At 37.0% G+C, this 1,153,433-nt stretch overlaps 11 protein-coding genes and 2 pseudogenes across 11 annotated transcripts; 2 read left to right on the top strand and 11 right to left on the bottom strand.

The window, feature by feature from the left end:
- Positions 1-7,283: 7,283 nt before the first annotated feature.
- Positions 7,284-8,327, bottom strand: LOC134367907 (melanoma-associated antigen B2-like). The gene has a single exon (XM_063084565.1). The coding sequence runs from the start codon at positions 8,325-8,327 to the stop codon at positions 7,284-7,286; it is 1,044 nt and encodes a 347-aa protein (XP_062940635.1).
- A 17,960-nt stretch (positions 8,328-26,287) lies between these two features.
- Positions 26,288-27,319, bottom strand: LOC134367905 (melanoma-associated antigen B3-like). Its single transcript, XM_063084564.1, has one exon. It carries the CDS (start codon positions 27,317-27,319, stop codon positions 26,288-26,290), a length of 1,032 nt encoding a protein of 343 aa, XP_062940634.1.
- Positions 27,320-47,965: 20,646 nt separating this feature from the next.
- On the bottom strand, positions 47,966-48,997 carry LOC134367904 (melanoma-associated antigen B4-like). The gene has a single exon (XM_063084563.1). The coding sequence runs from the start codon at positions 48,995-48,997 to the stop codon at positions 47,966-47,968; it is 1,032 nt and encodes a 343-aa protein (XP_062940633.1).
- A 16,225-nt stretch (positions 48,998-65,222) lies between these two features.
- Positions 65,223-66,254, bottom strand: LOC134367903 (melanoma-associated antigen B3-like). Its single transcript, XM_063084562.1, has one exon. It carries the CDS (start codon positions 66,252-66,254, stop codon positions 65,223-65,225), a length of 1,032 nt encoding a protein of 343 aa, XP_062940632.1.
- Positions 66,255-80,130: 13,876 nt separating this feature from the next.
- Positions 80,131-81,162, bottom strand: LOC134367902 (melanoma-associated antigen B4-like). Its single transcript, XM_063084561.1, has one exon. It carries the CDS (start codon positions 81,160-81,162, stop codon positions 80,131-80,133), a length of 1,032 nt encoding a protein of 343 aa, XP_062940631.1.
- Positions 81,163-97,386: 16,224 nt separating this feature from the next.
- Positions 97,387-98,418, bottom strand: LOC134367901 (melanoma-associated antigen B3-like). The gene has a single exon (XM_063084560.1). The coding sequence runs from the start codon at positions 98,416-98,418 to the stop codon at positions 97,387-97,389; it is 1,032 nt and encodes a 343-aa protein (XP_062940630.1).
- A 13,871-nt stretch (positions 98,419-112,289) lies between these two features.
- On the bottom strand, positions 112,290-113,321 carry LOC134367900 (melanoma-associated antigen B4-like). The gene has a single exon (XM_063084559.1). It carries the CDS (start codon positions 113,319-113,321, stop codon positions 112,290-112,292), a length of 1,032 nt encoding a protein of 343 aa, XP_062940629.1.
- Positions 113,322-129,544: 16,223 nt separating this feature from the next.
- Positions 129,545-130,576, bottom strand: LOC134367899 (melanoma-associated antigen B3-like). The gene has a single exon (XM_063084558.1). The coding sequence runs from the start codon at positions 130,574-130,576 to the stop codon at positions 129,545-129,547; it is 1,032 nt and encodes a 343-aa protein (XP_062940628.1).
- A 13,851-nt stretch (positions 130,577-144,427) lies between these two features.
- LOC134367898 (melanoma-associated antigen B4-like) lies at positions 144,428-145,459 on the bottom strand. The gene has a single exon (XM_063084556.1). The coding sequence runs from the start codon at positions 145,457-145,459 to the stop codon at positions 144,428-144,430; it is 1,032 nt and encodes a 343-aa protein (XP_062940626.1).
- Positions 145,460-268,941: 123,482 nt separating this feature from the next.
- LOC134367670 (large ribosomal subunit protein uL15-like) lies at positions 268,942-269,382 on the bottom strand. The gene has a single exon (XM_063084414.1). The coding sequence runs from the start codon at positions 269,380-269,382 to the stop codon at positions 268,942-268,944; it is 441 nt and encodes a 146-aa protein (XP_062940484.1).
- Positions 269,383-351,192: 81,810 nt separating this feature from the next.
- Positions 351,193-351,858, top strand: LOC134367695 (phosphatidylinositol-glycan biosynthesis class F protein-like; annotated as a pseudogene).
- A 49,568-nt stretch (positions 351,859-401,426) lies between these two features.
- Positions 401,427-1,034,528, bottom strand: IL1RAPL1 (interleukin 1 receptor accessory protein like 1). The gene is made up of 10 exons (XM_063084555.1): positions 1,034,387-1,034,528; positions 1,031,514-1,031,793; positions 929,127-929,313; positions 926,005-926,158; positions 689,150-689,224; positions 447,159-447,291; positions 445,141-445,286; positions 418,528-418,671; positions 402,595-402,765; positions 401,427-402,145 (listed from the first exon to the last, which is right to left on the bottom strand). Exons 1-10 carry the CDS (start codon positions 1,034,526-1,034,528, stop codon positions 401,427-401,429), a joined length of 2,151 nt encoding a protein of 716 aa, XP_062940625.1.
- LOC134367039 (large ribosomal subunit protein uL11-like) lies at positions 615,346-615,929 on the top strand (annotated as a pseudogene).
- Positions 1,034,529-1,153,433: the final 118,905 nt, after the last annotated feature.

The raw sequence follows: 1,153,433 nt of genomic DNA, 5'->3' as shown, positions 1-1,153,433 counted from the left end.
GGATGTGGAATATGATCAGTTCTGTGGCACTAAATGTTATGATTAAAAAAATTTGTAATGAGGTTAATGTGAGGATATATAGTTTTTTTCGAATGAGTGTTTCTTTGGAGAGGTGGGGTTGAGTGGGGGTCTGAGAAAAAGTTTAATGATGTGGTTGTGCTATTTTCATCGTTGTGGTTTAAGAAAAGAAGAGTGATGAGGCTAATTAGTAGGCTGTGGGTTGTTGAGTTGATTCAGATAATATTATTGTTGGAGTACCACGTGGTGGGGATGAGTATGATTGTGGGTTAATAAGTTTTAGCATTGTAGGAGGTTAAGGTTTTGCACGAGGTCTAGGCCCTAAGTGTCAGAGATCATTACTAGAAGTGCTAGGCCTATGGCTGTTTCGCAGCCTGCAAAGATTAGGAGGATGATGGGGAGGATGTAGGATAGGGTGAAGTATAGGTTTAGGGACAGGACAGTGGCTAGGACGAATAGGGATAGTATTATGCCCTCCAAGCATAATAGGGAGGATGTAAAGTGGGATCGGTATATTAGCAGTCCTACGAGGAATGTAGTGTATGCTAAGATGATGTTAATATAAATTGGAGGCATTTAGTAGTTACGAAATGTCGCAATTTAATGGGTCGAAACCAGTTGTTTTAAGTAATCTAACTACCATATTCAGCTCCTTCTAGGCCTTTTTGGGATCATTCGTAGGCTAGGCTTAGTGCTAGTGTGAGGATTAGAATAAGTGCCACGGTGAGTATTAGTTTGAGGTTGTTCGTTTGGGTGGCTCACGGGAGGGGTAGTAGTAAGGTAATCTCTAGGTCGAATAGTAGGAATGTGATGGCTACCAAGAAGAATTTTCTGGAGAATGGTAGGCGAGCGGATCCTACTGGGTCCAACCTGCATTTGTATGGACTTAACTTTTGTGCATAGGTATATGTTTGGGGGAGTCAGAAGCCAAAGCTGATAAGGAGGAGTGCTAGTGTTGTGTTGGTTAAGAGAGTTAATGCTAGGTTGATTATTCTTTTCTGGGTTGTGACCAGATCTTATTGATTGGAAGTCAGCTGTACTAGCTGATACCGAAAGAATAGGATCCTCATCAGTAAATGGAGATGTATAGGAACAGTCAGACTACATCTACGAAGTGTCAATATCAGGCTGCGGCTTCAAAGCCAAAATGGTGTTTGGATGTGAAGTGGAATTTTAGTTGGCGTAGAAGACAGACGGTGAGGAAGGCGGATCCAATCATTACGTGGAGGCCGTGGAAACCTGTTGCTACGAAGAATGTTGATCCGTTTACGCTGTCGGAAATGGTAAAGGGGGTTTTGAGGTATTCTGAGATTTGGAGGAGTGTGAAGTAAGTGCCCAGGGAGATTGTGATGAAGAGGGCTTGGAGTATATGTTTGCGGTTTCCTTCTATGAGGCTGTGGTGGGCCCAGGTGATGGACACTCCGGAGGCTAGCAGTACTAGTGTGTTGAGTAGTGGAACCTCTATGGGGTTGAGAGGGTTGATGCCTGCTGGTGGTCAGTAAGTCCCTAAGCTAGGGGTTGGGGCTAGGCTTGAGTGGTAAACGGCTCAGGAGAACCCAGCGAAGAAGAAAACTTCGTATTTAACAAAAAGGATTATTCCATATCGTAGTCCTGTTTGGATGATAGTTTTATGGTGGCCTGGGAAGGTGCTTTGTCGTACTACATCAAAGTGGAATCATATTGTTAGGCTGGATGTTATGAGAAAGGCGGATAGGGCTCCTGTGAGTGGTCAGGGGCTGGGGTTTACTATGTGATAGGCGTGGGTTTGGTGGGTCATTAGGCATTGCTGTGTTGGTAGAGGCTTACTAAGAGGGTAAATATATAAGCTTGGACTAGGGCTATGGTAACTTGAAGGATGGTGAGTAGGGTGAGGAGGGTGAAAGTAGCTGAGGCTGTCAGGGGGCTCAGAGTTGTTAGTACTAGTGTAGTGTTTCTGATAAGGTGCATAAGCAGGTGGCCAGCTGTGATGTCGGCTGTTAACCGTACGGCTAGGGCTATGGGTTGGATGAAGAGGCTGATGGTTTCGATGGCTACGAGTATTGGGATAAGGGGGGGTGGGTGTGCCTTGGGGTAGAAGGTGAGCTAGAGATTCTTTTGTTTTGTGGCAAAAACCTAGGATCGCCGTTCCAGCTCACAGGGGGATTGTTATGCCTAAGTTTAGGGACAGTTGTTAGGTGAGTGAGAATGAGTGGGGCAGCAGGCCTAGTAGGTTTGTTGAGCCAACCAATAGGATTAGTGAGGTTAGTATTAAGGATCATGATTGTCCTTTGGTGTTGTGGATTGCCATCAATCGTTTCAGAATAAGTTGAATTAGTCATATTTGTAGAGAGGTTAGGCGATTGTTGATGAGGCAGGAGGGAAGAGGATACATTGCGTTGGGTAGGAGAATGATGAGGGCTACGATAGGTATTCCCATTAGCACGGGGGTGGTAAAAGAGGTGAATAGATTTCCGTTCATTTTTTTTCTCATAGATTTGTGTGTTTTAGTATTTTAGTAATTTTTTCTGCAGGGTTAGAGGGGTAGGTGAATTTTGAGGGGTTTAGTTGAAGTATAATGAAGAGTATTAGGATTATACATATAATGGAGGTGAACCATGTTGAGGTATCTAGTTGTGGCATCTCATTGTGGGAAGGGCAGTGCTTCCATTCTTTACCTTAAAAGGTTAATGCTGTTAAGCTTCACGATGTGTGTGTTGTGTTAAGGTTGATCAATCTTCAAAGTGTTTGAGTGGGACGAGTTCGAGTAGGATGGGCATGAAGCTGTGGTTTGAGCCGCAGATCTCTGAGCATTGTCCGTAGAATAGGCCTGGTCGCGTTGCTGTTAGGGTTGTTTGGTTTAGTCGTCCTGGAATCGCGTCCATTTTTACGCCTAGCGAGGGTACGGTTCGTGAGTGTAGCACGTCTTTGGATGAGATTAGCATGTGGACTGGGGTTTCTATCGGGAGTACTGTTCGGTTGTCAACTTCTAGGAGTCGGAGCTCCCCTGGTTTTAGGTCGGGGGTGGGAGTTAGGTATGAGTCGAAGTTTAGGTCTGTGTAATCTGTATGTTCGTAACATCAGTACCATTGGTGGCCCATGGCTTTGACAGTTAAGAGGGGGTTATTGATTTCATCTGTTATATAGAGGATTCGTAGTGATGGAAGGGCGATGGAAGTTAGGATAACAGCGGGTAAAATAGTCCATATGGTTTCTACCATTTGGGCGGTTATAGTGCTTGTGTGCGTGAGTTTTGTGGTTAATATTAGGGAAATGATAGAAAGGACTAAGGAACTGATTAGGAACACGATTATGAGGGTGTGTTCATGGAATTATAATAGTTCCTCCATGATGGGGGAGGAGGCGTCTTGAAGTCCTAGTTGTAATGGGTGTGCCACAGAGATATAAAGGATTCGGGCCTATAAGTTGACTCTGACGAAGTCACGTAATGTTTTTACTAATATCTCGCTTGTGGGGAAGGTCCTAGGGGCTATGGGGTTGGCTTGAAACCATTCTTTGGGGGTTCGATTCCTTCCTTTCTTGTTGGGTCTTTACGTATACCTGTTCCTCAAATGTGTGGGAAGCAGGGGGGCAGCCGTGTAGTCATTCTAGATTTGTTTTGAGAAGTTCTACCACTGAAACTTCTCGTTTTGAAGTGAAGACTTCTCATGTTATGAAAATTATTAATATAACCGCTGTTAAGGAGATAAATGATCCTATGGATGAGACTGTATTTCACATGGTGTATGCATCTGGGTAGTTGGAGCATCGCCGTGGTATTCGTGATAGGCCTAGGAATTGTTGTGGAAAGAATGTCAGGTTTACACCCACGAATATGACCGTGAAGTGAATTTTAGCTCAAGTGGCATTGAGGGTGTAGCCTGAAAGTAGAGGAAATCAGTGGATGAAGCCTCCTATGATAGCGAATACCGCTCCTATGGAGAATACATAGTGGAAATGCGCTACTAGGTAGTATGTGTCGTGAAGTACAATGTCTAGTGATGAGTTGGCTAGCACAATTCCTGTCAGGCCCCCTATTGTAAATAGGAAGATGAAGCCCAGTGCTCATAATATAGCGGGAGATCATTTGATATCTCCTCCATGCAGTGTGGCTAGTCAGCTGAATACTTTTATGCCTGTGGGAATCGTGATGATTATTGTGGCTGCTGTGAAGTATGCTCGAGTGTCTACATCTATTCCTACTGTAAATATGTGGTGGGCTCAGATGATAAAGCCCAAAAAGCCAATGGATATTATAGCCCAGACCATTCCTATATATATCCGAATGGCTCTTTTTTACCTGAGTAATAGATCACGATGTGTGAGACTATTCGGAAGCCGGGGAGAATGAGGATATAGACTTCGGGGGGTGTAAGGTATCTGTATGCTTTAATTTGTGGTAATGTGAGTTGTTAGATCATTTTGTGATGAAACTTTAGCAATATTTATAAAAATTTACAATTGTCAAACCTTCTTTAACCCAATTTCTGCTTTACTATGTCTTTCCTGTAAGAAACCATGAACATTTACACAGAAATTCATGTTCAAAGGCATCAATTTCAGTTCTATTAATCATAACTAATGGGGAACAACTTACTTGAACATTAGGAGGAGAATGGTTATTTATGGCACAAACACCCTTTAGAATTCTATGAAATAGTTTAAAACGAGAGGTGGATCTATATGTGCTGTCACAGAAGGATCCTGCATTCATTTCATTAAGTGACAAGAGCAACATGGCAGAACATAACAAGTAGCAGAACAATATGTACAATGTTACCCATGTATGTTAAAAACTTAATATATTTTATAGCACATCTACGTATGAAAATGCCTGGAATCAGCTTTAAAATGACACATACCAGATTGTTAATTGTGGTTACTTTTGAAAAGGGGGCTGAATTTTGGAGGAATGTCGTAAGGGGAGAAATTGTGATTTATCTCTATTAAATTTTTTTACAACAAGAATAGATACACAACTATTAACTCAATCGTTAAAATATTTAAATAGGCCTAACAATAGAAATAGTAAAGTAAGTGCTAACTGACGCCATAGAAAAAAACCTAACTTTTGAATAGCTTAACACAACAAAAATTTGTTTCTTGTGCACACAAAATCTGATGTGGGTTGGCAGAGGCTCTCTGTTAATAGGTGACCCAAGGATGCAGGCTGCTTCCATCACGTGGCTCCACACCTCACAATGGGCTCCCCATGTTTGCTGTTGAATGTAAGAGAAAGCATGGAGGTGTCAGACTAGCTCTCATGAGCCTTGACCTGGAGGTGACAAACATGCATCTGCTATGTTTCAGTGATAAGAGTTAGTCACATAACCCTTACTAACTATACGTGGAGTGGGTTCCCAGGGCTAGTGGCATCAGGACCCCAGGCACAGGAAGCCCATAGTCCCAAATTGGGTTTGATGCTCATTTTCACCTGGCTTCTTTAGGCCTGCTTTTAGTGCTTTGGCCACAGAGTACTTCCTATCACTTGAGAGACATTGTGGAACAGTGAGAAGAGAAATGAATGAATAGACACAAGATCTGCCTCAGGCCGGGAGGAGAGGAAAAGGGTGAGCTCTAGAGGAATTCAGACCAAGGTCTAGTCCCAGCTGTATCACTGACCAGCCACGTGAACTTCAGAATATTGCAAGTTCTCCATCGGCCAATGAGTTTGAAAAGCCCCATCTCACAGCATTGTTAGAAAATATGTAATCTGTGTAAAGCACCTGGCAAAATGACTGGCAAATATTGGGTCTTTAATGAATGGCAGTTTTTACTATGATTATATTAATACCAGAAGAGACTATTCTCTTCTCTGGGAATTCTATTTTATCCAGATGTCAGAAAATATTCAGTGCTTTAAAACAAACAAACAAAACCCCCAAATAAACTACAGTGCTGCTAAACAAATAATAGAAGTAAATTTTCCCCATTAGAGAATGCTATTCCTCTAATGGACTTCACGAGGATTCAACTCAAAGTTTTCAGAATTTATGTTAAGGACCAGCAATGCCCCTCCCTCCTAGATGCCCTCCGCAACAAAAATGCTCCTATTTATTTTACCACTAATAAAATTTAGCCCTATCTTGGAGTTTTGCCAAATTATATGCAAAATAACCCAATTAATGAAATAGGCTCTGACTCCCCCAGCTCAGGGCAAAGAGTGCCAGCTTAATAGCTTTTTAGCATCTCACCTCAAGGGGGTATCATCCTTATTTCTCAGAAACTCCCTGGAGACCATATGCACAGCACACCTGGTTTGTGCATTGTGTTCAACTGCACTGGGACAAGAGCGTCGTGCATCTTTCCTTTCTACCTTAGGGAGAGATTCCACCTGCTTTACCCACAATCACGAAGTAATTGTTAAGGGCTGTTTCCTATTCTGGGCTTAGTCTCTCAACTATGGGGCTCACCGTCTGAGGGTTTGGCCCTTACTCATGATTATCGCAGTCACATCTACCCCACCATGGAGCTAACTTAAGGTTACCTCCCAACGAGGGACTTGCAATGTCCCAAACCACAAAGTGCCTTGCTCGACTGAGGGAATTCACACTTGACTGCTCTCATCTGGACCTCCTTCCCGTCCCCCACCATCCTCACTCTTTTACTTGTCCTGTACATGTTAGAGTGTACCAAGTCATCTTCCTTATACACTACCAGCTCATAGACTCTAAAAATCCATGGGCAGCAGAAGGGTCTTCTTTATCTTAGCATCATCACTACCAGCACAGAGCCCTGCAGAGAGCAGATGCTCAATTAATGATGGAAATAAACAAGCCACTGATCAAAGAATGTAATTTATTACTATTTACTTTTATCTGCATTCTTGAAATAGATTATAGACAACCAGGTACATATCGTTGAGTTTTACTAAAAGATAGACAAAAGTGAATAATGCAAACAAAAATTGACTATATTTTGCTTTGTTTCCCTCTATTTTAAGACTCCAATTATGTTTAGTGGGGTTCTTTTACAGATTTCCAATAAAATCTCCATTCCAAAGCCATAAATTTTCTTTTTCTTAAACCCCAAGAAGATTCAAAGATTTTCAAAATGTATTACAGAATATCTAAACTCTTCAAAACCTGATAACAGCAATAAATGTGTGATCTGCATCATTCATAAACACAGACTCTGAATCTAAAAAAAACATTCTACTCAAATAACAGTATTTGAAAGATACTAATGTAAAACAAGAACAAGAAGATATATATTATGATCTCTCTGGCCCCATCTCGGCCTCTCACTACTTAAGAGATTGGAAGCCCTCTTCAATAACAGAATCTGCCTCACACGTCACTAGGGGCAGGAGGAGCTGTCAGATGTGTAGGCCTAGAACATGCACTGGCCTTGGCAGAAGTGCCACGCATGGCTGCGGCTCTGGCTGAAGCTTTTTCTTTCTCATCTCTCAAAGCCTCTTCATAATGGAATGGGAAGACACTAGGGGTGGTATTAATGAGTTGGGCCAAAAACTCCAGGACTTTCATCTTGCTGGTTTCAGCATGGGCTCTTGGACCCCACAGGAACTGATAGCGTGGAGGATCACTGTTGGGTACCTGCTGATACTCCAGGTACCTTTCCTTCACCAGATCTTGGGTGATGAGCTTCCTGACATCCCCAAAGATGAAATGACTCTTCCCATCAAAGACTCCCATCATATTCAGGAATTCCCACATCTCTTTCTCGGAGGCGCAATTGCCACTGAAGAAGATCACACCCAGCAGAGGCATTAGAAGCCCATTCCTGGGAAAGCCCCGGGAACCGCTCAGGCTCCCATCATCAGTGGGATTTAGCTTGCTGACAAGGGTATAGGAGTGATTTCTGGGGTTGACTTCCTTCAAGTCAAGGCCAAAGACCATCTCCATGTGCGTAGAGGCTCTCTTGAGGATCTCAGGGAATTGCTCTCTGTACCTTTTGTGGACAACCTTCAGCATCTCTGCCTTCATAATGGGCTCTTTCATTTTATACTTGTGCAGCATGAACTGCATCAGCGTTCCTGCCTTCCTGGTTAGAAGATCATGGTGTGAGCTCTCAGTGGAGGTTGAGGCCTGGGAGGAATTTTTTCTTCCCTCACCTTTACCCTTGGCACCTTTACCAGATCTCTTGCGTGAAACACCCACAGCAGCAGTGGGGGTGTGGGGGGCTCCCTGAGGCTTCTGGGGAATGCCAGCAGCAGGGGAGCCAGGAGGAGTAACCCCCAAAACAAGAGAGGAAGTGGAAGGGGACTCTTCCTCTGCTGCAGCGGCCTGAGCACCGTGAAGACCCTGGGTTTCACTTTGGGCCTGGTGGCGTTTCTCACGGGCTCGGAGCTTACTCTTTCGACCCCGAGGCATGATGACTGTGGTCAGAGACAGCAGGCAGGCGTGTGGGCAGGAAGTCAGGTGAAGTGGGCACCTGGAGGAGAGAGGATGAGATCTTGTGAACACCTTTAGCAAGGAGATATCACCTTGGATTTTAAGAAGCCAATTCTGCAGTTTCCCTTAAGAGTACTAGGAACACATTGGGCTCTTTTTCTTTGTCAGCCTGTCTTCTGGGAACCCAGAGGAGGAAGTTACAGTGTGCCTTAGGCCATCCCTTATTTGGGGCTGACTGGGTCACAGCAAGACCCGGCAGAGTGGACTCCCTCTGTGTTCAAGGGTCCTCTCGGTTTGCATATGGCATCATCATCATCATGTCTATTCTGTGCTGTTCTGATGGTGACACCTCAAAGATCTTTGGGACCCATGAGAAGGAAATAAGGAGGTGTCTTAGTCCACCACTTCTGTGGGGTCTGGAGGCAGTTCTGAGAGTTTTGTGGGGCCCTCTGTCTTGGGATCATTGGCCATCAATCCGCTCATTCAGAGTCCTCATCTTGTCTACATCTAAAGTCTGAAATCCTCCCTTCTGCTGACTGATGCTGCATCTTCAGACCAAGGCTCTCACCTCCCTTAGACCTAATACAAAGAAATGAGGAGGAGTCTCAGCCTGACGACCCTGGGCCAGGATGCCAAGTGCTGAGAGCAGAAACAGGGCCCAACTCTTTGTTGTTCCCTCTATTTGGGGTGAGGTACCTTCTGTCCTCACCCATGATCCATACTGTTACTCCTGGGGCGGCCTGGGGCTCCCCTCTCCAGACCTAAGGACATCTCTCCTCATACTAAGGCCCACACCTTCCTGAAACCCAACGGAAGAAGTGAAGATGGCAATATCTGAACACACTGTCTATTCTCCAGAGGTTGAAAGCTGTGGCTGGCAGGCTGAGGCCCAATGATGTGTGGTCCCACTCATGGTCCTCATTCCAGGTCTCCATTTGGACTCCTGGAAACACCTAAAATTCCTCCCCCTTGCAAATTCATCAGACTAAGAGCATCACTTCTCTGTTACTCCTGAAGAGGAACTGAGGAACACATCTCCCTGACATCTATGCTTGTAGCCTCTCAGGGCTGACACAGAGAGGGACTCTGGTACCTCTGCTGATATGGGGTGGGAGTTCCCTGAAGTCCTCAAGGTTTTCTCTGTGATGTTCTGGCACAACCTGGAAATCCTCTCTCTACTGACGTGTGGCCCCTTGCATCAGATTAAAATTCTCACCTTCCTCAAACCCTAAGATGAAAGAAAGCATGCTTCACGTCCAGCACCCCCTGTCCTCTATAACACCCCACTATTCTGGGGTCTTTGGTCTCTAGTCTTTACTCAGGCAACATCTGAGCCTCCCTCATCCCACCTGACTCTGCCAGCTTCACATCAAGGCCCTCAACTCCCCAAGTCCCCAGGGCTGGATGTGAGGAAGGGATACATTTGGCTACCTCTGCCTGGGGTTTCCCAGGGCTAAGAGGGGGTGGAACTTTGTGGACTACCACTCACTACGTTGGTGTTCATCTCAGTCCTCCCTGTCTTGACCTAATGCCTTTCTGCTCATACTAAGGCAATCAACTCCCTGAGACACCCTGAGAAGAAGTGAAATTTTTCTCATCTGGCCACGACTATCCATGGTCTCCTAATGCAACATTCAGGAAGGGATTCTGTGTTACCCTCACTGTTATGAGATGGGTGGTCCCCTCAGTTCTCAGGATCCTCTCCTTGACTCCTGGCACTAGCTGGGAATCCTCAATCTGCTATCCTTAGGCTGTCTACCTCGGTGAAATTCCTCACCTCCCTGAGATGCTCTAGGAAGAAGTGAGATTCTCCATGTCATCATACCCAGATCTCCCAAGTTTTGCAGTAGGAACAGAGCTCTATGTTCTGTTTCTACGTGGGTCACTTCTTTCTGGGAGGGGTCCCCTCATACTCAGTATCACCACCTTGGCTCCTGTTAGGAACCAGATCTTCTTATTCTGAATGGGGGCTGTCTCACTAAACTAAGGGTATTTATGTCCCTGAGACCACACCCAGAGAAAATGAGGGGACACCTCAGCCTGAGAGCTCTAACCCTGGCTTCTCAGTACTGAATGCAAAGGCAAGACTCTGTGTTCCCCTCTGTTCTGGGATAGGTGGCTGCCCCATTCCTCACACAGGATTTGTACCTTGACCTGTCATGGCCTAGGACTCTCCACCTCTGCTGAACTGGCACAGCCAGCCCTTCACCTCAAACCGAAGCTCTCATCTTCCTAAGACCTCGCAGGCAGGAGTCCGGGGTATCTAAGTCTGCCAGCTCTGGCCTGGGACTCCCAGGAGCAGCAACAGCTGAAGCTCTCTCCACTGTGTAGCATCCCATTTCCTCACTCAGGGTCTTCATCTTGACTCTGCATACTTTCTGGGACTCCACCCTCTGTTGTCTGGAAGCCACACCACTCAGACAAAGATTCTCATATTCCTTGGACCTAAGTTGACAGAGTGAGCCACATCTTGCCAAGGCTCCTTGGGACCTGTGCTTGCTGACAGCAGGGCTGGGACTCTTAGGATCCCACTGTTCTGGAGTCTGTGGCTCTCTCAGGTCTCACAGAGGACTCCAACCTTAGCGCCTGGTAAGATTTATGACCCCTCCATATACTGACCCGAGTCCACAAGTCTCAGACCAAAGCCCTCATCTCTCTGAATCACTAGGAGGGAAGTTGGGGTGCTCCACATCTGGCTACCTTGCCTGGGGCTCCCAAGTTTGAGAGCAGGGCCCAATTTTGAGAAAACATCTGCTCATGAGCACTGAAAGTCCTAATTTTAATCTTTTTAGGGCCAAGACTCTCCCTCTACGAAGGGGGCTGTCCTCTTTAAACTAAGGCCTTCCTCTCCCTGAGGCCTTCAAGGCTGAAATGACACGGCTCCTCAGTCTTATAGCTCTGGCCCAGGGCCTATCAGGGCCGAGTGCACGGGCGGGACTTAGTGCGGCCCCTTTTGCTGTGGGTGAGCCGTGGTCCCCTCAGTCCACATTTAGGGTCCTCAACTTGACCTCAGACCAATTCTGGGAAGTCACCCTCGGCAGACCGGACTACACGCCTCTCAGATGCCACCTCTCAGAGAAGTGGAAGCAAGGGTGAGCCACATCCAGCTGTGGCTGCCCGGGGCCTCCCAGAGCCAACCGCAGGGACGGGACTTAGTGAGGGCCCGCCTGATTGTACGTGGGTGGGGGTACCTTCAGTCCACGTTTAGGCTCCTCAGCTTGACTGCAGACCAGTCCTGGGAAGTCACACTCTGCAGACTGGATGCCCGGCCTCTCAGATGCACCGCTTCTCAGACACCGTGCCTCTCAGACTCCACCTCTCAGACGTGCTGCTTCTCAGACACCGTGCCTTTCAGAGAAGCGGAAACAAGGGTGAGCCACATCCAGCTGTGGCTGTCCGGGGCCTCCCAGGCAGAAATCATCATGTCGAATGGATACCTGCACTCCCATGTTCATAGCAGCTCTGTTTACAATAGCCAAGCCATGGAACCAACCTAAATGTCCACCGATGGATGACTGGATAACGAAATTGTGGTATATATACACTGGAATACTACTCTGCCATAAAAAATAATGAAATACTCCCATTTGCAGCAACATGGATGAACCTGGAGAAACTTATGTTGAGTGAAATAAGCAAAGCACAGAGGGATAAATACCACATGTGCTCACTCATAAGTGGGAGCTAAGAGAGAAAGAAGGAAAGAAAGACCACAGTAGTGTGTTGGTCTTACAGATGGAGGAAACTATCCTAGGGCTACAGAGTGGAGTGGGTGGAAGGGGGGGAGGGAGGTTGGGGGATAATTGGGCGGGGGACACAGTGTACAAACGTAATTTCTGGTAATGGGTATGTGGCCAGTAGGAATCTGGCCCTCACATCATGGGCACGAGGGGTGACAATGAGCTTTGTATCTCATGAGTATTCATAATAAAAATAAATAAATAATAAATAAATAAATTCGACTAATGAGAGGGCCTTAGATTCTTCCCTCTGCTGTGGTGTGACTATCATCCTCAGACCAAGACCTTCATTTCTCTGTTACCCCTGAGTGGGAACTGATGGGCACCTGTGCCTGACGTATCTGCCTGGGGTCTTCCAGGGCTCACAGTAGGGAGAATTCTGTGTGGCCCTCACTGATATGGGGTGGAAGGTCCCCACAGTCCTCAGGGTTCTCACCATGACATCTGGAACAACTTGGAAATCCTTCTCATGCTGACCTGAGGCTGTTCCCTGTGACCTAGTCTCTTACTTCTATGAGATGCCCTGGGAAAACTAAGTGCGAATCATCATGTCCAGGTCTGACAACAGGGGTGGGCCTCTCTGCGGCCCCCTCCTTTCTGGGAGGGGTGCCCTCATCATTACTCAATGTCACAGCCTTAAAACCTGTTAGGGACTGGGTACCTCTGATGAATTGGGCCTATCCCATTAGACCAAGGCCCTCACCTCCCTGAGACTACCTCTGGAAAAAATAAGGGCATCTCAGCCTGTCAGCTCTACCCTGAGCCTCTTATTGCTGGACAGCAGATGTGGGCCTTGAATGTGGCCCTCAAATCCGTTAGTCTTTAGACGGGAAGTGAGGTTACTCCAAATTTGTCTACTCTGCCCGAGACCTCCTAGAGCCCAGTGCAGGGGCACTGCTCAGTGTGGCTCCCTCTTTTGGGTAGAGGTCCGCTCATTAGCCCTCACAGTTCTCACCTTGACTCCAGTTAAGGCCTCGGTCTCCACCATCTGCAGAATGAGGACTAAGTTCTAAGACCAAGGTACTTCCCTCCCTCCCTGACACTTTCCAGGCAGAACTCTCCCAGACAGCTTTCCTGAGGCTTCCCAGTGCCAACCACAGAGGCTTATGGGGACCCCTTCGTTATGGATAAGAGGTGATCCCTTCAATCCACACTCAGGGTCCTCACCTTGGTATCTCATGAGAGCTTGGAATTCCTCCCTCTACTGACCTGAGTCCACCAGCCTGCAAACAAAGCCCTCACCTCCCTGAATAAAGTCAGTACTCCACACACCAGAGCCTCCCAGAACTGAGTGCAGTGGCTCTGCTTTGCTTTGTTACATCCACTAGGGAGAGATTCCCTCATTTAGCCCACAGGGCCCTCACCTTGACTCTAGTTAGGACCTAGGTCTCTTCCTTATGCAAAAAAGGGGTACTCCCTTAGATAAAGGCCCACCAGTTGCTTAGACTTTTCAGGCACAACTCTGCCGGACAGCTCTCCCGGGACTTCCCAAGGCCGACCGACCGCAGGGGTGAGACTTAGTGCAGCCCCGTTTGTTGTGGGTGAGCAGTGGTCCCCAGAGTCCACACTCAGGGTCCTCACCTTGACCTCAGACCAGTCCTGGGAATTCAACCTCGGCGGACCGGACTACAAGACTCTCAGACATGGCCTCTCAGATGCCCCGCCCCTCAGAAAAGCGGAAGCGAGGACGAGCCACAGCTGGCCTCCCAGGGCCTCCCAGACGCCGCGCCTCCCAGACTCCGCGATTCCCAGACACCCCGCCTCTCCGAAAAGCGGAAGCAAGGACGAGCCACAGCTGGCCTCCCAGACTCTGCGATTCCCAGACACCCCGCCTCTCCAAAAAGCGGAAGCGAGGATGAGCCACATCCAGCCTCCCGGGGCCTCCCAGGAACTCCCAGGGCTGAGACTTAGTGAGGGCCCGCCTGATTGTGGGTGGGTGGTGGTCCCCTCAGTCCAAATTTAGGGTCCTCACCTTGACCTCAGACCAGTCCTGGGAAGTCACCCTCTGCAGACTGGACTCCTGGCCTCTCACAAGCCACGCTTCTCAGACGCCGTGCTTCTCAGATTCCACCTCTCAGACGCGCCACTTCTCAGACACTACACCTTTTAGAGAAGTGGAAACAAGGGTGAGCCACATCCAGCTGTGGCTGCCAGGGCCTCCCAGGGCCAACCGCAGGGACGGGACTTAGTGAGGGCCCGCCTGATTGTGGGTGGGTGGTTGTCCCCTCAGTCCACATTTAGGGTCTTCACCTTGACTGTGGATCAGTCCTGGGAAGTCACTGTCTGCAGACTGGACGCCCGGCCTCTCAGGCACCGCACTTCTTAGATGCCGTGCCTCCCAGATGCCGGCTCTCAGACGCCGCACCTCTCAGATGCCCCACCTTTCAGAAAAGCGGAAGTGAGGATGAGCCACATCCGGCCTTCCAGGGCCGACCACAGGGACGGGACTTAGTGAGGGGCTGCCTGATTGTGGGTGGGTGGTGGTCCCCTCAGTCCACATTTAGGGTCCTCACCTTGACCTCAGACCGGTCCTGGGAAGTCACCTTCCTGAGACTGGAGGCCCGGCCTCTCAGACGCGGCACCTCTCCGACACCGCCCCTCTCAGACACCCCGACTCTCAGACACCCGACCTCTCAGACACCCCGCCTCTCAGAGAAGCGGAAACAAGGGTTTGCCACATCCGGCTGTGGCTGCCCGGGGCCTCACAGGCCTGACAGCAGGGGTGGAACACCTTGGGCCCCGCTGTTCTGGAGTCGGTGGTCCCTCGGTCCACACTTAGGGTCATTGCCTTGATATTTTAGTGGAGCCTGGGATTCCTCCCTCTAGTGACCAGAGTCCGCCACCCTCCAAACAAAGCCCTTACCTCCCTGAGTCCCTAGAGAGGAAATCTGGGCACGCCACACACAGCCACCCCTGCCTGAGCTGCAGAGGCCTGACAGCAGGTGCGGGGCTCTGTGAGCCGCCCTCTTTTGGGGAGAGGTCCTCTCTTCAGCACTCAGGGTCCTCACCTTGACTCTGGTTTGTCCAAGACTCTTGCCCCTGCAGAACTGGAACCATGCCCATTAGACCCACGTCTTCCTTTCCCTGAGACCTTCCAGGCGGAAATGAGGGGCATCTCCGCATGGTAGCTCTGTCTGTTGCCGCAAAACGGAGGAGGGGTTCTGTGGGGTCCCCTTTGCTGATGAGGGTCCCCTCATAAGACTTAGAGTCCTCACACTGACTTTTGTTAGTGCCTAGGTCGCCTCCCTCTGCAAAACTGAGGCCACCCCCATTAGAGAAGCCTTCACCTACCTGAGATTTTCCAGGGAGAAATCAGCCTGGCATCTCCGCCCGGGGCTTCCTAGCGCCGACAGCAGAGGGGACTTTGTGGAGCCTCCTCTTACAGTGTGGGTGCTACCCATAGTCCACATTCCGGTACTCACCTTGACAAGTGACCAGTATTTTAGCTCCACCCTCTGTTTATGTGAACCTGCTTCTGTCACATCAAGGTCCTGCCTTCCTGAGATTTCTGAGCTAGAAGTCAGAGGGATTCTCATATGATCACAGTCCTTTGGGGATCTGCAAGAACAGATGGCGGGGGCAACATGACTCTACAGGACCCCACAGTTCTGGCTGGGTTCTTCCATCATTTCTCATTCATGGTCCTCACTTTTACGTTTATCAGAGCCTGAGACTCTCTCTTACTGAACTGAAGTCACCCTGCTCGAGGCTCTGGATGATCCCTATATTTTGGAGTGTTTTTCTCCCGTGTCCTCATTCATAGGGGTTCTCATCTTGGCTCCCGTTTCTTGATTAAAGTCTTCCGGGAATGCTCCATATTCCTGCAAAATCTTGAACAATTTTCTCTCCGCAAACATTGCAAAAAAGGGATCCCTTCCCAGGAGTGATGCGATGTTGGGAAACTGCATTGCAAGTCAGGGAACCCGTGACAGATGTTGTGCTGTCAGAGAAAAAATACGCTGATCTATTCCTTCTCTTCATCAACCAGACAAAGTATAGATCTAAAAGATTTACTTTTTACAGAAAAGAGTGAAACCAGATGATCCTGCGAGCTCTTGATCCTTTGAGATTATCTGATTTTGCATATGTAGATGATTATATTGTCATCCAGTATTCTCTTTCTCTTCTTAATTCACGCCTCTCAGTTATTTTCATGTTTTTATTGCTTGGTTATTATTCTAATTCAGTGTCTTGGGCAAAGAGTCCTTTTCATCACCTGAGATACATTTTGGAGCAGTAGGAGAAAGTGAATTAAGCAACTCATGGTCAGCCTCAGTTTGGGAGGAGTGGAACAGTGTGAGCTCTGGAGAAATTCAGACCAGGGGTCTGTTCTCAACCGTATCATTTTCTAGGTGTGTGAACTAGGCACATTACCAAACTCTGAGCCTCAGGCTTTTCATCTGTGAAGTGGGTTTGATAAGCCCTGTCTTGTAGGATTGGTGAAATGTGCTTAATGTGTTGAAAGCACCTGGCACAGTGCCTGGAGTTTACTGAAACATTAAACAATGCCTGTTATTACTATGATTATTCCGACCACAGAGAACACCATCCATTCTGCTGATTATTTTTAAATCCAAGACATAGCAGAGAAGCAGACAACATACAGCACTCTACGACATGGAACAACAAATCAGCCCTAATTGCTGCTTACAAAAAAATGCTAAGTAAATTTTTCTCATTAAATCGTATTTTGAATGTGGAAGTGTCTTTTCCCAGCTGAATAAAACTCAAATCTTCTAGAAGTTGGTTCAAAGATCAACTCTCCAATTCTATTTTCATTAATTTTGCCACTACCCAAAATCTAGATCTCTCTTAGAGTTTGCCAATGCAAAAAACATGGAAGGAAGTGAAAAAATTTGAGCGCCCTTTTAATGGGATGGGCTCTGGCTCCTCAGCCCATGGCAAAGAGTACCAGTCCAAGGGCTTCTGCATTTCCAACCTCAAAAGAATATCACACTTACTTCTCAGAAACTCCCTGGAGACAATGTGGATAAAACACTCAACTTGTGCTTTGTGTTCACCTGCACTGGGACAAGAGCACAGAACACTTTCCATCCCTGCCCCAGTTGGAGATTTTCTCTGGTTTACCCATAGTTCCAAAGTAACTGTTAAGGGCAATTTCCCATTCCAGGCTTGGTTTCTCAACTCTGAGACACACCATCTGGGTGTCTGGCCCCTACTCAGCACTCCCATGGCCTCCTCTAGCCAACATGCAGCTAACTTAAAATTACCTCCCACTGAGGATTGTTCAGTTGGCCAAAGTCTCAAATTACATCGCCTCAAAACATTTACACAAGATTCCTCATCTGGAAATCTCCCACCCCAGACACTTCTTATCCTCTTCTTTTATTATTGGTTATAAATATTCATGGGCTACAGAGCTGATTGTCACCACTCCCGCCCAAGATGTGATGGCCAGATTATCCCCTCTTTTTACTTATCTTTAAACCTTAGAAATTATCTCAACACCTTCTTTATATGAAAGCTGCTCTTAGACTCCAAAATTCTATGGGCAAGGGTTGAGCCTATTTTTCTCAGCTTCTCCAGTACTACACAGGTGCCTTCCAAAGAACAGCTGCAAGAAGTCAGTTTTATTACAATTTAATATCTCCTACATTCCTGCAAAAGCTAAGCCAATCCGGGTACATATACTTCAATTTTACAAAGAAAGACTAAAAGGAATAAAAGTAAACCAACTTTTACTTTTTTTTTTCTTTACCTCAGATCCCACCAAGTTTATCGTGGTATAATTTTCTTTTTCATAAAATCCATAGTGCAATGTTATATTATCTTGTCCTGGATCACAAAAAATGATTCAAGATTTTCAGGTTGTTTTACATAATACTAAAATTCTCATTCTTCAATCTGACATTCTCCAAGAAATGTGTGATTTGTGTCATTGATAAGCAGATTCTGAAGCTAAATAAGCTTGCAATTAAAAGAAAGAACATTTAAAAACAGGAAAAAAGAAAAGATAAATGTCCAATTCACAAATATTGCACAGGAACAAAGATGTTATATACCGTGTTCCCACCAGCCCCACTTTGGCCCTCCAGTGATTTGAAGGTTGACTGTTTTCTTTAACCGAGAGGGAAGACTATGCCTCAGACTTCACTAGGAGTGGGAGAAGCTGCTGAACATGGCCCTCGAATGTGTCCTGGCCGTGGCAGTAGTACCAGTCCTGGTTTCAACTCTGGCTCAGGTTCTCTCTCCCTCATCTCTCAATGTCTCTTCATAATGGGACAGGAAGACACTGGGGGCAGTATCATGGACCTTGGCCAAAATCTCACACATTCTTGAATAACCTAAGCAAATTCAGGTATATAACTTTTAAATTTATGAAAAAAAGGAATAAACGGAGTAAGTCAAACCAAAAATGGACCAACTTTTACTTTTCTTCTCTCCCATCTTCTGATCCTAACTATTTTACTGGGAAGTTCTTTAAAATTTTTAGAATATCCTTACTCCAATGCCATGTTAACTTGCTATGTATCACCAAGATGATTTAAAGATTTTCAATTTGTATTTCAGAAAACAAAACTCTTATTACTAAACCTGATAAGCAGCAATAAATGTATGATCCATGTCATTTATAAACTTATATTCCGAATCTAAATAAAAACCTGTTTAAAAAAATCATTACTGCAAAAATACAAAAAGTAAAGCAACAAGTTAGTTATTCATGCATAACAGGAACAAAGAAGATAACAGACCTTTTCAACTAGAAAGTGAAGTATCTGTCTCAGAGGTCAGTAGGGGTAAAAGCAGCAGCCGGACTTGGCCTTAGGACTAGGACTGGCTTTGGCAGTAGTGGCGGCACTGGCTGCAGCTCTGGCTGCAGCTCTTTCTTTCTCATCCCTCAAAGCCTCTTCATAATGGGATGGGAAGGCACTAGGGGTGGAGTTATTGAACTTGGCCCAAAACCCCAGGATTTTCATCTTGCTGGTTTCAGCATGGGCTCTTGGACCCCACAGGAATTGATAATTTGGAGGATCACTGTTGGGCACCTGCTGGTACTCCAGGTATTTTTCCTTCACCAGATCTTGGGCGATGAGCTTCATGGCATCCCCAAAGATGAAGTGCCTCTTCCCATCACAGACTCCCAACGTATTCAGGAATTCCCATGTCTCTTCCTTGGAGGCACAGTTGCCATTTAAGAAGATCACACCCAGGAGAGGCATTAGAAGCCCATTCCTGGGAAAGCCTCAGCAACCGCTCAGGCTCCCATCATCGGTGGGATTTAGCTTGCTGACAAGGGTATAGGAGTGATTTCTGGGGTTGAATCCTTTAAGTCAAAGCCAAAGATCAGCTCCATGAGATCAGAGGCTCTCCTGAGAATCTCAGGGAAGTGCTCCTTGTACTTTTTTGTTGAGAACCTTTAGCATCTCTGCCTTCATAATGGGCTCTTTCATTTTATACTTGTACATCAGGAACTGCATCAACATTCCTGCCTTCCTGGTTAGAGGATCCTGGCGTGAGCTCTCAGTGAAAGGTGGAGCCTCAGAGGAACTTGCATTTCCCTCACCTTGGCTCTAAGCAACTTTATCAGATCTTGTGCATGAAAAACCTGCAGAAGTAGTGATGGTGGATGAGGCTTTCTGAGAATCTTGGGGAATGACAACAGGTGTGCTCTGGGAAGAGAATGAGAAGGGGAACTCTTCTTTTTCTACTGCAGAATCTGTAGCACCCTTGAGACTGGGTCTCACTTCAGGCCTGGCAAAGTTTCTCAAGTGCACAGAGATTACTCTTCTGTCCCTGAGGCATAATGACTGTGCTCAGGGACAGCAGGCAGGCGTGTGGGCAGGTCAGGTGATGTGGGCACCCGCAGGAGGGAGAATGAGGTCCTGTTACTTCCTTTATCAGGGAAATACCACCTTGGCTTTTAGGAAGCCACCTCTGCAAGTTTCCTTGAGGGCACTGCACTAAGAACCCACTGAGCTTCTGTTCTTGGACAGCCTGTCCCCTGGGAACCTAGTGGAGGAAGTTATAGAGTGCCTTAGGCTGTAGCCTGCCAGCCCTGCCTATTACTGACTTGGTGACTGCAGGGCTGGTAGTGGGCCCCCCTGTGTTCTGGAGTAGAGGGGATTCTTTGTGTTTACCTACAGGATTATCATGTCAACTCTTGACAGGGCCTGGATCTCTTCTTATTGCTGCTCTGAAGTTGATACTGTAGGCTCCCTGGGACCCAGGTGAGAGAAGTGTAGGGGCACCTTAACCAAGCCACCACCCCTGTATGGGAACACCTAATGCTAAATGCTCAGTGGGGCCCTCTCTTAGGTCCTAAGTTCTCAGGGTCCACATCTGCACACCATGTAGGGCCATGGACTCTCCCTTTTTCTGACTGATGAGTGGCCCTTCAGAGCAAGAATCTAACTTCCTGTAGACCTGATGTAAAACATGACAGGTATCAGCGAAAGAAATAATGGATAAGTCAAACTTAACTAAATTAGAACTTCTGCTTTGCAAAACGTACCAGCAAGAGAATAAGAAGACAACCCACATAGGGGTAGAAAATGTATTTTTTCTGTTTATTTTTCATTTCATTTCATTTTATTTTATCAATAGTACAATGTAGTTGATTTTCGTGTCCCTTTACTGATTCTTCCTTCCCCACTCCCTCTCCCCACTCCCACCCATCAACATATCTGTTCACTTGTCTTAATAAGTTCAATTGTGATTGTTGTGTCTTCTTCCCTGCCCTTCCCGTTTGTGTATTTATTTATTTATTTTTAGCTCCCACAAATAATTGAGAACATGTGGTATTTCTCTTTCTGTGTCTGACTTATTTCACTTAATACAAATTTTTCTAAGTCCATCCATGTTGCTGCGAATGGTAGTATTTCATTTTTTTTTTATAGCAGAGTAGTATTCCACTGTGTATATATACCACATTTTCTGTATCCACTCATCTGATGATGGACATTTGGGCTGGTTCCAAATCTTGGCTATTGTAAATAGTGCTGCAATGAACATTGGAGTGCAGGTATTCCTTCAACATGATGACTTTCATTCCTCTAGGTATATTCCCAGCAGTGGAATAGCTGGGTCATATGGTAGATCTATCTGAAATTGTTTGAGGAATCTCCAAACCATTTTCCATAGAGGCTGCACCATTTTGCAGTCCCACCAACAGTGTAGGTGGGTTCCTTTTTCTCTGCAACCTTGCTAGCATTTATCATTCTCGGTCTTTTTGATATTAGCCATCCTAACTGGAGTGAGATGGCATCTCAAAGGGGTTTTGATTTGCATTTCCTGAATGCTGAGTGATACCGAGCATTTTTTCACGTTTCTGTTGGCCATTTGTATATCTTCCTTTGAGAAATGATTATTCAGCTCCTTTGCCCATTTTTTTAAAATTGGGTTACATGTTTTTTTTTTTTTTTTTGCTGTAAACTTGTTTGAGTTCCTTGTATGTTCTGGATATTAATCCTTTGTCAGATGTATATTTTGCAAATATTTTCTCCCACTCTGTTGGTTGTCTTTTAACTGTTAATTGTTTCTTTTGCTGTGCAGAGGCTTTTTAGTTTGATATAATCCCATTTGGTTATTTTTCCTTTGGTTGCTTGTGTTTTTGGGGTCATATTCATGAAGCCTGTACCCAATCCTACTTCCTGGAGTCTTTCCCCTATGTTTTCTTTTAGGAGTTCTAATGTTTCAGGATGTATATTTAGTTCTTTAATCGATCTTGAGTTGGTTTTGGTACATGGTGAGAGGTATGGGTCTAGTTTCATTCTCCTGCATATGGATTTCCAGTTTTCCCAGCACAATTTACTGAAGAGGCGGTCTCTTCCCCAGTGTGTATACTTGGTGCCTTTGTCAAAGATCAGATGGTTGTAGGTGTATGGGTTGATTTCTGGATTCTCTATTCTATGTGTCTGTTTTTATGCCAGTACCATGCTGTTTTGGTTATTATAGCTTTGTAGTATAGTTTAAAGTCAGGTAGTGTTATGCCTCCAGCTTTCTTTTTCTTTTTCTTAAAATTGCTTTGGCTATTCATGGTCTTTTGTTATTCCATAGAAATATCTGGATAGTTTTTTTTTTTTTATTTCAGAGAAAAATGTCATTGGAATTTTATTGGACATTGCACTGAATTTGTAGATCACTTTGGGTAGCATGGATATTTTCACAATGTTAATTCTTCCAATCCAAGAGCATGGGATATCTTCCCATCTTCTTGTGTCCTCTTTAATTTCTCTCAACAGTGGTTTATAGTTCTCAATACAGAGATTTTTCACATCCTTGGTTAACTCTATTCCTAAGTATTTTATTTTTTTGGTGGCTATTGTAAACGGGCAAGCTTTCTTGATTTCTCTTTCTGCATGTTCACTGTTAGAGAATAGAAATGCTACTGATTTTTGTGTGTTGATTTTGTATCCTGCAACTTTGCTGAAATCAGTTATCAACTCTAAGAGCTGAAAGCTTTTCCTTTAAGAACAGGAACTAGACTAGGATGCCCACTCTCACCACTTCTATTCCACATAGTGTTGGAAATACTAACCAGAGCAAACAGAGAAGAGAAGAAAATAAAGGGCATCCAGATTGGGAAAGCTGAAGCCAAACTGTCCTTGTTTTCAGATGACATGATCCTATATATCGAACAGCCTAAAGCCTCTACAAAAAAACTCTCAGGGGAGAAAATATTTTTAAAAGACATCTGATAAACGACTGTTTCCTAAAATATAGAAAAAAGTCTTAAAACTCAACAACAAGAAATGAACAACCCAAATTAAAATATGAGCAAAAGATCTGAACAGGCACCTAAACAAATAAGATATATAGACAGCATATAGGCACATGAAAAGATGCTCAACATCACATGTCATTAGAGAACTACAAATTAAAACAATGTCCTGATACCAGTACATACCTATTAAAATTGCCAAAATCCAAAGCACTGATGACACCAAATGCTGTTGAGGATGTGGGGCAACAGAAACTCTCATTCACTGCCAGTGGGGATGCAAAATGCTACAGCCAGTGGGGATGCAAAATGCTACAACACTTTGGAAGTTTCTTACGAAACTGTACACACTCTTACCATATGATCCAGCAATTGTGCTCCTTGGTATTTATCCAAAGGAGTTGAACATGTATGTCCACTCAAAAATATGTACATGAATGTCTACAGCAGCTTTATTCACAATTGCCAAAACTGGGAAGCAACCAAGATGTCCTTCGGTAAGTAAATGGATAAATAAACTGTGGTACATCTAGACAATGGAATATTATTCAGTGCTAAGAAGAAATGAGCTGTCAAGTCATGAAAAGACGTGGAGGAAACACAGATGCATATTACAAAGTGAAAACAGCCAATTTGGAAAGGTGTCATACTGCATGATTGCAACTATACGGTATTCTGGAAAAGGCAAAACTATGGGGACAGTAAAAAAAAAAAATAAAATAAGTGGTTGCCAGGGGCTAGGGGGTAGTGAGAAATGAATAGGCAGAGCGCAGAGGATTTTTAGGGCAGTGGAACGATTCTGTATGATTCTATAATGGTGGATACATGTCATTATACATTTGTCAAAGCCCAGAAAGTGTAAAACACAAAGAATAAACCCTAATGGAAACTACGGACTTTGGTTGATAATGACGTGTCAATACAGGTTCATCAGTTGTAATAACTGTATCACTCTGGAGTGGGATGTTTATATGAGAAAGGCTGTGAGTATGTAGGGACAAACTGTATATGATAACTCTCCGTACTTTCTGCTTAGTTTTGCTGTGACCTTAAAACTGCTATAAAAAAATAGTCAATTAAAAAAGGAGATAGGCAAAGAAATGATTAAGTTTTGCAATGATGACTAGGCCAACTGCCCTGATTTGATCATCACACATTGTATCCATGTAATGAAATATAACTCTGTACCCACAAATATGTAATCAACGTGTTTCAATAATAATAATAATAAAATAGATGGCCAAATTAAAAAATAAAAAAAGGTGATAGGGAAGCCTCAGCCTCAAATCTTGCCCTGAGAATTTAAGGGTTGAGTGCAAGGGACTGGACACTTTGTTGTCCCCTCGATTCAAGGGTGGATGGTCCCTTCATTCCTTACTCAGTTTCCTTGATTTGACTCCTAGGAGAACCTGGAGCTCGCCTCTTTCTTGACCTGAGGATCTCTCCTCGTAAAAGGCCTGTATCTTCCTGAGACCAAATAAAAAGAAGTGAGGGTGGCCTTATCTGGCCACAGCTTACCATGATGTCTCAAGCGTGACAGGTGTGGTAGACAGATCGAAGCCCTATGGTGGATTGTCCTACTCAGTGTCCACTCAGGATCCTAAATATGACTCATAAGAAGGCCTAAACTTACTTCCTCTGCTGAGCTAGGACTGCCCCCTTCAGACCAAGACCCCCACTTCTCTGTTACTAGTGAGAACGATATGAGGGTGCCTCTGCCTGACATTTATGCTTTAATCTCTCAGTTCTGGCAATAGGGAGGATTTTGTGGGGTCCCTACTGAGGGGTTTGGTGTTTCTTGCACTCTTCAGGGTACTTAACTTACTCCTGGCACACCTTGGAAATCCTCCCTCTATGGACCTGAGTTGGCCAGCCTCAGACCAAGGTATTCACCTTCCTGAGACCTCCAAAGTGGAAATCAGGTCCAGCCACATCCTGCCAAGGCTTTTGAGATTCTGTGGGATGAAAGCAGGGTCAGGAGCCTATGGGTCACACTGCTCTGGATAGGTGCTTCCCTCATTTCTCATTCAGAGTCCTCAATTTGCAATGTGTCAGAGACTGAGACTCCTCCCTCTACAGACCTGAGGTCATCCTCCTTAAGGTAGGACTCACAAGTCCCTGAAAACCTTGAAGAATAAGTGAGGAGATGCTCAGGCTGACAACTGCCTGGCATGTTGTTCTTCCCAGTCCTCCTATATTGGGGGTCTTTATCTTGGCTCCTGTCCCTTGGTTAAAAACTTCCTGGGGATTGCCATAGCTCTAAAAACTCTTGACCAGTTTCCCTGCGACACATCTTGCAGAGAATGGGCCCGTCCAGGAGTGATGTGAGATGGGGAAGCTGTAACACACGACAGAGGCCCCAGGACAGATGTACTGTCAGAGAAAAAAACACACTGACTTATACCACCTCTCTACCAGCCAGACTCAGCCTCTTACGTGTTTGTTTGAAGAGATTTAACTTTCTAAAAGGTGGGAGCTGTCCACAATGACATAATGCTTGTTACGTATTGAGACTTAAAAAATGCCAGTTCTTATCATAGTTAATTCATCCCCTGATGTTACAATCCACTACACTGGGATTTATTTTTCAATCCAGGAGATGTCAGAGATTATGTGGCATTATAGTGAAAAAGAAAACCCTATCAGACACAGTGATGCTTAACAAGGAAAACTAAGTGATATTTCCCTGTAACGTAATAAATCATTCAGTGTCAGAGTGAGGTAGACTTTCTCAGTCAGTGCAACACAAAGTTTCTAAATTTCTCTCCCTCTCAGCTTCCCTTCCATCTAAACCACTCCTGTTTTTATTCATTTAACCACCACCCAAACTCTAGACCCTGCCTGGATTTTGCCCAATTACATACAAGACAACCTAACTGAATGCCCTTTTAATAGAGCAGAATCTGGATCTTTTTTTTCTTAGCCCTCCCAATACTAGCATGGAGCCTTCCAAGAGCAGACGCTCAGTTCATGTCTGAGAAATAAGTGAGCCTCAGAGCACGGAGCCCAATTTGTTATGATTCAAATCTATATTCTTCAATAAATAAACCAGGCACATGTAGGTATTTATCTTTTAATTTTATAAAACACAAAGTAAGATGTTAGGATAGCAAACATTGACAATATTACTCTTTTTCTTTCTTGAGTCCATGTGTTTTACTGCTGGATTATTTTTACATTTTCAAGGAAATGCTTATCCCAATTCTATGTTATTTTGCATCAGATCACTAAATAAGATGGAAGTTTTCACAATTTGTTTTACAAAACAGCAAACCTCTTACTCTTAATCCTTACAAGCAAGTGTGAACAATATCACTCATAAGCTTAGATTATAATGCTAAATAAAAGGAACATTTGAAACATACCAAAAAATACAGATAAATCTCCAAATTACTCATATAGAACAGGAACACAAAGGCATTATACACTGTGTTCCCTCTAGTCACACCCAGCCCTCCCCTACTTGGAACACTGACTGCTCTTTTCAATCACATAGTGAAGAATCTGCCTCTTCTTCACTAGTTGTGGGAGGAGCTGCTGGACATGGCCCTGGAACGTTCAGTCGTGGCATTAGTGCCTTCATTGAGTGTAATTGTGGCTTGGGCTCTCTCTTCCTCATCTCTCAAAGCCTCTTCATACCAGAAGTGGAAAGCACTAGGGACAGTCTTATTGACCATGGCCAAAAACTCTAGGACTTTCATCTTGCTTGTTTCAGCATGGGCTCTTGGACCCCACAGGAATTCATAGCGTGCAGGATCACTGTTGGGCACCTGCCGGTACTCCAGGTATTTAAGCTTCACCAAATCTTGGGTAATGAGCTTCCTAGGCTCCCCAAATAGGAAGTGTCTCTTCCCATCATATATTTTCATCTTATTCAGGAAATTCCAGATCATTTCCTCACTGGCACAGTTGCCGTTCATGAAGATCACGCCCAGGAGATTCATCAGGAGGCCAGTCTTGGGAAAACCCTTGCCACGACTCAACATCCCACGGTAGGGGAGGTCCATTTTGCTGACAAGGGCATAGGAGTGCTTGGGAGAATCGACTTTCTTTAAGTCAATACCAAATACCACCTCTAGGCTGAAAGAAGCTTGTCTGAGGATTTCAGGGAAATGTTTCTTGTGCCTTTTATTGATGAACTTCAGTATACCTGTTTTCGTAACTTGCTTTTTCATTTTGTACATGTGTATTAGGAAATTCACCAAAGTATTTATCGTCTTGGTTAGAGGGCTTCTACGAGACTGCGTAGTGGAGGGTGGGGCCTGGGTGGGACTTGGCTTTTTCTCAATTTTACTGTCGGCTTCTTCACATGATCTTGTGTGAGAAACATCTACGGACACATTGGTGGATGGGGCTCGCCGAGGCTTCTTGAGAGTGCTACGTGACCTAGCAGGTGACTCATTCTCAGTAATATCCCCCAAATGAGAAGAGGATGAGGAGGATATTTTCTCCTTGGTTGCAGTAGCCTGAGCACCCTGGAGACGCGTCTCACCTTGAGCCTGGCGGCGTTTCTCACGGGCACGGAGCTTACTCTTCTGACCCCGAGGCATGATGACTGTGGTCAGGGACAGCAGGCAGGAGTGTGGGCAGAAGGTCAGGCTATGTTGGCACCTGTAGGAGAGAAGATGAGAGGGCGTGAGCACCTTCAGCAGGGAGAGACCACCTTGGCTTTAAGAAGGCCACTCTGCAGGTTTCCGTGAGAGCACTGCTCTAGAAACCCACAGGGCTTGTGTTCTGATCAGTCTGTCCTCTCAGAACCCAGTGAAAGTAATTAAGGTGTGCCTGAGGCTGCAGCTTGCCAGCCTGCCTGTGACTGAGAGCAGTAGCAGCAGGCAGGTCTAGTCCTTATGGAGCCCCTTCAATTCTGGGGTAGAGGTAGTACTCTCAGTTCACATTCAAGACCGTCATATCAACTGTTGGCAGGGCCTGGCCCCCTCCTCCACGTTGCATTAAATTTGACACCTCCAACCAATGTCCTCGTCTCCTTGGGACCCCCTAAGAGGAGTTGAATGGATGCCTTAGCCCACCACCCCTGCCAAGAGGCACTTGGTGCTAAGAATTCTGTGGGGGCCTGCACTGTTCTGGGCTTGTTGGGGTCCTCAGCCACCATTCAGAGTCCTCCTCACCTTGGCCCTAAGTAGAACCTAGGACACCTGCCTCTGCTGATCTGATGCCCCTCAGAAACGTAATGCTATGAAAAAGAGAGTTTTACATACACCTGACTTCCATGCCTGGACCTTTCAGGGCTGCAAGTGGGGAGGGAGAACTCTCTGTTTCTCTGTTGCCTCCTTTTGGAGGTGGGGGGTGTGGTGAGCGGTACTACCGTTCTTCTTTCAGGGTCCTCATCCTGACCCCAAAAGGCTCTGGGTCTCCTCCCTGTGCAGAATTGGGGCACACAATTAGTCCAGACTGATAGCTACTGTGGGGTTCCCCAGCACTGAGAGAGAAGCAGAATTAATGGGACCCTACTTTTTAGAGCCAGTGTTCCCATTAGTCCTCACTCAGGTCTCTGACCTTGACTCCCTCTAGGACTTGGGACACCTCCCTCCACACACTTGGGTCCTCCAGCCTCAGAACAAGGCCCTAGACAAAGAAGTTAAGGGCTCCACACATACGACTACCTCTACCTGGAGCCTTGCAGAACTGAATGCAGGGGCACTGCTTTCTGTTGTCACCTCTACTGGGGAGAGAGACCCTCATTAGCACTCAGAGCCCTCACGTTGACCCAAATTAGGACCTAGGTCTTCTCCTTCTGAAGATTCGGGGGGGAGGGGGCGTACTCCCGTAGACAAAGGCCCACCCATCGCTGAGAATTTTCAGGCAGAACTCTGCCAGACAGCTCTGCCGGGACCTCTCAAGGCCGACTACAGGGGTAGGACTTACTGGGGTCCCCTTGGTTATGGGTGGGAGGTGGTCCCTTCAGTCCATATTCAGGGTCTACACCTTAACTCCAGACCAGCCCTGGGAATTCACTCTTGGCCAACAAGATGCTATGCTTTTCAGACGAGGCCCCAGCCCTCAATGCGGAAGTGAGGATGAACCATATCCGGTGGTGGGTGCCTGGGGTCTTTGAGGGCTGACAGCAGGGACAGAACACCATGGACCCCACTGTTGTAAAGTTGGTGGTTTCTAGGTTCAAACTTCTGGTGTCCTATCAGAGCCTGGGATTCCTCCCTCTACTGATCAGAGTTGGCCAACCTCCCAAACCCTCACTTCCCTCAATGCCTAGAGTGGAAGTCTAGGCATGGTACAAATGGCAACCACTTCCAGGGGCCTCACTGACTAGAAAACAGGTTTCGGGCTCTTGGTGGTCCTCACCCTGACTCCAGTAAGGGCCAAGACCCCTCACTCTGTAGAACTCTATTGGACAAGGCACTCCCCTCCCTGAAACCCTCCACGTGGAAAGGAGTGGCAACTCAACCTTACAGCTCTGCCTGGGGCCTCCCAGGGCCAAAACAGGGATGAGACTCTGTGAAGTCCCCACAACTCCGGGTTTAGTAATCCCTTTTTTCTCAATCAACAACCTCACCTTGCTCTTGGCCAGTCCTAGAACTTCACCTTCCCTGACATGAGCACTACTGAGTTCAAGGTCCTCCCTATTCTGAGACCCCCCCAGGCTTACCCAGGAAGTTAGACTGAGCCACATTAGGCCAGGGATGTTTGGGTCCTGTGAGGTCTGACAGCAAAGTCAGGTTTCTGTGGGACACCACTGTTCTGGTTCCCCACATTCCTCACGCAGGCTCCCTGTCTTGGTATCTATCAGACCCTGTGTGATACTCTGATATTGAGATTAACTGTATTTGCATATGTAGATGATCATGTTGTCACTGAATATTATGTCTTTCTCCTCTTCAGTTATAACATTGCTTTGGCTATGTATTCCAATCGAATTCTTAAGGCACAAAGTCCTTCTTTTTAATCTCCTGAGATACATTTGAGAGTACTGAGAAGAAAAATGAACTAATGGACACAAGGTCTGCTTCAGGCAGAGAAGAGTGGAATGAACAGTGTGGGCTCTAGAGTAATTCAGACCAGGAGTCTACGTCCAGCACTGTCACTAGCCCCGTGAACTTGAGCACATTACCAAACTCCAAGACAAAGAAATTGCAGTCAAACAAAATGCTGCTTGGCAAAGAAAATTATGCAATATATCCTTATTAGAAGATATAATTTGTTTGCAGGAAAGTGTTTCCCTGTTGGCTACAACTCAAAGTTCTTAAAATTTTTGTCAGTGACCAATATGCTTCCTAACTCCCAGATGCCCTTCTATGTAAACCACCCTTATTTTTATTTATTTAACCACCAGCCAAAATCTAGAGCCCGCTTAGAGTTTGCCAAATTGCACACAAGATGACCTCACTGAATGTCCTTTTAATGGAGTAGGTTCTGGATCTCCCAGCCCAGGACAAAGAGTGCCAGCACAGTGACTTCTGGTTATCCCAACTCCCTTAAGGGTATCAGTTCTGTTTCTCAGAAACTCCCTTCTGATGATGTGCATAAAACACCAAGCTTGTACTCTGTGTCAGGAGCACAGGACTCCATCCCTGCCCCAGGTGGAGTTCTGTCTGGTTTTCCACAATCCCAATGTAAATATTAGGGACAGTTTCCCACTCCAGGCTTTGTCTCTCAACTCTGAGACATTCTATGTGAGGGTCTGGCCTCTGCTCACCACTCCTTCAGCCTTATCCAGTTCACCATGCAGCCTTACTTAAAATTACCTGTCAGTGAGGGACATGCAGTTTCCTAAGGCTCCAAACTGCCCTGTCTTGGGTCATTTACACGTGACTGGTCTCATCTTGAGACTTCTCCCTTCCTCATCCTTTCTTTTCACTTGTTCTTTAGGTCTTAGAGAATATATCCCCATCTTTTTCATGTGGTAGTTACTTCTAGATTCTAAAATTCAGTCAATGGGCAGCGGCTGGATTTTTTTTTTTAATTTTAGAAATCCTCCCCAGTACTAGTATGAAGGCTTTCTAAGAGCTAATGCTTAATTAATGATTAAGGAATACACAAGAGAGTGAGTATGAAATCTAATAAATTAGGATTTAATTTCTTCTACATTCTTGAATCTTCTAAGCAAATTTTATAAGAAGAAAGACTAGAAGGAATTAGGCCAACCAAGAATTAACAACCATTTACTTTTTTCTTTATTTTTAGATCTCAACAATTTTACTGTAGTGTTCATTCACTTTTCCAAGAAAACCACTGTCCAAAAAATTCACTACTCACAGGACATTTCTGCAAGGAACACATGGCCAACAGGTATGAAACGGTGCCCAATATCACTAACCATCAGGGAAATGCAAATCAAAATCACAATGAGGTATCAAATCTCACCTCTTAGGAAGGCTATTATAAAACAAACCAACCAACCACAAAACAAACAAAACACAAGAGATAACAAGTGTTGACGAGGGTGTGGAGAAAATGGAACCCCCACACACTGTTGGAGGGAATGTAAATTAGTACAGCCATTATGGGTACAGTGTGACAATCCTCAAAAATTTAAAATTAAAACCACCGTATGACCCCGCAATCCCTCTACTGGGCATATACCCAAAGTAAATGAAATCAGCAAGGAAATGGCTAAATTTCTGGACACACACAAGCTCCCAAAACTGAACCATGAAGACGTAGAAAATTTGAACAGACCAATAACAATAAAGGAGATTGAAGCTGTTATCAGAAGGCTCCCAACAAAGAAAAGCCCAGGACCAGATGGATTCACAGCAGAATTTTACCAAACATTCAAAGAGGAATTGACACCGATTCTTTACAAACTATTCCAAAAGATTGAAACGGACGCAAATCTCCCAAACTCATTCTATGAAGCAAACATCATCCTGATACCAAAACTAGGTAAAGATATAACCAAAAAAGAAAACTACAGGCCGATATCCTTGATGAATATAGATGCAAAAATCCTCACTAAAATACTAGCAAACAGAATACAGCAACACATACGTAAAATTATTCATCACGATCAAGTGGGATTCATCTCAGGGATGCAAGGTTGGTTCAACATACGCAAATCAATAAATGTGATACACCATATTAATAAACTCAAACACAAGGACCATAGGATCATCTCTATAGATGCTGTAAAAGCATTTGATAAAGTTCAGCACTCATTCATGACAAAGACCCTCTATAAGTAAATAGAGGGAAAGCATCTCAACATAATTAAAGGCATATATGCCAAACCCACTGAATGGGGAAAAGCTGAAAGCTTTTCCTTTAAGAACAGGAACTAGACAAGGATGCCCACTCTCACCACTCCTATTCAACATAGTGTTGGAAGTACTAGCCAGAGCAATCAGAGAAGAGAAGGAAATAAAGGGCATCCAGATTGGAAAAGATGAAGTCAAACTGTCCCTGTTTGCAGATGACATGATCCTATATATCGAACAGCCTAAAACCTCTACAAAAAAACTGTTGGAATTGATAAATGATTTCAGCACAGTAGCGGGATACAAAATCAACACGCAAAAAATCAGTAGCATTTCTTTTCTGCAATAGTGAACATGCAGAACGAGAAATCAAGAAAGGGTGGTTTCAAGATGGCGGCGGCTGCGGCGGCTGGCGCGGAGTAGCTGAGGTGGAAAAGGTGGCCACTGGTCCTCAGGCAGCCGGGAAACTTGTGGACCTTCCTCTGGCCATCTCTTAAGGGAGGACTGCTGCTGCTGGCCGGTCGTGGGGGCTCAACGCCACTTTGCCCCCGGCAGGAGAGGCTGCCTCATTTACAGGCAACAGCTTTGAAGTGTGGAGCAGGAAAAGAACTGATTCTTAGCTGCAAAAGTGAGTCTTGAAACAGGGAACACGGCGCCAGGGCTGCTGTGGGTGCAGCCAGGATCCCGGAGGCTGGGGCCGCACTGAAGGCGGCCAGCTGCCCTATTCAGGATTCGAGGTTTCAGGCCGGCATTAAAGAAGATTCCTGGGAGCGCCCGAGCGGCGCCGCGACTGAACAGCCCGAGGCGGCAGCGCCGAGAACACGGAAGGCAACAAACCAGAGACAGAGCGAGCGCCCGACCTGGCACAGCACTGTGAGTGATCCCTGGCACAGCTCTGTTCGGGGGGTGAATGCCCACGCGGCTTCCGACTGCACCACCAGGCCACTCACTGCCCCCGGTGCTGCCTCCATTTTCCCAGGTGCGGGCAGCTCCGCCCTGCTCGGCCATCACTGAGCCCATTTGCTTGGCCTGGCGCGGGGCTTTCCGGACCCTGCGGGCCGACCTCCTCTCCCACTCCCTCCGCGGTTCTCTGGCAGGACTGGGGGTGTGGGGCGTCCCGACCAATTTTGGGAGGGCTAGGAAGTACGGGCGGGCCGACTGTCACTCCACCACACCCTGGACTCCGGCCCCGGTAAACTTCCTGTTACTGGGAGGCAGATACCATCTCTGCGACCACCAGTTTGGAAAAAAGCCTAACGAATTTCTGGTTGGGAATAGTGCGGTAGGAGAGTTCCCAGGTCCGCTTGAACCTGCCGGAGAGCAGGCTGCAGGCGGGCACTAGACTCGGTTTATACCAGGGGGATACAAAGGTGAACAAGACCCGAGAAAGATCTACACAGTGCTACAAAGGCACCCAGAGAGACCGGTCGTCTGTGCCTAGCAGAAACCTGGTAGACTTCCTGGGCGAGGCGGTGCTGAGCAGGGTCTTGAAGGCCCAGCTGATAGACGAGGGGTGCAGAAGACACGCCCCAGCCCAGCACAGTGTGCACAGAGGGGGGAGACGTGCGGCCAGGGAGGCGGAGTCTCGACAGAAACCACACACCCGGTGGGGTCGCCACTGCACGATCTAACAGCCCGGGCCAGAGCACACGGAACGGGGAGAAGTCCTGTACAGAAAGTGAAAGCTCAACAGAGATCACACACCCTGTGGTACGTGATCCACCAGCCCAGCAGAGTACAAGCTGACCAGAAAGGTGGATCCCCGGAGAAGCCCAAGACCCGAGGCAACCACACACACAAGACACTAGAGGCCAACTGAGCAGTCACGGTGGGAGCCATACCAAATTGGCAACCACAGCAACATCCTATTAGTCATTAGTCTTAAACCGGTGGACTGTGAAACCCCCTGCAACAATGAATAAACACCAAAAAAAAGACACCAGAAATACAAAAAATCAAGAAATTACACCACCAAAAGTTAATAAATCTCATACTCTAGATCCTATAGAACAAGAAGCCCTTGAAATAACTGACAAGGAATTTCGAGTGATAATTCTAAGGAAACTGAATGAGATACAAGAAAACTCAGCTAGACATCATGATGAAATGAGGAAAAGTATACAGGATCTGAGAGAGGAAATATACAAGGAAATCAATGTCCTGAAAAAAAATGTAGCAGAACTTGCTGAACTGAAGAAGTTATTCAGCGAAATAAAAAACACAACGGAGAGTTTAACCAGCAGGCTTGTCGAAGTTGAAGAGAGAACCTCTGAACTTGAAGATGGGCTGTTTGAAATAACACAAGCAGACAAAAAGAAAGAAAAAAGAATCAAGGACATGGAAGAAAATCTGAGAGAGATATCAGACAACCTCAAGCGCTCAAATATCCGAGTCATGGGTATTCCAGAAGGGGAGGAAAATGGAGATTCCATTGAAAACATATTCAAAAAAATAGTGGCAGAAAACTTCCCAGGTATAGGAAAAATCACAGATCTTCAGATCCAGGAAGCTCAACGATCTCCAAACGTATTCAACCCAAAAAGGCCTTCTCCAAGACATGTCATAGTCAAATTGGCAAAACTCAGAGACAAAGAGAGAATCTTAAAAGCTGCAAGAGAGAAGCGTCAAATCACCTATAAGGGAGCCCCAATCAGGTTAACATCAGACTTTTCATCACAAACCCTAAAAGCTAGAAAGGAATGGGATGATATTTTCAAAATACTAAAAGACAAAGATTGCCAGCCAAGAATACTCTACCCTGCAAGGCTATCCTTCCGAAATGAGGGGCAAATAGTATATTTCTCAGACAAACAAAAACTGCGGGAGTTCACTACCACAAGACCACCCTTACAAGAAATCCTCAAGGGAGTACTGGGTTTGGTTCCTGAAAAATAACTAACACTGCCATAAAAACCTAAGAAAAATCTAAACCCGCTAGTACAATAAAAATGGCATTCATGAAGAGAAAACAAGCTAACAAAAACACTATCTACAACCTAAGGAACCAACAAACAAAGAAACCAAACAGTAAATCAGAAAGCAAGGAACAAAAGACACCTAAGACAACCAAACAACCAATAAAATGCTAGGAATAAATCAACACCTTTCAATAACAACTCTTAATGTTAAAGGCTTAAATTCCCCAATTAAAAGACACAGACTGGCTGACTGGATCAAAAAGCAGGACCCAACTATATGCTGCCTACAAGAAACCCACCTCACCCATAAAGATTCACACAGACTAAGAGTGAAAGGATGGAAAAAGATTTACCATGCAAACAGAAAAGAAAAACGAGCTGGAGTGGCTATTCTTATATCTGACAAAATAGACTTTAAACTAAAAACCATAAAAAGAGACAATGAGGGACACTACTTAATGATAAAAGGACTGATCCATCAAGAAGACATAACAATCATAAATATGTACGCACCCAATGTTGGAGCAGCCAGATTTATAAAACAAACTCTATTAGACCTAAAGAAGGAAATAGACACTAATACCATAATAGCAGGGGACCTGAACACTCCACTGTCAATATTAGACAGATCATCTAGGCAAAGAATCAGTAGAGAAACACAAGATCTAAACAAGACTCTAGACCAATTGGAATTGGCAGATATCTACAGAACATTCCACCCAACAACCTCAGAATATTCATTCTTCTCATCAGCACATGGATCATTCTCCAGGATAGATCACATATTAGGTCACAAATCAAGTCTCAGTAAATTCAAAAAAATTGGAATTATCCCATGTATCTTCTCAGACCACAATGGATTAAAACTAGAAATTAATAACAAACAAAACTCTGGAAACTATACAAACACATGGAAATTAAACAGCATTCTACTTAATGACATATGGGTCCAAGAAGAAATCAAGCAGGAAATCAAAAAGTTTATTGAAACTAATGAAAACAATGATACATCATACCAAAACCTGTGGGATACTGCAAAAGCAGTATTGAGGGGAAAATTTATTGCATTAAATGCTCACTTCAGAAGAATAGAAAGATGGCAAGTGAACAACCTAACACTTCACCTTAAAGAACTAGAAAAACAAGAACAATCCAAACCTAAAGTTAGCAGACGGAAAGAAATCATTAAGATCAGAGCAGAACTGAATGAAATTGAAAACCAAAAAACAATTCAAAAGATCAACGAATCAAAAAGTTGGTTTTTTGAAAAGATAAATAAAATTGACAAACCATTAGCATGGCTAACAAAAAAAAGAAGAGAGAAGACTCAAATAACAAAAATTAGAAATGAAAAAGGCGATATTACAACTGATTCATCTGAAATACAAGGAATCATTCGAGACTACTATAAACAACTGTATGCCAACAAATTTGAAAATCTGGAGGAAATGGATAAATTTCTGGACACACACAAGCTCCCAAAACTGAACCGTGAAGACGTAGAAAATCTGAACAGACCAATAACAATAAAGGAGATTGAAGCTGTTATCAGAAGGCTCCCAACAAAGAAAAGCCCAGGACCAGATGGATTCACAGCAGAATTTTACCAAACATTCAAAGAGGAATTGACACCGATTCTTTACAAACTATTCCAAAAGATTGAAACGGACGCAAATCTCCCAAACTCATTCTATGAAGCAAACATCATCCTGATACCAAAACCAGGTAAAGATATAACCAAAAAAGAAAACTACAGGCCGATATCCTTGATGAATATAGATGCAAAAATCCTCACTAAAATACTAGCAAACAGAATACAGCAACACATACGAAAAATTATTCATCACGATCAAGTGGGATTCATCCCAGGGATGCAAGGTTGGTTCAACATACGTAAATCAATAAATGTGATACACCATATTAATAAACTCAAACACAAGGACCATATGATCATCTCTATAGATGCTGAAAAAGCATTTGATAAAGTTCAGCACTCATTCATGACAAAGACCCTCTATAAGTTAGGTATAGAGGGAAAGTATCTCAACATAATTAAAGCCATATATGCCAAACCCACTGCCAATATCATCCTGAATGGGGAAAAGCTGAAAGCTTTTCCTTTAAGAACAGGCACTAGACAAGGATGCCCACTCTCACCACTCCTATTCAACATAGTGTTGGAAGTACTAGCCAGAGCAATCAGAGAAGAGAAGGAAATAAAGGGCATCCAGATTGGAAAAGATGAAGTCAAACTGTCCCTGTTTGCAGATGACATGATCCTATATATCGAACAGCCTAAAACCTCTACAAAAAAACTCTTGGAATTGATAAATGATTTCAGCACAGTAGCAGGATACAAAATCAACACACAAAAATCAGTAGCATTTCTTTTCTCCAATAGTGAACATGCAGAAGGAGAAATCAAGAAAGCCTGCCCATTTACAATAGCCACCAAAAAAATAAAATACTTAGGAATTGAGTTAACCAAGGAGGTGAAAAATCTCTATAATGAGAACTACAAACCACTGCTGAGAGAAATTAGAGAGGATACAAGAAGATGGAAAGATATTCCATGCTCTTGGATTGGAAGAATCAACATAGTGAAAATGTCCATACTACCCAAAGTGATATACAAATTCAATGCAATCCCCATCAAAATTCCAAAGACATTTTTCTCAGAAATGGAAAAAACTATTCAGACATTTATATGGAACAATAAAAGACCACGAATAGCCAAAGCAATGCTCAGCAAAAAAAATAAAGCTGGAGGCATAACACTACCTGACTTTAAGCTATACTACAAAGCTATAATAACCAAAACAGTATGGTACTGGCATAAAAACAGACACACTGACCAATGGAATAGAATAGAGAATCCAGAAATCAACCCACACACTTACTGCCATCTGATCTTTGACAAAGGCACCAAACCTATTCACTGGGGAAGGGACTGCCTCTTCAGCAAGTGGTGCTGGGATAACTGGATATCGATATGCAGGAGAATGAAACTAGATCCATACCTCTCACCGTATACTAAAATCAACTCAAAATGGATTAAGGATTTAAATATACACCCTGAGACAATAAAACTTCTTAAAGAAAACATAGGGGAAACACTTCAGGAAATTGGACTGGGCACAGACTTCATGAATACGACCCCAAAAGCACGGGCAACCAAAGGAAAAATAAACAAATGGGATTATATCAAACTAAAAAGCTTCTGCACAGCAAAAGAAACAATTAAAAGAGTTAAAAGACAACCAACAGAGTGGGAGAAAATATTTGCAAAATATACATCTGACAAAGGATTAATATCCAGAATATATAAGGAACTCAAACAACTTTACAAGAAGAAAACAAGCAACCCAATTAAAAAATGGGCAAAAGAGCTAAGTAGGCATTTCTCTAAGGAAGATATCCAAATGGCCAACAGACATATGAAAAAATGCTCAACATCACTCAGCATCCGGGAAATGCAAATCAAAACCACATTGAGATACCATCTAACCCCACTTAGGATGGCTAAAATCCAAAAGACTATGAACGATAAATGCTGGCGAGGCTGCGGAGAAAAAGGAACTCTCATACATTGTTGGTGGGACTGCAAAATGGTGCAGCCTCTATGGAAAATGGTATGGAGGTTCCTTAAACAATGGCAAATAGATCTACCATACGACCCAGCCATCCCACTGTTGGGAATATACCCAGAGGAATGGAAATCATCAAGTCGAAGGTATACCTGTTCCCCAATGTTCATCGCAGCACTCTTTACAATAGCTAAGAGTTGGAACCAGCCCAAATGCCCATCATCAGATGAGTGGATACGGAAAATGTGGTACATCTACACAATGGAATACTACTCAGCTATAAAAACGAATGAAATACTGCCATTTGCAACAACATGGATGGACCTTGAGAGAATTATATTAAGTGAAACAAGTCAGGCACAGAAAGAGAAATACCACATGTTCTCACTTATTGGAGGGAGCTAAAAATTAATATATAAATTCACACACACACATACACACATACACACACAAACCGGGGGGGGGGGGGAGAAGATATAACAACCACAATTATTTGAAGTTGATACAACAAACAAACAGAAAGGACATTGTTGGGGGGGAGGGGGGGAGGGAGAAGGGAGGGAGGTTTTGGTGATGGGGAGCATTAATCAGCTACAATGTATATCGACAAAATAAAATTAAAAAAAAAAAAAAAAAAAAAAAAAAAAAAAAAAAAAAAAAAAAAAATCAAGAAAGCCTGCCCGTTTACAATAGCCACCCCAAAAATAAAATACTTAGGAATTGAGTTAACCAAGGAGGTGAAAAATCTCTATAATGAGAACTACAAACCACTGCTGAGAGAAATTAGAGAGGATACAAGAAGATGGAAAGATATCCCATGCTCTTGGATTCAAAGAATCAACATAGTGAAAATGTCCGTACTACCCAAAGTGATATACAAATTCAATGCAATCCCCATCAAAATTCCAAAGACATTTTTCTCAGAAATGGAAAAAACTATCCAGACATTTATATGGAATAATAAAAGACCACGCATAGCCAAAGCAATGCTGAGCAAAAAAAATAAAGCTGGAGGCATAACACTACCTGAGTTTAAGCTATATTACAAAGGTATAATAACCAAAACAGTATGGTACTGGCATAAAAACAGACACACTGACCAATGGAATAGAATAGAGAATCCAGAAATCAACCCACACACTTACTTCCATCTGATCTTTGACAAAGGCACCAAGCCTATTCACTGGGGAAGGGACTGCCTCTTCAGCAAATGGTGCTGGGATAACTGGATATCCATATGCAGGAGAATGAAACTAGATCCATACCTCTCATCGTATACTAAAATCAACTCAAAATGGATTAAGGATTTAAATATACACCCTGAAACAATAAAACTTCTTAAAGAAAACATAGGAGAAACACTTCAGGAAATAGGACTAGGCACAGACTTCATGAATACGACCGCAAAAGCACGGGCAACCAAAGGAAAAATAAACAAATGGGATTATATCAAACTAAAAAGCTTCTGCACAGCAAAAGAAACAATTAACAGAGTTAAAAGACAACCAACAGAGTGGGAGAAAATATTTGCAAAATATACGTCTGACAAAGGATTAATATCCAGAATATATAAGGAACTCAAACAACTTTACAAGAAGAAAACAAGCAACCCAATTAAAAAATGGGCAAAAGAGCTAAGTAGGCATTTCTCTAAGGAAGATATACAAATGGCCAACAGACATATGAAAAAATGCTCAACATCACTCAGCATCCGGGAAATGCAAATCAAAACCACATTGAGATACCATCTAACCCCGGTTAGGATGGCTAAAATCCAAAAGACCCTGAACGATAAATGCTGGCGAGGTTGCGGAGAAAAAGGAACTCTCATACATGGTTGGTGGGACTGCAAAATGGTGCAGCCTCTATGGAAAATGGTATGGAGGTTCCTCAAACAATTGCAGATAGATCTACCATACGACCCAGCTATCCCACTGCTGGGAATATACCCAGAGGAATGGAAATCATCAAGTCGAAGGTATACCTGTTCCACAATGTTCATCGCAGCACTCTTTACAATAGCCAAGAGTTGGAACCAGCCCAAATGTCCATCATCAGATGAGTGGATATGGAAAATGTGGTACATCTACACAATGGAATACTACTCAGCTATAAAAACGAATGAAATACTGCCATTTGCAACAACATGGATGGACCTTGAGAGAATTATATTAAGTGAAACAAGTCAGGCACAGAAAGAGAAATACCACATGTTCTCACTTATTGGTGGGAGCTAAAAATTAATATATAAATTCACACACACACATACACACACACACACACACACACACACACACACACACACACACAAACCGGGGGAGGGGAAGAAGATATAACAGCCACAATTATTGAAGTTGATACGAGAAACAAACAGAAAGGACATTGTTGGGGGGGAGGGGGGGAGGGAGAAGGGAGGGAGGTCTTGGTGATGGGGAGCAATAATCAGCCACAATGTATATCGACAAAATAAAATTAAAAAAAAAAAAAAGAAAAAAGAAAAAGTCAGAGGAATATATGAGACACAGAGTGAAAGATAGGAAGTCCATGTGGAGAATGAGGCAAAGAATGAAGTTATCCAGCTATAAACCAAGGAATGCCAAGGATTGCTCAGTCATGAGAAGCCAGGAGGGAGGCCTGGAACACATTCTCTCTCAGAGATTCCAGATGAAAACAACCCTGCTAACACCTTGATTTCAAACTTCTAGCCTCTAGAACTATGAGAGAATAAATATGTTGTCCTGAACCAAAAAAAAAAAAAAAAAAAAAAAATGAAATCAGCAACTCGCAGACATATCTGCACTTCCATGTTTATTGCACCTTTATTCACAATAACCAAGATATAGAAACAACCATAGTGTCCGTCAATGGATGAATGAATGAATGGATAAAAATACTGTGATACACACACACACACACACACACACACACAATGTAATGTTATTCAGGCTTTTAAAAAAGATCCTGCCATTTGCGACAACATGGAAGGACCTGGGTGGCATTATGCTAAGTGAAATAAGCTAGGCATAGAAAGAAAAAAATACTGCACGTTCTCTCTTATATGTAGAATTTAAAAAGGAAAAAGTTGAATAAATAGAAAAAAAGAATAAAACAGTGGCTACCAGAGGCTGGGGTGGGGAGAGGATGGGGAAATGCACCTCAAAGGGTACAAAGTTGCAGTTATGTACAATAGATAAATCTAGAGATCTAAAGTACAGCCTGAGGACTATAGTTAATAATATTGTAGTGTATACTGGAAATTTTCTAAAAGAGTAGGTTTTAGGTGCTCTAGCCACAAAAAAAGTTAACCAATTGAGATAGTGTACATGTTGAATTGCTTACCTGTGGTAATCATTTCACTAAGTATATGTATATCAAAGCATCATGTTGTACACCTTAAATTTATGCAATAAAAAATGAAATTCTTATGCACATGACATCTTCTTCTGGACGACAAAAGGAGAACCAAAGATTGTCAATTTGTTGAACAAAATACCAAAACATTTATACTTATATATGGAAAACAGAAATAAATGTGTGATCCATGGTATTCATAAACACAGATACTGAAGCTAAATAAATCTTCTATTAAAAGTAATGCACTTAAAAAATACCAGAAAAAAAGAAAAAGAAACACATAAATCTTCCAATTATTCAAGTACAGCAAGAACAAAAAGAAGAAAACATGTTCCTTCCAGCTCCTCCTTGGCTCTCCACTACTTAGAATGTTGACGTCTTTTTTTCAAACACAAAGTGAAGAATCTGTCTCACACTTCAACACATGTAGGAGGCGCTGCTGGACATGGCCTTGGGTAATGTACTGGCCATGGCAGTAGTGCTGTCCCCGTCTGCAACTCTCTCTTCCTTATCTCTCAGAGCTTCCTCATGCTTCATCTGGACATGGAATTCAGGACCTCCAAAGGCTGGCAGAGGGGCTGGACTCTTTGCGACCCCAGTGTTCTGGGTGGGTGACTCCTTCATTCCTTTTACAGGCCCTCACATTTATATCTAACAGATGCTGGGAATCCTCTCTACTGACCTGAGGTTGCCCTCCTTAGACCAAAGTTCTCAAGTCCCTGACAAATGTGGAGAATAAGTAAGGGGACACTCAGCCTGACAGTTCTTCCAGGAGTCTTCTACGTCTGAGAGCTGGCAGGGGCTAGTCTCCTTGTAATACCCAATATTCTGGGGGTGTTTGTTTCTCCAGTCCTGAGTAATTAATGTCCTCATATAGGCACTTGCCACCTAGATTAGAGGCTCCTAGGGAAATGCCACATCCCTGCAAACTCTTGAGCAGTGTCCTCTCTGCGAACCTTACAGAGAATGGATATCTCTTCTAAGAGAGATTACTGTGAGATGGGAAATCTATGGCACAAAGCAGATGTCCCAGGACAGGTGGTAGGCTGTAAGAAAAACAAACATATTGATCTGTTCCTTCTCTTCCCCAGCCAGATTTAGGGTCTCATGTAACTCCTTTCTGATGTGTTTGCCTTTTATAAGGAAGTGGCTGTGTTAGTCCATGTCTGTTGCTTATGACAGAATACCAGAAACGGAGTAATTTATAAAGAAACAAAATTTATTTCTTACAGTTTTGGAGGCTGGGAAGTCCATGGTCTAGGGGTACGCATATGGTGAGGGACTTCTTGGGGGTGATCTCCACCACAACACAGGGTGCCACATGGAGAGAATATGGCAAAAGCAAGAAAGCTAACCTTCTCTTTTGCCCTCCCTATAACACCATCAGAACCATGCCCATGACAATCAAATAAACCATCAACTCATTACTCCATAAATGGACCAATCCATTCACAAGGGCACAGACCTGTCAATTCCATAACCTCTTAAAGGCCCCACCATATAAATGCCATAATCGTATTTCGCACCCTCTTGACACTGCTACAATAAGGATCAAGTTTCCAAACACAAACTTTTGGGGGACACATTTGACCCACAGCTGTGACTAAGTCAGATCATTTTTTTGAACCCTCAATCTTTTGACGTTATCTGATATCACATTTTTATATGATCTTATTGTCACCAAATATTAGTTTTTTTTTCATTCAAACCTCACATTGACTTTGGTATTCTTATTGCTCTGGCTATATATTACAATCCAGTAGTTCAGCCATGGGTCTTTCTTTTTATTGACCATGATACATTTTGCAGTAATGACAGGAAAAGTATATTAAGGGACACAAGGTCTGCCTCAGGCTGGGAGGAGTAGAAGTGTGGGCTATTCAACTAACTCAGACCAAGGCTCTAGTCCCAGCCCTGTTACTTACCAACTGTGTGAACTTTGGCACATTATTAGGTGCTACGAGCCTCAGGCTCTACATCTATAAAATGAGTTTGGTAAGCCCTATCTTGTAGAATTGGTAGAATGTGTGTAAGAAATAGAAAACTCCTGGCCTAGTGATGGGAATGTGTTGGATCGCTCCCTACTGTTGACTGGTGGCTGAACTTTTGGACCAGGGATTTCACCTCTCTTAGATCTGATATAAGGAAAAGAGGGGAAGCCTCATTTGACAGCCCTGCTCTGAGCCTTCTAGGGATGATATCAAAGAGTACAGCATGACACTTTATTGTCCCCTCTATTCAAGAGTGTGTGGTCCTCTCGGTCCCCACTGAGATTCCTCTATTTGTATCCTGCCATGACACTTTGTTGTCCCCTCTATTCAAGAGCGTGTGGTCCTCTCAGTCCTCACTGAGGTTCCTCTATTTATATAGTGTCTGGGGCTCCCCTCCTTTTTTGAACTGAGGATATCTCCTCATAGTGAGGCCTGCACCTCCATGAGACCCAACAGGAGGAAGTGATAACGGCCTTCTCTGGTGTATTGGTCAACTTTTATTGCTTATAATAGAATACCTGAAACTGGGTATAATGAAAACGAAACATTTCTTATAGTTTTGGAGGCTGGGAAGTCCGAAGTCCTGGGAACGCAAGTGGTGAGTACATTCTTCTGGGTGGTGACTCTCTACAGCAATTCAGGGTGTCACACGGCAAGAGATGGCATGAGCAAAAGAGAGCTAAATTTCTCACTTATTCTCCTTATTAAGCCATCAGAAGAGCACCCATTACTCCATGAATGGATCAATCCATTCACCAGGGCACAGTCCTCATGATCCAATCACCTTTCAAAGGCTCCACTTTTCAATTGTCATAATTGGATTTCCCTCCCTCTTAACACTGTTACAATGGGGATCAAGTTTCTATTACATGAACTTTTGGGGGACATATTTAACCCATAGCATCTGGCTACACACCTGCTCATGGTCTCACAAGAATGAAAGCTGTGGCAGGCAGGTTAAGGCCCTATAATGGGTGATTTCACACAGGATTCCAACTCAGAGTCCCCAATTTAACTCCTGGGCAGGCCTATGACTTCTCCCTCAGTTGACATGGATGACCACCATAAGATCAAGACTCTCACTTCCCTGTTACTCCTGAGCAGGAACTGATGAATACCTTCACCTGACATTTCTGCTTGGTCTTTGAGGTTGACAGTAGGGAGGATTCTGCATGGCTCCCACTGATATGGGATGTGTTGTCCCAGTCTCTTCAGTGTCCTCACCCTGACTCCTGACAACCTGGAAATCATCCCTGTCTTGACATGAGGCCTATCTCCTCATACTAAGGCTCCCAAATCCCTGATACCACCTAAGAAGAAGTAAAATTTGTCTCATCTGGACTCAACCGCTCATGGTCTCCCTAGGCTATCGGTAGTGGAAGGCATCTGTGTTGTCCCCAGTATTATGAGGTAGGTGTTCCCCTCTGTCTTCAGGATCCTCACCTTGACTCCGGGCGCAACCTAGAAATCCTCTCTGTGCTGACCTGAAGCTGCTCCCTTTGTCAAGGTTCCTTATCTCTGTGAGATGACCTGGGAGGAAGTGAGCATGGCTCATCATGACACCGTGCCCAGGTCTCTCAGGTCTGACAAGAAGCACAGGGTTCTAGGTGCCCTCTTCTTTCTGGGAGGGGTCTCCTCCTTGTCACTCAGTATCATCATGTTGACTCCTGCTGAAGAGTGAGTCTCCTCTCTGCTGAATGAGGTCTTCCCCATTAGTCCAAGAACTTCATATCTCTGAGACCTCCCCCCTCAGAAAATGAGGGGTAACCTCAGTCTGAAAACTCTGCCTGTGACCTCCCAGAGCTTACTTCGGAGGCAGGACTTTCTAAGGACACCTCTGTCCTCTGTTCACTTTTGGGTTAGTTGGTTGTCTCATTCCTCATATAGGAATTTTACCTGGACACCTATCATAACCTGGTATTGCACTCTCTGCTGAACTGGATGGCCACCTATGAACCAAGTCCCTAATCTCCTTGAGACCCTCCAGGCAGATGTCAGGGGCATCTGAGCATGCCAGCTCTTCCCTGGGCCTCCCACAACTAACACCAGGGGAGGGACTAGGTGCAGCCCTGTCAGTTGTGAGTTGAGTGGTCCCTATGTCCACATGCAACGTCTTCACCTTGATTCTGCGCCCTTCTTGGAACTCCATTCTCTGATGACTTGAGGCCACGGCCTTCAGACCAAAGTCCTCACCTTGCTGAAAGTCCTCACTGAAAGTCAGTGTCAGCCACAAACAACCAGGACAGTTCCAGACTTTGAAGGGCTAACAATCAGGATGTGACTTTATGGGATCCTACTGTTCTGGCTGGGTCCTTCCGTCACCCTCATTCAGGTTTATCACCTTCATTTCTATGAGAGGCAGGAACTCTTTCCTCTGTAGACCTAAAATACTGACCTAAGGATGCTGTCCCTATATCCCTCAGAAGCCTGAAGAATATAGAAGGGGATGCTCTGACTGACAGATCTGTTTGGGACCATCAGTGCCTGCAAGTGGACAGGCTGGTCTCTCTGTGACCCACCCCCCCTGCCATATCCTGGAATGTTGGTTTCCCCAGTACTCCTACCTGGGATGTCGGTTTTCCCAGCCCTCATCTTGGCTCTGTCGTTGGTTTGAAGGCTTCCTGGAAAACAACATATCCCTGCAAACTCTCGAGCAGTTTTCCCTCTGCAAACCTTGCAGAGAATGGGTGCCTGTCCCAGCAATGGAGTGAGATGAAAAGGCTGCAGACAAGGCAGGGGGCCCGGGACAGGTGGTGGGGTGTCAGAGATATTTCTCTTCATCAGCTAGACTTAGATTCTCATGTAACTCCTGCCCTAACAGATTTACCTTCTACAGGGAAGAGGTTGTTTAGGATGATAAGGGGAGCCCCTGACCTTTTAGAGTTATGTAACATTAGGAATATAATCATACTGTCACTAAATATTGTCTCTTTCTTTTCTTTATGTATACTCTCAGTTATTTTGGCATTCTTGTTGCACTGGTTATGTATTCCAAAACCAGGAGTTTGGGCACAAGGTGAATCTTTTTATCACCTGACACACATTTTGGAGTACTGAGAAGAAAATTGAAATAAGAGACACAGAGTGTGCTTTAGGATGGGAGGAGTGGAAGACTGTGGGCTCTAGAGTAATTCATACCAGGGGTATAGTCCCAACCCTTTTACTTACTGCACTTATGAACATGGGCATATTACCAAGCTCTATGAAGCAGGTGTGATAAGTCCTGTCTTGGAGGACTGGTAGAAATATATGTAATGTATGCAAAGCATCTGTGGCTGTGCTTGTCTTGCATTGAAACATTAGGGAGTGGCAGTTATTACTATGATGATTTTGACCTGAGACATTACCATCCATCTGGCTGGGGGTTTTTTTTGTTGTTGTTTGTTTGTTTGTTTGTTTTTATCCAGGACATGTTAGAGAATACCCAGCATCCTAGGACAAACAAACAAAAACAGCCAAAATGCTGCTTAGCAATAAAATCTAAGCAATACTTTTCCTTTGTCCCCTCTATACCCTGCTTTTTACTTTATGAAGGAGAAAGTATTTCATCCTCTTCCATAATGATAGCTTCTAGAATCTATAATTGCCTGAGCAAGAGCTGAGTTTTCTTTGACTAAACATTCCCAGTACAAGCATGAAGACTTCCATTCCAAAGAGCAGATGCTCAACTAATGTTTGGGTAAAGTAAGAGCCATGAACAAGAAGTCTAATTCAATATGATTTAATTTCTACACACTCTTGCATAACATTAGCAAATCCAGACATGTACCTTTTAAATCCATGAAAAGAAAAAGAAAGGCTAAAGCCAACCAAAAACTGACCAACTTTTACTGTTTTTCTCTGTCTTCTGATCTCAACTACTTTACTGTGCAGTCTTTCACATTTCCAAGGATAGTCCTATTTCAATGCCATGTTAACTTGTTCTTGATCACAAAAATAATTTAAAGATTGCCAATTTGTATTTCAAAATGCAAAACTTTTACTACTAATCTTGATAAGCAGCAATAAAATATGATCCATGCCATTCATAAGCTTATATTCTGAAAGCAACACCAGTTGAAAACGCACACACACTCACACAAAACAGATTAGTCAGTAAGTTATTCACGCAAAACAAGAACAAAGAAGGTAACAGGCCTTCTCAACCAGAAAGTGAAGAATGTGCCACAGATGTCACTAGGGGTGAGAGCAGCTGCTGGACTCAACCCTGGGACCCAGACTGGCTTTGGCAGAAGTGCCACTTCCAGCTGCAGCTCTTGCTTGAACTCTTCCTTCCTCATCTCTCAAAGCCTCTTCATAAAGGTTTGTGAAGGAAATAGGAGCACTATAACTGACCTTGGCCCAAAGCTCCAGGACTTTCATCTTGCTGGTTTCAGCATGGGCTTTTGGACCCCACAGGAACTGATAGCATGGAGGATCACTGTTGGGCACCTGCTGGTACTCCAGGTACCTTTCCTTCACCAGATCTTGGGTGATGAGCTTCCTGGCATCCCCAAAGATGAAATGACTCTTCCCATCATAGACTCCCAACGTATTCAGGAATTCCCAGATTTCTTCCTCGGAGGCGCACATGCCGTTTAAGAAGATCACACCCAGGAGAGGCATTAGAAGCCCGTTCCTAGGAAGTCTCCAGCAATCGCTCAGGCTTCCACCATCGGAGAGATCTAGCTTGCTGACAAGAGTATAGGAGTGATTTCTGGGGTTGACTTCCTTCAAGTCAAGGCCAAAGACCAGCTCTATGCGCTCACAGGCCCTTTTGAGGATCTCAGGGAATTGCTCCCTGTACCTTTTGCTGACAACCTTCAGCATCTCTACCTTCATAATGGGCTCTTTCATTTTATACTTGTACATTAGGAACTGCACTAACATTCCTGCCTTCCTGGTTAGAAGATCATGGTGTGAGCTCTCAGTGGAGGTTGAGGCCTGGGAGGAATTTTTTCTTCCCTCACCTTTACCCTTGGCACCTTTACCAGATCTCTTGCGTGAAACACCCACAGCAGCAGTGGGGGTGTGGGGGGCTCCCTGAGGCTTCTGGGGAATGCCAGCAGCAGGGGAGCCAGGGGGAGTAACCCCCAAAACAAGAGAGGAAGTGGAAGGGGACTCTTCCTCTGCTGCAGCGGCCTGAGCACCCTGAAGATCCTGGGTCTCACTTTGGGCCTGGTGGTGTTTCTCACGGGCTCGGAGCTTACTCTTTCGGCCCCGAGGCATGATGACTGTGGTCAGGGACAGCAGGCAGGAATGTGGGAAGGAAGTCAGGTGATGAGGGCACCTGGAGGAGGGAGAAAAATATTCCTTGAGCACCTGTATCAGGGAGATACCATCTTGGTTTTTTGGAAGCCACTTCTGCTGATTTCCGTGAGGTGACTGCTCTAGGAACCCACAGGGCTTCTGCTTTTCTCTTCAGCCTATCCCCTGGGAACCCATATAGAAACCATAAGACCCTCAGAGTGAGTTTCAGGCTCCATCATGATGGCCATGCTTTGAGCTTGCTGGGGTGACAGCAGATACTGGCAGTGGGTTCCCCTGTCTTTTGGTCTTTGAGGTCCTCTCAGGCACCTTTGAAATTAGCATACTGACTTTTGGCAGGGCCTGGGTCACTCCCCTGTGCTACTCTGAGTTGACTTCTCAAAGCTCCCTGGTACCCATAAAGAGGAATTGAAGGGGTGTCTCAGTCTACTTCCCTGACGGGGGACACCCACTGCTGAGAATTCAGTGGAGTTGATTCTGTCTTGGCTAACTGGATTCCTCAGCTCTTGTTTAGGGACCTCATTTTGTCTCCACATAAGGTTCGGCATCATCCACTTCTTCTGACTGTGATCCTTCAGACTAAGGATCTCACCTCCCTTAGGTCTGATTTAAAAAAAATGAGGGGGATGCTCCACCTGACAGCCCTCCCCTGTGCTTTTTAGGGCTAAAAACACAAGGTTGAGATGGATTATTTGACATCTTTATTCAGGGTTGGGTTCCTCGAGTCCTCACTCAGATTCCTTAATTTGGCTCCCAGCAGGGGAGCTCCCCTTTATCTTGAACTGAGGCCTGTGTCCTCATAGCAAGAGCCAACCTTCCTGAGACCGAATAGAAGTAAGTGAGGGTGGCCTTATTTGACCAAATGTGGTCTTCCGCAGAATGAGAGCTGTGACAGGCAGGTTATTGCCCTTTGATAACTGGTCCCTATGTACACAGGGTCCCAACTCAGTATTTAAATTTGACTAATGAAACACTTCAGCAACTAAGTCTGGGCACAGGCTTTATGAACATGAGCCCTAAAGCACAAGCAGCAAAAGAAAAAATAAACAAATGGGACTACATCAAACTAAAAAGCTTCTGCACAGCAAAGGAAACAATCAACAGAGTGAAAAGACAACCTACAGAGCGGGAGAAAATTTTTGCTAACTATGCATCTGACAAGGGATTAATGTCCAGAATATACATGGAACTCAAGCAATTATACAGTAAAAAAACAAATAACCCGATTAAAAAATAGGCAAAGGAGCTGAATAGACATTTTTCAAAGGAAGACATACAAATGGCCAACAGATACATGAAAAAATGCTCAACATCACTAGTCATCAGGGAAATGCAAATTAAAACTACACCGAGATACCACCTCACCCCAGTTAGACTGGCTATAATCAAAAAGATGGTGAATAAAAATTGCTGGTGAGGGTGTGGAGAGAACGGAACACTCCTACACTGTTGGTGGGAATGTAAATTAATACAAACACTATGGAAAACAATATGGATGTTTCTCAAACAACTATAGATAGATCTTTCATACAATCCAGCAATCCAGCTTCTGTGTATATACCCAGAGGAATGGAAATAATCATGTCGAAGGGATACCTGCACTCCCATGTTCATCGCAGCTCTGTTTACAATAGCCAAGACATGGAACCAACCTAAACGTCCAACGATGGATGACTGGATAAGGAAACTGTGGTATATATACACCATAGAATACTATTCTGCCATAAAAAATAATGAAATACTCCCATTTCCAACAACATGGATGAACCTGGAGAAACTTATGTTGAGTGAAATAAGCAAAGCATAGAGGGATAAATACCACATGTGCTCACTCATAAGTGGGAGCTAAGAGAGAAAGAAGGAAAGAAAGACCACAGTAGTGTGTTGGTCTTAAAGACGGAGGAATCATTCCTAGGGCTACAAAGTGGAGTGGGGGGAAAGGAGGAGGGAGAGGGAGGCTGGGGGATAATTGGGCGGGGGACACAGGGTACAAACGTAATTTCTGGTAATGGGTATGTTGCCAGTAGGAATCTGGCCCTCACATCATGGGCACGAGGGGTGACAATGAGTTTTGTATCTCATGAATATTCATAATAAAAATAAATAAATAAAAAATAATAAATAAATAAATTCGACTAATGAGAGGGCCTTAGATCTTCCCTCTGCTGTTGTGTGACTATCATCCTCTGACCAAGACCTTCATTTCTCTGTTACCCCTGAGTGGGAACTGATGGGCACCTGTACCTGACGTATCTGCCTGGGGTTTTCCAGGGCTCACAGTAGGGAGAATTCTGTGTGGCCCTCACTGATATGGGGTGGAAGGTCCCCACAGTCCTCAGGGTTCTCACCATGACATCTGGAACAACTTGGAAATCCTTCTCATGCTGACCTGAGGCTGTTCCCTGTGACCTAGTCTTTTACTTCTATGAGATGCCCTGGGAAAACTAAGTGCGAATCATCATGTCCAGGTCTGACAACAGGGGTGGGCCTCTCTGCGGCCCCCTCCTTTCTGGGAGGGGTGCCCTCATCATTACTCAATGTCACAGCCTTAAAACCTGTTAGGGACTGGGTACCTCTGATGAATTGGGCCTATCCCATTAGACCAAGGCCCTCACCTCCCTGAGACTACCTCTGGAAAAAATAAGGGCATCTCAGCCTGTCAGCTCTACCCTGAGCCTCTTATTGCTGGACAGCAGATGTGGGCCTTGAATGTGGCCCTCAAATCCGTTAGTCTTTAGACGGGAAGTGAGGTTACTCCAAATTTGTCTACTCTGCCCGAGACCTCCTAGAGCCCAGTGCAGGGGCACTGCTCAGTGTGGCTCCCTCTTTTGGGTAGAGGTCTGCTCATTAGCCCTCACAGTTCTCGCCTTGACTCCAGTTAAGGCCTAGGTCTCCACCATCTGCAGAATGAGGACTAAGTTCTAAGACCAAGGTACTTCCCTCCCTCCCTGACACTTTCCAGGCAGAACTCTCCCAGACAGCTTTCCTGAGGCTTCCCAGTGCCAACCACAGAGGCTTATGGGGACCCCTTCGTTATGGATAAGAGGTGATCCCTTCAATCCACACTCAGGGTCCTCACCTTGGTATCTCATGAGAGCTTGGAATTCCTCCCTCTACTGACCTGAGTCCACCAGCCTGCAAACAAAGCCCTCACCTCCCTGAATAAAGTCAGTACTCCACACACCAGAGCCTCCCAGAACCGAGTGCAGTGGCTCTGCTTTGCTTTGTTACATCCACTAGGGAGAGATTCCCTCATTTAGCCCACAGGGCCCTCACCTTGACTCTAGTTAGGACCTAGGTCTCTTCCTTATGCAAAAAAGGGGTACTCCCTTAGATAAAGGCCCACCAGTTGCTTAGACTTTTCAGGCACAACTCTGCCGGACAGCTCTCCCGGGACTTCCCAAGGCCGACCGACCGCAGGGGTGAGACTTAGTGCAGCCCCGTTTGTTGTGGGTGAGCAGTGGTCCCCAGAGTCCACACTCAGGGTCCTCACCTTGACCTCAGACCAGTCCTGGGAATTCAACCTCGGCGGACCGGACTACAAGACTCTCAGACATGGCCTCTCAGATGCCCCGCCCCTCAGAAAAGCGGAAGCGAGGACGAGCCACAGCTGGCCTCCCAGGGCCTCCCAGACGCCGCGCCTCCCAGACTCCGCGATTCCCAGACACCCCGCCTCTCCGAAAAGCGGAAGCGAGGATGAGCCACAGCTGGCCTCCCAGACTCCGCGATTCTCAGACACCCCGCCTCTCCGAAAAGCGGAAGCAAGGACGAGCCACAGCTGGCCTCCCAGACTCTGCGATTCCCAGACACCCCGCCTCTCCGAAAAGCGGAAGCGAGGATGAGCCACATCCAGCCTCCCGGGGCCTCCCAGGAACTCCCAGGGCTGAGACTTAGTGAGGGCCCGCCTGATTGTGGGTGGGTGGTGGTCCCCTCAGTCCAAATTTAGGGTCCTCACCTTGACCTCAGACCAGTCCTGGGAAGTCACCCTCTGCAGACTGGACTCCTGGCCTCTCACAAGCCACGCTTCTCAGACGCCGTGCTTCTCAGATTCCACCTCTCAGACGCGCCACTTCTCAGACACTACACCTTTTAGAGAAGTGGAAACAAGGGTGAGCCACATCCAGCTGTGGCTGCCAGGGCCTCCCAGGGCCAACCGCAGGGACGGGACTTAGTGAGGGCCCGCCTGATTGTGGGTGGGTGGTTGTCCCCTCAGTCCACATTTAGGGTCTTCACCTTGACTGTGGATCAGTCCTGGGAAGTCACTGTCTGCAGACTGGACGCCCGGCCTCTCAGGCACCGCACTTCTTAGATGCCGTGCCTCCCAGATGCCGGCTCTCAGACGCCGCACCTCTCAGATGTCCCACCTTTCAGAAAAGCGGAAGTGAGGATGAGCCACATCCGGCCTTCCAGGGCCGACCACAGGGACGGGACTTAGTGAGGGGCTGCCTGATTGTGGGTGGGTGGTGGTCCCCTCAGTCCACATTTAGGGTCCTCACCTTGACCTCAGACCGGTCCTGGGAAGTCACCTTCCTGAGACTGGAGGCCCGGCCTCTCAGACGCGGCACCTCTCCGACACCGCCCCTCTCAGACACCCCGACTCTCAGACACCCGACCTCTCAGACACCCCGCCTCTCAGAGAAGCGGAAACAAGGGTTTGCCACATCCGGCTGTGGCTGCCCGGGGCCTCACAGGCCTGACAGCAGGGGTGGAACACCGTGGGCCCCGCTGTTCTGGAGTCGGTGGTCCCTCGGTCCACACTTAGGGTCATTGCCTTGATATTTTAGTGGAGCCTGGGATTCCTCCCTCTAGTGACCAGAGTCCGCCACCCTCCAAACAAAGCCCTTACCTCCCTGAGTCCCTAGAGAGGAAATCTGGGCACGCCACACACAGCCACCCCTGCCTGAGCTGCAGAGGCCTGACAGCAGGTGCGGGGCTCTGTGAGCCGCCCTCTTTTGGGGAGAGGTCCTCTCTTCAGCACTCAGGGTCCTCACCTTGACTCTGGTTTGTCCAAGACTCTTGCCCCTGCAGAACTGGAACCATGCCCATTAGACCCACGTCTTCCTTTCCCTGAGACCTTCCAGGCGGAAATGAGGGGCATCTCCGCATGGTAGCTCTGTCTGTTGCCGCAAAACGGAGGAGGGGTTCTGTGGGGTCCCCTTTGCTGATGAGGGTCCCCTCATAAGACTTAGAGTCCTCACACTGACTTTTGTTAGTGCCTAGGTCGCCTCCCTCTGCAAAACTGAGGCCACCCCCATTAGAGAAGCCTTCACCTACCTGAGATTTTCCAGGGAGAAATCAGCCTGGCATCTCCGCCCGGGGCTTCCTAGCGCCGACAGCAGAGGGGACTTTGTGGAGCCTCCTCTTACAGTGTGGGTGCTACCCATAGTCCACATTCCGGTACTCACCTTGACAAGTGACCAGTATTTTAGCTCCACCCTCTGTTTATGTGAACCTGCTTCTGTCACATCAAGGTCCTGCCTTCCTGAGATTTCTGAGCTAGAAGTCAGAGGGATTCTCATATGATCACAGTCCTTTGGGGATCTGCAAGAACAGATGGCGGGGGCAACATGACTCTACAGGACCCCACAGTTCTGGCTGGGTTCTTCCATCATTTCTCATTCATGGTCCTCACTTTTACGTTTATCAGAGCCTGAGACTCTCTCTTACTGAACTGAAGTCACCCTGCTCGAGGCTCTGGATGATCCCTATATTTTGGAGTGTTTTTCTCCCGTGTCCTCATTCATAGGGGTTCTCATCTTGGCTCCCGTTTCTTGATTAAAGTCTTCCGGGAATGCTCCATATTCCTGCAAAATCTTGAACAATTTTCTCTCCGCAAACATTGCAAAAAAGGGATCCCTTCCCAGGAGTGATGCGATGTTGGGAAACTGCATTGCAAGTCAGGGAACCCATGACAGATGTTGTGCTGTCAGAGAAAAAATACGCTGATCTATTCCTTCTCTTCATCAACCAGACAAAGTATAGATCTAAAAGATTTACTTTTTACAGAAAAGAGTGAAACCAGATGATCCTGCGAGCTCTTGATCCTTTGAGATTATCTGATTTTGCATATGTAGATGATTATATTGTCATCCAGTATTCTCTTTCTCTTCTTAATTCACGCCTCTCAGTTATTTTCATGTTTTTATTGCTTGGTTATTATTCTAATTCAGTGTCTTGGGCAAAGAGTCCTTTTCATCACCTGAGATACATTTTGGAGCAGTAGGAGAAAGTGAATTAAGCAACTCATGGTCAGCCTCAGTTTGGGAGGAGTGGAACAGTGTGAGCTCTGGAGAAATTCAGACCAGGGGTCTGTTCTCAACCGTATCATTTTCTAGGTGTGTGAACTAGGCACATTACCAAACTCTGAGCCTCAGGCTTTTCATCTGTGAAGTGGGTTTGATAAGCCCTGTCTTGTAGGATTGGTGAAATGTGCTTAATGTGTTGAAAGCACCTGGCACAGTGCCTGGAGTTTACTGAAACATTAAACAATGCCTGTTATTACTATGATTATTCCGACCACAGAGAACACCATCCATTCTGCTGATTATTTTTAAATCCAAGACATAGCAGAGAAGCAGACAACATACAGCACTCTACGACATGGAACAACAAATCAGCCCTAATTGCTGCTTACAAAAAAATGCTAAGTAAATTTTTCTCATTAAATCGTATTTTGAATGTGGAAGTGTCTTTTCCCAGCTGAATAAAACTCAAATCTTCTAGAAGTTGGTTCAAAGATCAACTCTCCAATTCTATTTTCATTAATTTTGCCACTACCCAAAATCTAGATCTCTCTTAGAGTTTGCCAATGCAAAAAACATGGAAGGAAGTGAAAAAATTTGAGCGCCCTTTTAATGGGATGGGCTCTGGCTCCTCAGCCCATGGCAAAGAGTACCAGTCCAAGGGCTTCTGCATTTCCAACCTCAAAAGAATATCACACTTACTTCTCAGAAACTCCCTGGAGACAATGTGGATAAAACACTCAACTTGTGCTTTGTGTTCACCTGCACTGGGACAAGAGCACAGAACACTTTCCATCCCTGCCCCAGTTGGAGATTTTCTCTGGTTTACCCATAGTTCCAAAGTAACTGTTAAGGGCAATTTCCCATTCCAGGCTTGGTTTCTCAACTCTGAGACACACCATCTGGGTGTCTGGCCCCTACTCAGCACTCCCATGGCCTCCTCTAGCCAACATGCAGCTAACTTAAAATTACCTCCCACTGAGGATTGTTCAGTTGGCCAAAGTCTCAAATTACATCGCCTCAAAACATTTACACAAGATTCCTCATCTGGAAATCTCCCACCCCAGACACTTCTTATCCCCTCTTCTTTTATTATTGGTTATAAATATTCATGGGCTACAGAGCTGATTGTCACCACTCCCGCCCAAGATGTGATGGCCAGATTATCCCCTCTTTTTACTTATCTTTAAACCTTAGAAATTATCTCAACACCTTCTTTATATGAAAGCTGCTCTTAGACTCCAAAATTCTATGGGCAAGGGTTGAGCCTATTTTTCTCAGCTTCTCCAGTACTACACAGGTGCCTTCCAAAGAACAGCTGCAAGAAGTCAGTTTTATTACAATTTAATATCTCCTACATTCCTGCAAAAGCTAAGCCAATCCGGGTACATATACTTCAATTTTACAAAGAAAGACTAAAAGGAATAAAAGTAAACCAACTTTTACTTTTTTTTTTCTTTACCTCAGATCCCACCAAGTTTATCGTGGTATAATTTTCTTTTTCATAAAATCCATAGTGCAATGTTATATTATCTTGTCCTGGATCACAAAAAATGATTCAAGATTTTCAGGTTGTTTTACATAATACTAAAATTCTCATTCTTCAATCTGACATTCTCCAAGAAATGTGTGATTTGTGTCATTGATAAGCAGATTCTGAAGCTAAATAAGCTTGCAATTAAAAGAAAGAACATTTAAAAACAGGAAAAAAGAAAAGATAAATGTCCAATTCACAAATATTGCACAGGAACAAAGATGTTATATACCGTGTTCCCACCAGCCCCACTTTGGCCCTCCAGTGATTTGAAGGTTGACTGTTTTCTTTAACCGAGAGGGAAGACTATGCCTCAGACTTCACTAGGAGTGGGAGAAGCTGCTGAACATGGCCCTCGAATGTGTCCTGGCCGTGGCAGTAGTACCAGTCCTGGTTTCAACTCTGGCTCAGGTTCTCTCTCCCTCATCTCTCAATGTCTCTTCATAATGGGACAGGAAGACACTGGGGGCAGTATCATGGACCTTGGCCAAAATCTCACACATTCTTGAATAACCTAAGCAAATTCAGGTATATAACTTTTAAATTTATGAAAAAAAGGAATAAACGGAGTAAGTCAAACCAAAAATGGACCAACTTTTACTTTTCTTCTCTCCCATCTTCTGATCCTAACTATTTTACTGGGAAGTTCTTTAAAATTTTTAGAATATCCTTACTCCAATGCCATGTTAACTTGCTATGTATCACCAAGATGATTTAAAGATTTTCAATTTGTATTTCAGAAAACAAAACTCTTATTACTAAACCTGATAAGCAGCAATAAATGTATGATCCATGTCATTTATAAACTTATATTCCGAATCTAAATAAAAACCTGTTTAAAAAAATCATTACTGCAAAAATACAAAAAGTAAAGCAACAAGTTAGTTATTCATGCATAACAGGAACAAAGAAGATAACAGACCTTTTCAACTAGAAAGTGAAGTATCTGTCTCAGAGGTCAGTAGGGGTAAAAGCAGCAGCCGGACTTGGCCTTAGGACTAGGACTGGCTTTGGCAGTAGTGGCGGCACTGGCTGCAGCTCTGGCTGCAGCTCTTTCTTTCTCATCCCTCAAAGCCTCTTCATAATGGGATGGGAAGGCACTAGGGGTGGAGTTATTGAACTTGGCCCAAAACCCCAGGATTTTCATCTTGCTGGTTTCAGCATGGGCTCTTGGACCCCACAGGAATTGGTAATTTGGAGGATCACTGTTGGGCACCTGCTGGTACTCCAGGTATTTTTCCTTCACCAGATCTTGGGCGATGAGCTTCATGGCATCCCCAAAGATGAAGTGCCTCTTCCCATCACAGACTCCCAACATATTCAGGAATTCCCATGTCTCTTCCTTGGAGGCACAGTTGCCATTTAAGAAGATCACACCCAGGAGAGGCATTAGAAGCCCATTCCTGGGAAAGCCTCAGCAACCGCTCAGGCTCCCATCATCGGTGGGATTTAGCTTGCTGACAAGGGTATAGGAGTGATTTCTGGGGTTGAATCCTTTAAGTCAAAGCCAAAGATCAGCTCCATGAGATCAGAGGCTCTCCTGAGAATCTCAGGGAAGTGCTCCTTGTACTTTTTTGTTGAGAACCTTTAGCATCTCTGCCTTCATAATGGGCTCTTTCATTTTATACTTGTACATCAGGAACTGCATCAACATTCCTGCCTTCCTGGTTAGAGGATCCTGGCGTGAGCTCTCAGTGAAAGGTGGAGCCTCAGAGGAACTTGCATTTCCCTCACCTTGGCTCTAAGCAACTTTATCAGATCTTGTGCATGAAAAACCTGCAGAAGTAGTGATGGTGGATGAGGCTTTCTGAGAATCTTGGGGAATGACAACAGGTGTGCTCTGGGAAGAGAATGAGAAGGGGAACTCTTCTTTTTCTACTGCAGAATCTGTAGCACCCTTGAGACTGGGTCTCACTTCAGGCCTGGCAAAGTTTCTCAAGTGCACAGAGATTACTCTTCTGACCCTGAGGCATAATGACTGTGCTCAGGGACAGCAGGCAGGCGTGTGGGCAGGTCAGGTGATGTGGGCACCCGCAGGAGGGAGAATGAGGTCCTGTTACTTCCTTTATCAGGGAAATACCACCTTGGCTTTTAGGAAGCCACCTCTGCAAGTTTCCTTGAGGGCACTGCACTAAGAACCCACTGAGCTTCTGTTCTTGGACAGCCTGTCCCCTGGGAACCTAGTGGAGGAAGTTATAGAGTGCCTTAGGCTGTAGCCTGCCAGCCCTGCCTATTACTGACTTGGTGACTGCAGGGCTGGTAGTGGGCCCCCCTGTGTTCTGGAGTAGAGGGGATTCTTTGTGTTTACCTACAGGATTATCATGTCAACTCTTGACAGGGCCTGGATCTCTTCTTATTGCTGCTCTGAAGTTGATACTGTAGGCTCCCTGGGACCCAGGTGAGAGAAGTGTAGGGGCACCTTAACCAAGCCACCACCCCTGTATGGGAACACCTAATGCTAAATGCTCAGTGGGGCCCTCTCTTAGGTCCTAAGTTCTCAGGGTCCACATCTGCACACCATGTAGGGCCATGGACTCTCCCTTTTTCTGACTGATGAGTGGCCCTTCAGAGCAAGAATCTAACTTCCTGTAGACCTGATGTAAAACATGACAGGTATCAGCGAAAGAAATAATGGATAAGTCAAACTTAACTAAATTAGGACTTCTGCTTTGCAAAACGTACCAGCAAGAGAATAAGAAGACAACCCACATAGGGGTAGAAAATGTATTTTTTCTGTTTATTTTTCATTTCATTTCATTTTATTTTATCAATAGTACAATGTAGTTGATTTTCGTGTCCCTTTACTGATTCTTCCTTCCCCACTCCCTCTCCCCACTCCCACCCATCAACATATCTGTTCACTTGTCTTAATAAGTTCAATTGTGATTGTTGTGTCTTCTTCCCTGCCCTTCCCGTTTGTGTATTTATTTATTTATTTTTAGCTCCCACAAATAATTGAGAACATGTGGTATTTCTCTTTCTGTGTCTGACTTATTTCACTTAATACAAATTTTTCTAAGTCCATCCATGTTGCTGCGAATGGTAGTATTTCATTTTTTTTTTATAGCAGAGTAGTATTCCACTGTGTATATATACCACATTTTCTGTATCCACTCATCTGATGATGGACATTTGGGCTGGTTCCAAATCTTGGCTATTGTAAATAGTGCTGCAATGAACATTGGAGTGCAGGTATCCCTTCAACATGATGACTTTCATTCCTCTAGGTATATTCCCAGCAGTGGAATAGCTGGGTCATATGGTAGATCTATCTGAAATTGTTTGAGGAATCTCCAAACCATTTTCCATAGAGGCTGCACCATTTTGCAGTCCCACCAACAGTGTAGGTGGGTTCCTTTTTCTCTGCAACCTTGCTAGCATTTATCATTCTCGGTCTTTTTGATATTAGCCATCCTAACTGGAGTGAGATGGCATCTCAAAGGGGTTTTGATTTGCATTTCCTGAATGCTGAGTGATACCGAGCATTTTTTCACGTTTCTGTTGGCCATTTGTATATCTTCCTTTGAGAAATGATTATTCAGCTCCTTTGCCCATTTTTTTAAAATTGGGTTACATGTTTTTTTTTTTTTTTTTGCTGTAAACTTGTTTGAGTTCCTTGTATGTTCTGGATATTAATCCTTTGTCAGATGTATATTTTGCAAATATTTTCTCCCACTCTGTTGGTTGTCTTTTAACTGTTAATTGTTTCTTTTGCTGTGCAGAGGCTTTTTAGTTTGATATAATCCCATTTGGTTATTTTTCCTTTGGTTGCTTGTGTTTTTGGGGTCATATTCATGAAGCCTGTACCCAATCCTACTTCCTGGAGTCTTTCCCCTATGTTTTCTTTTAGGAGTTCTAATGTTTCAGGATGTATATTTAGTTCTTTAATCGATCTTGAGTTGGTTTTGGTACATGGTGAGAGGTATGGGTCTAGTTTCATTCTCCTGCATATGGATTTCCAGTTTTCCCAGCACAATTTACTGAAGAGGCGGTCTCTTCCCCAGTGTGTATACTTGGTGCCTTTGTCAAAGATCAGATGGTTGTAGGTGTATGGGTTGATTTCTGGATTCTCTATTCTATGTGTCTGTTTTTATGCCAGTACCATGCTGTTTTGGTTATTATAGCTTTGTAGTATAGTTTAAAGTCAGGTAGTGTTATGCCTCCAGCTTTCTTTTTCTTTTTCTTAAAATTGCTTTGGCTATTCATGGTCTTTTGTTATTCCATAGAAATATCTGGATAGTTTTTTTTTTTTATTTCAGAGAAAAATGTCATTGGAATTTTATTGGAAATTGCACTGAATTTGTAGATCACTTTGGGTAGCATGGATATTTTCACAATGTTAATTCTTCCAATCCAAGAGCATGGGATATCTTCCCATCTTCTTGTGTCCTCTTTAATTTCTCTCAACAGTGGTTTATAGTTCTCAATACAGAGATTTTTCACATCCTTGGTTAACTCTATTCCTAAGTATTTTATTTTTTTGGTGGCTATTGTAAATGGGCAAGCTTTCTTGATTTCTCTTTCTGCATGTTCACTGTTAGAGAATAGAAATGCTACTGATTTTTGTGTGTTGATTTTGTATCCTGCAACTTTGCTGAAATCAGTTATCAACTCTAAGAGCTGAAAGCTTTTCCTTTAAGAACAGGAACTAGACTAGGATGCCCACTCTCACCACTTCTATTCCACATAGTGTTGGAAATACTAACCAGAGCAAACAGAGAAGAGAAGAAAATAAAGGGCATCCAGATTGGGAAAGCTGAAGTCAAACTGTCCTTGTTTTCAGATGACATGATCCTATATATCGAACAGCCTAAAGCCTCTACAAAAAAACTCTCAGGGGAGAAAATATTTTTAAAAGACATCTGATAAACGACTGTTTCCTAAAATATAGAAAAAAGTCTTAAAACTCAACAATAAGAAATGAACAACCCAAATTAAAATATGAGCAAAAGATCTGAACAGGCACCTAAACAAATAAGATATATAGACAGCATATAGGCACATGAAAAGATGCTCAACATCACATGTCATTAGAGAACTACAAATTAAAACATGTCCTGATACCAGTACATACCTATTAAAATTGCCAAAATCCAAAGCACTGATGACACCAAATGCTGTTGAGGATGTGGGGCAACAGAAACTCTCATTCACTGCCAGTGGGGATGCAAAATGCTACAGCCAGTGGGGATGCAAAATGCTACAACACTTTGGAAGTTTCTTACGAAACTGTACACACTCTTACCATATGATCCAGCAATTGTGCTCCTTGGTATTTATCCAAAGGAGTTGAACATGTATGTCCACTCAAAAATATGTACATGAATGTCTATAGCAGCTTTATTCACAATTGCCAAAACTGGGAAGCAACCAAGATGTCCTTCGGTAAGTAAATGGATAAATAAACTGTGGTACATCTAGACAATGGAATATTATTCAGTGCTAAGAAGAAATGAGCTGTCAAGTCATGAAAAGACGTGGAGGAAACACAGATGCATATTACAAAGTGAAAACAGCCAATTTGGAAAGGTGTCATACTGCATGATTGCAACTATACGGTATTCTGGAAAAGGCAAAACTATGGGGACAGTAAAAAAAAAAAAAATAAAAAATAAGTGGTTGCCAGGGGCTAGGGGGTAGTGAGAAATGAATAGGCAGAGCGCAGAGGATTTTTAGGGCAGTGGAACGATTCTGTATGATTCTATAATGGTGGATACATGTCATTATACATTTGTCAAAGCCCAGAAATTTTAAAACATAAAGAATAAACCCTAATGGAAACTACGGACTTTGGTTGATAATGACGTGTCAATACAGGTTCATCAGTTGTAATAACTGTATCACTCTGGAGTGGGATGTTTATATGAGAAAGGCTGTGAGTATGTAGGGACAAACTGTATATGATAACTCTCCGTACTTTCTGCTTAGTTTTGCTGTGACCTTAAAACTGCTATAAAAAAATAGTCAATTAAAAAAGGAGATAGGCAAAGAAATGATTAAGTTTTGCAATGATGACTAGGCCAACTGCCCTGATTTGATCATCACACATTGTATCCATGTAATGAAATATAACTCTGTACCCACAAATATGTAATCAACGTGTTTCAATAATAATAATAATAAAATAGATGGCCAAATTAAAAAATAAAAAAAGGTGATAGGGAAGCCTCAGCCTCAAATCTTGCCCTGAGAATTTAAGGGTTGAGTGCAAGGGACTGGACACTTTGTTGTCCCCTCGATTCAAGGGTGGATGGTCCCTTCATTCCTTACTCAGTTTCCTTGATTTGACTCCTAGGAGAACCTGGAGCTCGCCTCTTTCTTGACCTGAGGATCTCTCCTCATAAAAGGCCTGTATCTTCCTGAGACCAAATAAAAAGAAGTGAGGGTGGCCTTATCTGGCCACAGCTTACCATGATGTCTCAAGCGTGACAGGTGTGGTAGACAGATCGAAGCCCTATGGTGGATTGTCCTACTCAGTGTCCACTCAGGATCCTAAATATGACTCATAAGAAGGCCTAAACTTACTTCCTCTGCTGAGCTAGGACTGCCCCCTTCAGACCAAGACCCCCACTTCTCTGTTACTAGTGAGAACGATATGAGGGTGCCTCTGCCTGACATTTATGCTTTAATCTCTCAGTTCTGGCAATAGGGAGGATTTTGTGGGGTCCCTACTGAGGGGTTTGGTGTTTCTTGCACTCTTCAGGGTACTTAACTTACTCCTGGCACACCTTGGAAATCCTCCCTCTATGGACCTGAGTTGGCCAGCCTCAGACCAAGGTATTCACCTTCCTGAGACCTCCAAAGTGGAAATCAGGTCCAGCCACATCCTGCCAAGGCTTTTGAGATTCTGTGGGATGAAAGCAGGGTCAGGAGCCTATGGGTCACACTGCTCTGGATAGGTGCTTCCCTCATTTCTCATTCAGAGTCCTCAATTTGCAATGTGTCAGAGACTGAGACTCCTCCCTCTACAGACCTGAGGTCATCCTCCTTAAGGTAGGACTCACAAGTCCCTGAAAACCTTGAAGAATAAGTGAGGAGATGCTCAGGCTGACAACTGCCTGGCATGTTGTTCTTCCCAGTCCTCCTATATTGGGGGTCTTTATCTTGGCTCCTGTCCCTTGGTTAAAAACTTCCTGGGGATTGCCATAGCTCTAAAAACTCTTGACCAGTTTCCCTGCGACACATCTTGCAGAGAATGGGCCCGTCCAGGAGTGATGTGAGATGGGGAAGCTGTAACACACGACAGAGGCCCCAGGACAGATGTACTGTCAGAGAAAAAAACACACTGACTTATACCACCTCTCTACCAGCCAGACTCAGCCTCTTACGTGTTTGTTTGAAGAGATTTAACTTTCTAAAAGGTGGGAGCTGTCCACAATGACATAATGCTTGTTATGTATTGAGACTTAAAAAATGCCAGTTCTTATCATAGTTAATTCATCCCCTGATGTTACAATCCACTACACTGGGATTTATTTTTCAATCCAGGAGATGTCAGAGATTATGTGGCATTATAGTGAAAAAGAAAACCCTATCAGACACAGTGATGCTTAACAAGGAAAACTAAGTGATATTTCCCTGTAACGTAATAAATCATTCAGTGTCAGAGTGAGGTAGACTTTCTCAGTCAGTGCAACACAAAGTTTCTAAATTTCTCTCCCTCTCAGCTTCCCTTCCATCTAAACCACTCCTGTTTTTATTCATTTAACCACCACCCAAACTCTAGACCCTGCCTGGATTTTGCCCAATTACATACAAGACAACCTAACTGAATGCCCTTTTAATAGAGCAGAATCTGGATCTTTTTTTTCTTAGCCCTCCCAATACTAGCATGGAGCCTTCCAAGAGCAGACGCTCAGTTCATGTCTGAGAAATAAGTGAGCCTCAGAGCACGGAGCCCAATTTGTTATGATTCAAATCTATATTCTTCAATAAATAAACCAGGCACATGTAGGTATTTATCTTTTAATTTTATAAAACACAAAGTAAGATGTTAGGATAGCAAACATTGACAATATTACTCTTTTTCTTTCTTGAGTCCATGTGTTTTACTGCTGGATTATTTTTACATTTTCAAGGAAATGCTTATCCCAATTCTATGTTATTTTGCATCAGATCACTAAATAAGATGGAAGTTTTCACAATTTGTTTTACAAAACAGCAAACCTCTTACTCTTAATCCTTACAAGCAAGTGTGAACAATATCACTCATAAGCTTAGATTATAATGCTAAATAAAAGGAACATTTGAAACATACCAAAAAATACAGATAAATCTCCAAATTACTCATATAGAACAGGAACACAAAGGCATTATACACTGTGTTCCCTCTAGTCACACCCAGCCCTCCCCTACTTGGAACACTGACTGCTCTTTTCAATCACATAGTGAAGAATCTGCCTCTTCTTCACTAGTTGTGGGAGGAGCTGCTGGACATGGCCCTGGAACGTTCAGTCGTGGCATTAGTGCCTTCATTGAGTGTAACTGTGGCTTGGGCTCTCTCTTCCTCATCTCTCAAAGCCTCTTCATACCAGAAGTGGAAAGCACTAGGGACAGTCTTATTGACCATGGCCAAAAACTCTAGGACTTTCATCTTGCTTGTTTCAGCATGGGCTCTTGGACCCCACAGGAATTCATAGCGTGCAGGATCACTGTTGGGCACCTGCCGGTACTCCAGGTATTTAAGCTTCACCAAATCTTGGGTAATGAGCTTCCTAGGCTCCCCAAATAGGAAGTGTCTCTTCCCATCATATATTTTCATCTTATTCAGGAAATTCCAGATCATTTCCTCACTGGCACAGTTGCCGTTCATGAAGATCACGCCCAGGAGATTCATCAGGAGGCCAGTCTTGGGAAAACCCTTGCCACGACTCAACATCCCACGGTAGGGGAGGTCCATTTTGCTGACAAGGGCATAGGAGTGCTTGGGAGAATCGACTTTCTTTAAGTCAATACCAAATACCACCTCTAGGCTGAAAGAAGCTTGTCTGAGGATTTCAGGGAAATGTTTCTTGTGCCTTTTATTGATGAACTTCAGTATACCTGTTTTCGTAACTTGCTTTTTCATTTTGTACATGTGTATTAGGAAATTCACCAAAGTATTTATCGTCTTGGTTAGAGGGCTTCTACGAGACTGCGTAGTGGAGGGTGGGGCCTGGGTGGGACTTGGCTTTTTCTCAATTTTACTGTCGGCTTCTTCACATGATCTTGTGTGAGAAACATCTACGGACACATTGGTGGATGGGGCTCGCCGAGGCTTCTTGAGAGTGCTACGTGACCTAGCAGGTGACTCATTCTCAGTAATATCCCCCAAATGAGAAGAGGATGAGGAGGATATTTTCTCCTTGGTTGCAGTAGCCTGAGCACCCTGGAGACGCGTCTCACCTTGAGCCTGGCGGCGTTTCTCACGGGCACGGAGCTTACTCTTCTGACCCCGAGGCATGATGACTGTGGTCAGGGACAGCAGGCAGGAGTGTGGGCAGAAGGTCAGGCTATGTTGGCACCTGTAGGAGAGAAGATGAGAGGGCGTGAGCACCTTCAGCAGGGAGAGACCACCTTGGCTTTAAGAAGGCCACTCTGCAGGTTTCCGTGAGAGCACTGCTCTAGAAACCCACAGGGCTTGTGTTCTGATCAGTCTGTCCTCTCAGAACCCAGTGAAAGTAATTAAGGTGTGCCTGAGGCTGCAGCTTGCCAGCCTGCCTGTGACTGAGAGCAGTAGCAGCAGGCAGGTCTAGTCCTTATGGAGCCCCTTCAATTCTGGGGTAGAGGTAGTACTCTCAGTTCACATTCAAGACCGTCATATCAACTGTTGGCAGGGCCTGGCCCCCTCCTCCACGTTGCATTAAATTTGACACCTCCAACCAATGTCCTCGTCTCCTTGGGACCCCCTAAGAGGAGTTGAATGGATGCCTTAGCCCACCACCCCTGCCAAGAGGCACTTGGTGCTAAGAATTCTGTGGGGGCCTGCACTGTTCTGGGCTTGTTGGGGTCCTCAGCCACCATTCAGAGTCCTCCTCACCTTGGCCCTAAGTAGAACCTAGGACACCTGCCTCTGCTGATCTGATGCCCCTCAGAAACGTAATGCTATGAAAAAGAGAGTTTTACATACACCTGACTTCCATGCCTGGACCTTTCAGGGCTGCAAGTGGGGAGGGAGAACTCTCTGTTTCTCTGTTGCCTCCTTTTGGAGGTGGGGGGTGTGGTGAGCGGTACTACCGTTCTTCTTTCAGGGTCCTCATCCTGACCCCAAAAGGCTCTGGGTCTCCTCCCTGTGCAGAATTGGGGCACACAATTAGTCCAGACTGATAGCTACTGTGGGGTTCCCCAGCACTGAGAGAGAAGCAGAATTAATGGGACCCTACTTTTTAGAGCCAGTGTTCCCATTAGTCCTCACTCAGGTCTCTGACCTTGACTCCCTCTAGGACTTGGGACACCTCCCTCCACACACTTGGGTCCTCCAGCCTCAGAACAAGGCCCTAGACAAAGAAGTTAAGGGCTCCACACATACGACTACCTCTACCTGGAGCCTTGCAGAACTGAATGCAGGGGCACTGCTTTCTGTTGTCACCTCTACTGGGGAGAGAGACCCTCATTAGCACTCAGAGCCCTCACGTTGACCCAAATTAGGACCTAGGTCTTCTCCTTCTGAAGATTCGGGGGGGAGGGGGCGTACTCCCGTAGACAAAGGCCCACCCATCGCTGAGAATTTTCAGGCAGAACTCTGCCAGACAGCTCTGCCGGGACCTCTCAAGGCCGACTACAGGGGTAGGACTTACTGGGGTCCCCTTGGTTATGGGTGGGAGGTGGTCCCTTCAGTCCATATTCAGGGTCTTCACCTTAACTCCAGACCAGCCCTGGGAATTCACTCTTGGCCAACAAGATGCTATGCTTTTCAGACGAGGCCCCAGCCCTCAATGCGGAAGTGAGGATGAACCATATCCGGTGGCGGGTGCCTGGGGTCTTTGAGGGCTGACAGCAGGGACAGAACACCATGGACCCCACTGTTGTAAAGTTGGTGGTTTCTAGGTTCAAACTTCTGGTGTCCTATCAGAGCCTGGGATTCCTCCCTCTACTGATCAGAGTTGGCCAACCTCCCAAACCCTCACTTCCCTCAATGCCTAGAGTGGAAGTCTAGGCATGGTACAAATGGCAACCACTTCCAGGGGCCTCACTGACTAGAAAACAGGTTTCGGGCTCTTGGTGGTCCTCACCCTGACTCCAGTAAGGGCCAAGACCCCTCACTCTGTAGAACTCTATTGGACAAGGCACTCCCCTCCCTGAAACCCTCCACGTGGAAAGGAGTGGCAACTCAACCTTACAGCTCTGCCTGGGGCCTCCCAGGGCCAAAACAGGGATGAGACTCTGTGAAGTCCCCACAACTCCGGGTTTAGTAATCCCTTTTTTCTCAATCAACAACCTCACCTTGCTCTTGGCCAGTCCTAGAACTTCACCTTCCCTGACATGAGCACTACTGAGTTCAAGGTCCTCCCTATTCTGAGACCCCCCCAGGCTTACCCAGGAAGTTAGACTGAGCCACATTAGGCCAGGGATGTTTGGGTCCTGTGAGGTCTGACAGCAAAGTCAGGTTTCTGTGGGACACCACTGTTCTGGTTCCCCACATTCCTCACGCAGGCTCCCTGTCTTGGTATCTATCAGACCCTGTGTGATACTCTGATATTGAGATTAACTGCATTTGCATATGTAGATGATCATGTTGTCACTGAATATTATGTCTTTCTCCTCTTCAGTTATAACATTGCTTTGGCTATGTATTCCAATCGAATTCTTAAGGCACAAAGTCCTTCTTTTTAATCTCCTGAGATACATTTGAGAGTACTGAGAAGAAAAATGAACTAATGGACACAAGGTCTGCTTCAGGCAGAGAAGAGTGGAATGAACAGTGTGGGCTCTAGAGTAATTCAGACCAGGAGTCTACGTCCAGCACTGTCACTAGCCCCGTGAACTTGAGCACATTACCAAACTCCAAGACAAAGAAATTGCAGTCAAACAAAATGCTGCTTGGCAAAGAAAATTATGCAATATATCCTTATTAGAAGATATAATTTGTTTGCAGGAAAGTGTTTCCCTGTTGGCTACAACTCAAAGTTCTTAAAATTTTTGTCAGTGACCAATATGCTTCCTAACTCCCAGATGCCCTTCTATGTAAACCACCCTTATTTTTATTTATTTAACCACCAGCCAAAATCTAGAGCCCGCTTAGAGTTTGCCAAATTGCACACAAGATGACCTCACTGAATGTCCTTTTAATGGAGTAGGTTCTGGATCTCCCAGCCCAGGACAAAGAGTGCCAGCACAGTGACTTCTGGTTATCCCAACTCCCTTAAGGGTATCAGTTCTGTTTCTCAGAAACTCCCTTCTGATGATGTGCATAAAACACCAAGCTTGTACTCTGTGTCAGGAGCACAGGACTCCATCCCTGCCCCAGGTGGAGTTCTGTCTGGTTTTCCACAATCCCAATGTAAATATTAGGGACAGTTTCCCACTCCAGGCTTTGTCTCTCAACTCTGAGACATTCTATGTGAGGGTCTGGCCTCTGCTCACCACTCCTTCAGCCTTATCCAGTTCACCATGCAGCCTTACTTAAAATTACCTGTCAGTGAGGGACATGCAGTTTCCTAAGGCTCCAAACTGCCCTGTCTTGGGTCATTTACACGTGACTGGTCTCATCTTGAGACTTCTCCCTTCCTCATCCTTTCTTTTCACTTGTTCTTTAGGTCTTAGAGAATATATCCCCATCTTTTTCATGTGGTAGTTACTTCTAGATTCTAAAATTCAGTCAATGGGCAGCGGCTGGATTTTTTTTTTTAATTTTAGAAATCCTCCCCAGTACTAGTATGAAGGCTTTCTAAGAGCTAATGCTTAATTAATGATTAAGGAATACACAAGAGAGTGAGTATGAAATCTAATAAATTAGGATTTAATTTCTTCTACATTCTTGAATCTTCTAAGCAAATTTTATAAGAAGAAAGACTAGAAGGAATTAGGCCAACCAAGAATTAACAACCATTTACTTTTTTCTTTATTTTTAGATCTCAACAATTTTACTGTAGTGTTCATTCACTTTTCCAAGAAAACCACTGTCCAAAAAATTCACTACTCACAGGACATTTCTGCAAGGAACACATGGCCAACAGGTATGAAACGGTGCCCAATATCACTAACCATCAGGGAAATGCAAATCAAAATCACAATGAGGTATCAAATCTCACCTCTTAGGAAGGCTATTATAAAACAAACCAACCAACCACAAAACAAACAAAACACAAGAGATAACAAGTGTTGACGAGGGTGTGGAGAAAATGGAACCCCCACACACTGTTGGAGGGAATGTAAATTAGTACAGCCATTATGGGTACAGTGTGACAATCCTCAAAAATTTAAAATTAAAACCACCGTATGACCCCGCAATCCCTCTACTGGGCATATACCCAAAGTAAATGAAATCAGCAAGGAAATGGCTAAATTTCTGGACACACACAAGCTCCCAAAACTGAACCATGAAGACGTAGAAAATTTGAACAGACCAATAACAATAAAGGAGATTGAAGCTGTTATCAGAAGGCTCCCAACAAAGAAAAGCCCAGGACCAGATGGATTCACAGCAGAATTTTACCAAACATTCAAAGAGGAATTGACACCGATTCTTTACAAACTATTCCAAAAGATTGAAACGGACGCAAATCTCCCAAACTCATTCTATGAAGCAAACATCATCCTGATACCAAAACTAGGTAAAGATATAACCAAAAAAGAAAACTACAGGCCGATATCCTTGATGAATATAGATGCAAAAATCCTCACTAAAATACTAGCAAACAGAATACAGCAACACATACGTAAAATTATTCATCACGATCAAGTGGGATTCATCTCAGGGATGCAAGGTTGGTTCAACATACGCAAATCAATAAATGTGATACACCATATTAATAAACTCAAACACAAGGACCATAGGATCATCTCTATAGATGCTGTAAAAGCATTTGATAAAGTTCAGCACTCATTCATGACAAAGACCCTCTATAAGTAAATAGAGGGAAAGCATCTCAACATAATTAAAGGCATATATGCCAAACCCACTGCCAATATCATCCTGAATGGGGAAAAGCTGAAAGCTTTTCCTTTAAGAACAGGAACTAGACAAGGATGCCCACTCTCACCACTCCTATTCAACATAGTGTTGGAAGTACTAGCCAGAGCAATCAGAGAAGAGAAGGAAATAAAGGGCATCCAGATTGGAAAAGATGAAGTCAAACTGTCCCTGTTTGCAGATGACATGATCCTATATATCGAACAGCCGAAAACCTCTACAAAAAAACTGTTGGAATTGATAAATGATTTCAGCACAGTAGCAGGATACAAAATCAACACACAAAAAATCAGTAGCATTTCTTTTCTGCAATAGTGAACATGCAGAACGAGAAATCAAGAAAGCCTGCCCGTTTACAATAGCCACCCCAAAAATAAAATACTTAGGAATTGAGTTAACCAAGGAGGTGAAAAATCTCTATAATGAGAACTACAAACCACTGCTGAGAGAAATTAGAGAGGATACAAGAAGATGGAAAGATATCCCATGCTCTTGGATTCAAAGAATCAACATAGTGAAAATGTCCATACTACCCAAAGTGATATACAAATTCAATGCAATCCCCATCAAAATTCCAAAGACATTTTTCTCAGAAATGGAAAAAACTATCCAGACATTTATATGGAATAATAAAAGACCACGCATAGCCAAAGCAATGCTGAGCAAAAAAAATAAAGCTGGAGGCATAACACTACCTGACTTTAAGCTATATTACAAAGGTATAATAACCAAAACAGTATGGTACTGGCATAAAAACAGACACACTGACCAATGGAATAGAATAGAGAATCCAGAAATCAACCCACACACTTACTGCCATCTGATCTTTGACAAAGGCACCAAGCCTATTCACTGGGGAAGGGACTGCCTCTTCAGCAAATGGTGCTGGGATAACTGGATATCCATATGCAGGAGAATGAAACTAGATCCATACCTCTCATCGTATACTAAAATCAACTCAAAATGGATTAAGGATTTAAATATACACCCTGAAACAATAAAACTTCTTAAAGAAAACATAGGAGAAACACTTCAGGAAATAGGACTGGGCACAGACTTCATGAATACGACCGCAAAAGCACGGGCAACCAAAGGAAAAATAAACAAATGGGATTATATCAAACTAAAAAGCTTCTGCACAGCAAAAGAAACAATTAACAGAGTTAAAAGACAACCAACAGAGTGGGAGAAAATATTTGCAAAATATACGTCTGACAAAGGATTAATATCCAGAATATATAAGGAACTCAAACAACTTTACAAGAAGAAAACAAGCAACCCAATTAAAAAATGGGCAAAAGAGCTAAGTAGGCATTTCTCTAAGGAAGATATACAAATGGCCAACAGACATATGAAAAAATGCTCAACATCACTCAGCATCTGGGAAATGCAAATCAAAACCACATTGAGATACCATCTAACCCCAGTTAGGATGGCTAAAATACAAAAGACCCTGAACGATAAATGCTGGCGAGGTTGCGGAGAAAAAGGAACTCTCATACATGGTTGGTGGGACTGCAAAATGGTGCAGCCTCTATGGAAAATGGTATGGAGGTTCCTCAAACAATTGCAGATAGATCTACCATACGACCCAGCTATCCCACTGCTGGGAATATACCCAGAGGAATGGAAATCATCAAGTCGAAGGTATACCTGTTCCACAATGTTCATCGCAGCACTCTTTACGATAGCCAAGAGTTGGAACCAGCCCAAATGTCCATCATCAGATGAGTGGATATGGAAAATGTGGTACATCTACACAATGGAATACTACTCAGCTATAAAAACGAATGAAATACTGCCATTTGCAACAACATGGATGGACCTTGAGAGAATTATATTAAGTGAAACAAGTCAGGCACAGAAAGAGAAATACCACATGTTCTCACTTATTGGTGGGAGCTAAAAATTAATATATAAATTCACACACACACACACACACACACACACACACACACACACACACACACACAAAAAAAAAAAAAAAAAAAAAAAAAACCGGGGGAGGGGAAGAAGATATAACAGCCACAATTATTGAAGTTGATACGAGAAACAAACAGAAAGGACATTGTTGGGGGGGAGGGGGGGAGGGAGAAGGGAGGGAGGTCTTGGTGATGGGGAGCAATAATCAGCCACAATGTATATCGACAAAATAAAATTAAAAAAAAAAAAAAGAAAAAAGAAAAAGTCAGAGGAATATATGAGACACAGAGTGAAAGATAGGAAGTCCATGTGGAGAATGAGGCAAAGAATGAAGTTATCCAGCTATAAACCAAGGAATGCCAAGGATTGCTCAGTCATGAGAAGCCAGGAGGGAGGCCTGGAACACATTCTCTCTCAGAGATTCCAGATGAAAACAACCCTGCTAACACCTTGATTTCAAACTTCTAGCCTCTAGAACTATGAGAGAATAAATATGTTGTCCTGAACCAAAAAAAAAAAAAAAAAAAAAAAAATGAAATCAGCAACTCGCAGACATATCTGCACTTCCATGTTTATTGCACCTTTATTCACAATAACCAAGATATAGAAACAACCATAGTGTCCGTCAATGGATGAATGAATGAATGGATAAAAATACTGTGATACACACACACACACACACACACACACACAATGTAATGTTATTCAGGCTTTTAAAAAAGATCCTGCCATTTGCGACAACATGGAAGGACCTGGGTGGCATTATGCTAAGTGAAATAAGCTAGGCATAGAAAGAAAAAAATACTGCACGTTCTCTCTTATATGTAGAATTTAAAAAGGAAAAAGTTGAATAAATAGAAAAAAAGAATAAAACAGTGGCTACCAGAGGCTGGGGTGGGGAGAGGATGGGGAAATGCACCTCAAAGGGTACAAAGTTGCAGTTATGTACAATAGATAAATCTAGAGATCTAAAGTACAGCCTGAGGACTATAGTTAATAATATTGTAGTGTATACTGGAAATTTTCTAAAAGAGTAGGTTTTAGGTGCTCTAGCCACAAAAAAAGTTAACCAATTGAGATAGTGTACATGTTGAATTGCTTACCTGTGGTAATCATTTCACTAAGTATATGTATATCAAAGCATCATGTTGTACACCTTAAATTTATGCAATAAAAAATGAAATTCTTATGCACATGACATCTTCTTCTGGACGACAAAAGGAGAACCAAAGATTGTCAATTTGTTGAACAAAATACCAAAACATTTATACTTATATATGGAAAACAGAAATAAATGTGTGATCCATGGTATTCATAAACACAGATACTGAAGCTAAATAAATCTTCTATTAAAAGTAATGCACTTAAAAAATACCAGAAAAAAAGAAAAAGAAACACATAAATCTTCCAATTATTCAAGTACAGCAAGAACAAAAAGAAGAAAACATGTTCCTTCCAGCTCCTCCTTGGCTCTCCACTACTTAGAATGTTGACGTCTTTTTTTCAAACACAAAGTGAAGAATCTGTCTCACACTTCAACACATGTAGGAGGCGCTGCTGGACATGGCCTTGGGTAATGTACTGGCCATGGCAGTAGTGCTGTCCCCGTCTGCAACTCTCTCTTCCTTATCTCTCAGAGCTTCCTCATGCTTCATCTGGACATGGAATTCAGGACCTCCAAAGGCTGGCAGAGGGGCTGGACTCTTTGCGACCCCAGTGTTCTGGGTGGGTGACTCCTTCATTCCTTTTACAGGCCCTCACATTTATACCTAACAGATGCTGGGAATCCTCTCTACTGACCTGAGGTTGCCCTCCTTAGACCAAAGTTCTCAAGTCCCTGACAAATGTGGAGAATAAGTAAGGGGACACTCAGCCTGACAGTTCTTCCAGGAGTCTTCTACGTCTGAGAGCCGGCAGGGGCTAGTCTCCTTGTAATACCCAATATTCTGGGGGTGTTTGTTTCTCCAGTCCTGAGTAATTAATGTCCTCATATAGGCACTTGCCACCTAGATTAGAGGCTCCTAGGGAAATGCCACATCCCTGCAAACTCTTGAGCAGTGTCCTCTCTGCGAACCTTACAGAGAATGGATATCTCTTCTAAGAGAGATTACTGTGAGATGGGAAATCTATGGCACAAAGCAGATGTCCCAGGACAGGTGGTAGGCTGTAAGAAAAACAAACATATTGATCTGTTCCTTCTCTTCCCCAGCCAGATTTAGGGTCTCATGTAACTCCTTTCTGATGTGTTTGCCTTTTATAAGGAAGTGGCTGTGTTAGTCCATGTCTGTTGCTTATGACAGAATACCAGAAACGGAGTAATTTATAAAGAAACAAAATTTATTTCTTACAGTTTTGGAGGCTGGGAAGTCCATGGTCTAGGGGTACGCATATGGTGAGGGACTTCTTGGGGGTGATCTCCACCACAACACAGGGTGCCACATGGAGAGAATATGGCAAAAGCAAGAAAGCTAACCTTCTCTTTTGCCCTCCCTATAACACCATCAGAACCATGCCCATGACAATCAAATAAACCATCAACTCATTACTCCATAAATGGACCAATCCATTCACAAGGGCACAGACCTGTCAATTCCATAACCTCTTAAAGGCCCCACCATATAAATGCCATAATCGTATTTCGCACCCTCTTGACACTGCTACAATAAGGATCAAGTTTCCAAACACAAACTTTTGGGGGACACATTTGACCCACAGCTGTGACTAAGTCAGATCATTTTTTTGAACCCTCAATCTTTTGACGTTATCTGATATCACATTTTTATATGATCTTATTGTCACCAAATATTAGTTTTTTTTTCATTCAAACCTCACATTGACTTTGGTATTCTTATTGCTCTGGCTATATATTACAATCCAGTAGTTCAGCCATGGGTCTTTCTTTTTATTGACCATGATACATTTTGCAGTAATGACAGGAAAAGTATATTAAGGGACACAAGGTCTGCCTCAGGCTGGGAGGAGTAGAAGTGTGGGCTATTCAACTAACTCAGACCAAGGCTCTAGTCCCAGCCCTGTTACTTACCAACTGTGTGAACTTTGGCACATTATTAGGTGCTACGAGCCTCAGGCTCTACATCTATAAAATGAGTTTGGTAAGCCCTATCTTGTAGAATTGGTAGAATGTGTGTAAGAAATAGAAAACTCCTGGCCTAGTGATGGGAATGTGTTGGATCGCTCCCTACTGTTGACTGGTGGCTGAACTTTTGGACCAGGGATTTCACCTCTCTTAGATCTGATATAAGGAAAAGAGGGGAAGCCTCATTTGACAGCCCTGCTCTGAGCCTTCTAGGGATGATATCAAAGAGTACAGCATGACACTTTATTGTCCCCTCTATTCAAGAGTGTGTGGTCCTCTCGGTCCCCACTGAGATTCCTCTATTTGTATCCTGCCATGACACTTTGTTGTCCCCTCTATTCAAGAGCGTGTGGTCCTCTCAGTCCTCACTGAGGTTCCTCTATTTATATAGTGTCTGGGGCTCCCCTCCTTTTTTGAACTGAGGATATCTCCTCATAGTGAGGCCTGCACCTCCATGAGACCCAACAGGAGGAAGTGATAACGGCCTTCTCTGGTGTATTGGTCAACTTTTATTGCTTATAATAGAATACCTGAAACTGGGTATAATGAAAACGAAACATTTCTTATAGTTTTGGAGGCTGGGAAGTCCGAAGTCCTGGGAACGCAAGTGGTGAGTACATTCTTCTGGGTGGTGACTCTCTACAGCAATTCAGGGTGTCACACGGCAAGAGATGGCATGAGCAAAAGAGAGCTAAATTTCTCACTTATTCTCCTTATTAAGCCATCAGAAGAGCACCCATTACTCCATGAATGGATCAATCCATTCACCAGGGCACAGTCCTCATGATCCAATCACCTTTCAAAGGCTCCACTTTTCAATTGTCATAATTGGATTTCCCTCCCTCTTAACACTGTTACAATGGGGATCAAGTTTCTATTACATGAACTTTTGGGGGACATATTTAACCCATAGCATCTGGCTACACACCTGCTCATGGTCTCACAAGAATGAAAGCTGTGGCAGGCAGGTTAAGGCCCTATAATGGGTGATTTCACACAGGATTCCAACTCAGAGTCCCCAATTTAACTCCTGGGCAGGCCTATGACTTCTCCCTCAGTTGACATGGATGACCACCATAAGATCAAGACTCTCACTTCCCTGTTACTCCTGAGCAGGAACTGATGAATACCTTCACCTGACATTTCTGCTTGGTCTTTGAGGTTGACAGTAGGGAGGATTCTGCATGGCTCCCACTGATATGGGATGTGTTGTCCCAGTCTCTTCAGTGTCCTCACCCTGACTCCTGACAACCTGGAAATCATCCCTGTCTTGACATGAGGCCTATCTCCTCATACTAAGGCTCCCAAATCCCTGATACCACCTAAGAAGAAGTAAAATTTGTCTCATCTGGACTCAACCGCTCATGGTCTCCCTAGGCTATCGGTAGTGGAAGGCATCTGTGTTGTCCCCAGTATTATGAGGTAGGTGTTCCCCTCTGTCTTCAGGATCCTCACCTTGACTCCGGGCGCAACCTAGAAATCCTCTCTGTGCTGACCTGAAGCTGCTCCCTTTGTCAAGGTTCCTTATCTCTGTGAGATGACCTGGGAGGAAGTGAGCATGGCTCATCATGACACCGTGCCCAGGTCTCTCAGGTCTGACAAGAAGCACAGGGTTCTAGGTGCCCTCTTCTTTCTGGGAGGGGTCTCCTCCTTGTCACTCAGTATCATCATGTTGACTCCTGCTGAAGAGTGAGTCTCCTCTCTGCTGAATGAGGTCTTCCCCATTAGTCCAAGAACTTCATATCTCTGAGACCTCCCCCCTCAGAAAATGAGGGGTAACCTCAGTCTGAAAACTCTGCCTGTGACCTCCCAGAGCTTACTTCGGAGGCAGGACTTTCTAAGGACACCTCTGTCCTCTGTTCACTTTTGGGTTAGTTGGTTGTCTCATTCCTCATATAGGAATTTTACCTGGACACCTATCATAACCTGGTATTGCACTCTCTGCTGAACTGGATGGCCACCTATGAACCAAGTCCCTAATCTCCTTGAGACCCTCCAGGCAGATGTCAGGGGCATCTGAGCATGCCAGCTCTTCCCTGGGCCTCCCACAACTAACACCAGGGGAGGGACTAGGTGCAGCCCTGTCAGTTGTGAGTTGAGTGGTCCCTATGTCCACATGCAACGTCTTCACCTTGATTCTGCGCCCTTCTTGGAACTCCATTCTCTGATGACTTGAGGCCACGGCCTTCAGACCAAAGTCCTCACCTTGCTGAAAGTCCTCACTGAAAGTCAGTGTCAGCCACAAACAACCAGGACAGTTCCAGACTTTGAAGGGCTAACAATCAGGATGTGACTTTATGGGATCCTACTGTTCTGGCTGGGTCCTTCCGTCACCCTCATTCAGGTTTATCACCTTCATTTCTATGAGAGGCAGGAACTCTTTCCTCTGTAGACCTAAAATACTGACCTAAGGATGCTGTCCCTATATCCCTCAGAAGCCTGAAGAATATAGAAGGGGATGCTCTGACTGACAGATCTGTTTGGGACCATCAGTGCCTGCAAGTGGACAGGCTGGTCTCTCTGTGACCCACCCCCCCTGCCATATCCTGGAATGTTGGTTTCCCCAGTACTCCTACCTGGGATGTCGGTTTTCCCAGCCCTCATCTTGGCTCTGTCGTTGGTTTGAAGGCTTCCTGGAAAACAACATATCCCTGCAAACTCTCGAGCAGTTTTCCCTCTGCAAACCTTGCAGAGAATGGGTGCCTGTCCCAGCAATGGAGTGAGATGAAAAGGCTGCAGACAAGGCAGGGGGCCCGGGACAGGTGGTGGGGTGTCAGAGATATTTCTCTTCATCAGCTAGACTTAGATTCTCATGTAACTCCTGCCCTAACAGATTTACCTTCTACAGGGAAGAGGTTGTTTAGGATGATAAGGGGAGCCCCTGACCTTTTAGAGTTATGTAACATTAGGAATATAATCATACTGTCACTAAATATTGTCTCTTTCTTTTCTTTATGTATACTCTCAGTTATTTTGGCATTCTTGTTGCACTGGTTATGTATTCCAAAACCAGGAGTTCGGGCACAAGGTGAATCTTTTTATCACCTGACACACATTTTGGAGTACTGAGAAGAAAATTGAAATAAGAGACACAGAGTGTGCTTTAGGATGGGAGGAGTGGAAGACTGTGGGCTCTAGAGTAATTCATACCAGGGGTATAGTCCCAACCCTTTTACTTACTGCACTTATGAACATGGGCATATTACCAAGCTCTATGAAGCAGGTGTGATAAGTCCTGTCTTGGAGGACTGGTAGAAATATATGTAATGTATGCAAAGCATCTGTGGCTGTGCTTGTCTTGCATTGAAACATTAGGGAGTGGCAGTTATTACTATGATGATTTTGACCTGAGACATTACCATCCATCTGGCTGGGGTTTTTTTTTGTTGTTGTTTGTTTGTTTGTTTGTTTTTATCCAGGACATGTTAGAGAATACCCAGCATCCTAGGACAAACAAACAAAAACAGCCAAAATGCTGCTTAGCAATAAAATCTAAGCAATACTTTTCCTTTGTCCCCTCTATACCCTGCTTTTTACTTTATGAAGGAGAAAGTATTTCATCCTCTTCCATAATGATAGCTTCTAGAATCTATAATTGCCTGAGCAAGAGCTGAGTTTTCTTTGACTAAACATTCCCAGTACAAGCATGAAGACTTCCATTCCAAAGAGCAGATGCTCAACTAATGTTTGGGTAAAGTAAGAGCCATGAACAAGAAGTCTAATTCAATATGATTTAATTTCTACACACTCTTGCATAACATTAGCAAATCCAGACATGTACCTTTTAAATCCATGAAAAGAAAAAGAAAGGCTAAAGCCAACCAAAAACTGACCAACTTTTACTGTTTTTCTCTGTCTTCTGATCTCAACTACTTTACTGTGCAGTCTTTCACATTTCCAAGGATAGTCCTATTTCAATGCCATGTTAACTTGTTCTTGATCACAAAAATAATTTAAAGATTGCCAATTTGTATTTCAAAATGCAAAACTTTTACTACTAATCTTGATAAGCAGCAATAAAATATGATCCATGCCATTCATAAGCTTATATTCTGAAAGCAACACCAGTTGAAAACGCACACACACTCACACAAAACAGATTAGTCAGTAAGTTATTCACGCAAAACAAGAACAAAGAAGGTAACAGGCCTTCTCAACCAGAAAGTGAAGAATGTGCCACAGATGTCACTAGGGGTGAGAGCAGCTGCTGGACTCAACCCTGGGACCCAGACTGGCTTTGGCAGAAGTGCCACTTCCAGCTGCAGCTCTTGCTTGAACTCTTCCTTCCTCATCTCTCAAAGCCTCTTCATAAAGGTTTGTGAAGGAAATAGGAGCACTATAACTGACCTTGGCCCAAAACTCCAGGACTTTCATCTTGCTGGTTTCAGCATGGGCTTTTGGACCCCACAGGAACTGATAGCATGGAGGATCACTGTTGGGCACCTGCTGGTACTCCAGGTACCTTTCCTTCACCAGATCTTGGGTGATGAGCTTCCTGGCATCCCCAAAGATGAAATGACTCTTCCCATCATAGACTCCCAACGTATTCAGGAATTCCCAGATTTCTTCCTCGGAGGCGCACATGCCGTTTAAGAAGATCACACCCAGGAGAGGCATTAGAAGCCCGTTCCTAGGAAGTCTCCAGCAATCGCTCAGGCTTCCACCATCGGAGAGATCTAGCTTGCTGACAAGAGTATAGGAGTGATTTCTGGGGTTGACTTCCTTCAAGTCAAGGCCAAAGACCAGCTCTATGCGCTCACAGGCCCTTTTGAGGATCTCAGGGAATTGCTCCCTGTACCTTTTGCTGACAACCTTCAGCATCTCTACCTTCATAATGGGCTCTTTCATTTTATACTTGTACATTAGGAACTGCACTAACATTCCTGCCTTCCTGGTTAGAAGATCATGGTGTGAGCTCTCAGTGGAGGTTGAGGCCTGGGAGGAATTTTTTCTTCCCTCACCTTTACCCTTGGCACCTTTACCAGATCTCTTGCGTGAAACACCCACAGCAGCAGTGGGGGTGTGGGGGGCTCCCTGAGGCTTCTGGGGAATGCCAGCAGCAGGGGAGCCAGGGGGAGTAACCCCCAAAACAAGAGAGGAAGTGGAAGGGGACTCTTCCTCTGCTGCAGCGGCCTGAGCACCCTGAAGATCCTGGGTCTCACTTTGGGCCTGGTGGTGTTTCTCACGGGCTCGGAGCTTACTCTTTCGGCCCCGAGGCATGATGACTGTGGTCAGGGACAGCAGGCAGGAATGTGGGAAGGAAGTCAGGTGATGAGGGCACCTGGAGGAGGGAGAAAAATATTCCTTGAGCACCTGTATCAGGGAGATACCATCTTGGTTTTTTGGAAGCCACTTCTGCTGATTTCCGTGAGGTGACTGCTCTAGGAACCCACAGGGCTTCTGCTTTTCTCTTCAGCCTATCCCCTGGGAACCCATATAGAAACCATAAGACCCTCAGAGTGAGTTTCAGGCTCCATCATGATGGCCATGCTTTGAGCTTGCTGGGGTGACAGCAGATACTGGCAGTGGGTTCCCCTGTCTTTTGGTCTTTGAGGTCCTCTCAGGCACCTTTGAAATTAGCATACTGACTTTTGGCAGGGCCTGGGTCACTCCCCTGTGCTACTCTGAGTTGACTTCTCAAAGCTCCCTGGTACCCATAAAGAGGAATTGAAGGGGTGTCTCAGTCTACTTCCCTGACGGGGGACACCCACTGCTGAGAATTCAGTGGAGTTGATTCTGTCTTGGCTAACTGGATTCCTCAGCTCTTGTTTAGGGACCTCATTTTGTCTCCACATAAGGTTCGGCATCATCCACTTCTTCTGACTGTGATCCTTCAGACTAAGGATCTCACCTCCCTTAGGTCTGATTTAAAAAAAATGAGGGGGATGCTCCACCTGACAGCCCTCCCCTGTGCTTTTTAGGGCTAAAAACACAAGGTTGAGATGGATTATTTGACATCTTTATTCAGGGTTGGGTTCCTCGAGTCCTCACTCAGATTCCTTAATTTGGCTCCCAGCAGGGGAGCTCCCCTTTATCTTGAACTGAGGCCTGTGTCCTCATAGCAAGAGCCAACCTTCCTGAGACCGAATAGAAGTAAGTGAGGGTGGCCTTATTTGACCAAATGTGGTCTTCCGCAGAATGAGAGCTGTGACAGGCAGGTTATTGCCCTTTGATAACTGGTCCCTATGTACACAGGGTCCCAACTCAGTATTTAAATTTGACTAATGAAACACTTCAGCAACTAAGTCTGGGCACAGGCTTTATGAACATGAGCCCTAAAGCACAAGCAGCAAAAGAAAAAATAAACAAATGGGACTACATCAAACTAAAAAGCTTCTGCACAGCAAAGGAAACAATCAACAGAGTGAAAAGACAACCTACAGAGCGGGAGAAAATTTTTGCTAACTATGCATCTGACAAGGGATTAATGTCCAGAATATACATGGAACTCAAGCAATTATACAGTAAAAAAACAAATAACCCGATTAAAAAATAGGCAAAGGAGCTGAATAGACATTTTTCAAAGGAAGACATACAAATGGCCAACAGATACATGAAAAAATGCTCAACATCACTAGTCATCAGGGAAATGCAAATTAAAGCTACACCGAGATACCACCTCACCCCAGTTAGACTGGCTATAATCAAAAAGATGGTGAATAAAAATTGCTGGTGAGGGTGTGGAGAGAACGGAACACTCCTACACTGTTGGTGGGAATGTAAATTAATACAAACACTATGGAAAACAATATGGATGTTTCTCAAACAACTATAGATAGATCTTTCATACAATCCAGCAATCCAGCTTCTGTGTATATACCCAGAGGAATGGAAATAATCATGTCGAAGGGATACCTGCACTCCCATGTTCATCGCAGCTCTGTTTACAATAGCCAAGACATGGAACCAACCTAAACGTCCAACGATGGATGACTGGATAAGGAAACTGTGGTATATATACACCATAGAATACTATTCTGCCATAAAAAATAATGAAATACTCCCATTTCCAACAACATGGATGAACCTGGAGAAACTTATGTTGAGTGAAATAAGCAAAGCATAGAGGGATAAATACCACATGTGCTCACTCATAAGTGGGAGCTAAGAGAGAAAGAAGGAAAGAAAGACCACAGTAGTGTGTTGGTCTTAAAGATGGAGGAATCATTCCTAGGGCTACAAAGTGGAGTGGGGGGAAAGGAGGAGGGAGAGGGAGGCTGGGGGATAATTGGGCGGGGGACACAGGGTACAAACGTAATTTCTGGTAATGGGTATGTTGCCAGTAGGAATCTGGCCCTCACATCATGGGCACGAGGGGTGACAATGAGTTTTGTATCTCATGAATATTCATAATAAAAATAAATAAATAAAAAATAATAAATAAATAAATTCGACTAATGAGAGGGCCTTAGATCTTCCCTCTGCTGTTGTGTGACTATCATCCTCTGACCAAGACCTTCATTTCTCTGTTACCCCTGAGTGGGAACTGATGGGCACCTGTACCTGACGTATCTGCCTGGGGTTTTCCAGGGCTCACAGTAGGGAGAATTCTGTGTGGCCCTCACTGATATGGGGTGGAAGGTCCCCACAGTCCTCAGGGTTCTCACCATGACATCTGGAACAACTTGGAAATCCTTCTCATGCTGACCTGAGGCTGTTCCCTGTGACCTAGTCTTTTACTTCCATGAGATGCCCTGGGAAAACTAAGTGCGAATCATCATGTCCAGGTCTGACAACAGGGGTGGGCCTCTCTGCGGCCCCCTCCTTTCTGGGAGGGGTGCCCTCATCATTACTCAATGTCACAGCCTTAAAACCTGTTAGGGACTGGGTACCTCTGATGAATTGGGCCTATCCCATTAGACCAAGGCCCTCACCTCCCTGAGACTACCTCTGGAAAAAATAAGGGCATCTCAGCCTGTCAGCTCTACCCTGAGCCTCTTATTGCTGGACAGCAGATGTGGGCCTTGAATGTGGCCCTCAAATCCGTTAGTCTTTAGACGGGAAGTGAGGTTACTCCAAATTTGTCTACTCTGCCCGAGACCTCCTAGAGCCCAGTGCAGGGGCACTGCTCAGTGTGGCTCCCTCTTTTGGGTAGAGGTCTGCTCATTAGCCCTCACAGTTCTCGCCTTGACTCCAGTTAAGGCCTAGGTCTCCACCATCTGCAGAATGAGGACTAAGTTCTAAGACCAAGGTACTTCCCTCCCTCCCTGACACTTTCCAGGCAGAACTCTCCCAGACAGCTTTCCTGAGGCTTCCCAGTGCCAACCACAGAGGCTTATGGGGACCCCTTCGTTATGGATAAGAGGTGATCCCTTCAATCCACACTCAGGGTCCTCACCTTGGTATCTCATGAGAGCTTGGAATTCCTCCCTCTACTGACCTGAGTCCACCAGCCTGCAAACAAAGCCCTCACCTCCCTGAATAAAGTCAGTACTCCACACACCAGAGCCTCCCAGAACCGAGTGCAGTGGCTCTGCTTTGCTTTGTTACATCCACTAGGGAGAGATTCCCTCATTTAGCCCACAGGGCCCTCACCTTGACTCTAGTTAGGACCTAGGTCTCTTCCTTATGCAAAAAAGGGGTACTCCCTTAGATAAAGGCCCACCAGTTGCTTAGACTTTTCAGGCACAACTCTGCCGGACAGCTCTCCCGGGACTTCCCAAGGCCGACCGACCGCAGGGGTGAGACTTAGTGCAGCCCCGTTTGTTGTGGGTGAGCAGTGGTCCCCAGAGTCCACACTCAGGGTCCTCACCTTGACCTCAGACCAGTCCTGGGAATTCAACCTCGGCGGACCGGACTACAAGACTCTCAGACATGGCCTCTCAGATGCCCCGCCCCTCAGAAAAGCGGAAGCGAGGACGAGCCACAGCTGGCCTCCCAGGGCCTCCCAGACGCCGCGCCTCCCAGACTCCGCGATTCCCAGACACCCCGCCTCTCCGAAAAGCGGAAGCGAGGATGAGCCACAGCTGGCCTCCCAGACTCCGCGATTCTCAGACACCCCGCCTCTCCGAAAAGCGGAAGCAAGGACGAGCCACAGCTGGCCTCCCAGACTCTGCGATTCCCAGACACCCCGCCTCTCCAAAAAGCGGAAGCGAGGATGAGCCACATCCAGCCTCCCGGGGCCTCCCAGGAACTCCCAGGGCTGAGACTTAGTGAGGGCCCGCCTGATTGTGGGTGGGTGGTGGTCCCCTCAGTCCAAATTTAGGGTCCTCACCTTGACCTCAGACCAGTCCTGGGAAGTCACCCTCTGCAGACTGGACTCCTGGCCTCTCACAAGCCACGCTTCTCAGACGCCGTGCTTCTCAGATTCCACCTCTCAGACGCGCCACTTCTCAGACACTACACCTTTTAGAGAAGTGGAAACAAGGGTGAGCCACATCCAGCTGTGGCTGCCAGGGCCTCCCAGGGCCAACCGCAGGGACGGGACTTAGTGAGGGCCCGCCTGATTGTGGGTGGGTGGTTGTCCCCTCAGTCCACATTTAGGGTCTTCACCTTGACTGTGGATCAGTCCTGGGAAGTCACTGTCTGCAGACTGGACGCCCGGCCTCTCAGGCACCGCACTTCTTAGATGCCGTGCCTCCCAGATGCCGGCTCTCAGACGCCGCACCTCTCAGATGCCCCACCTTTCAGAAAAGCGGAAGTGAGGATGAGCCACATCCGGCCTTCCAGGGCCGACCACAGGGACGGGACTTAGTGAGGGGCTGCCTGATTGTGGGTGGGTGGTGGTCCCCTCAGTCCACATTTAGGGTCCTCACCTTGACCTCAGACCGGTCCTGGGAAGTCACCTTCCTGAGACTGGAGGCCCGGCCTCTCAGACGCGGCACCTCTCCGACACCGCCCCTCTCAGACACCCCGACTCTCAGACACCCGACCTCTCAGACACCCCGCCTCTCAGAGAAGCGGAAACAAGGGTTTGCCACATCCGGCTGTGGCTGCCCGGGGCCTCACAGGCCTGACAGCAGGGGTGGAACACCTTGGGCCCCGCTGTTCTGGAGTCGGTGGTCCCTCGGTCCACACTTAGGGTCATTGCCTTGATATTTTAGTGGAGCCTGGGATTCCTCCCTCTAGTGACCAGAGTCCGCCACCCTCCAAACAAAGCCCTTACCTCCCTGAGTCCCTAGAGAGGAAATCTGGGCACGCCACACACAGCCACCCCTGCCTGAGCTGCAGAGGCCTGACAGCAGGTGCGGGGCTCTGTGAGCCGCCCTCTTTTGGGGAGAGGTCCTCTCTTCAGCACTCAGGGTCCTCACCTTGACTCTGGTTTGTCCAAGACTCTTGCCCCTGCAGAACTGGAACCATGCCCATTAGACCCACGTCTTCCTTTCCCTGAGACCTTCCAGGCGGAAATGAGGGGCATCTCCGCATGGTAGCTCTGTCTGTTGCCGCAAAACGGAGGAGGGGTTCTGTGGGGTCCCCTTTGCTGATGAGGGTCCCCTCATAAGACTTAGAGTCCTCACACTGACTTTTGTTAGTGCCTAGGTCGCCTCCCTCTGCAAAACTGAGGCCACCCCCATTAGAGAAGCCTTCACCTACCTGAGATTTTCCAGGGAGAAATCAGCCTGGCATCTCCGCCCGGGGCTTCCTAGCGCCGACAGCAGAGGGGACTTTGTGGAGCCTCCTCTTACAGTGTGGGTGCTACCCATAGTCCACATTCCGGTACTCACCTTGACAAGTGACCAGTATTTTAGCTCCACCCTCTGTTTATGTGAACCTGCTTCTGTCACATCAAGGTCCTGCCTTCCTGAGATTTCTGAGCTAGAAGTCAGAGGGATTCTCATATGATCACAGTCCTTTGGGGATCTGCAAGAACAGATGGCGGGGGCAACATGACTCTACAGGACCCCACAGTTCTGGCTGGGTTCTTCCATCATTTCTCATTCATGGTCCTCACTTTTACGTTTATCAGAGCCTGAGACTCTCTCTTACTGAACTGAAGTCACCCTGCTCGAGGCTCTGGATGATCCCTATATTTTGGAGTGTTTTTCTCCCGTGTCCTCATTCATAGGGGTTCTCATCTTGGCTCCCGTTTCTTGATTAAAGTCTTCCGGGAATGCTCCATATTCCTGCAAAATCTTGAACAATTTTCTCTCCGCAAACATTGCAAAAAAGGGATCCCTTCCCAGGAGTGATGCGATGTTGGGAAACTGCATTGCAAGTCAGGGAACCCATGACAGATGTTGTGCTGTCAGAGAAAAAATACGCTGATCTATTCCTTCTCTTCATCAACCAGACAAAGTATAGATCTAAAAGATTTACTTTTTACAGAAAAGAGTGAAACCAGATGATCCTGCGAGCTCTTGATCCTTTGAGATTATCTGATTTTGCATATGTAGATGATTATATTGTCATCCAGTATTCTCTTTCTCTTCTTAATTCACGCCTCTCAGTTATTTTCATGTTTTTATTGCTTGGTTATTATTCTAATTCAGTGTCTTGGGCAAAGAGTCCTTTTCATCACCTGAGATACATTTTGGAGCAGTAGGAGAAAGTGAATTAAGCAACTCATGGTCAGCCTCAGTTTGGGAGGAGTGGAACAGTGTGAGCTCTGGAGAAATTCAGACCAGGGGTCTGTTCTCAACCGTATCATTTTCTAGGTGTGTGAACTAGGCACATTACCAAACTCTGAGCCTCAGGCTTTTCATCTGTGAAGTGGGTTTGATAAGCCCTGTCTTGTAGGATTGGTGAAATGTGCTTAATGTGTTGAAAGCACCTGGCACAGTGCCTGGAGTTTACTGAAACATTAAACAATGCCTGTTATTACTATGATTATTCCGACCACAGAGAACACCATCCATTCTGCTGATTATTTTTAAATCCAAGACATAGCAGAGAAGCAGACAACATACAGCACTCTACGACATGGAACAACAAATCAGCCCTAATTGCTGCTTACAAAAAAATGCTAAGTAAATTTTTCTCATTAAATCGTATTTTGAATGTGGAAGTGTCTTTTCCCAGCTGAATAAAACTCAAATCTTCTAGAAGTTGGTTCAAAGATCAACTCTCCAATTCTATTTTCATTAATTTTGCCACTACCCAAAATCTAGATCTCTCTTAGAGTTTGCCAATGCAAAAAACATGGAAGGAAGTGAAAAAATTTGAGCGCCCTTTTAATGGGATGGGCTCTGGCTCCTCAGCCCATGGCAAAGAGTACCAGTCCAAGGGCTTCTGCATTTCCAACCTCAAAAGAATATCACACTTACTTCTCAGAAACTCCCTGGAGACAATGTGGATAAAACACTCAACTTGTGCTTTGTGTTCACCTGCACTGGGACAAGAGCACAGAACACTTTCCATCCCTGCCCCAGTTGGAGATTTTCTCTGGTTTACCCATAGTTCCAAAGTAACTGTTAAGGGCAATTTCCCATTCCAGGCTTGGTTTCTCAACTCTGAGACACACCATCTGGGTGTCTGGCCCCTACTCAGCACTCCCATGGCCTCCTCTAGCCAACATGCAGCTAACTTAAAATTACCTCCCACTGAGGATTGTTCAGTTGGCCAAAGTCTCAAATTACATCGCCTCAAAACATTTACACAAGATTCCTCATCTGGAAATCTCCCACCCCAGACACTTCTTATCCCCTCTTCTTTTATTATTGGTTATAAATATTCATGGGCTACAGAGCTGATTGTCACCACTCCCGCCCAAGATGTGATGGCCAGATTATCCCCTCTTTTTACTTATCTTTAAACCTTAGAAATTATCTCAACACCTTCTTTATATGAAAGCTGCTCTTAGACTCCAAAATTCTATGGGCAAGGGTTGAGCCTATTTTTCTCAGCTTCTCCAGTACTACACAGGTGCCTTCCAAAGAACAGCTGCAAGAAGTCAGTTTTATTACAATTTAATATCTCCTACATTCCTGCAAAAGCTAAGCCAATCCGGGTACATATACTTCAATTTTACAAAGAAAGACTAAAAGGAATAAAAGTAAACCAACTTTTACTTTTTTTTTTCTTTACCTCAGATCCCACCAAGTTTATCGTGGTATAATTTTCTTTTTCATAAAATCCATAGTGCAATGTTATATTATCTTGTCCTGGATCACAAAAAATGATTCAAGATTTTCAGGTTGTTTTACATAATACTAAAATTCTCATTCTTCAATCTGACATTCTCCAAGAAATGTGTGATTTGTGTCATTGATAAGCAGATTCTGAAGCTAAATAAGCTTGCAATTAAAAGAAAGAACATTTAAAAACAGGAAAAAAGAAAAGATAAATGTCCAATTCACAAATATTGCACAGGAACAAAGATGTTATATACCGTGTTCCCACCAGCCCCACTTTGGCCCTCCAGTGATTTGAAGGTTGACTGTTTTCTTTAACCGAGAGGGAAGACTATGCCTCAGACTTCACTAGGAGTGGGAGAAGCTGCTGAACATGGCCCTCGAATGTGTCCTGGCCGTGGCAGTAGTACCAGTCCTGGTTTCAACTCTGGCTCAGGTTCTCTCTCCCTCATCTCTCAATGTCTCTTCATAATGGGACAGGAAGACACTGGGGGCAGTATCATGGACCTTGGCCAAAATCTCACACATTCTTGAATAACCTAAGCAAATTCAGGTATATAACTTTTAAATTTATGAAAAAAAGGAATAAACGGAGTAAGTCAAACCAAAAATGGACCAACTTTTACTTTTCTTCTCTCCCATCTTCTGATCCTAACTATTTTACTGGGAAGTTCTTTAAAATTTTTAGAATATCCTTACTCCAATGCCATGTTAACTTGCTATGTATCACCAAGATGATTTAAAGATTTTCAATTTGTATTTCAGAAAACAAAACTCTTATTACTAAACCTGATAAGCAGCAATAAATGTATGATCCATGTCATTTATAAACTTATATTCCGAATCTAAATAAAAACCTGTTTAAAAAAATCATTACTGCAAAAATACAAAAAGTAAAGCAACAAGTTAGTTATTCATGCATAACAGGAACAAAGAAGATAACAGACCTTTTCAACTAGAAAGTGAAGTATCTGTCTCAGAGGTCAGTAGGGGTAAAAGCAGCAGCCGGACTTGGCCTTAGGACTAGGACTGGCTTTGGCAGTAGTGGCGGCACTGGCTGCAGCTCTGGCTGCAGCTCTTTCTTTCTCATCCCTCAAAGCCTCTTCATAATGGGATGGGAAGGCACTAGGAGTGGAGTTATTGAACTTGGCCCAAAACCCCAGGATTTTCATCTTGCTGGTTTCAGCATGGGCTCTTGGACCCCACAGGAATTGATAATTTGGAGGATGACTGTTAGGCACCTGCTGGTACTCCAGGTATTTTTCCTTCACCAGATCTTGGGCGATGAGCTTCATGGCATCCCCAAAGATGAAGTACCTCTTCCCATCACAGACTCCCAACGTATTCAGGAATTCCCATATCTCTTCCTCGGAGGCACAGTTGCCATTTAAGAAGATCACACCCAGGAGAGGCATTAGAAGCCCATTCCTGGGAAAGCCTCAGCAACCGCTCAGGCTCCCATCATCGGTGGGATTTAGCTTGCTGACAAGGGTATAGGAGTGATTTCTGGGGTTGAATCCTTTAAGTCAAAGCCAAAGATCAGCTCCATGAGATCAGAGGCTCTCCTGAGAATCTCAGGGAAGTGCTCCTTGTACTTTTTTGTTGAGAACCTTTAGCATCTCTGCCTTCATAATGGGCTCTTTCATTTTATACTTGTACATCAGGAACTGCATCAACATTCCTGCCTTCCTGGTTAGAGGATCCTGGCGTGAGCTCTCAGTGAAAGGTGGAGCCTCAGAGGAACTTGCATTTCCCTCACCTTGGCTCTAAGCAACTTTATCAGATCTTGTGCATGAAAAACCTGCAGAAGTAGTGATGGTGGATGAGGCTTTCTGAGAATCTTGGGGAATGACAACAGGTGTGCTCTGGGAAGAGAATGAGAAGGGGAACTCTTCTTTTTCTACTGCAGAATCTGTAGCACCCTTGAGACTGGGTCTCACTTCAGGCCTGGCAAAGTTTCTCAAGTGCACAGAGATTACTCTTCTGACCCTGAGGCATAATGACTGTGCTCAGGGACAGCAGGCAGGCGTGTGGGCAGGTCAGGTGATGTGGGCACCCGCAGGAGGGAGAATGAGGTCCTGTTACTTCCTTTATCAGGGAAATACCACCTTGGCTTTTAGGAAGCCACCTCTGCAAGTTTCCTTGAGGGCACTGCACTAAGAACCCACTGAGCTTCTGTACTTGGACAGCCTGTCCCCTGGGAACCTAGTGGAGGAAGTTATAGAGTGCCTTAGGCTGTAGCCTGCCAGCCCTGCCTATTACTGACTTGGTGACTGCAGGGCTGGTAGTGGGCCCCCCTGTGTTCTGGAGTAGAGGGGATTCTTTGTGTTTACCTACAGGATTATCATGTCAACTCTTGACAGGGCCTGGATCTCTTCTTATTGCTGCTCTGAAGTTGATACTGTAGGCTCCCTGTGACCCAGGTGAGAGAAGTGTAGGGGCACCTTAACCAAGCCACCACCCCTGTACGGGAACACCTAATGCTAAATGCTCAGTGGGGCCCTCTCTTAGGTCCTAAGTTCTCAGGGTCCACATCTGCACACCATGTAGGGCCATGGACTCTCCCTTTTTCTGACTGATGAGTGGCCCTTCAGAGCAAGAATCTAACTTCCTGTAGACCTGATGTAAAACATGACAGGTATCAGCGAAAGAAATAATGGATAAGTCAAACTTAACTAAATTAGAACTTCTGCTTTGCAAAACGTACCAGCAAGAGAATAAGAAGACAACCCACATAGGGGGAGGAAATGTATTTTTTCTTTGTTTATTTTTCATTTCATTTCATTTTATTTTATCAATAGTACAATGTAGTTGATTTTCATGTCCCTTTACTGATTCTTCCTTCCCCACTCCCTCTCCCCACTCCCACCCATCAACATATCTGCTCACTTGTCTTAACAAGTTCAATTGTGATTGTTGTGTCTTCTTCCCTGCCCTTCCCGTTTGTGTATTTACTTATTTATTTTTAGCTCCCACAAATAAGTGAGAACATGTGGTATTTCTCTTTCTGTGTCTGACTTCTTTCACTTAATACAAATTTTTCTAAGTCCATCCATGTTACTGCGAATGGTAGTATTTCATTTTTTTTTTATAGCAGAGTAGTATTCCACTGTGTATATATACCACATTTTCTGTATCCACTCATCTGATGATGGACATTTGGGCTGGTTCCAAATCTTGGCTATTGTAAATAGTGCTGCAATGAACATTGGAGTGCAGGTATCCCTTCAACATGATGACTTTCATTCCTCTAGGTATATTCCTAGCAGTGGAATAGCTGGGTCATATGGTAGATCTATCTGAAATTGTTTGAGGAATCTCCAAACCATTTTCCATAGAGGCTGCACCATTTTGCAGTCCCACCAACAGTGTAGGTGGGTTCCTTTTTCTCTGCAACCTTGCTAGCATTTATCATTCTCGGTCTTTTTGATATTAGCCATCCTAACTGGAGTGAGATGGCATCTCAAAGGGGTTTTGATTTGCATTTCCTGAATGCTGAGTGATACCGTGCATTTTTTCACGTTTCTGTTGGCCATTTGTATATCTTCCTTTGAGAAATGATTATTCAGCTCCTTTGCCCATTTTTTAAAAATTGGGTTACATGTTTTTTTTTTTTTTTTGCTGTAAACTTGTTTGAGTTCCTTGTATGTTCTGAATATTAATCCTTTGTCAGATGTATATTTTGCAAATATTTTCTCCCACTCTGTTGGTTGTCTTTTAACTGTTAATTGTTTCTTTTGCTGTGCAGAGGCTTTTTAGTTTGATATAATCCCATTTGGTTATTTTTCCTTTGGTTGCTTGTGTTTTTGGGGTCATATTCATGAAGCCTGTACCCAATCCTACTTCCTGGAGTCTTTCCCCTATGTTTTCTTTTAGGAGTTCTAATGTTTCAGGATGTATATTTAGTTCTTTAATCGATCTTGAGTTGGTTTTGGTACATGGTGAGAGGTATGGGTCTAGTTTCATTCTCCTGCATATGGATTTCCAGTTTTCCCAGCACAATTTACTGAAGAGGCGGTCTCTTCCCCAGTGTGTATACTTGGTGCCTTTGTCAAAGATCAGATGGTTGTAGGTGTATGGGTTGATTTCTGGATTCTCTATTCTATGTGTCTGTTTTTATGCCAGTACCATGCTGTTTTGGTTATTATAGCTTTGTAGTATAGTTTAAAGTCAGGTAGTGTTATGCCTCCAGCTTTCTTTTTCTTTTTCTTAAAATTGCTTTGGCTATTCATGGTCTTTTGTTATTCCATAGAAATATCTGGATAGTTTTTTTTTTTTTATTTCAGAGAAAAATGTCATTGGAATTTTATTGGACATTGCACTGAATTTGTAGATCACTTTGGGTAGCATGGATATTTTCACAATGTTAATTCTTCCAATCCAAGAGCATGGGATATCTTCCCATCTTCTTGTGTCCTCTTTAATTTCTCTCAACAGTGGTTTATAGTTCTCAATACAGAGATTTTTCACATCCTTGGTTAACTCTATTCCTAAGTATTTTATTTTTTTGGTGGCTATTGTAAACGGGCAAGCTTTCTTGATTTCTCTTTCTGCATGTTCACTGTTAGAGAATAGAAATGCTACTGATTTTTGTGTGTTGATTTTGTATCCTGCAACTTTGCTGAAATCAGTTATCAACTCTAAGAGCTGAAAGCTTTTCCTTTAAGAACAGGAACTAGACTAGGATGCCCACTCTCACCACTTCTATTCCACATAGTGTTGGAAATACTAACCAGAGCAAACAGAGAAGAGAAGAAAATAAAGGGCATCCAGATTGGGAAAGCTGAAGCCAAACTGTCCTTGTTTTCAGATGACATGATCCTATATATCGAACAGCCTAAAGCCTCTACAAAAAAACTCTCAGGGGAGAAAATATTTTTAAAAGACATCTGATAAACGACTGTTTCCTAAAATATAGAAAAAAGTCTTAAAACTCAACAACAAGAAATGAACAACCCAAATTAAAATATGAGCAAAAGATCTGAACAGGCACCTAAACAAATAAGATATATAGACAGCATATAGGCACATGAAAAGATGCTCAACATCACATGTCATTAGAGAACTACAAATTAAAACAATGTCCTGATACCAGTACATACCTATTAAAATTGCCAAAATTCAAAGCACTGATGACACCAAATGCTGTTGAGGATGTGGGGCAACAGAAACTCTCATTCACTGCCAGTGGGGATGCAAAATGCTACAGCCAGTGGGGATGCAAAATGCTACAACACTTTGGAAGTTTCTTACGAAACTGTACACACTCTTACGATATGATCCAGCAATTGTGCTCCTTGGTATTTATCCAAAGGAGTTGAACATGTATGTCCACTCAAAAATATGTACATGAATGTCTACAGCAGCTTTATTCACAATTGCCAAAACTGGGAAGCAACCAAGATGTCCTTCGGTAAGTAAATGGATAAATAAACTGTGGTACATCTAGACAATGGAATATTATTCAGTGCTAAGAAGAAATGAGCTGTCAAGTCATGAAAAGACGTGGAGGAAAAACAGATGCATATTACAAAGTGAAAACAGCCAATTTGGAAAGGTGTCATACTGCATGATTGCAACTATACGGTATTCTGGAAAAGGCAAAACTATGGGGACAGTAAAAAAAAAAAATAAAATAAGTGGTTGCCAGGGGCTAGGGGGTAGTGAGAAATGAATAGGCAGAGCGCAGAGGATTTTTAGGGCAGTGGAACGATTCTGTATGATTCTATAATGGTGGATACATGTCATTATACATTTGTCAAAGCCCAGAAAGTGTAAAACACAAAGAATAAACCCTAATGGAAACTACGGACTTTGGTTGATAATGACGTGTCAATACAGGTTCATCAGTTGTAATAACTGTATCACTCTGGAGTGGGATGTTTATATGAGAAAGGCTGTGAGTATGTAGGGACAAACTGTATATGATAACTCTCCGTACTTTCTGCTTAGTTTTGCTGTGACCTTAAAACTGCTATAAAAAAATAGTCAATTAAAAAAGGAGATAGGCAAAGAAATGATTAAGTTTTGCAATGATGACTAGGCCAACTGCCCTGATTTGATCATCACACATTGTATCCATGTAATGAAATATAACTCTGTACCCACAAATATGTAATCAACGTGTTTCAATAATAATAATAATAAAATAGATGGCCAAATTAAAAAATAAAAAAAGGTGATAGGGAAGCCTCAGCCTCAAATCTTGCCCTGAGAATTTAAGGGTTGAGTGCAAGGGACTGGACACTTTGTTGTCCCCTCGATTCAAGGGTGGATGGTCCCTTCATTCCTTACTCAGTTTCCTTGATTTGACTCCTAGGAGAACCTGGAGCTCGCCTCTTTCTTGACCTGAGGATCTCTCCTCATAAAAGGCCTGTATCTTCCTGAGACCAAATAAAAAGAAGTGAGGGTGGCCTTATCTGGCCACAGCTTACCATGATGTCTCAAGCGTGACAGGTGTGGTAGACAGATCGAAGCCCTATGGTGGATTGTCCTACTCAGTGTCCACTCAGGATCCTAAATATGACTCATAAGAAGGCCTAAACTTACTTCCTCTGCTGAGCTAGGAATGCCCCCTTCAGACCAAGACCCCCACTTCTCTGTTACTAGTGAGAACGATATGAGGGTGCCTCTGCCTGACATTTATGCTTTAATCTCTCAGTTCTGGCAATAGGGAGGATTTTGTGGGGTCCCTACTGAGGGGTTTGGTGTTTCTTGCACTCTTCAGGGTACTTAACTTACTCCTGGCACACCTTGGAAATCCTCCCTCTATGGACCTGAGTTGGCCAGCCTCAGACCAAGGTATTCACCTTCCTGAGACCTCCAAAGTGGAAATCAGGTCCAGCCACATCCTGCCAAGGCTTTTGAGATTCTGTGGGATGAAAGCAGGGTCAGGAGCCTATGGGTCACACTGCTCTGGATAGGTGCTTCCCTCATTTCTCATTCAGAGTCCTCAATTTGCAATGTGTCAGAGACTGAGACTCCTCCCTCTACAGACCTGAGGTCATCCTCCTTAAGGTAGGACTCACAAGTCCCTGAAAACCTTGAAGAATAAGTGAGGAGATGCTCAGGCTGACAACTGCCTGGCATGTTGTTCTTCCCAGTCCTCCTATATTGGGGGTCTTTATCTTGGCTCCTGTCCCTTGGTTAAAAACTTCCTGGGGATTGCCATAGCTCTAAAAACTCTTGACCAGTTTCCCTGCGACACATCTTGCAGAGAATGGGCCCGTCCAGGAGTGATGTGAGATGGGGAAGCTGTAACACACGACAGAGGCCCCAGGACAGATGTACTGTCAGAGAAAAAAACACACTGACTTATACCACCTCTCTACCAGCCAGACTCAGCCTCTTACGTGTTTGTTTGAAGAGATTTAACTTTCTAAAAGGTGGGAGCTGTCCACAATGACATAATGCTTGTTATGTATTGAGACTTAAAAAATGCCAGTTCTTATCATAGTTAATTCATCCCCTGATGTTACAATCCACTACACTGGGATTTATTTTTCAATCCAGGAGATGTCAGAGATTATGTGGCATTATAGTGAAAAAGAAAACCCTATCAGACACAGTGATGCTTAACAAGGAAAACTAAGTGATATTTCCCTGTAACGTAATAAATCATTCAGTGTCAGAGTGAGGTAGACTTTCTCAGTCAGTGCAACACAAAGTTTCTAAATTTCTCTCCCTCTCAGCTTCCCTTCCATCTAAACCACTCCTGTTTTTATTCATTTAACCACCACCCAAACTCTAGACCCTGCCTGGATTTTGCCCAATTACATACAAGACAACCTAACTGAATGCCCTTTTAATAGAGCAGAATCTGGATCTTTTTTTTCTTAGCCCTCCCAATACTAGCATGGAGCCTTCCAAGAGCAGACGCTCAGTTCATGTCTGAGAAATAAGTGAGCCTCAGAGCACGGAGCCCAATTTGTTATGATTCAAATCTATATTCTTCAATAAATAAACCAGGCACATGTAGGTATTTATCTTTTAATTTTATAAAACACAAAGTAAGATGTTAGGATAGCAAACATTGACAATATTACTCTTTTTCTTTCTTGAGTCCATGTGTTTTACTGCTGGATTATTTTTACATTTTCAAGGAAATGCTTATCCCAATTCTATGTTATTTTGCATCAGATCACTAAATAAGATGGAAGTTTTCACAATTTGTTTTACAAAACAGCAAACCTCTTACTCTTAATCCTTACAAGCAAGTGTGAACAATATCACTCATAAGCTTAGATTATAATGCTAAATAAAAGGAACATTTGAAACATACCAAAAAATACAGATAAATCTCCAAATTACTCATATAGAACAGGAACACAAAGGCATTATACACTGTGTTCCCTCTAGTCACACCCAGCCCTCCCCTACTTGGAACACTGACTGCTCTTTTCAATCACATAGTGAAGAATCTGCCTCTTCTTCACTAGTTGTGGGAGGAGCTGTTGGACATGGCCCTGGAACGTTCAGTCGTGGCATTAGTGCCTTCATTGAGTGTAATTGTGGCTTGGGCTCTCTCTTCCTCATCTCTCAAAGCCTCTTCATACCAGAAGTGGAAAGCACTAGGGACAGTCTTATTGACCATGGCCAAAAACTCTAGGACTTTCATCTTGCTTGTTTCAGCATGGGCTCTTGGACCCCACAGGAATTCATAGCGTGCAGGATCACTGTTGGGCACCTGCCGGTACTCCAGGTATTTAAGCTTCACCAAATCTTGGGTAATGAGCTTCCTAGGCTCCCCAAATAGGAAGTGTCTCTTCCCATCATATATTTTCATCTTATTCAGGAAATTCCAGATCATTTCCTCACTGGCACAGTTGCCGTTCATGAAGATCACGCCCAGGAGATTCATCAGGAGGCCAGTCTTGGGAAAACCCTTGCCACGACTCAACATCCCACGGTAGGGGAGGTCCATTTTGCTGACAAGGGCATAGGAGTGCTTGGGAGAATCGACTTTCTTTAAGTCAATACCAAATACCACCTCTAGGCTGAAAGAAGCTTGTCTGAGGATTTCAGGGAAATGTTTCTTGTGCCTTTTATTGATGAACTTCAGTATACCTGTTTTCGTAACTTGCTTTTTCATTTTGTACATGTGCATTAGGAAATTCACCAAAGTATTTATCGTCTTGGTTAGAGGGCTTCTACGAGACTGCGTAGTGGAGGGTGGGGCCTGGGTGGGACTTGGCTTTTTCTCAATTTTACTGTCGGCTTCTTCACATGATCTTGTGTGAGAAACATCTACGGACACATTGGTGGATGGGGCTCGCCGAGGCTTCTTGAGAGTGCTACGTGACCTAGCAGGTGACTCATTCTCAGTAATATCCCCCAAATGAGAAGAGGATGAGGAGGATATTTTCTCCTTGGTTGCAGTAGCCTGAGCACCCTGGAGACGGGTCTCACCTTGAGCCTGGCGGCGTTTCTCACGGGCACGGAGCTTACTCTTCTGACCCCGAGGCATGATGACTGTGGTCAGGGACAGCAGGCAGGAGTGTGGGCAGGTCAGGCTATGTTGGCACCTGTAGGAGAGAAGATGAGAGGGCGTGAGCACCTTCAGCAGGGAGAGACCACCTTGGCTTTAAGAAGGCCACTCTGCAGGTTTCCGTGAGAGCACTGCTCTAGAAACCCACAGGACTTGTGTTCTGATCAGTCTGTCCTCTCAGAACCCAGTGAAAGTAATTAAGGTGTGCCTGAGGCAGCAGCTTGCCAGCCTGCCTGTGACTGAGAGCAGTAGCAGCAGGCAGGTCTAGTCCTTATGGATCCTCTTCAATTCTGGGGTAGAGGTAGTACTCTCAGTTCACATTCAAGACCGTCATATCAACTGTTGGCAGGGCCTGGCCCCCTCCTCCACGTTGCATTAAATTTGACACCTCCAACCAATGTCCTCGTCTCCTTGGGACCCCCTAAGAGGAGTTGAATGGATGCCTTAGCCCACCACCCCTGCCAAGAGGCACTTGGTGCTAAGAATTCTGTGGGAGCCTGCACTGTTCTGGGCTTGTTGGGGTCCTCAGCCACCATTCAGAGTCCTCCTCACCTTGGCCCTAAGTAGAACCTAGGACACCTGCCTCTGCTGATCTGATGCCCCTCAGAAACGTAATGCTATGAAAAAGAGAGTTTTACATACACCTGACTTCCATGCCTGGACCTTTCAGGGCTGCAAGTGGGGAGGGAGAACTCTCTGTTTCTCTGTTGCCTCCTTTTGGAGGTGGGGGGTGTGGTGAGCGGTACTACCGTTCTTCTTTCAGGGTCCTCATCCTGACCCCAAAAGGCTCTGGGTCTCCTCCCTGTGCAGAATTGGGGCACACAATTAGTCCAGACTGATAGCTACTGTGGGGTTCCCCAGCACTGAGAGAGAAGCAGAATTAATGGGACCCTACTTTTTAGAGCCAGTGTTCCCATTAGTCCTCACTCAGGTCTCTGACCTTGACTCCCTCTAGGACTTGGGACACCTCCCTCCACACACTTGGGTCCTCCAGCCTCAGAACAAGGCCCTAGACAAAGAAGTTAAGGGCTCCACACATACGACTACCTCTACCTGGAGCCTTGCAGAACTGAATGCAGGGGCACTGCTTTCTGTTGTCACCTCTACTGGGGAGAGAGACCCTCATTAGCACTCAGAGCCCTCACGTTGACCCAAATTAGGACCTAGGTCTTCTCCTTCTGAAGATTCGGGGGGGAGGGGGCGTACTCCCGTAGACAAAGGCCCACCCATCGCTGAGAATTTTCAGGCAGAACTCTGCCAGACAGCTCTGCCGGGACCTCTCAAGGCCGACTACAGGGGTAGGACTTACTGGGGTCCCCTTGGTTATGGGTGGGAGGTGGTCCCTTCAGTCCATATTCAGGGTCTACACCTTAACTCCAGACCAGCCCTGGGAATTCACTCTTGGCCAACAAGATGCTATGCTTTTCAGACGAGGCCCCAGCCCTCAATGCGGAAGTGAGGATGAACCATATCCGGTGGCGGGTGCCTGGGGTCTTTGAGGGCTGACAGCAGGGGCAGAACACCATGGACCCCACTGTTGTGAAGTTGGTGGTTTCTAGGTTCAAACTTCTGGTGTCCTATCAGAGCCTGGGATTCCTCCCTCTACTGATCAGAGTTGGCCAACCTCCCAAACCCTCACTTCCCTCAATGCCTAGAGTGGAAGTCTAGGCATGGTACAAATGGCAACCACTTCCAGGGGCCTCACTGACTAGAAAACAGGTTTCGGGCTCTTGGTGGTCCTCACCCTGACTCCAGTAAGGGCCAAGACCCCTCACTCTGTAGAACTCTATTGGACAAGGCACTCCCCTCCCTGAAACCCTCCACGTGGAAAGGAGTGGCAACTCAACCTTACAGCTCTGCCTGGGGCCTCCCAGGGCCAAAACAGGGATGAGACTCTGTGAAGTCCCCACATCTCCGGGTTTAGTAATCCCTTTTTTCTCAATCAACAACCTCACCTTGCTCTTGGCCAGTCCTAGAACTTCACCTTCCCTGACATGAGCACTACTGAGTTCAAGGTCCTCCCTATTCTGAGACCCCCCCAGGCTTACCCAGGAAGTTAGACTGAGCCACATTAGGCCAGGGATGTTTGGGTCCTGTGAGGTCTGACAGCAAAGTCAGGTTTCTGTGGGACACCACTGTTCTGGTTCCCCACATTCCTCACGCAGGCTCCCTGTCTTGGTATCTATCAGACCCTGTGTGATACTCTGATATTGAGATTAACTGCATTTGCATATGTAGATGATCATGTTGTCACTGAATATTATGTCTTTCTCCTCTTCAGTTATAACATTGCTTTGGCTATGTATTCCAATCGAATTCTTAAGGCACAAAGTCCTTCTTTTTAATCTCCTGAGATACATTTGAGAGTACTGAGAAGAAAAATGAACTAATGGACACAAGGTCTGCTTCAGGCAGAGAAGAGTGGAATGAACAGTGTGGGCTCTAGAGTAATTCAGACCAGGAGTCTACGTCCAGCACTGTCACTAGCCCCGTGAACTTGAGCACATTACCAAACTCCAAGACAAAGAAATTGCAGTCAAACAAAATGCTGCTTGGCAAAGAAAATTATGCAATATATCCTTATTAGAAGATATAATTTGTTTGCAGGAAAGTGTTTCCCTGTTGGCTACAACTCAAAGTTCTTAAAATTTTTGTCAGTGACCAATATGCTTCCTAACTCCCAGATGCCCTTCTATGTAAACCACCCTTATTTTTATTTATTTAACCACCAGCCAAAATCTAGAGCCCGCTTAGAGTTTGCCAAATTGCACACAAGATGACCTCACTGAATGTCCTTTTAATGGAGTAGGTTCTGGATCTCCCAGCCCAGGACAAAGAGTGCCAGCACAGTGACTTCTGGTTATCCCAACTCCCTTAAGGGTATCAGTTCTGTTTCTCAGAAACTCCCTTCTGATGATGTGCATAAAACACCAAGCTTGTACTCTGTGTCAGGAGCACAGGACTCCATCCCTGCCCCAGGTGGAGTTCTGTCTGGTTTTCCACAATCCCAATGTAAATATTAGGGACAGTTTCCCACTCCAGGCTTTGTCTCTCAACTCTGAGACATTCTATGTGAGGGTCTGGCCTCTGCTCACCACTCCTTCAGCCTTATCCAGTTCACCATGCAGCCTTACTTAAAATTACCTGTCAGTGAGGGACATGCAGTTTCCTAAGGCTCCAAACTGCCCTGTCTTGGGTCATTTACACGTGACTGGTCTCATCTTGAGACTTCTCCCTTCCTCATCCTTTCTTTTCACTTGTTCTTTAGGTCTTAGAGAATATATCCCCATCTTTTTCATGTGGTAGTTACTTCTAGATTCTAAAATTCAGTCAATGGGCAGCGGCTGGATTTTTTTTTTTAATTTTAGAAATCCTCCCCAGTACTAGTATGAAGGCTTTCTAAGAGCTAATGCTTAATTAATGATTAAGGAATACACAAGAGAGTGAGTATGAAATCTAATAAATTAGGATTTAATTTCTTCTACATTCTTGAATCTTCTAAGCAAATTTTATAAGAAGAAAGACTAGAAGGAATTAGGCCAACCAAGAATTAACAACCATTTACTTTTTTCTTTATTTTTAGATCTCAACAATTTTACTGTAGTGTTCATTCACTTTTCCAAGAAAACCACTGTCCAAAAAATTCACTACTCACAGGACATTTCTGCAAGGAACACATGGCCAACAGGTATGAAACGGTGCCCAATATCACTAACCATCAGGGAAATGCAAATCAAAATCACAATGAGGTATCAAATCTCACCTCTTAGGAAGGCTATTATAAAACCAACCAACCAACCACAAAACAAACAAAACACAAGAGATAACAAGTGTTGACGAGGGTGTGGAGAAAATGGAACCCCCACGCACTGTTGGAGGGAATGTAAATTAGTACAGCCATTATGGGTACAGTGTGACAATCCTCAAAAATTTAAAATTAAAACCACCGTATGACCCCGCAATCCCTCTTCTGGGCATATACCCAAAGAAAATGAAATCAGCAAGGAAATGGCTAAATTTCTGGACACACACAAGCTCCCAAAACTGAACCATGAAGACGTAGAAAATTTGAACAGACCAATAACAATAAAGGAGATTGAAGCTGTTATCAGAAGGCTCCCAACAAAGAAAAGCCCAGGACCAGATGGATTCACAGCAGAATTTTACCAAATATTCAAAGAGGAATTGACACCGATTCTTTACAAACTATTCCAAAAGATTGAAACGGACGCAAATCTCCCAAACTCATTCTATGAAGCAAACATCATCCTGATACCAAAACTAGGTAAAGATATAACCAAAAAAGAAAACTACAGGCCGATATCCTTGATGAATATAGATGCAAAAATCCTCACTAAAATACTAGCAAACAGAATACAGCAACACATACGTAAAATTATTCATCACGATCAAGTGGGATTCATCTCAGGGATGCAAGGTTGGTTCAACATACGCAAATCAATAAATGTGATACACCATATTAATAAACTCAAACACAAGGACCATAGGATCATCTCTATAGATGCTGTAAAAGCATTTGGTAAAGTACAGCACTCATTCATGACAAAGACCCTCTATAAGTAAATAGAGGGAAAGCATCTCAACATAATTAAAGGCATATATGCCAAACCCACTGCCAATATCATCCTGAATGGGGAAAAGCTGAAAGCTTTTCCTTTAAGAACAGGAACTAGACAAGGATGCCCACTCTCACCACTCCTATTCAACATAGTGTTGGAAGTACTAGCCAGAGCAATCAGAGAAGAGAAGGAAATAAAGGGCATCCAGATTGGAAAAGATGAAGTCAAACTGTCCCTGTTTGCAGATGACATGATCCTATATATTGAACAGCCTAAAACCTCTACAAAAAAACTGTTGGAATTGATAAATGATTTCAGCACAGTAGCAGGATACAAAATCAACACACAAAAAATCAGTAGCATTTCTTTTCTGCAATAGTGAACATGCAGAACGAGAAATCAAGAAAGCCTGCCCATTTACAATAGCCACCCAAAAAATAAAATACTTAGGAATTGAGTTAACCAAGGAGGTGAAAAATCTCTATAATGAGAACTACAAACCACTGCTGAGAGAAATTAGAGAGGATACAAGAAGATGGAAAGATATCCCATGCTCTTTGATTCAAAGAATCAACATAGTGAAAATGTCCGTACTACCCAAAGTGATATACAAATTCAATGCAATCCCCATCAAAATTCCAAAGACATTTTTCTCAGAAATGGAAAAAACTATCCAGACATTTATATGGAATAATAAAAGACCATGCATAGCCAAAGCAATGCTGAGCAAAAAAAATAAAGCTGGAGGCATAACACTACCTGACTTTAAGCTATATTACAAAGGTATAATAACCAAAACAGTATGGTACTGGCATAAAAACAGACACACTGACCAATGGAATAGAATAGAGAATCCAGAAATCAACCCACACACTTACTTCCATCTGATCTTTGACAAAGGCACCAAGCCTATTCACTGGGGAAGGGACTGCCTCTTCAGCAAATGGTGCTGGGATAACTGGATATCCATATGCAGGAGAATGAAACTAGATCCATACCTCTCATTGTATACTAAAATCAACTCAAAATGGATTAAGGATTTAAATATACACCCTGAAACAATAAAACTTCTTAAAGAAAACATAGGAGAAACACTTCAGGAAATAGGACTAGGCACAGACTTCATGAATACGACCGCAAAAGCACGGGCAACCAAAGGAAAAATAAACAAATGGGATTATATCAAACTAAAAAGCTTCTGCACAGCAAAAGAAACAATTAACAGAGTTAAAAGACAACCAACAGAGTGGGAGAAAATATTTGCAAAATATACGTCTGACAAAGGATTAATATCCAGAATATATAAGGAACTCAAACAACTTTACAAGAAGAAAACAAGCAACCCAATTAAAAAATGGGTAAAAGAGCTAAGTAGGCATTTCTCTAAGGAAGATATACAAATGGCCAACAGACATATGAAAAAATGCTCAACATCACTCAGCATCCGGGAAATGCAAATCAAAACCACATTGAGATACCATCTAACCCCGGTTAGGATGGCTAAAATCCTAAAGACCCTGAACGATCAATGCTGGCGAGGTTGTGGAGAAAAAGGAACTCTCATACATGGTTGGTGGGACTGCAAAATGGTGCAGCCTCTATGGAAAATGGTATGGAGGTTCCTCAAACAATTGCAGATAGATCTACCATACGACCCAGCTATCCCACTGCTGGGAATATACCCAGTGGAATGGAAATCATCAAGTCGAAGGTATACCTGTTCCACAATGTTCATTGCAGCACTCTTTACAATAGCCAAGAGTTGGAACCAGCCCAAATGTCCATCATCAGATGAGTGGATATGGAAAATGTGGTACATCTACACAATGGAATACTACTCAGCTATAAAAACGAATGAAATACTGCCATTTGCAACAACATGGATGGACCTTGAGAGAATTATATTAAGTGAAACAAGTCAGGCACAGAAAGAGAAATACCACATGTTCTCACTTATTGGTGGGAGCTAAAAATTAATATATAAATTCACACACACACACACAAACACACAGACACACACACACACAAAAAAAAACCGGTGGGGGGGAAGAAGATATAACAGCCACAATTATTGAAGTTGATACGAGAAACAAACAGAAAGGACATTGTTGGGGGGGAGGGGGGGAGGGAGAAGGGAGGGAGGTCTTGGTGATGGGGAGCAATAATCAGCCACAATGTATATTGACAAAATAAAATTAAAAAAAAAAAAAAGAAAAAAGAAAAAGTCAGAGGAATATATGAGACGCGGAGTGAAAGATAGGAAGTCCAAGTGGAGAATGAGGCAAAGAATGAAGTTATCCAGCTATAAACCAAGGAATGCCAAGGATTGCTCAGTCATGAGAAGCCAGGAGAGAGGCCTGGAACACATTCTCTCTCAGAGATTCCAGATGAAAACAACCCTGCTAACACCTTGATTTCAAACTTCTAGCCTCTAGAACTATGAGAGAATAAATATCTGTTGTCCTGAACCAAAAAAAAAAAAAAAAAAAAAATGAAATCAGCAACTCGCAGACATATCTGAACTTCCATGTTTATTGCACCTTTATTCACAATAACCAAGATATAGAAACAATCATAGTGTCCGTCAATGGATGAATGAATGAATGGATAAAAATACTGTGATACACACACACACACACACACACACACACACACACACACACACACACACACAATGTAATGTTATTCAGGCTTTTAAAAAAGATCCTGCCATTTGCGACAACATGGAAGGACCTGGGTGGCATTATGCTAAGTGAAATAAGCTAGGCATAGAAAGAAAAAAATACTGCACGTTCTCTCTTATATGTAGAATTTAAAAAGGAACAAGTTGAATAAATAGAAACAAAGAATAAAACAGTGGCTACTAGAGGCTGGGGTCGGGAGAGGATGGGGAAATGCACCTCAAAGGGTACAAAGTTGCAGTTATGTACAATAGATAAATCTAGAGATCTAAAGTACAGCCTGAGGACTATAGTTAATAATATTGTAGTGTATACTGGAAATTTTCTAAAAGAGTAGGTTTTAGGTGCTCTAGCCACAAAAAAAGTTAACCAATTGAGATAGTGTACATGTTGAATTGCTTACCTGTGGTAATCATTTCACTAAGTATATGTATATCAAAGCATCATGTTGTACACCTTAAATTTATGCAATAAAAAATGAAATTCTTATGCACATGACATCTTCTTCTGGACGACAAAAGGAGAACCAAAGATTGTCAATTTGTTGAACAAAATACCAAAACATTTATACTTATATATGGAAAACAGAAATAAATGTGTGATCCATGGTATTCATAAACACAGATACTGAAGCTAAATAAATCTTCTATTAAAAGTAATGCACTTAAAAAATACCAGAAAAAAAGAAAAAGAAACACATAAATCTTCCAATTATTCAAGTACAGCAAGAACAAAAAGAAGAAAACATGTTCCTTCCAGCTCCTCCTTGGCTCTCCACTACTTAGAATGTTGACGTCTTTTTTTCAAACACAAAGTGAAGAATCTGTCTCACACTTCAACACATGTAGGAGGCGCTGCTGGACATGGCCTTGGGTAATGTACTGGCCATGGCAGTAGTGCTGTCCCCGTCTGCAACTCTCTCTTCCTTATCTCTCAGAGCTTCCTCATGCTTCATCTGGACATGGAATTCAGGACCTCCAAAGGCTGGCAGAGGGGCTGGACTCTTTGCGACCCCAGTGTTCTGGGTGGGTGACTCCTTCATTCCTTTTACAGGCCCTCACATTTATATCTAACAGATGCTGGGAATCCTCTCTACTGACCTGAGGTTGCCCTCCTTAGACCAAAGTTCTCAAGTCCCTGACAACTGTGGAGAATAAGTAAGGGGACACTCAGCCTGACAGTTCTTCCAGGAGTCTTCTACGTCTGAGAGCTGGCAGGGGCTAGTCTCCTTGTAATACCCAATATTCTGGGGGTGTTTGTTTCTCCAGTCCTGAGTAATTAATGTCCTCATATAGGCACTTGCCACCTAGATTAGAGGCTCCTAGGGAAATGCCACATCCCTGCAAACTCTTGAGCAGTGTCCTCTCTGCGAACCTTACAGAGAATGGATATCTCTTCTAAGAGAGATTACTGTGAGATGGGAAATCTATGGCACAAAGCAGATGTCCCAGGACAGGTGGTAGGCTGTAAGAAAAACAAACATATTGATCTGTTCCTTCTCTTCCCCAGCCAGATTTAGGGTCTCATGTAACTCCTTTCTGATGTGTTTGCCTTTTATAAGGAAGTGGCTGTGTTAGTCCATGTCTGTTGCTTATGACAGAATACCAGAAACGGAGTAATTTATAAAGAAACAAAATTTATTTCTTACAGTTTTGGAGGCTGGGAAGTCCATGGTCTAGGGGTACGCATATGGTGAGGGACTTCTTGGGGGTGATCTCCACCACAACACAGGGTGCCACAAGGAGAGAATATGGCAAAAGCAAGAAAGCTAACCTTCTCTTTTGCCCTCCCTATAACACCATCAGAACCATGCCCATGACAATCAAATAAACCATCAACTCATTACTCCATAAATGGACCAATCCATTCACAAGGGCACAGACCTGTCAATTCCATAACCTCTTAAAGGCCCCACCATATAAATGCCATAATCGTATTTCGCACCCTCTTGACACTGCTACAATAAAGATCAAGTTTCCAAACACAAACTTTTGGGGGACACATTTGACCCGCAGTTGTGGGTAAGTCAGATCATTTTTTTGAACCCTCAATCTTTTGACGTTATCTGATATCACATTTTTATATGATCTTATTGTCACCAAATATTAGTTTTTTTTTCATTCAAACCTCACATTGACTTTGGTATTCTTATTGCTCTGGCTATATATTACAATCCAGTAGTTCAGCCATGGGGTCTTTCTTTTTATTGACCATGATACATTTTGCAGTAATGACAGGAAAAGTATATTAAGGGACACAAGGTCTGCCTCAGGCTGGGAGGAGTAGAAGTGTGGGCTATTCAACTAACTCAGACCAAGGCTCTAGTCCCAGCCCTGTTACTTACCAACTGTGTGAACTTTGGCACATTATTAGGTGCTACGAGCCTCAGGCTCTACATCTATAAAATGAGTTTGGTAAGCCCTATCTTGTAGAATTGGTAGAATGTGTGTAAAAAATAGAAAACTCCTGGCCTAGTGATGGGAAGGTGTTGGATCGCTCCCTACTGTTGACTGGTGGCTGAACTTTTGGACCAGGGATTTCACCTCTCTTAGATCTGATATAAGGAGAAGAGGGGAAGCCTCATTTGACAGCCCTGCTCTGAGCCTTCTAGGGATGATATCAAAGAGTACAGCATGACACTTTATTGTCCCCTCTATTCAAGAGTGTGTGGTCCTCTCGGTCCCCACTGAGATTCCTCTATTTGTATCCTGCCATGACACTTTGTTGTCCCCTCTATTCAAGAGCGTGTGGTCCTCTCAGTCCTCACTGAGGTTCCTCTATTTATATAGTGTCTGGGGCTCCCCTCCTTTTTTGAACTGAGGATATCTCCTCATAGTGAGGCCTGCACCTCCATGAGACCCAACAGGAGGAAGTGATAACGGCCTTCTCTGGTGTATTGGTCAACTTTTATTGCTTATAATAGAATACCTGAAACTGGGTATAATGAAAACGAAACATTTCTTATAGTTTTGGAGGCTGGGAAGTCCGAAGTCCTGGGAACGCAAGTGGTGAGTACATTCTTCTGGGTGGTGACTCTCTACAGCAATTCAGGGTGTCACACGGCAAGAGATGGCATGAGCAAAAGAGAGCTAAATTTCTCACTTATTCTCCTTATTAAGCCATCAGAAGAGCACCCATTACTCCATGAATGGATCAATCCATTCACCAGGGCACAGTCCTCATGATCCAATCACCTTTCAAAGGCTCCACTTTTCAATTGTCATAATTGGATTTCCCTCCCTCTTAACACTGTTACAATGGGGATCAAGTTTCTATTACATGAACTTTTGGGGGACATATTTAACCCATAGCATCTGGCTACACACCTGCTCATGGTCTCACAAGAATGAAAGCTGTGGCAGGCAGGTTAAGGCCCTATAATGGGTGATTTCACACAGGATTCCAACTCAGAGTCCCCAATTTAACTCCTGGGCAGGCCTAAGACTTCTCCCTCAGTTGACATGGATCACCACCATAAGATCAAGACTCTCACTTCCCTGTTACTCCTGAGCAGGAACTGATGAATACCTTCACCTGACATTTCTGCTTGGTCTTTGAGGTTGACAGTAGGGAGGATTCTGCATGGCTCCCACTGATATGGGATGTGTTGTCCCAGTCTCTTCAGTGTCCTCACCCTGATTCCTGACATAACCTGGAAATCATCCCTGTCTTGACATGAGGCCTATCTCCTCATACTAAGGCTCCCAAGTCCCTGATACCACCTAAGAAGAAGTAAAATTTGTCTCATCTGGACTCAACCGCTCATGGTCTCCCTAGGCTATCGGTAGTGGAAGGCATCTGTGTTGTCCCCAGTATTATGAGGTAGGTGTTCCCCTCTGTCTTCAGGATCCTCACCTTGACTCCGGGCACAACCTAGAAATCCTCTCTGTGCTGACCTGAAGCTGCTCCCTTTGTCAAGGTTCCTTATCTCTGTGAGATGACCTGGGAGGAAGTGAGCATGGCTCATCATGACACCGTGCCCAGGTCTCTCAGGTCTGACAAGAAGCACAGGGTTCTAGGTGCCCTCTTCTTTCTGGGAGGGGTCTCCTCCTTGTCACTCAGTATCATCATGTTGACTCCTGCTGAAGAGTGAGTCTCCTCTCTGCTGAATGAGGTCTCCCCCATTAGTCCAAGAACTTCATATCTCTGAGACCTCCCCCCTCAGAAAATGAGGGGTAACCTCAGTCTGAAAACTCTGCCTGTGACCTCCCAGAGCTTACTTCGGAGGCAGGACTTTCTAAGGACACCTCTGTCCTCTGTTCACTTTTGGGTTAGTTGGTTGTCTCATTCCTCATATAAGAATTTTACCTGGACACCTATCATAACCTGGTATTGCACTCTCTGCTGAACTGGATGGCCAGCCTATGAACCAAGTCCCTAATCTCCTTGAGACCCTCCAGGCAGATGTCAGGGGCATCTGAGCATGCCAGCTCTTCCCTGGGCCTCCCACAACTAACACCAGGGGAGGGACTAGGTGCAGCCCTGTCAGTTGTGGGTTGAGTGGTCCCTATGTCCACATGCAACGTCTTCACCTTGATTCTGCGCCCTTCTTGGAACTCCATTCTCTGATGACTTGAGGCCACGGCCTTCAGACCAAAGTCCTCACCTTGCTGAAAGTCCTCACTGAAAGTCAGTGTCAGCCACAAACAACCAGGACAGTTCCAGACTTTGAAGGGCTAACAATCAGGATGTGACTTTATGGGATCCTACTGTTCTGGCTGGGTCCTTCCGTCACCCTCATTCAGGTTTATCACCTTCATTTCTATGAGAGGCAGGAACTCTTTCCTCTGTAGACCTAAAAACCTGACCTAAGGATGCTGTCCCTATATCCCTCAGAAGCCTGAAGAATATAGAAGGGGATGCTCTGACTGACAGATCTGTTTGGGACCATCAGTGCCTGCAAGTGGACAGGCTGGTCTCTCTGTGACCCACCCCCCCTGCCATATCCTGGAATGTTGGTTTCCCCAGTACTCCTACCTGGGATGTCGGTTTTCCCAGCCCTCATCTTGGCTCTGTCGTTGGTTTGAAGGCTTCCTGGAAAACAACATATCCCTGCAAACTCTCGAGCAGTTTTCCCTCTGCAAACCTTGCAGAGAATGGGTGCCTGTCCCAGCAATGGAGTGAGATGAAAAGGCTGCAGACAAGGCAGGGGGCCCGGGACAGGTGGTGGGGTGTCAGAGATATTTCTCTTCATCAGCTAGACTTAGATTCTCATGTAACTCCTGCCCTAACAGATTTACCTTCTACAGGGAAGAGGTTGTTTAGGATGATAAGGGGAGCCCCTGACCTTTTAGAGTTATGTAACATTAGGAATATAATCATACTGTCACTAAATATTGTCTCTTTCTTTTCTTTATGTATACTCTCAGTTATTTTGGCATTCTTGTTGCACTGGTTATGTATTCCAAAACCAGGAGTTTGGGCACAAGGTGAATCTTTTTATCACCTGACACACATTTTGGAGTACTGAGAAGAAAATTGAAATAAGAGACACAGAGTGTGCTTTAGGATGGGAGGAGTGGAAGACTGTGGGCTCTAGAGTAATTCATACCAGGGGTATAGTCCCAACCCTTTTACTTACTGCACTTATGAACATGGGCATATTACCAAGCTCTATGAAGCAGGTGTGATAAGTCCTGTCTTGGAGGACTGGTAGAAATATATGTAATGTATGCAAAGCATCTGTGGCTGTGCTTGTCTTGCATTGAAACATTAGGGAGTGGCAGTTATTACTATGATGATTTTGACCTGAGACATTACCATCCATCTGGCTGGGGTTTTTTTTTGTTGTTGTTTGTTTGTTTGTTTGTTTTTATCCAGGACATGTTAGAGAATACCCAGCATCCTAGGACAAACAAACAAAAACAGCCAAAATGCTGCTTAGCAATAAAATCTAAGCAATACTTTTCCTTTGTCCCCTCTATACCCTGCTTTTTACTTTATGAAGGAGAAAGTATTTCATCCTCTTCCATAATGATAGCTTCTAGAATCTATAATTGCCTGAGCAAGAGCTGAGTTTTCTTTGACTAAACATTCCCAGTACAAGCATGAAGACTTCCATTCCAAAGAGCAGATGCTCAACTAATGTTTGGGTAAAGTAAGAGCCATGAACAAGAAGTCTAATTCAATATGATTTAATTTCTACACACTCTTGCATAACATTAGCAAATCCAGACATATACCTTTTAAATCCATGAAAAGAAAAAGAAAGGCTAAAGCCAACCAAAAACTGACCAACTTTTACTGTTTTTCTCTGTCTTCTGATCTCAACTACTTTACTGTGCAGTCTTTCACATTTCCAAGGATAGTCCTATTTCAATGCCATGTTAACTTGTTCTTGATCACAAAAATAATTTAAAGATTGCCAATTTGTATTTCAAAATGCAAAACTTTTACTACTAATCTTGATAAGCAGCAATAAAATATGATCCATGCCATTCATAAGCTTATATTCTGAAAGCAACACCAGTTGAAAACGCACACACACTCACACAAAACAGATTAGTCAGTAAGTTATTCACGCAAAACAAGAACAAAGAAGGTAACAGGCTTTCTCAACCAGAAAGTGAAGAATGTGCCACAGACGTCACTAGGGGTGAGAGCAGCTGCTGGACTCAACCCTGGGACCCAGACTGGCTTTGGCAGAAGTGCCACTTCCGGCTGCAGCTCTTGCTTGAACTCTTCCTTCCTCATCTCTCAAAGCCTCTTCATAAAGGTTTGTGAAGGAAATAGGAGCACTATAACTGACCTTGGCCCAAAACTCCAGGACTTTCATCTTGCTGGTTTCAGCATGGGCTTTTGGACCCCACAGGAACTGATAGCATGGAGGATCACTGTTGGGCACCTGCTGGTACTCCAGGTACCTTTCCTTCACCAGATCTTGGGTGATGAGCTTCCTGGCATCCCCAAAGATGAAGTGCCTCTTCCCATCATAGACTCCCAACGTATTCAGGAATTCCCAGATTTCTTCCTCGGAGGCGCACATGCCGTTTAAGAAGATCACACCCAGGAGAGGCATTAGAAGCCCGTTCCTAGGAAGTCTCCAGCAATCGCTCAGGCTTCCACCATCGGAGAGATCTAGCTTGCTGACAAGAGTATAGGAGTGATTTCTGGGGTTGACTTCCTTCAAGTCAAGGCCAAAGACCAGCTCTATGCGCTCACAGGCCCTTTTGAGGATCTCAGGGAATTGCTCCCTGTACCTTTCGCTGACAACCTTCAGCATCTCTACCTTCATAATGGGCTCTTTCATTTTATACTTGTACATTAGGAACTGCACTAACATTCCTGCCTTCCTGGTTAGAAGATCATGGTGTGAGCTCTCAGTGGAGGTTGAGGCCTGGGAGGAATTTTTTCTTCCCTCACCTTTACCCTTGGCACCTTTACCAGATCTCTTGCGTGAAACACCCACAACAGCAGTGGGGCTGTGGGGGGCTCCCTGAGGCTTCTGGGGAATGCCAGCAACAGGGGAGCTAGGGGGAGTAACCCCCAAAACAAGAGAGGAAGTGGAAGGGGACTCTTCCTCTGCTGCAGTGGCCTGAGCACCCTGAAGATCCTGGGTCTCAGTTTGGGCCTGGTGGCGTTTCTCACTGGCTCGGAGCTTACTCTTTCGGCCCCGAGGCATGATGACTGTGGTCAGGGACAGCAGGCAGGAATGTGGGAAGGAAGTCAGGTGATGAGGGCACCTGGAGGAGAGAGAAAAATATTCCTTGAGCACCTGTATCAGGGAGATACCGTCTTGGTTTTTTGGAAGCCACTTCTGCTGATTTCCGTGAGGTGACTGCTCTAGGAACCCACAGGGCTTCTGCTTTTCTCTTCAGCCTATCCCCTGGGAACCCATATAGAAACCATAAGACCCTCAGAGTGAGTTTCAGGCTCCATCATGATGGCCATGCTTTGAGCTTGCTGGGGTGACAGCAGATACTGGCAGTGGGTTCCCCTGTCTTTTGGTCTTTGAGGTCCTCTCAGGCACCTTTGAAATTAGCATACTGACTTTTGGCAGGGCCTGGGTCACTCCCCTGTGCTACTCTGAGTTGACTTCTCAAAGCTCCCTGGTACCCATGAAGAGGAATTGAAGGGGTGTCTCAGTCTACTTCCCTGACGGGGGACACCCACTGCTGAGAATTCAGTGGAGTTGATTCTGTCTTGGCTAACTGGATTCCTCAGCTCTTGTTTAGGGACCTCATTTTGTCTCCACATAAGGTTCGGCATCATCCACTTCTTCTGACTGTGATCCTTCAGACTAAGGATCTCACCTCCCTTAGGTCTGATTTAAAAAAATGAGGGGGATGCTCCACCTGACAGCCCTCCCCTGTGCTTTTTAGGGCTAAAAACACAAGGTTGAGATGGATTATTTGACATCTTTATTCAGGGTTGGGTTCCTCGAGTCCTCACTCAGATTCCTTAATTTGGCTCCCAGCAGGGGAGCTCCCCTTTATCTTGAACTGAGGCCTGTGTCCTCATAGCAAGAGCCAACCTTCCTGAGACCGAATAGAAGTAAGTGAGGGTGGCCTTATTTGACCAAATGTGGTCTTCCGCAGAATGAGAGCTGTGACAGGCAGGTTATTGCCCTTTGATAACTGGTCCCTATGTACACAGGGTCCCAACTCAGTATTTAAATTTGACTAATGAAACACTTCAGCAACTAAGTCTGGGCACAGGCTTTATGAACATGAGCCCTAAAGCACAAGCAGCAAAAGAAAAAATAAACAAATGGGACTACATCAAACTAAAAAGCTTCTGCACAGCAAAGGAAACAATCAACAGAGTGAAAAGACAACCTAGAGAGCGGGAGAAAATTTTTGCTAACTATGCATCTGACAAGGGATTAATGTCCAGAATATACATGGAACTCAAGCAATTATACAGTAAAAAAACAAATAACCCGATTAAAAAATAGGCAAAGGAGCTGAATAGACATTTTTCAAAGGAAGACATACAAATGGCCAACAGATACATGAAAAAATGCTCAACATCACTAGTCATCAGGGAAATGCAAATTAAAACTACACCGAGATACCACCTCACCCCAGTTAGACTGGCTATAATCAAAAAGATGGTGAATAAAAATTGCTGGTGAGGGTGTGGAGAGAACGGAACACTCCTACACTGTTGGTGGGAATGTAAATTAATACAAACACTATGGAAAACAATATGGATGTTTCTCAAACAACTATAGATAGATCTTTCATACAATCCAGCAATCCAGCTTCTGTGTATATACCCAGAGGAATGGAAATAATCATGTCGAAGGGATACCTGCACTCCCATGTTCATCGCAGCTCTGTTTACAATAGCCAAGACATGGAACCAACCTAAACGTCCAACGATGGATGACTGGATAAGGAAACTGTGGTATATATACACCATAGAATACTATTCTGCCATAAAAAATAATGAAATACTCCCATTTCCAACAACATGGATGAACCTGGAGAAACTTATGTTGAGTGAAATAAGCAAAGCATAGAGGGATAAATACCACATGTGCTCACTCATAAGTGGGAGCTAAGAGAGAAAGAAGGAAAGAAAGACCACAGTAGTGTGTTGGTCTTAAAGATGGAGGAATCATTCCTAGGGCTACAAAGTGGAGTGGGGGGAAAGGAGGAGGGAGAGGGAGGCTGGGGGATAATTGGGCGGGGGACACAGGGTACAAACGTAATTTCTGGTAATGGGTATGTTGCCAGTAGGAATCTGGCCCTCACATCATGGGCACGAGGGGTGACAATGAGTTTTGTATCTCATGAATATTCATAATAAAAATAAATAAATAAAAAATAATAAATAAATAAATTCGACTAATGAGAGGGCCTTAGATCTTCCCTCTGCTGTTGTGTGACTATCATCCTCTGACCAAGACCTTCATTTCTCTGTTACCCCTGAGTGGGAACTGATGGGCACCTGTGCCTGACGTATCTGCCTGGGGTTTTCCAGGGCTCACAGTAGGGAGAATTCTGTGTGGCCCTCACTGATATGGGGTGGAAGGTCCCCACAGTCCTCAGGGTTCTCACCATGACATCTGGAACAACTTGGAAATCCTTCTCATGCTGACCTGAGGCTGTTCCCTGTGACCTAGTCTTATACTTCTATGAGATGCCCTGGGAAAACTAAGTGCGAATCATCATGTCCAGGTCTGACAACAGGGGTGGGCCTCTCTGCGGCCCCCTCCTTTCTGGGAGGGGTGCCCTCATCATTACTCAATGTCACAGCCTTAAAACCTGTTAGGGACTGGGTACCTCTGATGAATTGGGCCTATCCCATTAGACCAAGGCCCTCACCTCCCTGAGACTACCTCTGGAAAAAATAAGGGCATCTCAGCCTGTCAGCTCTACCCTGAGCCTCTTATTGCTGGACAGCAGATGTGGGCCTTGAATGTGGCCCTCAAATCCGTTAGTCTTTAGACGGGAAGTGAGGTTACTCCAAATTTGTCTACTCTGCCCGAGACCTCCTAGAGCCCAGTGCAGGGGCACTGCTCAGTGTGGCTCCCTCTTTTGGGTAGAGGTCTGCTCATTAGCCCTCACAGTTCTCGCCTTGACTCCAGTTAAGGCCTAGGTCTCCACCATCTGCAGAATGAGGACTAAGTTCTAAGACCAAGGTACTTCCCTCCCTCCCTGACACTTTCCAGGCAGAACTCTCCCAGACAGCTTTCCTGAGGCTTCCCAGTGCCAACCACAGAGGCTTATGGGGACCCCTTCGTTATGGATAAGAGGTGATCCCTTCAATCCACACTCAGGGTCCTCACCTTGGTATCTCATGAGAGCTTGGAATTCCTCCCTCTACTGACCTGAGTCCACCAGCCTGCAAACAAAGCCCTCACCTCCCTGAATAAAGTCAGTACTCCACACACCAGAGCCTCCCAGAACCGAGTGCAGTGGCTCTGCTTTGCTTTGTTACATCCACTAGGGAGAGATTCCCTCATTTAGCCCACAGGGCCCTCACCTTGACTCTAGTTAGGACCTAGGTCTCTTCCTTATGCAAAAAAGGGGTACTCCCTTAGATAAAGGCCCACCAGTTGCTTAGACTTTTCAGGCACAACTCTGCCGGACAGCTCTCCCGGGACTTCCCAAGGCCGACCGACCGCAGGGGTGAGACTTAGTGCAGCCCCGTTTGTTGTGGGTGAGCAGTGGTCCCCAGAGTCCACACTCAGGGTCCTCACCTTGACCTCAGACCAGTCCTGGGAATTCAACCTCGGCGGACCGGACTACAAGACTCTCAGACATGGCCTCTCAGATGCCCCGCCCCTCAGAAAAGCGGAAGCGAGGACGAGCCACAGCTGGCCTCCCAGGGCCTCCCAGACGCCGCGCCTCCCAGACTCCGCGATTCCCAGACACCCCGCCTCTCCGAAAAGCGGAAGCGAGGATGAGCCACAGCTGGCCTCCCAGACTCCGCGATTCTCAGACACCCCGCCTCTCCGAAAAGCGGAAGCAAGGACGAGCCACAGCTGGCCTCCCAGACTCTGCGATTCCCAGACACCCCGCCTCTCCGAAAAGCGGAAGCGAGGATGAGCCACATCCAGCCTCCCGGGGCCTCCCAGGAACTCCCAGGGCTGAGACTTAGTGAGGGCCCGCCTGATTGTGGGTGGGTGGTGGTCCCCTCAGTCCAAATTTAGGGTCCTCACCTTGACCTCAGACCAGTCCTGGGAAGTCACCCTCTGCAGACTGGACTCCTGGCCTCTCACAAGCCACGCTTCTCAGACGCCGTGCTTCTCAGATTCCACCTCTCAGACGCGCCACTTCTCAGACACTACACCTTTTAGAGAAGTGGAAACAAGGGTGAGCCACATCCAGCTGTGGCTGCCAGGGCCTCCCAGGGCCAACCGCAGGGACGGGACTTAGTGAGGGCCCGCCTGATTGTGGGTGGGTGGTTGTCCCCTCAGTCCACATTTAGGGTCTTCACCTTGACTGTGGATCAGTCCTGGGAAGTCACTGTCTGCAGACTGGACGCCCGGCCTCTCAGGCACCGCACTTCTTAGATGCCGTGCCTCCCAGATGCCGGCTCTCAGACGCCGCACCTCTCAGATGCCCCACCTTTCAGAAAAGCGGAAGTGAGGATGAGCCACATCCGGCCTTCCAGGGCCGACCACAGGGACGGGACTTAGTGAGGGGCTGCCTGATTGTGGGTGGGTGGTGGTCCCCTCAGTCCACATTTAGGGTCCTCACCTTGACCTCAGACCGGTCCTGGGAAGTCACCTTCCTGAGACTGGAGGCCCGGCCTCTCAGACGCGGCACCTCTCCGACACCGCCCCTCTCAGACACCCCGACTCTCAGACACCCGACCTCTCAGACACCCCGCCTCTCAGAGAAGCGGAAACAAGGGTTTGCCACATCCGGCTGTGGCTGCCCGGGGCCTCACAGGCCTGACAGCAGGGGTGGAACACCTTGGGCCCCGCTGTTCTGGAGTCGGTGGTCCCTCGGTCCACACTTAGGGTCATTGCCTTGATATTTTAGTGGAGCCTGGGATTCCTCCCTCTAGTGACCAGAGTCCGCCACCCTCCAAACAAAGCCCTTACCTCCCTGAGTCCCTAGAGAGGAAATCTGGGCACGCCACACACAGCCACCCCTGCCTGAGCTGCAGAGGCCTGACAGCAGGTGCGGGGCTCTGTGAGCCGCCCTCTTTTGGGGAGAGGTCCTCTCTTCAGCACTCAGGGTCCTCACCTTGACTCTGGTTTGTCCAAGACTCTTGCCCCTGCAGAACTGGAACCATGCCCATTAGACCCACGTCTTCCTTTCCCTGAGACCTTCCAGGCGGAAATGAGGGGCATCTCCGCATGGTAGCTCTGTCTGTTGCCGCAAAACGGAGGAGGGGTTCTGTGGGGTCCCCTTTGCTGATGAGGGTCCCCTCATAAGACTTAGAGTCCTCACACTGACTTTTGTTAGTGCCTAGGTCGCCTCCCTCTGCAAAACTGAGGCCACCCCCATTAGAGAAGCCTTCACCTACCTGAGATTTTCCAGGGAGAAATCAGCCTGGCATCTCCGCCCGGGGCTTCCTAGCGCCGACAGCAGAGGGGACTTTGTGGAGCCTCCTCTTACAGTGTGGGTGCTACCCATAGTCCACATTCCGGTACTCACCTTGACAAGTGACCAGTATTTTAGCTCCACCCTCTGTTTATGTGAACCTGCTTCTGTCACATCAAGGTCCTGCCTTCCTGAGATTTCTGAGCTAGAAGTCAGAGGGATTCTCATATGATCACAGTCCTTTGGGGATCTGCAAGAACAGATGGCGGGGGCAACATGACTCTACAGGACCCCACAGTTCTGGCTGGGTTCTTCCATCATTTCTCATTCATGGTCCTCACTTTTACGTTTATCAGAGCCTGAGACTCTCTCTTACTGAACTGAAGTCACCCTGCTCGAGGCTCTGGATGATCCCTATATTTTGGAGTGTTTTTCTCCCGTGTCCTCATTCATAGGGGTTCTCATCTTGGCTCCCGTTTCTTGATTAAAGTCTTCCGGGAATGCTCCATATTCCTGCAAAATCTTGAACAATTTTCTCTCCGCAAACATTGCAAAAAAGGGATCCCTTCCCAGGAGTGATGCGATGTTGGGAAACTGCATTGCAAGTCAGGGAACCCGTGACAGATGTTGTGCTGTCAGAGAAAAAATACGCTGATCTATTCCTTCTCTTCATCAACCAGACAAAGTATAGATCTAAAAGATTTACTTTTTACAGAAAAGAGTGAAACCAGATGATCCTGCGAGCTCTTGATCCTTTGAGATTATCTGATTTTGCATATGTAGATGATTATATTGTCATCCAGTATTCTCTTTCTCTTCTTAATTCACGCCTCTCAGTTATTTTCATGTTTTTATTGCTTGGTTATTATTCTAATTCAGTGTCTTGGGCAAAGAGTCCTTTTCATCACCTGAGATACATTTTGGAGCAGTAGGAGAAAGTGAATTAAGCAACTCATGGTCAGCCTCAGTTTGGGAGGAGTGGAACAGTGTGAGCTCTGGAGAAATTCAGACCAGGGGTCTGTTCTCAACCGTATCATTTTCTAGGTGTGTGAACTAGGCACATTACCAAACTCTGAGCCTCAGGCTTTTCATCTGTGAAGTGGGTTTGATAAGCCCTGTCTTGTAGGATTGGTGAAATGTGCTTAATGTGTTGAAAGCACCTGGCACAGTGCCTGGAGTTTACTGAAACATTAAACAATGCCTGTTATTACTATGATTATTCCGACCACAGAGAACACCATCCATTCTGCTGATTATTTTTAAATCCAAGACATAGCAGAGAAGCAGACAACATACAGCACTCTACGACATGGAACAACAAATCAGCCCTAATTGCTGCTTACAAAAAAATGCTAAGTAAATTTTTCTCATTAAATCGTATTTTGAATGTGGAAGTGTCTTTTCCCAGCTGAATAAAACTCAAATCTTCTAGAAGTTGGTTCAAAGATCAACTCTCCAATTCTATTTTCATTAATTTTGCCACTACCCAAAATCTAGATCTCTCTTAGAGTTTGCCAATGCAAAAAACATGGAAGGAAGTGAAAAAATTTGAGCGCCCTTTTAATGGGATGGGCTCTGGCTCCTCAGCCCATGGCAAAGAGTACCAGTCCAAGGGCTTCTGCATTTCCAACCTCAAAAGAATATCACACTTACTTCTCAGAAACTCCCTGGAGACAATGTGGATAAAACACTCAACTTGTGCTTTGTGTTCACCTGCACTGGGACAAGAGCACAGAACACTTTTCATCCCTGCCCCAGTTGGAGATTTTCTCTGGTTTACCCATAGTTCCAAAGTAACTGTTAAGGGCAATTTCCCATTCCAGGCTTGGTTTCTCAACTCTGAGACACACCATCTGGGTGTCTGGCCCCTACTCAGCACTCCCATGGCCTCCTCTAGCCAACATGCAGCTAACTTAAAATTACCTCCCACTGAGGATTGTTCAGTTGGCCAAAGTCTCAAATTACATCGCCTCAAAACATTTACACAAGATTCCTCATCTGGAAATCTCCCACCCCAGACACTTCTTATCCCCTCTTCTTTTATTATTGGTTATAAATATTCATGGGCTACAGAGCTGATTGTCACCACTCCCGCCCAAGATGTGATGGCCAGATTATCCCCTCTTTTTACTTATCTTTAAACCTTAGAAATTATCTCAACACCTTCTTTATATGAAAGCTGCTCTTAGACTCCAAAATTCTATGGGCAAGGGTTGAGCCTATTTTTCTCAGCTTCTCCAGTACTACACAGGTGCCTTCCAAAGAACAGCTGCAAGAAGTCAGTTTTATTACAATTTAATATCTCCTACATTCCTGCAAAAGCTAAGCCAATCCGGGTACATATACTTCAATTTTACAAAGAAAGACTAAAAGGAATAAAAGTAAACCAACTTTTACTTTTTTTTTTCTTTACCTCAGATCCCACCAAGTTTATCGTGGTATAATTTTCTTTTTCATAAAATCCATAGTGCAATGTTATATTATCTTGTCCTGGATCACAAAAAATGATTCAAGATTTTCAGGTTGTTTTACATAATACTAAAATTCTCATTCTTCAATCTGACATTCTCCAAGAAATGTGTGATTTGTGTCATTGATAAGCAGATTCTGAAGCTAAATAAGCTTGCAATTAAAAGAAAGAACATTTAAAAACAGGAAAAAAGAAAAGATAAATGTCCAATTCACAAATATTGCACAGGAACAAAGATGTTATATACCGTGTTCCCACCAGCCCCACTTTGGCCCTCCAGTGATTTGAAGGTTGACTGTTTTCTTTAACCGAGAGGGAAGACTATGCCTCAGACTTCACTAGGAGTGGGAGAAGCTGCTGAACATGGCCCTCGAATGTGTCCTGGCCGTGGCAGTAGTACCAGTCCTGGTTTCAACTCTGGCTCAGGTTCTCTCTCCCTCATCTCTCAATGTCTCTTCATAATGGGACAGGAAGACACTGGGGGCAGTATCATGGACCTTGGCCAAAATCTCACACATTCTTGAATAACCTAAGCAAATTCAGGTATATAACTTTTAAATTTATGAAAAAAAGGAATAAACGGAGTAAGTCAAACCAAAAATGGACCAACTTTTACTTTTCTTCTCTCCCATCTTCTGATCCTAACTATTTTACTGGGAAGTTCTTTAAAATTTTTAGAATATCCTTACTCCAATGCCATGTTAACTTGCTATGTATCACCAAGATGATTTAAAGATTTTCAATTTGTATTTCAGAAAACAAAACTCTTATTACTAAACCTGATAAGCAGCAATAAATGTATGATCCATGTCATTTATAAACTTATATTCCGAATCTAAATAAAAACCTGTTTAAAAAAATCATTACTGCAAAAATACAAAAAGTAAAGCAACAAGTTAGTTATTCATGCATAACAGGAACAAAGAAGATAACAGACCTTTTCAACTAGAAAGTGAAGTATCTGTCTCAGAGGTCAGTAGGGGTAAAAGCAGCAGCCGGACTTGGCCTTAGGACTAGGACTGGCTTTGGCAGTAGTGGCGGCACTGGCTGCAGCTCTGGCTGCAGCTCTTTCTTTCTCATCCCTCAAAGCCTCTTCATAATGGGATGGGAAGGCACTAGGAGTGGAGTTATTGAACTTGGCCCAAAACCCCAGGATTTTCATCTTGCTGGTTTCAGCATGGGCTCTTGGACCCCACAGGAATTGATAATTTGGAGGATCACTGTTAGGCACCTGCTGGTACTCCAGGTATTTTTCCTTCACCAGATCTTGGGCGATGAGCTTCATGGCATCCCCAAAGATGAAGTACCTCTTCCCATCACAGACTCCCAACGTATTCAGGAATTCCCATATCTCTTCCTCGGAGGCACAGTTGCCATTTAAGAAGATCACACCCAGGAGAGGCATTAGAAGCCCATTCCTGGGAAAGCCTCAGCAACCGCTCAGGCTCCCATCATCGGTGGGGTTTAGCTTGCTGACAAGGGTATAGGAGTGATTTCTGGGGTTGAATCCTTTAAGTCAAAGCCAAAGATCAGCTCCATGAGATCAGAGGCTCTCCTGAGAATCTCAGGGAAGTGCTCCTTGTACTTTTTTGTTGAGAACCTTTAGCATCTCTGCCTTCATAATGGGCTCTTTCATTTTATACTTGTACATCAGGAACTGCATCAACATTCCTGCCTTCCTGGTTAGAGGATCCTGGCGTGAGCTCTCAGTGAAAGGTGGAGCCTCAGAGGAACTTGCATTTCCCTCACCTTGGCTCTAAGCAACTTTATCAGATCTTGTGCATGAAAAACCTGCAGAAGTAGTGATGGTGGATGAGGCTTTCTGAGAATCTTGGGGAATGACAACAGGTGTGCTCTGGGAAGAGAATGAGAAGGGGAACTCTTCTTTTTCTACTGCAGAATCTGTAGCACCCTTGAGACTGGGTCTCACTTCAGGCCTGGCAAAGTTTCTCAAGTGCACAGATATTACTCTTCTGACCCTGAGGCATAATGACTGTGCTCAGGGACAGCAGGCAGGCGTGTGGGCAGGTCAGGTGATGTGGGCACCCGCAGGAGGGAGAATGAGGTCCTGTTACTTCCTTTATCAGGGAAATACCACCTTGGCTTTTAGGAAGCCACCTCTGCAAGTTTCCTTGAGGGCACTGCACTAAGAACCCACTGAGCTTCTGTACTTGGACAGCCTGTCCCCTGGGAACCTAGTGGAGGAAGTTATAGAGTGCCTTAGGCTGTAGCCTGCCAGCCCTGCCTATTACTGACTTGGTGACTGCAGGGCTGGTAGTGGACCCCCCTGTGTTCTGGAGTAGAGGGGATTCTTTGTGTTTACCTACAGGATTATCATGTCAACTCTTGACAGGGCCTGGATCTCTTCTTATTGCTGCTCTGAAGTTGATACTGTAGGCTCCCTGTGACCCAGGTGAGAGAAGTGTAGGGGCACCTTAACCAAGCCACCACCCCTGTACGGGAACACCTAATGCTAAATGCTCAGTGGGGCCCTCTCTTAGGTCCTAAGTTCTCAGGGTCCACATCTGCACACCATGTAGGGCCATGGACTCTCCCTTTTTCTGACTGATGAGTGGCCCTTCAGAGCAAGAATCTAACTTCCTGTAGACCTGATGTAAAACATGACAGGTATCAGCGAAAGAAATAATGGATAAGTCAAACTTAACTAAATTAGAACTTCTGCTTTGCAAAACGTACCAGCAAGAGAATAAGAAGACAACCCACATAGGGGGAGGAAATGTATTTTTTCTTTGTTTATTTTTCATTTCATTTCATTTTATTTTATCAATAGTACAATGTAGTTGATTTTCATGTCCCTTTACTGATTCTTCCTTCCCCACTCCCTCTCCCCACTCCCACCCATCAACATATCTGCTCACTTGTCTTAACAAGTTCAATTGTGATTGTTGTGTCTTCTTCCCTGCCCTTCCCGTTTGTGTATTTACTTATTTATTTTTAGCTCCCACAAATAAGTGAGAACATGTGGTATTTCTCTTTCTGTGTCTGACTTCTTTCACTTAATACAAATTTTTCTAAGTCCATCCATGTTACTGCGAATGGTAGTATTTCATTTTTTTTTATAGCAGAGTAGTATTCCACTGTGTATATATACCACATTTTCTGTATCCACTCATCTGATGATGGACATTTGGGCTGGTTCCAAATCTTGGCTATTGTAAATAGTGCTGCAATGAACATTGGAGTGCAGGTATCCCTTCAACATGATGACTTTCATTCCTCTAGGTATATTCCTAGCAGTGGAATAGCTGGGTCATATGGTAGATCTATCTGAAATTGTTTGAGGAATCTCCAAACCATTTTCCATAGAGGCTGCACCATTTTGCAGTCCCACCAACAGTGTAGGTGGGTTCCTTTTTCTCTGCAACCTTGCTAGCATTTATCATTCTCGGTCTTTTTGATATTAGCCATCCTAACTGGAGTGAGATGGCATCTCAAAGGGGTTTTGATTTGCATTTCCTGAATGCTGAGTGATACCGTGCATTTTTTCACGTTTCTGTTGGCCATTTGTATATCTTCCTTTGAGAAATGATTATTCAGCTCCTTTGCCCATTTTTTAAAAATTGGGTTACATGTTTTTTTTTTTTTTTTTGCTGTAAACTTGTTTGAGTTCCTTGTATGTTCTGAATATTAATCCTTTGTCAGATGTATATTTTGCAAATATTTTCTCCCACTCTGTTGGTTGTCTTTTAACTGTTAATTGTTTCTTTTGCTGTGCAGAGGCTTTTTAGTTTGATATAATCCCATTTGGTTATTTTTCCTTTGGTTGCTTGTGTTTTTGGGGTCATATTCATGAAGCCTGTACCCAATCCTACTTCCTGGAGTCTTTCCCCTATGTTTTCTTTTAGGAGTTCTAATGTTTCAGGATGTATATTTAGTTCTTTAATCGATCTTGAGTTGGTTTTGGTACATGGTGAGAGGTATGGGTCTAGTTTCATTCTCCTGCATATGGATTTCCAGTTTTCCCAGCACAATTTACTGAAGAGGCGGTCTCTTCCCCAGTGTGTATACTTGGTGCCTTTGTCAAAGATCAGATGGTTGTAGGTGTATGGGTTGATTTCTGGATTCTCTATTCTATGTGTCTGTTTTTATGCCAGTACCATGCTGTTTTGGTTATTATAGCTTTGTAGTATAGTTTAAAGTCAGGTAGTGTTATGCCTCCAGCTTTCTTTTTCTTTTTCTTAAAATTGCTTTGGCTATTCATGGTCTTTTGTTATTCCATAGAAATATCTGGATAGTTTTTTTTTTTTTATTTCAGAGAAAAATGTCATTGGAATTTTATTGGACATTGCACTGAATTTGTAGATCACTTTGGGTAGCATGGATATTTTCACAATGTTAATTCTTCCAATCCAAGAGCATGGGATATCTTCCCATCTTCTTGTGTCCTCTTTAATTTCTCTCAACAGTGGTTTATAGTTCTCAATACAGAGATTTTTCACATCCTTGGTTAACTCTATTCCTAAGTATTTTATTTTTTTGGTGGCTATTGTAAACGGGCAAGCTTTCTTGATTTCTCTTTCTGCATGTTCACTGTTAGAGAATAGAAATGCTACTGATTTTTGTGTGTTGATTTTGTATCCTGCAACTTTGCTGAAATCAGTTATCAACTCTAAGAGCTGAAAGCTTTTCCTTTAAGAACAGGAACTAGACTAGGATGCCCACTCTCACCACTTCTATTCCACATAGTGTTGGAAATACTAACCAGAGCAAACAGAGAAGAGAAGAAAATAAAGGGCATCCAGATTGGGAAAGCTGAAGCCAAACTGTCCTTGTTTTCAGATGACATGATCCTATATATCGAACAGCCTAAAGCCTCTACAAAAAAACTCTCAGGGGAGAAAATATTTTTAAAAGACATCTGATAAACGACTGTTTCCTAAAATATAGAAAAAAGTCTTAAAACTCAACAACAAGAAATGAACAACCCAAATTAAAATATGAGCAAAAGATCTGAACAGGCACCTAAACAAATAAGATATATAGACAGCATATAGGCACATGAAAAGATGCTCAACATCACATGTCATTAGAGAACTACAAATTAAAACAATGTCCTGATACCAGTACATACCTATTAAAATTGCCAAAATTCAAAGCACTGATGACACCAAATGCTGTTGAGGATGTGGGGCAACAGAAACTCTCATTCACTGCCAGTGGGGATGCAAAATGCTACAGCCAGTGGGGATGCAAAATGCTACAACACTTTGGAAGTTTCTTACGAAACTGTACACACTCTTACGATATGATCCAGCAATTGTGCTCCTTGGTATTTATCCAAAGGAGTTGAACATGTATGTCCACTCAAAAATATGTACATGAATGTCTACAGCAGCTTTATTCACAATTGCCAAAACTGGGAAGCAACCAAGATGTCCTTCGGTAAGTAAATGGATAAATAAACTGTGGTACATCTAGACAATGGAATATTATTCAGTGCTAAGAAGAAATGAGCTGTCAAGTCATGAAAAGACGTGGAGGAAACACAGATGCATATTACAAAGTGAAAACAGCCAATTTGGAAAGGTGTCATACTGCATGATTGCAACTATACGGTATTCTGGAAAAGGCAAAACTATGGGGACAGTAAAAAAAAAAAATAAAATAAGTGGTTGCCAGGGGCTAGGGGGTAGTGAGAAATGAATAGGCAGAGCGCAGAGGATTTTTAGGGCAGTGGAACGATTCTGTATGATTCTATAATGGTGGATACATGTCATTATACATTTGTCAAAGCCCAGAAAGTGTAAAACACAAAGAATAAACCCTAATGGAAACTACGGACTTTGGTTGATAATGACGTGTCAATACAGGTTCATCAGTTGTAATAACTGTATCACTCTGGAGTGGGATGTTTATATGAGAAAGGCTGTGAGTATGTAGGGACAAACTGTATATGATAACTCTCCGTACTTTCTGCTTAGTTTTGCTGTGACCTTAAAACTGCTATAAAAAAATAGTCAATTAAAAAAGGAGATAGGCAAAGAAATGATTAAGTTTTGCAATGATGACTAGGCCAACTGCCCTGATTTGATCATCACACATTGTATCCATGTAATGAAATATAACTCTGTACCCACAAATATGTAATCAACGTGTTTCAATAATAATAATAATAAAATAGATGGCCAAATTAAAAAATAAAAAAAGGTGATAGGGAAGCCTCAGCCTCAAATCTTGCCCTGAGAATTTAAGGGTTGAGTGCAAGGGACTGGACACTTTGTTGTCCCCTCGATTCAAGGGTGGATGGTCCCTTCATTCCTTACTCAGTTTCCTTGATTTGACTCCTAGGAGAACCTGGAGCTCGCCTCTTTCTTGACCTGAGGATCTCTCCTCGTAAAAGGCCTGTATCTTCCTGAGACCAAATAAAAAGAAGTGAGGGTGGCCTTATCTGGCCACAGCTTACCATGATGTCTCAAGCGTGACAGGTGTGGTAGACAGATCGAAGCCCTATGGTGGATTGTCCTACTCAGTGTCCACTCAGGATCCTAAATATGACTCATAAGAAGGCCTAAACTTACTTCCTCTGCTGAGCTAGGACTGCCCCCTTCAGACCAAGACCCCCACTTCTCTGTTACTAGTGAGAACGATATGAGGGTGCCTCTGCCTGACATTTATGCTTTAATCTCTCAGTTCTGGCAATAGGGAGGATTTTGTGGGGTCCCTACTGAGGGGTTTGGTGTTTCTTGCACTCTTCAGGGTACTTAACTTACTCCTGGCACACCTTGGAAATCCTCCCTCTATGGACCTGAGTTGGCCAGCCTCAGACCAAGGTATTCACCTTCCTGAGACCTCCAAAGTGGAAATCAGGTCCAGCCACATCCTGCCAAGGCTTTTGAGATTCTGTGGGATGAAAGCAGGGTCAGGAGCCTATGGGTCACACTGCTCTGGATAGGTGCTTCCCTCATTTCTCATTCAGAGTCCTCAATTTGCAATGTGTCAGAGACTGAGACTCCTCCCTCTACAGACCTGAGGTCATCCTCCTTAAGGTAGGACTCACAAGTCCCTGAAAACCTTGAAGAATAAGTGAGGAGATGCTCAGGCTGACAACTGCCTGGCATGTTGTTCTTCCCAGTCCTCCTATATTGGGGGTCTTTATCTTGGCTCCTGTCCCTTGGTTAAAAACTTCCTGGGGATTGCCATAGCTCTAAAAACTCTTGACCAGTTTCCCTGCGACACATCTTGCAGAGAATGGGCCCGTCCAGGAGTGATGTGAGATGGGGAAGCTGTAACACACGACAGAGGCCCCAGGACAGATGTACTGTCAGAGAAAAAAACACACTGACTTATACCACCTCTCTACCAGCCAGATTCAGCCTCTTACGTGTTTGTTTGAAGAGATTTAACTTTCTAAAAGGTGGGAGCTGTCCACAATGACATAATGCTTGTTATGTATTGAGACTTAAAAAATGCCAGTTCTTATCATAGTTAATTCATCCCCTGATGTTACAATCCACTACACTGGGATTTATTTTTCAATCCAGGAGATGTCAGAGATTATGTGGCGTTATAGTGAAAAAGAAAACCCTATCAGACACAGTGATGCTTAACAAGGAAAACTAAGTGATATTTCCCTGTAACGTAATAAATCATTCAGTGTCAGAGTGAGGTAGACTTTCTCAGTCAGTGCAACACAAAGTTTCTAAATTTCTCTCCCTCTCAGCTTCCCTTCCATCTAAACCACTCCTGTTTTTATTCATTTAACCACCACCCAAACTCTAGACCCTGCCTGGATTTTGCCCAATTACATACAAGACAACCTAACTGAATGCCCTTTTAATAGAGCAGAATCTGGATCTTTTTTTTCTTAGCCCTCCCAATACTAGCATGGAGCCTTCCAAGAGCAGATGCTCAGTTCATGTCTGAGAAATAAGTGAGCCTCAGAGCACGGAGCCCAATTTGTTATGATTCAAATCTATATTCTTCAATAAATAAACCAGGCACATGTAGGTATTTATCTTTTAATTTTATAAAACACAAAGTAAGATGTTAGGATAGCAAACATTGACAATATTACTCTTTTTCTTTCTTGAGTCCATGTGTTTTACTGCTGGATTATTTTTACATTTTCAAGGAAATGCTTATCCCAATTCTATGTTATTTTGCATCAGATCACTAAATAAGATGGAAGTTTTCACAATTTGTTTTACAAAACAGCAAACCTCTTACTCTTAATCCTTACAAGCAAGTGTGAACAATATCACTCATAAGCTTAGATTATAATGCTAAATAAAAGGAACATTTGAAACATACCAAAAAATACAGATAAATCTCCAAATTACTCATATAGAACAGGAACACAAAGGCATTATACACTGTGTTCCCTCTAGTCACACCCAGCCCTCCCCTACTTGGAACACTGACTGCTCTTTTCAATCACATAGTGAAGAATCTGCCTCTTCTTCACTAGTTGTGGGAGGAGCTGCTGGACATGGCCCTGGAACGTTCAGTCGTGGCATTAGTGCCTTCATTGAGTGTAATTGTGGCTTGGGCTCTCTCTTCCTCATCTCTCAAAGCCTCTTCATACCAGAAGTGGAAAGCACTAGGGACAGTCTTATTGACCATGGCCAAAAACTCTAGGACTTTCATCTTGCTTGTTTCAGCATGGGCTCTTGGACCCCACAGGAATTCATAGCGTGCAGGATCACTGTTGGGCACCTGCCGGTACTCCAGGTATTTAAGCTTCACCAAATCTTGGGTAATGAGCTTCCTAGGCTCCCCAAATAGGAAGTGTCTCTTCCCATCATATATTTTCATCTTATTCAGGAAATTCCAGATCATTTCCTCACTGGCACAGTTGCCGTTCATGAAGATCACGCCCAGGAGATTCATCAGGAGGCCAGTCTTGGGAAAACCCTTGCCACGACTCAACATCCCACGGTAGGGGAGGTCCATTTTGCTGACAAGGGCATAGGAGTGCTTGGGAGAATCGACTTTCTTTAAGTCAATACCAAATACCACCTCTAGGCTGAAAGAAGCTTGTCTGAGGATTTCAGGGAAATGTTTCTTGTGCCTTTTATTGATGAACTTCAGTATACCTGTTTTCGTAACTTGCTTTTTCATTTTGTACATGTGTATTAGGAAATTCACCAAAGTATTTATCGTCTTGGTTAGAGGGCTTCTACGAGACTGCGTAGTGGAGGGTGGGGCCTGGGTGGGACTTGGCTTTTTCTCAATTTTACTGTCGGCTTCTTCACATGATCTTGTGTGAGAAACATCTACGGACACATTGGTGGATGGGGCTCGCCGAGGCTTCTTGAGAGTGCTACGTGACCTAGCAGGTGACTCATTCTCAGTAATATCCCCCAAATGAGAAGAGGATGAGGAGGATATTTTCTCCTTGGTTGCAGTAGCCTGAGCACCCTGGAGACGCGTCTCACCTTGAGCCTGGCGGCGTTTCTCACGGGCACGGAGCTTACTCTTCTGACCCCGAGGCATGATGACTGTGGTCAGGGACAGCAGGCAGGAGTGTGGGCAGAAGGTCAGGCTATGTTGGCACCTGTAGGAGAGAAGATGAGAGGGCGTGAGCACCTTCAGCAGGGAGAGACCACCTTGGCTTTAAGAAGGCCACTCTGCAGGTTTCCGTGAGAGCACTGCTCTAGAAACCCACAGGGCTTGTGTTCTGATCAGTCTGTCCTCTCAGAACCCAGTGAAAGTAATTAAGGTGTGCCTGAGGCTGCAGCTTGCCAGCCTGCCTGTGACTGAGAGCAGTAGCAGCAGGCAGGTCTAGTCCTTATGGAGCCCCTTCAATTCTGGGGTAGAGGTAGTACTCTCAGTTCACATTCAAGACCGTCATATCAACTGTTGGCAGGGCCTGGCCCCCTCCTCCACGTTGCATTAAATTTGACACCTCCAACCAATGTCCTCGTCTCCTTGGGACCCCCTAAGAGGAGTTGAATGGATGCCTTAGCCCACCACCCCTGCCAAGAGGCACTTGGTGCTAAGAATTCTGTGGGGGCCTGCACTGTTCTGGGCTTGTTGGGGTCCTCAGCCACCATTCAGAGTCCTCCTCACCTTGGCCCTAAGTAGAACCTAGGACACCTGCCTCTGCTGATCTGATGCCCCTCAGAAACGTAATGCTATGAAAAAGAGAGTTTTACATACACCTGACTTCCATGCCTGGACCTTTCAGGGCTGCAAGTGGGGAGGGAGAACTCTCTGTTTCTCTGTTGCCTCCTTTTGGAGGTGGGGGGTGTGGTGAGCGGTACTACCGTTCTTCTTTCAGGGTCCTCATCCTGACTCCAAAAGGCTCTGGGTCTCCTCCCTGTGCAGAATTGGGGCACACAATTAGTCCAGACTGATAGCTACTGTGGGGTTCCCCAGCACTGAGAGAGAAGCAGAATTAATGGGACCCTACTTTTTAGAGCCAGTGTTCCCATTAGTCCTCACTCAGGTCTCTGACCTTGACTCCCTCTAGGACTTGGGACACCTCCCTCCACACACTTGGGTCCTCCAGCCTCAGAACAAGGCCCTAGACAAAGAAGTTAAGGGCTCCACACATACGACTACCTCTACCTGGAGCCTTGCAGAACTGAATGCAGGGGCACTGCTTTCTGTTGTCACCTCTACTGGGGAGAGAGACCCTCATTAGCACTCAGAGCCCTCACGTTGACCCAAATTAGGACCTAGGTCTTCTCCTTCTGAAGATTCGGGGGGGAGGGGGCGTACTCCCGTAGACAAAGGCCCACCCATCGCTGAGAATTTTCAGGCAGAACTCTGCCGGACAGCTCTGCCGGGACCTCTCAAGGCCGACTACAGGGGTAGGACTTACTGGGGTCCCCTTGGTTATGGGTGGGAGGTGGTCCCTTCAGTCCATATTCAGGGTCTTCACCTTAACTCCAGACCAGCCCTGGGAATTCACTCTTGGCCAACAAGATGCTATGCTTTTCAGACGAGGCCCCAGCCCTCAATGCGGAAGTGAGGATGAACCATATCCGGTGGCGGGTGCCTGGGGTCTTTGAGGGCTGACAGCAGGGGCAGAACACCATGGACCCCACTGTTGTAAAGTTGGTGGTTTCTAGGTTCAAACTTCTGGTGTCCTATCAGAGCCTGGGATTCCTCCCTCTACTGATCAGAGTTGGCCAACCTCCCAAACCCTCACTTCCCTCAATGCCTAGAGTGGAAGTCTAGGCATGGTACAAATGGCAACCACTTCCAGGGGCCTCACTGACTAGAAAACAGGTTTCGGGCTCTTGGTGGTCCTCACCCTGACTCCAGTAAGGGCCAAGACCCCTCACTCTGTAGAACTCTATTGGACAAGGCACTCCCCTCCCTGAAACCCTCCACGTGGAAAGGAGTGGCAACTCAACCTTACAGCTCTGCCTGGGGCCTCCCAGGGCCAAAACAGGGATGAGACTCTGTGAAGTCCCCACAACTCCGGGTTTAGTAATCCCTTTTTTCTCAATCAACAACCTCACCTTGCTCTTGGCCAGTCCTAGAACTTCACCTTCCCTGACATGAGCACTACTGAGTTCAAGGTCCTCCCTATTCTGAGACCCCCCCAGGCTTACCCAGGAAGTTAGACTGAGCCACATTAGGCCAGGGATGTTTGGGTCCTGTGAGGTCTGACAGCAAAGTCAGGTTTCTGTGGGACACCACTGTTCTGGTTCCCCACATTCCTCACGCAGGCTCCCTGTCTTGGTATCTATCAGACCCTGTGTGATACTCTGATATTGAGATTAACTGCATTTGCATATGTAGATGATCATGTTGTCACTGAATATTATGTCTTTCTCCTCTTCAGTTATAACATTGCTTTGGCTATGTATTCCAATCGAATTCTTAAGGCACAAAGTCCTTCTTTTTAATCTCCTGAGATACATTTGAGAGTACTGAGAAGAAAAATGAACTAATGGACACAAGGTCTGCTTCAGGCAGAGAAGAGTGGAATGAACAGTGTGGGCTCTAGAGTAATTCAGACCAGGAGTCTACGTCCAGCACTGTCACTAGCCCCGTGAACTTGAGCACATTACCAAACTCCAAGACAAAGAAATTGCAGTCAAACAAAATGCTGCTTGGCAAAGAAAATTATGCAATATATCCTTATTAGAAGATATAATTTGTTTGCAGGAAAGTGTTTCCCTGTTGGCTACAACTCAAAGTTCTTAAAATTTTTGTCAGTGACCAATATGCTTCCTAACTCCCAGATGCCCTTCTATGTAAACCACCCTTATTTTTATTTATTTAACCACCAGCCAAAATCTAGAGCCCGCTTAGAGTTTGCCAAATTGCACACAAGATGACCTCACTGAATGTCCTTTTAATGGAGTAGGTTCTGGATCTCCCAGCCCAGGACAAAGAGTGCCAGCACAGTGACTTCTGGTTATCCCAACTCCCTTAAGGGTATCAGTTCTGTTTCTCAGAAACTCCCTTCTGATGATGTGCATAAAACACCAAGCTTGTACTCTGTGTCAGGAGCACAGGACTCCATCCCTGCCCCAGGTGGAGTTCTGTCTGGTTTTCCACAATCCCAATGTAAATATTAGGGACAGTTTCCCACTCCAGGCTTTGTCTCTCAACTCTGAGACATTCTATGTGAGGGTCTGGCCTCTGCTCACCACTCCTTCAGCCTTATCCAGTTCACCATGCAGCCTTACTTAAAATTACCTGTCAGTGAGGGACATGCAGTTTCCTAAGGCTCCAAACTGCCCTGTCTTGGGTCATTTACACGTGACTGGTCTCATCTTGAGACTTCTCCCTTCCTCATCCTTTCTTTTCACTTGTTCTTTAGGTCTTAGAGAATATATCCCCATCTTTTTCATGTGGTAGTTACTTCTAGATTCTAAAATTCAGTCAATGGGCAGCGGCTGGATTTTTTTTTTTAATTTTAGAAATCCTCCCCAGTACTAGTATGAAGGCTTTCTAAGAGCTAATGCTTAATTAATGATTAAGGAATACACAAGAGAGTGAGTATGAAATCTAATAAATTAGGATTTAATTTCTTCTACATTCTTGAATCTTCTAAGCAAATTTTATAAGAAGAAAGACTAGAAGGAATTAGGCCAACCAAGAATTAACAACCATTTACTTTTTTCTTTATTTTTAGATCTCAACAATTTTACTGTAGTGTTCATTCACTTTTCCAAGAAAACCACTGTCCAAAAAATTCACTACTCACAGGACATTTCTGCAAGGAACACATGGCCAACAGGTATGAAACGGTGCCCAATATCACTAACCATCAGGGAAATGCAAATCAAAATCACAATGAGGTATCAAATCTCACCTCTTAGGAAGGCTATTATAAAACCAACCAACCAACCACAAAACAAACAAAACACAAGAGATAACAAGTGTTGACGAGGGTGTGGAGAAAATGGAACCCCCACGCACTGTTGGAGGGAATGTAAATTAGTACAGCCATTATGGGTACAGTGTGACAATCCTCAAAAATTTAAAATTAAAACCACCATATGACCCCGCAATCCCTCTTCTGGGCATATACCCAAAGAAAATGAAATCAGCAAGGAAATGGCTAAATTTCTGGACACACACAAGCTCCCAAAACTGAACCATGAAGACGTAGAAAATTTGAACAGACCAATAACAATAAAGGAGATTGAAGCTGTTATCAGAAGGCTCCCAACAAAGAAAAGCCCAGGACCAGATGGATTCACAGCAGAATTTTACCAAATATTCAAAGAGGAATTGACACCGATTCTTTACAAACTATTCCAAAAGATTGAAACGGACGCAAATCTCCCAAACTCATTCTATGAAGCAAACATCATCCTGATACCAAAACTAGGTAAAGATATAACCAAAAAAGAAAACTACAGGCCGATATCCTTGATGAATATAGATGCAAAAATCCTCACTAAAATACTAGCAAACAGAATACAGCAACACATACGTAAAATTATTCATCACGATCAAGTGGGATTCATCTCAGGGATGCAAGGTTGGTTCAACATACGCAAATCAATAAATGTGATACACCATATTAATAAACTCAAACACAAGGACCATAGGATCATCTCTATAGATGCTGTAAAAGCATTTGGTAAAGTACAGCACTCATTCATGACAAAGACCCTCTATAAGTAAATAGAGGGAAAGCATCTCAACATAATTAAAGGCATATATGCCAAACCCACTGCCAATATCATCCTGAATGGGGAAAAGCTGAAAGCTTTTCCTTTAAGAACAGGAACTAGACAAGGATGCCCACTCTCACCACTCCTATTCAACATAGTGTTGGAAGTACTAGCCAGAGCAATCAGAGAAGAGAAGGAAATAAAGGGCATCCAGATTGGAAAAGATGAAGTCAAACTGTCCCTGTTTGCAGATGACATGATCCTATATATTGAACAGCCTAAAACCTCTACAAAAAAACTGTTGGAATTGATAAATGATTTCAGCACAGTAGCAGGATACAAAATCAACACACAAAAAATCAGTAGCATTTCTTTTCTGCAATAGTGAACATGCAGAACGAGAAATCAAGAAAGCCTGCCCATTTACAATAGCCACCCAAAAAATAAAATACTTAGGAATTGAGTTAACCAAGGAGGTGAAAAATCTCTATAATGAGAACTACAAACCACTGCTGAGAGAAATTAGAGAGGATACAAGAAGATGGAAAGATATCCCATGCTCTTTGATTCAAAGAATCAACATAGTGAAAATGTCCGTACTACCCAAAGTGATATACAAATTCAATGCAATCCCCATCAAAATTCCAAAGACATTTTTCTCAGAAATGGAAAAAACTATCCAGACATTTATATGGAATAATAAAAGACCATGCATAGCCAAAGCAATGCTGAGCAAAAAAAATAAAGCTGGAGGCATAACACTACCTGACTTTAAGCTATATTACAAAGGTATAATAACCAAAACAGTATGGTACTGGCATAAAAACAGACACACTGACCAATGGAATAGAATAGAGAATCCAGAAATCAACCCACACACTTACTTCCATCTGATCTTTGACAAAGGCACCAAGCCTATTCACTGGGGAAGGGACTGCCTCTTCAGCAAATGGTGCTGGGATAACTGGATATCCATATGCAGGAGAATGAAACTAGATCCATACCTCTCATTGTATACTAAAATCAACTCAAAATGGATTAAGGATTTAAATATACACCCTGAAACAATAAAACTTCTTAAAGAAAACATAGGAGAAACACTTCAGGAAATAGGACTAGGCACAGACTTCATGAATACGACCGCAAAAGCACGGGCAACCAAAGGAAAAATAAACAAATGGGATTATATCAAACTAAAAAGCTTCTGCACAGCAAAAGAAACAATTAACAGAGTTAAAAGACAACCAGCAGAGTGGGAGAAAATATTTGCAAAATATACGTCTGACAAAGGATTAATATCCAGAATATATAAGGAACTCAAACAACTTTACAAGAAGAAAACAAGCAACCCAATTAAAAAATGGGTAAAAGAGCTAAGTAGGCATTTCTCTAAGGAAGATATACAAATGGCCAACAGACATATGAAAAAATGCTCAACATCACTCAGCATCCGGGAAATGCAAATCAAAACCACATTGAGATACCATCTAACCCCGGTTAGGATGGCTAAAATCCTAAAGACCCTGAACGATCAATGCTGGCGAGGTTGTGGAGAAAAAGGAACTCTCATACATGGTTGGTGGGACTGCAAAATGGTGCAGCCTCTATGGAAAATGGTATGGAGGTTCCTCAAACAATTGCAGATAGATCTACCATACGACCCAGCTATCCCACTGCTGGGAATATACCCAGTGGAATGGAAATCATCAAGTCGAAGGTATACCTGTTCCACAATGTTCATTGCAGCACTCTTTACAATAGCCAAGAGTTGGAACCAGCCCAAATGTCCATCATCAGATGAGTGGATATGGAAAATGTGGTACATCTACACAATGGAATACTACTCAGCTATAAAAACGAATGAAATACTGCCATTTGCAACAACATGGATGGACCTTGAGAGAATTATATTAAGTGAAACAAGTCAGGCACAGAAAGAGAAATACCACATGTTCTCACTTATTGGTGGGAGCTAAAAATTAATATATAAATTCACACACACACACACAAACACACAGACACACACACACACAAAAAAAAACCGGTGGGGGGGAAGAAGATATAACAGCCACAATTATTGAAGTTGATACGAGAAACAAACAGAAAGGACATTGTTGGGGGGGAGGGGGGGAGGGAGAAGGGAGGGAGGTCTTGGTGATGGGGAGCAATAATCAGCCACAATGTATATTGACAAAATAAAATTAAAAAAAAAAAAAGAAAAAAGAAAAAGTCAGAGGAATATATGAGACGCGGAGTGAAAGATAGGAAGTCCAAGTGGAGAATGAGGCAAAGAATGAAGTTATCCAGCTATAAACCAAGGAATGCCAAGGATTGCTCAGTCATGAGAAGCCAGGAGAGAGGCCTGGAACACATTCTCTCTCAGAAATTCCAGATGAAAACAACCCTGCTAACACCTTGATTTCAAACTTCTAGCCTCTAGAACTATGAGAGAATAAATATCTGTTGTCCTGAACCAAAAAAAAAAAAAAAAAAAAAATGAAATCAGCAACTCGCAGACATATCTGAACTTCCATGTTTATTGCACCTTTATTCACAATAACCAAGATATAGAAACAATCATAGTGTCCGTCAATGGATGAATGAATGAATGGATAAAAATACTGTGATACACACACACACACACACACACACAATGTAATGTTATTCAGGCTATTAAAAAAGATCCTGCCATTTGCGACAACATGGAAGGACCTGGGTGGCATTATGCTAAGTGAAATAAGCTAGGCATAGAAAGAAAAAAATACTGCACGTTCTCTCTTATATGTAGAATTTAAAAAGGAACAAGTTGAATAAATAGAAACAAAGAATAAAACAGTGGCTACTAGAGGCTGGGGTCGGGAGAGGATGGGGAAATGCACCTCAAAGGGTACAAAGTTGCAGTTATGTACAATAGATAAATCTAGAGATCTAAAGTACAGCCTGAGGACTATAGTTAATAATATTGTAGTGTATACTGGAAATTTTCTAAAAGAGTAGGTTTTAGGTGCTCTAGCCACAAAAAAAGTTAACCAATTGAGATAGTGTACATGTTGAATTGCTTACCTGTGGTAATCATTTCACTAAGTATATGTATATCAAAGCATCATGTTGTACACCTTAAATTTATGCAATAAAAAATGAAATTCTTATGCACATGACATCTTCTTCTGGACGACAAAAGGAGAACCAAAGATTGTCAATTTGTTGAACAAAATACCAAAACATTTATACTTATATATGGAAAACAGAAATAAATGTGTGATCCATGGTATTCATAAACACAGATACTGAAGCTAAATAAATCTTCTATTAAAAGTAATGCACTTAAAAAATACCAGAAAAAAAGAAAAAGAAACACATAAATCTTCCAATTATTCAAGTACAGCAAGAACAAAAAGAAGAAAACATGTTCCTTCCAGCTCCTCCTTGGCTCTCCACTACTTAGAATGTTGACGTCTTTTTTTCAAACACAAAGTGAAGAATCTGTCTCACACTTCAACACATGTAGGAGGCGCTGCTGGACATGGCCTTGGGTAATGTACTGGCCATGGCAGTAGTGCTGTCCCCGTCTGCAACTCTCTCTTCCTTATCTCTCAGAGCTTCCTCATGCTTCATCTGGACATGGAATTCAGGACCTCCAAAGGCTGGCAGAGGGGCTGGACTCTTTGCGACCCCAGTGTTCTGGGTGGGTGACTCCTTCATTCCTTTTACAGGCCCTCACATTTATATCTAACAGATGCTGGGAATCCTCTCTACTGACCTGAGGTTGCCCTCCTTAGACCAAAGTTCTCAAGTCCCTGACAACTGTGGAGAATAAGTAAGGGGACACTCAGCCTGACAGTTCTTCCAGGAGTCTTCTACGTCTGAGAGCTGGCAGGGGCTAGTCTCCTTGTAATACCCAATATTCTGGGGGTGTTTGTTTCTCCAGTCCTGAGTAATTAATGTCCTCATATAGGCACTTGCCACCTAGATTAGAGGCTCCTAGGGAAATGCCACATCCCTGCAAACTCTTGAGCAGTGTCCTCTCTGCGAACCTTACAGAGAATGGATATCTCTTCTAAGAGAGATTACTGTGAGATGGGAAATCTATGGCACAAAGCAGATGTCCCAGGACAGGTGGTAGGCTGTAAGAAAAACAAACATATTGATCTGTTCCTTCTCTTCCCCAGCCAGATTTAGGGTCTCATGTAACTCCTTTCTGATGTGTTTGCCTTTTATAAGGAAGTGGCTGTGTTAGTCCATGTCTGTTGCTTATGACAGAATACCAGAAACGGAGTAATTTATAAAGAAACAAAATTTATTTCTTACAGTTTTGGAGGCTGGGAAGTCCATGGTCTAGGGGTACGCATATGGTGAGGGACTTCTTGGGGGTGATCTCCACCACAACACAGGGTGCCACAAGGAGAGAATATGGCAAAAGCAAGAAAGCTAACCTTCTCTTTTGCCCTCCCTATAACACCATCAGAACCATGCCCATGACAATCAAATAAACCATCAACTCATTACTCCATAAATGGACCAATCCATTCACAAGGGCACAGACCTGTCAATTCCATAACCTCTTAAAGGCCCCACCATATAAATGCCATAATCGTATTTCGCACCCTCTTGACACTGCTACAATAAAGATCAAGTTTCCAAACACAAACTTTTGGGGGACACATTTGACCCACAGTTGTGGGTAAGTCAGATCATTTTTTTGAACCCTCAATCTTTTGACGTTATCTGATATCACATTTTTATATGATCTTATTGTCACCAAATATTAGTTTTTTTTCATTCAAACCTCACATTGACTTTGGTATTCTTATTGCTCTGGCTATATATTACAATCCAGTAGTTCAGCCATGGGGTCTTTCTTTTTATTGACCATGATACATTTTGCAGTAATGACAGGAAAAGTATATTAAGGGACACAAGGTCTGCCTCAGGCTGGGAGGAGTAGAAGTGTGGGCTATTCAACTAACTCAGACCAAGGCTCTAGTCCCAGCCCTGTTACTTACCAACTGTGTGAACTTTGGCACATTATTAGGTGCTACGAGCCTCAGGCTCTACATCTATAAAATGAGTTTGGTAAGCCCTATCTTGTAGAATTGGTAGAATGTGTGTAAAAAATAGAAAACTCCTGGCCTAGTGATGGGAAGGTGTTGGATCGCTCCCTACTGTTGACTGGTGGCTGAACTTTTGGACCAGGGATTTCACCTCTCTTAGATCTGATATAAGGAGAAGAGGGGAAGCCTCATTTGACAGCCCTGCTCTGAGCCTTCTAGGGATGATATCAAAGAGTACAGCATGACACTTTATTGTCCCCTCTATTCAAGAGTGTGTGGTCCTCTCGGTCCCCACTGAGATTCCTCTATTTGTATCCTGCCATGACACTTTGTTGTCCCCTCTATTCAAGAGCGTGTGGTCCTCTCAGTCCTCACTGAGGTTCCTCTATTTATATAGTGTCTGGGGCTCCCCTCCTTTTTTGAACTGAGGATATCTCCTCATAGTGAGGCCTGCACCTCCATGAGACCCAACAGGAGGAAGTGATAACGGCCTTCTCTGGTGTATTGGTCAACTTTTATTGCTTATAATAGAATACCTGAAACTGGGTATAATGAAAACGAAACATTTCTTATAGTTTTGGAGGCTGGGAAGTCCGAAGTCCTGGGAACGCAAGTGGTGAGTACATTCTTCTGGGTGGTGACTCTCTACAGCAATTCAGGGTGTCACACGGCAAGAGATGGCATGAGCAAAAGAGAGCTAAATTTCTCACTTATTCTCCTTATTAAGCCATCAGAAGAGCACCCATTACTCCATGAATGGATCAATCCATTCACCAGGGCACAGTCCTCATGATCCAATCACCTTTCAAAGGCTCCACTTTTCAATTGTCATAATTGGATTTCCCTCCCTCTTAACACTGTTACAATGGGGATCAAGTTTCTATTACATGAACTTTTGGGGGACATATTTAACCCATAGCATCTGGCTACACACCTGCTCATGGTCTCACAAGAATGAAAGCTGTGGCAGGCAGGTTAAGGCCCTATAATGGGTGATTTCACACAGGATTCCAACTCAGAGTCCCCAATTTAACTCCTGGGCAGGCCTAAGACTTCTCCCTCAGTTGACATGGATCACCACCATAAGATCAAGACTCTCACTTCCCTGTTACTCCTGAGCAGGAACTGATGAATACCTTCACCTGACATTTCTGCTTGGTCTTTGAGGTTGACAGTAGGGAGGATTCTGCATGGCTCCCACTGATATGGGATGTGTTGTCCCAGTCTCTTCAGTGTCCTCACCCTGATTCCTGACATAACCTGGAAATCATCCCTGTCTTGACATGAGGCCTATCTCCTCATACTAAGGCTCCCAAGTCCCTGATACCACCTAAGAAGAAGTAAAATTTGTCTCATCTGGACTCAACCGCTCATGGTCTCCCTAGGCTATCGGTAGTGGAAGGCATCTGTGTTGTCCCCAGTATTATGAGGTAGGTGTTCCCCTCTGTCTTCAGGATCCTCACCTTGACTCCGGGCACAACCTAGAAATCCTCTCTGTGCTGACCTGAAGCTGCTCCCTTTGTCAAGGTTCCTTATCTCTGTGAGATGACCTGGGAGGAAGTGAGCATGGCTCATCATGACACCGTGCCCAGGTCTCTCAGGTCTGACAAGAAGCACAGGGTTCTAGGTGCCCTCTTCTTTCTGGGAGGGGTCTCCTCCTTGTCACTCAGTATCATCATGTTGACTCCTGCTGAAGAGTGAGTCTCCTCTCTGCTGAATGAGGTCTCCCCCATTAGTCCAAGAACTTCATATCTCTGAGACCTCCCCCCTCAGAAAATGAGGGGTAACCTCAGTCTGAAAACTCTGCCTGTGACCTCCCAGAGCTTACTTCGGAGGCAGGACTTTCTAAGGACACCTCTGTCCTCTGTTCACTTTTGGGTTAGTTGGTTGTCTCATTCCTCATATAAGAATTTTACCTGGACACCTATCATAACCTGGTATTGCACTCTCTGCTGAACTGGATGGCCAGCCTATGAACCAAGTCCCTAATCTCCTTGAGACCCTCCAGGCAGATGTCAGGGGCATCTGAGCATGCCAGCTCTTCCCTGGGCCTCCCACAACTAACACCAGGGGAGGGACTAGGTGCAGCCCTGTCAGTTGTGGGTTGAGTGGTCCCTATGTCCACATGCAACGTCTTCACCTTGATTCTGCGCCCTTCTTGGAACTCCATTCTCTGATGACTTGAGGCCACGGCCTTCAGACCAAAGTCCTCACCTTGCTGAAAGTCCTCACTGAAAGTCAGTGTCAGCCACAAACAACCAGGACAGTTCCAGACTTTGAAGGGCTAACAATCAGGATGTGACTTTATGGGATCCTACTGTTCTGGCTGGGTCCTTCCGTCACCCTCATTCAGGTTTATCACCTTCATTTCTATGAGAGGCAGGAACTCTTTCCTCTGTAGACCTAAAATACTGACCTAAGGATGCTGTCCCTATATCCCTCAGAAGCCTGAAGAATATAGAAGGGGATGCTCTGACTGACAGATCTGTTTGGGACCATCAGTGCCTGCAAGTGGACAGGCTGGTCTCTCTGTGACCCACCCCCCCTGCCATATCCTGGAATGTTGGTTTCCCCAGTACTCCTACCTGGGATGTCGGTTTTCCCAGCCCTCATCTTGGCTCTGTCGTTGGTTTGAAGGCTTCCTGGAAAACAACATATCCCTGCAAACTCTCGAGCAGTTTTCCCTCTGCAAACCTTGCAGAGAATGGGTGCCTGTCCCAGCAATGGAGTGAGATGAAAAGGCTGCAGACAAGGCAGGGGGCCCGGGACAGGTGGTGGGGTGTCAGAGATATTTCTCTTCATCAGCTAGACTTAGATTCTCATGTAACTCCTGCCCTAACAGATTTACCTTCTACAGGGAAGAGGTTGTTTAGGATGATAAGGGGAGCCCCTGACCTTTTAGAGTTATGTAACATTAGGAATATAATCATACTGTCACTAAATATTGTCTCTTTCTTTTCTTTATGTATACTCTCAGTTATTTTGGCATTCTTGTTGCACTGGTTATGTATTCCAAAACCAGGAGTTTGGGCACAAGGTGAATCTTTTTATCACCTGACACACTCCACATTTTGGAGTACTGAGAAGAAAATTGAAATAAGAGACACAGAGTGTGCTTTAGGATGGGAGGAGTGGAAGACTGTGGGCTCTAGAGTAATTCATACCAGGGGTATAGTCCCAACCCTTTTACTTACTGCACTTATGAACATGGGCATATTACCAAGCTCTATGAAGCAGGTGTGATAAGTCCTGTCTTGGAGGACTGGTAGAAATATATGTAATGTATGCAAAGCATCTGTGGCTGTGCTTGTCTTGCATTGAAACATTAGGGAGTGGCAGTTATTACTATGATGATTTTGACCTGAGACATTACCATCCATCTGGCTGGGGTTTTTTTTTGTTGTTGTTTGTTTGTTTGTTTGTTTTTATCCAGGACATGTTAGAGAATACCCAGCATCCTAGGACAAACAAACAAAAACAGCCAAAATGCTGCTTAGCAATAAAATCTAAGCAATACTTTTCCTTTGTCCCCTCTATACCCTGCTTTTTACTTTATGAAGGAGAAAGTATTTCATCCTCTTCCATAATGATAGCTTCTAGAATCTATAATTGCCTGAGCAAGAGCTGAGTTTTCTTTGACTAAACATTCCCAGTACAAGCATGAAGACTTCCATTCCAAAGAGCAGATGCTCAACTAATGTTTGGGTAAAGTAAGAGCCATGAACAAGAAGTCTAATTCAATATGATTTAATTTCTACACACTCTTGCATAACATTAGCAAATCCAGACATGTACCTTTTAAATCCATGAAAAGAAAAAGGAAGGCTAAAGCCAACCAAAAACTGACCAACTTTTACTGTTTTTCTCTGTCTTCTGATCTCAACTACTTTACTGTGCAGTCTTTCACATTTCCAAGGATAGTCCTATTTCAATGCCATGTTAACTTGTTCTTGATCACAAAAATAATTTAAAGATTGCCAATTTGTATTTCAAAATGCAAAACTTTTACTACTAATCTTGATAAGCAGCAATAAAATATGATCCATGCCATTCATAAGCTTATATTCTGAAAGCAACACCAGTTGAAAACGCACACACACTCACACAAAACAGATTAGTCAGTAAGTTATTCACGCAAAACAAGAACAAAGAAGGTAACAGGCCTTCTCAACCAGAAAGTGAAGAATGTGCCACAGACGTCACTAGGGGTGAGAGCAGCTGCTGGACTCAACCCTGGGACCCAGACTGGCTTTGGCAGAAGTGCCACTTCCGGCTGCAGCTCTTGCTTGAACTCTTCCTTCCTCATCTCTCAAAGCCTCTTCATAAAGGTTTGTGAAGGAAATAGGAGCACTATAACTGACCTTGGCCCAAAACTCCAGGACTTTCATCTTGCTGGTTTCAGCATGGGCTTTTGGACCCCACAGGAACTGATAGCATGGAGGATCACTGTTGGGCACCTGCTGATACTCCAGGTACCTTTCCTTCACCAGATCTTGGGTGATGAGCTTCCTGGCATCCCCAAAGATGAAGTGCCTCTTCCCATCATAGACTCCCAACGTATTCAGGAATTCCCAGATTTCTTCCTCGGAGGCGCACATGCCGTTTAAGAAGATCACACCCAGGAGAGGCATTAGAAGCCCGTTCCTAGGAAGTCTCCAGCAATCGCTCAGGCTTCCACCATCGGAGAGATCTAGCTTGCTGACAAGAGTATAGGAGTGATTTCTGGGGTTGACTTCCTTCAAGTCAAGGCCAAAGACCAGCTCTATGCGCTCACAGGCCCTTTTGAGGATCTCAGGGAATTGCTCCCTGTACCTTTCGCTGACAACCTTCAGCATCTCTACCTTCATAATGGGCTCTTTCATTTTATACTTGTACATTAGGAACTGCACTAACATTCCTGCCTTCCTGGTTAGAAGATCATGGTGTGAGCTCTCAGTGGAGGTTGAGGCCTGGGAGGAATTTTTTCTTCCCTCACCTTTACCCTTGGCACCTTTACCAGATCTCTTGCGTGAAACACCCACAGCAGCAGTGGGGCTGTGGGGGGCTCCCTGAGGCTTCTGGGGAATGCCAGCAACAGGGGAGCTAGGGGGAGTAACCCCCAAAACAAGAGAGGAAGTGGAAGGGGACTCTTCCTCTGCTGCAGTGGCCTGAGCACCCTGAAGATCCTGGGTCTCAGTTTGGGCCTGGTGGCGTTTCTCACTGGCTCGGAGCTTACTCTTTCGGCCCCGAGGCATGATGACTGTGGTCAGGGACAGCAGGCAGGAATGTGGGAAGGAAGTCAGGTGATGAGGGCACCTGGAGGAGAGAGAAAAATATTCCTTGAGCACCTGTATCAGGGAGATACCGTCTTGGTTTTTTGGAAGCCACTTCTGCTGATTTCCGTGAGGTGACTGCTCTAGGAACCCACAGGGCTTCTGCTTTTCTCTTCAGCCTATCCCCTGGGAACCCATATAGAAACCATAAGACCCTCAGAGTGAGTTTCAGGCTCCATCATGATGGCCATGCTTTGAGCTTACTGGGGTGACAGCAGATACTGGCAGTGGGTTCCCCTGTCTTTTGGTCTTTGAGGTCCTCTCAGGCACCTTTGAAATTAGCATACTGACTTTTGGCAGGGCCTGGGTCACTCCCCTGTGCTACTCTGAGTTGACTTCTCAAAGCTCCCTGGTACCCATGAAGAGGAATTGAAGGGGTGTCTCAGTCTACTTCCCTGACGGGGGACACCCACTGCTGAGAATTCAGTGGAGTTGATTCTGTCTTGGCTAACTGGATTCCTCAGCTCTTGTTTAGGGACCTCATTTTGTCTCCACATAAGGTTCGGCATCATCCACTTCTTCTGACTGTGATCCTTCAGACTAAGGATCTCACCTCCCTTAGGTCTGATTTAAAAAAATGAGGGGGATGCTCCACCTGACAGCCCTCCCCTGTGCTTTTTAGGGCTAAAAACACAAGGTTGAGATGGATTATTTGACATCTTTATTCAGGGTTGGGTTCCTCGAGTCCTCACTCAGATTCCTTAATTTGGCTCCCAGCAGGGGAGCTCCCCTTTATCTTGAACTGAGGCCTGTGTCCTCATAGCAAGAGCCAACCTTCCTGAGACCGAATAGAAGTAAGTGAGGGTGGCCTTATTTGACCAAATGTGGTCTTCCGCAGAATGAGAGCTGTGACAGGCAGGTTATTGCCCTTTGATAACTGGTCCCACATAGGGTCCCAACTCAGTATTTAAATTTGACTAATGAAACACTTCAGCAACTAAGTCTGGGCACAGGCTTTATGAACATGAGCCCTAAAGCACAAGCAGCAAAAGAAAAAATAAACAAATGGGACTACATCAAACTAAAAAGCTTCTGCACAGCAAAGGAAACAATCAACAGAGTGAAAAGACAACCTACAGAGCGGGAGAAAATTTTTGCTAACTATGCATCTGACAAGGGATTAATGTCCAGAATATACATAGAACTCAAGCAATTATACAGTAAAAAAACAAATAACCCGATTAAAAAATAGGCAAAGGAGCTGAATAGACATTTTTCAAAGGAAGACATACAAATGGCCAACAGATACATGAAAAAATGCTCAACATCACTAGTCATCAGGGAAATGCAAATTAAAACTACACCGAGATACCACCTCACCCCAGTTAGACTGGCTATAATCAAAAAGATGGTGAATAAAAATTGCTGGTGAGGGTGTGGAGAGAACGGAACACTCCTACACTGTTGGTGGGAATGTAAATTAATACAAACACTATGGAAAACAATATGGATGTTTCTCAAACAACTATAGATAGATCTTTCATACAATCCAGCAATCCAGCTTCTGTGTATATACCCAGAGGAATGGAAATAATCATGTCGAAGGGATACCTGCACTCCCATGTTCATCGCAGCTCTGTTTACAATAGCCAAGACATGGAACCAACCTAAACGTCCACCGATGGATGACTGGATAAGGAAACTGTGGTATATATACACCATAGAATACTATTCTGCCATAAAAAATAATGAAATACTCCCATTTGCAACAACATGGATGAACCTGGAGAAACTCATGTTGAGTGAAATAAGCAAAGCACAGAGGGATAAAAACCACATGTGCTCACTCATAAGTGGGAGCTAAGAGAGAAAGAAGGAAAGAAAGACCACAGTAGTGTGTTGGTCTTAAAGATGGAGGAATCATTCCTAGGGCTACAAAGTGGAGTGGGGGGAAAGGAGGAGGGAGAGGGAGGCTGGGGGATAATTGGGCGTGGGACACAGGGTACAAACGTAATTTCTGGTAATGGGTATGTGGCCAGTAGGAATCTGGCCCTCACATCATGGGCACGAGGGGTGACAATGAGCTTTGTATCTCATGAATATTCATAATAAAAATAAATAAATAATAAATAAATAAATTCGACTAATGAGAGGGCCTTAGATTCTTCCCTCTGCTGTGGTGTGACTATCATCCTCAGACCAAGACCTTCATTTCTCTGTTACCCCTGAGTGGGAACTGATGGGCACCTGTGCCTGACGTATCTGCCTGGGGTCTTCCAGGGCTCACAGTAGGGAGAATTCTGTGTGGCCCTCACTGATATGGGGTGGAAGGTCCCCACAGTCCTCAGGGTTCTCACCATGACATCTGGAACAACTTGGAAATCCTTCTCATGCTGACCTGAGGCTGTTCCCTGTGACCTAGTCTCTTACTTCTATGAGATGCCCTGGGAAAACTAAGTGCGAATCATCATGTCCAGGTCTGACAACAGGGGTGGGCCTCTCTGCGGCCCCCTCCTTTCTGGGAGGGGTGCCCTCATCATTACTCAATGTCACAGCCTTAAAACCTGTTAGGGACTGGGTACCTCTGATGAATTGGGCCTATCCCATTAGACCAAGGCCCTCACCTCCCTGAGACTACCTCTGGAAAAAATAAGGGCATCTCAGCCTGTCAGCTCTACCCTGAGCCTCTTATTGCTGGACAGCAGATGTGGGCCTTGAATGTGGCCCTCAAATCCGTTAGTCTTTAGACGGGAAGTGAGGTTACTCCAAATTTGTCTACTCTGCCCGAGACCTCCTAGAGCCCAGTGCAGGGGCACTGCTCAGTGTGGCTCCCTCTTTTGGGTAGAGGTCCGCTCATTAGCCCTCACAGTTCTCACCTTGACTCCAGTTAAGGCCTCGGTCTCCACCATCTGCAGAATGAGGACTAAGTTCTAAGACCAAGGTACTTCCCTCCCTCCCTGACACTTTCCAGGCAGAACTCTCCCAGACAGCTTTCCTGAGGCTTCCCAGTGCCAACCACAGAGGCTTATGGGGACCCCTTCGTTATGGATAAGAGGTGATCCCTTCAATCCACACTCAGGGTCCTCACCTTGGTATCTCATGAGAGCTTGGAATTCCTCCCTCTACTGACCTGAGTCCACCAGCCTGCAAACAAAGCCCTCACCTCCCTGAATAAAGTCAGTACTCCACACACCAGAGCCTCCCAGAACCGAGTGCAGTGGCTCTGCTTTGCTTTGTTACATCCACTAGGGAGAGATTCCCTCATTTAGCCCACAGGGCCCTCACCTTGACTCTAGTTAGGACCTAGGTCTCCTCCTTATGCAAAAAAGGGGTACTCCCTTAGATAAAGGCCCACCAGTTGCTTAGACTTTTCAGGCACAACTCTGCCGGACAGCTCTCCCGGACCTCCCAAGGCCGACCGCAGGGGTGAGAATTAGTGCAGCCCTGTTTGTTGTGGGTGAGCAGTGGTCCCCAGAGTCCACACTCAGGGTCCTCACCTTGACCTCAGACCAGTCCTGGGAAGTCACCCTCTGCAGACTGGACTCCTGGCCTCTCACAAGCCACGCTTCTCAGACGCCGTGCTTCTCAGATTCCACCTCTCAGACGCGCCACTTCTCAGACACTACACCTTTTAGAGAAGTGGAAACAAGGGTGAGCCACATCCAGCTGTGGCTGCCAGGGCCTCCCAGGGCCAACCGCAGGGACGGGACTTAGTGAGGGCCCGCCTGATTGTGGGTGGGTGGTTGTCCCCTCAGTCCACATTTAGGGTCTTCACCTTGACTGTGGATCAGTCCTGGGAAGTCACTGTCTGCAGACTGGACGCCCGGCCTCTCAGGCACCGCACTTCTTAGATGCCGTGCCTCCCAGATGTCGGCTCTCAGACGCCCCACCTTTCAGAAAAGCGGAAGTGAGGATGAGCCACATCCGGCCTTCCAGGGCCGACCACAGGGACGGGACTTAGTGAGGGGCTGCCTGATTGTGGGTGGGTGGTGGTCCCCTCAGTCCACATTTAGGGTCCTCACCTTGACCTCAGACCAGTCCTGGGAAGTCACCCTCTGCAGACTGGACGCCTGGCCTGTCAGACGCGGCACCTCTCAGACACCGCCCCTCTCAGACACCCCGCCTCTCAGAGAAGCGGAAACAAGGGTTAGCCACATCCGGCTGTGGCTGCCCGGGGCCTCACAGGCCTGACAGCAGGGGTGGAACACCTTGGGCCCCGCTGTTCTGGAGTCGGTGGTCCCTAGGTCCACACTTAGGGTCATTGCCTTGATATTTTAGTGGAGCCTGGGATTCCTCCCTCTAGTGACCAGAGTCCGCCACCCTCCAAACAAAGCCCTTACCTCCCTGAGTCCCTAGAGAGGAAATCTGGGCACGCCACACACAGCCACCCCTGCCTGAGCTGCAGAGGCCTGACAGCAGGTGCGGGGCTCTGTGAGCCGCCCTCTGTTGGGGAGAGGTCCTCTCTTCGGCACTCAGGGTCCTCACCTTGACTCTGGTTTGTCCAAGACTCTTCCCCCTGCAGAACTGGGGCCTCCTTCTTCAAATACCCTTCCCTTCCTGAGGCCATACAGATGAAATGAGAGGACTCCTTAGTGGTGGCTCTTTGGGGGCCTCCCAGGGCTAAAAACAGCATGGGGCTGTGTTTGGCTCCATAACACTTAGGTTCTCACGTTGACTTCTGTTAGGGCCCGAGTTTTCTCTTTCTGCGGAGTTGGTGCCTTCCCCACTAGTCCAAGGTCTTCAACTTCTATGAGACACTGCTGGCAAGTTGACAGGGCTGCTCCATCTCACAACTCCAACTCTGTCCTGGGCACTCCAGAGCCAACAGCATTGGGGAAATTCGTGGGGCACCTCTGTTCTGGGGTGAGTGATTCCCTCAGTTTTCTTCAGTGTCCTCACCTCGAAACCCGACCAGTATTGGGGTACTCTACTCTTTGCTGTCCTGAGGCTGCTACCATCAGATCAAGGTACTTATCTTTTGGGGACCTCTGAATTGGAAGTCACGGTGCAGGCAGGACTGTTCTGGATCTTGAAAGGCTGACAGCCTGACCTGGACTTTATAGCACCCCAGTGTTCTGGCTGGGTCTTTTCATTATTCTCATTCATGGTCCTCACCTTCATATCTATCAGAGACTGGGACTCCTCCCTCTACTGGCCTGCGGTTGTCCTTCTTAGACCAAAGATTTGAAGTCCCTGACAGCCTGAGGATTAAGTGAGTGATGCTCAGCCTGACAGCTCTGTCTGAAAACCTCCACATCTGAGAGCAGATGGGAGCCGATCTGTGTGTGACCCCTATATTCTGGGATGCTGGTCTTCCAAGTCCATTGACCTTGTGGTCATCTTGGCTCCTATCTTTTGGATTAAAGGCTTCCTGAGAAATGTCACATACCTGCAAACATGGCCAGTTTTTCTGTTGCAAACCTTGAAGAGAAGGTGTCTCCGTCCCAGGAGTGATGAAAGATGGAGGAACTGAAGCACAAGACAGGAGCCCCAGGACAGGTGGCAGGCTGTCAGAGAAAAAAACGTGCTGATCTTTTCCTTCTTGCCATACTTAGAGTCTCATATAAATTCTGTTCTGATAGATTTATTTTCTACAGGGAAGGGGCTGCCTGGGATGATTTTGGGAGCCCCTGATTTTTTTTTACATTACCTGACATTGCATGTGGAGATGATCATATTGTCACCAAGTATTATTTTTTTCTTTATTCATGCCTCTAAATTATTTTGGTATTCACATTGCTCTGGGAATGTATTATGACCCAGCAGTATGGGCACGGAGTCCTTCTTTTCATTGCCTGAGATACATTTTGAAAAGAAAGAGGGAAACTGAATTATGAGACCCAAGGTTGGCTTCAAACTGGGAAGAATAGAACAGTGTGGGCTCTAGATTAATCCAGCCCCATCACTCACCAGGCATATGGATTCGAGCATGTTATCAAACTCTGTGAGCCTCAGGCTCTGCATCTGTGAAATGGGTTTGATAAGTCCTGTTTTGTGGTTAATGTGTGTAAAGTGCCTGGCATAGTGCTTGGTGTGCATTGAGACTTCAACATTACAGTTATTACTATGATTAATTTGAACCTAAATGATACCACCCACCCTACTGGGATTATTTTTTTTTAATCCAGCAGTTGTCAGAGAATATGCAGAATTCTAGAACAAAGAAAACCCCATAAGCCAAAATGTGAATTAGCAAGGAAAACTAAGTAATATTTCCCCATTACATGATATACTATTCAATGTAAGGTAGACTTCCTCAACTAGATGCAACACAAAGATCCTAAAATTCGTGTCAATGACCAACAATTTTCCTCCCTTCCAGTGGCCCTTCCATCTAAACCACCTTTATTTTCCTTAATTTAACCAGCACCAAAAACCTAGAACTTGTGGGGAGTTTGTCAAATTACGCACACAATAACCTAGCTTGAATGCCCCTTTAATGGAATAGACTCTGGGTCTCCCAGCCCAGTGCAGAGTGCCCAGTGGCTTCTTAACATGTCATCTTAAAGGAGTAACACCCTTATTTCTCAGAAACTTCCTGGCGATGATGTTCACAGAACACTTAGCTTGTGCATTGTGTTCAACTGTGGCAGGATGAGAGCACAGGACCCCTATCATTTCTGCCCCAGTTGGAAATTCCCTCTGGTTTATCCATGATTCCAAAGTAACTGTTAAGAACTGTTTCCCATTCCAAGCTTTGTCTCTCAATTCTGAGACACCGCATGTGAGGTTCTGGCTACTGCTCACCACTCTCGAGGCCTCATCCAGCCCACCATGCAGCCTCACTTCAAATCACTCCCACTGAGGGACTTGCAGTTTGCTAAGACTTCAGACTGCCTTGTCTCAGAGCATTTACACTTCACATTCTCATCTGGAACCTCCTCCCTATCTTACTCCCCCCCCCCCCTTTCTTTTTAAACCTTGTCCTTTAGATCTGAGAGATAATTTCACCATCTTTTTATATTATAGCTGCTCCTAATTTCTAAAATTATATGGACAGTAGCTTGACCTTTTATTTTTTTCTTGCCATCCCCAATGCTAACATGGAGCGTTCCAAAGAGCAAATGTTTAATTAATATTTGGGGAATAAGACAGCCGATGAATAAGACCTAAATTATTAAAATTTAATTTATCCTACATTATTTAGTAAGCCAAACTAATCCAGGTATATACCTTTTAATTTTACAAAAAGAAATACTAATAGGAAGAAGGCAAATGAAGAATTAACCTCCTCTTACTTTTTTTATTTTTTCTCTATCTTATGATCTCAACTATTTGAATGTGAGGTTTTTTTCACATTTCTAAGAAAATACTTATTATACTGCTATGTTATCTGTATATATTACAGGAAAAAAAATTAAGGATTTTCAATTTGTTTTACTAAATGCCAAAACTCTTATTCTTAAACCTGATAAACAATAATAAATAAGGGCATTGAAAAACTTAGTTTTTGAAGCTAGATAAATCTTCTATTAAAAGGAACAACATTTGAAAAATACCAATAGGTAAATAAGTCTACAAACTACCTACACAGAGAAGGAACACAAAGAAGAAATGCACTGTGTACCCTCTATCTCTACCCTGATCCTCTTATTACTTAGAACACTGCCCACTTCAAACACAAAGTGAGCAATCTACCTCAGAGGAGTAGGAGGAGCTGCTGAACACAGCTCTGGAACATGTCCTGGCTGTGGCATTAGTATCAGTCCTGGCTTCAACTCTGGCTGAGGCTCTCTTCCTCATCTCTCAAAGCCTCTTCATAATGGGATAGGAAGGCAACAGGGACAGTATCTTGACCTTAGCCCCAAACCCCAGGATTTTCATCTTTCTGGTTTCAGCGTGGGCTCTTGGAGTCCACAGTAATTGACAGTGTGGAGGATCACTATTGGGCTCCTGCTGGTATTCCAGGTACCTTTTCTGCTCCATATCTCTGGTGATGAGCTTCCTGGGATTTTCAAGTACTTCTTCCTAGAACATATATCCATTATATTCAGCTCTTTCCAAAATATCTCCTCAGTGGTGTAATTGCACTTCCTGAATGTCAGGCCCAGGACAGTCATCAGGAGACTGATCTTAGCCACGCCCTTTTCATAGCTCAGCCTCTCATTGTAAGTGAGGTCCAGTTTTCTGACAGAGGCATAGGAGTGGTCTCTTTGACCTCAACCTCAAAGACTGGCTTCACGAGTTCAGAGGCTCTTCCAAGAATCTCAGGAAGTGCTTCTTATACTCTATTAGGACATCCTTCATCATGTCTGTTTTTGTGATGGGCTCTTTCTTTTGGTAAATGAGCACCAGGGAATTTACCAACAAAGCCACTTTCTAGTCTAGAAGGTGTCTGGACCAATTCTCAGTGTCTGGTAAAGCCTGCAGGGTTCTCTGACTTTCCTCCTAATCTTGACCTCTGAGTCCTCCTCTGATATACCCAACGAGATGCCTGTGGACACTTCTGGATTTGTATCTCCCTGTGGGCCTGAAGGCTTTGCTCATGTGTACAGTGCTGATGCTTCTGACACAAAGGCATTATATCTCTTGATGCTGGTGGTAGGCAGGAGTAGAAGTGTGGCTAGAAAGCATGGTAATAAGGGACCATAACCTAAGAAAGAGAAAGAGGATGTGAGTGGCTTTTGCTGGTAAACTCAACTGTGTTGGCTCCAACAAAGGCCACCTCCACCTCACTTTTTCTGGGGGCAGTACTCTAGGGTCTCACAAGTTTTCTGCCCTGTCCTATAAGTACCTGAAGGAGAAAGTGAGAAGGCTCTTTTTGGTGCAGCCATTCAGCCCAGCTAGAGACTTCCCAGGGCTCACAGTAGGGCAGGAAGATTTGGGTTCTATGTGTGTTCCTTCTGTATTAGGGTGGGCGATCCCATCAGTCCTCATTCAGGGTTCTCATTGTGACTCCAGGTAGGTCTTAGGACACTCCCTCTGCTGACCTTATACCCTTTCTCCAACCAAGGCTATCACCTCTCTGAGACGCCTAGGAGGAAGTGAGGGAACATCTCATATGGCCATCCATTTCTGAGGCCCCCATTGTTGATATCTGGGGCATGACTCTGTAGGGCATCCTCTATTCTGGGGTGGGTGGTCTTTTCACTCCTCATTCTGGGTCCTTACCTTGACTACTGTCAGAGTCTGGAATTCCTCCCTCTGCTGAACTGGGATCCTTCAGAAAAAGGACCTCACCTTCTTGAGTCACCCCAGGAGAAAATAGTATAGAACAAGAAAAACAGGACCTGTTTTCTATGTATAGGATGCCTGGAAAAACTACTTGAGAAGGAAGTGAGAGACTTCAGCTTGAAACTCTTATTCGGCCTCCCAGACCTCACAGCAGAGGCAGAGCAGGACATGGAGGTCCCTCTCTTCTGGAGTTACATTATTTTTAGTTCATATTGGAGACTCAAATACATTAAGAAATTATGGTGCTTGGATAAAAGCAAGTTTGAGGACCTGGAAGGGAGTTGGGGAGGGACTGATGGCAATAAATATCTCTTGCTGAGACATCGTTACAGGGAATCAAATATACCTCCCAATCAATGCTGGAATGGTGTTTACATCAGCATTTCCAAAAATACGGACTGGAAGATAATATTAGGCACTACTGAAAAAATCATTATAGAGTAAGCTGACCTAAACAAAGTTACATATGTTTTAGTTCCTGGTTTTGTTATCACTGCAAGACTTTCCAGAACCCTCAATGTGCCAGTATGTGCTGGGAAACTCCAAGAGGGGTAATATAGTATAATGAGTTTTCTAAACCTATTTGACAATGGAAAGCATGCCTCCACTGCCATTATTTTTTTCCACATCAGATCTCAAGACTTTAACACAAAACACTTTGTGGATTTTCCTGGCAGATCCTCAGCATATGTTTTTCTGAATGTTTTCAGTCAAAGTGTGGTGGCCCTTGGAAGGGTCAAGAATACAGGCTAGGGGCACTTTCAAAACCAAATGTCTGATTTAGTACCTATAAAGATGCAAGGACATATACTTAATAAGTAACATGAAATATCAGCTCTTCAGGTACTTTTCCAAAAATTCAATTTAGAGTCAACAGGGCTCAACCACATCCAAAACTTGCTTGAGATGCCTGATCATTGTCAGACATAGTCTAAGGGTCATGTTAAACATATGTCACCCTAGATTTCCCAAAGAATGATAATGTATTAGGGCTACTTAAAAGAAAGTAGATGTATATTTTCTCAGTCCTCAAGCTTTCAATGGGGAAATAGGCTCGAATCGGCCAAACTTCAGGGAACCTAATTTAAAAAGGTGTGAGTACAGGGAAGGTGTTCAGCCCTAGTGGAGACTGGGAATGTTTGGAAGCCACAGGGGAGAAATTATATCCTATGAACTGGCTTTACATAATGGGAGTGGCAAGGGAATGTGGTAATGTGGAAGCTACACAAGTGACTGCAATTCATTCAAGTGGTACAGGATACTACGTCTTTTAAAAGACGTAGTTCTGGGCTCCTCTGGATGCTGGGACTGAGGTGGTTAATATTCCTCCTGCTGTTCTTATGATGATTCTTTCAGAAACTGGAGAAGGCTGTGTTCCTGCAGAGGACACACATAGTAGATCTGGGAAAGACAAAGGCAGGAAATGGAGATAGGGACTCAGCAATGACCCAGAGATGCCCGTAGAAGCCACGAGGGATACAGTTGAAAATATATCCATTTTTCTCTTAACAGTTCACATAAATTAAAAAACTAAAGCAATTTCCTAGGCAAAGCTGTAACACAAACTGAGGCTTCATCTTGTGGTTTGGACTCAAGGTGTACAGGTAATTAGAAACATGTCGATGCAGTCAATTTACTTTCTTCAATGCTGAATTTCAAAGCATTATCAAATACAAAGGAAACAAGATGATATCTCAAGATAGCTGACATTTAAAAAACAGCACATGAGTAACATATTTAGAGTTCTATTTATTGCATCTCCTGGGTAATTTTAGTATTCATTAGTATCTACATCTCCCAGTGGAACATAACTGAAGAATGTCATTAATAGATTGCTTTAGTCATGTTCTAGCTAATTAATAAAGATATTAAATATAACCGTTTCTGAAACCTGTGCCTCTGGCATATATTTTAGCAATATCTCTTCAATGGGATTTTAGTATTTTAATATTTCCTTCTATGATATTTGGAAATGTGTACAGTTTAAAAATGTTTTAAAATTGGGCTGGCAGATTAGCTCAGTTGGTTATAACACCAAGGTAGGGTTCAGATCTCCATACCAGTCAACTGCCAAAATAATGAATAAATAAAATGAAAATGTTATGAAATTATCCATCAGAGAATTGGAGCAGAGCTTTGTGACTTTGCTAAAATTCTTTTGAGTTGAAAACATATCCATAAAGTAGCTACTGATATTGGGAGGCAACTTCAAGTTTTATAATTATATGCAACCACATACCATTATTTCATTATAGAGCAAGAAACCCAGAACAAAGTAAAAACAATCAAAGTTTAAGTGGATTTCAGGTTTTCAAAGTGCCAGTTTTGTTTTAGAAAATCATTTTTATATTTCTTCTAACTGGTTTTTCCATTTCATAATAAAAGCTTCTTCAAAAATATTAATGTTCATTATTTAAAATCATCATGGAAGAGTGGTGGGAAATAGAAAAAGCACAAAGAAAAACAACAAAAATAACAATATAATCTCCACTATTTAGAGACATCCGCTGTTACCTATTTTTTTGTTGTTGTTTGTTATTAGGCAATTTTGGAAGGAAAAAAAAAAACCCTTAGCCTAGCATACACAAACCACCTTGTGAACAATTACAGAATCCTACCACCTAGTTAGTTCTTTTCAGTTTGCAGATAGGTAAAGAAATTCAGCCCCAAGAAAAGAATGCTGTTCTTTAAATTATTCCTCCCTAGTTTCTTTATCCAGTGACTATACACTGTTTTGATTACTGCGGGGCTTTGCTTAAGCTGTTGACAATGATTCTTCTTTTAAGAAAGAACCCTAGAGAGAAAATAGCAAAAACAAAATTGCATAAGATATTGAAAGAGCAAGAACAAAGGAAACAAAAATTAATCATCAGAATTTGAACTTCAGGCTTTGTCAGGGATTGACAGAGAGCATCTAATGTAGAATAAAATTTTCTTCAAACTCTAACGTCTATTAAACACACAATGGCCAGGTGGCCTACATACGTTATATATTTATTTAATGAGTTGGATTTAATGTGACATTTCTGACTGAAAGCTAGAGATCTAGATCAAGTGTTTGTGATCTCGAGAGATGGGGCCTTAAGTTCTGTATTATGGCAAATGTCTACCCAAGTCCAAATTGTTATAACTAAGGCATTGCTGGTTTTAAGTTCCTGGTTGAAAATAGCATATGTAAGCTATCTGGAAAACAAAATGGAGTCCATACTAGAAGTAACCAAAACAATCCTTCCTTTTTTTTTTTTTTTTTGCTGCTGTCTTGTACAGGGATCAAACCGTGGACCTTGGTGTTACCGGCACTATGCTCTAACCAACTGAGCTAACGGGTCAGCCCCCCGCAAACAATCTTTCTTTAATGATAAGAACTGCTAAGTATCCCAAATCCAGAATAATATCAAACGGTCAACAAAAGATACAAGAGATATTAAAATATAAATTAAAAAACAGATGTTGAAATTAAAGGGGTTCTGTTTTATAGTGTAATACAAAGATCTTTGTTAAGTTTAGAGTCCATTCACATGTCTGGAGTACACAGTCATGCTCCAGAGTCACACAAATGATGTAGGGAAAACGTCTATTTGTGTGTGTTGGAGAGTGGGATGGGAAATGAGAACGCTGGAAATGGGCAGAACGGTAGGGAACTGCAGAAGTGGTAGGTTCTTTTCAGTCCCTCAGCATTAGCTGTGGGAAAGCAATGGATAACAGGACTTATGAGTTCTTAGAAAACAGTGGGTTCCACCCTGCTTGGGTAATAAAAATCACTTGCGGAGTTTATTAAGAATACAGATTTCCAGGTTCATGCCAACCCCTGAATCAAGAGGAGCCTTATAATCTAATTTTTTAAAAAAAACCCAAGTGATTCAGAAAAGAAGCTAAATTTGGAGCCACACTGATGTCTTGTTATTCATTAAGAAGTGTTAAACTCTTAGAAACTAAGGTTTCCCCAGAAGATAAAAAAGTGTTTTCCGTTTAAATTCAAATATATTAATCAGAAGTCCATAGATATCTTGGAACTTCTATTAAAATTTTCTGCGATCATTTTCAACTGCTGAGCTTTCCTTCAATAATGAATGTTTTTAGTTGGCTGTGGACATTTATTAAAATACAGGCCTCAAAATGTCCAAATTGTGTCAGGGTGAGTTAAAATAAGATTGGCTCAGAATGTTAGTTGAAACCTTGCTAAGGCACTATTAATATTTAGACTTTTTGGTAGGTAAGAATAAAAACAGGTTTTAGGCCACCTATAATATTCTTATTCCATTCATTTTTAAGACCTCTCCATATATTTATTAACCTCTTTCCACTTCTGTACTTATAACTAATTTTTTTTTATAGCCTTAACTGTTGAAAGTAGTGTCTACAGGTTATGTATATAGGTTACATTTAAGTTGTTACTTAATTCCTCAATACACATTTTTTCTCTTTCAAATGAATTTCCAGGAGGAGGAGCACAGACTTTTAGTTCCTTAATATCAAGAACATTCAAAAACAGTATTTTAAATGTAGAAGATCCTCAATAATGACTTACTCAATAAATTTTTAAAAACATTGAATTGTCTCAATTGAGAAAAAATATATATATCTGTACTGTTTGATAGAGTAGCCACTAGCCACATTAGGCTATTTTTAAATTTAAAGGAACTAAAATTAAATAAAATTAAAAATTCAGTTCTTCAGTTATCCTACATACATTTCAAGTGTTCAGTAGTCATATATGAGTCCCTTATGGGTTAGCACAGATAAAGAAAATGTTCATCACTGCAGAAAATTCTACTGGACGGTGCTGATCTATGCAAATGCTTCCACCTTCCCTCCCTCCCTCCCTCCCTCTATCTCCTTCCTTCCTTCCCTCCTCCAGTTACTTACCATTCTTTTAAACAAGTACATATTGGATTCCGTCTAGTGAGCCAAACCATTCATGTGATAGCTATACTGGTGTATAAAATATTATTATTCCTGCCATCAAGGAGCTGATAGTCTAGATAATGAGCTATTTAGTATGTATATATTGCAATGACTACATAGTATATTTTTAATAGTAAAACCCATATTCATTAAATGGTTTGAACATATGGGCAATTTACATATGTTAATGACACTAATCTTTTCAATAAACTATGATGTAAATCTCCATTTTACGGATGAGGATACTAAGTTACAGAAAAGTTCTGACTTATTGGTACCTAGGTAATACTGCCACACTGACTGATAAATATTTGGACTATTCCCCCAGAAAGGTTCTCATTTATCCAGAATATGAAGCACATGTAGTTGTCTTGTTTCTGTCTTTTCTGTTTGTTTTTGTTCTTTTTTATTCAAACTTTCATCCAAACATTTATTAAATTAACACTCTGTGTTAGTAAAAACATGAATATATTATAAATATATCCAAGTCCCGTCAACAAGAAATTTATAGGCTACTGGGGAAACAAAGACATAGATAATAGCAATACAATGTGATAAATGCTTCACTGCAAATAAGTACAAGAATAAATGGGGACATGGAGATTTCTCAGACTGCCTGGGGTGAGTAGGGAAAATTTTAATGAGGAGGTGGCACTTGATCTTGGAAAACAATACAAGAAAGGCTTTCCTAGAGGAGAGAACAGCAAAGGTAGAGAGGTAAGACACATCTTGGCATATTCTGGAATGTGCCACAAGTCAAAGGTCAATCCTCTTTGCTGGTTACAATGAAGGAGATGAGTCTGCTACCAAATCCCTAATCCTGGCTTGCAGCTTCAGAGACTGCTTTAGATGTGTACTTTTTTATTTTCCCTATATGAGAACTATTCCCTTTTTATTTATTTTTAATTAATATACTTTATTTCTTAAAACACGTTTGAGCTTCAGAATAATTGAACCAAAAGTGCAGAGTTCCCATGTATCCTCTCCTGCCACCGCAACAGTTTCCCCTATTATTAATGTCTTGCATTAATGTTACAATTGATGAGCTACTATTGGTACATTATTATTAAGTAAAGCTTATAGTTTACATAAGGGAACATCGTTGTGTCATACAGTTTTGTGGGTTTTGCCAAATGCATAGTGAAATGTTTCACTGCCCTAAACCCCCCCTGGTGCTCTACGTATTCATTACTCCCCTGCATTCTTAGTTTACTGAGAGTGTTTATCCTGAATGGGTGCTGGATTTTGTTAAAAGCTTTTTCTGCATCTATTGATATGTTCATATGATTTTTTGTCTTTAGCCTATTGATGTAATGGATTATATTAATCAATTATTAAATGTTGAAAAACTTTACATACCTGGAAAATATCCCATTTGGTTCATGGTTTATCATTCTTTTAATACATTGTTGGATTTGATTTGTTAATATTTTGCTGAGGATTTTTAATTTATGTTCATCGGAAATATTGGTCAGTAATTTTCCTTTCATGATATGTCTGCCTGGTTTTGTTTTAGAATAATGCAGTCCTCATAAGAATCAGAAGGTGATCACTCTGCTTTTATTTTTTGGAACAGATTGTAGAGAACTGGTATCATTTGTTTCTTTGATGTCTGGTGCAATTCACTAGTGAAACTATCTGTGAACTGGTACTTTGTGTTAGGAAAGTTATTAATTATTGATTCATTCTTTTTAATAAGTATAGGCCTATTCAGATTATCTTTTCATCTTTGTGTGAGTTTAGGCAGAGTATATCTGTATTAGTCCTTTTTGTGTTGCTATGATGGAATACCTGAGACTGGGTGATTTATAAAGAAAAATGAAATTTATTGCTTACAGTTTCTGAGGCTGGGAAGTCCAAAGTCCATGTGGTGGTGGCGACAGTGACCCAGGGGTCTCACATTGCAAGATGGTGGAAGCAGAGAGAACAGAGAGCAGAGAGAGAGAGAAAGGCAGCCTCTTTTCTTTTAAAGCCCTTAGAACCATACCCCTGACCACCATTTTTAATCCATTCACTACAGCACGATGCTACAATCCAATCACCTCTTTAAGGCTTTACCTTTCAATTACCGTAAAAGGATTTCCCACCATCTTAACAGTCACAATGGAGGCTAAATTTCTAATACATAAAACTTGGGGGACACAATTCAAGCTTCAAGGAGTTTTGGGGGGACACAAGTCAATCTACTACAATATCTTTCAGAGAATTGGTCCATTTCATCTACATTATCATATTTGTGGGCATAGAGTTGTTCAAAATATTCTTTTATTATACTCTTAATGTCCATGGGAATGGTAATGATGGCCCCTCTTTCATTTTTTTTTGGATTTTTAAAAACTGAAACATAATTGATTATACGTGTTTGTGGGGTACAGAGTTGACTATCAGTACTTATGTACAAAATGTGATGATTACATCAGGATAATTAAGATATTCATCATTACAAAACATAGGCATTATTTGTGTCCATTAGCCAATTTCTCCCTAACCCCCCTCCCATTCCCACCTTTCCCACCTCTAGTAACCACAGTTCTGTTCTCTCCTGAAAGGTCAATGTATTATTGTGACCTTTCTTTCTCTTTCTTTCTTTTCTTGTCCCTTTCTTTCTTTCTGTTTTTTCTTTTCTTTCTCTCCTCCCACTGATGAGTGAGGACATACTTCCCTTTCTGTGCTTGGCTTATTTCGATTAACATAATTTTCTCCAAGCCTGTCCATGTTGCTGAAAATGGCAGAATTTCAGTCTTTTTTATGGCTGAGTAGTATTCCATTTAGTGTATATACCACATTTTCCTTATCCAGTCATCCATCAATGCACATTTAGGTTAGTTCCATATCTTGACTATTGTAAATAGGGCTGCAATGCACATGGGAGTGCAGGTATCCCTTCGACATGATGATTTCCATACCTTTGGGTATATACCCAGAAGTGAGATTGCTGGATCACATGGTAGTAGTTGTTCTCTATTCTGTTTTCCATAATGGCTGTACTAATTTACAGTCCCACAGACAATGTAGAAGAGTTCTACTTTCTCTGCATCTTTGCTAAGATTTGTTATTCTCTGTCTTTTTGATAATAGCCAGTCTAAGTGGGGTGAGATGATATCTCAATGTGGCTTTGATTTGCATTTCCCTGATGATTAGTAATGCTGAGCATTTTCACATATAACTGTTGGTCATTTGTATGTCTTACTTTGAGAAATGTCTATTCAGTTCCTTTGCCCATTTTAAAATTGGATTGTTTGTTTCATTTCTGATACTAGTAATTTGTGTCTCCTCTCTCTCTCTCTCTCTTTTTTTTTTTTTTTTTGATTAGCCTGGCTAGAGATTTATCAATTTTATCAATCTTTTCAAAGTACTGACTTTGGGCTTCATTGATTTTCTCTATTGTTTTCCTATTTTAATTTCAACTTTTTCTGCTCTAATTTTTATTATTTCTTTTCTTCTGCAGTTTGAATATAACATGCCTAGATGTAATGTTTTTTTAATTAAAATATTTTAACATTTACTTGTACATATTTATTGGGCACAGTGTATTGTTTCAATGCACGCATATACTGCACAAGGATTCACTTAGGGTATATAGCATAGTTGAACCCATTAGTTCACCACCTTTTTTTCTTTTGTATTTATCCTGCTTGATGTGCTCTGAGCTTCCTGGATCTTTGTTTTGGTGTCTGTCTTTAATTTTTGAATATTCTCAGTCATTATTACTTCAAATATTTCTTCTGTTACTTTCTCCCTTTCCTTTCCTTTTGGTATTCACATTGCATATATGTTAAACCTTTTGTAATTGTTTCACAGTTCTTGGATATTCTACTCTCTCTTTTTTATTCTTTTTCTGTTTGTGTTTCAGTTTTAAAAGTTTCTGTTGAGATATCTTCACACTCACTGATTGTTTCCTTGGCTATGTACAGTTTATTGATGGCTCCTCAATGACATTCTTCATTTCAAAATTACAATATTTTTGATTTCTAGCATTTCCTTTTGATTCTTTCTTAGACTTTCCATCTTTCTGTTTACACCACCAATCTGTTCTTTCTTTTTGTCCCGTTTTTTCCATTAAAGCCCTTACCATATTAATCATAGTTATTTTAAATTCCCAGTATAATAATTCCAAAATCTCTGCCACATCTGAGTCTTGTTCTGATGCTTGCTTTGTTCACTCAGACTGTGCTTTTCGTCTTCTAGTATACCTTGAAATTTTTTGTTGAAAGCTGAACATGATGGATTGGGTAAAAGGAACTGCAGTAGATAGGCCTTTAGTAGGAGATTTAAGTTTATTTGGGTAGGAGCTGGCTGTGTTTACTGTTTGCTGTAACATTGGTGTCAGAGGCTAACATTTCCTCTAGTGTCCTTATTTTTACTTAGCCATTGTCTTTGGCTTTTCCTAGCAAATCCTTAAGTAGAGTCTGAGGCATCTAGTTCTTTAAGCAGTAATCCCCTGTTATTATACATGAGCGCTCTTGATGTGGTGGTAAACTGTGTGGGGAGGGAAAGTGTTCTATAGTTCTATGATTAGGTCTCAGTCTTTTAGAAAGCCCGAGCTTATATTTTCCTTTTCCCATATGGCAGGCTAGAGAGGGATGGATTTGGTTATTTCTCTTTTTTTATGTTGGTTAGGCTTCGGTAAAATCCCACTTGGCGAGGCTCTAGTAAAATAGTTTACCTTGAGAGCAGGCCTTGTTAAGAAGAACAGAGAGCTCTGGGAGTGTTTTAAAAGTGTTACTTTTTCCCTCCTTCTGTCTGAAGCATGAGGAGATTTTTCTCATATTTTTACAATGAGAACCTGGTGGGGCTCCTGGAGTTCAAGCTTAGAAAAGTATGGGAAATCCACTAAGGGTAGGCCCTCTTGGGGTTTTTAACTCTCATTAATCTCCAGCCATTCATCAATTACACTTTAAAGTTTTCCTACCAATTCTGGCTCCATCTGTGGGCTTCAGCTTCTGGGCTTCTGCTCCCAGTTAGCTGTGATTCTTTGTATCTGCTTGTCTATCTATCTTTCTAGTTTGGGGGGTAGCAGTTCACCCTGTGACCTTAATTATCTGATGGATCTAAGAATTGTTGATTTTCAGTTCGATCATTTTTTTTCTTGTTGTGAAGACTGAAGTGAGTACTTCCAAGCCCTTTACATGTCACACTTGAAACTGGAAGTCAGAACTATTTCTTTTTTAAGAGCAGACTTTCCATTCTGACTTGACAAGTGGTTTTCAGATACAATTCTTCTTTCTATTTGTACTTAACTTTCCATTAGAATTACTACTTTCTTTACTCTCCAATGCACTGTTGATTAACTTCAAGCCTGCTACTGTTGAGCTCTAGGCTTCCAGCCAGGTGCACATCTCAGTTTTTGAGGAATATATTTTTATTTTCAGGTCATGCTGAATTACTCTAAAAATCCTCAAAAAACGCAGGAATTGACAGAATCAACTACTCTGGCATTGGAGACAAAGGGTGGAGTCTCGGAGTTTCCAATCAGCTTTTTAATCCCTTCGGTCTTAATTATGACTAGACAGCCAAGATTTAATGGAGGCCTGAAAGTTGTTGTTTACAGTTGAAATTACAATGCTCGACCCTGGCATAGAATCAAAAACCATTTCCCAGACTGGTCTTCTTTGCTTAATTGCGTAAACAGTTTTTATCACATAATAAGAAGTCCTTGTTATGAACTGAATTGTGTCCGCCTAAAGTTCATGTGTTCAGAAGCTTCAACTTGGTTGTATCTAAAGATAAAACAGCTGCAGTGTTTGCAGTTACTGTTTTCTTTCATATTCTCTCATAGTCTGTTGGGTCTCCTTTTCCAGTCCAGCAATATGACGTTGTGAAGATTCCACAGTTTTGTGGCCACTTTTGGCTATTAAAATTTGGTTCAAAGTAGAGCTTTAATTTTAAGGTTGTTTTAAATCTCATCTCTTTCCTTATCCTCAGGTCAGGCCTAAGTGGCAGTCCTGACTGTTGGGTTGGAATTGGAAGGTATGGGGTATGGGAGGTGACTCTGAGACACCTCTTCTCCCTCTTTCTTTAAAGCCTAAGCTTTTATGTGGCTGTCCCTGCTTCTCTGACTAATATTGACAAGCCGAAGATTCCCTGGGTTTGGCAGTGCCCAAATTCTGATCTGCTCACTGGACACGCATGTAGGTTCTTTGTAGTTTTCCAAGAAGCCTCTGTCCACTATGCTGTTTCTTGACAGAAGAGGCCCGCTTATAGCAGAACATCCTATGGTCTCTTGCTGTTGAGGTACCCTTTCTTGGCAGGCAGCTCCTTTGTTTGGGCTATGAACAAAATTGCTACAGCCAGGTAATCTCAGCAGTGACCACTGTAAACTCATATTTTTCTCACATTAGGTAAGTATTGAAAGGAGAAAGGGGTAGGAAGAAAAAGAAGATATAAAGGAATAGTAACAACTAATTAGCAATGGGGTTTTTCCACCTTTAAGCAGGTCTGTGTAACACTTTGTGATGCTGGAAGAGAAGGAGGAGAAAGAATCCAGGAGGTCCGATAGCTGGCCTCAACCCACCCCGTCCTCTTACCAAGTTCTTGACTCCCCCACAGGAAAGAATTCAAGGGCAGAGTCACAGTAGAAAGTGAGAACAGGTTTAATGTAATGAATAAGAGATACAGATTTTACAGAGACAGTGTGGCCTAGCTCCAGAGACTGAGTAGGGTCCACACCAGGTTTAATACAAAAGTAAGAAATACACTTAAAGTTTAGCACAGAATGCAGGCTAGCTCAAGAGAATGAGCAACCACTTGCTGAAAGTAAGTTTGATACAATAGTAAAGCATACACACCTCAGCCAGCAAAGTGCGGGTTGACCACAGGAAAGTGAGCAACAACCCCACCTTCTGCTGGGATTCAGCTTTTATAGTCTCACCATCTAATACATATTCATGCTATCTAATGCATATAAATTCCACTTTACTGAGCACACTTGGCTCTTAGGGTTATATAGCCCGTTTCTACTGAGCATGCCCAGGCACTAGATTTGCGGGAGTCAGCCCCCTGAGGTCTCCCATTGGTACTGAAAATAGGTCCAACCAGCAACAGTAACTCTCTTCTAGGAGAGGGCCCAGGGGAGGGTCCTGAGACCTTGGGGAGTGGCTTGAAACCCAGAGGTGTGTCCTGAAACCCAAACCCAGGGAAACTGAGCACCTCCTATCTCCTTTGCACATAATGTATACCCACAAATGTGTCTTAGCAACTTGACTGCTGAATCCCAGTTGTGCTTAAACTTCTCATTCTTTTCTTCTACATTAACATACATTAGAATAAAGTTTTAAAAAACAGTCTTACGGCCTATTTTTCCCTAATTGATTGATGGTTTACTAATTATGTCTAGCCACGATGAGAAATACAAAGAATTACAACACACAATCTCATCACACAAGGAGTTTGAATTTTGTCTTTTCCTTTCTTTAATTTGTTTTGTTTTTACCCAGGTAGCAAAGCAAATGACATTGCATTAGTCAAGAGTTCTACAGAGAAACAAAACCAATAGGATAGATAGCCAGGTAGATAGATAAGAGGGGATTTGTTATGGGAATTGGCTCACTAAATTATGGATGTTGAGAAGCCCCAAGATATGCCTTCTGCAAGCTGGAGAACCAGAAAAGCTGGTGGTGTCATTTAGTCCTGGGCAGAGTAGGGGTTGGGCCCACTGTGTTAAGTCCTAGAGTCTGAAGGCCCTAGAACCTGGTGCTTTGATGTCAGAGAGCAGGAAAAGATGGATGTTTCAGTTCCAGAAGAGAGAGCAAATTTGCCCTTCTTCTGTCTTTTCCATGTATTCAGGCCCTCAACAGATTGGATAGTGTGTACGCACATTGGTGAGGGCAGACCTTTTTATACTCATTTCAAATGATAATTTCTTCTATAAACACCCTCACAGACATGCCCAGAAATAATGTTTTACTAGCTATCTGGGTATCTCCTAGTCCAGTTGACACATGAAATTCACCATCACAGATACCAATGAGCCTAATTCTATTATATTTTATAATCCATCCCCTTGCTGTTACTGTTCTTTCTCCCCACCCTGCTACTAAGAAAATGCAGGAATAACACCTGACGTAAAGTTAACCTGAGTTGTAAATGTTGAAACAGGCCCCCAGAAAGGTTTTATCTTTGCTCTATTTTATCACTGACAGCAAAAAATACCTTTTTTAATTTCCGATTTGCGTATTTCTTGTCTGTGATTTCCGTGAATCTGCAGTGACCACTTTCATCAAGTATATATGTATGCCTTCTATAGATTTTTCAAATGATCTGCCAATCAAACTGGTATTTCTACTCTGAAAATGAAGATAAATGAGGTATAAGAAGCTAAGTGAAACAAAGCCCCATTTATTACATGGATTTTAATTTCAGCAAAATCTCTGATGTAAGCTGTTTCAGTTTAATTGGTCTAATCTTTCCTGTTGGTCACCATGAACAAGGCCCATTTGAACTGAAGGCAGAGAGACCCTTAGTCCATTCCTCAGCAGATGTTAACCACATCCTATTTAACAATATACGTGCTGCCTGTAGATGTCACTATACCCTTATAATTCTTCTCAGTGACCCAGGCCCACCCCGCCCCAACTATCAGTTACAGGAATGAATATTTGAAGGAATGTTGAATTTCTGTTTTCTAAACAGAATTGAAAGGCAAGATTTCTCAGAAAATAAAATATAAAATTGCAAATCAGGCAGTAACACATGAATACAGACACACACACCCCCCAGAAGGAATACTTTTAAATGCTGATAGTTATATTTATCACCTTTGTTTCATTAGTCAACTGGATAACCTTTCAGGTTAGAGAAAAAAGACCTAACCAAGAATGTAGCTGTGAATCTGTTACCTCTCTTTTGCTGTTTCTTTATAAATGATCTGTAAAACACTTAACTCACAAATAACCAAAATTATGTTTTAAAAATTCTTTTCATGTAAGTCTTAGAGGACTTAAATAAAAATGGATTTTTTGTTTAAAAAAAGAATGTAAAAATGATACTTTCATAGATGAGTTAATGGCAGGAGAAATATAAATAAATATGTCTGGTTTTCAGAATAGGTTTTTGCTTTGGTAGCTAATAGATCTGCAACATAACCAGCGCCACTTTAGACAAGCCCAAGTACAAAATGGTGCTGCCCACCCCCTCCCCTCCCCCACTTCCCTTTACGAGAAGCCTCCTGACTTAGAAACAACATTCCGCTTCTGCATAGGTACAGTTCTCCACCCAGTTACATCAACCTAATGGTCCCTCCCCCTGTACATTTCACACCCAAAAGCTAATATAAACTCTGGCAAACCCATTGTTGGGGCTGTCCCCATTTTCAGGGCAGTCCTGGGCTGCCTGCCACTTTGAGCAAAGCACGGCAGATTCTTTCCCTTTAATAAAGCTTGAACGGTACCCGGCATCTCGGCTCACTTTCTTTCATTATGATGCTGAAACCCGGGAAGGGTTTTGGCTGATGTTGTGGATGATCCCTTCTCTCTGGGAGTGATTGGCCCTCGGCCACCCTTCCTGGACCTGCGGGAACTGGGTACACTCGGGACTCTCTCTCCTTTTGCTGTTTCAGACCAATGCATCCAACACCGGCCTCAACTCAGGGTGAGTCAGTGGGTCTGTCCTGCCTACTTGTATGGTTCCCCCGACTACTCTCTCTACAACTTAGGTCTCTATGAAAGCCCAGGCACCTGGCCGAGGGAACTCTTCTTGTGCCTCCCAACTATTCGGTTGGCTTTTTTTTCTCCCGAAAAGAAGGTGGGCAACAGAGAGGACTCTCTTTGTTGGAACGCTTCTTCTACCAGAACTGACTGCCCTTTCTCATCCTCTAAATGGGATCCTCACGATCCAAACCTCCACACTCTATGCCCTTGGGCAGTCTCCTGGCCAATTTCTTGGCCTCCAGAGAGACATTGAACCTAAACGTCCCATCCCCTTTTCTACTGTACTCTGCACTCTACACCTCTGGGCCATCTCCTGGCCAATTTCTCGGCCTCCAGGGAGACATTAAAATTCAAACGCCTCATTACAATGGATCCCAGTGGCCATAAGATGGCACTCAATTTAGACACTCACCAAAACGGCAAAAACTATAGAGATTCCTCATTCAGGCCTTTTCCTATCTCTGAAAGTGTTCTTTTCTCTGTCAAAACTGTCCTATGTCTCAAATTCTCCTAGCTCATGCTCAACCTGACCCTCCAGACTCAGATCAATCTCCAGATCCATCAGCCCTCCACGTTTCTCTCTCTTCCCCACACCTGGCCTCAAGATGCTCATCCTCAGCCCAACTCCTCCCTTTCTCCCACTTTGTCAGGTAACCCCACCTCAGCTCCGGCTTTTTATAACCCTTCCGTGAACTGGCTGGAACGGAAGGAATTGTCTGAGTCCATGTACAGGGAGCAGGTCTGGATGGTGGCTCAGGTACATGCTCAAAATAATAGGTGGCCTGTGGGAGCCATTGCTGTTCCTTGTACGGACCCAAATTGGAACTACCAGGCTGGCCACGGGGATCGGCATCTCCAGGAAAATATGATCACACACCTACTTCATGGCCTCCAAAAGGCTACTCACAAGTCGGTCAATTATGACAAGCTTAGAGAGATCACACAGAGCCCCAATGAAAATCCCAGCGAGTTCCTAACCCGCTTCTCTGAGGCTTTACATGAATACACATGTATAGACCCAAACTCCCCTGCAGGCATGGACCTCTTACACTCTCATTTCACTACTCAATCAGCCCCTGATATTCAAAAAACTATAAAAGAGATCAGGCCAAATACTAGCTCCTGGCTAATGCCATCCAAGGCTCACATACTCCAAAGCTGGCTGCCTCAAGGGACAAGCCACCCAGGAATTGCTTCAAATGCAGTTAAATGGACCACTCAGCATGGGCCTGTCGTAACCTGTCCTCACTGCAAATGGCCAGGTCACTGGGGGATTGACTGTGCCACTTGCCAGAGAGGGAGTGGCCAGTCCCCAACCAACCGTCTTTGGCTTCATGGCCATCTCTACTGGAGCTTCTCGGCTTTGCTGAGGAGGAGGACTGACAATGCCCATCACCACGTGTGAGCCCACGGTAACTTGCTTCGTAGCAGGTAAGCTGATCTCTTTTGTCATTGATACAGGGGCCATTTACTCTACCCTTCCTAAGTATGCAGGACCAACAACCCCATCTTCTATCACAATAGTAGGGGTCATGGGATCAGAATACCCCCCACGGATCACTCAACCCCTTTTCTGCACCCTACATCACACCCAATTCACACACAAATTCTTAAAAATGCCTCAATGCCCAACCCCCTTACTGGGACGGGACATTCTTTTCAAATTCAAAACTACTCTTACCCTAAACACTTTATTTTTTTTTATTTTTTATTTTTTTTATTTATTTTTTTTTAAATTTTATTTTGTCGATATACATTGTAGCTGATTATTGCTCCCCATCACCAAAACCTCCCTCCCTTCTCCCTCCCCCCCCAACAATGTCCTTTCTGTTTGCTTGTTGTATCAACTTCAAATAATCGTGGTTGTTATATATTCTCCCCCCCCCCGGTTTGTGTGTGTGTGTGTGTATGTGTGTGTGTGAATTTATGTATTAATTTTTAGCTCCCTCCAATAAGTGAGAACATGTGTTTGAAATAACACAAGCAGACAAAAAGAAAGAAAAAAGAATCAAGGACATGGAAGAAAATCTGAGAGAGATATCAGACAACCTCAAGCGCTCAAATATCCGAGTCATGGGTATTCCAGAAGGGGAGGAAAATGGAGATTCCATTGAAAACATATTCAACAAAATAGTGGCAGAAAACTTCCCAGGTATAGGAAAAATCACAGATCTTCAGATCCAGGAAGCTCAACGATCTCCAAACGTATTCAACCCAAAAAGGCCTTCTCCAAGACATGTCATAGTCAAATTGGCAAAACTCAGAGACAAAGAGAGAATCTTAAAAGCTGCAAGAGAGAAGTGTCAAATCACCTATAAGGGAGCCCCAATCAGGTTAACATCAGACTTTTCATCACAAACCCTAAAAGCTAGAAAGGAATGGGATGATATTTTCAAAATACTAAAAGACAAAGATTGCCAGCCAAGAATACTCTACCCTGCAAGGCTAAACATTTTAACTCCATCTACAATACTCCTGTTACAGGCCACCCCAGACCTGGCCCCTGGGGCTTCCACCTTCCCCTCCCCCTAGGACAAGGTTAATCAGTAGTACAGGACGCTTCTTCTCCCTCCATTGCTATGCACCATTCCCCTATCCTTGTTAAATTGCAGAACTCCTCTTTGTTCCCTGATGTGCCACAGTACCCCATCACTAACAAACACCTAATAGGCTTAAAACCGGTCGTATACAAACTCCTTTCTTATCTCTCACAGCCTACCTGCTCACCTTTTAATACATCCATCCTTCCAGTTATAAAGCCTAACGGCTCATATCATTTAGTACAGGACTGATCCTGAAACACGTCATTCCCAATAACTTATTGGACAATACTACCTTAGGGGTTTTGGGATAGCCCCCACTTTTCTGGCCAGGCCTTAGCTCAAGACTTATCTGAACTTTCCCCAACCTCTAGCACTTTAATACAATATGTGGATGACCTCCTCCTTTGTGGTCCCTCCTAAGAGGATTCACAGGCCCACACTGTTGCTCTCCTTAATTTCCTGGCCTCCAGGGGATATCGAGTGTCCCCCAAGAAGGCCCAAATTTCTTCTCCTTCAGTTCAAGAGTCTAATTTCTGAATTCCCTACTCCTACCGCAAAGGGTGAAATCCTTTCTTTCTGTGGGCTTGCAGGGCATCTTCGCCTATGAATTCCTAACTTTGGCGTGCTAGCAAAACCACTTTATGGGGCAGCCAAAGGGGATCCTGCCATTCCTTGAGATCCCACAAAGCCAGTTCATTCTCCCTTCCAGAGATTAAAAGCCACTCTCCCCACAGCCCCAGCTGTATCTCTCTCAAACCTATCTCATCCTTTTATCCTGACATCACCAAAACACAAAGATTGGCAGTTGGGGTTTTGGGACAAAAGGCAGGAGATATTTTCTCCCTGGTTGCATACCTCTCTAAACAACTAGATGCCACATCTTGAGAATGGGCCCCGGCTTATGGGCCTTGGCAGCAGCCACCCTTTTAGCATAAGAAAGCTCTAAACTAACTTTTAAACAACAAACAGTCAAGACCTTCTCAGCCATAAGGCTAAGTCAATTCTCTCCCTTTCCCACCTACAACTTATTCAACCTTACTTTCATTGACAACTTCCAGTTCTCCTTTAAACCTTGCCCTCTCTTAAAATCCAGCCACTCTCATCCCAAAATACTCATGACCCTTAGAATACAATTGCATGGAGGCTTTAGTCCTCTTTCTCAGTCCCTTTCCACACATCTCCCCGCATCCCATTACATGGTTCATAGTTGGAAAAACAACCTCCATGCCCGCCCCCCAGGCAGGCTATACTGCAGTAAATCTAACACAAGCTATTGAGGCTGCACAACTCCCAAAGGAGGTTGGGGTTATACATTGCAGAGGACACCAAACCTCCAAAATCCCCATAGCCCAGGAAAACAAACTGGCGGATCTAATTGCAAAACAGGCTGCTCAGTCACCAGGCCCCACTCTTCCTGTCCTGCTCAGGTCCTTCTCATGCCCCCTACATCCTTATTCCAATACACACCCCAAGAAATACAATACCTCCAATGGTTGCAGCACAGAGAAAGGACAACTGGTGTACTCTCTCTGATTGCTATGTCCTCCCTACCACACAAGCTGAGCAAATCCTTTCAGATTTCTATAGTTCAGTTCATATAGGCTATGAACTCCTACTACACCTTCTTCAGCCCTTATATTACTCTCCCACAAAAGGGCAGGCTATCTTCTAACCTTAGTAGGTACCTTTTCAGGTTGGTTTGAGGCTTTTCCCTGCACTTCAGAGGATGCTACAGCAGTAATGCATGCTCTCACCTCAGAAATCATCCCTCATTTTGGCCTATCTGCCAGTCACTCACTTGCCTACGGGCTGCCCCCAACAAGCCCACAGGCCTCAGCTCCCTCGAACTTATGTACGGTAGGCCCTTCACTCTCACCTCTCCCTTCCAGCTCATCACGTTTAGGCCAGTATCTCCCTATGATTTCGCTCATTAGGAATCTTCTTAGGGAACAGGCCAACCTTCTATCACCTCATCCTTTCCCCACCACCCTCTCAGACTTTAAACTGAGCCCAGAACGGCAAGTGTATGTTAAAACCTGAATCCCAAAGCCTCTCCCGACATGTTGGGAAGGGCCTTATACAGTACTTCTCGCCACCCCCACGGCAGTAAAAGTACTAAGAAAGGCCCCTTGGTATCACTTATCCTTGGTAAAACTAGCACTTGAGACTTTACCCAAAAATCTGTTGACACCAAACCAGAGGGGTCCCTCTACTCAACCCCCAACCCAACATCTCCTCATACTTCGTCCATTTTAGGACCCACAAAACAAGATCTCCAGGACCTTCGCTCTTCCCCCAATCCCAGAAGAAGGAAGATCTTTCCCCCAGCGATTATCCTCTTGCTCTTACAGGCCCGCTCCACATCTCTCGCACAAGAGCTACTATTATAGTATCTGTTCTAGTACTTGCTACAGGATTGGCAGCAGCTGCCCCAGAGCAGTGTAACATTACAGGAAGATTTCTCCTGGCACTCCTTTACCTCCTATCAGTAGGATGCTTCTTAGCAATGTAATTGTGACAATGTCCCCTTTAAGTTCTTCTGGCTCCCTAACCCTTTGCATCCTTCCCATGTTTTTCCTCCTATCTCAATGCCCCCCCCCACTTGGAACATGGAGGTTCCAGGTCCACAGGGACGATACAGTTCTCAGTGAATCAGACTGGTCCCCGAGTGACTCATCTGTCTCCCACTTCGTGAGAAACTTTTTGTGGTCACCCCCCTCCCTGTCAATGCAGCCCACAACGTTTCCACACGACTCTTCACTTTAATCTCACCTCAGTGGGGACTGTCAGCGTTATGCGGGGCTGCCCACTCTGCCTCACTAACACCAAACGCTACCATTCGCTTACACCCTCCTCATCCATGCCTTAAAACCGGAATATATTTCCTTTGTAAAACTATGTTATCCTGTTGCCTGCCCCCAACTCTATTTCTTGCATATTCATTTGGCTCGCCCCTGACATCACCAGACAGATGGGACTGGTACTAACTTCGGCCCCTCCCTCTCAGGAAGTGCCCCCGCTCCTGTAGGGCACTAATTGTATCTTTTAATTGGGGCAGGGATCCTTCCTGCAACTGGAACTGGCTTAGTGAGCCCTGCTACTGCCTCTCCATTCTATCAAAAACTCTCAGAAGAACTAAGCATAGATAGCATCTCCTCCCTCCAGTGACAGGTCACCTCACTCATGACAGTAGACAGTCGCTTTACAGAACCATCGGGCCCTTGACTTCCTTACAGCCGAGAAGGTAGGCACTTGCCTCTTCTCAGGGGAGGAATGCTGTTATTATGTAAATGAGTCTGGAGTGATCCAAAATAACTTAAACCATTTCACCGAACCCTTGGATACCCTGGCTTATGCCCCAACTAGGACCCCTAAATGTGCCTCATCCTATTTTTTGGCCCCTGTCTTTTTCGGTGTTTCTCTAATTTCTTGCAGGAACGTATGCAGACTTTCACCAACCAAAAGGTCGCCGAATTGTCCCTGCAAGGAGGATATCAGCACTTCAGAATCAGCGAACCTTCCCTGGAGGAATACAGCCTCCCCACATGAAACCAGTACCCCGCCACCTAAATCTTTTATTTTTTCCCTATCTTCGCCCATCTCCAGCAGGAAGTAGCTTCAAAAGAATGAGACCTCTGCCCTTTTCCCCTTTTTTCTGTACTTAAAAGGCAGGAATAATAGATCTGCAATATAACCAGCGCCACTTTAGACAAGCCCCAAGTACAAAATGGCACCGTCCACCCCCTCCCCTCCCCTCCCTCTTCCCTTTACGAGAAGCCTCCTGACTTAGAAACAACTTTCCGCTTCTGCATTGGCGCAGTTCTCCACCCAGTTACATCAACCTAATGGTCCCTTCCCCTGTACATTTCCCACCCAAAAGCTAATATAAACTCTTACAAACCCATTGTTGGGGCTGTCCCCCATTTTCAGGGCAGCCCTGGGCCCTGTGCCACTCTGAGCACAGCCCAACAGATTTCTTTCTTTAATAAAGCTTGAACGGTACCCAGCATCTCGGCTCACTTTCTTTCAGTAGCCTTTTGCCTGAGAAATGGAATTGGCAAAAGCTTGAAAACTAGGCATGAGTGATTTGTTGTCCTCTCTCCACTAAATTGTGTGACATAGCAGTTGACACAGAAGATGGGATGGCAGCATAAAAAATTCATGACAGCAGTATAGGAATTTCAGGGGAGCCAGGAGCTCAATTCAAATACCTGAAGTGGAATATGGATGTTGAAAGAGCAGGAAATCAACGGGCATGGGTATTGAGGTTTTGGCAGTTTTCCTCACTGCTCTGGATTACAAAAGTATGGGCCCAGCTTTTTGTTTATTAGGCAGCCATGCCCCTTTCATTAATTTGGGCCTAGAGATCACTTTATTACAACTTGTAGCATAACAGAGTGCTCCAGGTAGGAAGAGAAGGAATACTCAGAAGTTACTTGGGTGCCTTACAAGGTCTAAAAGGTCATCTTTATCCTAACTTCAAAACCACAGACCTGACCCAGTGCGAGAATTACAGTCAGAACCAAAGTAGTAAATCACCTCAGATTTTCAAAGGTGAAAAGAGTTGAAGAAAGGGAGCCCTAGTTAATTAAAACCGTTTTTTGGGTAGGAAAGTGCATGTCCAGGTTATCCTCTGGCTGATGCTGATTGACAAACGTCAAGACTCAAAAAAACTCTACTGGATCAACAGGAGGATTGTGGAGTTGTAACTTTCTGCATATAGGCCCAGAATAAAAGAAAAAATAAATAAGTCATGGAGTTGGAAGGACCATGAGTGAAAATGTAAGAAAACAAAAGTAAAAATAAATAAAGGTGTGAAGAGTGGAAAATTTGAAATATAGATGGGTATGGATAAGGTTCAATAGGAACAAGGCATAACTAATGCATAATTAAAGCCAGAGGTAGCCACTGCCAATGCTATTAAGGTCTCACATCGAAGATATGTGTGAACATGCTTCATATTCCTTGTTAGACAGCATCCTCTTAGAAGGATAAAACAGAGTCTCATTCATCTTGGTTCCCCCCATGGCACTTAGCAAATCACTTGGCACCTATTAAATTCTCAAAAAAAAAAAAATTTTTTTTGATTAAATAAACTAATGAAAGCAGAAGACATACAGTGGGAAAAAAGCAAAATTGGGATAGTTCTTGGATAATATAAATAAAAAAAGAACAGGATGTCAAAAAGCAGTTTGATTGTCTTGATTTGGAAATTGTGAAAAAGTTGGTGCTAGTGTCAGACACTTGGAATGGAAGAAGGGAGATTCAGTTTTAAGTAAGAGATTCATTTCCTTTGAGAATATATGGAGATGAACCATGTTTGATGGAGGCATCTATAATAAAGCAGACATAAATCTGACCAGTTGGAAATATAAGATGGAAGTAAATGGGTTGGAGAGGCCTATTTGGATTCCTTGATGGAGAAGAGACAATTGAAAATTGAGAAAGGATGAATCCCTTGAGGGAACATGGACAACATATTACATATAGGATGAAGATAAAAAACTAAAGATTTTGGAATATCTGGAGCCAACAGGTGGGAGAAGAAAGAGGATTCAGAGCAAATAGAAGAGATAATAGTGTTATGTTAGCTGAGAAAAGAAAATTGTCAAAAAGGCAACCATGCTATAAGAATGAACAACATATAGTAAATGAATTTGGACAGACAAACAAAAAATAGCAAACATCAAAAACCTTTACTGAGATTTTGCCAAGAGGTCTTTAGTAACCTAAGAGAGCTGTCTTACTATGATATGGTACACTTAAAAGTCAGATTTTTGACAGTTCAGTAAAGAGTTGATGGAAGTGCGTGAGATAAGAGGTGAGGAAATAAAAACTACATATATAGGTGGAATATGTAAAAGAAAGACAAATTGATTATGTAAGGTCAAGGTACATGGAATCATTTGTTTTTCATTCCATGGTCCTTTGCCTCCTCCATGGATGACTGCTTCCCGGTATTTAGAGAGAAGTTTAATAAGAACTGAAACTAGACTAACTTCATATGTGCATAGCTGAGAGAAGTGAGGAGGATACGATGTTCAATACATTTACCCATGATTTTTATATTAAGACAAAGTGAACATTTATTTAGTTTAAAATTTTTAATACCTCATTTTGGTGAGGGATGGGGGAGCTGGTATGCATTATTTTGTGTATCTTTTCAAAGCTATGCTCCCCGCTCCCCCCACTCGGAGGAAAATGCATACACACTGAAATGGACCTGAAATTACAGATGATCTACAAACTCCTTCCGAGGATTCCAGTGTAAGAACCCTTAGTTTAGCCAACAGCATGCAAATTTATTGACTTGACTCTTAAAATGAAAAGAACACGGAACAGGAATCAGGAGTTTCAAGTCCTACCTAGTTTCACTTCTCCTGGTTTGGGAGAAAAGATACTATGATCTTCTTAGACTGTAATTTCCTTCTCTACAATATGAGGCCATAAATCTAAATGATCTCTAAGGTCTATTTGAGTAAAACATGTTGCATGTTATGCTTCTACTTTAAAAAACCAGTAAAGAATATTGTCACTGAATTAATTTTTCCCTATTTATATGATTATATTTCTCTTCACAAAAAGCACCAGGCCATTTCACAGTTTCTGAGATACACATTTTAATTCATGCTTACCGGATATTTAGAAGACAGGTGCTAATTGCATTTTAAGCCCCTGTGTGAACACCAGCTGCTTCTAAATAACTCTTAGTCTCTCAGTACAAGTTTTGGATCTTTCTTTATTTTTCTAGTAACTTTGAACTTGCTTTTATAGGAGATGCCCTAGCAGCTTGAAATACACTCACAGCAGGCCACTTTCTCTTAGGGGAATAATCAAATTTAAGTTCTTAGGAAAGTTAGACCATGGTTTCTTTTCAAAATGTTGAAGTTCTTCTGCAAAACAAGAACTGAAAGAAGTCAAACAGGCTTCTGCACAGAAAGCAAGCTTAGTAGCAGGTAAGGGCAGCAGGGTCAAATGACGGTGCTCAAGATAACTGAGAGAGAAGAGGATGAAGGACTGAGAAGTTAAAGGAGAATGAGGAGAGGACAAGCTAGCTGAGTTTCTTCTTATGGTATCGTACAGCGTGGGTCTACCAGGAGCAGCTTCCTGGAACAAAACACTTGTCAAAGAATTGTTTCCTAAGAATGAACACAAGACAGATTTGGCTTCAGTTGAGAGTATGGAGCTTCCGGATCTTGGAACTCACATTCTGATTATTTAGTAGATGAAAGAAAGAAGAGTTGTCAGGTTGTTCTCGACCTAAATTTTCACCTTGGGGTCATTAAGCAAAAATTTCAGGAAGGCATCTGTCTTCCGTACTAACACTTTTCTAGACCAATGTAAAGAGACATTTGGGGGCAAATATAGTTTATCAAACTCAGGATAGGATGATTATCTGTATAGCTAACCCCTATGATGAGAATATTTAAGTTTATTAGAGTTAATTCCAACATGTAGCCAGAATTTTTAGACCGTATTTAGAAAGGGAAAAAATATTAGAATACCTAAAAGTCAGCCGTAGAGCACTCTTTTTCCTATATAACGTTTAGAAAGCTGGTTAAGAATGATCTAAAAATGAATTCAAAATACTAAGGCGTGATAATAAAGCTGCCTTAGAGAACCAGGAGAATTGCACCCCTGCACTGCTGCTTGATTTTAAGACTCACCATAATTGCTTGCAAAAAGGCGAAGGCAGCAATTATCTAATGACACTGCAGGGATGGCAAATAAAAATCTTCTAGATGATTGTTTAAAAACTAAAATTTGCCAAAATTGAATCCGACAAGTGTTTAAAAGCCCATTTTCTTGATATAGGAAATTTTCAGTTCTTTCTAGTACATCCTACAAGTTGTTCTGAAAGATTCAGCTGTTTTCTGTCCCTAAGGAACTTTAGCATGGTGGATTAAGACAACTTTTTCAAATCTGCAAACTCTGGAGCTTAGGATAAGAAAATAAAGTTGGGGCCAGCCTACGACATTAGGCTATCCTCTCAACCTCACTTGGAGTTTCAGAATTTTAGCTGGACACTATGTGATCTAGAGTAGCTTGAATATAAATTTCTACTAAAGACTTCAAAGATATTCTTCCCTCTCCATCCTTATTAGTTCAGCTCATTCATTTATTCAGTTAACAGACATTTATTAAAGACAACTATGCACCAAAAATTATAATTGATGCTTTGGAGACAAAGATGATAAGACAAAATCTTATATTCAAGAAGTTTAGTGTGTAGTCGAGGAGACAGATAAGTAAAGAAATATAGGATTGTGTGATGAATACTAAGGGAGTCACAAGGAAGAAGAATCTAATTCATCCTAGGAGGGATGAGTTGAATCAGGATCAATTATTAGTTCAGTAATTGAACAGAGCATGGTACAAATTCGAGATAGTTAGCTGTTGCCAATGTTAGCCTTGCTTTTTTTTTTAATAGCACTTTTACCATTGTGTTATGATTATTTCTTTTTATGTCTATCTTTCCTACTATATTATGACGCCTTAAGGGCAGTTCTGGTTTCTTTATCATGTTTTATTCCCGCTGCCTTGCCCAGTAATAGGGACTTGATAAATATTGCATAATAAATGACCCACAAAGTAGAAGGAAAGAAATCATTATAATCCATGCTATCAATCATCTGCTATCTATCAATTTACCTAAATCTATCGATCTATCCATGGATGTCAATTTCTGATTGTGGAGTCTGGATTCAAACAAAAGTTATATTTGAGACCTCTTTTTAGCATTTTTTAATTACACAATACGTTTTCATCATTGGATACCTCTTTTCTTTCTTATATTCTATTAGAAAGAGTCTCTAATTTTATAATAGAGAATGATGATATGGTGGGACAATGTAACTGAATAGTGGTGGTATACACAATTTTTTTTTAAAAATGGATATATTATAAATGAAAGTAATAATGATAAATTTTGAACACTAGTTTTTCAATTCTGGAATGTTTTCTGACAATAAGAATATTTTATTTATAAGGCAGATTCCAACTGTGAAACAGAAGGCATGGGTGACAGATTTTGGTGTCCTGAGATATTGATGGTGCCACTCTGTGTGGAATGACAGGAACATTAGAAGAGACAGAGCTTTTAAATTTTTAATTGGAAGGGACAAAGGCAATTTCTTCCTCCTGAGTGGAACCACTAGAGTGGAATGGAGATTGTGATTTAGGCAGAAGCATTGGGCAGTGAGTCTTCAAACAAGAGATGAGGCAAGTGGTCATCTAAGTGTCTGTGGTCAGCAGGGTCAGGAGGAAGCCAGACTTAGAACCCTATGTAAGCTATTGTAGAGCTGAGGAGGCAGCAGTCACCATAAAATTAGCCACAGAGGTTGGAAAGATGCTGGAGTGGGGCAGGACAGGTGGCAAAGTGCCTGCCCAAGGATTGTGATACTCTTTGGCAATGACTCTGAGCCATAGCAGCTGTGCAGACAGCAGCAGAAAGGATGTCAGACATGAGAGACCCCTGCAGGGCATGTCAACATAATTTCAGGCTGAAGACAGAAGGCACTCTGGTTACTGCTATAAATTAGAATGCTATTTACTATAGCAAGGGACTTTCAAGGCCAACCCCTCTTGGCATTGAGCCAGGAACCAGACATAATAGGGTTGTGCAGGAGAGCTGGAAATAAAGTCATTAAAATAGTAGGGATTCCTTAAGAAAGGATTATGTGTCAGACACTGTTGGTGCTACACTCAGACTTGCTCCACCTCTTACTTGTTGTGTGCCCCCATGGCCCATTTTCTGTGTGCTTTGTCTTTAATGACTCTCACTTATGACCTTCTTCAAAGCATTGCCTGCAGAGAGACAGAATGCCTGGGAGTTTATGCCCCACCCCACCTCCTTAGCCAATGACTGACTGATGGGGTAGTATGAAAGCTCAGCTTCCTCACCTTATAGAATGACAAACTCAGAGGTGTCACGTATGCTCCAGAGTTCCCCATGGGGTCGGACTGAGAAAGGGACTTTACCTGAAATCACACCTTTGTTTGGCTTGATCTGTCCCACTCTCCCCAGTCCCCTTTCAGGTTTCTCCTGGGAGCACTTCCGAAATAAATCAGTTGCACCTGAATCTGTATCTAAGCGTTTGTCTCCGGAGAATTTCACTTAAGACAATTGATTTAGTAGTCACTGAAAAGAGTGCTGTCTGCATCCCATTACAATTCTAACATAAGATCAAAGTACAAAAGGGGTACAAAAAGAGGGTACCTGAGTCTTCCTGGGGAGTCATAGAAGGCTTGACAGGAAATGTGATTTCAAAGATGACTCTTGAAATATACAAAGTCTTCCAGATGAAGTGGGAAATATATCTTTTATCCTTAAACCTCCTATTCACCAATGGTGAAAATAATATTATCTAATATATCTATAGTGTGTTATTAAGTGCCTGGTGTTGCACTAAGTATATCACATTCTTATCTTATTCAGTCTTTAGAATGAACATAAGAGTCATGTACAATCATGATATCCTTTTACATATGATAAACTCAGAACATATAGTAATTTGTTCAAACCATACAGCAAGTCACTAGGAGATCTACGATTTGAACACAGGTAATTTGACTTTAGAACTCACTTGAGTTTTGATCATTTTGCCGTTTGACTTTTTGGTAAACAGCATCAAAATAAGAATTGTCTTCAATTGTCATTTCCTCTACAGTGTCAAGTTTCCCTTTTTTTCTTTTCCTTGCCTATCCCTTTTAAATCTACTTGTGATGAAAATAATGTTTAATTCATACATAGTTCTGTGCATTAATATTAAGAATGTTAAGAAAAGAAAAAAAAAAGAAAAATGTGTCTGACTCTTTAGGAGTCCCTTATTTGGCACAGAAGTAGAAAGAAAATGCCCTTAATTTTTTTGAGGGAATCATTTTAGGACAGAATCAATGGGAAGCAGTCTTAAAGTCAGAGAGCGAACCCATGTTTATCACAGCACTATTCACAATAGCCAAGAGATAGAATCAACCTAAATGCCCATCAACAGATGAATGGATTAAAAAACCAAAGAAAACAAAAAACACAAACAAAAAGAACTAAAAAAAAAAAAAACCAAAAAACAGAAAACTGTGGTATAGATAAACAATGGAATACTATTTCAGCTCTAAAAAAATTAAATCCTATCATTTGCAGCAACATGGATGGAACTGGAAACCGTCATATAAAGTGAAGTAAGTCAGGCACAGAAAGACAAATACTGAATGATCTCACCCATATGTAGAATCTTACAAAAAAAAAAAGCGATTCTCATAGAAGTAGAGAGTAGAATAATGGTTACCGGAGGCTGGGAGGGGTGGGGGGTGGGTGGGAGGAGAAGTGGTGGACAAACGGGTACAAAACTATGCTGTCTACGCTAAGTGAATCATTGTGCAGTATATGCCTGTATTGAAACAACACACTGTACCCCACAAATATGTATAAGTAAATTTTAAATAAATAAAAATAAAGTTGGAAAAAACCAACTTTTTGATTCATCGATCTTTTGTATCATTTTTTGGGTTTCAATTTCATTAAGTTCTGCTCTGATCTTAATGATTTCTTTCCATCTGCTAACTTTGGGTTTAGATTGTTCTTGTTTTTCTAGTTCTTTAAGGTGAAGTGTTAGGTTGTTCGCTTTCCATCTTTCCATTTTTCTGAAGTAAGCATTTAATGTGATAAATTTCCTCCTTAGTACTGCTTTTGCACTATCCCACAGGTTTTGGTATGAGGTATCATTGTTTTCATTAGTTTCCATAAATTTCTTGATTTCCTATTTGATTTCGTCTTGGACCCATATGTCATTAAGTAGAATGCTGTTTAATTTCCATATGTTTGTATATTTTCCAGAATTTCATTTGTTATTGATTCCTAATTTTAATCCATTGTGGTCTGAGAAAATACATGGGATAATTCCATTTTTTTTGAATTTGTTGAGACTTAATTTGTGACCTAATATGTGGTCTATCCTGGAGAATGATCCATGTGCTGATGAAAAAAATGTATATTCTGTAGTTGTTGGATGAATGCTCTGTAGACATGTGCTAGGTTGAACTGGTCTAAAGTGGGTCTTCTCTTATTGAACACTGATAGAAACACAGGCATACGTACTGAATATTATGAGAAGAAACAGAAGGGAATGAGTAATTTTTCCTGAAAGGGGAAGAGTAGTCAGGATAAGGGTTGGGAAAGATTTCGTTAAGAAAGATATTTAAGGGCTGGCCCCATGGCTCACTCGGGAGAGTGTGGCGCTGGTAGTGTAGAGGCCGCAGGTTTGGATCCTATATAAGGATGGCCTGTGTGCTCAGTGGCTGGGCGTGGTGCAGACAACACTGTGCCAAGGGTAGTGATCCCCTTACTGGTCAAAAAAAAGAAAAAGATATTTAAGATGGGACAGAAGAATAAATAGGAATTTGTTAGGCAAAAAATGGGGAGAAATTTATTCCATCAGATAGGAAACAACACGGGTAAAGACATGGAGTCGGAAATCATGGAGCTTATTAGGTAAGGTGATTGTACCTGAGTGTGGGAGCTGGGAGGCAGAGGGAGAGATATAGTGTCAGAAAGAAACACAGGCTGAGCAGGAAAAAGAAAGGAAATTCAAACTGTGAAAGACTGTATAGCAGATACACAGGGGAGATACTACAAAGTTCAGTGAGGAAATGACATAATCAGATCACATATGTATAAACAATTTAGCCAAATACACTAAACTTGAAGATCATGTAATTATGTTTTCCTCCCTCAGCTCCTTTTACATACAATAAAATCTCAATAAATATTTTATGGTGTAGCTCCTTACATTTACCTATTCAAATACCATCATCCAGCCCCCTTCTCTGTTAAAAACACCCTGAAAGGTAGAGCTTGATATTTAGATCCATATAAAGTAATCTGCATATAATGGTAACTATTTGAAATACCTTTAAATATAAAGGAAATGGCATAGAGCCCTGGTTCTTAAATTGTGTGCCAAGGTGTCTTGGGGCACCACAGCAAACTCACAGAGGCACCTTAAGATAATTTAAAATTTCTGGTGGCTCACTTGGGAAAGTGTGGTACTGATAACACCAAGGTCAAGGGTTCAGATCCCCATACTGGCCAGCCACCAAAAAGAAGAAAAGAAAGTAAGAAAAAAATTTCAAGGAAGACTCAGCAACTATAGGATTCCGGGTGAATTACATTCACTTTGTTGATGTCATATCTTTGCAAAGCTGGCATTCTGTCAGTTGTGATAAAAAGCAGGTGCTGTGCAAAAATCACTGTGAAACAGGAAGTGAAGTTGGCAGTGTCCAATCTGATTTCAAGATCTGAAAAGCTGTTCAATGACCAACAGGCACATAAAACCTGTTGGTAAGTAACTGTGATTATTTAAAATTAAATATTTCTTATTCAATTTATGAGTGTTATTTTTTAAAACAGCTAAATTGTGAGGCTATAAACACTTATTAAGTAGTTTGGACCTAAATAGGTACTGTTAGGTATTTATTTTGGCCTAGGGAGCCAGCCATGAAAAAATTACTGAAGAAACTAAGGGCACCGTGAACCAAGAAAGTTTGACAACCTCTGCTGCAGAGGTTACAAAACTACAAAATATGTGTGGTATAACACGAAGTTGGGGCAAACATTCAAACTGTAGGATTTAACATTTGGCTTAAAGGTGCAACTGTGTTTCATAATTGCAGCATGCTATAGCAGCATATATATTTCTCTGCTTGCCTAGCTTTTGATAGTAACTCTAGCTGTGAGCCCCTTATGCCACATTTTCCTTGGAGCAGAAGCCATGTGGAGAAAGAAGGATTTCAACAATTCAGTGCACCAAATTTCTACATTGTCAAAATGAAGTGTATTACTGGAAAACTAACTAAAGAAGCTGTTCAACTTTCCACCTGAAGCAAGTGAAGATGTTTATAGTAGATTCTACTCTTCTCCATGGCCGTTTCCTACATTAACAAGTAATTATTACATTTATAATCTTTTGCTTTCTTATAAGTATAAACGTTTTGTCCATCACGATTTGGCTTCCAAATGTCCATTCTTTTCAATAATGTTGTTGGCTTCTAGTTCATTAGCTTTGCATCTGTTTGCATTTCTTGATTGTGTCCACTTGAAGAGGGTAGAGGAAATTTGCCAATTTTTAATGAAAACCTGCTATAATAAAAAGTGAATACCCATTTGAATACTTTGTGCCAGGCACTGTTCTACATATTTTATAAACATATGCATCTGATATTTATTGAAACACTAATGTGTAGGTATTATTGTTATCCCTGTTTCATGGATGAGGAAACTGAGGCACATAATGTTTATGGAATTTTACCAAGGTGACTCCTCTAGCAGATAACAGAATAAGGATTTGATCCCACAGTTGACTGACGCCTGGGCCCACCATCTTAGCCATTTTACTTTACTGATTTCATACTGTGCCAGAACTTGGTAAGCATTTTAGGAAAGTCATGTTGTTTAAATCTGCCAATATTCCATGGTTTCAGAGATGCAAATTAATGTCTCAGTGCTCCAGGGATAGCTAAGCGATGGATCAAAGTTTTGCCTCCCAATTTTATGCTCTTTTGGTTGTATTAGTTGCCTCCAAAATGGAATGAATTAAGTTGAACTATATGAAATTGCCAATATTTAACCATTTTAACACAATTTCATATGTTTCAACTTTCAACAATATGACTCATTGAAATTAGTAGAAAATATTAGAAATTCTATTGACATTTATTTTTAACTTAAAATTAGAAGTTAATTAAGCTTTATAAAGTTTTTATTTTATGATTAATAATGTGGCTTCCCCTCATGTCAGATTGTCCTACCCACACACAGTAGGTGAGGTCCTTGAGGGACAATGCAGACCATGTAGAATGTAAGTCTATGTTACAGAGGAATGGAGAGTGGCACCTACATTACTTAGCTTTTCACATACTGTGCATTTTAATGATGTATTCAACTTTCTGTATTATTGGATATGACAAATATGAGTAGTTATATAAACTGTGGCCTTTAAATAATAAAATATTTGCAATACTTTTTAATAAAATGGAGAATGATCACGAAAATTACTCCTTTGCCAGAATATGAAGAGGCTAGGTGATTCAGACCATCCTTTCACTGAAAACAAACTAAATACATCAAAATGCTGTAAAGAGAAGACAAAATTACCTGACAAAAATCTAAAAAACATGGCTATCCAGAGAGATAAGCACAGAACTGGATTTCCTTTTGTTCTAGAAATTTATCAGTATAAGCTAACTTGAACTTTTCTTTTAATGACTCAGTAAGGAAAAGGGGACCAAAACCCCCCCCAAATTTGGTGCCCATTTTAGTTGGGAATTATAGTAGACATTTTTTCTGTATTGAACCTGGACCCTCAGGATAAGAGTCAGCCTGTTTCTTTCATCCCAATCCAAAAATGGTTAACTTCTTTTTCTTTTGTTATTTTAAGGAACTGACTCAGCTATCTTCTGTCTCACTGTTTTTATGAGAAGTTTGCCATCATTTGTTTAATCTGTACATAGTGTGTCTTTTTTCTCTGGCTGCTTTCAAAATTTTATCTTCACTTCTTGTTTTGGATAATTTGATTGTGATGTACCTTAGGGTTTTCATATTTCTTGTCCCTGAGTTTTATTGAGATTCTTGGATCTGTGGTTCATGTTTTTTTAAAATAGAATTTGGAAAAAAAAATGCCATTACCGTTTTTTCTTCCATCCCCTTTCCTCTCCTCTGTGGACTCTAATTACACATATATTTGGTCACTCACATTTGTCTATAGCTCACTGATGCTCTGTTATTTTTTTCAGTCTTTCTTCTCTCTGTGTTTAATTTTGGATAGTTTCTATTGCTATGTCTTCAGGATCCCTAATCATTTCTTCTGCAGTGAGGGCCTAAATGGGCTTTTAATTCTATCCAGTGTCTTGTTCATCTCAGAAGTTATTTTCAACTCTATTTGTTCATTTTTGGTCTTTAAAAAATATATTCCATGTCTCTCCTTAACATGCTAATGTTTTTTCTACCTTCTTAAATATATGGAATATAGTTATCAAAACCATTTAATGTCCTTGCCTACTAATTCGATCATCGGTGTCATTTCTGCTACTGTTTCTATTGCTTGATCTTTCTCCTCATCATGAGCCATATTTTTCTGATTCTTTGCATGCTCAGTAATTTTTTATTGGATGCCTGACGTTATGATTTTACATTATTGGGAACTGGATATTTATTGTATACCTTTAAACATTCTCGAGTTTTTTTTTTTTTTTTCCCAGCACAGTTAAATTATTTCAAAAGAGTTTAGTTTTCTAAGCTTGTTTTTGAGCTTTGTTAGGCAGAACCAGACCAATGCTTAGTCTGGGATGAATTTTTCTCCATTACTAAGTTACTAAGGTATCTTGAGTACTCTACCTGATGCCCTGAAATAATGAGGATTTTCCACTCTGCTGCTGGACACATTTGTGAACTCTGGGAACTGTTCCACCTGTTCGCTTCTGATGGTTCTTTCCCTAGCTTTGGGTAGTTCCTTGTATAAATGTGCTCACCCGTACTCAGATGAGACTGAAGGGGAGCACTCTCTTTTGCAGTGCTGCAAATTCTAGCCACCTTGACCTCCCCGGGTTTTTAACTCTGTCTCATCAACAAAGGGAGAATACAGGCTCTGTTGGAGTGAAAATGTAGAACACCATAGACAAAGTGAAATATTAAGAACAACATAGAAAAAAGATTCTCAAACACATAACAGAATGACTTCTATAGAGACAGCACAGAAGAAAGAAATAGTGGTTGCTAACCTAGAATCGTATCAAGGGAAAATAACTTTTAAGAATGAGGTCAAGATAAAGACATTTTCAGACCGAGAAAATGAAACAAACAAACAAACATGGGAGAATTTTCCAATAGCAGATCCTAATTTTCTAGACAATTTTTAAGAAACTTACTTCAAAGAAGAGGAACGTAATCTCAGTCAGAAGGTCTGAGATACAAAATAATGACAACTGCAAAATGTAGTAAATCTAAATGAAAAGTAACTGAATAAAGTTATAATAATTGTATCTGTGTCTCATGTGATTAAAAATTAAAATATAGGTAAACAATAACATATGTTAGGAAGGAGGTTAGTGGAACTAACAGAACCTCTAGCTTGTTTTACAGTACTTAAATTTTCCAAGAAGAATTTTAAAGTGTTGACTAATTTGATAACTTGATAAATTTAGTACATTATGGTAATTCCTAGAGTAACAAATAACAGAATAGAGACAGACTATAATTTTCCAGTGAGTGAATGGAAAAATGAGGAAATATAAAGATATTAATACACACCCCCAAAAAGAAAATAAGAAAGGAGAGAAACAGAAATTAACAATAGGTGGGAAAATGGTAAGTTTGAAAAGCATAGGTATTAAAATTTACATTAAATTAAATATATTAACTGCTCCGCTTTAAAGGCAAAACTAAATCAAACTACATACTGTTTTTAACAAATTCTTACAAAAGATAGGGATACTTGTAAATATCTACTTATTATAAGTATTCTTATAAAAGATAGAAAGGTTGAAAATAAAATAAAAATAAATTAGCATGCAAATTCTAACTTCAAGAAAGCTTGTCTATGTATATTAATATTGCATGAGATCACCTTTTAAAGAAAACACATATCTCACTAGAAAGGGGTCACATCATTATAACAAATGATGTATTCATGATGAAGTTATAAAAATAAATTTGTATACACTTAGTAATATAGGTTCAAATTATATAAAGCAAAAATCAACAGGAGGGGGAAATAAGCAAACATATAATTATAGTGAAAGATTACAAAATGCATTTGTTAGAAATTGATAACAAACAGACAAAAAAGAACACCAAGCATGTAGAAGATTTAACTGTGGTTAGAAAACTTTATTGAATGAAGATATACACAGAAATAGATACAGATATAGACTTGCACCCAGTATCTGCAGAACACTCATTCTTTTTAAACACAAATAAACCTCACTTTTCAAAACTGACCACATATTGTGTCATATTTTTTAAAGTCAGTTTCAAAGTTTTGATACTAGAATTTAGAAAATACTCTGAAGGGAATAATAATAAACAGTTTAAACCAAAACAGGTAATACGGAGCTAAAGAATACTTAGATGGAAAGGTATAGTTTTAAATGTGTATATTATAAAAGAAAAAAATCAATGAACTAGATATACATCTCAGGAAGTTGGAAATAGAACAGTCATATAAGCTCAAAGAAAGCATAAAAATAAGAAAAGAGAAGAAAATGGTGGAACAGAAGACACACGTACAACAGGGTATCAGTAAGACCCAAAGTTGGTTTTTACACTGACAAACCTCTGGAAAGCTTGACCAAGAAAAGAAGAGATAAGGCAAAAATAGCCAATATCTATCTAAATCATACTTTATCCCTTCAAGGTAAAGGCAAGGTGTTAACAATAGGTGCAAAAGTAACCATGTTTTGAGGAAAAAGAACAAAGTATAGAGAAATACTTTTGATAACAAATATTTGGAAAATTCTCCTTTGCTATGTGTGTTTTTTTTTGCTCAAAATAATGCCGCCTATAAGAACTTTTGCATCTGCATGCTTAAATTTTTTTCAACAAAAACTTCGAATAATAATTGGTACATAGAATTAAAAACAGTATTATGGTTTATAGGTGAAATTAATATTTCTTTTTAAAAAATTTTATTTATTGAATCAAAATAGATTATATATATTTTGGGGGTTGAACATTGAGATATGTTGATTAAATCAATATTACTAGCATATATATTGTTACAAATCGTAATTATTCTTTATACCCCTTGTCCAATCTCTCCCCATCCCCCTCTTCCTCTCCCTCCCCCCTCTAATTGCCCTAGATTTCTTCTCTCCTTCTGAAAGAATAATGGTTACTCTGTTGATTTGTTACCTAGATGATCTGTCCAATGCTGAGAGGTGTGATCAGGTCCCCCAGTATTATCATAGAGCAGATGCTTCTTCTGTCACTCTGAAATGGGCTTTGCGGAAAGAGACAGTCTCTGCTAGTGACTCTTCTTGTGTGAATGCACTCCAGTGGTTGGCGGACCATCTGTGTGGTGGTGGTGGCCATGGTTATTGTTGTGGCTGTGGTGGGCCACCCACGTGGAGGTGCTGTTTTTGGTATGCTCCTTGGCACTGGCAGTGTGCCTGGTTGTGGGGTGTGTTTGGTCCCCTTCTCCATGCTGCGGGTCACTGGGCAGGACCCGAGGTGCTGGCTTGGTGTGCCTGGTTGTGGGAGGGTTGTCTGGTCCCCGACTCCATACCCCGGGTCCCCGGGCAGGACCTGAAGTGCTGGCTTGGTGTGCCTGGTTATAGGAGGGGGGTCCAGTCCCCTTCTCCATGCCTTGGGTCCCTGGGCAGGCCCTGAGGGACTGGCACAGTTTGCCTGGAAGTGGGAGTGGGGTCCGGTCCCCAGATCCAAGCCTCCGGTTCCCAGGCAGGCCCCAAGGCGCTGGTGGTGTGCCTGGGCTGGAACTAATTTTTTGTCCTTTGCTTCTAACATGGGGGAACTTCCTGTGGGAACCAGTACTTGAGCTGTGTGGTTGAGCTGAATTGCTGCTTTGCTGCTGTTTCCCTAGGGAAAGGCTTTTGTGCAGCTCAGGGTTTAATAGTTGATCTTATAGGTACTTCTGGCTCTCCAGAGACCCAGTGGATATGTGTTCTGTAGAAACCCTGATCTAGGCCTGAGTTTTTTCATCAAACTGCACCCCATTCAATTCTGCATTCCAGACCAGTCTCCTCTGAGTGGTCCTGTGCTGAATGGGGGGCAGGTTGGCTGTCCTTGCTGTGTCCCAGTATTCTCCTGGTGTTCCCATCTCACCCACCGCCCATGCTCCAAACACTTCCCATGGGATGGGCCCTGCACTGGTCCCTTGCAGTGACTCACTGGCCTCTGAATGGCTTCCTTTTTTCAGTTGTTTTGGCTCCTCGCTACTGTGTGGGTCCATGGGAACCCTATGGTGGTCCTGGGGGCCACCAAGGCCCTCTTCTCTCCTGCTGCCTCCAAGTACCTCCATCTGAAGGGCACAGCTGTGGCTTCTGCTGGCTCCTGCTCCATGCGCTCAGCAGCTCCAGCCTTAAAGCAGCTGCAGCTTGAAGTGCTCAGAGCAGCTTTTTCTTTCTCTCATCATAGTTTCTCCTGCCTTCATGAACTCCGTAGGTCTCTCCTCCTCTTCCCCTGAGTTCCAGCCAAATTAATATTTCAATTTCATAAGCACAACCAGTGATTTCATTTAAGTTTCAATAATTTTGTGAAGTATATTTTTCTACTCACTAGAAGGCAGTTGCATCTCCTCCCTCCCCCCTGTTATGACAACCAAAAATGTCTCCAGATATTTTCAGATGTTCCCTGAGGGGCAAATCCCCACCAGCTGAGAACCACTGAGCTCCAGCCATGTTGATCTCAGCACTGTTTCTAATTATTTCTAAAACTTAGAAATAATATAAATGTTCCCAAATAGAAGTGGTTTAAAAAATTATTACAAACTCACACAATGATATACTATTCAATTTTTAAAAAATAAAGTTATAGAAGACTAGTAATAAGGAAGACTTTTCCAAATATTGCTAAGAGAAATTTTTATGTTACAAAACATTATTATTTTATAATGTGTATGTATGTACTGGAAAAAAAAAACAGTGGATAGTGTTAACAGTTGTGGTTCTGTCCTTAAAACTAATTGTTTTTTGCTTGATTTATCTATATTTTAAGACATTCTGTTGTAACAGTGAGCTACTTTTATACTAAGAATACAAACAATATTTTTGTTGATGCCTTTAAAAAAAAAAGTTGAAAGAGAACTTCCAAAAGATATGACAAGAGAATGTACTTTGAGGGGGATCTCAATTTGCAGCTCCAATGAAGTTGTATTACTGATAGCTGCCAACATTGTCTAATTATAAATTGATGTTAACTGGAGATAATACTCCAAAAAGTATGCTCTAAATTTTTAGTGAACCACATCAAGTCATACAAGTTGCCTGTCTCTTTCCCTTCCTTCCTTCCTCCCTTCCTTCTTTCTTTCCTTCCTTCTTTTTCTCCCTTCCTTTTCTCTAAGAACAAAGTTTCTAATATCTTCTTGTTTCCTTTTAATTTTCTCCTTATTGTTTTTGAAGGGTGTAAAGCACAAAAGAGACTTATTCATTGGGGTTTTGCTTTTCTAACAGCTAGAAGTGAAAAGGTTAGCAAATTGAGAACTTTAAAAATGATCAGTGGGTTTATTTTACCTTGAGCCTAAACCTAGGACAAGACCACAATCTAATGTGGGATGTGAAACCAACACATAATATCCAAACTAGTGTCATTTACAGCACACTTGCTTCCTTGTTTGAAAATCTATTTTTTTTTCTTTCTTTTGGCCATTTTGCAAAGATTTATTCGTACATTTACTTTTAAAAATTTTGCAGCCAGATCATAAGAGCAAAATCCATTATTTAACCTTAGCAACGACTGCATCTGTGTTTCTTTCAAATGCTTACAATCACTGCTGACTGCATTCTAAGAGCCCTGTTGGGTATGACTAATCAACGTGATTTCTTAGGTGATGATCTTCTTAGCCTCTATTTGCCATAACTTCCTGAAGGTCTGCCTGAATAGCACAGTTCTACCAGACTCTCAAGATGACTATGGGCTATTTAATTACAAATTGAAAAATTGAGCATGTTAGCCTGAAGTAAAGAGCAACAATTCCCTTACCTGCATCTCCAAGGGACACACAGATCTTCAAATGTTGTGTGGGAGGCCTCCACATAAATGCAATATATACTGCTGCTAAAATCGTAGCTGCCCCCAAAGACATTTAAATCAAATTGCACCAATATCTGGTTTTCCATAAATCAAAATCTTAGGTGCTGTGTTTAAAGGGCCATTTGCCACTTAAAGGGAAAACTTTAATAAAGAAAATAAAGTAAGTTAAAAAAATAGTGGGCTTCATCTGGAGACACTCTTTTGATAACCTCCCCATACATTCATTCTCATGATGTTTCTTTTCAGCCCAGGAGATGCTAACTATTTTGGATAACTTGTAAATCTCTTTCCTTCAGAGCACTGACAGGATGGCTCTCTTGATATTTAGCGAAAGGCTATGGATATTGGGTTGAAGTAAAGTGGATTTACCTGACCTTCAACATCAATGTGTAAACTTACTTCATTGCTGAAATATCACTAGTGTCCACAGCAACAAGTTTCTCCAGTCTTCAAACAGATCACTCAACATAATAAAACACACACACACACGCACACACACACGCACGCACGCACCAAATGAACAAACCAAAATATCTGTTCATGGTAGATTCAGGCTATGTGGTTTGTTATTGAAATTTGTTGGAACAGACTCAACTTTATTCTCTAAATGCCTACTTTTTAAAAAATGACTTATCTCTAAATGCCTATTAAAAAGTTGTAAATGTATTGCTTAAATATATTTCTACATTTCACCTTCACCTCTGAGAAACTGCCTGGAGAATCTGTAGAACTGTAGCCTCCTTGGTTGTTAATGAGCAGTAACTTGGACACTCTCCTTAGCACAGCACATTTTGATAGTGCCTTTGATGGTGGTGGCAACTTAAAGAACAGATGGATGGGGAGGATTAGAAGGCCCTCATTTTAATAGTGTTATTCCAGGCAGAGACATCTAATGAGTGACAATACAAAGGCACATGGCAGCTCAGGGGCGAAATCTTGCCCTAGTGTAAAACCACATCACAAGCACATTTGACACTTGTTCAACTTCTCACTCCATTTTTCTATTACTTGCTTCATTTCATTTTCATATTAAAACAGAGTTGGGGGACTAAAGACAAGGAAAATGAACAGGAGAAAATGGTATCATAGGTTACAGTATGTACATTGCTCTCTTTGAACCCATTTCTAATAACTGAATGGCTCGTTAAACCGTGATTTTCAAAATTAATCAACTGGGGATCTTGTTAAAATGTATATTCTGATTCTGTAAGTCTGGCCTGGGCCCCAAGATTCTGCATTTCTAATATGCTCCCAAGTGATGCTGATGCTGCTGGCCTAGGGACATCCGTCAAATAGCAAAGCTGTAGAAGGCTTTAATGCATTAGAGTCTGAATCTTGTCTAATGTTAAATCATTCAAGTAGAGTCATCTTCCCTTAAATTGAAAATAAAAGAACAAAACTCATAGGCAGAATAAATGTGAAATCAAAACACATTTAGCAGGCATGCTCTCTCATTTCACTCATACCTCTAACATTATGTTAAGGAGCCTGTCCAAAGTCACATGCCTGGAAAGGAATGGAGCAACATTTTGCACAGTTTTGTGTCTTCTCACCAAGCTATTTTGTATAGAGTTTTACATGAATAAAAGGGCTTTCATACACATGATCACGTTTGATTCTCATGATATGTGTCCTGTGAGAAAAGTGTGGTAGACTTTATTTTTATTTTGTAGATGAGGAAAGTAAGGCAAAAAAGTTGAAACAGCACTGCAAGTTCCTACAGTTAATTAGCAACAGAGCTAGAGCTATCACTGAGCCCTTCTCACCCCCAGTTCTCTTTTCTCTTTTATCATTATCATGCTACTCAACAGTAAACAATTTGTAAACTAGAATAAAAACAACAACAACAACCAGTAATAGGCTTCAGAAATTTCCCACATGGAAAGATTAACATTATTTACAAGCTAAACCTACTAAAATAACATTTAAGTATTAAACACTGGTGTTCAGCTTTCATTTCATTTTCAAAGATCTCAAAATTTCATTTTCAGTGATTTCTAACTCTACAGTGGTATCCCAAGTCGGGGTGGGTGATCAGAGAGTGCTCGGATCATACTGTGTTAACATTCATAGTTTTTGTAATTACCTTATTTTCATTCTCATACTCTAAAGTATGAAGTGTGTTTATTGATTTTAAAGGTCTACCTTGGCTGGCTGGAAGTAAAACCCATTTCAGAAGAATATTCTTCATTTCTCTTAACAAAAACAATATCCACCTTACTGAACAGATTATTTTAATTCCTGTGTCTTCAATCTTTCCCTATACTGGCTCTTTTCTATCAGTATTTAAACACAAACATCGTTATTTTATAGTAAAATAAAAGACTCTCTTTTTAATCCACATGTTGCTACACATACCACCCCATTTCTCTCCTTTTATCCAGAGAAAAACATGCTTAAAGACTTGTCTACCTGCACTGTCTCCCCTTCTCCATTTTACGCCTCCACCCACTGCAGTTTGGGTTCTGACCTCATCACTCCACTGAAACTACTATCTCTGAGTTCATCAGTTACCTCTACATTGGTCAACTCCACAGGCCCATTTGACACCTCAGCAGTATTTGATGTGTTTGCTTTTATTTTCCTTTGTGAAATGCTCTTCTCCCCTTGGCTTCTGAAGCAAAAGCCTCTGCTGAGATTGCCCCAATTTCCATGTTTTTTTTTCCCATGGCTTCTATTGTAGAAACCTCTTCCTATATTCAGTTCTCATTAATTCAGTATGTATCTATTGAGCCATACTCTGTTCTTTGTATTATGCTAGATGCTGGGGATAAGATTTTAATTAAAAGATATATTGTCCTTACCCTCCTGGAATTTCCATTCTAACAGGGAGCAAGCCCTATGAATCAGGAAGTCAGGAAAGGCTTCCCCAAAGGAATGATGGTGTAGATGAAATCTGAAGGGTGAGTAAAAGTTGATGAGGTGAAGAGAGAAGGAAAGAACATTCTATGCATAAGGAATTCATACACAAAGGCCTTGGGTCATGAGGTGCAAGGTAGGATACAGGATTAGGCTGAGGAGGTCAGTGGAGACATGTTAACAATTTTGCTTCCTCCTATAGGAAGCATTGAAATGTTTTAGTGGTGAAGGACATGACCAGATCTCCATGTCTGAAAGATCTGGAAGATCAGTCTCAATATAATATAGTGAAGAATTGACAGATACAATAGTAGACCAGGGGAGACCACTCAGAGGCAATTGCAGTAGTCCAGTCTATAAATGATAGTTATTTCATGTAGGCTGATAATAGCAGAGATTGAAAGAACAAAGAGTTGAATTAGATATGAGAAACCAGGAAGAAAGATTCAAAGATGGGTTGGGCCATAAATTACCCTTGAGTTATTTGTGTGGAAGGAGGTTCTAGACAGTTTAGGAAACCAATGCTAGTACAGGGAAATGTACGTCATTTCCATTATAATGGATGAAAAGGGAGAATAAATAAGTGAGGAGGTAGGTAAGTTTGTAGGTTTGGAGGCAGGAAGGTAAATGGGTTTCCATCAGGTAATTTCTACATTTACCATGAAGAAAGAGGTAAACTTAACTCCTGAAGTATAAGAGGAGTATGGTGAGATGGTAAATTTAGCAAGTTTAGTGGAAAAGTTGAAATGACAATTGAAAATAAGGCTAGGCAAACAGAAATACTGCTGGCCAAAGGGTTAAACAAAATTTTTTAAATTTATTACTAGCATATTCATTACTACAGATTGTGATTTTTCTTTATGCCCTTTACGTGACTTATCACTCTTCAAACCTCACCCTCCACCCCATCTCTAGTATCCTTAGGTTTTTTTCTCTCCTTCTGAAAGTTCAACATATTGTGTTGTGTGTGTGTGTCTCTTTCTCTTTCTTTCTCTTTCTCCTGCCTTCCTTCCTTTCTTCCTTCCTTCCTTTCTTTCCTTCTTTTTTAGCACCCAGTTATGAGTGAGAAGATGTGGTATTTTTCTTTCTTTGTCTGGCTTATTTCACTTAACATAATTTTCTCCAGACTCATCCATGTTGTTGCAAATGGCAGAATTTCATTCTTTTTTATGGCTGAGTAGTATTCCATTGGGTATATATACCACATTTTCCTTATCTGGTCATCCATCAATGGACACTTAGGCTGGTTCCATATTTGGGCTATTGTAAATAGAGCTGCAATGAACATGGGAGTGAAGGTATCCCTTCAACATGATGATTCTAGTTCCTTTGGAATTGCTGGATCATAGTGGGATTGCTGGGTCATAGGGTAGTTCTATCTATAGTTGTTTGAGAAAACTCCATACTCTTTTCCATAATGGCTGTGCTAATTTACAGTGTAGAAGAGATCCCCTTTCCCCAAATCCTTGCCAGCATTTATTATTCTCAGTCTTCTTAATAATGGCCAGTCTAACTGGAGTGAAATTTTTGATTCCAAAGATGAAAGTAAATTCTTCATCTATGAAAAGCCTTCTTGTGCCATGCAGAAAATCATCCCTCTCTCCATTGTTTTAAAAACTTTAGCTAGATTTTGGGAGAAACATTGGGGATAAAGGGAAATATGGTAGCTTTTTCCTTTCTCTGCTGTACAGAGACTGGCAACTAGGGATGTACAGCGTACACATGCCAAACATTGATAAATTTATGCTGATTCAGTGCTATGGGATCACATCAAAGGAAGTTATGAAATATTTGTTTAAAATGAATTTTCCTAGGAGGGCAGTTAAGCGCTGACAGAAGTAGATGAAATCTGGCAGAAAGTTACAAATACCTTCTTAATAATGAAGGATACAGTTTAGAGGTGAGGGCAAGCTTTGGGAATACTTTTTTTTACTGATTTCAATAGCAATCAGAATACTCAGAGTCAAATCTTGGAAGTCATTCAATGAAGGTAACATCAGAAAGGGGGCTATGGGTGACTGCAACAGTTGTTGGGCCCAGGGGTGGGGATATTTGCTCTAGAAAGCTGGGGCTCTCATCACATCATCACGCACAAAGAAGAATTTATACAGTGGCAACATTCCTCATGACTCTCACTTTCTTTCCACTTCTTTCTGGCTGCCAAATCACTAAATAGATTATGTAATGACAGTAGAGGACAGGGACACATTGTGAGAAATGCATTGTTAGGTGATTTAGTCCCTGTACAAACATCATAGAGTGTACTTACATAAACCTAGATGGTGTAACTTACTACACATCCAGCTATATGGTAGAGTCTATGACTCCTAGGCTACACACCTGTACAACATTTTGCTGTACTGAATGCTGTAGGCAACTGTAACACAGTGGTAATTATTTGTGTATCGAAACACATCTACCATTTACAATAGTCACCAAAAAAATAAAATACCTAGGAATAAAGTTAACCAAGGATGTGAAAAATTGCTACAACGAGAACTACAGACCACTGCTGAGAGAAATGAAAGAGGACACAAGAAGGTGGAAAGATATCCCATGCTCTTGGATTGGAAGAATTAACATTATGAAAATGTCCATACTATCCGTGATCTACAGATTCAATGCAATCCCCATCAAAATTCCAATGACATTCTTCTCATAAATGGAAAAAAACAATTCTAATATTTATATGGAAAAACAAAAGACCATGAATAGCCAAAGCAATCCTGAGCAAATAAATAAATAAATAAATAAATAAATAAATAAATAAATAAAGCTGGAGGCATAACACTACTTGACTTTAAACTATACTACAAAGCTATAGTAACCAAAACAGCATGGTACTGGCATAAAAACAGATGTAGAGACCAATGGAACAGATTAGAGAATCCAGAAATCAACCCACACACCTACAGCCATCTGATCTTCGACAAAAGCACCAAAACTACACACCAGGGAAGAGACTGCCTCTTCAGTAAGTGATGCTGGGAAAATTGGACATTCATATTTAGGAGAATGAAACCAGAAAATGGATTAAGAATTAAATATATGTCCTGAAACACTAAAACTCCTTAAAGAAAACATAGGAGAAACACTTCAGGAAGTATGATTGGACACAGACCTTATGAATATGACCCCAAAAGCACAGGCAACCAAAGGAAAAAACAAACAAACAAACAAATGGGATTATATCAAACTAAAAAGCTTTTACACAGCAAAAGAAACAATTAACAGAGTGAAAAAACAACCCACAAAATGGGAGAAAATATTTGCAAGATATACATCTGACAAAGGATTAATATGCAGAATATACAAGAAACTCAAACAACTTAACAGCAAAAAAACAAGTAACCCAATTAAAAAATGGGCAAAGGAGCTGAATAGACATTTCTCAAAGAAAGATATACAAATGGCCAACAGACATATGAAAAAATGCTCAACATCACCCAGCATTCAGGAAATGCAAATGAAAACTACTTTGAGATACCATCTCACTCCACTTAGGATGGCTAATATCCAAAAGACTGAGAATGAGAAATGTTGGCGAGGATGTGGAGAAAAAGGAACCCTCCTACACTGTTGGTGGGACTGCAAAATGGTGCAGCCTTTATGAAAAATGGTATGGAGGTTTCTCAAACACTTACAGATAGACGTACCATATGACCTAGCTATCCTACTGCTGGGTATATAACCAAAGGAATGGAAATCAGCATCTCAAAGGGATACGTGTACTTCCATGTTTATTGCAGCACTATTTACAATAGCCAAGAGTTGGAACCAGCCTCAATGCCCATCACTGGATGAGTGGATAAGGAAACTGTGCTATATCTACACAGTGGACTACTACTTTGCTATATAAAAAACTGAAATAGAGAAAATTATATTAAGTGAAATAAGAAAGAGAAATACTGCATGTTCTCACTTATTTGTGAGAGCTAACAAAAAAGTAAGCAAATATACAAACAAATAAACAGGGGAAAATAAAGAAGACACAACAATCACAAAAAAACCTTGGACTTGTTAAGACAAGTGAACAGATATGATGTTTTTGGGGGTGGGGGAAAAGGAGGAATTGATTAACGGACACAAAAATCAACTACATGTATATTGATAAATCAAAGTAAAAAAATAAATAAAAAGGCAGGTTTTTGGCATTTTCAGCTATCATTAATTGATGCATGGTAAAAATCAACCCCTAATTCTCAGTGTCTTACAACAACAAATATTTATTTTTCACTCATGTTGCATCTTGGCTGTGCTGGCTGAGTCTCTGTTCCATGTGTCTTCTTCATTCCAGAATCACTTCTGAAGGATTAGCCCCTATATGGGGCAGGTACCCCCCTTTTCAGAGGGAAAAAGAAAGGACTGAAACACAAGGGATTTTTTCTGTTTCTGTTCAGGTTTAATGTATGACCAGTCCGCCAACATTATATTGGCCAAAGCAAGTCATGTACCTATGCCTTACATCAATGGTGAAAAGACATATACTCTTCTCGTAGGGCATTTCTAAAAATCACATGGCAATGGGCAGGGATGTATAATCTTCTTATAGGAGGAGAGCAAATAATTGGGCAATCTACCATACTTGGTAAAATCAAATGCAAGAAAGCATAAAAGTCATAATATAAGAAACAAGGAGAGAAAGATAAGATCAAACTCTCCTCTGCTGAAATAAATATATTGGATAAACAAATACATCTATATATTTTCTATGGAAGAACAAGGAAAACAATAAAGTTAGAAAGATTAAAGGAATTGATAAATCTGTCTCATTCAAATGAAAACAAAAATAAACCATACAGTCAAGACAAAGTAGAATATAATTTATCATACCAATTAGTCAGTGGAGGAAAAAACCCAAGTGGTCAACTCATTAGATGTCCAAAAAACATGTTATTAAATTCAGCATCCATTTTTAATAATAATTATGTGTAAATTAGAAATTAAAAAGATACCTCCACAGTATAATAAAGCATGTATGTCTCAACCCAAGAGCCAATACAACATTAAATATTGAATACAGAAGCAATCCAACTGAAGTCAAGAACATGACAAGAATGTCCTCTATTCTCCCTATATTTCAACCCTATTATATTTCAAATTTTTTTCTGGAGTATCTATCCAATGCTATACACTAAGGGAAATAAATGACATGTAAATACTAGAAAGATAGAGGGAAAAAATTACTGAAGAAAATATCCACATGGAAACTTAGAAAGAGAAACTTTAAAACTATTATAATAACAGTAAATTTCAACAAAGGAGCTGGTTACAAACTAATTACCCAAAATTTATTCTGCTTTTATAAAACAACAATAATTAATTAAGAACAATAGATCAAGATCCTTTATTAAACATCACAGCCTGAGTGCCCTCTGTATCCACAATCACTTTCCTAGCAAGCATCCAAGGCATAGTTTACCATACTTTCTGCTACAGGACTTTACCTATCCACAGAAAATTTAATCAGAAGTTGGCTCTTGACCCAAAAGCAGTCATGCATAACAGAGCCAGGAGCCCCTGGCCTGCCCAAATGAAGTTACCTTTATGACCCTCTGAATCAACCAGTTTCTCACTATTTATGTAAACATACCTAGGGACATAGTCACTAGAACTTCTCAGAAGCTGAGACATATACAGGGTAAAAGGGAGTTAGTATAATTCCAATGACAGTCTTTGTTTTATATGGGAGGGGAGAAGCAGAGAAGGCAATAAGAGAAGAGGAGGAAAAAGATTCAGGAATAGAAGCAGAGATGGACGAGCTGAGTCACAGATGTAGTGCACTATTGTTTCGTCATTCCACCCAGACACTATTTCTTGTTTCATAAGGCCTGCATGAATATGCTGTAGAAAAACATGGAAGTGCAGGTAAAACAGAAAGTGGTCTGAATGTGGGACCATGTCTTACCACCTAATATTGCCAAACACAGAGGCCATTTGCAATAGCAACACAAAATATTAAAGATCAAGTAAAAAGTTTATCAACAAAAGACCTATTTAGGGAAAAATTACAATATTTTAAATCAAGAATAGTTGAACAAATGTAGATTATATATTCCAGAGCAGAAAAATTTAATATGCAAAGATGCCAACTGGACAAAGTTTATGATTATCGAAAATCAACATTGTACCCCACATGTATGTACAATAAAAAATAAATAAATAAAAAATTTAAAAAGTAGTTTATGAATTTAAAATGCAATTTTAATCAAAATATCAATGAGATATTTAGAAACTTAACAATACTCTTTTAAATTGTCTCTGAAAGGTTCAAATAGATGAGCTGCTTTCAGAAATATGTATTAAAGAAATACTCAGATACAAGACATATGTATAAGGATATTAATCATGGCATACTTTATAATAGTATGATCTGAAAATATTTAATATGTGTAAATGCATTATGGTATAGCCATACTAAGGAAAATAACAAAGTCATTAAAATGCTGTTGTCAAAAAATATTTTATTACATTGGAAAATGTTCATAATATACTTAAAATTAAAATCAAAGTAGTCTATATATTAAGTACACATTAAAAAAAAAAAAACTATCCATCTATAGTGAACAGTTTTCTTTCTAAGTTTATAGTCCAAAGAATTAAGACTGGGTAATTAGATTTCAGGTATTTTTATTTTCTAAATTGTATATTTTTGAATTTTCTAAAATGTCTTCAGTGAAAACATATCATTTTTATAATAAAATGGTAAATGCTATTATATTGTTATAAAAAGAATAAAGCAACAATAGCCTGAAACAGAGCATAGCAAATAGTAGAGCCAAATAAATGTTCGTAGAATGAATGAATGAGTAAATGGCCACAATAAATTTTAAAAGGGAGACTTGCATTGTTGGATGGTAAAATTCACATTACCAATAAAATAACATTTTAAAGTCACAGTATTTTACCAGTGAAAAAAATGCAAAAACAATCTGTTAAATGAAATAAAGTAAAAGGCCGAGTAACAAATCTGGGTACATAAAAGATTTTAGTATGTGATACATGAAAAATTTTCAGTGAAAATATTAAGTGAAGAAAGGGGTTCTAAGTTGTTCTGAGACAACTGGTTAAAATTCAGGGGAGAGGGGAGAATAAACTCTACGTTCTATGTGATGAAGAATCACACACAATTTTAACAGGAAAAGACAGACAACAGTATTTGCAGCAATTTTAACTACCTTAATGTGTACAGATTTTTCTTAAATAGAAAACAAGCACTACTTATAAAAATTGGTTATCGATTCTAGTACATGAGTTAACAATTCACAATAAAAAAATACAAGTAGATAGTAACCATGCATTATTAAACCTAACTATAAACCAAAGGGACAAAAATTGTGATAATGACATCTCATTTGTGCTTCTGAAAGGATTTTTAAAAAGTAATAAATATATTGCCTAAGGCGATCATTTATGGGATTAAAACAGGTGTAGTTTTCTGGGAGGTAATTAGGCTGTGTGTATCAGAAGCTTAAAGTGTGACTTAATGACTCAAGTTCTAGTAATTTGAAAAAATCAAAGATTCAAACCAAGATTTAATTGCAATTGCATTCATTATGGTTCTACTTATAATAGCAAAATACTAGGAACAACTTTAATGACTAATATATAGAATTAATTTAATACATTAATTTAATAAATTATTTACATGATATACACTACTATAAAATCACATTTTATAAGAGGATTAAATGGAGTAAAAAATGCTCACAGTATATTACCAAGTGTAATCTTTGGATTATAAAATGAACCCAATTTTTGTAAGAAAACATTCATGTTTGTGTGTACCTAAGAAAAATCAGTGAAAACAACTGTATACCAAAATATTAATACTTATCTCTAGATAGTTGGACTGGGGGATTTATTTTCTTTTTCATTAAACTATGCCAATTCCAAATTTTCTTTAAATAATATATTTAAATTCATGATATAAACTACTTGCTATATTTCTTTAATTCACAGAATTTCTACTGCGTTCACTTTTTCAGGAAACCTTATTTATAACCTTTTCCTTAATTCCAACCCAGCTTTTCTTTTTCTTCATGTCCTGCTTTATTTGGATGTGTTTCTTATAGACTGTGTTAGGTCATATTGAAGTCTATCTTCTTTTCAAGTTATAAGCTGCTTAAGTGTAAAGGTAATGCAAAGTCCGTGGTTTACAATGGAACACTACTATGCCATAAAAAGAATGAAATTCTGCCATTTGCAGCAGCATGGATGTGCTTGGAAAAAATTACAAGTGAAAAAAGCCAGGCACAGAAAGAGAAATACTGCATGTCCTCACTCATATGTGGGAGCTAATAAATAAATAAATAAATAAATAAATAAATAAATAAATAAATAAATAAATAAATAAACAAGAAAGAAATATACAACAATCATAATAATACTTTGAACTTCCAAAAGGAGAGAACTCAACTGAGGTTAAAAGAGGTGGGAAAGGGGGAGGGGGAGGGTGGGTAAGGGAGGAATTGGTAAAGGGCCATGAAAACCGATCACATTGTATAATGTTGAATATACTAGTAGTTATCCTGATTTGAGCATCACATACTGAACACAGGTATTAAAATTCAACTCTGTACCCCACAGATATGTACAATCAACTATGTTATAGTAAATAAAATAAAATAAAACACTGTACAGGACAGTTCTGGACCTTAGGCTATCAGTAGGCAAACTTGGTCCAAAGAACACTAAGTTCATAATGTTTATCTTTTAAAAAAAGTCCTTGGTTTATATTTCATCACTTCGTGTATAAATTATGTGTACTCAATAAATGTAGGTTGAAAGTATGAAGATTACAAGGTGGGAAGTACATACTGATTACATGTATTCAGACAATAGTAAACTATGGAACATGATTCACCCTTTATGGCCAGAGACACTATAAGAAAACGTTTATTACCCGTGAGTACAGCAAGGGTGGGTTACCCTTTCATTTATGTTCCCACAACACCTAGCACACCCTGTTTTGTAAAGATTATCACATTAGTTATGTGACTGTCTTTCTCAAGACTGTGGCTCCCCATCCACCATATACTGTATATTCTCATTACCCTAGCACTGAGGAAAGTTTGCCCCATCTTAAGTGTTTAGTAAATGGTTTTTAAATAAATAAATGGATTTAACTGTGGAAGGAAAAATATGGAAAATAGAGAATATGAAAATATGTGAGTTGCGTTACAGTAAAGTGAAAAGAATCCTGGGGCTGTAAGATTCAAGTTTACCCTCTTCTCCAAATTAGTCATAAGACCTACAAATCATTTCTCTTCTTACATGTAAAAGGAGGCATTTGGATTAGATGATTCTTAAAGCTTCATTCAACTTTGACAACTTAGAATCCTGACAATGGATTTAACATCACTGACTGAATATTAAGATGGACCCAGGGCTGGGGGTTAGATTTTCAATTTATTTTGTAAGTCTTTATTGCCTATATTGAGATTTTTCCCTTGTCTTAGGACCCTAATATTTTATCTATCCAACCAAATTAAATTGATATTTGAACACTGGGAAAAGCAAAATGATCTAATATGTAGTTATTAAGTATTGAGAGAGTGGGGCTGAATGATGAAGCAAGTATATGTATACTTAGTGGAGATGGTCTGCAAACTCAGAGCTGCTTTTTAAGAAAGCACTGTAGAAAAGCAGTACATTCCTTCCACAGTTACAGAAAAGTACTTTTTTCCCAGTAATGAGATAACTAAAAATATGATTTTTAGTGTCAAATGTAACTTTCAGGACTATCCATATATCAGAAAGAAGCAACACTTTCTCAAGGCAGCAATGTGTAATAAGCTCTCGTATTAGTAAATATCTTTTTCTCCCCCCACTGAAATGTCAAATATAAAATTGCTAAAATTTTTCACAATCCAGATGTCCTTGAAAACCCTGTCTGTGGCTGATAGCAGAAAGCCAACCAATGCAAAGCAAACAAAGACTAAAGTTTATAAGATTATTGAAAGCACCCCAGTTTCAATAAGGTTTCCCTCAGTCAAGACGTGTTATTCCAGGAATTCATTCTTTGATCCAAGGAAGAAAATGAAATCCTCTAAGATGTTTTCATCACAGGTGAGGGTGTTCTGTTCCTTAGGCTCAGTCTACCCCTCTGTTTAATTAGACCAAATCTCCAAAGTAATCTCTGTGAGAACCACGTTTTGAATTTTCAAAGTAGCCTTACAAGTTTTTGATGGCAAAAGTCCTATAGATGATAAGAAATAGATTCTATTTGAAAATATAGATTTTTTTTCTATCAAATAAAATGCAACATTCTCTATTTTCAGAATAGGAAATTGAGTATTGTTGAATATTAAATTGAGGCAAAAAGATTTCAAAAGTGATGTTTCAAAAGTAAATGTTAGAAATTGTTTAAAATATTTTAAATAATTTGCTGAAATGTGCTTCCATATGCCCATATATTAAAAATGTGAGTACATCTATAGAATAGGATCAGTATATTGACCTTTGCTTTTACTTTTGCCTATATTTTCTACTGTTGCTCTCTGTGTATATGTCTTGAGAGTGTGTGTGTGCGTGCGTGTGTGCGTGTGTGTATGTTTGCCTGCAATCGTTCCATGAGTATATCATTCTGTGACAGTGTTTCTTCCCTGTATTTTAAAAAACATATTTTTCTCCTTGTGTCTATATATTTGTCTCTTCTTCCCAGAGTTTTCTCTTCTCTTTCCCTACCTCCCATTCCTATCTTTCTTCCTTATTTATCTATAATATAGATCAGAGGTTGGCAAACTATGGCTTGTGGGCCAAATCCAGCCCACTGCCTGTTTTTGTAAACTGGTTTTACTGGAACACAGCCATTCCCAATTTGCTTACTTTTTGTCTATGTCTGCTTTTGTGCTACAAAGACAAATTTGAGTGGTCGTAACAGACCCTATATAACATGGCCTGTAATGACTGAAATATTTATTATCTGGCCCCTTACAGAAAACATTCAACAACCCCTGATAAGTTTATCTTTCAAGTATTTTTGTTGTTGAATATAGAAGCATTTCTCAAGGCATGTTGAGTACAACCCTTGTTCCATAGGGACATTTTATGAAAAAAATTCCCCTGTGGGATGAGTTTGGGAAATATTGCAAACTGCTGTCCTGCCAACCTTCAGGCTTTAAAACATGCATTAGCATTTGAGGAGCTCTGATAAATCTTGCAGAAGAGAAATCTGTTTAAACTAAGTTAGCTCATTACGGAGAAAAGGTATTGATTTTTAAATATTTCTCTAGTATTGAGCCATCAAATTCTCTTATACTGGTAAAACTTATGAATTTCGTTTTTTCTAGGCATACAGTCTTATTATTTAAAGAGGAGGATTTTATCTGACTTTTTTCTGTTTATATTGGTTATTGTATTTTTCTCTTATAATGTCAAGACTTTCAAAACAATGATGAATAGCAGGTATTCATGTCTTATTCCTGGTTTTAGTAAAATAAATTGTTTGTGTATAACAACAGCAACAACAGTAACAAAAAAATTAAGTTAGCACAGTGGTTGAGAAGGTGAAACAGAAAAGATATTAGATGCCTTCGAAAATGATGAGACTCCATATATTGACTTTAATATATCAGTGGGTGTGACCTAGATTCAAGAGCAAAGAGGCACTGTTATTTAAGCTTTTGAAAAGTATCAGACACTTCCTCCAGGTGCATGTAAATATGCTCACGTAAGGGTAAGATTAAATACATTCCTTGTCACTGGGACTTGCTCTGAGAAAACAAAGTTCTGTGCTTGCAAAAATGATGGAAAAGCTGAAAAATAAACAATGTAAGAAAAAGTTCAAGTAACTGGGATTCTTTTTTTTTTTTTTTTTTTTCAAAGATGGGAAAATAGAGAGTGATTTACTGGGAGACTTTAAAAACAGGCATTGCTGGTGGCCAGTACTCAATCCCTACTGAGCCTAATGAAAGGTAAACTTTATTAATTTATTCTCTCTTAGGCGTTGTTACACAGCCACGAAGACAGCCTCACTCCCTCACTCCTTTGATGTAACAGGCAGAAACACATGGCATTAACATGGGAGGATGCACTGGGAGAGAGGCATGCACAGGGTGTTGTGGAAGCTCTGACCGGGAGGTACCTGACTGCTGGATGGCTGGAGATGCACTAAAGAGGTGTGGGCAACAGTAATGTTTCCAAAGAGATGCTGCCTTCCAGTATTTCCTAAAAGGAAGATCTGGTTCCATATATTGAAAGAGGTTGCCTTAAGCTTTTCCTTGTATTTTCCTTGTAAGATATAACTGAGAGTTGTGGTCACTCTGATTGAAGAAACATACTTCATCAATTACATTGCAAACTGTGTGAGAGCCAGAAACTTGGTGGCTGTTGCTGCTGCTACTTTCTTTACATTCTCCATTGTACCTAGCATCCTAACAGTAGTACCATTGTTAGAAAGAAATCCGAACAGATCCTGCTTCGGTTCCTGTACTTTTGAGGGCCTGCTTTGGTCTTCTACCAACTGGGAAGAGAAGTCCACTTGGAACTCAGGTCCCTCTCACCTTGTTCTAAACCACACTTAAGTTTCCAAGGCATGGATGGGCCTTGTTCTTACTTTGAGGTGAATACTGCTGGTGTCTGCACTCTTAGGTCTGAGAATCGGCTGCTTGCAGAGGGTGTTAGTGGATGGAGGATGAAGTTTAAATGTGTGGGCTGTGGTGGTAATGGACATGCTGCCAGTATGGATCTGGCCATCACATCTTAGGTACGAGTGGTGACAATTGGCTTTGTACCCCATGAATATTCATAACCAATAAAAACAAAACAGAACATTTTAAAAACAAAACAAAACAAAACAAAACAAAACAAAACAAAACAAAACAAAAAAATGTGTGGGCTGAGTGTCTACATGCTTAATATATGTGGACCCTTGTGGAACAGAAACTAGGTGAGGAAAAAACAAGGGGGCCAAGCCAGACACCAGCTCTTTCTTTACTGCTCAAGGTGGAAGAACAGACATACATTATTTCTCTGCTAACTTGATTTATAACTTTCTCTGTAATCTACTAATTTTATGTGTGGCTCGGACTAAGAGAGTGCCTTGTTTAGTACAGGGAGTTAAAGTAAATTAGTGAATTGATTTACAGCTTGAAAACTACGCAATGTGCTAAACATTTTTATAATTATAATATTTATTATGTAATTTTACATATAACTAAGGATTGTTAGCAGATATAATTAATATTTAATATATTTATATTCATTTATTACATAAATATGTATTAATATATAATAAATACATAATATGTTTTGAATCTAAATAACTGGGTGCAGTGATTATCAGACTTTAGTTTTCATTAAAATCAATGAGGGTTCTTACTGAAAATGCTATCAAAAATAACTCAAGAATCTTGGCACTTACCTCAGATGCCTAAATAACTATGAAGAGATTGTTTCTTCCATTGTATGGCCCCTGGCATTAGCTGATCTATGCTCCCATTTTTTTTTTTATGTCTGTTAGCATAAGAACCACATGATTACACCTATGTGCAGTTGCTTCTCTGACTCAGTAGCGACTGCAGTTAGATTTTTTTCTTCTGAGAAGACATGAAATGGTGCTTGGAGGCTCATCTTGGAAAGTATGAACCTAAACACACTCCATGGTAGAACCCAGGCCCCAAAGGCCAACCAATATTCCCCAAGTATGCACACCCACGCTTGGGGTTCTCCCCATCAGATCTATGTCTATAGGCTTTTGCATGTGTCTACCATGGCTGGGCGGGCAATCAAGATAATTTTGTGCTGTAAGTTTTTTTTTAATTGGTCTAAAATGTACGCATATGACCACTTGTGACCATAAATGCATTATCTATAAGCTACTTTTTTATAATAGGAAAGAAATCTTTTCTTAATATTTTTATAAAGTTTTATCTTTCAATCCAGTGTTCAAATGTTTGACAGATGAAAAACAAATGTGGATGTACACAAGAAATATGACGATAATGTATTGACAGTGAAATAATCATTATATTAATGATTATACAATGATTATATTAAAATTATTATTAAAAATGCCAAACAATAACAATTCTACTTTCACCAGATACAGTTAAGGTTCAAAATGTCATTATCTGGAGAGTGATTCATAGGAAGAAAACTTTATGATTACAGATACAACTAATTAAAAATTAAAATTGTTTTTCTGTAATTGCTTAGTAGAAGTGAAGCTACCTTAAAATCATTTTTTTTTAATTGTGGTAAAATATACATAATGTAAACTTACCAACTTAACAATTTTTATATGCACAGTTCTGTGCCAATAAATACATTCACATTGTTGTACAACCATCATCACCATCCATCTCTAGAACTTTTTCATAGTTCCATACTGAAACTCTGTACCCATTAAAGAACTCTCCATTCCCTTCTTTCTCCAGCTCCTGGCACCCACCCTTCTACTTTCTGTCTCTAGGAATTTGACTGTTTTAGGTATCTTGTGTATGTGGGACATATGTTACTTTTGACAGTGTTTCACCTTCAGTGAATTTCTCTTTTAGACTGTGATGGGGCTTTTCTCCTGAAGTTTGACATATTACCATTGCAACACTGTGCATGCACGGAATTCCAAAGTTACATGAATAAGTTATCCAGATTCTGCTTCAAAGTGGAACTTTAGCACTTAAGCAAGCTTGCAAGAAGGAACATTCATAGAGAAAGTAATTTTCTTTTACACTAATTTTCTGTATTGTAATGTTACCCAGGTAGCTCAAAAGAGTTAATGTACCTCCCTAAGTGTCCCATGGACTACTAGCGAGTAACTGAAGAACTTGGAGTAAAGAGCCCAATATCAGTTAACTCAGCATTTCTGCAGCAAATCATACATCTTTGTTTATGTAAGTCCTGCAATGCCAATGAACCTTTCTGTTCAGAGGATTTACAGCTCAGAGAATGAACAGACTGACTCATAACTTGAATATTTGTTTTTTAAGCTTAATGTTTAATAGACTCAATTGTTTAGTCCTGACAAAACAGCTGCATTAGATAACATGTACACATGTTGTCTTTCAAATCTGGAATAATTTGCAAATTATGGCTCTTGTTCTATGGTTGTATCTAACAGTTATCTTCTCGATTACTGTTTCTGTAGTATTAGCAGTGCAAAACAATAAAGAACCCACCTTCTGGGTTGTTCAAAGTGTGGTCATTGTCCTCACTTTCTGCTAATTTCCATGGAAAACATGTTAAACATTTAAATATGAGAACTGCCATAGAGGAGTCTTGAAAAGTATAGGAAACTAATAAATAATAAAACCAATAAACAAAAGACTAATAAAAAGTGATCCCTCATTGGGATGGGAGAGATGGGACCTGGCTGACCCTGGGACAAAGGTAGGAGTGATACATTTTACAATATTTTAAAAATACTTGTATTTTTTGTTTTTGAACTTGTAATTATATTACATTTTCACAGAGTAAATTCAAAAATTAAGTAAGAAAAAGCAGTCAGTCTTATAGAAAATTGGGTAGAAGTCTTGAACAGAAACTCGACAAAAAATTATATCCAAATGGCTGATAAAGATATGAAAAAGGTACTCAATTTCATATGTCATTAGGGAAATGCAAATTAAAATCCAATAAGGTGCATATCTCAACTACAATGGTTAACATGTAAAAGAAAATAATGTGTGTTGGCGAGTATATAGAACAACTGGAATTACCATACATTGTAGGTGGGAGTGTGAAATGGTTCAACCATTCTAGAGAAATTGTTTGGTAGGGTCTCCTAAAGTGAGTACCTGCATACCTAGTGACCAAGCAATTCCCTTTCTAGGTAAATATCGAAAACAAAGGCTGCACATGTGCACCAAAGGCATGTACTAGAATGCCCATAGAAGCTCTGCTTATAATTGTTTCAAAGTAGAAACCACACAAGTATTCATCTAGAGTTGAATGGATAAACAAATTGTGGAACGTTTATAAATTGAAATACCTCACATTTATGAGAATATGTAATCTATAACTACATACAGCAAAAAAGATTAGATAAATCTCACACAAAAAATAATTCAAACAAAGAAGATACATATTTGATTCAATTTGTCTAAAGTAAAAAGAAAGAAAAAAACTAACCTATACTGTCAGAAGTAAGGGTGGTGCTTCCCACCTTGGTGGGAATGACCCAGATGCTGATTCCATGGTTCTGTTAAACTTGTGAAGATGCCTTGAGTTTTGTTATGTACACTTTCCTGCATGTAAATTATTTTAAAAACACAGTGGTACGTTAGAACTTTGTGATCCCAGATCTAAGGCGTTACTTTAGCTCCAGCAGAGTCAATTTGTCAAAACAATCCACAGTTTTTCAAAGCTGAAGAACATACAGTTACAGGATGTGACAAATATTACTTTCTTTTTGGAGCATCAGCTATAATTCAAGATCCAGTCAGAACTCAATGAACTGTGAACAAGATTTCACAGGATTGTGGCAAAGTTGCCTCCAGAAACCCATAAGCATAAATCCACAGGTTTATTACTCAATAAGTGCCTACTTCATCACACACTGAAACGATCCCCGTTAGGCTGGTTTTGAAAAGCAAACTTTAAAAAGGAGAAGAAAGGTTTTGAAACACAGCTTTCCAAAATTGAGTTCTCAACTATTAAAAGGTCATAATTTTGGAGCTGACCATGCTAGTAAAGTGAAAACGCCCATTGAGAATGAAAACGTAAGCCCCAATCTTGATGAGACTTGCACTACTCCCCAAGATCACCTGAAGATGTCTGAATTATTGACAGGGACACTACAGCTCATGAACTTTGTCCCTAAGAGCTTTTCTCATGTCTTAGCATGCCCAGAGAGAAAGAGTGGCTTGTCTGTTCTATACGTCTTATGCTCAGCCATCCACACCAAAAGCAAAAGAGAGGCTGTCGGGTTCACTGGGAAGACAGAACATATGCTGTCTTCATTTTCATTGTTTCCAAGATTGTTTCCCAATGAATAAGCAGTTGGGTCAGAAATGTTGACAGAAACATGATTAAGTGTCAGGGGTTTGCCAGGATTGGCAAAAACAACACCATGCAGTGTCCAATATGGTAGTCAATAGCCACATGTGCCTATTTAAATGTAAATTAAATTTTAAAAAATTCACATTCTCAGTAATGCTAGCCACATATTGGTTACCACATTGGATAGCTCAGATTATGAAACATTTTTATTCTGCAGAAAGTTCTATTTAACAACACTGCCTTAGACTAGGGGTCAAAAAACTAAGCTCCATTGGCTAAATCCAGCCAATTTTATCAGAGATTTTATCAGAACTCAGTTCATTCCTTTATGTATTGCCTCTGGCTGCTTTTGATCTACGATGGCAGAGTTGAGTAGTAGTGATGGAGACTATCTAGCCACAAAACCTAAAATGTTTAGTATCTGGCCCTTTACAGAAAATATTTGCTGACCTCTGCTTCAGACTTTTCTTGATCATGTTAGTTTAGAAAATTGTCTATGGAAATTCCCAAAGACTTCATGGAAAGACTGGATGCATTCAATTCTTTCATGTAAGAGACCACATAGACCATTCCTTCAGGCTCTAAATAATAGCTAGAAATGTGAATCAAGAGTCCTACTCAGCTCCCCAAAAGTCTGCTTAGTTATAAATAGGGACTGAGTCCCTGGGGGAAGAATTTAGTTCCATCATTGAGCCCAAGATTATACTTGGTGCTAGGGGAAGAAAGAATAACACCAAACCTGTCTTAAATGGGCTTAAGGAGGAAGACAAGACATTTATTTGCCTTCTGTTTTCAGCCATAATGTTAATCAGAGTGCTTAGAGACGCACTCCTCTACAAGCACATACATTTATCTATGAGGGTCTCAGAGATGGGGCAGTTCTGCATACATGGTGCTGGGGTGGACAACCCCTAGGCTACAGCACATCTGAAGGTGGTAAGAATTTTAGTTTGGGTTCCCCAGGAAACAGACACCAAGACAAAGATTTAAGCGCAAGTTGTTGATGTGAGAGGTGATCCTGGGAATCACTGGAACAAAAGTGGAAAATGAGACAGGAAAGGGAAGGAAGTCAAGATAGATCACACTAATGAGCATATTACTGCTGTGGACAACTGTGGCTGAATTCCACTCAGGATCTCTGGGAGACTATAGAGCACATCTCAGAGTTTTCCTGCCTAAGGGACAAAAAAGCAACATTTATCCACCAACTATCACCTCCAGTAGTTGAGGGCTACTTCCAGAGACATAGATTCCACACCATGCCCACACCCCCATCACATCCCCACACACCAGCACCTCAGGCCTGACCTGCACTTGAGATGAGAGTGTTCCTTTGGTTAGAGAAAGCCTCCAGGTAGAGCGTACAGGTGTTGACACCAAGGGAAGCCTCTGAGGTATGTTCTACCTGCATTGAAGTGAATTGGAGTCTCCCAGGAAGTGGCAGGAGGCAACCCTGACCCCTTTAATCCCCAAAGGCCCTGTCAGCTTCCTGTGAGTCCAGCTGCCTGGCCCTAAGACACTGATGGCAGCAGAAGAAAAAGTGGCTGCAACCCCCCTGCTGATCATATCTATTTTGTTCATCACTGTGTGCTAGCAGAATGCCAGGATGGAGTAGGTGCTCAGCATGTATTTGCTAAATCAGTGAGTGACTGAACACCTTTGTTGTTGATTTTCTCAAAGTCACTGAATTTATTTGTTCAGAAAATATTTTTAAAAGGATATAAATGCAGTGGATTGGATTCTACTCAATAACTAGGATGTACAATATATATTACATTACATTACTTTTCAAAGTTTAAATTAAATTTGATTTTCAACTCCCATCAGGCTGCTAACATGTTCATGGTCCAAGCCTACATATTCCCTTGAAGAGGTCCTGCAGGCCCAGTAATTTTGCTGGCATCAGTATTCCAATTTCTCAGGTCCAGCCTCCCTGAGTTGCATTACTCTGCTGGTCTCTTCTGAGATCTTGCTGGGGTGTTGTGAATATATGGTGGGCAGGTATTGTAGCTTATAGAATGAAGAACCCCAAACCATTGATCCCTTTCTTTCCAGAGGAACCCTATTGCCCCATGGTCAACTACTTCCCTCTCAGCTCCTCTCTCCATCTAGACCCTTAGAAAGCCCAAGCATATTTCCATCAGGGATTTAGGTCAGAATAGGGAATTGTCTTCAGAGAACACGGCCTGACTATGTTATTGGAATGGAGAAAGGAAACATACAAAAAGAACAACACACAATAACATCTTGATAAATTATACTTGTGGCAGGTCGTGCTTTCCAGAAGCACACCCTAAAATGGAGGTTGGGGTCCAAGGGGTTTATTGAGGATCAATGTGTGAAGGGAAGGAGAAGAATGGCTGGGCAGAGGGAGAAGCTGAACTGACATGCAAGTCCCACGAAGCCTCCGCCAATCTGACAAGGAGCTCTGCAATGAGTATTACCTATCAGAGTTGAGGCACAAATGGCTAAGCCTTTATACCTCTGTCCTGCTCAGTCACCATGAGGTCTGCCTTGGAAAAAGTGTGACCTTGGGTGAGGCAGCTCACAGCAGCTGCGGCTGACCCTGAAGTTGCTGCCAGTGGAAGTCTACCTGCTGACCACATTCCCCACAGCTATGCAGCAAGCCCTTCCTTAAAGGAAGATCTGGGTGGCACATTTCCATATTTACCACAACCCTGCTGCAAAAAGATAAACAGTTCTTTTCCCCAAATATAAAACAAGCTAGTAATATCTTGTAAGTATACAGTGCTACATATTTTTAAAATGAGATTTTTTTTGTATAACAATATCCCATTTTGATCCTCAGATGTAAAGCATATATTATTCTTACCATTTTGCAGATGAGAATGCAAAACCCAGAAACGGTCATTGGCTTGTGATCAAATAGCAGGAATGGGCGTCGAAGTTAGCACTAGTCCCATGGGCTAAATCTTGTCCACTACCTGTTTTACTATAAATAAAGTTTTATTGGAACTCGGTTCTTTAATTTATGCACTGTCTCCAGATGCTTTCTCACTACAATGTGAGAATTGCATAGTTTCAAAGCAGACTGGTCCAAAAAGCCTAAAATATTTGATATCTGGCCCTTTACAGGCTCCATTCTTTCTACAGTTCCATAGAGCTACTTATCTAACTATGAAAAATGAATCAGGAGAGATATCAGACTCAAATGTCCTTAGAGGCCAGCAGGTAAAGGATATGAGTGAAGCCACCAATGTAAGTGGACAAGCCTACATTGTATGAATGACTGGGACTGTGGTCAAAGGGAGGGGACACGTCCATCAAAAAAGAACACTTGCTATTCAACTCCTTCCATACAGATCTCCAGGTCTGGTCATGCCATGTTTTCCTCTTTTGCAAGACATGCTGCATTTTTAAAACAAGCTGTGTTTGTAATGTGAAATATAACAGATTTAAGAGTCAACTAGAAACAAAAAGCAACAATCCATGAAGGCCAATGGTGATACATCGCGGGGCCTTTTCCTTGCCTCTGTACTATAGAGATTCTGAGGAGAAGGTGGACACAACCAATTTGTATAGTAAGATAATGAAAAGCAGCCCTGAGAGTTGAGATGTTCCTAACTTAACATAAAGAATGCATAGGGCATATAAACATATAATATACAATGATCAGACAGTGCCACAGAAGCAAGGACGCTCTGCAACAGCAAAGTAACTAAATGACCTCCTCTTCTGACTCACATGTACTTCTCCCCCAATGATAACTCTAGCATTGCTTTAATTTTCCTGTCTCTTAGATAAAAGTTATCAAGATACCTAATTACCAAGTGGTCCCTACTTCCTGACAGCACCCAATCCAGAAATGGCGCCTACCTTCATAATCACTCCACATCTCCAAATACTCATATTTCCTCTGATATGCATTCGTCCACACTATGGTGAGTTAAATAAACCTTGACTACAGTCGTATTCCAGATAGTCTGTGGCTGGTGAGTTTTGACAAAAGATAAGGAAAGACTTCATGAAGTTGGCATCTAAGGTTGGCTTTTAAAAATGGGTTATTTTAACCAGTGAGGATATATGGAGAGGGTGGGAGTGGAGCAGGGCATAAGAACAAAGAAGCAGCAGAGCACCGGATTCATTAGGGAACAGTGAGCCCCACGGTTTGCCAAGAACGCAGGCAACATGTAGGGAGAGGAATAGAGAAAGTAAGAAAGATATGGTGTTGGGTTATATTGCAAAAATGTTCTTCTACCAGGTCAAGGATATTGATAAGCCATGAGGAGCCCCTGAAAGTTTTTGGAAAGAGAAGTGGGATGCTCAGAGCTATGCATTAGGCCATTAGGATTCCTTGGAATATCTCTGTGGGCAAATCAACACTGAAGTACTTTCTGGGGAATTAAAAAGCATTTGGCCCTCTGGGAAGCAGCAGCAAGAGGGAGGACTTGGCTTAACTAAAAACAAACAAACAAACAAACAAACAAAAACCAAAAAACTTTCGCAAAAATCCAGCTGCTACTGGTAACCGAATATTTTCTCTTTTGATTGGTGCTGTTTTGGTGAGCCCCAGAATAGCAGTTTAAAGTGTTTAATTGGTTTTCTTCTGTTCAATTTTATTAAGCTATCCTGGGCTCTTGAGTTGGCAAACTTAGCATTTTCTTTTAAGCTGAGCTTGCTTTCTCTAGAAGGTTTTCCTCCAGTTTATTCAGCCTAACTTCTCATATCTGATGCTGAACACTCACCGGCTGCTGGGCATTCAGGAAAAAAGAAAAAAGGTCTCAGTAATGGTATCTGAAGTTTTCTATTTTGCCTCAGAATATGTGCGGCTCAAAGAAAAACAGTGTGAACAAGTTTCCCTCTGCTATTGGACAATATGCCCAGTAATTAACTTGTAGTGAATGCCTGAGGGTATCACGGTCTCCTACAGCATCAAATGATAGAAGAAAACACCAGGCAGGTTTTCAGAACTAGTTAATGTCACTGTTCTGCCACTGACCAGCTGTGTGATCGTGCGTGTAATGATCATAATGATTGACATCCCGATGTCCATTTCTTCTCAGTGATTACTCCAAATCAAATGAGCCCAACCCTAGTGCAGACTAGAATCACCTCTGCCACTTGCTAAGGCTTCACATACATTTAATGATGCATAGCCACGGTGGAGAACCTCTGGTTTAAACTAATCATTGCTATGATTGTTTAATCACCCCATTGTTGGTGATTCGTCAATGAGACTCAATAGCAAATAATGGCTAATTCTTATTGAGTGTGTACTGTATCAGTTTGTCTTAACTGATATTTGGTACATAACAAACCACCCCAAAACCGAGTGACTTTAAACTATAATCATTTACTTATCTCACAATTCTATAGGTTGGCTGCAAGGTTCTTCAGATCTGGGCTAGCTTGGCTGATCCAGACTGGGGTTGCTTAGGTGTTTGTGATCAGCTGGAGAAGTGATTAGTGACTGGTTGATCTAGGATGGCCTCATTCACGTATCTGGCTGTTGGGTAGGGCAACAGAATCAATGTGTCTCTCCTATCCAGCAAGATATCCTGGGGTGCTTCACATGACAGCAGTGTTCAGGAGAAGCAAGAAAAGGCAAGCCCCAATAAGCAAGTGCCATGCCCACTATCTTTTTATTGGCAAAAGAAAGTCACATGGCAGAGGCCAGAATCAGTGTGGGAGGGGTTAACACAAGATGTGGATACAGGGAGGCATGAACAAATACTGCAATAATCTACTATGTTCACTATGTGCCAGGTAATATTCCAAGCTCTCCACATGCAATAATTCATTTAATCCTCACAGAAACTCAATGAAGTAGACAAAAAGTACTCATTTTATTTTACAGATAAGGAAAATGAGGCACAAAAAGGTTAAATACTTGCCCATGGAAGGTTACACAGCCACTAAGTGGCAGCATCGTTATTTGAACTCAGTCAGTCTAGTTCTAGATTTCATGCTCAGAATCACAAGATACATAGCTAAGTGGTGTTAGGGAAACTGTTTCTTACTGTTGTGAAGGAGACAAAGGAAGAGACAGTCTCACACTTCTTTTGGACATTGTCACTTGTGAAAGAGAGGCCTGGTGCTGGGGCAGGTATCTTGCCAGCATACAATGGAGTCCAGAGCCAAGAGAATTGCCAACAGCATAGTTCTGATACCCTGTGATAAAGTCCACCTTGTTTCTTGTTATGTTTGATTATAAAACTCTTTATTGTATAAATCAGAGTGAGTCAAACTTTTCTGTTCCTTGCAACTTAAAGCATTTTGATTTTTCAATGGCTAGGTCTCATACCTCCCCAGACCTTAATTTCTTCATGTATAAAATGTGTCTTGAATTAGATGATCGCTGAAGTTGTTTCCACTATTAATGTTTATGATTTTAGTGATACTATTTGCAAGGGCAGCAATTTGATTGCTGATTATGGCAGAGCATCTATATACCAGTAAAAGGATTAAACATTGAGAAATATTTAGCTTTGTTTTTGTATTAGTTTTCTGTTGCTGTTGTAACAAATTATCACAAATTTAGCAGTTTAAAACAACACACATTTATTATCTTTCAGTTCTGTATGTTAGAATTTTAACTCAGATCTCACTGGGCTAAGATCAAAGTGTAGGCAGGCATTTGCAGCAATATGGATGAACTTAGAGAAAACCATGTTAAGTGAAATAAACTAAGCACAGAAAGAGAAACACTGCATGTCCTCACTCATAAGTGGGAATTAAAAAATAAACAAATAAATTTAAAAAAGAAAGAAAGATACAACAATCATAATAATACATTGAGCTTTCAAAAGGGGAGAACAGAACTGAGGTTAACAGAGGTGGAAAAGGGGGAGAGGAGGGGGGTAAGGAAGGGACTGGTAAAGTCCATGAAAATTGATTACATTGTATATTGTTGAATGTATTAGTTATCCTGATTTGAATGTCACATATTGCACACAGGTATTGATATGCAATGCTGTACCCCACAGATATATATTTTATCATATAATCAACTATATTACAATAAAAACAAACAAACAAAAACTAAATAAAAAAACAAAGTGTGGGCAGGAACTGCACTTCTCTCTAGGGCCTCCAAGGGGGAAACTATTTCTTTACATTTTCTAGCTTTTAAGAGACCATTAGTATTCTTTGTCCTGTGGCCCCCTTCCTCCATCTTCAAAGTTAGCAAAGGCAGGTTGAGTAATTATCATATTATGTCTGTCTGATCCTTCATCATCACATTTTTCTTTGACCACAGCCCATGAAAGTTTTTTGCTTTTAAGGACTCATTTGATTAGATTGGGTCCACTAGATAATCCAAGATAATCTCCTATTCTCAAGGCCTCTACTAAACTCTTAGTAGAGGAATAATCAGATATTCCAAGTCCATTTTGCCAGGTAAGGTAACATACTCAGTTCCCAATGATTAGAGCATGGGCATCTTTGGAGTACCCATCAATCTGCCTACCATAGTTTTCTTGACAGTTGTGTTCACTGAGCAATACATATATATTGACTTTTTAATGTTAAAAAGTATCATTTTTAAAAATTTCTAATCAAGGAGCTAATAGAGATTAAATACAGAAAATCTTAAAAGCACTAACGCACAAAGAAAATGTAAAATTATCCACAACCTACTATCCAGAGTTAAGCACAACAGCATTTTGGCATATGTCCTTTAGTCTCTGTGCATGTTGTATTTTTTGACAAAAGTGGATTCATACTGTTCGTGTATTCACTATTTTCTCTTTCTGCTTACTATTAACTTACAAACATGAAAAATTGTCTTAGTTTTAACAGCCACATAGTATTCCATCATACAGGAGAAACTGACATGATTTATTTAATGAATTCCTTACTGTTGACATTTACACTGCTACTAAACTTTCACTCTTATCAATAGCATCTTGCACATACATTTGTATACAAATAGTTGAGCACATTCCTTAAAATCAGAATAAAATAGTGATTAAGATCTTAGTTCTAGAAACTGAATTTTGCCCTTTTTTAACGGCTCTTACTCTCATGATTCTCAAAGTGTGGTATCAGAATCACCTGGAATACTAATGAAAATGCAGATTCCTGAGCATGACCTATATCTATGAGTACTTAGACGCTCTGTGATGAAGATTGAGGTCCTGCACTTTTAAACAAACTCACAAGATTAGATACGCTCAGCAATCTCGGATTCCACTTCCAACTTTTCCTTTTCCTGAAATCCGTGGACATTTAAATGCTAATGATCTCTATTTAAGAGTCATATTCCTTAAAATAGCCTGCAAGACAAGTTGGAAAAGATGTGTGTGCTGCGAAAGACTTGGGGAACCACTTTCTCTGTCCTGCTGTCAAAATTTGTCTAGTTGGTTGCTTAGGGGCTAATTCTTCACAGCTGTCACCTTAAATCAGAGTGCGTATTTCTTCAGGACTTTCTAACATATTAAAATATATGTATTAAAACCAGATTTGTGTATACATACATAATTCTTTCTGGGGGATGATTAGAAGGGAGATAAACTTTGTTGTGCATTTATTATGTACTAGACCCTTCCTAAGTGCTTTATTCGTATTACTTTACTTACTTTTTACAATGGCCCTTAAGAAGTAGCTTTTCTCCCCAATCTATAGATGAAGAGACAAAGCCATAGGAGGTTAAGTAACTTTCCCAAGGTCTCACAATTTATAAATGGTGATGTCCGGAAAGAAACACAAGATTTATGTTCGGACATGCTCCTATCAGGGGCCATTATAATTTCATTTCTGTATAGACAATATTAAAAATAATAAGACCTACTAATTTATGGCATGGTCTCTCAGTGCTAATCATTATATCCATTAACATTTCATTTGATCCTTACAGCAAGGCTCTGAGGTATTGTTTTTATAGTATCAGTTAGAAAACCAAACTCAAGGACATGAACTAATTTTTTTCAGAGTTGCACAGCTAGTAAGTGGCAGAGCTAGAACTCAGTCTACATCTCCCTGAGTCTAAATCCCAAGGTCTTAGTCACTGTTTGATGCTGATATTAAAGAGTATGTCATTAGATTAAACATCTTTGGGAAACATGACGTGTTAGACTATCATCAGTAAATATCCTCATTTCACTTAACAGCATTTAAAAAATTAGCAAGAATGGCAGATAGAACTGATACCAGAAGGGGGGAAAAATGGCTACTGGGGAGTAGGTATATTGGTCCGTTTATGTTGCTTATAACAAGATACATGAAACTGGGTGATTTATAAAGAAAAATGACACTTATTGCTTATAGTTTCTGAGGTTGGAAAGTCCGAAGTCCACCTGGTGGTGGTGACAGTGCACCACCATCACACTGCAAGATAGTGGAAGCAGAGGGAGCAGAGAGAGCAAGACAGACTCTCCTCTCCTTTTAAAGCCCTCAGAACCACACCCATGACCACCATTTTTAATCCATTCACTACTGCATGGTCCTACAATCCAATCACCTCTTCATGGCTCCACCTTTCAATGACCGTAATAGGATTTCCTGCTCTCTTAACAGTCACGGTGGGACCAAGTTTCTAATACATAAAACTCGGGGGACACAATTCAAGCTTCAATGAGTTTTGGAGGGACATAATTCAATCCACTACAGTAGGTGAGCTGAGATTTGCATAGAGATATTCCTGACATAGGCCTCCATGCAGAAGGCCCTACTAAGAAGTTACTGCTGAACTCTGGTTCCACAATTCAGAAATGAGCTGGTTCCCATCCTCGCACTGAGGTTTCTAAACATCACAGTCTAGCGCCCGCTGGTAACCCAGTTGTCTCACCCAGGCAAACGTGCCCGTGGATCAGCCCTGACTGTGCCACGGAGAGTCTGGAGTGCATAATCAAAGCCCTTCAAGTGAAGGCGCAGCCAGAGATGAAAGAGTAGATTCTTGAAATCAGCCATTTATCATAGGGAAAAAATGATTCTAGGTATGCCTAATGTGCTTTTACTCTCTTTCCCAAAGCAAATGGCAATTTAAAGAATCAGTCAGGATATTTTAAAAGTCTCTTTTGTGTGCATGTGTGGCTGGCTGGTAGAGGGATCTGAACCCTGGAACTTGGTGTTATCAGTACCATGCTCTAACCAAGTGAGTTAACTGGCCAGCCACAGATACTTTAAAAGTATCTTATATGGTATATACAGTATAGAGTATTATAAGACTCTATACTTATAGATTCATGTTTTTGAGCTAAATCAACTACAGAAAAGGCAAAAAAAGAGCTGTAAGGAGAATCAAAGAAATGGGCTTTAAAAACAGCACTTTTAAAAGTTATGATTAAGGTAAAATGGAATTGAGAGAGGATAAGGGGCTATGGCTTGTCATAAGTTAGTAATTATCACAGTGAAAGCCTGTTGGAGTTGCTATGTTAGTTAAGACTTTTTTGATAAGACCCAAAGATATCAGAGCAGAATCAGAACTGTAGGGCCACCTAGAGGTGGTTTCTCAAAAATCCCATGGCTTTCAGTTGAGTGTTATGTTTATTTTATGGCTTTTGGAGCAATCAGTTTCCGTTGGATGAAGGTACTTAAATCAATGGTTGTATAGAAACCCAGGTTCTCCTACAGATAAAATTGTCCTTACTATTAAGTAGTAGAGTTTGAAGTGTTAGAAGGATTATTGCAAAATTTTTAGGAAAAGGCTGCTTGCTACTTAGGCGTTTGTGGTCTTAGACTAGGCCAACTCTGGAAGACCAAAGCATTCAAGTGGACAAATAGGTTTGTATAATTTTGACCAAAACTGGAAAATTCGGAAATTTCCCCACAAGGATCAGCATTCTCAGAACAATTCTCCCTATTTTGTTGAGAGGTGGAATATTTTATAGATTTTCCCAACATGGATGTCATATTGAGTAAGAAGGTTGGGCCTAAATGATTTCACAGACCATTTGCTACTACAAAAGTAAACTTCATGAGAATTACCGAACAGACTGGCATTCCTGATGAAAATTAGATGATTTCGTGTCTACTTTCAATATTTTAATATTTACTTCTTCCAAAGTAAAATGTATGTTTTTATTATTCCCACAATTGATACTGTTGTAGATGGGAGAGTAATCTAATGGAAAAAATGGTGAATTCTAGGGCCATTTCTACACTTGATCTTAGCCAAAAGACTGAGAAGTGATTAGGGCTGGTTCTACAGTTATGGGTCTGTAGAGTTGTTACTTGATGTGGTGGCTTTCCACTGTGTCAATTTACTGAGCTAGAACTGCATTTCTAATACTTCCTTTTCCTGGGATAGGGCTGGCCACAACAAAAATTTACATAAGATTTAGAAGGTGAAAATGTACACAGAATAACGTGCCTGACATCATATTTCTTGTCTTCAAGAAACTTACTATTAATAGGACACAGTCAAGTAAATTATTGTAATTCCATAATGTAATTCTATCATATTTGAGTACATAGCAGAACACACAAATTATACATTGAGGTCTAGAAGAGTTAATGTTACAGCTGAATTATGAAAGACAAAGTTGAATTTACGTAGGAGAACAAGGAAGAAAGGGCATTCCAAGCAGATAAAACTGCACAGGCAAAAGCATGGATGCATGAAGCAGCTAGTCACATTCAGGGATATTCTGAATATTTCAGGAAGGCCAGAGACAAAGATGTGAGGGTGAAGGGAGGACAAGGGAGAGGCAAAGCCAGAGAGGGAAGAAGGGACCCAGTTCTTGTATGCCTACTTTAGAATTTTGAACATTGTCATAATTCTTTGTGAAGTCATTAAAAGATTTTTGAAGGGGTGAGATAAGGTCAAATTTGCATTTTATAAGCCTCAAGATCTCTGGCAGCAGTGTAGAGGATGTTTTGGAGTTGGAGGAGACTGGTTACAGAGAAAACTGCAAACTGGGGACAAAGAATGAGGAAATGGGAAAGTGGACTGTTCCAAATTAAGAGATGGTATCAGCCTGGAGAGGATAAATGTAGCAGTCTTATCCCATCTCGGCAGATTGACCTTGGTCCAGGGGTGGCCTGCAGCTACTGGCTAAGCCCTCCTTGTTGTCTCAGAGCCCATAACTGGAAGTTGGTAGGCATCCTTTGAGATTCCTCGACAAACCTTGCCAGTGTCAAAACTGGTATGAGAGTAGTATGGTTTGTATGTGTTCCTTCCAAAATTTAGGTATTGAAACTTAATGACCAAGGTGATGGTATTAAGAAGTGGGGCCTTTAAGAGGTGATTAGGTCCTGAGGGTTTCTCCCCTCATGAATGGAATTAAGATCCTTATAAAAGAGGCTTCACACAGCAATCAGCTCTCCCTTGACCTTTCACCTTCCGCCATGTGAGGACACAGCATTTCTTTCCTCCAGAGAATGCAGCAACAGGGTGCCGTCTTGGAAGCAGAGAGCAACCCTCACCAGACACCAAACCTACCAGCGCCTTGATCTTGAACTTTCCAGGCTTCAGAACTGTGCGAAAATAAATTTATGTTCTTTGTAATTACTCAGTCTTAGGTATTTTGTTATAGCAGCACAAAAAGACCAAGACAGATGATGACTTTGAACTTGGAGAACTGTTTGGTGTGCTGGCAAGTGAGCATAAGCATTTTCATTTCAAGTTTTCCTACAGGAAATTAAGGATCTTAATTACCAGAGAATCAGTTCTTAGAATGAGAAGGCCAAGTGGTGTAAAGCCAAATTATTGTGGGCAGATAGACATGGCTCTAATTCCTCAATCCACTCTTCACTAGGGTCAAGATATTTGAACTTTAATTTTTGGAGAGCTTAATAAATCATATCTTGATGCATTATTGAAAGAATTAAATGAGCTACCACATATAAAATATTAAGCTTGTTACTTCACACATAATGGTTCTTGAATAGATATTAGTCTCCTTCCACCTCTCCTTCTTCTTATTGCCATATCTATAGCTCCATCTGCATGTGGCAAATGGTGTTACATGTGAATATCATATAAACATATGCTACATGAAACCTAACCTTACAGAGTACCAAATGTGTAGTGATGGTGCTAAGGAGTTCACATTTATCGTTTCAATTTTTAGAAAGATTTATAATTGTTACAATTTCCATGAGAAATAAGATAATAAATCCCATATCACTTGAATAAAATCTCCCATGATTAGACACATTACAGTTGAAATAAAAGTCAGAGAATCAGGATGTTAGGTTTTAACCAGAAATCATTTTGAATCTGAAGGTTAAAATCTCAGGATAATATGCTGAAACATCCAGTCTATATTTTAATTATAGGAATCGTATTTAATCTTCTTTTCCTTTATATGTTCTTAAAATTTTAAAATTAGAAACTGGTATTTCAAAGTTATGTTAAAAATATTCAGCTCACTTTGTCCTTGATGTAAAAAATCTAAAATCCTTCTGGCCATGTTGGTGGTCTCCAGGCTCCTCAGGACTAAAATTAACAGCTGAACTCTGCTCAAGGGAGCAATGAGAAGATTAATACTACTTTGCATTTTTCCCAATCACAGCATTTCTATTAGACTCATAATAATTGACCCTTGTGTGTGGATCCTCCACTTGGGAATCACTACAGAATTAGTACCTCATAAAGTGGCACCTGCTAAATTGTCCCTTCACAAAAAATGCGATAAAAATTGCCAAAATTTATAAATGTGATAGAAAATGCTGCTATAATGATGATAATAGATCTCCTTAGGTCTGTGGCAATATATCTGTTTCCCTATGAGGTTCTTTTTTTCATGTTTCTTTCATTTTCTTAACTGAAAATATTTCAAAAGTTTGGTATAAAGCCATAAAATGAAGCCATTTGGTACTAAGTCAGTCTTCCCTCTTAGCCCACTCTACAGTGACTAGGCATTTTAATTAGTGCAAATCTTTTTTGTCCATGAGTAATTTTATTGAGTGTTTTTGGCTGTGCTGTTCTACATGGCTTTAAACTTGCATATACTTATCCTAAGTTTTGCTTTCATCCCTAACTGCAATTTGGTTGATTTTCAAATGAGAACAGGAGTGCCTTGGGGCCATTTTGCTAAGTTACTCAATGAGTTTGAGTTGCTGAGGGAAAGCACTGTGGCAGAGAGAGTTGTTTATGTTCGAAATATAATTAGTCACATAGCAAGTCCCAAATATCCATAGCATCATGGGCCTGTCTTTTTCAGATGGGTACTTTGGCTTAACTTTATAATTTTTCTTCTAATTATAGCAAGAGGGAGACAGGTCAAAAGACACGTGTCCCGAAAGACATGGACAAGAATGCTCATAGAATCCCTCTTTGTAATAGTCCCAAACTGAAAACCACTCAGTTGTCTGTCAACAGTGGAATGGACAAATACATTATGGGACAGTCATACAATGGAATATTATAGGGCAGTGAGAACTATAAACTATAACTACTCACAAGAGCAAGGGTAAATATTACAGACAAAATGGTGAGTAAATGAAGCCTGACACAGAAGAGTACACATTGAACTTTTTTTCTTTCTGCAAAATTCAAATACAGAGAAACTAATAAATAGTGTCAGAAGTCAGGATAGAGTTTACATCAGGAAGGAGATTGTAACTACAAGGGGTACAAGTGAGATTTTTAGGTAATGGTCTGTATCTTGATATGAGTACTGGTTACAAAGATATGTTAGCTTTATGAAAATTTACTGAGATATACTCTTATGATTTGTGTGCTTCTCTAAATGCACATATATTTTTAATAAAAATTAAAATTGGAAGGAGTTGGTTATCCACTGTTTCAGTTGTTTCTTGTTCATGTTGCATATGAGAAAGCATAAGGAATTTCCATCTGAGAATAATTATCAATGAATATGGAAGCAGTTTTGGCTTACATTTAGGTGCCAGAAAACTCATCAGTAAGAGTACAAAAGTGAGTTTAGTCCAAAAAGTAGAAATACCACTGGCTCAATAAGCCAACAATTATACACAAATCGCCAAGTTTATACTGCCCAAATTAGGTACCTCCTATTGCTCTATGGCGCAAATAACCATGTTAGAAAGGAATAAACTGTTGTCAGTTGGGCAGGGACCTTTGGAAATATTCCTTCGAAGAGTGTTCTGCCATCTGGATAGAAGGTTTATATCCACAACACTGTGTGAATGTCTATTAAAAGGACACATGAACATGAGATAGTGAGGAAAAATAAATATGCGCATCTTGTAATTACCTAGCCAGAGTATGAACCTCTCCAGCGAGTCTGGGCACTGGAACCTTCCTCAACCCATCAAGTAAAAGTCCTAATGAAGATGAGTTCTGAACATAATGCACAAAGCAAGGAGACAAGTGATGTTTGCTGCCCAAAGGATGCTCAATTCTGTATAAACTAAGATAATAATCAGCCCAATCTTCGAAAATCTGTTAGAAGATTTTTCTCTATGTGGATTATTTTTTGTCTTAAATTATATTTTTTATTGCAAAAAAAGTTTGCCCAACTTGATAATATTTTTATATAGCAACGTGAAGAGGATTGCTGATCTTTTCTGTAATGACAATGGTTGTTACAAATATTCTTCTTACTTACTGTAAAACAAAATTTAAAAAAACAGAAATCATTTCTTCAAGATAAAGTTGATACTTTAACAAGTAAAAGAAAAGTAGACGTTCAAAAGATTTATCTGCTATAAGTTGAGTTTTGGATGTCTGAAAATATTGTCTTTATCACATGAATTTTTGGCAGAATTGATGTTCTATTTGGATTTTAAAATAGAACACGTGATTCTTGATTTAAGAATTGAATTTGAATTGCATAATTCACTTGAAAGCTAGAATTGTACCTATAGCTCTGAGCAAGAAGAAAAAAATTATCATGACCTTGACCTTACTAAACATGGTGTCCTCTGATTATTATTTACACACATTCTCCCCCTACAGAATCCAGTGGTGCAGTGAGTCTCTAAATAAAATACAGCGCTCTGCAAGGAAGGCACTTAATCAGCATCCACATCTTTTACTTGTAGTAAACTGGCTTTCCTATTATTCTTCCTAATACAGAAAAGATCTTTGCAATATCTGACATTATCCAAGTTTAATACAGCCCCTTGTTAATGCGACTGCCACAGACTCCCAAGTGGTCATTCCCTGTGTGATATTTCTCAATAAATTTCTTCTGCTGCTTTTCTAATTTTCAGCTCTTCGAGGTGAACTTGCGAGCTCTCATCCTAAATGTGCTATCGTACTTTAAATTTCCCCTAATCATGTTGTCAACAGAGCGAAGGATCTTATGGAAATCTTAGTAACACATTGTACCCTTTAAATACATTACTTATGTGAGTGTTTTTAAGAGAAATATGAAATGAAAAATTCCAATGCCACCTTCTTAAATGGAACTGTTAATGACATTGGTAATCACTTCAAAATAAGGTGCAAGTAATTTATAATGCATTTACTTGGCAAAGCATGTGGAAAGCAGTTGAAGACCCTTTGCTTGATAAAAAGTACCAAGCACTTCATTTTCTTATTGCTTTCAAATATTTTGGGATTCTCGACTGTTATTATATTTTTCTTGCCCAAAAGACAACTTTTTAAAAGCCGCTTAAATGGACAGTACTTGACATATGACACGTTCTCATTAAGTATTTGATGGATGAATGGATGAATGATTTTTTTCTATGCATAAACAGAGGATACAAAAGAAACGGAAGAATGGAGAATGGATGGGGAAACTATATGCACTGATAAATAAGTCCTTCTTCAGGATTAAATACATTTTATACTGTCTTAATAAGCATGCTTTTGCAGTTTATAGTAATGGAAAATGTCTCTTTTATGAAAGCATTTAGCCACCTTGGTATTGTCTTTTGCTGAGAGCAAAATGCTGATACTTATGTGATGGTTCATTTTCCAGCAGCGTAATGGTGATTAAACGCTCAAGTTCTGGAGGCACACAGATCTGAGTTTGAATATTAGCTCATTGCATAATAGTTAGGCATCCTTGGACAAGTTATGCAACCTCTCTAAGCCTCATAAATTGTGGACAATAATAGTACCTACTTTATAAAGCTTTTGTGAGAACTTACTGACCTATAGTTGAAAAGTGCATACCATGAATCTTGTCACATATATTTTCAATAAAAGTTAGTTATTATTTTGCTATTGGACCTCTTCAATATTTTTCAACTGATTAAATCAATGATTAATTACAAGCAAATCTATAGTGACCTCAGTTTCATTTTATTTTTTTATTTTTATTTTATTTTTTAAAATTTTATTTCTCAATATACTTTGTAGTTGATTTTCATGCCCCTTTATCCGTTCCTCTCTCCCCTCCCCCCGCCAACATATCTGTTCACTTGACTTAAATAGTTCAAGGAATTTTTGTGGTTATTCTGTCTTCTTCCCTCCACCACCCTTGATTTGTTTGTGTGTTTATTTATTTATTTATTTTCAGCTCCCACAAATAAGTGAGAACATGTGGTATTTCTTTTCTGTGCCTGACTTGTTTCACTTAATATAATTTTCTCTAAGTCTATCCATGTTGTTGTGAATGGTAGTATTTCATTCTTTTTTACAGCAGAGTAGTAGTCCATTGTGTAGATATACCACAGTTTCCTTATCCAGTCATCAGATGATGGATATTCACCTGATCTTTGACAAAGGCAACAAATCTACATACTGGGCAAGAGACTGCCTTTTCAACAAGTGGTGCTGGGAAAATTGGATACTCATATGTAGGAGAATGAAATTAGACACATACTTTTTCCCATATACCGAAATCAACTCAAAATGGATTAAAAAATTAAATATATGTCCTGAAACAATAAAACTCCTTAAAGAAAACATAGGGGAAAAACTCCAAGAAGTAGGAGTGAGTACAGACTTCATGAATAGGACCTAAAAAGCACAGGCAACTATAGGAAAAAGAAGAAAAATGGGATCATATCAAACTAAAAAGCTTCTGCACAGCAAAAGAAATGATCAACAGAGTAAAAACATAACCAACAGAGTGGGAGCAAATATTTGCAAAATATACATCTAACAAAGGATTAACATCCAGAATATATAAGGAACTCAAAGTGACTTCAGTTTTCAGTCGGACATTATCACAAAGTGTGGTGGATAAGTATAAAAACTTTGCAATCAGATTGCATGGATGCACAAGTTGAATTTTTGGCAAGTTATTTGAACTTTCTTCAGTTTTTTTCCATCTGTAACATGGGTATGCTGTAATCCCAACTCGTAGGGTTGTTGTGAAAGTTACAAGGCACACTGTAGGTAAAAATCTCAGGATGGCATATGCCACATAGTAAAACTTATTAAGAATTGAGTTTACTATTTTTATTACATAAAGTGGTTGTTCATCCCCTCATTCATTCAGAGTTTTCTGTGCCAGGCAGTGTTAAATTAAAATAAATTATACACAAACAGCCTACAATAGGATGGAGGAAAACAGAAGTCTGAAAGAGATGTGTTCAGAGTTGAAAATTTTATAGTAGAGGTATGCACAAAGCTTACAAAGGAAGCTCAGAAGGGGCTGGTTAACTTCACTGGTAGTGAAGATATTCTTAGAGAATCCCAAAGACGTTGTTGTTTAAATGTCATTAAGATGACTCCCTTCTTTTGCCCTACCTATGCCTCGGTCATGTGTCTGTCATTATTTCTGTACATGTCTGTTTTCTCCACTAGACCACATGAGAAACTGTGGGCAGGGACTGGTTTAACTCACATTGTACACCCATATCCTAGCATCTTGATAAATATATAGTAGATATTCAATATAGATATGGTGAATGAATAAATGATTTTTGTGCATTAGTTTATACCAAAGTTTCTTTATTTACCATCAGTAAATGAAAGAAAACATGAGAAGTAATTTTAATTAAAGAGTTTCCCTGGATCATACTCAAAGATAGGTATACTAGGGGTCTTCAGAAGATTAATGGAAAGATTCATATTACCTTTTAATTCTAGTTTTCCATGAACTTTTTGAAGTACCCTCATAAATGATTAAAATGACTAAGTAGATTTTCTTTAGGATATTGGCAATTAAACTATACCAGTTTTCTCACTGTTCGAGAATGATACTGTATTGCCAAATTTGAATGTGTGCTCCTCACTTGCAAATAGGGCACCATCAACTTGTGATGAGATTCCAACAAGAAACAAGAACACATATTAGATGTTAGTTGATCTGTAGCTTCTTTTATTTTCTCCATTTGATCTGGGCTTTTCTAGGCACCATGGACTTGACCACCTGTAGAAGCAGTAAATGTTATAAGCATAGAGAGAGAAGATGACTTGAAGAGACAGCAAGAAAGGAACCAAGATTTAGAGAGAATGTAATAGGTTTGAATCCAAAAAGCATAAATTAGGCAAAGTTTTCAAACCCACAAACCAATCTGTTTTAAACTTTTGTAGCTAATGGATTCTTTTGAGAATCTGATGAAACGAGGGACACTCTGAATAGAAAGGTGTGCAAAGATGTACACACACACATACACAATTACAACCTCACATTTCCATTGAAACTTACTCATACACCTGCTCCCACACCTCAATTTTACTGAATGGGTTAAGAAAATTGAATGTGGTCTGACAAAATCAATTGTCCCAAGATTGCACCTAGTAAATTACCTAGGGCCCTCTTTTGAGTGATGAAAGGAGAAGAGGAAGGACGTCCAAACAATGTCTATAATCTCCCCAACATATTTTCTGTCATCCTGGAGGAATAATTATTTTTGAGGTCCCAAACCTCTTGAAACTAAATAACTTCAGTTATGTTAACTATAACAATTCTTTTTTTCTCTTTATGACTTTTTTTAGGGTAAACATATTAATTTATTTAATTTTATTGTTTTTATTAAGAATATTCATGAGATACAAAGCTAATTGTCACCCCTCTTGCCCATGACGTGAGGGCCAGATTCATACTGGGGGCATACCCATTACCAGAAATTACTTTTGTACCCTTTGTCCCCACCCAATTATTCCACAACCTCCTTCCACTCTCCCCCTCTCCCTCCCACTCCACTTTGTAGCCCTAGGAATGTTCCCTCCCACTGTAAGACAATGGCACTACTGTGGTCTTTCTTTCCTTCCTTCTTTTCTCTCTCAGCTCCCACATATGAGTGAGGACATGCAGTATTTATCCCTCTGTGCTTTGCTTATTTCACTCAACATAAGTTTCTCCAGGTTCATCCATGTTGTTGCAAATGGGAATATTTCATTCTTATTTATGGCAGAGTAGTATTCCATAGTATATATATACCACAGTTTCCTTATCCAATCATTCATTGATGGACATTTAGGTTGGTTTCATGTCTTGGCTATTGTAAACAGCACTGCGATGAACATGGGAGTGCAGGTATCTCTTCAACATGATGATTTCCATTCCTCTGGATATATACCTAGAAGAGGGATTGCTGGATTATGTGGAAGATCTATCTTTAGTTGTTTGAGAAATCTCCATATTGTTTTCCACAGTGGTTGTCCTAATTTACAGTCCCACCAACAGTATAGGAGTGTTCCCTTATCTCCACACCCTTGCCAGCATTTGCTATTCACCGTCTTTTTGATTATAGCTTGTCTAACTGGAGTGAGGTGGTATCCCAATGTGGTTTTAGTTTGCATTTCCCTGATGACTAGTGATGTTGAGCATTTTTCATACATCTGTTGGCCATTTGTATGTCTTTCTTTAAGAAAATGTCTATTCAGCTCCTTTGCCCATTTTTTAATTGAGTCATTTGTTTTTTTACTGTATAATTGCTTGAGTTTTATGTATATTCTGGATATTAATCACTTGTTGGATGCATAGTTAGCAAAAATTTTCTCCCACTCTGTAGGTTGTCTTTTCACTCTGTTGATTGTTTCCTTTGCTGTGCAGAAACTTTTTAGTTTGATATAGTCCCATTTGTTTATTTTTTCTTTTGCTGCTTGTGTTTTTGGGCTCATGTTCATAAAGACTGTGCCCTGACCTAACTGCTGAATTGTTTCACCTATATTTTCCCTTAGTAATTTAACAGTTTCAGGTCTTATACCTAGGTCTTTAATCTGTTTTGAGTTGATTTTAGTGTATGGTGAGAGATGCATATCTAGTTTCATTCTTCTGCATATGGATATCCAGTTTTCCCAGCACCACTTGTTGAAGAGGCAATCTTTTCCCCAACATAGATTTTTGTTGCCTTTTTCTAATATCAGATGGTTATAAGCCTGAGGAGTGATTTCTGGGTTCTCTACTCTACTCCACTGGTCGGAATGTCTATTTTTATGCCACTACCATGCTGTTTTGGTTACAACAGCTTTGTAGTATAATTTGAAGTCAGACAGAGTTATGCCTCCGGCTTTATTTCTTTGCTCAGGATTGCTTTGGCTATTCAGGATCTTTTGTTTTTCTATATGAAAGGTAAGATTGTTTGTTCCATTTCTGTGAAGAACATCATTGGTATTTTGATAGGAATTGCATTGAATCTGTAGATCGCTTTGGGTAGTATAGACATTTTCACAATGTTAATTCTTCCAATCCAAGAGCATGGAATATCTTTCCATCTTTTTGTGTCTTCTTTAATTTCTTTCAGCAGTGGTTTGTATTTCTCATTGTAGAGGTCTTTCACCTCCTTGGTTATATTGATCCCTATGTTTCTTATTTTTTTTGTGACAATTGTAAGTGGGCTTGCTTTCTTTGTTTCTCTTTCTGTTAATTCATTATTTGAGTATATAAATGCTACTGATTTGGGGGCATTTATTTTGTATCCTGAAACATTACTGAAGTTATTAACTAGCTCTAGGAGTTTTTTGATGGAGTCTTTAGGTTTTTCTATATACAGTATCATGTCATCTGCAGATAGAGTAAGTTTGACTTCATCTTTTCCAATCTGGATCCCTTTATTTCTTTCTCTTGCCTGATTGCTCTAGCTAGTACCTCTAGTACTATGTTAAATAGAAGTGGTAAGAGTGGACATCCTTGTCTTGTTCCTGTCCTTAAGGGAAAGGCCTTCAATTTTCCCCACTCCAAATGATACTGGGGGTGGGCTTGTCCTAAATGGCTTTTATTGTGTTGAGATATTTTCCCTCTATACCTAATTTGTTGAGAGTCTTTATCATGAAGGAATGTTGAATTTTGTCAAATGATTTTTCAGCATCTATTGAGATAATCATATGGTCTTTGCCCTTGAGTTTGTTGATGTGATGTATCACATTTATTGACTTTCGTAAGTTAAACCATCCTTGCATCCCTGGGATGAATCCCACTTGATCATAGTGTATAATTTTTTCTAATATGTTGCTGTATTCTGATTGCTAATATTTTGTTGAGGATTTTAGCATCTGGGTTCATTAAGGATATTGGCCTATAATTTTCTTTTTTTGTTGTGCCTTTATCTGATTTTGCTATCAGTTATGTTGGCCTCATAGAATGAGTTTGGGAGAGTAGCGTCTGTTTCAATTGTTTGGAATAATTTGAGGGGAATTCATATTAACTCCTCCTTAAAAGTTTGATAGAATTCAGCTGTAAAGCCATCCAGACCTGGACTGTTTTTTGTTGGAAGATTGCTAATTACTGCTTCAATCTCCTTGCTTGTTATTGGTATGTTCAGGTTTTCTATCTCTTCTTGCTTCAGTCTTGGTAATTTATATATGTCTAACTTATCCATATCTTCCAGATTTTCATATTTGTTGTCATGCAGTTGTTTATAATAGTCTCTAATGATTCTTTGTATTTCTGTTGTATTGGTTGTAATATCTCCCTTTTCATTTCTAATTTTTGTTATTTGTGTCTTCTCTCTTCTTTTTTCTTTTGTTAACCTAGCTAATGGTGTGTCTATTTTATTTATCTTCTAGAAAAACCAAATTATAGTTTTGTTGATCTTTTCTATTGTTTTTTGGGTCTCTATTTCATTTAGTTCTGCTCTGATCTTAACTATTTCTTTCCATCTACTACCTTTAGAATTGGATTGTTGTTGTTTTTCAAGTTCTTTGAGGCATAGTTTTAGGTCGTTTACTTGAAGTCTTGCCATTCTTTTGATATAAGCATTTACTGCAATAAATTTGCCTCCAGTATTCCACAGGTTTTGGTATGATGTATCTTTATTTTCATTATTTTCTAGAAATGTTTGGATTTCCTGTTTAATTTCTTCTTGGATCCACAGGTCATTCAGGAGCCTATTATTTAGTTTCCATGTATTTGTATAGCTTCCAGCATTTTGTTTATTGTTTATTTGCAGTTTAAGTCCATTGTGGTCTGAAAAGATAGTTGGAATGACTTTAATTTTTAAAAATTTGCTGAGACTAGATTTCTGACCTAACACATGGTCTATCTTGGAGAATGTTACATGAGCTGATGAGAAGAAAATGTATTCTTTAACTGTTGGGTGAAATGTTCTGTATATTTCTGCCAAGTCCAGTTGGTCTAGGGTATAGATTAAATCCTGTGTCTCTTTGTTGACTTGTTGCCTGGAAGACCTGTCCCATACTGAGAGAGGGGTGTTCAGATTACCCACTATTAATGTACTAGGTCCTATCTCTTTCTTTAGGTCCAAGAGTGTTTGCTTAATAAATCTGGGTGCTCTGGTTTTGGGTACATACATGTTTATGATGGTTATGTCTTCTAGCTGCATAGTTCCCTTTATCATTATATAGTGGCCTTCTTTTTTTTTAATGTTTTTTGGCTTAACGTCTATTTTGTCCAATATAAGAATAGCTACTCCTGCTCATTTTTGGTTTCCATTTGCATGGAATATCTTTTTCCATCCCTTCACTTTTAGTCTATGTGTGTCTCTACAGGTGAGATGGGTCTCTTGAAGACAGCATATGCTCGGGTCTAGCTTTTTAATCCAGTCAGTCAGTCTGTGTCTTCTGAATGGGGAGTTTAGTCCATTCACATTTAGAGTAGTTATTAAGAAGAGTTGTTTAATTCCTGTCATTTCATTGCTTCTTGTTTAAATGGTTTAAATATCTTTTGATCATTATTTACCCTTTTATTTCTCTTCTTCAATGTTAGTTGGGAATTTAAGGTGGAATGATATAGCTTCTTTCTCTTTCTTGCTGGCATTTTTGTTTTAACTGTGAGTTTTGCTCTTTCTTGTGTATTTGTGATAGTGGTCACCATTATTCAGATTCCAGATGACTGACTCCCTTGAGGATTTCTTGCAGGCTGGTTGTGTGGTGGTGAACTCCCGCAACTTTTGCTTGTCTTAGGGGGGAGGGGCCGCTTCTAGCCACATGGGTCTGCAGCTGCTTCCACCGCTGCTGCCAGGCTCGCTTTAACACTTCTACTTGTAGGGAAAGGGCAATCTTGTTGAATACACCCAGTATTTATTAAAATAAACTTGCATGAGAAGATCAACCACATTATCACTCACTTCAAAAACATTAGTCCCTCCAAGGGAAGTATGCCTGCTTTAGGGTACTTTTCTGGCTGCTAACATTTTAACTTCATAAAACCGACCATGGTTGATGGGTACATCATGTAAATATAGGTTAGCAAGGCTAGTCTGTGAAGATCATGAAAACCAGTACCATTAGAGTCCCAATTACTTCACCAAAATCAGCATTTCTTTCTCATTTCTGGGCTTAACTCAATGGGATTGTCTTTCATTTAGAGACGTTGGGGTTTGTATCATTGGTTGTGGGGAGTGTTATGTAAAGTTAGTTAAGAAGATTTTGCAGTTGGTATTCTGTCTCCAAATAAACAAGTCCGTCTTCTGAAATGTCATAACTAATGGCTTCAGATTTTTTCACTTTGTTTCTCTTGCTGCTTCACAAACATTTTTGCAGTTCTAAGAAAAGTCGATTATAATAGGCCTTTAATGTTTTCTGTTTTTGCTTTCACTAGGGAAAAGTTGATTACTTAAGATTTCGGAAAGCAAGTTCAGCATTGATCTTCAAACCTTAATATAGCTATTTGTATTGATAAAAAGTAAATGCGAAGCAATTCCAGGAACCATAAATACTTGTGCCCCAGAATTTTTTTTTATGATGCCCAAGCATATAGTTGATATGCATGATAATAATTACTAAGAATGTTTAGTTCCAGTGTGTAATGCTTTCATTGTAAAACCCAACCACTCAATGATCATCCTTTACCATCAATGCTCTAATTAGATTGGGCAGTAGATGACATATAGTAAGAAAAATATTGACTACCATTAGTGACCAAACCAGAGTAAAACTACTGAGTGTAATTAGATAAAATCCTCGCAAATAAAAGTAGTCATATTCGATTATTTTCTTTAAAAATTATCCAGTCTTTAATTTAAGGCAATTTGCAGTAAATGATGTCAGAGAACTTAGGGATTATATCAGTTCTCAGCACACTGTTTGGTCCAAGAGACAGAGCTCCTCAGCACAATATTTATATCTGTTGGACCTTGGTCAGTAAATTGATGATGCAGGAAGTCATTTTCATCTTATTTTCTTTGAGATGGACTGCCAAATCACAATTTCAAGCAATATTTTTCTTCCAATTGAAAAAATAGAAGAGCTTTTTGTTTTTACTGTAGTTTGTTTTTGTTCTATTATAGGCTCCACTGTCCTGCTGTTTATTCATTATTAGTCTATGATGGGTACTATTACATGGTTGCTATGTGTGTACACATTTTCAGCAAGGAACAACTCATGGATAGCAACCTGATGATGAAGGTCTGTTAGAGTACCCTTTTTGTTTGTGAATGTCTGCAGGATGTGAGAAGAGGAAAGAGAAAATACTTTCTGAAAGGTATTAGTGTACAGCCTCATTATGTCATGTATTATATTAAAACAGATATGATAGAGATTACACAAAGACCTTATTTGTAATTCAGACATGTGGTGTATGTGCTTGGCTGAGGAGCCAATGGAGCAAAGCTTCTATCTGTGGGATTATGACTGAACATCTCTAAGTCAGAATCCCACCCAAAGGGAATATTGAATGTGTAGTAGAAAAAGGTAGTCATAAATACCAGCTTCCACCATGTGACCAGTGACAGAAAAGAGGATTGCAATTGTCCTCTCTATTGTGTTAAGAATATGTCTCTATGTGTAAATACATATATTAAGCAATTATCTTTGTTTTTGTTGCTCTTATTCTTTATCATGTACCATGAGACTTACATTAACTTTATATCAGCATTTAAATTTTATTAACTTTACATCATAGTATTTGCATTTAAGTCATGAGATATTGGGAGAAAAGTAAATATCCTCTAAGGACTATAACTCCTCTTCTGGAAAAGGGATTAACACATTTTGGTTGTACGTGGGATAGTTGCATCATTTAGGTGAAATCATTACATTATTGCTCCATTTGAAGATTAAGTACGATTTAAGGAGACAGTATGGACTCCAAATTGACAAGTGGTGGGCTTGTGAAGGTTAATTCTAGGTGTCAACTTGATTAGATTAAGGAATGCCCAGAAACCTGGTAAAGCTATCTTTTGAGGTGTGTCCATGAGGATGTTTCCAGAAGAGATTAGCATGAGAGTCTGAGCCCTTAACATGAGTGGGAACCATCCAATCTGCTGGGAGCCCATAGAGAACAAAAAACAGAGAAAAAAGGCAAATTGCTGTCTCTATCCGCTGGAGCTGGATACATTCTTCTCTTCTGTCTGTGGGCATCAGAGCTCAAGACTCTTCAGTTTTTGGATCCCAGGACTTACACCAAGGGCACCATCGGCTTCTCTAGGTCTGAAGCCTTTGGACTTGGAGTGAACCACGCAACCAGCATCCAGTTTGCAGACAGCCTGTCATGGGACTTAACTTCACAATCGTGTGAGCTAATACCCTAATAAATCCCCTCTCATGTATTTATAACATATCCTGCTGATTCTGTCTCTCTGGAGAGTCCTGGCTAATACAGGGCATATGTCGATATAAAACATATTAGGAAGGAAGTGCAGTGTGGGCTGAGTACTTTCATAAATACCATTTGACTCAATTCTTGTATTAGCCCTGAATACTAACCTAAAATTTTATATGTTAATAGTTTTAAAAAATACTAACCTAATTTTTAAATGTTTCATGAAAATAGTATAAAAAAGGTAAATTAATATGTTATAATTCTAAACCTCCATGAATTTTCACAAACTGAGAACACATGCGAAACTTACAGCCAACTTGAGACACAGAATATGATCAGCACTGCAGAAGTTGCCCTCCTGCTTTTTCTCCATCACAAACCCTTCCCATTCAAGGAAACCAATACCCTTACTTCTAATACCTAGTATATATTACTTTTGCCTGTTTTAGCATTTTACATTAATAGAGTCATACAATATGTAATCTTCTATGTCAGTCTTCTTTCACTCAAAACCAGGTCTGCGAGATTCATCCTTAATGTCGAGTGTAGTTGTAGATAGTTTTTTCTCATTGCTGTAGTTTTCCACTGTGCAAATAGGCCATGATGTATTTATCCATTCTATTGTTAATGGGCACTTAGGTCGTTTCCAGTTTGGGACTATTGTGAATAGCACTATTATGAAGTATCCAGTACATTTTTTGTGTGTGAAAATATATGTATGTATCTCTGTTGGATATCTGTCTAGGAGTGGAAATCCTGGGTCATGGAATATGTATTATCAGCCCAATATTTACTTATGAGGAAACTGAGGCTTAAGGAAATTAAGCAGCTAGCCCAAAGTCACACAACTCGTAAGTGATAGAGACACCGTTTCAATGTAAGTCTAATTTCAAAATCCACTACTGTGTGTATTTAAGACTCTAACAGTAGAAGAAATATAACAGGCATTAAGCATTATTTTGATTACAGTACATTCCTCTGTGCACGGCATTTTCTAAAGCCTAGTCCAGTTTTTGCCTTTTGTTTTTAAATGTAGCAAGTAATAAATCAATATGACAATTAATCAATAAAAGAGACACAGAAAAACGGTTCGGTAGTGTTTAACTTTTAGGACAAATGCTTTATATAACCTCATTTACACTAAAATTGAGGAATTGCTGTACAAAGATATAGCTTCTGTAACATGTTTTAAACTCTGTATCCAAGACAATGTGTTTACGTGTATATATATTTTTGAGGCAATATATTTCAATTACCACAGTCAACTTCCATAGTAAATACTACTTATAGTAAATAACTAAATGAGCTTTTTCCTGATCTACATATGTAAAGCTGTCTTATTGGCTGACTGATTGATAATAAAGCAATGAAAAGTGACTAGTGAATCTATTTATTTAACAACTGTTAAATTAGATGGATTTTCACCAGAGTATTCATTGTGTACCTACTATATGCCAGGCACTTTACTAAATTCAAACATGCCACAGGTCAATCATTTTATTCCAGCAATCAACGACTTTGAGTGAGTAATTTGTGGAGGACACTATTGTAATGCAATGGGAGATGTCATAGGGAAAAATGTGTTCCTGCCCTAAAGAAGTTGAAAATAAATAAATAAAACGTGTGTGTGTATGTGTGTATAAGTATGAACATTACAAACTCAGAGTACTAAAAATGCAGTGTTGCGAAATGGAGAGCCAAAGAGACTCAAATGAGATTGGATTAATAGAAAGGAGGGTCAAAAGAATTTGGCATTTCCTGATGAATTGTTAGGGTGAGCATTCTGAGTAGTCTGGCAAATGTTCAACTCACAGTTGGAAAGAGGGTCATGGGCAGGAACTGGGTGCCCTGCAAAATCCTTCCCTTCCGTGATTTCCCTAGTCTGCAGCAATTTTCCTTGCTAATATTTTCTGTAGCACTTGCCACATAATTTAGTACAATTCTGCATTGCTTGCTAATTATGTTGAGAATCTTGATTCCTTTAAAACATCATCATCTCCTTGAGGGCAGAAAACTTTCCACAATGTTCTCTGGTATTTTTCAGTATCTCACACCGTGCTGTGACTCATCTACTTTAGTAGCCAGAGCTGTGATTTGGTCTTTAAGATGCAGCTTCTTTCCCTTGGAAATGGACCTGCTTGTGTTTCTGTCTCCCAAGGCCACTTCATTAGAGAAACTGTGATGTAAATGTGGGCATACATAAAACTTCACCTCAACCATCCTAAGACTACATTACAGTTACTGATCGAAGTTAAAGTGGCTTTTGGGAGCTATTTTACAAGCATTAAGTAATGGGTCTCACTTAGAAGAAATAACTGTGCTTGAAAAATAGTAGATTGGGTTTCCTACTAAAAACAAGCTGAGTTCTAGTCTGTAAATAGGGGAAAGATTTTCCCATAAGGTTACAAATTGGACATACAGCCCACCAAAGGGGGAATAAGGAAAGATGAGGAAAAAGAAAGGCAGAAAACATCTATTGCCAATAATATGCAAATAGTCGAGACTACTATGACTCGGAGGCTTGAATCTGAATATTTTGTGTGTATCAAGGTATGTCGGTGCAACCAAGGGCCGTGTGAATATTTATAATAGACATTTTCCAATCTAATGTAAATTTCAGTTAATATGTATTACAATGGTGTAATTCTTTTTATAAGCTTCAGCTCATAATTTAGTTCACCCCATTCTAACTCAGTGAACATAGGGTCTTGTATGAGCTAGAAGGTGTGCTAAGCAGTGGGCATTCACGTAGGAAATCCCTTCTCTCAAGGAGTTCTCTGTCTCATACAAGAGATAGACATGTATATAAAAAAAACTTTTTAAAAAATGGGTTAAGTACTTTAATAGAAGAGCTCTAAAAATTGGGTCATAAATTCTGGGTTTTAACCCCATCTCTCCCATGTACATTTAGACCTTGAGCAAATAACTTAATTTTCTAAGGTTCAGTTTCTTATCTGGAAGAATATATCTGCCCCTTTTGTTGCATAGAATAATTATGAAAAATCACACAAACTAATATATACTAAACCTTTTGTAAATTTTAAACCAGTATAAAATGTAAATTTTTTTTAAAAGCTGCTTATTTTTGTTTTTATTTCTGCCTTTAGACCTTTTCAACTAGACATATGTCTGTTTAAAAATACACTATTTATGTAGGATACACTTTATTTATGGTTTATGGGGAATCAACTTCCCATAGTGAGGAAGAAGTATTACTTAACACGAATAAGTAAAGAATTCATTTGAAACAGTCAAGCCTTTTATTAGTAACTCATCATTCTATATCCATATGAGATTTTAAAATGTTATATTGAGAAAATGTTGCCTCTTTCTTCATTGCTTTTATTTCAATTATGCACATTATTTCACACTTTAAAATTATTTACTAAGATAAAATCTGGCTTCATCATTTAAATGAAGTAGAGAAAGTCAAGTGATCTGGATTTTTCAGTTTCTGCCAAGTGTCTCTAAAAAGTGAATTTGCATGAGATCAGTAGTTCTGACTTGATATAATATACTATCCTTACTGACATTGACATTCTGTAGAAGAATTTTGTGCCTTCATGATTTCTTGTGATTTCTTAAAAATAAAAATAAGGTTTTCACTTTCTTGCAGGCAAAAAGGTTTTTTTTTAATTCCTTAGATTTCTAGAAGTTATCACCTAAACAATAGTTTATTAGTTATCTTTCTAACATACTATTTTTCAAGATTGCTATTTTCATATCTAAAATATATTAAGAATATGGTCATTTCTCATAAAGGTAGAAAAGTTAAAGTATGAAGAGTTTGAAATTACTGACTTGATAGGCAGTAATGGGGTAAAAACATACTCTTTGCAAAGCAATTTGTCATGATTTTCAATGCCTCTGATTGTCTACATTGGGTCACTGATGCATTACTGTGCTGATAACGTAATTTCTGCCTTTTTATTGAAAGGCGTAGACAAGTCTGTATCACCATAATTACTACCATTTATTGACAAACATATGTACAAAGGCTTCTGCTACGTAAACTGCCTTTGACCAGCACTGACAAAATTATATAGTTATTATTCTAAGACAGTCTATCCCTCAGACACACAAAAAATATGAAACACTAATAAGCATCAACGAATTCAAAGAGCAGCTTACTTTATTTGGGATGAGCAAAGGGTTCTGTCTGGCAGAAAACCAAAAAAAAACTTTTTTCTTATATAGAAAAGGTTAGTCCTTTTAGGATCTGCTTTGACTTATATGAAACTACTCATCAGACATCAGATCCAATCCAGCCTGGCTTTGATATCATATTTCCCCCAATAATCCCTCACCTTTCCAAACAGATTACACTGATGTTTGTTCTGTTTTCGTCAGTATCACTCAGGTTGAGGGAGGGTTGGAATGCAGTCAGCGCTTCTCATAATTAAGCAATTCCTGATACAAAAGCAGGAAACCATTTGTAGGAGAGAAGATTGTAGTCGGAAAGCAAATGAAAATATGTATTCCTTAATATTTGTGAAGGAAAGATTGTTGATTTTACTTCATGAATATATTTAAAGTCGTGATTTGGAAACAAACAGAAGGATTTTGTGATCACTTCAGCATTAGCATCAAGCAAAGCATGCACAGGTTCTGTCTCACCCAACAAAGATTTTTTCCAGGTCTCTAATATCTTCTCCAACATCACACACACACATATACCCCAGCCAATCACAGAATATGCCTCTCTCTCTCTCTCTCTCTCTCTCTCTCCTAAAGTGTTTCCATAGAGGAAATCCACTTACAAAATTGTAATGGGCCTCAAAGAAAGGCATGAAAGAGGCAAAAAGGTCACAATAGGCAGAATTATAGGTGAAAAGAGGAGGAAAATTCACATAAATTTTTACCGGATAATGGTGGATTTATGGACAAATTATGGAAAACTGAGCTTTGAATTTTTAAAAGCATTTCTTGGGAACACCACTTTTCCTTTTTCTGTCACTGTCTGTTGATGGGTCTAATTCATTCTGGACAATAAGTGACTCTGACAAAACAGTGATGTTCATTTAAAACAATCATGTACTAAGAATGAATAGAAGTGCCATGGTTTTGAGGGATCTTTTTTTGTTTGCTTTCATTCTTCACATGGGTATACTTGGAGTGAAAAGAACGCACCAATTTTTTCTTGCCTTATGCATTTGAGACTTGTGCAGACCTCTTATTGGTGAGATGGTAGGATTTTAGTTCACAACATATTTCTTTACTCTTACAGAAAACCCCTACCCACTCCCTGCTCCATGAAGTAAAAGTGATGAGCATAATATAAATCCATACATAAGGGACCACTGTCACTGCATTAGAAATACATGTGGCGGGAGGTTCTCATTCTGGTGATGTAGAAGTAGCTCCTCTGGGACCAACCTTCCTACTGAAAACAATTTGAAAACAACTTAAAATATCTCCTTGGAGTTACAGGAGAGTAACTAAAATCAGACAGAGATTAAAGGAGAGTCTACAATTCGAAGCAGGAAAATAGAATAGGGTAAGTTTCCCTTTTTGCTGAGGACAAGCTGAAGTCAGTCCCATGAAAAGTGGCTAAAACTGGTATAGAAAACATGCAGTCATACTGGCTTGAAGAAAGAGAGAACAGAGGTTAAGTGACCATAGCCACTGCAAAGTAAGGTAGAAATAGCAGAAAGGAGAAATCCAATAAGGGGAACTCCAAATCTGCGTGTAAACATTACTCAAATCTTTGGCCGATCTCTGACCTATACATGTGTAAGGCAAAATCTAAGCAACCTAACTAAGACAAAAATAACTGAACAAGGCTTTCAGCTGCTACTCACTGCAGGGGACATAGAGTTTGGAGTCTGGGTCCATCCAAGTTAACTGCCTACTAAGACTTTTTAAAAAAAAAAATACCATTTGAAGGAACATAACAGAATCCAGAGTGTGTACATGCCCCACCAGCTTCCAGCTCTCCTATATAAAATGACCTTTTACTCTGGTTTATTATTTGTGTGTGTGTGTTTTCCTTCGATTTCTTTATGGGTGTTCCATTTCTAGTTACCCCGCACAATTCAAGGGGATACCAATCTTAGCTAGTGGAATGATCATCTGGGAAGTCCCATTTCTGAGCGTGCACCCATGCATGACTCTTGGAGCAGTGACTAAAGTATATGAAGCTCTTTGATTTTTATTCAACTCTACATAACCAAGTAGCCAAAAGTATGCAAAAACTACATACTATACATCTCTTTGTACTCTCCGTGCTTCATTTTCCTTATCTGGTAAATTGGGACAATAATAGAACTTAGCTCATAGTGTGTTGGGATAAATGAGAAAATTCATATAATTTTTTAGCTCAGTGCTTGGCACAGAGTAAGCACTGAATAAATGTTAATTCTATTGTTATCATCATTATTATCTCTTTACTCTGACAGAGCATTACTTGGAGTATTTGTTTAAACATTCCACAAATATTTGGTGCCTACCATTTACCAGGCACTGTCTTAAACACTGGATCAAAAACACTCTTTGAAAGTAGAACAGGTTTGTATTGAACACAGATCTTATCAGATGCTTGACAGATGCCTGAATCAGTGGTTTGAAGGACACCTTCCAGTCAAATAGCTGATTTAAGTCTAAGTGGTTTTTCTCATCTTCGATAGCAAAACTATGGGCTGGCTGCAATTGCTTATATTGACATATCAGTAATCTCTGCCTGGTCAGGCTGCTTATCCCACTGTCTTATCAATGCATCTTATTTATATTACTTTGGACTTTCCATATGTATCATTCTTTGTCCATGTCCACAGAACCAAAACACCAGTCTGCCACAGATACCGGGATAAGGAATCCAGAGATGTGGGTGCTAGGGAGTTACAGAAAATTTAAAAAACACACACCGGTAGAAACTCCCATAAAGAATGCTTTTAAGGCAGGAATGAAATGACACTTTCCAGCAAAGACACTGAAAGAAACATGAACTAAATGGCTGAGTCACACACTGCAAGTTTCAGCTACAGTGCTGAATCAAAAAGCAGTTTTCTGGTCCACAAACCAAAGAACTGTTGGAAAAATATAGGTCTTTTCTGTCACATGCAATGGCCACTTCAATCATCAGTAACGTCACAATTAGCTGCAGAATTGAGTATAGAAGGTTAAATGTCACTGGGTAAACACTCCAAGGTCCTTATGGGCAAAACGTTGAAAACTAGCTTGGTGGTAAGGAGGAGAGAAAGGAGACCTAGATTTAATTATTTGACTTGAATAGTCTCTACTACATGAGATGACAGAGATTCATGCACCTGCATGAAAATCAACATATGAGACCTCCTGTAGGAATAAGTATGATTTAAGTACATCTTTTTGCTTTTCACACAGGAAGGCCTTTGAAGGCCAGTGCAGTACAAATTTGAGGTATCTTTATTCAAGTTTCTCCCAGTGTGGTTAGAAATCATCCTGCACTCCATCTCACAATAACCCCAGAAAGCTACAGTCACTTCAGCAAAACTTTATAGTTTTATGGATTACTCTAAATCAAGGGTCAGCAAACTTTTTCTGTAACGGGCCAGATATTAAATGTTTTAGGTTTTGTGGGCCACATACTGTCTCCGTTGCATATTTTTCTTTATTTTTATTTTTTATAACACTTGAAAAATGTAAAAAAACATTCTTAGCTTAAGGGCTGTACAAAAATAGGTCACTGGCTGGGTTTGGCCCTCTGGCTATAGTTTGCCACCTCTGCTACTAAATCATTGAAAAAGTGTACATGTAAGTGAGGAACGTAAAATGATGTATGTATATAATTTAACACACACATGCTTTCACATATATATTAAGTACATTAAATTGTTGTGTCTTTCCCATTACAAAATAAATTCCTCCTGTGCAGAGACTTCACTGCTACCCTTTACAATTCTCCAAAACAGAAAGAAATGAATTCTACACATAGCAGATCTCAATAAATACAAACTGACAGACTATTATAAAGAAAATAGCCTGTGTTAAAAGACCATGGCCAAGGAAAATCTGTTTTCCTTTTACAATAGAAAAAAATGACAATTTTTCTTTCTACTTAACATCTAGGAATATGAGACATTTAACATGCAAGTCTATGCATACCTGATAATGCTATTATCATTATCAACAATGATATTACTCTTTTAAGGTCTTAAATTATAAATTATGGTTTTCATAATTGGAAATACTGTGCATTTCCACAGATAATAGTATTTTCACATTAAGAGAAAAAGAGTAAACAGATTTCAGGAGCTCCAGATTTCATGATGCCCTAAGTCAGCTAGAATAACTCAAAATCTACTCTTTATCCAAATAAAGAATTAACAAAGCAGAAAAATATGAATGATATGTTTATTTTTTTCTACTTAAGTGTTTAGGTGTCTAATTTGATCAAAGAAAAGGACTGAAGATTTCAGAGGGAAAATGTGTATAGGAATTGGAGTCTGACTGTTAACTTTCTATTTTATGAATTTTTTTTTTCTTGGTTGTATCTTGACTGCAGGATCTGGTTGGATTTTTCTGCCTCTGGGCTTTATTTATTTATTTATCACCACTGCATTGAAGGGCCACGTATTCTCGTCATGCATTTTTTAAAGCTACGGCTGAGGCATTTTCACTTTCAGTACTGTAATAAACATTTTATTATTGAACTCTAGTATGTATGCTCTCCCTTCCTCTAAAGTTACCTAAAGTTAAATATTACTAGAGATAAAAATATATTCTTCTTGGTTCAGAGAGGTTTTACTTATTTATTTTATTTTTTTACTAAGTTCAACATGCAAGCATTATGAGATAAGCTATCATACAAGATGTTTACAGCAAAAGTCAGTATGCACACTTTCAGTTTGTGCTCCACAGTTTTTTTGTGCTATTATTCACAGTTGGGACATGCAGTTATTATATACTTTCCTTCAAATCACCACCTCATTCCACTTACAGCTTCAAAGGCAATTTTCAAGATTGATAAATGAGAGGGATGAAACAGAGCCAAATGGCAACTCTGCCCCATTGTCACTGCCCCTGGATGTTACTTCTTGGTCTTGTTCTAGTGCCAACTTCACCAGGACACCTTTCTATCCAGTTCTATGCTCAGCAAAGTCATCTGTTTCTTTTTCTTTCCTTTTCTTCCCAAAGGTATGCAGGAATCATGTTTGTAACTTATAACCCCTTAAACAAACTAGAAGTTCTCACTTGTTTCTAAAATTGCTTCTAAACACCTGTTCCATGATTTCAATGTCTTTCATAATTTGATGCTTCTTATTACCTAATATATTTCTATACATGAACTTGGTAAATCTTATAGAGCTTATAGGTCAAGTTTATTTCCAGAGAATGAGTCTCACTGTTAACTGCTGATTACAGATACACACTGAGTTCAGAATCTAGGGGAATAAAAACAAATAACAAACCAGTCTTTTCCCATGGAGTTACTCATTTAGTATGTATAAGGCACATCTCAGGTAAAAATCCTGGAGATTATTCTCTCTCTCGATTCTCTTTCTTTTCATTTCTAAATGTGGCATCAATCAGGCCCCGTGTCCATCCCAGGAGCTTCATTCCATCCAGATTCTTCAGAGGTGATATTAAATTTTTCTTACCATGATAGGCAACTATCATAGCTTCATTTTAATATGTTGTGATGCAAATAAAGTCTCTCTTTGTTTTCTCTGTCTAATCAGTAAAGGGTAAAGAACACCTTGCCTCATTTATCCTAAAATAATCCTTCCACCTTTTTGGTATGGTCACTTCATTGACATTCAAAGACTCCAGGTGTATTCTGCATTCACCATCTTGGCTCATGTGTTTTTCTCCCCCAGATCCCCTCTTCCCTGGCACTTACTCCAGTCCTTCAGAACCTCGCTTCATACCTACTGTGGAATCTTCTGTTTCAGTTAACTGTTACTGCATAACAATTCTCCCACAACTTAGTGGCATCAGACAACTATATTAAGTCTGTTTCTGTTGCTTATAACATAAATACCTGGAACTAGGTACTTTGTAAGAAAATGAAATTTATTGCTTACATTTTTGGAGGCTGGGAAGTCCAAAGTCCAGGGGTCACATCTGTGAGGGTCTTCCTTGGTGGTGGCTTCAGTGACACAGGGTATCACATTGAGAGATGGTGGAAGCAGAGAGAGAGAGAGAGACTTTCACATGCTCTCCTTTTAAAGCTCTAAGAACCACACCCATTAAGTAGGGCATGGCCTTTACAATCCAATCACCTTCCCCTTCACCTTTCAGTTATTACAATAGGATTTCCCACCCTCTCAGCACTGTCACAGTGGGGGCCCGTTTTCAATACCTAAAACTTTGGGGGATACAATTTAAGCTTCAGTGAGTTTGAGGGGGACATTCAATCCACAGCAGACAACAAGTATTTTAGTATGCTCAAGATTTTATGGGTCAGGAATTTAGGCAGAAACTACCAAGGATAGATAATTTTCTTTCCACAATGACTGGATTCTCAGTTGGGTGGTTTGAATGGCTGGAGATGCCTGGGATGGTTCAATTGGGATCTTATGTCTGAGGTCTCAGCTCTGGCTGCTGGCTGTTTTTTATTCTTTACCACATCACATCTGGAGCTGGGTTGTCTAAGATGGTTTCTTTATTCACGTGTCTGGTGTTTGTACTGGAACAGTTGGAATGCTGAGGCTATCCAAACATCTCTACACGTAGCCTTTCCATGTAGCTAGTGTGGACTCCCTAACAACATGGCAGTTTCAGGGTACTCAGATTTTCTTCATGGTGGCTAGCTTCTCACTGGGCATTATGAGAGTGAAAAGGCAAGCAAATAGTGGTATAATAATGTACATTTCTAATATGTTTAACTGGCAAAGGGACTTATCCTGAATATATTTTTATTTTTCAAATTTTATTTATTTATTTGTTATTTTATTTTTTATATTGATTTTTTAATTTTAATTTATCAATATACAGTGTAGTTGATTTTAGTGCCCCTTTACCAATTTCTCCTTTTCCCCCCTCTCTCCCCTTCATCATATCTGTTCACTTATCTTAAGTTCAATGAATTGTTGTGATTGTTGTGAATTTATTTTTAAAACCACTACAAATCATTAAGAAAAAGAGAGACAACCCAATAGAGATATGAGTAAGAGAATTGAATGGGTGCTTTACAAAACAGAATTGCATAATGGACAATAAACATATAAAAGGACATTATCCTCACTGATCATAAGGGGAATGCAATTGAAATGCAATGTGATACAACTGGCCACCCACCAGAATGGCTAAAATGAAAAAGACTGGCTACACAAAGTGAACATGAGGATGTGCAGAAGCAGGAGTTCTCATTTACTGCTGGGGTAGATTGACCACAAGCTTCATGGAAACAGTTTGGAACTATCTACTAAAGTTGAAGATTCATATTCTTTATGACCCAGGAATTCAATTCCTTGAAAATAAATAAACCACATGTCTACATCCCAGCAGAGATGACTTTTCAAGACATAGTGCTAAGCACACAAGAATATATATAAATGTAGGATTCTATTTAAATAAAGTTGAAAAAAATCTCCAAAACTATGCTATTAGTGTTTAAGAATTCATGAGTAGACTAAAACATTATAATGAAATATAAGAAAGTAATTACTACACAAGTCAGGATAATGGTTACTTTTGGGGGAAAGAAGGATAGTCATTGAGAAGAAAGATGAGGGTGACTCGGGGGTCCAACAATATTCCCTTTCTTGAACTGGGTGGTGCGTATATGGGTGTTTGTTTTATGACAAGTCATTGGGTAGTATATCCTTGCTCTGTGTACTTTTTAGTATGTATATTTTATAACTAAAATCATTAAAAATAGAATCAATTATACAGCTCTTTTTTTGTTTTTCTTATATTGCCTTTGTCTGAATGGCTGTGGCACTTTCTATTTATTTTTTCTATTTTATTGTTTTATGAGTTCAGTTTTCCTGTCCAGCTAATTACAAGAGGTTCCTGTAGGTGGGGAAGGAGCAGAAAACATTCTAGTGTAGCTGGTTTTCACTATACAGTCACTCTCAGTTGCCATAAAGCCAGGCTGCATCCTGAAAATATGTTTTGTTTTCATGATTCTCCATGTGGCCTCCACTGCTCTGCTTCTCTGAACTAACTGAATCTGGCAAGCAGCAGGGCCTGGGGAGGGAGCGGGGAGGAAACGTCTGCTACCACCTGGCTCTGCCTCATTTTGCACTTTAGTTTATATGGGAACGTAGCTGTGCTCCTCAGCATGTGTTCCTAGCCTTCAATAACTATATATTTTATCTGTGATTTCTGAGAGCTTCAGTATATTCAATCACACACATACCAGGATATTTATCTTACACACAAGGAATAGACCTGTGGTAGATTTTGTCTTAGCTGTTCCCAACTGAGGTTTGTGCCATCCTTCCCCAGCCAGAGCAAATTTATTCTAATTTTTTAATTTTGTTATATCTTCTTTCACAGAGAGAAATCCTTAATTTACTTTGATAAATTTCCAAACAAGAAATTATATCTAGTATCGACTAGCATGTAACAACCAACCAAAAAAACCTCAAATATCTTTTTCCCCCCTACTTTATATTTTCTTGGAGATTCTCTGGTTGCACATTATTGCCAATTTAGTCTAATCTGTTTCTAGGTGTCCCCTAGAACTTTCAAGGTAAATGTAGGGCTGGTGGACCATACCATCCCTTCGATTAAGAGACTCCAGGGTGTAATGAGAAAAAGCTATTAGAGATGACTATTTTCACATCACAATATTTTTCAGAACCAATGTTTTGTGGAATAACAAACACCTACATACTGGTAGGACTGGTAGTTAATGGTGAAGCTGTGATACTTCCACAAATGGCTTTATAGCAAATGGTTTCTTTTGAACTTGCCTATTTGTAGTGATTTTAATGAGTTCTGCTACATTAGGTAATTGAGATGTGATTCTTGCCCTTACTGTTTTTTTTAATTGTACATATTTATGGAGTACAGTATGTTGCTTCAGAATATGCATATATTATATAATGATCCACTCAGGATAAATAGCATATCCATCGCCTAAACACTTATCATTTATTTGTGGTGCTTAAGTGCAATATCCTTTTTTCTCATTATTTGGAACTATGCAATACAATATTATTAACTATAGTCACCCTAGAACACCAGGACTTATTCTTTCTATCTACCCGTAACTTTGTACCTGTTGACCAACCTCTTCCCCCTCCCTCTCTTCCATTTCCCCCTTCCTTCCCAGCCTCTAGTAAACACTATTCCATTTACTACTTCTATGAGAAACCACATTTTTTTTTAGATTCCACATATTAGTGAACTTGGCTTACGTATGAGACTACAGACTTAAAAGTATGAGCTCTGAAGTTAGAGCAATTAGATTTAAATTCCAAGTCAGCCATTTGCTAGCTCTGCGATATGTGGTAAGTTATTTTACCTCTGAATCTTAGTTTCCTCATTTATGAACCAAAAAAAAAAAAAAAAACCTGAAAAAAAAGACACCTATTTTATGGTTGTTGAGAAGTTTTAAAGTAACAATGCATGCATGCATATCTTTTAGCATGGTGTCTCACACATAGTATGTGCTCAATAAATATTAACTATTGTTATTTTTCCTGATGGTTATTATTATAAGGAATTGATTAATTGTGATAATCGGGCCCACATAACATAGTGACACTAAAAAGTTATAGCAACTTAGCATGGGTTGGTGGGCTATAAGAGGGTCAAACACTATGAAGGGTCTGAGATTTTACCCAACTTGCAGGCTGACAAGGTAGTTTGCCACAGTTTTGTAGATGTTAAAGAAGACATGAGACTCCTGAATCAGTGACAAATGACTTTATAGTCACAGTACGGCAGGAAGCATGAGCATCATGTTTGTGTCAATTCTCCTGGCCTTCCGCAAGTCTTCTGGGGGTAATACGGAGCATTCCAGATGGACAATCAAAGAATCTTGCGCTTAGTAATTCCCAATATTTTAAAGGTGCTTGCTAGCAAACCTGCCCAACCTTTGCCCTGAAGGGAGACATTATTACTCTTAACAGCAAATAAATATTCCTTCTTCCCAAAAGGGAGACACCATCTCTATTGTCCAGGTTGTTTGCTATACAAACGTTCTTGAAAAGAGAGTCCAGAACAAAAGATTTCAATGCTTTCACTCAGAAGACATACAGAAAAGTGAGAGAAATATGCATTATCTTCCAAAAAAGAGAAATGCATGATTTGGGGAGAAAATACGTGAAGAAGAGAGGATAAAGAGAATAGTACAGAAAACTTTTATTTTTCTTTTTAATTTTTTATTTATGTAACACACAGAAGAAAGAGCAAGTATCATAATTACGTAGTTTACATCAACTTCCAAAACTGAACACATCCACGTAAACAGTTTCCAGGTAAACAAACAGCTGCTTTCCAGCTCCCAAAAGACTCTCTTGTGCTCTCTTCTAGTCACTAACCACCCCACAAGGTTAACCACCATTGAAGGGTAACTACTAACCATAAATTAGTTTTGCCATTTTTGAACTTTATTTAAATGGAGCCATAGTATATGTACTCTTTAATGACTGGTTTTCTTTGTGACTGGTTTCTTTTACTCAACATTATGTTTGTGAGATTTATCCATAATATCACGGTTTTTGATTGCTCATTTTAATTGCTGTGTAATATTCCATTATATGACAACACTACAGTTTACCCATTCTGCTGCTGATAGGCACTTAGATAGGTTCTGGCTTTGTATTATTACAAATATTGCAGCTTTGGAGATTCTAATACATGCATTTTGGTGAATACATGTTTGCATTTATTTTGGGTATGGCTAAGGTCTGAATGTTTGTGTCCTCCCAAAATTTATGTGTTGAAAACCTAACCCTCAAGTGATAGTACTGAGAGATGGGGCCTTTTTGGAGGTGATTAGTGTCCTTATCAGAGAGGCCTGAGAAAGCTCACTTGCCTCTTCTACCATGTGAGAACACAGCGAGAAGTTGCCTTCTATCAACCAGAAAGCTAGCCCTCACCTGACACCAAGCCTGCTGGTACCTTGATCTTGGACTTCCCAACCTCCAGAACTGTGAGAAATAAATTTCTGTTCCTTATAAGCTGTCCAGTTTATGGTATTTGGTTATAGCAGCCCCAATGAACTGAGACAAGTATACATTTATAAGTATACATTTATGAACTGTTGGGCTTGAAAAACAGTTTTGAAAGGGCTAAAATGTGCTAATGCCAAATCCTGCAGAGGGAGAGAATGTACCTTGGGCTACAAAGTGGAGTGGGGGGGATGGGGAGGGGGAGGGAGGATGGGGATAATAGGGTGGGGGACATGAGGTTCAAATGCCATTTGTGGCTAATGGGCATGCTGCCAGTATGAATCTGGCCTTCACATCTTGGGCACAAGGGGATACAATCAGCTTTGTATCTCATGAATATTCATAACCAATAAAGAAATAAAATAAAATAATAATTTCTCATGGTTGTTTATTATTAGCCTCCAAAGAGTACATCTGCAGCAGTTTTAAACAACATGTCACTCCATGGTCACAATTAAAATAATGGAGTTTTTAGAGCCAGCTAAATTAGACATTCTCATCAGCCTACATACAAAGTTTTAATTAAAACACATTCACATTAAGACTCCTTCACTTTAGTGCTGCTATTCACTTTTGCTGCAAAACAAGCAAAGAGGCAAAGATAGACTTGATGCATTTGCAGCATACATACCCAAAAGTAGAACAGACAAAACAGAAACGAAAGCTAGTATGGAAAGAAAATATCTGTGACAAAAAGTTCCAGTCATGCTAGAGGAGAAGCTTAAGAAGAAATTGGTATGAATATATTCCATATATTGGAAGTATTCAATTGGCTATGTAAGCAAATAAAACGGTGTGAAAAGAGTGAGTTTATTGGTTAGATTCACTGAGCCAAGGGAAAATAGCAGGTAAAAGCATTAATCCACAGAAGTAATTCCCCCCAAATAAGAGTATATGTGCTAGAATATAGAAAAATCTGGAAGTTTAAGAGTTGTAGCCAGATCTAGCGCTGCACAGAGACATGAAAGGCAGATGAGAAAGCCATAACAGGCAGAAACCAGGCCAGGTCTCTAAGGAGATCTTTTTTAAAAAAAAAAAAAAAAAAGAAAGAAAAACACAAACCACACACATTACTTTATAGGACAAATTCAGGAAACTAAAATCTGAAGCAGAAAAGCAAAGCCACTTGCAAAAGATACTGAAAAGTTCTAAGAAGACCTTCTATAGTTATACCACCTATGAGGAGAATCAAATCTCCCTTCCCCTGAAAAGATAAGGAAAGGAAACCGATAAGCGATCATTTAACATTCAGAGTAAATGAATCAATCAGATTGATGGAATTAACAGGAGAATCCAAGGAAACTATCAATTTAACTATTTCTTTTTAAAATTTTAATGTTTCCTCAGTGCCTCACCGCATTTTTGTTTCTTTTTTGAAAAGATGTGGGTAGAGAAATTGCAAAGAAAAACAAAAAAGAAATAATTTTAGCAAAATGAATTTCAGTCACTTTGGCCTATTAGGAGAAGTCCCTTCCCAGCTGAGGAAAGCTCATTTCAGCTTACATGTGGACTGGTGTGGAGGAGGACCATTCTGTTGGCATCGCATGAACAATTTTTGCATTAGGGAGTGAGGCATTCTTTAGTGTAGGCTCAGTGGGAAACTGTTAGAGAATCATAGACTTTAACGTTTTAAAAAAATTTTTACATAATTTGTATTTACTACTGTTTTCAAACAAACCTGTATTACTTTTGGTAATACAGCAGTGTCAGCATCCCCTGGGAATCTGTTAGAAATGCAAATTACTGGTTGGGGCTCAATGATCAGACATTTAACAAGACCCCCAAGTGACTCTGATTCATACTAAAGTTTGAGAATCACTGCTCTAAAGCATTCAAAGAACTCAGAAGAATGAGAGTAAAAATGAAAGCCTCCATTCAACAATACCCCTTTCTCTGGAGGTAACCTTGTTACGTGATTTGGAATACATTCTAATAAAGCTTTTCTAGGAGTTACAAATATACACGTTCAGAACAGGTTTAGATATAGAAATATTACACATAAATATATTAGCGGATCTTTTTTGCCATTAGTATCTCTAGTTGGTCCTACCCTTCCTTCAACACTGCTAGATATGCAAGTATTGTCTCCTAAAAGGTAAGACCCTCTAAGAAAAAGGTCAGAGTCTTGCCCTTTGAATTTTAGAAGCCTAATTTTAGCATAAAATAAAGAAGATGATAGCTCAGAGAAAACGTTCTTTGACTCATCTAGATGAGACTCTCTAGGCTGATGGAAGAGGCGAGCCAGAGCAGAAGTGATGAAAGCTTATAGGTGGCGAGTCCTGAGAAGAGGCCCTGAGGCCTCACCTCCTGCTCGTGCCCTCATCCAAGCCCTTGACTCAAGTGGACTATATGTGGAAGCCTCTTTGGGGTTGGGGATCTGAAAGCTAGAGGGCTTAGCATAATAGAAGTGCTGGCTCCATTTTGTGTCTATCCATTGGGCTTGAGACAGTCTCACAGGACTTCCCATGACCTTGTGTCGTGTCATTATGATGGAATGGCCCATGTCCGTGAGTGGGATACAGAAGCTGATTGCCCCAGACTCTAGAGTAGTACAGGCTCTCAGAATGTTCCCATGCATATGAGAGTGGCACAGACATGGCACAGGGAGGAGGCAGATGCAAGGAGGTATCATAGTCAGGCATAAAGTAGGATGAACAGACCTCATCATCTAGAACATGTAAATAAACCCAGGGAAGTGTGTAGTGAGGTGGGAACCACATACTATAATGATGCTTTATGCAATCTGATATGTAGGCTCAACACTAAAATAATATTCAGTTATTAAATAAAGAAAATTATTTAGTATTGAATTTGGGGACTGAAATGAGTAGCTATGACATAGGAAAGTAAACATAAGGGGTTTAAAATATATGAACGGGATAATAAAAAGTATGATATAATAACAAAAATAGCTAACTGCATGCCGGACACTTCCTAAACAACTATTACATGTATTTTTCCCCCTTAATGCTCACCACATATGAAGGAGGTCCTATTTTATCACTGTTTCACCGATGGAGAAATTGATTCAAAAGGTTGAACACCTGTAAAAGTTCATTCAGTTAGTGAGTGGTGGATTACACTTTTCACATATTGTTCTGCTGCTTGTTTTCGTCAATTATTTTTTTTCATAAAAGTCTTTTCATATTACTAGACATAAATCTATATTTTGTAGTGCAATGTGCTCATAAGTAAAGATGAAAAATTCAGCCCACTCACAATTTCACTACATATCCAACCCCCACTAAAACCACAGTATAGGAATTTCTTTAAAGGCTCTGAAAGATAGGATAAACAACAAAGGTGATAACAGCAACAAAATTTTGAAAGCCAGAAAGCAGATGGTTGAGTGTCATCTGATTTGGTAGATCACAGAAAGCCAAATCCTAAGATAGCAGTGGGAAAGCTGAGAACTAATGTCATCTACATTACAGGCTCTCCAAATATCTCCAGACTGATAGTCCCAGGTACCTCTGATCTGGGGCTAAAGGAAATGCTAAACTAAGGAGGATTGGGTAAAAGTTGTTTGAGAGGCAGTTAGAGTCCAATATATTCTTTCTCACCCCACATAACTATGTTTTATTCTCCAGAGAGAGTACAACAAAGGGTCCCTAGACCCAGGGAATATCAGACATTGGTGAGAAAATGGGAGGATTAAGTAAATGAATTATTTATTCATTTAACAAGCATTTACTGAATGCTCCCTACGTTCCAGGCACTGTTTCAGGCAAAGATCTCTACCCTTGTAAAGATGAAGCATTAGCAGGAAGTAACAGATAATAAATGATACACATAATATATGCAAATACATAGTATGTTTGATGGTGATAAGTGCTATAGGAAAAAAATGCAGGGTAAAGAAAGGAGGGTTAGAGCACGCTGGGACAGTCTAATGGTCAAAATAGGCTGTACTGAGAAAGAATATTTGAGTGAAATTTGAAGGAGACTAGAGAGTTAATCTTATAGACATTTGTGCATTTAGTGTAGATACACAGAAGTTTTAAAAAGCATACAAACACAGGGTAAAGAATAATAAGTGCATTCCAGGCATTGAGAAGAGTCAGCACAAAGTCTCAGGAGGGAAGAATGCCCGGTGATCTCAAGCACCAGCAAAGAGTCCAGTGGGGCTGCAGCCAGATGGGTAAGGAGGGTGGAGGAAGAAATAAGGCCAGAGAGGCAATAGGGACCAGATCATCTGGCTTGATAGCAAATCCACCTCCCTAGTATTTCAGGCCCCAAACCTTGAAGTCATCCTTGGCTCATCTCTCTCTCATAACCCACACCCCAAAATTCCAGGAAATCCTATTGGCTCTACAATAAAAATATCTGCAGTCCAGTCATTTCTCACCATCTCTATTGCTACTACTATGATAGCATCTCTCATTTGGATTGTTAGAAGAGTCCTTTAGCTGGAACCTCTGCTTCTACTTTTGCCCACTACGGTCCATTCTCATCTACAGTGCAACCAGAAAGATCCTTTAAAAACAGAAGTCAGATCATGTCCCTGCTCTGTTCAAGCCACTGCAATGGTTGTGTTTGTTCAGAACACTGCAATGGACTCAGTGTAAAAGCCAAAGTCATGATCTGTCCCCCTCTTCCCAATTCCACATGCCCCTTGTTTTTGAGCCTCCTTTCCTACCACTCACCCATTTTCTCACTCTGTTTCTGCCACACTGACCCTTTGATGTTCCCCAAATACCAAGCCTCACTCTCCTTTTGTGCCTTACTCTCTGCATGGAATTCTCTTCATCCATATCTCTGTAGGCAATGCCTTACCTGCTTCAAGTCTGTGCTCATATGACATCATCCTAATGAAGCCCACCTTATTACCACCACCACCTCACATTCTCAAAGTCCCTTTATCTTTCTCTCCTTTTCTTTTTTTCTTGGATTTGTTACTAATTTCTTATGTTTATTGTTTATGGTCTATCTCTGCTATGTTGTAAGCTCCAGGAAGGCAGGGATTTTAAGCTGGTTTTGTTCAATGATTTATCCCTAGCACCTAGTATATTGCCTGACAAATAGAAGAGTCTTAGTAAATATTTGGTGGGTGAATAAAAAAAAGTAAGACAGTGATTACTACAATGTCAGCATCTTGCTAACTCCTAAATAGAACAAAAGGCTCTATGTATGGCACTGGTAATCTTTGAAGTCTTAACTTCAGTGATAGATGAGTGATCAGTGTATTTTTATTATTCTTTACCCTGTGTTTGTATGCTTTTTTAAACTTCTGTGTATCTACACTAAATTAGAAGCTCCAAAGGCAGGGATTTTTATTTTTATTTTAAAATTTATTTTGTAGAGGATTGGTTTTGCTCACTTCTGTACCTCCAAGACCTAGGCCAATGCCTGTCAAATGGTAGTTATTCCATCTGTAATGAGAATGAACTGTACATTTCACAAGTTAAGGTTTTTGAATCAAATAAACAATTTTATTGTGAATATTCATGTATTTTTTCCTAAATACTACTGAGATTTTACACATTATGATCTTGTATTTTGTGTCTTTTAATTTTGTTGCTTTGTGTTGCTTTGCCCCCCACGGATTTGTCACCCCACTTCCCCTGGGTGATGGAGGTGCAAAGGATTACTCAAAGCCCATCTCTTCTGAGCAGTGAGAGACCCCAAAGTGGTTAATTTCCCACTGGAACCCTCAAGCAAGAGGCATCACTTCCTTGGGAAATTAACCCCGAATTGGGGTTCTCTTCCTGCATTTATTTTCCAGACCAGGAAGTTACAGGAAGAGAATATAGGTGGGATTATAGTTTAACAATATAGGCTGGTGACTTTCAGTGAAACAAGCCAGATGACACTCCAGTAGACAATTAAGTGGTCCTATCAACAACAGCTTGATCTTATCAAACATTCCTTCTCCCTCCAGCAATTTCTCAGTATCTTTAGATATCAAGCAGTAACTAGTCTGTCCTTGAGCCAGCAACCTTGCTGTGCCGCAATTCTTTTTTTTTTTTTTTTTTTCTGTAGTCTGCTTTTATTTTTGTAAACAATATAGCACGGACATAGTTCCACATAAACACATCTATACCTGCATCAATCATCATTTTTGGATAAAATTATTTTTTATTATGAATAATTGTAGATGGAAAAATGTACAGGATATCAAATCCTAACCCCATGTGCCCATCATGTAATTTCCACAATTACCAAGTCATGGTCACCTTTTTGCATTTATTCCCCACTCTTTGTCTTATTTTGAAGCAAGATTTGAAGCAAATTTTATTCTTGACATTATAGCATTTATTCAATAAATATTTCTACATGTATTTCTAAAATAAAAAGACTCCTCATCTTTTCTCACCTAATCTAGATTCTCTGAAGTAGAAGTCCTTAAACTACAGCCCAGGCCAAATCCTGCCTGCCCCATTTTTTTTTTTTTTTTTTTTTTTTTTTAAATTTTATTTTGTCGATATACATTGTAGCTGATTAATGCTCCCCATCACCAAAACCTCCCTCCCTTCTCCCTCCCCCCCTCCCCCCCAACCATGTCCTTTCTGTTTGTTTGTTGTATCAACTTCAAATAATTGTGGTTGTTATATCTTCTTCCCCCCCCCCCCGGTTTGTGTGTGTATGTGTGTATGTGTGTGTGTGAATTTATATATTAATTTTTAGCTCCCACCAATAAGTGAGAACATGTGGTATTTCTCTTTCTGTGCCTGACTTGTTTCACTTAATATAATTCTCTCGAGGTCCATCCATGTTGTTGCAAATGGCAGTATTTCATTCGTTTTTATAGCTGAGTAGTATTCCATTGTGTAGATGTACCACATTTTCCGTATCCACTCATCTGATGATGGGCATTTGGGCTGGTTCCAACTCTTGGCTATTGTAAAGAGTGCTGCGATGAACATTGGGGAACAGGTATACCTTCGACTTGATGATTTCCATTCCTCTGGGTATATTCCCAACACTGGGATGGCTGGGTCGTATGGTAGATCTATTTGCAATTGTTTAAGGAACCTCCATACCATTTTCCATAGAGGCTGCACCATTTTGCAGTCCCACCAACAATGTATGAGAGTTCCTTTTTCTCCGCAGCCTCGCCAGCATTTATCGTTCATAGTCTTTTGGATTTTAGCCATCCTCACTGGGGTTAGATGGTATCTCAATGTGGTTTTGATTTGCATTTCCCGGATGCTGAGTGATGTTGAGCATTTTTTCATATGTCTGTTGGCCATTTGGATATCTTCCTTAGAGAAATGCCTACTTAGCTCTTTTGCCCATTTTTTAATTGGGTTGCTTGTTTTCTTCTTGTAAAGTTGTTTGAGTTCCTTATATATTCTGGATATTAATCCTTTGTCAGATGTATATTTTGCAAATATTTTCTCCCACTCTGTTGGTTGTCTTTTAACTCTTTTAATTGTTTCTTTTGCTGTGCAGAAGCTTTTTAGTTTGATATAATCCCATTTGTTTATTTTTCCTTTGGTTGCCCGTGCTTTTGGGGTCGTATTCATGAAGTCTGTGCCTAGTCCTATTTCCTGAAGTGTTTCCCCTATGTTTTCTTTAAGAAGTTTTATTGTCTCAGGGTGTATATTTAAATCCTTAATCCATTTTGAGTTGATTTTAGTATACGGTGAGAGGTATGGATCTAGTTTCATTCTCCTGCATATCGATATCCAGTTATCCCAGCACCACTTGCTGAAGAGGCAGTCCCTTCCCCAGTGAATAGGCTTGGTGCCTTTGTCAAAGATCAGATGGCAGTAAGTGTGTGGGTTGATTTCTGGATTCTCTATTCTATTCCATTGGTCAGTGTGTCTGTTTTTATGCCAGTACCATACTGTTTTGGTTATTATAGCTTTGTAGTATAGCTTAAAGTCAGGTAGTGTTATGCCTCCAGCTTTAATTTTTTTGCTGAGCATTGCTTTGGCTATTCGTGGTCTTTTATTGTTCCATATAAATGTCTGAATAGTTTTTTCCATTTCTGAGAAAAATGTCTTTGGAATTTTGATGGGGATTGCATTGAATTTGTATATCACTTTGGGTAGTATGGACATTTTCACTATGTTGATTCTTCCAATCCAAGAGCATGGAATATCTTTCCATCTTCTTGTATCCTCTCTAATTTCTCTCAGCAGTGGTTTGTAGTTCTCATTATAGAGATTTTTCACCTCCTTGGTTAACTCAATTCCTAAGTATTTTATTTTTTTGGTGGCTATTGTAAATGGGCAGGCTTTCTTGATTTCTCCTTCTGCATGTTCACTATTGGAGAAAAGAAATGCTACTGATTTTTGTGTGTTGATTTTGTATCCTGCTACTGTGCTGAAATCATTTATCAATTCCAACAGTTTTTTTGTAGAGGTTTTAGGCTGTTCGATATATAGGATCATGTCATCTGCAAACAGGGACAGTTTGACTTCATCTTTTCCAATCTGGATGCCCTTTATTTCCTTCTCTTCTCTGATTGCTCTGGCTAGTACTTCCAACACTATGTTGAATAGGAGTGGTGAGAGTGGGCATCCTTGTCTGGTGCCTGTTCTTAAAGGAAAAGCTTTCAGCTTTTCCCCATTCAGGATGATATTGGCAGTGGGTTTGTCATATATGGCTTTAATTATGTTGAGATACTTTCCCTCTATACCTAACTTATAGAGGGTCTTTGTCATGAATGAGTGCTGAACTTTATCAAATGCTTTTTCAGCATCTATAGAGATGATCATATGGTCCTTGTGTTTGAGTTTATTAATATGGTGTATCACATTTATTGATTTGCGTATGTTGAACCAACCTTGCATCCCTGGGATGAATCCCACTTGATCGTGATGAATAATTTTTCGTATGTGTTGCTGTATTCTGTTTGCTAGTATTTTAGTGAGGATTTTTGCATCTATATTCATCAAGGATATCGGCCTGTAGTTTTCTTTTTTGGTTATATCTTTACCTGGTTTTGGTATCAGGATGATGTTTGCTTCATAGAATGAGTTTGGGAGATTTGCGTCCGTTTCAATCTTTTGGAATAGTTTGTAAAGAATCGGTGTCAATTCCTCTTTGAATGTTTGGTAAAATTCTGCTGTGAATCCATCTGGTCCTGGGCTTTTCTTTGTTGGGAGCCTTCTGATAACAGCTTCAATCTCCTTTATTGTTATTGGTCTGTTCAAATTTTCTACGTTTCACGGTTCAGTTTTGGGAGCTTGTGTGTGTCCAGAAATTTATCCATTTCCTCCAGATTTTCAAATTTGTTGGCGTATAGTTGTTTATAGTAGTCTCGAATGATTCCTTGTATTTCAGATGAATCAGTTGTAATATCGCCTTTTTCATTTCTAATTTTTGTTATTTGAGTCTTCTCTCTTCTTTTTTTTGTTAGCCATGCTAATGGTTTGTCAATTTTATTTATCTTTTCAAAAAACCAACTTTTTGATTCGTTGATCTTTTGAATTGTTTTTTGGTTTTCAATTTCATTCAGTTCTGCTCTGATCTTAATGATTTCTTTCCGTCTGCTAACTTTAGGATTGGATTGTTCTTGTTTTTCTAGTTCTTTAAGGTGAAGTGTTACGTTGTTCACTTGCCATCTTTCCATTCTTCTGAAGTGAGCATTTAATGCAATAAATTTCCCCCTTAGTACTGCTTTTGCAGTATCCCACAGGTTTTGGTATGATGTATCATTGTTTTCATTAGTTTCAATAAACTTTTTGATTTCCTGCTTGATTTCTTCTTGGACCCATATGTCATTAAGTAGAATGCTGTTTAATTTCCATGTGTTTGTATAGTTTCCAGAGTTTTGTTTGTTATTAATTTCTAGTTTTAATCCATTGTGGTCTGAGAAGATACATGGGATAATTCCAATTTTTTTGAATTTATTGAGACTTGATTTGTGACCTAATATGTGATCTATCTTGGAGAATGATCCATGTGCTGATGAGAAGAATGAATATTCTGAGGTTGTTGGGTGGAATGTTCTGTAGATATCTGCCAATTCCAATTGGTCTAGAGTCTTGTTTAGATCTTGTGTTTCTCTACTGATTCTTTGCCTAGATGATCTGTCTAATATTGACAGTGGAGTGTTCAGGTCCCCTGCTATTATGGTATTAGTGTCTATTTCCTTCTTTAGGTCTAATAGAGTTTGTTTTATAAATCTGGCTGCTCCAACATTGGGTGCGTACATATTTATGATTGTTATGTCTTCTTGATGGATCAGTCCTTTTATCATTAAGTAGTGTCCCTCATTGTCTCTTTTTATGGTTTTTAGTTTAAAGTCTATTTTGTCAGATATAAGAATAGCCACTCCAGCTCGTTTTTCTTTTCTGTTTGCATGGTAAATCTTTTTCCACCCTTTCACTCTTAGTCTGTGTGAATCTTTATGGGTGAGGTGGGTCTCTTGTAGGCAGCATATAGTTGGGTCCTGCTTTTTGATCCAGTCAGCCAGTCTGTGTCTTTTAATTGGGGAATTTAAGTGTTTAACATTAAGAGTTGTTATTGAAAGGTGTTGATTTATTCTTAGCATTTTATTGGTTGTTTGGTTGTCTTAGGTGTCTTTTGTTCCTTGCTTTCTCATTTACTGTTTGGTTTCTTTGTTTGTTGGTTCCTTAGGTTGTAGATAGTGTTTTTGTTAGCTTGTTTTCTCTTCATGAATGCCATTTTTATTGTACTAGCGGGTTTAGATTTTTCTTAGGTTTTTATGGCAGTGGTAGTTATTTTTCAGGAACCAAACCCAGTACTCCCTTGAGGATTTCTTGTAAGGGTGGTCTTGTGGTAGTGAACTCCCGCAGTTTTTGTTTGTCTGAGAAATATACTATTTGCCCCTCATTTCGGAAGGATAGCCTTGCAGGGTAGAGTATTCTTGGCTGGCAATCTTTGTCTTTTAGTATTTTGAAAATATCATCCCATTCCTTTCTAGCTTTTAGGGTTTGTGATGAAAAGTCTGATGTTAACCTGATTGGGGCTCCCTTATAGGTGATTTGACGCTTCTCTCTTGCAGCTTTTAAGATTCTCTCTTTGTCTCTGAGTTTTGCCAATTTGATTATGACATGTCTTGGAGAAGGCCTTTTTGGGTTGAATACGTTTGGAGATCGTTGAGCTTCCTGGATCTGAAGATCTGTGATTTTTCCTATACCTGGGAAGTTTTCTGCCACTATTTTGTTGAATATGTTTTCAATGGAATCTCCATTTTCCTCCCCTTCTGGAATACCCATGACTCGGATATTTGAGCGCTTGAGGTTGTCTGATATCTCTCTCAGATTTTCTTCCATGTCCTTGATTCTTTTTTCTTTCTTTTTGTCTGCTTGTGTTATTTCAAACAGCCCATCTTCAAGTTCAGAGGTTCTCTCTTCAACTTCGACAAGCCTGCTGGTTAAACTCTCCGTTGTGTTTTTTATTTCGCTGAATAACTTCTTCAGTTCAGCAAGTTCTGCTACATTTTTTTTCAGGATATTGATTTCCTTGTATATTTCCTCTTTCAGATCCTGTATACTTTTCCTCATTTCATCATGATGTCTAGCTGAGTTTTCTTGTATCTCATTCAGTTTCCTTAGAATTATCACTCGAAATTCCTTGTCAGTTATTTCAAGGGCTTCTTGTTCTATAGGATCTAGAGTATGAGATTTATTAACTTTTGGTGGTGTACTTTCTTGATTTTTTGTATTTCTGGTGTCTTTTTTTTGGTGTTTATTCATTGTGGCAGGGGGTTTCACAGTCCACCGGTTTGAGACTAATGACTAACTAGGATTAGTTAGGTTGCTGTGGTTGCCAATTTGGTATGGCTCCCGCAGTGACTGCTCAGTTGGCCTCTAGTGTCTTGTGTGTGTGGTTGCCTCGGGTCTTGGGCTTCTCCGGGGATCCACCTTTCTGGTCAGCTTGTACTCTGCTGGGCTGGTGGATCACGTACCACAGGGTGTGTGATCTCTGTTGAGCTTTCACTTTCTGTACAGGACTTCTCCCCGTTCCGTGTGCTCTGGCCCAGGCTGTTAGATCGTGCAGTGGCGACCCCACCGGGTGTGTGGTTTCTGTCGAGTCTCCGCCTCCCTGGCCGCACGTCTCCCCCCTCTGTGCACACTGTGCTGGGTTGGGGCGTGTCTTCTGCACCCCTCGTCTATCAGCTGGGCCTTCAAGACCCTGCTCAGCACCGCCTCGCCCAGGAAGTCTACCAGGTTTCTGCTAGGCACAGACGACCGGTCTCTCTGGGTGCCTTTGTAGCACTGTGTAGATCTTTCTCGGGTCTTGTTCACCTTTGTATCCCCCCGGTATAAACCGAGTCTAGTGCCCGCCTGCAGCCTGCTCTCCGGCAGGTTCAAGCGGACCTGGGAACTCTCCTACCACACTATTCCCAACCAGAAATTCGTTAGGCTTTTTTCCAAACTGGTGGTCGCAGAGATGGTATCTGCCTCCCAGTAACAGGAAGTTTACCGGGGCCGGAGTCCAGGGTGTGGTGGAGTGACAGTCGGCCCGCCTGTACTTCCTAGCCCTCCCAAAACTGGTTGGGACGCCCCACACCCCCAGCCCTGCCAGAGAACCGTGGAGGGAGTGGGAGAGGAGGCCGGCCCGCAGGGTCCAGAAAGCCCCGCGCCAGGCCAAGCAAATGTTCTCAGTGATGGCCGAGCAGGGCGGAGCTGCCCGCACCTGGGAAAATGGAGGCAGCACCGGGGCAGTGAGTGGCCTGGTGGTGCAGGCGGGGAGCCGCGCGGGCATCCACCCCCCGAACAGAGCTGTGCCAGGGATCACTCACAGTGCTGTGCCAGGTCGGGCGCTCGCTCTGTCTCTGGTTTGTTGCCTTCCGTGTTCTCGGCGCTGCCGCCTCGGGCTGTTCAGTCGCGGCGTCGCTCGGGCGCTCCCAGGAGTCTTCTTTAATGCCGGCCTGAAACCTCGAATCCTGGATAGGGCAGCTGGCCGCCTTCAGTGCGGCCCCAGCCTCCGGGATCCTGGCTGCATCCACAGCAGCCCTGGCGCTGTGTTCCCTGTTTCAAGACTCACTTTTGCAGCTAAGAATCAGTTCTTTTCCTGCTCCACACTTCAAAGCTGTTGCCTGTAAATGAGGCAGCCTCTCCTGCCGGGGGCAAAGTGGCGTTGAGCCCCCACGACCGGCCAGCAGCAGCAGTCCTCCCTTAAGAGATGGCCAGAGGAAGGTCCACAAGTTTCCTGGCTGCCCGAGGCCCAGTGGCCACCTTTTCCACCTCAGCTACTCTGCGCCAGCCGCCGCAGCCGCCGCCATCTTGAAAACCGGATGTGCCGCAATTCTTTTTCTTACACCAGAGACTTATAGCCTGAGGAAAATTTCCCGTCCTCTGCAAGGTCAATATCTGAAACTGCAAAGCTTTGGAAAACCAGGCCCTGTGAGGTACATTTGCTTTATAGTATATTCCACATAATTTATTCATAGTTATGCTCAATTTTACACTGAGTTGGTTATCTTTTTCTTAGTGATTGTAAGGTTTTTTTTTTAATGTTTAATAAGGATTGAATTGTGTCACCCAAGTTTTATGTATTAAGAACTTGATCCCCACTGTGACTGTTGAGATGATGGCAAGTCTTATTATGGTAATTGAAAGGTGGGACTTTGAAGAGGTGATCAGATTCTGAGAACCCTGCCCTAGTGAATGGATTAATAATGGTGGTCATGAGCATGGTTATGAGGGCTTTAAAAGGAGAGCACGTGAGAGTCTCTCTCTTTCTGCTCTGCCATTCTCACCACATGACACTCTGCATTGCTGTAGAGTCACCTCACCAGATGTGTTCCCTGGATTGTGGACTTCCCAGCCTCTGAAACTGTAAGCAATAAATTATCTGGTTCCAGGTATTTTAAAATAAGTAACAGACACAGACTGATACAATGTTGTAGAAATTAATTGTGTAACCTGGGTTGCAAATTGTTTTCCGAAGTCTGCTGCTTGTCTTTATTTTTGTTCTTTACATTTTTGTTGAAGTTTTAGATTTTTATATGGTTCTAATAAATTATTTTATTTTATTTTATTTTGGCCATTTGCTAGCATTTAATGAACATCCCTTCATGTGGCTTCAAGCCACTAAGATACAGGCCCCCCCCCGACACTCTTAATCTTCTCCTCAGCTCTTCTGCTGAATAATTTGGCCTTCACGATGACAGGCTGCTTTGGGAGCTTTCCCTTCCCTAGAATTTTGTAGTAGCCCGGTTGCACCACATCAATGATTGGAGCCGCTCCAGTCTTGCTTTTAGCAGCATTTACCTGTGTCTGTTCACTGACCAAGGTCCACAATTTATCAAGGTTGACAGGTGGGCAGAAACTCTGGTTCCTCTTTAAGTGGTAATGCCTCATACCAACTTTCCCAAAGTAACCTGGTTGATATTTGTTGAAGCTGATCCTGTGATGATGCATGCCACCAGCATTACTCCGGCCTCCTGGATGCTTCTGGTGCTTGTCGATACAGCCGTGGACGTGGCTCACGTGGCCGGTGAGTTTCCAGGTCTTCCTCAGTCTGGATGGCATGGCAGTTGCCGAGATGAAAGAGAGAGCCCTCTGCCCTATCAATTATTTTAATGTTTTCTATCTTTCCTATGGAGGCATTCTGAGATTCAGATATAAAATTTCCTGTTTTTTTCTTGCATAGTCTTATAGTGTATGCTCGTGCATGGGTGTGTGTTTGTGTTTATAACTTAAGCCCTGTGGAATTTCCTTTTAGGATGGCAGGAAATAAGAATCTGACTTTGTTATTTTCTTAATGTATACCAATTATTGTAGTATTTAGTAGGCCAACCTTTCCCCAATGATTATAAGGCTACTTTTATAACATATAAAAAGAATGTGCTTCAGGATTACACCACATTCTTTCAAAACTGTAGTTGCAGAAGAAGAACATTTTAAATCTGGTAAGGTAAATCCCTCCATCATCTTTTTTCCAAATAATTTTTGGTTATTCTTATGCTTTTACCTATTCAAAGGGACATGAAATTCAGTTTGCCATGCGTTATTAAACATCTTATTAAGATTTTCTTTGGCATTCAATTCATAAGTTAAGTTAATATATATTTTCATTTCTGGTGAATCTTATTCTTAGGAAATTTCTTTTTCCTTAGGAGATTTTTAAAAATAGTTTTTGTTGCTATCGTGAGTGAGATATTCTGTTGATAGCATTTTTTGTTGTTCTTTTAAGAAATATTTATTGACAGGTGGTATATGGGTTCGTTGCATCAGTTATTTCTGATGCGTAGTAAAGCTTTAAGAACTTAGGTATTGTGATTGCGTATCTGGCCACCTTTACAGGTTTCTTAATTAGTTTTATAGTTTTGTGGTTGCTTCTCTCGGATTCAAATTGTCTAGAAGTTATCATAATTTTTTCTCTTCCTTTCTAATATTTTTAGCTCTTCTTACACTTTAATGTCCTGTTACATTGGCTAGGTTTTCCAGAACAATGTTGTGGAAATAATGAGCATTCTTGTCTTGTTCCTACCTATAACAAGAATGTTGTTCAAGTTTTCATGTTAACTATGTTGTTTACTATAGGTTTCTGGTAGATATTTGTATTAGCCCATTTTCTGTTGCTTATAACAGAATATCTGAAACTGGGTAATTTATGAGAAAACAAAATTTATTTCTTACAGTTTTAGAGGCTGGGAAGTCCAAGGTCCAGGGGGAACATCTGGTGAGGACCTACTTGGTAGGGACTCTGAACAGAGTTCCATGGCAGCACAGGGTACCACATGGTGAGGATAGCAAGAGTGTTTTCATGTGCTCTGCTTATAAAGCCTGCAGTCCACACCCATGATAACCCACTAAACCATTAACCCATTAATCTATGAAGGGATAAATCTATTCATGAGGACAGAGGCCTCATGATCCAATCACCTCCTAAAGATCCCACCTTTCAAGACTGTCACATTGGGGACCAAACTTCCACATGAGCTTTGGAGGGAACAAATTTTCAACCCATAAAAGTATTCTATCTCAAGTTTAAAAAGTTACATATTTTAAATTATGAAGAGCTTTTATTAGAAAAAGTTTTTTAATTTTGTTAAAATAATTTAGCATTCAGTAAAAGTAATGTAATTTTCTCATTATTCTGCTAATATGATAAGTCATATTGATATGGTTCTTAATATGAATGATGTTTGCATTCCTGGAATAAACACTTGGACATAATATTCTTCCACTCTAGTAGTTTTTGGGGTTTTTGGCTAAAATTTTATTGAGGACATCTACGTTTACTTTTGTAAGTGAGTTTGGCTTATAAGGTCTTATAAAATTTGGATATCAGAGTTATGCTAATCTGGTAGAATATACATATTGGCAATATTTCTATCTTTTTAAACTCTAAAAAGTATAAGTAGAAAAGATATTTTCTGTTCTTGATGAAATTGGTAGAACTGACCCATAAAACTAACTGGGTCTGCTTCCTTGAGAAAGGTGAATATTTTTATTATTTTCTTAACATTTTACAGCGATCTGTTCATTCAGACTATGTTTTTTGTCTTCAGTCAGGTTTGGAAATGTACATTTTTCTAGGAAATGATCCATTTTATCTGAAAGGAGCAGGAAGCTTAGCTGAGGAACCTCATCATTTCCAGCATAAGGAAGAATTTTCCTGGGGCTTGAGAATGTTCTACTCCTTGAAGGAACTGATTTTCCTTTTCTTTCTTTCTTTCTCCCCCTCAGATTTTCTCTTGGTCTGTTTTTGAGGTCCAGAAAGATGCTGGGTGGTGTCTGCTGCTTTCTCCAGCTTCAACTCACTCTGCAGTATTACTCTCCTCAACTCTTTGGGATTGCAGTTTACTCTTCTTGTTCCTCTATCAGCCATTGCCATCTAGTCTCTGTATTCCAAAAATTCCTCCACATTTCTGGGCCACTTTTCTCATTGTCTTTTTGTTTGTTTTTCAGTACTGGAAACCAATGCTTCTCGAAACTTAGTGTGGACAAAATCCCCTGAGGATTTTGTTAAAAATGCAGATTCTGATTCAGTAGAGCTGGAGTGGACCTGAGATCCTGCATTTCTGGCAACTGCCAGATGCTGCTGCTCATCCTTGGACCATATTTTGAGCAGCTAGGCTGTAAACCATTCCAGCTGATAATTGAAGGGAGGCTTGGGGATCATTTGATGCAATTTTCTCCATTAAGAGTTAAACAAACAGATTCATCAGGATTAAAAGCCAAGTCTGTTAGCAGTGTTTAATCAAGGTCCTAGTTAATGTATTGTTTTCTCTCAGGCCTCTTTTTAGGTCTTTATCTCAACAAAAGGAGATTTGTCACAGTCAAGATCTCCAAAGAAAACAGTCAGTCTCATTCATGTTGTCACAAATGACAAGAATTTCTTTCATTTTTAAGGCTGAATAGTATTCCATTGTACTGTAATAAACATGGGAGTGCAGATATCTCTTCTACACACTGATTTCATTTCCTTTGAATATATACCCAGTAGTGGGAATGCTGGATCATATAATAGTTCTATTTTTAATTGTTTGAGAAATCTCTATAATGTTTTCCATAATGGCTGCACATTCTTTTACTTTAAGTGAAATAAGCTAGGCACAAAAAGACAAATACCACAGGACCTCATTTGTATATGAAATCTGAAAAAAACTTGAACTTATAGAAGTAGAGAGTAGGATGGTGGTTACCAAGGGATCTGGGAGGGGGGTGTTGGGGAGATGTTGGTCAAAGAATATGAAGAAGTTTTAGTTAGGTAGGAGTGTAAGAACCCAAATGCCCCAAGGGATCACACCCTGATCACATAAGTCCTTCTCGGCCACACCCCATCATGGCGCTGGTTGCCCTCTAAGTAGGGATTGTATTTTAAGCCAGTCAGCCTTCCCTAGAAGCCCTATATATATGTGTGTGTGCTGCCTAATAAACGAGCTCTCTCTGGTGGATCGTCAACTGGTGTCGACTCGTCCTTTCAAGGAGGAGTAAATTCAATATATCTATTGTACACCATGACGACTATAGTTGGTAACAAAGTATTGTATTCTTAAAAATTGCTGAGAGTAGATTTTAAATGTTCTGTTCATAAAAAATTGATAAGAATGTGAGATAATGCACATGTTAATTAGCTCAATTTAGCCGTTCCAGAATGTATACATATTTCAAAACATCATTTGTACATGATAAACCTATACATTTTTATTTGTGAATTAAAAATCAAATTAAAAAAAACAGCAAACTTGGTCATTATGCTCTTACTCTAGCAAAATAAAGCAGACTAGCTGATTCTAAATAGACCAGGGACCACCATGACCATCCTCCTATTTCTGTCACCATCTTCATGCTGAATCATGCTTCCCTGATAAATCTCTCAATCTGTTTCTACATTATCCTACAGTAACTTCACCATCATACACCAAACATACTGCAGTGCCTAGCAAATAATAGAGGCTAGGTAAATATTTGTTGAAAATGGAAGAGCAAGTAAAAAAAAAAAATGAGTTTTCCCTGATGCCTAAAGGAATTGAGCACCCCCCCAACCCGCCTCTGCCTTTATAGTATTTCCCTGAGAAACCTAATGGTTGCGAATTTTCCTCTAACCCTTTGATGTATATGTATATCTTTGTAAGGGCTAGATAACCCCCTTTCCAGCTTTACATATCAGGAATGTTTTTCTTAAGGGTCTGAGAACCATCTCTTTGAAATGTAAACATCAAGGAAGATAAGGCCTTTATTTTTCTGTCACCTTGGGAGTTTAACCTAGGTGCCTTTCACTGAGCTGTAAGCCATTGCTTTTCATAGAAATAAGAGTAGTTTTACTATTATTTTGGATAGAAGCATTAGCTAAAAAATGGCTACATCAATTACCAGGTGAACTTTGAATGAACTGTGAAAGAATGTACAGCAAAGGGTACTGTGTGCCTTCTTATGAGAAGATGGGTTACAATTAATCTAGAGAATATGCATGTAATGGATTGTAACTGCTTGGCTGTATAAAATGGGTGGGATTTCTTTATTCTGTTATCTAACTTCCTATGCTGCCCATTGTAATCTGGTTTAATGCTTGTTCAGTAACAAATCTGTTTTTATTTATTTATTTTCTTTTCTACATTTTGTAATGAAGATTCTCAGGGATGACAGGATTTTTAATCCTCACCTCCCCCCCCACACCAAAAAAAAAAAAGAGAAAAAGGAAGAAAATTGTCTTAGTCTGTTTTCTGCTCCTATAACACAATACCACCGACTGGATACTTTATGAAAAACAGTTTGGTTCACGGTTTTGGAGGCTGGGAAGTCCAGGAGCATGGTGCCAGCATCTAGCAAGAGTTATCCCATGGTGGAAGACAAGCATGGTAGACAGAGAGAATGGGGACCAAAATTATCCTTTTTATCAGGAACTCACTCCTGTTATGATAGTGTTAATCCCTTTATAAGGGTAATTCCTGCATGGCCTAACCACCTCTTAAAGTCTCTACCTCTGATAATGTTACAATGGCAATTATATTTCAAATGAATTTTGGCAGGGACATTCAAGCCCATAGCAAAAAGGAAGGCGGGGGGGGGGGGGGGGGGGAATAAACAAGTAAGCAAAGGAAAGAAGAAAAAAGAGAGGGAAGAAGCAGGGAGGAAGGAAAGAAGAAAACACAAAATTGGTTTTCTTCATAAGATTTTTTTGTTTTGTTTTGAATTGCTTTGTTTTGCTTTTTGCCAAAGCAGAGATTCCAGACAGTGAGTAGATGACTCATGGGCCCAAACCAACATAGGTATTTTTCTTGTGAAATATGGTATTGTCATTTGACCTTGAAAAATCAATGTATGAATGAAGTGGTCTGCCCTATGTGCCCTTATTACGTACCTCTATATCCAAAGTGAGGAAAGTCACAGAAGCACCTGTTATGTCATGTTTTAGAGCTTATTGAGTATTTTCTCTCACAAGTTTATAATGCAGTTCTCTGGGAACAATAATATGCAATACAAAGTAAAAAAAATTTTTATCGTATTTGATATAATGCCCATGTTAAACTAGTAATGTGGTCAAATGTACATTGGAGCATCTTTTTTCTTACATATTACCTGGTGGGGGAGTGGGGGAGAACAAGTAACAAATTATTCGGTGGAGTTAAATATACCCAAAGGTAGAATATAAGTATTTAATATTTTTCTTCAATTTCCTTCTACATGGCAACTATTGGACCATTAGAAAAGAAATTGGATGAGATCATTCAGGCTAAGAGCTTTTTTTAATAGAGAAAGGTACTTTTATAATTTCTTTTTATATTTTGTAATCTGAGCTGTATTATCTGAGTAACCTTCATTTAGATCTGTTTTGAATTGGTGGACACTTCTATGTATTAAAAACTATATTTATTTGAATAGTGCAAAGACACAGTCAGGAAAGATGCACCGCACCTGTAGTAATCTATTAGGGGAGAACAGAGACTGTGGGAAGCTAGGGAGCCATTTCCTTTCTATATGCTTTTTCTTTATGTTATTTCAATTTTACAATAAGTATATAGTCACATATTTATGTTGTAATTTATAAATAAAATTAGTATTTTTTAACGTTAAGGGAAAAGCAGCCAAGTAAGTCTGATAATATGCCACCCTCCCAATTAATAAACAATAAGAGAATATATGCAAAAGGCCCAGAGCACCATCTGCCAGGCTGTAGTTGTCCGATGAATATATACGCTCTGCTCTTCTCCTGATCTTCACCAAGGCACAGACACACAAAAACTAAATTTGGTCCCATTTCTCAGTTTGATTACTGAGTCATTCTAATGACCAACACTGGTCAATTCTAGGAGGAAGGACCTTCCACTCCTGAATTCTGTCACTGACTCAGGCAAGTGGGATCCGATGACATTTCTTCATTCTCTAATGGAAACTAAAAAAGATTGATAGTCAACAGGCATTATCCATTTTGGCGCAGATGTTCTCCGTGTTCATGGTATTCATGAAAGTTGTGTTCTCCTCTAGGTTGTACACAGTCAAGATTTGCAAAAGCCACGTAATAAAAATAAATGAGTAATCATAGCTAACATTCAAGTGCTTACTATTTGCCATGCATATAATAACTGGCAGACCCGATTACCACCCCTATTGTGTAGATTGAGACTGAGGGATTATGTAATCACCCTAGGTAACATAGCTTGGGCAACAAGGCAGTCTGACCCTAAAACTTAAGCTCTTTTCCATTATAGTAACTGCTCCCATAAGTATAAGGCATTTACTATTGATGCTAATTAATATAAGCAATGGTTCTCATTTGCAGAACTTTACAATTTACAAAGTGCTTTCACATATTAGTTCTTTCAATTCAATAGCCTCCCAAAGTGAGTAGGTAAGTATTATTATATCCTTTTTTTCTCTCAAATGAAGAAATAAGACTGAGAGGATGCTTGAAGTCACACAGGGCAGGGCCATGACTTGAATGCATTTTTTTTTTATTATTTAGCAGAATCACAGTGATTTTTCTGTTGGTTACTAAGTTATATCTCTGGTTCGGCAAAGGGCAGGCATGCAATTCTTTTTAAATAAGAAGGATTTAAAAAATTAGAATTATGCTGAATATTTAAATGATTAAATAGCATGTAAATTCTAAAAAATATTCTGTTTGCAAGAAAAAATATTCAAACAAAGTAAGAAGATAAGAGTAAAAAGCAACCACAATGAGATATCACCTCACACCCATCAGAATGGCTACCATAAAAGAAAAAAAAATGTGTTGGCAAGAATATAGAGAAATCAGAACTCCCATTTACTGCTAGTGGGAATGTAAGCTGGTGCAAATGCCAACAATATGGTGGTCACTCAAAAAATCGAAAACAGAATCAGCACATGATCCAGCAATTGCACTCCTGCACATACTGAAATAATTAAAAACAGGGTCCTGAAGAGATACCTGTACATTCATGGCCATTGCAGAATTACTTACAATAGCCAAAAGGTGAAAGCCACCCAAATGTACACCAATGAACAGATAGGTAAACAAAATGTGATACATAGGCACAATGAAACACTTTTCGGCCTCAACAAGGTAGCAAATTCTGACACATGCAACAGCATGAATGAACCCTGAGAACATTATGCTAAATGAAATAAGTCAGTCGCAAAAAGACAAACACTGAACAATTCCACCCATATGAGGTATCCAGAGTGTCAAATTATTTTTTTAATTTATAGATGTTTTATACATTGAAGTTTTTCACACACAATCTACATGTTATTAAACAGACAATCAAGGCAGTGTAAGGTATTTAAACTAAACATCCTGTATATATCTACATTCAATCCCTTATGGCATCATGTAGACATCAATAAAAATACAATGTCAGAGAAGTCACTACTTCATCCTAATGACAAGTAAACATCTGAACAAACTGAAAAATTAACTACTCTACTTAGATACAAGGGAAAAGTGAGGTCACAGGTTAAACCACTGCCTCAAAAATTGGAGAGAAAGACAGGTGGATACAGAGAATCTCAACTTGCCAGAGTAGAAGAGGAACCAGTGCCAGTGTAGGGAAAATCTAAACTGTAATTGAAAAATTGCTGGAGATTCACTATGGACAAGTGTGAGAGTTATAAACTCTAGGAAAACCCAGTCATGGGGGGGCTGCCTACACTTTGGGGAGTTTTACCTCCAGGAGCGATAGCAAGTCCTCACAGTAAATATTGGAGAAAAATTCCTTTCTGCCTTCTGCAGGGGAAGGAGAAAAATCATTCTAAAATATGCTAGAGTACTCTGTTCTTCTTAGCAAGGAGAAACTATTTTACCAGAGGCTAATATGCTGGGGTATTATGAGGGCTTAACCTACCTGAGGAAAGGGAAATCCTCAATTCAAGGTGACTCTAGCTTTCCTCATGGGAGAAGGGAAATATCCAACTACAGCTTTTTGTAGCCATCCTGTCCCACCTAAGGGTAGAAGAGAAACTGAGAAGCACTTGTGAAGTTCACGGTCTTATAGGGTCACCAAATGTCTGAGACCTATAGGATTACAGAACACTTCTCTTCCCCCACAGTTTACCACTATGTCACTAAAGACATATTTACTACAGTTGCTCTTACCCAGTACATCATGTCCTCCTTTCAATGAAAAATTACAAAGCACACTAAAAGGAAGAAACAAAAAAAAAAAAAACAAAAAAATTCCACACAGTACAAAAAGATTGAGTAAGCATCAGAACTGGAGTCAGATACGGCAGGAATGTTGGCATTATCAGACCAGGAATTTTTTTAAAAAACTAAAATTAATATGCTAAGCCCTTTAATGGAAAGAGTAAACATGTGAGAACAAATGAATACTGTAAGCAGAGAGGTGGAAATTCTAAGAAGGAATCAAAAATAAATGCTAGCAATTAAATAGCTGTAAAAGAAATAGAAAATGCTTTACAAGCTCATTGGTAGACTGAACAATGGCCAAGGAAAGACATGGCTGAGCCTGAGGACATGACAATAGAAACTTCCAAAACTGAAAAGCAAACAGAAAAAAGATTGAAAAAAATCAGAGTAGCCAAGAACTGTGGGACAGCTACAAAAAGTGTAACATATGTGTAACGGTAAAACGAGAAGAAAAAGAAAGAGAGAAAGAAACAGAAGCAGTATTGGAAGTAATAATGACTGAGAATTTCCCCAAATTAATATCGAACATCAAACCACAGATCCAGGAAGTTCTGAGAACACCAAGCAGGATAAATGCAAAACAACAAAAACAACAACTACAGAAACAACAACAACAACAGACAAAACAAAACGTATACCACCTGGACATGTTATATTCACACTTCAGAAGATCAAAGATAAAAAATCTTGAAAGAAGCCAGGGAAGGGCAGGACACCTTATGTATAGAGGAACAAAGATAAGAATTACATCTGACTTCTCATCAGGAACAACGCAAGCAAGAAGAGAGTGAAGTAAAATATTTAAATTTTTGGGAGAAAAAACCCCACTCACCTAGAATTCTGTACTGTGCAAAATTTCCTTCAAAATTCAGTACACTGAGAAATTATCCTGGAGGAAAAATAAAGACTTTCAGACAAACAAAAATTGAGGGAATTTGTTGCCAGTAGATGTGCCTTGAAAAAAAAAAGTTTAAAAGAGTTCTGTAGACAGCTAATACAATAGTGGTTGCCAGGGGTTTGGGGTGGGGGAAATGGGAAGTTATTCAATGGCTATGAAGTTACAGTTATGCTGCTACATGAATAAATTCTAAAGATCGGCTCTTCAACGTAGTGCCTATAGTTAACAATACAGTGCTGTGCACTTCAAAATTTGTTAAGAGGGCAGATCTCATGTTAATTGTTTTAGTCACACACAAAAAAGAAAAAAATTCACAGGGAAATTCTGGAAGATGTTGAACTTGTCTATTGCCCTGATATAGATGATGCTATCATGGATTTTTTCATATGAACAAACTCATCAAATTGTATATTAAGTATGTGCAGTTCTTTGTATAGCAATTATATCTCAATAAAACTATTAGAAATATATACAGAAAAGGAAAAAAAGAAGTTCTTTGGAGACAATGAAAATAATATAGATCAGAAATTCAGATCTACACAAAGAAAGTATGAGCATTAAAGAATGAATAAGAAAAGATAAAATAAAAACTTTTATTTTTCTTATTCCTAATTGAACAGATAACTCATTCAAAGTAATATCAACAATGTATTTGACTATATGTACTTATATACATATATATGCTTATGTATGGTTATGCACAAGTGAAAGAATGACAGCAATGACATAAGGGAGGGAGGAATTAGGAATATTAAATTTATAATGTACTTGAACTTCCCATGAAGCAGTATAATGTTATTTGAAAGTGAACTTGGATTAGTCATAAATGTATATTGAAAACGCTAGGGCAATTGGTAAAAAAAAGTTAGAAAAAATATAATTAATATGTTAACAAAAGAGTAAAAATGGAATCATATAAAAGGCACAACGAAAACCACAATAGGTCGAAAAAGTGTGGAAGACAAATATAGGAACGAAGAATAAAGGCAACAAATATAGAAAACAACAAATATGGTAGCTATTAATCAAACTATGTCAATAATTAGTTTAAACATCAGTGGTATAAACACATTAATTAAAAGACAGAGATTGTCAGTATATCGAAAAACAAGACTTCACTGTATGTTGTATGCAAGAAACCTACTTTAAATATAAAGACATAGATTAAAAGTAAAAGAATGGAAAAGATACGCTATGATAAAACTAATCATAAGAAAGCAGAGATAGATACATTAATATCAGAGCAGAATTCAGAGCAAGGAAAGTTATCAGGGATAAAAAGGAGCATTGCATAAAGATAAATGGGTGAATACTCCAAGAAGAATATCAATTCTTAATGTGTATGTGACTAACAACAAAGCATGAAAATATGTGAGGCAAAAACTGATAGAAATGCAAAAAACTGATGAATTTGCTTTTAGGGTTGGAGACTTTAACACCTCTCTATCAAAAATGGACAGACCCAGCAGGCAGAAAATCAGTAAGGACATAGTTAAATTCAACAGCACCATCAATCAACTCAATATAATTGGCATCCATAGACTACTTCATCTAGCAATAGCAGAATACACATTGTTCTTAAACTCACATGGAACATTCATCAAGATAGACAAAATCCGGGCCATAAACACCCCTTAACAAGTTTAAAAGAATAGAAATCATAAAGTGTCTGCTCTCAAACAACAATGGAATTAAACTATAATACAGAAAGATAGCTGGAAAATCCTAAAATACTTGGAGATTAAATGACATACTTCTAAATAACACATTGGTCAAAGAAGAAATCTTGAGAGAAATTTAAAACTATTTTCAGCTAAATGTAAATAAAAATACAATTTATCAAAATTTATGGGATATATCAAAAGTAGTATCCAGAGGGAAATTTATAACATTGAATGCATATTTTAGAAAAGAAGAATGACCTAAAATCAACCATCTAAGCCTCCATTTTAGAAAACCAAAAAAAAAAAAAAAAAGAAGGGCAGATTAAATCCAAAGTTAGCAGGAAAAAAATAAAGAAATAAAAATTACAGCAGAAATCAATGAAATTAAAAACAGGAAATCAATAGAGAAAATCAACAAAATCAAAACCTGGTTCTTTGAAAAGATCAATAAAATCAATAAATCTCTAGCTATGCTAAGAAAAAAACAGATGACACAATTACCAATATCAGAAATAAAAGAGGGGACATCACTACAGATTCCACAAATGTTACATACAAATAATACAAATAACTCAATGGACACAAATCTGATAACTTAGATAAAATGGAACAATTCCTTTAAAGACACATTCTGGCAAAATTCACACAATAAGAAATGGACAATTTGAATATGCCTATATGTATCAAAATTTGAATCAGTATTTAATAACTTTCCAAAACATAAAGCACCAGACCTAGATGGGTTCACTGGTGAATTCATTCAAACATTTAAGAAAAAAAAAATACCAGTTCTCACAATCTCTTTTAGAAAACATGAGCAGAGGGAATACTTTCTGACTCATTTTATGAGGCCAGCATCAACCTAATACTAACACAAGGCAAAGACATTACAAGAAAACTGCAGACTAATATCTCTCATGAACATAGATGCAAAGATCCTCAACAAAATGTTAGCAAATCCAATCCAACAACATATAAAAATACTTATACATCATGACCAAATAGAATTTATACCAGATACGAAAGGATAGTTTAACACTCTAAAATCAATTAACGTAATCCATTGGGTCAACAGGCTAAAGAAGAAAAAGTACACGATCATATCAATAGATACAGAAAAAGCATTTAACAAAATTCAGCAACCATTCATGATAAAAACTCTCAGCAAACTTAGAGGGGAAACTTCCTCAATTTGATAATGAACATCTACAAAAAAACCTTCAGCTAACATCACACTTAAGAGAAATTAGCTTTCTGGCTAAGGCAGAAATAAAGCACTACTCTTTTTAAACATTGTACTTGACATCTAGCTAATGCAACAAGACAAAAAAATGTAAGTGAATAAAAGGTTTACAAATTGAGAAATAAGAAATAAAACTGCTTTTTTCACAGGCAACATGACTATTTATGTAGAAAATCCAGAAAAACTATTAAAAAAAAAAAACTCCTGAATGATTATAGCAAAGTTTTAAGGTTAATACACAGAAGTCCACACTTTCTTTTGTACCATCAATAAACAAGTGGAATTTGAAATTTAAAACAAAATACCACTTACATTAGCACCCTCAAAAATGAAATATTTAGATATAACAAAATATTTGTATGGTTTATATGAGAAAAACTACAAAACTTGATGAAAAAATCAAAGAACTTAATAGGGAGCTCCTCCATGTTCATGCATAGGAAGACCCAATATTTTCAAGATGTCAGTTCTTCCCAACATGATCTATAGATTCAATGAAATCCCAATCAAAATATAGCAAGCTATTTTGCAGATATTAACAAACTGATTATAAAATTTATAGGAAGAAGCAAAAGACCCAGAAGAACAAAGTTGGAGGACTGACACTACCTCACTTTGAGACTTATGATAATGATACAGTAATCAAGACAGTGTGGTGTTGGTAAAAGAATAGATAAATAGATCAATGGAACATAATAAAGAATCCAGAAATAGACACACATAAATGTAGCCTAATGATCTTTGACAATGGAGCAAAGGCAATATGATGGAGAAAAGATAGTATTTTTAACAAATAGTGTGTGAATAACTAGATATCCACATGCAAAATAATGAATCTGGACATAGATCCTACACCCCTCACAAAAAAGAACTAAAAATGGATCAAAGACCTAAATGTAAATGCAAAACTATAAAATTCCTAGAAGATGATATGGGAGAAAAATCTCAGTGACCTTGGTCATGGAGATGACTTTTTAGATACAACACCAAAGTCTTGTCCCATAAAAGAAATAATTGATAGGCTGAACTTTATTAAAATTAAAAGAACAACTTCTACTATGTGGAAAACACTGTCAAGAAAATGAAAAGACAAACCGGAGACTGGGAAAAATATTTTCAAAAGAAATATTTGATAAAAGATTATTTTTCAAAATACACAAGGAATACTTAAAGCTTAACAATAAGAAAATGAACAACCCACTTGGGAAAAAAAGTAAGAAAAATAAATAAAAGGTATAAGAATTGGGAAGGAAAAAACAAAATAACTATACATGCAAATCACATGACTATATGGATTAAAAAACCTGAAAAAAATCTACAAATTATTAATATTAGAGCTTCTAGCAAGGTTACTAGATATAATGCCAATTTGAAAGTGTCAACTGTATTTTCAGTACCAATAACAAAGATTTATAGTTTTAAATTTTAAGGGTACTATGTATGATATGAAGAAATATAAACAATACTTAGGAATAAATCCAAAAAATGTGCAATATCATTCTGCAAAAAATTGTATAAATGTATATTAAAAGGCATTTAAAAATACCTAAATAAACGGAGGAATATATACTATAAAAAGAAAAATGGGAAAAATATCTGAATAGTTACCTCACCAAAAAAGACATACAAATGTCAAGTAAACACATGAAAATATGCTCAACATTATATGTCATTAGGGAATTACACATTATAACAATATGATACCAGTACACAAAATGGCCAAAATGCAGAACATTAAGTGCTGGTGAGGATGTGGAGCAACAGAAACATTCATTTCTGGTGGGGATGCAAAATGGTACAGCCACTTTGGAAGCAGTTTGGAAGTTTTTTACAAAACTGTCAAGAGCCATCCTGCTATAGGGAATGGCGTGGGAGCCTGAGGAGTGACACCCCTTGTTCAGTAGGCTGCAAGGGGTCCCGTGTGTGTGAGGCACGGCTCCACGGAATTTCCTGTTTGTTCACCTTTGGTTACTTGACAAGGCTTCCCAGAATTAGAAGGCCTAACCTTTTGGCTTAGTATGGCTTTGGGAGATTCCAAGTGCCTTGGAGTTTCTCAAAGAACATGTTAATAATATATCAAAATTAATTGGTTTATTTAAAAGGCACTGTCAGTACTAGAGGTGTTTTTGATATATGTTCCCGGTATGGGTTGGCTTGATTTAATTTTGTTGTTGATCTTTCCTGTTAGTAGTGTGTACATTGACCCAGAATTTTAGAATAACTAGCTGTATAGTTGTGATCATGCTCTTGTGCATGTGGAATGAAGTTATTGTATTAAAAATTCTATCCACATCTCCTAGGGAGACAGTGGGTCTGAGTGCAGTGGTGTTTACAACTAATTGATCACAACCAGTTACTGATTTCTTTGTTCCCACTGCTTCACTTGACTCACCAAGAACATATCATTCTGGGATTGGAATGATGCAGTGTATTTTAACAAACTTAAGAAGGGTCATTTAACTTATCACTTTGTCCCCTGTGCTGTTCCTGGAGTTTATTGGCAGGGAAATAAAAGGTTTCGTTATAAGATAAATAAGTTAGATAGTAGAGAAACACAAACAAATTTTGGTTTTGTTTAAATCAGTTTGTAACACAAAATTTGTAATAATAACATAGAACTTTGATAAGATTTATAGTTAAAGTTTATTATAATATTCATGTTATAAACATTATAATTTTGATTATAAATTAAAATGATCTATATAGAGTATAAGCAATATTAAATTGTTAACCATAACTAATCAATGTTATTAAAATTAAGGGTAGTAAGTATAAGTAAGATTTTAAAAGGGTTAAATTGTAAGCTAAGAAGGTTAAGTTTTATGATTCAGACCAAAAGTCTGACGTTTTAAAGCCAAGCATGTTGCTGTTGTATAGTTTCCTGGCCACAAGCCACAGGCTTTGGGGTGAATTATTGATGCATGAGTGGGTGTTCTTGTCACAGCATGAGTGCTTTGGAACATTTTGATTTTTCTTTTTCTATAGAGATGAAATAAGAAATGTTTTGATTAAAAGATAAATCATCATTTAAAAGATTAAGTAGAACATATAAATAAAGCAAATTCATGTGGTTGTTGTCCACACTTGCACTAGACATCTGTGGTCCATGTCTTCCTTTTTTCACCAAATCAACACCACCTATTCAGGTCCAACAAATCCTGTGGAGCTGGTCTCTGGCACAAAACTATGCATACTTTTATCATATGATCCAGCTATTGTGCTCCTTGGTATTTACCCAAATGACCTGAAAATTTAGGTTTACACAAAAACTTGCACACAAATGTTTATAGCAGCTTTATTCATAATTGCCAAAACTGGGAAACAACCAAGAAGTCCTTCAGTAGGTGAATGGATAAATAAACTGTGGTTCATCTATGGAATATTTTTCAGCACTAAAAAGAAATGAGCTATTAAGCAAGGAAAAAACACGGAGGAACCTTAGATGCATAATGTTAAGTGAAAGAAGCCAATCTGAAAAGCTACATACTGCATGATCCCAACTATATGACATTCTGGCAGAAAACAAAACAGAACAGAACAAAACAAAAAACCATGTAGACAGTAAAAAGGTCAGTGATTTGCAAGGGTTATGGGAAGAACGGATGAATAGGCAGAGTGCAGAGGATTTTTAGGGCAGTGAAACTATTCTGTGCCATAATATAATGATGGATACTGTCATTATATATTTGTCAATAACCCTAGAATGTACAACACCAAAAGTGAACCCTAATGTTAACTATGGATTTTGAGTAATTATGATGTGTCAGTGTAGGTTCATCAATTGTAACAAATGTACCACTGATGGGGGATGCCAGTAGCACAGAGGAGGTTGTATGTATGTAGGGACAGTGGGTATATGGGAACTCTCTATGCTTTCCACTCAGTTTTGCTGTGAACCTGAAACTTTTCTAAACATAGTTTAATAGCTTAAAAAATGATGGCATATTTGAGCCACAAAAACTAATACGAAAAATTGTATGAATAACCCACTGGAACAACTTTACTTACAAGTCAAAATGATGACAGATACATATTGCTAAGTTTCTTTCATATGTCTTAATGAGGTAGGTGGGACAACACCACTGACATTTCTTGACAAGTGACAAACTGTCATAATACTGTAAATAACTATTTTAATGTACTGCAAAAAATAAAGCTTTATGAAGCTTTGTGTTTTTCCTTTTCTCTTTTCCAGGTACCCAACAGGAATATAACAGCCTGATAGTCTATGATGTTTACCTTGATTTCTTTACTAAGACATAAAAAGATCATGTACATTTTGGCTGATTGTCAGTAAAGTTCTTTAGGAAAAAAATGGATATGAGCTAAAATATCCTTTTTTATATCAGAGGATATTTTGATTTTTGGAATACAAGTCCCAAAGAGAACTCTGTGATTTGAGGAATTTGAGAGATAATTAGAAAGAATAACCTATAGTCTTTTATATTTTTGTACTGATAAATTATCTAGCTGTTGGTAGAAATATTTTCATTTTTAAATAAAGTGTTAAATTCCCATCATGTCTTTAATGCCTTGTACTTATTGACCTCTTAGGGGTAGAGAGAAAACTTTTATTTTGCTCATAAAAAGCAAATAAATGGTCATCCATCTTTTGTCTTGTGGAAGCCCTGGGAAGAAAATGCCCTCTGCTTTTCATACCTCACTCTTGGTCCTCTCCACTGGATCAGAACTCTCATTAAGGAAATTGGGATAAAACCAGAGCTCATGCTCAGTTTTTTCTCTGAGTCTCTCTAGCACTTGGATGCTCACAAACAAAACACAGTCTTTCTCAGAGTCAAGGCACATATGTTTCTGCCTCTTTACCTCCAATTTTTCATGCTATGTGAGGTTTCAAATTTTTTATTGAATAGATATTTATTTATTGCCCCTCCCTACCCACCAAGAATGCAAACTCCGTGAGGGCAAATATTGTGTTTAATTTTTTGCTGTGTTTAGCACAGACACTAGCATAGTTATTTGTTCATAGTATATGTACATAATATGTATGTGTTGGATAATGAATATAATCCTCTTATCCTACGTTTAGCTAATTTACAATTTTGCTTGTCCCTTAAATATGCTCTAGGTTTCTCCATTGCCATGACTTTGTTGTGCTGTTTCTTCACATAACATTCTTTCTCTTCTATTCTCACCCTTGGCCTAATTTCTTCCTTTCTGAATCCTTTTGTACCTTAAGTTCTATTTCCCTCTCAAATCTCCTCAGTGATTCTTTTTCTGATAAACTCAACCAAATATAATCTACTCCTGTATAAACTTAGAATTTTCTTTTATTTCTCTTAGAAATTTCATTGTGTTTTGACTTACATTTTGTTCAATCACATGCTTGCTTTTTCCCTCCCTTTTGATTACTTTTTTTGAGGATAGAGACAGTGTTTTAGTTATTTTTCTGTCTTCAACAGCACCTGGAACTTAGTGGGTGCTTTATAAATATTTGTTGTACTGACACTGCCAGCATAACTCTATTATTTAAACTTATTTAATCCATGGATTTCATAGCAAATATATGAACTGAACTAAAGCATAATTTGATTTATTCATATTACTAAACAATATGCATTTATTTTTACAGATCAATGACAAGACTTATGTATTCGGTAATTTATAAAACATGACTTCTAGCATGCTAATAAATGTAGATACAGTTTTCCAAATAAGTAAGCTACCTAAGAATTTAAATGCAACTATAAGATGGCAGAACCATTGCCTTAATCATAATAATCTTAGATATGCGGACTTACTTTTCCAGATTCCTGAGTGATAGATAACATGCTATATCTATTTATAATTTTAAAAACTCGAAAAGAGATCTACAAAAATGTGACAGAATTTGCAGGAAAAAAACACACTTTCTTTTTCCACTTACAAGAACTTGCACTCCATAAGGCATCTGGTAAATAAACAAATAATAATTTGTAAAAGCTACAGGAGGAAGAAGATTCCTAATTGCCAAAGGTTTTATTTTATTAGAATATGTAGAACTAGGTGATGTAAGGAGAATCTTTAGTCTGCTTAAAGCCTGGTACATTTATTTGATTTACTGCTACCTGTCAGGGTAGAATTTGGCACCCACACAGGTTTGTTTCACCTACATTGTAAAACGTTCCGAGAATGGACTATGCTTGCAAAAATCCTTCAACAGTCTTATTATGTAATGATTTTTGACAGATACACAATCTTTTAATGCTGAGTTTTAATTTAAAATGTGGAAAATACAATTAATACTTGTATACATGCTTTTCTACTCAGATATGAGGATATTTATTTCTGGTGAGAACTATTCAAGCAGAAAATGATTGAGATGATATAATTTAAGTGGATACATTGTAAAAATTTCAGTTGCACTTAGGATCTGTGCAATGTCTGTGGCTGCTCTTTCGGAGAACTAGTATCTTACCAGTTGGTAAAGTAACATTGGTCTGAGTTGCCTGCATGTTCTTTTGTTCATCTTTTTCAAATTATAAATAGAGGTTTATTTTTTCCTTTTAAGGCTGACACAAATTTTTTGCTTTATTATTTGATCTTCATTAAGAAATTGGTATTCTATATCACATAATGGTATGTATATACCCCAATTCATTTTGTGCTGTGTGAGGATACTTCATTAAACAAAGCTTTGCTGCTCTCAGTTTTACCTCATCTTGTCAGGAAATATATGGTATAGTAAAACTAAAATAGTTCATAGAGGGTTAATAGAGTTATGAAGTACAAAGAATTTGTTTGGGTGTAGAGGGAACCACAAAAGATGAACAGTGGAGTTGGCACCCATCTTAAGTCCTAGGAAACAAGGGAGAAGTTGCTGGAAACAAGAACATGAGAATGTTGTATAGAGTAGCATACATCAAGAGGAGCAGTTGAGGGGCAGAGTGAGCCCAAGGCGACACTGCAGGGAAGGATGCCAGAGAATAAATACTCTCTCCTTTTTGCCTTCCGGCTAGCAGGACTCCTCCTAGGCTAAACCCAACTAGGAGAGAGAAGATACAGGAGGCCCACTGATGTGGTCTATAGGAATACCATGGCAAAGATCAAAGAAGAGAAGGGATGAGAACAGATCAAGAGAGACAAACAACAGATATCCAAGACAGTTTCTATACTTTATGGTACCCCCATGACATTTTAATTTTCTTTATTGACACAGCCTTAACAGGACACATCAATGTAATAATGGATAAGGGACACCTGACCAACAACACCTGACCAACAACTTGTCTCAATGAGTTGGCATAATTTTTTAGTGTTTGATAATTCTCCTCTGTGCTCATTTGTTGTTGAATTCTACATAATTACCCAAGAGTCTGATGAGGATATTTAGCCCTCTGAGTCCACAGCTACTTGGAGAATGTTGGTTTTCATATTAGTTTTAGACTGTTATTTTTTTTAAGTGGGGTACAACTAAATCTTGAATTTCAAGTCAAAGTCAACAACACAGCCTGAGAACTAAAATGTTTAACACCCATTAGTTCAAGTTTTTTAAATCTATAATGTATTCTCTATGTAAATTCATGTCCATTAAACTGAATAGAAGATTAGCATTAAGCTCTCATGGATAGCTGGGGAAAAATTACAACAACCAGCAGTCTGGACAATTTACTTGTATTTTTAATGCCACTTTTGACTGTGCCTGGTGCCTTTTATAACTTGATTTCCTTTCCTCCTTGGCAGCAATCTTCTTATAATCTTTTCCCTTTGGTCAGAAAAAGTGGGGGGTAGAGGAGTGTCAACGTGATTAACATACCAGCCTCAGTCAAGACTCTGCTGCCAAATAGCTTCTTCATTTGAATCGATAAAATCATTTTCAGCAATATCAACAATGAGGTTCTCAGCGCTGAAAGGCCCAATCCCTGGGAGGAAGAAAATACCCCAATTCCACATTCAAAAATGTGTCACTGAAGAGCAAGCTTCCTTAAGATTTGGACAAGTTGTGCTATTTCATGCCCTTGAGATTCTTCAGGAGTGGGGGCAGGGATGATAAGGGGGGGTCTTTTCTTATCACTGCACTATAAAATAGTACCCCCTACAGTCAAGATGCCTGTAAGCTATTTCAACCAAGTCAATGAGGACTCATGTTAATGGAACATCTAATATATGCCAGGCTCTCCACTATGTGCTAGTGATAAGATTACTATCATGCTGTTGACGAGGAGACCAAAGCTTAAACTGCTTGTGGAGCTCAGAGGAGGGAAAGTAGAATCTTCGTAGAAGAGGTAACAGTGGTGTGGGGCTGAATATTGAAGAATAAACGAATATGGTAGGATTCTACAGATGGAGAAGGGAGAAAAGGTACTGAAAAGCAGAAGCAATACCAGTGCAGAGGTTGTGCAATTATTAACAGAGTGAAGACAGTACAAATATCATAAAACCAGCAACTTCAGTAAGTAATGAATTACCATAAGTATGTGCCGATATATTGGGAGCGGAAACTATATTCCACTTCCTACAAATTCTCAGTGTCTCGCACAGTGCTTGGAACAGGTAGGGGTTCAATAAATGTTTCTTCTTTTTTTTTTTAAAGATGTAACCACACCCTAATTTTTGAGGCGACCTGTAGAACTTACAAACTTTACTGTAATAAGTGGGACTAGATAAGAAGTATACTTTAGTTGCTAGTAAGGGAATATTGAAGAAATATAATTTTGAGTGATATTTTTATAGTGGATCCTTACCTTTTCCTCTTAAATCTTACCATTTAGAGTTAGGAAGCATCAAATAATCTTCAGATTTCTACACATCTTATATTCAACCATCCCCTTCATATAATCAATGAGTGTTTTATGGAGCCAGTCAGAGTTTACTCTGAGATTATCTTGGGTTCTCCTCTCCACTCTGTCAGAGGACAGCAAGAGGAGCTGTGCTTGGCCTGTACTGTCTTAGACAGTCTGCTGTATATTTGAAGAATATACCAGATATCCTTTGATATGTGCATGCTTCATTCAAATAAACATTAGTGTGTGCACACTATATTAGGTGACTTTGCTCCTCCTTCTTGAGAAAGATTCCTTCTTCAGCTAAAGAGAAAGGAGCTAACACTTCTCCACCTGGCATAAACCTACCTGTCCTAGCTGACGGTGCCATCAGTAAAACCAAAGACTCCCCTACTACAAAGCAAAAGAGGAGTGGCATATACAAAGAGAGTATTCTCTCAGTAAGCCAAAATCTTGATATGTTTTAGAGACTGAGTAATGAGAAGGCAGGAGGAGCAAAACGAAAAGAGAAGAGCTGTTGGAAGAATGTTCAATAATGCATTTGCACAGATCCACAGATTGGAAGCTCTCAAACACTGTGGTTAAAATTAAAGATATGCCAAGCAGAAGAAATTAATTATTAACAAAGTCAAGGCAGCACAGGAATCAAAAGATTAGTGACTTCAATTTTAAAGTGAAAAAATTATGAATAAACTGTATCCATAATGTAAGGCAAGGAGACAGTTGTAATTTCATAGCTCCTACAATGCCACCCCATTGAGCACCAAAAGTCCTCCAAATTGTCCTCCCACTTCCCTCCAAAAAATCATAAAGTTTTCATTGCTGTTGTTATTGTTGTATTGTACGTTTTTAACAACATTTTTGTTTTTGAAAGTTCAGGAAGAATTCTTTATTTTTATATAAAAAGTCTCATATAATCTGATAGCACATAAAAAGAATGCACAAAAAATTCAGATTATAAAAAAAAATCAGCAACATGATGTGATTTGAATAAAAGTTTGGGGAACTAGAGCACAGGTTCTTTTGGCAATAGAGAAACTTTTGGATGACCATATATAAAATGCACTATACACGTCTTTGTCTTGATCAACATTCCCACTTGACTCTTTTAGATTGTGATGTTGCTGACCTGCAGCACTGTTCTGAACTTATTCTGCACTTATGACACAGCCACGTAAATAATCCATGACACTTGCTATTTACCTGTTTTTTATAAATATAGGTGAAGTGTGGAATGTATAGTGTATCGTTTCATGGCTACCATTCTGCAAAACTGTATAATTAGACTACAGGCCCCAACATGTTTTCTAGCTCTTAATGAAATCTTCATCATTTTAAAATTAGTGTTCTTTAGCTTTTCTTCACATCTGTGTCAGTCATTATCCATTCAGAAAAGCAAAATTATCTGGGATAGTTTGTGAGAGTTTATACTTGGGTTTAATTAGAAAGTGTAGTTTGCAAAAGAGCTGAAAAATCCAAACAGAGAAGAGGGAGGGAATCTATGTGTTAGCAATGGAAGAAGTCAGCTACCAACACTGCTGGTGTAGGGACTGAAGGAAAAGGTGGTGATACCAGGGCACAGGGACTGGAGACTGCCAATTGGAACTGAAACCAAAAAGGAGGTTTGTGCACTGCCAAAGATTTTGTTTGAACCTGAAAAAGAAGGAAAAAACTATCCTGGCATTTCCCCTCCTCTTGCCTTCCAATATCTTGTCAATACCTCCCACTGGACGCCCCTGACTAGAAGCCAGCAAGCAAGGAGTTCTGGGAAATGTATTGTGCAGAAGTAAATGTCCTGAAGCATAGATAAATGAAAGGAAAGAAAAGGGGTTGGCGTCAAGGTATCTCAGCCCAGTTAGACTGGCCGTTATCAAAAAGACAGAGAATACCAAATACTGGCAAGGATATGGAGAAAGGGGAACACTTCTACACTGTTGGTGGGACTGTGAATTAGCACAGCCATTATGGAAAGCAGTATGGAAGTTCCTCAAACAGCTACAGAGAGAATTGCCATATGATCCAGCAATCCCGCTGCTGGGCATTTATCCAAAGAAATGGAAATCATCATGTCGAAGGGATACCTGCACTCCCATGTTTATTACAGCTCTGTTTACAATAGCCAAGAGTTGCAATCAGCCTAAATGTCCATAAGCAGACAACTGGATAAGGAATATGTGGTATATATACTTGATGGAATATTACTCTGCCATAAAAAAGAATGAAATTCTGCCACTTGCACCAACATGGATGAACTTAAAGAAAATTATGATAAATAAGTGAAATAAGCCAAGCACAGAAAGAGAAATACCGCATGTCCTCACTCATACATGACAGCTAACATAAAGAAACCAAGCAAAGCAAGCAAGCAAGCAAGCAAGAAATAATCACAATAATTCACTGAACTTTCAAAAAAAAAAAAGAGAGAACAGAACTGTGGTTATTAGAGGTGAGAAAAGGGGAGGAGGAGGGGAGTTAACAAGAAATTAGTTAAGGGTGATAAAGATTGGTTATGTTCGGTAAACATGAGTACACTAATTATCCTGATTTGATCACCAGATTCTGTACACATGTATTGATATTCAATTCTGTACCCCACAAATATATATAATCAATTGTCTTTCAATAAGAAAAAAGAAAGAAAGAAAGAAAAAAGAACAGGAGTTGGATCTGAACAAACAAGAAAATGACTAGGGCGGAAAGCTACAGTGGTTTTAAAACCTGTTCACAAGTTCTTTGACACTGGTGTTGTGAAAGTGGAGTCTAATTTCCCTTTCTTTGAAAATGGCTGGCCTTAGTGACTTGCTCCAAAGGGAACAAAAAGTGGCTGCACAGATTCATAAAAGAGGATATAGCTTCTACCTTGTTCTCTCTCTCTCCTTTCTCTCTCTCTCTCTCCTCTTACCTCCTTTTATCTTCTTCTTCTCTCTTTTGCTCTCTCTCTTTCTTTCTGAAAATTCATCCTTGGAACCCAAGTTCTATGTGGTGTAATCCAACAGAGGAAATTTAATACAGGGAAATAATTGCAAATGGCAGTTTTAAAAATACCTGAAAAGTCAAACAAAGAGCAGTGAGGCAGTCTAGAGATTAGCAATAACCAAGCAGAGATAAAGGAAGGGACCATGTAGGTGTTCCAGTCACAGCTCCAGGCACTGGCATCAAGGGCCAGACAAGCGAGGGAGTGAGCTTTTAGTTGATTCCAGCTCCCAGTCTTTGAACGGCCCCTGCTGATGTCACATGGAGCAGAGACAAGCTATCCCCACTGAGGCCAGTCCAAATGGCAGATCCATGCACAAAATAAACATTGTCATTGTTTAAGCCAATAAGTGTTGCAATGGGTTGTTACACAGCCCTAGATAAGCCGAGCAAGATCTGAGACCAAACAAACCAAGGACTCACACAACATCATTCTCATTTTCTCATTTTTGCTTCAGATAACACTTAAAGGTCTCAGTCAGAGCCAATCACACTCAAATTTTACAGCCATTTTAGATATTTATTGGTCAGTGTTACTGGCAGTAAAAACAATTTTTCAACTCATTAATTCTGATTATACTTCTGAACGATGAGTGAGTGTTTATGGAAGTTATGGTTTATATTTCCATTAGAAGTGTTTCTATATAAAGGTGTTGACAGAGCTTGCTTTCCTCATTTGAAATATAAGATTTTGAAACTTTAATTACATATGTGAAATTCAATTTAATCTACTATTATTTACAATTAATCTGAAATAAAATTCAACTCATTAACTAAAAAAAAAAATACTTAACTTGCCTATTTGAAGAGTGTTGGTACATAAGAGATTAATTTGATAATTTCCCATGGTGTTTATTTTTTAGGTAGCCCAGTTGCAGACATCGGAAAAGATAGAAAAAAGGAGATGAATGAGAGGGAGTAGGAATAAGGAACAGAGTGGGAGAGCTAGAAAGAAATGAATATGAAGGAAAGTGTGAGAGGTGAAGGTGAAAAAGAGAAACATAGTACTGAAGAAAAACACTGCTGAGACAGATCTACTTTCACAAGCATGCCGATCAATGTCCCTTTCACATAATGGAAATGTTTTGTCAGTAGAAAAGAAGAAACAAATATAATCGGTACATTTCCCAGTATGTTTTGTAAGACAATGGATTCAGGGTGGCTTGCTGGAAAACATACCAGATGGAGACTGGGGACCAGGCTGTGCCACTAAGAAGCCATATGACAATTAGTTAGGTCACTTACTATCTTTGTGGCTAAATTTTATCATGCATAAAATGTATGGGTTATACCAGACAATCTCTAAGTTTCATAAGTTTCAGCAATAAAATTCTAAGGTTCTATTATTTGTGGAATCTTTCTTCTCGCCTGAATGACTCTAGATTTTGAAGTCATGCTTAATCCTAGAGCAAAAGAAATGTTAGACCAATAAAACTGATATATAATGCATTGTCCCAGACTGATAACCTCCCACATACCTCACTGTGAATTCTAGAGCAATAATTCTGCATCAACTGCCAGCTACCGCATTTGTTTTAGTTTGATCTTTACTCACATGAGAAATGAAGGAAAACTTCTATCCATAATTTTGTCTTGAATAGTAAAAAAATAAGGGAAGTAAAAAGGCTAACTAACTATACCCTGCTTCCATCCTGTACATTTCCCTGTCATTTACAGCTGTCTTTCCTTCTGCAGGTTATGCTGACAGCATACTACCAACATGGAAACATTGCCTGGTAATCTACTGCATTGTCATTATTCTAGCCCAAACCTTCTCAGTTCCAGCAAGAACTGCAATGGCATAAAATAGGTTGCAACTTTCACCTGCAACGTGGTGAGTGATGCCAAGGCAAGGGGAAGAGAAGTGTTAGGAGGACAGCCTCTTGGCCTGGCTCATCTCTCACTAACTCACCTACCAACCTACACATAGCTTTGTGGCTGAGCTTCTTTTAGGCCTTCCTGGATCACCCAATAAAGTATTTAAGATTCTCTCATTCACACGACATTAGCTCCTAGAGTTAGGTCTGACTACTCTGTAGGGCTAACAAAAATGCTTGTGTAGTTTTGCTTTTCAAGATTTTTTTTCAAAAACTTTTACAATGATACTGGCATAAAAACAGACCCATAGACTAATGGAATGAAATGCAAAGTCCAGACATAAAAACAAGCATATGTAGTCAACTAATCTTTGACAAAGGTGCCAAGAATATACAATCAGGGAAGGATAATCTCTTCCACAAGTGGTGTTGGGAACACTGGATGTCTACATGCAGAAGAATGAAATTGGACCCTTGTCTTACACCATTTATAAAAAGTAACTTCAAACTGAATAATATTTAAATGTAGGACTTGAAACCATAAACTTCTTTCCTTTGGATAAATACCCAGTAGTGAGATTGCTGGATCATATGGTAGTTCTATCTTTGTTTTTTTGAAGAATCTCCATACAGTCTTTCATAATGGCCACACTAATTTACATCCCCACCAACGGTGTATAAGTGTTCCCTTTTCTCCACATCCTCTCCAGCATTTGTTATTTTTTGTCTTTTTGATAATAGCCATTCTAATGTGGGTGAGATGATATCTCATTGTGGTTTGAATTTGCATTTCCCTAATAATTAGTGATGTTGAACATTTTTTAATAAAGTTGTTGGCCATTTGTATGTCTTCCTTGAGAAATATCTATTCAGTTCATTTGCCCATTTTTAATTGGATTATTTGTTCTATTGCTGTTGAGTTGTTTGAGTTCCTTGTATATTCTGGATATTAATACCTTGTCGAGTGAATAGTTTGCAAATATTTTCTCCCATTCTGCTGGATGGTTGTCTGGGCAACTCCTAGAAGAAACTACAGGTAAAAATCTCCTTGACATTTGTTTTGGTAATGATTTTTTAGATATGACACCAAAAGCTCAGAGGCAACAAAAGCAAAAATAATTAAGTATGAATACATTAATTTAAAAAGTTTCTGCATAGCAAAAGAAACAATCAGCAAAAGGAAAAGGCAACCCAAGGAATGGGAGAAAATATTTGAAAACCAATAACTGATAAAAGATTAATACCCAAAATATATAAGGAAATCATACAACTCAATAGTAAAAACCGGACAAAAAAACCAAAAACCCAAAAGAGCCCCAAATAATTTCATTAAAAGCTGAGCAAAGGAGCTGAATAAACATTTTTCCAAGGAGGACATACAAATGGCCAACAGATATATGAAAAGGTGCTCAATATCACTAATCCTGAGGAAAATGCAAATCAAAACAGCAGTGAGATGTCACTTCACACCCATTAGAATGGCTATTATCAAAAAGGCAATAAAACATCTTGGTGGGGACATGGAAAAAAGAGAACCCTTGTACACCATTGGTGGTATGTAAATTGGTGAAGCCATTATGGAAATCAGTACGGTGGTTCCTCAAAGAATTAAAAATATGACTACCATATGATCCAGGAATCCCACTTCTAGGTATCTATCCAAAGGAAGTGCAATCTACCTTCTGGAAATATCTGTGCTCCCATGTTTACTACAATGTTCATAACAGCTAAGATATAGAAAAGTCCTAAGTGTCTGTCAATGGATGAATGATAAAGAAATTGTGATATGTATATGTGTGTATATATATATATGCACACATATACACAATAGAATATTATTCAGCCACAAAAATGGAAATCCTGCCTTTTGCATCAACATGAATGAAGTTGGAGGGCATTATGTTGAGTGGAATAAGTCAGGCACAGAAAGACAAATGCTGCGGGATCTCACTTATATGTGAAATCTAAAGAAGTTGAACTCATTGAAGCAGAGAGTAAAGAGTGGTTACCAGGGGTCAGCAGGTAGGGGAGAAATGAGGAAATGTTGGTTAAAGGGTACAAAATTTCAGTTATAAGATGAACAACTGTTGGGCATTTAATGTCAGCATGGTGACTATAGTTAATAAGAATGGATGCTTGAAATTCACTAAGAGAGTCGATCTTAAGTATATGAATGAATATATTAATTAGCTCAATTGTGGAAATCATTTCACAATGTATACATATATCATGTACACCTTAAACTTATACAATTTTATTTGTCAATTTTTCACCTCAATAAAGCTGAAAAAGAAAAGGATTTTGTGCTTGCATTTATTCTATAGGAGATTGTCTATCTATCTATCTATATATATACACACGAGGATACTTTAAAAAGTTCATGGAAAGATTTGTATTACATTTTTTTAAAATAGGAAAATTCCTATTTTATTTTTTAATCATAATGTACTGATTGTACATATTTATGGAGTACAGTTTATTTTCCAAAAATATACAAAGTGTGATGATCAAATCAAGGTGATTAACATATTCATCATTGCAAAAATGTATCTTTTTTATGATGAGAAAATTTGATCTCTTCTAACCATTTGAGAATATACAATTATTAATTATAGATGCCTAGCACTACTGTACATTAATAGAACTTATTTTTCTTATCTAGCTATAATTTTGTGCCCATTTACCAACCTCTCCCTGTCTCCCCCCCCCCTTTCCCAACTGTAGTAATCACAATTCTACTTCTACTTCTAAGAGTTCAACTTATTTTTTTAAGCTCCCACTTATATGGTATTCATCTTTCTGTGCCTGACTTACTTCACTTAACATAATATCTTCCAAGCTCATCCATGTTGCTGCAAATGACAGGATTTCATTATTTTTTATGGCTGAATAGTATTCCATTGTGTATATATGTCACATTTTCTTTACCCATTCATCTATTAGTGGACACCTAGACTGATTCCATAGCTCGGCTATTGTGAATAGTGCTGTAATAAACACGCGGGTGCAGATATCTCTTCAGTATGCTCATTTCCTTTAATCTGGATAAATACATAGTAGTGGGATGGCTATATCATATGGTACTTCTATTTTTAGTTTTTTGAGGAAGCTCCACACTCTTTTCTATAATGGCTGTACTAATTTAGAGTCCCACCAACAGTGTATTAGAGTTCCCTTTTTTCTGCCTCCTCCCCAGCATCTGTTATTTTTTGTCTTTTTGATAATAGCCATTCTAACTGGGGTGAAATGATACATAATTATGGTTTGATTTGCATTTTCCTAATAATTAGTGATGAATATTTTTTACATGCATGTGGGTCATTCGTATGTCTTCCTTTGAGAAATTTGCATTCAGCTCATTTGCCCATTTTTTAATCAGATTATTGTTATTTTTGTTGTTGAGATGTTTAAATTCCTTTTATAATCTGGATATTAATTCCAGATGTGTAGTTTGCAAATATTTTCTCCCATTCTACTAGTTGGTCATCTGGACACAAATTTATGGAGAAGACTCTAAAGCACAGGCAACAAAAGAAAAGATAGACATATGGGATTACATAAAACTAAAAATGTTCTGCATAACAATAGAAATAATCATCAGAGCATATTATCTTTTAATTCCATTTTACCATGATCTTTATGAATTGCCCTCATTTGTATGTGTGTGTGTGTGTGTGATTATAGGGTATTATTGTATTATTAGATTAGATTATTGATATAGTTTGGATATGTTTGTCCCCTCAAAGCTCAAGTTGAAACTTAATCCCAACTGTGACAGTGTCAAGATGGTGAGAAACCCTATTACGGTAATCAAAAGGTGGAGCCTTAAAGAGGTGATTAGATTGTGAGGACTGTGTCTCCATGAATGGATTGATCCATTCATGGCATAGTGGGCATAGTTCTGCTGGCTTTAAAAGGGGAGCGACTGAGAAGCTTAGCTCTCTCTCTTACTCCTTCCATATTTGCTATGTGATACCCTCTGTCACTACAGAGCCACCACTGAGAGAAAGGTCCTCACCAGATGTGTTCCCTGGAATTTAGACTTCCCAGCATGTGAAACTGTAAGAAACAAATTTCAGCTTTTTAATAAATTACCCAATTTCAGGTATTCTAAGCAACAGAAGCTGACTAATACAGAAAATTGGTACCACAGTAGTGTGGTGTTGTTTATAACAAATACTTGAAAATGTGGAACTGGCTTTGGAACTGGGTGTTGGGCAGAGGCTGGAATAATTTGGAGAAGCAGGTTAGTAAAAGCCAGATGCTGGTGACTGCTTAGACAAAAAATCCAGGAAAAGTCTGTAATGTCTTGGAGACTGGTTAAATAATGGTGGTGGTTAAATGGTGGTGACCAGAATACTGATAGAAATATGGACAGTTAAGGCCATACTGAGGAGATCTTGGATGTAAATGAGAAGGAACTTATTGGGAACTGGGGTAAAGATTGCCCTTGCTAGGAACTTGCCAGGAACTTGGGTGCATTCTGTTCATGCCCAAAAGTTTTATGGAATGTGGAATTTAAATTTGCTGACCCAGCATATTTGGCAGAAGAAAGTTCCAAGCAGTAAAGCATTCAAGAAGCTGCATGGATACTTGCAACAGCCTATGCTGAGTTATGGCAACAAAGGCACCATACAAATGCAGAATTTTGTAATTATAAGGAAAATAGAGGGTAAAAAATTGGAGAACTCTTAGGTTGGCCTCATGAAGAGTGAGAAAGTCTGCTCAAGAAAGGAAACCAAGGGTGTAGCCCAGTGACCATTTGCTAAGGAGATCAGGACAGAAGAAAGGGATTATCAAGAGAAAGGAAAAAAGACCCCCAAAGCATTCAGATATCTTGGAGACTGCTCCTCCTATGACATGCCCAGTGGCCTAATGAGAGAGAATGGTTTCAGGGAACTGGCCAGAGGCACCCTCTATGGACTTGCTGTCCCCAGCCACCTTGGGACACTGCTCCCCTTACTCTGGTACTCCAGCTGCTCAAACTGTGGTTAAAGTGGCCCCAGGTATGGCTAGACCTGCAGCTTTGGAAGATACAAGCCAGAAGCCTTGGCAGTATCCATGTGGCGTTAAGACTACAGGGTCACAGAATGCAAGAGCTGGTGGAGGCATCACACCCATATTTCAAAGGATGTATGGAAAAGCCTGGGGGCCCAGGAAAAGATTCTGTCACAGGTGCAGAGTCACCACATAAGGCCTTCACTACGGTAATGCCAAGTGGAAATATGGAGTTGGAGTGGTAGCAGAGAACCCCCACCAGAGCCATGTCTAGTGGGGCCATAAGCATGGGATCACCATCAAGACCCCAGAACTGTAGAACTACTAGCATGCAACATCAGCCTGGGAGAGCTAAAGCATGGCCAGAGACCAGGAAAGCCATAAGGAGTGGAGGCGCCTGTGGATTTGGGGACCCAGCTCTCACACCAGCATGTGAAGAATGCAAAACACGGAGTCAAGGTAGAAAATTCACCAGCTTTGAGATTTAATGACTGCCCTGGCGGGTTTTGGACTTGCTTAGGACCCCTTTTCTTGGCTTATTTCTCCCTTTTTGAGTGGGAATATGTACCCTATGCTTGTCCCACCATTTTATCTTGGAAGTCAATAATATTATTTTTTATTTTTATAGGTTCACAATTGAAAGGAGGTTTGCTTTTAGTCTTAGATGATACTTTGGACTTCGGGCTTTTAAATTGGTGCTGGAATAAGCTAAGACTGTTGGGACTATTTGGATGAAATGATTGCATTTTGTATGAGAGAGGGGCAGGGGGCCAGGGGTCGAATGACATAGTTTGGATATATTTTGTACCCCTAAAGCTCATGTTGAAACCTAATCCCTACTGCAACAGTGTTAAGATGGTGGGAAATCCTCCTATATTAATTGAAAAGTGAGGCCTTGAAAAGGTGATTAGATTGTGAGGACTGTGTCCTCGTGAATGGACTGATCCATTAATGGAGTAATGGGTGTGGTTCTGATGGCTTTAAAATGACAGCAACTGAGAAGCTCAGCTCTTTCTCTTGCTCCTGACATTTCGCCATGTGATACCATGCATTGCTGTGAAGAGCCATCATCACCAACGAAAACCCTCATGAGATGTGTTCCCTTGACCTTGGACTTCCCAGCCTCTGAAACTGTAAGCAATAAATATTGTTTCTTTACAAATTACCCACTGTCATGTATTTTGTTATAAGTGACAGAAATGGACTAATACATATTACAGATATTATTATGGTGTGAGAGATTATATATACAATATATATATATATATATATATATATACATGTACACCTAACTTTTTTTACTCTTTATCTGGAGTTTTTCAAGAATGTGTTTATTACAATCCCTTATTGTGAAGGAAGATCTCAGTGAAATAGAAAATTTTTTAAATTTAAAGAAAATTTGGTTAGTGTTTTACAGCATAAATAGCAAATAAAAATGCATAGAGGTCTCTCTATTGCTATATAATCAGGGAAATGAGCTAAGGGTTTGGTGTAGCCCTCACAGTGTAAGATAAATATTCAACAATGAATATTTCTTATGGGACTATCGATGAATAGTGTCTGGACACAGATACTAATTACATTTTGGATGTTCTAGAAAGAAGTGCAGAGCTTGTGAGATCTAACCTAATCTAGGGAGGTCTAAAGAAGCACTGTGTCATTTAGCATTTATTCCCACACACCTTCTCCCTTGTCTTTTATTTCAAACAGACTGCAAAGTTAAGTCTTTAATTTGCCAAACTTTTTTGCAGCTATGGTGGCTACATGGTATAGTTCTGGATGGGACTCTCTTCCTTTCCTAAATAAAATGTCAAAGCCATGCTGGTAAAAGAAAGTCTTTTCATTCTTCACCATTTCAACTTCTTTCTGCCTGGAATGTAGATATGATGCATGATGCCTGAAGACACACAGCCATCATGTGCCCATGAAGTAATAAGTATGAAGACAGAAGCCAACATGGCAAAAATGGTGGAGAATGAATGAGAGAGAATCTCTGATGACAAGGCTGAGCAGCTGACTGGCCTACTGTCTTAATATGTGAAAATACAATCTCCCAACTGTTTAAGCCACGCTAGTAAAATTATCTATTTCTTTCAGATGATGATATCCCTGACTTATATACAGGGCTTTCATTTAGGAGGACGCTTTTAATTTGAGATATGATTGCTAAACAACAGTCGGCTCAGTGATGGGGGAGAATATGTGTGTACTAGAGTGGGTGAGGCAGGAGAAGAGCAGACAGATAGAGCACCTGAGTTTAAATCCTAATTACCTCACTTACTAGCCCTACGTTCAGCAAGAATATGCTTAGCAGTTACATCATCTGTAAAATGGAATAATAATGGTGCTGACATCATATGACTGTCTTCAGTATTAAATGAGACAGTACAAAGAGAAGTACTACCATGGGTCCTGGAAAATGATAAGCACTTCCTTCTTACTCTTATTGTTTATCTGTATGGTCATGATTTTATATGTCCTTATTTATTGTCATTATAATATTCTCCCATATTTACCTATGAGGAAATATTAGCGAAATTATCTCATACAGTGTGGATTTCTCTGAAGGAGTTCTTTGATGTAGAGCTGCCACACACACGGAAGGAAACACCAAGGAGTCTTCCAATCCATGCTCATGCTTCTCTATGTTAAAAGATGAAAGAAAGAAACCTAGAGTCTAATCATTTCCTGGCACTGTTTTCATGGGATGGGTTGATATTAAATTTATTTATGTGAGTGCACATACAGTATAATTATCCAACAGATTATGTATGAATGTAATAAATATTGCCTAACAAAAAGATAGAATTAACCTCAATCACTGACTTGTCAGTTTGCTCCAACACCCAATCTGTCTGGTTTTCAGAAAATTTATAGTTTTTCAGCTATCATAGAATCATAAAATGAGAACAGAGGTAATACTTTGATCATTAGGCTGTTTCTTTGCCATATCTATTTTCCCGTGTTATGTCATCTTTCCACTTAATTATAAGCTTTTCAACGATAGGAATTAAATCATGCTTCCTGGCAACTCTCCACCCACACAATGCAGAGCATCTAGGACACATTAAATCTATATTTGTTGGCTGGTAGAGATGTTAAATGTCCCTCTACCCTTGTTTGAGGAATCTGACTTTGGTCACTTTGCTTTGGGCGGTCTAGTCAGGGTCCTTACAGAAATATACATTACTTTCCCCTGCATTTACACCAATACGGGGGTGATTCCAATAATGCTGCCACGAAGATAAATGGACCATACCGTCAATGAAATACTGTAGTCAAACTGGACCTCAAAAAAGATTTGCCTTAAAACATTCAGCTGTTTTCCACAGACTGATATCTGCTATGGATAAAAATGTAATGCCACTATTAATAATGAGTGCTTTGGTCTTGCATTTGTGCTTCCAATGTCTTGTGATGATTAAGAAAGGAGTAACCCTCTTAAGAAAATACATTTTAAAAGGCAGACTGGTGTTTAAAACCAAAGACACTGACACCAAAGCATTCAAAATCCTTGTTTGTCTTGACTCAAAGATGAAGAGAAAAGCAAGGATCTGAGACTGAAGAAAAACACTATAGAGGATTTCAGCATTCTTATTCTACAATAAAGCTGATTTGCTAGAGATGGGCAGATTGATGGCTATAGCCTGTGTTTGCTGGGTAAGCGTTCATATTTAATAAAGATTGATCTTTATAGAAAAAAATCTGTCATTATTGAGAGTCGAAAAACAGCCCATTCTTGAAATCTACTACCTAAAGTCAAGAGCTGCTTGGTGGTGCCTACCTTAAGCTGCAATTATTCTTATATTGGTTCAACACTGTTTGGGCCATATCAGATATAAACCTATCAGACCTAAACAAAGTCCCTACATAGATATACATTCTATAGAGTAATACACACCCTAAATAAGTTTAAATATGTATATTTACATATAGCTTTACAGATTTATGTAAGTATGATTACCAGGAATGGAATGTGAAAATAGATGTTTGAACTTTTAAAAGAAACAGTAGGTTGAGTGAAAGTCGTTGGGAGAAAGGTCTAAAATCTGGAAGTAAAGTGCTTTTGAGTACCAAAGCAAAATATGTCCTGTGAACAGTAAATATAATAAGGATGCACTATCATGATTAACCACTTTTCCTGCCTTCGATTTTATAAAGATTCTAAAGACTGATGGGAGAGAGTAGAGTCAGAAGGAAAGCAAAAAAGTTGACCCTGAGAGTGTCTCTGAAAGGGGTTTGAGTCAGCCCCAACACAACTGCCTTAAGAGAATCCCAGGTAAAATGACAGATTCCCTAGAATATATGGGAACCTAAATACCAAGGAGATTAATAATTCTTAAATGAAATATCACAGGGATTTGCCAAAGCCATAATAGTATAGCATCCATAAAGAAGTGGCAGCAAGCCATATCTAGTCAGTCAGGACATGAGGCAAGCCACACGAATCTCCAACAGACCCCATGAGTTGCATTTAAATACTTAAGAGAACATTTGAAACATATGCATACTCTGGGAGGGGTGTGGAAATTGGGACGAAGAGATCACAGAATATATGTGGTCAGGTACGGAAGAGACTGTTAGAGTTCACCAATACTCATGTACTCATGTGCTTCTTTACATTTCCCAGGATCCCCTGCAGTTAGTTTGGCCATGTGACTAGTTCTGACAAGAGGATATGAGCAGATGTGGTGTGAATCCCTTCTGGATCAGGTGGCTAAGTATTAGGTGTGCCTATTCACATTCTCCTTCTGGTGTGACGCTACAAACTATATACTAATGACAGTAGCACGAAAGGGAAGGGAAATGGATGCTTCCATCACCGTTTGGAAGAAAGCTTCCTGGGAGAGTCCAGATAAGGTATAATCACATTAGATGTCACATGAACAAAAGTAAACTTTTATTCTTGTTTGCCACTGAGATTTCATGCTTTATTTGTTATTTCAGCATAGCTTAGTCTAATGTTAATCAAAATGTGGTCCACAAACTGGTTCTGATCTGCAAACTGTCTGATACCAATCTACGAAGAAATTAAATAAATACAGATATTGAAAGGAAGTTTTTATAAATTTTTACAGCATTTGAAAGAGAAATTTTATGTCTGTTGAATTCAGTTTTTAAAATTCAGGTTTGTATTTTGTTTTTACTTTTTAAAAAAAATTCACTCTTATAGTAATTTGTCTTTATTATATTTTACAAAAGTGTTGGTCTGTGACAGATTGAAAAATAATAAAACTGGTTCTTCACTACTGAAAGCTTGATAAACACTGGCTATTCTACCCTAACTAATACACAAAAGTAAAATCAGGAATATCTTGGAAGGATACCAAAATAGATTGAGAAGGACTAGACATCAGATATTTCTCTCTGAAAGAATACCACACGGGCCCCATGAAAGATAAATGCTTCTTATGGAGAGAGAGGAAGAAAACAGTATGAATTGTTTTAAATTCTGAAATAATTGTGTGCCCAGAATTGTCTAAGATTATATTTTTTACCTTACTGCAAAATAATACTATAAAATAAGAAAAAAGTTCAGTCATAGAGAAAGTAAACAAAATTATATATTTTTTGCACACTTAAAGTTTACAGCATGGCCATCTTATACCTAATACTGTAGAGGTGGATTATCTTTGAAATGGATGTCCACATCTCATCTCATCACTTGGCTTTAAGACTGGAGTACTGTACAGTCAGATGTGAGTTTTCTGAGAAAGCATGTCTTAATTAAAAGTTATTCAAACTTCCCTTTCTCCCCCTTTTCTCAAAAGGCACTTCCCGTTGTCTGAATGCAAGAAAAATGATAACAGTATTCCCGATTCATTTTTGCTGTTAGTGAGTTCTTATGATAAGGCGGGCATAATACTGTGAAATCTCATACAATTTTAAGCTGCCCATCCTCACATGACCGTATGAGGAGGCAGTTATAACCTTGCGAATTCTACTGAGGATTTAGCTGCCCATTCTCACCTGTCCTTATGAAAATGCAATTATAACACTGTTAAATCTTGAGAAACTTTAAGCTGCTTATCTTCAGCTACCCTCAATGATGAGTGCATGACCCATCAAAGAGGAGATTTGCATTGTGCTAGATTGGTGGTGGTCAACTTGGTGTCACCACTTCCAGTCCTTCCTAAGGCTGGGAACCACATTTCTCAGGACCACCTTCATTCTATAGTCCCAGCTTAAAGTTTACCAATAAGAGAAACTCTTGTGAAAGTTAGAAGGTGGGGATAAAACAGAAGCCATTGTTGTTCAATATATCATGACAACAAGATGAAGCTGGCATCTAGTTCCAGACCACTCTTCAAACTCCCACTTTTTTGTCGTAGTGGAAGCTTCTTGGACTTCCCCAGGATTGGCAGCTTTTTCACCAACTACAAGTCTTCAGACTGATGACTGTTTCTGTTATCTTTCAGCTGCAACTTTCCAGACCTTCACTCACCAAAATTTTCTATTAATCCTTAATTGCAATATTAAGCCCCTTATTTCCTCAATTCTTATAGTGACTTTCTTTTATTCTCAAACCAGACTAATACATTCTCAAAATTTCCAAGCAATATCAACTCTGTTATCCTTATAGTTCTCAAAAAAAACCTGTATGTCTATTGAACTTTCAGAAGGAGAGAACAGAACTGTGGTTATTAGAGGGGGGAAAGGGGGAGTGGGAGGGGGGTTAGGGAAAAATTGGTTAATGGACACAAAGAATTAGTATGTTTTTGTAATGACCAATATACCAACTATCCTGATTTGATCATCACATATTGTACACAAATACTGGTAGTCAGACACTCTGTACCCCACAAACATGTATAATCAATTATGTTTCAATAACAAAAAAATCCCCCATTTAAAAAAAACAAAAAATAAAAAACAACTGTGTACTGTCCTAAAGAATTTTGACAAAATTCTTGCCAAAAAGCATTTTAAACAGTGCTTCACTGATTATTACCAAAAATGTATTCAGATTCCAGTCACAGTTATTACAATAGGCTGAAACACAAATACATTGAGGAGGCATCCTGACATCTCTCTCCCAAAAGGGGATTTCTTTCACATCATAATCATCCAACAGGAGATGACATAGTACAGGGTTGAAGCATATGACATTGCTGATATATGACAATTTTGACCTACAGAAACAGTAATGTTTAACCTAAGGCAATGATAATCTCATCATTCTAAAGGATTTTTAGTGAAAATTATACCATTTTTTTTTTCTCTGTCTGGAAATGAGAGTGTCTCTTCACAGAATCTATATTCTTTAAGCAGAGCATATTTGCCGAGGGTGTGCATTAAGTTATATCTCCGTGAATCCAGATAAGAAGTCTATTTATTTGAACTCAAAGCAGCAGTATTCTCAACAATAGCTGATTCCATTTTTGAAATATGCATTAGTGTTCAAAGACTGATACATCTCAAAAATCCTAGAATCACATCAAATGTCTTTGTCCTAGGTCAGGATTTCTTTACCTCAGAACCATTATTTTGGCCTAGATAATCTTTTGCTGGGGAAGGGGTTGAGGGGGGAGTCAGGGAGGGGCAGGAAGGGTGCTGTCCTATGCACTGCAGGATGTTTAGCAGCATCTCTGGCCTCTACCCACTAGATGGCAACAGTACCTCCCAGTTGTGACAGCCAAAAGAGTCTCCAGACATTGCCAAATATCTCCTGGGGAGCAAAATCCCCCCCTGGTTGGAACTACTCTCCTAGATATAACAGAAAGCTGATGTTGGCAAGAGTTTAAGGCCTCTTTAATATCAGCTTGTATTTCAAACTTCTCCTTTACATTTGGTTTTCCGTCAAGATAGAGTGAAATCCTCTTAACATCTCAGTAAGGAGATTGAATGGTATCAAACTGTGCAGGATGTGCCAAAGAAACTATTTTAAGTGTATTGTCTATAAAGAAACCAAGGGGGAGGCCATGTTTAATTGCTTATGGGTAGTAATTTAGAGTGAATTCACACTATATGCTGCTGGTGATGTTTATTTTTCCTTTAAATTAGATATTGCCTTCATCACCAGGAGATATTAGATTGGGTATCAATAAAATATACTACACAAGGGATGAGCATGTAATCAACAAAACATCCCTTTATTTTCAAAATCAGGTATAAACTATTTCCACCTTAACTCACTGAAGCATAATTTACAAGAATTCAAATCAAACAAAATGACTAATACTGAATAACTGTGCTCCCAAAACAGAGCATAAACTTCAACTTCTTTATTCTCTCTCCTTTCCTCTTAAACCTGCTCTTATTTTATGATGTATTTCAGTATCAACACACAATACATGTAGCTCAAGCTAACAGGAAAAAGGAACCACTGACCTACCAAATGCATAGCAACGCACTCCTAAATGGCCTCTCTTTGATAGGTAGTCCTCCTAGCCTAGAGAAAACAGGCCTGTGACAGCCAAGATGATCCTCTCATTTCAGCTGTCTTGACAATCAATACCATTACCACAGAGGAATCGGCTGTCAGTGATTCAGCTGGAATGTATTTCAGTCTTTAAATTCCACAAGACCCATATATATTATCCTTAAGTCTACAAAACTTATATTGAAATGTTTTATTTTTTGGATACACATCTTTCTAAAACACCCTGAAAACATAAAGTGGCACAAAGATCTAGTAGATCTAAGAGTTCAGATTACATAGAGGATATAATCTCTCTTATCATCTCATTGCTCTGATTGTCCTGAGATCAAATTACCATTATCATCATGAGTTTGGCTCACCAAACTGGCTGCTGACATTGAATATCACTGGGCTGATCAACAAAAACAGTCTCCTTTACATTCAAGTAAATCTGTGGAAGGAAGCTTCCATGGATTTGGCTATTTTGCCTGCTCAGAAATTCAGCTACAGGCATTTTTCTGGCCCTCTTCCCCAACCTCAATGACATGATGCTGACTTTCCTCCACAATCACCAAAGAAAACGTTTCCTCCTACGGGAATGTCTAGGTTCAGAGGAGCTTTAGGGAGATTATATAGAATTGGAAAGTCTTTGCCATAATACATCTTATCTTGGTCCAAGGAAACTTCTGAATTAACAACGAGAGAACTGTATTTCCATTTTATGATAAGAAAGATTGGGAACTATTTAATGTAAAAGAATTAGTAAAAACAACCCCTGTACAAAAGCCTTGTGAGATGGTGTGGAAGGTATTCTTTTCATTTTAAGAAAACTGAGGTTATAAATGTTGTAAAAATGAACACAATCACATAGCTAATGGGTAGATGGAGACAAAATGCTGTCACCTAATCTAGGCTCTTTCCTCCGTATCATACAGCAATAAACATTGCATAACCTAGCAATAATGTTCACACAGCTCTCTCACCACAAAAGAAAGATAAATATATCTTGTTTAAATTTCCAAAGAGCAATACCTGTGAAAGAAAATATCAGTTTGCCCCTACTTTTGTAGGAAAGAAGTAATTGCATTCACGTAAGCTTAATTCCTGAGTCTGACGGGTATAAAGGTCACAGATACACCAAAAAGTCAAAAACATTGCGGGGTGATAATTGAATGAGTGGTACATATACCCATGGATTAGTATCATTTTCCTATTCTATCTGAGAACGGAAAAAGTCATACAATATTTTACTTTGGAAAGAAAATGCTGAGAACAAAAAACAACTTTTAAGTAAATTTTTTGATGCTTACCTTTGGAACATTCTCACAATCTAAACTCCAATAAACTTTTTAAACCCATAATACTGCCTTCCTCCATCAAAAGAAGATGAAACCCACAGAAAATATGGACATAGGTAAGCATGCAGTCCCACAGCTCTTTGTGAAAACATAAAGTACCTCCTATCTGAGTGGGACCTCTCATTTCCAGACACTGAAATTCTTTACAGACCAAGACAAAATTATGGTTTGTTGTTTTATTTGAGGTTTTGAATCCACTCATTAATAATCTTCAAAAGTACTAAAAAATATGTGAACATAGGTTTTATACTATTACTCAATGGCTTATCTGATTACCCATGCTCCTTGGTAATCCTTGTCCCATTCAGAAAGCTAGAAAATGGAGCATCTATGTCTCAAAAACTGGATGCCACAACAGGAGCTGAGAAGGGCTTTTAATAAGGGGACTCATGGCAGAAAGATTATATAATGGTTCAGAGCAAAGCTTTTCATTCCAAGACTAGAAAAATACCCAAGATTAGTGGGATTGAGGGAAATCTCTAGGGAAAGCATTGACTACATAGTCTATATGGATCCTTCAGAAAGACTAGACTTGAACCCTGCAGTTCTACCAAGCTCAGCCTCATATTGAAGCTGGGGATTGAAAGGAAACCCAGATAGCCCTGTGGATCCAAGAACACAGGCAACCTGGGTTCTGTTTTCTGGTAGTCTACAGAAAGGGAACAAGACTACAGAGATTCAGAAATGGCCGTACTGGGTGTCTAGGCAAATGGGACTGAGAGAATAACTGCACCAGAGGGTGGAAAAGAAGAAGATGATAAATTTCACGCATCCACAAGTGGCATAGAAAGTGCCAAACTGAAGATGGCTTGCAACTGGGAGCAGGACTTGGTTATGACACAGAAAAGACCAATGAACGAACAGGAACAGGGGCATCTTGGAAGATGCCAAGATGCATAGAATACTTAGGCCAGAGTCCCTTTCCTGTGCGTCAGATGCATGCAATCTCTCTGCAATGAGATTGAACCCTGAAAAAAAAAGCAGGGATGTGGGAAAGACAGTGAATGAGTTAAGATAAATTTCTACTACCCAGTAGAAATAAAGTGAATAAATAAACAATAGAAATAAAGGTCTGTTACCTTTCCAGAACACATGAATATGTGGACTCAGATTTTTACCTGCTACATCTGCTCCATCGTGAAATAGATTCATTTTGTAAAAGCAGACTGAGAATTTGCAAAATAATCATCAGTTGCTCTTATATCCGTGTCCTTGTTTGTAATCCAGAAAACAGGGTCTTCAGACTGGCATCAAACTAGAGAAACTTTAAGGAAGAAATCTTTGAGCATGAATTTGAAAGTTAGGAATTTTCTAGATATTTGTGTGTATTAATAATGCCAACGAATGCATAATTAGTTTACAAAGTCTTCATCTCTAAAATTAGTTCATAGCATATCTTAAAGAGATGCACTATACCTATTCTGTATCCCATTCACAAATCCAGATTTTCACAAAGAATAAGAACTTTTCCAGTAGCTAGTGTGAAAAGAGCTTTGCAGTTACCACAATGCGGTTATTTCAAAAGTTTTTAGTAGGTATGATTACCTGAAAGGCTGATTTAGAAAGACCTTCATTCCTATTTAGAGCAGGCTTTAGTGTAGCCATATTCCAATCATTAAATTTCTTTGCTTACTCCCATTCTAGTAGGTCGGCTTTCTTCATAATATATGTTCATAGAACTGTGCTTCTCTTCATGAGCTTAATTACCTAATGAGGATCTGTACCCCTCACTAGGCTATAATTCCATTGGAGGAGGAGCCTTGTCTACTTTTGCTCACCCTAGTAACTCCAAGCCTAGCATAATAAATATTTGCTAGGTGAATTAATGCATTCATTAACTGTTTATCTCACCAGTTCATTCTTCAAATATAGTACTCAGCCAAAAATTATTTTATCTTTACTCCTTCCCCCGTTCTGTGCCCTTTTATTCTCTTGGGGGATTAGATGTGATGATACCAAATGAATTTCACAAACCTTTTGTTTTCCTGGCTCATTTTCTTTCCCCTGGGCTAAGAAGCCAGAATGACCAGAACAAGACAAAAGTCTTGTGTCCCTGTCAATGCCAGTTTTAAGTCTCTGGAAGCAGCCCCATCTCTGAGTCTCTCAGGTTTCTTATTAATATGATCATTTGGAGATGGTGCCCATGACAGCATTCTAAACTTTAATGTCATCTCAAGGTTGCGTAGCAGTGCACAAACTCTGCAGCTTGTCTTGGAATAGGACAAGAATTTCCCCAGGGTCCAGATCTGATATTCAGAATTACTCCTTTCGGGCTGGCTAATGAGGTAAGAACAAACCCATCCATACTGATATACTGTAACCTCTTTATGACAGTGTGTCTACAGAAATTGCTCCCACAGTGAGCTCCTTATAATAATGCAGTGGAAGAGTCTGTGACAGCACCTATACAATGCTAAAAACAACCATTTGAAAAGTGAGAAACACATAGCAATATCCTGAAGAACCCAAGCATTTATGTGATTTCCTGAATCTAGTAAAAAACATGGAACTACCAGAGGACCTGGATTGAGTTGGTTGGTCACTTCAGCATAAAACAAAACAAAACTAAACTAATTTCACTGTTTTGTTTTTTCTACTAAGTTTCTTGAATACACCAGATGTTTAGGTGTCATAGAAAAATGTATATTCTAAAAGGTTTCCAATTGTATTCCAAGCCCAATGCTTTCCTCTGATTTCTTTTTTTAGTGGAATTGCTCAGCTGTATACTGAAATGACCAAAATGACTGACTAGATGTTATGTAAATGAACATATATGTATATAGCTGTATATATCAATCTCTAGCTCTGTGTATTTCTGTATGTCTCTTTCTATGTGTATCTATATATAATTTCACCCCCAAAGAGATTTGTGATTTAATTACTAGCCCCATGCCTTCCTTCTAATTACCTTCAGGCTGCTAAAGATTCCATTAGGGATTTTTATGATCCCTGTGTGGACCATTTAGGGAACACAACTGTGGCCTTTTAAACATCTTGCTTCACTGCTCTCTAGCAACTTTAGCCTGAGCAAGGCAGAGCTTTGAAAGGCAGCTGGGCAACACCATACTCATTTCAAGTGTTAATATGATAGCTGCACAATTTAGTTTCCTCATTCTAAATACCAAACCCCGTTTCCAGAAGTTAATTGGTTTTTCTTTCCTTTTTGTTTTTATTTTTTTAATTTAGATATATTAACCACTTTTGTTTGCATTTTAATTTTCTCAGTTTTGGCAAGGTCCACATTTCAATTATAATTATTTGAGCTCACCACAGGATTTATATATTTTAAAGATTACATTAATTAGCTCTCAAGCAAAAAATAAATTTTATTTCTCATCAGGAGTATTATCAGCAAGCATATCCAAATGACTCTCATTCAGTTTCAGGGCATTTGTAATTCAGAATACAGCCAAGACCATTGTGCTTTTTATTAAGGACCTGTTGCATTGATGTTAATTTACTCAATTTGTAAGACTAAAGATAATTTAGATCTAAATATACAGACTTATACAGCTTACAATTCTCTCCCCCCCCCCACCCCCCAGGGATAACAATGGCCTTGGCTCTCGAATGGCTGTAAGTTAATATTTTAAGGCTAAACTTTCATTAGGATAAAAACGGAGTAATTCTAACCGCCTACCATAAAAAAATTTCTTAAACTTTTACTCCCTATAAAGTCCTTCTCCTGACCCAATTATTTGGGGCTTCCATGGGGGTGTCTTAAGAGCACTCAAGCATCAGTGTGACAACACAGGAATATCTCTTCCCTGCAGTGATGCCAGCTGCTAAGACCTCCCAGAATACTTTTCCCTCCCCTCAACTGCTGCTGCTCTGTGACTCTTGCCATTGCCTTCCTGCTGCCAACCCCGATGGCCCTGCCTTATTGCCCTTGCTGTGTGTTGCCTGGCTACCAAACGTGATAACACCGCCCTCACCCAAAGAAACATTGGTGACTGTGGAGTCCGGGCAGTGCTGAGGTGTAGCCCCTCTGCTGGCATGGCAGGGATCCATCCCAACCTCTACCTTTGTGTCACTGTCATTCTTTATTACCAAGTAGTGCTCCCAGTGCTGCTTTTGATGTCTCACTGAGATTTTCATGAGAAAACTACCCTTCCAGATTTTATCAAGGGAAGCTTCTCTCTGCTAGGGCTTAGATATCCATTCACAGGAAGCAATAGACATGGCGATCTGATCAATACCACCTCTCTCTAGTGGTGGAGACATCTATAATGGAGCAAGACTGTATCCCTAACTCTTTTTACTTAGGATCTGCTCTTTTCCATGAGGTGCCTCAGTGTTTCATAGATATATACCTAGAAGGATATACCTGAATATTTCATATGCTATTCCAGAATGGCAAAGCCAGCAGAGGATCACCCTATAACCTGCTTTACATTGGAGAAATTGTGGAATACGTAAACTGTGTGTGCATATGTGTGTGTATGTGTGTGTGTTATGCAACATATCAGCATGACAGGTAGTAGTTCAAAGCATGGATCCTGGAGCCAGACTGCATAGCCTCAAATCCTAGCTCTGTCACTTGCTAACTCTGTGAGCCTGAACAAGTCAGCCTGTTTATGCCTCATAATTCTAAAAGTGAGAATAATAATAATACCCTCTTCCCAGGGTCGTAATGTGATTAGACAAACTAATCCGTGCAAAGAGCTTTGAACAGTACTTGGCACATAGTAACTGATATATGTTAGCTGTGATGACAGTAATGGTTCTCTGTGAATGGTGCAATTATCCATTCCAGTCAACTAGGAGGTAGGCATACAGCTGTGACTAAAATAGACAAAAGCCTTAACTTCATGGGAAAGGCATAACAATAAACAAATAAATACATATAATTGCAGGAAGTAATAAATGCAGAGAAACAAAAAAAATTTTAAACGAAGACAAGAATAAAAAAGAAAGAAATGAGCCCTAAGGTTTGAGATAATTTTGAAGCCATAGTTAACAAGAGGGTCATATTTTGTTTGTTTTCTAAGAAGCGATATTAGTATTTTTTGTTGAATGTTACCATTTTTTCTTAATTATATGAGATTGAAAATATGGATAAAACTCAACTAAAGAGTAGTTTTTGTTTTTGTTTTTTTTAGAATTTTATTTTTTTATTTTTATTTTATTTTTTTTTTAACTTTTATTTTGTCGATATACATTGTGGTTGATTATTGTTGCCCCTTACCAAAATCTCCCTCCCTCCTCCCTCTCCTCCCTCCTCCCCAACAATGTCCTTTCTGTTTGCTTGTTGTATCAACTTCAAGTAATTGTGATTGTTATATCTTCTATACCTTGAGAGAATTATATTAAGTGAAATGAGTCAGGCACAGAAAGAGAAATACCACATGTTCTCACTTATTGGTGGGAGCTAAAAATTAATATATAAATTCACACACACACACACACACACACACACACACACACACAAAAAAAAAAAAAAAAAAACCGGGGGGGAGGGAAGAAGAAGGTAGTTTTAGTTTCATTAGGTCACCTTGGAGAGTTACTGGTCTGGCAATAAGATCTTTTTTTTTTTTTTTGGTATAGTTCAGATAGCACACAGAAAAATCAATTCCATAGAAATGTTCATGGTATTTTTAAGAAAGTATGGGATTTTCATACGGCATTCCATTTTTATTTCCTCTTTTACCTATGGGTTTGTTTCTGAAAATGATTTTGCTTCTTTTGAAGAGTCAAAGCACATTGCTGAGAACCAAAACTATCTACCCACGCACTTGGAAGCTGAGAACTAAAACCACCTATCCCACACAGCTTACTGTTTCCATTAGGAGTTGACAAACTATATAGCCCATGGGCCAAATCTTGCTCACTGCCTGTTTGTTGCAAAGTCAGGAACACAGCCATGTCCATTTGTTTTCATATTATCTATGGCTCTTTTTGTGCTACAACTACAGAGTTGAATAGTTAGACCAAATAGCCTGCAATCCTAAAAATTTTTACTATCTGGCCCTTTACAGACCTCTTGTCCACATCAGGATTTCTCAGCCTCTGCACTATTGACAGACTGATCTGGATAATTCTTTGTTGTAGAGATTGTCCTCTGTATTGCATGGTGTTTAGACGCATCCCTGGCTGACCTCTATTTACTAGATGCCAGTAGCACTCCATCTCCCAGTTTGTGACAACCAAAAATGTCTCCTAAATTTGCCAAATGTCCTCTGTGAGGCAAAACAACCACAGTTAAGAACCACTGATGTGACTTTACTATTTAGTTGTCTACATTAGTACAACTTTATTATTCTAAGAGACTCTTGCCTAGGCAAATAACTGTATTGCTCATTACAGAAACTTCTCAAAAGATCCATCAACTCTTCTATAGAAAACTTTGACAAACAGCTTATACACTCACCTTGCTGTATCCACAGTCCTAGGCTAGTATATCATGGTCTGTCCTTAATTCTGATCAAGACTCACTTTGGAAAAACATCTTAGACTAAACTTAAAACCCTCAACAAAAAATCCAACTTCATCTTTCCACTTCTGAGACAAGACCAAAGCAATAAATTTAGATGTGTCTTATCAACAGGTTGTGTTGGTGATATTTGGGGTGCCAACATTCAATAGTACATAACAAGCACTAAAATTTCAATGCCTTACACATATAAAAGAACTTTTCTTAAAATAATTGATTTCTACTCAGGCAATTACACTTGAGGCATCCTTTTCACTTACTAAACACTGTGTTGAATCTAAACACTGAGGCATCCTTTTCACTTACTAAGCACGGTGTTGAATCTTTTATTAGTACATTTTGGATTTGTAATTAGCTCTTGTCTCATTGATTTTAGAAGATTTAAAGTAAATCTGGCAAAAAATACAGATGCCATATTTCAAAATAAAACATTTTAATGCTATAGAGATTTGTCCAACTAAGTATAATTAAACATATTTCAGAGTAAGTTATCTGCATATTGAATTGGCATCCACCCTATCAAAAAGGGAATTGCTGAGTTCTCTTTAGAAAAATTGTCTTCCCGTTGAGTATATAAAAGGAAAAAAAAAATCCTTTCAGTGATTGGGAAAATTCTCAATTAATTTGCCCAAATACACAAACAATAAGGATTCAAACTGGCCAAACTGGCTAAAAATAACTGGATCTTTTTACCTACCTGAAGCCAAATAATCAGAATGTTTGTGGTTTTCAGTTTTCTACCAGTTGTTGTAAATGTAGCTAATATAATTCATTCTGTGTTTTATTCACAGCTCAGTCCACAGATTCGAGAGAAATTTCTGTCATGTAGTAGGTGTTCATTAAATATTTATTAAATAAAATAATAAAGTAATTAATATACTCTCTCTATAAGTAAGAATATATGAAACCATCTCTGAGAATTTGCCTACAGGCTACAGACCTTATTTCAATTTCAAATGCATTAATATCTGAAAATCCTTAGGTTCCCCAGGAGGATGCCCTGTGATGATGGGATGTATTCCTGATTACTGTCTAGGGCAGCCACTTGCTTTTCAGAATTTTTCTGAGACAGAAGGTGTCATACACCTATGCAGATCCATCCTTTCCAGTTAACAACTTTTATCACTTTGTCCTTAGTATTCAGTTCTTATCTAGAGCTCTTGGTTAGTCAGTTTCTTGAAAATGAAGAAACATTAAGATATCTACTTCAGCTTTGGACATAGAAATCCATGAAAGAATATTGGACTTATTCTAACAATGAGAAAAAAAAGTAGATAATTTTCAAAATCATAAATATCTGAGCCCCTTAGAAAGCTGAGGTTGTAAGACAATATGAACTTAATTCCAAAAGGTGAACAGCCTTTCTGAAGAGAGATAGAGACACAAGAATTGCTTTACCTTTGGCAGAATATGGGAAAATGAGGTGGCACTAACTAAAGCAGGTAATAAAAAACAAAATTTTAATTAGTTATTAAATGCCAAGTATGTATTAATATGATAGTTTAGAAACCTTGGGAATGGCATACACAAGATGAGTCTGCACCTACTTGCCAGCTCTTTTCTGTGAACTTCCCCCTGTGCTCACAAGAAAGATTGGTGTCAAGCAGGAGATCTGAGAAACCTTCTTAGTGGTACAGGCATGCAGGACCTGCTAATGTCTGAAGGATGAACAAAAGTACCTGAAGAAGCCCGTATCTGCTCCAGGACTTGCATGTGTATAAGATTGCTCTCAGCCACAGACACGAAACCTGAGAAACATGCCCACACCTAGAACTCCTCTCTGATATGATAGAAAAGACATCTATCTGCCAATGGAGAAGTGCAAGAAACCTGCCTACATCTAGAATTTGACCATGCTCTGCTGAGAAAAGCCACCTGCCAGCGGGGAACAAGAAGGAAACTTTCCCACCCACTCCACTCTGAGCAAAGTTTGGCTGCTGCTGGGTGTGGAATAGAAAACCAACTCTCCCAACCCCGCACTGACCCCATTCGAAAGTCATCTGCCACTGGGGAAGGAAGAGGAAATCTTGTGTTCAGGATCTTGCACTGACAGAAAGCAGAGATAGACTGTTCCTGACAGAAAGGCAGGAAACTTACTCATGCTCAAGATCCTCAGTGATACATGGCTGATTTATAGTGCATTATAGATATTGCACTGAGTAAGAGAATGAAATTGCATGCCACTGAAAAAAATCCACCTCTGAGGCTGAGTTACACAGGGCCTGCCTAAAACTGAGCTGGAACAGGAGAAAGAGATATTCCCCCAATACCCACAAGTCTTCTACCATACCACTAGGGATGGGATAACAGTATACAGAAAACATCCTTCTGTGTTACAGGCATGCAGAGATAGCTGAAAGCTAAGGGTGGAGGAGGAACACCAAGAGAAACCTGTGTTAGTCCGTTTCTGTTGCTTATAACAAAATACTTGGAACTGGGAAATTTATAAAGAAAAACAAAAACAAAAATTATTGTTTACGGTTTCAGAGGCTAGGAATTCCAAAGTCCAGGGAACACATCTGGTGAAGGCTTTCTTTGGTGGTGACTTCAGTGGTGGCAGGGTATCTACACTGAGAAAATGGTGGAGCAGAGAGAGTAGAGCAGAGAGACAGACTCTTCGTGCTCCCCTTTTAAAGACCTCCAAACCACGCCCATGACCACCATTTTTAATCCACTCACTATGGCATGGTCCTATAACCTAATCACCTCTTCAAGGCCCCACCTTTCAATTACCATAATAGGATTTCCCACCCCTTAACAGTCACAGTGGGAGCCAAGTTTCTAATACATAAAACTTGGGGGACACAATTCAAGCTTCAGTGAGTTTTGGGGGGACATAATTCAATCCACTACAAAACCTTGCAGCACTTCAGGCATCACACTAAAGACAAAGTACAAACAGTGCTCCACTGGAGGAATTTAAAGCCAGCGGTACAATGAAAGTAAATGTAGCAATAACTAATCAGGAGCCATTCAGCTACTTCTAGATAGACATAACCCTCCATACTAACAGACTGGCAGAAGAGGCATGACCATTTCCAGGCACAAATATTATTTCATTTACCACAGTCTTTTCCATTCTTTTACACACAATGTTTGGCACCCAATCAAAAACACACAAACACACAGACACAAAGACAGAAAAAGTGCTTTAGTACCAAGAGATAAAGCAGTCATCAGCAAGGCAAAAGTAAGAAAAATGAAAGATTCTTTGTCAAGGGATGAAATAACCAACAGAACCACATCAGAAGATGACTCAGATATTGGAACTATGAGAAAAGAACTTTAAGATATGTTACTATTTCAAACTATCATTAATAAGCTAAAGGATATAATGCAAAAGATGCATAAACATATGAATTTCAGCAGAGTTGAAAACTGTAAAAGATAATTGAGTGGAACTGTTAATGAAAAACAATATGAGAGAGGAAGAATTCCTACCATAAAGTCATCAGCAAAGTTGAAAGGAGTAAACTTAAAGATAGATTAAAAAAAGTGTCCATACCCAGTGCCCAGATCTTGGTTTCTAAATATTCATATCATGCTCCAGTAAAAGGAACCAAGACTCTTTGGAAAAATGGCTGGTTATAGGGTTGAGGAAAGTAAAATCCTAAGGGTGCTTGAAGTATCATGTAATGCCAGATATAAGAATAATATCAAATAATATTAAATATTATTATTTAAAATAAACAAAAATAAGTATAAAATTAAAATAAAAACAATGGGTGCATGCCCAAAGAACACAAGAACCAACCTGAAAGAGCTTCCAATGCCCAAAGCTGGGACAATTTGAACAACAAAATAAACAATGATAGCATTGAATTAAAACTCAAAGAAAAATATTAATATCCATTAATTCACACTGATATAAAGAATTATCAAATAATAATTAAATGAAGAAGGGACAAAACTCTTTTACAAAGGAATTCCAAACACATCAAATAAGTGTTCCCCCTCCCTCCAGAAAGAATGCTAATTCTCCTTCCTTTGAGTGTGGGATAGATTTGCCAACTTGATTCTGAAAAATATAGAAAGGGAGAAATACAAACTATGCATTAGAGAAAGCTGGAAGACACCATTTTAACCATGTTATCAAAGTTAACATCACAAGTGACACCATATTGCTATTATGTACCCCCTAAGATGACTGGATAAGAAAAGCACTTCACGTCTGTGGTGTTTTTTTCCAAAAACCCATAACCTCAGTCTAATCAGGAGAAAACTTTATATAAATCTAAATTTAAGGGACATTCTACAAAATGTCTGACCAATACTCTTCAAAACTGTCACAATAATAAAAAATAAGAGAGGCCTCAGAATATATCACAGACTTGAGAAGACTGAAAAAACATAATAATTAATGCAATGTGGTATCCTAGATTGGACTGTGGAACAGGAAAAGAACTTTGGTGGAAAAATTGTTGAAATTGAATTAAACTTTGTAGTTTAGTTAATAGTGTTGTCTCAGTGTTATTTTCTTAGTTGTGACAAATATATCATGGTTATGTAAGATATTAACATTAGGAGAATCTGAGTCAAGTATATATGGGAACTCTGTACCATGTTTGTAACTTTTCTGTAAATGTTAACTTATTCCCAGCTAAAGAGTTTAATTTTTAAAAATGGAAAGAAATAAAAACAAAAAGAAAGTAACCAAATTAAGGCATAAATAGAAAAAAAAAGTGGAAAAAATAGTGTATGCAACAACTGTGGAAAACAGTCTAATATGTGCAATAGGAGTCCCCAAAAGAGTAGAAAAAGAACAGACGAGAAGAAATACTTGAAGTTATAATGACTGATAATTTTCAAAATCTAATGAAAGAACAGAAACCACAGATACAAGAAGCTCAGAGAATACCAAGGAGGATAAATACAAAGAAAAACACACCTAAGTACATCACAGTCAAACCGCTAAGAAGCAAAAATAAAGAAAAAAATTCTAAGTCATCCAGAGAAAAGAGAAACAGTATGTATAGTAAGTGAAAGCTAAGAATTACAGCAAACTTCTCATCAAAAAATATGCAAATACTCTGGTTTCTCTTCAGATCGCATAAATCTTTCGCCTTTTACTAAAAAATATGCAAATAGAGTCACATGGAGCAAAATGGCTAACTAGAGGGAGCTGGTGCTCATTCTTCATACAAAAAGGACCAAAAAAGATAATAGCTAAAATTTGATGGGAGCATCTATGAAAGAGTACATGGTATAGCAAGAGACTGGCAAGATCACTGTGGAACATGAAAGGCCAGGATGTCAGCATAGAGAGTGAAGTAAGGCACATGGCCTCAGCCACCACATTTCTGCCACCAGGATTTGCACAAAAGGGACTTCCTCTTGTGGGGAAAAGGTAAGCAGAAGGCCCCAACAGGTCCCTACTCCCACAACAGAAACCTGCAATTCCTACTACAGGAGAATTTCACAGCCCTCACAAGCCCAAAGGCAAATGTGGGGAGCTGCCTAGAGTACATGCATTGTATTGTTCTAGAATAGGAGCACACATTGTTCCCTCTCCACCCCCATTCCCATGACCCAAGCTGATGCAGTAAGGCACCAACTTGAAACCAGAGCCACTTTTGGAGCATGGCCTGCCCTGTGGGCCAGTAGCCACTGTGCTTCCCCAGTCACCCCAATGAACTCAGGTGAGTAGCTACAAAGACATGAGCCAAACTGCTTGGAATCTGGGCCCTGGAGCTGCTGTGACCCAGATCCTGCACACCTAAGAAGCCAATCCCCAGTCAGCTAAACTGAAGAACTCCCACAGCCCCAGCCACAGATCAGCCAGGCTAACCTGCCTCCAGAAGGCTGGTCCTCCCATTCCCAAGTTGAGCCTTTGTGCACTCATGCCCCCAGCCTGGAAAAGCAGCTCAAAGGTCACTATCCTAGCAAATTCACCTCCAAGCCACAAAAGCTAAAGTATGTCGAAACCCTCTAATTAGAAAAACAGCTCAGTGACCCTACCCTAAGCAGACTCACTCCCAAGTCAGCTCAGGGAAGCATGGCCTTGCCCCCAACCCCAAGAAGTGGCTCGGTTGCCCTGCCCTTGGCAGACTCACTCCTGAGCCAGCCCAGCAAAACATGAACTCACCCTACCCCCAGTAGACCCACACTCAGCTAGCTGAGCCAAAGCATGCCTATGCCCCTGGCAACAGAGAAACAGCCTGACTGTCCCACCCCTGAGCCTTTGAGGCACAGAACACCCACAATTCCAGCCTCGGAGAAACAGCCCAGCTAACATGCCACTGGCAAGTCCACTCCCAATCTAAGAATAGCATGGTGACCCTGCCACAAGTGTGACAGTCCCAGAGCCCCTGACATGCGAAGTACCCATACCCCAGCCTGAGAACCAGCCCAGCAAGCCCACCCTTGGCAAAGCTGTCCACATCATCACAATCCACCCCATACCCATACAAGCCTAGGCCACTGAGGCACTCACAGACATAGTGAATGTGTATTACAGCCAAAGAAATAGCACAGAGTCTACATGACTGTAACCACACAAAATAAAGCCAATTTACCCTACCCAGTCAATACCCTAGGACACATTTGCAGGTGAATGTCTTTCTCCATGCAAGCTACTCTATGAAATTCAAAGAGATTCCACCAAATGCACAGATATCAATGCAGGGAAACAAGAAACATGAAAAAGCAAGGAAACACAATATTAGCAAAGAAACACAATAGTTCTCCAATAAATGATCTCATATAATTGGAAATTGCCAACCTGTCAGAAAAGAAATTCAAATAAATAATATTTAGGAAACCCACTGAGATAAAAGAGAATTACAGACAGACAATTAAAGATATATAACAGAAATAGATATCATAACAAACAAAAATCTTAGGACTGAATAATTCATTGAATGAAATAAAAAACACACAAATTAGAAAGAGAAAAAAAACAAAATTTTTTAAATGCAGAAAACCATCAAACTGCAAAGATAAACAATAAAAGAGAAAGAAAGGGGCAAAGGATATACAAAGTAATCAGAAAACAACCAACGAAATGACAGGAGTTAAGACCTCACATATCAATGACAACCTTGAATGTAAATGGATTAAAGCCCCAACTAAATGACATAGATTGGCTTAGTGGATTAAAAAACATGACCCATCCATATGCTGCCTACATGAAACACACATTACCTACAGAGACACACACAGAAAGTGAAAGAATGGAAAAAGATATTCCATTCAAATGAAAACCAAAATCAAGCACGAGCAGCTATACTTACATCAGATAAAACGGACTTTAAATAAAAGATTAATACAACAAAAAGATATGACAATTGTAACTACATATACACCCAACAACAAAACACCCAGATATATAAAATAAATATTATAAGATTTAAAGGAAGAGATAGGCAACAACAAAATAATAGTTGGGGATTTTAACAACCCACTCTTGGCACTGGACAGATCATCTAGGCAGAAAATCGACAAAGAAACATCAGATTTAAACTGCACCATAGAAAAGATGGACCTAACAGACATGTACAGAACATTTCATCCAACAGCTGAGGAAAAATGCATACCTTTTAAAGTTTTTTTAAGACTTGGAAACAAAAAGAAGTCAGAAGGAACTGAATCAGGACTGTAAGGTGGAAACTTAATGATTTCCCATTGACTCTCTTGCAAAATTGCCTTTATTTGATAAGAGGGATGAGCAGGAGCATTGCTGAGGTGGAAAAAGACTCTCTGGTGAAGCTTTCCTGGGCATTTTTCTGCTAAAACTTTGTCTTTCTCCACTCTCATTATCATTCTTTGGCCCTCCAGAAAGTCAACAAGGAAAATGCCTTGAGCATCCCAAAGAACTATTTCCATAACCTTTGCTCTTGACCAGTCTACATGTGCTTTGATTAGACCACTTCCACCTCTTGGTAGCCATGACTTTGCTAGTACTTTGACTTCAGTATCATACTATTAAAGCCATGTATCATCTCCTGTTACAATTCTTTGGAGAAATGCTTCAGGATCTTGATCCCACTTGTTTAAAATGTCCACTGAAAACTCTGCTCTTGTCTGCAGCAGCTGATCTGGGCACAACAATTTTGACATCCATAGAGCAGAAAGTTTACTTGACTCTAATTTTTCAGTAAGAATTCTGTAAGCTGAACCAGTATAGATGTATATGATGTTGGATATTGTTTTGGCTATTAATAGTTGGTTCTCTTCAATTAGGTCATAAACAAGATTAATATGTTCCTCACAAATGAGCATGGGTAGTTTGCCACTGCAAACTTCATCTTCAACATTGTCACATCCCTTCTTAAAATGAGTTATCCATTTGTAAACTGATGATGTCTTTGGGACATTGTCCCCATAAACTTTTTGTAAAGCATCAGCGATTTCACCATTCTGCCACCCAAGCTTCTCCATAAAGTTGATGTTTGTTCTTGCTTCAATTTTAGCAGAATTCATGTTGATCTGATGGGGGGCTCTTTTCAAATTTACATCTTATCCTTCTTAATGCCTCAAACTAGATTCTGTTCAGATATGTTATAACAGATTAGCATAAGTTTATTTTGATGCAAAAAATTTGAAATCCATGCATAGTTTTTTAATAATGTGCAATTACATAAATTTTTTGAAGACTCCTCATACTAAAAAGGTATAGTAATCAAAATAGCATGGACTGACACAAAAATAGACACACAGAACAATGGAACAGAATAGAGAATCCAGAAGTAAATCCACATGCCTACAGCCAACTGATTTTTGGTAAAAGTTCTAAGAACATGCATTGGGGAAAGGGCAGTCTCTTCAATAAATTGTTCTGGGAAAACTGGAGACCCATATGCAGAAGAGTGAAACTATATACCTATTTGTCACCACATACAAAAATCAACTCAAAATCTATTAACGACTCAAATGTAAGACTTGGATCTATATAACCACTGAAAAAAACATGAAAAAAAAAAAAACACTTCAGGCCATTGGACTGGGCAAAGATTTTATGAATAAGACCTGAAAAGCACAGGCAACAAAAGCAAAAATAGACAAATGTGATTATAGCTAACTAAAAGGCTTCTACATAGCAAGGGAAACAACTGACAGAGCAAAGAGACAACCTGCAGAATGGGAGAAAAAATTTTAAAGTATTTATCCAACAAGCGATTAATATCAGGAATAGAAAAGGAATTCAACTCAATAGCAATAATAATAATAACAATAACAACAACAACAACAACAATAATAATCCAATTACAAAATATGCAAAGGAACTAAAAAGACATTTCTCAAAAGGAGACCTATAAATGGCCAACAGGTGCATGAAAAAATGCTCAGTATCACTAATCATCAGGGAAATGCAAATCAAAATAATGAGATATCATCTCACCCTAGTTAGAATGGCTATCACCAAAAACACTTAAAATCACAAATGTGGGCAAGAATGTGGGTACTCTCATACATTGTTGATGGGAATATAAATTAGTACAGCCATTATGGAAAACAGTATGGAGGCTTCTCAGGAAATTACAAATAGAACTCTCATATGACCCAACAATCCCACCACTGGGTATATATCCAAAGGAAAGGAAACCAACAAGTCGAAGGGGTACCTGCACACCTATGTTTATCACAGCTCTATTCATAATAGTCAAGACATGGAACCAACCTAAGTGTCTATCAATGGGTGATGTAAAAGAAAATGTGGTATATATTCACAATGGAATACTACTTAGCTATAAAAAAGAATGAAATCCTGCCATTTGCCACAACATGGATGAGCTTGGAGAAAATTATGTTAAGGGAAATAAGCCAGGCACAGAAAGATAAATAGCACATGCTCTCACTCATTTTCGGAAGCTAAGACGTAAAGAGTAGAATAGTGGTTACTAGAAATAGGCTGGCCAGTTAGCTCAGTTGGTGAGAATGTGGTGTTGATAACTCCAAGGTCAATGGTTCAGATCTCTGTACAGGCCAGCCACCAAAAGAAAAAAAAGAAATAGAGACTAGTAAGGGGAGTGGGGGTGTGATATGGAGAAGGTGGTCAATGAATAAAAAATTCAGCTAAATAGAAAGATAAGTTCTAGCATTCTATAGCACTTCAGGGAGACTGCAGTTAACAAAAATTTATTGTATAATTTCCAATAGATAATAAAGAGGATTTTGAATGTTCCCAGGACAAAGAAATAAAAAATGTTTGAGATAAAGAATATGCTGATTACCAAGATATGATCATAGCACACTGTATACATGTACCCAAATATTACATTGTACCCCATAAATATATACAATTATCATGTGTCAATTATGAAAAAATAAATTTAAATTTAAAAAATGCAAATAAGAGTAATATCTTTAAGTGCTTAATGAAAAAGTCTTATCGACCAAGAATTCTATGCATGGTATGCACAGTTAAAATATCATCCAAAAATGAAAGTGATTTAAGTAACATCAGGAAGGCAGCAGAATAGGAGTCCTCAGCTCCTATCTCCCCACACCAACAAGAATATGGCAGCCATCCATGGACAAAAGTTCTTTGATATGAGTTTTGGCACCCAAGTAGAAGGTTGGGAAACCCCAGTGGAGCCTAAGACTAAGGAGGGCAGTTGTGAGAGGGCAGGTTGCAGATGACATGATCTTATATATAGAAAATGCTGAAGGCTTCACTAGAAACTGTTAGAACTAATAAATTCAGTAAAGTTGCAGGATACTAAGTCAACATACAAAAATCACTGGCATTTCTACATACTAACAGCAAACTATCCAAAAAAGAAATCAAGAAAACAATCTGATTTACAATAGCATCAAAAATAATAAAATACTTATGAATAAATTTAACCAAAGAGTTGAATGTTTTACACAGTGAGAACTATAAGACACTGAAGAAAGAAATTGAATGAGACACAGACAAGTGGGAAGATATCCCATGTTCGTAGACTGGAAAAACTGAATTTTGTTAAAATGTTCATACTACCCAAAGTGATCTACAAATTCAGTGCAACCTCTATCAAAATCCCAATGTCATTTTTCACAGAACTTTTAAAAAAAAACATCTTAAAATTTGTATGGAACCGCAAAAGACTCAAATAGCCAAAGCAATCTTGAGAAAGAATAACAAAACTAAAGGCATCATTCTTCTTGATTCAAACTATATTATAAAGTCACAATATTCAGAACAGTATGTTACTGGCATAAAAACAGACATATAAACCAATGTTGTAGAATAGAGAGCCCAGTATTAAATCCTGTCTTGTACAGTCAGCAAATCTTTAACAAGGGCACTAAGAATACACAATGGGCACAGGATTTCTCCTCAATAAAAGATGTTGGGAAAACTGGATATCTGTATTCAGAAGAATGAAATTGGTACCTTATCTTACATTATTTATAAAAAACTAACTCAAAATAGATGAAAGACTTAAATATAAGACCTGCAACTGTAATATCATAGAAAAAATGTAGGTAAAATTCTCCTTGGCATTGGTCCTGGCAATGACTTTTTGTAAATAAGACTGAGAGTATAGGCAACAAAAGCAAAGTTAAACAAGTAGGGCTACATGCAACTAAAAAGTTTCTACGCAGCAAAGGAAACAGTTAGAAAAATGAAAATGCAACCCACAAAATAAAAGAAAATATTTGAAAACCATATATATGAGAAGGGGTTAATATCCAAAATATATAAGGAACTCATATAACTCAATAGCAAAAAATAAAATAAAATAAATAAAAATTGGTCGAAGGACCCGAATAGACATTTTTTCAAAGAAGAAATACAAATGGACAATGGGTATATGAAAAGATGTGCAATATCACTAATCATCAGGGAAATGCAAATCTAAACCACAATGGGATATTACTTCACACCTGTTAGGATTTTCACGACAAAAAGACAAGAGATAAGTGTTCCGAGGATGTGGAGAAAAGGGAACCCTTTTACACTGTTGGTGGGAATATAAATTGGCACAGTTATTTTAAAAAATGGTATACCGGTTCCCCCAGAAATAGTATTACCATATGGTCCAGTAATCTCACTTCTGCGTATATATCCAAAGGAAATGAAATCAGTATCTTGAAGAGATAGATGCACCCCCATGTTCATTGAAGCACTATTCACTATAGCCAAGATATGGAAACAACCCAAGTGTCTATTGATGAGTAAATGGATAAAGAAACTGTTATAGGAATATATAGGAATATTATTCATCCATAAAAAGGAAAATGCTGTCATTTGTGACAACACGGATGAACCTGGAAAACATGATGCTCAATGGAATAAGTCAGATATGGAAAGACAAATACTGCACTATTTCACTTACATGTGGAATCTAAAAAAGTCAAACTCAGAAGTAAAGAGAACGGTGGTTGCTAGGGGCTGGGAAAAGTAAGTGTCTATCCTTGTGCCAGTACAACACTGTTTAATTACGTACCATTATAGGAAGCATAAGTACCACAACTTTGTCTTCTTTTACAAAAATATTTTGGTTGTTCTAGGTTCTGTACATTTCAATATAAGTTTTGAAATTGCTGATCAATATCACTAAATCTCCTGCCATAATTTGGATGGAGTTACATTTAATTTATAGATCAAAGGGAGAGAACCGGCCCCTTATCAATATTGATTTATTTTCTGATCTTTGAACAAAGTATATATCTCCATTTATTTACATCTACTTTAATTTCTGTCAGTAATGCTTTGTAGTATGTCTTTCACATATTTCACAAAATGTGTCCATAAACATTTCATGCTTTTAACGTTACGTTATTTTAAAAGGTATTTTAAAATTTCAGTTTTTAACTGTAGATTAATAGTTTATAAGTATATGTTTGACTTTTGTATATTGACGTTTTATCTTGTGGCCTTGTTAAACTCACTTATGAATTCTAATACCTTATTGTGTAGATTCCCAAGGATGTTTTTATAGATCGTCATGACATCTGAGAGTAAAAGAGGTTATATTTCTGCCTTTTCAATCTGTATGCCTTTTTTCCCCTTGTCTTATTGTGCTAGCTAAAACCTCCAGTATAATGTGGAATTGAAAAGGTGAGGACAGACACCCCAGATTGTCTCTAATTGCAGTAGGAAAGATTTCAGAATTCACTATTAAGTATGGAATTCTTTTTCTCATTTGTTCTTTTCTAATATAAGCATTTAATGCTATACATTTCCCTTTTTGCATTGCTTTAACAATATCCCTCAGAATTTGATGTTTTCTTACTTTTTCATTCAGTTCAAATTAAAATAAAAAATTTTATTTACCTGCATTTTACAGTTCTCTACACCATTCACTCCTTTGTTTAGACGCAAATTTCCATTTGGCATCATTTTAATATTTATATTTAGCATATGTCTTCTGGAAATACGTTCTCTCAACTTTTTTCTTTTGTCTCAAAAAATCTTCATTTTACTTTCTTTTTTTTATGTGGTATAATTGGTAAATGAAAATTGTATATACTTAAGGTGTACAATGTGATGATTAGATACATGCATACATTATGAAATGATTATAACATGAAATTAATTAACACATCTGTCACTACATAGTTACCATTTGCGTGTGTGGGGGTGGGTGAGGACACTTAAGATCTACTCTTTTAGCAAATTTCAAGTGTACAATATAGTATTATTAACTATAGTCACATGCCATACATTAGATCCCCAGGACTAATTCATCTCATAACTGAAAGTTTATATCCTTTGCCTAACATCTCTCCTTTTCTACCACTAGCTCCTAGTAAGTATGAGTAACAATTGTAATATTGCTGACTGGAATGTAAAATGATTCAGTCACTGTGGTCACTTCTTATCAAATTTAAAATATACTTAACTTTGACTTAGCAATCCCACTTGTATATGAAATAAAAATATATGTCCACACAAAGACCTATATACAACTGTTCATAGAAATTTTATTCATAATAGTTAAAAACTGAAAACAACACAATTTTGTTAACTGGTGAACTGATACGCAAACTTTTAAAAGTCCATACAATGAAGCACTACTCAGTAATAAAAGGAACAAACTATAAATACATGTAAAAACATGGGCAGATTTCACATCATTATGTTAAGTGGAAAAAGCCAGCCACATAAGACTACATGCTGCCTGATTCCATTTAAATGACCTTGTAATAAAGGAAAAAATAAAGGGACAGAAAACACATCAGTGGTTCTAATGAACTGGAGGTAGGTGGAAGGGACTGATTGCCAAGAGGCATGAGGGACCTTTTTGAAATTGTGGAAACATTCTATATTTTGTTTATGGTCATGGTTATACAACTGTACACTTGAAAAGGGTAAATTTTAAGTCAAAGGTATACCTGTTCTCCAATGTTCATTGCAGCACTACAATAGCTAAGAATTGGAACCAGCCCAAATGCCCATCATCAGATGAGTGGATACGGAAAATGTGGTATATCGACACAATGGAATACTACTCTGCTATAAAAAAAGAATGAAATACTGCCATTTGCAACAACATGGATGGACCTAGAAAAAATCATATTAAGTGAAATAAGTCAGGCATTGAAAGAAAAATATCACATGTTCTCACTTATTTGTGGGAGCTAAAAATAAATAAATACACAAATAAACTGGGGGGGGAGTGAAGAAGACACAATAATTACAATTCCTTGAGGTTGATACAATAAGTGAACAGATATGAGGTTGTTGGGAGGGAGGGAGGGAGGGAGGTTTCGGAAATGGGCCACAATAATCAACCACATTGCATATTGACAAGATAAAATAAAATTTTTAAAAAATTTACCTCAGTAAAAGTTGAAAAAAATGTAATACTGTCCACTGTAGGCTAAAGACAGCCAGTCTACTCTTATAGGATTTTTGTGTGTGCAAACAGTGAAATTATGAATTTCGGGATAGAGAGTTCTCTTAAAAAATTGCTTTTTCTGCCAAGGTACAAAGAACTCAGATAATGCCACAGAATCATAATATTTTATAGTGGAAGTTAATTTAGAGATTATCCAGGCTGAATACTTTATTTTATGGGTAAGGAAACTGAGACCCAAAGAAGCTCAAGTACTTGGTTAAGAAATCCTAAGTCTAAAAGCTGGGGGCAGATTGCCCCTCAAAGTAATCCTATTATATTTACCCCAAACTATAGACAAGCAATTTATATAAATCTAAGTAATCCTAGGAGCTGATGTTACAAGTTAAATCTCATTAAAAAACCAAAATCCCACTCCAGGCCTTCAAAACAAGGCACTAAATGTGACTACGATTCTGTAAGCCTGAAGAGAGGAACAGGTGTATTTAAAAAAAAAAAAAAAAAAAAAAAAAGTGTCCTTAATAGATCAGAGAACTCCAACTTTCTTCATTTCTTATTCGTATGTATTCAAATGGTTAGCTCAATTTGTCAATGTATTTTGCCTAATCAATAGCATTATAATATTCATATTACAATGAATAGGGGAAAAGGGAGGGTGAGGACTGTTGAATTGCCTATCTTGAGGGGTCTGGAGATTCCTAAGTTTTAGATTCAGACCCTTTAAAGGCTAAAAGGTAAACATCAGCCAATGTGAGTAGAAGCCAAGATAAAACAGATACGAGATTATTTATTAATCTGCATCCTCCTTTCCCTTAATCCCCATTCCTGCTTCTTCTCCATTGTTTACATCTAGAACTGCTGATGTTTACAGATATGACCTCTTTCCCTTGTCTATAATAATTACAGATTCTGTACTTGTGTATTCAGTAGAAACCCAACTAAGCCGTGTTTCAAAGGATTGAGAGGGTATAGTGGTTAATTTTATGTGTCAATTTGGCTAGGCTGTGGTACCCAGTTGTTTGATCAAATAGTAGTCTAGATGATGTTGTGAAGATATTTTTTAAATATATGATTAACACTTACAACCAGCTGACTTTAAGTAGATTACCCTCCACAATGTGTGTGGGCTTCATTTATCCAGTTGAAGGTCTTAAGAGCAAAGATACATTTCCCAAAGAAGAAGGAATTCTGCCTCAAGACTGCAACTTAGAATCCCTTCCTGAGTCTCCAGCCTGTTGGCCTGCACTGAAAATTTAAAATTTTCCAGCCCCTGTAATCACATTAGCCAATTCCTTAATTTTCTCTCTCTCTCTCTCTCTCTCTCCCTCTCTCCCTCTCTCCCTCCCTCCCCTCCCTCTATCTCTATCTGTATGTCTATCTGAATCTTTCTATCTCCTCTCTATCTCTCCAAGTGATATAGATCAGTTTAGTCTACACTGTTTGTTAAGAAATTTCTTAGATGTCACATCCAGCAGCTTGCAATTATCTCATCAGCCTTAACTATGTCATGCGGCCATTCTTAGCTGAAAGGGAAGCTATGAAATGTAGTTATTTTAGCTGGGCACATTGCCTAAACGGTTCAGGTTCTGATCTAATAAAAAAGAGAATAGATATTGGATAAGTGCTACAGTCTGAATGTTTGTGTTTCCCCAAAATTCATATGTTGAAACCCTAACCCCCAAAGTGATGGTTTTAGGAGGTGGGAAAGGTTGATTAGGTCGTGGGGCAGAGCCCTCATGAACAGGATTAGTGCCCTTATAAAAAAGGCTATAGACGAAAATCAACTACAATGTATACTGAGAAGTTAAAATTAAAAAAAAAAAATTAAAAGGCTATAGAGAGATTCCTTGCCCCTTCCGCCATGTGAGGACACAGTTATAAAGTGCCATCTATGAAGAATAGGTCTTCACAAGACATCAAATCTGCCAGTGCCTTGATCTTGAACTTCCCAGCCTCCAGAAATGTGAGGAATAAATATTGTTGTTTATAACCCATCCAGTCTAAGGTATTTTTTTATAACAGCAGAAACGGACTAAAACAATAAGCTACCAGCAATGTTTGCCACAACCCTCTAGTTCTGTGGGTTGGTCTTTAAACTTACTATGGTTCTTAGGTCCACTGTTCTTAACTTTAATACTGGATTGTTACTTCTTCTTCCTCTTGGGGACTGCTTTGGTCTTCCTCCGTTTAAGGATTATTCATCTTTTCCAACAGACTGTCATTATCTTATCTTCCTCCCCACTACCCACAGCTCCTCTACCCCACACATACTCATCCCATAGAATTGTCCATTCAAAGCAACTGGAAATATGGCACAGTAACTAGTATTTAATGGTTTATGGTTCTAGTAGAAAATAGGTACTCTTAATATAGAATATTCAGGGTTGTAGATAATGGTAATAATTAACTTGGTTGGAAAACATATTTTCCAAAGAAAGAGGATGTTTAAGTTTAGAGGATGTATGAGTAGCTAGGAAATTCATTTCCCGAAAGATTAGCATGATGAGTTAGCTCAAGTCTATTAACTGCTTCAGATCACAAGCAATTAATACATAAGGCACAGTTACTTATCTTTGGGATATGGTACTACTGGGACTGATTTCTGCCTGTCAGAAATAATGAGTAATTATAAAGACAATGCAAAATCAAATAAAGAAACTTAAAAATTGCCCTAAAGGGGCATATGTAAGATATGTAATTAACTTTTTTGCTATAAATGAAAACTCATGCGGCTGAAGATTGTCATTAAATATATTATGTAAATTTTTATCCTCAATATTCCAGTATCCATCTTTCTTTTGAAATCTCATTGCCACTCCTTTAGACCAGAACTTCCTCTTATAGCCTATTAGTATTCCTTATTTAGATCTTACTCCATTTCCCCATACCACTACTGCTGTGGTCTTCCTAAATGTGAATCTGATTATGTCACTCCACTGCCTAAATCCTTCTTTGATGGGGCCTTGTGACTTTCAAAATAAAATAAAATACTTCAGCTTAGTATACAGTGATGCTCATGATCTGTCTCCTATCTGCCTCTCAAGGCTCATCTCCCATTGCTTCTACCTCTCTCAGTCTCTAAACACACAAATCTACTCATTCATTTTTGCATTATTTAAATAGCTATACATTAAATGCATACTGTGTGCCAACCACTCTTCTAGAAAACAGTGATCATGATAGGCCTGGGATCTGCTATCCTGAAAATCACATAAAAGATTCAGTCAAACAAATAGAATAATAGAAAACATTTCTAATTCAGACACAAGCGGGGAGGATAGTCAAGGAGGTTGTATGAGTTACCTACTACTAAATAATAAACCATCCCAGAGCAGTAGTTTAAAACAATGGCAATCATTTAAGACTATCACGTCTCATGGCTTTGCATATGAACTGACTCAGCTAGATAGTTCTCATTCAGAATTTCTTATGAAGTTTCAGTCATTTCAGTGTCTTAAGTTAGATGTCCTCTCAAAGGCTTCCTCACTCACTTGATTGGGCTGGGAAGTTTTGAGTAGCTGGGATCTGGAACAGCTGGGGCTCCTCATGCCTAAGTGTTTGATTCATCACAGAAGCTTCAGGGAGGCTGGACTTCTTACATGGTGGCTCAGGACTCCAAAGGCACATGTTTCAAGAGAGAAATGGAAGAAGCTGCATCGCTTTTTATGACCTAGCCACAGAAGTCTGATGGTGTTATATCTGCCATAGTTTTTTAATGATGCAGTCCCCAAAGCCTGCCTAGGTTTAAGAGGAGAGAACACAGACTTCACTTCTTGATCGGGGAGTGGCAAGGTTCTGGAAAGCATGTGGGACCAGAAACATTATTGCAGATATTTTGAAAAATACAATCTACCTCAGAAATCTTTCTGGAAAAAGCATCTTGTTGCTTCACATTCCCATGCTTTCACAAATAAATGCTGTTCACACTTCTTCTAATGTCTTTCCCTCTTCATGATTTAAGCTACTAATATTTATTTGATAAAACTTATCTCGAGTTTCTCCTCTTTTAGGAAGACTTCTTTGATCATCATTCCCCATGTCATTAGATATCTATCGTCACCCCATACTCCCCCCTCCCCACATCCTGATTCCTTACATGCTATGCATAATCCTAGCCTTCTTTTCACTGTCTAATGTGGTAGATTATTTCTTGGCTCTATCACTGAACCCTAAACTTTTTTATTGTAACATAGTTGATTGTACATATCTGTGGGGTGCAGAGTTGAAAATCAATACCTGTGTGCAATATGTGATGATCAAATCAGGATAATTATTATATTCAGCATTACACAACATACTCATTTTTTGTGGCCCTTTACCAACTCCTCTCTCACTCCCCTAATCCTTCCCCTTTCCCACCTCTGGTAACCTCAGTTCTGTTCACTCCTTTTAAAAGTTCAACGTATTATTGTGATTGTTGTATCTTTCTTTTTTATTTAATTTTTTAGCTCTCACTTATAAGTGAGGATATGCAGTATTTCTCTTTCTGTGCTTGAATTATTTCACTTAACGTGATTTTCTCTAAGTTCATTTGTGTTGCTGTGAATGGCAGTATTTCATTCTTTTTTATGGCAAAATATTATTCCATTGTGTATATATATCACAGTTTCCTTATCCAGTCATTCAGTGATGGACATTTAGATTGGTTCCAACTCTTGGCAATTGTAAATAGAGCTGTGATAAACATGGGAGTACAAGTATCCCTTCTGCATGATGATTTCCATTTCTTTGGGTATACACCCAGCTGTGGAATTGAATGATCATATGGCAGTTCTATCTGTAGATGTTTGAGGTAACTCCATAACATTTTCCATAATCGCTGTACCAATTTACAGTCCCACCAACAGTGTATGAGGGTTCCCCTTTCTCCGCATCTCAGCATTTGTTATTCTGTCTTTTTGATAATAGCCCCTAACTTCTTATAAGCATAAATATTAGTTTGATTTTCCATCCTTATGAGCTGATTCGGTGCTTAAATTTATTAATGTGAAGGAAAATCAGATTATACAGGAGAACCTATAGCTATGTATAAAAATGTTTGTTATACTTTTTTTGTTATAATTTAAGGTGATCTAGATAGATAGTGGAAATAATAAATATAAAGGAAAGAAAGAAAAAAATGAAGGAAAGAAGGAAGGAAGGAAGGAAATAGTCTAGCCTTCTATATCAAAATTAGATGTACTTATTCTGAATTATAAGAAGATCATTTTACATTTAATCTATGGCTAGAACAAATGGGAGTAAACTGTTATATATTTTCTAGCCAAAAGGAGAAGAAAATGAACTTTAGTGGGCTCTATTTTATGTCAGGCACTTAATGTATGCACATTCACATCGAAGATATGAGCAGTTATTACCTCTATTTTGCAGATGAGGAAACTAAGATTCAGAGCATTCGAGAACTGGTAAAGGGTCACAAAAATCAACTATAATGCATATTGAGAAGTTAAAACAGAAATAAATAAATAAAAACAGCAACAACAACAACAACAAAACCCAAATAATTGTTCTAAGACAGAGTAGGCACTCAACTAATGCTAATTATTGTAGCCGTACTATTTATAAATGTTGGAAACTGGATACTGAGTGCAAAGCTCTTACTTTCTCTCATATTATTCTTTGAGTAAGTTTTCATAGCTGTTAACATCTAGTCTCAAATGGTGCTAGATTTCCAGGATGTATACCTATTTGTGGATATCCTCACAAAACTTTTAAATTTTTCATTAAAGTAATTGCTATAGATGTACATACTATAATAGTCTATATTGTTTTTGTTTGTTTCTTACTCTTTCTCTTAGATTTTTATGGGCTAGAGTAGAAGAAAAAAAGCCTAGATGGAAATACTTAGAAAGATTCTATGACCTAAATTATAGGTGAAGAACTCTGATAATACAATCACATGTTCAATTCTGTACCATCTTGAGTGTTACCAGAGGCATTTTGGCCCAATCTCACTGTCTTTCAACCATTTCAAATATCTCCTGCCATTCAACAGGAATTATAGTAACAATATATAGATAGTAGGCACTATCCTCTTGGTTTTGGCTGATTCTTTTAAAGTATTAATACTATGCTAAAAACCCTTTTTGGGGGTAGGGGGTGCTGCTGTCCAGTTCTGGGATCCAAACCTTTGACCTTGGTTGTACAACGCTGTGCTGTAACCACTGACCTAACCAGTCAGCTAAAATGCTTTTTTACAGAAAATGATAGAGAATTCATCTGTAGGGTGCAGATACCCTTTTGTATGTGAAATTTAGTCAGTTACCTTCGCGTCCCCAACTTTTACTCTTTCTAAATTCTGTAAGATGAGACCACAAAAAAATAGAAGAGAGGAATAATTCAAGGTATTTTTACAATGGCTATAATCAAAATATTAAATAACAAATCCAGGCTGGTGTCTTTAAATTAATAACATTGCTTATTAAAAATTTCTATACTTAGAATAAAATGTGGAAAAGGAAATATACTTTCAGGTTTTTGTTCTTTATTGGCTAATTTATAAAATTTTTAAAAATATTTATAAAGTCAAATCCAACATATATAGTTGATGCAAAAGATCACACAAATTATTCCTTAATTGAAAAAAAAATATTTTTATTATTAACTATTTGGAGTAATGTATCTACTTCTATGCACTAACAAAGGTAATTGAGATTGAGTATATTAAACTTCTTTCATGTTGTTATATTATTATCTTTTCCCAGTGGAGATATTATACTTAGTTGGCATATTCCCATAGGAATAAATTACTTCAAGATCATAAGATGTCATGATCCCTCAGGATGTTCAATGTACTCACTTGGAGAAGGACAACACATCTATTCCAAAATTGCTGAGATGATATGAGGTTTGACTTGTATAAATTAGAACTATACTTAGTAGTTAGTTATTTACAAGAATTTGGTGATCACCTATTGATATCACAAAGGGTCTTTTAAAATGTGAATAATCACTAGTATTTTTTATTGTTGTTTTTAAGAATAGATTGTGCTATTCTGAATTTTCCTAAGTTAGGGCATAACCATTCTTTTTTAAAAGAGCACCAGTGTCTTTTTTTATAACAGTGTGGAGAATTCAACTTGCCTCATGAATAAAGTAATTGCTTAAACTTCTTCCCTATTGTGAGTTTCTATTTCTTTATTTTTTTCTTAAAGACAACCATAAAATCAATGCACTAATTACCTTTCCAATACCCTTGCTTCTGAATTTTGTTCCACAAATGTAGCTACATGAAATAATCAGAACAACCAGTCAATGAACTGATTACTGTTGAATGCCACACTTCCAGCTACTCAATGATAATTCAATGCCTATTGAAATAAAAAGAAATGTTCTTTTCTCTCTGTGCTATCTGCTTCCACCATCTTGCAATGTGAGACCCCTGGGTCACTGTCATCACCACCAGAAGGACTTTGGACTTCTGAGCCTCAGAAACTATTAAAAGATTTGTAGGCAGAGACCACATGCCCTGCAGTGGCGCTGCCGCATGATCCAGCAGGTAGGCCTCACCACTGCCACCCATCTCCATCCCCAGTCCGGCCAGTGTGCACAGAGCAGGGAGACGTCCATCAGAGGAGGCGGAAACTCCGCAGAGACCACACACCATGAGGTGCTGCTGCGTGATCCAGCAGCCCGGACAAGTGCAAGCTGACAAGAGAGGTGGCTCCCCAGAGAGGCCCAAGACCTGAGGCAACCACACACGCAAGGCACTAGTGGCCAACTGAGCAGACACTGAGGTAGCCAAACCAGGAGGCTTGCAGAAGTAGAAGAGAGAACTTCTGACCTTGAAGATGGGCTGTTTGAAATAAGACAGGCAGACCAAAAAAAAAAAAAAAAAAGAAAGAAAGAAAAAAAGAAAAAAGAATTAAAGGCATTGAAGAAAATCTGAGAGAGATATCAGACAACCTTAAGCACTCAAATATCTGAGACATGGGTATTCCAGAAGGGGAGGAAAAAGGAGATTGCATTGAAAACATATTCAACAAAATAGTGGCAGAAAACTTCCCAGGTACAGGAAGGGACACTGATCTTTAGATTCGGGAAGCTCAAAGATCCCCAAACGTATTCAACCCAAAAGGTCTTCTCCAAGACATATTATAGTCAAATTGGCAAAACTCAAAGACAAAGAGAGAATCTTAAAAGCTGCAAGAGAGAAGCATCAAATCACCTATAAGGGAGCCCCAATCAGACTAACATCAGACTTTTCATCACAAACCCTAAAAGCCAGAAAGGAATGGGATGATATATTCAAAATACTAAAAGACAGAGATTGCCAGCCAAGAATACTCTACCCCGCAAGGCTATCCTTCCTAAGCGAAGGGCAAATAGTATATTTCTCAGACCAACAAAAACTGTGTGAGTTCACTACCACATGACCACCCTTACAAGAAATTCTCAAGGGAGTACTGGGTTTGGTACCTGAAAAATAACTACCACTGCCATAAAAACTCAAGAAAAATCAAAACCCACTAGTATAATAAAAATGGCATTCATGAAGAGAAAACAAACAAACAAAAAGTCTATCTACAACCCAAGGAACCAACAAATACAGAAAACAAACAGTAAATCAGAAAGAAAGGAACAAAAGACACCTAAGACATCCAAACAATAATCAATAAAATGCTAGGATTAAATCAACACTTTTCAATAACAACTCTTAATGTAAAAGGCTTAATTCCCCAATCAAAAGACACAGACTGGCTGACTGGATTTAAAAGGAGGACCCAACTATATGCTGCCTTCAAGAGATCCACCTCACCCATAAAGACTCACATAGACTGAGAGTGAAAGGATGGAAAAAGATTTACCATGCAAACAGAAATGAAAAACGAGCTGGAGTAGCTATTCTTATATCTGATAAAATAGACTTTAAACTAAAAACCATAAAAAGAGACAATGAGGGACACTACATAATGATAAAAGGATTGATCCATCAAGAAGCCATAACAATCAGAAATACATATGCACCCAGTGTTGGAGCAGCCAGATTTATAAAACAAACTCTATTAGACCTGAAGAAGGAAATAGACACTAATACCATAATAGCAAGGGACCTGAGCACCCCACTGTCATTATTGGACAGATCATCTAGGCAAAGAATCAGCAGAGAAACACAAGATCGAAACAACATACTAGACCAATTGGACTTGGTAGATATCAACAGAACATTCCTTCCAACAACTTCAGAATATTCATTCTTCTCATCAGCACATGGATCATTCTCTAGGATAGATCACATATTAGGTCACAAAAAAAGTCCCAACAAATTCAAAAAATTGGAATTATCCCATGTATTTTTTCAGACCAAAATGGATTAAAATTAGAAATCAATAACAAACTAATTTCTGCAAACTATACAAACACTTGGAAATTAAACAGCATTCTACTTAATGACATATGAGTCCAAGAAGAAATCAAACAGGAAATTAAAAAATTTATTGAAACTAATGACAATAGTGATACATCATACCAAAACCTGTGCAATACTGCAAAAGCAGTACTAAGGGGGAAATTTATCACATTAAATGTTTACCTCAGAAGAATGGAAAGATGGCAAGTGAACAAACTAAGACTTCACCTTAAAGAACCAGAAAAACAAGAACAATCCAAACCCAAAGTTAGCAGATGGAAAGAAATCATTAAGATTGGAGCAGAACTTAAAGAAATTGAAACCCAAAAAACAATACAAAAGATCAATGACTCAAAAAGTTGGTTTTTTGAAAAGATAAATAAAATTGACAAACCATTAGCATGGCTAACTAAAAAAAGAAGACAGAAGATCCAAATAACAAAAATTAGAAATGAAAAAGGTGATATTACAACTGATACATTTGAAACACAAGGAATCATTCAAGACTACTATAAACAACTATATGCCAACAAATTTGAAAATCTGGTGGAAATGGATACATTTCTGGACACACACAAGCTCCCAAAACTGAGCCAAGAAGATGTAGAAAATCTGAAAAGACCAATAATAATAAAGGAGATTGAAGCTGTTATCAGAAGGCTCCCAACAAAGAAAAGCCCAGGACCAGATGGATTCACAGCAGAATTTTACCAAACATTCAAAGAGGAATTGACACCGATTCTTTACAAACTATTCCAAAAGATTGAAACAGACGCAAATCTCCCAAACTCATTCTATGAAACAAACATCATCCTGATACGAAAACCAGGTAAAGATATAACCAAAAAAGAAAACTACAGGCTGATATCCTTGATGAATATAGATGCAAAAATCCTCAATAAAATGCTAGCTAACAGAATACAGCAACACATGCGTAAAATTATTCCCCACGATCAAGTGGGATACATCCCAGGGATGCAAGGTTGATTCAACATACGCAAATCAATAAATGTGATACACCATATCAATATGATCATCTGTATAGATGCTGAAAAAGCATTTGATAAAATTCAACATTCATTCATGACAAAGACCCTCTATAAGTTAGGTATAGATGGAAATTATCTCAACATAATTAAAGCCATATATGATAAACCCACTGCCAATATCATCCTGATTGGGGAAAAGCTGAAAGCTTTTCCTTTAAGAACAGGACCTCGACAAGGATGCCCACTCTCACCACTCCTATTCAACATAATGTTGGAAGTACTAGCCAGAGCAATCAGAGAAGAGAAGGAAATAAAGGGCATCCAGATTGGAAAAGATGAAGTTAACCTGTTCCTGTTTGCAGGTGACATAATCCTATATATCGAACAGCCTAAAGCCTCTACAAAAAAACTCTTGGAGTTGATAAAGGATTTCAGCACAGTAGCAGGGTACAAAACCAACACACAAAAATCAGTAGCATTTCTATTCTCCAATAGTAAACATGCAGAAAGAGAAATCAAGAAAGCTTGCCCATTTACAATAGCCAAAAAAAAACTTAGGAATTGAGTTAACCAAGGATGTGAAACATCTCTATAATGAGAACTGCAAACTACTGCTGAGAGAAATTAGAGAGGATACAAGAAGATGGAAAGATGCTCTTGGATTGGAAGAATCAACATTGTGAAAATGTCCATACTGCCCAAAGTGATATACACATTCAATGCAATCCCCATCAAATTTCCCAATGACATTTTTCTCAGAACTGGAAAGAACTATCCAGACATTTATATGGAATAACAAAAGACTACGCATAGCCAAAGAAATGCTGAGCAAAAAAAATAAAGCTGGAGGCATAACACTACCTGACTTTAAACTATACTACAAAGCTATAATAACCAAAACAGCATGGTACTGGCATAAAAACAGACACCCGGATCAATGGAATAGAATTTAGAATCCAGAAATCAACCCATACAGCTACAGCTATCTGATCTTTGACAAAGGCACCAAGCCTATACACTGGGGAAGAGACTGCCTCTTCAGCAAATCATGCTGGATATCAATATGCAGGAGAATGAAACTAGACCCATACCTTTGACCATATACTAAAGTCAACTCAAAATGGATTAAAGAATTAAATATACACAGTGAAACAATAAAACTTCATAAAGAAAACTTACGAGAAACACTTCAGCATGTAGGACTGGATACAGACTTCATGAATACAACCCCAAAAGCATGGGCAACCAAAGGAAAAATAAACAAATGGGATTATATCATACTAAAAAGCTTCTGCACAGCAAAAGAAACAATTAACAGAGTTAAAAGACAACCAACAGAGTGGGAGTAAATATTTGTAAAATACACATCTGACAAAGGATTAAAATCCATAATATACAAGGAACTGAAACAATTTTATTACAAAAAAACAAGTAACCCAATTAAAAAATGGGGAAAAGAGCTAAATAGGCATTTCTCAAAGGAAGATATACGTATGGCCAACAGACATATGAAAAAATGCTCAACATCATTCAGCCTTTGGGAAATGCAAATGAAAACCACACTGAGATACCATCTCACCCCAGTTAGGATGGCTAATATCCAAAAGACTGTGAATGATAAATGCTGGTGAGGTTGTGGAGAAAAAGGAACTCTCATACATTGTTGGTGGGACTGCAAAATGGTGCAGCCTCTATGGAAAATGGTATGGAGTTTCCTCAAACGAATGCAGATAGATCTACCATATGACCCAGCTATCCCACTGCTGGGAATATACCCAGAGGAATGGAAATCATCAAGTCGAAGGTATACCTGTTCCCCAATGTTCATCGCAGCACTCTTTACAATAGCTAAGAGTTGGAACCAGCCCAAATGTCCATCATCAGATGAGTGGATACGGAAAATGTGGTACATCTACACAATGGAATACTACTCAGCTATAAAAACGAATGAAATACTGCCATTTGCAACAACATGGATGGACCTGGAGAGAATTATATTAAGTGAAACAAGTCAGGCACAGAAAGAGAAATACCACATGTTCTCACTTATTTGAGGGAGCTAAAAATAAATAAATAAATACACAAAAAACCGGGGGGGGGGGGAGGGAGAGAAGACACAACAACTACAATTCCTTGAAGTTGATACGACAAGCAAACAGAAAGGACATTGTTGAGAGGGAGGGGGGAGAGAGAGGAGGGAGGGAGGTTTCAGTCATGGGCCACAATAATTAACCACATTGTATATTGACAAAATAAAACAAAATTTGGATGGAAAAAAAATGTTTTTTTGGTTGAAAACATGATTCTTATCTCCATAATTTCAGTTCTATTGCCATATTTACGTATTGAGCTACCTGCAGGTAACTTTGCAATTATTTAAAAATGAACAAAATTATTGAAAAGCACCAATTAAGCTGAGTGTCTTGTAAAAGACCTATTTGGATGTAGTCCCAGATAATGGTTTTGCTAATTGGAAGAAGGAAAATGAAGCAACCTGATTTCCAGTAAATATAATTTGATCTTGTAAAGTTCCCGCAGCCAAAAATGCTCACCGAATATATGGTAACCCAAAGCTAATGCCAGTTGCCAGTGTTCAAAAACGCATATCCTGGGGTCCTATGGTTTGAATGTGTCCCCCAAAGTTCATGTGTTAGAAACATAATCTCCAATACAACAGTATTAAGAGGTGAGACCTTTAAGATTCTCAAGGTTCACTCATTTATTCATTTACATTTACTGAAAATGTTCTATGTGCCAGGCCCTGTTCTATGCACTGGGGAGAAAGCAATGATCAAAATAGATAACATCTTTGACCTCATTAGGCTTATTTCTAACTGGGGATGTAGAACGTTAATACATAGCAAATATATGCCATATTGTCTGATAGACAAAAGTGCTATGGAGAAGAATAAAGCAAAGTAAAAAGATAGAGAATGGAAGAGATTAATATTTCAGATAGGGCAGTCAGGCAGTAGTACTCCACAGGAAACTGATATTTAAACAGAATCTTGAATGGATGGAATGAGAAAATAAACCCTAAGGATATCCTGGAAATGTACACTTTTGGAAAAGATGCTGAGGGTAATTGCCTGAAGTAGGAGAATGCTCTGTGCCTCCGTGCAACACCCAGGAGCCATTACAGCTGACCCGAGTGAATGAGAGGCACATATTGGGAGATGAGGTTAAAGTACCCAAAGGGTAGTTAGGCAGGCCTCGTAGGCCATGGTTAGGCTCTCAAGAACATCTTTCTTCTTTAAAAAAATTCAGTATAGGAACACTGTCAGCATATTTTAGTCGGAAGAGATTGGGTTTTGAATATTATGTATCTGGGTAACTATTGTGAGATCTTGAGTAAATTGTTGGTTCCAGTTGTAGAACCTTCAGCAAATTATTTTACCTTTCTGAGTTCCAGTTGTCTGATCTTAACAATTGGGATTCAATTGCCTACCTGATAGTACCGTGACAATACTTTAAGATAGCATATGAGATGCATCCACCTCAGTGCGGCATGAAGCATGTTACACCTCTCTACATAACTTCACTAAAAGAATGTTATATTGACTTCTACTACTACCCCTATGAATTGATTCTCAGATCTGTGTCTCAGATTCTATCACCCACTTTTCAACATGGGTGTATGCATATGTCCAAACTCATCCAACTGTATACATTGAATAAGTATAGTATATTGTATATAGATTATACTTCAACAAAGCTGTTTTTTTTTTAAAGTGTCTTCTTTCATCATTTTCATGTCGACCTAGGTGTTCTAATAACACTTCAAACTAAGAATCATCACCTTTTCCCTTAAACAGGAATCAAAAATCTCAAATTGCTCAAAGGTATAACATAAATGAATAAAACACTTGATCTGCTGAAAGTTACTCAGTGTCAACTTCCTGATCACTCTGCCCAACATTGCAGAATTTCACTCTAAGCACATGCACAGTACTCAGCCACAGGCTCAAGGGAAAACCAAGGTAGTTTTCCAGAGCTCTCTGTCTGTGTAGCTCAGTCCTTTCTGCTACTCCGTTCTGAAATTCTAGCCTTCCCAAATTCCTCCTCAGCTCAAAGAACCCACCATGCTGTGCTTGAGCTCTCCTTCCTGGCACCAAATTCCAGAAAGTGCCTCCTGGCGGAAGCAAGGCGATCCCAGGACTCAGTTCATTTGTTTTCTTGCTCTTGCGTTTCTTCTTGATACAGTGTCAGTTGTTCAATGTCTGAAAGCTGCTGCCTCCTATATTTTATCCAGTTTTCTAGTTGTTTACAGTAGAAAAGCAAGTTTGTTCCCAGTAACTTTATCAAGGACAGAAGTCCATTGCTATTAATTTAATGGAAACCCCTTGCAACATATACAGCATTCAAACATTTTGCACATAGATTTCTTGCAGGGTTCTCAAAAGAACAATATTGTGTTTGGGGATAGGACCTCAAGAGGAGCCGTTTGTTCTAGCCTCAGGCCACCTTTGCAGAGAGTGTACACTTTATTCTGACAAATCTGCTTGCCTTCCCCTTATGCCTATGTTTTGTCCATTCAGCTACTTAGAAGGTGCACAGAAGGGATTCAAAAAAATAGGCCCCCACTTCATCTCTCCTCCCTCTTTTTACTTTTCTTCTTCAGGCTTATGAATAAGCATCCACCACTCTACCACATTTCCCACCTTTGGAATCCCGTGTTATTTCTGTTTATTTCACTCATTTCATTATAGCTCTCATAGCATAATTATTAAAAGGCTATTATTTTCTACTGAGGTGGGAAAAGCTTATTCAAGCCTTTCTATAATTATGAAGGGTAAGTTTGATTTTTAAATAATCCTATACAATTTTAGTCGTTCAACTGTATTTACCTAAATGATCAAGAATGCAGCTCCAGTGTAGGGACATTTTTCAGGCTTAGATAAAAAAGCACAGGTGTTAGAGTTCATGTTTTATACTCCCAATGTCAACTTGCCTGCATTGTTAGAATTGGTTTATTCCACTCACGTTGCTGTATATAGTCCAGTGCTTGACAAGTATGTTTCAAAAGCTTATTTCTCTTATTATTTTGCAGGTTTTAAATCAGTTCCACGGGTCTTATGAAAAGGAAAAGAATTGTGCCCGCAATAGACTTAGGTGGTGATTTTCACGTTGTTCACAGACTGCTGATATTACAGTCCTTTCAAATTCCAGATTGAGACACAGTCATCATGAACAATAGCTCAGAAGAAGCCTCTTTACTGCTAATGCAATTGTTAAGTGTATTGTTTTGAAAATGAAAACTTACGATTTGCACAAACTTCTCCACTCTGCACTCATATCACTTTTGAATTGCGTAAAACAACAGAAAAATGATAGCGTGAGTCTTTTTTATGTGAAGTCGTTATTTTCCTTTCTAAAATGCAATATGTGTATCTTCTTATTCACACTGAAGTGCCTCATTCAACACACAGAGGAAATTGTACAGTAATTCTCAACTAAGATGAGGTTTTCTACAATTGAGTAATATCTCTACTTCTCAGCATGAACTTAATTTCTGTAATTTGTTACACTTTAAGATAAAAGAATATATGCACATATCTATCACATCCACACTCTTTTTAAAAACAAAATTTTAATCCTTGTTGGAACAATGTCCTATCACTTTAATTTCACAGAGATACATATGCTTTCATTGTAGCCCCATTAGCACAGACACTGGCTTCCTACAGTGCAGTACAGAAAAGAGAAAGCAGTAGTGTCCTTTTTATCCTCACAATTTTTCAGAGACTTTTAAAGTGTAGCTTACAGACATATGTGGGAGAGAAAAGAAATAAACCCAATTAAAGTCAAATAATACATTTAATGCTTTCACTTTTTTATTTCTGTAGATACCTTCGATCAAGGGAAATTATTTCTTTTCTGTTTTGCTGGAATAATTCCACACTCTTTTAGAAAGCAAACTACCCCTTATTGTGTTTTCTTTTGAAAGGTGATACTCACTACATTACATAAGAAAACATATCTTATGTTTAAAGTTAGTCATAAAACACTACTCAACAGCCACCAAGGCACACCTCATCCAGACAAGGATGATTTTCCATTTCTCCCAAGACTTCAAAGAGTATAAATCTATTCGAATTTTTTTTTACAAATAATCTAACAACCAACCTTTCCTTTTTTATAAATTTTTATAGCATCATTTAAAATTTAACAGTTTAATATTTTTAAAATAGGAAACAAGTTGTCTCATCTATCAGGTCTCTCACTTACATACACATCTTTACTATTTTGGTTTTTGTTCTGTTTTCTGTAATCTTCTAGAAAGATAAAAAACTAAGAAATAACAATACACCAATTTTAAAATGCAAGAAAGTCAAACAACGTGAACTTCATAATAATCTTTCCAAAAAGAGCTTTTAAAAATGTCTTTAGTATAAGAGTGATTACAAAAAAGAAAAAATCTGCATTTATCAGTGAAGTTTTGTCTCATGCCATCCACTCATATTTTTACTCAGCCTGAAAGAACTCTTGAATGTTATTTCTTTACATATTTCTTTCTGCGCCCATGAGATAATATAGTGCTTACCGTATTACAACATAGGTAGTTGTTTGTTTGGCTAGTTTTTTTCCTAAATGATAAACTTCCTGAAGTTAGGGACAATGTTTTATTAGTTATTGTAAACAGATTCTGAATAACAAGACCTTTCACATAGTAAAACATCCCCAAGCATTTGTTAAATAAATGAATGTTGCGTAGTAAAATACATACACAATTCCTGCTGCCTTTTTGATGCATCCCATCATCAGTCTTAACACATAAAAGCAGCCCCATTCCTTCCTACCGGTCTTAGAAATTCTGTAAGCAATTCTTTTGAAGTTTCCTTTGAAAAGTCCTTGCTAATGTTTTTCCTGTAAAGCAAGAAGTCAACAAGAAATGGTGTCACTTTTCTGGAGCACTGAAAATAGTGAAGGACTGATTTGACTATAGTTTCCTACTTCTTTAGTCTCATATTGTAGCTTCTACAAGCTGAGGAGCTAAGAAGGAATAGGAGAAAAACTATACATCAGACCTAATTTTTTAAAATCCATTTTTAAGGAAGATGTAGCATCATCACCCACACTATAGTAGTATTAATCATATTACTCTGAGGAGCCATGAAGTCTATGTAATTATTTTGAAAGCCACTGCCTGCTATGGGGAAATAAATTATTGAGGGAGTTACATTCAATTGGAAGTTAGGAGGCTAAGGCAGTAATATTCATCCACCCCAACCTCCCCCATACCTCCCACTCTCTTCACTCTTCATCTTTTGATTTCACCTTGGGAACCAGAAATAGTCCACATGGAATGTAGGTTTTTAAGAACAGCTACCAAAAATACACATGCCCTCAATCTTGCCTACCAAAAATATGACCCACTGTTCACATTAACTTTTAATCACATGCATTTGGATTTTCAAGAGAAATGGGACCAATAGGAAGCTTAGTGTTACATAGAAAGAGATTTATTTTAAGGAGTTAGCTTACACAGTTATGGAGGCTGGCAAATCCAAAATTTGCAGGGCGAGTCAGCAAAATGGAGATCTGGGGAAAAGCCGATGCTGCAGTTTAAGTCTGAAGGTTGTCTGCCAGCAAAACTCTTTCTTTTGTTCTATTCAGGCCTTCAACTGATTAGATGAGGCCCACCCACATTATGGAGGGCAAATTTCTTTACTCAAAGCCCACCAATTTAACTGTTAATATTATCCAAAAAACATCTTCACAGAAACATCCAGAGTAATGTTTAACCAAATACCTGGGCACTGTGGCCAAGCCAAGTTGACACATAAAATTAACCATCACATCACATAATATTTACTGTGTCTTTACTCTCTAACTCTACCCTACTGCAAGTGTGCATCATCCTGGGTATGCTGAAATCACAGGCCAACATGCTGGTGGTCTAAGCAGGCCCAGATGATATTTGATTTGCAGGACTACACTAAGATGGCCTGATGCTCCTAGCTTTGTAGCTTATAATTCTGTTCACTTATTCTACTTATAAAATAAAAAGCCATGTTGGTTCTGATTCCTGCCTCCTTCCAACTGCAGTTAAAAAAAATAGAATAGTGAATCATACAAAAAATATTGAGGGGCAAAAATCACTGAAGTAGATAATCTCTAAGATTCCTCAGAGCTCTAAAATTCTATGAGGGAGAAGGAAAATACAAAGCCAAGCTTGTCTTTTCTCCAAAGACTGTATTTGGAGATATTAGTTTTTGTAATGGTGCCTGGAGATTGTGTTTGTGGAGGTGGGCTGATGGGTAAAAAGATCAATGGTTTCCAGGGGTTTGAAGAGAAGGAGGGAGGTTGAGAGGGTGGAGCAAGGGGACTTTTAGGGTAGTGAAACTATTCTATATGATACTGTAATGGGTGATACATGACATTATGCATTTGTCAAAACCCATAGAACTGTATAACACAGTGAACCCTAATGTAATATATGGACCTAAACTAAGAATAATGTATCAACATTGGTTCATCAGTTATAAAAAATATACCACACTAACACAAGATATTAATAATAGAGGAAACTGTGAAGGGAGAAAAGAGGATGTGTATGGGAACTCTGTAATTTTGCTAATTTTATCTGTCAACCTAACACTGCTCTTAAAATGAAGTCTATTAATTTTTAAATAGTGAGAATGAATTAAATGATCTGTAGTAAAAAAAAAAATTAGTTAAATTATGTATAGCTACGAGATGGAATATCATGCAATAATAAGAAAGTGATGTTTATGAGGGAAAAAAAAATCATCCCTAGGCTAATCCTGAAAGAACACATTCAGAAGGAAAGAGGGACAATATCCCAAAGTAACTTTTCTGTAAGGAGGTCTACTCATTCAGTAAAGAAAAAAGTCTTAGCAAAGAATTAATAAAATGGTTCTTGCCATTGTCCAATTGTGCCAGATTGGTGCCAGTGTATTAGAAAGAAGTGAACAGATTGTAGATATTGTGGAGGTAGAATGGACCAGACTTGGTGATAGGTTGGATGTAGGTGTGGAGGGAGAAAAGGATGTCAGGATGATTCTGAAGTTCTTCCCATCTCAATTTCTAAAAGGGGGGTTGGAAATCAAGAGTTCTGTTTTAACAGTTTAATTATGAGCTGCCTTTCAAACATTGAGATAGGAATTTCAAACATACACATAAAATCATATAAAAGTGGCCTAGAAATAAAAAATCCTGAGTCCTATGTATGTAGATGGCATTGAAAAACCATAGGAGTGGATGATAATACCTACAGAGAAGGTAGGATGATAACAAGAGATACAGTAGAGCCTTTGTTTTGCTAGGAGAGGAAAAGCCAGTAAAGGAAACTAGGAATGAGTAGCAAAGTAAGGTGAACACCTTGAAATTGTGCTGTCACAGAAACTAAGAATATTTCAAAGAAGAAGTCAGCCATGCCAGATGTTGCATGGAGGTCTGGTAATAGAGGTGTGTACTGGACTATTTATGAATCCTAGCTCTAGAATTTGGCTTCTTCAGATTATATACCAACTGTTCTCCTTACTAGTTATGTGACCATGAGAAAATAATTTATCCTCACTGTGCCACAGATTATTCATCTGTAAATTAGATGAGAATATTACCTACCCCACAGGCTTTTTGGAAGAATTAAATACAACCCCTAGGAGGGTCAGGGCACTCAGTTGTACTCGGTGGGAGGCAGTAGCTCCCCTTCACTTCTGGGGGTGGGAGAGTTAGATAGCCATCCAAGAAAACATGATGAAAGATACTGATATCAAGAGGCTATTGTATAATCCATCTTTTATGCATATTTTCAATTATTCTGAACGCCTTCATTCTATCATTCTTCTTGAAGAAATTCTCAATATTGGAAGCACACATGATATGGTTGTGCATGTATTCTGTTTTTGCAACTGTTGTCAATCCAGTATTATATTTAGTAGTGAGACCAAATGCATCCTCTAAAAAAAGTTTGTTGTCATACAAGGTAACCAAGTTTTTGAAATGCTGTATCCACTTCCCCCCCCCCCCCCCGGGCTGGTTTGTACAGGGATCAAACTTGAACCTTGGTGTATCTACTTTCTTATGTTTTGTTTCTTTTTTCATGTAATTTTTGTTCTATATGGAGCACCACTAATAGAGTTGGTGTTAGAAACATTTTTATTTGTGGTTATTTTGTCTACTTTTACAACTGTATTTTGTTTATGTTTGTTAAGACCAAACTTCAAAGCACAGATAAAAGTTTTCAGTAGAAACATAGTTACATTCATTTGGGAGTATCCTCTCCAGATCACTACAATTTCTAGTTTTGTAGGAACATGGCTTGGAGTGCTTCCTATTTCACTGGAGTGGGAAAGACCATGGCAGATGAAGAAACTGAGATCTAGAGGATATGTAACATTCCCAAAGTCACTGAGCTTGTAGGTATGGCCCATCTCCTGTAGGCTTGGAGTGAACTTTGGCTATGTGGCTGACTTTGTTATTTCACCAATCTGGTTATAATGGAATAGAAAACAATTTACATACAAGAAGAATTAATTGGAGCAAAGGGAGAAGATATTTCTTTGTGTAGATTCCATAAAGACCATACAGAAATGTATATGGTCAAAGCCCAGCAGTTCCATTTATAGCACTTTTTAAAATGTAGTTACAATATGATATAACTGTAGTGTTTTAAACTATGAAACCTCTGAGACATTTACCTTTTAGTTGAAATAAGGTATTTATAATAGAAAAAAATACAACACCTAAGTTGCACAAAATGGTACCTGGTAAACACTAAGTACTCAGTAAGCGGTAGCTATTAGCATCACTAAAAAGTAGTTTTTTGATTTGGCAATATAGAGGGTGTTGGTGACATAGTAAAGCCAGAGTTACCAGAACAGTGGAGGCAGAAGGCGGATTGGAGTAGAATAAAGGTTAAATGCTCTGTTGATAAAATTTTTCTCATAGCTCTTTAACATATGCAGTGACAAGAAGATGTGACCACCAGAGACCATGATTCAATTGGATATGTCTATGCATGTAATAACAGTCTGGTCCCCACACTTATCACCCCATTAATCATTGTATTTGGTTTTTCACTTGTCTCCTCAACTCTAATTGTGAAAGGTTTCCTCCTTGTTTTGAATCAGAATCTGCCTTCTATGACTGAAAGTCATAGAAGCGCCCTTCTGTCACCTGGGGCCAAAGTACTATATTACTCTAACACATAATAAATATTTTGTTTTTTAAACATCTTTCTTTCAGTCTTTTATTTATATAATCTGTAGACCTTCTTCAAGTCACTTAGTTTGAAGGTTCCCAAAACTGACTGCCCATCAAAATCACTTGGGATTAAAAAAATAGATTCTATATTTCAGGCCTATCAATTCAGAATCTTCAAGAGGTAGGTCTCAGGAATCTGTAACAAATGTTTATCTGGCAAGTTTGACATACAGGTAAGTAAAAGAACCACTGATCTAGTGTCTATGTGACAAAAACACCTTCAATGATCCATTTTTTTTCTCAGAGATTCCAATGTTACTAAATGTCATTTTCACTGGCACCATTACTATAATATTTGGCATTTCAAAATTGCAAACACATTACATTTTGCAAACTTAGCAATTACCCTCAATCTATGATCATTTAACAGCTAATTGCAACACACAAGGCTTTGGCACCCAGATGTCAAGCAGCTGGGCGTTCCCAATTGGCTGCAAAACCTTCCAGTTACTGCATTTCTCTGCCAGATAGAAGCTGTGTATGGTTGGCACAGGGTAGTGCACAGGTAGTGCCCACTGTGCTTTGGCAACGTTTGTGGTACACATCGTGAAATTAATTTCTTTCCCCCCTTCACCAATTCAGAGTTCTTTCTCCATTCTTTGAATCTGCTGCCTCCAGTTCTTCCTCAGCAATGGCAGGAAGTGGTGGAAGCTAGGCAGTTCATTGAAAATCAAACGGCAGGGTGAATTCATATTTTGAAATTGGCTTCATACTTTTCTTTAGATAAGCAGGGAATTGCTGTAATGTCCGTAGTCCAACTGTGGCTCCATGTAGTATCCTAGTCCAATTTTCTCCGTGGCTCTTCTGACAATTTGGGCATGATCGCTGGCATCACAAAATAAGACTGAAAGCAGAAGGGAACCAACTAATTTCCCCTCATATCATGATTAGTTTTCACTTTTATTTATGGTTGAACTATACTGTCACTGTCACTTGCATCCTAACTTCACCTTGCCAAGATTAACTTTAAGTGCTAAGTTGTTTCTGTGTTTGCACACTCTCCTATTTCCCAGAAATCCCCTTCCTCTGAAGAACCACTGTTGCTTTGGCTCTAATATTTGTTTGTATGTTGCACTTTTGTATGTTCTTTTCAACAGGGCTCAGCATCTGGAAATGAGTCTTCTCAGTGTCCTCTCACTGGAATAGTATTCACACCTGCAACCTGATACATGGCTCTAGAAAACATTTCAAGGCAACCCAGAATCTATCAGGCTTCATTTACAAGAAGGTAGCTTATTTTATGGGAGCAATTAAGCTAGAATACCACATTGGCCTTCAGTAAAGCACTTCTGTCATGCCCAGGCTCAGGCTCAGGTTCAGCTCAATGGTTAGGACCACATTTTACCTTGGGCAGATTCCAGTTATCTTTTGCTGCACAACAAACCATCCCAAAGTTTAGTGGTGTGAAAAAACAATATGTTATTAGTTCTTCTGGCTCTGGGCTCAGCTGGGCATTTCTCATGTAGTTGCAATCATATGTTGGCTAAGGTTGGAGTCATCTAAAGGCTCAGCTGGGCTAGATGGTCAAGACAACTCACTCAATTGCAGTTGATACTGCTGGTGGCAGGGGACTTAGTTGGAATGGTCAATTGGATCAGGCTACATGTGACTTTTCTTATTTGCCTTAGGTTTCTCACAGAATGATGAATGTGTTCAAGAACATGCATTTCAAGAGGCTGTATGTGGAAACTCCTAGGCCAGTTAAGGGCTAGGGTCATAACTGAGACAGCATCACTTCTGACATATTCTATGCCAGTTTTGAGGGAGGGGAGAAACAGACTCCAACTCTTTGTGGAGGAGTGGCAAGCTCACATTTAAAAAATACCCTTGACCAATGTAAAGACTGATGGAAATCAAGCTCAGTTCTATGCTTACCGATGAATTATAATTGAAATCGAAGATCTCTGAGTTCAATTCATAGCACTATCTTTTACCAGCTATATAATTTTGGTAAATTAACTCCCAGGGGCTCAGTCTCTTCATCTGTTGAATTAGACAATAATACCCACCTCACTAGTAGTTGTAATCATTAAAGGAAAAAGATAATAAGAAGTTATAGCAGAGTGCCAGAAACTTGATAATATTTCTATAAATGACAGTTAATACCATTATTAGTATTATTTTAATATTATTATTATTCTGTTAGTTCAATCTTGGCTTTATTCCTGATTCTCATAACTGGAACTCTTCTTTATTTTCAGGATATCTTGCACCCCTCTAGTAGTAAATACATTATGTTGAGTTTCTGAACCAGTAAACTTCCCTACTCCACAGCCCTTTAGACATGATTTTTTGCCTTGGTTATGCCTGCCTCATCTTCCCAGAGATTATAATCTCAGTCTAAACACCAGCCAAGGGATTGAAGTATTATTTTATACCAGTGGAATTTTTGGATGAGGATCACCTACTTACTTCTGTAGATTTCTGCATGTGGTCTGTTCTGTGATGCTCCACCATAGTTTTTACTTCATCCATCAGGATACCCCCACAGGTTTGAATTAGACCCTCTGAGGCCCACTGCCTAGCATCAAGTCTGAGCTTGGTCTTGAGTTTGCACTTAGCCACTCCTATGAAGCAATCTAGTTTTAATTAATTAACTTTTTTACTGACACATATTGATTGTATATATTTATGGGGTAAAGAGTTATATTTCAATACATGTACACAATGTGTGATGATCAAATCAGGGTAATTGGCATATTTATTATTGCAAAAAAAATCATTTCTTCATGATTAGAGAATCTGAGCACCTACCAATCTAGTTTTAGATCCTGAATTCTTTTTATTTGCCTCATTCTGCTGGAGGTAGTTTTGGTTAGGTCCTAATATGTGACTTTCGGGATTCTGATTCTTCATATATGGATGCTCTGCAGCATCTTACTCAGTTCCTAAGCATACTGTTTTCCATACCCACCAACCCTTTCCTCCTCACTCACTTACTCTCTTCCTGTTCTTCTACCTCACGTTCTCTCCAGCCCCCATCCTGGTGCAGAACCACACCTCTTCTGTAGTAGTTCTGGGAGTTCATCCCCCAAACCTAGAAGACCAGTTAAGTGGCCCAGCACATCTGACCCTCACCTGCATCCAAAAGCATCACTGTGTTTCCTTTCATAGTCACACACTCTTTATGAGGTGAGCATAGAGCAAGAATCCATCCTCATTTAATCGCAGTTTAGTTCCATGAGGATGGACATAGCTCTCCATCTATAATGACTTTCCTAAATAAGTGTTTTTCACTTTTTCATCTACAAGAAAAGACAGTCCTCTAGCGAGTGTGCCAGGTGGATTTATTGCAAATTTGATATGAAGGGGTGACTTACAGAGAAATAGCATTATGCTCCTGCTGTTGGAGATTCATTGTGAAGGAATGAAAACTGCTTTTTACCCCACAAGGAGGCCAGCCAGGCTTTCATCTCTTTAAGGTTTGAGGTTCCCTTTCCACTATTGGAGACTAATCAGCTTTTGAGTTTCAAGGCTCTCAAGGAGATGTTTTCATGTGGGTGGCAACAGAAGTCTACCTCAAAACAGACTTTTTTATTGAGACATTTTAGGAGCCTATGGATGCAATTGAGCTTTCTTGTCTAAAATGCAGTCAGAACAAATCTTTATGTTTTATAATATTTTAAAAACTGTATTAGATATAGCTCCAAAACTGGGACATAGGAAAAACAATGGAGTGTTTCCAGTACTAGAGGGTAAGGATGTAGGGTGATTGATAGCCTTCTGGTGCAGCAGACAATGGTGGGGACTGCATTAATAAAGGTGGAGCATAACTCCACAGCCCAGGGATCCTGCAAGATGGGACAATTTCAAAGCTTAGCAAGAAGAAAATTCAGAAAGGAGTGTTCTAATTGGAATAATCTTGCTCACCTGGAAAGGGAGCTGGGCCACGGTTTCCAAGCTTGGAGAAAAATGGGTATGTAAATGGGGGGGCTTTCTGCAGCTCAAGTGGTAGCAATGCATAATAGCCATGAAAACAGACAGGGACTAAGAAACTATGGCCTATCATGATGAGAATTAGAAATATGGGAGACTATCTTCTAGGGCTTATTTGTGGCCCTCAGGGTTGTGGTACTGGGCCAGATGTTGTCTATCATACCTCTGTGTCATTTTTACCTTTCCATGTCTGCCCAGGAATAGAAAGGCTAGAAATACATATTCATGATCTCTTTCCTAGAAAGTCTCCATCTTAGGTGATGCCACAAAAAGGAACTTGTGTGAGATTTGGGAAATGTAATCAAAGGAAAAGCCATTATATCTCCTGCAGAAGTTGCATGAAAAGGCTGGGCTGATGCAGGCAGGTCTTTAGCACTTTCTAAGCATTCTCCACCAGTCTCCCATATGGCTCCTGTAGATGGCTGAGGTCATCAGTGGCAGTCACGTCTGATTCGTGCATTTTTTATTTTCCTGACGCTAGCAGCCCTGTAGATGTTGTGGAGGCCTCTTTATCCCCATATTAAATCTCTTCCAGCTAGAAATATCTAGAATTATTTCTGTCTTCCTGATTGATTGAACCAGGTTTTATAAGGGATATGAAGGGATATCCCTCAAAATGGGAGGTATTGGCCTTACAAATAGGGATTGAAGCAGAATTTAGTCAACTTGAGGAAAATAATTGTGTGACATTACTTGTACCTCATATTCTGTAGAGTAATTCACACTTGTTGCATAATCAAAGTGGTATTTATGGAAAATTTATTGAGGCAACTATGTGTTTGAAAGATATAAGTAATAACCAACCATGACACCTCCTAATATTAAAAACCCTTTAAACTGTCTCTCTATTACCCAGTAAACACCAACAATTAGGAGTTTTGTGCACTGAGTAGAAATTCAGAGCTGTCTGAGGCCAAGGAAAGGCAAAAACAACAGCAAAATAAAATCGTGTGTTCCACCATCTTAGTTGCAACTGCCTTGGGATTAAGAAAGCATTTAAATGTAGACAACAGTCGGAGATATAGTCTCTGTAGTGACCAATCTTCAGGTTATTCATCTTTTGACATGTATCATTTTTCACCCTTTTTTGACTGAAATAGAATTCAGCCCAGCTCTAAGAATCCAAAATTGTGCCACTGTTTTTAAATTAAGTGTTCCCTGCTACAGAAGACCACTCAATCACAAAGGAAGACAGTAAGGTCAGAAAAAAGAAAAAAAAAAAGGATTAACAAGAGAATGAGAAAAAATAATAATAAAATGGCAGTAACAAGTCCCTATATATCAATAATAACTGTAAGTGTAAATGTATTAAATGTCCCAATTAAAAATCCAAGAGGCTCAGTGGGTTATAAAACAAGAACCAACAACACAACATGTTGCCTGTGAGAAACTCACTTCACTTATAAAGACACACATCTACTGAAGTAAAGGATGGAAAAAGATATCTTATGCAAATGGAAAGCAAAAAAGAGCAGAAGTAGCTATGCTAATATTAGAGAAAAAAGACTTCAAGCCAAGGAAAGTTAAAAAAAAAGGTAAGGAAGGTCAGGTCGTTATATAATGATAAAGGGATCAATTCGACAAGAGTACATAACAATTCTAAATATATATGCACCCAACTCTGGAGCACCCAGCATATAAAGCAATTACTATTAAACCTAATGGGAGAAGTAGACTCCAACACAATAATAGTTGGGAACTTTAAATTCCCACTTTTTGCAAAGGACAGGTCATCCAGACAGAAATTTAACCAGGAAACATCAGCTTGATCTCTACTCTATGTTGATTAGACCTAACAGACATATATAGAGCATTTCATCCAACACTTGCAGAATTCACATTTTTCTCAGCAGCGCATGGAACATTCTCTAAAATACACCCTATGCTAGGTAATAACACAAGCCTCAAAATTTTTTTAAAAACTGAAATCATATCAACTACCTTGTCAGACCACAATGGAATAAAACTGGAAATCAACAACAAAAGGGACACTATAAATCATAGAAATACATGGACATTAAACAACTTGCTCCTAAACAACAAATGGATCAAAAAAAAATCAAAAAGGAAATTAAAACATTCCCAGAGACAAATGAAAATGAAAACACAACATAGCAGAAACGATGGCATAAAACAAAAGCAGTTCTAAGAGGGAAGTTTATGGCAATAAATGACTACACCAAAAAAGTAGAAAGACTTCAAATAAACAACCTAACATTACACATCAAGGAGCTATAAAAACAAGAACAAATGAAACCCCAAATCAGTAGAATCTGAGAGATAACAAAGATCAGAGAAGAAATGAATGAATTAGAGATTTAAAAAAACAATGCAAGAGACTGATGAAACGAAGAGCTGGTTTTTTGAAAAGATAAACAAAGTGAATAAACCTTTAGCTAGACTAATAAAAAAAAGAGAGAAGACTGAAACAAATAAAATCAGAAATGAAAAAGGAGAAATTACAACTGATACCACAGAAATACAAAGGATCATAAGAGACTTCTATGAACAGCTGCATGCAAACAAACTGGAAAAACCAAGAAGGAATAGATAAATTCCTGGACATGTACAGTTTATCAAGGTTGAATCATAAAGAACTAGAAAACCTAAACAGACCAATAACAAGTAATGAGATTGAAGCAGCAATAAAAAGTCTCCCAACAACAACAACAACAAAAAACCAAAAGAGAAAGAAGGAAGGAAAGAAAGAACACAGTAGTGCATTGGACTTGCAGAGGGAGAGAACATTCCTTGGGCTACAAAGTGGAGTGGGGGGAGAAGGGGAAGGATAGGGAGGCTGGGGATAATTGAGTGGGGGGACATGGGGTACAAATGCAGTTTGGGGTAATGGGTGCACTGCCAGTATGAATCTGGGCCTCACATCATGGGCACAAGGGGTGACAATCAGCTTTGTATCTCATGAATATTCATAACAAATAAAAAAATTGCTTTTTCTATTTCTTGAAGAATGTCATTGGTATTTTGATGGGGATTGCATTAAATCTGTAGATTGCTTTGGATAGTATGGACATTTTCACAATGTTAATTCTTCCAATCCAAGAGCATGGAGTGTCTTTCCACCTTTTTGTGCCCTCTTTAATTTCTTTCAATAGTGATTTGTAGCTCTTGTTGCAGAAATCTTAAACCTCCTTGGTTAAATTGATTCCTAGGTATTTAATTTTTTTGGTGACTATTATAAATGGATTAGCTTTCTTGATTTCTTTTTCTGCTAGTTTGTTGTTGGAGTGTAAAAATGCTACTGATTTTTATGTGTTGATTTTGAACCCTGCAACTTTACTGAAATCATTTATCAGCTCTAAGAGTGTTTTAGTAGAAACTTTAGGCTTTTCGATAAACAGGATCATGCAAATATGGACAATTTGACATCGTCTTTTCCAATCTGGATGCCTTTCATTTCTTTTTCTTGCCTGATTACTTTGGCTAGTACTTCCAATACTACATTAATAAGAGTGGTGAGAGTGGGCATCCTTTTCTTGCTCCCATTCAGGATGATACTGGTGGTGGGTTTGTCATAAATGGCTTTTATTGTGCTGAGATACTTTCCTTCTATACCTACTTTGCTGAGAGTCCTTATCATGAAGGGATGTTGAATTTTGTCAAACGTTTTTTCTGCATCTAAAAGACAACCTACAGAGTGGGAGAAAATATTTGCAAACTATGCAACTGACAAAGGATTAATATCCAGAATATGTAAGGGACTCAAACAACAGTAAAACAAACAAACAAACAAGCAAAAAGATTAAAAAGTGGGCAAAGGAGCTGAATAAACATTTCACAAAGGAAGATATACAAATGGCCAACAGACACATGAAAAAATGCTCAACATCACTCAGAGTTGGGGAAACACAAATCAAAACCACACTGGTATATCATCTTACCCAAGTTAGACTGGCTAATTAACAAAAAGAGAATAACAAATGCTGGTGAGGATGTAGAAGAAGGGGAGCCCTGCTACAGTGTTGGTGGAATTGTAAATTGGTGCAACCATTACGGAAAACAGTATGGAGTTTCTTGAAACAACTACAGATAGAACTGCCATGCAATCCAGCAGTTCCACTGCTGAGTATTTATCCAAAGGAATGGAAATCATCATGTTGAAGGGATATGTGTACTCCCATATTTATCACAGCTCTATTTACAACAGCCAAGAGTTGGAACCTAAATGTCCATTGTCAGATGACTGGATAAGGGAAATGTGCTACATTTACACAAAAGAATATTACTCTACCATAAAAAATAATGAAATACTGCCATTCACAGCAACATGGATGAACTTAGAGAGAATTCTGTTAAGTGAAATAAGCCAGAAACAGAAAGAGAAATACTGCATGTCCTCACTCATAAGTGGGAGCTAAAAAATAAACAAATAAAGAAAGAAAAAAGAAAGAACAAACAGAATAATACATTGAACTTTCAAGAGTAGAGAACAGAACTAAAGTTACCTGAGGTAGGGAAGGGGGGGGGGATGAGGAAGGAATTGGTAAAGGGCCATTAAAAATGATTAAATGGTATATTGTTGAATATACTGATTATCCTGATTTGAGCATCACATATTACACAGGGGTATTGATGTTCAACTCTGTAACCCACAGATATGTGCAATCAACTATGTTACAATAAAAAACAAACAAACAAAAAAAGATAAAAACACTCAACAAGCTAGATATAGAAAGAATGTACTTCAACACAATAAAGGCCATATATGAAAAACCCACAGCTAATATCATGCTTAATGGACAAAAATTTGAGGCTTTTCCTCTAAGATATGGGACAAGACAAGGGTGCCTACTTTCCCCACTCTCATTCAACATAGTTCTAGTGAGCACAATAAGGCAAGAGAAAGCAATAAAGGGCATCTAACCTGGAAAGGAGGAAGTCAAACTATCCCTATTTGCAGATGACATGATCATATACATAGAAAACCCTAAAGACTACCCCCCAAAATATTAAAAGAACTAATAAATGAATTCAGTATAATGGTAGAATACAAAAACAACACACAAAAATTAATAGCCCTCCTATATGCCAATAACAAAATAGCTGAAGAAGAGATCACGAAAGTAATCCCATTCACAATAGCTACCAAAAAATGAAATATTTAGGAGTAAACTTAACCAAGGAGACGAAAGACCTCTACAATGAAAACTGTAATGCATTTGTGGAAAAAATTGAAGAGGACAAGAATAAATAAAAAGATATCCCATGTTCCTGGGTTGGAAGAATTAACATGATCAAAAATGTCCATATTACCAAAGCAATCTACACAGTCAACACAATCCATATCAAAATGCCAATGACATTCTTCACAGAAATAGGAAAAAAAAGATCTTAAAATTTGTATGAAACCACAAAAGACCCTGTATAGCTAAAGCAACCTTGAGCAAAAAGAACAAAGATGGAGACATCACACTTCCTGACTTCAAAATATACTATAAAGCTATAATATCCTAAAAGCATTGTACCATTATAAAAATAGACAAATAGAGAACAGAATAGAGAGCCCCAAAACAAACTCATACATTTACAGCCAACTGATTTTCGACAAAGGCGCCAAGAATATACAGTGGGAAAAGGACAGTCTCTTTTATAAATGGTCCTGGGAAAACTGGACATCCACATACAGAAAACTGAAACTAGACCCCTATCTCTCATCATACACAAAAACCAACTCAAAATGGATTAAAGACCTAATTTAAGACCCAAAACTATAAAACTGCCAGAAGAAAACTTACGGGAAACATTACATAAAATGGGAGTGGGCAGCCCTTTTTTTGGACAGGACTACAAAGACACAGGCAACTGACACAAAAATACATAAATGGACTACATCAAACTAAAAAGCTTCTGCACAGCAAGGGATATTGTCAACAAAGTGAAGAAACAACCTACAGAATGGGAGAAAGTGTTTGCAAACTACACGTCAGACAAAGAACGAATAAGGAACTCAAACAACTCAATAACAACAACAACAAAATAACCCAATTAAAAAAATAGGCAAAAGACCTGAATAGACATTTCTCAAAAGAAGACATACAAATGGCCAACAAGCACATGAAAAAATGCTGAACATCACTCAGCGTCAGGGAACTGCAAATCAAAACCACAGTGAGATATCATCTCACCCTAGTTAGACTCGCTCTTATCAAAAAGAGAATAACAAATGCCCGTGAGGATGTAGAGAAAAGGGAACCTTCCTACATTATTGGTGAGAACGTAAATTGGTACAACCATTGTGGAGGTTCCTCAAAGAACTAAAAATATATCTACCTTATGATCCAGTTATCCCAATATATCAAAAAGACATCTGCACTCCTGTGTTCATTGCAACACTATTCACAGTAGCCAAGAGATGGAATCAACCTAAATGTTCATCAGTGGATAAATGGATTTTAAAAAACCCTGTGGTATATGTACACAATGAAATACTACTCAGCTATAGAAAGAAATGATATCCTATCATTCACAGCAACATGGATGGAACTGGAAACTATCATGTTAAGTGAAGTCAGACACAGAAAGACAAATACTGCCTGTCATTCATATGTGGAATCTAAAAAAAAAAAAAAAAAAAAAGGCAGGGACGGGAGGGGGATGGGTGAAGAGAAAGGGTGGACTAACAGGTACAAAACTATGCTATCTACCCTATGTGATTCATTTTGCAGTATATGTATGTATTGAAACAACACACTATACCTCACAAAAATAAATATAAATACAATTTTTAAAAAATATATGGTCCCTGTCATAACCCATTTCAACTTTGCTTTTTAGACTTTACCACGGCAAGGGCAAATGAGAAAGTTTGGAGAAGTGGACCCAAGTGGGGTTTTTTTTAATCATGAGAAACATGCAAAATCAAAGTGTCTTGACTTGTTAAAAGAAGCTAAAATTCTATTTAATGCATTTGCATTAAAAATTAAGAATAAAGTGAAAAATCTGTAATGCCTTAATACATAACAGAACATATCTTGGTAACATTAAGTTTGCAGTACAGAAATATTCCATTAAAACATGTATAAGTGAGAAAAACCATCACAGTCAACTAAAATCCTTCCAATTCTTCTACTAAGAAAGACAAATGTTTTCTGGTATACTCTGGGCACCTGTGAGCTTTCAATCTGTCCAATGTAATCTAGCTGAAGTCAGCAACCTGCACTGTGGCTGTGGCTGTCCAGACAGATTTTCCCAAGGGAAGCATGTCATCCCCACTGGAGGAGGTATCTGTCATGGTAGACTAGCCATTATGAATGCTCTTTGTGAACTGGAAAATCAAGTAAAAATTGATCTTTCAAATTAGTCTTTTAGCCACTAAAATACGATTTGACCTAAAATGTACCCAAGTATTTACTGTCTTTTATTTAAGTCCTGAGCATATAACACTGCGCTATATTAAACTCAAATATTTCCATAATTAAATGAATACACTAATGAATGAGAGCACTGATGAAGGTGTTAAGCTATTTTGGAAGTATATGAAATATTTTGAACTTCAGAAACTGAAGGAATTGTAGATGTTATCCAGTATCATTAGGAAAATCATATAGGAGCAAATGTTAGGTCAGGAGGGAGATCTAGAACAGGTGTCAACTGGTACTCTTCCAGGCAAACCGAGATGTATAGTCTCACCCTTTCCAAGACTACTGCTAAAGTGCCAAACATGAAGGTAAAAGAAAGTAGAATCACTTCTAATGTGATCTCATTTATTAAAAGATTACTGACCTGCAATAGACCTGATAGCATATGTTGACATGTTGTTTGGGTCCATCAGGAAGTAGATTTTGAAATGAAGTAGGAATATAAGGGGTTTATTGGGGTGAGATAGGGGATAACGTCAGTGAAAGATTAGGGGATGGAGGGAGAGAGAATGGGCAGGGAAAGCTTTCAAACTGCATTTTAGACCTGACGCTTATGAGAGGAAGAGAGAGGAAACAGCATTGCACAGGAAGAGACCATGACGTAGCTCAGACAAAGTCTTAGACAATCTAACAGGGTGCTCTGGAGCAAAGATTGCCTTTTAAATAAGAACCACGTTGGACAGAAATGGCAGGCTCTAGTATCCCGGCCACACTCAACCGCTGGCTGGGGCTGCTGGAGGTTTGCTGGCTTCAAATCAAAAGCTGAGGCAGATAGGTAGAACTGCACTCTTTGTATTTAAATGATTAGTTTTCTCTTGATGGAAAATCTGAGTGGTGCATTTCCAGTGTCTGCCTCACAGCATATCAAACCCAACCTTCTTTGATAAATGAAGACACTAAAGTTCACAGGAATCTTTAAGGCACACAACAGGTACTAGAACTTCAGTCTCTTGCCTTCAGAGCTACTGTACCACCACACTGGTACTTTGAAACTTTGGGATCATCGGACCTTCTGAGACCCCAAAATAGTAAAACAACATAGCAAGTAAAAAACAGAGTTTAGAGGTGGACCTTGGTCTAACTAACTCCAAACGCCATAATTTTACCACTAAGCAGGCAGGGGAGAATCGAGAGGGGAGTTGAATTGAAGATAATGTCCAGACCTTAAATTCACTAGGATGCCACTCACCTCCTTTTACTCTCAGTTCAGACTACTTTAGAGAAGGAGTGGTATAAATGCTTTTAGGATTGTTGGAAAGTAGAATTGCAAATTGTTTGGATATAAATGTCACTTCTGATACAAAATGATTGGTACCCTAAAAGGGGGGATAAATTTCAATAGTTTATAATACTCAGAGGCTGTCCACTCAGTCAGCCTCTGAGTATTACAAACTAGTGAAGGTCTTTCTAGGGTCTGGTTTCTGGTGACTTCCCAAACATCCACACATCCACCAGTATTGGTTCTTTCAGGGTTGCTGGAGGGGGGATAAAGGATGTTTTCTCAAGACTAATTCTGCCTGGGTGAGGGGAGCAGTTGAAACTCTAAGAGCTGACTAATTTCCTAGTTCAACTTCTACAGAGCTCACAGCTTGTTCACCCAAGCAGATAGCCAGGGAACATCAGTAACTAATATAGGACAACTAATGCCTGTGTAAGAAAGATACACACTCGTGTGTGTACATGTGTGTGTGGACAGAAAGGCCCTCACAGAGATTGCAAACAGATTTCATCTTCAGTGCAAACTGCAATTTATACTGATAAACAGTAAATTTTCTGAGTTCTATATTGAGAAGAACTCTGATACCAAATTCAGGTTTAGTAAGAGGCAGTGCTGTACATATTTGCATAGGGACAGAAAGCAGGGTGGCAGTGTACATGCCGCATGTAATCATTTTTCTAAGTGTTACAATGCGGGAGGGATTGGAGAACAGGATCTTCAAAATTGACAAAGATTATCTACAAAAATTCTAATTATTTCAGAATGCTTCCATTAGTTTTAGCATGGTCCAAGCTGAGTGGGTAGGGCTCTGAACACTCTACTTGCAATTTAACCAGAAAAGCATGCTTTTATTTATTTTAAATCATGAGACCTGCAAATGATTTAATCTGGAGATTTAAAGAGAAGTTCCACTGCTTTACAATAAAAAATAAAAAAAAAATATTTGTGAAAATGCCTGTACTACAAGCTCCTATGTTTCTTCCAGTTCTAACTTGCCAATACATGTGGCATTCTATCTGTGAACTTGGGAAGAAATGCCCCTGCTTTTTCCAGCTGACCCATCCAGTATGAGAAACTAATTTTGTCATTTGAGGGAGTTGCAGGCATATTACAGCAAGAAGAGAGCTGCTGGTTCTTCATGAGTGGGGTCAGGCCTGAGAGGAGAGAGAAAAGAATTGAAGGTGCATTTGGTGTATGAGACCGTGAAGAATGTGGCAGCTGCTGCAGGAGCTGTGTGGGATAATTGAGCAGAACTGTTCGACTGAACTACAACCTGTTTTTCCCTTTATTTTTCAGGTGCTGATATTGGAATATTGAATTTTGAGAGTCTAAATAGATGAACTTTTATGCTAACATGATTAAACACAAAGGTTTTATATACAATTATTTAAAAAGGCTGAAGTGACAGCTCTGTTCATTTTTAAACAGCAAGCCTAGCATACAGTAGGCAACAAATATTTTGGGGTAAACAAAAATAAAGGATGATCACGTTAATTGTCATCTGGTACATCTCAGTAAAAATCACATTCATTCTGTAAGGACTAGCTATTTCCCTTGAAATTGTGCTTCATTCAGGGAGCTGTACCCACATTAGAAAAATAAAAAGAGATTGGCTTAGGAGTGCATGCCGACCAGAGAGGCGCAACTGGAGAGGCCCGAGAGCCATGGCAACCATGTGTTCCAAGGCACCTGTCTGGGAATAGGTAGGTGCTGCTGCTGGACTCCCAGCCCAATCCGATCCCCTCAGTCCAGAGAGGCCCGAACCTTCTGCCCACAGGCACTGAGGCAGCTGTGCCAAATTGGCAGTCCCAGCAGCATCCTAGCCAGACAATGGTGTTGAATGAGTGGACCATGAAATCCCTTGCCACAATGACTAAACACCAAAGGAAAGATACCAGAAATATGAAAAATCAAGATGGTGCACCACCAAAGGGTAATAACTCTCAAGCTCTAGATCCTATAGAACAAGAAGCCTTTGAAATGACTGACAAGGAATTTCGAGTGATCATTCTAAGGAAACTAAATGAGATACAACAAAACTCAGGTAGACAACATGATGAAAAGAGGAAAAGTATACAGGACCTGAAAGAAGAAATGTACAAAGAAATCAATGCACTGGAATAGAATGTAACAGAGCGTGCCGAGCTGAAGAATTCATTCAATAAAATAAAAAACACAACAGAGAGTTTAACCAGCAGCCTTGCAGAAGCAGAAGAGAGAACTTCTGACCTTGAAGATGGGCTGTTTGAAATAACACAGGCAGACAAAAAAAAAAAGAATTAAAAACATTGAAGAAAATCGAAGAGAGATGTCAGACAACCTTAAGTGCTCAAATATCTGGGTCACAGGTATTCCAGAAGGGAGGAAAAAGGAGATTGTATTGAAAACATATTCAACAAAATAGTGGCAGAAAACTTCCCAGGTACAGGAAAAGACACAGATCTTCAGATTCAGGAAGCTCAAAGTTCTCCAAAAGTATTCAACCCAAAAAGGTCTTTTCTAAGACATATTATGGTCAAATTGGCAAGACTCAAAGACAAAGAAAGAATCTTAAAAGCTGCAAGACAGAAGTGTCAAGTCACCTATAAGGGAGCCCCAATCAGACAAACATCAGACTTTTCATCACAAACCCTAAAAGCCAGAAAGGAATGGGATGATATATTCAAAATACTAAAAGACAGAGATTGCCAGCCAAGAATACTCTATCAGGCAAGGCTATACTTCTGAAATGAAGGGCAAATAGTATATTTCTCAGACCAACAAAAACTGCAGGGGTTCACTACCACATGACCACCCTTACAAGAAATTCTCAAGGGAGTACTGGGTTTGGTACCTGAAAAAAAACTACCACTGCCATAAAAACTCAAGAAAAATCAAAACCCACTAGGAAAATAAAAATGTTAACAATGAAGAGAAAAAAAGAATTTTATCTACCACCCAAGAAACCAACAAATACAGAAGACAAACAGTAAATCAGAAAGAAAGGAACAAAAGACAATTAAGACATCCAAACAAAAATCAACAAAATCCTAGGAGCAAATCAACACTTTTCAATAACAACTCTTAATGTAAAAGGATTAAATCCCCCACTCAAAAGACACAGACTGTCTGACTGGATTAAAAAGGTGGACCCAACTATATGCTGCCTTCAAAAGTCTCACCTCACCTATAAAGACACACATAGATTAAGAGTGAAAGGATGGAAAAAGATATAACATGCAAATAGAAATGAAAAATGAGCCAGAGTAGCTATTCTTATATCTAATAAAATAGACTTTAAACTAAAAACCATAAAAAGAGATAAGGAGGGCCACTACATAATGATAAAAGGATTTATCCATCAGGAAGCCAAAACAATCATAAATATATACGCACCCAATGTTGGAGCAGCCAGATTTATAAAGCAAACTCTATTAGACGTAAAGGAGATAGACACCAATACCATAATAGCAGAGGACCTGGACACCCCACTATCAATATTGAACAGATCATCTAGGCAAAGAATCAGCAGAGAAACATAAGATCTAAAGAACACTCTAGACCAATTGGACTTGGCAGATATCTACAGAACATTCAATCCAAAAACCTCAGAATTTTCATTCTTCTCATCAGCACATGGATCATTCTCCAGGATAGATCACATGTTAGGTCACAAAGCAAGTCTCAACAAATTCAAAAAAATTGGAATTATCTCATGTATTCTTTAAGATTACAATGGATTAAAATTAGAAATCAATAAAAAATGAAATTCTGGAAACTATACAAACACATGGAAATAAACAGCATTCTACTTAACGATATATGGGTCCAAGAAGAAATCAAACAGGAAATCAAAAAATTTATGGAAACTAATGAAAACAATGATATACCATACCAAAACATGTGGGATACTGCAAAAGCAGTACTAAGGGGGAAATTTATTGCATTAAATGCTTACTTCAGAAGAATGGAAAGATGGCAAATAAACAATCTAATACTTCACCTTAAAGAACTAGAAAAACCAGAACAATCCAAACCCAAAGTTAGCAGATGGAAAGAAATCATTAAGATCAGAGCAGAACTTAATGAAATTGAAACCCCAAAAATGATACAAAACATCAATGAATCAAAAAGTCAGTTTTTTGAAAAGATAAATAAAATTGACAAACTATTAGCATGGCTAACTGAAAAAAGAAAAGAGAAGACCCAAATAACAGAAATTAGAAATGAAAAAGGTGATATTACAACTGATACCTCAGAAATACAAGAAATCATTAGTGACTACTATAAACAACTATATGCCAACAAATTTGAAAATCTGGAAGAAATGGAATTTTCTGGACACACACAAACTACCAAAACTGAGCCAAGATGATGTAGAAAATCTGAACAGACCAATAACAATAAAAGAGATTGAAGCTGTTATCAGAAGGCTCCCAACAAAGAAAAGCCCAGGACCAGATGGGTTCACAGCAGAATTCTACCAGACATTCAAAGAGGAATTGACACTAATTCTCTACAAACTATTCCAAAAGATTTAAATAGAGGCAATTCTGCCAAACTCATTCTATGAAGGAAACATCACCCTGATACCCAAACCAGATAAAGATACAGCAAAAAAAAGAAAATTACAGGCCAATATCCTTGATGAATATAGATGCAAAAATCCTCAATATAATGCTAGCTAACAGAATACAGAAACACATATGCAAAATTATACACCATGTTCAAGTGAGATTCATCCCAGGTATGCGAGGTTGATTCAATATAAACAAATCAATAAGTGTGATACACTATACTGTTAAATCAAACACAAGGACCGTATGATCATCTCTATAGACACTGAAAAACATCTCACAAAATTCAACACTCATTCATGATAAAGACTCTTTGCAAGTTTGGTATAGATGGAAAGTATCTCAACATAATTAAAGCCATATATGATAAACTCACTGCCAATATCAACCTGAATGGGGGAAAAGTTTTCAGCTTTTCCTCTTAAGAACAGGAAATAGACAAGGATGCTGACTCTCACCACTCCTATTCAACATAGTGTTGGAAGTACTAGCCAGAGCAATCAGAGAAGAGAAGGAAATAAAGGGCATCCAGATAGGAAAAGATGAAGTCAAACTGTCCCTGTTTGCAGATGACATGATCCTATATATCAAACAGCCTAAAGCTTCTACAAAAAAACTCTTGGAGTTGATAAATGATTTCAGCAATGTAGTAGGATACAAAATCAGCACAAAAAATCAGTAGCATTCTTATTCTCCAATAGTGAACATACAGAAAGAGAAATCAAGAAGGCTTGCCCATTTACAATAGCCACCAAAAAAATAAAATACTTAGGAATTGAGTTAACCAAGGATGTGAAACATCTCTATAATGAGAACTACAAACCACTGTTGAGAGAATTTAAAGAGGACACAAGAAGATGGAAAGCTATCCCATGCTCTTGGATTAGAAGAATCAACATTGTGAAAATGTCCATACTACCCAAAGTGATATACAAATTCAATGCAATCCCCATCAAAATTCCAATGACATTTTTCTCAGAAATGGAAAAAAAAACTATCCAGACATTTATATGGAATAACAGAAGACCACATATAGCCATAGCAATCCAGAGCAAAAAAAGATAAAGCTGTAGGAATAACATTACCTGACTTTAAGCTATACTACAAAGCTATAATAACCAAAACAGCATGGTACTGACATAAAAACAGACACACAGATCAATGGAATAGAATAGAGAATCCAGAAATCAACCCATACAACTACAGCCATTTGATCTTTAACAAAGGCACCAAGCCTATACACTGGGGAAGAGATTGCCTCTTCAGCAAATGGTGCTGGGATAACTGGATATCCATATGCAGGAGAATGAAACTACACCCATACCTCTCACCATATACCAAAATCCACTCAAAATGGATTATAGAATTAAATATACACCCTGAAACAACAAAACTTCTTGAAGAAAACTTAAGAAAAACACTCCAGGAAGTGGGACTGGGCACAGACTTCATGAATACAACCCCAAAGCATGGGCAACCAAGGAAAAATAAACAAATGGGATTATATCAAACTAAAAAGCTTCAGTACAGCAAAAGAAACAATTAACAGTTAAAAGACAACCAACAGAGTGGGAGAAAATATTTGCAAAATATACATCTGACAAAGGATTAATATCCAGAATGTACAAGGAACTGAAACAATTTTACAACAAAAAAAACAAGTAATCCAATTTAAAAAATGGGCAAAAGAGCTAAACAGACATTTCTCAAAGGAAGATATACGAATGGCCAACAGACACATGAAGAAATGCTCAGCATCACTCTCCTTTCAGGAAATGCAAATCAAAACCACACTGAGATACCATCTCACCCCAGTTAGGATGGCTAATATCCAAAAGACTCTGAATGATAAATGCTGTTGAGGTTGTGCAGAAAAAGGGACTCTCATACATTGTTGGTGGGACTGCAAAATGGTGCAGCCTCTATGGAAAATGGTATGGAGGTTCCTCAAACGATTGCAGATAGATCTACCATATGACCCAGCTATCGCACTGCTGGGACTATACCCAGAGGAATGGAAATCATCAAGTCAAAGGTATACCTGTTCTCCAATGTTCATCGAAGCACTATTTACAATAGCTAAGAGTTGGAACCAGCCCAAATGTCCATCATCAGATGAGTGGATACAGAAAATGTGGTATGTCTACACAATGGAATACTAGTCAGCTATAAAAAAGAATGAAATACTGCCATTTGGAACAACATGGATGGACCTAGAGAAAATTATATTAAGTAAATTATATTGGAGAAAATTATATTTGTATAAATTATATATAAATTATATTAAGACAATTATATTAATTATATTAAATTATGTTAAGTAGTTATATTAACGAGTCAGGCACAGAGAGAGAAATACCACATGTTCTCCCTTATTTGTGGGAGCTAAAAATAAATAAATAAACACACAAATAAACTCGGGGGGGAGGGAAGAAGACACAAGAATCACAATTCCTCGAAGTTGTTACAACCAGTGGACAGATATGAGGTTGTTGGGAGGGAGATGGAAGGAAGGTTTTGGTAATGGACCAGAATAATCAACCACATTGTATATTGATAAAATAAAATAAAATTTAAAAAAAACCAAAAAAGTTAAGAAAAATCATGATTTGTAATAATGAATATGCAAATAATAATAATAATTAAAAAAAGAGATTGGCTTTAATTAGAAAACATAGGTTGATGTTCCAAGTGCTAAATGTTAGTAAGCACAAGTCTTTACCCTTACCTTCGTCTTGATTCTGAGTTCTGAGTCTGAAAATGTGATATGCTTTGGCCTATGGCATGTTATCAGAGGCTTGGCAAAGCACTTGTGTGTTTCCGCTCATTGTCTTGTTTTTCTGCCAGTGTCCGGAGAACATGTCCAGGCTCGTGAGCTGGAAGATAAAAGGTATCAGTATAGATCTAAGTCTCTCTGGTCATTCTAGCCAAGGCCGTCCTAGATCAGCCACCTGTCAGCCAAGCCCTAGACATGTAAGTGAGCCCAGCCGAGATCAGTAGAGCTGCTGAGCTGACCACTCCAGATGTATGGTCAAAAAATGTATGCTTTTGTATGTATGCTAGTGAAGTTTTGTGGTTTTTCTGTTACACAGTACTGGTATGGCAATAGATTACTTATACAGTCAAGATTCAAGATTACTACTTGTGATATCATGTACAAACCTTTTACCATTGTGAGTCTCAGTTTACCCAGTTGTAAAATGGAAATAAAAATATCTTTCCTTTTTGCCTCATCTAGTTATTGCTGTGTAGATCAGATTAGAGAACACAATAGTATTACATGGAAGTTCTCTACAAAAAGTTACAGTGTGCTCCAAATTTAGTTTATTATCATTTCTTTTATTATATAGCAGTGACCGTGCGGTCCTGTCTCCCTTTTTATCCTGTGATAATCAGAAGCTTCTCTTAATACCTTATGCACATCCAGGACATTTCCCTCTCCCTTATCTGACAGGTGGCAAATTGTGTGTGTAAGTATACACTTTCAGCAGAAGCAAACCACAGCTGTGGAGTACTCCCATCTTCTGAGAGTCAATGATGTTTTACCATATGTTGAAATTGCTGCCAGTGTCAAGCTCTGAATAATGTTCTGCTCATCAGGCATTGGTATTACTGCAGTAATTTCATCTGGATCCATTTTGACCAGTAGTTTCCAAACTTTGTTTCATAAAGTTCCTCTTTTGTTATTTTTGGATGTCAAAGTGTGACCAATGCCAATTAGAACTCTGGTCTACAAGAGAATATTCCATCCCCGAATTAATATTTCAGCACCAAAAAATATTAGTGGTTTCATTAGTCTTTCAAGCATTCTCTTGGATAGAGGTTCCATTGTAATTAGATTTGAAAATAGTAAAATATATTGAAGTATTTTTTCTAAAAAAAAAAACCCTCAAGGATCTCTGTTACTACTCCACATAACTCTCTGGGGATTCAGAGTTTGGATCCCAAGATGTAGATGCAGATTTTTACTTTTTCCTTTCTGAGTTATACAAGACTTTTTGCACATTTAAGAAATGTAAAATAGAATCATTGAATTTTAAACCTACAAAATATTTTAGACAGCCTTCACTATGCATATAAAAACACTAAGGTCCTAAATTGTCACATGACATTGGAAAGTTTACATAATTAGTGAGAGAACCAATCAGAATTTTAATGCAGGCCTTCTATTTCTTTCCATTATTTAATACTACTTTCCGAGGCACTAGAGGTGGGTCTTGAAGCTCTTTCTAAAGTCTTTGTTAGCTGATATCCTGCCACTTCAGAAATTCATTTACTAAATTCTAATCTCTAATTCCTAAAAATAAGAATAAACAAAAATAAAATCGGTGAATGTTCATGAACTATGTGTCACTTTAGAATCAGCCATCATTTCATCATTTCCCTTCAGAATGAATGAAAGATCTGACTTCTATAACTCTAAACAATCCTAATTTTCCTGATTTTCTGGTTCTTTTCTTTGAATAGGTTAGTTTTTTCTTCCTGCTTTCCATTAAGTCACCCTTGACCTCCATCCCCCCTACAGCACATAAACTACCTTCTGTCCTTAGTTTGATTATTTGCCTACGCATTTTTTTAACACTCAATCCATTCCTATGCTCCCTCACCCTCCCTTCTCTAAGAAAATTTCTTCCAAATTTTCCTCCCTGGGCAAGTACTACCTCCCAAAACTCATTCAAGCATGCTCAACAATCTGCTAAATACTGTGAAAGCTGTCAGAATCAAAATGGAGTCACTAATGCCAAGCCCTAGCAAAATGGAATCAGGAGGTCATAAAAGAGGGACTCTCATGCACACATGCCTGTGATAAAAACTATTACAAGGACTCTGAAAAACCACAACCTTGCCCACAGGCCACCACAGCCTTATACAAAAAATACTTCTGTGAGGACATCTGGCTGGCCTATTCAACCTTGGACTGAGGCCACTCTAGTTAATGATCCTTGAGGGCAAGGATAATTGTTTCAAGACTACTTATGTAACCTTCCTCATTTTGCCTTTAAATGTTTCCCCTTGCCTCAACCTCCAAGGTATGCCTATGATTCATTATAGCATGTTGTTCTCTCTGTTGTTATTTAGGTTGACAATGCCTACAGCTGGAATTCTGTGGACACCTCCAGCTCAGCTGATTTATAACCAAAATATTCACTGTGCTCCTTTTCTGACAAAGAAATCTTTATTTCCTGATGTCTCTGGCTTGAATTGTATCTGTAAGCTTTGAATAGTTGCTCCCTCCTGCTCTCTTGCCCCATGCATCTGATCTGTTGAGAAATTCTTCTTTGGCCGCATCCTGGACCACACGATCACCTCCTCAAACATAACTAATGAAAAATTTTTACCTGGTTTTGCTGTGTCTGCTCTCTACTTTGGGCATCTCTTCTAAAACATTTCTTTCATATTAATCTTATGAAAGTTTTACAGTGTCACTTAACAAACTCCCACCAATGCCCAAATTGAGACCTCATCTTTTTTCTTTCTGTCTGAGTAGGAGAGTTAAATAATGTCATGCATTTCCTGGCCCCAACCTCTCTGCTGTCTTATTTACCACTAATTCAAAACAGCAACTCCTTGCTTCAGTTATTCTTGTTAGGGTCTGCAAATTATATGGTTCTCAGGTCAAATTCAACCCACCAAGCCAACTGTTTTTGTATGGCCTTCTTGGGAAAATAGAATAATTTAATAAGGTCCCCTCACTTTAGGGACGGTTGGGGATAGTGCGACACATTCTTTGTAAGCAAATTGTGTGTGGGGGGTGGAGTTAGTGTGCATGTGTGGCACCACGGCTTGGCTCATAGACCTGCATGTGAGGGGTCTGGTGACCCAGCCTGGTGTGTGAGGGGTCTAGTGACCCAGCCTGGCATGTGAAGGGTTTGTGACCCAGTCTGGAACAGGCTTGAGGGATCTGTGAACTAGGTAACTGGCAAACAGGTCGTTGGAAGCCATAGGTTGGAGAGCATGGCCGTGTGGTGCAGACACCCAAGGCAGTTGCCAGCCAAGCTGTGGCGCCACATATGTGCACTAACTCCACCCACACACATAACCTGCTTATGAAGAATGCGCCACACCACCCCCAACCGGATGGGCAGGTGAGGGGGCCTGATTAAATTATCCTATTTTCCCAACAGGCCTACAGATTGGTTTTTACATTAGTAAATGATTGAAAATATATAAAAGAATTAATAATATTCCATGACATGTAAAAATTATAGGAGACTCAAATTTCAGTGTTCATAAAAAAAATTTATGGGAATACATTCAAACTCATTTGTTTACCTATTGTCTACAGCTGCTTTTGCACTTCAGTGGCAGAGAAGAGTAGCTGCAATGGAGATCATACGGCCCCCAAAGTTCAAAATATGTACTATCTGGCCCTTTACAGAAAAAGTCTACCAACTCCTTGTCTATGTGTCATTCTCTAAAAGTGTACCTCTGTGTCCATGTACAAGTCATTTATCCTTGTTAAGAAAAAGTATCCAAAATTTACAAATTAGACAAGAGAATGTCTGCATGTTATCTTGATGTCATAGTGAAGCGTTAGCTGACAGGCGCACCCAGAAATTATTTCATTCCCTGGAAGATTGTACCTTTGTTTGACTTACTGTTTGCTACTGATCAGGGTCCAGGTTTTGAAGTTACGTGTTAACTTGTAAATTTATACTTAGTAGAAAAAGACTACTCCAAAAGATACAGTTTTATTTCTCTGTGGGATATTAATTTTTCTTCTATTAGCAAATTCATTTCAGCATTTATTTGACTTACTAAGTGTCTATACGAATCTCAGTTTTTTACACTCTCTTTTGAACCATTTTTACCATCCTGCTGGTTCTCTCACTAATGAGTTAAATCTTTGACACATGCTCATTCTGTATTTGTATGAGCATCGTGTTCTTAACATTTTGAAAATTATCTCTTGATATACTGTATGTAATTCTCTGTGCACATCTCAAATTTTGGCTTCCAAGCCCTATGTCAAATGACACCTACTGTTACCTTTGATGGTTTACACTGGTTTAAATTGGTCACTTTCACAGCATTTACCTTATTAGTGGTCATATAATTTCTCTCATTAATCCTAAGATATTTAGAGTCACTGAGTATATTTTTTACAAGATTAAATTCTCAAAATGCCTTGGTCATTGTAAAAACACAATGTTTACTGAATGAGTGAACTCAAAATGCATTTAAAAGAGAGGTTGTTGTAAACAACAACAACAAAAACACCCAACAATGATGACAACAAAACAAACAAGAAAACCCACCAAAATGTCATTCTTTATATTAGAAAGGAAAGAACAGAGAAAATAGTTCAGGGCAACAATACAGAGCATTTTAAGTGTTTGCTTGGCATAGGGTAAGCAGAACATGAGATAAAGAAGTGTTCCTAGGTTGCAGTGAACCAAGACAATGATAAATTACCTGCATTTAGGGCATGCGGAATTCTCCTCTTAAATGTTAGCAAGAACCTTGTACATAATAAGGCAGGTCTCATCCATGCAAATATAATTACCAGCTTCTTGTATACTGAACATTGATGGAGCAGATTCCCAATCTGCATTCAGCATTGATGTGTGGATTTTCTTTGTCCTTATTTCTCCTTTATTTAGAGATTAATCCCTGCAAAATAATCACTTTACAGCAATTAACCTGTAAATAAATGAGAATTAAGGCCCCATCAAATCTATGGCTCAAATATACTTTCTACTTAGTGGTTCAGGTTTAGATCCATGATATTCTATTTTAATATTTACTTGAGTACCTAATATATACCAAATGATACACTATTTTTGCCTATTTTTAAAAAATGTTTAACTGCACATATAAATTTTGGAAAAATGTTAAGGCATTAACAGACATGCAGGGGAAAAAATGACCCATAATCCTCCCTCTAAAACTGTTCTCAGTTAATTATTGATAAGCCTTTGAAGTTGGCATTATCATCCTTATTTTGTCAATGTTGAAACTGAGATCCCTGGAAACTCTAGATTTCATTCAACTTGTGTTCTAATGAATTCAAGATTATGGTGCTAGAATCATGACATTTGAGAAATCATTTGAGCCAATCCCAGCAAAGGCAAGACATGTGATTTTAGAAAAGTCTCCTATCAGAACCTTCATTCTCTTTACTCTGCATTCAACCACCTTGTGGTATGCAGCTTTCCAAGATATCCCTTAATGATCCCCAACTCCTACCAATTACACCTTTGTGCAATCCCTTCTTTTTGAGTATGGGCTGGACATAGTGACCTACTTCTAATAAACAGAATACAGCAAAAGTGGTGGAATGTCATTTCCATGATTAGGTTACACAGGGTTGAAACTGCCTCCTTTCTGGAAATCTCTGTCTCTTTCTCTTGCCATCTCAGCTACCTCATTTTGATGAAATAGATTTCATGTTGAAAAAGCCCACCTAGCAAGGAGCTGAGGGAAACCTCGTTTAACAGCCAGGGAGGAACTGAGGCACTTAATAGAATTCTGCAAAAAACTGAAATTGGCCAGCAACCACATGAGTGAGCTCAGAAGCAGATCCTTTCCCAGTTGAGCCTTCAGATGAGATCATAGACCCTGGCAAAACCTTTATGTAATTCTGTGATAGACCCTAAAACAGTGGACCCAGCTATGCTCTGCCCAGATTCCACAGAAACTGTGAGATAACAAATGTGTGTTGTTTTAAACCTTTAGGTCTTGGGATAATTTGTTATGCAGCAATAGATAGCTAAAGTATCCTTCTCATGAACAAACTTGGTAATGTTCCTATTCCTCTACTCAATATAGATGGTGTTTATTTAGTATAACCACTATGAAAAACAGTTTGAAGGCTTCTCAAACAACTACAGATAGATCTTCCAAATGATCCAGCAATCCCACTTCTGGGTATATACCCAGAAGAATGGAAATCATCATGTCGAAGGGATACCTGCACTCCCATGTTCATTGCAGCTCTGTTTACAATAACCACGACATGGGACCAACTTAAATGTCCACCGATGGATGATTGGATAAGGAAACTGTGGTATATACATACCCCATGGAACACTACTCTGCCATAAAAAATGAAATTCTCCCATTTGCAACAATGTGAATGAGCTTGGAGAATCTTATGTTGAGTGAAATAAGCAAAGCACAGAGGGAACAGAAGGATAAGTACGACATGTACTCACTCATAAGTGGGAGCTAAGAGAGAAAAAAAGAAGGAAAGAAAGACCACGGAGGTTTATCTTCTTCTAATAAGCTATTTCACAAAACAATGTGATAATTCATTTAACTCAAGGTGTTAATAACTGAATAAAGCTACCCTTACTTCATAAATAAAGTATCTGTATTTATGTGAACATGGGCTTTTAGATTTGGGATTGAATCTCAGGGTTGAAATTTTAGGTATAACTAATTCAAGAGGGCACTGGATTTTTATCTTTTCCTGTTTGAGGGGCAAATGATAGTGGGGTGGCTAGGGTCTCAAAGGAGCCAAGGGCTGTTTCCTCTAATGTCATAGAGAGTGTCGTGGGACTCCCTCTCATTCTGTATGTTTGAGGCAACTTAGACCAATTCCACTGAAAAAGTAGAATACAAGCCAAATTTAGGCTAAAGGTTAGGGGGTGATTTATGTATCAAAATTGGAGTGAGCATGTATGTATGGGAGGAATATGCATTCTTTGGATGTCCTTAGTGATGACTTTGAAAACCCCTAATGATGTGAAAGCACAAATCTCAATGAAATATAATTTCTGCTTGGCCAACCCAATTTTGGAGCCTCCTAGTCACCTCTGATTTTGTGTTACGCATGCAGCCAAGGACTTGAATTTAAGAAATGTATTTTTACTAAGAACTATTGTAATATTGTACAATTGGTTTTAAAGAATGTTTCCACTTAAAGGGAGATTGAAAATCTTATAGTTCACCCATAATTTATGTCAGGAGATAAAAATTCATTCAAATCTATTATTTTCTTTTATATTATAATAAAGAGCCTGTAATGTTGACTTTATACCATATTTTATGTATATCAAAAAGTGCATTTAAGAATTTAAAAGTTGAGTGCATATTTCTTATCTAAAAGGGACACTATAATGACTCAAAATTATATTTTCCTGAGTCCATGCATATTTGGGTATATTTTGAAAATATGAATATATTTAACAAAACCTTGTAAAATTAATGAATTGGGAAAACATGCAATTCTACATATAACACAAATGCATGGACATAATGAGTAAATATGATTCTGAGAAATGATATTAATATTTGTGTAAGGCACATTATATAGCTTATTATGAAATTGTTATCACTCTTTAGAAACCATGTCTGACATCAAAAAAATACATGTTTTGATCTCTGTCAGAGATTTCCACCAAATTTTAATGCTCTCTTTTCCATGGTGTAAAGTTGTCAATGAGGGAGCAGCCCCAGTCAGATGACATTTCTCTTGCCCTTCTGAATTCCAGTGTTGCATCAGGACCAGTTGTGGTGTAAGCTGTATACTACTCGGGTACATTATATAGCTTATTATTTATATTATAAATGTAATGTTGACCTTATATAATATAAAAGAAGAGAAGGCCCTAAGGAAAGGGGTAGGAAAACATAATACTTCAGGCCTGAAGGGGGTCTCTGAGCAAGCCTGAAGGCCTGAAGAATTTACTTCCCCAGCTTCTGAAAAAACTTCCAGGTGATAGCTCTCACCTTTGTCGTTCTCAGCAAGCTGCTCTGAGCTGGAACAAGCTACCTTGCCCAATATTACACCCCCTCTCCAGAGACATCCTGCATCCAATGACTGGTATATACAGAAGTATGAATGACTGGCACCCTTGTTGCAACATGGGACAACTCTAAAAGACCATCTTACCTTCAAAGCTTCCCATGGGTGTTGGCTAAGGTCTTTTTTGAATCTTCATCACGGCTCAACTTCTTCCTCTTCCCAATACTACTTTCTTCCCTTATCTTCACTGGTGTTGGTTCTAAGAACACTCCTTAATAAAATTATTTCATGGTAATCTCCATCTCAGAGTCTACATCCTGCAGAGCCCAAATCACCACATATATTATCTAATAGCATATAAGCAGAAAGAATGAATGGAACTTCTAGGTCACTGCCTTTAGGAAGCAGAAAGGTCATCTACAAACTCTTCCCTCCATTTGCCAGCTGGATGTAGAGAGAATTCTGAGGCCTTAGGAGGTGATGGAACCACAAGATGGAAGGAGTCTTTTCCCTGTGGAAGTCTGTGTAATGATCAGGGACATTAGCAATAGATTGTTACGAAAGAAAAAAATAAACTTCTATTGGGTTAAATCACTGAAATTTGAAAATTAGTTACATCATCTAGCATGATTGACATTACTCTGAAAATACAAAAATTGTTTCCTTGAGTCAGGTGCTACTGTGAACCTAAATATGGCTTAGCAGGCAGTTGGAGGGTGATGTGGAAACTGATATCAGAGGCTGGAAAGATGGAGTCCCACAGAATGCAGTGGCAAAACATTTGGTGAAAGTGTTGCCTCCGATATTTAGAAGGAAGATCAGGTACTTACTGAGCCAGTGGCCCTAAGAGAAGGGGTGCTAGTGTGTGCTGACTAAAACTTGCTGTGTTTAACAAATATTACACATGTAAAAAAATCGAGCCCATGCAAAAACAGGCTTGAGGGCAGAAATAAACAGGAATAGAAAGACTCCAGAAATTTGGATCCACACAGGGCTGGAAAAGCAAATCGGTTATGGAGCTAAAAAGCAAAAGCTAGAACTCAAGAAGGTTTGAGCAACAAATGCCCATTTAGACTAATTAAAATGGAGGGATTTAACCCTGCAGCAAGGATCAGATTATGCATGTCTCTTATCCACTCAAGCCTTTTCTTTCAGATGATCTCAGGGTAGTCATGATTAAATTAGGATAATGACAAGGGGATAAGGAAATAAAAAGCTAGATTAGGAATGAAAATTCTTTCTGGGAAGAAATCTTAAATATGGTTACAAGCAAATTGGACTTACTAAATTGACCAAAAGCCAGTAGAGTGGCTGAAGAAATTGTAATGCCAAGGAGACATCAACCTACATAGGGGTCAAAGCCTTTGACTAATCGAAAATTAAAGCTACTCACTTGCCCCTAAATTTACACAAGCATGAACACAACAGTAAAAGGTGTGCAGCCCCCAGGGAGGACATACTTAGTGCTTGTGTTACATGAGTCTACTGAGAAAAATGGATAAGAAAGGTCCTCTCACAGGGCGGAACCATTGGACATAAAGGGCAAAGAATAACGGAGTTTTATGCAGGAAAAGAATCAGGGTCTAATCAAGGACTTCTCTCATTTCTAGGGTGGAAGGCTGGAATCTTTATAAGGCTTGCCTGCCATGATTTCAGAATTGCTATAATTCAGTAACCTCTCTGTTTCCCATTTGCTATGGCTTGAATGTGTCCCCAAAGGTTTATCTTTCGGAAACGATCCCCAATGCAACACTGTTGAGAGACAAAACATTTAAGAGGTGATTAAGTCATGAGGGCTCTGCCCTCATGAATGAATTAATGTTGTTCTCATGGGAGTAGGTTCTTTATCATGAGAGTGGGTTTGTTATGAAAGTGAGTTTGGCTCCTCTTGCATTTTCACACACACACACACACACACACACACACACACACACACACACACACACACACACACACACTTTTGCCATGGTGATGTCTTCCATCATGTCATGATCCAATAGGAAAGCCGTACTCAGATGCCAGACCCTTGATCTTGGACTTTCAAACCTCCAGAGCCATGAACCAAAAAATTTCTGTTTGTTGTAAATTACGCAGTCTCAGGTATTTTGTTACAGCACCACAAAAGGACTAAGACACCGTTCTTTTTTTTTTTTTTTTTTTCCAAATGTAGTCTTATAAAGTTGTGTTTTTCCAGTCCTTTTTCCACCATTGTATCCTGGAAGTGATGATGCGGCATAAAATTTGTATTTTATTCCGTAGGTATCCGGACCATGAGAAACCACACCCACACTGGATGAAGAGGATGATTCATTAGCCTTCTATCTAAGACTGAGTTGAATGCAGAGACGGGTGAAAGGATGGGAATTTAGGTTGCCACCTATTGAAGTAGGCAGGTACTTTCTACATGTGAGGAGAAGGGTATGCAGGGATATGTGGAAATCAGAGAGGCTGACTGTGGTGGATCATCCATCATAAATTGGGACTTTTATAACATTGAGTTGTTGCTGAGAGTGGCTGTGCAGCCACAGTTTATACCTTTCTGGTCCACTCACTTTAGGTGTCACCAAATGACTAGTTGACTTAATGGAATATGAGCGGAAGTGATGTATTGTTTCCATACAGGCCCTTTAGCAATCAAGTGAGGTGGGCTCCTGCATACTCACAGCCTGTCTAAAACCTAGGTGATAGTAAAACTACAAATGGAAAAATCCCGACACTCAGGATTATGTGTTGGCTGACTAGAACACCTGCAGTAATAAACTTCTAGTAAGTTAGGCCACTGGATATTTTTTAAATTGTTGCAGCAGCTAGCATTACATAACCCACTTAGATGCCTTCTGTGCATCATATCAATATATATAAATTTAATATTCACAAAGCACTATGGGGGTAGGTATTATTATCTCTGTTCTACAGATGAAAAACCTGAGGCTCAAATAGATTAAAACTAACTTGACAAAGGTCCATAACAAGTTGGGAAGCAGGATTGAAAGCTTTGTTTTCCTAACTTCAAAGCTTGTATTGTTTTCTTTGTATTAAGTTAGTTTTTATTAAAAATGTAGAAAACAGGAGACTAAAAGGAGGGGGAAGAGTGAGAAGTATAATTAGGAGGAGGCAGAAAGGAATTAGAAGAAAGAAGGGTGGTTCTGTGTGTGATAATGCCAACTTAAAATGCATACTTTCAGGAGTTGGCTGGTTAGCTCAATTGGTTAGAGCACGTCCTTGTAACACCAGCGTCAAGGGTTCTGTTTTCTTTACTGACCAGCTGTCCCCCCCCCCAAAAAGGTGCACACTTTCAGTAGTGTGGTGTTCTGGACACCCTAGATAAGGGTCTCAGTGGAATGTTCAGTAGACTATAGGAAGGTTCCTAGGAGGTGAGAACTGATGCCATCTTTTCACTCTAAAGAGATCATTTAACCAATTTACCCTTTCACCTGTAGTTAAACAGCATACCCATTTTCTCATCTCTTCATGACTTCAACACTTAGTACATACTTAATTGGTATCTGTAGATTTATTTGTATTTGTTCATAATTTTTTTTAAAAAATTATCTCAATATTTTGATCAATGTCACTCTTGATTTGGGCAGTTTCCTCTGAATAAAATACGATTTGTGATTTACTCCTACAAACCTCTACCCTCATCATTTTATATTCATAATCCATATTTACTTTAAAAATTATCCACAGAATGAAATGACTGAGCCCAATTTCAAACAAAACCTTGTATTTGATCTGTATGAACACAGATTTGGGCCACTTTCCTTAATGGTGTCTCAATTTAACTGCAATTGTATTGTACTTGGAATCTCTCTGGGGCACACGTGGCATTTTGCTAAGACTTCTGGCAGCACAACCGCTTACAGTTCAGTTGATAATACATACTTCTTGACTGAGGAGTTCAGAAAGACTCTATTTAATTGTACTTTCCACTGCTTGCTGCCATGTACAAAAGAGCCAAGTAAAGAAGGTTCATCTTTTCCTCTCCAAGGTGCTGATTTGCATATTTAAACATTCCATGGATGCTCTCCCAGTTGCAGCTCAGTGGCTAATGTTTAAGCACATATTTGCATTTGAAAAAAAAAGCTGTGAAAAGAAGGAAAATATACATTTGATCAAAGAAATGCTAATGAGAATTTAACATAGCTTTAACTTTCCATTCTTGTTCAAAGGGTTAGTATGACCTCTTGGCTACAGAACTAAATCTATGGTTTGTAAGCAGTTCTGAGGACTTCAGGTAGGAAATAATTTAACTCTATGGGCCTCTGAATCTTTATTTATCCAGGGAGTGGTGCCTGGAATCTTTGCTGATGGAGGTTTAGCATTAGTTTATTACCAATAAAACTGAACTTCAGTATAAAGTCTCCCCCAAATAGTTGAACCTCAGTTTTTCTCCCATATGCAAAGCAAGCAAGTTTTGAATAAAATTTCAAAAAAAAAGTCCTTATAGGAAGGGGAAGAGAAAGGAAGAGAAAAATTTTCTGCCTGTGTATTTTGCTTTTTTATTTTTATTTTTTATTATAATTTATCAATATACAATGTAGTTGATTTTTTAAAAAAATTTGGTGGTAATAGTGAGCATTCGAGTGTAGACAGTTTTGCTTAGATGCTGAAGGCAGCTGAAGACTACTTGCCTCTGAAATACCAAACATGTGGTGTTTCCATGAAGTAGCACCATGTGCTGGGCTCTAAGCAGAGGCTTCAGCCTCACACATCCTATCCTTCTCATTGATTTGTGGTAGCCAGTCTCAAAAGATGGCTCCATGAACCATGTCTTCCAGAATTCATGCCCTTGTTGGTCCTCTCCCACAATGAATCTAGGCTAGCCTTCTGACTTGCCTCACTTTAACCAATAGAATGTGCTAGAAGTCATGCTAAACTTTAAGAAGTCCTGGCTGCCTTCATTGTTGCACTTTCGGAAAAACTGAGCTGCCATGTGAGAAGTCTAGTAGTCATCTGCGAAGACCATGTGGAGAGAACTTGTGGAAGAGACAAGTGGGGAGCAGAGGCCCTGAACCAGTACATGGAGAGGGAGAGAGCTGCAGCCATCCTAGCATCCCAGTTTAGCCTCCACATGCATGACTCCATCCCCATCTCCAGTATGTCCACAACTGCATGAGAGACCCTAAGTGAAACCAATGCAAGGACCGCCCAGCTGACCCCAGCTGAGTTCACTCCAGTCAGTTCACATGAGAGGTAATGTATTAGTCAGGGTTCTCCAGAGAGACAGAATCAACAGGATATATTATAATTATATGAGAGGGATTTATTAGGGGAATTAGCTCATGTGGCTATGAAGAAAAGTCCCACGATAGGCCATCTATAAACTGGATGCCAGTAGCATGGCTCAGTCCAACTCCAAAGGCCTCAGAACCAGGGAAGCTGATGGTGTCCTTGGTGTCAGTTCTGGAACCCAAAAGCTGAAAAGTCTCAAGCTGTGATGTCCATGGACAGGAGAGAAAAGTGTATCCCAGCTCCAGCGGCTTGAGAGAGCTTCACCTCTTTCCTCTGTCTTTTGTTCTCTTCGGACCCCCAGTGGATTGGATGGTTCCCACCCACACTGAGGGTGGGTCTCTCACACCCAGGCCACTCAGACTCTCATACTAATCTCTGCTGCAAACACCCTCATGTACACACCTGAAAAGATTGCTTTACCAGGTTTCTCAGCATTAATTCCTCTAACCAAGTTGACATCTAGAATTAATCTTCACAGGTGATCAAATGATTGTTGATTTAAGCCACTCATTTTTGGGGTGATTTGTTATACAGCAATAGAGAACCAAATCAACGTACTTCTTCTGTCCCTCTTTGCACATGTCTCTCCTTCTCTTTCCTTGCGCATCGTGGAGACGTGAGAGGTGAGAAACGATTGCATTGGTTCAAAGACAAGCATTATATGCCCTTCTTTGGCCTTCTGCTGCTCCTCTCCCCAGAACCATATAGACCCCGACTAGCCCATGGCTCTGATATAGCACATCAAGCTCATAAACTGAGTGTATGTTTAGGTTTGGTTTGGTTTTTCTTACAGCTAAATTGGTGAAATACTGTACTTAGAGATGTGAGGATAAATGTTCTTAATTGCACCCTGTTAAGGATCTTCCCAGCCACCAGTGATAAACTACAGCTTAAACATGTTTTGGACAAAGCAAAATAAGGTGGAATCAAAAGATACTACACATATTTTCGTTTAACATTAAGGCAACCAAAATTTTAAGGTCTGATCCCTACTCTGCTTTCAATAATACTAGCTACCCTTTATTTAACACCTTCTATGTGCTATGCCATATACATATATGGCATATATATAACTTTTAACCTGTATTCACAATGACCCAGTAACAATGGCCTTCCTTGTCTTCCTTAAACGCACCAACTTCATTCCTGCATCAAAGCCTTTGTATCAGCCGATTCCTTGGGCAGAAGGGCTGTTAATACCAGATCTTTTCCTGGTTGTCCCTTTCTCTTGATTCTAGGTTCAGCCATAATTTTACCTCCTCCAACTAGCCTTCCATTGTCACTCTATGTAAATTAACCTCCTTAAGTAGTCACTTCCTATCATATCCCCATGATTTATATTGTCATTGCATACATTCCTGTCTGAAATTTTCCCATCGATTTGGGGACTCTCCTCTTGTGTCATCCTCTACCAGAAAGTAAGACCCATGGGTAAGAAGTATTGTTTATCCGATTTCAAGTATGTCCCCAGCACCCAGAACAATGCCTGGCATTAATGAATGAATGGAGCAATGAAGAAAGGAACCTTTACAACTTATCTTCATGGAAGGTATTACTGTCTATCTTTTTTTCAGATGTGGAATTCAAGAAAAGAGGTCACAGAACATGCTCAAGGTCTCTCGACTTAAAATAGGCAACATACCTGCTCTTTACCCTAGCTTGTGGTCCCTGCTAGGGCTTTCATGTGGTCAGGTCAGCAGATAAACAACTCTGGTAAACACAGTGTTATAGGGAGCTCTACAAAAGACCAAAACAGATGACCAGAGCGGAGTAAACAGCAGGTCTTCTGTGCCAAAATCTCAAAACCATTTCTAGGAACATTTCTGTGGTGCTTTTTCTCCCTACATTTAAGAGGTGAATGAGGTCTACTGTGTATAATTCAATTATTAAACATCATCAGCTTAAGTCAATAGATCTTAACAGTGTATTGAGTTTATTTAACCAAAAACATGTGACACACAAGTTGAAGATTAAGGTTATCTTCTAAGACTGAAAGTAGACGAAGTACTTAAGGGGATGAGCTGTCCAAGGCAGAAATTTACAAATGCCTGGCTGAGAAGTTTTGTTAACACCAGTATTCCAGGCAGGGAGAACCAAACATAGCTACATTGTCATATCTAAGGCTATACTATTTAATAGGAAGGTGAAGGGCATCTGTGAGTACAGAATAGGGAAACACCAATAGTCAGAAGTTGTCTTTGTTTTTCTAATTCTGTGTCAGGAAGAAAATGCCCAGAACAGAGACTTCGAATAGCAGCTATATCTCAGTGGTGGAGATAGATGCATCACGACACTTGACATAAGTATTTTCTATTAACTTTTCTCTTTACAATTTCACGTTTCCCAAACAAACGTCTGATTATGACTTGGCTTTTCGACAAAGTAACAAGAACATTCTGGTCTTTCTGACCACAAGACATTTGACAATGTCTTAAATGCTTGGTTTGCATGAATCTGTGCAAGAAAGAATGATCTACCTCTGTGATCATTCCTTGAGCTGACTCCCTGCATCTGTTGACCTTATCACAGAAAGATTGAATTCTACAACTACGATACGGACCTTGGACTGTATCTACGTGACAACCCATTAGCATTGGACCAAGAAACCTTAGAACATTAAAGAAAGGGAAAAAGACACATATTCTCTCTCTCTCTCTCTCTCTCTCTCTCTCTGTGTGTGTGTGTGTGTGTGTGTGTGTGTATGTGTGTGGTTAAAGGTAATTCCCCCCCCCCCACTTTTTAAGATAAAGATTATAGAGAGAGAAAAACAAGAACTCTATATTGTTAGTTTAGTCAAATTTTTAGATGAATTAGGAAGTATCAATATATTTTGATTCAGTGATGTTATGTAGGACAATTGGGGTTGGGTGAAATAGCAACATAGAAGGGTCAACTTCTATGAGTTAATTTTTCATTGTTATTTTTATTGATCTAAATGCTTTTTTGCTTTTCCCAATAAATTCCTATAATACTTTTCTGAGCAAATGCATCCACCCACTCTTGATTTTAGCATTTCCTCTGGGCACGACCTAATATAGTAGTAACTGCAAACTTTCACACAGATGTTCAAAATATAGAATAACTGTGCATCATTAAGAAGCAGTAATACTTACCATGGGTATACAAACATCTGTGATATACTAGAAATTAGGTTTTCATTTTGGTGCCCTCGGCCTCTTGGAAGAAATGTTTTACAAACTTAAAAAAAAAAAATCTATATTAGTCCATTACTTTTTTACACACCATAGTGCTGCAGGTACAATACCTCATGTCTAAAAAATGTGATTTTTTCTGTTTTTGGTCAAAGTCTTGTCCCCAGTGAAGAATGCTGTTTTTCAGTTTCTGATATTTTTCTTAATTAGAAGGAGTTTATAGAACCTCCTTAAAACCACTTACTGGATAATACTTAGAAAAACATATATGAAGATTCCTGCATCTTGTCTGAAATCATTATCTTCTTAAATGATCTAGCCTGTCATTTTAATATTCAAGATACATTTGTAGCCTTGTAGCTACTACTTGGTCCCCAAACCACTCACAGTTACATTTATAGATTTCAAAGGTGGTATCTAAACTAAGCATGGTTACATTGTGTGGGATATATATACACACATGTAAAAAACATATATATACACACACGGGAATATACACATAACAAATATTAACCAGCACACCATTTTTGTAAATATGTTCTGTTTAAAATAATTTTCCTAGTATTTTTACCCCAAGACCTACATTCACTAACAGTTAGGTATACATAGAACCTCTTATAAATTCAAGATCTTCCTATATTAGTTTTGATGTCATAAATATTTAATAAGAAGTATGGGGTGCTATTAACTAGTCTTATTGTAATTAATATTAAAAAATAAATATAATTTTAGACTAAAGCATGAAGAATAAAAATTCTTCCAAAGACAAAACTTTTTAATATTTTTCTTGGGTATGGATATATATTTACGCATTGGATGGTAAACCATACTGATAATTATTTCTAGCATTATACTCACAAATATGGATTTTCTTTTCTGTTTTCAGGAGCTACTGCCATTGATTAAAAGAAGTTTGCATACTCAACTTATTCACATTGCTTTATTTTGTTGTTGTTATTATTGGTAGTATTGTTCAATTCACACACACAAAAAAATTATTTCAAGTCATCATATCCTTGCATTTAACCAGTGAAAGTAATCTTGAAATAAAACATTTTTACAAACTGGACACATACCCTGTTTATTTTCTCTGAAAGTTGTACTCCATAAAGCAAGTCCATTTTTTAAACCTTTCCCAGTATTATACAAAAATATTCTTATGCAAGTAATAAATTTATCTTAAACATCCAACTTTTTGAAATTTAAAGCAGTCACACAAAAAGTTATCACTGTTAATTTTTAATCTAAACATGGAACACTTTGTGCTTATACAAACTGCTGTTATCATGTGCTCATATATTCTTTACATGAATCTGGCAAATATACTCTGCCATTAGGCATTAAATTATGTAAAAAAGTATAATCAGTGCAGAACTTGCCTATTTCTAAACAATGTTCTTCAACCATCCTCAACTACAATTGTTTATATATATAATTTTTTTGGAAAAAAATTTAAGGCAAGTGCAATCAAAATTACAAAATCACTACCTCTATTGCTAACATATGCAGCATTCATATTGAGTGACTGATCTCCTTCCCTCTCAAAATGAAAGTACAACTGCTAAGTACGTTATACCTGCTACACACAGTCAGCAATGTAGTCTTATCTACAAGCCACAGTTAAAATCTTTAGAGATACCAACACAAAAGTACCCTTCTCCAATGCTACACCAACAGAAATCTCTGCTATCTCCTTCCTGTGATTTCTCACCCCATGTCCAATTTCCTCATGAAAATACACAGCAAGTTATTCAGACGCCTGATTGAAGATGACTATGAATACAAGGTCACCTTGTGGTGCAGGATATTTAAGGTGCGGTACTCATAAGATTATCAGTGTAAATTTACTTAATTCTATTGTGTTTCTATTTCACTTCAGTGATGGTATGGATTCTGGAAAGAGAAAACTAAAAAAAATCTTATCAGTAACTGTATTTCTAAAGTTAGGCTTTGCTGAGGACATGTTATTTGCTAAGGATATAATTTAAATGGAATCTGAAAACTAAGTTATTTCACAGCCTTGGAAAAATAAAATCGACTAAGAGATAGGGACCCCATGGTAATTAATTTGGTTCTTTCACAAGCTTTTCTTATGGTGGTTGCTGAGTGCAATACCTCCTCCGTTCTTTGTAAATAAATAATTCAGGGCTACCATGTAATGGAAAAAGTAGGAAATGGAGACAGTCACAGAATTTTTATGGGAAAAGTAAGAATGAGCTGACTCTCTCCTTTAAGATAAAATGCATGTCCTTAAAGAAAAGTTAGTTGAACAGAAACCTAGGTATTTATTTTTAGCCCCTGCAAAAATAATTTGCTGGATAATTTCTTGATGGAATGCATTACCTTGATAACTCATAGCTGTTTATTTAATGTGGCACACGTATTGATTAAGCTTATTTAAATGTATTGATAGTGTGTGTTTTTAATTTTACAGTGCACGCACATTACACATGCATACTACATGCTTCTCATTGTCACAGTTGACAAATTTGAACTGCTGTTGTCCAGAATACATTCTGAAAATAAATTAAGCTAAATCGGTTTGTTGTCTCTTTCAGTTTAGTGTAGCAACTGCAAAAGCTATATTTCACCCAATAAAATTTACGATTGAATATTATTTTTTGAATGTCCTCATGTTATAAAGCACTAGATGGTAAGAAGGCCTACAGTGACTATAAAGTCACTAGGATATGAGTGGAATCTTAAGAAACTTAAAACCAACTCTGCAGAAACTTTTTAATGTGGCTACTCCACGAAGAACGTATAAGAATATTTTTTCTTAACAGGAGCCATGTCCTTAAGATATGCACTTAGGATCAGTGACATCATTGGTTCATAAGAACCTTACATCAGATAATATTGTCTTCTTAAGAAACAGAAGCTAGCAACCTCAACACTGGTAGTCATTTCGGGCAAGACAAGGGTCATAGAGATCAAAATTACCTGAGTAAGATAAATATATACGGCTAAAAGTATATTGTCAGACTAAGTGATTGGGGGTCAAATAAAGAACCAACTGGTTTGTCATTGCTGTGTAGGTTGTCACTTTGCTGAAATAATGCAAGATGACACATTTAACTAATCTCACATAGAATTAACTATATTTATTGGCACTCCGTGAATATAGTCATAAAAATTTCCTGGGGTTCAATTGTTGTGGAGTGAGAGCTAGAAATCTATGCTTTTAGCAAATGCTACAAGTGACTCTTATGCTAAAGAGCATTTGGAAAACTCTTTATTAGAGTTATTATTTTGATTAATTGATCATTATCCTGAGAAACAATAAGTGTTACTTAAGTCCAACAAATTTGAATAATTTGATACTTAAAAATATTTATTTTGACAACCAATGTCTTTGGTATCCCTGTCTAATTTTGCTATTTTTCTTACTTAAAAATGAAAACAGAAGTGACAATAGACTTGTATTCTCTTAGAAGGAAGGTGAATTTTTAATTAACACTTAATTAGCTTATTTTTTCTGTTAAACTGTGTAATTACTTTAAAGCCATATATTCCAAAGCAAAGCTGGGCTATCGTTTTCTTGACTAATTATTTTTTTCTTCTTCTTGAGTTATTCCCCAATAAAGTGTAATTGTCTATAGCTCAGGGTTTTTTTCTATCTGGAATTCTTCTTTGTGAGTTCTGATGTAACAATTTGGGAGGAATTATTATAAAAGGAAGGCCCAGTTTATGGTGACATTCATCCACTGCAGTCTTGAATTTTGCATCCCAAAGAGTGACCGCAGTTGTAATGACATAAACAACAAATCCTGCACTTGTGTTTCTCAAACAACAGTCTGTGGGCCTCCACATTAGAATCACCCAGAAAGCTTGTTAAGTAAATAGATTTGGGGCCCCACTCCAGTCCTGTTGGGGTTCACTCTGAATTTCCATTTTTAACAAGCTTTCCAGGCAATTCTTCTGAAGCCTAAAATTTGAGACCCACCTGTTTGGCTCCTATAGTTTTCAACTCTGGTTGTTCTATGGAATCACCTGGAAAGCTTATTAAAAAAAACCCTAACTTTAGGGACAAACCCCAGATGAGTAATGTATGTCTGAATCTCTGGTACTTTAGGACTTTTTAAACTTTCCCAGGTGATTCTAAGTGCACCCAGGACTTTGGACTATTACTAATAGGCCTCTTAGCAGGATGCTATAAAAGAACTATTTCGCCTCTCACCAAATCTTTCTGTCACAGTATCAAGCATACCAAAATCATTATTTCTATTCATACATTAAAATATTTAGTAATCAATTTCTCATTTTATTTAGGAAAAGTATGCTGAGAAATGGTTGTTTAGCCTGAGGCCACCTAAGAAAGGATTTGCATCAAGAGACCTGTTTTTCTTTCAAGTTCATAATTATCTAAACAGTCCTTTATTGCTGAAAACAATAAGAGAACTAGGATATTACATTGCTTAATTTAAATCAGTTATTGATTTTCATAATCTTATAGTTCTGTTTATTGTTTTTGCAGGCTGTTGGCATGTTCTTCTGCTCTCTGTTTTTTGGGAAGTTTCACCTTTTATTAGTGTGTGTTCGTTCTTTCATTTGTTTATTTATTATTCTGCCAGAAGTTAGAAAATTAACTGCCTTAGCAGTTTTTCCATAAATCACTTGTTCACAAGCATATTGGCTTTTGCCATGTATCACCTTTCCTAGACTATTATTTAACTGTTTTAATTTAAATCATGTAAGTATATATCCTTCTATCATATAAGCAAGATTATAAATGGTATTCATAAAATCTTGAGTTCGATGCACTGTTTAAGTTTTTTTAAAGTCCTGGTAAATTTTAAATCAAATACGTAACTATTTGAATGAAATTCTTCCAATGTATCATCAAAAACCAATTGACATAGGACTGGGGATAAAATTCTCTAATTTGGGCAAACACTTGGGCTAAACTACTGGTTAAATTGAGAGGTTCTCTATCCTCCAGAACCTCAGTTCATCGTCCCACACACACTTCAGGATTCTGCATAACCCACATTACCTCATACCAGTATCGCTGGGCATTAAGCATTGATTGAAAATGCGAGCTTAACCAAAAAATTTGTTTGAATTACTCTTATAGGCTATACGTAAATGCCCCAAATCCCACAGCAGTGAGTGATCGGGTCCCCACTGCTAAATTCTCTGAATATTTGCCTAATTTCTGTTTCTATTTTTCCAGTAAGTATAGATCTGATATTAATTAGAAATTTCTAGAAATAAGATGTTCCACTACTATCAGTCTTTTAACCATCTATCAATAATATGAGTGTAATCGAAAATTCCTGAGAATTGATGTGTATGTCTGAAGTGCACAAATAATCCCAAACATTTTTCAACTATAGAGTTGGTCTTGGTATTTTAAATAATGGGTCATATCCTATGATTCACAATTTAAAATATACTATGAAAATTATACACTGAGTCATGTTCTTTATAACATTTTACTTTTTCAATAGAGGTGATTTTTCACATTTAAAAACCCTACTGAGGTAGAAATGGCTTTATGAAATTTTAAATATGTTAATTACTTTGAAATCCAGCCTAAAATAACCTTATAGGTTTTTTTTAAATGATTACTTTGAATTTTCATAATGATTGATCTCTGCTTCATCTTTGATAAGTGTTTCTTAAAAGGCTGTCTTCCTAAGGTATGAATTCTGCTTAAACAGCCCATTCATTCTAAGTGTTGTTCACTTGTTATGCTTGTGAGGGAAAGATTTACCACCATTCCTCTCCCCCCAAAGGAATGAATAATAAGGTTATTTATCTTAAACTTAAAATGAAAAGTAAGGCCCCAAACATTTCCCTTTAGGAATGACTGTGCACTACAAATAGATGCAAACAGAGTAGTAAAAAAAGATGATTAAAGATCTTGATCACTTTAAAATATTACCTGAAGGGACTTTAAGGTTGTTATGTGAGTAGTACCTTAAAAAGAAAGGAATAAAATACCTGGGGAGCAAAAAGCAAGGAAGAGAAACAGTAAAGGACTCACATGTAATTCCTTTCACTTCTGTTTCTCAAAGAATTTTATGAAATAGATGAAGGAAAAATGTAGAATTTAACCTTGAAAAGATCGTTAATGTGATAAAGACTTTTAGGTGATTGAGTTAATGACTCAAACCTCTCCACAATCCAGTAGTGAAGAAAAAAAGGAAATTGTAAGTAGACTTGATTTTTCGGCAAGGTTTTCTTTTCTTTTCCTTTTCAGCCAAGTGGGAATTTCTTAAGTCTCTTTCTTCACAATCACAATAGGAATTAGGCCTAAGAATTATAAGCTTATACAGACATAAACAGAGAGGGAAGGAAAAGTATAGCAAGAGTTATCAAATTAACAAACATACTTACATATGTTCCAGCAACACATTATTTAGTTTATTTTCATCTATGATCAGGTAGAAATCAGAAGAAACATTTGTAGCTTAATAAATAATTTAATTTCTTGAATTTCTATGTAACATATAAATTTATTTTTACAGGATATATAGAGAGCATACTCATAGAGAGCAACAGACTTATGAAACGACTATAAAACACAAATTATAATTCGAGTTTAAAATTTCTCATTTTTACACTTGTATTTGTCTATTTTCCTATTGCTAGTCAAAGCAAAACCAAATATATAATTGTAAGTATTCTAAGATAAAAAGGAGCGCCTCCATCACCTACGCATGAGTTACATACATTCTAGATTGTACAAAATCAAAAAAGGGTAGGCAAAACTAAAGGGAAACACTATGTAAAATGCACTTTTTACTGACTGTTGAACAGATCTGAGAGTGTCTGAGTTTAAAATATGACTTGAACACCAGCAGAGGAAAATGACTAAATCCACTTTCCTATTTGGGTTCCCTCAAACTCTGAAAATGTAAAAGTTTTTGCAATTCAATAGCAGATTATATGAACATACCTCCACTACTCTGGTGGAAAGGATACACTAAAGATTCTAGTTAACAGGAGCATATACTGCAAGGAATATGGACAATTGTTCATGTATCCTAATATTAAGATGTCTTCATCTCAGTTGAGAATTAACCTAAAACACTCATATCTGATCTCCCCAAATTTAATCTCTCATTGACTAGTAAAGACAGATCCAAATTACTTTGCCACATATTCATGCACTATGTAACAATGTCATTTCACATTAAATCTTTTTTTTTTTTTTTTTTTTTTTTTTAATGACACAGCATGCCCGTTGAAACTTACGGTTATCTGGATTATGAAGATTGAAATTTACATGACACCAATATTACATGTAATACTCTCAAGTTCATGTGCAGTTTTTCAGATTATATTCATTTGGTAGTGGAGGGAACACAGTGTAATGATTTTTTAGAGTGATTGCCTTCGTTAGAAAGAGAATACTTTCCAGACTTACGGACTCCGGGGGATGCATCAATGAAGGTAGTGAATGGTAGGAAAAACAATGGTACTTTACCTATTTTGATGAAGAATTAAGAAACATGAGTTTGTTAATGGACCAAAGGCTATTTAGAAGAAAATTTACTAATGAGAATAATATATATATATATATAGTCTGTAATGGTGTAATGGAAAGATGTGCTGTGCTCTGAGCCTGGCATAAAGAAATGATACACAAGGGAAGATTGGAGCTGAGCTGAGTTTCTTCTTTTTAGTCTGGGCATTTTCTATGGATATGATTGAAGTTTGATGATAAGACACATAACATTAGGATTAGGATTAGGATTAACCCATCATCGTCCTTCTCTTCACTCAAATGTAGTCCAGTCTTACAACTCCTGTGATAATATCTCAATTTATTAATGTATCATAAACTTCCCCGTTGCTACCAAACACAAGTAAAAGTAAAACTTTAAATAATCACTACCTTACTATAGTTTATTCTCGAAATTCTTCATATTGCTCCAAAGTCATATCATAAATCATGAAATTGACAAAAACATAATAACTGAAAATCAAATATGTAACCAGTTCTAAATCTGTGCATAAGAAAACTGGGTCCTTTTGGAAAAACATGTCAAATGGTTTTTTCTTCTTTTCTTGCAGTGGGTGAATTGTTAGTTTTATGTAGGAAACATGATTAAACACAAATCACAAAGAAGTTTAATGAAATAAGGCATCATTGCCAAATTACATGAATCTGTATTCCCCCCCGAACTATTTTTTGAGTGGGTGAAGAAATGAGTAAACTTTCACAATAATAATAGCCAATTCTCATTTATCTGGGCATGAATTATTTGTCATCATACAAAGTTTTTCTTCACTATATACTAAGTCTCCCACAGTGCCAAGCCATTTTGGAGGAAGAATTGCCTCTATTAGAACAATAATTACCCCTTGAATATTTATGAATAAAGGTAGAGAACGGTAGATATAATGCCTGTAAGGTATGTGGATTTATCTGAATATCAGTTTTTGAGAATATTCTCTAAATCCAAACATCAATAGCTAGGTAAGTGGTGGATATCTGGAGACTCATACCCCGGAAAACACAGTTTTACACACATTAATAATTTTGTCTGAAATTTCAAGAGCTTTCTTGTTTCCATTAATCCTTTTTATATACCCAAGGTATCCTTGAACCCAAGTTGAAGGTCTCTTAATAAGGGTAATCAAAATTTGACTTAGTTTCTTTCTTTGCTCAGAACAATAAAATGGGAAGGATTCATCATAAGGAGTAGCCTCTGCTTCCACTGACAAACATTTCCTTTTAGGGAACCCAGATGCATCGTTATCTTTTCGTGATAATTATATATATTGTTAGAAAAATTGTTCAGTAATGGGAAATATGTGTTTGTAGGTGTGATTTCTAACCTATTTAATAATATTTCACCTCTATTAACTAACTATGTCAACAATGGGATTAATGACCAAGCTAGTTCAGATCAGAGACAGCAAGGGATTTTCCTCTTCTATGTCTGTGTATTCTCTTAGTTCCATTCAATCATTTCGCTTGTACAATGTCAATGCTATCCTTTGAATTTTAATAAGCTTTCTTCTGAGATTAATGATATAAACTTAAACTAATAAAACAAGAAAAAAATTAAGTGCAATATACAAAAAAATACTCCTTAGAAAAAGGAGACCTAAGGTATCATTGCAGAATCAGAAAATAATTTACAAATGTATGAATCAATCTTTCCTAGAAATAGGGATCCCAGTTTATGTAAATGGTATCTGAAAAGTTAATGACTACTCTAGGATAGACAAAACTTACTTAGAGTTTAGGGCTTGGCTCTCAGCTAATATTTGCTGTTGTTATAAAGTGCTAAATAATAATGAAATATGGAAGAAACCAGCATCTATATATTTAAGTTGATAGGGTCAAAATGCATATACTGTGAAGAAAGTTATAATCACAAAATGGTTGGCTGAATAATCAAGTGTTTTAGCGATAGAAATATAGTAGGTTCAGGTCTCAATTCATCATGTCTTGGATTTATTTCATACAATTGATCTAAACTTAAATCAGGTGGCTACATGATATACAAATATCTTCTCTGCTCATAGGAAACCTAAGGAACGGAGTACAAATTAAATAATCAAAGATTTGAGCACCAGAATAAAGGGTAGTATGCTCATAAGCAGCAAATAGAGGTGGTTACACTAAAGAACCAGATGGACTTCTGAATTCACAACATGTCATTTGGAGCCCAAGTGGAGATTGATGAAAAACAGGCAGTATCAACATCACACATGTCCAAGTCTGAAAGGCCATTTTCTCCCCCAGCTTGGCTAACATATTCACATTTTCAACTGTGTTTTTACAACTAGAGTATCCTTATCCCCCACAGCCCCCACCAAAAAAAGAGAAAGATGAAACCTAAGTACTAGGGGAAAAACATTTTTTTCTTCTTTTATTGTGAGTTCTAACAGAACTTTTGTTAAACATAGAGCACGTGAACACATGACAGTTTCTTCATTTGTTCTCACATGGAGCTGATAGAGGAATACTTGGGAAGAATGTTTCTAAAGCCATAGATAGCTTCTTTTGCATTTATTTCATTTTTTTAACTATGACAAAGCATTAGAGGAAAAAGAGTTTCTTAAGTTGTGAGAATATCAAATATTACCCATCAATCCCTGAATCATGCTATTCAAAGTGCTTAAATCTACACTAAAAGTAGAACAAAAAATGTACTCCAATGCAGCTAAATTAACACCTATGGATGCCTAAAATATGACTGTGGTCTGATTACTTCCTCTACGTTTATTCCACACTTCCATCGTGCACTTAAAAATAATTAAAAAGAAATAAACCAGGCCATTGCTATGTTTACAGTTTTATAAGCACTGGGGGAGTTTGGAATCCAGTCCAATGAGGTTCACTGCCACCAGTCCCTGACAGGTGTCCATAGTACAAAGTAAACAATGGCCTTTTCAGATTCTGAAAATAACCCAATGTGCAAAGCTGACCTTAAAGTTTATGTGTCCTTGCAGCTTCAGTTCTGGTTTGTGAAAATGTGACATAGATCCAAGGGGAGCATGGGAATAAAGAACAGATTGTAGAGAAGGACCCAAGTGAGTTGCCAGGAAATAAACACTTTTTGAACAAATAAAAATCAACGCACATCCCAAGGCTCCTTTACCTTGTCACACAGATACTGAGACCTTTGCATTGTTAGAAAATGCTTATACTCATCTTTCATACACTTGCAATTCACACTTACCCTCCCTAATGAACTCTATTGCAGTTTACACTTTTTTGGGGGTAGTCAACTCACATCTTAGTATTATGACCAAAACTGTAGAATTGTTTTCTCATTATATGGTGGTAGGAATAAGCCAAACACACAGTAGTCACTACACGAGCCCACAGATGATGACTAGGAGGGAAGATCCTACAATGAATCACTAAAGTAATGCGTAAGTTCTATTATCAGTGTTTTTGTCACATTGATTTTTTAAAACTAAATCCTACATAGGTAATATTTCCTTTTAACAACTCTGCCCTCTGCAGGTTCCTTTGTGATTGACTTTGCATCACCCTTAACATGAATATGAATTAGCTGCTTATGTCACTGATTTGAAACATAAAGCTAAATGGTAAGAGATGAATTTCCTGGGAGCATCAACTTTCTGTTTCTGAAATATAGAATCACATAGTTAAAATAAAACACATTCTTTACACAGTAAAAGTAATTATTTTAAACATTTCCTGATCTAATTTAAAACTATTTTGTGTAAATAATGCTTATTTTGAAAATACTGATCTGTTGGTATTCATATGTTTGACCTCCTGAGTTCTTATTTAAACACCTTAATATTAATAAATGTTGCTTATGTTCATAAACTGAAACCAAACACTTAATTCTGAATGTAGCATTGAAAATTAAATACAAGCGAGTTAACATTTACATACAAGGGGACCCCACATAAGTTTCAAAGGTTTTCTCTGACTCTTCAGAAAATAACATTTTGTATAATACAAAGTGACAAAACATATTTGATGACACATCCTGTCCTTCCCTTTGGTTTGGAAGCCTTCAAAGTAAATTTCATTTTGACTCACGTTGATACACCCCTTTGAGTCAACTTGCCTGGCATTTGCACATAATCTCATTTGCAGAAAAATTATAGAAGGAAAAGAGGAAGTAGAATATTAAACAAAAACAGCCACAAACACATTCATGCCTTTTCAGGAAGTGATCAAATATAGGGCTTGATTTTTTTTGTTTGCTTTTTTTCTTTTGTTGTTTTTTTTGTTTGTTTTGTTTTGTTGTTTTTATATATATTTATATATATGTATATATATATAAGGGTACATCAACTCATTTAAAAAACAGAAACAACACTCTCCCCATTTTCATGCCCTTGATCTTCTCTTCTTGGCACTCTGTAGTGGTCACTGTCAAGTGACTAGCACACCTTTGGGTCTAGAGTGTATTCTGAAGAACAGTGAATTAAATGTTAAGACAGTTGGACCCACCCCCACCCCTCCACAGAGTTTACATATCATGCCGCCATTAGAAAGGGTAGAGGTGGAGAGTGAGGCGGGACAAGGAAGAGATTCAGGGCTCTGACTGGCGGGGCTCTCCTATAAACAAGTGTTCTTCTCATCTTTTTTTTTTTTCTCCTCAATTGGCAATGCTGGCATCCATTGCACTGCTCTCTGAAGGTCGATGTGGCCCAGCTGATCGTAGGCAGAACCCGAGAGAGGATCCGGTGCTCCTTGTCCCATCGGATAGAATTGTCCAAGCACCCCAAGGAAATGTTAAAAGCAAAATAAAACTTTAAAAAAAGGAAATAAAAACCCATTCTAAAACTAAACTAATGAAGCAAAAAAGGGTTTTCTATCTACACATCAGTCTCTTCTTTAAAAAAAATGTAAATTTACAAACTCTAATGACATATAAAACAAAGTCAAAAAATGTAATGGTAAGAGACATGGTAAAACAGGAAGACACTGATGCTACAAAGAAATTCCAAAAAACATATGTACAAGACCCTGTTTTTCCTCGTGTTCTAGAGATTGTAATGCATGTTTTTAACAGCAGCAGTCGAGGATTTAGTTCCAGGCACTGGACTGCAGATTCCACTCAAGCTCCCAGGGATGGGATGTCCCTTGCTTTTCTGTCACCAAATCACACTGGATATACTGGTCTCCCTTGGCAACAGTGGCAGGATGGCACTGTTTGTGTGGGCCTCTTCTGGATTCTGCTCCCTGCTTGATTTTGTCTGTGGCCGCTGCCCGTTGATGAGTGTCATAGGGATGTTACAGTAGGTATGCTGATTTCCTATGGAGGTAAGAGGCAGAGTGCCAGTAGGAGGTACGTCGTACTCATAGCTTCGGTAGTAGTGTTTCTGACGCATTTGTGAATGGTACGTATTGTGAAAGGTAGAACGGAGATCTGGATGGGCAGTGGCTAGAGCTGTGGAGGTGGCCGCAGCCATGGAAATGGCCGAGACAGTCTGCAGCTCCCCAAAAGGCCCCTGCTCGCTGACATCTAAAGCCTGCTCGTGTGTAATGGGTTCTATCCTCTTAAAAGGCATTTCATACTGTAAACGTTTCCAGAACTTAGAGTTCAACTTGTTGCATTTTGGTCCATGCCATTTAATAACCGTCAGGAGCTTGATGGTGTGTTTGAGGGCCTCCACTTCCTGGTAGTTCATAATGCCTCGTAGTTCACTGCATTCGATTAGTATCACTTTAATTTCTCCAGTCACAAGCATGTTTCGAAGTCTGGTCTCCAGTTCAAAGATGCTCCAGCCTCTTCTAACGACATAGTTTGGGGTCATGACTATAATCAGCCTCTTGCTTTGATCTACACATCTTGCCACATCTTCAATGTATGCTACAAAAGAGAAAAGAGTGTATCAGAATGAGTGAATTGAATGATTGATCCAAAAAACCCTGGTGGATTCTCTTTCACACATTAAACGAGAATTTTTGTTTCTTGGGTAACACCTTCAAAAGATGGTAATAGCCAATGATCACTTTGAAGAGAGTTTGGTCCTGGCTTCTCCTAATGTTAGAAATATTTTTCCCAGGTACAAATCTCTCATTTGGTTTCTTTAAATGTCAATGCTCATAAAATGAGATGCTTTATAGAATAATGGAAGTATCTTCTCTGAGGTATCAAAAATTAAATTTCACATGAACACATAAAGACATTTCTTTCTTGAGAAACTATGACAGAATTTTTGATGTAAAGGAATAAAAATTGAAATTCGGTGTAAAAAGCAATGATTACATAGACACTTACACGAATATGCACACTCTCAAGTGAAAACATTAACTTACTTCCAGTTGGGATTAAATCTCTATCTGGTATAAACAACTTATATCCATAATGCTTTTCAAGCATATCAGGTAGGATTTCAAGGGCAAAACGTTCTTCTTCCCCAGTCTCTTGATTCCACTGGTCCGGATCCACTTTGGTGTATGATAAATATGCATCGTAATCTTTATTGTCTGTCAAAAACATTACAGAGTAAAGTTGAAGTCATTACTCTACAAAGAAGACAATAAGACATGAAACCATTCACATTTTTTCATAAAAATCTCCAAATATCCCATTTCTGGGAAACCAAAAAAAAGAAGCCTTTATTAATCTTCATTAAGAGTTCAATAATGCCAAATATTCTGGAATTAGTTTGGAAGTGAAAAGGGTCACATTTTGATTTTTTTTGTTATTGCTGTTGTAAAAATAGTAGGAGAAAAATCAATGAAAAGAATAATGAAATGCTGACTTGCACCATTTTTGATGCACAAATCATAGAGAAGCCACATATTTGGAGAGTAGTAGGCTCTTGCTCTAAATCTTATTCTTGCCTATGGCCATTTTTCCATTTTGTAAAAAAAAAAGAGAAAATTGCACCTGGCTTGACTGTGAGGAAACCATTTTTCAATCGTGTGTGCCGTGATGATTTTCTGTTGTGTATAAAATAAAATAGAACTTAGAATAATTATTATTTTTACTGAGAACCAGTTCTTGGATTTGGGGACTGAGAATATTATTAAACTGAATGATTATAGAAAAACACATTGCCTTACTGGTCTCCATTTATCTCACACACAAAATATTGCCAAATTATTTTTCATTATGCTAATCAGTTTGGCCATAAGAATCAAAAAGTACAATATAAATGAAAGAAATTTGGTAGTAAAATGTGATTTCTCTCCTCACTCTTACCCCTTTTTACATGAGAACTCTTCAAATGTTTGTGGACTACTATCACACGCTTCTCTTTACCTTAATTTTTTTTTTTGACACAGTATCCAAAATTTCTCATTCATTGTTTCTAAGAATAAGAAATCCTTTATCCTCTGGAGAGCCTCTCATTTGTCAATTTCCTTTTTAGGATATGATATCAGGATTCGTAGTTCACCTCAATTCTACGTACTGTCAATATGCCAAATCTATCAATATCGGCATCCTTAGCTCTCTGCCATGCTTCCCTGAGGATCATCAGTGTATTACTTGATTATGAGATCAAGTCAAATTGAAACACTTATAAATTTCAGAATAAAATTAACTCTGCATTAGGCATAAAATTTAAAATATTTAAGGTATAAAAACGTCAAAGATGGACATCCTTGACTGTTGCTCTGGGTGGCTTTGGGACACTCCTTTTGATTTCAAGGGCACTAAAGCTGAGATCCATATATGAGTGTTAATTCTAGTAGTCTGATAATCCTGAGCCATCTAAAAGTTATTCTGTGATTATAAGTTTTCAAGGCAAACTTGGAAAACTGTTTACTGCACTTAAAGTTAACATGGGTATATAAGAAACTAACAATTTCACTCTAGGATCCCAGGAAGAAAATCTTCAGCTATGGAAGATTTAAAAAAAAAAAAAAATCAGCTTTCAGGAAAAAAAAGTTTTTGAGAATATTCTTCATCCTAAAGGCATCATATTTTAGTATGTCTTTTATTCTTCAACCAGAATATAGTTGTACGTATTATGGGTACCACTCAATTTTCACCAAAAATAATAACTATATCTATGGCACCATTTGTTGATACAAACACTTTAGTTGAGTGAGCAATCACAGAAAATAGCACATAATAAAACTAGTATGTAATATTAGTTAATATTTAAAATTAAAATATTAATTCATTAGTTATTCACGTGCATTACCTATTGGATATTAATCTTCCTTTGCAATATTAGTCAGTATCTTCCTGTCTAGTAGGAGATGCAGACAAGTCAACAGTCCATTTCTAGGGAATTAATGTGTTACTAAGCATAGTAAAGGGTCACAGGCCAAAAGGAGGACTTCTTAAGTCAGACTGTGGATTGTAGTATTTTGCACTTATACAAGTTGAGTATCCCTTATCCAAAATGCTTGGGACAAGAAGTGTGTTGGATTTCACCTTTTTTTTTTTTTTTTGGATTTCGGAATATTAGCATATATATATATATATATATATATATATATATATATATTATATATAAAACGAGATATCTTCTGGATGGGATCCAAGCCTAAACATGGAATTTATGTTCACACATGGCCTAAAGGTAATTTTATACAATAGTTTTAATAATTTTGTGCATGAAACAAAGTTTGTGTACACTGAACCATGGTGTCACTATCTCAGCCACCCATGTGGACAATCTGCGGTTGTTCAGCATTACTATCATTCCTGACTCTGAATTTATAAGCCACTGATAAGCAATCATTTTCTTACACTTATTCACACATAAGTACTTAACAGTAAAAAATATGACGTACCATTAATACAGTGAACAAACAATGTGTTCAGGGTAACTAAATAGCACAGTAGCATCACCAGAGCACCTGTATCATCTGTAAAACGACAGCAACCACAAACAATGGCAGGCTTTCAGCCTCCACCTATGATGCTGTGTTTTGAGCATCTGTGTTTTGACTGCAAACTGTCACATGTGGTCAGGTGTGGAATTTTCCCCTGGTGGCGTCATGTCAACACTCAAAAAGTTTCAAGTTTAGGAGCATTTAAGATTTTGGATTTTCAGATTAGGAATGCTCAGCTGGCACTACTTTCTGTCTGGAAAGGTGTTCTCTTCCAGTTTGCTGCAAAGTACTACAAAGTGTCAAAGCTCCCCTAAATCTGGGTTGTGTAAAAACTAGATCCTTGTCTTCTCTAGGCTTAAAAATATTTTAAAACCAGATCAACATGAACAACAGAAGACTTGGGAATCAGAAGAGATGTAAATAACCAGTCCACCCACACTGGTAAATTCCAGAGGGATATCACCTTTGCTTGCATGACATTGTCTGCTTCTGGTTCCCCTGTCTCTTCTATGGACACTTCTTTTCCAACCCATAAATACTGTCATTCACCAAGATGTTTTCTGTGGCCCACTTCATTTTTCTCTCAGCCCACTTTTCTTTAATAATCTAATTTCCTCCCATCACATCAACAATCACTTCTGTATAAATTGTAGATGTCTCCCTAATTTAGATATCCAATTCTTTTCTCTTCCTCATAACCCACGAACAGTCCCCCACTCCTTCCTGTAACCTGGACCCCTTAATTTGGACATTTAGCATGCACCTCACATTTAACATGCTCACAAAATAATAAGCTTCCCATCCCAAGCTCTGTCCTTTACATTTTATTTCACTTTAATTTTAATACCATAACAATCTTACTTTAATATCTAAACTTCAGATGCATGTATGACTTATCCTTTTTCTTTACCAATACTCTCATAGCCATTCATTGGTACAAATTGTTTGGATTCTATTTTCTTTCTAGGTCAGGCCCTGCACATTTCTCAGCTGTTAAATTATAGTTTACCTGATTCTTTCCATTTCCTTTTCCTTCTGGAGAACAGAGTCATCAAATTCACGTTACCAAACCTCACCACCCATCATGCTTTACGGTAGCTCAAAAAATATCTATTGCTACTGATTGCCTAAATAACCAGTAGCTAAATCTGTAGTTGATTTTCCTTGAAGTTGATCCTGACTTTCCTGAGTTGGAGGTAATCTCTTTTTTCACATATTATATTATTGAACTCGTATATTACCTTCTCTCTTAAGACTACAAGATCCTTGCCTCGGGTATGTGGCTAGGATTTAGTAGATACTCAAACATACCTGTTCGTGGAATAATTGAATGGCTTTTCATTTTGTCATCACATGAGTCACATCCTATAGCTAGTTCTGAGGATTTCCCAAGACCTGGGCCATTTCTCAGGAGAGATGGCTTTGGAGATGTAGATTCCATGCTGCCCAGACTCCTCAAGAGATTACCAGGAGATGTAGGGTCAGAGTTTAGTAAAGCTCCTTTGGAATAGTCCTGAGCTGTAGTTTCTCACTGTGATTCAAGAGAAGACCTTATATGTCCATGTAAATGCCTCTTGGAAAGTGATTTTCAGACTTGACCATGATGATAACTGTTTGGAGGTCTTGTTAAAACGACCGCTGGGCCCCACCTCCAGGTGAGTTTCTCATTCAGTAGGTCTAGAGTAAGTACTGAGAATCTGGATTTATAGCAAACTCCAGGGAGATGCTGCTGCTGGTCCACGGGTCACACTTTGAGGAACTCTGGTCTAGAACAGGGTATATGCATGTGGACCTCTCAATGACATCAAGCAGCTGCAGTCAGCTGCCAGGTAATTGACCAGAGCACCATGAAAACTAAACCTTGCCCTCCTTGGCTCCATGATAAATGGTCCTGATGCTTAGAGGGCATGCATTTCAAATAAAATAGCTGAAAATATACATTTTTATCAAAAAGGGATCTTGATTCTTGCCTAGAGTAATATAGGAAGTTACCATATTAACCTCAGATAAACTTCAGGAATTGGTGCTACGGCCTCATTCAGTTTTCTTTCTCTTTATATCATCTGGACAAATTTATAGCATTTAAGTTAATATCTCCCAGTTTAAAAGGTGTTGTTCACAGGAAGATTATGTTGGTAGAAAGCCCCTTGTAGGGCCGAGCCCGTGGCGCACTTGGTAGAGTGCTGCGCTGGGAGCGCGGCAACACTCCCACCGCGGGTTCGGATCCTATATAAGAATGACTGGTGCACTCACTGGCTGAGTGCCGGTCACGAAAAAAAAAATGACCAAAAAAAAAAAAAAAAAAAAAAAAAAAAAAGAAAGCCCCTTGTAAGCATCTTCAGCACCATCTTCAAATCGATGGGGCAGTTGATTGATATCTAATTTCTTTCTTTCCCCAGAGTCTATGTCAGTGCTGTAATGGGTTAGGCATTTATTTACCACCAGAACCAAACCCGTCTTAAAAGCTGTCAGACTGCAAACAGAGTGCCAGATACCATATTAAATTCAGCAATGTTTCCTTACTCAAAATCATATGAATTCTAAGGTTTCTTCCTTTTCCCAAGTACCAACTGAATATGCATCTTGGGTAATATCTCTTGGATAGTTTTTGATATCTGTAAGAACATATACTTACAAATCTTAATGTATATGAGATTCATGTGACTAATGAAACTTTTAAAAAGTTGCCATTTTTATAACCTTTTTTTGGTTATGTCCTTTTTAAAGGACAGGGCTAAGATAATTTAGATTCAATGTTTGTTTATAAACAACTTAAAAGTAGTCACAGGTGGTATAAGAGTCTATTTCTTACTCTGAGCTTTATTCACTAATTCTTTCCTTCTGTAAGTTAAGCCATCAACTATAATTCTGTTCACTGCAGAGATGGAAAACAGCGGCTGTACACACTCTTTGTGATACTTCTTTATAATCTCAAAGATAGTCCTTAAGTTATTCTTTTTACAACTTTCATGAGATTCTGGCTGAGATGCCCCATCAAGAAACAAAGAACAAACAAACAAACAAAAAATAGGATCTAATCAATCAACTAGTTGTTTTGTTACCTGAAGTCAAGCAACAGGTTTGGCAGATTTTTCTCCTTAAATTGAATTAATTACTTGCTTTGGTGTTTTATAAACATATCTTTTAGGGAGAAAAGGGAAGTTTGGACTCTGCAAAGTTAAGAAATAAAAACATAGATTTAAAATATTTTTAAGAAATCTTGATGGATAAAGGAAAAAATGGAACTGTGTATCAAGAATGAAAAAAAGGTTTGGACTAATGAGTACAAAACTATGCTATCTACCCTAAGTGTACCACTGTACAGTATATGCATGTATTGAAACAATTCACTGTGCCCCACAAATATGTACAAATACATATTAAAATAAAAAAAGAGAAAATAGATCAAAAAATAATAAAAAAAAGTGCTCGGAAAGGTGATAAACACATCTTTCTCTTTCACATGAGAGAATGTTAGCCTTTTTAAGAGGATTGAGAAGCCAAGGGATCCTTGGAATTTGTAGAGTAATACAGCTTTTAAGAAAATGTAGATGGAAGATTCCCTTTCAAGATGAATGTGGTGGCTATATTGGATCTGGGCTAAGAAAGAGATTTACTGACAGTAGAAATGGTTTGAGATTGACATCTGGGTCTTTGGGAGTTTTTAACCTTTAAACACCTATTGAATAGTTGTCAGATATTATTGGCAGCTGGCCATTTCTTTTTTTTAATTCTCAAATATTTATAAGTCACACAAGTGAAATTGGCTAGCGACAGAAGCCATCATTCAGCAGATGGGTTACCAAAATGAGATTTTGCATGTTTAGGTGTGGTATATTACTACAGAAAACTGTGATAATTTAAAATTAGCATTGATATAGTTTGAAAAAACAAGAATTTCCAAAAATTAAGCCACATTTCTTATAGACATCTTGAGATGTCTCAGATTTGCTACCTCATGCTTCCTCACATTTCCAAGATATATTTTTTCAAATAAAAAACCCTGAAGAGATTGATTATATATCTTTGAGTTAACAAACATTAGATATAATCTTAATAACTTGATTTTGTGATTATTGAATGTCGTTGTTTTAATAAATCTCACTTTTCATTTCAATTCTGTCATGGTAACCTCTGGCAATTGTATTCTAAAATAAAGCTGCTTAAGTTTTACACTGAAATTTTAAAAATATTCTTCAAGTTTACATGTTTCACCATTTGATACTTTTCTGGACTATTTGAACCTATAAGCTCTCAAATTCTTAAATGTGACACTAATTAAAATATTTATTGTGCAATATCATGAAAAAAACCCCCAAAAACAGCTGAATTCAAATCCTGACTACCATAACTTTTTATATAACTCAATTGACTATGTTTCCTGATCTATAAAACAGCACCTTCTTGAATATGTCTATTACTAAATGAGTCTCCACCATATAGAAAAATACCTGTCCCAAAGAAGTCATTCAATAGATACTAATTTCCTTCCCTTGTATCCTTAAAAGGGTAGCACGCAACTTAAATGTCGGAAGTCTTAAGAGGATAAGTGGAAGAGTAGTAAAGGGAGCACAGGATTTTGAATAAGAAGGCTTGGTTCTTACCTTTAACAGTTTATGACTTTGGGCAAGTCATATGCCAAAAACAACTACACAACTCTCCTGGAATTCAAAAACTCATTTTAGATTGTTCCTGTATATGCAAAAAATCCTATAGAGTTTCTAAATGATTTACAGAGGTACTGTGTTTCACTGATGGATGCGAGGACAATAATTCCTGAATCTATGAATAGTGACCTTGCAACTGAAGGAGAAAGAACAATAAATTCTATGGCTTAAGATTGCATAGGTGCCAGTTTGTCTCTTATGACTGAAATGGAACAGATGTTCATGTTTTCCAAAGGTGGGAGGTGGAGTCTATAAAAGATTGCTCTAACTCATTTTGTCCAATATCTGTAACAACTCCCAATGTAAGACTAGGAGATCTTTTCCTTAATTTTAAAAATAGGAATCATATTAGTGATTTTTGTGTTCTTATAAGCTTGCCCTGATGTCATTATGAGTAAGCATACCTCGCATACCTCATAGTTGGGGGGTAAAGGACAAAAACAACAACAGAAAACACTTTGCACCCTGAGAAAAGCAAATGTAAAGCAGGGCTACAAGCTTTTAAACAAAACTGTAAGGGACACTCCACACAAGGACATGGAGGAGCAAAGGATTCTGATGTCATTATGGTGTCTGTATTTTCTTTTTAATTATGTCAGCACAAATGGTGCAGCATAGCATAAGTTCTGCTTCAGAGACAGTAGGCTGCCCTTATCAGGATAGACAGCTAGTGTTTAATAAAAATAAGGCAACACTCGAGAGGCAGCCACTACAAGCACTTAAACTATCCTTATTTCTGATCAAAAGTAGATGCTTCATTAATTAGCACAATGGATGTTAGAAATCAGGTTTCATTGTTAAAATTAGTGGCTTTTTACTAAGTATAATGAATCTTGCAAATATTTTCTCCATGGTGAAATCAGTGCTATTTCAGACATATGGATTACTTACCATTTAGACACACACCGTACCCCTTGCAAGAATCTAGTAGGGCCTGTAGCCTGCCCTCTTGGGGAAGCTCTTCTAGGCTTAATTCTAAAATGGTCTTGTGTCCTGATGAAGAATATTCTTAGCCCAATCCTACTGCTGCAATATTGTCACATTTGCCTCAGGGGAAAATTTCTTGCAAAGTTGTTTTGGGAGCAAGCGCACACGCACACACACACACACACACACACACACACAGACACACACACACACAAAGTTGGAACTTCTTTAGGTTTATATGCCTGTCTGTTAATAAAATTACATATGGCAGAATTTGTTCAAACTTTCTTTTATTTTATTTTGAAATCAAGGTGGTGGAGGAATAGATAACCCTCTCCTACCCCTAACCAATATGGTTACTTCATTTATCCAAAAGAACCTGAGAATTATGCATGATTACATTCTTAGGTCAGTTCTCAACAGCTGTGTTTGTCCAAAGACCAGCATTTCATTTTAACTAGAACTCTGCATGTTTAGATTCCATGCGTGTGGCAATGCTGCACAAGTAAGTTGGACCACTATTGAACAGCAACTGCTTTCTGAACTAAGAAGCCTCGACTTGCTCTGACAGGCAAAACGAAGGCATTTTTTAAAAACAGAATTTCCCACTCTGGTACAATGACTGCAATTTTGGGAGCTGGAGTAAATTTAGACCTGGGTTTAAATTCTGTCTTCCAGTCGTGTGTCTCTGAATGTCAAGTAAGTAGTCAACACAGCACTTGATATTCAACAAATATTCAATAAATGGTCAATGAATGTTGCCTATTGCCATAGCAAGTCATTACTTCAAAATATTAGCTAAACTTTCTTTCCCTGTTCTTCATACTCTTTACCTTTCTTTACTTCCAAAAGTATATTATGAATTTCCCTTTCAGGGGAGCTAAATATGGTGGCCAAGAATAAAGAAGGCATTTCTCAGCTTTGACATGTAAAATATATTTTTTGAAAAGCCAAGACAAGAATCTGAAAAGCTTGATGTTTTTCTTAGCCATCTAAGAAAAAGAGGAAAAGACTCAGGGAGAGCTAGGAATCATAGGGCTTTGATGATGTCAGAGAAGTTTTCCACCACTGGAAGAGTAGATGATTATTCGACCATAATAGAATGTGTGTGTAGAAAGATCTAAGGGGATGTGACCGAGGTTTAGAGGCTACTTGTGTTTTTCAAAAGAAGCCTCAGGATCCCAAGGAGGGGAAGGGAATAACAGAAGCTCCTGAGGCTTGAGGCAGAATCTGAGAAGAGTAAGGATTCATGTCCTTTTTCAAACAAAGATACGGGGAAATGGTAAACTTTGTAAAAAATTCTTGCACCCAGCATGGGACCTGCATGTTATAGAGGCAATAGGTGAAGGAGATGATTTTTTTTAAAATAGGGATGTGGGTATGAGTATAGCAGAGTTTATGGTACTAGAAACACAGGTAAGAATGTCTGAAATTTCCAAATGAGAAAAGTCTGGACAAGTGTGTGAAGCTTGTGACTGGAGGCCACAGTAAGGATCTTGGCCTTGAATAACCAAGTGTGTCCAACACTCAAGTGTGTTCAAAGTAGCTCAGTGTGTCCAAAGACCAGGTGGTAGTAGCTCAAGTGGGAATGGGATGGCATATGGGACAGATGCCCTTCTTCTTTACCAAAAAACTATACATGAGTTTCCTAGAAACAGGTTTCTTGGGTGAAAAAAGGAAGGAGAGGGGAGGTGGTAGATTCTAATTTTCAACTGAGTGTTAACCCAAAAGAAGATGAATTCCAAACCAGAAGTGACTGAGTTATCTTGGAGTGGCAAGGTTATGAGTTTTTGCCATCAGTGGAAATGGGAACTTGAGAGCCAAGTTGAATGGTTTTAGAACACTAGAACATTAAAGAAAGTTGCATGTATGCACATCTAACTTTTGTTAAGATATAGATTTTGAACTTTGCTACATTATTACTATTATTACTGAAATATGGTTCTGATGAAACAGTGTTTCTGGAAGTTCTAGGGGGTCACGTGAGATGCAGCAAGAGAGAGGAGTTAATGGTGGGCCCCTGACCATCATTTATTAGGAATAGGTCTGCTTTAATGTAAGGAGGTTACGCATGTGATTGTACTTGTAGTAAGATTTTCTTCCCATAATTTGAACACTCATTGCCTTGGCAGTCTTTGTACACTAACTTCACTTGTACATTAACATTACCCAGATGATAATTAAGTTTTTCATCTTGGTTTTCTTTGAGCCAAATGCATTCACCGTGGCATCTCAAGGAAGTCCTAATAGATCCCTGATTACATTCAAGATGGCTCTAGGGACAGAGTTCTAACAATTCCTAAGCCATTTATTAACTAAATGAGTTTTCTGAGAGAATCTCGTCATCTGTTAGAATACTATTTGTTAGTATGTGTTTGCTTTACTTTCTTACTTAAACCACTTTAGAAAAACTGAGGACCCAGCAGCTTCAGAATAGCAATGAAATGCAATAAGGTTACCCAAGTAACTGATTGAAGTGTTCACAATTAGCAGGAACCCCCCCAAAAAACCTTCAAATAACTGAAGTTAAATTGTATATGATTCATACTCCTTCCATTATATTCCACCATATTCTATATTCAAAAATTGACAGATAAAAACTGCACTGGAAATCTATGGTTTGGATAAAATGGTATCATTCAGAACACACAATAACCATATTCAAAATAGGGTTAATAGATAGAGTGAGACTTTAGGTAATCTTCTGCTTTTTCAAATATTGTCTACTGTGCTAATGGTGCAAACAATAGCAGATCACTAGATTATACTAAACAGACATTTAAAAAAAATAAAAATAATAGGGACTGTAAAGCTACATGACTATGCCAGTTGTCGAGCTCTTTTACCTGCTGGTAATCCTGCACCGACTGGGCCAGTTGTCGAGCTATGGCTGGGTCTGGAGCTCACAGACCCCTCAAGCCCGTTACAGACTGAGTCACTGAAAGAAAGTGAGCTGGGACGCCGGGTACTGTTCAAGCTTTATTAAAGGAAAAGAATCTGCTGGGCTGTCCCCCATTTTGAGGTCAGCCCCAGGCTGCCCGTCACTTTCGGTGCATAAGAAGTACCCGGCATCTCGGCTCACTTTCTTTCAGTATGCTGGCCCTTAAACTAACTTTTGGACAACAAACAGTCAAGATCTTCTCAGCCGTAAGGCCAAGTCAATTTTCTCCCTTTCTCGCCTACAACTTATTCACTTTTCTTTCATTGAAAACTCCCAGTTCTCCTTTAAACCTTGCCCTCCCTTAAAATCCAGGCACTCTCATCCCCAAACACTCATGATCCTTAGAACACAATTGCATGGAGGCATTAGACCTCTTTCTCAATTCCTTTCCACACCTCTCGCAGCATCCCATTACATGGTTCATAGACAGGAGCACCACCTCCACGCCTGCCCACAGGTGGGTTATGCCGTAGTAAATATAACACTAACTATTGAGGCTGCACAACTCCCAAAGGAGGTTGGGGTTATACACTGCAGAGGACACCAAGCCTCCAATGACCCCATAGCCCAGGGAAACAAACTGGTGGATCTAACTGCAAAACAGGCTGCTCAGTCACCAGGACCCCACCCTTCCTCTCCTGCTCAGGTCCTTCTTATGGACCCTATGCCCTTACCCCAATATACACCGCAAGAAATACAACACCTCCAAAAACTGGGAGCACAGAGGAAGGACAACTGGTATACTCTCTCCGGTCACTATGGCCTCCCTACTACACAAGCTGAGCAAATTCTTTTAGGTTTCCATAATTTGGTTCATATAGGCTATGAACTCCTACTACACCTTCTTCAGCTCTATATTACTCTCCACACAAAAGGACACGCTGTCTTCTAACCTTAGTAGATACCTTTTCGGATTGGTTTGAGGCTTTTCCCTGCACTTCAGAGGATGCTACAGCAGTAACGCAAGCTCTCACCTCAGAAATCATCCCTCGTTTTGGCCTATCCACCAGTCACTCACTCGCCTGCGGGCTGCCCCCTGCAAACCCACAGGCCTCAGCACCCCTCGAACTTATGTATGGTAGGCCCTTCACTCTCACACCTCTCTCTTCCAGCTCGTCAAGTTTAGGCCAGTATCTCCCTACGATTTCGCTCACTAGGGATCTTCTTTAGGAACAGGCCGACCTTCTATTACCTCATCCTTTCCCTACCACCCCCCAGACTTTAAACTGAGCCCGGGACAGCAAGTGTATATTAAAGCCTGAATCCCAAAGCCTCTCTCACCATGCTGGGAAGGGCCTTATACAGTACTTCTCGCCATCCCCACAGTAGTAAAAGTACTAGGAAAGGCCCCTTGGTATCACTTATCCTTGATAAAATGAGCACCTGAGACTTTACCCAAAGAATCTGTTAACACCAAACCAGAGGGTTCCCTCTGCTCAAACCCCAACCCAACATCTCCTCATACTTCGTCCATTTTAGGACCCACAAAACAAGATCTCCAGGACCTTTGCTCTTCCCCCAATCCCAGAAGAAGGATGATCTTTCCCCTGGCGATTATCCTCTCACTCTTGCAGGCCCGCTTCCCTTTGCATCCTTCCTGTGATTTTCCTCCTGTCTCAATGCTCCCCTTTACCTGGAACATGGAGGTTCGAGGTCCGCAGGGACGATGCAGTCTTCAACGAATCAGACTACTCCCCAAGTGACTCATCTGTCTCCCACTATGCGAGAAACTTTTCATGGTCACCCCCCTCCCTGTCGATGCAGCCTGCAATGTTTCCACAAACGTCTCTTCACTTTCCTCTAATCCCACCTCAGCGGGGACTGTCAGCATTGTGTGAGGCCTGCCCACACTCTGCCTCACTAACACCAAATGCTACCACTCACTTACACCCTCCTCATCCATGCCCTAAAACTGAAAAATATTTCCTATGTAAAACTACGTTATCCTGTTGCCTGCCCCCTAATGTGATTTCTTGCATATTTGTTTGGCTCTTCCACCATCACAATCCAGACAGATGGAGGGATGGAGACGGGACTGGAACTAACTTAGGCCTCCCCCTCAGGAAGTGCCCCCGCTCCTGTAGGGCACAAATCATACCTTCTAATTGGGGCAGGGATCCTTCCTGCAACTGGGACTGGCATAGCAGGCCTTGCTACTGCCTCTCAATTCTATCAAAAACTCTCAGAAGAACTAAGTATAGACAGCATCTCCTCTGTCCAGTGACAGGTCACCTCACTCTCGACAGTTGCTTTACAGAACCGCTGGGCCCTTGACTTCCTTACAGCAGAGAAGGAAGGCACCTGCCTCTTCTTGGGGGAGGAATGCTGTTACTACGTAAATGAGTCCGGGGTGATCCAAAACAACTTAAACCATTTAAAGGCAAGCGTTGATCGCCAATGCAAAGGGTTACAAAACACAAACACGCCTTGGGGGTGGCCCCAGTCACTGAACACTTGGATACTCCGGCTTATGCCCCTACTAGGACCCCTAACTTTGCCTCATCCTACTTTTTGGTCCCTGTCTCTTTTGGTGTTTCTCTAATTTCTTGCAGGAATGAGTGCAGGCTTTCACCAACCAAAAGGTTGCTGAATTATTCCTGCGAGGAGGATATCAGCCCCTCAGAATCAGCGACCCTTCCCCTGAGGAATACAGCCTCACCACACGAAACCAATACCCTGCCGCCTAATTGTTTTACCTGCCAACATAAATCTTTTACTTTTTCTGTATCTTCACCCATCTCCAGCAGGAAGTAGCTTCAGAAGAACAAGACCTTCACCCCTTTTCCCTTCTCCCTATACTTAAAAGGTGGGAATGATGGATCTTGGACGTGACCAGCACCATTGTGCACACAATAAGCACAAAATAGCTGCCGGCCTTGTCTTCCACTCCAGCACCAAACCCCTCCCACCTTCCCTTTAGGAGAAGCCTTGTGACTTAAACAGAAACTCTTGCTTCTGCAAGGCTGCAATTCTCCACCCCGGTCTTGTAGTTTCCACATTAGCATAATGCCCCTCCTTGATTGTATCAGCCAGCCCTTGTCGCCCTATATAAGCTCTACCACCCTACACCTGGTGCTGTCCTCCATTTTGAGGGCAGCCTGGCAGATTCTTTTCTTTTAATAAAGCTTCATCAGTACCCAGTGTCTCGGCTCACTTTCTTTCAGTCACAAACCCTTCACATGCCAGGCTGGGTCACCAGACCCGTCACATGCCAGGCTGGGTCGCCAGACCCCTCACAAGCAGGTCTATGAACTAGGTAACTGGCAAACAGATCCTTGCAAGCTGTAGGTTGGAAAGCATGGCTGCACAGAGCAGATGCCGGAGGCAGTCGCCAGCAAAGCCATGGCAGTGCCGCACAGGCACACCAACTCCACCCATGCACAACTTGCTTACAAAGAATGCTGCACCACCCCCTACCTAACCTAAGGCAAGGGGAGCCTGATTAAATTATTCTATTTTCCCAACAGGGACTCAGTGTTCAATAAAATAATGTCTTTCGAAATAGACTTATTTTCAAATTCAGTCTAGGACACTTACAATAATATTTGTGTTATCTTCTTGAGTAAGCTATTTAATCTCTGGGATCCTCAGTTGCCTTATCAGTAACATGGAGATTATCATATTGACCTCAGAATTTTTGTGAGGCTTAGCAAGACTGATTTTAAGAATGCCTAGCACTCTGCTTGGTATTCATTCAACAACAGCTCTGACATTGACAATTTTCTCATCTCTTTGAAGCAGTAGCAAAAAATAAATACTAATAATTTGTATGAATAGGCAAGAAAATTAGAAACAAAGAACAAATGGGTAAATTGGCACTTAAAAACTAAAACAAATAGTTTTGCTGCAGCTCAGACTTCACCCTAATGGGAAGGGGAGAAGGGTAAATGAGGAGTGTTGGGCAGGGTGAATGAACTGCTTCTCTTCACAAGTCTGACAACCTACAGTTCTGCCTGTGGATTTATTTCAGAGGACGCTGGAAATTTGGCAACGTGGGGAATTGCTTTATTTTGCTTTGTATGATTTAGTGCAAAAGTGACAGTCAGTGAAAAGAAAGTTTATAGATATCCTTTATAGAAACCTTTATCATCTATCTTAACTATTCATTGTCAGTTTGCATATGCTTCTGATATTGCAAGTTTATCTTGTGTTTGTGATCTTTTTCCAATGAACAAAAAGGAAGAAATTTAAATCCTCTAATGGGCAGTTTAGGGAACTCAGTTTTAAGGACCTCAAATTCCTCTTAGATTGTATACATATTCATGGCTGACCACAAGTAAATAATCATTATGATTTCTGTTTAAACAATATTTACTTGTCCAGTGTGAATGAAAATATTAGATGTATTATTGTGAAAACAATGTGCTTATACACTTTTCTATCTGTTGGTCCACACTTGGAATAAAAATTAGCCTATCTAAATATAGCTAAATAAACAAGATTGAAAAGACTGCTGGGTGAATTCAAACATATTCAGTATAGTTTATTATAACTGATCAGTTTAAACAGGAACAAATTGAGATTCACTTCAAACTACTGGGCTAGAGAACAAAATTAAATGAGACACTCCTCACCTATAGAAGAGGAAAGCTAGCCTTTCAGTACTGATTACAAGGTGAGAGAAAATAAATACCGATGGCATTGCAATCCATGTTTGTAATTTGTGAGTGCTGTTTGGAATACAATTCTAAAAAGGATAGGTGTTTTCTGTACCCTTCAGAGGAAAATACCTATTGGTTCCGAAGCATCACGTATATATTTCTGGCCAAAAAATGAATTTACAAACTGAATATTGAAAAATTATTAGAGGTGCTACCAGTGGTTATGCAGGTAACTTTTCTTTCCCCTCAATAAAGCAAAGACAGGAAATAAATAAGAATATTCAGAAAGAACAATGAAAGGGAGAACTCATCTTACCTCCATCCAGCTCCTCAGCTCCAAAATGATTCCTGTAGAAGAGCATGATTTCTATCTTGTAACACTTGTAGATGGTCACCAAACAAACAAGCAGCAAGAGGATAGCACCAAGCCCTCCAGCAAGTTCGACTGTGTACATTAGCTCTAGAAAAGAAAAAAAAAAATCACAACAGGGAATTATACAATATCCACATCTAAAATCGTAAATTCAATTTAATTCTACATTTCTCTGGATAAGACCAGATGTGGGTAATGGGTTAACATAACCCCTACCCTTCTTGCTCGAGAATTTGACCTTTTGATAACTTTGTAGCTCTGTTTCCTTAGTAACCAGATAAGGTAGTATGTGGTAACTATGTTGCTAAGCAACACTGCTTATGGTAAAAATGAACCTTGGTTAGGAGATTTCATTTGGACTGAGAGAAGTATAAATACCTGATTGGAAACTATAATATTGGGTTTGTCTAAGTGCAGTAACTCATATATAAACATATCCCTTGTGGAGATCCTGCAAACTATGCTTATGGGGTTGACAAAAGAAATATTAGTTCCTGTGGATAGGAAGCTTTTAAACCAGGATGGCTTCTGAACTCACCCAATGTGAATCTTGATCCCTCTCACCTAAGCTGTCACCTGGGGGTTGGGCTGAAGGGAGGTGAGGGGGTCAGACAGCACAGTCCCTGGAGGGCACTACAGACTGTTGCGTAGAGAGTGGGAGGACTACCTAATGAATGCTGCTGTCTGTTGACTCCTGCCAGGAGCAATGGCTCCTGCATTATATCTTTCTGAACAGAGTGGTGTCAAGGTACTTTACCATAGTCTTGGAGGCTGAATGCTTACTTGGGCTTGAGAAGTAGGCTTCCTAGTGGATATCACAACAAAATATGTTGGTAGTATTTTCCTTTCATTAAGCTATTTAAAATGTTTTCTCCTTTTTCTTTCCTTCCCCTTTTACTAGGCATGTTACTACTTTCTATCCAAAAGAGGAATTTTTTTGACACTCACTGTATAAAAATTCTCTTTTTTTATTGAATGTCTATATTACATTAAAAATTATCAGGCAAATTTGAGGATAAAATATTTACTTTTTTTCTCCTTAAGCACGTATGGACATTGTAACAAAATTAAGGTTTCTGGCATTTAAATAGTAAGCCAGCATGCACAGATTTTGAAACTCACTTTAACTGAGTACCTGTGTATGCATGTCGTCCTTGATCATCATAGTCCAAATGTTGCTACTAATAAGTAGCCATTGTTCCCTGCAGTTGACAACTACTTTGAAAAGTACTAGTTTCCTTAATTACCATTATATATAAATATTCCTGAAATTAAAGCTCTAGAATAATGGCTTTTTCAATGGAATACTACTCAGTCATAAAAAAGAATGAAATCCTGTCATTTGTGGCAACATAGATGAGCCTGGAGGACATTATGTTAAATGAAATAATCCAAGAACAGAAAAATACTGCATGTTCTCACTCATATGTGGAAGCTAAGAAAATTGATCACATAGAGGTAGAGAGCAGAATGGTGGTTAACAGAGGCTGGGAAGGGTAATGGGGGAGGAGGGATAGTGAGAGGTTGGTTAATGGATACAAAATAACTACTACTACTGCTGCTGCTGCTGCTACTACTACTACTACTGCTACTGCTGCTGCTGCTGCTGCTGCTGCTGCTACTACTACTACTGCTACTGCTACTACTACTGCTACTGCTACTACTGCTGCTGCTGCTGCTGCTGCTGCTGCTGCTACTACTACTACTACTGCTACTGCTACTACTACTGCTGCTGCTGCTGCTACTACTACTACTACTACTGCTACTACTGCTGCTGCTGCTGCTGCTGCTACTACTACTACTACTACTACTGCTACTGCTACTACTGCTGCTGCTGCTGCTGCTGCTACTGCTACTGCTACTACTGCTGCTGCTGCTGCTACTACTACTACTACTACTACTACTGCTACTGCTACTGCTACTACTGCTGCTGCTGCTGCTGCTGCTGCTGCTGCTCCTCCTCCTCCTCCTCCTCCTCCTACTACTACTGCTGCTGCTACTACTACTGCTGCTGCTGCTGCTACTGCTACTACTGCTGTGAGAGACCCCTGGAGTAGGCGGTCAGTCGGTCTGGAGACCCTCCCAAGGAACAGCGAGACCACGAGGACGGATGCAAATAGCAAGAGGTTTATTGATCACACGGGTACCCGGGCGACTCAGTCTTTCAGAAGACTGGCGCGCCGAGTGGAATTTCTGGGCTCATTTTATAGCAAAAAGCGCGGGTACAGAAGCGAGAAGCAAGGTAATTGGTTAGTTTAAATCAAGCCAGGGGTGAACTTCGGTCAAGTGGGAGTCCTTGAAACAGCTGAGGGGCACTCTTGAAACTTTAACTGACTTGTCTATTTCTGGGAACTATCCGCCCTTTGCCTCGGGCCGGGGCCCAGGTGCATAACCACAGATATCCTGTTTGACTCTGTTCCCCTTGTTTCTTAACTTGACTTTTTGGCTGTATTTTCCCTATACTGCGGCTAGCTTGAAAAGAAAAAAGAAAAACACTTCCTTCAGCTGCTGCTGCTGCTACTACTACTGCTACTGCTACTACTGCTACTACTACTGCTGCTGCTGCTGCTACTACTACTACTACTACTACTACTACTGCTACTGCTACTGCTACTACTGCTGCTGCTGCTGCTGCTGCTGCTCCTCCTCCTCCTACTACTACTGCTACTGCTGCTGCTGCTGCTACTACTACTACTACTGCTGCTCCTCCTCCTCCTCCTCCTCCTCCTCCTACTACTAGAATGGAGCAACAAGAAGACAGTTCCTGCTTTTTCTCATTTATCCTTGCATGTGAATCTATCGAAATAGAACCAAATCTACTGATCCAAGTGGGGACTGAGCCCATAAACATTTTCAACCTCTGTTAAGTGATCCACATCAGAAAATAGTTGATCAAAGTGTTTTATAAAAATTTGGTATTTTAACCACAGTTTTAGTTGAGACAACACTGGTATCCTATCTGTTTATGACATGGGCTCTTAAATCCGGAATGTTACATTTGAGTTTGCTTGCAATAAGAACTAAATTCTGCTCCTAAAATAAAATAAAATAATGGTGTTTTTGATTCTGTAATTTAGAATCCACCACAAGTTACCTAATTTCAAGATATAGTCAATGTCAGTTCAGAATGAAAACTTTAAAATAATCCATGGGTTTGCAGTGACAAGTACTCTTGGATTAGAAGATCATTCCTGAGTTCTCATAAATGGGGTGATATAATGATGAGAGCAGTGCAGTATCAGTAATAAATAATCTGAAAAGCGTGGCCATCATTTTTTCACAAGAGCATTGTGTGTGTGTGTGTGTGTGTGTGTGTACGTGATGTCACTTTTCCTTTAATAATTACAGAAAAAAATCTCAGTCAGGTTTCTCATTATCTAGTACTTCATTCCTAATTCAACAGTTTAATTAAAAAAACACATATAACTACTGTTTAATCAAGTGCATTTTCTGCACTTATTAAAATTAAATGGAAAATAGAAGAAAATCTTATTAAAATGATTGGACTTTATGAATTTAAGAAAGAAAAAATAAAGTAAGATATTAAATCATTTAGAGTCTAAGTAAATTAATACGAAGTGTGAAATATTGAAAAATACCTCCACTAGCTTTATCTGCTGACCTTGTGAGGAAGCACACAAGAGAGTGCTACAAAAGTACCAGGAATGAAATACAAGATGGTTTTCAGTATAATGTATTCCCTCTATTATGTGAACAGAAAAGATAAGTGGGTAGATAATACTGTGGGGTGAATTGGGTCTTGTTCTCTTAAGATACAAGTTAAATTTCACAACACAAAGAAATCTGCCTAAAACTGTAACCTACACCCATAGGTTGATTTATATACCAGAAAAATCTGGTTTAAAATACACTGGATATGATGGGAGAGATAAAGCATTCAGACTACGGCTTCTTTAAAGATTTATTCTGTTTTGATACAGCCACTATGGAAAACAGCAAGGAGATTCCTCAGAGAACTAAAAATAGACCCACCTTATGACCCAGCTATCTCACTACTGGGTATACCCAAGGGAAATGAAATAAATATATCAAAAAGACACTTGCACTCCCATGTTCATCGCAGCAGTATTCACAACAGCAAAGAGATGGAATCAGCCTAAACGTTCATCAATGGATGAATGGATAAAAAAACTGTGGTGTATATAATAGAATACTATTCAGCTGTAAAAGAAAAATATTGATATCCTATCCTTCGCAGCAACAGACAAATACTGCATGATATTACTCATATGTGGAATCTAAAAAAAAAAAGTGGTTTTCATAGAATTAGAGAGTAGAATAATATTTACCAGGGGACTGGGGGTGGGGGAGGAGAAGTGGTGGACTAATGGGTACAAAGCTATGCTATCTACTCTAAGTGAATCATTGTGCAATAATGCATGTATTGAAACAACATACTGTTCTCCACAAATATGTACAAATAAATGTTAAAATATTTTGAATAAGAAAAACTTATTCTTTGTCTAATTTAGTATATTAAACACTTGGAATTTACCACTCTAAAATTTCTTACATAAAATAAATGGAAAAATAATTAAAGACACTTAACTTCCACTCCCAAACATTGCTAGTGAGAATACCCAATGGTACCACTACATTAAGAAATTGGCAATAGTTTCTAATATAGTTAAATATGAATGCACCCTATGAATAGCAATTCCACTCCTAGGAATTTACCCAAGAGAAATATAAGCAGATATCTGCAAGAAGACTTGTATGAGAATGTTCAGAGTAGTCTTAGTCATAGTAGCCACAACTGGAAACAACCCAAGTGTCCATTAACAGGAGATGATGAACAAACTATTGTATATCCATACAATAGAATATACTCAGCAATAAAAAGAATAAACTACTGATATACACGACACACATGAATCTCACACAGCTATGTCAGGCGAAGAAAGCCAGATCCAAAGTAATACCTACTATATGATTCTCTTTAAATTAAATACAAGAACAGACCAAAATAATCCATAGTGACAGAAATAAGAAAATGGATGCTTTGGAGATGGATGAAGGGAAAATTTATTGGAAAGATACAAGAGGGAACTTTTTGTGATAAAGGAAATATTCTGTATCTTGTTTTATATGTGGATATACAAGGGTATGCATTTGTCAAAACTCATTGAGCTGAATGCTTAAGATCTACACATTTTATCTCATGTTAATCATATTACAATTATTTAAAAATTTGATATTTTACAAAAAGCCATTATAAGTTCAAAGCCAAGGCCTATGTGGAGAAATGCTTTAAAGAAAGCTGAGAATCAGGACAGCTGCCCTGCTGTAGATAACTGCCCAGGCAGGGAATAATTCTTCTATGGTGTCTCTAAGCACACCCTTTGCATTTGGAGTCCTGGCTCCAGGCCTGGGCATGTAGTACGTTTTAAGTGCCCATATCTAGTCAAGTAGCATTGAAAACAATCAAAAACTATGCCTAATATTATCAAAAAGGCAAAAAATAACAAATGCTGGAGAGGATGCAGAGGAAAAGGAACTCCTCTCTCTTCACTGTTGGTGGGAATGTAAATTAGTACAGTCGTTATGGAAACAGAACGGAGGTTCCTCAAAAGACTAAAAACAGAACTACTATATAATCCAGATCCAGCAATCGCACTACTGGGTCCATATCCAAAGGAAAGAAAGTCAGCATGTCAAAGGGATACCTGAACTCTCATGTTAATTGCAGCACTATCCATAATAAGCAAGATATTGACTCAGCTTAAGTGTCCGTCAACAGGTGATTGGATAGAGAAAATATGGTATCTATACATAATGGAGTACTATTCAAGCATAAAAAAGAGTGAAATCCTGCCATTTGCAGCAACATGGATGAGCCTGGAGAAACTTATGTTGAGTGAAATAAGCAAAGCACAGAGGGATAAATACCACATGTGCTCACTCATATGTGGGAGCAAAGAGAGAAAGAAGGAAGGAAAGAAAGACCACAGTGGTGCATTGGTCTTGCAGAAGGAGAGAACATTCCTTGGGCTACAAAGTGGAGTCGGGAGGAAAGGGGGAGGGAGAGGGAGGTTGGGGATAATTGGGTGGGGGACACGGGTTACAAATGCAACTTGTGGTAATGGGTATGCTGCCAGTATGAATCTGGCCCTCACATCATAGGCACAAGGGGTGACAATCAGCTTTGTAGCTCATAAATATTCATAACCAATAAAAAAATCACATTGTATCCCATAAATACATACAATTATTATATGTCAACTAAAAATAATAAGAAACTTAAAAAAAAAAACTATGCCTGAAACATAATCCTGTCAAACCAATAAACAGAATTTTCATTTTCTCCAGATGGCATTTATAATACTGGTTTCCATATACTTTTTAAATAAGTTTTAAAAAATTGAATATGTATAAATTAGAGGAAAAAAATATGAAAGTACATTCTTTTTATTTTTAAAGAAGTGCCAAAATGTGAGTTATTCCCATTGCTAGATGTCAGGAGTCATTCAAAAAATTATATAGACTACCTACAATACTCTATTTACTTAGCCAATCAATAGTATTGTCTGAAGTGCAATAAAAAAAAAAGAGAGCAGGGTTTAGGTAGCTTAGCAATTACAGAAACAGTCCTGTGACACTTGAATAACTCCTTTAAGATACAAACATATAAAAAGTTATATATACCTAGAGAATGAGCAATAAGCAAGAATAATTCTTCTGAACCAGACAGTCATTTATTAATAATAGAAATACCAAAAACTGGTCCAAAAAACCAGCATTTACAAGAAGCTAATTTATCCTGAGAGTTTCTCAAATTTTACCCTAGATATTTCTGAACTATCACACACAGAAGCATGGTGTTCTTATAACATCCTTAAAAGGAGGACAGGAAATAAAGGTGTCTTTCCTCGCAGTGCACGCACCAGTGCCTGCTCCTTAGTTACTACCTTATTTTGAATGCAAGAATGTAATATACATGCCTACATACTATAAATTTGTGCAGGTTAAATTTTTTTTTCCCATTTGAATTAAGTAAGTCACGTTGGTTTATATAGCATGTGAACCACTCCCCACAAAAAAATGGTGCATTAGATTTAATCTCCACATTCTTTTGCTCCTAGCCGGAAACACATTCATTAATATGAGTGCTACCTATTATTACTTATTCCTTGGGCGAGGACAAAACTACTAGGGGTTAAATTCTGTCAAAGTTGAAAGAAAGTATTTGGGCCCACTGCTGCATTTAATCTTTACATTACAATGTGGATGGTGCTACCCCAGCAAATGTCATTTTCTGTTTGAAATGGGATCTGCTTTTCAGCTCTAGTTCAAGTTGCCTGGAGTGGCAGCATTTAAAAAATAAAAAGATTCCATTTCAGCACAATTCAACATCTGAGGACGGAAAAAGAAAGTACAGACCTTTTAAAATCTGTTTAGCCTTTGTGTTATTTTGTTAAAATGATAGACTCTGCCCCCTTTAAGGGACTGAGACTAAATATTGAAAATTGTAAAGCAAAATCACTAGGCAGAACCTAAGGAAAACTGGCATTTGGTTAAACACAACAAATGAACAAGTGTCAAAGAGTTACATTTAAGGGCACCAGCAGTCATTTCGTTACAGGCAATTAACAATAGTCCTTGGAAAGCTCCAGTATGGGCTAAGGGAAAACACATTGATTATTGCCACAGTAGTAGAGTAAAGTAGACTCCTTTCAGAATAAATTGTTTCAATTTAAAACTAGATTTGCTACAAGCATTTTGAGCAATGACTACAATTTTTTCTTATCAAGACAGTAGGAGCAAGCAACCTCATAAAAGAAACAGCTAATTAAAATAAAGCACATGCCATCTCTTAGTATATTGGATTACATTGCAAATAATAAATGCATTTGGTTTACACTAATCTTGCTGCAATTACCTAGTGTAGTTTGGGATCCTTTTTTTTTTTTTTTTAAATTGGTCTATACCTGGTGGTACTGTTTGCAAACTTTCTCTGTTGGAAATCTTTGAAGAGGTAAAGATTTAAGCAAAGTAAACAAAAGTTCATAGGTACTTTCGAATTCTTCACTTGCAGTTTTCATTTTGTATCTTCATTTGATCTCTATATGTATTATGTATGTGTGTACATAATTTTATATATATATAAAATCTTGTCTAAAAATCTTCAAGATTTTAGGTGGCTTATTCTTACATAGTTCAGGCTAAAGTTGGTTCATTCACTATACAAAGTCCTTTGAAATGTTCTGCCCTGATTTGTATGCAGTAAAATGCAAGTTTGTGGGGGAAATGCATGATAGACACTATAATGATCCCAGTTTATTCATTAGACTCACCAAGTACATTTCTTCTTCTCTCATTGTGTTATAAAGAGCTAAAGTTTATAAGGATTTATCCATCCACATAAATTCATATGCATATTTATTTCTCTGGAGCTGTATAACTTATTTGTTCCTGGCAGGAAGATAATTATGCTCAGCCTACAAAGATATTCAGCTCAATTCTACAATACATCAGTGCAATTTAGAAGCAGTTATAATTTTTTTTTTTGGTAACACATTAAGAAACTGAGTTGCTATTTACATAACAGCAAGAAAATGTATGGGGAACGTATAAACTAGTATGTAAGTTAGCAGTTTTGCTCTTGCAAAAGTCCTTTTTAGAACAAGGCAGGGTATACCAAAAATAATTATGATAATAAAAATGAAATTGGTCCCTGAATGGAGCAGCTTGATCTGTGTGACTAAACATTTGGACAAAAGATTACCTTCCAAACGTATATTTTGCCATTTTGGAAAAAGGTTTGCATGCAAAGCATCAAATTAACTTTTACTTACTGCCAATCGAGAATGCAAATATGGTCATTGGTTTAAGGCCCATCATTAGGGTCTAGTTAAGACTAAGGTCCCACAAGTCCTTGGGACTTAATTGTTACATGTTAATGAACTATTAAATATGAAAAATAAAATAAAAGACGAGGAAAAAATGCATCATACTCTATGCAGTTTGCTAAAGCCTACCCTTGGATTGTGCTTTTCCTCTCCCTAAACCAGATAAGAAGAATGCTAAGTTGTTTTTTTCTTCCTATGAAGTAAGACATATTCATAAGTGGTATGTTTTAAAAGATGAATTAAAATGAATAATGACAGTAATTGAACAAAGTATGAACCCATCAGTCCATATTAATTATAAGCAAACAAATAAAAAGGGAAATCTCTCCCTAAGAATAGAATGCCAACTGGTAAATATGGAAGGAATGAGAGAGTTAGAAATCACCATTTCTTCAACCATCATCATAACATTTTTTTTCGGGCAAGAATTATCAGATGTTAAAATTATTGGGCATAAGATTGGTGAGGCAGGTTACTTACACTGTCTCAAAGTACCTCCCCACTGATTATCTATTAATGACTAAGGGGAAAATGGACACGATCTTAAAGAAAAGACCAAAGTTAACACCACCAGTAAGGAAGCAAATCGACAACATGTGCCAATATCATTTATGTAGTATTCTAGCCTGAAACACATAAACATCTGAAAAACGAGGAAATTTCCGGCCAACTCAAACAGAGGGACAACTATAGAAAAGAAAATCATCTGGTTTCCACTCTTCAAAAATGTCAATGTTATGAAAGACAAAGACTAAAGAGACTAGACAGCTACACGCAATGCATAATTCTGGATGGGAAATATGGTAGAAAGGGTATCGATTGGGAACATTTTTGAAATTTGAATACAGACAATGTAATAAACAATAGCATCTTATCATTTTCAATTTTCCTGAATTTCATAAGCGTACTCTGGTTATATAAGAAAATATCCTTGTTTTCAGGAGATTCAGACTGAAGAATTTAGTCACAATGACTGCAATTTACTCTCCTGGTTCAGCAATAAAATGTGCTATATGCTTGTATACACAGTGTAGCTCTATCATTTGTCTACATATCTATAGGAAGAGAGATAAATTAAATGTGGCAAAATAATACTAATTGGTGAATAGAGGTAGAGGAGATATGTGGAACTTTATTACACTATTCTTACATTTTTTCTGTAACATCTGCAGTTTTTATTCCAAAATAGAAGTTAGAAGACAAAAGACATATCAAATGGTAAGATCACATTATTGCAAGTGTTACTGTAATTAGAGTGTATTTTGGGTTGATTATGTTTGGATTAAAATTGTATTATTTATACCTATTCTAATCTAGTCTGTACAAAGTCTTCAATTTAATCTTCCTAAAACATGTCTTCACCTTGGAATTTTCTTCACGAACCTTTAGTTGATTTACATTGCCCATGGAAGAAAGTCAAAAGCAGCTAACTAATCTCCAGCAATAATTATCCCTCCAATGTGAATTGAATTTGACCTGTTTTCCCAATAAGGTACAGACCCAGAACCTCTCCTTTCCATTTATCGAAACCCTACCAATCCTTTAAGGGAAGGCTAAGATCTGTACTTTCAATGAAGCTTTTCCAACTAAAAGTGATTCGCCCTCCTCAGAACATGTTATTTCCTGTAGCTTTTTTCATCACCTACCATATCGCACTATATCACAATTAGGTTTGTTTAGTATCACATTGTAAACAATTGTTTTGTCTTAAGACCTTTGCTCTGGCTATTTTCTCTGACTAGAGTGCTTTTCTCCCAGATTTCTGCATGCCTCTCTTTTTGCTTCTTCAAGTCTTTGCTCATATAGCACCTTATCTATTTGGTCCACTGACTACTAATTCCAAGCATAAACCTATGGTTGCACCTTGCACTCACTGCTTAATTTTTTTCTATAATATTTGTCACTATATAACATAATATTTAGTATGCTTATTAATAAGTGTATTGTTGTCTATTGTTTTTCTCATCCTGCTGGAATTTAAACTTCATCAGGGCAAGGTTGTTTTTGTTGTTTTTCTGTTTTTTTTTTTGTTGTTGTTGTCTACTTTGTCTATACTTTTCACTGATTATCCCAAGTACCTCGAAAACTATCTGACATATTGTAGTTACTCAATGAATATTTGTTGAAGAAATGAATAAGTAGGTGATTAAGAACCCAATTTTCTAATAAAAAGTTAAATTTTTATGTTTCTACTCTAAAATTCCAATAATATCTTTTTAGGCCATTTTTCTAGTCAATGTTTCATAAGGCACAAGCAATTGATGGGGCATAATTATTAATATCCAGTCCATTAAGTTGGTAATAAAAATTCATTATATAGAAAAATGGTCAACTTCAGAATATAAATTTAAAAATTATCATTCATTCACTAATCCAATGACAGTGTAATCTTGTATACTTACAGAACTAAGAAAGTTTGTATTTACTTGGCATTTGGAAATCAATCATGTACTGCTTTACATCTTTGATATTGCTATTCATCTTTTTGTTTTCACTCACTAATTCATTTATTTTCTCTTTGTTTAATAAGTGCCTTTTATGTACAAGGAACAGTGCTTTTGAGTTCTAGTGAGAGAGTGATGGATATCATATGCTTCTTGCCTTAAAGGAGCTCATGTCTAGTTGCAGAGTCAGGCATATAAGCAGATATTTAATAACAAAATAATAAAATTAATATTTATTTAGCACTTAAGTGTCACTGTGCTAGACCTCTTTATATGGGTGTAAAAAATGCTATAGTATAGTCATCATAATCATGAGCCAGGTGAGCAACTCACTTGAGGTGTTTCTATATGTGTGTGTTTGTGTGTTTCTGTTGGGGGATTTTAGGGATAGGGATCAGCACTGAGTGGGCCCAGTGCAGGAGTGCCTGCAAAGGTTTTTGGCACGTAGTTTGGTCTGGAGTACTGGGAAAATGATGTACGGTGTGATGGGTGACGGTAGGCAAATTGATGTTTCCATTTCTCAGCTAAAATATGTTGTTTTTGTTTCTTTTTTCTTTTCAAAGTGGATAGCATATACCTTGTCGATAAATATTTGTTGGAAGGATTTATGGTACCAATTAAGCCAGGTTTTCTAAAATGAGGTCAGAACAATAAAACAATGATTCTTCCTTGAAGAAAATTGGCATGTATTTTCAAAATGTACAAAGTGGAGTTACTAACACAGACAGAGCTTTATTACAGAAAACATTTCTTCTTTAGATTATAAAAGCAGTGTTTGAAATATCTCTATCTAAAGACCATAATGTGCAATGCACACACAGACCATTGTGTATTTGCACACACACACAGGCATAAAAAGTATACAGATGGGGGCTCCTTCATCTTAGAGCTCATGAGATTAAGTATGATGAGGAGAAACCAGACAAAAAAGGAAGATGCTGCTATAATAAAGAACAAAAGTGCCTCAGGTGAGAAGCTTAAAAGACAGGGCTATCAAGGTGTCAAACTTCACTGATGCCTAAAAGAAAATATCTTAGAAGAAAAAGTATTTGTTTTCTCTCTACTAGGAATTTCCTTCTTAACATGTCATACAAATGGACAGGCACAGATGGAATGTTACAGAACATCTCTTGAGAGAAATTGTCAGAATGAAGGTGGCATTGTCATTTCACTCCTTTTTGTTAAAGGATGCAGTGTTTATCCTGAAAGCAATTCTCCACCAGAGGATATATTGTCACAGTTAGAACAATTCGGTCTTCCATTAAGAATGCTTTGGGTTGGCCAAAGAACCCAGACCATCTGGACTGCTTAGATAACCGATAGAAGGAGCCATGCTTTATACAGAAACATTGAATTTATCTTAAAAAATAGGATGATGACGCACAGTATATTCAGTTGATGAAAATATCATTTATAAGATATTTTACACACGTAAAAACTGATTGCACGGCAACATACAAAAATGAGATGCACTGATAAACTTCAGAATTTTGTGTTATATTTTTAATTTTCTTCCTCTAGGGGTGTTAGGAAAGTGCAGGAGGGTGGTCAGGGCCCTTCAGATGTTCAGAATCTTGCTGAGCATTTGCTGTGAATAGGTTGTCTATGGGCAGAGTTAGTGTGCCTGTGCAGCACCACCACCTTGGCTGCCAACTGTCTCGGGTGGCTGCCACATGTGTGGCCATGCTTTCCAACCTACGGCTTCTAAGGACCTGTTTGCTGGTTGCCTAGCTCATAGACCTGTGTGTAAGGGGTCTGGTGACCCAGCCTGGCATGTGAGTGGTCTGGGGACCCAGCCTGGCATGTGAAGGGTTTGTGACCCAGTCTGGAATGGGCTTGAGGGGTCTGTGAGCTCCAGACCCAGCCCTAGCTAGACAACTGGTGATGTCAGCAGGATTCCAACATTAGCCCAGGCATGACTATCAGTGTAGTCAGCAAGATTCTGAACAGTTAAGGGAGCAAAAAGCCCTTGGAAGAAGGAGGAAATGTGGCTACTTTTGAACATGTTGTGCCCCATGGCCACCTTCCTCTGGTTTCTGCACACTGTACTGCAAGGTAGCATAGACCAGGTACTACAATGCAAAACTCCTTTGGAGGGGGAGGAAATGTGGCTATCTTTGAGCATGTGGTGCCCAGTGGCCACTTTTCTGCTGACCAGAGCCTGGCTGCTGATCACTATGCTGCAAACTCATCGAGATTTGCGGCAGAAAGCAGAGTTGTTGGAAGATGTCCTGGAGGATGACGTGCAGTGACTGGCCACTCCTGCTTCTCACACCAGGGAAGATGACCAACCCAGTGGTAAGTTGGGGAAAACTGTGCATCTCCAGGCATGACTTGTTGTGCACGAGAAATTGAGACAGTAAAGCAGCAGAAACAAGGAGAGCTCCTGGCTGCTGCAACTATGAGATCTAGGGGTGGATGGTATAACGTGCTTTAGAGATGATGTAGTAACTGCATGCTGTGTTTGTCTGAAGGCAAATGGCTTGAAGGGTGCAGTATAAACCCGAGGAAAGAGTGACACATGCAGATGGGCAGATGACCCGAGGATGGGTGCCCTTGCAGAATTTCAAGTATGTTTTCACCTGGTGAAAAGGTGGAAAAGTTAGTCTCCATTACTATGCACCTGTATTGGTGGCGGAGGTTACAGGAGAGCCACATATATTTGCAGGGGCCAGGCAGCCACTCCTTGATGGACTGGGTGAATGCAGCTGTTTGAACTGTGGGCAAACGCTGCAAAAGTGCCTGCGACTGAGTGAGTAGCTGGTGTAAGCTGAGCTGATTGAAGTAATTAAAAAGCCAGAATGTAAAAGGGAAGCAGAGCGTAAAGATTTAGAAAATGTGCAGCCTGGCCATGTGGTAGAGAAGTGGAGAGCAGGAGAAAAATACAACAGTGAAGCAGATAAACTGTTTGCTAAAGACATTATCTTGCAGTGAGGCAGCCAGATGCTAAAAACCGGGACAATGGGGGAAAAATCCCTGAGGGCATTTAAGAAGGCTGGATGGGTGCCCCACCCATCACAGACCCTGAGGCCTAGGAGAACTGAGTTGTCCTGGAGGACAGAGCTGGGGTGCAGCTGCCTTCAGCAAACTGCTCCTTGCATCCCAGCTGCTCTGGCTGGAGCAATCCTGCCTCAGCACTTCCAAAGAGTAAAAGCCAAAAGTCTTGGTGGCATTCACGTTGTGTTAAGTTTGCAGGCCAGCAGTATGTAAGAGCAGTGGAGGTATGGCAGCTTCTACCTAGATTTCGGAGGATGTAGGAAAAAGCTGGGAGACTCAAGCGGAGACCGGCTGCAGGGGCGGAGCCGCTGTGGAGGTCATCTATGGAGCAGTGTGGAGCAGAAAAGTGGGGTCAGAGCCACCACAGAGAACCCCCAGTGAGGAAATGTCTAGTGGAGCCAGGATGGTGGGACTGTCACCAGGAGCCCAGAACTGTGGGGCTGCTGGCAATGTGCAGCACCAGCCTGGAAAAGCCACAGGCACCAGGGCACAATGGGCTGCACTTGGCAGAGCTGTAGGAACTTGGTTGCTCAGTGCTTTAGGGGTCCAAGTGCCCCAGTGTGCTTGATGTTTGTCCTGTTTAGGTTTTGCGTTTGTTTGGGGACTGTTTTTCCTTTCTATTCCTCCCTTCTGGAATGGGAATGTGTTCCCGATGTCTGTCCCACTGTATCCTGGAAGTAGATAAACTTGTTTTGACTCTTTACAGGTTCACAGCTGAAAGGGCTTTTGCTTTTGGTCTCAGATGAGACTTTGAACTTTGCACTTTTGAGTTGGTGCTGCAACAGATTAAAGACTTTTGGGACTGGGATGGAATGTGTAATATGTGAGTGTAAGGGTAATTTATCCTCACTAAGGGAATATCGCGGAAGATTCTGAATGCCTAGATTGTACGGCGAGGGGCCCTGAAAGGGTGGATTGCTGGGAAAGTGCAGGAGGGTGGTCAGGGCCCCTCAGATGTTCAGAATCTTGCCGAGCATTTGCTGTGAATAGGTTGTGTGTGGGTGGAGTTAGCCTGCCTGTGCGGCACCGCCACCTTGGCTGCCAACTGTCTCCGGTGGCTGCCACTGCCTGCAGCCATGCTTTCCAACCTACAGTTTCCAAGGACCTTTTTGCTGGTTACCTAGCTCATAGACCTGCGTGTGAGGGGTCTGGAGACCCAGCCTGGTGTGTGAAGGGTTTGTGACCCAGTCTGGAATGGGCTTGAGGGGTCTGTAAGCTCTAGACGCAGCCCTAGCACGACAATTGGCGACGTCGGCAGGATTCTGACGTTAGCCCAGGCACGACTAGGGGTTTAACATATTTCCCAATAGAAATCATTAGAATAAAAAGTGTTTGGCAAAAGCTGTTTGTAGTAGTTTTTCTTATGAGACAAGTTTTATTCAAAATCCTGGTGATTCCAGAGTTACAGACTTAATATGGCAAAAACAATAATCAAACCATATGCTGGTTCATTTCCCCCAATGGAAGTAACAGAAAAATCTATTTCTTTTCCCTCTTGAATCTTTTTGATCAATCTCTGCTTTTTGAATACATACACATGCTGAAGAAAATAGTGGTAAATTTGCCTTGTGTTCTCATTTTGTAAAGAGATAACTTTCAATAGTAAATTTTTTAACCATTTTTTTTTTAACTTTTTAAAACTTTTTTTCTACCATTAGCAATTTATGAAGAAATGGGCATGTTTTGGGAACTACCAGTAACTAAACCTACCATTACTTGATTCCTTCTGAGTGTGCAGTAAATGGCTCCTTAAACCATGTTGAGAACAAAGTCAATGGCTCATATAGTTTAGTGGCCTCTGTAGTTGGGATACATGAAAGGGCCTGTCCACAATAATTAATTCTCTTTTACCAAAATGTCAGTAACACAGGCCCAGTTCACAGAGAATAGTGCATTCTCTTATCACCTTACTCTATGTATTGATTTTCAGTATGTGAAAATTAGCAGTGGTTTGAGAAAATAATGTAGAAGTAAAGGTGTTTTGTATAATATTTTCTAATATAGACAGACATAAACCGGGAGCAATAGTGTACATTCAAGCAAATAGCTTTCAATATACTTTAAAAATGTGCAAATAACTTGATTTTATAGCAAACAAATTAATGATAGGGCCTCTAAGTATTCAAAAAATATTCAGTAGCTGTCCCAAAATAGATCTATATTTTCTTACCTTTTTTTTCCCTGACACTATAATATATGCCTCTTGAAGGGAATTTGACAAATGTATAAGAATGATAAGAAGAAATTAAAGATCACATGGAATCATCCCACCCTGAGAGAAACACTGTTAATACTTCAGAGAATTTTTTTTTATGTATCTCTTTCTAGTGTATTAGGTTTTCAGATAACCTTAACATAAGTAAGTGATCTACGGCTTTAAATACTAATACCACAAAATAGCTTATATTTAGCCTTTTACTCTGGACAATTTGGAATGGAATTGTTCAAGGTGGTTTGCAAGCTGTGTTCTGCTAAGTGTCCTCTTGGTAACCATTTTAGCCTAATTAATTATTTAACTATCATTTAAAGTTGCCTGGTTCAACACGGTAAATCTAGCAGGAATTTTTTAACACCACTATGGAACTTTTCTCTACATAAATAATAATCACTTGTGGCAACAGTTTATAAGTATTCACACAAAAAGTAAGTTAAAACACAATCTGATTTTAGAGGATGTGTAGATTTCAAACTTCATTTAGACTAATTGCACTGTTTTGCAGATGTGGAAACTAGTCTTACATGTGAATAGTCAACAGTTGAAAATATATTTTAATACTACCAATTTTTATGGGACTGCAGAGTTGCCACTGACAGCAGTCTGCTCAAGAAGACAACCAAATAGAATTTATTGTGATAGCTTTAATGTATTCCTTTAAGCTACTTTCAATGCTCAGGATTTTAAATAATATAGAAGTATTTGTTCGTTTGGGGAGAATTAGAAGTGTACCCAACCACTTGTGAGTCATTAACTTGAAACTGTGGGATAGTATAAATGAATTTTCAAGTCTTACTCATTTTATATTATGTACCAGAATTACAATTCCAAATTGATTTAAGTCAGGCAATTTATGTTCCATTCTTTCAGGCTTTGATAATGGCCTCTTCTATTTTAGTTTGCGTGAATTTGGCAACCATTACAAGTCAGTACTGAGAACTGAAGTCACATATCATAAAGAATTGCGATTTCTACTTTGCAGTGATAGGAACTTGCCATCTAAAGATCCGAGTCAACTTTACCAACACTTAAACCATAAGAAAATCCTGGGAAAAGCAGCCACTTCATCTCACTTTCAAGATTGGTAAAATGAGGCACAAGGACTAAAAACTCTGACGATCTGTAAAATCTGACAAATGGTCTAACATATATTATTAGTCACTCAGTGTCTAATGTGTTCTTTCAAGATGCCTCCAGTGGGGCTTAAGGGTAATTAGTTTACAAGTGATAAAATTGAAGAACAGTGACACAAAGAGACTTGCTCTAGGCTACACACAACTGAAGAATAAAAAATAAAACATTCTCAAGTAACTGTTCGTTTTTTCATCACAGTTTATAATTTCTTTTCAGTCAATCCTCATTCATATCAAATTTCAATTAATGGCAATAAATCTTGGGTGGTTTTAAAAATCTGTGTGCTTCCCTAATTATACCACTAGATTTTCTTTTTGATTTAAAAATAAAATCTATTTTAATAGCATTTAAACGTCCACTTTTAATTTAGAAAAATCAAGCTCCAGATATATGATTCTTCATAGAATACATGCTAAAAATAGAATATGTGCCCTAAAAGTAGAGACAAATATCTAACATATTTCTTGCAGAAGGCAAATTTAATTCTCAACACTAAAATCTAATACAAGTTACCATGGTAATCTATTGGAAATCAACACATTTTTTTCCTACTATATGACCTGAGAGAGTAGTTAGCATTCTTTATGTGTCATGTCTAATTTCCCACTTTACTGACCTGGTTGTCAAAGTTCAACATACAGGAACTGCTTATTAAAAGTTATACCTTGCATTTTATGACCCAGTTGTGCCATTTCTCAACTTAATGCAGGAATTCACAGCCATAAAAATGCACAGCCATCTCTCCCTCCCCAACGATGGTGCTTTAATACCCCAGGATGGTGGTAGACATCCCTCTGGCAACAGTGACTCAGCTACTAAGGACACCTAACTCTGCTTTGCCCATAGCTGGCACTCAATGCATATTTGTTAAATGGAAATGATTTGCTGCTTTTATATACACCAGTATTATATGAATTATCTTCTTTAAGCTGGTTGCAGAAAAGTGAGATTTTTGAGTAGGATATGAAACATGGTCAATCAACAGGTTATACTGACCTAGAAGTAACGATAACATGAAGGTAGCTGTGAGAAGGAAGGGTGAGTGGTTGTTAGTGGGTGGTGACCATGGGTATGCTATCCTGTTTGTGATCTCTGATCACATGTGGAATTTTGCTATTTGTATGCTAGATGATTTCGGTGGGCTTTTGGAAAATGTTTTAAGCTGAATTATTTTCCTATACACTGCTTGTTTGTCATTTTCCAGTACAAAGATCTGAGTTCCACTGGATTCCCTCTGCCCTTGAGACAGAATAGTGCTAGGCCTGTGAACCAAGCTGACTCCATTTTCCCTGCAAAGGACACTTTGTTACTTTTCTATTCTTCAGTCATGAGACACCCCAGTGCACATGATTACCCATGGCCCACCCTGATAAACTGAGATAAGAGGGGAAACAGATATTCACTGAGTTGCAAAACCCCTCCCCAAGGATTGTTTCCTGTAATTGTAAAAATCAACTTACAAATTAACCTTAAGACCCCTTTACGAGTTCCCACATGTGCACAAAGCTTCAGGGTGACCACTACAATGGCCTTCCTGCAGTGAAGATAATAAACTCCACCAACCATCTCGGACCTGCTGAGCAGGGGCAAGGACCAAACCTAACTGAGCACGTGCCCATGATGCAACCAGGAGGAACAGAATGGACCACCTCCAGAGGTGCAGAATGATGACGCTGGCCTGCACCCTTTTCCCTATAAAGGACCCTGAACATCTCCCCCCAGGGGGCTAGCTTTCTTGTAACTATCCTCCTTATGCATAAGTCTATCTCCTCTTTTAATAAAGCATTGCTTGCTTTACTGCTGGGTGCATCATTCATTTCTATGACTTTGGGACCCAAGAGCCTAATTCAGTAACACCCTCACTTTAGGTTTACCTGTGTTTTACAGCCTCTGTTAGATCCTAGACAGATGCCTGTTAAAATGAATTAAACTTTTGAACACATAGGAACAGTTTATCTGGTTTGTGCTATTCTTTTGCCTGTGTTGCAGCTGCATCACTGACCAATCATATGTGGCTGTTCAATTCCTATAATATGCCAGTCCTTCCTTACTATGCATAATTGAAATTTAGCTGAATACAGGTATTCAAAACTGGAAATTAGCAGTGTTTACTTTTTACCATACGTCTTGTTTCTCTTTGGTAATTGCTATTTGAATAGGCTGAACACTGTATATGGCCTATTCACGTAGGCTGAAATATATTTATATATCCATATATGTATTGTTGAGACATTCCTAAGTGTATTTCCTTCTTAAAAAATAGGGTATGTAGAAATTGTGTCAAACAATGAGATCCTTGTTCATTTAAGAGTTTAATTATTTTAGTACTTGAAGAGAGTGCCCTCTCAGACATCTGAGAGTGTAATGTGTTCTACATAGCACAATTCCATTGAATATGTGAGGCATGTAACCTCATTAAGAGTACAGTGTGAATGCAGTGTACCAGTGTTCAAGTAGGTTTGAAGGTATTGAGTATATAAAAAGAATGAGGCAATTAGCCACAAACAGTCTCACTGACCAGCTCTACCCCACTTTCTTTCCTTTCACATGGAAACAGTGGGCTCAAGAGAGCTAGTTGCTCTTTACCTATTAGACTTTACCACGTTTATCAGAAGGATCTATTGTCCAGGCAAGGACCTTAGTATGCCAACTGTGGTCCACAGACCAGTAGCAGCAGCGTCAATAAGAAACTTAATTAAAATTCAAACCTTGTGTCCTACTTCAAATTCCTTTTTAAAACACTCCCTAGGTGATCGGTGTGTGCTGCAAAGTTTGTGAAGCACTGGTCCAGGGGCTTCTAGCTGACTTTCCAAAAGTGGAAACTGGGAACCTAACTTTTGGCAATTCCTATGCTATGAGAAGCCCCCATTCTGTTGACCTTTCAATCACATTTGGTTTAGCCTTGAAGGGTTTTCAAAATGAAAATATCTATCTTTCTGTCTTGAATTTGCCTACTTTGAGTAGCTTAGGTGCTGAAATCATTTCCAGGAAAGGATGGAGTTTCTGATATTCATACTGTAGAGCCGTGTTTCTCAACTGGGGGCAATTTTGTCCCCTGGGGACATTTGGCAATGTCTGGAGACATTTTTGGTTGTCATAACTGGGGAAGGTATTTTGGCATCTAGTGGGCAGAGGCCAGGGATGCTGCTGAACAGTCTATAATGAACAAGACAGCTCCAACAAAGAATTATCCAGCTGAAAATGTCAATAGTGACAAGATTGACAAACCCTGCTGTAGACAAAGTTTAGATTACTCAGAATACATTTAATCAACCTATTCATCACATTTACTAAGTGGGTTAGGTACATTGAAGCATATAACAGAGTACAAGTTAAAGATCTTTATCAAGAATTTAACGTTTAGTGAGAAAAACAAGTGTGAAACTCAATAAAGCAAATAAAGAACTTCTAATGACTATGACCTTGTATAATTGAATAGTTAAGAGCTTTAGCCCACATGAACGATCAACAGGAATTATAAAAACTTAAGTGTTTATTACTCCTGACCCCCAATATTGGCTTTGTCCAGGATCATTCCCTTGTTATTTATTAATTGAGAAATCAGCTAGTCATCCACAGACAACAGTTCTTTTCTTTCCTAACAAAGATGCTACTTGGATATTCTTGTATACAGGGAAGAAAACTGAGTGACCAAAATGACTAAAAAGCAAAACTATGTTACATAACAAATTTCCATGCTGTAACTGATCAGCAAAAACTGGGATCAACAGGCCTTTGAAAAGATATACCACTGTTGAAGCAAAAATAACTTGGAACTAACCTCACTTAAAACATATATTCTATGTCTAAGGAAGTAGCTCAAAGGGTTAATTTTCATGCCTGTAACTTTGGTGGCAATCAATAGCCTTGTTTGAATGTTTATATCAAGAAGCTCAAAGGTACAAAATTTTTAGCATTGGACATTTTGTGCAATTGGCATTCATAATAGCTTGCAAGTGTGTTTGTTTATTTGTTTTGGCATTAGTTACCAAGAAAAAATATATAGAATTGGGGTCGGCTATTTAGATATCTTATGTAACCGTGGGGCAGAGAAGCAAGAAAAATATTACAGAACAGAAGACAATTCTGACTGCAAAATGTCCAATCTTATCCAAGGAGAGAATTTGTTAAACCTGATGGCTCAAATTTGGAGATGCTGCAGCATTATAACTAAAGTTCCTTAATATTTTGGCATTGCATAAGTTAAGACTCAGTAAAAGTGCCTCTTTTTTGGACACCAACTCTGCCTTTAATGGATTGTTATCTTTCTAAGGAGATAATGCCATATAAAGAGGTAGGAGATTTTGATATTTGGGCAAGGTTTAGCTTTTATATATTCTGAAATCAGTGGTCAAAGATGTCAAGTAGCCTGCTCCAAGGGAGATTTACACAGTTCTATAATCTTATTGTACCTCTCAATAAATAAATGCACTAGGCAAATACTAACAAGGATGGGGAACATATTATGAAGACGATTCATTACAAGATGGGATAAGGAGTCCACTGGGTCTAAATTCATCCAGCTTTAAAGCAATGCATCCTAAATGATGTGCACGTTAATTACATTACTAAAGATATTTCGAGGACTAGGGAGCTTATTGAGCAAGTCTAATTCCTATCTATTACATTCTTTAGAGGGAGAGAGAAAGTGCACACAAGAAATAAAATGGGTTTGAGGAGGAATAGAGAAAACCTAGATGTTTATCATTATTAACTAGTGCTCAGACTCTCAGATAGATACTTTACCAGTTCCCAAATCACTCTGTGATTAATGAATTGCCATATTATTGTAATCGATATACGTAAACATAACCATTTATAGCAGGATTGCTAATAAACATCCTTAACATGACAGTTGCAAACTCAAACATTTACTAGGAAGCACAATTCTATATTAGAAATGTTTAATATCAACATAATTTAAAAAGTAGATGATGATATTCTAAATTATATTGGTCTTTATTTTCTGTTCATTTAATTTTATGAGTGAGTAGCACAATGCCAGGCACATAGTAGGCTCTTAATCATCATTAAATGCATGAGTAAATGAATGAAGTTCCCCTTTAGAACAGCACACTCAAACCAAAGTAAATCTATCATAAATTCAAATTAAGAATCGATGGAACAAGATTGCTGGTGCTAAAGCTGACCATTTTAATAAAAGATGAATTAGAATTCAGGGAATTTTTAATGGAACACACGATTGCTGCATCCTTCATTACCCGGAATATCACATAGTTTGAGCAGAGAAATCTTATAATAGCTTGTTAACATTTACTGGGTGCTAAGTATGTGTGAGACACTGTGATAAGTATTGACATATATGAGTTTATTTAATCCTCACAGCTGCTCTATGTGGTCAGTCTTATTATTTCCATTTTATAGAAAAGAAATTTGAGGCTAACAGTGATTGAATGATTTGCCCAAGATAACACAGCTAGTAAGAACAGAGTTGGGTTTTTAACATAGCCAGCCTTGCTCCAAAGTCCATGCCTTTGATCATTAAAGTGCTTTGCTTCAGGTAGTAAACATGTCCACACTGAAGTCATTCAGAGTAAGAATACGGACAAAAGACAAAAAGTGAAGAAAGAATTTAGGACTGCTAGAGCATAAGACTGCTTCATATCCATCTACAGTATTGTTTGGGTCAGAGAAATGGACAATGTAAAAAACTGGAGAAAACAGGAAAGGTCAAACTTTTAGAGGAAAACTGAAAGTCAGTGTTTAACTTATGTCAAGATGGGCAGTAGCAATTAGAAATCAAGCAAAGGCATTTGGATAAAAGATTCAGAGACTCAAGACACAGAATTTAATCAAGTATGGGCAACAAGGAATAAACCATTAACTAATGTGTCTACCCTTTGCTTTACTTTGGTTCTTTTTTTTTTTTCTTTGATGGCCCAAGAATTTGCACACTTATTTATTTATTTGTTGGCTGGCCCATGCCCGTCCAGGGATCTGAACCCTTGACCTTGGTGTTATAACACCACACTCTAACCAACTGAGCTAACCAGCCAGCCCATAATTTTGTTCTTTTTGAAGTCAGGATCTAACTCTCAAGCTTACTCGGCCAGGGACTGGCAAAGAGTACTGAAGAGAAGCTGCTGGCTAGAGTGAGGAGTAAGGGGCATGGTAGTCATAGACCAATATGGCCCCAGGAGCTTTGCCTCTTCATTCTTTGTCTCTCACTGCATATTCTAGTGCTTTACGTAGTAAGTGAAATACTATGTCTATATTGTATGTCTGACATGATTCTAACTGTCCAAGTGCATTGTCTGGCTGCAGGAATTGACAACTTTGTATATTCTCAAGCAAGGTTTTTCTATGGTCCAATTTCCTAGTAGATTTTCAGCCAGATTTTGTGGAATTAAGATTCTTTTATAAAGATAAAAGTCTGATCCAGAATCTAGCCTTCCTTAAACATAGGTGAATTATTTATTATAATATCTACTTGGCATTAAGACCATTAAGACCATTGTTTGGTACATGGGAGTGATGTTTCAAAGAATCCATACCACCCATTGGAGGGCTCTGAATTAATTTTATTAGGTCAACAATACTGAACAAAAGGTAATAATAGTGGAGAAAAAAAAAATGCTTAGATAATTTTGGCAAAGGTCTATCCTGGAAAGTTTACCTGTCAGAAAAAATGACAGTTTGTAGTGTACAAGATCTATATTCAACAAATGTTTTAACATGTCCTCTAGGGAGGTTTTAGAAAGGAAGACTTTGAAAGACTGTTAAGTTAAGAAATTAATGAGTCAACGGCAGAAAAATACAATTAATAGCGACAGCTTCTAGTTCCTTCTCTGAGACTTAGTCTTCTGAGAAATATAACAACTCATCTGATAATTGCATAATTGCTAGCATGACAGAAATTTGACTTTTTAGGGATCCTCGGATCAAAGATCCCAACCTATTGGCTCACATGTGCTGTGTCCTGGCCCTTCTGAACCTTGCAGGGCTGAGAAGTTGAAGTTATGGCATACGGTGACCAAAGTCCTTCCTTTTTCCCCAAGATGAGTGGGATAGGTCATTTCCCATGATTATAAGCCCCTCAAATGCAGGAGATTGCATCCATTGCTGCCTTTGTGAATTGACAACTCATTTGCTGCAACTCCCTTAAAAGGAAGGCACATATTTACATTAAAAGGGACTTCTGTAGTCCATGACCTTGAAGGACTAATTTTGGCTTCTTAATGCTTTTATTTTACTAAGAATAAAATGTTGTTGATGTAAATACATGTTTGAAAAACATTGTGAGTCTTAAGTATTGAAGAACACTCCAACACTGACTGGCCACAGTTTTCTTTTTCATGTTTACGGAATCAGACATTATTGGAAAAGTTTTTCAAAAATTTTCTTGATTCCTCTATCATTCATATTTCTAAAACAGGAAGCTTTTGTAGCTTTAGGCAATTTAACTTTGGGCTACACATACTAAAAATAGCCTGGGGTGTGTTTCGCCCATTCTGGCTGTGTGCCTCTCTGCAAAAGCAGAACTTTAATAGCTTTATCCTTAAAAACAATTCATTTTTCTTCCTCTCTCCTTATGACTGCTACTTAACTGCCACCCCTACCTTGTCCCAAGAGATATATGTTGTCCAAGTCAACAGATTTTTATATGTGCCCTAAATATTTTCTCTACTACCTTCATTCGTGAAAAATAATTTAAACACTTTAATTAGAGCATATTCAAGAGAGTGACCAGAATGATGAAAGATTTAATCCATACAAATGAAGAATGAATAAAAGGAGCTGAAGAGGTTAAATCTGGTGAAATATAGGTCCAGCAGGGTCATGGTGATTGTCATCAAACATTTGAAGGGCTGTCTTGGGGAAGAGTGATTAAAAGTGTAGAACTAGAGCCAGTGAATAGACAGACCGTGAAATAGGGATGCTTTCTAACAGACTTTTCTAAAGATAGAACAGGCTTCTTTTAGAGGGGATGTGATAAGCTGATAGACCACATGGGAAGATAATATGGAAGGATGATTAATTTGATTGCACAATATTTAAGTTGCTTCCAACCCTGAGAAGCTATTCCTGTCCATATATATATGATATTTCTACTCAAATCCCTTCATTGATTAACTATATATTAAGCTACAGAAAGAGCCAATCATACTACTAGCTGCTGCTTATGTTTCTCCTCTACTCTCATCCCAAATAGTAGACTATTCTAATATTGTAGTCACCTTGACAACAGGAGTGACTGTTTTAATAGCTTTCAGTAACATTATTCAAAGGGAATCTATTGCCTGATAAAGTAGGGGAACAGTCTTCAGCGTTCTCTTTCTTTTCAAACCTCAAAGACTCTAGGATTAAACATGTGCTTTGAAATTAAAATCATTGTAAATTTGCTGAGTAAGAGAACATCAAGTGTACTTGTTCCAAAGACTGTAAAGTTTTTACTTAGCATAATGTATAAAACATATTTTTCTCTTGTAACTTACATGAAAAATTTTACCAACTAAAAAGCATGGCTCACATTTTATAATTGTCTCTAATTTCAAACAAGTCAATATACATTTATTTATATTTAACACTGTGATGGGGCTGCTGTGTCTTCTTTTATCCTTACAACACACTGAAGAGTTGATACTATTATTTTTCCTATTGTATATACCAGGGGAAACTGAAGCTTCCAGAAGTTAAACACCTTACCCCAGGTCAGACAGTTGGTATTAAAGCAGAGCAAGAAATCCAAATTTGACTCTGAGCTAGTCACCCATCCAATGTGCTGACTGCCTTGATGGCCCTAATGCTAATGTGATTATTTTATTTAGGATAACTTTGTGTAAAAAAATAAAATTTAATTTGTTTTTTGATTCCCAATGATTTCCCTCCCATTGTATGTTCAGTTGACCACTCAAGCTTACAAGGTTACACTCACCCCGTTTATGAAGTAGAACGCTGGCATGTCGACGTCCATTTCCATTTTCAACATAACAGGAGTAATTTCCCAAGTCACCTTCTTCCACAGAGTCCACAATTAATGAGATGGAAACTTCTTGTTCCCCAAGATGCTCTTTAAGAATTCTAAAATATAAAGCAAAACGAAACAAAAAAACCCCACACAAACATACACATACACGAAAAAGAAAGAAATGTAGATGAATCTGAATCTGATGTGAAAATACCTGCAGAATCTGCACTTCAAATTTGGCTATGGATTAATGCTGTGTTAATTAAATTATATCATGTCCTTTTCTTCTTCGCTTCTAATGAGGAAGCTTGCCTTTGTATATGCTAATGAAGTTGCTGTTAATTATCTCTCTTAGCAGGGCAATCACAGTCATAATACAGAGGTGAGAGAGACCTTGAAGAAAGGTTTACAAACTGCTTTTCTTTTAAGAAGAAATATGATGTAAAGGTGAGATAAGAAATGCTAACGTCTTATGCTAGAGGCCTAATTATATATCAGGTTAATTTTAAAAGAAAAAAAAATCTGAGCAATTTTGACATTTCAGTTGAAACTTCCAGCCTGACTTTTGTTAATGATACAAAACAATATTTTTAAAGAAGTATAAAATTATAAACCTGAAGACTAAAAATTCTGAAAGTGTTTAATTCTGACATTTAAAATTAACGGTAAATGCTCACTAAACTCACTGTCAAAGATTTTAGAAATCTCTCAGAGAAAATAGGAAAACTCCAAACTAGGGCTCCCTTTCCCTGCTCTCAATGTTTCCACCTCCACGCTCCCACCTGTTTGATAACTAAATTCTGTGAAACATTTCCTAATACAGAATTAAAGAAAAATATCAGAAACTTCCCTGGGCACACACAAAACCAAAAGGAGTAAGAGTTAGGAGGTTTATGGTCCTCCTTTAATTTTAGCATTTCAATGAAGTATGAGTAAAAGATAAGAGTGAAATTTTAAATACGAAAAATGTCAAAGGAACATTTTAGTGCTTACAGGAGGATTGCCCATTTAGCCCTTCCAGAATCCAATTGGAACACTCTAGAGTGTGATATTCTTGTGTATTTGTTGCCGAAATGAAGATCTCAATAGAAATAACCTTATATGACAGTTTTATATGTTTGTCTTAGACCTTTGATAAAGTTTTAAAAGTGTTGACATTTAAACATGGGAACCACCATTAAACTGCTCATACATATCCAGAAGATGCAACTTTTGGACAGAGAATTTTTAGAAATAATAATAACTTTGATTTGGTAAAAAATTAGCTATTATTATTAATGTCCTTGCTTATTTACATTATGATTAAAAATAGGGATTTATGCCAAAGCATAATTGTAGTCAGCATTGAATACTTAAAAGTAAATGAATCAATACATTAGAAAAAAGAGGCTTAAGCATTATGTCTTTAAAATAGATGGTATTTTTAATGGTTATTCTCTTGGTATCATTCCCACTATATATATATAGAGAGAGAGCTTAAATAGTCAGACTAAGACAGGTGGTGAAGACATTTTGGGCATCATTTACCACTCCTACCAAGTGCTTTATTTTCTACTTGGGGGCTGAAATATGTAAAAACATATCAAAGGAAATGACAAAGATTGTGTTTGCTTGACTCCTCATACCTTGTTAATGTTTTCTTTCAATAATTGAAAAAAAAAGCTCTTACAACAGGCAAACTATCACATTTTCCATATTTTACTGTATTTTGGTCTCACACTCAGTATATTCCTTAGTGAAATACTCCTTTTTATTTTTCTTAAATTCTTTGCAAATGGCATTCATGCTTTGCAAATCCATAGTCAATCTCTTAACAGTGTTTGCTTTATTGCCATTAAATAGTGCAATATTTTTATGACAATAATAGTAAAACAAACAAACAAAAAACTCCACAAAGCCTTCTTTTCTTTCAGTTCATTTTCTATTTGCTAACAGAGCAAATGTTAATGTTGACTGCACAAGTTGAAAGAAAAAAAATTTTTTACCTAATGTCACTTTCCCAAACTCGATTTTCATCCAGATCTTCAATAAACTTCTCTCCTTTCATCCAGTAAATTAAAGGACTGACATCTCCGCTGTACCCAAAGAAAGCTCTGCAGGTTAGATTAGCTGAGTCACCTGTGGAGAGAAGTGATGGAAATGTGTTTTAAATCTATTGGTACATCCTTATTTTAGGCAAATTGGAAAGTAACATTTTGATCACTTTGTTGATTTAATAAAACATATTTCTAAAAGAATAATGTTCAGGTATTTTCAATCTTTGTCAAATTTATAGAATGTGTGCTTTTGACAGCATGCTTTGTTTAATAGAATGAGTGTCACTTATAAGATTTTGATGAGGATTGGTCAGTTATTTCACAGAATGTTCTTCCAATTAGGTTAGCCTAATGTTTTCTCATGATTAGACTGAGGTTATGAATTAATGGAAAAGATACCATGGAGGTGATGGACCCTTCTCAAAGCATGATATCAGAGGGTACATAATGTTGATAATTATCGGATTTTATAGAGCAGTACAAAGTGTTAGTCTTGAGTGGGAAATAGAAAGAGAGCAAAATCATTGGCTGGGAAAGAAAAGGAACTATAAATTGAGATTCCAAGAAAATGCTACTAAAATATTTTTACTTCATAAGTAATAATATCTTAATTAAGGAAACTAACAAATATTCAGGTAGAAAAATACATTAAAAACAAAGAAACAATTCATGATATTAAATATTTAGGATTCTTATTAGAGGTAAAAACAATGACACTATTGTGGAGATTTCTTTCAATATGCCATACAGGAGAGACCGTTCTAATGGTGAATACAGATTGGTTAATTACTTTAAGGTGAGTGGAAGTCCCTGACTAAAAGGTGGAAATGAATTTAATGCCTGCAGATGGTAAGGTTTATTTCAGGACAGTTTATGCCATTTTACAAACACCCGCTTTACCCAAGCCTCAACAAGCATTAAAGAACTGATGAATTTCAACACATGAGTTTTAAGATATTCTGCCTCCAAGTAGAGCCAGAAATTGGGGGATGAGATGGGGTCCTATAAAGGCCAACTGTAGCTTGAACTGGGGCAGAGGAACTCTGCAGAATTTCAGGTATGTTTTTACTTGGTGAAAAGGTGGAAAAGTTAGTCTCTGTTACTACGTGCCTGTCTCTGTGGCAGCAGTTACAGAATAGCCACAGATATGTGTAGCGGCAGGGCAGCCACTCCTTGATGGACTGGGCAAATGCAGCTGTTTGAATTGTGTAGACAAATGCTGCAAAACTGCCTGAGACTGAGTGAGTAGCCGGTGTAAGCCAAGCTGATTGAAGTAATTCAAAAGCCAGAATGTAAAGGGAAGCAGAACATAAACATATGAAAAATTTGTAGCCTGGCCATGTGGTAGAGAAGTGGAGAGCAGGAGAACAATGCAAGGGTGAAGCAGATAAACTGTTTGCTAAAGACATTATCTTGGCGGTGAGGCAGCCAGATGCTAAGAGCCAAGACAATGGGGGAAAAAGCCTTAAAGGCATTTGAGAAGTCTGGATTGATACCCCACCCATCACAGGCCCTGAGAGTGTTTGAGAAGTTTGGGAGAGCGCCCCTCCCATCCTAGGAGAACTGAGTTGTCCCGGAGGAGGACAGACCTGAGGTGTCATTGCCCTCTGCAAATGGCTTCCTGCATCCCAGCAGCTCTGGCTGGAGCAATCCTGCCTCAGCACCTCCAAAGAAAAAAAGCCAAAAAACTTGGTGGCGTTCACGTTGTGTTAAGTTTGTAGGATAGCACTATGTGAGAGCAGTGGAGGTGTGGCAGCCTCCACCTAGATTTCAAAAGGTGTATGAGAAAGCCTGGGGACTCCGGCGGAGACCTGCGGTGGAGCCGCTATGGAGGTTATCTACAGAGCAATGTGGAGCAGAAAAGTGGGGTCAGAGACCCCACAGAGAACCCTTACTGAGGAAATGTCTAGTGGAGCCAGGATGGCAGGACTGCCGCCAGGAGTCCAGAACTCTGGGGCTGCTGGCAATGTTTAGGTCCAGTCTGGAAAAGCCACAGGCACCAGGGCACCTCAATGGGCTGCACTTGGCAGAGCTGTAGGAGCAAGGTTACCCAATGCTTTAGGGGTTTAGGTGCCCCAGTGTGCTTAATGTTTGCCCAGTTTGGGTTTTGGATTTGTTTCGGGCCATTTTTCCTTTCTATTCCTCCCTTCTGGAATGGGAATGTGTACCCAATGTCCGTCCCACTGTATCTTGGAAGTAGATAAACTTGTTTTTGACTCTTTACAGGTTCACGGCTGAAAGGAGTTTTGCCTTTAGTCTCAGATGAGACTTTGGAGTTTTGTGTTGGTGCTGCAATGAGCTAAAGACTTTTGGGACTGGGATGGAATATGTAGTATGTAAATGTAAGGGTCATTTATCTTTGCTAAGGGAATGTCATAGAAGATTCTTAATGCGTAGATTGTATGGGGAGGACTCTGAAGGGGTGGATTGTTGGGAAAATAGAAGAGTTTGGTCAGGGCCCTCGCCTCAGGTCCAGTTGGGTGTGGTTTTAGCACATCCTTTGTAAGCAAACTGTGTGTGTGTGAGTGTGGAGTTAATGCAGATGCGTGCCAATGTATCTTTTTAGTTTTGTTGCTATTCTTGTGTTCTTCAGAGAGAGAGAGAGAGAGACAGAGACAGAGACAGAGACAGAGAGAGGAGAGAGAGGAGTTTTAGTGAAGCAGGTGGGCAGGCATCAGCCTTGGGTGTCTGCCCTGCGCAGCCGTGCTTTCTAAGCTATGGCTCTAAGGACCTTTTGGCCAGTTACCTAGCTCATAGACCTGCGTGTGTGGGCTCTGGGGACCCAGCCTGGCATGTTTAGGGTTTGTGACCCAGTCTGTGAATTGGCTTGAGGAGTCTGAACTCCAGACCCAGCCCTAGCTCGGCAATTGGCCCAGTCGGTACAGGATTACCAGCAGGTAAAAGAGCCTGACAACTGGCATGGCTGCCTAGATTTACAATTGGCATCACAAACAGGATTAAGAGCACTACAATTGGTGATGTTGGCAGGATTCAGACATTAGCCTAGCACTGCACTGTACTTTCAAACCTGGGATTGGATGGGAGAGAATCAAGAAGGATTGAGACTGTTAAAATACTCTGGGATCACATGAGGAATAGTCACTGCAAAGATCAGATTATTTCCACATAATTTCTTAAAAGGATAAAGCACAGGGGGGAGTAATGACTACAGATCATTATGCCTTTTATCAGTGTGATAATAGGGAGCCTCTCAAAGCAGAGATTAAATAGGAAGCCTGATAAGATAGAAAATATATTCTTCATTTTTATATGTGTCACTGTGCATGCGTGTGTGTGACAGAGTGAGAAAGAGAAAGAGACTGAGGAGCTGCCAGCTGCTGCTTAATATAGGCAGGGCCGAAAGTCAACTTGAACAGTGCTTTGTTGTGTGAAGAGATTTTTCAGTGCTTTCTCTTAATTGTACCAATTTGTGTGGCTGAGCAAAAGGCACAACTCCCCTTCTTATGCACAGCTCTGCTAGCAGGCAAGATGCTGGGAGTCCAGTGAAGTCAATGCTAAGGAAAGACCAGGAAAGTCAAGCTCACACCTGAGACTCTACCCAAGGGCCTGAGTGTTATCAAGAAAAGCTGGGTCCATCCAGTACTTTTTATTTGGGAAATGGTTACTAATCAAGCGTGTGTCAGAGAGCTGCAAACTTGGAGCCCAAGTGTGTATTACCTTGTGTCTGAAAGCAGGAATGAAGAATTATCATCCCTTCCTTTAGGCTGAGTATGATATTGTGGAAATTCATATTTGGTCTTCATCCTGTCTCCTGTCACACAACTCCTAGAATCCTTAGAATCTCCAAAATGCTCTCCTTTTGTATGCTAATGTGTTGACTGATGGCTGGCAGCTACTAGGTGGCTTCAGGATGGGGGCTGGTCACAGGAAACACCAAGGCAGGACTTTCAGTCCCACCCCACAACCTCCAGGGAGGGAAAAGGGGCTGGAGGTTAAGTCGATCACCAGTGGCCAGTGATTTAATCAATCATGCCTATGTAATGAAGCTTCTATAAAAACCCAAGAGCTTCTATAAAAACCACGTTTGGAGAGCTTCCTGATAGGGAACACATGGGGTTTTTGCCTCTAATTGCTGGGAGGGTGGCACACCCTAACTCCACTGGGACAGAAGCTCCTGCACTTGGGACCCTCCAGACCTTGCTCTGTGTATCTCTTCATGTGGCTATTTATTTGTGTCCTTTAAGATATCCTTTTTAATAAATGGGTAAATGTAACTAAATCTTTCCCTGAGTTCTGTGAGCTGCTCAGAAAATTAATCAAACCTAAAGAAGGGGTTGTGGGAACCCCAATTGGTCAGAAGCACAGGCAAAACAACCTGTAGCTTGCATCTGGCATCTGAAGTAGGGGGCACTGTTGGGGACTGAGCCCTTAATTTGTGGGATCTGACAATGTCTCCAGGTAGATAGTGTTGGAATTGAATTAGAGGACACTCAGCTTGTGTCTGCTGCAGAATTGCTGTCTTGATATTTTCATTCACATTAGCACGTAAGAGTGAAATGATGCAAATAAATCTGTCAGAACTTTACTCATTCATCAATGATATAAGCAACTTCTTTGTTGGATCAAAGTATAGTAGAAGGATACAGTTCCCAGTATAACAGCTACAGACATGATACACTTTTAAGTTTAATCTGCATTAACATTTTCTCCATCAGTGGCAATCAACAAAACAATAAATCATAGCCTGATTTGTAGCATTTACCAATCTTTGTGGTAAATACTCCCACCATGGCAGATTTCTTTATTATTATTATTATTATTATTTTATTTTATTTTATTTATTTTTAAATTTTATTTTTTTATTGAATCATAATTGATCATACACATTTTGGGGATTCAATGTTGACATATGTTGATCAAATCACTATTACTAGTATGTATATTGTTAGAAATTGTACTTATTCTTTATGCCCCTCATCTAATCTCTCCCTATCCCCCTTCCCTCCCCCCTGCCACTGATAACCCTAGATTTCTTCCCTCCCTCTGAAAGAGTAAAGGTTACTCTGTTGATTTGTTGCCTAGATGATCTGTCCAATACTGAAAGGTCTGTTCAAGTCCCCTGATATTATCATAGAGCAGATGCTTCTTCTGTCACTCTGAAATGGGCTTTGTGGAGAGAGACATCCTCTTCTTTGGTCTCTGCTGGTGACTCTCCTTGTGTCAATGCACTCCAGTGGCTGGTGGGCCATCTGTGTGGTGATTGTGTCATCTAGCCACTTTCATGGCAGCTGAGGTTACTGTGGTGGCTGTGGTGGGCCACCCACATGGAGGTGATGTTTTTGGCATGCTCCTTGGTGCTGGTGGTGTGCCTGGTTGTGGGCAGGGGATCCAGTCCCCAGCTCCAAACCCCAGGCCCCAGGCAGGGCCCTGAGGCACTGGCGGTGTGCCACTATGGCAGATTTCAAGCCAATAATATAACGTCATTAAATGTGCAGTTGAGAAGAGATGTGCAGTAGTATGCTATTATATAGTATTTCCACCATGCAGATACTACAGTTGTAAATAATATGAAGAACAAATATAACAGTAAAATGTAGCAAACTAATTAGGAAGTTTTGAGTCTATTACCATTGTTTTTAATATAACTTATTTAAATGTATTTTTACAATTAATTTTAATGTCTGTGTTTAACAACCTGTTTTCAGAGTTTTTAGTGTGGATCAGTTACAACGCACCACTGAAACAATATCCAAATGAGAAGGCTTTGAATTTGCATTGTGAAGGCTAGTTTACAAGACACATTTGGCCTACTAAGATATGCAGACATGTAGCCTTAGTTAGTAAAGCTTTAAAAAAGGGAAACAAGGTAAAATGCAAGTTCAAAAGATATTAAGCAATTTATTAATTAATTTGAAATTATTTATTGAGTTCTAATATATTCAAAACACTGTAATGGGTCCTGGTAATTCAAAGGTATATAAAGACATAATTTCTGCCTTTGGGGAATGCATACTGTAGTTGCTGGGTAAGACATGCAAGCAAACCAAATATTAGGATAAACACAAATATGCTCCAAGGGCAATGGGAGGAGAAAGGACAGTGATTGAATATTTCTTGAAAAAGAAGGCTAGGCTTTTGGAAGAGCGGCAATTTGAATTTCATATATTTAAAACTATACATATTTTAAACAAGAAATTAATACGCAGTGAGGCCCACAGAATCATCTTCTTTAAGTTCAATATAAGAACACCAACTAGCAGTATTTTTATATGATAATGTTTTAGAAGATTTGGTAATGCAATATGACATGAAAAAGCAATGAGATGCTTTAATAGGATGATAAAAACATTATTTGAAGATAATATGATTGCATACTTAACCAATTTAGAAAAACCTGGTTTTTGACTTTCTTTGAAGAAAGAGTTCTTTCAAATGTCCAAATATAAAGACATATATTGTAATTGCTTACTAGCAAAGTTTTAAAATTTGCCCTTTTGATATAAGACTCTTTTGTATTGGTATTCCAAAATGTAAAAATATGTGCACTTTGAGTTATTCTAAATAGAAAAATCATGTCAAAAATATGACTCACCATCCTGTAGAACAAGTGGAGTCTATACAGTAATGCTTAGAGAAGGGGCTATTCACCCTATAATATATTTCGATATAACTTCGGGTCGAGAAAAAAAATACCCTTAAGAAACTCAGAACAGCCAAAATATGCAAAACAAAAACAAGAGAGAATATGGCATTAATTCTAAATTCTAAGGGGCATTAATTCTAAAGTGATTAAAAGCTTTGTTATGAAATTTTAAAATGAGACACAGTATGCCTAGTATGAAATTGGGGGAGAATCTACGTCAGCATATTGGGACCCTGCAGCAATAAACCCTTGACAAAGGAAATTCAGAAGAGAAAAAGTTTTCCTTAATGGGATATTTTTGAGAGTCTTACAAATTTGAGTTTGTTTTTTTCTTTTAATACTGTAGATGGTTTGTTGCAATTTAATGTATTTTTATTTTAGCTATAGTTAATGTGATTTAAAATTATTTTTTCTGTAATTTTATTCTCTAGAAGGCACATTATTATGGTTTTGCCAGCCTCAAGAAGAAAACCCTGTGGTTAGCTATGGTCTATGATATCTAAAAATCAGTATCAAACATGATTTCTGATTAGTTACTGATTAGAAAATAGAAGAGATCCTATTTACACTAGCAACAAACAAATAAACATGTCCATTCCCAAATTATATTTTAGATTGAATCTTATTTCTAGCAAAAGTTCCATAGTCATAGAACTCAATAAAATAATTCTATTTTCATTTAGAAATATAAGTAGGTGGATATCAACAACTATCATAAAGAACTATAAGGATGACAGGATTAAACAGCATGTTATTGGTCCAAAGAGTAACATGTATTTAAAAACAGTGATAAAAACAACATCATGTTTATCCCGCAGGCAGAGATATAGCTCTTTGAAATCAATTGTAGTGCTTAGAAATGGTACCAGATTTAACTTCAGGCAATGAGTTACCAGAATTGAGTCATTATTTGCATACAAAAATTAGTTTCATATGCTACAATAAAATAAGTGTAGAATTTATTAGAGTTAAATGTTATTATAAAACAAATATACTACCTAGGGGAAAATACATTATTTTGTAAATCTGTGGGAGAAAATAACTTCTTAGAATTGGAGTCTAGAAATAATGAGAAAGCTCAAGATCAACAGATTTGAATGTATAATTAGTAAAATTTTAGTAGAATGAGAAACAGTACAAGGAAAATTAAAACAACAGAATGATTATGAATTTTTCTTTATTGTGTTTGTTATCTAATGTGTGTTTTGGGTATGTTTTCAATTAAGAAGGAAAAACAATAAATGAGTACTTAGCATAGTGCCTAGATTGGGCATTATTAGATGGACATTCTAGATATTCAACTTGAAACTAATCAGAGCCAGATTTTGTTAGAAACTCTAGGAAAGGTTATTACTATTGCAACAGTTACATGACAGTGGTGGGTAGAGAGGTAGCTGGTATAGACAAGAAGTAGGATGTACAACTGGGTCACTGATGACCCAAGTTACAGAAATATATTCTATTTCCAAAGAAATGTAGGGGAACAATTGTGTTTCAGTGGAAAACTACTCATTGATCTATGTTACTCCCTTTTGAGTTACTAGATTCTTTTCCTTTTACTGTCTTTGAGCTATTTTGGGCTCTTTGTAAAGTATAAGTAATTCTCTCCTGTCTGATAGTGATTAATTGACTCTCCTCTCCCATACCGCCCACTGTCCCCAAACTGGGGAAAACCCAGTTTTGTCTGCATTTACAATTCATTTTAACATTCCTTTACTTCCTTTGAACAGTCATAATATCTGCTTGGTCCCCTCATAGCGTATGAGCAAAAAATTTCTTTAACATGTGTTCATTCTTATATCTGTGTGAATCATGGTTGTACATTTTTCTGAAAATTGTCTGGTAACAGGAATACAGTGCTTCTCTCATTGCTTATCGCTGCCATTAAAGTAACATTTATACCTACACAATATGGCTCTGACATTTGTTGAATTACCGAAAGATTTTGCAAATACTTTTCTTATTCCACTTTCTTTTTTCAAATATAAGAATCAGCAATAAAATGTTATCTGTACTCTGTTTAAGTCCAAACTATTTAGCTTGTTATCAAGAACAACTATCTATTTTTTCTTTAGATTTCTAATTTGCTGTTACTGTGCAGTTTCTGATAAGGCAATCTTAGCCTGTGATTCAGAGAGCCAAACACCATAGCTCTTCCTTATCTTCTTCCATTTAGATGTTGAAAAAACACCTCCATGTCTCATCTCTGATACCCAAGTGGTAGTGCTAATTCTATTTACTACACTTAACCAGAAATACAGGAAATTAGCATTAGAATTCCACAAGTTACAGAAAAAAGAGACACATTTGTTTAATTTTCCTCTCAATTTCATTTCTTTGTTTTCCTTCAAATAATAAGAGCCAAATTTAAGCTATGGCCTACGGAACCACACACATCAAATACACCAGTCAGTTAGGGCTGGAGTCTTGAAGATAATGGTATTCTTACTGCCTCAAGTTGATATCTGTAAAAGCTCCAGTAAATTGCACTAAATGCTTCTGCCGCCTTTTTGGCAGAAAGGTGCACTGTCAGCTCAATCTTACCAGGCTCAGAAGGAAGCACTCTAAAATTGATCATAAAGAATCATTCACTATCTAAAATAAGAACAATGCTTTCACACTGCAGGCTTTCAACTAGGCCATGGTATGAGGGGGTCTTAGAGAAAAAATAATATATTTTCCCTTCAACCCGTAGATTCCAATTGGCTAAGTAGGAACACTTGTTATTCAGTGCAAGCTTCTTCTAATTGGGTATCATTTAGCCATTTCTAAAACTGCTGAGATCAGAGTTTCTCTCCACTAGAGGACACTCTCTAACTTACTGAAAAATAAAAACTTTTTTTTTTTAATTAAAAGGAAATTTCTCCTCTAATTAAAAAGCATCAGCATTCAGAGATCTTACTTGTTGCAATTAGGAAATAGTGAGCATATTGTTTTTAAATAAGACATTGAATAGTAGGGGATTTTAATGTCATTTGCACCATTAATCATGTATATTAAAATTACTCTGTGGTCATGGTAAAGATAAATGTTTTGCCAAAGACTCCTCATTTAAGATAAAAGCAAAATAGTTTACAAAACATATTTATCTTTTGTCATTAGTTACACTGAATGGCTCCTCTTCCAGAAAGCTTTATTCAGAAATGAAAAAACAGGCAAATTTCTCTCTCTCTCTCTCTCTCTCTCTCTCACACACACACACACACACACACACACACACACACACACACACACACACACACACGACACAAGTAAAGAAAGTTCTCTTGGAACTTCCTCAAGACATTTTACCTAAATAAATACTAATACCTATTGCAGGTAATAGTTGCCAATATCAAACCACTGATAGTTCTTTTAAAATCAGACTTACCTAAGAATTCTAAAAGAAAGGAAAGGTAATGGAAGGGATACATTACATTAAGCTCATAGTTGAGGACATTATTCCTGCAAGATACAACATCTGCTCAAATTTCAAAGGAACAAAATCACAAGAGAAGAACAAGGCATGCACTTTTAAATTTGCTAACCATAATTCAGCTGTAGTGTTAGATTTCTTTATGAAAGTGGATTTTATGCTAACTCACTACATATTTCTGTAGCTTTTAAGAACAAAACAACTCACTTGTCTGACCAATGGATTGTAAGAGGATTTAAGTAACCAGAAGTAACTTGGAGTTAACTAAGTTAATATACTTTCATAGTACCCGTGATGGGTGAGAGCTCACTTGTTGTTAGCAATTATTATGATTACTGGTACTACTATTACATTGCGGGACTTAAACTTTTCTGTAAGTGATGACTTGCAGTGCATAAATCAAGTTAGGCCAAATTATGCCTTTCAGGAACAAGAGGGCTGCACATTGAAATTTGAATAAGCTGTCAGGGATATCTTGCACACTAATGAAACAAAAGAGAGGCAGTGGCAGAGCTCCTCCAGAATGGACAGGAAATCTCATGTACTTGAAGGAAAAGGGCATGAAAAATGGGAGTATTATTACCACACTGTATTCGAGTGGTTTAATAAGGACTCAAGTTTTGGCTCTTAATGGCTGCATTCTATCTGCATGAAACAGAAGTTTATGGCATCTAGAACAATCAGTTGACACCAGCCTGAAGAGGACACATCAAACATCTGTTAACATCCAGTGTCACCTGCTGACCTCACCCCTGGGAGGGTGCGATGTTCCACCTGAGTGTTGAGAAGATGGGTATGAGATAAAAGATGTGGGGAAATGATGACTGTCAGTGGAAATCATTCAACTACCAGGAAACAGATTTTCTTAAAAGGGCTTCTCAGGAACTCTGGATGACGATGAAGAGCAGGTGGTAGGGCCATTTTTGCCCCTGAGGTGAAGCGTGGATGGAGGAAGTGCCTCACGATTTGCTTACTGACAAAGACATCAGAAATGCTTACAGTTTTACTCATTTCTAAAACTGTTTCGAGTTATCCACAAAGTGAGTATTTTTTAATAATGCAGACATTTTTAGGCTTTTGTTTCAGAGGCCTTATCGTCCTAAATTTTTGTGATTGCATCTTGATAAGACATTGCTGTTTTGGGTTGTTGCTTTTCTTTTAATTACATAGTCACTGTACCAAATCCTTCTTTGATTCCTTTAACTCTTGTGGTACATTTTCATCCTTCCAGAGCCTCACACTTCTAAAGAAAATTATTACATTTTCAGCTTCCAAGTATATTTAAATTGGCCATTAAAACGCACATAGAAAGTGTTTATCTGTGGTCAGTAATCAGTAAACTCTTTAAACCTCAGTATTACAAGCAATTGAAACAAGGAAAAAAACCCAGAAGGGAATAAATAGGAATATGAAAAAGAGGAGCGAGAGGGAAAAAAATGAAAGGAGGAACAAAGAAAGGGATATTGGTGGTGGTGAAGGGTACTAAAATACCCCCATCAGTTTATTCAAATATATGTGCAGTACTGATACATATAGGTTGCAATGCTCTTGAACAGATCCTGTCCATACATTGCCTTCATTTTTCTTTTTAGTGTTTAATCTGTTATCTCCAAACCTTGGCTGATAGCTATTGAGGCAGAGATCACTAAAGCCTCTCAGCATCTATTATTCCTTTCTTCTATTTAGTAATATAACCCCTAAAGTTTTAATTGAGCACATGGCTACCCAGTTACAGGCTACATTTCTTAGCTTCTCTTGCAGCTAGACGTTGCCATGTAACTGAGATCAGGCTAGTGAGATGGATGATGAAGTGATGTGTGCAATTTTCTGGTCATTTTCTTTATGATGAAGCCTCACGCCCTAAACTTTATCTTTCCCTTTTCTGTAGACTAGAAAGCAGATGTGTCAGTGAACTGGTTTCTACCATATATATGAAGACAAAGTGGTGGAGCAACAGGATATAAGGAACCTGGGTCTCTGAATGACTTAATGGAACAGAATCACCCAACCTGTCTGGTACTGCTCTCAACAGGTCTATTTAGTGAGAGAAATACGCTTGTAATTTATTGAAGACATTGTATTTTGGGGTATCTTGTTACCCAGCTTAGCCTGTATCCATCAGTACCTGTAGAATCTAGTTTTTTCACCTTGGCTTGCAGGTTGTAAAAGTGTGGCAGGATAAAATCATGACCATATACTAACTAATTTGATCCTCTTAATGATGTAGACAAGAACCACATTTATTTCTTGTTAATCCTCTAGTAATTCCTCATGGTAACTATGCACAAAATACAGAAACAGAAAAATGTAAGCTCCCTCTTTGAGAAGAAAAGTATGAAATTAGGAATGAGCCTTTTTTTAAGAAAGGCCTTAGCAATCAACTATGTTACAATTAAAAAATAAATTGATTAATTAATTTTTGTAAAAAAGGAAGGCCTTAGCTTTAATTAGAGGAAAACTATAAGGCATTCACTTAGACCTTGGTTTATTTAGGAGTAGTATGGTAAATTGTATCTGTCCTAAAACACATATAGTACCTTGTGACTTAAAAAGGGTATTTTATTTTGTGTTGTTTTTTAGGTGGACAGATTGGGCTAAAATGAAAGGTCTAGTTCACGTTGCATTTAGCTATGCTCTGCATTTTAATGAGGCGCCCTCTCCCAAGTTTCCTAACACTCAAGGTCTTAAGAGATAGCTTATATATGCACAATGCCTGCTTTGCTTATGTTTTTAAAAATATAAATCATAACCCTTAGGTTAATGGCTTCGAAGTTAATGAAATATTTGGGAAGTTTATAAGCTTATAAAACATGGCTAGTGCAGGACATATGGTAGCTCATGCATGTTGTTTACTTTTTATTTTTTATTTTTATTTTTTTATTTTTTTTAAATTTTATTTTGTCGATATACAACGTGGTTGATTATTGTGGCCCATTACCGAAACCTCCCTCCCTCCTCCCTCTCCCCCCTCCCACCCAACAATGTCCTTTCTGTTTGCTTGTCATATCAACTTCAAGGAATTATAGTTGTTATGTCTTCTTCTCCCCTCCGTTTTCTTTTCGTGTGTGTGTGTGTGTGTGTGTGTGTGTGTGTGTGTGTGTGTGAATTTGTTTATTATTTAAAATGTAAATAAACATTCAGTGAACTCACTGTTGTGTGCTTTCTCCTTTCCTGCCTAGAACAGTTTTTGTTTGTCACCTTTAAAAGTACTCAGTGTAACTGCTGGTGTTTCAGACAGTGGTTTGCTTTGCTTGTCTCCCCTCCACGGTGGCTTAGTAGAATGCTTCTGACAGCTTCTGAGCCTAAAATACACCATGAAGCTTGGTTTTTTGTCCACATTCAATAGAAGGAGACATGATAGCAGCTTGAACTGCCATGGAAGCAGTTTGAACGACTGAAGTTCAAAATGGGAAGAAATTTTCTGTGCTGAGTTAATCAGGAAAAGTTTCAGAAGTTGGTAGTATTCATAGATATTTTCAGTACTTCAAAAAAATTCACTGTTATTTTCATTTCCAGTCTATGACTAGAACTATTTCTCTCAGTTCTTCTCATTCTTAAGAAGACATGTTATTTCTCTTTGCAACCTGTATCTCCCATCTCAGTCTATTCTACTACTGGCGTCTTTAAGATCACTTGAAACTAACCTTGCTATTCTGACTTTTATTCCTCTTTCCTGAACACAGAACTTCAGATTCAGTACTTATCTTTTTTCATGAATAAAGGTATTTTTATTATCCTAAATGAGCCATTTCTTCAGAAGCTCTGACATTCTCAAACTTTTTTCCTTCCTTTTGGGATTCTGAATCTTATTTTCTCTGACTTTACCCTCCCTCATTGTATTACCTTTACTCCTGGCCTTTATACTAAAACAGTATCTTATTAACACACACACACACACACACACACACACACACACACACACACACACACACCAATAGTAGACAGCCTTATGCCATGCTTATAAGATACCGATCTAGGTTTATAACCCTCATGATGTCTTCAATAAAAGATTGTAAAGTAGCATCTGAGACTTGTAAGTATCAAATAAAGATTGTCACTTGAGAACATCTTTACTGCTTTCTCACCTAAAGAAAATATATGATTTTCTGAAGTCTATTATTGTACCCATCACTATTATTTTTTCAGTCCATGGATTTTTATTTATGTTTTAATATTAGCAACTCTCTAAGTGAAAAGTTGTAGAATTAAATGAAAATAATGGAACCGTCTTGTCTTTAGGAAAATGACCACTTTATGCACTTCATTGCATAAAGATGAATACTTTCTCCAATATATGTATGGAATCATTCACATTATTGGGATCCTATCTGTAGTTATATTAATAAGCCTTTTTTTTCTCCCAACACTTGACTCCCATGAGGAATGCCCATTAGTATATCTAATCTGTATAAGTAAAATGTAGCAATTAGTTTTAAATGCTTTCCAGGAAATCCTGGCAATTTCCACACAGCACAAGATAGAAAAATAAATAAATAAAGCTGTTTGTTTGTATCTGGATGGTGCTTCATAACATATTAACTCTTTGGTGTTAGCTATTTGAATACTCCATGTTGAAAGGTTAATGGCAAGTGTTGCCAATGTGATGTGTGTTCTGAATCAAACATCATCTTGGATTAGATCCACCTGTTCAATTTGATAACTTAAATTTGCCATGGCCATGCCCATCACATAATAAAAATACAGTTACAGCAAAAAATATGACAAAATTAATAAAGCTAGTAAATATATCCAGATTTTTCTGAGTAGAACATAAAATCATTTCAAATTGTAATTCTGAAGCATTATTTAATTAGTACTTTTTCTATTACTATTTAGTCAAAGGATATGATTCTTGACTTTCTCATTTGAAGTAGGAGAGAGGCTCTTAAGATTCCACGGACAAAGTTTTAAAGCACTTTTGACATATCTTGGTTACTTTATTGTCTTCTTTATATATGTCTTTATTTCTCAAAATTTGCACAATACAAAAATATTGCTTTTATAATTTAGGAAAAAATAAATTTATCAGTAGATTATGCACCATCTTCCCCCACTACCTCTTTTCTCCAACAATCTGTAGTTACAGAAAAGGTTTTGGAGAAACACTTCTTCTTTAGTCAACATCAGCTGTGACTCTACATATGCTTAGAAAAGTGCAATTGTGTAGACTGTAGATTAGTGATACTTGTTGGGAGTCCAGCATTAGCAGAATATAAGCAAATGTTAGAAGAGACGTCTTTCTCATCCGTGGTAGTTAAGAACTCTGAGTTTCCCCAACACAAATGAACATTTTAAATCAGCTTCATTGAATTGGTGTTTGTTTTTAGACTAGCTCCCCTTGTTCTATTGGCATCTTACTCCAAAAACAGGGGTTTGGTACAGTATAGATGAACCCCTTCCACTTACAGTTTTGCATAACAATAAATAAGGTTACATCCTGTAGAAATACTTGCTCTTTTAGGAGAGCCAAAGAAAGCGTGTGAACAGTATTGATCCTCTCTCCTTTAATTAGTCTAACACTGTCACTTCCAATTGTTGAAGTGTTCTCAGAAAATTGTCAGAGATCTTTTTATTCTCACCGTAATATTCAAGAGCATTCATCTTAGAAAAATAATGCCTAAAAAATAGTGGAAAGTGGACATTTCCTTTTAACATTAGGAATGGATGTTTAGGATGGGAAGTAGTAGAGAGGTAAATTGAGTCAATTCACTATTTCCTAATCCATTTGTTTTTCTAATTTGTATACATACATGTGAGCAATGCCCTTAGAACAACTGAGAGGATAAACAAGCTGATCTTCGTGGTTCCACCCTCAGATTTCTACATTACTTCCTTCATTTATTTTCCAGTTGCCAGTACCTTCCTAAAGTGCAGTGATTACCTAGACCTTTCTTTAGCATCCACCAAGGCTTGCCATCTCTGACAGTGTACATCGTGATAGCTTTGTAATGTGCCAACCTGACTGCACTGAACTGCGTTTTCCAGAATTCCGTTTCCTTGTATGTGTCCAGTTAGGGTAGGGTGCAAGAGCAATTTAGAGGATGAAAAGAAGGCAGCAGCCACTTTGTAGTGTGTGTGCAGTGTGTGTGTGCAGTGTGTGCGTGCAAACACACACAATGTTGCTGATATTCTGACTTGCCTCCTTGACATGAAGCAGCAGCTGGACCAGCAGAAAGATTTCTTTTCCCCTGGATCTCCCTTCAGTGCCTTTGACTCCTAGGCAAGAGGTATGTGTGCTTGTTCTTATTGCCAAGGTCAGAGGCAATAAGAACCAACATGGTTTCCAGTCTATTCTAGTGGAGTTCAAGCCTGCTTATGCTCTTCCCACCTGACTGCCTGCCTGCCTGCCTGTGAACTTCAGGCCTCAGCATTACATGCAGAGACAGCCTTATGGAGACTGTTCAGCCAGCTCCCATAATTGTGTAAACCAATTCCCTGCAATTTTATATATACGTGTGTATATATATAAATATGTTTATACTTGTAAACATATACATGTATATGCATACACATATGTATGCATATGTCTATATATGTATGTGTACACACACACCCCCCCAGTAGGATACATGTGTAATACCCTGCTGTTCTACTCCTCCAGTTGAACCCTGCCTGATGTACATGATATGCCAAAGTTACCACTCTCTTCTCCCCTGGTAAAATGTCCCATTCTCTCAATGGGTTGTCTTCTGTGATTAGGAGAATGATTTTATTATTTTTGAGTTAAAACCATTAACTTGGTATTCATAAAATATCATATATCAGGTGCTAAATAGTGACCTTCTTTTCCACTTTATCTCTCAATCCTTTCTCTAAACATATAACACACTGAGGGTTCGTTTCCCACCTACTCACTGCAATCTGGCTTCCACTGATAGCATTTCACTGAAACTGACTTCCAATTCGAGTGGTTTTGATTTTATTTTACTTTATTTTACTGGATCTTTCTGCATCCTTGGTATGGTTTACTCCTCCCTTATTTTGAAACTCTGGCTTTCTTGCAACCACTTTCCAGTCTCTTTGGAAGGTACTTCTTCCGTGTACCTAGGAGATGTTGGCTGTTTCTCTCTTTAACCCTCTTCTCACACTATGCATGCAACAATGGGCTCATAAATATGAATGGCTTAAATGACTATGCCATCCCTATTATACTGACCTCAAAAGCTAACTCTTTGGCCTGGTTCTCTCTCCTGCATGAACATCTCCACTTGGATATCCCACAAGCATCTTTCATTCGATGTGTCAGCAGTTTGATTGGTCATCTTTCTCCCAAAATTGTTCATATCTCTGACTTTCCTATCTTGAACAATACCTACCATGCAGTAGGCACTCAATAAATGCTTATTGGAAAGTGAATGAATAGCTAAACATGCTTAGAAAAGACATTTCTCCACTATTAAATTCTGACAGTGAATAATAGTAGCCTAATTCACACATGATAGTTCTTATTCAAATTATGTGAAAGGTACACTTCAATGAACAAGACTCATCCTCCCAAAAATTTCTAATTTCTTCCTCTAAGTCGGGCTTAAGATTTTTTGGTTATAAACACTCAAGAACTGATAAAAGATAGAGACCCTATCCCCCAACCCCATAAAAATATTTTGCGTGCACACAATTTTAAGGTCCCTTGAAATTCATTTGCAGACCCAAGAATAATAGGTTAAGAATCTGTGATGTGGTTGAATATGATACTAAAAAATGTTAATTACTCTTATATATGAGTTATAACTCACAAGAAGGTGTTAGGGGATTCATGCTGATTTCGGGTATCCTTTTTTGTCTAATTGAGTTAATAGAAATAAAAACCCTCTAGAGCTGTTTGTTGAAACAAACATGATTGTCCTACTGGGACTTTTGGGGAAAAAACATTAAAACATTGACTTACGTCAATGATAGTGATAGTAAAGTAGTGCAGGTTTAAGATATTTCATTTAATATATGAAGATATTTATGATGTTTTACCATAATGTTTAGATAGAATTTAATAAATACATTTTAAAGTTGCTTCTATGTACTAAATATTTAAAAATCGCCTCTTCTGTATTAAAATCATGGGTTTTCTCATCTGAATATTCAGCCATTCTTTCTCCAGTTAATAGTTTATTATAGGTTTTTAGGAAAATAAAATAATTTTAAAAACTTTTTTTTTTTTTTTTTTTTTTTTGTCTTTTTCGTGACTGGCACTCAGCCAGTGAGTGCACTGGCCAGTCCTATATAGGATCCGAACCCGCGGCGGGAGCGTTGCTGCGCTCCCAGCGCCGCACTCTCCCGAGTGCGCCACGGGCTCGGCCCTAAAAACATTTGTTGAATACTAATTGGTTTACCAGCTAGTGAGAAAAACAAAGATGGATTTTTTTAAAGTCACTGTTCTTTCAAAATGTCCTTATTGTAAAGTATTATACTAACTGTTCTGTGTAAAACAAATGCAGTTCCATGATGGAGCATAACATAAAATAAAAACAAAAAATAGTTACGGTAGAATATGAATAAGAAATTATTACAGTAGCCAAACATACATATTTGAGACAAGAAATTTTTTTTTTTTTTGTCGTTTTTGTGACCGGTAAGGGGATTGCAACCCTTGGCTTGGTGTCGCCCGCACCGCACTCAGCCAGTGAGCGCACCGGCCATCCCTATATAGGATCCGAACCCGTGGCGGGAGCGCCACTGCACTCCCAGTGCGGCACTCTCCCAAGTGGGCCACGGGGTCGGCCCTGAGACAAGAAATTTGACACTGACTTTACTGTGATTATGGTTTCCCCTATATTCCAGAGTAGGCAGGGTCACTGGGACATATTTACAACCTCTTTCTTAAATGTGTCTGTTTGTCAGCAAATTAACACCTAACTTGATGCATTAATGAGCAATTAATTGGTTGGCAGGGGCATATGAATGAGGATTACAGAAGAGAAAGACTCTGTCTATGTCTATTTGTGGAAAGCAAGATCTGAAATCAGCAGAGAAAGATGGAATTTTTGGAAACTTGTCACCTCAGTATGCAAAATCAATGTCTCTGGCTACTTTAAGAATATTGTAATATTTCTCCCAAATGTTTCCTTGTTTTCTGTTTGCATTCCACAACATAAACAATGGAACTTCCTTTAAATAAGTGTTTTGTTAATTTATCATATATATGTGTGTGTGTGTGTATATATATGTATATTTTTAAAGTAGGGAGAATATTATCCAACCTATAACCTTAAACAAGAGACTGAAATATTAAATGTCAGGATGGTTTGAGAAAATGATGCATGGTGACTCCAGTTAATATTCCCCTCTATAAAAATGCACATTCAGATTTTCTGAAAACACACTATGTAGGTTGAATAAAGGAGGTCCCCAGGCTGATTTTGGTACTCTGGTCACCAATTTGCAATCTCCTTTTAAAAACATAAATATAGTGGTTGGAATTCAGGTCCCTGAGTCAGCTAAATCTTTGTCCAAATAGAGCTCTATCTTTTATTATCTTCTTGACTTTAAGCAAATTATGTCACTTAACCATGCTGACATTTTAATTTTCTCATTTGCAAAACTAGGTGTAAAATATTTAACTCCTAGGTTTGTTATAAGGATTAAATGTATGAACAAGGTATGTGAAGCACTTAGCACACAAGGATTATCACAAAGTAATGGCTCAATAAATGGCGGGGGTTAGTACTAGTAAAAATGCCATGTGAGTCAAAGTACACAGCCCTGACTAATACAGTGCCTACTACGTGCCAAGCTGAAAAATATCTTGTAGTAAAATAGAACCAGACTTCTGCTAAGGAGAATCCCTATAATAACTGTTAATGTTATCATGTTATGTTTCCACACACCCAAAGTTTCCAGGCTTCTTGAATGAACAGATACATCTTGTTTCCCTTCATTCTGTATTAGTCTCCAAAGCACTGCTAAACTCAAGGTTAACCTATCCAAAGGGTGAAAGTGGGAGCTCTATCCACTGAAGGCTCTTCACTGTTTTCTTCGGCCCCAGTGAATTGCATCTTGAGACACATCCTCTGTTGCTATCCTCTATACTCAAGTCTTTTCCCATTTCCAATCTTCACTTCAAGCTGCCATCTTATTTACCATTCCATGGCAGAACAGTCTTTTAGAATTCAGACTTGATTCAGCCCATCCAGAAAGCCTTTCTCAAGTATTTCTGTCATTTTTCTCCCATCATCTCCCCAGGTGGCCAAAAAGCCCTTGATATATCCTCCAGATACCTTCTAAATTCAACCCATTTATATCTATATCTTATCTCATTGCCTTTTTACAAGATTGTAAACTTATTTGTGAACAACGATTGCATCTAAATAAAAATTTATGTACTAAACACCTTTTTATTTTAGCTTCAAGAACTCCTGGGACATCTTTAGTGATAGTGTAAAAATTTCAGAGATTAAACCCATAAGGAAACACCAGATATTTTTTTCTTGTCCTGTGAGAGCTCACTTTATACTCACTCACACACAAATAAACAAACAGGGTAACAAATAAACAAACAAAAAACCTTTGATGCCAGAGAACTATAAAATGCTTTCTTATTTTTAGGAATCACTTATAGTAACATATTCTTCTCAATATTGAAAAAGTAATTGTACACCCGAGTGAGTGTTTCTAAGGCAGATAAAGTTGAAACCAAATTTAGACAATTACGTTAAACCTCATTTGAGCAGGAAAAGAAGATATTATATGCAATCAAAGCCACAATATTATATTTAACACTTTTGGAAGCCATGAGCAACTAACTATGCCTAGATTGGTATAAATATTAATAATTTTGTGTGATGGGCTATCTCCCAACATAAGGTTTTAAATCTGTAAGAGTATGAGGTATATGTAAAATTATTTAACAAACTCTTTCTATGTCTAGCAAACTTTTAAAGATGGTATTAATAGTCACCCACAATTAATGAAGAATTTCCCAAATCTTCCTAGACTACAGGTTAAAGTCTTTTAAGACAAATTACATTGGCATTGTACTCATCTCCTTTATACTTTTTTAAAAAATTAGAACTCTGAGGTTAATTGAGGAAAATTTTCATAGGTGTAGCAACTCAAACCATAAATCAAACCATCAAACTCAAATCTCTTGAGTAAAGATTTTTCTCAATCTGGGCCTCATTCTTTCATGAGAATATGTATAATAATCTTCTAGGTAGTTCCTGGTGGATGGCGGCCACCTTACTAAAACCTACACGAATATAATCATGTCCAACACATCTCTCTGAATGAGACCTGTTAGAGGAAGCTTATACAATCCTAAGCCTCAGAGCCTGTGAGGAGGATTCTGGGCCCAATAACGATGTCTCCCACTTTGGACTAAGAAGCCTCTCAGTGGGGATGAATGGTGCCCACTGTTAGTCCCTGCTGAAGGCCATTTGGAAAAGCAGAAGACTCATCTTTTAAAAAAAAAATTATTATTTTTTGGAAGTAATAGGCTTTATTTCTACAGCAGTTTTAGGTTTACAGAGAAATTGAGCAGAAACAACAGATACCCCATACCCCCCTACCCCAAACACAAAGTTTCTGCTATTATTAACATGGTACATTAGTGTGGCACATTTGTTACAGTTATGAACCAATATTGATCTATTATCATTAACTCAACGTTACATTAGGGTTGCCTCTTTGTGTTGTAGAGTTCTATGGGTTCTGCCAAACACATGATGTCATGTATTCACCATTACAGTACCATACAGAATAATTTCACTTTCCTAAATATCCTCTGTGTTCCACTTATTTATCCCTACCTCCCTTCCTGCCCCCCTTAAATGCTGGGAACCACTGATTTTTTTTCCCATTACCTCAAACATTTATCATTTCTTTGCATAAAGAACATTCAAAATCTTCTCTTCCAGCTAATTGAAAGTATACAGTAAATTGTATTAATATATTATAGTTATCCTACAGTGCTATAGAACACTAAATATTTTTCTATTATTCCTCCCATCTAGCTGTACTTCTGTACCTGTTAACCAACCTCTCAGTAACCCCCTACCCCCTACCCTTCCCAGCCTCTGGTAACTGCCATTCTACTCTCTGCTTCTATGTGATCAACTTTCTTACCTTCCATTTAAAAGAGAACACTCATCTTGAATCAAGGAAAAGTGTGGAAGCATAAGCTGGTTACACATGACAAGAGTATAGGGACCCCTTTGTCAGGAGGAGGCCAGAGGTGAGGCAGTACTGGTGGTGCTCTTGCATGCAGGACCCAGAAGCAGTGAACCAACTGGGAGAAGAGATTTCTAACTTTGCTGTGTAGCAGTGTAGCCCAGAAGCCAAAAATCTATTTAACAAGCTTTCCTAGTGACTCAGCTTCACAGCAGGTTTGGGAACCTCTGGGTTTTATCGCTGAGACAGAAGGAAACAAATCACAGACACTAGGGTATAGTTGGAGGAGGCTGTGCCCCCAGAGTGAATGCAAAGCCATACCCCAGCTGGAACCTGGCCTATCTTGAGTGGATCAGAGGGACTGTATGGGTTTGAAGACTGAGATGCCTTGGGATTGTGTCTTAGACACTAAAGGGTGGGTTGAACCTATGGCAATTCTAGGATAACTAAAACAAAGTAAAGTTGGGATAACTTTTGAATTCTTAGTGGTAGGAGTCGCTAAAATGGTACAATGTAATTTAGTGATCCACATTTTGGAAAACAGGCATTTTCTCCAGAGGCTATTGAAATACTGTTAGCACTATTAAGATTAAATCATTGTCTTTTTCCTAGGTCAGAAGTTAGTAGAAACTCTTGCCTCATTGTAATTACAATCAGGTTTTTGGTTACTCCTTCCAGAGTAAGCATTGCCTTATTCAAAAGTTCTGCAGTGTATACCCCCATCACCGCAGCCTGGTTGCATGACATTAAGAAACAGTTAGTGAGTAATTAGAAAGGAGGGGGAGTGCCCTGGGACCACATTTTGCAACCATTGCAAATTTCTGGTCTTTAGTTTCCATGGACGCTGACTAGGCCTCCCTCCCAGTTGCAAGTTTTCCCAGCTGTGATTAGAGTAGCTGCTGCCCTTAACTCTGACGCCGTGTGACAGCTGATCCCAAGTTATGCCCTTGAGTAATTTTTAGTGGGAATAAATTTAATGATAAAGGAAATAGACAGTAGCAGAATAGAAATAAAAAGCAGAATTTAAACACTGTAAGCAATGCTATTTGGGCTTTGAAGTTTTCCGTCATCATTAACATTCTTATTCTTTACTCACATAAAAACTTCTTTGAAGATAGGTACTACATGGTATATACATACATACACACATAATGGAGTATATATTATATATATGTATGTATACTATACGTACTTGAGAGAGTACTTCAAAAAGTTTGTGGAAAAATAGAATTAATACAAATCTTCCTACGAACTTTTATTTTCGTTTCCGGGGAAGGGTGGCTGGCAAGTACTGGGATCTGAACCCTTGACCTTGGTGTTATCAACACTGTGCTCTAACCAACTGAGCAACCGACCAGCCCATCTATGAACTTTCTGAAGTATCCTCATATGTATACCATTTCTATGTATGTATATAATGTGCGTATGTGTATAATAAATAACATGCCAAATCAGATGATCATGGTTAAAAAAAAATCAGTCAAAAAGTATAAGATAAAGAGTAAAAAGCTCCCACCCACATTCCAGGCTTGGGTTTCACTCCTCAAAGGTAACCATGGAAACAGTTTCTTCTGTATTTTTCTTGGCTAATACAATATGTATATATACAATATGAATGCATAATAATATACCAACATATGCATATGTACACGTAACTGTATATGTATATAGAAATACGCACATTCGTTTGTAGTATACATACATGTATGTATATGCACACACGTACATATATCATTTAAAAAGCACAAGTCAGATTATATCAGTACAAGTAGCTCTATTTTGTCATTCCAATAGCTACGGAGTGTTGTAATATGTGGATTATAGTTTATTTAACCAATTAATATTCATGGACATTTTTATGTTTCTTTTTGTACTTATTATTACAGAAAGGGCTGTACTTAGCCTCCTTGAATAGATATATTTACAGTAAAGTGTAATTAATTTATCATATTTTAAAATGGGTCATGAATAAAAATTAGGAGTTTGAAGTGTAAATTTCAAACTGATGAAAATATGCAAGAAATGAGAAAGAACAGTCTGAAATAATGAAAGCTGTGGCAGGCAAACTTAATACAAAAACTATTCTAATCAGTAATAAACAGCAATGAATCTAAACTTTATAGGCTGCATTTCATTTCTTATATCAAATATGAGTTCTAATTTGGTGATGTAAATGAGCCTACATTTTAGTGTCTGGCACATAAAAAAGCATGAACTATACTCCATGAAACCATCATTCTTGCAATGGCATTTAAAAATCAATTATACACATTTAGAAAAAAATCATGAGCATTTTTTCTTTTACAATTTAAAATAATTTTGGATAGTAAAAACATGCAGAAAAGTTGAACTTGGAAATATAATTTTAGAAGGATAATTACTGATAATGATAAGAGAATTTGGTTGAAAACTTGTATTATAGAGACGGTAGAATCTGTTTTGAGCCAAAAGAGGTAGCCAAGCTGGAAAAACATATGCCTTTATTTACTGACACTAACAAGGGACATCTTTTAAAGTGCTCAGAAACATTGTGGAACAACAGGTTGAGAGACTGAGGTTACTTCTAATTTACCTAATGATAAGTTATTTAGGTTATTTAACTAATGATCTTATTAAAGCATAGATGATTTGGTTGTTTCATTAATCTTGGATTCTCAATATTTAGAGTGATGATCCCGGTGAAGACCTATGAAAGATTGTTTAATGAAAAATAGTTGCAGAGAAATTATTCAACTAATATACATTTTGTAGTGAGGATGAAATTGACTGGAAATGTAACCAGATGGATGTGTACACTGAAAGCATCACATCACAAAAGGCAGAGCTAAAGTATGGTAGCCTTCATTAGGACTACTTTCCACCCCAAACTTCCCAGCTGCTCCATTATGCAAAAAGCCTACTTCATCTCAGAGTTCACCTTTTTAGTTTTTCAAAGAGTTCAAGACAGTGGTAAAAATTATAAATTTTGTAAACAGCAGTGGTTGAAATTTTCATTCAGAATTGAGCCCTTTTATTGACAAGTGTAAGACAAAACTATGAATATACTATGAATATTTCTATTGCTCATAATGAGACTAGTATAGTGAAAATGAAGATTGAGTGTTGTGTAAAGAGTTCATGGGGATTATGAGTTGTTTGGGACTCTTAATCTGATTAATAAAGTCAAAATTATACCATTAATTATAGAACTCCATCAGTCATTTTTTAAAGATAAAGCCCTTTCATTCTTTTCTGAGACAATAAAGAAGACTAACCAGTGGGTCAGAGGCCCCTTCCATCCATCACTGGATGCAGATGACTAGACCTCTCAAAACAGGATGAACTTATTAAAATATCCACTAGCAATAGCCTGAAAAATTTGCTCTTTTCCACTCTGTGGCATCATTTTGGGTATCTATGCTTAGAAATCATTCTGACCCAGCTCAAAGCAATTAAGAAAACAAAAACAAACTCTTGCTATTTATATCCCCATAGTTATGTAAGTCTGTTAAATCAAAATATTGTGACACTTCATCTGAGGAGTTCTGAAATGTGTGTCAGCACAATTTTTTTAAATGGAGAGATTCAGTGTAACTGGATCTCACTCATTAACTTATGCAACAATAAGCTTCCAGTGCTACATTATTTTAAAAATAGCTTTAATGTTGAAATGAGTATAAGAGACTGAATTGGCTCCGCTGTTAGTGTGGTGATATAGAAAGTTGAAGAAACATAGCTATAAGGTGCCTTCATAAGTTATTATGCAAATGGTTCAAATTACAAATTGCTTTTTAACATTAAATATTTTATGCAAAACAGTTGAATGATGTTAAAAATAAATCTCATTGAAAATTTCAAATTTTTCTGTTATAATTTGAGGAGATAACCTGTGATAACTTTACTGTAGTAATTTTTCTGTGTTTACAAGTGGGAATTGAGAGACTTGATTAATAGTGAAGAATTAATAATTCCTTCTGTATTTGTGCTGAAGTATTTTTTATATACAAGTAAAACATAAATTATGGGATTGCAGCAATATTTATTGCAGAGTGGAAATTCCTATTTATTGGTTGGGGTCACTTACATATAGGGGATTCCAGTACTCTCACAAGAAACATGTTTTCATAATTTTGCTTCGGACTCAACTAAAGAGGTAAAATTAGAAGCGTAAATGATCAAAACAAAGGTGTAGAAATGGTTTCAGTAATAACTTCATACACACCTTATTTCATGTTTTATATTTTTCATGATAGACTTCTGCAACATAATTACTTTAGGAAGTGTAATTTTCAAATGAACTCTGATTTCTAGGTCTTATTAGGTCTACTCCATATTGCATCTAACTCTTGTTTTCATTTCTATGTAACTTACATTCTGTGAATAGTAATTATGGAAAAATTGTTATGGTTACTTGAGTCGGCAGTTATCATCTAGCTTTATTTTATCTTTTTAATAGCACTTAACATACTATATTGTTATTAAGTTATTAGCAGTGATTCCACAATCATTATTCTTAAAGATTTTCAATGATCTAATATGAAATTCTGAATAAGTACTGATAATAGTTTTTTCTAACTTGGTTAGAATGCAATGCCTAAGGGAACATTCTACTTTTTTCTCAAAGTTACCACTGGATTTTACCCTCTAATTATCTTTATTATGAGAAATTTGATGTGATCAAAACCTCTGAGGTAGATAAAGAAGATGGGGCAAAACACCCACAGAGCAGGAGTTTCTATAAAGCAGACATTAAAAGGAATACATGATTGTTTATTGCTTATGTCTAGTAAGCATGCATAGCTAAATAAATGATGATGCTTTAGGAAGAAAAAACAACATCCAAAAATTTGGAGAAAAATCATCCAAAGTCCTTGCTTTTGCTGCCAATGTATCAAACAGCTTTTGCTGTGGGCCACTTAGTTAAATCTACAACTGGGCTTATCTCTTTTGGACATTTTGTTCACTAATTATGAGGATGCAATTGCTTTAAATGCTTAATTTTCCTTGTGCAAAATTAGCAGTTAGAACTCGGTGGCAATGTAATCATTATTTCTTTGAAATATAGCTAATATGGAATGACACCATCCATCTTTTATCCTATAAAATCAATCTTTTAAGATGTTAATATGAATAATTTAAAGCAAATATTACTTGCAAAAAATCATCTCCCCTAAATTAAAAAAGTTTAACAAATCATTCAGCATTGTACTATCTATTATAAATGCTTGGATTTTTATAGTTGTATTTTAAATTTATTTTCAGGGATTATTTGTGCTTTTAATAGTTCAGATGTTCACTGAGTTACTTCTATGTACCAAGCACTACTCTCAATGCTTGGGAGTGTACAAGAACAAAGTAAAGCTCTCAGCCCCAATGGGGTTTGCATCCTAGTGCAGTAGAAAGATGATATTGAATGAACAAAAATTATATAGTATGCTCAAAAGTGAACAGATATATGGGAAAAGAGGAAAAGATAGAACTTAGAAATGCCAGCAGTGGGGCAGGTTGGCAACTTTAAATGGGGAATCAAGATAGGACTTGCTGAAATGGTAAAATTTGAGGATAGCACTGAAGGAGGTAAGGGAGTTAGCCAGAAGGATATGTTATGGGGAAGCATTGCAGGCAGAAGGTCAGTGAGCACATAGTCCTAAGAAGGGAGGGTGCCTGGTATGTTAGAGGAACAGCAAGAAGGCCACTGAGGCTCTCATGGCATGAGAAAGTCAGGGATAAAGATGTGGTCAGACATGGAATGGAGGGTCGACCTGGGTTGGGCCTTGTAGGCCACTTTAAGGACTGTTATTTACACTTGTAGAAGGAGAGCTTTTGAGCAGACAAATGACGAGAAGTTCCTTATACCACAGTAATAAAAGTTGGGGAAGTGAAAAGCGGTCAGATGCTGAGTAATTTTCAAGTCAGAGACATCAGAATTTCCTGACAGATTGGATGTGAAGAGTAAGTAAAAAAAATAGTCAAGGAAGATTTTTAAGTTTTTGACCTGTGCAGCTGACAAATGTAGTTACTGTCCCTGAAATACAGGAGGCTGTGGGTGGTACAAGTCTACAGGGAAAGACCAGAGCTCAGTCTTGAAGATTGTGGAGTTTGGGGTGTCTGTTCCAGTGGAGATGAATCAAATTAGAGAGAATAGAGAAGACCAAGGACTAAGTCCTGAGACTTTGCAATATTAGGAGATCAGAGAAAAGAGAACTAACCAGCAAAAGAGAGTGAGGGGGAGTGGCCAGAGAGGTGGGAGGGAAACTAGGAGAGTGTGGTGTCCCAGAAGCCACGGGAAAAGGAGTTTTATGGAGCAGAGGGTGCGTACTGTGTCCAGTGCAGCTCTCAGTGCACATTAGCCATTAAATTGAATAGCATGGAAATCACTGGAAATCATATATAGTATGCATTACATGATACATGATATACCTGACATATTCCACGTAGAAAATAAGCTTGAAGGGAATAAAAACAGGCTTTGTCTCTAATGAATAGAGTAAACTTGAATTAGGTATTAAATAAGTAGATTAGTACTCCTCTCGACCATGACATCGGGTATCATTTTTAATATCCTTGAACATTTTTGGGAAATGTGTTTCTACCAAATTCTTGCAATTAGATGAGTGGCTTAAAATATTTCTGAAAAACAGGGGTGATAACTGAGGAAGAGGAGAGATGGTCATCAGCCATGCTCTCAACCCTGTAAGCCATCTTGTTTGTTTAAATAAAGACAGAGCAATTTCATCAAAGTTCCAGAATACGATGTGATTGAGTTGACAACGCTATATTTAATTGGAAAATGTTAATTTAACTTCTTTAATTCAACCTCATGTGAAAGAACTGTCTTTGCATACACAAGCCAGTTCTTAAAGTTCAATCATACAACATGAAGCCTGATGCAGGTCATACCCTGTGTTGTTGGATAACAGCAGAATGATTCCAATGTTGAATTCATAGAAGGTATAGTAAGAGGCTGATATTTCCTTTTACCATTGAAAAATGGAGGCTCAAAAAGCTGCTCTGGGCCAATCTTAACCAGAACAGTAGCCTTAAGGGAACTTGTCATAAAGTTGTCTAACACTGGAAGTCGATAGGATTCCTCCATGGATACATGGAAAATGGAAGAGGCAGAGTACGCATGCAATCTTAAGTTATTCCAGGACATGAAAAGATCCAGAACAAGTTCACTACAATGATTTTTATGCTTTTTATAATGGCCAAATGTACTTCTCTTTCCCTGTTAAAAAATGTAATAAAAGTTTTCTCTTGGGTCTGGACTTTATATGTCAAGTTTCTGCCTGCAGCTACTTTTTATGACTGAATTGCAAACCCCTGACAGCAGCATTTAGGCTAAAAATGCTGACAGCTCCATAGCTAGAGTGGCGCTAATGATAAGACTGATCATAAGGCTGTGCTCAATAGACAATGAATTTCCCAGTTCTAATAGGATGAACATTATAAAACAAGGAGTATAATCAAATTCATTATATGAGGAAGACAAGGAAAAGGAATGTAATGCTACAAGTGCAGCACATTAGGCTTCTACTAGGTGCATATGTTTAGTAACATACAGGATGGAAACGATATTCAAAGGATAAATACCTGAATAAGTATGTGGCTCTACCTTACTGAAAATTTTATCTAGCTGACTTTTGTTTAATTTTTCTAGCATTATCCCTCTATTTAATTGATTTGAAAGCACTGCAAAATGTTTGTTGATTACTATTTCCCTCTCACTGGATCACCAGATTCTACTGCAGAATTCCTCACAAACATAAATCTTCAAGCCACAGTTGTTTCCTTCAGAATCTAGTGAGTTTAGTTTCTACAGTAATATAGTATAGCCCTATATGATTGTGACATATTCTTGAATAATGGCATATGTTTAAATTTCTGTCACAGAATTAGTCACATTTAATTTACATTAATTAAAATTAATGTTTAGAACTATGCTAAGCATTAATGTGAATCAGAGGTTACCAAAGTAGGGCCAATGGGCTAAATCAGGCTTGTTGCCTGTTTTTGTAAATAAAGTTTTATTGGAACACAGCCATGTCCATTTGTTTAAGTACCATCTAGGTCTGCTTTTACACTATAAAGACACAGTTGAATAGTTGTGAAAGATACTATATGATATAGTCAGTAAAGCCTAAAATATTTGCTGTTTCGTCTGTGACAGAAAATGTTTGTTGACCCTTGATGTAGATTATTCTCTTCATAATCTTTGACGCTAGTACTAGTATTATCCGGGTTTATGGAAGATGAGGAATTGAAGCTTAGAGGAATTAAATAATTCGTCTAATATTACAAACTAGAAAGTAGCAGATCCAAAATTTGAATCCAGGACTAGTTCCCCAACTTACACTCTTAACTACTATATGCAATGCCTCCCAATAATGTCTGAAGGTCACTGTGTTAGTAGAAGTAATGTGAGTGTCATAGGGTAGAGAAAACTTTTGTTCAGAAACTTTCATTCAGAAAAACAGGATGACCATATACACACTTAGTAACATTTTATTCCACAGCTTTCAAAGAAATGTGATGAACACAGACTATTTCTTGGTGAGAATCTTCAAGTGTTTAGAGAAAAAAAAATAAGTCACCAGTGCTATATAAATAAAATTATCTACCATCAATTTTACTACATATATATTTGACATATTAGTAGAGCACATATACTTTGCAAGGGTTCCCCTCAGCGGAATCACTTCTCTCTCACAGTGTGGTATGTAAACATTTTAGAGCTTGGATTTTCAGTTTCTGACTACCTGACTGAGACACCAAGTAGCTGGTAGCAGAGTAAATATTTGAACCTGGATCTCTTCCTACCCAATCACTGCTTTACATATAAAAAAGAATAAATGATTCAAATGTTAAATTCTGATCAACAAATATGAAGTCTCTAGTAATAAGGACCAGAGATTTCTGAAGGTCAAGAATGAGAATAAAACAGAATTAAAGAGGAGGGGGATGGCAAGAATTTTAGCAAAAGGCAAATGTCATGTTACAGTAAAATCAGTGTTCTTATTTTCTTCTAAAGGCCCATCCAGTGTCTTCATGGAGCTGAACTCCCCAAATTTTCTTTCTTTAGCCCTCAGCAGTTGGCTCCAAAATAAGGCAGCCTTCCTCTCACTTTGAGGGATAAGTAAGAGGGAATCTGCCTTATTTATCAAAGCAGAGGTTGCTCCACACACCCTCTACTTTATAGAATTTGATCAACTCAGCAGCCTGCCCCCTGATAGCTTCTCTTGGCCATCTCAGCCATATTTACGATCAATTCACCCTCAGTTTCATTTTGCCTTAGACTATGGGCTGTCATGAGTACTCAACAACTGGGATTGAATTTTCGAAGTGACTCCAGAAACACTCTAGGTTCACAGGCCACTGACCTTGCAGAGTATCACCATCTGTGAAAAGAGAGCACTCAGATGTGAAGAGGAACACAAGGGAGGGCGCGAGGGAAGACTTCAAGGTAAAAAGAAAGGAAGATGATCTTTCACAAGAAAATAGGGGAAATCAAACTGGAACTCACATGAACATCTATTTTTGAATGGTTGTTGACAAGCATCTCTCAGCTCTGTCATACACAATGACCCTGTTTGTGATCATGATTCATAATAAAACATTAGTCACACAATTTTAATAGTAGATTCCAGTATAAAGTTAGCCTTTCTATAAAGGTAGCTTCCAAACAAGAAAATAAAGGGTTATTGTGTTGTCTCTTTAAAAATCATTCCAAGAAAAAAGACATTTGGTGCTCTTTTACTATTCTTTTCAATGATGTCTAAAGAAAAAAGAATCAGGCACAGAATTTTCCATTAAAAGGGAAATCTGACAGGAAAAAATGTTGATTGAAAGCTTCAATGCTTGCATAAAACTGCTAAGTCAACTGATTTTACCAAGAAAGGAACTTTTTTATTCCAGCTAAAGCTAAACTTTTGACATAATATGGAGACATGAAATATCCTGATGTCATAAAACGAACATAGTTCATTCACCTCTCAGTACCCACTTGAATACCTCACTTTATTATTCTTGCTTACTATGATTTGCATATTGCATATAGTTTTTCTAGAGACCATGCTTCATGATCATATTAAAGATTTCTTAATGAAAAAAACAACAGTAAAAACTTGTTTTACATTATATAAAAAACCTTCTCTGGGATAAAAGGGCAGCATTCATTATACAGGCTATTTAATTGCCTTTTGCTGAAATTCTAACAAAAAAAGGTAGCTATATTCTGAAATTAAAGTGTACAGCAAAAAGATATGGCTACACTTGTACACGTTTATTTCTCTTTCTGTTCCTCTTACATGCACACACATGTATGCACATGTGACATCACATCATGCTCTTATTTTTAAGGCATAAGAGGATTAATTCAGGGAAGGAAGAGAAATATTGATAGCATCTGTCTTTTTATCCTCTTCATTATAAAAATTATTGCTAAAATACTTGTGAGTGGATTGAGTTTTGAAAACTTCATTGCAGTAATAACTTAATTTTCTAAATTTATAATAGGCATATCAACCATCTCTGCTTTGCAATTGAATGGAGTAAAGTGAGCTCTCTGAAGAGGCAAATTATACTACAAAATGAAAATGAGAATGGTGTACTAATCTCATGTGCAAAAAGAGACTCTTAGGCACGAAACTATTAATTTTCTATGTTTTTTTTTTAACACTTGTGGAACTTATCTTGTTTTCCAAGTCAGGCAGAAGTAATGTAACACTCATCATACACAAATAGTGTTAACGCTGCCAGAAAAATACTGTCTAAAAATAACCATTAATAATTTGGTTCTTTGTATTAACCAAAAGCTACAAGAGAATGAATAAAAAAAGAAAAAGTGCCTTCACCAATTCTAAACAAAAGTAAACTTCACAATATTTTTAAAAAGGGAAATAGCTTCTTTTTTTGAATAATAAAGGAAATAGATTCTTATTCTGAAGTCACTCCACACTGATGATAACACTTTGGTGAACGTCCTTCCAGGTATCTTCTCTATGCTTATAGATTCATAAGGAACAACATGGTATTTCTGATATTTTTAATTTTAATATTTCCATACAGTGAAATTGACTTTCTTTTTGGTGTGGTGTACAGTTCTATATATGTTAGCACATATAGTTACATGTAACGACTACCACAATCAGGTTACAAAATAGTTCCATCACCCTCCCAAATTTTACTTGTATTATTCTTTGAAATTCCATTCTTCCTCTGTTTCTAATCCCAGGCAAACCACTGCTCTGTTCTCTATTGCTATATGTTTTGTGTTTTCCAGAATGTCATATAAATAAAGTTATACAGCACGTAACCTTTTGAGACCGCATTGTTTCACTCAGCATAATGTCTTCGAGATCCATCCACATCATCGTATGTGTCAATAGTCTGTTTTTTTGTTTTTTACTGTTGGGTAGTATTCCACCATACGGCCGTATTACAGTTCACTCATCCATTCACCCAATAAAGGCTATTTAGGCTGATTCCAGTTTTGGGCAATTATGAAAATACTTCTATAAACATTCATGTACAGGTTTTTGTGTGAACATAACTTTTCATTTTTTTTAATAGTAAATGCCTAGGAGCAGGGTTGCTGGGTCATATGGCAAGCATACATTTAACTGTATAAGAGACACAGTATGTTAAACATTAAGCCAAACAAAAGGACAAACAAAACCACTCTTTTGTAATCAATACATCTTAATGCCATTTCTTAGAAGTAAAATTATAGAAACTAACAGAAAAATAACACAGTTGTCTTTCATTCAGAGAGAAGAGCAAAAAATTTTCTCTCATTATGAAGCTAATATGAAGAATTATGGTTGTAGATAATACAAAAACATGGATGGTTATTTCAGGGTTTTCATGGTCATGTTTCCTAAGTCCTCACTATGAATCTGAAAACCTAACACATAGACTGGGAAAGAGTGGGCGAATTTAGATAATCAGCTCCAGTTTTGCTAATGTCAGTGCCTCAAATTCTGTTTTGCATCAACTGCAAAAATGAGGTTACAAGAACAATAAACATAATTGTCTTAAATGCATATAAACGCAGTGGGAGAGAACTGAAGGGTAAATAGTTCCCAATAAAGAAAACAAAGAGCAGAAAAAATGGAAAGGAGAGTTCCCTGATTGTGTCTGGAAGGCAACAGAGTATGGAAGATGCTGGAGAAATGACAGAGAGATAGCTGTCCTAATTTTTCAGTTAGTTTAAGGGTTGTGTAGAGCCAATTATGAGACAGTGCATCATTGAGATCCCTTAACACATGCCTTCCGTGAGCTGGCAGTCAGTACCACACCTTCCTATGGTTATTACTTCCCAAGAAAGATGTCCATGCCTATTACCCAACTTAACCAATGATGGTAATTCTGGCAGAGAAATTATAATGAAGCAGATAAGTATTATTCATTTGTTTATTTTGCAAATGTTCATTAATAGCCTACAGTGTGCCAGACAGTGTACTAGTCACTGTAGATTCATTGGTGGTCAAAAATAGACAAAAATGCTTGACCACTTGGAGCTGACATTCTAATAAAAGTCACAGTGATTCTGTGCTAGACACTTGTATTTTTTCCATGATGGTTTGGTCTCAGCCTTAAAACCAAACTATAAAGCATAGAAATGTTTTTACTAATTATTGAAATAGTTTTGACTCTGTTTAAATAATTTTGAAAACCAGAACTAACGTGGACTTACATTAGACATTTATCACTGCAAGAATCCGCCAATTAGCTTACATCTTACTCATTTCATGGGTGAATGAATCAGATTCCTGAGATAAGAATATGTGTGTTAACATGCAAACACCTGTTTATCGGCATTTGATGTCTCGTTAGTGATTATATAGTGATCATGTCATTTTTCTAGGTTAGCATAATAATTTGTTAATTACTCTTTTCAGTAAAATGTTTTTGAAAATGTAGTGATTAAAGGCTCACTGCTCTGGTATTTGTATTTTCTATTTGTATTTTGACCTTTCTATAGTGTAGTTCATATTGAGGCTAATTTGCCCATAATTTGTCTTCTTTCCTAGGGATAAACTAGATGGGGTGCTGATTCCTCAGTGATCACCAAGCAGTTGCATGCTGTTAATGGTACAGCCAGGGCTCATTTGAGATCCACAGTTTAAAAAAGCAGGTGTAGGAGTCAATCTCTTCTCATTTTGCACAAATTAAGAATGAAAGGCAGATGCAGGCAACACTTCCAGCTACTATGACATCCCAATCAAGCCAATGGAGAATAAATGTATAGTTGTAGCTGTGGCATTGATTTGCAGGGCCATTTTGCTTATGGGATATGATAACAACAACCAACCAACAAAACAAAACCCTGCCTGCATAAAGTCAAATATATATAGGGAGAGAGAGAGAGAGAGAGAGAGAGAGAGAGAGAGAGAGAGAGAGAGAGAGAGAGAGAGAGAGAGAGCACGCACTATGGACAGCACAGGCGTTAGAAACCTTCCAGCACTGTTTGAGAACAAAGCTGGTGCTCTGGTTGTTGAAATGATTAAAAGTCTCCCTCTGTGGTGATTTGGAAAAGCATCTGAGGTATTTGGAGCAGGTTGCTTTGTGCTTTGCAAAAGAGATGGGTGTGCAATTATTTACGGTGATAATCTGTGGACTGGGATCTCTTTGAGCAATTAAACCCCATTCACTTTTAACAAGAAGTATGGGCTTCTCCTTCACAGCTTAAGTACATTGATATAAGCTTAATTTTTTCTGATTAGCTACCCATTTCCTGTGCCAAATTTGTTGAGGTTTCCTGCTATTCTGTAAAACACTAGAAGGCAGAGATGGGGCCTTCTTTATCACTGGGTCACTCTGCCTAGTACATTACACTGTTTATAGGGGATGCTAAGAGGTTATTTGGGCTGATGTATTTAGTAGTTTTTTTACTGGCAGATCTTGATCCAGGAATAAGGAATCAAAATATGAAGACCATTTTTCATGGGTTGTCAGCCAAATTAGCTTCTCTGTGATCTATTTATTTCAAAAGTCCCTTTTATCCAATTTGCTCTCTCTTATTGCCATTTTTCAGGGTTCTTCCCTCTTTTCTCTCCTATTTTCTCCCTCCTAAAAGCAAAAGTAGGACTATAGGAGACTACAACCCTATTTCTCCTTTTTGGAGATCCTTCTCTGCACAGCTTATTCCTTAGGTGTGGTCTTCTTCATTTATGTGACCTGATAAATACTAGGGAAACTTTCAGAGGTGCTGCACTCCTAGGTCAGCAAATACTAGACTATCGCTGCTGTTAATGAAGCATATTGATGTTGATTTTCTGAACTCTACAGAAGACTACAATTTTTGGCAAATGAACTGTATCTCTACATAACCTAGAGGCATAGCCTATAGACACTTTAGATGCTGTCAACCTATCTCCCTTAAAATTTAAGTCTCCCTTTAAAGGAGGACTTGGTAAAGGGATACAAAAATCAACTACATTGTACATTGATAAATTAAAAGAAAAACAAGTCTCCCTTTTGCATAGTAGTGACTGAAAACAAAAAAGGTAACTATGATGGGGGGCCTATTACCTGTCTACTATATCGGAAACATTACAATTGAACAACTGAAATGTATAGATTCTGGGTCAGGGATGGAAATACAGGGTTTTCTTAGACGGCACATTGTGACTGCCTCTTATAGAATTCTAGACTGACACAAACTGAATTTTTAATGGCTCTGAGGGACAATGATTCATCAACTTTAGTGTGTATAAAATTCACCAGAGCAGAATCCCTGGCCTCACCTTCAGAGACTCTGGCTTAAGTAGCAGGCTCACGAACGCACTTTGGTAACAAGCATCTCAGGGGAAGCTGATGCAGGAGACCCTCAGATTAGTCGATGATGGATGAAGACTGTCTACAGCTGGATGACATGGATAATATGGCTGTATTTGCAGTACTCATCCATGTCCAATATGGGAAGCTGTGGTGTCTTAAAAATCTATCCAGCTCCCTTCAATGTATGCTTTTATAAGGCAATTGACTCGTATTTCTGAAACCACTGGTTTTCTGAATATTTTACCATTATGGAGTAATGATTCTAATTATAGTTGGACTTCCAGAAATCTCTCTGAGAGGGCGATAGAAGATAGAAAAGAATTGACTCACACACACCACAAGGAGGCAGTAGTGTCCAAGGCACTCACACCATGTAAACAAGCATTTGCCCAAAGAGACATTTTTGAAAAATTGGCAATTTAAAAACCTTGTCTGCATGTGTTAGAAATGTGGTAGGGAGAGGTGTTAACTGTTGTAGCCAGAACAAAAACAAACAAAAAATCTTAAAATTGTATTCTCTTTAAGAGAAAGAAAAAAGCTAAAATATATTTTATCAAGAGCCAATTATATTTAAAATTGACCACCCTAAGTCAAAGATATGCTAAAATGAGATTTTTTTGGTGAAAATTTATATTCAGAAGATACTCAAAGCACCTATCTCAGGGTGTGTTTCATTGCTCATGCTGCAGGAAGAGCCTTTGTAAAGTGTTTTCATCCAAGTTTATCAGTCACCTACTGTGAATGAAGCCATGGACTACTGTTTAGTAAGAGCAAGAGGTGAAATGGGGGAGCATTGGTTTTTGGTCTGAATCTGTAAGTGCTTGACAAGGGATCATTCCTCTTATACAAGTGCCTTTATTTTCTAATTTCTATTGACACTGTGATTTTTCAAATATCTGACATTAAGGATCCCAGGAATGGCAATATTAATTTGATGTGGTCCTGATAATGGAATAAAGCATGAACTTATGGAATAAAATGCATAAGTTCCACATTATCATGTCAGGTAGCTGAAGAGAAGAGAGTCACAGGGGCAATGTCTTAGACTACTCCATTAATCTCCAGTAAGGAAGATGACTATACAGATGTTTAAAATATAGAATAATGTTCTTATTCTAAAGAAGAGCTTGTCTTTTTCCATTAAAGAAAAAAAAAAAAACCTCACACATTTATGAAACACTTCATTGCCTTGTTGAAAGTGGCAGAGAGAGTGAAGGTCTATAAATGGCCTGGGTGGGAGTGGAATTCCACAGAGTTGGGGGTTTGGAATGGGGAATAGTCATGTAGGCAGTAGAATACTTAGGAATAACTAAGGTTTTAACAGCCAAGAGGGAATTCCAAAGATCTACCAAAATTAGGAACTCCAAATGAGAATCTGAGTACCAGGAGACATGGGAGATGATAGCAAACACATTCAATTGCAAGCAAATTAGTGAAAGGAGGGAAACAGTGGTTCAGAGCAATAACCTTTTAGGGCTGAGATTTGTATATTGCTTTTGTGGGATGTTTGCTTCATGGTACACAGGAAGACTACCCTAACATAAAAGGCAGACTGGACAGGCACTATTAGGGAACCTCTCAATATTTACCTTTACTACCTATATCCATATTGATTGATGAAAAGGAGACCTGTATCATAGGAGAGGCAGGGAATGAATCCGTTGCTTGCATTGCTATCTTGATTAATGCTAAATTGACTGGAAAACAACAGAGACTCTAGAAACATCATCACTTGACCTTAGTCTATTTGGGCTGCTATAATAAAAGTACCATAAACTGGGTGGCTTATAAACAACAGAAATTCATTTCTCACAATTCTGGAGGCTGGGAAGGTGAATATCAAAGCAGATTCACTATCTGGTAAGGACCTACTCTCTGCTTAACAGACGGTGCCTTCTTGCTGTGTCCTCACATGGCAAAAGGAGCAAACAAACTCTCTTGAGTCTCTTTTATAAGGGCACTAATCCCATTCCTGAGGGTTGTTTCCTTGTGAACTGATCACCTCCTAAAGTCCCCACCTCTCAATACTTTTGCACTGGATGTTATGCTTCAACATATGAATTTGGGGGGGGGGGCACAAACATTCAGACCGTAGCACCATGGGAGTCCACCAATGGTAGATATTTGGGCACACCACCTGAGGACCAAGTTGAACTACACCAATGAAAAGGCAGTACACAACCACTGGTGACCACAGATGCTGAAGGAGAATTAGCTGGTATTTACATGCTACATGCCTTTTTTTTTTTTTTATTTCACATGTCACATAAAAAAGAGATAGCCTATCTAGACAGTACTCTTTGGTGGGTTATGTCAGTTAATGACATGGATTCAGAGAGCTTCTAGGTTCCTTTATATGGTTCAGGCTCCTTTCACCTTCCTGGTCCCACAGCCCATCACTGCTCACATGCTTCCAGCGACATGACATGATCAAAGAGAGCCACTTGTGATTATGGGGGTTGTGACCAAAGAGTTCTGTTATCTGTGTTAGTGAAAAAAAGAAAGGAAGCAGAAACAAGTACAGTGCTGCAAATGTTCCACATTATTACTTTTTCCATTCTTTCTCTCACCTTTTATTTTACATTAGAAATTGTGTTCTGTCAGCCAATATGGGGTAGAACTAGAATTGTGATTCTGATACTAACATCCAGCAGAGATGAGCATTTTGTAATGAAGGCCCTGAACCTACTCTGACTTAGTTTGAATTTCCAAAATAATGCTATGCTGTGTGCTGTGTAGCACATGGGAGTCAATTCTGAGAAAGCAGTTCATTGAGGCAAAAAGGAAATTGTTAGCTGAACCTGTCAATTAGTTGGAAAAAGAAATGGTGAAAGATAAATTTGCAGGCAAGACACGGTAGGTGCTTGCTGACAACAGATAACCCAGCACTTGTTGCAAACTTCCTTATTACATAAGGCAGGATATTTATAGGTTTAGTGCTAAAAAGTGACCTGGCATGACATTCCTTCTGAGGAATGTTCTGCTCTGATGAAGTTTAGGATACATCAAATTGATGTCATGGATAATCGGGTCAAGTAGATGACCCATTAATCTGACAGGGGGCTACAGGATACCACCAATAGTCATTCTCTGATAGACCCAGTTGGTAGAAGATCTGGTGCTTGTTATGTGTTCTTCTTCTAGGCAATGGTTCCCCAAATGAGAAAAAATTTGAAAGGAGGAAAAAATGTCAATTTTAATGACTTAGAAAAAAGTCGAGATTTCAAATTACCACAAAATCACATGCCTGTGGAAGGAACAACAAAAAATGACAGAAATCCCTTTGTTCCAATTAAATAAAAGTTTTTCTTTGAATGGTTAGAAGGGCTGAACTGGGGTATGTGGCATTATCTGACAAGATGTGGGATTCATTGTCACTTGGGGGCAAATGGGGCAAAATGCCATTTTATACAGGCAAAATCGGTATTTCTATAGAACCAAGGACGAAGAGTAGCACAGTCTACACTACCTCAGAGGATTTCCTTGTTCTTTGGGTGGCTGTATTGTGTATCAAAATGGCTCTTGTTGTTATTGGATATGAGACTCTCACGTGTTCTCGTGGTTTAGAAAATATCCTTGTGAAAAGCAGAATGGCCCCCTAAAGATGTCTACATCCAAACTCCCCAAAACCTGTAAATATATTTCCTAACATGTGAAAAGGGACTTTTCAAATGTAATCAAGGTTATGGATCTTGAGATGGGAGATTATCCTTGTGGGCCCATTCTAATCACACGAATCCTTAAAAACAGAGAACCTGTCTTGCTGTGGTCAGAGAGAGATAACCATTGATGGAAGAAGGAGCAGAGAGACAAAACATTGCTGGCTTTGAAAATGGAAAAAGGGAGCCAAATGTGGGCAGCTTCTAAAAGCTGGAACAGTCAAGAAAACCGATTCTCCCTGAGAGCTTTCAGAAAGGAATTCAGCCCTGCCCACACCTTGAATTTATCCCAGTGAGATCCACGTTGGATTTCTGACCTGCTGAACAATAAGATGATAAATTTGTGTTGTGTTGCTGCAGGCCACTGAGCTTGTGATTATTTGTGATAGCATTAATAGGAATATAACACCACCTTCAGGCAGCCAAGTCTCTATATTTCTAGCATTGTGGTCGCACCTACTCTCTCATCTCATTTTTTTCTTGCTTGTAGAATATAAAGCTATGAATATATTTTAGTAACTTTTAAATTAAACAGAGCACTATAACTGTCTTGAGTCTGAGATATGAGGCCTTGGCATTGACCAGGTGAGTGAGACAGAGTACTGGAAAATCTATGCGATGATTCCTGGGGAACCAGCTAAACAGAGGGTTGTAACTAGGAGGGCAGCCCATAAGGTAGCGCCACCATCAGAATACAAGGAGAAGGAGGGGCTCTGGCTGCAGGGAATTATGACTAAAGTAAGCCAGGATACCTGGAAAGGAGGCAAAAGAGGTTTCCTCTGAAGTGCAACACACAGAGCTTACTGGAGCTGTGATTTGGGAAGCCTTGGGAGGGAGGGTAGATTCATCAGTTCAGCTCTGGATCCCATATCTCAGAACTTATGTTAAGCCTCCCACTGAATGGGAGGGGTCATAGCAAACTAGACATCCTCAGCCTTATTCGGTATCCTCCAGGTAAGATCATCTCTGCCCCCAGCTGTTAGGATCTGGGACATTCCAAAGCAGAAGAACTAATGAAGAAACTGAAAATAATCATTACAAAATTATTTTCCTTCTTCTCATTCTTCCCTCTTATTCATTCATCTCTCTGTCTTTGGCAATAGCCAGATTCCATGACTTTGAATGATGTTTTACACTACTCTATCTTTTGCTCTCATTATCCAGTCTACCACCAAGCATGTCCGTTCAATATGCCTAATATCTTCCACAGTCATTTTCCAGAATTGATCCTGACTGGCTGTCTTCTAAGGCAGTTTCTCTGTGTAGCTGTCATCTTGTCAGCCATTCCTTATATGTGGCACCACTGTCTTTCAATCCCACAAAAATTTTCTCTCACATTTTCACATTCAAGCCCAAGAAGCCACACTAATGTATTGTGACCTTATTAATGATGCTCCACCTCTTTTGCTTGACCCCTTTACTGTACTCAGGGAACCCTGTTCATCACTCTCTATCTTAATTTCCCATTTTGCCTATGCAGCTTCTTCCAGACTACACCAAAAAGGGCATCTTGTTCTAACCTTTTTGCAAGTTCAACTAAATCAACAGTCTCAAATAGTTCATGGTAACTGGCACATAAATGTACAGAGCTCATCCTGGTTAGCCATGGAATGGAAGTTATTGTTGTACTTCTTGTAGTCAAGCAAATTTTACAAAAGGGAGGGAACTATGACAAGAAGCTCATGTCACTACCTTAATTCTTGCTTGAAATAATCTGGTGAGACTCAGCTTCTGCTGAGGCCAGTGGCTCACAGGCTCGGCCCAGTGCTGCTTGTCTCACACCAACTTATGTAGCTCCCTCTGCTGACCACTATTTTATTGCTCAGAGACAGCACTAACTATCACCAGGCCTTCTCAGAAGCTTAGGGACAGGGCTTGCCCTTCTTAAAGTCTCCTTTCACTAAGAAGTAGAGATGTGGGCTCTTTAATGTCTTAACCTGTAATAAACATTTGACACTGCACAACACTAAAATGCCATTGATATTTTTGGTTGCATGTTTATCTCACAGTTATCACGTATCAGGCACTAATGTATTCTAAGTGTGTTTTAAAATTTGGGGAAGCATTTATTTCTTAACGTTGTTTTGTCACACTATAATTATTACTTTAAAGTTCCAGGAGGTATAAACTCTTGGGTGCTAGTGCACAGACTAAGAAATTATTATTTGAAAATAAGGTTTTCAATAGCTTCCCTGTCCTGTCCATCCTCAACCTAAGGCAGTGCTCATTTTATTCTTTCCGAATGAATTGCTTATCTAAAGATTAAAGTATAAACAGGAACTAGAGAGGAAATAAAATGAAATCTGAAATTTCAACAGGTGGAGTGGAAATCTAACCCATATTGTACACTCTCAGGAACTGGATGTTGAAAAAGATGCAAAAAATCTGTGCAACACCTCTCCACACTGCTTACCTCATGAGTTTGCCCAGTGAGAACCTAAAATTTCCAGTTAAGCATTCCTGTGGTTTGATGTTTACAAAAAATCATAGTAAGATATACCTGTGTTTCCAATAAATGTAAATCATTAAGCATCTGCTACTATATCTATATGCAGTATTTTTTCCAATTGGTTCTCTGGCCCTGAATTGAACTCCAAACAAATGAGAGAAAGTAGAAGGTCAACTTTCTGTTGTCTGTCTGTTAGCTGGTTAATATATTAATTAATTGAGTTAGTAGTTCAAATAACTAACACCAGATGAGTGCCAACTAGGTGCCAAGCATTAGAGGAGGGGTCCCAGCCAGAGAGAATGACGATTGGGATTTATTATTTTAAATCTCTATCTTGTACATAAGGATGTCCAGTGGATGCACCAAAGAGTAAAAGGCACCGATATGAAGAAAGAGATGCCAAAATATCTGGGCAAATAAAACCAGAGGTGGCAAATATGAACTTTTTTAAAAAAAATTTTGCACAGTCTTTTCAGTCTTTTGAGAATCATTACCTGGTAGAGTAGTTATAAGACGCTTAAAGTTTAGAATTGGAGATTATATTGCCTTTTTATGATCTAGCTTACTCAAGATCAAATTAAATAAAATGGAAATTAAGCTTCCATGTGATGTTATCATTCAGCTTGGAAGACAGTGACTAGCTCATTGAATCCACAAGTGACAGGATTATGCTCTGAGGAACTTTACTAGAAAAGAAAAACAATAGGTCACTGGGGATTTACTTTGTGATAAATTTGCTACCTAATTGTCTGTCTATTCATGGCCAGCCACAGGCTACACAGAATAATAATTCAAAAGCAAATTATTTTATTTATGCCAACCGAGGTCATTCCACTAAATAAAGTTCAAAAATCAAATAAGCTGTCTTAGTGAGATATTTGGTTTCTTAAACGACACCTGAATTACAAAACTGCCACATATCTTGAATAGGCCTCAGTGATGATGATTTAGAATTGTACGGATGATTCTATTCGGAAGTTTGATCATGACCTAAAATACTGTCAACAGATGAGAGATAAATATGGAATTGAAGGGAGGCTTCACAATTTTAAAAAGTCAAAGTAATCTGTTTACTCTTTCAGTGCTTAGAATTCCAGGAATCGCTATCTGCAGGGAGTTCAGGGAGCACAAATGGGTTTTCCAAAAGTTTATTTGTATGCTTGTTATTTGATATTTATCTCAGTCTGTTTGTGCTGCTTTAACAAAATACCTGAGACTGGGTAATTGATAAACAACAGAAATTTATTTCTCATAGTTCTGGAAATCCAAGATCAGGGAACTGGCAGTTCAGTGTCTGGGGAGGTCCAGTCTCTGCTTTCAAGATGGCTCCTTGAAAGCTGTGTCCTCACATGGCAGAAAGTCAAAAAGGGCCTAGGGCACTCCCTTCAACCTTTTTTATAAGGTGGCCAATCCCATTAATAAGAGCAGAGCCCTCATGACTTAATCACCTCCTTAAGGCCCTACGTCTTCATACTATCACACTGGCAATTCAGTTTCAACATAGGAATTTGGAGGCGCACTTTCAGAACACAGCAGTATTAAAAACACATTTTTTCATTAAAACACACACACACACACACACACACACACACACACACACACACACACACACACACACACACACACAGAAGTCTGGATTCCAAAGTTAGGAGCAAAAGTTTAGTTGTTCACTCCATAATGTTGACTGAAATATACATGAGTTTAAGAGTATTATAATACTTTTTTTTTACCAAATTTTTTTTCATTGTAAATGTGGTGAGTAAGGGCATGGTCATTGTTTTCACACTGCTCCAGGCTTCAATCCCAGGTCTGATACTTAAGTGTATGGGTGATTCTGAACAGGTTACAACATATTAATATCTATGATATAGGATTGTCTGAAGAAATAAAAGCAACAGTGAATATAAAGCATTTAGCACATTGTATGATGCATAAAGGGTAATTAGTAATTGATGGTGGCAGCTGACATTATTTTTCATAGTTATTACTATACACATTTTCTTTATCAATAATCCTGGAAGCACAAACTACTGTAATGATCATAATAATGATCTAAGGCAGTGGTGAGAACTCAGACTTCTGTTGGAGCGATGTCAAGAAGTCTGGTCCCCTCCTTAAGTGGTAGTTCATTTGTGAGGGCATCTTACTGGTTAGGAATTCTTTTTTCAGGTTTGTTTACCAAATATATACGTGAGTTACGCGTTTATGAAAACACATCAACATCAGTGATAATGTTGGCAATGGTAATCATAATAGAATAGAAATATCATTTGCTGCATATCTGCCCCTTGTCAAATATTTTACAATGTACTTGACAAATGCTCTAACTCATTTTAGCCTGCAGCACAGCAGATTTCACTTCGTCTTCTCAAATGTCCATTTATCAGAAAAGCTATGCCTGACTTCTAATAAAATATTGTCCTTACAATTCTCTCTTGCTTCCCGATCCTGATTTATTTTTCATCATGGTGCTCATCACCTCCAGATATTTTGCTACATATTTTTTGTTGATTTTTCCTTCTGTCTTCTGTTACTAGATATGGGCTCCATGAGAGCAGCTAATGTGTTTGTTCACTGCTGGTGCCCAGTCCTAGAGTAGCACCTGTCACATGTAGACATTTATTAAATGTTTGTTGAATGAATGAACAAATCATCCGTAAGGAAAGGCTTTATTAGTCACATTTTGGGAGAATCAAACTGAAACTACACTAAATTAGCAAATGTTCCAGCGTATCTCTCCCTCAACTGAGATGGTAAGTGGTATGGACAGTAAATGAACCAAAATCTAACTCCAAAGCAGAGTGCTCTTCATTAATTCTGGCTTACTATGGCACTCACTCACAGTCTCCTGTACGTTAGGACCACTATGCCATCAAAATACTTGTTGATTTCCATATATAAGTTGAAATGGAAACTACAACAGTGCATGAACAGAAATAACCCCAATGCAAACACAGGCATCTATCAAGCATATATTTTGTAAGCACCATTATATTGGGGTTAAGAGTTCTTAATCTTGCTCAATATTGATATTATGTACTTATGATCATCTTGCTTTCAATTAAGTCAAATGAAAACAGACCAGAAAATCTTTTTGAATTTCTCAGTATGGTTCTTGTGCACAACTTTTTAGGCAAAGTGTTTTTTGCCTTCATTAGAGCACTTATTTTCCTAGACAAAATAAAATTTATACCATTTAGTAAGGCATATTGACTATTTCTCCCAAGTCATTATTTCCCTAGGAAATTGCTACCAAGAATGTGAACATGAAATCATTGCCTCTTCTCCAGTTGTTTGCTTCTATGTGATTCTCGTGCTTCTAATTTGTGCCGTGTGGAATTTTCACATAGATCACAATAGAGATGCTACATTCCAGTTTACTAATGCTGTTTGGTTTCCTGTGACGTGGGCCTCCTTTGTTCTAAGAGGTTGAAAATAATCACAAAGCATTTCCTCAAGTGTTTTTGAAGAGCACTGGCTGCATGAAATGCTTGACAAACAAAGACTCAAACAAGAATTCGATTGAGAAGCAGGGACTGTGTTGTGACCTGACCTAAGTCAATCTCATCTTGCACAACTATTATGCTCTTTTCTGTACGTGTCCATAACTGCCACTGGTTAGTGGCGGTGGAGAATTAGCCTCTCCCTTTAAAAGTTTTGCTTCTAGATTGTAACGTGAGCAAATCTCAGAGAAAATTCTTCTTTTGACATTAACAAAAACACAACACAGCCAGTCAACTCTACAAAGTTACAAATCTCCTTAAAGTGGACCAACATCATTTTGCATGAAAATTTCACCTGAGGTAAATATTAGAGAAAGAATTCAGCTAATTAGGGTACTAGGAGCCAGGCAATCAAGAAACTTCCAGAAGTAGGAATCGAATTTACCGTACAATTCCCCACATTAAAGGGGAAGGCTTACTAGATTTGTATACCTTGTTCAGACAAGGGTAGGGAATGTCTATACAATATTTTAGCCAGTACATACATGGGAAAACTACTAATTATGCCAATGGAAACTTATTTCTAACATTCTGCTGTTAATGCTAAATAACAAACCATTCTAACGACCCATTCTAAGAACACTGTGTGAAATAGCAAAACCTCTGGTGTACCGCTGAGATAAAGAGAGCCAAAGTGCTTTTAGGGACCACCTTTGGCAATTATTATTAAGAAGGGCAGCTTACCACCTCCACAGTCTAGCTTAAACTAAGTAATATATACAATCTGTCACATTGTCAATGCTGAAGTATTTTAAAGTAAATTATAGACATTCTAACAGGTGGAGAGGTCAAATATATTTATCCTTCCTCTTAGAGATTCCCAAAGTATATTAACAGTCAAAGGCTCTGAGATATCACACAATAAAGAAACTTGCTTAACTATGTTCAACCTTAAGAGCTCCAAACTTATTTGATCACAAAATACTTATGCCTAAGACTATTAATATTCTAAGGCAGTAGATTTTAATATGTGGTCTCTCAACCACTATCATCAGCATTATCTGATAACTTGTTAGAAATGTAAATTCTCACATCCCAGATTCACTGAATTAGAAGCTCTATATGTGGAGCCCAGAAATCTGTGTTTTAACAAGTTCTTCAGATAATTCTTATGCATCCATAGGAAAGTATGAGAGCCATGGGACAAAGGAACCAGCATCCCGAAGAACACAATTTAAAGACCTTACTCTATAGGCTTAATCTGGAAAAATATCTTCCTCATTTACCCACATAAACTCTTCTCTAATGGGAGAAATATTCCATAGTCTATGAAGTCCCTGTCTGATTTGTAAGTCCTAATATTATTGCTTATAATCCTATTTATGTTTAACCAGTCTGATTTGGGGAGGCTATAGAGACGTAGGTCGTGAGATTTGTAATTTACTCCTGGCCTGCAGTCCAAGACAATAAGACAGGAAAAGAGGTCACAATCTAATTAACTTTCTAATTAAAGGAACATGGTCGCTTTCTAATTACACTTAGAAAGAATAAAATGTAGCCCGTAATTAGAAAGTTACTCTGCTCTACTTAAAATTTGCATTGTGTCAGCTATTCCATCATCATTATTATTGTTTAACGTTTATTCTGAAATGCAGAATCTATTTTCAAAGTGCCATGGAAGAGGTTTTATTTATCTCTCACACAGTAATTGCAAAATAGGTCAGTTTTTCACAGGATGATACAATGAGATACAGAAGGTCTAAGGCATTCACATTATATACCATTAACAGAGTTGGGATTTGAGTTCATGGTCTTTTGTGACTACATTTTTTACTCTCAGTTTAGTGGGTAATATTACATATCTTAATATATTTTTTTCTGGCCGTTTTTGTTTGTTTGTTTTGTTTTTGAGGATGTCAAGACTGTTCTCGGTATCCATATGTAACCATGGCAATCACCTGGATACACATCTGCCTTAAAGAGCACTAAGCTATTAGAATCAGTTTTGGGAGAGTCCATCAGAATACACTGGGTGCATCACAGCACTCTGGGTTTCTCATTTTGACATTACCAACCATGTACAAACAAGCAGCCAATAATAAATATCTACCAATAGATATTGCTTCTAATATGCTCTATTGTTCCTGCTTAAGAAACCATTTGTACTTACAGTAAGATGCAAAGACTTTATGAAAGGAAAAAAAAAAAAGATACCAAAACAAAAATTAGGCTGCCTTTTTGTTTTACAGCACAGAGTTGAAATTAAATGTGTCATATTTCACCAAAATATTGTTTTCCATTACTGAAGAGAAGTGATGGGCCTGAGGGTCGCATGCATTACAAATCTCATATGCTTTAGATGGCTAGTAAATCACTTGTAGTTTTGCCTATAGTACTTTCTGCCGAGCTCAGCGTTTATTGCTTACAGCTGAATACAGCCACCCAAATCATCCATCATGTTTTTATAACCAACTGTAGCTTTCCTTTTTATACACCGAGGAACTGGCACATTTTCAGAATGAGAAAAAGTGAGAGGTGCCTTTACACCCCCAAAAGTACCATGCATGCAATAAACAGTATAAACAGTACGTGAATTTTACAAGAGGAAAATATATTTACTGATATCATGAGATAAGAGCTTTTGAAATCATCTACCCACATACAGATCTCACACCTGACTTTCCATATTACCATCTTCTCAGATGCTTACATTATTTAATGTGAGTTTCAGTGAGCGTGTGTTTATTAGCAAGCCAAGACTGAACATTTTAGATTTAGATTAGAAGAAATATCACATCAGAGATTAAATAGCTAGGAAATCTTTTCTTTTTTCCTCACTATATTTCTTTAGCTTTTCAGTTCAAAATGCTATAGCAAATGATAACTTTTGAGATCATCGAATCCATCCTTCTCGTTTTTACTGGTAAAGAAATGAGGCCTCCCTTCTTATTTTGGATACCATATTCTTATCAGTCTTACCCGGATTGGCTAGTTAGGTGACACTAGCTGAAGGTGATAGAATCTCCCTCCTCTCAAATCTTTGTTAAAATCCTCCTTGTCTTCCCTTAGATCTGTTTCGGAAGTGGGTCGCCACTTGACTACGTAGTAGCATCACCCGAGGAGTTTATTAAACTACTGAAACCTGAGTTCTGTCCCCAGAGATTTGGACTTAATTTCTCTGGGGTGGAGCTCAAGAATAAGGATTTTTTAAATCTCCCACGGATGATTCAAATATTGAGATCCTCTTCCTAAAATGAAGAAGCAGAGAAAAACGGAACAAAATCTCTTCGTTCTTCAGTATTTCCTGTCTGTGTTTTCTCCTCAACCACTCTGTATTTGAGCATAACATTGCTCTCTATTCACTCAGGAATATTTTCTTCTACTCTTAAGGAAAAAAAGAGTACTGTCCAAAGGTCATTTCCATCCGTTATTGCCTAAAAAGTGCAGCACCAGGTCCGTATTAACCCCTGAGCTTCTTAGAAACTTTTGATAAAGTACTCTTCTGAAAAAAGCTTTCATCTTTAACCACAGCACATTACTTTCTCCTATACTCACTCCTCTTCTTTATCCTCTTCCTTCTACAGTATTTTTGGGCAGTAATTTAGAAAAGGTTTACAAAAACGTTTTGCAAAGGCAAGTAAAAGAAAGGTTCTAAGGTGAGACTGAGCGTTTTTGTGCAAGTCACAGCACTTCAATCTCTGTGACTAGTTTGTACAACCCATATCATATGCGGCTACAGTATTATGATTATTTATATGCTTTATTTACATAGCTAAATTGCATGCTTTTTTGGAATAAAACAATGCACTGTTCCTTGTGTTATTTTTCTGATCACTCTTCCTAGTAGGTTCTCAAGTAATACCTCCTGTGAGGGTGACTTGACATAGAATGACATGCTTACTAGCTTTTTTGAGGTATTCTTGGCTATAACTGGTAAACAGTTCTCAATATATTATAATAATTATACATTGCGAAGATTCAAATCAAGTTTTTCAATTTTCTTTGTTAGAAATCTTGTTCATAAAATAGCATCAATGTCTACATTTCCTATCTTGTACCATTTTTCAGTCCTTACCACTCATGTGCTGACAACTCTCATTTATGCTCATATAGGCAAGGTCTTTTATTCACCTCCCAAGGCAATTAAAAGTGCATCAAATTTATTTTATTTTTAAGTATGAATTTTAGAAGATATTAAATGTCACTTTAATGTCTTTTTGAGGTCCTTTTCTATATAAGCATTTATTTGATGCAGCCAGCATTAGGGTTATAACAATAATGTCATGTTAAAAACCAATTGGACTCATTGTGTATAGCATATCTATAGCTCTTCTAGAAATACTGTACAAAATTGCTTCAAAACACAAGTGTTTTATCTCAATTTTTAACATGTTTCATAAAAAGCAATATAGGAAACTTTTTCTTATGTGGAAATTATTTATGTACAAACCCATATGAAAATAATTCATGCTATCACAGCATCACTTTCTAGATGTTTCTCATGCTACTCTCAGGTAGAAGGTGAAAGATCACATTCAGAGGTCTTATCCAAGGAGGACTTTGGGTAACCTTTGGTAATCTCAATTGCAAGTATAGAAAAGATGAGGAAGAAGAAGCCTTTTGGGGAAAAAAAAGAAAGAAAAGACTGAGTGGTAGATTGGTGACGGGGAAGCAAACAAAAGAGAGGGATCTTAGATACATTCCAAACTGCTAACTTAGGTGACTTGATGGTGTTACCAACTGAGAAAAAAAAAAAAAAAGAAAAGAAAACTGGAAGAGGAGGAACAGCTGTCTGTGACCTTTGTGGCACCTGGCACCTACAGGTCGAGATGACACCAGAGGGTAGATGTCTGGGCTAGAGGTGGGGTTTAAAAACCATCAGCACATACTTGATAGTCAAAGCCATCCCAGAATCATATTGCCCAGTGAGAATTTAAAATGAGAAGAAAAGGAAACAGGACCAAGCCTTGGGTAGATTCAAAAGTTCAGTGGTGATTGTTAGGTTAGAGAAGTACAGACGTACAGAGAACCAAGGCAGCTGCTTCATGATAGATAAGAGAGGAAATAACTTTGGGAACGATATAGTGACTCAAATGTAGTAGAGGAAGTAATACGATTAGGGTGAAAAAAGTCTACTTAGGAGTGAAAACATTTCAGTTGAATTTGGGTGGTTGAATTCAGACGGCTCTGGGTTGATGGTCAAGTGTGTTGTTGCGTGGGAATGAGACTAGGATGAGGCAAACAGGAAGCCTAGATAGTAAAATTTAAGAAAGCACTCGCTTTCAGGATTGCTCAAGTCTGGAGAAAAGAGCAGGCTGGTATAAGCCGTGTAAGTCAAATGCCCAGGCAATGTCTAAGCTCTAGGGTGAACAGCATTGGGAAGATCTGAAGGCACACAGCCTTCAGAGACTGAGTTTTCATGGTGGTGGTGATGGCAGGGGGATAGGTTCCTGTTGCTCTAGGACAAAAAGCCCATGATCTAGGTCAGAAGTTGAACAAAAAAGTAACTGACCTAGGGCAATAGATCCTACATCAAGTCTTTTTATGCCACAGTGAGCCACCTGAAATTGTCAGCATTTGACCATTTCAGGCCTACAGAGTGGCAATTTCATATGTTTCAATGTAATAAGTCCCTTTTTTTTTAACCCTTCAAGGCATATGAGGTCCCAGAATATGAAAAGAGACTAAATTGAAAAATAAATATTCAGGGATACTAGCTGTGAAAGTGTTTGATAATCAAGCAACAAATATGTATTGTGGTCTTATAATGTGTAAAACACTTTATGGCATATTGTGTGCCATTTTTATCCATATGACCCCCATGTCAACTTTTCTAACCAGATTGTAAGTTCTTACAGAAGAGGATTTCTGGTACTCCTATTAGATTCCTTCAAAGAACAAAGCCAAATTTGGAACAGCAGTAGGTTGAAAGGTGGCAGTATATGCCACCCCAAACTATGTCACTTTGTCATAAGGATTGCATTGAACTAAAGCACTTGAAAAACAGTAGATCCAAGAACATTTGGACTTCCCTTTTTCTTCCTGAAAGCAGGAGATAAAACTCCCATGTGAAAGATGTCCTCCTGATACCAGGAGAAAAGAAATATTATCACCAAAGATGGGGAGTTGAAGCCTAGAGAATTCTGTACAAACAAACCTTGTGAAAATAACTCTTTATCTTCCTTTCGCCTCCTCATATACGAGGGTACCCCAAAAAGTTCATGGAAAGATTTGTATCATCTTTTAATTCTATTCTTCCACAAACCTTTTGAAGTACCCTCATATTTTAGTTTCTCTTCCACAACTACCTCTATTTGTTCGACATAGTGTAAAAGCATTTAGGTTTTACCACTTCTTTGGGTCTTCATTTCCTTAGGAGGGCTCTGTGTCCCATAAAACTTACATGAAATTTGCATGTTCTTCTCTTGTCAATCTGTCTTACTTTGATTCTCAGTCCCAGACAAAGATGCTAAAAGGGTTGAGGTAAAGTTTTGCCTCCCCTACAAGGTCCACAATCAATTATTGATAGATGGGAGATGAAGGAGGCATAGGAAAGTATCATTCTCTATATCTAAAGATTAGATTTCCCTTGAAAGGGAAACAGTCTTTAGCATCTTTACATTGATGACATTTATTTTAGCAGCAGCTTGAATACAATATGATAGATAGAAATAAATATTGATATAAACAGTGCTTTGGTTTACTTTATTTAATTATTATTTGGCATTTCCCTATATGTTTTCAGTAGGTTTCATACCTTTGAGGAAGTTTTTCCCTTGCACCATTTGAAATCTGAAAGGTGGTTTAAATTTAGACATACTTATTTTATTAAAACTCATTGCTTTTCTTATCAGTGAACTCATGTTATGCAATTTTCAGGCAAAATTATTTCAAGTGAAGCTGAGAGGGGATCCACATTCAAGTACTCAATTCGTTTTCTCTTTGCATAAAAATGTGTCATTGCAGAGATAGGTTTCTAATTTTCAGCTGTGATTTTCAAGTCTTTTTTCAATGATTTATATGTTCTTATTGGGCTAGGCAAGCAATTTATATTCATTTAAGTACAGCTATTGGAATATATTGCTAATGCTACTAAAAGAAGAATTCTATAGAATAATAAATATAATGTAATATATAAATACACATATATATGAATTTGTATGTGCTTATGTCTGTTTTTATGTAATTCACAAACTCACGAATTATCCATCTTGGTAAACTACAGGGTACCTAGAGCTATTTCTAGTATACGATTTATAATCGTTTGGGTACATTGGAGAAATAGAGAGGAATGTGAGTTTTATACTGATTCCCTGGATACCCGAATTCAGCTACAGATTCCCAATTCCTTATTTGCAATTCTGAATTCCTAAAAGCTCTAAAAACTGAAAGTTGGTTTTTTTGGTAACATAACTCATTTGGTGGCAAAACTTTGCTTGAAACTGCTGTGAGGCTATCTACAGTCTATTTATTACACTTAGTGTGAATATTCTTACACTTTACTAAACAAATATTAATCTATTTGATTATGGGGTTCTGCCCCTGAATCTTCTTGGATGGTATGAAATATGTGGTATATATATGAACCATATTATCTTGCTACATTATGAATAATTTTGAATCCTGGGTTGCATCTTGTCCCTGCTCCGAGGAGGGGCTGATGGACTTCATACTGCTCCCTCCACTCTAAAGAGTTACCAGAGCATCAGAGATTCCAGGCTGTACCTTAAGATTCAAGAAAAAGAATTCAAGGAAGTAGCTTGGAGAATGTTCACTAGTATTTTCTAAAATCAAACCTAGGCCACTTGAAATAGTTTTCTTAAAAAATGAAAGAGCAGTTTATGAACTAGTGCCAGAGTTCTTAACCTGGTGTGCCCATACTCTCAATTCATGGAATAGGTGAACCTCCTAAAATATGTACAGAAATTGTACATGTTGTATGCATGTAGGTGTATACACTTTTCTTTAAGAAAGGATGCATAGCTTTCATCAACTTCCCCCAAGGGGTCTGTGACCCAGAAAAAATTGACAATTTCCTCTTGAAAGGTAGTGGTAGTAAAAAAATAACACTTATGGCAGACAACTGAGAGACCCAGGTACTGTCTGAAATAGTTAAATAATAATAGCTATTACTTTCTGAACAGTTACACGGGACAGATTTTGTACTACTTGCTTTTAACCTCCATGACAAATTCAGAAGGAGGCCAATGGTGGTTATGGAAATAATTTGGTATCTGAGTATCTGAGTATTCAAACATGTTGAAAACACCAAAAATTTGGGCTGAGAGATATTATTGCTTTAAGAACTCTGCTCCCACACTATCTCTGCCACCCATGCAGTTCTAGCTTTAGCTGCCCTTGTAGAAAAAAGGGAATCTTTAAACCTTACATCTTAAGATGCCACCTTCTCTCTAATATCCTGGTATAAATAACTGATTTACATCAGAATTTTGGTGGGTGGGCTTATAGCTCCAGAATCTTTACCTAGAATCTTGGACCAATTATATACACTTTAAATAACACTAAAATAACTCTCAAATTTACATTCAGTGAGTGTGACCTAAGTAAAAAGGGTGGTATTTAAATATATAAGAATTAATCAATTTCTCTCTTATTCCACTTGTACATATGCATGTGTGAGTGTACATGTGTCTGTTTTTGTATGTATGAAACACATGCAAAGCTGCTTCCATAGATGAATTCCAGTGGATGCCTACCATTTGTCTTATTAAGAAATTAATGGGTAATAAATCTCCTCCTACACTGACATGAAAGGACACCCTGCCTATTGAGAGAAATTTGCTATCTAGGGTACTAGATGGAAATCTCTGTACAAATACTGTCTTCATAATTCAATGGTTTGGATATCAGTCCCCCACATTCCTCTCTATTTCTTCGCTGGACATTGTGAAGAGTATGTTTAAATTGTGTTTCAGTAATAGCCACGGGTGTCCTATAGTTTATGAAGACAACAAAAAAGAGGCATACAAACACCTTTAGAGAAAAAAAAATAGGAGCTCTAGAGAAACAATACCTCCCATTTTTAATAATAGTTTCCATTTATTGCTTGATTACTTGTGCCAGGCATTGTGCTAATGTCTTATACACACCATATAATTTAATCATTACTATAATATCAGGATAATATTATCAATATTTCTATTGGATGAGAGAGGAAATTAATCTAAGGGTAGAGAAGTAGGTCACTTGTCCAAAGTCACAGTAAAAAGAGGAAGTTAGGATTTCAACTTGGCCATCTGACTCAGGGCCAGATCAACCCACAATCCTGCCCTTGGGTGGCTTGCCAACTCTACTGACTAAGTGGAATAGTATTCTTCTGATGTGTCTGTACTTTTAGCTGAACCAAGAATAAATTAAAATTTAAGAAAATCTCATACGGATCATTTATGCCTAAAGCGGCTCTTGCCTCATCAATACATTTCCTACTTCGTTTTAGAAAGCCCCCATCTCCATAGGTTAAATTCACCCAGGTCTGGTCACTTCTTCTCTGTGCCCCTCAGTGAATAGGTACCAGTATGCGTTATTGAAAGACAGCATAAAGTGAAAGCTGCAAGAAATTCTTTGATAATGTTACTTGCTTCTTTCTGTTGTAAGCTGCTCAAGCCAGTGAAAAAGCCTGAAGAGTGTGTGAATAGAATCTTTCTTTTGGAAATACATGGAAGAAGGCTGTCACTAACTACAGAAATGTTTTGGGGGCAATTTATGTGAAGCTAGAAAGTCATCTTTCATACCTCAAAAATTTGTAAGGAGGACGAGAGAGTGACTCCAAAAAAAAAAAAAAAAACAGATATAGTGAGATTTCTTTCTATTGTTTACATGTCGCAGATGAAAACAAAATTATAGTCACTTTTAATTAGTTAAAAATAATGGACTAAAACCAATCTCAATTTATTGATTTTTCACTAATTATAACACAAAAGATAGCACCTGTGAGTGAAATCATAGAATAGAAAATGACATATAATCAGGCACCCTAGAGTTTAAGTGGACTGCCAAAAGTTCAAAAGTTAAAGGATTTATATTAATTTTGCATATTTCTTTTATATCATAAGGAACAGATGGTTACATATGGACGAGAAATTGAGGACTGATTACTACTGAGAAAAGGTTTATAATCAGTGGCTTCTAATAGATTTAACCATCAGGCATTATGTTTATTGCCTTAATAATTACTTTTAATTATCATGGCTTTTCAAATCCAAGCATTACTCAGAAAAGTAAAGAGAAATACAACAGCTAACTTGATCGGTTGTGGTTCCAATTAGAGATATGATTTCCGTGCTTAGTTTAGTTTTGTTTGTTTTTAGATTTTTAAAAGCCATAACTGAATTGGCCGATCAGGTTTTTTACATGTACTCCTTGCAGTCTTAAATAGAGTCCATCCTACCATTTTTCTCTGAATGTGTCTGAGTCTTTTCTCCCTGAAGGCTGTGGCTCATCAAGATCTCTTCAAGTGCATGGAGCAGCTTCCTTCCCATCTCTCTTGGCAAAACCCCAGGTGCTCGAGAAGGTCCCATAATTATTTGTTCTTGCTGCTGTTGCTGAAATCTGACTGTAAGCTTCTGCAGAGGGCTGCCTTGCCCATTTCCTTCTCCTCTCGAGAGTTTTCTAGCTCTTGAGGAGCTCAGTAAGTAGTTGCTACATTGAATGGGGAAAATTGTCACCTCTTGAAAAGTAAAGCTAATAGGCATTAAGCTGAAACAGACATGGTTATTCATCTGTCGAAAAAACTCACTATAAAAGATGGTTTATATAAAGGATGGCTGATGAATTTAAGGTACTTCCCAAATCTCTTTAATGGATTCTCAAGTTTATGTCCTAAAGGCACAGGAGACCAGATGTCATGAAAGCAAAATAAACTGTGACCTAAATCTTTGTAACAATGTTGGGGCTTTGTTAACCCAAAATCAGGTTGGTGGTCTGAATGGAGAAGAGACAAAAGTTAGCTGAAGTTCAAGAACTGCCGTGGGTGACATCATTCCAGTGTCAGCTGCCAGACTCTCAGACTGCAAGACCTCCAGAATGGGGAGGAACAAATTGTTTGAGCAACCTGAGTTTGAGGGAGAGAAGGCCCCTTAATACTTCTTTCTCTTCTCCCTAATTTCCTATACCAAGAATACTTTTCATCTGCAATTGAGTTACTTCAATGGACTTATTCATTAACAGGGAGTGCCCTGTTCAAATGATTGATACCGGTTATCTTACCAGATTCATCTCCCATTTCATTTAATGAATCAGCATCCTGGTTTATAAATCAGTTTCTGGCAAGTTGGCTTAGCATTCATCACTTCTCCACAGCTTGGTTGCCCCTAAGTGAGCAGATTCATTTATGTTTTTATTGCCGTAAATCTACGGAGTGGCCCCTGGGCCTGTGGGAAAACTTCCAAGAGCAGCCTCTGTGTGGCTTTGAATCCAAGCAGACAGTTCACGCTAAAATATTTTAAGAGCATAACTGTATTATGTGTCCGTAACATTCAGCACGTGGTCTCTATATATTTATTGAAGCAACTGAATCTTTTGCTATCAATAAGCCACAACCAAGAATGGCTGCTTGTTTTTATTATTACAGTACTTTTATTTTTCTTTACCAGAATTATGGGGTAGGGGGGTGGAGGATGGAAAAAGGAGATAAAGCTCACAAGAAAAGCAATCAGAAAGAAAGGGACTCATACCTCCCACGGGTCTACATATGGCAGAGGGTGACATATGTGCATCTCAAGACATGACTGAGCATCACTGCGCAGAGACGAAGGATGTGAACTTGGAGAGGTATGGATAACAGAGAAGGCAAGAGATTTTGGTGACTACCTCGAACAGAAACATTTTGAGAAACCAATAAATATCTAAGGAAGAATTCTTAAAAATAATTTCAGTATGATGTACCAATTAAAACCCTCTGTAGAATTTCTTTTTAGGAATCTACATTATTTCAGTGGCCTTCTGGAAATGGAGTTATTGCTTCTTGTTTTTGTGGATACATTAACAGGCTCTTTCGGGGTAGTATTTGGGACTACTTTTTCAGGATAGAGTACCAAAGGCACCCAGCCACAACTTGGATAAAAAGCTGAGCTAATAGTGTATTTTCATCATGACTGACAACTCATGGACCTAAGAAATAAAGGGGCATAATAAATTAGATAGGAGCCCTGGCGGTTTAAAAAATACAACCAGGGAGATACAGAAATATGAGTTGAGATCATTTTAAAGTTAGAATTACTGAAACTGCCTAGGCAAGAGTAGAATCTTCAAGATTTTTCTTTAAGCAACTTCCCCACCTTCCCCAGAAAAGAACTAAAAAAAATGAAGTTTCAGTGGCACAATTTCTTATTGATTTAGAGCAGGAGAACATGGCAATGTGGACAGATATTGGGATTCAGATGTCAAATTCCTAACCTCACCTCAGAGAGAAGGATGGCACAAAACACCAAGTTTAGAAGACCAGAAGTTCCAGATTAAGTTTTTATGGAGCAATTAATAGCCAAGTGTTACTGAACAATCTCAGACTTCATTTAATGGAAGAGCATGGGCTACATTCTCACTGTCTATGAAGGTGCACAAGACTGAAAAAGAAAAAGAGGTTGAAGGGCCAACTGAAAGCCCTGCAGGGATGCAGCCAGGCTTTGGTTGCTGGAAGCCAGAGAACCCCAACCATCACTGTCCCCATGAGCGGCAATAAGGTGAATTCCCTCTCGGAGGTAACTATATTCCCCTTCTACCCTCCACTGTTGCCAACCACCCCAGGCCTTACAGACTCCAGCAGGGGAGAGGATGGTCCATATCACCTCGTTTGTGGTAGCCTTGTACCATGAGGCCTTTCGTCCAGTAGTCATATCTTCTCACTCCTTGGAGAGGTCCCAGTTAAGCCCTAATGAGAAGATTCAGCACAAACAGCTCCATATGTCCTGGGTCCTAGAACTAACGAATTGAATTTTGAAACTCATGGCCAAGTCTAACCTGGAAGCATCTATAGAGGTCCTTGAGAAAAATCGAAAGAAGAGGATCATGAGGCCATGAATAGAAGTGCTCCTGGATGTACAAATATTGTACCCTCTTCACAAATGACTGTGAAGGTTAAGTAGGTAGATGGTGGGCAGAATAGAAAAATTTTACTCACCAGAATTTTTTTAACAGTGTGATTGATGATTTCTATTGGAGGAGGAGGAGTAAAGAAGAGAAATTATATTCACAAGGGACTATTTTTCAGCAAGGAGGGCTGAGGGCAAGTGCCCCCAAGTGCCAGAGAGGAAGGTGTTAAAATGAAAGGGTAGCAGCTTCACGAGAGAGAGAGAGAGAGAGAGAGAGAGAGAAATTAGGGTTTTAGGATTTTAGACACTCAAGCGCTGGAAAAGCTGGAAATTTGGGGAGAGAGGAAGAGAAATCTGTAAGGAATTTGGGACCAAGCTTTTTGAGCAATGTGCAGAGGAAACACTTCCTGTCCCAATTCTGTCATATTGAGGAAATTTGTTTTAATAATCTGCATATTTTTCCAATGATTTCCTTTTGTACTGAGAATATGATACGAACTTCTTGTCACAGTGTGCAAGGCCTTGTCTGATCTGTCCCTGGCTGCCTCTTCTGCCTGATCCAATGCCCAGTAACCTTCAGGTTCCTCCATCTTGCCAAGCTCCTTCAGGCCTCAGAGCCTTACACCCTTTTGTTCCCTCTGCCTGGAATGTTTGTCCCTGACCTTTAGATGGTTCAGTTGTTCTCAACATTCAGGTTTCAGCTCATATGTCACCATCTCTTACCACTTAGTGTGTAAGTGTCCCCCACACCTGACACTTTCTATTCAACAAGCTGGCTTTACTTTTCTTAATAGCACTTATCTACATCCGGGAAAATATTTGTTTGTTTAATTGTATAATGTCAGTCCACTCCATAGAATACAAACTTCTAGGGGATATGGTTTGTCTTGGTCACCAGGTATTCCAGCACCTAGAAGAATCCCTTCCTCATACCACATCTCAGAATATACAGTTTGTGAAATTGGGACTGTCCTTCAGGTTTCCATTATCAGAAACAGGCCTTGAGGCAGACTAGCAATATTCATTTACTTTTTAAAAGTTTAACATAAGCCAAAACATATGGAAGAATTTTATAATATAGCAAAAAATTGTGAAAGTGCTGAAAGTAACATGTGTTATTTACTTATTTATTTATTTAACCTATTTTTTTTTTTTTTTTGGAATGTAGTTGCCTATACATACCTGTGGGGTACACCATTGAATATCAGTACCTCTGTGCAATATGTGATGTTCAAATCAGGATAATTAGTATATTCAATATTATTCAAAGTAATCGATTTTCATGGCCCTTCACCAATTGCTCCCTTTCCCCTCTCCTGCTCTCCCTTTCCCACTTCTGGTAACCTCAGTTCTGTTCTCTTCTCTTGAAAGTTCAACATATTATTATGGTTGTTATGTCTTTCTTTTTTATTTTATTTATTTTTTAGCTCCCACTTATGAGTGAGAACATGCAGTATTTCTCTTTCTGTGCCTGGCTTATTTCACTTATCATAATTTTCTCCAAGTTCATCCATGTTGCTGAGAATGGAAGAATTTCATTCTTTTTTATGGCAGAGTAGTATCCCATTGTGTGTATGTACCACATTTTCCTTATCCAGTCATTCATCGATGAACATTTAGGTTGTTTCCAACTCTTGGCTATTGTAAATAGAGCTGCAATAAACATGGGACTACGGTATCCCTTCAACAAGATGATTTCCTTTCCTTTGGGTATATACCCAGCAGTAGGATTGCTGGATCATTGGCAGTTCTATCTGTAGCTATTTGAGGAACCTCCATACCATTTTTCCATAATGGCTGTGTCTTTTTGATAATAGCCAATCTAACTGGAGTGAGATGATATCTCAGTGTGGTTTTCATTGGCATTTCCCTGATGCTGAGTGATTATTGAGCATTTTTTCATGTGTCTGTTGGCCATCCATATATCTTCCTTTGAGAAATGCCTATTCCGCTCCTTGGCCCATTTTTTAATTGGGTTTATTTATTCTTTGTTTGAGTTCTTTGTGTATTCTGGATATTAATTCTTTGTCAGATGCAAATATTTTCTCCCACTCTGTAGGTTGTCTTTTCACTCTGTTAATTGTTCCTTTGCTGTGCATAAGCTTTTAGTTTGATATAATCCCATTTGTTTACTTTTCCTTTGGTTGTCTGTGCTTTTGGGGTAGCATTCATAAAGTCTTTGCCTACTTCCTGAAGTGTTTCTCTACGTTTTCTTTTAGGAGTTTTATAGTTTCAGAATGTATATTTAAGTGTTTAGCCTACTTTGAGTTGAATTTGGTATATAGCAAGAAGTACGGGCCTCATTTCATTCTTATACATATGAATGTCCAGTTTTCCTAGTATAATTTATTGAAGAGGCAGTCTTTTCCCCAATGTATGTTCTTGCTGCCTTTGTAAAGATCAGTTGGCTGTGTGTATATGAGTTGATTTCGTTCTCTATTCTGTTGCATTGGTCCGTGTGTCTGTTTTTATGCCAGTACCATGCTATTTTGGTTACTATAGCTTTGTAGCATAATTTGAAGTCAGGTAGCATTATGCCTCTGGCTTTATTTTGCTTAGGATTGCTTTGGCTATTTGGGGTCTTTTGTTGTTCCATATGAATGTTAGGATTGTTTTTTCTATTTCTGTGAAGAATGTCATTAGTACTTTGTTGGGGATTGCATTGAACCTGTAGATCACTTTGGGTGTGAGGTTAATAAGAACAAGTTTTACTGTTCTTATTTTAAAGACATAGAAACTAGAGGTACATGATAAGTCATTGTTGAAGTCCAGACCAGAGCACAGATCTCTTGGCAGTGGTCCAGTCTGCATTCCATCAACACTTCTATCAAACTTTATTGTTTCATTGTGAAAAAATATGGCTAAAGCATCAAAACCAAAATAATATTATGTATAGATGAAAAATACAACTACCTAGTTGCTTTGGCTTTTTATATAAAGTCTTTATCACCTGCTTCCTATGTGTCCCTATATAAAATCCCTATGAGATAAGCTGGTCTGCGCATGTCTCAGAAGAGCTATTCTTTTTGGAATAAAAGAGTAAAATATTTTTTTTTCTATTTTGGAAAAGAAAAAAAAAATGCTTGAATTCACATATGTGGTGATTTTATTTTCTTTTTCCTCTAAATACATGGTAAGTTTAGCGTTAGCCACAGAAGATTAGTAAGGAATCTGTAACATATACGAGTTTCAATGAAAATTTATGACAGAAAACAATTAAACTGGAGATAATCTAAAGGGGAGAAAAATTCTTCTATGCAGATCTTTAAAATTTCTAGATTGATTCAAAAATTTTCATTTATGCGTATGATAACAGGCATTCATTCTCCCACAAACCTACCATGTGTAGTAGGGTACATTCTCCTACAAAAATCTATCATCATCTGAAAATTTGTGAGTTAAGTTTCACTGGTTTTTTTTGTTGTTGTTATTATTGGAACATAGTTGATTGTACATATCTGTGGGGTACAGCATTGACTATCAGTACCTGTGTGCAATATGTAATGTTCAGATCAGTTTCACTGTTTTCCAATGAAATATACTTCTGATCATCCACGAACGGATGAATTCTATTTGAGAATTGTGTCTACTAAGAAAAGCATGCATCTGCTTTTCTTTTCATTATATCATATTATTTTTAATAAAAATATGTAGCATTTGAAAAGAATGAGCAGAATGGAACATATTTGCAGAATAAAACTTCAAAGTATACACATTTGGCAATATTTTTTTTAAAAAATATTTTTATTTGTGTATTAAACCAAAACAAAATGAAAAAGCACGGGGAAGTAACCCAAAAATGTCTTTAGATCCTTTTTCTAAAAATTTATTTCTGGACATAGTACAAAATCAAACATAAAGTAGACTGAGATATAAAATTATAATTGGAAAGACTGATTTGTATTTTTCTTAGTTATTTAACTTTCTTCAGTGATGGAATTTACTATTATGACTAATCCTTCCACATTCAAAATAAGAAACATAAGTAGTGTATGTAGTCTGTACTCATATATGCTATCTATATAGATAAATTGCACTTGGATCCCTTGTAGTTATCTAGATATATGGTTTTGATAACACTGATGATATTTAAAAATGGAACATTTTCCACATTTTATACAGCCTAAAATAATGATGTATATTTTGTTTTATTTTGTTTTGAATTTTCACACAGCTCAGTTTAAAAATAAAGAACCCATATTACAGTGAAGTTAAGTGACCAGCATGAGGTCAGTCATCTCACTAATAATAAAGGCAGAACTAGAAATCAGGCCTTCTGATACCAAGTCTGGTCACTGCACCATTCTGGGGTGGCCACCTCTCTGATGATAATTTAGTGGGCCATCGATAGATTCCTTCTGAATTAAAATAGCCTTTATTAAGGCAACATTTTCTGTAAGCATATTTCAAACTTGTTGATTCCAAGGAACTTTGACCATTTCTGTGCTTATGCTCTTATTTCTAGATTATCCTTATCTACTCAAATTACAGAGATTTCTATGCTACACTGGAAGCAAATAAATTTAGCAAGTACTCCCTTGAAAGGGGTGTGAAATATTCTATTTTAAGTAATAGTTAAGTTTCCAAAATCAAGATTCAGTTCACATTTTATGCTTAATTTCCCACAACAGAAATTTTCTTTTGTCATTTAGAACATTTTAATTTGCATGTGAGACGAAAAACAAAAGGATGAAGCATGGGAAAATGAGCAGAGATGAAATATCATATTCACCTTTTGTTCTTTTTCCTGCCCATATGGGCATAATTTAAGATTCACTGTGTATATATGCATACAAAGTACATACTTACATATATGTACTATGGTTAGTTTTACTTTGACTGACGGGTCTGCAATGTGAAATATTTAAATTTTACCTAGTAGGAAGAGGAACTATTGTTAAAAGAAATGAAACATCGCCTAAGAAACTTGCATTGATTAGGTAACTGTGCATTACTGATTTCCTTGGGACAATTCTACCAATTACACAGTTTCAAAGTCATTAAAAGATTGTCTTCTATATCCTAGGACTTTACCTTTATTTCTTAACATAGACATCAGGCTAGAAATATAATATCCTACCCCATTACAATTTTCTCATTTCTAACAAAGTTCTAGAAACTATTGACACACATATTGCAAGTTTTAATAAGGCATTCATTATTTTTGAGTCTATTTCTTCTGCCCCCTTTTGACACAATTTTATGACTTTCTAGAGTCAGAGTTAGTAGGGACCAGCAGGTAAAATGAAACTTAAATTCATTCGTTTTACTACTAGTTCACACCTTTGGTGAGCAAGTAAGGCTTTTCGATTGTGTGTGGAATTCTCATTCTGCAGTCTCTGGCTGCATTCTCACCGATAGTTATTTTGTGGGAGTTATCAGTGTGTCTGTGATACTACTAACATACAGGACAGTGTTACGCAAGAAGCCAAACAGGATGGATTTTATACAAGGGTACTTCAAAAAGTTCATATAAAAATAGAATTAAAAGTTAATCCAAATCTTTCCATGAGCTTTTTGAGGTACCCTTGTATATCCAGAATAAAATTCAAAATTCTTTCTATGGCCCTCAAGGCCTTTCCTGATCTGTACTATAGTTCTGAAATCATTTTCAAACACTCTTCCTCCTTGCTTTTTGGGTTCCAGTCACACTGTTGCCCGTTGTTGTTATTTATTTATATTTCAAAACACAATTGATTATACACATTTGTGGAGTACAGAGTTGATTATCAGTATTTATGTATATAATATGTAATGATCCAACCAAGATAATTATCATATTCATCATTGCAAAACGTAATCATTCTTTGTGTCTATTAACCAATTTGTTATTTGAATACCACAAACAGTCTCTCACTTACAGTGCCTGCTGTCTATATTGTTTTTCCTTTGAATATCTGCATGGCTTCTCATTTCAAACAGGTCTCTGCCCAAATATTGCCTATGTTAGTATCCTAGGGCTGCTGTAACAAATTAGCACATGCTGGGTGGCTTAAAACAACAGAAATATATTCTCTCACAGTTCTGGAGACCAGAAATCTGAAAAAAAGATGTCTGTAGGGTTAATTCCTTCTAGAGGCTCATAGGAAGAATCCCTAACATGCCTTTCTCCTAGGTTCTGGTGGTTGCCAGCAATCCTTGGAATTCCTTGGTTTGTAGATGCACTGCATGGCCTTCCCTTCTGTGTGTCTCTGTGGCATCTCCTGTTCTGTCTCTTATAAGGACACTCATAATTGGCTTTAGGGCCTACCCTAAAACCAGGACGATCTCATCTTATGATCTTTAAATTAATTACATTGGAAAATATCCTATTACTATACAAAATCACATTCACACATACCAGAGGTTAGGACCTGAACATATCTTTTCGGGGGCACTATTGAACACGCTATATTGCTTCTTCAGAGAGGCCACCACTGAGCATACTCAGTGATAAAATAGCGCCACTCATAGTACATATACTATCACAATCTGCCATCTAATCCTGCATTATATTTCTATATAACACTAAATATTCAGAACATATCAAATATTAATTTATGTCTGTCTTTCTAGAACATAAGCTCCAGGAAGGCAAAGACTATGCCTGTTTTCTTAATTGCTGTTCCTCAGCATCTAGAACATTACCTGGCGTATATTAGGTTCTCAATAAATACTTACTGAATGGATGAAATACATCTACATGGCCAAAATTTGGTTGAACACCATTGATTGGCATTAAATAATTTATAGTATTTATGATTACACAAAACAAAGACATGGGATTGTGGTAGGCAGAATAGGGGCCCCTCAAAGATATCCACGTCCTCGTTTCTGGAGCCTGTGACTATGTTGCCTTACATGGAAAAACAGACTTTACAGATATGATTAAGTTAAGGATATTGAAATGGATAGATAATCATGGATTATCTGAGTGGGTCCAATGTAATCACAAGGATCCTTATAAGAGGGAGGCAGGCAGGAGGGTCAGAGTCAGAAAAGGAGATGTGATGATAGAGGCATAAGCTAGAGAGGGAGAGAGATTTGAAGGCGCTATGCTGTAGGCTTTGAAGATGTAGAAAAGGGTGGTGTTTCAAGGAATACAGGCAACCTCTAGAAGCTGGAAAAGGCAAGGAAATGGATTCTCTCTTAGAACCTCCAAAAAGGACCACAACCCTGCCTGTACCTTGATTTTAGCCCTGTAAAGCCCATTGGGACTTCCGACTTTCACAACAGTTAGATAACAAATTTGTGTTGTTTTAAGCCACTAAGTTTGTGGTAATTTGTTACAGCAGCAATAGGAAACTAATTCAGGGCTTAACATTTTTTTCAGTCTTAATTTATCTTTAATAAAGTAGATAATCAAAAATTATATGACTTCTCTGTTTTTATACTGACTTTTTAGCTATGAAATTTGCTCATAATGTTTTAAGAGTATTAACAAATTGGAAGATAAGCAAAATGCATATATTTTCCAATATATTTCCAAAGCAAGGCAGAGATATCATTCACACAATATTTAATAAAATAAATATTTTACACCATGAAGGCCCATGCATGTTATACTGGTAGAATACCTCAGCAGCTATGTAGTGGATTGAATTATGCCCCCCCAAAACTCACTGAAGCTTGAATTGTGTCCCGCAAGTTTTATTTATTAGAAACTTAGTCCCCACTGTGATTGTTAAGAGGGTGGGAAATCCTATTATGGTAATTGAAAGGTGGAGCCTTGAAGAGGTGGTTGGATTGTAGGACCATGCAGTAGTGAATGGATGGTGGTCGGGGCCTGGTTCTGAAGGCTTTAAAAAGAGAGTGAATGAGGAGCTTACTCTCTTTCTGCTCTCTCTGCTTCCATCATCTTGCAACGTGAGACCCTGGGTCACTGTCAACACCACCAGATGGACTTTGGACTTCCCAGCCTCAGAAACTGTAAGCAATAAGTTTTGTTTTCTTTATAAATCACCCAGTTTCAAATATTTTGTTATAAGTAACAGAAATGGACTGACACAAGCTACATCTTTAAAATGGAGGCCTAGTTCTTTTGAGTACATTGCACCAATTGCATTAATAAGGCTAACATATTCCATCTTGTCTGTCAGTGAATGCATGGAACTCATAACTTAGTATAAGAAACAATATTTATTGAAATAGAGGTTGTCCTTAAGCCCTCAGTGAAGAATCATCAGCATTTCACAGCAGCTGGATTCAACAGTGAGCAGCTAATACATAGTGATCTATAATGAAATATTCATAACCATAACAGTTTTTATCTTTTCCTACTGAAATATAAGGATGGTTCTGTTTTGGATTGTACAAGTATAAGATCTGATAGATGTTAAAGCATGCCTTAATCAGGCTGGGGGGTGGGGGGGAAAGCGCAATTCCATGATTTATAGTTAATTCAGTACTAGTGACAAAGATGATGTTTTGTGTTGATCACTTTTATGAATGTGCTATGTTTTGAAATGTCACCTCTGAAAGTACATACTCTCCCCAGGACAACATTAAATTCTCCATCATACTGTAACAGAGACCTTTGAACTATACAACTTCAAATGTGTTATGTCCAGAAACTGTACACGCTGTAAAAATAAAACACTGAACAAAGACAAATATCCAGATATTCCAAACTAGAAACACATCTTTACACAAATGAAGTAGATAATCGAGGCATATTTTGAATGAATACGATCACTGTTTTAATCCTCTTCATCATCTCCGTCCTCAGGAGGGTGGATTTGACATTCCAAATAGTCTCAGTAACATTTGGGCTTCAACATGTCACTGAATAAAAAGTTTTGAACCATTTTTCATACCTCTGAGCTTTTCCTTAATGTTTCCTCAGCCTGAATTCATTCCTCCACCAACTCTGTACGGACAGATCCTATATATCTGTACAGAAAACAGTTCACCTAACAGTCCTGATGTTGCTATCATTAGAGAGGCCTGATTACAAGGTTAGCACTCTGCTACCATCTGGGAACTTAGATTTTGGGAGGGTTCCCAGAATTCCTTAAGAATGGCTCACTGTGCCTGAACTGTTCATGTAAACAATATGGTTTATACTGAACACCTGCTTTTTTTCTGGGAGCCTGTAATTTTGATATGCGCTAGGCATAGTGTATTTATGTGCTCAGCCCCGAATAAAATCTCTGGAAACTGAGTCTCTAATAAATTTTCTTAATAGACAATGTTCCACACATGTCGTCACTACTCCTTGCTGAATGAATTAAGTACATCCTATGTGACTCCCCTGGGGAAGGACTCTTCGAAACTTGGGCCTGGTGTCCACTGGTATTTATGTCATATACCTTTTCCCTTTGCTGATTTTGTTTTGTAACTTTTTGCTGTAATAAATTATAGCCATGTGCTAGGGGTCAAATGTGTCCCCCAAGAGAACTGGAAACTTAATCTCCATTGTGACAATGTTAAAAGGGTGGGAAATCCTATTATGTTAATTGAGAGGTGGGGCCCTGAGGTGACTAGATTGTGAGGACTGTGCCCTGGTGAATGGACTGATCTGTTCATGGAGTCATGGGCATGGTTCTGATGGCTTTAAAAGGAGAATGAGTGAGGAGGTGAGCTCTCTCTTGCCCAGTCCATTCTCACCATGTGATACCCTGTCTTGCTATAGAAGAAGGCTCAAACTGTAAGAAATAAATTTCAGTTCTTTATAAATTACCCAGTTTCCAGGATTCTTTTATAAGCAGCAGAAATGGTCTAATACACCATAAATACAACAATATGCTGAGTCGTTTAAGTCCACCTAGTGACTCATTGAACCTGGGGCTGGCCTTGGGAGCCCTGATACCTGTCCCTGCATTCTCAGCTCTAATGTCACCTTCTCTGTGAAGCCTCTCCCATTCCTCCTACTCCAGAAAAATTACTCATTTGGTTGTTCTAAGTAACCCAATTCATACCACTTGCATAGTTCTTACATGCTATATTACAATTGCTGTGTATGCATCCATTTCCTCTGAGGTTATTCATCTTTGTATCACAATGTTCTAGCATAGTGAACTATTAAATAATTGCTCAGTAAATACTAGTTCAGTTACACTGTCATCAGGGTACACCTTGTAAAAAGAGAATTGAATGCGGTCTATCCAAATTCAACCAAAAGCATGAATTTTGACATTCTTACATTCTTAACTATTTTAATAACTAAAGACAATCTTTTTGCATAAGCAAATTATTTAACAAATAAACAGACTTTAAATTATAAAGCAAAACATGAAAACATATGAATAAAGATCATATATTGGCTGTACTAGTAGATTTAAATTTAAAATTTTACTCCTAGAATGGTCTTTTGTCATGATTTATAATTAGCAAATAAGCATTTTGTAACTGCCATTTTATTTTCCTATATGCTTGAGCTTCTATGATTAGATATACACACTTTGTAAAGCATTGTTGTCCCACATTTTCTATTAAATTAAATAGTTTTAATAACTGTATACTTGGAGAAAGACTGTTTTGCTGGAGAGATTGTGACTGGAGTTACCAAAAATAAAATTAATATAAGACATACCTCAGAAAATCTTGTGGTATTCTAGTAATATTTTAAGATTTTGACCTCAGCAAATTCATGGATAGTTTTATGTTTTAAAATTCTGCTTCTTAATAAGTGTTCACAAGGCAGTAATTACCCTGTTAATGTTTCAATTAGGCCCCTTAAAAAGATTTTACAACTGGTGTCCATTTTTTCACAGTAAACTAATCAGCCATTTGAGTTAATCAGGCTGGAGCAAGAAATACAGAAACGTCAACAAAGGCGGTTATCACTTGGAATCCTGTATTCAGTTAGAAGTGATTAATTTAATCGCAGAAAATAATCCTTTCATCTCGGAAAGCTCTAAAATGAGAGAGCCAATTACTCTGGTTTCCAGCAGATTGACTCATTAAAACAGACTGGTCAAAAACTACATATATAATATACATGCACACACACACACACATGCAAGGGGTCCTCAAAAAGTTCACAGAAGGATTCATATTATTTTTTAATTTAATTTTTCCATGAACTTTTTGAAGCACCATTGTGTGTCTGTGTGTGTGTGTGTGTGAGTTTGTGTGTATATTATCATTGCAATGATAGAAAAAATAATATTTTGATACAACCAATATTATTTTTAAGAAGCATTTTTTCACTTTGTCCTCAATTAACATATGATCTCAATGAAGTATTTCAAATTCTTTCCCTCCCTTGTCCCATAAAATGGCCAAACATCAAAGAACTGTTAAGTATAAATATGGTTCTTTGTCTCAGCTCATGCTGACCAAATGTTCTCTTTTCTGGGGGGCTAAAATGTCAGTAAAAATCAGAGAGATTCTGTCAGTCATGAAAGACCCTGGAGACACATATAAGATCTTTTTGCACATTATAATAATCCTGGTATGCTCTGCACTATTTTAAGTACCTGTGAAGTAATAAATATATGAGAAGTGCATTTTGGTAAAATAAAGAAATTATGTATTTTACAGAGTAAATATGACACATACAATGATCTCTTGTATTTTTTAGTGGGTTTTCATTTATACGATCTTCAGGTCAAGGTATTTTAATATTACATTTACTTACCAGTTTTGAATTAAGCAGACTGTATTTGAATTTGCAAGTGAGCCAATAAAATGATCTATTATCCACAGGTCAATGGGAAAAAGCATACCTTCACTTGAAAATTATGGAAACTCATCTACTCTATTGTGTCAGTGGCCCCGTTCCAAATTAAAGATGTGAACATTTGTGCATTAATATAGGAGCCGGCTTTTAAAGACAATCAGGCCAAAGTAGAATTCAATTTAAGAGCTCTTCTGATTGTTTGATTATAATGTCAAGCTGACTTTAAAATGCCTTAGCCTCTTCAATAGCCATGATCAATACTTTGGAAACTCTGAACCACTATGACCTCTTCTAGCTTGTGACCCTCAATGCAATGTATGGACTGTATCAGCACAGATTTGCCTCTATTGGTAGGCTGTAAGAAAGTAAAAGAAGAGCTAAATACATGATTCAATAAATGTTTAGCTTTGGGAAATACATTATGCAAACATACATGCCTAATACACAATTTTAGAAATATACTTCTTTTGCAGAAGTTTATCCTCCAAGTTAATGCAAAGCTTCAGCAGATTAACATAAAATTGTTAAATAAGAAGGAGACACTAGCCTTGCTAGCCAGATAACTGAACTATTCTATAGGTCAGTGGGATGACATGTTACCAAGAAGTTGTTATTCTACCCACTTTTACTGATCTTGGGATACCTGCCACACCACCATTTGGAAAAGCTCAGGCTAGCCTGCTGGAAAATGGAAGACCGCATGCAACAGCAGCAAGCAATGCAAGCTGAAACCTTCATAGATCAGCCTACCTACCCACCCAACCTGGCAGTTACTTGCCGATGCACAAGCACAAGTGAGCCCCTGCTGTGATCAGGTGAGCCTGGCCTAGACCAAAAGGACCATCTAGCTGAACCCAGCCCAAATTGCCTTTCTGCAAAATCATGAGCTAAATAAATGGTTATTGTTTTAAACCACTAAATTTTAGGATTCTTCGTTCTATGGTAAAAGCTAACTAATACAGAGTATTAGTAAGCAGTGGGGCTGGGCTTTGTACCCATGCCTATCTGTGTCCAAGGGCCACATTCATATCATAAGCAGAGCAGTGAAGAGAAATGAAATTGGTACCAACACTCTTACTTAAATTACGTGAAATTATATAGAACAAAGCCCATTTCAGGCCAGGTCTCAGAGCAAGCAGCATAAATTAGAGGATAAATCACAACAGTTTGTTTCATGTGATTGGAATTTCCCCCCAAATATGCACAAATCCCAAACATAGCTCTCCTGTGTGCAAATAAACAGTGGCAAACCAGACTAACTGCATTTTATGATTCTAATCCAACAGGCTTATGAGATATGGACCCAAATTTATACACACAAATATTTTCATTTCAACTCCCAAGTACCTCTAAAACAACGCTCTTGTTACTTGAGGAAATTCCAAGTTGAAAGGAATTAATAGCATCCCCACTATATGTGTTTCCACTAAGGAAAAGTCTTTCCATGCTGATCATCTCATTGTGTGATGTGAATTATTCAGAATATAAATCTGCTTTCATTTTTAACCTAAGAGACAATAAACTTGACAATGGAGATGGATTTAAAGTATAAATTATGCTGGAGACTTCATGAATATTCAAGTTAAATTAGGTCTGGTTCTGAACCCCACACTCCTGCTCACAGTATAAATCACTGTGTATGTTACTCAAGAGGTCACCCCAAACAGGCTTTAGGAATGCTTTTTCCCTTGGCAAATGCAATTAATTACTACTGTTTGCCCCTAAGGATTTCACTTTCAAATTGTTTATTTTCTGGTGTCACTGATGAGCTGACTGAGAAAATGAAACACTTCAGTTTAATTACCAGCTGCAATTACAGCTCATGTAAAGGTACTTCATCTTTTACTCTTTTTATAATTGTCTATTCTTATGATATAATATGCAGTTATATTTGCTGCCTTTCAAAACACTAACAATGCCACTCAATTTCCAAGAAAAAAATTAACACAAGATGACTCTAAAATGACTTCAGTGTGGCTTACAGACATTATGAACACAGTAGTATGTTCTGTTTCACCCAAAGCCCTTCAGTTTCTTGCACTTTCAGTACAAAACGATCATGGAAATGAGAAAATAGGTACAACAACTTAGGTACAACCACTTTATTAAGGTTAGGTTTCATTTTAAAATAGGTATGATACGAAAGCAGAAAGAATGTCTAGTTCAAATTCAGGCAGATGGGAGTTTACATCCAGCTTTTCTCACTCCAGCTTTTCTCTGTTAGCAGTTGTGTGACTAAGGTCTTCTTAATTTTCTAATTTCATTGCTTATTTGCTTAACCTTTCGAGTTGTACTTACGAAATGGAGTAATGTTGGTTCCTAACTAACAAGGTTGTTATGAAGTGAAGTAAGATTGTCACTGTTAGTGTGTCGTAATTCCGGATACATAATAGGGGCTCAACAAACTTTAGTACCTTATTCAACCCTTCGCCTCCATTATAATTTGTATGTACTGGGCAGCATGGTATGTTGATAACTATGGGCTCTGAAACCAGACTTCCCGGATTCAAATTCTGATCATACAATTACTAATTTTGGAATCTCGGCAACATTACCTAACTCCTCTGAACCGCAATTTTCCTCACCTGTGGAATGCAGTAATAATCTGCCTGATAGGGTCATTGGAAGACTTACACGACCTAATTCTTATAAAGATACAGGAATAGGTGTCTGGCACATAGTAAGTGGAAAAGAAATCTAGCAAAGTGCCTGCAAAATGGTATTTTTTTGTTTTAAAAGTAAGAGAAACCCTCTAAAGAAGTCTCATTTCACCTTCATTCATATTTTGAATTTGGCCAATTAATTTCTTCAACACTAAAAACATAGGATACAAAATAAAATGCAAACTGTGGAAAAACACTGTGCATTCTAGTATCTCATAATTTGTGCTCGAAATAATAGACACAACATCTGGCTTTTGCTTCTGGACTGTTATTTACTGGGTACTACAATGCTTTTGAATGTTTGGCCAAGGGGCTGTGAAACAAGCATGAAATCCATATTAGTGTCAAAACAGAGCCGTGTTGTTATTATGTTTGCCACTTTGATATACAGCACTGAGACATGGACTTTGTGCAGCCGTCATAATAGGAAACATGAACAGTTTTATAAACGTGGTTGACACAAGATAACCCAGCATATAAAATGGAAAGATAGAATCCAAAATATACCAGTACATCAAAAATAATATATGAGTGGAGTTGTCCATCATGATGTCAGCATAGTTTTACTTAACTAGTAATGTAGCATGAATGGAGGATATTCAAGACTGAAATTATTTTAAATTGATACCTTTGTAATACCTGATTTGATCCTTACACAATATATATGCATTGAAATATTTCACTGTACCCCATAAATATTAGGGTACTTCAAAATGTTCATGGAAAGGTTTATATTATCTTTTAATTCTATTTTTCCACAAACTTTTTGAAATACTCTTATATATACAATTATTATGTGCCAATTAAAAAAATGTATTACGGGATATGGTGAATTTGGACTTCAATAGGAAACAAATTAAATAAAATAGAATATAGGTTAAAACAGAAAAAACCAAAGTATATTATTTGATGTTCTATTGATTGATGCAGGGCCATTCTGGAAGTTTGTTACATGAGGGCACATGGAATTTGGTCTCAAGTAGAAATAAAAATGATAACATATTCCACTTGGTTCTACTAGCTCTTAAAAGAAAATCACCCAAAATACCAAAAATAAAATCATATTTTTTTCACAGCCTCTTGAAGGGGTGGGGTTAGCGGGTTGTGCTGTGATACTTCTCTAGCTGGATTTCCATTTGACAAACGTAAGCAGTTTTTGGTGCCAACTGTGCCGTTGCACTTGCTACTGAAGTCATCAGTATACTCTTAGCTGTGTCCATGGAAACATATAAAGATACAAAATCTTCAAGGTAAAAACAGAAAATGGAGTTGATTAGCAATGCCTTTTAAAAGCAGGGTAAGAAATAATAGTGCGTGCTTAGCAACATTTTGATGATTATGGCAAGCTATCTTAGTAGTCAAATAACGAGATGATGTTTTGCTTTCAGCACACTGAATTGCGGGTAGATATGAACTCAGAGGATCTTTTAAGAAGTATTCAAGCTCCACCCGTGACCCTGAAAGAAAAGTTTTTCTATGGAATTTCTGCAAACAGAACAGCTCTGTGCTTTATGGTTGAGGTGATAGCTAGGATATTTATAGAACAAGCTACAGCATGCCAGGAGGCCAGGGATGATGCCACACAATGTGTTGTGAAGCAGCTGGAAGATTTCAGATTCGGGTTGGAGATATTCATTAGAAGGAACATAGCAGCTATGTTCACGTTTGAGAGAGTTTCATGGGGAAGAAGAAACAGACTCAGTCCAAACTTGGCTAGTCCTACACCCTGCTCATAGCAGGCATCATTAATTGATCACTGCTCTTTTTCCTGATAAGATTGAGAACACCTTGGAATTGTTCCTAAAACTCCAGCCAGTTGCTATTCATCAGAATTTTCTCAAGAAATGGATTTGAAGTATAAATCACGCTGGAGACTTCATGATTTGTCATTTTAGAAATATATACAGTTTCCTATGGGAGTGCCAGGTAGAATAAACCCAAGTGTTCTAGAGGCATATTTTAGACCCATATAAATAAGTTTCTAAGTTTTTAACATATTGAGAGTAGCTTGGGTTGCCTATAAGTTTCCTGGAGGTGCTAGGGGACAGCCTGGTAAAGTGCTCTATGGGGGATTCATGTAAGAAAGTGTGAAATTTCAAGGCCGCTTAGATGACTTTCATCTCTGTGGTTGAGAAGGTAACTGTGAGTCAAAATATCCAGGATCCAAAAAATTTTTTAAAAAACTAAATACGAATAAAATCTTAAAGCCACTTAAATATAATTAGCTTTCTTTTCCTGCCTCTTTAAGTTAGCAAGGAAGAGAGAATATCTGTCAACCTACCTATCTGTCTATCTATACTATCATCTATATATATCTTATCTATTACATATACATGTGTGCATGTGTATGTTTGTGTGTGTATATGATATAAATATCATATTTTTATCTCATTGTTTTAGGTATTTATTGAAGAATTTGTGGGATTGAAATTTTTAAATCAACACCACTGTAATGGTTATTTTACATCTGAAGAATTTTAATAATCTAAATACCTTATATATGTGAGGGAACATCAAATAGTTCATGGAAAAATAAAATTAAAAGATAAGAATAAAAAAATACAAACTTCATTTCTCAGCACCAGCTCCATCAAGTTTAAAACACTTTTGTAAGCGATGATACCAGCCATTTAGTCCCTCTCTAAAGAACTGAGGTTCCTGGGAATGTTACCTTGTTAGTACAGTCTTTTTTTACACTATTACTGAAGAAAAATGGGTTCCCTTTAAAGACTTTTTTTAAGATTAAAAAACAAAAAGAAGTCAGAGGGAGCCAAATTAGGACTGTAAGGTGGGTGCCTAATGAATTCTTATCAAAACTCTCACAAAATTGCCCTTGTTTGATAAGAGGAACGAGCAGGAACATTGTTGTGGTGAAGGACTGTCTGGTGAAACTTTCCCAGTCATTTTTCTGCTAAAGCTTTGGCTAATTTTCTCAAAAAACTCTCAGAATAAGCAGATGCCATCATTCTTTGGCCTTCCAGAAAGTCAACAAGCAAAATGCCTCGAGCGTCCCAAAAAACCTTTGCCACGACTTTGCTCTTAACCAATCTGCTTTTGCTTTGACTAGACCCACTTCTACCTCTAGGTAACCATGACTTTGATTGTGCTTTGTCTTCAGGATTGTACTGGTAAAGCCATGGTTCATCTCCTGTTATAATTCCTCAAAGAAGTGATTCAGGATCTTGATCCCACTTGTTTAAAATTTCCATTGAAAGCTCTGCTCTTGTGTGCAGCTGATCTGGGCATAGCAGTTTTGGCACGCATCAAGTGCAAAGTTTGCTCAACTGTCATGTTTCAGTCAGAAGTGTGTGAGCTGAACCAGTTGAGATGTCAGTGGTGTTGGCTATTGATTAGAACATGAAAAATAATTTTTTCCAGGCAAATTGATGTGGATAGTCTGCTGCTTCGGGCTTCATTTCCAACATCATCTAGTCCCTTCTTAAAACAAGTTCCATTTTTAAACTGCTGATTTCTTTGGGATATTGTCCCCATAAATTTTTCATAAAGCATCAGTGATTTCATCATTCTCCCACCCAAGCTTCATGATAAATTTGATGTTTGTTCTTGCTTCAATTTTAGCAGAATTCATGTTGCTGTGATAGGGCTCTTTTCAAACTGATCTTCTCCTTCTTAGTGCCTCAAACTAGATCCTGTTCAGACATGTTATAACAAGTTAGTACAAGTTTATTTTGGTGCAAAACATTTTTGCAATCCATGAATTTTTTTTTGTATAATACTTATTTTCTGTGAACTTTTTGAAGGCCCCTTGTACATATTATTTTATTCCTCAATATTTGTACTTTAAAGTAGTGGGGGAGGGCACTTGTGGATATTGGGCTTTTTATGTCCTATTCCATCAGCAACCATGACATTTACTAATCTTTGAGATTCTCCCACACCACTTATTAAGGAGTAATATCTTGTTCAATGTCACAGGTTTGAGCAGCATGCACCAAACACTTGTGAAATTTCTTTATCTCTTGACAGCGAACATCAAAGCAAACAGATATTCATTACAGGGAGAGGGAGGAGTACTTTATACAATAAATAGATCTGGGAGGAAACTATATAACATTGTGTGTGTGAGTGTGTGTGCACACACGCTTACATGCCCCCCCCCAAAAGACAGTATTATTTACTGAAGAAAGAAGGGGGGGAAGCTTGTTGGCATTGAGAACCATGACCCATTTCTTGACCCACTTGAGTACATTTCCCTTTTACCAACCAGTCAGTGGTGGGTAATATTTGCTATTCCTTTGATATAATAGTATGCTGCCTAACAAGTCATATTTCATTTCATGTAAGAAATGTTCAATTTCTTTTGGTGTAGAAAGTCTGGGATGTTCATTAACCCCCCCTTTCCATCTCTCACCCTTTCTGCCTCTAATTCCCTACTGATACCCCAAAATTTTGCTGGTAACTATTCCTTCTTTCTCCAAACTAAAAACAGAGCTTATATTTGGTAGTTTGAATGTGATGGGAAAGGAATAGTTTACCTTGTGTGTGTGTGTGTGTGTTTTCTTTATATAAGCATGCTAGATAATTTAGAATGGAGAGATAATATGGACATTTCTAAGGCAGATAGAGCATGGCTTTAATTTCATTCTCTATAATTCTATCCTTCTCAATGGCACATATTCATTGAATTAGTTGCACCATGTGTATCTAGAATCCAAAATATTTCTCAGTCTTTGGAAGAATCTAATATAAGTAGAATGGAATTTCTGTTTGTCTGATGACCAGCCCCTTCTGCTTTAATGTCATATACAATTTTAGTTGTGATGTTGAAAACATTATAAAAAATTGTATGAACAATAGCTGAAACTGTGAACTACCATAAATTTAATTCCCTTCGTATACTAACTATAACCAGAAATACATAAGGGGTTATTAATAATCTTCTATAATAAAACTAGAGAGGAGTCATATTGGGACCTAAAATCCCTGGAAGCTGAAATATTTAGGATATATAGGAAACACTATTTAGGACGGAGGGGAAACTTGCCTGTTTTATCACTGCTTCTGACAATATATATTTGTTTCTCTCCTCTTTAGACTAAAGGCTCTCACTTTCATGACTTAAGTATGTTCTTTCAGGTCAGTGTTATACATTTATTAACAAGCTAAAATTTCCTGTAACAAGATTAAAATATTTGGGTCATACTTTTATGTCAACCTGCTAGAATTAACTATTTGAAGCTTAGTCTTAACAAAGTCCTAATTCTTTAGCACAACATTGAAGACCCTCATAATCTGATGTCTATTTTCCTCGTATAATTTGTCATCATGCTGATGTTAAACTACAAGACATCTTCCAAATAAGCTGTCCTTGTGTACAGCTCAAAGACTTTGCACACACTTTTGTTTCTGTCTGGTATTCCATTTCTGTCTCATCTACTGGTCAGTTTCTAATCATCCTTTGAGATCCTTCTCTCCCAGACAATGTGAATAATGCTTCCTCTAAGCTGAGTTCCATGGGGGGACTTAATTGCCTTGAATTGGAGGACAAGAACCCCACCTTATTCACCTTTTTTGTTACCAACACCTTGTTCATTCTGTCCTCAGTCCTTTCATTGAGTATGGTTTGCTCACGTGATACCTTAGGAGGAGCATGTAACAAATGCAATTGATCAACAGCAGTTAGCCAGCCAACAAATATTTATCTTCCAAGCACTATGAACAGAGAATACAACAGTAAGCAAGGCAAACAAGGTGCCTGGTCTCCAGAGACTTGTTTCTAATTTTCCTTTTGAATTCTAATGTAGAACCATTATAATTTACTCCATTCTTACCCGGCTCTCAGGCCCATTTCCAAAACACATCCTCTAAATCCTGCTTCATATTGTCCTTGCTTTGAGAACCCATTTGGGTAAGGGCAAATTTTCTAGCCTTGAGGCCTGAAACTCTTTTAAACACAGTGTTGTCTCTCTGCCTCCACAGAACTAGAGACATGGGCAAAAGGTATTCCCAACTTCTGTCCTTTGTGACTTGTACTGGTTAGTTCAGCCCCACTCAGTTATCCCTTCAAAGAGTCAGAGAGCTGGTAAATGATGAGTCAATATTTGCTGAATGATGGGAAAATAAGAAAATATAATTAAAGAACAAGTGTTGCTTGAAATATTAGCATAATTAAGAGAAAGTGTTGAATTATATGAAAATTTACATATGATCACTCAATAGAGCTATGACGGGATTCATGATGACTCAGTGAAACTTTTATCAATGTCATTTATTCTCATCATTTGTTGTTTAAATGTGCCAATTATTCTATTTTAGTTTAGGGCAGGAAAAATGATTTTTTCTTTTTCTAATTCTGGCTAATGTGCGAAAGGTGACGAAAAATATGCAGAGGTAAGGGACATTTATCACAAAGATTTATCCATTGATTTAACAAACCTTAAATTCAGAATAATAGAATTGAAGCATTAAATGTAAAATCAAAGTCAGAGGACTTTTGCAGTAAGCCATCCTGTATTGGATTATTTTCTACATATGAATCTCAAAAGAGCTAATTTCGCCTAGAAAAACCCTCACATTTTAATGGGAGTTGCAGTTAAATGACCAAATCATTGTAATTTATATTGAGGGAAATGAAGTTTTTGAAAGTGCATTTTACCAACTCTATGAAAAGTGTTTGGAAACTATAGCTAAGTACATTATTCTCAGATTAAAGCTGAAGCACTATCAACAAAAATTCTTCCAAATTAGAGAGATCAAAACACAGTTTTTTTGGTACTTTCTAGATCACGTTTTTCTGTGTATTATTTTATCCTGTTGTGACTACAACACTGTAAAATATGACAAATACTACTCATTCAATTTTATAAATAATCCTCAGATAAATTAGTGACTTGACAAATTAATAAAGCCAAAAGTCGGTGGACTTGGAATTTGAAGTCTTGTGTTTTTAATCACACCATCCAGTCTTAAGCTGTTACACATAGTCAGTGCTTTACGGGTATTAGGTCTTTTCTAGACAAAAATGAAATACCCAAAAGACCTCATCCTCATACACATTATTATAACTTTTATTCATGTAACATCTTTAGCGCCATGGTAGGCAATAGCTTTTGAAGATGGGTAAACATGGGCCCAGGGCCTTACAGCCTAACAGAATAAAATATTGATAATAATATGGCTAGTGTTATCTAGTTAGATGAGAGAGTTTAAATTGAAACCTTCATGTCACGTGACATAAAACGGACAGACTCATGACAGTGCCATGTAGGGTAAATTGATGTAAGACAGAAGAAATGGGAAAATACAGGCATGTTCTTTAAATCATTCTTTTTATCTTTTACAAGTTTGGCATGTTTTATATTTTTTAATTAAAAAGAAAAAGAAGAGACTCAATGGATATTTCTCTGAGTGTGGCTGACCCTTGAATTCTCAGATCAATGGTGACATCTTTTAAGAAATATTTTCTTAAATAGCAATCAACTTAGATTTCAGATATAGTAATCTCTCAGCATCCTTAAAGATCCCATCCTCATAGTAAACCTTAAAAACCTGTACTAGGTAGAAGAACCAAATTTAAGTGAAACAGAATGGGTTGAAGCTCAAAAGATGGTGGGACTTGGAATGCTGTGTTAGGTGGTAAATTAATAGAAAATGTTCTGTATGCTTCCAAAAAGCCAAGGGATAACAATAAATACAATAAAGTCTTCATTAGCAGAAAGCTACACCCATCCTATTTCAAAAATTAATTTGTCATAAAAGTCATCTGTGTAATACCTCCAAAGAGTCCATATGGTACATTTTGCATAGAATTTTATAATGAACATATGACAATAAAGTAATCTAATTGGAGCAAATCTGAAAAATGTCCATCAGGGCTATATATCCTGGGAATAAACAAGAATGTTACATATCAAACTGGCATCTCAAAACTAACATGTCCAAAACCAAATTCTTGATTTCAACTCCACACATATATCCAATCATGACCTTCATTTGTCAGTTACTCAGACACCCAGTTTTCCGATCATTCTTAACGGCTTTCTCCATCCCACATCTAATTCATCAGCAAGGTCTGTTTGTTCCATTATCAAAATATATTCAGAAACTATCAACATCTTACCACCTCTACCTTAGTCCTGTGTACCATTATCCCCTCTCCAGGTTATTGCCTCTCTATGGGTTTTCCAGCTTCTAATTTTGCCTCCCTAACCATTTATTCTCTAAAGGTCAGCCAGAGTGATCCTATTAAAATGTGAACCAGTTCATGTCTCTCCTCTTCTCAAAAGCCTCCAGTGTTTCTCCATCTCGCTCAGAATAACAAAGTACTTTACCAAGACCTGGTCCAAGACTATGATCTCCCTCCTGCTCTAGCCCCTCTGATTTCACCCCAGCCTCTCTCCTTGCCCCTCATTAACTCTCCTCCCATCACAATGTCCTTCTTGATGTTTTCCCAGCCTCTGGGCCTTTGTATTTTCTGTTCCCTTTGTCTGGAAGCATTTATCCCAGAGATTAATAAATAGTAGCTAAGATAAGGGGTAGGTCCGGGTTATGTAGGGCTTGCTTATAGCTTATACAATTTGGGGGGTCTCCTTTAAAAAAAGAATATGACACTTCATATACAAAATACAATAGAGGGCCACTGAAGAGACCCACATGAGTGTGGCGACTGAAATTAACTGTTAGCCTTGTGCTGTATATACCTTCCTCTTATTTAACACAATGTGTCGTGCATTTCTCTAAATGCTTTACATATGCTACCTAATTTAATTTTCACAAAAATCCTATGGGGAAGATATTATCACATCTATTTTATAGATTGGGAATCTGAAGCACAGAGTGGTTAGGTAATTTGTTCCAGGTCAGAGAAATAGAATAGGGCCAGGGCTAAGTATTGGTAAGAGACTGTGCTTTTGCCTCCATGTGAGTTGAATCTGTATGTCCTGCCCTGTCACGGCCCCAAAGCCCAGAGCAAATATCACCTCATAAGAGAGGCCTTCTCTGGTCTCCTTACCTTTTGCCACTGTTCCCTCTCAAGCCCCATACCCTCTCGCATTTTTGTTCACAGTATGTATCACCACCTGATATGTTAGGTGATTATCACCTGTTGTCTATCTTCACCCCCTGAATGTAAACTCTAATTTGTTGTTAAAAATCATTTCCCAGTGCCTATGTCAGTGCCTGGGACTTCTCAGGTTCTCAATACAATTTTGTGAAATAAATTCTTCCTTCATATTCAGCATCTGAATTACAGCTCAATAACACCTATTATTGTGAAAAAAATTAATTATGCATAGCATACTATATTTACTAGGAGTGAGTGTGAATTTTTTGATCAGTGGTTCTCAAAGTGTGGTTCATGGACAGGCAGTATCAGCATCTCCTGGGAGTTTGTTACAAATGCAAAGTCTCAATAAGCACATGAAAATATGTTTGACGTCAATAGTTATTAAGGAAATGTAAACCAAAACCACAACGGGATACTATTCCATATCCACTAGAATGATGATAGTCAAAAAGTCAGACAATAACAAGTGTTGATAAAGATGTGGAAAAACAGGAACCCTCATACACTGCTGGTAGGAACGCAAAATAATGCAGCTGCTTTTGGAAAACAATTTAGCAGTTCCTCAAAAAGTTAAACATAAAGCTACCATATGATTCAGTAATTCCACTCCTACGTATATACGAACAAAATTTAAAACATATGTACACACCAAACTTGTACAGGAATGATCATGGAAGCATTATTTATAATATCCAAAAAATGGAAACAACCCAAATGGCCATCAATTGATGAATGGATAAACAAAATGTATATCGATACAATGGAGCATTATTCACCCATAAAATGAATGAAGTACTAATACATGCTACAATATGAATGACCCATGAAAAGCTTATGCTAAGTGAAAGAAGCCAGACACAAAAAACCACATATTATATGATTCCATTTATATGAAATGTCCAGAATAGTTAAATCCATATATACAAAAAGTCAGTTAGTGGTTATCAGGGGCTGGGAGGAAGGGGAGAATTGGGAGTGACTGCTAATGGGTATAGTGTTCCTTTTTGGGGTGATGAAAATGTTCTGATGATGGTTATATAACTCTATAAATATACCAAAACCTCTGAATTGAACACTTTAAATGGTAGATTTTATGGTATGTGAATTGTACCCCAGATTTTTTTAAAAAGAAATGCAAATCCTTGGACCCCACCCCAAACCCATTGGATCAGAAAATCTGGAGATACGTCCAGCAGTTTTTGTTTTAACAAGCCCTCCAGGTGATTTTGATAAACATACTCTTTTAGATAAATTTCCTTTCAAAGGACAGCTTTTAAAGAAGTGGATATCTCAGTGGAGTTTGGTTGGTTTGGAGGTTTGAACTAAGTCAGTTTGTCATAGATGTGCACTAGTATAAAGTGTGTTATAGAGGTAAGAACAATGTGGGGTCAGTTCCCAGAACACAAGCTATTAGCTCTCTTTCTTTGGTCAGGACAGTCACATTCTGAGTCTCAAGTTCCTCATTTATAAAATGGTGAAGGTATTAACTTTTTCACAGGACTGTAGGGAGAACTAAATGAGATTACTTGAAAATTGTACAACTCTCAATAAGGCTTGGCAAACTATGTTCAGCTGTCCAAATACAGCCTGCCTTTTATTTTTGTACAGCCTGTGAACCAAGAATTGCTTTTATATTTTAAAATGGTTTAAAAAATCCAAAGAAGAATAATATTTTGTGACACGTGAAAATTAGATAAAATGATTTCAGGGTCTATAAATAAAGTTTTACTGGAATAAGCCACACCTATTTGTTTAAGTATTGTCTATGGCTATTTTTACACAAGAATGACAGCATTAAATAGTTGTGACAGATCCACAAAGCATAAACTATTTACTGTCTGGTCCTTTACAGAAAAAGAGGGCCAACCCCTGCTCTATACATAGCAACTATTGTTGTTATGTTTACTTCACCAAGGCATCAGCTGAGGAGCTACTACAGCCAACAAGAATTTGGCTTTTCAGAGGTGGTTTGGTGGAAAGCGTGATGGACTCTGAAGAAATCTAGAGAAAGGAAACTAAAGACATCAAAGAAAGGAACTGGTTGCCAAATGAGAAGAGACAAAAGGGAAGAAGCTTCCAGTTTGGAGTGGAAGTCTTATAAAGATTAAGACTAAAGTTTATTTAAATCATGAACAGACCAAATAAGATGGGCATGGAAAACCATTCTTGCCAAAAAGGTGTTCCTGATGGACACCCACAGACCAGCAAACTAAAGAAAGACAAGGGTGGCTATGGTGTCTACACTGGAGGGACGAGGGTCTCAAGATACTCAGCTCGCTAATGTTAATATTCCTCAGAGGCACTTCTTTATCTGATCGTAAAACTTGGAAATATTTTCTGACAGCAAGAACAACATAAAAATGACAAATGAAATTTCAGCTGAGAGTTTCTTTCAAAATGAACTGAACAAAGAAGATCTAAAGTTGGAATCTGATTGTCTTTAGTGGATGGGAAAGTACTCCGTTATTTTTTCCCTACATGTATTGTTATTTATTTCTTTACTGTGTAGATCTTCACCTGCTTCCTGCTGGCTTTATAAAGACTTAATATGTCCTGGTGATTGTGTTTGGCTAATTTCTTTCTTTTTTTCTCCCTCCAGCCCCCAACTTCCTCCTATTAAGAACACAGCTGGTAATTTGGCCCCATCTCATAGGAAAGATGGATTTTAAAACAGGATGGAAAAACACAGGTGATTCAAATATCTTTTCTGGGTCATGCATTTAACCCTCACTTAATTTCGCCTTCACTGAGACACTTCCTTTTTTCAGATGGCAAACATAACCTGCACCTGCAATTACTTGTTAGAGAAATTAGTCTTGTGCTTTCCTCCTCAGGAACAAAGAAGCATTCAAATGTTTAGCTGACCAAACGCCAGCCTTTGTAGACATGGTTTTAAATTGCATTGGAACCCACATACAATTAAATGCATAAAAGACACTACTCTTGGAAGCGATTTTTCTTTGAAAATATCTCAGCACATACTATAAATTAGATCATTTGTATTGCTGTAAAACACCTCAGGATTGACAGCATACAACTCTGCAGCTCTCAATGTGGTATGATGCTACTATTGATCAGACCGTAGTAGGGCACGTCATTTTTCAGACTCTTTCAGCAGAGATTTCCTGGCCATCCACATTGCTAGACTTTAACCATTAATTAAGTTAAATAATTAATAGCAGCTATTTGAAGTCAGAACCATGACACTCAACACGAGAGAGAGAGCGAGCTTAAGGTACAGCCACTCAAAGTATGATCCCTGGAACCCATGCCTCAGAACCACCTAGTAGAACTTATCAAAATACGGAGTCCCAGGTTTCCCCATAACTACGGAATCTAAATCTCCAGGGAGTGTAGGGCCAGGAATACACAGTTTAAAGAACTGTTTCTGGTGCTATTTATGCACTTTAAAGTTTGAGAACCAGTGGCAGGCATAAGGACAGGTATATCTGGGAATCTGAGAAAAAGAAAAAAGTTTCGAGTAGAAGTAGCTATCCTAATGGAAGAAATATTGGCTGTATTTTAGAGTTCTTCAGAGCAAAATTCAAACAAACACGAGGAGCTTAAATAATAGCAAATGAAATCATATTCTTCCATTTTTAAATCTCCAATTATATGTTAAGGCATAGGCAAGGAGACACAATGCTTTGATAAATATGGAATTGTGACACCTCAATATTCATCATTACTTGAGAAGTAGTAGTACCTTGGAAATATGTTTTCCAGGAAGCTGAAATATGCTTTTAAGACTTGAACCTTTAAAAATAATTATTTTATAGAAAGTCATACATTATTTGCCTGTTTAATTTTCACTTTTTAAGGCACTAGTGTTGGTAATGAAGCAAAAACAAGATAAGCACAGTTTGATTTTCCCCAAAGTGAATATTCTAGCCTTATTAAACAGAGTTCATGAAAAACAATTTAAACTTTTTGAGATTACTACCATCAATCTGAGTATTATTTACCAAAGTACACTGTTAGCATCAGAATTTATTAAGGCATTGTTGTGCTTACATGAAACAGCCTATGACTTTTTGATAGCTGGCTGTCACCTTCTGATTAGCTTTTTAAAATCTCATATATTACAGAAATCAATGTAATATAGTTTACTAAGTTGTGTCTAAAAGTTTGAATAGACCCTCAATGAAGGCCTAAGATGGTATCCAATGGAGACTAGGAGAAGTTCAGATTTGCAGCTGTGTTCCAGTGTTTTGAACATTTTAGCATATCTGACTTCCAGAGAAGTGAGGTAGCTTCACATAATATGTTGTTATTTTAGAGTAACAGTGATTGCTTCAAACTTGAGACTTCTGGAAATCTCTTATAAACTGTTTGAAGCATTTTGGAGAAATGAGGTCAGTATCAAATATAAGAACAGTATTTGGCCACTCGGGCTATTATTTATTACCTTCCACATGAATGAAAAATTATATTCATCTCATAGTGGGTTTCCCCATTTTCATATCCCATTGGGACAACCCATCCTACACACTACAGCTAGCTTAATCTTCATGAAGGACACTTCAATTTTACCATGCTTGTGCTCAAAAGCCTTCAGTGGCTTCCAAATAAAGATCAAACTTCTCAACCTACGTTTGAGAACATGCACAACCTTCCTAAGTTTATTTCCTTTACATGGAGACTATGTCCAGACAAACTGTTGCACCCTTCATTCTTCAAATATGGATACTTTATTCTTTTCTAAAGCTGTGCCTTTAGCCACATAGTTTCCTATTACCATATCCACCTATCAAATTCCTACTCACATTTTAAATAAGTCACAATCTCCCTCCTCCATGGAAACTCCCCGTTACCTCCACCTTAAGTTCTTCTGAACTCTATAAATACCAGAACCATCCTTCCATTGTGGTACAACATTGTCTCTATCTGCATATTTAATTCCCCAAAGTCCAGAACCTTCTCTTTATCCATTATTTCAACAAATATTTACAGCATACCAACAGCTTTTAAAGCAATAGTTTAGATGTTATGGAGGCGGCCAAGTTGAATAAAACCAAATACTTGCCTTCCCTCTGTCTGATACAATGTCAACACCTTGTTGGTATTGAAGAGATATGTGCTGAGTACATAAATGAGTGGCCCACTCACTGACAATAACATAAATTCTGGTTTAAAATATAATTTAAATTAATAGGAAATCCTATTTAGTAAGACTTTACCAGACTAAACTTCAGCATTTTTAAATGTTACCTATACAAACATAAAAATGAATATATATACACACAAAGAAAAAAGAAGTTTCAAAATGTTTAATGTGCATTTTATACAAATTACAGATATATACTGTTTTAATATTAATAATCTCATTATCTGCTTCTATGATTCATGTCTGGCAAACCTCCACTGCCAGTTAATTCTATTAGTTATTTAATATTACAATAGTCACATATTTGCTACATGCATTACTTTTCTGCAAATATTTGCCACATGTTTTAAAGTGGATTTCCTTAGAGGCAGTAATAATCAAATGTATATTCTTGACAATATAGGCTTTGTTTACATAATTTCGAATAAGTTGCTTGAAAACAGTAGCAGTGGATTAAGCATCCAGATTGTTACTCTAAATGATGATAAACATAAGAATAATTGGGAAAATTAAAATCCTCGATTATATTTTCTAGATTCCATACGAATAGTTATAAAAGCTAGGAGTTAGAAGGTGGCTAAGATAACTTTGCCACACTCTGATATGTCTATGTTGCACTTGCACATTGCTGGAAGACTGGCTGGCATATTCAACAAACATACAAAATAATTCAGATCTGTGTCAACTTGCTCTCACCAGAAAATGAGGTACTGTCCAGAGCCGTGCTACCTTTCATTACAATTCAGTGGAAAGCTGGAACACTGAGAACAAAATGCATAAGGTTTAGGATTATGTCTGTTCCAGTTTGGAAAAATTAGTGTCTTTAGGTATTAAAACTTTCTCTTTTGAGATAGAAAATCATTATTGCTGCAGAAAATGGCTCCACACATTAAAAAGTTAAATTAATTTTCTAAATAGATCTAGTCCTAGCTTTTTGATTAAAAAGAATCTGAATCTAGACAACTAAATGCCAGGCTAATGACATGGGTCATGTCATGATAGAAATTTGTTATGAATAAATAGTTTCTTATAAGTGACCTGGGAAAAATAAACCAATGTTCTAAGTAAGAATGTAGCTTCAGAATTCATTCTCTATGGCACCCGAGTCAGAGAGAAATGACTGGTTACTAATGGGGCAATACCAGGTAAGTCAGTTGATTATTTTACTGCATGAATAAGAATTGATTTTTTTTCAACTCTGGAAGGTCACCCATTCCTCATTATAACTACTTAAATGCTTAGGTCTGCAGGGATTACTGAACTTCCTGAGCCCTTTCTCAAAACTTCAGTATGTGATAGGATCTTCCCACCAATGACAGAGGAAAACTTTGTGCTCTTCTTATCCATGTCGGCACAATTCAGTAATGATACAGAGCTTCTGTTATTGATATTAGGCATTCCTAGATTTAAAAAAAGGCTTAAATAAGAAAGGCATTGCCAAGAGTGATAGATTTTTTTTTTTTTTTCTGTTTACCCCTTCACTTTCCAACCTTTCTTTACCCTCCTCTGTGTCCCAGAATACTACTTTGGCTTTAGATTGACTGTAGCTAATGGGAGACACTAGCAGAAGAATGAAATAGAAGTGGGGTCAACATATTTATTTTCCCAGCTCCCTACTGAGCACTCTCTTGTTGGCTGTATCCCTTTATAAAAGGCCGCAGCTCAATATGGGCAGAGCCTTCTTATAGCTACACTATTTTCTTCCCTTGGCCCCTTTGAGTTTGCCACCTATTTCCTGACCAAATACACCCTAATACATCAGAGTCGAAGTGTATACTCTTGGTACAGAAAGCTTAGTGTATCCTAGAGAAGCCCAAGTGGTAACCAGGAAAAATGAAGGAGTACAATCTGAAGGGTTAGGTGAAGGCATAAAAGGAGACTCTAGAAAGATGGCTTGAAATATGAGAAATGGGTTTCAGACAGTTTGTAGTTTGTCTGCTAAAATGGCATCTGTGGCTGTCACCTCTTGTGTAGTTCCTCGTATATACCATGGAGGCTGGTTTCCCTGCTTAAAGGAACTTAGCTCAATAGAACAAAATGGCACAACCATTTCATTTATAAAGTCCAGTCTGCTTTTATAGACTTCATCATCAGTGTTTTAGGGCAACATTAATATAGGCTCTATGGATATCTAAGAACTGGCCTGAATCTACCCAGAGGGTCTTAAACTTCAGGAACACACACACACACACACACACACACACACACACACACACACACACACACACACACACACACACACACACACACACCACACACACACACACACACACACACACACTGACTAGGAGAATTCCCAAAGCTATATGATACAAGAGATAAAGGAAGCCCAAGTGGAAAATAAAGAAAAAAAGAAAAAAAGTTCTCTAACACGTAGTAATCCGATAGCAGTGTTAATTTTATACAGCTGTCAAAGCAGTCAAATGTGAGTCAGAACTTCCAATTTAGGAATCCCAAGCACCCCTAAGACATCCTTTTTATACAAATAATCAATGTCCTGTGAGGACCAGCATGAAGTGTAGTTTGGAGCTCAGCCCCCCCTCCCCCCGCCATTTCCCTCTTCCCAATTCTTGGCTACTTAAATTATTCCCATGGGGAAGCTAAAATAGGTATGATTGTTAGGACACAGGAGAGAGTGATAGGATTCTAATGTTTCTGAGAGGTGCCTCATGGCCACTCGGGGGCATGGGTGAGCTAAGAAGAGCAGTTTCTGAATATGCCAGCTCTGCTTCAACCAACAGCTCTGTTGTTTTTATATGTATTCTACACTAAACTGCCTTGTAAGCTCTGGTTTACAAAAAAGATTCCACTGGTAAAAATAGTCATACAAAAAATTTCAGAGTCACTGTCTTTGATTTTTGCATACATCTTTTGGTAACAAATACTCCTGTATATTATTAAATCCTAAACATTTCATCTCGTTCATATGATATACAACGTTAATGTTTGGTGTTACTTAGGAGAATAAACCATATACCACGTAGTGGCTTATATTAATACTTTTACCTGTATGAAAGGGCACATATGAAAGCCCCTTTGTGCTTATCTACATCAGTCCTCATCTTCCCATTTTACCTGTAGGCAAGTAGACAATTAAGATGTATTTTGATGGAAACCAGCCCTTAAATATAGCAGAACCTTATCTTTACCATAAATATTTTGGTAAACTATCTCACAGGGACATCTTTATCCCAACTTTAATTAAGACCATATTTGTACTGGAAAAGTTTTAAGTCTTGACTTTAACAGCATTTTAAAAAAAAAAAAATTTTCAAAATGTAAGTTTGTCCCAGTGAGTAGGTAGTTTGTGTGTGCATTGCACACGGTAACATAGTGAATGCTTAATATCAGCAATAATTACATACTGACAGTGTGAATGTCTTTTGAAAAATGATTGCTGGTTTTGTTTTTCAAAGGTAATGGAAACTCTTATACATGTCAATAGAGCGCAGCAGAAACCCCAGCAGGAATCGTTGGGAGGCAAATGGAATGAAGCTGCAGTATTAAAGCAGTTGAGTAATTTGTAATTCTAAACTGAAAATAGTTTTTTTCCCCCATAATGTTGTATTTTTAAGTTATTTTTTATTTACTGCTTCAGAACAAAGTTCCTTCTTGCTAACATCTTTTGTCATCTGGTTGCATGTAGTCAAAAGTTATTTTTAAGCAATCTGCTCCTTTTTGATTGAATAAAAGAAGACTGCTTCCTATTTTACTGTTAGCTGTTCAAATATTATGTTGTTTCTAAACAAAGTATTCTTAAAATAAATTTTCATCTCATCATTGCAATATTCATGCATGTTCATATTTTCAGACCAATGCAAGGGTCAGTTTACAAGATAAGATACATGCACTATCCTTTGTTCAGTTAAGTCGCACTTAATAAAACTAACATGGGGCTCAAACTGGGCTGCAAATTAGTGAAACCTATTGTAAAGCTATAGCAATAGCTACGCTAATTGTCCGGTTGGGGTAGTTCATAACTAAAGCCAAAACGTTTCAATTAGTTATATTAAGTTTCCGTTTGTATTGTCAGGGCTAGAGGTTAGGACCCACAGACCCTTCAAACCCGTTGTACAGACTGGGTCACAAACCCTTCACACGCAGGTCCACGCTAATTGGGAAAGACCCTGTGAGCCACTGGCAGACACCAACTCAGTCTGCAGCAGTGGCAGAAGCAGAAGCAGTAGCAGTAGTGGTGGCCTCTCGGAAGGTCCCTGGGGCACTGGCAGCAACAGCCTCCATCAGCAGTAGCGGCCTCCCCGTGACCCCCCAGGGGCATCCTGGGGGCAGGGGGCGACGCTGTGGATCAGAGACACTTGTCCTTTATACTTCAGTCATAACCCAGGACACTTGGGTGCACATGCGCAATTACACTAGACGATAATCAAAGAACACCTGGGCGCACGTGCATATTTACATCAAATGCTCGGCAAGATTCTGAACATCTGCGGGGCCCTGACCATTTTCTATATTTTCCCTACACCTATGGTGGTTCAGATACTAGTTGTGGACGCAACGTTCATCCGTACAAGTGATGCCTTGCAGATTCAGCCATAGTTGTCTCTGCTTAGGCACTGAGAGCATGAATAGTCGGATTCCTGGGTTCATACTAGTTAAGACATTTGTGATATATAGTATTCAAGGAGTTTCTCTAATTTGGCCTTTGGGAAACAACAAAAAGGCTAAGTTAAAATGGGATAAAATATGAGTAAATATATGTAACTAACTTGGGCACTCTGTATTTGCTAGCATTGCTTTCAGCTGCTACTGTGGCTTACGTTTTCTCGCATACCAGAAATTTGGAGGTATGTAGTCCAGGGCTTCAAAGGCAGCTCAGTGATGACATTGAGAGCCTGATCTCTTTTCTGGTCCACCATCCTTAACAGGAAACATTTATCTTCCTGATTTCAGAAAAGTTGTTGTGCTTCCAGACATCATATCCAAATTTGACATTTATTCAGGAAAGGAAGATTGCTAAATTCTTCCTATATCTCATTGGCCATAACTCTGCTTATGACCATCCCAAGCTGCAAGGAAGGCTGTGAAATTAGGGACTTTACTTCTAATCTCTATAGAACAGAAGATGGTTGGAAACGGTGTTGAGTGAGCCAAACCACGGAATCTGCTCACTAAGGAGAGTCAATGAATTATTTGAGCCTCAGGCCAAAATATGGGCATTCTCTTTGTCCTCTTCTTTTGTCATCCACCCGTGCTTTGGAAACACATGCTGGTCATGGCAAGTTGGCTACAGGGGCTCCCATTTCCTCCTGCATTTATTTCAGGGTCCAATGATGTTGATACAACCAGGTAGTAGACATTGTTCGTTGCCTAACTAGCACAGATTTTTTCCACTTTTTTATACTGTTAGAACCTTGATTTTGATCAGATCTTCTCCCAACTCCAGATAGCCATATGTCCCAGGAAAACTGAGCTCAACCCATATTTAGGGAGGGATTGGCTATTTTAAGACTAATCTTGCCTATGATTGATTCTAGAACCAGCATGTGACCCCACTTTGACCTGAAGTATGGTAACAAATCTTCTGGGCGCTAAAACAACATTTCCTTGCTTCTATGAGATATCCATAGGAAGAGACGGGTTCTCTTTGTCCCCTGGATATAGGACTGCTGTAGCCATCTTGCCAATACACATAGGATGATGCCACAATTAGAATTACAAAGCAGAGGAACAGAAAACACTCGGGCCCTTGATAACATTACTAAATCAGCCTGCCCTGAAGCTCACTCTACTTTTGAACTTCTAGTCAAATGAGACCATTCATTTCTTATTTTAATCAGTTGGAGTCTGGGTTTCTGTTACTTGCAGCCAAAAGCATCTTAACTTTTGTGAATTATGTGATATCTTTGTCCTGAAAAGTTCTGAGAAGCTTGTGTTTCTGCTACTGCCATTATTTTTGCTGCTTGTAACTCAAGTTAAATGGGGTTTCCCAGAGAGGCATTGTTGAAGAAATGTCCTATATGCATCGGCACATTTAGAGCCAACTTACTACCAAGAATGTGCTGAGAAATAGCATTTACTCCGAATCCTTCCAGCTCAGGGTTTTGCCAACGCAGTGAAATAAGCTACAGGTGTAATGCAGATCAATTGGGAAACATTTCAAGAAAACTGGTAAACAAGTGGAAGTTCACCAGCAAAATTATACTGGGACAAATGAGAGGTAAGTAATGTGAAATGCATTAGAATCTATATCGCCAACAGGCTGTCAAACTGTACCACCAAATTAGCCAAAGGGACCCTTGAAATCGAACTGGATGTTAGGCTAATTGTGCAGCAAATATTAAGAAGTAAACTCCCTCTGAGTCAAAAGCTATTGTGCAAAATCAAACAGGAAGAAATCGACAGTGCATTATTATGCTTCCACAATTTTCAAACTAGACGAGGTGGCATGTAGGAATTAAAATGTCTGATCGGGGTTTTAATTTTCTTAAAGAAAAATTTTGCCTGGAATTGCTTATTCAGAGCTAGAGCTAAAGGAGAGAGAGAGAGAGAGGATATAACATAGGGAGATAAAAAACACATCATCTTGGTAACAAGACAGAGGGATAAATGACATTAACATACAGGCTACTGCAGAACTTCTTTTACAAAATTATATTGGCTTGTTTCCTAGGAAGCCTGCTCAGTGTTAGGCACAACAGAAATCATGGAGGAAAAGCAAATGTCAGGGGGAAATGAGGAAAATGAGACACGTTAAATTCCATTAAAAAAATGGTCAGTGTAAGAACATGCATCATTGATAATTCAAATACAGATGAGTTTGTAACATACTAGAAAATAATGGAACAAACAAATAAAGCCCCAAGCAAATTGATCTTTTTTTAGATTCTCTTTGGTTTTGCAAATTACTTGCTGTCTTATGTCAGAATCTTGGCATTTGGTTAGTAGATAGCATACAAGATATTTATTTAAAATATGAGCTATAATGCCCACTTGTGATCAATTTTAGGGACTTTTTCTACAGAGGTTTAGAATAAAAGATAATGTTGTTCTGAGCTTCAGTCTGAATTTTCACACAATTTTGATTACCTACAAGGAGAAAGGTGTGGAAATAAACATGTGTATAAATAACCAGGAAATGTTAATATGAATTTTCATATTTATTGAAACTTTCTCAGATTATGCAATTCTTGAGTAAAATATTATTGTTACACTAACAATAGGGAACATATGTTTTTCACACATTTAGTAGAAGATAAGTGTTAAGAAAAACTAATCAAAACAGGGACACACAGAGAGCTGGGAGTCAGAGGAATTCAAATACATGAAGTAGCTCATTTCTTTCCTATCCAAATGCCTGTTGGGTTTCAAGGTTAAAGCCATATGTATGTTTTGGGTTTTTTTTTCCCTCCTCATAATTGGTAAGGTTGTATCTATGAATATTATACCACCTAATTTCAAAAATTTCAAGTAGGTTAAAAGGCTATTTATCATCAGCTTAAAATGGGATGTTAACACCTTTATAGTTAAATTAGGCTATGAAAAATGGGTAAAGGTTGTCTATGGAAAAAAAGCTTTTTATGACAAAGATAACTGAACTCACAGAGAGGAAGGTACAACCTGAAATAATTTAGAAAATTCATCATGAAAGTGTGTCATTATATTAATTTAGAGAGAAAATCGCTTTTTTATTTACTCATCTTTAATGAATTCATCTCCATCCATTCAGACAGGCTAGGAACCAGCAAAATGTTAATGATGAACATGTCAAAAGTTGGACTATAACCTTGTCACATTCACCATAAGAGTCTCAGCAGTTCTGAACAATTTTCTGGACATGCCTGAAATCGTCTATGAGAGGATTCTTTTAAAAGCCATTTTATTGAAAGATACAAAGAAAATTATTTGGGAGAGTTTATTTTAGTCATTTTCAAAAAGTAATTTTGATGAGAAAAGTGATGCATATTAATGGCAGAGAATTTGTAATATGAGGAAAAGCATAAAGAAGAAAATAAAAATTATCCATAATTCCACTTTTCCAAAGTAACAGTTATTAATCCTTTGGTTTATCTTCTTTCAATCTCTTTAAATCTTTATGAATTATTAACATAATGTAAACAATTAAAAGCTTCCTGTTATTTGCTGACTCAACTTTAAATCATAAAGTCTTCTCCAAATGATTCTGGCTATATTATATTTCATTATATATATTTCACAATCTGTTTACCTAACTTTTACAGTGAAAGTTTAAGTTGCTTCTAAACTTTTCCTATCAGTAACATTGTAATTTTAAGATTAGAAATGATCTATTGTTCATCTGATGACTTGCTTAGAATGGATTCTGCAAGATTCCTGTGTCAAAGGGTATTTTTCCCAACATGCAGAAAAATGAGAAAATGAAACTAAAATTATAAATGAATTTGCCATATAGAGGACTAAAAATTATTAAGATTTTGGTATCTATGTGTCCAATTCTTTAAAAAAAAACTTTATTGAGGTATGGTTAACATATACTAAACTGCATAAAGTGTACAATTTGTGAGCTTTAACATATGTATACACTTGTGACACCATCACTACAATTAAGATAAGGAACATATACATCACCTCCAAAAGTTTTCTTGTGCCTCTTAGTAATCCCATCCTCTTTCCCATTTCTCTCTCTTTGCCCCACCCCTATACTCCATATGCCAAGAAAAATCATTGATCCATCTTTTTTGTCACTATGTATGTTAGATTGCATTTCCTAACTGCACAGAACAGGAGGGAAGGAAGAAAGGAAGGAACGAGAGGAGGGAGGGTAGGGAGGGAGGGAGGAGAGAGAGGGGAGGAGAGAGAGAGAGAGAGAGAGAGAGAGAGAGAGAGAGAAGCAGGCACCGTAAGCGAGAGCCAGCAAAAAATAGACAGCAGATTCTAACAAAATCTTGGCATATTTAAATCATTAAAATTTAATATAAAGTAAGCATGTTTGATACATTTTAAAAAGTAAAAACGGTGTTGAATATTTGACTAAGAAGCAAGAGACTATGGAAAATTATTAAGCAGACTTGAAAGTGATAAAAACTATAACTCTTAGAAAGAAAAATATAATAATTGAATATAAAAACAATTGGTTATTTTAACAGCTGATTAGAAACACCTAAGAAATAATTAGTGATTTGAAGATATTATCCACAATGCAGGAGAGAATAAAAAAAAATGGAAAATATAAAATAGGGTTTGATATATGGAGGATAGAGTAAGAAAATGTATCTTATTTCTAAGTGGAGTTCCATTAGAAGAGGAGAAAGAGAATGGGGCTGACATAATATCAGAAGTGAAAATAGCTGAAAAATTTCCAGAACTGTTGAAAGATATCAATTCCTAGGTTCATGAACACTGATGAATCTCAAAAAGGATAAGTAAAAGGAAATCCACCACTATGTATGTATAACCCAATCATATGAAACTAAACACAAAGAGAAAACTTTTAAAACAACAAGAGAGAAAAGACAGAGTATCTTCAAGAGAGTAACAGACCGACAACCAAATTCTTAGAGATAGCAATGGAAGTGAAAATCCTGTACTGAAAAGAACTTAGAACTAATTAACCTTCAAAGTATCATTCAAGAATGAAAGCAAAATATGAGTATTTCAGGCAACAGACAGCATTTGGTATCAACAGACCTTTACTGAAGAAAATTATAAATAATTACTCTTCAGGCAGAAAGAAATGATTATATAGGGATACAGTTTATAATGAGCAAAAAAATAAATAAATAAAAGTGTTAAATGCTTGAGTATACTCGATAAACCTATTCAATAATTATTTATGAGCAATGACTATGTGGTAGGACCTGTTTTAAATGTTTGTGATACAGCATTGAACAACCACCACCACAACAAATTCCTGCCCTCATAGGCTTACATTCTAGTGAGTTTCTAATCTAAACAAATATTGACTGCATAAAGGAATAATGATAATGCACCCTTTGTGAATTAAAAACAAACAAACAAAACCATGACTAAAACACGGAACAGCAGAAATAAAGTCTTCTAAGTTCTCACATTGTTCTGAAAGAGAATAAAGATATAGTATAGCTAAAAGTAGAAAACTTTTCATAAGTTAACCATATACATGAATTTTCTACTGTATCATGAAAAGAATAGATATCAAATATAAAACTTCCAAACTCAACCAGTGCAAGAGAAGGCAAGAAATCATTAAAAAGTCAGGCAAATACTCGTAGAAAGCAAAACTGTATGGTAGACATGACTCCAAATATCAGTCATTGCAATTAAAAATGTATTAAAAGTTCTAGTTAAAAGACAAAGATAGTCATACAGGAACAACAACAACAACAAAAAAATCAAATCCAGCTAAATGGGGTTTATAAGAGGCACATCTAAATTGAAAATATACAGGATGTTATATAAAAATATTTATATATGGCAAATACAAACAAAATAATGCTGGCTTAAATATATTAATAACACACAAAATAGGTTTAGGAATAAGTATTATTAGAGACTCAGAGGGCCATCACATAATGGTAAGAGTTTCACTTTACCAGAAAGGTGTACCTAACATATACACTAAGACAATATAATTATGTGCTTGAAAACATAATAAAAATACATGTCAAAATATATAAATTAAAATTTGACAGAATGCGAAGAGAAATATCCAAATCGCCCACCTTAGAGAAGGTTTCCAATACTCCTCTTACAAACTGATGGGTAAAACAGAAAAAAAAAACCCCAAACAAAACAGAAAACCAAAACATTACAGTACATGATTTGAGAAATACAGTGAACACACTTGACTTTATGTACCCAACAACTTCAGAATGCAAAAGCTTTTCAAGCACACATGGAACATTATGAAAATTAATAACATACTAGACCTCATTGCAACTTTACAAATTGAAAATGATTGGTATCTTTAAATACACTCGCCCTAATATAATGCTGCTTTTATATGCTATATTAAGATTATATGTAAGACCTTATTTTTAAAAATCCAAATCCAAAAATTAGGTTAGTTCACTTACTGGAAAAAAGTAAGTTATCATTCTGCATATTTTTAAGGCTTCCTTGTTTTTCATTGAACCGTCATGGATAACTATTCTATTGTTTATGATTGGGATAGACAAATTAAATTTTTTGCTACTATAAACATCAGTGTGACAAGTCTCTTGTTACTTAACTCTTAGTAAAAGTTGAATTATTTTCTTAAGGATATATTTCCAGAATTTGAATTGTTAGATCAAGTTTACAAATTATTAGACCTTAAGATTCCCTGTTGGTATTAACAAACTGTCTTGCCAAAAAAAAAAAATTATTCTGACCAGCAGTGTATGAAGGTATCCATTTTACCTAATATTTTTGACAAAACTATCAGGAGAAAAATTGTATCTTATTATTTTAATTAGAATTTCATTGATCACCAATTACTCATGATGTTGAATATGTTTCCATGTGTCTCAGCCATTTTATTTATTCTTATTGTTTGATTGTTTAGTAATGTGTTTTGCTGATTTGTTAAAAATAGATCTAAAAAAGAATTCTTACATGAGAAATTAAATTCCATCATGCCCATTGTAGGCATTTTACCTAATTAGTTACTAACATTTTATCTTCTGACTTTTGTTGTTAAAAATGTTTTCCTTTTAAATGTAGTCAAAATTATCTTTCCTTTTGTGAGGATTCTCCCTTTTTAAAAATAAATTCTTAGAAAATTCTTCTCTAGCTAGAGATTTATTAACCAATAGCTTTCTCATATATTGTATGGTTTCATTTTTAATATAAACTCTCTACATTATTTGAAATTTAATAAATATATATGTAATTTTTTATAAATATATTTAAATGGTTATATATTTAAATGACCACTTTCAAATGGTTAATGATACTTTTTTAAAAATTAAATACTAATTTTTTATATGGTAAAGTCAATTTCAGGGTCATTTGACCCATCTGTTGACTTGTCTGCTCATCTGAAGTTAGTACTACGTTGTCTTAATGACTATTTGGTATGGCAAGTCCTACTGTATTACTTTAAAATTTTAAGTGTATTCTTAGCTATGTTTTTCAGATGAGTTTTACAATAACTTTGTCAAGTTTGAGAACAAAACTATAATTGGATTTGATTGTAATTGAGTGTGGCTAGAATTCCTTTGGAGTGATTTTATGCCTTTCTTATGTTTTCAATTCATCCTTTCATTGAAGAACATGTATATATCTCCATTTATTGGAGTCTCTGTTTATCATTGAGTCAAGATTGGAATTTCCTACATATATCTTCAGCTTTCCTAGTTAAGGGTGTGTGTGCACGTGTGTGCACATGTGTGTAGAGCAAGAGGAAGAGCGAGAGCAAGAGAGACTTGTATCTTTTTATCCCGATTACATTTTTGTAAGGGTTTATTTCAAATATATCGCCTTCTCCCATTTTCTGGTTTCTTCATCTGAAGTAGCTGTATTTCTGATCTCTATTCTCTGTCTTCATCCCCAATCACCCTCTCATTCTTCTACATATTTTTCTTTTACTTTGAATTCTGAGAAAATGTCTTCATTTACTCTTATACAATTTGTTCACCTTTCTCTATTATTTCAGATTATAATACATTTAAATGCAGCTTTTAGATCCCCAGTTGCATTTGGTTTTCCTTGCATTCTTTTCTCACTTTGGCAAATTCTTTTACAACTATAACATTTCTTTCTAGGGCTCCCAGCTCTTAATTAATAATGATCAGATCTTCTTGTTTTCTTGTTGCTGTTGTTTTGAGGACACCAAGATATCTTCTAAACTTTTAATCTCTTTTAGTGGAAACATACTTCCAGAAATATGTTGCTACTCAAAACCCTCAGGAAAATCTTTCTTTTCCCTGGTAATACAGAATAATTTTAATAGATACTACACAGAAAATTTAAATGTAGACCCTTTCTCCAGTGGGAAGAAACTCATTCAGACCTGGCATATGCCCAAAATGAGTGGAGTGATTTTTTAGCACTTCATTGCGGTCTTTAACTAGTCAGTTTCCAAGCAGGAGTGTGTGTGTGTGTGTGTGTGTGTGTACGTGTGTACGTGTGTAACTATTTTAATGGGAAGCTTGGAGAAGTTATACGGGTCTCAACTCATCTGCTGCTATGTGACCCTGGGAATTCTCCATTTGATAAAATGTTTAATGTTCCCTTTGGCAAATCGGAATGGTAAGTGACATATTGCACAAATGGAAGTGCATGTGTCTCAGTGCAATATTGCAATCAATGCTAAATAGCTTTAGTCTGTTCCCAAATTCTTCTTTAAGTAATATTTTGTCATTTGGGGAATGGAATTATTTGAAAAGTAAGCATATTGAAAACTGAAATCTACAAGTAGAAGATTTGCTATTTAATATGCGACTTACCACAGTGGTCAAGGAAAATAATTAGTTGTCAGAGTAAATCATCCTAGGCTTATGGGACATGTAAAATCTTTAATTTTATTTTTTTCGATCACAATTAGTGTTTAGATGTTCAGCATGAAGAAAGCATTGAAACAATAATAATGTGTATTTGTTTTTCTTTCCTTCTTTCTTTCTTTTTTTTAAAAGGAGGGAAACAGTTTGTTTGGTCAGGCTCCTTTGTGAGATTACCACTGATGAGTCCAGTCCATGTTGAGTTTGAGCTGCTTCTTCCTCTCTGAACTCCTATTATATTTAATTTCAAAACACACCAGTTGGCCTGTTGATATATAGGATCTTATTCTGCATTTTACATGTTTGCAGCTCCTCCCTCAAAATAAACAGAATGAAAATTAAAAATCTTCAGAACATGGATCATGCCCTGAATATATTTAATGTGTTTCCCCTGACCCCCTCCCCTCAGGGCCCTACATAACAGTGAGCCTTTAGCAGATCAAGCTGGATTTTACAACATTCTATTATCAATTTCTGACTTAGCATTAAAATTTGTAATTCAAATAAAAGTGTTATACACAGGGGAAAATGTTCTATGAAATGTGATTGAAAAAGCAGTGGCAATCAAGGATCTGGTTTTATTCTCTTCTCATACATTGCAAAACGACAAAAATCTGCTTTGAAATGAAAGATTCATATAAATCAGTTAATTTCTGTTATACATTTGTCTTAAAACTATAAAAGAGCATCTTAAAGTAGGACTTTGACATTTAAAGTAATATTACTTGTTGCTGACTTGATTGTAAACACAAAAACAAATGTGGGCACTTGTATCATGTGACTGTACTTTTTGATCAGCCAGATGATGTAGAATACACTTTCATTACTTTTTAAAATTATCATCCAAATAAAAACAAAATTTATATACAATTCGTGTGTGTGTGCATATATATGTATAAAATATTTTGCCCAGAGACCTCATAGCTCCCTGAAAAAATATCCATGCGCAAAGTTTAATAAACAGTAGCATAGAGCAATTCAATTTAAAAAATCCACACAGTAGAGCCAGTTCACAAATTGTTTTTATTGCCCTATAACAAAAGAAGTACAGAAATTCAGGGTAAATATTCAGTAAATTTTAGAGCAATTTGATAATATCTGTTGAATGAAACAATAAAAAAAACCTGGCTTGTATTTCTGTATGCCTTTGTTTTGTAAAAATTATTGTTTCTGGTTATTGATTTTTTTTTTTTTTTTTTTTTTTTTTTTGTCTTTTTCGTGACCGGCACTCAGCCAGTGAGTGCACCGGCCATTCCTATATAGGATCCGAACCCGCGGCGGGAGCGTCGCAGCGCTCCCAGCGCCGCACTCTACCAAGTGCGCCACGGGCTCGGCCCTGGTTATTGATTTTTATAGCATTTTATCAAAGTATTGTCCCTGAGAGATTGTAAATTAAAGCAAATCAAAACCAAACCTGGTATTTCACCTCGGATAGTTGAGAACCATTGATGTATTTTATTGCTATTAAAATTATTATAATTTTAAACGTTTATTATAATTTAAAAGCTAAATAAAAAACGTTTTTCATCCAAAAATCAAGCTTGGACATAATCAAGCTTGCTTTCTTAAGTCTCAGTTATCACTCTCACAGTTTTTCTCTGATGAGTCTACTAGAGGTGAGCTACTAAACAGTTTCATGCCTATTTCCTTTCAGTGATGCACATATGGAATAAGCTGCTCAAATGAATGGGACCAAAATTTGGCCAATGACCTTCACCATATCAAACACAGATATATACATCCATACACACAAAAATATGCACATTCTTTGAATATTTATTTTTTAAAATCCCAAGTATTATTCACAATCACGTAAAGGTTTAATATTAACATATATTAAAAGTCATTAAATTTATTTTTTTCAATAATTGAATTATATTTCCCATAACTATGAATGATTTTCTAAACATTTCCTTTGTTTAATTCCAAATGGCAATTTAAAAATATTATGGCACAAATCCTTAAACTATAAAGCTAGTAAAGGAAAAGAAAGGAAATACTTCAGGAAGTAGGACTGGAAAACACTATATGAATAAGACCCCAAAACACAAGCAACAAAAGAAAAAGATAAACAGATGGGACTATATCAAACTAAAAAGCCTCTGCACAGCAAAAGAAACAATCAACAGAACGAAAAAACAACCTACAGAGTGGGAGGAAATTTTTGCTAACTATGCATCTGGCAAGGGACTAATATCCAGAATATACATAGAACTCAAGCATTTATACAGTAAAAAACCAAATAGTCCAATTAAAAAATGGGCAAAGGAACTGAATAGACATTTTTCAAAGGAAGACATACAAATGGCCAACAGGTACTTGAAAAAATGTTCAACATCACTAATCATCTGGGAAATGCAAATTAAAACCACATTGAGATACCATCTCACCCCAGTTAGACTGGCCATTATCAAAAAGACAGAATAACAAATGCTGGCGAGGGTGTGGAGAGAAGGGAACACTCCTGCACTGTTGGTGGGACTGTAAATTAGTACAGGCACTATGGAAAGCAGTACGGAGGTTTCTCAAGCAGCTACAGATAGATCTACCATACCATCCGGCAATCCCACTTCTGGGTATTTACCCAAAGTAATAGAAATCATCATGTCATACAGATACATGCACTCCCATGTTCATTGCAGCTCTATTTACAATAGCTAAGATTTGGAACCAACCTCAGTGTCCCTTGACAGATGACTGGGTAAGGAAAATGTGGTATATACACACAATGGACTACTCAGCCATAAAAAAAAAGAATGAAATTCTGCCATTCACAGCAACATGGATAAGCATGGAGAAAATTATGTTAAATGAAATAAACCAGACAGAAGGAAAAATACCACATGTCCTCACTCATAAGTGGGAGCTAAGAGAGAAAGAAGGAAGGAAAGAAAGACCACAGTGGTGCATTGGACTTGCAGAGGGAGAGAGCATACCTGGGGAGGGGAGCATAGGGAATGCAATTTGTGGTAACAGGCATGCTGATAGTCTTGATCCGACCATCACATCTTGGGCACAGGTGGTGATGGTCAGTTTTGTGCTCCTTGAATACACATAATCAATCAATAAAAAAAAGATAAGTAAAAATAAAAAACTTTTAAAGGATATAGAATTGAGTATATAACTTGAAACCACAACTGGGAAACCCTTTTATCTCTCTCCAAAACCTCTGAAGAACACCACCACTACTTTTGATCAATCTTAGCTAGAGACTCTACCCTTTCCGGCCAACTTCACATTCTCAGTAGTTAAAACATTTCATAAACTGAATACCAGTACTTAGTAACATTTTGCAAAGCTGATAAAACTTGGAAGGATTATTCGAAAGAACCTCACACTGACACACTGTCATTTCTAAATGTCAGGGACTTCAATCTCATCTCATAAAAATGAAGCTCATGCTTGGAGACAACAGTATCCTTCTGAGATAAATCTCTTAGTCTTATGGGTTGTCGGGGGTATAGACTCGATCCTAGGAAAATGACCTCCCAAAGCAGCAACTATTTTAAGGTCATGTGTACATTCCTGTAAGTAGACGGCACAGAAGGGCTTAACAGGTGTCCAGGCATAGTTTTACACTTGTGCTGATTTTGCCCTAAAAAACATGTCCTCCAAACATCTGTCTCAAAAACACATGCAGTGTAATAAGGGAAGATTTCCAGAACGAAGTTGTGTCAATAGTTTCTACTCTGCCTTCTTTTCCAATAATCTCTGTACCTTTTAGATACATACAGTCTTGTGGGAAAGGAGATACAGTATTTGAGGTTAAACAATCATGAAAAGATTAGAAAATATTTGGAAATATTTGCCATGCTTGAATCTAAGAATGAAGCTGTTTGTGTGTGCTTCTTTAAGTTTTAAGCTAATATTTGAAGATGATTTTTTTTATGAATAATGTAATCTTTATTGAATTAAATTTCAAATTAAAGGTCAGAATACCTTATGAAGTTTATGCATTGCAAATACCTTGAAACAAAACTATACTGCTGATTTGGCAGGAGAGATTTCATCACTGCTTTTCTGTATATGTGTGAATATTTGTGTGTGTGGGTGTGTGCATATTTGGAATATCAATCACCAATAATACAGAAAGAATCAGAGAGAATTCAAGATGGGTAACTTTTGTTGGAGGAAGTCATATAGTAATTCAAGCTGGATAATTAAATCATGAGAAGCTTGGAGAGGCAGTCTACATTCAGGTTGGCTAGTTCTGGACCAGGCACAAGGAGAATATTATGAGGGATAGAAGCTCTGTGTTGGTTTAGGTAGCATCCAGTTCAAGGAGTGATTGAGGGGATACTTGATGTGATTCTACCATAAGGCATCTGACCCAGAGGGAGGTTATGGCCTACTGTTGTTCATAATGACCCTCCAGTAGAGTGCTAGATTGGGCCAAGAGTCACAGACTGCTATTCAAGTTCAAGACCAATATTTATGGAGTCTCTCCTTGCATCAAATTACTTCGGTGCTTTTAGTAAAGACTAGTTTAGCGTCCACTATTTATACACATTACTCTGTCTTGGTGCTGTGGGGACACTGGATAGATTAGAAGATATGTCCTTCAAAACTCTTAAGACCTAGTTATGAAATTGAGATGTACAACATTTCCAGGCAACCAACTCTGATAGAAAATGTGTGTGTTGTTAGGCCATCTCTTCTAGAGGGTCAATCATTTTAAGAAAAATTCCATGTGTCGTATAATATTTCCTTACTGTAGAAATTTTAAATCTATCTTGTAATGCCCCAGGAAACAATGCTTTTAAAAATATATTTCCTTATAAACTAGCCAATACAGCACTGTCTGCCCAATAGAACTCTCTGTGATGATAAATGTGTTCTGTATCATTATTGTCCAATGTGATTATTGAGCACTGGAAATGTGACTATGTGACTGAGAAACTAAATCTGTAATATTATTTAATTTTAATTACTTTAAATTCAAATTTAACTAGTTGCATTTTCTAAATGTATTATGCTCTTAGTCTAATTTTAAAATTAGTAAGTTGAACTACTTGTAACACAATGCTTTGCATGTAGCATGTTTCCAATATTCTCTGTTTAGTAAATGGCCTAATTGGTTTTGCTAATCACAATATGGGCATTCTAATGAATTAAGGAGACCTAGGAAAAGTTCTTAACACAACACAGTAAAATTTTTTCTATGTAAGGAAATACTGCCTAGAAGTAAATTTCATAGGGGAAGTTATAAAAGAGCTATTAATCAAATATGATTCCAAGAAAACCCTTAAGACAATTCAATTCAGTAAATTATAACAAAACAGCTGTTTTTATATTTTATAAAACATCCATAAACTGGGAGAAACAAGTAGCTCTGCATCATTAGTACTGACTTTTAATTTTTTACTAAATAATTCAGTTTGAAATTAAGCAGCTAAAATACAGGGTTAGCTATATGAGAAGGGGTAATTTCAATATTGCACAAAGTAAGTTTTTTGTTATGAAAATAAACATCTTTCTGTCATTCAAATTTTATTTTACTTCTAATGACAACTAAAAAAGCAAATATATAGACAAGAACCACAAGAGCCTCTAAGTATTTCTGAAACAGATATAAGGAATCAATACTAAAATGGAAATGAGAGTCTGGAGGCTTACAACAATTTTATCAAACAAGCTGTTCTGTGGCCTTATAAAGTAAAATCTCTTTTTAATCATTCTGTGTTTAATTAAGAAGTAAATAACCATGTTCTAAGGAAGTCTGCCTCTTCTAGTCAACTTAGCTTCTTCAGAGGAGATGCCACGCAGCACCCTAGTAATTCCCCATTTGATCAATCAGGTTGTGAAACTTCCTTTTGTTCATAGCATTATATTGTCATTCTTAGTGCAGTTAAATTAGGTTTTATGGTTTAAAATTGCCCTATTAAGTTGGTGCTTCCTGCGTTTTCATTAACTCAAAACATATTTGATATCATGATAAGCTCTCCTGAAATGAAACTTCCCTTCTGGAATAAGTCATTCTATTACAGCAGATGCTTACTGCAGAACTTGGTTTTGAACATTACACTGCTTTAATGTGCTTCTCTATGAATTGATGCTTTGGATGAGGCTATTCAACACTAGCATTTATAACCATATGCTATGTTTTAGGCCAAGTCATTTCCCTTCTCCCCTACTGTAAAACTGAGAAGCAAACAGCTTTTGAATTCTAAATTACACACCTTTTTAGGAGGAATACCTACAAAGTACCTGGATATGCCTGAAATTACCCTGCTCCTACACTAGGGAAGTGGTTCTAAACTTTGGAGAGCCATCAGCATCACCTAGGAAGAATTAAATAGAACAGAGCCCTGGCCCATAACAGACCAACTACATCAGAACTTCTAGCAGAGGGGCTCAGGCATGGGAAAGTCTAAAAAGCATGGGAGGTAATTATAAAGTGCAACCAAGGTTGGACACTGTTGCCCCAGCACAGTAGTTTTCATATTTTAGCAGAGGGCTTGCTCAAACAAATTTAAAGCCTCTCATTCTGCAAGCCAGGGGTGGGCCCTGAGAATTTGCATTTCTAACAAGTTCCCAGGTTCCAGGTTATGCTGACGCTGCCGGTCCTGGGACCACACTTTGAGAACCACTGCTCTAGGGCTCTAAGATTGGATAAGTCTCTTTCAGTTGTCTTGGGAGATAATGCAAATTATCACAGTGCATCCTTGTCATTGAATTTGATGCCACTCTTTCTCCTACAATGATTTATCAAACAGAAGGATGGAGGACCTAAGGTAATGAGAGACACTCATATTGATCTGAGTGGCCTGTTGGTGGCTTCTTGAGCAGTTAATACATTCAATTGGAATTAAAAAGGGTAGTTCAATTTCTCGAGCTCTCAGAACAGTTCTGCTAAGTCAGCAAAATATCAAGGACGTCAACCAAACTGGAAAAGGCCATTTTGATTCTCCCTTTCTTGAAAGAAGAATTTTGCCATGTGGGAGTCTTCATTTCTTTATTCAACAAATTGGGCTTTTACCATGAGCCAAGGCAAATCAAGTAGAGCAGAAGAGAGGCAAGATCCCTGATTTCGTAGAACTTACACTATAATCAGAGTAGAGGGACAATAATCAACCAACTAAATAAACAAGAAACTTTCAGTTGGTTAAAAGTGCTCTGGAGAATAGAAGACAGGTAAGGATATAGACAGTACCTAGCTGGGGGCATTGCTGAGCTACCTGAATTAAGGTGGCAGGGATGGCCTCATAGTAGTGTGACATTTGAGCTGAGACTTGAATATCAAGGAAAGAGACTTGTGGCTAATAGAGGCCAGAGCTTTCCAGGCAGAGAGAACAGTGAGTGCAAAGGTCCTGAGGCTGGGCTATGCTGGCTTTCTGTTTGGAAAGACTATGTGGCTACACCAAGCAAGAAACTGGTGAGATTTGAGAGGCCAGATTTGTGTAAGGGATTTGTAGGTCATTGTTGTGATTTTGGATTCATTCCATAGTTAAAGATAAGCTACAAGAGGGTTTTAAACAAGGGCATGATTTGATCCTTTTTTTTTTTTCATTATCATTCAGTTGTCATGTTAACCAAAGAAACCAAGCTAGTAGAAGAAAGGAGACCTAACAAATGACAAATACAGCATTCTGTATGAGAGTGGACCGAGGCTTGGACTGGAAGAGTAACAGCAGAGATGATAAGGTAGAGCTTCCAGGAAATGATGGTAGATTGGCTGTGGGGTGTAAGGGATAGACAGAAATGGAGAATGACTTTTAGATGTTTGACTTGAATAGTGATGGGTGTGTTGCAAACATTAATTGAAATGAGCAAGAATGGAGAGTGAGGCATTTGTGGGGCTAGTCAAGAAACCATTATTTTTACTTTGAATGTTATGGCTGAATTGCCTGCTAGATTTTGAGGAGGAGGTTTCTAGTTGGCATTTGGATATATGAATATTTGTTCAGCAGAATCTGAGTGAGTAATAAAAATTTGGCTGTCACAGGCATGTAGGTAGTATGAGACTCAGTGATTCCACCTGGGGAAGACTCAATCTTATTTATTTATTCTGAAACTTCCACCTGAAAAAAGTCGTAACAGAAAGTGTTGATTTACATACAATGCCCTCATACATAACTGATTATAGAAAAATAGCTGATCCAGAAATATGAGTAGAGATGGTTTTCCTGAGAGAAAATGAAAACATATACAGATTAAAAATGAACCACCTGACTCGGTCACAAATGGTAAACTGAAAGATGGAAGGCACTGCATTATCTGTGGTTTATAACGTATCTCTCCAATTGGATAGAAAAGTTTTCTAAAACTTTACTTCTTAGTCTACTTCTAGATCTGGCTTTTAGGCAAGTGCCAGAACTTTCCTCCAGAGTATTGTTTTATATCTTTAAACTTTTCTTTGGGAGAGAAATTTTAGAGCTCTCTCTTTTCCTGGGAGCTCCCTTCTGGGCAGAGGCACATTTAACTTGTCCCTGTTTTCCGCTGAAAGCTGTTTAAGAAACCAGTTTGAGTTCAGACTTGCTATCTTTCACTAGCCAACACTTTTTTGTTTGTTTTTAAGACTAGTCAAGTGCAGTAGTGAAAAGGAGGGAAAGAGTAAAACAAGGAGTTCAATCTGTAATTGTGTACAATCAAGATAACTCACTACCTTTGGACCAGCCAACACTTTTCTTAAATATGAGAAAGCTATATGCAATCAAAAAGAGTTAGAAGTTGAAAGAGATTACTCCAGACACTTGTAGGATTTGCATTATTTGAGTATCTAAGAATTTATATGTTTGGAATTTAAGATCATTTAATTTACGCAAACCAGGGCCATTGCCTCAAATGACTTCATTTTCTGTGATTCCTACTGTTGTGATTATATATATATATAAAGAGAGAGCACAAGTGAGAGAGAGGGAGAGATGATATATTAGCTAATGTGTAGGGTATCTATAAAATGTTATCTATCTCAACTAATATTAATTAAATATTAATAAAATTAATTAAAATTGATATTTTATGGGCCTCACCATGAAGGAGACGTAAGGACTCATCAAGGCCAGGAGTCTAATACCTTCAGGTAAGTGCACTAGGTCTAGGTCTAAACTCCCTGTGGTGTGCCCTCTGTTCTACTTCAAGGAAGATTCTGTCCCTGATGTGACTAGAAGGCTGGCTGATCTTCCACATAATGAACCTCTCTTGTCAGAGGACTTATGGAAGTTTGTATGTATTGAGAGTGAAAATTTAAAGGCCTAAATTTAATAAATGTTTTTGTGCCTATTGACTACTTAACGTTGGTATTCTTGACACAGTATGGTCTATTTAATCTGAGACTTGTTTTAATTTTAGCATACGATCTGGTAGCAAGATTATAGGCAACAGGTTGCTGTGGATCATCTACCTTTCTCTAAATGTAGAATTTTACCAAAGTTTGCTCTAAAAACCTGACAATTGCTGAATGGCCAAATTGGCCTAGGTTGATTTTTATGGCAGAAGCTCAAGCTTCTATTTGAAGAAATAACAGAATAAGTATGTTTCTAAACTTTCTTTTTGAACACTATTAACGTTATGATGATTTGTTTATACTCACTCTTTCGAAAATGCCAATTTCCTTCATTTTCAAGTACAATTTTGAACTTCGTTCACATATTGGATGAGTTTACTCCAATTCCATACAAATGGAAAATGAATGCAAAAAAGCATCGCCTAAACACACTATTCATAATACACAGATGAGTTACGCTAAAAATAAAGTTGTCCCTGTGTTAACCTATAATTATACTTGTAAAAGTAGAATGTTAATTCCCATCACTTTTTTTCTTCAGTCTTTTAAATACATATATACAGACAAACATCAGCCCTATCCTCCCCTACTGCTAGCTAATCCATAGATTGGCAAGGGCAATTTTAACAGGACACAGCGGGTCCTCTTAGAGCAATAGCTTCACATTAAATGCATTTTAGTGAGGATAAGATCTCATGCTATGGAAAAACATATAACTGTTCCAGAGTGAAGACTCCAACCCTAAGATTTTCCTTGCCCCATGCTTTGTAATATAGTGTTTTGTTGAAATGTTCTGTATATTTTAATTCCAACATTGCCTTTATTCAGTCATTGGCTAAATATTTATTAAGGACCTCCTGAGAGTCAGGAGTGAATCATTCTTTTGATCATGACTATTGTAATAAATATGATAAGTAATAAGTGTATTAATGCAATAAATATAATCTGAGAATAAAAAATTATTAGCAAAATATTAAGTCTTTTGTTAGTTTAGTGCAACATCAATTGTTAATTGCTATTACATTGCCAGAATCTCTACAATTGGCCCTATGTTAATAGGTTAATCAGGGGAGTAGGTGAAAGGAAAGAATAAATTAATTGAAAAAGAGAATCACCAAGAATGAGTTATCTGAAAAGAGACTGAGTTGAAGAAAAAAATAGATGATCTCTTGCTAACCTTCCCAATCTGCTATGGCTTTGTGCATTCTGGCTCAAGCTAATATTAATAAATAAAATAAAATATAATAAAGAAAATTAGAAAATGGAATGGCTTATTGGACACTCTATTAGAGAGAAGTACCTTCTGTTTCATTCTTCTCTGAGTCAGTGCCTTTGACTGGATAATGGTGCTGTAATTTCTCAGTGAAAGAGGTGATGCACGTGTGTTTGTGCATGCACATGCATTCAAGTCCATGAATATATGTGGAATGAAACACTGTGTATTAGTCTGTTTCTGTTGCTTATAATGGAATACCTGAAACTGGGTAACTTATAAAGAAATAAAGTTTATGTCTTACAGTTTGGAGGCTAGGAAGTCTACGGTCCAAGGGGTGCCTCTGGTGTGGACTTTGTTCTTGGTGGGAACTCTCTACAGTTATGCAGAGTGGCACATGGCGAGAGAAATGGGCTGAGCAAGACAGCTAAACTTCTCACTCGCTGTCCTTATAAAGCCATTAGAACCACATCCACTCATGAGGGCCCAGTGCTCACAACCTAATCAATCATCTCTTAAAGGCATCACCTTTTAAATACCATAATTGGATTTCTCACCCTCTTAACACTGTTACAATGAAGATCAAGTTTCCAATACATGAACCTTTGGGGGACACATTTGACCTATAGCACACTGTGAATATGTGTGGAATGAAATACATATATAAAAAGTGAATTCAAGGTCTATTGCTGTTTTGTCCCATGTTGTTGTATCTGTAGAAACAGTATTGGCTTTTAATTATATCAGCTGTCATATTTTCCAATACATGTGAGAAATGGAGAGGAATGATCGTAGGTAAATGATGGACTATAGAATCACTGATCTAGAATTGTTTAGAGATCACCCAGCTGAATCTCTTACATTTTTTTTTACATAAAGATTGAATATGTCCAAATTTACACAATTAGTAGCAGAGCCAGGAAAAGAACCAGAAATCTGTAGATTACATTCCCACCTACCTTACAAGCAGATCAAGATTTCTATCTGGTTCCTACCCTCCAGGTGCTCCCTTCTGCCTATATTTCAGCTTCCTGGTATTCTATTTGCCCTGCTTCCTTCTCAAAATATCTTTTCAGATCCTCAGACTTTATACCTAAGTGGATGAACAAGTTTAAAATGTTAATCCTGCCAGGAGTATTTCTATCTTAACGTGAATCAAAACTTAAATTGAGGAAATAAAACTGTAATAAGAACACGAGTCAGAAGAAACCAATCCTATCAATACCTTGATCTTGGACTTACAGCCTCCAGAATTGTAAGAAAATAAATTTCTGTTGTTTAAGTCAATAAAAGAAAACAAAACTCTAAATGTGGGATTTTAGGACTCAGTGAGGATGGGTAGTTGGAATTAGAAAGAAAAGATCAGACGGTTTCCAAAAACCCTTGAAATCCTTTGTTTCCTATTTGCAAGGCAGTTCAAGCATGATTTATATAACTCCAAACCTGTTATACATTTTACCAAAATTAAATTCTACTGGTAGGAAATGTGACTCTGATGAGCAGAGAAGCCTGAGAACATGGAGTTGGTTTTAAGGGAAGGAGTTCATGAAGATCGAGATGATCTCCTGGAAATTAATAGCATCACAAGATGAAAATGCATGCGAATCAACTGCTTAAGGAAATAATTGTTCAATAACTGCCCTGAATTATGACATATTAATATATTATCCATTCAGTATATCTATAAAGAGCATGAACTCTATATCAGGTTTTGACCTAGGATGTTGAATATTGCACTGAGTGAGATAAGGGCCCTATTCTTGTGCAACACATCAGGGGGTTGGGGAAGGTAGATATACAGACAATAAAGAAGCAAACAAATAAACAAATAATTCCAGATGGAGCTAACTGCAATGAAATTAATAGCATAGGGAGACATGAGAGAGATTGACTTGGGGTAACTTTGAGCAGAATAGTTGGAATGCTTCTTTGGAGAGGTGACATCTCAGCCTAGATCTGAGGGATGAAAAGAAAGAAACTGTGAGGCAGAGAAAGGGCTTTTGGGTATGGAAAAATCAGCAACAGCCAAGGTTTCAAGATGAAAATGTGCTTGGTATGTGACCAGAAATGGAAGTGGCAGGAGATGAGATCAGAGATAGAAGCAGGGGCCAGTTGATGTACGGACTAGCTGGCCATGGTAAGGAGTTTAGACCTGATTCCAGGAAGTCATTGAGCAGTTTTAAACAAGAAAGTGATTCATTTGTTTTACCTTCAAGCAGTGGCTTTCACTGCTGTGTTGAGAATGGATAACAGAGACAAGTGAGGAAGCTTGGAATAAGAGGGTAACAGAAGACTTATGGACAGATACAGGGCTGATTTTGAGATATAACTAATAAGAACTGATGGACTAGATATCAGAGGTGATAGAAAAGGAAAAACCAAGAGTGTTGGCTTTAAAAATATTCAGTATCTAAATTCTGGCTTGATTTTATTAGATATAAACAACGGGCATATATAATTTAAAAAGATAATTAAAATAATTTGACAAAACAAGCAATGTAGCCATTGCTAAAAAAAAAAAATATCTTCATAGTTATGCAAGATTTTTAGCATTTTGTTTTACCACAGTTCTAACAATTTACATAAATTTTTAAATTTAGTTACAGGCAAGATGTGTGATTAAACTATAAAGATTCAAGATGATTTTTAGAAAGAATAATGGCATTAAGCACATATTTTATAGTTCATAATAAGAACTATGAATATTTGAGACTTAGGCTTTAAATAAGGGGAATTAAAAGGAAATAAACCTACACATAAACAGGGAAAGGGATGAAATGTTTTCTAAACAGCAGTAAATATATTTCTGTAATTCATAGTGAATCCTAGTGGTAACTTTTCCGAAGAAATCATATGAATTCACCAAAGCATTAAAAAGCAACTTTATTTCCTTCATAGAAACAGAAAGGCAGCAGGTACACAGTGGTGGTAAAATGTTGATGCTATTTTCATACTGCTTTAGCCTCATGCGTTATACACCTGATAGAAAAATACAAGTTCCAGACAGGGGAAAATTCAAGAGTATTAGATTTATGAATGTTAATTCAATGGCTAGCAGATAACAATCGCTCTACCCAAAGTCACTAACTATCTGTCTTTTTATGATCAGAAAGCCTTGTGTAATATTATTTTGGACTTAAATATTGGGTTTGATCTGAGAAGCTCAAATGTTTAATGGTATATTTTCTGTTAGATTCTTATTTTCAGCTAGGTAGCCAACTCCCAATCTCCAAGAACACTTTGAGATTTTGAAAAATATCTCACAAAGAAAAATGGAAAATAAATGAAAGGATATTTCTGTCCCCCACTGGTTTGCTGAAAGCCTAGACAAATTAAAATAATCACTTATCTGATATCAAATGCAAACTCTATTACTCTGAGAAAATAGGTTTTTTCAATTTGTTGATAAAAAGTTGTTTCACCTCAAACTATTGCCAGAAATATACTAAACAATTTTTCCAAAGTTACAGATCATCTAGAATTGGATTATCCTTTTTTTCTATTTTCTAGCGTACCTTGGAATAAATGTGAGTGTCTAAACATAGAAAAACGCTGGTTAAAAGGACATCAAATATAATAGACACTTGCATCATATATAGATTTTTGGCTGAATGAATTCAGGGTTCAAAACTGGGCAGTTTGCCCATTGCCTAAGAGGACGATTGCTCTCAGTTCACTTTTCTAACGGTTGTCATATTGGGGAACTTTGCTTAGTGACTTGGTGTCATTAAACTTTATTTCAGCAATTCCCCATAAGCTTAAACAAAAAGGAAACTTTAAGGTGGATTAAACCTCATGTGAATATAATTTTTTCAAAACTAACACACACACAAAAGATAATTTCTCTTTGTATTCAAGACTAGAAAGAGACATCATTGTGGATTAAAACTCATGTGAATAGAATTTCTTAAAAAACAAAGCATATTTCCTTTATGTTCCAGAATCAATGTCTAAGCATATGCATAAATAATGAGACAAATGAGGCACCAATAAATAGCTATGACAAACATATCCTGACTTAATTTATTATAAAATAAAATTATCTAAATTTTTTTGTTTTGCTTTCTTTGTCATGAACATAATTTATTCTGACAAGTTTATTAATAAAAATTGAAAGACTCGACTATTTCTTTAAATTTATTTAGTGATCCAAAACTCTAGCATACCAAACATGAATGTATCAGTGATTTCTGATAGTTTGGCTTGACCATTTGTAATGAGGTGACTTTTCAGGTAAAATGTATTCCCTGTTTAAATGTTCCTTCTTTCAGTAAATTTCCATAAGTAACTTCTCTCTTTCTTCCTATCTGCCCTTTAAGATAATGCCTCTGGTGCAGAAGTCATGAGATGTTTGCCTAAGGTGTGTTGCAGGACCGTTGGAGTTAGCTTGGCCCAGCACAAACCAGGCTAAATTAGTTGAGCCTGCAGACCTCTCTACTGAGGTTGTGTGAATGTCCAATGGATGAACTTTTGACATCAGTGGGCCAAAAACTCCACCTCCAGATCATGTTAACAGCTGCCATTTTTTGAACACGAGTTCAAAAAACATGAGACCTGTGCAGATTGCTGAAGAACTTCCTTAAACCCTTTAACCAATCATGATCCCCCATGCCTGGTGCCACTCCTAACCACTTCCCCATAAATATCCCTTATTCCTGCTATCAAGAAGGCAGATTTGAGATTTATTTCTCTCATCCTTTCTCTTGGTGGCTTTGCGAATAGATCTTTTTCTCTGCTACAAAGATCGGTGTCAGTATTTGGCTTGCTGTGCATCAGGCAATGGGCTGTGTTCTGTTCAGTTAAACATTTAAGAATTGATGTCTATGAAACCTGCAAAGCTTCAATTCTAAATTCAGGGAGGTCAGATTAGAGTAAGGTTAATGTTGCTTTATGACCTCGATGAATATTGCCTTATTTTGTGCATGTTCTATTTTTTTTCCATAGCATGTATCAATCACCTTCTAATATACTATGTGGTTTATTTTTATTGCCTGTGTTCTCTCGATAGGATATCATATCCACAGGAACAAGAATCTAGGCCTATTTTGCTTACTGACATAGCCTGAGGGTCTAGAAGAGTGCCTGGCATGTAATAGGCACTCAAATATTAGTGGAATCAATGAATGTTCTTCAGTTCTGAATAAAGTCAAATGCTACTGCTTCACTGAATAATTTGTACATACACATGAATACACACATACAGAATTTAAATCTTGTTTTCTTCCAATGTCTTTATTATCTGTTGGTAATCAGTGTTTGGCAACAGAGAATAAAGCATCACAGAGCAATAAATACTAGGCAAGCATTAAATTTCTGTCTTAAACGAGGATATCATCAAAAATTTATATCAGGGCTTCAGCAATAGTGCCTTCTGACTAAATAAGCTTTCAAAATAGTTTTTAGCAGTCATTGTGACCCTTGGATAGCATTATAAAATATAAAGATGTTGTCTTTGTCAGACAGTTTTGGAAAAATGTAGAAACAGAATTACATGTGATAACTGAAAAGATTAAGTTATACTGATATAGTAAAGACTTTGAACATATGGAATAAAACCTGATTTTCTTATTCCAGCTCCAAATGTCACAAACACCTATGCAAGGTCGTAACGGTAAAGAAGCGGATGCATTCTTCACTTCCATCTGTCTAGCACTCTCAAGATCCTCTATAAGGCTAAAGTTCTCTTCAGGTTTTGTGCATCCCATAATTCCTCTTCACTGTTTCCTGATGGGTTACTTCTTAACTAAGTAATGACTACTTAAAAGGATACTTTTAAGGGGGACCAGCTCCCTCTAATAAGTATTAAAACAATAACACATTATTAATATAGCTAGCAAAGCCTTCTAAGTTAAATTTTTTGGTAACAAAACTTTCTATGTTGTGGCAAGATTACTATGCTGTTGGCTATAATTTAGATTGTTTGGGAAAGTTTAATGCATTTTTAAATTATACAGAATTCAGGATACGAGTATTGTGCCAGGTTTCTTGCTTTGCCCTTCCAGATTCACTGTCATTTCTGAGAATACTGGGTTACTGACACCCTCCACTCCCCACTCCACCCATCTCCCATATCCTACCTCCTCTCTCCCCAGTTCCAGTTGGGTTTGGCCAATGAGTATTTCTCTAGACAAAAGTGGAACGAATGCAGTTCTCTTCCAGGTTTCTGTAGGTTTGCTGGGTTCCTCTAGTGAAGACCTCATCTATTGTCAGAAGATTTCTCCATACAACACCCTAACTGTTCATTCCCCTTCCACCTTATTTCCTAAGGATAGTAATGACCCCCGTAGGCACTAGGTCAGGGGTGTAGCACTATTCTTGCTGTTCTCCTTATACACTTCCCTCGCCTCTGTAAACAGTCTCACTTTATGTTACCTGATTTGGGAATGCCATCTCCTTCCTGCTAAACCTCTGAATTGTATACACATGGACTTTTTCACACTGGTACCCTGCCTTATATACCCAGACTTCTCCATCTCTGTAAATGACAAGAAGCTTGAGTACAGACTCATGGATGACCAGGTTTCTTCATTCCCCTCATTCTTCCTTATCCTATTTGTTGGTGTGTCTGGTCAGATCTACCTCTAAAATTGATTTTGAAATTGTCCATATCTCGTTATCTCTGCTGCCACCTCCCTTATTCAAGCTTCCCTTATTTCCTACCAGGGGTATTGCAATAACCTCCTAACTGGTCTCTCTGCTTTCTTCTCATCACAATGGTCTTTAGGAGCTTATTCTCTACTTCGTCTTACTCTCCCTATCTTTCAATCCATATATTAAACAAAAGAGATTTTTTAAAAACTTAAAACTCCATAACAGGTTCCCAGTTCATTTTGGTTAAGATGAAAACACCTTACAATGGCCTGCAAGGCCCAACAGAACAGGCCTTTGCAGGCTTTCCACATTCATCGTACAAGTCTGCCTGCCTTTTAGACACACTGTGCTCCTTTTTGCTCCTCAAACAAATCGAGCCCTTTCTCACCCTAGGGACTTTGCATTCAGCCTTTCCTCTACATGGTACACCCTTCTCCAGGGTTTCTCCAAAAATAGATCTGTGTTATCCTTTCTGTCTCGGTGTTCTTATTTCTTTTATAGCACTGATCTGTGATCATCATGTTTATTTGGTTTTTGTTTAATGTCTGTCACAGCCCACTGAGTAATTGTATGTTAGATGAGACCAGATATTTCATCTGTATCACCAGTGTTTAGAACAGTCTGGCTCATCATTTGCACTCTAATGACTATTTGATTGTTGACTGAATGAATGAATGCTTTATCATTCAGTCCTGCCTCCATTTTCACGAGGGACTTCTAGTCTTAACTACTCAGAGTTCCCATACTGTGCTTTTCTTTTCTATCTCTGCAGGCTGAATGCTTAGATTGTCTTAGAGGAACTCAAATTAAACTTCCCTATGTTGGGGTCTTTTCATTTCTTATAAGACACAATGCATAGAATATTCCCATTACCTAAGAAGATTTCCCCATGACCAGACAATAACTGATAGGATTTCTATCACCACAGCTTAGTTTTATATTAATGCCTGTGCTCTTTTTTGTGTCTGTCTTCTTTGCTCAACATAATGGCTTGAGATTCATCCGTGTTCTTATGTATATCAGTAGTTTGTTGCTTTTTATTGCTGAGTTGTTTTCCACTGTGTGTTTGTACCACTATATGTTTATCCATTCATTTGTTGATACATATTTGGTTTGTTTCCAGTTTGGGGACATCATGAATAAAGCTGCTATAAATATTTGTGAACAAGTCTTTTGTATTAACGTACATTTTCATTTTTCTTGAGTAAATACTTAGGAGTAGAATGTGGGTCATGAACAGACAGATGAATGCATAACTTCATAAGATACTATCAAACCTTTTCTATAATGATTATGCTATTTTTCATTCCCAACAGGAATGTTTAAGTGTTCCACTTGCTCCATATCCTTTTAACACATGGTATAATCAGTTGTTTAAATTTTAGCCATCTTAATAGGGGTGGAATAATATCTCGTGGTGGTTTTAATTTACATTTCCCTGATGATGAATGATGCTGAGCATCTTTTCATGTGTTTATTATCCATTCTTATATCATTTGGAGAGTATCTGCTTTCATAATGAAAATAACTTCAGTGAAAATTTGCTGTAATTATTTGAAAAATGACTGAACTCTTAAGCAACACAGCATGTTTATCAACAAATTTTAGCTTCCATGAACTGATTACTTGATTGAGTTGAAATCTAGTAGCATTCATAGTATTAAGCATTTTAATGCAGGAACTTACCACCCTGTGTATAGACATGTTTTCTATTTCGTCGAAAGGCGCAATGACAGTCTGACTAGTGCGACTTACCAATGTTCTCATATTGAACTAATTTCATTCTTTTAACTTAAATTATAATCAAGATTAGAACATCTTATTCTCCCTAAGATGCATGTAATCTGAAATTGGCACAGCAAGAGTTTGCCACAAATGCAAGAGGAGATAGAGATGGCTCATTTGCTTTTAAAATGGATACGATGAATATAGCACATGTAGGGAAGAATTAACTAACTGGAACAAAATGTTTTTTGCAACGATTCCTCTCAGCTGGAAACCCCACTATCACTTTTTTTTTAAAGATAATAAGAAAGTCCATAAACTGAAAAGTTCTCTATTTTTAATTATTTACATTCTATTTTAATTCTGAGTTTAATAAAGCAGAGCAGCCATTCATACTTCATATCCACATATATTTTTCAAAAGTACAATCTTGTTTTGTGCTAATCCTACAATAATAAGATCCCTAAATTAGCATGCTTATAACAAACAAAATGTTATTTTATTTTAAATACAAGATATATGCCTGACTATAAATAGCCAATGCAAGTTGGCAAAACATCATACTATACTCAATATATTCATTAGAAACTTGCATAATAGGAAGTACAGCGAGGTACCAAGAAGTCAAATAAGCCCAAGGTATGTTACTATTTTAGGGATGGGGTATGTAGTAGGATCAAACACATGGGGTACTTATTCATGTAAAAGTGGAATTACAGAGAAATCGGAATCATGAACCAGTAAGGCAAACAGCAACACTGTGATTTAAAAAAAAAAAAGAATCTATGTAAATAAAACTAAGTTTCTATGATATATAAAAAATGGCTACATAGATTTCAACCTAACTTGGGAGGCATGTCTGGGGTGGTATGACTTAAATACAGCCCATGTGATATACACAATTTGGGAGGGCCTCAGGCAGCACGTAAAAGAAATAGGCTTTTATCCTTCAGAGCAGCTGCAAACTTCAATTGTACTCATATTCTGTGCACGGTAACTCTATGTAGTTAATGCATTTGCCAGGATGGCAACAGCTTGGATTTTTATTTTTTTAATATTGGTTCATCATTCTTTAAAATAAAAAAAACCAAGCTAAAATAAATGTGCATTTTTCTTGCATTAAATCAGGGTGCTGTTGTTTGTTTTTGTTTTGTTTTTAGCAGTATTCCTACTGTGCATGAGAGCATGAGGTCACTCACATTTTCAAAATACTATTTCTAATAATAACAATAATAGCAGCAATAATAATAATGAGTGCCAAATAACTTTTGGTTTAAATAGCCAATTACCATTTGTAGGGAATTGTATTTTATGACAGATTTCCCAGGGGCTGTTACTCATGCTGGGGAAAATACTTTTCTTCCTAAACATGATTTTGGTTTTGGCATGATTTCTTCACTCTTTCTCAAACTACATACTTCCAACTTATCTTGCTCTCTGAGCACCCACACCCAATCAGGAAAGTTTCTGCATCAATAATGGTCTCAATTATTTATCTCCTGATTCTTCCCATTGACAATCTCTTCAGTTCTTTCTCACAGCCCCAATCCCTGGCCAATCCCTAAAACCTCCTAACAAACTCTTTGACTTCACTTGTTCCCACCCCTAATCAGGACCCTCCACTGAAGCCAGATTTGCTTTTCTGATCACTTCATACCACTCCCTAAAACCATTTACTACTTCCCACTGTCAATAATAAAATGCTCCAGTTCTTTGAGAAGGAATAAAAAGCCCGTTAGAATCTTCCTATCAATCCATTCTATTTTCCACATCTCCCTTCGCTATCCCCCATCTCCAACAATATGCTTCAGAGATTTTTATAGATATAAAATAAACTTTAACATGCCTACATCTTTGCTTATGCCATTTTGTCTCCTTAGAATGCTTGGTCCTATTTTCTCTGCTTACTTATTTTTCCAAGAATTAACTCAGTGACCACTTCTATGGGCCTTGACAGACTACCTGAGGCAAAATTACTTCTGCCCGGTTCTTCCTGTACTGTAGCCTTAATTGCCTTCTATTTTAATTATTATTATATTTATTATTTTTATCCATCAGACTCTGCAATGGATAGAGGAACTTATTTACATCTCTAGTACAAAGTCATATAGAGGAACTGAATACTTCTGGCACAAATTAGATTCTTGATGAATGACTCTTAAACATGCAATATTTACACATTTAGGGCCACTAGCCTATGCAAAAGGTATGTATATTCTTCTTTTATTTCTACTCTCATACCTCTAACACATGCAGCTTTACTTGAAAAAAATATGGTCTAAATTATCCTTAAAATTGCTTCAATGTAGCCTTTACAATTGTACGAATGATAAATTGGTCAATTTAAAAGTGTAACTTACACCATGGTTTATATTCTCTCTCTCTCTTTCCATATATATAATAGTTTTTTTTATATATTAATATATATATAGAGAAACAATAAAACTGAAAATGATTCATTCAACTCTTTGTAAAACAGTAAACCAATCAGTGTATTGATCAAATTTTAGAAATTCCACTTCTACACCAAATGCCAGTAGGTGCCAGAACAATTGTGTCTAAGAAAGAAGCAGGTTTGTTGGGACTTGGGAGACTGGAGAGAGACGATCCCTTCCAAAGGAGTCAGTGATAGCTGCAGCAGAATGTGGGTCCAATATTGCTAAATCTTCAGTTTTTAAAAGAAAAAAATTGATGCTTATGGAAGATCTTAATTTTTAAATGTGGTCAGCCAATTGACACAGAACAAGAAACACTGTATTTTCTAAATAAAATACATTTTCAAGTCATATACATCATCAGCAGTCAGTCTTCAACTGATTTTAAGAATGCTGATAGTGGTTCAAATTTAGTGACCTTTTAAGAATTCTGAGTTACTCTGCAAGACAGACTGGGATTTACTGGCATACTATATTATAACAATCATTTAATTTGAAAGTACAATTGAGAAGGAATATAATCAATTCAATAGAAATATATTTAAGGTTAATTAATCCCAGTAGCTGCATTTGATAGTGTTGGAAGAAAAACTACCTAATACTCATATAGCTATAACAACAGCAACAAAAGTTATGAGAAGATGAAATGAGAATACAAATAATGCAAGAAGCACATTAAAATTATTACAATCACACATACAAATCTTTGGTGATTGACAAGCTTCAACTATTATCACAAGGCTTAGGTAAAAATAAATAAATAAATAAATAAATAAATGTTGGGAGTTCGGCATTCCATTCAAAAAAAGTTACTACGTTCAACTGTAGTAATACATTTTATCCAGGAATTACGGTTATTACTCGAGCATAAGGGAAAGAGAGGTCCCGTACAAATCTGGTTTCTGGGCTGCCCTTCCATTTATTGACACATCTTGATATTCCCCTTTCAGCACCCAGGGCCTTCGCTTTTCTGTTGTTCCATCCTCTTTTCCTATTAATAAAATGCCCACTCTCTGTGGCCTGATTCTTTTTCCCACTTTGGACCAAAGCAAACAGATTAAACCAACTCATGACAAAATGAGAGTTGCAGATAAAACTTCTTAATGTGTAATGATTCCCATGCCTGTTGAAATGTTTATGGTCTTAAAAGAGGGTGATTAGCTCAGAGACAGAAATGTCTGTTAGAAGCTAACAGTTTGATTGCCAGGTAAAGAACTGGGAAAGAGGCCTTCCTGGCCTTCTTAAAAACTTAAAGTTACCACAAAATTCTAGACATCACCAAACAGCATTATGATTTTTGTTTTTTAAAAAAATTCCTAGTAACCATTTCAATTCTCTGAGCATGCTGTGGATTATTTAATTTACCCTTTGTTAAAATGCCAGCATCTGTTGTCAACTCTCAAAAGGAAATGCTGTTTGTGAATCTATAGCAATTAATTACTCAGAGTCACTATGGAAACACATGGCATCACTGAAAATCAAGGTTTCACGTAATATTACAATAATAGTCTTTAATATAATTATGATTTATAATGCTAACATTTCATAATCTGTGATATGAAAATAATGTATGAGGAAGCATGTGATCTGTGAGGTAATACTCAGGTGATATTAACAACAACAATAATATGGATGTTATAAGATCTTTAAAGGTCTGAGTCTAATTAGCACAGCAATTATGCCACCTGATTTTCCCTTTATGCTTCCCATATCATAGCAGCATGCTCTTACAACCTGTGTTGGGAGAAGCTTCCATTTTTTGCTTTCATAATGCTAATATGGGTCAGGGAAATGGAAGGCGGTAGGAAGAATAGAGGAGAGAAGCTGGCGATGAATTCAGCCACTCCTCATGAAAATATTGTCTTTTTCCCATGAACACTGAAAAGGTTCCATTCGGTCCTCATGGATATACTCGTATGTGGCCTTTGATTTGGTGACATAATCTGATTGAACTTTGAGACCAATAAAATGTTTCAAGTATGATAAAACTGCCAATAAAATGTTAACTGTTTACTTTCTGCAGATTAGATCATTTCACTTTTCACTTTCTTTTACACCATACTTGGGAAAAGTCTCTTTTACCAACTTTTAAGAATTTGTAACAATTGCACTTATACACACACATATGCAGTAAAAAAGGAAAATGGTTTTTGATGAGATTTTAAAGGCTATAGGATAAAACAGATGAGAAACCTCCTTGACACTGGAGTTGAGGAGGATCAATGTAGATTTTAAAAATTTTTTAAAAAATCAGTTTAGCTAATAACATATCCTTTATCAGCAAAAGTAGTAATATTGATTTTTGATACTTTTTTTGCTTTCCTTTTCTGAACGTTTTACTAAGTTGTAAAATCAAACCCTCTTTTAGGAACTAAACAAACTACTCCACCAAAGTCGTTCATCATCTAATATTCAGTAATGCCCAATAAAAGGCATTCTAAAGGTTTTCAGCATTATTTTCAATAGTTAATGAAGATAAATTATTATAAATTAATAAATGTTACCCATAAGAAATGCAACTCATAAAACAAACACACTTTTTCCATTCATTCTGATTGACTTCAGTGAAGCAATTAATATTAAGTGAAATTAAGTATATTTTAAGGTTTAATAACTTCCTAAATGTTCTATTGAAGGAATGCTACTATGATTTTAATAGCTAAGAGGCAGCATGGGTCTGGGAATAAAGAAACATTGGTTCCAACGTGGTGAAGAATCAAAGTAGTTGTGGGTTCGTTATAAGTCACTGAGTATTTTGGGGCTCCAGAATCCATTGTGCAAAATAAGACAACCGATTATATGGCAGGTCCCTTCCTGTCAACCAGTATAAGGCTCTTACTCCAAATATGTATCCCATTTGGACATTTTTAGGAATCTGAGCTTTCCAGCAGGTTGATAAATGCCCATCAATTTTATCATAATAGCTTCAAATCATGACTGTTTTTAAATACATGGTTTAAGCAGTTGACTAATATCTAGTTACTCAAACTGTGTTCCATGGACCAGTAGTATCAGCATCATCTGAGGGTTTATGCAGATTCTCAGGATCCACTCTAGACCTACCAAATGCAAATTTGCATCTTAACAGGATCCCCAGGTGATTCATATGAACATTAAATTTTGAAAAGCCCTGGCTCAGGACCATACTCCTTCCCCCAAATTATTCTTTTTTTAAATTTGAAAATTTAATATTATTCTACAATATACATTTCATTATGAGAGATGCATTTGGCTGAATAGTCTCACTTTTAAATTTGCAAATATTTCTGGCTGAACCACATCTCAGTGTGAATTTTTGGCTTCTTTGCTGTCAGTACTAAAGGTATTACTATAGTGAAGAGGCCGAAAAAGTTTTAACAGTGAAGGGCATGCAGCACTCCTGTTGGAGGGTTTCCTGGCATCAAATAATATAATGGTAATCCTAGGTGTCAGAAAAGTGTAGGACAGACAAGTCCAAGATTGGGTGAAAGAGAAAGAGTGTTCATTCATTCATTCAACAAAATATTTGTTGAACACATATGTGCCAGGGACTGCAGTAGATTGAAGGATACAGCTATGTCCTAAACCTGTACTCATGGATCTAACATTCTAGTGGGGGAGGCTCCAAAATTGAAATGTTACCTCATCCAGGTAGACATTGTTTATATTTTTAATCATGATATGAGAGCACAACCATCTTTTTAAAAAAATACCTTTTCCCCTAGCATTCTCCCATTTTAGGTATTTTGAGATTGTGGTCTACAGCCTAGTCTCCATGTGCAATGTTTGCCTCCAATACTTTATAGAGAAAGACAGAAATGTGAATTTTTGCGCTGGCAAAATGTTGGTAATTAATTCATATTTGCATGTTTTCAAAGTACCATGCAGATTAAGCAACATACATATGTGAGCCATAGTTTATTAACCTCTGTAAAAATATCTGCTGCAATAGTGTTATTAGGAACTTTTCCAAAAAATATATATACCACACACATATTTCATTCATGAAGAATAATGGTATAAATGAAAGCCATTTACAGGATTAATGTATAAACTTCCTCTAAAAACCATTGACAATGAACCAAGAATTAAAATAATATCGAAGATTTGCAAAAAAGGCATTTTTGCAAGGAAAAAAATTGATATTAATTATATAGTTTAATTGTATCAATTATATTGACTATCTGGAAGAAGACTTTTTAGCAAAAACCTAAGTCAACTTAGAATATACTTCATGAAAACCTTTTTTACAATTATCCTAACTGTTATTTCTATTATGATTTATCTGTTTCAAACTTTTGGGGAAATAAAGGAGAAAAAATTCAGGCTCTTTTAGTAGTTTCTATTATCACAGATTTCTTACGGATTCACTAAGCCAATATTTCTGGATTTCAAGCCACTCAAATAGAGAAAAAAATCAGAATTGTCTAATTAGACATGTCCATGTAGTTCATGAATAATAAAAAAAAGAATTTTTTTCAACCAATCTCAGCTATAATTAAATATGATTTACTATTTTCAGTCAGTAATAGTTACCCAATCTCACATCAGCATAGACAAAGACAAAGAAGAACACAAAAGCTTCCCCCGTTTAAATGAACATAAACAATTTTGCCCTTGTTTTCAAGGCACAGACCTTATACCATAATTAGATTTAAATATAGTTCTGTTTCTAAACAACAGATGGTTGCCATCTTGTACACTTCCATTTTTACAGAAATATTTTATTGTTGGCTGAAAATCCCAAAAGGATTCACATTTGTTATTGTGCCTGCCTGTGTTTTGATTTGGGCAAGAGACCAGTTCAGGAGGAAACAAGAGCTTGAATGTAAAAGGTGAGAATCTGATAGCTTTTCATCGCCAGATTCACGTGTGTGATTAGTGTCGGGATTAGGGAAGAATCCAACAATAGAGGACAGCCAATTTATAGGCCCCATTTGTGTCATAAGACTCAATTAGCAATGGAGTAAAACAAGCATGACCAAAGCCAAGAGCAAGTTTTAGGTTTAACTGTACCCGATTCCCAATGAGTAATCAATCAATATTTTTCAAACGGATGAATTATATTCAATAACATCAGGTTAGAAATCATAAATCTTCAGTTTTGCTAATGTAAGTCTTTGAATGCAAGCATTTAAAGGTATTTTGCTCAACTACCACATATCCAGCTATACGGGAGCTTAAATGTCATTACTAAAACTGTTCATTTTTTTAAATGTGAGTGTTTGGCCTCATACAGACAAAATTTGAGTCTTGTTTCATGATATTATTATCATTATCAACAACTAATATTCGGAGGTTTATAGTCTCTTCTTGATCAGCTGTCTGTTTCCTTCTTTTGCCTCTCACAAGGTAACTATTTCCACTGCAGGCACATCAGCACGCAAAAGCACACCATTCTCCAATCTCCCTTCTTCCTTTCCTTCTTTTCTCTCCCCCAGCTCTTTAACTCATTTGTAGACTACCGAACAACCCCAATGATGGTTAATAAGTGTAGGAGTAGTGAAAGTAACAACTAGAAAATGGAAAGTGAAATAGGATATAACTACTCTGCCAAGCTCATAACCTTTGAAAATGACCTAATTCTCTGTTTTCAGTTCCCACCACCAAAGTCTTCATCTGCCTCCTGTGTTTCCCTAATTAGATCTGCTTTCCTTAAGCAACATGCTCAAGGCATGAAATAAAAATTCCTCTCAGTGATTCTGTTTAGGTTTCAATTACTCTTATGGCACATTTTCTATTATTTTCATTGCAAAGGCATAGTTAACCATCAATGATAACATTGATTTCCAAACATTTTAAAATACGGGAAACATTTTATTTCAAAGAAAAATATCAGTATCAATGCAGATCCAACTTAAAAACACATTGGAGTGGAGCTGCTCGGTGTAAAGTTTGGCTGCAGGCAGACCCCAGCACAATTTCTGTCTTTCCAACACAAACACCTCACTAGTACTTCGCAGAGAAGGTTGAACTACATTGTTTCTTTGGGAATACATCTCCAGTTCAAAGTTACCGATGCTGAAATTTATAACGAACAATTCTTTATAAACAAGTATTAGGGGGTATTTACATATAAATAATTTTATCCACTAAAACCTTATTTAAATTAAGATTTTAACTAGCAGGAAAGAGACAAAAGGAGTTGGTACCTCAGCACAATAGTCGTGTATATTGTTAAGTGTTTATTATTGTTGCTTGAATGTTGTTTATGCAAGGAACTTACTCAAGTCTCTCACTAATCACTTCTTTGTCTAATGATATGCAAAGTTCACAAATACTCAACTTTTCTTTGAAACATTATATACATTACTTTTTCTGGTTGTTGTGAACATGATAGCAAATGGAATATTTCCATTGATAATAAAAATCTTTATATGCACAGATCGGTTCCCCATAGCCCTGCATATACAGTTTTTTCCTAGATCGAATCATCCTTATAAAGCCCATTTTTTTCTAAAAAGAACAGTTTAGAGTTACTTACCTGAACAAACCATTTTTCTTTTACAAAGAGAGAGGAAGGGAGAGAAAGAGAAAGAGAGAGATGAGGAGGAGGAGGAGCACGAGGAGAAAAAGAAGAAATATGATACTTAAGAGTTCCTATAAATAGTGGGTTCTCATATCTGAACACCTATATAACTATAATACTATGTGTCATATACATATATTCGTGTGTTGTGTATATAGCCTTCTCTATATATACGTACATACATACATATATATGTGTGTATGTATATAGTGTTGTGTGTGCATAGAGCATAAAATTGGGAGATCACGAGTGTACGCTCTCAGACTTCATCTACTTTATCATTTTCGGTCAGGCCCTGTAGATATATTTTTCACTAGGTAATTCGTTCAGGCCCTAGTATAGCAAAACACGTTCGTGTGCACGTGTGTGCATGTATGTGAACATACACACACACGTGTGTGCACATATATCAAGATGTTTATTAACCAGACAAACTGTAATAATGTCTATGTCATCATTAGCCTGTAGCCTTTCTGAAGATTGGCTCAGACAAGTCAGGTCTGCATTGTTGTTTTGCTACACAGCAAAAAAAAAAAACAAAAAAACCCACTGATGTCCAAGGTAATGACAAGGATGAATTCAATGAGAGATAATTTAACAAGAACACATGAGCTGAGCTGTGCTGAATCAAAACACTAAATTTAAATTAAACTCTTTCTTATATAGTTGGATTCATAATTAAGTTATAAGTTTTAATCTCTAAATCTAAATGCAATTATGCTGAAGCTACCGCACGGTGACAGATAAAAGTTTCTCACTATATAAACTCAAATTTCCGAGCTCCAGGAATATGTGGGTGTGGAAAGCAGCAATGCAAGTTCAGCACACCCAGTTCTTGAACAAGTCATGAAAGCCTATGGCGCTGCTGAAAACCAACAGAACAGCTGGGGTGAAAACAAGGTTGAAGCATCTCATCTTTAGTGCCATCTCCACTTCCATGTACACACCACACTCAGAAAGGAAACAGTTACTTAGAGATGAACATTTGGAAAGCAACTCTTCACCTTATGAAGCCTTGAATTGTTTCCTCACAATTAAGTAGGTTACGAGTTAATTGCATATTGACTTACATTTCCCTCTATGTCTATTATTTCAAATTCTTGCATTTGAGCAGGAACGATGTTTTCCCCTTGTAATATTATCGACTCTCTTCTACACATTTTTTTAAGCTAAAAATGGCATTAGTAAAGGATAAATGTACTCTGAGAATATACTATTATCACAGGATGCCTTTAAAGGAATTTACGAGAAAATGATAATAACAATGATCCATGGGGCTCCCCAGCAAATGGAGAAGAGCGCTGCATTCTCTCTATGATAAACACTATTGGAAATGAAAGTGGAAGGTGCCTACTCAAGGGTAAAAAGGAGGGGAAACTAATCCAGACTCGCCTTTACTGACGACGCTTTTCTCTTCACTCTTTGCTCCAATGAAAAATAGAAAGTAATTTCTACCTACTGTCTTTTACAAAATACATACAAAATCTAAACTTGAAATAAGTAAAGCAATACTGTTTGGATGACAGGAATGAAGTTAAGGGCTTTCCTTGACATTGGCTTTCACCATAGACTCGCAGAACTTCAAATAAAAAGACCGGTGGAATACGGCACTATGGGACTCTCTTTGCAGATTATGGCACTATGGGACTCTCCGCAAAGAGAGTCCCACAGTGCCATATTATAGGACTATGGCATTCTCCGCCAAGCTTGCCATGCACACAAACACGCACTCTTATAGATGAATACAGAAAAGAAAACTCATACGTGGTTTGTGATGGTGATGTAATCATTAATATACAATATTAATATGAACTTTCTTTATGGATGAACAGATTCTGTCTGATCAGAGTCTGTCACAGCATTAACTATCTCATAACAATAATTATATAATAAAATTGACAATGAGTTAATTTGACATTTGAAAGGCCGAGTTGAGATTTCTTTTCAAGGACAGAGAAAAATGGTACTTCATCATGGTCTAAGCCAGAAATCTTATGCTGCATTTTTCTCTGAAAGCTATAGCTAGAATTGATGGTAGAAGCAAATAGATAAATAACACAGGTTAAAGTGGTTTGCTCTCTACTATTTATTCAAGCCATTACAGTTTCTTATGATTTTCAAACAGTGACTCCAAGCTGTTGAAGAGCAGGTGGGAAAAGAGACATTTGTTTTATTTTTCTTACACTTTCCTTCCAGTAATGGGAATTCAAACAACAAAAAAGCCCTACCAAAGATCTTATCTACTGCAAAGCCTTGACTGATTTCATTTGTAGATATGTTTCCCGTGACAGGGTTTAAATCTATAAAATGTAAAAGAATTACTTTTTCCTCCCTTTTATTTAAGAAAACATCATTCAGGGCAACATTTTAAATCTGAAGTGATATGGCAGCATATTTCTTTGAAAAGCATAGGACATTGTTGGAAGGAAACAAAGTAAACAGAAAACTATGATCGAATACACAGTCATGCTCACTCACGTCAATCAAAGATGGACATATTTTTTGTATACAATTTTATCTCTGAAAACTCACATACTCTCCTGCTTCATATACTTCAAACTCAGATGTGACACTCATAGTAGCAAAAACCTTAGAAACCACAAGGCCAGCATTCATTTTAGTGGAATGACATGGCAGGGACATACAAGTATAGCAACAGCCTGAAGAACATTCACAGGGAACAATAATTTGCTCGAACCATGGATATTAAAATGGATTTGACACATCCGTAGGGCACACAATCCTCATTCCATTCTGTGGAAATTTTTACTGAATCTTGCTCTCTCACAAAATAAGATACAAATCAATAGTTTGTTAGCGGACAAAATTCCCTTTAGATATCAATAGCAGAACTGCAAGCTTGAATCCGAAGTTAGACATTAGAGACATTTAGTAAAATTCTGCATGAAAATGTGCAGTGTTTGAATTTGCCATTTATTACATAATGCATTTAAAGTGAGTAAGAAAATGGTGGTAACAGATGCCATTTAGCAGGACAAAGTAGTAGCTACAATGTACAGACTCTGGTGCCAGCCTGCTTAGGTTTGAATTCCACCTTGGTCACTTATTAGCTCCGACACTCAGCCTCTATGTGCCATCATTTCCTCATGTGTACAATCATGTACTTATAGGCTTGTGTTAATCCTGTAAAGAGCTTACAGTTGTGTCTGGCATACAGTGAGCACTCAATAAATGTTACCTACTGTACAGTTTTGTACTTGACAAAATGTGTCTCATATCAGGTTTCCTTAGCTGGTATGTACTTCAGATTTCACATTATGCTATTTGTTCCTTACACTGAAAAACAAGTTGCGAGAAAGCATTTTGTTGTTTCCTTTTATTTTGATATGGGAATGGGAGAAAGGAGGAGGAAATAGAGCTGCACCAAATTTCAGTTTCAATCTTGGTATTGCACCAAATCTGCTATTTGGTTTCATATTGAGCTTTGGACAGCTGAATAGCCACATGCCTCCATCAGTTTTATTTCTGGAATCCTTCAAATAGTGCTTCACAAGTGAATATGCAGTTGCCATCCAGAATAATAATGTTAGTCATATAAAGAAGCATGCTATTATGTTTTGTTGTTAAATACAGAATATCTACTTTCAAATATAGCCAAACATTTCAGATGTGACTTGAAGTGAAAATCTCTTTATATACTTTGTATGTTGAAATTTTATCAGTCAGCTGAAATATAAAAGTATATTTATTTGGGAGGTAAAATGTATAACTACTTTGAAAAACAGTTTGGCAGTCCTTCAAAAATATGACCTAGCAATTTCACTTGTAGGTATATAACCAAGAAAACTGAAAACATATGTCCACACAAATACTCATACATGAATATTCATGGTGGCATTATTCACAATAGCCAAAAAGCAGAAACAACCCAAATGTCTATCAATTGGTGAATGGATGAATAAAATGTGGAATATTCATACCGTGGAATATTATTCAGTAATAAAAAGGAATAAAATAACTCCTACAACATAGATAAATCTTGGAAACATTATCTTATGTGAAAGAAGACAGACACAAAAAGTCACATATTACATGAATCTATTAATATGAAATGTCCAGAACAGGCAAAGTTATAGAGACAGAAAGCAGATAAGTGGTTTCTAGGGGCTGGGGGAGTGAGGGAATGGGAGTGACTGCTAAGGTCTCCAGGGTTTCTTTTCACTGTGCCAGCAGATAGATTGCAATGAGACTGTATTGAACCTCATCTATCCTATAAAAGATGATGAAGCCTGAGCAGCAGTGGCCCTGTGAACAGATCTATAGATAGAAAACATCTTCCACTAAGTTTCATACACAAAAGAAATGTGCGTAAGATCTTGCTCATGCTGTTCTTCAGATAGCCAATATCTATAAAGCACTTAAAGCAGTAAGTGCTATACTAAGTGCTATATATGAAGGCCTATTAAATAACACAAATAAAATGCATCGACTCCTTAAAAGGAAAGCTTAAGACAGAGAGAGAATGAAATACAATATAACTTTTCTCTTGCGTCTGGGAGAAAATATAAAATCTACATTTGTCATGGGAAAAACAAAATCACTAAGCAAAAGCAAGTAGACGCAGGAAGACACAGACCACGTTTTGTATTCTACATACAGTTGATTTAAAAATCATCACTTCTGTTGTTAATCTCCAGTAAGGTACCAGGCACGCACAATGGTCGGGCGGGCCTTGTACAGAGGCATATGCACCTCAGTGACCACGCACATCAAGTGTGCGATCTATCAGTCATCCATACTAATTGCATAGCTGGAAAGGGGAGGGAACTGGGCTAATACACAGCCCTGAGCTGTGCAGTGAGCATTAAAGAGAAAACTGGGCTTTTTGTGCATTCGCTTTTGTATGAAAATGCATAATAAAAATCATTTCTTTGAGCAGTTTTTGTTTATATTCAGCAGTTTTCTTTCTGCTTAAAACATTTGAGAAAGCCTGTTAATCAGAAGATTCATGAAGCTGGAATCACCAAATCTAAAGTAGTCTTTCAATTTTAGGTTATTGAATTCTAAAAGAAGATCTATCACACAACTTGCCATAGTAATATACAGAAATAAGCATAGTTTGGAAACAGTTATAGTTAAACATTCTATACTATTTGACAGGGGTCATAAAGTAGAAAAATTGAATTTTTTAAAATGGTGAATAAAAGCTTAGAAAGCTTAATAAATATAATGGAGTTTTTTTTTAAAAATTTAAAACTGTTAGAATAAACTTAGCACAGAGATTTGTCACATTTGAAATGATCTAATTTAAGATGAAGCAATATGCAAAGATATGTTTTGAAAGCAGTCTTATTTGCTTCAATTCTCTTCTTAATTACTTTAATGTTGTGCAATAGTTTAAAAGGTCAGACTCCAAAAGTTTACAGCATAGTGCTGATCAATAAAAATTATGCATATTTATGAGCCATCATTAGCTTATTGTCCTGCAATCACATGTCCACTTATGTAAATGATTTTTCCTAGTGTCAACATTAACTCTTGTCCACTTTGGACAATGGTATTGCATTATTTTTGTAAAAATCAATAATTATATAAATTACAGATAATATAGACCTATTTTCTATACCACTTATCAGTTAATGCTAGACTGCCTTGTAACATATGCTGCATCTTTAAACTTTATTCAATTGTTGTACTGATTTCCCCCATGTTTCTATTCCCTTTCACCATTTAGATTATAATTTCCTTTGGAATACTAATAACACTTCATACATTCCTACATAGTAGAATATCTTCAGTAACAGTATTGTTAAGAGTTAAGATAATAACTTGCCACATACAAATTGAAACACCTTGCATATGAGTGGGGGAAATGTCTTGCAGTATTATGGCTAAAACAGCAAAGGGTTTGGCAATGGAGTTTGCTAATGTCTAGCCTTTAATGATGACCGTACTGAGTCACAGTTACTTGTGCATGTATTTATGACACTTCAGGAGTTGACTAAAAAAATCAAACAACCAGACATCAGAAGCTATTTAAGATGAGATCAATCCTTCAAAAATATAAAAGATATAAATATCAACAAATACCTAAAACAGTTCTTATGTTAAAGAAGACCAAATGGACATGCTGTATGAATGAATGTACTGCATGATTTTTGATTAGATCCTGGAGCCAGGTGGGGAGTAAGGAATAACTGTAAAGGACATTAGTGGGACAGTTGGCGGAATGTGAACATAGACTGTATATTAGATCATAGTACCATAAATTCTCTAAATGGGATAATTATGCTGCGGCTATGTAGGAGAATATTTTGTCCTTAAAAGACAAATAGTGAAGTACTTAGAAGTGAACTATCATGACATCTGCAGGCAACTCTCAAATGGTTCAGCAAAATTATATAACTAAATAAAAATTGTGTATATGAGCATACTTCAAAAAGTTCATGGAGAGATTGGCGTTATCTTTCAATTCTATTTTTCCATGAACCTTTTGAAGCACGCTACTGTGTGTGTGTGCGTGTGTAGAGAGAGAGAGTGAGCGAGCAAGGAAACGTTAGCAATTGAGGAACCTGGGTGAAGGGCATATGGCTGTTCATCGCACTATTCTTGCTTGACATTTTTCAAAAGAAAGTTGGAGGAAAAATGAAAATCTTTTAACATTTGCATCAGTTTTTTTCATAAGGGACATTCTGGTTAACAGAAGAATAAATGGCAATAGGCAATGGAAAGTGAAAGAGGAACATCAAGGCATAACAGACAAAATATAAATTCAATTGATTCTAAATGTGGTTTGTTAAAAATCACATACAATAATGAATATGCCCAAAATAAGCAACATAAAATTGTATTTGTTTTAGATGCTCTTATGCAAAGTATCATAGGAACACATTGTGTGTCCATTATGAAACAGCTGTTGGGGCCCAGAAAGCGATATCCCAAAGTGAAGGCCTCAGAAACAGCCTCAAAAGCAAAGTTTTCCGCGGACTTTCTCGTGCCCTTCTGTCTCTCTACCTCATTCTCCCCCGAGACAAGCCATAGAAACTAGAATCCCTCTTCCCCAACAAGGGATCATGGATATACTCTAGTCTTCCCCCCTGCCTCTCTGTTTTGGTGCTAGCCATAAAACAATTCTCTGACCTACCTTGTCTGATTGTAGGACATAAGATCCCCATTCCAGTAAGAGTCCTGCCCTGTATCCTGGAGGATACACACAGAGGCCAAGAAGAATCTGAACAGACAGGCCTTGCTGGGTTTCCCCACTCAGTCGATTAGCAGTAGGTCATACTTCTCTTGTCTAATCACATTTCTACAGGGCTGTACCTGCTTCATAGAACCTAAGCATAAATATGGACAATTTTCCATATATCTTTAGGTCTTTATTCTGAAGGCTCCTGTGTCTGTGTTTATCAGATGATTTTTCAGAGAACCTTCAGGGCGCTGAAGGAGATATCTTCCCTTGGCCCCTGCACGGCCATATCTCAATGACAGTGCGTATGCTAAGCCCATTCAGAAGGATGCTTTTTTGGATATTACTAAGCACAAAAAACATTGTGCTGAGCCTAAGCAATTTTCAAAATTCTCCTATATTAGCCAAATGGATATTAAACATGTAATTAAAAATGTATGATTATTATTACTTTGCATTCAAGTTTACTGTTGCTGTACTGAATATTTTAATAACTTTTCTACCACAAATAGCAAACAGAACATTATTGCAAGCAAATTCATTTTAATTAGTCATGTTATAAATTATATCAGTGGCAAGGCCCTGGAGGCCTGGCAGCTGGGAGAATACAGCCTGTACATTCACATGTAAATAATCGGGATAACAATTAAAAAGCCATTGATTAAAAATCTTAGAACCACTGCTACTAACTTCCCAACTAAAAACAATTTAGAGCTGAGTTGTACCTGTTAAAAAAGGAAAGCCACTTTAGAGCCAAGGAAGAAACTCTTCTTTCACTTGTCTGTTTTATTCCACTTGAGAACAAAGATTATGATGAATTAACCACATAAACCATTGCATGAAACAAAGGAAACACAAAAGATGATTTTTTTTCCCCACTTCACTGTCACTTGAGTGAGTGGAGGACTGGTTTACTGTAAGAGTAATTTTAATTAGTTTCCAGTTGATATCAGACATGAGCTTTTTAGCAGCAGTGCTCCTCCTAGTTTAGTATCTCATTGTCCAGCACACTGGTGAGTTCTGTTCACAGACATCAGCTGACTGGGCCAGGGAGAGCAAATCCATGGCAGAAAGGACATAAAACGGACTCCCTCTTCTTGACAGGCCTCTGAGTGCTAAACAAATATATGCTGTGACCATCAGGTCCAGCTCAGAGCAGGAGCCTGCCTGTCAATGCACACGTTTCCCCCCGCCCCCAATTTCAATAGTACAGCTAACTGTGGAGTATACCATGAGACGTGGACAAAGGAAATGCATTTTTTTTAACCCATAAATATGTGTCCAGCGCTTCCAACCTTCTTTTTTAAATCCTGTAGCTCTAACCCATTCTGAAGATTCATAAATCCACTGCCTTATTGCTCTCCCTGTAGACTGATCGGTAAAAAGGACTCTTGATATCAAGAATTCAAATTAAGAAAGGTGGCTTCTCATCCACAGTCATTTAAATTTTACAACTTGTACCTTATTGCAACCTGGAAAGTCTGTCTCCCAGTAAAAGCAAGGCAGAGGATAGCCAGTAAACTCCCTTCCTTGAAACCACTAGGGTGCCCATTATTCAGAGGCAAAGTTAAAGCCACCCTCTGCATATCCAATTCTCTCTCACAGCACACCCATATCTTATCTTCTCTAGATATAAAACAGCAAGCAACACTTGAAACCAGTAAGCCTTGGTGTTTATGCCTGTGGAGCATTACATGTGGGCACAAGGTTCTCTCCAAAGTTTGAGTATCAATGAAAATCCCTGAAACTTCAATTGGGAAAAGAACCATGCAAAAAAATTGTAATACTAGTAAAGTTTAAATTTTAATCTGGTTTGTATCTCATTCATGGCATGTTCTAAGGGCCTTTATATTTTAAAACTGTAATTTACATAATTCAATCATGTTAATTTCAGGAACTCATTTTAAGTTTTTATTCCCTTTCCTGATGAATTCACAAAGGACACGTTAAAAAATTAATGTATTTCCTTTGAGAATTAATGCTATTAAATATAGTAGTGAATCCATCATTTTAAATATTTTACCATTTTCATTTCAACGTGTGTATAAAGTTTATCATATATAATATTATATACTATTATTCTGAAGAAATGAAATTGGTGGTTTCTATATCACTGCTTTCATATTTCAAAACCAGAAATTATCTTGATACCATGTCCTGAGGCAGACAGAAATTAGCACAATTTCTTTGTTTGGTTCATTGTCTATGGTGAATATATTAGAAATCTTACACTTACTACTAACTGTCTTTTTAGTCCTCTTAGCAATAGATAGAAGTCAGAAGCTATAGGTGGCAATTAAAATTTGAGTGGCAATTCAAACAACATTAATATTATAATTATTATAAATTACATAAATTTGTAATAAACACACACACACAAATAACATGAGTAAAGAGAATACAAATCTTTCCATTGACTTTTTGAAGACACTTCATGAATCACTGTTACTATGAGTGTTTATATTTTCAGGACATTAGACTTTTCCTGAGCTTATAATCTACTTTTATCATAAAAAATATAAATTCCATGCTAATTAATTTCTAAATTTCAGCTTCTCTGTAATTCAATAATGAGAAAAATCACAAAAGATGAATATTTTGCAATAAAAAAAATTCACAATAGTATAATTCAGAAAAAATGTTGACATCTTTTATTGCATAATTCATAGTACTGTGTAAAAGATATTTATAACTAACATAATGTCCTTGAATGCCAAGAGAGGGTGAGGGTAAGAAGTATATTTGACACCATCACACAAGAGCTGGAAAACAAAGGTAACTGACCTCCCTGAAATGATTTATTTTATTAAAATGTTCTCTTATATTACCACGACGGACCAATTTAATCAGTTCAGAGAGAAGAAGGATTTGTTCAAAAAAATCTTTTTCTCGTCACTTTAGAGTTTGGTCTTGAAGCTCTGAGCAATGACATACAGGTTATTTTTCTCAGTGAGATGCACTCCCTTGTGACAGTTTTTGACAAACCACGTCAGGATAACTAGGTGTGCAGGAGTGACACTGAGGGATGATAATGCGTTCAGTGCAGCCTTCTGAGCAATTACCTGATCCCAATTAAATTGAGCTGGCACTGAATATCCAAAAAGGCAGGTCAGAAATTGACCTTCATTGTCCATCTTCATCTGGAAATGAAACCCCTGCTACTCTGGTACATAATTACCATCAAAGCAAAATTCCTATCAATTGCTAAGCTTCATAAATGCTTCAATTTCCTAGACAGTGGGAAAATCAGACAAAATTCTTCCTTTTTTTTTTTTTTACCATTATATTACAATACAATAAAGTAGTGAATGAGTATTAATTTCCAAACTTAAATCACCTATGGCTTTAATTAACGATTTTTTTTTTTTTTTGCCTTTTGAGGCTTATTTTTTAAAATCATCTTTGATTTTCAATGACACACCTTCAAATATGCTTCTTGAATAGTATTTTTCTTTTGTGCAGATGAATCATCTCAACAGTTTGGCTTCTGAAGAATTCTTTTACTCAAATTCAAGGAGTAATTTTTCAAAAGTGGTGCATTTTATGGAAATGTTTTTGATAAGTTTTTTTTCCTTTTATAAAATACCAAACTATTTGTCCTAGAAGACAGCTACTGACAATAGAAAGAGACTTTAGTTTGCTTTAAGGAGCAGGGTTAGCATTTATAATATCATGGGAGCCTGGTTTTTCTTTTGTACCTCTGCTGCACACTGTCTTGCATTTAAATGCATGCTTAAATTCTAAATAATTGTTTTGACCATTTGAAAAGTCGTTTTTTTCCCAAAGCTCTGAGAAATTTGATCAATTTCAATTTGTTCCTTTAATTAATTACATATTTAGATTGTTCATTGATCTGCCATCAACAGTGTATTTTCTAATCAAGTAGAAGAAAAACAGAAACAAGTCTTCATGAAAGCAATGTCCTTTCTGCTCAAATATAGACAGAGGGATGCTAATCTCCTCAAAAGTGGATTCAGTGGCTGAAAAACTTTCTAAGAAAAATTGTTCGTGTCCTACTGCTGAGGATGTATTACTATTTTTTTGAGAAAATTACAGTAAAAATAGATTTTGGTTGTTAGATATTGTGTTTACTATTGAGCTATAAAATCAACAATAAGTGAAAAAGACGTGGGGAAATGAGGTACACAGAATGAAATACATAAAATCGACACTTGGGGAAATAATAACTAGCTTTTGACTGAGAGTAGGTGGGACAGGTGGGGGGACTGAGAAGATGCCAGCCAATGTTCTAAATGTTTCACACACTGGTGCGGTACACGCCATGGCAGGATCCTAAAGGAGTCAGCTTCGGCTGCCTTCTCCGAGTTGGCAAGGCTGCTGGAGGGAGAGCTGCTGGCAAGGCCACAGCTATGAGCACTTGCTACAACCATAAGGGTTCCTGCCTCGGCTTCGTGGCTTTTGCCCTCTCTTTCGATATTTTGGTTAGCGTGGCAGTTCTCTGAATTCCCCAAAGATTATAAAAATAACACAAATGATTTTGCGGTCATTGAACTAAACATTCCCACAGAGGATCCGAGTAAGTTGGACAATTTAAAATTATCCCCTTATGATAAATTGACCACACCAACATATGTTCCAAAAGCACCGCTCATGACTAAATATGAGCTGCAGCCTATTGTAAGTTGGCAAACATCATTTACTGGAGATTATATTAATGGCAAGAGAATGGTTGGTATTAATGGGAAATTATATGATTGGAACAAATTAAGTATATGAGAACGAAACTGTAGAACCCCCTTTACTTGGTGGTGTCCAGTTTTAAATAAATCATTAAGAATCAGGTGTTGGGATAAAAATATATGCTGTGAAATTATTAAACCTGCAAAATTAGATCTTAGAAAAATAAGAGAGTACACCTAGTTTTGTGAGGGATGGTGCTGTGCACAACGACACTTTAACATTTAGATCAAGATTATAGGGCCACAGCAAATGCATAACCTCAAGATGTGCATGATAATGCTGCTCAAATATCCACTGTTCTTTTTCCATATGAACAGTAGGTTCATTCCATTAGAACATAAGATCACTACACCCCCATTAGAATTTAAATGTTAGCATTGTTCCTTTTAGCAAATTTGTACTTACATTTAGCAATAGACATAGGTCATATGATAGTACTGTCTATCACTTTGTAACTGCAATAGTCCCACCCTGTTAATAGGGTAGATATTAACCACAGCTTGCCAGCCAGAAAAGGTCACAGGTTAACTTCAAGACAATGAGAAGATGGTCCCGATCTGATAACCTGATACTGAAAGGAAGAAGTATGAGCTAATCACCTGAGATGTGCTAACGAAGGAAAAAAACTGGCTTCCCCTGTTCCTTTTGAATTATTAATTCAAGCTTGCTGAGGTAATAAAAATAGTACCCAAAAACCCCCTGCAGAGAAAAATCTAAATATAAGGCATTGTCTCATGCTCTACTGTGCTCCAGCTGCAACACGCTGACAGCCCGCAGAGAGAGAACATGCATACTGATGCATTGAGGTCTCTGTCTGTGTTTTTTATTTTCGCTGGCTTCCTCACCCCTCTTTCAAGGACCCACAACTCGACTGGAGCTGGTCTCCGGCAACATACAATAATTATTTAATACTCACAATAAAGCTTTCATTCGGCACCATTAGCATGCCTATGTTACAAATCAGAAGTAACTGGAAGACAAATAGGTTAAATCATTTACCCAGAGTTATTCAGCTAACAAGTGACCACCCTGGCTTTCAAACTGGGCTGCCTGGTTCTACAGCTGGGTTTTTCATCACTAAACAATAGTGCTGATAATTACTTCTTTTAGAATCAGTAAAAATACAGCACATCCAGGTTGTCCTTACACACAGGGGCTTGTGTACATGGTATGATTTGGGAAATGCTGGCAAGGGGCTTTTTTCCCAAATTGTTTTCCTTATCTTTTGTCTGAAATTCTACAATTAGAGATTTATTTAGGGAGGAAGTGTCGTATATTGCCTGATAAAAACAGCCTCTGATATTTAATGGGTATAGAGTTGCAGTTTGGGAAGATGAAAAAGTTCTGGAGATGGATGGTGGTGATAATTGCATAACGTGAATATATTTAAAGTCACTGAACTGTACACTTGAAAATAGTTAAAACAGTAAATTTTATGTCATGTATATTTTATCACAAAGAAACAGCCTCCGATTTTGGATTCTGAGTTCTACTTCTAGATCTATAACTTACTAGCAGTACCTAGCAACTTATTTAGTCTCTCTCTGTTTCAGTGTTCTCCTCTACAAAGTGGGGAAAATAAATGAACCTACATCAGAGTGGTCGTGTGGCTTAAATAAGGAATCCATGTACAGTGTATCACAATGCCTAAGGTGACTGTTACAAATGTTATTCCTACTCTTATTCTTAAATGTAGTGTCTAGAAATGTATCTGGCACTTAGTAGATGTTCAATAATAATGTGTTGCTGAATAATGTTGAATGGGTGATTGGATAATTCACCATATATTATTTTTATATATCAGTTTACTTTAGTATGATCATAATACCTTGGTGTACAAAATTCCCCTTTTTTGAGACAAATGAAATGGGAATAGCAGGAGAATACTGAATGGGACAGGGAACTTTAGAGAGCCAATTTTTCTAATTCTTACTTACTGAGGACTGGCCAGGTGCCCAGTACCTAAATCAGTGCTTCTTCTATTTCAGCAAAATTGCCCGAAGAGCTTGTTAAAAAATGTAGATTCCAGCACCCACTCACAGATATTCTTATTTGCTACATCTGAGATGGGGCCTGGAAATTTGCATTTTTAAGAGTCACCGGTGAGTTTAACGGAGTTCACTAGCAAACTATTAACAAATTTAAGTTAAACTTTTTAAAATTTTGAAATAACTGTACATTCACATGCAATTATAAGAGATAATACATGCAGATTCTATTTCATGTACTCTTTACCTAATTTTCTCCAGGGGTACCTCTTCTAAAGCCATAGTGCAATATCACAACCAAGATACTGATATTGATAGAATCCATCAGTGTTAGAATATTTTGACAACTAATTTAATAATAACTAATGCACTGGTTCTCAGTCCTGGCTGCATATTAGAATCACCTGGAGAGGTTTATAAAAAAAAAATCCAGGCCCCAGATCTGGACCAATTGAATCAGAAGCACTGAGGGAGAGGCCTGGACACACCTCACCTTGCAATGATTGTGCAGTCTAATTAAAAGCCACTGCTCTATTGTGACATGTGGTCCTTCCTTGCTAGTTTCAGAGGAGAGGCCAGGCTCTAAAGCTGAAACACACCCCACGTACTAAGAGTGTAGACAGCCAAGTAAATCTTAAGCTTAGAAATGTATGTTTTGCCCCATTTTCAAGATTTTAGCACATGCAGCTATCTGGAAGTCTACAAACAGAGACATTTAAGCTCTTACAGTGGTAAAAGAACTGGCCATTACCCCAAGTGAAATGATAGATTTCCCACCAAACATTTTATAAAGACAATTGTGCTCAATACAAAGGGCTTAGCAATAATTTTGGCATAGCCTCTTTTGTAATTATCTATCAATTATTCTACTGCTGGGTGGAAAATAACTCTTTTTGAAAATATTTAAATGTGATCATTGAAAACCGATTCCTCATTCCTTTTATATTTTAGGGAAATAAGCTTTTCTATTCATTGTATTACATATATTTCAAGCTGTGTGCATAATATGGCACCTAGCATTTGCAATCAAGAAAATCAAGGCCTGCAGTTAATAAAATATTATTTCTGCCATCACTTTTAGTAACTATATTGTTTTCCAACTAAAAAGTACTGCAAATGACTTCTTTTTCCCTTTCAGTATATTTTGCAGTACACCTACCATACATTACATACTGCATAAATTTCATGGCGATGTTGGTCTAATTAGATAATCCCAGTAATCTCCAAGAAAAAAAAAAATATGATGCAGTCCAAGGCAGCTCTGTAAGCTATTTGTGCACGTATTCTATCAATAGTCACCATTTCAAAAGGCAGTATTATCATTAACTGCAAAGGGTAATATCAAATCTATAAAATGTCAGGCTATATGTCAAATGTTGAAATCCTCAACAGCTTAAAAGACTTTACAACAACCACGTGTGTAACCATTAAATTGCAGCACCGATTAAAATGATAATGACAACAATTACACCTTTAGTGTCTGAGGGTAATATGAATCAAGCTAGGTGGTTTCCTGAAATGCCACATCCTCGAAATAAGTTATAACCCACTGAAGCCTAATTAACTCTTCATGACATTGATGTCCAATGTAATTATATTTCTTTACTGTCCTTTAGTTTATCTCTGGTCTCAGGGGTTTAGTTGTTAAAATAACTTAAAGATGGACACTTTGTTCCTATTAACCCCAGAAGATTTCCATGGTGCAGGTAATTCTCAGGCTGTTTAACCTTTTCATTAGCAGAAGAGGAAAACATTGGTAGTTTGCTCTCTCAGTAAGTAATAATAACTACTTCAGGAAATAACACACACTGTTTTTTTCTTCTTCTATACTGATAATGGCAAATACTTGAAAATTGTGCAAATGAATGATAGAAAGAAAATCTGTATTTCCATCTTCAGTTGCCCTCCATTCCTTCCCCTCCCTCCCCTTCCCCTCTTCTATTTTTCTTGCCATATTTTGTAATTTACTCTCATACATCCCTTATAATCTCTTAAATGGGAGGACAGAAAAGTCTCTGGTTAGTATCAACATTAAACAACTTGAATTAATTTGGAAAGTTTTTGTGAACACAATTAATCCTACCAGAAGAAAGAATGAAAAAATTAAATTTAAATCTTCAGTATTTTTTTGATTCTTGGAGGGAAGGTCTACTTGACAAATATTTGTGAAAGAAATAGGCAAAGACAAGAAATAATATATGATCCACTATTTGGGGTTATTGGTTCTACCGCTTCTTTCATTTGTTTTGCTAATCAAAATGGTTGAATTTTTTTCACTCCCTCTGCCATCTTCCATTGTTACACATATTGAGAAGAGTAAAAGCTCTTTAGTGCAGACCCTCTTCTTCCTCCTCCTATACGATGCTAAATGAAGAAAACAAAATTAAAATTGGAAAGTTTCATCATTAAAGAAACATTTTTTCAGAAGCTCTAATCTTATCCACAAATATTGGGGTTAAACAGTTTGTCCATTTGATATGTTACAGTATTCAACAATTATGAATGTATGTTTTTGTATATATACTTTCTAATTGAGTCTCCGTTTTAATAACTTTGATGTAGCTAGAAAAAAATCTCTGTCCATTAGTTTTATTGCTGTCATATTTAAATAGTTGAAAGACTGGCTAGAAACAAATTGACTTTTTGTTTTGTTTCTAATTATCTAAAACATGTGTCACCTGAGTCACATACTATTGGAAAATTGCTGGCTGTTTCTCTTTAGGTACATGCTGTCATGGCAGCCAATAAAATGTTGCTTAGCACTTGGACCATCTGGCTTTTCAATATGACTTGTGTATCTAGAAATTGGATAGAAGAAATTTCATGAAGGAACAGAAAGGAAAGAAGTGTAAAGGAACTTCAAAAGGTTAGTGAAAAATGGAATTAAGAGATAAAAATGAAAAATATAACCTTTATTTCTCAACATAAGCTCCATTAAGTTCAAGACACTTTTGTAAGTGATGATACCAGCCATACAGTCCATCCCTAAAGAACTCAGGGGCCTGGGAATTTAACCATGTAAATGAAATCTTTTTGACATTATTAACTGAAGAAAATGGGTGCCTTTTAAAGATTTTTTAAGATTAGAAAACAAAAAGAAGTCAAAGGGAGTCATATCATGATGTATGGTGGATGTTTAATGATTTCCCATTGAAATTCTCACAAAATCGCCCTTGTCTGATGAGAGGAATGAGTAGGAACATTGACATGGTGGAGAAGGACTCTCTGGTGAAGCTTTCCTGGCATTTTTCTGCTAAAGCTTTGGCTAACTTTCTTAAAACATATATTATCATTCTTTGGACCTCCAGAAACTCAACAAACAAAATGCCTTGAGCATCCCAAAAAACCAGTTGCCATGACCTTTGCTCTTGACTGGTTTGCTTTTGCTTTGACTGGCCCACTTCCACCTCTTGGTAGCCGTGGCTCTGATTGTACTTTGTCTTCAGGATCATACTGGTGAAACCATGTTTCATCTCATGTTACAATTCCTCAAAGAAATGCTTCAGGATCTTGATTCCACTTGTTTAAAATTTCCATTGAAAGCTCTGCTCTTGTCTGCAGCTGATCTAGGCACAACACTTTTGGCACCAGAGTGGAAAGTTTACTCAACTTTAAATTTTCAGTCAGAATTGTGTAAGCTGAACCAACTGAGATGTCTATGGTGTTGGCTATTGTTTCTGCTGTTAATCTTTGGTCCTCTTCAATTAGGGCACGTACAATATTAATTTTTTTCCTTGCAAATTGATGTGGATGGTCTGCTGCTGCAGGCTTCATTTTCAACATCCTCTTGTCCCTTCTTTAAAGGAGTTATCCATTTATAAACTGCTGATTTCTTTGAGACATTGTCCCCATAAACTCTTTGTAAAGCATCAATTCCACCATTCTTCCACTCAAGCTTCACCATAAATTTGATGTTTATTCTTGCTTCACAGAATTCATGTTCCAGTGATAGGGGCTCTTTTAAAACTGATGTCTTATACCTTCTTAGTGCCTCAAACTAGATCCTGTTCAGGCATGTTATAACAAATTAGTACTAGTTTATTTGGTGTGCCTCAAACTAGATCCTGTTCAGGCATGTTATAACAAATTAGTACTAGTTTATTTGGTGCAAAAATATTTTGCAATCCATGCACAGTGTTTTCATAATACACTTTTTTTTTTTTTTGGCAGCTGGCCTGTATGAGGATCTAAACTCCTGACCTTGGTGTTACAACACCATGCTGTAACCAACTGAGCTAACTGGCCAGCCCATAATACACATTTTCTGAGGAGTTTCAAGATGGCGGCGGCTGCGGCGGCTGGCGCGGAGTAGCTGAGGTGGAAAAGGTGGCCACTGGGCCTCAGGCAGCCGGGAAACTTGTGGACCTTTCTCTGGCCATCTCTTAAGGGAGGACTGCTGCTGATGGCCGGTCGTGGGGGCTCAACGCCACTTTGCCCCCGGCAGGAGAGGCTGCCTCATTTACAGGCAACAGCTTTGAAGTGTGGAGCAGGAAAAGAACTGATTCTTAGCTGCAAAAGTGAGTCTTGAAACAGGGAACACGGCGCCAGGGCTGCTGTGGATGCAGCCAGGATCCCGGAGGCTGGGGCCGCACTGAAGGCGGCCAGCTGCCCTATCCAGGATTCGAGGTTTCAGGCCGGCATTAAAGAAGACTCCTGGGAGCGCCCGAGCGGCGCCGCGACTGAACAGCCCCAGGCGGCAGCGCCGAGAACACGGAAGGCAACAAACCAGAGACAGCGAGCGCCCGACCTGGCACAGCACTGTGAGTGATCCCTGGCAAAGCTCTGTTCGGGGGGTGGATGCCCACGAGGCTCCCCGCCTGCACCACCAGGCCACTCACTGCCCCGGTGCTGCCTCCATTTTCCCAGGTGCGGGCAGCTCCGCCCTGCTCGGCCATCACTAAGCCCATTTGCTTGGCCTGGCGCGGGGCTTTCCGGACCCTGCGGGCCGACCTCCTCTCCCACTCCCTCCACGGTTCTCTGGCAGGGCTGGGGGTGTGGGGCGTCCCGACCAGTTTTGGGAGGGCTAGGAAGTACGGGCGGGCCGACTGTCACTCCACCACACCCTGGACTCCGGCCCCGGTAAACTTCCTGTTACTGGGAGGCAGATACCATCTCTGCGACCACCAGTTTGGAAAAAAGCCTAACGAATTTCTGGTTGGGAATAGTGTGGTAGGAGAGTTCCCAGGTCTGCTTGAACCTGCCGGAGAGCAGGCTGCAGGCGGGCACTAGACTCGGTTTATACCGGGGGGATACAAAGGTGAACAAGACCCGAGAAAGATCTACACAGTGCTACAAAGGCACCCAGAGAGACTGGTCGTCTGTGCCTAGCAGAAACCTGGTAGACTTCCTGGGCGAGGCGGTGCTGAGCAGGGTCTTGAAGGCCCAGCTGATAGACGAGGGGTGCAGAAGACACGCCCCAACCCAGCACAGTGTGCACAGAGGGGGGAGACATGCGGCCAGGGAGGCGGAGACTCGACAGAAACCACACACCCGGTGGGGTCGCCACTGCACGATCTAACAGCCTGGGCCAGAGCACACTGAACGGGGAGAAGTCCTGTACAGAAAGTGAAAGCTCAACAGAGATCACACACCCTGTGGTACGTGATCCACCAGCCCAGCAGAGTACAAGCTGACCAGAAAGGTGGATCCCCGGAGAAGCCCAAGACCCGAGGCAACCACACACACAAGACACTAGAGGCCAACTGAGCAGTCACGGCGGGAGCCATACCAAATTGGCAACCACAGCAACATCCTAGTTAGTCATTAGTCTTAAACCGGTGGACTGTGAAACCCCCTGCCACAATGAATAAACACCAAAAAAAAGACACCAGAAATACAAAAAATCAAGAAAGTACACCACCAAAAGTTAATAAATCTCATACTCTAGATCCTATAAAACAAGAAGCCCTTGAAATAACTGATAAGGAATTTCGAGTGATAATTCTAAGGAAACTGAATGAGATACAAGAAAACTCAGCTAGACATCATGATGAAATGAGGAAAAGTATACAGGATCTGAAAGAGGAAATATACAAGGAAATCAATGTCCTGAAAAAAAATGTAGCAGAACTTGCTGAACTGAAGAAGTTATTCAGCGAAATAAAAAACACAACGGAGAGTTTAACCAGCAGGCTTGTGGAAGTTGAAGAGAGAACCTCTGAACTTGAAGATGGGCTGTTTGAAATAACACAAGCAGACAAAAAGAAAGAAAAAAGAATCAAGGACATGGAAGAAAATCTGAGAGAGATATCAGACAACCTCAAGTGCTCAAATATCCGAGTCATGGGTATTCCAGAAGGGGAGGAAAATGGAGATTCCATTGAAAACATATTCAACAAAATAGTGGCAGAAAACTTACCAGGTATAGGAAAAATCACAGATCTTCAGATCCAGGAAGCTCAACGATCTCCAAACGTATTCAACCCAAAAAGGCCTTCTCCAAGACATGTCATAGTCAAATTGGCAAAACTCAGAGACAAAGAGAGAATCTTAAAAGCTGCAAGAGAGAAGCGTCAAATCACCTATAAGGGAGCCCCAATCAGGTTAACATCAGACTTTTCATCACAAACCCTAAAAGCTAGAAAGGAATGGGATGATATTTTCAAAATACTAAAAGACAAAGATTGCCAGCCAAGAATACTCTACCCTGCAAGGCTATCCTTCCGAAATGAGGGGCAAATAGTATATTTCTCAGACAAACAAAAACTGCGGGAGTTCACTACCACAAGACCACCCTTACAAGAAATCCTCAAGGGAGTACTGGGTTTGGTTCCTGAAAAATAACTACCACTGCCATAAAAACCTAAGAAAAATCTAAACCCGCTAGTACAATAAAAATGGCATTCATGAAGAGAAAACAAGCTAACAAAAACACTATCTACAACCTAAGGAACCAACAAACACAGAAACCAAACAGTAAATCAGAAAGCAAGGAACAAAAGACACCTAAGACAACCAAACAACCAATAAAATGCTAAGAATAAATCAACACCTTTCAATAACAACTCTTAATGTTAAAGGCTTAAATTCCCCAATTAAAAGACACAGACTGGCTGATTGGATCAAAAAGCAGGACCCAACTATATGCTGCCTACAAGAGACCCACCTCACCCATAAAGATTCACACAGACTAAGAGTAAAAGGATGGAAAAAGATTTACCATGCAAACAGAAAAGAAAAACGAGCTGGAGTGGCTATTCTTATATCTGACAAAATAGACTTTAAACTAAAAACCATAAAAAGAGACAATGAGGGACACTACTTAATGATAAAAGGACTGATCCACCAAGAAGACATAACAATCATAAATATGTACGCACCCAATGTTGGAGCAGCCAGATTTATAAAACAAACTCTATTAGACCTAAAGAAGGAAATAGACACTAATACCATAATAGCAGGGGACCTGAACGCTCCACTGTCAATATTAGACAGATCATCTAGGCAAAGAATCAGTAGAGAAACACAAGATCTAAACAAGACTCTAGACCAATTGGAATTGGCAGATATCTACAGAACATTCCACCCAACAACCTCAGAATATTCATTCTTCTCATCAGCACATGGATCATTCTCCAAGATAGATCACATATTAGGTCACAAATCAAGTCTCAATAAATTCAAAAAAATTGGAATTATCCCATGTATCTTCTCAGACCACAATGGATTAAAACTAGAAATTAATAACAAACAAAACTCTGGAAACTATACAAACACATGGAAATTAAACAGCATTCTACTTAATGACATATGGGTCCAAGAAGAAATCAAGCAGGAAATCAAAAAGTTTATTGAAACTAATGAAAACAATGATACATCATACCAAAACCTGTGGGATACTGCAAAAGCAGTATTGAGGGGAAAATTTATTGCATTAAATGCTCACTTCAGAAGAATGGAAAGATGGCAAGTGAACAACCTAACACTTCACCTTAAAGAACTAGAAAAACAAGAACAATCCAATCCTAAAGTTAGCAGACGGAAAGAAATCATTAAGATCAGAGCAGAACTGAATGAAATTGAAAACCAAAAAACAATTCAAAAGATCAACGAATCAAAAAGTTGGTTTTTTGAAAAGATAAATAAAATTGACAAACCATTAGCATGGCTAACAAAAAAAAGAAGAGAGAAGACTCAAATAACAAAAATTAGAAATGAAAAAGGCGATATTACAACTGATTCATCTGAAATACAAGGAATCATTCGAGACTACTATAAACAACTATACGCCAACAAATTTGAAAATCTGGAGGAAATGGATAAATTTCTGGACACACACAAGCTCCCAAAACTGAACCGTGAAGACGTAGAAAATTTGAACAGACCAATAACAATAAAGGAGATTGAAGCTGTTATCAGAAGGCTCCCAACAAAGAAAAGCCCAGGACCAGATGGATTCACAGCAGAATTTTACCAAACATTCAAAGAGGAATTGACACCGATTCTTTACAAACTATTCCAAAAGATTGAAACGGACGCAAATCTCCCAAACTCATTCTATGAAGCAAACATCATCCTGATACCAAAACCAGGTAAAGATATAACCAAAAAAGAAAACTACAGGCCGATATCCTTGATGAATATAGATGCAAAAATCCTCACTAAAATACTAGCAAACAGAATACAGCAACACATACGAAAAATTATTCATCACGATCAAGTGGGATTCATCCCAGGGATGCAAGGTTGGTTCAACATACGCAAATCAATAAATGTGATACACCATATTAATAAACTCAAACACAAGGACCATATGATCATCTCTATAGATGCTGAAAAAGCATTTGATAAAGTTCAGCACTCATTCATGACAAAGACCCTCTATAAGTTAGGTATAGAGGGAAAGTATCTCAACATAATTAAAGCCATATATGCCAAACCCACTGCCAATATCATCCTGAATGGGGAAAAGCTGAAAGCTTTTCCTTTAAGAACAGGCACTAGACAAGGATGCCCACTCTCACCACTCCTATTCAACATAGTGTTGGAAGTACTAGCCAGAGCAATCAGAGAAGAGAAGGAAATAAAGGGCATCCAGATTGGAAAAGATGAAGTCAAACTGTCCCTGTTTGCAGATGACATGATCCTATATATCGAACAGCCTAAAACCTCTACAAAAAAACTCTTGGAATTGATAAATGATTTCAGCACAGTAGCAGGATACAAAATCAACACACAAAAATCAGTAGCATTTCTTTTCTCCAATAGTGAACATGCAGAAGGAGAAATCAAGAAAGCCTGCCCATTTACAATAGCCACCAAAAAAATAAAATACTTAGGAATTGAGTTAACCAAGGAGGTGAAAAATCTCTATAATGAGAACTACAAACCACTGCTGAGAGAAATTAGAGAGGATACAAGAAGATGGAAAGATATCCCATGCTCTTGGATTGGAAGAGTCAACATAGTGAAAATGTCCATACTACCCAAAGTGATATACAAATTCAATGCAATCCCCATCAAAATTCCAAAGACATTTTTCTCAGAAATGGAAAAAACTATTCAGACATTTATATGGAACAATAAAAGACCACGAATAGCCAAAGCAATGCTCAGCAAAAAAAATAAAGCTGGAGGCATAACACTACCTGACTTTAAGCTATACTACAAAGCTATAATAACCAAAACAGTATGGTACTGGCATAAAAACAGACACACTGACCAATGGAATAGAATAGAGAATCCAGAAATCAACCCTCACACTTACTGCCATCTGATCTTTGACAAAGGCACCAAGCCTATTCACTGGGAAAGGGACTGCCTCTTCAGCAAGTGGTGCTGGGATAACTGGATATCGTTATGCAGGAGAATGAAACTAGATCCATACCTCTCACCATATACTAAAATCAACTCAAAATGGATTAAGGATTTAAATATACACCCTGAGACAATAAAACTTCTTAAAGAAAACATAGGGGAAACACTTCAGGAAATAGGACTGGGCACAGACTTCATGAATACGACCCCAAAAGCACGGGCAACCAAAGGAAAAATAAACAAATGGGATTATATCAAACTAAAAAGCTTCTGCACAGCAAAAGAAACAATTAAAAGAGTTAAAAGACAACCAACAGAGTGGGAGAAAATATTTGCAAAATATACATCTGACAAAGGATTAATATCCAGAATATATAAGGAACTCAAACAACTTTACAAGAAGAAAACAAGCAACCCAATTAAAAAATGGGCAAAAGAGCTAAGTAGGCATTTCTCTAAGGAAGATATCCAAATGGCCAACAGACATATGAAAAAATGCTCAACATCACTCAGCATCCGGGAAATGCAAATCAAAACCACATTGAGATACCATCTAACCCCAGTTAGGATGGCTAAAATCCAAAAGACTATGAACGATAAATGCTGGCGAGGCTGCGGAGAAAAAGGAACTCTCATACATTGTTGGTGGGACTGCAAAATGGTGCAGCCTCTATGGAAAATGGTATGGAGGTTCCTTAAACAATTGCAAATAGATCTACCATACGACCCAGCCATCCCACTGTTGGGAATATACCCAGAGGAATGGAAATCATCAAGTCGAAGGTATACCTGTTTCCCAATGTTCATCGCAGCACTCTTTACAATAGCCAAGAGTTGGAACCAGCCCAAATGCCCATCATCAGATGAGTGGATACGGAAAATGTGGTACATCTACACAATGGAATACTACTCAGCTATAAAAACGAATGAAATACTGCCATTTGCAACAACATGGATGGACCTCGAGAGAATTATATTAAGTGAAACAAGTCAGGCACAGAAAGAGAAATACCACATGTTCTCACTTATTGGTGGGAGCTAAAAATTAATATATAAATTCACACACACACATACACACATACACACACAAACCGGGGGGGGGGGGGGGGAAGAAGATATAACAACCACAATTATTTGAAGTTGATACAACAAACAAACAGAAAGGACATGGTTGGGGGGGAGGGGGGGAGGGAGAAGGGAGGGAGGTTTTGGTGATGGGGAGCATTAATCAGCTACAATGTATATCGACAAAATAAAATTAAAAAAAAAAAAAAAAAGAAAAAAAAAAAGAATTTAAAAGTTAAAAACATTCAAAACCTGAGAAGATAATACATTACTACAAAGTAATTTGATTTGTTTTTTAACCTTAGATTTGTACTTTACTTTGGGTAAGTACCATTTTCAGAAGAGCAGCCAAATTTGTTCAAAACTGTAGAGGATATTCTGAGTCTCTTGATTCAAAGTAAAGCAGCAAGATCAAATAAAGTCATTTATTTCTGTAGCACAATACAGAAAAAAAAAAAAAAATAATACACATTTTCTGTGAACTTCTGGAAGCCCCTTTTAGCTGCCAGTTTTTTTAGTACTTACCACCAGTATATGAACTGCTTGCCAAAGATTTGGTTGAAATTTCAAAAAGAATAATTGTTATTATCATGGCTAGAGAGGTAAGAGTGAAGACGAACCTAAAGCTTAAGCTTCACCAAGAAATTATTTCATGAGCTGTGCAACTGCCTTTGTTTTTACTTTTTTGCTTATAATTTAAAAAAAATTCTTACTTTATTTTGGTTATGTGTTAGTTTCTTAGGGCTGCTGTAACTGAGAACCATAAACTGGGTGGCTTAAAATAATAAAAGTATATTGTCTTTGAATTCTAGAGGCTAGAAGTCCAAAATCAAGGTGTTGGTGAAGCCAGGATCCCTCTGAAACCTACAAGAAATCCTTCCTCCACTCTTCTTAGCTTCTGGTGTTCTGCCAGCAATCCTTGGCATTCCTTGGCTTGCAGCTGCAGCACTTCAATCTCTGCCTCCGTCATCACATGGTGTTCTTTCTGTGTGTCTGTGTGTCTCTTAAGTACACCAGCCATAATGGATTGAGCCCACACTATACCAGCATAACATCATCTCAATTAATTACATCTGCAATGACCCTATTTCCAAATAAAGTCACATCCTGAGGTACTGGGAGTTAGGATTTCAAGGAATCAACTCAACCCAGAACAGGCTATAAAAGTGATATATGCTTCTTTAGAAAAATTCAAATAATATAAAAGTCCACATAATAACAAATGAAGGTAACCATCCTCACCCCTTACCCAATTCCTGGAAATAATCATTGTTAAAAATCTGTATATACTTCCAAATTTTCCCTATATGTAAACATAGTGATAAACTAAATACATGTATATATATACATATTTATAAATATATATAATAAATATATACACATATATATAACAAATGTGTGTGTGTGTGTGTGTGTATTCAGACACTCTGAAGCAGAAGACCCAGTTAAGCCATACCTAGATTCTTAACCTACAGAAATTGTGAAATAATAAACGTGCGTTCTTTTAAGTCACTAAGTTTGTGGTAATTTGTTATGTAGTAATAGATAGCTGATACAGTGATTTTATAAGCAGAGAGGACTGTGTACAATACATATGTGCACACATACACCCACAAGTGTGAAAAATCTTGCTATGTACTGGTAGTGTAGTATAGCTGAAACTTAGAGCACAAAGGTGACCAAACTAAGGATTAAGCCTGGAAAGGTGGCTCAAGATTTAACCACAAAGACTAGTTATACCATGCTAACATGTTTGAATTTTAGGCAATGCTATATTGTTGAGGCCTAGAAATAACATAATCAGTTCTGTGTTTTAGAAAACAAAACTTGTGAAGCTGGGTTAGAAATGTGCACGAACCTAGGCGGGAAGTCTTTGGGGATGTTGATAGTGGACAGATGACAAAAACATAACTAGGGCAGTGGGAAAAGAAGACCCTGAATAGAGTTGAGTAGTACTTAAGAGGTTGACTCATTAGGCTTTAATAGTTGGTGACTGTGAGGGAGGATGACTCACAGGAGTGTTGCCACATAACTGTGTGAATTTTGGAGCCACACATTAGGAAGAGCCAGTGTGGGTGAAAGATAATGAGATAGATCAGTCCAGGTTGAGTTTGAGTTATCAGTGAGAGATGTCTTGTGGTCTGTTGATGTATGAGTCTGGAGGTCAAGAAAAAGATGTTTCCTGGAGAATATACACAGAGCAGCAAACACATGTGATGGCATAGAATTTTCCAGGACAGCAAGTAAAATAAAAAGAGAAGAAAACTCAAGATAAAGCATAGATTCAACAATATTTAACAGAGGAACTGAATACAAAGAACAAGCCAAAGAGACTGAGAAGAAATAGAGAAAGAGTTGAAGAACCAAGAGAGTCGGAGGCAGGTAGAACATTTCAAAAAGACAGTGGTCAACAGTGCTAAGTGCTTTCAAGAAGCCGTAAGTGACGAGAACTCCATAGTATCTGCTGATTTCAGTGAGTTCAGTGAGAGTTTAACTACCTTCTTATACATTTCCTTAAAGTTGCCCAATTATTTCAGCACTGTCAGAAATTCTAATTCCTTAGGATTGTGAAAAGAGTGATCATTCTAAATGATTCTTCCTCCCTCCCCTGTCACAGATACTATTATTAAGCATTAGTTCTGATACCAATCATTGGGCCTAGAATAAATAACATCATTCCATGCTGGGAAATGGCCTTATTCTTCTGATAGCTTGACAAGTTTTTAATCAGCATTGCACCATGCAGAGCCGGAAATAATAATTTGATTTACATGTAGTCTATAAGTGACCTTAGATAACAAATAGTTCCCAGCAGGAGAGAAATATGGTAGGCCTCTCGGTAGCTAAATATTATAGCTTGTCACACAAAAGGCTGTCTTTTGTTGAAATAATCCTACAAAATTTTATTTTAGTAAATCACATCCCAAACTGGTTATTTGAATAGAAAGGCAAGTCATTGAGATGGATCAAAGTCATTAAATGTTGGGTGGGTGTTTGCCTACATCAGTTTCCCATGTCTCTGTAGGGTGTGTCAATTATTTTCAAATGACATGAACTAAGGTACATGCTTATTAGGAGTGATGACAAATAAACAATGAAGCTAGTGCCTCTGAAAAACACCTGCTTGAGTGAAATATTAACAGTGCTGAAATTATTCTATGTGTTCTTGACTGATAATTAAAAAACTTTCATGAGTGTCATGATTTTACTTATCAGGTATTTTTAATTGCCTAAAATGTTTTAGGGAGATTAAGTCTGTTTTCCTAGAATAATCTGATTTTCAGTTAACTTAACAAACTACTCAGTTATGTCAGAAAACATACATTTTAATTTAGACAAGTTATCACTCTCTTTACAGGGTCTCATTTTATGAACCCCAACCTTACAAGCATTAAATCAGTGATGCTAAGGAAAAATATATTGGCTTCATTGATAGTTTTGATTGTGTACCTTAACCCACCTGTTTGAGACCACTGGGCAAAGCTAACTGCTTGGTGTTCAGTTCTTTTACTTAGAAATAAATAAAAATAGAGCTAATGACTCACCTTTACAGTGGTTAATTTTATTAACTCTCCTCTCTACTATTTCTAAACAAATTGGAGGAGAAATTGCAATTAATATAGAATGCCTGGAGATGTAAAATAAACTGTAACATGTGAAAGGACCGTAAAGCCAAGGGTAGTCAGGGAAGCATTGATTCAACATTCAAATAAAATATGAATACTCATCTTCTTCACTTACATATCCTCAAAGGAATGAGCTCCACTGAGTGAGAGTCGTATCTGTTTAAAGAAGTGGATTTGATGACTTCCCTCAGTAAACCTTCTGTATTAGTTTGTTTCTGTTGCTTATAACAGAGCACCTGAAACTGGGTAATTTATAAATAAATAAAATTTATTTCTTACAGTTTCATACACTTGGAAGTCCAGTGTTTAGGAAACACATCTGGTGAGGGCCTTCTTATTGGTGGCTTTAGAGCAATGCAGGGTATCACATGGCAAATGGCTGAGCAAGAGAGAGCTAAGCTTTCACTTGCTCTCCTTATAAAGCCATCATAATCATGCCCATGACTACCCATTAAACCATCAATGGATTAATCCATTCACAAGGGTATGTCCTCACAATATTATCGCCTTTTAAAGGCCACACCTTTCAACTACCATACTAGGATTTTCCACCCTCTTAACACTGTTCCAATGGGGGTCAAGCTTCAAAGAGTTTTGGGAGGACATTTGATGAGTTTTGGGAAGACCCTTTAATGTTTAGAAAATTTGAATATTATAATATTTTTGATATCTAATTATAGTAATGCTTATTTACAATAAAAGTGTACACAAATACTTTGATCTGTGGGACCAGTTTACATACATATATTTAGAGTTATATTTTTCCATACTTTTGAAGTTAGAAGACCAAAAACTAAAATCACTGGTTAGAAGTTTTAATCTTTATTTCAAATTATGTTTTATTTTTGTGTTATTCTAAAATATATTTTTATCCTAAGATATCATGGTAGTTTTTCTTTTAGAGGGTAAATACCGTACCATATTCTGGAGCAAATTTATCCATATAGGTTTTTTTCCAAGTTGTTTTTGCTCGAATGTCAGAAATTCAGTAATGATAAACATTTATTTATTTTGGTGAGTACATGATAATCTATTTAATGCCTGTCTCCATTGTAGACTGGTAAATTTTAGAAAGGATTGTGTCTAATTTGTATTTATATCAACAATTTCTGACCACATAGTTGGCTTTTAGTATGTATGTGTTGAAATATAAACTGAAGTCTAGTTTTAGATTCTTTCTTGCCCTGATATAATCCACATATTCATGTTCTATTTCTTAAATATATATATGTATATATATATACATGCACACACATACACACATGATTTTTAGCATAAAGTAAGGACTTGGTTTTGTATATAGCAATAAGCAAAGACTAGAGTTGGGTAGATCAATTACTTTATCTTTTCATGTAGAACTGTTAACACTGAATTTCTGCTGATTCAGTGTCACTATTTGAGGACCAAATTTAATCATACCTATGAAGCTGAGTGACCGACTTTGGACCAGCTTTTCTCACTCTTTTTTTTTTGCACTGAGACACATGAGATGAATGGCACACACATACGCTTCAATTCCATGGCCATAACTAGATAAGCTAGACTGTGGCTCTAATTCCATCACTGTTACTCATGAAAAATAGCACATATCAGACGCAAATGTCTTAGGGTGATGCAATTATAGAAATACATTTAAATAGATTCTAATTATTTAAAAATTGTTTACAAAAATGAACTTCAATTATGTGTAGCATATTATAAATGGCACATATCATTACAAATCTGGATGCATCAATATCTAAGGAAAGACAACTGACCTAATGAAATACGGTGCATTGCTTTAACAGTTCAAAAAATGTAGGCTTTATGAGGCTCATAATCTTTGTTTTCTAGTGCTATCATTAACAACTATTTGTAATGACTAAAACACGATAATGAGAATATTTTTTCTCAAAATCATACCATAGCAATCTATATCATAATTTAACATATAAAATTTAAATATCTTATGAGTTGTAACTCTCTTATTCACAATTATTTGTTTTCTAAACATTGGTTCCTTATATGCAAAGCAAAAGCCAACTATGGATACAAAGCCATGGACTTGCTTTCTGGAAAAAAAAGTGGAAAACAGAACAGAAGATGCAAATATGAAGCATCTTGTCTCTAAATGATTTACCATCTGCTTCTTGATGTGTCATGTTCTTTTGTTACCTACTTAGCTTTTCTTAAAATAGAAACATGAAATGTTCTGAGAACAAAAAGATAATTTTGAAGTGACAATGACACATAAAGGAAGCTTTTTGATTGAGGGGATGGAGAATTGAGGTGACACAAGGAAAAACTGGAATGATTGCTTCCTCTGAGAAGATTCTGGGTATAATCAGAAAAAGATGCAGTTACCAGAAAACTAAACAAAGCCTTTAGTGAAGGGCAGAGAGTAGAAAGCCCATGACTCCAAACTCAGGAAAATGGTTCATACTACAGAATATCAGGCAACAAGGATCTGGACAGAAGCCTAGTGGCTTTGGAGACAGAAAAAAATCCACATATTCCCATATGGATTATAAGAGAATTAGATGGAGCACTCACCGTTCATGAGGAGTTTCCAAGAGACTGGGACATTATAGGGTCTTGACCACCATATGCAATTTTCAAAGTTGATATTAGCAGATGGTGTTTTCTATTCACCATAACACTTTTTAAACATTGTATTGAATGCTTTTAACAAAGAAATTCTGGCTGTCTGGGAGCCACATGAAGTTTCAAGCCAAGTGATCCCTCCTGAGTGAAATTTCGTTGTTGTTAATGGTGGGGGTATCTTGTTTTGTTTGGTTATATCACGGACATTTTCAACACAAAAGATTACACATGGTGTGTATGATTTGGAGGCTTCAGTAAAAGGATCTTAAGTTTTAAATGAATTGAAATTTTTAACATAAAAATTACTTATTTAAGTAATACCTCATTTCAAGTAGAGTTTATATGATTTATATGAAAGGAACACATTTATACTGCTCATTATTCAAACAGCTTAAGAATATTTAGAGTAAAATGGTTTCTTTTGTGTATATAATGTGGCTAATTGATTCAATTCCATACTGCACTTTAAAGATGATGACAGAAATTAAAGCCTATACGTTTCATTGGCAGCTTAAACTGTATTTTGACCTTGCTATCAAGTCAGTATGATGTTCAGAGTGAGTATAACAATATCCCCTAAGGGATCTTACAGAATAAGGCCATATCCTATTTCACAGCCTACAAGGCCACTCCTAGTCTGAGCTCCATGTGTCTTTACTATCTCATTCCTGTGCTGCTCCCACATGCCCTCCAATTTAGCAACTCAGACTTTGGGCAATTTCTCATCAATGTTCATCACTTTCATTTCCTTCCTGATTTTGATCATTGTATTTCCTTTGCTTAAAATTCTCTTTCTATTCTTTCTATAGGTGGTAAAGTCATCATTATATTTTAGATTGTAACTCAAATATGATCTTGTCTCTAAATCTTTCCCAGATGACTCCGAAGGAAAATTGAGAGTCTGGCCTGGGGGCCAAGAACGTTGGCTTTGGAGCCACAGTTCTGGAGTTTAAATCCTAGCTCTACTGCCTACCAGTTCCATGGATTTGGACAAGATGCATTATTTTTCAGAGTCTAAACAAATGGAGAAAATATCTATTCCTTCTTACTTCTGCTAGTGCATTTAAAGCACTTAGAAGAAAATGTGACCTACAGTAATGACTCAGTTAATATTAGCTGTTATATGAGTATTGATTACATTCCCCCCAGAATTAATGGCATCATCAACTGTGTCCCCATACTAATTGTATACAAATTTTATTGGATTATAGTTGGATACGTTCACATCTGGCTCTCTCGCTAGATTTAAGCACTACTCTGAGTTCCCCAAAAGATTTTGGTAACTGGAATATATTTGATGATCAAATGTGTTTATTGAATGATCTATTCATTATGCTAACTGCCATGGATGATATGTTTTGAACGAAAAGAAAGAAAAAAGGATAACTTCATGAAGGATGGAGGAATGTTGCTATTCAACACATACTCTGGAATAAACTTGGTATTATAAATAGTAAAACTAATGGCATCTAATGCTACACATTCTATTACAGTTATTTTTGGCTTAAGAAGTGCCCCAAGAGTGCACAATAGTAATGAAATTGGGGAAGTAGCAGACACAAGGATTATCAGTCTTTAGTAATCATGACTTCATATGTTAAATTGTAAAAGCTGACATTAAAATATTCATGGAGTTTCTTAAGATTGGGGGGAAAAACAAACAAACAAGCTCTGTAGCACTAAAGGCTGAAGTGGCCTAATTTCTTTTACAAGGTTTCACATTTGCCAGTGACGTCAAATGCGGAGATGAATGCTTATCAATAAGATAACTAGACCTGTTTACTTTTTAAATGTCTTCTGTATCATACAAAATAGCTTGCGATTTAATTTAATTTACTATTTTTTTTTCTTAAAGTCACTATTTCCACTTTTTAAAACCAGAGGTGATTAAGAAATTATTTGGAAAGCCAAAGTGTTTCTATATTTTTCATCTATTTAGTTCCAATTTCCAAAAGATAACCTAAACCCCACGGAGATGGAAGGCTTACCAAAAATCTTTTTACATGGGATTTGTGTTGAAATTAAGTCATTTCAGAATGACTCCATTGTTACTTTGTAGAATCTTCCTAATAAGCCGGCGCAGTGCACAAGAGAGATAACTGATAGAACGCTCAGTGTGCTCGATAAGAATCCTTTAGGAAATAAATAAAATTGCAGTATTTATACATCATGGACAAGCCAATGGAATAATGGTACTTTCAATTTTGTTGGTAAAGTATTTGGAATTTACTGTTAATTGTCATGAAACATTACTGCTGTATAAAACATTTGCATTCACCAGAGCAATATATTTATAATGTCTGCTCTGTGTCTAATTGGGCTGTCTCTACTTCAAAAACCCACAGTGGAGTAAGAGCAAAGAGCACATGGCCATCCAAGTAGCCCAGTGGCCAGAGCAGCAAGCTGTTAGAGTCCCTTCATCCCCTTTCAACTCTGGAACAGCCACATAATTAAGGCCAATATTATGTTCATGATTATCCAGTGGTTTCCATCCTGAATTACCTCAATTCAATTTAGCCTTTGTGTATAGTCTAATCATATTGCTATTTCAACAATTATTTATTGAGGGCCTATTATGTTCCACATGCTGTTATGGTACTTTGGCTATATCAGTGAGTAACATCAACCTAATGATCTTGTTGTTTATTTAAAAAATATAGGGTTTCATGCTTACTAAAGAGCTTTCTCTTGTACTCTTTGCTACTAAATGTTTCACAAGGAGTCATTCAATGTATCATCAAATACATAAAACCTTAAAGAACATAGGAACATTTTTTGGTAATCCTTTAGCTTCTTTTCCTCACAAGTTTTGAATTCTTTTACAGAAACTTGCTCCACACTTTCCCAGAGAGAAAAATTCTTCTTATTACAAAGAAATAATGACTCACCACAGAAAATTATTTTTAAAATTATGCTTATTATCAAATTTCCAAGTTCTTTTCTTACAATAAAATTATTTCTCTAAATGATGTTATGCTAATGTTTTAATGTTTCAAAAGTTCTTTCTGCACTGAGCAAAAAATCCTTAAAATTTATTATTATAATTTGTTAGAAAATTATTAATAGCATGCTATTTGGAAATTTACATATTGCCAGTAGTTCTACAAGTGCCAAATATGCTGCCGTTATTTTTTTTTTTACCTGGGAAACTCACATTATCAAAAGAGAAAAAGTAAATCAAGAAACATAAAATTGTCCTCTGATAATTGTGCTAATGTAATATAAAATAATAAACTAGGAATTCTGATGTCTAAAAATAGTGTTTATGACAATGATCTCCAAAGAACAAGATACCTCTGAGGGAACTGGACTTGGAGGAGTTAATTTATTGTTAGCATTTAGCATCTGTGTAGTTTAATAATAGCACCCTATTTATTAGGAGGAGCTTTGTTCAGCCAAGAATGCGTCACCAAATACTTACCCTGTGCTATTAAGGTCTTCAAAAGGAAATGGATTTAATACCCTTATCTATTTAGTCTCCTTCGTATCAATAGTGGAGTCCCAATGCTGTTATCTCTAACTATAGTTAGGAACTAGAATGACATCTCGTGGTAAGGCTAATGTGATGATTTCTGGCTTCCTTTTCCTACTGGAGATTTCCCTAATAACATCTGATTTATATTTTTACAGACACCTTGATTTCTGGTCAATAATTCCAAATTGCATGTTACCTTTATTTTGTTGCATCTGTTTGCGCCTCTGATCATTGTTGTCCTCATTTTCAATTTATTTCTACCATAAATGATTTCATTTGAAGAAATAGTCAGATTTGAAAATTTAAGAGAAATAAGTCATTTTTAATCACCGTGAATATGCTGAGGCAAAGCAGCTTTTATTTACTATATAATTGAAATTACTTACATGATTAAGCTTTGCTGAGTTTGAATTGCATGGGCCAATTCAATTAGCCTGACCAGAAATGGTGAAAAACTAAACAGTGAATCACACATGTATTTTTTTCTAGATTCTTAGTTCAACATGATTTCATAGATGATAACTACCCAGGAAATATAAATATGAATCAAAGAATATTTTCTAAATTCTATAGTTAAAACAAAGAAAATAATTAAGACGTCACTTTAAGTGGACCAGAGTATAAAAACAATTGTAAATAAGGACAAAGGCTTAGACGTATACAGAGACAGTAATTGCAGAGATTCGTATTCTTTTTTTAAAATTTTTATTTTTATTGTAACATAGTTGATTGCACACTACTCTGCCATAAAAAAGATTCATATTCTAATGTGCTATTTTCACATTCATTCATAGCAGACCTTTGTAGGTTTTCTTCTTTCAAGAATAAACGTAAGTTATTTAAAAGGTTTTCAGTCTTTTTTTTGCATCAGACTTAATAACACTGTCAGAAGAGGGGGGAAAAAAAAAACCAATAGCAATCAAACAAAACATCACCCTGAGTTTGTACTAGAAAACACACAAGGAGTGCTATTGCTTCCTCAAGCTAATACCCATACATTTTTTCTAATTAGTGGAAGGTTATGCTCTGGTTCAGCTTATTGCAAACAAACTCAATTGTTGGAAAATCAATAACGCTGAACAGAAAAAAAGTTCTGAGGCAGTTATGGGGCTGTTTGATGAGAGAATGTATGGAACGTCTGTACTTGCTATGTTGTTCATTCATTCATGCATTTGCAATAATGAGAAAAGCTCTATTACCTTCCAGAAAAAGAACTTAAGCACTGGCTCCATCCTTCTCAGTGCACTATTTGTATGTGTGTGCTTGCTGGCAATCTGTTCCAACAGAAAATTGATGCTTTCCTTATATGATAGCATAAAAGCCAGGCAGGTATTGGAAACAAAGTTAAAAAGAGAAAGACAGATAGATTATCTCATCAACTGCTTTTTCTAGAGTACATTACATTAGAAAGAAGCAGCATGAAATTTGCCTATAGTCTAACAACATTGGATAAAAAGCTTTTAATTTTTAAGTTCCCAGTAGACATAATAATTATTGCAGTACTCTTCTATGACCCCACACATATTACAAAGTGTGTGTGTGTATATGTAATTTATATAAATAAATTTATTATATATAACTTACATATGACTTATAATTATAAAATGGTATATAATTTTAAACTAACAAATGAGTTTATGTTAATATATAAATGGATTATATAATATTAATATATAATATGTAAGTAGTATATGAACATGTTATATCATACTAGGTTATATGAGGGTACTTCAAAGTTCATGGAAAGGTTTGTATATCTTTTAATTCTATTTTTCCATGAACTTTTTGAAGTACCTCTTATTATCTTAAATATTGTTATATTACATATGTATTACTTGTATATCTAGATATATTTATAAAACAATTATTTATATAGTGCTCTTTTCCACACTTTCAGATGATAGGATTTAGAGAGTTAAGAAAAGGGCAGGACTGGAACTGGAATCTAATCTGAGGTTCTCTAAGACCTCTAATCTTCCTCCATGCCGCAACCACTTTTCCTGTCAAATCCAGAAAAAAAAGAGGAAAAATGAGGTTGATTTTATATATTAGTAACCCAGACTGAATATTCATATTTGAAATGTGATGACTGAATATTTACTGTTATTAATCATCAAAAAACTAAAAATGTTTTTATTAAGGTGACTTCTGGGGTTGGCCGGTGAGCTCAGTTGGTTAGAGTGCAGTGTTATAACACCAAGGTCAAGGGTCCAGATCCCCATACAGGCCAGCTGCCAAAAATAAATAAACAAACAAACAAACAAACAAATAAATAAATAAGGTGACTTCTGGATGTAATGCTTTATCAATCTGTATGTTTCATTGATACAATGCATGATTTTGAGGGCTTTTTTTTTCATTCTGCTTTGTTTTATAGAAAGCTGTTGCATCAAACCTAAGCATCAGTAAGAAAGTAGCTTTGATATTTAAGGGCCTTTTTTGAGTAGTCAGTCTTTTTGTCATCATCTACCTTGTAGCACAAACGAGTCAGCAGATTGGTTTTAAGAGTCAGACTATGGCCATAGCTGTGTTATTCATCAGTCCCAAATAGACTCTAACTTTGATCTTACCTCCATTTATACAATAGTTTGGCCACCAATTCTATTAGCTATGTTCTTTGTGAGTCTAAAGGCAGATAACTTGAAAAGATTCAATACTTCACCTATACTCCTTTTTCATGTTTGCTAGTTATTACAAATTTATTTATCTGAGTTTTCATTATAATTTAGGCTTAAGAAACATCAGGTAGAACCGTCAGAAGGAGTGATTCATCATCTTAGCTCCCATACATACGTCTCCTCTTCCTCAAATAGTATTTACATAGCTTTTGGGGGAGAGTAGTTTTCCTACCAGTCTTGTAATAATGCACAAGCACCAGGACATGACTATACAAAGCTGTTTTGTCTATCTGTCTCTCTGGGAAAGACAAAATGATTTCAGAATGATAAAAGGGCAGTTTCTTTAGATGGCTGAAATGCAACAATGCTGTGCTAATTAAGAGACTTATGGGGCCAGCAGAGACATGGAGCTTTTTGCCTTGAATCTCTGACTGAAGACTGTACCAAAGATGTAAGAAGATTTCAGAGTCACTCCCAGTTAACAATTACTTACTTGCAAGATTCATATGCCAGACCCTAGATCTCTGCTTTACTTTTATAACATCTAGAGAGGAAAAAAACTCTACTGAAAGAAATCTACCAATCATTGCTTAAAATTATGGGAATAAAGACAACCATTGTGTCCATGCAGTGTGTCTGGTGGACTGGCAGTGATAGTTGGATCTGTCCTTAATTTTCACACTAAAACTTTTGAAATGATTGTTGACCAGAACATAACTAAAAATGATCCTCTATGGCAAGACATGGAATTTTAATTTTAATTTGGGATAACTACACTCATTCTAAAAGAATAATCGAAGTGACATAAACAAATTGTTTAAAATTGCCAAATTTTATATATTAAATATAACACATAATCTATGCATTTTTATTTCAAGCAAAAGCTGATATAATAGCAATTTAACACAGATATGTCTGTTTAGAGTGTTTCTCTTTTTCTTTCTTTAGACTATTTCCATATATTTCTTTCCCCCAAAAGAACCATGGAAATACTTGGGATAGAGGGTTGACTTGTCATTATTTATCACTGACAACAGAAAACTAGATGCTGTCAATGTACAAGTCATAAGTAAAGAATCAGAATGGAAATGAGAATAGCTTGTAGGTGAGGAGTTTGGTTCACCTCCCATCATGTTAGGGGCAATGTAGATGTTGGAGTGATGGTTTTGAATCTGGAAGAATTTTTGAATGCTGTTCTGTCTGGGTTTAAATTTAGAAGAAATGCATGGTTTTGAGGGAGTGAGGGGCATACATGAAATGTTGAGTTAGAGAGATCAACCTTGGAACAGTTTGGAAGGCAGACAGAAGGAGGAGAGAGTTTGGAAGGGAGACCGATTAAGGCAATATAGTCCAGTCTCAGCAGAAAGTAACAAGGGTGGCGATGGAACTAAAAAGGTTGGTACCAGACCAGAATAATGTAGGACATAAGAAAAGAGGGAAAGAAAAGGCTAAAGGATGACAAAAGTTCAGGTCTGAGTAACTAAGAGAATGATGGGATTGGAGAATAAAATAAAAAAGTTTTGAAAGGACTTAAACTTTGGGGGAAAGATAACAACTGTGGTTTTAGAGAAGTTGAATTGGAGGGGCCAGAAGAACATTCAGTTTTATATTTGTATTAGGAAGTAGAGATAAGGAACTAAAATTTTGGATCGTTGTCTGTCTCATAGAATCTGATTTAAGAGTAACTTTTATACAGGTGAAAAACAAATTCTGAAATCCTGTCAGATCTCCGAAGGAGAAAGTACTTACTATATCACAGTGGACTTTTACTGTATGCAGGGAAATGGGGCGGGGAGCATGATTTGACCTACGGTGCTTCCAAACTGACTAAAAATATTTTGCTATGGAATTAATATTTATAACTAGCTAAGAGCAAGGTACTCCAATTTGCAAGATGTCATTTCTTAATCTCAGGATGCAAGGATGATTGATCCTTTTTGTATCCATGACCACAGAGTTATGAGAAGATGCTTTAAAAGCAAACACTTGTGTTATTTTCAACAAGTATTCAAAGAAATACATTCCATATTTTTATTGTAACTTGTGAGTGATCACACCAAAAGAAACGTGACATGATTCACCAATGTTTCCATGGTGACTGCTGGATGAAAGAAAGAGTGTTACGACTTCAGCAGTGAGGAACAATCACCAAGATTGTCACAGCCAAAGGGGGAAAATATTTAATAAAAGAAAATAATGACTTTTGGCTTTCAGCCCGGAGGAGGCCAAGGTGCAACCTTCTTTGGTCCTCTGGAATCTGGGCTCATCCGACACCAGTCTCCACCATGCCACCTAAGTTTGGCCCCAACAAGATCAAAGTCACGTACCTGAGATGCACCAGTGGCAAAGTCAGTGCCACATCTGCCCTGGTCCCCGAGATTGGCCCCTGGGTCTATCTCCAAAAAAGTTTGGTGATGACATCACCAAGGCAACCAGAGACTGGAAAAGTCTGAGGATTATGGTGAAATTGACCATTCAGAACAGACAGGTTCAGACTGAGGTGGTACTTTCTGCCTCTGTCTTGATCATCAAAGCCCTCAAGGAACCACCAAGAGACAGAAGGAAACAAAAAAACTTTAAACACAGTGGAAATATCATTTTTGATGAGATTGTAAGCATTGCCCGACAGATGCAGCACTGATCTTTAGCCAGAGAACTGTCTGGAACCATTAAAGAGATCTTGGGGACTGCCCAGTCTGTGGGCTGCAATGTTGATGGCCTCCGCCCTCATGACATCACAGATGACATCAACAGTGGTGCAGTGGAATGCCCAGCTAGGTAAGTACAAAGGAAAATATTTTAATAAAGGATCCTTCTGCCATCAAAAAGAAAAAAAAGAAAAGAAAAAAGAAAGAAAGAAAATACTGAGGAAACAATGTATAATGAAAAGCCTTTTTTCCAAAAATTATCAAAAACTTCTGAACATTTTCAGTTATAGATGATGATAACATTTAAATAAATTTCAGCATCCTAAATGCACAATCTGTCTGTTATCTATTAGTTTGTAAGAATGAATAAGAGTAACAATACCTCCCTAATAATCCATTTAGTAGGAACAGCATATATAGAAGGAATATGAAGCCAGGTGTGGGACTGTGCCGGGTGCTGTACTGTGTGCCCTTCAGCACATCAATTAACCTCTCAGAAATTTCCTTCCCTGATCTATGAAGTAGGGATGTATTACCTAATTGGGTTTCTCTGATCTGTGAGGATGAAATGAGATAATGTGGAAGAATCCTGTCAATATTCAGGTTGGCTGTTGTCATTCCCATTAGACTGTCTGACCAAATCCTTTGTTCTGTGGTGTGATCCAAAACACTATTCTTAAAGCAAGTACTAATGTGACACTTCCTGGAGGATACACCTGGGGGAACTTCTGCCAGGGCATCCTATGCAGGGGGGAGAATTTATCTTTCTTGTCTCAGCACATAGAATGGAGCAACTCTCCAAGGGAGCCTTGTTCAAATTCCCATGATTCTCTGCACTGGGAATGAGAGCTAGAGGAAAGTGTTAATGGTAATAAAATGACAACGGTTCACAAGAATGGCTTGTAGAACCATTCTGCCCTGTAGGGTGGAATCATTTAGAATTATCTCAGGGTTTCCTGATGCCTTTAATCAGGCATTTTGGGGCTTCTCTGTGGTCCGCTGAGCTCCACAGAAGCTGCTGCTTTTGGTAGGTTATTAGTCCTGGGTCAGCAAATCTATTTAATGCAGATTAAAAATCTTGTCTACGAAGGTGAGCTTGGAGTGGGAGGAAGGAAAAGTGTTTTCTGTCCTCTGTGATCTGAAATTGATTCCCAAAGCAGCCTGGAAGAAAGAGAAACTTTAAACAAATGATGAGGGCATTAGAGGGGTTGCCTGGAAGTAGGCTAAAAATGAACAGAAAATGGGTAATATTCACTTTGAAATTTAAATCTCTCACCTTCTGTGATCTTAAAGATAACATTATGAAGGATGCTTCTGTATTATGTTGGAACAGAAGTTAAATTTCCTAGTCCATAAAATAATCAGCCTTCATAGGATGAAGCATTTTGTAGCAGAAATTCTCCAGTCATTTGCTATAAAATGCATATTGTTACACGTTTTTAAAAAATCGATAAAAGAATAGCTGAATGTAAGATCACTCTGTCCAGAAAGGAGACTCGCTGATTAGATGAACTCATTGTATGCTAGCTGCAGCTAAGTTGCTAATTAAATCTACTTCTTATAAAAATTGATTATTTGATATTTTAATGTTGAAATAAATGTATTTCTGAGATGTTTCATGGCTCTGAGTCATAGGAAAAAGACTTATTTTGCTGTAACCTTTTCAGTAGTTCATTTTCCAAGCATTGAAAATAAACTGGAAATTTAAATTTTTAAGCATCTCACTGAGACCCTTATGGCTTATTTTCTTTATCAAATATGTTGTGGACCCTATTATAAGATAGAAATACTAGACAAAGGTCAGCATAGGACTTAGCTTCCTGGCAATGCGAGATCTGAACAAATTCGTGACTTAGTGTAGCTTGTCCTGTGACCTACACTGGGGCTCTCTCACACACACATCTTTCAATGACCTTTTTAAGTGTTTTTCCATGCTGAAACTTTGCTTTGGAATTCTCTGCCTCCCTCCAAAAGCTGTGTCCTTCAGAGCAACAGTCTACAAACCCTTTTGATGATGCACCCATATTCATAAAACAAATGGGAATACATACCTTCAGAATAGGCGTGTACCCCTCAGAATATAAAGTGTAAGCGTGGACAAACGACATAAAACATGCATTAAATCAAAATGTAAACAGAGCTAAAGATAAAATAAGTATTAATATAACATGACTTTATTTTTATTGTATTAATTTAAAATACAAAAAATATTTTTGTGCTCAAAATTGAATGTGTCTGATCTGATCAGATTGGGTATGTTTTGTGACTAAAGAGACTGTGCTAGAGGTTCGAGAAATATCAAATCTTCGACTTGCTGGATGTTTACGCTTGCTTATCTTATTAGTATTATCTTCCTATATAGTTGCGTATGGGAATCTATAAGACACTTGCCTATTTTTAAACCACTTGTCCATTTTGTGAGGGTTAATTTAGTTCAAACTAGATAATATAATAATCAGTTCATTTAGTGATTTCACGTGGCCGAAGTTCAAAGGAAATGAGCATGGCACTATCAAACTGTATCTTAAATATTGGTAAAGCTTGAGTTCTTATTTAAAATAGAGATATAAGCATAGAAATGCTTACATTTTTCCCCACATCCCAGTGGATCACCTTGGGTACCCTTGTGAATGTACACTCTTCACTTTAGAATCTGATTCTTTGTGGACAGTGTCGGTGTTCCCATAGGTTTCTCTTCTCCTTGTGCTTTAGCAGACTGGTTTTGTAGCACAGTTGCCACATACATACCAATTTAATCTTATGGCCAGATCTAGCCCTACACCATCTGTTATATCCTTGTGGCCTTATCTTATTATTATTATCATTATTTTAACAATGCATCTGGCCCGATGGCCATCTGTTTGCTGTCTCTTTTTCTAAGAACTATTTCTTTTACTTTTGGCAGCTGGCCAGTACAGGGATGGAATCCTGGACCTTGGTGTTATCAGGACCACACTCTAACCAACTGAGTTAACTGGCCAGCCCTCAAAAAACTAATTTTACATTAGGGGGAAATATGTAACTGGCAATGGTTCCAACAAACTGACAAATGGTTCTCACCAAAAAATGCCAAGAAATTGAAGACATGTTGGTGGAACTTCTATAAATGAGATCCCTTGTTTGATTCTTAGGCTAGAGGAGACAAAGATCCCAAACCTAGAGTCCCCCATTCACCCTGCCTCTGCAGAGCTTGGGATGGCAGCCAACTCTTAGCCTCCTGAAATGCCACACTGCATACTCTCACTCCAGACTAAATGATGGAAGGACTTTAATTGAAGAAATTCATGAATGAGAGCAGATATGCAGTCCCTAGATTGATACCAGTTCCTTTGAGTAGAAGCTGAGCCTTCCAGAAACATGCTGTGGTAGGTAAAATCATAGCCGCTCCCCTCCCCCAGAGATGTCCACATTCTAATCCCCAGATCCTGGGAGTATGTTATGTTACATGGCAAGGGGTAATTAAGGTAGCAGATGGCATTGAGATTGCTAATCGGCTGACCTTAAAATAGGGAGATTATCCTGGATTATCTGGGTGGGCCCAGTGTAATTATAGAGGTCCTTATGGGAGAGAAAGAGGCAGAAGGGTCAGTGTCAGAGGGATGCGGCATGTGAAAGACCCAAGTAGCCATTGCTGGTTTTGAAGATGGAAGAAAAGGCTGCTGGCCAAGGAATGTGGGCAGCCTCTAACTGCAAAAGTTAAGAAAACCGGTTCTCCCCTAGAGCCTACAGAAAGGAATGCAGCCCTGCCAACATCTTGACTTTAGCCTAGGAAGTTCTATTTCAGATTTCTGACCTTTGCAACTGTGAAATAATAAATTGGAATTGTTTTAAGTTACAAAGTTTGTGGTAATTTGTTAAAACAGCAATAGAAAATCAATACAGATGTCTTAGAAAAAATATTTACTTTAGAAGAACAATGCAACCATAAGGAAGGCGGAGCAAGAAAAGAAAATAAGGATGCAATCCAGAGCAGGCTCCTTGTGAAAGTTTCAAGATAGGGACTTTCCCCTGGGAATCCAGGGGTGGAGGGCAGGCCACATTTCTCATACAACCTTACGTTCCCCCTTCTTACATTATAATTTTCTCTGTCCAGACCTTCAGTTTTTCATGTTGCTGAAACCAAGGGATAAAGGAAATAAAGGTGACTTGCCCATATCTGGCTGAAACCACTGTTATTTTGAGAATACTGAACACAAATTGGAAAGGAGATGTTTCCAAATGGTTGTCATTGATGAGATGCCTTATTAAGGAAACTATGTATCTTTGGAAATAAACTTCAGTTATTGATCAGATTAGGAAGTGAATTTCCAGATACTATCTGCTTCAGATGCTGATTCCTTTTCCTCTTCTTTGCTGAAACACTGCAAGGTTTCAGGAAGCTGGGGAGCTGGAGCACACTTAGTGGGTCATTCCATACTGCACTCTGCCCTGGTGTCTGGTCATGACTGATGACTACTGTGATATTATAATTTAACCAGAGGCACCTTTGACCCACAAGTGCATGTACTTATGTGTGTGAATGTATGCGTATGTAGCACCAATCTGTGTTAAAGGTTAAATCACCTGTTCTTCCAACTTGAAAAATGTGTAAGATTCTCCATTTTCCAACTAACAACATTCTCTTCTTTCTTACTGTGCCTATTACTTCTCCAAATAACAGGGAGAAAATCAGAATTGATAATAATTTCTTTGGACTATTTTATTTCTTTTCTAATGTTTCAAATGACATTTCAGGCAATTGCCCTGGCAATGACCTGGAGGACCTAAATGAACAAAGCTTCTAGCGGTCAAACCTGTTTCAAGTGGCACAGAAAGGAAGTTTGAACCTGCTTTGTGCTCACTGGGATGTTTTTACTAAATACACATTGTAGAATTTCATCCTCTATTAAAGAGAATGAATATAATTAACTGTTATACTGATGTAACTGATTTGCATTAAACTCAGATAAATCCTTCGTATGTATCAATGTTGATGATTCTGCTTAGAGAAATAATCCAGGATAGAGATAATACAATAACTTCTTAATTCTCTCTTGGTGTATGGTGTCATTTATAGGATGATACCAACTTTGAGAAAGGATTGTCAGACTTTAATATCCATGAATGGATTTGCTTAAAAAGAGCATATGCCATGAAGGTATAATTGTGTTTTGTGGTGCCCCAATGGGATCTTATCCTATTTCATGGAGAGATTTTTAATTATATTTAATAAGATCTGATTTGTATTAAATAAAGCTGCGGGTTATTTGCTGAAAGTCAGTTGGAGACATGTACAATGAAAGTATGACTCTGACTAGTCACATATAAAGTTCTGAAGGTCAAAAGTCTGATTCAGAGAATGAGTATAAATCTTGAACAGAACTCCAATTAGTTAAACCGATTTATGTTATTGCTTTAAATCTCTGGAGCTACTTTTTAGCTACTGTCCACTTAATAAACGTATATTGAGCAGTTACTTAAGCTAGGAATGAGCTAGAGCTGGAAATATCAAGAAATTCAAGAGGTAGTCTTTGTTTTTAAAGACTACGTAGGAGAAAAAAAATCCAAAAAAATAAAGAATTGACATGCAGTGATATAAGTCCTATAGTAGCTATAATAGAGGCTTCTTCAAAGTACTAGAAGAGCTCAGGAGGAAAGTGATTAATTCTTCCAAGTGACAGAATCCTAAAGAAAGCAGCTTTTGAGCTTGGATTCCCTTCCTTTCCCTTCCCTTCCTTCCTTCTCTGACCACATTGTTCCAAAAAGGAGTTCCATAAAATGATATATAAAGACAAGATATCCAATTTAAAGTAAAGGGGAAAAAAGATAAGTTCAGCTTATGAAATATATCCAGGAATAGAGCTGGGAAAATTCATACTCTTGGTTACAGATGGGCTACAAATTTGTCTCTGAAAGTTCTGGCAACCATTGTGAAAGGGAAAAGCTGGTGAGTATCACTATGGAGCATTGATAAGAGAAATACAAACCAATCATATGGGAGAAGTAAAACTGCTCTGGGCCTGAGATCAGCCAAGGAGATATTCTCTAAGGTGTTTTCATAAAGATGATGCATTAGAAAAATGTGATAATGTCCTTGACAAGTTCCTTGTAGAGAAAGAACCAAGTCAGATAGAATTTACAGGACAAGTCACAGTTTGTCAGGTAGGAGCAAAGGAGATGTACATTACCCTGAAAGAAAGTGCACATGCCAGTTTTTAGAAGTCCATACAATATTTCAATTAGTTTGGTAGAGTTAGTGCATAGAAGGGGTGGACTGGAAAGAGATGCCATGAATTGATGCTTGAGAAGAAGATTGAGGTCACATAATAAAGGGCCTGAAGCCACACATGGATCTTGACTTTTATACCACTAGCAAAGTTTGAGATAAAGACTGAAAATGAGTAAAGTTATGACCAGATAAATTACTTTTTCCCATATTGCCTGGCTCTAGCTATCATAACAGTAACAAGTGGAGGGGGGAAAGCAGGAGGAAAAGCAATGACAGACAATTAACAAAATCTTCTCATATATTACTTCCAAGGAAGACTCATGCCTCCTCTGCCTTTCCACCACACAGTATCGCTCCATTAGTGGAATTTGCTATGTAAGCCTACTTAGGCCATTTCCTATTCCTTAACTGTCTAAGTTTACCAATCATTTTGAGGATAGTAAATATCCAATTTTTTGAAGCATATGCAACTCAAATTTAGAAGAGTAAAGAAAACAAAATTCCCTGGCCTCAAGAGTCAGTACCATATATACCTGCTTTTTGTGGTCCATTAGCTGGCTGAAGGAAGGAAAGGAGCCTCTACTGACTAGAAGCATAGGGTTGCTTTGCTGGACAAAAGGAATTTTTGTCCCAGTTCCAGTGTTTCTAAGTTCTGTTTTAAGACCCACTGAGGAAGTTCCCTTCTAAAATTGCCCAGGCTCTTTTCCCAGCCTTTGCTCTCTAAATGGGTTGCAGTTGCAAGAAAATCAAGCTCTGATGTTCAGCTTAATGTTTCTCAAGCATGCTAAAGACTGGAAGACAGACTTGCTTTCCGCTCCCAACTGGGGGATAAAATCCTAATTTTGCTATCAGAGTACATAACCAGCTCCCCGATCACAGATCCCAGTTGCCAAAACCAAAATACTACCTCCAACCTCTTTTCCTGAGAAAGGCAAATTTATTAGATAGAACAGAAAGGTCCAAGGCAAGGGTATCACTCTTTCTACCTGCATTGTTTTTGCTTCCTGGGGGCTTCCTCACTAAGACTGCCAGGGAGACAACTGAGTCTGACGGTCTCTCAGGCCCTGAGCAGGTGAGGAAAAGGACTCCACATCAGATGCTTTTGAAACATGCACTAACTGTGAGATTCTGGCATAGATTCTGCAGGGGGCTACGCTGTACTTAGACACCCTTCCACATTGGATGGGTCTCCTAATGAGCTAGTTTAGAGTGGGCAGTACAATACACTATTTGCTATAGTTATCATCTTTGCTGAGACGTCAAATCTCTGTTATCAGCCAGGCATGGTGAGATTAAAGGCAAGGCTATATGATGATCAGCAGACCCCACCTTAATCCCTTCCCTTTTATCTGTTGGCCAAAAGATGTACCAGTTTCCCTGGCAACATGGGGCTCAACTGCTCAGTAAGGACAGCGAGCAGGAATGTACATGTTGGTAGCAAATGAACTGAGATCAAGGAGAAGTTCTCTTGACTAATGTGCCCACCCTTTAAAGGAGTCCTAGATAATTGAAAATAGCTTTGAGGTGACAGAAGTATAACTCACAGTGGTGTGTAAGTGTCGGACAGAGCAAAATACTCAGGATATGGTGATGGACAAAGAAACAAATTCTGATCTGCAGAAAGGTCATGGAACCAAGAGGAATTAGGAGGGTTAGGTTATAACCTCACTGTGTCATTGCAGATATATGGCAATGACCTATCTGGGCCCCAGTTTCCTAACAGGCAATTGAATGAGGAGATCTCAAAGTCCCTCCCACATTGAAGTATAACAATCTTACCATGGGAAGGCAACAAGTTCTCACCTGGTGTTTGAAGCATAACAACCATGACTATTTGCCTTAACTACTTTCTTGGCTCTGAGGACCATTATTCTCTCTCAGAAAATGTTCTTGGCCACTACAGCATCTTCACTCAAACAGGAAGGTTAAGCCCTAAAAAGCTGCATGTGATGTCTGCACTCTGTGCTAACAAATTGGTATTCAGCAATATCCTAGGTAGTAATATTTATTTTTATAGGAAGGAGCCATCAATAGTTCTCTGATAAGAGAATCCGGGAGAGGTCAGAAAATTGTGGAATCTGTTTAAGAAACAAGAAGCCAGTTGCTTAGTTATTGGGAGAGTAGGGGAAGACAGGGCAGGAGGGCTGCTTGTATGTTCAGCATCCAGGAGGTAAGGTTGAAAGAGAAAGGAAAGGGAAGACAAATACCGAATGTCTCTGAGGAAGGCTGGCTAATGCGGTGCTACTGCTCAGCTGATTTGTATCAGCACAGCTGCCTGCCGTTGGTCTCACTCCCAAAAGCCCCTGAAAGAACCATGTCATTTTGACATATGCTATAGGTTTGGCCAAATGGGGATAGGGTTCAAAATCCTGAATGCCAGTTAACTAAATCCCAGTGAAGCTTTGATTCTCCTTAAAGAGACATCAAGTGCATCAACTCTCCTTTTGAACAGCACTGCGATTATTCTTCCACAAATCAGTACGAAGCCTCAATTCTCAAGGCTCTCTCTTTTTGTCTCAGACCCCACAGCTTAACTCACAAAGGAAAAACCAGCTCAAGGTCTCATTACAGCCAAAGCTAAAACCTTGTCAGCGAATAAGCATGACCCAGCTATTTTTTTTTTTCCACTTTCTGGTTGGATAGAGGGCAGACTTAGAGGCAGGTCATAGGTGAGCTGTCTGGGGAACCTCTCCATCAGCCTATGGAGCTTTGTGTTTGCATTTCTGCCACAGAAATAAGAACTATTACATGGCCAGTCACTGTGCTGGACGCTGGGGCAAATATTCACAAAAAGAAATATGAGATGTATTATATCTTAGTAGGAGGAATGTATTAGAGTTTTGGGGGAGAAGGGAGGTGGAGGGAGGTATGGAGCTTACCATAGTTGGAATGCTCCAGAATGCCTCTCCTTCTTCTTCCTATCCTCGTCCTCACATTAATCCTTCTTTGAGTCTCTCCTTGTTTGTTATTTCCCAGATCTCTCCTATCAAGATGGGGATTTTAAAAATGGGGATGAAGTCAGGATCACTGAAGTCAGACTAAGATGAGGAGAGGAGAGAGAATTGACCCTGCCTATCCCCTCAAATATGACACAGGTCTCGATTTGGACATCTTCAGAATATCCTTCTTACAGGATAGTCTAGCAGAGGTATGAGATTATAGGAAAACGACTGGAAAAAAATGAAATACTAAGCAACAGAATATCACCACCAAGTGGGGGTGGCATGCAGAGGGAGTAATGGGTGAGAGGCAGGTTTTACTGCCTCGTGAATGGACTTCTTCATGACATAGACCTAAATTCAAGTTGTAGAGGTTACCTCACAAGCTGAGCAGCCTCCATTCCTATATGGAGAATTTGTAGTTTATATCTCCTCTGGGTGATCTCTCTGAGTGTTTCCGCCCATAGAAGAAAAGACAGGTGACACTGAGCCAGTTGCTGAGCCCAGTATTCAATAGACTGTCTCTCAGAACACTTGCTCTATTCTAGGGAATGCCATCCACCATGTAAGAGGTCTGCCTATGCTGAAGCTGCCATGCTGAACAGAGTTATATAGCCATGCAGAGAGGCTACATGGAGAGAGATGCTTGACCAGCCCCCAGTGAACCAATATACCTACAGATGATTCCAACCCCAGCTCCTCTCTGACAGCAGCCATATACGAGAACCACTCAGCTGAGCTGAGCAAACCCACAGAAATGTTTGTATTAAAAATAATGCATCATTTTAAGCCACTGCATTCCATTATTATGCAACAATGCATAACATAAGAGTGACCCTGAGCAACGTAGTTCACCTCTCCAATCCTTAGTTTCTTCATCTATAAACTAGAGGTTACAGCAATGTCTATCTCTGAGGGAGGTTGCAAGGTATCAGTGAAATAAAGTTTGTAAACCAGTTGGCACAATACCTCACTTAGTAGTTAGAAATGTGTCTGTTCAAATATTCAAAATGTTCTGTTCCAAAATTCAGAATTTGTCAGATTTATAAAAGTAACACTATACATATCCTATAGCACCCTCAGTGGGGGCTACTTAAGCCTTGTGATCAAACACATTAATATTTCTGCAGTAAAGCATATGAACAGTCATATCAAGAGAGATAAATAAAGATACTGTAGGTCAGTTAAGTTTCAGTCACCAAATCCATCCAAGTTGGGTTGAATGAGTCATCATAGACATTTAATTTTTCCAGAGCTATCTTTGATTTTGGATTTTCTGTATAAAAGATAGTGGACTCATATTTTTCTTCTAAATGTAGTTACCACATGCTTCTGCCTTCATTTATGCTTTCTGTATTCCTATGACATAATTGAGGTTAGCGTTTAATACTAATTAATAAATAAATAACAGCACCTATATATTCCGTTTTTGAGAGCACACTTGCTAATTGCTTCTACAGAGCCTTTCCAACAGTTCTTTGGTTTTGGCAGCTGAAATTCACAGTCAGCTCTTTGTTTTGCTAGATGAGTGTGTGGAAGAGAAATACAGCACCACGGGAAAGGTATGGTGGTGGGTCAAAGGAAATGCTATTTAGCAAGACATACTGTCTGTAAAGCAAGATTCATCTGTTTTTTCTCTTCTAGAGAATCTGTCTCACATTTTAATGACCCCATGGCATCTGAAAGCAGCGTAGTAACCCCGGTAACCGGGAATAAGACTTGCAAGATCATCAAATGGATATTTTATGGGACTCTGTCATAGTTAATTCACTTTTGCTAAATCCTCCAAGTGCCAATTTACCCAAAGGGCTTTTTCCCTCCACATTGAAATGAAACGCGGTAGGAAGATTCCTCTTTTTTGTTAATATCCTTCACAATTATGACCATTTGAAGCATCTGGCACTGTCTATTTCATACACAGAATATGCAGAAAGTAACATTTCCCCCTGATGGAAATCCAGACAAGAATTGCTATAGGGAGGGAGGAGTAAAATTTTTTTAAGCTTATTTTCTTCTTCAGTGTGAACAGAGATAAATCCTTAAATATGTTTTTCTTTCTTTTTTTTTTTCTGGAACAAAGAGCAGAATCATAAAAAAAAAACACACCATTATTATGAGACACTTTCTTTTGTCTGAAGGTAACCAGATATCGCATGGCCAAATTATAGAGCAGTGACAACAGTTATTTAGTTCTGAATAACATAGCACTGCAAAGCACTGCGAACTCAAAGCCAGAGAGAATGCAGTCATTGTCACTGGCTGTGTACCACCTTCAACAGACGTCAAAAACACTCATTGCAATGAAGGCATCATTTCAGTTTAACCTCAAAACATCAAACCACCTCTGAATTCCTTGTTGTTGTTTCTTTCCCCATAGAATCTCTTTTCAATGGAGGTTTTTCTTTCTTTCTTTTTTAGGGAAACCTAAAAGAAATATTTAAAGCCTCTCCATATAAATATTTGAAAGCAGGGTCTTGATCCCTTTCTTATACTTTTTAAAGTACCATTTATTTATATTGTTCAACACTACATACAAATGACGAGAAAAAAAAGAGAGGAGACTGTGCTCGTCTCACTATGTCCTTTGAGTTTTGATCCAGAATCACTAGAAGAATTCTGCAGACTAGAGGAACTCATTGAGTACAAATATCAATTTTACATTATAAATTCAGATTCTGAATCAAAAGGTATCCAGGAAACCCTTCCAAAATGTATTATTAACCTAAAATGTTCCTCAATGAGTTTTGTTTTTTTTCCTATTTATGCTTGTGTCAATATTTTGTGCATTCACACCAATACTGTGTGTGTGTTTAATGGTCACAAACCCTCCATCAGTGAGAATGAAGAATTTTTCTTAGTCATGAAGAGAATACATATTGATTGCTTATATTTGTTCCAGGCATCAGGTGAGGTCTTGGAAGTAAAAAATGAATGAGATATAATTTCTGCTTTGAAACATTTCACAATCTATTCCAGCCACAGTAGAACAAAATTTACCATATAAATTTTGTGGGAAAATCTAATAATATGAGTATAGCTGAATATACACACTCATGCACACACACACACACACACACACACACACACACACACACACACACACACGTATCTGTAGGAACAATTAATTCTAGCTGGATACTGTCAAGAGGCTTGCAGACCTGCAGTGGCAGAACTAGTTGGCCCAAAAGAGGAGGCTGAAAATGGACCAGTGACCAGAAAGCTGCATGGAAAGCATAGCAAAGACTGGGAGTCTGTAGCTATTCCAATTTAAGAGGAATCCAAGTGAACCAGAAAGTGATGCTGGGAACTGATCAAGTTAGGAGACTGATCATGTGTTCTACCAGCTGACAAGTTCATCAACAACTAGAGAACAAGGAATATTTTCCAAGAAATCAAGGAACATGATGTACAAGAGCACAAATTTTTTCTTGCAACCATGAGGGCTTGGGAAGCTTCCCTCTTACTCCGTATATCTGAGCAACATCTGATTTGCAACAAGCAGTAGCAAAAAAAGAGGCTGAGTAGGCGACTGAGCGTTCTCATTTACGAGAGACTCTACCCTAAATGATAAGCTTAAGTAAGAATGGGAATTTATTTTCTGTCTATTACACAGTGGATGGGGACTCCTGAAGGAGACCAGATCAGTTTAAGATTACAAAAAAGGAACAACATCTTTTCAACCCTTCTTATACCACAGGAATGAATTATGTCTCTACTATACACATAACCTGTACAACTGACAAGTATCTTCCCCACTCTAAATGCAAAATATTCATCAAACTTCTTTTCAAAATTAATTTCCAGGAAAAATAGTTCTTGAGAATTTCCACTACTCTCTGAATAATACTCTGTATTCTTTAAAAAAATGAGTAAGGCTATTTTATACTTTAAAACAATTCGGGAATTAGCAAAGATAATAGCAATATACAATGTTATGTCATGGTTACTATGTATAAGGTGTTAAGATAAACCCTGTACATACATAATTTTACTTAACATCAAAACAAACATGTTCAGTAGGTTCTATACTTATTTTAATTTTTCTGACAAGAAGTGGAGTCTTAAGGAATTAAATTTGTTTCTTTGGTGAGCTGTTAATAAGTGGTAGAGTCAGGATTCGAACCCAGGTCTGTCTCTAGAATCTAAATAATTAAATACTACACAGACTGCCTCATGGCATATTTATCTGCACTTTCTACTCTAAAACAAGTGGACAAGCATGTGAAGCAGGTAGATGGGATATTCTTATCAACATCTGCTACTCTAACCTAGGCAGAGAAAGGTTTAGTTCTACTCCCAGGAATGTGCTGGCTTGTCAATGCATTGCTTTGTAATGATTCTCAAGTCTGGTCATCTGGATAAATACAATTTCCCTCAATTTCATCTCCTGCCATTAGACTGAAAGGTCTAATTAGAGGGCTAGAAGAATAGCTTATAATTCATTTCTGTCAATGGCTGGTGCGTATATAGCTACAGAGATTTCCTGAGGGGAGTGGTCAGTGGCTCTCAGGCATCTGTCAGGGAGAAAATTTGAGCAAGGGGACAATGAAGAGGATTGGGAACACAAGGAACTGTGTTTGATTTGTAACCCCTATGCCAACGCCAGGGACGGTGTCAATCAAGCATACCAATATCTTCATATTAATTCATAGTATACACTACTTGATTAGTTCAGAAAACTTGAAATGCGAAGGTACTTCAAAGAGTTTGTGGAAAAATGGAATTAAAAGATAACACGCATCTTTCTGTGAACATTTTGAAGACTCCTCATATCAACAAAATGACAATGAAGTGTATTTATTACTTCCTTCTTATTGGTAGCTAAATTATCTGGACAATATGAATTATCTCATTTGGAAGCAGTTTAATTTTCTAAAAACTTTTGGTCAATATTAGCATTAATCACATGGCTTTTTACTTTTCCTTTGTTCCATCAGCCACAGATGGGAAGTCAAGTAAATCACTTACACACAAAAAAGTGTTGAATTATATATAAAGTTCTCAGAAATAACTTATTATTAAAGGAAATATTGTTTTTAAAAAATCCTTGGGAATGTACAAGTGTGCTGATATTCTATCTATAGCTATATTGAAATTAGTGAGATTCTCATTCCATCCAGTCTGATGAGAATTTTAAAATAAATACTGTGTTCATAAAGCTATAGCTTCTTTATATATCCAGGAATAAAAGTTAGAAATGTGATTTTAAAAGTTCTGCTTACAATAGCAACAAAGTTATGGAATGAATAAGAATAGACTTAATAAGAAATGTGAAAGAGCTACATTAAGAAAACTATAACAATTTACAGTGAGAAAAATTTAAAAATTTGGAAAAATAGAGAAAACATATGTTCTGGATGGAAAGTTAATATTGTAAAACTGCCAACTGTTCCTAAATTAATTAAAATATTTTAATGTAATCCCAACAAAAATCCCAATGGCATTTTTAAACTCCTGCCAAAATAGTCTGGAAGAATTAAATGTGCAAGAATAGCCAAGAAAGTTTGGATAGGCTAGAAGCAGCAGATATCAAAATGTAAATCAAGGTCACAACAATGAAAAGAATGTTCCTGACATGGTGTTGATGTAAGAACAGAGATGTTAAAAACAGGAGAAAGTCTAGAAATATGCCAAGCATATAAAAGAAATTATTACACACCACAGATAGCATCTTAAATCATTGGGGAATGGATTTATCACTCAAAAATGGGTTGAAGAAAATGTGTTACCTATTTGAGAAAAAAAGAAAAGAAGAGATAATTTGGCTGCAAAAATTCACACATATGAAAGCTAATTTTAAAAGAAAATATAGATGGTTATTTTTCTCTTATTGGGGTAAAAATGATCTTTTTAAACAGATATTCAGAGGCAGAATTTATCTTAAAAAGATATGTCTTTAATTTTTAACATAAAGTTTTAAGGCAAAAGACACATCAAAAAAGTTTGTAATGAATTGCTGATATAATCAAAAAGGTAAGAATGAGCATGCCACACACAAAAAAGGTAACTATGTGAGGCAATAGGTGTGAATATGCTTGACTATAGTAATCATTTCATAATGTACACCAAAATATCATGTTGTACACCTTAAATATATACAATAAAAAATAATCATACCAATAAAAAGTGGGCAAAAAGATAGTAACAGGAAATTTACAAATTAAACAAAAATATTAACATAAATTAATCAACATAATCTATAAAAACTAAGATGCTCATTCTGAAAAATAAAAAGTTGGATTTAAAACAGTGGTTAAAAAAATTGAATACGCATTGCAATTATGGAATCCTTTTAAGTGTTATTATTCTAAAAATGATTTTAATTCCATAGGCTGATCTGTTTTTCAGTAAAACTTTGTGTTGATATTCTTCAAACTTCATACAATCTAATAGTAAAGTTGTTTCGTGTTATGTTTATCTCCTTGTTATGTTCATAAGGGATACTGAAGTTTCTGTTGTAATAAACATTTTCAACTATACCAAAGATACTACCCTTGTAACTTGAGTGAAATTAGACATAAATTATGGCTTAAAACAGGCTTCATCTTATAACTTACTGAGCTTCCTCTGACGTGAGGTTTCCTAGAGGTGGTGGTGGTGGTGATGGAGGGGGGTATCCATTATGGCTCTGCAGCTTCTTTTCATTTTTGCTGATCCATGAACATTTCGGGTAGCTTATCAAGTCTTTTGAATGTTTACTTAGAAGGGCTTCATGCTGTAAGTTGGCCAAATACTCAACAGAGATTTAAAGAAAAGAGGACTCAGCATACCATCAACAAATATGTTTAAAGTGCCCAAATGGACTCTGTACTCCATCCTACAGCATGCCAGGATAGAGGGGCCCTGTTGTAGGCGCTGGAGAGATGGGTGGGATGCATCTTATCACTGTTTTCCTCTCCTGGTTCATTGCTATGCCGGTATTTCAAAAAGTTCATGGAAAGATCTTATTACCTTTTAATTCTATTTTTCCACGAACTTTTTGAAGCACCCTTGTATATGCGAATAGGCCATATTCTCTAATGCGGGTTGACGTTGCCCTAAGAAGTCAGATATTAGATATGTCAGTGACAGTAGGAGTTATACAAGACTTTCAGGACGAATGAGTCTTATCTCAATTTCATCAACTGTGGCTGCCATTCTACTTGTCTGCTTGATGGGACACACAGCTCAGCCTTGATCCCTCAGGGTTTCACCCTTTACTACAACCCAATCTCTGGCTTCTCCGTGTACTTTTATTTTATTTTATTTTATTTTATTTGATGTCTGGATGGTGTGGGGATCTGAACCTGTGACCTTGGTGTTATAAGCCTGTGCTCTAACCAACTGAGCTAACTGGCCCCACCCTGTCCTTTTTTTCTGAACTTACTCCTATTACTCTCCCCATTGTGTGCCCTAAGAAAGCCTCCTTCTTGTTCTTTCAACACACTGGGTATGTTCCTACCTCCAGGCATTTATTTTTTCCTTCCTTCTCAGACTTCTCTTCCTCCACATATCTACAGACTACTTCCCTCATTTTCTTAAGTCTTTGATCAAATGCTATCTTCTTTATGAGGCTTGCCCTCATCCTGTTTAAAATTTCACCCCTTCCCCAAACACTCAAGTCTCTTTTCCTAGCCTGATTTTTAGACCTCACTACTGATCTATAAAGAATATACAATATATAGTTTCCCTGACTAAATTGTAGGCAACTTAAGGACAAGAACTTTGGTCTGCTTAATTCATTGTTGTTATATCCACAGTGCCTAAAACAATACCTGTCACACAGTGGGCACTCAATAAACAGTTTTAGAATGAATGAGTGAATTTATTGAGCTCAACATACAAAACCGAACAGAACATGACACCTGCTTTTGGTAGGATGCCTGATCTAGTACATTGGAAAAAAAGGGGGAAAAGTTATAGCCATGTATTAAGTTCTAAAACATGAATTCATAAGCACTACAGAAATATACATATAAGAAGACTCACTAATGTCCATCTAGAGAAAAGGTGACCCTGAAGCTGATGCTGCTTGTTGTGTTCTGGTTTCATCCCACTTGGTGGTTCACTGGTCCACATATATCCAGACCTATCTTGCTGATGCCCTGCAAAGGATCACTTCCAGGGATGCCTCACCTGGCCCTAGCCTAAGGAGAGTTGTAAGAAATCGCCATGGCAAGTTGGAAAGTGCACTGCTTTGAAGTCAGCTGGGTTTGGTTTGGAATCTCAAGGTCATAGCAGAATGATGGGAAAATTTCAGACGCTGCCAGTTCTCTTTTCTTCACTGACAATCCCATAATGCCCTTTGCTTCTTTTCCCAAAATACATAAGATAAAGTCAAAGTTCTATTTTGTTACCAGCTCACAAAAATACAGAGTTACTCTAAGCAACCATGTCTTGGTAGCTTTTTTTTCTGTTAAAACGTTGTTGGAAGTTGCCTTAAGTTGTTTGGAGGAAATATTCTCATTTCACACAGCTTTCACTTCAAGAAAAGGTTAAGCCAACTTTGCTTCAAGGAAACAGAAAGCGGAATAGAATTCTAGGTGTTCTTTTTAATTTGACTCTCCTTGGTCTATAAATTAATCTCTCTACCTTCTTTGCCAGAGCTGCCCCACTGTCTTCAGAGTGGGCTGCTGAGAGGAGCCTGTGGAGTTTCGAGATCACACAAACTTTCTTCAAGTCCTGGTTTTTTCCTCTCCTTATCTTTCAGAGAGAACAGACTGAAAGTGAGATCTGGTTTGAGCACAGTAAAAGAATAACTCTCACTGTACTATGTTTTCATTTTCCTCCCTCACTTCCCCAACTTCTCCTGAGAGCATAAAGGGCATATGTTGTAAAACCCAAGCATTAATAATTTGGAAATGGTTGAGTCTTTCTTCTAGGTTTGTAGGTTCTAGGTTTGTTGAAACAACTTGGGCTAAAGAAAAAAAATACAACTCTTTAACAGGGCCTATAGAGCCCTTTCTTAAAAACATTCAACTCTACCACTGGCTAGCTATATGACTTTGAGTGAGGATTAGGTAATAGATGCCTGCCTTGCAGGTTGGCAGGATTAGCAAGTAGTGGTAGCTATTATTATTCCTTGGATAGAAGATCATAAGTATGAAGGGCTGAATTGTGTTTTCCATTCCCATAATGCATGTTTATTGAAGGATTCATCTAAAATGCTAGTGAATCTACCATGAAACGTTAGAGACTAGAGAGAATATGTTTTCTGGCAGTAGTCCCATTCCAAGTGGCCTTCTGAAATGTTCACATGCATTCATATTTATAAGATCCTCATGTTATCCCAACGGATGTAACATGACAAAAAGATTTTACCAAGTATCTAATCAAAAACATTGATTAACAAGCAATGGTTAGTTACTGGAAAAGTCACTTCTTTCTGACAGATTTTCCTCTTACTTTTCAAAGATGATAGAAGGTTGAAGATCTCAGTTCTAGCAAATATATTTATTACTTTCAAAGATTTACTTATTTAAAAACATATTTCAAATTACCTTTTTAAAAAAGATTATTTATTCATTTATTTTAATTGACACATTGTAATCATACGTAATTAGGGGGTACAATCTGATGTTTCGATACATATATAGATTGTATAATAATTGGGTCATGGTAGTTAGTGTATCCATCCAGCATCTCATGCATTTATCACTTCTTTGTGGTGAAAATATTCAAAAGCCTCTCCTCTAGTTTTTATGTAATATACCTAATTTAATTGTTAACCATAGTCACCCTACGGTGCAACAGAACACAAGAATTTATTCCTCCTATCTAATTCTAAGTTTACTCCCATGTTTATTGCAGCACAATTTACAATAGCCAAGACGTGGAATCAACCTAAGTGTCCAACAAGGGTAGATGGATAAAGAAAATGTTGTATACATACACAGTGAAATACTATTCATTCTTAAAAAAGACTGAAATCCTGTCATTTGCAGCAACATGGATAGACTCAGAGGTCATTTTTCTAAGTTAAGTAAGTCAGGCACAGGAAGAAAAATACCACATGATCTCACTCATATGTGGAATCTAAAAAAAAATTAAAAGTTAATATAGGGACAGAGAGTAGAATAGTGGTTACCAGAGACTGGGGGTAGGGGAGGGTGAAAAATAGGGATAGAATGGTCAAGGGGTTCAAATGACCTTTTCAAGGTTATTGTAGATATGACTTTTTGGAAAGCACATTTTAAGTCTACCTAAATTTTATTCACTTGGAGTTTTAACTCTTGCACTGGATACTGTACATCTGCCTGCATCCTCTTTTACCACAGATGCATATGGTCTCCATTTATTACTGCTAGTGGCTCTCAGATGCCCCCTATTTAAGGGCACCCTACATCCAAATGACTGACTGATGGCATAAAGGAAGAGTGTTCAAAAGTCCAGTCCTCTTGCCTCAAGGCAGGATCAACTCTGTGGTTCAATTCATGCTGCAGAGGTCCCCATGGGGTCAAACTGAACTACATCTTCAGCTGAATCCACATTGCTTATCTTTTCCCCCCTACTCTATCCTGCTTCCATAATTTCCTTACTCCTGAGAGTGCTCCCTCAACAAACAACATGCACCTTAATCATTGTCACAAGCTCTGCTTCTAGCCATTCCCACCCAGGATAATTTCACACAACACATTGGTCCATACCTTACACTTATGTGGGGAGACGAGGAAGAATTTCAAGAAAAGAATACGGACTTGATGAATGTAAAAATTGTATGTAAGAGAACTGGAGAGTCAAATAAATAGACCAATGTTTCCCAAAAGTTCCAGTACTTGTTAAAGATGCAGATTTTTGGGTTTCATTCAGACGCACTGAATCTGAGTCTTCAAAGGAGGTCATTAAGAAGCTATTGGTTTAACATGGACTCCAGGTGATTCTTACCATTAGTAAATCTGGGATACAATGAACAAGAACAGAATAGAACAGGGGTTGGCAAACTTTTTCTGTAAAGGACTACACAGTAAATTTTTTAGGCTTTGTGGGCCATATAGTCCCTGTTGCACTACTCAACTCTGCCTTTATAGCTGGGTAACAGCCATAGAAAATATGTAAACACTGAACATAGATGTGTTCCAATAAAACTGTATTTACAAAAATAAGTGCTAGGCTGGATTGGCCCAAGGGTGACAGTTTGCCAACACTTGTGCTAGAGCACAGGGGGCAGAAAAGTGGTTTGGTGTTCTATAATGATTTGGTTGCTAAAGGTTTAGTATTATTCTTTCTTTGGCTAAATGTTTACATAATGTTGATAAGACAAAAACCTTCCCAGAAGTGGAGAAACATTGTCATTTTTCTAACCTCGTTCCCAATGCTTGAACGTCACTAACCTTGCCATGAGGTAATTTAAACACGGATTTCAGAGGGGAGAGAGTTCCTAGAGGCCAAGTCTGCTATTCTTTTGTGCTGATTCATAATATTGCCAGAGGCCATTCCATCCGGACAGACTTCAACTACTGCAAAGAGAGATGTGGACTTATTTCATTCTTGTGTGTGTGTGTGTGTGTGTATGTGTGTGTGCACGGGCTGGATCTCTGGCATTAAATATGGACAATAAAACTTGAGAACTTTTACAACATTTACTCTGGGCAAGTATGAGTTTACTTGAGTCTTCTGTTGTCTTGACAGTGTGTAATTAACTTTATGAAGACTTACAAATAGCATTCTCCCTATTCATTAAGATTTTATAGTCCTCTTCACATAGTATATGTTGTTATAATATTAATAGAAAACTTCAATGTTTGGCATAGATACTGCAAAATAAATAATTTTACATTCAAATCAGTTCCCTTTAATTATGTTCTCAAGTTTTATCACCACCTATTAGAATGCGCTGTATAGAATTTTGTTTAATCCAGGTGACTCACATTCATCTTTAGATGACCCTGAGAACAGCATAAAAAAAATGCTCAGCTCTGCAGCCAGACTATTTACCGTTAGGCTGTGACTTTGGCTACTTGGAATACATTTAATTCACGTAAAAAAAGAATAGTGACAGCTTTCTCATTAAATTGGCTTTAGCCTCTGAACTCTGGGCCCACATATGTTTATTGTGAAGATTGCTGCTTGTCGGCAGATTTGTCACCTGCTGCATTGCTCCTTGGAATCATTTCAACAAGGTTTGGAATGCTTTCAGGTCTGTCTACAGGATATATTTCTAGGAAATCTCAGGTTTACCTTACATTTAGCATTTGTGATATTTGAGAAATGTAGTGCTTAAGAGAAAATTCAATTAAAATTCTTGTTGGGTGGACAAGGATCGATGGTTGTCTGGCAGGAAGCCAGTACATATCACTGGGATGATCACAAGCAAGGGTCTTCAGGGACCAATTTATTGTGTATATATTGTGTGTGTCCTCTTTGAGCATCCCTCAGCCAAAGTGAGCTATTTGTCCTTTCACTGGGCAGTCTGCATCTAGTGATTGATCTTATTCCTTAGTTCTGGACAATTATGAAGGGACATCCCATCTCCAGAACTTCTCAAGGTTTCACCGAGTCTTCACCCAACCTCTTCATCTCCACAATTAAGCTTCCCTCATTTCCTCACTGGTATCCCCAGGAACATACCCCAGTGAAACTCATACCCACAAATCTCCATCTCAGAGCTGCTATCCCAGGGAATCCAGCTTATGACATGCTCCAAGGCTCAGATGAAAGCTTGTATGGCCTCAAATTCTCAGCACTGATATAGCACAGCATCAATCATGCTGCTATAATTGTACATTTATTTATCTACTTTTTCACTAAACGGTGGTTGCTTGATAGAGAGACTGGATCTTAATTATCTTTCATATACCTGGGGCATTCAAAAGTGTTCAATACAAGTTTGTTGAATAAATTGAACTAAAGAGACTGGAAACCAGAGAGCCATAGGTATAAGGTTCTGATTGTGTCTTCTAGAAGCATGGTCTGAGACAGGGATTTTAAGTAGTTTATTGAGAATGCTTTTAGGAAAAGAGTAAAAGAAGCAGGACGGAGTAGAAACGAAAGCTAAGCCACGATATTGTTTCCAATGGTGACTATTTAATTCTGATCCCACCAGGCAGTTCTGGAGCATGAATGAAACAACACAGTTCCATCTTGAAGTAAGAGGGCCAATCTTTTATAAGCTGGAGGCATCAGTCAGTGACCACAGTCTTCCCTGAGAAGAGGAGATGGGACACATGGTCTTCAAGGAAAAAGAAGCTCCTATCTGGACTAGACTCAAAGTGTGTTATCCAGACATACAGTATTAGCACCACTTTGGAAGTTGTTAGAAATACAAATCCTCAGGCTCGACCCTAGACCAACCGAATCAGAAACTCTGGGGGCTAAGTCCAGCCATTTGTTTTAATAAGCTTTCTAAGTGATTCAGAGGAAAGCTAATGTTTGAAGACCACAGGCCTAAGAGAAAGGGAATTGTGATGGTGGTAGCTGTGATTTATAATTCAACACCCATAGCAGCTTGGAAATGGATGAACTTGCAGATTAAGAACATCTGGGTGGGGTGCCAACATCTCCTACAATTGAAAATACAGCAGTTTTCTAACAACCAGCAAAAAGATGTTAACTCAGATCCTTTAGATCACAAAGCAGGTTATCCTATTATGTGTGAGGACAATCAAATCAGGTTACCTGAAAACAATAATCTGATCCTTATTTGGGTAGATAGGAAGTCAGTGTCTGGGGAGGCAGCAAGATTGGAGAATATATAAAGGATTCCCTACAATCTTTTAAATGAACAGAGGACAAGGCTGAGAATCAAAGCAGAGCTCTCAACCAATTATTGAATATGAGGAAAAGTCCTGATTACAAGTGACAAGGCAAGAATCTAATTATTGGAACAGAAAAACAACATAAGAGGAGAAGCAGCAAGGTTGACTTGCTGGCAACCCTTCTGTTTCCAGACATAGAGCTTTTCATATTTTTCCTGACCTAAAACAGAAATAATCCTAGAATCTGAGGCAAATGAACGTAAAATGTGTTTTTAACTAGCTTCAGCAATTAAGGTTAGAGTGAAACAAAATCAGAAAGCCCAGAAGACCATGACTGTCTCCTTCTAAACCAATATATTAAAATGTTATATAAAATGTGCTACAGCTGAGAGTTATAGCAAACTGTAAAAAACATGCCTACACAAATTGACTATTGGATCTCCAAACTACTTTTCTGTAATTTAGATCCAAAGTGATAAGTTGTTACAATAAAATAATTTACTGTTTGCTTTATATGAAAATGAGATTGAATTGGCTGCGATTTCTTACTCCCTAAACTTTCATAATCTTTTATGGCTAGACAAGCTTATTGAATAAAAGAGAAAGATAGAAGGTGAAGAAGCAATTTGTAGAAAGTGTGCAGTACTGATTGTCATTCTATTACACAACAAAAGAAAATAAAATATACATAAATACAGATGAAAACAGCAGGGGAATATGTTTAGTAACCGAGATGCATATTCTGTCCTTAATGGAGTCCCTATCTCATATTAAGTTAAAAAACCAGTCTGTACTCTAGCTGATTAAGCAGCAGTGGCAGACATATAGCTGTTGCTATCTGGCACTCTACTGTCTCAGCATATATTTACTAACTGACCTGTAATTACTTTTTTGGAACATTACCCAACACTGTTTCAGAGGAAGAAAGAATTCATTCTGTGTGAAGCAAAATAAATAGGCCTTGTTTCTGGCAGACAACTACACCCAGCTCTATCATTTGAAATGGTAGATATAAACTAAAAACAAAAACCAAAAAACTATATTAATACTTTTTTTTTCAAAGCAAGAGTTTCAGCACTGCTTATTTTAAGTGATCTCTCGTGTTTTGCATTGCATAAGTTGATCGATAAATCATATCACTACTAGAAGCTATGATATCTGCATTCTAAACTTCCACCTATGTGCAGGGACCATGAATGGCTTTCCAAATTATATATAAACAAGTCATATCTAAACTGCTCTTCATACCAACAGTTCACACCACTGGTTCTCAAACTGAGCATGAATTACAATCAGCTGGAGGGCTTGTGTGAAACACAGCTTGCTACCTCCACCACCACTAAGTTTTGATTCAGTAAGTCTGAAGTGGGACCTGGGAATTTGTATTTTTAACAAGTTCCCAGGTGATGCTGACACTGCTGGTCCAGGCACCACACTTTGGGACCCCTGCTCTACCTCTTTCATTCTTTGTTTCTCTTCAAGCGCCACTTCATCAGATCACTTTTCCTATTCCTCCCCTAAGAAAATCCTTTGCTCTAGACAAATTAATCTATAATGAACTCATTCTTAAAATTTAATAAAGTCCTGTATTTCATGTCTGTATTTTCAGATTACATACCTTACTCGATGCAGAAATGTAGACTTAGTATACACTAAACATTAATATATGCAATATCGTAATAATTATTATATATTTATTATAACATTTACATGTATTAAGTGACTATGGGAAACATTTTCTTTATAGATTAAAATCTAGAATCACAGAACATTAAAGATTAATGATGTTTTAAAAAAATTTTCAACACCAAGCACATTGTAAGCACTTAATAAATATTCTTAAAATGATTAAATGACTTATGAAGTCATGTAGCTCAGTTTTCTACTCAAATCAGAAAGCTCCCCTAGTCGTTACAATTGGGACTTCAACACATTTAGATAATTTAATTGGCTAAAAAAATTAACTTTGTTTGAAAGGAAACCTGCCCTTTAAAGGTTCAGTGGTTCTGACTTATGGAGTAAATTAACTTAGCTCGATATAACAGTTATTCAAGTATTTGAACTCATTTGTCCATTGTGCCAGCTTTCCCTTTTCAGTGTAATATGTTTTAGCCTCTCACCCCATTCCCACATAAGAATTTTCAGACCTTTCATCAACCTAGTTACTTACATAAAAATACCATTTGATTTATCAATGTCCCTCTTAAATAGTGGTTATCACATTTTAACACAATACAGTAATGCAGAATCCACAAGAAATACACTCTCTTTTTACTGGAAATGGCTTCTACTCATATGGGCTAAGTATCTGTAAAATGTTTAAGTCAACACAGCATACTTATAATATGGGTACCATCAACTTGTAACAATATTAATAAACTGAAGTCTGCATTTATAGGATAGAATTTTTCAACTTGAGCACAGAATTTCATAATTAGACCTGATAAATATCTTCTTTAGTAGATTTAACTCTTTATTTTAATCTATAAAAATATTTTTGCAACTTTATGCTGTTCTCCAATGTATGAGGTTTCTTGTCCTGCAAGAAATAACTTCAAAGTATTTGTTATTTAATATGCTAGCATTTATGGTGTCATTCCTAGAGTCTTGTATTTTCTTTATTGATTCTCTATTGAAATTTACATATTGAAGTCACTGTCATTCATGCATTGTTCTTTCATTTGTTCAAGAGATATTCTTTGATATCACCTTAGTTTTCAGATAGCATAATGACAAAAAATAGAAGAGAGAAGTGATTATATAGTTGATTTGGCAAGTCATATATAACATGTTATTGAAATGATTAATTAAAAGAAGTAAAAAACCATATTTTCACATCATTTATTATGAAAAATCTTTTAAAAAATTGTGGGATCTTTGGTCTCCAAAAAATAGCAATAATAAAAATAATGTTTAGGAATTCTGTGTTCAGTAAAATCGCTAGATTGCTGAACTTAAAAAAAAATATTGAATAGTAACAGGCCTTCAAAACTTCTTATTGCATTTTTTTTTGACCTCTAAAACAAAAATACTTCTCTCAAAACTGATTTAATGCCAGCAACATAGTAGGTGACGTAATAAATAATTGACAAAATTATCTTTTATATTCCTCATTAATTAAGGACTGCACAGGATTAATAAAATTCATGGTTCACTAAGCACTGCAGACAGCATTAAACACAACCATGATTTTAACACACACACACACACACACACACACACACACACACACACACACACACAAACCGGGGCGGGGGGAAGAAGATATAACAACCACAATTATTTGAAGTTGATACGACAAGCAAACAGAAAGGACATTGTTGGGGGGGAGGGGGGAGGGAGAAGGGAGGGAGGTTTTGGTGATGGGGAGCAATAATCAGCTACAATGTATATCGACAAAATAAAATTAAAAAAAAAAAGAATAACAATTACTTTAAATAATTATAAGGTCCTAACTTTTACACTCAGGGAGAGAGAAAAATTAAATAGAATCTCAGAGAAACACAGAGTATTATTAAGCATATAATACATGCATAGCTCTGTTTAAAAATGTTTAAAAACCACAATAGTTTATGATTTATGTAATTGTTTTCTAAGCATCATTTCATTTTATCTTCAAAAGAGCCCTAAAATGTAGGCTGGGAAAAATAACTATTTCCAATTTAAGTGTGAGGAACTTGGATCTAATGAATCAAAGTAGGTCTAAACCTTTTACAAAAAAAAAAAAAAAAAAAGATGTAATAAAGGCTTAAATAATGGAACACACACACACACACACACCCCATGAGGGTACTTCCAAAAGTTCATGGAAAGATTTGTATTATCTCTCAATTCTATTTTTCCACAAACTTTTTGAAGTACCTTTGCGTATATAGCATGCTCATGGATGAGAGGTTCATTAAAGATGGTGATTCTCCAAATTAATATATAAACTGGATTAAATTTTCAAAAAGCAATTTCAGTAGAAACTTTCACAGATTTTGATAAACTGCAAATTTTGATAAAATAGCAAATGTCAAGAATAGACCAGAAAATTAAGAAGACTAAGAACAGGTGACTCTTTTGATATCTATCAGATATTGAGATTTAATGTAAATTTCTTACATGAAACTATTTTAATTAATGTAGTGAGGTATACACACAGGAACAGACAACTAGGCCAATAAAATAAAATTAATAGCCCTGGGTCAAATCCACTCTTACAGAAACTAAAGTGATGAAGGCATCACAAAAAATGAGAAAAATAAGACAAACTATTCAATAAAAGGCTCTGGGACAATCAACTATATATATGTATATGAAAAATACAAAAGCATATTCCTACCTCACCATGACCAGTGTGTGTTATCCCAAGGATGCAAGGATGGTTCAACAAGTGTAAATAAAAAAATGTGATACACCATATTAACAAAACAAAACATAAAAAAATATGATGATCTCAATAGATGCAGAAAATGCACTTGACAAAATTCAACATCCATTCATGATAGAAACTGAACAAAATAGATATAGAAGGAATGTACCTTAACACAATAAAGACCATTTATGACAAGCCCACAGCTAACACCATACTAAACTGTGAAAAGTTAAAACTTCTCTAAGATCAGGAACAAGACAAGGATGTCCACTCTCACCACTTCTATTCAATGTAGTACTCGAAGTCCTAGCCAGAGCAATTAGATAAGAAAAAGAAATAAATGGAATCCATATATGAAAGAAAGAAGGGAAATCATCTCTGTTTGCTGATGACATGATCATATATATAGAAAACCATAAAGATGCCACCAAAAAACTATTAGAACTGATAAATAATTTCAATAAAGTTTCAGGTTACAAAATCAACTTACAGAAACCAGTAGCATTTATATACGTTGACAACAAAGTAAAAAAAAGATATTTAAAAAACAATTCCATTTACAGTAGCATCAAAAATAAAATTAAATAATCAGGAGTAAATTTAACCAAAAAGGTGAAAGATCTGTATACTAAAAATTCCAAAACACTGATGAAAAAAATAGAAGACACAAATAAATGGAAATACATCACATGTTCATGGATTGGAAGAATTAATATTATTAAAATGTTCATACTATACACCATGATTTAAAGATGTAATGCAAACCCTATCAACATTCCAATGTCATTTTTCACAGAAATAGAAGAAAACTATTCTGAAATTCTTTTGTAAAATCAGAAAAGACTCCAAATAGCCAAAGCATCTTGAGCAAAATGAGCAAAGCTAGAGGCATCACACTCCCTGATTTCAAAATATATTATAAACGTATTGTAATCAAAACAGCATGGTACTGGCATTAAAACAGATACACTGGTCAACGAAGCAGGAATAAAGCCAAGTATTAATGGTCAGTTGATTTTCAACAAAGGTGTCAAAACACACATGGGGAAAGGACAATCTCTTCAATAAATGGTGTTGGATAAACTGTATATCCACATACAGAAAAATAAAATTAGACCCTTATCTCACACCATATACAGAAATCTTTAAAAAAATTTTTTGACACATAATTGATTTTATATATATATATATACATATATATATATCTGTGGGATACAGCATTGAATACCAATACCTATGTGCAATATGTGATGCTCAAATCAGGATAATCAGTATATTCAACATTATACAGTATGATCATTTTTTGTGGCCCTTTATCAATTTTTTGCTTTCCCACCTCTGGTGGCCTCAGTTCTGTTCTCTCCATTTGAAAGTTCAGTGAATTATTGTGATTGTTGCATCTTTGTTTGTTTGCTTGTTTGTTTTTTAACTCCCACTTATGAGAGAGGACATGTGGTATTTGTTTTTCTGTGCCTGGCTTATTTCACTTAACATAATTTCCTACAAGTTCATCCATGTTGCTGCAAATGGCAGAATTTCATTCTTTATTATGGTAAAAATCAACTTAAAATAGCTAAAATACATAAAATGTAAGATCTGGAAGTGTAAAGCTACTTGATAGAGTTTGGATGTGTTGTCCCCCTAGAGCTCATGCCAAAATTTGATCTCCAACTTGTCAATGTTGGGAGCAGTTTGGGTTATGGGGATGGATCCCTCATAAATAGATTAACACCCTGTGAGGAGGGCTGGTTGTTTAAAGGACCCTGGCACCCCCCCTTGCTTTCTCTCACCATGTGATCTGTTTGTACCTGTCGGCTGGCCTGTCATTTTCAGCCATGAGTAGAAGCATCTTGAGACCTGTGCCAGATGCATTTGTCCCAAAATCGTAAGCCAAATAAACCTGTGTTCCTTATAAACTACCCAGTCTTAGGTATTCTTTTATAGCACCACAAATGTAGGCTAATATACTACTAAAAGAAAACATAGGGAGAAAGTTCCACAAAAATGGTTCGGGCAATGATTTCATAGATGGAACTCCAAAAGCACAGGCATCAAAAGCAAAAGTAGACAAATGGTATTGCATCAAACTAAAAAACTTCTGCGCAGCAAGGGAAACAACTAACAGAGTGAAAAGACAGCCATGCATTGGGAGAAGATATTTGCAGACCATACATCTGATAAGGGACTAATATCCAAACTACATAAGAAACTCAACAGCAAGAAAACAAATAACCTGATTTGAAAATGAACAATGGATCTGAACAAATATTTCTCAAAAGAAGAGAATGGCCAATAGATATATGAAAAAATGCTCAATATCTCTAATCATCATGGGAATGTAAATTAAAACTACAATGAGAGAGGCCTCGCACCTGTTAGAATGGCTATTATCAAAAAGATGAATAATAATAAGTGTTGGTGATGATATGGAGAAAAGAAAAACCTTGTACACTGTTGGTGGGAATATAAATTAGTACAGCCATTTTGGAAAATAATATGAAGGTTATTCAAAAAACTAAAAATGGAATTAGTATATGATCAAGCAATCCCGCTTTGGGTATATATCCAAAGGAATAGAAATTGGTATGGTGAAGACATATCTCCATTCCCATGTTCATTTCAGCATTATTCACAATAGTCAAGATATGAAAGCGACCTAAGTGTCCATCAGTGGATGAATGGATAAAGAAAACGTGGTGTATATATACAAGTGAATACTACACAGCTTTAAAATAAGAAGGAAATATTGTCATTCACAACAACATGGATAGAACTGGAAGACATTATGCTAAGTGAGATAAGCCAGACACAGAAAGACAAATACCATATTATCTCAGTCATATGTGGAATCTAAAAAGGCTAATCTCATAGAATCGGAGAGTAGAAAGTTGCTTAACAGAGGCTAGGGGAAGAAGAGAAGGGATAGGGGAAGGAGAGATATTGTTCAAAGGGTAAAAATGTTTTAGTTAGACTGGAGGAATAAGTTTTAATGATCTATTGCACTGCATGGGGACCACAGTTAATAATAATGTGTTGTATATTTCAAAATTGCTAAAAGAGTAGATTTTTAACATCCTCACCACAAAATAATGGTAAGTTGGTTAGGTGAGGGATACGTTAATCAGTTTGATTGAATCTTTCTGCAATGTACACATAGATGAAAACATCACATTGTACCCCATAAATATAAACAATCATTATTTGTCAATTAAAATAAATTAATAAAAATTTATATTCCTACTTCACACTATACAAAGAAATAAATTCCACATGGAAAAGGCTCAGAGTGAAAAGAAACATTTAAAAATTTTTAAAATAAATGTGAGTAGATTTATGATTGTGAGGAAAAGAAGCATTTCTTAAAGAAAAAAAAGCATGAACCAAAAAGATAGAACAATTTGATTACATTAACATTAATGATAATAAGAGCCATCAGAATCTAAGTGAAAAAGAGTGGAATATGATATTTGCAACTCTCATAAGAACAAAGGATAGAATACAGGATATTAAAGAATCCTTTTAAATAGGTTACACGTCTGTATGTCACATGTGTAAATTTGTGTTTGTCTATACATGCATGCACTGCAATAGCCAGCAGTTAGTGAACTCACATTCCTGGTTCCAATGCAGCTCCACCTGGAGTTCTGCTTTTTACTATCTGTGAAAAGGCTGCCCATTGAGGAAGAATAGAGAGAGATGGAGATAGAGATAGAGATAGAGATGTGGATGCGGATATGGATATAAATATATAGATATGAATTGAAAAAAAAATGAAATATGCTTAAGTGTACTCAGAGAAATAAAACTCCAAAATACTATTTCAATTATAGCAGTCAAACACTCAAGTAAGAAAACACCAAGTTTTACTGAGGAATTTGGGAAACCATGCTGGTGGGAAGCATTTCACTCACTTTGAAAAGCAATTTAAGAACAATTAGTAAATATCTACATGGGAAAATCCCCCCGCCTCAGGATTTTCACTTCTGGGAGTCTATCTTTAGAAAAGGTTCCACATGTAAAAAAAATACATATATGAGGATGTTCATAGTGAACTCTGCATAATAAGGGAAAAAACCTAACATTTCTCAGTAGGGGAAAGGATAAATAAGCTGTGGTCTACTCATATAGGGAATAGTTTACATATATATATTACACATGAACTATATATAGTGGTAGCAACATGGTGAAATTTTAAAATCTTATGTCTAAGCTATATCTGTAACATCTTAGGTCTTTAAAAATATATGAGAAAGAGAGCTAGCAATGTGAAGAAAATAAGGTAAAATGTTAACATCTGTTAAATCGACATGGGGTTATATGGATCACTTACATTATGTTCCTTACTATTCTATATGCTTAAAATAGTTTAGAATTCGTTGTGTTTCTACTTAAAAAAGAAATAGAACTTTTGAGATATACTTTTTAAACTATGCACATTTTCAATGGCAGTTAGAGTCAGAATCAGGAGAGGACCCATATGTTTGAGTCCCACTTTAATGAGATGACACATATTTGCAGATGCATCATAGCAGTCTCTCTTAGGGAAAATCAGCTCTGCGGACTAAATAATAGATGTGACTCAAAAAGAAGAGGGCATATTTTTGGTCAAGTATACTGGGAATCTTTGTGATACATGAAATTAAACAGTTTCCAGTCTTCAATGGCCTAAAATTATGCATCTCTAAGAGTAGAATGTGTTTCATTTCTTACACTTGTTTAACTATCAAAGTATTTGTGGAGAAACACTTCTAGCTGTCTGTGAAAAGCAATTTAGGAAATGCTGTTTTCATGGGATGAAGTGCTCTTAAAAATACATTAACTTGTTTATTTTTTAACATGAACCCTGAGGAATTTTATCCCATCCCCATATGACTGGGGAAGTACCTAATGTTAAAAATGTGGCTCCAATTCCACATAGGTATCAAGTACCTGATCTAAAGTTCAAGTCTATGTTTGCTAACTACAAATATACCACTAGAAAGAAAGGAATTTTATGGATAGGCTTCCAGAGACTGGAGTCTTAGTCTGTGCTCCACCATCCACTAGCTACATGGCTTTGGGCAAGAACCTTAACAACTCTGAGTGTTAGTTTCCTCATTTGTAAAATGGGATTGTGGAAATACCTGCCATGTAGGATGGTGGGTGGGTCAAAGTTGATCAAATTAAATAGTAAACATGAAATACTGTGTAAAGCAGAGTTGCTCATTATTTTTACTCTACAATTTTATCATGCCTTACTGTTGGGTCTCCTAATATTGGTTCTTCTGATACTGATTAACAACCTAATAGTAAAACTGGGCCATCTCTTTAATGTTTGAAGGGTAGAATTTTTTGGTCATGTAGTTGTGATAAGGTTTAATTGCAATTATAGTTTTAATTAAAGTTGGATCAAAGAAGATATTATTTTTAGACATGTAATACATAATAAAACATAACCTAATATTTTTGAACAAAATTTTTGAAATCCAGTCTCTCTTATGGTACATTAAGGAAAAGTAAGCCAGACTTAGTTCAACCTGGTTGAAATTTCTATAGTTCTAAAATAGGTTTTCTGTTTGTATCTTTTAACATGTTAGTAGATTTTCCAATAGACAATGTCAATATCATATTCTTCAAGCACTAATTAATAAATAATACATTTTACGAGGGCACTTTGAAAAGTTCATGGAAACATTCATATTACCTTTTAATTTTATTTTTCCATGAACTTTCTGAAGTACCTTCATATTAAAATTTAAGATATCTACAATTAAAATAGAAAAGACAAAATTTGATACCCTAAAAACTAGCATATTTAGTTTTTTTAAAGACTAATATTTAGAATTATTTCTGGAGACAATTATTTATAATGAAAATATTCATGACTCTCAAGGTTTAGAGTTCTTGGTTCAACTCTTGAAATATCCCAAAAGAAAGTACAGTAAACTTTGTTTCATGATTTTAAAGTAAAAAATATTTCATATATATGAATTCCATATTTCTGCCTCACTTAGAATCACACTAAAGTAAATAAAAACTTAGTGTTACAATATATTTTCCATGTGCAAGAACCTGTGCTGAATATCATCAATCAATAAACATTTTTCACTAGGTTTTGTCTAAATCAATTCCCCATTTTGCAATGTAGCTTTTAAAAACTGAAGGGAAAATAGTGACTAAAACATTTAATGTAGTGTGTATATGTAAAATCCAATAGAAAGTTTGCAAATTATTATCACTTTTAATTTATGAACTATATTTTCAAATCATTTTAGTCACTTAGGGACAATGTCATGTCTTATTATTGATCTCCTCTATACTCATTTAAGGTCGGAAGACACTAAGTTTTTTTTTTTTTCCCTTTTCACTCTATGTTGGAAATTAATTTATTATATAGCGTCATTTTTAATTCATGTGGTAGCCTAAACACTGAATTATGTATTTAGTTTATTAATGCTGTATTATTAGGCCATGACCTTTCCTATTGATTCCTTTGCTCTGCATATATAGTTTATGATTGCTTTCTCTTTTGTTGTAACAAACCAGCAGCACAGTATAAACATTTCAAACTTAGGGGGACTTCTGATTTCTCTCCTTTTAAGGACTGGTTTCAGTCAGTGGGGAAGAATTTCCCCTACCACTGGATGAAAACACAGAAATTCCTATGCTCTTAGTATTCCATGCTCTTAGGAAACATGTTTCTATAGTCACTTGAAGGTACAATTATTACCTCAGCGTCCAGTCTAAGATCCCACTAGTCAACACTTCAATCGTCAGTCAGTCAGTCAAAGCTAAGAGCGCTCTCCCTTCCTCCTGGATATGCCTTGTAATGGGTGACCTACCTTACTGGCTTCTCTGCTTTCCTTGTCATATCCACACCTAGGAACAAAGGGGCAGGGAGGAGTAAAGAGACAAAAGGACAGAACTATTCTTATTGGTTGGTGACTAGCAAATGTGTAAAAGGAAATCTCTCACTGCTGGGTACTTCTGTGGGTTTGTCTTCGGTTCCCAGCTTGAACCCAGCTCTTGAGATGGTGAAAGTCTCCCCTTTAGCTGGCACTGTTTCCTCAGGACAAGCATCTCTGAGGACCCACATTGCCCAGAGAATCTCTGTCTAGGCACGGCTTAAAACCTCCCTAGATGGGCTTTGTCTTGCATGTGGCCCACATCTGCTCTGTTAGAATCACTCATGCCGTCTTTTACCCCTTGTCCCCTCCCCCCAGATCCACAGGATTATCCTTTTCTGACCCTTTATTCTCTTTCTTTCTTTCTCTCCCCCTCTGGCCTACATGCTTTAACTTTCACGTGTGTGAATGAGGCATCAGTACACACCTCCCCGGGTGGTCCCATTGAAGCTTTCACCCTTTAGAGCTGAGCTGAAGAAAGTAGCCTGCTCAGCACACCTGAAGAAGATGATACGCCGCCGCAGCAGCTCTCTCTGAAGAAATTTGGACAGCCCCTCTCTGCCTCTCTATTCTACATTCTTTCATATTCTCTAAGTGGGGGAAGGCTTCAAGAATCATGGAATCTCTTTTGAGTCATCCACTTTGAAGCCTCCTCCTGGGTATTCAGTCTCATACTCAGTTGAATATCTGATAATTATCATATATTGGCACTTTAGGAAAAAAAATAATTTTCACATCCTATTCAATAATACTAATGAGAACAAACCACAGCAACAAAAACTAGCATTCCTTGAAATCTTGCTTTGTGCCTGTTGTAGTTCTTCCATCTTTTTTCATACTAGCTTATTTTATCCTCTAAATAATCCTATAAGCTAAACATGAAGGTTACCAACATTTTCAAGATGGATGCACTGAACCCCCCACATGGTATTAAGTAATATTCTTAAGACACACTGCCAGATTTTGAAACCAAGTGGTCTGGCTCCATAGCCCATCTTCTTAACCACTTTCATGTTCTGCCTCTTAGATGAATCACGGAATAGTTAATTTTTTTTTTTGAAGTACAAAGATATAAAAATGACTGTATGTTTGACTTTAACAGTGGATTGAATATTTTGTACAGCAATTTTGTAACATGAAACTTCAGTTCTCCTTCTTTTGGTGTTCATTATAAGCAAAGTTCCTGAAAGTATTTTGATTCAGCATACTCCACAAGGAGTTTGTTTAAACTATATCCAAATGAAGTTACTCTCTATAGATAGATTATATATTTATGGCAAATCATGGAATTTTCCATTTTGCTAAAAGTTTACTATTTTTTTTTTAGAAAAAGTACAATATCTTCTGATATGAATCTAAAAACTGATTTTCTTTGATTTTTTTAAGTGAACACTTTTTCAATGGCAATTTTATGTAGTCCAACAATAACTGCATATGGTTTCATCCCTCACATCTCCTGATATGTCACAAAAAGAAAAACTGTCAACATATTCTTCTTTTACAAATATGCTATGTGAGAATTTGTCATTTTTTTCAAAATAAATTTCTTGAAAAGATGTAATACTGTTACTCTAAGACAGAAAAAAATAAATGCAATTTAATAAAATACCTGTGAAAAAATTTTTTTAATTAAATGACAGTTAAATAATTTTGAAGATTTTTTGAAAAGATTGTGACATTCCATGACACTTTCATTTTTCACATTCATTGTTTATATAATAAGACAGAGGGAAAAACAAGAGATTAACAATATCAGGAAAAAGGCATTTGGTATCTGCAAAAAGAAGTGAAACAAGTAGGCTTTAATGTGAGAACCTTTTAGACTGAAAATTATATCTATATTTTGAACTTCATTTGTGTAAATAAATGACCTTTGAATTAAAATATATATTCAGTGTGCCACACGTAGGCAAAAATATTAAAAATGCTCTACAATTACTGAATTAATGTAGAGTCACAATTTCATGTTTGACATGATGTGCTACCATGATTTCTAATACACTCTAGTGAGATCAAGGTATAAATTATGAGATGTGCATTTCATATTAGATAACAAAAAAGCAAACCAGTGTTTGGCCTCAAATTTATTAAAATTTTTGGCTTTATTTCATTCATTTCCTTTTTCATTCAATAGAATTTTCAACCTGGGAGTTTCTTCCAGATAATCTAGTCCATGCCTCTCCTTTTAAAGAAGAGAAATCAGAGGAACCAAATGATCAAGTGGATAACACCAGGTCATACAGACAGATACCAGGTAGGGGCAAGAAGCTTTTTTCTTGGTTCTTCCATCTAGAACATTCATCACTACACTCACAAACCGTAGTAGAAAAAAATAATGCAGCAAGTTGTCCCGCCATATTTGTATTTTAAAAACTCAAATCTTTATGAATAAAAAGGCTGACTGTCAATATTCTCCTTTTATGAACTTTTGGGTAAAGTCATCCTTTCCTTTTAGGTCAGCCTAGGTGTAGCCAATCACAAGGAATCTGCTGAAAGCTATTTTAAAAATCAATAACATTTAGTTTCCTGGAAAAGGTCAAACCAATCAAAACATCAGAAAAAAGTCTTGATTAGGGAATTAGGTACTTTACACAGAGAACAGAAATTTAAGACATAATTTGCTGTGACAAGAATCATGTACTGGAAAATTTCAGTATTTCTTGCTGGGGGTTTCTGAAAGAAATGTAGTCTTTGGAATAAAAGCTTGAAAAATTTTCTGCAAAGAACGTGAGCAATCATTATGATGATGTCTTTGAAGTCCAAGAATTATCTCCATGTGTTACTGTTAAAGCAAAATCATTAAATAAATGTTTTCCAAGAAAGAGAAATATCTGGAAATGAAATAACTATATGATAGAATTCAACATGCTGGAAGATACTCACATCCATACATGTTACACTCACAGAAGTTATATAATAGTAGTTACCATTATGGCAACTATGCCAATGCTGGCAAAAGCCAAGACTGAGAATAACAAAGCAAAACAAGAGGAAACGAAACTGCAAAACCAATTCAGGAATCATTAAATCAAAATCAAATTTTGGCATGCAGTTGGAAATCCTGGTTGCCTTTGGGGAGAAAACTGAGTATCTGGGGATGGGACATAAACTTTTCATTATATATCCTTCCATAACGTTCAAATTATGTTCCATTGAAAAGCATTACTTACTCAAAAGGATGAACGACATTTTTACACAGTCAAATCAAATAAATATGCAAATTCTATACTTAATAATAGATTTGACTGTTTTAATAGATTCTACATGTGCACATAATATTTGCCTTAATTTTATATTCAAAACTTAAGACTGTTGGCCTATTTTCTAAAGGTCATTTTTCTGTTACCAAGCTAGGAGTGTTCATTGTACATAGGGTTACTGTCTGTATTTAGAAGTAATACAAATTAAAGAAATAAGTTTAGGATTAGAATCATAAAGGCAGGAATTTAACACTCCTAAATTTTCTTCCTTTTTTTCTTCCTCCCTCCCTCCTTTCCTTCATTTCTTCCTTCCTCATTTCCTTGGCACTGATCTAGCCATTGGGGATTCACTGCAAGCAAAACAGACTTAGAACTTTTGTCCTTCTGAAGGTTAGAGTCTACTGGGGAAAACAGACATTTAATAAATAATGCAGAGTTACATGAGATGTGGTTACAATGATGAGGAAGAGGGTGTTAAGACACTGAATAACAAGTATAGTCTGGAAGAATCATGGAAAGATTTCTTGAGGACATTTAAGCTTAGAATTGAATAATGAATAAAAATTTGCCAGAAGAAGGTATGGAAAAGGAACATTCCAGAAACAGGAAAGAGCATGTGCAAAGGTTTCAGTTTGGAGGAGCTTGATGCAAGGAGGGGTGGGCTTGAGGCTTAGTGAGGATGGGGAAAGTAGCCAAAGTGGAGGTTGGGGGAGGGGGTCAGGTTATGCCAGACTTGATGTTCTGTGTTAAGAATTTGGAATTTTATTCCTACTGCAATGGAAAGCCATGGAAGGGATTTAAGAAGGATGGTGCCATGGTCCATATTACATTTTAGAATGGTCATTTCAGGTGCTTTGGGCCAAATTAATCAGAAGAGGGCAAGTGTAGATGTAGAAGAACAATTTAAAAAGCAACTTCGATACCCCTAATGAGATGCTGATAGTGGCTAATGCGCTCATGTCGTCTATGAAGAAGAGCAGTGAGCAGATTTAGAATATATTTAAGAAGTATTGTCAATAGAACATGGTGATTCATTAGATGTAATGGGTTATACGTGCATCATGTTCTACTGGATCCAGAATTGATAATTGCAGGGAGGACATAAAAATCCCTTTATTTAAATGTCTAGAGTGTATACAGAACATTTCTGAATTTATTCCAAATATTTATGAATACTAATTTCATTTGATTAGACCAATTTTATTTTTAGGTAATACACCACACACAAACACGTGCATGCATGCATGCGCACGTACACACACACATGCATTTTGTCCACAGAATACAATAAGTTAAATACAGTGGAAAGGTCTTGTGTTAGCTTATAGTTACTTTAAAAAAAAAAAAAACTTAAATATTAATACGCAGATATACAAACCTTGCTCTTTCTTTTAATCATGCTTATGGTTTTATGTAAGCCACTATACAAATTAAACATAATTTAAACTCTCATACTGAGTTTATTTTTAAAAGAGAAACAACCAAACGTGCAGCATGATATCTGGGAGGCCTGCTTGGAACTGCTTATTTTTCACTTCTCAGAAAGTGTTGAGACTACTGTGGTGACCTGCTAGGCGCTTGGCCAAGGCCAGATCATTTATCTCTATAAAGGCCTCACTTTTGACAGTGCAGTGATGAATGAAAAGAGGCGGTGGATAGTTAAATGTTTAGATTTCACGTCACTACATGACAGAGACCTATAACAAATTAGGAGACAGCAAAGGCTTTGGAATATGACTTCATTCATACCTCTTTATAAGTCTTTAGAAATCAGTCGTCAGGTCTTTATAGTCAGGTCTCTATCATTCAAGTACAAGAAAAGTAGAGAAAGGCACAAATTAGAAAATTGCAAATATCCATATTTGTATAATGACTCCCTTCTCCCTACCAATTAAAAAACAAACATAAATAACAACAAAAAACTATTGCTATTGTCCTACCTGCAAAAGATACAGGGTCAGAGTGCTAGAAACAAAAGATATGATGTAGAAATGTTGCCCAGAATTTTTCTGTCGCTCCTTCCTCGAATAAAGGCCATGCTGACTAACTGGGGTAATCATCAATTTTGGCAAGAACACCAGAGCTGTCATCTGAAGCCTTGTGTTCAGGCTTTCTTCCCTACTAGGTAGGTGACCTTGGACAAATCATAACCTTTCCCATCATGCATTTTCACTGATAAAATTGGGATTATACTACCTGTCTGACCTATCTTACTGAACTGTTATGGACGATATATGAGCACTTTTTAAACCATATGTTCTGGAGGCATTGCTTTAGATGGAAGACACTGCTTTAGGCAGTTTGTTGTATGTGAAATATGGACTTGGGATCAGGAGACCTGAGATCTAATCAAAATTCTGTCACTAGTTAGTTGTATGACCTTCATCACAGCACTTCAATACTCTTTTTGTGTAAAGTTGAGGGGATCGCACTAGGTTTCTCTAAGGTAGTAGTTTGTCATCCTGAGTGGTGTGATCATTTTTGCCCTACAGGGGATATTTGGCAATGTCTGGAGTAGTTTTTGGTTAGCACAACTGGAGGAGTGGTACTGGCATCTAGTGGGTAGAGGTCAGGGATGCTGCTAAATATCCTACAGCATACAGTCCCCTACAACAAGGAATCACTTAGCCCAAAATGTCAGTAGTGCTGTGGTTGAGAAATGTTGTTCTAAATAAAGCCTCATTGGGCTTTAAAATTCTGTGAGACATAGGGAAAGACATCCCATATATTACCCAGTTGACTAATAGGTAATTAGAGTTACTGAAAGATTTTATTTCTACTATGAAAATAAACATTTCCTTCTATTCTGAAGTTTTTCATTAAAATGTAAAGAGAGGTTCTGATTTAACAATAAGAGGGTCAAGAGTTTAAGCATCTTTACCACCATCACCAACTACAATCTCATATGTGATGTTTCTTTGTGTATCTCATTGCTATGGATTGAATGCTTGTGTCTTTGCAGAATTCATATATTGAAATGCTAATCCAAAGTGTGATGGTATTTGGAGGTGGGGCCTTGGGTGGTAATTAGAAATGCTTATGGTAGGATGAATCTCCTTTTAAAAAGAGGAAGAGACATAAGATCTCCATCTTTCTTTCTCTCTGCCTTCAGGCACCAAGGAAAGGTGGTATGAGGACATAACCAGGAAGTAGGCCCTCACCAAGAATCAGATTATGCTGATACCCTGATGTTGGACTTCCAGCCTCCAGAACCATGAGATATAAATGTTTGTCATTTAAGCCACCACATCTATGCTAATTTGTTATGGCAGTCAGAACTAATACTCTAAGTATCCTCAAATTATATAACTGGAGACCAAAGAACATTGTATTTGACAGAAAGAAATAGTTGGGTCAGTTGTTGTTATCATATTGATGAATACCATGAGTCTCAGCATCAGCCTTTCTGGGTTCAAATCTCATTTTCACTAATAACTGTGTGACTTTGGGAAACTTCTGTGCCTGTAAAATGTGATTGATAATCTAATTAGTGTTTTAAATGAGAGCATTCAGGAAAAGCTCTTAGTGTGGTATCTGGAACATAAGTAGTACTCAGTCTGCTAGTTATTGTTATAACAATAGACCTAAAGGTGAATTTTCATTAATTATATTCCAGGGCATTCCTTACTTGTAGCCACTCAGGTTTATCACTGCTTATGAGCTTTCGCTGATACTGATTTTTGGTGTAGGGTGCATTCCTTTACCTGGAGAAGTTAAACTCATCCTTTGAATCTCAAAGTCAGCACTATCTCTCTGAAGAATCCTTGCCCAGCCCTTCTAAGCAGATAAAATCACCCCATGTATGATGTCTCTACAGATCTCTATCAATTCCATACCCTAAAGATCTCTATCCATATTCATCTGCTATTGTCTGAATATCTCCTCCCCCCAACATTCATAGGTTAACATCCTAACCCCAAAGCTGATAGTATTAGAAGGAGGAGTATTTGGGAGGTGATTAGGTCATGAAGGTGGAGCCTTCATGAATGGGATTAGTGCACTTATAAAAGAGGCCTGAGAAAGATCCCTAGCCCCTTCCATCATGTGAGGACACAGCAAGAAGGCACCATCTATCAGCCAGAAAGCAGGCCCTCAACAGACACTGAGTTTATCAGTGCCTTAATCTTGGATTTCCCAACCTCTAGAACTGTGAGAAATAAATTGTTTTTTACAAGTCACTCAGTTTATGGTATTTTATTATAGCAGCCCAAATGGACTGAGACGCCATTACACTATATTATCATTCATATATATATACACACACACACAAATATCAGCCTCCTAGCTGGAATGACATGCTGTCCCTGATTGACATCTGCATGTACACTGCATCCTAAATAACTGTGGAAACTAGATCAAAATTGGGAAATCTCTTGCTCCAACAATAAAAGATAAAATCAAATTTGCAAGCTGAAATTAAATTTTTATAAATGAATGAGAAATTGAAGAGGAGAAAAGTTACTTGTCTGACAGTATAAGATGATTGAAAAAAAAGCAGATCTCAGCCAGATCCATTTATAGCTAGTCCTGGAGTACTCTTCTTCCAAGTGCATAAAGGTCTGGGTTCCAAATAGATGACACAACAGAGTCTGTTTTGATTCTGCTGTCTGTGATACGTATAAAAAGGTTAACAAGAAGAATAGCTACCAATTATATTTGGTGTATGGGTTTTCTTTAAATGAGGATAAATCACTCCATATGGTGGATTTTAGATAAGAATAGTGCTGCTTACCACATCTTACATGACAGTAATAAGCTTAGTTTCACGCTGGACAGTTAAGCTAAAAAGATACAAAAATGCTAAGCCGAATAAAAGTACCCTACCAATAATTCCTATCCAAAAAGTGTGGTTGGCATTCTCTACCACATTAGAAAAAAAAAAAGAAAGAAAAAGAAATGAGTCATTTCAGTATTTCCATGTTATGGGTGTTAAAAAGTGACCACTAATGGGATTTAGGTACATGACTACAATTATCCATGGACTAATTAAAAATGACTGTCATTCATGCTGTCCTCAGCACATCAACAATAGCAAACATGACAGGGTTCACTTTATTTCAGAGTTGTATCAGATTAGCTAATAGTATTACAATTATTGCTGAAGTTCATAAATCCTCTATGAAGACTTGTTGACAGTTTAGTTTTTACGCTGTCATCTTATAAAATGTCAGAAACCAATTTCCTAAAGTCACATGCGGACTATCAGGCAATAATGGTGGATTCAATACAAAAATTAGGTTTTTATCTCTCCTGAAATCACATGAAAATATAAACGAAGAGATTTTTAATTAGGCATAAACCTATAATACCAACAAGAAAAAAAAAATAAGGGAGAAACCAAAGCAACAGAATTTTAAAAGCTGAAAAGTTAATGAAAAAGTAGTAACTCATTTAGGAGACCTTAAAAAGCTGAATGCTAATCCAACAGAGTTTGAAGCCAAGAGCCAACTTGATTATCAATGCAATACCCCCACCCCCAAAGGCTCAGGAACTGATTACATCAGATATCTATGGAAGGAAGGGTGAGAGTGGGGTGGAAACAAGAGGACTGATCAAATGTCTGTTTAAGAATCAGTTAGATATTGATTCCCTTCCCCATGGCAGAGACTATAATTTTATTCTCTGGAGAAGTTGAAAGAGAGTCTTAGCTCTGCAGGGCACCAGCCACAGCCGAAAGTGCACTTTTATGCTGAATATGAAATGCTTTCCCACCCATCTCTCAGATACAGACAGGCAGGCACTCTTCTCTGCAAATCTGACCAGTGCAAGACAAAAGACTCAAAGATACTGACAGCAGGGATTTTCTACATAGCCAGACAACCAAACCTTGAAGCCCGTGATCAACAGGCTGTGATGAGTTACCAAGCATCTTTTTACTGCCTTGCACTTATCAATGAGCAGACAACCAAGGACCACCAAAAAATTGAGGGAAGCCTTGAACATGAGGGAAACCCAAACATGTAACCAAACGGACAACAGAAACTTGGAGAGAACAAAAATTATGTAGAGAGAAAAACAACCCCCCAAAACAAAACAAAACAAAACAAATAACCTAAACGTCCCCAGAAAAATAGATGCTATTGCTTCCACATCACAAGAACAGGTTGCTACAGAAAGAGATGTGCAGGGGGGAAAAAGAAAGAAAGAAAGAAAGAAAACTCTTAATAATGAAAAATTTATATCTAAAAAGGAAAAAATAATCAGTAAGAGCATTGGAAGATACTGTTTAGAAATCTCTTGAAAAGCAAAGCAAAAAGAGAAAGAGATGAAAAATACTATACCAAGTGGCTCAGCTTTCACTTAGTGTTTCCATAGTCACAAGCAACTGGTAGATAGTAAGGGAGCCAGAACTACTATACGGGAGAATGGAAAGGCAGGAGATGCAAAATTGTGTAGTAGTGGCGAAATTTGAAAGATAACTATATTTTCATCGACAATAATGGGAAGTAAATAGATTAAATCAATACATCAATTTCAATAAACAATAGAAAAATGAATTCATACTACAAGCATGTTATTTAGAAACACGAAAGTAAATATCAGCTTTAAGAGTTGCAGAGGGTTGCCTCTGGGAAGTGGGGTAATGCTGCGGGGTGGGGGGAGAGCGGAAACTCATATTTCATATAAGACAGCGTTTACAACATGACTCCAAAGTGTATGCAGGAGTTAAGGGTGATGAAAAGAAATTCTTTGTGTCACTTGCATTATAAATGAAATACAAAACACACATAATAATGAGGATATTCTATTACCAAATTAAGGGAAATACAATTGCACATTTGAATTAGTTTTCATTGACAAATATTTATTTTATTTTATTTTATTATTTAGTGTGGAGAAAATGAAAGATATGATTGTAGTCTTTCCTAGAGGTAGGGCATGGTCAGTACCAATGGTGCTAGGTCTTAAATGCAGTTACATGCAAAATTTAGTGGAGTGAGGGGAAGACAATATAGTGAGCTTTTAAAACAAATATAAAATTGAATGTGTTCCATTTACATGACTAGCATTTTCTCCAAAAAAAACAATCCAAGTTTTGGATTTTAAACTGCCCCTTAAAGAAATCATATATTACATTGATAGCAGATGCTAGCTTTCTTACTTTTAAATAATATCATTTGGCAAACTAAATAAATTGGCAACTGTATGATGGTCCACTTGTTTGTTTGTTTAAATAATTCAAATGGTTCCTCAAATCTAAATGCCTTGGAACCACTGGCATTCAGCATTCTCTTTACTGTTATGAAGAAAGAACCAGTAACTCTTTACTTTCTAAACACATTGAGCCACCCAAAATAAAAATCTCATGCCTGCAGACAAGTGCAATTCCCCTTTGTTTCAAACCACATTGCGTTATGTGGCCATTTGAGTACCATTTTCATGACTTGCTGATGACCAGCACAGCAGGATGAAATGCACTTAAATGAGCTGGAAAATGGAAGTCCCTCAAACACTCAGGAATCAATATAGCATAGAAAGACAGACAAAAGAGGAAGAAAACAATACACAAGCTAAAATTGGCAAGCTAGTTACGGAAATTTAAAAGCAAATAGACACAGTTCCAAATAACAAATCAAACACCTGTCTTAAAACATTGTTGAAAAACTATTGAATCAATTATCATGTTCTGTTTTTCCATAGACTCATTTATTTAAATTTTTGCCTAAATTATTTGCAGTTACTGAATATATTAATAACATGTATATATAGTGTATCAGTACATTTTCTATTGCTTATAACAGAATACCTGAAACTGGGTAATTCATAAAGAAAAGGTGTTTATTGCTTGCAGTTTTAGAGGCTGGGAAGTCCAAAGTCCAGGGAACACATCTGGTGACAGTCTTCTTGGTGGTGACTCTATAGCAATGCAGGGTGTCACATACAAATGGCTTGAGCAAGGGAGAGCTAAGCTTCTTACTCACTCTCCTTTTAAAGCCCTCAGAACCACACCCATTACTCCATGAACAGATCAACCCATTCACAAGCACAGTCCTCACAATCTAATCACTTCTTTAAGGTCCCACCTTTCAATTACCATAATAGGACTTCCCACTCTCTTGACACTGTCGTGGTGGGGATTAAGTTTCTAACACATGAAACTTTGGAAGATACATTTCAACCCACAGCATATACTAGCTTCTTTTCCTGGACAGAAGGGGAAGAAATTGAAGCAACAGCAGAAAGCAGCAGCATAATTCATGATGTCTCTACCAGTACATCAATCTGATAATGTATATTTGTCAATAAGTGAGGTGAGTTTGAATGGGTATAAGTCATTTGTGGAAATAATCAGCAGTCTTTTTAGTCATATCTTATAATTATGTTTTTACATAATTAGAATAAATTTTTAAAATATTTGGAAACTTGAAAGATTAGACAATGATATGATATACGAGTATAGTAAAACTCCTAAAAATGCTTTTATTTTCAGGACACAATAGTAACTATAAAAAAAATCCATTAAACTTGGAAAAACAAAATATTCTCAGAAACATCACAACCTAAACTTCAGTCATTCAACCAGAATTTATTGAAGACAATCTGTCAGTTACTCAGTTATATGAAACACAGCTCTTGTCCTCAAGAGGAAAATAAGACACTCAGAAATTACTCTATGTAATTATTCCAATAATAATGTAAGACAGAATGAGAAAAATAAGTTATCCCTCAAATCATAAGTATCTGACCTCCTGTGTTCCCTCTCTAGGAGGATCTCTGAAGTGCAAATCCATCCTGAACACCTCACCCAAGTTACTACCATATTTCCAATCGTGAGAAAGCCTTGCCAAAGTGTACCACAGCCTTATAATCACAGTTTGACTCAAAATATCTTCCCCAAATATTGCTCCTTTTTTTGATAATTATTATTATTATTACTGGCTTTACATTCCTCCCAGTCAGCCATAATTGAAGCCTACTTTCTTTGACGCCTCTCTGTCAACTTTCCTTCCTATTAGTCTCTACAAGAATAAGATTTATGCTTCTGATTATCTCTGAAAGCTGATCTCCCTCAAATCTGACCTTTTTTCAAACCTTAATCTATTACTTTTCATCTAGACAATTGGTTTCCCAATTGGTTCTCTGACCTCTGGCTTCTTGTTTTTCTCATTTATTCTACAATTTACTATGAAACATCTTACTAATTAGTCTGTCCTCCTTTCCTCTTTAAAAAAACAAACAAAAAATTAAACTTTCAATGGACCCCCCACCCCCGTCTCCCCTGGCACACACACGCACACAGTCTTCAAAAGCTCATGGAAAGATTCACATTACCTTTTAATTCATTTTTTCATGAACTGTTTGAAGTATCCTTGTATATGGGTGTGAGTTTTAAATATTTTGAAGACCCCGTGTGTGTGTTTGTGTATTTATATATATGAAAGTGTATCTACATTCATAATCTGGTCTCACTACTTTTTCTGGCACTACTATTTTTCATCAGTTCAGTTGGCTGAACTTCGGCTTCAGTTGGCTATACTGCCCAGCTTCCAAAGCCAGTACATGTTTTCTCAGCTTTATGCCTCTCCTAATGCTGGTCTTTCAGCAATGCCTTTCTACTGCATCTATTTTTGTGTAAATCCCACTCCTTAATTAAGGTATAGCTTACATAACATTTTCATCATGAGGTCTTGCTTCAGTCTGCTTTTGAAATAAGCTCTTTCTCCCTAAGTTCACACAGTACATTCATTTTGTTATTTACTTACCACTTTGCCTAACACTATGCTGGACATATGGCAAACATTCAATAAGTGCTTAAAACTTTTTATATCACAACTCTACTGAAGAATCATAAAACCTATAATGCTGAAAAATGAAAGTGACTATCTCGATAGTATAAAAAAGTTATGCCTGTAATTATGTCTTGATACTAGGATGTGTCTACTAATGGAGAAAGACATATTATTCCCAACCTTTTACTTGTGAAGACTTTGGTTGGTAACAATATGCCATTTTCCCATTAGTAGATAGGAATATAAGAGAACAATTGAATATTGCCAAATTGACATATGAACAATTAGGATCTAACTTCCTTTGCTCTTTCAGAACTACCAGGACTGTACTGTTTCTTCTTCCTGAAAAAATGTCAGAGGAATGCTATCCTTTGCTTCATTTATTGGAGTCTTTTAAATTCTTATGCTGTGGACAGCTTCTGATAATGTCTTCCCCATTTGGTAACCTCAAAGCCTTCTTGGAAAAAGTACCCTTCAGGTAAGAAACAAAATAAAAATAAAAGACAGAAAAAACAACCCATATGTATGCATGTAAGCACACACGTGTGCGCACACACATGGGAGCAGGTCTTGATAATTATTGAATGAGGGCTCTTGTTGACACTTCACTGTTCGCTCATCTTATGAACTTTTACTCTGCATCAGCTTTTGTAAATGTAGGACTTGTGCCACATACTATAGTGGGCTGAATGGTGGTTACCCCAAAAGAAAGTTCCATGTCCTAAACTCTGGAATGTGTAAATGTTACCTTATTAGGGAAAAGAGTCTTTGCAGATCTAATTAATTGAAGGATCTTGAGAGGAGGAGGTCATTCTCAATTATCCAAGTGGGCCCTAAACCCAATAATAAGTGACATCATAAGAAAGGCAGAGGAAGATTTAAGACAGACAGAAGAGGAAAAAACAAAAACAAAACAGAGGAGACAAGAAAGCAATGTTGAACACAGGGGCAGAGATAGTAATGGTGCAACCACAAGTCAATGAATGCTGACAGCCATGGGAAGAGGCAAAGATTCTACTTCAGACCCCCCAGAGTCAGTGTAGACTTCTTGCCTCCAGAATTATGATAGAATAAATTTCTATTGTTTTAAGCCATAGATTTGTGGTAATTTGTTACAGCAGCCTCAGGAAATTAATAAAGACACCAAGATAACTTTTCAGTATCATAAATGATTCAAATTTATTGCTAACTTTCCAGTAGGCTTTGAGAAGTGCCTTTTTCCTTCACTTCATCCCCATCCTCATTCCCCAGTATACTGTCATACAGCTTCTACTTGGGAGGATCTTTAGATTCTCAGTTGGACCCTCTATGCCTAAGTTATAGAGTATTCCTTTCATGGCACCAACAGCCTTACTGATGAGATCATCCATATGTAAAGAACTCCAGAAAGCATAGAGATAATGATAATGACAAAAATCATCAGGCCCACCAGGTCAAAAGTCATATATATATATATGAGTTTGCTGTTTGCAGACCTTGCAAGTCTAGAAAAGGACAGAGAACTGTGATTCCCAGCCTACCTTCCAGATGTAATAAATGAAAATTTTAGTGTGGGGAGAGGTAGGAGAACAAGAAAACTGGGCGTGTATGTTTTATAAAGCTCTATGGGTATTTATGACACCCATTCCTACTTAAGAATCATTGCCATGGACAATTGGAGATCCTCAGGCCACTGAGATTCTCACTTAATTATTCAGTGGCAAGACCACTTGAACTTCTTTACTGGGAGGCAAAAACAAATTAAAAGTGAAAATAACCTATTATATTAAAACAAAATACAGGGTACTTGAAAAGAAGATGGATTATCAAACTGAACACAAAATTCCCTTTTCTATTTGAAGATTGAATTTTTTATTATTTCTATAAACTTTTGGAATCTTAGTCTTATCTCCCCACTGAGAAACATCTCATAGGCTAGAACAAAGACAGTTTCCATCTTATTTTCAGTATTATGCTATCGTGCAATTAAAATAAATACTTAGATTCTTTTAGTCATTGAAGTTTAAAATAGAGTGTTCACTTTTGACTTTGATACTTTCATTCTTATAATCATTTTCACAATTGGATATTTCCTGAAACTAGTGTTTATGAAGACTTGCATCTAGCAAATGTCAGGCCATAGGAAAAAAATCACAAATTACTTTCTTAGGCTAATGCAGCATACATTTACATAGTAAAAGCACTTCTATTTTTATGTAAATCTTATCGAGTTCTTTAAAATTAAAATATATTTACAAGCCATGGGCAAGACACACTCTAAATGTCATAAAAATACCATAAGTCCAATTTAATTTCTCGTTTAACATTAATTTTGATCCAGTTGTTACAGGTTTTCTAAATGGATAATTTACTAATGTCTACATAGTTTTAACTTTAAATGCTCAAACAATCATTAGCTGGTTTTAAATTACTTATCTATATATAGTCAGATAATTATATTCAGAAAGAAAATGTGAATCCTGAATTAACAAAGGCCAACTTTGTGTGCAGGGAATTAGTAGTCACAGTAAACTGACAAGTCAATTACTAGTTGACTTTGTCTATTATAAGATGTGAAATAAGACCACTTGCTTTTTGCCTGCTATTTAAGAAGGGATTATAACTTGCTGCTTTTGAGAATAAAAACCCTGAAGAACTAGCTGGCTCTTCTATCAGCTTTGCTCACATTAACTTTTGTAGCTCACAAGACATTCTGTTCATGAACACTCTATGTACTTCCATTTTCCTAAAGTGTCTTGAAAAGAAATTTCATGCTTGAAGATCAGTGGAAGAAGAAAAGTGTCTATTAAAATGTACTTGAGAGAGCAGAAGTACAAGAAATGGGGATGAGAAAATAGGAGGCAAAGATGAACAGAAGCACATCCAAGAGACATGCAACTGAATAGAAAATAAAAAAAACAAACAAAAACAACCCCTGAGAAACCCCTATGATCTGAATGTTAGTGTCTCCCCAAAATTCACATGTTGAAACCTAATCACTAAGGTAATGGTATTAGAAGGTGGGGCCTTGGGAAAGTGATGAGGTTACAAGGGCTCTGCCTTTGTAAATGGGATTAATGCCCTTATAAAAGAAACTCCAAACCTATAGCAACCAAAACAGCATGGTACTGGCATTAAAATAGACACTCAGACAAATGGAACATAATAGAGAACCCAGAAATCAACCCATGTATTTACAGCCAACAGATCTTTGACAAAGGCACCAAGAACATACATTGGGGAAAAGACTGCCTCTTCAGTAAGTGGTGCTAGGAAAACTGGACATACATATGCAGAAGAATAAAACTGGACCTGTACCTCTCACCGTATAACAAAATCAACTCAAAATGGATTAAAGACTTAAATATAAGGCCTGAAAGTATAAAACTACTAAAGTAAAACATAGGAGAAACACTCCAGGCAGTCTGGGCAAAGACTTTATTTATGAATAGAACCACAAAAGCACAAACAACAAAAGAATAAAAATAAATAAATGGGATTATATAAAACTAAAAAACTTCTGCACAGCAAAGGAAACAATCAACAGAGTAAAAACACAAACTACAGAATGGGAAAAAATATCTGCAAACTATGTATCTAACAAGGGATTAATATCTAGAATAAACAAGGAACTCAAGCAATTACACAGTAAAAAAAAAAAAACAATCCAATTAAAAATTGGGCAAAGGCACTGAATAGATGTTTTTCTAAGGAAGACATACAAAGAGCCAACAGGTACTTAAAGAAATGCTCAAAATCACTAATAATCAGGGAAATGCAAATTAAAACCACATTGAGAGGTGAGCCCACCGGTGGCGGCTGGTAGCAGCACCAGTCAGTGGAACCGCATGGCTCAACACAGCCCCCTCACCCCACCACCTCAGACCCAGGCAGGGGGGAGCATCAGGCCCTGTCCCCATGCCCAGAACCAGCGCAGCATGCATGAGCCAACCAGCAGTGGCCAGCAGCAGCACCAGCCAGAGGAACTGTGTGGCTGGACTGACTCCTCTCCCCACCTCAGACCAAGGAGTCAGCACCAATCTACAGATCTAACCCACCAAGTTTGGCCCAGCAGAACTCCATGGCACTAGGGTTCATTCTATGACCACAAAGTCTCGAACAGGAACCAAGGTGGGTTAACATAACCACCACCACACCTCCTGTCAATCAAAGACAATTCACCCCCTATAGTAGCAACCAGGGCCACTCCACAGCCAACCTCAGTGTAATAGAAGAAGCAAACCCCCTACCAAAAGACCAAGCATCAGCAAAAAAAATACTAGAAGTACAAACAATCAAGAAGAAATGACACCACCAATAGGATACAGTAATGCTACAAAGTCAGACTCCATGGAACAGGGAATCCTTGAAATGCCCGAGAAAGAATTTTAGCAATGATCTTAAGAAAACTTGAAGAAAGACTCACTCAATGAAACAAAAAACACAACTGAGAGCTTCAGCAACAGGGAACATAGAGCAAGCAGAAGAAAGACTTTCAGAGCTTGGAGATGGTCTTTTTAAAATAACTCTGGCAGACAAAAAAAGGAAAAAAAGAATCAAAAATAATGAGGAAAATCTAAGAGAGATAGCAGACAACCTGAAGCGCTCTAGCATCCAAATTATGGGTATTCCTAAAGGGCAGGAGAAAGGAAAAGGTATTGAAAACCTACTCAAGGAAATAGTAATAGAAAACTTCCCAGGTGTAGGGCAGGATACAGACCTTCAGATCCAGGAAGCTCAAAGGTCCCCAAACAGATTCAACCCAAAAAGATCTTCCCCAAGACATATTATAGTTAAATTTACAAAGCTCAAACAGAAAGACAGAATTCTACTAGCAGCAAGAGAAAAGCATCAGGTCACTTATAGGGGAACCCCCATCAAACTAACAACAGACTTCTCAACCGAAACCCTACAGGTCAGAAGAAAGTAGAATGATATATTCAAAATACTAAAAGAAAAAAACTGCCAGCCAAGAATTCTTTACTCAGCAAGGCTCTCCTTCAGAAATGAGGGAGAAATAGTGTATTTCCCAGGCAAATAAAAGTCGTGGGAGTTCACCACCACATGGCCAGCTTTGCAAGAAATTCTCAAGGGAGTCCTACATCTGGAATCTGAATAATGGTGACCACCATCACAAATACACAAGAAAGAGCAAAACCCACAATTAAAACAAAAATGCCAGCAAGAAAGAGAAAGAAGCTAAATCATTCTGCCTTAAATTCTCAACTAACATTGAAGAAGAGAAATAAAAGAGGAAATAATTATCAAAAGATATTTAAATCACCTAAACAAGTAGCAATTAAATGACAGGAATTAAACAACACTTCTTAATAACTACTCTAAATGTGAATGGACTAAACTCCCCATTCAAAAGACACAGACTAACTGACTGAATTAAAAACCTAGACCTGGGCCGGCCCCGTGGTGCACTCGGGAGAGTGCAGCACTTGGGAGCGCAGCGGCACTCCCGCCGTGGGTTCAGATCCTATATAGGAATGGCCGGTGCGCTCACTGGCTGAGCGCGGTGCAGGTGACACCAAACCAAGGGTTGCAATCCCCTTACCAGTCACAAAAAGACAAAAAAAAAAAAAAAAAAAAAAAAAGCTAGACCCAAGTATATGCTGTCTTCAAGATATCCACCTCACCTGTAAAGACAAACATAGACTAAAAGTTAAGGGATGCAAAAAGATATGCCACGCCAATAGAAACCAAAAATGAGCAGGAGTGGCTATTCTTATACCAGACAAAATAGACTTTAAACCAAAAATTATTTTTTAAAAAAGACAAAGAAGGCCATTATAGAACGATAAAGGGAACTATCCAGCTAGAAGACATAACAATCATAAACATGTATGCACCCAATACTGGAGCACCCAGATATATCAAGCAAACACTCTTAGACCTAAAGAAGGAGATAGGACCTAATACATTAATAGTGGGTTAATCTGAATACCCTTCTCTCAGTATGGGACAGGACTTCCAGGCAACAAGTCAACAAAGAGACACAGAATTTCATCTACACCCTAGACCAACTAGACTTGGCAGATATACACAGAACATTTCACCCAACAGCTAAAGAATACACTTTCTTCTCATCAGCTCATGGTATATTCTCCAGGATAGACCACATATTAGGTCAGCAAATTTTAAAAAATTGGAATCATTCAAACAATCTTTTCAGACCACAATGGACTAAAAGTGGAAATAAACAATAAGCAAAATGCTGGAAGCTATACAAATACATGGAAAATAAATAATAGGCTTCTGAATGACCTATGGGTCCAAGAAGAAAATAAACAGGAAATCAAAATAGTCCTACAAATTAATGAAAATAAAGATACATCATACCAAAAACTGTGGGATAATGCAAAAGCAGTACTAAGAGGCAAATTTATTGCAGTAAATGCTTACATCAAACAAAAGGAAAGACTTCAAATAAATGACCTAACACTATGCCTCAAAGAACTTGAAAAACAACAACAATCCAAACCTAAAGGCAGTAGCTAGAAAGAAATAATTAAGATCAGAGCAGAACTAAGTGAAACAGAGACCAAAAAACAGTACAAAAGATCAACAAAACTAAAAGTTGGTTTTTCAAGAAGATAAACACAATAGACACACCAATAGTTAGATTAATTTAAAAAAAAGGAGAGAGAAGACCCAAATAACAAAAATTAGAAATGAAAAGGGAGACATTACAACTGATACCACAGAAACACAAAGAATCATTAGAGACTATTATAAACAACTGTATGACAGCAAATTTGAAAATCTGAAAGATATGGGTAAGTTTCTAGACACATATAAATTTCCAAGACTGAACCAAGAAGAGACAGAAAACCTGAACAGACCAATAGCAAGCAAGGAGATTGAAGCAGTATTCAGCAATCTTCCAACAAATAGAAGCCCGGGTCCAGATGACTTTACAGCTGAATTCTATCAAACATTTAAGGAGGAATTAATACCAATTCTCCTCAAACTATTCCAAACAATTGAAACAGATGCTACTCTCCCAAACTCATTCTAAGAGGCCAACATAACTCTGATACCAAAACCAGATAAAGATGCAAAAAAAAAAAAAAAAAGAAATAGGCCAATATCCTTGATGAAACTAGATGCTAAAATCCTCAACAAAATATTAGCAATTAGAATACAGCAACATATTAAAAAATTATATACTATGATCAAGTGGGATTCATTCCAGGGATGCAAGGATGGTTCAACATATGAAAGTCAATAAATGTGATATATCACATCAACAAGCTCAAGGACAAAGTCCATATGATTATCTCAATAGATGCTGAAAAAGCATTTGACAAAATTCAACAATCCTTCATGATAAAGACTCTCAACAAATTAGGTATAGAAGGAAAATATCTTAGCACAATAAAAGCCACTTATGACAAACCCACCACCAGTATTATTCTGAATGGGGAAAAATTGAAGGCCTTCCCCTTAAGGACAGGAACAAGACAAGGATGTCCACTCATACCACTTCTATTTAACATAGTACTGGAGGTACTAGCTAGAGCAATCAGGCAAGAGAAAGAAATACAGGGAATACAGATTGGAAAAGATGAAGTCAAACTTTCCCTATTTGCAGATGACATGATAATATATATAGAAAAACCTAAAGACTCCATCAAAAACTCCTAAAGCTGGTTAATAACTTCAGTAGCATTGCAGTATACAAAACAAATGCCCCCAAATTAGTAGCATTTATATACTCAAATAATGAATTAACAGAAAGAGAAACAAAGAAAGTAAGCCCGTTTACAATTGTCACCAAAAAAAATACAACACCTAGGGATCAATTTAACCAAGGAGCTGAAAGACCTCTACAATGAGAATTACAAACCACTTCTGAAAGAAATTAAAGAAGGCACAAAAATATAGAAAGATATTCCATGTTCTTGGATTGGAAGAATTAACATTGTGAAATGTCTATACTACCCAAAGCGATCTACAGATTCAATGCAATCCCCATCAAAATACCAATGACATTCTTCACAGAAATAGAAACAACAATTTTACCTTTCATATGGAAAAACAAAAGACCCCAATTAGCCAAAGCAATCCTGAGCAAAAAATAAATAAATAAATAAACCAAAGCCAGAGGCATAACTCTGCCTGACTTCAAATTATACTACAAAGCTGTTGTAAGCAAAACAGCATGGTACTGGTATAAAAATAGACATTCAGACCACTGGTATAGAATAGAGAACTCAGAAATCACTCCTCGGGCTTATAACCATCTGATATTAGACAAAGGCAACAAAAATCTACATTGGGGGAAAAGAGTGTCTCTTCAACAAGTGGTGCTGGGAAAACTGGATATCCATATGCAGAAGAATGAAACTAGATACGCATCTCTCACCATACACTAAAATCAAATCAAAACAGATTAAAGACCTAGTATAAGACCCGAAACTGTACAATTACTAAGGGAAAATATATGTGAAACACTTTAGCAGTTAGCTCATGGCACAGGCTTTATGAACATGAGCCCAAAAGCACAAGCAGCAAAAGAAAAAATAAACAAATGGGACTATATCTAACTAAAAAGTTTCTGCACAGCAAAGGAAACAATCAACAGAGTGAAAAGACAACCTACAGAGTGGGAGAAAATTTTTGCTAACTTTGCATCTGACAACGGACTAATATCCATAATATACATGGAACTCAAGCAATTATACAGGAAAAAAATAAATGACCCAATTAAAAAATGGGCAAAGGAGTTGAATAGACATTTTTCAAGGGAAGACATACAAATGGCCAACAGATGTATGAAAAAATGCTCAACATCACTAGTCATCAGGGAAATGAAAATTAAAACCACACCAAGATACCACCTCACTCCAGTTAGACTGGCTATAATCAAAAAGATGGTGAATAACAAATGCTGGTGAGGGTGTGGAGAGAAGGGAACACTACTGCACTGTTGGTGGGAATGTAAATTCGTACCACTTTGGAAAACAATATGGAGGTTTCTCAAACAACAACAGATAAATCTTCCATATGATCCAGCAATCCATCTTCTGGGTATATATCCGGAGGAATGGAAATCATCACATCGAAGAGATATCCGCACTCCCATGTTTATCACAGCTCTGTTTACAATAGCCAAGATATGGAACCAACCTAAATGTCCCTCAGTGGATGACTGGATAAGGAAACTGTGGTAATATATACACTATGGAATACTACTCTGCCATAAAAAATAATGAAATACTCCCATTTGCAACAACATGGATGAACCTGGAGAAACTTATGCTGAGTGAAACAAGCAAAGCACAGAGAGATAAATAAATACCACCTGTGGTCACTCATATGTGGGAGCTAAGAGAGAAAAGAAGGAAAGAAAGACCACAGTAGTGTCATGGTCTATCAGAGGGAGGGAACATTCCTAAGGCTAAAAACAGGAGTGGAGGGAGAAGGGGAGGGGGAGGGAGGTTGGGGGATAATTGGGTGGGGACAAGGGGTACAAAAGTATTTTCTAGTAATGGGTATGCCCCTAGTATGAATCTGGCCCTCACATCATGGGCAGGAGGGGTGACAATTAGTTTTGTATCTCATGAATATTCTTAATAAATAAATAATAAAAAAATTAAAAATTAAAAAATAAACACATTGAGATATCATCTCATCCCAGTTAGACTGGCTATAATCAAAAAGACTGAGAATGACAAATGCTGGTGAGGATGTGGGTAAAGGCGAACTCTTCTACACTGTTAGTGAGAATGTAAATTAGTACAGCCACTATGGAAAACAGCATGAAGGTTTCTCAAACAACTACAGCTAGATCTACCATATGATCCAGCATTCCCACTTCAAGGTATATATCCAAAGGAATAGAAATCATCGTGTCAAAGGGATACCTGCATTCCCATGTCCATCACAGCTCTGTTCATAATAGCCAAGATATGGAACCAAGCTAAATGTCTATCGACAGACAACTAGATAAGGAAAATGTGGTATATTCATGATGAATACTATTCAGCGATAAAACAGAATGAAATTCTGTCATTCGCAGCAACATGGATAAGCTTGGAGAAAATTATGTTAAGTGAAATAAGCCAGGCACAGAGGGAAAAATACCACATGTCCTCACTCATGAGTCGGATCTAAGAGAGAAAGAAGGAAGGAAAGACCACAGTGGTGCATTGGACTTGCAGAGGGAGAGAACAGACATAGGGTTGCTTGGGTGGAGTGGGGGAGCAGGGTGAGGGACACTGGGGAGAGGTTGGGTGGGGGACATGGGGAATAATTGCAATTTGATGTGGTGGGCATGCTGATAACATTGACTGCTCACCACATCTTGGGCACAGGTCCTGTCAGTCAGCTCTTGCCCCACAAATATGTATAATCAATTTTTTTAAAAAAGGGAGACTCCAAAGACCTGCTTTGCCTCTTCCACCATGTAAGGACACAGCTAGAAGGTGCCATTTATGAAGCAGAGAGCACTCACCAGACACCAAATCTGCCGGTGCCTCAATCTTGGATTTTCCAGCCTCCAGAACATTGAAAAATAGATTTTTTTTTTTGTTTATAAATTACCCAGTCTAAGGTATTTTGTTTTAGAAGCCTGAAATTGGGCCACAATAATCAACCACATTGTATATTGACAAAATAAAATAAAATTGAAATTGCTAAGACAGAAACATTTCAAGGGCAAATTCATAAAAAAATTGAATTATTACTAGATGTTCTATCTGATAAGATGTAAAATCTGTTAGCAGTGGAATAAAATAGAAATCAAGTAGTCCATAAAGATAGGGACCATTTAAAATATTACAGGTGGATCATGAATTTAAGGGAGTATCGTTCACAATTAGAACTCAACAAAGGAGTGAAGAAGGAAACCACAATCAACACACTTGTGTATAGAAATGCTCCAAGAACTGCAGCACATAAGCTTTGGTAACAATCTGTAAAATGGAGGCAAAATAGACATCATAGGCTATTGAAAAGACTAAATGAAACAACATATGAAAAGACCTTGTAAATAAGATACTTCAGGAGCAAAGGAAATTATGATCACTAATCAAGGAAAGCTGTACCTATAGTGCCTTGACTGGTTGATTAAAAAGCTCATCTGAATGAGAATTGACACTCAGTCATGCCTGCAATAATAAGGAAGGATAGAAAGTCCTGGCTTCTTCTTGATAAACAAAGATCATCCTGAGGTTAACCAAACTTGCAATATAAAGTCCTTGTGGACAGGCATCTGTCTGTCTATCTGTCTGTCTGTCTGTCTGTGTCTGTCTGTCTGTCTGTCTATCACCCTACCTACCTATGTAGCTTTTAACAGACCTTGTGCCCAGTAGACACTCAATAACAAAGCAGTAAATGGAACTAGGGCCCTAAGATTGTAATGTCTACTTGACTAAACTTTAGAGATCTGCCAGTTAACTTATGATGCCAGTTAACTCTCTACCCTTGACCAGTTTCCTAGCTGAACTGTGATATGTAACTGTTCTTTTAACTCCTATTTATTTTTCCAAACTCAACCTACTGCTCTGTTGTGACCTTCAATATCCATCTTATCTTTCTCCTCTGTCTAATCTGAATTTGATTTATTGCTGGGCTTCCCTAGCCAGACTCCTGGGCCTTTCTCTATCTATCTGTCTTCCTCATTCATGAAGGGGAATCTTCAATCACAGCAAGCAATCAAATCAAAACCAACAATTTTAGTGTGGTTTACTCCATTACTCTGTAATACAGCTACTGAAAAGGGTGATATATAAATATTGTTTTTTTATTTATGAGTATTCAGGCTGAGTGAATGCTACATGAATTGTTCATTTACATATTTCTGTGCATTAGGAACTGACTTACATATTTGGGATGCAAAGATGAAAACACTGTAGTCTATCCTCTAAAAGTCCCAAAGTGCAGTAAGGGAGATAGACTTACAAAGATACATACACAAAATGATGAGGAAAATGCTCTAATAGAGGTGTGAAAAAGAGATTTGTTGGTATTTGAGAGGTGGTACTTAATTCTGCCTAGTGGGGATAGATTCAGGGAAGGCTTCATAGAGGTGACATTGAAGTGGATCTTAAAATTTGAGTTGATAGGCACAAGGGATAGAGGCAGGAGAGGAAATTCCATATGGTGGGCACAGCATAGAGTTGTGCAGGTCCATGGTATGGCCAGGAGTGCCTGGCCAGTGGTGTGGGCTTAATAGGAGGGTGAATGAAACTACGAAGATAATAAAATGGAGTCAGACTGTGAAGGGACTGGCCTTTATCTTCAAGATAACAGGCAAACATGTAATACTTTTTAGGCAGGTATTCTGGTATTATCAATTTACAGAGAGGATTTTTTGACCAAACCAAACTGAGTCTGAAAAACCCATTGTGTTTCAGTTTTTGGTATTGTGGACTAAAAACTCTATTGCCTACTTCCACTTTCTGTTGCCCCAACTCTTGACTCTGCTGGCCATCTATAGAAGTGATGATTGCATTACATTTGTGATAGCTGCTACATGGAGGCTCTAATTAATAAGGCAAGGGGAATCACTGATCCTTTTCTTGGAACATCCTCACAAGTCAATTAGGTAATGCCATTTCTCAAGTAACGGGCCATAGGAGCAAAGATATACCCAGGGAAAATTTGTAGAGAGGAGTAAGTAAAAATGTCTACTGGGATAGTTAATAGATGTTTCTGCTTTCATTAACTTAATAAGTCTGTGATAACAAAATAGGCATAACTTGGGGCCAGATTTCTGAGAATTTTCCCATTTGATTCTACCTCAATGATTCTTGTGTCATGTAATGGGGGGATTCTCTTTTCATATTTAACTATGTTGCTCAACTCCTTGATTCTCAGATGATGGATCTCATACATTAGTTGTTCTAAACACAATACGGATCAATCAGTAGCATGTTACAATCTGCAGCATGATGGAACAGATTCATATTCTATGATAGCCATTCTGAATCCAGTTCATGCTGTGAATCTACATCATTTTTAAGATGGCTCCACAGTGCAACAATATTTGGTGGTATGAACCCTAGATTTACCCATTAACAGATCAGACACTCAGGCCACTGGACTAAAACGACCCACTAGACATGTGTTATTTGGCCAATATGGTATTAAAAATGAATTTGAAATCCTTTAGGTAGGACATGTATTCCCCACCTCACCATGGTCTCTGCCGCTCTTTACTGTGTTATATCTGGCCTCACTTTACTCATTTATATTACATAAATTTGACTTTATGACCAATAATGTTTTAGTGTTTCTATCTTTTTAGAAAACATGGTTTTTTTCTCCTAAGATTGTCTTTAACAGTTGAGAATCTGACATTTGGTCTGCAATTGACATTAGTTCAAGATTGAGAGATAATATGCTACACAGTTTAGAGACAGCAGAGAGATGAATGCAGGTCTGGAGCTGAGAGGCATGCACTACAGATGCACAGGACGGGGTGTCAGTACTGGTTGGGCGGAAAGGCAAGGAAGAGTTTTCACTCTAAGAGAGACTGTACTCAAGCGTGTCAGGATGGCTAGTTCTGCCCTCACTAAGTTAATGAAGAGACATAATAAAGACGACAGCTTACTTAATAAGATATTGATTAACCAAGGCCATTAAATGAAGCAGATATTGAATATGAAAAGATGGACTCTGTAACTATTTCTTCTTTCCCCATCTTTTTCTGGTACAAGCCCATCCCCACGCATATATATGAGGGTACTTCAAAAAGTTTGTGGAAAAATAGAATTGAGAGATAATACAAATCCTTCCATGAACCTTTTGAAGTATGCTTGTATCTATGTACTCACACAAAAATACAGGCTTCCTCGCCACAGGAGAGAGAGTATACAACAGCCACCGAGCCAACGTCCCTTGCCTCTGATGCCATAGTTACCTGCCCAAAATTTAGATTTATAACCCAGTTTAGGCCAATCAGGGTTTGTCCTTGGGGAATTTCAAACTCTAGCTAGTGATCCATGTTTCCTCCTGCTTAGAAGAACTGAACAAAGCACTGTCCTCATCCCGTATGTCCTCCTTCCATCCCTCATCCCCCGTCCCGCCACTCTACACCTTTATAAAAAATGATGACATGCACAAAGAATCAGAGAAGAAAGACAACATTCTAACACTGTCCCAGTCGTCCTTGGGGCCAGCGCCACTCCTGGTTTTTAAATGATTTGTCACTTGTGACCAGAGCCCTGACTATGAAGTATCAGAACCTGTGACTCTTCACGTTTAAATTGCTTAGGCACAGGAAGTTGACCAAAAACAAACAAACAAACAAAAAAACCCCACAAAAGCAAAACCAAACAACAGAAAACTCAAATTAACTTTTGCTTGAAATAGCTATATATTTGAGGCAAAATAAACGTTTTTGGATTATTTCCCTTCTAAACTATTTATGTGTTGCCTTAGTTTTCTATTTTATTTCATGCACATAAAGGGTGACTGAAAGAAAATAAAATCCTGTCTTGTCTGCCCTGAAAGCTGTCAACAGTAGGATTCCCTCTTGATTGAACATTTCTTTCATACACAGTCACTGATGTTCTCTGTGACTTTAAACTTCACCTGAAGCTAAAAATCTCATTTATTCATCTAATATAAAATTCACTTGTTTTATTTATCTCCCACTATATAAAAATATTCCTCCCACTTCTTAATTAGTAGCAAATCCTAATAAACATTATTCATGGATTATAGAGAAGGGCTTTTTAAAAAAAATTCATTACAAATTACATTTATGCCTAAGAACAATATCTTTGTATAAATCCTTTAGTAAATATAAAATGTGATGTAATCACACACTGTGTAATGATGTTTCGATCAATGACAGACCACATATACAATGGTGGTCCCATAAGATATAGGTATGTAGTAGGCTATACCATAGAGCCTAGGTGTGTTGTAGACAACACTATCTAGGTTTGCGTAAGTACACTCTATGATGTTCACACAATGATGAAATCACCTAATGACACATTTCTCAGAATGTATCACTGTCATTGTTATGCATGACTGTATATAATTTTGAAGCAAATATTCATTCTACTTATAAACATGCTATACACAATAAGCAGAGTACATAAGAATAGTCTAATTGCATCCCAAGTCATTTTAGCCAAAAATAGTAACATCTTCAGAAAGCAGTAAAAATTCAAACCAATGAATTAAAAAGTCTTAAAGTTGCCAAGATTATTGACATTTTCATCTCAGAAATACTTGTCCATCAAAAACACTAAAACTTTTAAGAAGAGAACATAAACACAGTTTTCCTGAACTTTTCCTATGCTATTTCACATAATGGTTTCTTACTGAATATTTGTGGTAATAATCTCAAATTTTCCTAGGACTTGTCATATTGTAAGTATCCTATTTCTAATGATGGTTTGATGTGACAGGATGCACTCAATTTCATTTTTCCAGATAAGCAATACACTTTTCTGTGCTCTCTTCCTGCTCAAAGGGCTGCCAAGGTTCTGTAAACACAGTTCTTCAGCAGGCAAGTTGGAGGTGGGTGCCCTGCTTTTATTAAACTAGAAACAAAAACTCTCAGAAAACAAAAAAGCCTGTAGTCTGCATGTAAGTGAGACTCTCTTGGAATCCTAAGCAATATGAAGGCTTGTTGTGAACCAGATGTAGCAGTGGGAGGTATTTTCTGACAAGATCATTGGGCCAAGACTTACTTCAATATAGGTGAATTTTGAAAAACAAAAATTCTTTATGAAGCTTTTTTCTTTTCTTTTATTATCTAATTGTTTAGTATAAGTCATAATTAGATTTTATAAATTTTAATTACAAAGTTTTAAAAAAGAGCATTAGTGTTTCTGAGAAAGTAGTGTTGGGCTTGTGTGCAGTGAATTGAAAAGAAAGGCTGTGCTATGGGGCTTAGGTTTTAAAACCTTATGGATACTCCATGCATCCAACTTGCGTAAACATCTGGCATGTTTTGGAGTATATGTTTAAGCACATCTTGGTAACAGCTTCATTCATAAAGCTACAAATAAAATTGCATCGTATATACTTTTATATTAAAAATAAAAACATTATTAAATACATATGAGTACGTTAAGATAAAAAGAAGTGATTGCAGAATGATGTAATGAAAGGGCCATATAAATTCCAGAAGAATCAAAATATAAAATCTTCCCTTTAAATTTGGAAATGAGAACTCTCGTCACAGTTATAACTATGAAAAAACAAATTAAACCATGGACAGTCATTATTAGAATACATTTCAACAAAACCAAGACAGATTAGATAGTAGGGTGGCCTTCTTAATGGATGTATCCCTTATAAAAATAAACTATTTTGTCATAATTGAATATGAAATATTCTGGTTACTTAAATAGTCCACATCAGTTTTCAAAGAATTAGATTAAAACGAAATAGTGTTCATTCTGAAGCTGGTGAATAAAATTTAATATTTCCTCAGAAAAGGCAGAAAGTCACAATGGGGACATCTGTTTCCACTGATAGACAAGAGGAAATCACAAGAGGTTATGCGTGGCTGATCCTTTGTCTGGGTTAGTTAGAAATGCCACCTGTAATTTCATACCGAAGAACCTCATCTTATGAAAATGTAAAAACCTGCTTTACCACAGAGAAAAGTTATGGGGGAAATTACTCAATTACAAAAGGATTCTTACATAAAATTATTCACCACAGAGTTTCTTTAAATAGCATATTTCCTTTGTGCATATAATTCTTTCACTGATCACTGGCTGCTTAAAAGAGACTGGGGGACAGAGACTCTTAAAGCTGACATATTAAGCCACTGCTAATTAAAGATCAATCAAAAATGAAGGGAACATTTCTCTGAAATTATGATTCAATTTACCTACAAGTCTGTAGGAACATACTAAGTTGGGAGAGTAAGGTTTGAGTGGAATGCTAAATGATTTAACATTAAACCATAAAATACTGGTATCCTATTTTCATAATCATATTCAAGCACAAGTAATTTTTAATGAAGAGTCTGCATATAATTTAGGAATGCTCAGTTATTTAGACAAAATTCAAGAGAAAATTTATGGATGAACATCTCTCTTTATGTTCAAGTTTTAAATGATGTGGGTCTTTTTATAGTTACCATTTTAATGGACATCAGTCATGTGGTGCATACTCTTACTCTGAAACTTCTTTCAATATTCTACACCATAATATCCTTTGATAGATTTATTTCTGATGAACTGGCATTTTCTTCACAAACTCAGGAGCAGTTCTTGTTAACATAGGATACTCACTGCCTTTTTCTATGCTAGTATACTTCAATCATTATGAATGAATTAGAAACTATGTGACAACAGCGCTTATCAAGGAAAAGGTATTTTTCTCTAAAATGAATATGACTATCACAAAACCTTCATGAGGAAGTTGACAGGCATAGTGGTCTGATGCTTTGTTTTGTAAAATTATTCTACACATCCCTTGTCTGAAAAAGTATTATACCTGAATATCTTTTGTTTATAAAAAATATCTTTCATTTTTACTTTCATTTTGATGGTCATTTATAAATTTGTGTCGCATAGTTTCAACTAAATTGTCATTTTTTAAAAGTAAGAATAGGGATCATTTTCTTCTGTTATAATTATGTACTTAGTACATGCATTTAGGTAAACTTGTTAATGAATTAAGTAATCTAAAATCAATAATTTCTATAAGATAAGGTCTCATTTAAGTACACAAATTTAGTATGCATTTTGTGTTCTTAGGGAGGATATGGAAATTAATTTTCTAAAATATCATTCTTCTTGTAATGAAGCCCATATCTGCTGCCATAGTATGACACTCTAGCAAGAATATAAGCATGATCAAACAAGCATTAATATTCAAAATGCATTTCAGTAATCTTCTATATGCAGGCTTCTATTTATAGAATTTAAATATCTCTACTCATAGCAAGCATGTATTGACTACTTAACACATGCCAGGCAATAGACTAATCTTCACATGCATTTTCTGATTAAATACCCACACTAACTCTGTAGAGGTAGTATTATCTTGGTACCTCTTTTATTGATTAAGAAACCGAGGACTGGTTGCTCAAGGTCAAACCAGTAGTAAGTGGCAGAGCTGGATTGTGACGCAGTTCTGTCTGACACAATGACCTGAACATGGAGCCACTGCCATATTGCTGCCTCTTATTTGGAAGGAGGAGGAGGAGGAGGAGGAGGAGGAGAAGATGAAGATGGCGATGACAGATTTTTGTAAATTTTTGACAAAAAAACATGTAGCCATTTTGGGTCTCTGTTTTCTCGTCAATAAAATGAGAATGGTTTGACCTGATAACTTCCAAGTCCTCTCCACCTACTAAAGTTCTTAGTCTAAAATTGTGAAGACTTACACCTGTATAGTTTCTTAACTGGCAATGACAAATAAAATAATACTCTCAGTGCTATAGCAGAAGAGCAATCTGAATAATACATGTCGATGTCCAACAAGGGGATCAGACTGGAGGCTGGGAATTTCAATGGACTCTCTGAATTGATTTTGTGATAATTAGGACCTTTTCTTTCTTCCCATCTTTTCTCCCTTCTGGCCCTTTCCCTGGGTAAAAGAACAAGTGGACTCACTTATATTGTCTCTGGCCTGAGTTTCAAAACTTTTAAAAAAAAATTTAATTTATCAATATACAATATAGTAACAGTTGATTTTTGTGTCCCTTTATCAGTCCTTCCTTTTCCTCCCTCCCTATCCTTCCTCCCCCCATCAACATCATATCTGTTCACATGTCTTAACAAAATCAAGGAGTTGTGGTTGTTGTGTCTTCTTCACCCCCTCCCATTCGTTTGTTTACTTACTTATTTATTTTTATTAGCTCCCACAAATAAATGAGAACTTGCAGTATTTTTCTTTCTGAGCCTGGCTTATTTCAGTTAATATAATTTTCTCTAAGCCCACCCATGTTGCTAAAACTGTAGTATTTCATTTTTTTTTATATAGCAGAGTAGTATTCCATTGTGCAGATATACCACAGTTTCCTTATCCGCTCATCTGATGATGGGCATTTAGGCTGGTTCCAACTCTTGATTATCGTAAATAACACTGCAATAAACATGGGAGTGCAGGTATCTCTTTGACATGATGATTTTTAACAAGTGCTTTAAATGGCTTCCAAACTTTTAGATATCAGTGGCCCATAGGAACTGTTCTAACTTCCATGTCCATCTTTTTTAGGGTTTCAAACCTGTCCTAACACTAGGCCTTGGGCACTTAAAACTTAAAGAGGAAGCTTGACTTCTGCTAAGATAGCAGATTTTAAAGCAAAGCTGCATTTTTTTCCCCAATGTGTTCCTCCTCTATCACCAAAGAAAGACTGAATTTGAGAATCTGTGAGATTCATATGTTAGGTCACATAATGACCTAAGAATACTAACACTAGCTTCCATTTATTGATTTATCATTTGTTAAGGATATAAAATATTAACTTAAATAATGATATGACAAGTATTCTTTTTCAGGTCAGAATCACAATTTTAAGGTGTTTTTTGGTTTCAGAAATAACACATCAAACTAAAACAGCTGTTAAGAGATATTACTTTCATTTATCATGACACAATAAATTTGGATTGAGTAGAACCAAATGACATCGGTTTAAATAATTATAATACCATTTTGTATCTACCTTTACACGTTTTCATTATGATTTCTATTCATCCAGAAGCTCTAATTTATGTCTAATAAGGTTTATTTCAGGCAATAGAACTATGCTGATTTGTATGTCTTTCTTAAGTGGGCAAAAAGCATATCATTTTTCATCAAAAACTTGGACTTTGGATATTATTGTTTTTTTCTAGTAGAAAGAAAGATTTTATGTTTTATTTTATTTGAGTTTGTCAGTGGAAAATATGTCTTGTACATTTCTTATGGCACATAAAATTGAGTCAACAGCATTACATTTACTCACAACAAGCTATAGAGTAATTATAGATAGAAAAACCCAGTCAATGATGACTTCTCTATTCCTGGGAACAAAGGTCTTATTTGTATCACTTGCACAACTCGGCAACACAGTAATTTTTAGAATTAACAGAATTGCATGCCACTTTCAGAACTGGGTACCAAATTCAACACTTGAATTATTCAGTCTCTAGGGTATTGATATTAAATATTTCCCCACTCTAGAGAGGAACCAAATGTTTCCCAAAATTACAAAGTCAGAGTAGTAACTGTTCAGAGAAGGTGTGCATTTTTTTTTCAAGAAAATACCAGCTATGAAAATAGCAACTAGACAGCAAATGTCAGAGGGCTATTTTCCACTCCATAACATGATGTCCTATAGGGTTTCATTGTATTAAAACCTCAACTAGCTATTTGCATGTCTTCTTTTGAGAAATGTTTGTTCAGGTGCTTTGCCCTTTTTAATTGGGTTATTTGGGGTTTTTTTGCTATTGAGTCACTTAAGTTCCTTATATGTTCTGGAAATTAGGCCCTTGTCTGATGTGTGGTTGGCAAACACTTTATCCTATTCTGTGGGTTTTCTTTTCACTTTGCTGACAGTGTCCCCTGCTATGCAGAAGCTTTTTAGTTTGATGTAGTCCCATTTGTGATTTTAGATTTAGTTGCCTGTGTCTTTGTTGTCTCCTTCAAAAAACCACTGCCCACTCCCATTTTGTGTAGCATTTCTCCTATCTTTTATTCTAATAGTTTCATAGTTTTGGGTCTTAAATTTAGGGCTTCAATCCATTTCAAGTTGATTTTTGTGTATGGTGAGAGACAGGAGTCTAGTTTCCAGTTTTCCCAGCACCATTTGTTAAAGAGGCTGTTCTTTCCTTCTTGTATATATTTTTGGCACTTTTGTAGAAAATCAGTTGGCTGTAAATATATGGGTTTATTTTGGGACTCTCTATTGTATTCTATTGGTCAATTTATGCCAGTACCATGCTGTTTTGTTTACTTTAGCTTTATAGCATATTTTGAAATCAGGACGTGAAAAAATGCTCAACATCACTAATCATCAGGGAAACGCAATTTAAAACCACAATGAGATATTATCTCACTCCAGTTAGAATGGCTATTATCAACAAGACAAAATAATGAATGCTGGTGAGGATGTGGAGAAAAAGAAACTCTCCTACATTGCTGGTGGGAGTGTAAATTGGTACAGACACTGTGGAAACCAGTATGGAGATTCCTCAGAGAACTAAAAATAGATCTCCCCTATGACCCAGCAATCTAACTACTGGGTGTATACCCAAAGGAAATGAAATCAGTATATCAAAGAGACATCTGCACTCCCATGTTCATCACAACATTATTCACAATAGCCAAGAGATGGAATCAACCTAAATGTCCATCAATGGATGAAGAAATTTAAAAAATTGGTATATGTACACAAAGGGATACTGCTCAGCTCTTTTAAAAAATGATACCCTATCATTTGCAGCAACATGGATGAAACTGGAAACCATCACGTTAAGTAAGTCAGGCACAGATACTGCATGATATCACTCATATGTGGAATCTTAAAAAAAAATGGTTCTCATAGAGGTAGAGAGTGGAATAATGGTCACTGGGGCTGAGGGAGTGGGGGGAGGAGGAGGAAAAGTGGTGGACTAATGGGTACAAAACTATGCTATTTACCCTAAGTGAGTCATTGTTCAGTATATACATGTATTGAAACAACACACTGTACCTCACTCATATGTACAAATAAATGTTAAAATAAAAATTACAAAAAGAACCTCAACTAGCATATTTGTAATAGAACACATTCCACACATAATATATTTCTATACACATTTCCAGAATATATAAAGCATCAAAGTAGAGTATATCTTAATAAATATTTATTTTAGCAACAAAGTAAACTAAATAAGGTATCATTTTCATGGCAAAGATTTTTCTATAAAAATATAAATGTGGACCTATTATATAAAGTATGGACATTTTCCCCTCAGTCTACTTAAAATTAAAAATTCTGCAAACTACAGTAAGGTGGAATAAGGCAAGGAATGCTAGTTAATTTAGTGTGATATTTTATTTTAATTAGCCTATAGTTAAATTGGATAATGTTACATATATATGTGTCTTTTTATCATGATTGATGTTTAAAATTTTGGAGTTTTATTATATCATCAACCGTTTTCTTTTAGATGTTAACATCTGGTGAATCCTTGTTACTCACTAAGATACACTAAATGTTTGTTTTTTAACAAACTTAACAAATGAAAATAAATTAGTAAAGAAAAATTAGAGTGCTGTTGGGCGGCTTATCCAGATCAGTCTCCTCATTATATTCTCTTGCAGAAAATTTAGAGATGTGTGCCCTTTGTGGTATGTACACCTTATTGTCAATTAGTATTTATCGACATTTCATGTGCCCAGAGTACATCACAAAATTACTGAGTACTTAGTTAAGAAACATAGAATCTAGAGAAAGGTCTTAGTTAAGCATTGGGATGAGCAAGAAGAAAATGGATAGGGACTGTTGACATTCAGTTGTTTCTATATTTCCTCAACCATAGACACTTACCTAAATGGAGTAGATCCTCCAAATGTGGATAAACTCAAAAAAAGGAAGGGCATGTGTATTCAATGAGTGAATAGAGAGAAAAAGGTAAAAGAGGTGACGGAAAAGTGATTTTGATATCAAAGGAAAATTTTTGTTCTTTAAAAGCTCTATGTTATAAAGGTATATTATTTTATTAATTTTATTAAAGATTAAAAAGTTATTATACTCATTATATACTTCTGGTGAGACTTTGTACAACTTCTCTGGTAAGAATTCTGAAAACGTGTAGCAAGAACTTTTAACAAAATTATTTCTTTTTATACAGTATTTTTCTTCTTAATAATCTTTCCTGTTGAAATAACTATAAAGTCAGGGGAAATGTGTAGGTAAAGATCACCATATCATTATGACAATGAAAATTGGAACAATCCAAATTCCTAGCAACATATATGAAATTATAGGACATTTACATGGATATTATGCAGCCATTAAAAGGGTGTTTTCTGAGAACATTTATTAGAAGAGTGTGTTTATAATGTAGAGTGTAAGAAACAAGATCCCTATTTCCCCAAATTTCTCTATTTCCCCCAAGAATTTACCACTAACCTACATAATTATTTTTAAAGCAAAACCCAAAATTTAAATAAAGTGATACCCACATCTAGATGAATAATTAATGATACTTTTCGGTAAATTCTGGGTTGTAAAACATTTGTCTCACTAAGTCAAAGGTAGGATGGATTTCTATCTTTTGAAAGTTTGGTAGTGATGGAATATGCCATCCTCTGCTCTGGAAACTTCTGAAAGTGGGCTCCTGGCCATAAGAGGCAGGCCACATCTCTGAATGACATCCTCTGGCCTCAAGCTCAGCAAGACAATTGTGTCTGTCTTTTGATTGACTACAGCAGCCTGAAAGAACTAAGTCAGGTTCACCTCCTGGATTGACCTTAAGAATTGTACAGTGTGATTTCTGGGCCTCTTGCCCAAGAATGTGCTGTCCATATATTTGCTGATGCCTGAAAGTTATTTAAAAGGGACAAAGTTCTTTTTTTCACATTTAGAAATAACACACAGATGCCACTTAAAGCGGAAATGCCAGGCTATGATCAAATATTGGTTGAAATTCAATTTATATATTTTAATATGAACTTAGTTACTAGTATATTTTTTTTCCTAAGTACTTTGCTTATTAGTGCCTTTTGCTTTCTGCATTGAAATAGTTTAAATGATCACTATCAAACCATTTTTAGTTTGAGAAGATGAAGGAGAAGAACAGGAGGACACAACGGATACAAAAAGAGGAAGGTAGGCATTATCGGTAGAAAATAGAGAAAAATGAATTTGGAGATGAAGGGCAAATCCATGAACTTCATAATTTTATCGAAGTGCGTTATTAATGAATTGTATATATTTGCGAACAAACTACGCAACTGATGGACTTAGTTACCAGGGTTGGTTGGATGTGTGTGTAACTTAGCCAGGATGCTCAAGTCAGATCATTAGACATGCAACTGCTAAGCTTTGTATAGTTCTGGATGATTCTTCTTAAAATACAGCGCATACAGGAGTTTTATTACCCTCTGAGCTCAACTCCCAGTTTAGGAACAGGTTCAGGCAGACCCCTGAACTCTTGGCCAATGAAATTCTGTTGGAGATTTTCTCCTTATCATAAGAGTAGACACCACTGATAGGTTTCCCAACACCGGTGCAGGCCACCCTCCTTATTCTCATCCTATGACTTTTCACTCAGTTCCCCTTTCTCAGAATTTGATATCACGTTTTGAACCTGTTGAAACTGATAGCTTTTTCAAATTTGTAAATGACAAAAATTAAATCCTTAAGGAAGTAAAAAGTCAAGGTACATATTTTAGAAAACAAGTATATTTTAGGTATCTCAGGTCTTTTTTTTTGTCTTTAATATACTTTCCTATTTTCATTTATTGTTTTTGATCAGTTATTTGCCTACTAGCAGTGCTAGCAAGGTAGTAACCATACTAGCAAGGTAGTTATTTCAAACCAACTATTGCTCAAAAATCCAAGAATCAAGGTTACATTTTTCTAACTAGTGAATGATTTATTTGATATGCTGAGAACTGGAATCAGAAAATAAAACAAAACAAAGGTTGTTTTTATAGAATCTAAACCCCAGGTCTTTAGTTTAGTTAGTGGTTAAAAAGAGCTCATGAGTCCTTTTTTTAGTGACAGTAAAGAAGTTAGAGTATGTCTTGCAGCATTTTGGTAATAGACGTGACCATATTTCTTCAAATGAATGCATGAGTAAAGTCAAACCTTCCAATTTGTATAAGAAATTTTCATATTTTCAAATTGGTATGGTTAGTCTTTAAGACTTCATTCAAGAAGGGTAATGTATTAAAAAAAAGCTTTACAAATTATTCCATTTTGTAAAATACTGTAGTAGGAGATAGAGAACAATCCAATTTATTATAAATTCAGGGACAAGAAAAAAAATCCAATGGACAACTGTTATTCATAAAATTCTTTTGATTATGTTGTCAAGTAAAAACATACAATTAATTTCATTTTTGCTGTGTTCATTACAGATAGCTGGTACCATAAATCTCTTCCTTCTTGGCCCAAGATGTTTATAGTTTTGAGTAACTCCTTAGAAATACATCTTCCTAAGAGTTATTGAAAGTCTGTATGACAATGGTTACTTAGGAGAATTTACATTTCAAAATTTCTTTATAAAGTAGCAATAAATTCGAATATAATTAAATAGACCATAGCATAAGTAGAGCATGATACAATTTTAGTACATCTGTTTTGTTCATATACTGTGTTGTTTTAATGCTACCTGTAGTTTTCCATCTCAAAATAACAATTATAATAATATTTGCATGCATATGTATTAATTAAAAAAGGGTTGAATTTGCCATCAAAGAAGCATATTAACACTCTGAGATTTATAAATTCTGCATATGTTTATGACTCGAAGTTAGCAAAAATAAGCATTCCCAGTGTTAAAAATCCACTGATTACAATAATTTTATAGATTCTAAAACCATTATATTTTTATGCACTATAACTTTGGATATGTTATTAAAACATTTTCACTCTTGAATTATTAATGTAAGAAGAAATTCCTTAACAAACACGCATAGTTAAAATTACTTTTGATAATCTTTTATACAAAATCACTAAAAGCAAATCATTCTCTGCTGAATTGTATGATATATACAGGCATACTACATTTCAAATAAAAATAAAACCTATGATGATATAATAGAATGTACTCTATATATTTATAATTAAAAGGGAAAATTTACCACAATTTGGTATAACTGAATATAGCTAAATAAGACTCAAAAATCCTAGAGTTAGCTTCAAGGTAAGTATTTTAGAATTCTGATTTGTGTACAACTGAAAATTTTTATCAAAGCATATTGTGTCCATGGCCTTATGTCTCAAATCTACTAGTCCCTTGACCAAAAGTCATTTGCTCACCTTTTATTAATATATTATCCAAAACTTAAGTAGCATAATTTACATTCTATTTGATTACATTAAAATGCTTTTTAACCAAAATGGTGACATTTATTTTAATGAATTTGCATCCTTTCCTCAAAATTTCAAAAATCGCATTTTAATATATTAGTGGATTTTATAACTCAAATTAGTTCCATATTGCCTTTAAAAAAAAAACAATTCAAGCATTATAAAATGGCACTAAAATACCATCACTAAATCTTCAGCCTATCTCATTTCCTAACAACCATCTAAATAGCATATGAGTTTTTATATCCACATGTCCAAGTTGGTCCTAGGGCATGTACTGCAGGGAATGGAATGCTAGGTATGCGGACATTTTCTAATTCTGCTCTCTGTAAATACACATGGGTTTAGCTCAGAGTATCACATCAGGTTACAATCTAGGCTTATTATCTGTCAGAATGTATTGAGAAAAGTGTATTAAGAATTACTCACCCAGCTGAGTCTCCTGAATTGTCAGTTTACTTTCCACAGGATACAAAAGCTTGGGTGGCTTATCAGTCAGAGGGGCTGAAAAACAACAACAACAACAATAATAATAATAATAATACAGAGAATTATAGTTACATTGCATGAACTAAAGGGTAGAATACAGTTTATTTTCCCAAATATTATTCATTCTTAAAGTAGTGTCAAAGCACTCTACCACGTAATGACTTACATATTGCAAGTAGTACCTTAATGCAAGCTGACAAGCTATATTGTACATGAGTAAAATATAAAACTTCTAGATTGACAGTCACATGACACTACTGAATTACAGAATTGGGATTGGTCAGTCCCTAAGAACTTATGACTATGCTTCACAAAACATTTTCAGTTTATGCCTTGTTTTTCTTTTAAAGGGATGTCCCCATTTTTTTTTCTATATTAATTTAAGTTGCATGTTATAAATGTGGCATGTGTTACAACTATTTTTTAGCATACATTGTCTCATACTTCTTAATCTTATTCCTAGTCTCCATACCCTGGATCACATCCCCTTGAAACCTACAGTCTAGTAATTACATTAAGTATTTCCTACATACATATTCTCTAAATGGGGTAGCAATGTGGCATTAAATTAGTACATGTACAAGCATGCACGCCTACACCAAGAAAATATTTTTTAAATGATATTTTCCATTTAGTCTAAACCCTTTATTACTATTACCATTACATTTAATAGTATTTATTGCTAATTTTCAAGACATACTCTCTTTGATTTTAAGCTTCCACACACTTCTGCTCTGTGCTTTTGTCAATTTCAATTATCAGCCTATGAATCTGAGAGTTTTTAATTAAGCGTCTTGAAGTTTCCTATTGCACATTTCATTCCTACTTAAACTAGACTATCTGAACTTTAGGAAAATAGTCAGTTCTCCTTCATTAGCCTTCCTGCCCCCCACCTTGCTTTCTCTGATTGAATTGCCTGAGTCCCTTGAAACCTGTCACTGCAACTTCTACTTTGTATCAAGTGAGAAATGATCAACTAAGGGTTGCTGTACTAAATGTTTTTGCTTTGAAGCCTTTATTTCTTCATTGCCAGGAGGACATGCCAGCTTCGTTGATAACTGGAAGTCTGATCTAGACAGAACTGCCAAGAGTTGACTACATGTACTTATTGCCAGAGGATTCAAGAATTCAAGTTGCTTTGGCAGCTTGCCTTGATCTCTCTTTAACAGAAAACACAATCAGTGCAAAAGGATGATGTACCCCAGGTCAGAAAAACAGATAAGTTTTAAGAATCCTGGTTTGGGAGACCAACCTCACAAAGGAGTGATAGCTTTTGTTCATAACTAATTGAATGCATTATTCATTCACCTTTATTATGATTTAATAAGTGAATGAGAATAAAGGGGAAGGAAAGTTTGGGTAACAGGATGATATCAATTGTTTTGAAATCGTTCTCAAATATATGACATCACTCTTATTAACCTTAAATACTCTTATTTCTTGCCCAAAGTGATCTTAATGGACTTTATTCTCTGACCACCTAAATAATCAGCCTATCCACTCAAAGTTAGCAAAATAGTTCACCATTTGTAGTCAAAAAGCCTGATTTCTTAGACTCCGGTTATCAAACAATTTCAGTGAACTTCAAAAGCAACGATGGTATCAAAATAACTGATTTATTTGGTAAATTAACTCAGTTGATAAAATCTTATGATTATGTTGTTACAAGTAGACAATTTGGCAGTTTGTTACAGAAAGCAACTGAGAGAAATCTTCCCTATTCGAACACATCTCACACTAGTATGTGGTAATAGGAAAAAAGATCTGTAGAGAAAGATAATAAAATCCATATGTAGCACATTTGTTCATAAATATAAAATGGTTTTGTGGTTCTCTACCCAACCCACCACCCACTTTGTGGCATAATCATACATCCTTAAGACCTTTCATATTACTCTCATGTGACAGACTTTAAGTTAACAAAGGAATTCTTTAAAGCTCAGTCATGAAACCATAGAACATTGAATACAGAAAGAATTCTATGGTTGTTATGTTCTTTGATTTTTAAACCATGTTCCCTAAAGCCATATGATTTGTACAGTGCTCCTCTGGACAAATGAAGTGAAAATGGATACAAGTGGTGGCCCTCTGTACTTAACTCCATGTCTTATGTCACCCACTCCTCTTTGACAAAAGCACCTCTGCTTTTATTTACCTTACACATCAGCATTCCCCCAAGATTTTGACTGAACAAATTCAATTCAATTCAACTGATACATATTAAACATTGTAATGTGCCAGATATTGTGATGGAGGATTTTGAGTATCTCTGGTTTCTGCCCTTATATCTTACAGTGATCTGCAGTTTAAAAATAATAAAAATAAATTAAAGTCTGGGTTGATTCAATTCCCTTGTTTTAGACATCTAGGATCTGAGGTGCAAAGAGATTAAATGACTTGCCAAAGGTAACAGCAAATTTAAGCTAGAGTCCTTGCTAGATCTTTTCCTTGCAATTCTTTGTTACATGCTCCTTGAAAATTCTGTCAAGCAACTACTGCATAGATCTGTGCGAAGTCTCCCCTCGAGGTGTGTGTAATCTGTTAAAAGAATGAAAACATGCAACTAAATCATCATAACCTAGAGCAGAGAGCTCTTGCAGTATAATCTGTCATCATGTATCAGTGTCATGTTTTGGTATTATGCTATGACAGGTATTAGTTAGGCACATTTCTCGTATGGTTCGCCTGTCTTTGATAAAAGTAAATGGAAACTTCCAGATAGCACAACAAATGAACTACTAATTTGACACAATGGCAAAATGACTGTGAAAAGGAGGTGACTGCTAAAGCTAAAATGTAGCTCAGTTCCACAGTCATTTGAAGGTGACCGATTTTGCTGCCACAAAGAAAAGACATGCACTGAATTATCCATTATTTAAATGTTTTGGGCACATTATGGTGTTTAATAAATATTGGTTGAATTTAATTCACATAAGACTGAACTGGAAAGGTGGAACTAAAAGGAAATTCAAGCAAATTACTTACAATAAAAAAAGCAAAGTTATGAGCGTTAGACCATGAAATTTTATTGTCAAGAAAACAAAGTGTCTTTGGGGGACACTTTTGTCTCTAATGCACACATACACACGTGCACACTCAAACACTAACTGAAATCACTGGAAAACTAAAGAATGTACAACAGCACAAGGTGGTTTTAAATCCTATTTTGTTTACCAAGAAAACAAAACAATTATACTAGAGACATTTCTCTTACTAATTAAGCATTAAATACAACTTTGTATCTACCAACAATAGTATTTTTAAGCCCTCATTTCATTTTTCAGAACATCCTATTGACAACATTAAAGCTGATAGAGTCATTTAAAATAATAACAGACCTCTCTTACAGAGTTACTAATATATGTCAATTTACAAAACTGTTCTTCAGAGTAGAAAGGGAATTTTAAGGACGTTCATTTTGCTTACTAGCTGCCAGTTAGAGAAACATCTAGAAGTCGGTATATATGAAGACGTGCACAGAATTGATTCTCCTTATCCATGTCAAGGTTCCCTAACTATTCATAAAGGTATATAGTCTCTCCTTCTTTTCCCCATTACTTGTACATGTGAGTTATGGAACAGTGAAAAATAGGATGCTTTCTTCCTAAAACAAAAATGACAACAGACCAGGGTAAAGAGTCCCAGATTATTGAGTCTTTCTAATATTTGTAAAGAGGAGAGAAATGTGAGGTATCTAGGATGAATGTACCTTTCTCTGTTGAACAATCGCCCCTTAAAATTTAATTTTAGTTTCTCACATATTAATCCCTCAAATACTATTAATAATACTGGATGCTTCTTGGATACCTATACTTATCCTACCATAAAATTTGTTTATTCAAAATCATAGATAATTTTCATAATATATTTAAACTAGTTTCTTTGTTTCCACTTTGTTTCTTAGAAGCATTACAGTAAAGTAGAAATGATCACATGCTTAGCTCTCAGAAAGACATGGGTCTAATAATTTCTGACTCTGCCTTGCTGAGAGTTGCCTGCAAGTTGGAGAAGTTATTCAATATCTCTTAGTCTCAGTCTTGTCATATGTAAAATGTGACATAAATAGTCTTCCCAAATGGATTGGTGTGAACATTAAATAGAATAACAGATTAAGTGCATGTATACAGTAGATAGAAAATAAATCTATTGTATGATATCCATCAAAGTCTGGGACACTAGCATTTAGCATTCTATGTAGCCTGATAAGAAAAATATTACTGTTTATAAAATAATAAACTAGGATAATTTTTAACCAAAGGTTCAAAAGGAGTTTAAACCCTGACTTTAAGAATCATTAGTACTTTTCACATTAGTTTCCACAGTAGGGGAGTTGATCTGTCTTCAATAATTTAATCCAACAAAAGCATTTTGAAGATTTTTGTATATGCAAAGCAATGTACTGGGACTGTAAAGAACTCAAAGATAAACAAAACACAACTTTTAAAGATTGTAAGACCTCACAGAGCTTACAATCTAGATAATTATAAGTGCCTCCATAATTCAATTTCGAGAGCATTTATCAAGTACCTAAAAGTAGTAAGTACTAAATTAGAGATAAAAGGATGAAAATGGCATTTAGTTATCCATAAAGATGCTCATAGATGAGAGCATATTTATGATGCATTGTGGTAACTTCTTTATAACCTCATTTCAATCCACCAGCTAAACTGGTCACAAAGCGATATTCACAGATTTACACCGCTGACAATAAGACATGCTTTGTGGCAATTTTACTGACTCACTCCACTTTACAATGGGTTATTTGTTATTGCATAGTTTTTTAACATAAAAGAATTGACAAACAACTCTTGTTTTCCTAGCCAGTCAAGGGAATGTGGATCACCCATTGAGCTTCAACCTCTAAATGATTCAGAGTGGAATTTCAGTTCTGCTTACTTTGGCATGGAATGTTTTAACATTAGTTTCTAATAGTGGAGCATAGATCTGGTGAAAGTGGTAGCATGTAGACACGATCTCATGGTTCTTGGAGAAGAAAGTAATGAACAGGAGAAAATACCGACATATGCAAGGTAAATCCATTTGGGGGGAAAACAATGCATTATTTTTCACTTATCTCTTGGGGTTAGCAAAATTTCTCCATTCTGTTGCAAATAATTATAGTGATTCACAACAGTCATGGAGACTCAAAAGCCTCAAAGAGGGAGGACTGGAAAATCACCCAAGCAGAAAGGTGCAGGGAGAGCAGTTTATGAATAAACTAAATGATATACAAGATAACCTCGATTTAAGTCTCAAAGTGACAGAAAAAAATAGTTCCAAGGACATAACTTTTAATATACTTATCAAAATACATGTATTGAGGAAAATCAAGAAAATCATTTGACTAACTTTGATACTTAGTATTTTATTCATTTAGTTTGATAAGTATTGCTCATAATGAAAATAAGACAAATACATTCATTCATTCATTTGGCAAATATTTTTAAAGCATCTCCTCTTTGCCAGGCACTGTTCTAGTCACTAGGGGATATAACAGTGAACAAGACAGATAAAACTCCTGCTTTTATGGAGCCTGCATTCCAGAGAGAGATGTAAAACATGTAAATGAATACAAACATAATATAATGCCAGGTGTAGTGGATTGAATTATGTCCCCCAAGTTCATGTATTAGAAACTTAGCTCCCACTGTGACTGTTAAGAGGATGGGAAATCCTATTAAGGTAATTGAAAGGTGCAGCCTTGAAGTGGTGATTGGATTGTAGGATTGTGCTGTAGCGAATGGATTAAAACTGGTGGTCAGGGGTGTGGTTCTGAGGGCTTTAAAAGAAGAGATAAGAGAGTCTGTGTCTCTTTCTGCTCCCTCTGCTCCACCATTTTCACAATGTGATACTCTGCCATCACGGTGGCCACCACTGAGACCTTCAACAGCTGTGTTCCCTGGCTTTTGGACTTTGTAGCCTCAGAAACTCTAAGCAATATATTTTGTTTTCTTTATAAACCACCCAGTTCCATGTATTTTGTTATAAGCAACAGAAACATACTAATACACCAGGTGATTATAAGCACTATAAAAAATAAACCAGCTAAAGAGATAGAGGCTAATGCAGGCCCTATGAGAGGACTGTCAGGAAAGTTTTCTTTGAAGATGGTTTGAAACAGATGTGTGTGAAGGGAAGAAATGAGCCACATGAATACCTGGAGGAAGTATATGACAGGCAGAGGGAAGAACAAGTGCAAAGGCATTGAGATGGGAATATACTTGGAATGTTTGAGGTTTAGCAAAGAAAGCCATTGTAGCTACATTGATGTAAGAAAAGAGTGGCAATGAGTTCAGAGAAAGCCATGGGCCAGTGCAGGCAGGGCCCTGTAAGAACATGGAGAGAACTTGGGTTTTATTCTAAACATAATGGAATTTCTTTGAAGAGTTTTGAAAAAAGAAGAGCACCTGGTATCATTTATATTCCAGGAGTATCATTCTGGCATCTTGGTGTTCAAGGCTGGGAGGATGAAGTGGTGTAGAAGCAGGAAGACAATTAGGAGGATATTGAAGTAGTCCCCTGAAAGGTGATTGTACCATAGTGCTGGTGGTGGAAGTGGTAGGATTTTTTTCTTTAGGAATCTATTTGGTAGGCAGAGGTAAGATTTACTGATGGACTAGATGTGGAATGTAAATGAATGTTCACGAGTTAAGGGGGATCACCAGTTATGAGCTTGAACAAATACTTTAATGGTGGCACCATTTAATAATATGAGGAGGCAGTAAAACGGGGGCAGGTTTATGGGTGAGTAGGTAACAAAAAACAAGATTTATAAATCAATTTATTCACAACCCTTTATCCATAGAGGCTAATTTTACTATTGATCATTGATTTATATTTTGAAAAACTGAACCACTAACTTACAATACATATTCTCTTTGTGGTCTCCCAAAGGACTGAAAAAAAGATGGTGTTAAATAGTTTCACATTTCAAGCTAATGTCATATTCATTTATTATGAGATACATGAATATCATCATGTTTAATTTAGTTTTTCCTCATTTTTTAAAAGATTTATTAACAAGTACTGTTCTAACATGAGAGTGATGGAATTTATATTTAATCACTTTCCAATATCTTGATAAACCTCCCAAGTGACATAAACAATGAAATGACTATATATATATATATATATATATATATATATATATATATATATATATTTTTTTTTTTTTTTTCAGAATAGAATCCCTCAAGAATACTAAGAGAAAAGCTAGTCAACATGAAGATAATGTTAGAGTTCAGGGTCTCTATCCATTTTTCACCTTTTACATTTGTCTCCTAAGCCCCAAATTCTATTATCTGCAGTACTGCCTGATTCATCCAAACTCATGAAAAATCCCAGAACTTATTCAATCACCCACCAAACTCTAATTCTGACCAAAAGAGCTAAGAAAAACATGGAGGGTAAGAGGGCAAACAAAAGAGAGCATGGGTAGGCATAGAATGAATAAAGTTGGTTTAATATTTTAAAATTTCATTTGTAAAACAATTGCTGTAGTGGATTTTGCATAAATGTTGTGGAGATGAATTCTAACTGATTGCATGACTGATTTCAACCACTTTAAATAAATTTGTGTGTGTCGTCAAAGCTAAAGCACAAAAAAGAAAAAATGGTGAGAAGAAAGAAACAATACGTAATTACTGAGGGAAATGATGATGAACCCTAGGAAATGGATGCTGATTGATGTAATGGCTATAATCGAGTAGGTGAGCATGCCAACTACTGTTTTCACTTCTGTTGACAGGCAAAAAAAAAAAGTTAACGATCACTAATTAGCTGCTACGAACAATAGAAATTGTGTGTCCTGTAAGAGAAAGTATCTCTTCTCTAGTAATGAGAAAGTACGCAAAATTATCATAGCATATCATTTCTTCTTTTTATATTAGCAAAAAAGGCCTTCCAGAAATAAAAAATGAAAAATCCCAAGTTATTTAGAAATTCTTATTAAAAGAAAATTGTAGAATAGACAAAAGACACCATGTTACTACGAAAGTCAGAGCATTTTAAATTCTCTTCCTCACTTGGGATGTCACAACAAGACATTACATTCCCATAGCATAGTACAGTGTCATTTAATGGTCTTTTAGATTATATCGAGTTGGTTTATTTATAGTTGTACTTCTGTAAATGATATTTACATTTCTTGGCTTTCTGTTCATAGTACACAATCCTGTACAATTACTAACTTGTATGGCTTTAAGACAGTGGTTCTCAACTTGGGTTGTCACTTGACAATGGATGCTGCTAAACATCTTACAATGCACAGGAGAGCCCCCCATGCCTTCCAAGAATTATTAGCCTCAGATGTTAATACTGCTCAAAAATGCTGAGGTTGAAAAATCCCTGCCCTATGATAACTGTATTAAAAGTGGTTTTATTATCTATATTTCAAACCTGATTGGGAAGAGAATTCCATTTTCGGGTAGACAGAAAGCTATTGGGAGCACAGGAACTAATAAAACAGAGTGGTGGAAGCTGCAGCCTGGGCTAACATAGAGTGGACCACAACCATGAAGGAAGTCATGTAGGGTGAATCAAACCCTGCAGAGGCTTAGTACCCAGAAAGATCAGGTATGACAGGATGCAGGGGAGAGATGCAAGGCCAAAATGAGAACTAATTGAGTCTACATAAAGAATGAGTAGCCTACTCTTCTCCCTTTCAAACCTTTATAGGAAGAATGACCACCACCAAGGTTTCTTCCTGCACAACCCAAACAACTAAAAATCAAGAGGTTCTTCTCTAACAATATCAAATAAACCACTTAATGCAAAATAGCAGAGGCATTCCAGAACTTCAGAAATAATTCAAATGTATTTCAAAACATTTAGCTTTTGAAATATCATAGAATTATTTCACAGCGAGAGCTTCCAAACACTATTAGACTTCAGTTAGTTATGGAAGTTAATTGCAATCACTGAACACATATTTACCAAAAGAGGTAGAAAAAATGATATGCTATGATAATTTTGTGTACTTTCTCATTACTAGAGAAGAGATACTTTCCCTTACAGGACATACAATTGCTGGGAATTGACTATTTTCCCTAGAAGCTAATTAGTGATTGCTAATTTTTTTCTTGCTTGTCAACAGAAGTGAAAACAGTAGTTGGCATGCTCACCTACTCAAGTTTTTTGGTAAGTAGCAATAAGTATTCAATGGATCTGGCATAGGATTAAACATAAAGTAGCTCATGTAATATCTCAATTTATCATTAAACGTTGACATAGCACCCTCTGCTTAATTTCACAGACAGAACATTAAGTAGATGCATTGTTAGCTGGAAATTTCAATGTAAATTTAAGGCTCGTAAGACACAAGAACATAAACAAAAGATTGCAACTAAGCATATGCATAGAAAAAAATAAAACTTATGTTTTGTGGTGTGCAGTTACATTATTTCGTTTGATCATCAGTTTGCTACAAAGAAACAGAAACTTCTCCCAAAATGGACAGCCAATGAGGATAAAAGCCAGGATTTGAACCCAGCCTTCTAATTTTAATGGTTACATGCTAACCATTTTTGTAGATTGCTTTTCAACATTTGTGTTTTCCAATGTGGTTTCTACTAGACACCTTGTTTTTCCTGATGATATGACGCAAACTGGATGGAAACTATTTTGGTGGAGTTTGGAAACAGGGATGAAAAGGTCTACGTAAATTTAATAGACTTTATTAGGACGAAACTCTATTTGACAACAGCTAAATTTTTACTGTGGGATTTGAGTAAGTCTGATCCTGCTTTTGTAAAGACTGGATGGGAGGATTATGTCTGTTATTGGTTTTCATAAGCAGAACTCCTTAATGATTACAAGACTTGATGATGACATGCAATTTGAGGCTCTCATGAAAAAAGGTAGGCATTCTAGAAATCTCATTAACGCTGTTAACAAAAAGAAAATGAGCCTTAATAAGTATGTTCTTCATTGAAATTCAGTGTTTATGAATAGAAAGCCAAAATTTTAAGTTCTTGTAGCAATTTTATGAAATATTAGAAATGTCCCTTAGAATGACATTTAGAACAATTTAGAAAGACATTAGAATGTCCTTTAGGATAGCTCAAATCTTGTGAAAATAACTTCATTTTTGCATAAAATGTGAAAACATAAAGTTAACCAAATAAATCTACTACTACTAACTACACTGTATTTTTCTAGATGAATTAAAATTCATTGGAGGTCAGCTTCTTTAGGGACAATAATAAAATGTTTGTCAAATATTGATATACTTAACTTTTGCAATTACTTTCACTTTCTTAACCTCCATCAATGATGAGGCTACGCTGGGAGATAGCACAGGTTCTTTTGATATTCTATGAATCTGAGCTAACTTCTGTATATTTGGTACCATGAAATGCCAATATAATGGTAATATAAATATTGTGCATATATAATAATGGTAATATAAATATCTGCAGGCTGACTAGTATTTGGTGGCATTACTGCTTAAAAAAACATAATTAGCCTACCTCCCTTCCTTTCTTTTTTCTTTCCTTCTTTTCTCCCTTCCTTCCTTCTACCTTCCTCCCACCTTCCTTCCATCCATCCATCTACTCCTCCTTTCATTTCATCTTTCCCTTCTTCCCAAGAAACATATCTAGAAGGCAGACTGAAGAAAAATATTTTGTTTATTCTACCCTGGTACAGGAAAAAAAAAAAAAAATAGAGCCCTGCTTTTCCATTCATTCATTTATTTAACAAAGAGAACAGCTATAACTTACTTTCCTAGATCATCATCACTTTTTAGGGTTTAGACTAATTGTTGTCATTCATCTAACACTGTTGAAAAAGCTATTTTATAAAAAAATTATTATTTAACAAATAATAATGTCTCACCAAAGAGGATTTCGGGCAGCTTCAACTCTGTCTAAAAGCTTACTAAATAGTTCCTATGGTGGTTTTCTATTGTTTCGTAAATGAAAGTCTATCACAAGTCATTAAAAACATGATTACTATTAAAAAAAAAAGAAGCACAAGAAAGAAAAACATGCCTATGAGCAATAAGATCAGGCACCCTTTAAATAAAATTTGCTATTCAAATCTAATTATGCTGCAGATGCTGTTTTATTACTTTTTGCTATCAATGCATAGCCAAGAGTTAGTTGGTAACAAACGGAGGCTAGTCGTTTTAAATATTTTCTTTGCAGCGATGCAGGAACAAACTGCAAATTTATTCTTAGCTGTATTGAATACCATTCATATTGTCAAAAGAAAAGGAAAAAAAAAAAAACCAAATAAACAAAATCCCGTTACAAACAACAACACAAGCAAAATGTTGAAAATTGCTGAAGCTGGGTCCATGGGGTTTCATTATGCTGTGCTTTCTGGTTTTTTTTTTTTTTTTGTCTCTTATGCTTGAAATTGTACATAATAAAACTAGTTTCTTTAAAAAAATGCCATGGATATGAAAATTTTAGTGTTTGGTAAGTTTTTGAGTGTTGTATATAGTGCATACATCTACATACCTACATATACATACGTTCATATACTAAGCTATAAATAGTAACTTTAGAGTCAAGTTTATAACAAGAAATTAAATGGATTTGCATATATGCCAGCTCAAAGTAATACCACAGTTCTATTTGCTCAGCGAAATTAGTTTCTATTACATCCTAACATTTCTTTGTTTAAAATATAGCAAAAGCATTTTTATTTTAGGGAAAAAAAAGAATAGAAAATCACTAATACAATTCATCAGTTAAATATTACTGAATTACAAAATACCCCAAAACTTAGAGGCTTAAATGGACATCGATTTATTATTGTTTATGAGTCTGCAAGACAGCTGGGAGGTTCAGCTGATCTAGGCCATGCCTGAATGATGTTTCCTTGGCTCACTCATGCAGCTGTGGTCAACCGCAGGTCAAGCATGTGGCTTTGCTCATCTTGGCTGTGCTTGCCCACATTTCTTACATTTTACCAAACTAAGGCTTTGACTCAGTAACTGATAGGAAAGCAATAGAGGTTTGTAAGCAGGAAGTAATGTGATCCAATGTGAATTTTTTTCCTGCTCCTTTAAAGTCTGGAACAATCCTCAAGGTGCTCTGCATCAAGCACACTGAACATTTTATCCTTTCCTCAATTCAGCATTCCCTTGGATTCTTTTGGAGCGTCCCTCCTTTGCTCCTTCTATAATGCTGTATCACTCCTTCAAAAATCCTAAGCCATCCTTCCATAACTACCATAGATGTCAATTTTTCAGCTAAACTTTCTTCACTCCTGCCGGGGCCCCCAAACACAACTTCCTTACTTCTCTGTCCAGCCTATAAGAGACTGAGTTGTAGCTTTTCCTTTTATGCATCATCTGACTTCCCCCTGAGACTGTAAACTCACTGAGAATACAGATTACAATACTGCTGTTTTTCTAAAATTTTAAAAGCATTTTTTAACCTTCATTTCCCTAATGTTTTTAGTGTTTTTCATTAACAGGTAAAACATAGTAAATGCTCAAAATAATTTTGTGGAGTGTCTAGTCAATGAAAGATTTAACTGTGTTTCATGCATTCTACTTTAAGAGTCATTAATTGCTCTGTTTTTCTAAAGATTTGCATTAAAAACTGTTGATTAAAAAACACATTTTTGATGGCTGATGGGATATACCTCAGTACTTTAGAACACTTACTTATCTTGAAAATACACTACAGGAATCCATAAAAATGACTATTAATACCCTTTGAAAAATATTAAGTACTAGCTATTTGTGTATTTATATGAGAGATACATCATCCTTCTTGTATGACCAGGAGTTACTATATTTAGCTATTTCACTCATCTTGGGAAAATATTTAATTTTTCTGCTTCTCTTTTGGTCCACCTATAATGTGAATACAATCAATAACTCAATCAATAATACATAAACTTCTACCAATGATTAGCCTAGCATGTGGGCTGGTATCATAGGTCAACGCCAAATAAGTACAAAACAAGATACTCACATATGAGTAATTTTACACTCTGGTTGAACAGACATGAGCCTATTAGGTCTTTTGATTACTTAGATAAACTGAGTTTAAAATTTAAGTTTTTTTTCTTAAAATATGTAACTTTATATTTGTATATATGAGTTACTAATATGTGTTCCAAAACTGTATGATATTTCTAAAAATTGTGATATGTCTTGGTTTATGTCATCAGTCACAGTTATGGATATTATGAAAAAAAAATTGTTGTAGGCCACAGAAAAAACGAAATTTCTTTAATTGGACCTTTAACTTTGACCATTTTAAGTCTTGATTTTGCACAGTAAATTGCTTTATTTTGATGCTTTTTTTTTCAGAAAGCTCTTCTTCACAAATCCTAAAATGTTTTATCCTCAAGGAGGTTCATGGGATACTCTAAAATACAAACCTCTGCTGCTGCCTTTGACATTATTCAATTGGACTTGGTAAGAATTTTAAAGCTCCAATTAAAAAGTTGGACATAAAATTGCTAACCTAACATCAAGCAGAACAAAAATGAATTACATGGGACTAAACTGATAATAGTCTGAAATAATTTTTTAAATGACTTTTTGTTTGAAATATTGCTGATTCTTTTTATATTTTTCTTTTCAGATTTAATAAAACCATTCTTTCTCTTTTGCACTATTTATAACTTTACAGTAATTTAGTAAAGTATACTTTTATGAGCAAAATTGAAACATTTACTTCTCTCTCTACTTGATCCCTCCAGGATTTTGAAACTATTCATGAGTATTCTTATTTTACGGCAATACAGTTATTTGCATAAGTTCCGTAAGAATCTGTTTTCCTCTGTAACAAGATAATTGGAAACATTGGTTATTTTATCAAGGCTTTGATGGGAATGTCATATTTTCAGATATGATCAAACTGCTTTAAGGAACTGAGGTTGACTTTTATAGAGCCAATAAAAATCCCCTTGAAAAGACTAGTCTGATACTTTGTCTACCTGATTTCAAGGTTCCTGACCTTGCGGTATGTGAAAAATGTCAATTTCTTTCTTTCTTTCTTTCTTTTTTTTTTTTTTTTGAAAAATGTCAATTTCTGACAGGCCCAGGAATCTCAAAATATTCTGGGGACCTCTGGAAGAGAGGAATTCATTCAACTCATACAGGTACAGTCTGAGAGTGAGTTAAATCCTTGAATTGGCTTCCTAACTCTAGAGACATTTAGAGGTCTAATCACAGATTCCTTATAAAAGTCCCAGAGAAGCCAATTTAAAAGAGCCTATTTAATAAATTACTATTTTTGCTACACTTTATGCAATTAATCAGGCCAGAGACTAAATTTATTTTGTAAATGAATTAGTCTTGTTGTAAATATCTTTGGTAGAAAGGGGAACTGGAGAGAGAAAAATTATATTTTCATAAAAACAAACAAAAAACTACAGTGCACTTGTTATTAGATTCTTGCAATACCCATAGTTTTTGAGTTTTTATTATCTGGACTGAATCCTTAATTTCTAATTTCCTACAATATCTGACTCTCTAGACTAACATTTTCAGTTTTTCTTACACATTCCTGACTTGGAATTACTAGAAATTAAAGCTGCCTTTTTCCTAAGACTCTGCAGGCTGAAGCAAGTCAACTTGGCTTTGAAGAAAAATCAACATTAATAACTTGTACTTGGGTAAGCTTTGTAAAGCAAACTGCAATCCAGAAAAATCTGTCATATTGCCACTAATCTTCTCTGCTGACGGCCCTCCAGACTCAGAGAGTAGCTTATAGGCTGCTCCATACATAACCTTTTTTTGTCCCTGTTTCCATAGAAATACTTCTTATTAAGAATCTGTTTGCCTACATCATATATGGAGGCCTAGCCCTGAGAGTCTTGAGAACTCACCCACAACATCATTTTCTAGAATGAGACAAAACTGTTTATTTAATTGGACTGAACTATTCCCAGGAATGGAAAACTGGTTTGAATTTGCCACTCAACTACTAACTCAATTTTTCTGTCCATAACCACCAACTAAGTTTTTAATATGTGAAACTTCTAGGGAGGTTTTCAGGCAGGGAGTGTTGGGGCTCAGAGGATGTTACCCCAAAATGTGGTGCTTTAACATGCTGAAATAAAGAAGCATCCTTAAGGTCTCTCTAACCTCCTCCACCCCTCCTGTTTCTCAATTCTCTCTCACTCTCCAAAGCACAGGATGAAGCTGTTCCCTTATCTGCCTAAAGTCCAGATCTGCCAAAGAAGATGTTACCTCTGGTCCTTTCTCTGAGTTTTCATTAGCTTAACTCATATCACAGGAAGAAAGACTGGAGTCTGTCAACACTTGGACAGAGTTTTGTTACAGACCATTGTCTTCTGTTTTGGTCCCATTAAGTATTTTGAAGAGAATCATTTACCAGTCATTGTCTGCTCTGCGGGCCAAATAGACTTTGTCCCAGACCATTATATGTTCTCAAGCCCACTGAATTTCCCCGAGAATCATTTAATCCTCCACCCCCATTTTCCCTTTTCCTATGAATATGGATGTATAAGCTCTGTATCCCACTGGAAAATTGAGAAATTACTCTCTTGTGACTTCCCTGTGCATTTCTCCCTCCTAGCACAATAAAATAATAAAATTTGTTATGCCTTTTTTTTCATATTAATCTGTTTATTCAGTTGTTTTCAGAGAACCTTCAGAGGGTTGAAAGGGAAGTTTTCCCTCAGCCCCTACATGACCAACAATTCAACAATGAATGAAAGACAATGTTTAACGAAACAATGAAGCACGTAGTCCTGGCTATGAGTGATTTTGCAGTTCTAAGTTAAAAGAAGAGTAGAATATTAATCAGAGAGAGAAATTCGTGGATGAGGGACATATAGCAGGTGCAGCAAACAATGTACCTGTCCCAGGTTACCCAAGAAAGACCAAGAATTTCCTTGTTCACTAGGGTCTCTCACACACACTCGAGAAAGAGTCAGTTTTCTATTGCTATGGGAACATACAATGAAGGAGGAAGTAAAGACAACAACATAAGAAAATCAAAACTTGGACATCAATAAGACAAACACGAACACCATAAAGTTGTTTCAAGTATGTCTCAATTAAGTACAATATTAATGGTTAATAGACGCCTTTATTACACCCCTTTAGTAGACTTCTTGGCCTCCTTTGTCTGTAATGGAAAGAACAAATATTTTAGAGTCAGGAAGTCCTAGGTGGAAACCTTAGCTCTGTTTCATTACAAAATTGTTTTATGCAAATTGCTTCATATGTTTGAAGCTCAGTTTCCTCATTTGTAAGATAGGTATGAAATGTATCTCTTGAAAAAATGTATATGACTTAAGGGCTTATCATGAAGTTTATTTATTGATTGATTGATTTGCATTTTATTTATTTATTTATTTTATTTTTATTTTACTTCTCAATATACATTGTAGTTGATTTTCATGCCCATTTACCCATTCCTGTCCACCCCCTCCTCTACCCCCACGACATCATATCTGTTCACTTAAATAGTTCAAGGAATTTTTGTGGTTATTCTGTCTACTTCCACCCCCCACCCTTGATTTGTTTGTGTGTTTACTTATTTATTTTTAGCTCCTACAAATAATTGAGAACATGTGGTATTTCTCTTTCTGTGCCTGACTTATTTCACTTAATGTAATTTTCTCTAAGTCCATCCATGTTGTTGTGAATGGTAGTGTTTCATTCTTTTTTATAGCAGAGTAGTATTCCATTGTGTAGATATACCACAGTTTCCTTATCCACTCATCAGATGATGGGCATTTGGGCTGGATTCAACTCTTCACTATTGTAAATAGAGCTGCAATAAACATGGGAGTACAGGTATCCCTTTGGCATGATGATTTCCATTCCTCTGGGTATATTCCCAACAGTGGAATAGCTGGGTCATATGGTAGATCTATCTGTAATTGTTTGAAGAACCTCAATACCATTTTCCATAAAGGCTGCACCATTTTGCAGCCCCACCAATAGTGTATGAGGGTTCCTTTTTCTCCACAACCTCTCCAGCACTTATCATTCACAGTCTTTTGGATATTAGCCAACCTATCTGGAGTGAGATGGTATCTCAAAGTGGTCTTGATTTGCATTTTCCAGATGATGAGTGAGGTTGAGCATTTTTTCATGTGTCTGTTGGCCATTCGCATATCTTCCTTTGAGAAATGCCTATTCGGCTCCTTTGCCCATTTTTTAATTGGGTTATTTCTTTTTTTTGCTGTAAATTTGTTTGAGTTTCTTATATATTCTGGATATTAATCCTTTGTCAGATGTATATTTTGCAAATATTTTCTCCCACTATGTTGGTTGTCTTTTAACTCTGTTGATTGTTTCTTTTGCTGTGCAGAAGTTTTTTGTTTGATATAATCCCATTTGTTTATTTTTCCTATAGTTGCCTGTGCTTTTTGGGTCCTATTCATGAAGTCTGTACATACTCCTACTTCCTCGAGTGTTTCCCCTATGTTTTCTTTACGGAGTTTTATTGTTTCAGGATGTATATTTAATTCTTTAATCCATTTTGAGTTGATTTTGGTATATGGTGAGAGGTACAAGTCTAGTTTCATTCTCCTACATATGAGTATCCAATTTTCCCAGCACCACTTGTTGAAAAGGCAATCTCTTCCCCAGTATGTAGATTTGCTGTCTTTGTCAAAGACCAGATGGCTGTAGGCATATGGACTGATTTCTGGGTTCTCTATTCTATTCCCTTGATCCATGTGTCTATTTTTATGCCAGTACCATGCTGTTTTGGTTATTATAGCTCTGTAATATAGTTTAAAGCCAGGTAGTGTTATGCCTCCAGCTTTATATTTTTTGCTCAGGATTGCTTTGGCTATGTGTGGTCTTTTGTTGTTCCATATAAATGTCTGGATAGCTTTATCCATCTCAGAGAAAAATGTCATTGGAATTTTGATGGGGATTGCATTGAATCTGTAGATCACTCTGGGTAATATGGACATTTTCACAATGTTAATTCTTCCAATCCAAGAGCAAGGGATATCTTTCCATCTTCTTGTGTCATCTTTAATTTCTATCAGTTGTAGTCAGGGTAGATGTTATTGTGCCTGGTACATCAAATGTGCTCCATAAATGCTGATGTACATTAATACTAGTATTAGGGGTTTTAATGCCTCCAAGAAAGGAGGATGGGCCATTTCAGAAAGAGGGAGCAACATGAATTAAGAAACAGGGCTGAACTTGTTATATCTTGTGAGCAGAGATCAATGAGGCAGTGGGACACACTGGATCAGACTCATCTTGTGAAATAAGGGCAAATAGGTATCTCCACATGCATTTAATTGAACAAATGAACAAACATAGAAATCATGAGGTAGAGCCCAGATACTAATCATCTCTCATGATTAATTTACTAATAAACAATAGGTTGTCTCCGTTGCTTTTTCTCATTGTAAATTGACATTAGTTTGCAAATTTTGACTCACAAATCTACAGACCCCAGAATGCTCTTGCTTGGATTATACAATGCTTCAAAGACAATGGCTTCAAGCAATACCTAATTCTAAAATGATTAACCTAGCATAGAGGCACTGCTAAACACAGAGCACTAACCTCATTGATGATTGTCAGATCATCTAAAATGGAGAGGTGGGTGGTAAACATCACATGGTCTGTAGGACCCAAAGGCAAATTATTACTTACTCCAGGACCCACTAGAAGAACAATGCAGATGCCAGAATTTACCTTAATTCAATACAGTAAAGCCTGCAGATATGACTTTGATGGCACTTTCAGTCAACAGCACTGTCATTTGCCACATCATCAAACAAAAAAAAGACAATAGAGAAAGCAAACACAGCTAGAGTCAGCCAGCTAATGTCCAACAATGTTAGCCACATTAAACGATTAGATTAGGTCTGCTTTGATGCCTTCATTCTCAAATTAGTGGTCTATTAATTTAATTTCTGCCTGCTGGTACCACTATGGGTTGTTAACACCTCAAATTAATATTTGTTGAGCCTGATAAATTGCTATATTATGCTTATTTTTCATCTTGGCTCCTAAGATTATATAGTTTAGTGTGTAAACTTGAGCTGCACTGTCCAATATAGAAGTTAGTAGGCTCAGTCACACGAGCCATACTTTATGAGCTCAATAACCACATATGTCTAGAGGTTACCATATTGGAAAAGCAGATCTAGAACATTTCCATGAATCCAGAGAAAGTTCTATTAGGCAGTGCTGGAGTTATTCTCAACTTTTCTCATGTCATGGCGCATAATGGAAATTGTAATATTTGTAGAGCACCCCGGGGTAAACAATCTCTTGATCAGAAATGATTTGTCTAGGGGCTGCAGCTGCTTCTGAGAGCTTGGGGGAATATTTATCTCGGCATGCTCAAAGTCCATTCAGAGTAAAATCGTGTGCCACTGCACATCAGTTGGGAAGCTATGCCTCAGCCGATACCAAGCCCAGTACCATCAATGAAGTGTAGTGGCTTGTCCTCTTGAAAAAAATTGCTAATAAGGTTTCTATTTCTAGTTAAAAGGACATGTAATTTCAATGTCAAGGAGATTAAAAGATCCTCTTTCTGGCCCAGGGCACCAGAACTTATTCTTCCTATCCAATTGTAACTTTGTAACTTTGTACCCCTTTACCAACCTCTCCTCATCCCGCCTCCCCGCTTCCTTTCCCTGACTCTGGTAACCACTATTCTACTCTCTATTTTTTTCTTTTTAATTTATTTCTTCTTAATTGATTCTTGATAGATATATTTACGGAGTACAGTGTGATATTTGGGTACATTAATATAGTGTGCAATGATCATATCAGGGTATTTAGTGTATCCATCACCTCAAACACTTGTAACATTCAAAATCCTCTAAAACCCAAACTAACAGATATTACTGAGTGTGTACTACAGGAAAGGCTTTTGCTAATGTTACGACAAACACTAATACTGAATTTCAGGGTCCCTGCTCCCCAAAGAATTAGCAAACTCACTGGTAATATAGAACAAAACTATCCCTCTCACTTATGAAATATAACTAAATCATAAAAAGAATGCTGGAAATATTAGGACAGGGTTTTAAGATAAAAGAGTAAGATGTTCACTTCTCACTTATTGAAATAAGAAGACAGGAAGGAATAGGGAAGGGGAGTTGCTTGGAGGAGACACAGAAGACAAGTTGTAGATGCTGAGGTTATTTGGGCAAAGGACAGAAGCAAACAGCAAGTCTAAGAACTTGGTAGCACTAATGTACTTGCAAACTTTCAAGTTGCTAAGATGTAGGAAATGCCTTTTCTTTGCAACCATTTTTGGATCACTGGAAAAATCTTTGTTATCCAGACACTATCAGTATGGCACTAAAGTGTTAGGCCACCTAAAGACTGCAAGGTATAGCAAGAACTGCTTTTCACAGCCTCAGTTTTTGAGACCATGTGTTTTATTGACTATTCAAGTCAGAAAGGGAGAAATGAGCTCCATGAGGCCTTGGACTTTAAGGTTGATATTTTTTGTTTTGTTTTGTTTTTACTGAAGAGCTAAAGATATTGTCAAGCTATTCTCATGAAAAAAAAAAGTCCATGAATTCTAAATACCACTTTACAGCTGCTGGAGATAGGGGTAGGAAGAAGAATCAGATGAATGTTTGCACTATCCACAAATGCTTATTAGAGACCTTTGTGTGCTGCGCACTGTTCTCGTTGCTGCAGAACTGGTAGTGAACAAAACAAAGTCTACATGAAGGGGGAAGAGACATCAGGGGATTATAGAGGCCATTGAGAAAATATAGCAAGGTCAGAGAGAGCAGCGCTATATTTTATAAAGGCTGGTGAGGGAAGATCTTACTGATAAGGAGACCTTTGAGTAGAAACCTAAAGGAAGTGAGGAACCTGGGAAAAGAGCATTCTAGGCAAAGAGAAGAGCAAGTTCAAAGGTACTTAGGTGGAACCATGCTTGGAATATTTGAGGAGCAGAGAAAAGGCCATTGTATATGCAGGTGAAGGAGTTGAGGAAAGGAGCTACAAGGATAATGTGGAAGGATAAATTAGAGACGTATCAGAGAGCCAGGTTGTTTATAGCTTTGCAGGTTTGGTTTGGACCTTGGGATTGAAAGTCATTGATGATTTCTAAGCAGATGATAACATGAGCTAATTTGTGCTTTAGGATTCACTTTTACTTCCGTGGAAAGTAAACTGTTGGGATTGGGGAAGCAGGTTAACATGTTAGGAGGCAATTACAACAGTGCAGATGAAATTTGCTGTTGGCTTGGATTAAGGCGGCAGCACCAGAATAGTTTGCATGTACTGAATCTACTTTCAAGGTAGATTCCTCGGGATGTGGGATTCAAGGTAAAGGAGGGGTCAAGGATGATTGCGAGGCTTTGGATGGAGCAACCACAAGAAAGGAGTTACCATTTACTGCTATGAAAAGATGGTGGCATGAGCAATTGGGGCACATATGAGTGGACAGATCCAGAGTTTGGTTTTGTTCACGTTAAATTTGAGATACTGAAAAGACATCAAAGCAGAGCTATTTAGTAGGCAGCCGGATATATGAGTCTGGGATGCACAGATGACATCAGGGCCAGAGATATAAATTTGGGAGTCATTAGCATTGCAGAGAGTATTTAAAGCCAGGGACTGGATGAGATCACTGGGGAGTGAAGGCTTCACTGTGGGCTTGAACCTCCCTCCTCTCAGATGCTGACAAAGACACAAACAAATCAGAGAAATAGCAGCGATTACTGCTCAGCTGCCACACTGCAATGCCAGGCAGCTGTGATGCCCCTGGGTAAATACCCAAAGTAGCTAGTACTTAGCATTTTTTCAAAGTATTTCAGGAATCAATCTTTCTGACAGCTGTAGAAATGCACAGCAAGGCAGCCTTCTGCATGAGTAAAAATAATGCATGTGCTATCTGGTAGCATAATACCACCCTCTGTAACATCAGCCGTAGCCACACTGACGTTTCTTCAGCTTTGTTTCTTTTCACTGAACAGCTGGACTAAAGATCAAGAGAGGGTAGAAAATAAGCCAGGGGATGGGTAGGATTACCAAAACCTTTCTGATACCTGAACGCCTAACAGTGTACCCATGAAAGCCTGCAAAATACCTACCACCTGTAATACAGCTCCTGCCTTCAAACCCTGACCACCTCTTATACTTTGGGTATAAGGTACTTGAATTTTAGCCAGATGAGTTGTCTTTAAGGGTCATCTTTGACAACACAAGGAAGTAACTGACTAGACAGTCCACGTGGTATGGTGGGGGTAAATGAATGAAATCAGTTTGCTTTTCTGCTCACCCAAAAGTACATGTGACTTGCTTCATATGCCACGCCAGCAAGTGTTTCCCAAGGCTGTTCCTGCCCTTCTTAAGTACAGAAGCATCAAAGCTATGCAGGGATTAAATATTTCAACTCAGGTTTTTTAAAAAAATCTAATTACGTTGAAAAGATCACTCTGAAAAGTCAATGCTATCATCAGCATATCTTTTGTATGTATGTGTGAAAGGGTACCTAAAACCAACACTTTCAATGTACCACAGCAACTAGTCAGATCTAATTGTGAAACACATCACACCATATGCAGAGACTAGAAATCACAGGAATCAACCAGTTAGAAAATACACTCTATGCAAAGTACTGTCTTAAGGAAAGCTGGATAAGAATGTAGGTGGCCAGTTGCAGCTGAGCATGTCTGGTCCTAAGTCTGAGCCAACAGAGAAAACTCTAAATTAAAAAATAAATTAAAAACGTAGGAAAAAGGTTCTTAAAAAATATATTTCACTTTCAAGAATAAAGATATTCTTTTAGTATAAGTAGTGGGCAGAAAAGACGTTTTAAAAGCTAGCATTAAAATCTAAATTTAGCATTTTATGTATGTATGAGCAAGCATACATGATGTTCTCACTTACTAACAGTTCTTTTGATAAAAGACAACTCAACATAGCACATTCAATAAATTCACATTGGAGCCAAATGATTAACATATATACTTATATATCCACTATATGTATTTTCAAAAGTATTCATTTGTGAGTTGAGCATTGTTCAACAGAACAAACTCTGATAACTCTGAAAAAATAAAGTGTATGTTTAATGAGAATTGAAAAAATGAAGCCATGAAACTTGAAATTAAGAAAAAACAACCTCAAAGCCAATGCCATATTGTATTCAAGCTTTACTTAACAACTAGTCTCTAAATAAGCAGCAAGTAACTGAAATTCTGCTATGGACCCGGTAGATGTTCAGTGTTGACAGGCAAAAGTTAACATTAGTAGGGTGGCAAACAGAGCCACAGAGACACAATGGAGTAACCAAGAAAAATGCTGTAGTTCATTCAACAGTCTAGAAATCAGTATTAGGACAAAGAATAGGCATTTATGAGACAGGAGAAACCAAAACACATTCCTTTGACCACCAAGCTAGCCTAGGTTTGGTTTGGTAATTAGAGTCTGGAGCATCTTCAATATGCTAAGAACATATAAACATAAAGCACTATATTGTCACTTTTGCTAATTAAGAATTCATTCCAAAAGTATGTCAATAGAAACACAACACAGGTGCAAAATATAGGTCCATTGTACAAAGAAAAGCATTAATTTTTTTTTAACATTTTTCTAGAGTTACCTAAAAAGAGGCAAGTGTTTCTATGTAAATCCTATTATTCTCTCAGTACTGAGTTTAATAAAATCTTATTGTGTGTTTACTGTGCAACATATATCTGGTCAGGGTGGGGAGGAATACTAAAGGGGAAAGACACTGTCCTTTCAATTAAGAATTTTTCAATTTGATGGGAGAGATAAGCTCAATAAGCAGAATAGCATAACTCTTACAAGAGAGCCATGGTGTTAGAGACCCACAGAGGGGACACAAATAATGTTTAGCCTAAAGAAAGATCAAGGAAGACTTTACGGAAGAGGAGTCATTTTGTTTTTATTTTGAGAAATAAAAATCATTAAAAATACAAAGAATAATATTTTGAAAAATACATCCCAAATCCAAATCTATCAACTTTAAAATATATCATATTTGCTTCAAAATATTTTTAAAGGAATATAACATTACTCATATAGCTTAATTCTCTTTAGACCATGACCAGATAGATCCCACTTTCCAAATTGCCAGAGACAACCACTATTATAATTTTGGGGAAAATTCTTCTATTCCATTTTTATATTTGTAATTATATCAATTAACATTTTATGTAATGTTATATATATTATATATGATATATAAGACATATAGTTATATATGTTTGTGTACAACATTCTGGAATTTGAAATTTTCTATTTATACCTAATGCTTTTGTTCTGGTTATCTATTTGTATTGATATATAGAGAAATTTAGTTCACCTCTTTTCCTTGCTATTTAGTACTCTGTGCTATATATTTTATTTATTGAATTTCCTTCTTAAAGTTTCTTAATTTTTGGCTAATATAAACTATGCGGTATAGAGTAGCTTTACACACACATAGCACACAGAGACAAGAAGTTATCTAGGTCTATATACCAAGTGGATCACAGAGAAGGTGACAGTATAACCAGATGGGCCTGGGATAACTCCATTTTACACCTTTGATCTGGCATAAATTTTAATAGTTTCATGTTCAAAGCTGCCCTAGATTGAACACTAAATTATATGTTTACCATAGTAATAAGGTCTCCAGTTTTTCAACTTTATGGGCTATTGCTAAATAGTTCCCCCAAATGGTTGTATCAATATATACTATAACCAGCAGTATCTGAGAATACAGTTTTCTTCACATCTTTTCTAACACTTCACAAACAGATTTTTTATCAACATAAAGGGTTAAAAATAGTAACTTATTATTGTTTCAATTTGCTTTTCACTGCTAAAATAAAGTTGAAAACCCTCTTATATTTAGATTTTATCTTCCCTGAATTATATGCTATAACTTTAACCATTTCTTGTATGATTTTATTTTATTGTATTTTATATTTTTCTTGTTGACTTGGAATTCTTTATAGATTTTATATACCAATTTTTTTGTTATAATATCCACTGAAAATGCAATTTTTCCACTCTGTCATTTACCTCTTAAACTTGTTTGTTTATTCATTTATTTATTTATTGCTGTATAAGAGTTTAACATTAGAATGTGCTCAGATTTTAATTTCTATTTTTATGGCTATATTTTGTGTCTATGTTAAGAAAGCTCTCCTTAACCAAGGACATGTAGGTATTCTCCTATATTTTTGAGGGGATTGCATTTTAAAATGGGTCATTGAAGGACTAGTGTATCAAAAATGAGGATTGAGAAAGGGCGTATCAATTCAAGAATTAGAAAAGGCAGAAACACAGGAAGTTCAGCAAGTTGTTCAGAGAGCTTGAGTGGTTTCTTTTTCTGGGAGCATTCCATTTACATGTATGAGGGTAGTTCAAAAAGTTCACAGAAAAATGGAATTAAAAGATAATACTAACATTTCCGTGAACTTTTTGAAGTACCAGCATGTATAATGTAAATTTCCTGTTGATGTCTTTCACTGAAAATTATTTTCTTCTATGTGTTTATGTTTGTTTTCTTTATTACTTATAATCCATTCATTTCTTTCAAGAGGTTTTCTCTATTTTTTTTTTTTTTAATCAATGTGTACTCTGCTTTTTGGTTTTCAACTCTTTGTCAGTTTACTTGCTCATTTTGGTGAAATATATTATCCAGGACTTTATTGTGAAAAGGTACACTGTAGATATGTTTTTGAGACCTTGGTGTTCTGAAAATTTCTATACATCTGCTCTCATAGATTAATTGATTGGTAAGTTGGCTGCATATAAAATTATAAATAGAAAGCAATAAGTAATTTTTCCTCAAAACTTTGAAGAAATCATTCACTTTTTGCTTCAAGTGCTGCTCTTGAGAAGTCAATGGTATTTTGATTCCTGTCACATTGTACATGACCTTCCTCCACCCCCTTTTGGAAAGCTTTTAGAATCTTTACTCTTGGTGACCTAAAATTTCTGACTGGTTTGCCTTGATGTGGGTCATCTTGAATTCTTTTTGCTGGTTAACTTGTTGAACCCTTTGAATATGGAAAACCAGGTTCATCAATAAAGGAAATTCTTCCTGCATTACTTATTTGAGAATTTCCTCTTCTTTATTTTTTTCTCTATTTCTTCCACTATTCAAAATTCCTATTAAGTAGACCTCCTGTATTGATCCTCCTTTGAGAAAATCTTCTCTTTGATAATTTGTTCTGCCTTCTGGGAGATTTGTGCTATAATATTTTAATCTCTTAAGAGTTCTTATTAGTTCCCTGGATGCTATAAAATGCTTCTTTAATGTTTTTGAGAATATTCATTAAGTTTTTTTTTTTTGAAGTTTTCCTCTCCCTGAATAGTGTTTGTTTCCTTGTAGTTCTTTTTATCTGCATGCTTATTTTTTAATCTCTGCTTTTTACATTACAAGTTTTCCTCAAATATCTTGTAACTCTTGGCTGACCATTCCTATGTATAAACGAGGTATTAGAAAGCTGAATGAAAGCTCTGTGTGCACAGGTAGAGTGATTGCCAACTGGACTTCAGTATATGTAATCAGGGAGGTGTTGGTCCTTTCATCTGAAGACACCCTCCTACCACCACCACACATACCAGTGGCAGGTGTTTTCTTTTGGGCTAGAGAGTTTCCTGCAGAGAAGAATCCTCCAGTCTCCTGGGTAAAGTATCAGCCCAACTGCCAGTGTCCCGGTAGATGAGCACAGAGGGGTGGTAGGTAGGAGGGAGTCTGCAGCATTCAAAATGTAGACTGGTTTTTAATCCCCTTGTTTCAGTGTAGGGATTCATCCTCTCCCTCAGCAGTTCTTCATATCCACAAGTCCAGAGCCACTTTGATTCTTCTCTCTTATTTTTATTAATAAAGCTCTAAGTATCTTTTCTTTCTGCCTCAGTATGGATGATTAGTCACAGTGATGATCTGAAGCTTTAACTTCCCTATATAGACTTTTAACCAAACTTGCTAGTTTGAGCCACACCCTTTATCCCCACAGCCAGAAGTACCTGGTATCACCAAATTCTGAGACTTCTTGGAGTTGCTTCTTTTTGGCACCCAATTTTAATTCCTGCATTCTACTAAATCAACTCATATTTACTCTTTGTATTCCAAAATCTTGAAATTATCTCCTGTCTGTTTTTTCACTCTTCTCATATTTTCTTGTCCATATAATATTTTCATATTTCTGTTGCCATGAATTCTGCAGAGTTTGAGGAAGGAGCACCTTAGTGGATTGAAGCATGCACACGAAAAGGTATGTCACTCAGGAGCCTGTAAACGTGTCCTTATTTGGAAAAAAAATGTCCTTTCAGATATAACCAAGTTTAAAATCTCTATTACCCAGGTGGGCCCTAAATCCAGTGGCCAAGTGTCCTTATCAGAGACAGAAGAGAAGAAACACAGGTGAGAGAGATCATGTGAAGAAGGAGGCTGAGATTGGAGTGATGTGTCCCCATACCAATGAACACCAAGGACTGCTGGCAGACACAAGAAGCTAGGGAAAGAGGCATGGAACAGATTCCACCTCAAAGTCTCCAGAATGAAAGAATCCTACCAATACCTTGATTCAGACGTCTAGCCTTCAGCACTACGAGGGAATAATTTCTGTTTTTCCAAGCCACTCAATTTGTGGTAATTTGTAACAGCAGCCCTAAAAAAACTAATATAAGCTAAATGCTGGCGAGGTTGCAGAGAAAAAGGAACTCTCATACATTGTTGGTGGGACTGCAAAATGGTGCAGCCTCTATGGAAAATGGTATCGAGGTTCCTCAAACAATTGCAGATAGATCTACCATACGACCCAGCTATCCCACTGTTGGGAATATACCCAGAGGAATGGAAATCATCAAGTCGAAGTTATACCTGTTCCCCAATGTTCATTGCAGCACTCTTTACAATAGCCAAGAGTTGGAACCAGCCCAAATGTCCATCATCAGATGAGTGGATATGGAAAATGTGGTACATCTACACAATGGAATACTACTCAGCTATAAAAACGAACGAAATACTGCCATTTGCAACAACATGGATGGACCTTGAGAGAATTATATTAAGTGAAACAAGTTAGGCACAGAAAGAGAAATACCACATGTTCTCACTTATTGGTGGGAGCTAAAAATTAATATATAAATTCACACACACACACACACAAAAAAAAAACCGGGGGGGGGGAAGAAGACATAACAACCACAATTACTTGAAGTTGATACGACAAGCAAACAGAGGGGACATTGGTGGGGGAGATGGGGGGAGGGAGGAGGGAGGGAGGTTTTGGTGATGGGGAGCAATAATCAGCCACAATGTATATCAACAAAATAAAATTAAAAAAAAAAATTTAAAAAAAAACGTCAAGATAAATCACTACTTTTAAAATTTGAAAAAAAAAAAAACTAATATAAGCACAAATAAACACTTGAATGCAATTTACCATATTTAATCTCAGAACTTTTCAAGAATTTAACTTTCTCATTGAGGTATAATATAAAAACAGAAAAGTGCACAAATCATGAGTATATATCTTGATGAGTCATCACAAACTGAACATATTCACATAACCAACAACCAGATCAGGAAATAGAACATTATATCAGCATCCCAGGAGCCCTCCTCCTGGCCCCTTCCCGTCGCTTTTCCCATCAGCAAAGGTAACCACTATCCTTATTTCTAAAAATATTGATTAATTTTATTATTTTCAAAATTAAGATAAATGAAATCATACACTACATACTCTTATGGTCTGGTTTCTTTCATATAATATTATGTTTGTGAGATTCATTTGTATTATTGCATGTAATTAGAGTCCATTTATTTTTACTGTTGTTAGTTATTCCATTAGGTGACCATACCACGAGTTATCTATTCATTCTACTGTTGATGAACCTTTAGGTAGTTTTCAATTTTGGGTTATTACCAATAGTGCTGCTGTGAACATTCTTGTACATATCTTGTACATTTGTGTTAGAGATATAACTAAAAAGCAAAAGGATAGATTGCATGCGTTCAGCTGTATTACATGACAAACAGTTTTTAAAAATGGTTTTACTCATATGCAAGCCCATTAGCAGTGCTTGAGAATATTCACGAAGGTTTAGGTATCTTGCTGGTGCTATCATTAAGAATGGTCATCAAGTAGCAGCAAAATACTTGTGGAATGGGATTGACAGACATGAAATCATTAGTGTCTTATACAATTTATTCAATATCGCATCACCATAAAGGTTTGGAAAAGGCTGAAAAATGACATGATTCCTTTGTACCCCTAGCACTCTCACCCATATAAAGTTCAGATTTGTTGAGGTGACCACGAAGCACTTGCTTGTCTCTACAGATGACAAAGCTAATCACAAGACATCATCAGCATACAATGAAGAATGCTATTTCAGATCCACTGGACCTCAGTATCATCAGAGTAATGGCACTCTTATGATCCTGCGAACATGAACAATTTTAATTTTAAATACATTTTTGTCAACTGTCCACAAATCAAAAATACATACCTACAAGAGCCTAGAACTCAGCGAAATAAATAGTTTATTAAAAATTACAACCAAAATTATATCTGCCTTATCTTTAAGCTTCTGGAAGATATCATAAGCTTGAGACATTTTGAGATTGAATGGAAGAAGCTTAAAACATATAAATATATAATTAGTCAAAGTAAAGTGAGAGAGAGCTTAATTTTTTCTGTCACATTAATTAACACCTAGAAGTTCAGTTGACAATGATTAGAGTTTCTTCCTTAAGACAGTGCTATCTGGCCCTTACACTAAATTTTACTTCTTTTTGTATGCTTGTTCTGTGTTGTGTGTGTGTGTGTGATTTAATTAGCTATAATCATACTCACCTATTTTAACTGAATACGTGTGACGTATGACATGTCTTTTCAAATAGGTATAAAATCATCTTGGAAACAATTGTAATAGTCACATACATTAGCCCCAAAGCAATTACCATTACAAAAAGTGCTTGTTTAGTTAAAGATTATAATCTAACACTTCCATTTACTTGCATTATTTCTGTCATTATACAAATTCTCACAATGGGAACATACTGTTAATAGTTGGCCACCTATCATTCAACTATTTAAATCCCAAATGTATAACTTTAATACACCCCTAACATTTTTATAAGTGAAATTAAGTCAAAAGACATAGAACAGTTAAATATTTAAATGTGGTATCCATTTAAATAATGTCAAGAGAAACTACTTTTTATGTACTATTAAATTGTTCATTTCCAATATGAGACCATTAGTTAGATAGTTGTTTTAGTGATTCTTAATACTTCTGGGTAAAATAGTATAAGTTTATGTAAGTTCCACATATGATATTATTCTGTTTGGATTTCTCTCACAAGATCAGGTCAAAAAATAAAGCTTTATTTGAATCTCAGAAATAGGAAGGTTATTTATGGTTTGATTTTTCCTATTAATAAATTTAATATGTCTTCAGAGAGTAAAAATAAGATTTCAGAGAATGTTAAACTTACTAAGTGCAACAAACTTTTTCAACCTTATGACAGGTCCGTCTTTGCATTCAAATATCAGGTTACCTACTAAACAGAAAGTCTCTCTAAAGGAAGCCATTCTATAGCTCTTAACTTGGAATATCACTTCAAGTAAAACACTAATGTTGAATTACACAACAACAAGACAACTACAACAAACTCCTTTCCCCAAATTCAAATCACCTTATTCCCCAATTAACCTAAATAAATGGAGTTTTACTGTATAGTCATTGCTTTGGTCTGAATGCTTATATCTTACCAAATTCAAATGTTGAAATCCTTACTCCAAGGTGACGGTTTTAGGAGGTAAGTTATTTGGGAGGTGATTAAATCACAGGGATGACGCCCTTATGAATGGGATTAGTGCCCTTATAAAAGAGGCCTGAGAGAGACCCTTTGTCCTTTCTGCCATATGAGGTTAGTGTGAGAAGATGGCTGTCTATGAAGAAGTGGATCCTCACCAGACACTGAACCTACTGGCACTTTGATCTTGGACTTCCCAGCCTCCAGAGCTGTGAGAAATAAATTCTGTTGTTTATAAGCTACTCAGTTTGCAGCATTTTGTTACAGCAGCTCAAACAGACTAAGATAGTCAATTAGGTATATTAAAATATCTCAAAAGAAAGGTGGAAAATCTTCCCAGTATGCTTGATTGAGTGTTGATGAATACAAACAGGGTTGAATGGATTCCAGTTGACAATCCCAGGCCCCTGGGAGAAGAAAATGAAGAAATGACTTTGGGATGGCCACCTAGGCTAGGAAGAGGTCCATAGATTACCACAGAGAGGGTTTTGCTCTCTTCTTTCTCTTTTCTCTTCTTAATCAAAATTGGTTGTGGTTAGAGAAACTAAAACAGAGAGCATTTTATTAAAGAATTAGATATGATAACATTGAGGTTATCATGGAAGATTAGAAACATAATACAGTTCTTAAGAAGACCAATCGTTAAACTATGCAACACACCACATACTTTTCTAAATAGGTAATGCTCCTGTGCTGTAATTTTGAGTTCAGTTTCCCAAATACACCACATATTACTATCTGGAATAGCTTCGAGATTTCAATACTTCCTTCTACATCAATGAAGACGAGTCCGTTGAAAAATCTTATGGAATACAAACTTTGTCATCCTTTCTGCATTATCACATTTCACAAAACTTCTGGTATAACCTAAGGTAATTTGAGTGGGGTTTTGTTGGTGAGATTTTGTTAATTGAAAAAAAAAAAAGACTGTTAAAGATAAAAAGATGCATACTTTCCAATTTTAAAACTTTTAGTACACTTTGTATCTTCAGTGTTGAGGCTGCAGAAATTTTTTCTTTGCTATTGCCAAATTAACTTCTTTTTGAAGAAATGTTATTGCGAAGGTTAAATTAGTGATTAAAATTTTGCCTCATTTCTGACCGGGAGATATTTGATTCCAGACAGTTGGTTAGGATCTAGTATATTTTATTTGTTTTACTCAGAAATATATGCCAGGCCCAGGAAGTAAGTAATCTTTGTTCCTAAGGGCTTCCAAAAGTGTAATTTCTGGAGCCCTTTCAAAGGCATCAATTATTTAATTATAAAAACATAATATATAAATATATATATAAAAAGTACAAAAAGAGCATTCTCAGTCCTGGACAATTTTCTCCTAAGCTTCTCTAGATAAGGTGAAATCATAGTTATTATTTCTAGGCTAAGCACAGCCCAGGGCATTTCCCAAGAAGTAAATAAATTTGGGACATCCAGTCATCCAGTGGTTTTCAGATTTATTTCTTTCTTGTCTTTATTTCTCTTGCAGAATGTTAAAGCCTAAGAAACATATCTTTCTCGAAGCAGACTCTTTATTCAACAAGTATGTATTGCACCCTTCCTTCTTGGGTATTTGATAATCGATAATAATAATAGTAATAATCTACTTCAAAAAGGTGGTGATACAACGGTATAGTAAGAAAATTAATTATGAAGCAGAGTGAAAGTGTCATAATGGAGGTATGGGCACAGTGTTATAGGAGCCCAGAAGAGGTTCTTAATAATTCTGCCTGGTTGTCACATCTATAAGTATACACATGGATTCTCACATTTGTCCTAGAATAACTCATCCTTTCCATCACCAAGGTACATAGTGACTGAGCAATTCTTCAACTCACATATCTGACACTGGATTCTTTCTGGTGACCTTACACTGATGAACAATAAAGATTTTTCTTTTATCAGGGGAAGACTATGCATCAGATCACTGACAGCCTCTCATCAATAAAACCCGGTGTCATCAATGCCATGCATTCATCAATGCTTAGATGTAACTCAAGAGAACACATGTTAAGAAAATTCTATTTCCCTGATGGCCATTTGATTTGTTGTCCATATATTATGTTCAAATGATTACAATTAGATCCAGGAAACTTTGATCTTTGCTCAAGGCTATAAATTATTGAGAACAGGGATTAAACCTGGGTTTGTCAACAAGTGTCGTTTTAATTTTTTTTAACAACAAAAACAATAAAACATCTTTGCCAACTGAAGCATTCTGGCTCAAACTTAAGAAAAGCAGCTTTATCAATTTTACCTCAGAGGATGAGTTGCTGTGGTTAAAGTGCCATGATAAACAGTGCCATGGCAACTAAATGTACAGTTCTTTGTACACACAGCTAAATCATTCATGCTTCACTCAGAAACCTGAAGAAGTCATAAAAGTATAATTTTTATCTCTTATATCCTTGACAACATTTGTTAGAATATGACTAACATGTCACGGTAGCATTGGTTGTGATTTAAGAACAGAGAGATGCTAGCACGAGACAGTACTTTGTGCTGCTCCCCTAAGTGTATCCTACTAAAGGTAATGTCTTTTCCTATTAATTCTGGATGGAGGTGAACATTCCCTTGGCTCTGGTCTCAAAGGCCTTTGTCAGACGCTACCTGGGTGAGATGGAGCTGAGAATGACCCAGAAAAATGTGCTGGGTTACCACCACAGTCCCACCACGCTAAGTAGGAATTCATTAATTCATTGGCTAATCTATTGGGAAACCACGAATATGCCTGAGATGAAACTTTCTTTTGCACTGACTACAAAGAGAGAGTTCACTGAACAAATTGATGGTGTACGTATCATTGTATACTACATGCCTTTCTTGAATAATGTTAAGAAAAAAGGATTTCAAATCCTTTGAAACATAAATGTAAAAGACAAACAAAAATGCTCTTTTTACATGAAAGCTAAATATGGTAATGAGAAAACAGAAACAATGCTTTTAAGACTTAATTAATAAATGGCTTTCTAAAACCATTCTGATTAGCAGCACTGGAATGCTTTGTTTGAGTTAGCCACAGGACTTTCACATATGCTACTCCCTCTACCTGGCTCCCTGCCCCTTATTTCTCCATCATAGGTGAATTGTACACATTTTTTAATCATCTACTAATTGTGGGGATTATTTGGTTAATATATTTCTCCCCCAATAAAGTAGACACTCACTCTTGTATTTGTTCATTGTTGCCTACTTAACACTGTTGCCTGGCTCATAGACATCAATCAAAAATTACTTTAAAAATAATTGAATTCACACACATGCATATATACACACACCTGAGGGCACCTGAAAAAGCTAATAGAAAAAATAGAATTAAAAGATAACATGAATCTTTCCATGAACTTTTTGAAGACCCCTAGTGTGTAGGTGAGTGTGTAAGTGTGTATTTGTGGTCTCCTTCTCTGGGGAGTATCTCTTGGGTAATTAATTCCATTTAGTAATTTAGCACCATTTACATTCTATATTTCATAGAATGAATAGAATATGAAATAAATTTCACAATTAGTCCTTTTGGTTTTAAGTTATGGAAACCTATTCATGGCTATCTCACAAGACCCAAGGGCAGGGATCCAGCTGAGTGATGGGGTGAACAGGAACCACTTATCCAAAAACTGTAGAGAAACCAGAAGTTGCTCTTCATATCTAAATTCTGCCTCTCTGTGTATATTTGCTTTATTCTTTTCTCTCTCTCTGTAAAATGGTTTTTCTATTTTTAAAAACACATATCTGGGCTGGTTCCAACTCTTGGCTATTGTAAAGAGTGCTGCAATGAACTCCCAGCCCAAATGTCCATCATCAGATGAGTGGATACGGAAAATGTGGTACATCTACACAATGGAATACTACTCAGCTATAAAAACGAATGAAATACTGCCATTTGCAACAACATGGATGGACCTTGAGAGAATTATATTAAGTGAAACGAGTCAGGCACAGAAAGAGAAATACCACATGTTCTCACTTATTGGTGGGAGCTAAAAATAAATAATTAAATTCATACACACACACACAAAAAAAAAATAAAACCGGGGGTGGGGGGGGAGAAGACATAACAACTACAATTCCTTGAAGTTGATACGACAAGCAAACAGAAAGGACATTGTTGGGTGGGAGGGAGGAGAGGGAGGAGGGAGGGAGGTTTTGGTAATGGGCCACAATAATCAACCACATTGTATATCAACAAAATAAAATTAAGGAAAAAAAAAAAAAACCCACATCTCAATACCTGTGTGCAATATGTGGTACTCAAATCAAGATAATTACTATATTTATCATTACACAATTTAATCATTTTTTGTGGCCCTTTGCCAATGGATATTCAATGCTTTACCCCACAGATACGTACAGTTGATTATATTTCAATTAAAAATAAAAAAATAAAATAAAAAGAACACTGAAAAATAAATAAATGAATAAATTTTTTTTTAGAAAACAACTTCCTAGCATAGTTCCTGGAACATACTATTACACTAACAGTAAATGTTAGATATCATTACTAACAATGTTTTTATTATTATTTTTATTATTCCAACATATTAAGAGTGTTTATCTTTGAGAGGGTGGGATTATAGATTGTGTCCTTTATGAATTGCTCCAGAATCATAACATCATTGCTTAATAACAGGTAAAATTTAAAATAAAAATTAAATAAATCTGTTTAAATAAGCTGACCAGGCATAACTGCCTGAGTATAAAAAGACAAAAACAAGAAAACCCCAATTTTTTTTTTAAAAAGGCTTATTTTATTTTATATGAGGGTACTTCAAAAAAAAAAAAAAAAAAAAAAAGGTAAAACCACATATCAGAAAATAGCTCCTGCCAGCAGCTTATGAGTTTGCATCATTTTCATTTAAGAGCTCAGAGTTTCAACGGGTGAAACTTTCCCAGTTCCAACTCTAAAATCCCAACTCAGATTAACTCATCTTGTGTCAGGAACCAATCTCTGTCTTTATCTCCACAGAAGAGGCGTGGACATTTTGGGAAAATGTGGGTGCTTCTACTGTAACCACTTGAAAGGAGGAGGAGGAAATAAAAACCAGTTCCCAGAGATATGAGTATGCTCTGCAGAGGGATTTATGAAGAATAAACCTGGTGATTTTTGCCTGCCACTTGCATTGATACACTTTCAATCATCTCTTATTATAGGCTAATAAGACTTCGTTAGGGGGAAAATAGTTGCATCTCAATATGAGTAATCTCTGCATTTCAGTGAGGAAAAATAATGGATGCAAGAGAAATAGAAATTTAACATTCGGGAAGCAGCTGCATGACCTAATTCTTTCTTCTCTATACTTTAAAACTATTTTTTTCCTATGCACAATTACATAATGAGATGGAATGTGAGAAGATTTTCTAATTATTCCCTTTATGACAACGTTAAGTCTATAATAAATTTAAGATGGGAACAGGGCTGGTGAAATCCTGGGCACTTGGGCATAATATTAACTAATCTATTTAGAATCTGGCGATAAAGGCAGGCTGCCATTTTACAAAGGGGTTATAATGGAGACATTTTACAAATTAGGAGGGGCATGGCCAGAAAAAGCTGCTCCTCTGTCCTTGCAAATCAGATGTGAGGATCATCACAGAGATAACTATCTTAGCCTTGCAATGATAAACAAGGCACCCTGTAATCATTCTATCACTGATTAACTTTCACTGATATTGATTTTAGAAGACATTTTTCATACAGAAACTAGAAGTCACTTTCAAAGAGAATACGATCTCTTGAAGAAATGACATTCTTGATTAAAGAATTTTAAAAGAATATTACAAGCAAGGGCATTGTTCTTACTGGTAAATGATATGACAATTATAAAAATACAGAATTGTATAGTTTGAAGACACCTTAGATAAATCAAGATCAAGCCTTTATTTTATAGACATCAAACCTAAAGTTTAATGATAAGGAAATATTTGTCTAAGAGTCCAGTACATTCCAGGGGAAATCATATAAAAAAATTAAACTGTCTCAATATCATTAATAATAGCTAGTCTTGTGATAAGACCAGGTAGGTTTAGCTCAATATATTTAAAATCAAATAGAAGAAAAAAACACCATATGTTTCCATTCAAATAATCAAAATAAAATTTACTTAGGTTTTTTTCACATGAGTTTATATATTCTTGAAAGTATTACTGACCTTACAAGTTATATGAGAAACATAACAGATTTTTACTAAAATTTTCTGATTTTTAAAATTAGACCAGGTCAATGTATATTTTAGGGAAGGAGTCAGCAAACGATGGCCTGTGCCTATTTTTGTAGATAAAGTTTTATTGGAACACAGCCATGCCCATTCTTTTGCACTCAGCATTGCCTGTGGTTGCTTTTATGCTAAAAGGCAGAGTTGAGTAGTTGCACTGAAACTGTATATCCCACAAGCCTAAAATATGTACTATCTGGTCCTTTAGAAAAGTTTGTAGAGCTCTGTCTTAAAGCATGTTTCCAAATGGCTATCATGTATTATTTATGTTTACTTCATAAATACGAATATCAATTAATGCACCTCAATTATTCTAAAATTCTTTTACAATCAAATGTTAGATTACATGTGACATGAGTATTGGGTAACAAAATAGTCAAGCTTTTCTAATAAAACACTAGATTTCAATCTCCTACATACTTTTAAATTTTGATTTACTTTTGAAAAAGACATGTAGCTTGAATAATGAATACTAAAGTAGTCATATTTAGATAAAGTCAGAAATCTTGTTATTATATATGATTAAATATCATTATAATATTCCTCTAAATTTCATTACAATATTTCTCATATAAAGAAAACAAAACCTGTGGGCAGCACTTGGAATATATAAGCAATGGGAACTGACATAAAATATGGAATGTTCAGACAATAACTGCACATCTGAAGCATTAACAATAATAACAGAAATAGTTTAGAAGTCATTTTCTCCCCAAAATGCTTTAGGTCGCATCACACTTCTAAAGAAATACAAAGTGAAGGTAAGAAATCTATGGGCCACACATTTACCTAGTTGAGAAACAACAGAATAAGATCCTTTGTTATCCAAAGGATACAGGTATGAAAATTAATGACTTACACCCCAATCCTTCAATACTCTTATTGATCTCTTAGTATGTATGAAGATCCACCTGACCATTGGGGCTACACAAACGATAAAATATTTCCTCTGCTTTTGAAGCATTGACAATTGCATGTACTTTACCTTCCCTAAAAACTTCTGAGACTTTAACCAGTACAGGTTTTTCAGTTCGCAGTAGCTGCAGCTCAGATGTGATGCATGTGGAATTCTTCTCTAATGAATTCATGTTTGCAGGTTGCCAATATTTTCTAGTAAACCAGGTGTTTGTTTTATTGCCAAATTATTTCCTGGCATCAAAATATGTAAAATTTTAACATCTTGAAGAATTAAAAATATTGATAGCCCCATATATTGAAGAGTTTGGAATAATGTGGAAATCTGCTTTCTCTGAAACTTTACTGTGAAGAAACAACAGAGCAGAGGAGTTGCTGTATTTCCAAAACCATCAAATGGCACATCAAGATCTTGTTAAGACTATTTTCACCAAAGAAACAGATTCTATGTGCATACCATAGCAAATAACTACAATCCGTCTTTAAATCGTAGGATACTAGATCTAGATGGGATCTTATGAATCATTTTATAAACTAAGAAACATAAGTAAAATGAGGTGAGGACAGAGCCAGAGCCAATTAGATATTTGGGGAAGAATATGAGGCAATATACCCCTTGGCCATGCCTCAGATTCAAGAGTTCATCAAATTTAGACTTGATATCATTCATAAATGAGTTTATGTGCTCACTCATAAAGCTATTGAGAGAACTAAAAATAAAAGATACTCATATTTTTATATGTGTGTTCAATTACAAACCCATACCAGGTGAGTATGGGTAATTGATATTTTTAGCAAATCTCACAATTTTCTTGTGAATAGTACAATATATGTCATTTTTATGGTAAAGGAGTTACTACATTACACAGGATCATTAAAAATATAACTTGCAATACTGATTTAACATGTCATTCTAAGAAAATATTCTCAAAAAGTTGTCTTGGGTTATTTAAGGGTTAAGAGGCCACAGGGTAAGTGACATGCTAATGTGACATGTCTGTGAAGAAATGGGGATGGAACTGAAGACCCAGAGCCAAATCCAATCTAGCATGTGGTCCCTGCATTTATGCATATTGGTCTTAGGACACCAATGAAACCATATTCTAGTTGAAGTAAGAACTTTTCTTATATGTCTATACCTACCCATCCCTCAGTACAATATTCTGCACACAGCAGGTGTATATTATCAGCACCGCACTCTCCCGAGTGAGCCACGGGCCGGCCCCACAGCAGGTGTATATTAAATGTGTGCTTTGTTCATTCACCCTATACCTTAATTCCCCAATTATTTATAATGAGAGCAAACAACAACAACAACAAAAAAAAAATCACTTAAATTCAGAGGAAAAAATGAATTGTCATAATTAAAGTATCCAAACCACAGAGAGGTGATCCACAGTTTAGGTTTTGATAAATGAGAAAAACAAGAATATATTTAGGTTTGTGCTATAAATTACCACAAGTGGAGAAGTATTATTACGAGCTTAACTCAAGTCAACCCAGGCCTAAAACCTCACTTTAAATTCAGGTCTGGCAGAACCAACTATCAAAAACAAAGAAAGCACCCCCCCCCAACCTACTTTCTATCATAAGCATAAATAATATAAGTATGAGACCTTTCTTTTGTTCATTTGGATAATTAATTTTCAAAATCGTATTGATAGTATAGATCTGTTCTTATTCTCAAAGATTAAAAAATGCAAAAAATTACTCACACAGATATAAAACATGTATCATATAAAATATCCAATTATACAAATTCATAATATTTATAGACATTTATACATCTATTCAACATATATGTGTACATATATACATCTATGTCCATATGTTTATACATATACATGTACATATGAGGGTACTTCAAAAAGTTCATGGAAAGATTCATATATATGCATATACATATATATGGAATATATCGTCTTAAACTACTAGGCAATAATGCAACCTAAATTTGATTTTTAATATTAATTTGTATTTTGGAGCCTGTCTTTTCCTTCATTGTTACATACCAATATTTATTAGTGGTAAACACTTGAAATACGTTTAAAGAAAAAAAAACTTGATTGAACCTGTTAAGACAAATTTTAAATTATTAACATATGTTCTTAACACCCACTATAAACAAAACAGTTCAAGTTGTTAGGAGTAATGATAGCCATTTTTCACTTCAATAATCATGACGTCTGGTGATTATCCTATAATGTAAGATTATTATTTCTTTTTAAAGAAGATTCAAGCCAAGAAGAGTTCCAGCAATATAAGAAACAGCCCCTTCTAAACTTATAGCTGTAACAACAGCAATGTCATTTAATAGAAAACCCAAGTTTAGAGAGACTGATATAAGGCACTGATGATAATATTTCAAAGGAAATTTTCTACTGATCTGGGATGAGAAACTTTTTGTTTTTTTCTCCCAGACATTTTTATTTGTCTTCTTGAAATCAACTTTCCTAGGCCACTAACTACACTCTTTCTGAAGGTTTCTTCACTTATCTGTTTTGTCTGTATTGTCTACTTTAGTAAACTGATAATATCAAAAATATTGAAGTACTGTAAAATCTTTTAAAAAAATAATATCAACTTTTTAAAAAAATGGCTAGTCGAGTGGTAAAAGGAGATAGTTTAACACATTTAAAGTCAAATATAAGAACTATGTTGGGGAGAATTAAATAGGAATTTCAGTGGTTTTCAAAGGCAAATGGGGACTTATTAAAGCAAATGGGCCATAGCCCAACCTGGTTAAATGTCAATAGTATAAAATAAAAAGTAAACTTCCCACCATTCACTGATAATATTTAATGTTAACAAAGATTTGAAATTAACTATCAGGAACTTGAAAAGAACAACCTTTGACATACTCAAGTTGAACTTAATATTCAGTATTTACTTTATGTTTCCCTTAAACAATGCTTTTTTTCCCTCCACATGGCTTATTTTCTACCATAAGATGTGAAAGAAAGGAACGTGCTTTAAACTTTTTTACTGTGTGTAACACTTTACAATGTAGCTTTTATATAGCTGGTATTCAATAATTGTTTGCTAATGAGAAAAAATGAGTAAGACTGTCTACACTATTATATTTTGTATATACTAAATCATAATATCTAAAAATAAGAAATAATATACCAACAAATATTAATATCTGTCAATAGAATATAATAATCAAGTTTTGTGCTTACTCTTTTACTTCAATTGGTTTTCCGAGGAACACAATACATGTAATCACTGTATGGGAGGTTACAGTGGGAAATTGCAGTTTCACTGGTAACTTTAGTTGCACTATGTACAATGTACTTGATCTAAATACCTTTAAAAAGGTAATAGCTGATCTTATTAATACATGCAATCACTGACTTATGTCTTACATGTTAATAGATACTAATTAGAGATTTACAAAAATTATACACACTATTTGACTGTTTGATAAATGGATGAATGAATAAATGAATAAATGACCACAAAAGCATCTACCCAAGATTGAGGAGACAGTTTCCCAGTTTCCTAGAACCAGTAACTGGTACCAATTGTGAAAAACTGATTGCCATGGAGCTGACATCTGAAGTGTTTGAGATTCAAATTTACATTACTGAATGTCTGGGAAATCCAAAGATAAGATATCAACATAAAAAATGTTTTCAACTTCTGGTCACAATAGATGGTCCCCCAGAGTCACTCTCGCCCACAAATCAACCAATTTACAACTATTAAAAAGCACTGACAACCAAGCTGGGGCCAGTAGAGATCAGGGGAAAAGGAGGAGAGACCTATGGAGTACATGAAGGCAGGAGAAGTCACGATGAGAGAAAGAAAAAACCACTCTAACCCTTTCAAGTCCCAGCCACTTCAAGGCTGGAGCTGGTGAGCACATGCAGCAGGAGGTGGCAAAAGCCACTGCTGTGCCCTTCAGATGAAGTTGCTTGGAGGCGGCAAGGGAGAACAGGGCCTTGGTGGCCCCCAGGCCAGCAGGACCACTAACAGGGTTCCCATGGATTCACATAGGAGCGAGGGGCCACAACAACTGAAAAAAGAAGCTGCTCAGAGGCCAGTGAGTCATCGCAAGGGATGATCCCAAAAAAGGGAAAAGAAACAGTACACAGAGGACTTTGAATCTAATGATTTATTTTCTTTCTATTTAACGCAAATATAGTAAAATGTTAAAATTTTATAAAGCTGCAAGAATGGTGTATACACAAATGTTCATAGTATGTCAGCTTTTTTTCCAAACTGTGGGATGATACCCAAACTGTGGGTCTGAAATCACTTTAAAAGATTGTGACCAATATTTTTTTTAAAATACAATAAATTACAACAAAATAGGGACTATCAGCATAAATCACAGTACATCTATGCAGTGTTTTGTAAATCATTTGCTTCAGTTGCTTATATATTTATGGGCTCTCCTGAATGTGATGTAGAATATTTTTTCTTACTCTAGGTTTTGGGTAAAACTGTTTTTAAAACACTGCATTATATTATTCTCTACTATTTTGTAGTTTAAAATATTTTATATCTTTAAAATTAAAAAGATGATTAATTAAAAATATTAGACATCATTACATTAGTTTTCTAGACAACTGTAACAAAGAAACCATAAAAACAAAAAAATTTAGGTCTCTATAATCACAATATTCAAAATATATTTTAAAAAATATTGATGTCTCAAAAGAACGGAACATTCAGTGAACATGGAATTTGAACTCAGAGTCTTTGAGTTAAAATTTGATGTTTATTTCTTTGAGTCAAGTTACTTTTTAAAATATCAAAGTTTGTATCAAGCAGAGTCCTATGGGTTAAAGCAAAATATCAAAGATTTTTTCTGAGCAAATCTTAAATCCCATTCAAATATATTTATTTTGCACTATTTTAGTTAAGGCTTAATACATACCCTGTTTTTCAAACTAGTCATCATTTAGCTTTGTTGGAGATATAACTCTGGAAATGTAATGAGAAATCTTGATATGATGAGTAACCATCAGAAACTGGATTCACAGAATAAATGAGAAAAGAGCCCACTCAATTTTGACCCTGTACATAATTTTTTTCTTATTTTTTCCACACAACGGGGTTCAAAACTTCCACAATAGACGATATGTGTGGCCTCTTATACACACAAGTTATGTAGCCCATATACGAAGCATTTATATAGGATATTATGTTCAGTTCCAATAAACTGAATGGAAAGTGGGGAGGGGAATTGTAGAAAATAGTTCCAAAATGCAGCCCTTATCCTGTGGAAACCTTTCAGAAAACGTATTTATGATTTCAAAACTTCATACACTTTATGTCTCTTTAATGCAGGAAGTATTTACAAAAAACAGTTCACACATTTCCATTTGAAATTTTATTAGTGTAATTGATAGCAGTTGTAAATTATTGAAATTTGGAGGTATTGAATGAACTCAAGAAAGCTACAGGCTGTAGTGGCTTTAATTAGCATATCCTTCAAATCTAAAATTATCTATTCTAATAAGCTACATAATGCACAGAAACACAATTTAAAAATGCTTTTGTAGCAACAAAATGCATTCATACCTGAATTTATGCCTTTTGCACTCAAAAAAGATGCAGATGGGCCATAATTCATGGGGTCTATATATCTTCCAAGTTTATTTGTTTGTTTGCTTTATTTCATGTCTGCTTCCAAAAAAGATTTTGAGATACCTTATATAATAAAAGACCTATGCAACAGCTTGTTAAAATGAAGATAAATTTTCAAAAGCATCATAGTAAGAAGTAGAAGAAATGGTTATTGGGGTTGGGGTGAAGCACATATAATTATACAAGAAATACTAGCTAAGAATAGTTACTGTAATTATATACTAAATTTAGTCTGTACTTCCTGGAAGCCAAGACAATTTTTTTAAAATTAGGATTAGTTATATAGCTCTAGTTGCATAATTCATCAGGGTATACAAATCCAAGTACTAAATCTAAGGGGTCATAGATTGAAACACACACAGATTTTTCCATAAGGACCACTCAACAACATAATGGATCACATATTGAATATTCAGTAGAGTTTTAGAGAAGTCATGGAAACGTTCTTCAGTTGACCATTTTACATATCAAACATTGATAAAAAACTAAAGGGGATAGTGTTTGTTGTAGATGAACAAGCTGTATATTATAGATCTACAATAATCCTATCAGCAATAATTTATAAATTTGGCAACTAATCTACTTGAGAAAAAATTGAAACAACCTGGATAAACCAAAGGGGTTGTATTACATGGGGAAATGAATACTTCAGATTAGGATAATGGCTTCATTACTTATGGTGGTAGACCAAATAATGACCCCCAAAGATATCCAGATCTTACTAGTGGAACGTGTGTCACTTCACACACTTTTTAGATGTGATTAAGTTAAGGATTCTGAGATGGGCAGATTATCCTGAATTATACAGGTGGGCCATAAATTTAATCACAGATCTCCTTATAAGAGGGAGGCAGAGAGAGATTACACTACAGAGAAAGAAGGCAATATGACAACTGAAGTAAGATGCTATCTTGAAGATGGAAGATGTGGCTAAGGAATTCAGCTCTAGAATCTGGAAAAGGCAAGGAAACTCAATTTCCCTAGAATTTTCAGAGGGAGCACAGCCCTGCTGACACCTGATTTTGGTTCAGTAAAACTGATTTTGGACTGTGGACCTCCAGAAATAAAAGAGAATAAATATGTTTTGTTTTAAGCCACCACGTTTGTGGTAATTTGTTACAGTAGCCATAGGAAACGAATCCATCTAGGATTACATGAAAAATATTATTTTACAACAAGTAAAATATTTTAAAGTATCATGTGTCATAGAATACTTATCCAGTATGGAAGGAAGTCAATTGCTGGGTGCTTGGGGGAGGGGAAAAACCTTCAAGGTTAATCAGCATTTTGGTATCTAATATTAACATCCTAAGACAATCATTCAGGGCTAGTTATAAATTCTTTTGGCTTTTCTTATTACATTTTAGATAATATTTGCAGTATTCTCTTATGGAAGAATTTTAGATAACACTTTCAGTATTCTCTTGCAGTATTCTTTGGGAAATTAAGTAAATGGTTGACTCTAGAATCTAAGACCCAGTTGGAAAATAGGGTCTCTTTCTCCACTCTGGGTAGAAGGATTAGATCTTATTTGTAATTTACATATCTGTGGTTTGCAGTGTAGCTGAACCAGCAGCAGATGACACCATTCTTATTTGAGAGCTGACTTCTTTCTTTCAAACCTCAATGTTGTGAGTGGTAAAAGAGGCGAGAAACAGTGGTTCTTCAACTGAAAATATAATATTAGTGGGGATCTAGGGGATAAAGTGGTGTATTCTTCCTTAAATAACTGATGCAAACAACTTTAGGAACTTCAAAGAAACAAGCCCATATTTAATGCATAGCCATAGAGAATCCTAGCTTGTTTTTCAAAAGGCTGGAGCAAGGCTGTCCATTGTAGACACGTGAGCTTTCATTTTAGAAAAAGAAAATAATCATAGAGCCAAAAGGATGAATCCAGAAAGTCTGATGCATCAAGCCTCTAGGGAAAGTTTCTTTCGTTGCTGGCTTTGAAGCACAGGAACACAAACTGCTCAGTCAGGTTTCCTGGTGGCTGAGTAGGATGTTGGCTGCTTGCTAATGCATGATAACTAACAGCTCCTGACCCAAATGAACTGCCAGAGAGTTGTTGACTCACCAGATTGCTGTCATTAGGGACCTCACTTCCTCTGTGTTCCCAGAGGACTCTACCTCCAGCAATGCACATTTCTTATATGGCACTGAAGTTATTTATCTGTCTCCTTCAGATGCATCTTGTCATACTTATTTCTGTAGCTCTAGCATCAACATAGAGCCTATTATTTAGAATAATCTTAATAAATGTTTGCTCTATGAATGAATGAAAGGAAGTTGAATAAACCTTCATAAGAATTCTTAAGCAATCATTATCCACAACCACCACATCCTGGGAACCTATAGGCTAGTGATGGATTTTCCAATGCAGGGATCAGGCTGTCACCACCTGAACCCACTGATCAATCTTGGCATCACTAAAAGAATGATATTCAGACATTAGGGAGTTACTTCTTCGTGCTCCTATATACTGTTTGGCAATTCTCCGACTTTGTTGAGATTGCTTTGACTCAAAGTTCTAGAGACAGGGACTTGTTCCTACTGTTGTTTTAGGAGAATATAACATAGTGCCTGATACATAGATAATTGATTGTGATTATCTAGTTAATATATAAGCATAAAGTACAGACTTGTAAAGGGAGAGACTGATAATAGAGAAAACAGAAAAGAATTCCTTATAAGAATTCGGGTAAAAGTGACAAAAGCAATGTGTCCATTACCCTTTCAAATGATTTTCCAGCTAAGTTTGGGCTTTGCCACCCTCAGTGGAGTTCCCCAGATGCTATGGGTTAAATGTGTCCCCCAGAAGTTTATATATTGGAAACTTGATCCCCACTATAACAGTGTTAAGAGGATGGGAAATCCAATTATGGTATTTGAAAGGTGAAGCCTATAAGAGTGATAGGATATGAGGACTGTGCCCTGGTGAATGTATTAATTCATTCACAGAGTACTGGGTTGACAGTTTAATGGGTGGTCATGGGTGTGGTTCTGATGGCTTTATAAGGAGAGCAAGTGAGCAGGTGAGCTCTCACTGTTGCTCAGCCAGTCATTCTTGCCATGTGATACCCTGATCGCCACAGGACTCTGTAGAGTTCTCACCAAGAACAAGGCCCTCACTAGATGTGCTCCCTGGACCTTGGACTTCCCAGCCTCCAAACTGTAGGAAACAAATTTCATTTCTTTATAAATCACCCAGTTTCAGGTATTCTGTTATAAGCAAGAGAAACAGACTAATACACCCACGTTGTTTTCTGTGGCAAGTTTAGTGCATACCTGTCAAGGGCTCTGGGGTGGTCTTTCCTCTTATACATTCACTTCTATTTGCCTGGCTTCCCCGAGGAATCCCTCTGTGATCCTCCAGTTGTGGCCATTCATCCCGGTCCCTCCATATCAGGGCACTGATGGGCTTCTAGTGACCCTGAATTAGCATGACATCACATTATGCCACTAACATTCATAGCTATACTAGAGTATAGAAATAAAACAGAAAACTTGAAGACTCTTTGATCGTCCTGGATGATCTCTGCAATCAATAAGCCCCACTCGCTGGAGGGTCCCTTTAATATCCATCCATTTAAGGCACATCATTCATTGCCCACAGTCTACCAGTAAGGCCAACTGTACAAATGAGATGTGGGAACAACATGTTTTACAAACATGATTCCTAGGCTGCGACCCCAACCTCTACTTAAAAAACTCTCTCAGAACCTCCCTTCTCATGCTTCCAGCTCCAAACAGTGCTTTGACTATGAGGGAGAAACAAAAATAGATAACATGCTATTTTTATATGATTAAAATGCTATGTTTACTTAACACCTTGGGTATATACTATTTATGTTTATTCATTTGTTTTCCTCAGCTTATTTTGGATTGAAAGACTTTCTGGTTCTTAAGATTCATAAGTAGACCATATTTTTGGTGAAAATAGTGTTCTGTTAAACCACAGATAGTAATTTCTTGAAAATGTCATAATATCAAGCAAGGCCATACTGCGTTTTCTACTCTGGCAGGAGAATTAGATTTACGTTTACATTGCTTTTCCTATTTTTCCATTGTGCAGATACTCACATCTAGAAAAGCTACATAATATGTAGTTTTGGTATACACACCTATATTTTGCATCATTCATTAAGAAAATGAACCATACCATAAGGTCTTAGTCTTTAGATGTTCAGAGGTAGTGATTAACTTCACAGAGCACTTTTGGGTACATGTGTATACATATATGCATGTACTGGAGTGTGAAAACTCCAACAAGTATTTTAAATTCTGAGACCTTTGAAAATGATATTATTGTGCAGAATATTCTTGAGAAAATATTTCCTTTGTTGCCTAAAAAAATTATATTGGCTTAAATAACAGACATAATCTATTCTGTTTTTTTTTTCTTCTTGCTCAGAATAACCATTTTTGCTGTGCAGACATCATTCTTTGCTCAGAAGAATATCAGACATATGCTCAGGCAGCTTTCAAAGGAAATGATGCATTTTTTGTTCCTTTCCTAGTTGCATGGAGAAACGTTACCACACACTAATATTAACTACATGTGTAAATAAGAGGAGAAGGTCTTTTTTGTGTGTGTTGGACTTTTTTACTAAAGAAAGAGAACGGAGAATGTGACCGAATGCCTCTATTTGAATCCAGTCAGTTAACATTTTCTATTCAGAATCCACAGAAGAATGTTAATGAATTAAAGAGTTTATAGCATTTCATTCAGTTCTTTAAGCCCTAAGTAATATAAAACAAAAATCACTTTAGAGCAGAGACTTTTTTAATTGTTAAAACTACTTTTCAAAATCTTGAAATCTTTCATCCTTATTACCACTTCATTGGGTTACAGAAGCAACAAAAGAAGCTATCCCAATAAATATGTGTACAAATCAGAGTGTCAACTGGGACATAGATATTACCTTAAATATCTGGCAATTTGCCTAAGAACTGGAAGTTAGAGCAAATAAAGCAAGTAGACCACTGGTGCTGTGTATGTGCATTTGTCAGCTGATGTAATTATTCCAGGTGAGTTAAATAATCTCTCAGAAGATCCTCAGTCCTAATTTTGAGTACAGCAGATGACAAATAAGTGTTCAATAACACAGTAACATAATACTTTTAAAATGAGCCTCATATTTCTGATGTGCTAAACAAATCTTTGGAGGTAAATTAGCAGCATGACTAGTTTAACCATTGCTGTCAGTCACCTTCAGATAAGTATCAACAGCTTCCTGATACATTTTGTATTTCCTTGCATTGCGTGATTTTTTTTGTATATTAAAAAAAATGAAAGAAAAAAATCAGCCTCTCCCATCTGTACTGCCACAACTAAAGTTTCACTGACCCAAGCTCATTATCCCTTTCAGCTCTATCATTTATAGCCAATTTTTGTTGTTGCTGTTGTTGAATGTATAACCTTTCATTGCCCTCCTAGCCAGATAGTTCAGGGTAAGAGTCTTTTTTTTAAGACTGAAGACATTATTAATCCCCAGAGAATAGGTACTGAATTTTAAAGATGGAATCTGAGAAGGAGTCCAATAGCAATACATAAGACATGCTGAGAAACTGAAGCACTCAGAAGAAAAGCAAGCAGCTGGAGTCAAATACTTGGCCTAATCTATCCAACAGAGTAGTCACCAGCCACATGTAACCGTTGAGCACTTGAAATGTGGCTGGATTTTGAAGATTTAATAGAAAATACATATCATCAATACATTTTTCTATTGATTACATGTTGAAATGACATCTATTGATTACATGTTGAAATATATTATTAAAATTAATTTCATCTGTTTCTTAGTACTTTATTTTTAATGTGACTACTATAATATGTAAAATAACATCTTGTGGCTGACATTATATTTCTATTCGATAGTACTGATTTATAAGATCCACTGGAGGAAGAATGAGTAAAAGGAATGTTAAGCCAATTAGCCAGCGCTTTACAATAGAGTCAAATTAACAGGACTTTGTGGTGAATGTAAAAGCAAGAAAATTATGAATGTACATTCCCTGAGGGCAGGAACCTTATGAGATTTATTCATCTGTGTATTCTTAGTACCTAGCACAGTTTCTGGCACATACTAAGTGTTCAGTAAATAATTGTTGAATGGTTAGGAGCCAATCGCTCAAATGAGAATTATAAAATAAGCAGACAGAAAGTGTTAGCATGACACCCAAACATTAAAAAAACAATGTGTACATTAGGTCCCTAAATGTTTCTTATTTATAAAGTAATTCTTAAGTAATAATGAAAGATCACTATTGGTAAAGTGCTAAGTCAAATCAGGAAGAAGTCTCAGAAACTAGCTAGGGACTTTCTTACTTAGCACAGGAGTGATAGAGTCTGGGATCCTTGTGCTGGTTCCATTTTAATAAAACTTGCTGCCATATAATGCAGGGATGGAACCAAGTATTGGCCGGGAGATAACTTAGCAAAATCTGGCCATAAGTGAAAAGTGCATATTTCCGTGAGGGATAGTTATCCTTTCTCCAGTGCCCTTTTATTATAGTTCTAATACAGTTGATTTTTTTTTTTAATCTACGAAAAGATTCTAAATCTGACATCCATGGATGGGCCTCAGGGACACATGAATCTTATGAAATTGTGTGCAAAAGTGTATTTTGCAAATATATATTTTCGGGAGAGAACACTGCTATGGCTGCCATCAGTATCTCAAAGGGGCCCATTGCGTTAAAAAATATTACCCAGCCACTGCTCTATTGCAACATTAAATAGGATCAGGTTAACAGTAAAATAGGGACATATTGCCCCAGTTTTCAACATTAGGGAGAGCTATCCTTTGGTTGGGAAACATTTGATCCTTTTCTGTTATTCACACATTACCCAAGAGATTTGATTTCTAGAACTTTTCTTAGAGATTTCAGACAGCCCAGCCAGCATTTTAAAATACTGTAAAGTAGCCTATTGGAGACAAAAATAATTAAACAGTTATAAAAATTCTTGTAATATAAATCAAATTATTGTCTACTGAAAATATAGTATTTATGGAAGCAATTCTGGCCATCATAAAGATTTTAAAACTGAGTCTTGAACAGCTTTTAAATTGTTCCTCTGCTCCCACCTCCAACTATCCCAACCAAGTCAGTATCAGTTTACCTAATGGCATTAAGCTACTTTACTTTCTGAGTTAGTCTCAATCATTTTCAGACTCTGAATGTACTAAATACAGATAAGTCAAATGGCTTGATACAAAGCAAGAATTATACACCTGCCCAGCATTTTCTCCCTTCTTTTCTGATAACAGCTCCCCAAGTTTATTTGGGAAATTACCTCCCTCTCACTAGATAGTCTTGATGTGAAGTCATTCAAGTTCCCACCAGACGCATCCTCTGTCATACTTCAAAAAGAAAGAATGTGTGACTCAAGCTCTGCTAATCAAACCGTCTCTTCAAATTGAACAATTATAAAGAAAGTGTGTCCGAAAAACTGAAAAATGGTGGAATTTTATTCATCTTGGTGGTCAGTCCCTGAAAAGACAAGGAAAATTCTTGGCCCATCTCTGGTTCTTTCTAAAACCAGGTCCTGGGGCTGGTCAGTTAGCTCAGTTGGTTAGAGTGCAGCCTTATAACACCAAGGTCACGGGTTTGGATCCCCATACTAACCAGCTGCCAAAAATTTTTTAAAAAAGAAATTTTTAAATAAAACCATTTGGGAAATGCAAATCAAAACCAGGCTGAGATACCATCTCACTCCAGTTAGGATGGCTAATATCCAAAAGACTGAGAATGATAAATGCTGGCAAGGTCGCGGAGACAAAGGAACCCTCCTACACTGTTGGTGGGACTGCAAAATGGTGCAGCCTTTATGGAAAATGGTTTGGAGGTTCCTCATCTACAGATAGATCTACCATATGACCCAGCTATTCCACTGCTGGGAATATACGCAGAGGAATGGAAATCATCCTGTCGAGGGGATACCTGTATGCCAATGTTTACTGCAGCACTATTTACAATAGCCAGGAGTTGGAACCAGCCCAAATGTCCATCATCAGACGAGTGGATATGGAAAATGTGGTACATCTACACAATGGAATTCTACTCTGCTGTAAAAAAGAATGAAATGCTACCATTCACAGCAACATGGATGGACTTAGAAAAAATTATATTAAGTGAAACAAGTCAGGCACAGAAAGAGAAATACCACATGTTCTCACTTATTTGCGGGAACTAAAAATAAATAAATAAATACACAAACAAACGGGGGGGGGTAGGGAAGAAGACACAACAATCACAAGGGAAAATCCATGTAATTACCATAATGTAATCCAGGGTGAGCAACTATGAGATTTGTATAATATCTCAAATTCGAGGTTGAATAAAAAGTGGAGCAGGGTGATGGTGATGGAAATGAAAATGAAGGACTTGATGGAAGAAGTTACATATAGGAAGATCTATATGTCGTGATGAGTGACTCAATTGGTATGGAGGGAGACTGTGAAACCAATCAAACCACGATTCCAAGGTTATCTGCATAAATTGTGGAAAAGATTCCAAGGTTATCTGCATAAATTGTGGAAAAGGAACAGTACTCTGGTAATTCATAAAAGAAACTATTTTGTTAATTACAATGTGTATGTAATCTCTCTTTTTAAAAAATGTGTTCAGTATTGCTTAACAGCAGCTCACTTCAGACACTAATTAATATATATTCCTCCCTTTGTTTTAAAAAGTTTGGTTTGAGATTATTTTCCTTTCTTTCTTCTGTCCTTCCTTCCTTTCTTTCTTCCTTTTTTTCTTCCTCCTTTCCTTACTTTCATTCTTCTTCCTTCCTTCCTTTCTTTTTTTATAAACTTCCTTTTATGGTGGCAATAGCTATTCTATTTCTGAAACTGAATAAGAATGTTTTTTATAAGTACGTGCACTTAAATAAAGCAATGGGCTTACCTGAGCCCAGCCCTTCAGAGGCCTGGCAGTTTCCACCTTTGCAGTGTTGGAAAGCAGCTGCCAAGCTATAAAGTTCAGGCTATCCTGTTGAAGAGAGAGGCCACATGAAGGGGCCCTGGTGGAAAAGACACCATGTGGAAAGAGGGGCCGTCTTAGAACTTACAACCCAGCCCAGACTCCAGCTGAAGGCAGTTGCATGAATTACCCTAGAGCCCACACCAAGTGGAGTGCAAAAACCACCCACTTAGTGCAGAGAATTGTGAAAATAATAAATTTTTACTGCTTTAGCTACTATGTTTATGCAGCAATAGATAACTAAAACAGAAAGGTTTAGTTTGAGGTGTCTCTGAGACAGTCAAGTGGAGATCTCCAACCACGTGGAGCTCACGGAGAGACTGGAGATACAAACGTTGACGCTATCTACTCATGCATGCTGATTTAAGTCAAGAGCATGCATGAGATTCTCTATGATAAAAATATAAAATGAGATGAGGAAGGAGTCTAGGCCATAGTCTTGACAAACTGTCACATGGTAAGTCTAGTAAGAAAAATATGAGCTGGCAAGGGAGACAAGGAAGAAAAGCCACAAAGGAAATAGAAAAACAGAAAGAGTATGCAATCACTAAGTCCCAGAGAAGTGTCCCATGAAGGAGAGACATGAACTCCTATGATGATTGTTGCCAAGAAGTTGGGTAAAATGACAGAATACAGATTATGCCTGAAAGCAGAGTGAAAAATGCCTTCAGGAGGCTTAATATCATTAACATCATCAGCAGAATTAATTTCTTCAGTGAAGACATATTTGATGTCATTAACCTATCCACGTCAATCCCCTTTTGTTTTCCACTGAGTAAATGCATGTTCATATTTGATCTGGAACATAACCATTTCCAGATAGAAAATGAAGAAGCAGAAAGACTTACAGTTTTACCTTAATTACAGGGGCATGACTCATTGGAAGATTGTCTATATACTGCTAGGCACACTGTAATGCTTTTGCGGGCTACCAAACTGATCTGTGGCGACTGGAAAATTGTAGCACTGTCCTATTTGATATTTAAAGTTGACTACCATGATAGTTAAGATTAATTCATGCCTTCGTGTGCATGTTACATAGGAGGGATGACCTGGTGGCATAACTAGCGTATTTGACTAATGAAGTGGATGTTCTAACATCCCCTTTCTCTATATAATAACATTTTTCTCAGTAAAAATCATATTAAAAATAGTAATAGTCATTATTTACTGGATCTGCTCTGTAGTTTCAAAACAATAAAAAAGAAAAATAAATTTCCATTTTAAAGATATTTTTCAAGTTCAATAACATATTTTATGTATGAAAAATGCACCCTTTCCAAACAAAAACACTACCTCTCTAGTTCACACTCTGTTTTGCTGTTTTAAATTTTAAACACAAACAAAGACTTTAAGGGGTCACATACAATGTCAAAATTGAAGTAACTCATGTTCTGTTTCTTCACCTTTAAAATCATTGTACCATTGTCATTTATGTAAAAACTACTATTTAAATGAACAATTAACTAGTACCACTGGTTGGGATACAATAACTTTTCCCAAAGTCAGCTTGGACAATTCCAAACTATTATAAATTTAGTTTGGAAATAAATGCATGTAGTTGCATCTGTGTGTTCAGGATCAAATGTGCAAATGAGAGGTCTTCTAGTTAACTGCCATGTAGAATTAAATTTTATTCATGGATAAGTTATAAAAGTGTGCTAATTGAAACTCATATGAATATTATTAAAACTCAACAGTAGCCACATTAATTGTTTAGAACTTAGACCAACAAAATATTTTTTAAGGGAGAAATATTTTATCACAAACATTGTTTAGAATTGCTGGTGATAAAAAGCAGATCAAATTTTAGTCAGTTTTCTTACTGTTCCTAAATCATTCTACAGACACCTTATTCCCTTATTGCCTGCCCCCATTACTCCCCACGCCAGGCACCAATGACACTTGATTTAACACTTTTTTTATGCACAGTGTTTCATTTTGACCCTGAAATCCCATCTTGATACGTGAATGAAATTTGACAAGAAATTTTAAATTTTGTAGGTTTACTGCTATGCATAACTTATATTGGAAAACTTTAAAAACTCCTTTGCAATATTTTTTCTTAAATACCCAATTAAGATAAATTGGGGGATAGACATCATGGAAAATTAAGTGGAGAAAGATATTTAGAGATTATCATTTAGCTGTCAGATGAGTTACGGAACTGTGTAAAATAGAGCTGGGTTATAATTATATACTATCTGTCCTCCAAATTCATTTATTTATTCATTTAACAAATTTCTAAATATCCATGCTTTTCTCTGTGCTAGTTATTGGGGAAAATAACAAATACCTGTCAATCAACATTCTGTGTAACTTATCCCTTCAAACAACACTACATATTTAATACATTTTAAGATTGTTTTGGTGGAAGTCTTTGTAATATACTTCTCAGTCCTTATATAGAAAATATAATTCAACTTTTCTCTTGATGTCTCAAAGTCATAATAATGAGCATCCATACTGTATATTATGGTATAATTCTATGCCTTTCAGCTCTTTGCCTTTTTAGCCTCTTCTTCCTTCAAAGGTAGCCCGTCAGCTTTCACATCTCCCACTGTCATTTGCTTGCCTGTTTCCTAACGTTAATGTTGGTTTGAAAATGGCATGTGAGATTCTTGGTTTGAAAGTGGTATGTATGGGAAATCCAGACAAGTAAATTTGTTTAAAATATATATTGGTGAATAATAGTAACAATGAGTGAAACCCTGTCATATAGTAGTATATGACTTATGTAAAGGTAGGTATATGTTAGCAGGTTATAAACTACAAGAAAGAAAAAACTCCAATTCAACTATGTAAACAAATAAGGGGAAGTAATTAACACACATAACTGTAAGTCAAAAGACACTATGACTCCTTCTTTCCTGTCTGTGATCTTTGGCCTTATTCACCTGTCACCTTGCCTCCCAGTTGCAGGATGGCTACCTTATCTCCATGCATCACATTCTTTTGATAACATACAAAAAAAGTGAAAGGGACCTCTCTCTTCCTTGCATATTGCAAGTTTAAGACTTAGGAAATCTTTGCACAGAAGCACCTTCCCAAAAGTCTACCCCTCTCATTAGCCAAACTGTAATACATATCCATTCCAAAATGAATAGCGACATGGGGAATGAGTCTACCATGGTTGTCTTAGATCATGATGGCCTGGGTGTGGAGAAGAGTCAGTCCACCCTGAAAGTACATGGCCGGTCAGGAGGGTAGATCCTGAACAAAATATGGGTTGTGTTAGGAAAGACAAAGCTGGAGAATATTACAGACAACCAGCAGTATCTTCTATAGAAATCCTCATGACTGTAAATGTTCAAAAGCCGCTTTCTATTTCATCCTCAGTCTGGTTATATGATCTGAAGATTTTAGGTTCCTGGAATATTCAAAAATGACTTTTATCCTGCACATTCGTATTGTACTGGAAACTATTACTTATTAATTTTTCACCAACATGAAGTGAAAAGTAAGCATCTAAAAGTAATAATTTATTCTACTGACTTCCAAAAATGAGGCATATAAGTCAATCCATTGAAATACAAGAAGAAAACATTAGAACATTTTCTTTTTATTCATTTTTACCAAAAAATTATGAAGCTTTACTAATATTTCACATATATAGATTGACCCTGATCCTCACTCAGTCAATGTAAAACACTTAAAGGACACTCATATCACACCAGCTATCCAGAGGGGAAAGCAGAAGTTTGAAAGAGGAAAAAGTTTGACAGTGCCACCCTCAATCATTTGTGTATATTTAGCATATTTTGAGATATTGTCAAGGTAAGAGGATTTAGGGATTTCATTACCTTAAAATCTGTAAAACCTGTGAAACCTTTACAGTACTCTGCAATGAAATGAAGAGTGACCATGGAAATCCCTTAGGTTATATGGAGCTTTATTGGTTATTTCACTGCAAAGTACTTCAAAGAGTTGCCAAACTTAAATGGAAGTTGTGTATTTTTTCTATTCATGAAAAAAGATGAGTGTTCAAAAGCTGCCACCTTTTTTGTCAGTAATTTACTTCCTAGAAATTAAGTCAACACATACTCACAAATAACACATATTCTATGTATTCAAAGTACAGGTTTGACTTTAACAATGAGAAATAACTTTTTGACAAATAAATGTTACTATGAAGATTCTTAAATGGCATGGTTGGAAACATTTCCATTATTATTTGACTACTAAAATGACTTGACTACTAAAAATGATCAGTATTTTCTCCTGAAACTCTCATATATACACATTAAAAAAATTTGGAAACAGAATTCTTAAACTTTAAGCTGCTAAAAATTCCTCTATAAAAGAATCCGGGGGGGGGGGGCGGGTTGTGAAAGATATAAATTAAAACAACTGAGTAGATTGCAAGAAAAACTGGTTGACTTGAGGGAAAACAGAAATTGACCAGTCAAATTTCAGCAAACAAATTTGCATGTTGGAAAATATGGTTGAAATGCTTGTTGCGTTTTTTTAAGTCTAGCCAGCAATGATGAACTTATCAGTTGAAAGCATTTATTTGGGATTCTTGACTTCCAAGGTTCTGGGCAAACTAAAATCTCTATAAATAACAATTTCTTAAAATCATACTAGTGATATAGAATATATTCTATAAATACTATTAAACAACTCATTAACTATTATATCTGAAAATTTTATTATATCCACTGAACTAAATTATCAAAAACCCTAAAGATATTTCTCATTCATTTACAGATTATAACTATATCACATACAGAACTTCAGAGTAGTCCTAAGTACTAGGTATCACCTCTTTTAATCTGACGAATATGAAACTCAACAATAGTTACATAAGAAATAAACATATTTATTTCTATCACATCTCATTCTATAAGACAAAAGAACAAATCTTTGTGACTTTCCAGGGGAAAACCTTTAAGATTCTCTGGGAAATCCTAAGGAGACCTTTAGGGGCCAAAGATACTGTGAAAGTTTTACATTTTTTATTCCATTTTCCATGGAGGATTTGATTTGGGAAGGCAAAAATCAAAAATTTTAGGGAGATTTGAGCACTTATAATGGGATCATCGGTGTCTGAGAACATAAGTGGTTGTGACTTGGTTCTCTGGTAATCAAAGTGGCAATACAATACTTACACAGACAGAAATCCTTAACACATTCAAAAATGAGGGATATCTGTTGTTTCTTCTATTTTAAGGAGAATATTCAAGGACATGACAATGTCAGAAACACAGCATAGAATGTCATTCTGGTGAGATATAGAATTTCTGCTATTTGAATAAATTAGCCTCTAGGGTGAACTTTTAGTTCCTCTTTTAGAACTTTTAGAACCTCTTAAGAACAGGTGAATACTTGAAGAAAACTGCCATTTTCAACAGAGAAGAAACCAAATTCTAGATTTGCATCACTATAATGTCTGATTCTAAAAAAGTGACAACTCTTTTTGAAATGAATTTTTAAATATATATTTATTTTATTTAGGTGGCTGGCCAGTACGGGGATCCGAACCCTTGACCTTCGTGTTATAACACCATGCTCTAACCAACTGAGCTAACCAGCCAGCTCCAAAGCTTATGACTAAACCTACCAAAACAAAGCCATGTTTGGCAAAATTTTGATACAAATTTGTGTTTTCCTTCAGATTGACTTTCTGCAGACCTTCTACAGATCTCTATATATGCTCAGTGTTGTCCTTCACCATCCTCTTTCTAGTACAAAAGTCATTTCACTTTTAGACAGAAACATTGTCCTTTTTTTCCTTAATCAACCACAACATGCCTCACTATCTTTTGACTCCTAGTAGAGTCTCATCCAGATACATTAATTAAACTTATATGCAAATTCACATCTATTTCATAGGGAAAACTAGAGGGTGGATAACTGTGAACAGTCTATAATTTTGGTGGAATAGCAGATCCTGAAATACATGCAAGCCAGTTCTCTACAGCAGCATAATTCTCCTATACAGTTTCTCACCCTGGCAGAAACAAACATCTTCATTGACAGACCCAAAGATATAACTTCTCTGTAGCATATACAAGGAAGGAGCAAAAGTACATAAACTTCAAATTACACTTACTAATCAATATTTCAGTATTCTATCTTACATAGAAATGATCTAGGCATCCAATGGATGTCTATCAATTAACAAATATGATATCAATGGAAGGGCTATCTAAACATTTTGGATACTCCTAAATCCTATTCACGTATAAATAAAAGATTATCAGCACAATGGTTCAATTTGGTTAAGCCTAAATTTATGTTTCTGTTTATTTTTAAATTAAAATTTTTTGTGTGTGTCTGGCTGATACAGGGTTCAAACTCTGGACCTTGGTGTTATCAGCACCATGCTCTAACTAACTGGGCTAACCAGCCAGCCTAATTTATATATTTTATAATGTTAAACAATAACTAGAAGTAATGCTAATTTAGGTGATGAGTAGATCTGCATATGTGTAGGAAAAACATACACAAGTAGAAAAAAAATAACTTTATGATACTTAACACTGACAAATCAGAGAAAACATAGCTGTTTTTTATTAAACCCTAAAGATTAAACTAGTCTGTTTGCTAAATATTTACCTAAATTATGTAAAATTGAATTTTTATTATGGCTCTAAGTCTTTTTTTGGAGAACAGATATATTTTAATCTAACACATTTAAAGGATCAGTAATTCAATTTCTATAATTTCAAGAAATTTTAGGAAAATCCATTTATAAGGAAGTATTTAGATATGCCCATCAGAACAGAGCTCCTTAATTTAAGAGACTTTATAATCTAGTATACTAATACCATCTGGACATAGAAAAACATTACACAGTACACTCACACAATCAGAAGTGAAAGCATTTCTGAATTGCAGACACATAGACATATAGGCACAGAGTAATAAAAGTGATAGCTTCAATTCTACAGTTGCAGCCATGGGTAAAGAGTCAACACAGAAACAGAAAAACTCCCTGGTCCAGATGAAACAGCTATTCTCCTGCCAGAGGACATAGAACTCTTTATTTGATTTGAGCTCTAAAACAGACAAACAGAAGACTGACAAAGCAGATTCTCTGTTGTTTCTCACTCAACAGAGATTGGATTTCTATAAACCATTAATTCATTTAGAGGGACCTCCAAATCATCCGACCCTAAAATCAAGTCCCCTATTATTGCTGCCAATAATGGGGAATAACATTGGCTGTAAATGAACCAAAACACAAAATCAGTAGTGAGGAAACTCAAAATTAGTAGAGAGGAAATTTAAACTATAAAAATAAAGAGTAAACATCGTTCTCTTTGTGCTTTGGATTCACACGCCAGTACTGCAGAGGAATTCACTGAAGGCAGGAGAAATCATAGTAGGTGGGTTAACCTGTCAGATTAGCAGTTCTGTGCGGTCAGATGGTCACCTTACAGTCCATGCAGGAGTCGACACTAATGGTCACTGTGACTCCTGTAAGGAGCCAGGCTTCCTGGGATCTCCATTTGAGGTCATATTGGCAAGCCCTCCACAGAGTCAGGGGCATGGGAGGATCGGGCAGAGTGGCACTGCTATTCCTTTAAAAATTGTGCACAGTGGTGCTTGTGGATTTCACAGGAAATATGGGGGCCACAATCAGCATAGCATCAGCCTAATCCAGCACACTGCCCATCCCCTTCCACAAGTGCAAGGAATCCTGCACTCAGGTAAGAAAGAAGATAGACTGAGAACCACTGCCCTTGGGAAAGCATCGGCCCACCCAAGTTTAAGCCTTTTGTGCATTTCTAAAATGTGTGTAATTTCATTATATCTAATAAAGGCTTCATCAAATTTAATAAACTAGCATCAAAGAACCTCATGGTGTTTCTCATATAAGCTCTAATATTAACAGCTAGAGTTACTTTTCTTCCAATTTATTGAGAGTCTCCTAGGCCAGGTACTCTACTAGACATTTAATATGTGTTATTTTATTTCACCTTATGAATTAACTCATGATACTAGGAAATTGAGTCAAAGAGATTAAGTAACTCCCCAAGACCACAAAGCTAGTAATCCATAGTAACTGTAACCAAGGTTTGTCTGACTCAAAACATTCCAATCCTTCAATGTCAATATAATAAACTTTTTTCTATCATTGGTACATAATACTATATACCAAAAAATGAGGACCAATGGTCTGAGAGAAAAAAAAAAAAAACCTGGAAATAACTGCCATGGACAAAATACTAAACTAAAAGCTTCATGAAGTCAGGGATATGGCCTGTGGAATCACTCCTCTATTCCAGCATCCAGAGCAGTGAATGACACACAGAAGATTCTTAATAACTAGTTCCAAAATGATATTTCCTCTATTATCCATGCTCTTCATGTACTACTGATGATGACAAGGTGATGACAATGTTAAACAACTCAAGATCCCATGTACAGATTTTAGATTATTTTAATAGTTAAAATACTTCACTGTAAGTTGCATATGACTCATAGTTTCTATCAATTTTCTTACTACAGTTCTCCATACTACATACAAATATGACCATGTCTCTAGCTCCCTGGTTCATTGTAATTTTGGCTTATGCAAAGAAAGTCTTCTCTATTCCATTGTAAGTTCGTAGGGGCAGAGGCCTTATCTATTGTTGCTTACCATTGAATCTCCAATGTCAAGCTCACTGCCAGATACATAATAAGTGCCCAATAAATATTTACTGAATGACTGAATGTCAGTATATTAAAAAAAAGAAGCAAGTTTATGTAAGTAGATCTCCAGGGCAATATTTTTCAAATTTAGGTTTGAGAGTTGTATTAGTCTGTTTCTATTACATATAACAAAAAACTTGGAACTGGGTGATTTATAAAGAAAACAAAATTTACTGCTTACAGTTTCTGAGGCTGGGAAATCCAAAGTCCATCTGGTGGTGGTGACAGTGATCCAGTGGTCTCACATTGCAAGATGGTGGAAGCGGAGAGAGCAGAGAGAGACACAGACTCTCTTCTCTCTTCTTTTAAAGCCCTCAGAACCACACCCCTGACCACCATTGTTAATCCATTCACTACAGCATGGTCCTACCATCTAATCACCTCTTCAAGGTTCCACCTTTCAATTACCGTGATAGGATTTCCCACCCTCTGAACAGTCACAGGGAGGACCAAGTTTCTAATACATAAAAGTTGGGGGACACAATTCAAGCTTCAGTGAGTTTTGGGGGGACATAATTCAATCCACTACAAGAGTTCTCAAAAAATTTTTTAAATATCGTGTTTTCATTTTGGAGATAACCCAAAGATATTAACTACTATATAATTAATCATTGCCACAACATTTCACTGCAGTGACTGTATCTGTTCTTATGGTTAAATTGGAGCCAAATAGTAGTATTTTGTGAATAAAACAAAACAAAATGTGCAAGTGAAATTTCCACCATAGTTTCAATAGAGAAAAGCTGAGGAAAAAATGGAGCTATAATTTGGCATTCAGTGGTGCACATATATGGGACTCAAGAGCACTGTGAAATATGAAATGTGGGTAGAAGATAGTTTTGAGCAGAGGTCTGTTAGTGTCATTTCCTGCTGGAACATATGGAATCTTATTTTGCCTTTGAATCAGTTACCCTAGGAAAGAGCAATAGCAAAAGAAGGAACCCAGTAGCTTCCTTTCTTTTTTTTTGTCTAATTTATTTATTTATTTAATTCACAAATAAAAATGGTTTATATTTATGGAATAATAACATGATATTTTAAAGTATGTATACATTGTGGAATGGCTAAATTGAGCTAATTAATTAATCTATGAATCAACTCACATTGTTATTTTTTGTAGTGAGAATACTTAAAATCTACTCTCAGTGATTTTCACGAATACAATACATTGTTATTAACTATAATCACCATGTTATATAATAGATATTGTGAAATTATTCCTCCTGGCTAAATGAAAGTTTTGTACTCTTTGACCAACAGATTCCAATCTCCCCACCCCCACCCCAGCCCCTGGTAACTACTATTCTACTCTCCTTCTATGAGTTCCAATGGTTTCCTTCTTTTGAACCACAAAATATCAACTTTCAGGAAGAACAGAAAATTGGGACTGAGTCTATATAGAATTCTCCCACGTTCCTTTTACTCAGTTTTTAGACTGGCACTCAGGATAGGAGTTTCAATAACACTTGAAAGAAGAATTAAGTGAATAAACTCCTCTTTTGTTCTTAAAATTTAAATGGCACCTTTCAGCAGTGGCAGCTCCTCATAAGACCTGTGACATACATGGCTAATTATGTCTGCAGACTAAATTACATGGTTTCAAAGTCCTAGCCAATGAGATCTACAGATTCAATGCAATGTATATCAAAATTCCAATGGCATTTTTTACAGAAATAGAAAAACAATTGTACAATTTATATGGAACCTCAAGAGACCATAAATAACCAAATAAAACTAGAGAAAGAAAGACAAAATTAGAGGCATCACACTTCTTGATTTTAAAGTATATAACAATGCTACAATGATGAGAGCGTATGGTAATGGTACAAAGAAAGTCATATAGACCAGTGAAACATAAAAAAGAACCCAGAAATAAATCCATGCATATGTGATCAACAGACTTTTGACAAGAGTACCAAAAATACATGATAAAGAAAGGACACTTTCTTCAACAAATGGTGTTGGAAAAACTTAATATGCAAATGCAAAAAAATGAAATTGGATCCTTATCTTATGTGGCACACAAAATCAACTCAAAATGGATTAAGTTCTTATATATAAGACCTGAAACTGTAAAACTACCAGAAGAACACACAGGGGAAAAGCTTCATGATTTTAGTCTTATCAATGATTTCATGAATATGAAACCCAAAGCACAGGCAACTAAAACAAAAATAAATAAGTGAGGCTACTTAAAGCTAAAAAGTTTCTGCACAACAAAGGAAACAAACAGAATAAAAAGGCAACTTATAGAATGGGAGAAAGTATTTGCAAGCCATACATCTGATAAGGAATTAATCTCCAAAATACATAAGGAACTTGTACAATTCAATAGCAAAAAACTGAATAATCCAATTTAAAAATAGGCTAAGGACTTGAATAGATATCTCTCCAAAGAAGACAGACAAATGGACAACAGGTACATAAAAAAATGCTCGGTGTCAGTAATTATTAGGGAACAATGAGATATCACCTCACACCTGTTAAGATGGCTAGTGTCCAAAAAAAAAAAAGCAAAAAACAAGTGTCGGTGAGGAGGTGGAGAAATTAGAACCCTGCCACACCCTCAGTGGCAATGTAAAATGGCACAGCTGCTATGAAAAACAATATGAAGTTTCCTCAAAAAATTAAAAATAAAACTACCATATGATCTAACAATCTTACTTCTGGGTATATATCTAAAAGAACTGAAATCAGGATCTTAATTATTATTATTAGCACTCCCATGTTTATTGCAGCATTATTCATAATAGCTAGATGTGGAAATGACTTAAATGTCCATTCATAGATAAATGAATAAAGAAAATGTGATATGCACATATAATGGAATACTATTCAGCCTTTTAAAAAATAAAACTCTGCAATATGTGACAACATGGATGAATCTTGAGGACATTATGCTTATTGAAATAAGCCACTCACACAAAGATAAATACTGAATGATTCCACTTATTTAAACTATCTAAAATAGTCAGATTTATAGAATCAGAGTGGAATGGTGGTTTCCAAAGGCTGGAGAGAGGGGAAAATGGGGAGTGACTAATCAATGGGCATAAAGTTTCAGTAAAGCATGATAAATAATTTCTAGATATCTGCTGTACAACATTGTATCTATAGTGAACAATACTGTATTGTATACTTAAAAATTTGTTAAGAGGGTAGATCTCTTGTTACGTGTTCTTGTTGAAATAAAATACAATTTAAAAAAGAATATGGGGAAGTAAGGAGAAACCACGAAAAAAAAAAAAAGGCTGAGAAGGCACATTTAGAAAGGTAGGGGGGAAAAAAGGCAAGTGTGGTATCTTTGGAAGCCAAGAGAAGAAAACATTTCACAAATGGGATTAATCAACTGGGTGTGAAGTGCTCTTGAGATTTTAAGTAAGATGAAGACAAAATCACACTGGATTTAGCAACATGAAAATCAAGGGTGACCCTGACCAGTAAACTCTCAACAGAGTAGGGGGGATAAAGGACTGATTGGGGTAGATTCAGGTGAGAACGAAAGGAGAAAAATTAAAGTAGTTATATAAATTTAAGAAAGTTAAGGCACGTTGCAGTAATAGAAAAGAGATAATAGGGAGTTAACTATAATGGGAACTGGAGTCAAGAGAAGTTTTCTTTTATGTAGGATAGGCGAAACAATGGGTTGCTTGTATGCTTTCAGGAATACTCAGTAAAGAGGGGGAAACTAATAATTGAAGAGAGGAGAGAACTGCTGGAGTGATGTCCTTGAGCAGGTTTTAGGGAACATGGTGTAGGCCACCTGGGAGCAGTGATATGGGCAGATACTGGGAAGGCTACATAAGCAAGTTAACAAACCAAGGATGTAGAGTGAAGGCAGGGGTCAGGGCTGTGGGCTGCAGTCTGAGACCAAGTCAGAAATACATATGAAGGCTGAGTACAAGTAAGCAGGAGGCCCAGTGTCAGAGGAGCAACCTGAGACTATATCTAGGAGGTTACATGAAGTCAAGGCAAAGGATACTAGAAAGCATGTACTGTAGGAACAATGATTTTGCACAGAGAGCATTTTGTTGCAATAAGACTTTATTTGAGGGTCTGCAATTGTTTCCCATGGATTTTCTTCCTCTGGCTCCTGAATTTGATGGTCAATATATACTTGTAACAGATCACCTTTATAGTTAGTTTAATACAGGATGATTGTATACAAAACAATTAAATTAGATTAAATAATAACATGGTTTCCAATTTCAGAGTGTTAAATAGAAATGCCCCCTGCAGGTAACTTGGGGTTTATCCAGTTTCATTTTTAGGATGATGTAACGGTAAGTCAGGTAAATATTGAAAACTGATGCCAACGTATTTTCTTATGCTAAGTACTTCTGGGAAAATACACACTTTCCTCATTTTGCACTAAAAATGCTGTAATCAGACAAATATAGCCTAACTACTTTTTCCAAGAAATACTAACTCTTAAGCAAAAATACTGTAAACCAAACAAATACAGTAGTCCCTACTTATCCATGGTTCCACTTTCCACTGTTTCAGTTACCACCACCAATCACAGTCTGGATATATTAAGATATTTTGAGACAAAGAGAAAGACAGAGACCACGTTCACATAACTTTTATTATAGTTTGTCATTATAATTGTTGTATTCTATTATTAATTATTGTTAATCACATACTGTCCTTAATTTATAAATTAAACCTTATCATAGGTATGTATGTATAGGAAAAAAACATGGTATTTAGAGGGCTTGGCACTATCTTTGTTTTCTGATCCACTGGGGGTCTCTGAATGTATGCTCCATGGATAAGAGGGGACTTGATGGAGTTTGGATGTGTTGTCCCCTCCAAAACTCATGTGGAAATTTGATCCCCAAAGTGGTTGGAAATTGATTGAGTCATGGGGGTGGATCCCTCATGAATGGATTAGTGCTCTCCCTAGGTGGGGAGAGTAATGAGTGAGTTCTTGCTCTATTAGTTCCCACAAGAGCTGGTTGTTTAAAGGACCGTGGCATCTCCTCTCTCTCTTGCTTCCTTTCTCTTGCTTCCTCTCGCCATGTGATCTGCTTATGCCCGCCAGCTGCCTTACACATTCCACCATGAGTAGAAGCAGCCTGCAGCCCGTGCCAGATGCAGCTGTCCCAGAATTGTAAGCCAAACAAACCTCTGTTCTTTATAAATTACCCAGTTTCAGGTATTTCTGTTATAGCAACAGAAACAGACTAAAACAGGACTACTGTACTTTATTCATCAAGGCCAATAACTTACTCATTAATAGTCATATCATGGTTCTTGTACTGTTGTGCTCATCCATTCAAACCAATTATGATATAAACTTAGCCCAACCCACAACCATCCCCCCACTTTGCAAGACCCACCTTAAAATTATCCAGCCCAGTCTTGAAACCCTTAAAATATCCCCTTTTGACACATTACCAAAACTCTGTCAAGATGGTGCTCTCCTTTATTGTAATAGATGTAATAAACTTAGCTCCGCTCAATCAATAGGTTATTCTGTTTGTCTTTGGGGGTAGTTGACATTCAACAATATTCCGCAGCCAGAACTGCCCTGATCTCTGTAAAAGGGTACAAAAGGAGCAAGAGATATGCTCCTTATCCTTGAGGACTTTTCTATCCCCATACCAAAATGTTTAAGTGCTATAAGAATTCAAAGATGAGAAACATTGGATTCTATGGGAGTTTTCAGAAGGTCATGCACTCAGCTTAGAGGTGCTTGCAAAGCTAGCTTAGGAATTAAAGCACATTTAAAAAATCTCCACAGTAATAGAATCCAGGACACAAGTGTGTCTTATTTTACCATGTGAAAGTCCTGTTGGCATTTTGTCCTGGTAGGGGTCTGGGAGGTATGGCAGTAAGAGGGGGAAAGCCAATTGGGTAGTCAGGAGAGCTGGATTTCATTTGTAGCTAATCTACTAACTCATAGGCTAACTCATAGTCTAACCTCTGAGATACCACTTGACACATCTGAGTTGCGCTCCTTCATCTGACCAGTGTCAGAGTTGGATTATATGATCTCTGTAGTCACTTTCAATGTTAATACTATAGAAATTTAGCTCACATCTTGTATTTAAATGAAAAATATTTGTAGATTTCTTTTTAAATCGGCACAAGCAAAATCCAAGAGAAATAAAACAATTTTAAAGTGTGTGTTGTGCCAGTATCTTTGCTCTGTTTGCATTTAGAAATGCATAGCTGTGCATTGTATTCAACTCATATAAATGCTAAAGGAATACTTGACATAATGTATGTGGAGAAAGAAGATGTACTGCAGACCTGCTCCATTTGCTCTGGGAAAACCATCTCATTTAACCTATTTCGCACTACATTGAGATGGAAGGTGTTTCATTTCCATAATATAAAGTTATTTTAGACTTAGGTTAAGACAGAATGAGTTGGTGAGGAAAGCTCATATTCACAAATAGAATGGAGAATTCAATAGTAAAGAAAAATGGAATTGCTTGTCTTCTGTTACAAGTCAATAAAGGTATACTTGCATGTTGTTTCCTGTTTCATACTTTATATATTGAAATATCCAGTCATCTGCACTAAAATTTACAAAAAGAAAAATTGCTGTCAGAGTCATCTTCCTAAAACCATATCACGCTCAAAACCTATGAGGGGTCCAAGGAAGATGAGAGATACGTGGATGGCATAGACCTAGACCCAATCTACATGTTGGAGTCTAACCCAGCTAAACCCAGTGTAGATCAGCCAACCCCTAGCAGATCCACAGATGATTGAGTGAGAATTTAGTACTGTTGTTTGAAGCCATCAAGTTGCCAGACATATTATTATGCAGCAGTAATGTGGAAGTAGCTAAGTAATATGTCAGGATAATACTATAAGGGAATAAAAATAAATAGTTCTTCATGCCTGAGCCAGTAACAAAGTCTATCCTGTCCTGGAGAGCTAGCTCTCTATGTAGAGATATCTCCAGCAATCAGGGCTGATAACATTTGCCCAATTTTGAGGAGTGGGAGGGAAAAGAAAAAGGTCATTTATTTGTTTAATTCTTTAAAAGTGCATTTTAAGTAGTGATGATAAATAAAAATAATAATAATACTAAATCAATAAGAAAGCCCTGGGTTAAGTGGTGTTGGGTGTTCTTAAACTAATATTAAAGAATTTTAATTTAAAAATACATGCTATTTTTAAAATACCTGAAATAATTTACATCAAATTGAATAGAAAGACTTTCTGGGGCAAAACACCACAGAGGGAAAAGGAGAGACCATCTAGCTATATATATAGCGAACTGATTGTGGTGGGGGGAGGTAAGGAAAGCATCTACCATTGTCAGATTTTACTTCACAGTCTAGTAGCCTATATAAAATGATTTTGTAAGATAAGGCAATTTAAAATTATGTTCATGAGAAAGAAAGAAGGATCACAATAAAACATTGAACTTTCAGAAGGAGAGAACAGATCTATAGTTACTAGAGATGGAAAAGGGGGAGGAGGAGGGAATTTAGGAAGTAATTGGGTAAGAGAAATAAAGAATAATTATGATCTGTAATGATGATCATGATAATAATATTCATTTGATCATCACATACTGTACACAAGTACTGATAGTCAACTCTGTACCTTATAGAGATGTATATTCAAAAATAAATACATTTAAAAAATTTTTAAAATGAGAGTAAATCTATAACAAAAACACCTATAAGAGAACATTTCTATGAAGACTCAATAATCAAATAAAAATAATGGTTGACACTGTTTTTTATTCTCATAAATTTCTCTCAGATTCTCTTGACATCTTATACAGACTTTGGTTCCAGCCCAGAGTTAGATATTTTAGTTTTGAAACTGAATAATCTGCTTTGGAGTTGAGATTAGAGGAACATTATTTTGAACTATAAACCACATATATCATTTATACATTTTATTAGCATTCCAAAAATTCATAAAGGAGTCAACTAAGAAATAGAAAATCTAATTGATTATCTGAGTCCTTAATTAATGAATTTTAAAATATGCCATATTCTTGGGAGAAAATGGTTATAAACAAAAAAAGCAATTTCAGAAAAGGAGTAAGTCCAGTGTTTTCTGTGAAAGAATACATAGATAAGACCATGTACTCCTTTGCCACCTTCTGGCTTTCTCATTTCAGTTACTCAAAGTTCAGTTCTCATAATTACTGAGGCTTCAGCTTCCACTAAAATCCTTTCTGTCTCTCAGCACACACACCCAATCATTCACCAAAGCCCATCTCTAATATGCCTTTTATATGTCCAGTGCCATTACCCTCATGCTGACCTAATTACTTTTTGTCACATTTCAAAAGGCTAATGTAAAAGATTGCAAAAAAAATGGTCACAATACTTTCAAGCAATTCTCATCAACTGAGGAGTCCATTTCCCTATCCCTTGGATATGGGCTAGCCTTACGTTTTTGTTTGACCAAAAAAATATGGCAGGAGTGTGTGGTGTTGGTTCTGAGCCTTGACCTTAAGAGCTTCCACGCTTTTACTCCTGGAAACTGCTTCCATCATGTAAATAAGCCCAGGTGAATTTGCTAGATAATGAGAAACACATGGTTCAGTAATCCCTATTGCCAGTGTCACCCCAAGATAAAGAGCTGCCCTGATAATCAACAGCTGACACAGATGCATGAGTGCATCCAGCAAAACAACCACCCAGCATAGCACAACCTGAATTGCCAACTCAAAGAAGAGTGAGGAAAAAACATAATCTTTTTAAGCCACAAAATAGTTATTGTTTGTTCTGAGGTAGTTTGCTACACAGCAAAATCTAAAGTGATATAGCTACTAATTCATCCATTAATGTAGCATGTCACTTCCAATCTGTTGGAAGTATCATGAAACAAGGTAAAAGAATAAGAAAGAGTGAGAAGCAGCAGGAAATACAGACAGCAAAAAATTCATGGGGTTTGAAGGTGGAGACAAGGTGATAGAAAAATAAGAAAAATAATTGAAAAATGCTAAGATCATTCTCAGAACTTTTTGATTTCCATCTCCCTTTTACTTCCTTTCTTCTCCCCAGATTGGAAACTAACCACCTTTTGAAAAGAAGACAAGTGAACTCTAGCATTTCAGGACTCATCATCATAACAAAATAGTGTAAACGTGTAGAATATGTTTCTTATGTGCCCAACATAAGGCTAAGTGCTTTATGCTTATGACTTTATTTAATCCTTACAGTAATCTTAAGAGATATGTATAATTTTCATCCTCATTTTACAAATGAGAAAACTGAAGCATAAAGAACTCACTTACTCAAGCTCACACAATGAAAGACAGAAAAGTGCTTTAACCTCAGGGGATCCGCCATGGGAGCCCATCCTTCTAATCATCTTGCTCCCTCCCTCTCATGATGCAACACTTGCTTGGAGCTCAGTAACCCCTGTCTTTTCTCTCCACCATCTCAATTTTTCTCACATGGCTTCTTAATATAACTATGGTCCTCTATAAGTATCAGAAATCAACTGCATTCTCCAGCTTTACTTAAATTAATGGCTTTCACAATTTAATTACTTGGAAGCTTTAAACATACTGATGCCTGGGTTCTGTCCCTGGATATTCTGATTGGATTAGTTTGGAGTATGGCCTGGACATGAGGATTTTTAAAAGCTCCCTAGGTGATTCTAATATACAGGAAAAGTTGAGAATAACTGTTACAAAGAAATGAGAGATTATTCATTTCCCTGTCTACTCTCTTAGCTCTTCTGAAGAAGGGTACTTATAAAATGTCTTTATAAATCAAATATCAAATCAGGTTATAGCAGAACTAGTAATAGTTGGAGGCACAAAAGGAGGCCACCTCCCTGACATGATTTTAGGGTCCTACCCAAAAATGCCTTTCTCATATGCCACACTACCTGAAATTCTAACAGTGGAAAAAGTTAACGTTTATATCGCTGTATTTTTCCATCAGTGTTTTTTTAAATACAAATATCCCCAATGAGGGTGAACTCATTCATGTACGTGTTACAGCTGTGTCTCATCATTTCCAAGATCAGTGTCTGCAGGACAGCAATTTCGGATTAAGGTACTGAGGAAACAGGAAGTCTTATTGTTAGATAAAGGGAAGCCTACTTTAGGATCATGGGAGTTTGGGCCAAGCTAGGGAACATAGCGGTGGAATCTGAGGACTTCAGAAAGTGTGTGTGGCAGGGTGGGGGTGAGGTGTAGGGCTAGGAGGCTGAGGTGGGTTGTTGTGGCTTATGGAGGATTGCTCAGGATTGCTTAGTGTTGCTTTGTTCTGGAGTCTGATAACAGTACTTTCCCTTTTTTTCACAATATCTACTTATTCACTCATTTATGAAATGTGCATAAAGTATCTGGAGTGTAAGAAACACTATCGAAAATACAAAGATGTCAAAAAATATATGCCCTCAAGGAATCTTAAACAACCTCCAGTAACATTGTGATAAAACAGAGAAAATAGGATTGAATCCCATTCAGTTTTCTCAAATACAAGAGCCTAAAGTGAATGCATTAAGGTTGGGTGGCCTGGAATTACTGTCTAATAACCTTTCATAATTCATAGCAATTTCCTCTTTCACTAATTATTTGAAGTCCCGCAATGGAAACTAAATCATTGAGAATCATGTCTCATTCTGAACTACAGCAGTGCCCTTGAAGTAGAAAAAAATTTACTGAGGTTTTTTTTTGTAACCAACGAAGTTTTTATGAAATATAAATCAATATTAGAAACCAAAATTAAATTCATAACCCCAGAAACTTAACCTAGATTAATGGAAGGCTTGACAACTTCAGCAGAACAACAAAGGGATTTTTTTCTTTCATCTGGAGTATATATGAAACTCATTCTCTTAAAGAGAGTGAAAGTATTGATTTTCCCTTGTTTGGTAAAACCTAATATAATCTCTGACCTTCCAGCAAGAGTCACCACCTTACAGTCAAGGCAACAGTGATAATAGTGATAGCATGTTAAAAAAGACAAGCCAACAGTTCAAACAGAATTATCTTATGGCACTAAGGAGCTGCATGTCCTAATAATCATAAAGTTCATAGAGGACCAAGAGTACCTTGAAAGAGGTGGACAATTACAACAAACTCTCCCAGGGGGTTCCTCAGACCTGACTTAACTAAAAAGATCTCCCCTAGTCTGTAACCATTTCTGAAATTCCCAGTTACTTACTTCTTGATAGCCTTCTGAAGAATGAGAATTTTAATTGCATTAAGACATTATGTAAAATGTGAGGAATAAACCATTAGAATTATAAGATCATGAAATTATAAGGTCAAGGGCTGAAATTAGAAAATATCTAAAGAGCATCTGTCCCAGCTATGTACTCAAGTATCATGGAGGGGAGGAAGTGTTAGAAATGAAGACTGAAAGGCCCTTTCCTCAGAGATTCTGATTATATTTTTCTAGTTTGTGACCTGGGAATCTATACCCCACGTGATTCTCCTGGTGTCCACACCTGGAGAAACTCTGCTGTAGTCTTTTCATTTTATAAATGATGATAGAGAGTAAGAATGAAGCTGCATATTTGCACAGTAGACAAATACCATTAAAAAGCCTTCTGGAGGGTCATCTTAGATTTAACAAAACATTCAAACTCTCAAGACTATGACAGGTCACACTTGCCATGAGTCTACTTAGAAGTTATAGGTCAGGTGACAGAAGTCCTCTTCACTAGACTCCTTGCAGCAGTTCATGTGGTTGACAGCTCACACAGACCTCAGAGAGACATCCTCAAGAAAACAGATCCACATCAGGCAAGTGGGAAAACTGTCCTGGACTAGAAGAGGTATCACCTCTCATAGATGCCAATGTCACTTGGAACAACATCAATGGCATAGCTTCCAAAATTCCCCAAGGGACATGCCCCATATTGAGAGTCCCTGCACCCAGAGAAGCCCAAAGCTGTGACTTCCCTTCAAGTATTTATGGTTCTTCCAGTGCAGATACTTTTGACTCAAAGGGAGACATTTTTATCATAAAATAATTGACATATACCATCTTACCAGATTTCTAGTATAACAAAGCTAGGCGGTTAGCCAAAAGTCAACTTCACTTGCAACTGGTTTTGTTAACACTTACAACAACAATTGTAATTACAGTTATCAAAATGATAATTTTTATGTGGATCTACCTAAAGGGCTTTTGCTGATACCATCTCACTTTCACCAAGAAATGCCAGTGATGGGAGGATGATGAGGTGCAAAAAAGCTTTCATTTTCTTAAACACATAGCTCTTTCACAAAACTCAGTGCAAGCTGCTATGTAGTCTGTAAGGTGCTCAAGATATTTGCTTCACCTTTCTCTCATCTTACCAAATAGAAGTTTCATTCTATTAGGCTAACACGTTTTTAAGAGACAGACAAGTGTAACGGACCTGTTTCTTGAGTTGGGGAAAGATAGGAATGAAGGCATCTTGATTATTGTTCATTCTTTGTCACTAACTGTGAACTTGGGCAAGCCAATTGTGTTTCTTATCTTCTTTTGCAAAATTTCCCCAAATTCAAGTCTACACTTGCTATTGTCTGAGTATTTGTGTCCCTCCAAAATTCACATGTTGAAATCTAATCCCCAATGTTTTGGCATTAAAAGATGGGGTCATTGGGAGGTGACTAGGTCATGAGGGCAGAGCCCTTGTGAATGGGATTAGTGCCCTTATAAAAGAGGCCTTGGGGAGCTTGTTTGCCCTTCCACCATGTGAGGACACAGCAGAGTGATCTCTCACCAGACACTGAATCTGCTGGCACGTTGATTTTGTACTTCCCAGCCTTTGGAATTGTGAGAAATCAATTTCTGTTGTTTATAAATTACCCAATCTAAGGTACATTGTTTTTAAGCAGCCTGAAGAGACTAAGACATTATTTTTCTGGTTGTTTTTTTTTCTTGATGTACTAATTTCAAGCAATTAAGAGAAGGCATTCACATTTGCAGGCAACAGGAATGTACTGTCATTTCGTAAAATTGTAAAGACTAGTAAAAGTACTTAGGTGATTATAATATTCTCTATATACTCTATATACTAATAAAAAATGTTTAAAATAGTTTTTATTTTCTAAAGGGTCACAGATAAAGATAATCAGTATTCTTTAAGATTCTTCTGATTTGGAAATGTGCGTTGTGAATTTCTATGGGGAGATTAAGCATGCAACATTCCCTAAACTTGTTTGATCATGGAACCCTTTTTTTTTTTTTTTTTTTTTTTTTGTCTTTTTTGTGACCAGCCGCACCGCGCTCAGCCAGTGAGAGCACCGGCCAGCCTTATATAGGATCTGAACCTGCGGCGGGAGCACTACTGCGCTCCCAGCGCCGCACTCTCCTGAGTGCGCCACGGAGTCGGCCCGTGGAACCCTTTTTAAAACACAACATTCACTTGACATAAAATCTGGAAAATGCTAGAAAAGATATTTTTATACAGTGCCTCTAAATATTAAGTACTTTTGAAAAAGGGTTTTAATTTTATTATGTGAATGTGTCAAGAATTTCTGAATTAAAAAAAAAATGCCAAAAGTCTTATACAACACCATTTTCCTTCAGTGAAGTTAAAGATTAAAAAAAAACAAATCTAATGGCTAGTACTATTCATTCTACATCAGTTATTTATATATTAAGATGGTCTCTGTTAATCAGAAAATGACTTTAAGAGTATTTAATACAAACTATATGAAACACTGCTGATTTCAACTTTCAATAAATAATACTTTACTTCCTAAAATAGGTTTTAGGATGATCAGCTACACATTTGAGTTGAATGATTATATACTTTATTCTCATTCATGAGCATAGGGACTGTAAGAAATTACAACTGTCTTAAAATGAAAAGCTAAATATTGAAGAAAAATAAATCTCTTGGTCTTAAACTAGTTTGAGAACAAAAATAAAACAAAAACAATGAGACACCAAAAAATACATATTTTTAAATTTCTAATTCCGTTCACAAGGGCTCTGCCTTCATGACTTAGTCACCCCCCAAAGGCACCACATTTTATTTTAATACCAACACATTGGGAATTAGATTTCAATGCGTAAATTTTGGAGGGACACAAATATTCAGAGGATAGTACGTGTAGACTTGAATTTAGGGAAAATCTGAAAAAAATAAATAAATTTTTTCATTATAAAAGTCTTAACCCTGTAATATCCTGATGTGAACTCAAAGAAAATAATTATCATTAAGCATTTTGGACTACTCACAAGGTAAAAGGTCCTGTGAGGGAACTTAAGGGGCCTTGCCAGATTTTACCATCAAGAACAGTACTTGGCATGTAGTTGCTCAATAATTATTTGTTAAATAAACTAATGAACAAAACAGGGATCATTAAACTCTAAGACCTCCAGGGGCTCTTGATGTTCAGCAAGTATTATAGAGGATGGTGACATCACAGAGGGAAGGAACCTAAGATCATTTGACACTAAAATGATCATTCTTTCATCCATGTCCTTTCCCTCACCCTCTTTCAGAAATAATAGGTAACCCTGAATGCCACAAAACTACTGAAATGCAACTGGGAGGGTTCTACATTGCAATTATACCTATGTCGCTTTGTACATTATATGCTTTATAAACGGGAGGAGAAATATACAAGAGAATAAAATGAGAAGATGATTTTTTTTTTTTTTTTTTTTTTTTTGTCTTTTTTGTGACTGGTAAGGGGATCGCAACCCTTGGCTTGGTGTCGCCCGCTGAGCGCACCGGCCAGCCCTATATAGGATCCGAACCCACGGCGGGAGCGCTGCTGTGCTCCCAGGCACCGCACTCTCCCGAGTGCGCCATGGGGCCGGCCCTGAGAAGATGATTTCTAAACATTATGGAAATGATATCTGAAAGACATCCATTAAAAGAGCAAGGAAAACTGCAATCTATATATAAAAATAAACTGTGTAGTATTTTCTTTGATATCAAATGTTTTCAGGTCTCTTGACAGAGTTAATCAGTAAACAGAAACCACTAGAAACTAATCGTATTTTGATGCATTCTAGGCTTAGTAAAAGGGAATTAGGGTTACACTTCTGTATAATTTGAGGATCCTTGTCTTAAAGTTTAATGTTTAACTTCTAATCTCAGAATAGTTAGGGATTTTGAATCAGCATTACAATATGAAGAGTGCACTCAAGAGGAAGTTTGTTTAGACAAATGATTTTAAATGTATCCTTTTGACTAAAGACAAATAAAACACACAATCTTTTTTTCATATATTTTCCCCTGCTTCATTTCTACAAGCACAATAAAGCAATTCAAGTATAAGATTAGAAGCTCTCATCACAACCTTTTGTGAGCAAGTGATTCTGTGCGAGGTAGAGCTCTATCATTTATCAGGGGAGGCTCAAATGGCACAGGACTGGAATCCCCTCTAGCTACTTTGTGATATTCATCTATCTTTTTTTGCTACAGGCTGTGATCTTAAGCAGACTTAGTATTAAAGCAGCCTAGCACTTAGTAAATAAAGCATAAATTTTGGAGGTTTTCATATTCAATAATGTCTTCTTTGCAACTGAGAACTAGAACAAAGGAAACCACTGAAGGGTACAATAAAAGGCCATACAACTTTGGCCAAATTAGTAAACTTCCATTACTTTTAAGTAGTAATGTGTAGGTAGAAAAAATATTATGGTAGACTCACCGGTGGAATAAGCGATCTCAGACCTGAGGTAAAACTGTTTAGCTCTGCACCTTCAGATCTTCTTCTAAGAAAGCATCTAATATCCATTGATATTAAAATAAGAATTAGTTTGTATGCATTGAAATTTTTAGCTATTTTTTGATAAAAATCCATTTGATAATACATTTTCCCATTATATTTCTAGGGAATCTTTCTAAAATTAAATCTCACAGTTCTGGACATCAGCTATACAATTCAAGGGTCCAATCTAATTTATATTTTCTAAATAATACATCTGTCTGATGGGGAAAATTATAGCCATTCCATTATTCTATATGAAAGTGACATTGCTATGTCCTCATTAATGACTGGAACTGCCTGCCTTCGTATATTTCCATATGATGAATCACACTTAGATCTTAAGTCCCTCACATATCCATGGCAATATACAATGGTTTATCAGGCTAACAGATTCTAAATTAACCTGTTTAGTGTTATTTTTAGCCTAAAATCAGTAGTCTGATATTTTTCTGGGAATATTTTAATTAGGCAAAGGTTAATAATCAAATCATAATATGGTTCCATTTATCCTACACTGATAGAAACGTAGGCATGACTATAAGCAGTTGCAAACCAATTGTGAATTTTCTCTTTAGATACCTGTTTTCTAATTATAAAATAGAAAATAGAAAAAGATGGCATCTGTTATTATTTTTGCAATTGTATCATGTGGTCCTCAATGATTTCAAGAAAATCAATCATCCCAGATCATCCCACTGTCCTAATACTGTAGTGTTGAGGCAATATGATAAAGTGAAGAGAGTTAGGATTTGGAATCATATAGTACTATTTCCATTTTGTCCTTTACATGAACATGCTCAAAATGGAAGGCATTTCTTGTTCTCAACCTGAAACTAAGCCTTAATGTTAATATACCCTGGGTGAGTCATGTTAAGCTCTAGCCATGTGACTTTGGGCAAGTTCCTCAGGCTCTCTGAGGTTGGAGTCACGATCATATTAAGATATGCGTGGAGAGAATAGTCTACAGATACGAGAAAAACATCCAGTTACATTTTTTTTCAATCAAACTTTAGTCACACTAGCCAGTACATTTATACTATATGCCTACATTTTCAAGGTTCCATCCCAAAGCCTGTAATGAAGAAAGCTTCAATGGATGCAATCACCTAACTAGAAAATATAGAGCATTTAACTGCTGGAAGGTGAAAAAGTGAGGCATATTTCTACATTATCTAGTAAACAATTTTTCAGTTTTGATGAAAGGAGGAGGACATAAATTGCATCAGAAGGGATTTAAAGTGGCTATCAGGGCTCAGTGACAATAAAACCTATAGTGGATAATTTTTTAAGGTCAATTTCAGTTGTCTCCATAAACATGCCCAAGGACTACAACATCTCTATTTTAACTGAACGATACAGGGTTGAGTACATACTCTGCTTAAGATCCTCCTGACCTTCTTGTTCTTTTTCTATTTTCCACATAATTAAAAATCTTGTTTTAAATGAACACTGTATTCAGTTATGACAAACTCTATTCCCTCTTCAACCCTATGAAATCGTCCTAGTTGAAAATATTAACTAGGCCTAAGTCCTAAATACTATTTGTGTTAATTACTCCTTCCATGTTATATATAATTCCTGGTTCAAAATAAACAGGCCCAATTGAGAATTAATTTGATCTTTGTATGTAGTTTAGTTTAAAACAGTATAGAAGATTTCCCCAGCAAATCACCATTTCAACGCAGTTGAAATAACAATAAATTATCTTACATTTATATAGAACTGTACAGTTTTGGACAGAAGATAAAATCTGTTTTTTGTTTTGTTTTTTTTCTCAAAAATCTCCTGTGTACACAACTGGTATAATCACAGTCCTTCGTTCGTGACATTTTAACATCACCATGCATGGCTCTTTTTTCTTCTATTTCATCATATTTATATTCATCTATATTCATTTTCTGTTAGATTAATAACCTAATAAACAATCCATTATTTTTGATCCTTAAAAAATTTTTAACGAGTCAGGAGGGCAGAATAATTATTAATTCAACATAGAATTGTTGAGTGCTTATTTCATACCATGTGATATAATATACAAATATTTCCTTTAGTAGTTTGAAGCAGATCATGTAGGAATTAAGGGCTATTCCATTGTCCTTCAATATGCATTTACATGAAAACAATGATATTTCTCAATGCAGCCAGTTGTTGGTCCTGTCCACAACCTTTTTCTCACAAAATTCCTTTGAAATCTCCACAACTCTACCATTTTTGAGGTAAGACGTTTGCCAAGCAAAACTTCAAATGAAAGAAAATCTTGGTAAGCTGTACATAAATAGAGTATCTGTACACCTATGTAAACATCTAGCTCTTCTTTTTGGAAAGAGGAAAGAAAATTTACCTGCCATTTTTATGTTTTCTACATCAGCCTACATTGGGGTCAAAGGCTGCCATAAACTGCATCAACTTCATCAGTCAAATATTTGATTTATTATGACTTTTCATAAAGTTTTATCAAGAAATAAAAGCAAAATACATTTTTTCTTACTTCACTCACTTTCCAAAGCAAAAATACTGGAAATTTGACTGACAGTTAAGCAGATGTTTTATCTTCACTGAGAGAAGGGGGAGTAAAAAGCATTGTTAGTTGAATTCTAGACACATCAGGATTAATGAGAAAATCTTATTAGCTACCAGAAAGAAAGGGCAGACTACCTACATAAGAAAGGCAATTAGAATCACATCAAACTTCTCATCAGCAAGGATAGATGCCAGAAAACAACACAGAGATTTCATGAAAGCACAGAGGATAAAATCTGTCCACTTCAAATTCTATGCCTAGCTAAACTATTACTAAGGAGATAAAATAAAGAAATTTACTGACATTAAAAGACTAAGACAATTTTCTGTCCATAAATTCACTGGAAGGGAGGGAGATTTTTAAAGCATGAACAAAAGTGAAGCCAAAGGGCAAGAATGAGATTCAACTGGCGGTGCACCACCTCCATTGCTGATGCACTCCTCTGTACTGAGGTAAGCACTATTAGAAATTTGCTTTATATCCCTCAATTAATTTTTAAACTTTTGCATATATTAATATGTAGTCATGTAATTTCTCTAGTGTTAGTTTGTGTTTTAATTTACATAAATATTTCATGCTGTGCATATCATATCATTTACTTGCTAATTTTTTAAAATTTCCCCAAATGTTGAAACACATAAATTTACTGCATTTCATTTAATTTTGGTATAGTACTTCATTATATGTTTTGCCACATTTGATTCATTTGTTCCCTTTTGGATGGCTTTTATGTGCTTTTATGTCAATTTTTCTCTACTACAAACAATTAAAATAAACAATATCTTTGTGCATGTCTTTTTATACATGTATATAAGTATTTCTCTAGGACAAATAGGAAAAGTTCAAATTTCTGGGTGATTAGTTTTTAGATTTAATCAATATGCAAAACTGTAGTGATTTGCCATCAATCTTGCAATTGTCTGATAAAATTTTCCCAATCTGATAAGTAGAAAATAGTACATGCATGTTGTTTAATTGGCATTTTCCAGATTAAGAGTGAAGCTGAATAACTCTTTGTGTGTTTATTGGCTGCTTTGATCATCTGCTTAAATATTTTTCCTGTTTTCTTGTGTGGTTGTTTATTATTAATAAATAGGAGTTATCTGAATATTCAGAATAGTGATCTTTTGTTATATACATTGCAATAACTTTCTCCCATAATAAATTTTCTTTTATATACCACCTAGTTCCGTTCTATTATTTTTTTAGAGACTCTTTTTTTGCTTCCTTAGTAGTTGTTCTTTTTTTTTTTTTTTTAGTAGTTGTTCTTTTTATGAACTTCTATCTCTTTATCTCTTAAACAATCTGAATATGATTATTTTAAAGTCACTTTTCCCATTATTTTCATTTCACCCGGAGGAATTTCATGTCCTGAGTATTGATTCATTATCTGTTTTCTTTTTAAATTTTTAATTTGTTGTCATTTTTTATAAAGTCACTTTTTGTTTTCTTTTTTTTTAATTGAATCATAGTTGATTGTAAATATCTGTGGAGTACAGAGATGAACATCAATACCTCTGTGTAATATTGGATGCTCAAATCAGGATAATTAGTATATTCAACATTATACAATGTAATTGCTTTTCTTGGCCCTTTACCAATTCCTCCCTTACCCCATTCCCCCCCCCGCCCCCCCACTTCTGGTAACTTCAGTTCTGATTTCTCCTTTTGAAAGTTCAATGTATTATTGGGATTGTTGTATCTTTACTTTTTTATTTGTTTATTTTCTTAGCTCCCCCTTATGAGTGAGCATATGTGGTAACTCTCTTTCTGTGCCTGGCTTGTTTTACTTAACATAATTTTCTCTAAGTTCATCCATGTTGCTGTGAATGGCAGAATTTCATTATTTTTTTATGTCTGAGTAGTATTCCAACATGTATACATACCACATTTTCCTTATCCAGTCATCTGTTGATGGACATTTGGGTTGTTTCCAACTCTTGGCTATTGTATATAGAGCTACAATAAAAATGGGAGTGCAGGTGTCCCTTAGAGATGATGATTTCTATTCCTTTGGGTGTACATCCAGCAGTAGGATTGCTGGATCATATGTCACTATAATTTTTTAAAAAATCATGATCAAGTATCTCTATTTACTCACATTACAGTCATTGTTTTTTCAATGAATGAAAAAAGGGATGCTAGAAGATCAAAGGTCACAGAGGAGAGAAGACAATGTGACAACAAAAGCAGAATCATGGAGTAGATGTGATGATGCTACACTACTGCTTTAAAGATGGAAGAAGGGGCCATGAGCCAAGGAATGCAGGTAGTTTCTAGAAGCTGGAAAATGCAAAGAAACACAATGTCTCCTGAAGCCTCCAGAACAGAGGCAGCCCTGTCGACATGTTGATTTAGCCCTGTGAGATCTGTGACGGACTTCTGACTTACAGAACTGTGAGATAATATATTTGTGTTGATTTAGGACACTGTTTGTGATAATTTATTACAACAACAACAGGAAACTAATACATTTGTGAACCCGGCCTCCTAAAAGTTAGAGCCTGACAATAGAAGCTCTCTTTTTTTAATCAGTTTCCATCTTACTCATGGTTTGTGCAATGAGTCTATTTCCAAGTTCATCCCTTGTAAAGGGCAATGTTAGTACTGAAGACTCACAGGATATAAATTGTGGAACATCTCTTCCAGTTTCCAGACACTGATTCCAGCACGCTATGCCCTTGAATCTGCCTGGTACTCTTTGCACATTGTATTTCTGCCTTGTGTTTGGTCTGGAGATGTTTACTTTGTTGGGATAAGTCCTTTATCTATTTTTATATTTCATCTATTATTGCCATTAAAACAGTAGTTATACCATTTTATTGACTTTTTAGCAAAGATGGATTTGTAAATTACTTGTAACATTTGAATCTGTTCTACTCTTTTAATAGCAATCAGTGCATACATTTATAATTTCAAGTCCTTTTTTTCCCTGCTTTTTGGTTCCTTTCTATTCCTGTTTCTTTCTCTCACATACACAAAACATCAAAAAAATAAGACTAATTTTACTTCCACTTAGGTTCTAGGATAAAAAAAATACAAGAACATTCAGAAGAGTGGCAACATCTTGAGCCCAGTACTCTCCAGAGTTTCCTTCATATTCTGTGAATCTGTTTACTATGGTAGTTATTCCAGAGGATGTCCAGATGCAGGAGTGAACATAAATGACCAAATTGGAAGGGAGAAATCCAATCCAAAAGGCTCTCATCTCCAAAGTTAGTATAAATGTAATACAACTTTAAAAATAAATCCAAGTGGAAAAATATGTGCAGAAAATCATGTATGAAAAATATGTCCTAATTGTTTTCAGGCCAAGTATTTTGGGGAAAGAGTTAGCACGTGGAGAACACAATTATAAAACAAGTAGTTACAACACTAAATTATCAGTAATCTGGTATATTGCAAAACTGGACTAGTATAATGGTTCATGGATACCATTTTTGTATGTGCATTAAATTAGGGGACAGCATCTACAGAGGAACATTTCCCCCTCAAATCTAGTATCATTTATTCATGTTTTAGCGGAGATAAATTATAATCATCAGAAATAAGATAAACAAGTCATGGTAGCACATGAAATGAGCTACGTGCATTTTCAAATGTATGTCACGGTTTTACATTTTCTTCAACTTTGTAAAAAATAACATTGTTTTTAACAAGAAGGAAATCGAAAACGGAAGAGATCAAGGCCCTGAACACTTGAGTAATGTCACACTCCTTTCCCCCAAATTATATAGTCAACTATAAAGCAACATGTAAGTTAAAGCTACATCTATTGTCTATCTGATTCTTAATGGCATTTGACTACTACTCTTTTGGTTGACGCTATCATAAGGGAAACATATGAACTATGTACGGTTTTCACTTTCTGCTTTCAATTTCTTTCCCTCATTTAAATTCCACACCACACATGTGTGAATCATCTTGACCAAAATTACTCGAGCAGGTCAAACAAGGTGCCTGCTGGATTATAAATTCTCTCCAGGAAAGCCTCATCAAGATTGTCATGGCAACAGCTTCATTCTGAGAGGTTCCTTTCCAATTTGTGTTCTTTCATATGTACATTTATTTTAGTTGAGTTTATTTCGTTGTTATTGTTGTTGTTGTTCTCCCCTTATTAGAAATCAAGATTCATGATTCATGATTCTTATTTATTCACTGGTAAAACCCCAGCATCCAGTACTTTGCATGGCACAAAAGAGGAGTTTAATTGATGTACACTGAATGAACAAATGAATGCTTTTCATCCACACTGCAGCCATGGCAATTGGACTTGGGACAGGCACTTGCCAAAGGCAACCACACCTGCTCTGGTTTAAGAGCCTAGTCTAACAGGGACACTCTGTCTTGAATAGTGACTAATTGACCTTGGAAATCCTCTCTCTTGGACAGCTTGACAATGAGGCAAACAGAAGAGTCAGCAAATAACAGAAGGGCAAAAAAGGGATGCTATCAGCAGGCAGTAAGCCGAAGCCATAAGCAAGAGCAAATGGAGAAACAGAGAGGAAAGAAGAGAAAATTTACTCAGCAGTGGCAACAGTAGTAGGAGAGGAAGTGTGCTGAAATTTCCAGAACCATAAAAGCCAAGGGATGCTACCACCTGAGAGATGATATGAGAGCTCCAGATGTACCATAAGTGGTGCCCACTCTATCTCTATTGATGCTGGCCGAGAGACTGATGAAATGACTGCCTCTCACCCTTAGTTTCCTATGGGCCCTTAAAGCCAACCACCATTAACCCAATTGTGTCTTCACTCCCTGTAGCCAGAAAAAGCCCCAAACATCTTATTTGATGCACAAAATGGTGATGTTAACTTTGCCCTAGCTTTTCCCGTTTTTAAGTTTACAAAAGATTGGGCCCACATTGCCCATTTATTTGAATCTAAAGGCAAGGACATGATGTTTTTATTCTGTTAGTCCTCCTCAGTCAGATTCTGAATCCTGTCACAGCACCTTCCTCATTTTGTTGATTGCTATCATCAGAGCCATAGAAAAGGGTTTGGCTATTTTGCATTTCAACTTTTTGACAGCAGTGCATATTCCTTTTACTCAACCTACTAAGCTTTTGCAATCATCATGCTTATTTGCTACCTCCACTCTCCCTAAGTCTTGAAATGCCCTTTGATTGTCATACACTTTTAAAACTACAAAGTGGAAATCCACACTTTCTGGTCAGCTGAGTCATCTTTGAAGGTGCCATCAGCAAGTTCTAGGACACTGATTCTCCCTCTGTGCTCAAGTGATATAACATCTTCCTCACAGTTCTAATAAATTAACACAGATCAGATCAGAAGGGGCAAACACCTGATAAGGATGAGATTATTTTTTAAAGAAAGGCCAAATGTTTAAGGAAAGTCAACTATTCTATATATTTAATAAGCAAAATTTTACATCCAGAAAGGAAAGTCCTTTCCAAAGTAAAAGACAAGACACAACAAAAAATATATATCATGATTTACAATAATTGAGGTATGAGTGTTCAGTTCCAGCCTCCCTTTGAAACACCCTTTTTTGCTCCAAAGACTCTGGCATTAGATACAGGACTGCCAGTTTCAATGCTTTGAATCTGTCAACAGTGTCAGCACTAAAGGTAAGTTAAGTTGAAAATGGCTCTAAATAAGGTAGCCAGTTCAGAGTTGAGGCCTGTGTGCAGAGTGATGAAAATAAATAGCCAAGAGCATAGAGCTGAAGTTCTATTTCTGCCTTTAGAGATCTCATAAAAATAAGTTTCACTCAGGAAGAATTTTCATAATCAGCATTTAATCATTAATATCAACTTGTTGTATTTGAAAAATAATGTTGTGTGAATATGCTAACTGGAGTAACCTGCACGAGAAATTTACAATTTGAAAAAATGGAAATAAGTGTCCTAAGCATTTTTCAATAGCTTCTGCTTAAAATCTGACTTGTAGATTATTAAGAAAATAGATGCTATTTACAAAAAACTAGGTATATCATCTCTGAGGAGCCTTTATTAACATAGAATTGAAAACAAAAACTCTGAGCAACAGTTTTAATTCTGCTCTATTATTGAAATTAGAGTGGGACCAGAGTTAACTTACTTGGAATTAAAAAAAATGGTCCAAATATAAATGTGTACATAGGTTCTTAATTAGAAAGCACATTTGTAGTATTTAAAACTATATATGAGAACATTAAATCATAGCATAATGATTTGTTATCTATCTGAATCTGTGTACTTCATCTCTATACCTCTATTTTGGATTTATACAGAGAGATCTATATTTCTATAGATGTTTATCATGATGTCATGATTCTTAAATGTTGTAAACATTCAAATAATGATAATTTTTTAAAAATTAGGGTTGTTTCCTATTGCATTATAATCTAACCTATCCTGACTGATACATCCTTGCACTTACCATATGCTGCACTGTAATTGATGTGATGGTCGTGTTCTGTCTGTCATGTTCTATCTTTCCAATACTATCAACTATTTCATACATGCCATTTCCAATAATGAATGCCCTTTCATCTGCTTTTCTTATTGCCATTAACTAGAAAATGAGATTTATAGAACAGTATGAAGTTTGGGAGGTTAAGTGATAGAATCATGGGAGGGAAACAGAATATCTATAAAAAGAAGTCAATTTAACTCTCTAATTCCCACAATAGCAATATGGACAGGTACAAATACTCTCTGACAACACATAAAGGTAGATATTCATGTATGAGTAATAGGTACTTTCTTTTATTATAAGTATTCACATCCCATTAATGTTATGTATAAATAATGACCTGTCTTGACAATATATCATTAATTCACTGTGATCGTGATTTTATTTTTTATTTTAAACCCCTGCTTGTGATGCTCTAAAATAAGAGACTTGCTAAGCATCACAAAATGCCCATTCTTTTTGTGCTCCTCTTCCCTGTGAAAGGGCTCTCTATTTGTATCTCAGGAAGCTAGTATCCATGGATGGTCTGTGACTCTCTTCTATCAAACTCTTCCTTCAAAGAAAGAACTCTTATCTAATCTTCTACCTTGGAATTTAAGAAAACATAACTATCTCTCCCAGAGGTAGATGTATTGTAAACCATGCCATTAAGGAAGGTAAAAACCTTGTTCCTTTCTACAGTACTTCAGTTAGAGGTGAATATTAGCAAAATGATCAAATAGGTGTTTTCAACCCTACCCCTACAGAAACACTGAATTTGGCAACTGCTGACAGAGAAGAGTACCTTAATGGGAGATCAGGAGTCCAGCAGAGAGGTCCCAGAACTCCATGGAAGGAAAAAAATCCAAGAATAGACACATTGAAGAGGGTAAGAAATAGTTTCACTTTATCTGAATAACCCCTTCTTCAATCAGCACATCTCAGTGTCAAGAGAGATGCCCTCATCCAATGATTTATCCCATGGAAAAAAGCGAGAGCATATTAAGCACCAGGTTTCCCCAGCCATGTGGAATACTGCCCTAGAAGTCCACTTCTATCTCACCTCATGCCAGACACTAAGGGGACTGGCACAGCTGGATAGTCTGGGGACAGGTAAAAGCAGGAGAAAAGGGCAGAGTATCACAACAACTGGAGCAAAGAACTCAGCAAAGGGTTATGGTTTCTACTAACTGCCTTGCGAACTCCACAAAGAGCCCTGCCCACAAACCTCTCCTGTCCATGGATATCAGAGCTTGAGACTCTTCAGCCTTTGGGTTCCAGGACTTACACTGAGGATACCATCAGCTTCCCTTGTTTTGAGGCCTTCATACTTGGAATGAGCCACACTACCAGCATCCAGTTTACAGATGGCTTATCATGGGACTTTTCCTCACAATCACATGAGCTAATTCCCTTAATAAATTCCCCTCATATATTTATAACATATGCTATTGATTCTGTCTTTCTGGAGAACCCCGACTAATACAGCACTCAACCTGGATTTGCAAGACTAAGAGATGGCATACAATCATAAGACTCCCTCCACCCAAGAGGAAACAAGAGAAGTGGACCAGTTTTATTCATTGAAAAGATCTGAGAGACCTCTAGAATGCTAGCCAGGCTGACTGATGAAAGTCTTTTTCTCCTGAAGACAGTCAGTAAAGACTGGGGAAGGTGACTTTTTCTTCATATGTGAAAGCAGCAATGCAAAACTTTAAGAAAAACAAAAAGTCAAGAAAATATGACACCACCAAAGGAACACAATAATTTTCTAGTAACTAACCCTTAAAAAAGGAAGATCTATGGATTGCCTAAAAAAGAATTCAAAATAATTAGTTTCAAGGAGCTCAGTGAGTTACAAGAAAATGCAGATAGAAAAGTCAGTGAAATCAGGAAAGTAATTTATGAACAAAATAAAAAATTCAACAAAGAGATAGAAATCATAAAAAAACAGGAATTTGGTATCTAAAAAATAATGTGAATGAAATGCAACATGCATAGAAGGCATAAACATAAGACTTGTTAAAGCAGAAGAAAGAATCTATGAACTTGAAGAAAGGTTATCTGAAATTACAGTAAGAGAAGAAAAAAGAAAATAAGAATGGAAAAGAGTGAAGAAACCCTATGGGATTTGTGGAACACCATCAAGCACACCAATATAGTCATTATGGGATCTCTAAAATAAGAAAGGAGCAGGAGGCTCATTTAAAGGTATAATGGCTGAAAACTACTGAAATCTTGAGAGTGATATGTACATGGGGATTCATGAAACTCAAAAGTCCCCAAATATGAACAATTCAAAGAAAATTATACTGAGGCACAATATAATCAAATTATCAAAATTCAAAAACAAAAGAATTTTGAAATCAAAAATAAAATAAAACACTGGTCACACACTAGGGAAAGTGGGCAGCGCTATCAGCAGATTTCTCAGCACAAGCCTCACAGGCCAGGGGAGAGTGCAATTATATATTCAAAATGCTGAAACAAACAAACAAACAAATAAAATCTGCCAACCAAGAAAAAGATCCCAATAAAATACTTAGGGACAAATTTAACCAAGGAGGTGAAACACCTACACACCAAAAATTGTAAGACTTTAATTAAATAAACTGAAGAAAATATAAGTAAATGGAAAGATATTACATGGTCATGGACGAGAAAAATTAATATTGTTAAAATCTCCATATGTTTACTACACAAAGTGACCTCCAGGTTCATTGCAATCCCTATCAAAATTCCAATGGCATTTTTCACAGAAATTGAAAAAAATAATCCTAAAATTAATATGGAACTACAAAGGACCCCAAATAGCCAAAGCAATCTTGAGCAAGAAGAACAAAGCTGGAGGCATCACATTTCCTGATTTCAAAATGTGTTAAAAAGCTACATTAATCAAAACTGTATGCACTGACATAAAAACAGCTATATAGAGCAATGGAACAGAATGGAGAGCCCAGCAATCAATCTATGCATTTGCAGTCAACTGATCTTGGACAAGAGTGTCATGAATACAAAACAGGAAAGAACAGTCTCTTTAGTAAATGTGCTGGGAAAATTAGATATCTACATGAAAAAGAATAAAGTTATATCCTTATCTCTCACCATATACAAAAACAGTATGGAGGTTCTTGAAAAATTAAAAATAGAATTACCACATGATTCAGTAATCCCACTTCTGGGTACATATCCAAAGAAAATGAAATCAGTGTCTTGGAAAGATGTCCGCATTCCCATGTTCATTGCAGTATTATTCATAATAGCCAAGATATGGAATCAACCTAAGTGTCATTTGCAAATGAATGGATAAAGAAAATGTGATATATGCACAACATACACAAAACACACACACTTACACTCACAGAAAAACAAAATGGAATATTATTTAGCTTTAAAAATAATGTAATCCTGCCATTTGTGACAACATGGGTGAAACGGGAAGACATCATACTAAGTGAAATAAGCCAGACATAGAAAGATAAATACTTCATGATATCACTTATATGTGGAATCTAAAAAAGTTGAACTCATAAAATTTGAAAGTATAATGATGGTTGCCAGGGGCTGGAAGGTGGGAGAAATGGGAAGATACTGGTCAAATGGCACAAAATTTCAGTTTTGCAATGTAAGTTCTGGTGATCTAATGTACAGTAATATTAACTGTAGTTAATATTACTATAATGTATACTTGAAACTTGCTAAGAGAATAGATCTTAAATGTTCTTACCACACAAAAAATATGGTAACTATGTGAGGTGATAGATATGTTCATTAGCTTGATTGTGGAAATCATTTCACAATGTATACTTATATCAAACATCATGCTGTACACCTTAAACATATACATTTTTTTTTTGGTTAAGTATATCTCAATAAAACTGGGGGGGGGGGGGAGTGGGATTCAGGCCAGAATCTCTAACTATAAAGATGGAGTATCTTACTGTCTCCTCACATTCTAGTGTGTATCTTGGGATTTTGAGGATGTCAAGATGCCAGAATAAAATTATTGCCCCCCCCCAAATGAAACACTTCACTCATTGGCATAAAAGGAACGGTCCTTCCAAATAGCTCAAAAATCAGACAGCTAGCACCTATTTGCCAGCGACTTAGCTTGTATCAAGATGGTCCCACACATACAAAACACATTTCCTTTGGATTACGATTATTTGGATTATGATTATTACTTATAGAGAAATAAATATGTATTTTAAATAAAGTGGTGAAAATATCATAAACTACTTTTCTTAGGATGGTTATGAATTTCTTGGTAAACCTGGGTCAGTGATACTCAATCTTCAATCAAGAACACCATTAAACAAATGCCTATGCTTTCTCCAGACTGAACGAACTAGGATCAGAGGTTGGGTTGAGGTATCACTATGAATTAACTGAAAGCTCCACAAGCAATTCTGATGTATAGCCTGAATTGAGAACCACTACTCTAAGGAATACTGAGTATACTTCTTTGTAATACACACACACACACACACACACACACACACACACACACACACACACACACACACACACACACACACACACACTTAGTTAAATGATTTCTCTTTTTTTTAACATATATCCTTCAACAAATAGTTCCCCCACTGTAGAATCATCACAACATATATTCAGCTTGGATCTTAAACTATGATTCTTAAGAGTTCGTCAGTTGCATGTAACTTTTTTCTTGTCAACAGACACCGTATAGAGATAAAGAGAAAATAAGCCTTACTGGAGCTTCCTAACTTGTTTCGATCAAATATTGACTGTTCACTCCAGTGGAGGTAAGCCCTGGTGGCAGTGAATAAACACATTATCTCCATGTTCATCTAACTGGACACAACAGGATTCTCAGCTGTATCTTCCAGTCTGCCCCATATTACTACTCATGAGGGAGGTAAATGACCATGTCTTGGGGACTACCAGGGGAGGAAAGACTCTTCATTTATAGGGCTAAGGCAAAATGTGAAGACACTATGCAAATGAATACATATAGTGGGCCCTGTTATTGCTTTTTAGCAAAGCGATGTCCCTGATGAAAGGAAGGATAGCACTGGGCTCATTTAATTTGTTTGTATAGTATACATTCCTGCAGTTCTCTGCATAGTAAAGTTGCTTTTGCCCTTTTCCACCCAACATTCTTTACCCCTCTTAAATACTTTTCCCTAAGGAAAGCTGAAATATGACATACATATGGGCCACTGAATTCTTCAATTACTCACTGAAAAACCCCATCAAGTATGAATTACATGTCAGGCTCAATACCGGGGTGCTGAAGGATGTAGAAATGACTCATTATAGAGCTGATCTCAACATGTTCTCACGCCATTGAAAGACTGAAAGAGGCAGATGTGCACACTGATAGGTTTCAGTGTGGTAAAATCTATACTGAAGTTTGAAGCATATTTGAGGCATCACAGAAGAGATGGCTAACCATCTTGAAAACTTCAGGAAAGTGTAGCAAGAATGGCACTGGGCATGCACAAGAATTGAGGCCAAACCTGAAAAATTGTCCTGCTCAGCTTTTCCTAAGTTTGGGCTTAAGGAAGGCAATTTTCTGCCTTGAAACAGATACACCAGCACAATATCAGAAGCCTACAAGTTGAAGTTTCTTCAAACTCACAGTTTGTAAGCACCTTAAAATGGTTCCCTCACAGCCCTTTTCCTTCATTTAGAGTGGTACAGAAAACACTGTAGGTCAAACAGATAGTGCGGTAAAAAATTTGGAATGGTGCTACAGTGTTGTCTGAAAGTACATTAAAAAATGCAGGCATATGGTTATAATGGCTTTATTTCTAATCCAAATGCTTTATAACATGCCTCATTTAGGATTAGATTCATGCCTGGCATGAATTAATGGGAAAATCTGTTTCTGAATTATCCAAGTGTAACAGGTGGTCTGGCAGGCTCAATTAAAGGAGGTTCTTAGTCTCATTACCAGAGGAATGACCTCTGGGTAGATTTTCAGGCCCACCTGGATTCCCCAATATTTATAGCAAAGGGTTATTTCAATTGGTGTTCTAGAAAGCATTAAAAACCATTGTTTGAAGGGAGGAAAATAGAATGCTATGGAAAACAATGGACAGGGTTAGTGAAAAATTAAACTAGGGATGTGCATGTGTGTTTCCGTACATGAGTATACACACTCTGCTCTCAGCAACCACGGTTTTATAGCAAGTGAAGATTCACATCACTGATTTTTGAGGCAGCTTTTGAAGAAAGCCCAAAGCACACCATTATGCATCAACTGTGTATTAGAAGGACAAAGCCTGTGTTGTCTACAGTTAAAAATGTGGCCTTTAGGAGATGTACATAAATCCTAGGGTAGAACTTAAAATTCTAAGAGGAGTGGGTGAATAAACATGTGCCACCTGAGAGAACATTCTTCAATATATTCCCAAAGGTGAGTTGTTGAAGAACCTGGCTAGCAGTCAGTCAGTCTGAGGTAATCTTTTTAATGAAGGCCTACAAGGCTTCATTAGAAAGTTTGAAAATTAGAAAGTCTGAGAAAAAAGAACTGGAGTTTCCCTTCTGGCTGAGAACAGATTCAGCCGTTGTGGGAATTAGCCAAAGAGGTGTTAGAATTGACACTGTACGAAGAATGCTGAGAAGCCAGACCATTGACCTCACTCAACTTGAAGAGCCTCTATTTGTATGTGTATTTATTTATTATAATTTTGAACACTTTTCTCCAAAAGCTTACAGGGTCAGGTGATATACTTGCTTTTAGTAACAAAGGAGATCACTTGCAAATTGGCATTATCTTTTCTACTCTCAATTGGATGGCCAAATTAATGGTCCATGCTATCTTGTTTGATCCTTTCTGTTAGTTATACTGCATCCCACTCTACTAGTTAGTACTTTAAAAGGCCACCCAAGGGCTCCAATATAAAAATAGCTTTGAAGCCAATTTTACAAGAAAAAGCCAAACGAACCAAAAAGCATTGACTTTTCTTGGACTCATTAGAAGATTGGTCACAAGGCAAACTTCCACCCCAAAATGTGGAGAGACAGGCAAATCCACAGGCATAGCTGAGATCTGTTTACCTGTAAAAGAAGCCACTGGAACCATAAACTTGTAGGAATACTTAAATAGTGATCTTGATGAATTTCTGGAGGCTGATTGCAGACTAGCATGAGAGTCAGAATTCCTGGGGACCTACAGAGTTCCCTGAGTTTTACCTCCAGGAACCCCACCCCACCTGTTCTCACAGTGAAGAGCCAAGATATATCCTCTGATGGTTCTAGCAGGGGGAAGCGAAGAATAAATTCATGCATCACATACAATGTTTTGGTCAACAAGGGACCACATCTACATATGACAGTGGTTTCAGAAGACTATAATACCATATTTTTACTGTATCTTTGCTAGGATTAGATCCCTTTAGATACACAAACACCACTGTGTTATAACTGCCTGCAGTACTCAGTACAGTAACATGCTGTACAGATTTGCAGCTTAGGAGCCATAGGCTATATGGTATGGCCTAGGTGTGTAATAGGCTATACCATCTAGGTTTGTGTAAGTGCACTCCATGATGTTCACACAATGACAAAATCATCTAATGACATATTTCTCTGATTGTGAGTGTTCTCCATAGCAAAGGCCTACACTCCAGGGGGGAAACAAGCTTTGCCAGAGCCTTATACCACCTGGAATAATTCCAGCTCTCCCTAACCTAAGAGGAAAAATAAAAAAAGCTTAGAAACTCTTGTGAATGTCAAAGCCCAGAGATACAGGCCCACTAAAGAACTGAGAATTAAGTTAAAATTGTGCAACGCTTGCCCTCCACCCACTTTACCACCAAACCAACAGGGCTCCAGTATAATGACAGTGGATACCAGCTGAAAGAACTGAAAGATGCAGACTCTATCTGAGGAGGAGTTCTTAGGGAAGATCCAAGAAAACTGGGAAGATATAAAAAAGGACACTAGAAGAAACTGAAGCCTCAGGCACACACAGCTGCAGAAAACATTAAACACAGCTCAGCTTCCAGCCATATGAACATAAATTCTCACATTCAAGGGCTATTTACCTCAATTTCTATGACCTAATACAAAATGTCTGGTGTCAACAGAAATCGCAAGGCATGCCAAGAGGGAAGTGGACTCCAGGTATGTCATAGCAAAATATGGCACTTTGGTATGCTGATTATTTTGAATTAATGGCACTTGGGAAGTAGCAGATCCTGGATGAGGCTTTTCTCTGAAATTCCATTATCTGCCTAAAGACCAGACCCAGTAAAGAAGAACACAATTGCCTGCAGTCTTCTTACTGAGATTTCATTAACCAAGGAAGATTAAATCCATATCACCAAGGAAGAGACTGATAATCAAACACCATACCTAAAGCCCAGATGAACTTCATCCCAGACCATTGTCTATTCTACTGGTCCATTCATCTCTCCTAAAAATCATTTACTACCCCATCTAAAAGTGCCTACATTCCCAGTTCCCTCTCCCCTATGACGAAGGTTATATAAGCTTCTGAAGCTTATTGGGTTATTGGGTACTCATCTTCCTGTGATGTCTCCCCTGCAAGTTAATAAATTTGTATGCTTTTTCCCCTATTAATCTATCTACTGCCAGTTTATTTCAGCAGATTTAAAAACCTTCTGAGATAAAACAGTCTGAAAAGACAAAGTAAGCATCAGAACCAGACTCAGATATTAAACTGATGTTGGAATTACCAGACAAAGAATTTAAAATAACTATGATTAATATGTTAAGGTCTCTGATGAAAAAAGTAGACAACATTTAAGAACAGATAAGCAATATAAACAGAAAGATGAAAATTCTAAGAATCAAGAGATGCTAGAAATCAAAAACACTACTACAGAAATAAAAAATGACTCTGATGGGCTCATCAGTAGATGACCAAAAACACAGCCAAGAAAAGTTGACTCTCAATCAACAGAAACTTCTTAAACTGAAATGCAAGGAAAAAAATAATTTAAAAAATGAATGAATGAACTTAGTACACCAGGATTTTCAGTTTAAAATGGTTTGCCAAAGGATTTAATCATACAATAAGTACAGAGTTAGAGCATTTTCAAAAAGAATTGCTAGATTATGAATGAAAGAGATTCATTACAACAAATCAATAAATCCTGAGTAGTAGACCAAATATTCTATTTGATAAAATGAGTGAAACCATTGAACAACAATGTAAATGTACTTAATGCCAAAGAACTACACTCTTAAAAATGGTTAAAATGGCAAATTTTATGTTATTTATACTAACCAGAGTAAAAAAAAACTTTTAATTTTTAAAAAAATGAGTGAAACGATGGTATTGATATAACTGTCCCATTTAGTAGAATCATCACCAGAACCTACATACTCACACACAAATAAACAAATGTTTGTCTCTGGAAAAATAAGTTAAAGCAAATTTGAAAGAGATGTGTATGTTAATTAGCTTGATGATTGTAATCAACTTACTATGTATATGTATATCAAAATAGGCTGTATATCTTAAATATAACCAATTTCAATTAAGAAAATTAAAAATAAACCAAATTTAAAACTGCAGAGTGAGTTCTCATTCTATTAGTTCCTGTGAAAACTGGATGTTTAAAAGATCCTGGACCCCCTCTTCCTCTCTCTCTGCTCCTGCCATATTCACCACGTGACAAGCTATGTTGCTGTAGAGTTACCACTGAGAACAAGGCTCTCTCCAGATGTGCTCCCTGGACTTTGGACTTCCCAGCCTCTGAAACTCTAAGCAATAAATATTGTTTCTTTACAATAAAATAAAACCGCAGAAATAAAATAAGGCCCAGTAAAGCTGAAATCCTTAGGGTTTAGGAGACATTCAGAGCAGTCTTTAAAGATTCCTTTCATGGGTTAATTTATAAAATTATAGTTATTGAACTTTCATTATATTATAGACACTTTCCTAAGAGATCATCACATGATAATCAGAAAAAAAACACTTTTAAATTACATTTCATATTTTTGATAGATATTTTTGACAATTTATTCTTCACTCTTCATATCCAAGTCATTGGCACATGACAAAATATATCTCAACTCTGCCCACTTCTCCCATGTTCATAGTAGCACTATCATAATAGCCAAGAGGTGAAAGCAATGCAAGCATCCCTCAATGGATGAATGGATAATCAAAATGTGGTATATGTATACAATGGAATACTACTCAGCCTTAAAAGGAAGAAAATTCTGACACACGCTACAACATATATGAACCTTGAAGACATTACACTGAGTGGAATAAGCCAGTCAGAAAAAGACAAATACTGTAAAATTCTACTTGTATGAGGCATCTAAAATAGTCAAGTCCATAGAGACACAAAGTAGGAGCTGGGGAAAAGGGAGAGTGTGGAGGGTTGTTTAATGGGTACAGAGTTTCAGTTCTGCAAGATGAAAAAGTTCTGGAGATATGATGGTGGTGATGGTTGTGTAACAATGTGAATATATTTAACATTACTACACCGTATACTCAGAAATGGCTAAAATGGTAAATCTTATGTTACGCTTTTTTTACCACAATAAAAACAAACACACAAACACACACGTACACAAAAATCTCCCCACTTCCTTTTTTTTCCTTTTTCCATCTCTAAATCTAAGCGATCATCAACTTTTACCTGGATCACTAAAATGGCTCCCTGTAATGCTTGACCCACTCCCATCGATTCTACACTGCCTGAGATCAAACTTTTAATTGGTGTTATTAAGTTAAGAGAAGAAAATCAAGAGAAGGAGGAAGTTAATTTTAAAAAAAAACAACTTTGTGCTTGTAATTAAAAAAAATGAGAATACACTTTTTCACTTTTAGTAGGGCAGAGATATGAAATACACATATTCTATCTAAATTGAGGAGAATTTTAAACATTAAATTAGTGATGCTCTTTTAGAGGTTAAAATGTATTACAATAAAAGAAGTTGTAAAATCACAACTTGGTATATTGAAGAGAATTTTATACATTTAGTTGTTAATAATGAGAACTTTTAGACACCGAAATATATGACAATGAAATACATGATACTAAAAAATTATACCTTGGGATTTCTCCCACTCATTAAAGTGAGAGAAATATCTAGAGGCTTTAAGCTTCTCAGAAGAAATTATTGTATAAGTCATGATTCTATATATAATGATTTTTAAATTGTGGGCTTGAATGTTTTAAATACTTTTGATAATCTAAAAAATAGACTTTCAGAGTTGTTTGCCTTGCACAATTGTCATCACAAAAATTAACATATAAAAACAAAAAATTTAAAGCACAATTTACATTTAAATTAGTCAGGTTTTCATCCAAATATAGTTAAAATTCCCCAAGATGTATTCTTTCTACTTAGACAGACACAGGCATAACAAAAACAAGTTTTCCATTGTTATGGGAAATAACTTGCTCTGCTTTCCTTTTTTTAAAACTTTTTTAATAAAAAAGGATATTTCCATTTCACTACGAAATATATGGATAGAAAAACCTACAAATAAATAACTACTGGTTTCACTTTCCTGCCAAGAATTCCAATACATGGTTTCCAGGGCTATAACAGTCTATTCATTTTAAAAATGTTTCATCTATGATGTGATTTATCGGAAATAAGAACTTCGTAATAACGTTTTGGAAACCCCTGGAAGAATCAAGGAAAGCAGATTACTGCATTCAATGTCCATAGTATTTATTTCACATTGGACTTCCATTGCTACCTTATCTGCATAGTAATAATCTTTTCTATTCCTATCGAAAAAAATCATCACAAAAGTTCAGTTATACAATTTAGCCCAAAGATTTTATTTTATTTGGCTTGCTTTATAATAACAAGAGTGGATTTATTTTTATATCCAAGGATTATTATTGAGAATGTTAGTGGAGAAAATGCAGTCATTAAAATCAATACACTTACTAAATGGGTGCTAAATGAATATAGATTTCAGCTGATAAATATATTTCATATAAAAAACTTTCATTTTTAATTTTCTATTTTTCAATAATACTTTATATTAATTGTAGAAATATTCACATATTAGCATAGCATATTGGGAAAGTCATAATGCATAAACCAAAAGACCATTTTAACATATGAGTAAATTTAATAGATATATTTCTAATCTATTTCTTGAAGTTACTCAAACTGCTAAACTTGAACCCAACCCGGTTCTCACATCCAAGTGTAAACCTGTGAAACTTCCATATGATCTTCAGATAAAAAGAAAATGACAGCAGTGAAAACCTGTCCAATAAGTACAAAGCTAAAACCAGAGTATCAAAACTAGTTTTTCACACATAAGTGATCCTTGTCAGTATAAAACACAAAACATAATATGAGAAATAAAACATATAAAATGCTTTAACTACTCTATTAATTTGCATAAGCCAGGAACAAGTTAGGTCCAAAGGGTAGGTGTTTCGTTTCAGATCTCATTTGCCAGACCTACAACACTAATGAACTGATGGTGTTGTTTAACTTCAAATGGAACAAAGATTGTAAAAGGGAAAGTTGGGGGGAAAATCTTCATTAGGAATAGAAAGGGAAGTAAGCATGAATACAGTTAATGATAATGCTCTATTTTTTTATCCTGAAATTTTGCAACATTTATTTTGAAATTTTATTTAGAAGAATGCCACAAACAGTGACTGTGAATATGGAATTCGTCTCATTTCTCCTGTGTTTCAGGACAACTTGTCTGTCATATCATTTTTCTGGAGTTAAAAAAAAATTCTGTACCCAGGTTATTGACCACAATTAAAAAGTGAGTGTTATGGCTTAACACTATGCTTACTTTGCTTCATATTCAGACTCTTATTTAAGGAACTGATTCATATAATGTTCTTCACTAAAATGCAAATTGTCCTTAAGATAGCAGGGAACTTTTTTTTTTTCCCAAAGACAAATCATAGCTTTAGAATTTAGTTAATACTGCTGAAGATGAAAGTAAAAGCATATATTTTTCAAGTGGGCCAAAGTGGTCATTTCTCTAAAATAGTGCTTAATAGCTTAAAGAAAATATTTCTCGAGGGCTTAAGTGTAGAACTAAGTTTTCAACAGTTTATCTATGAATCTAGATTCAAGGAAAACACCCTCTCTTTGAGAATCATTTTGAAAAATCAGTTATTTTCTCTTTTTATGTCACTGATTGTCAATGAGGTTGTAATTGTCATTTAAAGAAAGAGAGTCTTTCATTTTATGAGACATTGCAAGACTCTGGAAATCACAGACCTAGACACCATACATCACGAACAATGACTTTTACAGTTAAGGAACCATAGAGGTAAGACCCTACTGATATGTAAGTTACAAAGGAACTCTCATAAAAATTAAACATGTTAAAGGTTGTACAGATAGAATTATTTATAATAACTTTTAAATTTAAGAGGTGATTATGTAGCATTGAAATGGTTATATTCACATTTAGTATTCTTAATTAGCTGTGATTTTTAATTTGTGAAAGTGAAAAGAGCAAATGATGACTTTTTGGTTTTCTAGTGTCAGGCACTGCTAATTCTAGCTGTCAGCCAAAAATATAGCAGACCACATGTGTTTAAAGCCCAAAGCCAACAAACACCATTTCTCCATTTCAGTGTCACTGAAATAAATGAAGGCAATCACATCAGATGGAAACTATGCCTACTTGGGGAGTTAAGTAATCACCTCTGTTGGACCTGTGGCTAGACAGATGATATAATATGAGGAAAATGTGTAAGTTACGGTATTGCCTTAAGCTCAGTTTTCAGAAGAATTGACAAGAACATGGGAGAAGAGAAGACTCAGACTCATTGAACCAGATAACATGTCCATTGTTCTCCTTTAAATATTTCTAATAACTCAAAGAAACATAATATAATGGGCTAGCTTTCTTGATTTCTTTTTCTGTATGTTCCCTGTTGGAGCATAGAAATGCTACTGATTTTTGTCTGTTGATTTTGTATCCTGCAACTTTGCTGGAATCATTTATCAACTCTAAGAGTTTTTTTGTAGAGGCTTTAGGCTGTTCAATGTATAGGATCATATCATCCACAAACAGGGACAGTTTGACTTCATCTTTTCCAGTCTGGATGCCCTTTCTTTCCTTCTCTTCTCTGATTTCTCTGGCTAGTACTTCCAACACTATGTTGAATAGGAGTGGTGAGAGTGGATATCCTTGTCCAGTTCCTGTTCTTAAGGGAACAGCTGAAAGCTTTTTCCCATTCAGGATGATATTGGCAGTGGGCTTATCATATATGGCTTTAATTGTGTTGAGATACTTTCTATCTATACCTAACCTGTAGAGAGTCTTTATCATGAATGAATGTTGAATTTTGTCAAATGCTTTTTCAGCATCTATAGAGATGATCATATGGTTTTTGTCTTTGCTTTTATTGATGTGGTGTATCACATTTATTGATTTGCATATGTTGAACCAACCTTGCAACCCGGGGATGAATTCCACTTGATTATGGTGTATAATTTTGTGTATGTGTTGATTCATTCTGTTAGTATTCTATTGATGATATTTGTGTCTATATTCATCAAGGATATTGGCTTGTAGCTTTCTATTTTTGATGTATCTTTGACTGGTTTTGGTATCAGTCAAAGAATTGTTTGCCTCACAGAATGGGTTTGGGAGAATGGCCTCTGTTTCAATCTTTTGGAATAGTTTGTAGAGAACTGGTATCAATTCCTCTTTGAAAGTTTGGTAGAACTCTGCAGTGAACCCATCTGGTCCTGGGATTTTCTTTGTTGGGAGCCTTCTGATAACAGCTTCAATCTCTTTTATTGTTATTGGTCTGTTCAGATTTTCTATATCCTCTTGGCCCAATGTTGGTAGTTTGTATGTGTCCAGAAATTTATCCATTTTTTTCCAGATTTTCAAATTTGTTGGCATATAGTTGTTTATAGTAGTCTCTAATGATTCCTTGTATTTCTAAGATATGAGTTGTAATATCACCTTTTTCATTTCTAATTTTTGTTATTTGGGTCTTCTCTCTTCTTTTCTTAGTTAGCCTTGCTAAAGGTTTGTCAATTTTATTTATCTTTTAAAAAACAACTTTTTGTTTCATTGATCTTTTGTATTGTTTATAAAGTTAACCAAGGATGTGAAAAATCTCTACAAATAGAACAACAAACCTTTGTTGAGAGAAATTAAAGAGGACACAAGAAGATGGAAAGATATCCCATGCTCTTCGATCAGAAGAATTAGCATTGTGAGAATATCCATATTACCCAAAGTGATCTACAAATTCAATGCAATCCACATCAAAATTCCAATGACAGTTTTCTCAGAAATGGGAAAAAAACTATCCAGACATTTATATGGAATAACAAAAGACCATGAATAGCCAAAGCAATCCTGAGCAAAAGAAAAAAAAAAAGCTGGAGTCATAACACCACCTGACTTTAAATTATGCTACAAAGCTATAATAACCAGAACAGCATGGTAACAGACATATGGATCAATGGAATAGACTAGAGAATGCAGAAATCAACCTGCACACCTACATCCATCTGATCTTTGACAAAGGCACCAAGTCTACACACCAGGGAAGAGACTGCCTCTTCAGTAATGGTGCTGGGAAAACTGGATATTCATATGTAGGAGAATGAAACTAGACCTGTATCTCTCACCATATACCAAAATCAAATCAAAGTGGGCTAAAGAATTAAATACACATCCGGAAACAATAAAACTCTTTAAAGAGAACATAGGGGAAACACTCGAGGAAGTAGGAGTGGATACAGACTTCATGTATATGACCCCAAAAGCACAGGCAACCAAAGGAAAAATAAACAAATTGGATTATAACAAACGAAAAAGCTTCTGCACAGCAAAAGAAACAACCAACAGAGTGAAAAGACAACCAACAGAGTGGGAGAAAATATTTGCAAAATATACATCTGATGAAGGATTAACATCCAGAATATACAAGGAACTTAAACAACTTTACAGCAAAAAAAGAAATAGCCCAATTAAAAAATGGCAAAGGAGCTGAACAAGCATTTCTCAAAGGAAGATATATGAATAGCCAATAGACATATGAAAAAATGCTCAACATCACTCAGCTTTTGAGAAATGCAAATCGAAGCCACTTTGAGATACCATCTTACTCCAGTTAGGATGGCTAATATCCAAAAGACTGAGAATGATAAATGGTGGCGATGTTGCAGAAGAAAAGCAACTCTCATACACTGTTGGTGGGACTGAAAAATGGTGCATTCTTTATGGAAAATGGTATGGGGGTTCATCAAACAATTACTGATAGATCTATCATATGACCCAACTATTCCATTGCTGGGAACATACCCAGAGGAATGGAAATCATCATGCCAAAGGGATACCTGTACTCCCATGTTTATTGCAGCTCTATTTACAACAGCCAAGAGTTGGAACCAGCCCAAATGTCCCTCATCAGATGACTGGATAAGGAAAATTTTGCATATCTACACAATGGAATACTACTCTGCTATAAAAAAGAATGAAATACTACCATTCGCAGTAACATGGATAGACTTAGAGAAAATTATAATAAGTGAAACAAGTCAGGCACAGAAAGGGAAATACCACATGTTCTCCCTTATTTGTGAGAGATAAAATAAATAAATAAATAAACACACTAACAAAGGGTGGAGGGAGGAAGAGACACAACAATCACAACAATTCCTTGAATGTAAGAAAAGTGAACAGATATGATGTAGTGGGGGAGAGGGGAGATAGGGAGTGGGGAAAGAGGACCAGGTAAAGGGACAAGAAAATCAACTACAATGTATATTGAGAAGTTAAAAACAATGTTTGGTTTAAAAAAAAAATGTGAGAAGAGGTTGCCTGAGAAAACAACGGATGGCATGTAGTCATGGGCATGGATTGATTAAGGTTTTTAAAGACTGGAGAAAATGACAGGAGGAATTTCAAGAATCTTCTGTAGAAATTTTGAAATAGAACAAGTATCCCTGGGCCTGGATATCTGAGCTGGTTCTAAATAGAAGCAAGGAGATGGCATTTGCATATATATGTATGTCCATAATTTTTATATCGTCTTTATGTATGTATGTATGTATGTATATATCTTTTTTACAGAATGCAGTATCACCAGCTTTAAGAGGGGACATGCTGTTTTCATTTTCTGGAAACACTTATTGACAAAGACAAGCTCAGATGCCTTGAGCTCACTAAAGTCAGGTCATATAGGTGTTGAGAGTTAATACAACAGGGTGAAAGATGACCCTGCCATTACTCTTTCTCTTTAAGAGTCCTAAAAATGTATATGTCAGAAGAAATATATGGGTTGGTCAAATCAGGATAATTAGCATATTCATCATTAGAAAATGTAATCATTCCTCGTGTCCAATAACCAATTTCTCACTAACCCCCTTCCGCCACCCTCTTTCACACTTCTAGTAACCACAGTTCTGTTCTCTCCTTTTGTAAATTCAATGTATTATTGTGATTGTCTTTCTTTCTTTTTCTCTTTCCTTCCTTCCTTCCTTCCTTCTTTCTTTCTCTTTCATTCATTCATTCATTCATTCATTCATTCATTTTTTAGCTCCCACTCAGGAGTAGGACATGTGGTATTTCTCTTTCTGTGACTGGCTTACTTCACTTAACATAATTTTCTCCAAGCTCATCCATTTTGCTGTGAATGGCAGAATTTCATTATTTTTATGGCTGAGTAGTATTCCATTGTGTGTGTAAATACTACATTTTCCTTATCCAGTTGTCCATCAATGGACACTTAGGCTGGCTCCATATTTTGGCTATTGTTAAATAGAGCTGCAATGAACATTCGAGTGCAGTTATCCCTTCGACATGATGATTTCCATTCCTTTGGGTATATACTCAATAGTGGGATGTTGGACCATGTGGTAGTTATATCATAGCAACTTTATTCACAATTATAAAAAAAATTGAAGCTACTTAAATGATCATCAACACTAAAATTGATAAATAAGTTGGGGTATATGCATATAATAGAATACTACTCTCAGCAATGAAAATAATGGTCTATTTAACACACAGCAACATGGATGGATTTCACATTAATGTTATTATGAGAAAGAAGCTAGAATCAAAAGTGTAATGCATGATTGCATTTATATGAAATTCAAAATATACATGACGCCAGAAGTCACAAGTGGTTACTTGGAGGAAGAAGAGTGGTTATTGACTTGGAGAAGCATAAAGGAGACTTCTAAGTAACTGGAAATGTTCTAAGTCTTGATCTGGATGGTAGATGTATGGATGCATACACACACACACACACAAATTCATTGGGAAATACATTTAAGATTTGCGCTCTTTATACCATGAAGAGAAAAAGACTCAGGAAAACTCAGCATGTTATTATCATCTCTATTTTATGAGTGTCTGTTGACCTGTTTTAGATATGTAGACAGAGGACAGATAGATAGGATTCCTGTGCTAAGGCCGCAGCAGCAAAGTACCACAGACTGTGTGACTTAAGCAACAGAATTTATTTCTCACAGTTCTGGAGGCAAGAAGTCCAATATCAAGGTATAGGCAGGTTTAGTTTCTTCTGAGGCTTCTCTCCTTGGCTTGGTCCTTCCAGGAGTGGTCACCTTCCAGCTGTGTCTTCACATTGTTCTTCCTTTGTGCATGCCCTTTGATGTCTCTCTAAGTGTCCAAATTTCCTCTTGTTATAAGGACATCAGTCAGATTGGATTAGAGCCCACCCTAACAACAAACATCATTTTAACTTAAATACCTCTTTAAAGGCCCTATCTCCAAATACACTCACATTCTGAGGTACTGGAAGTTTTGACTTCAACGTAAGAATCTATGAATCTTGCGGGGACACACAATACATGTGCATACACACACACAAGGGTACTTCAAAAAATTCATGGGAAAAATTCATGGGAAAATAGAATTAAAAGATTATATGAATCTTTCTATGAACTCTTTGAAGTACCCTTGTGTGTATATATATGTAGGCGTGTGTGTGTGTGTGTGTGTGTGTGTGTGTGTGTCCTCCACATTTGAAAATACTAGTAGGCCTATCTATGCAAACCTGCTTAGTACCAGACACTATTCTAGGCAATTAAAACATATTGTTTTAATTTTAATTACATCCCTGAATAGTGGTTATTATTATTAACACCCACTCTGCAATGGGAAAACAGGTCGAGAGCAATAAGTGATTAGTCCAAGGTCAATTAGCTTTTAACTGTCTAAACTAGGATTAAATTTCAGGTCTCTTTACCTCCAAAAATTCTACTTCATCATGCCATCTCATCTACCATTATATACACACAGGTACACACACATACTTGAAAGGTGTGAGTATTGGTATGTGAATTCTAAATAGGTTAGATACTTTTTAATAGCACTGAGCAAATTTTGACTATTTGCATATTCAACTAACATGAATAAGCCAATAGAGACTGAGTGGATACATATATACTGCAAATTCAGTATTATTTTGATTCTGTATTTTTCCATTAACTGAAAGCTAGCTACCATAGCAACAGAGCTGGTTTAAACCAAATTCCCATGAAAGAGACCTGTTTGGCAGGAATAGATTTTAGAATCTTCTGCATGTCCAGAGAGGAAACAAAAGGCTGGGTAACAAGCTAAAAAACATAAAATTAGCCAAGTCCCTGAACCCTCACTACAGGAGACATAGGTAAAAATACCTATGTGACCATAAGACGCAAAATTCTCCTGAATGCTGCTATTTTATAAGCATACACGTGACATGTGAGTGAAGAATCAATTTTTAAAATCCTTTTGTAGTGTGGATTTTGAGTCCTAATATTAATCATTTTGAATCTTCTTTCTCCTTTGAGACTTACACTAAGGTCTATAGATTCCTGCCCCTACCCTTTGGAATGAATTTCTTATATAGTCTTCTCCTTTTTGTTCCATTACTAGCACCTCACTAGGTCACTACAATGCTCCTTTCCCTGACCTCTCTACCTTATGCTATTATCCACTGAAAGGTGTGAAATGGCTGTGTAATCATACAGCAGGGGTCGTAATTTTAATCCAACTATGAAATAGGTACAAAGAAACAATTATTATCAGCGTTTTAGAGATGAGAAAATTGAGAAACAGAGGAAGTTAAATGTCTGCTGAGTTATAAAGATGTCTTCTGCTTAAAGGAGATACTAAATGCCACCCTGGAATGATTAAGGCTGCTACTAACATTTCATCCTATAGTCATGTGTTTCAATTCTTGCATTTGTACAGGAAGTAAGCCTAGATTAGGCTTAATCTCTAATACGGTTTTTTAAAAACATTTTAGGGCATCAGACAATCCAACAAAGGAGAACTACTTACTTTAGTAAGAAGGGATGCCTTCTTTTATGACCCAGTAATTAATTTCCTCTCTTATCCATCCACCCACCCATCCATCCACTCACTCTCCCAAGACATATATTAAACACGTACTAAGTGCTAGGTTTGTACTCAGCATTAAGAATACCATGGGGAAGAGAAGACAGTTGCTGGGGATCATAAAGGGTCCTGCAGGAACAGAGGATAGAGAAATATACATAAAGACACTGTCATGTTTATTGTAGCACTATTCACAATAGCCAAGACATGTAATTAACCCAAGTGTCTATCAACAGATGAATGGATAAAGAAAATGTGCTATACACACAGTGGAATACTGTTCAGCAATAAAAAAAGAAAGAAATCCTGTCATTCGTTGTAACATGGATGAGCTTCGAGGATAGTATGTTATGTGAAGTAAGCCAGGAAGAGAAAGAGAAATACTGCATGTTCTCATCCATAGGCTGAAGCTAAGAAAGTTGATTATATAGAAGTAGAGGGTAGAATGGTGATTACCAAAGGCTGGAAAGGGGAGCAGAGATGGGGGCTAGTGAGAGGTTGGATAATAGATACAACAGTACAGCTAGATAGGAGGAATAATATGTAGTGTTCTATAGCACTGTAGGGTGACTACAATCAACAACAATTTATTGTATACTTTCAATAAGCTAGAATAAAGGATTTTGAATGTTTTCAATGTAAAGAAATGATAAACGTTTCACATAATGAAAAAATAAATAAATAAATAAATAAAATTTTAAAAGACAGTAATGGATAAGTGCTAAAAACCAGAAATCGACTGAAATGGACAGGTTACTGTGGGCAAACAAAAAGGTTGCTAATGACCAATTAGCTGACAAAGTGGGATCAAAGATAAATTGGCCAGTATTTGAAAATATAAACTCTGAGCTTTTGCTCATGACCCATCCCCTGACTTATTTCTTTCTATTTGTAGAGTCATTTCCATAGAGATTTAAAACTCTAGCTTGCTTCTAAATATGTTCTGGTTAGAGTCATCCAAATCAAAAGTGTTAAAGTAATTCAGAGATGCCCAGAGAGGATTCTAGAAATGTTTCATAAAATATGCGAGATTTTGTTTTACTTGTGCATTTGTTTGTTTGTCTTTAATTGAATGCAGCTCCCAGTCAGGAGTCTAAGTCATAATATCAAATAATCATAAACAATTATTTGTTAAACAGGTATCAAATATGCTTAGCACTGTTTATGGTATTGCTGGATAAAGAAGATTAGGGCATGTTACTGCACGCAGGGAATTTACAATTCAGTTGCGGAGATAAAATTAGCATGGAGGAAACAATTAGAGAATGATTAAGTGCTAAGCTGTATGTTACTCTTCATGGGGATTTAGAGAATCAGAAAGCTTCTGGTGGACTATGTATCCTGAAGTATGTTTGGATAGTAAAAGGTGACATGAAATGGCATTCAACAGCAGTGGAAGTGTTTCTGAGATGCTAATAGAAAATAAGGTGGGCATTAGGAAGCATCCATATTATAGGAAAAACATAGAAACTTGGTTACAGGAGGATGGATATCAAGTCCCTAGAGTTCAGATAACTGACATGAATCAGGGGAGGAAACTGGATAAACAAAAAATAACCCTATAAACCTCTCAAGAACACATTAGTTATATCTGAACACCAATTCTTTCACAAGCCTATTGGTCAAAGTATAAGATTTTTAATACATATTTTTGGATGATAAACTCAGAAGTACTTGTTGTAAAGTGCATGCCTACTGAAAGTATAAAACTCGTTCCTTAGCACCCCCAGTCATAATTATGGACTGCGTGGACTGCTAATCAGAGCTCTCCTGGGAAAACATGAAGTGGAAGGCAATGAAGCAGAGCGAGCTTTCTTAGGCTGATGGAAGCTGATATCCTGGGTTCAGTCTCACACTATTTAAACTAATTTCATTGCTGAACGCAAAACATGTAGAACACCTGATTAAATTAGGCTTTCTTTCTATTATAAATTCTGATTGTAAAAGCATTGGGATGGCTATAAATTAGTGTGTTGCACTTGGGTGTTTCAGATGTTTTCTAATGCATGTTCTTATCCGTACCAGTAAGTGTACTGTGCCTCATAACTTTACCGGAGATCATTGTTTAGTTTTGTCATAACTATTAAAATAAAAGAGTTCTATGGGTTAACTAAGATTTCTGACAGCAATTATACTCTTAAGGTAAACTCTTTTCCAGTTGAAAAGAGAGGTGAAGACTAAAAAAAGAATAGTGATAATTTGGGAGTTTACTCAATTTTTTTGAAAAAAAAAAAACTTTTAAAGTTATACAGTGAACATTTTACTGTAATATAAGTCAAATTTACTTCAAGTGTATGTTTTTAAATGACCGTATATAAAATTCTTTTGATTTTCAAGTCAATTAGTGATTGACTTTTTCTTGGAATGGTTTGTTATTTTACAAAATAATATATTTTCAATGTTAAAAAATCAAACAATATTTAAAACTACAAAAAACAAAACAAATACTAAAAATAAACATGAGGTAACATGTTTATTATTATCCCAGCTGTATCTCTAATCTATATACAGAGATAAAGATAGATATGATTTTAATAAAATAGGATTACATTAAACATGTTCATGTATTTTGAATGAAATATCATGCAATTTTAATTGCAAATAAATGAAAAAATAATATGAAGTGAAGTAATTACTAGTTTCTGAATGATCCATCTACATGTTTTAGAAATTTAAGAAAAATAAACACGAAATAGCATTATGATGTCAGCTTCACTATAATTATACATTTTAAAATAAGTATTTCAATTTTAAGACATACTGGCTTATTTCCTGTTGTAAAAGATGAGAAACTAAGCTTCTTGCCCCTCTTGTCCTTGTTCCGATTTTATTATATTAATTCAGTTTTTTTAAGTTTATAATACTTACATTGTGTTCTACAACTATGACTCTCACAGCCTTTATTTTTATTTTTGATTTTATGTTTATTTGTATTCAAAGCTCTTCACCAGTTCCTTTATCATGCATTAAACATTTTTGTGCTTTTTGTTTTTATCTTGGTTGTTTGGATTTTATCTTCAAGTAGTCCTTCCACTCCCATAAAAGGGGGCATGAAGATCTTTTATTTTCTGCATTTATTGCATCCTTATATCGTTCCAAATTATAAACAGTAAATAAAATTACTTCCCCAGATACTTCTATTCTGAAGTCCTTCTTCCTTTTTCAATTGGAACAGATTGCTCACTACTGGGGCCTACCAAATAGCTATAATCACGGAATTTCTCTTCATTCATCTCCTCTTTTTTGGTTTACTCTCTAGTTCTTATGAACAACATCCTTAAATAACATTCTAAGAAAAGCTGCCATGAAAGAAAATATTCTGAGGGTTTGCACGTCTGAAAATGTCTTTATTCTGTACTCATAGAGGTGAAGTTTGAAAACAATATATTTGGATTTGTTATTATTCTCTGCCTACATTTCTAGTCTATTTAGGAAAACTGGAAACTACTTTATGATCTATGTGATTGAAGGAAAGTAATAACACAGTTTAAGGAAAACTACATATGTACTCCAAATGCCAATTTTACAAAGAGCATGCAATTGCTTATATAATAAAATTATGCAAAGGGTGTGTATTATATATCTTTCCTGCCTTCCCTTGGCTTCTACCTACCCACTCACATCTTTTCCTAGACTATAAATATATATTTACATATATATCTTTAAAATTCAGTCATTTTCACACTTGAGAACAATATTTGTTCTTATCGTTCTAAGAAACTCAAAGAAAAATTGTTTCAAATTGCTCAGTTCAAAATATATTTAGAGGTTCAAGAAGAAAAAGTGTTAAGTTTTTTTTAAGAAATAATTTCTAGTGTTAGATCCTAGCACGTAGTCCTCTACCAGGAAATATTAATTTGCTTCCACAATTATATAATGGAATTTTATTCTCCAAATTTTTTTATTTTTAATATCCTAATGACTAACATTTTTCTTTCTTCATTACTTTATTAAAAATTACTGCAAAAATATGCATCCTACCTTCACATTTTTCTGACACACTTCTTTCCTTATCTTTTGGCCCAATATTATTATTATGTAATGATATAACTTTTTTCATTTCATTGTTACTTCTTTTCTCCTGAAAAATATAAATGGATCTATTTGGAGTAGACATGTCACGAAGATTTTTCTTGTGTATATCTCATTTGTAAAATCAAAACAGACATTACTTCTAAATATTAGTGTTCTCAAATACTGATATTTGTAACCCATTAATATTTCTCTGAAGTAATCTTCATTCTCATATATTTTAATGCTTCTTTGTAGCACACAATAAACAGTAGACTTATTTTATTTCTTTTTGAAAGTTTGCTCTCTTAAGTTCATAAAAAGCAGGGAGTGGATCCATTTAACTATCATTGTAAAGCCCTTAGCGCAATGCATAATCAAAAAGGCTTTACTGCTTAGGTTAACGATAATGTTGTGCTCTTATATCATTATCAGAGCCAAGGAGATTCTGGGAAGCCACTGAGTTAGTTATTTAGTTCCAGAAGGACTGTACTACATTGAAAACAACCCAGGAAAAAAGTCTTCATACATTTTAAAAGTCTTCAAAGAAAGCAAGTTTAAAGCCCTTTTTCTTGAGTAAATAGCTTGTTACAATGTTTTCAGATCATGACAATCCATCTATTTCTATTGTAAATTTCCCGTGGTTGAAGAGAATTTTCTATTGTTTTTATTTTAACATTGATATGATCACATTTCTTCCTCACATACTAGGTACTATTTATCAAGATCCTCCTTTCTCTCTGTGTCTTGTGTTCTCTAGAAGCAGGTCCCAACATGAGGATTTGTGTACAAGTGATTCATTCAAAACAAAAAATCCTTCTAGGGCAAACCAGTAAGGAAGTGGGAAAAGAGCAGGGCATGAAAGTGTTTTATCAGTAGGAGAATTCCCAAAACTTCATGGAAAATTCTCAGGCTCTGAGCTCTCTCACCTGGGTGGCAAGGGGTGGGGTACAGGCTCCAATAGCCCTAGGACAATACTCCAAAAAGAGCCTCTAGTGCTGGTTGATGAAAGTGAAGTTGCAGAAATTGAGGAGAGGGTAAGACAACAAAAATCTTCAAACGGGATCTGAGAAGATCTGGGCAGAACTAGGCAAAACAATTGTTCTTATCCTTCATAAATTTTTATTCATTAGCTATTTTTAATATCTTTTCAATCTCTGCCTTACCCCCTCTGCCACCACACCCCCCCACACACACTCTTTAACCTTTAAAGAGGTAGGGGTTAATTTTATCACCTGGGGAGGTTTGCTCATCTGAGAACTGAGAATGATAATACTATCTATTTAGGGAAGTTCTCATAGGAATTAAGGGAGTTAATATATGTAAAATGCATGTAGAACAGTGCCTGACATAAACATAGGAAAAGTTCAATATAGGCTAGGTATTATTATTTTTACTGTTGTGATTGTCACCGTAGATCATGTAACTGGTTAGAAGGTCCTCGTAGATATCCAGGACTCAGAATGTAGTAAGATTATTTCAAGTTTACTCTACTCTTTATTTCTTATGACATATGCATACTTTATTGTGCATATAATATTTATGCAAACTCTAGGCATAGAGCTCTACTAATGTCCTTTGTTCAGGTTGTTGTCATTTTAACTGAATGTTAAATGTCATTCTTCTAGTCATTTTAGAGTTTTAGCAGAGGGCTCATGAGTTAGAAAAATATAGTATGTACAAACTATTTGCACATCCTAAAGGGAATCAATGGATTATCTATAAAAATAATTTAAGATAGTGATGGAGTTTGGATGTGTCGTCCCCTCCAAAACTCATGTGGAAATTTGATCTCCAATGTGGCAGTGTTGGAAACTGATTGAGTCATGGGGGCGGATCCCTCATGAATGGATTAATGCTCTCCCTGGGGGAGGGGGGAGTAATGAGTGAGTTCTTGCTCTATTAGTTCCCACAAGAGCTTGTTGCTTAAAAAGACCCTGGCACCTTCTCTCTCTCTCTTGCTTTCTCTCTCGCTTCCTATCGCCATGTGATTTGCTTGTACCCGCCACCTGCCTGCCACTTTCCACCATGAGTAGAAGCAGCCTGAGGCCCATGCCAGATGTAGCTATCCCAGAATCGTAAGCCAAATAAACTTCTTTTCCTTATAAATTACCCAGTCTCAGGTATTTCTGTTATAGCAACACAAACGGACTAAAACCGATAGTATGAAACAATCACTTTGCATGCACTAGAATGGCTATGATTGAGAAAAAAAAAAGGCCAGACAATAACAAGTGTTGTTGAGGATGTGGAAAAGCAGGAACCCTCACACATGGCTGATGGAAATGAAAAGTGGTACAGTCACTTTCGAAAACATTTTAGCAGTTCCTCAAAAGTTAAACATTGAGTCACCATGTGACCCAGCAATTCCACTCCTAGGTATATACCCAAAAGAAATGATAACATATGTCCATGCAAAAATTGCACCAAACATTCATAGCAGCATCATTTATAATAGCCAAAGAGTAGAAACAACCTACCTGTCTATAAACTGATGAATGGATAAATAAAATGTGATATATCCATGCAATGGAATATTATTTAGAAATAAAAAGATACAAAACATGTGCTACAAATCTATTGATGACCCTTGAAAACTTTATACTAAGAAGCCAGTCACAAGAGGCCATATACTGTATGGTTCCACGAACACGAAATTTCCAGAAATAGCAAATCTATAGAGATAAAAAGTAGATTTGCCAAGGGCTGGGAAGAAGGAGATATGGGAAGTGACAAGTAATGGGCATGGAGTTTCTTTTTGTGATGATAAAAATATTCTAAAATTAGGTTGTACTAATGTTGTGTAACCCTGTAAGTATACTAAAAAACATTGAACTGTTTACTTTTAATGCATTAATGGAATGGTGTATGAATTATATCTCAGTAAAGTACTTTAAAACAGTAAAATTTAGAAAATATCAAAAGATAGGTTCTGACAAGTTCTACCCGGTTTTAATTAGGCTGGTATTTATCTCTTTACAAAAAGTTTAAGAAATCTTTTGGTGGGTGAAGATGTCCAGCAGGATGGCTTTCTTTGGAATGAGTTGTTAGTGTGCTGTTTTTCTGCAACACCAACAACCCCCTCCCCATATCTGAGTACTGCTTCTTATGAGTCAATTGGGTAGAGAAGAGGGGTGCTTTACCTCACAAAAAGCTAAGTGAGAGAATCCCCATAAGAAATATTTGGAGAGCTTAAAATGCATCCCAGAGGGCCGTGGGGACTGATATCTAACTTTTGAAAATTCACAAGAAAAGTGTCTGAAACTGTAGTTTTACAAATCAATGCCTAAGAAAATAGACCCATCCGCGTGGGACAAGGATTTATTCATTTATTGTGAGACAAATGTCAATCTTGGGGAAGGAAGCCAGGTTCATTTCAAAAGAGGCTCCACCCAAGATGACTTTAGGGAGAATACAGAGATCCCAACTGAAGGGTCGAATAAGGTACCAAGGGTCTGAAGATTTGGTTGTTAGTGCTGGAGGCACTTCCTGCATAAATTTAGCTGTCAGTGAGAGATACCTAGAGTTAAGGGTAACTGGGTTTCTGAGGAAGCAAGAAAACAACCCAATGAGACTAAAATTAAGAATCTGGAATCTCCTGCCTCTGAGGATACCAAAGCCAAAAATAATTCTATCAATCAAAAGGAGACCTTCATCTTTCCTCTCTTCTCTTCTCGTCCCAGCCTCCATACCCTCACCCTCTCCACCTACTTTAGTCTTGGAAGATTCAGCTTTACCCTTTTCATTGGGAGAGGAGGAGGGGCAGAACAAAGTGAGAAGGGAAGGAAATGAACTTCCAGGTCACTGTCACTCCAGTGCAGGCTTTCGGGCACAACGTGGTCCTGAGCTGAGGAAAGGGGCTTATTTACATTGGAGGAGATATGGGGTTTGGTTATTGAGGGGCCTAGATAGTAAAGATTTATGTGTTATGGGTTGAATAGTGTCGCCTCCCCCAAAGATATCTTGAAGTCTTAACCTCCAGAACCTCAGAATGTGACCTCATTTGGAAATAGGGTCATTGCAGATGTAGTTAATTAAGTTACAATAAGGTCATACTGGAGTGGGGTGGGCTCTGATCCAATATGACTAGTGTCCTTATAAAAAGACAGCCATTTGGAGACCAAGAGGCATAGAGATAACACTATGTGAAGATGGAGGAAGAAGTTGGAGTGATGTAGCTATAAGCCAAGGAATGCCAACAACTGCTGGAAACCACTGGAAGTTAGGAAGAGGCAAGAAAGAAACATCCCCTAGAGCCGTAAGAGAGAGCATGGCCTTACTGACATCTTGATTTTGGACTTCTGTACTTCCAGACTGTGAGAATAAATTTCTGTTGTACTAAATTACCCAGTTTCTGGTACTTTGTTATGGCAGCCCGAGGAAGCTAATACACTATGAGACTGGTATGCTATAGGATCTGCCAGTTTCATTCAGCTGTAGGAAAGGGCAAGACCATGACACTGGATTTGAAGGGGCAGTGTGAGAAAAAATAGGCAGTCTTCTGCTTGTACCCAACCAAATCCAGCTAATGCAATTAAACAGTTAAACTGTGACTTGTTCCATAAATATTTGCAAAGCACATGGCTAATCCAGTCCTCATAATGTCTATTTTTCTTTCCTTTATGTGCTACTCACAACTTGTGTTTTTGATAATGTTTGAGTTTCATTATTTGGTTCCAATCTCTCTGACTTTCCTTTGTATTTTTCAATGTCACTTTCCTAAGTAACTGATTGTCATTTTCAAGAACAGATGGCAAATAGAAATCCCTGTAGTACTGATTCTTCAATGGCTGTAAAAAAAAAATCAGGTTTGTTAGAGCCATGGTACAAATTAATCTAGCAGATTGGGGTGCATTTTATAGTTCAAGACAAGAATAATCGTTTCTAACAGACTGATTAAAAATGAAAAGTAGCAGTAAACTGTAAGGGATGCAAACAAAATATTTAAAACTAACGCTTATTGGGTATTTTTTTAGTGCCAAGCCTTCAAATGCATGATTCCTTTAATTCTAAAGTAATTTTATGAGGACAAACTATTATTTTCCCTGTTTTATGGATTAGGAAACCAGGGTTTTGAATAAATGACTCATCCAAAGTTGCTCACTTAGTAATTAGAAAAAAATAACTCAGTTCAGATCCATGTGACCCTAGAAACACAGTTCCGTTGAAGACCTCATCACGACTGTGGCTGCAACCACTCCCAGTGCTGCCTGGAATACTAGGGAGATTGATTCAGTTGCTTTTTGCTTCGGCAAAGCAGCAGATTCTGTGAGGCACTTACCAGTATCCCCTTGGAATTCATCATTTGCACGCATGCTGTCCTAGTCTCTCAGATGTCAGCTCTTGTGACCTGCTGCCTAAAGGAATCTGGTAGGGTACTGGGGCAGTCTGCGAGCGCCTAGAATTAATTTGCATGCTCCAGAAGCCCTCAATCAATGACTGATGGGAGTCATTGTAAAGTACTCCAGCTCCATCCCCCCTTGGACAGGCTAACTCTGAGGCACGTATTACACTGTCTCCCAGATTGTCCCACCGGGGACAGAAAAGCTCCACTTGCAGAGAGTGGTAACTTGGTTGGCAGTGCACCCTCTGTTGAATGCACTCTCCTCCTTGTCTCATCTCCCCATACCTAATATTTCCTGGTATTCCCCCCTCAAATAAACTAAATGAGGATGAATCCTTGTCTCAAGATCAAGGGTCTGCTTCTGGTAGAACCAAAGTTAAAACAATCCACTAATGCAGTGGCACTAAATTTGCTGGAATTCTGGTCACCAGTTAGTCTACACATTTATATTACAACTAAAATTGTGTCAGAATTTAACATTTTTTATTAAGAAATATTAAGTCCTCTTAAATAGTAATTTGTCTAGTTTTCTCATAAAGTTGCTATGCTGTGGTGTACTCTGCCTGAATTTGACAAAATCCCCAAGGAAGTGGCAATAAGTAGGTTCAGCTTACTGGATACAAATTTTAAGCAAGTATTTCGGTAATAGTAGTGATATTATCAACTGCCATTCATTGGCAACTTACTATGTGACAGCCAGGCCTGTGCTAAGATGTTTTGTTGTAGTTTATTTTTTATTTGTTTAGTTTGTGTTATATTAATTTTTAATTTTTAAAAGAATTTATTTGAATATAATTGATTATTCATATTTATGGGGTACAGAATTGAATATCAGTATTTATGTACAATGTGATGATCAAATTAGTATTATTAGCATGTTCATCATTACAAATCGTAATTAATCTTTGTGTCTCTTACCCAATTTCTCCCTAAGCCCCTCCCCCTCCCCCTTTCCCACCTCTAGTAACCACAGTTCTCTTCTCTCCTTCCAAAAGTTTAGTAAATTAATGTCGTTGTTGTTTCTTTCTCTTATCTTTCAGCTCCCACTTAGGAGTGAGGACATGCAGTATTTCTCTTTCTGTGCCTGGCTTGTTTCACTAATTTTTAATTTTGAAATAATTTCAAAATTACAGAAAAGTTACAAGAATAATTCAAAGAATGCCTTCACCAAGATCCACCAATTTCTAACATTCTGCTACTTTTACTTTATCATTCTCTCTTCCCTTTCTTTCTCTCTACACACACACATAGTATTTCTTCTAGACCATTTGAGAATAGCTTGTTCTGCATATATATGCTCCTTTACTCCTTAATACTTCAGTGTATATTTCCTGAAAAAAAGGATATTCTCTTATATAACCACAGTACAGTAATTAAATTCAAGAAATCTAACATAGATAGAATACTTTAAACTGTAATCCATATTCTAATTTTGTTAACTGGTCAAATAATTTTCTTTATAACAATATCTTTTTCCCAGTATAGGATTCAACTCAGAATTACACAGTGCATTTAAGTGTCATATCTCTTTAGACTCTTTTAACCTGGAATACCTTCTCATTGTTTATCTTTCATGACCATAACATTAAAAAAAATTACAGGCCAATTATATTATAAAATATACCTCAATTAGGGTTTGTCTGATGTTTTCTTATGTAAATTCAGGTTATGTAGTTTGGGTGGAAATAGTACATAAGTGGTGTTAATCTTTCTCGGTGTTGCATCTTTCTAAGGATATTGCATCTGGAGGCACAAGATGTCTGTTTGCCCCTTTTTGGTGATATTAATTGTGGTAGGACCAATTCTAAGAGGGGCTCCAACATTCCTACCCCATTGTGCATAGACCCTGTACAATCCCCTTCCTAGGAGTATGCGGGCAATAGTAGATTTCACTCCTGTGATTGGGTCATGTTATATAACAAAGGTTAAAGTATTTTACAGATGTAAACTAGGTCCCATATCAGTTTACTCTCAGTTAATCAAAAGAGTATCCTGGATGAACCTGACTTAATCTGGCTTCAAAGGGGCCAGGCCATTCCTGAGATCAGACATTCCAAGTAGGAGAGAGTTTATGGAGGGGGTTCAGTTATGCCATGCCCAGATTTCTGACCTCCAAAAACTGAAATAACAAATAGATGCTATTTTAAGCTGCTAAATTTGTGGCGATCTGTTACACTAATTTTGAACACTTAAAGTTATGTTTCTTATTTCCGTTTCTTGTATGCACAAAGGTAGCACAACAGGTACACTTTCTTTTACTTTGTTTTCACTTAGAAATTACTCAATATTAGTTCATCAAGATATCCTCATTATTTTTCAGTTACCTATGACCTTATTGAATATATGTACTATAATTAACTCAACTAATATCCTATCTTTGGCTATTTAGGTAGTTTCTTATAGTTTGCAATTAAAGATAATGCTGCAATGAACAACTTTGTACATATGTACATTTGCATTGTAGTAGATATATCTGTAGGCTAATTCCTAGAAATGAGACTGCTAGGTTAAAGTGTGATTGCATATACAATTATATTAGATTTTACCAACTTCACTTCCATTTGTTGTAGACCATTTTGCAATCTCAACAAGAATGTGTAAGAGTTTCTCTACAGCTTCTTAACAGAGTATATTGTCAAACTTTCAAATTTTTGCCAATCTGATGGGAGATAACTGTACCTCAATATAATTTTAATATGCACTTATCTAATTGTTAGTGAAAGTGATTATCTCATATGCTTGAGGAACATTTTTATACTTTTGTATATTATCTCTTTATGGTTTTGCTCATCTTTCCATAAGATTTTTGTTTCCCACTCAATTTTAATATTTTATATATATTAGGGATATTAACCCTTTATCTGCAATTATGTTATATATGTTTTTCCCAATTTTTATTTGTCTCTTGATTTTGTAATGCAAAAGTTTTTTAATGTAGTAAAATTTATTAATCTTTTTATTTGTGGCACCTGAATTTTGAGTCATAGTAGAAAGTCTTTCCCCACATGCAGATTATGAAGGAATTCATCAATATTTTCATCTAGTGTGTGTATAGTTTTATTTTGTACATTTAGTTTTCTGATTCATTGGGGTTCATTCTCATGTATGGGTTGAGGACAAAATCTGATTTCCTTTTTTTTCCCAACACCATTCATTAAGTTCACTTTTGCCTCAGTTATTTGAGATACTACTGCTATTATATATTATGATTCCATATGTATTTGAGTCTATTTTAGGACTTTTGATTTTATTTTATTGGTCTGTCCATTCATGTGCTATTAACACTCTGTTAATCATTGAGGCTTTGTAGTACTTTTTAATATCTGGTGGGGCTAGTCACCCTCATAGCTTTGCCTTTTCAGCATTTTCTCAGATATTTTTATGTGCTGCTTTTCCATACTAACCTTACTTTTGGTGTGCCTAGCTCCATATAACAAAACATGTTGGTATTTTTACTGGGATTATATTAAATTATAAATTAATATGGAGAGAACTGGCATTTCAATGATGTTGAGATGTTCCCCCCCAAAATGTCTTTCTATTTTTTTAAGTCTACTCTTGTGTCTTTCAGAAGGGCTTTATAGTTTCTTTCTTACATGTTCTACACATTTTCTTTTAAGTTTACCCCTATTTTATCTTTTTTTGTTGCTTTTGTAAATGAGATTTTCTAACTTGTTCTAATTTCCAACTCTTCTAGCTGGTTATTATTTTTGCATATTATAGTTGCCAACTTCTGCTTGTTAAATTTATAGGTTGCTAACTTGTTGAACATTTGATTGAGTTAGATTTACCATTTATATTCCAGGGTGTTCTAGGTATACTATCATGTCATTTGCAAATAGAGTTTTAATTCTTTTTTTTCTAGTTCTTATGCCTCAAGTTTATCTTGTCTAATTTTATTCTTATCTTATTCCTGACTTGAGCATACACGGAATATGGGTATATGTTTTTTCTTAATATATTAACATGGTGAATGATATTACTAGATTTTCCAAGTCAAACCATTCTTGCAATCTCATGGGGTCACAGTGGATTATTTTTATAATGTGATGTTGGAGTGTATTTAATTAATTTTATTTTTGATTATTTCTAGATGGAATATATTTTAAATCCTCAATGATATGATAAAGACATGCTAATGAAGAGTTCAAAAGACTTTTAATTATAAAATAAGAATATAAAATACGAAGCAAACATATAGAATAATGAGTTATATTTTAAGAATTTCTTGTCACTGTCCTGTTTTTATCATCTTTTCCACTGCACTCAGTCATTTAGCATATCTCTCATTCATTACACTACTTTACATCTGGCACTTCCATGCATTACACAGTGACACCCCGGACTCTCATCTATGTTGAAGATGATATAGAGCTACTACACCTAGCTGATGAAGGTGTGGCCCTTTCATCGCCACTGATCCCTGCCAGAGGGAAATGACCAGCCTCAGCTGACATGTCAGCGGTTTTCTGTATGGGCTAGCAGTGAAACACGCCCAATAAATCATCACTAGCCAACTGTCTAAACAGTCCCTTAATTCAACCGTTCTCCCCCATCTCCCTCGCCCACATCTCTTCCCCAGCCCTAAGACTATCCCATGGAGTTTTCTTTTTCATCTTAATGCCCCTCACTACCATACATTCACAGCAGCAGGTGACTTCTGTCAAAAGGCAGTTCAGAAGCCTCCCTGTGGAGCTTGGAGCTTGGAGCTTGGGAGTATGGTGCGTCCTGGGTCCTACAAGGCAAAAATCTTATTTAACCTGCCTGAGGGAGCTACCTTGTCCCTTCAATAAATTTGAGAAATTAGGGACTTGCCTGACCATGACATGGCACCCTGTCTCTGGTTCCCATGGCTTTCTGGACAGAATCTGCCTTCCTTAGAACCTTCAGGTACTTGGGATGAAAGCCCCCTACATGTCACCATTTTTGGAAATAAAAAAGTAATGATACCATTTGTAAATGGTGAACCTTCAAATCTCATAGTTAAGTTTCTCAATAGTTTCAATGGTTGAAAGTCTTCATTCTTCTAAAGACTGTTTTGAGCTTTAGAAACAATTAAACTTCATTGATAATAAGATTCAATATGGGATTAAGTGCTATATTGGGCAACATCACTTTTGACCAAAAATGAGATTTTAACCAAAAAGAAATGAGTCTATATTTTCTGCTTCATAAACTGGCCAGTGAAAGCAATTCTAAAAGGGGAATTTGAAGTGTACTTGGGCTAATGAATCACTGGAACAAGGAAGCACAACTTCTTTGAGATGACCCTACTGATTTGGATGTTCTACTTAGTGTGTTTACTTAAAAAATTTAAAAGCAATAATGTCATTTATCAGTTTACAACATCAGCCAAAGGTAAAACACTGCTGTTATTATTCCTCTCAGTGCTCTTTGTTTCCAGGTTTATAATGGAAGCTTTATAAATGTACACAATGCTGGCCACAATGGCAATGATAGTCATCTTAGAAAAATGCACAAATCAAAAAGCAGAAATCTATCTTTAATAGCCACTTTGAAATCTACATTAAGTTACTCTCATTCAGTATTAAACTGCTTCTTTACAGTGCTCCACTGTAATGAATCAGAGATTAAAGTCATGCTTCTGATAAACTTATACAAGATAAAAATACCAGTATATTTTTTTGAAGTTTGAAGACACTGTAACAGTCAATAGTTTGTGAAATTCCACTTGCTCATGAACCCTTCTTTCCTTTTTCTCTTTTATACCCTGTACAAAATGACAGTTAATTAACAACCTAGCCCAAGAGAAGTGTTTCTAGTGATAATAAACAAAAGCTATTGTCAAAGAATATGAAATTTACCATGACCAGAACAAAGAGTACTTTGGAGACAAATTACGTGGAAATCTTGCAATTAAAATACTTAAGCTAGCATACAGATGTGTGTGTAATTGCATATTATATAGAATTTAAATCAAAGCTAAAAATTGATAGCAATATGTCTCCAGAAATTTAATAAATATGTATGTGTGTGCATATATATACACATAAACACACAAATATATATATTGCTATACAATAAAGGGTTCTAAAATATTGAGTTATTATCTATTGCATGGCTTGATTAGCTTACATAAATATGACTCGAGAAATATTCTTAAGAACAGATACTCCAGGTATGCAAAAATGAAGTCAAATTGAAGTTGAAAAAATATACTTCAAGCATTGTCTTACATTACATATTTTAAATGTTCAGAAAACTACACATTTTAATGGAACTTTGATTGTTATAGTAGATTATAACGTATTATTTTTAAGATATCTAATATTGGAAAGAAAGAGATAGTTTTCCTTTTTTTAAAGTTTATAAACTCATCTTTGTTTTCAACTAGGTAAGAGGCAGAAAGGAAGAACCAGATGCCTTATGAAAGAGCATATGAGCAAATACTAAAAGAAATGGAGAAGAGTTAGGAACCATTTTCCTCCCATGGGGAGATTGGAAACAAATTTAACAAAGAAATAAAGAATAACTATTCTTCGTAACATGCACAGTTGGGAAAACCAGAGCAGCTAGTAAATTAAACTGTCATAGAAAATCAACTAGAATGTTAGAAATGCATGATACTTAACTAATGGCTGAGAAAAATAATTCAGGGCCAATTTAAGGATAAAGTATTAGTCAGATAATTTAAATCTCAGCTTCAAACGTGATTTACTATGTTGAATTTTAATCTTTCTCAAGTTCCATTTTCTGCCTAACACATAGAAAGTGTCACCTTAAAAATGAATATAATCAGTGAAAGCTACATTCATGTGTTTTTTTTAAAGACATAATTAAAGATGGCCTAATTTTCTCAGTAATAATAAATTTAGTTTTACTTATCCTTTTGTTATTTGGGAATTAATTTTATTTTCAATTTCCATCTGAAGTGACTTATCAAACTTTGAAAGTAATCAAATTTAAATGCTTTTGGCTCAAGGATGTTCATACATTCTCATGTATTTTTCATATAAAATGTAGTACTTGGGAATATGACAGTGCTCTTAGAAGGTGTTTTCTTCATCAGATTTCACATTGACAATGCAAATTCAATAGAGCTCATAGAGGTAGAGAGTAGTATTGGTTACTAGAGGATGGGAATGTTAGGGAGGGGGTAAATAGGGAGAGGTTGGTTCACGAATACAAATCTATAGCTAGATAGGAAGAATAAGTTCCAGTGTTCAATAGTAATGCTAGGTGTCAATAACTAACAGTAATTTGTTGTATATTTTCAAATTGCTAGAAGAGAGAGGCGTTCAAATGTTCTCAACACAAAGAAATGATAAATTTTTGCAGTGATGGATATGCTAAGTACCCTGATTTGAACTTCACACATTGTATACATGTATTGAAATATCACTCTGTACCCTATAAATATGAACAATTATTATGTGTCAATTAAAAAATAATAAAAATTACAATTGAAATTGAAAAAAATAGTAAACCGTATGCTGAAACACTGGAAAACTGGCTCATGGAAAAAATTAAGTAAACTTGTGTTTTCAGGAGACTATGGCATATTAACTGTCTACTGATATCCAGAAAGCACATTTTAGTGGACTTAAAGCTTACATTACGATGCCATAACAAGATATTATAAAGTCATAAATTCCTTTAAGATAAAAGTAGAATAAGAATATAACATATGAAGCAGTAATTAGAATTGGTTTAAAAACAGCCCTAAATATATAATACTATAAATATCAGAAAAGTTTGTTTTTAGAAAGCTTTAATATGAATTATGTATTTTTAATAATTGACTAAAAATAACTTGCAATATTTAAAAAATGCATTCTATATCTTGGCTATTGTAAATAGAGCTGCAATGAACATGGGAGTGCAGGTATCCCTTCGACATGATGATTTCCATTCCTTTGGGTACGTACCCAGCAGTGGCATTACTGGACCATATGTCAGTTCTGTCTGTAGTTGTTTGAGGAACCTCCATAACGTTTTCCATAATGGCTGTACTAATTTGCAGTCCCACCAACAGTGTAGGAGGGTTCCCCTTTCTACACATCCTCGCCAGCATTTGGTATTCTCTGTCTTTTTGATAACAGCCAGTCTAATTGGTGTGAGATGATATCTCAGTGTGGTCTTGATTTGCATTTCTCTGATAATTAGTGATGTTGAGGATTTTTTCATGTGTCTGTTGGCCATTTGTCCTCATCCATAAGAGGGAGAGAGGGAGGGAGGGAGGGAGGGAGGGAGGGAGGGAGGGAGGAAGGAAGGAAGGAAAAAGGACAATCACAGTAATACACTGAACTTTCAGGAGAGAGCAGAACTGTGGTGAATAGAGGTGGGAAGCGGGGAGACGGAGGGGCAGTTGCAAGAAATTGGTTAATTGGGCACAAGGAATGATTACATTTTGTAATGATGAATATGCTAATTATCCTGATTTGATCATCACACACACATTGTACACAGGTATTGATAGTCAAATCTGTACCCCACAAATATGTATAATCAATTATGTTTCAATAAAAAATAAAAAATGCATGAAGTATTTTTTTCTCAAATGAATTTACCAGATTCTAAAACTTTGTCACTACAAGGACCTGCAGCATAAACTAAAGTTTCAACAACATATGCTAAGTGTGTGTGTGTATATACAGATGAAAAGTTAAAACTTAATTGCTCATTTGGGTGTGTTAAATCTTAAGGAGTTAAAATGGAATTTACATATCTATCACACTAAATGCCAGAAAGCCAGTACAATAAGTATATGCTCTCATGAATATGGGCCGTAAGAAATACAATGTGCTCTGAATTCCTTTCAGTATGACTGGTTCCTCTGAGGGAACTATATATAGTGAACAGAGACCTGCTTAACTGAAAATGGATTCTTCATGGATATGTGTGATTAACATTGTTGGGTGATAAAAATTGACATTTATCATTGCCATGTTTTAACAATGCTCTGAGGGTCTGAGGATATGGAGAGATAAAAGCTATATCTGTGACAGAGTAAATTTGTCATGGTGGTGGTTTTGGATTGCCCATGGCATGGACTACAAGTGTAAATGAATGATCACATTAGTCTAGAATCCACGAAGACTGATAAAGGCAGTAGTGGCCTCTTAAAGGATATGCAGTTCTGTTGTACAGACATGACTGAGCTGCAATTAGACGATTAAGAAACTGTCAGCTTGGTCACTTCTTTCTTACAGAGGGAATAAGACACATACAACACAGTAAACACCACAGAAAAGGTAAACTTGCAGGTAATTGAAAAAAGACATCAAGAGAAACCACAATAGACTTTTTAAAAATGACAATGTATTGAGAAGAAAAAAAAGTGTATATCCCCCTCTTAAACACTGTTAGGCTATGAGGAATGTACAATAGAATTTAAAGTATTATGGGGAGTCGAAAATATGGCATAAGATTTGATCGAGAGTGTTGAACTCATTCGGGGTCCTGGAAGTACTGGTGGTAACATCTATCACAGAAATCCCCAAAAGTGAAGAGCCAGGACCACAACACCATGTATAACACAGAGCAAGTGAAAGCTGAGCATGACAATGCCTGCCTTTTCTACCACCACAAGTGATCTTAAAGGCATGTGGCGAGATTCTGGCAATGCAAGAGCTTGAAGCTTTCACGTGCTGTTCACAGGCTTTGTCTTTTATATATTTTTTAGCCACTTAGATTTTCTGATAACCTTTTGGTAAGAATGCTAACAAGAGGACCGACAAAGCAGCACCAGTGGTGGTGAGATTGCATGAAATTAATAACTAGAGAACCAATTAAGGCATATGATTACATCGGTATAAAGAAAGGGGGAAATAAAACTGCCATATGATCCAGAAATCTCAGCACTTGGTATATACATATCCGAAGGAAATGAAATCAGTATGTCAAAGAGATACCTGCACCCCATATTTATTGCAGCATTATTCACAATAGCCAAGATATGGAATCAATCTGAATGTCCATCAACAGATGAATAGGCAAAGAAAATGTGTTATATACAGTGGAATACTATTATTCAGTCTTAAAAAAAAATGTAATCCAGACATTTGTGATAACATGGATGAATCTGGAGGACATTATGTGAAATAAAATAAGCCAGGCACATAAAGACAAATACTGCATGATCTCACTCATATGTGGAATCTACAAAAGTGGAACTCGTAGAAGTAGAGAGTAGAATGGTGGTTACCAGGGGCTGGGGTGGGTTTTGGAGACATATTGGTCAAAGGATACAAAATTTCAGTTAGATAGGAGGAAAAAGTTGAAGAGATCTCTTGTACAACATGGTGACTATAGTTAATAATTCTTAGCTGTTGTATGCTGCTATAAATAAATACCTGACATGGGTAATTTATAAAGAATAGAGGGTACTTAAAAAATTTCATGGAAAAACAGAATTAAAGATAATACCATGCATCTTTCCACGAACTTTTTGAAGACCCCTCATATTTCTTACAGTTCTATAGGCTGGGAAGCCAAGATGGAGGAGCTGGCATCCAGTGAGGGCCTTGTTGTTGCTTCATAACATGGCAGAAGGCATCATATGATGAGAGACAAAGAAAGCACTGGAGCTTTGTATCTCATGAATATTCATAACCAATAAAAAAGTACTATGAAAAAAAGAAAAAAAAAGAAAGCACTTGAGAAAGAGAAAGAGGGGGGCCAAAATGGTCTTTTTTTTAGGAATCTACTCCAGTGATAACAAACCCACACTCTCAATAACAGCATTAATCCACTCTTAGTCACCTCTTAAAGGTCCCACCTCTCCACACTGTTGCATTGGGGCTTGAGTTTCTTTGGAAACTATAAGCTTTGGGGGACACATTCATACCATAGCAATAACAATGTATTAAAATAGTGAAAATTGCTAAAATAGTAGAATTTAAGTGTTCTCATCACAATAAAAAGTGGTGAAGTAATGCATGTTAATATTAGCTCAATTTAGCTGTCCCACAATGTATACATATTTCAAAACAACATAATTAAAAGTATTATATTATAGCAGCAAAAACAGACCAAGACAATGGGTTACCAGGTAGTTTATACATCCAACCTGTTGTATGCGATATATATAAATTTTATTTGTCAATTAAAAAATAAATAAACAATGTTTAAAAAGGTGGGGGGGGGGGTGAGGCTTTGTCCCAGAACTTTAGAATAACTCTAGGAGTAAGAAGGAAGACCTATGGTCTACAAACATTGAAAATTTCAGCTATAATACCTAGTTACTCAGGCAAAAGTTATGTAAAAATTATGTTTTTAAATTTAATTTAAAAACTAGTTCATTGTATTTGTTCATGCTGGCATTGGATGAGGCTTTAAATAAATATGAGAAATGTTTTCAAATAAATCTTTATATTTTAACATATGTGCACTGTCTTAGATAACACTTTATTTTGGGTCACTTTTTAAGGTTATGTTCATGCATTTTCCTATCAGTTTATTTTGAACGTACATATTGACCATACCATGGACTGCATTACAAACCATTACAGCAACACAAAGCAGTGTTCAGTGGGGAATGCATAGACATTCCAGCACACACAAAGGAAATCAGATATTAATGCCATGCATCTGTCATTCTTTCTCTCTCTTCATGGCAAAATATTATTTTATTAAGGCTTAGATTAACTACTGCAATCTAGTAACTAAAGCAAACACTTCGCCAAAAAGAAAACTGCATTTAAAGAAAGAAATTGATTCAATAAGCAATGAAAGAAATGAAATTCCATTAATCTAAATAAGACCCAATAAACATAATAGTAATAAAAAGCCTTTTGTTGTTTAGGAACAAGCTCAAACTAAAATTCATGAAAACACTAAAATGAAAGTAAACAGAGGAAGCTAGAACAAAATGTGAACTATGGCCTATTTTTCTGGCAAAAAAATAGAAGGGATCATTAATTATAGCAATGTTAACATCTTAGCTCATTACTTGTAGTAACACTTAAAATAATAGATTCATATATGCTTGTTGAAAATTTACAGAAAACCACGAAAAAATGGAAATATAATTAATATAATTTGTTTTAAATCTTACAGAGGAAAGGGCTGGCTGGTTGGCTCAGTTGGTTAGAGCATGCTGTTATAAAACCAAGATCAAGGGTTTCGGTTCCCATACCAGTCAGCTGCCCCCCAACCCCCCCGAAAAATAATCTTATAGAGTAAGAAAAAAAAATGGGAATAATTAATCAAATAGAAGACAAGAAATATGAAGCATGGATAGAATGCAAAATCATAAATTTGAGTGAAAAAAGCAAGCTATATAATCACATGCATAAAATGATGTGATTTAAGTAAATGTCAAAACAAACACACACACACAGACTGGAAACAAAAACACCAAATTCTTAAGAATTCTTGCATCTGGGAAGGCAGGGAAAGAAATAAGATTGGCAGTGGTGGTGACAAAGAGAAATTTACCTAAAACCTATTAAAAATATATTTGCCAAAAATAATAGCAACAACAACTGCTACTATTACTTAATGTTCATTAAGGAAAATTACAGCCATTCACTGGTCTGGCAAATATTTATTGAAGGTCTGTTTGCCAGGTGCTATTGCACAAACGGGAAAGAACTATCCTGGATAGACCAATTACAGTAGTCCTCCCTTATTCACAGTTTCAATTACCTGCAGTCAACTATGGTCTGAAAATATTAGTATTGAGAGAGAGAGAGAGAGACCACATTCACATAACTTTTACTATAGTATATTGTTATAATTGTTCTATTTTATTATTAGCTATTGTTGTTAATCTCTTACTGTGCCTTATTTATAAATTAAACTTTATCATAAATATCTGTATAGGGGGAAAAAGTATATACAGGGTTCGGTGCTATTTGTGGTTTCAGGCATCCATGAGGGATCTTGGAAGGTAGTTCGTACAGATGAGGGACTATTATAAGCACTTTATCACCTCTCTTAGATTAGCCAGAGAAATGGACTTGAGGGCAGGGAGTTTACTCAGGAGGCAATCCCAAGAAGAAGAAATGGAGAATGAAGAAAGTGAAGCAAGAATACAAGGAAAGTCAATAAATTGTATTAAGAAGCAGGTTATTGCTGTGAGCAACTGGAGGACAATCCTGCTGGGGACCTCTGAAACTCATGTAGGACATGTCCTGTAGTTATTCCACTGGAGGACAGGGAGGCTACAATGCTCATTTACCACTTCGCTGTCCTCCTAACACTGAGAAAGCACAGATTTCTTCACTATGACCCCCAGATCACTGACCATGTGGTTTTCTTACCTCTACCAAGCCATAGCAGAAGTGAATGATTCAGGAAAAACTGAGTCACACCCTGATAAGCATGACTCTCTGTAACATATGGAAAGCAGCCAAGTATTGACTTGATGAAATCTGTCTACAGTAGACAGCAAGGCAACTAAAAAGATGAACCACTAACTGAATTTTTTCACCTAAAAATACTTCTGACTACCTCTGAGTAAAGGCATAACCTGTTAACAGTGATCAGAGTTGACTTTTACTACTGAAGCAGGACAGCAGCGTGACCTTTGGAACCAGACATACATCGTCTTGAGTTTCTTCTCTTCCACTTACCAGCTGAGTCAGTTAGCTATATCCTCTGATCACATTTCCCCAACTACAAAATGAGGATAAAAGATGAACAGTAGAAGACTGTTATGAGAACGAGATGAGAGAGCAAGGTTTGACCTCCAGTGCAATACATTCTTCTGAACTCCAGGCTCTCATCCAATTGCCTACTCCATATCTCTACTTGGAGGTCTAATTGATACACCATGTCCCAACACATACAGAAGCAATTTCTGATATTCCCCTGAAAACTTAGCCCTTCCCAATTTCAACTGATGACAACTCCACCCTTCCAGAAGCTCAGGTCAAAAACCTTGCAGTCCTCCGTGATTCCTTTCTTTCTCTCACAGACTACATGTAAGACATCAATAAGTTCGCTGGGCTCTACCTTCAAAATGTATTCTAAATATAACCACTTACCACCATCTCTTCTGATACAAACTTAGACTGAACCACCATGTATTTTGCAGACTCCTAACTGGTCTCACTGTTTCTACCCTTGTGCTTCGATAGTCTATCATCTATGCAGCAGCTAGAATGATCTCTTAAGGACATGCATTTCACTTCCCTGCTCAGAATCCTAGAGTGGTTCCCCAACTCAGAATAAAATCCAAAGCACTTACAATGGTCTATAATGCCCTGCAAGATCTGCCCCCCAATTTAATTGACTACTACTCTCCTTCATTCCACTCCATCCACACTGGCCCCTTGCCAGGCATGCTCTCATTTAAAGGCCTCTGCACTTGCTGGTTTTATTTCCCTAAGTGTGTAGCTAAAATCCCTCACCTTCTTCATATCTTCACTCAGTTATCACCTTTTCAATAAGGCCTACTCTAATCATCATACTTTAAATAGCCAGTCTCCCTCCCACTCTCCATTCTTGACCACCACCCCTCTTACCATACAATCTTTGCTATTCAAACTGTTCCCACACCAAAAGAGTCATCGTTACTCAGGAGCTTGCTAGAAATGCAGAATCTCAGGTCCCTACCCAAGACCTGCTGAATCTCAATCCTCATTGTAACAAGATCCCCAGACGACTCCCACGCACATTAAAATTTGAGAGGCAGGACCTTATACTATTTTCTATAGCATTTCTCAATTTTTAGATACCCCTAAGGCAAGTTCCACCAAGATCAGGATTTTTGTCTTTTTGTCTTTTTTGTTCACTGTTTATCTCTGTTCACTGCTTTATCTCAATTATTAGAACAGAGCCTGGCACATGGAACATACTCAAAAAATATTTTATGAGTGAATGCATGTATTAAAAATATAATGGGTCATATGACCAGAATATTGCCTAGCCTATACTGAATACTTAACCAATGATAGTTTTTCCTCTTCTCCCTGGGAAAATTAGAGTTAATAATCAGTTCTTCAATATTTTAACAACTAAGAATTTACGTTGCCAGAAACCAACCAGCAAAAGTTTATAAAAGACAAAATTTCTATTTTACCACTTTGAAAATATAGATGAACATTCTTCTAATCTGTTCCTCCTCACCAACTGCCCAATGATTGCCAGATTTACTAAAAAAGGATCAAACGCATTAGCACTAACGGAAGGAACTTTTAGAAAGTGAAGGAACTTTTAGAAAATCACAGTAAAGTGATTGCTACACATAACAATTAGTAAAATGAATTGCACTGAATGTGTTATTTTATTTCATGAGACATTTGGGTTGGAATCAATTGTCCAAAGAACAATAAATAATGAAAATGATGATGTCCCATAAAATTAAAAATTCTATACTTTCTCTCATGTCACTGAATAAAAAGTGTCTATCAAATAGAAAATTCAAAGACAAATAGCTGAAAATTTGCAATTATCACCCCTTCTGTAAAGTCGAAGTGTTTCCAGGAGCTTACTACAGCAATAAAGCAAAGAAAAGGTAGTTTATGAATGATAAGGCACATAGCTGAAATTTAAAATTAAGCTAAGAATGTTAAAAGAAACTTCATTATAAACATATATATCCATTATGTGTGTCTATATATTATATATAAATATCCAAAAATTATATATACCCTAATAAATAAAAATTGTTAGGAGAAATATATACTCATACACATACACACACACACATATATATATATACACACACACACATATATCTTAATAATTTTTAGATAAGTGCAAGTTACCATTCAATATAAGTAGCATTATCCTGGTAAGCATTTTACTGATATGAAACATAAACTATAAACCCTAGTGAAAGCAAAATTCGAAAAGGTTTCCAAAGTGCAAACCAGAAAGGAAAAAGATAATACATTTGATTAGATTAAAATCAAGAACTGCTTTTGATCATAGGTACCATAAAGAAAGTAAAAATATAAGCCACAAATTGAGAAGACATTTGCAATATGTATTATTAACAAAGACCTAGTGTCTGGTATATATAAAATGCTCCTTTGAATCAATAAAACTTAGAGAAATAACATATAAGAAAAGTGACTGAACAAATGCTGAAGGCCTGATTACAGATGCAGCTGAACACATGCTGGTGGATATGTAAATTGATACACCACATTTAGAGAAGAATTTAGGTTACCTAATATAATTCAAAATACACATACAGACTCAGCAGTTCAACTCATAGGTATATACTGACCCCGGACACATTTTTTTCATTTGTACACCAAGAAACAAGTATAAGAATAGTCATAGCAGGATTGTTAATAATAGCAAAAACCTGGAAACAGCCCAAATGCCCGTCAACAGTAAAATGGATAAAGTAAATTGTGGTATATTTATACAATAAAACATTATACAGCAATGGGAATGAATAAATACTGATACCTTCACTTCCATAGTATCATCTGAAAAATAATATTAACTGAAAAATTGTTACCTAAGATTAAATATATTCAAATAAGTACATTTATATAAGAAAATTAAGCAAAACTAAACTATATCTTTTTTAGTTTTATGTGAGTAATATAAGGTAAAATTATAAAGAAAAGGAAGGAAATGAGTAACATAAAATTGAGAACAGTGGTTATTTCTGAAGGGAGAATGGGAGATAGTTCCAAGGGGCCCTGCCCCGGGATGTTTAGAAGGTGTGGTCTTGCATTGCTCTCGTTTTGAAACTGAAGTTCATTTTTGTTTTTATTCTTTAAACTCTCTATACGTATACACTCTTTTGTATTTACAACATATTTCATATTTATTTAAAAAGATAAATAGGAAAATAAAAGGCATTTCAGGAAATTAACCTATTTTTTCCACAATCTATTAATTAATATCACAATTTCTAGTAACCATTCTTTTGTACAAAATAAATAGCTAAGTAGATATTTCCTACAGCGCAATTTAGGCATGGCCTTGTTGGAGATCTGTGTTATACTTCCTGCTGTACTTACTGTAGAACTAATCCACAGAAGCAACTAAGATCAATCAATAACTCACTGGAAATCAGAAGGGCCAGGAGGGAATTATATCATCCCTGAATTTAAAATTAATTGATTTCATTATTCCTAAAATCCACCTTTGAGATAAGCTATCTAGTAGAGATTTTAGTAGAATGACTTCCCTTGAATTGTGAAATTTCTCTTGGTTCTTAATATGAAATATCCTTGACATTATTCAAGGTACCTCTCTCTGTAAGCCATCACTGTGTTTAAGTATATGCATATTTTGCTAATCTTTTTTCATATCTTTATGGAACAGCTTATTCTCTCCACCTTTTCAAAACTCTTTTACTTACTTAAGTTCTATTCTAATCTTACTTAAATTCTAGTAAACATCTGTACATTTTCCTGTGGAAGTTGATGTTGAGTACGGAATTATTAAGAAACCTTAAATAGGTTAGTTTAGATTTACCATCTGGATTTCAATAAAACAAGTGAAGGCAATTATAACCCAGTTAACTAACTTCGTCAAAGGTTTTATTTGAAATAGTCTAAGCAGATCCACTCAAAGTGTACTTCAGGGACACAAGACAGACAGATTCCAACAGGTATACAGCGAAGCCTTTATTTTTGTTCATATGGGTGTTTGTTTTGGTTGTTTTCCATCATAAGAAATAGTAAGGCTACATTTCTAACCAGAATAACAACAAAAAATTGTCCAGCTTTCCTGGGAAATTATATAATTCATTTAAAAGATTGACATAATACTTTTGACTGAATTTGAGTTCCAAGTCTTTTGATATTTGTTTCATTGATTTACAGAAAATACAACACATGGATATTCCTTACTCAATATACTTTTGCAGAAAGGTTTTTGAGAACTTTGAAAAATAACTGCAAGAGTTTTATTCTCCCTATTCTCAATGCAGCAATCAGTTTGGAAATCTAAAAAAACACATATATTACAACGAATTTGTATAAAATATCTTAATAAAAAATAAATAAGTGGACTTCTGAAGGTGATTTAAGTTAAGAAAGGACACTGAGACTTCAGAAACAATGAGAATAGCATATTGTCTCTTGTCAAAGTGACTGCCCTAATTCTTTCCATCAAAAACAATCATTAGGATATTCAAAGTCATTGAATATTCTGCTTTTATTTGTCAGTGGCATAATATTAAATTTTTGTGGAAAAAGCTTTCAGAATATTAATCATTCAACTGGCAAATATCTACCATGATCAGAATGCATTTAATCCAAATATGTGCTATCCAAGTGACTTACATTTTACATAAAAACCTTCTTTAGTAAAATTAATATTATTTCTACCTAGCATTATTACATTTGAATGTAAAGGTCTGCAAGGAGAGGAAAACATTTGTCAAAAATCATGAACAGATATTAAACATTAATGAGAACATCCAAACAATAATTTTTTTGCTTCTGTTTCATCAGATTTATGTCTTCACCCAGGAAAAATTGACTGAGAGTTATTGTGGATCAACATGAGTAAATGAGAATTTTTATAGGGAGAAAAGTAACTGATACTGTCTATAGCTGCGTTGAGGTGACAGCTTTCACTTTATTGGCATGGCATTGGCATAAATCAAAAAAACAGACTATTATGTTATGAGGGATATAGTGAATGTCAAGGTCATGGCATTAAGGAAGTAAAGTTGTAAAAGTCAACTTTGATTTTTTAAAAAGTCAGTTAGACTGTCCATATATTAAACATGTGCACTTGGATAAATATAGCTGCATATAACAGTGCAGCTTATGTGTCTCCATTTTTTTTAAGTAAAAATATTCAAAAATAAGAACTCAGCACATAATGGTGCTTTCAGTTAAACATATGTTATCTGAAAGTGTGTCATTTAAAACAAAGTCTGAGAAATGCAGGAAGAAATTCTTGAAGTCATTTATTCTAGTATACTTAATTTCTACTATTCAGGAAAAGCTAGGACAAATATTTTATATTTCAGTAGAAGGTATTTATCTAAGTTTTATAATTTTCTGAAATAAAATTAAATCTGTCAAACACAGTACAGATTATGTATAGTTCTTACTATGTAATAAAAACATGATCTTTTTTGTAATTAATAGTGTTTGATTTAAATTGTGGAAATATTATCAACCAACACAATCCTGAATATCACCTATGCCTAAAGAAATAGAAAATATATATTATGATATATATATATTTTATGTATATATTAAATATCAGTTCAAATCAGATAAGATAGACAGCATTTTAAAGAAGTTTCCAGAAATTATGGAAAATTATCTTTGACCTAAAGGTGTTTGGTCAACTTTAGCCACTGTTTTTATAAATCTGGTTTATTCTTTCTGAGTAAAGCTTACTCAAAAAATTCGTACATTAGTTGAGCATATGAATAGACCTTTGATCTGTTTTTTTAAGGTACCCTGTGCTTTACAAATAGACCACTGAATAGATCCAGCTATTTTAAAATAGCAACTCACAAGCTAAAGTATTTTAGTCATATGCAACAGCAGTTATTTCAAAGTTCAAAGTTAAGATATAATGCAGGCATCTACACGTTTCCATTAGAGTGCATTCAAAAATTATTCTACCTAACCATTTGTCTTATTACATTAACATGATTCCACAATTTTAAATAGATAATAAAAGATGAGCTCTTTTTTAATGCATATGGGACAAATATATACTCTTTATACAAAACCAGTCTCAGAATTACACAAATTCATGTTAAGAAGGCATTTTAGATACATCAAGCTTTTTACTTTCATCAATAGATAAAATCAACTTAATAGCCCATCAATTGAAGATTGGTTAAATAAATTCTGCTACCAAATGGAATTTTATTCCTTTAAAATGATATGTTAGAAGAATATTTAATGATGCGAAAAGTGTTCAGAATGCATCGTTAAGAAAAAAGTAATGTTACCAAGTAGCATGTACATTATAATTAAAATTTTGTAAAAAGAAACTGTATAGATACTGATATAGACCAATTATTTTTATTTTACAGCTGGTGGGCCTAGGTGATGAAATAACAATGTTTTCTCTTTCTTTTTATGAGTCTCTGTATTTTTAAAATTTTCTTCAATGGAAACTATTACTTTGTAATGTCAGAAAGCATATATAGTTAAAAACTGACATTTTCTGCTGAAATTGGATAGTGATATGGGTAGCTAAGACAGAATTAAGATAAGAGGGCACAGTTAGTTGTCTGCAAGTACAGACAATTGATGGAAATTAACTGTATCAGTAGTGATTTAATGGCCTTATTTATTTTATTAAGTTCTCAATGTTTTCACTTTTAGGTTACATTTTCATGAGTCATTAAGTCAGACAAACAGTATGGAATTTCCAATAGATGAAAATCATTCAGAGAGTACAAGATTGCATTTAAAAGATATCATAAATATTTGGTTTTACTGCAGTTTACAAGACAGTGCTTATCTACATCCTGACAATTAAAGTGCGGTTATTTTTCTGATCCCTGAAGTGTGGAATCATTTATTTGTAGGAATATGCAATTCTAATCACCTGAATACAGGGAGAGAATCAGTAACAAATAACACTCATTCTTGTTCAAGTGTTAAACCTTATGCATTTTTATTTAACAACATTAATAGGACAAGCTTATATAATTGTCTGTGAATTCACCAGTGAACTATCTAAACGGTCTTTAGGTTTGTTCAAAACAAATAATAAAACAATCTCAGTAACAGACACGCACACCTAAAGAGTTTCAAAGAAATTTACACACAAATTATAGATACAGAGAGCATTGATCATTTGTTATTTCTTGAGAGTAATGTTCATTAGTAAATTAATTATTTTACATTACTCCTAATATTTTTCAGAATATACTTTATTCTAGAATAAAGTGATAATATTTTTGAAAACATTCCTTTAAATCTTTGCTCAGTTTCAGAACATGTTTCTTAGTAAACATCCTATGTATTTTTCTTTCCTGGGAATTACTCTTCAAAACTGTAGTTGAATAACTTTCTTTGCCATTGATTCCTTTTACATTAAACAGCTCTTGATCAGTTAGCTGTTATGTATAAGATGTACTGGTATATATTACTGGTATACAGATTTATGTACAACCCAATTTTGTAATTAATCACCAAGCTAAATAGAAAGAGAGAGAATATACATAATAAATATTACTAGCAATTTCAATATGCATGCATTATGTATCCACCAAAATGTTGTATGATTACTCCAAGCAAGCTACATTTTTACTATTAATCAATTTCTTTTGAATGGCGCATGTCATTTCATTATATTCCTATCATGAATCTCATCCTACCAATTTTTATTTATGTGATGGGAACTGGCTAACGGACTATAGTAAATAAAAGTATAGGTTAAAAGATCCATTTAATAAGGATCCAAAAAGGATCTTGATGGGAGGAATCATAGACCTAATATAATAGCATAAAATTAATAAGAATAAAACATATTCTACGCTTGAATTCCAAAACACAAATGTTACAAAAACAGGGTAAGACAGATATGGTTTGGGGTAAAAATAAGAATAAGTATTAGTAATAGTAGCTGAGGTTGGGTTTAATTGAGTATAAGCAAAATTTTTGTCAGCAAGATGATGAAGCTCTGAAAAATTCGAAAATGTGAACATAAACTGTCTTTCTCAAAAATACACTAACTAATAGGACGTGTAGTCCATTGTGGATTATAAAGGTCATACTGTACCTGTGCATTTGCTCTGAGGCATATACACAAATCATGGTTGATACAGAGATGAATGGGTAAGAAAGTGAAAGAACTCAGAAACAGATTGCATTTGATTTAAAAAACTAGTTTTAACACCTACCACACTGTGTTAGGTACTGGGGAATAAAATCCTATTCTTGCTATGAAGAAGTTTATAGTCTAGTATCAAGTAACAGGAGAGTACAGAAGAAATGATAAGTTATATTAAGGCAGGTTTAAACTCAATACAAAAACTCTCTACCTTACTAAAATGTCAAAAGTCTGTACCTCTTTAGAGAGTAATGAGTTCACCTTTGCTAGAGGTTTTCAAACATAATCTCCACGGATACAGATCATCTGACTTGACTGTAATAGAAAGAGTTCAAGAATTAGATGCCTGTTATCTTCAAACCCCTTTCAGATTTGACCTCCTATCTGAGTTCAGTAGAGGAAGAGATCAGACTAGAAGAAATTTCACATGATCTGTGCTTGTAAGTCAATAGGATTCATATATACGGCAAGGAGGAGGGAGAGTACTGTTAAGCCAACAGTGTGAGCAGAGGTGTAGGTCTGGGGATATGTATGATAAATGTGATGGGAACGAATAGCCCAGTATGACTTGAAGAAGATGTTTGTGTTGGAAAGTAATGGGACATAAGGATTGCATAGTAATTTGTGATCTGAAAAGGATGGAATTGTCTTGCAGTCTATGGGCAACATTCCATGCTGAGCAGAGTATAAGGAAAGTAAACGTTTGCAGGGGAAGATATTGTTTTGCTTATAATATAAGACTGAATTTCCAAAGAAGATAGCAAAAGCAGACACGCTATTCAAGTACATGTTTGGCCTAATTATGGAATATTCTGATATTTGAGTAAAAGAAAAATAGTAAAATTATTTTTAAAAAGCATGCGTAGATGATTTAATCTTTATGGACAAGTTCAAATAATGTGTAAATGGAAAACGTGAAACTCTAAAACAAATTCCACCTTTTAAAGGGTTTTTTGGTGTTTGCACCTCTAGTTTTGCTCTTTTTATCTATCCTTATTCGACACTCTGTGGGGAGCCAATGTCCTCCATCTAGCTTCCCCTGTTTTTCAAAGTAGATATATATTTCAGAGCTGGATGAATTAGAGTACTATCTTTGAACATACAGTGCAGAATAAAATGTATCACAAATTCAATCAGTAATAATAGAACAATAAATATTTCCTTAGATGCTATTGTCTAAGTCTTTTAGAGTAACTGTTTTACAAATTTCTGCCACTCATTCATTAATCCAATATGCAGAAATCCAATAAATTAAATGCAATAATTTACAGATTCACATTTGTGTTTCATTTACTACCTCATTCTGATAATGGTAGAAATCAGATTCTGTTTTCCTCAGTTTAAATTGACAGTAATTACTATGAGTGATCCATTGTCTTTTTAGTTTACTCTTGACATTTTATTTCAATTTTATTAAATTATGATTGACTGTCAAGTTATTTTCCAGATTACTCTAAGTTATAATAAACAGATCATTTTTCACAGCTTCCAGAAGGAAAATTAATCTAACTGAATTAAGGAAAACGCTGGTCAGTCCCCACAATATTAATGAATGCATCCAAATATCCTAAATATTCCTTTATAATTTTTTTTACCTGAATAGCTGTACGGTGGCAGTAGTCGTGTATGTGTAGCATCCATCTCTAATAGGTAAGGGGGTAAGTGCCAGTTTTCTTGTTTAACATCTCGGTTTTACAACATGGGCTTAGGGGTTAGACAGACTTGGCTTCAAATTATGTTCTATCACTTACTAGTTGTAACAATTTACTTTAGCTTTCTCAAGGTCAGTTTCCTGAATCTGGAAAATTAGAACAATAAAAGCACATGTCTGTGATGGTCAGTTTTGTGTCAACATGGTTAGGCTATAGTCCCCAGTTATTTAACCAAATACTAATCTAGGTGCTGTTGTGAGGTATTTTATAGAGGTTATTAAAGTCCATAACCAGTTGGCTTTAATTAGTTAAGATTATCCTGGATAACCTGGATGGGCCTGATTTAATCAGGCAAAAGGCCTTAAGAGCACAGCTGAGGCTTCCTTGAAGAAGAAATTCTGCTTGCAGACTGTAGCTTGAGCTTGCGACCCAGACTTCCAGCCTGCCTTTCCTGATAACCTGCCCTAAAGATTTTAGATTGTCTCACCAGCCACCATTGTTGTCATAAGTCAATTCCTTGCAATAAATGTCTTAATTATATGTCTCCTACGGGTTTTATTTCTCTGGTAGAGCCCTGACTGATAAACTGCCCCATAGCATTTTTATGAGGATATATTCCAAGTGACTGGCATAATGTAGTATGGCAAATCCTTAATAAATGTTATAACAGAACAAAAACGTAAAGAAACCCTAAAGAACTACAGGTTATTCTCTCGATTATGGAGTACCAATTGTTAATTTCTCCATATAAAAAAAAAAGTGGTGGGGTTGACGTGGTGACTATCATTTACCAAAAGGCAAGAGTGTACCCGGAAACCATAGGATGCTACCAAGAAATTATAGTATCAAAATCTCCAGTCTTCCATCCATTCTTTTATTGTTTTTGTTTTTTTTCCAGGAAAGACTTATCCCATGCCATATTGGTTGTCTTTAAGAGATTAGTGAGAGTTGACTCACTTCTAATGTTTTGATCCTTCAAGTTGACAGTGGTTCAATATTCCTGGAGAAACTTAAAACTATCCAGGACTTTTTCAAAATTTGATATAAACAATAAGAAACAGGTAACATTAATGTTGTTTCTTTTTTTTTTTTTTTCCTTTGGCTACCTGGAAGCTCAAACCAAATATGCAACTCAATTTTAGCCTAAGAAAGCCTACTGTATCAGGGTATTTCAAAAAGCTCATGGAAGAGTGCAACTAATAGATAATATGTATCTTTCCATGAACTTTTTGAAGACCCATCATATACAGTGGTTATATATAAAACAAATTACATTTTAGAGTATATCTTATAAAAATATTTTCATTTCATGATCATTAAATTTAAGCTAGACTTTCAGATAGACACTCTTCTTTTTGGGGATGGTAAGCCCATGCCATGGCTTAGGACAAGGTCACAATGATTCTTACCTAACAGCTCACTTCCACAAATTGGAAAAAGTATTCACATTCCTCAGACTTAATGTTGGATACTGATTTCGTGCATTTGAGCTGGGGTCAGTAATCAACTTACTTTGCATGTTTCTTCTGTGCATTTTTGGTTAACAGCCACAAGAACACTTGACTTATTTTCTATAGGACAGAGATATAAACCTAGACAACTAATTTTTAAAAGCTAAAAAAAGAAAAAAGAAGTTAAAACAATGGAAAGAGGCAGTTGATCACAAAATAGAGAAAATATTTGTCACAAAATTGTTATCAGTCATGTGAGAAAATGATTCTTACAGGCCCTAAATCTTAGAGCATTTCTAAGAAAATAGGTTCTCTCCAAGTATAAATTGTAGGATTTACCCTGATCTTGTGCAGACTAAATTGCCTAGTGGTTCCTGCCAAAGAAGCTAAATATGAAAACAAATAAATGAAAATTCCAACTAATATAATTTTCAACAGACATGTCTATAAAATTTTAAAGATTATAAGTGCAACCTATAATAGAACATCCATAGCTAAAGCCTACTTTTTCCTCATGTAAAATACCTTATAGCTATAAGTTGAAAATATAACTAATCTACCAAACATAATAGCTCAGCCTAGCCTACCTTAAATGTGCTCAGAACACTTACATTATTAGCCTATAGTTGGGCAGAGTCATCTAACCCAAAGCCCGTTTTATAATAAAGTGTAGAATACCCCATTTAATTCATTGAATACTATACTGGAAGCATATTGTTTTTGCACCATCGTAAAGCTGAAAAATCATAAATTGGACAATCATAAGTCGGGAATCATCAGTACATACAAACTTTGGCTAAAATTTGTCAGTAAAGAAACCAGCGATGTTAGCTGGCTTGTTGAACGTACTATTGATACTGTCTGGAATGAAAGCTTTTGAGAGTGTCATATGCTTTGAGTCCTTCCATGAATATTATACATGTAGTTTAGAGTAGAACAGTAGTTACCAGAGACTGCAGAGGGGAGAATGGGGAGATATTGGTCAACAGGTACAAAGTTACGATTAGATAGGAGGAATAAGTCCTGGTGTTCTATTGCACAGTAGGGTGCATATTACAAAAGAGCTAAAAAAGAGGCTTTTGAATGTTCTCACCATAAGAAAATGAGAAATGCATGAAGTGATGAATCTGCTAAATATCCTTATTTAATCATTATACAAATCATATGTATTAAGACATCAAATTGTTCTCTATAAATATATACAATTTATATATATTGTAAATATATAAATCGGGGGGACTGGCCAGTTAGTTCAGTTGGTTAGAGCATAGCCTTGTAACATCAAGGTCAAGGGCTCAGATAACCCATTCCAGTCAGCCACCAAAGAACAAACAAAAGAACACATCAGAATTAATCAAAGACAAACATAGACGTCCCCACGAACCCCCTCTCCACCCACTCCCTAAAAAAAAAAAAATCTGGCAGAATGCAAGTATGGTCTGTGGTCCAGTTAATTGTATCATGCCATGTCAATTTCCTGGTTTTAGATAATGCAGGGTAAAGTACAAATGATCTCTCTGTCCTATTTTTTTAAACTTCTTGTAATTCTATAATTATTTCAAAATAATTTTTTTAAATAAATAGGCAAAAATTATAATTCAACAGATATAGCAGAATGAAAATTTCTGTTGGCTTACTTAATGTTGGTTTTTAAAATCTGCTACATTACTTTGAGAAAGCAAACAAAGAGAGAGCCAGGCTCAACAAATTTGGGAGACGGTTGTCTTAGAATTGTAGAATTGATTATATTAAAGCTTCCACTGTTAAATGTGAATGATAGATAAACTTACCTATATATTTGTATCATATATTTGTATTTGATCTATAGCTTAAAGTTGTGTGTTCTTCAATGAATCTCATCTGATGTGTGTAATAGCAGAAAAAGTGAGTAACAGTTCTAGGAGGAGATCCAAAATGAATAAAATATAAAGTTTATCCTTGACAAATTCACAAGGCTGGAATGCATGCTGTACTAACACTTCCTGAATAATAGTAGAAAAGAAGTGTAGAAATAAAGCCCTGTCATAGAGCCAGAGTATACCACAAATATTTGAGCCTGTTAACTGTGAATCTGTGACTGGATTGGCTATCTTACTAAACATAATTCTTTGATAAAAAATGTCCACTTTTTAATGAAACATGTCAGCAGACTGGCCAACATACAAACCATTTCCAAATCCTCTCAGATTCAACCAGAGACTATTCTATTTGTACAGATATGCATTATATCTGCACATAAAATTCAATTAGCAGTGACATTTTTCAAAGCATAATATTTTGTGGACCTCAGATATTATCTCTAGTAATTCTTATTTAGCATAGCACTTTATAAGAGAATAAAATTAATGCACACATTTTTTCTGTTCCAAAATTACTTGATGTTTCAGGCAAGAAAGAACCCTTGCAGTTTGACTCTTATAAGCAATCTGAATTTACCACTGCTTCTCCACTGTGTAATTACAACATATTTGATGTAAATTCAAAAAGCTTTATTTTTTTCTTCTCAACATTAAAAGTTTTCTCAATAGAATATTTGGCTTTTAATGATATTTTTAATGCCAAAATATTTAACTTATGTATATTCAGACTGAAACTTATAAGATGGCTTTATGTACATAAAAAATAAAAGTAGAATGCTTATTCCAAAATTAATTGGATAGGACCTTATGGTGTTAATCAGTACAAATACTATAAAATAATGGATTCTTAAATTAGGTATTTAATATATGTGCACCTAATCTAAGGAATGTTCTACCTTGACTAATTTTTAAAATGATGAAAACTAAAGAGAAGAAAACACAATTAGTTAAAAATAGGTAATGAACAGAAAAGAAAATGAATTCATTAAGAATGACAAAAGAAGGGGACTAGACTTAAATAATTGAATAAAGAAAAAAGTCAATAAAGTTTAAAGGAAGAAAACAAGAAAGGAAAGTGAGAGACATATGAGAGGGTAATAAAAAGAAATGAAGTAGAATTAAAGCAAATGCTAGAGGATGTAATAGGCAAAGCTAGAGGGCAGGAGCCTTCACAGGAATCATACCCTCACCTCCCTCACACATGGCCAAGAGGAGTGGGCACTGTAGCCACCAGGAGTGCAGAAGGATTGAATTTGGGCATGCCACAAAGGGGGACTGAAAGAGCCTCATCTCTTGAAGCAATGGTGATGTGGACTGACAGAAGAATCATGACTGTCAACGGGGAAATAATAGAGGAACTCAATCTTTATTGATATAAACAACCATTTCTTGATTGAACATGTCAGCGTGGTTAGTGCCATTGGCAAGAACAACATTATTGCCTGCCAAGTAGCTAGTAAGAAATTATCCAGTGACTTCTCCCTTAACTGTCTCTCTCTCATATTTTTAGATTTTTGAAAGAAGCCCATGTCCGAAGATTCTGACAATTGTTAGCTCTATCCCTGATTGCTCAAACAATTTTTCTGGCAAATATGAAACTATAGAGGATCACCAAATTTAAGATGAATGAATTATAACTTTATATAGCATAAAACTGAAACTGGTTCGAAAATAAATTGAAATCAATGGCACGTGTCTTCTTAAATTATATTTTCCCTAAAGTCAGAAAAGAGTGCTACACAATTTTTATTTGGAGGGAAATTAGTCAAAGAGACAGTTAAATATTTTTCATATGGAAAACAACATAGGTTGACTATTTTTCATACAGAAAATAACATAAGTTGAAAAACAAAAGACTGCATAAATGACACTGAAAATGAATTCAGCTTAAGAATAAATTAATAGCTACATCAATGTTAGAAAACTGACAGTGCTGAAAAATAATATAATAAAATATTCTTAACAAAATAATGATGAAAAGAATTTCCTGAAAAATAATTAATTGCTATGTAGCTGCTACATGCCAAAGTATTAATTACTGTCAACAGCTATTCTTCCCTCAATCTTCTTACTAAATTTAGGAAATAGCAATTCTTAATGAGCAAAATATACTTAAATAATGTTTTAAAGATTTTGAAAATTGTTGAATGGTTATGACATGGGTTAAACTAGGAATGTCTGCAAACCTAGGGGTTGGAAAAAATTATACAGAACAAAAATAGACAAAAAGAAAAAGCAACTCTGTGACAAATGTTCAGGAAATTCTATATTTAACTGACAAATCGGCTGTAAATAAGTCAGAGGCCTTTGAGGTTTTTCCAAAACACATGAAGAAACTCAGTAATGAAATTACAGAATTTATGATCGATACATAATTTAGTTCTAAGTATGGGGAGCTGATCAAAATTACTCAAATTTGAGGTTTATGCTGTCTCATGCCCTTGAGACTAGCATTGCAAATCTCTGGTACTGAAGGGTCTGCTGTTTAAAAGTATAAATATTTTCCAAACCTTACAAAAACCAGATTGCATTTTTAAATGGAATACTGTTTGAAGTTCCAATCACTGGGAACTTAGGAGAGTTATTGCTTCCAATCTGTTTCACCCATTAGATTGCAAGCTTCAGGAGGTCCAGGACTTTGCACCAGCATATCCTCCTTTCTATGGTCATATTAGTGAAAATCTTCTGTGACATTTTCTCATTAAAAGTTTCATGAATGAATGAATGAATGAATGAATGAATGAAGCAAAATGGAGACATATGCACTAAATGGAATAAGGGAGTTCAGTGCTGGGTTAAAGCATGTGATTTGATGAAATTTAATTTCATCAAATAATCGAGGTTTTAAACAGAAAAACACATTATTAGCTCAGTAAATTTTAATATTCTACATGTAGGAAGCTACCTTATACAGAGGTAGAAAAATTTAGAAACATCAGGTATATAAAATTTGTTTATCCACACTAAATACAGTATATTAAAATATTGTTTGCAAAAAAAAAAAAAACAGGCAAATGAAGGTTTTGCATGGTCATAGCTGGGACAGATCAACTGCCAAGCTTGCTGGATGTTCAACAGTAATTCTTCAGATCTGCCTAGTTAGGGACTGCAGGAAAAAAATCTGAGCATATCACAGAGAATGGACAGTGGGAATCAAAGGCCAGATTGTTCAGGCAGAGAGGCAGACACAGAGAGAGGGGAGAGAAAGAGAGTGAGAGAGAAGGGATGGGGATTGACGGAAATCATCATGTTTCAATTTAAATGATGCAATCATGCAGGTTGGCCACAAAAGCCATGTGGTTGAATCCAAGATGACTGGTGATTCCAAGAACCTGGCTGAGTCCTCTAAATCAGCAATAAGAAGAGGAACTCAAATGCATAAACAGGGCAAAAGTGAAGGAAAAGAGGAAACAGTGATCACTGGGTTACCAGTCAGCCATGCCTCATCTCTAACACTCTATAAGCCCGATTTGGAGGTCAGCAAAAGAGATCAGGGCATGGATGGTGGAGACAGCAAGTTTGGCTGGTTCTGGAGCCTTGGTCTGGAAAGGTAAATAAATGTAAAGTCCCATCAGCCGAGATAAGGTATTAGGAGATAGATGCACAAGACTGACTAATTTCTTCTGACATCTGTGTTCTCATTTTTACTTTCTTTGCCCTAAACTATACCATGTCCTGAAACTACAGACCTTTTCAAATAAGCAAGTAAGCAAATAAATAAATAAATACAATTAGTTTTATCTGTACCTGAGCATTCATGTATTTCACCTAAACATATACATATATGAATATAAGTTCATTTAATATTCACCTCCTAGAAATGATGGTAAAATTTAGTTATATTCTCAAGTTGAATTTGGAAGTTGCAAGATCAGCTTACAAGGAACAACTACTGGAACACGATACAAAGAGAAGTAATAAGGCATTTGCAGTTGACGCTATTATCAGATAGGTAGATTTAACATATGGGAAGTGGGAATTGAGACTTCAATGACTATAATTTGCAATAAAAACAGTGTTTATGTTTTGCAGTGTACCATAGCCCCAGAAGACCTGGATTTTTCTTGTAGAAACCAGAAGGGTACTTTTATATGGATCTTTGAGCTCTTCTGAATTTTCACAGGTTAGAAAACATTTCATTAGTGAACTGAGACAGAGGAACTCAAGCAATAAGACACCAGCAAAATTAAATGGAAATTGAGATTTAATGAAGCATAGTCCAAATAAAGACAGTATAAAATAAGCATTTAAAGAAAAGTTAATCAACAAAGTGAAGCCTGTTTTCCTAAGAATGAAAGAAACAAAGCTAAGTTAAATTTTCTGCATTTAGTAAGTTTAGAGCCATATGGCTATCTTAAGCCCATCTAAAAAGAATTCACTGAAGACACAATACACTCAGATACTCCCCTGAAGGCACTAGTTAGTCTACATATCGAGAGGAACAAATTTAAGAAACTCATTAACTTTACCTTGTATGGGAATCATCACACATAACAGCATTAAAAAAAAAAAAAACAGGTAAATCTACATGCTTAATTTTAATAATACACCAAACAACCTGGCACTGTCTTTTTTTCACAAAAAGCAACTATAAAGAAAAGACTGATTAAACCTAATAACACACATTTCAAAATAGATTGTCTAAAACCTAAGGGAATTTTCAGCATTTTTCTGTAATTTAAAAGATTGTTGTTTTAACCTATAAGTGCACACACATACTCTTGTTTTCTAAGATTACTCAACAAACGTTAAAAGGTATTTTTCCCTCTGGATGAATTATTACAATATTTTAAAAATAAACTACATACGTTTCATCCTGGTTTATTTAACCAAACACACGAAGCATTCGAGAGAGACTGAAAAGGTAAAATGCTGCAAAATGAGGTAGAGATATTCCTTAAAGGTAACTATAAGCATGTCATTTATTAAAGAATGCCAGAATAAATAAATCAGATTTACATTTTAATTATCTATCCAAGCCACATGCTAAATATGAATATTAAATAAATCGAACTTGTTATAAATATCTAAAATCTCCCTAATCTATGTCAGTGGTATCCTCCAAATTAATTGACAAGAGTTGCCTAGAGATCTGGGCTCTGTTCTTACCATATAAAACTTTGATCTTCCCATAACTCTTGTGCAGACCTGCAAAACCTGGCTCACAAAAGAGAATTAACAAGTGAGAAAAAGCAGAGATCTTGGTCGTGAATTGGTAGAAATTTAACTGGAATCAGTCTTTCTCTACAAAATCAACAGAATTGGTCATTTCTTCAGTGCTGTAATGCGATAATGCCAGTGGAAAAAGTGAAAAAAAATAGCAGCTCTATTACCAGCTCTCACTGAAAAGTAATAATAAATGAGGAAGGAAGAACAACAGAAAACAGGCTGGAAATGAAGCATGGCTGTATTCAAGCTTTTTCTAACATTAGCAAGCAATGACTATAATACTTGACTTCATAAGCCTAACATTGCATGTTAAGAAGTCCAGCAACCCCATCCATAGGACGCAAACAACTGTATTAGACACACAGAATAGTAACAGAACATATGCAGTAGGTAGAATAATACCTACCCCCCGCCAAAGATGTCCATGTCCTCATCCCTGGAACCCATGAATACGTTATCTTACATGGCAAAAGGAACTCTGCAGATGTGATTAAGTTTATAGACTTTAAAACAGGGAGATTATCCTGGATTATCCAGGTGGGCTCACCCTAATCTCATGAGTCCTTAGAGGTGGAGGATCTTTTCTTGCTGCAGTCAAAAAGAAATGTGACAATGGAAGAAGGGTGATGCCATGTAAAAAGGACTCAACTGACCATTGCTGCCTTTGAAAATGGAGGAAGGGGCCACAAGCCAAGGAATGTGGGCAGCCTCTATAATCTGGAAAAGTCAAGGAAATAGATTCTCCCCTAGATCCTCCAGAAAAAAATAATGAAGCCCTACTGACACCTTAAGTTTAGTCAAGTGAGCCCTGTGTCAGACTTCTAACCTACAGACATGTAAGATAATAAATTTGTGTTGCTTAAGACACTAAGTTTGTGGTATTTTTTATGGCAGCAATAAAAATCATTACACTTTGCAAAAGGCTAAGAGCCTTTTAGATGAGCCTTGAATCATTTAGAAAATGAATCAGTAATAAAAAACACATGTAAATAATACTTGTGATGAAGACTTCACCTATTCAGAAGCTATGTGATAGTTTTACCTAATATTCTTGTCTCATTGTAGAATTTGGTGTTAAGGTCAGAATGAGAACTAGGATAAGAAATTAAGAACAAGCCTCAGTGTAACTGTACGTTCATCATTCTAAGTGTACCAAGCATTCACCAATGTACACATGAAAGGTTAGAATTAGAAACAAAGACTATTATAAGGTTTGGGGACATGAGATTAAATACTATAAGGTTTTATAGTGACACTTTTAGAAAATAGTAAATTTATGAGCCAACTAGAATTATTAATATAATGGTTATGATGACAACTGAAGAAGATGATAGACTGGATACAGAATTATCTAAAATGCTTCCATTTGGCCATCATTAGTAGGACATCAGATTTTTCATTGCAACTGAAATTCTTCAGTGGATTTGCTTAGAGAGGGAATAATAAGTGATTACAAACTAAATTTATTTGTCATTCAACATCTTAAAAAAAGGAATGTGCTATTATTCTAGTAATAGAAACAATGCAATTAAACACTGCTAGAAGAGATGCAATTGTCCTATAATGAGAAATTAAGAAACTAAATACAGACATTACCCGTGTAATTGTAGGCAAATGAATACTGTATGTATAATATTTACTTGTTCTATACAATCAGCATCTTTTCTTGAGTTATTTGCATCCATCAATGAGCCATCATTTTAGGCTAATCAAATGCAAGGGCATTCCTATTTCTCTAAAATATTTATGGTGACATATACTGAAGAAGTTAGATATTAAATGCAGAGCTTTTAACATAGCTGTTGTAGAAATAAACCATGTATTCCATGTTTCATTTAAATGAGGAATAACTTTTATCAAAATAGCTTTATCACAATTAACTCACCTTTGGCAGAGAGGAGAGTTCTATTTATAGCTTGTGATAGCACATTTGAATGGCACACAATTTTGATAAGCTTCTATTTAGTGTGGGATGAGTTTGAATATGCAGTAAGTCATTTCAAATTGCTAAAGGCATTCAGATACAAAGATATGTATATGGAAATTAGAATTAAATTGAAACACTGAGGTGAACATTCAAAAGTGTATTTGAAAGCATCATGTTTTTAATGTAATGGTTCTGACTTCTTTAATTTCTTCATTATAAGATGCTTGTTGCCCACAAGGAATTTACAACCTAATGATGGAAACATAACAACCACATACTTATTGATAACAACTGACAATACTGATAAGCACATAAAAATGACTGCAAGTGGTGAGAAACACATTTATAAACAACTACAGCTATAAAATATACATATATAATATACATGTGTGTAGAGATGTATTGTGTAGGTGTGTGTATAGGAGGGTGTAAATATTCGCTATTTTCAGGAAAGGCACAAGGTAAAAAAATCTCCCTTTACTAAAGGAAATGTTGATATGTTGCAGAGTAATGAAAGGAAAGTCAGAAAAGAAAGAAAAATAAGGAAGAACCATTTCTTACCTGTTTTGCATCGTGAAATACAAAGTCATACTAGGTATTTTATTCAAAGTATTTGGTGAGCTACTTCAATTTTTTTTTCAAATTGTCTTTTCTATGACTTGTTTTTAAAAGTTTTTCTTTTATTTCAATATATTGACCATGTATTCACGCATTTATTCAACAACTTTATTAAGATCCTATGCAACATGCCTGGAACTGTCCTAGACATTGGAGACACAACAATAAAATTAAAGAAGTCTCCTACCCTCTTGAAGTTGGGGGAGACAGAAAAACAGTTAAACAAGGGTGAATCCAACATACAGTAGCAGAGATTAATTAGTATTATACAGAGAATTAAATAAAGTGGTCTTTGAACATCTTTAACTCTGGGGGTCAGGGAAGTTCTCCCCAACAAAGTGGAAATTAAGCTGAGACACGAATGACAGTGGCATCAAAAAGAATAGCATTATCCAACCTAAATGCTATACTGTTAGCTGTATAGATCCTTTAAGAAATAACTCTTGTTGTGCCTGGTGTCTGCTGTTCTTGACCACCACCAGCCAGAGTTTTGCTGTCCTCCAGCTTCCCACAGTGCCTCAGCTATTATGCAGAGAGCTTTGCACAGTGGAGTCTAGGAGCAGAGCTCACCATTTCTCTCATGATTGCCTCCATTCGCCTTCTCTTCAAGCATAATTCTAGAGACCTTTTTGCATTTCTAGAGAAAAGCAAATGAACAAACACATCTCTGAAGGTAGGAGCATACCTAGGAATTTATGCAGGATCTGTGGGAAGCCCCCCACCATCTGGCAGAAGGCAGGAGCACTCCTGGGGACCTAAGCAGCAGCCATAGCAGCACCTCCCCCACCCAGCAGAAGGCAGGAGCATGCCTGGGGAGCTAGGCTGGAACCACAGTGTGCACCCCCACTTGAAAACACTGCTTCTGCATGGGTGGTCCACCACAGCCACTGACAATGCAAGGGCAGCTCCCCACCACCGTGGCAGCCACAGTCACCAAGAAGGTGGCCCACCTCTCAATCAAATGTACTAACACAATGAGAGTCATGAGTGGAGACTGGAAAAAGAACAGGAAGTCTCTCTCCTCAAAGCCCACTCCAGAGTAATAGAAGAAGCAACTGCTCTACCAGATAACCAGACATAAATGTAGAAGTATGAAAAAACAGGAAAATAGGACACCAGCAAAGGGATACAGTAATTCTCAAGTCCCATACCCCGTAAAGCAGGAAACCCATGAAATGGCTGAAAAAGAATTCTGAGCAACAATCTTAAGGAAACTCAATGAGATATGAGAATACTCAGAAAGACAACATTCTGAAATAAGAAATATTGTCCAGGATATGAAGGAGGAAATTTACAAAGAGATGAGTACCTTAAAAAAGAATGTAGCAGAACTCCTGGAACTGAAGGATTCATTCAACAAAATAAAAAAACACAACTGATACCTCATACAGCAGGTTAGAGTAAGCAGAAGAAAGCATTTCTGATCTCAAGACAGTCTTCTCAAAATAACCCAGGTGGACAAAAAAAAAAAAAGAAAAAATAATTAAAAATGAAAAAATTCTGAGAGCTAGCAGACAACCTTTAGCACACAAACACCCAAATCATGGGAATTACAGAAGATAAGGAGAAAAGAAAAAGCTTTTTAAAAATTTTTTTAAATTTAATTTTATTTTGTCAATATACAATGTGGTTGATTATTGTGGCCCATTACTGAGACCTCTCTCCCTTCTCCCTCTCCCCCATCCCTCCCAACAACCTCATATCTGTTTGCTCGTTGTATCAACTTCAAGGAATTGTAATTGTTGTGTCTTCTTCCCTACTCCCCAGTTTATTTGTGTATTTATTTATTTATTTTTAGCTTCCACAAATAAGTGAGAACATGTGATATTTCTCTTTTAGTGCCTGACTCATTTCACTTAATATAATTCTCTCTAGGTCCATCCATGATGCTGCAAATGGCAGTATTTCATTCTTTTTTATAGCAGAGTAGTATTCCATTGTGTATATATACCACATTTTCCATATCCACTCATCTGATGATGGACATTTGAGCTGGTTCCAACTCTTAGTTATTGAAAATAATGCTGCAATGAACATTGGAGAATATGTATACCTTCAACTTGATGATTTCCATTCCTCTGGGCATATTCCCAGCAGTGGGATAGCTGGGTCATATGGTAGATCTATCTGCAATTGTTTGAGGAACCTCCATTCCATTTTCCATAGAGGCTGCACCATTTTGCAAAATATACATCTGACCAAGGATTAATATACAGAGTATACAAGGAACTGAAAGAACTTTACAACAAAAAAACACACAACCCAATTAAAAAATTGGCAAAAGAGCTAAATAAGCACTCGATATCACTCAGCATTTGGGAAATGCAAATCAAAACCACACTGATATACCATCTCACCCCAGTTAAGATGGCTAATATCCAAATATTGTGAAAGATAAATGCCGGTGAGGTTGCACAGAAAAAGGAACTCTCATACATTGGTGGTGGGACTGCAAAAAAAAAGAAAAAGCTTTTAAAACCTATTCAATAAAATAATAACAGGAAACTTCCCAGGTATAGGGAGAGACATGGCCTTTCAGATCAAGCAGACTCAAAGGTCCCCAAACAGATTCAATCCAAAGAGATCCTCTCCATGACACATTACAGTCAAACTGGCAAAGCTCAAAGACAAAGAGAGAATCCTAAAAGCAGCAAGAGAAAAGTGTCAAGTCACCTATAAGGGAGTCCCCATTACACTAACAGCAGACTTCTCAACAGAAACAATACAGGCCAGATGAAAATGGGTTGATAAAATCAAAATACTAAAAGAAAAATACCTGCCAACCAAGAACACTTTACCCAGAAAGGCTATCCTTCAGAAATGAGGAAGAAATAGTGTAGGAGTTCACTACTACATGATCCTGCAAGAAATCCTCAAGGGAGTCCTGAATCTGGAATACAAAAAATGATAACCAGTGCCATTAATACACAAGAAGCAACAAAACCCATTGGTAGAACAAAAATGCAAATGAGAAAGAGAAAGAAACTAAAGCTTACCACCTCAAAAAAAAAACCCCAACAAACATCAAAGGCAGACAATAAAAGGGGAAGAAAGGAACAAAAGATATTTAAAACATCCAAAAAATAATCAGTAAAATGCCAAGAGTAAGAAAATACCTTTCAATAATGACTGTAAATATAAAAGATTAAACTTCCCACTCAAAAGACAGACTGACTTACCCAAAATATAATACAAAAGATCAAGGAAACAAAAAGTTGTTTTTTTGAGAAGATAAACAAAACAGACAATTAGTTAGGCAAACTAAAAAAAGAGTGAAGACCCAAATCACAAAAATTAGAAATGAAAAAGGAGACATTATAACTAAAAGAATCATTAGAGACTATTATAAACTATTATCTACTATTGTAAACTCTATGCCAACAAATTAGAAATCCTGGAGGTAATGAATAAATTTTTGGATACATACAAACTACCAAGACTTAACCAAGAACAAATAGAAAAACTGAACAGACCAATAAGAATCAACAATATTGAAGCAGTAATCAGCAGTCTCTGAACAAAGAAAAGCCCAGAACTGGATGTCTTTACTTCTGAATTCTACCAAACCCTAAAAGAGGAATTAATACCAATTCTCTTAAAACTATTACAAAAAATTGAAACAGAGGCCATTCTCCCAAACTCATTCTATGAGCTCAGCATCACCCTGATACCAAAACCAGACAAAGACACGACAAAAATAGAAAACTACAGGCCAAGGTGTCTGATGAAAATAGGTGCAAAAATCCTCAACAAAATATTAGTAATCAGAAGACAGCAACACACCAAAAAAATTATAGACCATGTTCAAGTGGGATTCATCCCAGAGATGCAAGGATGGTTCAACATGTGCAAGTCAATGAATATGATACACCACATCAACAAAAATATCAAGGACAAAAACCATATGATTATCTCAATAGATGCAGAAAAAGCATTTGACAAAAGTCAGCATCCCTTCCTAAGAAAGGCTCTCAGCAAATTAGGTATAGAAGGAAAGTATCTCAATACAATTAAAGCCACACGAACAAACCCACCACCAATATCTTCCTTAAGAACACACACAAGACAAGAATGCCTGTTCTCACCACTCCTGTTTAACATAGTATTAGAAGTACTAGCCAGAGCAATCAGGCAAAAGAAAGAGCTAAAGAGCATCCAGATTGAACAAGATGAAGTCAAACTGTTCCTGTTTGCAGATGACATGATCCTATATATAGAAAAAACCTAAAGAGTCTACCAAAAAATTCTTAGAGCTGATAAATGATTTCAGTATAGTTGTAGGATACAAAATCAACATGCACAAAACATTACTGTTTTTACAGTCTAATAATGAAATAACAGAACAAGAAAATCAAGAAAGCAATCCCATTTACCATAGTCACAAAAAAAATAAATAAATAAAATATCTAGGATTCAATTTAACCAAGGAGGTGAAAGATCTCTACAAAGAGAATTACAAATCACTGCTGAAAAAAATTAAAGAGGACACAAAAAGATGGAAAGACATTCCATGCTCTTGGATTAGAAGAATTAATCTTGTAAAAATGTCCAGACTACTGAAACCTATCTACAGATTCAATTCAATCCCCATGAAAATAGCAATGACATTCTTCACAGAAATAGAAAAAACAATCCTAACATTCACATTGAACAACAAAAGACGCTGAATAGCCAAAGTAATCCTGAGCAAAAATAAAAAATAAAAATAAAGCCAGAGGCATAACACTACTTGACTTCAAATTATACTTCAAAGCTATAGTAACCCAAAGAGCATGGTACTAGCATAAAAACAGACACTTGGACAAATGGAACAGAATAGAAAACCCAGAAATAAACTCACCTACTTATAGCCAACTATATTTGACAAGGGCAACATGAGCATACATTGAGGAAAGGACTGCCTCTTCAGTAAGTGGTACTGGGAAAATGGGACATTCATGTACAGAAGAATGAAACTAGACCTATACCTCTAGACATATACCAAAATCAACTCAAAATGGATTAAAGACTTACATATAACATATGAATCTGTAAAAGTACTAAAAGAAAACATAGGGGAAACACTTTAGGAAGTAGAACTGGGCAAAGACTTTATGAAAAAGACCCCCAAAGCACTGGCAACAACAACAAAAAATAAATATATAAACAAATGGGATTATATCAAACTAAAAAGAATATGCATAGCAAAAGAAACAGTTAGCAGAGCAAAATGACAATCTATGAAATGGGAAAAAACATTTGCAAACTATGCATCTGACAAGGGATTAATCTCCAAAATATAAAAGGAAGTGAAATAACAGTAAAAAAACAAATAACCCAATTAAAAAATGGACAAAGGAGATGAATAGGTATTTCTCACACAAAGATATGCAAGTGGCCAACAGACACATGAGAAAATGCTCAACAGCACTAAGCATCAAAGAAATGCAAAAAAAAACCCACATTGAAATATCATCTCACCCCAATTAGACTGGCCATTATCCAAAAGAGATTGACAAATGCTGTCAAGAAGGTGGAAAAAGGGGCACTCTCCTATACTCTTGGTGGGACTGTAAATTAGCACAGCCATTATGGAAAACAGTATGGAGGTTGTTCAAACAACTACAGATAGAACTGCGATACGATCCAGCAATTCCACTGCTGGGTGTATAGCCAAAGGAATGGAAATCATCCTGTTGAAGGGATACCTGCACTCCTATGTTTATCACAGCTCTATTTACAATAGCTTAGAGTTGGAACCAACTTAAATGTACAACATTGGATGACTGGATAAGGAAAATATGGTATATAGATACAATGGAATACTTACTCTGCCATAAAAAGGAATGAAATTCTGCCATTCACAGCAACGTGGATGAACTTAGAGAAAATTATAAGTGAAATAAGCCAGGCACAGAAAGAGAAATACTGCATGTCCTCACTCATAAGTGGGAGTTAAGAAAAGAAAAGAAAAGAAAAGAAAGAAAGAAAGAAAGAAAGAATCACAATAATTTGTTTAACTTTAAAAAGGAAAGAATGGAACTGAGGCCACCAGAAGTGGTAAAGGGAAAGCAGGAGGGGGGTTAGTGAGAAATTGGTAACAGGCCACAAAAAATGATTATATTGTGTAATGATAAGTATAGTAATTATCCTGATTTGAAAATCATGTATTGCACACAGGTATTGATATTCAATGCTGTACAGCATAGATATGTACAATCAATTATATTTCAATTTAAAATAATTAATTAATTAATTTAAAAAGAAGTAACTTTTATATGAGAAACCATAAACCTAGCAAAATCATCTCTTTCTATTGCATAGTGTTAAGCCCATTCTAGTAAGTATCTGCACAACCACTATTTCATGTGCTGTTTTAAGTATGGAATTTTAGTAGCAGACATCAGAATCAAAACTTTATCAGAGGAATTTTAAATAGAAAATAAAGGCCCTTATCAATAAGATTATAGTGATGTAATTAGGTAAACCATTAATAAAAATAAATCTATATATTTATAACAAATTGCCCTTTAATGAAAATAAAATGAATGTGTTACCTGTACATTGGGCTAATATAAAGAAAATGCAAAATTTTTTGATGTTTGTAAATTTGTAATTTTCAAAAATCACTAAAATATGGACTGATGGAAATCTAATAAATTCTTTAAGTCTGAAATTCTCAAAATTATTTTTTTATTAGCATCTTAAAGTTACCCAAGCAACTAATACATGTAGTATGATTCTTATTAATCCTTGCTTATATTCTGTTGTTTCTTTTTTCCCCTTTATTCTACAGCTTTATTGAGGTGTAATTGACAAATAAAAATTACATATATTTACAGTTCATAATGTGATGTTTTGATATACATATACAGTGTGAAATGATTACCACAATCAAGCTAATTAATATAATCACTTCACATGGCTATCATTGATTTTTATAGTGTGAACATTTAAGATCTACTCTTTTATCAATTTCTAAGTATACAATACATTATTATTAGCTATGATCTCCAGGCTGTACAATAAATCTCCTGAACTTATTCAGGAGAATAAGTGTGCATGTTATCAGTAAGGCCTATGCACTGATCTATGGAGTTGGGCTATGTGACTTCGAGTGTCCTTCTCTGCTGAATTGTGCAATAGGAAAGGATTTGGCTCCTATCTATACACCCCTGTGAAAAAAACTGGGAAGCCCTAAGGAAGACTAAGAATGAAAGGGGGGAAAAAGTAAGATGGTTGCAAAACAAACGAACAAACAAAAAAACATAAGAAAACGAAGAGGCTCACACAACATCAAGAATCAGGTGTATAGGCCACGTCTTGCACAAGGGATCTAGCCAAGGAGTGATGGGGATGGACATTCAGCCCATGCCCCACTCAATGTGCTACATCGACCCAGAAGAAGTTCCTTTTTCTAATTTGCATGAAGACATCCTATATTCTCCTTAGTGCCTTTAGTGCCATAGACTGTAAAAAACCACTAGACCGGATGGATTTGATTTTCTCCTTCAAACATCACAATAGGGGTGTTTTTTTTTTAGCATTCTGTTGTCAAATCTCAACATGCTGGATTATTTTACCTTGAGAAAAGCAAAACAGCTGGCAGTCAATGGTTACAGTGATACCCAACTCAGTCTTTTCATACTCCTCAGCACAAGACTGTTACAGCTGCAAATAGTTTGTATCATATGACCACTGTGTTTCTGTGACATTTATCAATAGCATGCACTCCCATCTTTTTTCTTTTTCCTTATGAGCAACACTCAAACATATCTGATTCAATACATTTAAGAGTCTCCTTTGATTGACTGATTTTATCTGACAACAACAAAATATTCACAGACCAATTCAAAAAGAGAAGGGCGAAAAGAATTAGAGAAATGAAAGGTTTGGAGAGGCAATTTACAATTTTTTATGATATGACTACTGACATCAATACTCTAAAAAACAATTGCTTATAGAGACATATAGCTGGACATCAGTATATAAAAATTTGCTCTATTATACGTAAGCAAGAAAGAAAAGGTGCAGATCATATGTGAACTACAGGGCAAAGGCAATAAAGGTTATAAGAGTAGAAAAATGTTCAGGGCACACTCATGAATATTAATACAGGCAAAATCCTTAATCACACTAGCATCTGCAAAACAACAGGCCTAACTATTGGATATGATCTACCTTCTCACCACTCAAATTGTGGTCCATGGATCAGCATTGTCACCATAATCAGGGAGCTTGTTGGAAATGCCGAATCTCAGCCCTCACCCCAGACTTACTGAATCAGAATTTGCAATTTAACAAGATCCCCAAGCAATTAATACGTACATTAAAGTTTGAGGAGCACAGCTTTGGAGTTCCTAAAATGTCATAATAGATACCTCCTTTTTCTAAAATTTCATGGGAAGGTTCTTTCTCATTGGCTGTCCCTAGTGTCTCCCATTAGCACTTTTTTACCTGACTACTTGAACAAATAGAAAGCTACAGTCTCCATAATATCTGAGAATTTCTGGCCACATATTTATAATTACATGTCAGAGAAGAGTTCCATCTCACCCTCAGATATACCTTAAATGTTTAAGAAAATGTGATATTAGACATAACACAACTGAAGCTTTATATTTTCACAGTACAGGAGAGTTCTCAAAGTGCCTATTTTTGCATTTGCTTGTTCATCCCGACAGCAGTCGAAGGAGAATAGAGGTTATTATTTTCTCTTTTATGTATTTTTAGATAAGGAAATAGAATCAGAGACTCTGTGTCATGCTGGAGACCAGAAGTGGCAGTTGTAGTCAAAAAGGCGACTCAGGTTTTTAAATGAGTCCTTTGGATACCATTTTGGGGGGATTCAAATTCCTACAAAAAAGTAAAACCCTGGAGAGTGGTAACACACATTGATCTTCTATTCTATAACAGTGATTTTTTTACACCGGGGAGGTAAGAAGACAAACAAACAAAACCCCTCTAATGCCATCGTCCCATTCTGCTAAGATTGGGATATAGTTGGTCTGGAGTGGAACCTGGGCATTCAGATTGATCTACAAGCTTCCGAGGTGATTCTCATACGCACATAGGCTTGAGAACCACTGATATATTGAAACAGGCCGATATTGCTGATCTTAATCCCCACAGAGTAATTCTCTGGGAGCATACATCACAGTCACCTGGAGGGCTTGTTAAAACACAAATTGTTGGGCCACACTCCCAGAGCTTCTGGTACAAATAGTGCATTTTTAGCAAGGTCCCAAGTGATGCTGTTGCTGGCCTAATGCAGTGCTCCTCAAACTTAAATGTGTCTACAGATCCTCTGGGGATCTTGTTAACAGGCAGACTCTTATTCTGCAGATTTGGGCATGTTGCTGATGCTGCTGGTCCCTGGTCACATTTTGAGTAGCCATGTCTGATCTGCCTAATGAGAAGTATAAGCTTGATGACTTAACAGAAGTGTAACAATAGTAAAGAGAAACTTGACCTCATTCACAATTCTGATAAGAATAGACACCACAAGAATCACAAGGTATAAACTGCAAGGGTTAATTTTTCTACCATAAAAGACTTTATGGTAGAAAACACGTTTATTTATGTCAGGGATAACATTGGAGGACAGTGGACATCATGAAGAAGGGGAGTAATAGGAAGGGACAGAGGCCTGTGATACAGATTTCCACAATTAAGAGATGGGGTTAAGGAACACAGAACTTGAAATCACATAGACTCAAGAGAGAATCCTCTTAGAAACTTATGAGGATACATCAAAAAGTTCATGGAAAACTAGAATTAAAAGATAATACATATCTTTCCATAAACTTTTTGAAGTATCCTCATACTTAGACTACTTAAGAGTGAGGTGAGTCCTAAATGAATTAATGTTTGTAAAATCCCTAGTACTCTACCTGACACCCAACAAGCATTGAAACAAATGCTAGCTATCATTATTCACTCAACAAGTTCTTAACAAGCATCTCTTAAATTAAGTTTTATGTGCTTTGCCAATTGCATCCTTAAGTTTCTACTCATTTGGAGATAATGATGCCAAAACTATAGGCAAAGGAATATTGTTCTTTCATTTTATAATGCATATGTTAATATTTACTATATTAAAGTAAAATACTCCTGCAGCCCATTTTAGAGAATTATCTAAGGTACAATTAGTGTTGGGTAGAACCCTATTTCAAAAAACGTTACTTGAAATTTGTTAGAAAAATTTCTAACAAGGTTTTTCCAGTATCAAAATAGCTTCAGAATACTAATCTAATTCTCAAATTCAGTAAAAGGTTGCACAATGGTTCTTACCTTCAGTGCAGACTAATCCTCCAGCGATTCTATACACATTTATTTTGCAGCTAATCATTTACATCTGAGATTGAGGATCATGTCTTCAGAGAAGTTTCCTGATCATCCTACCTAAAGTTGCTCCTTCCGCTAGAGTTCACTCTTTTTTTTTTTTTCCTCCACCAGAACTCTGAAACTGACCTCAACCTGATTGTATCTCATTTATTTTGCATGTGCTTGTGTTCTGTCTTCCCCACTAAAAGGCAAGTACCATAAAAGCAGAGACCTTATGTGGATTATGCCTTGGTATGTTCCTGCCTCAGGACATTTGCAGTTGCCTTTTCCTCTGCCTCAGATTTCCACATCCTTCACTTGCTCACTTCCTCACTTCCTTTAAATCTCTACTGAGATGCCCGTCTCTTTCCGCAACACTATATCCTAAACAACAATGCCCATTCTTCTCCGCTTGTACCTCCTTCCCTCTTTATGATGCTTCATTATTCTTCATTGCACTTATTACAATCTGGTATAATATTTATTTGTTTGCTTGTTTACTGTGTATCTGTCTTTCTCCATGGAAAGAAAGATCCTGTAAGAGAAACATGTATTTTGTCTCCAGCACCTAAAAATGTGCCTGTTGCAAAGTAGGCGCTTGATAAGTATTTTTTTAATGACTAGATAAATGTAACACTCTCTGCTAGAATCCACAAAATAATATTAAATGCTTATATTATGTCATAAGAACAAATATAATTTTTGTTTATTTCAATATCCATTAATTATAGATTCACAGCTGTAGTCTAACTAGGGGAGCTTATCTTCTTCCCATAATTTTAACTTCTTTCTGTGTGGTACTGAACATATCACTATAATTCCAAAGAAACATATTTGCTTAGAAAATAGCATCTCAGAATTTATGGCTTCGACCCTAATGTGGTAGAACATGGAAGTCACTGACAGAATATTTTTCACACAGGCTACCTGCATATCATACTTTCTAGGATAGATAGTGAAATTAATCCATGTGGAAGAGCATACATACTTCCTTAAATTCAATGAAGCCTTTGCTCATTTTAAATCAATTCAGTAACTCTCCACTGAGTTCAAGAGGCTTTCTATCATTTTTAGAATGAAATTTCAGACTCTAAACATATGGGCTTCCAAAATACATCAGTGGAGAACAAGCGGATTTCAATTACACCAGCTAAAATAGCTCTGAAAATTGCACTATGTTTAGGAATATAGTGTTTTATCTCACTAGCATCTCCTAAATTATTCCATTTTCTTGTCAGATATATCAGAAGGAAACAAGATTCAATGAAGGAGTTGAAAGGGGAGCTGACCTTTTTAACTTTGGCACCAGATAAAAGCGAGTGTCTTGAGGACAGAGTAAGGTGTGTCTTTCTAATATAAACGCAAATGCCTAATATTGTTTGCTTAAGACGTGGAAGCTCCTACACTTTAAGACCATTATCTTAGTTTTATGAGAATCAATGGTTTAAAACAAGTACTTAAAATAAATTAGCAAAAATAGCCACGTGTTGATAATTATTGTACCTAGATGATGGGTACAGGAGGGTTCATTATACTGTTTGATCTACCTTTGCATGTTTGAAAACCCCCATAATAAAAGTTAAAATACATTATAAGCAAAAAGTGGAATAACATAAATGTCTGAAAATAGGAAATTATGCTGTATCCATATAATGGGATGCTATGCAGTTTCTAAAAATTAATGACATCGATGTCTATTTATTGATGAGAAATGTTTACTCTATATTCTTAAGTGAGGAAGGCATGTTTTAAAATACTATGCATCCTATGATTTGATTTTTCTTTTTAAATATAATTATTGTAATCAATAAACACTAGTTTTGTGCATACTATGTGCCAGGCACATTCTAACTTCTTTAGAAAGTTTAACTGTAAGTGATTAAATATCTTCATGACAATCCTATGACTGGTAAAAACCAGTATTATACCCATATGTATAAGGCACAGAGAGGTTAAGAAAGCTAGGCAAGGTCACACAGCTGGTAAGGGGTTGGGAGGATAGAGGAAGCTGGGTCTTGAATCTGAACAATTTGGCTCCAGAGCCTTGGTCTTCGTTAATATGCCATGTTGCCTCTGCTAATCACATAAGTGTAATCAAACATATTTACATACATTGAACAGAAAGATGCCTTGAAGGTTATATTCCAAGTTCACCATCGTAAATGATGAATGGAAGAAACATGGATAGTTTTTTAACACTAATATTTGTTTATGTTTATTTCGAATTGTTTCATATCCATCATGTACTACTTATATAATAGGGAAAATAAAAAACTTCTTAAAAACATAAAATGAATGTTAGACATGTTCTTGGTTAATTGTTTTAAAAGTGAACTGTATGTACATAATCATATCTTTCTCTTCCTCCTCCTTCCCTTGGTTGTTCCTGTGTCCCAGGAGCCCAGACTTTCTCGAATCAATTTGCCTGCCAATAGTAAAGGGCATGATGCCATAATTCACAAGGATGCTGTGATTCAGTTATCTATTGTCATAACCACGTGGGTAGACTTCTTACATAAGGGTAGTTGCACTTCTTAAATGGTGGTTGGTTTCCAAGAGGCAGGAAGCAGGAGCAACCAGGTCAGTTAAGAGCTTTGCCCAGAAAATACTGTTTTCTTTCATACATGAGAGATGACATGGGGATGGCATGGCTCTTTTTATGAATACCGCATCCCCCAAAGGACCCCCAGGTCTCTTCCCATCCTTCCATCAGAAGCAGGCTGTGCAAGCATTATAGATTCTCCAGACCAGCACCTCTATTTCAGCTAAGCAGGCAACTGCTGGCAGCTCTCTGAGCATTGAATGCCCTTAGTGCGTTGGTCCTCAATGTGAGTCTTTGTCAAAATTCTTGGAGCATTCTTTCTGTTACACGGAATGCATGGATTGCTACTGCCTTGGACTACTAGATGTTACTGCTTTTTTGGAATGACTGAAGGGTTGTTGGCCTATGTGAATGAGTTTTGAAAAAAAGTGTGGTGACTAAATTTATCACACTGGTGCAAATAATGCAAAAAGCTTTGGCATATGCCTCCCATGTGTCAATACATCTTCTATACTAAGCCACAAAGGTTAACATTAATTGACAAATGACTATCATTTTATCTAGTCACTAAAGATGTATTCATTTTAGCCAAATGAAGCAGAGAATGTAAAAACAAAATTTACATTATAGGCTGATTTCTGTTTGTTATCTATCATAAAATATGTAATAATTTGACATCAACAAAACTTGAAAGTGGATCATGTATAAAATAGACTGTGTCACTAAGTATAATTTGTTTTAAGGACAGATGCTATTTATATTTGATTTTGCAACAAAGAAAGCATAACAATGACAGCCACTGGAACAAATAAAAATTTTTTTCAAGACTAAAAATGACATTTTCATTCAGCCATAAAATGGTACCATAAAAGTATATGTAATAGCAAATTATTATGTTAATAACATTAACTATTATGTACCATTTTTAAAATTAGGTTATAAAGTAGATATCATTAGAGGAAAGAAGGGAGATAATACACATCAAATTGTTAATAGGTGTGCAGAAATTATCAGATAGCAACTAAATCTTTTAATTTACTTTTTTGTGTTTGCTTTTATACATATAACATGGATTACCTTTCTTACAAATATTCCATCTCTTCCCACTTCTAAAAAGGATGAATTTTAAATTATAGATATTATTATGGTTGAAATTATATCCATAAAAGGCAAAAGTGCCAATACAAAGGTGTATTAAGTGATATAATGAGCAAAATTATTTTCCTTTTTTTTAGTGGCTGGGTGGTTCAGGTACCCAAGTCCTTGACCTTGATGTTATATTTTTCCTTTAAAACAATTTTATTCTTTTAAATAAGAACAGACACAGAACAATATCAAAAAAGGAGGAGCAGATCAGGCCAGGTTAGCACATTCCTTTGGTCATAACTGATGTTGCATTATCTGGATTCTGTTGGAAGTTTGTGCATAGATAGATAGATTGATTGATCAGTCAATCCGCACAAAGGCATACATACATATGTATAGCCATGCTTCAATTAACTACTCAGTAAACTAAACAGTTATCCTCCCAAAAGTAAATATTGGAACCAACTGTACTAAATAGAGTTTCAACATCAAAAATATATAGAACAGAAATGAAGCAATTGAATTTGAACAAGAAGCAGTCACTGAACATTTCTTAGTGATCAAGGGGACATAGGAGGGCAAAGAAAGATTGATTGCTGCGAAGTGGTTGGCTTGAAGCCAAACTAGAAGAGATAAGAGGTGAGTCAAATAGAACCTATAGAACAAATAGTAAAACCATTTTAAGAACTTAAAGAGAAATAGGGGTGTCGTTAGTGCAGAGTTGAGATGAACGCATGATAGTGGAAACCTATAGATGCCTGAAAGTAGACATGAGGAGAATAAAAAGGAAAAAGTGGAAGTATTCATAGGGGAAGAGAGCAGATAGGAGCCCAGGGGGGAAATTATTCCATTCACATTGTTTTTGCAGCTTACTTTTAACCTAAAAGTACATTGTAAGGATCCTTTTATAACAGTACACTGAGATCTACCTCATTCTTTTAAATATTTAGGCACAATATTCCCTGGAATAAATGACCATTTATTCTTTAACCATTCATCAGGATTGTCGACAATTTTCCTACTGAAAACAATGCCAAAATGGCTAATCTTGTGCATTCATCTTCCACCCAGTTATTTTTTCCTGAGGAATTTACACGTGGAGTAATTGGGTCAAAAATTATATGCATTTTAAATTGTCATAGATAGTGCCAAATAATTCCCCAAGAAGGTGTGAAAATGTACTCTCCTGTACATTTTGCAACATTTGTGATGCTGAATATTCTTTTGTTCATTTAAAAGGTACTGCATGCTAAGGGCTAATAGTGAGAATATATTAGTGAGGGAAAACACACACACACACACACACACACACACACACACACACGCACACACACAAAACCTCCTGCCCTCAGATATTATAGACTATGAGGGGTGGGGAGAAGCAGAGAATAAACAAGTTAACTTAAATATGTAAAACGTCAGGTAAGATGAAGCAAAATAATGCAGGAAATGTCAGATACAGTGAGAAGGGCATGGATCTAAGACAGGATGCTGTCTTAGAGTCAGTAGGGAGAGCTCCGCTCAGGTGGTGACACTAAGAGACCTGAGACAAAGAGGCAGTGATGTGAAACGCCTGGACCTCTCTGAGAAGACTCTAGGCAGAGACAAGAGCAGATGAGAAGGCATCTACAAGAAAGAGGAAGGCAGTCATTGCGGCTGAAGAGAAGAAGCCGGGTAAAGAGCGATGGGAAATATGGTCAGAGAGGCAGGGGGCGGGGCCAGCGGAAGGGGGCGGGGTTCGGAATCTGCAGCATCTCAGAGACCACTGTAAGGACTATATTTAATTTAATGAGCTGGAAAGCCTCTGGCGGTGTTCTGAGCAGAGATGTGAGACGATCTGCCTTGCGTTATGAAGGAATACTGGATGCTGAGTAAAAAACAGACTGTAGGAGGGCAAGGGCTGCAGCAGGGAAGATGTGAGGGGGGAATGCAGCCATCCAGGCACAGGACGACAGACAGAGGCAAGAGTGGAGGCGGTGAACACTGATCGGAATTTGGATGAGTTTTGAAAATGGAGCTGAGAGGGTTTGCTCATAAGTTCATGTGAGATGCGAGAAAGAAAGGAGTCAAGGATGGGTCTAAGGATTTTGGCCTAAGCAACTAGTAGAATGGAGCTGACATTTTCTGAAATGGAGAAGTCTGTAGGAGGAACAGGTGTGAAGGAAAATTGGGTGCTCAGTTTTAGGTGTGTTAAACTTGTGATAACTATTGGATATCCCTGTGGAGATATTAAGCAGACATTTTGCAGGTAATAGCATCAACAACTGTTTCTTTTCTTTTCTTTTTTTTTTTTTTGCCTTTTTCTTTCTTTTTTATTTTTGCTTATCATGTGGGTGTAAAATATCTTGTTTTAATTTATGTATCTCTAAACACTAATGAGATTTCCCATGTTATTTTTAACCATTTGTATTTCTTCTGTAAATTACTCTTTTGCTGTTTGTTCTTTTGATTTGTTGAAAGTCCTTATTTATTTTGGATAGACATTATTTTTTCTGTTAAATCCAATTGCCCATTCTGCCATCTATTTGTTAATTTTGTTTATGGTTTCTTTTTTGGTACAGAAGTTTTAAATGTACTAAGCAACATGGCACAGTGACTCTGTAGCCAGACCGCTTGGGTTTACTGACCAGCTGCAGCACTTACTAACTTACTGACCCTGGAAAAGCCACAAAACTTATAACAATTTCTCATTATCTCAATTTCCTCATTTATATAATGGGGATAATAGTAGTGCAATTACTTCATTGGGTTGGTGTGTTAATATATATAAAGTACTTAGAAGAGTGACTGGCACATAGATACACTAACGTAATGTTAGCTACTATCATTGTTGTTTTCAATATAGTCACATCTGCTGTGTCTACATATACCAAGAGATAGTTAAATGCCACCTGACATAGGAATACTTGGAAAATGGAGTGTGCTTATGAGAAGATAGAGATAAGGGGATATGATGGTAATAGTAGCAATAATCATAGTCATAATAGTAAAAATATCTTGAGTGCTTTTGCTGTGCCAGATACTAAGCCAAGCATGCTTCAAGCATTGCCTTATGTAATCTTCATAAAACATCCTAGGAGATGTTTTCTCCATTTTCAAGTGAAGTCACAGATTCCCTGAAAGTACAGCTGATCTATACCACAGAGAGCCCATATTGTGTATAAGTTAAGAGCATGGGTGAAAAGTAAATAAGTCAATATATTTAAAGTGCCTAGAACAATGTGTGGCACATAGGAAGTGCTGTATAAATGAAAGCTATTATTGGAATTATTGTTTGTTATTTCAACAAGAGTTTTTGAGTGCCTGCTATGTTACAGGTATGGTGTTAAATTCAGGCATGTGGTTTAATACAGCCCTTGCCCTCTCAGAACTTACAATGGACTGTAAAAATCAGTTAATATTAAAGCATCAAATGTTTTGAATAAAATGATATTTGGGGGGCTTATTAATTATTATTGATGTGGCTTAACACTTTTGATTTATTAGTTTATTAATCTAATGATTATTGATGCATCCTAAACTAGATACCCTGCTAGGTCCTACAGAAAACAAATGAGCAAGACTTACCTACAACAATTTACATCATGTAAATCCGTGACAGTAATGTGACATGGAAAGTGTGTTAATAGAACTACACACGATAGAAATACACAGAGAAACATGCATAGTTACTTTATAACAAAAGGGATGATGCCATTCAAAAAGTATCTTTAGCTCCACTCACTATTAAAATTTCTAACCTGCATATTGTTTTTGCCTTTTTTGTAAGCTAACTTTCAATTCCATATGATTTTTAACTACATGGCCATCTTGTCTCCTGTTATGCTCAATAGCCTAAAAATCATAGAACCATAGAATCTGTGGGTACTTTGAGAAATCTTGTTTAGTCCCTGACCTTCAGGCAGTTGGATGGCTAATCCATACGGATCAGGTAGTGACCTTGATGTGTACTTTTATGTTTTACTCTATCTTGACTGCTTCATTATGAAAGACACAGATGCCCTTATGAGTCCTGAAGTGCTTCAGTATTTGAGTATAGCAACTCTAAAATGAACCATTCTTAAAATCTATTCTTTAAATTTCTTTTATTCTAATAAAACTAAAATACAATCATGCTAAGTTTCCAAAAGAAAACTTCTCTACGATATGTAGGAGTCCATCATCAGATGTATACTGAAGGAAAAACTTAAAAGAAACTATTTATGAAAAAAAAAACTCTTCAGAATGTGTGGTGAATTATAGAAATCATGCGACTAATGATAGGGACATAACATGCCCAAAGCAGAAATAAGCATTTGTCTTTATCATCATGATAATGGAAAGACAAAATGAAGAATGTGTCCATATGTTGTAAGAACTCATATAGAATTTGCTCTAAAATGCACATTTTGAAGTAATGTCAACATTTTAATAAAAAAAGACATTATGTGATATTTTATGATTTAAAATGTTCCAATTCAGAGAGAACATTAATGGTATTAAATCCATTGGTGCTTTCCTATCATATTTAAGCAGGAGGATTATAGTAAAAGAAATAATTTTCTCCATGCCTTATCTACAGGCTCACAGGGAGAAGGCTATGGCAAACCTAATTGCATTCACAATAAAGTCAGAGTAGAGTGGTGCAGAGGTGAAATTTTCATTAAAACAATTACTCATATCTCTATATGCTAATTCACACAGAGATGCTAAAATGCACGGGTACCTCAAGTTATAAAATATATATCAACTGTATTAGAGTACTAATGAACATCCTACATACTTGTCTCAAGTAGGCATATATTCAAGGGTTCAGTAAGTCTTAAGACAAATCAATACCCAAATTAAATTAAAGTGCAATATTTTTCCAGACCTGCAGTGCAGTATAACAACCCCCAGTACAATAAGCACAAATAACTATACATAAGACAATGGAAGCCATTCTTTGTAGATGAACTAATAAATGAAAGAAGAAATAACTGAATTGGTGTTCATCCAACAAATATTTATTGAGCACCTCCCCTGTGCCGGGCATGGTGTCAACTCCTGAGGATGAAAAGGTGACCAAACAAGACTTCTTTTTCATGAAGCATATGAAAGGGTAAACATGTCATTTTAGCTGGTGAGATATTTCTTTACAAATATCATTACCCCTAAATCTATTAATCCTACTCTTCTTCTTCCCCTCCTCCTCTTCCTTCTCCTATTTAACACTTATCTGGTGCTTACCACATGCCAGACACAAGTATTAACTCATTTAATCCTTACAATAACCCTTCAAGGTAAATACTATTAGTTCATCAACCAGTTTACTCCAGGTTACACAGCTAGTATGTGTAGGAGCTGGAATTCCAACTAAGGCATTCTGGCTCTAGTTACAAATTACATATTCAGTTGCATTTTTGGAGACTAAATTGTGTATGTCTTTGAGAAAGTCAAAATGTACACACACATGCACACATCAGCAATCACGCATGTGTTGAAGATTCCAGAAGATAGAAATAATGGGTTTGATTCTAATTGTCTGTTATTCTTGGAAACCACCTTGAGCATAATAATCACTCCACATTATAAATATCTAACAAAGAAGAACCATTCAACCAACTTCTCTGTACTGAGAATAGATCACTTGATGCAAAATGTGTCGTTTCTCAAACCTTCCCTCAAGCAAAAGACGCAGTCAAATGAAAAGATTTCAAGGTGCATGCAAAATTAATAAAGGAAATAGGGTGTTAAAAAATCAGAAAAAAGTAGCTGTTTACAGTAAATAGTACAGATCTTGAATTGTCAAAATAACAATATTTAAGTAATGTCTGCACTTAAGAAATATTGATCGAGTTCCGTTATGTGCTGAAAAGGACCTGCAGATCAAAGGGTAAGACAAACCATTCAGAGTGAAATAGGCATTACTGAAAAAAAAAAAAATGAATGTACAATTACAAACCAAGAGAAATACTTTAGGGGTCACGTTTTTTGATAGATTCATGATCCAAGTGACCCAGCCTAGGAGATGAGAGAATGCCTCACTGAGTAAGTGATCTTGACCTGAAATCTGGATGAACAAAAATAAACCAGGCAAAATGGCTTGTGTGTATGGGATGGAATGAGGAGTGTTCCAGCTGAAGAAATATCTTCTAGCAAGGGTTCTAGGAAGGTGGGAAGATCATGGCCCAGTTAAAAGAAGGCCAATGTATGAATGGCAAGTAGAGAGGCTGAGAAAGCATAGAATATAAATGTGGTTGGAGAGTTAGACAGATGACCGACCAGATTAAATTGAGCCCCACCCCCCTCAAATTCATACACTGAAGACTTAACCCCGAGTACCTCAGAATGTGACCTTAGAAATAAGATCATTGCAGATGTGATTATGTTAAGGTGAAGTCATACTGGAGTAAGGTGGCCCCTCATCCAGTATGACTTGCATCCTTACAGAAAGTGGAAATTTGGACACAGAGACATGTATAGAGGGAAGAGGATGTGAAGACATACAGCAAGAAGATGGCCCTCTATAAGCTGAAGAGAGAGGCTTGGAACAAATCCTTCCTTCATGGCTCTCAGAAGGAACCAACCCCACCAACACCTTGATCTTATACTTCTAGCCTCCAGAACTGTGAAAAAATTAATTTCTGTTGTTTAAGCTATGCAGTCTGTGGTATTTTGTTACAAGAGCTCTAGGAAACTAACACACCATCAGTTACAGATTTTGGCCTTACATTTAAAGCAGTGGGAAGCTGTGTCTGTCTGTCCGTATATCTGCTGGAGAGTTTTTAATATGGTCAGATCTGTGTTTTGAAAAGATATGGCCAAAGTGTGCTAAGCAGTATGGAAGACACCAAGGAATCTAAGTGAGTCATGACAGGAGTTTGTTCCAGGGTGATACAAAGTACAAAGTAAGGGAGAGTTGAGGAATTTGAGAACTACTTAAGAAAAAAAAGAATTAGAAATGGAGATGAGGCGGAGGGGGCATAATGAACATTTAAAGTATTTATTTCACACCAGGCATGACTCTAAAATCTTTACTGTATTTAAATTCATGTAAGCACATCAACAATCCTGAGGAATACTCATCTTACTTATGAGGTAACAGGCACAGAAAGGTTAACTGACTTATCCAAGTTCACACAAGTAGATATTGGATTTGAACCCAAGCAGTCAGTCTCCAGAGCTAACTACTTCACTATGATCCTTCAGGAAGATTATTTTGTGCCTTGTCAAGCTGGGTGAGTAATGAAAGTCATTCACTACGAATATAAAAACTGAAAGATGACTTTGTAAGTGGAAAGAAAATGCGTCTGGCCTTGACTAGATAAAGGAACCTTTAAAATAGTCAAATATACCAGTGAACATATAGATATGTAGCTCAGAAATCTAACTTATAAACATAAATTTTTAGTTAAAAGCACATAGATGATTGTTGAAGACATAGCTGGAGATCATATTGCCTAGGAAGACACTTTTAAGTAAGAAAAATGGTGACCAAGGACTGAGTCTTGAGTAAATTTCACACTTACTGGACAAGGAGAGAAGGTGAGTTTGCAAAGGAGACAGAGAAGAAAGAACCATGGTGACAGAAAGAAAACCAGGAGAGTAGTGTCATGTATATCAAGGGAAGAGGGGACACAGTTTACAGTGTCAACTGCAGCTGTGAGATGGGATAAGCTATTTCAAAAAATGATTTGGTATTGCCTTCATTGGTGACACCAGAGAGAGCCTTTTCAGGAGAGTAATTGGAACAGAAGTCAAAATGGAGTGGGTTGAAAGAGTGAACAGGAAGTAAGGAGATAAAGACAGTGAATATAGACAACTCTACCAAGATGAGTGGCTATGTAGCATTATTCATTATAGCGCTCAAGCGAAAACAATGTAAATTTTCATCAATTAATGAATGCATAAGCAAAATTTGGTATATCCACACAATGGAATATTATTCACCCATAAAAACAAATGTAGTACTGAGACATGCTATGAAAAGTTTATAAGTGAAAGAAACCAGACACATAGACCCACATATCGTATGATTCCATTTATATGAAATGTCCAAAATAGGCAAATCCATAGACACAGAAAGTAGATTAATAGTTTCTGGGGGGAGGGGGAATGAGGAGCGACTGTTAACGGATACAAGGGTTTTTTTTGGGGGGGGGTGTGATGGAATTAGATAGTAGTGACAGTTGCATAGCTCTGTGAATATACTAAAAAACACTGAATTGTACAATTGAAAAATGGTAGATTTTATGGTACGTAAATTATACCTCAAATCAATAGCTTAAAAAAGATGTTTGGCTATGAAAGAAAAGAGAGATAGTGGATGGTGGTTGGTGGGGTATGTGGTATTGTGGTATCATTTCTCACATTTTAATAACTGTTAAAGATAGGTTATGTGGTTCATAAACATTTCTATTTTTGTCTTTTTACATCAGTACGTGAATGATTTACCACAAAGAAGGGACTTTGGTAATCCAGCAGTAAAACCAGGAGTAAAAAGTCTTAACTTTTTTAGGTCACAAATGTAGAACTCAAAGCAGTGTATGGAATCTGACCAATAAAAGACTTTGGGGGTTTATGAAGATGAGACACTTTAGCAAGAGGATGATGAAATAACCTGCAACAACAAGAGGTGCTCCCTTTCACATGACTAAACTAGCAATGGGAGAGTTCTATGAGCGTGTCTTCCTGAACAGAGGGACTGCAAACAAAACTGTACTTAGGAAGATTGCACTTCTTCAAATTAGTCTGTTCTAGACACTCCAGTGAAACTTGAATGGTACCGCAGTTTAACAGGTAAAATAAGTATTAATTCCAATAAACTGAACAACAAGATTTTCCCCCAAAGAACTAAAGAAGCAACAATTTTCTTGCAGTGAAAATCAGCTTTATATTCTTTCTGTAGTTTCCATATCATCAATCATATTAATGTTATAGAATGAAGCCACCCCATGGTTTCACTAGATTAAAAATGAACAAAGCACATTGTTGAGAGAATTGAGTTGAGAGACAGCATACATCTCCTAAATAATACCAATAAACTAACCCTTTTTAATAAGCCAAGGCTAACAGGAAGGAGTCTGTTAAGTTCTCAAAAGAGTAAAGACTAAAAGCTATTTGGCCCAATAACAACTCTTGGGAATTCCATTGTGTTACGTCAGGATTTGCACTGTATTTTCTGGGTGAAGTTTGGAAATTGTCATCCACTTAGAGATATATTGGTACTTCAGAGGCAATTGTGTTTAGGATGGAGATGCTCAGAAAAGGCACACCTGGGAATAGAAAGGCAGTAATAAGCTAAAACTTAAAAATTGATTTCTATGGTAGCTGTACCCAAGCTTCATATTTTTTTCCTTATCGCAGCAAATGAAATATTGCACAAAATGTATTCAGCCTCTAGCTACAATATATATGTACATAGTTGTCCTGGATTTCCTTAATACAGGTGGTGCATTGACCTGTAAAACTCAACTTCATCAGCACTGACCAGTTCTCTTAATTCATCTGGCAAAATCAAATTGATGATGCAGCACATTATATGGTTTATTAAGCAAACAGATTTGCCATTTTGCTAAACTGCTAAGGTGTACCATCACATTGATAAGCAGAATATGAATATGAAATGCTTACAATCTTCTAATACACCAGGATCCACACACCAAGGACATCAGTAGATTCAGGCAGACAGGAAGAAAAAATTTGGCACAAGACAGAGAGAAAATAGAACCCTGTTTCTCCCACCACAAGAGCATGGCTGAGATGTGTAAAATGTTGATGGCAGATGCTATTATCTTTTCCGACAGACTTTCTCTTATTTTTTCACTTCCTCCTCCCATCTTTTCTGAGGAGGTGCCAATGCTTTGTGGCTTAAAAAGATGCTTCCATCTAGGGGTATCCAGCAACCAAGAAAAGTGATTTTATACAACCCTTCTGGGAACCCCTGATAGGAATGTAGAAAAGTCCATTTAAGCTGAGCAGTTCATATTGGGAAAATTGCATGAGAGAAAAAGATGTCTGAGAGATGGAAGCTTGGCTAAATTATTTCTGGACATGAGGGGAACCACAAACGTGCCCATCTTAATCAAGTATTCTGTCTATGAAATAACCTATTATTAATCTTGATTTTAAAAGTCACCCTGTGATCAATTGATTTTATCTCAATAGACACCACAGAGTGGTTAAATAGTTACTGCAAAGCAGACCAGACAAGAGAAAATGAATTAAAGGTCTCTGTGATGAGCCAAGACAGCAAAATAAAGAAGTAGAAGAGTCATTGTCCTTATGCCTAGGAGGATTGTTTTCCCTAAAACATGCTGTAATCAGTGCTATACCTTTAGTGGTAGAATAAAGAAGGATGAATTAATATTATAGAATTGCAGAAGTGTCTCACTGACCAAACATCATTAATGTAGATACTTAGGTAAGAGATTTGCTTATATTTTTCCTTCACTTACATGTCTGTACATTCCTTTTTCTACTTTGAAGGAAAAAGTAATCAACAATTTCCATTAGTAGTAAATCAGCTTTCTTAAAAATTTGCTTTTTTCATAAGCAAAAAATTCCATATTTATAATAATTAGTTAATATAAGATGTTGATAATTACTAAAAAAAAAGAAATTAAAAGTAATGAATAAGTAAAAATAAAGACAGTAGACTTGAACCAGTGACAGTCCCCATGGTAAGATTTCAAACCTTCTTTATGGGACACTGTGTTCAACATTATTCTTTGAATATTAAAGGCTGATGGAATAAAGACACCAGAGTTCTAGTCCCAGCTATTCAAGTATTTACTGAATGAATACAGAATTCACCTCTTGCAAATTTAGCTTATTTATGTGAACAATGAGAGGACTGAACTATATAAATTCTAAGGTGCCTTCCAGGTACTATGTGGTTCCTTGAGGTATTTTCTTCCTAGAACATCTTTATGAAAATAAAAATCCTTGAGACAGATGATAACCAACCTATTTCACAGAAAATGAGTTAGTAGGAAATAGTTACTAGCCAGTTAGGTATGCACTAGGAAGCAGGTGAAGGGCAACCTGGGATTTTTGACACATGAGAAAGTAGAAAACTTCTCAAAACAGTCTACTTCACAAAATTTCCTGGGTTAGGCCTTTCTTGGAACCATGTAGTTTTCCTTTAATTTTTTTAGCTGATTACAAACACAGCACATATTTTTTGTAAAAGTTTTAGAATTTAGAAAAGTGCAATGCAATCAAAAGACAATTGCCTGTAATTTCTCCATCCAGATATGATGATGATGTTAACAACAATAATTGTGGCTTGAACAAGCTCTCTAAAGAAAAAAAAAATTACTTATAATAGTATTACCTGACTATGCCCAGGGTTGGCATACTATGCTTTTTATCAGGAAGTTCACAAATCTCATAGCAACCCAATGAAATATGTAGAATTACTATTGTTCCCATTTTATAGACAAGGAAACTACTTTTTTAAATTGACATTTAATAAAGTACATATTTATGGGACACAGAGTAATATTTCAATACATGTATAAACTGTATGATGATCAAACCAGGCTAATTAACATATGTATCTGTCACCACATCTACCCTTCCCAGCCTCTAGTAACCATTGTTCTACTCTCTACTGCTACAGGTTCAGTTTTTTTAGTTCCCACATATGAGTGAGATCATGCACCTCTCATCTTTCTGTGCCTGACTTATTTCACTTAACATAGTGTCTTTCTAACATCTTTATAAAGATCCTATATTTAATGTACTTTAAAACAAACAAAACAACGAAAAAAGGATACTTTGGTATTCAGAAGTCTGTATACTTTTTTAACTTAACATATCATAAAATTTTTACCATGTTACAAAAGTGTACAATGGCTTATTTCCAGTTTCTTCTTATTATAAGCAATGCAAGAATTCCCTTTGAAATACTTATAAAGAACTAATGCACTAACACTAATGCCTTTGGATGAATCCATGCAGTCAACTGTTTTTCTTCCCATTGGCTAAGATTCTTCCAAAGACAGAATGAGAATTTTGATGGTGGCAAAGCAATCGAATTTTTAAATCATAGGATACTTCTGGAAACACAAGACTTGCCAAAAGAAGACCCTCATATGTAGAACTCACTTATTTATTCTAGTCTTCATTAATCCATCTTGCAATATTTGCTGCACACTCATGATATACCTAGGTATTGTGACATCATCCCTGACATCACAGAGTTTAAAATCCAGTGGGGGAAGAGAAATCAGAAATTAAACAAGTAAACATTGGTAACAGCAATGTTTAAGCTGGGACCGCACACTCCAGGGCAGAGGTTCTCAAGTGTGAGCATGTGACAGAATCACCTGGAGGCTTGTTAAAACACAAATTGCTGGGCCCACCCATAGGTTCTGAGTCAGTACTTCTGGAGCGGGACTTTAGAAGTTTCATCTTGAACAAGTTCCCAGGTAATGCTGAGGCTGCTGGCCCGGGATCACTCTTTGAGAACTACAGCTCTAGGACAGTGCAACACTTTTGAGTCTCACTTTCCTTATTTACAGAATGGATATCATAAGTTCCCTGCCTACCTCACAGTATTGTTGAGAAGAACCAGTGATAAAGTGAGCTTGGGAAATGCAAGCCCTTGCTAAATGTGAGATTATATTTGCCAGCAACTGCTGTGTAACTAGGAGGGAACTGGCTGTCTCGATAAATGCAACAGAGAATCTCTAGATTTACGGCTATGAAGTTCACCAGTAACTAGAACTTCAGCACACATCATCTTTTTTCTCTTCTATAATTAAATGAAAATTTTTGAGAAATAGCTTAGTAATAGCAGTTAAAACCCACAGATTTTTGTTTGCTTGCCTGTTTTTAAGTTGTAAGTTTCAGTCTCATCCTTTCAGCTTCCTCATTTTCTGCTGCCAATAGATTTAACACTCAAGGGGAAGAAGTTTCAGCTCTTTCCTCTCTCTTCCATCTGTCCATTGCTTTTGCTCAGTAAATAATAGGTATGCTACAGAGGAGCCCAACTAGAAGTAGCATTATGAGATAGAATGGTAACCCGGTGGCAGAGACAATGAGAAATCTTAGCTCTGTCCTTGACAATGGATTGAACTCCATCATAGTCACACATCACCTAATGCATTGTTTGGGCCTAGTTCGACTTTTTGCTTAAAATCTACTCTGTATGGTTACCAGAAAGAATACAGAATGAACGGTTAAATTTGAATTCTAGATACAAAAACTGATTTTTATAGTGTATGTCCCAAATATTGCACGAGACATACTTATACTAAAAAAAAATTTGTTGCTTATCTGAAATTCAAATTTATCCAGACATTCTGTATTTCTCTTTGCTGAATCTGGCAATGTTAGCTGTGTGCCATTAGCGATGATATGGTAACTGTGGCTAGGACATGTGTACACACAGAAAAACATTCATCTGTAAGCCCAGAATGGGCATCCTATTGGTAAAACTCAAATCATGATCACCTAGAGAGCATTTTAAAAAGTACCCAAACCCAGGACCCATCATAGAGCAATTACATCAGAATCTCTAGAAATGGAACCAAGTCAGTGATATTTTTAAAAGCTCCACAGATGATTTCAATGGGCAGTTGAGTTTGAGAACTACTTAATTAAAAGAACAAACATACCAGTGGTTCTCAGTTGTGGCTGTCCATTAGAATAACCTGAGAAATTAAAAAAATCCCAATGCCCAGTTTGTACCCTAGACCCATTATATCAGAATCCCTGGGATGGGACCCAAATATCAGTTGGATATTAAAACTTCCCAGGTGATTCCAATATATAGCCAAGGTTGGGAACCATTAGTTTATTGTTAGTCAACTTGGCATATTCTCATGAGACACATTGAAGTGAGTAAGAGCATTAGAAGAATAGCATGTACATTTACAAATTATTGCAAAGATTGCAATATAGATTGACTTTCTAAATTTAAAAACATTTTCTCTGTTACTTTTACATTCTAACTAGATTTCCTTCATTTCTGTCAACACAGAGTACTGTAAAGAAGGCTAGAAAAGCATAAAATTGAGAAGTATCCTTTGCCACTCTTAGGCAGCAATCCCTGAGAACCTATCAGCATAAGAAGGCTATTGCTAAGATAATTCTGTCTGTTCTTCCTGGTGACACCCCATTGCACAACTCAAAGGAGCACCATTTACATGAAATATAATGTGAATGATGTGCCACAGAATTTTGATACTTGGCAACCCTAATCTATTCCATTAACAATTAAGTTCCTCTAAGGCAAAGACTGTGATTAGGCCTTTTAAGTTTCATAGTAGATAGGTTGAACATGTGCCCCTAACAAAAATTCAATCATTATATAAATAGAAGCATGAAGAACTGAATATCCAAAATAAATACATAGCTGATATCAAAAACACACAGTGATAGTTGCTTTATCATTACAAATACATTAATTTTCAAAATTTTGTGGGACAAAGATTTGGGAAGGAATTGGCTGGATGGTTCTCATGGGATTGATGCCTCTCACGGGATTATAGTCAAATATCAGGTAGAGCTGCACTTATTCAAAGGCCAAACTGGGCTGGACATTCAAGCTAACTTGCTCACAATGGCTGAAAGTTGATGCTGGCTGTTGGCTGATGTTGTCAACTGGAATGCCTAAATGGAGCTTCTCCAACATGGTGGTCTCAGGATAGTTTTTTACATGGTGACTGGTTTCTTCCAGAATAAGCTTTCCAAGAGAATCAGGTAGAAGCTAAACGACCTTTTCTATCCTAGCTTTAGAAGTTACATAGCATGACTTCATAATTAGAGCAACCACAAGCTGGCTCAAATTCTACCTCTTAATGGGAGGTGTGTCAGAATTTGGGAGAAATAATTATAATTAATTTCAATAATTACGTTATTCTCAAGCAAATCCATTTTTAAACCCATTCTTACGGCCCCAAGTAAGCCCAGAAACAGGGACCAAAAAAAACCAAAAAACAAACAAAAAACACCCTGACTTATTTGTAACCTAAAGTAAAGATATTGGACTAGTATCTAGGCAGCAATAGGCTGTTTCTAATTGGGTTTGTTTCTGCTGGTACTTTCATATATACTCAATGAGTAGAAGCATGAAGTGAGAAGTTAGACAATTAAAATACCATATCACTTTTCAAAGGCATTTTTTTTTTCTGGAATTCACCAGCTTTGCACATGAAAGTTTCTCTTCTTCTTCCTAAATTCACATCATCCAATATCGTATGCATAATGAAGGCTATTTGTTTATCCCTCTTTGGATTGATAATGGTTTTCTTTTCATGAAGCACGTGACATTCCTTCAGTATTTCTTGTGTGGATCTCTCTATGCATTTGTCATGAAATAAAGGAAAACAATAAATGTTTGATTATTTGATTTACCTCAAAAATATCTATTTTTTTATGCACAGGCCAAAGCTGTAGTTAAAATTTTAAACGTTAGAGAAATGAAGCACATTGATTTCCAAAATACTGTCTTATTCCACATTACTGAATCTTTTTATTTTATTATTTTAATTTATCCATATACAATATAGTTGATTTTCATGTCCCCTTTACCAATTCCTCCTTTTCCTCCCTCCCTGTTCCCCCTCCCTCCATCAACATCATATCTGTTCACTTGTCTTAACAAAATCAAGGAATTGTTGTGATTGTTGTGTCTTCTTTCCTCTGCTATTAAAAAAAAATGAAATATTACCATTCGCAGAAACATGGATGGGCTTAGAGAAAATTATATTAAGTGAAATAAGCCAGGCACAGAAAGAGAAATACCACATGTTCTCAAATGGCTAAGTCTTTTATTTCATGCGGGTCATCTACAGTGGTGTGAGATACCAAACTTAATATTAAATGTAAAGCTCTAACACAGCCTTCTCTTTATCCCCAAGGAAAAGACCTTTAATTTACCCCAGAACTGTTAGATCAATTGTCCCCCAAATACCAACAGACATATACACATATGGCTGTAGAAAAACCATTTATTTGCTCTGTACTAGGGAATCTCCTGTGAGATGATTTAAGTCCATCTATCACATCGCTAAGGAAGAGTTTTGAAGCCAAACTAACTAGGAGGACAGAGACGGAAGGGAAGGCAGTCAATACCCATTGTGGTTGGTCTTCACCAGCTGGATGTGCTTCAGCTGTCCTGGAACTGTCAACCAAAACAGCAATTACTGACCTTGCTAGAGGCTGTGGCTCCCTAGAGACGGCAGGGGAGAGAGGGAATGATGGATGCTCATGGTGTTTTCTACAAACAGGAGGAATAATTATGAAGTATTCATGCTGTCACAAACCACAGTGCCAGGTCTCAGGAGGATCATGAGATTAAAATCAGAAGATTTTGGAATGAAAATAGGTTCAGTGAGAGTTCACTTCAAGTTCTCATTAAAATTTTTATAAGAGAGAAGGAAAAGCACATGCCTTTATCACAGAGCAATTATAACTTATAAGCCAGTGAGAATGCTGGTGACAAACAGTATGATAGAACTCCCCAAGCAATATTTTATTTCATGAAGCTGTTTTCCCTTCAAAACTGACTATGAATATATTTTCACTGTAAAAAAATTCCATTCTGTTGGTTGTAAATAGAACCATGCAATTTTACAACATGCATGCCTACAAAAAATGCTTTACTTATAGGTACTAATTCTATTGCATGACGATTTTATATTTTAGACATAAAATCTGTGATGCAATTTAATCAACAATTTCCTTATTATATAAAAATCATCTTTTAGATGAAAATATCTCCTCATATATCAATTTTATATGTTTTTAACAGCTTTTCTGAGGTACAATTTATGTATAATAAAATTCACCCATTTTAAGTGTTCAATTCAATGAGTTTTAATAAATTTATATATCTGTGCAACCATCATCACAACCCAATTTTAGAACACTTGAATAACCTTAAAGTTTCCTCATGGAACTTGTAGCCAACCCCTGCTTCTACCCCTGGTCCTAGGCATCCATTTATATAGTCCCTGTATATTTAGTTTTGCCTTTTCTGGAAATTTCGTATGAATGAAATCATAAAATATGAACTCTTTTGTGTCTGGATTCTTTAATCCAGTAGAATTCCTTTGAAATTTATCCATTTCATTGCATGTATAAGTAGTTTATTACTTTTCTTGAGGAATAGCATTCCATTACATGCATATACCATATTTTGTTTATCCATTCAGTAGTTGATGGCCCTTTAGAGAGTTTCCAGTTTGGGGCTACTCTGACACTACGAGTCTGAACATTAAATTACAAGTGTTTGTATGGACATATGTTTTTCTTTCTTTTGGGTGGATATTTAAGTGTGGAGTTGCTGGGTTATAATATATATATGTATACATAGTATGTTTATATATGGTTATATATGAATATAGTATATATTTAGTTATATAGCACGTCTATAGTATGTTTAACTTAAAAAAAAATACTGCAAATGTATTTTCTAAAGTGGCTATATCAATTTACATTTGCACCAGCAATGTGTGACAATTTCAGTTTCTCTACCTCTTTGCCAATATTTAGTATTTTCAGTCTTCTGGATTTTTGCCATTCTAGTGGGTGCAATGTGGTATTTCAATGTGGTTTGAATTTGCATTTCCCTAATGACTAATGATGTTGAGCATCTTTTCAAGTGTTTATTGGCTATTTGTATATCTTCTTTGGTAAAGTGGCTATTCAAATATTTTGCCTATTTTTTAAACAGAGTTTTCTTATTATTATTGATCTGTATACATTTTCTATCTATATTCTATCTATATAAATGCTATATATTATTTCTATCTCTCTCTATATAAATACTATTCCCAAGTCTGTGGTTTGGTTCTTCATTGTCTTAATGATATCTCTTGAAGAAAAAAAGTATTTAATTTTTACAAGGTTTAAGTTATTAATATTTACTATATTGTTTATGCTTTCTGTGTCATGTTTTTAAAAATCTTGGCCCACTCCAAGGTCACAGAGATGATTTCTTATGTTTTCTTCTAAGCATTTCATAGTGCTAGCTCTTATCTCTAGTGTTTTTATGACAATTTATGTATGTGTCACAGGCAGGGCTGATATTTCTAGCTGGTAGACAAGCAGTTATTTATGTCTGGCAATTGTTCTGATGGGTCAGTGACCAGGCAGTATCAGCTGTAAACTATTTTGAACGTAATTTCTAATTGTATGCAATAGTCTTAACAGATCACACACTGGTATTAGTATACACATAAGTGGGAATAATTCAAACGTCTGTAATTCATACTCCACAGTTTTAAAAAAGAGCTAAAGTATGGCATACCTCAGTATTAAGGTCAGTGGTATGAATAGTTGCTTATAGGAATCTTGAGTAAGTAGAAATGGGACCTGACATTTGTTTGACATAGTGGGACACAATAATTGCAGGGGGAAATTACTCAATCACAGGCCTGACTGTTATGGATCAATATGATGGGTCAGTACAGTGGTGCCCAGAAAATGTGAACATCCCTAGTGATAGCTGAAGCAAAGACCCAAGATGCAATAGGCTCCAGGTGGGAGATATAAACTAATGTCAGGGGAGATGATTCTAGTGCTTAAAAACCCACAGAGGCGAATATTACAAGATACCAAGGTCTGAAGAGCTGGGCCCCAGGATTCTAGGCAGGGTTCTAGTCACCAGGAAATGACTTAGCAAGAAGACAAGATTCATAGAAGACAGCTGTTTTTACTGAATAGTTTTGCAGAAATAGGAAGTGGACAAGCCCAATTAAAGGGGTGGGTGCATATGATGGGACTAAGATTTGGGAATAATTTAGGTTCCCAGTTGTTAATCATTAAAATGTTACAGGCACAGAAAGGCAAATACCACATGATCTCAATTATATGTGGAATCTAAAAAAGCTTAACTTTCAGAATGAGAGAATAGAATGGTGGTTACCAGGGACTGGAGGGGGATGGCTGTGGAGATGTTGGTCAAAGGCTACAAAATTTCAGTTAGATATGAGGAATTAGTTCAAGAGATCTTTGTACAACATGATGACTATTGTTAATAACTGTGTACTGTATTCTTGAAAATCCCTAAGAGAGTAAATTTTGTGTTCTCCCCACAAAAACTGATAAGTATGTGAGCTACTGCATATGCTAATTATCTAGATTTAGTCATTCCACAATGTTTGCATATTTCAAAACATCATGTTGTACACAATAATTATATACAATTTATTTGTCAATTTTAAAAATAAATAAGTTAATTTTAAAATGTTGTAATTCACCTCAACAGATCCTTTTTTTTTCCAAATCCTCTTGCTTCACTAAGCTGGGGACCTCATTATCTCTTTTAGAAGCTATGATTATCCTCTTTTAATCTGTTCCCCTGTTTACAGTCCCTCATTTCTCTAATTTATTCCCCAGGCCACTCCTAGTATGACTATCTTCCAGTGTGTTTTCTATCAAATCCCTCTGCAATATAAACTATTTAATGGTTTACCATTGCCTATCAAATTAGGTACAAATTCCTCATCCTGGCACTGAAAACTGAAAAATGAGCAAACCTACATTCCTACCTCATCTAGAGTTACTCCTCTACACAGAACCTACATTTTTGCCTTAACAAAATGCTTGATGTTCATAAAAATTCTGCTTCTTAAACTATAAACCTTCTCTCCACGAGAAATAACTCCACAATCTCAGTTTACCAAAATTTTCCCAGCCTTCAAGAATTACCCCAAATGCTACTCTTCGGCGAAGTTTTTTCTCATCACTCAATTTGTTGATGTATTTTCTTCCTTTGAACCTTTATGCTGTCTAGATCAGTGGTTTGCAAACTATGGCCCACAGGCCAAATCTATCCCATCTTCATGTTCTGTTGAAACACAGCCATACTCATTCATTTACATAGTATTTGTGGCTGCTTTCAGGCTACAATGGCATGAGTGCCCACAAGGCTGAAAACATTTACTGTCTAACCATTTACATAGAAAGTTTTCTGACCCTGATCTAGACCATGCTAATTGAGGAAAAACTAATTATTATTATATCTACATGTCCTAATAAACAGAAAATATTAAAATACGGATTTTTGTAATATAATTTCACCATAATATTACCAACTATTTAGGAAATTACTATTCACCAACTATTCACCATTTCCTATTCACCAGCTATTGTTCAATTTAATGTTATTTGACACGGCCCAAGGGCCCATTAGAACACTGTATGTGTGCGACTTGACTGGCCAAGTAGTGCAACTCCCTGTGCACGTATTCTTGTATCAATCTGGCAGTGATCCATATTTCAGGATGTTGAGTTAATTATTCAAATATGTTACCTTACTTACTGCAATAAAATATTCATGGTATATAACTGAGCTTTTCAGAAGAGAGGCAAATAAAAGCTGCTATAAATTGCATAATAAAACTTTATTTTAATGAAGTGGTTTGGGCACAGGATTCTTCCACAGAACAGATTTTTAATGCAGTTTCAAGTGTTATTAGGAAAATGTTTCATCCTATATAAATAGTGATAAAGTATACACATAAACATTCTTCTATTCCCCTTTGTTAGCCAAAATTGGTCGATACAAGGTTAATAAAAAATGGGTGGCATCAAAGTCTTGGAGGCATTGGGACCTCTGCAAGAGATAAACCTATTTCCAATTTGCTGACCCTGAGTGCCATGTTTTTGTTTGTTTTTATTATTGTATCCTCTGCATCTAGCAAAGATCACACAATATTTAAAATTAATAAATAGTAAATATTACTATTTATTATAAATTTATTTATTTAGTAAATATTAATATTTTAAAATATTCAATACATTAAAAAAAATAAGTGAACGATCAATTTCTTCCTTTTTCTATTCCATGATTGGCAAATTCCTGATAGAACAAAACCTCCAGGTAAACAAGTCTCCTTCAACCAAAGTCTTAGCTCACGTCGAACTGTATGACACCCAACTGAATGGCATCAACGTAACTTTTCTAGAAATTAGCCATGATGACTAGCACCCCCATCTCCTTGCAATCTCACCCTGGAAAACTTGCCCTGGTGTGAACAGTGATTGCAATCCAAACACCATTTATCTCTTATATTTTCTAAAGCTGTGATTTCCAAAAAGCAAAATGTCATGCCACTTCAAAAATGTACAACAAAACCTCTTAATGAAGTTCAACTTAGAGCAGAAGATGTTGTAAGGTGTTCTAACTCCAGAGCTATGAGAAAATTTTTCTTCTCTTTTTGGGTGGATGTGGGTTTCTAAACAGGAAACTTTATTGTTGATTTTTTTTTTAATTTTGTCAAAAAGGAAAGAAATATACATTCTTAAAAATTAATCTTCAAAGTGACTGAACCTTAGTTTTCAGTGTTCCACAGCCTTTAAACGGAGTAAATACATTTCATTTCATGTCTAATCTTTAATTTTGTAAAAGCTCACTATCATCTAGTGAGTGTTATCAGTGGTTTGTTCTGGGCAGACCTTCATTAGTGATGTGATTAATTAGGGAAGAAAAGAGTGATGACTCAGGATTTTCTTTAACTTTTTTTTTTATGTCATACTTATCACATTTTCAATTAAATTAAAAGGAAAAATAAAATTACTTTTAAATAGGAATTAAGCAAAAAAACCCATGGCAACGCAGTAGAAATGTGTTTTTTTCCTAATTAAAAAGTCAAATGCCATGCAATATAAAATATATATAAATATATAAAAATGCAATATAAAAAATGGCCCCAAGTGTGAATGCACATTATGTACTTGTGATAAGACTTTGGAAAACTATTTAGTAAAATTAATATTTTGGTGTTTTTTTTCTTTTATGAACCCTTATCCAGATTTAAAAATTTAAGTTATCAATCGAAAATATCCTCCTCTAAACACCATAGAACTTTTACATTTATTTTGATGCTAAAGAGTGAAGGCTTCCAAGGTAAAAGTTCCTTTGCTTCAACACTTTCATGTAATTAACAATTAATATTCTACTTCTTTTCCTTTTGAAAAAGTCATTGAAGTGTATATTATAATCTCACTGAGTTGGAAAAAATTGTCCTATTTCAAAATTCAAGTAGCACTTAAAGCTTAAGAGATGCTTTCAGATATTCAAGAAATAACTGCTGGAACTCTGTTTGAGTTAAAACAAGAACCAAGGAAATTTATTGAAAAGGAAAAATCTCTATAAAAGATTTTATTAAAAAAGATTCCAGAGAAAAAAGATCTGAGAGATTTTATTGGTTGTGGTCATATATTTCTGGCCAATATCATTTACAGTCGGACTCTGTAGGGCTTTTCCTGGAGCAGAAGTAAATTGTCCATGCACTACTCATGCTTCAGATGTCAAGACCTACCCCCTCTTTGCTGCCTTCTACTTTCACACCAAAAAGATGGAACCACCATATGCTTGCTTTTGCCTGCAGTTGTCCATCTACTACGCATGAGTTGTTGTTCCTACTCTAAAGGGCAAGGATTTTTAAGTGGGAGATGGGGGGAGTCTCATGTATTGTCACCTCTTTGGTGATGACATCTCTCATTGACAGTCTAGCCTTGTTTATCATCTTTTTTTCCCCCATGGTTTTGTTGATTTTCTTGAACAACCTCTACTTGGTTCTTCCATCTTCCTTTGCCCCTCAGAATTTCTTCCTGTTGATTCCTGGCTACCTTTCTGGTTTCTCTCCCATTCTTGTCCTTTTGCTGGTATGAGTGTGCTTACATTGCTGCTTGTCTGTTCAGTTTTGAACTTCTGCTTGCTCTGACTTGTCGTGCACATATGGACCTTACTTGAAAAAAATCACCTTATTCTCAACCAAAAAATCAATTTGTAGGCCAATTTTGAGACTCATCCACGGACTGGCCAATTCTCATGCCTGTCCGCTAGTCTCTGTCTTCTCCAGACTACCAGCTCCATATCTAATCCAGCTACCTTCCAACTATGGTGCATATACCACAATATGAGGATTTGGGGAGTATGCAGACATGGATATATTTTTAAAAATCCATTTCCAGATCTCAGCTTTCAGATATATCGAACATTGATCTCATAATGTGCTTGTGACCAGCCTCTCCTCTTTCCTAACCTCTGTTCTCTTACTTTGAAGAAGAAAGTCACACCTTACTATGGTAAATTTTATCAAAGTATGTCAGTTGCTCCAGGGAGTAAAACCCTCCAGGGCGTCAAGCAAAAGAACCATTAAAAAATGCATTGATCCTTTGGGATAGTCCATTGACAGCATCTTAAAGAAAATATTGAAAGAGACAGACCCTTATTTTATCTGCGGAACAAATCTGGGCAAGACTGTCTTTACCTTATCTTAGGACAGTTCCCATAAAACAAATGAGTTAAATATCCAGGCTGCAAATTTCGACAAAAATGTATTTATAAGACATATATGATGCAAAAGAGCTTATATTCTTTGCAACTGTTTACATACATGATGAAATGTTTTATATTTAAAATATAAGGGGGCTGGCTGGTTAGTTCAATTGTTTAGAGAACAGTGTTGATAACACCAAGGTCAAGCAAGGGTTCAGATCCCTATACTAACCAGTGGCCAAAAGAATAAATTTTTTTTAAAAAAGAGAGAGAGAGTATATAGTTTTTCAAAATTCCTTTGGAGCTGTCTGGGGAAAACAATTTGAAGACCACTAGATCTTCTTAACATAAATATACAATAGAATCACTTGGGTTGGTTTAGAAAAGTACAGAGGTCCAAGCACAACTTGGGAATATCTGAAGATAGCAGATAGGGCTTGTGTCTGGTAATACATTTTTGTAAAAGCTCCTCCAGGTGATGCTAACATGCAGCCAGGGTTAAAAGCTGTTGGATTGTAATCTGCTGCTGAGGATGATCTTACATTCATCTCGAGGTCAACCATCTTAATATTATCTCTCCCTGTGTAATGCTGTGGTTGTAGTGATTGGTAATGGTTGTTCTCTTGGTAACTACCTACTAATGTTGAAAGTAGACTACAAATAGAATAACCAGAAAAATCTAATTATTTATGCTTCTTGGAATTTTTTTTTTCCTGGTTAATGACTTCCTGGAGTATGATCATATAGTTATATATACATGTAAACAAAAAACACATTTTACTTCACATTCTTACGACATTTAGATTGCACTCAGCTTTTCATTATGTGGGAAAGAAACAAAATCTGTATCAACTCTTGGAGGGACACTCTCCACAGTTTTACAAGGATGAATTCCCAGACCCATTATGGGGAGTGGTGTGGTAGTGCTTTATTTATAATTGCTCGTTGTACTTAATTTAATAGGCAATTTCTGAGTACCCTCCATGGTTTTGTCTTAATTGTCTTCGGCAATGTAAACGTTAATTCTTCCATTCAAAAATACTTATTGAGCACCTACTTTGGGCCTGGCACTGTTCTAGGCACTTGGGATATGGCCAAGAATAAGGACAAAAATCCACGTCCTCATTGAGCTGAAAATACAGTTCCTACCCTAAAAGCATATTTAAAAAGCTGGACCATTCATGAAGAAAAAAGTATATCATTTTTTGTATTGCTAGGTAGAATTTATGGAATTGATAAGTCACAAAAATTCCACCCCCAAAATTGTCTTCTAAAAAAACTTAATAAAAATAAATATACTCCCTGGCAATAGCTTCAAGTGGACTGCCATTCCAAAGAGACATTTACCCAACAACTTGCTGCAATGTATTACCTGTGCATGTAATGGATGACCTCACTGGGAATGGGCACACTCTCTATACCAATAACTTTCTGCCTAGACCTGAGTAAGAATCCTCTCTAGAAAATTAACCTAAAACCTACAGAGAAAGAAACAGATAAGTTAGGCACCTTCTTAAGTAAAACAAATTATATACATATATCCTACAAACAGTTTAATATTTAGAAAAGTAAATACAATGCTGCTTTATTTATAATGATGGCTTTACCCACTTTAGAAAAGATAGATTTTATATAGTTCATGAGATCAATTTGTTATCCTGATTTCAAAATGTCCAGATTATATTTACTTACTTGATATTTCTTACTTTGCTATCTTGACTTTGACTAACTGAATAACTTTTTCCGTGACAAGTATTTCTCTTTTCCTTTTAAGAAACATTAACCTATATCCTGATATGCAGAAAAAGCCTTAGAATGATGCTGCATTGAAACTTATACTCCTTTCTTATTAAAATAAATTATAGAATTAATGGGAAGATCATATTTATGAAGTCAATTTTCCTGTTCTGAAAATTAATTTTTCATGTTGTTCAAGCAGCAAATACCATTTTTGTTCTGAGTGATGACCGGCAAAGCTGGGAACTATTTTATTTATTTATTTGTTTGTTTGTTTGTTTGTCTATTTATCTATCTATCTATCTATCTATCTATCTATCTATCTATCTATCTATCTATCTATCTATTTATTTATTTATTTATTGGCCTGTACAGGGATCCAAACCCTTGACCTTGGTGTTAAAACACCGCTAACTGACTAAGTTAACCAGCCTGCTCCAAACTGTTTTTCATGTGGGCCACTGGTTCACAAATAATTTTTTAGCCACTATGTGTTCTAGAGTGCCTAATGGAGCAAAACAAATATTATATATATATATAGAGAGAGAGAGAGAGACCGAGATAAAGAACAAATTCAATTTCCTAAATAGGAACAAACGACTCCTTAGAGATTGTCATAAAATGAGTCAATTTTTACATCCCATATCACTATAAATTTACTGGTAAAAATCCTTTTAAAAGTCTACTACGGTTCTTTTTTTTTTTTCCCCTCATATTACGCATAGGTAGACTCAACCATTTTCCATCTTGTATCTAAATAAATTTCCTCTATCTTTTTCATTTGCTTCCTTTGGCCTTGACTGTTCCTGACCAATTATTAATGTCATTGTGACTTCTTAAGATAAATACCAACCTCCCACCACCTAATTTGCTATTATACACAAACACTGGCACCTTTATTAAGCTAAATTATGTACAGGAAGTGGTAAATCAATATTTCCGTAATTATTTTCCAAGTTTATTTAACATAATTCGGGATCTATTTTATGAGAATTACTCAGATTCTATTTAAAGCACTGACAAGCATGAATATTTTTAAGGCACTTTTGAATATGAAGATGCCACTTCATTTTAATGACTGTCACTTGAATTAAACATCAATAAAGAGTTGCATCAGATAAAGTATAGAATATATAAGTGCTCTATTCTGAAAAAAAGGTTGAATGATTTCATGTACAGTTAGCTAGTTAAAGGCTTAAAATTATACTCATGGCCATTACTGCTGTTTCTAGTAGAAGTTGTTTCTCTATATCTAACATATGAATATATATTAGATTAAGGGTAAGCAAACTATGGCCTGTGAGAAAAATCTAGCTCTTTGCTTATTTTCATAAATAAAATTTTATTGGAACACAGCCATGCTGATTCGATTATGTATTGTCTATGACTGCTTTCACGCTAGAACAACAGAGATGAGTAGTTGTGACAGAGACCAGGTGGCCTGTAAAAGTCTAAAACATTTATTCTCTGGCTCTTTGCAGATATTTGGAATTGGATGTGTATGTGTATGTGTGTTTTTCTCTTCCTGAAATCTTTTAAAGTCCTAACACACTTTTTAAGATATGTCGGCACACCGTAGCCATCTCAGAATTTATTAGATTATAAATTATGGAAATTTTAACTCCAACATTAGCTAAATGTTCCTAATTAATAACACATCTTTCCATTGTGCTAAACTTGAGTTAGATTTGTCAACTTAAGCCTTCATTACAAGGCAAAAAGTTGGGAAATTTTCCTTTCTACTTTGACATTTTCTATCTAGTTTGCATTTCCCAAGTCATTAAGTTTATGATAGCAAAACTGCTGATATTATCAAAAAGGGAGAATTAAGAAAGCTAAAAAGAATATTGGCTATGAAGAGAATTCCCTTAAATAGCTTTCTTCTCCTGATGTTTTTCCTTTCATTTTTTCTTTCCTTTTTTATTTTAGCCAATTAAATGTTTTCTTATTTTCAATAGATAGAACACTGGAATGCAACTAAAGTGTTTAATAAAATAAGATTACTTTATTCCTTATATTCTGTGTGTGTGTGTGTGTGTGTGTGTGTGTGTCTGTGTGTGTGTCTATGCACGTGCATATATAAGTTATTCTTGTTTAAAGTAAGCTTTCTTTATTGGTCAACACTGCAAAATGTTTCTTCACTATTAGGGGGAGATTCCTGGAAGAAAAGGGGTGTTACTAGTAGCACTTCACCCATGGAGCCCAATTTAGATTTAGAAAGCCATTTTTCGCTGTCCAAATATACTTCTTCAAGAGCTGTGGGAGTTTACAAAATGACTACCTGGTGGGCATGCTTAAAAGGATCAGATTAAAATTGATCCTTTTAGTAACACCTCTAGAACAGCACACCCATAGCTCAGAGTGAGAATGGTAAATTACTATTCTACCTATTATTACTACGTATGCTCTCTCTCTCCCTCCCTCAGATTCTCTAATTCTCTTAGACACACTGATAAACACATTCACACACTCACACTTACACATAATGGCTACCCCATCACCATTAAACTGCCAATACTTTACTTTGATTCAGAGAATGGGTGAATAGCATCATTCCTAGGAATCCAGCTGGCTTCAAATTCTGTCTACTTCCTAACCCACAACAATTGATCTTGGGTAAGTTTTTTACCCATCTTTATCTTGGTTTCCTTATCTATAAAATGGGAGGGTAGTACCTTTCATTGGATTTTTGTAAATATTAAATAAGATAATACCTGTTATTATGTACTGGATGTTCTTGTTCCCTCAAAATTCATAAATTGAAGCACTAACCCTCAATGTGATGGTATTTGGAAATGGGGCATTTGGGAGATAATAAAATTTAGATGAGCTTGTGAGGCCAAGCCCTTATGATGGGATTAGTGCCCTTATAAGAGAGAAGAGACACCAAAGCTCTCCCTCTCTGCCATGTGAGGACAGAGAGAGAAGGCAGCTGTCTACAAGCCAGGAAGCAGACCCTCCAGGAACTAAACCCACCAGCAGCTTGATCTTGCACTTTCCAGCCTCCGGAACTGTGAGAAATAAATTCCTGTTGTTTAAGCCACCCAGCCTATAGTATTTTGTTGTAGCAGCCCTAGGTAAGACACCCAGAAATGACAACTTCTATACCTAATATACAGCACTGCTGGGCAAATGTTAGCTATTCCTATTTTCCTCTGAGAACTTAAAATACCTGAAACATTTCAAAAAGTCTTTGTATTTCTCAATCGTTCATCGTATATTTTCCTTCTCATTTGTATTTACTTTCATGACTGAATCTGTGTTTTGTTTGTCAAGGGGTCTAAGTAAGTTAATATATGTGTATGTTTAAAATTACACTGAATTTAAATTCTTCACATTTTTGACTGCTCCAATCGATAGCTTTGTATTGACTGATGATGAAATCATGTCTTTACTGTACTCAACCTCTGTAATATGGACATAAAATTGATAAGTATTATTATCATTTTTACTAGAAAAAAGGTCTGAAACAATTTAGGATTTGGGAATAACTTTGCTTTAAGATTGCTTTTCAAATTTGGGCAGGGAGAATGAGGGCACGTTAAAATAGCATTGAATTTCATGGCACTGACGATCTGCTACTAGTTCAGGCTTTCTCACTCTTCTCCGACTCTAATTTCACCCCTGTCACAATCTATTTCAGAGGAATCTTTCTAAATAAAGTGTTTAGGCAAAGTCTCAGTGGTTTCCCATAACTGACTGGATAAACTTTCAATCTCCCCCATAACCTGGTGTGACTCCAATTCTCCAGAATGAACTTCTGGGAATCTTGGCTCAAACCCAGCTGGCCCATTATTGAACTTCAAATGTATTTGAAATTATACCTCAGCACCCTTGCTCACAAAGTTTCCCCTGCCCAGAACACTTTCCTGTCCTTTCCATTTATAAACTCAATATTCATGGAAGTCCTATCAATGCAATGAAGCCTTCCTTAACTATTCAAATACATGCTGGGTATTCCTCTTCGTTAATGAATGAATTTCTTATTTATCCCACTTATCTTTGCTCTTAGTATCCATTCATTTATTCTTCCAGTGGGTATTGAGTGACTCCTCTTTGCCAAACACATCTTACAGCAATATATAACACATACTATGGTGTCTGTCACTGAGGAGTTGACAACAAATGTAGTGCAGGGTGATACCTCCTGTAGCAGAATTGTGTTATTGGAATTCAAAGGAGGAGCTTCTTTGAATGAAACTATTCTAAGTTTGGGTATTTTAAGTGAAATGATGCTATAAGGTCTCCTGGTAATAATTGCTATAATAAACTTCGTGAGACGAGACACCCACCTTTGTTGAATCCTGTAGTAAAACAAAAAATGCTAAAGCAAAGTTCTGTGACCTACAACCATTTTTCACTCTCTAATATCACTGTTTCGTATACCAGATTATTCTAGATGCATAATTACAAAGATATTTTATTGTGAAAAGTGTTTCTAAGGACAATTACAATATGTATATAAACTGTAAACTTCATAGAAAAATATTAAAATTCATGTACCTCCTTTGAGGAAATAAATTATTTTGCTTCTTTTTGGAAAGCAATTAATAAAATACTATTTTCTCTAAAATGGGAGGTGCATACAATTTCCTCAACATGAAAGTGTAAAATGTAGCTTTACAATAAAAACTAATCAACTGGAAATTCTGTATTTATAGGCAAGATAAAGCATCTTTTTGGGGGGGAATAAAAGGGTTTCCACATACGCTGGATGATCAAAATGCATGTACATTAATGGGACTCTAACTAAGAGGTAAAGTTTGACATAACAGCAAAGATGCACAAATACAGAAAGTTCATTTTTTTAAGATAAGTGATTTTTAAATGCTTATTGATTTTGATAACTGAAACTGAGAGTCCACAGTAAGAACAACAAAAATATGGATATTCATTCAAAATAAGATCTTGTAGAACCTGAATGTCTTTAAACTATGGATAGTTTAAAATTCAGTAGCGTGCTGGTGAATGTTTAACGACTCCTTGTGAAGGGTGTTGATTTGTATCATTTGCCAGGCTCTTGTAAGCTGGTACACGTTGGCTTCAGCACACCACTGGTTTAAATGTTCTAAAACCATTCCAAATGAGACTCGGCATTCTATCTTAAAAAGATGGCTATACCGTGAAAGTATAACTGGTTTCTCCCACAGCACACTGTGTGCGCACCACTTGTATGTTGTTAAATGATGATTAATATGTTCCTTCAGTGAATCGTCAGGTGCATTGTTAATCCTGAAGAAGCATTTCCTCCAAGTGTCATCTCACAGAAAGAAAATTGCTACCTGAAATCAGGATATGTATTGTTCTTGAGCCACAAGATTACTTTGGTTACTGTAGTTTATTCAAGTCTCAGGAAATATAAGAACTGAAACTGGTTCACATTTTTAGATGATTAATTACTACAGCACATATTCGTCTTTTTTTCCCCTAAAAAATAGTTTTATTCATTTCTAAACAGAATAGTCTAAGTATTGTCTGATACACCCTAATTTAAGGAATAGAATTTGCAGCATGACTTACTAAATATCAATTATAAAAAATATTCATCAAAGGTTTGTAGGTTTTGTTTGTTTGTTTTTACCACAGATATAATAAAATGAAGTTCACACTTGCCATGAGGCTTTTGGCATTTCATAATTCTTCAGTGTTTAACCACATTGCTTTTTTTGTTTTTTAAGGTATGCCATCATATTGAGGGGTCAAAAATTTCAAAGTGAGATTTCTAATTTAAAAAATATACAGGGTAAAATCTCTTGTGAACCATTTGGTACTCTATTATAAATTTTGGACAATTATACTGCATTCAATTATCATCTCAAACTAAAAGGAGTACTCACTTAACTGATAGTTATTTCTAGTTCAATTTTCTCTCAATTGAATTTTTTTATAGTATTAGTATACTGGGATTATTAAAAGGTATTCAAGTGGTTTTTAAATTGATTTTGGAATTAATAAGTGATATTTGAAAAACAGCAACTTCATTACAGGAAATTTATCATAGCAACGGATCATTTTCCCCTTTTAAATCAAAGGAGTATTGTTCCTTTTTAACTCAGAACTCAACGCCTTTAGGCCACATGCTTTTCAGGACTCATATGACTGAACGAAAACAGAGAATAACTAACGTATCTTATCAAATGGACTTAAATATCTATTTTCAACACTTAAAGCCATTGCAATAATTTTATAGAGACTAGAATGTAAATATAGCCATATAATGGGTCAAGCAGAGGTCAAGGTCTACTTCATTGTAGGTTTTCTCTGGTAACAACTATCTCTAAGGGATACCAACACATTTCTATATGCAATTCTATTTTTTAAAATGAGGACATTTCTGTATAATGTATAAAACTCCTAACTCAGAAACAGCAAGGGCCTGATCCTTCTAGTGAAAAGGGAGCTAATGGTTAGGCCAGTGGGGTTCCAAAAGAGATAATGGTGTCCTACTGGTAAGTAAAACTTAATGCAGCTCCAGAAAGTCAGCAATTGATTTTATGCTCACTAGTGGGATCCCTCTCTCCCTGAGAGTGAATCTAAACAGTGAATACTGGAGCATTCACTTACTGAAAGACGATTAAGCCTTTTGGAACCAAGGTTCACCTTTTAGTGCACAGAATGAAGTATGGCATCCTACTGACCTCATAATGAACTCTGTTTCATAGATGTGCCAAATTCTAATATTTATATCTTAGGAAAATTCCAGAAAAAAGAAGTTCACATGACTATATCTACATGGATTGTTCACCCTTGCGCAGCAAAACATTAGCTACTGGGAATTTACTGCTTCTGTTTGTTTACCCATTATAAAAGAATAATGTGGGCAATACCTGTGCAATTTTTAAGCAAAACCAATAAATGTACAAGTTCAGCCCACAAGGTCCACTATGAAGAAAGAAAAGCTAGAATAAATTCTGATTTTTCCAGTATCAACTCCAATTAATGTTAATTGTGATGGTGTTTTGGTCTTTTCTTCCAATGTGGGTTATTTCACACCAGGAAGTACACCATTTTGTACTGTATTTTAAATTATGGACATTTGTACTGTGCTGCAGAACAGCCATCAGGGACAATGATTTTTAGTCATTGTTATCTAGTGTTAATTCGATTACAATCAAAGGATAGACTGTAGATAAGTTCTGTGCTTTTTACTTATATACTTTCTCCGACTTATTTCATGACTCTCTTGTTGAGGTCATTATATTATTAATGAAATAAAGTGCATCAATAAATATTAAGTATGGCACACCCTGCTGACCTCACTATGCCAGCCACATTCTGGAGCTGCTCATTCACAAGTCTGGTTGGGAAAATGCTTGTCCCCATCCCCTTTTGTCTTAAATAATTATGTTCTACCTCATAACACCTCAGCTCCCTAGATTAGTATGATAGATTTATTTAAAAAGGCCAGAAATTCTTCCATCTCTGCATGCATGTCTCTTTTCAATGAGATGCTGCAACTTCTAACATAAGGTAAAATCTACTTCATCTGTTAAATCTGGGCTTGGCTATGTAACTTGCTTTAGTCATTGGTATACCAGCAACAGTGATTCAAAGAGAGACATGAAGCATACTTGTATATTGGGGATTGCTCTCTCTTGCTTTTTCTGGGAACTTTTAAGTCAACATATGAATGAACCTGGGCTAGCCTCCTTGGTGATGAGGGAGAACATAAGGAGAGAAGTTCAGCATGCTGGCTGAAGTTCCAGATATAAGAATGAGCCCAGCTGACCTCAGGTAGAACAGGAATAAGCCATCCTATCTGAGTCCAGCTCAAATTGATGACTACACCAAACTAAGCAAATGAATGATTATTATAGGTCACTATATTTGGGATGGGTGGTTGTTATGTAGCAAAGGCTAAATGATACAGTTAGTCTGGTTTAATCAGAGGTAAGGACCTGGCATAAAAGGTGGAAGACAACTATATACAAGCCAGTGACACAAAATCTGTGGCCTGCCCTCCCAAGGCAAGTCAGGTTCAGCAGTTCTTCTTTTTCATTGTGAACAAAGAGTCACAAAAGGAAGTCTCCAGGCTACAGTAAATAACAGAGCTGTTACAAAGAACAAAAACCTAAATTCTAAGCTAAGCTAAGTTCTGATCATATAAGCATAGGGCTTGTTCCTTGTGCTCAAAATAGTCAACTAGGATAAATATTAATTAGATAAGAAAAAATTATGCTACACAAATTTTTTAATGGGTAAAGAATGAAAAATATTTTAGTGTCTTTTATTATTTTACTTATTAATATTAAGATCAATCACTATGTTTAACTGAAAAATTGTTTTAATTAACTGAAAACAAAACTTTGAATAAAAAAGTAAATATACTAATAGTTGAACATTACACTTTACACAGTAGGACTAATCTATAGATTAATTAAAGTATGAAATCAATGGTAATCTCCTGATTTCAATAATTATACTATGATTATGTAAGTTGTTGAAATTTGGAAAAGGTGGACGTAGGGTGCAAAGGACCTCTGGGTACTATTATTATAACGTTTTTTCTAAGTTGAAAATTAATTCAAATAAAGATGTTAAAAATATATAAAATATTGGAATAAGGACATTTATTTATCTTACTTTCTTCCCCAATGCAATCCCACTGAAATGACAGAAACTATATATGACAAAGAGTCTTCTCATTCTCATACTAAAATAAAATTATTGAGGTGCCATCAGCTAACTAGAAAATTTGAGAATTTTATGGATAAAAGTAAGCAGGTGGGATCATTTGTCAGAAGAACCAGAGTTGAGAAAATAACCCCCTTAAACAGGAAAAGAAAGGTCTACTGCACGGGGAAGAGCTATTCTTCCCACCAGATCTCTGGAGACCTTCCAAGACTGGCACCAGTGAGTGCAGGGACACAGTCATGAAGCAGTAGTCATATCAACTCATTAATCAGGGATTCCCAAAATTTCTACATCCCAGTGTATATAGACAATGATTACATTCATGAGGAATAATAAAATGACACAATGAGAAGTGTGCTTAAGGTACATTTATCTGATGGAAGTTTGCACAACATACTCTAAGCAGAAGTGTCTGCAGACAAGAAGAGTGTTTTACATGGGATCACAGTAATATAGACCAAGACTGCAGACAGATTTCATACTGTGCCAATGTTAAGTTGACTTTGACTTTCTGAGACACTCAATCGAATTTCAAAACCAAGTCTAGTAACATCAGGAGAAAATATCAAGGTCAAACGAAATACCAAGGGCCACACGTCACACGCTTACCATTTTTGGCCTAGCCATTGGTCAGTAAGAATTTGAAGCAGGTAGTTTCAGTGGAACTATGAAGCAAATAATAACTAAGTCTACTAACATAATTAATAATTAAAAATTGAAACTGGAAACCAGTCATGTATGTCAACTTCTCTTTCCCTGTATGGTCTGGTAGCAAACAGGATTTTTAGTTAAAGGACAGGTGAAAATCAATGATAATGGAGATTTTGACTTAGATGCCAAAATTAACTAATTGGTAAATCAAGAGACAATGAGTTTATTTGGGTTACTCAATCTGAAGGAAGGGGAGAACAGACGGAGGAGGGTAAACAAGAGAGGGGAGTTGCTGAGGCAATATGGAGACATCTCAGTGAATACTTTCATTAGGAAGCTGGACATATGGGATGGGCTCTTTGGAAGAGAAGCTGGTGAAGGATATGCAGGGTCATTGTTAAAGTTGTAAAAATAGATAACCATGGAAGGGAAAAAGAAAAGAGGAGGTAAATAAACATTGAAGGAAGATGAGAAAGGAGAGGAACCATGACACAGATAGCAGTAGAGAAGAATGTTTCAACTGCAGCAGCTGCAGAAGTTAATCCCATCCAATGCTGACCTCCTTACATATCATTTATGGCCATATTACAGGGAATCAGAAATTATTAAGGAAGGGGAAATTAGAAGAAAAAATAATAACTTCAAGTTTTATTTGCTGCTGATATTTCAACTATTTCCCTCTCCTACAACTGACAAAAGTCAAAAAGCAATAGGCATGTTTTAAATTGTTTCTTTCATTGATTTTTTTCAGTGAAATTTATTCTTTTTTATTTGACAAATATTCGAAAAGCTCTAATTGAATCCTAATTTAGCTGCTTTTATTTTGTTCTGGTAGCTGTGTTTCAAATGTCATTCACATGAATGCTTGCAAACTGAAATAATTTTTTAACATGGCATTTATTTTTTCTTGATCTTGACCTAAGAAAACTATTAATGAGAAAGCTCCTCTCTTTAGGATTGCTGGTTTGAATTCAAATCAATCTGACAAATAGTGATTAAAAATCATCACTGGCTCCTGTGCTAAATAGACTGTTTTAATGTGTTGGTGGCCCCAGATCAATACTTAGGAAACAAGTGTCCATATCATTAAAAACAGTACCTCAATAGCAACCGATTAGTATCCTGAACGGGCTCTGAACAATCATTGACATTATTCTGTGGAGGGAAGCATGGTTCTCTGTAACCCTGTGAATACACGGACTGTCAGGTGCTTCATCTATTCTGGATTTAAAATAAGAATTCCATTCCCAAGGTTCATATTTTTTTCTATTCTTAATGCCTGTTATGTCTCTTCAAATAAAATTCAAGTTGTGATCTGAAAAATCTTGGACATTTATTATCTGATAGGATTCTGTAATAACTACCTGACATGTGCCAAATAATTTATAGAATTCTGATTCACAAAATAATTTTAAAGATTTCAAAAAAAGTGACAAATGCAAATGTTTCATCACACACATACACACACACATCAAGTTGATAAGATTGAGGCTTATTTTAAGTCTTTGTATTTAGCTTAGCTGTGCAGGCTTACAAACAATTCCCAAAAAATCCTCCCAATGAAATGCCTACCTATAGTTCAAATCCAAAAGAATCAGAATATATATCCTGGATTTAAAAGTGCATTGCCTTTGATGTAATCTGGAGCATATTCTGAATCATTTTCTCATTAGTTTACTAAAGCTATTTTTTCAACTTCTCTGAAATACAATGTATAAGACTTAACTGTATGTTAAGATGAAAATTCTTTTTAGTGTGCAATCCATATAAGGATTTTCATGTGCAGGGTTAATTTCTATTTTCCTGACCCCTGCATAGAGTAGAAAGTAGTATGGATTCAGAAAGTAAATCAGAGGAAAATTAGATTATTGTTTCCAATTCTTCACTCCCTCACTGTAAGAGAATTATTCATCCATGCCTTTTGCCATGCAATTTTGAAGTGCATTCTATTGGAATAGGCAGAGTATACACCTCCAACCTGTTAGCTTTGGGCTTTGCTGTGACTGGCTTTTGACAATGGAACACGGATGGAAGTGATAGTATGCCTGTAACAGCTGAGCCTTTAATAAATATTCCAAGGTTCTGCCAGCTTTCCTGGAGCTTATACCTTTTGCTATTAGAAGAACATGCTCCAGATAGCTATTGCTCCTTCAGCATGGATCCCCAAATTAAGGCATATGGAAAAGATTTGAATCTAACCTAAAACCTGTAATCTAGCATCAGCCAATAGAGGACAGGCACGCACCAACAAGATCAGTTAAAACACAGCCAAACTCTAAACTTTTGACTGTGAAATAAATGATTGGTATTGCAAAGCTCTGAGCTTTGTGTTGTTTGTTATGCAGCATTGTCACTGTAGCCTGCCTAATCGAGTCCCGCAGGGTGCCATTGTCAGCTGCTTGCCTTTCTCCTGGAAATTTTAGCAGATCACAGGAGAAGAGATGTGGTAACAGGAGCGAGGGTATCAATATGCTGCGTTCAAACAGTTCAACAAACCCTTATTAAGCACCAACTACATACAGGACTAGATTCTTAAGGAACTAGAGATCTAAATACACTGACTAGGATCAACATCATAAATCAACAATGTCCAATTATCCTTTATAGAATAATTCATCAAAAAACATCAGAAAACCCATTGCTTTTAAGTTCCCATGAAATATATACCAAGATCGACCATATCTTGGACCATATAACAAACCTCAACAGATTTAAAATAATTGAAATCATACAAAGTGTTTTCTCTAACCATAATGCAATCAAAGTCGACATAAATAACAGAAAGATAACATGAAAATTTCCTAATATTTGGAGACTAAACAACTAGTAAATGATTCATGAGTCAAAAAGAAGTCTCAAGGAGTGTAAAAAAAGTACAATAAACTGAACAGAAAACACAATGTATCAAGATTTGTGGGATGCAGACAAAGTAGTGCTAAGAAGAAATTTGATAACACTAAAGGCATATGTTGGAAAAGAGAAAAATATTATTACTCTAAGTTCCCATCTCAAGAACCATGAAAAAGGAAGAGGAAAATGAATCCAAAGCAAGCTGAATGGAGGAAACAATAAAGGCAAGAGCAGAAATCAACAAAATTGAAAACAGAAAAGCAATGGAGAAAATCAGTGAAATGAGCTGGTTCTCAAAAAGATCAAAAAAATTGGCAAACCTCTAGCAACACTAACACAGAAAAAAGAGAGAAGAAACAAATTATCAATATCAAGAGCAAAATGGGTGTTATTACTATGGACCCTGCAGATATCAAAAGGATAATAAGGGGAAAATATGAACAATTTAATACATACTAATTTAACAACTTAGATGAAATGGACTTATTCCTCAAAAAATGCAAACCAGAGCTGGCCAGTTAGCTCAGTTGGTTAGATAGAGAGTGGTGCTGATAACACCAAAGTCCAGAGTTCGATCCCTGTACTGACCAGCCACCCAAAACAAACAATACAAAAAACACAAACTGCCACAACTCATCCAATATGAAATTGATTATTTGAATAACCCATTAACTATTCAGGAAACTCAATTCACAACTAAAGTATTCCCCAGAGAGAAATCTCTATATCCAGATGATTTCACTGGAAAATTCTTCCAAACACTTAAAGAAGAATTAGCACTAGTGCTTTACGACCTCTTCCAAAAAAATAGAAGAGGATGAAACACTTCCCAATTAATTTTATGAAGCTAGTATTAACTTGATACCAAACATCCCTCATTAATACAGACACAAAATATGTAACAGAATATTAACAAATAAAATTCAGTGCTGTAGAAAAAGAATTATAACCAGAACAAAGTGGAATTTATTCTTGGGATGTAAGGCTGATTCAGTGTTTGAAAATCAGTCAATGCAATCCACCATACTAATAGGCTAAAGAAAAATCTCATGATTGCTATTAATTGATGCAGAAAAAGAATTTGACAAAAAAGTCTTAGAAAAATAAGGAACAAACGGATAGAGGGTAACATCTTCAACTTGACAATGAACATCTATAAAAAACCTACAGCCAACATGATATTTAATGGTGAGAAACTGAACAAACTGAATGTTTTTCCCCTAAAATCAGGATCAATACAAGGATGTTTGTTTCCTCTCACCACTCTTTTTAACATCGTACTGGAAGATCTAGCCAGTTCAATAAGTTAAGAACAGGAAATAAAAGATATGGGCCGAGCCCGTGGCGCACTCGGGAGAGTGCGGCGCTGGGAGCGCAGCGACGCTCCCGCCGCGGGTTCGGATCTTATATAGGAATGGCCGGTGCACTCACTGGCTGAGGTGAGGGCCGGTCACGAAAAAGACAAAAAAAAAAAAAAGATATATAGGTGGGGGAAAAAAAGAAACAAAACTGTCCCTATCTCCAGATATCATGATTGTACTGTGCTAATAGATAATTGTGCATAGAACCATGTCCTCACTTTCCACTATTTCAATGTAACTCAGTCTTGGTAATAATGATTAATAGCTATGTATTGTTAAAATTACCTAAATAACTGAATCTAGAATTATGAAATTTAAGACACTACGATTTACGGATGAAGCATTTATAAAAAGGCTCACAAGTAAAATACTGCCTTTTCAAGTAGGAAATAAGAAAGAGAAAACAATTCCGTTATTTGCTCTTACTTTAAAATTTTGCATTTGCAGAGACAAATTTTAATATATTTATACATGTCTTAAAATGTCACTGTGAAGTGTTCTGCTTGCTATTTGGAGGAATTTCTGCCCAAATGACAGTATAAATTACTATTATGCAAGATATCAGGAACTGAGAGCAAGAATCTCCAACAAATCATAACATACATACACAAGCACCTTATTAAATTAGTCAGACATGAAGGCAATTTTAAATAACACAACATGCTAAAATTATATTATATATAGAATCTCATTTGGGACTTTTCAGAGTAATTTGTATATTTCCCTTTGTTAACTCTCTTTGTTATTTTGCCTTCAGTCACTGAAGGAAATTTTCATCTTACACTCAAGCAGCTTAAGTCTTCATCCCTCAAAACTCAGAAATTTTAGCTAGACCCTAGAAGATGGCTCTCCTCAGCTAATCCAGGAGATAGAGAGGTTCCTGCTTTTCTCCATTACCTCCTGGGGCTTCTCTTCCACATAAGTAAAGAAGAAAAGAGGAAATATGACAATTATTATAAGATATTTGCATTATTTTCCATTTTTTCTCGCAGAAGTCTTCAAAACTTTGGCAAATAGTATTAAGCCACAAATGGTGGCTAAATACTTGAAAATGTCATCAAAATCATTACAGCAAAGCTGTACTTCCAAATTTTGCAAAATGCCCCAGTAGAAGAATTCCTAGGAAGATGGTAGAAAGAGGTTCATTTTTGTTATTAAATGTTAACCATTTGAACAAGGCTTTTGAAGAGATTAAAATCACTATAATATACCCAAATCAAAGACGTTATTTTTACTCATCAGTAAAGAAAATCTAAAATATATACTGTTAGTGTGAATCTCCTTCTTCCTCTAACCCTATATTGTTTTAATTAGTTTTATCTTTTGTATTCTCTTGCCTCCAGGGGAGCGAATTATTTTATGCAGATATATTTGATTTAATGATTTAACAGAGTTAATGGAATTTCTAGATGTTTTTAGCTTACCCTGAAAAAATGGTTTATATACTCGTATTACGTAAATATATTTTTCAATGAGAACTTGTTTTTTCTCCCTAATGGAATTTCAGGTCAGAACAGGGTATAAATAAGATTGATCTTTTCCCCTTTTCTGAGCACTTTAGACACAAGGCTTGAAAAGCCAAAGTGGCCATTCCATTCACATATAAATCTATTAGTATAATTCTTTTAAGACTACTTTTGCAAATTCAAAAGAGTCTTCAGAGGTTGAAATACTCTTCTGTAAATAGTGACTTAGGTTAAAGTTTAGTTTACACAATCATATCCTTAAATTCATTAGAAAGTTTTTTCTTTGATAAGTGTAATACGGAACCATCACCAACTCCTTGTAGTATGCCACAAAACAAATAACATGTTTTTTTTTTTTTTGTCCTTTTCATGACCGGCACTCAGCCAGTGAGTGCACCGGCCAGTTCTATATAGGATCCGAACCCGCAGCGGGAGCGTCGCAGCGCTCCCAGCACCGCACTCTACCAAGTGTGCCACGGGCTCGGCCCCAAATAACATGTTTCAATGGCTTAAATAATTTTGATAATAGCAATTCCATTTATAAAACCACAGATGCATTTAAAAAGCAATTAAAAAAACAAATGCACAAAGCTACAATGAAATAGCACTTCACACTCACTAAGATGGCAATGGCAATAATAAAACAAACAAACAAAAAACCCAAACAAGATGTGCTGGAGAGGATGTGGAGAAACCAGAACCCTCGTACACTGCAAATAAATGGTTTGTAGTGTTTGAATGTAAAATATTGCAGCTGTTGTGGAAAGCAATTTGGCAGTTTCTTAAATTAAAAGGTTACCTCAAGACCTAGCAATTCCACTCTTAGATTTATACTCAAGTGGATTCAAAAAATGTCCACACAAAAAACTTGTACACAAATGTTCACAGCAGCATTATTTATAATAGCCAAAACTGAAAACAACATAAATGTTCATCAACTGATGAATGGATCAACAAAAACTGTGGTACATCCTTACAACAGAATATTATTTAGCCATTAAAAAGAACGGAGCACTAATACATGCTACAGCATGAATGAACCTTGAAGACATTATGCTAACGAAGCCAGTAACAAATTATGTCAGTAACAAAAGACCACCTATTATATGATTCTATTTATATGAAATGTCCAGAACAGGCAAACTCACAGAGACAGAAAGTAGGTTAGTTGTCAGGAAATACTGGTGGAGGGAGGAGAATTGGGAGGTCTGGGGTTTCTTTTTGGAGTAATGGCAATGTTCTGGAATTAGACAGTGGTGGTGGTTGCACAACATTGTGAGTATACTGATATCCACTGAATTGTACACATTAAAAAGGCTAAAATGGTGAATTTTATGTTATGTAAATTCTACCTGAACTAAACATGCATTCATGATCTTAGTGTATAAAAAAAAATAATAAATAAATAAATAAATAAATAAATACAGTAAAAAAAAAAACACTACATGAATGAACCAATAAAAAAAATTAAAATACTGTCAAATTATATAGATAATCTAAATAAAAAGTCACTAAAAGTAAAGCATAATTATCAGCCTTCATTTTTCTTTCCAAATATATATTCTTATATCCAACATATTAAAAAAATGTTGGCATTTACATGAACAAAGTATTAAAATGTATCATTAACAACTCTCATGAATAAATTTGGAGAAATGGCCAATAGATGACATAAAACAGTGTGTCAACTATGAAAACAAGTATTGCTTCACATGACTAGCACTTAAAAATATTTGAAAATGAGCCTAATTGGAACAAGACCAATGATCATACTAATATGATATATTCAGGTCTCCTTGTCATCTCCTTGATTTTTATCTTTCCATAAAAATCTGTTTTTAAAAATGTACCTCTTCATGGAAACATGTTATATTTTTCTCAGCATAATGATATTTTTAAAAAGAGATAAAGATGAAAGAAACAAATACATCAGTTCAAAATCTATATGGAGAAGTGAAAGGAACTGAGAAGGTTTATAAATTTCTGTATTAAAACAATACAGTAGAATGTTAGAGCACTCCTTAAGTAAAAGAAATTTATCCTGTCTATGATAATTAAGGATCTGCAATTATTTTAAATGTTTTTTTCTAAAACACCTGCACATAAAACTATTAAGAAATGCATTTTAGTAATTACTACCCATATACAAATAATAAGCTTAGTTCCATTAATGTATCTATAGGTATCACATATTCATTTATACGGAAATTCGGTTCAGAAGGAAGCAAAACTAATTTGTGAAATGAACAGGCACAGAGTCCTACAAAGTTCTCAAAGGCACCACTGTACAATGCAGTAATTATTGTACATGATGATTATATTCTTAGCAACATATTTAATAAGAAATTCAAGGGGAAAACACATAGAAAAAATGGCTAAAAGTTACAAGATCAGGGAAATCTTTTTAAATATGCAAATGGTCAATATTCTTATTTTAAAAACTCAACCCTATTAGTTATCAAAGAATAGTTAAAACAATACTAAGGGTTCATTTTGTGTCTACAGGTTTGGCAGAGATTAAGCAAACTGATAACACCTCATATTGTAAACAGGCAGTCTCATGCAGTATATAAAAGAATAAATTGGTAAAGCCTCTTTGGAAAATAGACTGAAAAATTTTTATAAAAACATACCAATCAAATTTTACTAAACAAATGCAATAGGGAACAGAGACAGACCTCAACTCCACTAAACAAAAGGTGGAAGAATTTTTAAGCACTGGAGTGAGCTAGTGGAAAAAGTATTGGAGGACACTTTGGGGGAAAGTTGGTCAATATGATTAGGCCATGTGTGTTTGCCAATTGTTACTTATCTATCAAAGCAGGCTCCTACCCTCCCACAGAGCCTGGAAGGTAGGGGCACTAACTTCCTTGATGATTGTTTCAAAGCTATGGCTCACAGGCCTATGAGAAAGACGTTTCTGAGGTGTAAAACTGGCAAGAGGTTGGGAGAAGATTTACACCTCAAAGAGGCAGAGAAAAAATTTACAATTGCAAGTTTTCTAAAGTGAATGTTCTACAAAAAGGGAGGTCAGGATCTTATAGTCAGGGAAAAATCTAAAGTTAATTAAGCTGAGGAGAACACTAACGCTGTCATGGTCAATACCACTTCTGTAAACTGCTTTTATTCATGACCTAAGTTACTATGTGGCTTACTAAAATTATTTTTTATTGTTATCCTATGGCTAACAATTAGTACCACACCCCACAGTGACTCCAAAAGAGAGCAGTTAAGCTCACATTTGAAAAACTGAACTGTAAAAGTTCCTATAATTTTTAAAGAGTGACACAAGATTAAAACTTGAAGTAAAATATTTTAAGCCTTTAAAAATAGCATTATATGCACATTTAAGGGAGCTCCTTCTAATTCCCACTAACAATAATTTGCTGTAGTAGTATTAAACATAATATCCCTTATTAGGAAGACTTAACTTTTCTTTTTTCATTTTCCAGACCCTCTGCTAGTCTTTCTAATTACGATGAATGTAGTAGCAAAAGAAGAATAACACTGGTAAAAGGAAGAAAATCACAGAGATTTTGAGAGTCTTTAAAAGTTTTTCTCCTATTTAAGCATTAAATATGTGAATTATAATTTTATTAATGCTTTAGACATATAGTTAGATGGTATGAACCAAAATATCAGGAGAAAAGGAAAGACATGTTTTCTTGATTACAAATGGATACTTGAATATATGTGTGCTGATAATTCTGGGCTAGTGTGTTCACCCCCAAACACCTTGTGGGAGTGAGAAATACTTATTTATATGTGTATTACAACACAAAATTTACTGGACAAAAAATCATTAGCATCTCCAGAAGAATCTTGGGGTTCTATTTAGTTCTTGGCTCACAATGGATATTTATTTTCAGTATTCTATATGCTTTTGTATTAATGTGATTTTCAATTGAAAAAAGAAAAATGTGAGTATTTTAAAATAAGGATTACTGTGGTAGAGCACATTCAAGTCAGACTTCACACACGGTAAAATCAGAATACTCAAATAAATGCAAAATCGCTGAAAACAGCACTTTGAGTCTTTAGGACAGTTCATTACGATAGGCTCTGCTGCCGATGTGATCTTGAAGGCAGTAGAAAAACTGCATTGTGTTCTATTGTAGGCTGCATCATAATTAAGTGCTACTGCTGTGTTCGTGGATTCCAGAAAAGTTATTAACAACAAACACTCTGTCAGATAATTAGAAACATGAATCATGCAGATATTTCTTTTCATTTGCTAGAATTCACACCCTAGTATAATTGTTCTATTCTCTTGGTATTTGAGGGATATTACGTTTACTATGAAATCTACAGTATATCTACTAGGTTGTTGATAGACAAATCTACATATTTACCAAGAGTTTCTCTTCTAATCTCTTTTACACCTTAGCTGTCTTATGAAAAGAAATAAAAAATATAGGTTTTATATAAATGCACACACACATCCATATATAGAGATACATTATATATACATCATATTCATATACAAGTATACATTATATTTATACATACATATACACATTTTATATATCTATCATGTAGATATAGATCACATTAATCTCATATATACATAATACCAAACATTTTACATAGAAATTCAGACTAACTCTCTCCCTAATACTGAGCCTTTGGACAATAAAGAAATTGGATGCCTTACAAAGATTTGTATGTACTAATAGTACAATCACCCTTTGGTTTTAGAAGTCTGAGGACACATTTTTTTCTCATAAACAATGTTTTTCCTGATGGTTTTGTCTGATCAGAAACACATTTAAACCTAATTGAGAAGACTAGTGCCTATACTGTTAAAAGGTGTCTCCACCTAGCAGGAAAATTATTCCTTGATGAAACGTTTGTTTGTTTTTAAACCAATTTCTACCTTGAGTGCAATGACTGTTCCTCAGCACTTGCTCTCTATAGGTGAAACAAGGTCTGTGAATATGGGTGATAAGGGAACCACAGAGAGTTTGTGTTATTTTCAATGTTCCATTTTCACAACCCACACAGCTGTAAACATTTGGAACAAAATGGCTACATGTTTTTTCCTCCCGAAGCCGTAGGTATGTATGTATTAAATAATAATAATAATAATAATAACAACAACAACATATTTCAAGTCTCTACTTAGATGTTAAAAACAAGTCTTTGTGTAAACAAATGATTGATATAAAGTTCATTTCCATTTCTGAAGGACACTCAGACAATGACTCTCTGAGCATTACAACATTAAAGAGGAGTCTAGAGATGTGTTTGGGATTCTTTGATAAACAGTCTGATAGAGTCCAAGGAGGTTAGATCTGGAGAATGAAGAAAGCAACTGATTGATGACTGAAGAGAATAGGGGTTCATTTTTTTTTTTTTTATCTCTCTACCCTGGCTCCTTCTATTTTCCATTTTCAGAAGTGCTACCAATGAAAATGCCTCAAGGGTTGACCCCAGGACATGGAAAGAATGAATGATTAAGGAAGGGATTGGGAGAGGAATTCCAGATACCAGTGAACTTTGAGACAAAGGGAAGGAAAGAAAAGACAAAATTACCCAGCTACAGGAAGGAAGGAAGGAAATAAAGTTCTTCTCAAAGGGCTATTTGTTAAGTACTGCTTGTATTTCCAAATGAAATTGTATTGCCAAGATTCCACTGCTTTTTAAATTCATTCAGTAGCTGTTAATTCAGGGCCTACTATGTGTGGGGCTATGAGATCCTTCAGGTCTAGTAGTGCTCCACTACTCAGCTGTGGTCTGGGGACTAGCAGCAGCACTGGCATCACACTGAATCAGAAGCTTCATTTTAACATGATCTCCAGCTAATTTCTATGTGCACTCAAGTTCGAGAAACTGGAACAGATGTGCTCTGACACTATGACAACACAAAAGGGGAACCACTTAAGTTAAGGAAAGACTTCACATTAGAGGTATAAACTAGAACTGAAGAACACTCTGGAGTTAATCAAGTAAATGGATACGGTGAGATTAGATAGTGATCAGGGTAGAGGGATTACTCCTCAGTATACACTCAAAAAAGTTCAGTTTGGGGAAGTTGAAGTGTAATACAGCAAACAGAGATGGATGATGGTAAGCAGTGTGAGTGGGGGCTGGTGGTTGATGGTTTGGTAAACCGACTAAGGATTTGAGACTTTATCCTTTGGGTAATGTGGAGTGAGTCACTGATGGGTTTTAAGTATCTGGTGTTCACAATGCAGAGAATGGTTTTGAAGCAGACAAGGTGGCAGAAGAAAAATGTCTTAATCTTTGTCCACAGGACCCAATTTCTTCAGGTCTAGGTTGTGTAAATTGTATCTTAGTTCTTTTTTGCTTCAAAAAACTATATATATTTATACATATTCAAAGATATATATTTTTACAAATGTCAGCATAGTCCTTACAGAGTCTTAGACTGTTTTCACTTAATTTTGCTCTAGAATGGAAAGTTTTTTTTAACAAAACAAATATTAGTAGTCTTTTGTGTGATCATTTTTCTAGTCATCATGGACTGCAGAAAAAGGCCACTGTTGCTCTTTTCTCATCAGCTTCAAGCAACAGATAAAAGTCACAGCAATGCAAAAGACATAGTGGAACTTCTAGATTAACGTAGTTTAATCCTTTATATTTAAGATATTTAAGATCAGTTTCAATATGATTTTCACAATATCCTATGCAATCCCTCCTCAAACCCTTAAGTTTAGCCTGCTTTATCTACAAACCACATACTTACAAGAGCATAAAGTGTCACAAACTCCCATGACTAAAGCCCTCGCGGAGGTAAATGTGAACTACCACTGTCACCCAGACACACTCCAACCTTGCAGTCTTTAAAACAAATATTACTTCAATTTAGATTCGAATTCCTGGATGGCTGCTCCTGACTTCAAATCCTTGCCCTGGGGCTCTCCGTACTTAACGATGGGAACCATCCTGTTTTTATACCTCAGTCTCTCTCCTGTTATTTCTTTGTTGATTTGCTTGATTTCTAATTATAGTGCACAGATCTCAACACAAGTGTTTCAGACAGGAAGACTCAGGCTCAGCTCAAGTCCCATGGAGCCTAACTACCATAAGGAGCAGGTAAGTCAAGATAATGTTAATGTTTCACACAAAAGGAAAATATCAGAAAATGTTCTTAATATTTTAGCACTCCTGATTCCTTATATTAGGGAAATATGCAAATCTTTTCAAAAAATGTTTTCTAAAATCTCATTGTCAAAGTTGCCATCCTGTGCTCTTAAATAAAATGCAAATTTTATTTTAGAAACTAAGAGTTTTAACTATAGGCACAAAAGAGATTTCCAAACTTATGATTAAAAGAAACTTATATCTGAATTCAATTAAGAGTAAACTAATGATCCTAATTTTCTGTAGTTTTTAAAGCATACAATGTCATATTGCAATCTTGAGTTTGGCTATTCACTTGAGAAAGAGAGCATAGTCCATCACTATCACAATCAGCAACAATCATTATAGCTAACATATAAACTAGTAGCTATGTATGCCTTTTAAATAGTTCACACATATTAATTTATTTAGTCTTCATAATTATCCTATGAGGAAGGTAGGATTGACCTCACTTTCCAGATGAAGAAACTAAGTCACAGAGTAGTTAAATAATGTCCCCAAGGTTACATAGCTATGAGGTAGCAGATCTGCTATTGAGTAGTCCTGAAAATGTGAGTGACTGATCAGAGTAGAATGGTTTAGAGAACTTTAAAGGTCAGGGAGGTCTGGGTTCAAAACTTGGCTCTAATTTCTCAGTACTTTAATTTGCTCCTCCATAAAATAGAAACTATATTCCCTACTAACAGGTTCTCAGGTAGATGAAAAAGTATGTGCAAGTGCCTACCATCAATCTAGGGACATAGAATGGACTCAATAAAGATTAATTGCTTTTATTATTACCTTACATTTCCAATAAAATTTCTGTTGGTTACAGCAATCAGCCTTTCTACACAAACTATGTTTTCAATATCAATTTAGTTCAAGTCTTTTACATGTCACATAGTTTTGAATATTTTCAATAAAATTTACAACCATGTATTACGCACTCCTTGGCTCATTAGACTAAGTGTACAGAATAAGACAGTCATTAGGAAAAGCAATGGTAGTTGTGATCTGTAGAAGCAAATGCAAATGTAGCTGGTAAATGGTTGGAGCATTTAATGCCTGTGAGATTCAGTGATTGTCCTTGACTCTGGAGGGCTAAACTGTACCAGTGGGGACATCTTCACGGTAGCTCAGGGATGCTCTTAAAGAATCTGGCAGGAATTTTCTATCCCCCACCCCCGTACCTCAGAGACTTGCCATAGTCTCATTCACAGCCTAATAAAACCCAGAAACCCGGGCTTACAAAGATGACAAAGATTAACCAAAGATGGTTAATCTTATTAAGATTAACCCGATCTTCACTCTATCCCCATTCTCATACAGACAGAAAACAGTGAGCCCTTCTGTCTTGACTGCCTCAGTTTCTTCCTCCCCTGTCTCCAGAACCTTTCTTGTTGTAAGAACCCAAATGCCCCAAGGGATCACACCGAGGAATGTAAGAACCCAAATGCCCCAAGGGATCACACCCTGATCACATAAGTCCTTCTCGGCCACACCCCATCATGGCGCTGGTTGCCCTCTAAGTAGGGATTGTATTTTAAGCCAATCAGCCTTCCCTAGAAGCCCTATATATATGTGTGTGTGCCGCCTAATAAACGAGCTCTCTCCGGTGGATCGTCAACTGGTGTTGACTCGTCCTTTCACTTGTTATCTGTCATTCTCTTTTGACAACCTCCATCGACTGCTGCTGTTTCCAGGGCACCGCATCCAAACTTGGACTTTCTGGCTTTCTATGTTCTTAAGTGCCCTGCCATTTCTCTCATGTGTATATGTTGGAGTCCATTTCTTTTGGAAGGTGGAAAATTGATGCATGCCCTCTCTCTCTTGTTCAAGTGATTTTATCCCATCTCCCTTGGGGATAAAGGGAAAGTTTGAAGTCACAAAAAGAGGCCAGACCAGCTGTTGGGGGACATGGGCTTCATGAGAGCCCCAGTTGTACTTCTTACTAGTGGAGTGAACAAATCAGTTAATCTCTGAAGCATTCAGATTCCTTTTCTGTAAAATGGAGAGAATAATTGTGCCCACATCATTGGACGATTGTGAGGATTAAATGAGTAGATAGATGTAACATGCTTAGAAAAGTGCCTGACAGTCAAACAAGGCTACTATCATTATTTATTAGTGCAGTCCTTCATAATATCCAAAACACAACTAAATGAAACCCTTCCATAAATATCTTGTTCAGTAGAAAGTCCTCACTGATTTTGTTCTCTTCTCCCCTCTTGACAATGTTGAATTTCATCCAAGCTCTGTGATCTTGGAAAATAGGGAAGGTTAAGAAATCCCCCCATTTTGTGTGGAAATGGTTTACTGCACAGAGCCACCCTGCTTCAGAAGACTAAGATAAGACTCATGGGTACTCTCCTTGTTTGCTTATGAGGTCAGACACAGACCCTCAAAATTCCCATTCTTTGCCTCATAAATAATTAAGTGAACTGTTTTGTACCCATTGATCAATCAAAACAAAATGCTTTTTAAGGAAACTTTGGTTAAGATTCTTTCCTTCCCCTAAGGTCCTTGAGCTTTTGACCCACTCTCAGCCTAAGCCAGCATACAGACCTTCCTAAATGGCTCTTCCAGAAACAAGGTTGGCCTTGGGGTAAAGCAGTCTCTGATTTACCATCCCATCGTCCCATTCCCTTTCATCCTACCTCCCCACACTTGGGTCTTTTTATCCTTGTTTACTTCTCCCTGTAAAAGAAAAACCCTTTTTGCCTAACTTTTTTGTTGTTGTTGTTTTTTGCATGTGGTCAGTATAGGGTTGGAACCCCGGACCTTGGTGTTATCAGCACCACGCTCTAACCAACTGAGAAAGCCCTTGTCTAACTCTTGAGAGGCACGCAGATCTTATAGTCAGAGTGGTCTCCCTATTGCAGCAGTCCCCCTGTCCTTTGCAATAATCTACTTAAATAAAGTCTCTCCTTACCAAATCCAGATTTTTTGTTTTTTTTGCTTAACAGCCTTAGTTGAAATTCTCGCTCTTTTCAAGGACAACTTTAAATTCCATTTTCTCAGGTTTCTATGACTATCTCAGAATTCCCACAACCCTTTGGGAGCATCTGTCTTTTACCGCTTCTCATTTTGCATAGTACTGTGTACATAATTTACCTCTTCTGCTTGGTGGTATTTGCCCCAGGAGGTGTCTGCCTAATTCATCCTTTCATCTGTCAGTGTCCGGCATAGTACATTAACAAGAACTGAGTCAATTTTTGTATAATAAATGCAGAGTGAACTTAGTACATGTGCAGAATCTAAGAAATGGAAGTACACAGTAAGATGCAGTCAACAAACAGGACACTTTGAGTTATTATGTCATCTATGAGCCAGTTTAAATTACATGATATACACAAGGTGATTAGAGTGGTACAGATAGTAGGCATTCAATAAATGCTAGTAATCATCATCATCATCATCATCACCATCACCATCATCGTCATCAACATCATCGGAATTGTCTTTTCTTCTCATCTGCATTAAAGAGATGCTCACTTAATGGAGCGTACCCACCCAACTTACACAAACATTATAGCTAAGACTAACCAGGAAACATTAATTGAATTGTTTTATCTCTCTTTTGAAAAAATTTTTAAATTGTAATTTTACCATGCTTTGAATCACAGTAATAAAAATTGACCATGACAAATTCTTTTGACACCAGATAGATGTTTAGCTAACCTATTGTTGCTTTCAGTTTTTTATCTTCTTGTTGCTTTATGCACCAGAGGGAGGAAACAAGCACTTATAGAAAGTCTATTACAGGCTAGGTACTATAGTGGGTGCCTAAATATATAACTGTCATCACAATTTTACATAGATGAAGAAAATAAACTCTGAAAATTTAACTTGCCCATGGCACCATTTCGGGAGAAAAAAAAAATATTCCAGTTTAGACAGGAATCCAAGGAATTTAATAAGCATTTTGTGAAAGAATTAATGATAGTTTATGAGCTTTCATAGATTTTGCTCTTTCAAGAATAGCTTGCTACCCTCCCCAACACTATTAAGAGATACACCATACAGGAAACTTGCTAAGACCAGAATAAGGTAGACTTTTAAACATTTTACTGCATTAGAAAGTTTTAGCCCTGGAAGCAACCGTAGGGTTTCCTGAAATACAAGTAAGGGTTAAGACATTTGCCCAAGTCCCATACCAGGTTGGAACTAGGACCATAACTGAAGTCATCCCACTCTAGTTTAGATTCTTTCCATTATATGGCACTGCCTCACATAATTTATAAAATCCTTTATTTATCATTTTTGAGGCATTTGAGTTGTTTCTAGTATTGTACTGTTATAGATAATACTACATTAAGGGACAGCTTAATGATAATTGCTGGTCTCTCTCTCTCTCTGTTACATTAACGCTTGGAAAACACTCCCTTCGCAAGAAGACCAGGGATTTTTTTTGTCTTTAATAGCTTTGTCGCTTCCCCTTCTGCCTTCTTTCCCATAATTTTTTCTTAGTCTCCTGTTTTCCTGTATGTGTCTTCTGTTAGTATTAGTCTTCTAAGCTGTCTTGATGTTATTATTTATTATTTTTTTTCACATTTTAGTACTTTTTGAAGCTTTCAACTTTAAACTATTTTGCTACGTGTTTTATGAATGAATTACCAGAACTATGGAATTCTTTTAAAAACACTTCAATTGACCCTATATAAGGAATACACTTGGTGCTGACTTTAAAAGAAAATCCTATCATCAGAATTATTGTGAAGAGGAGATGTCATAGCTCATTAAGATTATTATATATTAATTCTAGTGTAATGAATATTCAGATTTTCAAACAAAATAGTTACATTTTGTGAATAAGCTGAAAGTCCTCAAATAATTACTTATAAAAGAGGTTTACAATTAAGACTAAAGGAACACTGAGTTGACTCATTTGCAATAGCATACATTGCTAAAACACATACCCAATCAGCTTGTTTATTCAACATTTCAAAAGTGCTTATTAATCATCTTTCTATATATGCTAAATAATGCATAATGTATGGATAAAATCAAAATAAACAAGACAATGTCTCGTCTCAAATACCTTAGAGGCCAATGTAAAAGAGTGGGAATATATTCAAATAGCCAAATAACTGTATAGGAAACAAAGTGTCAAAAAGCAAACTGACCTCTACAGAAAAAGAGACTGTCCAGATCTAGAATGAAGCATTGAAGGCTGACTGGAGGAGATGAGTGTTTGATCTGGCACTTGAAAGATGGGAAGACTTTGAACACGCAGAGATCTGGTGGGTGTGCATAGCAGATGGAGAAACAGTGAAGAAAGAGGCATTCGGGCAGGAAAGTGGCAGCTGTGTAGCTCAGCAGTTTCAGTTTTTGTGCCATTTGTGACTTGACAATAAACTTCTCTTTTATTCAGATGACTTTGCATTGGTAAAACATGCCTAACTGTGTTACTTAGAGTCAAGCTAGCTGTCATACAAGTAAACCTCACGATTTCAGTGGATTAATTTAACTGAGGCTCATTTCTCACTCACAAAGCAATGAAATGAGAGTCTCTGGTAAGTGACCAGCTTTCCCCCATGATGTGATTTAAGGCCTGGGCTCCTTCCATCTGTCAGAGCCTTGGCATGCTCTGTGTCAAACAATTGATAGAGGAAGAAAGACGGGGAGAAAGCATACCTACTTTATCACTGCTTTGGCTCAGAAATGACATCCTTTCCCTTGCATTCATTGATGAGATGAGTCACATGGCTCTACCTAAAAGCAAAAGGGACTGGGAAATGTAATTCCTGGCTGAGCAGTCGCTTCCCAGCAACAACTCTATACTAAGAAAAGAAGGGTCTGCTCTGCTACACCCACTTGCTAAGAAATAATTTGGCAACGTACAGAAACACTTAAAAAACATACAAGGGCACTTCAAAAATTTCATGGAAAGATTTGTATTACCTTTTAATTCTGCTTTTCCAAGGACTTTATGAAGTGCCCTCATATCTTAAACTCCAATTGAAGGTACACTTGGTGCTATGGTTTGAATGTGTACCCCAAAGTTCATGTGTTGAAAACTTAATCACCAATGCAAAAGTGTTGGGAGGTGGGGCTTAATGGGAGTAAATACATTAATGCCATTATCATGGGAGTAAATGCATTATAAGGAGAGAGGATTTGTTATAAAAGCAAGTTTACCCACTCTTGCCCTCTCTGCTGTCTCTCACTCATGGAATGCTTTCTGCCATGTAATAACACAGCAAGAAGAACCTCACCAGATGTGGCTCCTTGGACGTCCCAGCCTCCAGAACCATAAGCCAAATAAATTTCTGATCATTATGAATTACCCAGTCTCAGTTATTCTGTCATAGCAGCACAAACTGGACTAAGATATTTGGTATGTTTACATCACTGAGCTTCACTTCTACTGATAACTTGGACTGCAGTAAATTGGAAGACTTATCCATTACTAGTGGAGCATTGTTGAAATATTCTGTACTCTAGGACTCTGACTGTTACTACCAGAAAAAAAACAAAAACAAAACAAAACCAAAAATCCCAGCACAAATCAACAAAATTATTCTCAGAGTAAATTTGCTAGGAATCAATAACTAGAGATTATTTTAATAGAAGAAGTATATGTCTTTGCAGACATTTTTAAATTAAAGAAAGAAACAGATCTAAAAAAGCTTGTAAATATTAAGTGGATTCTTATCAATTAGAAATGTAGGGTCTAAGTTGAACTTTTCTGAGGCAGGAAAACTCGGGCAGTAATAAACTGATATTTTGAAATTTAACTGTTTTTGACCAAAATAATGCCAAAAAACAGTCTCTGGTTCTTGTTCTACTTTCTGGAAAATTACCTTTTCTTAATGTCTTTGTTATAGTTTCAGTGTTTTTTCCTTTGTACACTTCAGAATGCACTCTATATATTTTTCTTGCATAAATCTATTCATATTATAGGTTCAAGTACCATCTGTGTGCAGATTAATCCAAAATTGTTAACATCTTTCAGGCCCACATTTCTAATTATCTCCTTGACCCTTCTCACAGATAGCACATGGACACCCTGAACTCAACATTATCAAACCTTAACTGTCACGTCCTGGGCACACAATCTATTTGCCTATCCACAAGAGGAGGCATCAATCCCCACTCCCTTACTTGGTATTCCTTGCTACTCTGATACTACTCACCCTACTTCAAGTTCTCATGAGCTTCATGAAAAGGTTAAAACCTTTCCAAGTCAGAGGGTTGAATATTAAATGGTCTAAGCCAGTTATAATGGCAGTGGTTTTGTTCCCCTTTCTAGGGATTGGTTTTTTCATGGACAATTTTGAACAATGGGATGTGAGTCAGCTTTAGGGGCTACTGGGAAAGATGTCCTTGCTCTCATTTAGGGAAGACAATATGGGACAATCCTTTTTCTGTCTGTAACACTGGAGTCTTCACGTGATGCTATCTTGGGAAGCCAGCTTAACAGGTCAAGTCACACACTAACAATGGTAAAGAGGAAAAACAAAAAGAAAAATCACCCTTGATAGCTGATAAGGCTATTTTGGTTGCTGAATTACTATCTCTGGGCCAGTCCTACCTCTGAAATCTTGTTAGACAACATAATATATGTCTTTGTTATTTAAGTCATTAGTTATTTGCAGCTAAAACAAGAACAACAACAACAACAAAACACCCTAACTAATACCCTCCTCTTCAACCAGGTTAGTAATCCATCAAAATTCAAATTTTCCAAACAAAATCCACCCCCTGCTTCATCATTGCTCACTTATAATTAATCATTTAATTCTTTGTCCTACCTCCTACATTTATCTTAAATCTATTATCTTTTCTTCAGACTAACTGCCTTGCCTTTGTTTCAGCCCCCTGTCTGTCATCCAAAACAGTGCTTCTCAAACTACATGGGGTTAAGATTTACTTTATTATATTATTTCCAATCTACACTTTGAATAGCACTAGTCCTCAAAGTAGGTATAATGTCTTAATTGCATCATAAACAACAAATGCAGATTTTATAACTAAAGAGCGTGCTCACTTATATAATTAGATATTGAGTGGCTTGTATAAGTATAAAATTGTTGCTCTGGGTATAATTCTATTTCTTACTAAATGTTTATCAAATGATTGTGTTGAAAGAGGAAAAACACATGAAAAGGCAGGCCAACACTATTGGGTTTATTTAACTGAAAGAAAAATTAGATTAATGTAATAAGATCTGATTATATACCCCAAATGGAAAACATCATCAAAACTATTTCATTATATTTGTATTCAGCCTTTTGCTTTAATCTAATTTTAGCAATGCCATAACCAGCCAGTGAATAGTAAATAGCTTACTACCTATTTGCTGCCCCAATAATATATTGTTTTAATATCAGTGGATATTTTTCACATCTCTTCTACTTCACTTCCTTCATGTTCGATGGTGACAACTATTATCAACTTCATTATCTGAAAGAGTTATATCATTAACTAGTTCAATAACACCATAGCAACAATATCTAATTAGAAACATTCTGTTTGGGGGATACATTTTGAGTAAGGAACTCATAAAAGTTGATGAATGGAAACATGGTAAGTTGATGACATCCAGAAGCCATAATTTTCCTTAAAAACTTTAAAATGTATTTTTATTTTAAAAAAGAAAACACATGTTTCTGTGACATTCTTTCATCCTTAATTTGACAGAGCAAACCTCAATTTTAAAATAAAAGCTCAGCATGTGCTTTGTGATCACAGGTGATGTATCGAAAACCAAAATATTTAAACAAATATTAGAAATTATAAGACTTTGAAGGCAGTTGATAGAAATAGCAGCATTTATATTCATGTTTAGAGTACGCTTCAAGGTTTAGAGAACAAAGCAAATGTTCTTCAAATGATGGCAGTATGTAAACAGAACATAATTATTTAATGGAACATTAACAATAAGTGCCCATTAAAAGTTTCAAATTTTCTACTATTGATTCCAGAATACAGCAGTGACTACATACAGCACTTCTGTTTTTAAAATAATACCTCCTAAATGTTTGTATTTTTCCCTCATTTACTGGAAAACACTGCACTGTATTATTTGAGACAAGGTCTATGATATTTATAAGGAATCTTGGATGCAGTTTATATTCCAGAAAGCACTAGTTGACACGTTAGAGTGGAACCCAATGTTCAACCCAACAGATGGTTAAGAAATATACAGTAAGGTCTTCTGATTAAGGCATCGAGTAGGCTACTTATTTACATCTTACATAGAATTCAAAAGATGTCTTTAATTTGCATATTCATGTTGAATTATCTATTTACAATTCTTTGGATTTTAGGGGTCCTCCAGGTGGAACATCAGATACTAATATAATGACTAAAAGCCTTGGTCAAACATTTTAAGAAATGAAAACATTAAATCCTCTTATGATTCAAAAGCCATATATTTTGACATGAATAAACCAACTCCATTTCCATGCAGTTTCTCAAAAGTAGCTGTAAAAAATTCTTCTGAAAATGTGTTACACAGTATGCACATCAATTGCAAGTTAAGGGTTACCTCTTGGTTTCATCATAAAGCAAAGAACCTTCAATACTGTGGAAAAGACAAGTGAAAACCCTGATTTATAATTAGTGGACCTTCCCGTAGTGTAAAAAGTGTTATCAGCACCATGCTCTGACCAAGTGGACTAATCTGCCAGCCCCTAAAAACCTCTTTCAAATAGTTAAAACATTTTAGAAATAGCATTAATTATTTAAAATCCTATTATGTAATTACCTAACTGTCATATTGAAACCTAAAATTTTGATTTTCTTAATCATTTCCTGCTTTTTAAACTATAAAAGATCTTTTTAAAATGAGTAATAAAAAATTTAACGTAATGAAACTTCACTAGAGTCTCAATGAACTTCCTCCATCTTCTCTATGCCTCAACCTGACTCAGATGGGGTTCTGTCATATTTAAAAAACTCCAAAGACAGCACCAGAGATCTCTCCCAGCATTAAGCAATACTTTTTTTCAAAAACCTCTGTCAAATGCTAAATCACAGAGCTGTACATTTAATCTCCTCATTTAATATGGAAAGAAGATGAGATCTAGTGAAAATAAACATACAGCCATGTACACAGTAGGCAATTTAAAAAAAAACTAGAAAATCCTGTTGAAACTCATTACCTGTTGCATTTTTAATGCAGTCACTGTCAGTTGTCCTTTCATTATTTTGAATTCTTCCAATTCTTAACGTCTTATTATGGCATATCATAATTTTTAAAATTCAAATAATAGCAATTCTATCCCTTTAACCTTTCCTATTTTCTAAGTCTCTAATTATTAGTGTGCTTTCATCCACATTTCTCCCTAAGATCTCACTGTCCCTTTTAATCTGGTGTCTAGGAAAGAAGAAAAATAAACATGGGACTCCATTAAGAATAATACACAAAGTGAGTATAATAAGAAATTAGCTTGTGGTTTTAATTTTTTCCGTAGCCCTGTACACATTAAGCTGTCAGAGTTCAGTTTATTAACAAAACCCCCCATAGTGAAGTAGCAGCATGATTACACTACTTTTGCAATGATTCAATCGTTGATTCTATGCGTTACTGTTCATTTTGAAAAATAATATAATAGGAATTTATTCAAACTAATATTGGGATGATATAATATCATTAAATCCACCAGGAATTCACTGCTTAAATAAATCAGCTTGGTTTTATGCATACCAAGTAAAAAATTTCTTGCCACTAAGTGGCAACAATAAAAAAATCAGGAATATAAGAGCTGTATATTAAAGGGTTTGATAATTCTCTACTCAAGTGAAATACACACACACACACACACACACACACAGACACACACACCCCATCACACCATCACACCATCACACTAAAACATCTAACTAATTTAGTAAACCATTAAGAAATTTATCACATCCCATATCACACCAATTTTAAACAGGTTTTAGTGTTAACATGATATGCTAAGTTTACTGTTCATATTTTAAAGAGCTCACATGGAATAGGGTACTAAGTGCTTTTTAGCATTGAGGTTACAGCCATCTTTATTCATGGTGCTCACAGATTTAACTGCCGTAAAATATGTTGAAATGTTCTTCAACATCCTAGATCCTATTATGTTACCTTTTACACTTAAAAGTTTCCTTTTAGTTGTGTAGTCATCTATCCTCACCAGGAATGCATCATCCTAGAGTGCATTTTCAATCTCCAACTTGATGAAACTGAGAAAACAGAGAATGTTGAGCAATAGAGCTTTCGTTAGCCTGTCTTGCTAATCTTTCCACACCATAGGTTCTGTATTGAAATAGGTGCAATGTTGAACTCTCAGCCAATTTTGCTGATGTCAAAACTAAAAGCAGTTAATATAGAGTGCCAACATAATAGCTTGAGCTTCGTAAGTTTTATGAAAAAAGTCAGTGCCTGTCAAACTGAAGAGCCAACATGAGAAGTAGGGAAAAGATGCTCAGTTAAAAAAATCTTTGATATGATAATTTAAAACAATAAGCTGCAAACTGTTAAGACCAGCCATTTATTTTCAAGTGGGCTTTTTATGTAGTAAAATATACATGACATAACATTTTCCATTTTAACTGGTTTGAAGTGAACAATTCAGTCACATTAAGTACCTTCACAATGTGTGCAGCCATCACCACTATCCATTTCCAGAACTTTTTCATCATCCCAAACTGAAAGTCTACACCCATTAAACAATAACTCATCATTTCCCTGTCACCCAAACCCTGATAACCTCTATTCTACTTTCTGTCTGTATGAATTTTACTATTCTAGGTACCTCATATAAGTGCAATCATACTCAAATGAGTCTTTGAAATGTGATCCATAAAAAAGGAATCAGGTTTTTAAAGTAGCTAATAAAACTATTGCAAAAGAGCTATAGGAAAACTTACCCCTTGATTATTGGGAGAAAAGAAGTGATGTTAATAAGTCAATAAGATATACATTAAGATATATATGTACACATATACACATATATGTATATATATGCATACACATATATACAATCAGATCAAAGTTGAAATGTGTATATTCATTAACAATGGACTTCACTTGGTAACAGATTGCATTCAGATAAGGTATTTTGAGATTTCTCCACACATATAAACCATTACTTAGTAATCAATGAGTATTAATCAATAATTTGTATTGATGATAATCAGGTCACTGGAAAGGCTGGATTAAGTTTATAAATATTAACATCGCATTAATTGAAACAAACCAAGGTAATGATTCATGGATCAGATCAAATTGTGGCAATAGGCACTTTCATTTGTACATTCCTTTAGTCTGCTCTCACACACCTGAGCATTGTGAGTGAGTATTCACAGTTCCAACACTAAGACAACATTTAATGAATTCCCAGGTGACGTGGTCAAGGTCTTTTAGCATAGCATGGCAGATCCACCAATGAGAGCCCCATCTTAGATTCTTGGTTCTGCATCTTTCCCTTATATTCTGGAGACTGAGATCACATTTCATTTTCTAGAGCAGCATTGTCTGATAGAAATATAAGCAAGCCACATAAAAATTTTAAATTTTCTAGCAGCCACATTTAAAAAAGTGAAAAGAGGTAAAATTGATTTCGCAATATAGTTCATTTAACCAAATATCATTCCAACACGTAATCAATATAAAAACTTACTAAAGATATATTTTGCACTATTTTTGTCATACTAAGTCTTTGAAATCTAGCATGTATTTTACACTTACCAGCACATTTCAATCCAGTGTAGCCAAATTTCAAGTGCTCAATAGGCACATGTATGATTCTAGATGTGCTGCCTATTTCGCTAACTAAACAAATCATTCTATCAAAGAGTATTTATTAGACAGCTCTTACACTCTCACAATTGAGTTTGTTGGAATGAGTGTAAGAAAATCAGAAGTGGTAGAGTGCAAACAAAAGAATGGAAGTTTGTTAGAAATAATGATGATGATTTGTATTCAAAATTATAAATACATGTGCAGTACCTGTCATATAGTTGGCAGTCCAAAAAAAAAAAAATAGTGCTTTCCCTAACAATGGGGTAGTTATGAGGTTAACTAGTGGTCTGCAAGCCTAGAAGCAATACAGCTTTAACACCTGAGTCAGTCAGGAAGGATGACTATGCTATTTCTAAAAGGCAAGTAACGAAATTGCATTGGAAGTGTTTATTATAATGAAAATGTTCTCAGTATGCTTGAAATCTAACACTGCGGATGAAAAGTAGCAAGAAACTAAAGGCTAGTTCTTGCTGATGAAGTATGTGTGGTGACAATACAACATCACAAAGGAAGCCATAGAATTCAACCAAATCAAAAAACATACAGCTCTGGGTCAGGAAGTCCTGCTGACTAAGTGCAGTTATTATTTATGCTTTCATACAAACATCAAAAATAGCAGCATTGTTTTAGATTTTTAAAATGTCATCCACCATCTTAGGCACAGATAATTTATAGCCTGTATTTATGGATTCTAGTATCTGGCATTCTTAGAGACATAATTTTTGAGATGTGGGGTTTTTTGTTGTTTTTTCATGCTGTCTTGAGCCAGTTTGTAAGTGCTGTCTCGACCCAGGACCCAGTTGAGTCCATGCTGGAGGCTGGTTAGTTCCTCTTTTGAGCAGCCAATTAAGTCAGCACCCTAACCACTTCCATTATCAGGTTCTTACACTCTGAGGCTACTTTCCTCCAACCCATGTTGCCCTGGGGCTAGGCACCAGACAACTAGGGACAACCCCTGTGCCCTTAAGCCAGTGAAATTATTCAAATTAGCCAGTTTACAGGTAGCCCAAGAAACCTAGCTAACCCCAGTCTACCTGTCATACATAAGCTGCTCCCTAACGCTCCTGTTGTCCTGTCCCCAGTGCAACACCCTGCATGCCCCTGCCTGGCAGCCTTCTTTTGTTTGGAGCTGTAAGTAAGAAGGAGTTCTGTCCTTCATCTATCCCAGTGTCAGTGTTTGTGTCCCACATCAAAAAAATCTCTAAATCTTATAAAACAGGATTCTGGCCTGTTTATTATTTTATCCCCAGCCACTTTCTCGGGGCCAATCATGTCCTTTGCTGTCACACAATCTTCAGTGGGGTTCCACCCATGAAAATCTTATGCAGTACATGTTGAAGTTGTGTCCCTCTAGCAGTTTTGCTTTATACTGCTCAGGGATATTACCAGCCTGGTTCCATTTTTTTTGTTAATTTTTTGACTTAAGGGCTTTCAGGCCACACAGGTGGTATAAATTCAAACACCCAAATCCACAGGCTATGGATCAATGGAATCCTTAAAAAAAAAAATGAAGACCTCAGATCAGAGCAGGCAAAGTGGCTTGTCTTCCTCCTATGCCAGTAGTCATATTTTTTCCAGTTCACTTGCATGACAGCCCTTCTAGAATCTTTGCTTTATGCAGAACCTTTAGTTTAAAACTCCTTATCCTTTAAGGTCCAAGCCCTTCTCTCATTTCCCCATGTAACCATTGAAACCAAAGCCCTTGGTTGCTGATACCTGTAATAACAAACTCAACACTCCTCTGCCCTTCCCTACCCCATGGTGGACTCAGAGTCAGGTTCAATTAATAGCTGCTCTAGTTTTTATTCCCTCTTTCCTTTTGGCCCATGAGATTTTCTTTTCAAGTTTTTTGCAAGCTCAACTAAACATTTAAAAGTTATATCTATTTTATTTCATCCAGCAATTATAGGTGTTTCAGAGCAAGGAATGAGGGTATCTAATCAAACACATTTCTGGAAATGGATTTACATTGTTTTTTAAATTTAAAAGTCCATATGAAGTGGATGATTTAAAATATGGACTATTTTCAAGTGTAATTTATGAAATCTAGACGAATACCAGGTATTTAGCAAGAACTGAAAAAAATTTTAAGGGTGAGTAAATTGAGTCATCACAAATAGGAACTTATAACAGACCTTGGCACATAGTGAACACTCAGTAGGTGTTAACTATTCTCATTATGAATAGTTATTATTGCTTATATTAATGGAAATCATTCAAGTATATGATGTCTTTTTTTCCCCTATAGCCAGAAATGGCACATCTCAACCTTGCTATTGATATGTTCTAAAATGTATGCTTTCTGGTTAGGAGTGAAAACATCATGCTTTTTATTCAAAAGTATCAACCTTGCCATTACATGTTAACGTGATTCATACATTTTTGACAACCCATTCAATATATGGAGAGAGTAAAGAATAAATTATGGTAATTTTTGTTACTTTTTTTTCAGGAGAATTATCAATAGAAATTACTCATGAGAGAGGTCTTTTGCTCTTGGGATTGATCTCCAAATCAAGATTAGATAGCCAACAGTGTTATTGTTTTCTTCATTTATTTGTCAAATAAGTCCTGGCTTATTTATTTTTCCCAGGATAAGTGATAAAAATAAATTTGTAATAATACTAATTAAAAAAAAGATTAGATAGCCAAATTGATTAAACTCAGTTTCACCATAGAATAAGCTTTATTTTCTTTTAATTCACAAGTTTCACCTAATCTAAATGATTTTTGAGTTGCAAAATATGATAGATCTTTACTTATAAAAACAGCTAAGACTAAAATATGCTCCATTTTATCCAAAATAATATACATGATGGTTGTCGTGGGCATTGATCCTGGCAGGCTAGCAAACGCACAAAGTAAAGTCTGGAAAGATATGCCCCTATTATCAATTTCATCAATTCTTGTTAGGTTACAGTCAGTAAAGTACACTTGAATGCATGAAGTAATTCAACAAAAATCATTTTTTAAAAGGAGAGAGAAAATATACCATTTTTTAAAGACATAGAAAAAGAAAAATAGAAGCAATCACTCTACCTCCAGGTTAGACAACAAACACACCATTTAATTACATCAGTGGCAGAAGAATTAAAGGTCTGAGTATAATGTATTTCAGTTGAACTTAAAAGATAAATCTTTCATAGCGATCAGCAGAGCTAATATGAATACTACAATGCCTTGCTATTAATTATCCAGTGGAGTAAATCATAGACCGAAGATCAGGGAATTAAATTTTATTTCTAAATTTGTCACCATAATGCTTTGTGACCTTGATAAAGCCACTTAACCTTTCTTTGCTTCAGCTTCCTCGTCCATAAAAAGAGGAAGAAGATGTACCTTTTGAGAGCATAAATTCAGCTTATGGTTGATTGGGAAGTAGTTTAAATATATTGCTACATTAACTCTGTTAAAAATGTTATGCCAGGTATAAAAATGCTACTAAAACTATTACATGCTTGTAGCAATTGCCTCATTCTTTTTGCTTTTTTTGCAAGTCAGTTTTCCTTTCTTTACTTCCTCACAGTTCTTGCTGACTCTCACATTTAGTTGGGAAAATTTGTTCTAATAGAACATTTTCACAATCCACTCTTTTACCATTACTTGATTCTATGACCTAGTCCTAAAAATTAAGTGGCTTTTCAGCTGGTCTGACTCATTTCCAAACTTTATGATGGAAATATGGTTGTTACTTTGTTTTGAATCTTTCTTTTTAAAATTATAGAATTTTAATGTTTTTTTTTTTTTTTTGCCAGAAGGGGAAATAAGTATTAAACAAAAAAGCGACTATCATGTAATTTAATCAAAACTTATAAAATAATCTATATAGTGCATCTTTTTTCTTAGATGTAACAAATCTAAAAATACGTACCTTTTACACAGTATCTTTTAAGAAGAGCCAAGGTAGACTAACTTATTTTGGAATTACTAGGTGTGTTATGGACCCCCTCTAAACATAACGGTTTCCCCATATCCACATGCCCACAAATAATCTGGTAAAGGGCTAAGGTTAGAGTTACAGTTGGAGTGTGAGTCAGAATAGTGCAAGGCAATTTATATCAATACAAACTTGAATATTTTCACCTTTTTATTTAGCAATATTGAAGTACAGAAATTTGTTATACAATCCAAAACAGAATTTTATGAATAGCAAACCACATTTTATAATCTTTAAGAAATCCTAAAGTTTAGAAGTAATGGACATCTGCTGTTTATGTTTCCTAAAATATTTTCCATTTCTTTCAGCACCTCCAATTTCCTTTGGAGTACCACTCCTCTTCTCTTCTCACTCTGTTCAGTTGGGGATAGGCCTATGACTCAAACTAGACTAAACTATAACTAGGAAATTTGAAAATATACATACTCTGAACAAGCAAATCCACTTCTAGGTTAAAATCCTACAGAAATGCCAGCTTATATGTTCAAGAAAATATGTGCATGTCTGTGTGCGCGTGTGTGTATAAGATGGTGTTGGGGCCAAGAAAGTGACACCGCAAAGTGAAGGCCTCAGAAGCAGCCTCAAAAGTAAAGTTCTCCTCTGATCTTCTCCTGTTCTCCTGTCTCTCTCAGCCTCGTTCTCCCCTGAGACAAGCCATAGAAACTAGAATTCTTCTTCCCTAAGGCGTGTCGTAGATAGACTCTAATCTTCCCCCCCGTCTCTGTGTCTTGGAGCTGGCCATAAAGAAATTTTCTGACCTACCTTGTCATAAGGCCCCCATTTCAAAAAGACTCCTGCCCCATACCCAAGAGAAAGGAATGCTGCACAGAGAGGCCAAGAAAAATCTGAACAAACAGGACTTGCTGGGTTTCCCCACCCAGTCTGTTAGCACAAGATCACACTTTTCTTGTCCAATCACATTTCCACACAGCTATGCCTGCATCATATAACCTAAGCATAAAAATAGATGGCTTTCCTTACATCTTTGGGTCTTCATTCTGAAGGCTCCCATGTCGTATAAAACTATGATATAATAAAATTTGTTATTCCTTTTCTTCATATTAATCTATATTTTTCAGTTGACTTTTTCAGACAACCTTCAGGGAGTTGAAGGGAGTGTCTTCCCTTGGCCCCTACATGTTAAATAATTACTCCAGCAAAAAATCAAAATGAGCCCAAATGTCTATCAACAAACTGATTTTCATATAATGGAATACTATAGCATAAGAATAATCAAACTGCACATAAATAGAAAAACACAGATAACTATTTAGAACAAAATGCAGAGTTGAAGAAGCCAGACACAATAGAATTAACAATATGTGGCTCCAAATTTATGTTTCAAAAACAGGCAAAATTTAGCTATATTGCTTAGGCATGCACTATTAGCTAGTACAACATTTTTAAAAGGCAAAAAAAAAAAAATGCCATAAGTCACAGGGCAGTACATAATCAGTGGTAGGGTGGAAAGGGTTTATAGTCAGAAGGGCACTGTGGTGTTCTGTGTCTTTACCTAGGTGGTTCCTTTTGATAACATGCTAAGTAGCTGCATGTTTACACTTTATACACTTTGTTATATTTCACTACTAAATTAAAAGAAACAAGTAAATTAATATGGGCTGGATTCCGTATTTCTTAGTCAAATAAAAAACTATACCTAAAGAAGTGAATGCTACATACCAGAAAAAATAGAAAAGTATTGTGTAATAGCATGCTACACAGTTTTATACACGGCCTTTTGCATGTAACATTTTAAACAATGATTTTAATCAAAACAGAGATATCTACCATTAGAAAAAAACTATTTTGTCAAAAAAGAGAAGCTAATAAGGTGGAATACAGAATCAAGAATAAAACGTATTTTGATGAACTGGGATGACATGTTAAAAACTACCATGAAGCATCTTTATAGGAAAATTCAGCCCTATATTTGTATCTAAAAGTTTAACCACAGGTAGGCAATTTGACTTACCAATTAGTATAAGGAAGGTGAAGTCATTTGACTTGAATATAAATTGACAATATAACACAGGAAATGAGAAGGTTGATGAAATACTCAGTAGTAGTAATAAAAGTGAAGTGTGAGATCTGGATGGAGGAAATTATTTCTCCACTATTTTCTCTAGTTTAACGGTCAAGAGTATTAATTTTGCCAATGATAAACATAATCTAAAAGCAATTGATTTAAACTGGAATGCGTCAATGATATTCAATGAATTCATTCAAGAATGCACATCTGTTGAGTGACTACCATAGGTCAGATATCATGCTAGATTCTTACTGCATTTGGGAACCCCAAACTGAAAATGACATTGCTGCTTTTGGTTTCTTCTACATGTAAATAGCTTGGAAGTTGTCACTTTGTTGCTACATAAAGAAAAAACTGAAATAAATGAAAACTAAAAACTTTTCTTGACAACTGAGGTTTCAGGGCAAACTACCACACCAAAATTCCAAGAACAGGCGAATCCAGAGAGTCACAGTTGAGATTGCTTACCTAGAGCAGAAACCACTGGGGTTATAAACTCCACCAGCAATCATCAGAACCAGACTCAGATAGGACAATAATATTGAAATTATCAGACAGGAAAATTAAAATAACTATTTTTAAATATATTAAGTGCTTTAGCAGAAAAAAATAGAAAACATGATAGAACAGATGAGTAATATAAGCAGAAAGATTGAACTTATAAAAAAGAATTAAAGGGAAATGCTAGAAATTAACAGCACTATAACAGAAATGAAGAATGTCTTTGATGCACCCATGAGTACACTGGACACAGTCAAGGAAAGAATCAGTTAGCTTGAAAATAGGTCAATAGAAACTTCACCAACAGAAATGCAAAGAGAAAAAAGAATGATAAAAACATAATAGAACAACCAAGAACTGAACTGTGGGATAATTTCAAAAGGCATTTTATATACACACACACACACACACACACAACTGGAATACTAGAAGAAGAAGAAAGAAAGAGCTGAAAAAAATAATTGACCTAATAATGAACAAGGAATTTCTAAAATTAATGACAGACACCAAACCAGAAATCCAAGAATCTCAGAAAACACCAAGCAGAATCAATATCAAAATCATTATACCTAGGCATACCATATTCAAAGTACAGAAAAACACATACAAAAAGAAAATCTTGAAAGAACACAGAGGAAATATTGTATCGATACAGGAACAAAAATGAAAATCAGAATGGCCTTCTCATCAAAAACCATGCAAGCAATAAAAGAAGGGAATGGAATATTGAAAGTGGTGGGAAAAAAATACCAATCTAGAATTCTGTATCCAGCAAAATAATCCTTCAAAAGGGAAAGAAAAAGAAAGGTATTCTCTGGCATACAAAATCGGAAGGAATAATCACCACTGGACCTTTTTATTGCAAGAAATGTTGAAGTAAGTTTTTCAGACAGGAGGAAAATACATAGGATATAAGTTGGGTCTTCATAAAGAAAAGAAGAGTGCCAGAGAAGGTGTAAACGAGGGTAAAATAAAACCTTTTATTTCTCTTACAGGTTGATCTAAATGATATCACTTTGTTTAAAGTGACAATAGCACCAATTCTCTCATATTGGGTGGCTATAGCATTCACTCATTCAAGTGAAATGAATGACAGCAATGTCAGAAGGGATGGGAGGATAGAACTGGGAGTACTCTGTAATAAGGTACCTGTTCTCCATGCAAAGCAGTATAGAGCTTTTTGAAGGAAGACTGAGATTATTTTAAAATGTGTATTGGAATATTGAGGGCTACCACTAAACAAACTATAAAGAGAAGTAAAATTGATATAAAAAGGAGATAAAGTAGAACCACATAAAATGTTCAATTGAAATAAGATGAAAAAGTGAGGAAGAAATGCATAGTAAGTATAAGAAGCCAGTCTGAAAAAGCTAAATTCCGTGTGACTTCAATTATATGACATTCTAGAAAAAGCAAAACTGTATGGTAAAAAAAAAAACCTCAGTGGTTTCTAGGTGTATGGAAAGGAGGAGTGAGGCTGAATAGGTGAAGCACAGTGTCTTTTTTAGGGCAGTAAAACTACTCTGTTATAATGTAATTGCGGATACATGATACTACGCGTTTGTTAGAACCCATAGAACTTTACAGAAGAGAGTGAACCTTAATGTTGGCAAATTGTTAAAGACATCAATCAGGAGCCTGGAGGATCTCAGGATGAAATACAAAATGTGACAAAACTCTATATTACAAATGTATGAGACAACCTCAATGAAGGGAATGAGGGAAAAGGTACCGACCTAAGTAACTTTGGAAATGAGCGACGTCTTAAGACTAAAGTCAGAAGAAACTGCACATAAGCATGTAATCTAGTTACTAAAGTTGTTTCCCTCATGGGTACAGGCTGAGAATTCTGACCTCACTGTACATGTATATTGAAAGCCAACAATCAAGTAAATGAATGGTAGAAGATGGGACCCAGTTTTCTCACTACTGAATCGGGAGGATACTAACAAACAGGGCAAGAAGCTAGAATGATCTATATGGTAATGAACTAGAATTGGACACGTGAGTATTAACTCATTTTTAACTTAATATAGATACAGATGGTTACATATAAAAATATTCATAAATATGTGTATTTTCTTTCTCTGTCAACTATACCTTAGTTGCAGTGACTACTCCCAACACACAGATCTTAGCTTCTAGTCTAATTCTAGTATAATTCCTGGGGAAGGAAACATACAAAATGAGTCTGAAGCATCTTGTAGAGCCAGAAAGTAAGGAAGTGCACACACACACAAACACACACACACACACACACAACGATGGGGGTATGTTAAAGGGACAAGTGAGCCAAATAAAAGAGCTCCTAAGCTCCTAATGACCAAAGCCGTAAAACTTTGAGCAACAAAATAAATAAGGTAATGTAGATTATAAACTAAAGGATTATAAATTAAAGGATAAAATAAATATCCATGAGTTCATACTGATATAAACAATTGAATAAGGAGATACATGTTGGAAAATAGATATATGTCCCATGTCAAAAAATAGCAAGTAATTTATGTGAATACTCTGCCCTCCAATAGGCGGAGCATAATTTCTCACTCCTTAAGTGTGGACAGTATATATTAACTTCTTTTCAAAAAGTATGGTATGGAAAATTGGGAGAGAAGAGTAACTTTACAGTGGAGGAATCTGACAAACTCTACCTCAGGTGATCAGGGTCAACATTAGCAATGATGTCATGTTGATAGCATAATATGTTGTGATTTGACCTCTGTGGTCTATCTTCCAAGAACACATAATCCTAGTCTACTCACGAGAAAAACATCAGACAAATCCCCAATATAGGACATTCTACAAAATACCAAGTCATTACTCCTCAAAATTATAAATGCCATTAAAAGTAAGAAATGTGAGAAACAGTCACAGCCAAGAGAAGCCTAAGGAGACACGACAACTAAATCTTATGTGTTGTTCTGGATGTGATCCTGGAACAGAAAAAGGACATTAGTTAAAATCTAAGGAAATCAAACTATGAACTTTAGTTAATAATAATGTATCAACATTAGTTGATTAATTGTAACAAATGCACCATACTAATAATTGAATGTGGGGGTATCTGGGATCTCTACTATTTTTGTAGTTTTTCTGCAAATCTAAAACTGTTCTAAATGTGCACCATGGAATACTAACTCACCCCAGTTAGACTGCCTATAATCAAAAAAGAATGAGAATAACAAATGCTGGCAAGGATGTGGAGAGAAGGGAATGCTCCTATACTATTGGTGGGACTGTAAATTTTTACAACCGTTATGGAAAACAGTATGGAGGTTTCTCAAACAACTACAGATAGATCTTCCACATGATCCAGCAATCCAGCTACTGTGTATATACCCAGAGGAATGGAAATCATCATGTCGAAGGGATACCTGCACTCCCATGTTCATCGCAGCTCTGTTTACAATAGCCAAGACATGGAACCAACCTAAATGTCCACCAATGGATGACTGGATAAGGAAACTGTGGTATATATACACCATAGAATACTATTCTGCCATAAAAAATAATGAAATATTCCCATTTGCAACAACATGGATGAACCTGGAGAAACTTATGTTGAGTGAAATAAGCCAAGCACAGAGGGATAAATACCACATGTGCTCACTCATAAGTGGGAGCTAAGAGAGAAAGAAGGAAGGAAAGAAAGACCATAGTAGTGCATTGGACTTGCAGAAGGACAGAACATTCCTTGGGCTACAAAGTGGAGTGGGGGGGAGAGGGGGAGGGATAGGGAGGCTGGGTATAATTGGGTGGGGGATACAGGGTACAAATGCAATTTGTGGTAATGGGTATGCTGCAGTATGAAGCTGGCCCTCACATCATGGGCACGAGGGGTGACAATCAGCTTTGTATCTCATGAATATTCATAATAATAATAAAAATTATTTTACTAAAAAAAAAAATCATAGGCCTTGACTCTAAGTAGCTCACATTCTTGGGAAAAAAAAACAGGAGTGTCAACAGTTATGATGCAATGTGATAAGTGAAGTGTTACAATAAAGATGCTAAAAGTGTTGGGGAAGCATGAAAGACTATGTGCCTCTAAAAGGAGGCAACAGTTTAGCTGTGCCTTGAATAAAGAGTAAGAATCAGCCCTGTGACAATGTAGGGGGAAAAGCCTTCCAGAGAAAGATCACAGTAAGTACAGGTTCTGAAGGAGGACTTTTAGAGCACAGTAAAAACTTCAGTGTGGCTGAAGCTTAGAAAAATGGTGGAGGCTAGAGATGGATGCTGAGACATCTTAAATTTTTTTTAAACTAAAAAAAAAAAAATGTTTAAAACACTAAAAGTGCTGGGCAGATATATTATTCCTTTTACTATGTTCTGTTTCCCTGAACCAGTACTTTACATAATTAGGCACGTTCAATAAGGAAAGGATGACCATAAGAGCTCACAATATTGCCTGCACATTTAGCCACTTAGTTTGGCCAGAAATTTTCTTTTCATGTTTACGATTTTTTTCTTTTATCTTTTTGAAGACATTTTAACACACTCCAAAATATTTGTTTATCGTCAGCTAAGGCAGTTCCACTAAAATGAAATGATATCATGCTTTGCGTAATATTTACATTAAGTACAAGGTGATAATGATGTGCAGAAAACCAAGATACAAAACAGTGATTAATTATCATCCAGGAACTGGCCACCTTTGGTGCTTTATTGAGGGCCATAATTTGGGTTCTAAGAATTGTTCTTTAATTCGGCCACAGTCAAAATAAATGTGCTATAGTGTCACAGCATTTAAAGCAACGTTATGGGTAAATATATGTTCCCAATAGACTTATTAATACCTAAAATGCATTTTAATACATGCTATTTGTAATTCTAGGACATGCAGTTCTCTATTCACCCAAAATTTCATATACAGTCAAACTTTGCCTTGTAACTTATTTTCCCAAGTCAGTGTTACAAGTAAGCCTACTTAAGATAGAAGTATTCAAGATAATCTGTTGAATGAAAACTTTCACTAACTTCCACTTGGATATCAAGACTTAACTATTCTTCATATCCGTATAAAGAAAACAAGCTATTTTTGGACAAATGTAGTTTAAGAAAGGATAGTAGCCCTAAAAAGCATTTAGGAGAAAAGAGTGCTGTTCTTGGTTCTATGAAATAGCTTAATATGTGCTGTTTTATCATTTGCAACCCAGTGGACAGTTTCCGTGAGATTGTGTTCCAATTGCCTCAGACTACATAGTGGTTTAGAATCCTAATATTTTTAGAAAGGGGAAACGTGCTTACCAAGGATTAGTTCTATCCTCTGAATAACAAAGATTAGAAGTGCATTCTACGATGGGTCTTCAAAAACTTCATGTAAAGATTCATCATATCTTTTAATTCCAGTTTTCCACAAACTTTTTCAAGTACCCTCATATTTTACGTTCAGAATAGATCTTGTTCCTTTATATTTTTAAATTTTCCTTTGACTCAATACCTACTGTTTGGAAAAGGTACTTCAGTATAGGTTGAGAGCAAAAAATGTATGAGACAAAAAATGATTTCAATATTTTTGTATAGAAACCTAAGTCCAAACAAAGGAATTTAAAAATATAAAGGAAAAAAAATCCGCTCTGAATAGAAAATACGAGCGTACTTCAAAAAGTTTGTGGAAAACTAGAATTAAAAAATAATGAATCTTTCCATGACGTTTTTGCAGTACCCTCATATTTTTCACTGGCCATTAAAAATAAAGGAGGTAAAGTGATAAAGTGCTGATTTTAATTTTCTGTACAGAAACCTGGTACATACAGCAAAACTGAAAACCAAACTATTATATATCATACACATGTTTACCATAATCGCATAATACAAGTCAAGACTGAATGTGTTTACTATTCAAGTCTATCATATATTGCAAATGTCAGTTGTTTATGGGATCTAATATTTATTAAAGGTATTACCAAAGAGCACTTTATTTATTTAACTAAATTTTCTATCAGAATACTTGCTGTTTATCAAATAAATTCCATTAAGCCAGATGTAATTTTTAAGCCCAAATACATCACAATCTCAATATTTAAAAGAAATTGATTATTGTAAGATGTGGGTGACTACCCCAAAATAGGAAAGCTATTTTAAGAATCAATGAACACATAAAAATATCTTTAAAATAGTTATTGTCCTTTTTTTGTTTTTCCCTATGTTTCACAAATATGACTGTACAAAAATGTCACCAAGAATCTCTCTCAATAAGAATATGAAAATAATGTCTTCAACTTGCTAATGTTTTGATTTTTCCCCCCTTTTCTCATGGAACCGCTTTTAGGGAAATGCACACTATAAGAAAAGGTATGAATAGTGTTTTTTACATTACATGAAAGTTATGCACATTTGATATAATTCTACATTTTGCAAATTGATTTAATAAATGTTAACTTACATCATTAGATCCTTACAAAAACACTATGAAATAAGGCAAATTTTATTATCACAATTTCATACATGAGAAAACTAATATTCTGAAGGTTGTGATGATTGAACCGAGGACATGCAACTAAGGAGCTCTAGATTCATGATTATAGGCAGGGTTGTGAATCTTGTTCTCGTGTCCTTCCACCTTAGCAACCCGATATGGGAATGACTCCATGCATTACAGCTCACGTAATTATTTGGTGGTTGCACTGAATACTTGTACTGAATTAAACTGTTATTTTCAAGTTCATGAGAACACATATGTCAAATTCATAGAGTGATAAATGAATAAAAGAAAAAAGAGATTTTTCTAATTTGGAGCAGGAGAGGAAGACAGAGGTTCCATATATTCCATTCCACCACTCTAGAAAATGTTTCCAAAAATGATATCACTACAAAATTTCTGAAACTGTAAACTCATTATTTCAATTACTTTCAAAGCTAACATTTCTATAATTCCCTAAACATACTCTCTTTAACCTTTCAAATGTATTTCAATGGATGCGAGATGATTTAAAAGCAAGGAGGAATAAATTTCACCTATAGGAATTCACTTAGAATTTTGTTAAGTATTCCTTTCATTACATAGATTATAAAAATCAATATGCAGAACAAAAACTAACTTAATATGGTAGTTTCATTACTCTCAAATGAAATATTGAAGACTGTGATTACCTGTAACAGTTAATTCAGTAGTTCTTCTTACAACAAAGCCTCCATATTTTAGTTCACAGGTATAATTCCCGATGTCATCTTCTCTGACTTCTCTTATAAGCAGGGTATCTCTTTTGAATACAATACTTGGCCTCCATGATTTTGTCCTACATTCCTACATGAATGAAGAACATAAAATTTTGATCGTGCATACAGTAACTGAAAAATAGAGAAAAGCATTTTAAATAACTAAACCAAAAGTTTGTAAAGTTACATTTTAAAATGACTAACAAGTTCGGAATAAATGGTAAATAATTTCATTCCTTTTCTAAATCTTTGAGAAATTAGGTACCTCAATTTGAAAAGAGCATTTTTAGAATCACTTTATTAACTTCTAATATTAGTGTCTCTATATTAGATATGCATTGATTTATTAGATATAAGAATAAAGACTTAAAGACTATTCCTGATGCCATTTTTAGAAGCAAATAGTTCACATTTGTTGACTGTGAAATTAACCATACTGATATCATAAAATACAAAATGTATTATTTTAATGGAAATTAGAAAAATTAGCTCTATAAACTAAAATGCTTCTATTTCAATATTTGAAATACTTTAATGTTGCATTTAGTAAAAGTTACATCTCTTCATAGCATGTATATTCTACAATCTGTAATAGAAACAGCCAACATTTACATGCAAGGTCTTTATAGTCCCATGAATATCTGTTTTCAGTGTTGATAGACCTACCAAATTATGGTCTCTGAATTAAGCTTTGGATTATAATGACACTGGCTCAGGAGATTTCTGTTTTTGCCAAAACAGAAGTCCATTTCCTCCAGCCAGATTTGGAATCAATGGGATGAGGATAAAACAGCTTTAAATCCTTTGACACTTTCACAGGTAATATCATATCCCCCAAATTTTATTGCCAAATCAAATTTTTGAGGTCCATTATTTTATGTGGCTCAACGCCTTTGTGTAATGGGGGGGATTATTCAGTTATTTCAGACCAAAATACACATTCTATATGCTCATATTAGTTGCATAAACTGTCATAATTGCATAAATTGTTCACTGAACATATGGAATCTATATTTAGCTAGACTAATTAGTTTAAAATATTCTACTTTAGAAGTAGCCTTTAAATCTCCGCTATTTAGACTACAGAAGCTAAGCCCTGAGTATGGAAAAATAATCTGAAATGTTATAAGATTTTTAAATTCCACCTGTCTCCTTTTATCTGCAGATTTACTTCCCGCAGTTTCATTTCCGAAAATATTACATACAATAAGATATTTTGAAAAACAGAGAGACCACACTCACATAGCTTTTATACTGTTATAATTGTTCTATTTTATTATTAGTTATTGTTATTAATCTCTTCTTTATTTATTAATTACACTTTATCATAGATATGTATGAGGATACTTCAAAAAGATCATGGAAAAATAGAATTGCAAGGTAATATGAATCTTTCCATGAATTTCTTGAGGACCCCTCATATATATAGGATAAAACATAGTATATACAGTGTTCAGTACTATCCATAGTTTCAGGTTTCCACTGGGGGTCTTGCAAAGCCTCCCCCTCAGATAAGAGAGGACTACTGTATATTGCGTCTCTACCTACCACTCCACTAGTGATGGTCTTTATAGCCTAAGGTCAAAATGACAGTGGCAAAGGTGAAAACATGAATGCCTAAAGGACCAATGTGAAGCCAGCCATTTTTTAAACTGAGTGTGTGTATGTATAGTCTCTCATCTTTCAGTAAATTCTGAGATGATGTTTGCAAAAGGTGAGAAAAGACAATTCTTAAAATCAGCTTGTTAATGAACAACAAAGAAACTGCATATCTAGAAGCTGAATGTCCACATATGAGTCCTAGAAAAAAACTTGTTTTTAGAGGCCTTGGGTAAAACTCCCCTAATACCACTGTCCCTTGAAGCAATCATCAGGGCTTGCTCAGACTCTGCCTGTGGGAGGCAGGCAGACCACAGAGTATCAAAGATGAGAAATAAGCAATTTAAAAAGGAGGAAAAATAAATAGTAACAGAAACCAGTGGGACTAATATTTGAGTGCTGCTTAACATTGTCTAGTATAGAAAACAGAGGACAAGTCGAAAAGGTTTTCAGTAGTTTCCTTGATATTGTGAATCCTCCATTTCTTATTATCAAGAATCAAAATCAAATCTTACTTAGACAAGACCATTGCTGATTTTGGCAAAATCCTTTTAAAAGTTTTTTTTTTTTTTAACATTTGCTTCTTATTTCATTTCTAACAGTTTTTGAATTCATGAGCAGTCAGCCACGAGGGCTCACATTCTGTATAATTGCATTTGTGGACCTAGTTACTAAGAGGCCCAGTTTCCTAACTTCCTACTTCTAGAGTGCTGGAATCTTTAAGCCATGGGTAAAATATTATTGAGAAATGTTCGTAGCATCCATACACTTATTTTAGTACATTCAATAACAAAAAAAATATAGTGTAAATAAACTTAAAAGTATGTTCAAATCTGTAACTTTAGCGAATGTCAATGATGTGATAGGAAGGACAGAGGTTGGATTATTCTCTTCAAGTTTAAGGTTTCTTTTGATTTTTGAAGAAAGTTACTCTACTACTTCTTATAATGTTATAAAATTTCCTCATATGTATTTCTTTAAAATGTGCATGCTTATATACGAAAAGGATTAGACTATAGACAAAGTTACATCCATTAAACAGAACAGTTATTAAAACTAATGTATCATTTTATCACAGAAGAAAATTGATCCTTTTCTTCCTTGTTTGGGGACTTTTTAGAATGCTAATATGAAGAACCCTGAAATGAATGTTTAATGTATTTTAGTTTCCAAAATTATCAACCCAAACTAAAATAGACTTGAAAAAATTGTCCATATACACAAGATATCAACATAAACACAATAGCTTATTACAATGGACTACCAATATAAATATTGACTAGAATTTATCAAAGCCACTGGTTCGAAAACATAACAATCAACACAACTTGCTGTAGTATTGTAAGAAGGCAGAGCTGATCTATACCATGTCCATTTAAATTTTTTGTGCAATTTGCCCCAGAATAAGATACACATTAATCTACTTACAGTCAATAAAAATCATCCACAGTCCCTACCTTATACCAAAGGATTTCAGGTTCTCTGGTTGGTAGTAAAAAATCCTCTATGTCACGGCACGAAATTTCCTTGCTTTTGCTAAGTTCAGCTTTTTCAAAGTACTTCATCTTGGAATTGTAACAGAGTCCAGTGTCATTTTCACCCACTGTCAGTGAGATGGATACTTTCATACAGTAAGTGGAGTTTCTGTAACAAAGCAGAATAAATATGGTGACCTGGTGTGAACAAAAAGCCAGTGCTGCCAAGGCAGTGTGTTTAATTTACTTAAAAGAGAGAGAGAGGCAAAAATCTCATTGTTTAACTCATTTTATGGTAAAATGGCTTATTCCATGGGGTTCTCTCTTGTCAACCAAGTAAACTGCTTGGTGCTGTAAAGTCAACTGAATATTTTTTATTTGCCAGGTACATTAGTCCATTTTCTGTTACTTATAATGAATACATGAAACTGGGTAATTTATGAATAGATGAAATTTATTTCTTACAATTTTAGAGGCTGGGAAGTCCATGGTCCAGGGGCCACATCCGCTGAGGGCCTTCTTCTGGGTGGAAACTCTCTACAAGTTCCCGTGGCAATGCAAGGCGCCACATGGCAAGAATCGCATGAGCTCTTTCATTTGCTCTCCTTATAAGCCACCAGTCTGTGGCCATGACAACCCATTAACCATCAACCTAATCTCCCCATGAATGGATCAATCCATTTGTGAAGGAACCTCTTAAAGGCCTCACTTTCCACCACCATACTGGGAGTTAAGTTCCAACATGATCTTGGTTGGCAGGGGGCATTCAAATCACAGCACTAGGATAATTTTTGTTTGTTTTTTCAAAAGGTAAAGTTTGAAAAAATGTTCAGTAGAGATTTTTTTACCTAGAAAAATATAAGGAATAAAGGGAGATTTAGGTCTGAAAGAAAGTTGAGCTTGGGCTTATACTAAAATTGGCAAACTCAGCAGAGAAATAGAAAAATGTGGTTGACCTATTAAGCACAGTAGAAGAATGGGAATGATGCTGCTCAACTCTCACAGTGCTGGTTGCCTTGGAAGAGGAGAAGTTATCAATGAATCTGGTCAGAAAACAGTCATGGATAAATGTATTGCAAAGTCACTATCTCTACTGACCCATATCTATTTGGGTTGGGACCTGGAGTTGTCAGAGAGAAGCACTGTACTGTGTTACAGATGGACAACCCCATCCTGATAGACAGGTTCTATAGAATTAGGTCATTAAATCAGCATCTCATTTTTTTTTCCTTGCTGGTTTCCCTTCCTAAATCAAGTTTACAACTTGGAGTAAGTAGGAATAAAAATCATGTTCAATGATCTTTTTGGAAGACTTGGTACCAAACAAAGTTTTGTGTTAATTGCACTACTTCTGCTTGCTATTTAAGTCTCTGGACACTCAACGAACACAGTTAATGTGTCAGGCATGGTGCCAGACAGTGGGAATAAAAGAGGAATAAAACATCAGATTCAATGTTTGATAGAGAACTGTTCATTTGGTAAGTGTCCACCTGCTTATTCACATACTTGGTCATAAGAGTCATATATTTATGTCTCTCTGCTTGGTATCTCTGTAACATTGGGCAATTTATTTAATCCCTCTGAGTCTCAGCTGGGGTAGAGGGACAGCTCTTCTATGAGTGTTAAATCAGACACTGAATAGAAATCTGCTTGGCCTGTCATAGGTGCTCAGTGATGTTTGTTCCTCTTAGCTTTGCCAACTGCACACATGGACCACAGCCTCCAAGTCCTCTCCCTTGCTCAGCTAAGATGCTTTGACATTTAAGCAGCTCCTTGATTTAGATTCTTTCTTTTGTTTAATGTTAATATGACATGATGAGAAAGACCAGAAAATAGCTAGGATAGTTACTTAATTTTATATTGTGTAACAAATATTTCTACAACATTAGAAGATACTTTATTGAATGTAGACATCTTTAGCTTCCTAGAATACCTAGCCTACAAGTAGATATAAAATACTTAATAAGTGAAACCATTAATCATTAAACAAAGTCAATCAGAAGTCTGAAAATAGTCCTGAGAGTATGTTTTCAGGGATTTTGCTAAAATTATAAAAATATGTTCTCTGCCCTCAGCCTCTCACAATCCAGGAAAACAGATATACAAGTAAACAGTGGAAATTTAATGTGATAAGTACTACAAAGATATATGAACTGCCACAGTGGTGTCAAAGAAAGAAAGTGGAAGGTTTCATAAACGGTGATACTTGGATTGTCTTAAAGAATGAATAAGAATTTGGCAATTTTGATGGGGGCTATCTCAGGGAATAGTATGCACAAAGGCTGGAAGGCATGAAACAACTTGGTATGTTTAAGGAAGTGCAAATCAAGTGGTGTGGCTGGGGTATAAGGTAGGTATAAAGGACCTGGGACTGGAGCTGTGCACAGGAGCCAGACTGAAAGTCATGTAAGCCACTTCAGAGAGTTTGGATTTTATATTGGGGAATGATGCTATTTGGATCGTGGAAAGGTTTTTCTGATTGTAATGAGAAAAATGGGTTGGATTGGAAGAAAGACTAAATGAAGTGAGACAAATCAGAAAGCAACTGCATTCATTCAGGAAAAAATGGCAGCCCCCACAAAGGGAATTCTGTTGGGATAGAAAGAAGGGATTGTGTTCAAAATGTATTTAAGACATTGAATCCAAATGACAGTGAGGAAGCAAAGGAAAGAGGGAGGCATCCAAGATGATGAAGAATTTTTCTCAGTTGAGGATATGAAAGGTACAGTCGATCTTTTAGCACAGAAAATACTGGAAAAAATAAACAGCTTTGAGAGAAAAGACAGTGTATTAAAATTTAGCTTGCGCTTCACACCCAAGTGAAAAAGCTATCCCTCTTTGGGTTTGCCAGCAATATTGCTCATGCATTATTTATTAATTTTACTCCAGTACAGACTACAGCATGCTCTTTACAGGCTCATTGTAAGATTTTCTTTCCAGAAAAAATAATTGTCCAAGGTAGGCTATCAACTATCTTAGGATACATTTAAATGTGTCTTAGAAAAATATTTAGGTTTTGGATTAATATATATTTGTAGAACACATTAGAATTCTTAAAGAAAAGAGACCGTTCTAAGTAGATCAATTCATTTAATTTTGAAATTTCCACATAAATCTTTTAGATCCAAGAGTCTTAGGCTTTCTTTCTCCTCAAACTATTGATTAGTTTTATTTGACTGTTGTTCTACGCCTCCTTGTATCGAATACTAGGCTGCTTTTTTTTCTTTTTTCTAAATACAAGCAGGTTCATGTTAAGAGCAAAAACTCCAAAGCCCAACTGCAGAGGTGCAGATTCCAGCTCAATCATTCATTATTTTTGAAAACTAAGTAAAGTTACTTGGTTCCTTAGGCTTCCATTTCCTCATTTGTATAAGGAGAAAACAATACCAAGGACCCCATAGTCTGACATGGGGGTCAAACACATTAAAACGTATAAAGAGCTTAGAACAGTGCTTATCTTATAGTGAGCACTCAGTAAGTGTTAGATCTTATTTTCAGCACTGCATCCTTCATTCCATTTCCTTTATATTTTCATTTTGTAGTATAGCCACACAGTGTGTGTTCAGCAGGTGGATAAGAAACTATCATCATTAATGATGCCTTCGGTTCTTTGGTACCTAATTAGTGTGAAGCATACAAACCCAGATAAGTCCTTATACTTTTCCTTTGGGATATCTGAATGTGCTGGACAAGAATGACTACATTTCAACAAAAATATGGACTCGTCATTCCAGCCATCACCTGGTTGTCTTCCATAAATGCACTGACCCCTTATCTTCAGAAAGTGGCTCCAGATGAGCTCACTCAGGTGTTCTTATATTCCTGACGTTAATTCCCCAGCTCTGTGAGATGCTGCTGACTTACAAATGTCTGGTAAAGTCTGGAATTCCAGACTCTCCAGGATAGCACTACTTTCAAATTACTTTTGATGTTTTAATACTTGTTTACTGTTCCTGTTCATCAGGAGGTGATTTAAAAAGCTAAAACTAAAGTAGCATCCAATGAACGCCATAGCCCTATTTACTGGGAAGAAGTACAGGAAGCAAGCAACTTGTGACACATTAATAAATATATGATCCCCCTGAGGGAAATTTACACACTGTCAAAGCAAAGAGTGTACTTTGCCGTCATCAAACTTGTGGCATGACTGCTACAGTTCTCTGCTGTCAGGGAAATAATCTGGAATGAGCTAAATGGGGTAAGAAGATTGCTCCTATAGGACTTAGGTGAAATCATTTGCACATATCTACTCCGCTTTTATTGTTTATAACAGATGGGCTGCAGTCTAGGAAGAAACTTCAATCATGACTGCTGGTTTCAGTATTTATGTAATGGTAGAGAGCTGGACATACGAGGGTACTTCCAAAATTTCATGGAAAAATAGAATTCAAAGATAACACAAGTCTTTCCATGAACTTTTGGAAGACCCCTCATACGTGTATGCACAGAAAACACGGTTATTTATGACTGAGAATCAACACCCAATTATCCTTTTCAGTGAAGAAAAAATATTAATATGGACTTCAAAAAAAGATCTAGTCTTCTCTGGCATGGATAATCCTTCAGTACACATCAGGTACACACTGTGTGTTATACAAACAACTCACATAGAATTACTTCTCTCAGTGTCCTGATGTTACAGCAGAGGGACCCCATGTCTGAAGATGTCAATGATTTGTCCAAGTTCTACTATCTGATTATTGGCAGAAATGGGTTTAGAAGTCACTTCCCCCAACTTCTAATTCATTGGTCCCTTCTATATCCTACTAGAGATAATTAGTGCTGGTTAGCATACATAAACTATCTACAAGGGGGTCTTCAAGAAGTTCATGGAAAGATTCACTTTATCTTTTCACTCCATTTTTCCACAAATTTATGGAGTATATATATTTAGTACTGTTTTAGAAAAAGGAAAATTGCTCACATTTAGCCCCTGGTTTTATATTATTTTATAACTCCAAAATGGATGTCTTCTAGAGAAAAGCAAAATATTACCTAACTTGGATTTCTTTGAAAATTTAGGCCCTTAAAGGCCCCCAAATCTAATAAGAGCTAAAAGGGACCAAGCGGCAGGTCTTAATGAAATATCATGGTTTCTTCATCTCTTTCTACTAATATATATATATATTTATATTTATATATTTATATATATATATTTGCAAAAGAATTGGCTTTTTAAATGTATATTTTTACAAATACACAAGTAAACTTAAAAAGGTTTGTAGAAAGTACAAGTAAAATATAATATGAATTTTTCCATGAATTTTTGAAGACCCCTCATATATATTTATAAAAGAATTGACTTCTGAAAGCACTGGCTGTGAGTCTTGCTTTAAAAAGGAAAAAAAAATTAACCTTAAGTCTAGTACAAATCTCAGGAACTAGCAAATATTTTTGGAGGTAATTAAGAAACCAATATGTGACATAACAATAAAATTTAAAATGATTACTTTAAGTACAGACTCTGGAAGTCAGTACAGCACACTGAAGTCCTAGACAGGTTTCTCCACAGTGTGTTATTCTGAAATAGAGGAAAATTCTGAATTGGCATGCATGGGAGCTATCAGAGATTTTAAAATTCATTTTCTAAAGGATGCCTACATTGTACAACTATAGATCAAAGTGTGGAAACTTGGGTAATGCAGGCAGGAGGTAAGAGAGAAAAACATGAGTGGGAAGGGGAAATTTGTATATATCTGATTAGCTGATAAGGTACATTAAAAACCATGTTACGTGATGCCTTAGTATAACACAGTTTCAATTATTCTGCAATCATACCTCCTATGTATGAAAATGTATAGTGTTCAGTGCCTCTCTCTTCCTCTAAAAGAATTACCAGTAATATGATTGTTAAATATATCTTCTAAAAGCATCACTAAACACTTGACCTGTGTATTATGTTAATTCTTAGGTCCCTAGGAGAAATAATGACATTTACATAATGTTTGGCAATCTTTTCCCACTTCATGAAGTGCTGTGTAAGAAAGTCAGGGGTTTGATCACCATTTTTAAAGGATTAAGTTGTTCTATGTTTCTATGTTTTATATGGTATGCTTTAACATTCATTTGTCATTTTTCAAGTCATAATCTTTCTTTTTTGTAAAAGCACAAGCGCATAATATTTTTGAAGGGTCACAAACCTTTGGCCACTGAAAAGCAGCACAGAGGGACAGCAGCTCTGAAAGTACAGTTGCTATGCACCTGTGTAAAACCGAACCGTCTGGAAGGTAGTTTCTTAACCAGAAATTTGACCAGTGTCTAATCATTGGATATAAAAGCAAAGTGTTGGGAATCAAAAATGTCAAGATTAGATTGTGAAGGGAGCGTCTTAGAGTTTGTTAAGCCTTTAAATACACTTTGATAGTTTATTTCGAATTTTAAAGCCTTCTGATGTTTTCATTTTTTTTATTGTTCTATTAGTCTTTATGGTGATGCCAGAAGCTATGCATGTGGCCCCTCTCTTATATCTTATCTTTCCTAAACACATGATACTTTAGCTACTGACACTAAATGTGAGTTTGTTTGGATTAGTTTTTCTTTTCAGAAGAGCTCTGGAAGACCTATTGATTTAACTATGATTGAAATCAGCCTTTGGTGAAAAGATTAGAGTGAGACCACCGAGCAGATGCTAAGACCCAAAAATGCCAGTTTATTGCCTTCTCAATTAATTTTTTTTAATTTAACTGGTGAATTGAACTCTATCTACAGTCTTCTGCTAACTATAAATTCAAAATAATTATCTCCCTTTTTTAGTGGAAAGCGATTAGTATAATTTTACTATTTTTAATTTTTTTAGCCTAATGCTTCTAGAATATTAGAGTTGAGGAGGCCCTGGCACATGAAATAAATTTTAGCCCAGGATTTTTATGTCTGAGTTATTTTTGGCATGAGCACTTTTGAACTTCACCTCTATAGACTCCAAGGGTGAGGAAGAGGAAAAGAGAGAGAGAATAAAAACCATGTCATTGAAAAAAATTGGGCCCAGAACATGAGTTCAAGGTCACACACATTGCAAATAATTTCCTCAGGGAAGCCTATGGCTGACCTCCTTGATCTTTATCTATCATATCCCTTTGTTTATTTTCTTTTTAATAATCACAGTTTGTAATTCATTTCCACTCAGTTGGCTGCATCTGCTGTTAGTATGTATGCTTCTTATATGTAAAATAAGGAAGTAAGCTGTATGCTCTTTGAATTCTGAGAGGCATATTTTTTTAACTGAGGTAAGATTCAGACCACATAAAATTAACCATTAAACATTTTTAAATGTACAATTAAGTGGCATTTAGTACTTTGATAATGTCATGCAACCATCACCTCTATCTAGTTCTAAGACATTTATATCATCCCTAAAGGAAACCCCGGTACCTGTTAGCAGCTACTTTCAACTCCCCTCTCCTCACAGTCCCTGGAAGCCACCAATCTGCTTTCTGTCTCTATGGGTCTGCTTATTCTGGACATTTCATATAAATGTAATCATACAAATGTGGCCTTTTGTGTGTGGCTTCTTTCACTTAGCATATTGTTTTCAAGGTCCATCCGTGTTATAGTACGCATCAGCACATTTTGTTTATCTAGTCACAAGCTGATGGGCATTTGAGTTTGTCTCCACATTTTAGCTGTTGTGAATAGCTGCTATGAACATTCATGTATTTGTTGAGTCCCTGCCTTCAGTTCTTTTGGGCTTGAATTATTGCATCATACAGTCATTCTGTTTAACTTTTTGAGGAACCAGAAACCTGCTTTCTTTTTTTTCTTAAGCTCTTTCTTTCCTTCTGAACATTCCAGTTTCTGCTGACACATGGATAATAATCCATTACAGGAATTTGTTCATTGACGGCCTACTGAGACTAGAGACTTCAAAGGCCTGATGATCTTCATAAGTGCCTAGTACAGTGCCAGGCATATAGTAGATACTTTCAATAAATATATACTAAATGAATGAAATAATGAATTGTTAGTTAATGGCTACATAGTTCTGACTGCATTTCCTTTTTGCTCAATCTTTAAACAACTCTCACCTAAACCCCCCATACTGGCTTTTACTCCCTTTTGTTTTATGCTTCTTTAAAACAGTACACACTTCTTGGGGAAAAAAAAAAAAAACCTGGAAAAAAGTTCAAATAAAGCTATAAAGACTCCCTGGCACTGAATAGCTACACATAATCACCTGACGATTGCCTTCTCCCACCCTACAGACGACGGGCCTTCTTCTAACCATAGTTGATCTTGTTGATGTGAAAGATAAATGAAAGGGTGGATATATGTGTGAGTCACACTTTAGTAAGCTGCAAATCACTTTTTGCTCTCCAAGCTTTACACAGGCAGCTTTTTCTAGGGTGGCTGTAATAGTTCTTGCACTGTTAGATCATGCAAATGAGAAGAGAACATCTCATAGACTGTTGTGGAGAACAGGTGACCTGGCATGCAGATGCTCAGCTGATTCTGCACCCCACCCCCTCATTTTACGGTAAATACACAAAGCAAACCTCCAACAGAGTAAAACAAAAATTTTATTGATCCTCAAAGAAGACACAGAACTACCAGAGTTTGCTGAAATGTTACCTGTTCACAAATAGATTTTTCAGAATTAGATTGATTTTTGAAATATAAAAATGTACTCTCTGTCCCTACTACGTATATACCAAATCTGGACAAGGCTAAATAACAGCCCTCATAATTAGTTTTTTTCTACTAATACTTCTCTAAATATTTTTTAAATGTCATACTGCATATATTTCCTTTGGTTTTACTATGCAGGTTAATATTTCCTGAGAATAGCTTTGTTTTTCTTGGCTTCCAAAGAAAAAATATAAATAATAAGTAAAATGAACTGTGAAGAATCTTAGTTATAAAGGACATGTATATCTTGTTCCTAATTACATATATAAGATAAAAACTGAATTTATTTCATAAAATTAATAGAGGTGTGTCTTTCCAGACTCCGGGGACGGGTGTACTTTTAAAGATACAATATTTACCAAAAGTCATGACCAGAGTTTCATGTAAAGAGTGACCTCTTTGAGCTCAGCACATTCAGAAAGTAGTTCATTTTCTGCAGACACAGAAGGAACAAAAGAGCCTATCTGCTTGTAGGAAAGCAAAATATTTCTCATCCAAGAAAGGTTTCGGGAAAATGGAAATACAAGCCAGAAGTATTCCCTGAAAAAGAGAATCGCAGCCTCCTGCCTCAAATTCCATGTCGGTGCTCTAATTTGAAGGGAACACATGAGATCTTGCTTGACTTTTTCCAGTACTTCCTAATTTTGTACTTTTCAACTCTTTCATTTCCTTTGACATCATTTTCTCCTGTTGTGGCTTGAGACAGTTTCATTCTATGTAAAATTAGCATATCGCCCCTTAAAGTTCTCATCACAAAAGCATACCATTTCATAAATACAAAAGAAAACATTAAGTCCAGCAGAGGACACACAAAGTTTATGACTATAGTTTATTAAGTGAATGAATATGACTCTCACTTATTGAGCAGTTAAAATTCATTCAAGCTGGTTAGCTCAGTTGGTTAGAGTGTGGCGTTGATAACATCAAGGTCATGGGTTCAATCCCTGTTACCAATCTGCCACCCCCCCAAATAAAGTAATTAATTCATTAATTAATTAAATAAAATTCATTAGCCCATCACATTTATTGAACAATGTCTACACGTCTGGCCTGGCAGAGGATAAAGCAGTGAATAAGCAAAGTACTTGCTTTTATGGAGTTTATGTTCCACTGAAAGGAATCTTGGAGAGAGAGGGAATACAGTCAATAAGCTTTATACAACACCCACTGGGATAAGTATTATCAAAAAAAAGAAAAAAAGAAAAAAGAAAGGGTGAGGGGTGGGCAGAGAACAACAGACATTAGCAAAGATGTGGACAAATTGAGACCATGTGCATTGCTGGTAAAAAAGTAAATGGTGCAGTCACTATGGAAAACAGTTTGGTAGTTCCTCAAAATACCAAATATAGAACATCCAACAATTCCACTCCTAGGTATATTCAAAAGAATTCAAAGCAGGGAGTCAAATAGATAGTTGTACACCAATGTTCATAGCAGCACTACTCAAAATAGCCAAAAGGTGAAAACAACCCAAATGTTCATCAACAGATGAAATGATAAAAAATGTGTTATATACATATAATACAATATTATTTAGCCTTAAAAAGAAGTGAAATTTTGAGACATGCTACAACATGGATGGACCCTGAAAACATTATGCTAAGTGAAATAAGCAAGACGCAAAAAAAAAGGAAAAATAGTGTACGATTCCACTTATATGAAGTACTTAGAGTAGTCAAATTCACAGAGACAGAAAGTAGAATAGAGGTTATCAGGAGCTGGGGTAAGAAGAAATGGGAAGTTATTGCTTGATGGGTACAGTGTTCCTGTTTGGGATGATGAAAAATTTCTGGAGATCAATAGTGGTAATGGTTGTACAACATTGTGAATGGAATTATTGCCACTAAGTTGTACACTTAAAAATGGTTAAAATGGTAAACTGTATGTTACAAATATTTTACCACTTTATCCCATATGTAATTTCTCCATTTCTCTGGCTCTCCTCACAACTGGCTTCAAGGTTGAATTTTTGCAAGTAAGGATTTGCATTTCAGCTTCTGGGTTTGGGTAATACCACTTATATCCTCTTTTTGTCCCTGCATACATAGATAGGGGTGGTAATGGCTTCCTGGTGTTGCTAACCTCTGGGCCATTTTAGCTCTTCTAGCATATTTGTAGGCTATTTCCCATACTAAATTCCGGATATTAAACTATCTGGAATGAAGTTACTTTAACTAAGTCCTGTCCAATTTATGGGTATTTAATTCACATTATCCATAAATACCTAAATGTCCCCCATGAGGTAAAATAAAGAGGTAAACAAATTATATAATTGTACATTTTCAAATGTAATGAATAACACTGTTTAAAGATGGAAAATTTAGTAAATTAAGGTACATTTGCATTTTTCTTTCTATAATGAAAGCCTCTTATTTATATATCTAAAGCCAAAAAAAAAACCAAAAAAGTGGAGAAAGAAAAAAGGACCAGAATCAAACTGTGAATTAGTTCATTTAAAAGCAGATTAAGGGCTGGCCACTTACTCGGTTAGAGTGCTGCCTTGTAGCACTAAAGTCAAATGTTTGGATCCCTGTACCAGCCAGCCACCAAAAATAAATAAATTAATTAATTAATAAAATAATTAAATAAATAAATAAAAGCAGATTATATTTTTTGGGGGGAAGACTTTCTTATTCTATATGATTTAGGCACATTTCATAGTTGGCTTTCTTTTCATTCCTTTCTATACAATTTTAGTATCAATTCAAGTCCATTGCAATTTTTATATTTTTTTATATTAGAAAGGGAAACAATTAATTTGAATCACCTACTATTCATTAAAATAACACATGGTTTAAATAACCAGCAACTTAAGAACTTTACTTGGCAAAAATAGGTCATTTTTAGAAAAATGTATTTATTTGTAAACACAAACATGCTTAGAATATGACAATTGTATTAAGGATTCCTGTCAACAGAGACAATACAGGAATAAAACACTCTATGTTTTGGTTATGAGAATTTAATACCATAGAATTATGTTAGAAATATAAGGAAGAGTGTTAAAAATAAAATGCAAGTGGGTCTTATCTTTATCCAAATGTGATAAAGAATATAAGAAGAGGATGTTTGCGTGGGCAAAGGAATTTATTAACAAGCTGTGTGACCATGCACAAGTAACATCTTTCCTGAACTTCAGTTACCTGATCATTAAATTACAAAGATACTTTGCCTCATAGAGTTGTAAGAAGTAAATAGCACCCTGCTGTAAAAGTACTTTGTAATAGACAAACCATTATATAATATGTATTACTGCTGCTACTACTATTTGTGGTAATGTATTAACCCCTAAGATTACGGTCATCTTCACTACATCACTTACACCTTCTCACTTATGCCCAATGTTGTTGCAAATACTCTTCATTATTCATAATATATCACCACTGGCTAAATATGGAATTTATATCAAGGTCACCAAATTTTAAAAGCTTAATCTCCTTTCCAGCAGTGCCTAATAAAACAGATAAATCACACAGCTCTTTCTATGTAATCTTCTTATCCTACTGTGAATACAGCTCTCTTCCATTTATGTACTTTAGATCCAACTTTTCATTTTTATAAAAATGTTCAATATGAATGAAACACCTTTTCTGGGAGCAAAGTCCCATAAATTTGAAATTCAATTAATCTTGTCTCATATTATTGCCAGAAAGAGCCGCAGTTGACACAGAAGCATAAAGTGGAAGGTATCCCTAGGTGCAGCAGCAGGGAAATAAATAAATAAATAAGCCACCATGAATGAGGGCTTATCAGTTATTAGCTCTGCTCTTTTTTCTTAGTTTTAGATGGATGAATCACCAAGGGGATTCTAGAACTGGATAGTTAAATATTTGTGGATGTCAACAGCTATGTACATGGAACAGACATTTGAAATTCAGTATTTTCAGAAGTATGGGCCATACAAGACATACTTATACCTAGCCAGAGGGGAGGGGAAATAATTACACAGGGGACTTTGCAACAGTCAGTGGTCAAAACTACTTTCCTATCAATACTGTAAGATTATTTCTCATGTTCTTCTCATAAGAAACAACTGTTACAAAGGATGGAAAATGGCTTTATAGTGTACATGATTTCCAGTTACAATATCTGCCTCTTCCTTAAAAGCCCATTATGATAATAGCAAGAAGAAAAAGTAGAGAAATTTTATGTAATATAAGAGATCAACCCAATTATATTCAGTCTTATCAGGATGCAGGGTTTTCCCAAATTGTTCTTCATACACACATGAAGAATATCATAATGATTAACTGGACATCTTTTCCTTGAGTGATTTCCTAAAGCTCCAATTTATGCAACAACATTGTAATCATTCCTATTCTCAAAACCCTCTGTTCACAAGTCTATTAAATACAATTGTAATTGACTACCTTTGTGGCTAATTTGCAAAAGCTATTACATTGCTTCTGGCTTCTGGCTTTCTTTTACTAATATGGATTTATTTGGAATCCAAATGTAGGAAGTAGTGCTGCATAATTCGACTATGTAATTACTGATGTCATTTTTTACCATTTATTATGTCTATAACGTATAAAGCTCATAACATGAATAAGTCATTAATTTTAATTGTGGCTTTGGGTATGCTACTTTCTCATATGTCAAATAAAAGTCTATATGAAAGCTTACGTCCTTTCCTAAAATTTCAAAATTACGTTATTGATAATATGATTACACATGGTATATTTATTTGACCCATTACTGCATTATTGAGAGATTTTGCACAGAGGTATTCTTTGTGTGCATGAGTATGCTCTCTATTTCTACCTGTAATTTTACCTCTTTCTCTTCACTAATCAAAATCTTTCAGGGGTAGTCTTAACTACTCTTCTCACTTTCTCAAGATAGACCCATCCCTTTCTCTACTACGGTCTACATTTTCTCACCACTATTGCTCAAAAAATGTTACTAACGTAATCAATAACCTGGCTCTCAATGGCTATCCAGCTTGAGCACTCTAGGACATTTAATACTATTTACTGCCCATTCGTTTTGAGATGTTAGTAGAGGGCTGGTTTTCCTTCTGTGCCTCTATTCATTCTCTTCTTTTACCTTAAATGCTAGAATTTCCCTACGTTTTTGTCCTTGCTATTCATTCCTTCTTGAGTGCTCTCATGTTACCAAGTGAGACTCAGAATGAAGTAGTGCTGCCACACTGATGAATGACAGTGGTGTGCTGGCAGTGTACAAAGCAACAGGGTAAATAAATATTGCACTTCTTTTTAAAACTTAAAAAAAAATAAGTAAATTTTTAATGAGGGTACAGACCAGTGATGAAAAATTCCCACCTAGGTAGCCCAGCCATCCTGAAGTCAAAACTGGGGACAAATCTCATTACCAGGTTCTTTGTTATCCACAGGAATTGGACCAATTAAAACTTTCAACAACAATATTTGAGACTATTTCCCCACATCATTAGCTAATATGATAAACTATGAAATACTTTGATCTTTAGCAATTTAATAAGTAAAAGAATATGGTCTTTTATTTTAGTCTTAACTTGCAATTCTATTATTTTTGAGGTTGAACATCTTTTCATATACTTAAATATTATTTGTATTCCATTATGAACTGTCATTTTGATCCATTTTTTCTGGGTTAATTTGCTTATTCTTGTTAATTTGTAGAAGGTGTTTAAGGCTCAATCCTGAGTTGGGAAATACTGAGAAGAAGTTTGAGGCCGGGTAGACTAGAGGACTGGTCATTGGAAAATCCAAACAAAGGAGAATAGAAACGGCATAGGACCAGACGTAGACATCCCCTCTTAGGAACAGGGAGGCAATTTTGAGAGGAAATGTGTCCTTTGAAGACTTAGCGACTGAAAGAAAAAAGGAACTGACCAAAGTTAGAGGACCCCGGGCTGGCCGGCTAGCTCAGTTGGTTAGAGTGCAATGTTATAACACTAACGTCAAGGGTTTGGATCCCCACACCAGCCAGCTGCCATAAATAAATATATAAATCAAGTTTAAGAAGCCTAATGAAACAAGATAGTGTCAAAGAATCAGAAGAAGCCACACTTGTGAAAAAGTGCACCATTTATTCAAAATACCACCACCACCAATAACACCGACAGCAACAAAACCTGAATGTCATAATGGCAACAAAAGAAGGTGGTCTTGAAAAACAAAATCAAGTAAGCCATGCAGTCTCCTGCCCCACACCTCAAAGGAGTGTCTTCTATTGCTGGTCCTGGAAAAGAAAGCCAAAAGCTGAATATCAGTTCAGCAGATGAAACCACTGCAAAGACACATCCACACTTGCGCATAGCAGAGGAAAATTTTAAGTCTACACTCCAAAAAGTGTTTTATACCTAAACAAGCCATTGTAGAATTGCAAGAACACCATGAATCATAAGTTTTAAAAACTCCAAATAGAAAAGGATGAACAGTAGGAAGATGTGCAACAGGAGCTACCCAGACTCAAAAGAAATCAGGAACACATGAGGACTAAATTATAAAAAGCCTCCAGCAGGCAGAATTTCTAAAATGGCCAATCTATAATAAGCAAAAGATGAATATTGGCCCAATGAAATGGTGCTTTGAGAGATATTCTATATCTTTCCTGAATCAGTAGCAAGAGCTGTCTCATGTACACCTCCTCCTAAACTAAGCATATCAACTTATTACAAAAAGAAAAAGAAAAACAAAAGCAGGTGCAGTCTGAATATATCCCCCCAAATTCTTACATAAGAAACTTAAACCCCAATGCAACAGTGTTGGGAGGTGGGGCCTAATGGGAGGTCATGAGGACTCTACCCTCATGAATGAATTAATGCTGCTATATAAAGGGCTTGTGGGAGTGGGTTCTCTTTCTTCTGCCTTCCACCATGTGAGGATGCAGCAAGAAGGACCTCACCAGGTGCCAGCACCTTGATCTTGGACTTCCCAGACTCCAGAACTGTGGAAAAATAAATTCCTGCTCTTTATAAATTACCCAGCCTCACAAATTCTGTTGTAGCAGCTGAAAATGGACTAAAACAGCAGGTCAGCATATGACCTGAAAATTTCTAAAGCAGGAAATTGTGTAGGCATGTGGAAATGGAGACCCTGTGATTCTGAAGTGGGTGTGGAAAAATATGCTAAAGGAGAACAGTCCCTCAGATCTGATGACTCACAACCAACCTTCTGGCCAGCTCAAGAGGAAAAAGATGATTGTGTATTTGAATGTGAAGCAGGTGGTCAGACCCAGAAAGCAAAGCCGAGCATCATGCAGTCATTTAATGGTCCACTTTTCTCTGGTAAAATATGGCCAAACAAAGAAGCCAGATGTGAGCGCCAGGTGTCTCTCCTCCACTTCTCCCCAGATGACCATTCAGATGGTTTCATGCCTGGGTCAAAGGCTGATGCTGGGAGGGCAGTCAGCCAGCACCAGGAATCAGTCCAGAGGAAAGACAAATGTCCAGGCAGGATGTCACACAGCTCCGGGAGCTCAGCCAGTCCCAGTCAGCTTTCTTCAGGAAAAATACCAGAAGAGCCTAAGTCCCTGTTGGTCTAGTCTTCCATATCGGGGGACGGAGTAAAACATCTACCTGCCCCCATCAAACTTCCCTCAAGCTCAAGAAATCATTCCTCGGACAACAGTTTCCCTCCACGACAGGCAAGCAGCTCTCATAAGTGTCCATCCTCTGCTCCTGCTCCTAAGCCACCAAGTCTGTCTCAGAAGTTGTCTGTGAATCTCAATCAGGTTAAGACCCTTCTTCCAGCTGCCATGACCCCAGCCAGCTCCTCACAAAGAACCCCGGACACCCAGGTCCCAGCAAAACCCACTGACCTGAAGGTCATCAATGTGATGGGCCCAGTCCGTGCAGCCCAGGCTTTGGTGAGTAGCTTGCACCCCGTGCTGGCTAGTGCCACTGGTGCCCCCTCCTGCAGGAATCCATTCCCATGGCCCTCTGCCCTCTGGAAGTCAGCTCCCAAGTACACTGCCTGGGGCGCTGCAGGCGCCTTCTCAAGTGGGGGTTCAGCTTATTTTAAACAATGGCTCGGCTCAAATCTTGGGCCCTTAACTCTACTCCAGCTTCCACATGGTTCCCTCATTTTGAACATCCAGCAGCAGCTGCTGCCACCAGCTCAGCAACAGCAGCAGCAGCTGCAGCTGATTCCACAACAACAGCTTCAGAATCCCACAGCATATCCTCCACAGCCAGTGGCAGTGGGGGTACACAAGGGGCCAGCAGCCAGGAACAGGCCTTACCAATTCAGCAAGCTGTTGTCATGAACGTTATGGAGTCAGAGGTTTCCTGCAGCCCTGGACAATCATACTGCTTGAGCTTGGCTCTGCCCAGAGACCACCTGGGCAAAGCCTTCCTCAGCAGACGTTCTAGCTCGCCTTTACCTTGCCACAGCAGCAGCAGGTACAGGTACAACAGATGAGATTCGTGCAGTATCTAGGGGCTGTGGCAACAGTAGCAACCCAAAGTGCTCAGCCACAGCCACATAGCGGGCATACAGAATGTCAACCAATAGGTAGTGGGCATGCAGCAAGCCAGTCAATGGGTAGCAGGTATAGAGCAAACCAGCCAAAGGGAAATGGCCATACAACAAGCCAGTCAAAGGGTGGTGGCCATATAGCAAGCCAGCCAGAAGGTAGTGGGCATGCAGCAAGCCAGTCAAAGGGTAGTGGCCATACAGCAAGCCAAAGGGTAGTGGGCATACAGCAAGCCAGCCAAAGAGTAAAATGAAGACAGGAACACCAGCCACTCCAAAATCCTGTCTTGCACTACTTTTTCTCTTTTAAAAAAAAGAAAAAAAAAAAAAAAAAACCTCGAGAGCATTGAATCAGAGTTTCTGAGTTTTTACCTCATTTTCCTATTTTTGAAATGTGTCAGTATTTTACTTTGGTAGGTATACAAACTTTATATAGGAGAACAACCCTATGCTTTTAAAATAAAACCCAGAAATAAATCCATGCATTTACAGCCAACTGATCTTTGGCAGAGGCGCTGAGAATGTACATTGGGGAAAGAACAGCCTCTTCAATAAATGGTGCTGGGAAAACTGGATATCCATATGCAGAAGAATGAAACCAGACCCCTATTTCTCACTACATACTAAAAGCAACCCAAAATTGATTAAAGGCTTAAATATAATACTTGAAACTATAAAACTCCTAGAAGAAAATATAGCAGGAGCACTTCAGGATGTAGGACAGGGCCAAGACTTTATGAATAAGACCCAAAGACACAGACAATAAAAGAAAAAAAATAAACAAATGGGATTATATCAAACTAAAAAGCTTCTGCATAGAAAACAACAGAACAAAGAGGGAACCTGCAAAATGGAAGAGATGGATAGAAAAATGGATGATTTGCAAAATATACACAAGGGATTAATATCCAGAATATAAAAGGAACTCAAACAACTCAATAATAAACAAACAAACAAATAATCCGATTAGAAAATGGGCAAAGGAGCTGAATAGACATTTCTCAAAAGAAGACATACAAATGGCCAACAAGTATATGAAAAAATGCTCAACATCACTAATCACCAGAGAAATGCAAATCAAAACCACATTGAGATATTATCTCACCCCAGTTAGACTGGCTATTATCAAAAAGACAGAAAATAACAAATGCTGGCAAGGATGCGGAGAAAAGAGAACTATTGTACATCATTGGTGGGACTGTAAATTATCACAGCCATTATGAAAAACAGTATAGAGGTTTCTCAAGCAACTACAAATAGAACTATTATAGGATCCAGCAATACAACTATTGGGCATCTATCCAAAGGAACGGATATCATCATGTAGAAGGGATACCTGCACTCCAACATTTATCACAGCTCAATCGCAATAGCCAAGATGTGGAACCAACCTAAATACCCATCGATGGATGATTGGATAAAGAAAATGTGGTGTATATATTCAATGAAGTTCTGCTCAGTCATAAAAATGAATGAAATTCTGCCACTTACAGCAACATGGATGAGCTTGTAGAAAATCATGCTAAGAGGAATAAGCCAGGCACAGAAAAATCGCATGTTTTCACTCACGCATGGGAGCTAAAAATAATAATATTAACTTAAACTTTCAGAAGTAGAGAGTAGAATCATGGTTATTAGAGGTGGGAAAGTGGAGAGAGAAGGGGGGATTAGTGAGAGGTTGGTTAATGGACATAAAACTACAGCTAAATAGGAAAAATAAGTTCTACTGGTGTACAGCAATCCTAGGCAATTACAATTAAAAATAATTTATTATATATTGTTAAATGGCTAAAAGAGAGGAGCTTAAACATTCTCATCACTAAGAGATGATAAATTTTTGTGATGATGAATTTGCTAACTACCCTGATTTGATCATTATACATTGCATACGTGTATTGGAGTATAACTCTGTATCCCATAAATATGTGCAATCAATACTTTTCAGTTAAATTTTTAAAAAAGAAATAAACAGGATCTTTGGAATAGTAATAAAGTAATAATAGCAAGAGAAAATAAAAAAGGGAAATGATTTAATGAAGTAAATGCATGAACTATAGCACCAGTCACCATGGTGCCAAAATCTCAGCTCTGCAGTTTACTAACCTTAAGTCTATTTTTTAACTTCTCTAAGTCTCCATTTCCTAATTTTGTAAAATGTGACTAGTAATGTCTACTTCATAAGTTTCTTGTCAAGATTAATGAAAGTAAGATGTTTCCATTGTTGATATATATACTTGAAAAAAATAAACACAAGTAATCAAACTGAAAATAAACTATCTAAATTGTATTAGTGCAGACAGTATTTTGTAACATTGCATAAAAGTCAAACTTAGAATTAATGGCAAATACATGATAAAAAATTAATTCTTAAAAAAAATTAAAAACCACTCTAGATTCTTTGAATGTTTCAGTATGCTATACATATACATATACAGTAAATATAAGTATACAAATAGTATGAATACACTAAAATATACATATACATAAATGCGTGTATATATATACATATATATTTAATTTTAGTTCTCTATTAATAAAATCAAACCCTTTGACTCTACCTAGAAGCCCCCCATGGTGAATCTCTTTGTGTCTAATAAAACTGGAAGCATGGGACACTTTGTTTTAATTCTTCAGTAATTGAGGGATAATTTGGATATATGACTCTTAATATTATTTGCCTGACAATATTCTTCAAATGCATTATTCATGTGGTGCTTCTTATTTTGCAAACACTTCATAATATCAAGTGCATCTGCTGTCTGCCATTAATCTTGCTCCTCTATTCTGTCTCAATTATTTTGTCCCCATCAGACAATATAATCACGAAAGAGAAAAGATAAAAGTTTCTTTGCTTAAATGGACAAGTGAATGAAAAATGATAAGTTTAAATGAAATGAAACACATTATAGTAGGGAATTACAGGGAAAAAATGAATAATTGTAATATAAAAATATTTTTTAAATATACCTGCTAATTAAAAATGATTTCTACAATTCCTAAACAATATATTTTAGGATAACAGAGTAAGGTAAGGAACTAAATCACTAGATCAAACCATCTCTCCAGCCAAAAAACTTGTGTATATTCATACATGTGGGTATTGCTATGGTCTGAAAGTTTGTCTTCTCCAAAGTTTATGTGGAAACTTCATCCCCAATGTGGCAGTGTCGAGAGGTGGGGCCTTTGGGAGGCAATTGAATCATAAGGGCTATACCCATTCGTGGATTCATGGATTAAAGAGTTAATGGATAAACGGATTATCACAAGAGTGGCACTCATGACTTTACAAGGAGAGGAGGAAGCATGTTAATAAGCTCTCTCCCTTCTCACCATGTGATACCCTGCATCGCCATGGGACTCTTCAGAGTCCACATCAAGAAGGTCCTCACCAGATGCATTCCCTAGACCTTGTACTTCCCAGCTTCCAAAACTGTAAGAAATAATTTTCATTTTCTTCATAAATTACCCAATTTTAGGTATTCTAAGTGACAAAAATGGACTAATACAGATATATATTTTTAAAATAAATGATAAGAGCACAAAATCTATCTGCATACTCAATCATCCCAAACAACTTCTACTCCAGCTTGTGCACCTTGAGGGGTCCTTAGAGAAATACATAGACTTCCATCCTAATAGCTGAACAACCGTATAATCAAAGGTAAGAGGATAATGAATTTGGAGGCAGAATGGGTCCCGACACTAGTAAAGGGATTTATGACAAAATATTTCATCTGTGTCGTTTCTGACCATGTCTCCTTTCATTATATCCTTCTCTGCATCCCTATGCTCTGTGGAATCAAGTTAAAACTATTTTCATTGCCTATACAAGACTTTCATTGACCTGGACTTGGCCTAGCGCCCTTCCTCATCTCCTACCACTTCCACACTCACATCTATGGCTCTGGCTGCACGTAACTACTGGTACTATCTGTGTGCCATGTGTTGCCGGAGACCCTCAGCTGGGAACTCCTTTCCTCTTCTCTGCCTAAGCACCACCCCTCTGGAGTCTGAGACTATTTCCATAGCACCTTTACTACAGCATTTCAAAAACTATAGTCATGCACTGATTGACAGGGATACATTCTATTAAGAAGAAAGATGTATCAGAATTTGAGCATTCCTTCCAAGAGGAAATACTTGATCTAGTAGCTAAAACAAACACACTTAATAGACAAATTAATATTAATAATAAATATATTCCACAGATTCACTCAATAAATATTTATTGAGAAACTGCTATGGGCTAATCATTGATTGTCTAAACGACTGGGATACACATAACGTTCCTTGTGTGAACATCATAGAGTGCACATACACAAACCTAGATGATACTGCCTACTACACACCTAGGCTAAATGGTATAGCCTATTGTTATGTCTTCTTCCCCCCCCCCCCCCCGATTTACAATTCCTTGAAGTTGATACGACAAGCAAACAGAAAGGACATTGTTGGGTGGGAGGGGGGAGAAGGAGGAGGGAGGGAGGTTTCGGTAATGGGCCACAATAGTCAACTACATTGTATATCAACAGAATAAAATTTTTTAAAAAATTGTTTACAAATAAATAAATAAATAAATGGTATAGCCTGTTGCTCCTAGGCTACAAACCTGAACAGCATGTTACTGCACTGAATACTATAGGCAGCTGTAACACAATGGTAAGAATTTGTGTATCTAAACATAGAAAAGGTAAGGTAAAAAAAATAAGTATTATACTCTTACAAGACCATACCATATATGTGGTCAGTCATAGGCCAAAACGTTATGCAGCACATGACTATATTTCTTAGGATCCTATATTGTTGTTTTAAGGATTAAATATGGTAGTAAATATATTAAAATTTAAGAATTGAAAATAGATATTAATGTAAATATCTTTTTCAGGCTTTTTTGTTTATTTTTTCAAACATGGCTTGTATAACTTTGCATGCATTTATGGCATTAGTACTTTTACTTGATTGATTAAAATTTTATTATAAAGTTTATATGCAAGTATATATGTTATATAAGTATATACAATTCTAAGTATATGTAGTAGACATTTTTATTCTCAAACTCTATGTTGAATGTCACATCTGTCTTTTTAAAACATCAAAAGAGTATTAATTGGGAGTTACTATTGTAGAAATTAGGGTGTACATCATATAGTACTTTTATCAGCATTTGAATAAAATTTCTTTTTAAACAGAGATTAAAACAATACTTATATGTAAAAAGTGAAAAAAATAAATACAACTTTTTTTGTTTCTTGGCCTTGAACTAAGAAAATATTCCTGAAGTTATTATTTAGGCATAGATTATTCTGAGAAATTATAACAGAAAAGTTTTCTCCTGCAAGACCTAATGCCAAACTAAGGAGTAAGATGACAAATCACTAAGACATTCATTTTCAAATTACTCCATTTCTTCTGCAGTTACATTTTGTCAAACTTTTGAATTGCTGGCATATACTAAGTAATGTTTCACTTTCTATGTTTGTCTGTTAATATGACATGTGATAATAGTGTGATGGATTCTTATCAGATTGGGGTGCTACATTTGGGATGATAGAACTTACAAAACAGATATGGCAGAAGATACAGGGAGTTGTTCAATGGATGTAGAGTTTCCATTTGGCAAGATAAAAAATTCTGGAGACCATTGCACAATAATGTGAATACATATAACACTACTGAACTGTACAATTAAAAATAGCTGAGAGGCTCCTTTGCCCATTTTTTAATGGGGTTATTTGATTTTTTACTGTATAATTGCTTCAATTCTGTGTATATTCTGGGTATTAATCCCTCGTCAGATGCTTAGTTAGCAAAAATTTTCTCCCACTCTGTAAGTTGTCGTTTCACTCTGTTGATTGTTTCCTTTGCTGTGCAGAAGCTTTTTAGTTTGATATAGTCCCATTGGTTTATTTTTTCTTTTGTTGCTTGTGCTCGTGTTCATAAAGCCTGTGCCCAGACCTAATTGCTGAAGTGTTTCACCTATATTTTCCCTTAATAGTTTTATGGTTTCAGGTCTTATACTTAAGACTTTAATCCATTTTGAGTTGATTTTAGTGTATGGTGAGAGATGCATATCTAATTTCATTCTTCTGCATATGGATATTCAGTTTACCCAGCACCACTTGTTGAAGAGGCAGTCTTTTCCCCAATGTAGATTTTTGATGCCTTTGTCCAATATCAGATGGCTATAAGACTGAGGGGTGATTTCTGGGTTTTCAATTCTACTCCACTGGTCTGAATGTCTATTTTTATACCAGTACCATGCTGTTTTGGTTACAATACCTTTGTAGTATAATTTGAAGTCAGGTGTGTTATGCCTCTGGCTTTATTTTTTTTTGCTCAGGATTGCTTGGGCTATTTGGGGTCTTTTGTTGTTCCATATGAAGTGTAACATTGGTTTTTCCATTTCTGTGAAGAATGTCATTGGTATTTTGATGGGGATTGATTGCACTGAATCTGTAGATTGCTTTGGGTAGTATAGACATTTTCACAATGTTAATTTTTCCAATCCAAGGGCATGGAATATCTTTCCATCTTTTAGTGTCTTCTTTAATTTCTTTCAGAAGTGGTTTGTAGTTCTCATTGTGGAGGTCTTTCACCTCCTTGGTTAAATTGATCCCTAGGTATGCATTATTGCTGATTTACAAAATGATGTGCCATCAGTTTTCTGATGCTGTGAACACAGCAAACTATGGGTGGTTTCTAATATGATCCCCTAATAAAACATCCCAACAGGAGACCCTCTGACTTGCACACCAAGTTGCCTCATATGTGCCACAATCCACATAGCCTACCTTGAAGCAGGTGGCTGCAGGACTTTATATATTCAATGATGGCTGATGATTTCCCCAAACAAAGAGGGGGAAGGCCAGTGAGCACACAGTGTTTCCCAGTGGTAGGGAGCCTGTGGATAAAGCTGCAGGCACCAACCAATCCAGCAGTACTAAGCTACTCTCCTAGAATTCTTCACAGTAACCTTGCAGGTGTTGCCATACCTTGCGTTCATTTGTTTGCTCATTCATTCACAAGTATTTTTGAACACCCTTTACAGGACAGACTATGTCAAAGCCCTAAAGATACAGCATTAAATGAGACATAATGTCTTTCAGATGCTTACAGTCTAGTACTTTAAGAACAAATAAATTTTAACAAAGTAAAGAAAATTCTTGCTTGCCTTTCAAATCAAATTGTATTTGTCAAGCACAATTCATGCATTAACCTTCTTTTTTTTTTTTTACTATATTTCAAGACTGTATGGCATTTGATGATAATTTTTAGAAACACTACAATTTAGGATTTAAAATGGAAATAGCAACAGACCTCCAGATGTAGTGTCGACATAATATCACTTTTTTATCACCTGCCCTCATTTCAGCTTAATAAGCTCTCTTGGCTCTCATCTTTTAATGTTTAATCCAAAGCAATTAAACTGATACACAAATGTCATCTCCATTGATTTAAGAGTGACACTTAACACACAATTTCATTATAATAGGCAGCTGAAATGTTTGTGGAATGATTGACTCATTTCTATTTTTAAAATATATGCTTTTCTTCCAATTTGTGCTTGTAAACAAAATATCCACACACACAAATTTTATTTGATAAATGCCATGTGGGTAATATTAGTCTTATATACTGAATAGAAAGTCCACACTGTGTGATATTTCTATTTAAAAGTCTGCTATCTTTTTGTTCAGTCTCTGTAAAACTAAATACTTTAGCTAATGAACTGTGTTAACAAAAAAGTACAATATAAGCAGAAAATGAACGAAGGGTGTGTGTGTATGTGTGTGTTTAAAAGGTGGTCTTTTAGATTCAACTCTAAGTAGGGAATCAGAAAATTGTAGTGAAAATGCCAGATACAATTTATAAGAATAGATGCAATTAGCTAAGCTCGTATAATAGGTTGGCTGTATTAATGACCCCACTTCTTCATTGCTCCCTGTATCCACACTCTTTGCCATGTACCTCCACTCTCAGTCTAAGCCCACCATATGACGTGCTTAGGCCAATAGGATATTAGAAGTCATAAAGCTGAGGTTTAAATCAACACTTACCCATCTCTTCTTTTTTTTGTTGCACCTCTGCTGTTGACAAGATAACATACCTGAGATAGTCTCCGGGGTATCGAAATCTCATAGAGCTAGTCTCCCCAGTCATTCCATTTGTGGCCATCCTAAATCAGCCAACTAGTTGACCTTCAGAGAGGAGGTCAGCTGTGGTTGGCTAGGTTTATACTTTCTCATCACAGAGCATTTTTTTTATCATCATAAGTTGGGGAAAAAAACACATTCTGTAGATGGTATATATCACTGTCTTAAAATTGGATCAATTTTCAAATAAGTACTAATTACATATATTCAATAGCACCCTTAAATGCTTATGGACTTTGGAAAGATACTCTATTAAAAAGAAAGATGTACCAGAATTTGAGCATTTCATCGAAGAGGAAATACTTTTCAATTTAAAGCCTTGGTCTGGTAGCTGAAAAAACACTTAATGGACAAATTAATATTAATCATAAACGTATTCCACGGATTCACTCAATAAATATTTATTGAGAAATTGCTATGTGCTGATCATTGTCTAAAGTATTGGGATAAAAAACATAATCTTTTGGACTTTGAGTTACGTGCTTTGTTTGGTAAATTTAAATTTAAAAATCCTTGAATCAACCATATAGTATAAACACAACAACAGAAAAATAAGCATTACAAAATTTGTCTTGATCAAAATAATAAGTTAAAACTATTAAATTTGTGGTATTTATGCACAAAAACGGAAATTACAATATAAAAGAGTAAAATATGTGACCTATAACCAATCTGGCCTTTTTGTTTTTTAACTTTGAACCCTATGATTATTTCCTGACTACTCTACTCCATCTGTGAACCCAGACTTAAATGATCAAGAATCATTTAAATGAATCTAAAAACCTGCAGGTTTATTATGACTCCAAGACATTCAGCCAATTTACCAAACCTTGAATAATGGAAACCCATATCTACTGCTGGGAATACATAAGGGTTGAGATTATGTGTGCTAAGGCGAGGTAGACTGGGTTTAAATCCAAGCTTCACCTTTCATTAGCTGCCTGACATTTGCTCGGTTATTTAAACTCTTTTTTTTTTTTTTTTATGTTTGTATCATTTACATTTTTTTTTTTTAATTTTATTTTGTCGATATACATTGTGGCTGATTATTGCTCCCCATCACCAAAACCTCCCTCCCTTCTCCCTCCCCCCCTCCCCCCCAACAATGTCCTTTCTGTTTGCTTGTCGTATCAACTTCAAATAATTGTAATTGTTATATCTTCTTCCCCCCCCCCGGGTTTGTGTGTGTGTGTGTGTGTGTGTGTGTGTGTGTGAATTTATATATTAATTTTTAGCTCCCACCAATAAGTGAGAACATGTGGTATTTCTCTTTCTGTGCCTGACTTGTTTCACTTTATAATTCTCTCAAGGTCCATCCATGTTGTTGCAAATGGCAGTATTTCATTCGTTTTTATAGCTGAGTAGTATTCCATTGTGTAGATGTACCACAAGTCTCAGTTTGCTCATTCATAATGTCATACCTCAGTATAATTATGAGGATAAAATGAAATAATTCACTTAAACTGTTTAGCACAGTGCCTGGCACATAGTAGGTATGTAAATATTAGTGCAAGAGAAAACAATAATGAGACAAAATTGACCAAAATAAGAGGGAAAATGGCTCCTGGACATGTCAAGAAAATTGATCAGGCCCTGTGTGTATGAAGAAGAGCATAGCAATTGGAGTCCCACAGCCCTGTATTTGAATATTGGCTCTGGTACTTGAGGGATCTTTGTGGAAAGGGAAAGGTAATGATACTGACACCCAGAAATATTCAAAAGAATTTAGTGACTCATGGGGTTAGGAAGCACCCCGACACCATCACCTTCAGGCAGAAGGCGGGCAGGCACAACTTTCAATCCGTGTGGGGCTAAGGGTGAAAGCACGCACTTTACTGCTATCCTCGAACTAGCTCCATAGTTTACCCAACCAGGATAGGCTGCAGTTATGAGAAACCCTTAAACAATTGAAAGAGACCTTGAATAGTTGAGAGGGATCCTGAGAAGAGCATCAGAGGAATTGAGCTCGAAAAAGAAGGGAGGATACACACACATCATTTGAGTAAATCGTTATCAGTGAATGATTGAGGAGACAAACAAAGAAACAAAATAAATAAATAATACATTATAGGGGCATCAAATGGAGATATCTCTAATTGGACAGGATCTTCATGTTGACATTCTTTGACGTGATCCTAGTGTGAGTTGTCAGGACAGAGAGTACGCGGCAGGCTGAGGAAATTACTCTCGCAAGTGGTTAGAAATCACTAACGGTGATGGGCTGATAGTATTTTGAGGTCATTGACCTATAATTGCTTATTTTATCTTTTTATTTTATAGCATATTTTTGGGAAAGGGGATTGTAGTGGATTGAATTATGTCCCCCCAAAACGCCATGAAGTTTCAGTTGTATCCCCCAAGATTTATGTGTTAGAAACTTAGCCCCCATGTGACTGTTAAGAGGGTGGGAAATCCTATTATGGTAATTGAAAGGTGGAGCCCTGAAGGGGTGACTGGATTGTAAGACTGGGAAGTAGAGAATGTATTAAAAATGGTGGTCAGGGGTGTAGTTCTGAGGGCTTTAAATGAAGAGGAGAGTCTCTCTCTCTTTCTGCTCTCTCTGCTTCCACCATCTTGTAATGCGAGACCCTGGGTCACTGTCACCACCACCAGATAGACTTTGTAATTCCCAACCTCAGAAACTGTAGGCAATAAATTTTGTTTTCTTTATAATTACCCAGTCTGTGTATTTTGTTTTAAGCAACAAAAATGGACTAGTACAGGGATGATGGTTGGTGTAGTGAGTTAAAGGGACTGCAGATTGGTAAAAGGCCCTAAGTAAACAAACTATGAGTGACTTGATTGAATTCTCGCTACTGGCTGCAGAAATGAAAGTAAATAATTTCATCTAAAAAATATCAAATATATTTAAAAGTTTTAGAGGAAAAATTTGAAATGACACTTTCATTATGCTAGTCCGTTATCTGTTGCTATAACTCAATACTTGAGACTACAAAATTTACCTTAAAAATGCATTTCTTACAGTTCTGGAGGCTGGGAAGTTCATGTTCAAGGAGACATATCTGGTGAGGGCCTTCATGCTGATAGGGACTCTCTGAAGACTTCCATGGTGGCTCAGGGCATCACATGGTGAGGGGACTCATAAGAGACAGCCAAACTGTCTTTTGTAACAGACCCACTCTGTTATAACTAACCCACTCCCTTTATAATCCATCAATCAATGAATAAAATGATTCATTCATGAGGGCAGAGCCCTCATGAACCAATCACATCCCAAAAGTCTCACTTCTAGTTCCTTGTATATTCTGGCTATTAATCCTCTGTCAGATGTATATTTTGCAAATGTTTTCTCCCACTCTGTTGGTTGTCTTTTAACTCTGTTAATTGTTGCTTTTGCTGTGCAGAAGCTTTTTAGTTTTATATAATACCATTTATTTATTTTTCCTTTGGTTGCCTATGCTTTTGGGGTCGTATTCATGAAGTCTGTGCCCAGTCCTACTTCCTGAAGTGTTTCTCCTATGTTTTCTTTAAGAAGTTTTATTGTTTCAGGGTGTATATTTAATTCTTTAATCCATTTTGAGTTGATTTTAGTATATGGTGAGAGGTATGGGTCTAGTTTCATTCTCCTGCATATGGATATCCAGTTATCCCAGCACCATTTGCTGAAGAGGCAGTCCCTTCCCCAGTGAATAGGCTTGGTGCCTTTGTCAAAGATCAGATGGCTGTAGGTGTGTGGGTTGATTTCTGAATGGCCAACAGACACATGAAAAAATGCTCAACATCACTCAGCATTCGTGAAATGCAAACCAAAACCACACTGAGATACCATCTCACCCCAGTTAGCATGGCTAATATCCAAAAGACTGTGAATAATAAATACTGGCGAGGTTGTGGGGAAAAAGGAACTCTCATACATGGTTGGTGGGACTGCAAAATGGTGCAGCCTCTATGGAAAATGGTATGGAGGTTTCTCAAACAATTGCAGATAGATCTACCATACGACCCAGCTATTCCACTGTTGGGAATACACCCAGAGGAATGGAAATCATCGTGCTGATGGGATACCTGTACTCCAATGTTCATTGCAGCACTATTTACAATAGCTAAGAGTTGGAACCAGCCCAAATGTCCATCATCAGATGAGTAGATACAGAAAATGTGGTACATCTACACAATGGAATACTACTCTGCTTTAAAAAAGAATGAAATACTGCTATTTGCAGCAACATGGATGGACCTAGAGAGAATTATATTAAGTGAAACGAGTCAGGCACTAAAAGAGAAATATCACATGTTCTCACTTATTTGTGGGAGCTAAAAATAAATAAATAAATACACAAATAAACTGGGCGGGGGGAGGGAAGAAGACACAACAATTACAATTCCTTGAAGTTGATACAACAAGTGAACAGATATAAGGTTTTTGGGAGGGAGGGGGTAGAAAGAGGAGGGAGGGAGGTCTAAGTAATGGACCACAATAATCAACCACACTGTATATTGACAAAATAAAATAAAATTTAAAAAATAAAATAAAAATAAATCTACAGCCAGCACAACACAGAAAAAAAAAAAGTCTCACTTCTAGACACTGCTGCATTAAGGACCAAGTTTCCAACAGATGACCTTTTGAGGGACACATTCAAACCCAAGCACAAGCCTATCATAGCATGTAACCATATTTTACTGAAATAAAAAGGTTTAGTGTGTTTGCTTGTTAGACTGAAGGTCTTTGAAGTATATTTCAAAATTGCTAGAGGAGTAGATTTTAAGTGTTCTCATCACAAGAAAAAAAAGAAAGTGGGTAGTAGAACAGGAAATGTATATGTTAATTAGCTTAATTTAATTATTCCACAATTTGTACATATATCAAATATCACTTTGTACCACAAAATACATACAATTATTATTTGTCAATTAAAAATAATATTATACATATATAAATATACAAAACTATATATATATATATATATATATATATATATATATATATATATATATGGTCTTCAAAAAGTTCATGGAAAGTATGAATTATGAAAAAACTATGCATGGATTTCAAAAATGTTTTGCACCAAAATAAACTCATACTAACTTGTTATAACATTTCTGAACAGGATCTAGTTTGAGGCACTAAGAAGGATAAGACATCACTTTGAAAAGAGCCCCTATCACAGCAACATGAATTATGCTAAAATTGACTCAAGAACAAACCTCAAATTTATGGTGAAGCTTAGATGGAAGAATGGTGAAATCACTGATTCTTTACGAAAAGTTCATGGGGACAATGCCGCAAAGAAATCAGCAGTTTACAAATGGATAACTCATTTTAAGAAGGGACGAGACAAAATGCTGAAGATGAAGCCCAGAGCAACAGACCATTCACATAAATTTGTGAGGAAAAATAATTAATCGTGTGTTCCCTAATTGAAGAGGACCCCTATTAACAGCAGAAACAGTAGCTAACACCACAGACATCTCAATGGTTCAGCTTACACTATCCTGACTGAAAAGTTAAAGTTGAGCAAACTTTCCGCTTGATGGGTGCTAAAACTGTTGCGCCCAGATCAGCTGCAACAAAGACCATGTCTTTTTCACATGTGTTCATGCTCTTTGGTAAGTACCCAATTAATATTTAAGTACTGAAGTGAAATATATTGGCAATCCTATTATAACTATTTTCAGTAACTATTTGTTACTATGTGTACGTGTGTGTGAAACAAACAGACTTTGTTCCCCTCGATTTTTTTCTTTAACTAGATACATTATCTTCCTGCTGCTCCGCAGCCCTACATTCTTAGGTACATTTAACAAAGGTTAGGTCAACAATTGACTAAAAGAGATTTAAAAGAGTTGTAATTCACATTTCTGCTATTACGTGGCTGTTTATTTGGAGAAAACGCTGAAGTTTGGTCTTCATTGTATTAATTTTGGTTTTTTCTTTGTTTTGGTGGCTGGCTGGAATAAGGATCCAAACACTTGACCTTGGTGTTATAACACTGCACTCTAACCAACTGAGCTAACCGGACAGCCCGGTATTATTTTTAAAAGTAAAATAAATAGTGGAAATATATATCAATGGTCTTCATTTCCTTTATTGATTTTAAAATAAATGCAAAATCAAAATTATTTAATTGTAAAGCTTAATGTTATTTCTACATTTAGTTTGCATGTGAGTTATGTCATTATACAACTGATGAAAAAGTGAATTATTCAATTGAAAGTGTTCTAAGTAAAAACAGGACTATATCATTTACTAATTTAAGAGTATTTTTAAATCCCATGTACATCCTGGACATTGATACTCTTTGACTGAAAATAATTTGCTATAATCAAATTAGAATAAAATATAAGCAGGAAAAACTATCACTAATTCTAAAACCCAGCAGCATTAACAAACTTTCTGAAGGAGTTTTCCTAAGGGAATAAATTTGTTATTTTTCAGTAAATACATCATAACTTACAAATTTTCATGTAGTAAATGTTCTCTTGAGATTGGTTTAGTGGATTGATAATAAACATTTATTAGAGTAATAGAGAGTAGAACACCCTTGCAAAACTTGGTGTTTAAAGCTGGTTAATTTCTCTGTGGTGAAAACTAGAACACGGTTACACATTGCCAGATATTGGTGGTAATGAGGGATCATGGGAACCTTCAAGCACTGCTAGTAGGAATACAGACTGGTGCAACATTTTGGAAAGCACAAGTATATATACTTACTTATGATGCAGCCATTCCATTCCCACATGTATATTTTAGAGAAAAACTCACACAGATCTATATCAGGACATATGCAAGGTTGTTTATTGCAGCATTATTTGTGGTGGTGTGCATTTAGAGGTAACAGGTTATCTATATTGGGAGAGGGAATAGGATCAAATGTGGTAGATGCTCACCATGGAAAACCATACAGCATGTAGAAGTTGGATTTTGTATGTGTGTATGTGTGTGTGTGTGTGTGTGTGTGAGATACACATACACACACACACACACACACACATACACAGACGAATATATGGGTTTGTATACTCATATATTTAGATATATGTGTGTATGTAGGTATGTAATATAAATGGATCTTAAAAGTATTGTGCTCAGTAAAAATGTAAAAAACAATATAATATAGACAACATAATTTAAATAAATTAAAAATATATGTGCGCAAACCAACAACACATATTTTATAAAAATACCTGCAAATAAAAGATATTCATTCAATGTACTAATGTGATTGCCTTATTGTAGGAGAATGAAGGGATAAGCATGGGGGATATATACATACACACATGTGTATACACATACATATACATTGAAGAAACAGGACTTGCCTGGGCCAATGATTATAAGGAGCTTGAGATTAGAAAAATATATGAATTAATGATTTAATGAATGAATAAATACTATAAACATTAAATAAACATCTACTCAAACTAATGAACCCCAAATAAATGTTCAGAACACATATTTCATGATTTCAAAGATAAATTTTGATTAGTCCAAAGCAAAATTTTAATCATTAGGTACAAACTACAGTCGTCCCTCAGTATCCACAGGGGATTGGTTCCAGGACCTCCCATGTATACCAAAATCCTCCATCGGCCCTGTGGAACCCACTTATATGAAAAGTGGGTCCTCCGTGTATGCAGATTCCACATTCCATGGATACTGTATTTTCCATCTGTGGGTGGTTGAAAAAATCTTTGTATAATTGAAACTGCTCAGTTCAAACCCATGTTATTCAAGGGTCAACTGTATATATTTTAATATAATTTCTTTAAACTTCCCCGGAGGTGGTTTCCCCTTATATCTGTAAATATTTTCATTCTGAGTAATCCTGAAAAATGACCCAAAGAAAAATATGTTTTTTTAAGCAAATTAGTTCTAGAAAGCCTTTTCAAAGACACATCAACATGTTCTGTGAACATCTTAACATATTACTATAGGCATTTTAGAAATTCCATAGATGTATTCCAGAGTTGTACTATACTGAATATGCCCTTTTAATATTTCAATTATTAATAACTCAGAGATACAGTCTTTTCCCTCTAATTTATGGCTCCATGCATAACAGTTTACCTCACACTCATTTTTACTTTGATCACTACACCTAAATTTACAATCTATATTTTTCTGATATGCAAGAGGAAAGAAATAATTGCTATTTGTGGAATATAGCTTATGCTATAAATATTTCCTGGCTGTAATCAGAAGAGCACATGAAAAAGAAAATATTGATAAGAAAAAGTATTTGACAAAGCTAAAGGAATTTTGGGACACAGATTGTCATTCATAATTATATAGTCTACTTATTATGTTCTTCCTAGAACTACTCACACATTGTGTCCATTCCTTGGGTTCTTTTCATGGCATTAGATATTAAGATTATCGGAGATCAGAATATGCCACCCCAAAAGATGCTTCTTTAGCATAAAATTATTTTGAGTTGATTATTTTGTAAAACAGAAGACACAGGAGAAACTCTGAAAACAGCTGAAGTTATCTTTTTGAAAGATAAATTCACATTTGTAAAGGAAATTTTTATCTGTAAGTTGTCACTTTCTCAGTACCAAAAAGATAATAACTAAATCAATGGAAAAGGCAATGACTTAAATCTGCATAACAAACCTTACTCTTGTTTACCTTACTTTTCCTGGTCATTCTCATAATTGGTCTCATCCACAGCTTTCTTTCTTTCTTTCTTTCTTTGCAACTGATGATGATATTTAAGCCTGAATTCTAAGCCATGCTTTGAGATTTACTCATTTTCCTGCGTATCTCCTATGTATGAAATATACATGGTAATAAACCTGTGTTTGTTTTTCTTTTGTTAATTTGTCTTCTGTTACAAGTGCCTCAGCCAAGAACTTAGAAGGGTAGGAAGAAAATTATTTTTTCCTTCCCTACAAGCTATATGTATTATTAAATAAAATTAGTGTTGGATAGCGATAAACCAGAAATCTGCTCTGACTGAGGTCAACTAAATTCTTAAAATCCCTGGAGGGGATCTGGGACAGGGTGACAATTGTATCCCCATATTCTGGAACTGTTACCACAACACTACTTTTAACCTAAAACCACACTTACTGATACTTGGAAAGGCTATATATTAACTTAGAAATGCTGAAATGTATCTTGTGACCTTTACTCATACATCTGTATACAGGATGTAAGCAAGAACCAACCAGCCCATATGATACTATTTAACCAAGGAAAAACCTAATGTAGTGATTAAGGGGCTGTCGCTTCTCTTCCTCTCAAGCTCTGTACAATCTTTAAAGTTATCATCATTATTACCATTATCATCATCATCATCATCATCATATGTTTATCTTTCAAAGAAGTATAGCATTGTCGAAAATCAGTAGACAGTGACTTAGAAGCCTTGAGGTTGAGCATCAACTGTATCAATGTACGGGTGGCTTTGGCAAGTCCCCTCACTACTCTGAGACTCTTTGTCTTCATGTATAAAAAGTGAATAAGATTATCTGACTAATTCATAGGCTTGGTATAAGGATCACAATTAAAATGCACATCAGAGTAAATATAAGTGAAACCCTTATAAACAATAAAGTTATTTGTTACTTATTTTCTATGAGCCTCAATTTCGCCTGTAAAATGGCAATAATAATTAGAATCTCATAAGTTTTTTCTGAGAATACAAAGAGAAACTATATGCAAAACAATTACCATAGTGCCAAAGACAGAGGAGCTCAATAAATAATTAATAGTGGCTGAACAAATTTTAAAAATTGCAAAAACTTAGAAAATCAGAGATGAAGAATTATTTATATTTTTCACATATTTTACATCAGAAAATTTTCAAGTGTTTTAACTTCTTTCTTTTGTAGTACCTTAACATGTTTCAAGTGGGAAAGAATAGCAGGGGAAAAAATCTGATGTGAAAATAACATGGTGAGATTTATACATTTTTTTATTTCCGCCTAAGATCTCCAGATTGAAAAAAAGAAATCATTAAGTTTCAATGTCTTATATTATGAACTTCTCATTTCTCTATTGTTTCTAGCTATTGGTTTGATGAGAAAATGTTCCAAGGATGTTCTTTTGAGGTCAAAAGATCCTTTGTTATAGATAATATCAGCTAATTAGATCTAAAGGAAGACTATGAATCAGCATGATTTATGTGGTCTTTAGTCAAATGTTCATTAATAGATATTTTGAAAATCTGAATACATGATAAAATCCACAAGATTAACAGGTACTTCTGTTCCTCCAGTTCCTCCGTTATTCCTTCCTATCTTACCTAGTTTAATCAGCTTATTTCCCACAACCCCTTTCTGGCTTCATTTAATTTCTTGACAGCCTAAATGATCTGGTCAATCATCACAATAATGCTCTATTTCTACTCATGAGTTTCTCACTTTACATCTTTTATTTCACCCAATTTGTCAAGTACTGACTCTTTCTCCCAAGACATACATTCACTCATAAATCTCACAATTGAATAAACTAGGTTTTTTAAAAATTATTTTTTGTAGAATTCCTATCACATTCATGAGAGTTAACTATTTCAAGGTATCGAAGGAAAAATATAAGTTATCCAAAGCAGAAAAAAGAAGTTATAGTGGAAATTAGAAGTAAAGCTGACAGTAGCAACAAAGTATGGTCAGAGAATGAGAATTATGCCAAGAAATCTAAAATGTTAAAACAGAAAATCTGGTTTAGAAAGTTCCTAAATAAGAAATGACAGGGAATTTCTCTTTCTAGTAATACGGCAAGCCAGGTTATTTGAACCAACCCCTTCACTGAAAATACATAAAAATACTGGGTTAATTATTCTTCTCAAAATTACCAAATAATTCACAGGATAGGAATTCCTACACTAAATCTAAGTAAAACCAGAGATCAAAGAGTTAAGTGGCCTATTGAAGACGTTTTCCTTAAGAGTATTTACCGATCTTGATAATTCCAGTAGTCTGAGCCTAGGTTCAATGGTAGCACAAGGCTGGAGGGACGGGGATTCGGGTCTGGGGGGCGGGAGGGAGTCTCAGTAAATCCCGAATTGGAGAAAATCTCCATCCAGTCAGGCTAAGGGTTACATACTCAAGAAAAACGATGAAATGTAACTAGACTTGACCCTCTCCACCACTTACACATCCTTAAGGTAGATTTACAGCACAATTTTTTATTACTTGGATAGTCCCCAAAACCTCAAGCTATGAATTTCTTTTAATTTATAGTGATCCCAGAGTGCTTACACCTTAGGCACCTACCAGTGCTAATGGAAATTCTCTCTGCAAGAGTTCTTCTTCATTCTAGGCCTCAGAGAATCCCCACAAATAATATTCCAAGGAAAATTATCAACTCATTGAACTCAAAACAAAAAAACTAAGCACAAAAGGACATCAGACACCCTGAGCTAGGATCATGAGAGAGAGCAGAGAAAGAGTTTCTCACAGTGAAACTGTAAATATTGGAGTTAACAGCCAGCATCTTTAAGACAAGTATGTTAAAGAAATAAGAGATAAACATAAAACATATGCAAATTTTTTTATATTTGTTTACAAAAACTACCCAACCAAATTGAAAAAAAAATTTTTTTTGAACTTTCGGAAATGAAAAATATGATAAATAAAATTAAAACCCCAAGGGATAGACTTAATAGCACATTAAATACAGCCAATGAGAACAAGCAGCAAGGAAAGGGGTCAGTCACTGAAACGGGGAGTGCCCACCATCTCCCCAACATCTTCATTACTCAGAGTGAGCCATACAAATATGTAATGGAATATTCTTTATAAACAGGGGTGGATCTTCAGGGTCGCAGATGACAATAGAAGGTCAGCTTTGGTAAGAGCACAAAAGTAAGGACACCAAGGTACATAAGGTGGACATGTGTCCCCAGGCATCTATCTATAGGAAGACCCTGTTGACTCCTGCCAGGGATTTTTATTTTGCATGTTAGATTAATTGAGCTTAGAATCTCTGCAAGTTCTGTTTTATGTTTTCTATGAATTTATTTATGTCTGGGAAAACTAGCAAGAAGCTCAGCAAAAGAAGGCATAAAGATATTATATTGCCTCCGAGCACCATTTATACTCCCTGCATTACTGGAAGAGTAGGCTAAACAGGGACTTTTTCGCTTTTTTAAAATATCAGAAGAGATTTGTGAGAAAGAAAAACTGCAATTGCTCCAGGGTGGGGTCCCGAGATGTAGAACCAGACACAAAGGGAAGGAACTTTGGAGAGCTCAGAATGGAGAAGAAATTTCTAACAGAAGGATGTAAACAGAAATGCCTGCCTGAGGACGTCATGAGTCCAGGATAGACAACTATTTGGTAGATATGGGGAAAGGGCTGCAACGCAAGTAAGATGAGTTCATAGAACTAAATGAACTACAAAGTCCCCCAACCTATCCCCCATCCTAGATAATTTTAGAGTAAAACTCCCAAATCTCTTTCTGCTTCTTTCTCCCTCTGCACAACATCCAACCTCATTTTCAAATTCTCGTTTGAAAGTCACCCTCAAAATTCTTCTAGCCTCTTAAATCCATTCAGATAAAGACCAGAATATATCATCTGCCCGATTTCCTATTTCTGTTCTGATACCACATTATCCTAGTCATCCAAGCAGGAAACTAGTCATTACAGGCCCCTCCCTACCCTCTGCAATCAGTTGCTAAATCATGTGCAGTATGCTTTACACAATGTCTCCCACACCCACCCCTCCTTTCTAGCTTATTCTTACTATCCTAGTCAAGGCCTTCACTATTTCTCATGTAGGTCACTTATTAAGAACCTGTTAACTGTGATTCCTTCCCTCTGATCTCACCTCCATTCTATTTATCTAATATATGACAGATAAATCAATTTTTCTCAAAAGTAGGCTTGATGACACATCTCACTCTTCAAAAATCATTACCTCCTCCATAATTAAGCACAACCCCCTCACACTGGGATATAATATAAAAGCTACAGTGAAATTTTCCATTTTGTCTCTCACTATAATCATTGGTGAATCCTCTGGATTTTCCATCTCTCTATGTTAGAAAACATTAATCCCTTGCCTAGGGTGCCCCTGTCTAATTTTCACCTTTATGGTCAAAGCTTATTTTAAATAATACCTACTTACTCTAAGACATCTTTACATATGTAATCGTGCTCACTTATAATTTTTATAGCCTTTTGTTTTTATATTTTCTTTAGGCCACAATGTAATTCACTTTGTATTATAAGTATTTGCATACTCAGAAGAATTCACCCTATTAGACTTCAAAAGCCTTGAGCATAAGGACTATTTTGTTATTCATCATTGATCCTTTGTGGCATCTGGTACAGTGTAAGTGTTCAATAAATAACTATGAGATATGGCAATTAATACTGCCACTTTTCAGTGTATCCATTTCACTCTTGATTTGAAGCTATTATTCTCATAAAAATGTGACAATTAAATGTATAATCCATACATAATCATTGCCACCACTGGACAAACCTGTCAAGGTGTATTACCTCCTGACAGTCAACAGTGAGGGTTTAGTATACCCCAGGAAAGTAATTCACAAAATCTATCAGCCTTCTGGGTCAAGAGGATGTATATATCATATTTGCAAATCAATTGTCTGCTGGAGACTCCCTTCCTTGTGGGCATTAATTTTTGGTTTTATTTAACAAGTACAAATACATGTATAATATCTACTATGTTCAGGCATTGTTCTACCTGCTTTACAAAATGTAAATCATTTAATTTTATCATGCAGTTTGATAGGTAAACTTTGAATTTGGGGATGATACTAAAAGTATATTTTATGGTGCCTACTTATAGCCACATCCCCTTTTAAGTAAAAATGCCCTACTGAGAGGACAGGTTCAAGTTCAGCTGAAGGCAACCAAGCATCCTCAAAACTCCTGCCATTCTAACCACCTGCACACACAAACTCCTACACTGATGGCAAGTGAGTTGGACCAGAAAATGGGTACTGTCGAGGGAAGAATAATGCCCCCCCACCAAAGATGTCCACATCCTAATCCTCAGAACTTGTGAATTTGTTACTTTACATGGCAAAAGGGACATTGCTGATGTGATAAAGATCTTGAGATGAAAATATTGTCCAGGTTTATCCAGATTGATCCAATATAATCACAAAGGCCCTTGTAAGGGAAAGACAGACATATTGCTTTATTACAGACTACACCTGGGTGAGGATATTGACACCAGCACAAAAGAGAGAAGAAATGAGTCTGTTCCTCATTGGAGTCTTTTGGGCTTTAAATCAAAGAACTGACTGGCCTTAATAAACAAGAAGGAATATATTCTTGTGATAACCCAAATATCCAGAGAAAGTAACTTTCTTATTGTTGGGACTCAGAAAATGACAACCCAAACTGAAGGCCTCAGAAGCAAAGTTTCTTTCTGACCTTCTCCTGCCCTGCTGTCCCTGACATCTCATTCTCCCCTAAGGCAAGCCACAGAAACTAGATTCCTTCTTCCACAAAGCAGGTCATAGAAACTTTTCCCCAAAGCCACCCATGAAGCCTTAAAATATTACTTTAAACTTCCCCCTGCCTTTCTGTGTAACAGCTGGCCATAAAGAAATTAAGATCCTCATTCTAGAGGCATCTATCCCATATCCAGGAGGAAGGAATGCTGCACAGAGAAGCCAGGAAGAATCTGAAAAGATAGGCCTTGCTGGGTTTGCCCACCCAGTCTGTTAACATGAGATTACACGCTTTTTGTCCAAACACATTTCTTCATTGGACCAAGCATAAAAATGGACAGTTTTCCCTGTATCTTTGGGTCTTCATTTTGAAGGCTTCTGTGTCATGTAAAACTGTATTAGTCTGTTTCTGTTGCTTATAGCAAAATACACAGAACTGGGTATTATATAAAGAAAACAAAATTTATTGCTTACAGTTTTTGAGGCTGGGAAGTCCAAAGTCCATGGAACACATCTGGTGGTGGCAACCATGATCCAGAGTTCTTACATTGCAAGACGGTAGAAGCAGAGAGAGAGACTAACCTCCTCATTCACTCTCCTTTTAAAGCCCTCTAAACCACACCCATGACCACCATTTTTAATCCATTCACTATGGCATGGTCTTACAATCTCATCGCTTTTTCAAGGCCCACCTTTCTGTTACCATAATAGGATTTCCTACTCTCTTTACATTGTCCCAGTGGGGGTCAAGTTTTGGGGGGACATTCAATCCAAGGTAAAAACTATGATCAAGAAAATTTGTTATCCATTTGTTTTATTAACCTGTCTTTTGGTATAGGAGTGTCAGCAATGGCCCTTATGGTGGGGAGAAAAGGGATCACCCCCTTTCTGCCCCTACATTATTTTAGAGGAAATTTTAAAGAGTATAGGAAAACAAATATAAAACTCTTGATAATTATCCAAGTAATAGAGTTAATAATATATCATAGTGTTTGACTCTGATTTGTAATGTGATTTAATAATTCAAAGAAACTGTCATATATTATATATGTATATACACGCACATACACGCACACATATTCATATATACACCAATGTCTACCATATGTCTAAACAAATCTTAGATAGATTATAGATCAAATTGCTTTAAAAAGACAAAAGCTATAAAATGCACCAAAACCATGTTGTTTTGGTTATTATAGCTTTGTAGTGTAGTTTAAAGTCAGGTAGTGTTATGCCTCCAGCTTTTTTTTTTTTTTTTTTTTTTTACTCAGAATTGCTTTGGCTATGCTTGGTCTTTTGTTATTCCATATAAATGTTTGGATAGTTTTTTTCCATTTCTGAGAAAAATGTCATTGGAATTTTGATGGGGATTACATGGAATTTGTATATCACTTTGGGTAGTATGGACATTTTCACAATGTTGATTCTTCCAATCCAAGAGCATGTGTCCTGTTTAATTTCTCTAAACAGTGGTTTCTAGTTCTCATTATAGAGATTTTTCCCATCCGTGGTTAACTCTATTCCTTAGTACTTTTTTAATGGAATACCACTCTGCTATAAAAAATAATGAAATACTGCCATTTGCAACAACATGGATGGACCTAGAGAGAATTATATTAAGTGAAACAAGTCAGGCACAGAAAGAGAAACATCACATGTTCTCAGTTATTTGTGGGAGCTAAAAATAAATAAATACACAAATAACCTGGTAAGGGGAGGGAAGAAGACACAACAATTACAATTCCTTGAAGTTGATACAACAAGGGAACAGATATGATGTTGTTGGGAGGCAGGGGGGAGAGGGAGGAGGGAGGGAGGTTTTGGTAATGGGCCACAATAATCAACCACATTGTATATTGACAAAATAAAATAAAATTTTGTTTAAAATTTCACCAGAGTTTAAATTCTGATACTGGGATAGGGAAGTCTTCCTTAAATAACACACAGCAAAGGAAAAAAAAAGAAAGAAAGACAAGATTGATACATTTAACCTACAAAAATTAAAAAATTTTGAACAACCAAAACAGAGTAAAAACAACAACAACATGGATGGATCTTGAGAGAATTATATTAAGTGAAACAAGTCAGGCACAGAAAGAGAAATACCACATGTTCTCACTAATTGGTGGGAGCTAAAAATTAATATATAAATTCACACACACACACACACACACACACAAAAAAAAAAAAACGGGGGGGGAGAAGATATAACAACCACAATTACTTGAAGTTGATACGACAAGCAAACAGAAAGGACACTGTTGGGGGGGAGGGGGGGAGGGAGAAGGGAGGGAGGTTTTGGTGATGGGGAGCAATAATCAGCCACAATGTATATCGACAAAATAAAATTAAAAAAAAAAAAAAAAACAGAGTAAAAAGAGATAAACAACACTCTCTAAGAAAATATCTGCAGTGTAAAAAATCCACAAAGAATTAAAATGAATGATTTACAAAATATTATCTACAAATCAATGAAAAATAAATCAATACAAAAGTGATCAAAGGTTATCAATATGTATTTCAAAGAGAAGAAAGACAAAATAGCCAGTAAGATTATGAAAACCTGAAATCACTGGAAATAAGAGAAATGCACATGAAAACAACATGTCAATAGCATTTCCTCTTCTCAATGCTTCTAAAGAACAGGGGGCCTGTGAACCCATATCCTACTGGTGGGAAAATAAATTGGTACCAACATTTGGAAAGCAATTTGGCAGTATCTATTAAAATTAATGACGCCTGTACCCTATGACTATCAGTTTCACTTCTTTGCATCTGTTCCAGAGAAATAGTTGCTTCTGTGTATAATGAGGCATAATCATAAATTATAACTGAAGCATTATAATGGCAAAACATTTGAACAATCCTAAATAACTACCAATATTGAAATTATTCAACAATATTTTTGCATTAGAATACTGTGAAATACTCATTAGGTAAAAAGAATGAGTCAGCCTATATGTATTGGCAAGAAAAAACCTCCCAGATATATAAAAATGATCTACAAAACAATCCATAAAATTTCAGTAAAATATGTGTGATTGGTATGGCTTGGTCTAAAAACATGGTTACCCTGGAGAAGTTGGAGTAGAAGTGAATATTGGCTGAGGGAGATAAGATGCTCCCTGTGTGTATTTTACTTTTTACTTTATTTTTACTTTTGTAATTCAAAATACATAAAATTTATAAACGCTTTTTAAAAAGGAAGGCGAATCAAGGCAAATATATATGTAAAATGCATAGCTAGATAAATGAATAAACGAATAGGACTTGTGAAATTTTTCTTTTCTGTGAACAGAAAATATATTTCCTATTTATGATAGAATTTAATTCCATAGATGAAACTATGGACTTGAGTGTGGCAAAGAATCCACTAAAAATTAATAATTAACTTTATTTTTAAAAATTTCAATAATATATGATTTTCTATTTCTATTTATTCCTTCTCATTTACATTGAATTACTGTTCTGGTTGAAAAAAAATGATCAGGTCAGCCACAAAAGACTAAGTGAAATCTTGCATCGGTGAAATTTTCTGAGTAGATTTACAACATGCATTTGGGAACAACGGAAAGTGATGCATGCTACTGAATAATGAAAACACGAACATAAAAATTGAATATTTTCATATGCATGGCAAAGCTTTGAAAATATCTTCATGCAGAGTGTGCTAATAAATGTCAATTTTCATACTGTACTTGGCATCATGTTCATTTGCATTAACCTACTTTTGATGTGTCCCTGTTGCAGAATTCCTCTCTTGCTCATCTACCTACACTGTGTGTGTGTGTGTGTGTGTGTGTGTGTGTGTGTGTGTGTGTGTGTGTGTGTGTGTGTGTGTGTGTGTGTGTGTGTGTGTGAGAGAGAGAGAGATGAATGTGGGGAAAGAAGAATAGAAGCTTAATGAAAGAAAATTTCTCACTAATGTTTGTTGAGAAAGTTTAGCCTTTAATTAAATAAATATCATGCATGCACAGTCATACATACACACATTTGGGTTTTCTGACGTAAAATAATACAAATCAATCTTTTCTCATAGAATATCATCAAGTTGACTAGTACTTTATGGAGTGCTTCCTTTTCCTATTTCTACTATATGTTTGGTCATGTGGAATGACAGGTAATAAATATAAGTGTAGAATGTAGCCCCACCCAGTTTTAGAGGGGTCCACTAGGAGCAAAGAAAAAGAATTAACTACACTAACCCAAGGAAAAGGGAATATCTGGGCTAGAACAGAAAGCAGGGAACCATTAGACCTGTACCATTTCTCAGTCCCTGCTCTATTTGCTCATGAGCCACGTGGTCTCCCCTTATGGCATCTCAGCTTCCTTCTGTGAGACTCACTATGAAAAAATAAAATTATATTCCAGAAAAAAGGGGGGGCTTCGTTCTCTTTTAATACTGGGACCTTTGACCCAGCAACAGTGCCCTATTATACCCCTTCTTTGCCACTGCATATTCCACTTGCTTTGTGCTTCTTTTAATGATGTTTACTTGAACTTAAAGAGAAACATATTATTACCATCATCATTTTAAGCTGCATGTTCGTATAATTAGACAATTCAGGTGAGACTAGCCTACAGTCTAAATCCTGTTTACAATTTAAAACCGGAAAAGTAATGAGAAAATCAACCAATTTAGGCTTCATATTGTTATCTGTTTGCCTTTTTTACATCATTCCCTGCTAATGTCCACGTGACTGAGGACAGTGAAAGTAAAGCTGCCCAAATGTGTCACTAGTGGCCAGATGCAAATGTACTTGTTGGATGATACATCCTCAAAAAAAGTTACATTCTTGACCTCTCTCTTTCAATTACATCTAGCTTCATTTTATCCTGTGTTCTTACTGCTATGTGGAATTAAATTTGGGAAGAATGTGACACTACTACTTCTCTCTTCAGATATTTACTCGTTAACTTATCTGTTTACTGTATTTCCCCAGTAGAATCTATGATAATAGATTGGGGGCATAAAGCCTTGTTTTTCTATTTGACAACTTAATCTCCAATGCCTAGCAGAGTCCTGGAACATAGTAAGTTCTCAATAAATGTATTGGAATGAATGACTTATTCTGGTCCTCAGGTTTAAGCCCCAATTACTATTCTGTCTCAGAAAGTTTATCCTGAAGCTACCATAAAAAAACAAATACCAAAGTAATCATGATGCATCACTACACATTTTTTCATTTCCTTATTTAAAAAAAAAAGAAAATTGAGGTTATTTTCACTCCAGTCCTCTCATTAGTTTATCTTCAACTGAAAATGCTCCTCCTACCAAAATAATTTTTTCCCCTTTGCTCCAACCACACTATTTTTTCAAGCATTGCCCTTCATAATCAATTTTTTCATCTTCACCTTCAAGTTTAGTCATCATTATTCCAGTCTCTTGGCTGCTCCAACATTGATTTGTTCCCTCAGTTTTACCCAAGTACGTATCTTGTTTTGTTTTCTACAAAGACTATCTTTTTTCTACATTAAATAAGTGTGCTGGGTAGCTATCTATCTCTGTACCCATTTGGTATAGACTTTTAATAAAAGAATCAGTAGATGATATACTCCACAAATTATCACACTTCATTCTCTCTGAAGTGGATGCAGCAGGACACACAAAGAGCAACACCTTTTAGTCAGAGCTGCAAAGCTGCCTTGGAAGTTATGGGTTTATTTTCTAGAACTGGGAGGCCACATGTGTTAACCTGAAGTCTGTGCTGGTATATTCATATCTAACTCACTCTGGAGGGCAGCAACGTCCATTTGCAGACACAATTTTCTAGCCTTTTTCACTCTGCCATACTAGGTATATAGGAAGAGTAAGTTAAGCATGACTATGGTAATAATGATTAAAATATTTATTTCAGTGGACATATATATTCTATTAATTAAGAATTATGATAAACCCATTGGTCAGGAAATGTCTCTAACTTTAGCTCAATTGCTAATGCATAGTAAAATATGTATTGCTATATTAATATTTTTAAGAACATGAGATGTACGTTTTTCTTCCACATGAAAGAAGCCTCAAGTACAGGGCTTGTATGGCAGCCACGTGGTGTCCCCAGAGACTCCAACTCCTTCCGGTTTTCTACTCTATCATCCTTGTGTTACGTTACTTAGAACTAGAGCTCTCACCATAATGACTGTATTTCAGGAAGGAAAAAAAAAAAAGGGCAAAGGGCAAAAAGGATGCTTGCTGGCTGAACCACCTCTCTGTAAGGAAATTGCCTAGAAGCCTTATCCAAAGATCCCTAGACATCACTGGCCAGACCAGTGTCACAGGACCACCCTAGGAGCAAGAAAGGAAGGGAAATGTAGTTGTCTTTTAAACTGGACCATAGCTACTCCCCAAATAAAAGGCTTTTGCTATAAGAATAAATGGAGTATTGATAAATGCTAAAACGTGGATGAACTTCAAAAACATGCTAAGTGAAAGAAGCCAGCCACAAAAAGTCACATGTGATATGAATTATTTTTTATTAAATGTACAGAACTGGTAAATCTGTAGAGACAAAATACAGATTGGTTGTTGCCAGGAGCTGGAGGTAGGAGGTGGGGAGCCAAGGAGAACAACTGCCTAATGGGTATGGAGTTTCTTTCTGAGTAGATGAAAATGTTTTGGAACTAGATAGAGATGGCGGTTGCACAGCACTATGAGTGTTCTAAATGCCACTGAATTCTTCATTTTTAAGTGGTTGATTTTATGTTATGTGAATTTTATCGCAATAAAATAAACAAATAACTAAGTATACAATTTTTTTCTCTCTTGGTGGCTCACTGGTATGGGGATCCAAAGCCTCAACCTTGGTGTTACCAACACCAACCACACTCTAACCAAGTGATCTAACCTGCCAGCCCAGATTTAAAGTATGTTTTTGTTGGTAACACAGAAGGGAAGAAAGAACATTGAGTAGGCAATCAGTAGTCTCTACCATTGCATTCATTCTTTCAGTTGGCGGAAAATATTTATATAGTTCCTACTGTGTGCAGATAATGAACTAAGCTACAGGGCTGAAAGTGATTGACAAGTTCCAGACTTTATTGTTGACCCAGAAACATCTGATGGGGAAAAAAAAAGAAAAAAAGAAAAAAAGTAAGAAAAATCCCAATGAGGAACATCTTACAAAACACCTCAAAACTGTTAAGGTCATCAAAAACAAGGAAAATCTGAGAAACTGTCATAGCCAAGAGGAGCCTAAGTAGATACGATGATTAAATGTAATGAGGTATCCCACCCAGATGGAATCCTGGAACAGAAAAAGGGCATTAGGGAAAAACTAAGAAAAGCTTAATAAAATATTCACTTTAGTTAATAATAATATATTAAAATTGGCTCATTAATTGTGACAAATGTACCATACCAATATAAATTGTTAATAACAGGGGAAACTGTGAGGTATACAGGAACACTCTGCACTAACTTTGTAATAACTCTGCATGTCTAAAATAGTTCTAAAATAGTTTATTTTTTTAAAAAAAGGGCATAGACTGTATTTCTTCAAATTTTATACCCTTTCCTCACATTTGAATTCTCTTTTCTGAATCTTAAAGTAGTTTTGTCAAAGGGTGTTATTATACATCTAATATATATTGAATGCTTACTATGTGCTAAGTACTGAGTTAGGTTCTTCTTTATGAAATATATCACTTTATCTTCATCACAATCTTGTATATTATCCCATGTTTACAGTGAAAGAAGTGATGCTGACAAAGATTACTTGACTGACAGCAATTAGCCAAGGCGTAAAGGAGTCAAAATAATCTGCTTCCTGTATCTTTCCAGCATGCCAACCTGCCTCTCTCATAGAAGACTTGTACACTTTTTCTCAAAGTTTCATTAACATAGTGAGATGCAATATTTAAGTAAATGTGTATGCCTGTGCATGTGTGCACGTGTGTCTGCATTTATACAGCATATGTGTGGAGAACAGATCAAAGTTCTCAGTGCACGTGGCTCAGGTGGGGCTGATCCCATCCCTGGTCTTAAGGGTGGGCGTATGATCCAAGACTGGCCAATCAGAGTACTACATCTCCTTGGCCATTAATGTTTATTCAGGTATGTGCATGTGATCAAGCCAGACTAAAACAAAAATTTGGAGCTTTCTGAAATGGGGGCACCAAAGATTACGTACATCTGAGGCTGCCAACGGCCATTTTAGTCACCAGAAGGATAGAGCCTGCCTGAGAACGAGGTCACCACAGGGACACTTGAGAAAGAACAGTTAAGAAATGGAGAGACAGTGAAAGAGACAGGGACAGAAACAGGATTGGGACAGGGATGGGAAAAGTACGAAAAGGAGAGAAAATGTGAGAGAGAGAGGGAGAGAAAGAAACAGACTGTGTGCTGATAATACCAATTGAGCTTCTGGATTCAGTCATATATGAGGGCAGTGACCGTCCTATCGCTGGAGTGCTTAGTTACTGATTCAGTATATTTCTTTGAACTATTTTCAGTTAGATTTCTGTTGTTTGCCCTTCTGAGATTCTGTAAAAATAGCAATATTTTTAATAATACCACAAGCATTTCTTTTAGCCAATTAGCAAATATTTAACAACCTACCTAAGCAAAATTTTATTTATTTATTTATTTATGTGTTAGCATTTTTTTCCTCAAACTTTTAACAACATCTACAGAAACTTCTTGGAAATGTAAAGAATCAAAACCCATAATGTAACACTTTTAGGCTCATTATAAATAGAGCATTTTGTGTTCAAATGCATTTGGCTCAGCCATGTATGTGTGTATGTGCTTCCTATTTCCCATATAATGCTAAAAGTAAAAATTTCCTAAAGAAATTAAATTTATATACCTCTCATGCACTTTCTAGTTAACTTAGCCAGCAATTTTTTAATTCGATCAAGGCGTCATTTATTCAAGCATTCAGGGCTAGAAATCGAGCTAATTGCTCAAGCCAAAATAAAAAATATATATATTGATATGGTTTCTCTGTATATAAGATGTTCAGTCCAGAGAAAGAGGCATATCAAAGAATAAAAAGCTAATTTTAATGTAATGCATAATAATTATAATAATTAACACTTGTTAATTATTTACTATTTGTCAGGCACTTTTTAAGTCCTTTGTGTGCAGTACCTTATTTAATGAAGAAAAAAATCCTATGATTCATATATTATTATCATGACTCCATTTTTCAGATGAGAATATTGAGGTAATTGAGGTTAAGGTACTTTTCCAAGGTCACACATATAATAAGCATGAACTCAGGGGTCATAAACTAAAAGACATCTCTTTTAGCCAGTACTATATTCCATTCACGTTATTGATTTTTATTGAAAGTTCAGAGTACTAATCTTTTTTTTTCTTTAAATCATATAGTAATTTAATAGATATATATTCTCTTTGACAATGCTTTAGGATAAAATAGACCCTAGTCAGCTTAAAATTTAATATTCACAATGTTTAATTGAATTTTAAACTTCAAAAACTATCTATACTAGTCTATATTCTGATAATAAACATTAAAAGTGTATGTAATTATTCACATATATATTTTATAATCTTAAGTAAATCTCTTTGGTTATTTTTTGAGGTAATGCAGTAAAATTCCCAAAGCCATTTATAATAAAAGAGCATGTTTGCAGTGTCAGGGTCAGAACATGATACCCCAGAGTATGACCTCTTGGCATGCCAAGTACTTTGAAGTGAGGGAGATTAGGAGGGCCTCAGAAGCAAGGTCCTTCTGATCTTCCTCTTCCCTTCTTTCTTTAGCTCCCCTTTCTCCCTCAAGGTGTGTTATAGGAACCAGAATTCCTTTACTGTCACTGGCCGGGCCATAGAAATTAGAACTCCTCTCCCCCAAAGGATGCCATAAGACCTAGAAATGTCACTCTCTGACCTTCTCCCTTTTCCCCTGAAGACCCTCATGTGACAGGTATCCTGCCCTATATCTGGAGGAAGGAATGCTACGTAAAGAGGCTGAAAAGAATTTGAACAAAAAGTCCTTGCTGAATTCCTCTCCTTAGTCTATTAGCATTAAAATATACCATTTTTATCTAATCACATTTCTACATGGCTGTCCATTCTTCATCAAACCTAAGTATAAAAAGATACACTTTTCCTTAGTTCTTTGGGTCTTCATTTCTGAAGGCTCCCGTGTCACTAAAACTTTGATTAAATAAATTTGTTATGCTTTTCTTTTGTTAATCTGTCTTTTGTTATAGGAATGTCAGCCATCACCCTTAGTATTTTATATTTTGAACTATTCATATTCTTGTACATACCTTTAAAAACAAAAGGAGACAAAGTTATTCACAGATAAAGCCAAAAAGTGGAATGATATAGGCATATATATTTTAAATACAGGAAGTTGGTGATACAGGTCAAGTTTATTTAAAAAATAGATATAACTTAGAAACATTTTCATAAACAGGCAAAATGTCTGCAGCTATCATTTATTTTGGAGCTATTTACATACACATGTGCCTTTAAATACAACAAAATTAAGGATACTTTAAAAACTATGTATCCTTTTTATTAAGTGGAATATATTTTTTTTTTAAATTTTATTTTGTCGATATACATTGTGGCTGATTATTGCTCCCCATCACCAAAACCTCCCTCCCTTCTCCCTCCCCCCCTCGCCCCCAACAATGTCCTTTCTGTTTGCTTGTCGTGTCAACTTCAAGTAATTGTGGTTGTTATATCTTCTCCCCCCCCCCCCGGTTATTTATTTTGTGTGTGTCTGTGTGTGTGTGTGTGTGTGTGTGTGAATTTATAGCTCCCACCAACAAGTGAGAACATGTGGTATTTCTCTTTCTGTGCCTGACTTGTTTCACTTAATATAATTCTCTCAAGGTCCATCCATGTTGTTGCAAATGGCAGTATTTCATTCGTTTTTATAGCGGAGTAGTATTCCATTGTGTAGATGTATCACATTTTCCGTATCCACTCATCTGATGATGGACATTTGGGCTGGTTCCAACTCTTGGCTATTGTAAAGAGTGCTGTGATGAACATTGGGGAACAGGTATACCTTCGACTTGATGATTTCCATTCCTCTGGGTATATTCCCAACAGTGGGATAGCTGGGTCATATGGTAGATCTATCTGCAATTGTTTGAGGAACCTCCATACCATTTTCCATAGAGGCTGCACCATTTTGCAGTCCCACCAACAATGTATGAGAGTTCCTCTTTCTCCGCAACCTCGCCAGCATTTATCGTTCAGGGTCTTTTGGATTTTAGCCATCCTAACTGAGGTTAGATAGTATCTCAGTGTGGTTTTGATTTGCATTTCCCAGATGCTGAGTGATGTTGAGCATTTTTTCATATGTCTGTTGGCCATTTGTATATCTTCCTTAGAGAAATGCCTACTTAGCTCTTTAGCCCATTTTTTAATTGGGTTGCTTGTTTTCTTCTTGTAAAGTTATTTGAGTTCCTTATATATTCTGGATATTAATCCTTTGTCAGATGTATCTTTTGCAAATATTTTCTCCCACTCTGTTGGTTGTCTTTTAACTCTGTTAATTGTTTCTTTTGCTGTGCAGAAGCTTTTTAGTTTGATATAATCCCATTTGTTTATTTTTCCTTTGGTTGCCCGTGCTTTTGGGGTCGTATTCATGAAGTCTGTGTCAAGTCCTATTTCCTGAAGTGTTTCTCCTATGTTTTCTTTAAGAAGTTTTATTGTTTCAGGGTGTATATTTAAATCCTTAATCCATTTTGAGTTGATTTTAGTATACGATGAGAGGTATGGATCTAGTTTCATTCTCCTGCATATGGATATCCAGTTATCCCAGCACCATTTGCTGAAGAGGCAGTCCCTTCCCCAGTGAATAGGCTTGGTGCCTTTGTCAAAGATCAGATGGCAGTAAGTGTGCGGGTTGATTTCTGGATTCTCTATTCTATTCCATTGGTCAGTGTGTCTGTTTTTATGCCAGTAGCATACTGTTTTGGTTATTATAGCTTTGTAGTATAGCTTAAAGTCAGGTAGTGTTATGCCTCCGGCTTTATTTATTTTGCTCAGCACTGCTTTGGCTATGCGTGGTCTTTTATTGTTCCATATAAATGACTGGATAGTTTTTTCCATTTCTGAGAAAAATGTCTTTGGAATTTTGATGGGGATTGCATTGAATTTGTATATCACTTTGGGTAGTATGGACATTTTCACTATGTTGATTCTTCCAATCCAAGAGCATGGGATATCTTTCCATCTTCTTGTATCCTCTCTAATTTCTCTCAGCAGTGGTTTGTAGTTCTCATTATAGAGATTTTTCACCTCCTTGGTTAACTCAATTCCTAAGAATTTTATTTTTTTGGTGGCTATTGTAAATGGGCAGGCTTTCTTGATTTCTCGTTCTGCATGTTCACTATTGGAGAAAAGAAATGCTACTGATTGTTGTGTGTTGATTTTGTATCCTGCTACTGTGCTGAAATCATTTATCAATTCCAACAGTTTTTTTTGTAGAGGTTTTAGGCTGTTGGATATATAGGATCATGTCATCTGCAAACAGGGACAGTTTGACTTCATCTTTTCCAATCTGGATGCCCTTTATTTCCTTCTCTTCTCTGATTGCTCTGGCTAGTACTTCCAACACTATGTTGAATAGGAGTGGTGAGAGTGGGCATCCTTGTCTAGTTCCTGTTATTAAGGAAAAGCTTTCAGCTTTTCCCCATTCAGGATGATATTGGCAGTGGGTTTGTCATTTATGGCTTTAATTATGTTGAGATACTTTCCCTCTATACCTAACTTATAGAGGGTCTTTGTCATGAATGAGTGCTGAACTTTATCAAATGCATTTTCAGCATCTATAGAGATGATCATATGGTCCTTGTGTTTGATTTTATTAATATGGTGTATCACATTTATTGATTTGCGTATGTTGAACCAACCTTGCAACCCTGGGATGAATCCCACTTGATCGTGGTGAATAATTTTACGTATGTGTTGCTGTATTGTGTTTGTTAGTATTTTATTGAGAATTTTTGCATCTATATTCATCAAGGATATCGGCCTGTAGTTTTCTTTTTTGGTTATATTTTTACCTGGTTTTGGTATCAGGATGATGTTTGCTTCATAGAATGAGTTTGGGAGATTTGCGTCCGTTTCAATCTTTTGGAATAGTTTGTAAAGAATCGGTGTCAATTCCTCTTTGAATGTTTGGTAAAATTCTGCTGTGAATCCATCTGGTCCTGGGCTTTTCTTTGTTGGGAGCCTTCTGATAACAGCTTCAATCTCCTTTATTGTTATTGGTCTGTTCAAATTTTCTACGTCTTCACGGTTCAGTTTTGGGAGCTTGTGTGTGTCCAGAAATTTATCCATTTCCTCCAGATTTTCAAATTTGTTGGCATATAGTTGGTTAAAGTAGTCTCGAATGATTCCTTGTATTTCAGATGAATCAGTTTTAATATCGCCTTTTTCATTTCTCATTTTTGTTATTTGAGTCTTCTCTCTTCTTTTTTTTTGTTAGCCATGCTAATGGTTTCTCAATTTTATTTATCTTTTCAAAAAACCAACTTTTTGATTCATTGATCTTTTGAATTGTTTTTTGGTTTTCAATTTCATTCAGTTCTGCTCTGATCTTAATGATTTCTTTCCGTCTGCTAACTTTAGGATTGGATTGTTCTTGTTTTTCTAGTTCTTTAAGGTGAAGTGTTAGGTTGTTCACTTGCCATCTTTCCATTCTTCTGAAGTGAGCATTTAATGCAATAAATTTCCCCCTCAGTACTGCTTTTGCAGTATCCCACAGGTTTTGGTATGATGTATCATTGTTTTCATTAGTTTCAATAAATTTTTTGATTTCCTGCTTGATTTCTTCTTGGACCCATATGTCATTAAGTAGAATGCTGTTTAATTTCCATGTGTTTGTATAGTTTCCAGAGTTTCGTTTGTTATTAATTTCTAGTTTTAATCCATTGTGGTCTGAGAAAATACATGGGATAATTCCAATTTTTTTGAATTTATTGAGACTTGATTTGTGACCTAATATGTGATCTATCCTGGAGAATGATCCATGTGCTGATGAGAAGAATGAATATTCTGAGGTTGTTGGGTGGAATGTTCTGTAGATATCTGCCAATTCCAATTGGTCTAGAGTCTTGTTTAGATCTTGTGTTTCTGTACTGGTTCTTTGCCTAGATGATCTGTCTAATATTGACAGTGGAGTGTTCAGGTCCCCTGCTATTATGGTATTAGTGTCTATTTCCTTCTTTAGGTCTAATAGAGTTTGTTTTATAAATCTGGCTGCTCCAACATTGGGTGCGTACATGTTTATGATTGTTATGTCTTCTTGATGGATCAGTCCTTTTATCATTAAGTAGTGTCCCTCATTGTCTCTTTTTATGGTTTTTAGTTTAAAGTCTATTTTGTCAGATATAAGAATAGCTACTCCAGCTCGTTTTTCTTTTCTGTTTGCATGGTAAATCTTTTTCCATCCTTTCACTCTTAGTCTGTGTGAATCTTTATGGGTGAGGTGGGTCTCTTGTAGGCAGCATATAGTTGGGTCCTCCTTTTTGATCCAGTCAGCCAGTCTGTGTCTTTTGATTGGGGAATTTAAGACTTTTACATTAAGAGTTGTTATTGAGGGCCGAGCCCGTGGCGCACTTGGGAGAGTGCGGCGCTGGGAGCATGGCGACGCTCCTGCCGCGGGTTTGGATCCTATGTAGGAATGGCCGGTGCACTCACTCACTGGCTGAGTGCCGGTCACGAAAAAAGACAAAAAAAAAAAAAAGACTTGTTATTGAAAGGTGTTGATTTATTCCTAGCATTTTATTGGTTGTTTGGTTGTCTTAGGTGTCTTTTGTTCCTTGCTTCCTGATTTACTGTTTGGTTTCTGTGTTTGTTGGTTCCTTAGGTTGTAGATAGCGTTTTTGTTTGCTTGTTTTCTCTTCATGAATGCCATTTTTATTATACTAGTGGGTTTTGATTTTTCTTGGGTTTTTATGGCAGTAGTAGTTATTTTTCAGGAACCAAACCCAGTACTCCCTTGAGGATTTCTTGTAAGGGTGGTCGTGTGGTAGTGAACTCCCGCAGTTTTTGTTTGTCTGAGAAATATACAATTTGCCCTTCATTTCGGAAGGATAGCCTTGCAGGGTAGAGTATTCTTGGCTGGCAATCTTTGTTTTTTAGTATTTTGAATATATCATCCCATTCCTTTCTGGCTTTTAGGGTTTGTGATGAAAAGTGTGATGTTAGCCTGATTGGGGCTCCCTTATAGGTGATTTTATGCTTCTCTCTTGCAGCTTTTAAGATTCTCTCTTTGTCTCTGAGTTTTGCCAATTTGACTATAACATGTCTTGGAGAAGGCCTTTTTGGGTTGAATACGTTTGGAGATCGTTGAGCTTCCTGGATCTGAAGATCTGTGATTTTTCCTATACCTGGGAAGTTTTCTGCCACTATTTTGTTGAATATGTTTTCAACGGAATCTCCATTTTCCTCCCCTTCTGGAATACCCGTGACTCGGATATTTGAGCGCTTAAGGTTGCCTGATATCTCTCTCAGATTTTCTTCAATGTCTTTGATTCTTTTTTCTTTCTTTTTGTCTGCTTGTGTTATTTCAAACAGCCCATCTTCAAGTTCAGAGGTTCTCTCTTCAACTTCAACAAGCCTGCTGGTTAAACTCTCCGTTGTGTTTTTTATTTCGCTGAATAACTTCTTCAGTTCAGCAAGTTCTGCTACATTTTTTTTCAGGACATTGATTTCCTTGTATATTTCCTCTTTCAGATCCTGTATACTTTTCCTCATTTCATCATGATGTCTAGCTGAGTTTTCTTGTATCTCATTCAGTTTCCTTAGAATTATCACTCGAAATTCCTTGTCAGTCATTTCAAGGGCTTCTTGTTCTATAGGATCCAGAGTTTGAGATTTATTAACTTTTGGTGGTGTACTTTCTTGATTTTTTGTATTTCTGGTATCTTTTTTTTGATGTTTATTCATTGTGGCAGGGGGTTTCACAGTCCACCGAATTGAGACTAATGACTAACTGAGATGTTGCTGTGGTTGCCAATTTTGTATGGCTACCTCCGTGACTGCTCAGTTGGCCTCTAGTGCCTTGTGTGTATGGTTGCCTCGGGTCTTGGGCCTCTCCGGGGAGCCACCTTTCTGGTCAGCTTGGACTCTGCTGGGCTGGTGGATCATGTACCACAGGGTGTGTGATCTCTGTTGAGCTTTCACTTCCTGTGCAGGACTTCTCCCCGTTCCGTGTGCTCTGGCCCAGGCTGTTGGATCATGCAGTGGCGACCCCACAGGATGTGTGGTTTCTGTCGAGTCTCTGCCTCCCTGGCCGCATGTCTCCCCCCTCTGTGCACACTGTGCTGGGCTGCGATGTGTCTTCTGCAACCCTCGTCTATCAGCTGGGCCTTCAAGACCCTGCTCAGCACTGCCTTGCCCAGGAAGTCTACCAGGTTTCTGCTAGGCACAGACGACTGGTCACTCTGGGTGCCTTTGTAGCACTGTGTAGATCTTTCTCGGGACTTGTTCACCTTTGTATCCTCCTGGCATGGACCGAGTCTAGTGCCCGCCTGCCGCCAGCTCTCCGGCAGGTTCAAGTGGACTTGGGAACTCTCCTACCACACTATTTCCAACCAGAAATTGGTTAGGCGTTTTTCCGAACTGGTGGCCGCAGAGATGGTATCTGCCTCCCAGTAACAGGAAGTTTACTGGGGGCCGGAGTCCAGGGTGTGGTGGAGTGACAGTCAGCCCCGCCCGTACTTCCTTGCCCTCCCGACACTGGCCGGGGACGCCCCACGCCACCAGCCCCGCCAGAGACCTGCAGAGCGAGTGGGAGGGGAGGCCGGCCTGCAGGCCCCGGGAAGCCCCACGCCGGGGCAAGCAAGTGGGAAGGTTCAGTGAGGAGCCGAGTCGAGCCGGGCCGGAGCTGCCAGCACCTGGGAAAATGGAGGCAGCCCCGGGGTGGTGAGTGACCCGGTGATGCAGGCGGAAGCCGGGTGGGCGTCAGCCCCCCGAGCAGGGCTGGGCCAGGGGTCACTCACAGGGCTATGCCAGGTCAGGCGCTCACTCTCTGCCTCTGGTTTGTCGCCTTCCCCGTTCTCAGCCGCTGCCGCCTCGGGCTGTTCAGTCGGTCCCGCGGCGCGGCTTGGGCACTCCCATGAATCTTCTTTAATGCCGGCCTGAAACCTCAAATCCTGAATAGGGCAGCTGGCCACCTTCAGCACGGCCCCGGCCTCCGGGATCCTGTCTGCATCCACAGCAGCCCTGGCGCCGTGTTCCCTGTTTAGAGACTCGCTTTTGCAGCTAAGAAACAGTTCTTTTCCTGCTCCACACTTCAAAGCTATTGCCTGTAAATGAGGCAGCCTCTCCTGCCGCGGGCAAATTGGCGTTGAGCCCCCACGACCAGCCAGCAGCAACGGTCCTCCCTTGTAGTCGGCTTCTGAGAATTAAACAAGATGTCTGTGTGAGGTTCTTCACACAATGTTGGCACCTAGTGATCACCAGTAAATGTTCATTATTATGTGACAGGGCTACCAGATAAAGCAGCTGGTGCCAGCCCAAAGTCTGGCCAGTTCAGGCTGTTGGCTCAAGGGGAAAAAAGTGATAAAAAACCATCAAATACTGGGATAAATTACATACATCCCTTCTGGAACAAACTTTTACTGTATAGAGATAGGAAGAACCAGCTTAAGTGGAATATTTTTCAAAATTTAAATCACCACTCACTTTTCTAACATTTTCAATATCTATAATTTAAATATACTTTCAAATATAGGCAAAAAATAAAAGAGAAAAATAAGGTCACAAAGTCCTCCTTTGTTCTGTAAGAGGTACAAAGAGTCAAGTCTGTCAGTTTAGAATAATACATAAAATCCAACATTCCAATTGGCTTATTTTTTTCTGATAAGGTGTGGTCCTGCCTGATTTTGGACGTGTGGACTCCATATCTGTAAGAGATAAATTTCTTTTTTGATAAGCTACCAAGTGTGTGGTAATTTGTTATAACACCCACAGGAAATTAATACTATATACTATAATGATTTGATATGTGAAGTTACCATATAGCTAAAGTAAAGCATTGTTTAATTCATTTTCTGCTGCTATAACAGAATACCACAGACTGAGAAATTTCTAATGTACAGAAATTCATTTGACTCCCAGTTCCGGAGGCTGGAAAGTCCAAGATCAAGGGACCACATCTGGTGATGTCCTTCTTGCTGGGTCATAACATGGTGAGAGTGAGTGAGACAGGGCAAAAAGGAGCTGCACTTGCTTTTATAAGGAACTCAGTCCTAAGATAACTAAACCACTCCCATGAAAACAGCACTAATCCATTCATAAAAGCAGAGGCCTCAGACCCGAACATCTTCCAGTAGGACCCACCTCCCATCACTATTGTATTGGGGATTAAGTTGCCAACACATAAAGTTTAGGGGACACATTCAAACCATACAATTCCACCCTTGTCCCCAAATTCACAATGCAAAATACATTCACTCTATCCCAATAGTCCTAAAAGTCTTAACTTATTCCAGCATTAACTCAAAAGTCTTAAGTCCAAAGTCTTATCAAAATCAGATATCAGTGAGACTCAAGGCATAATTCATCCTGAGGCAAATTCCCTTCCAGCTGTGAGCCTGTGAAATCAAACAAGCTATTCACTTCTAAAATACAATGGTGAGACAGGCATAGGAGAGACATTTTCATCTCAGTAGGAAGAAAACAGTCAAGGAGAAAGAGTTAACTGGTCTCAAGTAAGTACAATACCCAAAATTAAAAAAAAAAAAAAAAAAAAACATTAAGTTATAAAGCTGGAGAATAATCTTCTTTGACTCTATGTCCCACATTCTGGTCACAATGGGGTGGGAGTTGGGCCCCTAAGGCCGCAGGCAGCCCCATCTTCATGATTTGCTGGGCTCAGTCCACTCAGCAGTTCTCATGGTTTGGAGTCTCATGCTTGCAGTTTTCCCAGGCTGGAGTTTCATGTTGATGGCCTTACAGATCTGGGGTCTTGGGGGCTACCTCACTCTCACTCTCTACTAGGCATTACTCTAGTGGGAACTCTCTATAGCAGCCTTGCTTATTTGACTCCATTGAGCATTGCCTCAGTGAGGGTTCTCTGCATTGGCTCTAACCCCACAACAAGTCTCTCTCTAGGCCCTCAGACTATCTGTGACATCCTTTCAAATCTATGTGAAGACTGCCATGGCCTCACAGCTTTTGCATTCTGCATGACTGCAGAATTAGTGCTACATGGATGCCACCAAGGTTTATGGTTTATACCTTCTAAAATGGCAGGTCAAGCTGCACCTGGGCCTGCCTGAGTTATGAATGAGGCAGCCAAGGAACACTGTGCCAGAATTAGGGGAGCAGAGTCCTGAGGCAGTGCAGGGCAGCAAATACAGAGGCCCCGTGAGTATCTATCTGGAAACCTTGTCTTTGAGGTCCCCACTTGACTCGAAGGTCTCTGACTTCAGGGTCATTCTTCCATTTTCTTGATAAATAGAACCTGGTGAGCCAAGAAAAGGGAACACTACTGCATTGTTGGTGGGAATGTAAATCAGTACAAACACTTTGGAAAACAATTTGGAAGTTTCTCAAACAACTACAGATAGATCTTCCATATGATCCAGTAATCCCTCTTCTGGGTATATATCCAGAGGAATGGAAATCATCATGTCGAAGAGATACCTGCACTCCCATGTTTACTGCAGCTCTGTTTACAATAGCCAATATATGGAACCAACATAAATGTCCATTAATAGATGATTGGATAAGGAAACTGTGGTATATATACACTATGGAATACTACTCTGCCATGAAAAAGAATGAAATACTCCCATTTGCAACAACATGGATGAACCTGGAGAAACTTATGTTGAGTGAAACAAGCAAAGCACAGAGGAAGAAATACCTCATGTGCTCACTCATATGTGGGAACTAAGAGAGAAAGGAAGGCGGGAAAGAAAGACCACAGTAATCCCATGATCCAAAAGAGGGAGGGAACATTCCTAGGGCTACAAATTGAAGTTGAGGAGAGAGGGGGAGGGGGAGGGAGGTTGGGGGATAATTGGAAGGAGACAAAGGGTACAAAAGCAATTTCTGGTAATTGGTATGTCCCCAATATGAATCTGGCCACCACATCATTGGCAGGAGGGGGACAATCAGCTTTGTATCTCATGAATATTCAAAATAAATAAATAAATAATAAAATTAAATTAAATTTAAAAAGAACCTGGTTTCCTTCTATCCATATTAATCTCTTTAGCAAATGGTTGCTTGGCCACACCCTTTCTATTCTCTTGTGAGCAATGTTTTTTTTTTTTTATTCTTTACATGGCCAGGCTGAGGGTTTTCCAAATCTTTCTGTTCTATTTAAATTATAAATTCCAACTTGAAATCATTTCTCTCCTCTCTCTTATTTTACTGTAAGTCACCAAAAAAGGCCATGCAGTACCTTGAACACTTTGCTGCTTAAATATTTATTCTGCCACATATTGCTCCTAAGTTTTGCATTCCACAAAGTTCTAGGATATGAACACAATTCTCCCAAGTTCTTTGTAACTGTATAACAATGATGGCCTTTACTCCAGTTACTAATACCTTGTTCCTCAATTCTGTCTGAGACCTCATAAGAATGGCCCTTATTGTGCATATTTATACCAACATTTTGATCATGACCACTTAAATGATCCCTGAGAAGACTTAGGCTCTCCCAGCCCTTATCTTTTTGAACCCTCACCAGAATTGCCTTTAGCAATCCACTCATGGAAATCTAGGCTTTTGCTAGCCTACTACTCCAAATTGTTCCAGCTTCTACCCATTATCCAGTCCCAAAGCTGCTTCCACATTTTCAGATATTTGTTACAGCAATAGTCCCACTTCTTGGTACCAATTTTCTGTCTTAATCTGTTTTATGCTACTATAACAGAATACCACAGACTGAGTAATTTATAATGAACAGAAATTTATTTGGCTCACAGTTCTGGATAATGGGAAGTCCAATATTGAGGGCACACATCTTGTGAAAGCCTTCTTACTGCATCATAGCATGGTTGAAGGTTTCACATGGCAAGACAATGCTCATGCAAGTCAGAGAGGGCATGGAGGTCAAACCTCTTCCTTTTATCAGGAACCCACACCTATGATAACTAACCCAGTCCTGCAATAGCAACATTAAACTATTCATGAAGGAAAAGCCCTCATAACCTAACCTTCCAGTGGTCCCACCTTCCAATCCTGTTGCATTGGAAATTGTGCTTTCAATACATAAACTTGGGGAACACATTCAAAGCATAGCAGGATATTTTTGTGAGTTAGTGCTCTGAGGAATTCTCAATGGCATCTCCTGCTTCCAAGAACATTAGAATGGTATCTTAAAAAACAACATGACCCTTTATACTATTTGTGGGCTTTTTTCATCTTTCTGGTTTGATTAATGGTGTCATATAAGTGTTAATAATAACAACCATAGTAAGATAAATAGTTAATATATATTGCACACCAAACCACAAGTCAAGTATTGTGTTATTTGCCTGACATATATGATTTCTTATGGTTATGATAATAGCCCTATGAGGTAAGTACTAACATTATCCTCATTTTACTAGGGATGAAGTAAGGCTTCAAGAATCCAATCACTTCCCTAAAGTCATAAATCTAACAATAGCCTTGGTTTTCTGATTTCAAAGCCTGTGCCACACTTAGCCACTCGGACAAATCACCTCTTCTGACATTATATTTCAAAAATAACTTTCACATTTGTGCAGAAAAAAAAAGAGTATATATGAAACAAGATGTTAAAATTAAAGTTGGAAGTATGTATGCACCACATTACAACAGATGTGAAATACTAGAGTGAGTTATAAATCACTAAATAGAGATTTTCAAAGGAAATGGGTAAGCATCTGTTCTTCACTTTTGAACTCCTAGCTCGCTTTCATATGTTAAACAGTTTAAGAGTGTACAGGGAAAATTTTGTGCAGGTATTTCTTTGGAAAGCAATGTTATCTGTCTCCTTGGGGAAGAATTGGGCATTTTCGCTCATCATCTTGGATAAGTAAAGGGGTCTTCTATGGGACCCCTTTGAAATACTTTGAATGTGTTCTTTGCAATTGTGTGACACAGACGAATGTAGCTCACCTCATGCCTAAGAGAAGCAAAGCAACTGCCACAGCAGGATGGATGAGGTTGCATCCCAAAACCTTGGGTGCAAAGGATGTATGAGTGTTTTTATGCAGTGGGTGTCTATAAAACCCATTTGCCCAGGACAGTCTCATTTTATGCCTGTGTCCCACAGTAATTATTATTAGTACTCCCATTTATTCACAATTGTCTCAGTTTAGATAATAAATTATATGGTCACCCTAAAGGCAGAACACACAGAAAATATAGCCAACGTTGGGTTGACTTGGGTTGGTCAAGCAGTCATATACAGAAGAAGAACCTCAACAGCAAGAACCTGGAAGTGAAGCTAGATTTACAAGAAAGAAGGAAAGAGTAACAAATCTTCACCCGAAATAGAGATGGGCCTTCCTGAGTCAAGGAAAGTTCAGAGAGAGAGAGGTGGGTGTGGGAGGGGGAGAAAGGAAGAGAGATAAAGAACACCTCAACAGCCATTAGACCTAGAAAGCTCTTTATATCACCTCTTTCAGCTCCTCTCCTGCTGTGACCCTGAACATTCAGAATGGCTGGCAAGCTGTGGAGAGGATGGAGAGGAGGAGGCCAAAGAAGTGAAGTAAAGATGACTGCCATGCCTATTTTTTCTGCTGTAATACTCTTTTCTGGAGCAGCCCCAAGCTGGAGAGGGAAATACAATTTAACACTAAATCAAGTACAGAGTTTTAGATACTATCTTTGACTAGACGTTCTAATACTGAATTAATACTTATGAGTTAAAGTGAGCACGGGGGTCTCCTATTCATTAAATTTAAGGAGGGAAAAGGTTACCCACGTTAAGTAAACCTTAAAGAATCTTTGGAAGCAAAAATGAAATTGCATTTGAATATGTCCCAAATGTTGCTTGTTCAAAATCTTGATTACATATAAAATTCTAAAACAGTTTTATTAAGATATAATGCATATACCAAATCATTCATCCATTTAAAGTGTACAATTCAGTGGTTTTTATTATATTCACAGGATTGTGCAACCATCATTATAATGTAATTTTAAAGCATTCTATCATCCCAAAAGAAACCCCTTACCCATTAGCAGTCACTCCCCTTTTCTCCCTTCCTGCAACACCCCTACCCCCCCCCACCAGCCCTAGGCAATCACTAATCTAATTTCTGTCTCTATAGATTTACCTATTCTGAAAAATTCATACAAATGGAATCATATAAATATGTGGTCTTTTATGACCAGCTTCTTTAAGCATAACGCTTTCAAGGGTCATCCAGGTTATAGCATATATCAGTAGTTCATTTCTTTTTATTGCTGTATAGTACTTTATTGTATGGATATACCACATTTTATTTATCCAATTCATCAGCTGATAAATATTTAGGTTCTTTTCAGTTTTAACTATTATGAATAATGTTGTTATAAACATTTGTGCACAAGATTTTGTGTGGATGTATTTTTTCATTTGTATTGGGCATATACCCTGGGGAGGAATTGCCATGTTAAGTGGGATTACATATAAATTTAAATATGTTTGTAAATATATGGACTATCTCTAGATGAAACTCATAAAAGTAGTTGAATTCAAGTAACTGAGGCACAGAAGAGAAAAGAGACTATTTTTCACTCTGTACCATTTATTTTTTTTCTAATCTTGCACCATGAGCACGTAATATTTATTCAAAACATGAATGAAATAAAAATAAGCTGAAGTAACAATCATTGATAATGTAAGATCTATAAATATTAAGCAGATTAAGTGATTGGGAAATTTTTATGTTAGATAAAGCACAAAATGCTTTACGTCAACGTAATAGTTTTTATATATTGTAGTTTAAGCTATCTCACATACTATGTAATGAGAAATATCAGCTCTTCACATCAAACTGTACAAGAGTACTTACAAAAGTTTGTGGAAAAATAGAATTGAAAGATAATACAAATCTTTCCATGGATATTTTAAGTACCTTTATATAATAGTAAATCATACTTCAGTCATCTAAATTTAAACAATACAGGGGGAAGCATACAATTTTAAGAGAAAAGAAAACATTTAAGAAAATACAACAGTATAAATAAGCCATAGAAATAACCACTTTGAATAAGGCATTTTGATAAAAGAACAGAGCTGCCCTTCAAAATGTTATTACTGAAACCTCAGATCAACTTTCTAAAATCATATCATTCATGGTCTTCTCTATATACATTTTTTTTTTTTAAAGATGACCAGTAAGGGGATCTTAACCCTTGACTTGGTGCTGTCAGCCCCACACTCTCCCAAGTGAGCTAACTGGCCATCTCTATATAGGGATCCAAACTGCTGGCCTTGGTGTCATCGGCACCACACTCTCCCAAGTGAGCCATGGGCCCTCTATTCACTTTTTAAATCTATTTTTATTTTTAGTGTGAACTACTCTTTTGGTTAAGTAGTTTCATGAAGTTGTTACCTGTTATATTACAGTTGTGAAAGTTGTCTTTTAAAATGAATCTTTTAAAATGGAGTTACCATGTCAAACTCTGACAAAATGGATCCACAAAAAGACATAAAGGGATGTTTCTCATTGACATAATGGCTAATAACAAGAACTATCACAAAAGACTGCTAAAGCCCCAACCTTGCACAATGACCACAGCACTCTTACAGAAAAAAATGCTTCTGGTACAACATCTGCCCAGCAACTCCCTGTCCAACCTTGAACTGATACCACTCTTGTTATTGATCACTGTAGCTAAAGATAATTGTTTCAAAACAACTTATGTAATGCTCCTCATTTTTCCTTTAAAAACTCTTGTCTTCCTTTACCTCCCTGAATACACCCACTTGTATTCCCATTGCGATGCTCATTCCCTAATAAATATCATATTCTTTTAGAAAGCCTGTTATTTAGGTTAACACAGTCCACTTTCTTTTCTTTCCAATTAGTGGATTTCTTATTTGTAGCCAGCTAGGGTGAGAGAAACATGTCCATGTCACCCTACCTCAAAAATTTGTGTTTTCACTAAAATTTTCCTAAATGTACTGAAATTTGCAGTGTGTATAAAAGAGGGAGACACTAAATAACCCTGATATTTTTGGTTCTCTTCTTATATAAGCCTTTTCATTGGCTTGCTCCTTCTACTTGCTATTCACTCCATTGTTCTAACTTTATAACACCTTTTTGCTGCAGCCCAGATACACCCAGATTTATTTCAACAGATCTAAAATAATCAACCTAGAGCAGCTAAACATACAACTTTTCACAAAGTAATCATATGGCAAATTTCTCCATACAGATTCATTGTTAAAATAAAAAATTATGGAAAGGCCTAGGAGAAGTAATAAAATTCCCATGAAAAACATCTATAAAAAAAGGAACACATACTAAAATAAATCAATACTTATTAAACATCTGCTATGTAAAAGGAAAACAAAATCAAGATCACAATTATGACAAAAAGCAGGGGTAAGCAAATTACAGACAACAGATCAAATTCAGCCTACTGCTGGTATTTGTATATAAAGTTTTATTTCAATACAGTCGTGCCTATTTGTTTATATGTTTTCTATTGTTGCTCTAGCACCGCAATGGCAGATTTGAATAGTTGTGACAGAGACTAAATAGTTGCAACAGAGACCATACGGCTCACAAAGCCTAAAATATTTATTTTCTAGCCCTTAATAGAACAAAGTTTGCCAGCCCCCATCGAGAGTATTTTAATACTAAATAGCCTGAAATTAAAAATTATTTATCTTAAAAAGTATAAATATATAACTTTTTAAAAAAACATTTATATATGTATATAATTTATTTACATTTTTATTTATGTGTACTCATATGGCATACACAGCATATATAGTATCTAATATGTGGTGGTCGATATGTGAATATTAGAAATCAAATAGATGAAATTTTAGTAAAGTGTCATTTATTCGACAAATAACTAATAAACAGTATTACATGGCTAGAAGTTTAATTTATAACTTAGAAAGAAGAAAATAAAATAGCCTCTAAGAGAAAGCTGCCCAAGGGCAAAAAGCTAATATATTAAAGTAGCTGATAAGAATTAGGGGGAAAAACTGGAAGTTCAAAAATATAGTAAGGATATATATTTCGAATATGAAGTTCCAGGGGAATCATAACATTAATTTAAGAATGGGGAGGTGATTTGATGTCTTTCGCTGACAGTAAACAATATAAATTGACTTTCATATATTTAAAATTTGCCTTTTTCAATTCATATAATACAGTGAGAGGATAGCGTAGATAGCAGTGGCTTTCAGCCCTGGCTGTACATTAAAATCACCTAGGGAGTTCTTAAAAATACCAACATCCTAGTACCCAGGATAATTAAACCAGAGTATTAGAGATTCTAATTTTGAGCCAGTGTTCAACCACTGCTATATATTGTGGCAATTCTCATGAGGATCATGAGTATTGAAACCTCTAGGGTTTGAGAAGGGAATGTAAAAGATAGCAGATTCAGATTACACACAAGACCTTCCTCTTTCCTATTTTGGAGAATTATTGTGTAAAATAATGGAAACGTGAAAGCAGAAAAAAAAAATTGAAAACCATTGTTATACAGGAAAGTACATAAATTGTCGAGTTCCACAAAGTTGGTACAAATTCCACCACCAAATGAAAATGAGAAGTCACATAAATTCTATGAGCCTTGAATTGTCAACTGGGCAATGGAAAAAATAATAGTTCACTTATTGCAGGTTCATTACGAGAATCAGAAAAAAATGTTTGTGAAGTTATTATTTCCACGGTATGACAAATGGTGGCTATAGTATTCTTCAAATAAGTCAGTATAGATAGTCAAAACATAAATAAATTAAATAGTTGTCTCTTTTTTAGGCTATTCATTTAATGAAATTGTGAGGGTTGTGAGACTAGAACAATGCATTCTCAATGCTACTAACCTTTTCAAGTATTATTCAAAGTACATTTACAAGGTAAACAGATTTTAAATAGAACACAATGTACGAGATAAAACATAATTTCCTACACTGGAAGTGGAGTGGCTGCTAAGTACTTTGTATTTGATCTAAGTTCAAACTCAAAAAGTAACTTTCTCTTTGGACAAAAATTGACAGAGTCCTCGGCCACGGATGCAAATGAATTGGAGAGATAGTATCTTTGATAAGATCTAAGGTGGTAAATATGCCTTTATATAAACACCAACTCACCATAAATAAGACAAGAATATGCACGACCCTTTGTTCAAAGACAAGTGTCAATCAATCAACAAAATACCTTGAATGAAGCCAGGTGTTGTATTCTCTTATCTTAGCCTCCACAATGTAAAAGAGAAAGAATAGCTTTGGTGTTTCTACATAGTTACATATATAAGGCTTTAAAAGTGATACCAATATTTTTGCAAATAATGTGCAAATAAATAGAGAAATAGGCATTTAAACGACCAAGAACACAATGATAGGGATGGTTCCTTGTGAAATATATCAACCAATTAAAACATAGTCTGATTTTAGATAGTGCCTGATTTTAAAATTTTTCAAGTAAGTGGAAAGAATACAGATGGCAAAATAAAATAACAATGTTGAGAATTCAAAACAAGTATGAGAAACGGAGAGTGGCAATTCTTGCCAATTAATTTTAAAGAGCTGCATAAGGAAGAATATGGAGTGTGAACAAATGAAGATGTGAAAAACCTCCTCTGTCCTCTGGAATTATATTGCTGGGTGACCTTTGATAGCTTCATTAATTTGTAAAAAAAAATGTTTATCTAGTGCTTACTATGTGACAGATCCTGCACAAAGTGCTGTGCATGCAAAGATGATTAACAAATGCACATCTCTCTTCTGAAAAGGATCAGCGGGGTGACTGAGACATATATTTATGCTTTGTTCTTTTTAATTGTCTATATCAAAATATTTCAGGGATATGCATAGTGATCATACTATCAGTAAATTAATCTAAATGCCTGTTAAAATGGAGGACTTTTTGATGTTATGTGAAGGAGAGGAGAACCAAGAAATAATTAAGAGAAATTCCACACAGAGCTGAATATAAAAATGTTAAACCCAATAGCAGCTATTTTTTAAATTATAAGACATTCTATCTTTTCGTAAAGATAAGTGGTAGATAAAAACTTTTTCCCCTGAGACAAGAAAAAGGCATGAGGTTGTTGGTCGTCATGAATACAATTATAATTAGGATATAGGGAAGACAAGAGCATTCATGTCTGATGGTCCCAGATGTTTAAAACATATCAGGTGGGTATTGACTGAGGAGAAGGGAGAAAGAAGAGTTGAACAAGGGGCTTGAGGAAAATAGTCCAGTTTGGGAATTGTTCTTCAGGAGCCTAGTAAAGAGCGCTGAACTTGGGCAACATTGTCTTTAGCCAGTTATGATGTTGCTGTTTTTTAACTCTGTTTTAGATGTGAAAACTGAGTCTCTGAAGGGTTAAGATACTTTGTGGAAAGCTGTACTTGGCCATGGTTCCAGATGACCACAGATGCTTAAGAGAACCAGGCCCAGACCACAAGAAACATCTAGCAGAATAGTGAGCTCAACTGTTTTATGCCATTAAGTTTTATAGTAGTTTATTATGCAGCAAAAGCTAACTGATACAGGCCTTTTGAATATGAAATATGTTGAACTTAGGACATAGGTACCACTGTGAAAGACTACAAGTAATATACACACCAAGAGAAAGGCTTTTGTTATTTTTTTCTATTATAAAGACTAATTATTTAGTTTATTTTCTCATATAATGTAATTGGAAGATTAGAGGGTTTTTTGGCAAATTTTGATTTTTATTACAGGAATTGTTTCACAACAGGGAATATGGTTCAGAAAACAATCTTTAAAGGTTAGAACATTAATCAGAAAGATTTTCAACAACAAATGATTAGAATTGATTTATATTGCTTATATTTTGATTTATGCCTCTGCTTCTATTTTTTCAGCGTATTCTAGGCAAAGATCTGTCTTATAATTGACATAAATACTTTTTTCCATGGCCCTCCCTAAAACATACATATAGAACAGTTGCCAAATAAAATGTAGAGTGGCATGTTATCAGCTTCTGGGTAATTAAATCAAGCCCCAGTTTAGGGAGTTACTGCCTCGATTTATTACTGTTTCCCAAAATAGAAAAGTGATAATCTAATCTACATTTAAGAAACAAACCTGTTTTTGATAATACTAAATTATGTGTGCTAAAAGAAAATATCATTGTGTGAACACACACATATACACACCCATATACACTTACACATATTTGTATTCTTCAAACATAGAAAAAGTTGGAATTATAAGGAATTACAGCTGCTTTTGTACCTGTGTTTATAAATATCTGCCAATGTACTTCATGGTTACAAGCTCATTTATTTATACTAAATGTTTGTTTCCTTTCAGCAGTCATAAACTACTCCAAAGTGATGTCAGCACTCTAGCTACAGGTGAGCTCCTACTAATGGCCCTCTCAGAAAATAACATGTAATCAATCTCAGTGCTTCTCTGAGTCTCTCAAATCACTTCTTGGAAGAAGACATTTTCTACCTGTCTGTGGGCAAAATTATTTCTGTACCTTTTAGAAATACAAAAATATTTTGTGTCAGCCACTACACATAATGGTTAGAGGAATGCAGATCACACTGGATCTTGGTCATTCATCACTCTCCTTAATTCTCCAATTTCTGAGTATATTCTAAACCACTTCGAAATCCTCTAACTTCACATTAAGTTACCTGGAAACCTTAGAAACTTGTTACTTCAAACTAATATTTGAGCAAAGTCATCCTGATATAGGAGGTGCTTGGCTTCCCTGGGCTCAGGTGACAGGACATGCCTCTGAGTTACAAGCCACTCCCTGAGGTTTCAGGCCCCCTCTTACCGGCTCTCCCCTAGAAGAAAGTTACTGTTGCCAGTTAGACCTATTTTCAGCACCAACATGGGAAAATGAGACCACAAAGGGCTGGCTTATGCAAATTCAGTGGCTGGGCACGATCAATAGAGAAGGGTTGTGTAAACCTGGTGGTTGAATGACCTTCCACTAGAGGTGGTAGAAAGCACAGAATATTCTTGAATATGCCTGGTGCATGTGATAGGGTCTGACCAATGAATGTGCTCCAGGAAGAGACCAACTTAGCATGTGCAAGACTACATGTTACATAACTGGGAACCACCCCCTTAACTGAATATTCATTAGACAGAGAAACTATAAAAGCTGAATCCTAGCCAAAGGCAGGGTTGTTGCTCACTTTCCTGGAGGTGACCTGCACTTTGCTGGCTGAGGTGTGTATACTTTACTTTTCATCAAACTTACTTTCAGCAAGCAGCTGCTCACTTTCTGTTGAATCAGCCTGCATTCTGTACTGAACTTTAAGTATGTATTTCTTGCTTTTATGTTAAACTTGGTGTGGGCCCTGCTCAGTTTCTGGAGCTATGCCACACTCTCTCTGTGGAACCTATATTTCTTATCTGCTATATTAAACTTGTTCTCACTTTCTGCTGTGACTCTGCCCTTGATTCTTTCCTATGGCAGAGGCATGAACCTGGTAAGAGGACTGGGTGCATTGAGGCCGACTATCGGGCCCCCTGGACCCTACCTCTAGCATCAATCATACATAAGACGAGTATTTTGCTTTTGCAGATATTTTGTAATTTCAGTCATAAAAAACATACTCAACTAAATTTTTATAAGAATAGAAATTTGTTTAATTTTTTTTCCAGTAAGCAATAATAATATTAATAATAATAATAATAATGACTTATTCAACATAAAAAGGATCATACACGTTTCCTCTTTGCATGATTATAAGGCTCTAAACATTTTCAAATATATTTTTTAATCTTATACTTAAGCAAAGAATATCACCTTCATTCTTATAACAATTTTGGAAGATACTTTGTTTAAGATTCTTTTATGTGATTTCTTCTGTAAACTCAGGTCAATTCATTGATTAATGTCTTTATGATATTCCTTTTTCTCCCCAGAAATATATCTTTTTTTCCATTTGGGCCTGAATACAATTAATACAGAGAGCAGTGGTCATCACCCTATTTGTTGGTCCTGCATGTCTAGGAAAATCTGATAAAAGTTGTCTAAACTTTCTCTATAAAAATTGACATATGTACATGAAAATAAAAATTTGCATTCAATTTCGGAAAATTTGGGTGACCTCTGAATTCCCTATGGGTTATTCAACCACAGGTTTAGGTTCCCTTATTTAAGATATTCTAAATCAATGCATTTATTTATGACCTGTGTCAAGGTGACTTTGTACTCAACACCAAAAAACAAAATTGAACTCAAAACCTACTTCTTCCTTTGTCCTGCACCCTCCTGACTCCCCTGCTCTCCCCATTTCTGGGGCCATGTCCGCACAGCAACAGTTAGTTATTTCTATTTATTGCAACTTCCCAGAGGAGGTGTAAAATTGTAAGAAACCATTTGGGATTTTTTTGTTGGTTTTGTCGGCTGGCCAGTTTGGGGGTCTGAACCTGTGACCTTGGTGTAACAAGGCTGCCCTCTAACCAACTGAGCTGACCAGCCAGCCCAAGAAACCACTTGTTCATTAGTCCTTAGACAAGTGCATTTAGAAAATTAAATAAAATAAAAATGACATAAAATTTGGGAGAATCATAAAAATCAGTAATGAAAGGAATTTTGCCATTAATTTGTTTCTTCATCAGTAGCCAGAAAATGAGATATCATGAGAATTGCATTCATGTAAACTACATAACTCAATAAATGAGAACACCCATTGAGCTTTATGCTGAAGTTCTTAGTTTGTTGCTTTTGATTACTTTATCCATTAACAATAAGAAGCACATGTACTGAGAAAATGAAAGAGGCAACACCTAGAAAACTATATTTAAATTTACACATATAGACACATATAAAATACCATATATGTATATATGTGTGTGCATGTGTGTGTGTATTTATGGGAGATATAGAGAAGAGTGTGTACATATGTGATATATGGAATACATACGAAAGAGATGTTTATATATGCATATATTTAAAAAGGCAACATAACATTAAAGTCTTTTATTATCACTTAAAAGTTGATACTTATTCTTTTTCATTGACCATAAAAATGATAAAAATTCTAAAAAGGGTTAATCTAAAAACAATCGAGTTATTAAAATAATTGGTGCTCTACAGTGAGGAATATTTCCCTGAAAATATTTTTTAAAGTGGGAAAATTCTTGAACATGTTTTACTGGTTCTTTGGAAGTTTTATCTTTGCATATTTTGCCACCACATTTAGAAAAAGTGAGCAGCATAACATTATCACTTATGGCATCACAGTTATTCCTGTCATATTATGATTAGCCCTGATTGAAATGACATTTCCAAGATGTACAAAAATTGTGAAAATAGTAATTACATTCTGCATTTACATGAGGTTATTCTTTCAGCCTACCAATTTGTTATAAAAGTTTCATAGGCATCTTTCTGTGAAATAAAACAAACATTGAACTTAATGCATGCTTAAATTGATGTTGCTATGTTGTACAAATTCTATCTAACTTTATGCCCACTAATAATTATTAGAGATAGGCAGGTTTGCACCAGCAAAACAAAGGGAAAATACCCCATTAAATTCATGTTTGGCAGTTTTATATTAAAATGTTTTGCTTCCTTCAAAATACTATACAGAGTATATATTCAGCAGGCATGACTCTTGTCTCTATAATCCTATATTATGTTGCATTTTCCCATAAATTAGGGAGATGACGACATGGTTCCAATTAGTTAAGTAATCTCTTCCTGAAAAACATTCAGCCACAAAGAAAGTCACTCTTGGCACAATTCCAAAAGAAAGCCAAAATTCCTTGTGGTTGTTATATGCTGTGATTATATAAACTATGCATTATATTTCATATGTTTCTTGGACATTTTCCATGAATCAAGCACAGTGCTAGGTTAACAAGACTTAGTTTTGAGTATCACGTCTATCTCAAATAGCTGGGTGCTGGTTGCTAGGTCACTTAACCTGTTTCAGCCTCATTTCCTCATTATTTAAATGAAGATAATATTAATATTACTTACTTCCCAAGCTTGTTTCAAATAAGATGCTGCCTGTCAAAGGGTTTCATTAAGAGCATCATATATATTGTTGCTACCTCACAGGATTATTGGGGGTGGGGGAGGCAAAAAGAGAGAACACATGTGAAAAAGCTGAAAAAAATCTTTACAGTACCATACAAATGGAAGTGGTGTCATTACTACTGAGTAAATCACACGTGCACACACAGACAGGGACACAAGCTGCTAAGGCTGAAAGATGTCTCTATCTTCCCGGAAGACACATTGTATTTAATGTTCAATCATGTCCTCTTTTACTTACATATTCACTGCAGATCTCTCAGGGAGCAAACAAATCAACAAATATATAGCACGAAGTCAGAAGCACAAATTTTGGTAAATTTTATGAAGCTCCTTAAGGTTTTTATTTCTCATTGAAATTGCTGTCACAGTTACCACGATTCTTATCCTTCTGTTTTGCATCAGTAGATGCTATCCTAAGCAAGCCATTATGCATAAAAATATTTTCCAGCCAAAAATTATCTATAAGCCATATTTTTTAAATTAAAATAAAATACTAAGAAAAACCAAAGGTGGTTAATTTTCTTGATTAATTACTACAAAACATTGGTCCCCTGACCTTGGAGGGATTGGGGGGAAAAAATTGTTTCATTGTCATGTAACCATTGCTGTCTTTGACAGTAATTTTACATATTTCCTGGAATTTTTTTCGTCACCAGGAAAAAGCTGGCAGCCATGTTATCCTTCTCCTAAAGCTGGAGTCAGGGTTACAGCAATCAAGAGTTGGAACCAGCCTAAACGCTCATTATCGGATGAATGGATAAGGAAACTGTGCTATATCTACACAATGGAATACTACTCTGCTATATAAAAAAATGAAATACTACCATTTGCAGCAACATGGATGGACTTAGAGGGGCATTGGGGTTATACACAAAGGAGGAGAGAAAAGATTTTCAGAAAGAGAAGTGAGGGACCAGACAGTTGTTCTTGGGGCTGTGACAAAAGTAATGGCTCAGGGAGTCCTCATGATTTATTGGGAAGCTTCTTACACTCAACACTTTTGAATTTGTCTTTATCTCCATCCCATACCTGCTACTCTTGCGCCTACAGCTAAAACCCTTGGATTTTCTTCGAGCTATCTCTTCCTTATTCCAATACCTTAATTCATCCAAGTTTATACTTCTGTCTTTTGAGTCATCTCATCTCATGCCCACTGCCTCCACCTTAGCCTATGACTTCAGTATAACTGGGAATATCTGAAGAGTCTATTTCTTTTCATCTTGGAAACAAAGCCCCAGATAAGCAGAAATGAGTCTTGAAGAGTTTTATCTGGGAAAGGACTTAATGAGATTTACATTTTAGAATATCCCTTACCTTGCTGAGAATGGATTAGGATAGGAGGGGACAGAGAAATCAGGTGGACAGTTGTCGAAGTTGGGAAAAGACAGGATATGTGAGTGTGAGTGCATGAGAGAGAGTGTGTGTGTGTGTGTGTGTATGTGTGTCTGTGTGTCTGTGTTTTATCAAGGACTAAAACATGGAAGGTCTGTACCTTTTCTCAGGTCAAAATTTTGAGGGCTATTTTGAGATCATCATAGACTATATAGAAAAATTTAAATACTTCTGTGGTTAATATTTGTATTATGTCTTTTAATCTCCTGACTGTGATTAACAGTAATACTTTAAAAGTAAGAATGGCCTCTGCTTTTGTGGTATATGTTGGAGCGTGAGATTTGAATAGGGAAAGTGGTTGGGGGTGGCAGCAAGGAGGCAGAAAATGTTAAGGGCATTTTATTTTCAAACCAATCTGTAAAACCAGACTAATTCCTTTGATTTAAGGGTACAGTCATCCCTTGGTAGCCTTGGGGTATTATTTCCAGGACCCCACAGGAACCAAAATATGTAGATATTCAAGTCCCTGATAAAAAAAATAGTGTAGTAGTATCTACGTATAACCTATGCACATCCTCCTGTATACTTTATATTATCTCTAGATTATTTATAACACCTAATACAACGTAAATGCTGTGTAAATAGTTGTTATACTGTATTGCTTTTTATTTGTATTATTTTTATTGTTGTTTTGTTATTTTGTTTGTTTAATATTTTCAGTCTGCAGTTGGTTGAATCCATGGATGTGGAACCTGTGGACATAGAGGGTCGACTGATAAGGAAATAACCCGCGAGGATCTAAGCATCGATCTTGATTCAAGAGCTTAGCTTGGATAAGACAGGTCTATGTCTCAAACCCAGAGACAGGAAGTAAGATAAATGAAAATGAAAAGGGGCTCTCTTTTTAATCAGACAGTGTCCTACTTACTTGTCCTCCAGTCTCCCTCTGGAAAACTTTCTTGTGACAAACCTTGATTATGTGCCCATCTCTGTATTTCCATAGTTCTCTGTATTTCTTGAAACTTACCAGACTGCGTGTAATTATCTTTTTATTAATCTGTCTGTCCCATTAGAAATAGCTTAATAAATGAACAAGGCTATATCTCAACAGTGCCAAGCACATAGCTCAATAGATTGTTAGTTGAGTGAATACATAAATGAATCAGCAAATAAAATAGGGAATAATGTGTAAATGGTCTGAAACATCTTATCCCTTTTTATCATTGATATAAACATTTTTTAAAGTGTGCATTAATGTTTTAGTCAGCTGTAAAGAGGGATTTCTTGATTAAATTTGGAAAACACTAGGTTAAGTGAAGTTTTGTTTTCTAAACAAAAAAAAATTAAATATTTTTCTTTATTCTTGAAGGATCTAGCATTGTGTTGTCCAGTATTGTAGCCACTAGCAATACAGGCTATTTTAATTAATTTCTATGAAAAATTTTTTAAAAAGTCACTTATTCAGTTATACCAGCCACATCTCAAGTGCTTAAATAGTCACATATGGCTAATGGCTACCGTATTGGACAGCACTGATATATAATATTTCCATCATCACACACAAAGTTTCATTGGATATTATTAATTGTGTTGATCTAGAGAGTCTAGTATTCCTGAAAACCATCTTTGGAAAGCCCTGGTAAAGTACATTGTTCCTGAGATTTCTTTTTATGGGAATTTTTAGACTACAAATTGTAATGGAACTCTGCAGTACTCTTTGCTGCTTGATTCATATTGATTACATTTAGACTGAAAATAATGCAGGTAGTTGCTATTCAAATTTAATGTTTATTTATTGAGTACCATTAAATGCAAAGTGTTTTTTATACTTGGACTTTGGTAAGAATAATTATGAGATAAAAGTAATAAAAACAAAAATCTTTTTGGAACATCTTCCATGAGATAGTTTTTTAAAAAGCTGTATAATGCTTCACTCTCTATTTCTGGCAATTTCTAATTGTGAAGAGTCCCTCTAGAAGGCAATTTGCCATACTTCATTTTACACAATCATTTGGACAGTCCTTGAAATTTCACGGGAAAAAATGTAATTTAAAAAACAGAGATTAGATTTTTCAGTTTACTTTCTCAGACAATATAAAAATAAACTTAGAGTAACATCAAAGAAAAGGACTTTTATAAATTTAAATAAATAGGAATGCCTGGGAGGATTTAAATGGATCAAAATAGACATTCCTCCTGCCACTACAGAAATAAATACTCCAAGCTTCATTTATGTCTAAATCAGAATTCAAGTTAATTTTTGAATTTACAAATAAAGTTTAGGAAGAGGATTAGAAGCTACTTAAGAGATGGTAGTAAACTATTCTCTGACTCTACTGAGTTCTTCCATTATTTTGTTACCACATACTTTTCTTATGATTACATATTTTTGGTTTTTGGATGTGATTTCTCAACTGAGCACCTCTTGGGACAATGACATAAAATACTGAGCACTGTCATGCTTCTTATTCATTGCTCTCCATTATGTTAATGTTCACATTCCAAAAACAATTATTTCCACTTATTCATCTCCGTACCCCATTAGCTGTCCTCATGCTTTCTCATTAGACAGATTTCAGAAATTTTTTTTTTTGGCCTTTCTAAATTTGTGTTCTAATGTGTATTTTTGTTGCTATTTTGCTTTATTTTGGTTTCTGGTTTGTTTCTTTGATTTCTGCTTGTTCTACCAACTATTATAGGAGGGAAAAAGTCACAAATATGAAGGGTCTTTAAAAAGTTCATGGAAATATTTGTATCACCTTCTAATTTCATTTTCCATGAACTTTTTGAAATACCCTCATATAATTTTCAAAAACATAAAAGCATGAGCCTCCTACAAATATAGAGTGAACACATGTAGGGTTTAGAGATAACCAGAAGGATGACAAATGGTCCAAAAAGAATTACCATATAATAAATACTGATATATATAATCACTGAAACTGACCATGTTTTGACCTCTACTGCAATAAACTTGAATAAAGTCTTCCTTGCAGATCTTAACAAGTGTCCAGTGCAAAATCTCTTTGACTAAAGAAAAGAGTGCTGAGATAAGATTACAAAGTTAGGTACGAAATTGGCTAATTTACTATAGGGCAATAAAACTGCAACCTTTGGTGTTTTCTTTTCTTCTAAATAGAATTTGCATTCCTCACAGAAAAAAAAATGGCAACTTAGTTTTGTATAAGTTAACACACCACTTTACAGAGTCTGAAATAATAACCCTCAACATGTATTTTTCTAATGCTGTTTTGAAGTAACTCAATTAACCCTTTTTAGAAACATCTTGACAAATACTGGTCAAGCAGTTTTAGTGAATTTTATCTTCTTGTTTTTATTTGTTTTCTAAAATTTGGAAGGTCATGACTTTACTTCCTCTGGAAGTGTTCTAATGCTGTGCATTCAATAATTTAATTACATGTCTTTTTCTTCAATTTCTAGATTTCATTGATTCTAAAAGGCACATTTTGCTCTTATTTTATCATCTCTAAAACCAAAGATGTCTTTTACAACTGCTGTGATATGACAGCATTGTGCCATGGTTTATTGGTGCAGATATCGATTGTGTCTCTTACAATATTTGGTATCTTACATTCAGTGAAATAAGATAAGTGCCTGAATAGAATTTAGAAGGGTTGCTATGAAGGGAAAAAATGTACGAATATTGACAAAGCTTTCCATTTATCAAAATAAACTTCTGTAATTGTGCATTCAGTTACTTCAAGTCCACATTATGACTCAAATTTCATTCTTACATTTTTCATTTATGCTATGTATAGTTCTATTTTAGTTCCAAATCACACTTCCTATAATTTTCTGTCCTTTTTCTCTGCTTCTATGACTTTCCATATCTCCTACCTTGTTTCTTTCATCTCCTTATTTCATTAAATTGTATTTAAATCTATTAAGCTATTTGTATGTATCATGACTATGTAAATAAAAAATTTATTCATAAATAAAATATTGAAACCTTACAAAGGAAATAAAGTCATGACTTCCCAAACTTCAGAAAATAAATAATTTTTAAAAAACAGTGAAATAAGCTGCTTGATCAGTATTTGACAAGGTGTTTCTGAAACTTTCAGAGTTAATTGAGTTACTTTAAAAGAACATTAGAAAAACACACGCAAAGTGCCATTAATTCAGACTATAGTTAGGAGAAGAGTTAACTAGATGAAGAGGGTAGGATGGAGATTCCAGATAGTTTGAACAGCACAGACATCAGCACAACAGCATGAAAAAAGGAAGCTTTAAGATTTAAAGTAGTTCTGTGTTGCTGATATGAAAAATGAGTAGGGAAAAGTGCCTTGAGGGGATGCTAGAGTAGTAGCTACAGGAGAGATGGCAAAGAGCCTTTGTGCTTTAACAGAGGTTAAATATTATCATGAAAGCTTGAGAAATCATTGAAGAATTTTTAAACAGGGAGTAACAGGTTCAGATTTATATTTTATAAATATCATTTTCGAAGCAGTGGGTAATAAAAATGTCTGACAGCTGGTTTGGAGGTAATTAAACATAAAAGAATTAATAAGAAATTAGACCACAGAAATTAGACACTGAAAATCTGAAATTCTGGTTCAGTTCTGGTTCTATGGTCTCTAGGTCTGCAATCGCCCCAACCAAGTCAATCATCTTCCTCAAAGAGACAGTGAGGCTGAATTCACAATATCTGTCATCTCTGCTTTCACAAATTAATGCCAAAATCGTACACATCCCCTCCTCCAAAACACACAAACCTTCACTGCACTAGCATCTCCATAATACTCTGTGATTCATTCATTCATTCATTCATTCATTCATTCATTCATTCATTCATTCATTCATATTCAGCACCCACACAGGTCCCATGTCTCAAACTCTTTCACTGTACCCTTTGGTACAAGATTTCCATAATCGCATAACTGCCCTAAATGCTCAGCATCCCCTTCTCTTCTTGGCATTCACCCAGTACAACCTGGATCTCCTTTATGATATTGCTTCCCCTGCAGCTATGTCAGGTGGTGCTTATTTATTTCCTCTCACTTCCTGCATTTCAGAGATAGAAGCTGGGGTTGGTGTTCCTCCTTCCTATATGGCTCCTAAACAGTAACTCATCTACTCTCTTATCCAAAATTCTGCTCTTTTGAAATGTATGCCAATTGGTTCTATACTCTTTTGATCTCTCAGCTCGCATTTGCAGCATCACTCAAGGAAGGCTTTGACACCTGCCTTACGGAATTCCTCCTCACACCAAGCTCTGTGTTCATCTTTGATATCTTCAAGATATATAAGGATAACCCATCATAGCACCATGTATGTTTATCAGCATAGACTAGATTACAAATAACTCCCAAATCTTGGTGGCTTTATAGTAACAAAGTTTCATTTCTCACTTAAGTTACATGTCTACCATTGGTTGGTTGACGTTTATACTCAGTTAAATCACCACAAACTCAGATAAGCCTCCCCTGATTTTCCTCACCAGGTCAATACCACCTGATTATAATCTCACATAGAACTATGTATCTTTCCTCTTTAACAGCTACTATAGTTGCAATTTTGCATGTATTTTCTGTGATTTCTCATTGTGTTTCTTGCTCATTTCTCTATAAGTCCTATCAGGGAAGAGCTATGTCTGTTTTTGCTCCTTTTAGATTCTTCAATAATTAGCACAATACTATGCATATAATACGTATGCAATAAGTATTTATTGAATTAAATAATGGATAGAGGGATGAATAAATGAATTGATGAATGGTAATGATATTGAATGTACACACACATGTGCATGTGCACACAGATGAGTAGAAGATTTTAGGGAAGAAGTGGTAAATGCTATGCATTGAATGTGAGGTGCCTATGGGAAATCCAAGAGTAGGTGACCAAAAGGAAGACTAAAGCTGGAGGGAGAGTTGGGGTTTAGAAATACAAATTCGTAAATTATCAAAATATAAGTAGTAATCAATTTAAAAGCAGTAAATGCTTCCATGACAGACTGATTGCATTGAGGGCCCCAATTTAGTATCACCTTGTATCCATGCTCCCAATGCAGTTGACTTTGCAGCTCCTCCCATCAAAAAGTACAGGCTATTATGTTGCCCTTTGAAGATAGGCTAGCTTCATGACATTTTTTGGCCAACAGAATGTGGCTACATTTTAGATGGTGTGACAGTTCTGAACCTAGACATCAAGAGGTCTCCCATTCTTATATTGTCTTTCTTAGAACCCAGCCACTTCTAGATAAACGACAGCAGCAATAAAACAAAAAAATCAGCTACTCTGTGAAGGATTAGGGACCATGTGGAAGACAGCCCAGTTTTACCAACTGAGGCCATACTAAACTAGACTATATATATATACACAACCTCTAAATATGTGAGAAATTCCAGGCAAAATGAATAGAACTTCCTATTCACCCAAATTTGACAACAGATGTATGAGACAACCTAAGGTTCATGATCAACATTTGTTTATTGTTTTTAACCTACTGGATTTTGAAATGGTTTGTTTCACAACTGTAGCTAACTGACACTTCATGTAAGAGATAAAATGTTACAAAAATAAAATTGTAAGAAGTATTTTAATTTTTTAAGTTTCCTTAATCTTTTTTAGTATGGAAAATTTCAAACATATGCAAAAGTAGAGAACACCACATAACCCCCATATGCCATCATCCAACTTCAACATTTATCAACATATTGCTGATTTAATTTCATCTCTATCCCTACCTATTACCCCAACTACCACCTAGATTCTTTTGAAGGAAATTCCTGACATCCTATATCTCTTTTTGCAAAGACATTTTAAATACGTGTTTCAGAAAAGACAATTTGAACTCTGAGGAAGAAAGTACCCAATGCTCTGCTAGAAGCTTGCTAAAGTGACTAAAACATATTTTAAAACAATTTCATTAAAATTAACTCATATAAGCTTGAACTTCAAAAGCCTAAAATGAATTAGAAAACTGGAAAAGAATCTCTTCCTTACTGATAAGGGGGCAGTGTTGGCCCTGCCAACACTGTATATTCATGTGCATATTCATGTGGAGATGACATTCTTTTTCTTTAGAATCGAAAAAAGAATTGTCACTCAAGCAACGAGAAGGAAAACGATCTCTAATGGTAATCTAACTTCTGGATGAGACTCAGCGTTTTCTTGGAAGAAAAGAAAACAAAAATAAAGGTTATTTTCCATATGATAATTAGCACCCATATTGGAGACGGGATCAGGGATGTAAAAATACCAAGTACCAATGACCTGAGGATTTTCTCACAATGAACTGTCCCATAAGTGTGTGCCTGTGGAGGAGAAGGAAATTTTTGTTGGCATAGAAAAAAAGGGCGTTTAACGAGGCAGAAATAAAATTCCACATTTAATTCTTCTAAGTATATTTTTTCCTCAGAATATGCATTAGAGTTATTAAGTGATTTAGTTGAGTGAAATGTTTTAACAAAGACACTATTTTTGGTAGAGAAAGAAATAGTGTTCAGAAGTATGTGCTAAGAACAGATACTTACAAACCACTACTCTTAGTGACAGCTGTCCAAAAGAGGTGTGGGAGAAATGAAAGGCCTTTAATTAGATTCACTCATTCATTAATAATAAGCAACTTGATACAGGTCTTAGGGCCAAAATACTTGATGTGATTTTTATTTTAAAGTGAAAATTTTTGTAAGACTGATATTTTCGTACATGTAAACTATTTAAAGATGCTTTAATGCTTACTCCCATTTTTTTCATGAAAGTCTCTGAGAGATTAAGAGTATCATGCAAGATTCCTGCTGTTAGAAATTTGAATATCTAGAAAAATTCCATGTCTTCTGGTACCTATCCAGTCATTATACTGTTATATTATAATTCTTCTCTTTAATAGATACAATTAAAAGAAGATGCAATATAGGTTTTGCATATATACCTAAACCTTGTCACTGTTAAAAAAACAAAACAAGACAGTTTATAATATCTTCAACATCTACTCTCTAGAAAGTCATCATTGATGATTCATCCTTAACATTGAATCCATGGCCAAATCCGATGAAAACAATAACCTAGTAGCTCTCCTGGCCTTCTGGATTCCCACTATCATGGCCTAAATCCAGACCCTTAACACATCGCATCTGGTTAGCTCTTGTAGCTGATGATTCTAGCATGGCATCCTTGTGTCTACATGAATGCTACTTTCTACAAACATCTGACACCCTCAGTATAACGGCTTCTATCTAGCCTTGAGAACAACCTTCGTCTGCATGAAGGGCAAGCCAGAAATGCTAGAGAACTAATGTTCCTAGAAGAAGCCTTCAATCAGGAATGGACGGGGAGTTGGTAAAGAAATAGCCCTGCTTCTTCTCCCCTTAGGTATGATAACTCTGAGGGCACATCTAACACTGTCTCACAGAGTTTTCCAGTGAACCTAGTTTCCAGTTGCACACAGTAGTAATTGGATTTACAATGCACACTTTACTGGCTTCGTTCTTTGCCTCATCTCACTTCCCTATTCCTCTAGTGATGCTTTCTTGAGGTTTTCTTCTGGAGGAATCCAATTTAAGACAATGCTGTAGATAGATGTTGCACCAAACCCTCCACTCAACCTCCCACACACTGCTGCTAAATGACCTCCCTAAAACTAAAATCAACTCAAAATGGATTAAGGATTTAAATATACACCCTGAAACAATAAAACTTCTTAAAGAAAACATAGGAGAAACACTTCAGGAAATAGGACTGGGCACAGACTTCATGAATACGACCCCAAAAGCACGGGCAACCAAAGGAAAAATAAACAAATGGGATTATATCAAACTAAAAAGCTTCTGCACAGCAAAAGAAACAATTAAAAGAGTTAAAAGACAACCAACAGAGTGGGAGAAAATATTTGCAAAATATACATCTGACAAAGGATTAATATCCAGAATATATAAGGAACTCAAACAACTTTACAAGAAGAAAACAAGCAACCCAATTAAAAAATGGGCTAAAGAGCTAAGTAGGCATTTCTCTAAGGAAGATATACAAATGGCCAACAGACATATGAAAAAATGCTCAACATCACTCAGCATCCGGGAAATGCAAATCAAAACCACATTGAGATACCATCTAACCCCAGTTAGGATGGCTAAAATCCAAAAGACTATGAACGATAAATGCTGGCGAGGCTGCGGAGAAAAAGGAACTCTCATACATTGTTGGTGGGACTGCAAAATGGTGCAGCCTCTATGGAAAATGGTATGGAGGTTCCTTAAACAATTGCAAATAGATCTACCATACGACCCAGTTATCCCACTGTTGGGAATATACCCAGAGGAATGGAAATCATCAAGTCGAAGGTATACCTGTTCCCCAATGTTTATCGCAGCACTCTTTACAATAGCCAAGAGTTGGAACCAGCCCAAATGCCCATCATCAGATGAGTGGATACGGAAAATGTGGTACATCTACACAATGGAATACTACTCAGCTATAAAAACGAATGAAATACTGCCATTTGCAACAACATGGATGGACCTTGAGAGAATTATATTAAGTGAAACAAGTCAGGCACAGAAAGAGAAATACCACATGTTCTCACTTATTGGTGGGAGCTAAAAATTAATACATAAATTCACACACACACACACACACACACACACACACACACACACACACACACAAAACCGGGGGGGGGAAGAAGATATAACAACCACAATTATTTGAAGTTGATACGACAAGCAAACAGAAAGGACATTGTTGGGGGGGAGGGGGGGAGGGAGAAGGGAGGGAGGTTTTGGTGACGGGGAGCAATAATCAGCCACAATGTATATCAACAAAATAAAAATTTAAAAAAAAAAAAAAAAAATTCCAATCTGATTTGGTCATCCACCTAATTAAAGTCTCCCACTGTCTCCCTGTACCTTTCAGTGTAGTTTTAGCTCTTTAGCTTTGTACCCAAGACCATAAACTGATGCCTTCCTACCTCTGTAGCTATATATAAGAACAACCCAAGTCATAGACACTTTGCTGTAGTCATATGCAATTAGAAAGCATATAAATTGATTCTAGTATTACTGTATTTCCCTACCTTGGATCTTCTCCAAGCCTCATTTTTCACCTAGCTAAGTTTTACTCCTGTATAAGGAGTACTCAATACTTACATCCCCAAGAAGCCTTTCCTGATTTTTATTCTGAATTACATGCTTAATCTATGTATACATTACACTCTGTTCTTTTCTCTCTTGTAACCTCTGTCATATGAGACATTAATGACTGACTGAATTTTCTGTCTTGAAAGCCTATAAGATTCCTGATAACAAAGACTCTGACGTTGACTCTTGTCTATCACCTGGCCAAGAAGAGCTCTCATAAGGAATTTGTTAATAATCGTCTAGATGACTGAATATCTAAAATAATTCTCTCTATGACATTTAGGCCATCCTGGATCATCATGTCCATCTCCTGAGAAAAAATTCAAACACCTGAGCCTGAGATTCTACTCTCAATTACTTCCCAAATCTATCCACTAGTTTCCTTTCTAGCTTCCTTCATTTCCTCCCATGCACCACCTTGCACTCTTCATTCTAGCCACATATATCTGTTGCTCTTTTCTTCTCAAAGCCCTTTTCCCAAATCACCAAGGCTGGCATCAGGCCATTCCCACTATGTAAATTAAAATATTCTTTCCATTTCTCTATCAAGAAAAATCCATCTCGTATAGTCTCAGTGCCCCCTATTCGGTGTATCTATCCCTGAGTCTTCCCCGTTGAAATAGTACTTTGTCATCATATCTGTAAAAGCATTTGCCATACAGTGATACACATAATTTTCTATGAGTCAGTCTTTCTTTCCTGGTTGATTGTGGCATCTTCAGGTCAATTTGTGTTTTATCCATTTTTCTTTCTATCCTCAGAACAAACTCCAGGCCGGTGTATAGTAGGTGTTCAATATCTCTCTGTCATATGTACAAAAAAACAGAAGAGAACAATATCTCAGGTGAGTTACATATATTAAAAAAGTATGTGTACATGTGTTTATGTATATAAGTATGCCCATATGTATATTGTCTAAATAATTTAATGTTGGATACCTATAAACATTCTAAACATATACAGCCTGATATTTTATGATCAGGCACTACCAATGAAGCAATTTTAAAGAAATGATAGATATCCTACAGAAAATAATATTTGTATGTGAGCAACAGAGAAAGTGTCTGGAGCAGTGTACATAAATAAATCTCTCCTAATAGGAAAGTAATCCCAAAGGTAATAATGAAAACCTGTAATGACAAAAATATATTGAGTCCTTTATCATGTAAGGGCACCAATAAAAACGATAATTCCTTTAAGATCAGATGTCTAGTTACTGCTCGGAGTAAGCAAGTCTACCACTTCACACTGAAACAAAACAGGGAATTCAGACCCGCCAATTTTACAGCCTCCTTAAACCAGTGAAGCCACAGACAACTCTTGCTGATGAGGAAATTATAGCAATGACAAAAATTGTCAAGGAAAGGCATGACAATATATAAAAATTTCATGGCTTGACTTTAAGATCAGAAATTAATATTCATGATAAACATCAGAGTCAAGGACATAGAGCTTTGCACTCTAGAGTTAAAGGTCTTAAACTCTTATTTTAGCATAGCCATTAAGTACTGTTGAGACAAACAAAAATGTTATTTCCTCCAGGGGGCTATTAGGGTAGAGAGAGAGCTGTCATACTCACCTAATTAATGAAAACAACATTCAGAGATCAAGGAAGTTTGATATTTTCAATTTTTACTTTATAAACCAAAGCCTTTGAACAGACATCCATAGCAGCAATTTTTGTTAGAAATACAATTACTCAGAAATACCAATTTAGGAAGTAGTACAACATTTTTGTTCTTTTGTACAAGCTATCGACATGGGATTTCTACACTGTGTCAACAAGGTTAACACACAGGCTGTTACTCTGCACACTATTGGTTTCCTTAATTAAGAACTTTTCAGTAGTTGACTAATATGCAGTGTTCATTCATTTGAAGATCACAGCAGTGAAAATCTGGAAAGCACCCTGCCATGTCTTCACTACCTATGATTCCATTTGTAAATTAAATTTAGCTGAAGAGGTAAATAGTTTTTGTAAAAATAATATTAACTCTAGAGTACATCTGTAACATTTTAGAAGGAAGATGTTTCCTTTATATTCAGTCATCTGATATTTTGTAAGGAAGGAGTTATAAACCTTTATATTCATCCACTGTCAATCATCAATTCTTGAGACTCTACTATGTGCCGGGCACTGTGCTAGGTGCTGGATGTCTGCCATCAAGACACTCTTTGTACAGCATTTATGATTATATAAAGCACCTTGTTGCTCCTGAGTTTGTATGGGATACATTTCTTTTTAAAAAATCACTGTTACCTGAATAGAAGTTGTTAAACTTAATGTGGATAAGAATCAGCCATATGTATGCACAGCCATCAGATTCCTAATTCTTGTTTCCCCAGAGGTTCTGATACAGTAGGTATGTGGTAGGATAAAGTATTCTTTTTGTTTGTTTGTTTGTTTGTTTGTTTTCTAAACTAGCACCTCAGTGAATTTTTAAAATCTAATTATACATTAGACCATAATATGATAAACATTGATCAGTGGTTTTCAAACTTTGTTTGGTCACATTCCCCTTAAGTGATCTTAGAAAAACTCTTTAAAGTTAACATCTGTTTTTCTGTAAGTTTAAATAAGTTTACTTATTTGTTAATAGGAGGGAGAATATAGTATATATTATATAAAGTGGAATAACATGAGAATTGACTAAGTGGAATGAATATTTCACAGCATGACTTGATGCAGTAGGCTTTTAATGATTTTTTTTTGGATAATGCACGTTAAATATGAAAGCAAACAAGTCAAATTTATCTCTGGGTTTTATCAAATGCATCTTGAAAAGATGGTAGTCCTATAGAACTTTCCAATTACAATGAAACAATTCAGTATCACTACCTGTACTATATATTGTTTTGGCAGTTCTGAATTATGAATATACTAACAATGATTAAGCTTCAAACTTATCAGAAATTCCTATAAAACAGGCAGGAGAGGAAGATATCTGAGTTTAAGGGGCCTTGATATTTCAAACTAATATTTCAGATTATCCATTTGTCTGGCACCTACGTCCTCTTTATACTTTGCGGCAATGCGTCATGCTACGATTTAGAAAGGGAGAGAGATGTGCCTTCCTTTTGTAACGTGAGTTATAAGGCAATTTTAGACAAGAGTATGTATGGAAGTTAAGGTTCCAGAGATGAATTCCATGGAAACTACTCTTGTGGGACACACCTTGGAAATTCTTTGTGCAACCCCAAATGTACTCAGATTTCAGTTGGAAGAGTGCAGCCTTTGAGAGTGGGCCTAATACACAAAGTGGGCTAGGTCAGCCTGTCAGCTGATCTTAAATGTTCTTTTCCTTCTAAAAGTCAGGGCACGAATAATTACTGTTATGAAGACTTTTTTCTGGAATATATTTCCAGCTACGAGTGTCTATTCTAATCCAGCTTAATTCTAGTCTGTCTTAATTCACTGCTGTGTTCTCAATGGCTAGCCCAATGTCTAGTGTAGTGTAGATGCTTAATAGTCTAATGGAATGAATTAAATGAATACAATGTCAAAAATTTCTAACCAATTTAATCACATCAACTTAGATGAAATTAATCCCCAAACTTGTACAATAACAGAAATAGTATTCTTGTTTTAATGCAAATTAATTTCTAGTTTATCATATAGAGAGGATTGGTCTACAGAGATTAAAGACCAGAATGACAGACTAAACCTCAATATTTAGGATAGATAGGGTAAAGATTTGTTGTCAGGTATTTGCAACCGATCTTCAAATAGCCATAGAAAATTAATTGGAATAATAATTGTGTAGAAACCTTACTTATTTGAAGCAAATAGAGGAAGATCTGCCTGAATTATTGAAAAAAAAAATTGTCAATTATAAAATCTTTTAGGTAAATAAATTATTGTGAGTAGCATTGATTATGAAATCAAATTTGGCTTGATTTTCAGTACTTCTAAATATTAGTGTTGGGTTCTTGAAAACTACTACTTAACTTCTCTGGACCTCCATTGCTATTGCTGTTATTAATATGTAAAATGAGGCCGCCATTACAGAGAAATCTGAAATCCTTTCCACATCTACATACATTATTCTAGGCTAAATGAGAGCTATCCAGAAGAGTTTTTATTCTAAGAAATAGCCAAGAATGGCTTGTAATGACCATTTCGAAACAAATACTAAGATACACATGTGTCTATTTAAGATAAAGTAACATTAAAAATTCAGTTCTTCAGTTGTACTAGGACCACAGAGTGACCTTAGAAATGAAAGCTCCATGCTGAGAATGTCAGAGCATAAAGCCTTGGAGCCTCAGCCACGTAAAACCCTGAAACTATCATAAAAAGTGCAGGAATACGTGCCTTTTAACTATTTTACACGAGAGAATAAATGTATGTTGCTTCAGCCACTTCTCTGTAAAATGAAGTCTTAACTAATCCAACCTGATGTGATATTGCTTTGAAATGATGCTTTTCTTTCTTTTTTTATTGACTTTAAGACAATACAAGACATTTTCCTGAATCCTGAAACCACCAGGCCGGACTTCAAACATTGCTCATTCACTTCATAACCTTGACTCTTTTACAGGACTGTCTTTTATTACCTTCATGGGAGATAATGGATAGATAGTTCCAGATTTATAATTGTGAGATATAATGAAATCAGTTAAATGCTTATTCAATGACCTCTTTTAAGTTTTTATTTTATAACCTCAGATTCTGTATCATGAAGCAGTAACGAAATGGAGACCTGCCTGAAAGCTAGAAATGTCACTATAAAACTAGCATAAATCTAGGCCAGAGCAAACTCATGAGAAAAGTCATATTGATTCTTCCCCTAAGGTTTAAAGAAAACATATGTAAAGACGTTGTATGTATCTTATTCATAGTAACCTGGCTGGCTATTTAATTCCTGGGCAATGAGAAAATTTTTAGAAACCAGAATTAGAAATATTTGAAAGAGCAGAGACTTTGCCAGGCTATTCTTTTTCAGAAATGTTGGAAAGGTAATTCTATAATTGGTTGTGAGTGTGACTTGGGATCTGAGCAAAAGGAATAGCTATTGAGAGCAGAATGCTTGTGTTTGTGTTGGGGAAAGGAATGGTGGTATTAAGAAAGTTAACATTTTTTAATTCTTTACAAATTTTTTTTGAAAGGGAAGGTTGTGAAAATTTTAAAAAGGAGGTTGTTCAAGAACGTGCATTACTCATTCAACAAATACTGATGGAGTACTTACCATGTACAAAATAAAAATAGGATATTGAGTCATCTCAGAATGTGTAAAGGGATACTTCTTAGCTACTACAAAAATGGCTACTAATGTTCCCCAATATCTGGGCCCCTTATTCCTCAGTATAGCAGATACTTTTGGTATTCCATGAACAATTTCTTCACTAGCTCTTGTACCCATCCTCCAACTGCTGTGGGTGCTGACTGGTCCAGGCTCACACCTGTGAGCTTATCTAAAACTAGCCTTAGCATGTCAAGAGCCACCTGGACAGAGATGCCTGCGAAGTTCAGGCCCAGACCCTTGCTTCAAGGCAGAATAAATTCTGTGATGTAATTAATGCTCCAGAGTTTACTGTTAGATGAGGCTACAGCTACACTTCTGAAAACACATGTTTGCCTGGATTCTTCCCCTGAAGGTTCCACCTGAGAGCACTCCCTCGAAAGATGACTTGCACATGAATCCATGCCTTGGGCTTTTCTTTTAGGAAAGTAAATTTAAGATCCTTATAACAGTACTATTTTTATCAGGCACACGGTTACTACTAATAAAAACTACATATCCAAGCCACTACTACAGCTTGGTGTAATTATGAAAATAAATTCTATCCTATGAGATGTAAGTAGAAGTGATGTTAAGCAACCTCTGGGACTTGTTCTTAAAGGTGGGAAGGAATTTTTTTTTTTTTTTAAATTTTATTTTGTCTATATACATTGTAGCTGATTATTGCTCCCCATCACCAAAACCTCCCTCCCTTCTCCCTCCCCCCCTCCCCCCCAACAATGTCTTTTCTGTTTGCTTGTCGTATCAACTTCAAATAATTGTGGTTGTTATATCTTCTTCCCCCCCCGGTTTGTGTGTGTGTGTGTGTGTGTGTGTGTGTGTGTGTGTGTGTGTGTGTGTGTGAATTTATATATTAATTTTTAGCTCCCTCCAATAAGTGAGAACATGTGGTATTTCTCTTTCTGTGCCTGACTTGTTTCACTTAATATAATTCTCTCAAGGTCCATCCATGTTGTTGCAAATGGCAGTGCCCATCATCAGAAGGTGGGAAGGATTATGCTCTTTGTCCTTTTCATTCTATATCGCTGCTTATAACCACTTGAATATGACAGATAGAGTTTCACCTTGGAAAATAAGGATGAGCACCATACCCTAGAGAGGTCAGAGTGGGAAACACGCAAGAAACCTGAGGCCTAGACAATTAGGCAGACAACATATCAGCCCTGAAATGCTTACATTTGAACTTTTCCTTGAGAAACCAATTTCTCTCTTGTTGAAGCCACTGCTGTTTCTAAGATTTTTATTATACACAATAGCCTGTCTCCAAACTGACAACTGATCAAAATTTCTTCTCTGTTCAGATCTCAATGATAATATATGTGCAGAGATGCAAAATTACATCTCTGCCCTTAAGACTCTAAGGGTCCAAGGGAAAGACTAACAAGTAGACCAACAGAAAACCTAGAAAGGACCCAAGGTCCCTTTCTTCATTCATTGAAATTCCGCCTGGGAGAGTAATGATGGGGTAACGCTATTTACGTATTTCCTAGTGTAATGGCTTAAAGTCTAGGCAATTTTATTTCTCAAGACCCCATGCCTCAATTATTGTAAAAACTCCTTGCCTGTTTTCCATGTTCCAATTTCTCTAACCATTCATGCAATTGTTTCAAGATACTATCAAAAAAAAAAAAAAAAAAAAAAAAAAAAAAAAAAAAAAAACTGCTTTCAGCTCTCCATTCCCTGCTTGATACTTGCCCGCCATTCACATCTTAGCATCTTTTCTTTTTTATTTAAGCATTTTTACAGTCATCCTTCTAACTATCGTCTACCAAAAAAAAAAAAAAAAAAAAAACATTTTCTAACACAATTGGTCTACTCGCTCTATCAGGAATATATTGTGGCTTTTTCTTTGTTATTAACAATGGTTGCTACTGTTGATTTAACTGTTTGCAAGGAATTTTCTAGGTCAGAGGTTGGCAAACTATAGCCCACAGCCCAAATCCATCCCACCACCTGCTCTTGTAAATAAAGTTTTACTGGAACACAGCCATGCCCACTTGTTTATGTATTGTGCATGGGTGCTGTTTTGCTACGACAGCAGAATAATTGCAATAGGACTGTATGGACTGCAAACCCTAAAATTTTTTACCATCTGGCCCTTCATAGAAAAAGTTCGCCAACTCCTGTTCTAGACTATTATTTAATTTCTCTTGTATTAGTCCTCATGAAACCTTTCTAAAAGAGAAATCTTGCTCAATTACACTTTGTCTGGCCATGAGTTTAGTCTTCAAAGTACTGCTCAAATCACAGGTCCACCGTGGTCTCTTCTAAGAACAATCAATTCCTTTATTGTCTTTTCTACATTCATTAAGATTATTGTTCATATTTTTTTGCTTGGAAACTATATGCAAAATTAGATTTAGAAAGAGCTTTGGATAATCTTAGCTTCATATTCAATTTTTTCACTAATCCCAAATTTTGCTGATCAGCAACTATTACTTTATTAGGGCTATTCACTTTCTCTTCCTTTACTGCATCAAAATTAGCAGTAATCTTTTTTTTTTTTTGGAGAATAGTTTTTACAAATAAAAAATAATAATAATCATAGTACAAATGTATAGCCACCATTGTTATCTTGCTGGATTGTAAGTGACCTGTGTGCCTGGCACGAATTGTTTTCAATTTAAAAATTTCTTTATTTTGATATAATCCCATTTGTTTATTTTTCCTTTGGTTGCCCGTTATATTAAGTGAAACAAGTCAGGCACAGAAAGAGAAATACCACATGTTCTCACTTATTGGTGGGAGCTAAAAATTAATATATAAATTCACACACACACACACACACACACACACACACACACAAACCGGGGGGGGGGGAGAAGATATAACAACCACAATTATTTGAAGTTGATATGACAAGCAAACAGAAAGGACATTGTTGGGGGGGAGGGGGGGAGGGAGGAGGGAGGGACGTTTTGGTGATGGGGAGCAATAATCAGCCACAATGTATATCGACAAAATAAAATTAAAAAAAAAATTTCTTTATTATAATTACCAGTTACATCATATCATAGACTTTCAGCAATGTTTGTGAAATATGATAAATGTACATATAATATCCATTACTGAAAAGGGCCCATAATGACTCATTTTAACGAAAATGAAAAAAAAGAAAGAATACATAAAATCTGAGAACTAAACTTTATGCCCCTAATTGTCTAATAAATGTATCTTTTTCAGTAGCCTACCTCCTTCATATTAATTTGATACTTTCTGGAGAAAATTTCTAATTCTCTGTCTGCCCTGGACTTGACACCATTGATTTAAAAGAGTTCTCAAAGCTGTCTCTTTTATAGGACTTGGAAAGATTAGACAAAGCTTTTCTTAATCCACTGATCTGAGAAACTATCCCATCATCACTCCAGCAGAATTTATTTCATCTTCTTAGTTTAAAAAAGAAATGGCTGTCATTCTAAAGGCATCTATTTACTTATTTCCTGGATGGTAAAAAATATCTGCAAATTAAATAGGCAAAATTCTCATAGCTCTTGGATTTTATTCCCATCAATTGGGTTTGTTGTTTTTGAAAAGAAAGAACTCAGAAAGATAGCAATCTGGCTAATTATTACTCTGTTCAAAAATAGTTCAATCCTTTAGAAAACGCCTTCATGTCCCAAACATGGAAAGATGGCTAAACTTAGCATCTGTTCTAGGTTGATCTACCATCTCAGCACCATCTCCAAGCACTATCAGAGTTATGCAACTGGAAAATGTCATTGAAGCTTATTATGGCAAGAAAGATGTTCTCACCAAAAAAAAGTATAAAAAGAGTGCCTGATGTACAGCTCTACAATTTTTATATATCATTCATAAGAGACTCTACATCTAGACTTAAAATCTTATTTTAAAGACTTTCACTTGTATATAGCTTTTCTTAAAAACAACTAGCTTAGGTGGTTTTAATTGCATTTTTTATAACCTATAAATTACAGCTGATATTCTCATGGGCATACTCTGGTTTCAATTAAGAGAGGTAGTTTAAAAATTAGGAAACCAAGATTGTGAAACTATACTAGGTCCTTGGAACATACATACATATGATCATTAAAATTTCTGGATAGGATATAAAACATTTACATTCACTTTGATTGCCTTGAACAAATTATGAAGACTCCTTGGGGTGTAAATGTTTAAGACTTTATGAAATGAGTCTGACATTATATATCCTTTGACCCAAGAATGACTTGACTTTTAAACAATAATCAGAGGAAACATTAATAAATATTAAAATTATAATTGATCACACAGATTAAAATTAATTACTTAAATTGTTTATATTACAGTTATAGCAGTTACTTGTTGTGGGTCTATCAGACCTAACATTTTATAACTTTCAACTTCTACCTGGTGACAGTGATGGTTTATTCTGTGAAAAGATAGAAAGCTGTCTTTTGAAATACCAAAAATCATGATATAGAATAAACAGTTCATAATTTATGTTAGTTTCAGGCAAGAGATATCATAAGAAATAGGATTCTTTTATTTTTCCATGGGAAATGATAGAAATCAGAAAATTGTAGTTTTGTTTATAGCAATGATTTCCATAAGGTATTCTAAAGAACACTTACTCCAATCACTCATTATTTCATTCAATAAATATTTGAGTGTCTTCTCATTGACAAGCATCTCACATTGATTCTGAAAAGGAAAAATGAAGGTGGTGATAGGTTTGGAATAGCATACTCTATCATTCAAAGAAGGTCGTTAAGAAGGTTTGTGAGGGAAACATTAAGACTCTTAGCTAGGAGGGTATATGAGGCATACCCCAAGACCCTGAGAGGCATACCCAAGATGGCTAAATGTAGTTATAGCGAGGCAAAAAGTGTCTAAGAATCTTTAGCGCATTGTCCTCCAGTACCATGAGTTGAACAGCAAAGTAGAGAGGCATCTGTCTTAAAGATATTTGTGGGTATGGTTCCTGCTTAATGGAGATTATAATTTAATACATAGAAGCCTCACAGCATTTTAAAGAATTATACTCCCTTATACTAAAAGAAAACAGATAAAGTTCAAATTGAAAAGAGGCCTCTGGGCCCTTAACTTTCTATGAAAAGGAAGAGGAGGATCCAAGAGCCATAGAGGACTATGTTCAGTAAGCAAAACTGGGCCCTAATAAAGAAACTGGTGACATGTACCCAGCTGTATTTTAAAATTGCTATGGGCCAGTAACCATTCTTTATCTCCCATCTTACCCCCCATTTCAAATGGGCCTGTTTAGTTTAAGTATGCTATGATAGGTGTATGAGGGCCACATAACATGTTGTTCTATTTCACAGAGCACTGGATCAAGAGAAGCCACTCCTGAGCTGCTGCACTCAGGGAACTAAGAGTGAAGAGCATCATTCACACGCAGAAGGGACTTATATAATGAGATCATGGACTTCTAACCTGACCCTGATGCCACAGTAAGATAAGATTTTGAAGGTCTTAGGAATGGGGTGAGTGTGAGTGTACTTTGCATGTATAAGAACATTAATTTTTAGGGTTCCAAGGGCAGACTCTGTTGGACTGTTACTTTGGTGGCCCTACCAATGAACCACACCTCACAGAATTCAAGCCCTTATAAAATCTTCTCCCATATTAGCTCTAGACTTGGATCATGGGACATTAGTAAGTATGATGCAAACAGATGTTTGATAAGTGTTTATACATTCTGAGTTGCCATGTAAAAATCTGGCTATTCTGCTGGAAAGATAGATGGAAAGATCACACATGGAGAGAGAGAAGCCCTGAAAATTCAGAGAGAAACAGGCTCAGCAAACCCTGCATTGTATTTGGTTCTAGCCACAGGTGACTACAGGCAAGATCAGCAGAAGAACCACACAGCTGTGTCCAGCCCACATTGCAGAATCATGTGCAAATAAAATGTTTCTTGTTTGAGTTTTGGAGATTTTTCCCCCCCGTGATAGCTAACTAAACAATCGTCACTAGAGCAGTTTGGGAAAGGTGGAAAGCAAATAAACATAATCTGGATTTTCTTCAAGTTATTCATGCGGGCAATGAAAAAAATGAGTTTCAGATGAATGAACAAAGAGTGAAAAAATAGTGAAATCTGCAAAGAGCAGGCAGGATTGTGAGAATACAGCATGTTGCTATGTTGTTCCTAAAGTCCCGAGGTCTCTCAACAGCCCTTCTTTCCACCTTTCAGAGACTTCTTATGCTTGTTTGTTGTGTTATAGCCAAGATTTTTAGTTGTAAGAAGGAAGACTTGGGAGGAACCCCATTGTATTCTAAACTAACTATTTTTATAGTACCTATAGAAATTTATTACACATTTATTTTCTCTTACGTAAACTACTTGAGGGTAAAAACTTTTAAAAAAATCTTTGTAATCTTACCATTAGTATTATTACTTATAACAGAGTGATCAGTAGGTGTTTGTTAAATGGATTAATGGATAAATGGATTCCACTAAGTACTTTTTGGTAGATGTTTAATATGTACTTTCAATGAGGAAGAAGAGTTATTTGGTCTTTTAAAGAGAACATCAAGACTTGGGCAAAGGAACTAGATACCACATAGAACACATTATAGATATGTCATTTAAAAATTATGTTTTTAGAAATTTTTAACACGCAAAAATCATCACATTTCCATACACTAACAATGTGCATGTTGAAACTGAAATTAAAAAGACAGTACCATTTACAAACACTCCAAAGAAAGTAAAATACTTAGCTATAAATTTAACAAAATGTGTACAGGATTTGTGCTATGGTTTGTCCCCTCTGAAACTCATTTTGAAATCTGATCCCCAATGTGGCAGAGTTGGGAGAAGTTTCGGTAATAGGGTTGGATCCCTCATGAACAGATTAATGGCTTCCCCAGGGTGGGGGGAGGTGGTGAGTGAATTCTCACTCTCTTGGGAATGGATTAGTTCCCATGAGAGTGGGTTGTTAAAATGAGACTGGATTCCTGAGTTTCTCTCCCTTACTTCCTCTCCCACCATGTGCCTTTGCACAGACTCCCCTTCCATTTTCTGCCGTGAATAGAAGAAGCCTGAGGCCTTTACCAGATGGAGCTGTGCAATTGTGGATTTCCCTGCCTCCATAATTGGGAGCAAAATAAACCTCCTTTCTTTGTAAATTACCCAGTCTCAGATATACTGTTATAGAAACACAAAACAGACTAAGACAATTTTCATGCTGAAAATTATAAAATAATGAAAGAAATCAAAGAAAGAAATGCTAAATAAATAAAAAGACATACTATGTTCACAGATTGAAAGACTCAATGTAGCAAAAATATCAGTTCTCCTCAAATTGATCTATAGGCTTAATGTAATTGCTATAAAAATTCTGGTAAGTTTTTTTTTATTGTTGGCATACACAAGCTTATGTTAAAATTTACATGAAAAATAACAGGCCCTACGATAGGTAAAACAATCTTGAAAAAGAAAGATAAAGCGGGAGGACTCACTCTTCTTGATATTAAGCCTACCATATAGCTACACTAATCAATATAGTGTGGTGTTGGTAGAGGGACAGACACATAGATCAAAGGTACAGAACAGAGAATGCAGAAATCAACCCACACAAATATGCCCAATGAATTTTGAATAAAAGTGAAAAAGCAGCTTAATGGATAACACATAGCCTTTTCAACACATGGTGCTGGAGTAACTGGACATCCACCCAAAAAACTTAAACCTTGACCTAAATAAACCTCACATCGTATGCAAATATTAACTCAAAATGGATCACAGACTTAAATGTAAAATGTAAAGTAATCCAAATTTGCCATTTTTTAATTTTAAAAATTAAAAAAATAAAACAAGAGAAAATCTTCAGTACCTAGAGCTAGTCAAAAAGTTCTTATAATTCAGACCAAAAGCATGACCCATAAGTGGAAAAATTCATAAACTGAATCTCATCAAAATTAAAAACAAATCCTGTGTGAAAAGGACACTGTTAAGAAACTAAAAGACAAGCTACTGTCTGGCAGAAAATATTTGCAAACCATATAACTGAAAAAGGACTAATATCTTGAACATACAAAAAATTCTAAAAATTCAACAAGAGGACACAATTTAAGTATAAAATGGGTAAAAACCATGAACAGTCATTTTACTGAAGAGGGTAGAGATGGCAAATCAGCACACGAAAATATGATAGTCATTATTAGCCATTAGAGAAATGCAAATTGAAATCACAGTGAGATATCACGATATGCCTACCAGAATGGCTACAATTAAAAATAGTGGGCAAAAGACCCAAACAGACATTTGTCAGAAGAAGACTTAGAAATGGCCAAGCACATGAAAAAATGCTCAAAATCACTAATCACTAGGGAAATGCAAATTAAAACCGAAATGAGATATTACCTCATCCTAGTTAGAATGGTTATTATCAGCAAGACAGAAAATAATAAATGCTAATGAGAATGCAGAGAAAATAGAACCCTCTTAAATTGTGAGAATGTTAATTGGTACAGCCATTGTGGAAAACAGTATGGAGATTCCTTAAAAAAAAAAAACAAAATAGATCTACCCTAAAACACATCTATCTCACTACTGGGTATACACCCAAAGGAAATGAAATCAGTATAACAAAAAGACACTTGCACTCCCATGTTTGTCACAGCACTAGTCATAATAGCCAAGAGATGGAGTCAACCTAAAAGTCCTTAAACAGATGAAAGGATTAAAAAAAGCTGTGGTATATACAGAAAATGGAATAACACTCAGCTATTAAAAAAAAAAAATGATATCCTGTCATTTGCAGCAACCTCAATGGCACTGTAAATCATCATGTTAAGTGAAGTACATCAGGCATGAAAAGACAAATACTGCATGATCTCACTCATATGTGGATTCTGAAAATATAAATAAAAATAAAAACTAAGTGGTTCTCATAGATGTAGAGAGTAGAGTAATGGTTACCAGAGGCTGGGGTGAGGGGAGGAGAAGTGGTGGACTAATGGGTACAAAACTATGCTATCTATCCTAAGTGATTCATTGTGCAGTATATGCCTGTATTGAATCAACACATTGTACCCCACAAATATGTACAAGTAAATGTTAAGATATTTTAAATTAAAAAATAGTGACAACACTAGATATTGCAAGGATGTGGAGAAAATGGATCATTCACACATTGCTGGTGGGAATGCAAAATGGTACAACTACTTTGGAAAATGTTTTGGTAGTTTCTTATAAAACTAAACATGCAACTATCATACAGCTCATATTCACTCTCAGAAAAATTAAAATGTATGTCCACCAAAATATTGTACATGAATGTTCATAGGAGCTTTATTTTTAATAGCCAAAAACTGGAATGAACCCAGATGTCCTTCAATGAGTGAATAAACACTGTGGTCCATACTATGGAATACTACTCAGCAATAAAAAGGAGTGAACTATGGATACATGCAACAACTTAGATAAATTTCAAAGGAATTATGCTGAGTGAAGAATCCAATTCTAAAAGGATATATATTGTATGATTCCATTTATATTGCATCATTGAATTGACAAAATTGTAAATAAATAGAACAGATCAGTGGTTGCTGGTGGTTTGAGACTGGGGTTGGGTAAAAATGGATATAGCTGTAAAAGGACAACAGGAAGGAACCTTGTGGTAATGGCATTGTTCTGTATCTTGACCATATCAATGTCAGTATCTTGTTTGTGATACTGACAGTTTTTCAAAATGTTAACATTGAGTGAAGCTGAGTACAGGATACATGGGATCTCTCTATATAATTTCTTGCAATTGAATATGAATCTGCAACTATCTCAAAATGAAACAAATTAAAAATGGGGTGCTAAAGAACTTAGTCTGCTACCATTTGGGGAGCAGTGCAATGCTTACACGTGCACCAGCTAGCTCTGCATATGAAAGTGCTAATAGGGCATAACTCTGAGAAGGAGAATTAAAAAGTTGGAGGTCAAGAGTATAGAAACAATTTTTTTCAGGTGATGCACATGCTAAATATCCTGATATGATCACTGCATTGCAAATGTAATTAATTCCATGCATCTGTATGTTTAAAAATGCTTAAAATAGCAATCCTTATGTCATACATCTTTTACCACGAGAAAAAGGGAAAAAAGTTTAGGAAAATTTTATTTTTTATAAAATAAAGATCATTCTTATAGATGGCAATAAAATAAATAAAAGAAATTGTCACACAGCTCTTCGCCACTCAGCTTGTCGTGTAAAAACTAAAATAAAAACTCAAGAAGGAGAAAACTGAGTAAAAAGCCAAGTACTATGGAGCAAAGTATCATGTAGTATTATCCTGTCCAAAACAGATATGGAAGGAAGGGAGTAGGAGCAATCTAGTTCATTTAATGATGGTACTCTTAGGCGCTGCTATTATTTACACCATTTAATTGCACATATTTAGGTGTAAAAGCAAATTAGCTGTGCATGAAAGGCTTGTTAAACCATTTCATTGAGAAGTTAATACCCAGAACACTTATCAAAAAACTAGAATCTTTGAATAGAAACTATAGTGGATTGAATGCCACCCCCCCCACCCAAGCTCACTGAAGTTTGAATTGTGTCTCCCAAGTTTTATGTATTAGAAACTTGGTCCCCATTCTGACTGTTAAGAAGTTGGGAAATCCTATTATGGTAATTGAAGGGTGGGGCCGTGAAGAGGTGATTGGATTGTAGGACCATGCCACAGTGAATGGATTAATAATGGTTGTCAGGGGCGTGGTTCTGAGGGCTTTAAAAGAAGTGTGAATGGGGAGGTTAGGCTCTCTCTGCTCTCTCTGTTCCCACCGTTTTGCAATGTGAGACCCCTGGGTCACTGTCACCACCACGAAGGCCTTTACCAGCTGTGTTCCCTGGACTCTGGACTTCCTAGCCTCTGAAACTGTAAGCAATAAATTTCATTTTCCTTATAAATCACCCAGTTCCAGGTATTTTGTTATAGGCCACAGAAATGGACTAATACAGAAGCTAACATTTTCAAACTTCCAAAATTCTTTGCAAGGGGATTATTTAAAAACAAATGATGACAGTTTTGTGGCCTGATAACTAACAATGTACCAAAATGTCAGTGACTCAACTAACAATCCTTGGGCTCCCTTCAGGTCAACACCAATTCATGTTATTTCAAATGCTGTTTATAAAGATTTGGGGTACCACTTTCTAAATTGGAAAAGGAAGCCACAGTAAAACTAGCTTCAAATCAATTGGTGTATTTGAATTTCAGTGACAAAAGTATCTCTTTCTGCAGCTTATCACTTTCTCTAGAATGCCATTTGACACACATAAAACTTTAAGGTGTTTGTCTTTTAGTTTCACCTCCCATTAAAATGTCGACATATGAACAAGGGGCAAATGTCATCATTTTGGAAACATTTTAACATTTCATTCATTATTGCAACTGTAAATTCAGATGCATTTTGATGCAGTTTCTCAGAGCACTGGATCACAGTGTATATTTAAACATGTCAAAGAATTGCAAACTCAGTGCTTTCGAAATTCAGATCACTAACGTGAAAACATCATTTTTTTTTCATCAACAATAAGTAATGAATGAAATAAAGTGTTAGACTACGGACATTCAACTCGATTTTAATCTCAGATAAATGAGGACACACATTTGAAGAATTACCTCTACATACGCACGAACAATCAGAAATAATGATGTTTTGAAAGAAACACAGCAGATATGAAATTCAAATCAAATTACTATTGGTCGAGTGAGAATATAGCCTGTCGCAACAGTACTCTTTAACTGCACTAGTATGACATTTATCGATGCCTCTACAAACTTCTACTTTTATTAAGAGTTATGTTTGAACAGAGAAGGAGGGGTAGACCCTAAGAGAAAGAACAAGACATCGCACTTGTTCTTTTAAAATCCATTAGACACTTTTTCCGACCACAACCCTTTACGAATATTCATTTTTATTTTCCAACATTAACTCTAACTTATGATATATGTTGTCAGCATTAAAAACGTACATTTCTGTTTAACTTTTATGTGACTTTGGCCTGTTTTAATGCCCTGACACATCTGTAGCCACGTCTCAGCATAAAGATAATTCCTACAGGCAACAGTGAGGGACAGGCAAGCACCTATGACAGAGGATGAATAGGTGCCGAGCAGAATTTCAGAAGTAGAAGTCAAATTTTTACTTGAAAACCACACTAGGTGATTCTGAGACTTTCTCCAAGTTGAAAATCAGCTGCTTTAGTTTTTTTATTTATCTGAATAAGCTGAAATGCAGAGAGCCAAATAAATAGATTTAAACACACTCTCTATATGCCTGTACCCAGCTTGCTAATGTTCTAATAGTCTAATGACATTCACGATCACTCATGCAGGGTGTGATTCACAATCCATGAAGGGCTAAATGCTTAAACTGAGATTTTTAACTGCTAATGTGTTACATGGATACTGTTTCAACGTGTTATCATTAAACAAACTACATATGTCTCTTCCATAAGCTGACAAAGATTTGTAGATGTGTGATGAGATTTTGGGGGAATAAAAGCAGAGACTTTTTAAATTAATTTTGGTATTGTCCCTGAGAGACTTGGGAAAATTTTTGTATTGACCTGTCAGTTTTAGTTAAAATGATCTGGAACACAACCTTCATATTCCCTAACATGGCAATGCTACACTCCTCTTCCTGGGCACATACACACATTACCTAAATCATCTTTGCAGATGTGTGTGAAACAGAGGTATCTGTGCTCTATTTGTCTGTGAAGGGCAATAACAAAACGTTACAACTCATTTAGCAATAAACTATGCATCCTTTCTGCAAGTCTTTGCTTACATTTTATTTGCAACATTTCACCTCCTTCATAAATTTTATTTCATAGTCTTCAGTAATTTCTGGCAACATAAGTAGATAACCAGATGGTATCTCTTTTCTCCATAAGCTAGAAATAATGTCTCAATATAAATTCCAATCCCATCTTTTTTATGATTTAGAGTAAATTTCAGAAAGCAGCAACACACACAAATATTGAGACAATACCTTTAGGTGAAAAAGATAGCAGCAAAATTTAAGTATGAGAAAGCAGTATGTGATTTCATTGATTCAGCAGTAACAGAATTAAAAGGATACCTGATCACACATGCATAGAGACCACTGTCCTGTAGCAACGTTGGCCGGAACCAAATGGAGTCTTCTTCTTTGCTCATTCTACTTCCATCAAAGGCTATCGGCTCTTCAAAGTCTCCAGGACCAGAGCTTTTGTACCACATCAAACTGAGTCCAGCACTTTGGGCAAGGGAGTAATTTGCTCTAATATAACCATAAAAAAGTGCACATTTGATTCGAACCGGCTCTCCCACCAAAACTTGGTATTTCTTGATATCGATGGACCAATCAGTGCACCCATCAGCTATAGTAAAAAAAAAAAGAGAGAAAGAAAAAACATTAGAGAAAAAATTAAGCAATCCATTCATTCATTCAACAAATACTGATCATGTATATTGGGTCAGATTTGACTCTAGGCACACAGGATATGGAAATGAATAAAACTGAGGATGGCCCTGAAAAGTAATTTACTCTGCTAACAATTTATTCTTCACTTAATCTGTGACTGCTGGTATTTATTAGTTTGTTCCAGTGTGCTGGTTATTGAGTTATTGCCTTTCACTTCTAAATATACCTTTTTGCCTGCTCTGTTAAAATAGATCTGAGCCTTTCAAATATTTTTCCTTCACTAGCTGGCACTGAAGTTTTGTCAATAGAGGGTGCTGGAGAGACATTGCAGAAGGAAAGGGTTCTGCTTCCTAGTTCCAGGGTGCTCACTTGGCAGGCTTTTGCAGTGTGCGAGGCTTTTCCTGCACCTGGCTTCTGCAGGGCAGAGTAGCCAGCACCTTGGTGATGGTTTAGCAGAGTCTCAGGTGAAATATGCTCCCATGAATAGCTTTCCCCGGGACCTTAGAGGAGGATGTCTGTCAACTTCCAGAGAACAGATTTCCAACATGTTCTGCTAGTGGAGCAACTCGGTGACTTCTGCTATTCATCAACTTATGATTATACCTTCCCAATAAGGTTTGGATCTCAGATATGGGGATAAAAGGATAGGAACTTTTCCTTGTGTACTCTATCTCAGCCCTTGAAGTAATGGCAATCATTCCTCTATTCTTTAGGGTTGTCTTTTGATATGGACTGTGTTCTAAATGTCTGTAAATCCCCCCCACCCCGCCACCAATTCATATGTGCCCAATGTGATAGTAGTTGAGGATGGGGCCTTTGGGGGAAGCAATTAGGCTTGGATGAGGTCATGTGGGTGGGACCCTCCTGATAAGATTGGGTCTCTTATAAGGAAAGGTACCAGAGAGCTTGCTCTTTCTTCCTCCCCTCCTGTGCTCACAAAGAAAAGGTCATGTGAGCACACAGCAAGAAAGCAGCCATTGGCAAACCATAAAGAGAGCCATTCCTAGACACCAAATCAGCTTATTATTGGACTTGATATTGGACTTCCCAGCCACCAGAACTGTGAGAAATGAATTTATGTTGTTTAAGCCACCCAGTCTGTGGTATTTTATTATGGCAGCCTGAGCTGACTAACACATCTTTATTTCATACTAGCCGATCCCTCCATTTCTCCAATCCCCTATTATATTTAATAATTCTTTATATAAATATTACCTGTGCAAATTACAATGTGGGTTTTTCTCTCTGATTGGACCCAGACTGATAATTTTAGAAATAAATGTTTTACAGCCAAACTAGAAAGAAATAAAATAAAAGTGAGTTGAGCTCTGGTAGTGGCTTCAAAACTAGAGACAGAGGTAGACGGTCACTTTGCTCTGACTTCTAGGAGCATAAAGGGAAGTGTATAGAAGAAACCATGGTGAGAAATGGGGGTGACAGGAGTTGGGTACAGTTGGGTTTTCTGTGTTTCTTGGAAGCACTATCTTCCAAATGGCATCTTGACACCATTTTTTTAACCACCCATCTCTCCTGCACGCACGCACATAAACACGCACACACAAAAATAGGTCCCCACAGGGTAGGCACATCAACATCATCATCATCACAGGGAAGTTGTGGATTTTCTGCTTAAAGAGGGACGTTGCACAATACTTAGCAAGAGAATCAATTTGGCATTGCACAGAGTATATACATATTGAGCAAAAGGGCAAAGACCAAGAAAACAGGACCTCTGACAGCAGTCACATTGGAATATTGCAAGTAGGGTTTAACTCACCACAAATTAAAAATAGGGCAACCTAAAGGGTGTTAGAATAGGATGAATACTATGGAATTCAAGAAAAGGAAAATGACCCAGATGAAAAGGAAGATGTATATTAGAGCAAAGAACACACGTGATAACATATGAAATTAATTATCTGCACTTATTATTTTAAAATAATATCTAACATCTAATAAGCACTTAACTTTGTGCCAACAAAGTTTACAGATTTTCATTTACTCTTCACGGACATATCCATTAAAGCTTTTGAACTTGCTTTTCCCTCTACCTGGAACCTTTTTCACTAACCAACTGGTTTCTTCTCTTCCCTTCAGATGTCACGTCCTCAAACAGCACTTTGTAACTGCCCCATAAGAAACAATGCCTTCCTATCCTGGTCACTTGATACCTATTCTGCTTTAATATTTTTTCACAGGATTTATTGCTATCTGACTTTACATTATGTATCCACTTGTTTGTTTTGTCTCCCCAATAGGATGTAAGCCCCTTGAGGTCAGGGACTTTGTCCTTCTCAGTCACTTTGGCTTCAGTGCCTAGAACTGCACCTACTAACCAGCTCAACACACATTTACTAAATGAATGAATGAATAAACAAATTAATGACCAAATTGTACAACTGAAGAAATACCATGTTTCTTCAATAAATGTGAATGCTGAAATGTGTGAGCTTTTTCTGAACCTAGAATTCATTTTCCCTACAACCACATAGTCCTTTTCTTAATAAAGGTGTCAATTTCAGACCATTCTTTGATCTAGTTCATTTTACTTACCAAATTAGAGTCTAAGATTCTCATTAAAGGCTGTATTGAGGTACTATCTAGAGTAAATGTGCTGGAAGCTTGGTGGACATTATTAATGTCCGAGTCATTGCCATCATTTTTGTTAATGACTGCTGAAAGCCAGCACATCACGTTAAACAGGATAAAAGAACTATACACAGATGTCAAGGTTATGTAATTGCATGTAATATTTATCAATGCAATTCTGTATATTTGTCCCATTACATGAAATAAATCCTAAGTGAGATTTTATTTTTAAAGTTATAATTCTGGTGATAAGCATGAAATATTTTGCTTTACCACTATATAAATTACAATACCATTTTAGAATCAAGTTACTGTAACTGAGACTATCTGTCACAGAGGATATCGCTGCCAGTTAAATAGGTTGAAACACCTTTAAGATAGCAGTATAAACAGCAAGATGAAATTATTCAGTCTCAGAAGATTTGTAAGATAAAGCAAAATGCTTGAAGGTAAAAGCAAAAAGATTTACTCTAGAAAAGTTCTAAAAAGTTAGTAAAAAATTAGATCAAGAGAACACAGACAGTTTTGTTGGGACTAGATATAGATATTAATACATACTTTCAGAATATGCTTACAGAGAAAAATGTTGAAAGAAAACCATAAATGTTCCTGAAAATTAGAGTTATTCAGTGCGTAAATGTCAGTCAGGAAAAAACATTTCAAACAGCTCAGAGTCACGTGCTAAGGAAAAGCCAGAGGTGTAATGAAGAAATAAATGGCACCTTGGACATCACGGGCACCTTATGTTCATTTTAATATGAAAATATATGAAAGATCTATAGCTAAGGACATTTAACTATCACTAAACTAAATATATGCTGTTCAAAAACAAACCATCAAATTATTAAAATGGTTTAATTCTCCTTGGAAAAAGATGGCAAATACTATAAAGAACAATTCAAAATAAATTCAAATTGTTTGGGTAAACACATTTAAATAAATGATGGACTTATGGACAGTTACAACAAAGAATTTCATTAAATGAAAGAAGTGAAGAGTGGCATTTAGTTTTTTCCTTTTTTAACATTTTGTCTCATTTGTACACACACACTCTCTCAATGTGTGTACCATAATTTTTTCCCTAAATCAGTTGAAAATATAAATTAGAGTCATAATGACATTTCAGCCCTAAATACTTCAGCATGCATCTTCTTGTACATAAAGACATTTTTATTATATAGCCACAAAGTATTTTTTTTTAACTTTGTGTAGTGGGCACATCTCAAATCTTAAAAAGATATTTGATAACTTAAAACCTAACTCTTGATGACCAGAATTGCTGTTGATAAATTTAGTTTTTCATTACTTTAGCACACAAGCTCTGTTGGCTTGGGAACAATCACTCCAAAAGTGTATTTCCAGACACTGTTAACTCCATCATGTAAATTACCAGGTAACATTTATTATTATTATTTTTAAAAATTAGGGTTGGCCAGTTAGCTCAGTTGGTTAGAATGTGGTGCTGATAACACCAAGATCCAGGGTTCAATCCTTGCATTGGCCAGTTGGCAAAAACCTTTTTTAAAAAATTTATCATCAGGTAATTGTGAAGACTGGTAGTTTTTAAGGTTTTTCTCTCTTTCCAAGTAAAATATCCTTCTATAAACCTTTCTCAGAGAGTTTGCTATTGACACTCTTCTTCCTTGACGGGAGGAATCCATGGAAATACTCTAGTTCAATACTCCTCTGCAGTACATATTCCTCAACAGCCAATCAGAGTTTATGAAGCCATAAAATTACACTGGGGGATGGGAGTAGGAATCACCATACTCATTCATTTTTGTTACCACCCATAAAGTTCTTGGAACTTATATGAAGAGAGTGATGGAATTAAGATTCGGAACTAATTCCTTCAGAGGGAGTTCATACTGATACACCATTTCATGAACAAAAGCTACATACACTGGATAATGTTAATATAGTCAAATGACATTGGAGAAAGAATGTTTAATTAAGTCACTATTACTACATATGTAAGAGCTCAAAATATTTCCATGGTAATAAGCTTGAAGGTTGAATTCTCTTAAAAAATCTAATCATAGAGCTTATACATATTGCATCCTAATATGAAAAAGTAAGACTTTACTTAAAAAAGGGTAAATTATATTACTCTAAAGTACCTATTTGAGTAGGTATATTAGAATAATGATAAAATAATCAAGAAACCTATAATAGCATAGTAGATGCCCCACCCTGATCCCCTTTACTAAGATGATGTATCTATTCTTTGGCTCTTTTGAGTGTTGCATTCTAACAGCTCAGGTTGTCTCCTCTTGAAAATAACTTTTCATTAACAGGAGCCACCCATCTGGGAAATTTACACCCTCTTGGGATTGCCTCACTGCCAATAACTGACTGATGTGGGTGTACAAAAGACTGACTCCTTTGCCTCAAGTGGAGACAATTCTATGGTGCATTTTACACTGCAGGGCTCCTTGGTGGATCATGCCAAGCCTAGAGTTTACCTGAGACCTCATCTTCATTCAGCTTTTTCCCCTTTCCTGCCCTGCTTCTCTCCTTCACCTCCTTCCCTTACACGTTTTCCCTGAAGAGCCTCCCTCAATCAATAGTGTACATCTAAAGCCCTGTCTTGGGCTCAGTTCTGGAAAGGTGGCCAAACACAGATCCATATATTTATATAGTGAGAGCTACTTCATTCGAGTTTTTGTTCTAGAGACTGAATATACCAAAAAATACAAGACATACCCCTTGTTTTCAATGAGCTCACAGGCCAATAGGAGAAATATACAGAAATCAAAAGCACAACATGAAAACGCAATGATAGATAAATGCACAGGGCTGGTCAGAAATGTGTCCCAGGAAGGGGAAATTTTTGAGATGTCTGTCAAAATTTAAGTAGTCAGCCATACAAAAAATGGACAGAAAGATACTGATTTGGAGGTGAACACAAAAGCAAAGTCACAGAAATATAAGGTAGTATAGTTTTCCAAGAACTACAAATGGCTTTTTATTTTAGAGACAGGTTTAAAGCAGGAAATAGCAAGAGATGAAGGGAAAGAAGTGGGCAGACACAGATCGTGGAGCTTCTTTTATGAGATGTGAAAAATGTTTAGTGTCCTTGTGACTGTGATGGGGGTGTATTGAAGAGTTTCAATCAGGGAGGGGTGGAGGCAGTCTAATGGTTTTAGACAGGCTATGCTGGGTGAAGTTTTAGGTAGGGACATAAGTTAGAAGGCTTTAGCCAAGAGAATGATATTATTGAAGGTCTAAAGTCAGGGAGTGGTAGTAGAGAAGGAGCAAATGGGGTGAATTTGAGATAGATTTAGGGGGTAAAATTGGTAGGAGTAGGCGATTGAATGCAAGCAGCAAAGGAGAGGAATAATGCTGGTTTACTCTGCAACTCACATCTTTTTTCATAGACTGAAATATCTTTCCCAGTCAACTAGAAAATCAACAACACCATGTCTGTCAAGTGGTGGTGGTTTTGAAATGTTTTTATAATTTCTTCATATAAAAGTTTTAGGCAATGAAAATGTAGTGAATAATAAAAAATAGACTCAACCGAGCTATTCCTCTTTTTTTAATTCATTGATCAAAAATAAACATCTGGCACATTAATGTAATTTGATCTACCCTTAGTAGTGTGTGTGCTTGGAAATACCAAACTTGAGACATGATTGTAGCTAGGGAGTGTAGGCCATGCACATAAGTTATCATCAACACTAGAGAAAAGGCTGAGGCTAAATCTAAAATAGAGAATTTCTGCACTTCATCTGCACTGGCTGCTACTCTTCCCAAATATGAACTCCATCACTGAAAGCTGGCAACACAGGTGGCCTTTTGAGGAGAAATCAGAGATGGACCCAAATTATCAACAGCAATGACAGCAACAAATCACAACTAAATCTAACCGTTCTATTATGCTTTGGTTCACAAAACGGTTTGTTCCCACTCCACTTTCTGGATCATGTTTATCTGGAGTGGAACGTTTTCAGATTCTCACTTTTAAGAACATATGCAGTGTAACAACTTTGGAAGAGCTCTCCCAAATAGTTTTGGGTAGATTAGTGTGGATGGTAAGAATCAATGTTACTCAAGAGGCTTTGCCAATTATCAGGAACTCAGGATCCTTTGTGTGACAAAGCCTGGAAATTATCATCTATTAGCCTGTCAATGTAGGTAATCTCCAGGTGTGTGCAGGCCTTTGGTTAACTGTTACCATGTTTCTTCTAAGATATGGTTCCCTGTTGATCAGGGGACAGCTGTGCCCAAGATAAATAGGGCCCTAGTAGTATAATTAACACTATCAAATCTTAACCTCTGAATTCTACCAGGTATTCCTGACAGTAACACACAAAACTCTGTGCACTGCATAGCATGCACTTGGTGAGGATTTATTTTTTTAAAGTATTTGTTTTCTAATGACAAAAGACAAAAGAGAAATTGTAGGAGAGTAAAAGGAGAATAAACTATTCATAATCTATCATTTTGTTTATTCAGTTTATTTTCTCAGTTTAGATTATATGTTCTGTAAAATTTTGCATCATGATTTTTCTACTTAACGTTTTGTAATAATTGCATAATATTCCATAATAGTACTATAGTTTACTTAACTCTTCTGATGTTAGTTGACTTTATTTTTTCCACCAGGTTTGATTGTTCTAAATAATTAGGAAATAAAACCAGTTTATATACAAAGCTCCACAACCTTTTCTTCTAAAAAGGAAAAATAAATAAATAAAGAGTGATATTGCTTTAGGATAGAATTTCACAAGTGGAAAAGTGGAATTACTAGATGAAATAATATATTTTCAAGGCTTTACAAATATTTTTAATTAGATTTTCAAAAATAGTCTCATAACCTCCTTTCACAGTAGTCATTTATGGAAGCACCTATCTCACTACATATGCTAAAATTTTAACTCTTAAGCACTGTTGCCTAAGTTAAGCACCAAGTACAGTGTGCATACTTTCGTCTCAAATTACGAAAATACAGCAGTAGCATAAATATCACTCATCTAATAACTGGATGGCAAAATTGTTCAGCCATCATTTATCACCCCTAAATCTCTGGATTCATCATACATACTTTGTTTGATATTTCAAACTATCTTTTACTCATCATTATAATTAAATCCATTCACTTCTGTATTGTGTTTTCAACGAAAGACTGTTAACACAAGATTTTGCACTCCTTTTGGCCCCACTATACAGGGAAGCATCTTGCAGTTGAATAAACCAGTTGTGTTCATACCAGCTGTACAGACAAACTAAGGCAGTGAAGCTCCCTGAGGCGAGGTAAAAGCATCCTATGCCTGACTTAGGGTCCCCCTTTTGCTCAGTCTTAGCAGCCTCTCAAATTGCTGCTATCTCTTCTCACTTGTGATGCTTCCCGGCCTATTACAAACTACACCAACGCTTTCTCTCTTCCCCTTTCCCATTGCTATTGTTAACTTTTCCTTAACTGGGCCACTGCAGGAGGAACTCTTCCCTCTTTGGAATATGAGGGCAACTCAAAAAGTTCATGGAAAGATTTGTATTATCTTTTCATTCTATTTTTCCACGAACTTTCTGAAGGGCCCTTGTACTGTTTAGAGTTACAGCCTGTGACAGGCTTCCCAGTAGCAAGCAAATAATGACGTTGAACCAGCCAGCGCTTGCTCATACTGTTCAGGAAGGGAAGAGAAGGCATCATTGTGAATGACAACATGGCCTTTGTAAAGCACACTTAAAATCAGTTTTCAGAGTTGACAGTTCCTCACAGTCAACAACCCATTTGCTGTGAAAGCACCAGAGATGCCACAGTATTTCTGAGGCTCTGGGATTCACCACAATTAGGGACATGATTTGTATTTTTCCTGGAAAGGAACACCCAGGCTGAGCCTGAACAGCACCACATTGGATTAGAGTAGCAATATGGCCTGGGTCTTTTCTGCACCTAAATCTCTTTTTGATGATCTAATATGTCTGTATATCTTTTCTGGTTGAATAAAATAAACTTGTCTAGGGCAAAAGAAGTCCAGGTGAATATTCGTATTTCTGGGAGGAAAAGGAAGAAAAAGAAACCCCTGGGTTGCAGGGGAGAGTCAGCAACACTGACTCTTGGTTCCCTAATAATCTCTCCTTGCATTCTTTTGGAGGTTCGAGGAGTGTCTTGTTCCTATCATGGAAGTCTCTATAACATAATGCAAACATTTATTGAGTGTCTTCAATCATAAGTTGACTACTTTATTATCGATGGGGACCTGTTATGTCCCCTGAATGCCTCTTGAACTAAAATGGTTGCCCTCCCTAACCAGCCTTGCTCCTCAAAGGAAGCATAAGGAAATATACATCTGTAAAATTAGTGCTTTTAGAACACACTGCTTCTGTAAATCAGTTCTACTTTTACATTATTATGTCGTGTGACACTTCTTCAGACTTTTGAACCTATTTCTGAGCCACCTCATCTGTATAGATTCAGAAAGAAAGCAGTTTTGAGTGTCAAAGAGACTTCAGTGATGCCTTGGGAAATTGACACTTCTCTGCACCTCAAGTTATATCATTCATTCATTTATTCAGCATCCACTGTAGGCCAAAGAATGCTCTAGGTGCTGGGGGTAGAATGGTGAACAAAATAGAGTTCCAGCTCTCACAGAGAAGACACAATAATCATAGCAATATAATGTATTCAGAAGCAAAAATAAAACAGAATAAGAGTCTAGAGAACTTAGAGTGCTCTCAGTAAGGTGGCCAGGAAAGGGTTCTCTGAGGAGCTAACATTTGAACAGAGAATAAACTGGCCAAAGGTGTGGGACGGTAGGTTTCAACACAGATGTCTAACACAGGAATGCACTGGGTGTGGGAAAGCTGAAGTGGTTGGAGAAAGTGAGTGGGAGAGAGAGTGGCCAGTTCTTCCAGGGCCTTTCCTCATCTCTAAAAGGCAGAAAGCCATCACTGTTTTCCAAAGTGGAGGTAAAAACTAGGGAGAGAGACTCAATATGCAGCACCTCTAACTGTTGCAGAAACTCCACTGTATACTTTTCTGTCCCTTCCTGGCAGTATCACTATTCAATGGCTGGGGCCATGATGAAGTAAGTCTACCTTAAAGCATAGTTACTGTGTACCGTGAATATTTTGTATTAATTTCCTAGTGCCTTTGTATGAAAATATCACAAACTTGGTGGCTTAAAACAACATGAATTTATTCTTCCACAGTTCTGGAGGATAGAAGTCAAAAATGAAGGTGTCCACAGGGTTGGTTGCTTATGGGCTCTCCAAGGGAGAATCTGTTCCCTGTCTTTCTCCTAGCCTCTGGCAACTGCTGGCAATCCTTGGTGTTCCTTGGCTTGTGGACACATCACTCCAATAATCTCTGCCTCTATCTTCACATGACCTTTTCCTTGTGCGTTTCTATGTCTGTGTTCTTCTCCTCTTCTTAAAAAGACACCAGTAATACTGGATTTAGGGGCCACTCTCCTCTAGTATGACCTTATCTTAACTTAGCTAATCCCATCTGTGAAGACCCTATTTCCCAGTAAGGTCACAATTCTGAGGTTCCAGGAAATACATAAATGTCGAGGGACACTATTTAACCCACTACATATTTGAATCTGGGTTATTTAGTGGATGTGCTTCTTTTCTAGATAATAAAATAGACTGGTAAAGGAAAGAGTGGAATGTACTCCACATAAAAGTATAGAATAAAATACTTCATGAAATTTTCCTGAATATAATTTAATCAAGAAAGGCTCTAGGATCAAATATGTGTGACTCAAATTCATCATGATGAATACTATTTATCATTCTGTTTGTGGGCATTCATGTTAATAAAGATAGACTTGGGAAATGTATGTTATAATACAACAGGGTGGTATATGAGCTTTGGACAAACCAGACCCAGGTTCAAACCCCAGACATGTCAAGGTCAAGCAAGTTACTTAAGCTCTCGGGGCCTTCTTCTGAATTTTGAAATCTCTCCCTTGTGAGGATGTTCTGGGGTTGATAAAGGGAATTTCCCTGGACAGTGCATTTGTGCTTGTGCCTGCTTCATGCCTCTGAGCCTGGAGGGAGTGAGGGACAGCAAACAATGAGCAGTCAGGGCCACGGAAGAAAGAATCAAAACAACCACTTCTCAGATAATTGGTAAGAACAACAGTATAATGTGAAGTTGGACTGCTTGCAGTTTCAAACAGTCCAACTTGGACTGTTTCAATTGTACTATCCAGACTCAACAGACAGACTAGGAGTTCTTTAATCACTCCAGGCCCAGCTCCACAATAATGAGAAAATCCTGAACTGACTCCAAAGGCTTGTTTAAGAGCACCACTTTTCCTTGTGTAGAAATCTGGCTTTGCCTTTTTAAGCCTCACACTTGCCTTCGGCCTGGGAAATAGCCTTTATAAGCATTGCTCTTCCTTGTATACATCTATATGTGAGCAAATTCTCAAAGGTTAAGTTAATTTTCTCGGAGCCATTCTTTGATAGTTAATCTTCAGGTCCCATCCCTCTGTGTGAGATTATGTTTTTCGGCTTTGCCTCGCAATAAATTCAGCTTTAGAGTCATTGTCTTTGAATCTTTATTTTTCTTTTCTTAGTGTTTCAAAGTGACATGAGAAAGTGCCTAATATAGTACCTGGAATACAGTGGATGTTCTCTTTTCCATTCCCACACTGAACAGGAGCAGGAAAAGCTCCACTATTTGGCAAACACAAGCAGGTTCACATTGTACTACAAGAAAATCTGGATTATTATTATTATTTTATTATTCTGGGCATAAGATATTGATACATATATGTAACACTTTGATACATATGGTCCATCTTTTAAGAGTAAAAAAAATACCAATTTACTTTAAAGATTTGTTATTCCTTTAATTTATACTGTGTTCTCTATTTAATATATACCTTTAGTAGCATGTATCATATTGAATCATTATCAACTTACGTGTATTTCATTTATCACTGAACTGTGAGGACTTTGAGAACTGGGACTTGACTGTATCTCTATCTATCATATATGTATCTAAATCTCATCTAACTCTAATTATATATCTATTGTTATATCCATACCTATATTAATTTACCTTACTGTTAATGGGGTATATAGACAATCAATAAGTGTGTGCTGAATAAATGAGTGATTTACTAAGTAAATATTCAGTTAAATTGGTATTGAAAATGTATAGCTTGGGTGTCAGTACAATCACTCATAACTGTCATTTCTAGGTATTTCTAACCTTACTATTTTGGAAAAGAAAATTATATGAATTTTTTTTCTTCATAATATTGCAAAGCAATACAAAATTTTCAGACTCAGAACAATTTGATTTTACATTGAACATAGTTCAGAGCTCAGTAAATCCTCTTTGATCTATTAGACCATAGTGCACTGTTTGACATTCATTAGGCATAATATTATGCTATTTATTTAGTTTTTGTATATCTCCACAAAAACCCTCTATTTGGACCAAAACTGATAAGGATATGTGCATACAGATAAGTCAAAAAGTATTTCCACCTTGAGGTATTTTATACTTCTGGGACACTTATTGGACACTGGATTAAATACCAACATTATGAGCAACAGACCAAACAAACACTGATCATATTTAATCCCTTTCCCAGTTGAGAGGCACCTCACAGGGAAAGGCCTTTTGAATGGCAGGACACCCACCCTGCAAATTGATCCTTTGAATAGAGAGTAAATTGGCTCAAAGCACAGATTTACTTTTGTTTTGTTTTTGTATTACAGCATATAGAAGAACAGAATCATATTTTTAAAGATTTTGAGTTATAAAAGGTCTTTAAATTCTACAGCATTCCTAAATGGGCTATTGCTTGCAGCAATGAACGCATAAAATAATCATGGTTTAGAATTAAAATAGTATTTTAGTATGATTCCGCATATGTTACTGACCTCACTCTTAATGTAACTCACATATGTAACTCACTTTTCTACAGCAAACATTATTGAGAATAGCATTGCCCTGGAAGAGATCATTATTTGGTAGGGACAGACATGTCAACAACTACGCACAACACAAGGAAGAACAGAGCAATTCCAACAGGAAAGACAGCATTGCTAAGGCAACACAGAGCAAGAGGGGTGTTCTATCCCTCAACCCAGAACTGTTTTACATTTTTCAAATGAACTAAGGGAGCATCAAAAAGGATTTAAGAAAGACATGGAATTTTAAAGTGCCTCAATTCAAAAGTTAATAACTGAAAAGAAAAAATTCCAATCAATGGGATATTCCAGTTAGATAGGACAGTAAAGGGTAAGGTTCTGAAATGGTGGCGTGGGGATGAGAGCAGAAGAGCAAAGGTAGGTGAAAATAAGGTCAGATGGTGAGTTTGGCAAAACACCATGCCAAGAAACTTAAACTTAATTTTGTAGCCCAGTAGTTTTTAAATTTTCGTGTGCAGCAGAATAACCTGGAGGATTTGTTAAAACACAGATTTTTGGGTTTCACCCTCAGAGTTTCAGATTCAAAAGGTCTGGGTTGAGACCTAAGAATTTGCATTTCTAAAAAATTTCCAGGTGATATTGCTGGTCCAAGGATGACACTTTGAAGCCCACTGCTCTAATCAATGTAGACAGTGGGAAATGTCTGCAGAGGAAGTGTTATTATCAGACCTACATTTTAGGAAGATGACTCTAGTGGTAATATTAAGGACTGGTTGTAAGGGGACAGCTGGAAGCAGGGAGACAACTTAGAAAGTTCATAAAATAGTGGAGGTGAGGAAAAGAAGTGGTGAAGGATATAAAAGGGAAATGTGGGGAAAATTGCAGAGGCAGAAACAACAGGATGCAGAGATTGATCAGATGTGAGAGATGAGAGAGGAGGACTTGAGGATGACTCTGTGGTTTCAAACCAGGATTCTAGAGAAGATTGTGACATTATTAATGGAAATACAAAGCAGAAGTAGGTTCAAGGTGGAAGGCAACAGTGTGGTTGGGATAAAAGTCTCAGTTGTTAGCTTACAACACATTTTCTGCCTTTACTACAGGTGTTTTTATAGCACAGTATTATTACTTGCACTGTCTGCTCTGTGCAACAAAAGCACTTCTGTGTATAATTTTCATATTGTAAGCTCTGCTGGGCATTCAAATCCCCTGGAGTTAGAGAAAAATTCAAGGGAAATGGGAATGAAGTCTTTGTTGTATTTTAATATGCATGTGCTTTCATATGAATAATATCATACAGATTAATTGTCTATTTGATTAACTTCTTACAGAGATTGTGGGGGGAAATTAGACACACACAGTTTGTGTACTGCTACTTCAAGTGAATTTATAAGTGAGAATTTTAAAACAGGGTAGAGCCATTTGTAAGTAATGCTGCGTCTATTTTTATCACAATAGAAAAAATCTCATTAAAATACATGATGTGCTGTACACATAATAGCTTTACCTACAACTTTTTGGGCCTTCATCTATATTCATATGTAATCATATATTTATTATGATGGAAATCCATGAACATACTGCATTTTGTTTAGGGTATTACAAAAACGTATCTGTGCACCTCCTTCAAAATCTTTGTTTCTCATTTTTATCATGGACGTAAAAATAACAGTTCATTTTACTTGTGTAGTACTTTATTTACATAGTATTTTCATAAACATTGCCAGACTTGAGCAAGAAAGAAAGGGGTGATAACTTCAGAAAAAAACATGGGGAGTTTTTTGATACCTTTTTATATTTGTTTTCTTCAGCTTTATTGAGGTAGAGTTGACACATAAAAACTGTATATATTTAAGGTTTACAACATGACGTTTTGAGATATGTATACATTGTGAAATGATTTACAGATTCAAACACAGAAGATTGCTTTGAACCTTAAACTCTACCTTCCAGAGGTTTTATTGACATGCTCTCAGGCATTCTTTAAATAATCGCAGTAAGTAGAAATCTATGTTTAGACAGTAGAAAATTACATTGATTCAGGCTTTGTTGTTTTGGTTTTGTTTTCCCTGTCTTTGAGAGTGCAGCCTCTGGGTGTGGGACAAATTCATATACATTTTATAGGGTTGATAAATTTGAAGGGAAGTACTTATATGAAAAACTGTACTAGACAGTCATTGATATGGATATCTACTAAATTCAAAGCAAATTCAAGCTGCCTCAGTGTTACTTACCAATTAAAAGATCCTCAAGTGCTAGTTTAAGTAAGACTATCTTTATAATCTGTTTATTAATACTGATCAAACTCAAAACTAGCAAAATCGTCTGGTCTAGCAGATGCTACCTAATGATAACATTTACTGCAGTTAGTTATTGTCATTTACATAAAGTTTGCCCTCTCAGTGAGTGAAATCTTGCTTTTCATATGGTTAATTAATAAATACCTTTAAAGATGAATATATAACTTATCATGGTTCTTCCAGGTTAGTGTCCTTTCTTGGCCACTCTAGCAAAAAGCTGGAGGTGGGTTCCTTGATACACGTCTTAAAGGTTAATATCTCAGATCCTTAGTAGTCATACCATGATTCTTTCCTTTAACATGTTTCAGACAACAAAAAATTTTTGAATTTTGGGAAGGAGGAATGATTTCACAGTGCTTAGTCTGTACCACCTCTGGATGGGGGCATTCACTGATTTATTCTTTACTTCAACAAATATTTATGGGGTACCTGCTGTACCCTAGGCATTGCTCTGACTGGACTAAGGTGTTTGATAAGCTCACTGCATAGCAGATTAAGCAAGGTTCTCTTCCTTTATTCTAAATTACAGTTTACTTTGTTCCCAGTGTATTGTCATAAGGAAGACAGGACATTTGTCTCAAACCTTATTTTATTTTTTCAACCTGGTATTAATGGATATTTTCAAAGATAAGCAAAGCTATGTGGTGGGTTGTTCTTAGTGATCATAAAATAAATATATATTTGTATGATCTTTTAATTCTACTTTTCCATGAACTTTTTGAAGTACCCTCCTGTGTGTGTATGTGTGTGTGTGCATTTCTTCATCTATTGATCCTTAGTTTTCAAAGGTAAGTTCTTATTTTGTATTTGACAACAAGGCTACCCAGGACTATACAGAGACCCACTTGGGTACCATGGAATTATGAAAAATAAATATTTACTTTGAAATTTATAAAGCCTGTGCATCCTTTTTCTTTATTTCCAATAGTGTGCCGTGAAATAGTTAATCACATACTCTTTTATTCTATAAATTGGAAAATACTGAATAATTCAACAGCTTTGAAATTTCAGAATTTCATTCAACAGAGTAGCTGTAGTCCCTGATCTCTATTTTAATATGCTGCCAGTTATTGCAAGTCATAATAGCATAATACAGGGCCCGGATGAATATCATTCACTCAGTTGTTTCCTTGAACAGCTTCAGGGTATGAAGTAAACTACACTACATCACTGTCCTTATAATGAGATGGTTCTGTTGGATAAACAAACTCCCCACAGACCCTCCCTGCTGATAGGACCCAGTGAACCAAATATTTAACCCCTCACAGAGGCTCCTCCCTGCCATTCTTCAGTATTGCATGCATCATTTTCAAGAGAAAATTTGATGTGAAGAAGTAGAAAATTGAGCTACTGACTCCTGGGGCCATTGCTACAACCTGGCTTAGTAACAAAGCCTCAATTCAATTTCTGGGTCCTGTGAGATAATAGAAGTTTCAAAGTTCCCAATAAAATTGTGGAAATATAAATTCTTGTTCTATCTGACCAATTTACACACAGCATTCGGTAAAACCAGCCTGCCTAAGGAAACCGCTAAAACAAAGCATGGAGTTAATGCGGTGCTTGTTCATTTGCTGGAAATATTCACTGAGAAAAATTGACTCATGCAGAAAGTGGAAACTTTTTTATTCCAGTGTTTAAAAGATGACAGCTTTGCTTTAAAAACATCTCTTCTTCTATTAGAATGAGGGCTTCTGCAGGAGAAAAATAGCATAGCTCAGTAATGATACTTCGATAGTTCTTATGTGTGGGGATGTTAGAATGCCAAGTTTGGTTGAGTTGTCTTTGTTTGTATTTATGCATTTGTGTGTGTGTAGTTTTTACCACTAACTTCAGAGCCATAATGTTTAATATCTTTGCAACATCATAGTTTTCTTTCATAAACTGTACAATAGAATGGTATTCAAAGGCATGCTCTTTATAGTCAACAGTTCATGTCCATCACTCTCATAATGGAAATGTAATGTCATAAGCGCTTTAATACAGTCATGAACAGAGCACTATGAGAGCATTAACTTTTCCCAGGGGAGTCAAAAAAGGCCTTCATGGAAACATGCAAGGGATGGGGCTTTGAGAGTTCAGTGATGAATTCAGTGATGAAAATTCTGAGAAGTGAGAAAAGGCAGTGAGTAGTGAAATGATAAAGTATATATGATAAAGAATGGCTTGGACAGAGCATAGAGTTTTGGGGCCCACGATAGGCAGTGATGGAGGATGAGGTTGGAGAGAAAGGCCATTTGTTTGTTTATGTGTCACCATGCCATGACCAGCCATGACTGATTGGTGCAAAGAAGCCCACCTAACTAAGGGCAGCTAATTCCTAAACAGGCAAATAACCTGTGTCTTGATTTCATGAACAAAAGATGAGCTGGCCCAATCAGAGTCCTCCTCCACAAGTATAAATAAAGGTCTTAAGGCAGATGTAGGGCCAGAGAAGCTGTGATGAACACATGTAATCCAAAGTTACAAGGGAGGAGAAACTATGATTAAGTAGAGAATGCTAGTCCTAGGGAGATAAGAGCAAAGCCCTGCAGACAGAAACTTAGAAAAAGTAGAGAAATCAAGAGACCCATTAAGGAAAGAACCATAGATCAAAGCAATTCTTTAGAACTTAATTATTGACTGTTTTAAGTTTTGGAGTTGAATCACATGCATTCTTATAATAAAATACTTTTAAAGTAATTTGAATGGGCTCTAAACTGTGTACCAAAAAAAAAGGGGAGGGTCGTCACGTTAAATATTTTCGTAATTAGGATTGTACTATAAGAAGCAGGATTTCATTTTCTGCATTTTATATTAATATCGCATAATGTGTATTGTTTTATATATTATTTGAAAAGGTTAGTTGGGTATATGTTTTCTCTATAAGTTCATCATAATATTATTAGATATTTAAGTTCTTTTAACATTCATTATAATATATAGAATCATGATCAAAGTCATTTTATATACATTTTGTTTGAATTTCTGATTTTACCTTCAGCTTGAATACCAAAAGGAGGACTACTGGGTTAAAGGGTATCATGTTTTGTCAAATTCGTTCTACAGAGTTTGCACCAATTTATATTCCTGTAGGCAGGTTATGGAAGTATTCATTTCACACCATCCTATCTATATTAATTATATTTCTACATCATTGCATTCCCTTCCATCCAATGCCCATTCTGCTCTTTCCACACCTGCTTATGAATCCACAAAACAACAATAACAAGAAAACCCAAACTTGAAAAGATATTCTCCAGTTTATATATTTTTGTATAATTTACCTTCAATTTCTAAGTATATAGTGATGACACCAAAATCTACAGATTCATCTGGGTTCCTCTTTGGTAATTTTCAAATCCATCATCATTTGTTTATCTTTGTAAGCCCTAAATGCAGTGAGTTCTTATTAATGGTGGCTACTGGCTAATGGTGTTACTCTGGGTGTATTACCTAACCTATCAGGTCATAATTGGTGATCTCTCCCAACACAATTAACTTATGTTGCTAATGAAAACTTTTTTATATCTACTATGCTTCAGCAGTACACACTGATAAGCAATTTTAATTCTTTATACCTACACATGCACACAGGAATAAAAATACAACAGCAAAACGATTCCATACTTTCCCTTTTCCTGAGTGTTTTCAAGTAACAGATAAATCAATGTTAAAAAAAAAAAAACTGTGTCAAGAAAGGTGAATTAAAATAGTCACCACCCTACAATAACAGCAAAGTAGTCATGAGTTAATACAATTTAAAGGTAGATCCTTATCTTAAGTTGTGAAGTTCATATATGCTCACAAATGCAAAAATACTTTACTTATTATTTTGAATTTTACCACAGAAAAACATGCCACATACAAATACAGTACTAGTGTATATATGTGTATATATCTTCATTTATATATCATAGATTTATGTATAAGTTATGTAAATATATATTACAGATAAATATACCTAATGTTCATGAAGTAATGCTCTATATCAAATTCAATGGCTTTATTTAAACAACTAACATTGAGAATAGAATCATGTGGCAAAACCATGATAAATGCATCTGCTAATTGGTTTCTTCATTGTGGCTTTTAGCCTTAGATGGGCCACACATCTGTAATAAAAAAACAACACAAAACACAAATGTACTCAATCACGCATTACCTTTCTCTTTCACTTTCAAGTCCGTAAGGTTGAAATCTGCTTTGTGCCAATTTCAGCAGTGCTTTGATGATTATATTTTTCTTTAGAATAACTGGAGGACTTTTTTTTTTTTTTTTAATTTTATTTTGTCGATATACATTGTGGACTTTTATAATCCATCCACTTCTGTTCATTTCTTGTTGTGGGCAATTCAGAAAGATAGATCAACAGGGGCCCATTTTGTGTGCCATGGATTTGAGTTTAATGGCACATACAAAAAGACTTTAAATTATTCTCAAAGAAAGTGACTAATTCCCCAGTGCGTCTGAGGGATAGACTGCCAGCTCCCCTGCACCTCTGTACAGTTACTCCAATTAGCAGCAAGTAGTATAAAAATATAAGCATTAACAAGTTGACTGAGTTTGGAATCAGGGAGACCAATTGGGGTCAATCTGAGAGTGTACCATAAAGAAGGACTGCAAAACCTTGACATCCTCATAAAAAAGTTCACAACTCAGAATTAAAATCAGTTTCAGTAACTCATGACCACTAATGGTCTCTAAGTAAGGCACAATCTTTTGAATAAACTGACAGTTATGTGAAGGATTAAAAAAAAAGAGAGAGAGATAATTCTTTAATGGGCTGTTTAGTCCTACAGACATTAGACGTTCTTTTCAGTCCAGTCACATATATTAATTGTTCATGTTTATTTCACATTCACTTACACACATGTACATTCTATTGCAATTTTGAATTGACTCTCTTATTAAACTATATTTTATTTTAAACAAACAAAAGAAATGGGGGTGTATGGTATTTTGAAAAGATAACTACTAGCAATGATATCAATGGGATCTCCATGACATTTTGTATATACATATTCCAAAAAGAGATAAGGAAATATACACACTCAAAAATTGGTTCTATGATATAGATTCTCTTTGTGTATATAATGAATGCAATAAAATGCCCATTACAACATACCTGCCTAAATAATTGATTTGATTATGATGTATATCTAAATTATGTTCTCTGATATATAAGCATAGTTGTACACTCTATTCCTCTTCTATACGTGAAAAGCCCATAATACTATGGTTATCTTCCTCCAGGGTTCTACTCTGTTAATTATGAAATGTAAAGGAACAAATGTTGGTATTTGTTCCTTTAAGTAACAGAAAATAAAAATACCAACAATCCAAAATAAATGCAACATTTTAAGGTCGATCCAACCGACTCTGAGTGATTCTAAGGAAGGATGTCTCTGCACGTCCTGCAAGTACAAATTTGTAACATTTCCTGAAATCTGCTGCATGATAGTTCGTTTTTAAGTGAAGAACTCTGCTGTACAAACGCATATTAATTTATGGTTATTTAAACATCTCTGAATAATTAAAAACTATGCAGCTTGAATTTACATTAAATACATTTTAAACAATAGGCAGAAACAGAGTTCTATAACAGAGAAAAATCAATGAAACCAAAAGCTGGTTCTTTGAAAAGATCAGTGAAATTGATCACACTCTAGCAAGGCTAACCAAGAAACAGAGTTTGATAAAAATTATGATGCCATAATTATCTAGACTGGCTTGTATTTTATAAACAAGTACATGTAGAATAATTGAGAACCTAGTTCCCAAGAACAGAGTTTATGTTTTCAACATTTAGGTCAATGTCATATTATGTACAACACATAGTTATATGTATGCTATGTATATGTTATATTATGTATAGCACATAGGTATACATATGTTATATGTAATATATATATATATATACTTACATAGTATAAATATATTTCTATTTGAAAAGTTGTAAGTTTATATATTTATATAAAACAAAAATTATATTGACTATATTCACAGTCCCTTTAGGTGTCTATACTGAAGCCAAAACAAAACTAAATGCAATATGTGAAATCTTTCCTGTCACCTTCCCCCTTCCCCTTTCGTGAATGTTTACTTAGAGAGAGAACTTATCAACCTCAGTGTTTCACTACCAAAAGGGTGCATTGTTTTCAGAAAACTGAGGTACACGAAAATGTCAACATACATATTCCAGAGACCAGGGAGGGACCAAGCCTTCCCAGAATTTCACAAAAGAAGAAATTTCTGATTCCCAACTCTATTAAAATCATAGTAAGCTTAGAGGGAAAAAATGATATGCTCTTGAATATAGTACATTTGGAGCCAATTTGTGCTGAGAATATCAATGCAAAATAGCATAGCATACTATAAACACTAAAATACCACAAGCAAAGGATAAAAAGGAAATTTTATCATCTGCAAAAACATGTGTAAAGAAAGAATATATATAGTATGTGTGCCTAAAGTAAACTTAACCCATATGTTAATTGATTACATTAAAAGATTTTAGAAAAGCTGAGTGGCATATGTTCCTACTCCTCCATAATTGGAGAACTAGAATATATCAAAACATTTTTGATTTGGAGATCTATAACTACTAAAAAGAAGAATACATTGTCTGTTCTAAGTTTGGTCTATGAGAGGGAGAGAGAGAGAGAGAGGAGTGAGATTACAAATCAAAAGGAACTAATACTGGTGAGCCAATTGTAGGGAGTTTTAGTAGAAACCAAGTACTTACCCCTGGACTACCTCTTATCCCCTCCTTCTCCGGTGTCTTTTCTATTCCAAGCCTAATAGGGATGGTTGGATGTGATAAGAAGACTCAATGCTTTCTCACTTCAGATAAAACCATAAACTTGACTTATCCTTGCAACATAAAGCCTATGATTGGATCAGGGATTATTTTGCTTCAGTTCTGTACTTCGCACATCATGTTCGGATATATTGAAGGTCAGTCAGAGTCAAAGCAGACAAATATTTTAGGAGTAATCAAGCTTTGCGTTCTGGACTTTTCCCTCGTTACCATGAGAGAATATTTTCAGTATCTTTACTGAGAATTATGTTGAAGACAACTGAGATGCAAACGCTTTGACCTCTTCATAATAACTGAGTATTAACTGATTTGCTACTGCTGTTTTCCCAGTTTATGTTTACTAACACTATTTCATTTGGGAGAAAATAATAAGCTAAGGTCATTAATAACATACTACCAATAATCAATCCTTCCTTCCACCTTTATTGCCTTCCTTCCTTCCACATTCATAAAGAATAAAACACAGTGTCTGCCCTCTATAAACTCACTTTCTAATAGGAGGGACAAACACATAAACAAATAACTACAACTCAATATAATTTGTTTCTAGTGGTGATATGAACAAATATTTTGGGACCACTCTGAACAGAGGAAGGGCCAGTGATCTCTTATCTTGCCACTTTAACAGGAGACAGACTGAGCATTCTTTAGTTATTTGGGGGGAAAAAGTTAATCTGCGTTATATTTCTGACTGCTCTAACTATCGAACCTATTGGATTTTGCAGTTTGAAACAGATATCGCCACAGTTAAAATATTAATAAAGGGAGAAAAAACATGGATTGTTTTCCAGAAACTCATGCATATGGGAAAGGTTTCACCTTTAATAATCAATGATAAGGCAATAAAAACATGATCACTATTTTTAATTTTTGTTTACTTGTAACTTAAAGAATGACAGTCAATGCAAGAGAGATTGGGGTGAAAATAGTATTTTCATACACTGAGGAGGTAATTACCTACTTACTTCTACCATAAAATAAATTCCTTTTTACACTTATTCAGTAAATATTTAATGAATGCCTGTTAGAACAATAATAATAGTAACTAATATGTATTGAGAAACTATACTGTGCCAAGCTCTATGCTAATAAGTATATCTGAATCATTTCACATGGTAGGTGTTATTACTGTGCCCATTTCACATTTGTACCTATGGACAGCAGTCAATACATGTCAGAGACAGAACAAAAACATAGTCTGATTCACTATAATTCGATGTGTCAGGCAAAATGATTAGCATGGCATATACAGTGGTAAACAAAACAGACATGGTAAAGACCTTCATGGATATATCTAGTTGTGAAGAGGGATATTTAAACAATTAAGCCAACAAATGTATCATCATATACATTGCAAAAAGGATACCAAAGAAAGGAACAGTATTATACAAGGGAAGGATAGCTACTTTCAGTTGTGGGATCAGGAAGGCCTCTGAAAATGGAACATTAAAATCGAGCCCTGAATAAGAAGAAGAAACCAAACATGGAAAGTGTGGGAAGAAGAGCACTCCAAATAGATTGACAAGTCTGCGAGCTAATGAGCAGTTAGAGAGGTGGACAGTGAGTAGATCATATATATATATTTTTTAAGTGGATTTTATTCTAAGTGCAGTGGAAGCCACTGCAATGAAGTAGAAGGGACAAAACTTGATGAAGGATTAGAAGAGAAGGAAACAGGGATGAGGGAGAGGGAGAAAGGTACAAGCCAGGTTTTTGAGCTAAGCAACAGGGTGGATAATGGTACCATTTACTGAGCTGAGGAGGTCTGAAGGAGGAAAACGTCTCCAAGGAAGATTAAGAATTTAGCCTAGGACATGGAAATGGTTCCAACTGTTTTGGAAAATTAGATAAAAACATTTATAAAGAGACTGAAGGATCATTTTTTGGCCTGCAATTTATCCCCAGTAAATAATTCAAACATTGAAGATGCTATCTGCATGTAGTTGTAGTTGGAAAATCAAAACCATCTGAAAGACCACAGTGGGGAATCGTGGAGTGACATGTTTTGCAACCACTAAAACCATACCTAGGAAGGCCCATTTCAAGTTGGAAAAAAAGGTTTACGGTACTTTAATGAAATAAAGATTATTTAGTTTGTTTAGTTAATTATATTTATTATATATAACATATTTCATAATAGTGTACTTATTATATTTTTTACTATCTACACATTTTTATTACAACTATGAAAATTAGCTATATACATGGAGTAAGAATGAAAGTTATAATACCAAAAATCAATCAATCATACAATCAAACTAGGGTGATAGGATATTATAGATGAAATTTTTTCACCTTTTATTAAAATCCGTTAATTCTGTGATTGTGTTGACACACACACATACATACACACGCATCACATATATCCACTTGCAGCATATTCACTTTTGAGTGAGCACTAGCCATTTAAGTACAACTGTTCTTTCTCCAGGCTATAATCTTCTGGCAGCAATCTTGTTAAGTCAAAGGGCAATTGTACTTTCAATCTGCAGACTGGTTGAAAAATCAAGGCACAAGTCTTAACGTTCATATCCTGGCATGTAGCAAAAGGATGAAGGGACAAATATTACACAGTTGGAATGGAAGTTTTGTCACTCTTCCAACTCAAGTTTTCTTATCTATGCTCCGGTAAATTTGGTTTGCATGCTCAATGATGTTCACTTACCACTAGGCCACTAAAGTCTGCCTAATTAGACTTTTATGCTCAGTTAGCTCTTGAAACTTTATGTCAGCTTTCACCATGTGCTCTTAATTTTTAAACATTAGCTCTGTCTTCTGTAACATTTGGTAAGATAAATTACCCCCAACGTTTAAATCCTAATCAGAATGAATTGGGACAAAGAGGTGAAAAATAAGGAAAGGCATTGTGATAGCTATAACTGTCCACCAAAGTAATAAGATCTATGTCTCAAAAGTTATGTCTTAAAGAACTATTCAAGAAAATACTAGATGAATAACTCTCCTGGGAAGATCAAAGATACAGCTCCCAGACTTCCAGAGTTTCAATAGGCACAGAATGAAAAAAATAAAATAAAATGTGTGGGGGTTAGGTCATGTAAGCTTGCCAACTTTACATGGCCCAGTAAATGTTTTAAAACAAAACAAAATAAAGCAACAATACAACTGCCATCTGCTGTCATTATCATATAAACTTAATGGCATGTTAACTACAAAGGTTAATGAAAAACAATCTCTGAATAAAATCACAGGCCAATAAATTTACCTTTGTGTTAAAAAAATCATTATTATCCTTCTTTTTCTTAAAAACTGAGAACCAGTTTTTTAAAATAGATATTTATGTCAAGAAGACCAGTAGCAGTCAGAGTGCTGCAGAGTGTTTGGGAACCACTACGTGAATTTCTCCAGGGGTTCTTTGACACCAATGATAGAACCATATTAACTTGCACTTCCTGGGAGTGTACCATAAACAAGCACTATGCAAAGTATTCGCATTCACCATTTCATTTAATCATCAAAACAATTATCAAAATTGGATAGGTAATTTTATACTTTCCATTTTCTAGGTGAGGAAACTGGGGTTTCAAAGGTCACTACTTTCAAGAAAATAGAGGACCATAGATATAAATTCAGATATGCCTGATTTGGAAATGAATATTTTTAACTCCCAATCTGTGACTTTTTATCTTTAATACGAATATAATTCTAGTGGAACATAACATTTCCTTTCATTTATCCTACTTTTTGTATAATGTGCACAACACTGAAGAAACCTTTATACCTTAACGTCTCTGGGGTTTTTGTTTTTGTTTTTGTTTTTGCTATTATCTGGGATGCTGTTTTCATAGAACAAATGTTAAAACCAATTCTCCAAATGAAATATTCCAGAATCAGCATCACAAAAGTAAATTATTAAAACAGTTGCATTCAATTTTACTTTCAGCTTACTCAAAAACATGTATTTCACCTCAGCACTTATTAATCCTTATTTTACTGCTGGCCCCCCTTCATTAAAATTCCTCTAATAGGAAATAAAACAAGCAAAATGACCCAGGACACCATGTGGGTCATATTTATATTTTATATTTTATAAAAAGCCATAACCTCAATTTGCTGTTTACTTACCACACTAATATAGGCAATCTTAAGTATTTGACTGTATTTTGATATACTGATCACATGAGAATTTCCAGTAGTAATACAGTTTTGAAATTTTATTTTCTAATTATAAGCTTATCCAGCATCAATTACCCTTAAAATTATGATTAATCTTATATATTTTCCTTACATTTCTGTGATATAGATTTCTTTAACCTAAAGAAAACAGCATTTAAAAACTTCGAATTCTCTCTGTTAAAATCTGAGCCAAAATGAATATACACTAACCACCTAAATGGGGAATTAGTACCTCAGTTATAACTATCAGTAGCTTAAAGAAACACAACATTTATTTTGTGGTATATAAAATAATTTATACTGTTTTTGTCCTAGATTTGACTGTGAAGTCAATTACCGAGAATCTTAATACATGCTTTTTACTCAAACCAACGTATTTTCACTCAAAATTAAAAGCTACTAATTACTCAGTATAGAATCAGCAGAAATAATTTTTAAAATTGAGCAAAGTATAATATCTTTTGGGAAACGAAACTTCAAACAGAATTCACTATTGTGAAATGGATTTGAGCTGTACTTTTTGTTAGAAATAGAAAAGGCTTACACCATAAACCCCTTGAAGAGCTGCCAAATTAGGGTCATAGAAGTCTGAGTCTAGAGCTGATAGCAAAGGAAATCCAATTTGAGTCTGACAAAGAGAAGCTAAGGTCTGATATGCGTAAACCTTATGAGGTGGAGGGTAGGAGGAGGGGATAAACAAACCCTTGGACATTTCCGATCAGTATACTGCCAATGGTGTTAGGATGTCAAGTAACTCCTCAGTTTGCATCCCTGCATTTATTAAGTCCTTTCAAATAACTTAAATGACAGCTTTTGTACCATGACCAGCAGATTTCGTTTAATAAAAATATGCCACTTGCACACCTGACATCCATTTATGCTATATCTTATAATAGGAAGAAACCCCAAAGGGCAACTCTGGCATTGTGCCCACACATGTTTATTATTTCTTCTTAATATAAGCCATAAATGCTAATAGCATCTCTGTGGGGGAATGTTATTACAATTAGAGCACTTGATTGGAAACAAGGCACGCAGATTTAGGAACAAGTTAATTTCTAAAAAGAAATAACTTCGGATTTATTATATTTGAGTACTTAAGTCAAGTAAAGCTTGTAGTGATCCCTGATCAGTACAAATCAGATAGCTGGGGGTCAGAGTGGACCCCAGCCTAGGTGAGTTAGCTGAACAATGTTGTGTAAAATGAATCAAAACTTCAAGGATGTTATTGAGATTTAAACCTAAAGCGCCATACAAAGGAACCTAAAAGTAACATGAGCTTACTTCTTGGGGTAAAGTTTTAACCTTCTTTTCCTTCTAAAGTGAAAATAAATTCAAGCTGTCCTTCTTTACCTAATAGCATTCATTGTTATTCGCTATTTTTTAAAAAGCAAAAACATGGCACAAAGAAAATTCTTCCCAGGGCAATTACATTCAGGTTTTCTGTCACTTGCTGTAAAGTCATGTGTACTTAGTGTTACTAAAAGAGAATTTTTCCCCTAAATTTGCTCTTCTGCATAAAGTGTTATCATTGAAAAGTGACATAGGACACAAACTATTCCAAAATTGACCCTCAAATGATCTGCGAAAATCCAAGTTCAAGGACCGAATTTAAATGCTGGGTATAATAAAGGCTTTCACAAGTGTTGTCAAAGGAATTTCTGTTCTATTAAAACAACTGAAGGATACATTGCTTTCTGAAAATATTTCTATCTTTCTCCATCACCACTAAGCATATGACTCTCAAAATAAATTCCCCTGGGACTAATTTTCCTTATAAAAATTACAGCCAGAGAAGTTATAACAACGTGTTATCATAAAATAAACCACGAAGTTCACAGCAAAGGAATAGTAAGTCAGCATTCTAGCAGTGCAAACTTGGCAGCAAAAAACATATCCCCTGAGGAATTCTGTAAGAAATTTTGATGGGATTAAAACATGCTGCATGACATATGGTATATATTTTTAATACATATAATAGGAGAAATAAATTGGAGGAAGCATCTAAGCATCAATCCCCTAACTCCCACATCTCGTCCTACCCATTAGGGATTTATCTCTTTCATTTTGTCATGGTAATGTAAGCATGAAAGGATCTTTCCTACCTTCTGGAATTCAACTTTAGAAAGGGAGATAAAATGTCACTATTATTTATCTGCATCGTTTAAGATGCTGTTTTTGTACAGAACAGAGAGATGTAAATAGATAAATGCCACAACTTCAACAAACAGTCTCTTGAACTGAAATCAGTTTTACTAATATTTCTTATCAGTGCTAATATCTTTCCATGTGCTCAAATGGTGTAGTGTGTCAGGGCAGACTTGGCCAAAAAAATTTATTGCTGTACCAACATTATAACCAGATAAACTGCAAAAAGATTCAGAAACATAGTATGCTTGCTCTTCTAGAAGGAGGACAAAGAAAAAGAAAATGAATGCTTTGCTCCCTATATTTTTCAAAGTATTTCTGTGAGCTGTTTAGATTTTATTTTATATGTTGAAAAAATGTAATTTCCTGCTTCTGAATTTACTATTTTCATATTTCATTCAATTAATAACTTATACTACTGGGAGGAGGTAAGGAAACAGGGCAGTTCTCCCATATTTATCCTTATGAATGCAACATACACCATATATAAACATATAGTAAATTCATATTACATTTGTGGACATCAAGTCACTCAACCTAAGGTCTCCTTAATTTGAAATGGGAATTTTAAAAGTACCCCCCTTACAGAGTTGTTTTCAGGATTAAATGAGGTAAGCCAAGAAAATACTTAGCATAATTCCCAGTATATTATAAGTTACCAATAAATGTCAACTATCATCACCAAATTATCATCAACACCACTGTTATCAACATCATCATCACCATTATTTATTTATATGAACGAAGCTCTGTGGAACTGAGTGTGGTCCAAGAGGCTACCCTCAGATAAATGGCCCAGTGGTAAGCACAATGAAGTATCTGTGACCAAACCATCAGACTACTTATAGTAGCTCTACAAGGAAGGCATTATTTCATTTTACAAATGGAAAAAGTGAGGCTCTAGAATGAACAGGTTGGATAGAATATAATGAAATCAGCAATTGACATATCCTTTTTTCCGATGATGAGTCCTACATAGGAGGCTGTCTCTCGCCTTTTATATTTCCTGCTGGGAAGCTCAAAATAATATTTAGAAAAACGGTCACAACAAAACTGTTGTCCCTTTTAGTTGATTTATGTGCATCATTTGTGCCCCTGGTATTATTGTTGTTTATCTAATCATATGTGGTTGTGTTGTGAGCAGCCAGAAATCCTTTGTGAAAAGGGAAAGAGAACAAATTAGCTAATCAAACAACGTATTTTTCAGGAAGATTTTTGCTGGCCTGTATAGTTAAATGTAGGAAGTTTTAAAGGGGAAAAAATTAGAGGCCATGAAAATAATTAAGAAGTTATTTAAAAAATTTCATAGGGTTAATACTGGAGTAGGGAGAGTGGGAGATCCTTCAAAGGCAATGACTCAGTTTTTTGAACATTGTAGGAATTTAATAAAAGTTTGGTGAAGAAAGGAGAGAAAAGAGGGAGGATTCAGCTAGATGATTAAATGAGTCAGGAAAAAAGAGGGAGAAGAAAACATTCAAAATAATTTTACTACCCCTCCTAAGTAATAAGGGCAATATAGAATTCTCCAAACTAGGAAACCTGGAACTGAAGAAAATAGTTCTAGAAGAACAAACATAATGAGCATTCTTTAACACACATATGCGCTAAAATATCTTAGTCATTGAAAACTCGAAAGGTTAACTTCGCTTCTTAAGAAAAGCAGAGTTCTAATAATAAAGCATCTCCAATAATGTTTTTTATCTAATGACACAATTTCAGAGGGGATTAGGTCCTTGTCTTTAAAAAACTGATTATTTTAGGAAATAAAATTAAAAAGTAATATGAACTAAGAAACATGAATACTTGTATTATTATTATCCATATGAGGATAAAAAATGAAAAGCAGGAAAGTCAGACGTGTATCAACAGATACACTTTTATTTTTAAAAACCATTCCCAGTTTCAGGTTTTGTTCCTCAGACATGATATTTGAGATTAAAATATCAATTGCATCTATTGTGGTTTCACAGCAGCATAATCTCTTGACTCCTGTCATTGTCGAGCTGCCAACATCAATTTTACATTTATTTCAAGGTGACTTTGGAATATTTCATCTGTCTTGTATATGATTATTCTGCTTCCATTCAAGTGTTTTGACTTGTTCTCCAGTCTCATGATACAAGTAGTCCGCCATATAAATGCATGCACCTTGAACTGGAACACTTCTTTTTTCCATGAATATAATCTTATAAACCTCTTACAGTTTTAAAAAACACTTAAAAGTTGCTGCTTCTCTCTCTTTCCTTTCTCCTCTCCCTCCTCTCCTCTCTCTCTCTTTCTCTCTCACACACACATACATATGTATATACACATGCACAGAAACATTTATACGTGTGGTCACATTTTACAATGTATATGATAATTGATTCATACAAGAAGCTTCTTAATGGAATATCATATTCATAAATATAAATCATAAATTATAGCATGAAAAGATTAGATTTTGAAAGATGGTGGCATTTTTCCTATATCCTCTTTCGCTTACTAAGAGAGGACCCCTATAATCTTTTCCCAGAAAATATATTTAAGAAGTTTATCTTTGTTCAGATTCATTTACATTTTTGGTTTTTCCATTGTTGAATTTCTTTTCCTACAGTGTCTTTGTGCTCATGGTAAATTCCAGATAAATGCCCATAGATCTATCTCCCCACTTCTGCTCTTTTATATCCAGTCTGAGCTCAGTTATATTTTCCCATTGTAGATGAGATTTTTCTCAAATTACCTACCTACCTTTTAAATCACCCACTAAATAATAATCCTGATTGCTTTATGTTTAAACATCTCTAAATGTGATTTTCATTGTTAGCATAGATTCACCAGGGTCCTTCACCACCCATTGACGTTTCACCTAAATGCTTGTCATTTTTTAGGTCTCCTAAGGGATCCCCACATCCATAGCTTCACCTTTAGTCCCTGATAAATATCCTAGTTGCTCTCATTTGGACTTTCTGATCATCCTTTTCCTGGTCTTCTAACAGGGTCCACCTGCTATAATTGATACAAAATGATGTACAAATCTCCAACTTTACCAAACACTTTAATTTCTTAACACCTTAGATCTCAATGTCTTTGAGTATTAGAATCCAGTCAATCCTCTCGGTGCTCTCAATTTCCTCATTTGTGACATGGAAATAATAAAGACATCAATGTCATCGGGTTGTGGTGTCAATTAAATAAGGAGTTTGTGTGAAATGCTTGGACTGATTCCTGCCAAAGAGTAAACACTATATATTAGTTATTATTATCTAAAATTTCATGCCTCCTAACAAGTTTTCATAGACTACATACTTTTCTTTTTTTTAACAAACTGTTTATTTTTTATTATTAACATATTCATTATCACAAATCGTGATATTTCTTTATGCCCTTTACCCGACCTTATCTTTCATTGTCATGCCTGTACATTATTTTGCTTTGTCTTCTGTCTTTTATTATCTAAGACTTAACTCTTCCTACTCAGCGTGATTCTTTTATTATTGCATTACTTTATGCTATTTTTAATCTGCTTGTATAACTTAACCATTTTAGAATATTATGCCCAGAAAATTATTGAAATCTAACTACCTCATCATCTAACAAGACTGATTTTCATTTTAAAAGCAATATTTTCCTCTTACCCATCTCTTCATATAGTTCACCCTTTTCTACATTTCTTATTGGATTTTTCCACTTTTATAAACATTAGGTAACTAATAACTTTCTTAGCCATGATAGTTCACTTTCTTGTTGTTTCCCAGAGAGGTAAACTCTTTCAGATGATGGATAATGGTGAACATCAGTTTTTAAATTACTTAAATCATGATTTTACTATAAAATATTGTTTATTTCTGGTGGTTTTAGTGTATTTTAACTTGAAATGTTATAGGACCTGAGAAAGGATTTACAAAATTGATAAGAAATTACATTAATTCCAATGTAAGAATTTATAAAATGACTTATAAAAGAGACCATAGATATAAAGAGATAATCAATATTCTATGTAAAGTAAGTTTTTTCTTGGTACACAAAAAATTTAACATGTACTTTCTATTTTTTAAAAAACACTGGATTTTTCTGCTTAAATCTTGGTATTAAAATAAAAACTTATCCAGGTATGCAAAGCAAGTCATAAAAATTTCACTACAGTAGTGGACAATTTTTAAAAGCCATATGATTTTATAATCTACAGCCTTTTATAATACTAGATGGAATTACGCAGTTTCTTAAGTGTGGAAATTTATTTACTAAAAATTGCAGAACCAAAACAATAAAAAGAAAGAAAGAAGGCATTTGTTTGGCTGACAAAAAAGACAAACAAGAGCAACGATTGTTTTGTAATTTTGTTTTAATTCTCCTAAATAATTGGTATACTTGCCTGCTTTAAAAAACATTATTTAACCAGACTTATGAAATGTTTATTTCCCTTTATATCCTGGCTACTAGGAAACTCAAGGAGAAATCTAGTACTCAACTACAGAAACCATATTAGCTTTCCTGTATGCTCTTTTTGCTTCCATCTCTTCTCTATGGCCCTGATTTTCTATGTTAACCACCATATTGTATACATGTTCCTTACACATATTGTATACATGTTATTTATTTGGTGACTTCCAGAGTCACCTGTTTCACTCCCACCCTGTCTCTCTCAACTTCTAGCATTTTCCCCCAATTCACATTCACTCCTTGCTGTTCCTTAAACATAAAACATGCTTTCATCTCAGGCTTTTGCATTTTCTGTGTCCTACATATAATTCTCTTTACTCCATATGGCTACATGGCTTACCTCTTAACTTCCTTTAACTTTTCTCAAATGCCAATCTATCAGAGGGGTTATCTTCAACATCCTATAATATAACATATAAATCTATACCTGTGTAGACATAAATGGACACAGATATAGATGTGTAATATATTTTGTTGAATATGTTTTCAATGGAATCTCCATTTTCCTCCCCTTCTGGAATACCCATGACTCGGATATTTGAACGCTTGAGGTTGTCTGATATCTCTCTCAGATTTTCTTCCATGTCCTTGATTCTTTTTTCTTTCTTTTTGTCTGCTTGTGTTATTTCAAACAGCCCATCTTCAAGTTCAGAGGTTCTCTCTTCAACTTCCACAAGCCTGCTGGTTAAACTCTCCGTTGTGTTTTTTATTTCGCTGAATAACTTCTTCAGTTCAGCAAGTTCTGCTAAATTTTTTTTCAGGACATTGATTTCCTCGTATATTTCCTCTTTCAGATCCTGTATACTTTTCCTCATTTCATCATGATGTCTAGCTGAGTTTTCTTGTATCTCATTCAGTTTCCTTAGAATTATCACTCGAAATTCCTTGTCAGTTATTTCAAGGGCTTCTTGTTCTATAGGATCTAGAGTATGAGATTTATTAACTTTTGGTGGTGTACTTTCTTGATCTTTTGTATTTCTGGTGTCTTTTTTTTTGGTGTTTATTCATTGTGGCAGGGGGTTTCACAGTCCACCGGTTTGAAACTAATGACTAACTAGGATGTTGCTGTGGTTGCCAATTTGGTATGGCTCCCGCCGTGACTGCTCAGTTGGCCTCTAGTGTCTTGTGTGTGTGGTTGCCTCGGGTCTTGGGCTTTTCCGGGGATCCACCTTTCTGGTCAGCTTGGACTCTGCTGGGCTGGTGGATCACGTACCACAGGGTGTGTGATCTCTGTTGAGCTTTCACTTTCTGTACAGGACTTCTCCCCGTTCCGTGTGCTCTGGCCCAGGCTGTTAGATCGTGCAGTGGCGACCCCACCGGGTGTGTGGTTTCTGTCGAGTCTCCACCTCCCTGGCCGCACGTCTCCCCCCTCTGTGCACACCGTGCTGGGCTGGGGTGTGTCTTCTGCACCCCTCGTCTATCGCTGGGCCTTCAAGACCCTGCTCAGCACCGCCTCGCCCAGGAAGTCTACCAGGTTTCTGCTAGGCACAGACGACCGGTCTCTCTGGGTGCCTTTGTAGCACTGTGTAGATCTTTCTCGGGTCTTGTTCACCTTTGTATCCCCCCGGTATAAACCGAGTCTAGTGCCCGCCTGCAGCCTGCTCTCCGGCAGGTTCAAGCGGACCTGGGAACTCTCCTGCCACACTATTCCCAACCAGAAATTCGTTAGGCTTTTTTCCAAACTGGTGGTCGCAGAGATGGTATCTGCCTCCCAGTAACAGGAAGTTTACCGGGGCCGGAGTCCAGGGTGTGGTGGAGTGACAGTCGGCCCGCCCGTACTTCCTAGCCCTCCCAACACTGGTCGGGACGCCCCACACCCCCAGCCCTGCCAGAGAACCGCGGAGGGAGTGGGAGAGGAGGCCGGCCCCGCAGGGTCCGGAAAGCCCCGCGCCAGGCCAAGCAAATGGGCTCAGTGATGGCCGAGCAGGGCGGAGCTGCCCGCACCTGGGAAAATGGAGGCAGCACCGGGGCAGTGAGTGGCCTGGTGGTGCAGGCGGGAGCCGCGTGGGCATCCACCCCCCGAACAGAGGTGTGCCAGGGATCACTCACAGTGCTGTGCCAGGTCGGGCGCTCGCTCTGTCTCTGGTTTGTTGCCTTCCGTGTTCTCGGCGCTGCCGCCTCGGGCTATTCAGTCGCGGCGCCGCTCGGGCGCTCCCAGGAATCTTCTTTAATGCCGGCCTGAAACCTCGAATCCTGAATAGAGCAGCTGGCCGCCTTCAGTGCGGCCCCAGCCTCCGGGATCCTGGCTGCATCCACAGCAGCCCTGGCGCTGTGTTCCCTGTTTCAAGACTCGCTTTTGCAGCTAAGAATCAGTTCTTTTCCTGCTCCACACTTCAAAGCTGTTGCCTGTAAATGAGGCAGCCTCTCCTGCCGGGGGCAAAGTGGCGTTGAGCCCCCACGACCGGCCAGCAGCAGCAGTCCTCCCTTAAGAGATGGCCAGAGGAAGGTCCACAAGTTTCCCGACTGCCTGAGGCCCAGTGGCCACCTTTTCCACCTCAGCTACTCCGCGCCAGCCGCTGCAGCCGCCGCCATCTTGTAACCCTCTAGATGTATAATATAAATGTAACTGCCCCACCCCTACATACACAGTCTACTCTTATCCCCCGGGTGTTATTTTTCTTCATACAATTTTTACTGCCTGGACAATAAGCTCCATTATAGTTAGGACTGTATTTTGTGTTTGTCGGTTTCTTTTGCTCTACTGTATTAACAGTACTTAGAACGGTGCCTTGAACACAAAAGACACTCACCAAAGATTTGTTGAATGTAAGAATAACTAAATGGATAAGTAAAAGATAAAGAATCAAGAGAAAAAATTATATACATTGATGTATTATTGTAGAAGAAAACGATGTAAATTTAAAATAGCAAATGTTCTAGTGTGTTGCCTTTCAGGATACCAATTAACATCAACCTAGTTGCAAAACACAGGTTACAAAGTCCAATCTAATTTTGTCTCCTTCCCATCTCAGCTTAATTTAAATTCCTTCCCAATTTTACTTTCCTGAACTTTGAATTGTTCCAGAAAAGACATGATCCAAGATAGATGTTTTCTGGTTTAGAATTAGCATGGTTGTTAGGAAAAATAATGCATTTCTCACAAGTGGGATGAGATTGAGGTGGCGCAAACCAAGCCAAATACCAGGTAAAACAAAGTGATTCTCATTAAAAGGCTTGTTTGTCTGATGGGGGATTTTGGAGTCCTAAGATCCTGTAATAACATTATCTGTTTTAGGAGATTAGACAAACAAGAGCCAATTAAACTGCTGGACAACAGCCAAGCCACCATTGCCGACAAACAGGAGTTTGCATGACAGTATCTAAGGAAGCCCCTGGTTTTATCTGAACATCCTTCTTTTTCCTTGTGGAAAGATTCTTATTTTTAATGATGCAATGAAGAGAAAGAAATATTAATATTTTAGAGATCATGCAGCAAAGGGATGAAAGAACAATACTTAAGAAGAGACCTAAAGGGTAAAAGAAATGGCCTCTGATGTTATTTGAGGAAAAAAACCATTCTCTACTTTGAGTTCCAAATTCTAAAAGAAGCCTTAAAAGAACGGCATTCACAGTACTCAGAAAACTGGCCCTCTGAAATCTTCACAAGCTATACAGTGTAATGTTTTCTTCATTTTTATGAAAGGTGGGAAGCATTGATTAATGACCACCCTACTCTTACTCACATTCATTAACTTGGATATTGCCAGGATGCTTATCAAATACCTTTAATTATTTAGTTAAACTTTTTGTTACTGTTCCTATTTCTCAACTGTGGTTTTCTTTGTTAATCCCTTTAGGACTTCTTTCCCTTTAAATGACATGGTAAATGTAAGTGACAAGTGTGATAATGAAAGTAAGTCCAATGAAAGAGAAGAATGTGATATTTCCAGTAAACAAGATACAGATTGAGGTGCATTGAAGAGACAATTCAATCAGCAGTTCTTTTACACAACGACAGTCTATGTATCTACATTATGTCAGCTTTTACACGATTTTCTAAATTATTATATGAAAAATCACTTTAACACCTACAGTAAATGGATACTATAAAAATGTGTAGAATTTCCTACACAATAGTTTATATTACCAATCAGAATATCATTTTTATGTAAATTGGGTAATAAATGGGAATTCCTTTATCTTTATTTCTTATGCCTTTTCTTTATTTCACTGTTTTAGCAATTGGTACCTTAAGTCATACATACTTTTCAAAAATATCACTCAGCATTAATGAGGAAAATTAGGCCATTGGGGCCTTCTAATTATAACTAAAATGTTCTCTCATATTAATAAAAGATATTGATTTGTTCTCCACTCTTTCCATACCCTGAAACCCATTTTTCACTGCTGTGATCTATAATTAATATAAGAAATACATATTTTTATCTTCATTGTTCTAAAAACAAAATGTGAATCAAATTCATGTATTACTTAATAATTGGAAAATGGTTAAATAACTGAGACTCTGATATAAAAACTTTTTAAAAGGTAATATACAGTGCTGTCAGTATTAATGGGATGTAAACGAGGTACTGTAATGGATTGTTGCATTTCTGGGTCATAATATCCTCTCCATAATCATTTAAGAATATTAATTAGGCAAAAACTACCAAATGATAGTTTTGGATGTCAAAATATCTGTGAAATTTTTTCTTTCTCCTGTTTCACGTTCACTGTTACCACATTCTTAATACAATAAAAGTAATTCTACCTAAATGCACAGTTTTATTCCCAGACAGAATGTATTCTTAGACTCCATGTTTTCCTCTAATCCTTTCAGCTTTTAATTACTTTTTTGAATAGGCCATACAATAAGATATTAAATGTAAAAGGTATGAACGTGTATAAATTGAAAAATAACTTTTTGTCCACTCCAAACTCCCCAGCCAAGTCGTCCTCCCTAGAGGCAAACTCCTAAGCCAATTGAAGAATAAACAGGCCAGAGATATGGTATGACCATCACAGCGTGTTTGTGTGTGTCTGTATTTGGGTGCACGTGCATATTCTTTCTCCCAAACAGTAGCATACTATACCCATTGTTTTGAACACTTTATTTTTTCATTTAAAAGTATCTTTTCAAGACCTTTCCATACTAATACATATAGAATTGTCTCTTTCTTGTTCGTAGCTTAATGGTGTACATTCTGTGGATAAACTATGACTTTCTTGACTAGTCCTCTATTGATGCATATTTAAGTAATTTCCAATTTTATGCAATTCAAAAACAATGACTATATACACACATACTTGACATAAGAATGAGTGTATCTGCAAGATAAATTTGAGAATTGCTCAGAGTACATGTAATTTTGGTCTTGATAGATATTGCTAAATTGTTCTGCATATAGGCTCTATTAATTGAACTCCTATCAGCAATGTATGAGCCCCTGGTTATCTACGCACTTGCCATTTTAACTTTGTTAACCTGATAGGTATATATTTTTTTATGTTTATTTCTACCTTTTTATTATAAAAGAGGTTGAATATATTTTCATGCATTTCGAAGCCAATTGAATTCCCTTTCCTATGCACTGTCTATTCCTATCACATGTGCATCTTTGTATTGAAATGCTGTTTTTTTCTTACTGATTTGTAAGAGCTTATAATATGCTTTTTATATTATTTTGTCTGTAATGTAAGCTGCATGCAAATTTCTATTTGTCTGTCTTTTTCTTTTGTTAATTTAGAGCAAATTCAAAGCATCCAGGACTATTTCAGTTTTTCAGACACCACGCTGGTTCCTCTGCCCCTCCACAAAATTATCTACAGTATAAAAGTACCTTCCCCAATTTAGAAAAGAAGCATCAAGACCTCTAGTGTGTTTTACTAAATGTTCAAAATGCCATGCCAAAACACACACGGCCTTACTTCTTCTCTTTTTAATCTCTTCATGTCATTCTCACTGCCAAATAACTGTTTTCCCTTCCATATGTGCAAATTAGACCCCAAAGAGAATATTTTAAATTTCTTCACTTTATTATACAAGGAACATTTATTTTATCTCCTCCAAAAGATTCTGGTTTTGACAAGCTTACCTTTTGCCAGTACTGAACCTGTTTTGTATTTTCTCTTGGTTCTTATTTTTTATTTTATTTTTACATTCACTTGTACATATTTGTGGGGTATAGTGTGTTGTTTCAATACATGCATATACTGCACAATGACTCACTTAGGGTAGATAGCATTGTTTTGTACCTGCTAGTCCACCACTTCTCTTGGCTCTTTGTTTCTCTCTACATGTGACATGTCCTGTGACCAGGTGAGTAAAGTATCATTTGTACTTAAAATAATGGGATTCTACTGAAATTTTTGTTTTTTCACAAGTATCTAATTAAAATAAAATAAGTAATAAGTGTACCTTTTTTGTATAAGCTCTTTTGTTTTGTAATTAGGTTCTAATACCTGTTATATTCTGTATTACAGATTTTGATTAATGTTAAGGCAGTCATATGTGCTTTTATAAAAATATATGTTATAGTAAATATCTAGGCAGAGCTGACCAATTTGCAAAGCTAATTTGTGTGATCCATGTAAGACAGAATATATGAACCCAAGTGAGATATGAATATGAGAGGTCTCCAAAAAGTTAAAGGAAGGACTCATATTATCTCTGAATTCCATTTTTCCACAAACTTTTTGAAGTACCTTTGTAGATCATAGGTTGTTGATTTGCTCTTTTGTGTTGTATCTAGCAAATTTTTTTCACATCTTTAGGATAGCGGTCCTTTTCTGTGTTTCGCCTTATGTTAAAAATAGCAGCTTCTTAAATTAATTTAAGTATATATTTACTGCTGAGCAAACAATCAGTATATATGTATACACACATGCTTACACACCATTCTCTCCTCCTCCTGAGGCCAAACTTTTAGAATTCTCAAACTTTGGGAACAGCTCTTGACTTCCAAACAATTGTGGTTACAGAAGGAAAGGCTGCAAATCTTTCCTCACTGGGAAGATGGAAGCATCCCCTGTGGATCCAAGCAATAAACCAACAACATAGAAGAGAGAACCATAAAAACAGTCCCCAACATGCTGTGATTATTTGATTTCCTGCTTGAAAGGAAATGTATTCTCTGATGAGCTGGTGATCCATACATAAACCAGCTTTTTATATAAAATTTGGCGTAGCAACAGGAGGCAGAAAAAAAAGGGGGGTAGGGCAGGGAGGAAAACTAAGAGAAAAGGAAATAATTCCAGGGCAGTCATTCAGAGCAGCCTGACTGGCTGTTATGAGAACACTCTCATGAGCTGTCGTCCAGGCAGCATGGTGGTCACAATTTGAAATCATGACTAAGAGGGTGATGAGAGGTAGGCCAGTTATCAGTGTGGAGTGGGTAAAGAGTCATCTGCACCTCATCAGTGTGACTTCCAAGGACATAAGATATTTCTACGGACTATGGGAATAGAAGAGTTTGGGTGTTGGTAAGTGGGAGCGCTGAGTTGGGGGAGACCTGGCAGGAGGCTAATTAACTACTTGCATTTGGCTCAGCTGTCCTTAGGGCACTGATTCTAAAGGCATCTTATACAAGGTCACATTCCAAAAAAGGGAATAGATGCTAACAAGTCTGACTCTTTACTTGTACCTACAACAAAGCACAAGCAGATCACAATAACTAACACTCAAAAGTACCACCCTGAAGAATCACCAAGAAAGAACAGGAAATTCATATTTGAATTATTCTATAGTTTAAGACAGGAAGTACACATTTGAAGAATTCTATGGGGGCTAAAATGTATATGAAGTTGTTCTTGTTATGGTATCTGAAGATTGCCAGGTTTCATTCATCTGTTAAAGATGGAAGTTCCACTGGTTTGAGGAACCTCAGTGACTGGAATACACTACTCGGGTAACTCATTCGCCATGGAGTCTGGATAGTGAAATTTCACTGCTTGCATACATTTAGTGAATGGAACACATATTCCTCAATATATAAAATGTGGATGCAATTGCATATCAAATGCAAAAATAGTCATCTTAACAGTTTTGCAAATTTGTTTATTTGCTGACTGTTAAAACTCGTCTTCTGAAATTTTATGCCAGTTTTGATTTAGGGATGGAAAAATGAGAAACTTAATATTTAAAAGGCACAACATACAAATTTTAAATCATTTCTTGGGTGAGCTGAATGCTCTGGATAGAGTAATTCTCCCATCAAAATGCTATTAGCATCTAAAAAAAGTCTTTTCTATGAATTTTAAAATGCCAAGAATCAATGTCTTTTCTTTTTCTAAACAGTTACTTTGTTCAAGTGCTTTGAGACTCAAGTTTTGAGGACCTAAAAGGCTCTATGTAAAATTGCTTTCTAATTTATTTCACTTTCTGTGTCAAAGATTCACCAGATTCCTGACATGCCATATTTCAGTGCAAAGTCACTCTTGCGTTGGTTTCTATGGCAGCCATTTGCAAAAAATTTAATGCAGCTATCATCTTTCAATTCCAGTGTTGACTGCAAGCATCAGCATCAGGGAGACTGTATATGTCTTGACAAGTCTCCATCTGAATATAATACATATACGGTTATACCCCTAAGATGTAAGTCACCATAACACCAGAAACAAATAGATAACAGGGATACACAGAATTACACACTGTGCATGTGTGTGTGAGGGAGGAACAGAGGAGAGGAGAGGAGAGAAAGTTGTTTTATAATTCAAGACCCTTTAAAGGTAGAAATACAATCCTTCTCTTTCCATGGCTGTCACTCAAAATGTATGAAAAGCTGAGACCGCATGGTTATTTGGCAAAAGGGGAGAAATTCAGTCCAGTCCCTAAATGAATGACTGAAACAGAAAAGTCTCCAGAAATTAGGGGGAATGTATCTTCAGAGGTAGACGAGAGCAACAATATTAGAAAAATGAGAAATAAAGTAGAAGAGCAGCAAGAAAGAGAAAAAGTAATAATTACTTTTGAAGTTAAGATCATATATTTAGAAAGTTAGTTGTATATCTTTATTTCTATTCCATCTGTTCCAAGAATGTAGATGTTGGATAAGTTATGGGGTAAAGTCGGTCTGACCACAGGAGGGGAAGAGAAAGAGGCACGAAAAGAAGCTTACTATACAAATAAAAGAAGTTTATTATCACAGATCTCAGAAAGTGGGTCATCGTATGCCACGCAGGGCCACACAGGGGCACAGCCAGTGGGGTGCTTGATCAAAAAGGTAAGGAGCAGAGAGAGAGAGAGGACCTGTGGGCCAAAGCCTTTATTGGGGTCTAGGGTGGGGTCGCAAGTTGATTGGTGCCAGGGAATTTCATCGGGAAGTTTGAAAGCTAACCTAGCAAGTGAAGGGGGGATGCGGGGACTAGACATGAGCGGTTAGGTTTGTTATCAAGGGGGTTTAGCTAGTTTTGAGTGCGGGTTCAGAATTAGGACAGTGAGAAAGATGCTGAAGCACCAAAGCATGAACTCAAAATGGAGGGTTCTTAACACATTCCTCAAATATTTTGCAATACTCTCATCTTAAATTTCGTTGATGGGCAGAACCTAAATAAAAAGGCTGGAAATGAACTCCAAGATTTCTCCTCACTACCATGTATGTGGAGGTGATGAAAACTCCTAGGAAAATGTAAGATCTGTGCAAAAAGAGGTCACAGTGGATTCTGGCCTTGCATTCAGAAGTAATAGTCAACCAGCTGGGCCTGGAGAGGAGCATTTTGTGCTTTGCTTAGGATTAGGTTACTCAATTCAGAACAGAGTAATAGAAATAAAATGGGGTTTTCATTCACACAGACCTGTATTTAAATACCAACTCAGCCACTTCCTATGTAATTATAGGTAAGTTGCTTAACTATTCAAATCCCAGTTTCATCATCTGTAAAAGAGACAAATATGGTTTGACTTCAGAGGTTGATGTGAAAGTTATGAGATAATATATGCAAGGTACCCACCACAAAGCCTGGCCATATTGAATATATAACATCTGAGAACTGTTGTTATTAATACTATTTATTACACTTTGAATAATACCATTTTATCATACATGCTAGCATTTTGAATTATGTTACCCTTTATAGGCTCTATAACAACTGGTAAATTCCTGGAAATAGGATACTCAGTCACTACATGTTGAATGAATGAATGAGCCTCAAACTCAAAAGAAAATTCAAATACCTAAATTAAAGATCCAAGGAATAAAGTAGTTTATCTCAAATGACTGTAATCATGAGAGAATCCAGGTACAATCTTGTAGTTTAATTTTTCTTGTAGCATTTATGTTCATAGGCATTATAGCACAATTGGAAACACTGGATTTGGAGCCCAACAGTTCAAATTCTATCTTTAACATTTACTAAGAGTTTGAACTGCAGCATAGGTGCCCATCCTATAAAATAGGAATAGTTATAGAACTATCTCATAGGGTTCTTGGGATGATTAAATGAGATAATAAAACTATATTGAACAAAGCATCTAAAATAGTATTTACCACACACCAAGCATCACTGAAGTATTAACTATTATTAAAATTAGTGCCTGATGTTAACAGTATCAATATTTAACCAAAAAACCTCTTTAATACTATATGTAGTTACATGCAATTCAAGTATGAAAAGTCGAACCTAGCTGATGTGAAACATAGATCCAGCCTCAATCCTGACTCTGTAACAAACTGGCTGCTTGACCTTGAGTGAATCATGAAGCCTCTCTATTTGCATGTCTTCATCAGCTAAATGTGGGTATGGGATAGATTTTTTTTGTGATCCATCCTGTCTCTACTATAATAGCATTCTCTGATTTTAACTGCATCTTCTGGGATCATTTATCTCCCCCTGGGAGTGCAGCTTCAATGCTAAAAAACAAATCAGTTGGAAAAAAAATCTTATATAGAGAATTTCACTTTGCTGTCAACTTTCTAGTATCAAGTCTATTCCGTACACAATAAGGCAGAACTATAGTAAAACATCCTGATGCTATTTCTTTTTAAGGCCCCTTAACATTTACCATTGCCATTGGAACTGAATTCAGAACAGTAAAGTAGCAAGGAGATGTTCTAAAGAGCCCTCTTTAGCTCTCAGCAATTCAGTGAGCTCTCAACTGTAGTAGCAAGATCTTGTCCTATCACATCTACCTGCTGTATTTCCTTTTTGGCTTCCATGTCCCCTCCCCCGTTCTTCCACAAGCCACTACAGACGAGGTGAAGCATGTGTTGTCCATGTAAAACCTGAGATTATAACACAACATCACAGAAGCTTTGAATGATATGGGTCTTCAGTGATAATTCCACCTCAACTCATTTTTAAAATGAGAGAAATGAGCTCTCGTTTTCAAAGTTAAAGCTATCCTTCAGCTTGTTTAAAAGGACACAAGATAAAGCCAGGACCAGAAATCAAGTCACTTGTACCCTAATCCACCACGTTTACCAGCGTGTCACAGCCTCTTTGTGAAGAACTGCTTATTTAGTTCAGCCCAAAAGGGTGTTCCCTAAATATATTTCTTATCTCACTCAGTGTTTCCCATAAGAATATGCCTCTTGTCTTATGACTCTGGTAGTTCCACTTTCCATAGAAATCATTCAAACTATCACAGCTCTTAACCCCAAAATGTAAAATGTTCCTGCACTGTACATAAAGTGTCATGGGTACTCACTCTATGCCACGACGCCAAATAAATTCTGGATGAGAGTGATTGAGAGCTCGCTCATAATCTCTCAATTTAGGAATTTGGAATTGGGCCTGAATAATAGTACCATTTGACAGAATATTAAAAAAAATGTTTTCTTCATTTGTGGAATATAGTGTTGAAGAGAAATTAGCAATGGTTAGTGGCTCACAGGAATAAGTTTGGAGATGTTAGCTATTTGCTGCCTTCCCTCTTTAGAAACTGGGGTAACATTCTGCAATTTGGTTTATGTATTAGTGTCACACAGCATTACTTTTGGTTGAGGAAAATTCCATGATTCTATAATCAAATTTCATAAGTCATATATGTATTTATTTTTATAAACAATTTCTGCCTCAAACTGATTCAAAGTACACACTATATAATCACTGATTTCCTTTGATTGTACAGGTAAAAACCTAGTGCCAATCCTGAAAACTGAAAAGTATTCATTCTGTTATAACAATGCTAGCTTTCATGTGCAGACTTATGTAAAAAATATATATTTATATACCCATGAAACACTACTTGGTAGGCAGAAAAATCCCCTCCACAACACACCACACATGCACATACGCACACACAAAGAGGTCCATGTCCTGATACTCGGAACCTGTAAATATGTTAGGCTACATGGAAAGGGGGATTAAGGTTGCAGGTAGAGTTAATGTTAATCAGCTGACAAGATTAGCCTGTATTATCTAGGTGGATCCAATTTAATCACAGGATTCTTAAGTGGAAGAGGGAGGCAGAAAAAGAGAGTCAGAGGGAGATATGACTACTGAAGAATGGTCAGAAAGACACAGTGTTGATTGCTTCGAAGATGAAGTAAGGTGGTCATAAGCCATGGGAATGTGGGAAGCTTCTAAAAGCTGGAAAAGGCAAGGACATGGATTCTTACCTAGAGCCTCCAGAAAGGAATACAGTCCAGCTGACATCTTGATCAGTAAAACCTGTGTCAGATTTCTAATCTTCAGAACTGCATGATAATAAATTTATGTTGTTCTAAGCCATTAAGTTTTTGGTAATGTGTTCTCACAGCAATTGAAACCTAATGCACAATACTTTTTTAAAACTTACCATTTGATTGACTGGAAACTGAATGTGGTATGATATTCAAGAAAGTCTTTGTGTGAAAAACTGATTATATTTTTAAAAAGTAGTGTACGTTAGTTGGAACAATTCTCCATCACATAAGAAAGCAGGACTTATGACAAGGGACCTTCTGCAACAAAGATTAGACTACCTAAGATAAATTCTACAGAGATTAGTATGAATGAGTCATAGAAATATGAAAAAAAATTAAATTTAGATTTCTTAAAATCCTCTTTAAATCATAATTTGCAATACTTATTCAGTAGCTATCAAGAGGTGATAAGGAAAACAGGTGATTATCCAATTTTTTTGTTTGTTTTGAAAAATGAAGTTTTTTGAAAATGATGTTCCAGGCCATGTTCTAATAAGATTCTACTACTGAACATAGCCACATCAGCCTGACATCTTTGACATTTTGTTCTACAGAGTACACGTGCCCACATCTACCCTCTACAGTTGAGAATACACCTGCAAGCAGGTTTATTGGTTACTACAGGTAACTTTAGGTTTATAATAAACAATTTTAACTGAAGATATCACTAAAATGATGTATCTATCCTCTCAAACACAAGGGATGACCAAACTGAGTCTGGGTGATCTATAATAGCTAAAAATAAATTGAGGCAAGTTAGGAGCAAAGAAACCACAAGAGAGGGTGTTGTCATATAGAATGAGAGGGTGATTCTCAGAGTCACATATGATTGAATATACAGCAAAGATGGGTTTAAGAAATATCATATGGAAAGAAATTACACAATAGTGAGTTTGAAGGAAAGCAATGTCACACAATGACAGAAATGTATCAATGTGACTCTAGGAAACAGGCCAGTGGACCCAAAATTATAATAATTAATAGGTGGTAAAGGAAGAACAAATAGAATGTCTAAAGAATATGATTAAAGATGTTGGAAACATTGTATTATCTAAAACCATCAAGCAAAATCATCCCCTCTCATTTTTGGAACACCGCTGCATAGTATAACAATTGCAGGTGATATTTAGATAGCCAGATAATCTACCTTCTCCCACATATGAGGAAACATCAGCAGAGAAGAAAGAAAGGCCATTTATAAACTCTGTAATCATCATTCAGCTTGAGAATAACAGAAGCAGGTGTGTAGGTCTTTCTCTAATACTCATGAGCAATAGGGATCAACTGTACTGAGAAAACACAGCTTGCTACCAAATCTGGTGCACTGTGCATTTGCACTCTTCCATTCTCAACAATGAGGAAGGCTCCACATCACAACAATTGAGTTCATTCAACTGCTCTCATATCATTTCCTCCACAGTCTCCCCATAAGTTTCTATTGTGCCAACATGCAGAGAATAGATTATATTCTTCTTCAGTGTGTCTTTGAAACTTGCAATCAAATTATTCTATGCAATTAAAACTGCATGATTATTTTCATCTTTTGTAATACCTCTCCTCACACCCCACTTCCCCCCACACTCTTGTCATCTCCTGCCTCACACCTTTCAGAGTTCCTCCACCGCTAATTTAGAATGTCATCCATGTAAGGCATCTACTCTACTGAAGCAGCATGCCCACTGCCAATCTAACACATCTGTTTCACAATAACTAACAACTATAAAACCTGAAGTCACAGGTGATATTTGCAAAAACATGTTACTATGTAAAGTGGTAGTATTCAGGGCCCTAGTATGAAAACACTAATGGCCATGAATAAGAACCTGTTTTAAGTGGGTAACATGAAATTCAAACTCACAGAATATGCATTAATAAAATTACTTACCAATTTGTATATTCTGAGGATGTGGATTTGCAAAGCACAGAGTGAGGTGCCCTGTTTTATAACTGCATACAAACAGGGGTCTCACTTTGACATACCAAGGTGTATTCAGATCAAGGCTTTTGACATTCATAGCTAAGAACACTAACTATGCTTGCAGCTGTTTAATGACTGGATGCTGTATATAAGTAATGCACTTTTCCCATTAGCAGAGCCTATGGTTTCTACAAACCTAAGTGCAGGAGGAATGAGTACCTTTTTTGCAAGACTGACAGGACTCTATCTAGTAGGGCTACTGGTGGCTTATTAAATAAACAGCAATTGTAAATTAGGTTATGCTGGTTTTGACAGTTTCTGCAAACTGACATTTTCATTTGCTTAGTTTCTTGGAACAAACTATCATGCAGATATATTACTTATTGAAACCTCATAAAATCCCTGTTTTTCTCTGGGCTGTGAGCATGAATTTCTAATGACCTTGGCTCTGGGTGAAAGGCAAGTTTTCACCCATTACTCCAAGAAATGGCTTTATTTTACTGAATACCAATTTAACAATATCGGTGCAACACAGATGTCCTTATTTCTAATATTAGATATATAAAGTTTTGTACCTGTGACCTTGAACTGGAAAAAAAATTAAGAAAAAGAAGAAATAGAATAATAAATATCCTAAGAGGGCTTGATATTTGCTGCTTACACCTACATTTTACCTTTTATTGGTGCAAGTCACTGATGGCTAGCACAAAATGCAGCCATTCTAAGCTAACCAGAAGAGAGCTCAATCTTCATGCTAAAGATCTCACAGCATGGTCACTCCCCCCAATACAACATACAGTGTGACTTTGGTAATATTTTTCATATCCTTGCACAATAAAATAAAAAAGTATTTACTTTTAAGTCTGCAAACTGAAGTACTGTTTGACTATCTTGAAAAAGGGACTCCATCTGCAAATATAGTTCTATTCCACTTAAGACATGATTATTTTTCCATGATGAAGTATTAGTAGGTCTCCATTCAGAAGGACACATGAATATAGCAACCCAAACAGTTAAAAAATAAGGAAGTTCTCAGTCAGCTGTTTTCTCTACAGATTGGTTGACAAATGATTTGACCAATATTTCTATTGATGTTCTGCTTGTTTGGTGCTGCTTAAACACATCAATAGAGTACAGAGATCTTGTTGCTCACATTATGTTCAATGAAGCATTGGAGATGATTCATCAATTGACTTTCAAATGGAATCTGGTGAAAAAGTGGCTGGCTATTGCAGAGACTCAGCCAGACCCCCAGGTAGGAAGAGAACACCAGTTTCAATATCAACATCAGTTCATTAAATCATAGGCTGCCTAGGAAACATACTTCCTTATGTTCTAGCGTTTGGACTGTTTTAACTAAATGGGTGATGTAAAACCACTATATTTGCCTTTTTATGAACTGCATCTACGATCTATTCAATGGCAAGAAATGGGACACATTTGACAGAATTTTGTGAGTTGCTTTCTTCTCAGTTTTCCCGTATCAGTTTTTCTTATATGACTTGTTAATTTTCACCATTAATACACTCACACATACACTCACATAAATGACAGTTGAATAGTTTTTGTTACATATGTAACAGCTCTGGAAGGTATTTATTTATTTCCTTATACTCTTCTTACTTTCAAGAATGAATTTAAGGCAAATATAGCAGGAAAACATACATTAGAATTTGGTAAGGGGGAAAAAAGAAATACAGGGGATAGTGATAGAGAGCAAGATCTGAACTGAAGTGAGCACAGATTGCTACTAATAGCTAATTGAAAGAGAAAAGCTTGGTCAGATAAAATCAACAACAATAACAACACATTGATTGTTCAAGAAACACCTATCTTTAATAGTAAGAAAAGAAAAGGTTTTCCAGTGAGTTCATAATGTTATGAAAGATATCCATCATATTGTCCTTATGGTAAGTGGCCTCACTGACCAATTTTTTAGCTGTTTTTCCATGTGACTGTTTTATGTAGATAAGAGTCAAGACAAACTCAAGAACTATATATTACAATTAGCCCCATTCCACAGATAACCCAACTGAGGCTGTAAAAAATCTTGCTCAAGATCATATAGCAGGGAAGAGGTAGAAACTGAAACTGACCCATTATCCACGCATTTTCTCTTCATCATGCTGTAAAAACAGGAGACAGTGTGGTGCCTACTTTATATGGCTGGAGAACAGGAAGGAAATGTACATAGCAGAGGGCCTTAAATATCATAATCATAACTAACACTTATTGATCTATTATATAGGCCAGGCACTGTGCAATATGTTAAATATGTTGTCTATTTAATATTCAAAAGTCTTGAGTGACAAGAATTATTCATATTTTATAAACGAGAAAACTGAGGCTGAGTGAGGTTATACAGCTCCCATAGGGTCACAAGGCTAGGAGGTATTATAGCTGGAATATGAACCCAAAGTTTTCAGTTCTGGAACCCATATGCTGAAGCAGTTTATCATACAGCCTTCCTCCTCTTATGTCAGGAGGGTGTCTTTCTAGATAACGAGGGACCAGGAAAGGTTTTGCTGTGAGTACAGGTGAACAGACTGTATTCATTCATTCAGTCAGTCCATCAGTCAGTATTTGTAACATGTATACAACACGCTAGCATTCTTCTGACATACTATATTCTTCTAAGATACACTGCTAGTATTCTTCTAGAGATACTGCTTTGAACAACCTATATACCTCATGGAGGTTACATATTAGTCTGTTTTTAAGGAAGACAGTTCTGCCTGTGGTACGTAGGATTTTCTGGAGATGCATGAGACAAGAAAGCTTAGTTTGAAGGTACTGCATTGATCCAAAGGAGAAAATAGTGAGCACCTGTATTAGTTATCTATTGCTGAATAACAAATTACCACAAATTTGGTGGCTTAAAACAACATGAATTTATTATTTATTTACAGTTTCTGTGGGTCAGGCATACAGACACAGTTTAACTAGGTCCACTGCTGAGTCTCACAAGCTGCATCGAGGTGTCGGCTGGACAGCATTCCTTCATGGAACGTGGGTCTCCTTCCAAGCTCTTGTGGTTGTTGGGGGCATTCATTTCCTTGTGGCTGTAGGCCTCTGTTTTCTTGCTAGTTGTCAGCCAGGAGCCACTCTTAGTTCCTAGAAGCCACTTGAAATTCATGGGCACATAGGCCTCTCACATGGCTGCTTACTTTGTCAAGGAGTTCTTACAGCAGGAGATTCTCTCTTCAGGAAGGGCCCAGTTCCTATTTTTAGAAACTTTCACCTGATTAAGACAGGCCTACCCAGGATAATCTTCCTTTTTCTTAGCTCAAAGTCAACTGATTTCAGACCTAAATTTTCTTCATTTTTGCTGTATAATGTAACCTAGTCAGGGAAGTGGCATCCTTCATATTCACAGTCTGGCCCACATTCAAGGGGAAAGAATTGTACTGGGTGCATAAACCAGGAAGGCAAGGACCTTTGGGTCTTTTTATAGGCTCCCTGGCTTCCACAGGACCTGATCTCATAATTCCCATTTTGCAGAGAATCCTGAATGAATGACATCAGATAGATTTTAGAGGTTAGCACCAACATGAAACTGGGGGAGGAGGATTAGAAAGAAGGAAGATTCAACAGCACTAGAATTTTTTATTCTTGAGAAAACTGAAATACACAACACAAGACCAGGGCAAAGATAACCAATTTAATTTGGGGCATGTTGATGTGCTGAAAGAATATCAGGAAGTGATGTCCAGCAGGCATTTGGAAGCCTGGATCCTGGAGGGGAGAGGGAAATAGGTAGCGCTGTGGGAGAACACCTGGGAGTCACCTGAAGAGCAGAGTCAGATACAAATGGATAAGACTCCCAGAAGCTTGAGTACAGGGTAAGGAGGAATGACCTAGCACAAGAACTTGATACAATGTAAGCTGTAGTAGAATATCTTCAATTTAATTTAAAATGTCAAACTGTTAAAGTGCTTCTTGTGACAATACACTTAAATTAAGATGCAGGCCTGGAAAAATGAATAGCTTGGGCATCTTGCTCTCCTATAAACTTGTTCTTTCTCTCTGTGTATAATAGACAAACACTGTTGCTCAAATGTCTAATTCATGTTTATAGCATTATAAAAGTAAATGCAGGAAATTAGGAGGATTCTCATTGAAGAGATGAAAATCTGATGGTTATAAATGTAAGTAGAATGATGTAGATTTTTGGCAGTGCCCTAATCAGCCCCATGCATTTGTTATGGGCTGTTAAAAACTTCAGGGTATAAAAAAATGGTAATGCCTCTTAGACTGTGACTCCTTCACACTATGTCTGCATTCCCTAATTGCATAAACTACCTTTAAGTCCTAAAATCCCTCTTACATGCAAATTCAAGGAACATTTAGTAGGCATTAAACAATATGTTTTAGTTACTTCCATGTCTTTATATCCTTGCAAATAGATTACATATTTTATTTTATGGCAAAATCATGTCTTATTCATCTCTGTTATCTATGTTTTATAAAAGGTGTATAACTACGTATAGACTATTCATAAAATGATGAGAAATTATTTTCTGAGACAAAAGGAGCAAAAACAAAAAATAATAAAACCATTAGCATTTAATGTATATTTAATGTAAATATAAAATCAGATGTATAAACACATATTTAAAGTACATACCTATATTTAATTATGTATTTAATTATCTATATTCTGATAAAATCCGTAACGCAAAGACCCTTAGACAAGATGCAGCAGGTCTATATACTTATCCACTAGATGGCTCCCTTACAATTCTAACTTGTCTTGTTCTAAGAAAAATTCAAAATCCACCCAAAATATATTATACCCAATCTTAATATTTGCTTCTAATGCCATCCATAGAAGCACTGTTGAACCAAACAGAGAAAAACTCAAACCACCTTGTGGTAAATCAGAAGAGATATGGCTTGTGCACCTTTATTACTTAGCAAAGAGTTAGAAAATGACCGCTCTGTAGGGTAGAGAATAGTGTTTCTAAACATGAGATCAGTAGATTCATCAGTAGATTCACATGTCGGGAGTCACCTGGGGTGCTTACTAACAACGTGGAGTTCCAGTCTCCATCTCATACCTCCTGGATCAGAATCACCAGGGGTCAGGGTAAACCGGGACTCTGTATTGTTCACAACTTTATGCACGAAGTTGGAACATGCAGACCATGCCCAATATCAATTAAGGGGAAACCCAGGGGAAATATTATCCAGAAATGGATACAAATTCAATATAAAGTTAGATAAGCCACCTACAGAAACAACCTCTAATTCTGAAGGAAAGATATATGTGAGAGTAACCGACAGATACCACAAGGCTTTGTTGTAAATAAAATCAATTTTATGGTTTTACTCAGCCTTTAATTTGCCAAAATGTTGAAACTAAAACCAATATACAAGCTTCAGCGAACTCAGCGGGGTGGGTACTTTTTGTCGGAACCGGTTGCAAACTGCTGAGCAATATGGGATAAAAGCATTTGCACGGCTATACTCTCACCCACAGAGAAGATGTGCCTCATTTTGAAGGTCAGGCCATACATCACTGGCCCAATGTCAGGAAGCATGCATCGCCTCCGCCTACGCTGTGCCAGGTCAGTCAGAAAATAAACAAAAGCAACTGCACAGAGCAGCAACCCCCCCAAACTGCTCCATCCTCCTTCTCAACCATTCCATCTGCAAAGGCGAAGCCAAACAGAAGAATCCAGGCAGTGAAATTAGAGTCTTTTGCTTAAGACACCAGAAATTCTAATATCTTGCAGCAGCAGATTCTATTTTTCCTGACAAACGCAGGACAGACTGAACTTGTAATACTAGATTATTTACAACAGTTCTCTTAAAAATGTCACTGGGGCTTTGCTTATGCCTATTTTAGACTGCTGTGAGTTAGCAGCTTTCGGAGACACCTGCTAGGTCTTATATATTAGTCATGGGGCCATCATCCCAGAAAATTCTAAACTCCAGTCACATGCATTGCCTGTGAAGATCATTGATAAATTACATTGAATGGTTGAAGAATGGCCTTGCCTAGTGGTTGGTCACTTCTCATTAACAGTTTAGTATGAATCTCTTCATCAGATTAGCTTGTGCTCATTTGATGGTCTTAGAAAGAAAACTTAGCAGACCTGGAGATCCAGAAGAGAATGGGATGTGGGCCTTTAAGTTTCCAGTGGTGTAAAGGATTGTAGGAAGAATTGGGAGGTGATGTAGTCGGACAAAATAAAAACCCGGTTGCCTAATAAATATATATATATATATGTATATATGTTATAATATATACATATATATATTAGATAATATATATTATAAATATATAAAAATTATATTATATATATATATATATATTTTTTTTTTTTTTTGTAAAGAACCATAATGATAAAGCACCTGGAGGGGCCACAATAAAGCGAGTGGGCTTGGAAGAAGGTTTTGATACTGTGGAGAGCAGATGGCCTGGGAATGCTGAAATCACATGACCTAATTAATAGCGCTAATTTCTCTATAAGATTCAAAATAAACTTTTGAAAAAAATTAACCTTCAATATGCTCTAAAGCTCCTAGTTTAATGCAACTGTATAACAGTGAGTTCTGAACACTTTCACACGTATTTTCTTAAGCAGTTGGCATCATACCATTTCCTTAATATGGACTTACAGTGTACAGACATGCTTTGAAATCCATAGATGAGGCTGTCTTTATTTGAAATGAAGGTCCACCGTCTCAAAGACATTATAGCCAGTTACGTCACAACAAATCAATTTCATGTGGTGTGGAATATACTAAAAAGCATATGTACTTCACAGGGCCTGGTTTTCCAAAGCCTTGCAGTTTCAAATATTGACCTTACAAGGACAGGAAATTTCCCTCAGGGTATAAGTCTCTGTTGCAAGATAAGGATTGTGGCACAGCAGGTTGCTGGCTCAAAGACAGACTAGTTACTGATTGATATGTAAAGATACTGAGAGATTGCTGTAGGAAGGAATGTTTGCTAAGATCAAGCTTTTGTTAATTGCCTTACTGGAATGTCATCTGGCTTGTTTCACTGAAAGTTACCAGCCTATATTGTTAAACTATAACCCCACCTTTGTTCTCTTCCTGTAACTTCCTGGTCTGGAAAATAAATGCAGAAGAGAACCCCAATTCAGCGTTAATTTCCCAAGGAAGGGATGGCTCTTGCTTGAGCATCCCAAAGGGAGATTAACCACTTCAGGGCCTCTCCCTGCTCAGTAGAGATGGGCTTTGAGTAATCCCTTGGTCTCCATCACCCAGGGGAAGTGGGGTGACAAATCCGTGGGGGGTGAAGCAACGCAAAACAATAATGCAGACTAAAAAGGTGAGTTATATGTCCATTATGCATTTCTTGTGATGGGTTGAGTCATTCAGCACAAAGGCAAAAAGGCTTGGAGCAACAATACAATGTTATATTCAATGCCACGTCAGCCAGTGGCCATGGATGCTCGATAAATAGCAGTGTGCTGTGACTGATCATGTACCACACAGTTTGCAAGTACTGAAGATATAATAAGCTAAATCAGAAAAGAAAGGGAGTTTAGATTGCCTTTCTTCCACTAATACAAAATACCTCAGATCACCCTGTTTAATATATATTCTCAAAGAACAGGAAAAAAGTGGCTAATTTAAAACAATTCTATAATCCAGAATATCTTCTTCAACCAGCAGAGCTGTTCCTGTGCTGAGAATTTGTGTTGGAATTGAAAAGTGTTAATGGAAGCAATCTGACTGAGAATCAGATCCAGGAATGGCCAGAGGAAAATTATTCCTCTTTTCTCTCCACGCCTTCCAGGAGATAAACCTTTACATTTCCTGCACAAAAAAAGGAAAGTTGCTTTCCTCCTTTCCATAAAGTAGTATAGCTGTTTTAGTGGTCAAAAAACATTTGCTATAAAATGAGTTTTATTCAAAAGCTTAGACAAACCACAGGTACCTTTCCTCAAGGTAGAGTTTAGAGAGATTAAAAAAATTTTTTTTCATGTAGAATTGGTTAAGAAAAATAAATTGTTTTATAAAAATTAAAACTAATTTTCTGCAGTAATTTTAAGGCTAATGCAGTGTTTCCAAAATTTTTCAATTTTGTAAATCAGCATAATAAAAAAAATGAAGTTTGACATTGTGTTGCTAACTTTTTACTTTGTCAAAACAAAAATACAAACTATTTTTGTATTTTCATTCCCCAGCAATGAAAGGGAAAAGATGACAATAAAACAGTGGGATAACTGAAATATCATAATAAAGAATATTCTTTTAAAAAAGAAAAAATTATGAAAAAATGTATTAGGTGTTGCTTAATTTTCTTATTCTAACTTGAAACAATACCTACCCTGTCATCCCTGGAACTTGACCTTGGATGGGCATTTAGGAACCCAGAGCCAAATATATGTGACCTCGCAGCTCCCACTAGAGAAGCAAGTGATTGCAACCCACCTCTACTGGCCACCACCCACATCCAGGGTGGGCCGAGAAATGCCACGGAGAGAGGCAGGAAAGAAGATATTGAAGGTTGGTGTTCTTAAGGCAAGATAGGAGGGCAGACAGGAAATACAGATGCGAATGGAACAAATTAAACTACACAAGCAGCAAAAGCCAGACTGGAAAACTCCACAGAACAAATGATCCAGCTTCTTCAACAAATAAACCGCTTTAAAAAATTTTTTTAAAGTGAAAGTGGAAGCCTATAGATTAAAAAAGAATTAAAAGATTAAAAAATTAGGCAAAATCAAACTACAGTGTTAAGGGATACATATTTGGGTGATAAAACTGTGGAGAAAAGTAAGGATGCCATTTCAGCAATGGTCATTATAGTGGTTACAGTCGTGTGCGCGCGCGCGCGTGCGTGCGTGCGTGCGTGCGTGCGTGTGTGTGTGTGTGCGCACGCGCGCATGTGTGTATGTGTGTGTATGTGTGTCCAGAGGTGGTTACAAGGAGGCACATGGAAGGTTTCTGGAATGGATTGCAAGGTTCTAGCTTCTGACATCAGGGACAGTAAAAAGAGTGTTTGCCTTAATTAGTAATAAGCATTCATTAACTGTAAATTTGCTTTATAAATATTTTCATTATTTGTGTTACCTATAGAAATAAAAGGAATAAAATTTTAAAAAGTGGAAGTCTCTGGAGTCAGACTACCTGGTTGAAACCAAAACTCTGGCACTTACCACTTATGTAAAATGAGAAAGCTAATGATCTCAATAGTACCCATTTAACAGAGTAATCATGAAGATGAATAGATGTAAGGATTCTAGAAACTACTTTCAGATAGAAAATCCTTCCTGGGTGTTAGTTGTTATTATAGAAAATGGTTCTCTGCCCAAGAAGCAAGCAGAGGTGACAAACTAAGAGATTAGGGACAAGTAATGGGAAGTGCTGCAAATGTACAAAGGCCTTAGAAATATTCTACATCATAATTTTTTCTTACTCAATATTCAAATTAAATTATTGATTCCAGAAAGTGATGTTTGTTCTATGTCCAAAAATCTAAAATTTTACAGTGAAAATCAATGGAAAATGGGATTCAGTTGATTATCACTTCGCATCCAAATTCACTGGAACTCATCCATTTTATTAACAAAGGCAAACTAAAGAATCAGCTGTATGTGTTAAAAAGGAGGCTGCCAAATTAAATGTCTTAGTCTGATTGAACCTCTCCTGATTGCAAATTAAAATATTAGCAACTTTTTGTTTGAATCCTTAAACTTAGATTAGGCTTTTAATGGATTAAAAACTCCGTTCATGAAAAGCCAGTCTTTTAAAAAAATCACATTCTTGGCTTTTTAGCTTTTTATGAAAAGGGAAAGCTTTCTTAATCCTATTAATTCACTGATTTATTTTCTTTGGTTTTAATTAGTTGTTGTGTTTTTTGACCTTTGGATTGTGTTATCATTGTACGCTTTAAGTTTTAGCCAGTGAAGTTTGTTTGTTTTTTGAGTTTATTTCAGACCTCACTATTTTCTGTATATCATATGAAAATAAATTGTATTTTAGAATGTTGATTATTCTAACAAGAACACTTTAAATTACCACATTAAATTTAATAGAATAAAAGCCATTGTCCACACAGGTGACTCAAATGTTTTCAAAGTCCTATGACTAATATTAAAAAATTCTCTATTCCAGGGTCCTCCAACAATTGCAGATAGATCTACCATATGACCCAGCTATCCCACTGCTGGGCATATACCCAGAGGAATGGAAATCACCAAGTCGAAGGTATACCTGTTCCCCAATGTTCATTGCAGCACTATTTACAATAGCTAAGAGTTGGAACCAGCCCAAATGTCCATCATCAGATGAGTGGATACGGAAAATGTGGTATATCTACACAATGGAATACTACTCAGCTATAAAAAAGAATGAAATACTGCCATTTGCAACAACATGGATGGACCTAGAGAGAATTATATTAAGTGAAACAAGTCGGGCACAGAAAGAGAAATATCACATGTTCTCACTTATTTGTGGGAGCTAAAAATAAATAAATAAATACACAAAAAAACCGAGGGGGGGGGAAGAAGACACAACAATTACAATTCCTTGAAGTTGATATGACAAGTGAACAGAAAGGAGGTTGTTGGGAGGGATGGGGGAGAGGGAGGAGGGAGGGAAGTTTCGGTAATGGGCCACAATGATCAACCACATTGTATATCGACAAAATAAAATTAAATTAAAGAAAATTCTCCATTCCTATGCAATTAAGAAAATCAGTTTATAATAATGTCCTTTGGATAATTCAATTTTTAAATCTGTTCCTGGAATGGTATTATTCTATCTTTAAAGATTTTCTACAGTTTTGGCATATCCACTCTAGCTCAGTTGATTATGCAAGAACTTTACTTTATCAGGTAGTAACTATTTGTAGTGTTGAATTGTACTTTTTGCACTGTCACAGACCAAAACTGACTAGTTTTATTTCGACTGTTAAAAATGGATATTACAACCTATTTCCTAGGGGCTTAGAGAGAATAATTGAAGCGAAATGTAACAATGAAACTTCATTATAACACTATTTTTCTCGTAGCAAAATGAGTTAAACATAAAATGTGTCCTGAACCCTGGGACCTACCTTATTCCAAATTTCATCTTGTGGGGAGAGACTCTCAAGCTTTTTTAGCAGGCCGCTAAAGACATGAATAGATATTGTGTAAATATTGTAGACAACACCTTTTATTATACATCGAGACAGACAACAGGATTGACCATTTCAAACACCCACTTTTACATATCAATTCAAGAATGCACACCTGTGCTACCCAGTATAGTTTTCAGACCAACAGCATTGACACAACTTGGGAGGTTATTAGAAATTCAGAATGACCAAGATGGTCTTAATGTTCCCGCCACCCCTCCCACCCACCCCCACCCCCCCACCCACCCCCACCCCCCCACCCACCCCCACCCCCCCACCCACCCCCACCCCCCCACCCCCCCACCCCCCGCCCCCAGCTTGACTAATCTTTAGACAGGCTACTTTTTGACTGTAGGTAGCCCTGTGAACTTTTTTGATCTTTTTTTTTTCTTAGAGCATTTACTTTAGAAAACGAGCAATTGTAAATTCTTTCTCTGCCCCTCTTCAGATGTAAAATATCTACAACCCAGGAATGTTTTCCCAAGGACTGGGGATTCATCCTTTTGAAATGCAGTTATCAAGAAGGATGAGCCCCTATTTCTTAGTCTCTATGGAAGGGTAAGAGCCTAACTTTGATAAGGGACAATTAGCAAACACAGGTGGCCTATTCATTTTAACTAGCCTCCCCACGCTGCCAGTGGGTTCCAGTATTTTTCCATTAGATCACCTCAGCATTTAAAAATCCTCTTAACTTTTGTTTCAGTGGAGTTGAGTTGAATCTTTTTCCCCTATGGCAATAGTCTTGAATAAAGTCTACTTTGACTGTTTAACTGGTCTGGTGCAATTTTCATTTTAAAAGACTCTTAGCCCTGTCACCGATCAAAATTTGTGTAATACACGATCCCCAGGTGTTTCCAGTGTCCAATGAAGGTTGAGAAGCACTGCTCTGAACTATAACATCAATCACTCCTTGCTGGTACCTAATAGGGGCATGGGCCAAAGTAAAACAGACATGGAACATGTGACATGGAAATGTTAGATAAGCCCTATTATTTTGTTTTGTCTTTATCTGAATGCTCTTTCTGGGTATATTCTGTGTCTATATAGTCTATGCTTTAGTTCTGTCACTGGTTTTCAGTTAAAAAAATTAAGTAAATGCTTTAAAGAAGACATGCATGAAGCAATTCATCATGCTGTTAGGGAAGAGCATAACACTACATCTGCACAAGGGCTGCTGAAGTCATTTTCTTGACTAACCACAAGGGAGGAAGAATTGATTTTGGTCATGCAATCACATCATTCGGATTTTCTGTTTGAGGGCATTATTATTATTATTATTTTAAAATAAATCATGTAGGAGTCTCTAATATGCTCCTGGAAGGTTTTAATATTCAATCACTTCTATGTTGTTTATCAAATAATATTAACTTGTCTTTACAGTAGGCTAAAAATGCTCCTTAATTAAAAATTTTTGAAAAACCAAAATATAGACATTTAATTAGAAGTTTCCTAATGGCTCACATTTGTTCTGTGACCAAGCCCAGAATATATCGTAGCAGAATGATACTATTCGAAAAGTTATTAAAAAGTGAAAATAAACACAATGCTACTATATATTCAAATGTATATTTTTATGTGATGGGCAAAATTTACCCCACTGGAGATTCTGTTGCCTGAGATGATGATGATCACTAGGGTTCTAAAAAATAGGTAGAAAGTAAGGAAGGAAAATGATTCTTCCTTATTCTTACCTGAATAAAAGTTATACAACCTAATACAACCTAACACCTAAGCAAACTTTTTGTCTACCTTTAGAGAATTCGATCTTAAACCGTGAGATTGTGAGGGCCAGGGCAAAGTAGTCATCCTTTTTACCCTTCCAGCACACACATAGGCTAAAATCGATGCTTGGAGCCAGTAATTAGAAAATAAACCTTTAAAATTTAAATTTGGTGACTTTATAAATGTTAAACATGACTATACGGTGTGAGTTTAAAGAGCATCACTGTAGGGTAAATGCTGGACACAGCCCTAGTCCCCCTCCCCGTGCATACCAGAGTTTCCCCTCCCTCCTGGGAAACTACCTCTGGCCAAGGTAGTTACCCAAGAAAAGGCACATCCCCTTTAAGACAGAGGGCTGGAGAGAGCAGGGACCATAAGTAAATGAAGAAGCACTCTGGCCCAGGAGAGTAGTGAGTGGATTAATTTACCTGCTCAGCCAGATCTCCTGGGCACTCTGAGTAATGTGAGCTGGGTGAGGGTCTGCACGTATGCCTGAAAATGATTCACACTCCTACTCTGATCTGTTCACTATATAACTGTCGTGTATACCCTGTGTTGGCGCAGATATCTAGCTGGCCAGCCACCGTCAGCCACTCCTGTGAGTCTAATAAACCGATGTCTCTACCTGTTGAAATACCAGGTGAGTTCTTTGGATGGGCAAACACTACGTGAGTGCCTTTTCAGATTTGGGGCTCCCGCATTACAACCACCTTACTAAAGGCTAAAGCTATTCTTAAAGTTGCCATCTGAAATTATGTTCATATCTCAGGGCTTTATTTCAATTAATTTAGTTTAATTCAACACGTATTAATTCGAGTCCCTGTTGAATCCATCTGGGAGATTACCATTCTGAAGTAAGGCCTGTCCTCATGGTCTTTACCTCTTGTAGGGAACACAAACAAGCAAACAATAATACGCAGGTAATAACAATATAATTCAGGGCTTCTTAACATTATGTGGGTGTGGAAGAGAGAAAGACCCCTGTGGTATTTTGGTGACTGTGGACCCCTTCTTGGAACGTTTTTATATGTGCAAAATAAAACTATATTGGATTATGAAGCAAAACAGTTATATAAAAAGAGTGCAATAACATGAATTTGCAGTACAGTAATATATGTAGTCCTTTATAAACACCTATATGACAAGAGCTAGTGGCAAGTCTAATTTTGGAGTAACAATGAATGCAAATAATATTTGAGAAATCTGCAACAGCAATATAGTGAGAAAATCTTTGTTACTTGTATTAGATACAAAGTCGCAGTTTCTTTTAATAACTACTAAAGATTGTGCTTTTTATAACTAAAGCAAATACTTAATTTCATTTAGATATAAATAAAATAGACGTACATGTGTGTATGTGTATGCTCACACGTGTATATTTTTTCCTATAGATTTCATGTGAGCCAAATGATAAAAAGACTTCTAAGTCATTTAAAGAATGCTAACAATACCTCAGGGGTTAAGGAGGACCACCATTTTTTTTTTTTTAACTGCAGAGTGCTCATCAAATTTGCATTTAAGAAAGATCATTTTGGCTATAATATGTAGCAAAGATTACATCCAGTAGGGTTGGGCAGGTGTTCAAGTAGAGACAGGGAGAATGAACAGATTTAAAAGATATATTCATTAGGTAAAATCAACCAGACTTGGTGGAGAGTAATTTAGCTTGAGGAGGAGAAGTGTCAAAGATAATATCAGGATTTCTGATTTGGGTAACTGGAGGGATGAGTTTATCTACTGTGTGACCAGAAACAAAAGAGGACAATTTGATTCTTGTTTGGGAAGAGGGTTGGAGCATGACACATAAAATGGATTTTCAGCCTAGGTCTAAAACTGCTATGATTTAAAGGATGCCAGCCCTGCATATGGTTACCAAGGATTGTGAGAAACCATCTTCCTCACTGTTTCCTCTCATTCAGAGCAAAATCCTTCCACTCCTGAGTATTTTTTGGTTCTTATCCCAGCATCATATAATCAGTTTTCAGATATCGGTCCAAATAGAGAGATAATTTTTTTGAAGGACTCAACGTCCACTGCCTTATTATCACATCTTGATTCTTTGATGACTGAAATTATGCAAACGTCTGTTGAAATAAAAGAGCAATATTATTAACTACCATTTTCTGAACAACTGCTAGGTGCAAGGTAGTGAATTGTATGTACTAATGTTTCACTTATTCATTGAACAAATATTGGCTGAGCTTTGGGTACCAAGCGTTGTTCTAGAAACTTGAGATCAGGAAATAAAAGATTCAAAATACTCTGCCTTCATTGTGCTTACAGTTTTTAACCCTCACAAGAACCCTGTGAAGCAGATAGCAGTATCACAATGAGATTGCCAAGGCTCATTGAAGTTAGGCAGAAATAAGTTTTGAACTAAGGCTTGTGGCCTCACAATGAGTGCTTTTTTTGTGTATTTGTGCGGTGCATTCTTTCATATATCCTTAATGGTGGCAAAACCAAATCCTTGCAGGTGAATTCTCTATTGGAAATAGGTCTATTCTTTTTGTACCGGGTGAAAATGGTGAGCGATACAGCTACACTAAGATGGGGACTATTTAAGCCAACAGCATTCCTCTGCTTGTGCTTCTACTTCCATTTGTTTGGTGAATGTATATACATGTCCAGCTTTCATAATGCATATTTTATTGTTCACAAAAATATTTTATTGTTGAAAAAGTATGGTATATGTACATGTGCATGTATATGTGTATATGTTGCTCTTTTGGCATAATCGCTGTAATATATGTAATATACAAGCTCTTGTTTTAGGGATTTTGTGTTTTCAAGATAAATGTTTCTCTTACATGATTTCTGCTATATCTTATTTATGAGACCTTCACAGGGTATATAAAAATGCCCCGTCAAGATGATTCATCCTACCGAACATTAGTAGTTTTAGTCAAGTAGATGTGAAATCACGAAAGACAGTGAAATATACTTCTATCTGGTTTTGTCTTCATTTCATTTATCTTTGGAACATTTGTTTGGCCAGTTTCATCATAAAATTGCAGGTAACCAACTTAATTTTTGTTAATATATCACTGCATGATGGCTGTGCAAGGAAAAATTCTAATAAGAATACATAAGTTTTCTGCCTTATTTTTTATAACTGAAATATATGACGAACCAATGGCTATGTCAATCAGGGGCTCTCAACCCAGGTTGCACAACAGAATCAGGTGTGGAACTTATTTAAAAAGCAATACTAATGCCTAGGCATCACCCCAGGCCAATTGATGCAGAATATCTGGCAGCTGGGCCCAGACATGGGTTTATTTCATAAAGCTCCTCCACTGACTTTAATGTATAGCCAGGGTTGAGAAACACTGATTTATACAGTGCATTCTAACCTTTATTTTTCTTACATAGAATTTTAATTCATGGCTTTTTTTAAACAAGAACCTCAGAACATCTAAGCATTTGTTATATTATGTTAGATTTTCTGCCTTTCTAATATTTACACAGCTGTGTAATACTCAGAATGATCTACCACATATTTCCGCCACAATTAAACTGAGATCTGACATTTACAATTTTCACATAGCCACAATCATTTCCCAATTCCCTTTTGCAACCAAGAGTAGCACTCTCACTACAGTAATGAAGCCATGTTTTAGAGGTTCTATATCAGAAAAAAATCAGCATTATTCAAAATTATAATCTGGTTATTCTATTTCTCTCCTGTATTCAATTTGGAGAATTACCCCTATCCTCCTTTAAATAAGGGGAAGATAAGAGTCTCTAAAATTTTACTAAGGTTTTTTACAATTTCTCAAACTATTCAGATATGTTGGACATGTAAATATCTTTTACTTCAAGCAGGTTTTTAATTGTGGCAAATTATTTTGTCAAACTGAAATGGCAGAACATTAATAGAAAGATATATCAAATGGTCTAAAGAAAAAAATAACTATCTTTAAATTTCAAGAGTGTTTAATTTTCAACCAGGTAGATAGTTTGTAAGGTGAGATTCAAACATATTTTCAATTAACTTTGTTGTCAACTTACACATAAAGGATTAGGTTAATGAAAGAAATCTTAACCTTAACTCTACTTACCACTGATGATTTGCCCAGGAAGTCCCCTCTCCCTATCACCTTGGTCAATACTGTCAAATTTACTTCTTACATTGCCCCTTTTTCCTTTATTTTTTCACGATTACTTTATTTCCAACTTCACTGAGTTAATAATGGTGGCCTTTAGGCTAGAATGCTCTCCACTTCTTCGACCTAGACATGGGGGTAACAGTAAGTAGTTCTATGCTTCTAAATCAAAGGATATTTCTGTATGAGTTGCAGGAAGTAAGGCTGGAATGATTGAATGAAGCCATATCATGGAAGGTCTAATGCTAAGATAATGAACTAAAAAGATGGAGAGCCATTTAAGGCTCTTGTGCAGGCTAGTTCTCTGAGTAGATTTTAGATTTTTAGAAAGACCACTCAGGAGGACAGAGTTGGAAAAAGGTCAGACTGGAAGTGGGAAGATCTTTTAGAAGGAAGCAGTCCAATAAGAAGGGATGCAACTCAACTGAGACCTATGATTTGTCCACCTGGCAAAGGATACCGGGCACAATTCTAGGACCCTGTGATGACTTTTAGCACAACTACCACACTGCCATAAAAATGTCGTTTTCTCTTTCCTATTATTAGCTCTCTCCCTTGCTAAACCACTGTCTCTTTAGGTGACAGACCCATGTCTTTTCCATTTTTAACCCAAGGGTCTAGCACAAGGCCTGGCACATTGTGAGTGTTTGAAAATATTTGTAGAATATTTAGATGAATAAATAAATAAAATTTATTTTATTTATTGTGATGATTTTTATTTGTATCGTGAAATAAATGCTTTATCTAGATTTGAGTCTTGGTTCTCCCAACAGTCACTTGGGAGACTTCAGCCATTTTATTTATTTCCCAGTTTTCTTATCTATCAATCAAGGGATACGTACTAAATTATTTCTAATGTACATTCTGACTCTAATAAGTTATGCGAATTTCCCACTGAAAATGTATCGTACAACAGGCTATTATAAATAGCCTTATGTTGACTCAGAAGACACTATTTCTTGTAATCAATTGTCATCCTTGTTTGTTTTAATAGGTTCAACATGATTTCATGTCTACTCAGAAATACCAGTCCTTACTCAAGAAGTATGTGACTTGACACGCAGATGGAGTGACTAATCAACATTTCTTCCATATGATATTCCAGATTGCTATGCTATGTACTTTTGTCATTAAATGATCTGTTTTTAAGTGGCTAAACTGCAGAAATTTTAAAATTTTATAGTCTGATGCCATTAACATGGCTACACATGCTAAATCTTATTTTTACTTAATATGCTACAACATGTTTTACTTTGTTTGACATCAACTCTGCTTCCTGAATAAAGATGAGTAAACCAAGTTTTAAAAGTGAATATATAGTTGTACATTATTGTTTTCTTTTAATAACGAAAACTTTTTTCTGTACTATTTTAATAATGATTTTTAGGTAGTAGTCAACATTTTAGGTGTATATATATGGATATTTTAATAATTAAGACCACAGATATACAAGATACAGCAGCAGGACTTAATTGCTCAATGTAACCCCCTAATAGTATAACTGGGATGCTATAAATATTTCTTAACAATATTTAATATAAAGATATGGTAGGCCATTTTCAGCCATGCTTTGTATATGTCTTACCTAGAAGCTACGAGGAAGTAGCTAATTTTTTTTTTTTTAACTTTATGCTTTCATGTTTTTCCAGAGACTGTAGAAATAAGCTAGCATAATTACTTATAGATGGTAACAAAGATAGTATACTGGTTAATCCAAACATTGCAAAATACAAATTACAGCCAGATGTGTCTAGGTTGATATTCATATGAAAACTTGCTATACCAAAGCAGTTTCATTGGGCAATAGCTCCATGTACACTCCAGCATAATCCTGAACCATAAAGTAAATTGTATATTTATTTTACATAATCATGGTACTTGGTTGGTTGAGGAGACAAATGAGATTCTTTTCTGCACAAAGAAAAGCAAATAAAACATTTTGATCAACTTTGTCTTTAAAAGTTTTAACTAGAAAATTAGTGAATAGTAAGTAATATTAATCACTAATTTTGAAAGCTGCGTATAGGATATAAGGCAACACAAATTTATTTGTTTTAAATCTCAGATTTTTGTTTGTTTTCATTTGGTTTTTGATTCATTGGGCCTCAAGTTTATTTTACATCCCATTAATTGGCTGTGCATAATATGTATGTGTGTGTACATATGTGTGATTTAAAAAATGAATAAATTCCAGGTGTACATGATTTGCGTTTTCTAAGTTCATGAGTTCAGTCGATAATTTCAGTTTTCATTCAGTTTCTTAGAGTGCTACTTTAATATTTCCCTCTTTAACTTAGGTGTAATTTTTCACTGCAAAGAAATCCATGAAAGGCTAATCATTTAAAACTAGTGCCTGGCACCTACCAGGCAGGGCTCGAGGTGCCTTACTTAGAGTATCATGTTTTAGCTTCACAAAAACATAAAGTAATAAATAACCAAAATACTAAACAATGACTAAATAAGTAGAAAAATGGGAACTTAAACTACAGTTGTTACAAGCTTATGATCCTCCTGCTATATAACACCTTGCCTCTTGAGCATTGAACACACCATCTGGAAACACTCGGTGTTTAACAATGGCTTGTTGAATCAGAATCTGCAAGGCATTTACTAGCTCCGTAAGGTGATTTCTAAACTGTAAGTTGCATCTACTACTGGGTCATGAAATCAATTGATTTAATCTTGACTAGCATTTTATCAAAGTGGAATAAAATAAACAATACCATCATGCATTACAGGTATTGGGAAGGGCAGTTCATCACGAGCAACCACATGCCTGCAAGTCCTTGCTTAGCATTCCAAATTGCAAGGCATAACCATCCCTGATACTGAGCAGCTTCTGTAGCTAGTCAAGTATGCAATTAATTAGTTGAAAGTGACCACAACATGATCACCAATGGGACTGTTTGCTCCCCAAGGGAGGAAAACTGTTATGAGTTGTTTGCTACACAGTTGCTGAGTGCTTGACCCTGAATTCCTCAGCTGCAGCACAGCCCACTGTGTGTGGTCACCATTTTGACCTATTGTGTCACCTCATAGTACTTGAAGCAGAGGAACTGGTGCTACCATTCTGATGTTTCTGCTATTTGCTATGTTTTGGGTATTAAAAAGTCATGCCCTAACCCACTGAATCACACTGTGTACTTTCAGCACCTATAGAGTTGTGATAAGCCAACCTCGTGCTCGCTTAATCATCTCCTTTGAAGTCTCCTTACTCTTTGCCATCTTCTATGGAGGTTGGGGTTCTTACCTGAGAAGGTAATAAGAATAAATGCTGGCTCAGAGAACTTTTGTTTGAGTTGCAGGCTTTTGTAGGGTAAGAGCTACACAGCTCCAGGGGGTGTTATCTACATATGTGGGCAGTCTTGTATATGTGTCAATGTATCCAAAAAAAGTTTGAAAACTACTACTTTAGAAGACACAAAGAAACAAATAAGCTTGAAGTCCATTTTGGTTGACTAACAAAACATGAAAGGCTAATTAAAACTATAAAGCAGAAGGTATTTGTTGAGAGAACTCATGGTTAAAAAGGAAGGAGGGGCCAGAAGATACCTTTTACTGTGGTTCAGGTGGGGAATGGACCAGATCAAGCTCCAAAAATTCTCAGGAAATTGTTGGGGGGAGGGGGTCAGTTTGTAAAATGCAAGTAAAAAGCAAACAAAATAACAACAAAAAAGTCTGAAGCAAGGAAACCAAAATTAAAATATAAAAAACAAAAAGCTGTTCACTGTCACTACAATTTTTATGATCTAATTTTGATCTTCCATATCAGGATTTTTTGTCATACCAAAAAGAAATTGCCTCAGGGAATCATGGTTAAATTACTCAATTATTGTGTTTTTTTTCCTTATCATTTCCCCTAGATTTTCAAAGATTACTAAGTATATTTTGCCCTTGTGCCAAATCCCAAATATTTTTTTTCTTCACCTAATTGTCCTATTTATAATGTTCAGCCTTTCTAGACTTTATGGGATGAGACCATTTTCAAAAAAGTTATATCCATGATCTCATCTGTTTCTCCTCTATGTTTTATCATCAAAATGACTCATGATTCAGAACTTATTGATCTAATGGTGTCTCATTGCTTACATATCCACATTACACAATTTATATCTATACCTATCTATGAAAATACATATACACAGAAGATAAATAATAAATAATAATACTTCTTTTGAAAAAATCCTTACAACCATCAGTATTTATATGTTTAATGATATATATAGTAATATATAGTTTAAATGGTAGTTTGTTGCTTGGTCAAAATGCATAGTTATTGCTATTAAATCCATTTAGTAAGGAGTTATTTAGAAAAAAGTTTATGCTCCATTCTGCTAATAAAATTATGGAATATCACTTGCATGACAATTAAATGTACAGACATAATTTACCCATTTACTTGCATTAATTGTTCACAATGAATGGAAATTTTGTTAAACTTCCTTAGATAGAGCCGTAGTTTAGAGCAATTAATATCATTTACAGTTAAAAATTAAGTTTTACTTATAAATGTGGTTATATTGAGTTTTCTGTCTATATCTTCCTTTATGTTTTACTTATATTTTGGAATGAGCTCTATTTATGCTATCTTTCTTTATGTTTTGATTTGCTTATATTGTGAAATTCTTGGAGATCCCAGTGAGTCTCTTAAGATCTGTGATACAAGTTATCTAATTATAAAATTCTTGTTCCAATAAAAATTTTTTGAGTAAGGAGGAACTTCAGAGGTCAACTATTTTAATTGTTTTAGTGTGGAAAATTTCAAACATTCACAAAAGTAAAGAGAATAGTATGATAAACCCCCATGTACCTATCACCTCTCATCAATAATTAACAATATTTTACCAATTTTGCTTCATTTATTCCTTTCACTTATTTTTTTTCCTGGAGTATTTTAAATTAAATCCTAGATCTCACATCAGTTTATTTCCAAAAACTTCATTTTGTATCCCAAACTCATAAACTCTTGAAATTTACCAAAGTATCATGACACATATTGATATTAACAATAATTTTTAAAAACAATGAGATAGCAAGCCATGGTCAAATATCTTCTAATACACTTTTTTTGTTTGTTTACATTTTGATTTCTGTATCAGGATCCACACAAAATGCACATATTTGTACTTGGCTGAAATAGACCATTTTATTTAATCCCTTCAGTTTGTACAATTTGAGGTTCAGAGAAGGTAGTTTATTTTCTCGATGTCACTGGGCTTTTCACTTTATTCATTCTGCAAATATTTATCAGCATCTGGTAAATACTGCTCTAGTTACATTGGGATTATCTAAGAGAAAAAACTGACAAAGATTTCTGCCCTTATAGAGCTTTTATTCTTGTCAGCGGAGTGTAATATAAACACTAAAAGAAATCAAGTTCAGAATATATATGAGAATGATAAATGCTATGGACCAAAGATAATTATAGTGGGACTAGGTAAATGCTGGGGGTGGGGAGGTGGAGCTGCTTGAATTTTAAGATAGCTCCATTGAGAAGAAGATATCTAAGTAAAGACTTAAGGTAAAGGAGTTAATTCTGGCATATCTGAAAGGACAGCCTCCAAAGGAGAGAGAACAAGCAGTGTCAATACCCCAAGGAATTCACATACATACACATGGGAAGCATTTGTGGCTCAAGTGGATTGAGTGCAGATGAGAATAATGGAAGCGGTCAGAGAGGACACAGGAGGTCACATTATAAAATGCCTTACTAGCTACAATAAGGACTCTAGCTTTTCCTCTGAGGAAAATAGAAGTCACTGCAAGGACGGGGACAGAGAAATCACATATTCTGCTTTTTGCTTTAAGAGGAACACTCAAGCTACTGTAAGAAGATGAGATAATTTGAGGCATAGGTGGAAAGCACTGATTTTCAGACCACTTGGGAGGCCAATGCAGTAGCTGACACCAGAGATCGTAGTAGTAATGAAGTTTAGTAATAGAGATTAGAAGTTGTTTAATTCTGGATATATTTTAATGTTAGACTTGACCAATCAGAGAGAGGTGTGAAAGGAGAAGAGAAGTCAGGACGACATGAAAGCATTTGGCCTGAGAAAGCATAGAATGAAGTTGTTTTCAATTAAGAATTGGAAGTCACAGGTTTGGGGGTCAGGGAGAGCAGTTCAGGTCTGGACATGTGGAGATATCCACTGGCTTTCAGATGGACATGTTTAGTAGGAAGTTGGATATCCAAGTCTGAAAATGAGTGGAAGCGTTTGGGCTACAGACACAAATTTGAGGGCATCAGGATATTGGTGTTTTACTTAAGGTCATGATAATTTTTTGAGACTATAATACTGTAAGTATAGAAAGAGAAGAGCACAGAGACTAAAGGCACTAAAGACTGAGCCCAGGGCATGCCAATATGCAGAAATCAGGGAAATCAGGGCTGTAACAACAACGCCCATCAGTATAGTAATTATTCATTTCTTCTAAAATTTCATTTAAAAATTCTCGATTTTTTGTTTGTTGAGACCAAGTCTCAGGCAGATTAGAAACTCCATCTCTGTGTTCTCCCTGCCTTCAGTCACCACTTTGCTCCTCAGGTCAGCATCACACAGTCTCACCTACTTCCAGTTGTATGTTGTTCCCCACCACCTTGGCCACTTTTCAGGTGTTCTCCAAGGTTTCTGTATCAAGAGGCTTTTTGTTCCCTCAAGTCATCGTGGTGGCAGGAAATTTAAAAGCCATTCTTATACTTCCGGAGGGCAGAGTCAGGATATGTATTCTTTTACTCTTGTTGTCGAAGAAATTACAAATAGAGCCAAAACACTGCCCCAGTTTTAATAATAAATGTTATGATAACCTATTTAAGGGCACTTGTGGTCAGATAAGCAGCAACATGGCCAAGAGGATGCCATCAATTCTTTAGAACATAGGCAGGTTTATGTCAATAGCATTGAACAAGTAATTTGAGAAGAGATGTTCACTCTAAACAAACAATTTATAGCCCAATTTTTGCTATATTCTCAGCACTGCCCCCACCTCCATCCTGCAACAGCCACTACAATTAGTTACATTTATTTAAAAGAGAAGAAAGTGAGAGAATATTTCATTTTGGATCTGTGTGTCTGTAAGTCTGTGTGTATCTGTGTGTGTGTTTGGCAAAGCATCAAAGATAGAGAAACTGTTATAAAATAGAATACAACTAATCTATTGCTCTCAGTTTATATTCTTCACCTATATAAACAACTGAATGAGGAAAACACAACAGATGGCATAAAAGTAGTGAGTGCATGCACAAGTGCAAGGCTGAGATGTGGCAACACATTCAATGAATATCTGGTATCCATATAAAGCTGAAGAAAAACAGTTTCTGTGTAGAGTCAAAAAACAGTAGAAGATTTTACTTTTGTAAAAAATCACTCATCAGTCAGTTGGTGAGTATTGACTGAATTCCTGCTATTTACCCAGCATTATTGTAAAGAACAAAGGAAGCTTGGCTCTTTAGCTGCACCTGGAATGAGATTTTATCATACGGGCTTGGAGAAAAGGCAATCCCAAAGACACAGTGAGTGGACCAGTCAATGTTACTCGTGAGCATCGCACACTTCATGATAATACGATTGTGCAAATTAAGTGAACAGATTAAAATATCTAAAAGCACATTTACATGAACCACGTTTGAACATCCCTTCCTCAAGAAATATTTGAACATTATCAGATCAATGGGAAGAGTCTCCCTATTCAGAGCTCTTTACCATAAAATTCAGACCTCTGGGATCACAGTGATGATGAATACTAAAATAAGAGCATCACAATTTCTAGCCAGTTTCCCAAAATACAGCAGTAAATCCTCATGATCCCTGGCATTCATACTTGACTGGTTTAGAAGCATCGTATTTATTTTCAACTTTTTCATTCTGTGTCTTAGTTAAAAAAATGCAAATGATACATAAAATTAAATCATTATATTTAATCAGATGGAACAAAGAAACAAACCAAAGTTAAGATCAAATCAAAACAAATCTAACTCGGGTTTGATGGAGAACACTGCTTAGCTCTAAAAACACTAACTAAACACCAGTTGTACCTAACAAGACATCTGATTAATTTGAACCACTTTGAATGCAGGTTGACATTCATCTGCCAGGATTAAAGTACAATCACTGCTAGTTTAATAATTCTTAGGATTTCTAATATGAGCCATTTAAAAAGTATGAGACATGGTCCCTTTCTCCACTATAGCTGGGGAGACAAGGCAAGCATAGATGAAATATAGAAGGAACCAACCACGTAGAATGGTGACATAAGAGCCTTGGTGCTCCGCTGGTGGTAGTGTAGACGGCGGTAGCAATCTGCTTAGCCATCTGTTACTACTTAGTCAAATTAAGTACATACATATCCTTTGACACAGCAATTCCACAACTGGCATTTATCCCAGGGAAATTTTCACACGTGTTCATAAGACACATATACAAGGGTATTCATTACAATACTATTTGTTTATGGTGGGAGTTGGAAGTCACCTGGGTATCCATCAATGAGAAAGAGATAGGTAAAATTTGCTGGATATACAACTATGGTTCTCATTGCAGATGTGTACAGATGTGTAGCTTGTGCCTGTACAAGAGCACCTAATCAAGGGGTTGCCTAGCAAGGACATGAATAGCTTGGGAATTACCTTTTCTTAATTCTCACAGAGGTTCAGTATGTACACATCATTAAGTTAAAAGTCATAGAGTCTAGCACTATGGGAAGATCCTAACAAATAATAGTGCTTACTGAGAAAAAAAGGATGAAAAATGAAATATCTAACAGAATGTATTTTACATAAATAATAATTCATGAATAGAAAACAATTCATATTTTGAAAGGCACTATTCAAATAAAAAGATGTACCTTGAACACAATTGTTGTGCTGGGGATGAGAGGGGAAGTGGAATGTGGGTATGGAGATAAAAAAGCTATATACATGCAGTCACACATTGAAACATAAAAAAAAATTAACATAGATTTGGCGTCATGAATAAAATAACATGGTTATCTTGACCCACTTCACCTTAGATAAAAACAATGACTGAAATACGAAATAGACACATTTTAGGCAGGGCTGTCAATATGGTGCCTGGGAAACAGTCCTGACTGGAAGGTAGGAGAATCAGGCTCTACTAGTAATTTCATTTATTTCTTGCTGTATAGACTTAATATTTCTGGGCCTCAACGTTCTTAACTGTCAAATGGGAACAATGACACCCTCTTTGTCCTAAAGCAGGAAGCCGGCCAGAAAATGCTTGGTTGTCTACTGTGATATGCCTACTGTGAACACTTCTCTCTCTAAGATCCCCCTTACTTGGGGTTTTTAATGTATTCTTCTATACTCTGGGAAGTACTAATGGGGAAGGGTTAGCCAAGACTTTTAAATCTCTCTCTAACTAGCTGAAAATGATTCTAAGTCAACAGGTTCTTGCCCTTTATGCTCAGTACTGTTTCTGAAGGCTCTATTTCTCATTGCCAAATTCATTTTGGGTTTTTAGACTTAGGGCTTTTTATTGACTAAGTCTGTTGGAAGTCTGACCCCTAGTTCAGAGAGATACTATTTCATCAGGGATTTGGGAATTTATCTATCACCTTGTTTATTCTGTTTTTTCCACAGACAAATCAGAATCAGGGCACAAGATTTCTAACACAGATCTTATTTGCATGATTCTGCTCATATCCTGTCAACTCTTACATAACATATCCCTATTGCATATGTCACACATATATTTTGTACCAGGTGCAAACAAAGGCAAATCTTAACAGTTCACTGAAAGGTAGGTAAATGTCTCTCTTGCAGATTTCCAAAGGGAACAAATGTGATTTCAAATCAGTTGAAAATAACTAGTTAGACCAATATTTAAAAATATGCATATGTATATATTTATTAAATCCAAATTTTGCATTCGTAAGCCATTTTAACTGCTTAGTACAGTGATATTGCTCATGTGTTCACAAGAAGTTTTGCCTCAATATTAACATCTCCCCTCATTTGTAAAGTAATGTTAATAGGTCACTATTAACTTTGGTATGAATTGTTAGCTTCGTATATCCATGATTTTTCAGTCTATATAAGAAGCCAAAACAGTGAAATAGAGGCAAACATGATTAAAGTATACCTTCTTAAGTAGTAAACACACATATTCCTCTAGTATATTCCATACCAGGTCAGCATGGCTACAATGGTCCTCTTGAGAAACCAGACTAGAAATTGTAAGAAAGAAACTAGGGTAATGTAGTTATCCATTGAACTGCTCAGAGACATTTCTCAACACAGTATTAGCCAAATGTAATGACTACTACATAACGCAAGAAAATTGAAAATGAGCATTGCTCTATTTGAATAGAGTTGGAAAGCAGACAGGCAAAACAAACCTGGTCAAATTTCAAAATTTTGGCTGATAGAGATTTTAAATAGTTTAGATCTTGAATGACCCATTCATTTTGTCTTCATGACCCAGGATATGGCAAAATGTAAAGCAAGTTTGTTCTTTTTGCAGATAGCTCAACCTCGATCATTTTTATTTTATTTTGTTTTAGTTGACTTGAAAACTATCTCTGAATTTCTAAATTTATTTGAAGAAGTGGTTTATGGCACCTCTTGTTTCTTCCATTTTAGAAAATGCAGAATATATTTAAAATTCTACTTACAGAACAAAATTTTGAAATTCAGCCAAGTACCATTTCCTCTTTCAAAACCTAAAACAAGCAAACAAAACTCCATAAAATCACATTTCTGGCCAATGTGATAAGAGGTAGAGGACACCAGGCATTTTCTCAGTTTACATGGCATCTGAATTTGGAAAAATGTTTTAAATAAGACCTTTGATCCATCAAGAAAACCTATGGGACTATTAGGTTAAGCACATATAGACCAACTAGAACAAAGTTTATAGAAACCGATGGCTTATAATTTGTGTATTAACTTACTACTACCTTCACCTTATTTTTCCAATAATTATCCCTTCCAATTTTCACATTTTTAAAAATCTGCTTACCTTATACATCTGTAAAGGAATAGACCCATTTGTTTGGTAATAAGACAGGGTACAAATACCTAAATACATATGTGCGTATTATTGTTTTCTTCAAAGAGAAAATATATTCTGTTTATCTCTGAAGGCTTTTATAAAAATACAATTAGATAGTCTACGTAAAAATCTGTCCAATTTTAGTTTACTCAGAGGAACTATTATACTTACTATAACTATTATTTCTCTACAAAGAGAATACAATCATTTTAGCTGGGTATTAAATCTATATCTAACATCACTTGACAAAGAGTTTTGAATTGTATGCAATTAAGTTGTTCTGACCTCAAGATGAACAATTTTAGACATATTGGTCTTCCTAAACTCTGTGTTCGATCATAATTTAACATAAACCTCCATCCATACGTGGGTTATAGATTCTCAAAGGTCTATTCTGTCTCAGGTGAGTTAAATATATTTCTTGGCACTGTTCTTGTTAACAAAAAACAAATATAACTTTATAAGTAAATGTAGGCCTTGAAAGGATATTAGATGGAATTATTAATCACAGAAAATGCCCCCAAACATGTTTTCTCCAAACCTTTCCTGATAGAAATCAGGTCTTTAGCTGTTCTTGAAAACAATAGAATTCACATTTAATTAATAAATGTTTTGCTTTTGAATATAACACATTTTCAAATAATCATCTTTTACATAGAGGAAACAAAGAAAGGTAAATGGGCTAAGAACAGCAAGTATACAGAGCACATTACAGAAGAAAATGAAAATTTAAAAAAAACCTAATTTTTTTAAATTGAGATTTATTGCTTATACGTATTTATGGGGTACAGAGTTATATTTCAGTACATGTGTACAGTGTGTGATGATCAAATCAAGGTAACTAGCATATTTATTCACCATTGCAAAACTTAATCATTTCTTTGTGATGTTGAACATTCGATCTTCTCTCTTTTAGCCATTTGACAACATGCAGTAAATTATTGTTAATTATAGATGCCTAGCTTGACTGTGTACCAACAGTACTTATTTTTCCTATCTAGCTCTAATTTTGTGTCCATTAACCTGCCTCTCACTTTCCCCCTCCCTTCTCCTCTTTCCTGCCTCTAGTAACCACAGTTCTACTTTCTGTTTGTAAAAGTTCAACTACTTATTTATTTGTTTACTTACTTTTAGCTCCCACATATGAGTGAGAATATGCAGTACTTCTCTTTCTGTGCCTGGCTTATTTCACTTAACATAATTTTCTCCAAGCACAAATAACTTAATGATATGGATCAGGTAATTATTTTCTCCACTTGTATGTATTCAATACTAATAATATCTAATAAAAATTATAGAAACTAACATTTATTGTGTCCTTATTCCTTGCCAGGGATTCTGCCAAGCACTTGCATTATTTAATCCTCACAGTATCTTTATGCAATAGTTATTATTATAATGGCCATTTTACAGATGAGGAAACTGAAGTTTGAACAGTTTAATCAACTTGATAAGGTATATAGCTGGTAAGAGGTGGAGTTAGTTTTTGAGGTTTTGCAGTAGATTGAATCCACAATCGTCCACGTCTATCTGGTACGCAGCTTCTGAATTCTTTTTTTTTTTTTTGGTGGCTGGCTGATAAGGGAATCCAAACCCTTGACCTTGATGTTATTAGCACCATGCTGTACCAACTGAGCCAACAGGCCAGCCGGCCACATCTATCATGTAAAAATGAAGATGACAACATTCCACACAATATCAACATACGTGACCAAACTTACACTGTAATGGTATACATTTTGGGAGAATCTCACGGAATTTATAAAACCAAGCGTTTTGGTCTAAATTCATATCCTTTTAATTGAATGTTTGAATTGCAACTGTAAGTCTGGAAAAGTAAAACATTTACAAAATTTATATTCACAAATATAAACCATTACTTGTCGGCAGTTTTCTCAAGGTGGGGGAGTGGATGACAAATACTCTGTCCTTGACCAACTTTAGTCAGGCTCCTCTGAGTTTTTTCTCTATGAGACCTCAACCTTGACCTATAAGAACTTCAACTTACAACACAAAGCCCCCATAATAAGAGACCTGAACAAACATTAGCGTACTCTCTCTCTCTCAAGGCTCTCCCTAGGAAGATAACCTCAGCTCCCTTAAATTCGTGCCTGAGAAAGCTCATCACTGCAAAAGAATATAAAGTTTGTTCCAATCAAAAACTCTCTTCTCTTAGAGCATTTGTTTACTTTAGGAAACTTGCAATGTAAATCCTTTCTGTCTCTTTGAGATGTGCCTCTTACAATCTAGTGATGTCTTTCTCAAGGACCTTTGTAAAGGGACAATTAGCAAATAAAGATGGGCCTAATCACATAGAACAAATCTTCCCCCCTCCCCAATGTCCTCTAGTACTTTTCTTTTAGTACAATGCAGCATTTAAAAATCTACCTTTTGTTTCAGAGGAGTTGAGCTCAGTTCTATATTGAAGTCTCTCTCCCCTACTTTAGAAGGCTGAACAAAATCTGTCTTGTCATGTTTAACAAGTGTCTGGTGTAAAATTTCTCTTTTGCAGGAGTAGGCAACGTTAAGCAATCATATTTAAACCTAGAAACGTCAAAAAAAAAAAAAGGAATCAGTAATGAATATAACTAAAGTCCAAATAGTTAAATGCAAATTGGACTGCATATAAATCTGCCCAACAAAGAAAGAAAATTAAAAGTGCTATGTTGACAAAGGTTTTGTGTATTTTGCATATGCCTGATTTATTTCTTAAGTATATTACTAGAATGAAGTCCTTTCCAGAAGGGATTCTTTATATTATGACTTTTAAAGGATACAAATTGATGTAGGTGACAATATAAATTGCCTTTAAAGAAGAGGCACAATGTCATGGTATTACAAGATGTTAAAACTATAACTATAAAAATTGCCAGAATTCTCCAAATTGCACAGAAGTGACCATAGTAAAAGTTATAGTTATCAAAATAAATTTTATTTTAGAAATTCAAAAAATACTGTACAATTCCAAAATAGGCAAATGGAAAATATAAAATAAAAATAAATATAAATTAATTGGAAGAAATAACTAAGTAAAAGTATGGTTAATTATATTTGTAAAGTAGTTAATAAAATATAAAGTTGGTAAATAACAATATTCTAGATTGTGATATCAAACATAATTCAAGATATAATTATAAATAGACTCTAGCAATTGGAAACTCTCAGATGAAAAGGGACATTATCTTTACTTTTACTTGTTTTTCTTGCCCCTAATAAACTATCACAAACAATGAAGTGAGTAAAAGAATGAATGAAAAATCCCCATGTAGTATAATATACAAGCAGTATAACTGTCATATTGTATAGAATATTGATATGAGCTTGATAGTATGACTATGCCTTAAGTATTAATATGAGCTTAATAGCTTTCATAATAGAGAAAGAAGTTGTTACAACTCTAGATGTTATATCCTGCCCAGATATGCTATAGAAATTTAAGTCTTGACACACTGAATTTGTGATAAAACCTTATTTTTTTATTGGGTAAAAATGGCACTTCACCTCAGTACCTGTAAACGTTCAACTGTGGCAGTTTTCTCTCTACTTTTCAATGTGATTTTGAACTGAGAAAAATAACCTGTTAAAATTTTGGATGAACCATTTGCAATAGTCATATATTCAAAGATGCTAGACAATGTATTGCCAGAATGAGTGATCATTCTATAGTTTCACATTTTATGGCTGAATTCCCTTCTCTGAGTGGAAACTGCTAAGCCCCAGACGGAGGGGGGAAATACTAAATGCAATCAAGTGGGAGCCCTGCCACAGCCAGACAATCACCCTCAAGTTGATCATTTTAGCCATGCAGAGCCTCTAGAAGGCTCTGCTTAAGAACACAATTGCAATATTAACATCCAGGCAGTGCAAAGCAGTACAATTTTCCAGGAATGTTTTCTTTCTCATAGCACAGAGCTGCCTTTTCAACTGTTACGTTTTGTTTTTTGTAACCAGGCATTTTGCTTTCAATCTCATATTTTAAACACACAACTTAAAACCCAGAATATTATTTATTTAATGGATAGCCTTACAAAGTTATATTAATGTAGCAAGGAGCCATATGCATATCCTGAGCAAACAATAGGTACTTAATGAATATGGAGTAAAAAAGTATGAAATGCATTTGCTTCAACAAAGTTTTAAAAGTAAAACTTGGAACATATGATTTAATAATTAAATTTTATGACAATCAATCTATTGAGATCCAGAAAAACGTTTCCTTAAATCCAGTCAGAAACTACTTCCAATTTCTTTCATACCATTATTACTTGTATTTGCCTGTATTAGGAAAGATAATAATAATATTTATCATGTGGAATATACTTTATTATTTGAGGTAATTAGTAATTTCCTAATTTTTACTAATTTTAAATGTAATTAAAATACATGAGAGGACATTCACAAGTAGAGAATATTTTGCAAAAAAAAAAAAATAGCTTATTATACCATTATCCAAACAAAACCACTCATGATTTTGGTGTATTTTCTTCTGGTGTTATTTAATGTGCATCTTAGTTTTAGACATTCGTAATTAAAATATTTGTGCAATTTTATACCTCAATGTTTCCATTACTGTATTACAAATATTTTTCCATGTTACTATCTGATTTTCTCTTTTAATGCTAAAGGTAATGGATATTTGCTAGCTATTCATTAATAACAGCCAAATTAATCACTGTAATTTACTTAATTATTCAATTATATCACAAACATGTGAAGGTCCCTCTGAGCCTTCCTTGTCTGAGCCAAACTTTCCATTTTCTCCATGCATTACTCATGGACATGAATTAGTTACCCATTTTCGTAAAGTTGCTTTTTCCTGAATGAAACCTAAATTTTGTATCTCTCTTAAAGTATAAGCAAGTGAGTAGAACACAATTATCCTAGAGTAATAAACTAGTATAAAACAGAACAGTATCATAATTCTCCTTAGTCCATTTCAATGGTTATTAAAGTTTAATTTGCATAATAACTGCCTAGGAAGTTTTTTAAAATGCAGATTCCTGGGCTCCACTGCAAAAGATTCTGTTTCAGTGGATAACTCATTGGGTCTCAGAACAGACACTTTAAAAACCTTCCAGGTGATTTTGATACCATTGGCCACTCTGAGAAATACTGACCCAGGTAATATGTTTATGTTAAAGTATCAACAATTGCCATTGCCTTTTTAATAGTCACATCAAACTATTGACTTACACTGAGCTTACTGGTGCATAAAAACCCTAAAATCTTTTTTGCTGAACCTAGCTGCATCTTCCTTATTCTTTAGTTGTGGGGGACATTACTGTAGCCAAGAACAGGAGTTGGTGTGCAGCCTTATTAAATGCCATCTTGTTAAATTGGCACTTCCTTCTAGTATGAGGATATTTTGTCAATCTTTATCCTTTACTTTACTTTTTCATAATCCATAAATTTGAAAAGCATGCTTTCTATCCTTATGCAAGTCAGAGATCAAAATATTATATCACAAGGGCCAAAAGAAAAGAGCAGAAGCATGATCATGACTGTTTTTTATAAATGCCATTGTTCTATCTAGACTATCTTTATTTCAGAGAAATATACTGCCCTGTTTGTTACTTACTTTTATAAAGACTTAAATAAATATAGCATTCCTGTAATGTATTTGGGTTTAATGCAGATAGTAAAGTTTTCTTGACATATTTTAATACTTTGACCTTCTTCATCCCCCTAAAATCTGTAACTTGGTAAAATTTTGTTCCATAACCTCTGATACAATAAACCAAACAAATGCATTGCTGTGATATCTCACTTCTAAAATCTTTAAATTCTCTATCATTAAAAAATTAAAATATCAGTACTCATAATATCATTAGATTACAAATTTAAGTAATGTAATCTACCTTAAGCAAAATAAATTTGTTAAGTACCCACTTTGGTTAGGTTGAACTTATGGTTCAATGGACTTGCACTATTAACTTTCATAGGGAGACAGCAATGAAACCTCAATGGCAATCAAATCATCTCCCACAATTAACCTTTCAGTATATTGTGAAACTCTTTTTCCATGGATTTCATGGTGGCATCTTTTCTTGGTTAATTTCTATTTTTCATTACTGCTTCTGTATCTCTCGCTTTACTTATTTTGAACCCCCTTGTGTTTTATTGGCCCCATGATTCTATCCTCAATCCTCTTCTCACTTTGTGTTCTCTATGTTCATAGTTTCAACCAATTAATACCCCCTGATTATTTCTAAATATATAGTTACAGTTGAGATTTTAACTCCGAAACTCCAAGTCCTTGCATCCAACTTATTGCTGGACTTTTCTACCTGAATATACTACTTCAGGCACCTTATCCCAATATATCCCAAACTGAATAAATTACTTGTTCCTTCTCTTTTACTCACCATTATTATCCTGATTTCTCATTTTCATTTACCAATGGCATGATAATCCAACTAGTAAACCATTCTAGTAACCTACAAATTATTCTAAATTCTTTCTATCTCATTTTCATATCCAACAAGTCAAAGAGAATGTTGAATCTATCTACAACTTCTCTGTTGAGTTTAGCTCATCTTTTCTATTCTTGACCTGCAATATTCAAGGTCTTCTTTATCAGTCTCTCTGTCTCCAGTTTCACCTTCTCCTAGTTGTTTTTTCATGCCATCTCCAGGGTAATAACAGTGGGTATAAATTCTGGTCTATAAACTCAAGTTTGCAAAAGTTATAACTTCTATTTATCTACAACTAAATCAATACTCATTAGGCACCTAAACTTGATACCCTCACTTCCCCAGGCTTGCATTTAAATTTCAAGAGCTTTAAGTGGTGCGTTGGTATGAGAGCAAAGTTTGTCTAGCTATTAAGACAATCATCTATCCATACTGACATCTCATGAGATATTCTCAATGTCTTCTGGTCTCAGTCTCTTGGTTCCTTGCAACTTGTTTCTGAGTCCTCCTATTTTCAGCCCCCTCTTCAGGAGTCTTGACAGCTAGTGCCTAATTTGTACCATTCCCAGGCATATGACAATCAAGAATGTATACAGCAGGTAGGTCAGAAAAAACACAGTCTTTCTACTATAAAAATCCTCACTGAAATACCTCTTTAAGGAATTAAGAAAACATAATATCGATACCCAGTAAACATAATTTAAATGATGGTCTAAATTGCCTATTTTAAAAAATTAGAATGTCATTCATATGCCGTGTGATACACATGTACTTAAAAAATCAGCAGCTTTTCTAAAAATGACTACCTAGAATGAAGAAGGCATGAGCATAGGTAGACAGTGTAGAGATTTTTGTGGGCCAATTGTACAACTGGATAGTGAGGCATTCAACAAAGTCAGGCTAGATCTTCATTACAGTATGGGTTGACAACTGGGTCTGGAGTTGGGCAGTGTGAAGTCATACATACTAATTCCTCTATTTTTTTTTTTCCAGAAAGCCTGAGACAAATCCCCAAACAGAAATCAGACACATAAAAATAAAATAAAATAAAATAAACATGGATTAAATGTGTTTTTTTCTAAATCAAGCCCTGGTTGCAATAAAATATTTGTTTCTTGAGAAATAATATTTACATTTCTAAGTAGAAAGCACGAATAACTTTCAGACAACCTTCAGACTCTACCTAATTTTTTTTTCAACTAAACAAAATAAAAGTACATTAAATAACTCTGTTAAATAAAACACACACACACACACACACACACACACACACACACACACAAACCCCTCACTTTTAAGAAATAAAGCTTCCTAAAAAGTATATATTTAGACTTTCTCTATAGATGACTATAACCTAAAGGGACAACAAAACTAAAGGGACATTGAATAAGGGCTAAATGTGGTTCTAACCTCCAAGAAACCTAAAATCATATGTAAAGGGGAAAAATGAAGTTGGGCTTGAGCAAGACTAGCATTGTTATCCAAAATCCCGCTCCCATGTTTAGGAAAATATACACTAAATAGGAGGTCAAGCAGGATGCAGTATTGTTGCTTTATATGGAGCATTACCCATTTCATAATTAAGAGTTGGTGTTTAAGATATATTAATTCACTGCCCCCAGGAGAAGAAACCAGCCAGACCTAAACAATCAGTCATGGGCCAGCCAGGCAAGTATTGAGGCCCTTGCAGAGACCTCGTTAAAATGGGAGGAGGGGTAGTAAAAGAACACTGCACTGCTTATTACAAGGGTGAGTCCAATGCCAGGTTATATGGACAAAGCAATCCTGATAGGTTAACCAGTAACTGTTAAGAGATTATCCTGTCCTCCAATCTCCTTCACTGTCAGTCCCATAAACCAAAAGCATTTGTATGGATAAGACCAAACATAATCTAGGAGTTTACTTATGCTGAGTCTAGATAATACTACTCCCATGCTTTGACTTAATTGTCCATCATTCCAAGGCAGCTTTAGGTAGGAAAGCCACGTAGCAAAATGCCATTGCTTTACGAGGATATGGATTTATCTGAGTCTGTATTCCGGTTAGTTCCACAAAGGACATACTACAATATTAGTGTATTACTGAGCTAGCACAAATCAATTGCAGTTCTTTATTGTTAAGGAGAAACATTTTCTGGATAGCTCATTCAAGATGTACATGCATATTAGTTATTTTTCCTTCCTCCTTATTTACTCTTTAGTATTCTTCAAAGTGCAAAATCTATCTGCAACCTCTATTGTATATACATATAAAATCTTAAAAAATTGAAATTTAAGCACTTTTGAAAATGTTTAATATCCACTGATCTAGAAACTTTTTGAGATCATCATGGTGATGGCACAGGATAAATCTGGACTTTCTTGACAGCTTACTTCATGTTATTTTGATGATGAGGTAGCACTGACAAGTATTACTTTTAAAAAAACGTTGTTAGCCGTATTATTAAGAAGTAAATTTAGGAATCTGTTGAACTGTTCTAGAATGTAAATTTCTACAGGAATTGGGAGGTTGAGGGATTCAGATTTAGAAATTGGTTAAATAAATGAGCAAACTATTGGATGACACTGGCGTATTTACTGTATTAGAGAGATAAAAGTACTTATCGCAAGAACAGCCTTGGTTCTATTTCCACAATCCTTCCAACTCAATGCCTGAAACAAAAGCCAATTTCTTGGGGAAACTTTCCTGGGTTTCTGGAAATGGATGTCATTGATCCTTTTGTGGCCATCCATTACACTTTATCTGTGCCTCCCTCATGGCATTTACCAGTTTTCCCCTTGTACTATAATCATTGGTGTACATGCCTTATCTCTACTTCTCAGTCTAGGGTTGATGTCAGAACCTAGGTCTCATTTTTCACCATATCTCTGTCCTCACATCCAACACCTAGGAACCATGTTTTGTACACAGAGGATGCTCAATAAATATTTGTGGAAAGCATATAGTGATAGGACTCTGGAAAAATGAGGTTGATAGTGTTGTGCTAGAACTATTTCAAAAGATATTGTGAGATAATTTTTACCAGCCTGAAAGTGCTCTGGATTTGGAATTAAGAACAGAACTAAAATTCATCTTAGCCACTTCCTGATTACATGTGTTGTGGCAAGTGACCTCCAAATCAATTTTCTCAACTATAAACTGACTGTGTGACTTGATCTCCAATACTGATGGACCCATCACTATGGGAACAGTAATCAAAAAAAAAAAAAAAAATCAATAACCAATCTGTCCCCATCCTACCCTTCCCCCTATTTTTCCCAACCTCTGGTAACCACTATTCTACTCTCTACTTTTATGAGATCAACTATTTTAGATTGCACAAAAGTGAGATCATGTGGTATTTGTTTTTTAGTGCATGGCTTATTTTACTTAACATAATACAGTTAGATAGGAGGAATAAGTTCTAGTGTTCCATTACACAGGAGGGTGACCACAGTTAAAAATAAAATATTTTATATTTCAAAATAGCAAAATGAAAGGATTTTGAATGTTCTCACCACACAGAAATAATAAATATCTGAAGTTATGGATATGACAATTCCCTAATTTGATTACTTCACATTGTATACATGTTTTAAAACATCACACTGTACCCCATAGATATGCACAATTATTATGTCAATTAAAAGTAAATAAATAAATAAATGATAATACATTCAAATGATATATAGGGAGCATTTCCTCTGGCAAGGAACTGTGGGGTATGTGGGGAAAAAAACATATACAGACTCAATTCTTGAGAACCCTCTAAATAATGAATATGATGCTAATACTACATTTATGGGCTCTGTTATTAAATGGGATTATCATAATTTTATATCCAAGCAGTTCCTTTTTCTTTTTTATTAGATACCAATGCCTTTTAAGGTTTATAGATAAAATCTCATTTTGGATATTTATATTTAAAACACACGTATTTGGTTTTTCATCTTCCCTGAATAGAAAGTAAATTCCGAAAGGGGGTTTGTCTTTTACTTTATCTCTAAATACTATACCACCAACATCTATAATAGTGCCTAGCATATGGCAGATACGCATTAGATATTTGAAAATGAATGCATAAATAAATTTGGATCTCAAAGTCCTATTTGCTTTGGATAACCCTTAATTATTGAACAATATAGAACTGATCTTTTAATAAATTTTAGAAATTCTTTTGTGTTAATCATAAAAAAAAGGGAAGTCTGTAAAGAGACTTGTCATGAATATAAATGGTACTCATGAGGAAATGAAGCATTTATATGGCCAGATTTATTTTTAAAAATAATCATAATAATATTTTTCTAATTTACATATGGTAATATTTCTCTTTCCTAATTTGATTCAAAATATTCCAGTCCAACTATTTTCAAAATATATTTTAATATGTTTAGTATCTTTTAATTTTTTAAAAATATATTTTAGTATATTTGACATTAACGATGTAACTATTATCCTAGGTCATTCTCTAATTTTAAGCAATCCTATTGTGAAAAACAGGCAGATCTCCTAATGGGGGAAAAATTATGACTTTGGTTAAGTGCAGAAAATTCTAAAACATTCAGGAGGTTACCTTTTTTAAAATGTTTTATTTTGAAATAATTATAGATTCACAAAAAGTTGCAAAAATAATACAGAGACATCCCTTGTACCTTTCACCTACTTTTCTCCAAAGGTAACATCTTCTGTAACTCTAGTACAATGTCAAAACCAGGAAATCAACATCAGAATAATCTACAGAATTTATTCAGATTTTGCCAGTTTTTATATGCACTCATTTGTGTATGTGTATATAATTCTTTACAGTCTTATTGTATGTGTAGTTTTGTATAACCCCTACCGCAATCAAGATACAGCCTGTTTCTTTCCCTCATTGCAAAGTTACTCCCTCACTCTACACACCTCCAATTGCCCTTATCTTTTACTACAATATATTTACAGAAGAATTCTATACTTTGACTTGTCTTTCCATGTAGGAGCACTTTTCTGCTAGATTTACGATGCATGTAAGGAAAAAAGGTGGTAATTTTTTTTTTCCCTGAAAGGCTATGTATTTTTTTTTTCACAAAATCTTAGTTGAGAGTTAATGTATGCTCTATATTCTGCTGCAGTTTCTATTGAGGAACATGACTTTAAAATTTAAACACCAGAAAACATTATTTTAGAGGACGATAATGTGGGCATTCTGAGAATTTGCATTAAATATGAGAATATTTAATTTAATCACCAGAAATTTTAAAAATTAGTAGGAAATACTAGTGTATATTGGTAGCTCAATTTACCTTTAAGTTTCTACTTTTTAATATTAACACCACTGACAATTCGACAAAGCAAATAGGAAAATTCAAAATGGAAACTCTGATAATCAACATGACGTTCATATAGCAAGGACTATTATAGCGAAGTTAATTGTAAACAAAAAGTTATCTTCACTCATTTAACGTACCTTTAACTGTATTGTATACGAAGAAGGTTCATAATCATGCTATCTGATACAAATCCTGTCGTGTAAATGTAGAACACTCAACCAATAATAATAATATTCTTTGGCTGGTATCTAGGCTCTTCTTGAAGTTGTGCAGTTTGCATTTAAATAGCTATTGTTGTTAGTATTACAGATATTTAACATACTAACTTTACCTAGCTAAATTCGGTACACTTTTCCTAATCATTTTTCCTCATGAGAAAAAAAGTATGGACAGAGAGATAATAAGTTCTGAACCAACCATAACATATTCATACACATATCACATACTCAATGGTTTTTATGACAATGATCAAGGAAAATAGATTGCTATATATATGTCTTATCTTAATATTATGAATTTATAGTAATATCATCAATAATTTTAGTGAAATCATGTTTTTATTTGGAGCATATTATCAATGGAAAATAACCTTTTTTAAAAATTTTAAGCCAAAAACTATCTTAAATTGACATTTAATGTTGAGGATATAAATGTTCCTTAAATGATATAGATTGAGTAATTTTATTTTGTTTCCTAGTTTATAGTCCTTTTTTGTGCATTACAAAGTAAAAGAAAGTAACTAGTTAGTTGCGATGAAAAATTGAGTCTAGGTAAACACTTCCCTGTTGAATAATCACTTTATCTAGGAAATGTATTCACTAGAAAAAAAAAATGTTTGGTCCACCAAAGTGCTATTAGGAAAGCCAGGAACCTTTTCTTCAATAAGTAAGTGTTCTTTTGTAGAGATAACACAAAAATACCAAAAAATTATACAATGAGATTCAAAATTTAAGTTTCAAAGAACAAGACACATTTTATCTGCCATATCTCTTAACTATTCACATATATGAGGGCATGAAGGGTTAAGGAATTGAAGAAACAGCTTTTGGAGTCAACTGTTCCTATGCTTGGGAGACATGCCCCCTGTGGAGGGGTGGGGTATGCTTTCCTCTTCACCTTGATTCAAGAGAAAACCTTAGCCCTTCATTTTGTAGAGCAAAAAAAGAATAGACTGCTGTCTGATTTACAGTGCAGTGGACTGGATAGCTGGGGAGTTATATAGCCAAGCAAAAGAGTATGCTCTTGCACTGGGGTTGATCCCAAATGTTGTTGGAGCATGCATGGAACAAAGGTGGGCCACTTGTGATAAAGAGCTGATGTAGTCTCATCTTAGACCCTGACCAGGAGAAATCTCTGGGAGGTCCACAAATCTCAGCAGAAAGATGTGAGAAGCCCTACTGAACACCTGGGGCTAAAGAAAGAGAGTGTAGTGAGCTAAAATGGAGGTACCTTTTTCCAGTGAAGGAAACCAGAGGTGAAAGGTTTCACCATGGGGAAAGTAGGTGCTACCTCTGAAGGGCCCTGCAGACCATCACCACAATACCAATTAAGTGAACACTATTACTCCACTAAATTATTTTCCCTTCCTTCACTCTAATCATGAGGAATTCCAAAATCAAGTTAGGAGGATGTAGAAAAAGGTGTTGATGTGCATGGCATGGAAAAAAGGAAGAAGTCAAACCACATTTCCTTTCCTGACTGTGGGATTTCAGCTTGCTGCTGGGCAAGACTGGGAAGGTGTGCATTATAAAAGGAAGCTACTACTCTGAAATAACTTCAGAATTTTTATTATTACTGGACATATTAATTTCTGAGGAGGATGCTTTATCTTCTGAAAGTGACTCAAAGGGTCATGGGATGTGTGATAAATTTCATGGAGAACCTGAGGAACAATAGCACAATACTCCTAAAAGAAAAGTAGGCAGTAAGGTTGATTGATGATGACATTATGCAAGTAGTGCTTGTTTATTTTATTATTACAATTATTAAATCATTACTTTAATAGTTAATGTACACCATAATTAGTTACGTAAATAAGCAAGGAAGCCAAATACATCTAACCTTGCTCAATCTGTGCAAACACAAATATTTACATATATACATATACACACACAATATATTAAACTATCATTTTTTGATTGAATGGCAAATGTTTCTTAGTTATGTGCAATATATCATTTCAGACTCGGTGAAATATATATGCATTTCAGAAAATGTAATATCAATAAAGCCAATTCTGAAATAAGCATTTTTTCCATGTCAACTGATTCATGTCATTTGATTTTCTCCTATACTTCATCTCAATTAGAGAGAGCAGGTTCTCAATGCACAGGTATATAACTGGGTTGAATACAAGATTCTTAAATTAATATTCTTTTATTAAGTTTATAAAGGTCATTACAAGACTCATCATGATTTCATCAGGGAAGAGTTTACACTTAATGCTGAATGTATTGGCAAAAGCCATAAAAAGTACTTAATTGATGAAAGGATTTCCATGAAGACCATTCTAATCGATAGAGGGCAATACTAATTATAGTTCATAATTATGGTTCAACACACATTGGCATCAATTACCAAGTACCTCTCATTCTTTTCAGCAAGGAACACTCTTTTGCAAGCCATTTTACAAAAATGGTTCTTGACAAGAATACACAAATGGGCAATATCTATAGAGTGGTGTATCCCATCGACTGTGTTAAGGGGTTTTCTAGAATTTTGCCAATTTATCCTCGCAACAACCTCAACTAATCTTCAACACCAACTTAACTTAATATCAGTAGAATCCCTCTGTGGTGAGTACCACAGTTGCTAGTTAATTACATTTGGAGAATCAACCAATAAAACAATTTTTCTTATGCCCATTTAAAAAAATCAGTAATATCAGAAATATTACATCTGGCCTCATGTTATACCTAATTATGTATGCACTTATATTCCTGGCTACATTGTAAGTCCATAAGGACAGATATCTTTTCTTAGTAATGGTAGTAAATGTTACCATTTATTAATTATGCATTAAGTGCCAGTCATTGAGCTTCACACTTTGCATACATTATCTACATTATCTCATTCTGCAGTGATGCTGTGAGTTAGCAAGTATTAGCCACATTCTACAGATAAGGAACTGGGGCCACATTCTACAGATGAGGAAACTGGGGTTTGTAGAGTTTAGATGATTTGTCTAAGTTCAAACATGATGAGTGATAATTAAGATTCAAAAAGATCTGCTGAACTTCAAAGTCCATGCTCTTCACCAGTTATCTCTTAAACTGTGGCCCATCATGCCATTTACCTTATACCTTTCTTAATGCCTTATACGCTGTGTGGCCCATGTCTGTATTATATTATTATCAATGCAAATGCCTTGTATTAGGGGTATAAAGATGTAGAGTTTTGAAAGTGCATTTCTTTATATGCAGATTTGATAAATAGAACCAGAGTAGAGATAATAAAATATGAATCGAATTCTCCCAGGCAACTTTTGAATGACTCAAATAATTTATGAATTTATATATACAGATCAAGCCTTGAATGCTAAGTTTTAGGGAAAAGTTGGATAGAGAAACAGACAAGGCTCTTCCTTTTCTTCTTGCTCTTTCCATATTTATGGTCAATAATAAAATCATTCCAATGCCTCAAATGGAAGATGTTAAAATTATTGAAAACAGGTAGTGATTTACTTTACATGGATATACAATTCTTACGAGAATTTACAACAAGGAAAAAATTAGATAGTTATTAAGGTAATAAAGGAACATGAAGAAACACGAAAAACTGAAGGAAAAAAGGGAAGGAAAGGAAGCTAATATTTATAGAGTTCTAGACATTGATTTAGGTGTCTTTTTGTAAGTAACTTCATAATGACCTCACAGGAGAACTGCAAAGTAAACATTATCACCATCTTAGAGAAAATGAAAATGATTCTCAAAGACGTTAAATATCCTGCCCAAAATCATATAGTTAATACACTCAGAGCTTATTGTACTTAAGTATGGTTGAGTCATAAATCCATGCCCTTTACATAACAGCACATGGATACTGCACATACAGATCTTATATTTTGCTTTGTCCTCATTTATACTAAAGAAGTTTTGTAAAGAAATTCATAAGAAGGTGGGCTTATTTGGCAAATAAAAAATACAGACTAAGTAAACTCAACTAATTCCTTAAAAGACAAAAGTGGAAAAAAACCCACAATTTCTGAATTGTTCTTGTGGCTTACAGTTTCATATTAAATTCATAATTGTAATAATATTTCACAAACAATAAACACTCAAGTTTCAGGTGGGAAAAAAAGGGCTTTAGGAGACATGACCTGAAACAGTGATTAAAATATCATGTTTTAACCCAACTGTAGAATTAAACAGCTCTTCCAATTTTAAGTAATATTTTAATTTTGCTGCACCCCTCTTTTTCATGCAATCCTATTCATTTCAGTTCTGTTCTACACTAGATTTCTGTCTCACTTCAATAATTTCAGGATTTCCAGTTTGAGAAATTATAGATAATTAATTACTCTCTGTCCCTCCAGATCAACTTAAATTATTATAGAAAATGGGATTGAAAATTGTTAATGCACACTAGGGAAAAAAAATCACATCGGCAGTAATTATTGGTAATTAAAAGCTTTTGAAATTAGGAAGATAAATATAGTGCTGTTCTGCCAGTCAAATTCCTCAGAGTCACAAAGGAAGAGACATACAAAGATTGCTTAAAGGGATGGAAGTTTATTATAACGATACAAAGGAACATTCTGTGGAAGGGGAATGATTCCAATCATATGGGTTGAGGCTGTAAACTTTGCCCATTCCTGGGGAAGCTGATCTAGTTTGGACAGGAGCTGGGTGACCTACCTCTTAGCTCTCACTTTGCATTTACAAAGAGAGGAATATGCGTGGAAACTGCATTTAATTCGTTAGATTTGGCACTACTTGGTAGAGCAGAGTTTTAGAGGGCAGTTTGACCATCTTCCCTTAGGCCCAGTACATATATGGTTTCCTTCCAATCTCAGGCTGGTCAATGTCATTATGCCTGTTTTGCAGCTAGAGTCCCTCCTAAGGAAGCATACTGGAATCTAAAAAACAGTTTAAGGAGTTAGGGGTGAAAAGGAGACAGGTTGGGTCCAAGTGCCTAAGAATGCACTTATGCAAATAGAATACATTGGGAGACAATTCTCCTTGGATCTCTCACATTCTTTTAAGTCTTACAAGCACAGGCACTTTGTCCCAGACTATCTTTTTAAAGTTACTTGCATAGCGATCAGTCTTGGAAGATAAAGCAGTGTCTCTCCCTCCAGAGCAATAGATAGGCATGCTTACTGTTAAGATTTGCTTTCCCTAAACTCAGGGTTCCTCTCCTATAATGCAAACAAAAGGTGTCATCTGGCCCTCTTTATGCTGCTTGATGGGACAAGGGTTTGGAAAATTGCTATTGCCACGAGTAATAAGGCCCTTTGTCTCTGACCCAGGACTCTGTGTTTTCTGTGCCAGTGTTTATGAACCTGTGGTAGGATCAACTCTCAGCCATGTCACAATTCTTGGAAGAAGGTTTTGAAGATTAGTAAATGTTTTCATAGATTATTCATTCACTCAACTTATAAGCCAAGTACCATGCTAGACACTGCAGTCTAGACCAGTGGAATGGCTAAATACAGTCACACACCGCTTAATGATGGAGGTGTATGCTAAGAAATGCATCCTTAGGTGATTCTGTCATTGTGCCGTAGATGCACTTACACAAACCTATATGGTACAGCCAACTACATACCTATAATCTTATAAAACCACTGCCATATATGAGATACCTTGTTGACCAAAACGTTGTTATACTATACTTGACTGTATTTTGTTGCTGTACAGAGCAAGCTTCAAAACCTGATTCTGACATATATTGGTTAAACCTTGATATCCTTACCTATGAAATGTATATCTTTTTTAAAAATCTTTTTTGCATTGTACATCATGTGCACAAACACTGCATACAGTATCTGTCCTATACTAGTCAATCATTGAATGACTATTACTATCATTATAATTAGTAGTAGTAGTAGGAATATATATTAAAGATAGGACACTAAATCTTAATACATTCCAGTTCGAAGATGAACTTTCTTTTTTAGGTAACCATAGTAACTTAATGCCATTAACAATTGGAGTATGATTACAAATACAATTGGTTTTCCTCCTCCTCTTCCTGATAGTCTCTATTTTCTTTCTGTTAGGACACTGGTGCAAAAAGGAGTCTTTTTTTTTTCTATTTTTTTGTCCACGATTTTCCAACATAAACTCACTTGTTAACATTTTTACTATTGTAGAATTCCAAGCCTTTGTCACAGATTGGACTAAAGAATTGTACTCGTAGTAACAAATTGTTTTCTGGCATCCTAATACAGTACTTGATTTCAGCAAAATCAATCAACTGGCCAAGCATTCTGTCCAAATTGGTCACAAAGAAGCCTTAGGAGGTAAATTACATCATTTTCATTTAAGAATTTTTGTTATATGCTTTCAACTCCGCTGTATGTATCTAGCTGTTTAAACAATTAATATGATAATCATTCATTTTTATAGCATCATTATATTTTGTATGTGCCATAATTTTTGTGAATGAAAACAAAAATTTCCACATGTCAACATGAAAATAAATTTTAAAAGTTTATTACAGACTGTGATGAAAATGTTGATTGACAGTGAGTTTTATTTAGAGATGAAGGTAAGAAAAATTTTAAAACTAATAGTAGGGTGACTAAACTAAAGCTATTTATTTTATTTAAGTATTTCTACTCTCTCTCTTAGTCTCTCTCTGCTCGTTGCCTAAAATACTTCCTTATCTCCTTTGTCAAAATTAATTACATTCTTAAGTGCTTAAACAGAGCCTTCTTTTGGCCACCATCACCACGATGTCTGAGCCCAGATAGTGAATGTCATTTCTCCTTTCTTCACACATTTGTCACAGGTGTGACCTTCTTAAGCAATTAATCATACATATCCTTCCTTACGATTAGTTGTGAATTTGTCATATCTTCCTTTGTTACACTGCAAATCACCTCAACATCAAGGTTTGTAGTTTAATTATGTTTTAGAACTTTCAGGAGCAAGGAGTCAGCAGTATCATAGAATGCCTCCTAAGCAAAGAGCATTATATTAGAAACAATAAAGCAACCGTGATCCAGAACTAGTAATGCTATTTACAGCTAATCTTCATTGAGCATTTACTTTGAGCCAGACATTGTGCCAAGTGCTTTACCATCATTTTCCTTTGACATTCACAACAATCTCCTAAAATTACTAACATTATTTGTTCCCATTTTAAAGAAAGGAAGCTTGGCATGGGTAAGTAATTTCCCCAAAGTCACAGAGAAATTTGGAGATAGTCAGGTTAGAAGCTTATGTCACTAAATTCCTCTGTGTAAAACCAAAATATAAGAATATAGGGGCCAGTCCTGTGGCTCACTCAGGAGAGTGAGGCGCTGGTAGCGCCGAGGCCATGGGTTTGGATTCTGTATAGGGATGGCTGGTGCGCTCACTAGCTGAGCGTGGTGCACACGACACCGAGCCAAGGGTTGCAATCACCTTACTGGTCAAAAAAAAGAAAAAAAAGGATATAGGCATCATTAAAAATTTACCACCATGCTTATTTAATAAGAAAGTGCTAAGGAATGTTTCCAGTCCATTAAATATTCTGTAATTCTATGAATGATAAATGCAAACTTTTACTTAGTGACTCACTTGACAGAAAGCTTATCTTACTGACTTGACACCTAAAAATATAATTTTAAAAAACTACACATTACTCATGATCATTTATAAAGTATCATTAAAAGTGATAGAGATGGCAGGCTTTTAACACTGTACAATTAATTCCGTGAATGCTTTATTAGATCTTCATGGAATAATAAAAATCATCATGGCTTTGGGAACAACATAATATATCTTATATAGACTAACAAAATTTTCTTCCGTGACTAGTCCAGTGTAGTAATGGGAATTGATCTGCATAATTCATTTTGACTTGAGAACATTATTTTACTTGCAATTTCACAAAGCGCTCATCAAGAAATTTGAGCAAAAAAGGAACAGAATCTCAGTCTCAACGAAGAATATATAATTTAATGGCTCAATGGTATTCTACAGGGGCATGTTAAGTGGTACCTTGCAGACAACAAACCTTGGCCTCATAATAATTTAAATATCATTTCTTACAGCTTAAATCAAGGTGTAATATTCATCAGATGTCATCATACGTGTTCAGGTGAGCATTGGTTGATTTAATTCATTCATCAAGCCTTTATTAGGCATCTTACTACTCTCTGAAATAACATATTAGTTACCGGGAACACAAAGACAGTAAAACATCACTCCTGCCACCTAGGCGCTCATGGTCTAGAAATGGGAAATAGAAGTACAAACAAATGAGAGTGATGTTGTGTATATTTTATAATAGAAGTGCATACAGGTTGAAATGGGTGCCTAAAGAAGAACATGACTAGTTCTAACTAGAAGGATAAACCAAAGTTCCATTCAGCTAAAGTCTTGACAAAAAGCTAAGTTTTGAAAACAGGGAAAATGATTTTTTTAAAGGGAATGGGGGTGAGGAGATAAGAAGAGGCATCTCGGCCAGAAAAAAAGCTTAAACAAAGAGATAAAGGCAAGAAAATAATCTCACAAGTGCTGTGGAAGACAGTTTGGACCACAGGGTATGGAGAGAGATGGAAGTCTGATGAAGGAGATGGCTGGAAAGGTTATTAAGAAGGACATCATGGGGGGTTTGTCAGGAAAATTAACATGCTCGTACTTTATTCCATAAGAATTTAGGGGCCCATGAGGATGCTTAGACAAAGTAATAAGAGAATCAGATATAAACTTGAGAAAAAATTTTCTGATAATCCACAATGGGGAGACTGGATGGGAGGTATGCATGTTTGAAGAATGGGGAAATGCGAGAAAGCTACCTTAATCCAGATGGAAGATGATCAGGGTAAACTGAGGCAGCATCAGTAAGGATGGAGAAGAGGGAAAAGACCAAAGCGGTATATCTCCACAAGAGGCATTTTAGGAATATTTGGTTTCTTTTCTGTTGTCACATTCATTGGAAGACAATACTGGCATTTAGCTGTTGGGACATGTATTAGTCTCCTATTGCTGCTGTACTAAGTAACCACAAACTTAGTGGCTTAAAACTAAACAAATTTATTATCATATATTTCCGGAAGTTTGAAGTCTAAATTGGGTAGGTAGGGATGCATTGCTTCTGAAGGCTCTGGGGGAGAAATTTTTTCTCTGACTTTTCCAGCATTTAAAGGTTGCATGCATTTCTTGCTTCATGGCCCCTCATCACTCTCCTGTCACATTTTCTCTGACTCTGACTCTCCTTCCTCCCTCTTATAAAGACCCTTGTGACTACACTGGGCTCACTACAATAGTCCAAGATAATCTCCCCATCTTGAGATCCTTAACTTAATCACATCGGCAAAGTCCCTTTTGCCAAGTCTGGTAACATATTCACAGGTTCAGGGAATCAGGATGTGGACGTCTTTGGGGGGTCCATTATTGTGCCTACCACAGGACACATATGCTAACAGTATAGTATGCAGGAATGTTCCCGAGTGACAAAGCTTTGTTCTACAATTTGCATGACTTTGGAATGCTGCTTTAGACATTTACAAAGGCAAATTAAAAAAAAAAAAAAAAACTATTTATAGTTACATGAGCCTAGAACCTAACTCCACTTAATATAAACATGCAAATTCTTTTTTCAGAGTTTAATATAATTGATTTTTCTAGCAATTCAACTATGTGCAATTCAAAGGAATATTTTCCTTTGTGTTCTTTGCAGTTTTACAAAAGCTTTTTCACCATTTTAGGAAATCACATCACCTTAGCTGTGCTTCTAGACTGGAGTCACTAGTGGAACACACCTGTCTGCAAATCAACCAACAGAAAACTCTGAGTGTTACATAATGGAAAAGACAAAGACTGGGTTTGGTTTAAAGCAGAGGCATAAAGCAGGGTGCAAACTCAGTTTCTCTGTTTCTGGGCTTGGCTGAGCTCTGCCCTTTTTCATAAGTGACATTTTCACATTCTACAACAGTGGCAGCTCTAGCATCACAGCAACTCATTTTCAAATCCACCTAAATTTCCTGTCATCCAAGTAAAAGAGCCAAGGTGAACTCCACTGAGCCTCATTGGTGGGTTTAAGGCAGAATCTCATCTCTAATCTAATCAGTGAGACTTGGGGAATAACTGTATTGATTAGCTTAGGTGAAGGTCAGGTGGTTCATGCCCAATCCCAGGGTCTAGTCACACCTGATGCAAATAGACCAGAAGTGGGGTCTGTGGTGGATCCCTGGAGGAAAATCCATGTACTATTACAGGAAGGTGATGGATGCTAGACACAACCAGTTGATGTCCATTATACCTATTTAAAAACTCAAAATCTGTCATTTAATGTGTGTTATACCACCCAGGAATCAAAGGTTCCACATTCTCCACCCTTTAATTCTTTCTCTTCCCAAACCAGTGGTTTCTGTGACCCAGGGCCAGTCTAGCAAATCCCACTTCTGACAGCAAACTATATAGGAAAAAACAAACAAACAAATAGTTTTCTCCTATTATATTCTCAACACAATACACTTCCATGACCAGATACATGGGAGGTTTTACCCACACCAAGCAATTCTGTGACACCAGCTGGGTGTCCATACTACCCAAAGTAATCTATAGATTCAGTGCAATACCCATCAAAATACCAATGACATTTTTCACAGAAATGGAAAAAATACAATCCTAACATTCATATGTAACAACAAAAGACTCCAAATAACCAAAGCAATTCTGAGCAATAAATAAATAAATAAATAAAGCCAAAGGCATAACACTACCTGACTTTAAATTATACTGAAAAGCTATAGTAACTAAAAGAACATGGTACTGGCATAAAAACAGACACTTGGACCAAAGGAACAGAATAGAGAACCCAGAAATCAACCCACATACTTACAGCCAGCTGATCTTTGACAAAGGCAACAAGAACATATATTGGGGAAACGACAGCCTCTTTGATAAACAGTGCTGGGAAAACTGGACAACCACACGGAGAAGAATTAACCTAGACCTAGACCTCTTGCCATATACCAAAATCAACTAAAAAATGGATTAAAGACTTACATATTGGTTTCCAAAAATTCAATTCAATTCTGACACTGACTGGAGTCAGTGCAGACCCCACAAATTGAGGGTTCAGTCCCACAAGACTGCCCCGAAGTCCCAGGTTGTGACCTGTACTTCTGACCAATTGGCTATAAATTGGGGTTCCTATAACCCCTTCCTTGGGTTAAATAATTTGCTAGATGACTCACAGAACTCAGGAAAACACTTCACTTATGTTTATCCAATTATTATAAAGGATATTATAACGGATACCGATGAACAGCCAGATGAAGGGATACATAGAGCAAGGTATGTGGAAAGGGGTGCAAAACTTTCCTGCCCTCTCCAGGGGCATCACCATCCTAACACCTCCACATGTTCAGCAACCCAGATGCTCTCTAAATCCTGTCTTTCAGGGATCTTGTGGAGGCTTCATTATATAGGCATGGTTGATTAAATCATTGGCCATTGGGGATCAACTCAACTTTCATCCCCTCTCCTTTCCCTGGAGGTTGGACAGGGAAGTGCCAGCTCTCTACTTCTAATAACACACTGGTTACCCTGACAACTGGCCCCCATCCTGAGGCTGTCTAGGAGCCCCCAGACATCAGTAATCTCATTAGCACACAAAAAGACATTTACCACTTTGGAAATTCCAAAGGTTTTAGGAGGTGCTAGCCAGGAAAATAGGGACCTAGGCCAAATATATATAATTTCTTCATATTTATAAATCACAATACCACAATGACTTAGAGATAATTTATTACAAATTGTGAAGAGTTGAGATGAATTACAAGAATAAATGTAAGTTTTCTTCAGTTGCACCTGCTTTACAACATTATGATAATTAAAAAGGAGCATTTTGTCAAAATCTGAAGGGGAGATAAAGTTGAATTATCAGTTATATAAGTATAATTGTCATTCTTTATTTTATGCAATTTTGAGAGCAATCAATCCACTAGAATATAAATACCACAGGGGCATAATTTTTTATATGTTTGATTCACTGTTGTATCCCTAAAGAAGAGTATGTGGTGTATAGTACGGATTCTATAATTATTCCTTGATTAAATGAATTAATAAATGCTTCCACCTAATTCTTTTTAAAGTTTGCCCCATCAGTGAACTTTAGCTGAAATGACCAAGGTTTTCAAAGCACAGGGAGAGAAAGTTCCTCGTAAAAGTAAGAGGTTAGATGTTTAACATCTACACCTATTTTAAACAATAACAGCAATACCTAGACTGTTAACATATAAAAAGCTAAAGGTTGAGATTTTGAAGCAAACTGTTCTCCTGGTCAAAAGATGCATTTAGAGCTCTACAGAGACACAAGAGTGCTATTTTACAAATGCAAGTAGTGAGAATATAGTATTAAATAGCTGAGAATAGTAATGAGTAATTATTATGAACATGCGGTCTGCTAAAAGCCTTACAAGTATTACATCATTTAACCTTCACCAGAAACCTAGATCAGACAATTACTGTTTTCACTACAGATAAGGAAATTGACAAGGAAATAGTGGAGGTCAATTAACCTCCTCCAGGTCACATGTTAACAACCCGGTCATAAGTTCTTTAAACCCTTTCTACAGAATTTTAAATAGTTTGAACAGTAGAATGATAGTACAGAGGTTTATTTTTTAAAGTAATAATATTTATCAAAAGAAGGAAACACGAAAACATGAGTACATTTTCCATGAATCGACTCCCATTCTCTTTTTGGTTTCACAGAAACAATTTGATATATACACAGACACACTTGAGCATATATGCACACACACACATCTACACACAAACAGATAAAAATACAGGAATCTAAAACTCCACTGTAACATTTAAATTCTAAGCAATATAGCAAGTGACAAGAGAGGAAATATGTTTGGATTAGGTAATGTGGATCAACTGATAAAGCACAAGATTTGGAAACAAGAAAAAACAGCCTAAAGGAAGTCCCACTGCTCCCTTAAAAAATGAAAACAACTTAGTCTCTTCTTGAAAAGGAGGGATAAATGTAAGAAAATAAGCTATGTGATTTATTTTCAGAAATTACCTATCTGAGGGTGTTTTAACTGATTCATGCCCAGCTCAAAAGTTGTCTGACTGGTCCAGCCCATTCCTGAAGGGTCGCTGAACAGACAGAGCTCTCCTTGAGATGGTAATTAGTTACTAGCCCCCATTCTTTCCTTCATTCCCTGGTGTTTCTCCTTTCACACGGCTTTAACGGGCCTTTTTTCCAGGCTTTTCCCGAGCCCCCAGACAAAGAAATTCCTTGCAATGGGGCTAATAAATTTTAGACATCGTTTGGGAAGATTGTGCAGCCCGCAGTACTCAGCCAATGAGTAAGTGGGGGGAGGGACTTGAGTACTAGGGAATAAATTGCTTGCTACAGCCGTTTTCCATGTGCCTGTCCCATTCACAGACACCCAGACTTACAAGACCATTATTAAAGTCTCGCTTCACTGTACCTCGTGTCTCCGTGTCCATCGTTTGGTACTGGACAGCTGAGAGCATTTCCCACAATAAACAAGAGTTGAATCTTATTTCAAAGGGGTGAGAGAGGATTAAAAATATTTAAAAATAAACCTTAGATATATCTGCAGATTTTCAGAGGTGCTGCTATAAAACATTACTCTTTGTTGCTCAATTTATTTCCTTTTTTAAAGACAGTAGTTCTCATTGCATTGACAACCATCCTTATATTTGAAGTTCTCTATTGTAGCATGGATTATTGTATGAGACTTTCAACATAGGCCCGAAATACTAGGATTAATGAATCTTGAGAGAGAGAGAGAGAGAAATTTTTGTTGTTAACTTGATCAATAAGCCTACAGGAAATATATTTTTTAATTACTTTCAAAGATGAAACCATATTCTGTGCCACCAGTGCTCATGAATGGATTACCCAGTTCACTAGTTCTCAAACTGGGGTTCCCAGACCAGCAGCAGCAGCAGCCTCACCTGGAAGTCTGTTAGAAATACTAATTTCTGGACCCCACCTGTTGTGAATCAGAAAGAATCTTTTAGCAAGCCCCCCAGGTGATTCTGGTGCAAGCTCAAATTTGAGAACCATGAGGTGGAAACATCATTCTCCTTTTGAGCATTCTAATGAAGACCCATTACTCAAAGCCAATAAAGGAATTTCATTTATGTTTGGGGGTTGTGCAAAAATGAAAAAAAAAATTAAAGTTACAGCAGACTCTATTCAAACTCAGCATGTATTTAGTAGTAATGTTAATTACCAAAGCTTTCCTTCTCTGACTCAAATTCTCCTGCCTTCCTTTTTATAAGGAACATTGTGATTACATTGGGCCCACCCAGAAAATCCAGGATAATCTCATCTGAAAATCTTCAAAATCACATCTGTAAAGTCCTCTTTGCCATATTAAATAAAGTAACAGCTCAGATTCTAAGGAAATTGACATTTTGGGGGGCCATTATTCTGACTACAACGCTGACCTAGAACACACAGAATATAAAATTTGAACTAATTAGGAAGAGAGTATTTTTTAAACAATATGAATTCACTTAAACAATGTAATCATTTTATTAGACAATACTTTTATTTTAAATGTCACATTTTATGCAAATGTGTTTATATGTATAGATGGTGGTTATTATAAGAAAAGGAAATATATTTAAAGTGAAATTAACCACTTTGCCCTAGAAAAGAACCTAATCATTTTGTGAAAATTTTGCATAAAATAAAATAAGTCTATTCAATTGGAGACTGCAGTAGAACATCTGGCAGAAGTTCAGTGTAAAAATAGTGAGAAAAAAATAGTTCATTAAGAGTATGCATTGTAATTGTGAACATAATGAAAGATCAGATAATTCAATAAGTCTTCAAAATGAGTCAGTAAAACAAGTGATTTAAAGCAAGACAAGTCTGTTCTTTCTGAGAAAAAGAGAGAGGCACCCGCAGCTCCATTGTCAGCAACGCATCATGGTATATGTTCGCCAATCTGCAGAACTGCTTCTCCTCTTTTTTTCTTTTCCATTGAAGCAGAATCTAGCTCAGTTGACTGTATATTTATCTCTCTTTTTAGGCGAGGGACGATGCACACTTCTAGATAAAGCCCCAGTTCCTGTGGCGCCACCCTTCAATTTAGTTGTAAAGGAAGCAAGGATGCTAACAAGACTGATGAGTCAGGAACTATTAAGAACGTTATATCCAAACTCCAAGAACAAAATGTTGGGTCATTTGAATCCTAAAATCAAATGTTTTCTCATTTTTGTCAACCTCATTTGAGTCACTGTCCAGCCTTCCTCTGCTTGTCAATGGCAGAAATTTACAGGCATACATTTACTCAAAGCATTGACAATTTTGGTAAGGGGGAAAACACAGTACAGCAGGGAAAGTTTACATTTTCAAACTAATATCCATTCATCATACAGAAAGCCTATTCACCACAAAAAGAATTGTAGAGTCTGTTTGCAAGCCCAGAAATGACCATTTGACTTAAGCATGGAGTTGCCAGAGAAGAAGAAAGTTCAAATGAAACAAAGGTTCCCCTTTCAATAATCCCCATAAAAGTTCAAGACTTTTAATTTAAAAAAATTAAAGATAAGTGCATTTATATCACAGTTGAGGAATTCCATTGAAGCTGCTTTTCTTGTTTAGGTTTCAAATTTGCTTATGACAGACTAGGACAGTGTTTCCAAGTGTGGTTCCTGGACAAGCAGCGTCAACATTGCCTAGGAACTTGTTAGCAAATTATCAGACTCCATCCTAGACCTACTGAATCAGAATCTCTAGGGCTGAGGCCCAACAAGGTGTGTATATCCAACTCCCCAGGTGATTCAGACACTGGGTAGTTTTAGCACTACTAAGCTAGAGTAAATAAAATCATTATATGAAGCACTATACTATTTCAAGAAAAAATATATAAATTTTCCCATTTCTACATGGAGTATTTACTGGAATTTTACTAAAAGAGGTTGCTCACATGTAATTTTTAAATTCTAGCAATTCTCATTTTTCTGTTTTTCCCTCTGCACAGTAAACTCCATATTGTAGTTTGTGACATTTTCAATTATTAACTTGCATTTTACTTTTACTTGTAACCACTAAGCTCAAGAAATAATAAAGTGATTAAGCTCAGCCCTCTTATAACTCATTTTGTTGGCTTTCTAATGTACTTGGATATATATATTATATGACAAGTTGTGCATTGCAATAACGCAATGGAAAAACAAATCTGATTTCAAAACAAAAATAAGTAGTGAAATGTCACTATGACAAAAGGACCACCCATATTTTTCTTTAAAAATTAACTATGCTAGAGCATCTTAAGCATATTATGGCAAGCCATATTCATTTTGTACATGAGGTCTTTATTTGGCACATAAGCTGAGATACCTAGACCTTTTTATGCCTTTTTACACTTAACGTAGAACTTCACCTACTGAAGTTAGTAAACAAATCCACTACAATTTAAATAAATCAATCTTTATGCATTTTCAAGAGAGACTTTTTTTTCTGTACTTTACTGGAATGGTAATTTTCTATATCATTAAAGCACATTGGTTTTTATCATAAATCTACTTCTGAATTTCTTGTGAGTTTTACATGATAGTAAACTATTAAATAAAATTATCATCAACTATTTGTCACCTCCCCATGAAAAATTGTTATTATTTCTAACCACAGCTCAGAAGTTTTCGTTTGATATGTACTATAACTTATCTATGTATTCATGAGCAAGACAATGTAATCTAAATAACACAGGTATTTTGCGATAAAACTTTAATGTATTTCATTTTTCTTTTTGATATATTTCTCCCCCATGGCTCCTAGTCACAGCACAAGTGACTGGTTACCATCAGCCATGCCCAAATCATTTAGTAATCATATTTTATCTAAAATTGTGTCCCTTGAAAATCAGCACTCTTTTTCCACATAAGGAATTCATACACCCATCACCCTTGTACAAATCATCTCATATCCATAAACTAGAAATCACTTTAAATTTATTGATTGTTCACTTTTATAAATCAACATGCATATGTGTTTAACCATTAATACACACGGATTCATCATGGGGCCTATAGTGAAGATTTTTAAATGATCTTTGGCAAAGTTTCATATATATCATCCAGATAGAGTTTCTTATTCTTGTATATTTTACTTTTGCCTTCCTCTACCAGTGTTTTCTACATTTCACCTTCTAGGTTCCCTCTTACTCTGTGGAAGTTCCCTCTTACTACAGGGAACTTGCAGGATATCTCTTCACTACCAATTTGCTTTCATAGCTTAGAAACAAAAATTGAAGTAGCCTCAGCTTCTGGATTGCTTGAGCAAACTTATAAGAATAGAGTGGCCTTGAAATCACCATTAGTAATGATAAGGAACGTACTTACAGAGCAATCAAAACGAGAATACTTAGGGTAGCTTCTGGACCATAAAGGTATGAATTTTCTGTTCTTTTCATAATGCATAACACTAGAAAACCATAGAAAGTAGCTATTCATTCATTGTTATTAACAATATAAACAGTCCTCAGATATTATCTTTAGTTCATTAAGTGGATGATACCAGAAATTGCCAAGAAGTATTTCACATATGAGTGGATTCCTAAAACAAAGAGCTTTCTTGACAATATTTTTATTTGAATACAGTCATGTGTCACTTAATGATGGAGATACATTCTGAGAAATGTGTCAAACAGTTTTGTTGTGTAAACATCACAGAGTATACTTAACATAAACCTAAATAGTATAGCCTACTACTCACCTAGACTTTATGGCATAGCCTATTGCTCAGACTACCATCATATATGTGATCTGTCATTGACTAAAATGTCATTATGCCTTGCATAACTGTATTTATTTATTTTTTTGATTAGTTGTTTTTCAACCCAACATATAATACTGATTTATATAAAGAATCTGAGTAAAACCCTCTGCCTACTACAACTCTTTAGCACCATTTTGTAAGTGTGACTCTTAGACCTCCTAAACCACAATCTGTGAGAAAGTGGCTAAGGAATATGTATTCAAAATAATTAGGGGGTTATTAAGTACACTAGAATTTGAGAACTACCACTCTACTGGCATAAAAACTACATCAAATCAGTTGCCTTGGTATGGCTTACCAGTAAGTCCAAGACCTCTCTGCTCTGTAAGAGATAAGAAATTGATGGAAAGACAACAATCCTCCTGCTCAGCTTGCAGTCAAATAAATAATCCCGTGTCAAATCCGCTATTTATTCGTTCAATGTCTCCCCACCCCATCTAGATTCTCCATTACTTAATGAGTCCTTGAACAAAGTTATTTAATGACTTTCCCATGACATCAATGACTCCAGTGATTCTTATCATAATTCCTTAACTCTTTTGGCCTGTCGATGTTCAATCACACAAGACTTATTAGACTTCATTAGACTTCTCTGATAAGGGCTCTCTCCTCAGAAGTTTTCTTTGCTACTGCCAACACCATTGTATGGTATTAAAGTACCAGATATGGACTTGATATCTTTCCAGAATGCATTAGAACCACCTGGAGGGCTTGTTCAAACAGTTTGCTGGGCTCCACCTCGAGTTTCTGATTCAATAGGTCCAGAATGGGGACCAGGAATTTGCATCTCTAACAAGTTCCCAGGTGCTGCTGCTGCTGCTTGTCCAAAAATTATACTTTGAGAAACAGTGCTCTAAGAAATGAACTGAAAACTATGGATATAGTCTGAAATTATACAATTTTCTTTACAAACAAATTCTTTAACTGATATTTAGCTATACCTATAAAGTATTAAAGAATCTTCAAATTTTAGAAAATAATTCATTCATACAGCTTACTTAGCCTTTTGAAAAGAAAAATGTAGTAATTTTCTTGATGCTGAAAGAACCACATGTATGCTATTAAGCTGAATTTAGTCAAAGCAGTTGAATGATTCCAAAATCCTTGAGTTATTAAAGACATCTTGAGCTTATTAATGGCAAAATGAATCATTATTTTCAGTTTGGTAAGAAACTTAAAACAAGTTCGAAAGCACTATTTGAACACAAATTCACTTTCTCCCACTCAGGAAGACCCTAATTTACTCACCAAAAAAACTCCATAATAAACATTCAAAAGCATGTAATGCTGTGTTGAAAGCAAAATAAATGTTCTTTTTTTTCTCTCCTATTTGCCATTTGTACTGACATTTAGAAACATAGACATGATATTTAGTTTTGCTCTCAGATAATTATTTTTCTTTGTCGACAGTCTTAATTTTGCATGCCTAATAAATTACTGATTGAACACTGTATTTTCCAAATGTTAACTAATTACTTCTATTTATACATTTCATAATTCTTGATAGTGCTATAGTACAGTCTTTATCTTCACCCCATTTTGAGAAATTTATAAAATGCTTCTTTTTTACATTAATCATACTCACATGAAGGTAATAGAATTAATATCAACTAAGCATTTTACATTAGGTAGATACCATGATACATGATTTATATTCTTTGACGTCATTAAATAATCACAATACCATCCCTAACACTTGCTGGAAAAGAAGGAAGTGTAACACCCATTTTACACGTAAAAAAAAATGTAAGGCCCAGAGTAGTTCAAGTCATTCACATAGACCTATATTTTATTTATTTTATTTTATTTTTTTTTTGCTGTTAATGATTTCTTTATTTTATTTGTTTTAATTTATTTATTTTTTCTGGTGTCCATACTCTTTCAATTTCATCCTATGGCTTCAATATAATAGGTGTGACATTCAGCAACAGAAAGTAAGCTACCATTTATACAAAACCTAAATCATGGTCATAGCTTATTAAATAAAATTTCTCACTATTGTCTTAATAATCACCCACAATTTTGTGCCCTTAAAACATCTAATACAGGGCCGAGCCTGTGGCGCACTCGGGAGGGTGCTGCGCTGGGAGCGCGGCAACGCTCCCAGTGGCCGCGGGTTCGGATCCTATATAGGAATGGCCGGTACACTCACTGGCTGAGTGCCGGTCACGAAAAAAAAAAAAAAAAAAAAAAAAAAACATCTAATACAATGAATGGAGGCATAGGACACTTTTTAATAGCAGCATTTCCCAGAAGTTATCTGAGTTCAAGTAAAAATAAAATATACATCTCTAATACCAAAAGCAATTATATGATTATACTAACTTCAAGAAATTTTATTAAAGGGTTGAAATGTTATGTGTTTCTTCTTTATAGCTTATATTGACTTTTCAATTTGATTTCTGAAATATCAACGAACACTGTATACCAATCATTTCTGCATATATTTTGAATATTTACTAATTACATTGCCCATTTTTCTAGTAAAGGAAACTTCCAACTTATTCATAATCTTACATTCATATTGAATTTCTAAATTGAAAAAGAGAAACAGAAAATTCAGCTGCCACTCATCTCAAATAACAGCTTACGACTTTATATCTACGTCAAATTCCCATAGTTATCTTAAAAAACATATCTATTCCCTGTCTTTCTGATGAGTAAGATTCATAGGCTATATCTACTTTTTTCTGGTCAGAAAGGAAGGTCCTGCGGGGCACTGCATGAGGAAAAATCCAAGAAATATTGGCTGTTTTCAGATAGGCATAGGTATCTAGGGAAAGTGATCCCTATATTAATCTAACTTAAAAAAGTAATTTAGAAAGAGGGATTCTGCAGGAACTTGACTAGATAAAGGAGAAAGATCATTATTAATATTATAATATCCCCAATGTAAAATATTTTATTTCTACCTAAGAATTTGCATTATCCAAAAATTTGTGAAACTATTTGTATTCTGTGCAGAATTCTGTTCTATCACTAAGTGTTAAGGTACAAATTTAGTGCCTTCTTTATAAAATTTTTGTTTTATAGTAAGACAATTGTTTCAGCTTCCATGAAAAACATGGTTTGAACTGCAATCAGGTGTATAAGAAGGACTTCTAAGAGTAATTTACTTTGTTTCTTTTATAATTAAACAATACTTATTATAGGGACAAAGTTTCAGAGTGACTTTTGATTTTGCCATGAGCCACATGTAGATATTAAATATAATTATTTTGTTGCATATTTTATTACCCTCTATTGCTTTATTTAAATATGAAAAATTCCATTAGTGAAACTTTGGGACCCCTGATAATGTTTTCAAGTTAATGATCCATTTTATTTACTCAGTTTCCAGATGATAAAGATATTTGGTAATTATTTTCATTAAAAGTTAAGGGAGGCAACAATGAATACTCTTTTAGGAAACCTGGTAAGAATCATTAAATTAGATTCTACCACACAGTTTGAAATTGCTTTTTTAACTAAATGACCAACCATTTTTTCAATATAGAGTTGCTTAAGATTTTTTTTTTTTCTGATAAATGATCCTGTCTTCTTTTTTCACATGAGACTTTGGCTTTAATTGCATTTAAGAAAGTCCTGAAACCCTAATTTATAGAAGGAGGCAAATAAATAAAGCTGTTGTAATATTATCATCACAAATTATTTTTTTGGGTTAAAAACACAATGACACCACAAAATGAGAGTAAAGTAACTTCTATCGTGAGGCAATAACTATAGGTTAAAGCAATACCTACAGAATCCATTAAAACTTTAATAATGAAGAAAGAAAGAAAATAGCCAAAATAAAAGGAACAGAAAAGCAGCCAAAAATTAACATGACTTAGTATAGTCTTTCCATTTGATAATCCAATGAATGTAGACCCCTTTTGCTGCATATCCATTTAAAAAGATTAGAGGCAAGTGTAATATTTAGATAAATTTGTACCATTACATTTAATAATCCATTTGGGTATTTGCCAATAAGCTAATTTATTCATCTATTTCATTTTACTCTTCTCTTCATAATGTAGGTGAGGGGGCACACTTAATTTTAAATGTCTTTATTCACCCTATAATAAGTATTTATGGCTGCTGGCATATATATCAAAGATTAGAAAAGAAAACAGAGCAAAAATAAAAGTAACATGATTTCACAACACTGCCAACGTTATTGTCTTTAATATAAAACTTTCATTGTTTTTGTTTACTACCCTTGATCTGGGAGGTGAAATAACATAAGCTTTTTTTTAACAAACTGTAGCAGAGCAATTTTTGAATCATATTTTAGAAATTTAGGCCAGAAGATTCAATTTAAAAGACATGCCAGATTCTGCTTATTAAATAGAAGGAAATACATAAAAAACAAATTAAGCTCTTCTATATCAGCAGTCTCCAGACTTTTTGATCATAAAACATTATTAGGTTTAAAAAAAAAGGAAGGAAGAAAAGGAGTGAGGGAAGAAGGGAGGAAGGAAGGAAGGAAAAAAGAAGGAAACAAAGAATAAAGAATGCAAGAGAAAAGAAGGAAGGAGAAAACAGTGAGTATGTATCCTCTTTCTATATTTATCTCTATATAAATTACATACCTGTAATACTCTACCAATACATTATGCAAAATATAAAATAGGCACTGAAAATTTTTAAATGATAAAATGGGACATTCCAATATTTTCTTACTAACAAATTTTGTTTTGCATCCTTTGAAATTAAAAAAAAAAAACCCAGTGTATTCATTCAATCTATTTGTCAATCTCAAGTTCATCAAGTCTAGTAAAAAAATGATCTTTGATGAGTAATAGCTTAAGAAATATTTAATGAGAATTCACCATGTTCAAAACAATATGCCAGGTCCTCGTGGTACAATAGTGAACAAAAGATATATGGCCTTATTTAGCACAAAACTAAAAAAATGAATTCAATAAAAATCAATAAATTACACAATTAATTAAATATATCTATGAGTGTTGCTAAGAAGCAGGACTACACAGTATTGGAAGGTATATAACAGAGAGTTCTAAGCTGGTCCTTGAACTGAGGAAAAGCTTTCCTAAGGAAATGACATTGGATGTGGAAACTCATGCATGAACTGGCTGAAGTTGTACAAATTGGCAGAGAATATTTTGCAGATGGAGTGAACGGCATGTGCAAAGGTCCTGGGATGAGAAAGCCAAGGCATGTGCTTTAATGGAGAATCTGAGAGAGCAAGAAGAGGAAAGAATAACACAGTGAAGAAGGGAAAGAGAAAGAATCAAGTAGGAGTATGTTGGCCCTATTAAGAATTTGGAAGCTATGGGGCTCAGCACATGGAACAGGAGCTGGCAGAAGCTGCAGCTGTGCCCTTCAGATGGAGTACTTGGAGGCGGCAGGGAAGAAGAGGACATTAGTGGCATCCAGGACAGCAAGACCACTAATAGGGTTCCCATGGACCCATGCAGGAGTGAGGAGCCAGAACAGCTGAAAAAGGGGAGCCATTCAGAAGCTGGTGAGTCAATGCAAAGGACCAGTGCAGGACCTGTCCCATGGAAAGTGGAGCACAGGCGGTAGGGGAGACAGGCCCACTGGGAGAATGCTGGGACACAGCAAGCATAGCCGATCTGCCCCACAATCAGCACAGGACCACTCAGAGGAGACTGGTTGGGAATGCAGAATTGCATGGGGTGCAGTTTGATGAAAAAACTCAGGCCCATATCAGAGTTTCTATACAACCTAGGTGCACCAAGTCTATGAAGAGCTGGAAGTACCTATAAGGTCAACCATTAAACCCTGAGCTGCACAAAAAGCCTTCCCTAGGGAAACAGCAGCCAAACAGCAATTTATCTCAACAACACTACTGAAGTACTGGTTCCCACAGGAAGTTCCCCCAAGTTAGAAATAAACAAAGGACAAAAACTTAGTTCCAGCCCAGGCACACCACCCATGCCTTGGGGCCCACAAGGGGACATGAAGCATGGAGCCAGGAGCAGGACCCCCACCTACAACCACTCACACTGTCAGTGCCTTGGGGCCCTTCTGGGTGCCCGGGGCATGCAGTCAGGGACTGGACACCCCGGCCACAACCAGGCACACTGCACGAGTGCCTCAGGGCCCACCCAGGGACCCAAGGCATGGAGAAGAGGACTGGATCCACCTTCCACAACCAGGCACAATATGCTAGCACCTCAGGGCCTGCCCAGGGACCTGAGGCATGGAGAAGGGGACCGGAACCCCTGTCCACAACCAGACACACCATGCCAGCACCTCACAGCCTGCCTGGGGACCCAAGGCAAGGAGCCAGGGACCAGGACTCCCTCCCACAACCAGGCACGCTGTGCCAGTACCTCAAGGCCCACCCGGGGACCTGAGGCATGGATAAGGGGACCAGACCCCTCTCCCACAAACAGGCACACCACACCAACACTTTGGGGCCTGCCCAGGGACCCCAGGCATGGAGCCATGGACTGGATCCCCCTTCAACAACCAGACACACTGCGCTAGTGCCTCGGGGCCCACCCAGGGACCTGAGGTGTGGAGCTGGGGACCAGATATTCCCCACACCACCAGTACTGAGGATCATGCCAAAAACATCACCTCCATGTGGGTGGGCCACCACAGCCACCACAATAACCATGGCTGCCATGAAAGTGGCTAGATGCCACAACCACCACCCAGATGGTCCACCAGCCACTGGAGTGCATTGATACAAGGAGAGTCACCAGCAGAGATAAAGAAAAGAAGAGGATGTCTCCCTCTACAAAGCCCATTGCAGAGTGACAGAAGAAGCGTCTGCTCTATATAAATTGGGGGACCCGATCACACCTCTCAGCATTGGACAGATCATCTAGGCAACAAATCAACAGAGTAACCATTATTCTTTCAGAAGGAGAGAAGAAATCTAGGGTAATTAGAGGGGGGAGGGGGAGGGAGAGGGGGATGTAGAGAGATTAGACAAGGGGCATAAAGAATAATTATGATTTGTAACAATATATATGCTAGTAATGTTGATTTGATCAACATATCTCAATGTTGAACCCAAAAAATGCGTATAATCAATTTTGATTCAACAAAAATTTAAAAAATTAAAAAAATTTTTAAAAGAATTTGGAAGCTATGGGAAGTTACTTAAGAACAATGGGAAGTTACTGAATGGTTTCAATCCAGAGAGAGACTTGATCAGATTTGCATTTTTTTTTTTTTTTCTCGTGACCGGCACTCAGCCAGTGAGTGCACCGGTCAGTCCTATATAGGATCCGAACCCGCGGCGGGAGCGTCGCCGCGCTGCCAGCGCAGCACTGTACCAAGTGCGCCACGGGCTCGGCCCCAGATTTGCATTTTTATTTTTTATTTTTTATTTTATTATTTTTTTTTTTTAAATTTTATTTTGTCGATATACATTGTAGCCGATTATTGCTCCCCATCACCAAAACCTCCCTCCCCCTTCCCTCCCCCCCTCCCCCCCAACAATGTCCCCTCCATTTGCTTGTCGCATCAACTTCAAATAATTGTGGTTGTTATATCTTCTTCCCCCCCCCCCGTTTGTGTGTGTGTGTGTGTGTGTGTGTATTTGCATTTTTTAAAACATAGGCTTGAAGGCTGAGTAAGCAATGGATTGAACAGGGGGCGAGAGTGGATATAAATGCAATTGTTCAGATGATCATCCCTTCAAGTAGGCTGATAGCAGTGGAAATGGAGAGAAGTAGAGAATCAAGGAAGATTTCAGAGGCTCTGAATTCTTCAAGCCATTAAGATTACTTTATGATTAGTAAGTAGGTAGAATTAAAGTCAATGTCATATTGCATGATAGCTTGCTCTAAAAATGGGGTAAAATTGGTTGTGTAAAAGATTGTCCCATTCATTCTGCTATTGCCAAGAATGAAGGTATTAAAAGAAATGTACACTGCTCTTGCACGTTTCTTTCCTTCATTTTCCTGTGAAATGACATAGATTATGAACATTAGCAGAAGTTATACTCTACATATGAATGACTGCCCTCCAGCACAAAAACACATGATAGCACAAATTATAAACGAATTTTTAGAATTTATATTTAGATCAATAAATTCCAAAGAGTTGATATCTCATGCTGCATTAAACTGCAAAATTCCTGTGCAGACTCAAAGTTATTTATACATATAGACAACGTGCAATAACATTTTTGAGCTAAAGTATTGAACACCTAACTATTACTCTCATTGACAATGCTTAGAGAACAGATCTAGAAATTCAGTAAGTCTTTTGGAACATCGATAAATTTGGAGGGTATCAAACAAGTCCAGTACAAATTTAAGGTATATATATGGTGGTGCATAGGAAGTGTTTGTTCAAAAGTCTGTAGCTCTTTTGCCTTTATCATATGTAGTTTTCCAAAAGATAGGATGAATGTTAACTGTGAATCAGGCTTGACATTAAACACAGCTTCTCTGATGGCCAAAGGGGAACTATAAAATCTTTTAATGGTGTAGTACAGCATAAGAAAAAATATTGTGCTAGGGATTTGGGAGATTTTCATTTTTACTCCACTTGTGTCAATACCAGCTATACAAGGGTACTTCAAAAAGTTCATGTGAAAATAGAATGAAAATATAATACAAATCCTTCCATGAACTTTTTGAAGACCCCTCATATGTCCTTGCAAAGTGAATTAACCAGCATTTATCATTCACAGTCTTTTGGATATTAGCCATCCTAACTGGGGTGAGATGGTATCTCAGTGTAGTTTTGATTTGCATTTCCCGAATGCTGAGTGATGTTGAGCATTTTTTCATGTGCCAATATGAATTTTTATTTTACCATCCCTTCCACAAAAGGATTCAACTAGATGGTCTCCAAGGCTTTGCTGGTATCTTTGATTCTTGAAAATGTAAACACTTAAAGGAACAGTAAAAATTAAGTTCAAATAATGTGCAAGAATCCTGTAATGTTTAGAAACTGTATATCAGCCTGAGTAATTAACCTGAGAAACCAATCTGAATCTTAGATGCTTTTCAACAAAAGACGCTGAGTTGGCTCTTAGTTCAAAAATGTATATCCTGAACACCTGACTACAGTCACAAGCACAAGTTAGGGACGGCACATGCGTGGTGCAGAAAGAACTAATGGCTACAGTCCTTTGCTCAACCATGTTTATGCTCGCTGATAAGGATTCCCACATTATACTACTGAGGATAGTAACAAAACATCCACCAAAAAGATTAGCATTTTTCCTAACACACACACACACACACACACACACACACACATTAACAGAGTATAATGAAACCATTTTTAAAAAAGCAAATGATGGGAGGCTTAAAAGAATGATGAAAAAGTCTACGTGAGCAGCAAATTGTGAATTGATTTGCTGTTAAAAATGTTTAAAAATGACTTATATTTAAGCTAAGCCATAATGCAAAGCACATAAATTATTGGCCTATAATAAATAAAATTTAGACAGACTTTTGAATTTGAAGTCATTATATAACACGAAGGTTGCTTATAGTATGTGAACATGGATGAATGTAATATTGGTTGCACATGTTAGGTTGAATAAGATTGGTACGTACCTAGCAACAAAGAAAACAGAATCTGGCAATGGCCATTCTAAAGGCCAAGTCAACATTCACTCTTTCACTCATCCATTCATTCATTCATTCACTCATTCCAGAGAGAATTTTCTCTGTGCCCACATCTGTGGTAGGTTCTGGGATCACCCACTCATTCAGTCAAAAGTCAGTTATTCAGCATCTGTACTGGGACCCAGGAATACTAAATGAATAGAACACAGTCGTGGCTCTCAAGGAACTTTTCCTCCAGTAGAGGAAGCCAGACATAGACACATAGCAGTAAATGAATGTGATGGTTTCTATATGCACATAGCATAAAGTCAGGTCACAGAGGAAGAAACAGCTAAATAGCAGAAAACAGTTATGGAAATTCATAGTCTATAATAAAAATACATTTCTCCCTGCCACCTCAACCCTCTTTATGCTTCAAACATTTCAGGGATTTTTATGTGGACATAAATGTTTTTCACCTGGAGGATACATTTGCTGAACAGGATACATTTGCTCAACATGGATAAAGCTCTATTTACAATCATTGAGATTTATTGGACCTGTATGGACATATAATTCCAAGACATGTGTTTCTTTGTGAAAATAAGAATCAGGAAAGAAGACAGACACATTCAAAACCAGTTTCGTTTTGTGATCTTTTCTATCAGAAATTTTCCGTGGTTAGTGAAACATATCATTTATGCACATGTATTCAAATTTATGAAAATTCAAATTTCCAAATTACTAGATGAACAGAAAAGGTCAGATTTCTCATTAGTTTCTCTAGCCCTGTGCTTAATTTGTTTTATATATTATACCTGTGTTAGTTTGTTATCTCTCTTCTCAGGTTGATTCTGCCTCTACCATGTCACTCAATTCTATCTTCTCCTTCCTGTTTTCTGCAGCCAGTGTCCTAGTTCAGAAGCCTTACTACCTCTCACCAGTGCTATTGCAATTGCCTCTGAACTTATCTCTGCCTCCAGTTTCAGCCTCCAATCTATAAATTACTACTAAATGAATTTGCCTAGAGTTCAACTTGATCATGTTGCCCCAGCTGGAACACCTCTCAAAGCTGCCTAATGCCTACCAAATTAAGTACAAACTCCTCATTCTAATACCTCCATACTCACACACCAGCAACACCAACAGCACCTGGGAGCTTGTTAGAAATGTAGACTTCCAGGCCCCAACCCAGATCTCTAGTTGATTCGAAGGCACATTAAATCATGAGAAGCACTCCTCTAAAGCAACACCACACTGTCTTTCCAGTACTTGTTGCCCAATATCCCCTTTCTTTGGACCCAATGTATAACCCAATTTGTTCTAAAAATACTTTCTGGACTTGAACCACAAGAAGTCCAACTTCTATTACCGCAGAGCACAGCATTACACTTTTGTGAAATTGTCTATAACCGTATCGTTACCTACTTGAAGGCAGACATAACAGAGTATTCGTCTTTGTTTTTCCCAATGTGATGTTGTGCAAAGCAAGATCCCACTCCCTGGGTGATATTTAAGATGTGCTAGGGGGAATCATGAGAAGAAAATTTAAACTTTGTTTTTATTTTATTTTATTTTATTTTGTCAAAATACAATGTGGTTGATTATTGTGGCCCATTACCGAGACCTCCCTCCCTCCTCCCTCTCCCCCCTCCCTCCCAACAATGTCCTTTCTGTTCGCTTGTTGTATCAATTTCAAAGAATTGCAATTGTTATGTCTTCTTCCCCCCCCCCCCCCCCCGGTTTCTTGTGTGTGTGTGTGTGTGTGTGTGTGTGTGTGTGTGTGTGTGTGTGTGTGTATTTATTTATTTATTTTTAGTTACCACAAATAAGTGAGAACATGTGATATTTCTCTTTCCGTGCCTGACTTGTTTCACTTAATATAATTCTCTCTAGGTCCATCCATGTCGTTGCAATTGGCAGTATTTCATTCTTTTTTATAGCTGAGTAGTATTCCACTGTGTAGATATACCACATTTTCCATATCCACTCATCTGATGATGGCATTTGGGCTGGTTCTAACTTATTTGGGTTTTTAATGTTTACTATATATTAATATAGTAATATATATATAAATTATTTGTTAATAGACAAATATACATCCATTGGGATATTTGTTCAAAAATTTTGACTGGTGTGATTGCATGATTGAAAACATTTAGAGACCACTTCCCAACACCACATGAACGTGGTCTTCTGCAGGAATTGCACAGGTATTTGTGAACTGAACTGAAACTTTACAAGTAACTTCACTATAGCAGGAATAGGACTATTTGATGCAGGTGAGAGTGCTTGATTTCTTTAGTCGGACAGAAGTTTCCAAGTTATGAAAAACCTGCTGCAAAGTATTAAAGAAAACATTAATATTTTCATTTACTTATTAAATGAAAGGAAAGCCTAGAGATATTCATGAAAGTTCAATTCAGTAATTGATTTCCAGCAATAGGAAACATCTATTCAAAATATTTTAGATTCAATAATCATCAAGCAATTGGAACATGACAATTTAAGATTGTTTCCTAGATTATAATTCCTATTTTGAATACAGCCTTTCTATAAATAAGTATGCCCTTAGAATATAGGTTAAGTTTCTTACTGTGGTTTAGAAAGTTCTCAATATAGCACCTTCTCTCCTGCATCACCACCAGTTTGTTACCTCACTCCATAGCTGCACTTGAGCACCTTCATTGATCTGATTAAATCTTTCAGGGAAGGCTGTTTCTGCCCTCTTTCCACCCAGGCTGGGTATTCCTGCAGTACACTCACCTGCCATATCAAAACACTCACCACACTTCTTTGTAAAGTCTTTGTTAACTGTTAAATTGTCTCCTGGAGTACAAGCTCTTTAAAGGAAGAAATTATAGCTTGTTATTGATTTATTCACAGTCTTTAGCATGCCATAGACATTTGTTGCATAGGTGAATGAACCAATAAACACATTAATTTCAAGATTTATACTGGAAATTTGGTCTCCTTTATTAACCTTAAGATTTGGTATCTGTAAAATGAGATAATATTGATCTTGCCAGATTCCTTGATGATTATATAAGATCAGGTATGTAAAACATAACTCGGCACCTGGTAATAGTACACATTAAGAAAATAGTAGCTATTATTATTAGTACTATCATCAAAATTAGTATTACTATTAGTTTAATAAAATTAAGAAATCCTTCCACAATACTTTAAAGAAGATACTTTAATAGAACAAAAACGTAAAATTAAATAAAAAATAAAAGCCATCTATATCATTAAATCAGAATAAAACTGCCATATCTGATGAACACATTTTACAAAAATAACATAATTTGTTATGAAAAATGAAATGCAGTGCCCATTTCAAAGAAGAGTTACTTTCACCTCTAATTCAGTATAAAGATGACAGCAGTTTTGCTACAAAAATATCCAAGAAAACTGAAATAGTAAAACCACTCTAATCTAAAGATCAAAATAGCAAATATGCTTCACAGAGTTTACATTTATCAAATGAGTAAGTGATCTTTCAGGAAATGTAATGTTCTACCACATAAGGACATTCAGTCCCAAGAGCAATATTGTGATAATTTCCTTAAGAAAGACTTACTTATGGAAAAAAGAATGGTGGTGGACTTAAAGATGGAATCTGGAAATTAGTTCTAGAGTAGATTTAGGAAGGGCCTCACTGATGAACTATGCCATGTAAATCTTATAAGAATGCTTAGCTACCTAGTTGATATGCTATCCATTACAAAATGGCCATTTTTTTTCAGAAATATATGTCACTTCAGAAATTTGCAGACATTTCTGTACTGTATCACACTTGGCATATTAAATTATGAACATGTTGACCTTTGATTTGGTAAATAATGCATCTTTTACACAATGTGCTTAGCCAACATATGCCAAAAATTATGTACACCATGCCAAGCTCTAGATTGAATCCTAGTAGAGGAGAGTTAAAAAAAATTGTCATGTAAATTGAAAATAGAATGATGGCATGCCACATATTAATTTATCCAGTGATAAACAGCAGTGTTAACATCATTGAAACAGTGCTACATAACTGATTCTAACAACTCCAATTATAATTTTAATGGCTAAGTAACTAAAACAGACAAACTTTTAGGAAGGATTAGATTTCCACCTTTTCTGTAATAGGCACTTTCTAAAAATTTAAACATGCATTATTTATTTAAAATCCTGAGGATAAATCTGTGAAGTAAACATTTTTTATTCCCTTGTTACAGATGAAGAAAAGAAGTGACAGATTAAGTAGCATATTCAAGACCACAAAGATAGAAGAAGATGACACCCATTCTCTGGTATAGGCATCTTTGAAATGAATGAGCAATAGGAAAACACAGATTTTTTTTAAAAAAAAATATGTGCCAGATGTGATGAGGCTCTTTTAAGCATCATTTGGAAGATATTTTTTTTTTCCATAAACATTGACACCACAGATTGCGATATTGCTAAACATCATTATCAAGTTAAAAGTTCTTTTTTCTTTTTTTTTCTTTGCTGGAGGGTTGTCATTTGAGGCAACATGGATGGACCTGGAGGACAATTATGTTAAGTGAAATAAGCTAGGCACAGATAGCCAAATACCTCATGATCTCACTCATATGTGGAATCTAAAAAAGCTGATCTCAAAAAGTATAGAGTAGAATAATGTTACCACAGGCTGGGGAGGGGAGAAGGGATTTGAAGGGATTGATCGGGGGGTACAAATTTACAGTTAGCTAGGAGGAATAAGTTCTGGTGTTCTATTGCATACTAGGGTGACTATAGTTATATTGTATATTTCACAATAGCTATAACAGTGGATACTGAATGTTTTCACCACAGAGAAATGATAAATGTTTGAGGTGATGGATATATTATACACCCTGATTTGATCATTAAAACAATGTATACATATACTGAAACATCATACTGTACCCCTAAATGAAGATAACTGATGGATAACAGATAGATGTGGTGTCCCTATTGTATTCCGCAATTAGAACCATTTCCAGTGATTCAAAAGGGAGTTTGAGATGCAAGATACCTTTTCTTGTACTTTCCTATAACTAGACAAAGTACAAGTGTTTGCAACAGTTATATTCCAGTATCCTTTAGGCTGGGCGTGGGGGGAGGAAGCAGAAATGATTTTTTTAAAGTACAGTACTGTTAATGTGAAAAGGAATGATTCCCTCAGTATCATGCTAAATAACCAAAGGATTCAGGGTAAAGGTAAGAAATTTAAGTCAAGGGCATATATTGTCTTCTGCTTTTAGTCCTTTATTTATTGTCTCTTACCACATGGGACTCTGGACGTTATAATATTGAATATCTTTTATTTCAAAAAGTAACTGAACACATTACCCTTTTGACTTTCTTTTAACTGTGCATATAATTTAATAGTTAAAATGTGATTTAATCTAACTAGATAATAATGATAATAGCTAACCTTTATTAAACATTTACTACACCAGGCACTGTGCTAAACTTTTCATGTGCTTATTTCATTTAATCTTAACTAAAATCCTGTGAGTCAGGTAATACGGGTGGACTAATTTCTTGGAAGATAAATCTGAGGCTTAGTGAAGTAAACTAATTTTTTCAAGATCATGCAGCTAATAAACGGAGTATTTAGAATTCAGATCCATTTCTGCTATGCTATCAAAAAAGATCTCCCCCCCAAACAAAATAACCTACTGATTGACTTAGGCTAGATTACATGTCCTGTCTCTGACCCCACTGGACTCAGGATGAGCAATTTGTAGATGGTGGAGCAGAAACTCATGGGCTTTAGAATCAGACAGATCCAATTTTGTTGATTCATTCATGAATTCACAGCACTGGGTATAAGGAATCAAACAAAATAGACCTAGTCTCAGCTCTAATAGAGACATTAAACCAGTGTATCAGTTATCTATTGCTGTGGAACAAACTACCCCAAAACTAAATGACCAACAACAAACATTTTATGTGCTTACCATTGTGTGGATCAGCAATTTGGACTGGGCTCAAATACCATATTATTCTCTATATTAACACTTAGATAGTTAGGGTAATGTGCACTGTGCTTGTCCTTGTATTCATTTCTTACAAATTCTAGCTACACACAACTGATTGGATAAATGGTTTGGACACAAATATATAAAGAAGGCAACATTTATAAATTCATGTGAAAATTTTAATTTTTTTTTTTTTCTTCTTACTGTTGAATAACTTTGTTTGGGTATTTCAGAACACTTCAGTGAATTATCATGAGAATAAAGATTAGGGCTTGGAGATAGAGTAGGTGTTTTCCTTGCTTCCGATTACTTCTTCCAAATGAATTTTCCTCTTATTCCTCCAATAAACCCAGCTTATTTGAAGTTCATGCCATCAGACATCATCACCTGTCTCTCAAAGCTATAGTTATCTTCAGATCTCCCTGTCATTTACTTTCATTTAATGAGAGTTTTAGAGCTTGGGTTACTGTCCCATTCGCCCATCTACATGCTCACATTTCAGTTATTTCAACATATACAAAGGTGCTCTGTCTGACACTCTGGCCTCTCAATTCTTTGATCTCTTCTACTCACTCCAAAGGATATTTGCCTCTATTCCATCTTAGTCACCAACTTTTGAGGTCAAACCCAAATTTTGATATAGTTAATAATTGAACTAAACTCCCCAATCTACTTTTTAAGAACCCCATTTTGTAATTATTTTGGGTAAAGAGTTACCAAAAATCTTTGACCTTCGGTGTTAGAATTGGATATTGGGTTAACTTTCTCGTTCTGATCCCCTGGAAATAGATAAGTGTGGTACATCAAATATGGTATAATGCCATACTGATTATAGTAATAATGTATCCTGATTGGTAAATTGCGTGTGAACTAGAAGAAACTATGAATGAATTATAAATGCCTGATCTTGATGTCATACTTTTGTATTTCCCTGGGTGTAATGACTTATAACTGAGCATTTTCTCAGAGGCTGTGATGACAGATTTGACACAAGAGATATCTGCTACTGAGGAATGAGGCTTTTAAGCCTGGGTAATTCCCATACCTGCCAAATGTGATTCTTATTTCATGGTGTAGGGAGTGGAGGGAAGTAGTGGTTAAAAGATAACTCTCTCCTGATGGCTGTGGGGACTGCTACATGGACTACTGTGAGGGCTACTCTCAAGGGAGAAGGACCCATGATGATGTTTCATGTTTTATATCCTTCTAAGTGAATCTAATGCCAACCTTGGCCTATGGTAGCCTTCTGAGCTAAGTCTTTAGTTCTAGGAAGACACCTCCGTAGGTCTTCCTCTCATTTACTATAATATCACCACTCCATCATAGGCTTCAACTCAACAGGGTACAGTGCTAGATTCCTGCGAAATTACAAGCAGTGCAGCACACTAAAAAAGAATGAAATCCTTTTTTGGAATCAAACAGACCAGGGTTAGAATTTGCCTTTGTCAAACACTGGCTGGGAGCTCTTGGACAAGTTATCTTCTCCTATCTTAGAATCCACACTACCAAAGTGCATTTGTGACATGTATCTTGCAATACTGTTGAGGGGAATAGATGCAATAAATAATTAAATAATAATAATATAAACAGTGAATTATAAATAAATTCATTATAAATAAATTATCAGACTTATACATTAATTGATATATTAATAAATTATTGATAAAATTATAAATTAACTATGTGTGTCCATCACATTGCACTGCTTATAAATGTTAGAAAAATAAAAGCAAAAATAAAATAATGAGTAATGAAGAGGTAGTGCTATAAAACATGCTCTGAAATAGTAACTACTAATATCA

The sequence above is a fragment of the Cynocephalus volans genome, chromosome X (assembly GCF_027409185.1).
Source record: "Cynocephalus volans isolate mCynVol1 chromosome X, mCynVol1.pri, whole genome shotgun sequence".
Taxonomy (NCBI): Eukaryota; Metazoa; Chordata; class Mammalia; order Dermoptera; family Cynocephalidae; genus Cynocephalus; species Cynocephalus volans.
Note: the sequence above shows the minus strand (reverse complement) of the source record. Positions and strands in the feature narration are given on the sequence as shown.

What these genes read in the sequence shown, in the direction of transcription:
- IL1RAPL1 (XM_063084555.1), bottom strand. Translation starts at nt 1,034,528, where the DNA reads ATGTGCTGGCTTTCAGCAGTCATTAACAAAAATGATGGCAATGACTCG. An exon ending in CTTAGACTCTAATTTGGTAA is followed by an intron (nt 1,031,794 to 1,034,386) that starts GTAAAATGAACT and finishes TTTTTACTATAG; the next exon opens with CTGATGGGTGCACTGATTGG. An exon ending in AGCTGAGGAGCTGGATGGAG is followed by an intron (nt 402,766 to 418,527) that starts GTAAGATGAGTT and finishes TGTTTTTGACAG; the next exon opens with ACAATAAAGATTACGATGCA.
- LOC134367907 (XM_063084565.1), bottom strand. Translation starts at nt 8,327, where the DNA reads ATGCCTCGGGGTCGAAAGAGTAAGCTCCGAGCCCGTGAGAAACGCCAC.
- LOC134367898 (XM_063084556.1), bottom strand. Translation starts at nt 145,459, where the DNA reads ATGCCTCGGGGCCGAAAGAGTAAGCTCCGAGCCAGTGAGAAACGCCAC.
- LOC134367905 (XM_063084564.1), bottom strand. Translation starts at nt 27,319, where the DNA reads ATGCCTCGGGGTCAGAAGAGTAAGCTCCGTGCCCGTGAGAAACGCCGC.
- LOC134367902 (XM_063084561.1), bottom strand. Translation starts at nt 81,162, where the DNA reads ATGCCTCGGGGCCGAAAGAGTAAGCTCCGAGCCCGTGAGAAACACCAC.
- LOC134367900 (XM_063084559.1), bottom strand. Translation starts at nt 113,321, where the DNA reads ATGCCTCGGGGCCGAAAGAGTAAGCTCCGAGCCAGTGAGAAACGCCAC.
- LOC134367903 (XM_063084562.1), bottom strand. Translation starts at nt 66,254, where the DNA reads ATGCCTCGGGGTCAGAAGAGTAAGCTCCGTGCCCGTGAGAAACGCCGC.
- LOC134367904 (XM_063084563.1), bottom strand. Translation starts at nt 48,997, where the DNA reads ATGCCTCGGGGCCGAAAGAGTAAGCTCCGAGCCCGTGAGAAACACCAC.
- LOC134367901 (XM_063084560.1), bottom strand. Translation starts at nt 98,418, where the DNA reads ATGCCTCGGGGTCAGAAGAGTAAGCTCCGTGCCCGTGAGAAACGCCGC.
- LOC134367670 (XM_063084414.1), bottom strand. Translation starts at nt 269,382, where the DNA reads ATGCCATCCAGACTGAGGAAGACCTGGAAACTCACCGGCCACGTGAGC.
- LOC134367899 (XM_063084558.1), bottom strand. Translation starts at nt 130,576, where the DNA reads ATGCCTCGGGGTCAGAAGAGTAAGCTCCGTGCCCGTGAGAAACGCCGC.